A 959,278-nucleotide genomic window follows, 5' to 3' on the forward strand; every position below is an offset into this window, starting at 1 on the left:
GAGACCGTACACCACACCGCTGAGGAGGACCCGTACACCACACCGCTGAGAGACCCGTACACCACACCGCTGAGAGACCCGTACACCACACCGCTGAGAGACCCGTACACCACACCGCTGAGAGACCCGTACACCACACCGCTGAGAGACCCGTACACCACACCGCTGAGAGACCCGTACACCACACCGCTGAGAGACCCGTACACCACACCGCTGAGAGACCCGTACACCACACCGCTGAGAGACCCGTACACCACACCGCTGAGAGACCCGTACACCACACCGCTGAGAGACCCGTACACCACACCGCTGAGAGACCCGTACGCTGCTCCCTGAGAGACCCGTACGCTGCTCCCTGAGAGACCCGTACACTGCTCCGCTCCCTCCCGTCGCCCGCCAGATCCACGTGACCCTCCTGGACCATACACTGCTCCCTGAGAGACCCGTACGCTGCTCCGCTCCCTCCCGTCCCCCGCCAGATACATCCACGTGACCTCAACCGTACACTGCCCTGCCCTCAAGACCTCGCTCCGCTGAGACCCGTCGCTGCCTGAAACCGCTCTCAAGACCCTCTCGCCAGATCCCACGTGACCTCAAGACCATACACTGCTCCCTGAGAGACCGTACACTGCTCCGCTGAGAGACCCGACGCTGCCCTGCCCTCAAGACCCGACGCTGCCTGAAACCGCTCCCTCCCGTCGCCCGCCAGATCCACGTGACCCTCCTGGACCATACACTGCTCCCTGAGAGACCCGTACGCTGCTCCCTGAGAGACCCGTACACTGCTCCGCTCCCTCCCGTCGCCCGCCAGATCCACGTGACCCTCCTGGACCATACACTGCTCCCTGAGAGACCCGTACGCTGCCTGAAACCGCTCCCTCCCGTCGCCCGCCAGATCCCACGTGACCTCAACCATACACTGTTCCCTGAGAGACCCGTACGCTGCTCCCTGAGAGACCCGTACACTGCTCCGCTCCCTCCCGTCGCCCGCCAGATCCACGTGACCTCAACCATACGCTGCCCTGCCCTCAAGACCTCGCTCCGCTGAGACCCGACGCTGCCTGAAACCGCTCCCTCCCGTCGCCCGCCAGATCCACGTGACCCTCCTGGACCATACACTGCTCCCTGAGAGACCCGTCGCTGCCTGAAACCGCTCTCAAGACCCTCTCGCCAGATCCCACGTGACCTCAAGACCCACCGTACGCTTGCCTGAAACCGCTCCCTCCCGTCCCCCGCCAGATCCACGTGACCTCAACCGTACACTGCCCTGCCCTCAAGACCTCGCTCCGCTGAGACCCGTCGCTGCCTGAAACCGCTCCCTCCCGTCCCCCGCCAGATACATCCACGTGACCTCAACCATACACTGTTCCCTGAGAGACCCGTACGCTGCTCCCTGAGAGACCCGTACACTGCTCCGCTGAGAGACCCGTACACTGCTCTCTGAAATCTTCACTTTATTCCTCGCGGCTCGCCCGTATGCTGTTTCGAGATTTCATCGTCACCTATTTATCACGTGACTGCTGCCTAAATGACAGTCTCACGTAGCAGGGCTGCTTCTACCGCATACGTAATGCCTTACGCAACTACCGGTATCATTCAATTACATTTACGTAAGTAACATATCTATCATATTTATCATCACCTCCTATGTATACCTATTACCATAATAATTCCCCTCCATATGCACCCTAATCTTCTTGACATGACAAAGCAGTTTAGTAAGGCCAACTGCGTCATCCCTATTTATTCTTTGGGTCAACTGATTTTTGTATTTTCAATGGCAACTAACTATACCCTTTTTACTGTTATCTCTAATGATACTTTAAGTCGGTTATATTATTTCCTTTTTCCTTCTCAAATACTATTTCTGCTAACAAATACTTTTTTGGATCGATGTTTCAGATTTTACCTCTTCCGTTGCAACAACTAGGCATTGCCCCTCTCTGGCTGCTGCTATTCACGGACTTACAATACTGTATTAGTTTGCTTAATTACACACTTTCATAAATTATCTCAAAAATCCTCTAATCTTTAAAAACTGTCCCCAAAATTTGTTTTAAGTTATAATGATTATTCATAAGCATACCAAAACCTTTCCCCCGGTCTACAAATGGTGCTGATAAACGATGATTTACTCTAGCACAGTGTCCGTAAATAGAATATCCTCTTTTCAATATATCTGAATTGAGTTAACTCTAGCGTATACCAACATATATATATATATATATGGGAGGAAATACAAATTGTGGAAGTAGCTGATGACATTGACAAGTGACATTGACAGGTGATTTGCGAGAGATAATAAAACTACATGAGAACTGAAATGCCTATCACAAAAGAAAATAGTTCAGGATTGCGAATTGAGAGTCAGTTATACAGCGACTCGATATCATCGTGGCCGAAACAGAAATACCCTTCCCTCAATTGTCATAGGAATTTTCATCCTGCATTAAGAGTAGATCCAAATTTCCCTAACTTGTTTAAAAATAAAGAAAAGGTTAAAGTCTCTAAGATTACACCAAAGCTTGGCAGTGAAATCAAAGGTCTGAAGCTAAATGAACTTGATGCTGCTGGAAGGGAGGAATTGGCACTATTTGTCGCACAGAGAAGAGTAGTACTTCTGAGAGAAGATGTTTGCGGGAAGTAAGACAAGTACGGTACACGATTACACTGCAAGACCTACACCATTTCACTATGCCGCTGTCTCCAAATTATGTGGCTCTCAGATATCTGACGCAACTAATAAATCATAATGGGTGGTCAAAAAGATTCTCATGTATCACTAATAATTCTTTCCGAAGGTTAAGATTCATAACTATTTTTCCTTACTAATATCTCCTTTTTGGTTACTAACATAATAATAAAGAACGTTGACCTCCTTATTGAACTACTCATGTGATGATTACTGAGGTGCTGCTTCATTTAAGAGTATAATATAGTATGGAATCGAGAACTAGTAACGAAAAGATTAAGCTGAGTAATTCAACTTGTATTTGAAAATGAAATGCGATTCATACATTCATAAAATTCACACGACTCAGATGTTTAATGAGCGTTCATGCGTGTAAACTATACTTCGTTCAACTTATCGGTTTCATCGTGACGTGATTTTAAGTTGTCGTGGCGCACGGATCTCTGTGAAGAATGTTTAACACATTTTCACAGCAATGCTCAAATGACGCACTATTATGACATATCTTTATCGCTCAGCAAACGTGGATTTCTGTGAATACATTAAAAGCAGCAACCATTGTGTGCACCAGGAACGAATGCAACGTCTCTTCAAATTGTTTAATAGCTTAGGAGCCCTGCAATAGACACACTCACACATGTCTCCATGCCGGCAACTTCAATAAACAAGCACTTAGTATTATATTGTATATTCTGGAAACCCTGTTATCGCATAAGGTGATGTTTAAAAACTAAATATGAAACATTTAGAACAGCAAACAACTTCGCATCCCCGCGTCACAAAAGCACTTCGGGATTATAAATATATATGAGGTCGCTTTCTGTGGGGAAGATGGAAAGACAACATATATAACAATCCCATTTTCAAATAGTGTGTTTACCTTTATACTATATTATTATTATTACATCAAAACTTAAATACTTTTTGCAGTTAAAACTATTAAGTAACAGCATTTGAAATATGCCTTTCTGCTCCGATCAAACTACAGGAGTTTGATCTGTATTACTAGATTACAAATATATTGCGTTAAAAATTCATGATAAAACGTTTGTACTGGTTTTCGCCCACGCGCGCAACTACTTCCAATTAAAAACATTAGCAAGGACAGAATGGCAGACATATCTTATTATGTTCTGCTATTTTCAAAAGCCGATTCAAGCTGCGCTACTGAAAATACTACAAAGTGAAACGGGCCAAAGACGCTTCCTTGCAAATCTTATTAGTAGAATTTAATATCAAGTGACTACGCATACATACAACTCGGATATTTCACAAAAACGTCACACAACAAACAGTGGCCACCTCTCCACGCAGAAAAAACTAACACAGAACTGAATGTTGAACTACCCGTTCCCGTATCAACTCGCTTCCACCCTCATTGCATTTCCCCGGATAAATATTATTTTCCTTGTTATGTGGAGTCAGCCCACCCCACCCCACGCACAAAAGATCCTGCTTTCTCGAGAGTTTCCGTATTCGGATTATCATATGCACGCTAATGCACTTTCTTCGAAATAATTCCGCGACACACAGAAAATGAAGGAAATAAGGAAAATCAAAATGACGTTCCGGCTTTTTCTTGGGGTGACACAGAAAAGTCTGTAACGATCCGCTCAACGGTTTTCCCGGTGGTGGTCGAACGCTACTTGAAAAAATGTTCCGCTTCAAAGCCCAGAGCAGGACGCTTCTTCTTTTCTGTTCTTCAGCCTTTCAGCCAACAATTGGAACCATGAGCAACGCGGTCATGTCCTCTCAATCGTTGGTTTAGTGAGTGAGCAAAAAAGCTACATTCATTGGGGAAGTGGTTCGATTTCTACAGGTCTTTGGGACCTACATTTCTTTTGTGCAGCGAATTTTCCGTATGATGACGACAATACAGTAATTGTAACACTTGTTCGCCATTTTTGAGGGGCACTTGTCTCATATTCTAAATGGTTGGAACTATTTTCCCCAGACGTTGTCGTCAAAAATTATTTTTAATTAGCTGGGGAAAGGTGCCCAAAAACTATAAAAGGAGATCAAGCTAATCTTTTTTTGTTCTATTTGGGATTACCAGGCACTTCTATCTAATCTCTTCAACACTCCTCAGTTTTAACTAAGGGTTCTTCAACTGTAGAAAAATAGAATAATTTTTCTGCCACAACAAACATAACTGTTATCATATACACTAAGATTAAAAATGGTTCACTTAGGCCCAAAGAAACCACCAGCCAGAAAAGGTTCCATGGCAGATGTGCCAAGAACCTTGATGGAACAGCTTGCTAACTTTGAACAGCTATTTAGCGTTTCTCCTGAGAGGTTAAGGATTATCACAGATCATTTTGTTGGCGAATTGCAAAAAGGGTTGACTAAGAAGGGCGGCAATATCCCAATGATTCCGGGCTGGGTTATGGACTACCCAACTGGTAAAGAAACTGGTAACTATTTGGCTATCGACTTGGGTGGTACTAATCTGAGGGTAGTTTTGGTTACCCTAGGTGGGAATCACGACTTCGACACCACCCAATCCAAATATAAGATACCATCGCATATCAGAACTACCCAGAACCACGAAGAACTATGGATGTTCGTTGCTGAGAGTTTGAAAGCTTTCCTCGAAGATCAGTTCCCAGATGGTGTGAAGGAAAATTTTCCTCTAGGGTTCACCTTCTCTTACCCTGCCTCTCAGGATAAGATTAATGAGGGTATTTTGCAAAGGTGGACAAAGGGTTTCGATATCCCAAATGTTGAGGGTCAGGATGTTGTGCCAATGTTACAGAAGTGTTTGAATGACATAAATTTACCAATTAAGGTTACCGCGTTGATCAACGATACTATTGGTACCTTGGTTGCGTCTTTGTACACCGATGCTGAAACCAAGATGGGTGTTATCTTTGGTACTGGTGTGAACGGTGCGTACTATGATGTATGTTCTAACATTGAAAAGTTAGAAGGTAGGTTGCCAGGTGATATTCCTGCTGATTCTCCTATGGCGATCAACTGTGAGTATGGTTCTTTTGACAACGAGCACCTTGTGTTGCCAAGAACTAAGTACGATATTCTGGTTGACGAACAGTCCCCAAGACCAGGTCAACAAGCATTTGAGAAGATGACCTCGGGTTATTATTTAGGTGAATTGTTGCGTTTGGTTCTATTGGACGTTTACGCCCAGGGTTTGATATTCCAAGGACAAAATATAACCAAATTAGAAGAGCCATACATTATGGACACATCCTACCCATCCAGAATTGAGGAGGATCCATTTGAGAACTTGGATGATACTGATGACTTGTTCAGGAATGATTTTGGTATCGAAACAACATTGCCAGAACGTAAGCTAATCAGAAGGCTCTCTGAGTACATTGGTGTAAGAGCTGCCAGATTGAGTGTCTGTGGTATAGCTGCTATCTGCAAGAAGAGAGGTTATGAGACTGCTCACATTGCTGCTGACGGTTCTGTTTACAACAAGTATCCTGATTTCAGGAACAGAGCAATGAGTGGGTTGAGAGATATTTACGACTGGCCTCTGTCTGCGACGAACGATTATCCAATCACTCTTGTCGCTGCGGAGGATGGTTCTGGTGCCGGTGCCGCAATTATTGCTGCTTTGACACAAAAGAGATTGGCAGAAGGCAAGTCTGTTGGTGTTATGGACCACTAAATAGGTCTATTAATGTTTTAATGACTAGTTTATTTTCTCTAAAGAATAAATATTAGAAAATATACTTTTGATGTTACTACCTTCCGTGAAAACATGCATATCCGCATGTCTATCGGCGTGGCTGGGTCAGTCTGCCCGTCTGATCCTTTTCGACTTATATAATGACTGAGATGCATTTACAAAAGATGTTTGTTGCACATTTATCGTTCTCACACTTGAAGGCTTTAAATACCGCGTGTATATTATTAAGCACTATATAATACTTTCCAAGTTGATAGCATAATCCAACGCCTTCGAAACAATACTAGTTTTTGCCCGTTTGTCAACTACATCATCTTCATCAAATATAACGCTCCCATTGGTCACATTCCAGCCTCTAGCTTTAGCAAATGACTCTGTCTGTTTTTCACTCTTAAACAAAAGTAATGCCTTAACGTTGAAAAGTGGTAATTTTGTATATGCTACTTCAGTGTTGCGTGCAATAGAGTCCCTAATCGCGTTCATTAAGGTCTCATCAAAGATGTTGAACTCATCTATCTTATCGGCGTCTTTACTATTCTGCAGCATATCCCATGCCTTCTGATACGAACCCTCCATTAGCAATTTTTCCAATTTAATAGGATAGGATAGGTACGTATTTTCTTCTAAATTTCCAAGGTTTCTCTTGCTTAAAAACTCTAGTTCGCTGTGGAATCTAGTTACATCGCCTTGTGATAGCAGGATCAACAAATACAAACTGATTAACTTCTTCTTGTTCTCAGATTCGCTTAAATTGTGACCTTCCGTTGCCCCAAAATAAAATGCACGTAACTGAGCATAATAGTTCTCAAAATTAGTGAAATCAAGTAAATTGATAGAACTTAAAGCACCAATTTCTAATATTTTCTTTGAAACTTCCAGGTCGTTTATATAGGCTGTGTTTCCTGATGAAATTGCATCCAAATCGGGCACTAATAGCTTTGATTTAATCAACTCAATTTTAATGGGGGCCAATAGTTTTGCACAGCTGGAATAGTCCTTCGATTGAAAAGCTGCTTTCAAGCCCTTTACAAGTTCAGGTAGAGTCACCATTAGATAGGTTGGTGTTCAACTGTCCTAAAAGTAACTACAATTGTCTATATTTCCTAGTCTGTTTTAGGTGGCAAATTTCCTTAAACTCATTATCACGATCTGTTTCGTGCATCATGATATATAATAAACGTACCTTGAATTTAACCCACGGAGCGTTACATGATTTAATGTCTTCCAAGGGCTGTTGATAATAATAAGATATTATAAAGATACTACAGATCTTCTAAAAATTGTACTTCAATCTTAACCTTTTCAGAGCTACCTCTAGAAAGTTTTCGGATCTTTTTTTGCAATGTAATGATTCGTTGCCTCACTGAAGCACTAGTTTTTAGGTCATCCCTACTAATTTTCACCAGCACTTCAAAGACACGCTTATCAGATGACTGATTGTTAACCCCACATGATGTATTGTCATTAACCGAGAGATTCTGCATCTCCTTTTCCGTTCTTTCTTTCGTTACAATATTAAAGTCAAAGACGCCTCCTCTTATATTACCACCGGGGTGCACACCACAAATAACATACATAATAGTTCCAATATATTTTGTCCACCAAATAGTTCTCTCGCGATCCAACTTGCTGCAATCTCTCATTACTAAATCTTCTAATGCCTTCATATATGTCTCTTCTGGTTTAGGCAGGTCACCTCCCCATCTGTTACACAGGGCAATGCCAATTAGAGCCCGTATCCGATGGGACAGGCCGTGGCATCCTGCAATAATCCCTGAAGTAGCTACATGAAGGGCAGCAGTAGGTTGTAGTTCTTTCGGATATGAAGCGTGAACAAAAGCCAAATTACACAAAGCTGGCGCTACCCGTTCGTAGACAATTTTTGGGACTTCTTTTCCTGGAAGCGCAGACCTTAATAAGGATAAATATTTTGAGGCTAGCAAAGGTGCATAAGGCCTCGAAGCAATAAGCAGAGGGTCTTGAGCTCTTACATCACGAGGCACAATAGAATACAATATGCCCTCTCTGACACCACCTTCGCTGAAATGAACATATTTTATTTTGGGTATCGATTCAAACACTGCACTCATTAGCAACCCCACAGCAGGTAGCTGCATAGCTCTTTTGTCAGAAATCTTAAATATTTTGGCGTCTTTCTTTTGACCAGGCACCCTCCCCTTGAGCAATAGATAATCAGCCATTGCTGTAAATTCTTCCGATGAACATGTAAAACCAGTGATAATAGTTTGAATCGGATACTCCTTAGTTTGCGATAATAATAAATGGCCAATCCCTCTTAAGCCACCCCCACATCCAAACAAATCAAACCCCCCCTTGTACTCTGCTTCAGCGATCATTTCGTCTGGTATCTGAATTTTTAAAATAGCAGCTTTAAAAGCTGCCTGGATTTCCATAAATAAATCACGCTTGTTTTCAAACTTAATTCTTCTAGCCAATGCACCCGCACCATAAGGTAACGAAACAGGTGTGGGTGACTGTTTGACTTCCCCATTTTCACATTTGATCCATGATATTTGAACACTGCCACCACCTAAATCCATATATAACCCTGAAACAACGTTGAAAGAGGAAAACACACCGAAGGCACCAATTTTGCACTCCTCTTCCCTTGATAGTAACTCTACTTCCCATCCAGTAGATTCATAAATAGCATCTGTAAACTCCTTGGAATTAATTGCTTCTCTAGTGGCTTCGGTAGCAACCACACGTACACCTTTCTCAGGAACTCCGAAGTCATCACAGATAAACTTAAATCTTTTCATTGCGGCAGCAACGTCATTGATTGTTTCCAACGGAATTGGATTCTTCTCTGGGGAGTTATTAGAATATTGAACATCAAATAAGGAGATACAGATACGATCCTTGAAAACGCATGGTAGTATACGAGCATGATGTGAGGCTTTCGATGATATGCTAAAACGTATTGCATTAGAACCTATATCTACCACACCGCACAAGTTCCTAGACACCACTTCTGCCTCATTATCACCATCCACAATAGCTGACATAACTCACAGTAAACAATCTGATTGATAAGCAAACTGTAATATAAGAACACGTTGGGTTATTGATCTTGAACACTTAATCCGAAGTAAGAAGACGAAAAACATGCACCGCAGGCATCTTCTTTCTCCTATATTATTAGGTATGCAATCTGAGTCGCTTGTACGGAGAAAAATAGTAATACACCGTATTTGATGATAGTTAAACAGCTAATTCGATGTCGGAGCCAAGGAAATCTAAAATGTGTTCATCGTTCAGATCGTCTGTGTCAGATTCTTTGGAAGCAATTGATTCCTCAGGCTCATCTCGTCCTTTTAGAGGCACGGATTGTAGTTCACATTCAGAAGGAACACAATTTTTCGAGGATTTCTCCTGTAGCTGTGGAGGAGAAGGATGTTCTATCTTTACCTTATGGAAATTGGTCTCTTTAGCTTCTGAATTTGAAACTTCAAGCTTCTTCATATTGTATTTTGATGCAAGCAGTGCAACAGACTTCGGTGTTCCAATACTATAGTCTGCATCAGTTACAGAGTCAACTCTTGGAGATGAAGAAAATGACAAGTCCAATTGTTTATCCTTGGTATGGTCGTTCTGCGACTCCTCCGAACGGACGGTAATTTCGTAAGAAGTATCTTTGGAGATTTCTGCAAATTGAATATTTGGTCCAGTTATTACTGAACTATGAGTAGTGCGGGGTTTACCAGTGGATTTATTTACAGAAATCTTTTGCTTAGAGTTTTTATTATCCTTTATCATAGAAGCTGGGATCCCTTCTTTGCAGCATAAATGACGACATGAAGCCTTGTTCTTACAGGTATGATTACATTCATAGTTTCCGTTAGCAATCTGTCTCCTCTGTATATGCGTCACTGTCTCTTGTTTAGTATCTTCCACATAACTTAATATGTCATCGTCAGATAAATCGAAGTTATTGAAATCTGAAATAGTCAGAGGAGACTCCTTAGTTGGTTGAACTCTATCCGCTCCTGGCAGCACGGCGGCTAAGTTAGGAGGTAAATCCTTGGCTAAAAATTGGACGCTAGCATTAATTCCAGCGACATTTTCGCATGAAATAGTGAATTCTACAATATCTTTTATGGAAGCGATACCAGCAGAAACTCGGAACTTTTTTGAGCACGTCATTTTCTGTAATGAAATCCGCCTGAAGTCCAACAGTTCACCTGATGTCTTCAGTGTGAGGACAACTAAGGATAAATTTTGACCGTGCCATACAGAAGTTTTAAATTCTGCCCCAACTTCTATTTTAAAACATACGTCTATAACATTGCCTTGGTATTTAAAGTCCTCGGCACTGAATTCAATATGTAATTTTGGAAGCATTTCTAGATCTTTTTTAACCTTTAATCCTCCACCCATTCGTAAATTCAAAATACTTTCTATCTGAATGTCTGATATATTGGCCAAATCCTGTAAACTATTTACATTTCTCTGAACAAATTTCCTCACTGATATAAGACCAATATTATTCAATTGGCGAAGTACCATAGGCGAATCCTCCCATCCTTTAGCATTCACACTGCGAAGTAAAAATAATGTATTTTTCAAAGATATTCCGTCACCTTTTTCAATAAAACAGTCCACCATGCATTTCAAGATCCGGTGACAGTGGCGAAATACAAGCATCCTTTCTTGTATCAGGGTTTGGTGGTGTTTGATAGCATCTCTGTAGGTTGGGAATTCTAAACCACAAAGTTCATATTGTACCAAAAGTGATACTTTCTGCTGGCGAGTATCAATAACTTGGCTGTTGTTTTTTGTGTCTATATAGGGATATCTCATCAAAGGTGACATATTGATTTCACGATATAACTTCTTCTCGCTGTGCTTCACACGGATTTGTTCAAATTCTTGGGATTCACAAAGAAGCTTTAGTATCATGTTAACTGATTGGCAAGGTGGTGTATTGACAAAACGCTTTATTGTTTCAAACAATATATAATGTCTTGTCATTGCTTTCCCATACGGTGTTGCATCATAGAAACCATTTGACATATAGATAACTTGATTTTGTAATAAGGTCTTCAATAATTTATCACAAAAATCCTCCAAACTTCTATCCATATTTGACCCATGTGCTATATATGACCTTATCTCTTTATAAGCTGTTGGGTTTTTCTTGAACCTGATATATAGAAATGTATTCTTAAGCCATTCAACAGCAGTCTGGGTTGATGTGACTGATTTAAGAGACACCTCTGCAGCTAAATGCTCCACCAAGTTTACATGCAAACAGCTTTCTAATTGTTCAGTACCATTTACCAACATTTCATACCTCTCTTTATATTCTGAGCTGGTCATAATTACCGCACATCCTTTTTTCTCGAACTTTGGCCTTCCTGCCCTGCCAATCATTTGGAGAATATCTAATTCAGAATATTCTTGTGAAATATTAGCTTGCCACATCTTTGTGCCCTTAATAACGACTAGATAGGCAGGCAAATTCACTCCAACAGCCAATGTGGAAGTAGAACATAAAATTTTAATTGTACCATTTAGAAAGCTCTTCTCAATTGTATTTCTGTCATCAAGAGATAAGCCTGCATGATGGAACGCAATTCCATAAGAAGAAATATCCCTCAGCTGCTTATCTTGTAAGTCGACTGTCTTATATCTATTCACTGAAGCCAAAATTAAATTTCGATTCTGAGACAAATATTTCGCAGTTGATACTGTAGAGTTCCTAGTAGGACAGAATACCAACACAGGCTTTTGGATTGAATGCTTGTTTATTATTTCAATTAATTTGGAATTATACATGGAATCAAGCTGGAAGTCATTTTTAGTACTAGATGGATATCCGTAAACAAATTTCTCTAGCATTACCTGCCGATAACTATCATCAAATATTAAGGTCTCGGCAGGGCTGTTGTTGCTCCCAGACTTTAGCCATTCTGATATATCAAGAGCGTTAGGAACGGTAGCACTAACTGCAATTATCCTGATATCATTGCACATAGTATTCATCCGTGTTAACACCACTTCAAGAGTGGAACCCCTTTGATCCCGTAAGATATGGATCTCATCTACCATAATTAGACGGATCAACCTGAAAAGTCTTTCATAATCGTTCCATTTCCTAGTCAATAGATCCCATTTTTCTGGAGTTGTGATTATGATATTTGATGTTCGAACCTTATCAGCTTCCAAGTACGAGGTGTCACTGGTTAGCATGCCAACGGAAAGATTCAAAAACGTGCTGCCCCAGTCTTGGTACTTTTCACTACACAGTGATTTTGTAGGGGCCATATATAATATTTTGAGGTTCTTGGGATCATTAGAGGTTTTTAGCAGATTTAAAATTGCTAGTTCAAATAATACAGTTTTTCCTGATCCAGTTGGTGAACTTATAAGACAATTTGAATTGGTCTCAAACAACGTATGGAACGCCTCTGATTGCATTCTATTGAACTTATCAAACTTGAAAACTGATTGAAAAGAGTCGGGCAAAGTGCTCACAGGGAGCAGATTCGAGTTTTTTTGTTCTATAACACGGTTGGGTTTCCGGCGTTTAACAATTGGCTTATGTCGCTTAGGGTTAGAGTAGTTGAATTGAAATGAAGTGTCTTCACTACTATGACTGTCAACTGGGCCATAGTCAAAGACGGTATCCGATACTTCAACCCTATTATCGGTGAATACTCCTAAGTCATCTTCGTCATCATCCAATATCCTATTGTTTATAATTCCAAAGTTAAACCGTGGGCGGCTAGGATCCTTGATAGATTTATCACTAATTCTTGGAGTGGAGGTGGAATTAATTTCCTCTAATATAAGGAGATGTTAGTTTACTTGGTCCTTGGTAACTATAATGTTATGCTTAGAATAGGATTGAGGGTATCTGATACAGCATACACGCCGTATAGAGGATCTTGTTAAGTACCGTTTGGCGCATCTGCTTCATTGTTTAAAGGGATGATATTTCTTGATGACTGGAACAAAAGACTGCGGCTAACACCATCATCAAACTTAAACCTATCTGAGTTCATTCTCGATTTAGGTTTTTACATATACCGTTAACTTGTTTTAAATTTAGTGTGAAGTTTCTTCAATAGTGTGGCAAATCCCCCGATAAACAAACTTCCGGAAGATTCACGTAAACACAGGTAGAAAAACAAATGAAATTTACAACTAGCACAGCTAATACAAAAAAGACTAGTCTATAGAGGTGAGTAATGACTGAAGATAACCAGCTGTCATCTGGTTCAGAAAATATTACTCAGTCTCAATTAGCTGAGGATGGAACTGCCGAGATCGATGAGCGTGGAAATAAATTATTCATAGAAAAAGATGTCGACGTTGAACTAAATGACGTCGAGGAGGCAGCGGATATATCCCTATGGGGAGCGAACAGTGACTCAGCAGTTGCCCTTGTTTCAGATACTGATGTTCAAGAAGTGGCAAAGCAGCTGCTATCATCTAAAGCACCAAAAATTACCATGGAATATCGAGGTATCATATACAATCTTTTTGGGAATTACAATAGGGAGAAGGATAGCGATATTGAAAGTGATCCCCCGAATGAATATATCCTCGAAAATACGATGGATATGCATAAAGGGTTTAATCAACTTATTTCATCCATAAGAGAGTTTTTACAGGAAAGTTTTGGAACATTGGAATTTGCAACGAAGGAGATACAAATTAATTTTCCTGATTTAGAGCTGTGTGTAAGTGAAGACAATGCTTATACTAAAAACATAACCATGAATGATATTGTTTCAATATTTAAGATTCTGCGGGAAAATTCATTCAAGAGGGGGGAATCGGAAGTTCCTTCCCACATTCATACTATTATTTCACTAAGCCCCAGATTCGTATCCAAATACAACGATTTAGTGGAACTAGTGGATAATAACGCTAGTTTCGCCCATGTTAAGGGGTTCTCAAATGACCAACAACACCCATTGGTTTTAGATGGTAATGAAAATGAACCTGCAAAGTGCCCAGAAGTAGTCCTAATGTCATCTTCTGGTGGAGATGAATCAGAAGAGTTACTAGAAATAGAGGATGAGCCTGTGGCAGATCGAAAGGATTAACTAAACTGAAAATAAAATGGGGTCTTCTAGTTTTATAACTACTTTATATCAATTAAATTTTATAGCGCATTGTAATATTAATTACCATTGACATTAGTTTAAAAAAAGAATATGTTAGAGTAGAGTTAGAGTACTAAGATATCATAATCAAGTAGAGGAAGCTACTCTCGTAGTTTTCGAATGTGAGATGCTCTGTTTGCTTTTGAATACTTCACACTTTTTATCTAACAAAAGAACGTTGGGATACGAAAAAACAAAAATATTTGACGTGTTTTCAGACAAAATGTAACTTTTAGAATACAAAATAATATCCGGAGTTCACACTAGTCATCGAACCTAATCGACTTAATTTCGGATGGGAGACTTTACATGGGATGATACATTAGCTACATATAATCCAACGTTGGAATTTTGGGCGACAGAAACACTTTTTCAACCGTGCACTTGCTTCGGCGGCTATGCACGGCCATCAGAAGCCCAAAAAATTTTGAAGGAGAACTTACTACTAAACAAGCGCTCTAGGCAATGGTTAGCAAGATGTTCTAAAGCTAGCTCTGATGTGGAATTCAAGAGACTTCGTTCAGAGTTGAGAAACACACCTGAGCAGTTTTTAAAATACTTTATTATAGTTGATGATTTCTGCAGCGTCCAGAATACAACTGGTATACTGTCATTAGTTAGAAGAGAAGCTGTGCATAATGTGCTGAAACTTGAGAAGTGGGTCAATGATGGCAGATTAGACACTGATTTTACCTCCTTCTTTAACCAGAAGGAAAAGATCAGTATTGATAAGGATGGGTTGGCTCTTCTTTCTTCTATAAAATTTACCGAAGAGACACAGAATCTAGAATGGAAACCACTTAGTGCCTCAAAGACACTAATTACAAAATTTAGTATTGAACGTGGCCTAAGATGTAGGAGCAAGATCTTCTCAAACAAAGCTGTGGATTTTAAACCAATGCCCAATAAAATTGACAGACAAATAGAGGAAATTTATGATGAAAAACTCTCCAGGTCAGTGTATTTTTTTATGGAAGGAGAAAATGGTATCAAATTCAAAAAACTGCACCAGTGTAGATTCTACAAGTATTTGATCGATCAAAAATTGACTAAGCTGGGTAGCAATGCCCAGAATATAAATCGATCCGCTCAGATGTATAATATGATAGAGAATTGGTCAGTCACAAATCCATCAACAAATAAAGTTCTAGTGAGACTTGAAGCTCAATGTAAAGAAGAAAGTTTCAGCAACGTGATCTTCTATAAAGTGAAACAACCCCACATCAAAAGAAAAACGACAAATACAAGGGACCCTTCTCTTTTGTTCCGTAGTGTAAAGTGGAGATTATATGATGGAATATTAAAGGCTATGAAGTGGGATCCATTCCAGCATGCAAAGCATATGAACATCTCTGAAATATTAGATTCCGAACCAGTTGAAAATGTACCCATAAATGTCCCAGTTAGCAAATTTACATTTAACAAGATAAGGTATAATTCAATTGAATTCTTGAGCACAATTTGCGAAAGCAAAACCACAAGAAGCCCCATAGGAGATGCAGTAGCTAACAATACTATGCAAGGAGTTGAAGACGAAGATTCTGTAGAAGGGACAAACCCCCAAGATAGCTCATCCTCTATCAATTTATCTATGGCATCAATTCTTCCAGCAAAACGAAGCTTTATCGATGATAATTTGAAAAGTCTAATCGAAAAGCGAAGATCTAAATCTCAGTCTACGCCAAACTCAACAATAAACATTCCATCTATGGAACTATTAGGTATCACCACAAACCATAAAGAAAATGAAACTGTCAGAAGTAACGTCAGTCTTTCAAGTCCTACAAAAAATAGAAGATTGGACAAGGCTCCATCCATTGAATATAACCCTGAGTTAAATGGAAAATGCATTTTATTGAATTGGCATAAGGTCAATGAAAACTACCAGCTTCTTCAACACTTATCAAAGTTTAGCGAATTCACCATCATTGAACGTGAACTACCATACGGTTGTGACTTTATACTCAGCAGCTCTGTATGCATTGTGAGGATCCAAATACAGAAATTTTTCCAGGTTACAAATGAAAATGAACTCTTCTATGCGTCAACTCTTGCAGAATTACATCAAAAATTTACCAACGTGATAGCATTAGTAGAGTATACAGAAACAATTGCAGAAGTGGATTCTGATTTATTTTTTAAAGTGCAACTCATGTTACAAGTTTCTGGAATTCAATGCTTCATGGTAAATGATGTACGTATCATAGCTCAATGGATCCTAGATTTGGCTGTTGACAGCCCTTTGTATGATGAGAGCTTCGATGACATATCTGATGACGAAAGAATCCTCATAAATTTGGGTATTAACCTATTTGCCGCAAAAGAAATATGTGCCAAATGTACATCATATCAGTTTCTCACAATGACAGCAACTGATAGGTATCGAAGCTTCTATCATCTCCTCACTGAGGACCATTTAAATCTGGTGACCAGGTTGATGAGCTTATCCTGGTGAGTTTATCAAATATCATGTTGAACGATAAAGTAATACTTTTCCGTTATTGAGCAGGGTTACGTGTTAGAAAATGAATTTGAATTATGTAGAATATTGAGACCGCAAGAGATCTAGGTTGTGTATTAAGAAAAGTGTACAAATTAAAGTCTATTTTAGTATTATGGTTGTTTTAGCCGTATCAATAACCACTAAAAGTGGTAAGCCATTACTCTCAAGGCAATTTAGAGACATCACAAAAGACCGTGTTATGGAATTATTGTCCAACTTTCAGAACCTAGTGGCAAGTTCCTCTAGGGAACACACTTTTGTTGAAGAAGAGCATGTGAGGTACATATATATACCATTTGATGATTACTATATTATTTTAATTACAAATCGTCAATCCAATATCATTCAAGATATGGATACCTTGAACTTATTTTCCCAAACAGTTAATTCTAATCTAAAGGGGTTTAGTGAGGAAGACATGCTGAACAGTGCATTCGATATCCTAGGATCTTTTGATGAGATTATATCTTTGGGCTACAAGGAGAGTTTGTCGTTAAGTCAAATCAACACTTTTTTGTCTATGGAATCTCATGAGGAAAAGATTCAAGAGATTATCGAACGCAACAAAGAATTTGAAGCCGCTGAGGAAAGGAAACGTCGTGAATTGGAGATTTCTAAAAAGGAGTTTGCAAGGAGACAAGGGAAACTTCCACCTAGTTGGAACGATAATATGAAATTCCAAGGTTCTAATATGAGCAATGCGTACAATAGTTACTACAGCAATGCGTCTCCTGCTGCGCAACAATCTTTCAAGCATCTGCAACAACAGCAGCATACAATTGAGGATGGTTCATTTCCTACAAGTCCAGCGGCATCAGCTATTAATACCCCAAGGGGATCCGGCATGAAGTTGACTGGTAAAAGGGGTATAAATGTCCCTGATTTGTCGGCTAAGACCTCAGCTAGTCCATCGAAGCCAGCTGTTAGTATGTTGCAGTCTGATGAGGTAAAAAAGATAAACAATGGCATCTTAGTCAGTGTTAAAGAGACTATTAGTGCAGAAATTTCACGTGATGGATCTGTGACTACGTCGGAGTTGAAAGGTGTCTTAGAGCTTCGTATCAATGACCCAGATCTAGCACGTGCGAGAATACTACTAGACCCCAAGGTCGAAGTTAAGGATAGATCATTCCAGTTCAAAACACACCCAAATGTTGACAAAAATCTGTTTATGTCCTCCAAGATAATTGGATTAAAGGATCCCCAAAAGGCGTTCCCTTCAAACGATCAGAGTTTAGGTGTTCTAAGATGGCGTAAGGTTGGATCTTCTGATGATAACAGTTTAATACCATTAAATGTTTCTACCTGGGTTTCTCCCTCTTCGGATGGCACATTCGATATCACCCTAGAGTATGACATCAACGAAGAATATAACCAGCAATTGAAGGACCTGCGCTTTGTTGTGCCGATATATACTACGAACGCCACTATAAAGGAAGATGCTAATGAAGTTAATGGTTCTATCGAGTCAATTGATGAGGAACATGGTGTTATTATCAGGGTCGATCCTATTGCGCCAGGCGAGTCAGGCGTTGTGGGCTTCACAATTAAAGCCCTGGATGAAGATGCTCTCTTCCCGATGAGTGTGGTATTTAGCAATCCAGACGAAGAGTCCATATTCTCCCAGGTCGCAGTTGCGCAGGTTCAGTCATCAACAGAGGAAGGGAAGCAGTTACCTTTTGATGTAACTTCAACCTTGCGGACCGATGAATACGTTATTGTTTAATATTAGGAAAGTGCTTAAAGTATATAAAATAAAAAAAAGCCGCTGATAATGTATTTACTAGGCTTTTACTGGCGGAAGCTCAAGGAACCTAACCTCTCAAGTTTAGTTTAGCTATGTATGCTAGTTAAAGGACTCTTGATTTTGACTGTATTACATTACGATTACCCGGCCCTTCTCTGATTTATCAACATATCATTCACGTGATATCAAAATGGATATCGCCCTCTTTTCTGGCACCAGCAAACAAGGTCGAATGATTCTACAAAAAGCGCGGCGGCCGTCCTTTTTCGCCACCTTAAATAGTGTGAAGCCCAGTGAAAGCAAGCAGGTACTAGATCAAATAGCTCAATAAACCATGAATCACGATCCTTTCAGCTGGGGTAGACCATCAGACGTTCAATATGGTGCATATGATACGAAAATAGCGAACGCGTCTTCCAATGCATATCCAAGCATGAATACACAGCAACCAATTATTACCGGTACATCAGTAGTTTCAATGAAATATAACAATGGTGTCATTATTGCAGCAGATGGCATGGGTTCCTATGGGTCTTTATTGAGATTTTCAAATGTCAATAGGCTTTTTGTGGTAGGTAACAGCACTGTAGTGGGTATATCTGGCGATATCTCAGATATGCAGTATATCGAACGCCTTTTGGAGGACATGGAAATTGAAAATAACTACGATAACGCATACGCAGAGAGCTCGGAGGCCTTGCTACCCAGCTATGTGTTTGAGTATTTAACATCGTTAATGTACCAAAGAAGGTCCAAGATGGATCCCCTATGGAACGCTATCATTGTTGCCGGTGTCGAGGACGGAAAGCAGTTTTTAAAATACGTTGACTTGAAGGGCGTTAGATACTCTTCTCCCAGTTTGGCAACTGGGTTTGGTGCGCACATGGCGATCCCTCTAATGAGAAAACTTGTAGACAATGACGAAGACGTGAAGCAAATAGATTTAGAAACCGCCAAGAAGGCGATCCTAGATTGTATGAAAGTGCTCTTCTACAGAGATGCCCGCAGCTCTAGGTCATTTTCTTTGGCAGTCATCGATCGTGATTCTGGCGTAGATCTCCAGAAACTTGAAGTGGAAAACATGACGTGGAGCTTTGCTAAAGACATTAAAGGCTACGGAACTCAAAAAGTCTAGGAAAAGGGCCCAATTTTCCGTCTGCGTCTGCCTACTTTTAGAACTTATATGGGAAGTTAGAGATTAGATTACGAAATCGAGAGTTCTCAAGAAGAATACCCAACAACAATAGCAACACCAGTCTCTCTATGTAAGCATGTATATTAAAAATATCTTCACCTTTTATTACACAAAGTGATTTGTCATCTCTAACTGAAAGGATTTTAATGCTGGAATACTTGACCGGCCGGTATGTACAAGAATATCTTTTTAGAAGTGGGTTTATAACCGTTTGAGGATAGAATAAACAAAAACAGGAAGTGGGGCACTTTATGCCGCATGAAACAATGAGACACTAAGACCTCTGGGAAAATCTTGATTCAGATTATATTATATAGTGATTTTCTTTTGAGTCATTATTCATAAATCGTTTTAAAAAGCTGTTTTTGCCCTGAGCGCTTGTGATCATCCTGTTTGTTACGGTTCTTTTCCCTTTGTAAAGGTTCAAACGACAACTAAAAAAAGAATAAGCCTGTATTTCGGTTTTGATATTTTGCTTAGGCTCTCAGAGATAGGTGGGGGAAAAGACTGGGTTGAAAAGGTAGTTTTAGAGCGGTATTTTTCATTCGAAGCATATATTATGGTTGGTTTTGAGCTTACTGTTCTAGGTGGATTTGGCGGACCGTGGGATGGAGGATTGCAGTCGTTTATGCTTAAACCGACAGGGTCGCAGGAATATGGTTATGTGTGTGTGGACGCGGGTACAGGGTTGAAGGAGTTGATTAGATTGGCGGCCACGCGTGGCATTGGCGGCAAAGGTATGGTGACGAGTTATTATGAGAATGATTATGAACCTGTAGATCGGTTTCATGATTCAAGCTGCAAGATTTTATGTGGCATCGGTACTTTGAGTTCTAAGGCGGCGGACGCATTTGAAGATGGCGATGGTAAGGGCCAACGAAAAGTGTTAACTTCTGTTGAGAAGGGTTTGGAGCTATACCACGAAATTGGGGAAGTGTTTATAACACACTGCCATTTGGATCATATCATGGCGATGGTTGTGAACTCGCCTGTGATTTACGCACATAAGAAGTCAGTATTAGGCTTACCTTTGACGATTGAGGTACTGAAGGAGCATGTGTTTAATGACAAAATATGGCCTAATTTGGTCAGCGGGGATGAGCCTCCATTCAATTTGATTACCTTTAAGCCCTATGAATCTTATATCTGCAATTCGGTGCCACATTGGAACGTCACCTGTTTCCCAGTAAGCCATGGGCTTACTGTTGTAGATCGGAAGCCCTATTATAGCACAGCATACCTGTTCCAGGATGGCAGGGATGGGGACTCATTGCTAGTCTGCGGCGATATGGAGTCAGATAGAATCTCAAACATGAGCCATCTCTCCGAGATCTGGAACTACTTGGCTACAAATATCCCATTTGAAAGGGTCCGCGGGTTGGTTATGGAATGCTCGACAATGGATTTGAAGGACGAATCACATTTATATGGGCATATGTCAACTAGACATGTTATATGGGAGTTGAATCGGTTGAAAAAAGCGTACGGCAAACCATTAGATGGGTTGAATGTCATTGTGACGCATATAAAAATGGAATCTTTGGACAAGGATCCAAGAATTATAATATTAAAAGAACTAAGAGAAAAGAGTATAGAAAAGGGGTTGGGCGCTATTAAATTTTCGGTTGCTATCCAAGGTTACACTCACTTCATATGAACACCAACGACTTGCATTTCCGTCTTTCCACCGCATACATACATAATCTGTAGTGCCTAATAAGTAATAAGCGCTGCGAATGCAAAAATAACGCCTTCAGCTGTTTGGAAGGATATCGCCATTAATAAACGATAATATAAATATGAAAGTATATAGTATTGCACTTCCATATATTTAAAAAAAAACAGATATGATGTAACGCCGAACTTCATTTGTATGATTATGTATCCCTCTGGATGTGTCACATAAATAATATAAACAACGAAGCATGGATTTCCCGCCCCTCCCCTTCCCACCGATCTTCGTCACAGTAACCCCTGTTAATTTATCCCTCCATGATTGATTATATCAATCTCGAGTTCCTCCATGGGCCGCATACGGTACTTTTTAGGTAACTCGAGCAAGGATGACACCTCGTTTTCCTTCAATGGCCTCTGCTTAAACACATACTGGCCCCCGCCACCAGAACCGCCCTTACTCACATAAGGTATAACCTCAAAGGGCGCTTGCTTAGCCAGGAAATCGCGCACAGACAACCACCGATCAGATCCAGGCATCAACCCATCCACAGTGCATGGATGTGGTACCACATTCATAGCACCTATCGCATGCCTCCCACCAACGAACTTAATCATAGGGACGTTCCCCTTAGCAAATGAAACAGCAGAACTACGCATCCCTTCCCCTTTTCCAAACCCCGAAACAGACTTTGCTATACCACTGCTGCCTGACTCTTCAGATCGTTCAATAATAATTTTTTTCAAATCGTCCTTACCGCGTCCCAATGATCCAACTATCTTAGTTGTGCTAACCGGAGACGAGCTTGCTGGCGTAACTAAGTATTTTAATATCGAATTACCGACCTTGTTTAAGAATGACAACGTGACTTAATGACCGAACAAATCCACAAACCAATCTATCTGATTCCCAAATCTACACTCACACACAAATCAACCTGTGATTCAAAGGGTTAGCAAGCTCTTCAAAAAAAGTCCTATTCCTTATCTGTTACAAAACCCATTATATAAACCGCTGTAGGAAGAGTGTGTGCGATCTTATTTTATGCTGTGTGTTGCTGGACTCAAAAAGAGAGGGAGGAGGGCTCTCTGTTCGTCTTTCGGCGTCATTCGGTTCCGATTTCAACCGATTGGCTTCCCGCCTGGCTTATAAAGGTTACCCGGATACGGAACTGTCGATTTCCTGCATGTGGGTTACCCGGTGTAGAGGGTGTCCATCTCGTTCGGCTACCATCGTATAGGCATCGAACGTATGGAAAGCTTATGATAGACATCGCAGAAAGAAGAAGAACATCTCGTATAAGCAAGAATGCGCAAGCTCCGTGGCTCGGATCTCGTTCATTATTCTCTTCTACTTTTTCTCATAGCATTAATGAAAAAAAAATCATGAACGGCTAGCATCTGGGTGGAACACGAAAAGCTTTTAATTCTTTTTTTTCGTGTCCTGTATCTCACTCCTCCTAGGTTTTCGCCATCTCTTATTATAAAAGAACTAGAAGCTTAAAGGTAGCAAATTAGTAAGAGCTCAGGGTTTGGAGTAATAGAGAGATCCAAGCAATAAGTAACAGACTGAAATAAGGGTGCATTTCAGGTTAATCGAGATTGGTTATACAAGATATATAACAGCACGTACAGGTTATCAGAAAATAATACGAAGGTTTTTCAAATGTCAGGAGTGTCAAAAGAGATGGCAGTTCCAAAGGAGACCCCATCGAAGGTTACAGCAAAGGTTCTATCAGGGCTGGATTTGAAGGAGTCAAAGAAGAATCTAGGGCAGGTGCTAGCAAAAGAAAATGGCAAGGAAAATGGCAAGGAAAATGGTAAGGAAAACGGTAAGGAAAACGGTAAGGAAAACGGTAATGATAGTTATAATGGAGAGGGGGAGGAAGAGATAGATTCGGTCAAGTTGAAGCTGTCACAGGCAGCGAAGGAGCACAAAGAGTTTTTGAAATCGCACCAGGTGCAACGTCATAAGTTGAAGGAACTTGAGAAAGACGAGCCATTGCTTATGGAGAACAAGCGGCGTTTTGTGCTGTTTCCTATCAAGTATCATGATATTTGGCAAGCTTACAAGAGGGCCGAGGCTTCTTTCTGGACTGCAGAGGAAATAGACTTGTCCAAAGACATCCATGACTGGAACAACCGGATGACGGATAATGAGAGGTATTTCATTTCGCGGGTCTTGGCGTTCTTTGCAGCATCTGATGGAATTGTAAATGAGAATTTGGTGGAGAACTTTTCTGCTGAGGTACAGGTTCCAGAGGCTAAGTGTTTCTATGGCTTCCAGATAATGATGGAGAACATACACTCCGAGACGTACTCTTTATTGATCGACACGTACATTAAGGACCCCAAGGAATCAGAGTTTTTGTTCAATGCGGTAGAGACGATCCCTGAGATCAAGGAGAAGGCGGAATGGGCGATCAGATGGATCCAGGACGAGGATGCCTTGTTTGGAGAGCGACTCGTTGCTTTTGCTGCCGTAGAGGGTATTTTCTTCTCTGGGTCATTTGCTGCTATTTTCTGGCTAAAGAAGAAGGGATTAATGCCCGGGCTAACATTTTCTAATGAGTTAATTTGCAGAGACGAGGGTTTGCATACTGACTTTGCTTGTTTGCTCTTTGCTCACCTGAGAAACAAACCAGACCCCAAGATAGTAGAAAGGATTATCACAGAAGCGGTGGACATTGAGAAGAGATACTTTATTGATGCCATTCCAGTGGCACTTTTGGGTATGAATGCCGGCTTGATGAGCCAGTATGTAGAGTTTGTTGCTGACAGACTACTAGTAGCATTGGGAAATAGAAAATATTTCAATGTCACAAATCCATTCGATTTCATGGAGAACATCTCCTTAGCTGGTAAGACTAATTTCTTTGAAAAGAGAGTTTCTGATTATCAGAAAGCTGGTGTTATGGCAAAGTCCAGTAAACAAGAGTCTGAAACTGGTGCTTTCACGTTTGACGAAGACTTCTAAACAATTAAACTACCCCGTTAACGCTTATGGAAGTGTTTCTACATAAGCGCTTACATATATGTCAAGTTTTTAAGTTTTTCCAAATAATTACGCTTTAATACCCTTCAAAGAACGAAGAGTGCTATGGTTCACAATGTGTACAGGCACGATGATGACATTGCAATCTACAACAAGGTAAAAATATAAATAACGAAAATAATCATATATCCTCACTGTTTCTTTATTGAACTATTCTGTTATTCATAGCAAAAATACATACTGTTCATGAGTATCTGTAGATAAGGTAAAATATATATGTACCGACTCTAAAATCATTCGGCAAAATGTCTCAAGATTTCCTCCGCTGCTTTAATGCCAGAAACAGCCATCGCTCCAAAAGTAGGTCCCATTCTTGAGACACCCTTCTTAGTTGCGGTTTCCATGCCAGCAAAGTACATGTATCTGGCACCAGCGGTAGACCCAGACTGTTTGACCACGCCTGCCTCTGCACTATTCATGTCTAAGGTTTGCATCCCGCTGATCTTTTGCCTTGAATCTAAAGCGGCAAGTCTCTTAGCACAGAAAGCACCAAAGGGCCCGTCATGGCCTGTTGTTGACAGCACAACACCGTGCTTCTTTGATAAATCTCTCGTTCCATCCTCCTTGTAGCCCTCTAGCTCAATCACATTAGGGTCCATGCACGACTGTAAATCATGGGCCATTGTCACCAAAGTCCAGTTTGTAACCACGCCAGCAATAGTTATCTCACCATTGGCATCTGGCTTGGTAACCAAGTCCTCCACTGCAGTAGCATTGAAGAGCTTGACATTAGGAAACTCCAACACCTTAGATAGCACCGTTGATGTGAAAAGAGCTGCATGCTTCACAACAACGTAGTCCCCCTCATCTTCATAAGAAATCCCCAGATCATTTAAAAATAGATGCGCAGGCTTCCTCATAATCATAGCAGAGAATAACTGCCCACCCAACCATGCACCTCCACCAGGTGCTACGTTGGCTTCAACTATAGCAATCCTCAAGTCAGGTCTGCTTTTGGCAAGAACGTATGCCGCAGATAACCCAGACGAACCTGCACCAACAATTACGACATCGGAAACAGCATACTTGTCCAGGTCTTTGAAGTAACGAGAAGTCATGGCACGGGAGACCGTAGACTCCCTAATAGGCTTAAATTCAAAATCTGACCAATCCTCAGATTTCACAACGTCCGATAAAGCATGACTGATAGTCGTCGAACTAACTGTCAAAGACTGGGTTTCCGTAATAATTTGAGACATTTTTCCTTTAGTTTGGGTACAGATAAAGTGACAAATCGACTATATCCTTGGTGTAGGCTCCTGCTAGATTTATTGGGATCTTTGGATCATCATTTATCAACCACTTCATCATTGTAAGAGGTGGTTTATATATATTTACAACATAATACAATGCGATTAAACGCACTAAATCGCTATCGGATAATCATTGAAAGTCTTGTTACCCATATAATCTGCCATTACGTTTTGTCTGCTTCATATCACTTTCTGGTGCAAATAGCACTAGGGGATATGTATGCGATACAAGTTGTATGCTATTATTGGTTGGTATTCTTTATTTTCCGGCCCACACCTCCATATATTTTAGTATTCATTTATATTTTTAAACAAATATGCAGTACCGATGCTGATGCACAGATTATCATTCTAAATATCTACAAAATTATAGAATCTATTTCACCACCAGGTAGTCATCATGTCTCCAAAAGCATAACAGTGTATAACGACTATGTATCAAGCTGCTCAACATGAGGGCTGTATACTATATTATATTCAATTGCTGTCTGGATATTTTTTATTGAGTGCTTCAAGCGCGCAGTCTTCAACTTAACCATTAGAAAGCACATACCACTCGACTAAAGGGAAATCCACGCTAATCATGTCTAAGAACATTTTAGATGAGATATTATCAGATTCAGATATTTCTAAAGATGAAGATGAAGGGTCAATGGCTAGCTTGAATGCAGATGCATTTCGATTAGATGGGAAACAACCTACCGATGGTAATGGCAATATGGAATTGTTTGTAAGGGATGAGGATAGCAGTCCGTTGGGCAAGGAAACTGCTAATTCCAATCAAGTTTACCGTAGTATCAGTGAAGATGGATCGGATGAAGTGAGTGATATTAAAACACCCCCAAGAGAGCGGAAACGGGTTAGATTTAACGCAGGTCAAGACGCAGAGACTGATAAAGATGACGATGAGCTAAATCCATGGGACTTGAAAAGAGCTGTGCGAAAACAGTTTAAGGAGAAGCTTCCAGAAAATTACGAGATCAAAACCTGGAAACGACCCCCCAAGCATCTAATAAGATCTCTTTTAGAGATTATGGAAGGTAATGTAGAAAGAGCGGCGGAGGACGTTATGAACAAGTATAGCGATGAGTGTATACATACCCTAGGCCCTGAAGAGTTTGAAAAGTTCCAAGAGGACAAGAAACAGGTCCTATTCAATATGATTGGGAAGCTAAGAAGCCGTTTGAAACGAACAAAGTTTCCATCCCGAATTTCTGATCATGCACTTGACATAGAATACATATATACCAAGCGGAATTTCATTCAGCAACGTTATGAGACAGAATTAGATAATACGGAAAAAGTGGAATTACAGCTGGTTGAAGAGCAACAAGTCTTGGCTACAATAAAGAATCAAGCCTCTCAAGCAACAGCCAAGCAGTTACTAGAACAGTTGACCGCAGATCTTCACCCCTCTTTAAATAAGGCGATATCTAACGCATATGGACTTATTAAAGATCAAGAAAATACACGAGAAACCTACCTAAGGGATGTTGATAACCTTAACTTAAAGCCTAGCATCAGCGATGCTTAGCATTTCTTAAATTCGAGTAATTTCAAATGTCATCTAATACGAATAGAGCGGGCTTTTTGACTTGGAACGCCACCTTCAGAAAAGTCCACGAACTTAACAGGGTGATAAAGCACCAACAGCAGTAATTGTCGGAAGATATAGCATCGGATAAGTCACTTTCCCAGTTATGAAGGGTAATTTAAATAGAAGAAAGGAGAACGGGTTTATTCCATCCTCGATAGGCAGGAATCCAAGCGAGGCCAATGGTTCTTCATCTTTCTATGAGACTGAGGATGTTAGGAAAGCATTCAATGACAGGATGAACTATTTATTTATAAATAGTATTGGTGCGACAGTTATCGTTACAGTTTCTTCTGGTGTAAAGTATTCGGGAATCATGGTTGCGTGTAACCCAGTGACATCTAATGGGGTTGATGTTCTTTTAAAGTTTCCTAAGGTAATTGACAAGGGAATCGATGAGGAAGACATGTCATCGCTCTCGGAACAACTTGCAGAAACTTTGTTAATCGAAGGTGAAGATGTAGCGGAATTGGAGTTAAAGGATATTGATCTCAGTTTGGATGAAAAGTGGGAACAAGCCAGGAAAAAACAAGCGGAGGGACAAAAAACTAAGGGCAAAGAGGAAGAAGGGAGCAGAAATGCGTTCAAAACAGATATTGATATTTCAGGTACAGCGACAGAACTAAAGGAGCGTGATCTAGAAAAATGGGCGCCCGACGAGGAAGCTTTTGCTCTCGAAGAGTCGCTTGAAGATAGTGCAGGAGATTGGGATCAATTTGCCGTAAATGAACAGAAGTTCGGCATCATATCTACATTCGATGAACACCTTTATACCACCAAGATAAATAAGGGAGACCCGAATTATGAAGCTAGACTGAAGGAGGCAGATCGAATTGCCAAAGAAATTGAATCTCAGGGTGTGGTAGGTAATGTTCATCTTGCTGAAGAAAGGGGTCTTATTATCGATGATTCGGGAATGGATGAGGAAGACAAATATTCTGGAGTTGACCGTAGAGGCGATGAGTTATTAGCCCAATTAAAGATGAATGCAAAACCTGCTACAGGAAGGCCTTCGAAATATGTGCCTCCCAGTTTGAGAAGCGAACCTCACCATACGGATCCAGCTATCATATCTTCCACTAAGAAAGGACGTTCTCCACCAATATCCAAAAGTCCAGTTGATAAAAAATTTGAGCTAGATGATCTGAAGAAGTTTTCCGAAAAGTTCAAGGTCCCCTATAAGATGCCTGATGAGGTGAAGCATATTCTGAAGAAAAATGAAGAGACAAAATCCCCAACTTCTCTGAAGGTCAACCCGTCGCTGCCACCCAAACCTACGCCACAACCAACCGCAACTTCTTCAACATCTACACCTGTAGCTCCTGCAACAAAATCAATCAGCAGGAATTCCAAGCCCAGCACACCTGCTTCATCCAAGGCTGAGTTAAGGAGGAATTCAAACAAATTCGGAACACAGGGTGGTCACACTCCAGTTTCTTCTCCATCTAATGGTAGGGCGAATACATATAGGAGACGCAATAACACATCATTTTTTGCAGACGATATTCCACGAGGAATGAAGAAGGACTTCAAAAGGAACTTTAACATGTTTTTGAAGTCTAAAGATGTTTATAACGCCAAGGCGAAGGAATTCCACAATACGGAAAATAAGAGTATGGAGCCATTCCTCATCGAGAGACCGTACATCACTACGCCTACGTGGATTAACACAATGGAGAAATCCTACAAGAGTTTGTTCCCGGACGAAAGAACCGCCATCCAGAAAGCACAAATAAGACTTCAGCAACGTACCATGAACTCTATGAGCGGTAATATGACTATGGGAAGCATCCCAGGTATGATGGCACTGCCAGTGGGCCCAGGTGGCCCCCAATCGACTCCGTTCATGGCTTCTCCCGGCATGTTTATGCCCTTTCAACCTCAACCAATGTTTTATCCGCCAGTACCACAGATGATTACGATAATGGGAGGCCCGGGGGATGAGCGCAGAAGCAATACTCACAGTCCTTCTCCTGGAGCAAGTTCCCCACATGGTGCCCCTGCATTCATCAATGGCGCCACTCCGATGACCCCATTTGGATATCCTGCCTCATTTCAGCCTATGATGGCTCCTTTAGGTGCGGCTACTGGTAATGGTGCTGGTGGCCCTAATGGTGGCGGATCCAACTATAAGGGCCACTACCACCATCACGGCAGCAATGGCACTCGTTACCACAGACATAGATAATTAGATTTATCATAGTTTTATATATTTACGTAAATGAAACCGTAAATAATGGAATGATCAGATCCTTTAATGTATTATTATACACGCCAACCTGTCATGGTCGTGACATCTGTTGCAGAATTGTTTAACCGAAAATTTCTTATTAAGCCTTACGCCCTTTTTCAAAAAAGGCACATTAGCTTTTTCATCGTTGCAATGAGTTATAAAAACGCCAATGCTTAAATCGATGAGCCATGTCAACATACATAAAAGGTCCTGTCTGTGGTACTGATAACTGCAGAAGCAGATTATGGAGGATAATTGATGGAAGAAGGACCTGCCAGTATGGCCACGTGATGGAAGGAGATGTGGAGTACAATGACGATGAGGATGATGCTACTGCAATGGGAATCATCACGAGAAGGTTGAACCTATCTACAAATGCTATAGGGAACTTTCAAACCAGTCTGAGCCTTACAAAGTCTCAAACTCAGTCTCAGATTCAAGAAGCTTCTCAGAAATTGTACGGCTCTGCTGGTAAAACTCTGTTTCTGAAATGTTTTCAGCATATATTAAAATTACAATGCAAGTGGCTAATAGAAACCCATAAATTCCCGCCAGAATTCGAAAGTACAGTAAAGATTATTTGGATGCTGTACTTAAAAAGTATAAGTAGCCATAAATCGTCATTAGATCAACACGAAGAGCGAAGCCCAGAGAACGATCATGATAATGCTAGTATCATTAATGAAGAAGTTCATGACAGTCCAATCGGCAGAACAGGAAGGCTTGGCCTATCTATGGTATCAAGCATTGCTATTATTTATTTAGCATCCGTTCACATGGGCCTTCCTTCTTTTCCCAATGATATTTTGCAATGGATTTGCTCCATGAATATGCCGTACTTTGGGTCGTCACGCTATATTCCATCAGTGTGGCACAAGCAGTTGCCAAACTACTACTTGCAGGTACTTGAAGGTGGAACTCCACCTCGAAATGCCCAGCTATATCATAAAATCTCATCAATATCAAGGGAGATCAACTTTTGCGCGAAGTTCCAGCATCGGATTCCGTTCCGATTATTACTGTTCAAAGTACTTATCTTGACAGCTCTTCCACCAGAATTCTATCTCTATGCGTTATCCCTAATAAACATTACAAATGATCAAGCATCCTTCCACATCGTAAGCCACGACGGTGCACGTTTTACCAGATTGTACATGTATCCAGAGATACGTGCTGTCTCCTACTTTATTGTAGCCGTTGACTGGATGTTACAACAACAGAATCATTACAGTAAGAATTTCCTACAATCTTGGCTACGGTATAAATCAGATAATCAAACACCGGGAAACACTTTTGAAAGAGATAAAAAATTGGTATCCCTTTCCTACCAGAATTCATCACCGTCTCTGTACAATTGGCTTCCAGAACAAACTTCATCGTACCTAGACTGGATTGAAAAGAAGTTCCTACCACACTACGATGAGAATTCCAACAGCCATATTCCACTAGATCACAAGATTGCGAGACGAAAACTATACAATATTCTACCAATATCTAGACCGATAGACACTTTAAAGGAATCCACCGCTCCACAAAATGTCGCGGCAGATCCAGCTTCCATTAACCCCACAGAAGCTTCGTTTATTGATAGATTACAAGAGCTATATTTAGATGTGGCCTTGTCTGATGCACCAGCCGTATGCATATCACGTGCCACACTAGTAGCGAAGGTCAAATCGAAGCTAATACACGACATCGCTTTAGACTTTGGCATCGGATTCAATCAGCTTTCTGAGGCTGTGCAAAGTATCCAAAAACATTGCATCACTACAATTCGTCGTTACAACAGCTAGGAACACAAGATCGCCTTTCAAGCATTAAATTCCGCAGGCTGATTCCGAGGATGTTCACCTATCATGCAGATACCGTTGATAACTTTATTCCAAACATAACTCGAGCTCTCGTTTAATACTTTTTCACTTCATTTACGCGGTCGGTGTTTAACTCTTCTAAGTTACTTTTTTATAATCATTAATCACGATATCACCATCTGTTAAGAACCTCATGATTATGACTTTCAGCTTCCCGTTTCCCATTTCCCAGATTTAGCCTTCTGCTAACTCTGTTGAAGTTTGATTCTGCCATTATATATGTAAATATTAACTATAAAAAGCCGTTAAACGATTTGCGAACTCTAAGCTTAACAATTTTATAACAAACTGCCCAAATCAAGTTTTTGCATAGGAAAGCTAATCAAAATCAATTATCCTATACGAAGAAAAAAGTTTACATATATTGGACCTGGTTTTGGCTCTTTATCATATTATTGATCTAGGATCTGAGTGTTTTTGCAGTTGGTTGTTTTCTTTGTTTAATCAGAAATGTTGAATGGTAAGTCATATCCAGAAGAGTTGCTTAACGCAGATGCTTCGTTAACCTACGATGTGATTGTAGTTGGAGCCGGGGTAGTTGGACCCTGCATCGCGACAGCATTGGCAAGAAAGGGAAAAAAAGTTTTGATCATTGAACGGGAATGGACGATGCCAGATCGTATTGTTGGTGAATTAATGCAGCCTGCTGGTGTGCGTGCATTGCGCTCCCTGGGGATGGTTCAGGCGATCAATAATATTAGTGCTTGGTCGACAACAGGATACACTATCCTCTATAATGGGGAGCAGGTTGAAGTTCCGTATCCATACAAAGCAATATCTCCACCTATCGACAAGATCCCTGATCTTGTTTTTGATGGCAACGATAAGGTGGTGGATGATGGGACAATTTCCATTAAAGATTACGAAGAAGACGAGCGGGAGAGGGGTGTTGGATTTGTTCATGGCAGGTTCTTGCAAAACTTGCGGACAATTTGTGCTGCAGAACAGAATGTTACAAGGTTACAAGGAAATGTTATCGAAATTCTTAAGAACAAATCGAAGGAGGTTATAGGAGTGAAGGTCGATGTTCCTACGCGTGGGAAGCAAGAATTCAGGGCACACATTACATTTGCGTGCGATGGTATCTTCTCTAAGTTTAGAAGGGAACTATCCAAAAGTCATGTACCTCAGGTTTGGTCTTCTTTTGTTGGGATGTCTTTATACCATACTGATCTTCCTAAGAAGCATTATGGTCATGTGATATTAGGATGTAATCACATGCCTATTCTTGTTTACCAGATTTCTCCTACGGAAACTAGGGTTTTATGTGCTTACAATTCCGCTAAGTTACCACGAGATGTCTCATTGTGGTTACGGAGTAGTGTTCAGCCTTTTGTTCCTGATTTCCTGCGAAAATCCTTTGACAAAGCTCTAGAAGAAGGCAAGTTCAAGGCGATGCCTAATTCGTGGCTACCTGCAAAACAAAACAATGTAGTTGGGTTATGTGTCATTGGTGATGCTTTGAATATGAGGCATCCACTAACAGGGGGTGGTATGGCTGTTGGATTGATGGATGTGGTATTAATGGTGCAGAAGATTGGCGATATGGACTTTTCAGACCGTGAGAAGATCTTAGAAAAGATGATAGACTTCCATTTCGATAGGAAGTGCTATGCCGCAGTAATGAATACCTTATCAATTGCCTTGTTCGCACTATTTGCCGCTGATAGTTATTATCTGAAGCTTTTACAGAAGGGTTGTTTCAGGTACTTTCAAAGGGGCGGAAAGTGCTTAACCTTGCCTGTTGAGTTTTTATCCGGGGTATCTCACAAACCATTTCTGTTAACCAAGGTGTTCTTTTCTGTGGCTCTGTATTCCATATATGTTAATTTCGAAGATAAGAGAATAGCAGAATTAGGAGCAGCATTTTTTGAGGCGTTTGGAATTATATATACAGCTATAAATGTTTTCACATATTATCTTTTGGAACAGTTATTCGGATAGAATTATCACTTTTATGGGATCCAGATATATGATGTTTTAAACATGAAAAGAAAGCGTGATATAATGTAGGAACAAATGTTTATTTATACTCATGGACTTAACTTTTTGAAGAAACGTTCTGGTAAGTAACGCGAACAACTGCAATAAAGTTGGTGATATGCTATTACTTTCTGTTATAAGATTATATATATTCTAGGAAGATCAAAATTACGATGTTAAATTCATCTCGATCTATACAAGATCTTCGCTTACAGTTATATACAATTTATCATGTTAGTTGTGCATCCATTATTTTATTAATATTGAATTTGATATGAGTATGATGATATCCGAAGTTTTCATTACCCGCATTTAAACTTGAAATTATAACATCAGCTTCATCTCTTCTTGGACATTTAGATTGGTAGCACGTTATAGGATACCAAACCGCATTGAAGGATGGGAGCGCCACTTTGGCTTCGTTGGCTAAAGGTCTATGCATATGGAGGTTGCATTATTGGTACCGGGGTTTTACTTTTTAACTATACTACGCCGACGGATGAAGATATCATTAACGCTCTTTCGCCTGAATTAAGATTGCAGTATGAAAGGGAAAGAGGTTTGCGCAGAGCAGAGCAGCAGAATCTTATGCAGATTGCAAAAGAAACTTCAGCGAGTAGCAATCCTATTTGGCAGACTGGAGCCATCCAATCTCCCTGGGAAAAGAACCCATCCGCTGTAAAGAGTAGTGATCATTTTGAGAAGTTGAAGGCTGATCAAGTGCAGAAGGAAGAGCTTGACAGGATAAGGAAGCAGTTAGCAGAAATAAGGGAGAAAAGCGAGCAAAAGACGAAGCAATTCGTCAATGATAGAAGTTGGTGGAAGCTGTGGTAGCCTCAAGGTAAAATAGCTAGCCTTTTCTACAGTTTGCAAAATATTTATTACACCAATGGACTGCTTGCAGAGACATTTTATTTATTTGGGCAAATACACAGTAGCCAAAGAGATCATAATATACAAACATATCTTATCTATATATATAATTGAAATTCTTAGAATTCATTGTAATTTTATACTCATTTTCCTTAGAAAACGGGCTATTGATGTGAACCCCAGTTGATGAAACCTCCTTGAGTGAATGCGTGTATTGCATTTCCAAAATTCCGACTAAACCGATTATCCTGATCAGAAGTCTTGTTTAATTCATCTACAGCTTCCACTATTTTCCTAACGTTTGTTTCAATTACCATTCCACCTTGTATAATTTCCTCCAATACGCTTTCCAACGTTTGCCAATTAAAAATCAAGTCTAACTCATTTACCTCAGCAAAACATCTGTCCAGTGCTGCAACAAAAGTCTGGATTAGGTCTAATATAGCCAGCTCAGATTCTTGATCATCTACGATAAATGTAAAGTACAAGGTGGCATAATTCTTGTAAATTATCTGGATATCTTCATTTATATTTGGTCCATCGCCACCAGACAAAAGAGAGGGTGGGGTAACTAAAAATGAGGATTGAATAGAACTATTGCGTTGACTTATCAATTCATATACCTGATCAAGCAATAACTTCTGTTTTGGCAATTCCACTGGGGTATAAAACTTTACCAATCTTGGTTGGCATTTCTTGTTGACTAAATATCTAGATTGTTAGTTACTGCTCGGAATGAAATTTGAACATTAAGATGCATACATATTAGAACTGCATGGATCATTGTAAGATATCAAAGAAAAGACAGTGATCCTCAATGGCAGACAAAATACTGTTGTTGTATCAATAGAAAGTGGCACTAATAAAGATTTTTGATATATCCAGAAACCTCTTCCAAAAAGAGAAAAATGCGCAAGCCCGGAATCGAACCGGGGGCCCAACGATGGCAACGTTGGATTTTACCACTAAACCACTTGCGCTAACAATTGATATTACTGTCATACCTATCAAAGAGGCATTATAAACACCATTCAATAAATGTCGTGTCGTAAAATCAAAAGAGCATCCCGATAGTTATGATAGTCAGGCTAAGGAGCATGTTGTTAGTCACGATAACAAGACAAAGAAGCAGCGAATCAGAGTCGTTAGGAGACTATGAAGATGATAACCATTGTATAACAGCGAATCAGAGTTGTTAGAAGTGTCAAGATAACCATTGAGCTGTTATCGGCTAGGAATCTGCATAGCAAGTAAGCAAGAGAGCTTAAGTAGGACAACAGAAACTATATAAGACCAAACTAGCTAGATTAGATTAGATTAGATTAGATGCTAGGTCCAGCTAGATCCCCATAGGGTAATTGACCAGATCAGAGACTATAGAACGGTAACTGATCATCAACCTAAGTATTAGCTGGCACGTGACGAGAAGTTCAAGCTAGCACGTGACCCCAACTAGTGGCCCTCGACAGTGCATTTTCCTCCCGAGCTGTTATATTTACATAAAACGATCACTTGTTCTTTTACTGGCCAATTAAGTGCCAGAACGTTTGCCCGTTTATACTTTTTTGAATCGCAGTTCAAGTGCTAATAATCTAATTTATTTACTTGGAGTACGTAGCATACTTCAGGATCGTTTGCTGTCTTTTCTCGGTTAGAACCTACGTAGTTTGCTTATTAAACTCCATTATCTGTTAAAACATTGAGTATGATAAGTAAGACCACCTAATAAATCTATGTAAACAATATTTAACGTTTTTCTCGAAGTTAATCCTTTAATTTCCTGCCAGTCACTTTCTACTATTAGCAAATAATTGTTCTGCAGATATACTTTTTAAGTGCTATACTGATATATGAAGTTAATATTGCTGAGAAGGGCTTCATAAAGTGTACCAGAGTGGCTGGTGCGTTGCAAAAGGGAATGAAACGTTTATATACATATTCTAAAAATATTACAACGTTGTTTATGACATAAATGCAGAATGAACGTTATGATAACAAGAGTATCAGTCACCTGTTTAAGGATCCCTTCGTCAACGACTATACTAATTATACCCTCCTGAAAGCCCATTCTGATACATTCTGCTTTACAAAAGGTAGTTACCATTCAGCTAATATTCCCCTAATATCTAAATGCCGCTCTTGAGACTCAAATACATCTCCAACAATAGACTTTTCACCAAATTATGGAATCCGCTCCTCCGAGTTCGCCGCTATGTACATCGAGACATTGATCTCTCCTCTAGATATCAAGACAATTTTTCTTTCTTTTTGCTACTGTATCTTATCTTCCATCATCATGGGTATAACCCATCGCTGTAAAACACGAAACTTGACTTTCATTGGTTCTGCTTCGTTGCCGCGACAACGATTTTCCTTGTAGAGGGCGCTTAGCTTCAGTCACGTGCCGCTAATACTTAGGTTGATGATCAGTTACCGTTCTATAGTCTCTGATCTGGTCAATTACCCTATGGGGATCTAGCTGGACCTAGTATCCAATCTAATGTAGCTAGCTTGGGTCTCCTTATATAGTTTCTGCTGTCCTACCCGGGCTCACTTAAAGCAGTCATCGGTGGTTTCACACTGACATCTTCAAAGTGACTATCAGCCTCATAGTCTGCTGACAGCTCTGATACGCTGCTTCTTGGCTTGGTTGTCGCTGTCTCCTAGCTTCTCTTTTGATTTTACGACACATGACCAACCCCGCAATATGAATTCAATCCTCATCAAAGACGCTTAATAAGATTATCGGGCGTGTGGTCTAGTGGTATGATTCTCGCTTTGGGCGAAGCCTAGCTGAAACTGGGTTAAACTACTAAGCATGCGAGAGGCCCTGGGTTCAATTCCCAGCTCGCCCCCTTTTTTCAGTTGTTTGCGAAAAGTAACATTCTTCCAAATTGCCTACACGGCATTTTTCAAGTACAACCACACACCACATAATTATGTCGTTGATAGCTCTATTTTAAATGAAGTCATACAACCCATCAGGATACTGCATTTCTTATCTTCCCCTACTTTATCCTATCAATTGTAAAGCTCCGTCAGGTCTCTTCCGACATAGGTTCTCCTGTAATTTCTAAAATATCTTATCACAACATTTGTTTCGGGATTTGGTTCGATGTCTGATTTTTATCTTGCTGTCCACGATTTTCTCGTAATCAATAGATATCGAACTATGAGTAACGAATAATTTCCATTGAACAGAGAAGTAAGACGGCAGACTGTTTTTAGTTTTAGATATTAAAGATATTTAAATAGAGGATAAATTGATTTCATGTTGAGGCTGTTGGCGAAGTAATCTTTTGTTTACGAAGCGGTGTCAGTGCAGAATTGTTAAGTTTTCACTCTAAAGTTTCGCACACAGACAGGGAAAATAGGTCTAGAAAATATTGCATTGAAATACACTATATACCTCTATTCAGAATATGCAGCAGGATATTTCGAAGGAAGGCGGGCCATCGGTCATTGATGAGAAGAATAAAAACTATATTTCGAATCAAGAAAATGTTGTAGAATCTGGGGCATCTCAAGAAGACTATTCGAACAGTAGTTATCCCAAGAGTGGTTCTAAATGGAAGGATTTTAAGGATTCGTTTAAGAGAATGGATTCAGTTGATCTGGATCCAAACTTGACGGATGCTCAAAAAATTGCGATTTTAACTTCCCAATCTCCATTGCAAAGAAAGTTAAAAAATCGACATTTGCAAATGATTGCAATTGGAGGTGCAATTGGAACAGGTCTGTTTATCGGTTCCAGTAAGGCGCTAAGAACAGCTGGTCCTGCCGGTATCTTGATTGGGTGGGGGTTGATGGCCACCATGATCTTGTGTATGTGTCTGTCGTTGGGAGAGATGGCTGTGACGTTCCCTGTGTCAGGTGGGTACACGACATACGCTACGAGGTTTATCGACGAGTCTTATGGGTTTGCTAACAATATAAATTATATGATGCAAGCGTTAGTTGTGCTGCCGTTGGAGATTGTAGCTGCGTCAATTACCGTGGATTACTGGGGTCCCAAGAGTCAATACAGAGCAGCTTTCGTTGCTCTTTTTTGGTTATGCATTGTTTCAATTAATATGTTTGGTGTTAAAGGCTATGGTGAAGCGGAGTTTGTCTTTTCATTGATTAAGGTTGTCACTGTTATTGGGTTTATCATTTTGGGTGTGATTTTGGTTTGCGGAGGGGGTCCTACTCATGAATATATCGGTAGTAAGTTCTGGAGTAACCCTGGTGCGTTTGTTGGTGACACAGCAGGACAAAAGTTCAAGGGTATATGTAGTGTGTTCGTCACAGCTGCATTTTCTTTTGCAAATACAGAGTTGGTTGGTCTTGCTGCCGCTGAGACTGAGGATCCAAGGAAATCTGTGCCCAAGGCTGCCAAACAAGTGTTTTGGAGAATTACGCTGTTTTACATTTTGAGTTTGTTAATGGTTGGTTTGCTTGTTCCTTATACGGATCCTCGTCTGTTGGGATCTAGTATTGTTGACGCCGCTGCATCACCGTTTGTTTTGGCATTGAAGAATCATGGTATCAAGGGTTTGCCTTCTGTAATTAATGTTGTGATTTTAACTGCCGTTCTATCTGTTGGTAATTCCTCTGTATTTAGTTGCTCTAGGTGTTTGACTGCATTATCGGAACAAGGATTCTTACCAAATGTGTTCGGCTACATTGACAGGAAGGGAAGGCCTCTAGTATCCATTATTTTCTCATCTGCTTTTGGGTTGTTATGTTTCCTAGCAGTCTCTCATCAGGTCCAAGAAATATTTGACTGGATGTTGTCATTGTCTGGATTGTCCTCCTTGTTTATATGGTTGACAATATCGCTATGTCACATTAGATTCAGGAAAGCCCTTTCCGCTCAAAACAGAAGTATAGACGAATTAGCATTTGCATCTCCAATCGGTATTTGGGGTTCCTATTATTCTGTATTTTTGATCATTGTGGTATTAATTCTTCAGTTCTGGATTGCCCTTTTCCCAGGTCACCAAAAACCTAGCGCTAGTAACTTCTTCAAAGCATATTTGTCGATGCCAATCGCCGTGGCTATGTATCTGGGCCATAAAATCTACACCAAAAACTGGAAACTGTTAATAGACCCTAAATATATGGACATTGATACAGGTAGAAGGGAACTGGATATAGAGCTGTTCAAACAAGAATTACTCGAACAGAATGCTATAATGGCGAAAAAGCCGTTCATCTACAGGGTCTACAATTTCTGGTGTTAGGCTAGAATCAATCATTCTGTGAATTTTATTAGCTACATACGTTATCCCGGAGTGACTAAGTTTTTTAATGGAGCTGTCCGTATATGGTAAAATTGTGTAGTATGTAAGAAAGAATATCAACTAAATACGCTAGGGTAGCGGTGTGTTGCATGAAGTCTCCGGGTTTAAATTAAACGCAGCTGGATTTGGATAACTGAATTCCAGAATTGGAATTTGGCTACCAAGCACACTGACAGCCTCATGTTTCAGTTTTGGAGCTAAAACTTGCCTTCTACCGGAAGTTTACATAGACGAAACTAAACAGGCGCGATGTAGTTTTCAAAATAAGACAATATGCTGTTTTCTGCTTCGGAACTAACAGATCTAAGGAATTTTTAACAAACGCTATATTATTCATGCTAACTTTGAAGGTACGACGGTGCCTTACACAGGTCATCTTTACTCCAAATTTGCTAGAAGCCAACGAAAGCCTTATCGAAGCAATTTTAAAGAGTTTATTTCAAGCAATAGATGGCTTGTGTGTCAACACTTATCAAGATAACGTTAACCATTTTAAGGCCTATTGGCTGTCCCACCCGGACTTCTAATTTATTCTTCAAGCAACTTGATTTGTTAAATTATCGATTTCAGCATAAGAATTTAGATAAGTTCGAGCTTGTTACATACCCCACCATCATTGTTAATAATGTGCACAAGACCGATTTAGGTCATAAGCACGGCTTTCCTCATGTCGAGGGCGCTATGGTTGGTCACGTGATGGCCGAAGATATTGTCACGTGCCGCTAATACTTAGGTTGATGATCGTTACTGCTTGTGTAGTCTCTAATCTGGCTCAACTACCCTCTGGGGATCTAGCTGGACCTATATCTAATCTAATCTAGCTAGCTGGGGTCTTCTTATATAGTTTCTGTTGTCCTACTTAAGCTCTCTTGCTTACTTGCTATGCAGATTCCTAGCCGATAACAGCTCAGTGGTTATCTTGACACTTCTAACAACTCTGATTCGCTGTTATACAATGGTTATCATCTTCATAGTCTCCTAACGACTCTGATTCGCTGTTTCTTTGTCTTGTTATCGTGACTATCAAGATGCTTCTTAGTCTGATCATCATAACTGCCGAGATGCTCTTTTGATTGTACGACAAACACGTCAACTATAAGATTCGATTAATGATCCACCTCAACTCTGGAATGTCATCTCATGCCTTGTTGGCGCAATCGGTAGCGCGTATGACTCTTAATCATAAGGTTACGGGTTCGAGCCCCGTACAGGGCTTCACTTTTCGAATTCTTTTTACAAGAACTGAGTTCGTGCCAATCACATAGGGATATAATGGTTGCTTCGATAGCGTCACTGAGATGGATTAGTGCAGGTATTTGGGTTTTAATTTTCTTTGCAGGTCCATGCATTCTCAATTTAGCCTGCCGATGAGCGGTTCAAATTTTTCAATATCGTAGTGCGCACAAACTCACCTTTAAAATTTCAAATCTTGAGATGACATACACTTATCTTTAACAATAATGTTGTAAGAGTGTCATTACAGATAGCATATGTTTGGAATGTCAAATACTAATCAAAGTGATCTCAAGAACATCTTTTCATTTGTAGAAAATTGTAATGGGTTTTTCCTTCACTCACACTGTGAAATAAGGCCTTCTCAGCACGGTGGCTTGGGAGTATTTGCTACCCAAGATATTGAAGCAGATACAGTGCTCTTAAGAGTTCCAAAGAGCTCGATATTTTCGGCTCCCAATAGCAGTATAGCAAACCTACTTTTTGACGAAGGCATAGACGGGATGCTTGCTCTGAACATTGCCTTCATTTATGAAACTACAGTATTCAAGAACGACAGTCATTGGTTCAAATACTTAGACAGCATAAAACCTACAGATGATCAAGGAAAATTAATCTTACCGCCATCGTGTTGGCCAGCTGAAAGTAAAGTGGCACTGAAGGGTACAGCGTTGGATCTGTTTTATGATGCTCTGAACCCGGAGGAAGAAGTAGAAGAAGGGTTTGAAATTGCAATGGATCTGGCGTATAAATGGCAAGCAGAGGCACATTTGCCGATCCCGCCGGCTCTGAGCAGAGGTGTCAATGCCAAAACGCAGTTCCTCTATTTTGTAGCAGTTGCATATGCTTTGTCATCAAGGGTCTTCGAGATAGACGGTTATCATGAAAGTGCACTTGTTCCAATAGCAGATCTTTTCAACCATCATCCCACTGCCCCTAATGTCGCATTCGAATCAATTACTGACGTTTGTGAAAAATGTGGTGAGGTGGACAATTGCGGCCATATTATAGCGGAGATTCACCTTCCTGATGATCAACCGGCTGACGAACCTTTGCCGTCCAACTCGGACAACATCACTATTAGTCCCTCCTTAATAGAAGAACTTGAAATGGCCCCACAAAATTTTCAAGACCATGAACAGCATCCAACCTCCCGAAGAGATTCAACGGAGTCTTCATCAAATCGTCTTCATCCTTACATCCAACTCCAATCATCTTCCCTCCATCCCGATAACTGTGTGGATATACAATTAATCACTCCAGTTAGAGAGGGCCAAGAAATTTACAACTCTTACGGTGAATTGACAAATTCACTACTACTAGCCAGGTATGGTTTCTGTATTAAAAATAACCCGCACGATGTCGTACCCTTCTACCTTGAATTTATGAAACTACGTGACAAGTCAAGAAAGCTAGAAGAACGATTCATCTGGTGGGAAAAACTCGGCAACAAATCCTTTTGCGATTGGCTGAATTATAACAATAGCAGCCTCGAGGATGATGATAACGATGGTACTAGTGATAATGAAAATTACATAAATTCTTCAAGTCACCATCAAACAATAACTCCATGGTACCACCAACTCTATGTAAACGCAAAATCAGAGCCCAGTCCCCACATGACTACTCTACTAACTTTACTAGCGCTCAATCAATTAGAGTGGAGAAAATTCCAATGCCTGCATCACCACAATAATAAAATCTGGGCAAAGTTTCACCTTCTGTACTCCAACAGACAAAGAAATCGGAAAACTTATCCCCTCTTGCGCAAAATTCTCTCATACAAGAAACCTCTTTCCTTGCCTGTTCGCAAAGCTAACGACAACGACGACTCTTTGCTAAGAGCAGTCGCAATACTCGTAGAACACGAAAATGCTATAGTCGCTAACCTATTTCCTCATTTGGTCTATAAATAGTATATACACCAAGAAGTGTCCTTGGCCAATCACGATGCCCGCCCTATGCATGTGGGGAGGGGGAGAGACGGAAGGGGCGGAGGAAGGGGAGGTACTCGACGTTACTACCAGTATCTTGGCAGCCGGAATTTGTGGGCAATTGTGAAAGTGGTCATGATATCCAACAATCCATACAATAGCAACCCGGAGTGTACTGAGGGAATTGTTTAGCAAAACAATAGATCATGTATGCGTGAGCTAAGAGCTTTCTAACTTGTATGTTAGTATACGGCTAAGTTCTGTTGTAAGACAGGAGGTAGGGTCGGGGAAGATAGCTATAGAAGTTTTAGGATGAGAAATAGCTTAATTACTCACTCTTATGGGATTATTTGAGGGGCTAAGCCGGTATCTGCATCCCCAGACTCAGTTCTCTTCTCCCGGTTAATAATAAATGTGGGAGGATGTGGTTTAGTTTATTATGCTTGAAATTATTTGAAGTATTAAAGAAGGTAGATTTTGAAAAGTTTTACAAATGTGAAATAAGGTTTTGTAGAGGTCCAGCAGAGGTCTCACATAGTCAGCCATTTATACGATAGAATAGTTGGGATGGGCAAGGTGAAGGATTACCTAAGGGGTCGAGTTGTCGAACTATTACCAAAGCGCGATTTAAAATGGAAAGACGTTCGTCAAGAGATGAACCCAATACCAGTTCTGCGGTTGATCAACTCAAGAACTTGGCTTTTCGTTTTGAGTGCATTTGGGTCTCTTACTATTGAGGCAACGGACTTTTTTATAGTTGCATTAAATGTTAAGAAGCTCTCGGGGGATTTCAACGTGAAAACGGCGAGTATAACGTGGGGTATAACGTTAGCATTGATGACCAGGACAATTGGTGCGGTCATTTTTGGGTACGTGGGTGATCGTTATGGGCAGAAAACGTCGTTTTTAGTGAACTTGAGTATCATGATGGCGTTACAGATTATCATAGGATTTGCGACCAGTTTCAGATATTTCTTGGCATGCAGAGCGTTGTTTGGGATTGCTTTAGGTGGTTGTTTTGGTACGGCCACTACTCAATGCTTGGACGATTTACCCAAGGAGGCATATGGTTGGGTGTCAGGTGTTTTCCAGCAGGCTTATGCTCTGGGATATTTGTGCGCAGTTGTTCTAACAAGAGCTTTAGCGGATACAACACATAAAACTTGGAGATCCTGTTTTTGGTTTGTCTCTGGAACAACATTGATGATGTTAATATTTAGAACCATGTTACCCGAAACAGATGCCTTTTTGGAACGTAAGCGTATTAAAGAGCAAAAGAAACTGAACAATGAACAAACAACAAGCACCATTATGCAGATATATCAATCTTTTGTTAAGGAATGGTATATGGTTATCTACATGGTGTTGCTAATGATAGGTTTCAATTACTTTTCTCATGCATCTCAGGATTTATTCCCAACCATGTTGACAAACCAGCTTGGGTTCTCTGCGGACAGATCTACGGTGACTAATTGCCTTGCCAATATTGGCGCTATAACAGGGGGTATTGTACTGCCACATTTCTCCAGTTTAAGTTCCCGTCGTTTCATTATAATCCTAGCCGTACTTTTAGCCGCATGTGTAGTCTATCCATGGGGTTTCATTCATGACAACAGTATCAATGCCTCTGTGTTTTTCCTACAAATGTTCGTTCAAGGTAGTTGGGGATTGGTGCCTTTCCATCTACACGCTTTAGCACCCGCTTCTGAAACACAGAGTTTCTTTATCGGTGTCTCATACCAGCTAGGTAACTTGGCGTCTAGTGCCGCTTCGACCATAGAAAGTACTTTGGGTGAACGTTACCCGATTAAAACTGAATCAGGAGAAATTTTACATAATTATGGCTTGGTAATGGCGATATTAGTCTATGCAACTATAGGCTATATGCTGATAGTCGTATTTTTTGGACCTGAAAGCAATCCGAATAGAACAGACTTATCCTCAGACATTGAGGAAAAGTCAGATGTCATTATTTCGCTACATAGTCATGTTGGAAACAAGAAAGGCGAATATGATGATGGCAAAGATTCGATTTAGACCCCGTAGCTGATGTAGCGTGTCTCGATCTAATACCGCTGATCCAGAGACGGTTTATGAATAGTACATATAATTCGTTGCACAAATAGTTGTTAGGTAAGCAGACTTTTTTATGGACAATGTGGCTTACGGCATTTGTATTTCGTGTAGAAGTACAGACTCAATTTTCGGTTTTTCGTTTCTTTTTTATTTGAAAAATTTTTCAACATCATACATATAAGGAGATGAGATATAATTCAACTATTAGTCTATAGATCTTAACGTTTTTTTGGAGTTGTATTCTCTCAGTTTCGTTTCTAAGATCCACACTATCACGCATTTAAATATGTCTCGCCCACAAGTTTCTATTCTATCTTTGACCGGAGAATCTACCTCCGCTGCTTTCCCTTTGCCAGCTGTTTTCTCAGCTCCAATTCGTCCAGATATTGTTCACTCTGTGTTCACCTCTGTGAACAAGAACAAGAGACAAGCTTATGCTGTTTCTGAGAAGGCTGGTCACCAAACATCTGCTGAATCATGGGGTACAGGTCGTGCCGTTGCTCGTATTCCACGTGTTGGCGGTGGTGGTACCCACAGATCCGGTCAAGCTGCTTTCGGTAACATGTGTCGTGGTGGTCGTATGTTTGCTCCTACTAAAACCTGGAGAAAGTGGAACGTTAAGGTTAACCACAACGAAAAGCGTTATGCCACTGCTTCTGCCATCGCTGCTTCTGCTGTTGCCTCTTTGGTTTTGGCCAGAGGTCACAGAATCGAAAAGATTCCAGAAATTCCATTGGTTGTCTCCTCTGACTTAGAATCTATCAAGAAGACTAAGGAAGCTGTTGCTGCTTTGAAGGCTGTTGGTGCTCACTCCGATGTCGTCAAGGTTTTGAAGTCTAAGAAGTTGAGAGCTGGTAAGGGTAAGTACAGAAACAGAAGATTCACTCAAAGAAGAGGCCCATTGGTTATCTACTCTGAGGACAATGGTATTGTCAACGCTTTCAGAAACATTCCAGGTGTCGAAACTGCCAACGTTGCTTCTTTAGGCTTGTTGCAATTGGCGCCAGGTGCTCATCTAGGTAGATTCGTCATCTGGACTGAGTCTGCTTTTGCTAAGTTGGACCAAGTTTGGGGTTCTGAATCTGTCGCTTCTGTCAAATCTGGATATTCCTTGCCAACCAACATCATTTCTACTACTGATGTTACCAGAATCATTAACTCTTCTGAAATCCAGTCCGTTGTCAGACCAGCTGGCCAACCAACTCAAAAGAGAACTAATGTTCAAAAGAAGAATCCTTTGAAGAACAAACAAGTCTTATTGAGATTGAACCCTTACGCTAAGGTTTTCTCCGCTGAAAAGTTGGGCTCCAAGAAGGTCGAGCAAACCGCTAGATCTCAGCCAGCTGAGTCTTTTACTGAAACTTTGAAGCACGATTAAGTTTTTGGATAAGAGCTGTGTAATAGTATGTATTGCTATGTCTATACGTTGTTAATAGGTCTTTTAACCATTTTTACTTAAAATATGATTTTCTTGTATTCATGTTTGTCTATCTAAAGAAATTAATGGTCTAGTGATGACGAATTCACTGCTATTATATGTTAGAGTTAAACAGGTTGCCAAACTCAGGCAAGTTTAGGTGCACATAACCAGCAATTTTCTTGTGGTGAAATAAAACTACACAGATTATAGTACAATTGACGTTCTATTATAAAAGATGAAATAAAGGTTTCAATGCATTAAATAGTTGTTCGTGTTTTGTGTAGACCTTTCTGCAGCATCAGGGCCAATAGCCTTAAAGTCATAAGAGATTTTAATATCCAAATCTCTGCTATGTAGCTTATTAGGTGTACAGGTTAACTTACCCTCTAAGATATCCCCTGAATCAGCTTCTAAATCGTCATTCAGGTAAAACACCGTTTGTTTCCAATGCGTGTATGGAGCATGTGAACCGGTAGAAAATGTAACTGGCTTCACACCTTCTGGGGCGGGAAACTGAATGTCAAACCATGAAATCAAACCGTTTATAAAATCCTTTCTCTTAGCAGTAAGTGTAAATTTACTTTCAAATGCTAGATCCGCAACAGTAACCGTATTTAAATCAAATTCAATTAACTTACTTTTGGTGGTGTTGACAGCCGCATTGTCGACAGTGTCAACCAAAGGCTCCCTCATAACCAACGGCATAAATGGCGAATAATCGAATCCGTAAACATCCTGCCAATAGTTAACCTTTTCATCCTTATATTGAGCATCTTCTAAGCCAGCAACATGCAAAGAACATTTATCTGGGAAAATAAGCCCCCCTTCCACTAAGTATTTGTCACGAGCAAAGAGAACAGTGTCTAACATAGACTCGTAGAGCAAAAAGTAACCCATCCATTCTGAAATAATAATATCAACCTTCTTGTACGGAAGTTCAACGTCTTCTAGCTTACCACGTAGCAAAGTAATCCTGTCAGATAACCCATTAATGTCAACAATTTTCTTTGCCATCTCAATGATACTGGACATATCCACACCAATAACATGCTTTGCTCCATTTTTTGCAGCAAACATCGACAAAATACCGGTTCCACAACCAACATCTAGCACAATCTTGTCTTTGAATAAATCCTTGTTCTGAATAATGGCGTTACGATAAGATAGCGTACGAACAGTGTCCTGTAACATCTCTTCATGGATACCATAGTGATCATAGGAGTTGAAATAGTGTTGCTCGAATTCATTAAGTTCATTTTTATCAGTAGCTGATTCAACAGCATTAGTCTTAGACATATTTTCAGGAGTATATAACGCAAATAACGAGATAATACCGTTTATTATACTTTTTACTTTGTATGAGATGGTACGAGATGCCAAGGAAGTGTATGCGGAACCGCCTTTTTCAACACGGAAAATTTTTCATGTTAGATGAACTAAAGAAGATCCTAAAGGGAGTTTAAGGTTATATGAATGAAGACGTTTAAATTCCACGAACTTGTAAACAAGTATCCAGAATTACGCAAATACTGGGTTAATGGTCGGTATTACTTCGAAAATAATGAAGCGGTGGCTCTCCTGAACCGAATGCTGTTTAAGGACATTTTTAATGTCGATGTCAATGATGAGAACATAACGAAAGACAATTTATTTCCTAGAATACCAGGTAGATTTAAGTACTGTGAATGCTTAGTTGACTGTTTCCTAACTCCTTTAAACTGGTTATATGGGTACCAGCAGTTTTGTTTTATTGATGTAGGTACCGGTGCATATGCAGTCTATGCCGTGCTGCTCAGTAAAATGCTTGGTGACGCTGTAAAAGTAATTGGTAGCGACATAGATGAAAAATCAGTTGAGAACGCTTCTAATATTATCATCAAAAACAATTTACAGGGTAACATAACTTTAGTTCTAAAAGATGAAGGGTCGAACGTTTTCGACCTAGAGTTCCCTAATGATAGACCTGTGCTAACGATGTGCAACCCTCCTTTTTATTCTTCAAGAAAGGAGATTGAAGATGCACGAAGGATCAAGTCGTCAGGAAAAACGCTTCTTCCAATACAGGGTACTGATAGTGAATTGTTGACAACTGGAGGCGAGTTAAGGTTCATTACGCAGATGATTAAAAATAGTATGGAGGTTGTTTCTCAATATCCTATATGGTTTACTACACTTGTTGCGAAAAGTCGATCATTGAGCAAACTTGTTAAACAATTGGAAGGGAGTTCAGTAACTGACTATTATGTACATGAATTCTTAATTGGAACCACTACACAATGGGTATTGAGTTGGAACTTCTGCAACTTGAAGCCCCTGCAAACTAATAAGCGGCAAGCAAGATTTAACAAATACCTTACATTTTCAAGTATCAAGAGCAGAAAAGTGAGCACTCAGCCCAGTATTTATCAAATCAAGGAGCTAATCAGGGAGAAGTGTTGTGATAGATTGATACTGGACATTGTCGAAGATAGTAAGTTACTTATTCGAACAGAGCATGGCGACGTTTGGTCTCGTCAATATAGACGACAAAACCGACCATGCGGTACTGCTGCAAACGTATTTTTAGTTGAAACGACCTCGGAGTCCTGCAATTTGTATTGGCTACAAGGTAGCAGTGTGAAAATATTTGAGTCATTTAACGGATTCATTTCGAGAATAATAAAATGTGGTCTATAGCTTCTGTAAGTAACCTTGCTGAATAAGCCTTTCAACGTCTGCCTGTCGCACAAAGAACTGTGAACCTTTGATTAGGTTGAAGACCCCATATTCAGTCTGAATTTCCCCTGCATCCCTAAGCACTCTAACATCGATGAACACATCACTGGGTGGTGTGAGGCTACCGGATAAGTCTACATCTATCAGGTCTCCGGTTTTCATGTCAGAAACCAACTGTGAGTATTCTTTTAAGTATTCCTGCTCATAATGTGATAAGTTACCGCTGTCTTGTGTCTTGCCGGTTATATCACTAAAGAATTCCATCCCATTGTGTTCCCATGCTAAAGAAGCTAAAACCTCACTTCTAACCTTTTCATATGCCAACAGACACCGTTTATTCCGTTCCATACATAGCATAGTTACAAAATATTGGCATTTTGACACTTTGCCGCCTTCTTCTTGTAATTTCAAGAATTCTGCATTTCGCTGTAACTGTGAAACTTCTTTTAGAATTAAGTGTACCATTTCTTCCTGAAACATAGGAAGTTCTGATGAAGCATTTGTGTTAACCAATTGCTGAGTTCTCTTAGCTTCCAATATAAGCTTATTTGCCAAATCTCCATACATTTGTGATTGGCTGTCTTTTGTCTCTCAGTATTCTGAAGTTTTGCTGCGATTGAGCTTTTGGTCCTAAAGTCTTCAAAAATATGTGAACGCGTAAATCCAAAGCTTCCTTCGATCTGACAATTGACGTACGAACGAAGTTCAAGGCATCCCATGGGAACCCGAACTTATGCAAATGAAGGTTTATGGAAGATTCAGAAAGTATACTGCTGTTTTAGATAGTCTAAAGGATGAACGAAAGGAAGATAATTCCTTCAGTAGTGACGATGAAAATGGCTACAAGGTGGTAAGTGATGATACAACAACGGTCAACGCAACACAGGAGACTATACCAGAGATAACAGAGAATATTATTACTGTAAATAAAAGATCATCCGCTGATACTTCCGTGAAAGATGGTTGTGTGTGGAAATTTTTAGAGAAACCAGGAGTGACGAAGGTTAAAAGAAGGAGGGTTTTAAGGGAGGAATGTGTGAATGACCCCACTGATACAGTGTTCTCCAAAGCTGTTAACACTGTACAGGATATAATCTCCTCATTGAAACCTGCAGAGGAAGTTATTAGAGGTCTGGAGCCAAAGATGACTGTTGAACGGTGTCAATGTGCTGATTCAAGTAAAATCAGCTATGGTAGAACAAGAACTATGTTAATGAAAACAGAACAGGCTTCTGAGGATGAAGGCAATATAGTTGAAGAAAATTCACTTGAAGATGAAGGCGATGATCCTTCTGGGATTATGGAATCGCAACATTTTAACCAATTAAGAAACATGGGCGAATGGGTAAAGTACCAAGACGATTTGGATATTGTTATCAACTATGAATATAATTCAGTTGGAGACAAAAGGGCAGCGTTACTCAGTTTATGTCTAGACATGATCAACAATGAAAAACTATCACAATACATCGTAAGATATCGCCACCACGAGTTCTGGAAATGGTGTTTTGAGTTTACAGATCCTAACCAGAAAGTGCTGTCATTCTTACAGTGCTTCATTGTTGATACAATTCCCCTTAAAAATGATGATAGCTTCTGGCGTATGATTTCTCTGGAAGAATTCATTTTACCCCTTGTTACTGAGGAATCACTTCCTAAGCAAATCGCGGGATCTCGATTAGTGAAGTTGAATTATAAAGATTTCATGAAGGTGTTTCCACACCGTTCTCTTGGAAATTTGGTATTGAAGATTTGGAATCGGCATACTGATTCCATTGGAACTAGTGAGATATCTATCCCCGTGTTCAGCGCACTGTTACCTACTACTGATATAGAGGATACTACTACGATTCTCTGTCTAATTGAGAAAAACATACCAGCATCTCATAGTCCAGATACTCGCTACAAGAAACAATATCAATCTCTTTTCAACCTATTAATGTCTCTGAGAAACAATGTGCTTGATAAAGAAGCTATTCTAAAGTGTTTTATCAAACTGACAAACCATTGCCATTTGTTAGAAATGAAAAAAGACTCATTGACCATATTATTTCAAGATTCGGTAACTCTTCTTCATAAACTTAAAAAGTCATTTTTATCTACTGACGAAGATCCAATGATAAATATGCTTATTCTACACCTCGGGTTATGTCTGAATGTTATAACAGAAGTGCCTTTGACTATCGGCACTACCCAACTTGATTCTTTAACAAAAATTTTTAACACCATTTACAAGAATGAGAACATTAAACAGGAATTATCCTTTATTCATGATCTATTTCTACTGGTTTTTGCTTATAGCATCCATGAATATAAAATGGTTATCGGTGGGTGTGAACTGGCATACCTGAAAACGCAACTTAGTGTGTTTGCATCCGATGTTGAGTCATATAACAATAGCATATATGAAAGGACCGCCTATATTCTACAACGAATATAAGCGGCACATAAAACCTTTATTAGATTTTTAATTAGTGTTTAGGTTGAAGTATATGTTTTATATTAAATAACTCGAAATAATTCCTATTCAATTAAGGTGCTACCCTTACTATTTTCCATGGGTCGTGTTCGCCATTTCTTTTATACACGATACGGTCGTGCAGACGACAATTTCTCCCTTGCCAGAACTCTATTTCCAATGGAACCACTCTGAGGCCACCCCAATGAGGTGGGCAAGAGATATCATCCACACCTTCAAACTCAGCTTCCTTCTCAGAAACCCTTCTGTCTAATTCTGTTCGGTCTTCAATCTGCTGAGATTGAGGCGATGCCCAGGCACCAATCTTAGAACCACGAGCTCTTAGCTTAAAGTACCGCTCTGACAACTGTCTGCTCACGAACTCAGTTGGACCCTCAATGCGAACTTGCCTCTGGCTGTTTTTCCAAAAGAACGTAAGTGCTGCATGCGGATTACTTTGAATATCACGAGCCTTTTTAGACGTTTCCCAGTTGGAGTAGACAGTAAAGCCCCGCACGTCTAACTCTTTAAACAATAGAATTCTGGAAGATACCCTGCCACTTGGTAATTCTGCCGTTGCAAAAGTTACTGCTTCAGCAAGAGTTTCATCTGGATCATCTGTGGCTTCCTTGAACCATTTAGTAAACTGCTCAATTGGATCTTTTTCAACATCACCTATATCAAGAGAATACTTATTATATTGAAAGGTCTCTGGTGCAAAGATAATAGGCTCCTCTTCTGGTGCTGACATCTATAAATAGCGAAAGGTCTTAATAGACGTGCGCTGAATGAATACAGGCAGTTACTGTGATAAGATGGGTGCTGAGTTTAAAGAAGTTATTGGTTGACAAATACACGTCTTACGTGATGATGTAAATAAAATATTAAGCCCACACTCACTCGAATGATGATTATAGTTGGACAAACGATTAATAGTTATCTAATGTTTATAAATGCTAAGGAATTACTTGGTCACAAATCATCTTATTCTATTAAGATAGGTCAACAAACAGCAGGAAGAAGTCCTTTTGTCCAAGCATACAATCCTAATGTCAAAACGATATTTATATATGTCACTACAACAGTGCTGGCGAAATATGCAAGCATATCCATGAAATTTAATCTGGATCCCTCATAAATCAATGAACTGATTGTACTTAAACCACCACATAATCCTGTGTTTAATGCGATCAATATTTGGCAATCAGATCTAGAATTTACAATAGGATGCATTGTGTCTTGCTTGCCTCTTTCTACTATTATCAGTATGCTTAATATCAAGGTACTTAGAAGATTTGCAAAGAATGTTCCAACATAGAAGCGCTGACATGTGGGATTCCAATATTTATTAAGGTAGAACCGACCTAGCGATCCGAAGATGGCAAATAGGGCAGGAAGAGTCCAATTTCTTGAATCGACATTTAAAATAACCAAAGCCATATTCATTATTACCAAAGGAATTGCAAGAAATGCTGATAAAATGTAAACCTTATCGAAAGCCAAGGATATATACGAATTTGCCCTGTGTTTAGACGTAGCACTCAGAACCCGGTTATTAAACTCTTCAGCTAATTTATAACCGAATAAAAAGCTGCTCATGCTCACGAAAAACTGCACAATCAATACTGAAAGAAACTCCATAATACCATATCCCTTATTGGGAAGACGTTTCATGTTTTGATCCAAGTTTGTAGAGTGTAAAAAGACTTCCATTATTAGGGATGAATATGAAGAAACTGTCCCACAATAACCACTTACCAGACATACAAATATATCGATATTGATAACCTCACGTTTATTCAACCCTTGGAGTAAACCCATAAAAATACATGCCACAAAATTTGACCACAGGACCGTTCTTGATTTAATATAGCTGTCATCGTAGTCCGATAGTGCTGAAAGTCCAACTCTTGTATATGTCCCTACAATCACCCAAAAGATAAAGCTAAGATGGAAACAAATCAATGCCTTTACCTTCGAAGCTTTCTCACATGTAACTAGAGCCATTTACGGATTCTTTGATGTTAGTAATAGAACAGCTCAAGAGCTTTTTTATGTCATGATAATGAGATCACACAACGGGTGAGACATTTCTTAGATAAAAATGTAGCTAATTTTTCTAACTGTTATTTCCCAAGCATTACAACTGAAACAAGAACAGAATATAGTAAAACCTAGTAGTATGTTAAGTTTATGTGCGGTAAGAGAATTTATAGTTGCGTCCATTGTGATCAATACATAAAGGTATTGATAAAATCGACAAAATTCCAAAAATTGAATTCCACTAGTAGAGAGCATACAAATTTTGCTCAGTGGCCATTGATCACATAGTCAAATGTCAACGGCCACCTTAATAAAGTATTGATTGAATCTTAGTAAAAAATTCAATTTCTCTGCTGATGGATTGAAGGGAGTCCCAAAACACCATTGTTGGAGAATGGTTTATTCGTTAAAGGGACACGAAAAACCAATAAAAAGAATCCATCTAATGGTGGAAGATCATTCCAAGTTGCCCAATTCAAGCTAGGAGACCAAGTCATTAAAGACTTGCAAGACATCCAAAAATGGACTTGCAAAACTAGGGTTCGCAAGCCCACAAAGGTTATCTAGTTGTCACGGATTATCGATGATTTGGGCATTGCTAACAATGGAATCTAAAGCAATATCAGATTCCTTTTGTAAGCCATAGACATCCTAGATTAGGATGCCACAGAACAAACCAAATCCCATAAACTAGATCTTGGATGCTGAACATGCTAGGGGCTTTAATAATTTGTATAAACCCTCCCAGACTAAATTGACAACTACTCCTGTAAAAGCAGAAGAGTGCCCTAACATAAGTGGTTCGCACATTTCAGCGGTGTGGTGTACGGGTCTCTCAGCGATCTTGTCCGCATCTTAAAACAGATCCAGTCCTTAAACATCCTCCCTCACCTCTACAGTTCAAACCCTTTAAAAGTGTTGAAACCAACCCCGCTGGAGATATCCAAGAACACAGAGGTGCGATCCTGCTTGTGATCAGGTATCGAACCCTGGGGGTTAAGGTAAAACGGAGGTGTATTCAAAACACCGGAACTGATCAGGAAATAAGGACAAGAAACGATTCCAACCTTAGCATAATGGGACTCTGATGATGTTGCCAAGCGCTAAATACACTGAGCACAAGCGTTTGACGACCTCTTGGCGAATGTCTAATAACAATTCATGAGTTGTAAGTAGAGGAGAAAACCTGAAAATGAACGAAAAATCGCTACCGTTTGCGAAAATTGAACCGCGTCCGGACATCTCATACGGAGCCTGATAAGAACCCTGACTGACCAAGGTTTTTAATACCAAATCTTCGACAGTCATCATTATCCCTAATAGTTCAAGGGCTTCTATTCTCACTGTCATCTGTTTGTTTATTGCTTTCAGACGTCGGATCTGCTTCTATATCCTGCGAAGATGTATTAGGGACACTACTAGAAGCTCCAACCCCATTACCGTTTGCCAGACCATCGTAAAACAATTTCCAAAGCTCCGAAACACTCTCAAACTCCTTTCCAACTGCAATGGAATTCTCTAATGATATATTGAGCCCATTTAAATGATTTAAAATAGAATCTGTCGTATTATTAATATCTTGTAGGAGCAAATCTCTTTGTTCCATGAAGTATTTATCGGATTCTGATACCTCGCCGATAGCAGCATCTTTAGACATTGGTAAATCAACTTGGAATTGGTATTGAGGTGTCCCTTTCTTGTGAATTCTTTGATTATTAGACTTTAGATGTTTCATATTGGCGTTAAAAGGAACCCACTGTGCTACCAGCGAAATTTGGCACAATGTGCTTTAAACGTGAAAGATGACTAAATCATGTGATCACATGCCTTCCGATACAAAAGTCTAACTACTAACATACTGATAGTTAAAGTTAATATGAACATATACAATATATAACTAAAACCAGTGTTAGTTCTACTACAGTGAATGGGTACCTAATGTGTAGCAGAGTGCACTAATCATTCTTACGACTCCCATTAAGATTTAAAGCCCTAATAGGTTGTCAGTTACCGTGACAACTGTTAAAAGAACGCTTCAACATCACGAAAAAATCTTTAGTAGAGTATTTAAATGGGCTTGTCCATTTTAATTTAATAGTTTTATATAGGTATATTAAATCATAAGAAAAGTAGCTAAAAATAACCAGTAACATTGGCTGTCTGTGCTTATCATCAACTTTCAGATGGTCTCATTAAGCTGGGAGAATATGTTTATTATGCTATACGCAGATAAGGAACAACTTAAGTTCTGTCGCTACTGAAGGTACATATGCTCTACTTCAGGTGACACTAATGTTGTTCATACATTTTGTAGAATATAAAACGAAACGTTGTGCTTGATAGTAGCAATATTTGGTACCTGTTAGGTGTGTTTCTTCTCTCAAGGAAGAGGTTTGTTGAATTGTGTTAATTAACCAATCAAGTAAAAACAATAAAAATTATTACATATTATTTCATTAAATCGAACTACCGGTATGGAGAAATCATACAATACCCGAAAATCAAAATTGAATGCCATAAAAAGTTGGTCAAATCATTAATGGTAATGATATTAAACGGAAACATAAATCTCAATATGGGAGTTAATCACTAACATCTTCGTCTCCATACCTTGGCTCTACATCAAATATCAATTCGTACTTTCTCCATTTCTTTCGTAATTCATCGCCAGGATCATTGAATCTTGCTTCGTCTTCTTTATCAAATTGGTCGACCCAATCCCATGAAGTTTTGAACTCTTCGTTGGAGTCTAAATATTGTAGTAACTCATCATCCTTGTACACTAGTGGATGGTCACTCGTTAAGTGATTCCAAATGATTAACAGATAGAACTTGAGTGACTTTAATCCACGCAAGAACCCTCTATCTTCAAGTTCGGGTCTCTTTGGAGGGATTTTAAATGTGTCTATCGACGTGTCCATGTCATTTTTGGTAACACACCGTGCAAAATCAATGAGATTTAATTTCACTTTACAACGCTTAGTTGAAGGATTTGTGCCGTCATACATTAATAGTAGTGAGGCGCCATACATACGATACGACTTCAATTTGACTGCTTCGTTGCATAAAGTATCCAACTGTTTGATCAGACAAGGAATTTGTTTTAGAATACTTCTTTTAGAAAGCCCATCGTACAAGAACCTTGCAAGAACGCGGACAAACTGCCAACCTATCTTCACGCGTCGACCAAAGTACTTGTCTCTTGTGATGTAATAATCTTTATTCCATATCTTGAGGCCGCAGATACGAACACCAAGTTTACGTGATGTAGTGTTCCTACATTTTTCACGCTGAGACAACTGCTTGGACCTTTTGGCATCGACACCATATTGCCGGGTTCCCATTTTTAAATCTAATACGCATGGCTTACTCAATTTGCGAGTCAAATCTTCCAAAAGGATAAATTTTGACACGACAGTGTGAGAATGTTCTTCGTAAGAAATGGACTCATGAGTTGGTTGCTGAGGTTTAGAATTTGGTGAATTAGGCACTGATGCCATTGCAGAAGAGCTATCATCTAATTCAAATAAGTCAGGTACCGCGTCTCCAGATATTACTTGCTGCATTTCTCTCAGATCTACTAAGGAATTATGGGAGTCTTGCCTCTTCTTGCGGTGAACAAACCTCATAGTGGTTGAAGATGAAGTTGAGGATGATCTCGACTGCTTATTCTTTTGGAAATTCGCTAGACAATCACTGGACTGTACTCTTATGGATTCAGTGCCAAGGTTACCACTATGGCTGTGCAATGGGTGAACTAAATGATGCATGGGACTGCGTCCACAATAGTGATGATTATTGTTGGCAACCAGATGATGATGGTGGTGGTGATGGTGAATATGGTGATGATGATGATGATGATGTGGTTGTTGTTGTTGTTGCTGCTGCTGCTGCGACTTTGAAGTTGAAGGTTGTCCAAATACTTCTTCTATTATCAACTCTTTTAAACGGGTATTAATCAGTGTAGATCCCGTAGGGTATGGGGGCGTAACTGCAACGCTGTTCCTAGGACGGTCATGGGAATTTACTGCTGAATTGTCTCCACAAGCATTATCAGATGGCCATGAATCCTCGCTAGGCAACGATGTTGGAGAATGGGAATATTTATACCATAGGGAATCTGGAATAATGTGTTTATTGTCATCAAGGCAGACCTCGGGTAACGGGGTATCTTCGACATTGGGAAGGGATATAGTATACTGTAGTGGTTCTAATTTGGGCGTTGGTAGTGTTTCCATACTGTCCGGTACCGGCACGGAGTCAGTAACATCTATTGTCTTTGGCTTTTTTGAAGAGATGCTATTCAAAAAATCCTCTTTTTGAAGTAAAATGCTGCCTCACGTTTAGAACACCTATATAACGAGGCATAAACTGCAACAGATCTGGGTGATTCAATTCTAAAGTTTCATACCAGCTGTTTTCTCTATTAACCAATGCTTTACAAACTGCCCTTTCACTAAACCTAAAAATTGCAGTGTGACCGCCAACATTGTCTGTAAACGGCTGTAGTTCTACCTTCAATGGGAACTCCTGTGTCTCGTCAGAAGACATAACGTTATATTCGTCTTCATCGTCTTCATCGTCCTCCTCGTCTTCATCGTTATCAACGTCATCACTTTTATCGTTAACATCTTCATCTTCATCTAAAACTACTACTCCATCTGTCTCCACTAATAACGATTCATCACTGTCTGACGTGTCAGCCGCTGCTAGCAAAGGCTGATGCTGCGAATAAGCCGCTGCGCTTTGTTCGTCCTTTACCTTATGCGGGAAATAAGTTGCAGAAGAGATCGGCTTAGAGACCAAGTCCTGAGAAGGCGATGAAGTAGACAACCGTCGATTGTACAACTCAAGATCCTGCTGAGCTGATACCAACGATGAACTAGTCATCTTAGACACAAACCTGGCCTCAGTGAGTTTCTCACTATCCCGCTCTTTATCCTTCTTCTTCTTCCTCCGCCTCCGCTGTTCTTCGCTAAAACTCAACAGCTCGTTAACGGCACCTGAATACTGCCTCTGCTTCTGCTGCTGCCCTTGGGCCTGCTGTGTGTGCTGTTCCTGTGACCCTTGCGGCTGCTGTGCGTGCTGTTTCTGTGGCCCTTGTTGCTGCTGCTGCTGCTGCTGCTGCTGCTGCCGTTGCTCCTCATCTTGCTCCTCCTGCTGCCCTTGGTATGCTAACTGCTTCTTGCACACTTTCGCAGACTTGCTCTCCACTAGCGGCGGCGAATTATCAAATATCCCCAAATAAGTACTCGCCTTCCGTCCCAAGATCATATGCGGCGGGGAAACCTGTTGCTCACCATCCTGCTGGTGCTGGTGCTGCCGCTGCACAGCAGCAGCAGAACCTCCCACACTCCCTCCTTGAGTTTCCAAACCACACTCTTTCACTCTCACCTCTTCCTCACCTCTTCCTGTCTCCACCATTATGCTGCGAACTCCTACCCTCCTCTCTGGACAGCTAATATAACCAACACAGCCTCTGTTTTATCACTTTGGTGTCTCAAACTATCACTCTTTGTATAACCTTTTGCTTATTTGGGATATTTCAAGTATGCAATAGAAAGGTAATAAAATGATAGTATAAAATATACAACAAATCAAAACAAAGTACACAGAACAATCAAAAAACAAAGTACACAGAAAAATCAAAAAAAGACAAATATTATTAACCTGACCTGTCTTATTATATCAGTCACTGCAATATCTATCTTCTTAGGTATGGTGATATTCTTATATTAAAAATTAATACTTATTATAGATCAGCAACAGAGGGAGTACTTTAAAATAAACGATAGTTAAAAAATAACATAAATATTATTTACTATAATTATTATATGTATGTATTTTAACTTAACAAAGATTGAAAAAGTGCAAGGTTAGACCGCATTTCTTTTTTTCACCCCCGGTCCAATTTGCGTAACGTGGGAAAAAAGAAATGAAATATGGGTCACGTGCTAACACGTGGTTGGGCCACAACACGGTGGGCGCATTCACACAACGGAGTTTTGTGAAGAACATGCGTGTTGCAATGATAGATTGGCGTTGGCACATGGCTTGTTTCAGCCTCTTGGGGAGGTGGTGTTGCGGTCCGCTGGCCTCTGCGAACGGGTTGCGGGGAGGGAGATCCGGACACCTGTGAGGTCACGTGACTGTGGGCTGCGGGGGGGCATGGGACCATGGTCAATTCAACATGCTTTTGAGATTGCCATATCAATTCATGGGGAGGGGCAGGTTGGGTTCCATATATTAGTGTGAGACGCAAGGAACACGGGACGCGGTGGAGCCTCGGTTGGTCGAAGGACCATGGACAAGGGCTTAGGTCCAGGTGTTTGTATTTCATGCGTGTTCAGTTGTCTGCGTGTATAAACCAACGGTGTCGCCCTCTGTAGTCCGAGGCCCTCTTAATATTTAAAACAATGTTCATCGAGAATTGCATTTTGATGAACTCTTCAAACCAATTACCATGATACAGTACATAAAGAATCGAGGACCAGATGGCAACACAGAGCCGTTCAGATATATGGAATAAATTCAAGTCTTCCACAAAGTCTTTATCATCTTCTTTATCGCAACTATCTATCAAAGCGGAGAAAGATGGAGATACACCTACGACTACTTTAATACACCGGGCATTTGTAAAGTACTACAAGAAACAAGAACCATTTCAAGGTTACCCAGATTGGTTGGGCCATACAGAGGATAATTCAGACGAACAGACAATACTAAGTGCGAACAACTCTAGCCCAGGACAATCGTTAGGTAGTGCAGACAGTGGCACTAGAACAACAGCTGGGATGGCCTTTCAAAAAATATACAATAGTGTTCAAGCGAAAAAATCTTTCGGTGACCAAACTGGAAACAACAGTAATTCTATGAGGTATAACACTGTTAATTCACGTTCTACAGGCCAATTATCAGGCGCTGGGAACCATGGTGCAACGTGGGGTATTCAGCGTCAGCAAACATTCGGGAATGACAGGTCTCAATCTGCTGACGTAGATAATGTGGTGACCAGCAGTCAACCCGCGGAATCACGCATACAATCACAACTGATGCGTGAACGAATGAAAAGAAGCATGACCAGGCGTGGAACGTTTGAGGTATGAGCTGCGATTTTGGGCAACAGTAGTCTCACTAAGCTTGGTCTTATTAAAGTTTTTGGGTGTCCGCAGTTCGGGTCCGTGCTGACTAACGTCCAGGGCATGGTGTGTTTAAATAATAGTTAAAAAAATATCTGACTCCTTATCAAACGGAACTGCAGACATCTTATTGCAGACCAGTGACCTGCGTTCCGGAACTAGTTCATTGTTCTTAAAGTTATACAATTCTTATATATACAATTCAGTCACGAGACTATGGGTGGTATTAGGATCGCAATAGATCGGGGTGGTACCTTCACCGATTGCATTGGAACTCGTGGGTCTGGGAAGGCTGAAGATGATACAATTATCAAGTTGTTATCTGTTGATCCAAAAAATTATCCTGATGCCCCCTTAGAGGGCATCAGGCGTTTATTGGAGATCTTTAGGAAGAAGAAGATACCCCGAGGGCACCAACTTGATATATCAGATGTGGAGAGTATTCGAATGGGTACAACTTTAGCTACAAATTGTGTTTTGGAGCGGAATGGGGAGAAATGCGCACTTGTGACTACTAGAGGGTTTAAAGATGCACTTCTTATTAGGGATCAGACGAGACCAAAAATCTTTGATCTGGCTATTCGTAGGTCAGATGTGCTGTATGATTCCGTGGTGGAAATTGACGAAAGAGTGACCTTGGAAGATTATGCAGAGGATCCAGCTAATCAGAAGTCAGTTGCTTCTCCTCATAATCACACATATACAGGAAGATCGGGTGAAGTGGTAAGAGTCATAAATAAACCCAATGAAGCAGACATTCGCTCAGTTTTACAAATGTTATATGCTACTGGTATTCGTTCTATAGCAGTAGCTTTTTTACACTCTTACACGTTTCCTGAACATGAACTCCTAGTTGAGGATATTGCGAGAGATATTGGTTTCACTCATATTTCGTTGTCTTCTAAAGTATCTCCAATGATTAAATTTGTACCAAGGGCCAACTCTTCAGTTGTGGATGCCTACTTGACTCCTGTAATTAGGGCGTACCTTGATAGCATTGAATCTGGACTGCAGAATAGTGAAAATACCAATATGCAATTTATGCAATCTGATGGCGGGCTAGTAAATTCTCGTAATTTTTCAGGTTTGAAGGCAATATTGTCTGGCCCTGCTGGCGGAGTCGTAGGTTATTCAGCAACTTGCTACGATTCCAATAAAATTCCATTGATAGGGTTTGATATGGGTGGAACATCCACGGATGTTTCCAGATTTGGTGAAGGAAAGCTGGAACATGTGTTTGAGACAACAACAGCAGGTATTATCATTCAATCATCTCAATTGGATATTAATACAGTCGCTGCAGGCGGCTCTTCTAGGCTGTTTTGGGAAAATGGGTTGTTTAGAGTAGGCCCAGAATCCGCTGCTGCTGAACCTGGCCCAACTGCCTACCGAAAAGGTGGACCACTAACAATTACGGATGCTAATCTGGTACTGGACAGACTGATTCCGGAGTTCTTCCCTAAGATATTTGGCCCCGATGAAGATCAGTCGTTGGATTTAGAGGCAAGCATAGAAGGTTTTAGGAAATTAGCTGAACAAATAAATCAGGATTTGGGTACTAGTATGACTATTGATGAAGTGGCGTACGGGTTTATCAAAGTTGCAAATGAATCTATGGCTAGACCTATTAGGGCTTTGACTGAAGCCAAAGGACATATTGTATCCCATCATAGGCTGGTTTCGTTTGGGGGAGCTGGTGGTCAACATGCAATCGCTGTCGCAGAGGCTTTGGGAATAAGTACTGTTTTAATTCATAGGTATTCGTCTATTTTATCGGCGTACGGAATGCTTTTAGCTGATGTAGTAGAGGAAGCTCAGGAACCTTGTTCTTACAGTTTAACTGAAGCAAATATAGCAGGTATATTAGGCCCCAAATTTGAAGAGTTGACAAAGAGAACTAAGGATAAATTGATACAACAAGGCTTTGCTTCTACACAAATTCTATTTGACAAATATTTGAATTTGAGATATGAAGGTACTGAAACCAGCCTGATGGTTCTACAAAAGAACCCAGAAAGTTGGCAGTTTGAGGATTGGTTTGCAGAACTTCACAAACGTGAATTTGGATTCGTTTTCCCCAATAAGCATATAATTGTTGATGATATAAGGGTTCGTGCAACCGGTAAATCTAATACCAGAGAGGAGGAATCTATTGCTTACCAGTTGGCAAATCTTACAAAGATTACTGTCAAGGATGATAAAATATCCTTCTTTAATAACGTATACTTTGAAGGTGGCCGTATAAAGACGCCAGTATACAGAATTGATGATTTATTGGTCGGTAGCGTTGTTAAAGGTCCTGCAATTTTAGCAGATGGTACCCAAACAAATATTATCCCTCCAAATGCTGAAACTACAATCCTGAACTCTCATATTTATGTCGAAATTTCTTCTAAAATCAACGAGAATATTGGTAGCAGCGATAGAATTGATCCTGTGCTGCTTTCTATATTTAGTCATAGATTTATGGATATTGCCGAACAAATGGGAATCCAGTTAAAGAAAACCTCTGTATCTACCAATGTTAAAGAGCGATTAGACTTTTCTTGCGCCTTATTTGACTCATATGGTAATTTGGTTGCTAACGCGCCACATGTTCCTGTCCATCTAGGCTCCATGTCTACGTGCATAGCTGCTCAAGCAAAACTTTTGGAGGGCAAGTTGAAACCTGGTGATGTTATAATTACCAACCATCCGGATATTGGCGGTACTCACTTGCCTGATATTACAATTATAACGCCAGCATTTTCTTCGGACAATACTGAAATAGTATTTTATGTAGCTTCCAGAGCACATCATGCAGATATTGGTGGTACATTACCGGGGTCAATCCCACCAAATTCTACAGAATTGTACGAAGAAGGTGCAGCAATATACTCAGAATTAGTAGTTAAGAGTGGAGTTTTTGATGAAGCATTGCTCAAGAAGTTATTTTATGAGGATCCTGCCAAATACCCAGGATGCTCTGGATCAAGATGCTTATCTGATAACATAAGTGATATTAAGGCCCAAATTGCAGCGAATAATAAAGGGATTCAGCTAATCAATAACTTAATTAGTGACCTTGGTTTGGATGTTGTGATGACATATATGAAGGCTATTCAATCCAATTCCTCCATCACAGTCAAGAAAATGTTTAAGAAAATTGTCGGTCATTTTGGCCGCAATGAATTTGCTCATGAAGATTACATGGACGATGGATCTGTCATAAAGTTGAAGATAAGTTTAAATATCGAAAGGGAAGAATACTTATTCGATTTCAACGGAACTTCTCCTCAGGTAAATGGTAATTTGAACGCGCCTATAGCTATCACGAATTCAGCAATATTATATTGTTTACGGTGCCTGGTTGATGAGGAAATCCCTTTAAATCAGGGCTGTCTCCAACCAATTACAGTTAAAATCCCAGAAGGTACCCTGCTCTCTCCTACTAAGGGAGTTGCTGTGGTAGGTGGTAACGTTATGACTTCCCAAAGAGTCACAGATGTGATATTGAAAGCCTTCAACGTGATGGCTGACTCACAAGGCGACTGCAATAACTTTACCTTTGGAACAGGAGGTAAAGATCCGATTACTGGAGAAATTCAACAAGGTTTTGGTTATTATGAAACCATTGGTGGCGGTCATGGAGCCGGCGGGGATTCTTGGCGCGGTATTGGATGGAATGGTGCGCATGCTGTCCATACCAATATGACAAACACCAGAATGACTGATGTAGAAATTCTTGAAAGGCGCTATCCTGTGATCTTAAGGGAATTCTCAATTAGACACGGTTCAGGAGGCAGGGGTACTTATTCAGGCGGCAATGGTATAACCCGGGACATCGAATTTAGAATTCCTATCCAAGCGTCTATTCTGTCAGAACGTCGTGTCAATCAGCCACATGGACTAAATGGCGGAGAAGATGGTGAGAGAGGTCTCAATCTTTGGATTCGTAAAGATAATGGTGCCATTATTAATATTGGTGGCAGAGGGACTGTGAACGCGAATCCAGGAGATCGTATTATCATCCAAACCCCCGGAGGGGGAGGATATGGCCCTCCACCCCACCCAACAACTAAGCGGTCTTTCTAGTTAGCAGCAGGTCTTTACAAAATATATATTCCAAATAATTCACATATTTATCAATAGTGCCAGTATTCGTTGCAGCGTATTCCTTAACCCAATACAGACCTTATTCATTTACAATCACGTGTAACAAATACCGTTGAAGGTTCAAGACGTCTCAGTACAAAAAGACCTTTTCAGACACCCGAATCTTTTATGATAACTTGTGATTTACAAGTCCATAATTCACTACTCTGATGTTTCCATGTTGTCTAAATTCATAATTTTATCTAACTGCAGAACATCTTGAAAGTCGGTTACGGTTATGGGAAGGCACCGTCTCCAATAGCACCTCTGATTAGATAATTGGTGAAATCTCACCAGTTACCCTCCCTTCTCAACTTTCCTTAGGTGGCAAAAAATGCTATATGAGACAACATCCAAGAAGAGGCATAAAACCATTTTACAACTCCTCTAAAAAGCTACCATACAGAATATTGAGTTTAATTGACTGTTACTAAGTGTATGTTCATTTTTAAGGTCTGCGATTGCATTCATTCGTCTAAACTTTGAATTTTTTGTTTTTTGGGATCTTTTAACCCTCGCATGCGTGACCGTTTATTTGGTGTTGATTCTTTAAAATATAGGCTTTACTAACATTTTTTACCCAGTTTGAAGAGTTTTATTTCATGCTACATTTGCAGCTAGATCGTAGTACAGAAGAGGATATTAGAGCTGCACAGTCAATTTTTGCACAAGTGAACGTCTACATCGCACTACTTAACGATTCTAACTACGAGGAGTTAGAGAAGCAAATCCAACTTATACTAGAAAAGTCTCCGGTCTTTGTTTATATCAAATATTGGAAGAAGCTATTGCTATTAACTTCCCAGCATATCAAAGAGTATCAGCAGCTGGAGTTAAGCAAGCCCACGCATCGGCTTCTGTACTTCTTATTCCAAGAACTTGAGTATAAAAGTTCAGAAGTTATAGAATCAGTTAGATCGAATATTTTTGAAAACAGTTCGTTTTTAAACCAGATAAATCTTTCCAAGAAGGATATCTTATCCGTTTTAACAGTTTCCGAGGATAAAAGGATTATAGATAGATTGGTTCCGGAAGACTACATTAATAGGTTGAAAAAAATCAGACAGTTGCAAATGAATACCTCACAAGCTCTCCAGGAGTTCATTGCTAAAGAGTCATCTCAAACTGTTGAAGCAAACCTATCAAGTTTGTTATTTTCATTGGAAGGTGAAAGCTTAAATGATTTTATTGCGTTAATTTTATCAGAGGTACTTTCACCAGGCTCACAAGATTTACAGTCATCTCCAAACAGTTGGTTCACCCCTATAGCTATTCCGGAAGCTACAAAAAGAGGTATCCAGATATCAAATGCCCTTTCAAAACTAAGTGCATCTGCTATTAACTGGAATCGGGTTTTTAACCTTATGTCCACAAAATATTTCTTAAACCGGGCGATAACCCCTACGTTAGCTTCGTTAAGTTGCCTATTCGGTGTTCTGAACAATGGTGCTCTCATTGACCAGTTTTTTAATTGTGACTGGAATCTAATTTTTAAACTTAATTTAGCCATATTAATGCACCAATGGAGCACGCAAAAAGGATGCATTGATCTTTTACAGAATCAGGATCTCAGGAAAGTTTCTAACATTATCCCCAACTCTAAGAACTCATTGTTATATCTCTTATCTGTGGCAAAGCTAGATATTGAGCTATTTCTGTCCAGAGAGGAATTCGGTTCCAGTCCAATGTTTCAGCTTTTCCATGATTGTTTCTTTGATGATTATAATCTGGTGCCAGAATATTTAGCACTAACCTTAATTTCCGAGACCAAACATTTTAGCCTGATGGTTGAAAATAAGAGTATTATTAACGAATTGCTTGTGACATTAATGGTCCAAGTGTTTGAAAAGTCACCCATGGTTTTTGGTGAGCTGATCAAGAGAATTCCAAATATTAAGATTATTGAGGTGGGTAGGATTATAACTAACAAAGAAACCACTCCTTTGGCTAACTTTGTTCAGATACTTTATGAAGAGAAGAAGTTAGAGGATTTTATCGAAAGCGTTCCCTTTAATGAATCATTGAAAATAACGCCTAGCGCGAGAAAAGTTGGTTGGACAGGCTTTGAGGAGTTCATGCAGTCAAAACTATCTCTTGATTCTGTTGATATTATAATAGATTTTATCGAACTACAGTCTACTATGGACGATCAAAATACCCCATTTAGATCATCGAGGGTGTATGATCTGCCGGCATTGTACTTTGTTGTGAATTTGTTGGACACTTATACGTTACCAAAGGAAACAAGGACCAGATTAAATGAAGTACAGTATAAGCTGTTAAACACTTTCCCTAGATTAATAAATTTTGGTCATGGTCATGATGAAGCTATTTTAGCAAATGGTGATCTAGTTCCTATTCCAACAGATGTTGAAAAAGAAATGCAAATGTACCTACAAAAGATGTACAATAAGGAAATGCAGATAAAAGACATTGTTGATATTCTTAGAAAGTTAAGGGACAGTGATAATCCTCGTGACCAAGACATATTTTCTTGCATTACGCATGCTGTAATTGCCGAGACGAAGTTTTTTAAAGAGTATCCTTTGGAGGCTTTAGCCACCACCTCTGTTTTATTTGGATCTATGATTCTATTTGATTTATTACGTGGTTTTGTATTGGATGTGGCGTTTAAAATTATTGCTGATTTTGCAAAAGAAGGTCCTGAGTCAAAGATGTTCAAGTTCTCAGTGCAAGCCTTATATGCATTTAGGATTCGTCTCCATGAATTCCCCAGCTTTTGTAAGTCTTTAGTTGATGATATTCCAAGTTTACAATCACAACCTCAAATTTTTCAAATCTTAGCAGAGTCTGCAGCTCAATCCAAAGGCCAGGATACTAGTGGATCCCGAAACGTTCAACAAATTCCGGATATGATTACTTTAAATTACTTTAATGTTAATGAAACTCCTATCACTGTTCCACAAGAAAATCCACCTAGGGAAGTTACTGAAAAGGTTTTATTTGTTGTCAATAATATCATAATGGATAATATTAAGGAGAAAATTAATGATTTAAATGCTGTCCTGGAAGAGAAATATTACGCATGGTTTTCAAATTATTTAGTCAATCAAAGAGCTAAAATAGAGCCGAATTATCACAAACTTTATGCAGAATTGTTGACTTCTGTTGATTCCAAGCTTTTGCACAAGTTTATGTTGAATTCAACCTATAAACAACTATATTTTCTACTCTCAACAAAAGATGTTTCCTCTAATGATAAAAATCATTTGAAGAACTTAGGTGCTTGGTTAGGTCATATGACGCTGGCAGTAGATAAGCCTATCAGACATCGCAACATTGCATTTAGGGAACTGCTGCTTGATGCTCATAAACAGGGAAGATTGGATGTTGTTGTTCCGTTTGTAACCAAGGTTTTACAACAGGCGGCTGAATCTAAAGTTTTTAAACCACCGAGCCCATGGATTGTTGGTATATTAAGGGTTCTTTTGGAGTTAAATGAAAAGGCAAACTGGAAATTGAGTTTGACTTTTGAAGTTGAGGTGTTATTCAAGGCTTTGAATTTAAAACTTGCCGAATTAAAGCCTACAAATTTCATGGAGGTCCCTGAAGTGACAGAATATTTGGCTGGGAATTTAAGAACATTGACAATAGAACAGCAGCAGCTTGAGCAGCAGCAGCAGCTACTGTCTATGCAGACATATCAACAGCAAATGGCGTTGTTGCATAGACAACAGCAGCAACAGCAACAACAACAACAACAGCAGCAGCAGCAGCAGCAACAACAACAACAACAGCAGCAGCAGCAGCAGCAGCAGCGTGCTATGTCTAATGGTTTGAATCTGTATACTGAACAGAATACTATGGATGGCGATGGAATATTCAATAATTTAGTTGGTCAGTCTGCTTTTGTCACACATCCCGATTTAAAGCTTTTATTTATGATGGCAATGTCTAGAGCTATAAGGGAAATACTGGTGCCAGCTGTTGAAAAGTCAGCCAGCATAGCTGTTATTACCACCATCAGTATTATGCTGAAAGATTTTGCTACCGAGGTGGATGAAATCAAATTAAAGTCTGCTGCATTAGGTATGGTGCGAAAGTTGGCGCAAAGTTTAGCTCATTCCACATCTGTTGAACTGCTGAAAGAAAACATCCGTAATCATACTCAAGCCCTAACCCCTAATTTGATAAGCATGAACATGAGTCACTCTCCATTAGATGAGTTGAACATGGCTATTGATGATAACATTAATGGAGCGTTAGCTCCCATTGAAAAGGCAGCAATGGATAAAGTTACCCAGGATATTGGTGAACAATTAATGCAAGCGATTGCAATTCGTCGTTATCATAAAGAAAGGAGAGTTGATCAGCCGTTCCTGGCACCGAACGCTAATAATTATGCCCTAACTTTACCAGAACCATTGGGTTTGAAAACGACAGGTATAACCCAACAGCAGTTTTTGATTTACGAAGAATTTTCTAAGTTGAACGTTATACCGGAACAAGCTGTAACTATTAACCAAACCCATGCTCCACCTACTCAACAACAAGTAACTAACAACACACAACAGCTGCAACAACAGAAACAGCTACTGTTGCAGCAATTGCAACAGAACCAGGGCCGGATTCAAGCGGATATTAATGTTCATCAACAGCAAGCTATGGCACCCCAACCTCAGATTCAGCAGCCCATTAATCCAATCCAAAGTGAGTTAGAACAAAACCAAAAGGTTTTAGTTCAGTTTATGGATAGACTGGTATTGAATATTAAGGAAAACGCTGATAAGAAGCTCTCTGATTTGGGCAATGACAATGCTATAAAGGAAACTATTTATCAGATATTAACATTTATCGCGAGAAGTGCACAAAAAGATCAATTAGCATTGAAGGTGTCACAGGCAGTTGTAAATAGTCTTTTTGGTACCAGTGAGAGTGTTTTGTGCAGAGAAGTTCTATCATTGTTGTTAGAGAAATTGTGTTCATTGTCTATAGTTGCGAGAAAAGATGTTGTTTGGTGGCTCGTATATGCTCTAGATCCAAGAAAGTTTAATGTTCCAGTAATTCGTTCGTTGATTGAGGTAAATTTGATTGATATTGCTGAATTAGATGTTGTATTGGTAACAGCTATGAAAAACTCGATGGATGGTGCTGTGAAGTTTGCCATCAATTTAATTCGGGACACCACACTGTCAAATAATCCGTTACTAATGCGTTTAGATTTCATTTGTACTCTAGAGTATCTCCGATTGTACAATACTGAAGAGACCAATGCTTTCTTTAAGGATTTTGAAGAATCCAGAATCTTTCCAGCTGCTAAAAATACAAATGTTACCGAAAAAGAGCGTATATGGTTGGTGTTTACAGATTGGGTTAAACTATTGCAACGTGTGAGCAGTGATGACATTGTAACGATTGTTTTTATAAGGCAATTGATGGATAAGGGTGTCGTAAACTCTAGTGACAAGATCGTTGAATTCGTAAAAGCTTCACTTGAGTTATCAGTGAGTTCCTTTAAAGAAAGTGATCCTACTGGCGAAGTTTTCACTGCAATTGATGCTTTGAGTAATCTAATTGTTAAGCTGATTTATCTACAAGATTTCAGCGAAACTAGCAGAGCTGATTACTTAACTTTGATCTTTTCAGCTGTCACTTTAGTTTTTTCTAAAGATCATGAGATTAACGACGTTACCTTCAATGAAAGACCTTACTTTAGGTTTTTCTCCAGTTTACTATGCGAATGGGAGAACTTGCGCGGTCATTCTTTCGTAAAAGTCAGATCTGATGTCTGCAGGAATGAGCTGATTGAATTTGATCCTGTATTTTACAACATATTTGCATCATTCATGCATAGCTACCAAGCGATTGCATTCCCAGGGTTTGCGTTTGCTTGGATCACATTAATCTCACATAGGATGTTTTTACCAAATGTTTTCAGATTGCCTAATAAAGCTGGTTGGAGAAGTACGGTTCTTCTACTTTCTGACCTTTTGAAGTTCTTAGCTCAATACATCAAAAGAGGTGAAACCTCTGATGCAATTTCTGTTGTTTACAAAGGCACTCTTCGTATCTTTTTGGCAATTGCAAACGATGTTCCTGAATTTTTGGTGGAGAACCACTACCAGTTAATTAACAACGTCCCTGTTTCATGCATTCAATTGAAAAATATCATCCTAGCAGCTTTCCCGAAAAAAATGCTTCTTCCAGATCCATATAAGTCTGATTTAGACTTAGATCACATAGAGTTGTGCGAAATCCCTCCAAATGTTTTCTACGACCCGGTCCAAGATTTAAAGAATTTAAAAAAGCCGGTAGATAATTACTTGAGAATCCCATCTGCATCATTACTTCGTACGGTTTCTTCTGGTATTTTCCGTACTGAATATGAGAGAGAAGCTGGTATAGGCTATGACGTCAATACTATTGACGTGAAACTAATCCATGCAATTGTGTTACATGTTGGAATGGAGGCCGCTTTGGAAAAACAGAAGACTTCCTTTAATGCTGTATTCAATACCAAATCATCATACTATACTTTTTTAAGCGGAATGATCAGCGATGGATCCGATGAAGTAAAATTCCATTTGATTCAGGCCATGGTGAATCAACTAAGGTACCCGAATGCGCACATTCACTGGTTCAATTACGTCCTGAGAAGTATGTTTGTTTCTGATCAATGGGGGGATCAAACTTTGCAAGTTCAAGAAATCATTATTAGAAGTTTACTAGAAAGAATCATCACGAGCAAACCGCACTGTTGGGGTGTTGTGGTGACGTTTGTTGGATTATTAAGAACCGAAGATGTAAACTTATTGGAATTGCCGTTTATCAAAGATACACCTGAAATGAAATTAATTTTCCAAAACTTATCAAAGTATCTAGTCAACTCTACTTTTTCAGTTAGTGGTGCTGTTCAAGAAGCACCATTAGAGCAGAAGTCTTAGAACCTATCACCTGTAATATATGAATTCATTTACTCTATATATATATATATATATATATATATATATAATACATCTGTATTTTACTTACTCCATTTTTATTCGAACGTTTTTTGAAATTAGTAACAGAGCTTGTTACCCGGCTAACCATTTTAGAATGGAAAACGAATCAACCTAAGCCTACGAAGCTTTACATGATGGAAAAAGTAAAACACTACATCATTTCCTACAAATAAAGGAAGCATTTAGCGTTGTAACCTCAAGAATTGACATTAACTTATCTTTTTTACCATGGTAGTAGCATCAGGTACGCCTGCTAGAACTAATTCAGCAGATACATATTTCTTCATGGGCACACAAAAGTCGAAGAGACCTCCAAATACCGCTTTTAGGCAGCAGAGGTTGAAAGCATGGCAACCCATTTTATCACCTCAAAGCATACTTCCGCTTCTTATACTCATAAGCGCTATATTTGCGCCTATTGGTATTGGATTGATAATAAGTGCTAACAGTGTTCAAGATTTAGTTGTTAATTATAGTTACTGTGAAACTGCATCTAATGAATTTCAGACTATACCATCTAAGTTCGTCAGTTATCATTTCAAGAGCAAAGTTGAGGAACCACCGGAATGGAAATTTGTGGCTAATGAAAATGGTGACAAAAAGTGTCAACTAAAGTTCCAAATTCCTAATAAAATTTCACGCCCGGTATATGTGTATTATAAATTAACAAACTTTTACCAAAACCATCGGAAATATGTGCAATCGTTTGATTTAAACCAGTTGAAGGGTAAAGCTGTTGAACTTGCAGATTTGTCCCCTAACTGCAATCCTTTGAGTAAAGAATCAGGGAAGGTGATATATCCATGTGGCTTAATTGCAAATTCCTTATTTAATGACACATATAGCCAAGTCTTACAGGGCTTAGACTCCACCAAAAACTATACGATGAGCAATAAGAACATATCTTGGAAAACTGATCGCAATAGGTACAAAAGAACAGAATACAAAGTATCTGACATTATGCCACCACCAAATTGGAGGACGCAATATCCGGATGGGTACACAGAAGAAAATATTCCCGATCTATCCACCTGGGAGGAATTTCAGATATGGATGAGGACAGCTGGTTTACCTAGGTTTTATAAATTAGCCCTGAAAAACGAAGAAGACCCTTTGTCCGACGGTAAATATATCATGGAGATTGGCATGAACTATCCAGTAAAGATCTTTGACGGTACGAAATCTTTTGTTCTAACCACAAACAGCATTATAGGTGGTCGGAACATGTCATTAGGAATTGCATATTTAGTTGTGGCTGGAATATCTCTACTATTTGGTTTTGTTTTCCTTGCAAAGTTGATAATTCAGCCCAGGAAGTTGGGCGACCACACTTACTTAAACTTCCACCAGCAGGAAGAAAATCCATCAGACGTCCCAATAGTCCCTCAGTTGAGGGAAATGCTGTAAACACTTAATTAAATATCTAATTTATTCATATACATATTGATTTCATGTCTATAATAGCATGTCTGCGTGAGTTGGGAAAGCTAACGGTACTTTTGATAGGAAACAATTATGTAGCTTATCTAATCAGGTAGCTGGTGTAAGCAGAAAAATTGTTACCACCACCACATAACAACGCTATATACTGTTGTCGGCAGAGCAACAAGGATTCACGGGTGAATAAATAGAGCTAATACCGTACCTATTGTTTAGTAGTCATGTCGAGAGCCAAGAGGTTGATGAAGGAGATTCAGTCTGTCAAAGATGACCCAGATGCCAATATTTCCTTAAGTTTTGTGAGTGAGTCTGATATTCACCATTTGAAGGGAACCTTTTTGGGACCACCAGGAACCCCATACCATGGTGGAAAGTTTGTAGTTGATATCCAAGTCCCATTAGAATACCCGTTTAAACCACCAAAGATGCAATTTGATACGAAAGTTTATCACCCTAACATATCTTCAGTGACAGGAGCCATCTGCTTAGACATTTTAAAGAACTCCTGGTCACCTGTACTTACTTTGAAAACCTCTTTAATTTCCTTACAAGCTTTGCTACAATCCCCTGAACCAAATGACCCTCAAGATGCTGAAGTTGCCAAACATTATTTGAGTGATAGATCATCTTTTGATAAAACTGCCGCACTTTGGACAAAGACATATGCATCGGGTGAAACTGGAAACGACGAAGAAGCACAACTATATGGTATCGACAAGAGTCTAGTGGACAGTATGGTAAACCAAGGGTTTTCGAAGGACAAAGTCGTTGAAGTCTTGAGGAGATTAGGTATCAAGTCTATGGATAGTGGCGACCACAAGAAAGCTAATGTAATTTTAGAAGAATTATTGAAGTGAACCATGAGGCCTAGCAGCTTAACTATCTAAAGTGACGCTTGTAGCGTACCATACCGCGCTGGAAACTGCCGCCCCAAAGTTCCAAAACGCTGTTCATCTCCTGATCGTCACGTATCTGTAGGTACGTTTGTTAATTAATAAACGCCCTAGTTTCTTCTTTCTGGTCTTATTGGTATATCCTGCACGTGATAAGTAATATTGATTTTTGTTTTCGCGTATTTCACTGGAAATATAATATCACATCACTATATAATATAGCCTTGAGCAATTAAAGAAACGTATTTCAGATATCTTAAATATACCCTATTGTGGTCTTATTAGTGTTGATGGTCGTTTAATTTAGAATGCTCCATCAGCCTACTATTAGCAGATTCTTTAGGTCGAACAAAAAAGATCATGTTCCCAAAAAGAGAACTGAGGAAGAGGAGGCCAAGCTGGTTGAGGTTGTGGATTCTGATGTCGATGAATGTTTAACCGTCAATTCAGATTCTAAATTGCAAAGTAGTATCACTACTGCTGAAAATTCTGTGGAGGAAAATGAACCGGAAGCTGACACCTTTGTTCCAATTAATGAGAGTAACTTGGAGTCGATAACAACTCCAACGACGATGAAGGCACACAAATTCACTAATTACAAATTCAATAATAAGGACAGTTTAAATACTGATAAAGTTCGGAAAACTGGATTTGTTAAAAGGCTGGATGAGATTTTACAAAAAAGGTCTATGGAATCAATGTTGCAGGAAGATAATCTGGAAGATGTAAGCGATGGCAAGGCAAAGGCGAAGAAGCAGAAATCCAACAAACTGACAGAACTAGACCAACAGTTTAAGGACTTAAAGCTACGCAATATGGATAAAGTTTTGGTCGTTCGGGTTGGGTATAAGTACAAGTTTTTTGCAGAGGATGCTGTTTTGGTGAGTCAACTATTACAGATTAAATTAGTTCCAGGGAAATTAACAGTCAATGAGACGAATCCTAACGATATTAAATTCAAGCAGTTTGCATATTGCACTATTCCTGATGTTAGACTGGAAGTTCACTTACAAAGACTGATACACCATAATTTGAAGGTAGGTTTAGTAGAACAAACAGAAACGTCAGCTGTTAAGAAAAATAGCGGCAAGTCTAATTCTGTCTTTTCAAGAGAAGTGACAAGCGTGTTTACAAGAGCAACATACGGTATCAATGAAATTTTTGGTTCCAAAGAACGTCATGTGATTGGTGATTCTACGTCAATTTGGGGGCTAGTTTGTGATGTCCAAACTATACAAACAAATTATTACCTTATTAGCGTTAATTTGAATAGCGGAGAAGTTTTCTATGATGAGTTTAAAGATGAAAAATATGTAAATGAGTCACTGGAAACACGGATAACGTATCTGAATCCTAGTGAAGTTGTTACGCAGGAACCATTGAATCCGATCATTACTAAAGTGTTTTCTAACATCAATCCCGATGTCAGATTTATAGTCGAAGATACGACTGATGCAGATAAAGAAACGCTGGGAAAAGTGGAATTTGAATTTGATACCAAAGGAAAGATCTATGTTGCTGCTACCCTTGTGCACAAGTATTTATCCACCTTTAATAATCAGGAATTGCTCCAGTTTAAGGGAAACTATAAAACCTTCAGTTCAAAAACACAAATGACATTATCGTCCAATGCATTTGAGAGTTTAGATATATTTATTAACAATACCTCTAAGGATTCTAAAGGATCTCTATTATGGCTTTTGGATCATACGAGAACGCCTTTTGGATTCAGGCTGTTGAAAAACTGGATATCCAAGCCACTGATTGATGTAGCTGAAATTAACAAAAGGTTAGACGCAGTGGAGTGCATATCTAGTGAGATCGACAAAATTTTTATTGAATCCCTTAATAATGTACTTCGAGATTGTCAGGATTTGGAACGAATTTTAAACAGAGTTGCATATGGACGTACATCAAAGCGTGAAGTCTATTTATTCTTAAGGCAGTTGGCTCAGTTTGCTTCACTCTTCAAATCTCACCACAGGTATATTGAAGATCATATATTATCGGAAAACGGAAGGATATTCGTTGGTTCTAAATTACTTAGTTCCATATTCGCCGAGTTACATAATTATTTGATGACCTTTCCAATACCTAAACTTTTATCGATGATCAATGTTGAGGCAGCGTTGGATAAGAAGCAGGAAAGGGGAGCGTCTGAATACTTTAACTTGAACAATTATGATAACGCCGAAGCTCTATTATCAAAATTGCGTGATATTGATGCTGTTGTGGAAGAGCTGCACGAAGAGTTGAAGAATATTCGTGTGGTACTAAAACGGCCTATGATGAACTACCAGAATGAAACTGATTTTCTGATTGAGGTTAGAAACACTCAGATAAAATCAGTACCAAGTGATTGGGTTAAAGTAAATAGTACCAAGATGGTCAGTAGATTTCGAACACCTGTAACAACTAAGCTTAGTGCAAAGCTGCAATACCATAAGGAACTATTAGAGAATATAGCAGAGGCTGAATATGCAGCATTTTTGAAAAGAATCACCAATGAGTACGTCGGCCTGAAATCTGCAATTAACAAACTTGCAACGTATGACTGTATCCTTTCTTTGGCTGCAACTTCTGTTAATGTTGACTATGTGAGGCCCAAATTTTCTAATCAGTCACAATATATCAAAGTTAAGAAGGCCCGTAACCCAATTATTGAATCTCTGAACGTCAACTACATCCCCAATGATGTATCAATGAGTCAAGATGGGCATAAAATTATGGTTATAACGGGGCCAAACATGGGCGGCAAATCTTCATATGTGCGCCAAGTAGCTCTATTGGTAATTATCGCTCAAATAGGCTGCTTTGTTCCTGCAGAGTATGCAGAATTTTCAATATTCGACAGGATATTTACCCGAATTGGCGCTCATGATAACTTATTGCGCGGGGATTCTACGTTTAAGGTAGAGATGACGGAAGTATTACATATTTTGAAATCTTCTACCCCAAGATCATTGCTGTTATTGGATGAGGTTGGTCGTGGCACTGGTACGCATGATGGGATAAGTATATCATATGCAATATTAACTTATTTTATCGAGCTAAGAGAAAATTGCCCATTGGTGTTATTTATCACACATTATACAGCACTTGGAAACATTAAATCTGAAATTTTAAGCAATTATCATATGTCCTTCATTGAGGAACACAGACCTGGAGAAAACTGGCCAAGTGTCACGTTTTTATATAAACTACAGAAGGGCCAGGCTCATAATTCATACGGGCTAAATGTGGCAAAACTTGCAAATGTCCCAACAAGTATCATAAATAGAGCATACCAAATTTCTGAGAAAATGAAGAAAGAAATTGAGTTGAACAACGAAGCAATTTTACTAAGTTCTGTTAAACGACTTCTACGGACTTCACCAATAAAAGCTCCAAAGCTAACTTTGGAACTTGTCACTAAGTTTGTCTAATTATAAACAAAAAGTTTTGGTGCGTAGAGCCAAATCAACTATAAATAAAGATACAATATTTGAACGTTGGAAATGGATATAGGTATACTAATTCATTCTGTTTAATCAAGTAATGTATACTACATACCAAAAAGACCATTATGACAAACTAAAAATATTTTTCTGGCGGTCATAAACCTTAAACGTGCTGAAAAGTTGTTAACTGAAATGTATTGTGTTCACCTCTTAAAAAAGCTTCTATGGCTGTTACTCCGTGAACGATTTTGGTTCGGAGTATATGTGATCTTTCCATAAGAATTGTTATCACCATATATTAATGAGTTGTTGTCTTGTTGCATCAAGCTCATTGAGTTGAAGTTGTGAAAAGGATCGTCATCGGACACAGCATCATCGTGTTCTACTTTTTCCTCAAACATAATGCGTTCTTGCTCTTCAGCTGTGTCAATGGAAGAGATGGTGCTATTTTCTGCTTGAATAGAGCATGTCGGCGCTGATTCAGTTTTATTCTCTTTCTTGTTATCTTTTTTGTGTGATAATTTAGCAAAGTCATATCCATCTTCAGTCAAAACAGGTATCAATGGGGGTTCTTGGTTCCTTAACAAAGACCATTGAAGGTTTTTAAAGAAAGGATGTTTTTTAATATCACTGGCTCCAAATTTAGAGCCCAGACGTTTAGTCTCACTTTTAATAAGTAGTTTCTTGATTAAATCTTTACAGGTCCTTGAAATTTCGTTATTGTTTGGGAACGTAGCTTCGACCTTTAAAATGTTAGAAAAAGTCTGATTTGTATTTTCACCTTTAAATGGTGTGAACCCAAATAACATTTCATAGGTTAGTATACCTAAAGTCCACCAATCAACAGAAGCAGTGTGACCGTTGCCCCTAATCACTTCTGGAGCAATGTACTCTTCTGTCCCAACGAACGAATTTGTCCTGAAACCATCAGAACAAATTTTAGTATCTACAAGTGACGATTGAGCATTACCTTTAACTTGCGGGTTCCTTGGGCCCTTTGCTTGGACAGACAAGTCGAAATCTGATAGCATAATGTGGCCCGATTGATGCAGGAGAATGTTTTCAGGTTTTAAGTCACGATATATGAAGCCCATTAAATGTAGATATTCTAATGCCGCAGTGACCTCGCTTGCGTAAAACCTGGCATCATCCTCACTGATGCATTTGGTCTTCCTTGTTTGAAGAGCTCTAAAGAATTCGCCTCCCATGCAATATTCCATACAGAGGTACAAGTAGTCTTCTGTCTGGAATGAGTGGTATAGAGTGACGATGAATGGATGATTGCTAGTGGCTAATATCTCTTGCTCTGCTAGGATTCTTTTGATTTTCTTCCTTTTTATCATTTCAGCCTTACCAAATATCTTTAAAGCGTATAATCTATCAGACTTCTTCTCTCTAACCAAATACACTTTTCCGACATCACCTTGACCTAGCAACCTAATCTTTTCGAATGATTGGGGTCCAACGGTTGCTTCCCGAAACTTGTTCCCAAATGATTTAGCTCTTAACCTCTGGGATCTTTTTAGAAGAGTCAAAGGTTTGGCTGAACTTGAAGTAGCTTCGCCGTTTGAAAGTGTCACACCGGATGCAGAGCCAGATAGTAACGCTGATGTTGGTATCTGAAGATGCTGATCAGTTGAAGGAGCAGAATGATGCATCCGCGATCCTATCTGTTCACCAGATGAACTAGCTGAGTCAAATTTCTCAATACTCTTAGGTTGCGAAGCAACTCTTCTTAATATTGGTGATTTGACAGGCGTAGGAGGATCAGGAGGGTTATATTCTGTTACAGACGTATCTGAATCATTGGCTGAATTCTTCGTATCAGACATATGTCTAGTTCCATTGGCTGTAGAGCACGCCAATACCATGTTGCTGTTGTTATTGCTGTTACCATTACTAAAGGTTCGCACTTCTTCATTTTCCTTTATGTTATTCAAAGAAAGCGCACTAGTATTGTTGGATTCCTTCATGTAATACATAGAAGACTGAGTCGTCGTAGGAGTCAGTAAAAATGAAGTAACATTATCGTGCAGTTTTTGGCCATTCTCTTGTTCTACAGTGTGTGGTGGTGGAGGCTGATATACAAAGCAAGTGTTTACACCACGAACTGTACTTGATCGAGTGCTCCTCGTTTTCTGAGTGCTGCTACTACCGCTAGCGGCGCTGCTGCTCGGGGAGACAGGAGATTGCAAATTATTGGAATTCATAGGTGTCGAATTGATATGGGAAATAGTATTGTTGTGATGCCTTGAGGGAACTGAGTGTGACGACAGTATTGGCGTCGAAGGTGACCTAACGCGGTTTGCAGAAGCATCTGGTGAATACCTTGAGCCCGAAAACACACGGTTGTTGTGGGGTGGAGTCATCCGAGAACCTTTTGCATTCTCATCTTCCTCAGCGTCAGCGCCAGTTATCTCTTTCGAGCTTTTGAACATATTCTTAAACCGGAAGGCCAACTTACCGTTCTCCTTGGATAACGGAGGTGCACCGGGGGGTGTACTAGAAGCGGTATTTCGGTCAGTTTGCTGCTGTTGCTGCGTTTTTTGCTGTTGATGTTTTTCTTTATCTTTGTCCTGTTGTAATTGTTGCGGGTATTGATCCTGTGAGTCTTTGAATGCATCTAAGTTGTTATCGATGCTTAGAAATGTCTCCCCACCGGGCCCAACTACCTCATCAACCTTTCCGGACTGCACTCCCTGAACAACCTGCTGAGACAAAGGTGATGTTGCTAAACCCGAAGAGGTGTTTCTTTTTATAAAGGAGCGGGGGAACAGTTTGGATATCGATAGGCTTCTCTGCTTATCCCATTCCATAGAAGCACTCTCCAGAGATGATCCGTCAGATATCGTCGTTTGCGGCTGCAATGTTTTTAAGGTTTCCGAAGAGTCCATTATGGAACATTTAGAATGTCGTTTGCACGTTTTACTATCCTTACTTGCCACTGAAGACTGATGACTGTTGTGAGTGGTTTTATTTGATATTAACCGGTACCCGAATTGTTGAACCAAAATGAAGGAGGCGGAACGCAATAGACAACCGGTCACGTGTCAATCTATTCCATGAAACAAACGTATTTATCTGGCCAGATAAATAATATCCAAGCCACGTTGTTTTCACATATGACCTGCTCTGACCGGAACCTGGCTGTGCAAATGGGCCGTTCTAGCTAGGATGGCGGTAGTATACGTTTATTACAGGTATATACATATGCATATATATATATATATATATATATATATAGCTTGTGCATGCGTGTGTGGTAGTTTTGCATGATGCATGCATGTCGTATGTGCTTAGCACTGGCATCGAGACCTCAGGCTCAGGCCAGGTGAGGTGGAAGCAAAAGGTTAGGAATGCTGTTTTTGATGTAGTATATATGTCCGCAGTTCCTACATTGCATCTCACCCTCCACAATGCTCGTCTGCATGAGTAAGGTATGCAGGTCCCGAAGGATAGTAATGTCTTCCTCTGAAAGTTCACTCCCATTCACAAGCAGCTGAGGTTTAGCTTCTGGTAATGAACTATTACCAAGGTCTTCGGCCACCGCCACCACTGCATTCCACTCGACTCTGTCGAGGATGCGCATAAGAAATTCCGCGTTGAACTCAATCGAGTTATCCTGTTGAAGCTGACATTTGTCGCCTATGTAGCGAAGCGGAAAGTTATCATTGCTTTTGTCGCATGCAGGTACTGAACACTTAATAAAATTTGTTGTGAGGAACTTCATCATAAATATGCTCGAAGGATATTCTGCCAGAAGGCCTGTAGAAGCAGCAATTTTAAGGCACTGCGTAGTATTATTGGTGAAAAGTGCTAAGCGGAGTGTCTTTTTGTTAGAGAAGCTCATCCCGCATAAAAAAATTTTCGACGCATGACGATGATGCTGATTATTGTTAGATGAGCAGACCGCGGAGCATAGGTGACAGCGGCGGTTTGCAACGAGGGAAAGGTGCTCAATACAGGCGCAGCCCCGGCAAACTCTGTAATTCACTTCGCGCCACATACATGTACGTATGTATGTATGCAAGGCAAACTCCTGGGCACAAGTCACGTGATAATAACGTGACTCCTATTATGGTTACCCGGCTCAAGAACTTTGTGCCACTGGAACGAAAAACCTTAAACGACGGTTTTTTCGTTCGGCAACTGTCGGCCTAAACGAGCAGTGGAACCGGCCTCCGTTTCACTATTTTCGCGTGCATATAACACATATATATAAGGAGCATAAGATCTAGCAATATCCATACAAAGGTACGTCAGGCAAGACAGTTCAACGGTCACTGACGGAATTATTGGGGCTGTGGTTATTAAGGAATTGAAGGATGTCAGATAAGGTATATATTGTTGCAGCAGCAAGAACGCCAATTGGGTCATTTCAAGGGGCTTTAGCATCTCAAAGTGCGGTGGATCTAGGAAGCCATGCGGTTAAGGCAGCATTAGGACAAGTTCCGGAGCTTAATGCTTCGCATGTCGAGGAGATATTCTTTGGTAATGTGTTGTCTGCGAATGTTGGACAAGCGCCGGCTCGCCAGGTTGCGTTGGCATCCGGGTTGCCCAAGAGTGTTGTCGCGACGACTATCAACAAGGTTTGTGCTTCCGGGATGAAGGCGATTATTTTGGGTGCGCAGACAATTAAGTGCGGCAACGCTGATATCGTTGTTGCCGGTGGAACGGAGTCGATGAGCAATGCTCCTTATTATGTTCCTAGCGCACGTTCGGGTGCTAGGTTTGGAGCTACGTCCATGGTTGATGGTCTTCAGAGGGATGGGTTGAATGATGCGTACGACCACGAGGCTATGGGTGTGCATGCGGAGAAGTGTGCATCCGACTACTCGATTAGTAGGGAGGAGCAAGACAAGTTTGCGGTTGAGTCATACCAGAAGGCACAGAAGGCTTTTGCGGAGGGCAAATTTGAGAGGGAAATTGTCCCAATTACGATCAAAGGTAGCAGAGGGAAGCCCGACGTTGTTGTGTCGCAAGATGAAGAGGCGGGTAGATTGAATGTAGAGAAATTAAGGGCTGCAAGGCCTGTGTTTAAGAAGGAGAATGGCACAGTGACCGCTCCTAATGGATCTCCAATCAACGATGGTGCTGCTGCTATAATTTTAGCCTCTGAGAGTAAAGTGAAGGAATTGAACTTAAAGCCCTTGGCTCTTATTAGTGGGTGGGGTGAGGCTGCTCATGAACCTTGCGACTTTACCTGGGCTCCAACTTTGGCTGTTCCCAAGGCTTTGAAGCATGCAGGTGTCTCGGACATAAACGAGGTAGACTTCTTTGAATTTAATGAGGCTTTCGCTGTGGTTGGTTTGGTCAACTCCAAAATATTAGGCGTGGACTTTTCTAAAGTTAATGTCTACGGTGGTGCGGTTGCCTTGGGTCATCCCTTAGGCTGCTCTGGCGCTAGAATTGTGGTTACGTTGATGTCTGTGTTGCACCAAGAGGGTGGTAAAATTGGTGTCGCTGGTATCTGTAATGGTGGTGGTGGTGCCTCTTCTATTGTATTGTCAAAATTGTAAAGATCTCTTCGACGCCTTTGAATATTTAAAACCATATACGATACAACGTATGAATGTAACGGATCAAAAGCTTACTCTTTTTTTAAAGCGTTATTGTTGAAGAAACCTTTCCCTTCTTTTATTTAACCTTGAGGGAATATATATATATATATATGTGTGTGTATAATTAAATATAGATACTGTATCTTTTTCTACAACCCATATCCATATCTACTAGTTCGACATACTTATCATGAAGGCTGCTCTTTTCCAATCCATTCATTGTATTTATTATTCAACTGGCAAGAAAGGTATTTATTTGAACCTAATTTTCTCCCATAATGCATTTTTTTTCGTAAGCGAGCCCACTTCATGCATTCCATCTCTTTTAACCTGAAAAGAACGGTAATTCCCATCCAATAGAAACCAAAAAGCTACTAACACAAGAGTATGCCATCAGCATCAGCAGTACGAACACTTGCGCAGATCTGTTAAGTCATTTAATGGAAGGTAGCTCCTACCACAGTGATAGTTATAGCAGGAACTGCTGGTACGGGCAAATATACCGTTGGAAAAGCCTTGTCGTCATATCTGATTGCTAGTAATAAAGTCATTGAGGTGATATCATGCACCCCCAAAGGAATATAACAAGGCTGAGCAATGATATTCCATTAGAAAATGCAGATCGGTGAACTTGGATAGAGTAGATTGCAGTTAGCTCTCCGGAATCTGCAAGGATTAGTGGGGAAATGACTGTGATCACTTGCTCAAGTTTGAAAAAAGTACAAAGACTCTATAAGAGGACGATGCATGGACGTACGCTTTTTTTTATATTTCTTTACCCATCTATGTCAGAAATTCCGACCGTGTGTTGAAGCGTGAAGACCATTTTATGGGCGCAACATGATTGAACCTCAATTTCGAGATCTTGAATTGCCTGATGTACATGAAATAAAATGCAAGGGTAATTGAAACGGATGGCAAAACGATTGAAGCCACCATAGGAGGCATTGCAGGTTTTGAAGAAGACGTGTGGATGGATAAGTAACTACTGTGTATCATAAGCGTTCCTTACAGCTATACCTTAATACATATGAGATATTACACATACCAGAATCCTGGCCTGAAATATAACCCAAAAAATATGAAAAGCCAATGTGGAGTCTAAAATAAAGAAAATCCACATCTGTACCAAAATCCTGTTTATCCACGTTTGCCGCCTTTGAACCAACCTATTTAGGTTCGCTGGAGAAAGGTCCTAGGCTGAAGCAGTCATTTGCCCCCTCCCTCTTATCTGTCCTGCTCTCTGTAACCTCTAAAAGTTTGTGATATTTTACCTATGCCTTTGAGTCTAATTTAAGCTATCCAAACCAGCCCTTGGGAGCAGCGTGCCTACAACTGGTTCGCTTAAATCACGATTGAATGACCCCGAGGATAAGGTATCGCTGCTGTAGGAGTTTTCGTCTTCGCTGCTCGATGATACAGCATGCTCAGTTTCAAAATAGTCATCCGAATAGTACTCATCTGATACCTTGCGTAGCAGTATGCTGCAATCACCTTCCAAGAAATTCTCATATTGTTCAAGAGATAAACGTTCAACTTCTGCAAGAGGACCACTGCTGGTAAAATGTTCACAGTTTGCCACAGCTTCCATGAGTTCGGGCAACTGGGGACGCCGCTTCGGATCCATATGTAGCACCGATATCAGGATATCATACAGATCTTCTGATATAGGAAGAATCTTCTTCAGCACAAGTGGTTCTTTAACGAAATAGTAGAATGTGGTATCAAATGTTATATCAGCCTTAAGCCAAGGATTACGAGTACACACTAGGTTGATAAGGATGATCCCTATAGACCAAATGTCGCCAGCAGCCATTGGAAACTGTTGGCTAGGTTCAGAACACAGTACTCGCTCTGGTGCCATATAGTATGAAGAACCCACGCACACCTTTGAGGGTAATTCACTTGCACTCACTGAGAGCCCAAAATCGCACAAATGAACGTTATCATCACTATCAAGCAAAATATTTTCCGGTTTTATGTCACAGTGATAAACCCCCATTCTATGACAATGCAAAACCACTGCGCATAATTGCAAGAAGACCTTCTTCACAAGCAGTCCATCATTATTAAAATGGTGTATGTTTACGATTGATGTGAACAGATCCCTTGGGTAGTAGTCCATCACGATGAACGTTGCCAAACTGGATTCCAACGCCTGGTGGATTGTTACAACATTATTATGCGAGTGCACTGTTAAGTGCATGACTAGTTCCCGGTAGTGCGGAGTATTCTCTAGTTGTTCCCTTGTAAGTGTCCGAATAGATTCAATATCAACAGTGGGCAGAAATATCCGACTCTTGAAAGATTTAAAGAATTGGTACAACTGTGTCTGCAGAATTGTTGTTTTCTTGACTCCTGTTTCTATGGGTACGGCTGTGTTTAACGACACTGCACCCATTCCAGGCTGCTGCTGTCTCATTACAGCCTTTATAGCATACTCTTGATCAGTTAACATGTCCACCGCATGGAACACCAACCCATATGAGCCCGAACCTAACTGTCTGGTGATCCTAAAGTTATTGATCTGTGTATTAGTTAACATCCTCGCCCTTCTTGTACGTCGTAAACCTTAAGCTTCCTCCTCGTCTCTCTGTATGTCCCCTCTTTCAAGTATTACTGACGCTACTATCGCCGCCTTCACGACCGTCCTCGAGCAGAATGACACCCGGACCTGTTATATACTGCTACCGAAATATCAACTTGCAGCGCCTAATTATTTAAACAATATAACAATCGTACGAACGTTACAAAGATCGTTGGAGTTCGGAATCCACACCGCCACCCGCCGCTGCCGCACTGCACCATCGGTCAATAACGGATACCAGATGCCTTCAGAAACCCAAGCGCAACCTGAAAAATCACCCCACGTATAGCGAGCTTCCTCGATAGCTGGCTAATCATTAGCTTCCCTTTAAAAATAGTTCGCACATAATCATCTGATACAAAAGACTGTAGGAAGATAGAACGGATTACCTGCAAAAACGGGACACGAAAAGCTTTAAATGTCCTCAAGTTTGCTGTATGGGGAGGTATGGGGATAAAGGATGCATATGTATGCGGCCTAGGCAGTGGCACAATAGAAAAACGGACTGAAGTTGGAGAGACGCATACGGAAACTATCCGAGGTTAATACAAAGCTTATATAATATGTAAACTAAATAAACTACTCAGGTATTCGATTGGTTCGGTGGACAGGATAGGGTGATTTTAGGTGTACTATATTGGTGCTAGGCATCAGGGTGCATAAGGTTGTATTATGGAGTGCTTATTAAATGGAGCCATTTTTTTTGGTACGACTGCTCGAAGAACCATTCAGACAAAAGGACTAAAAGAGTATGCAGAAACACCAATAACGGTAGCTCTTAGCTTTTCGTGGCTGTTTAGGATATATTATGGCGTTGTAGATATACTCGATAGAGGTCAGGAAATCAGAGAAAAGGAAGTCAAATGTTAACTACTTTGGGATAGAAGGCCAGCAACTATAGACTATATGGAGGTGTGTAACATGTGTGCACGCGGTGTATACCTATATTTTATGTAGGCAACAGACAATTTCGTGATTAGCAGGGGAGGGGGGTATACGACAAGTTTGAACGCTGGCCAGGTTACTTTTTTGAAGGATTAATCAATTGATAAAAAATAAATAGCATGTAGTCAAAAATCTGCACTTTTTACCATTCCATTCGGTATATATATGTAGGAAGAGGGAAAAAGAAAGGATTGACAACATATCAAGACAGTAGATCAGGAAAGAGGGCTCCCGACAACTTCACGTCTCTTCTCCCACACAATGTCTGCTGGAGAACCTGGCAATGCAACCATGGAGGTGTAGTCTACCTCTGGAATACTTTTGACGCCATCGGGTAGACGCCACTTCATGGTCCTAACAATAGTAGAAAGAATGGTACCTAACTGGACGTAAGCGAAACCTTCGCCAACGCATCTGTGTCTACCACCGCCAAAGGGTAGGTATGGGGAGGATACACTCTTAGAAATAGAGCCAAATCCGTAGTCGACTTTCTCAGAGCTAGCGTAGGAGGTGGCGGCGTCGTTGTCCCAACGATGCGGTTGAAACTCGTTGCACTTAGGGAAATATTGCTCAGAAAGATGGCAGAAGCCAGGAGATGCAAGGATGTAGTGACCCTTTGGAACAACATAGGAGGTGTTTGGGACAGGCATGTCTTTAATAACCTTTCTAAATAAGGAATGTAATGGGTGGTGTAGTCTCAATGTTTCCTTAATAACTTGGTTTACAAGGGGCATTTCCTGCAACAGTTCGTAGCTTAACTGTTTTTTACCACCGTCCAACACACGCATTTGTTCCTCGTACAATTCTTCTTGAAGCTGTGGCTTTTCAGCCAAGTGCAAGATGAACCAAGCAGAGGTGGCTGCAGACGTGTGCTGACCACCCATCAAAACACCAATCAACAAGTTTGCAATTTCCTGGTCAGTCATTTTAACATTATCCCTGTACTTGGAAGTCTTCATTAGAGCATCAATCAAGTCACGGTCGTGGATGTCATTGTTCTCACGTCTCTTTTTGATCAACCTCATATAGGTGCTCGAGATCACCTTCTGTGCATTGTCTCTTTTTCTATAATGATCAAGTGGTAAGTTCGAGAACACAAAGTTCAACGGAGTAAACCCTTTGTCCAAGTCTGAATACAAATAGGCAAAGTCAGTGTCCAACATGGCGCGTAACTCATCACCAAGCAAAGTTCTCGATGCAGTGAAGATAGTCATTTCCGGCTGGGTCTCCATTACATGGGCACGCCCACCATCACTCTCATTGATCCGAAAGTACTTTGAGTTTTGGAAGTACTTGGTAACCTCATCCTCGATAATTGGAACATACCTGCGGAACGCATCAGTAGAAAGGGCGTTCTTACAAAACTTTTTCTGCTCCATCAACCGGTGGTTTGGGCAGTCATACACAACACCGCTTCCAAAAACAGGAGTGGTAAGCTTCGTGTATGCCTCCTCCGCAGAGACTTCCGCCAACCTCGCGTTCAACACAAACTCGTGCCCTTTGGGCCCCAAGTGCACAGTCATCACCCTTCCAAGCAAAACAAACGCAAAACTATCACCATACTGTTTCTGACACTTGGCAAAAAACTTATAAGGCTCCATACCATATGACACAGCAGAACCAACCCATGGAACATAATAAGGAACTAGCGGCACCCGGTCCCGTCTCATACTATACATCCACTGCCATGCAAGCGAATACACAAACGGTGTTGCAACAACTAGCGAGATCTGCTGGATTAATGGCAACGCAACAAAGTACGCAACTGCAAATTGCACCAGCGACACAACATTTTGCACCAAAGACTCTGACATATTTTACTTCTTCGTGCGCCTTTCGTCTCTTCAAATCTTATCTCGATTATACTGAACTTAAACAGAGAAGAGAACCTTTCAACCAGAACTACCTGTCCAAACAGCAACAACAAAATCAAAAATATAATTAATAATAATAAAATAACAATAATTTAGAAACAAAAAAATCAACAAAAAATCCACAACTTGAACAAAAACACTGGATTTCCTGTCTGAGTCTATACAGAAAAAACTCCAATACTGCTGGTGAACACTCGAACCTGAAAACTAGTATACCTTGGACAAGTTATATACTAAATATCAACTGCTCTTATTATAAATTTTCAGTAGAGAATAATCTCTCGTAAGAGTGAAAAAAATCCTGAACGATGGGAAAAAAATAATTTTTTGTTTTATATAGCCAGGCAAGAAAGAACAGCGTGCCTTGTGGATACGCCCACATGCATGCGCAGTACATAGATAAACAGCTGATGTTGGGCTACAGGCAGTTAGCTTGGCTACCTACCCGCTGTTCCATATATGGATCTCTAAATCACAACCGAGCACAGTCTGAGACCACTTTTTCTGGTTCTTCCGAGTCTGTTCTCTCTTCGTAACGACAGGAATGAACGGTGTGCGCTAGATGCGGTCTGCGATTATACGACGGGAGATTTCGCCCTGAGTTCTCTATTTTAACCTCTGCGCGGTGCACGGATCTCGTTTAGGCAGCGGAGGTGGAACGACGGAAACTATACGGCGCGCACACAGGCACCAGGCACCAGGAACCAGTAACGTTTGTGTCTGCAGCTGCGTTTTTGTGTCATGGGCCGGGTAACGGACAGAATGGGCCGGGTAACTGCACTGGCTGCAGTTGACACAGAGCTCTCCGGGTCGGACAATCGGTGGCGGAAAATTAACCGGACCGGATAACCAGCCAGTGCTGCCCACAAAAAGCTGCAGCGAGAAGAACAAAGCAAATTAAGCATTGCATAAAAAATGATGCACGTGTACTTTCTCGAGAACAAAGAAGACGCACACCGCGAGAGGAGAACCGCGACACGGTTTTCGGCGGTGCCTGTCACTGAAAACGGGCTAGCTTCCAACTTGGAGAGGAAACAAGTTGCGTTGCGTGGTCTACTGGGTACTTCTTGGGTATCTGCAAGAGATGATGGGGGTGAGAGGAGGGGGCGCATCTTGTGGTGGCCGATGCTACTTGCTTTCTACATGGCTTGTCCCGCGGTTCTGTAGTGGGTGATAGTAGTCAGTAGTACAGCGATGAGATGACGGTAGCAGAGTAGAGAGAGTAGTAAGGTTAGTGTAGTGCTGTTAACACAAACGGACGAAAAAAATTTTGTCAAAAATAGTGAATTCAGCGGAATAATAATAATTTGAGAAGCGTGGTAGAGCTGTATATATAAAAGCGAAGAAACAGAAGAGATAGAGAGAAAGAAAGAAACTTGGGCCACTGAAAAAGAGATAAGAAACCCAGCAAAAGGTTTTTGGAGAGGATAAAAGGCACACTTTAGCGGCTAATACACAGACATTGCGTTTTTTGTTGCTTCTCTTTTTGTCTAGTTGAACTTTTTCCTCTTTTTTAACTCTCAGTTCTAACTTTAGACAGGCAGACAGACAGACTAGTGTTGGTGTTGGTATCTTTTTCTATACAGCAGGTTGTGCCAAAAAGAGAAAGAAGAAGGACTATAAAGGGACAGATAGGGCTGTTTATTTTACGAACTTTCCGGTATAATAAAACAAGACCAAGGTCTGGTGTTTTATCTTGATAATTTTTGTTGTATCATTTATTAGATCGTCGCAAGGATTTGCGAAGCTGAGGAGTTTTTATAAGCAGGAAGAATGTTTGCGAGACAGATCGTTAGCGGAGGAAAGATTGCGAGTAAGGCTCGTATAGGAGCGATGAGCATGGTAAGCAGGAGGGGGCTTGTTGGACAGAACGGAGTGGGTGGTTCGCAGCCGAAGTCATTATTGAGGAAAGTTGTCGGTACGACCCTGAAAGCGTCATTATTTTCTGTATTGGCAGGCACTTTGTGGGTTTCTTACGAGTTGTACAGGGAGTCTAATCCCTCCCAGCAGAAACCGCAAAGTTCCACGTTTGAGAATGGATCACCTAGAAAGACTTTGGTCATTCTAGGTTCCGGGTGGGGGTCGATGTCACTATTGAAAAATTTGGACACTACTTTGTACAATGTTATCGTTGTGTCACCACGTAATTACTTTTTGTTTACGCCATTATTACCCTCTACACCCGTTGGCACCATTGAGTTGAAGTCTATTGTTGAGCCTGTGAGGTCTATCACGAGGCGAAGACCCGGTAAGGTGGTTTACTACGAAGCCGAGGCTTTGGATGTTGACCCCAAGGACAAGACAGTCCGGATCCGGTCAGTTGAGAAGGGCGAGCATTCTTATGAGAAAGAATTGAAATATGATTATTTGGTTGTAGGTGTGGGCGCGCAGCCCACGACTTTTGGGACTCCTGGTGTTTACGAGCATGCTTCATTTTTGAAGGAAATTCCAGATGCACAGGATATCAGGGTCAAGATTATGAACAACATCGAGAAGGCAGCAACATTGTCCCCCAACGACGCTGAGCGTAAGCGTTTGTTGTCATTTGTGGTCGTTGGTGGCGGTCCTACAGGTGTCGAGTTTGCCGCAGAGTTGCAAGACTATGTTGACCAAGACTTGTCTAAATGGATGCCTGAACTATCTAAGGAAATCAGTGTGGTTTTATGCGAGGGCTTGCCTAACATTTTAAACATGTTTGATAAGTCGTTGTGGCAGTATGCTCAAGATCTGTTCAAGGAGGAACGTATTGATTTGAAACTTAACACAATGGTTAAGAACGTCAACGCCACTCACATCACTACGAAGTGCGGTGATCAGATCGAAGAGTTGCCATATGGTGTACTAGTGTGGGCTACTGGTAACGCTCCTAGAGAAGTTTCTGAATCCTTGATGAACAAATTGGAGGAGCAAAACTCTAGACGTGGCCTGTTAATCAATGATAAGTTGCAACTACTTGGTGCCAAGGACTCTATATATGCTATTGGTGATTGTACATTCTACCCAGGGCTATTCCCAACCGCACAAGTCGCCCATCAACAGGGTGAATACTTAGCTCGCGTGTTCAAAAAGCAATACAAGATCGACCAGATTGCTTGGCAAGCAGAAAACTGTAAATCTGTCGAAGAAAAGGCTAAATGGTGTTCCAAGAAGGATAAGTTGAAAACCCTGGTTGAACCGTTCAAATACAATCACCAAGGTGCATTGGCTTACATTGGATCCGACAAGGCCATCGCAGATTTGGCTATCGGTGAGTCCAAGTACAGGCTAGCTGGCTCTTGGACCTTCTTATTCTGGAAATCCTCCTATTTAGTGATGTGTCTTTCCTTCAGAAATAGGATCTTGGTGGCATTGGACTGGCTGAAGGTCTCATTTTTGGGCAGAGACTCCTCCGTTTAAAAATAGAAAATAACCTCCAGAGTTGTCCTTCCCTTATTCTGGATAAATTTTCAAGATATCCATTTTTTTTAAACCCAAAACATACACACATGATTGAACTTCCCAACACTTCCCCCTCTCCCCGCAATACTTTAATGAGCGTAACCGTTGCGCAGTTATATTTATTGTTATATTCATTGTTATATTATTCCTTTGACGATTTCGAGTGTTAATTTTATTCTGTGCCTTTTATAGACTTAAACTTAATATATACTATATTCAGCCAAGAAACGTTGGCCGCCTGCAACGGTCGTGCAATCAGAGGCAAAGTAATACTTAATTATTCATATCATAAAACTGTAACCTGCAACCGTTGCTACATAGCGATCAGCTGTTACATGGAGCTTTCAACCCTCTAGGACTTGGGGAATGGCCCATAATGCAAGCTTGGCGTCCGCGGGTTTGACGGCTTTTGCATCACGCAGAACGAGGTAACGCCATTCAATACCAAAATGGAAAACAAAGATATGCGCTAACCACAGTCCATAATAAATAATAGACATAAATGATTACACCATTCCACTAAGATAGATATTTCAATCAGCTTTTTTTCAAGTGTTGGCATCTTCGGGAATCCCAAAGTTAACTAGGTGCTGGTGAACTCAGGAGTTTAGGAGATATCAAGAGCACATTAGGCATGAGTATGCAGGTGAATCAAATAAATTCGAGCGGAGGTGCTGGAACAGCTACAGCCACAGCACCCAGCACGTCAGTAAACGGTTGTGATGTGAGTGGTGATTTGCTAGAGGCAGAGTTTGTTGATCCTTCATTATCAATGAGTACTACGCTTCCAGCTAATAAGGAAGTTCGTATACAGCTAGCATTGCAATATTTCAAACAGCAACAACAACGTGATTTGCCGTCGCAGAATACTTCGATGACAATAGGAGGTGTACATCGTAGTGCGACTGGAGGGCATGCTCCAAGACCGAAGCAGTCTTTAAGGCAGATTGCGATGTTTTTCCAGATCCCCAAGTCTACTCTGTACGATAGGCTGAAAAACAGCAAGAAGCAACGAAGCACATCCAACAGTGTAGGGCCGACTACTAAAACAGTGCCGAAGGTCCGGGTGGCTTCCAATAGCAATTCTAATAGCACGAGTCATCTGATCCAGATGAAACTCGACCCGGCTAGGGAGGAACAACTGTTTCTGTATTTGCGTAAAGTCTGTCTCGCATACGGCAACTTGCCAAACTTGGTTCAGTTGAAGTTCCTAGTTTCGCAGGAGATTAAGCATATTACATTAGGGCGGAAATGGGTATCTAATTTCATCAAGAGACACAATGATCAGATAATATATGGCTGGGAGGTGTTCCATAATCCGATCAAGTTCGAAGACTTCAAGAAGTGGAAGAACCAATTCACATTTCTATGGATTTGGTTCGTACCGTTACTACAAGAAATAATGAGGAAGTGCATGTCCAATGGTGAGGTTTTTTACTATTTAGTGAGAGTACCTATATCGTATGAAGTGTTGGCTAGCTGTTTCATCGGCTTTAAAGTGGACCCTGACATGACCTTGGGTCTGGCCTTTGAACCAGAGTTGGTCACCTTCAGAAACAATAACTCCAGTCTGATGCACAAGGAGGAACGTATCAAAACTTTGAACGGCATCCTTCAAAAATGTTATCGGAAACTCCCTCATAACGCAAAACTCGTTGTCTTTGAAGGTTTCAACGATCAGTACCATTGGGATTTCGAGGATTGCATCCGCCTGGTCAACCCCGAAAACTTTATTGCATTACCGTGGGGCAGACACATCCTATCAAGGCTAATCGAATTTGGCCCAGAACTAGTCCGCATATATGACCCTCAAACAGTTAAACTCTCCTGGAATGAGACCCATTTCAAACTTCAAGATATCAAGACAGAACTCAAAATGTTCATGAGTCTATCCACGGATACTTCCTCCGCAATAGACATCTCCCTCCCCGCCCTATCTGCCACTTCTGCCCCCCCTTCCAGGCCGATCGATATCGAACTGCAAGCCACCAACACTGCAGCCACAGCTGCGGTCAGCGTAGACGATGACGAGGACGAAAATAACGATGACAACGGTGACAACGAAAATGATAATGACAACGACGCAGCCAGCGTCGCAGTCGCCATTCTCGAACATCAATCTGCTGCTACACACACCGCTGCTGCTACCGCCACGACGAGCCCTCCAATCGCATGCACGGATGCGCTTCCTCAGCAGCTCAAGGACATCGTCGCCACAATCGATGACCACGAAGATCAACTATACAACAACCTTAGAGACCCCAATTCAAAGGTTATATTGAATAACATCTTCAACCGCCTGCGATCTGTCGTCGACAATGACACATCGTAATACCGTTACCCGGCCCTATTTTCCTAACGTTCGTCTTGCCGAAGGTGGCAAAAATCTTCCACCAAAGATTTTGAAAAGTAAAAAATAATGAAGACATCAAATAAAAAGTACGGAAACAGTTTTCAGGACCAGTTTGGACGTGTAGCTTGCTTTCAATTCTTCGATTTGGGTGGGAAGAGAGAAGCAATTCGGCTAATTATCCTTCAATTATTTGGGAATAATACGGAATAATGTCGCACGAAGGTGAAGAGGACTTATTGGAATACTCTGACAACGAACAAGAAATCCAAGTAGAAAATACCAAGTCAGCTGAGGCAGTAGGTGGTGTAGAAGAATCAGGAGAAGGTAAAGACACGGATAAAAAGGGTTCCTATGTTGGTATTCATTCTACTGGTTTCAAGGACTTTTTGTTGAAGCCCGAACTATCTAGAGCGATTATTGACTGTGGTTTTGAGCATCCTTCAGAAGTGCAGCAACACACGATTCCGCAGTCTATTCATGGTACAGATGTCCTGTGTCAAGCGAAATCTGGTTTAGGTAAGACAGCAGTGTTTGTATTGTCTACTCTGCAGCAATTGGATCCTGTGGCTGGAGAGGTGTCAGTAGTTGTGTTGTGTAACGCGAGAGAATTGGCGTACCAGATTAGAAATGAGTACTTAAGATTTTCAAAATATATGCCAGATGTTAAGACAGCTGTATTTTATGGTGGTACTGATACCCGGAAGGACATTGAGTTGTTGAAGAACAAGGAAACGGCGCCACATATTGTTGTTGCGACGCCTGGACGTTTGAAGGCATTAGTCAGGGACAACAATATTGATCTATCTCATGTCAAAAACTTCGTTATTGATGAATGTGACAAAGTTTTGGAGGAATTGGATATGAGAAGAGACGTTCAGGATATTTTTAGGGCCACCCCTAGAGATAAACAGGTAATGATGTTCTCTGCTACCTTGTCCCAAGAGATCAGACCGATCTGCAGGCGTTTCCTACAAAACCCGCTTGAGATATTCGTGGATGATGAAGCTAAATTGACTTTACATGGATTGCAACAGTATTACATCAAACTTGAAGAACGTGAGAAAAACCGGAAATTAGCCCAATTGTTGGATGACCTTGAATTCAACCAAGTCATTATATTCGTCAAATCCACCTTGCGTGCAAACGAACTAACCAAGTTGTTGAACGCATCAAATTTTCCTGCAATCACTGTGCATGGTCATATGAAGCAGGAAAAGCGTATTGCACGTTATAAAGCCTTCAAAGAATTCGAGAAACGTATTTGTGTCTCCACCGATGTGTTTGGCAGAGGCATCGACATTGAACGTATCAACCTGGCCATCAATTACGATATGCCAAGTGAGGCGGACCAGTACTTACACCGTGTCGGCAGAGCAGGTAGATTCGGTACGAAGGGTTTGGCTATTTCTTTGGTGTCCTCAAAGGAAGATGAGGAGATCTTAGCGAAGATCCAAGAACGTTTTGATGTCAAGATCACTGAGTTTCCAGAAGAGGGTGTTGATCCATCTACTTACTTGAACACTTGAAAAATTGGAATGAAGGAAATTCAGAGAAGTTTAGTAATCTAACTCTAAACAATCTGGGGAAGTTAATTAATATATTGTGGGATAATCACCTCGATCTGGAGATGAAATATACATAAACTATTTGTGTATTGTTTTTGAAAAGTTTTATTGGGAAATTAAAAGGAACGTGCTCTCAGTGGCTGCTTGCGTATTCCTTGATAAACATGTTTTTAGCTCTGGAATATGTTCTAATATTTTTCTTTTATTGAAGACTGTTCGAGATCTAGCTCTCGCGTATATTATCAATCAATACAAATATAATATATATAAATAAAAATCACATTTTCGAATGTAAAAGTACTTTTTACTCAATTTTTATTACCAATATTTTCGTTTTCCGTACTTGAAGGCTATTTACCCAAGGATTTACACTAACACATTATGTAAATATGTTTTGTCTATGTATGTTCCAGCATACCTGTGAACAATGACAAAATTTAGGCAGTAATTATATAAACATATAAAATCAATTTACATGGTTACAAATAAAGAACAATGTGAATGGCAAAAACATAAAATTACATATGAAAATTAGTACTTTCGAGAAGCAGATATATTTTTTTATTTTAAGCTTCCTTCATGGACCCATCGAAAGTGTTAAAGCTTGGCATCTTCGGTAAAGTGGTATTTAAGTGGGGGGTATTCCGTAGTTCTGAATTAGTTACAGGCACAGCTGCCATTGCTGCTTCGGAGGATGTTGATGTTGTTGTATCTGATCGAGTTTCGCTTAGAACTGGCATGCTGTGGAAGTGTTGAGCCTTGATGGCACTTGGAATTGGTTGTCTTTGTGATGACATCTGCAATTGCCGCTTTGGAGGCACTCTCAAGGAACGAGAATTTGCAGCTGATAGCACTGATGATTGACCATCTTGTGAGTGGGAGCAATCAGATTCAGAGTCTTGAACATGGGTATAATCCATTTCCTCTCCAAGAACACGAGATGCTAGGATCCCAAGCGTGGTCAACATGTTGGAATCACTTCGCGCGAGTTTCGAATCATGGCCGGCGTCATGGGTCCTTACCAAACGAGGCCCCTGCACAGAGCTGGCAAGTGAAGCATTATCTTTAGAGGATGATGTCCCATTTAGGATACGCATCAACTTGTTGATTTGTTTATTTTTCTCTATGATAGTCTCGCGATATTTCATCACTTTCATATCCTTGTTGCGTACCTGGTCCTTTAATTCTTGCTTTTCAATATTCAAATGGCACTTGACTTTGTCAAACAAATGTTTGGATAAATTCATTTCCACCTCAGTTCTTGAAACGATGTCCTTTAAGTTTGAACTGAGTATCAGATTTTTAAGCTTCAGCTGCCTGACCTGCTCCTGTGACTTACAAAGCAAGTCGATAAACAAATTCAAAGTCTCTACCAACTCGCTTCTTGTGTCTATCACCAAACCCTCAGCTGCTCGAGGAGTGCTATTAGATTGTAGGAGCAACTTCTCCGTATATTGGCATGGCGATGAAGTGCTGCCGCCTTTTATCACACTCAACCGACGTTTATACGCGTTCTGATGGCGCTGGCACGGCGTGACCTCGCAATTCTCGTCCTCCTCCACCCCCAATAAACTGTTTTCAACTTCACCGGTCTCAAGATCTTGAAACGTCCTTCTCTTTCCAACCTTCTTCTCTTCGTCATGAGGCGTCAGCAACGACTGCTCAGTCAATTTACTAACCAATAACTTCCCCCGCTGCATTACCACTGTTATCTGCTCATTTAATAAAGTGTCCTCCCCAGGCACTGATGACACTGATGACAGCGACGATGACTCCCGTGTAAACGCAGCCAGCTCATTCCTAAGTGGTAAAGGATCCGCAGGATCTATCGGAGTTTTCACCCCCATCTCCACAATCCTAGTATCTTTCGATTTTATATCACACTCAATATCCTGCTTTTTGTGTTTGCTTATTAGATGAAACGCCTCAACTAGTTAGGCTTCGTTTGTTGCACTCAATTGATAATTTATGAGCAAAATATCAAAACAGTACGTCTGGCTATTTTCAACGACACAATTCCTGCGACTACCAAGATACAAACTAAACACCTGGTATGACTGGAACAACTCTTAAAGCTCCCTCCTATTTCCCTATGGACTCCAACGGCTAAACTTGCCTTCTTTTGGGTGTTATCCTGTCCAGGATCCATACACAACTGTGTATCGCGTAAGCCTGGCAGGTTGTTTCCACCCTAAACAAATAAACCTTGACGCGAAAGGGTGTTCGCGTTTTGCATCGTGTTGAAGATCACGTGCATCAGCTAGCGATAAATCGTGATGTAGTGGCCACTTGTTAAGTAGTGCCCAGGCTTATATGTCTTGGGATACCTTTTTGTTTACGGTTAGTCGATTGATTCTGTTTTATGTCATTTGCAACATTTGACGTCGTATTGGAAATGACGCCGAACTTCTACGTGCAAAGGGCACAAAAGAACACCAAGATTAAAGAAAAAGCTAACAAAACATGTAAACGGGACAACGGCGATAGGGATGGACTCACCTGACATTCAAGTAGCAGTTGTTGCCGCTGATTTGGCGGCCTTCCCAAAAGGCGGGCCGTTTCAGAAGCAAACTCCAAGTACAAAATGTGCAGGTCGTTTTAGTATATATAACGTTCTACCCGTGATATTAAGTTATACAGTGTATGTAAATGTAGTAATAAGACAACAGAAACAATGCTTCCATATATCTTGGGATATATTCAACGATAAGACTTTTGGAATCTAGCACGTGCACCTCTACCACCGAATTTCTTTGGTTCTGCTTGTCTAGAGTCAGCAATCAACAAGGTTCTGTCGTAAGAGGTGAAGGCCTTCTTCAATTCGTTCTTGGATTGTTCGTCAACGTATTTTTGGTGGTAGGCAACCAAACCTTTAGCAATTGCTTGTCTGATAGCGTAGACTTGAGACACGTGACCACCACCGGTAACTCTGACTCTGATGTCGATGTTGGCAAACTTGTCCAAACCGACCAACAACAATGGCTCGTAAACCTTGAATCTCAAGATCTCTGGTTGAACCAAGGTGATTGGGGAACCATTAACTTTAATCAAACCCTTACCGGCCTTGACGTGGGCAACGGCAGTCGCAGACTTCTTCTTACCAAAAGTCTATAAAAACATCATGTTAGTAATACTGTATTGTTTGAATCCAAAAAAAATAGCAACTAAAGTCAAAATCACGATGAATCAATCAGGCTACAACAAAAACATCCTTCTCTGTAAGTCTCGTCTCCTCTGGCCGAAATACCTTCATATATCAAATCATATATCAATAAAGCCCCACCACATCCTTGGATGCGTTGCACAAATTCCGAGTATAATGGAAGGACAACTCTTTAACACAGTAAAAAAAATAGCGTACTACACTTTAACGGCAAGTAACACGCCAACACCAATGTAATAAGGACCATTGCCAGATAATATTTTCGCAAATTCACTTAAACACTTTGTTATCCCACAAAAAAACGGCCATAACCTCCAGATTCATTCGTTAATTGCATCACATGTAAAGTTCACATACTTGAACACTTGGGACAGCAGACATCTCTTCGCTCATTTGTGTATTAACCTTCTCTCCGTCTACAAATATACTCAATTTGAACGACTTTCACCATCTTTAACTTTTCACTATACGTTAGTAAAGATTTTTCTGTAGGCTGCTCCGTCCGTGAATGGAGCTAAACGGAACCCGCCAGGAAGGCTCGTGGCGGGTTCCGCGGCTCCGTGGCTGCCAGGCGGAGGCCGGGCTTGGCCTAGCGAGCCTGGAGCGAGCGCACTGCCTAGAGCGCTCACCGGACGCGGGCTGAAGGCCGAGTGGTGCGGGGCCGCGGTGGGCCCTCCGAGGGGGGGACCGTCGGGAGGGAGCTTGCAGGCTCACCGTAGTCCTGGGCCTTTCCGGCGCTGTATGTGCGACGAACCAAGGCGCTCTCACCCGCTCATCGCGCATGCACCTATGAATGTACGGGTGTACCACCACACCGCTGTATGTGTATAGAAAACAGCAGTCACAACCTAAGCATGTGACTGCGGACAGGAGCACCCACACATTATGCATTATGCACCCATTCGGTGAAAAATTGGGTGCGATAGTTTCTGGCGCCTGCGCGGGAGCGTGCTACTCCCGCTGTTATGAGTTCGGCTAGCGCAGCGGTGTGCACACCGCTGCGCTGAACCTGCCTAGGCATTGGTACTGGCCTGCCCAGGCCTGCCTATCCTCTGCCTAGCCAGTCTCGCGCGGCCGGCAACTCCGCCGGGAGAATGTCTCTTCCCAATGGCAGCGGTGCCCAGGCTTGCCCAGGCTGCTGGGCAAGCCTGGGCTGACCCAGATCGCCTGTGAGGTCTAGTTCCACAGAGGTTTCCAGTCAGGCTGCGGCTCGGTGGAGGTGTGCCGTCATAGTAACAAATTTTTAACTGGTTAGTTGAAAAGTAGACGAACAGACAGACGTACAATACTCGTAAACCAAGGATCAAGTAACAATGGGTATGTTAAAGTGGTGCAGCAGTTATTTCAACACAAGAGTTTATCTATGTTAAATGCGGGACGAGCGGCTAGGACTGAATAAATGTCGAATTACGAATTACGAGGAAGCATCATCATCGCAGTAAGGTGAACGACGAAGAGAACATCCAGCTTTGGGAAGAGAAGACCATTGGGAGGTTTGAAGGCCAGGTGTTTTCAATGTGAGATGGTACGAATGGGCATTAATATGGGGACTACTCGAGACAGTCATGCGATATGGAAGAGGAGGAAGAAGATTGTAGATCTATGTGCAGTTTTGCGCCAATGGATGAACTCAAGTGTGTTTAGCTGTCATGAAGGAACTCATTATAAAGAAATGAATTACTAACAATTAACACAGCTATCTCCAAGAATTTACCAATTTTGAAGAACCACTTCAGAAAGCACTGGCAAGAACGTGTCAGAGTTCACTTTGACCAAGCAGGTAAGAAGGTCGCCAGACGTACTGCCAGAGCTGTCAAGGCCGCCAAGGTTGCCCCAAAGCCATTGGACTTATTGAGACCAGTTGTCAGAGCTCCAACCATCAAGTACAACAGGAAGGTTAGAGCTGGTAGAGGTTTCACCTTGGCTGAAGTTAAGGCTGCTGGTTTGACCGCTGCTTATGCCAGAACCATTGGTATTGCCGTGGACCACAGACGTCAAAACAGAAACCAAGAAATCTTTGATTTGAATGTTCAGAGATTGAAGGAGTATCAATCCAAGATCATCATTTTCCCAAGAAAGGGTGCTGCTCCAGCTACTGAGCAGGTTTTGTCCACTGCCGCCTCTTTCCCAATTGAACAACCAGTTACCGACGTTGAGACCAGGGCTGTTGAAGATAACGGTGAGTCTGCTTACAGAGCTCTAAGAATGGCCAGATCCGACAAGAAGTACAATGGTATCAGAGAAAAGAGAGCCAAGGAAAAGGCTGAAGCTGAAGCTGAACAGAAGAAATAAGCGATCCGAATGATTTTTTGATCCAAGTATGTTTTCAACAAAAATCGGTATTTTCGTCTCGTCATCTTTTATGTACACTGTATAATGGGAAGCCATGTATATATATATATATATATATATCCTAATCTAACATTTTATTGTTATTATATATAATGCATATCTTCCACAAAGAAAACAGACACCCCACGCCCCAATAGATGCAACACTCTTGGCGTGGGAATAGCGTAAAATCATACGTGCACCACCATGAAGATGTATATGGATTAATATAAAATTTTAGTTAAACTAACAAAATGTACATGTACAAAACAAAAAGCTTGCTAAATTTAAAGTAAATCCATGCGACCTTAGTCGAACAAACCGAAACCCATATCATCGTCAGACTCTTCTTTAGCTTCCTCTTCCTTTTCTTCAGCCTCCTCTTCAGCAGCAGCACCTCCAGCAGCAGCACCAACAACTGGAGCAGCAGCAGCACCACCTTCAAACTTGACCAACAAATCTTTCAAGTTCTGGGAATCCAAAGCCCTGGCGTAAATATCCGCCCAGATACCTTCAATTTCAACATTGGCCGCTTTAGCCAAAGTCAACAATTTCTCAGAAGAGATTTCCACCTCAGCGTCAGCCAAGATCAAAGCAGCGTAGGACAAAGCAGTTTCAACAGACATTTGTTCAGTGTGGTAGAGATAATCAAATTAAGCTTCAAACACGAAAGCAGACTATTTCTTTGGTATTTCTAGAGAAACCTTAACCAAAAGAGAACAATTGTGAGTAAGAGAATGGATGAAAGAAAAGTTGTGAAAAAACTCAGCCCGATGTTACCTCTAAATCTGAAAAAAACAGTGCCTTGAAATTTTTTTTGCGTGATTACGTATTAAATGATTACGTATTAAATGATATAAATATGACCATATAAAAGTAATGCTTTAACCGGAATGGAGTGGAATGAGTGGATCGAATTGAGGGTGGAGGGTATCTATGGATGGGTTGAGGTGCTAGTACCAGCAGGACGCATGCTGTATACAAGCATGAGGCCCTTAGCTGTGTTCACGGTGTTGTTGTTCGAGTAAGCTGAGGCGCATAGCGTGGCGGATCATCTCTTCTTCTAGTTCATGTGCAACAGAGCTGTTGCTATTGAAGGTGGATGTGCCGCTAGTCAACGAATGGCTGTAGCCTCTGTGGTGTTCTGGATCAACAAGCCGGTTGCTGACATGTATAGCTGTAGCATTTGCTGATCTGCGTGCGAGTTTCGTTCGTTCTTTGATTAGCTTTATTTCCCAGTCTGGACGAATCATATCCGAGGTGACGACGGAGGGATGTTGATGTTCAACGGAGTGACGGCGGGACGGCGGATTTTGAAGAGAGAGTTCCTGCAGGCACGCAGAGGTGCCTTCGCGGTGCTGAGACGTCGAGGTATCGATGGGGCGTGATTGGGAAACATAGCTGCTTGGTGGAGAGCCTAGGATACCAACGGTTCTGTTCGTTGGTGGGTCGTAGGTGATTCCGAAACACGGAGTTGCACAGTAAGGGCAGCTTGCCGGTTCAGAAATTAACATATTCGGGTCCTTGTCATCGTATGTATGTGGATCGCGGACTGCATCAACTTCCTCGTGAGGGAAATGCGGATCTTGGCGTTTGATTTGAACAAAGCATTCCGTGCATATCGGTTGTAAACAGCAGCGGGAGATGTTCATCGGTTCTGGGAAGTAAAGAAAACAAATAGGACACTCTGAGCCGTTCTTGTAAAGATCATACTTCAAATCGTCGCTGGGGAGCCACTTATCAAGAACTCCCTTCTGCTTCGACGCTTGTTTAGCTTCGAGAAAACGTTCATTTTCTGCTTCCTGCCATAAAATACGCTTGCGATAAAGCCTAGCCTTGAACACCTTGGAACGCTGTTTGCGTTGTTCACGTCCAGATAACGATCTATCCACTAAATTTTCTATGTCATTGGCATATATGTCTCCAATTTCAACCCCTTCAAACTCTTCTGCATTTTCTTCGAATGCAGCATGGAGTATCAAACTATCAATCACCTTAATCAATTCCTCTCGAGTCCAGCTAGAATCGAAATCTTGTAGAGGAGTGTAGAAAGGAGCTAACTTCCTCTCCACAACAAGCGCCCGAACTACATTTGCGTTATAATCTAACTTATCAAGTTTATAGCAAGCGTACGACGCCAAATAACCCCCATCTACGTTCTCGTCATATTTAACCATCAACTGCTTAACATGCTGCTCCCGAATCCGTTCCTTCTCCTTAGTGAGTCTTTTACGATACGGATTCCCGTTACAAGATTCTAACCTAGACATACCACTGGCATTCAATAAATTCCCAACCAACGACGAAGCCCTCCGCGACCTTAGAGTATCATTCGCCAGACTACCCGTCGACGCGGCACTAGAATTAGAAAACGATCTATACTGCTTATGCCCACCCCCGCTTCTCTGGTTGATACTCTCCAATTCATCATGCTCCAACTTCCCCGTAGCGTTACCCATAATCTCAAATTTAACAATAATTTAAAAATAAAATAATAAAAAATAAAATAACAATAAAAATACCCCCCTAGTAGATTAAAAATATCGTTCTGCTCTTTTTCAACAAATAACCGCTACTCTATTTATAATATTCAAAACAAAAACCCCTACTCTCTTGTAGTATCCTAAAACAAAAGATACAAATATTATTTTACCTGTCTAACAGTTCACTAACTTCCTTATTCTTACAACCAAAAAATAACTTTTCTATTCACTAATCTCTAGAACCAACTGAGACTGACTACAACTACCTGACAACACTTCTTAGACGGCTTTATTTGTTGTCAGTGTCTGACAAACAAGCTTTTCAAAAACTCTCCTTCCCCCTTTATATTTTATTTTTTGAGAAACTGCGCTTTCTCGGAATCAAAACCAGGTTGATTTCCGAGCTGTCGCAGCCTCATCGAGGAAAAGAAAGAGCATCGAACGCACAAACGTGTGACAGCTTTTGCTGTTGATGCGGAGGTGGTTGTAGAGTGGTTATCTACTAGGTTTATATATGTATTAGTTGAGGTAAATAAATATGGTAAAGCTGTGGGAGGTTTTGTAGAGTATATAGTAAGCAGTATGATGTAATAAACGGAGATGAGGGGTGTGGAGTGGGGCTGAAAAGGTATCACAGTTGGTAGTATATACAGTTTTATTTATATTCTGGTATCAGAAAAATGAGCGAGGGGGAAACGAGGCAGGGCGTTGTGGAGGAGCAGACAAAGAAGTTAACGGCAAAACGGGTTTGTATGAGATTCCACAGGTGTGTGTAAAATGGCGCAGGGTGTGTGTCCGACGAGATGCGGCTAACAAGTGGAGCACATGAAAGGCAATATGTTTGAGCAGACCAGATGTATGAACCTGGAGGGATGGTGATATTTGTTTCCTGTAGCAAGTTGCGAAGGGCACGGCGACGGGCGAGGCAGGAGAGTCGTCTAAGAGTATGGCGTGGAAATAAAAGTGGGAAAATGTCAGATTTAGTATGGTAGAATGGTGGGGAATGAAAGGGATCTCACTATATAAGAATGCTACAGTATGTGGGTTGAAACGTGGTATTGGTTTGTTCAGGCTAGTTTTGGCCGTTTTGGTTGAGTCGAGTGTTCGATGTCTGAGGAAACATAATTTTCCAAAAGTGCTTGTGGAGCGTCCATTGAGGGGAGAATTATCTCGACCATTTTTAGTATATCTTGATTCGAAAATCTTTGGTCTTTTAAGAGTTGGTCTAGTTGGCCAACCTTGACGACTTTACGGACGTCGTAATTGGTACCGCCAAATGCGGGGATTATTGAAAGGTTGTTCCAGGGTTGAATATTGTAGTAATCAGCTGTTGCATGATGTGTATCACGGCTTAATAATCTATCAATAGTATATCCCTGGTTGTTAATGACAAATATATATGGGGCCAATCCCCATTTGATGATGGTACTTATCTCTTGGACGGTAAGTTGTAAAGCACCGTCGCCAACAAAGAGAATAATCCTGTTATCTTTAAGTCGGTTACCTCTGGATTCCTCTTGGACCGCGATGAGAACGCCGAGGCAAGCACCAACGGAATAACCCAAAGACCCCCAGAGAGGCTGGGAAACAACTTTTGTGCCAGAAGGGAATTTAATTTGGTTCACTCCGAGTCCAGAAGTGCCCATTTCGGTCACGATAACGTCTCCAGGTCTAAACCAATGAGACAGACGGGCCCACATCCACTCCTGTCTAAGTGGTGTATTAGCATCCGGTTTGACACGCAGACAGGAGCTTTCCGGGATTTCTTCCTGGATGTATTGTAGTTTGGTTGGGTCCAGGCATCGAGCGAGCAACTGTAAAACGTCTTTTAAGCGTACATCAGGGTACGTTTTTGTACCTGATACTTTGGCATATTTATCGAAAAGAAGAACAATGTTTTTGGGCTTGTAACAGAAATGGTAGGAAGAAGTAGCGTAATCGGCAGTGAGTGCGCCTGCCACAAGGACGAAATCAGCAAAGTCCACCACCTCTCGTACTTGAGGAGAAGATATAGACCCCATATAGACCCCAACATAACGTTTACTTTGTTCATCAAACGACCCTTTGCCCATTGGTGTACAACAAAGCGGAAAGCCGGTTTTCTGTGCAATTTCTGTTAATTCTTCAATACAGTCATGTCTAGAAGCACAACCATCTGCCACAATGACTGGATGTTGTGCCGAATATATTTTTTCCAGCAATATGTCCACAAGTTCTTCAACTGCATCACTGATAGGTTGGTTGAAACCACGCATTAAATGTAGCGGAGAATCTAAGCTTTTGCTATCGACCAAGTGGCCTGCAAGATTCACGGGGATTCCACAATAAACCGGTTGTTGTTGGTTATAACAACGAACGATACAGTTGTCAATCACATCACAGATGTTATCGCTCTCCTTAAGTACAGCAGTATGAACACAGATATCACTTGCCAATCTATGGAAAATGTCATAATCACTATTGCCCAGGGTGTGATGGAGAAGCAGTTTCTTAAGCTGCGCTGATGACGGTGGCATCCCAACAACATGCAATACTGCAACATGCTCCGAAAATGACCCGGCGATTCCGTTAAGCACTGACATTTCACCGACCCCGAAAGTTGTAACCAGGCATGAAAGACGTTTAATACGGGAGTAGCCGTCGGCAGCATACGAAGCATTAAGTTCGTTAGCATTACCACACCATCGCATCGAGGGTATCTGATAGATTTGATCGAGTAATGGGGAGTTAAATTCGCTCGGAAGCCCAAAAATTGTAGTGACATTAAGCTGATTCAATCTATGGAATAAATATTTCCCCAAAGGGATCTGGGGTGGAACATTATGCTGCTCAGTATAAGTTGACATGGCCTATTCGACTGGCTCTATTCACTCATGCAATCTCTGCACCTCTTGTGTACATAGATATTAACGATCGTTTCTAACAAAATCTAAGAAATTTCATTTTGGCTTTTTTATTTCACTTTCCTAGTGCGGATGTGCATAAAGGATAATTTGACGTTTGTTTCAACAAGTCAAAATATTCCTACGCAAAAAGTATTAAAAATGCACACATAGAGGAGACCAAACTACGAAAGTCCAGCTAGATGCATACCGATATCTATATATATGTATTATGCAGGTATAAAACAGCTCGGATGATGCATCTATCCAGATACAACGCGGGGTTGGCGGACACTTGAGGTTGAAAACCATGTGGTGAGAACCAGTCATAATGTATGAGAAGATTGTATATTGTACACCGTAGATGGGATGACGTTAGAATATGCGTTCGTGCAAGGTTCAGGGCAGAAGGGGCGTTTCGCTCAATAACACAGGGAAAAGGATATATGCCGTCCTCCCAGGGAAACAAACTAAATAATAGTAATCATAATAATAATAATAGTAATATAATAATAATAATAATAATAATGATAGTAATAATAGTAATAATAACAATAATAGTACTAGTAGTGGTTATGGTAGTGAGGGGTGGTAGTATAATAATAATTATTTTAAGTCAATCTGAGCGAGTGTGTAGTATCAACTTAGATTGTACTAAGGATTTTTCCAGGTCGTTCAAATCGTTAAACTCATCAGCAGCGAACTGCATCAATTGCAAATTGTGGCATATACCTTGCCAGAGTTCTGCAGGCGCGTTAGAAGCGCCACCTCTTGCACCGCTGGCTGTCGTCGTCGTCGTTGTCGTCGTCGTCTCCGTATCGCCCCGAGCGAGGCAAGTAATGTCATCAAAATAGGAACTGCACAATGCCAGTAAAGCATTGAACCGTTTTGTGGGGTCATACTGCAGCACATCGTTTAGCAGCTGCACGGTCTCCGGGTCTTCGCGCTTGAAAACTTTGCTCAGCGGAATGGGCTTGATCTGCGGGAACTTGTGGTCAGAGTAATTCTCATTCATCGCACAGATCTCCGGTCTCGTAGGCGTGCCCAAAATCTTGATAATCTCGACCAACTGGTCGATCCCCGACTCCCCAGGGAACATCGGCTGCCCCAGAAGCAACTCCGCCATCACACACCCCGTGGACCAGATATCGATCTGCGTGGTATAGTTCGTAGCACCGAATATCAACTCCGGCGCCCTGTAGTACCGCGAGCAAATGTATGACACATTGGGCTCCGTCGGCTTCAGCTGCTTCGCCGACCCAAAGTCGCACAGCTTGAGCTGCAAACTCTCCGCGTCCACCAGCAGATTCTGCGGCTTGATGTCCCTATGGCACACCCGCGCCACCCGGTGCAGATAGTTGAGCGACTTGAACAGCTGGAACATGTAAACCTTGATCTCGTCACGTGGCATCAGCGTCCGGCTCGTCACAAAATGCCGTAGCCGCTGATACAACGACTGCGGCATGTACTCCAGAATCAAATTCAAATATACCTCGTTCGTCTGCGGCTCGCTCTCGTAGAAATGGTAGCGCAGATCCACCACGTTCACATGTTCTAGAAGCTTCATAATCTCCAACTCCCGGTTCTTAAACCTCTTGTCCTGCAGCACCTTCTTGATCGCCACCTTCTCCCCGGTCTGCTCTATCACCGTCGTAAACACAACCCCAAACGACCCGTGCCCGACAACCTCTGTGGCCGGGTACGTGATCTCCACCAACTCCTCCTCGGCCTCCGTCTGCGTCTCCGCACCACCGCCGCTCTCCTGCCCCCCGTTACTGCTACCATTATTATTACTATTACTATTATTACTATTATTGTTATTATTATTACCCTTACCATTATTATAAATATGAATGTTACTATTGTGACTGTGGTTCTCATTGTTCCCCGTACGGTTACCATGGTGATTGTTGCTATTGGCCGCCCCGGCCCCCGTCCTTCTGCTGTGTCCTTTGTAGACCTGTTTGGTCACTGTGGGATTAGTAATGTGAGTAATGTCCATTGTTTCGGCGTGCTGCTGCTGCTGCTGCCCATCTCGGACTTCCGACTGCTGCATCTGTGTATCGTTTCCTCTTCCCCGGCCCTGCGCGTGCACCCTAATAAGAGACGCCCGTCCGTCTCCCGAGATCCAAGCAACCGCCGCAGGCAAAAAACAATCGCCAACCCTGCTGCACAGACCCGCTCGTTCCAGTGCTGCTCCACTACCCTGTATACGACGGCTGCCGCCAACCAGACCCGTCTGCTGTTTTACCCCCGGGAATTAGCCAACAGGCGTGCCACCAGCTGATGGCCCTGCAGAAAGAAATAGCAAAAAAGGGGATCTCTGTCTCCCAGCCGGTCGCTTCGTGCCGCTCCCCAGTAACTAACGCGGGGATCGATCGGTTTGCCCTGTTGTTTTCTACCACGCCTGACTGACGATAGTAGCGTTTCCTCCCCTTGGTGGACCTAAAAAACAAAAACAAAAACAAAAATAAAACAAAAAAAAACACTTGTGACGGTCGGTGGTTCGATTCGTGTGGATGCAAAAAACCGCTGTGCGTGTCGTCGGTCGATTTGTGGTTCTGTCGATGGGATGGGACCTGTTGAGTTCTTTGTAGATATATGTGTGTTCCGCTTTTCTGTTTCACGCGCCGTAGTGGTATGTTGTTGCAGTGTTGCAGTTCTTGCCGTGGACGAGAAGCGGAGAGCGTATTAAAGAAAAAGGGTTTTTCTTTTTTTGTCGTTGCGGTGGTGGTGGGGTGGTGGGCTCTCTCTGTGTGTCTCTGTCTGGAACTGGGGTAGTGTAGTGTAGTGTATTGTGCTGCGTGTAGATTGGCAGTGTGTGGTGGGCTGCGGTGTGAAGGTATCGTTCTGCTGTGTTCGGTTGTGTTCGGTTGTGGGTGCTTTCCTTTTCAGATGGTGGAGCAGAGTGTGTGGGAGATATGGGTATGTATGGTGTGTGATGTATTCTTGCTCGACAGGAGTTTTGATTGGTTTGGTATTATTTTTTATTTAATTTATTGTAGTGGGTCTGGGGTGTACGAGCGGTGGAATCAGCTGTTGGAACGCGTTTGCTTTAAGGTGCGGGCGGGCAGGGGGCGCGGGGGGCGGGTAACGGGCTAAAGGGAGTTACCGCATGTCCGTAAGGGGGAGCGGAGCCGCGGTGCGCAGGTTAAAAATCAGAGAGTGTAATATTGATATATACGATTGGATCCGGGGTGTCCGGGTGTCCGGTGGTGCTACAAGGACTACAACTTCGGGTTCCCGCGGGCAAAGTGCGCGCCCTTGCGGATGTTTGCGATGAGATCCGGGAGGGCAGTCTGCAACAGCAGCTGTTCCTCCTTGGTGAGGTGGGCCAACAGGGAGTGGTCCACGGCCTGGATGTCGCCGCGGTGGAGGACGAGTGGAAGGGCGAAGTAGTCGACGGCGGTGCCGTCGCAGACGGCGCGGAGCGCGGCCTGGGCGGCTGCGCCGGCCTGCAGGCCGGGTAAGTAGACGTAGGCCGGGGGGTTCTGGCTGGGGGGGGATGGTCTCGCCGTTGAGGGAGCGGATGACGAGCTGGGCAAAGTTGAAGCCTGCGAGGGCCATGGAGAGGGTTGCAGAGCCTGCGCCGTTCTTGGCCTTTACGACCTCGTCGCCGCCGAACTGCACGCGGTGGATGTACTCTTTATAGGCCTTGCCGTTGTCCTTGAGCAGCAGAGAGGCGAATTTTTTGTCTTTGAAGACGGGAATGATGGTGTTGCCGCTGTGGCCGCCGATGACAGTGACGTGGTCGGCGAGGGAGTCGATGGAGTAGGAGTTGCGGCCCAGGGTGTCGAGCAGGAAGGACTGGGCGCGGGTGAGGTCCAGGGAGGTGACGCCGAAGAGACGGGCCGGGTTGAACTTGCCGAGTTTCTTGAGCGTCTCTGCGGCAATGGGGACGGTGCTGTTGACCGGGTTCGAGATGATGAGGATCCGTGCAGTTGGACAGTGGGTCGCGACCGCGGTGGTGAGCGCGCGGACGATGCCGGCGTTGATGTTAAAGAGGTCGTCACGTGACATGCCCGGTTTACGGGGCACGCCCGCCGGAATGACGACCAGCTGGGAGTCCCGCAAGGCGGGGCCAAGCTGGTCGTCACCTTCAAAGCCTCTGACGACACAGTCGGTGTTGATGTGGGAGACGTCTGCAGCGACGCCGGGGGCGTTTCTGATATCGTAGAGGTGCAGCGTGGAGACGTATGGAGAATTTTTCAAGAGTAACGAGAGGGGCTGTCCAATACCTCCAGCAGCTCCTAGGACAGTAACGTGGACCATTTTTTTGTTGATATACTTGCGACGGTGGGGTTCCAGCAGATGTGTGTCTGTGCTGTGTGTGCTGTGGTGAACGCGAGTGTGGATTGTATCTATTTAGTCGTTGCTATATATACGTTGAAGAATGGAGGGGAGCAAGGTGAGGTTGGTTCCGGCGAGGCCGGAACAGGGTATCGCCGTCACGTGACCTGCCGTGTTGCCAAGGTCCGCGCTGAGGGTTTCCAGCAACTCGTCGCAGATCTGCTGCGGGTCCGTCGACGGCGGCAGCAGGTCTATCTTGTTAAGCAGGATTATGACGGTGCATTGGAGACCGAGACGGTCTCTTTCGGCCAGGATATTGCACAGTTCGTGGTTACTCTCGGCGATGCGAGCGGAGGCGAAGGCGTCGGTGCACCAAAGAAGAATATCAGTAGAGTCAAAGTAATTCTCCCAAAAGGGCCGGAGCGTGGATTGGCCCCCGATGTCCCAGAGTTGAAGGTTGTAAGGGCCTATGGGGAGGGTGTGGATTTGGAAGCCGACGGTTGGAGTAATAGGGGGCAGCGTGCCATCTGGATAGAGAAGACGATGTACTATGGTAGTTTTTCCTGAGTTATCGAGGCCTAAGCACTAGACAGCGAAGTTCTTTGTCCTTGGCCTTTTGCTTCTTGATGATCGTGAGCAGGCCCATTATTCTGATTGTGGATGTGGTTTGGTTTATGATGGGGGATCTTGAAGAAGGGCGAGCTAGCCAACAGGTTTTTGTTTTTTAGTTTTTAGTTTCTTGTTTCTAGTTCTGCTCCCCATGGATACGTGAATGAGAAGTTGGTTCTGGGTATTGGAGTTCTAGATATGAGAAAGAGTATTGTTGAAGTGAATAGGAAGGATGTACGATATAAGAAGGAAAGGAAGCCGTTGGGTTTGCGGCAGTCGAAACTCTTTGAGTTTGATATCCCGCGTACCAGCAATCCGTTGGATCGCAGCAGCAGGAGTTGCACCGTACTTGGAGGAGCACCAGGGGCCGTGCTACAGGGTTCAAAGGAGCCGGAGGTGATTACTGTTCTTGAAGATGATGTTGAGTATGTTTCTTCGGATGATTGTGAGGGTAATTTAGGTGCATCGCAGCGGAAAACCCTGTTTGTTCAAAGTTCGGAAGATATGGAGGAAGATGTTGCTGAAACAGGGGATATTTGTGAGATATTGGATGATCCAGAACCATATGAGGTGAATTCTGAGGTTATCTGTCCTCTATGTCTTACTGATTTATCTTTTTTGTATCTCCATGAACGAGAAGCTCACTGTGACCAGTGCCTTCTTGCCAGGAGCTCGGTTAGACGCAAGAGATCCATTCCGCTTCCCGATGTGAAGAAACTTAAATTCTCAGAGGTTACTATAGTCGTTGACGGGTTTAATTTTATGGATAATAGTGAGGTGAAGTATTATTTTCTTTCCCATTTTCATGCAGATCATTATCAAGGTCTTTGTCAAAGTTGGAAACAAGGGCGGTTGTTTTGTTCACAAATAACCGCAAACTTGGTAATTTCAAAATTTAAGATCGATGTGGACCAAATAACCATACTGAAACTCAATGAGCCTCTTTATATAACCCCTCGTTTGCGGTGTTTCCCCTTGGATGCAAACCATTGTCCAGGAGCCCTGATATTGTTATTTGAAGAGTTGGATTTTAATGGTAGTGTGCTGCACAGTGTGCTGCATACAGGTGACTTTCGAGCTACCAATGGTATGATACGAAGCCTTGATCAGCTCACTTGTGGGAGAGAGTTGGACAGTGTATACCTTGATACCACATATCTTAACCCTAATTACCATTTCCCCCTTCAGAGATCTGTTCTTAAGCTTACTGCATCGTTTGCTGCTCAAATTAGTCAAACAGGGATTCGTACGTATTTTGGTGATACTCAAAAGTCTATTCTAACCTTTATGAAGTCAACCCGCGATAAGATTATATCTCAGAAGAGGTTTCGATACATTTACCTTATTGCAACGTATTCTATAGGTAAGGAAAAACTTGCTATTTCGATCGCTGAAGAGCTTCAAACAAAAATATACATTCCCCTCAACTCACCCAAACACGATCTCATTAAGCAATATATGGATTGGATCCCAAGCAATATAATTACCCATAATATACAGGAATCATGCGTCCATCTGGTTTCGTTCGACGTACTTTCTTCAAAAGAATCAATTGACAAATATCTTTTAACTGTGCCTCCAATTTACGAAGATATTGTGGGATTTAACCCTACTGGATGGTCTTATGATAATGGACGTAAATACATGTCCTCAGAGGCAACTATCAAGCGATTCCAAAGCGCTGAATCAAGATATAAATATGTGATTGATCTAATAAGGGATTGTTCGGTGGATGAATTGAAAATCGAGACCTTTAGATCGCAGTACAAACCTCACAAGAAGTATCAAGTTTTTAAGGTCCCATATTCAGAGCATTCCAGTTTTAAAGACTTGTGCGTTTTTCTAACAAAGGTACCCGTTTCCCGAGTCTATTCAACTGTTAATCTTCATGATTCCGAAATGCATTCTATGTGGTTTGACACTTGGAGAAGAATAAGGAACGAAATGTTGCATTAATTATGATTACATGTTATTTAATACAAAAAAGGAAGCGTGCAGATAACATTAAAAACTGCTTGTAACCCTGTTCATTTTATATTTTAAAATGTTTTCTTTTCACATATTATTAGTCTGGGAAATTTATCTTTGTTTTTGTTGTTGGTTCAAGTGTTCATCTATTAATTAATAAATAATTCCCTGTCATTCCTTCTTCAACATCATCGTACCTTTTGTATAAATAAAAGGATGTATATGTGAGAAAGGGAAATCAGAACTCATTTTAACAGATTTCAAAAAAAAACTTTAGTTCATCTTAATTTGTACTAAAAGGAAAGAAGACTTCGAGTCAATTTGGGGGTTGAATCACATCATATTGTTCATCCAAGTCAGTCCTTTCATTTATCATTTGTACAAAACTTTCAGGAATCTCAACGGCATCGGGTACTCTCCTATCATCTGGAAATAGTCGCCTTCTATAATGCATCATAATATTTGCGTCCCTCACACCAAATTTCTTGATCAACTTGTTATAAAATAATCCACAAGCATTGCACAAGGTTCTATTCCCGTATGGACCACGCCTCCACTCAGGTGTGTCACGTTCATGACAATGAAGGCACACGCCTGTGTTAGCCCCGCTAATGCTGGTGCCACTTGTCGAACCTGTTCTCCTTTGCCTTTTACGCCTATTTGGAGTTCTTGGTGCTGGATTCAGAGGGCCTGGTGGCGGTACTACCATTGTAGGTAAAGAAGGCTCTGATAGTACATGTCTATGGCGTTGCAAAGGCAGAAGTGATCTTTGGCTGGGGTGTTCCTGATAAGGTCCTGGTCCTGGAATCCCTGATGGGCGATGAAATATACCAGGTGGGGGCAAGTTTGAAAGAGTATCTTCGGCGTTTTGCTGAGATGCCGCTACTGAATGAATAAGTTCTTGTTGCGGTGGAAATTGTTGACGTTGTTGATGCATCGTTGTGAATTGATGATGAGGCAGTTGTCCCTGAGCAACAGATGGAGGACGAGAAGTTTGTTGCTGCTGCTGCTGTTGTTGTTGGTGGTGGTGGTGGTGGTAGTGTGATTGTTGTTGTTGTTGTTGTTGTTGTTGTTGTTGTTGTTGTTGTTGTTGTTGTTGTTGTTGTTGTTGTTGTTGTTGTTGTTGTTGTTGTTGTTGTTGTTGTTGTTGTTGTTGTTGTTGTTGTTGTTGTTGTTGTTGTTGTTGTTGTTGATAATATGGTTTTACCGAAACGCTATACGTGCCTCCTCTAATAGGTCCACTTGTGCTTCGTCTATGATGTTGCTGTAATAGATGCTGCTGATGCTGCTGTTGTTGTTGTTGCTGGTGAGCAAATTGTACTTCCTGTGAATGATAGAGCATTCCCCCTGATGATTCGCCCTGCATGTAGGGGCGAGATCCCTCGCTCATACCACCAACTTTTGGAAACCTAAAAGCTGGTAATTGAACTCCCCATTGAGGTGGCTGCCTATTATAAGGACCTTGTAGCATCGGTTCCGAGGCATGTGGATTTCGGAACGGCGGTAGGCTTGTTGGTGGCGGACCCGGTATTGACAGTTCTGGTAATCCTCTTTTGGTTAACTGTGATACACTAGGTAGGGTGATTTGTGTTGGGTCACGATATGTTTCTGTTTTAACTTGAGCTTTTTGTGGCTTTCTTGTAGTCGGAGAAATAGACTCCTGCTTTGTCCTCAAGAGTAATAGATCCCTGGTAATTGAAGTTAATTTCCTTGAATCTGTTAATAACTGTTGTAGTTCTACTTCTGGGATGCTTTCGAGTAAAGAAGAAGACCCTGTCTCCCCTATTGGCCATCTAGACAAGTTCTGAAATATGGAATTCTTTAAGGTAAGAATTTGTGCAATCAGATCAAGGTATTGAGCATTTTCACTGCTGGTTGGATTCCCAGGGTTTTCTTCTGCTGGCAATGCTTTTGTAGTTTCAGGACTTACTCCGCTGATGCTACTACTTTTACTGCTATTCAAAGCTGTATCTGCAAGAAATTCCAATGATTCGCGGCGTTGATCATAATACGCCGGATCTACAGCGACGACATCGCTGACACGCAGGGGATTAGGCAGTGCTCTGGGGGTCGCCTTAGATCCATTGTCAACATTAAATCTATGCCCGCTTGGAACTCCTTCAATTTTGCAAGCAGAACCTGTACCTCCTGGAGAATTTGGATCTGCATCTGCATCTCTCCCTCCCACATCTTCCAGCAGGCTTTCTCGGACATTAGAATGTCTATGGCTATAATTTAATAAGTGATTGAGACTAGGCAAACTTACCCTTCTTTTATCCTCAGGATCTTCGGATTTATTGATCGTTCTGCCGCTTCTTTGTTCCACCATCAATGGCGGCGTGACTGAAGCGGTCTTTGATGAAGGTATTAGTTGAGTTCTCAGAGTTTTGTTCTTAATAGTATCCTCGCCACCGGGACCTCTAAAATGGGCCGCAGTCTTGGTAAATGTAATTGGAGGAGTAGTGGCAATACTCATTTATTTGTTTGGAATATTACCAGGCAGAAGAGCTCAATTATTTTTTATGTCCTGTCGTCAACTGTGTGTTAATAGTTGATCTCTGCTTTATATCTTTTTGAGCAGAAAGCCAACACTGTCACAATCTAAATTCAAACGTATGTATACTTGGCACAAATGTCAGCGCTTTTTCACACAAACAAAAAAACTGTAAAATCTTGCACAGGTCAGGAAGTGGAACAAACGTGAGAAGGAAATTAATTGTTTGTGGTCTGTATCATATAAGTCTTTGGAGATCTCCTTTGACCAACGCTTTAGCCGTAAAATTTCAGTTACGAACGATATGAGGAAAGAACTAAAATCTGCTTGCTTGTTGCCTCTCTTTTCTGTCTTAATAGAAAAATTAAAATATCAAAACAAAAAAACGACAATTAATTTCTGATACAATTTTATGGGTTTAATTAATTCAATTAAATTCGAACTCAAAACCTATCGATATTTTTTGCTTCAAAGAATTATGAAGAATTCAATAATTAAACGTAATAGCGGTTTTGCGTATAATATAGTCTTTATTCAATTGGCAAGGAGAGAGGTTAGTCTGACAGAATATTTAAATCTTTTTCTTTCTGAATATAATAAAAAATAAAACCTTGCTATTATTCTTTACAAAAGTAGGTTGGGTTGCTAAGGTTACTACTATTATGTCCAAGGGAAAAAAACGTATTATCAGATTTTTTATATATGCAAGATTAAATACCTAAAATTAAAGAACTCTCTCCCATCTATTTTTAATTTTTCGATTGTCTCTCCCGTAATAACATTTCCTGCTTTATACCCTTCAGAAATTGCTTCTGATATTAGTGGAAATGCAAGGGATAATAATCTATTCTGTCTACTCTTTTACAAGGAAAATGTTATTGGAGAAGAAAGCTGCTGATCCCCACTTCCGTATGCACTAATATTCCAAAATTAATACCTAAAAATCCCCTCTATAAGCTTAAATATGGTGTTCATTTTAGCCAAATACGTTCTATGCGGCACTCTTTTTTTGTGTCTGCGTTGTGCCTGGGGAAATCCCTGTGCCAGGGCCGTTATCCTACAGATTTTTCTTGGAACCTCCCATAAATGATATACACCCTAAAAATCAGCGGGGAAGATAATAAAAATGGTCCAACTTGTTGACTAAGAATCCTAATAGTATCTCGATACCATATCCAACGAAATCATCGTTTTCCTTTGCTGTTGCTATCTCAAAGGGTCATCTTGCCCTTTACAGACAAGTCTACAACAACAACAAAAAAAAAACGGTTTGGGGGTTTTGCTGCTGCTGCTGCTGTGCTGCAACTTCTACTGCATAGATAAAAATCCCTTGAATACGTCCATCATATTCTTATACGATATAACAGCTATTGCGACGGTTCTAACGGTTTTTTTATTTAGGGAAACCATCTCATACTACACCTCTAAAATACATAGCTCAAATATTATTAGGATCTGCGCTAAATCAAGTAGATGTTTGGTTGAGCATAGGAACCCACATTCTATGAAGATGACTTTGATTAGTTTTTGTTATTTAACGGACACATAGGTGTGACGCTGACGCGCGAATGACGCAGAATAGATTATTGCATTAAGAGATTGCAAGCCTTCAGAGGTCTACTGATAGTGATAATGGTCTGTTAGTTTTGTTTTATTTGCTAAATCAAGGATATCGGGTTGAAGGGGAGTAAAGTGAAATGTCATATATAGCAATAATCTGTATAGCGTATACAGTGTATAATATTAATCAGCTATCGCGGGAAGAACAAAATGATTTATCGTCGATTTATATATGTGATATGGGTGTGTGGGTGTATTGATGTTTAAAAAATGTAAAAGGGATTATTTAGATAGATATGCTCCTAAGTCACCTTACTTAGTTGAGATAAACAGTGGGAATTCATTGTTGTTAACGATTCGGGAGGACAAGAAATACATAAAAGACTGACTGATACCAGGGGAAATAGGTATATAAGCTTTTTTTAAGAAGAAATATAAGGCTTTCTTTTCAAGTTGGAAATATCTGTTATATTTTGTGATTCGACAGAGAAAAGAAGGGGGAGAGGAGAAAACAGGCGTCTTCGAAAGTATGACAAAGTTCAAGACGGTTTATGAGCGTAAAAGCTTTTCCAAGCAAGAGTGGAATGAATTTGTGCTTGAGTCTGCGTTGCCGCATGCTGTAGTGAAGGAAAATTTGAATCAAGAGAAGATTGCAGAACCGAGTATCCCTTTATTGTTGCTTAATTACTTTGTGGTCATGGCGTATGAGGAATCTAGTGTTCGGATGGCTCGGGAATTGGGGTTTGTGAAAAATAATAAGGATGCTAATGAGTTCAATCAGATCTACAAGATTCGTGAGAGAGCTTATATACGGGAGCTTATTAAAATGGGGGATATTCTGAAGGCCATGGAGGAGATAAATGATAAATTTGGTGTGGAGACATTAGAAATTATAGATACAGGGTTATCAAGTCCTCGAAGTAAATCTCTGCAGGATGAGGATCTTCATTTCAAGTTGTTGCTTTTAAGTTTGATTGAAATGATTAGGCACCATCACCAGGATCCACCGAAATCAGAAGAGGAGTCTAATATGTTTATATTGGACTTGATAGAATATTCGCAGGAAAAATTGGCAACAAAAGCAAGCTCTAACAAAGAATACATGAAGGAACTAGAACTAGTGATGACATTGTTACTCTTTCCGATGGAATCAGTGAAGGATGACGATGGTAACCGGATTCGGATCCCGAAAAGTCTAAAGAGGCTATATTCTCTTTCTTTGAGATCTAGGATCGCAGAATTAGTTAACAGAAAACTACTTCAGCGGATTCACCCACAGATATCGATGGCTGGTACCCAAGGTAAGTACCCGGACCTCTTGGGCAGTAATATCGCGGAAAAGAATTTTGCGCATTTCAATGATCTTCTAAAGTCCAGGGTAAAAGAAGATATCTCATCAAATTTTACTAAAGGCTCGTTATCTGGTATCAAAGATGCTCCCGATGGGCCTTTGAACAACAATGCGTGGATGAAAGCAAACTGGACAAGTACTGGTCGTATGCTTCAAGATCATGATGCGAAAAACAACGCGCAGGAGGAAAGACTGCATATAGAATATGAAGTAAAACTAGTTCAGGTAATGAAACTATGGGCATGGTGTGAAAACCAATTGCACAGTTGTGATGTGGGGGTACCCAGAGTCGAGAGTGCAATATAAAATATAAAATATAAAATATACGTTAGAGAATTGCAAGTTCCACAGAAAAGAAAGTGTAAAATAAAATAATGCTTGGAAGATCAAACAGATAAACTAAAAAAATATGAAAATGAAAATTATTACTTGGTTTCTATATTAAACGAAAAACTTACAGTTTATAGTATCCCCTGTTTCTATTTTTAAAAAACACAACTGTACATCATCAAGGTTTGTAGGCAGTTCCTCATCAAAAGTATTGTAGATTTTAACACTTTTTGAAACAGTGAAATCTGTGCCTTTGTCCGCAGCCAAAGTACGGAATATTTCCGTATCCTTGAACAAATGGTATAACCTTCTTCTCAATACCTTCAACGAAGTCCCAAATTCCGGTCTTCGCTGATCTTCGAATTCTTCAGGGGAAAATTCAATATGGAAATTTAGAAGCTGGCCCAGGCTCCGCGCCTCATCTGACCCGTCCAGTACCCTGCAGTTAGCATACAAATGTGCCACATGAACCGGCTTGGAGAAAAACTTCTCTCTGCTCTCAAACTCTTCAATCACAATCCCTGTCTTTTCATCCAAAAACTCTCGGCCATGATATGAATCATCCAGCACTACCCGGTGATCTTTCAGTGTCTCATTCAGCTTGCGTCTCCTCAGCTCCTCATACGTTTCCTTCTGTATAAATGTCATTTCAATTGTTATATATAGCTCATTAATACAAGCAAACGCTCCCATGATTATTAAAAACAACGTGATCCGTGAGCTCACTCGCTCTTCCGTATATTCCTTCAGATATGGGATTTGCCGCAGCCACTTCAGAAGAATATCTTCATAATGCCAGTATGCATCACGCAGAAAACCCAACGTCGTGATTAACATTGCGCTTCGTGCCGTCAACCTCTACCTGGCTATACTTCAGTAGCTCCAAGTACCCGAAACTCCAAATACAATCTAAAAGAGGCACTGGTTTATTTCAGAACTCTAACTTTCACGTAGGTCTTTATTCGGTAGGTATGTTCCAAAGTAGCCTAACTGTAGAACATTGTGGACAGTTGGCCTGCCGTACTCCATGAGCTGATCTAAGAAAGAGCCATCGCACCCATGTGTGTACTGGGCGGAGCAGTAGTTCCACTGGTGTCTAGTAGGACGATTCGTGGTGTAGCATTGCGGGAGACAAATTACCTATACAGTGCGTAGATAGATGTGTTTGTGTGTGTGTGTGTGTGTGTGTGTGTGTGTGTACGGATGGGATGGTTAAGTGCGAAAGAGGATCACGCCAATAGTCTGGATCAAGTTTAAAGTATTGTTCAAAGACATAGCGAGAGACGCCTCACTGCATTGCAATGGTTGTGTATTTGAGTCGGAGGAGAGTGGAAGGGGCCGATGGGGAACATCGTATTCCAGAAACGTGCCGTGGTCACTTTGATAGGCGTCTATTAAAAACCCAAGTATCTAAGATGGTCCGCCATGGCCACGCTTTGCCTCCTTCCAGAAACTCCTCGTCACAACTCCTTAAGGCTCCTTGAGCGTGTATGTAACAGTAGATATGGTTACTTTACAGCAGCAGCAGAAGCAGCAGCAATATTTAGAAAGAATTTCTCGGCGTTGTAACACTGCCTTCGAGGCACTAACGACAAAACGTCACCAAGGCAGGCTTTTTCTTAAAATATGTGGGAGATTCCGAATAAAGCAAGTAAATCGCTGTTGAAGCCAGCGTGAGGGAAAACAGCCGATCTGGACGCAGGCAGTCCACTTCCCTCTGTGAAGGGATGTTCTATATTGAACAAAAGCGTCAGTGAGCAGCAGGCGTCAAATTCTTGGGGTAGTTCTAGAACCGTTAAAAGAAAACGTAGGCGCAAACATTTCATCAGAAATAATATAAAAGGTGTATGAATTGGTCAGTTTATCTGGTTCACAGAATTTGCAAGCCAGGGTGCAGCACACTGAATCAAATCAAACAAGCAAGCAAACAAGTAATATGAAATACGTCGATTTTGTGATCTTAGCTCAAGTCCCACTATTAGCTTACCAGGGTGTGCTCGCTCAGGCGCCTGTTGCCAGTGGAGCGCAAAGCAGCGTTAGTCTATTGGCTGCCGGTGCAGCCGCTGCGGATAGCGGTGCCTCTTTATCTCCCTCTGCCCCATCCACTGCTGCTAGTGCTAACAGTGCATCTGGTGCTAGCAGTGCATCTGGTTCTGTATCTGGCTCCGCTATAACTGGCAGTTTAGAGATTCTCACGGTTGGCGGCAGTGGATCTGCTCCGGGCGCTGCAACTACCGGCTCTTTGTCCAGGTCCGCTTCAGCTTCAGGTGCTGCTAGTAACAGCACAGCTGCCAAGAGTTCGGCTTCTGGTGCTGGCGCCTCTAAAAATGCTCCAACGGCCTCTGATTCTGCAGGTTCGACTGTCCTTCCTAAATCATCTGCAGCTTTAAATCAAACTTCAAGTGCAGGCTCTTCTAAGGCTAGTTCGGGTGAAGCAGGCATGCTAGCTGCCCCTGTCGCAGCTGGTATTCTGGCTGTCGCAGCTGCTTTAATCTAATCTCCTGAGCGCGTGATTTATTCCCCGCATTGTTTCTGTGAATGGTATGCAGCTTATTTAAACTTAGGTTGTTTTACAACATGCGATTTTAGATTAGTTCGGGAAGTTAAGCAAAAAAATATTGGATTTAATCATACTTCGTTAATAACTTATGCTGTTGTTATAAAAGGACTAGTTGGAAAACTAGTATGTTAATATAGCCGTAACAAACTTTATAAAGGAAAGCATGCAGTCAACTATTATTAATATAACAAACCTGTTCTGTATTTTGAGTTGTATTTCGCTGGTGGTATGCCAGCGCAATGTCTTGACTGACACATTGAGTTTTATCGTGAATGAAGACTATGAGCGTATACATGACACTGGCAATAACACTCTTAATTTAAAAAATCCAACAGGATGATTACAGATTATGACGAGTTGGTGCGAGGCTACAAGCTGCGTCTGCCAATGAAGCGTTCTTTCTACAGTTTTTCACAAACTTTGCTTCGAACGTGGTGTCATATATTTCTTACCTTGACGCACAACTTATGACAATTCCGCAGCCTGTTGCTGATTATTATTACCACATGGGTTCAATGGATAGTGACGTTTTGTTAGTTAGCGATATGGCACAGTCTTTTTTGAAGATTTCAAAACATTTATAACAGCCTTCCCATGGTATCCTGCCATTCTCCAAATGGCTTCTACAACTACAGTATATGTCCCTGGTGATTGTATGTCAACTGGTTCTAACCCCACTTCGTCGCAACTTGGAACCGGAAAATCTGATTTCTCTGAGAGTAAGTCTTTGGGTGAGGCAGGAAACTGTGCCGCTAATCGCGAACTTTACATGGTTTTGGGGGTTTTATCTCTTTTCACTCTCATACTCTGAGCTCACCTTGTTAAGTAAGCGCTCCACCTTGTCAACCTGTGACCTGTTGTTAGTATTAAATGCAAACATATTGCGATAATTTTTTTATAGTTTTAACTTTAAGACACATACCCATCTCATGAATTCCTTATCTTGTAGCATTTGTGTTATAAATTCTTCGTCAATGTCTTCAATCGACTTAGTGTTGGATAATGTAATTGTTGAGGGATTGGTTTCCTTGTGTAATCCATTATTAAGACTGCTGAAATTGTCTTCTCTGTCAGTCGAATGGGTAGTGGACTCCATACAATTAATGTTTAGTATATGTGACTTGTTCGTTGGTAGGGGGGTGCTTTGGGAAAGTATTAAGGGATCTGCTAGATTCCATCCCAAATTCTGCGAACACTGGGCAGTCCAATTTAAAGTTTCCAGCTGTGAATATGGGGCAGATTGGTTGGCACAGCTGAAGTCGAAGGCTCTGTTGTTTTGTGTGCTGCTGCCGCCAAACATTACAGGCGTCTTAATAGCGGCAGTGTTTTGTCTGGTGGACATTGCATTTCTCATAACGAATCCAAGCTTACTCAACACCTCTTTGGTCTGTAGAAATTCGTTACCAGTAATAAATCCAATCTGAAATCTTCGTATGAATGTTTGGCTTCCTTCTATATACAAGTATTTACAAGATATTGAAGGAGCTTTGAAGGAAAACTGAACAACATCTCCTTTAAGCGGAGTGGTGACTTCTTCAAGTACTTGCAGGTTGTTCCAATTAACTGTTATTGATAGTAGACCGTTACTCTTGTTCGCTATTTTGAAAACAAGATTATCCCTCATTGGAAAATGCTTCCACTTCTCAACCATAATTGGTGCCTTTGGAGAATTGAATCCCTGAGGTGCTGGCTCCCAAAATGAATACTGAGAATACTTCCTGATAGGTATCACAAATTCGTTCATCTCTGTCACTGGTTTGTTGTATCTTCGCCGCTAAGTAGTGGTAAGCACAAGTTATAAATATCTTAATAGCCGCCAAGTTTTCACCATCTAGAAATAACATACAAAAAGCACATATAAAAACAATGGATAGACTAATAGGTTGAAGAACACTCCAAGGATGTTGGTTCTTAGCATTTAAGTTATTTGTCTGAATTATTGAACCAATGGGGGTTTTTATGTCGTAAAGTGGTGGTCGATACGCTGTACCCGTTTGTGAATAAAACTCGGCCCATTTTTGGTTCAGAACTTTTACTGAACTTAGCTCTTTCTAAGGCATAGATTAATAAACTAATATGGTTTACTTCTTCCGTTCCCAACCAGATGTATTCCAAACCCATTACTCGATTATAACAGGTAAGGATAAGCATGAAAACGATTTGTTAATTAAACATGGTTTCAGAGATCTGAATTACATCTGGTTCCATACCGATCGGTACGCTAGCGGACACATATATCTTCAACTTCATGCGAACCAGAAGACCATAGAAGAAGTACCTAAGGAAGTAATTCAGGATTGCTTACAACTTTGCAAGTCTGAATCAAAAGAAGGCAATAAACTGTCTCAGTGCACAATTATTGGTACTCCATGGCACAATTTGAGGAAGGCAGGCTATATGAAGCCAGGTGAGGTCTCATTTAAGTCAACCAAAGCAGTAAAGAAGATGGAATGCTTTGGTAGGGACAATCAGACCCTTAATAAACTGAAAAAATCGAGAGTTGAGATAGTTAACAACGTAGAGACTCTCCTTCATGAGGCCAAGCGAAGTAAGGACAGAGAATATCTCAATAAGTACGTAGAGGACAATCGCGAAAGGTTGCTAGAGGAAGAAAACCAACGAAAACTAGCCAAAAGAAAACTTAAGAGACACTAACGAGTCTGAAAATCTCGATGAGTCTTTGAACTCCACATTTTAGAACTCGTGAACCATCTATGTATGCCTTGTGAGGATACATTGGATAAGCTTGAATTCACGTGATATAAATTAGCTTTGTCGTTCAGGCAAAAAAAATTTTACGTGATGAGATGAGCTAGTTTGTATATTACGATTAAATTCACTACTTGAAACTTCTACATAGACCTTCATATTCCCAATGTCGAAGAGAACTGCGTCGTCTAACGAACTTCAAGATAACACCAGCAGGGTGGTTCAATCCAAGACTGCTTTGGAATCAATTCCTTCTTTAGCTGATGGAGATGAAGACATTGAAATGAATGATGGAGATATTGGTGAGTTCGAAGATCCTTATGGTGACGACTTCGAAAGTGAAGGAGAAATCATCGAAGTTGACGACGAAGATAATGAAGATGAAGATATTGTAAATGAGGATTTTCTTGAACAGAAGCAGCAAAATGCACAGGAAATAGTTGAACAGGACCGTAACCAAGAACAAGACCAGGGTAAACAGTTGTATTTGCCTCATTTGTCTAAGCCGCTAGGGCCTGATGAAGTTTTGGAGGCTGATCCTACCGTTTATGAAATGTTACACAATGTGAACTTGCCGTGGTCATGCATGACGCTGGATATTATTCCTGATCTTTTGGGCTCTGAGAGAAGAAATTATCCTCAGTCAATTCTCATGACGACAGCTACACAGGCGTCAAAAAAGAAGGATAACGAGTTATTGGTATTAAAGATGTCACAACTAACCAAGACTCTGGTTAAGGAAGAAGAAGATGAAAATGATGAGGAGGAGGATAACGAAGACAATGACTTGGATCCTATTATCGAAAATGAAAGCATTTCATTGAAGGACACTACCAACAGAATTAAAATTTCTCCTTTTGCAGCTGAATCACCTGAAGTGCTAGCAGCAACTATGAGTGAAAACGGTGAAGCTTATATTTACGATTTAGGTCCTCAAGTTAAGGCTTTTACTTCTCCCGGTTACCAAATTCCAAAAACCGCCCAAAAACCGTTGCATTCCATTAGGAATCATGGCAATGTGGAAGGTTACGGTCTGGATTGGTCTCCTCTAATCAAAACTGGCTCCATATTAACAGGTGACTGTTCTGGTAGAGTCTACCTAACACAGAGAACTGCGTCTAGATGGGTTACAGATAAACAACCATTTACTGTGGGTAATAATAAATCCATCGAAGATATACAATGGTCTCGGGCTGAAATGACCGTCTTCGCTACATGTGGTGTCGACGGTCACATCAGAATCTGGGATACTAGGTCCAAGAAACACAAACCAGCTTTGTCTGTTATGGTTTCTGACACAGACGTTAATGTCATGAGTTGGAACGAAAAGATTGGCTATCTATTGGCCAGTGGTGATGACAGCGGCACTTGGGGTGTTTGGGATTTAAGACAGTTTTCTGCTCAGAATACCGAGAAAACTACACCTGTCGCACAGTACAACTTCCATAAGGCTGCCATTACATCTATCAGCTTTAACCCATTAGATGAATCAATAATTGCCGTTGCGTCCGAAGACAACACTGTCACTCTATGGGATTTGTCCGTCGAGGCTGACGACGAAGAAATTAAACAGCAAACTGCGGAAACAGCAGAATTACAGCAGATTCCTCCACAACTGCTATTCGTACACTGGCAAAGAGATGTCAAGGATGTCAAGTGGCATAGACAAATTCCAGGTTGCTTAGTTAGTACCGGTACTGATGGTTTAAATATCTGGAAAACTATCAGTGTCTAGAATTATCGACATTGAACTTATATTATATATTAATGGCATATACGTAAAGCAAAGCAATAGATATAAGGTTCACCTACATTATGGTTAAACTGTCAACAACTTGAACCCCAAGTATTACCCTCTAAATACACTAGCATGTCAGTTTCATTATGACTAATTTCAATTGGCATTCAATGAACAAACAAATCATACATTACGGCTTCCAGATTTCGTCGTGCAACTTAAGGTTGCTGATTAAACCCAATGTTACACCGGTCGGTGTTCCTAGGTTATGTGGGTTGATTGAGAAGTTAATCCTAGATATTGGACTAAAAAATGAAGATATGGCCATTCGAATCTTACCAATGCTTTCAAATACCCAAGGATTTGCCCACTCCGGATTGTTCTTCAGAATCAAGGAATGAAGAGGAAGCTGTTTTACAACTAAAAATATTACCACAATCGAATCTACTTGTCGTGTTAACGAAGACCAAGGTGTTGTTGTATAACTTGAAGCCATTTTGTTTAATTGGGTATCATGAAAGGGCGAAAGAGTCAATTGGAAACTTTGGTACTAACAGGTTTGCAGTCACGAACCTCGGTTATGGCGAGAGAATAAATGGCATAAATACTGACTCCAGTGACACAGGATCTAACTTATACAAGGGTTATATCTGTTTTTATGTGATTACCAGTGATAATTATATGTTGGTATACCAGGTGTTGACTAGTAAGAATGCTTATACTACATCTAAGGAATGCGGGATTCCTGTTTTTGATTCCCAAAGGAGATACATTGAAGTGGAACAGGAATTGGTTTCTGAATATGACAACGATGCAGAGCTTTTGATAGTTTCTGATAGAAATGATTCTAGTAAAATAATCCAAAATGGGTATGCAATTGACAAGCAGAAGAGAATTTTACAATTTTTAATGAACTCTGAGGATATACCTGATGAATTACCTGTAAAAAAGTCAGAATTACGCTTAAAGATTGTTTTAAAGTTTGATCATAAAATTAAAGACGTGTTGGGGGTTTTATCTGGAAATGTAGATGATAATGATGATCAGGAACGTTTGATTGTACTTTTCAACCATAGTTTGCAACTATTAAGACTTTCGGATTTCAAATTAAAAAGTAACACACCGATTGAGATAGCAGAAGGCATTGATATTTCAGTAGTGGATTCTAGTTTGTATGTGACAACGCAAGATTCTGATTTGAATGTGTCAATTCATGAAGTGAATTTTGAACAAGAGAGTTTAAAAACAAAGAATCTGGAACTAAGTCTGCTAAATTCCAAATTATTATTTACTGCTCCCGCTGAAGATACGATTTTATTAATCTATGAAAATGACCTAATATATTACAATTTCTCTACAGAAAAGGTAAGTAAGCATATGAAGGTCCAGGCAAAAATTAAAATGTTTAAGCAAATCTGCGCAGATACATTTATTATCCTAATGGATGACAGTAACATTAATATTGTTACTTTTTGGGGCAATGTGTTATTCGCCTCAAATTTTCGTAACTCTAAAGATTTAAGCTACAAATTTACGGATATTGCGTACATTGATAAGACTCTTATTATTAGCACTGATGATGGGCAGTTGTTACACTGGCCAATGTGGGAAGAGATGGATACTTCGGCGAATAATGGCAGGAATAGTGCCCCATTTATACTTCAGAATCGAAATAATGATGTAATGTTGTACTCTCCAATGGTGGGAAACATAATGGAATATAATCCCTTTCAATTGATCAAGCTTCCAACGAAGACGGTTAATAATTATATCTCTTTAGTGAGAATCAATAGCCCCCAAACTATGTTGGCTATGCATGTTGCAAATAAAAACATATTGCTGATTAATATTTTACACACTGGTCAATGGTTAACATTCCCAAATATCACGATCTTGGATTGTCAATGGATTGGCAGCCATTATTTGTTGTGCCATATTTTTGCTAGTGAAGGTGAAGAGTTACTTCAATGTTTTCACTTTCCTTTACAAGTCCACAATTCAAATAATTTAGAAGAATATTCTATTTGGGATTGGCAAATTCCAGAGGATTATAGAATTGGTCCTATTTTTGCCAATACGCTCACTTCCTATAAGATGGTAAAAATCAAGGGTAAGCGGGATGATATGGCTACTGATACGATGTTCAAAACTGCGGAAGTAATTATTGTTGATAAAAACAATAAATTTGTTGTTTTTGAGGTTATTTCCACAGTGCATTCAACTGTAATGAATATCATTCGGCGATTCCATCTTTACAAGAAATATTTGCTTCCAGAGAACTCTCTCAAATATTTGAAGTGGGTGGTTTCACTTAAAGGAGGATTTTTAGCACTAATAAACCATTCTATTGTTAAAATTGAGGAACAAGAAACTGATTACTGTAAAATAACACCAGTTCTAGAAAAGGTAGAAAAGATATTAGACTACTCGAGTGATAATATTTCCCTAGTAGTGGAAAACCAGTTTATGGTATTCCATCCCTCTGAGCTGTGGGACAATGAACAACCTTTTGTGACTCTTCCCATTTCAGAAGATGAATACCCAATGACTGTAACAACCGAAACAACCACTATGCATAACTTACATTGCTACTTCCGTCCGCACGTTACCAAGCTTGTTGCCAGCCATTATATATATCTGGATCAAATCGTAGCAAGGCTCTGTGATGACGGCGTACCAGCGGAAGATATTAACACTAAGTATAGTAGTATCAGACACTACAAATTTGCGTTGGAAAAAGTTCTATCTAAAAAGGTATTGGACAATGAACCTTTGGATGGTATACTGGAGCTGATAGATGTATATGATTTAGAAGGTCACCACCATAAAAATGTTGCAAAACTAGAGATTGTGAGCAACTGCCTAAGGAAAGTAGAAACCAAACATTGGAACTACCTGTTCCAAAATTTGAATCTCACACCCAGAGATTTATTAAAAGAATGCACTGAAAATGGAGAAGCAAAGATCCTGGGTGTATTGTTAATAGTATTCCTAAACTATGACGACAGCGATCAATTGTTTTCAAGCAATCTCACTGGCCCTAAAACCACTGCCAAAAAGCAGAAGAAACCTAAAAGCGATAATAAGCATACTACTAAGAGTAGTAATAACAAGTCATCGTCCACAAGTCCTGATGCACTGCAGCACGAAGAATTGATCAAAAGAGTTCTAAAAATGCTCGTAGCAAGCGCCAGCTCCAGCTCTAAACCCCAAGAAGCCCAAGAATACTGGGAATTAGCCCTGCAAATAGTAAGATTTGTCAAGGCTTTCGATAAGCAGAATAGTACAAAGCTATTATCGATGTGCCTCGACCAACTATAAATCGTTAGCACCTTATATCTGCATCTACATCAACCAAACCAATGGGGTTCGTTTAAACTCATTTATTTGTCATGTGATTTATGTCCAATCACAACCAGTTATTTAATCACAACGTATTTAACGATGCTGACAGTATATTCAAATTTTCCAAATTGTAACGCCACCAGAAAACTCTTCTACAAGCTACTTAATGTCCTGTTCGCCTTAGAGCTTTAGTGGTACTTACTTCTGAGGACTAATATTCATATTTGTGGTTGATTACCAGTGACTCTTAGTCTTTTTTTTAAAATTTGAGGGATATTAAGTTATGTCTGAACAAACTGAAAATCAATTACACACAGTTGGCTTTGATGCCAGGTTCCCCAACCAAAATCAAACTAAGCACTGCTGGCAATCGTACGTCGACTACCACAAATGTGTGAATGCTAAAGGTGAGAACTTTGTCCCTTGCAAGATTTTTTTTAAGACTTTTTCTTCCTTGTGTCCAGTTGATTGGGTCGAAAAGTGGGATGAGCAGAGAGCAAAAGGTGTGTTCCCGGGTGATATTCAACCTTAAGTTTCCTTGATAACTGGGGGTTTTCTAATTACACTGAATCAAAAAGCTGTGAGCTATCCTTGATGGATCTCTTTATTACGGTATAATTCTATTTTTTAATATTTTTCATCCTGTAGATGCTTCTTTGTCAATGCAGCCTATTATATGTTACTGTCGCTGTTCAATTCATTGACTGGAGTTTCATCCCCACCGTGGCACTCAGAATTACAAGGACTTCGCATCCCCTGGCAATCTGTGAATGTATTTGGAATTGGATGGGAATGTCTGTTCTCTAAACCAGAAAATGAATAAGTGTATGAAGTAGAGTGGCAAACAAAATAGTATTAGTTTATTTGTATAGATAAATTAATGTATATAAAAGAAAAACCATATCATTATTATTTAAAGGAAACTAATTTACGTGGGCACCATTTCGTGGCCCTTCTTCTTGGCATTGATGCTTGAAAATAATCAATGCCTAAGCCTTGCAATTGGGGGAGGGGAGGGTTCCATACTACTAACAGTACTAATTAACCTTTTTAGCATTCTCCATGTTTATATGTAACCCACTCAGTTGTCCTATTTATACACTATTTACTCCATACATATAGGGCGATATATATAATGGGCGTTTGTCACGTGATCAGAAAAGGAAGATCATCATTGATCCTCAGTTGTTAACAATGTGCACAAGACCGATTTAGGTCATAAGCACGGCTTTCCTCATGTCGAGGGCGCTATGGTTGGTCACGTGATGGCCGAAGATATTGTCACGTGCCGCTAATACTTAGGTTGATGATCGTTACTGCTTGTGTAGTCTCTAATCTGGCTCAACTACCCTCTGGGGATCTAGCTGGACCTATATCTAATCTAATCTAGCTAGCTGGGGTCTCCTTATATAGTTTCTGCTGTCCTACCCGGGCTCACTTAAAGCAGTCATCGGTGGTTTCACACTGACATCTTCAAAGTGACTATCAGCCTCATAGTCTGCTGACAGCTCTGATACGCTGCTTCTTGGCTTGGTTATCGTTGTCTCCTAGCTTCTCTTTTGATTTTACGACATATATTACACGTGCCTCGATCTATCATTATTACCCTTTTTTTGCGACTTGTAAAAGGCTCTGGGCAAATGGCGCAGTTGGTAGCGCGCTTCCCTTGCAAGGAAGAGGTCCCCGGTTCGATTCCGGTTTTGTCCATTTTTTATGTTGATATTTCTTAATCCCATAAGAGAGGTGTGCTAGATGGATCAGACCCACTCTTAAAAAGGCTTAGATGTGGCCACAGATTACCTCTTTTTCGCTGCAATAGCTTTCATGTTGACTGTCATCTCAGTACATAGTTGTCGTGAAACAACAAATTCTGTATACTATAGAAATTCGGCGCTACATATTGGCCACGGCCAAGTTTGAGAACACAACGTTTATGGCAGCTCTCATTCCAGCTATAGTTTGAGTTGTTGCTTATCTTCAAATTTTCAGCGTAATCTTCGTCATCCTTCTCAGCATTTAAGCCCCCAAAGTAGCCGTAATTGTCGGTTCTATCTATTAGGATACCGTTCCAACCTGCATTAGATGCTCCTTGCATATCGTCCACACACTCATCGCCGATGTGCCAACAGGAAGCTCTCAATTGGTCCATACTTGCTCCTTCTAGCAACAATGTCGGGTATTTTTTAGTCAAATCATCGAGTGCCAAGTCATATATCTTTCGATCAGGTTTAGACACTTCTAGATAATATGGAAGGTAGATATTATCTGCAAAATAGTCTATTAACTGTAGGTTTTTCAGGAGGTCGATCATCAGAGGGTCTGAATTGCTAATGATCCCCAATTTAATATCCGGATGTTCATTCTTTAAATTCTCCAGAAATGCATATACGTCTGGATTAACCGAGTATGCTTGCGTACCAGAAAACATGTTTAATATTTCTGTTACAGCCCCTTCTGGTATCGTAGTTGGAGCAAATACTCCTCTAACTAATAGCCTCCACCATTCACGAGGGGTGATCCCTGAATGCTTCCCGTAATTTGGATAGTGATATTTTAGATCCTTGAAAACTAAACATGGGGCAAGAAGTTGTTAATAATATGTTGACACAGCGATACATCGACTGTCTAATCCATACCTTTGGGGAATCTTTCGGCTAGTGTTTTAGGAGTCGTTGAGACACCATACTTGGCTCCCACAAGGCTGTATTGCTCCATCACCGGGATAGTTGTTGAGTACACGCAATTATGGGCATCGAACGTAATGACCTTTGGAGGAAGGCTCTTGAACTGAATAAATCTAAGCCTGGTTGGGGATACCATTTCTCAATCTAGCTGCCCTGCCTTTTGGCTCCCTTTCTGGCTCTTAGCGGTGCGAACAACAAGATAAACACGGGACATAATCGAACTTGAGCTTAAAACACACTCCGTTATATATCAACTACAGGCCATTACCAGTGCACCAAAAGGCCCTATAATATGGGCATCAGAACATTAGAGGGCAACTCCAGTTGGAAAGCTATCTCAAGCTCATTTATACATACACCTCCTTCAGTGGTGAAAGAACTACTAGATAATGCTGTTGATGCCGGCGCCTCCAACGTTTATGTTGATATAGACGCTAATACTGGCGGCTGTGATTATATCGCTGTAAGAGATGATGGCGTTGGTGTTGAACAATGTGATAGGGCATTAATGTGTCTAAACAATACAACTTCCAAGATCTCGAAGTATGAAGATTTGAGATTCTGCAGTAACATGGGATTCCGCGGCATTGCTCTGTTTACCATAGCATCCTTATGCAACCAACAAGGTTCAATGGAAATTGTAACAAGATGCAAGAGTGAACCGCACGGGTTTAAATGGCAGGTTGATATCAATGGTAAAATAAAGAATGATCAAATAAACATTGTACCCTTTCCTAAGGGAACTAGTATAACGATACGAAAACATATGTGTGAGTTGAATACAAAGCATTCCGCCGCGTCATCCAAAGCGAAAGTCTCACTTGAGGAGATCTCGCAGTTACTTATCCAATACTCTCTAATATTCAGCAATTTGAGATTTCATTATTATCTGGTTTGTTTGGATGATCGTGGTCGTGTATGTCAGAGAAACTTACAACAACATTGTGACCGCAAACTATCAAGTCTAGCAGCTTTGGCAAGGTATTCTGGTGTACAAAAACCAGAAACTGACCTGTTTGAGTTTGGTCCTTTAACTCTTTCGAATGGTGTAATCGTCAGCGGCGTTCTTCCTGTTATGTTGGGAATCACAGAAACGGTTAACAGAAGGAGCATTAGAGTTGTGTCGATAAATAAAAGATTAATGACACTTTCTTTGTCGGTGGGCCAACAAATAAAGAGTACTCTCTCTGATTTATATCGCGCTAGGCTACTTTTAGAACCTACAATGTGGATTGTTAATTTAGAATGTAAACCGTCGTTGGTAAATGTGGATATTGAACCAGCAAAGAATAATGTTGAAATCCATGACTTTAAAGATATTTTAAACAAATTTAAGATACTTCTGGGACCCATAATTGAAGACTTACATGGAATTCAACGTCAGAATGGGGAGATGATGATCCAGCCATTAAGTTCATCCTTTGATATCTTAGCTGATGATGAAAATGATGATATTCTCCAAATTTTGCACACTCCTCATTATTCAACCGCCAAGGCAACCTCTAATCGAAAAATCAATGCCGATATAGAATCCACATTGTATGAACAATCAGTTTCTTTAGCATCAAATCCTCACCATACTACTCAAATGCGCACAAAAACATCAAATAACTTCACCCGCCCAAATACAGGCTGTTCTGATGGTAGTGAAGCTTGGGCCACTACGATGTATGATAAGGATTCTGAGTTAGGGGAACCAATCCGGAATAGTGGTAGTGATCTTCCTTCGTCTCTAACTTATAGATATAGAGAATTGCCTGATGATGATGAAGATATTGAACTCTCTAAAGAAGTAAACCTCTGTAATCCATTTATTATTTCAAGAATGAAATCTAATAGAACAACGCTACTAAAAACCAAGCAAGAAGGCAGCAGTGAAACAGTCATAAATAGCTGGGACAACATCGAGAACAATAGATATGAAGCTAGCCTATCCAACTGTTCATTTAACATTAAGAGGCCCTTGAACTCACTACAGCCTGTTAATCGGTCATCTGGAAGCGTATTTCCAGATTCAAAAAAGCGACGGCAACTGGCTAGCTCTCAGTTAGTTCAATCAAAATTACCACTTATAACTAGGACGGCTACTAGAAATACTATACAGAAGGAGAAGGACACAGTGTTGGATCTTCAAAGCACTGATACTGCTGTTGGAAATGATACTACCTTAGTCGAAGAGACTATAAAATCAAATGCCATTAGAAGATTAGATACGTTCTCAGAATATTCGAATAATTTTACTTCCAGAATATCCTATGATCGAAATAATAAAACACTGCTTAAACTATCAAAATCTATTTACAAGAAAGAGATGACTTGGTTATTTCGAAAGGGGAACCCTACGTTACCGTTAATCGACTGTGTTCAAAGAAAAACAGAAGAGCTGGATAGTAACGTGGATTTAAAACTTGATCAAACAGCCAGTGGATGGTTTATAATCAGCATATAACACGACACATATGTTGTTCAAAGTACTAATATGTATGATAAAGTTTAATAATATACGTTTACCGCATACTTAATGCAGTGCATTAGCTATGATACAAGTAAATTGGAATATTTCAGTTAACAACTCTATCTTTAGTAATTATTAAAAAAGGCGTCATTCTTGGCAGAACAGAAGGCATCAGAAACTTCAATGGCCTCATATGTACCTTGTAAACTCGTAGTGACCTTGTACTCATAGGAATATATATCTGATACCTTATGAGTTTCAACTATTTGGGGTCTTCTGCCTTTCTTGCCATCAACTTCCTCCGTACGAACATAAGTCAAAGAAAATGGAGGTGTGCCTTCAAACGAGAACAACACTTCAGCTTGATCGCCTTCATGTATGTCCTCTATCACATTGTCTCCTTTCGAGATGATAACAGATGGAATTGGATGTATTACAAGCGATAGTCTGTCGAATTCAGATTTCTTACCTGCTTTGTTGAAGTTCACAACACACTGCGAAGAAGAATCTTGTATAGAGTTAATAGAGATAGTACCTGGTTCACTTGCAAATCTCACGAATTGTGTTGATTGCTCTTTGGACTTTAATTGTATTCCGTTAAATTCGTATTTTATTATGAATGGAGCGGCCCCATGGAGTTGATATGAGACATAGTCACCAACACAATATTCCATAGTTGGTTCCATTAGAACAATTTTTGGAACATCTGTAACAGAGATCAGTATGTGATTATTTTCGGCAACAATATCGTGCGTACAGTCATTCCAATCTACTACCTTCTCGATACTAACAATATGATTACCTAACTTCAAACCTTGGTATAATAGTTTGTAATTAAACGAATCAGAAGTAACGTTATCCATTGTAAAATAGTCACTTTTTGAAGTGCTCTCATGGTAAATGCTGAAAGAAACGGAATATGGTCCTTTGCCTCCACTGAAATGCAAAGGAATTGGATCTAAAAGTGCAGGCTGATCTAAGTTAGCCAAACATGTTCTGTAAGTTTTACCTCTGTCAGCAAACCTAACGTTTGGTAAACGATTAACTGTTTGTCTGATGGTGACGTCCGAGGTTTTAATGTTTTGACTACTCAAATCTTTTGGAGTGTAGTAGGAGTCGTATACTGCCTTGATGGTTAAAATGTATTCACCAGGTTGCTCATTTGGAAGTTTTAAGGATGCGTACTTTGTGGCGACTTGTATTGATTTAGAGGAGATTTGGCCGTTGGGTGATGTCAATTCATACAACACTGTGAATGGAGCGGATCCGGCCAATGATAGATCTACAGTTTCTTCGAAGCCTTGGCAAACTGGTTCTTTGACAAAATTTAGAGGATTTAATTTACTGATTTTTTTGTGCTTGACAACAGAGAATTTCGGTTTTTCAAAGAAACTGACCTTGTGTACGCTATTAGACTCGATATTACCTTCACAGCCTTGATCTCTCATCGATATCAATTTAAAGGAACCCTCATCTGTGACTTTTAGGGCTGGTCTGTGATTAGATTGGAACTTAGTTTCGTAAACCCCAGCAATATCACCGTGTTTGTTTAAATGCTGATATTTAACAGTAAATGGGGGCTCTCCAGACAACCTTAATGGAAGCGAAGCAGATGCTCCTGCTTTGATTTTCAATTCATTGGCAGTAGAATCCAATAAACTGAAACCTGCAGTTGGTACGTCTCTCCTAACGCGAAGTCTAGCATCATTTCCACTTAGCGGAACTAAACACTTCGAAGAATCTTTAACTGAAATTAAAGACAGTATGTAGTCACCTCCTACTTTAAACTCAGGAGTGACAATCTCATATTGGTAAGATAAAATGTTATCCAGATGGTATGACGTCCTCTTGTTAGAAGATGTTTCCACGATATCATAATTTAGGTAAAAAGGTGGTTCGCCTGTAAACTTTAATGGAATCTTGCTACTATCACCCAAGCACAATTTGGAGTCATGCGTAGCAGCAATTAAAGCATTTGCTTTAACCCTCATAGAAGTATCAAATGTATAATCTGATGATGGAAGCAGCGGAAGTGGTTCCTTAAATAGAACGTTGGAAATTTCATCGAAAACAATCTCGTAATGTCCCTCACTAGATGGATTATAACTATATTGATTTCTAGCACCTTGAGAAGTAAACTGCTTTCTTTCATGTAATCTACGTTCACCTTTTTCCACTTTGAAAATCTTCGCTGTGTAATAGAATGGAGGAACACCTGTAAAAGTCAGATCAAAATTCAGACCAACCTGGCCTATACATTGGTCTAATATAGGGGTTGCTTTCACACTCAGCTGAGGTGGGATTGGTTTGGTGATCAAAACAGTTGATTTACTCACTATAGCGCCTGTGCAAAACTTAGACTGAATGGATGTTAGGGTATATGTGCCTGGTTTATCAACTGCAAGTTCAGCACCGGGTTTAGAAAACTCATGTTGAAACGTTGAACGTTCATTTCCATATGAGTATGTAATGTTTGCAACATAAGGAGCACCATGGGCAAAATTAGTGGATTCTACTGACAAGACCAAAGACCTTTTAGTTCCTGAGTTAGGATTGACTTTCTCGTCTAAGGAAGCACGAGGCAAATCGTGAACATTAAATTTGTATTCTAAGTCGTATTTGTTGCGCACTTCAGATGACAAACCTTTGAAATCCATAGCATTGCCTAAACCATCAACTACCTGATCAATTGAATAACTGTATACACCATCATTGTTGACAAATGATTCAAGGTTAATATCCACTGGGTATATTCTAGCCCATTTCAAATCTTCAATGTCTTTATTGGAGAAGGACTTTCTATTGGACAACAAGGGCGATTCGAAATATTCTGGTTGCAGGGAAGAATCTATAAAGTTAAATTTATCGTTGTTAGTTGTTTTCGTATACTTTAATTTCATTGGTGGGACACCAGTAACTTGGATGGTGACGGTATATTTATCCCCTAGACATTTATCTTCCGGGCCAACTCCACTAATTGTAGCTATTGGACAATGTGGGACAATCAATTGAGGCTTGTAGATTTTGAGTCCAATGTTATTAATATCAACAATCTTTTTCAAAGTGTAGAAACCAATTTTTTGCAAAGGAACTTGTAAGTAAAGTATATTGGGATCAAGTTCATTTTTGACTTTCATCTTTACCAAATCTTTCTTAGTCAAATTGAGCAATTCCACATCATTAGAATAAAGATCACGATATTCTAATTGTAAAAAATTAATTTCCGAAGTAGAATTAATCCGAATTGGCACTTTCAAGTCAGTGATCGCTTCATCCATGGGTAAACAATAGGACTCCTGAAATGGATTGAACATAACCGTGTTTTCCGGTAAAATTTTGATGGTATGTGCACCTTTAAAGTGCGAAGATCTATCCATAATTTTCCCATGGCTTACAGATGTTCCCGTCAAACTTAGCTCCTTTTTGTTATATTTGCTCCAGGTAGAAATTAGCAATGACATAAATGGGAAATTTTTATCATTAGATAATAAAACGGTCAATGCTATCATAACCAGTATCTGCGCAAAGATAATAAACGGTTTAAAACACAACTTGGGAATTTTGAAGCTGGGCAAAAAGTACAGAAACAATGAGTCAATAATGGCATATTTCGATATAAAATTGAATTTTGAATTTGTCAATAAGAAGCCGGACACAGGCAACCCAGATTTCAACAAAACCAGGTCATACAGTTTGTACGATTGAATGATTATAAATATCAAAAAAGTAAGCGCACGCTGACTAGGCACATCAAGCACCTCGGGACTTATAAGCGGTTGCTCTTGAAACGAAACAGTCGATTCTGTCTGGTTTTCTGGCAAATAATACGTTTTATCTGATAGCTGTGGTTCCAACTTCTTGTCTGACGTTTCAGGTTTGAAATTTTTGTGTGGCAAATGCGACGTGAACGATGGATCTGGATCAAAGCCTGACGATTTCCTGTATAACTTTTCATTTTGATTCAGAGTATCCCTCCAGGAACGCTTCGCCTGTGGTATATTGTACCTATGTCTCGTGTCCATTATAACGGGAACCGCGTCCTGTCTCCAAACTTATAAGGGTAATTGCTTACTAGTGCGGGAGATCCTCTTATTACTTGCTTGTTTTCAAACAGATTAGATGATGAGATCTCAGTTCTTTACTCACGTTGTTTGTTTGTAATGTCGATACTCTTGTTTCTCTCGTTTCTTCTCGCAGTGGCGTTACCCGGTCCTTTGGATGTGGTCACGTGATGTAGAATATAACGTTCATTTTAATCGACGATATTTCCCCTATGGCTGGTCCAGAAGATCATCCACCCAAAGTGACATTACTTGGTGAGTTTCCTAGATAGGGTTCCGATAACGCCAGTTGAGGTCCCAATAAGATCTGGATTAGCAGCGGCGGGCCCCCCTCTCAGATCCCTCGGTCAAACCGTTTTATATTATGGAGTTAATTGTTCATCATGACGCTGCAATAATATAATTTTTTGAAATTGGCAGTATTTTTGTCTGACTTTATACCTTAATTTACGTTTCGACATAATACAAGATACTATTTACATCTATGATCTGGGTTAGATTGATACAGGGATCAGCATCAGGTTACGGCATTTTGAAAGTTTCGGTAAATTGAAAAGAAGCTGGAACTGATATATTATGAAAAGGTTTTTGCTGCTTCAATATATGAGAAAGTTCTTACAGTTTGTGGGACCAGGGATCATGGTCTCTGTGGCCTACATGGATCCTGGGAACTATTCGACAAGTGTGTCCGGCGGTGCCCAATACAGATATCAGCTTCTATTCTCTATATTTGTCTCTAATATCTTTGCGGTTATATTGCAATGTCTTTGCGTGAAATTGGGTATAGTAACTGGTATGGACTTGGCGGAAAATTGCCGCCGTCATCTTCCAAAAAAATGGAACTACGTTGTTTATGGATTTGCTGAGCTAGCTATTATTGCTACTGATTTGGCAGAGGTTGTTGGGACGGCGATTGCGTTGCAAATATTGTTTAATATTCCCTTGGTGTGGGGTGTGGTGCTCACAATACTAGATGTATTGGTGATTTTGGTATTCTATAAGCCTGAAAACCAAAGTATGAAGCAAGTGCGGTCGTTCGAGATTTTTGTTAGTATATTTGTTGCAGCTACAATGATATGTTTCATTTTGGAGTTGTTTAAATTGACAATTCCTGATAAGTGGATTTTATTCAGGGGATTCTTGCCTAACAAGGTACTTTTTAAGGATCAAAAAGCAATGTATATATCTTTGGGGATTTTAGGTGCGACAGTCATGCCACATTCCTTGTATTTGGGTTCTGCATTGGTCAAACCAAGGGTAAATGAGTATGATATCAAAACTTTTGGCCAGCCAAAACTTACTGGGCCCTCAATCGGAGCTATTAAATATACTTTGAATTTTTCATACATTGAGTTGATTGTTTCGTTGTTTTTTATTGCAACATTTGTGAATTCTGCAATCTTAATTGTAGCAGGAGCCACTTTATTTGGTCAACCGGAGGCAGATGACGCTGACCTATTGTCCATCTATAAGTTATTATGCAAAAGTATCTCTCCAGCCGCTGGTTTGATTTTTGCATTAGCAATGTTGTTTAGCGGTCAATCAGCCGGTATTATTTGTACTATGGCAGGCCAAATAGTGTCCTCCGGGTTTTTGAATTGGAATTTGGAGCCGTGGGTAACTAGGTTGGTTACCAGAATGATAGCTATAGTTCCATGTCTTGTGGCTACTTTGTCTATGGGAGAGAAAGGAATATCAAATATGTTAAATCTTTCTCAGGTTGTTCTTTCATTAATTTTACCAATTGTATCAGCGCCATTAGTTTACTTTACCTCAAATCGCAAGATCATGACGGTAGTGGATTACGATGAGAGTTCGAGCCCAGAACAAACTGAAAGAATAGGTTCAGAACAAACTGAAAGAATGCGTTCAGAACCAACAGAAAATACCTCTTTGGTCTTAAACAAAAGGCGGTCTGTTGATTATGCAAATAGCAAATGGTTAACGGCTGTAGCATTTAGCATTTGGGCTATCATAGGCTCATTGAATTGTTATTTAGTGGTATCTTTTTTGCTGGGAGCTGATGTTCATCTCTAGCAGCATCAAAAATATGTTAAAACCGTAGATTGTTCTGCCAGTTCTCATGGCTTATGCTCGAGTTTTACATAACACGTACAAGGTGTGGGTAGTTAATTGCCTTTAAATCATTTTTGCACAGTAGTAACACCACACAGAAAAAACCATTGTCGATGTGACGTTAATATATTGCTTGGTATAAGAATATTTGAAAAAAATTTCCTACTAGAACTGCTAAATAAATGATTTTTATTTAACCTATTTTCATATGCAAGGTATTTTATATATTAATATGTAAAGTTGTGGTTTCTAATGCTCATTTTCATTTTCAAAACTCATCAACGTTGTCAAATCCAACTCCGAAAAGATCTTAAAAAAATTTACACGATACAACATAGTTTAAAAAATATGACACTACAATATGAAAAATTCCTTCAGCGCATATTAAAGCCACCCTTTATCTGGTTTCTATATTTTATTCTTAATATACTCCACTCCATTATTTACTTCTTGTATTTCTTCTTTCTGTTCGGATACGTTCTTACTACGGGTATACTACCTGCATAATTAGCTTGCAGAACTGGAAACTCTCTAATATGCATTTTTGGGACTTTCCGCACTTGTTTAGAAAGGATCACCTCCTTCAACATTCTCTGAGCTTTAAAATACAACCTCGTTTCTTGAGATGTAGGCTTTGAAACTTTCCCAACCTGAATCCTCTTACGTTTCATTTCTTGGAGTTGTACCAACGTTTTTGAAATCAACTTGTGTTGAGTATTATCGCGGAATGCCTGTATTTCATCATCATCTATCTCATCAGCAGGGGTCCATTTGTAGAGGCTTTCTAAATTAATATTAACAGGTTTAGGAGAAGAGGGCAACATTGGCTTTTCCTCAATAAACTGAATGCCATTAGTCTTTGGCTGCTCAAGAGAATCGCCATTTACCCTTCGCATTTCAGTTGAGTGTTCACTCTCCTGCTGGGCATTCTTCTCAGCGTTGAGTATTTCTTCGTTCTCTTCATCTCCAGAGGAGTTTAACTTCCACAATTCTAGATATCCTGATTTTTCCAACCAGATATCACCAATCCGAGAAGAATCCACAACTGAACCGTTCTCCGTAATGGTCGGGGCAAACGATTCATAACCACCATACTTCAACCAAAGAGTTGTTGGTAATGCATACCAATTGGGATGCAAGAATTTAGTCATCATCTCCGTAGGAGGTAAAGTTGGATCTGGAATGTTACTGGTGTTTGCTGCGATAAACCCTAACTTGTTACTCAAACGAGAGCCTGTCTGCGGAATAATTTTAGTCACTTCAAAATTACTATTAGGAAGATCTGGCGGCCGCTGATCTAACTGCGAACTAGATATTGTAGAGGAAAACAAATCCCCAAATTTCGTTGTGATATGGTAAGACTCTACAATCGGAAGTGTATAACTCGACGAGATTTTGATAAAATCTTTTGAAATAATATCAAAAAATTCTGTATCCTCCTTGTTCTTTACACTTGGTTCACTATGAAGCAACGTAACCCCATACTTATAGCACTCACGTAACAATAACTCAGTGGCAAATTTATAAAACTTGTCCACCATTTGATAACTCCTCGTCCCTGGCGAATAATACTGGATCAACATAATACTCACCAACCGGATATCATGGTATAATCTATAAATGTCATCCTTACTCTGAGAATATTTGCCCGTTTCAAACCTCTCACGTATTGTAGTCAACTGCAATTTACCCTCCTCCTCCAAATTCACACTCCCGCCTTCACTCTTATCTTCTAGAAACTTGATATACGACTCATATATCATCTTAGGATTAGATTCAAAAAATTCAGCTGGAAACTTTTCATCTAGAACTTTGCATTTGGAAGACGACCTGAATCAAAGTCTTGTTAGTATATATAAACATGCAATTATTTTATTGAACAACAAATACCTTCATAACATACGCTTCCAAAATGATAAATAAATCTTTGAAAAGATCACACTTTAAAGATTCATCCATTGAAAAACTATTATTAGTGACTTTCTTAGCCTTGCCGCCGATTATTTATCCTTTTTAGAGAACTGTTTTCGTAGAACTTAAATAAAAACTACTTTAATATTAACCAAAAAGGAGATACTTCGTAGTCCAGAATACTGCTTCTTGAATTTTCGAAAAAAGGCAGAATAGATATCACCATATACGTTAAAGATGAACAAACGTTGTAAGATGGTTAAAGACCAGATGCAATCATAGCGGTATTGACATATATAGATGTGTATATATGGGGGTATGGTTGTATTGGTGAGCTACCATGGTATTTAATGTTTGTTTTTAATGGCGTTTTTTTTGAATGTTGAATTAGTGATGAATTTTGTAGTGAGCCAGCGGCCCTGCTCTTTCCGTTGATGGACGGCGACGGGATTCAAGTCCCATCCTAACTTAATGTCACTGTCCACAGTAGAGCCGAATCGAGGGGTGACATAGCAGTATCGTTCCGTTGGGGAGAGGTCTATTGGTTTGAAGCCTTTTCCTGTAAGAGGTTTGCTGTAAGTGAGGAGCGAGCCTGTTCTAGCGACGTTTGCGAGTGGGGTACTTTTAATATCACACAATGGCTTCATTCTGGTTTTTGGGGAGTGCGAGTTAGTATTGAGATGGAGTGAATGGTATACGAGATAGTTGGGGGGTTCTTTTCCGAGGTTAGTGATGACTGAGGACGAGTGAAGGTAGACAAAACAGTCGGCAATGTCGTTGGTACGGTGGGAAAGAACCGGGACGTAAGGTATATCCGTGATAGTTGTCTTATTGGAAATTTGGGCGTCGTCAGGGAACAATTTGTCCGCTCTTATGGCGATTTGGTCTATAAAACCAGAACAAACCATTTGTTTTAGAAGTTTAATCTGAATTTCACTAGGGATTGATGCTTTGAGGTCTTGTTCGGAGACATTGCAGGCGATATTTTCTTTTGAAGTGTTGGATTTGATGATATACATTACCTGCTTTCTTAATTTGCTAATTTCTTCCATTACCTTTCCTCTCAGGAAATGTTGTTCAATGAATTTGTTCTTCTTTTCTGGAGGGATATAGTCCATCGCACTAATCACGCTAAGAAGCCTGAAGACGTCACTGTTCTTGTCAAGCTTTGAGAATTTGGCCTTACTTTTATAAAACTTGGCTCTTAATTCCCTTTGGTGCTCCTTAGAATCAGAGTTGGTGTCTTCAGCATCGTCATGTTTAATGCCTAATTCGTGTTCAGAAATAAATGGATCTCCAACGGATAATCCACTGACAATGGAGACAACATATGGCAAACAGTCATGTTCGTTACTGACAAGCAGCATTTTCGAAAATCTGGGACTTAGAGGAAACAAGCTCATCTTTCTGCCATCTGCGGTTATCTTTTCCGTTTCATCAAGGGCACCTAAATACTGTAAAAGTTCCACAGCCTTGGCCAACGCAAAACTATCAGGAGGGGTTGGAAATGGGAAATTGACTACATTATGAATTAGCATACTCTTCATCTGCAGCACAACGCTTTCGACTGGCATCCTTAATATCTCAGGGCGTGAAAACTGCTCGAAATGATGTTCATAAACAGCAGAAGAATACAAACGGTAACAGTGGCCAGGACCTGTACGTCCTGCCCTACCACTTCTTTGATCGGCTGAAGCCTTACTGATCCAATCAATTTCAAAGCTTTGAACACCTGTTGCATCATTATATTTACGTTCTTTCGCTCTACCACAATCAACAACGTACCTCACTCCAGGTATGGTTAGAGAAGTTTCGGCAACGTTAGTTGCAACGACACAAAGTCTAGACCCTTTTGGTGGATCCTGAAATACCTTCATCTGTTCCTTAGTTGGTAGTAATGAATATAAAGGTAGTACATATAAGGGATCATTTTCTGATTGTCCTTCCTCCAATTCTTCCTCAAAACCTTCTTCTACATTATCTTCTTCATCTGTAGAATGTATGCCATCGTCAAATTCCTGATTTTCAACAACTTTAACACTGAAATCAATATCTTCTACTTCGACATCGGTATTTTTGGAGTCAAACCTCAGTATTGGGAGATCAGTATCCATTTCTTTTCTCCTCTTAGCATCCTTGGAAAATGGGAATTCTTGTCTTAGCTTTTGAACAAGATGTTTGATTTCTTGCTGGCCTGTCATAAAAACTAGAATTGCACCAGGTGGTAATCTTCTGTGTATTTTACAGGTCTTTCTTAATGCTTCATCTACATAATCAGATGCTGTGTGACGAGCAAAGTGAATAGACACAGGATATTGTCTAGCATTAACTGTCAAAATTGGAGGTTTTGTATCAAATAATGTTCGATTTTCACTGAAATCAGATACTCTTAAAGTGGCAGACATGATAACCAACTTTAACCTCTTATGCTTCGATGGGTCCTGGGCGTTTTCTTTAGCACGTAAACGAACACAACGACTTAACATACCAATTAAAATGTCTGTATTAATATTTCTTTCATGCGCTTCATCAATAATTATTGAAGAATAGTTATTTAACTTAAAATCATTCATCATCTCTCTTAATAAAACACCATCTGTCATAAATTTAATTCTGGTGTCTTTTTTCACCGAGGAATCAAATCTAATTTGATAACCAACTTTGGCAGAGTGATTACCTAGTTCTTTAGAAACACGGCTAGCCATAGACACAGCTGCAACTCGCCTTGGTTGCGTGATTCCAATTAAACCAGGTGTATCTGGAGAATCTGGATGACCATAACCTGATTCATACAAAAATTGGGGCACTTGGGTAGTTTTACCCGAACCAGTTTCACCAGAAATAATTACAACATCGTTATGATGTATGGCTTCCATTATCCTATGTTCTTCTGCAAATACTGGTAATTGAATTCTAGCGGCCTGAATCTCTTCAGTCCTTACAACGTTAACAACAAATGTTTGTCGCTTGGAGTTCATATCTATAGACATGTTTTCTTCCTTTAAACCGTCATCCAAGTCCTCTATTCTAATAATTGGTTCATATTTTAAGTTTAATTTTGGCATCTCATACTCAACATCATTTCCTTCTATCCTTTTAATTTCTTTATTAGCCCAATCCTTAAATTCTTCAGCATTCTTGGTGTGCTTAAATTTTTCAAGCTTCTTTGCATTAGTCTCTGAATATTCATTATCAGAATCTGATGTAGATTCTTCATCCTCATCTGATTGATCTGAGGTTCTCTCCTCCGCAGCCGAAGTTTGAGATTCCGTTCTCGGGCTTAACAATGATACGCTTGCAGAAGCACCTTCACCTCCATCACTTTCTGAAGAAGAGTCGAAATCCATGGCATTTTCAATCTTATGTTTTCTCATTTCCTCCATTTCCACCCTCTGTCTCCAATTATATTTTCTCTGAGGAGCCTGAGTGGAGCCATTGACAACTTTGACATTTGAAAAGCCAAAACCAAAGCCAAAACCTCCAAATTTACTCGGCCTGTTATCAATAAATCCTCCAGAACGAACCTCTGTGTTGATTTCATGTTCCTCTAAACTATTTTCATCACCAGATGACGAAGGACTATCGGAGTCAGAATCTTTCTTCAAATCTTCCTCCAAATCTTCAGGGTGATCCTCTAACCAATCTTTAACGTCCCTCTCTTCATATAAAATTCTCTTGGTCTGCTCATCGCCGCGACCCTGTCGTTCTAATTTTAGCGCTTCGTTAAATTCCTCTTTCTTAGTCTTTCTACCCTGTCCCAATTGTTTACTACTTGTTAGAATAGAGGTGTCAATTCTATGGCTTTGCAATTTCTCAATAAGCACTTTCTTCTCCTCCCTCTTCAGTTGATGCTCAATAAATTTCTCCAGTCTCTTCTTTTTCATTCTTGTCATCTTGGTCTCCTTAGGAGTGAAAAGTTCTTCCAACTTCCTTTTCTTAAGTTTCTTCTCCTCAGCAGTTAAAGGCTGCAATAACTCAGTATTTGGATTTGCCTCCTTAGCTGGTATAGAGACTGGCTCATCATCCTCATTTTGCAATGAATCTTCATGCATGGTAAATTGCTTGTTCCTAACTCTTTTAAGATCCTTCAATTTGGCCATCTGGCCAGCTCTAGCCTTTTCATTCCACCGCTTCCTATAAGTACCCATAACTAATGCACTGAGACACTATGAAGCACTATATAGCTCAATAATTCACCTTTATTCAACCCCTTCTGGTGATGGATGTGGAATGGAAGAAGCGATGAGATCAAAAATGGTGAAAAAATATCACTCGCCTTTTACGAAAGTGTACATTCTCCAGTTACATTACGTTTAGTCACATAGGTTATTTAAATATTCAATTAATAATACAGTAGTGCCTTGGTTTTTGAATGTTTAGCAGTTCTATGTTGTTATAATTAAATGAAGACCACTAATAATGATGAAATAGGAGATCTTTATGGGATTTTAGAGAAACCAAATATCAGGGAGGTGCAATTTGGTCTGGACAAGAGATTTAGGACTTGGTATGGTATTACTGTTTACTTTGCTAATGACAGAAAGTCTTTAGGTTACAAGTTCAAACATTCAGGGACCAGTGAAAGAAATCCTGAGCCGAATGGCGACTACTTTTGGCTAGATACATTGCTTGTTTGCGAGTACTGCTTTAAATACTATGACGAAACGGACGAATTCATCGCGCACGAACGATGTTGTCGGTATAAAAGGCGACCGCCTGGTAGAATCAAATACTTAAGCCCTGAGTATTCAATTAGGAAAGTGAAGGGCACAAAACATGAGTTGTTCTGTCAATGTTTGTGTTTGTTCACAAAGTTGTTCTTGGATAATAAATCAGTCTATTTTCGAATGACGGGATACGAGTTTTACATTCTATATGAGACTAACTCGAATAAACCATTGGGATTTTTCTCCAAAGACCAGTATTCTTATAATAGAAATAATTTGGCGTGCATTCTGGTTTTCCCGCCATACCAAAGACGTAATTTAGGGACCTTGTTAATCGATTTCTCGTACAGATTGTCTAAGAATGATGGAATTATATCGGGTCCAGAACTTCCACTTTCCCCATTTGGATTAATTGGCTATCTAAAGTTCTGGTCATTTTCAATTGCTTGGCATATCACCGAAGGAGACCTTTCTGATAGGCATAAGATTTCTTTGAATACTATTTCAGAAGTTACTGGCATCAGAGTTGCCGATGTTCTCACGGTGTTGAAGCACATGCAATGTCTAACCGAAAATGATGAAATTCTTTTGCCCGTGGTCAGAAGATGGGCAAAAGATCACAATGTTGAAAGGGGATTTATGCTCAAAGAGCAGTACTTGGTGCTTAATGATTAGTTTTTGATTTTTTTTACACATCTTACGGTTGTAAAATTGTAATTATATACACACAATTTTTATTTAGGACACTTAATTAAACAACATCTGAATTTCTTCAACCCTATTCTGCTTTCGCTTTTCTTCGTCCGCATCTACAAAATCTCCCAAAGACCTCTTTCTCTCTTGAATTCGTAGCATCTTTTCCTCAATACTATCCTCTACGATAAATCTGATGATTTTCACAGAGTTCAACTGGCCGATCCTATGAATTCTATCCATAGCTTGATCTTCCATACTTGGTGACCACCAAGGGTCCATTACAAAAGCAGTTGAAGCACATGTTAAATTGAGGCCGACCCCACCAGCTTTCAAGGATATTAACAATATTTTAATCTTGCTCATGTCTTTAGTAGTGAACTTTTCAAGAACTTTGGAACGAGCAGCCAAATTCAACCTGCCATCAAATTTGTATATTTCTGCGCATTCAAGGGGGAACGCATGATGTAATTCAGTTTCTAATATATCCAAATAGGAAGAGAATTGCGAAAATACAACAACTTGTTGTCCAAGGGAAGTATCAGATAGATATCTCAAATGCTTGATCAATGCAATAAGTTTTGAAGATTTAGAGCCATAATCATACGGTACCACTTTTATACTATCAGATTTATTATCTAACCTTAAAAGCGTACTCGTGCTAATTGGTTCTCGACAGTTTGGGCAATTCGTGTCAATTTGCTTCTTTTTTGAAATTGAATAAATTCCATTATGCAGGATTCGCAAAAACTATGCCCACATTTGGTAAACACTACCTTTGCCAAGGGATTAATTGATTCTGAGGCACAAATGGAGCATTCAAAGTTCTGCGTTGAATCTTCATTAGGGTACATGTCATTTATTAACTTTATTGTGGTTTCCAGGTCATTACCAGATAGACAAGGTTCATTGTGGTTGAGTATAGAACCTAAATCTAATGTATCATTGATTAACTGATTGCCTTGTAAATCTTCATCGTTTTCGTCATTCGATCCCAAAAGCTTAACGTGACAACAAACTTGTCTTAACCTTAATATGTGAGTCAGTATAGTAGAGTATTTCTTTAACAAATCACCACGAACCAAACTTTCCTTAACAGCATTTTTAGCCTGATTTAGAAAATGTTTATATAACTCACTCTCATGTGCGCTAAATTGAATTTTCTCTATAATGATTTCCTTTGGAGGTAAATCAATCAACGGATTGCCGTCAATATCTTTCATGGACTTCGTCCTACGTAATAAAACTGGATCCATAACGGCTTGGATAACATCCAAGGCGGCCTTATAATCTTTCTTTTCAAATGGGTCAGAAACAAACTGCTTCCAATAACCAATTTGTGACCATGGTTCCAGATGTAAAAATTTAACCAATGTATACAGATCCTCGAGCCTATTGACAATTGGCGTACCAGTTAACACCCATCTTCGCCTACTAGTTAAGTTCATGACTGCTCTAGATGTCTTTGTGCTTCTATTTCTGATGGTATGGCCTTCATCGATTATAAGACGGAAATATTCAACTCCAAACAAACCTTCTGAGATCATATTCGAAGAATTATGGTGTTGTAGCTTACTCCATTCGCTTTGAACAATACCATATGTTGTTAATATAACTGTTGGGGGAGAATTAGTCTTTGTAATGATTGTTTTAATATTGCTTATGTTACCACCATAGTATATCTCACAATGCGCGGCATCACTGGCGTTACATTTTTCAAATTCATTATACCATTGAGTGAGCAGCGACATAGGAACAACAATCAGTGTGGTTTTAGCTGCGTAAGGCTTAATATTTTGGCAGCAGTCAACCGCAGTTTCAGATGAATCCACAGTAACTTCATTCTTCAGAGATCTCTCTAGTATATAATCAGAATCACATGGAACAGTGTTAATAAGGGCTAAAGTTGAAATGGTTTTACCCAAACCCATCTCATCAGCTAGAATGCCACCCTTGATTAAAGACTTTATAACTGGCTTTTCAATAGAAAACTGACCTGTGTGCAAGTTAGCGTAGAAAAAGGAATCCAAACCACAATATACAGGCAGCTGTTTTGAAGCTCTGGACGCCTTCCAAGACCTATCCTTCGGCCATTGAAACTTCTTCCATAGCGGATTCATCATATCCTCATCTACATGCATCATACTATCCGTCGTTGGAAGTTTTCGGAATTCCATCTCTCTTCTCAACATCCATGTCAAACCTTGTTTCTGGTAGCGGCGCAGTTTTAACTTGAAGCACCCTTTATCGGGTTCCATCTCGGGCAACATATTAGCAGAAGCAGAGGATTGAGCCATTCTATAAAAGTTCTTTAGTTGGTTCAAATCAAGATAGTTTTCTTGGGAATCAGGATTTTCTATAGTGATGATATCCTCTAAGTCGTCCTCTTCAGAGATATCATAAACTTCTGGTTGTTGGGCACCACTTTGTGCGCCATAAATTGGCCTGATATTAACCATCTCAAACAACTTGAGAAATGCCCTATTTCTAAATTCTAAAGCATGCTCCTGATCACTAGAATGATCCAAGTTAGTAGTTGTAGAACTGAAAGAGATACTGTTAGCATCCTTCAACGTTTTGTCTTCAAACAAACATGATGTAATAAAACAATCCAATTGAACTACAAAAGTATCGCCAACATGCATCCTATCGTTATTACAAAAGATCATGGTAGCCGTAAAATCAATCACCTGTGAATTCCAAAAAATATACAATATTTCGGAAATATCTTCCGGCAACCTTCCCACTTCCCTGGATGTAGCCGAGTCGTAAAACCTTATGAACTGGGAAAAGGAAATCTTCTTCTTCTGCTTCAGGCCAATATTTTTCAACGCTTTTGGATTCGTATTCCTGAGTTCTAACTCACATCCATATTTTAAAGATGAAACCGTTGGCCTAGTCGCCATCGCATTTACTTGAATAGATCCAAGGAACCTTCGCCATTTAATCGAATCCTTATGTTTTTTATCCCCCAAGGCTCCTTGCCGTATTCAAATAAGTTCCTCTTCTTGGAATTCAGATCAGCAGTTCTAACGTCCAATGTTCCAGGGCCCTCATTTTTCATACCATCATCAAAATGATGCTGAATAGCCTTAGCAACACCATCCACCTCCTGACCAAAGTCCATCCAATATCTAGCTGACAGCTCCTCACTTAGACTACCTAAAACCTCCCTCAAACCTTGCATAAAATTTTGTCGAGCGTCCGCTTCCAATATATCTTCGTCATTTTGAACTGATTCGGCAAAGAGAGACGAATCCTTTTTATCCAGCTGTAAGCCTAATTCGTCCTTGAAGAACCTAGGCCTCGGCTCCTCACCAGCTTGATCACTTTCCATATTTTTCATTATATTGCAAGCTGGTTTCACACGGTGAATCTCAAATTTCCTTTCTCAACGTCACCGCAGATGTTTGTTTGTCGGAAAGCAGGATAAATTCTACGACAGAATTAAAGTCCCTTAAAAATGTCATATGCCCGAAACTATGAAGAACTTGAACGTAAATTTGGATTAGCTTAGCCTGAAGGCCCCATAGAGCAGCATTTTTCACATAGTTCTAGTTGACAACTGTATTGGGTTTCAATGATGCAGGTTCAGTCTCTTTCTTAACTTGACTAAATTAAGAAATTATTATCGAAACGTAAGTTTGCTTGCTTGTGCTTGACTTTCGTTTTAGTTAAAAAATCATACAGCTAACAGCCCAAGTACGCATTGTGTACCTTTTTAGAGTTGACTCGCAGTCTAAAGAGCCAAGCAATTCAAAAATGGCTGTTTACAGTGCTCCTAGATGGCTTCACCGAACATCATTAACCATCTTCTGTAGTTTACTGGTTGCATTTTCACTGGTTATGCCAATCGATTCTGTTGTACAGGCTGCAAGGTCAGGAAAGAATGCGTTGAATACATCTGTTGTTGTTGGTGCTGTAGTTCTCACTGGTATCGTTTTTGCAGTTTTTGCTACTAGTAGAGTATTGGTGCATAGATCATGCATACAGGATATACCCAAACGATATATTCCGATAACCAAACATGACATACTCCATAGTGCCTGTAGGGATGAAATAACAAAATGCATAGAGTTTACGCATAAATCTGGTAAAGATTTAAGGACTCCAATGCGCAAGGTTGTTCATGATGGGTTAGAACCACCACCAAACCCCAAGTTTCCAGGTGACGATACAATACCACCGCTATTGAACTACAAAACATGTCTCAAGGTGGTAGCAGATAGATTCAAGTTCCAGGGAATGTTTTTAAACAATTTAGATGCGAACCCAAGGATAGGTTCAACCTTCAGTCAGTATGTCAGAGAACAATTTAAATCTGAAGATGAGGCTCTTACCCGTCGTGTTGATGAGTTCATTGACTTGTATGAAAAGATAAGGTATAGTGATACCCCTATAAGGAGAGAAGAGTTCCTTAGATACATGGATATTTCCCTTTATTTCGTCGATCTTTCATTGATTATCGGTCACGAACACCCAGTTAATATTAATGAATTAGCTTATCCAGCATCTTCGAAACGGACGTCTGTAGCATCAAGTTCCAAACCAGGCACAATTTCAGGTGAATGCTCAGACTATAATGGAAGTGGAGATCTGATCCAAAATAGAAATTGGACCGCTTTGCAAAGAACTGGTAGCACTGGAACAGTAGCTATTAGGATAGTTTCAACTCAACCACCAGAGGAACCTGAATTTTATAGAAACGAACTACAAGATGCATCGGTAAGCTACATAAAAGGTGAGCACACCCCTTCGAGCGCTGGAAGCTATAACTCTGTAATAAGGCGTTGATATCAAAAGTACTACTATAAGTTTTTTTGTTTTACGTACCAGGTAACAATAATATCACAATTACTAAATATTTAATTTCTTTACTTGATTCTTTTGAAGTATAAAATTGGGGGGGGGGGGTAAAGGAGAGTTACCAATATTGTAATATACACAACTTTGCTTTCATAATTCGCAAATTTCTTGAAACCATTGGTTCAATTGAGCCCGTGTTGGTTCGTGGGAAACAGATTGATCGACGTCTGATTTGAACTTGTCTAACAAAATGGAATATTCATCCGAATACTTCCGTAGAATACTTTTGATGAAACCCATTGTGCTTTCATATTTCCACATTAGATCCAGCCTTGACAATTCATCATCATCAAGCATAGATTCGTTGTCCACGAGCGGGGCTACAATTTCTTCGTCTGGCATACCTAATTGTGATATAGTTTCGTTAGCAATAGTCACTAACCTCTCAAATACAAATTCGAAAACACTGATATCACTGGTTTGTTGTAAAGCTAGCTGGGTTAATGTCCTAAAAGTAGATTCGATGGAGGTTGCTTCGACCAACCCCAAGTTTTGGCCATTTAGATCTGAAAAAGAGAACGCTAGGATAGATTTGGCAGTTACCAATTCGCTGTGTTTGAACGAATCGACAATCAAAAATCCGTTTTGGGAGTTACAGTTCCAATATCTAATAACGGCTTCAATAATCCATTGTTCTTTCACTACATCTGACAGGGCAATCTTGCCTAATATCATTACTAAATCATTCTTGGCATCGGAGATATATTTGTTGGCATGAGATAGAGATCTATTACCTGAATATACCAACGCTTGAATTAACAATGTGACTGTAAATCTATCGAAATCCGGAATTTGAGCACTACAAGTTGTCCTAATATCTTCCAACAACGATTCCAATTCAGAAACATTTTTTTCAAGTTGTTGTTTGTGAAAATAATCTAAAATCAGTTGGACTTTGTCATGGAATGGGAATGCTTCATTTTTAAATAATAAATCATTATCCTTGATGATTTCGGGGTCAAACTCAAATCCTTCAAAAAGAGATTGATAGTAAGCAGTTAGTTGATTCTTTGTTATATATGAGGCATCCAAATACTGTTTGAATTCAACTGTTAAACTATCTTCAACATCTGGCCTATTCGACGTTAACCTTAATTCCTTTCTTATTAAGTTTTTGGCAAACGTAATACGTGGATTGTAAAACGACTTGGAGAAGGCAATGGAATCTTGCTCCCATTCATTCCATTTCCAAGAGAAATTAAAGTTACTCATTTGAATCGAAAACCAGTCTAGATACCTCATTTTTAATTCATGGTCCATATTATCCAAATTATTGTAAAATAATCTGAACGCTCTACCAAAAACCGGAGCAATAGCTTTGGGAGAATTTTGACAAATCTCGACCAACAATGTGTAAAAATAGGCAAATGATTGAGTGACTGTTGGTAACTTGAAAATTAAACCCAAAATATTTTCAATAGCTAGATCTTCGATTTTATAAGTAGAGAGCTCTGGGGTTTCCTCATGTTGGGCCAATAATTGTGCAACTGACAGACCTGGTTCAGTGAAAATGCCTGGCTTAAAGTATAGGTCCAATGTTACCACTTGCCTTGCAACTTCATGTCTGTTGAATTCTAAACTTTCAACAATATCAACAATTATATCGTCGAATAACATACCGGCATACGAGGTGACCGGAACGACAGTAGAGAAAGCACCCACGACATTTGGCAAGTAGACTTGGAAAGCGGTTCTTGGAGTCTTCCACATACTATCAACGGAACCTAACCCTTTATCCAACCCACTGAAAGGCAATAGTTTCTCTAATTCAGGCAATACTAATGGATCGTTAAACTGTAGTTCAGCTGGCAGAGAGCCCAACATATGTTGATAATCAGGGAATAAGTTCTTCAATTCCTTCATATCATTAGCCAAGCAATTCTTAACATTTGTCAAAACAACTTGGACCCACTGAACAGGTGCGTATGGCAAATTTTTATTGTATTCTCTAGTCAATGAAAGGTCAACCTTTTTCACAAAATAGTTAGATTCCACATACAACATTAGATCTTGGACCTTTAATTTCAATTCTTCGCTTTCTCTGTTAAAAAAGAATAAATATGGGATATCCAATAAAGTGTTTGTATAGATAGCTTCAGATAATGGGTTTCTCTTCTCTCCACTGGCTTTGTTTAATTCCACAGCCAATTCAAACAACTTCCGGTATACGCCAATTATCTCCTCCACAGAAATTATCGGAGATAACAAAGATAAGAATCTCAAAGTTAGTTTAACTTTATTCCATGGCCCAGTTTCATTAGACGTCACCTCAAAATCATCATCTGCACTAGCACTGATCCATTTTTGTAACTTTTCGTAAAACTGATTCACAATAGTTTTCCCAGCAACTTCATTCCCAGAGTTAACAACCATGGTTAACAAAGCAATTGCCGGTTGCTTATGTGGCTGTTCTAGAATCAGTGCATTAAAGGTCGACAACAGCGCAGAATTGAAGTACTCATCATTACCAAATTCATTGATGATCGCTTCACTTAAAAACTTAATGTCTTCTTCGAAAGCCTTCACCGACTCACCTATAGTCCTGATATCTGGCAACATATCTTTACAAAGCTGAACCACTGGTGGCAGTCTCTGTCTTTTTGGATAGCGTGGCCTGAAGTCACGGTAGCCATCTTCTTCTTCATAATCTTTAGATAAAATCATGTTAGTAAATTATATTTGGGCAATTGGTGTACTTGATGAGTAAGAATACCCCGAGAACAATTCGAACAATCAACCATAGTATTCATGAATCTAGCAATCGTATTTATATGTCGGCGATGATCCCATATCTTGCCACAAAACATTATATATACAGTTCTTTTAAGTCGTTAAAACGACACCAGCGACTGCTTCAGCTTTGATCTCATCACATATCACCAGTAATAAAAATTGTTTCACAAGAAAACATACCATATCTCCTTTTCATCCCGGACATATCTAGATGGAACGTTAGAAATATCTCTTTCTTTATTTGAGGTTCATTGAACTGTCATTTGAATTCAGTTGTTTATCCATCTAAAAACTTCATCATCAATTTTCACCGTTTTAATGTGGTGTACGGATGTTACAAGTTCCAACACTTTCGATTGGTGTAGTACCCATCATGAACTATGCAATGGGCTCTCTCACCCCTCTTGATGAGATCTGCATGTTTGAGTACGATATGATAAGTGTAGCTAGTTTACTAAACAACCTTTTACTATTCGTGTGTTATTATTTAACTTGGGTGTACACTATATTTCAAAATTTATATTAAAATACAAATATAATCATTTAGTGGACAGTTTATCCTTCAATTGTTTGATTTCAACATTCTTCGCCTGCAAGGTTGTCTGCAATTGATCAATCTTGTATACCAGATCAAGATGGCTTGGTTTTACACCATTTTCCCTCAAAAGAACTTGTTCTTCTGCTATAAATCTTTTTAATCTTTCCTCATTAAGAGCCTGGATTAATTCCACAATTTTGGAAGATTTCTTTCTCAACTCTATCTCAAAATCAACAATCGATAAATTTCTTGCCTCCTGACCGGCTTGCCTATCTGATATTTTTTTTCTAACCAAGCTTCCCTAGCAACCGATTCTGCTAACTCTTGAGAAACAATGTGCAATTCATGCATCAAATTTTTACTATCTTTGATGAGATTCAATTGATCCTCAGATATGTAAATCGTTTTGAATTTTGTCGTCCCTTTATAATTTCCTACAAATACAGCAGGTTCCAATTCATCTTGACCGCTTGCAAATATTGGTGGATAGAGCTGTCCTGGAGGATCGCTATAATTTGATGCTGTCTGCTTGTTGTCTGCAGCAGTCTCTTGACCACGATCATCCTCAGATATTTTTGCATCCTCATATAAGACCGGTTTTTTCATGTTTGACAATGACTCGCATTTAAAGGAGTTACTAGATGGTGTTAAGAAGTTGGCAGCAGTATTACTTCTGGATTTAGATTCTGATCTTTCACGGAAGTAACTATTTGAGCGAGATGGTCTATTAACGGGGGTGGAGTTCTGCACATTATTCAAGTGAGACCCTGAAGACCCGGAGAATAATGAATGAAACGATCTTCGCTTGTCCACGGGACTCTGTAGCACATGATTATCCAAACTGTCCGGTGTCTCTCCATCTTCTGAGGGAGTTAAGGATTGTTTCCTTCGTACAGCAGCATTCCCATCAAAAGATATTATTGATTTTAAACTACCCGCCCAGGAAAGTCTTCTTCCTGCACTGAGGCTGGAAGAATTACCGATTTTTCTTCTATTAGGTGATGGAGTAGACAAAGTGGAGCTAGGTTCTTTACTCCTTGAGGAAATTTTTCTCAAAAAATTTTTAGCCTTCACAAACCCATTACTCTTTGTATCTTGTTCATCATATGTCCTTTCGGGTATGGTATGTACATTATCAGCTTCTGTAATAGTACTGTCACTTATTCTGCTGACCATGTTAGGTTTCGATTCTTTAAATTGAGGATTTTGTTCCTTGATACGTAATCCAGAGGCCGTAGCGAAAGCTTTATCCTCGCTGCTTTGACCAGTGATACCATAAGTAATATTAGAATTTTTATTTTCTCTTAGTGGCTCAGAATCATTATGAGAAAATTGTGAAAAGTTTGATTGCGTCCTTGCATTTTTACTATCATATGTAGTGGGTTCTGAACCTTTCCCATCACTTGAAGACGAATCTGTGGCCATCCATGGGAAGCTCTTAGAAAAATCATCAAAATCATCAGTTTGAAGACCCTCTATGAGAGCGCTAGACGGACTGAGGTCGATTTCAGAATTTTGGTCGTCTTTCCCATCAAGTTGTTCGCTGTGCAAAGAATTCTGTTCATTATTCGAAAAATTTTGAACTTTACCCTCTGAGTTTTCCTTATTGTCAGTGTAAACAACATTGTCCTGCTTTGAAGGTTCGGTATGCAAAAAGGCACTCTGATCAACTTGCTGCTGTTTTGGAGGAGAACTCTTGTTTTTGTTATTAACTTCATAACCTACTGGAGCAGTATTAAAACTGTTCGATGCCCGTTCTTCCAACGTTCCTAACGGATCTCTTTCACGTTCACCAGTATTTTGGAGTTGTTCCTGTTTTGGAGTAGCTAGCTTGAGTACATTCAATGTACCAGGTGGGGAAACAGCCTCTTCCCTAATAACTTCGTTCATCAGTGGTGATTTTAAGCGAAAAATGGTGTCTATCTCTGGTTCCTCTGCAATATCTGTTGTTTCGGTCCCACTGCTGGAGCGCCGTATCGATTCCGAATCCATACTTATAGTAGTACCATAAGAAGAGGCAGAAGTCGATCCTGAATGGTTTATTGAGTGAGGAGGCGGATAACGCATTGATTCTACATTTGCGTATATATTTGGCGGAGGCTGGTTTTGTAGCGACATGGACCTCGGACCACCACCAGGAGGTAGTTGCTGCTGGTGGTGGTACTGGTGATAATTAATATTAACAGGCATAGGCCCGTTCATGCGGGGCGAAGGTTGATAATTCCCACTAACGGGTCCTTGAATAGGTCCTGACATCTTAGGAGGCATTCCGCGCCCCCCTAAAGACATCGCTCTTGATCCATTAGCTCCCATAACCATAGGAGGACCAGGTCTATACCTACCTGGACCACCAGGTGGAGAGTTTTTCGGAGCAGGCACCCTCGATCCATACGGAGCGACATTCTGGCCTGGAATACCACCATTGCCATAAGAATTAAACTGTCCCATTGGAGGAGGCTGGTTATATGACTGCAAAGACATTGCACGCCCACCTCCAGGAGCCAAAGGAGACCCCGCTGGCCCTGCGCCAACACCTCCCATTCCCATTTGAAATGGCTGCACCTGCTGCCTCGTTTGACGCGCCATAGAATTGAAAACCATTTTCTTCTGTGCATTCACATGTTTTCTATATTCGTTGCTGCCCATGCCCTTTGCATCACTGGTCGCTAAGGTAGGGATAATTGGTGTTGTATCATCCATTGCTCCACCATATCCATATTTATGTCCACCATTATTCCGAAGAGTTGTCAAATCATTGAAGGTAACAACAGCTGCGTCATCACTCATCGTAATCTCCTCGTCCATGTCCTTCTCATCATCTACCATTCCTCCCCCTCCTTTTGAATGCTTCAGCCTACCCTTGAAAAGATTCGCAACCGATGAATTCAAAGAAGAACTTCTACCTCTAGTCTCCCCACCAGCAAACCTGCCTTTATTCCACCCATATCCTACCCCACCACCGCCCATAGGTACATTTCCTCCATGAGACGTCCCGAAAGGAACTTCTTCCTTCACCATTGTCACCTCACCATAGCTACTTCCCAACAACATATTCCTCATCTGCGCATTCCCTGACTGCCCAACTCCTCGCTTATTATTTACCGCAGCCAACCCAGAGTCCATCTTCGTGTCCTATATATATAATAATCTGCCTTTCAGCACAAGCCTTCCAAAAACCACACTCCAAAATGTTCAAGCAAGATATATAGTAACAAAAATTCTCTCGATTGATCTAACCCGTTATCTGTTCTAAGGAACCAAAATAAATTCCCTTGATTATGCTCCCTGGATTCCTTTACTTAAATAGCTGACTCCCAAGTCACAAGCCTGCTTCGCCTTAAAATTTTAGACTAAGAATAGCTTTATGCAGTTTGACTATATCCACTTTGCAAAGGCAGGTTTCAACTTTAATTTTGCGGATCGTCGAAGATGCTTTTTTGAAAAGTGTTTGAACCCAGAGAGGTTCACGCAGAGACAGCTCTGGTTTGAAACTCATCCAACCATATAACAACATGTGTTAGATAGTACGAGGCAATCCAAGAGTTGGAGGACAAAATGTTAGTGAGCGATTGGAAGTACTCCTCGAGCACAGAAGCGTTTTATGTATTTAGCTATTTAATTGGTTGGTTAATGTAGGGCGACAAGTCACTAGCAACGAAGATGAAAGAGGCTATGTAGTAGGAGTTATGCAGTATCAAAGAGCCCTTGGCCTGGGATTGGACGAGGTTGTTGTGCTATTAGCTGTAGTGTAGGATATAGAGGGCGGGATGGGTGAGTTTTGGGTACTGGTGCCGTCCTCCGTGGCGGGGCGGTGGTCTTTGTCGTTATTGGTGGTGGCAGCGTGCTGAAACTCGTTTATAAACCATGTGACAGTTATCCAGAGGAATAATGCAATGAGGGAGAGTGCAGCGACGTGTATATTGCGGGTGACGTAGAGGAGGGAAGCCAGCAATGATAGAAGTGAAGTGAAAGAAACGTGTGTTGCGATGACTAGCTGCGGCGTGGGGCCGGGTTGGAAGATGCCTTCCCATAGTTCAACAAAGAAGTTAGACATAGGACCTGGCACAAATAGTAATAGAGACGTCTATCTTCAAATGTGGGTCCAAATGGGTGCTTTCTTCTCTGTGTTAGTAACAGCATGTTCTTTATCCACCCAGGTCTTCTGACCTTTCGGAGCATGGCCTCGAGCAGAGGACAACTGCAGCCTCATTGTTAACGGAGCACATACGAGTCGCACGTCGCTCTTTAACCGCAAGTCAAGCACAGCTGTAACACGCTTGAAGGCTCGACTAAACACTACATACATACTACACAAACACCTGAAGGCTGGAAAACAACCCCTGAGGGGAGGGAGGCGGCACTGACACCCCAGCCCCTTGGAGAGTAGACATGGCACAATCGCGCAAATATCACTTTCGATTAACCTATACGAAATACGTAGAAAAATCTTACCTAATGGAATCCACAATCATGCGACCAAGGGATCAATAGACCACTGGAGCCATATGATCGGATGATGGTCTTAAAAAATAACCAATCACAAACTTAGACCGAAGAAGCCGAAAGCAACAGCTCCCAAAACAGCTCCGAACTTCCAGGAGACTGGGTTGGCAACGGCCATACCGGCAGCAGCACCACTTGAGGTGGAGGCGGCACCACTGCTGGTACTGCTGGTACTGCCGGTGGTGGCAGCGGTAGCAGAGGTACTAGCCTTTGAGCCGGTACTTGTGGATTCGGTGGACTTTACACCAGAACTAGTACTACCGGAAACACTGGAAGCGGACACATCCCTTTCCATGACCAAGGTACCAATGATCGAAGTGTCACCGACAGCTCTTTGAAAAACATGTGGGGTAACGACAGTGGTCATCTTTGTTAGGTATTATTATTTATATTATCGATTCACTGTGGCTTCCTCAACGAAAAGTCACTAACTCTGCACTGCTGCCCACTCTCACTTACCCACTTCTGCAGTTAATGTAGCCAGTATATTTATACTTTTTTTCATACAACCGTTCTGATGGCTGTACATAGTAGATCTGTACATTTAATTTTAGCATACAAATTAAAAACTGCTTTCCTTTTGAGGCTGAAGGGGGCCACGCCTCACAATTCGCGTGCGTAACAAAGTAGCAAAAGACGGTGCAGATCATCTATACGAAAAACCTGGGCGTTCGATAGATTATACATAGCCAGCATATAGTCGTAATGATCAAAGTCGCTTCTGTGTACGCCTCATCGCAAGTTTTTAGCTATCTAGCCATCTGAGCCTGTACTAAAGGAAAATTTCAAAAATCAAGAGCTACAAGTAGAGCAGAGATATTGTATTATCTAATTATTCCCCAATCGAAAACCTTCGCCTGACTAGGTTAAGCACCAGATCAGCTTGGAAGAGGAAATTGGGTTTGTGATGGAGCCCCCATATCATCTTAAGGTCTGCTGGTTACATATATACATATATAGGGAAAGCAAAAAGCTGGTTCGAAATATAGCTCCGAATGGTCATTTACCAAACTAGCGAAGTTTTGCCGAACAAGGGTGTACGACACTTTAACGGTGCTGCTATATTGCGAGGACTTAGACGATTCCAGATCAAACTCTACATTAATTATAGTAGGGAAAAACGCGGACTCTATATGTCTGTCTAAAAAAGGGAATATCAGTACGCCTCGAGTTTTCAGGAAGAAGTTTACTCGCTCGAGAATTTTTCGGTATGCGTAACTGTATGGAGTATTGCGACGAAGCTATTTTCTGTAACGCCTGCTTCCGAGGTTTGGAGGTTTCTCAAAGTGGCGAGCCAGCCGGACTATGGCTCGTGTGCGAAGGACTGTATGGTTTTACTGTAGATAAAGAAAACGCAGAAGAGCCAATATGGATAGCGGATATTCCGAAGGAAATATATATACGTGTTTTATTTGTTAAAAAGGCTCTCTGTAGATGTGGCATAATGGACTGTAGCGATGAGGGTTAACGAAATGTTGGTGAAATTGGAATAAAAATAGGGTATTAGTTTTCTAGTACTAGGACGAAGGACTTTAACTCAGCACGCAAGACAGTACGTACGGATTGTGAACATAGCACCTATTCTATGTGGTGACTGTAGAGAAGGAGGATTCCTCCTCCTTCTTACATAATATCTGTTGCGCAATTTTTAAATTGAAAAATCAATTTATCAGTGCCAAGATGATCAAGGAAGTCAAATCGCAACCCTCTTGGGAAGATTGGGAGACAGATAATGGGGGCAACTGATGACTTCTTCTATTCGAAGTGCTAGGCGCTTGCTTGGTTGCTTCCATGCTTACTGGCAAAATTATTCGATATATATTGAAATTAAATATTATATGCTCAGATAATCTCGAATGCCATTGTTACACTACATTTTCGTCCCGTCCCCTTCCTCCCTCGGTTGTTCCTTAAGTTGATCTTCCCCTGGGTTCTCTAAACCAGAAAAGTTTTTACCATTAAATGAACAAGATCAATTAAAAGTCTAGTTTAGTTTAGCAGTCCATTGGATTTCTTTTTGAAGAATGAAAACAACAGCATTCCCCCTGTAAAACAGCCGTAAGGAAAACAAGAATTCAAATTAAGCACTGCAACCAATGTAATAAATAAGTATTATTATTGATATTTTTCTTGTATTATCATAGCAACATCCCCAAAAACATAAACAATGCTAAGCCGCCTCCAAATTTCCAATTTGCGCTGTTCGATGGCATCGCATTTACACTAGTTGGACCCGTCTGTGTGTTAACACTTCCTATGCTTCTTGTTACATCTGAACTTTTGGAGCCACTGGTACTAGCTGAGCTGTAAATACCAGCTCCTATGCTACTGTAGTAAGAGTCGACCTGCCCATCATCAAGTGACAACAAGGATACTGAATTTGCGCCCGTGGTGGCGTCTGAAAATTCAAAAACCATAGAGGCAGTAGTCAACGAACCTGTGTCAGTTTGAATTATCCCACTAGTCATTCCTTGCAGTGATAGGATATATATATGGATTGGTCTTTATATTTTAAACGTGTGGTTCTTTTGATCGTTTTAGTTCCTTAAAAAGGTTTAATGCTTTAAGTTTCTTGCGTAAAATCACTGTCTCTACTGTATGTATATCAATAGTATATTCTCTTGGATTATAGGTCTGGAGGTCCGAAAATATAAGGCATTCATTAAGAATCTTGCGATATATGTACTCTTCTCTGAATCGATGCTCTACGCTTTCACAAGGAAAGACCTGTTTTAGAAATTTATAGATGTTCGCATTCACGCATGCACGATGATGCATCATCCAAAATTCAATCCTACTGCATCTCTGAGCAACAGCCGTTCCTCACCATTTCCCACATGCCCAGAACTTAAAAAAAACCACATAATCTGCGTTTTGCTTCGTCGTATTATCACTCTCACCCTCTTGCTTGTTCTCGCCCATACCCTCTCTCCCCTTTCAATTGTTAAGTTCTACATATATTACGTATAATTTTTTAAGAACATCCCCTTAAACGCACTGATACGCGGAAATACGTTTCATATATACGGCTATTTGGCTTTATGATTAGCTTGAAAGCGTGTAGAGAGACGTCTGTGCAGTAATATCGCACTAGATCATTGCGCAAGTGAAAAAAACACTCTTGCCCACGTCGCTGCTTCATGTTCGCATTGCAATTGTGTTTTCGTTGTCCTTGAACATTGTTGCGAGTCGTCGCATCTTCTTGCGTCCTCTGGTGATATGACGTCTTTTAAATCCGACCGATCGGCATATGCATAACGCACGCACCTTCTCCTACGCATCTATATACGCGGTATAATATACATAAACTACATACTCGAGCATATCAAGTATGCACATGTTCTCCGGTGGAAAAAATCTTGGGTTCCTATAGCGCCGACAATCCAGACCGCTACAAGCCTTTAAAGGGTCCAGACCGATCTTTGCAGCGATATCGAAAGCTGGTTCCAGGAATGCAAATCCCTCAACAGGCTTCATACAACAACTGTGTGTATCTACCTCCTGCCCGTTTCCTGGTGCCCTGTACCCTTCCATCGCCAAACAACCTCCTATACGTAACCAGTTTCCGTAGTCCGTGTGGATGTATATGTATGCCACCACTCTGGAGAGCTCTGGGGGCAGAACATGCCCCTTTGTCTTATAGCGCCCCTATCTATCTATCATCCCTATCTATCTATCATCCCTATATATTTCCTAAAATATTAACGCTCTCAAAATTCGCACCTGCCCAGATGAATAATTTTGAATACTGATGATGTTCGAAAGGAGCGGATGCCTACGGGCTTTACCATAATAGAAGTCCAGCCAAACCCAATGGATCCTCGTTTTCTCGAGGCACACGTACGACGCATAACACAATAGGTATGCGTGTGCGCCTCACGTCATTAGATTGAACTTTTTCGAGCGAGGAAAACGGTTACCCGGGAGAAGAAAATCAACGAGATAAACAGAAAAGACCTAAGTTCCGAGTAATTTTGCCGACTTCTGATAAAGAGCGGGTAACCGGGAAATATATGGTCCGGGATGCGTGCTGAAAAATACCCCAAGCAAAAAAATTTCAAAACGCCGAATAAACGTAATGTTTCTTTTTTTTTTTCACTGATCTTTTTAAAATATTTTCCAGCAGTACTGTAATACTCTTCCAAGTGAAATATTTGTTATCTTGTGCATCCTACTAAGGACAGTCGTCGAGTGGAAACTAGTTCGAATTCGAATCAAATAAGTCAAGGATGGGTGCTTACAAGTATTTAGAAGAATTGCAAAGAAAGAAGCAATCTGATGTTTTGAGATTCTTGCAGAGAGTCAGAGTCTGGGAATACAGACAAAAGAATGTTATCCACAGAGCATCCAGACCTTCCAGACCAGACAAGGCTAGAAGATTGGGTTACAAGGCCAAGCAAGGGTTTGTCATCTACCGTGTTAGAGTCAGACGTGGTAACAGAAAGAGACCTGTTTCAAAGGGTGCTACTTACGGTAAGCCAACCAACCAAGGTGTTAACCAATTGAAGTACCAAAGATCCTTGAGAGCCACTGCCGAAGAGAGAGTTGGCAGAAGAGCTGCTAACTTGAGGGTTTTGAACTCTTACTGGATTAACCAAGATTCCACCTACAAGTATTTCGAAGTTATCTTGGTCGACCCATCTCACAAGGCTATTAGAAGAGATGCCAGATACAACTGGATCGCCAACCCAGTCCACAAGCACCGTGAAGCCAGAGGCTTGACCTCCACTGGTAAGAAGTCCAGAGGTATCAACAAGGGTCACAAATTCCACAACACTCAAGCTGGTAGAAGAAAGACCTGGAAGAGACAAAACACCTTGTCTTTGTGGAGATACAGAAAATAATCTGCTTGATACGCGTTGCTGCTGGTTTCGTATACTGAACTGTGTATATCTATCTATATATTACGTACATTTGCCTTTCCAACACCACAATCAAGTTTTTTTTAAAGCTCCCTCCTGCTCCCTGTCATGCTTACCAAATTGGACTATCTGGGACGACGCACACACCGCATCCTGCTTCGTTTTTGCAAGCATGCTAGAGATCCTCATGACGTCCCCATCTACATCTTCTATCTCGGTCCCCCACAGGAATCTTGGAAAAATCCAAATAGATAGATATAACTGACAAAAACTAAATAATATAATTATGGGGTTTCTCCATTAAAACTTGACTTGACCATCCAACTGACTACCTGACTTGTATAGTTTCTAATTTCTGACCTCTGACCTCTCCCTTGCCCTCTCAGAGCCCCCAGCTCTGAGACTCGACCTATACACCTGTAACGCCATGTATGCATGCGTCGGTTCTGCTCGACGACAGCAGCCTGGAACTTATCGCCCTGGACACCTCCCCTCTTGCGGCGTCCTACTCCAGCAGACTCTGCATCCTGCTGCCACGACTAAAAACTGTACAACATACATTGAATACACAATGCTTAACACTACTACACACACAGCTATCCACCGCCATCCAACCCGACCAGCGTCAATGGCTACTGCTACACTGTGTGATGCTTGCCCTCACTTTTAATCTAAAAACTACTTTTTTCTTTTTTAACTTCACTCACCTTTTTTTACCCTTTCTCTTGAGGAAATTACTAGATATTTATTTTACGAGAATATTATATATCTACTTCAATCTGCAAAGTACATTAGCCAGATTCGTAGCCTATACAGTATTTGTTTGTTCGAGGAAGTTGGTGCATTAAAGCAATCAACCACAGCTGTTTGAGTTAAACGTTCTAAAGTTCTCGATATCAAAAGTAGAAAGCAGAAGTTTTAGAAGGTACTTTTAATATAAAATCAAAAAAAAAGACCGATTTTAGTTTTGTTCTCCCTAAATTTATTAGATTATAAAAACTTAATACAGAGATTTTATTTATAGGGTTGAAACTGTTAGTATAAAAGTTATAATATAAAGAGAGAAAGGTAGAGACTGTTTGAGGTTTTTTAGCTGTTAATTTTTTATTTTATTATTACCATCGTTGTTGTTGTTTGTTATTATTATTGTTTGAAGTCAAAGAAAGATAGGATACGAGTTGAAATGGGATACTCTAAGACGGCGATTTTATCAGTTTATGATAAGACAGGGTTGCTTGATTTGGCCAAGGGGTTGGCTGAGAATAACGTTAGGATCTTGGCATCGGGCGGTACTGCACGTATGGTTCGCGAGGCGGGGTTTACAGTTGAGGATGTTTCTTCCATTACGCATGCTCCGGAGATGCTAGGAGGCAGGGTGAAAACTTTGCATCCAGCGGTTCACGGGGGGATTCTCGCTAGGAATCTGGAATCGGACGAGAAGGATCTAAAGGAGCAAGGGATTGAGAAGGTTGATTTTGTTGTATGTAACTTGTATGCTTTCAAGGAGACGGTTGCTAAGGTTGGTGTTACTGTTCCTGAAGCTGTGGAGGAGATTGACATCGGTGGGGTGACGTTATTGAGGGCGGCTGCTAAAAACCACGCTCGGGTGACGATTTTATCTGATCCAAAAGACTATCCGCAGTTTTTGAATGAATTGTCCAAGGGACAGATTACCACTGAATTGAGGAATAAGTTGGCTTTGAAGGCGTTTGAACATACCGCAGATTACGATGCAGCGATTTCTGATTTTTTCAGAAAACAGTACTCTGAAGGCACTTCTCAATTGCCCTTGCGTTACGGTGCGAACCCACATCAAAAACCTGCACAGGCTTTTGCCGCTCAGCAGGAGGAGTTGCCGTTTAAGGTTTTATCAGGATCACCAGGCTATATCAATTTGCTTGATGCTTTGAACTCCTGGCCTTTAGTCAAGGAGCTCTCTGCGTCTTTGAACTTACCTGCTGCTGCATCATTCAAGCATGTTTCCCCCGCTGGTGCAGCTGTTGCATTGCCTTTGTCAGATGTTGAAAAGCAAGTATATTTTGTTTCTGAAATTGAGGAGCTATCTCCATTGGCTTGTGCATATGCCAGAGCCCGTGGTGCTGATAGGATGTCTTCCTTTGGCGATTGGATTGCCTTATCTAACATAGTGGATGTTCCTACAGCAATGATAATTTCCAAGGAAGTTTCTGATGGGGTTATTGCTCCGGGTTATGAGCCAGAGGCTTTGGAAATCTTAAAGAAGAAGAAGGCTGGCAAGTACTGCATTTTGCAAATTGATCCTAACTACACCCCCGAACCTCTAGAATCTAGGCAAGTATATGGTGTAACCTTACAGCAGAAGAGAAATGATGCCATCATTAACAAATCTTCATTTAAGGAGATTGTTTCTGCAAATAAAAATTTGACTGAACAAGCAATTGTCGATTTGACTGTAGCTACTCTAGCTCTAAAGTACACACAATCTAATTCAGTTTGTTACGCTAAGAACGGTATGGTCATCGGATTAGGTGCCGGCCAACAGTCTAGAATCCACTGCACTAGATTGGCTGGTGATAAGGCTGATAACTGGTGGTTAAGACAACATCCAAAAGTGTTAGCCTTCAAATGGGCCAAGGGCGTCAAAAGACCAGAAAAGTCGAATACCATCGATTTGTATGTTACCAACCAAATTCCAACCGAAGAGCCTGAGAAATCAGAATACAACTCGAAGTTTGAAGAAATCCCAGAACCATTATCCCCTGAAGAAAGAACAGAATGGCTATCCAAGTTAACCAATGTCGCTTTATCCTCAGATGCCTTTTTCCCATTCCCAGACAATGTCTACAGAGCTGCTAGGTCTGGTGTAAAATACATTGCTGCTCCTTCTGGTTCCGTAATGGACAAGGCTGTTTTTGCTGCTGCTGATTCCTTTGATTTGGTTTACATCGAAAACCCCATCCGTTTATTCCATCACTAGGATATGCTCTCTCACAGATTCCGCTTTACCGTTCTATATCCACCCATATATATATTATATGATTGTGCGACGATTAATCCACAAGATTGATTTTTTATGACGTATAACCATCATTCAAAACTTTTGTATTTGTGTGGGTATATGGATAATTTAAGTAGTTCTTTCCCTTCGCAACACTCTCAATACCAAGAAGGAAGACCGGTAGCAGTGTATAGAGTTTGAAAGTAAACCTTCGTATAACTGCTACCCATTTCTATAGAAGTAACTGAACTTAGCTGTTTTTGAACATAACAGTAACAGGTAAATAATAACACAATCAAACAAACGGCACTAGACTCCCGAGATTATACATATAATTAGAAAAAAGATGTCTGCAGTATGGTTTTACCCAAGTGACAACTGGCCCATAAGACCTACACAGAGTCTAGGAATATACTGCGGTAGAACGACAACTAAGACGACCGAACTCAATCTGCATGCCAGGCACACAGAGAGCTCAAGATCGTGCATTCTACTTAATCTAAAGTTTCTACCCGTCGACGGGGCTGCTTCTGTCTCATCCACAAAAGTGGCAATAACCAATATTTGCCCAAGCTAGCAACGACTCAAAACCCCATCATAAATGACAGAGGAGAAGTATACCAACTGCCTGAACGACATATAGTTTCTTGAGACTCTGCCTCTCGAGCGTCGATCTGTAACAAAAGACGGGAGTAGCTAAGCTTCAATAGCAAGGTCTGAAAAGAAAGTTACTCCGAAAGGATAAGTTTCTCCATCCCACTACTCCGTACATCTTAGGTACTTCGGGTCTACGAGGTCTATAAGAAAAGCTTTTGAAACTAAGTGGGCACTACCACCAGTCCACCTTTAATCTCATTTCTTCGAGCCTTTTATAGTTTTTCCAATTCCAACCCAACAAAAAGAAACGAAGAGTTAGGTGTTACCCGGACATAGTGATCTGACCTTCACAAGGGCACCAAGAAGATACAGCAAAAGGCGTCGCCATTCACTGTCACATTTTGTTTTAAACTCAACTCTCAATAAATATTCCATTAGAATAATACTGCTACCTATACCAAGTAGAGTGAGGAAGTCTTACTACCCGCTAATGACCTTATGTAATGTTAATATTTTAGTGTCAGCTAATTAAACGGCGTTTAATCTACTATACCCTTGAACGTCTGCGCGACAGCAGACGCACGTCTTGAACCCTCGCAATCCTAACGATACGCGGCACTCCTCACAGAGAGAAAAGCAGCGGCAAGGCCAGAGAACGATGTTGCGTTGATTTGTTTTGCAAACTACGCAGGCCATATCAAGTTCATCTTCATCAATGGGGTCCTTTACATTTTTTGAAGATGATGATTGGAGCTCCAAACGACGCTGCAGTATCACTTCATTCATTATAGCTTTTTCGTTCATGTTCGCGTACTGCGATCTAGTTAACCTTTTATCGCAAGAAAGCTCACAGTTTAGTATGGTCCACATTGACAAATGCCAAGCTAGGTCACGAGGGGAAGAACGGATCGTTTCTAGTATGGTTTGTGGCGAGATGACTTCTTGAAGGACATTCTGTAGGTCTTCACTTTCAGGTTCGGAATCATCGTATAGTAAATCGTCACTATCTTCGTTTTCGTCTTCATCGTCAATTTCTTCGCAATCATCAGTCACATAGTCTTTTGAGCTATCTTCCTCTGGCAACAAGAACTTAAATCTATCTTCATTTTCTGCGGTCATGAAATTGGTGTAGTTTTTCTCATTGACGTAATCATTGAAGTTTGTAGTGCTCTTCTGTTTGTTTTCATACTCATGAGATGTCCCTGACGAAATCCTTAGTAGGCTTCTGAAGCGCTTTAGCAAGCCTGAAATTACACCAAAGAGCCAGTAGAGTCTTGTGAGCGCGAAAGACCTGGAACGTGAGTTGACGGTTTTTCTGTTTCCTGCAACTGTATCAGGCATTTTGGACATCTTATTCATATAGCTGCTAATCATGTAGCTCTTGTGTAGCGACGTTGCAGGCGTCAAAGACGGGAGTTCTCTGTGTAGCCCATGTTCTTTGTAATGGTCAGGGTTGCAGAGCAGAACGGCCAATCTCATCACTGTGTTGCTGAACTCTTCCTCTCCCGTGAGGTTCAAGTTCTTGAACCAGTTGCTTACGAACGAATGAAACTGCAAGTCCTCTACCGAGGAAGTTTCTGTGCTGTGGCCTGGATTCCATCTGACAATACAGGCCAACATATAGCATGCCATGGACACGACAATGATAAACACAGAAAAGAACTTGGGGAAGTGTTTACACTTGGTGAAAAGCGATAGGGAGCCCAACCCATGCTGCTGGACTTCACGGGCTAAAACCCATATGAAGCCCATGTTTAAAAGTGTAGAACAACATAACCTCCAATGCCGCTTTTTGAACACTTCCACCAAGTGGATGATCAAACGCCCCATAAGAGCCATCACACAGTCCGGCCCATACTCGTGCACAGTAGCATTACCCTTTGTCATGCCATAAAATTGCGCTGAAAGCTCAAATATCGTATAATCAGACTCCTCTAGAGGTTTGCCATTCGTCGTGATAGAAAGGAAAGTCTCAATACAATGCGATAAGGTGAATATTACATATGTCTCCGGTAGAAACGCCCCAATCTCTTTAGGCTTAAAACTCTCCGCAATCACCCCAGGTTCATACTGAACCAAAACACCAAACAACCCATATATAATAGTAAAAGTAGCAATTAAGTGAAGCATAATCCGCGACCAGTTTGGAATATTCGTCCTCACTGTATTGGACCGAAGACCCGACATCGCAGACAACCGGCTCAAAACTAGCGCAATAAAGAAACATCCCACAGCATAACTACTAAAGAAATACCCCACAGAACTCACAAACGTCTCCGTATTTAAAGGCAACAGCTCCGGATTGCTTAGCGAAGTAACATACTGCGTCACTATAGCATCATAAAACGACTTGTACACTCTATAAGGGGTGTTGATCAACGACGACAAAGGCATGCTGTCATTTATTAGAAAATGCGATGTTTGATCAAGATATTCTAGTTTTTCTAAAACGTTCGAATTCATTTGTGTTGCTTGGTACCCACGACTTGAACACACCTCAAAGTATATATATCCCTTTGTATCCTTTGTACCTTGTACTGACAGAGACAACTTGATCTTGTAGAAACGGTTTGAGTTTCGCGAGCTTCATTTAAAAAGCATGTCGTACAACATCCGCTTCCCCTAGCATTCATCACTTGGGCTCTTTCCCTCCCGACATTGCCCAACAAAACCCGGCTTTTTAAATGAGGGGACCCGTCTGCAACAGGATGTGGGGAGGGTAGTGCTACATAGCGTTAGGATTCGTCGTTATATAACGGAAGGGATAGTTTAGTGGGTATTCTTATACAGTAGGATGTGTCAGTTGGACACGAGGGGGGCACTGTGTGGGTGGCGATGGGCGGGGGAGATTATCTAGCAAAGCTGATTCAATCGGAGGGGGATAAGGCTATATATGGTTAGATAGAGATCATGCCTTTGACACATTGGGATGGTTGGGAAACCAATGTTCGTCAACAAACTGTTCTAGAGAATGCTCGGATGGGTATGTCTGGGTAGCCGTTTCGGGAGAGTTGAAAAATTGGAAATAATTTTTTATTTAAAAGTGGGATATTGGAAAACTGAAGAGTCATAAAAGACAGGACGTTTAGGGAAGCTAGTTTGAGTTGTACTTGTCAGGGTGATTTTGATTGTATTTGAAGATGGTTTTGGATCAGTTTCATAGTTTAGCTGTATTGCCTGCGGATGCTGTATTTGATGTGCGGCTGCGGTATATGAAGGATGATAGAGGGTGTAAAGTTGACTTGGGTATTGGTGCGTATCGGGATAACAACGGGAAACCGTGGGTTCTTCCTTCGGTGAAGCTTGCGGAGGATCGGGTGCGTTCTGACGAGAATTATGACCACGAGTACTTGGGTATTTCTGGGTTTCAACCGTTGACGACTGCGGCCGTCAGGGTTTTGCTGGGCGAGGGTTCGCAGGCATTGGACGAGGACAGAGTTGTGTCGGTGCAGTCGTTGTCTGGGACTGGGGCGTTGCATCTTGCGATGAGACTTTTGTTGGCGACGTTGCCTAAGTCGTTGGTGTATTTTTCTAGTCCTACGTGGGCGAACCATTATGCTTTGAGTAAGACGCAGGGGTTGGAAACGGCGACTTACCCATATTGGGATAGTATTACTAAGTCGATTGACATTGAGGGGTTTTTGAAGGCGATCAATGATGCGCCCAGCGGTTCAGTTTTTGTTTTGCATGCGTGTGCGCATAACCCTACTGGTATGGATCCTACTGCAGAACAGTGGGATATGATCTTGGACGCTATCGCGTCCAAGGGCCATGTCGCATTATTTGATGTTGCGTACCAAGGGTTTGCAACGGGTGACTTGGATAGGGATGCATTTGCAGTGCGTCTAGGGTTGAAGAAATTGGCCCACAACACCCCGGTTTTGATATGCCAGTCGTTTGCCAAAAATGTAGGGATATATGGGGAGAGAGTCGGTGTGTTCCACATTGTGGTACCAAGGCAGGACCCTGCGGATGTGGCTAAGCTCAAGATGGCGCTATTGTCCCAGTTGAACTTAATAACCCGTTCCGAGGTTTCCAACCCTCCAGCATACGGTGCCAAGGTCGTTGCCAAAGTGCTAAACACCCCAGAATTGACTAAACAGTGGCACCAAGACATGCTCACTATGTCAAACAGAATTAAGAAGATGAGACATGTTCTGCATGACAAGTTGGTGGAATTCCAAACACCTGGTAACTGGGACCACATTATTAGACAATGTGGCATGTTCTCCTTCACAGGCTTAACAAAAGAAATGGTGGAACGTATGGAGAAAGAACATGCAGTATACCTCGTATCTAGCGGCAGGATTTCCATTGCAGGCTTAAACGATAAGAATGTAGAGCATGTTGCCAAAGCGATTGACAGTGTTGTCCGCCATTTTGCTTCGTCTAAGCTCTAACCTCCCCCTCTCTGGCCGACGCCCTGGGATACATATGTCTGGTATTTGTAGTCAATACTTATATGGGATAGTATAGACTCCCGACAAAAAGTTCATTATTTTAACTCTTCTGTACATTTTGATATTTGCCGCTTTGTTGTGAAGAAACCTCTTGCGTATTGAGCGGTGAACACATAAGTTTTAGACAAGCAAATTTATGCCTCTATAATACATATAGACTACAAAAAGGGGTGATCTGGACTGGATTACACTCCATCAGATGGTGTTGCACGGACTCCTTGATCTATCCATAGCCTAGTTATCACTGCCTATGTAGTTTTAGTCATTTTGCGGTGACTCCGGGTAACAGGTTAGCAATCCTAGTGGGCTCAAGTTCTAAATTGGGTCCTTTGTTGGAATTGGTGATGTAAGTCAGTAAGATACAGAGATATAACTATTGACACGAAGAGGCTTCCTTGGTTAGGAAGGAAGGTATTAGGATAGGAGACTTTTTACAATACTATTTCAGTATTAGGGCAAGGTAATCATTAGGATAATTAGTAATGGATATCAAGAATCGCACTTTGGAATTTCAACGTTCAGTGACAAGTTATAATAAGAGACATGCAAGGCAGTCCCCTGGTCAGAACAATGTTAACAATGAGGGTAATTTGCAACCGATAAGGAAGTCCAGCTTCCAGCAACGTGCTTCACATATTTCACATGACATCGCAAAGATAGCACAGCTGCTGTCAAAGTTGGCTCAGTTAGCCAAGAGGAAACCGATGTTTAATGACAACCCAGTTGAGATAGCGGAGATGACATATTTGATTAAGCATAAAATCTACACTGTGGAACAGGAGATGATGGAGCTTTCTCGACACTCTGTTGCGGCGAATGGCCTCCAGGGTGCAGGTGATGGGGGGGCGCAGACAAGACAGCATACTAAGAATGTGGTGAATCTTCTAAGTACGAAGATGAAGAATATTAGTGGCGATTTTAAAAGTGTTTTGGAGGCACGCCAGAAGCTTGAGATGGCTAATAGAGATAGGCTGGAGAGAATAAGCAGCGATAATAGTGCTGCGGCTGCGGCTGCTGCGGCTACCAGCATGGCAGCGGGAGGTTCAATAGTTGCATACAACAATGCCAATCCTTTTATGAGCAATGTAGTCGACGAAGAACCGAACCTCAACGAGCATCTTAATGGTTCAAACCAGTTGGCACTGCCCGATGAGCGGAGTGTACTTCTTCTAGAAGAACAGCAAAATGCCAACCAACAGTACTTGCAAGAGCGGAATCGTGCGGTAGAAACGATCGAGTCGACAATTCAAGAAGTAGGAAACTTATTCCAACAACTAGCGCATATGGTTCAAGAACAGGGGGAAACTATACAGAGGATCGATGCAAATGTCGACGATATTGACATGAATATCTCTGGCGCGCAAAGGGAGTTACTAAAATACTTTGATAGAATAAGCAGCAACCGTTGGATGGCAGTCAAAATATTTGCCATTTTGTTTGTGTTCTTTTTAATTTGGGTATTAGTAAATTAAAATAATACCACTCAAGTACCTCCTGCGAACATCTTACACCACCATTCAAATATATTCTTGATTGACACTACACGGTGGCTGAGCCTTCGGACGGCAGTTTTTCATTGGATTATAGGTACAATTACACACCTACAACTGCAAAAACATCGACAACAGGTAGACTAATTAATGTTAATAATATATTCTCCATACTTTAACTGAATATGTACTGCTAAAACACAGCTATTCTACAACAGTAGCCGCTGAACCACCGAGCGAAAAAAGCAGCACATTCTTTCACAGCCCCATCTCCGCTTGTAACTCTCTCAATGCTCTCTCATCTTCATCCTCTTCCTGACTCTCTTTGTTCCTACTATCAGATTTACCGCGCGCTTCATGCTGTGGGAGCTCGCCGGTGGGCACGGACGGTAAGGAAACCTTCTTTGAAGAAGATCCTTCCAACGTAGCAGCACCAGGCTGCACTACCTTTTTGGCCACTTCCTCCTGGGCCAACAGGTCCAACTCTTCGTCCAATTCTTCTTCGTCTATATCGTTCACACCTGTATACAAAGGCCTGGAGATAGCATCGCTGATTTCCTCCCCAAGTTCCACCTGTTCACGGATCTCGTCCATCGTCTCATCCACCCGTTCAACATCCAACCCATCATGGATATGCTTCATCGCCGTGGCTCCTTGCTTCATCGCCTTCATAGTCTCTAAGTTCAAGTTTGCATTTTCTATCGAATATAGCTGCTGCTCCAATGACTCCATCTGTCCGTCGATCTTCGCCAACTGACCTTCAAACATCTTTTTCCGCTTAAGAGCATTCTTAGCCATCGTCTTATTGCCCTTACCCAAGAACTGTCTTGCGCTCTGTTCCTGGGCGCTAATCTGCGTCTGCAGGTGCGTCTGCTTCTTCGAAAGCAACTGGATATGCTCTCTTAAATCCAAAATCGCCTTCTTAGGCAGCTCCTTCTTCTTAGCATTCCTTGTTCCAAACAGATACGTCCACATTGTATAATATCCTCTGCTCTATCTACTGCGCTTATAGAAGACTCTTCCAAAGAAACCTCTAGATACCCTTTGTTAGAGTTCCTCTACGTATAAGTCGGTTGGTTATCCCTCCGCCTAGCGTGTAGGTAGATTATAAACCTGGTGCTCCATCCTGCTTAAACCCATCTAATCCAGTATCTTGACGGGTTTCTTTCTCGTTTTAGGCTGAGGAGGGGAAATATGTCACGTGTATATCACATGACATACACGTGACCCGTTCATCGTGATATATATCTCGGATTCAGCCCGTTCTCGTCCGGGGAAAAGACTTCATATTTTAATTGAATTCGCAAGCATACATACATACATTCCAATCTTTCGAGTGCGACACGATATAACAAAGCGCCCAAGTGCACTGTCGACCAGCCCATCTGCTGTACCATCCAGTCCCGCGTATTCCCCTGTCACGCCCAAATATTTCGCGAGGGACCCATTGATGGCATCATGAACAACAATCAGCATCCTTCACAGCAACATAATTTTGCCAATCCGGATAAACTACGACAGCAGCAGCAGCTTTCCCATCTGTCTTCTACAGCTGCTACCGCCACAAGAACGGGTAGAACCACCGCTGCAATGGCAATGCATACTCCTAAGAGGGCTGGAATACCAAATGGGGGCTTCAACGGTTCAGTACGGAAAGATTCTCAAGATATGCTTCAAATGGAATACAATTCTGTGAAGCAGGAAAACGACAAACTCAAAAACATCATCACCAAACTCAAACAGGAAATAGATGTCTACTCACGGCTGCTCCAGCGCCAGGCGGGCGTGCAACGCCCGCCTGGCGCTGCCCCCCAACCTTCCTCTATGCCGCTTATCGAGTCCATCCTTGTCAGCACCTACAAACGCAGGAAAACAGCTACCGCTGTTGTGTCCAACAACCCCTTCACAACCCCTGAAGCTTCCGCCCGTGTCCTAAAAGACGCCAGCAAGGATGTTATGCTCGGAACAGGCTCCCAACCCCTGTCACCCTCCCACAAACCTGCTTCGATCCCCGCCGTCGCCTTCCCACCGGACGACCTGGCTCCCGAAGACCTCATGCTTATGAACAAACTAACAGACGTACTCAATCGCATGGATTAGGCCCCCGCCGGCTCCTCCGCCCTCGCATTCGTGTCCCTGCTCCCCGATGTCTTTCCTGTCTGCAGCTCTCGCCCCGGGCCGGTGCTCTCTTCACATCACGTGACCCACTCGGCCCCGATCCGCTCCGGCCAGCAGCGTGATCACCATCCTCCCAATGAAAACCCCCGGTGGAGAGACCTCCGGCATATATATAACTACTATTCTGGATATAAGTCATACATAGCGCTAGAAGTATAGCTTAGAAGGAGAGGAATAGTAGTCTGGTACGTACAGTAGCTCCCAGATATAATAGCCGGTTAGACTTCAGGGATGATTGCGACGAGTGTAAAGTATTTTACGAGGCCCTCTACGTTGGGACGGATCAGTGTGCGTAGAGCACTCTCCTCACAGAAGACCTCTACGGTACAGTCAAATGAAATATTGATTGCGCAGCGTAGGAATAGGCCTGTGTCGCCACATTTGACTATCTTCCAACCGCAGTTGACGTGGTATTTGTCATCGCTGCACCGTATTAGTGGTGTTTTAATGGGATTTGGTTTCTATGCTGTTACAATTGCATTTGGGTTTTCTTCGCTGCTGGATCTTGGGCTTACCACAGAGCAGTTGACTGAGTGGTATCATAACAAGGTGCCCACTTGGGCGGACTACTCTGTCAAGGGGGCTGGGGCTTATTTGTTTGCGTTTCACTTTGGTAACGGTATCAGACACCTGATCTGGGATATGGGGAAGGAATTGACCCTCAAGGGTGTGTATAGGACGGGGTATGCGGTGCTGGCTCTCACGGCGATCGGGGGGACGTATTTATTAATGTTGTGAAGCCTCTATCGTGCGGCGGGGTGGGCTGCTGAGGTTTTGTAGTATTTATTATAACGATATACTGTTACATAGAGCTGCCTTTTGTGTAGTGGTATATGTTAGCCCAATGCAATGAATGTATATGGTACAGTTCAATGAGCTGAGGAAGTGGCAAGGACAGAGGGGGTGGTGCAGAATCCACTAGGGGCCAAGATGGGGGGATGGCTGACGAGCAGCATCTACTAGGAATAGTACTACTATAGACTTATTCGAAAAGGCATTGTAAACGAAATCTACTGGAGACAGCAGATTATGCATACGTCTCCTTTCGTTCATTGTTAAGCTCCAACTGGATTGCCAACTTGCATCAACGTCCCATCTCTGTTATAAGGACTGGAAAACGCAAATAACAACGATAATCGGCCTACGCTCACCGTACCTCTTTCTCTAGCTGTATAAACGTCCGTTCTGGATCTTGAAAAGACTAATAACTTGGCCAACTTATGTTGCCTTTCTAGATTTAGATGTTCAGTGTGGTATATACATTTTTTTTTCAATGGAAGATTTTCTGGAAACTTGATGTTTTTCATAACTTTGAAGACATCGATATATGATCAAATTGTACTGAATATTCCATTGTTAAAACCCCTCCTTGCCACTATTCCCAGTGCCTAATATAAGCGTATTCTATTCACATAACCTTGGATACCATGTCTTATAATAGCAAGAAGAGAAATGGGAGCTTCAAACGTCGCGGTGGTGGGGATTACTACTCACCGAATAAGAGGCCTCACCATCACAATCAAACATCCACTACATCAAGGTATAGCAGCTCAACTGGAGGCAGTGTATCATCTGCACAGCAGCAGTCACGGTTCCAAACCAACAGGGCGCCTCCCAGGGCGCCAAGACAGATGTCTCGGTATAATAACGGGAATCCACCAACGCTTCCACCACCGTCGGGACCCGCAGCTTTAAGAGTCCCAGCTACTATTGTGACACATACACATTCATTAGAGTCTAGTTATGAGCGGATAACTCAAGTAGGAGAGGGTACCTATGGTAAAGTTTACAAATGTCAAAATATATATACGAATAAACTCGTTGCATTAAAGAAACTTCGACTAGAAAGCGAGAGGGATGGCTTCCCTATAACATCAATCCGTGAGATTAAGCTACTACAACATTGCCAACATGAAAATGTTAGTACAATTGCGGAGATCATGTGTGAGGGGCAGAAGACGGTATACATGATCTTTGAATATGCAGATAACGATCTGAGTGGACTTTTGATGAACAAAGAAATCCGGTTTACGGAAGCCAATTGTAAGCATCTTTTCAGACAATTGTTAAAGGGAATGGAGTATTTGCATGAAAACCGGATTTTACATCGTGATATTAAGGGCTCTAACATCTTAATTGATAACAAGGGCAATTTACAAATTACAGATTTTGGGCTTGCTCGAAAGATGAAACAAGAGCCTGATTATACGAACCGAGTAATCACCCTATGGTACAGGCCACCTGAGCTATTACTGGGCACGACGAAGTACGGTACAGAGGTGGATATGTGGGGGTGTGGCTGTCTTCTAGTAGAATTATTCTTGAAAAATGCCTTGTTCCAAGGCATTAATGAACTGGAACAATTAAAATGTATTTTCCAGATACTGGGCACCCCGACCCTGGAACAGTGGCCGACGTTGTTTGAAATGCCCTGGTGGTTTATGATGATGCCGCAACAGAAGGAACAGTACCCTAACAAGTTCGATGAGCGAGTTGCTGGTGTGTTGCCGACACAAAACTGCAAAGAACTAGCCAAGGGTTTGCTGTTGTACGATCAAAAGAAGCGATTCTCCGCAACAGAAGCATTGAAAAGTTTCTATTTCCACGAGCTACCTAAACCAGAACCATTAAATTTAGGTGATTTCGACGGTTGCCATGAGTTTGAAGCTCGAAAACAGAGGCGTAAAGAACGTGAGGAAAGCAAAAAGGCAGCTGCAGCTGCGGCTGCCATCACAGCATCTGCCCCGAAAAGATCCACCTAGTTAGTTGGAGGCATCAATCACCATCACCATCACCATCACCATCATCATCATCGCATTAATGTTACATAACAACATATTTTCCTCATATATATATAACAAGCTAATGAATCTGTAATTAAATTTAATGTTTACCCAACATCTCCTGTTCAAAGCATCTATTCCCACCGATAAACCACGAGGCCTGTATTTTACCTAGCTTATTTACCAAGTGCTCGTTGCACTGTGAGGACATAACCTCAACATGCTTCGCCGTAGTCTCTAAGTTACTTTGTAGCAGCTGCAATTGTTGTGCCAGCTGTGCATAGTGCCGCTTCTTAGCTTGATCCATCGTCTCCTCCTTGTTAGTTGAGTTCTTTGGTGTATTATTGATTGCCATTGAATTCGTTAGTTGATTAGAGATATCGGACGGGCCTTTTGTAATGACGATTTTTAACTAATTTTATCTTAAATATCAACAACATCCAAAGCCAAGGTAGGCAGAGGACTATACATCTAAATGCCATCCAATGGAACAGCAGCAGATGTGCTGGAGAATCCAGCAGAATTACTCCGTCAAACTAGACAAAACTTCTCTATATCTCATGATTTGCAGCTACTTAGTGCTAGTGAAGAAAACCTGAAGCGGATTTCCCATCGTACCCAACAATTGCAATCAAAAAGCGCACAGGAGCTCTCGTTTCTCCAGAGCCAGCTAAATGAACGGTCGAAGGCAATGGATGCTATAAGAGCTACACAGGCATCTGAATCCCAACACCTGAATACGTTGATGCAATCTCAAGAGCTCATCACATTATCTAAGGATCTGGAACAGCTGGAGAATCAAATCATAGAGATCCGTAACGAATTGGATCAGGGGATGTCGCAGCTGCTTCAATCTTCCGACATATCTACTGCATCGAGTATTGCAGATATAGAGAAAGAAACTCAGAAGGCCTTGCAGAGCCCGGAAGTGCAGACCAACTTGCTAAAGTTGCAACTGTTTTCATCATTGGGTGTCTTGCTAGACACGGAACATAACCAAGCGCTAATCGAAAGAGGTGATAACGCAGGCATCGATACCATCACTCTCGAAGATAGTTCTCTCAGTCCCTATTTCAGAACTAAGTACGTTTGGGACCGTCTATAATAATAATAATAATGAGATGTAGATTAGTATGTACAGGAATATATATCATTTTTTTATTGTAAAAAGTCACTAATTCTGATGGAAGAAACAACAATCAGATGGATTCAGAAGTTCTTGGGGTTTGACCTGTTTGAAACCTTGGTCCACTTCGGAACCTTATGAATACCTTTTCTATACTGCTTGGAGTACCTGTTAAAAATGGTATATTTGTCCTTGTATGACATTTGACTTTCAGATGGGAACACAGAAGGGTCATTCAGCGTATTTAATTGTTTTATGCCGTTGTATTTATAATTCTTAACATGTAGCAGTTCAGTTACCGTAGCTGCAGGATTCTTTTCTATCGCAGATTTTATATATAAGCCTAGGTTTAGCTGGGATAGCACCTTATCGACAGCCTTTAAACGCTTTCTTTGTCTTTGCTTCTGGGGTGTAGACATTCTCCATGGAATTTTCCAAAGTAACCCACCTAACAATGGCTGGGAGCTCCTAAATGGACCAAACATATCCGCCTAATAGAGCTGTGAATCCTATATTCTGACGTCTTGTATCGCTTAATATTCAGTTTAACTAGCAGAAACTGAAAAGTTTTTGGGCCCTCTGAAAATTCCGAATCACAATCATAAAACACGGATTCTTATAAAACATCACTATCTCTGACAATTCTCTACCAATAATAGAGGGTCAGCGGTAATAAAGAGACTAAGTAACACGTTATAGTTGTTGTTTTTATATGGAACATGTCTGATAATAAGCAAACTGTGTCGCGCAAGCTTCCAATATGGGTTCTTGCTCCCATTGAAGAGAGGGAAGCGAGACTTAACCTTAAGAAGTTCGCCTATGATGAATGCAGGGAATATGTCAAAGAAATGGTGGACTGTTCGAAGGTAAATGGTTTGAGAGTGTTCCCAACATGTAATCCCCAGAAAAAGAAGATGGCCGACTGTTTGCTATTCTATCAAACTGATTCCAAGTATTTAGATGCCGAGAGGGACAAGATAGTAGAGAAGAAGATCGAGATTTATGAACAGCAGTTGAAGAATAGTAAGGAGAAACTACCTAAAACTCCGTAATGATACGAAAGTCAGATGGTGGAACAGTTTTATGGCAATATGACTTATGATGATGATGCTGTTACTTTCATTTTATGACCTATATATGTGTGTCTGTTCCGACACCTGTTAATACTGGAAATAGTAAATATATTTGTTTTATTCATGCCAAAACAAAAAATTAGGTTGGTATATAGTCAGAACAAATCCATGAGATCTTTTGCACTTCCATTAGCTGGCACTTGTTTGCCTTCCTGTATAGTCATTTTTTGCATTGGTTTGTCCAACAGTGAGTCGCCGGTGAAATTAAAAAGATCACTCAATTCTTCCAGGGCGCTTCCACCCTTGATATTGGCATTGGGTACGTTTGTTGAATCGCTATCTAGATCCAACAGAGTTTCGCTGTTTAAATTTTTGGCTATTTCTGCATGTGCCATAGAAGTCAATTCATCTAGGGCTTTACCTTGGACAGAACTGTGTTGTACAGTACGGCGTTTGAACTGAGATAAGGGTTTGTAATATATAGACGAAAGGGTTGATAATTCTTGCAACAGACTATGGAGTAGTTCTGGAGAAAACTGGTCCAATGTACTTGTTAAAGGTGGTAACTTTGCATTAGAAAGATCTTCTACCAGTTTGTCTGCATTTGGCAATGAAAGGCACCTCCAATAAAGCATAGCCATATCTCTGATATCTATATCTTGGGTCTCAGTGGTTGCAAGCTTTAAAACGTGTTGAAGAGTAGTATCAGGAAGCTGTCTGCTTAATTTCACAACAGTTAACAGAATAGATAATTGAGTGGAATGACCTTGCTGCGCGAAAGTGTCAATGAATTGTTGTAACTTTTCCTCAGCGTTGGGGAACCGATACTGGCCTAGCATCCAGATATAGTTGCACTTTCCGGAATCAGTAACAAGGTGAGAATCTGCATCTGTCCATGATGACACTATTGGTAATGGCAGGTTAGCTAATTGCGAATCGTACCGCAAGAGATCACAGATCGAAACCAGGCATTCGTCTTGAAAAGTATCACGGTCTTGCAATAATGTACAGAGTATATCTAGAGCCTTTGTAACAAACTTGGTGGCACTAGTGGAATCGTTTGCATAGGCAAACTTTATAGCCAATTGAGATATTGCTTGAATTGCCTTCAATACAAATTCCGGTTCAAATTCCATTGCATATTCGCGTAGCTCCGCCAACAGCAAGCTACACTGTTTTAAGTTAGAAGTCGAGACCAACCGAACCATAATATCCAACTTTTCTAACTTAACATACAAAGGATCGTTGAATTTAACATAGAAGATGGGTAGCTCCTTAGACAATAATTCGGGGTACTTCTGCAGCAAAATTCTGATATTCCGCAACGCGACATATTGCATCTCAGGCGGGGTGGACATCAAAGATACTAAAGCAGTAGAAACTTTATCAGTGGGCTGTTTCTGTAACTCAGAGGGCAACAAGTCCAGATTCTTCACAATCACTTTCACAGACGATAATACAACAGCAGGATTGACATGTTGCAAATGAGGAGTTACACGACCAATAATATCCTGCGCCTGTATCGAATCCTTCGCATCACACTGAGCAAGTGCTCCCAAAATTGTTATCCTAGCCCACTCTGTGCACTCGCTCAACGCATGCAATAACTGCGTAATATGCGACTGGATCAACAATGGTAAGGGTACAACGGAGGAATCCATCTCGTAGATATCCGTTAGCGAAGCTATCGTATTCGCAACCACCATCAAGTTTGAATCATCCAAAGCTGATATCAAATCCGTAATCATATTCAAACTTATGCACAACTCCCTGTTTAAATGGAATAACTTGGCAACACAAAGCACTGCAGTCTTTCTCACATATGGATTATCATCCTGTAACGTCTTGCGCAACGGACCCTCAACATGATCTAGTATCATATCCACACGAATCATAGACATAGTACGAATTGCCATACAACGAATCAGTGGATTGGGATCCTGTGCATCCGTGACAAATGTGTTGACGGCCAGAATACACAACTCAGGATGCGTCTGCGCATAATTTATCACATACAAATACACCAATTTCTTCTGTTCAATATCGGATGTCGCTATATTTTTGAGTACATCTGGAAACAATGGGGACACATCTTTACCAATTGTCATCTGCTGAATTGTCTTTTTAATCGCATCTTTCCTAGTTTGAGGATACTTTGAAACAAGTCCATTCCTTAATTCAAATAACTCTCCCTTATTAGAGACCTTGGGAGCAACCCTGACAGCATCCTTAAGGAATTTCTTGATCTTCTTATCCATAGCCAACCAGATTAATTGCTCAAATGAATGAGATCTGCACAGCTAAACAAAGTATTACTCTTCCTTTGTTATTTGTCAACTTTATTAATATCACTCTAGTCAATTAAAACCAGTTAGCGTGGTCCGACGTCCTAGAACCAGAGCATGTTGATTTTCGTGCAAAGAGCTGTACGTCATATATTAGATGGATGCCATTCATGGCATCCATCTACTATCTGTCCATAATATGACGACCGGGTAACGTTTATAGTCTTGATATTTTTACACTTTTTGTAGTAAGATGTTTTCCCAAAAATGTTAGGATGTGCGCAGTCACAAGGTCAACATGCGAGAAATTTCTCCTACATCTTTACACCCTTCAGCGTAAGTTTCAGCACGGATCGGAGGTCGGATATTAGAATCTAAAACATATCATGAACCCATACACCAATTTGAACATCTCTCGAGCCCACGCAAAGTTCTCGAGGCCTGCATAGCCGTTCAGAAAAGAAGTATAAATTTTTCAATTGTTGAATGAAGAGTACTTAGTTTTAAGATCTGGAATATTGGATAATTTTAACTCGTTGGAGATTGTAAAATAACACTTAGCGATGTCTACTAAAGAATTTCTAGTCCTAAGAGGTACCTTGGAGGGTCACAATGGGTGGGTCACTTCTTTGGCCACCTCCCCAGCTCAACCAAACATGTTGTTGTCTGCTTCTCGTGATAAGACTTTGATCACTTGGAGATTGACTGGTGAGGACCAACAATATGGTGTTCCTGTTAAGTCTTTCAAGGGTCACTCCCACATCATTCAGGACTGTACCGTTACCAACGATGGTAAGTATGCTTTGTCTGCTTCCTGGGATAAGACTTTGAGATTGTGGGACTTGGCTTCCGGTGAGAGTCTCATCAGATTTGTTGGTCACAAGTCTGACGTTATGTCTGTTTCCATCGATGCTGGTGCCACCCAAATTGTGTCTGCTTCTCGTGACAAGACTGTCAAGGTCTGGAACACTGTTGGTGAGTGTGTCGTCACTTTGTTGGGCCACAACGACTGGGTTTCACACGTTAGAATTGCTCCAAAGGATAACGCTGACGATCCAGTCACTGTTATTTCTGCTGGTATGGACAAGGTTGTTAAGGTATGTTTAAATTTTTTCGTGGGGATTCAATTTTTTTATATACGGTGCTATCAAATGATGATTCTATTATATTTGCTACTTCGGACGTTGTTTTTGCAGCGAATGAGATATACTATTTATCACCAAGATCTCTGATGATAGCCTGTTTATGGGAATTTTATTTCAATTTTTCGGGGTGCGTTTTACTAACTTTAGTGTATTATAGGTCTGGGACTTGCAATCTTTCACCATTGAAGCTGACTTCATTGGTCACAACAACTACGTGAACACCGTTACTCCATCCCCAGATGGATCTATCTTTGCCTCTGCTGGTAAGGACGGTCAAATCATGTTGTGGAACTTGAACGCAAAGATTGCTTTGTACTCTTTGGATGCCAAGGACGAGGTTTTCGCTGTTGCTTTCTCTCCTAACAGATACTGGTTGACCGCCGCCACTGCCTCTGGTATCAAGATCTTCGATTTGGAACAAAGACTTCCTGTCGATGACTTGAAGCCAGAATTCGCTGGTTACGCCAAGGCTCAAGAACCACATGCCATCTCTTTGGCTTGGTCCGCTGACGGTCAAACTTTGTTTGCCGGTTACACCGACAACGTCATCAGAGTCTGGCAAGTCATGACCGCTAACTAAGAAATTTCTTAGTGGCTTTTATACTGCCTGTGTATAGTTAATTTAGTAAATCAGATTTTTGGGTAGATAGGTCTATTAATAAAAATGGCTGAACATATTTTTGATGTATTTATCTATTTACATGTTTTTTACCTCACCGATATATCTCATAGCCCAGTTGTCGCCATTTATTAGCCGGGGTTCATCAAGTGCATCTGCGATGCACCTCCAGGGATCTCTACTACCGCCCCATTTAAGAACACTATTTTTGAATTTCTCACCTCCAGCTCTACTGAAGGGGTCATGTTGGAATAGATGATTCCATACTTTGGCCGCAATTGCACGATCCATTAAATAACTGTAATAAGACGCCCCATAACCGAATAGATGGCCAAATCTCCCACACCAGTTGCTTCTGTCGTCTACGAGAACTTGTAATTCCTTTTCTAATCCATGATAAACTGTTACGATATCCTCGCTATTATCAGTGAGACTGTGCAACCTCTGATCCAACATAGCCATTTTTATTTGCGAAAAGGTTTCTGTATGCTCTAAGAAACGATTCTCTTGTTGATAGTTGACTAGCATTTCCTTGGGGACACGCTCTCCAGTTGCATAATGACTCGATATACGCGACAACACTCGCAGATCTTTAGCAAAATGTTCCATTAAAATACTAGGTAACTCAACAAAGTCAGTTGCACATCGAGTACCACTAATATTTTGCAATTGTGTTCTACCTAACATAGAGTGCATTGCATGGCCCATTTCATGAAATAGTGTTTCCACTTCACTGAGTTGTAACAAACATATGGAATCATCATCTGCCTGCGTATGGCTAAAGTTACAGACTAAAGAGATGACGGGCATTTGAAATTTACTTTTATCTGGATGGGAGCCTACCTGTATTGTGGAATAATCCGTCTCATTTGGATAAATTTGGCGGGAGCAACAAACTGTGAAATGAGCTGGATTGGGTGTTTTGCCCTGCCTTTCGAATAAATCACAGTAAATCACGCCAATCACGCCATTTGCTTCAGATATAACCTGTATTTTACGAACTTCTGGGTCCCATGTTTCACCCGTTTTTGCGACAACCGGTTCCAACCTGATACCATAAATACTTTGGAATAGATCCGAAAGTCCTTGGATAACGACACCCAAGGAAAAATAACAGTTCAAGGATTGAAAACTCATTGTTTTGACTGACCGAGGTTGAGCTAATAAAGACATAGAACCGAAGTAATCGCGATCCCATGGTCTCACTGAAGACAAAATTTCTGATGCATCTTTGCAATGATTATCATGCTTCATGTCTGCTAAAGGTTTTAGTTCCTCCATGGCTAATGGCTTGGTGTATTCTATCAGAGTATTCATGAAATTTTTTACGTTCTTCGGTGACTTAGCCATCTTGCCTTCTAGCTGGTAGGTTGCGTAATCGGGTTTCCCCATGATATGCGCCAATTGTTGTCTTAATCGTACCAATTTCTTTAACCGTTTAATCTGCTTCTCAGGGCAAGAATACATAGCGGTCCAGACCTTCTTTCTTATATATTCAGATGGACAAGTTCTTATGATGGAGTATGGCAAATAACCGTAGGTTGGTATTTTATAAAACTTACCGCTCAAATCCTTTGAAAGTTGCTGAAGTACCATTTGACTGACTCCACTGGCTTCCAACACATCTGTTTCTATTTCGACAAAACTGGTACCAACGTATTCGGTATTTGTTATGAATTCTTGGCCAACAATGCTGATTACTTGAGACAATTCTATAAAACGCTCACGAACTTTGGGATTCATGTAAATCCCCGATTTCTCAAAATCCTCCAGTAGAATATGACCCACACGGATCTCCTCACTGCTTAGTTCCTTCCGTATGGACTCATTTGTCAAAACTTCCTTTAATACGTTACATAATACAACATCGGTGTTTAAGACATTCATAATTTCAAACATCTCCTCATGGCACTCCTGAGCAGCTGTCACAAAGTTGTCATCCGGATGAGATGCCCTAATGAATTCACACAGGTCAATAACTCGACACAGAATATCACTAAGCTGGTCTAACCTTATGATATAGCTCTTCAGAGCATCAAAAGATGTGTCTTCTCGCAATTGTTTCACTATAGCTTCTGCATCCTTCCTAGATTTCCTAGCAAAACGACGGAGTCCATCCGGTGAGGTTAAATACGGATTTTGAAATAATCCAGTATCACCTTCGACAACTGATTTCCTGGGCTTAGTCCAAAACTTGAGCTTACGTTCTTGAGATTGTTTACTATGTTGATAGTTGGACGAATTTATAGTCTCCCAGAACCGCTGATCGTCGAAAACCTTGCGCAATGATAGCTTTTCCTGATGTATATTCTGTTGAAGGAAAGTTAAAGCACTGCTACCGAAAACCCTGAGTTGAGCAGTTTTCGGATATTGCTTGAGGCATCTTGATATCCTTATCATGATAACTGATAAGTAAATGCAATTAGATCTTGGCTTTATTCTAATTAAGACTTTAAAGTATAGTACAAGTGAAGATCGCGAACTTTTTCAATATATGTAAGCGCAGCAGTTAAATAGACCAGAAGGTGAAGACTTTGAAATTCCAATAATAGAAAACATTGTGTGGTTAGTTTAAAAGAGGCTGGAAAGAGATTATAGAAATAATACTATATAATTATAAATATATGACTTTTTAAGGTTAGGCGGAATCGCTCATGGTAACATTGCTCTCTTCTTTGAGTTTCGCCTTTTTGGCAATATCAAGTTTGTTAAGTTCTTGGTTGGCTTCCTTCAACAAATCGTGGAAATCAGCTTCAGTTGCCAAAGAAATGGCATCTTTTAGTAGTCTCTCAGCTTTCGTTAGAACACCTTGGTGCAAATTAATCACACCTAGCCCATAGGTGGACAGTGCGACTGCTTGAGAAGCGGAAGGATCCATTAAATCCTTAGAGTGGAATCTTAATTTGTTGTTTTTCTTAGTGAAAGTAATGATACTCTGGTATGAAGTAGTAGCAAGATCCATTAGGATGCTGCGCTTGCTGCTCAATGTCCTCAGGTCTTTTATATCGGATTCTGATTTAGTTTTGTTTCGCAATTCTTTTTCTTTCTTATAAATAAGTGCCTCGGTTCTCTCTGCTTCTAAGTAGAGCAATGAGCCCAAGTTCGCTTGTGACAGCAATATCTGTCCTGGGGGCATATCTGCCATCACCATCCATTCAAGAGTGGTCATCTTACAACTCAAGGCAGATGTGAGGTCATTTGTAGATAGGCAATACACTGTGTACAAGTCTCTGGCAGTGAAGAACTCCTCTTTGAAGGGATGCCACGCGCTGCTATCCTTTTGCAGGTCTACAATCATGTTGCCGAGCTCGTCTAGCTTGAGGTTCTCTTCAGTGATATGTGACTTAAAATCCTTCCATCTTTTTTGCTGAGACACCTCTTTGTCAGTGACACTTCTTGCTTCCTCTTTTCTGCGGTCAAAGAACAACTTCAACTCTGGCGATTTAACCAACACTTCTTCCTGTGGTAACAATAAATGTGTTAGAAGAAGCCTTTTTCCAAGATGCAAATCCTGATTCATTTCTAGACACTTGATTAAGACTCGCAAGTCTTTTTGGATATATTTCGGTCTTTTACTATCTGATATCCTTCCTTCGGTGATTAATGCTTCGTAGTAGCGATGTAACATCTCCAAATAGACATTATGTGCCTCTTCAAACATACTTAATTTCTCGTACATCTCAGCAATCTTCAATTCGATCCCTGTATATTCATCCAATATACGATCCATACCCAGTTTGTCACATTCCTCTAGAGCATCAATGTAATATTTCAACGCAGATTGATAATCATGGTTCTTTTTATCACTCTCCTCCCACAAAGCTTTACGAAGTATTTTAGCAACGGAGTGTGGAAATGTATTATGGGGCCAATATGCCCACCATAATCCAAATGAGACTACCGATAGCCCACCGGTCAAGAGGAGAGCGGTATTCCATCTGTTCTGTGTGAGCCTCTGTTGCGATGAAGTATAGTAGCTGCGAAAAAGAAACGACAGAAAAGGCTTGAATCTGAACGTCCCTGAAATTCAGTACCTTATGAAAGGAAACCTCTTTTGGGCTGTGTTGAGCATTGAAACTTTAAGCTTTCTTCAGCTATCGTTTGGGTCTCCAGTTATTGCATTTGTGATAAAAAGATAGAAAAATATTTTGATTTGAGATTAGCTAGTTACCTTTTCCGTTCAAATCACAAAGATTGATTAAGAAGAACTCAGGAGGGTTATGAAACTGCAGTTAATAGTGATATGTGTGGCAGATATGCATTGGATGTCAATGCTGATGAACTCTTAGCTCAATTTGATGCTTATAATATTAAAGTGAGTGAGCCTTCTGCAAGGTTTACCCCATCTTATAATGTGGGTCCGACCCACAAAGCACCTGTGTACCACTCAAATTCTCTATGCATGATGATTTGGGGGCTGATACCCTATTGGACCAAGGATTTAAGCAAAGCACAACCTTATAAAACGTTTAATGCACGTTTGGAGTCATTGTTAACAAGTAAAATGTGGAAATTACCCTGTGAATATCGTCGATGTGTGGTTCCCATCAGCGGTTACTACGAGTGGAAGAGGTTGCCCAGTGGAAAGAAGGTACCATACTTAGTAAGGCGAATCGATGGCAACGTTATGTTGTTGGCTGGAATGTACGACGAAGTTAAGAAAGAGGACGGTTCCAACGTTTTAAGTTACACAATTGTGACAGGACCTGCCCCTGATGGCTTGAACTGGCTGCATGAACGAATGCCTGTAGTTCTGAAACCAAATACGAAAGAATGGGAACTATGGATGAACGATGAAAAACATACCTGGAATGCGGATGAGCTGTATAAGGTTCTTGAGACAACGTTTGATTCAAAAGAAGTATACAGTTATAGAGTGAGCACAGATGTGGGTAAGATTACAAACAACGAGAAGTATCTCGTAGAGCCTTTAAAAGAAGGAATTGCAAGTTTCTTCAAAGGTCAAAAACGAGAGAAGGAGAAGATCATTGATGTGCCTCAATCAACGGTGGCTTTAAAACGGGAGGAGGAAACAATAATCAAAAAGGAAAATGAGATTACTCCCTCTGTTCAAGGATCGACTCCAATGAAAAGAGATGTTGTCAGTTTGTTGATGTCCAGCCCTAAAAGAAAAAACCAAGGCCATGACAATATGCGTTAAACTTTTCAATTGTCTGAGGATGATGCTGACATATTACTATCATGGTTTCTTATTAGGTGGCCACATAAATACAGCGATCCGCAGATGACCACCTTTTCTTGGGGATAAACTTGTGCCACGTATTTGACGGCCTCAGCAGGATCTTCCTTAACAATCACGCTGTCAGTATACTGCTTTACAGCCTCAGCCAAGCTTACTGGGTTCACAGGATGAACCCACGGACTCCCCTCCACGGGACCGAAAGAAGGGACTACTACTCGGTCCTGTTTGTGGATTATAGGCTTCAACAGAGTGTCCAGGGTCTTGCCTTCTGAGACGGCGATTATGAAAACCAAGCGACCTTGTCCACCAGTTCTGTAGTGTTTGGTGAGATACTTTTCCAATTCTACGGCAGCACTGGCATTATGTGCTCCATCCATCAAGACCGGCAAAGCGCCATCATCTTTGCTATACTTCAGCTGCGTATGATGCAAACGTGCGGGCCATCTAACGGACGCAATCCCCGCCATCAACTGGTCGGTATTTATACTGATCTTTTGGCATTTTTGTAAATAATCAAGCATTGAGAGTGCAACTGAAAGGTTCTGGACTTGATATTCCCCATTCAAGGGAAGATTCTGGGTGTTTACCAATCCCCAAGAGTCTGTTTCAATAAGCCCATTGGGTTTGCAAGACGCCAACTTCAACTGAGATCCTATCTCGTCACATCTCCTTCTGATGACAGCAACCGCCTCCCCGTCGTTAGTACCATCGACTGCTGTAAATTCAACACCCTCACTTACAATCCCCGACTTAACAGCAGCGATGCTCGTCAACCCACTACCCAACAGACCCTCATGATCAAGACTAATCTTGGTAATCCCACATATCTTATCTCTTCCTTGAACAACGTTCGTAGCATCCAGCTGCCCACCGACACCAACTTCAAGCACACACCAGTCCACCCGTCGTTTCTGGAAGTATTTAAAGGCAATACAAGCTAATATCTCAAACTCAGAACAAGAAAACCTATCTGACGTCAACAAATCCTGCTTGATCGAACGAAAGTCATCGTCCGAGATAGGCACATCATTAACCGTGATACTCTCATTAACGTACGCCAGGTGTGGCGACGTAAACTTCCCCACTAGTGGCCTGGCCGCCTGTTTCTGCAACACAGAGGCTAAATAAGAACATACCGACCCCTTCCCATTGGTTCCAGTAATATGAAGATACTTCAGCCCATAGTGCGGATTATTAACAACCCTCAACAAATTCCTGATTCTACTCAATCTGAGATCAATAGACATTTGGCTTAATCGCTAGTTTGGCCAATCTTCATAGATACCTGTCTATATATATACATAGAAGTATGCTTTGGTCGGGACATGTGGCTAACCACTGTTAGAACAAACATCAAAATTTCGATTTTAATCTTTCGTAGTCTCAAAATTTGCCACTAGCACTCACCAGCCCCCCACCATCTCCTGCTCACAAACGAATAATAAAGACCCCAAATGCCCCAGCCAGAGTTTGTAAAAGAGAGATTGAGGTCTCTGGATAAAATAGAAAACGAACTATGCTCCATACTCCTGCACGCACAACAAAGCATATCTACGTTAGTCGAACTCAAAAGAGGACATGAAAACCTTAAGCCCAATCTTGAACAACATGTACAGGAATACTACAAAGCCTTGGAGCACAGCACGGTATCACTAAGGAAGGAGATCAAATCACTGGACGACGCAGTAGGGACTAAACTGCTGCCCCATAAATCGTCACAAGAAGGCAGTTGGCCAAGATCAAGAGAAGATGCAGGAACAATTTGATAAACTAGAAAAATATGTAGGTTAGTATAACAGGGTATATATTAGTAATGATTTAAAGTGGTAAAGACCTTTTATAATGATTTTAGGCATAGGCAGCTCTTATTTGGTTCCTTTTGAGGTTAACCAGCGGTGTGGTGATTAGGCAATTGAGCTTTCTACTCAAAAGAAACATCTTTATTCCGTAATATACCAAAATCCGTATCGGACATGAGCCTCCCTCTTTGCAACAAATAATTAGAGTAACAAGAGAACAAAACAAGAAGTTCAAACGAGTTTACAGCACAGTGTAGCTTAGAGGGAGGCATGTTTAGTGCTAGGCAGAATAATGCGGATAGGCCGCAGCAGTCAAGTTCGACATCATCGTGTATTGGTGTTCTTTCTAATAATACGGGTACGAACACGGACCTCAACAGAAGTACGGATGAATTACAGGGACTGGTACTCGATCAGATAACGAAGATACAAGAGCAGCAGGAAAAGCTTGACTCTAAGGTGGAGAAGCTGTCGAAGGAGCAAGAGGAGTTCTATTTGAGTGAGTACAAGAAGATGGATCAGGGATTTAAGGAAGTTAGCAAGTGTTTAAAGGAGGTCAATGCGATGAAGGAGGTGTTCAAGGAGATCATTGGGGTAATGACGGGGGATAGGATTAGGTTTGTGGACCATTCGAATGAAAACTGTGATGCAAGTGAGGCGATGGCTGTTAACCAGTCGGAGCTGTTAGTTGATAATATGAGACGGGAGATGCAGAGACGACAGGCGGATTGGATACGGGATAGGATGGCTTTAGAAACAAGACCAGGGTATAGGGTGAAGAGTGAATTTGAGGATGAGCGGTCGGTTGAACAGCTGCTACTTCAAAGACAGCAGGAGGTTTCGGAAAACTATGTGTCTGCAGAAACCAATAGTAGAGTTCCCCCTGATGATTTCCCGACGTATCGCATGAATCGGGCTATTCGGTCTGTGACTGATTTAGCGCGAGAATACTACGAAGGTTTGAGAGGCAAACCATCCGTGATGTCCTTGGAAAGAAGATTTGGTTCCACTTGGAGGAATTCCAGTAAGGAAAGGACCTTTTTCCATAAAAGAATGTGCATTATCAATAAGATAAACGATATAAAAGAAAATCCCGCAAAATATAACCTGCCACTTGAGATTACAAGAAAGATGGCAATTCGAGTGGTGGAAAATATGAGGCTGGGAAATAATTGTTTTAAAGGCAGACGGTGTTGTTTGACACTGTCACAACTATATGTCTATTTATCCAAGAAGATGGATACCCCAGGTGATTACAGTTTAGAATTGAAACAAGTCGGAAAAACAACTAGAGAGTTGATTACCCAAGAAAGAATACGAAGTCTAGAACCATCTTCTTGCAACTCGCCTAGTAGAAGTGGGTATCCAAATGCTGAAAATATTTCTGCTCCAAGAGCGACTGCTCATATCGCCTCTTCTATGGTATCTTATAATTATCCCCAGCCCAACAGAAATAATACGGATGATAGCAATGAGTTGGAAGATAATGAGGAGGAAGACGATGATGAATACTAGAAATTACATTGATTTCTCATCTAGGAAATGTGTAGGATAAATAGCTTGTACCGTTTTTAATATAATTGCTCAGAACATAGGTTTAAGTGTACTAGATTAATATATTTCATTATTCACCTGTTGATTTGAAATGCGTATACATACATACATACATACATACATATATATATAATTGAAGTTTACTCTGCAACTGAAGTGCTATTTGTCCTTCCTCTTATCAAATAGCTGACTCCAATGTTTGACATTTTCATTAAAAGTGTCATCAAGGTCAGTGCATTGGAAACTTAGAACCTGCTTCCATTTATCCAAAAGGTCTTCGAACTCTTCAGAACTCGTCACCAGCTGAACTTCTTGTAGCAACACATCATCTGTCTCGCCAAGATCAATGCCATCCTCCATGGCACATTTCCTCGTAAATTGAACAACTTCCATGGTTAGATCTCCAGTGGTTACCGAGGAAGAAGACTCGATAAACCACTGAACAAATTTCACATATACCCTGTACGTCTTATCAACCATTGCAATAGATCCTGGGCTCAACACCAAGTCTTGATTTAACGTCTTAGAAATAGTCTCACTTCGTAAAGACTGTGTAAGATAGTAATTCAGCAAATCTATGATTTCCAAATACCGAATAAAGAATGATCCCAAAGGTTTGACCAAGTTCTGCAATGGATTTCCAATAGTAGAAAAATCAGGCTTATAATTATACAGGAAATCATTTAAAAACCTCAGCTTCTTAACATATTTGATCAACGTAGCTCGTTCAAATCTAAGAGTGGTAACCTTTCTTTGATAATTGATATACTTGTTCAAGAAATCAATATAACGTGAGATATAACTTGCCTGTTGCTGCAATACCTGTTCCGTTAGTTCCAGTATTGTTTCAGTTATCTGAAGTTGCGGCATGATGAAGTCATAATAATCCTGAGTATTTTGTTCAGCAATCTTCTTCTTAGATGCACTTAAAGTAGATGCAGAATCCTCTTTTAGTTCGTGATCATTTTGCACATCTTGAATCGGGATATTACTTTCTATACCAGAGCTTGCCATGGCAGTTGTAAAACGACTTTGGGTTTTGGTTAATTCAACTAGTTTGGTAAATTACTACCAAACGTCTTCCAAAAACGACTTCCGACAACAACACTTAAATTCAAAAGATCAGATGACCTGATTTTCTAACTGAATAAGAAATGAACCGTTTCAGGCCTTTTCGATGTGTTGGTCTTATATGGATTCGTCATGATTTGTTTGTAATTTTTCAGGCTAACGTTAACTGCGGGTATTCCGCGCCAAGGGAGAACTTAGAATGAGCGGATGTAATGCAGTAATTGAGTTGATGTTCAAGTGAACACTTCCCCGTTGATGAACGCTTGCTTATAATATATCCTGAAACTTATATTTGCCTTTATCATGTGGTACATATATCCATCCTTAATTCTGCTCATGGAACTTCTCATAAAATAGTAGGAAACTAAGAAACGAAGCAGCAGCTATATCGAAATTACCACTTTGTTCAAGCTCTATCGCCCCTCAATGATATTCTTGGAAACCAAGTAAATCGATTCTACTCGCATGTGTTTATGTTATATCTTAAGCAGCATTTCTACAGTTATTTATGTCTCATTGCGTTCATGTTTTTTTGCTCGAGTAAGCAGTTATAACATCAATTATGTAAAAATATAAGGCTAATGAATTTAGAATAAAATGGAGAAAGGTTCATTGATATAGTTAGAAAAGATTGAAGTATATATATCTAATTAATCGATTTCTATATTACATAATTACATATAGTCCAGATAATGTAGCTTCACCAGTCATCGTCGTCCTCATTATCTTTTTCCTCCTCAGAATCTTCATGGCGCATCTTGTTAGCCCGAGCAGCCAATGCACTTGCTAATCCAGCACTAAAGCCTGAGGCAGGAGTAGGATCCGAGTCAACAGCAGAGTTTGGTGGGACAGGAGTATTTATAGGCTTTGGCGCATTATCAGTTTCTTTGTACTCCACGATGTAAGCTGTGGGGACCCAGCCTTCTTTAGAACCGTTTAATGTTTTAGCAAGTGACCAACCACTAGGATCCGATTTAGAAATGTAGATAATGTCGCCTTTTCTTAAAGGTAGTTCACTTCCAGACCCGGTTCCAGCAAAATCATAAGCAGCTTGATATCTAGGTTCGGCGGGTTTAGCTGCGGGAGGTGGGGGAGGAGGGGGTGGTGATGGTGGGGCGGTCTTCGCAGATTCTGTAGAAGTTCCTAGATTTGGTCTCTGAACAGGCGTCTTACCGGGTGTTGATGAGTTAACAGGTTTTTTGGCATACGGATTTTGTGGCTGTTTTGCATGTTGTTGTTGTTGTTGCTGCTGCTGTGGAGCTTGGTGGCGAACTTGTGCTGGTAGTTCATGTCCTGCTGTCTTAGCAGGGCGGGCGGGACGATATACAGCTTTGGCAGCATTGGCAGCATGGTTTGAAATTGGCATGGAAGGATGTTGTACTGGTTTCCTATTCACATTTGGTAAGGGCTCTGGAGCCTTCTTGTGGTGCTGGGCCTCAAAAGGAATTTGAGTATTTGTGTGAGAAGGTGGAACTGGTCTAGAATTAGCAGTAGCAAAACTACGATTGCCGTTTAACGCACTTGGAAAGTCAGAAGCGTAAGAACTCAAACCCGTAGGTTTCTTATGCTGAACAGAATTCCCAGGACGACCTCTACGAACGGAAATTGTACTCGATTTGTAGATGTCCCCGTATTTTGGAGCCGTCTCGTTTACATGAGATTTCACGATGTGTATTTTCCCTGGCTTTTTTTGGTACTCAATTGTTGGACCGATTCTAATGTCGATACGGTTATTCAATTTCTTTAGATGTGCAATTAATTCGGTCTTGAAATACGTATTTATCAAGGGGTCTGGATGAGTTGCACCATTCACAAATATACCAACCCAATCATCCTGTAGATTGGTCAAGCTCACAAATTGGATCCTGCCCACATCAATTTTATAATCCACGGAATAAGAAAGTTGATTTTCGACAACTGTTTTCCCAATAATATATAAGTTGGTTGGTGTTAATATTATAGTCTTGGATAGTCTTTGAGCAGATCTACCAAATTTAGAATGCAAAGACTCACCATCAATAGAGAATATAACATGCTCGTCAATTCCAGCCTTCCTTTTAATGAAAGCACCTTTAGACTTCAGCTCATTACATGACAAATAATCACCGAGAAATGCTCGATAGCCAAGCAAAGACATAGCTCTCCTCTCTTTCCTACCGCCCAATAAATTGTTACCATAGTCGCGCAATTTTTCAAACTTATTACCATGCTTTTTTTCCCTTATTGCACGCTGAATTCGCATGGCTGAATCAATTCTTCTTTGCAAGAATCTTCTCCAAGCCCTTTGAATTCTAGCAGCCATGTTGTGCCAATATTTGTCTCGCATATGCTCTAAAGCAAACAAAGTTTCTGGAGTTTTGATGAACACCTTAGAAACCCCTAATTGATATTCCTTAGTAGGAATAGATGTGTCCTTTAATATTTGCTTAACAGCATCTAAAGTTTCGCCATGCCAAGTATAATCACCTGCATAAGAACACATAGGCGACAACAAGTAGAATCTCTCCACAAATTTATCAAACGTTTGTCTGTAAGCAAACCCTGCTCTTCTGATACGAACATTTTCTTGCAACCCTAAATACTTGATTTGATGCAGGATTTGTTGGTCATCGTAATCATTTGGTGATTTGGTTTGATTTGGTTTTATGGTTCTAATGTATGAAGGTTGAGATTTGGATAATGTATCTACCAATTCATTGGCACTCTTTATAATTTTGTCACCCGCGGTTGGTGGTCTTTTTTTCGAAGTTCTATCTGATCCATCCGTAAATATGGTTGACAAAAATGGATTAGATGTTGTTCCAATCAAATCAACCAAGTCCTTTTGTAAATGATCCTTATTCTTATTAGTCATGCCATCGATATCATATGTTACATCACCGGCATAGTGTTTAATTATGAACTTTGAAGAGCGCGCCTCAAAATGTGGATTCGATGAAAAGAAATTCAACCGTTGGGCAAAAGCTTGGTCAGCTGCATTAGAGTCTGCATGAGCAGTTGCAACTGAGTCATTTAGTGCGGCAAAAATCCCAGGTGGTCTTCTCGCTTCAATTAGGTCACAAACAACCTTATTATCAAAATATTTGATAGGCGTCCACTGGATCTGTTCCCTTGCATATTCATCTTGTTCCGACTTTAAGGTTAATTGAATGAAGATTTGCTGTAATTTTTCATTGACGTAATTGATACAAATTTGTTCAAAAGAGTTATGGTCGAATATCTCAAATCCGTAGATATCCAAGATACCAATGGACTTATCTGCACCTGGAAAAGCATGTAGTGAAACATTTACTCTATCTACAATCCACTCAAATAAATTATTGTAGATGGCCATTGCTAAAGCATCCCTAACTGCCGTGGCTTGAACAATATTTAGTGGAACGTTGTAAATGGAACCTCTTTTCATACCATGGTTGGTTTCTATAACCCTCTCAACAAGCGATTTTAGTAACAAATCAGGATCCACTTGTAAAAGATAAGCTAAGAAATCAGTCACTGTAGTGTCTCCAACTTGAGCGTTACCCTCATCATTTTCTGCAAAAGTGATATTGCCAATCCATAAAATCGCTGCTAACATCCTAAATATTTCATCTTGTTCTGCCTGGGACAACCCTATAACCCCCATGGCCTTCAAAGTCTCCTTGTAATCCTCCAAATCATCAATAGTATCCACAGAAGTGCACCCAGATGCAGAAGTATAAATATAATGTTCAGGTAACTGAACACCATAAATCTTTCTATATGTATCTGATGCACCCCTCGTGAATTGGTAGAATATATGAAAATTCCTCTCATTTTTGATCTGGCTCACGACTCTCTGTTTTTCCAACAAATAATTCGTAATATTACCAGCACAAGGTTCGAATTGGGAATTAAACCTGATTTCCAAATACTTACCGTGCCTCGAAGAATTGTTATTGCGCAACGTTTTAGCGCAACCAAACGATTCTAACAATGGGTTCGTCGCCAAAACCATATCTTTTATCTTACCAATCGACTGCTCATGTGACGAGGATACAGAAGCAATATATTGCATAATCCGCTTGGCCGCCTCAGTCTTACCAGCTCCAGACTCACCAGAAATAATAACACATTGATTTTCATTATACGCCCTCAAGTTGTAATACATAGATTCTGCAATCCCAAAAACATGTGGTGGCACTTCTAACCTATTTTTCCCCTTATATGTCGCTAGCACTTGGTCCGTATATATACCCAAGTCTCTAAATGGATTCACACTGATCAACACATGCCCAATATATGTGTAAATTGTACCATTTTGAAACCTCTTCTTCAAATTCTCATTGATATGGGAATCTGTTATCTGCGATAATAGCGTCAAATCAGAAACCCCAACCTCCTTTTTCTTACCTGAATCAAACGTCGCCTTCTTAATGTTTGCTGACCTCTTAACAGGTGGCTGAGCTGTCTTATTCCGGACACCTCTCTTAATTATTGCCATCCTACTGCACCGACTTCTCTGTAGCTATGATAAATCTGAACAATCTCACACCTATTCTATTTATGCATTTAATGTAAATGCAAGTCCATCTGTAAATATCCACTAAATATCGATACTAATTAGTTAATTGATGCCCTTTATAGAAGAACTATAGGGAGAAATACGACGTCGTCCCCTATATGAAATAATAGAAAATTAGATATCGCAAGATACGAACTACATCAAACATCAATGAAACCAACTCTTGATGGTAAAGCGATGATGAGTGGCAATTAGAGTGGTATTGGTGCACGGCAGGGCCTTTACTGGGGGCTCTTCAGGCAACATTCGTTGAATTTATCCAGTTATAAGTCAAAAACATCTAGAATATTACATATGATGGGCTAAAAGGCCTTGAGAACCCAATGGGTATATTCAGCATATATATTATACATCTAATAAATATTCAGCATGAGGTTTGCTTATGCATGTAGGATTAATATGCACCACCTGTTCTTTTATTTCGTAATTCAGCTTGTTCCTTTTCTACTTCCGGATCAAAGTCGATGAATTCGTGTAATGCTTTACCTGCTGGAACCATAGGTAACACAGGGATTTTGCTGTCTATCACAACATCTAGCAAAACGGCACCTTTATGATTTATAAATTCCTTCAAGGAAGAGTCTAAGTCTCCCTGTTTATCCAGCCGCATGCCCCTTATGCCCATGGCTTCTGCGACTTTAACAAAGTCCGGATTCAATTGGTGAGACTGCGAGTAACGATGTTCGTAGAATAAAGATTGCCATTGTGTTACCATGCCTTGCTCTCCGTTGTTCAAAAGCAATATTTTAACTGGCGTTCCTGCTTGCACAGTGGTGGAAAGTTCTGTGATGGTCATGTTCAAGGAAGCGTCTCCGTCTATATCAATTACCAATGCGTTCGGCCTCGCTACTTGAGCTCCAATGGCCGCTGGGAGCCCGAATCCCATCGTACCTAACCCTCCTGAAGTGATGAATGACCAAGGTTTTTTCCATTGCCAGTGTTGAGCAGCCCACATCTGATGCTGCCCCACGCCTGTGGTGACAATAACGTCCTTGCCTGTGGAATTTGAAATCTCAGATAGCCGAGCAATGACTGTTTGAGGTTTAATCCCCGAATCCGGTGTTTCCTTCTGATAAGCATATGGATACTGCTCCTTCCACTTATATATTTGGCCAAGCCACTCAGGTCGCGTTTCGACAGGGTCTATCAACGGTAGGATTTTTGCCAGATTAGCAGTAACATCTCCCTCCACAGCTACCTGGGCATCAATAACCTTGTTGATGTTTTTGGGAGAAATTTCCAAGTGCACGATACCACCACGTCCCTCAGCGGCAGCTTTACGAGCTTCTGGTGCAAACTTGGCCACGTTACCAGTCACACGGTCATCGAAACGAGCGCCAAGCGCCACAATGACATCGGCGTTTTGTATCGCAATATTTGCAGCCGCACTACCGTGCATACCAAGCATATCTAGAGACTTAGGATCATCTTGATCAAAGGCGCCCAACCCATGTAGAGTAGTCGTTACGGGTATTTGAGCGCGTTCAGCAAGCTCCTTTAAAACTTTTGGTCCAAGCTCATTGTTAAGAATCCCCGCTCCGACGTACAAGAGAGGTTTCTTGGCCATATTGATCAACTTAGCAGCATTAGCTATTGTCTTCACGGTGTGCTGGTCGACCACATGCCTCGTCAACTCCTCCAAAGTGTTCGAAGGTAGAGTAGAGGTCATCGGAATCGGCGATTTTAAAACAGATGCCGTTACATCCTTGGGCAAATCCACAAGCACCGGGCCTGGTCTACCAGATGTCGCTATTTCAAAAGCTTCGTTGATACGCCGCGGCAACTCCTCCACACTATTAACCATAACATTCCACTTAGTACAAGACCTGGAAATCCCAACCACATCAGCTTCCTGGAAAGCATCCGTCCCGATTGCAGACCTTGGCACTTGTCCCGTGAAAACAACCATCGGCACTCCATCCGCCAGCGCATCCGCCATAGGCGTCACAACATTAGTCGCCCCCGGCCCCGACGTCACCAAAACAACCCCAGGTTTCCCCGAGGCCTTCGCATAGCCCTCCGCCATGTGGCCTGCCCCTTGCTCGTGTTTCGGAAGAACAAACTTGAAAACATCTGAACTATAAATCGCATCGAAAACCGGTAAAATAGCACCCCCAGGAAACCCAAAAATCGTATCCACCTTGTGTCGACGCATCATCTCGTGAAAAATCTCCCCCCCGGTAAGACCAACCAACGAATTGTCCATCGAACTATTAGAAAACGACCTAACTTCGTCTTGCACGCCATATCTCTCCTTCAAAGAAGATGATTCCCATGCCTCCCTTCTCGTCGTCCCACTCGGACTCCACAACCCCGCACTACATCTTATTCCCCTCTTATGTATGAGCCCGGCTACCGCTGCCCTCCTTCTAAAACTGCCAAATAATTTCTGTCTGATCATCGCCCAAAGTACCCTCTTCTTACCACTCAGCATTGCCGCATTCGAAACGTGCCCCACACACATATACACTATGAACACACGACAGTATATATATAGCACACAAGAATATATCAGAAATTAGCTGCTGTGTGTTGTTTTTTATTAGGTGAGTCATTTGGAAAATTTTTCTAAAAACGATGACTCTCGAAACTAGGTCACAATGTATTCAAACCCCAGAAACAGCAAACTTCGCACAAAACTGGACGTGGAGGGACGTGGACGGGGGAGAGGCTCAATGGCGATTAAAAGCAGGGCGGCAGGGTCCTGATAGCCAGGCGGCCCGGTACCGGCTCGAGCCAGCAGGGCGGAGACGGCCTTTTTTCTTGACGATGTATTACTCGTTTGCTTTAGTACTAAGCGTATAACAATGTAGATATAGATACATAGATAGATCATGCGTCTGGTGCATCAGCTGCCGCTGGCGCGACAGGGCCTACCACAGCAAACACAAAGCCGCTGGTTGGCAGATGCAACACAGGCGGGTGCCCCATTGCTCTGAGCGCTGCTGCAATGGCGCCGGAATGGGACGTGATGGAGACATAGCGTTCGGGGCGTTCGAATATAGCATCCAAGGCGCTGGCCAAACGGTGGTCTATCTCAGCTCTGGTCTCCCGATGAGCAGGCGACCACAGCGCATCCTCCTCCGGGTAACAGACCTCGTACTGCAGGTCGACCACTGCAGCATGGCCCAGGGCCTGGTGCTGGTAGGCGCACAGCACCTCGCTGTGGTTCAGCCGCCGGTCGCAGGTGTGCACTCCCAACGTCTCACGCAGGTTCTCGCACACGTGGACGGGCACATTGGGCGAGCCCACGACGGGCAAGTGGTCGTACACCTGGCCCCACGACTTGATGTAGGTCTCCAAGCAGCGGCGCATTGGCGACGTGTAGAAGCGCTGTGGCACACCAATCTCATTCACCATGGGCACCAGCCAGGTGCGAGCAGCATCGATCTGCTCCTCCACACCCTGCGGCGTGAGCCGCGCATCCAGCCATGTGATGTTGCCATCCCCGTCGAGATGCGACCAGTACGAGTCCCACGCAGGCGTACCGTAACTCTGCTCTGCAGCATTGTGGTACCCCTGCCCGTGGCGACCAAGAATAACCAGTTTCGCATCGTCTGGAATGCTACCGTACAACTCGTTCCACGACTGCGCGTGGAGGAATTGCAAGTGTTCGTTGTTGGATCCATCAAGACCATTCCTCCCCGGCTCTGACGCAGACACAAACCCACTGAAGTACCCCGGAAGAGCCCTGTATTTGCTAGTCATCCCACCGCCGACTACCTGTTCTTCTTGCTGGTCTCCGTGGTGGAAATCCAGCAACTTAGCCCCCCTTGCCTCTTGACCTGCAAAACCCTCCAACGCTCGAGGACCACTCGCGTTGACGGACGAAACGACACAACAAACCACGTAAAAGCAACTGCCTTTCAACATTTTGACTATCGCTAGCGTGTATGTGAGAAAGAACGACTACACCAGGCACAGCACGCAACGTACAACACACACTGGTATATATAAAATAGCGAGAGAGGCAAAACAGACAAGGCTTTAAAAAGGACCGCAAAAAACGCAACCAAAGCGCCCTCTTGCATACATACATATATACACCACTACCACGCCGCACTACCGCTAGCGGAATCATATGTCACATACGTGCCACATGCTTCAACACTTTAAAGCACATGCGCTGGCGGAAAATTAGTGGTGATCCTAATTTCCCCCTTTTTTGTTCGCTTTTTTGCTGGTACTGTATGGTAACAATCTTCTTTCTCCGAGTAGATAGATAGATAGATAGATAGATAAATAGTATGTAGCCGGCGGCAGGGGCGTGTTAGTTATAGACCGTATGACAACGTGCAGTCCCAGAACAATTGTTCTATGCCCTCCTCGGAGGGATGGCTGCTGGGCTGCGGCTGGCGCCTGCTGCTTCTGCTGAGGCGGCCGTGGACCGCGGCCGGGCTGGGCGGCCGGCTGCCGCCCACACCGCCGAATAGTGCAGACCAGCGGGACACCATGGACGCAAAGTCCATTTCAAAAATTGACTCTGTTGTTAGGGGCCCCCTTTCTAAGTGTGGTTCTCAAGCGGTCAAACTCGCCCTGGCTCAAGGTGGACAAGTCCACCATGTTGGGGTTGTCGGTGGCTTCGCTCAGGCTGCCCTTGCGGGAGCCGGGCTGGAAGGCGCTGCCCTGGGGCAGCGGCACGGCGGCGGCCGCTGGGCCGTCGGCAAGAGGCATTGGGGCGCCCGCGCCCGCGCCCGCGGGCGCGGGCGCGGGCACCTGCTTCTTTTCTCTGTACTCATCGGCAAAGAGAAGCGTTGTCTTCCCGGAGCCGATGTTCGAATGGTTACTGCCCATCATGCCGGAGCGCGCGTGTTTGTTTCTGTTGTAGGCTGTGAACTGGTCCAAAATACCCACCATTGTTGTGTTGGTTCTTCGTTTGGTGCTTTGTGCGTGTGCTGGCGACCTTCTTTTTGTATATCTCTCGGCTTTTTATAACAGGGGGAGATGGTGGGAGGGACAGAAAGATAAGACATATTGTGTACATATATATAATTAAAGTGAGACCAGGTGGCCTTCTTGTACGAGTAGCCACAAGATTTGGTTGGTGTTTGTTTACGAGACCCAACGCATTATTAGGAGAGGGTAGGGGTTTTGGGCTGAGGCCACAGTGCGGCGGCGGAGAGGCGTTAGCGCAGGCCTTGGATTCTGGGCCTCAGTATGGGCTTTTGTCTCTGGCGGTAGGCCTGAGGGGGATCGCTCAACAGTGAGAAACCGCTGGGGAAGTTGGGAGGGAGTGAGGAAAAGGGTCACTTTGGAAAGTTGGATGTCAGCATGTCGTGTTTCACGGAGTGCAAAAGGTTTTGTTGTGGTTTTAGGGGTTGGGTTCAGAAAGGGCCGTAACGCAGGAGATCAGAGATAGATAAGAAAGAGGAAGGGGGGCGGGGGCATGTGGGGGACAAAGCATTAATCAACAATAGAGGTTTTTGCCCGTTCTCGAAGGTTCTGCTTATTTTTGCCTGGGCAAAAAAGCAAACGGTGTGCGATGTTTTTGCGAAGCGGCACGTGCCGCGAGATGCGATAAGCGTACGCAAGATGGGGGCGATACGGAGGGGTACTCCAATAAATACCCAACCGTTGGCCGGGGACGCAGCGCGCTGGCGCGCTGCGGTGGCTGGGCGTCTTGTGAAACTGGTCAGAAACACGGCGTGGTCGGAACACGGTCTGCAGAACACGGTTATGGAGTGGTGAAACCGGGATGAGACGGGTGCGAGCTGGACATGAAGTCGGTATAGAGATATATAGTGTGGGGGGTGGGGTGGGGTGTGTGTGGGGCGCACAGTGGGCCGGTGGGTAGAGGATGGAGCGGTTGTTTATCGCTTGTTTATTGTGGCGTGCAGGCTGGGCGGCTAATGTGGTTGAAAAGCGGGATGTGACGATTCTGCTGATGGATGGCGCGGTTATGCAGCCCGCGACGCTGGTCACCACGACGACGCAGACGATTTCAGGGGTCGGGGTGGGGGTTGGGGGGCCGTTCCTGGCACCGCAGGGGTACGTTTCGTTTACGCAGCCGACGCCGGCGGCGTCGGCGTCGGTGGGTGCCCCAGGGGCGTGGATTCCCTGGGATATGTTGGGCAGCCGCAGTGGTTACGGGGCTGCCAGTGGGTCGTCTAGCTGGAGCAGCGCGGCGGACAGCACTAGCAGCACTAGCAGCACTACGGTGAGTGCGACTCGGAGCTCTCTGAGTCGGACAAGTTCGCAGACGTCCGCCTCCAGTAGTTCCTCCAGTAGTTCCTGGTATGGCAGGGCGAAGGGCATCAGCTATTCGCCGTACCAACGTAATGGCGCTTGCAAGCCTCGTTGGCAGGTGAAATCGGATATCAGAAAGCTGTCCGGGTTTGATATTCTGCGAATCTACGATCCGGACTGCGACGTTGTATCAAATCTTTTGTCCGCAATGGCGACGCATCAAAAGCTTCTGCTGGGCATCTACAACGTTGACAGAATCGCGGAGTCGATAGGCATCGTCGACAAGGCTCTGCGGGGCGATTTTTCAAAGATCTATGCGGTTTCTGTGGGTAATGAGCTTGTAAACGATGGCAAAGTGTCGCCCGCACAGATAAAAACAGCATTGGATACGGCAAGGGCGTTGCTGGGTTCGATCGGTTACACAGGGCCTGTGGTGTCCGTGGATACGTTGGTAGCTGTAGAAGCACATAAGGATCTATGTGGCCTTTCAGATTTCATCGCGGTAAACGTCCATCCGTTTTGGGACGGGCACGTAGACCCTTACAACTGTGGTACATGGCTCCAAAAACAGGTGGAAAATCTGGTTGAGTCATGTGGAAATGGTAAGCCCATCCTTATTACTGAAACAGGCTGGCCCACCTCTGGCGCTCCATTTGGCTCTAACATGCCAAATAAAGTAAATCAAGACATATGCATTGACTCCATACTCACCACTATAGGGCAACAAGTACTCCTATTTACCATGTATAACGATTACTGGAAGTCTCCAGGCTCTTACGGTGTCGAACAGTTCTGGGGTATCTTTGGAGATGACTCTGACAGTTGAAGAAAAAATACAAACGGTTCTACAAACTGTAAAAATCCTTCCTTTTTTTGGTTTTCTCTCCCTCGACGGGGAATATCGATACATGAGGTCATTGGTACTCCAAGATGGTTGCAGGCCAAAAGTAGGCACCTTTCTTGGAATGAACTATCAGATCCTCCAAATGTATGTAAGAGAGATGGGGAAATGTCTTAGCCTTTTTCAGACTTGCAAAAAAGAAAAGAAAACGTAGCATCAGAGCTTCGAACGAAGGCGTTATTCTGAGTGCCCAACAGAGCACACGTACACCATGTGATTTCCCACATCCCCCCTTCATTTCATCTCATCTCATCTACTGTCATATCGTCCCATGTCATCTCTCTACGGCATATACAGTTGTTACATCAAAAAGGGAAAGAAAAAAAATCTTGCTCATTTTTCGATTAGACGCATATAGATAAAGGGCTTGCTCGAAGGTCATCTCTGTTGGAGTAGCATCGAGCCCTCAATGTTCAACTTTCGAACTTTTCTACTTTCTTTCTCTTCTCCCTTTTTCGCTCCTATTGTTATTTGTTGCAGTTTTTTTGTTCTTGGGTTCGGGATCACGCCTTTGAGATTTTATGTATTGTTGAGTCTGGTTGAAAAATACATATAACCTAACACGATTGACGTGTAATAATAATAAATATATTTAGTGTGTTCATTTCGAAATCTGCCAAAAGGGATCTCAATAATCCCAGCAATGCATATCGTTTTTTATTCATTGCTCGTACACTATACATACACAACACATCGAGCTGAACATCATTAATTTTGCAGTCCATTTAGTTTAGAAGCTTGCCTTTTTTTCTACTATATAGGACTAAGATACGCTATGATCCTGCTAAGGCTACTATTATTAGCATGCTTTTTAAAAATATCTAAATCAGCAAACTCTACTGTTCCTGGGTCCAGTTCTGCGACTTCGAGCGACACCTCTATTGAAGTCAGTAGCAGTTCATTGGCACCATCAAACGTTGAATCAACTGTTGGATCTTCATCGTCGTCATCATCGGTTTTTGCATCTTCATCATTGGCTTCCGCCTCGAGCTCTACAGATGGTACCTCTGTTAGCTCAGAGAGTTCATCGGGTCTGATAGAAACGACTGATCCTGCTGTTTCCCCAACCCAAGCCAGCGACAGGGACAGGGACAGCGATAATGATAACGTTAGCGATAGCAGCAGCAGCAGCAGCATAAGCAGCAGCAGCAGCAGCATAAGCAGCAGCAGCAGCAGCAGCATCAGTGACAACGACAACATTGTAATAACTTCCGCTGAAAATCCAAGGTCAACAAATAGCGATGAAACGTCACCCAGCTCGACCGATCCATCTAGTTCATCGTTGATACCGGAATCGACGAGCCCTCCTGGAGACTCGTCGTCAACGGACGACTTCCAACCATCATCGGCTATATCAACTGATGTAGTGCAAACCACCGTTGCTGCTACCCCAACCACACTGACATCAACAGGCTCGGTCTCCTCACAGCAGCATATGACCGCAGTTCTGAGCACCATTATAAGCGTTGTAGACGGTAATACCGTTTTCTCCACTACCTACATAACCTCGCCGGTGAGTGCTACCAGCGAAACCGATGGTGGCTCAAGCCACACCACTGGGTTGTCCACCAAGAACAAAAATATTGTCATTGGCTGCATTGTGGGAATCGGCCTGCCTATCATTCTGGTCGTCTCACTTATATTTTTACGTACATGCGTCAAATCCGAAAGAACGGATTTCATCAATTCCGAAGGTAAAGTCATCACCGCTTACAGTACTAGCAGGCTGTCGACGTTGTGGAATTCCTTGCTTGGTAAAAAGGTGAATAAATATGAAAGCGATTCCCCTCTGGGTGGCTCCCCAGTCCATGACGTCGACGTGCTCGAAAAATCACACATCAAAAGAGTCTCGAACAGAAACACTTCACTCTCATTCGGCGCTCTGAGCCTTCAGAACAACCGCAGATCCCAAGATCCGGTGATCAGCGAAGAGCGGTATTACGATGATGACGGTAACGAACTGACAGCCAAAAACTACTGATCGCTGGTTGCTGACCTTTACCATCCCAAAATTAACATTAGAATTAAAATAAAAAATAAAAAAATAGAAAATAAAAACTTTTGAGGTATTCTTATTTCTTCGTGTTTTACTGAAGCCCCTTCCCAGCGTATTTTAATAATAATCATACTAATAATAATGCCCTTATTACCAATCACCGTCATTCATTTGTTAATTGTTTAATCCAAATAGCTAAATGGAAAACTAAAACCAAAAAGCCCAGTTTTTTACGCTACTACTCCGTTGTTCTTTTGTTCCTTAATATACTATTTTCTTCTAGCATGGTCTTTATACTTACTTTTCATTTCTTAATGCCATGTATAGTATTCACCCAGTCTGTCGTAACATCTTACCCTTCTCTTCTGTCACCAGCTAATATTACAATATATATATATATATATTCCCTCCTCCACAGGCATTATACTGGAAACCTCCCTCTTTTTTAAAAAAATATAAAACTGCCTAATTGATCTACTAATAGCCCAGTGTAATTCCCACCAAGTAGTCCTAATCAGTCAATTGGGTTTCTAGTTGACTCCGTTATAAACCAAATGCCTGGTGTCAGAGATTCGGATTTATATCTATCATTATTCACGATTTACATCTTTCATTTAAAAAGTACACTGAATTTGCTTTAAAATGTAACTTCACATAACTTTCCTTATCTTGCCGCGACAAAATAACACACAACCTACAAATTATAATATAAAACAATTTGTAAATATCAGATAGCGAGCTCTAAGAGGTTCAGGACCAACTAATCGAATACTTCCAAGGTGGTCTTATTTGTAAGACTCGGACTAGACTAGTTGAATAGTGGGATTTGCATTTTTTTGAGAATGAGCGGGAACCCGTTTGAGTCGTATTTGAAGCAGGATGATGATGTTGGTAACAGTGCAGAGCCTGCGATGTTTACAAGTGACGCACTACTGAAACCCAATGCTTCGTTAGAGTATTGTGCAATGACGGTAGAAGAGACATTGAAACAATTTAATACTGATGGAATTAAAGGGATAACTGATATTCAACAGATACGGAACAGAGAAATCGAATGGGGCCCGAATGAGGTCACTGCTGACGGGGGGGAACCGTTGTGGAAGCGATTTGTGTCTACGTTTATTGATGATCCGTTGATCTTATTGTTGATTGGGTCTGCGTTCATTAGTTTTTTGATGGGGAATATCGATGATGCTATGAGTATTACTCTGGCGATTATTATTGTTGTTACTGTTGGGTTTGTGCAGGAGTATAGATCAGAAAAGTCTCTTGAGGCTTTGCATAAACTGGTTCCTGCGAGCTGTCATTTGATTAGATTTGGGACGGGGACGCATATCTTGGCATCCGGTTTGGTTCCTGGAGATCTAGTGCAATTTAAGGTTGGGGATAGGATTCCTGCAGATGTTAGGATCATTGAGAGTGTCGATCTAAGTTTGGATGAGAGTACGTTGACTGGGGAGAATGAGCCTATGCATAAGTCATCTGTGGAAGTTAGTCGAGCACCATATAGTAACGTACCTGGGGGTATTATTCCTATCAGTGACAGGTCGTGTATTGGTTTCATGGGCACGTTGGTAAGAGAAGGCCATGGTAAAGGTATTGTTATTGCCACGGGGAAACATACAATGTTTGGGGCAGTATTCGAAATGATGAGTTCTATCGAAAAGCCAAAAACACCATTGCAAATGGCTATGGATAAATTAGGAAGAGACCTTTCGTATGTGAGCTTTATACTGATCGGGATTATATTTCTCATTGGTATCATTCAAGGAAGATCGTGGTTGGATATGTTTCAAATCTCCGTATCACTAGCGGTAGCAGCAATCCCTGAAGGTCTGCCGATTATTGTCACAGTGACATTGGCGCTGGGAGTGTTACGAATGGCTAACAGAAAGGCGATTGTAAGAAGATTACCAAGTGTTGAGACTCTGGGCTCTGTCAATGTCATTTGCTCTGATAAAACAGGTACTTTGACTGCTAATCACATGACAGCGGCGAAAATTTGGTGTTTGGGTAGTATGTCGAATAAAAATAATGTTCTCAGTTTAGAATCAAAGCTAGTTGGCGGTGGGAAACCAAATTACAAACATTATCTCACTGAAGATGTAAGACTTATTTTGAAAATTGGTAGTATTTGTAACAATGCCACATTTTCACACGAACATGCAAAGTTTTTGGGTAATCCAACAGATGTTGCCTTGCTGGAAGTTCTTCAAAAGTTTGAGTTATCGGATGAAAGACCGAATATTCGGAGAATTGATGAATTGACCTTTAATTCTAAAAGGAAACTGATGGCTGTCAGAGTCGAAAGTAGTACTGGAGGTAATAAAACTATTATATATGTGAAGGGAGCTTTTGAAAGGATATTGGAAAAATCTACAAGCTTTATTAATAGCAATGGCAAGGTAGAAAAGTTGACAGATACATATAGAGCTACAATTGATGACTGCGCCAAATCTTTAGCATCAGAAGGACTTCGAACCTTGGCCTTTGCACAAGTTGATGTCCAAAATGTTCAAGACTTGACGGATTCTAATATTCAAAATCTGGTGTTCACTGGATTAATTGGAATGAAAGATCCTCCTAGGTCTACAGTACGCCCTGCCATCGAAGAATTACTACAAGGCGGTGTACACGTTATTATGATCACCGGTGATGCTGAAAACACAGCAGTGAACATCGCAAGGCAAATTGGTATTCCTGTAATTAATCCTGAGATTAGCGTTTTGACTGGTGAGAAGTTGGATCATATGACTGATGACCAATTAGCTAATGTTATCGATCATGTTAATATCTTCGCACGTGCTACCCCTGAACATAAATTAAATATTGTCCGTGCCTTGCAGAAGAGAGGAGATATTGTCGCAATGACTGGTGATGGCGTTAACGATGCACCAGCGTTGAAGCTAGCTGATATTGGTGTTTCTATGGGTAATATGGGTACTGATGTTGCCAAAGAAGCTTCGGACATGGTTCTTACTGATGATGATTTCAGCACGATTTTGACTGCTATTGAAGAAGGCAAAGGTATTTTCAATAATATTCAAAACTTTTTAACATTTCAGCTGTCTACATCCGTCGCTGCTCTCTCGCTGATTGCCATCTCAACAATATTTAAATTGCCAAATCCATTGAATGCGATGCAGATTTTATGGATCAACATTTTAATGGACGGTCCACCCGCTCAATCATTGGGAGTCGAGCCTGTAGATCATGAAGTCATGAGGAAACCACCTAGAAAGCGTACAGACAAGATTCTGACTAGGCAAGTAATTAAAAGACTTTTGATGAACGCATCATTTATTATTGTGGGTACAATCTATGTTTTCGTCAAGGAAATGGCTGATGACGGCGAAATCACCACTAGAGATACTACAATGACGTTTACTTGTTTTGTGTTTTTTGATATATTCAGTGCATTATCATGTAGGCATGCAACGAAATCAATCTTTGAGATTGGCTTTTTCAATAACAAAATGTTCAATTATGCCGCTGGTTTCTCCTTGATGGGTCAATGCTGTGCTATATATATTCCATTTTTTCAGACCATTTTCAAAACTGAGCGATTGAGTATAGGTGATTTGGCATTTTTGTTGGTCGTCAGCAGCAGTGTTTTCATTGCTGATGAGGTGAGAAAGTATTATATCAAGAAAAATACTATACATGATCCACACTATTTTTCAATTGTGTAGTTCATGGGTTCAATATCAATCATATTCTACCCCCCCTGGATCTATAATCCAGAATAATAATCATAAAAATTTGACATAAAAATGTATACATCTCTATATGTATACGTTTATTATTATATAGAATGTTAACTAAATTGTAAGCCGGTATGGGCTTTTTAAGCTCTTATTGCGATCCAGCTGAAGTTAGAAAGGAATAATATGATCGCCAGCAGCCTTGTGCAACCTATTCATGATGGCGAGACCTTCTTCCCATTCTTCAATACCTTCGACGAAGATTATGTCAACTTCATCTTGTTCATCCAACTTTCGCAACAAAGCAAATAAATTGCACTGTATGTCTTTTTTGCAAGTGCCCAGGGATGCAGCAATTACTTTAATATCATCTTGCATAAACTCAATCAAGTTTATAGGGAACCGATTACTAGTCAAGAGACCAACCTTTTTGACTTTACCATTGGCATAGTGTTCCACGTGGTTTTTCATATTATTTTTAACTTTAAGCAGCCTTTGTTCCATGCTAACATCGGAATGTTCCGGTACAAATAACACAGTAAGAGCTTTGGGAGAGTAGTGTTTATATTTCATCCCTGGTGTCCTTACTGTTTCTCCTGCAGCTACTACTTTCCTACTTTCCACTTTACACTGGGACCATTCAGGACCTCCAACACTTAAAACTTGTTCATATGTGAAACCACCAGGTCTCAGCAGCATCGGAGGATTGACTAGACCATCTATGACCGTTGATTCCACACCCACGCTGCATGCTCCTCCATCTAAAATTAAAGGGATCTTTCCTTCTAGGTCGTGATACACATGCTCGGCCAACGTGGGCGAAGGCCTTGTAGAAGCATTAGCTGATGGGGCGGCTATAGGAGTATCGCTTAAGGCTATCAATGCTCTAGCCACAGGGTTAGCGGGGATGCGTACCGCAAAAGTCGGCTGCCCTGCTGTTATAAATTTGGACAGAGGCGAAGAATCTGATACTGGGAGCAGAATAGTTAAAGGTCCAGGCCATGACTTGTCAATCAAAATGTGATAGATCGCTGGAATGTGCCGCAGAACATTTTCTTCACATTCGTCGTTGTAAATCTTTCTATTAAGTTGGCGAATTGAAGAAACATGGCTAATTAATGGATTGTCACTAGGCCTATTTTTAGCTTTGTAAATCTTGAGTACTGAATCATTGTTCAACGATGAACCTCCTAAACCATAAACTGTTTCTGTTGGAAATGCCACAACATCGCCGCCAACGCTAATAATTCTTGCAGCCTCGAGCAAGTTTCTTTCAGTTTCTGGATCGGAAATTACTGGAAGTGACCCATCAATGTGCGATCTTGGAGGGAAATGTATAGACGATGGGTCTACCTTTAGTATCCTGGTGTTGTACAACGACATATTTCGAAAATTTATACTTGGCCTTATAGTTGAACTGAAGTAGCTCCCCATATACTGACAGTGTAGTAAACTCTATAAAAACTTAGTACTGTGTCTCAGCAACTGTAAATCGTGTACTGCTTTTTTTATAATTATTTAAGCTGAAGAGGGTTTGTTCCACTTTCCTGGACAGTATATGTGTGATGAGATGCGTCATTAAAATTGTTCGATTAATTGTTCTCGAGCTTTTCAACGGTATTCGCTTCTTTTTATCTTCACCACTTTTATATCACGTGACCTTTAATTTTGGCAGCCCCATATGCTGGTAGCTCTCAAAACCCGTTGGACGCTAACAGTCTCAAGTTCAAGATCGTAGACACAGCGCCTTTGTAGAAAGACTGCTAAGTAGTTTCCATTATGTGAAGGGCGCTATGGTTGGTCACGTGCTAGCTTGAACTTCTCGTCACGTGCCAACTAATACTTAGGTTGATGATCAGTTACTGTTTATATAGTCTCTAATCTGGCTCAACTACCCTCTGGGGATCTAGCTGGACCTATATCTAATCTAATCTAGCTAGTTTGGGTCTTCTTATATAGTTTCTGTTGTCCTACTTAAGCTCTCTTGCTTACTTGCTATGCAGATTCCTAGCCGATAACAGCTCAGTGGTTATCTTGACACTTCTAACAACTCTGATTCGCTGCTTCTTTGTCTTGTTATCGTGACTATCAACATGCTCCTTAGCCTGACTATCATAACTATCGGGATGCTCTTTTGATTTTACGACAACGACATGCGCATCAAGAAGCTAGTTATTCTTTGGTAACGTTAACGAGACATCCGCGTTTCGATGCGCAAGTGGTTTAGTGGTAAAATCCAACGTTGCCATCGTTGGGCCCCCGGTTCGATTCCGGGCTTGCGCATTCTTTTTTTCGGCGTGAAAAGTTCTCGAGACTCAAGAGATAATCAATTATGCACGGCGCGTCCTCGAGATTCTGAAATAAGCAGGAGGTACATAATAGTTCAAATTTTTTGCACCTCGAAATTTTATGAAGGCTAGAGGGTATCGCATCTCATTTGCAAAGATAAACTGAAATTTCTGCCGTTTATGTAGTTCTAAGTCAGGGTTTCACTAGTAGGTTTGCACCCCCGAGAAATGCATGAGCACCCCATTTGTGATATGTACGAGATGCAGCTCATATATATAAGTATGCGACCTTTGATCTAGAATAACTCATAAAAGCCTCACTATGTACTCAATAATTTTTAGCCTTTTCGGAGCCAGGGTCCATATAGTCTTTAGAAAGAATCGGAGATTCTGTGAATTTTTTTTTCTGTAGCTTTGTTTTTGGTTGTTAAAGGAGACAATAATGGCATCGAATAAGGTTTTTAACGTTGCGATATTCTTTGTGGTTTTCAGAGAATGCTTGGAAGCTGCAATGATTGTGTCAGTGCTACTGTCATTTTTAAAACAAGCCATAGGAAAGCATGAATTTGAGTTATACAAGAAGCTTCGTTTGCAGGTCTGGCTTGGTGTCGTTGCCGGTTTTGTGATTTGTTTGGCTGTTGGTGGTGCCATGATCGGTGTGTACTATAGATACGAGAATGATATTTATAGTAATTCTGAGGATCTATGGGAAGCGGTGTTCTGTTTCCTTGCCACCATTATGATTAGTTTGATGGGTATTTCGATGTTGAGAATCAACAAAATGCAGACCAAGTGGAGAGTCAAGATTGCTCAAGCATTATTGCAGATCCCTGAGAAAGCAAGAGATCGTTATAGGATGGGTTATTTGTTGAAGAAGTATGCCATGTTCTTCTTGCCGTTTGTCACTGTTTTAAGAGAAGGTTTGGAAGCCGTTGTGTTTGTTGCAGGTGTTGGTCCAAGTAGTCGGGGTGCTGCCGCAACCTCTTACCCACTTCCTGTTATCGTTGGTCTTTTAGCGGGATTTACAATAGGTGCTTTGCTGTATTATGGTACTTCTCACTCCTCCATGCAGGTATTCTTGGTTATCTCTACATGTATTTTGTACCTGATCTCAGCTGGATTATTCTCCAGAGGTGCTTGGTATTTGGAAACGTATAGATACAACAAAGCTACGGGTGGTGATGCCTCCGAGTCTGGCAGCGGTAACGGTTCCTACAACATTAAAAAAGCGGTTTACCACGTCAATTGTTGCAACCCTGAGATTGAAAACGGATGGGACATCTTCAACGCCCTATTGGGATGGCAAAACACCGGCTATCTGGCCAGTATTCTTTGCTACATCCTCTATTGGGTCGCCTTGATATTCATAGTTTCTCTCATGATTTTCGAAGAGAAGAGAGGTCATCTGCCCTTCCTCAAGAACAAGAGAATGAGCGACTTCAATCCGTTCCGTAAAATGAAGAAGAAACAAGACCTGTCCGTAGAAGACAAAACTGTTTTGTTCTCCAAGGTTGAGAACCTCAATTTCAACAACGAGGGCCAGATCACCTCCAAAAACTGATCTTAATACCATAACTGGAATAACCTCTTTCCCTTATTATGTATATATGCTACGTTGTTAATTCCCTGAAATGTACGCCCCATATTATATTGAAGAGATTTATTACCGTATTTTGCATTTGGGGACCTACTACAATACTACAATAGGCCAATGCCTGCCTTGCAGTGTTGCATGTACGGTACCCCCCACCCTCCCCCCTATGCGGGGCGAACATACAACTTACAGGAAACGGGCTGTTCGCCCCTGCAGGGCGTCATCTCCCAAACAGATCTACGTTTCTATACTACCTTTCTATATATCTTAACGCGTCTCTCACATCCGACTGCCACTTACGGAAAAGACGTGACCCGTTATAGAGCTCCCACAATTGTAATTTTAATTAACTGCGTACGTAACAAACTTCTCTTCAACTGATAGAGACAGAGAGACAACACAAGGCCTTCTCGAGAGAAAGTCCCCTGAAAAAAAAACGGCGGACGTTGGGGTCCTTTTGCTCGAAGAACTACTGGATTTCCTTTCTAGATATCTGGGCGTGAGAAAGGTAAAGAAAGATAGTCCAACTGATAAAGCTGCATCAAAAATAACCTACGTAAAGAACTTGTTTGTGCTACCAATAATACATCTGGAGCAACCATGATCTCAACGGTTATAAACCGTTGAATTTGATAATATATATCTTAGTTCTTACTCATGTGTTGTGTATTAAGAAGAGACGCAGAACGCTTTACTGCAAAAATAGGCACGAAAAAAGAAAATGATTACATATATAAAAGCAGTAAAGTGAACTGCAAATTTAAGTCAGACCAATATAATAAATAGCGAGTTAAATGGGCTAAAGTGTATGCAACATTATTGTCGTTTTTAATTGTCATCAAGGGGTTTAAGCTCGAGGAAGCAGTTTTAATATTAAGCAAAGGCAGAGGATAGGTTAAAATAAGATTTTTTTTAATTTTTGTTTGTATCGTTATCGTTATCATATAACATTTTGATTGTTAGTAATTCTCTATCTCATCTACGATCAATTAATTTTATTATTTGTTATTACTATAGTATTCGTTTTTGTATAGCGGGGAGGTTATTACTCAGAGAGAGTAACCGAAGCAGAAGTTGCAATTGTGTTCAAGGTTTTATCTATTACTATACTAGGGAGAGAAGGGATCTGGAATCTTGGGGAAAAAATAGAGGAGTGGTAGATATCCTTTTGACGTCGTATTATTGGAGGGAGAATCTGTATTGCGTGTTATCTGCAAAGTGTGCTTTCGTTTTGATTTGGTATCGAAGGAAGGGTCATTTGTAACAAGGGAGGGTATATCCAATACACTAGTGACTATAAAAAAGGACGATTAATTATCTGAGAAATTGGGTGGGACGATGGTTTTGGTTAACGGAGTGAAGTATGCGTGTGAGAGGTGTATCAGAGGCCACCGGGTGACCACCTGTAATCACACAGACCAACCATTAATGATGATTAAGCCTAAGGGGCGTCCTTCTACTACATGTGCACATTGCAAGGAGCTTAAGAAGAACAGAAATAGCAATCCATCTGGTGTGTGTACTTGTGGAAGGGAGGAGAAGCGGCGATTACTGAAGAAGGCGAAGGAAGAGGCAAGAGCTAAGTTGAAGGAGGAGAAATGTGGATGCCATAATAAAGCTGCATGCACCTGCCATAAGTTGAGACAGCGGAAGAGTTCCTCCAAACGGAAACAGATTGCAGTGAGTGAAATAGAAATAGGTGGCAACAGTTTAGGGATCGATAAGGTTCCTAGGACGGTTAATAATAACGTTGAGGGTTCACTAAAATCAGGCCAGTTTGCTGGTAATAGTAAGTTTAGTTTGATGGGATCTGTATTATCTGTGCATTCAGTCCAGTCTGGTGATACAGATCCTCTTGTTTTGGTTAGCCCGGCACACAGTGGTGTTAGTAATAATTTTCATGGGTCTCATGCTGGCAATATAAGTTGGGATAATAATTCGGTAGCCTCATCTTTGCAATCCGAAACTTACCTGGGAGGAAGCAACACTCCCTTAGGGTTAGACCCTTTGCTGAATATAAACCCCGTGACGCCCCTGGCTAGGATGCATATGGGTGAAGTGTCCATTTCATTGAACGAGGATATTCCATCAGATCCGGGCAGCAATATTCAATCTACGAATACGCTAATGAACCTGAATGACCGTATCTCTTTGCAAGACGATGGAGGCAAAGAGGAGAAGCTAGACTTTTTCACTGATACGTCTAAGGCTCAATTAAACTATAATGAATTGAAACAAAAGCGACTACGTAAACCTTTGGATGTCACGTCTCAGGATAATGGTGTTATGGAAACAACGGGGTTAGTTAGTTCCAATTCGATGAGATCTGCCTCTCCAACTGAAATAGTAAGTCCAACGGCTTCTTTGTCTACTTCAAATTCGCGATTGAGGACTTTGAATAGTTCGGACTCTATATTATCTTTGCAGACGAATCGTGGGAATGGTTATAATAATGCTCATTACTACCAGAACATGATCCATTATCCTTTGAATCAAAAAAGCAGTTTTTCTTTTGCAAATTCTCCTTCTGTTCATAGTGTCGATTCTGTGTCAAGACAAGCTTTCCCTAATAATAATTCCATTGCTGCATCAGTGGTACCATCGGCTATTTCTACTTCCTACGTTGCTCGAACTTCTTCTATAGTTCCTGCAACTTCTGGAAACAACCAGAACCAAGGCAACAGAGTTGAAGAAATGTCTTTGAATCCAAATTTTATTGATCTTCCCGTTAATGCATATAAAAATCCTTATCATATTTCGAATTTAAACAACAAACAAGCTAGTGAACCCCAAATATTGAGAGACAACAATCAAGTGTTGCTACGGCAACAGACCAGACAAAGGTCCGTTAGTATTCACAAGGATCATCGTTATGACCAATTTTCTTCTCAGGAACATCAATTTAAAAAGACTTCGATAAACACATCTATAAATTCGACTGGCATAAATCCGAATGAACTTTCGACTTTGGAAAACTCGAAAAGCACCAAATCATTTGCTTCATCTAGTACCGAATCGAGTGCTAACACATCAGCTAACCCTAAACCCTGCACTCATAAGCCATCAATGCTAGAATCTACATTTACCGCAGAATTCAATCAGTTGCTTTCTGAGACCACCAACGCTTTAGATACAGAATGTATCTTTTCAGCTAATTGTGCCCTATGGAATTCTGATATCTCTGTCTCTCCCACTGCAGCTACAATTCGTGGTACAACTTTACCCCAGACAAACCCTGAGAATACAACTGCTATTACAGGTACAAGCCAAGAAAATGCCAATAATATTCTACGATTTGTGGATGCAAATTATGCCGATTTGGATAGTTTGATAACCAATTTGTAGTGCTTACGGAATATGCACACAATCAAAATCCTAAGGTCCGTAACGTTATGTAATAATGATATATTATTTAAAGTAATAATCTTGATGACAATAAATGTACTAGTAAACTAACGGTACCATTCCGAATGTTGATATAGTATTATGTTCGAGGTTTAATGGCATTTGCCACAGAATATTATTGAAGGAACTATGTTACACGATAATATGGGTATAATGCTACGTGGAGCTCATAAAGGATATATTTTCCTTTTACGTCATAGTTCAAGTTAGTAATATTCATCTAAAAAAAGAGAGTGGCTAGTTTTTTTACGTTTTATCCAGAGACATATGTTTAAAATTATCAGTAACATTATCGACATCTTTACTCGTTTGCCTAATTGAATTTGGGTTCTCGTCATTTAAATAAAGTGAAAGTCTTTCATCCTTCACATCCAGTATAGAATTTTGGTCATCATTTTGCAACGTTGTCAACTTTATGATATACTCTAATAAGGAAAGAGATTTACTTAACTCTCCGTGCGATTCGTCCTCTTGGGCACTATCGTAAACTTCTTCTTCGTCGCAACCTTCATTCGCATCCTTTCCTTCGTCAATTTCCTTAGTACCCTCTTTTTTTGTTCTTCTTCTGCCTCTTCTTCGCCAGCCTCACTCTCTGAGTCATCAACGACTTCTTCGTATTCTCCAAAGGCAATCCACTCAATATCTTCCGTAGATGAAGAATTGCCGTCCCTTTTTAAGTTTTTGTCGAGTTTCAACACAAGGACCGGAGAGTCACGTTCCTCTAGGTTCAATAGTTTTCCAGACACAGTGAAAAATAGACGAACTATTTGATGTATTTGATAACGCGATTTTTTTGGTTGATCTTCTTTCAAGTCATGGTATCGACCATCATTAAAATTCTCCCTCAATTCAATGTAGTAATTGTAATCAATATTATCCTTGTTGTGAGCAGCATATCTAACAATTCTTAAATCACACCGAGTGATATGTTCCTTCCAAATTATTTTGGATGACTTATCAAATACATTGAAAGACGTCACTTCAAATAAAGGCCCCACTTGGATATCGTGTTCATATTGAGTAGCAGCAGCATTTTCGTTCGATTTAATTACCATGTTGGATGCCTGCAGTAGTAAACTAGGTGATACATTATTGGGAAGTTTCATTGAAGAACTGACTCCAGATGTTGTCATAGATAGATTAATCAGGGGGATGACTAACTCAATGCGATGGATGAGCTCATTCATTCTTGCCTCCATCAATGCTACTGCACTCTTTTTCCCTCCATTCTCTTTCAACCCTATAAAATTAACGCCTGCGGAATCTAATGCAAGCTGGTCCATTTCAATGTTGAATCCATTTAACTCATCCTTCAAGTCTAGAATCAAAGACAAGGTGGAACCCAGATTTGTATTCCCTCTAACAACACAAAGCTTGATTAAACCAATAGCATTATTAATAATATCAATGCGCGTTTCCAACTGCCTTCGTAACTTTTCAAGCCTGTTAGCATCTTTTTGAGGAACGTTGGTCAGAAACTTTGTGAATTGTTTTATTGCATAAGTAGATGCAAGTGAAACACTGGACTTGATAGCAAATGAAACTGCCTGGCTGCCTGCTCTAGAAAGTAACTCATCCATGTGAATTTAAGAAATTCGGTTTCAACGTAGGATATATATATAGTAAAGTTTAGAGAAGAAGGTTGTTTATTGCTGGATTTGTAACTTGTTAATGGTATATGCATAGAAGGAGGGGGCTGCGATCTTCTCGAGAGATGGTCCTGGGCAATGTTGGTGTAAGGGTGATGATGACAAGAATTCTTTTTTTGGTAGAGCTTTAATCAAACAAAATGACCAGTTCATAGACATTCATACATCTTGATGATTCCAATTGATGTTTGGGTGATATAACAACTACTATCGGCCTAATAAGATGATTTATGTATGTGCCTTTTTTTAGTTTGTGTCCTTAACCTATATATAATGTTCGTACATTGAAGTTAGTGAGATATATACTGGAAGACGTAACTGATATCATCAAATTGGTATTCATTCTTCAATAAATGATCATTTGTTTTTGCTAAGGCGCCATGGTGGAGATGGTTCCAAGTAGTGGCATCACCATATAGCATGGCCTGAGCTCTTACCATTTGCTTCCCATTTTTGCATCTTTTGCAATTAAAGGTTGTATGAGTATCGCAAGCAGTTACTGAGTCAAACTGGAACAATTGTCTCAAATTATCAGAGCTAAACAGCCTTTCAACATCTTCCTTCTCATCAACAACACATGAACTTAAACTCATTTTCATTGATTGTCTCTGGTAAATTTTTTCCTCTATTGTGCCGGTACTAATAAATCTATAAATAAAGCAGTCCTTTTTCTGCCCATCTCTCCAAACACGGGCCAATGCTTGTTGATCAGCTGCAGGATTCCAGTCTGGATCGACTAGAATCAACCTATTAGCACCGATTAGATTAATTCCGCATCCCCCTGCTTTAGAGCTTAGTAGGAAAATGAATTCATCTCCGTCTGGATTGTTAAACCTGTCTACAAGTTTCTGCCTTTTGTTAATTGACATGGTACCATCTAGCCTTAAGACTCCATAGTGATTGTAGCGGCACATCATCTCAATTAAATCCAATGTCTGTGTATAATTAGAAATGAGTACAATTTTGTCATTTGATTCCGTTCTGATCTTGTACAAGAATCGTTCCAAGATAGAGAACTTGCCCGAATAACAAGTCTGGATGGCAGTGTGGCCACGAAAGCCGCTACGATTATGCTGTGCCATAGAGCTACGGTAGTCTTCTGGGATTAAGTGGTCACAGCCCTCGATATCCTCGGGCAGTTGTAATAAATCAGGATGGTTACACAATTTCTTCAATAATCCAATAGCCTTCAAAGGCTGCGAGCCAGTGCCCTTGACCAGCTTGGCAACATCCCTAGATTTTACAAAGTGCTGGTAAATCGACTTCTGCATGGGTGACAGGTTGACGAATATGACATGTTCGTATTTACATGGTAAGTATTTGGATAAGATATCATTGGTGCGTCTGATGATGAACTTGGATACAATCTGCGATAACTGTTGCAACTTGAGCTGTCCTTCCTCGATCTCCTTGTCAGTAGCATCAGCATCGCGACCACGTAAGATTGGAAGTTCGAAATTTTTCCTAAATTGGCTTCTAGTACCCAGCAGACCTGGGTTACTAAAACTCAACAATGCAAAATATTCGGATAAATCATTCTGGATGGGCGTACCAGATAATATAACTCTTCTGGAGCAGTTGATGGAATCTAGAGATGTAAACGTAAGAGATTCGCCATTCTTCAAGCGATGTCCCTCGTCGGCTAGCATAAGGCCAACTTTGGAATGCTTTAGCAGGTCAACATTTCGCCTCAAGGTCTCATAAGAAATTATAAGTACCGGTTTCACGATATTGCGACCTTGGGAGAGGGCCCATTGTTTTATAGACTGAGAAACAGATCCATTTGGTAAAGAACTTTTTTTGCCATCGATCGCCAATGGTGATAACGAATTGGGACCTAGCCATTTGACAATCTCATTGGCCCAATTATTAACCAATGATGAGGGACAAACTATAATACACTTGTCAATCGTAGGTCTCCCTTGTGAACCTTGCCTAAGCAAAGTCCACAGCAAGGAAATGCACTGCAAAGTCTTACCCAACCCCATTTCATCAGCCATGATACAACCGTATGCGCCGCGATTCCCTTCTAACATTGGTGCCGCTTTTGCAACTAATGCTGCCTTATCGCATACTGCCTCCGCTTCCTCTTCTAAGGCAGGAGGCGAAGAGGTTAACATTCTTACAGAGTCTTCTTCTTCTTCTAGATTATTTTTGCCGATCTCTAAGGCACGAGCTCCGCTCTCCGATAGCGGTTTCAACACAGCCTGGGTATCCAAGAAATCTTTCATCACCAGGCCCGTCACACACCGATACAAAAACCTGACTCCTTCTACCTGGTGCGGCCGTAATACCTGGGCCAGTTTTGGATCGATAACCACAGGAACGCTCGGAAATTTCTTGTTCCCACCAGTGTTTGTTAACCCCAATAGCTCTCTTAAACTTTTATTCCGCACACCATTTGAAAGCATTTCGGGATGTGTCGAAGTCCTTTTCGCAGGCCTAGTCCCGGATTCATCACCTCCAGTTACACCCTGTTTGCTTCCGTTGTTGCTGCTGCCGGCCACATTCTCCTTGGCGCCTTCACAATCATCTCGGAGCACCTCATCCGGAAGCTCACCATCCACCGTGGGGTCATACAAAACGATTGCAAACTCCTCTGTGGGATCATGCAAGGGTCGCGGAGGAGGAGTGACTTTCAGCTTGGTACCCAACGTCAGCGGTATGTTATGTCTTTGCACATATCCCTTGATTGGTACCGTAAATGATCTTCGTAATGTGCTCTCTATGTGCTCCAGTCGAGAGGACTCCTTCAACAGCCGTATAGCCGACAACGCATCAACCCTCTTCACTGGCCCCCGTCCCTCTGACTCCATATCCACTTCCAGCCCACTATAGCTCGTAACTGCTCTCCGCGTTGACCTTACCCCATACCGCTCCCCATGTTTCGACGACTTGTCCACTTTAAACGGTACCTTGAACGGCCTAGTCAACATGCAATATGTCTCATTCGAATTCAACTGCCTGGGTCTCACACTAGGTCGCTGTCCAGCACCAATCCCATTAGGCGGCCTATCTGGTAACTTCCGCCGACCCATAATCTCGCCCTTTTTTCTTCTTTCTTTCTTCCTTTCTTCTTGATCCTCTAGTACAAATGGCTAACCCGTCTTCCTTAAATTCTGCTCCTCAGTCCTATTCCTGATCCACTCCTAATCCTGCTTCTTTTTCTCTTGTTTATTCTAATTGCTTCGTTTTTTCTTATTTGTTTGTTTACATTACCGCCACCCGCTTCCCGCTTCCCGAGATCCCAATAACAGCCGATATCGCCGTTTCCGGGTAACCCACATATCCTTTTCTCTGTTTCCAACTCGGCTGCTGTTCCATTCGTTCTGTTCTGCGTGTCTGCCGTGCCGCGACCGTTTACAGACCTCAGGAAGCCGTTCCATTGGATGGACCCAAGATTCCGGAATTGTCTTCCCGGAAAATCCTTTCTATCCGGGTAATGCCCCTTGCATGGATTGTCACACCCTCCCGCCACCAACAAACGGACATTCCACTTGCGTGTCCTGAGGCTTGCCTGCGGCTTGCCTGCACTTCCCACGTCGCTCGCTACAGCTCCCTCCCGCTTATATCCATCAAGTCCGGCCACCCCCCATTTCTCCGTCACCGTCTGTGCGTCTCAGAGAATTCCGGGTAATATAAAACTGCACATGTGGCAAATGCAGGGGCAGTGCGGACTGGAACATCTCATGCATCTGCATGGCGGACTAGGGCTCTGTTTCCGCCTCCTCCACGGTCCTCCACCCTCCTCTAGGCTCTCCTCCAACCCTCGATTTGCTTAATGTATACGCAAGATCTCTCTGGCCGCCCCCATCCATCCTGCCCCCCTCCCCCCGCGTCCATCCACCCGTTTCTGTGCGTATGTCGTCATCGCACCCCCAAGTAATTAAACCCGACAGCTCATGTTTGTGGCAGGCAAAAAATCATCATTGCCCTGTTGGGGCCGAATTGCGCTCTGTTCGCCTTCCGATCTGATGCCGCACTGCAAGTCTCCGGTTTATTGTTTGTTGGCTGCTCGATCGTTTCTTTTTCCCATCCCAGATCGTCCCTCTCCAACACCCCGCTTCCTCTCGCTTCCTGCCTCTTCGCTCGTCTCTCTTTGTTGTCTGTTTTTTTTCCTTCCAGGCTTCTTTTGGAGACCCGTTTCGGTTCACCCTACCAGACGACACATCTCTCAGGTCGGACTAGAACGAGGGCGCTCTCGCTCTCGGGCTTGTCTCCCTGTTGCCTCTTCTGAGGACGCGAACGACTCGGTACGTTCGGTCGACTGACAACTTACGGACGTTCTCCTCAGCCACTTTTCGTGACGGTGCGCTGAGCTGCCGCTGTTTTTAAGGCAGTACCAGCCAACTGAGAAAATAGCACAGCGCAGCACATAGCACAGCTTAGTAATGTTCAATCGGCAAAGCGAATCCCATTGCAAAGGGGTTGGAGCCCGGAACCCAATGCAGGAGCGAGCGAGCTTTTTTTGGTTCGTTTTGTGGTCTGAATAAAGTGTACGTTTTACGCCGAGACGCGGAGAGCAGCTGTTGCTGGGTGGCGCACCATCTTCTGTGCAGCCGCGCGCGCAAAGCGACGTACATGATGCAAGAGCCCGCCTGTAACCAGGTAGCCAGTAGCAGTGGTACTGGGAGCGGTGGTCCTGGTAGTGCGGCGGCGAGGACACAGACGCTCGGTTGTGGATCTAGACTAAACATATAAGGGATAAATTAGGGTGATCTTAATTGCTTGCTACTATAATCAGAGTAAGATGGAGAGAAAAAAAGGAGGCGGCGAGGAGGTAGCGACGACGGAGCACAGAAACTCTAGATGCGTTTGATTGATTGATGTGCTTTTTTTCTGAGAAGGAAAGAGAGAGTCTGTTCCTAATTCCTTGGTGCCAGGCCACGGTCACAGGCTACTGTTTTTCTATTTGAGCTGTCAAATACTAAAGTTTTAGTGACGAACGCATGACGAAAGGAAAGAACTTAATGGGAGTGTGGGGGTGGGGGTGGGAGTGTGTGGGGGGGCGGCCTTATCGGGAGTCCAAAACGGACCATACAAGGTGACGGATGAGATCACTAAGTATCGTGCAGTATGGACATTAGAGGTCTTTTTCCTTTTTTTCTCATTTATCCTTTTCCCAGTTTTTATCAATTTTTCACCGTGCGAAAACTCGAAAAAGACAATAAATTCCTGTCCTGTGTTTCAAAATGGCAAGTAGCGATTGTTTTATAGTTTGAATCCGTTGACAGAAGGGAAGGAAGGTACCGAGAACCGGTGAAAAAACTCCAGGTTTTCTTTGTCTTAGTATAATAGGTTATTATAATTGTTTAATGGTGCCTAAGTGTCCGAAGAAGCAAGTTTGTGGAGGATTTCTTTTTGCAATATTTTTTCGGAAAAATTATTCGAGAGTGCACAGAGTAATGGAGGCGGAGAAGGAAGCATACGGACTAGCGCCGCGGCCCAGCAGCCCCTACGGTGTTGAGTAACGGGGGTGCTGGTGGTGGTACTAGCACCTCCACACGGCCGCCGCCGCCGCTGGCGCCGCTGCCCGCCGCTACTGCTACTGCTACTTACCATCAGCTCCAGTCCGCTGGCCTCACCACCACCGGTAGTGAGGCCAGCGGGCTGGTGCGTCAGAATCTGTGCCATGCATGTGTAGTAAGCACACGTGGTGGATGTCAGGCGTATTTAACGTATGAGCGTTTCTTCTTTCTTGTTCGAAAGTTCCTTCTCGTCATTACAATTACAGTTTTAAAGACCTGGGTCTGATCTCGCAAATTTTTAGTTTCACAGCTGCAGCAGGAACATTCGCGATCTGAGTTGGGTTGCTTCCATATATATTAATTGCTGTATAATTAAGCATACGGTTTTGGGTCTTACAACTCTTGTTTCGCAAGATTTTTTAATAGGAAAGGGCCTTTTTTGGAGATACAGAATAGAGACCGGCAGACAGACAGACAGAGGGTTATTATAATAGTAACAATAATAATAATCGAAAACTGAAAAAAATAGAAAAAAACAACTAAACATAATAATTGTAGGAGGTTCTACTTGTTTCGGTTACTTAGCTGCTGAAGGGGCCTGTTTTAATCAGCAGGTATACTATATTACTACTACTTCTGTTAGTACTTACTATAGACGAAGCGAGCGGGATAGAGGCAGAGGCACAGGCACAGACAGGTTTTGGAATATAAATTTGAAAAGGCCTGGGATAGCTAAGGGGAACGAAAGGGAATATATTAGTCAAGTGATTTGTTAAGGAAGGTTGAATTTTTGACAAGTTATTGTCGGTTTGTTGGTTAATTTTTTTCAGGTTTTAGCGCCTCTTCCTTAGGTTTAATTCTTTCTATCTTGAAAAGTTCTGTACGGTTGAAGGTGCCATGTCTTCAAGTATAGCAATTAACAACCATCATGCAGACAAGTCGTTGCCTCCGCTGCTGTTGCTTCCGTCAGTGATCCATTTTGAGGCGCATCAAGGCCAGTCTGGCGGTGGCGGTGCTGGTTATGACGGTGGTGGAGGTTACGATGGGGCTACGACGCCGACGTCTTCGTACGATTCTACTATGTTGCATAATGATAATGACAATGATAATAATAATAATAATAATAAGCCTAGAAGTCCGTATTCTGAAAGTTCCAACACATCCTTAAGTTTGGAGCGTTTAGCGCTTCTGGCCATTAGTAAGAATGAGCAGTTTTCGAGCTATCCTAATGATTCGTACTATAATCCTCGTTTGTCACAAAAGGTGCTTCTGCAACAGCAGGGAAGTCAGGAAATGCATGCGGATCATGTTCCCGGCGCTGTTATGGCGGCAGCTGGTGGGGGTGGGGGGGGTCCTGCCTCTATTTCGGGTGGGCATTCAGACCGTACGACGGTGACATCTTTAGATACCAGAAGTATAACGCCCAATGCTGCCAGATCGGTACTGCATTATGGAGCTTCCTACAATACGCCGCGTTCCCCTGAGTCCACACGAGGTGTATCTGTCTCACCCCTCATGGCTCACAGTAATACCAATAATGGAGGAGGTGGGTTTCAGTCGTCGGAGGACTGCCGTCGGACGTCCACTCCGCCACCATCTTCCTCGCACCACCAGGAGCCAACGGTGATCGCTGCTTCTAAATATAAGAGGCAGCGTACTGGTCCCAGCTGTGATATCTGCCGTTCGAAGAAGATCAAATGTGATGCTACTATTTCGATTTTGTTCCAGGATGCGTCTGTGACGAGTCTGTTTAACAATCTTTTACACTCAGAGGTTGATATAGGAGAGCTTGGAATGGACTGGGTCAGCCAGATCCCGGAGGACATAAAGCAGGCTCTCTTAACAAAGGAGTTAACACTACTCAAACACGTTGATAAGCTTATTGCGTTCAAACCGTGTACCTCTTGTTTTAGGAGGAAAAACTGTTTCTGCACTTTCAGCAAGGGTTTTACCAGGGCAGACATTAACGTCTTTACAAACTTATGCATCAAGTCCGGTCAAAGGGATTCTATTGATCAATTTAACCTGAACGATTATAGAAATTGTGGTTACCAGATATGAGAGTAGATTACCACCGGAGGGGACGAACATGTATATATGTATATGTATGCATATGTATGTATATTATCAATTAAAAAATGAAAATGAAAATGAAGAACACTAAATACATCCTGAAACAATATCTTGAGGGGATTAGATATTCTTTCCCCCTCTTTTACACACACTAATACCGTACATATAAGGCTAGGCCCGCGATCCGTTCGATTAGAATATCATGTGTCTCACTCCAATCACAAATACAAAATGCAATACAACCATAGCTATAGAAACAGCTTGTTTCTTAGATAATTCGTTCAAATCGTCCTGGATCTGTTTGTAAATAATACCAAATCCATATGCTCCGCCTACAGCTGTAAGCAACCATTCAACTAACGCATTCCACCCCTTCGGTAAGAGGCTTGTTAAAACACTAACTAGTGCCAAAGGTATCCAAACAACGCAGCTAAGACCATACCACTGTATCAGCTCTACTGCGCCTAAGTTCTCGTTAAACACGTATGTGACTACAGCCTTCAATATTAAGGGAACAGCAACCACGTACCCTGTAAACAAAAAGAATACCCCCAGCAACACAGTGTACGTTCCTTTATCGTCACTTATCTTACTTCCTGCAATCATGTGTTCCACCAGCTGCTTACCGCCATACGATATATAAAGACTGACAACAACACTGATAATCACCCATATCGTAGAGTACACCTCAATGTTGGCGTTAGGACCTAGCTCCGCACTGTGCACCTTACCAAACATTACGCTTGTCGCAATCTTGTGATAAAGCTGCTCACTAGTTATCTGATAGTACGGAGCAAGTGCATTAAACAACCCCCTTTTCTGCACTTCATTCTTCGTCTGATCTGCACTACTATATCCACCAGTGATCCCCTCAACCCCGGTATCACCGGTAGAAGCGTTGAAGTTTGGCTCATCATCAACAGAGAAGAGGATATCGTCCTCAGGATCGACAGTGGTATACTTGCTATGGCTCATAGAATCACTAATCTGTTATTCGCCTCCTTATATATTATCTGATGCTCTTGAAAATCAGCCAAAAGTCGATCAGCTGCTTAAACAATGCCTGTCAATGCACATACCTTGCGTTAAAAGAGCAATACCAACTTGAACATAACCAGTTCCATCTTGAAACAAGAGAAAACTAATATCTCCTCCTGTATGAGGAGATAAGTAAAAAAGAGTGCGCAAGCCCGGAATCGAACCGGGGGCCCAACGATGGCAACGTTGGATTTTACCACTAAACCACTTGCGCGCGAAGTTGTATCTCAACCCCTGACTTTGTGTTAAGACAGCCACAAGTATAGTTATTCTGACACGTGATTTGAAGTTCATAAGATCTGCAAATCATAATATACACATATATGTATGCCTGCATGTATGAACATGTAAATGGGAAGAAGGGGAAAGAATAAATATCAGTGTGGCAAAGAGTTTCCTGCAGTCTTTTTGGCCAGCTGTTAATTTTTTTAGGCTTTGAAAACTATAACTTGTTAATTGCTTCAGTCGATGAATCATTTGTGTGACATATGACAGTTTGGTAACAACAGGCAATCTTTTATGTGAGGCAGCACGTCTGTAAGCAAGTGTAAAAGCTGTTACTTAAGGCAAATATGATTCACCCTAGCAATATAGAGAAGTAGAAAGATTAAAAACGATAAAAAGTGATAAAAAAAGGCATTTAATTTGGTCTTAAATTTTTTGGAAGCGCCAAGTGGGTATATTTAGTTAGTTAATGATTCATGACGCTTTTGACATGTGTTAAAAAGAAATATAAGTAGGACTAGAAGTAGAAATAGAGATAGAAGCAGAAATAGAAATTCCGAAAAAAATATGCAATTGGTAGTGTCCTATGAAAGATAGCGAATAACTCCGATTACTACCGCTCTTAGCGGTTGGTCAATGTTGCCCGAGTAAAGCAGCTGTCAATTATCTTATTTTCAATAATGCATCGCCATGCAGTGCGATTGAATTGTTTAAGGCGCGATTTTTTGTACTGCATAGACTTAGGTTATTTGATTTACAGTCACTAGGGTAGTTTATAGGTTTGGGTTCACTCTAGGCAAGCCTGATGAGGTCCGCTAAGCTCCGTCTGTAGGAACTGGTGTAGCTTGTCGATTTGTAATAAATAAAACTTAGAATTCCGAAAAAGATTTGGAAAGACCTCAGACGAGGAGGAGGAGAAGGGATGGGTTTAATGTACGAAGTTATTCTTTCCTATATGGAAGGGAGGCGGTCTACACCTACATCTATAACACACGGCTTAGAGTAAACATCTATTGCGGTGTTACACGCCTTATCGTCTCAATTGGTTATCATAGAATATAAAACGGCAGGAACTGACCTAAACTATAGAAAGCACACATCTTCTTATAGTTAGATGCAAGCGGTGCCTTCACAAGCACCGCTAGATAAAACGGTGCTCATTGGCCCCCTGGACTATTTTTTTGTCTTCCACAGCAAAAATATCGAACGTTTAATACGTATGTGTGTATCTTTCCGTTCGCAAATATTCAACATTTAGGCAAGTGCTGTGTGCAACTAAAATGAAAACCGCTACCAGCCCCCCGCCCCCTACCACCTTCGTAATCGGGGCTGTACTTCGCTATATCCTAAACCCGTCATGGCCTACTCCAAACGTAATAACGATTGGTATACTTTAGACATATTAATCAGGTCCTGTATGTCTGAAATATTTTCTATGTACGCCTTAAATTCCAGATCCTCAATTTGGCAGACCTTTTCATTGAAAACACGCCTGCATTTCTCTATCAGTTCAATATGATATTTGAACACATCATCTCGCAATAACTTCACAACCTGCGCTAACGAATTTTCATGGTAACCAAGTAACCTAGATGTTTCTCTATTCAGCATCGACTTCTGGTCTAAAACGGCCCTTAGCCTTTTGTTCTGCTCCCAAACATATTCCAAGTTAATGCCTTCTTCTCCATTCCCTTCGCACTCGATCCCCCGTCGTTTTAGAAAAATATCAAAAACACGCACATCCTTAGCATAGTCTTTTGGAGAAACGCTCTGATGCATCCTATTCGCCAAAACATCGATCTCTCTGAGTAACTTATTCCGTTCTTGCTTGTTCTTGTTCAACAGCTCCGACAGGTTTTGAACCAGATCATACAGATTCTTTAGATTTTCCGTCTGAGGGTTCATAAACATAACATGAGGTTCTTGCTCCATTTCTGCCTTATTTTCATACAACCATAAACTCAATTCCCGCGCCCATATACCTACTGGAACATATATCCTTCCATTTGACGACCATTTCTTTAATCAACGCTCAATTTGAAATATTCTTTAAATATTGCCTAAATCACCTTCGTTAATAATGATCTTTAACTGCCCTTAATCGAGGTGGCGTCTGATTTACAACATGGGCGGCTAACACGTTCAAAACGGAGTTGTTTCCAAACTTCAAACCACTACTTGTTTATTTTACGTGTTTATCAGCTGGGTTAAGGACTTTATAACACATAAGGATGGCACCCTATCCTTCTATTTTGCTTCAGTACGAGGATGGTAATCGTAATGGTCAATCAGGAATTTCTATTGCGTGGTTGTTGTCGAATTTTGGATCTTCAGCTGCAACAGTAACGTCAGTCGCGTCGAATGGTGGTCTAACCGGGTCTAAATGTAAGAAAAAAGATATTATCAATTTATCGATTCCAGATACCTGTCAGGTTATCTCGAAGACTGGGGTCGAGATGCCTTTGCGGTTCAGTTCGAATTTGCTTTATGGGGTTACGGTGTGTTATTCTAAGAAGACAGATTTCATTCTTTCCGATGTGGTGCAAATCAAGGGTCAGTTGCAAAGAAAGTTATTTGGTTTGGAATCACAGTTGAGGCAGAACCGGGGTGTTGCAATGGAGGGGAGGCAGAAGGAGGTTGTTGGAGCGCAGGAGTTTTTGAATGATGATCCGTTGTTTGATATTGGACAATGGTGTAATTTAAGGTTTGATGTTGGAAACGACAACGGGGAGAGACAGAAGAAGGAGATTAAACAACAGGACTTTTTACAGGAGGTTAATAATAACGACGAGTCGTTTTTGGACAATAGATCAGTTGCTGGGGGTGGCAGGATGAGAACGATGGATGACGATTTGGGGTCGATTGATATGGACTTGAACTTCGATATTGACGATTTGGTAAGTGACGATGGTGGGCGTCAAGATGAGTTGGGGTCTGAGACAAGTGATGAAAATTCTAAATTCGAGTTAAATTTTAATGATCCATTTAGCAATGAGCACGATAAGCTTCCAGATGTGATGGAGGGGTCCTTGTTACAGGAGGAGAACAATGAAACAACTTCTTCAGTAAAGAGGCCATTTGGAGAGGGGGAAGACATGGACAGTGAGGATGGTGATGCCGCTAATAATACTACATCCGAGTCAAACCCAAAAAGGAAGATGGCGAAGCACAATGCTGTTGTTTTTGGAAGGATAGTACATGATGAGAAGATAGGTCTATTAACCGACACGCTAAGGGCGAATCATAAAGACTACGTTGAACTAATGGAAGTACAAAATAGTAAAACAGGTGGAGCTGGCACTAAAAATGACACTATGACATGGAAAGATCTCTTATTTCTTAACAGTCAACCAGCTTTTTTACAAAAAGCGTATCAAAACTTGCTGGATCCAGATCACGAGGAAAGCGGCACTCTATACTTTGAAAGAGGTAGATCATTAGCCCATGTTTACTCTTCTCTCTCTTCCTCGAGATCCAGCAGTGTTATGAGTACTGAGCAAGGTAGAAGAATGGCTCCTAATCTGGAAACTACAAGAAGATCTAGCCAAAGCGATGCTCACGCTAACTTTTTACCTGTGTTCTTAGAAGATGAACCATTTCCGGAAGACTACAACTTTGGAGGTGATGACGAAGGTTTTCAAAACGAAAACTTCATGAACACTAATTTATTGCCCTCCAGCATTGGACGTATTTCAAGCAGATATAGTACAGCAGATTCAGGTGAGCAGGTAGAAATATTACGTAATGCGGTGAACATCCAAGGGAGGTCCATGACTACCAAAAGAACCGGCACCGATTCATCACAGCACAGTGACAGCTCATATCAACAAGCTGTTTCTTTGGGTTCAGACATATCCAAAGGACAGCCCATAGTCCTGGACGAACAAAATAGAAAGTTCTATGCTTATATCAAAGAAAGAGCGGACTTTGTTGGAAAGACAACCAGATCACATCCACCATTTCACAAAAAATTGTTATTTGAGGACTTAATTCCAAGCAAAATATCCCAACAAGAAGCAGATAATCCTCATGAGTTTAAACCAGTTAGCAAACGAATTGCAGCGACAGCGTTTTTGTCACTATTAAATCTAGCTTCAAAGGAACTAATTCAATTAGAGACTTTTGAATTGGAAAACAAATGTGAAGTTATGAAAGGAGATGATGTTATAATATATTGCTAGAAGGAAGGAAAGGCTTGGTTATTTCGATGTTTTTTGTTTTTGTTTTTATTTTTGCAATGTTGTATTTTTTACAGCATAATCGCTAGTGTTTCTGTTATAAATTTCTAATATCTAATTCGCTTTCCCAACGTTATAATATTTTTTTTCGCTTTTCTGTCGTTAGACATCGTTTTAAAAGTGGACTTTCCCTTTCTAGATCCAAAATCTATTCTAAGTACATAAATTTAATTATTTGGCATTTTTATAAAACATGAATAACTTAAAAAGGAACAGGACATTTAGCAAGGTAGCACATTTATCAAGGTAGAACATTTATCCACAATTTAACACTTTCTGTCTTATTCTGCTTGGAATCCTGCATGGAGAAATCTAGACAATTCACACCCTCAGATAATCTAACATCATACCTTGGCCGCAGTTCATTATCCTCTATATTCATTGTGGGGGTTGCACTAACTTTCTCCTTGTTAACAAAGAATACAGCTGGGGAAGTTTCAGAGATCTTTGAGCATAGGCGTACTTTGAACGTGATAGCTGTTTGAATAGGTGGGAGGGTTAAAACAAATTTATTATTAGCATCGTTTAAAGTCTTGCCATCGAAATAAAATTCAACCCAGTTTTGGTTTAGCGATGGTAGCGTTCCTTGCAATGGACGAGTTGCTTGTTCATATATAGCATTAGACGAGGAAAGTTCGATACTGTCAATCAATATGTATGACTCGGAGCTTTGTTGTGTGACAGGTGCACTTTCATTGGTGGCGGTGATGGCCGTGGCGGTGGTTGTAGTAGGAGCACTAGCAGCACTAGCAAGCGATTTTAATATATTAAATTTTACTATATCTGGCTGTTCTGACTCCTCTGATTTGAAGCTCTTCCCCTTATCTTCTGACTTACTAGGACCCAGCAAATAGTCGCTGGGTAGGAGACTCCGATTATAGCCATTTCCCAACCCTTCATAGTGATTAAAATCATAATCATCATTGTTGTCGTCATCACTGCCATTTTCATCTTCATGCTCTGTATTAGCCAAATATTGTTCATATTCCACCTTATCATAGTCCAATTGGATTTCCCCACGTTCACTGCTGTCCTTTAATTCAGGGAAGAAACTTTCAGACATCAATTTGTGAAATATATTTAGCAATTTTTCAGCATCCTGATATATAAGGGTATCAGGTTCATTGAAAACTTGCGCATTCTGGAAAAGCAAATCAATATCCGCATAAAAATCATATATCTTGGAATAGTAACTCATCTGCAAGTTGTTCTTTATCATAGTTAAAGATATCGGTTTGTGTATAACTTCATAATAATCCGGAAACTCATCCTGATTCACCAATTCCATAAATGGATGGCATAACTTTATCTTGTGATCCGTGTTCTCCGTAGGATATCCCATCACCTGAGCGACCGACTTCTCAGTCGCCTCCAACACCTGTTCTAGTAACCTCAACAAGCGTTCCTTGATTTGATCATTGATCAAGTAATTCCTTGTAATATTTTTGGCCTTTAAAACCTCACTTTTCACATAATTAACTGCTTGCATAGAATTTTTTACAATAAGCGAATCAGTATCGTTATACGCATAACAATTCTTCCTGATCAACTCCACATCCAACAAAAATTGCTTCTCACCATCCTTATACTCATAGTCACGATTCTTAATCTCATTGATAGAAATCGGCTGCTCGATTTTATAAAAATATCCAGGGTGAAACTTCCGGCTCGGTAACTTGATAAAATCTTTGAATATTGGCTTATAAGCCTCCACCAAATCGTCCAAAGTATACGTAATATACAAATTCAACTTCGGAATAGACCAGTCCTCATCCTTAAACAACTCCTCCTCCGGATTTAACGGATTCCTATTATCAACGGTTGGAAGTGGTTCCTGTGCTCTCGGCTGTTTCCCTGACACATATCTTCTTTGAATTGGAACTTGCTCCACAGCAGTGTCCGCTGACTCGGAAACTTTTCTCTTCCTCGGAGGCATTTATTACTAAATCCTAACCACAGCCTAATCTCTGATATAACCCTCTTATCCGTTCCTGATGCTTGAACTTTCCATCCAATCCATGCATTCATTTTACTAAAATGTTCAAATTTAGTTTAAACTCTTCTAAATTCCAACTAGCAACGTATACAGTGACATCGCTTTCAGGCTGCTTCCAACCTCAATGAACGATATATTATATGTATTTCGCTATTATATACTTTGAATGATGTTATAGGGTGACGACTAGGGGACCATTAGTATTGACCTTCAACTGTGTTTCCAACCCGTGGAATAAATCTTGATGCAATTGGCCGACCTTCGAGCGTACCTCCTTTGGAATGCGGATAGAATCCATAGTGACAAAATTGCTGCGCGAAGGGTCTTCAGACTCCAGATCTTCCAAGTCATGGCTCTGAACTACTATTCCACTGTTGCTCATCATACTAATATCAATTAATTTATCGTTTGTGTTATTTACAATCACGGTGAGCTCCCGCTCCCTTTGCAACAATTTTTGTTGTAGTTCTTGTTCAAGGACATGGTGGTCCTCATTGGTACTACCTTGGGAACCATAACCTAGCTGGTTATCTAAGAGAGGATCCTGTTCTCCATCACCATCGTCTGAACAGCAGCTGAATATAATGCCCATAGAAGAACGTCTAACTAGTTATACGGCTGTGGGACTGGCCTCGTGAGTTCTCGGAGCAGTAGTTCAGTCTAACCCGCTTAAAGGTTTAGAGGACCTCTTTTCTTCCAGCGGGACCATTTTGTGGTAAGCCAGGGTAACCATTTCACGTGATAGTCATGTGAATATCACGTGAAATGTATTGCATATTGTGATCACGTGATGAGGTTCTGGCAAGGGCAGTCCCGCTCTCATACAGCCTTTGGGATATAACAAAAGGCAGTAGCCCGATGGGATATTGTCGAGCATAACCATACCACTTCCAGCATGAGGAGCGCCAGCTGAATCGGTTCGCCTCTTGGGTTGTTGAGTTGTGTTTCCCCACTGCAATGTTGCAGTGTGCTTGCAAGCTCACTGAAAATTTTTATAATATATATATATATATATGTAATAAAAGAAAATGTACTAAAAGCATCACCTCAACAAATGATCATCGTGGGAATAAATTCCGTGAAGGTTAGTAATTTTCGGGACGGGCGTATACTGTTGTGTTAGTATTTGCACTATGGGCTTGCGTCGTCAATATGATGTAGTGAAATCAGTGAGATATTTGCATAGTAGTGGGGTTAGGCAGGACATTATATCATGGTTAACAAGAAAGAAACAGCCACCTAAGGAGGAGGTCAAGGATGTCAAGGAAGTTATGAATAGTATAGAGTCAGGCTCTACTCCTAGTATTTCTGAACCGTCGGGCAGCGCGAGGTTATCTCTTACAAATGATGATTTTATTGGGGTAGATGTGAATGAGTTGGAAAGAAAAGAACGCGAAGAGATGCTGAAGAGTACGCCATTTAATCAATGGTTGCGTTCCCGTAAAGTTTCATCCGAGCAAGAACTTTACCAGATAGCGCTTGATGCTTATAAAGTTGCGTTTGAGGCTTCTCCTAATGATAGAGAGGCTTTGGATAGGCCGTTTCCTGATTTAGTAAGCAAGTTTAAATTTTCCAAGTATCTTCAATCGAAAACAGGTTATATGCTTCCTGATTATAAACTGACTACGTTATCGACACCTTTGAAACTTGTCGAATGGTATGAAGTGGAGGTATTGACTGGGAAACGGTTGAAGTTCAATGAGGCTGAACCAAATGCAATTGATCTGTCTAATGTGGAGTTACCTGCAAACGTGTATGTCGATCAGTCTGCTACTGTGAAGGATCGGAAGCGCACCTTCAACAAGATATTGCGTGAAGTTGAAGCTTTGGAGTCAGGTAGGCTTCAACAAGCAATTGAAAAGGCAAAGAACGATTGAGGTGGGCAGTTTTTATGTTGTTGCACAATATATTAATACGTTTTAAAGCTGTCCTCATGGTCTTGACATTTGCGGACTGTAACATACCACACGTCACTGACTATTATTGTACATCATCACCAATGAAACTGTAGAATGGCAGAACGAAGCCTACATGTAAATAGCAATACCAAAAGATAACTTATGAGGTGGTTCAACATCCCATTGACCTTACTTAATCTACTACCTAGCAAACTAGCATATGGACGTTGTTATGATGGATATAAGAGGTCATGTGACATTTTAATGATGTTACCTCGTTACTCTCTCTCTTCCTTGGCGGCAAAATCCAGTATAAAACTAAGAGTTAGTTGAACTTTGTGATACTATCAATCAAATATATGAATCAAACTACTACACTAAAGTATGATTCAGGGTTTATACCGCTTATTCTTCATTAATGTTTGTATGTCGTTGGGCTTGGGCAGGTGTCAACTGCAATATAGCCTTAGCAACTGTCCCTCCATTCAGAATGAGTTGCTTGCATTGAACATCAGTCTGGGAAACTGTTCTGAAGATCTTACCGATTGTTTGATGAATGAATTTTCTGCATCGAACGCACTATGTGCTACTTGTATCATTGTTTCAAATGATCTTCAAAGGGAATCGATTTGTGAGTGTCTTCAATGCTTAATCAACACTTTAGCGACTAAATGCAGCAAGGCTCACTGCGCTGGTTCCAGAACAACAGGACTGGTGTACAAATTAAGCCAGAAATTTGATAATTCTCTTCCAAAGGCTTTGCCTTTGGTTAGCGAGCCTGTCCACGAGCTTCAATATGTTGCAGATTCAAACAATGTTATTCGTCGTGGGATATTTACTGGAGAGCGGTATAGCTTAATTAATGCACTATTAGAAGCTCTTGGTCACAAAGTTGTTAATAAAGAGGAAGGGATGTGGTACTTTGAACTCGATTCATTACCAAATGTGGAGTCTATTAAGGCTCCTTCCGACAAAACTTACACTAATACAGTAACTACGGGCAAGGTGACTGAAAGCCACACCCTCTCAATGCACAATAGTGAATCGGTATTCAATATCGTTAACAAAGCTTCAAGTCCTATATTTACTGCCTCCCTATCTATAGAATCCTCACACAAGCAATCCAAGCCTCAGTTAACTTCCAGTGTAATTGATCTAACTTACGCACCAATCGAAGTGGTAAATGCGGCCACGACCAATATGGTGGGGACACGGTATGCTCCGTACGTCACTGGGCCTACCAAAATCGCTCCCGATGAGAGCACAAGGTTTGCCATGCGCACCAAGGCATATCCTTCAGAGGCTACAAAGATACCCTTCTTATCAAGTTCCACTACTTCCAGCGAATCTAAAGCATTCATCATCTCGATTGCTGCTGCTACATTTGCTACATTTAGCATTTTCGCCATTTCCGATATATCAACAACTGTCGATAGTTTAAAACAAGAGGGCTTTGAACCATGTTTGGAAGTCGATGCCATTTTTCATCCCGCATCATATAACGACGAATCTGATATCAACGAATTTACCGACAGTGAGGTAGACAATGAAGTAATGCGTACACTACCTGTCCCTGTTCCTCATTCGACACATTCGTTTACAGAAATCGCTGACACTATCCATAAAATGAATTTTACCTAAAATTAAGTAGCTCTTTTATTTGTTATGTCTTGAATAATTCCTTTAAAGAAAACTCCCGCGCTGAAAGTTCTCACGCTTCCATGTATCTGTTTAATTCATAGACAAGAGAACCATTACGAATGTATACGATAACCTCTAGATGGCGCTCGAACTAACAGGGAAACTGTATAGTTTAATTACTTCGGAAAATCAGCAAGATGTTAGACTTCTTGTATATCCTGATCAGCCTGACTATCCTCCTATTACCGTTATTCCAAGTGATTATTATGTTGAAATTATATGCTTCAAGAGTACATACCGTCAAATTTTTGAGGAATGCCACCAAGAGTTCACTAAGTATCTTGATGAAGGTTTGGATTCGGTAATAGATCCATACTTAATTACAATAGGACTGCTGTTCACCTCATTTGAAAACCGTTCAATATTGAACTTGCACGAATCGTTGTTCTCCAACGCTTTAAATTCGGAGAATCCTTGTCAAAAGTTACAACGGGAAATCAAGATTATAGAGACAATACTTAGCTGTAATATCAACAGCTTAAATAAGTCATCCTCCTTGTGGCTATGGTACCGGAAGCTTATAGTGTTGAAAAGGGAACGCTTCCGTGATGCTTCACTACGGGTTGTTGAAGTTTGCACAAGGTCCGCCGCTTTGCATAGTGCAAATTACTATTGCTGGAACTTTTTGCGTTGGTACTATGACATTTCATTAACTGATCTGGAGGAGAGAAAGTCATTGAGAAGTAGTATTAGTGGGTTTGCCTTTTCCCACTTGACGGATGCATCAGCGTGGGATGCCCTTGCCCATGTATACAGTTTTTCGGGGGACTATAACAGATCTGACTATGAAAGACTAGTCAGGCGTTTCAATATGACCACTGTTATAGATTGGGGCAGCGAAAAAGGAGCTTGCGATTTAGAAGATGAATTGACCAGTCTCATATATAAACTAATAGATTTCATCGATATGTTTGAAGTATGTGAGTGGGCGCCATTTCGTTGTCTGCATATTTTGGTCAGTCTACAGCCAATAGAAAAATTAAAACCAGGAATCTTTTCTCATTGGATTGAAAAGGTAAGCCAGCCTAAAGATATCAAACTCCTTCGTGGAAACCCTGTACTGCTGGAGGGATATGATGATACTGATATTCTGAGGACAACCAAGTACAAAAATTTAGCACTAAAGTATAGACTTCTGGATAAAATATTTGATTTAAATAATTAAATGGTATTAACACTATGTAGTAATCTAAAATGTTTATATTTCGAATGTTAAACACGAATTGATTTTCATAGTAGTAAATCCAGACACAATATCGGTGTTGTAGTTAACACCAATGCATGCAAAGAGAACAGTTAAAAGACAAAGAATCTCCAAACGGTGAAACAGCTAAAATATTGTGGTATAGTATTAGAGCCTGGAGAAAATTATTCTTAATTACATCATTCCCTTTGTTGTAACTCATGTTTTTCATATGCCGGGATACCGAACTTTTCAGTAAAGAACTGGCCTGGTAAAATCGGTGCAATTTCCAGGATTGCTCTGATCTGAGCTTCGTGGTCATCGCCTAAGGGGATATTCTTGTATATATAGTACTCCAAATCTTCACCCAATGTAGAAGGTCTAAATAACTTTGGATGGAACTCAACTCCATCCTCGGCTCTCTTTTTAGCCAAGGCCCTTTGGTAATCTTCAATTTTAAACTTTTCTTCGGTAGCAACCTTATGGTCACGAACGGCAAGTGCATCAGTGACCTTCTTCCACAGCTTTCTGGATTCAAACTCACCTTGTTCTTCCAAGGGTCGAACCTTTGGTTTAAGTGAATTCCCTAAGCGGACATCAAATAACACTTTGGGGGTAGCATTTTTAGTCCTTAAATCTTTAATATACATGACATCATTCCACTTCCCAGTAATCTCATAAAAAGAATTGTCATTATAGTCTTTAACAACACCTTCAATAGCATCGTACGTACCAGATATAAACCCCTTTGTTTTAAACTCAATATCAACGTGATAGTTGGGACCTTTGATTATCATATGATCACCAAGCTCTAGCCTCATTTTCCCAAATAAGATGCCGCGAGCATACATATTAGGTTGAGTCAGGGTATACTTCTCAGGCTTACCTGTGGCTGGGTCAATAATATCTAAAAACTGGAGAACAGATAACCCCTCCATCATAGCAGCCGTGGAATTGCCCAAGAACCTTGACCTTGGAATTGTAGTACCATCTACTCTGATATTTGACTCGGGAATCATGTAGAAATATAACGACTTAGGGGGGTGATGACTTGTCTGTTCTGCTACGTAGAACGCCTGCTGCTTATTAGGCAAGTCCCAATAAGCAGTGAAGTACTCACCAAGCACCGGATTCAATGGTTTCTTCACAGCCTTAGGTGCTATGTGCCATCCTGCTAAGTACCACTTCACAATCTTAACGAACCTCTCCAACTCATCAGGCTCAGAATGAGCATCTATTATAATATCTGGGTACTGTAACTGATTTGTGATCCTTTCTAACATAGACTTCTTCTCAAGAATAAATGTCGGTAAAGTAATCCTAGTCAAGTCCGAACCTGGCTTCAATTGCGAAATAATACTCAAGATGATATTTTGTCCTGACTCATCATTCTCATCTATATCATCTGTGTCGAGCGACTGACCTTGAGAAGCGCATTTCCCCACCGAACAACTAGCACTCCCTACACTCCCAGTAACATCCCCCTCTGAGTCGGGAGCACCAGATGTACCAGACGTATGCACACTCAAACTCTTCAGTGCCTTGGATATAGCCATGCCTGCTTCTTTCTTTCCCTCTCTTACACTGCTTGCTATTCTCACCAATAGACACAATAATCAAACAAAAAATACCAGTCCCTTTAAGCTACAATATTATCCTGAATTCTCTTGATCAACCCTACCAATATTTATGTTGTCTAAATGATGTGCTGTTATTCTGCTACGAGCTTCACCGTGAGGGGATTCACTTGCCCACGAATTAAAATCGGCCTTTTTGAACTACCAACCAACAAACTCAGAAAGCTTTTAATACAACTATTTCTTACTGTTTCTACCTTAAGAACCAATTCTTATTTATCTAAAACTGTCGACAAAGAAATAAATTTCACTTTTAAGAAACCAAACTTGACTTTTCTTTATTCGAACCCAATATTATATAATGCTCTTTAGCTGCCAAGCTTCATTCCAGCAATTTTGCTAAACAAGAATATAAACCAGCGAGTTTAACATTATGCTACGGAATAATGAATACAGCTTTTACACGCTATTCGTATGGATGCAGTTATAGTTTCGTCCTTTGTCCTTTATATAACAATCCATTTTGGGAAGACAATCGATAATGCGCCTTTATACGTCTTATCGTATTGTTCACGTGACTGAAAATCCACGAGTATAAATTCGCCTGAAAAATGCTGGCGAGCAGTTGAAAGTTTTGGGTTGCGTAGTGTAGAGGTTATCACTGTGGATTCTGAAGAGTTGTAACTCGTCTCTGCACTGCTTCTTCTGGGGCAGTTCCGGATTAGGAACATTCCACTAACCTCGGTTCGAATCCGAGCGCGACCAGGTTTAATTTTTCAGATCTTTGGGCAGCGCGTACACGCAGGGTCTTATTACGTAACATTAGTGATCATAGGTGTGGCTTTTTATTTATTTAGTTTGAGGTCTGAGACGACATATGACAGGATAATAAGAGTGGGAGCTACCAAAGTCACTCTTGGGGATGGTAGCGGTGGTCTAGATTGTGTAATGTAAGTTTTGGACAGGTTTATGAACATGCTAAAGGTTACACAGAAAATAATAATAGAATAGAAAAGTGACTAGTGCAAAGTTACGTAACAGTTGGGATTCCGGCAAGAAATGGGTTAAGAGGAAAGAACAGGGAGATGATTTGTTTGGTTGGTATATCGTGTGCAAATAAGATGAAGGTGTTGATGGGCAGACGCCCATCAACACCTTCATCTTGAGCGTATATACAGACATAACTCTCTTTCTCTCCACGTCTAGTCCCTCCTGCCTGTTAGTGGTGATCAATCGTACTTTTTGGTTTGGTAATTTGACTTTTATATTTGATCGTTGTCTTTTTTCTCAAGGCTCCGAAAAACTTAGCAAATTCAATTCTTGCAAGACTTTTTGCTCACTTTGAATTTTCAAGATCTGTGTGTCTTCTAGCTTGTCGCCAACTGCTTGTCTTTGCTTTAAGGACTCAATGGCTCTTAATTTCTTCAAAAGAGAGCGGATTTTCTTTTCCTCGGGGGAAGTCTCTTTGTTTGGCTTAGGCATTTCCTTTGGCTCGGGAGTAGTTGCGATGCTGCTTGGGTTATCATCGGAGTCAGCGTTGGTGGGAGCGGCTTTTCTGGAATGACCATGCTCTCTCTTTTTGCGATTTTTGGCTTGAGATTTGGATTCCTTAGGAGCCATGCCCGGGACAAGACCCTTTGAAGCCTTAGGGGTCATACCAGGTACAGCAGGTTTGACGGCGGCACCGGGAACCGAGGACCCTGTAGCAGCAGCTCTTCTTGCGTGAGGTGGTTTGTACGCACCTACTGGTTTGGAGACGCTGCTGGTGCCGTTATTTTTCTTTGGGTTCTTTTCATTATAGGCAGTAACACTTGGGTGAATTTCAACCTGGGAAGGATTTAAGACAGGATCCTTTAAGGCTGGGGAATCCTGAAGTTTCTTTGAATCCCAATTTACAATGACATGAGAACCTGGTTGCTTAACTTTGTAGATACAAGGATACCTCCAGGAAGCTTCAAGCAACCCAGCGTACTCGTTGACAAAGCACAATTTGCCACTGACGTGCCAAACTTTCAAACCGTTATCCACTCTCAGCCTAGGCGAAGTTGTTGCAGTGAGAATGAATTCGCCACCTGGAGACCATGTACAAGTAGAGGTGTTGGCTGCGTCGAACTTGGTGATGCATTTAAATTTATCGTGACGATCCAAGATTTCGACGGCGCCTTGCAAGTTCCCAAAACCTGCAATTAAGATATATCTGCCGCTAGGGGAATAAATCATGGTATTTTTACGCTGCTCAGTCAGCGAATGAACAGCATTGCCTCTAATGTCAAAGAAAGTAATGGTGGCGGGCATAAAGCCATAGATGACACCAAACTGTCTTGAGGTCGGTGACCAGGTGAAGTCGTGAATAGGACCCTCCTTGCCTAAAGGAACTCTGACGGATTCGCCACCTAACGATCCGTTGACACCCTGGAATGAAAGCAGGTACAAAGTGTTTTCTCCGTAGTAGGATTGGTTCGAAGCATCAAAGTCTGTGATAGCCAAACACAGTACCGCGTTTCCAAGAGCATTCCATTTCAACTGGCACGAATCTGCCTTGAAGAAGATCTTGGACACTATTTTCTTTTGTATAGTCCCTTCAGTGATAGGATAGATGGTCAATTGGGCAGGCTTGCCCCCCTTTTCTGGAGAGAACGTACAGATCGTTGGGTGTTCTGCAGGTGAGATCAAATACCTCGACACCTGCCCATCAGGGACTAGTTTTGCGTAAGGCCTATCAAAATTAAACTTCGGCGCTGCGTGATCCAGCTTAGAAATACGCAATTCCTTCCCAAACCTCCTCACTGCATAGTTGTCCAACTTCGAAAATTGCAGTGCCCAAGCATTCTGCGTCCGCGCTTGGTACTGATACTTCACTTCCTCAGCAGAAGGCTCCTCTTCGTTCAAATACCAAATCTTCACATTTTCATGCGTCTCATTATCAATATGAGGCCGCTCCCATGTAGATAAATACGACCCACCCGGAGAAAACTCAAGATCATATACATCTTTCAGCTTCAATTCCAACAACACGTCCTGAAAGTCACCGTTTTTGAACACCTGCACTCTACTTTCAGTAGATATCGCTATAAACCTACCACATGGAGATAATTTAGATGTAATAAAGTTAGGACTCTCACACAAATCTAACTTACGGAACGATGGGTAACCCTCAAATATCTCGCTTTCTACAGGAGTCTTTGCAAACAATTGAAACGACATCACGGTACCTATGCACCTTAAAACTGACTCTAATTGCGCTCCTAAATCCCACTTGATCAACTAGAAAACTCAGAATTAGAACTAAAACCTCCACAATAATCCACTGTGTGATTCCAAAACTTTCGTCAAACGCCTGTGAAGGCGAATAAATATTTTATATGGACCAAAAACCAATGCCAATTTTCAGCGATTTCCCCTCGTTTCTTTTTCTCAATGACATTCGTCGCACGTGACAATTTTGATCAGATTTTAGAAGAGCGTCGTTTGCCAAAAATCGGTTCTGGGCTTTTGACGGTGATCCTCCAGAGGAGGATGGTCGAACGAAACACGGATGGCTGTTCATTAGGGTAAAGAAGACGTGTGTGAGTGGGGAAGGTGTCTAGGAGGGTGCGGGTTAGTGTGGAGTAGGTGTATGGCAAAGTTTAGTGTGCGTGAGGAGTGAAGTCACACATGAAGAGAGGGAGATGATGATAACTCAAACCCACACACCATCTGGTGATATAGTTCTGCGGATTATTGAAGGGTTATTTAAGTTTGAATGATTTGGCATCCGAAAAGATGGCGAGAGGATAGTAACAAATGGGTAAGTTTACAAGTCAGTGGTATATAGGATGCTGGGATGTATGGTGCGTAAGCGAGTGAGCATTTGGCTTCGTCAACGGTGTTATTTGTCGGGTGCTACTGTTTTGTGTCGAAGACGAGAGGTGGGGAAGGGTGATGTCGAAGGAAAGCATGCCAATATGGGTGATATGGTGAGGTATCTGCAGGGGCGTGTGCCTCTGTTGTTGCAAGATTGTATTGGGGATTGCCGGTTAGCTGAGGATGTGAGTTTGAGGGTGTTGCCTTTGTCGCGGCCTTATATTCCGAAATTCCATGGGCGGAACCATTATAAGACAGCATGGAAGGGGATTCAAGTGATTATGAACACGTTTGTGGTGCGGCAGCCTTGTTTAATTCAGGTTAGGAGGCTGGAGGTAGATGAGGTGGGACAGAAGATAAGGATATGGTGGGATACAGTAGAAAGAACAGCGTCGGAAGTGTCACGTGGAGAGAGTTCGACGGTGGACACCTCTGGTGAGGGCTGGCAAGGTAGTAGTAATGAGGAATTGTGGCGCAAGATTGGACAGCGGCCAGATGAGAAGTGGATACGGAACTTGATAAGAGATACAAAAGTTAAGTCGCGCGTTGTGAGTGGGTTGTTTGAGTTCGAGCTAGATGTGAATAATGAGAAGATCAAGCGCCATACGATTGACAATGTAGAGATGCTTGACGATGGAGAAAAGAAAATGGCTGCAAAACACGATTCCAGCCTATGTGCAGCTTAACAATTTCGATATAGCTTTGGATCTGTGAATAAAGAAAGGGCTGTTATTCGGGTTGTGCAGCTGGATTGCAAATTCGGTTAAACATATATACATATACACAAGAAAAAAGACAAATAGTAATCCACTGTTCAAATAATATAAAACACCCCCCCTCCCCTTTAATCTAGAAAGAGAGAGCCTTTTTATAGTTAAGCCTTATATATGACCTATATATTTCTATGTAGTAAGTGGGCTTTTTTAACTGTAAAAAATTTATAAATTATTAGTTAACATTAAAGCGGTTAGCCAACTGTCGTTTGATTGTCCCTATTAATAAATAATGATTATGTATCTTCAATATATCCATTCGCTGTATTTTGTTGCTGCATTACTGCTCGATGTCGTAGCCATGGCATTTAACGATTCTGGTAACTCAACCGAGGACCAGCCTTGGTCCATTGAAGAAGTAACTCTTCCAGAGAGTGGTATGTTAGGAATAGAATTTGCCATTGTCCTTTGACTCTCTGGAGACTCGAATGATTGCCGTTTGCTGATATCAGTAAGTGAAGCAGGAGTAACGTATTCCTTTTTGTTATTATCTTTCAACAGGTCTGCGCGGGCCTCATCCAGCCACATTGAAAGCATTGGGATATCGCCAAGTGTAAGTGAAGACAGAGCATGATTATTCAGCAACCCATTACTATCATTTGTATGATTTATATATTCGTTGTTGCTGTCATATGAGACGTAGTCGTAATCTGTTGGTGATAAAGCGGTGTTGTCCTCATTCTCTAAATCGTTGGATTTGGTAGTAGACCGTAATGGGAATTTTTGTTGTTGGACCAGCACTTCATTATCAAGTTGGGATAAAGGAGAACCATTTTCAGAGAGCTTCTGATCCAATTTAGTCCAAAAATGATACATACTCCTACGAGCAGGTTCCAAGTTAAGGAGATGTGAGACCACGATGTGAGCAACGGCACACAACGTGAGCCCGCGATCGCCTGGCAACTGTAGCCAGTAAGCAGGATCGCGAAACCGTGAGTATTTGCTCTTCTTTTTAAATGGTCTGTACCCCGTGGAAGATTCAGGTGAATCCCCCTTTGCCAATACTGGGTCTAGATAATATGAATTGATAAATTGACGAGGATTCCCTAAAAACAGCTCAAAGTTTTCGTTTTCCCCAGTTAATGAAGTCGTAGCTTTTAGAAACGGACATGAACCAAACATTGTGCATAACAGTGTGATTCCAAGGGACCAATAGTCTGTAGAAAATGTGTTATGGTACTGCCTAGAAAACGTCTCTGGCGCTAAATATTTCTCTGTCCCAATACAATAATCCTGAGACATGCCCCCAACGTGTGACAAACCAAAGTCAGTCAACTTTACTTGCCCTTCGGCAGTAATGAGCAGATTTTCTGGCTTAATATCCCTATGTGATACACCCAGAGAATGGCAGTACCTAATAGCGTTGCATATCTGGTACACTAGGGAATGGAAGTGAATTGTAACAGTAGGTTTTTCACGAATAGACTTTATGAAGTCATATAAATCGCCGTTTGCACAATATTCCAACACAAACACGAATGCATCTGCGTTCTCATAAAAATTTATTAGCATACATATGTTCTCATGCTTTCCCAATCGCTTTAAAATTGCATACTCATTGAAAACCATTGTGGTAATCTTACGCAATTGCTCTTTACTACCTTTTGGCTTCTTGACAAACTTCAGAGCAACCTCCTCTCCAGTTCGTACGTCAGTACCGTAATGTACAGTACTAAATGAACCTGATTGGAGCAGTCTACCTATATGGTACATGTCTGTGTAGCCAATTATCGCTGCCAAGATGATATAACATGAGCCCGGAAAGTTCTCAACTATGGCATCTCAACTGCTTCCAGCCCACCTGTGTCGACAGCTAGGGTGCTTATATATCATTTCTCTTCATCTACTAGACTGGGCATGGGGAGATGGTAAACATGCTCAACCTCACATACCGCAAGACGTAAAAACGTTCTTTGTCTTCTCTTTCTGTTTTTGTCTGGGTCTCGAGCCTTTGAGGGAGACGCACCATGGCTCTACTTGATTTACACGCTGTATTAGACTGCAGCACATACCATCCCAAAAACGGAAGTGCAAAACCTAAAAACAATTGCCGAGCAAACACCCAGAACACAACATCAACAGGTTGTCACCTCCCCAGTAATTAACAATTAACTGCTGACGCCTACAGCTGAGGAGAGCGAGCATTTGCCCGCCCATTCATTCTTCCCCTCTACTCCCCTACTTTTCTCCTGATAAGCTCCCATACCCATATATAACAATAAACAATGAGCCCTTGCGTCCTCTAAACCATATATTATTGCCATCTCTACCTCGACCTCAATTGTTTCTCGAGGTCCACTGTATTAACCGGAAAAAACTGGCGCTCAATTCCCCTGGCTTTTTTCGCTGCTTCTCCTCTTCTTTCTTCAGCACCATCCATCTATTGTAACCCGACTATAACCCCCTTATTATACTCTTTTTGTTGGTGTGCCTTTTGCCTTTTACTTATTCCATCATTAACATTCTATTTTTTTTTTATGTTACCTATGATGAAGTAATACTACTCAGCCCGCTAGTGAACCTCTACGGCTCGAGAAGCTCTGGAAAGAAAATTGACACAACTCAAGACAGCACAGGTGTTTTACTCATACCTGTGGCAATACACTATTTTACTATATATCTAACGTCAATCATAGTGCTCCGGCCGTGCCTCGCCGCCCTACCTTATACTCTTAACTGAACCAACCTTTTAGAATATGCTTTGTTTTATATTTGATGCCCTTTATTTTCTCGAGCAACATAATGTACTGCGCGATTGTCTTGGGCAAAAAAGAAACGCTCGACAGTTGCGTGCATTTTTTGATGCACATTTCAATTAGGTACATATGACACCCAAAAGAGCCTGAAAAACCAGAAGAAGAGTTCTCTGATTGTCTAAAAGTGCCTGTATTTCCGAATTATCGTGCATTGCACTGGAGGCGGGGCTTAATTCCATAGTCCGTTCCGAAGGAATGCCGGAATGGGCCGGACAGACCAGATTCTGTATTTTGAAGTTTAATGAAACATCACTATAGCGTTTTTGAAAAGTAGTAAAGTGGAGTATGGAACATGCGTGGGTTAGTTCATAGTCGTAGGAGATAACTACGCCTCGGAGTTTACTTAAAATCTCGGAATTAAGGCATTAGATGGCATATTGTATTGATGGTTTTTGCTTGATTCATATCTGACTCGAACCAGATGTTCTGGAACGTGAAGTGAAGTGGAGATTCAGTCTAGTCGGGGGATAACCAGAGAAGCTATATTTTCTACAAACACGGAAGCCAGTTGAAGACCGTTTCCAGTGGTAGCGCGAACAATTGGCTTTTACTTCAGGCGTGCCTCCGATACTCTCAGATGTATTGTCACTGTCGTCTTCGCCACATCCTTCTCTTCCGTTTCGATTCTTCCCCTCATCCTATACGTCATGCATTTACTGGCGAGATTACGAACTAACGCACATATAGTAAAGCACAAATTACATAATATACTGCCATTACTTACCTAAGAAAACAAACATTGGGACAATTTTATGGGATAATTGGATAATAATAAAACACCAATCAAGGAGCCTCATTTTCTGTCTGACGGATTTACTCACGTCTGGTTTCTATGTAGCAGAGAAGCCATATCTCGAAGACATGAATACAGAAGTGCCTTGCAGGCTGTTCGTCGAATCCAAAGACCACCGAAAAAGTCTCTTCTCTCCTTTCTCTCCCGCCGTGTCTACTTATATTCCCTCTTATTGTGCAAATATCTGCCGATGATTACTGTTTACAATGTCTCCCCAAGGCATCCAACCACGCAAGCTGTAAATAGCAGTGCTGAGCTCGCAACAGTGATGTATCTGCCAACAAAATATAGCAACGTCACCACTTTTGAGGGCTCGCACTCTGAACCACCATCATCGCCACGTGGAATCTTGGAATCGGAGCCTGCAATCTTGGCGCTAGTTTCTTCCTGCTGTGCCAAGTCCACAATGCTATCCTCTGAGATAATATCGTCATGTTCATCGCTTGTACTCAATCCACCTTCTTCTTCCGCCTCAGAAGTAGCCCCCGCAGCTGCCCCACCCACATAGGACTGCCCTGGAACAGGGAAAATTGGCATACACTTGCTGCAAGAACTGCTGCTAAACTCCACCTTGACGGCTCCGCTTTCTAACAGCCATGTCAAAGGCAACCCAACAAGACAGTACAACAGATACGGGTGTCTCCAATACGTTGGCGCCCCGAAATATGATACTCCAAAGAAAACCGTAGATACCGCCGCTAATGCACCCGTCACCCAGCTATATAGCCCCAGCCCTTCCCCACTGCTCGCACCGGTCGCACCAAAGTTCCCCTCCTTCATCCCATTGGAAGCATTATCACCTCCCTCTCCATCAGTACCATTATACATCAAAGACTTGGGCGTTAGGATCAAATTCTTCGTCACAACCATCCCTGTGTAGATCCCCAACGCCGTTGTCGCTATACTTTTGGTAACCACCAAACAAACACTCATATTTGGCCTTGTAGCGCGCGATAAACCCTCTTCTTCAGATTAAATCCTTTGAAACCTATAAATACCTGCCAGGTGGAATCTCCGATATGTATATAATTCTTTTGGCGTGTGTCGCTAATTTTCTCTGCCACTAACGCTGTAATGTAATTGTGCCTGCGAGCCTCTGACAAGTAGTGTTCCGATTGCCTTACGGTTCCTTTTGATCTTTGACTATTCGTGTGGTTGCGGTAGAGAGATAGAGAGTGTGTGTGTACCATCAGCAGTAAAGAGGCGACTGACGTACAACATTTGGGAGGTGGCGACCCCCGGCCACGGAACGGGCCGGAGAGCGAGGGGTAGTCACGTGCAAAGCACGTGATATAACCACGTGACACAGTTCTCTATTTTCACGTGATACTTGAAAATATTCCGGTTCCTGTAAAACCCGTGTACCAAATAAAAGCAAGCACAACCTCAATGTGCCCAGCCTGGCAGACTCTCAGAAAATCCGAGGACTCCTCTCTCAACCCATGCATTGGATAAGAGTCATATTAACAGTTCCACGCCAAACCCTTACGTGCTTACCGCCAGGGTCAGCTTTCCCGTAACATACACCACGTTATTCCATACCGCACACCACCGCCCGCGCTGCTGTGAGTCAGACACCGCGCAAAAGCTGAAAAGAAAGCAAGTATTTAAATAGGAACCATTGGCACGTCGAAAAGGTCGTAAGTGTTCTGGCGAATTCACATTCATTGGTTCTTATCATACAAGAGCGGGACGCATTAGCATCATATAATTCGAGTCACATTACGTAGATTCGGTTACCAAACAAGCACGCACAAACACAACACACAGCTGGTTAGTTTTGCTAGTTTCCTGTTTATTGATTTTATAAGATGTTGAGAACGGTAGCAAGACAAGCGGTATTGAGATCACGTGGTGGGGAAGTTGCCAGGAGGGCGATGTCTAGTTTCGTGGTGTCTGGGTCGAACCGGACATCACGGGCGCGGGGTTCGGTCGCTGGGGCGCCTTTGGTGATGTCACGTGGTTTGAAGGAGATTAGTTTTGGTGGTACCACTGAAACGGTGTATGAGAGAGCAGATTGGCCCAGGGAGAAGTTGCTGGAGTATTTCAAGAATGATACGATAGCTTTAATTGGTTATGGGTCTCAAGGATATGGACAGGGGTTGAATCTGCGTGACAATGGGTTGAAGGTTATCATCGGTGTGCGCAAGGACGGGGCTTCTTGGAAGGCCGCTTTGGAGGATGGGTGGGTTCCTGGAGAAACGTTGTTTGACGTGATGGAGGCTGTTCAGAAGGGTTCGATTGTGATGAATTTGCTTTCAGATGCAGCTCAGTCTGAGACGTGGCCTAAATTGAGGCCATTGTTGACCAAGGGTAAAACTTTGTACTTTTCTCATGGGTTTTCGCCTGTTTTCAAGGATTTGACGAAGGTTGAGCCTCCAAAGGACATTGATGTGATTCTTGTTGCTCCTAAGGGGTCTGGAAGAACTGTCCGGACATTGTTTAAGGAGGGTCGCGGAATCAACTCTTCGTATGCTGTCTGGAACGATGTTACTGGTAAGGCGCACGAAAAGGCTCAAGCACTTGCTGTTGCTGTCGGGTCTGGGTATGTGTACCAAACCACTTTTGAAAAGGAGGTGAATTCTGACTTATATGGTGAAAGAGGTTGTTTGATGGGAGGTATTCATGGTATGTTTTTGGCGCAATACGAAGTGTTGCGTGAAAATGGTCATTCGCCATCTGAAGCATTCAATGAGACTGTCGAGGAGGCTACTCAGTCTCTGTATCCCTTGATTGGCAAGTATGGTATGGACTACATGTATGATGCTTGTTCTACCACTGCGAGAAGAGGTGCTCTAGACTGGTATCCTATCTTCAAAAAGGCTTTGAAGCCTGTGTTCCAGGATTTGTATGAGTCCACCAAGAATGGTTCCGAGACCAAGAGGTCTTTGGAGTTTAACTCCCAGCCAGATTACAGAGAGAAACTGGAGGCTGAATTACAGACTATCAGAAATATGGAAATCTGGAAGGTTGGTAAAGAGGTTAGAAAGCTAAGACCTGAAAACAATTGAAGTTGTTTTAATTTATTTTTATTTCGTTTCATTTCATTATCTTATTCCCCCATTGTCATCTTGAATTGACGTGTATATTAGACTGTACCAGGGCAGAAGATTACCCCGTATAATAGTCCATCACTATGCATCCTGTTGTTCAGTACGTAAATAAACATATATATAGTACATACTGGGTTCTCCTTGGGGAGTCCTAGTATCCATCATAGCTTCAGAATGTTTAAATTGAATAAACGGACGAGCTACTTAACTCATTACAGCCCTCTCAGAGGTTCTGCTGATCGCAGGTTTTTCAGCTTAGGATCGAAAATTAAAGAAACCACCTAGTTTTATTTTATAGCGCAAGTAAAACCAAAACCGGGAGCTTTACCTCAAAGCCACACTCTCAAAAGAGGCCTCCGCTACTAGTCGCCACCATTATCATATATAAGCACGTTCATTGAGCCAGTCCATATCAACCAACCGTTCATTAATTTAGGAAACGTTTAAGTAACAGCAACAACAGCTAAAAATACAAATCTTCATATATATAATGGCAACTCAACTTCGGCCACAAGTTTACCTTGGATCCAAGGCACCAAACTTTCAAGTCCAAACCTCCCAGGGTCCTATAGACTTCTACGAATACATCGGCGACTCATGGTGTATGTTCTTTTCCCACCCAGCAGATTTCACGCCAATTTGCACCACCGAGATAGGTGCTCTGGCCTCGTTATCCTCAGAATTCGCATCTAGGGGCTGCAAACTGCTGGGCCTATCCACCAACAACAAAGCTACGCATCTGAAATGGCTCAGAGATATAGAAAGAATTACAGGCTCTAAAGTCGATTTCCCCCTTATTTGCGACCTCGACCGCAGAATAGGCATGATGTTCGGAATGATCGATCTACACTCCTTTGATTCAGAGGGTAAGCCAACCCCATTTCGATCCGTCTTCATAATAGACCCCAAGAAAATCGTCAGGTTGGTACAGATATACCCTCTATCTACAGGTAGAAACACCGCTGAAATGCTCCGCTGTCTTGACTCCCTCCAACTAGTCGACAGAACAGACCACCATTTCATAACCCCTGTAAACTGGATTCCGGGAGATGATGTCGTCCTGGCACCTGAAATTGACCACATAACAGCTGAAGAAAAGTTTCCTCGACACAGAACTATCCGTGAATACCTTAAGTTTGCCCCTATCGACCCGGACACACTCCAGAGCCATTGAAAGTTCAACCTAATCCCCCATCCCCCGTTGTTACTTCACACCTCCCGTGCTCTTTTCATTTTCTAACCATATTTACTGTGGCACTACATTTGCTACATATCCCTAATTAAACTGTGTCCATTAGAACCTCCAACGCATTTGGTGTGTGAACATGCGTCTGTGTGCGTCTCACTACTGACACACCCCTCTTTTCCCCCACACCGATCCTAAGTTCAAGGCACTTTCTTGTACCTGATCCAAGGCACTTTCCCTTTCTAACAGAGCAAATTCCTGTACCTCCACCGTCTGAAATACGGTGGTTTTGCTGGTTTCTTATACTGATTGAACGACTCTGCTCTTTCTGTTGAAGAAAGCCAATTTGTAAGCCAAAAGTTTTTTTCAAAACGCACTTGGTTTAAACCAAGAACCTTTTCAATTCCATACCACATAATTCTGGAAGGTGTCTTGTTATATATATATCTTCCTGTTATTATCAGTTATATATATATTCAGAAAAGGTGCTATAACCAATTGAATTGAAAATAAAATATCAAAAATGGCAGAACCAACTCAGAAGAAACACAAATCAGATGATGGCGACAATTCCCTTGAGCAACTAAAGTCGAGTGGTACTGTAGTGGTTGCGGACACTGGTGATTTTGAGGCGATTGCTCAGTTCACGCCACAGGATGCAACGACCAATCCTTCTTTAATTCTGGCAGCAGCTAAGAAGGAAGGATATGGAGAATTAATTGATGTAGCAGTTCAATACGGTAAGAAGCAAGGTGGTAGTTTGGAAGAGCAGACTGAGGCTGCCGTTGACAGATTGCTGGTTGAATTTGGTAAGAAGATTTTGGAAGTTGTTCCAGGTAGAGTTTCTACGGAGGTTGATGCTAGATTATCGTTTGATACCGAGGGTACTGTTAAGAAGGCTTTGGAGATCATTGAGTTGTATGCAAAGGATGGTATTTCGAAGGAGAGGGTTTTGATCAAGATTGCGTCGACTTGGGAAGGTATTCAAGCTGCCAAGGAATTGGAGTCCAAACACGGTATCCATGTGAACTTGACTTTGTTGTTTTCGTTCCCTCAAGCAGTGGCAGCAGCTGAGGCCAACGTGACTCTGATCTCCCCCTTTGTGGGCAGAATCCTTGACTGGTACAAAGCTTCTACAGGTCAAACCTATACTGCGGAAACTGATCCAGGTGTGCAATCCGTCAAGGAGATCTACAACTACTACAAAAGGCACGGCTACAAGACCATTGTCATGGGAGCCTCCTTCAGAAATGTTGGTGAAATCAAGGCGTTGGCTGGTGTTGATTATTTAACCATCTCGCCCGCATTGTTGGAAGAACTCATGGGTTCAGATGAACCTGTTCCAAGGGTTCTCGATGCCCAGTCTGCTAAGGAACAAGGTGCAGAAAAGGTTTCCTACATCAACGATGAAGCTAAATTTAGACTTGATTTGAACGATGACGCTATGTCTACAGAAAAGCTCTCTGAAGGTATCAGAAAGTTTTCCGCTGATATCGTTACCTTGTTTGGTCTAATCCAAGCTAAGATTCAGGGCCAATAAAGATTATCTTAATATCCAACTTTTCGTTTTTACCGTGTGCCTCGTACACCTCTTTCCTGTCAACTACATGGACAGACGGACAGGTGCCACCAAAAATGCCTAAGTAGCTATTATTACTGATGACTTAAATAAATATATATGTACTTGCATATACTATTTGGGCACCTGAATGCAAATTGAAGTGCCCTTCGATAATTACACCACAAACTCACGCTTTTTCAACAAGTTTGTAGAAGAGGCCACACTTTCCGACATCGGCCTTAGCGTTGTTGAGAGTCGCTATACAGTAAACCGGACTTGATACCCCAACACCACAACCACAAGTCCGGATGCATTCAAGTACCACCGCAGTGCTCGTGTATACCTTGGTTCTCCGTTCTCGCAACATTCGGTTTCCTTCCATTCCCATCTAGGGCTTTTAAACGTCCACACCTGCCCTACAGTAACCAAGCAGTCGGTCACAGGACTCGGTCAGTTCGTCCAATTTCAAACGCATATATGCAACATTCTCATAAAGGTTCCTAAGCTCTTTCGACCTCTGGGGAGGTATCACATATTCAAGCTCACAGCTAACGCCCTTCTTTAGGCAAGAAGAGCACGGCTTAGGCCTCCGTATCGCAGAGTCACACTTGACCTTATTCTTCCTGCATCTCACACAAGATCGTAAAGGTTTTTTCATCTTCCATGTATCATGGATATATCCTTCACTATGCCCCCCTGGTCGTTTATGCTGGATCTCGTTGTCCGACATGCCCGCTGCCATTCTTAAAACTATCCTTATGGTTTATTCCAACATGGATTATCCCAGTAGTTTATTATATATTCTCTGGTTTTTATGTCTCATCATTTTTGCTTTGTCTGTGAAACTCCCGGATACCCGACCTTGCCTTCTTTTACCTCACCATACTGCTAATAAGAAGAAGAACAACAACAAGAAGGGCCCTTCTCCACAGATTCTATTCGAGGCTCTGTAATGAAAGCAGCGAAAGTGAGCTCTGGCTCGAAGGCCGTATTTCGGCTGCGGTTTTTTTATTGTATGGTGTTTATGCTTAAGTATCTTTCTTAATTGCTTGTCGGTCTAAGCTATGGATGGAAAGACGCCCGTAGGTGCCTAGTACCGCACTGACCACATGCTAGTGGGTTCCAGTCAGGCTTTTACAGTTCAGTTCAGATATATATTCCCATCGAAACGCGGCCTTTCTAATTATATGCAAAGTAGGTCATAAGTTCCAGGACTGCCTGTTCTTCTGAGAGGTAGGGGTCCGTGTGGATTTGTAGTGATATATTCTCTTATGATGCTGGCCAAAGCGTCAGCCAAGGCTTAAGGCTCGAGATGGTTCCTGTGGAATCGAGCGTGCTATAGAGTTTGAATTTGGAAGCACCAAGAGAAAGTTGCGGAGGGCAGGTAGACATTTGTAATTTCGGGTTGGGCAGCTACTAGGATAGCCTTGATAGTTTTTGCCTATCGAATGGAATTGGCTTGGCGATCAGCTAAAATAGTGTGGACGCAGATATGGAGGATATGGAAACGGGGGAAACGATGACGTTTGACGTTTGAAAGAGAGATGATGGATGAGAGAAAGAACGAGCAGGGTATTTTCGCTGCGGCTAATTCCCCCCAGAGTATAGCAGAGTGTGTCAGGTAGAACTACAAAAGGGCTATGTAGGTCATACGTATTTTATTTTTAATATTAGTTGAGGGTAATAGGATCATGAGATATAGTTCGCTTCCTCGACTGGACACGATTGGTGAGGGCTATATGATTATTTGGTGGATCAGAAGAATTATGGATTTGTGGGCTCTCGTGGTCGACAGAATGTTGCGAGGTTCCAAATGTGGATTTTGTGTGGGGGGAAGGCTGGGAATAATATGCTTGTGACCGTTTGCTTGTCTGTGTAGTTGGAAAGTCGTCTTCCGTCTTGAGTTGTTGTATGGGGCAAGATTTCATCCTCGGGGCCCTGTAAGGCTTATTGAAAGCTAGCGTCATGCTGGGGGTCGCCTCGGATGTTCTAACGCATGCTTGGACTGTTTTGGCTTTTTTTCTTGGTGCCATTAATGCATTTGGCTTTAGTGTAGGACTGCCAACCAGTTTTGGAGGTTTAAATGGCTTGTTGAGTTGTAACGACAGTGTATGCCTTGTAATAGGAGCAGTGGTGTTTGTATCCGTTGTTATATTACAGGATGTTTGATCCGAAGGTTCCTTGTTGGCCACTGCATTGCTGGGACTTATAGAAGAATCGGTACGTTTATAGTTTAACATCACTCTTCCTAATGCCTGCATTTTAGGTTGGTGATGGGGTCTGTACAGATTAATTTCATTGTCATATTCACGTTCCAAATCTGAGATTATTACAACATATGACCCAAATATGCGATGCTCCACATTACCGAACCCCTCTTGATCTAGTACATTGCCTAACTGTCTACTATTAGTCACGAATTCACTGCAGAGTAGAATCCCTCCCTCAGTAAAAAGTTGGAACTTGTTTGTTAGCTGGAAATACTTCAGTTTCCCGTCATGCCAAGCTTTGCGTTTCTTCCTTAACTGATCCGTATATTGACAATGATACTCCATTACATGGGAAATCGTGCCACCAGTTGGCATAATACTTGCGGTATATATATACTCTTGGAGCGTAGTAGGCGTGCTGCTATTCCTCGTATTTCGCAGGCATTTTGGGGATCTAGACGATTTTTCAAGATATAAAAAAGGCTGTTCAATATTCAAAACCAGTGAATTGTTGAGAAACCTTCTGAAGTGTCAACGTCAAGATATATATACATATAGTTTAGTAATAACAATATTTTGTATGTTTACAGCGGTAGAGTAGTAGTACTTTTGTTTATACATATAGACATATATAGTGATAGTCCTAATACTAAGGTTCTTGCCCAACATGTTGAACCATTGTACAGTAGTCGTTGTATGTTTATTATCTTAGTCGTTACTGCAGTGCTACATTATTAGGAATGACCCCTTGTATTATAATAGTGATCCAGTAGTTTATAAAGGAGGGTAAACGTTGGATTCTTATATATATTATTGATCCTGGGAAGATCCCATTCTTTTATCCCATATTTGCTCTTCATACTTTTTATGATGAAGGTGGTCGGTAGTTTTTCGTCGAATAGTCCTTCAACTCCAAAGTAGGAAATATAAAGAGAGCAGAATATGCTATCCTCTTGATAATATGTCTCTTGGTTTTTTAATCTAACCTTTGTTGTTCTTGTGGTCACCCAGACAACTGTATTCCAAACCCTGTGCTCACCAACGCCAGCAATGTGAATAACTCCACAACACCCACAAGTATTGATAGTCGTCGAAACCATTTAACATCAACGTTCCATATAAACCCACGATCGACATTCTCCCTATGTTTTTTGTGAATGATAATTCTCAACAAAGTCTTGTCCGATACACCTGAATAGGAGCCTCCACCAATCATGAATAACAAGGGTGGAATTAACAACCCAATCAGTAGAATCGATATCATTCTCCAGGCGCTGAACAGAGATCTGTACTGCATCCAATCACCATCTCGTTTAGCATCAAACCCATACACAGGTGATTTTTCTGTGTCGACCCAGTACTTCCTATGACCTGCCGATTCGTATATCTGAAGAAGCTGATCCAATTTATTGCGGTCAAGATCCATAATGGTGCTTTTTCTCTTGCTTGGTTCTGGATGTGGTAACTTATTGTCTACAGCTGAACTTTCATCGGTATTGCTGCGTTCACTGGGGCTTTGTTCATCACTATGAGCTGCAGGATTCTTTTCTTTCAACTTCTGTTGGAATGATCCAGAAAGGGACCTAAGTGGTGGAATTTCCACTGAAGGGTCTGAAAGCCTCTTACTTGCCAAGTATGATGATCTCTTAGGAAGTAGGAGGATATTGGCTAGTAGTGATGAACGAAAGGCTTTCACTGACGAATCATCCTTTGAGTCATTTTTTGAATGAGTTCCTGAGCTTGCAGCCCTACCATGCACCTTAGTAGAAGCGGCGGCAGTATTCTGAAACCCGTGCTCTGTATCGGTACGTTGCATGCCAACATGTATTACCTCTTCTGCATTAGATATCAGTGGAAGATCTTCGTATTCTTGTTCCTCCTTTATAGGCTCTTGACCAAATCTCTCCAACTGTACCGGTATCATTGGAATGCTATATGCTGTTTGAGAATCAGAGCTCTCACCGCCACCACTCGCCGTACGATTAATGCTAGCTTGTCTGGTTCTCGATGATATAGACTTGGTCGATGAACGTGATTCTGTAAACAGAGTTTCTGTATTACTGGTAACTTGTGTGATGGTCGAATCTGCACTTGAGAAACCAGCTGACGGAATGAACATCGGTTGTTCTCTAAACCAACTGGGATTCCTTTTAATCGATGACGTCCTTGTGGAACTTATCAGATGGGGTAACCCTGGTCTAGTATGTGTACGTATAGACATTATATCTGATTCAGAAGTTCCACTACTGTATAATTGACTGTCCTGAGATTGCCGCATGGATAACCCAGGAGGAGACTTCTTGGCACTATCAGGTATTTTTGGAGAGGGAAATAATTCCTGGAAAAAAGAGTTTGTCCTTCTAGCTGGACCATATTGTAGATCCTTTATGATACCAGACCCGCTGGAAGAACTAGAAGAAACTGTATCAGGATCTGTAGATTCTTCCGGACTCTCTTTATCTATTAGGGCTTTGATATATGACATTCTGATGGTACAAAAAGGTTCAAACAAAACCAAATGCTAATCTTCACAATTTACTTCCAAATATGATCGAGAAATAGAATATAACAGACAATTGACGGATTTTTTGATAGTAAAATAACGAATGACTTAAAGTTGGTTTATTGTATTTTTATCGAATTACCTCCGTAATATCGAAACCGTCGCGACCTTTCGATCGTATCTGTATATTATTCACGCACGTAACAGTGGCCTTCGTACTTTTTAGTATCTTTATTTCTTGATTCTAACCTATTCAACTCCTCTCCTACCGTCTCCTTGAACTAGCGACTAGCAATGATAGATAATATAAATTACCACGAAGAGGAATGAGAAATTATAGTCTTTGTGTATATACACTTAGTTGTCTTTCTTGCTGTTCACTTTTTTTCTCTTACTATTTTCCACTATATTACCAAACCGTTTCTAATCTATCTCAATAAGGAAACCCTCCCGTTTTATGTAAATTACAAAACAAATAAACAAACAAAAAATTCCCCTTGGAAGTCAACTTGATAGATTTTGAAAAAAGACATAATATCATAGGTTGATGACGGTAACATTTTGAATTTATGTAAAAGGCAGAATTATGACCTCCCGTTTAATGTTTTCTCGAGAAACTACAGCTTTAATGACATTTACAGTTTTGTTTTTCTTTTTATTTTTGCGCAGAGCTCGACGTAGCGTTCTTAAGCGAAGTTAAATCTGGTCGTGTATATGATTACTATATTCGGCATTATAATTACTTAAAATGTATGTACCAATGTCAGCGACACAACAATCAAACGCGAGTTATTTCTTATCCGTATAGTAATATTATCCGTTCTTGCATTTGCGTGCAAAGAGCAAGGCGATGCTATTCTTCATTAGACAGTAATGCATTCAGTGTATGATGAATATATATGAATATGTGTTTGTGGGATGTAGAAGTCTGTTGTGGTAGTCAAAAGCAGATGGATATGTTTGTAATGAAAAGCCAGTAGTAGAAAGAGAGGTATGCTGTTTTTATTGAACAAATTAAGTCCTTAAGCTATAGTATCGGTACATGCCTCTCTCTATACAACCAAAAACTTCATATTCTTCAACAAGTTGGAAATATGCCTTGTATAGTTTGTTAGTTTCTGGAGAGAAGTTTAGGGGACTCTGATCTTCTAGGTATTTATATGATGATGGTATGGATCCTGTTTGGCTGGATATGCTGTTTCCCATGATGTTGTGGCTTTTTAATGCTCTTGTTAATATAGGAGGGTGTGCAGGGATGCTATCATTGTTAGTTATAGCACGTGAACCAAAGCGAAACAAGCTGAATTGCGATCTTCTTCTTTGTAAATCCGGGTTATTTAAATAGTCGTAGTTGCTCTCTGCGTCTTCGGAAGTTATATTTGCATGATTGCTACCCACAGTAATGTAACTGTCGGCACTGTTTGGTACTATGGTTTCATTTATGCCCACCATAATAAGGTCGGCTACAGAACGATCCAAATATAGACCATCTCTTGTTCCGCTTCTTCTTACCAGCGGTAGTACTCCGAAATTATATTCGCTGCTGCTTACGGAAGACAACATGTCTGGATTCGAGCCGAATCCATCGGAAAAGTCGTCCATGTCTACATCCCTGGTGTATTGATCGCTGTGCATTAATCTCCACATGCCTCGGGGTAATCTTGGAGTTCGTCTAGGAATCATAAGACTGCCACCCATAGAGATTTTCCCATCTCTACCAAAGAACCTTGAAATTGGTGGCTTTGTTTCTCGGTAAGTTTTCTTACGCCGGATACCACTTAAGGGGACAATTCCGCAACCTAACATGATTTTGTTTTGAGCGAACTTCAAGAAGTCAGGTTGTTTGGTAATGTCAATTATTTTGTTACCCTGTGTATCATACCGTGTAATAGATCCACGAGCGTCCAAATCATCGCCATTTAGAATTGCATCCGTTTTGAAAATCCAATATCTCCTACCATAAGAAGCGTCAAGATAGCATTTCCACTTAACTTGGTCAACTGTGGAAAAATCCTGAATGATATAAGAATAGGGTTTGCCATTATAACCAAACGTATTTTTTGGCTTCATAAATACAGCTTCCGAATTGCGACGGCTTTCGATCTGTTCCCAACATTCAAATGGCAATTCAAAAGCGACTATTGAATCCGAACATGTGAATAATGTAGGATCACCCATTGTCCATTTATTTAGGCATGAGTTACCAGATATATCCAAGAATTTTAAACGTTGTACAGGAATTTGGGTAGATTCAAATGTTTGAGATGATAAAGATGGAACAGAAGAAGAAAATTCAATGTTATCAATATCATTTTCTTCAAATGGAGATAAGAATTTGACTAACCTGGAAACCGTGACATTTGCTTTTCTAATGCTTAAAGATTTCAATTTTGGAAAATTCAATTTAATGAACTTTAAAGTATCTTGACATTGATAATATAATGCCATTTTAATAACTCTATTATCTTCAGAATAATTTAAGGGTAATCCATCTATGTTCAAGTATTCTAATGTAGTATTATGACCGTATCGACATAATTTTTTTAATAAGAACATAGTCTGTGTTTCAGTCCACGAAGAAGTATGCTTGTGAGCTTTTAAATTTAACCATTGCAAAGTGCAATTCTTATCATCAGTCATCGATGGTTGGTAACTGAAAAATTCTAAGATTGCCCTGGGTGTCAACTGGGAACATTCTGCAAGAGATAGATGCGTTATATTTTTCCAATGAGGTAAATCATTTACCAATGTATAATCGTCAATAGACGTATGAGATAAATCTAACTTTTGTAGTTCAGGAAGATATTTCAATAGTTTCCCCAAAATAGCTGTAGGCAAGTCTGTACAATCGTTTAGACCCAACGAAGTCAACTGATAATTCTGTTCCTGCACTTCATCTGTACTACCATCATATAAGCGGTTTACCACATTAATAAAAGTGTCCGTAAACTTAGAACCTGAACATCCGCAAAAATCAACAACATTCAATGTAGATCCTGGACGTAGCAAATAGTAAATCACATTTTCATCGAAATCCCCTTGTATATGTTCACTAGCCAAAAATTCCCTTAAATTCTGCGCTGTTAACTGTAAAAATTCATACAACGTTTCGTTAGTTAGGTTTTTAATCATCTTATTCATCTCTTGGGTTCGTCCCAATCCAATAGAACTCAATTCTTGAAAATCAACAACCTGAATAAGCTTGTTTAGACCGGTCTTATCCCCCTTCAACAACTCCAACACCTTATTAAAGCTTCTAGCTGTGGTAAAATTCAAATATCGATAAGTTAGAACACGACATACATGGTTGAAAGTTCTATTAACAGTAGAATTACTCCTTAAGAATATCTTCAAATTGCTATGGAACTTCTCTGAGCTAGGGGGATGATCATTAGACATCAAGTCCCTAAATTGGTACGAAAGTATTTCATACACAATTTCCGGCGGTAATTGTAGTGACCAATGAGACGACTTGACCATAGTTGACAACTAACTAATGCTAATTTTTTCAATCTTCGGTAAACGCAGAGCCCTGGTAGTCTCTTTCAGCTCTTTTAATTATTATTCTCCCTTTGTGTTCATGCTTCGAGCTTGCTTTCTCTTTAAAGGCTGTCAAGAAAAACCAACGTAATATTAAAATCGACTTTAACATGACCGTGATTCTTAATGATAGCGATGCGACCGTAGACAAAATACTTTAGATATGGACATAAAGATGGTAGGAATAGGAGATATACTAGTGGGTGTGAAATAGTTTCGACGAATTGAATTGGAAGGGACCATATTCTATATATATATATATACCATATGGTTACATAAATATAGATATATAGATATAGAATAGGTGTACACGTAGGAATATATGGATAAGGAAGTGCCAAGAATTCTCATACACACACGCATACACACATACACACACCATATGAGAATGGATGCATTGATCAAGTACTTACCAAAAAAATGGTATGCCATTATGGTCGGTATGAATGAGGCAAAATTGAAATTAGTGTATAAATTTAACAAGAAACGGTATTTCTCGCAAAATATCATAACATGCATGAATAAGGGATATTTGACGGTTTGACGTTTCAGGTATAAATAAGGGTTGAAGGTTATGTGAGACTAGTTGGCATTTTTTTTAAAAGGTTTATTATTATATCAATTGTCTATTATTGTTATTCTTTATTTTATTTTTGTTTGCATTGATGTATTTGTTTAATAGTTGAAATTCATTGCAACGGTTTCATGACTTCTTTATGAAGCATCATTTTGAGTGTATCTAAAGGTAGTTCTTCTTCTTCCGTCTTTTGTCTTGCTTCATTGTCAACTTTCCAGAAATCATCTTGCAGGTTTAGTAGTTCATAGTCTGGTTCATCGTTTGCATCATGGTATGTTTCAAGGTAAGGATGCTTCAACGCCTCTTCTGCACTTATCCTCTTGTCCGGGTTAAAGGTCAGCATTTTATCCAGTAAATCCATAGCAAGAGGGTTAATGTCGTTTGTGCCCAATGCTACGTTCCATGGGATCTTTAGCCTCATGGGCAAATTTAAAATATAAGCTTTTGCTCTTTTGCTTTTGATCTGTGCAAAATCTTCATAAGATGGGGTGCCTAAAATCTCTAGGATAACCCACAGCTGATGATGGTAATCTCTACCGGGGAATAACGGTTTACCACTAATCATTTCTGCGAGAATACATCCGCAGGACCAAATATCCATAGCCGTGGTATATTCTTGAAATGAGAGCATGATTTCAGGAGCTCTGTACCACCTTGTGGCAACGTACTCCGTCATGAACCCAACCATATTCTCCCTAGAACGGTCACTTGAAGCAAGGCAACGGGAAAGGCCAAAATCGCACAGCTTCAAGTCACAGCTGGAATTTAAAAGAAGGTTCGAAGGCTTTAAGTCACGGTGTATCACTTGTGCAGAATGCAATGACTTTAACGCACGCAGAATCTGGTAGGTAAAGTACTGGATGTGGTCGTCAGATAGGAAATTGTTCGTTTGAGATATGATTCGTTGCAAATCAGTTTCCATGAGTTCTTGCACAAGATAAACCGCATCAAACTCTTGATAAGATGTAGGACGTACTATGTCAAGTACTGAGATAATATTTTCATGGCTATGGAAGAATTTTAAGAGCTTCAGTTCCCTTAGGGTCCTCGTCACAAACATAGCCCTAGTAAATGGCTGAATCTTCTTAATGGCAACCTTCGTACCTGTTGGCTTGTGGATAGCAGAGCATACGGTGCCATACGCACCTTCGCCAATGAGATCCACAAGTTTATAACGTGATGGTATATCAAAGGTTATAGTCCTGGGCATTAGCAAAAATCAAATATGACAAAAACGGCTGGCTGTGTGACTAGTCGAGATGATAAGACGAGCTCAAATACTCTGAATAAAGCCCCCCGACGACTAGTTCAAAAAGAAAAACAGGCTGTTGGAAGTTGGATATTAGAACAAAATCAAACAATTGTACCAGTTAACTTTATAGTATTCGGGATTCTATTTGAATACTAACTAGCGTCCGGTGAACTTGGAGTTTGATAGTTTTCTTCTGTATTGAGCTTAATATGCGCTTCATGCTCAAAAGTAACTAACTAGTTTCAGATCTTTAGAATGGATCGCTTTGTTAATCGTCTGATGTTGACACGCGGACAAAGTGTGGGCATCCCCGATATAAGAAATACCGTTTCAGTGAACAGTGTGTAACATTGTGCGACATTAGTGCTTACTAACATTTGGATAGATTAAAGTAGCATATTTTTCTCACGTTGCACTTGGAAAGGGAGTCTCCTTTGCGTTGGCACTTCTCTGCGGCGGTCCTATATCCAAGTGATCCTGGCTTGTGATGTTCCTTTGTTGTTACACTTTTCTAGGTATAAATATAGATATGTATACATACTCTGATCTGCTTCTTTCTCCGAGTGGATAGAGTTAGAGCCACTTATAAGAGTAAGGCAACATGATGGAGTGAAGATGCTTGCACGTATGTAGACATTAGTTTTATAAAGGTAGCTTCTATCTGTGAACCGGAAAGAGGCCACAGTTATACCGTCCGAGGCAATTATTAGAGAGTTCTCAGAAAATAAGCTTCTACATCTGAGTACATGCAAAATGTGACTTTAAGTCTATGCTAAAAAGACATGGTTTGTCTTGAGCATCCTGCAATAGCTCAGGAGTGTGCGTCATAATGCAAGTTGAAGACTGTATCTGGATTACGGTCTACGGAGCAAGCCTGCCCGTAAGATCAGAAACCCACTATGTAGGGTAATAAGCCCTCGACCAAGGTAGTCAAAGCATTCCCCTGAGTATTACCCAAGAGATATACTGGTTGGTAGTTTATGCAGGGAGATATACAATGCCAAGAGATATCAGTACCACTAAAACAGACAACCTCCCGTTAAAAAATATAAAAATTGACATGGATTAGTGTTAAACAAAAGCGTACCTCTCAAAGTGCCCTCCTCCTGCAATTCAACTGTCTTTCAAGCCGCGTTATCCAGCTGGAAACCTGGAATCTTACCTGCGGCTTACTATATTATACTATAAAGCAGTTTGGCAGTCTATCATCTAGTCCTCATATGAGAAACATGTCTAATATTTTAAGATCCAAAATAAAGGTTGCATTGGTGCAAATGTTGGGTTCGACTCCCGATAAGATGGCGAATTTAGCGCATGCGGCTACGATGGTCGAGAAGGCCATGACTGATCAACCGGAGACTAAATTGCTAGTATTGCCTGAATGTTTTGCTGCACCTTACGCTACGGACAAGTTTAGAGAGTATGCTGAAGTTGTCACTTTGGAAGGTGTTGGGTCACCATCCGTTCGTATGCTTTCATACTTGGCACGCAAATGGAAGGTGACACTTGTTGGAGGTTCTATTCCGGAGCTCGATCCGCAGACCTCAAAGGTTTACAATAGTTCTTTGGTGTTTGGCCCGCAAGGTGATCTCATCGCGAAACATCGCAAGATACATCTTTTTGATATCGATATTCCAGCTGGTATCACTTTCACGGAAAGTGACACCCTATCCGCCGGTGACAAGCTTACTGAAGTGAAGATGGACGAGGGCACATTCGGTGTCGGTATCTGCTATGATATCCGTTTCCCCGAGGTGTCTACCATTAGTGCCAGAAGAGGTGCCTTTGCCATGGTGTATCCCGCTGCTTTCAACACCTTTACCGGACCGATGCATTGGCACTTGCTAGCGCGCTCCCGCAGTATTGATAACGAGATATATACCATATTTTGCTCCCCAGCACGCGATCTCAACAGCAACTATCATGCATACGGACACAGTCTTGTTGTTAACCCTCGCGGTGAGGTGATCGCAGAGGCGGGAGAAGGTGAAGAAATCATTTATGCGGAGCTCGATCCAGAGCTTATTACCCTAGTGCGTCGAGCAATCCCAGTCACAATACAAAGACGTTTTGATGTCTATCCGGACGTTAGCAACCTGCCGCCAAAATAGCTGACCGGGTGCCCAGCACCCGCAGCACCTCCCAAATATAATGTAACCCTCGTGTTCAACGCCTAATTCGGAAGTCGAAATGCATGACTTACGCTTTGCAACATGGAACACTTCCTCTGCCACTGAAATACGTATCATGTCGTATATGTTAAAAAAATAAATGCACATTACATTATATAATAGTAATAGTATAATAATAGTAATAGTAATAACGTAGCTCTCCCTCCATCTCCGTCCCCCACGCCAATCTTATCCAATCTGGGCTGGGCCAGTAATCCCTGGAATAGTGATCCGCACACGATGAGTCAAGGGCAGCTTAGGCACCACCGCTACTAGTGTCGTCAATACAAAATTCAGCGAAAATAACTTCAAATCATACCGAGAGTAATGCGTGCTTAGCAGAAATAACGCAATCGGCACACTAATCAAAAACTTCTTGGTCGGAGTATACAACACCCCATTGTCCAATTGTTCCCACATGGTCAAATTATCATAAGCACCCCCATTAAACTCAAACGGCGTCCCCTTAATCAAGTGAAACATAATATATGATCCAATCACATAGCTCATGTTCGTCATTGTCCACGACCACTCATTGCTGATTCTTGGTACCATGTTATAAAACAACTTCAATAGAAATATAATCACCGCATGGATCCCCCACGCACCCCTCTGCTCCACCCACGTCACATTCATATTCGGCAACAACTGCTGATCATTCTCCTCCTCAAACGTCTCCGGCTCCACATGCGATATTATACTTGACGACCGCCGTCTTCGGTGGTCTTGCACCGGCTCCACAGCCGTTCTATCATTTCCATACGACGGGAAAGGTTTCAATTGTCCCATCGCTCTCTTCGCTTTGTTTCTTCTATTTCTATTTCTATTTCTAGTTAGATGTCTTTTCCTTCTCCTACTCCTTCTTGATGTATCCTCCTACCTGTTTCCTAGTTTCTAACTGCTCGAAATCCTCGATGTATCTGCTTACTATAAATATATACTAATTTCCTTTATGAGCTTCCTTTTATTCTCCTTCAAAACCATTTACACCTTGCTGTTAGTAGTTTTAACAGAGTAATATCGCCCCGTTTTGGAATCCCATTTTTTGTATTTTTATAGAATGCGCTTGTATATAATTTTTCAAGAACAACACAACCGAACATGTGGTTAGTTTCGATTCACAGTCTGGAGGTCCTTGCTCAGGCCGGATCACATTGTATATTATCCATCTTGTGATGTGGCATTAGAAAGCGCCCTTTCCAGCTGTGCCATCGTTTGGTCACGTGCTAGTATGCACTCTTGCCGAACGCTCTTCTCGTCGGACCGGGAAGCTTGGACACACGCTGCCGCCGCCCCTGTCCGGCCGGGCGGGGGCACGGCGTGCCCCCGCCCCACCATGGCCCCTGCCCGGCCCTCCCTGCCCGGCCCTCCCCGCCCGCCGGCCTATGCCGGCGGGCGGGGAGGGCCACCACCCATAACCAACAACCAGCAAATAAAAGGCTACCTTCTCACTCTCCCTGCTGATCGCCCTCTAACCAGCCAAGCTGCAACACCAACTAAACAACCAACAATGGTTTCTCAACTCTTCGAAGAAAAGGTATGTTCCGCACACAGCTAGAGCTAGAGCCAGAGGGCCAGAGCCAGGCCCGCCTGGCTCTGGCCTCTCACTATCCCCCCTCCGTGCCGTCCACTAACCCCCCTCCAGGCAAAGGCCGCTAATGGACTCCCATCCAACGTCTCCCAGGATGAAATGCTCCAGCTCTACGGTCTCTACAAACAGGCCACCGTTGGAGACAACAACAAAGAAAAACCAGGTATCTTCAACATGAAAGACCGCTACAAGTGGGACGCATGGGACAAGCTCAAGGGCACGTCCCAGGAAGACGCCGAGCAGCAGTACATCAAGCTGGTCGACGAACTAACTGCCAAGTACTCCAACTAGGTGGTATAGTGTGTGTATGCCCGTACGTAAAGTATAGTCTGAGGTTTCAATTATGCCCCTACATGTGTGTTACCCGGCCATGGTGAGCCTTTTCGGAATTTTTTTGCCACCCGCGTTCTGCGCGCCCTTTATTTTTGCTGCTAATATGGCAGCTCCCCCCATTTATTTATGCTAAAAACACGAATAATTAACCAAACATAAAGGATATATATATATAAATAACACAGTTATAGTTCCCATTCAACTGTTACACCGTGACGGTGCAAACCCTCACTTGACAAAGACAAAAAGCCGTTTTCAAGTTTTCAAGTTTTCATAAGCTCCGGGTTTTTTTTGGTTTTGCGATACAAGCTACCCCCCAAATACAGTATTTACTTGGCAAACTGGACGGACTGACTGGCCGACTGACTGGACTAGACTGGGACTTGCGTTTAAAAAAGTTGAGGGCACTGACTACTTTCTCCTTTACCCAAAAATTACGAATATATATACATAAACACTCCATTCCAGCCCAAAACAAAAAGATAGATATACCTACCTACCTATACCACCACCAGATTAATATTATTATTGCCCCGCCCCTCCTTTTGCCTGGCCATCCTTTGTCCCCTTAAAAAACAACAAAAAAAAGATCAAGACCGTTTTTATCTTTGAGGAGAGGATATAGAAGCAAGAGAGATATATACACAGTATATCAGACTTACATTCAAGAGAGTGCTCGCCCCATTGTTGCCCGTTGCCGTTGGTTCTATTTCTGTTCCCAGTTTTATTCGAAAAAGGAGCATTTCGTTAACAAAACAGAAGAAAGAAGACTCTCTGTGTGTGTGTCTGCCGGTTGTGTATCTGCCTGTCGTGTGTGTCTGCCCGTCGTTGTGAGTGTTTAATAAAAAAAGATTTAGAGGTGGAATTAATTTTAAATTTAACTTTTATTTTATCTCATTTCCATTTTTCTTTGGATTCCTGTTTGAAGGTAAAATTAGAACATTCTGAAGAAAAATAAAGGGTTCCGGTTTTGGTTTCCATACTCATCACCGGTTTCATTGGCTTCCCCTGATCTTGCCCGAATTTTCGTGAGCTTTTCTTTCTCCCTATTCCCCTCCCTCTCTATCGTTAGTCCAGAAGACCTGGTTTGATTGTACAAGGTGCTACGGAAGAAAAAAGCAGTTGGTGTGCTCTACGCAGAAATAGGACGTTAGTATTATTATCAGGACAATTTTTTGAGAGAGAGAGCCATTACTTTAAAAATTAGCATAGAAGAAGAAGGAAGGGAAAACCGGAAAATTTTTTTGTTAGAGAAAACGGTTTTGTAGGCTTGTATCAAAAAACTACAAGAGCGAAGGAAGGAAGAAAAATAAAATAATAAAAGACCTTCATCAAACTCCTTTATTGAAAGAAGCAGCAGCGAGGAGCCAGGAGCCCATATTCGAAGGGTGTTTACAATTAATCACACCAGTTCCAGCAGATATCGAAGAAAAAAAAAACGTAAGCAGCAGCACACAGATGTCAACACAGGAGATTGCTCAGCTGTTGAGTAACACGATTCTAAGCCCAGATGCAGCTATACGTTTGCAGTCGGAAACGCAGTTGAAGAAACTTTCCAATGATAGTTTTTTGCAGTATGCAGGGATACTTTCGCAAATTTTGGCGGATGAGAGTGTGATTTTGGAAGCGCGGATCTTGGCAGCATTGACACTTAAGAACGAGTTGGTGTCCAAAGATACTGTTAAGGCGCAGCAGTTTGCACAACGGTGGCTGACTCTAGTGGATGCAGAGTCACGGCACCATATAAAGCAATTTGCGTTGGTTGCGTTGGTGGATAGGCAGGCTCGCGTAGCGAATGCAGCGGCCCAATTGATAGCAGCTATCGCGGATATTGAACTTCCTAGAGAAGAATGGCCTGATTTGATGAAACTGCTTGTTGAGAATACGGCGCAGAACCAACCAGAAAATGTTAAGAGAGCTTCGTTGTTGGTTTTGGGGTATATTTGCGAGGGGGCGGACCCGTCAAGTAAAGCCTTAATTGCCCAGTCTAATCATATTTTGATAGCGATTGTGCAAGGTGCACAGATATCGGAGCCTTCCAAGATTGTGAGGCTGACTGCGTTGAATTCTCTTGCAGATTCGTTGGCGTTCATCAAGAACAATATGGAACGCGAGGGAGAGCGCAATTACTTGATGCAGGTTGTATGTGAGGCGACGCAGGCGGACGATGAGGATATACAGGCAGCTGCATTTGGTTGTTTGTGCAAGATTATGGCGCAGTTTTATTTTTTGATGAAGCCCTACATGGAACAAGCATTGTACGCATTAACGATTTCTACAATGCAGTCCCTCAATGAAAAAGTAGCATCCATGGCAGTGGAATTTTGGTCCACAATCTGTGAAGAGGAGATTGATATTGCATACGAACTGTCGCAGTTCCCCGAGTCGCCTTTGCAATCGTTTAACTTTGCGCTATCTTCTTTACAAGAGGTGGTTCCAAATTTGTTGAACCTATTGACAAAGCAGAACGTTGACCCAGAAGATGATGACTGGAATGTATCCATGTCTGCCGGTGCATGTTTACAGCTTTTCGCCCAAAATTGCGGTAATTACATAGTCGAACCCGTATTGCACTACGTTGAACAAAATATTACGGGTGAAAATTGGAGGCAACGTGAAGCAGCTGTTATGTCCTTTGGTTCCATCCTTGATGGTCCCGACAAGGTTCAGCTAGTTAACTTGGTCCACCAGGCTTTGCCACCGATATTAAACTTGATCAATGATCCTGTTTTACAAGTAAAGGAAACGGTGGCCTGGTGTATCGGGAGAATCGCTGACTTGGTCGTAGGTGCAATTGACCCTGAGCATCATTTGGCCGACGTCGTAAATGCGTGTTTAATAGGTCTAAACGATCATTCAAAAGTGGCAACAAACTGTGCATGGACTATCATTAATTTGGTGGAACAACTAGCGGATAGTGTTGGATCTCCAATATACAACTACTATCCAGTCTTGATTGATGCATTGATGACAACCGCTAATAGAACAGATAACGAGCATGGTGTCCGCGCCTCCGCCTTTTCTGCGCTAACAACATTGGTTGAATTCTCCACAGATCAGGTTGGTGAGTCGGTAACTTCTATTTCTAGCTACGTGCTAGACAAATTAGGTCAAACGATAAATATAGACGAAACCCAACTAAGCACTGAAGACAAACAAAGCTTGGAAGAATTGCAATCAAATATCTTGACAGTATTGTCCGCTTCCATAAGAAAAAACCCCCAATCAGTAGCATCTGTTTCCGATATGTTAATGGAGCTCTTTTTGAAGCTCTTGAGCAAAAATGAATCCTCTTACATTGAAGATGACGTTTTTTATGTCATATCCTCTTTGGCCACTTCAATGGGTAAAGGATTTGAAAGATATTTAGAGAAATTCTCACCCTATTTAGTCCATGCTCTGAACCAAGTTCAATCCCAGGTGTCGGTAACTGCTGTTGGATTAATTGCAGACATCTCTAATTCGTTGGAAGATGACTTCAAGAAATTTGCACCTGCATTCATGAATGTGTTAGGTACCATGATCTCCTCTCAAGAAGCTAAGCGAGAATTGAAACCAGCCGTATTGTCTGTCTTTGGTGATATCGCTTCGAATATTGGCGAGGAATTCATTCCATATTTGAATCAAGTAATGGCGTTGTGTGTCGCCGCTCAGAACTCTAGGCCAGAAAGCGCCTCGTTGGACGCCTTGGAATATAATGTAAAGGTGCAAGAAGCTGTCCTAGATGCCTACGTAGGTACTGTTGCGGGTTTGCATTCGAACCCAGATGCTTTGTTTCAGTATGTTGGTACCATCTTCCAGTTTTTGAGCTCTTTTGCCGAAAACCCTGCCCTAAGCAGCGAAGACACGTCCGCAAGGTCCGCCGTCGGTATTCTCGGTGATATCGCCTCCATGTACCCAGATGGTAGAATAAAACAGCTTTATGCTCAAAACTGGGTCACCGAGTTCATCAGAAAGACGAGAAGCAATCCAAATTTTAGTCAAGCCACAAAGGATACTGCTAGGTGGGCTAGGGAACAACAAAAGCATCAGCAAACCCTTTAGGTGTCTGTCTCTTCGTTTATTATTACTATTATTACTATTTTATTATTATTATTATTTTATTTTATTTTATTTTTTACTATTTTACTATTATTATTTCAGATTCCTTCCTCTCTTTTTGTTGCCAAGCTTCTATTATACCATTTGCCATCTGCCCTCGCTTCCGCTTCTCTTTTGATGCCTACCTCCCTACAATTCTCTTCTCTATCCTCTCTCTTTTACTTTATATTTGCCTTCTCCCCTTCCCCGCCTTCTCCCTTCTTCCCCCTCTCTTTTATCGACATCACTCTGCATTTTCTACTTATCGTTTCGCAGTTATATTAATACTGGACCTTACTCTTTTATACATCTCGGGGACTAGATCGACTTGCTCTATTCTTTTATGCCCTTCTCTAACTTTCGTCTCTTGTCGCTGATATTTCAACAATGCTCCCTTCTTTTGGCTGACCCTCTAAGTCCCCTTCTCTAACTTCTATTTACCCCTTTCTACTCTGTTTTATGACTGACTGAATCTCTACCTTTTTCACCACATCCATATCTTCGTTCTCACGACTTTTCCTAACTAGTATTATTATCATTCTCATTTTCATTTTCATTATATCACCTAAGCCGCCTTACCCCATCTTTCGGCCTCTTCAACTTCTAGCCACACTACTACCTTTAATAATTAAATATGATATGCACTGTATCGTCCGCCGTATGGCATATCTCTTTTGTCGTTGTCGCTTTAATCATCTAATACTTCTCCGTACCGTATATAATTCTTCCCATCTATATAGATATATATATATATACGTTTATTACCACTATTACTGCTACCCTGTATACACTAACATAGATAGACACATTTTGTATGTCATCGTCAGCTTTTCACTGCCATACTACTGCTTATAAATCTGCCTGGGAAGAAGTCAACCATGCTTTTTATGTTAGCCCCGGGCTAGAAAGCTTCCTAAGCTTAAACTACTACTCTAGCTAGTACAACTTGTCCAGTTTCACCGAACTCCAGGATGCTTCCACATAAATTTGAATTGGAGCTCTTGCAATTGGATTACAACACAGCGTCGCTAACATGCACTCAGAAAATCAGAAACAAAAAGGGACAAAGGCATCTTGATCTAAAGACCAACGCACCCGAAGAATAAAAAGTGACTACAAATATATATGCAGCAATGTTTACAATTAATGGCACTCAGATGCTTCCCATGAATGACTTGATTCCATTTGATGATACTTATGTGCTTTATAATCCAAACGATATTGTATCATTTATCTCGTGCTACTTTTCTCTTCTTCCAATTGCTATTCTTGTGTTTTACTTCTCATGGTTTGTGACAACTCGTGAAATGGAAGCAGTGTTTATTGCGGTTGGCCATCTAGCTAATGAGATTTTGAATAACGTTGTAAAGAATTTTGTAAAAGAGCCGAGACCATACAATTTTGGTAGTTTCCAGAGAGAATCATTGAGATCAGGGTTTGGGATGCCAAGTGCACATTCCCAATTTATGGGGTTTTTTGCAATGTTTCTGGGTCTGCGACTCTGGTTGCAGTGGACTGGGTTACGGAAATTGCATAGGGTTTCTGGGACGGTTATATTGTTTTTGGCAACTCTTGGTGTGGCAGGGTCTCGGGTATATTTGGGATACCATAGTGTGCCTCAGGTGATTGTTGGCATATCGCTTGGCACATTCTTTGGTTCACTTTATTTTATAGTGGTCGGGTTCATCAGACATAGTGGGCTTTCGGACTGGGTTTTGTCATGGAGACTTGCGAAATGGTTCCTCGTCAAGGATTCATGTTATCACTCCCCCAGGAGCCTTCGGGAAGACTATGACGCCTATTGGAAGAGACGCCAAGCTCAGATTCTAAAGTTCAAAAAGGATATTTAGGTTTGTGATTAAGATGAGTACAAAAAATCAAATAGAAGAGGTTGAGACGTAACATGGGTTTGAACTTGGTTGATAATTAAGTCATGCAGGCCATTCCTCCTACAATTGAATAGAAGATACGTTGTACACACGTCTTATCTGTGTCATATATTTTGGAACCTCTCTTTTCATCTTTTAAAAGTGTTATTATTACTAAGTAAAGTACCTTTCTCTTCTCCAGAGTCACAAACGAGCATTTTAAAACATATCAAACCTCTGATTAAAATAATTCCACAATACTAATGAAAGATATAACAAAAACACATAATTCTACAATTGCATTGCTATATCCTATAGACTTACAGGCTATATGAAAACTTGTTACTTTTAGAAGATACTACGGTTCTTTTTGATTTACATTCGTGTGTTCGTTGGTTCATTCACTCGCTCACCCTTGTTTTCAACAGTAAGTGGTATTTTAGTAACTTTATTTTCAAACGGACCAAATGAGATCTCAATCAATTCATCTCTTATAAACTTTAGAGAAGGTATATCATGACATGAACAAGCTACTACGTAACCGTATAATACTTTTAACGTAGACTCGTGTCCAATTATTAAAATGTCACCACACATACGTTCCATTTCTAAGAGCAAAGGTTCAATTCTCACGGCTAAATCATGATATGACTCTGCTCTTGGAAATCTATGGTGGTAGGGATCTTTCATATATTCTTTGTATTCGGTAGGAAATTGTTCTATTATGTCGTCCTCTGAGAGGTCTGAAACCATTCCCGGATGTAGCTGTTGTAATTGAGAACACTGGCGTACTTTTATACCTTTTTCAAGGAAAAATGCAGCGGTGTCGTAGGTTCTTTTACGTGGAGCAGTCCAAACTACAAATGAATCGTCGTCAGTTCCATCTCCGGAGGCATATTGCCTCAGATTTGTCTTTCCAAGTGATTCCGTTCTCTTCATAGTAGCTGATGTTGGAACTAGTGGATTCTCATTTTCAGATGCTAGAGAATTCAGAGAAGATGCAGACGCTAAATTCTCACCATACACCGGAGTGTCATTTTGTTCCATACGTCTCTTATTGATCTGCTCAAGAACAGTGTCCGTCAAAACCTTAGAATATTCAATGCCCTTTTCGTTCAGATCTTCATCGTCAATGTACTTGTCTTTGTCGCTAGTTCCACAGCGAGCAAAGTATACACATCCCTTCTTATCCCTCAAGTTCATCAGGAAAAACACAATCTTGTTAATTAAAAACCCATGATAGTTCTTATTGACGCTTAATTTTTCACCAAAATTGATGTACTTCACATAGCTTAAACCCTCCTCAGGAGTCATTTCCTCGTACAAACTCTTATTCAATTTGAGTCTCTTCACATAATCGGTAATAGCATCTTCTTTTGACCATCCTTGGTAGTCGAAAGAATTAGCTGCCATTTCGACATTTCGATTAAGTAGATTCACATCATTGACCACTGATTCGATAAACAAAACTTTAATATTCAGAGACTCAAACGTTTCGGCGAGCCGTTTCCTCTCGCTTTTAATGATATTTAATGCATCATATACTGCCAGCTGGCCCTTTTCTTCCTCAAAGAATTTCCTCATATCATCAGTTACATCCCGCAGAATCATCCCCCGTAACTTAGCTCCTTCCTCGGTCGTTGGCTTGGCAGAAAAGTAATCCAAAGGTACTTTGATACAGTCCATAGCTGCCTTTTCGCGTCTGTATTCTGATACATGAAACGAGTTAGTCCTAACCCCCAACCACCTAGTATACCTTGTTATAGAAACAGAAACCAATGTCTTTGAAGTAGCTGGAAGACCAACCAAAACGATTAATATCTTTCCCGCATGAAACAACCTACCAGATTCCGTTGAATACAACTGTCCTGGCGATATGTAGTCCCCGTTAACACTTGTATGGACCCCGTCTGCCAAGGGAGGCTTCAGCTTCACCCTACAATCTCCCGAATTGCTCGACCATCGCTTCCTAGTCCTTGCCTGGTGATTCCCCACAGCTGGTGGAGTGGCAGTTTCTGTTGACTCCGTGTTACCCAGAGCAAAACTGCTGTTACTAAAGTCGAGCCCAGTATCTGGCTCCTCATCATCCGATGATAATATTGCCGACATGATTCTGCGCAAGGCTTTAACGGACAAACTACACTTGTCCCAAATAAACCCAAACCTAACCAGTTTGTTCTCAACAGTACTATATGCGTACGCATGCACGTCCTTTAGTAGCAATCTACTGAATACATATATAATAACAGCTTTTGTTTAACATTATAACTTTGCTAAATTTTTGTGGGGCAAAACAGGCAAAAGTCTCCCATTCCCTAACGTAATCCGAGTCCGGACAAACAAAGGGGCATTTATACGTGGTTTATACGACTAATTCCCGCTGGAAAACTATACCTCCTAATGTCTCTTCCCTCCTGGTCTCTGTAATGGTTTGTCAACGATCTAACAACATGTATGTATGTTGTAAAAGCCGACTGGGCTGGATGCACATTTTCCTGCGTCCATCCATGCAGGCAATTGCAGAAAAGCCCCAGAAGACGCAGTGGAGAGACTAGATTAACCACGATTTAGTTTTTAAGATTTATTATATATATTGAAAGATACTAGTAGAAAAGTAAACTGGCGTAAAATATAATTATTTATAATATGCTTATGATATCATTCCGTAGAATACATCTCTATTCCAACTTACCACCCTTTCTTTCAATCAAGGCCTTTCTGTCCTTGTCCAAGTGCAACTTGGTAATTACAACCTTGGATGGGTGAACGTCCAATGGGACTGAAGCACCGTTGGACTTTTCCTTGGTCAACTTGTCGACACGGATGGCAAACTTCAATCTGTAGACAGAAGAGACCTTACCCTGCTGGCCCTTCTTAGAACCACGGGAAACCAAAACTTCGTCATCCTTTCTGATTGGCAAGGCTCTGATGTTGTATTGCTCTCTCAATTCCTTGGACAAAGGAGCCGACAACAAAATACGACGTTCAGAGGATGGGGCAGTGAAGTAAGCCTTTCTGGCCTTTCTTCTGTCGGAGGAAACGTCTGCACATAAAAAGTTAGTAATCTTGAAGTATTGATTGTAACGAATAAAAAACGACCCGTGAACGGAAAAACAAAATTCTGGATCTGGATACGTTGTATACCATCACATCAGCAACCTGGAGATCAGTTTGCAAAAGAGAATCTTGTATCCAAATATTCCAGACATAAGACTAAACCAACTGCATAACCAACAAATTCACCACTGGAACATCTGTCTGACAACACCTTCTTTTAACCACTATCATACTCCAAGTAAACGGTCAACAACAACAAAAAAATTCTCATATATATTCATATCATAAATCTTTGGTTTCATCTTAAACGTCTGCCTGCTACAGATGCATAGCCCAGTATATTTTTCAGTTCCACTTGTGCCACCAAACAGCTCAGTCACATACCTAGAGATTGCTTAGCCATTGCTTTTAATAACCTTGTATGGTTCTTCAGATCCGAGCCTATGTGGGATACAGAATAACACCTCAAATGTTAGATTACTGATGTTGTGCTGTTGAAGCTGGGATTGCTAGCCTGCCTGCCAAACTGGAGAAAGTCAGCTGCTGCCCTCGGGGACTAAGAGGCAGTGATCGCGTCGCCCGTGCGTGCGGAGGGGCCCTGCCTGCGAGCTAGGCAGGAGCCGCTACGCTAGGCGGAGAACCTCCGCCTAGCTCGCCCGCCCATGGCCGCAGGGCTCCCTCTGCGTGAGGTGCCGTCCGTGTAGATCTTCATAGGAGCGCGGTGGGGGCCCACAATTTTCATTTTGAAAAATATTTGTATGTATGGGTGTAGCAGTCTCAGCATAAAACTCACATACAATCGCAGAACCTCTCTCTACAAACATACAAACGATGTAGATGAGGACCGTTTCGAGTACAATGTATAGATAGAGGAGGTCAATGTATATAAATTGGGCAGCTGCAACTATCAAAAATATGCACATTGCGGCGTTCGTCGCTGTGTAGAGTTTATCATGTCATAGCCCCTCCCGGGACTCGAACCCGGATCACATCCACCGGAAAAATGTATGCTAACCATTGCACTAAAGGGGCAGTAACCTCATAAGACTGTAGTTCATTAAGTGGATCTAAGTAGTACTGAAATGCGTCATTGTGTGTCGTAAAATCAAAAGAGCATCCCGATAGTTATGATAGTCAGGCTAAGGAGCATGTTGATAGTCACGATAACAAGACAAAGAAGCAGCGAATCAGAGTCGTTAGGAGACTATGAAGATGATAACCATTGTATAACAGCGAATCAGAGTTGTTAGAAGTGTCAAGATAACCACTGAGCTGTTATCGGCTAGGAATCTGCATAGCAAGTAAGCAAGAGAGCTTAAGTAGGACAACAGAAACTATATAAGAAGACCCAAACTAGCTAGATTAGATTAGATATAGGTCCAGCTAGATCCCCAGAGGGTAGTTGAGCCAGATTAGAGACTATATAAACAGTAACTGATCATCAACCTAAGTATTAGTTGGCACGTGACGAGAAGTTCAAGCTAGCACGTGACCCCAACTAGTGGCCCTCGACAATTGACGTAAAACAAAGAGGTATCCAGCAGCAAGGCTACGTACGTATGTGTAGTTGTAAATGATTAAGCACTATATCTATGACGGCGGGGAGGGGATCTTATATTTGATTGTGGATGTTAGCTGTGCTGTGGTCTCCACAATGTAGCGCATCCATTTAAGCTGCACGGCTGATCTCGCAGCAGATCACATGTAACTAGCGTGAAAAGGTTTCCTCCATGCAACAGACGTTCCTTTCGTAGATATAGATAGGTATGTAGTAGCCAGATCTATATAGTGTCAGCGATTTGTGTCGGAATTGTTGATCACGTGATGGCGTAGGTTGACCAATGAACGTCCATTTTAAGTTAAGACGGGAGAGTAGAAAGAGGCTTGATCTTTTTCCAAGATTCTATATGTAATATGATTGACGTTTGGTTCTTTAGGAAGTTTAGTGATCTAAGGATGTTTTCAAGTATTAGTAGAAGTATGGATGGAGTGTGGGTAGGGCGGAAGCTGTGCAGGAGTCAGATTAAAGCAGTTGAGGTATTATCAAGGTACAGTAATATTAATGTTGGATTACGGACAAGTGCACTAAGGTCATCAGCGACTACAAAAGGCGGTAATGCAGGGCACAGATATATGTATTCTACATTTAATGGGACGAGCACTAAGAATAGTGCTTCTGGTAAATACAGTACTGAGAAGAAACTGCCACTATGGCCTAGAGTGAAATCTGCTGTTTCGTTTAGTGTATCCGGGATTTTAATTGTTGGAGCGACAGGCTTAGCAGGGGTAGTGGTGTATCTCATTTTATCTGAATTGTTCTCTCCATCGGGAGACACACAAATATTCAATAGGGCAGTGACTAAAATTGAGGCGGATACAGTGGCTCGTAGTTTATTGCAGTGTAACGATTATGAGAATAGCAGGGAGAGATTGAAGGCATACGGTGAAACCTTGCATAATGATAAGTGGACTAGAAATAGACCAATTAAGTCTACAAGAAGAATTGAAAAGGATGGTAAAGAGCATTATTTTATGAAATTTCATGTAGAATCTAATAAGAAAATTGGATTGGTGACTGTGGAAGCAAGGGAGTCTGAAAAGAGCTATCAGCCCGATTTCATATCAATGTATTTGGATGTATCGGGGCATGAACGGTATTATCTTATCAAGTCCAGACCTTTAGTGGTCAAGCCAAAGGGGTTTTTAGGTGTGAATTGGGGTCCAAAGCGGGACTGAATGTTGAGGAATAATATATGTACATCAGTATATATCTAAGTGAGAAAGTGCATCAAGATCTTATGTTGTTGTCTATACTTTTTTTGTTTTTACATTTCGCATTTGGCATTTTGATGATGAATGCAGTAATATGTATATACGATCATCAACCCATTCGATTTCAGAGGCGTCCATTATTTATTTATGCGGGTTCGCTGTTCTGTTTATACCATCATTCTGTATATGATTTTGCGGAAAGAGATATATTAAATAATAAGTGCTATTTTATTTTCTAATGATTGTTTAGTAAATTTTGTCTCTATAAAAATTGCAAATAAAGTATGGTTGCTACTGTAGGTAGTAATATCAGAAGCGCTGTTTCTAGTCTATTTTGCATGCTATTGCCTCCATCATTAACATCCTTCCCTACTGGCTGGACAGTTGGTGGTTCCACTAATTTCTTGGCGGCTTGACGTTTTACGTCTTCAATCACAGTTTGACATTGTTGTGTGACACCAATGCTCTTTGCATTGAAGAAGAAGTCGTTGCTTGCAATAGGACATTCATTCTTAGTAATTTTACGTCTCAAATAAAGTTTGCTGAGTTGCAAGCTCAATTTATGCCTAGTGTCGCAGTCGGAATATTCACCGTATACGCCTGCACCGCCATCGCCATTAATATCCATACAGTTTACAAACCCGCAAACGTATTCGAAGTAATTTTTATACGATATAGGGTCTTGTAAGTTTAAGGATAAACATGGTAGCGCCTGTTCTAAGCATCCACATTTACGGCTATCTGGAGTTGGCGGTAACACATTGGAAGCCTGCCAGGTGGATGATCTTCCAGGGCATTCTCTAACATTCTGTGTATACGAGCTTTCAAAAGAACTCCTGGAAACACCCTTCGGATTGGCCTTTTCGTATTCCCTTTGTAAATTTTTGAAATCAGGTAGCTCTAATACTTGATTATCTTTGGTTACTTTTACTACTCCATATTCGTTATCTTCTTCAAAATACATATACGCTAGACCACCAGACCAAACAGGGGTCATCATGGAACCATATAAGGCCTGAACCTCTGTGAATGGCCTAGGTCGAATCGTATTACATCCAAATTCTGAAAAGAATACAGGTACAGGAAAGTTTCTAAATTCATTGGTTCTTTCTCTGTAACCACTGGTTCCAAAGGATGAATGCCCACACCATTCATACATATTTATACCATAAAAGTCTGCAGTAACATTCCCACATACAAAGTAATCAGCTAAGTGATCTCTTGTCTCTTGGTCATCGTTGGTAGAATATCCGACGGGTAATGTTCTATACCCCATCTGTTTAATATAGTTTTTAACATCCCTAATAGCAGCTTTCACAAACGGAGAAGCCTGAGTATTTGTTCGATCATTAGTAACCTCATTTCCAGCAAAGAATCCTAATACATTATTGAATTTCTGCATCGAATCAACTACATCTTTATAACGTTGGAAAACCTTAACATCCCAACTGGGTGTTTCTCTGATGATCGAAACGTCAGGCTCAGACAAATCGATCAATACGTAAATACCATTCCTATCCAATTCTTCCATACACACATCGTGTGACTTGGTAGGATCAATAGAATAGACACGAATTGTGTTCACTCCCAATTTTTTCAAATATGGCAAGTCTCTTTTACATATGTCTACCTCTGCTAGAGGATCAATATATTTGGTGTCAGCAGGATACCCGCTATCGGATTCCTGAGGAGCACTGCTTGGTTGGTATGCAATACCCTTAATGAAGAACTGCTCTCCACTAACTGAATCGAAGAACTTATTCCCAACAATTTCAATAACTGGAAGTCCGGACGAATAAGGTCCAGTGGTGTTATTCAGAGCTCTTACAAGCCCAGTGGATACGACTGTCGCTTGGGTTAGGATATTATGAAGCTTCATTACCAATTTATTCTTGCTGTTTTAGAGCAAAGTCTGCGCTTATAGATTCACTTTGTGGTTTTATATATGTTCTAACATTATAACTCGCCGGCGGTTGACATATTTTTCATGTTGGCAAAAACGAAAAACTCCGGAGATGTGCACAATGCAAAATGAAAACTCATCGAACCACCCACCTACTAAAGTAGACTAATATGCGCTTACCCGTGGATTGAAAAGCATTCTAAATATTTTGTCCAACCCTTTACTTACAAGCCAGTTTATCTTTGGTTTCTATGTGGAATTAAAGATTATAATAATTATGTAACTGTCGCTGATATGCATTTGGTTGGTGGCTTTTCAAAGCTATTTAACGGACCGTTTTGCGTATTTCCATTTTCGTATATACAGTCGCCGAGCTTTTTTCTGCAGTGGCAAGCAGTTTTATAAAACAACAAATATTAAAATAGAATTCGATCTAAACCAAAAGTAATAGGGCGTTTTTACGCAAAAGTTACTAATTTTTATACATAATAATAATAATAATAATAATAATAATAATAATAATAATAATAATAATAATAATAATAATAATAACGGATAGTACTAACAGAAATAGTAATTAATATATCGCAGTTCATAGAGATCATCATCATCAATCAAGGGGTCTTGGTAGTCCAATTAGACATGATTGGGGTAGAAGAGAAGTAATAACCGGACGACGTTAGAATATCTGGACCAGTGTCGTTGTTGTTTGTGTTATATGGTTGCATTAAGCCCTCTAGCTGTTTGCCCATGTCCAATTGTAGTTTCTCTACCTTAATGATTTTTACCAATGTAGCAACTGCTGGTAGAACAACGACAACAAGAACCGCAAAGAAGATCAAAAAGAACAAACAACTGTACTTTCTAACCATACGCTTACGCAACCTGGTTTGTTTTAATGAATAGATGGGTGGACGGATTTGACGAGAAGGTTTCAACCAGAACAACATCATGGAATGGAATTTATCAATGGAAGGAATGCACAAAATGGGGAATTGGAAGAAGAGTAGAATGTGTCCCAAGAAGAAATCTGCAGCGAATTCAGACATTTCAATGATCTTAGCAACAAACTCTCTTGCAGGTTGTGTCCAAGCCATGTAACCTAGACCGGCACTGTACCATTTACCACTCCAGAATGCTGCGTTAGCATGATCGTTCTTAAACTCACGAGTCAAAAAGCAAATTGTCATCAATTGTAATATTACCCTTTCGAACTGGATCATCGTAACGAAGCCGATCAACATTCTGGCGAAGTTCATACGTTCCAAACACCACATAACCTCGAAGCAGATAATGTGAGCGACAACAGAGATACCATGGGCAACTGCAGCCATAACAGGGCCGGTTTTCTTGCAACAGACTCCTAACAGAGGACCTGCGCAACATGAAAGACCCATGATTACCGCAAGAGCACCCGTATCAATCGCAATAGGAGCTACGGCACAAATAACTAAACGAAGAATAGAGTTGGTCACCTGTGCGTTGTTTACACCAGTTTGAGCGTTTATGAAAGTGAATGCAAACATACAACCGATTAAGTAAAATAATGATGGAAGTAATTCTGCAGCCAAGACGTTTGTCCTGTGGGCTCTCGCTGAATCACCGATAGCTTCAGATTCATCACCAATCAACTTCCTCTTGAAACCAGTGACACGAGCTCTAGAAACCCTAACATACGCAATCCAAGAATTTTTGTGGAATTTGTTGTTACCTCTAGACAACCATCTGATAAAGTCTCTGTAATCCAAGAAGAAATCTTGCCAAGCAAACTGGTGTGGGTTGAAAATAAATGGTGAAAACATCATGGCACACATCGATGCCCAGAACCATAATAATGCTGGTTGCCAGTGGGAAACAGAGGCAAACAATAACATCAGCATCGACCTAGCGCCCATGTAAATCGCTGATCCGGCAAACCTTGAGTATAAAAGGGAAAAGGGGATACGAGAGGTGGCAAAACCACGACCAGTGGATATATAACGAGCACCACCGATGGTCATATCACTAATCAAAGAGGCAGAGTAAATCTGACCAGCAAAGACTTCAAACATAGGTGATAGCGAGGTTAAATGACGAACGAATCTTTGAAGTGCCTTCCAAACACCACGTTCTATCAACTCTTGAACCACTATAGGCACAAAGGCGATGAAGAACACAATGAAAATAGATAAAGTATAACGTCTAACCCAGTCAACAACTGGTGACAAGTTATAACAACCATATGGTTTTAGAACGTCGGTGATTGGCTTGTTTTTATCGTAATCACAGAGGATGGATTCATGAGCCAACGAATTCATATTAACTAAAGTCAATAAGAACATCTGCAAAGATAATTGAATAAACAAATTATTCAAGTGGAAACCAGGGTGCGCATAGTAAAAGGATAAGAAACGATCAATAGGTAGCTGGGTACCCAAGTAGTAGTATTCACGCGACAACATCTGTTCACCCATACCAGCACCAATCTTGGTTGTGAAGTTCAAAATAGTACCAAAACCTAAATCTCTACCCTTACCACATTGGTAGTATTCACAATGTTTAATACGGCCACCGCGTAGCAAAGCATTCATACCAGCGTAAATATCTTCATTCAAGTGTAAACCCTTTTGAGCTTTAGAAATACCACATCTCGTAATCATAAAGGTTGCATTAATAAAATCAGGGTGACCATAATGTAACTTACCACCAATCTGTGCTAATGTACGTGCAAACAACGTACCAAAAGTTTGCTCTTTACCTGCTGCAGCATCACCCAAGACACCTGAGTTTTCAGAGAAAATGTACTCACGAGCACCAACAATAGCCACTGGATGGTTATTCTGCTGTTCCTCGTACTTCAAACCTGGAGCATACGGATTAACTTGTTCAACATTCAACTCTTCAAATTCAGCCAAAACAGATCTGATCTTTAGACATTCTTCCAAATAATTGTCTTGGTTTGCGTCAACCAGCTGGATATACTCACCTCTGTAGAAAATCAAAGCATGGTTTTGATTATCAGACTTACCATCACCCAAAATTGGATTACCAGAGAGTTGCACACGGAACTTGGGTCTTCTGCGGCCATTTTCCAACAATTCACAGTGGCCATCAATCAAAGCAGAATAAATTCTTGGCTCTTCACCCTCATTCAATGGAGGCTCTTCGTCCAAGTACGCAATTTGCAAATCGGGATAAGCACGCAACAAGAATTCTGCATTCTCCATTTCATGAGGTTTGAACTTGGCCAGTCTCTGCATGGACACCAAAAACTTGAACTTCCTCCGGGCCATCTTTTCCAGTTCTCTTTCCAAGCCTTCAGCATTACCACCAAACATTTGGACAATTTCAGGATTCTCCACTCTGTACAACAACTTGATCGCACGAGCATAATTCATCATTCCAGAAACAGTACGGTACAACGTTTGGGATCTCAACGACGCCCAAATACGGGTACGTAGTGTGTATTCCGGAGCCGCAGACTTGAAACCAATACAATAGAATGGTAAATCGTCAATCTGCGATTTGAGACCATCCTCCTTTTCAGGATCGTCCTCGGCTCCTTCAAACGCAGCGGTCTCCTCCGCCAAAATCTTGGTATCCTTGACAAAACAATCCCATTCAACTGGATGCAACTGTTTCAAATACTCCAACAAAGTAACCCTCGAGAACTGATCGTCTTCACGGATAATTTCCTTCAAGGACAACAACACCCTTTCAGAATAGTGCGGAGTCAAAACAGTAAACGTTGGCATATTATCCACGGGAAGAGGCTCTGGAATTGGAGTTGCTAACGACTGGGCAAAGAATGAAATACGACGTTCGGCTTCAGAATTTCTCGGGAAAAACTCAGTATCAAAATTATTATCGTCTTGAGAAACGAAAAACGTTGGTGCACGCAAAGTCCGCTTACCCTCGATCTCCGAGGGAACCTGATGGTACAACAACTTTTGAACGTGGTCAATGGCCAACAAATGTTCTCTGTACATAGAAATAACGATCGCATTCCAAACCTGAGAGATCAAAACCTTCGGCTTGTATTTGATCTCCATATCGGTCGTAGCCAAAATCTTGGAATATATTCTCTTGGGCAACCTCGTGAAAATATTCCTCCACGGAGTCAAGATAGAAATACCGAGATAGAACGACCGTCCAACAGAAAACACCGTATTGCAAACAATATACCACATATAGGTATCCAAAAAGAATAAAATAAAATCAGTGATAACCATCAACGCCAAAACAACTTTACCCTGATGCACGCATAGAATATCTCCCCAGAATTTCTCCCCGGTACAACGCATCTTGATAGTAGAAAGAATCCGAATAGGATCACGCAAAGACAACGTCAAAAAGAAATAAGACTCAGCAAACTTAGCCGCGAACACAGTGAGCCACACCAAGTACGACATCCACATATCAATCCCAAAGAGAGGCGCAAACGACGCCGTAAATGTCTGCGAAGCAACGTACTTCCTCGTAGATCCTTTCATATACGACGTGAATAGCCCGCCCAACGGCATCACAGAGAAGAAGAGCACCGTTATAAGCGATACAAAAAACATCACCGCCGAGATCCATAACGCTAACCTAGAATACACCGTCAACGGATCGTAAATGAACACGAAAACAAGTGGCCCAAGATTAATTGCCGTGATAACCAACAAAAATAGAAACCGTCTGGACAAATGTTGCGCGCCCGCCCAGTTCCTAGGAACAAACGTCCACTCCAAAACCGTAGCAACCAACTGCACTATACACGCAAACGTCCCGGCCAACGCACACGACGCCCATCTATAAGCGGGTAACGGCTGGTTATTAACAAGCTGCTGATAGTTGTGCGTATACAACGACGGCGAGTTGTACGCCGTGTACATCCAGTACACCGACCCATGAATAATCCAAATACGATTGAAATTGATGATCATGTGCAACCAAGTCCGCACCTCCTTGTACGTCTTGAAGAACACATTGTCCCACACAACATCCCCTAGACGCAAATACCGTTCCTCCGCAGGCAAATCGATCAAACGTGTCCCGTCTTCGAAAATAATCCGCGAAATCCCCTCCGGGTACCAAAACAATTGGTTGACGTCATCATACCCAATAACCTTATTGTGATCCCGCTCCCGCTTCACGTAACGCCCGTCCACAATCTCGTACACCTGGTTTCTAAGGAACCGATAGATGGGCGTCACAACCCTATTCAAGTAATCCCCCTCAGGCACCGGCTCCACCCGCTGCTGGCATAACGCCGAGTCCAAGTAGTCCGATGCACACTTGTACAAGAAACAGAGACACTCCGACATGAAACGCACCTGGTTGGCCTCTCCCCAGATCAGAAAGTACAACGCCATCTGACGCACCCTTTCCAACGGCGAAAGCTTATTCATCCGCGTCTTCCACCGGAAATCTGCAGCCTCCAACGAGTTATCGCCCTCCAACTGGTTCAGCGTGGCGTCCGCATCTGCCGCCGTCGCCTCAGCGATCACTTTCTTGTTTTTCTTGCGCGCCTTGCGCGCCTTGCGCGACAACTTGCCCACGTTCATGTTCCGGAACCCAACCTCATCGTCCATGTCTAGCTGCGCGGCAAAATACCACTTCTTGTAGTTGGCCGTGTCCCCGCCGATGTAATCCGCATGCAAAGAAAGGAGCGCCTGCTGTGGCGACATTCGCGAAGCACGCGAATCTAGCAACACCATGAAGTGATCGAACATGTTGCGCATGGAGTCCCGCTGGAACCCAAACCTGTTCGCCAAGTCGATAAACACATCCTCGATCTGCTCCACACTGACCGGCGACTGGCTGTCCGCGGTCCACGCCGGATACGGGTCGCTTGGCAGCGCCATGGCGACCGCGGACGGATCAAATCCGTCCGCGCCGTAGATCGGCGTGGACGACCCGGACGACCGCGGGTCCCCGGCATAGCTCATGCGCGACGGCGTGTACTGGTCCACGCCGCCGGCGGCGCCGGCGGCGGCGCCGTACTGGTCGTACCCGCTGGGCGTGGCTGGCGGCCCATAACTGAAATCAGAGAAATTCTCCGGGTCCTGGCCTACCGCCCGCATCTGATCATAATACCCTGCATGCTCCGGGTCGTAGGCGCCGCCCTGCTGCGGGTGGCCCTCGTAGTATGCGCCCGGTCCTCCGGCGCCTGCAGGTGGTGCTTGTTCATAATACCCCCCCTCGGCGCCATACATCCCTTGACCGCCCGCGTACTGGTCGTACGCCATCTGCTGCGGGTCGTACTGCTGCGGGTCGTACTGCTGCTGCCCGTACTGTGCGTACTGTTGATGCTGCGCCTGCGGCTGCTGTGCATAGGGCTGCTGCTCTCCGTAGCCCTGCGGTGCCTGCTGCTGCTGGCGGTGCTGCTGCCCCTGCTGGTTAGGATCGTTGTACGACATCCTAAGGTGCTAAAAAGTTTTGTAGGCTTGATGATTCAAGTGTGTAGAAAGACCGATGAATATGGTGATACAAAACTGAAAGTGGAAGAGAGAAGGCAACGAACGAGTTTTAAAGCTTTTTGTCTTTTTAAAAATTGATTGGGCTTATTTTAGGTCGTTCCTCCGTGGTCTGGAATGTATGAATAAAAAACAATTTTTTCTGTTTTTTACTTTTTGTTGTTATTGTCCGGTTCGGCTCGGGTGCTCTTTTTCTTTTCTTTTGGTCCTTTTGCTTTGGTTCGAACCGTGCAAAAAACCCCAAACGAAAAATTTCTTAGCAAGGCAGAGAGTTTTTGGTTCTGGTTGGGTGTCTTAAGCAGAAGGTTGCAATTCCGATATGGATGGGCAGTAGTGGTAGTAGTGGAAAAGAAAAAAATAGTGGTCTTTCTCTATCCCTGTTGTGTGGATGGCTGGCTGGCAATGTAAAAGTTAGTTTTCTTGTTACTGCGGCGGATATGGATGGGGGGTTGGTGGTGAGTATTTTATTCGTCGAACGAACGCAAGATTTTCTGGGATAAAAAATTCCGTGTTTGGTGTGTAGGGTGGCAAAAATGTGCTAGTGTATACGGTTTCAAAAACTTTGTTCTTGGAAGTTCACGAGCATCCATGGGAGTGAGCTTGTATGCGGTGGTGGCCCTATGTCCCTTTCGTATTAATAATGATTTTGTTCAGCCTCGAGTGGGCGGATGCGGCACTGTGCAGCGCGCTTAGCCGAAGCCGCTGCCGGGCGTTGGTCACGTGATGGTGATTTGAAACCCCAGATATAGGTGGTCACGTGGCGGTGCGACGGCTCGACCTATGCGCTGTGCTGAGCGCTGTGCGCTCAGCACACAAAAATCAAACTCGCAATACACCTGTTTTCCACTCCCACTGCTACTCTTGTTTCATAGTCCTCGTCTACCTAACCGAATTGTTTCATCGTCCGTCCATGAATAAAAAAGAACAATTATACTAATAGTTATAATACATACCCTTTATCTTGTGTCTTCTGATTTGAAGATAAAAGAAACCCTATTATGTCTATGTTCGTTTCTGTTTCTCTGTATCTCTTTAAAAACCTCGAGAGTCACCACCGAAAAGATGAAAAATGAAAATATAAAATTAAAACAGCGGATTAAAATAATAAAATAATAGTGAAAGAAAAAAAACAAAACGAGCGCTGTAAAAAATTACCAGTTATGATGATGGCAGGGTTTAAAAATAAAATCACAGCTTTTTCCCTCTTCTAGATAGTGGTTGAAAACGGGAAAATACAGCGCAGTGCAGTAATCCTCCTTTCTTTTATAAAAGTGTAGCTCAACACCACACACGCACAGTTCGAAGAAGAATGAAAGAAAAAAACAAAATCTTTACGTCCGTATATTTTATTTATTCACTCGCTCGCTCGCTTGCTCTGCTTGTTTGCTTGCTTTCACTTTTTTTTGTCTTGTCTCTCTATAGATCTCGTAAACCCCCTGGATTTTTGTTGTTTTTTTAAAATATATGGTTTCTTCTGTCTTGAGTCTTTATGATAAGAACAGCGGTTTTGTTTCCGACACAAGAACGACGTATATGTTTTTTGTTGTAGCAGTGCTGAAGCAGAGCTGTAGCAGAGCGGCAGAGGGAGGAGTGCAATACAGATGTAAATAGATACGACATTTTTTGTAGGTTTCACAAGAAAAAAGCCTTATTTGCTACATTTTCTCTAAAATAAAAAAAGAATTATGTAACAATAACATGAGATTTGAGGCTGGTTTCTTGTTCCCGCAGTGAAAGGGACAACGACACGCCTAGAGAGGGGGGAGACACCGCTAGATGTTGTTGTCGGTGGAAGCAAGGAAGAATTATTAAAGGTGATTTACATTTAGATCTCGAGGGCAAGGGGGGCGGCATTTGCTTATGTAATGCGCTCTGCTGGTTAGCAATTGATGTTTTTACGGACCGTTTTACCCGAGAAAGCTGCATGGGGCGGCGCCGGGCTATTGTTTGCTCGAAGGAAGTCTATATTTAGGAGTTCTGGACAGCGCACAGAGTGTTGCGAATATGAGGGAAACGATTGACGTTGTAGGAAAACGAGGAAAAAGAAATAAAGAACGGAGGAATCAAAAAAAGAAACGAATTCCGTGCACGAGCATGAGCGTATGCGGTGTGTTCGCTTATTTAATTGTCTTCATGGCGCTCTACAAAGTCTACTATAAGGTCAGCACATTCAACTGGCTTCTCACTGGTGATCCAGTGGCCGGCGGCTACGTCGCGGACTTCAAACTTTGGGAAAAACGTTGCAATGGCTGGTAGGTAGTCATCCGGAATGTAGCTAGATCTGGTACCTCTGATGAACAGGGTAGGTCCGGCCCAGTTGTATGTGTCAGGCGTTAGGTTCCATTCCATTATAGTCCCCTTTACAGCAGCGTCTTTTAGGATTGAAAGTGGGACTCTTTCTTTGTAGCGGTAATTAGTGGTTAGCGGATCTTTATATTTCTGTAGTAAGGTGGTTAAGAACTGTCTTACGAGGATACTCTTTTCGCCGGTCATCTTCAGGATGTGCTCGTCGGCCTGCTGATACGATTGGATGGCCTCGTTTTGAGTTATTTGTTGTAACGAGGTGATATACTGGGTGAAGATTGACTGCGGGTGGACTGAGACAGGGGAATTTTCTACGCTAACAAGCATTGAGCACAGTTGTTGGTGGTGCAGTACTAAGCTCATTGCTACTTTGGCGCCCATTGAATGGCCTATTATGATTGGCGACAGTATATTGTGTTCTTTTATCCATTGTGCCACATCTGCTGTCATTGCGTCGTAGTCGTGCCTGGTGATGGTTGGAGATTTTCCGTGGTTACGTAGGTCTAGACTGTAGACGTTTCGCTGTAACCGTTCGTTCAGCAGCTTTGCAAGGGTTCGATTGTTTGCTTTGTTGCCCAAAAATCCGTGTAACAGCACGATGGGTGCGGGGGGGGTGACCGTGGATTGGGCTGGGTCTTGGTTTGGATTACTTCGGACACAAGCGGGACGGTATCGATATTAGCTAAGCGGGGGTGAATGTAGCGTGGGGCTGACAGTGTAGTGGATCTTCTGCATATCTCCCGGATAACAGGTTTGACTGTGAACATTTTTGGAATCTTCTTGCTTATTGGTTGTTTGAAGTGTTGGTCACTGTTGGTGTTTCATGGGTTGTAGCTTTTAGTTTGCACATTTTTCCATTGAATCAATTTTTTTATGGTGGTTGAGGGGGGTGGGGGGGGGGGGAGGGATGACATGCGATGTTCAGGGTGAAAGATTTACTGAATGTATATATATATATATGTATCTATATATATGTTTGTGTATATTTGTGTAATGCATGCTTAAAATAAATAGAATCAATACTATAGATCCTAAATGTTGAACTACAAAGGAGAAACATAGCCAGTTGTTCTTTCAAGGAAACTGTTGGTTTTTCCTGGGAAAGGGGAGTGTGAGCCTGTTTCTTCTTTTTCAAGTGTCTTCACCAAAGAATAAGAATATGAACTTGTCGCGCTTTCTTTTGAACTCGTCAAACTTCTTTATACGATCTTGCAGGTCTTCTAATTTCATTGGCTGAGGTTGTGATTTTTTGTAATGAGTGGTGTCTTCGCATGTGGCTTGCCAATTTCTGTATCCGTGAGAAATAGATAGACTAACTAGTTCAGAGTTATTACCCTTTGATTGTGAAGGTTGTTGCTCTCTATGCTGTTCTTGCTGTTGTTTAGCGGAGTTTTTTTGGACCTTGAAAAGCCCTTTTGGGACCACTTAAGTAACTTCCATTTTATCCTGTTGCATTTCTTCAAGAGTCGCTGCTTATGTGACGAGGTGCTTTGCTGGCCAAATATCCAACGCTTGATATTTACGGTTTTACCACCTTGATTCTGGAGACGGATGAGGCCATCAGGATTGGCGGCCGCTGCCGCCGCCACAGTATCAAGACCGGCAGTGAGAATGGTGAAGCCAGAACCTAGGGATGTACCGTTGGTGACATCCTTCAATTGTTGAATAAAGAGTTTGACAACGTTATATTTGCCCTCGTTGTCTAGGTCACCTTCAGCTTCAGCTTGCATAGCTAACTTGTTGTGCTTTCTAGCCATCTCGCTGCACCAACAAGAAAGCACAATGCCTCTCTCATTATCTCTTTGGGCCCAGTCGTCAATGGCGGTGTCTAGGCCGACTAACAATTCTGCGCTGTCTAACTCGATACAATTGGACAAGAACCCCTCTAGAGAGCGTAATACGAGGCCGCTTTCGACTTTCTTTTCCAAGGAGAGACATGTTACAAAGACACCCGCTAACTTCTGAATAAGAAGCTGATACACTAACATATAATTGAGGTGATAGCGTAATTCCTCTTGTGAATTGGTGTCGTGATTGGATGTTAATTGAATATCAAACCTAAAACTTTGCAACGTCAATTGTGGTATATTTGTCAACAATAGTAAAGGTTTAATCTCGATGATTGGTTCAGAAGCATGTTGGACAAACTTGAACTTTTCAGTAAATTCCCTTGAAGCTAAGTAGTTTTGGAATATCGAGATTTCGTATTGGTTTTCATTTACAAAATTCGATATCATTGCTAATATGTCATGCAAGCATGTGTTAAACCTGTCGTTCTGGTTTGATTGAATCCCTCCAGTGCCCCACTGCTTGAACACTGCAAGCGTCAACTCTACATGGTTCAAATGCATCAATACTTCAACTAAATAAGCGATTTTATGTTTTAACGGAGTGACAAACAAATTGGTACTCAAACTGCCGGAGTCGTCCAATTCGATATAACCATATCTATCATTCTTTGGCACTAGTATATGGTCATGAACCAAATCACACAACGTATCCAACGCACTGCTAAACGAAGTCATAACAGAGGGCAAGAAACTGCAATTTGAATGCGGAGTGTTCATAGTCACAGCATCTTCCCGGATCGAAAACCTTACTATACTCTGGGAATCTAAACGAATACTGGTCCCAGAACTCTTGTCAATCCCTTTACCAGACAACCGGTAGCTATCCTTAATAGGAGCAAATTCGCCGATTTGACGATGTAAGTTGTTCACCCTAGTGTCAGACGTCCCTCGGCCATCATTTGTTGTGTCGTTGTTTTCATCATCATCATCTTCTTCTTCTTCTTCTTCATTACGGTGATCTTCGTTCTCCTCTAATGGCGCAAAAATAGCATCTATGGACCTTGGCAACTGATCATCTCCGAACAATGGTTTGGCGTTGGCAGAAGGATGTAATGCACGCTTACTTTTGCCAATACTGTCATAGCCTTCGGGAAAACTATATCTGCTCTTGTTTACGTCTCTTAGGGACAAAGACATTGTGTGTCTCTATTACTTTCTGTTTTTTGTCACAGGTTCTCGCATGGACTCTAGTTACTGTGTTGTTTCCTTAATACCCAAGTTTTATCAAACCGATCTCAGTAACTAAGTATCACTTTTTGTGACGCTGACACTTGTTCACAGGAAACCTTTTTTCTTTTTGGCACCTAAAACGCCGTTGCTAAAAAATCAGCGACAACGAAAAGGATAATGCAACGTTAAACCTTTAACATAATCTACGAGAGAAACTGGGATCTCCTGCTCCGTGGCACATCTTTAGAAATATAGGTCAGACTCCATTCAATTAAAAAAAATTTTGTACAGATCACTTTACAGCATTTATATATATATATATGTATATATCCTTAAAAATGGGCAAACTGAGTGCTAGACGTTTAATCGAATAAACCGAAACCCATGTCAGCGTCAGATTCGTCTTCCTCCTCTTCCTCAGCAGCTTCGGCTGGAGCATCAGAAGAGGCAGCAGCAGCAGCAGCGACTGGAGCACTGGAAGCATACTTCTCTGGGTTGGCGATTCTGTCAGACAACTCCTCAATCTCTGGGTAGATGTAGTTGGAAGCAATCGCAACAGCCAACAAGTTCTTGTAGTTGTTGATCAAGTTGTGGCCAACAGCTGGCAAGGTTGGGTAACCAATTGCCAAGGAGATGGTAGCAATGGTGTTTACAGCAGTGACAAAGTGGGAAACCAACTCCTCATCAGTAATATCCAAGATGGTAGATGGGAACACCTGGCCATTGTCGTAAACTTGAACAACAGTCAAACCGTAGGTAAATGGAGAGATGTTCAACAAGTTCAACAAAGAGGCCTCGGAAGCACCAACCTTCTTACCGGCTTGAACAACATTGACATCAGAGGTAATTTCAATGGTACCTCTGGCAATCTTGGTTGGGACACCCAAAGCTTGGAAGAAAGAAGTCTTACCTGGTTCCATACCGGTGTTAACAGCTCTAACCCAGATATCCTCTGGTGCAATAGCACCAGGTCTAGCTGGAGCAGCAACCTTGTTAGAGATAATAACGTCCTTGATCTCAGACAAAGGATCGTTAGTGAAAACAAAACCAACGTTACCCTTGACAAAAGGCAACAACTTTTCGTAGTCTGGGAAGTCGCTAATCAACCCTCTAACGGCTCTTCTGACCATAGTGTTCTTACCCATCAAAACAACAGCTCTACCTCTTAGAGCCTTTCTGACCTCATGCATCTGTTGAGAAGACACATTGTCAACACCAACAATGAACACAGATTTGTATTCCTCCAAGTAGTCTCTCAACTTTGAGAAGTATTCAGCCTTCTTTTCACGGACGCCTCCCATTTCAATTGTAAATTAACTTGATAGGATGTTTAAAGGTATTCCTTGACTTAGACAGACACACACTTCCTCCTAAGCAAAAACTCTAGCAACCACTGTTAAAAGTAGCTCATTGTAGTATTAAAAACTTCACCAATTTTTCACTCATTTTGGTGCTACAAGGCACTGAGGACGAGGAGGAGGGATCTCGAAATTCCGGCAAATTTCATACTCGTCCATAATGACTACTAGTACAGTGCGTCCCACACAGCATCGGATTTTCTTCACGTGTGTTTTTGCGGTGTGTGGGTGTTTATCCACATTCTGGTGGATGTATGGGTTCCAGCAGTCGCCCTCCATATGGCAGCCTTCCGTTTCCACACAGATCGAAAAAGAACCAAAGCTACTATACATATATACCTACGCAATACAAGCTCGTATCGACCACTGCTTTGGGCCCTGCTGACCAATATCCCTATGCAGACAAATCAGGAAACACAGACCGCTCCCACTCCCCCCCACCAGCTGCTGTTCAACGGCCAGCCCATTCCTGCGAATCTCGCAGAGCCAGAAACTTGCTTCGCGTATATCAAAGCCAAGATAATCGATTGTCTGCTCTTAGAGGTGCATGGGCAGCGTGACCGTTTCGCCGTCGACGCATACGCCCAGATCGGCAGCCAAGACCAAGTGCAGACCGTGGTGCGTCGCTTACTCGTAAAGCTCGCCGAGAAAAAACAACCCGTGCTGATGTACTCGTATGGGAAGCATGTTCAAAGATTACTGAGCACAGTGGAAACGCTAAAGAAACAGCTGTGTGATCGGGAGTTTCCCTTTGAACAGTTTAATCATATGAGTTGTTTTGTGCATGTGCGTGTGGGGAGGAACGAATTACTAGAACAGAGGATTAATATTCCGGTGCTTGTTGTAGTGATTGCGCCTGAGGGAGAGTTTTTTAGTATGTCTAATTTCCAGAAGCAATGAAATTGGAAGCCTAGTAATGCTATATATCTAATGTATATTCGTGTGTCTGAAAGAGGTACCTTCGTAAATAGGAGCGACGTTTGCTGCAGGCACGAGGTGTATTGTCGAGGACGACTAACTTGAGGTCACGTGCCAGCTTGAACTTCTCGTCACGTGCCGTAGATGCATGTCCCAATTTGGTGATTGTGCATATATTGTTTTAGCAATCTGGTTAACGGTTGCATTATCCGTTTTGTCGGTCCAACGGTCTGCGGATGGCCTGCTGTAGAACGTAACAACTTAGTTCCTAAGCCTTTCGCTAATTCTTGGTACTTTTGTCCTTCGAAACGGATGTCTCGATCGCTTACAAGCGTGTCTGGAACTCCATGGGCTCTAAAGATGTTGTCCATTAATAACTGGACACTTGTTCTCCTATAATCGTCTTCTTACAAGGTATAAACTGTGCATATTTCGAAAAACGATCTACCACCACTAGTATCATATCATTTCCTTCTACTGATTTTGGTATTCCTGTTAAGAAATCCATACTTACTTCCTTCCAACGACCCTTTGCTTTCAGCAAAGGCATAATGTTAAATAGCTAACAATGCTACTTGGTCCAGTTGTCATGCTCCTCGTCATATATCAGTGTGTAGTTCTAGCGATCACACCCGTCATTGGTGCGACTGGGACTACGTCCTGAGTTAGTCAGTTATCTGGCAGTGACTTGATCCGGCACACAACATTAGCATAAATATATGTTTTTTATACTATTATACTATTTGGTTATTTAAGTACATATCCGTAACACCGCTCGTAAACTGGACACAATGTGGCCCTGAGTTCGCAGGAAACTTGAATATATCGATATATGATCCAACACATCCTGAACAACAGTATGTTCTTAGTGTAGCACCATTTGGCCCGACTTTATCCACGACTGCGTAGTTAATGTCACGGAAGCCGTAACAACCGTCATGCGTTTTCTCAACTATGACTTTACTGTCACAAGAATCCCTTCTAAGCTGTACGACAGTCGCATGAGATAAGGCTAGAAACAAACAAATGCTATAAAAGAACCTTATCATATTTGGTTTTTCCTTTCTTTGTTGTCTAGTTTTGAATTATATCTAGTTGTTATCTTACTTAAACTATATTATAACTTTCTATTCTTTATATATTCCTTGCTAAATATACCTTTGATTCCCGGGTTTTATATATATATTTTTAGATGAGTACCCCTTTTGGAGTAAGATTATATATTTATATAATTATTATTATTATTATCCCCGGTCTCATCCATAGCTTTGCAATGATATTAGACCGGGTTCTAATCTTATACTCAGCGCGATCGAGGGCGACCAGCTTGAGGGCACGTGGCGGCTGGAGTTCTCGTCACGTGGCGGCTATACTTAGGTTGATGATCTGTTACTGCTTGTGTAGTCTCTAGTCTGGCTCAACTACCCTCTGTTTCTTGGTCTGTTAGCTTCTCTTTATTTTACGGCACGTGATGCGGGTTTGTGGGAGGTCGTGCATGGGTCTCAACCGTCCAGCACTCGACGGTTGTGTGGCCGAGCGGTCTAAGGCGCCTGATTCAAGTGTACGCTTACGGCTCCGCAGGGGGCCGGACACTCAGGTATCGTAAGATGCAAGAGTTCGAATCTCTTCGCAACCATGCTTTTTCTTTTAACATGCTTTTTGCACAAGTCCATGGGCATAATAATTTCCACCAAAAATCTGGTGAACAAAAATGATTTCGCCCAGGATCGAACTGGGGACGTTCTGCGTGTTAAGCAGATGCCATAACCGACTAGACCACGAAACCAAATGCCACCTCCTAGAATCGAACCAGGGTTTCAACGGCCACAACGTTGTGTAATAACCACTATACTAAGATGGCAGAACTCATGGGGGCTTCCCCCGCGCAGACCATCAAATTACACGCCACACAGCATTATTATCACGTGACCAGCCCAGCCACATGCAATTTATTAAATACTTCCACTACACACAACTAGCCGAACCCTGCCCACTCAATGGAAAAGAAAGACACTGGCGCACCGCACTCCAACAACTGGTCCGCCCCAGCCTCCACCTCCCGGTACCGCACTCCACCCAATATCCATAGTTTCTTCACCCCGGTCCCAAGCCGCCCTCCACAAACCACCTGCTGAAGATCAACAGCCTCCGTATAGTAGTCAATGGCTGGCTGCACAGCCATATGCGAATGGTACCTCAACGGATCCCCAGGGTACGCTATAAACCGGGCCCCAAACCTCGCCCCCGGCGACAAGAAATAGTTTTGTTCTCGCAGACTCTTGAACATCAAGTAATCCCCGATTTTAAGATACCGTGCTATCACCGCATTCACCAGTCCCTGCTGCAACACCGCATCCTCAGAAAACGCGCGCACCTTCTCACTCGTCAGCCGCGATTCGTTGCACGTCTCGATGAACAGCGACTGCTCCTCCTCTAAACGCCGAGCGCCATCGCCATCGCCACCCTCGGCGGCTAAATCTCCCCTGTCGCCACCGTCGCCGCCCCCCCCGTAAGCGGCCTCCCTTTCCTTACGCTGCTGCCGCCTCCATGCTAGCTGCTGCTCCTTTTGCCGCCGCTCCTCCCGCCCCCATTGTTCCACGGTTTTCGATCCGACACCTTCCAGCGCCTCCTGCAACAAAACGTCGTCGCCCAAAAAATACGCATATCCTGACGCTACAAGCCACACAGCCTCCTCAGCCATAAGCCTCAACGGCACCGTTAGAAACAAATTCTGCTGCGCAGCCGTGGGTAGCGTTCCACACAGAATTCCTACTGCGCCCCGTTCTCTCAGTCTCTTCACATCCTCGATATTAAACACCAGCGGCACGGCCAGCTTGCTGCTGACCGAGATAGCCACCTTCCCTGACGGCATGCTTGGTCTCTTGTCTGCAACCTCTTGTCTGCTACCTGTTGTCTGTTGTTCTTCCTCTGGTCTCCGTTCTACTTGTTCGTATCGCTCTCTTCTCTCTCTTTCTCTCCCAACAGAGGACAACGTCGCTGGTCGTCAACCACGGCTGCGTGGCTTAGCAAATTTTTCTTATCCGCCCCCTCAGGCGGCGGCAATTTCCCTACATATCTCCCAGAAAACAACGCACACCCTTCCCCCCAAGTCCTAAAACATCTCTCTTAGCAAAAGCCGATACACAAACCCAACCTGTCTTTCCCAGAAACGCGCGTATCTAAACATCACATAAGCAGCTTTGCGTCTCTCGCACTCAGCCCCCCAAGCAGTTGAAAGAGCCTGCTCTGATCTTCCACGCCCCTCCCAACCCACACTCTACCCTGCTATTGTTCTCTTCCAAGAAACCTGCATGCAGACAGACAATAGCTCTCAAGGATCGCACAACAAAAAATTAAAGTTGCAATTGTTCCATCTTCTCGGCGCAGAAAACTACGCAGAATGCCCAGCTAAACAATACACATCCCCTTCCCACCTCTCCTCCCTCGAGTTGACAGGATGCCAGCCCCCTTCCACCCCTATCTTTTCCCTTTCTATCTCCATTCTCTTGTCCAAGCAGCCCGTGGAAACAGAAGCTTACGTGTAAACGCATAAAGAACAACAAAAACACAGCTGGAGACCAATATGGAAGGCAAAACCTGCATGCACTAAGAATGCAGATAGCTTTCGATTTTCTTCTTCCTGACTGATATTGCCGAAACAGGCTGAGCCAGAATGCAAGATCCTTTTTTTCGTTGGTCTCTCTCTACTCGGTGCGATGCACACACGGACGACGAGTGATGTGTGATAACATGCAAAAGAGGCTGCATTAGATAAAGACATCCATTAAAGTGGACGACCCAGCCAGCCTGTAAGTAGAACTTAGATGGGTTGAATTTTTTTCTGAGAACGAATTATATACATACAGTTTTTATATCAAGCAACAAACTATATCGCACCAAGTAAAAAAACTTAGAATACATAAAATAAAAAGGGTACTCTCTCCTCTCTCTCTCTCTTTCTTTTAAATAATACACACCCACCATCATATCGTCGTCGTTGTCATTGGGTTTTTTTACAAGGGAATAGATATTATCGTTTTTACAATATACATCATATAATAGAAAACTATTACATACTATACACACAAGACCGAAAGAGAAAAGTTGAGTGTGTTTTTTGTCGTGGGTCAATTCAAGAGGGAGCGATTCAGGAAAAACGATTTCTACAAAAAGACAGGTCTTGGTATCAATCAGTCAAGATTAGAGAAGGAAGAACAGATTTTAGACCTTTTTTGGATTTTTTGGATTTTTCAAAAAAGCGATATAGGTTGTGGAAGAAGAAACAGCACAGCCAGCACAGCCAGCACAGCCAGCATTGCCAGCGAAATTGGATTACCGGAACGAATATAGAGAAGAAACAGTATCGGGGTTAACTTTGATTAGTGAACAGTTTCGAGAGATCGAAAAGAACAAGCTTAAAAACGGCATCTAGCTATCTATCTATCTATCATCCATTAAGAAAGGTGGGTTCTCTGATTTTTGGTCGTCGTGGGTCTCTATTATATAATATATGGCCAGGAGTGGAAGAGACAAAGCATAGATAGTATTAGACAGAGAAGGAAAAAATAAGGATGATTCAGTCAATTCATGAGAGTCGTCTTGGGATGAGTAGGCGATCTAGTAAGGTTAGTATTTCGTCGGCGTTTCCTATCAAGCCTGAGCAGTTGGGGGAGTTACATGATCCCAAATCACTTGCTGCGTTCGATAGAGTATTTGATTCGAACGAGCAAGGTTTGTACAAGTTGTTGAAGACGGATCAGGATGCGGGGCTGACGCTGTACGATGAGAATGTGAAGGATTCGGAACGTTATCTGGTGTACGGGGACAACAGGATCCCTGAGCGGAAGTCGAAAAGTTTTTTACAGCTTACCTGGGCGGCATTCAAGGATCAGACGATGATACTGCTGACTGTGGCGGCGGTTGTGTCGCTAGCGCTGGGTTTGTACGAGACCATTGGGCAGCCGGTTGAGTACGACGACGAGGGGAACGAGATGGCGAAGGTGGATTGGGTGGAGGGTGTGGCTATCATGGTTGCGGTGTTGGTTGTGGTGATTGTAGGGGCGGTGAACGATTATCAGAAGGAGCTGCAGTTTGCGAAGCTGAATAGGAAGAAGGACGATCGCGATGTGATCGTGATCCGGAACGGAGAACAGCACGTGATTTCGATTCATGATCTTTTGGTTGGTGATTTGATCTGTTTACAGACCGGGGATGTGGTACCGGCAGACTGCATACTGGTGAAGGGGGCATGTGAGTGCGACGAGTCTGCGCTGACGGGTGAGACTGATACGATCAAGAAAGTTGAGATTAATGTGGCGCTGCGGAAATATAAGGAAATGGTGGCATCAAACCCTGGAGTGGATATAGGTACTGTATATGGTGATGAAGAAAATGTGCCCGATCCGATGCTTCTATCAGGTTCGAAGTTGTCTGGATTGTGCCAGGCTATTGTCACATCAGTAGGTGTTAATTCGGTGCATGGAAAAACGATGATGGCATTAAAGGTGGAAGTTGAAGAGACTCCTTTACAACAGAGATTGGGTAATCTTGCGGAGAACATTTCGATATATGGTTCGCTGGTGGCGCTATTATTGTTCATCATCTTGTTTGCCAGGTTCTTGTCGTATTTGCCGGCAAACAAGAAGTACCATGGCCTGAAGCCCGCTCAAAAGGGTTCCAAATTCATGGACATCTTTATTACCGCAGTAACGGTGATTGTGGTTGCTGTACCTGAAGGTCTGCCGTTAGCAGTCACGTTAGCCTTAGCATTTGCAACCACAAGGATGACTAAAGACGGTAATTTGGTTAGAGTTCTTCGTGCTTGTGAAACCATGGGTTCTGCTACAGCTGTTTGCTCTGACAAAACGGGGACCCTAACACAGAATAGAATGACAGTTGTAAAAGGAATACTGGGTGGTTCTCATTTTGACGATACAGTGGATGCAGGCCACAAGGGTATCAGGTCGGAAACGGTCTTTCACAATGATCTTTCAGAGGAACTTCGGAATGATGTCCTTTCAAATATAGCATTAAATTCAACCGCATTCGAAAATAAGGAGGTAACCCAGGAAACAGAGATTAGCTGTAATCCATATCATAAGCCTAGAAGAGTTCTTTTCCCGTGGTCTAAAAATAAGAAAGTCCAAGAACACGAAGAAATTGCGAGTGCTTCAAAGTCTCAAAAGGAATCATTCATTGGCTCTAAAACTGAAACTGCATTGCTCACTATCGCCAAAAAGTCACTAAATATGACTGATTTGCAAAGTCTCCGTGAAGAAACTATACAGTTGGGAGTAGAATCGATTGTACAGGTTATTCCTTTCGAAAGTTCGCGGAAATGGGGTGGGATTATCGTTAAATTAGATAACGGAATTTTTAGGTTTTACATCAAGGGTGCAGCAGAAGCGGTTTTAAGAAGATGTCGCTATAAAAGACTATCTGACAACACAATTATAAAACTTTCACCTGAAGTCTACCCACAGGATGAAAATATAATAAGGAGTTTGGCTGCAGATGCATTGAGAACCATCTCTCTGGCACACATGGACTTTTCTAGTAGATTGGCGTCATGGCCACCAAAAGAGTTGGAAGATCCATCCAATCCTTTAATCGCCTCTCCAGAACTATTATTTGGTGAAGAACTCAATCCAACTGGCTCTGATAAACCAGAAATTATCACTAATGACAATAGTGGCCTTGTACTCGACGGTATTGTCGGTATTCAAGATCCCTTGCGTGAGGGAGTCAAAGAATCTGTAGAACAGTGTCAAAGATCAGGTGTAACGGTTCGTATGGTTACCGGTGACAATATATTAACTGCAAAATCAATTGCCAGAAACTGTAGTATCCTATCCGAAGAACAATATCAAGACTCCACATGTGCTATGGAGGGTCCTGTTTTCCGTAAGCTGTCGAAATCTGAGCAGGTTAATATTATACCGAAACTGAGAGTTCTTGCTAGATCCTCTCCGGAGGATAAAAGAATCTTGGTGGAGAATTTGAAACAAATGGGCGAATTAGTTGCAGTGACTGGTGATGGTACAAATGATGCGCCAGCTTTAAAATTGGCTGATGTTGGGTTTTCTATGGGGATTGCGGGAACAGAGGTCGCCAGAGAAGCTTCTGACATTATTTTAATGACGGATGATTTCACTGCCATCGTCAATGCAATAAAGTGGGGTAGATGTGTCAGTATTTCAATTAAGAAGTTTCTTCAATTTCAGCTTACTGTTAACATAACTGCGGTTATCCTAACATTTGTTTCAGCAGTAGCCTCTTCTGATGAAGATGCAGTTCTAACGGCAGTGCAACTACTTTGGGTCAATCTTATTATGGATACGTTGGCCGCACTTGCTCTCGCAACTGATAAGCCTGATGACAACATTTTAGATAGGAAACCTAATGGTAGAAATACTCCTCTGGTTTCGGTTTCTACTTGGAAGATGATTCTTGGACAGGCAGCACTTCAATTGGTAGTCACATTTATTTTGCACTTCTGTGGTAAAAAAATATTTTACCCCGGAAGAGATAAGATTTCTGGACATGAATCACAGAAGCTCAATGCTCTAGTATTCAATACCTTCGTCTGGTTGCAATTTTTCAAACTATTGGTGTCCAGAAAACTGGACGAGGCAGATGGAATATCTAATTGGAGAGCTAGAATCACCACTTCAAACCTAAATTTTTTCCAAAACCTATCTAGGAATTACTATTTCTTAGCTATTATTACTATTATTGGAATGTGCCAAATTCTGATTATGTTCGTTGGTGGTGCTGCTTTTTCAATTGCGAGACAAACGGGAGCTATGTGGGCCACCGCCATTATATGTGGAATGTTGTCCCTACCAGTTGGTGTGCTGATCCGAATCTGTCCAGACGAATGGGTTATTGCTATATTCCCAACCACCCTATTCAACATGCTCAAGTATATTGTCACCTTAAAATTCTTAAAACGTCCTTTAAAGAAGGAACAGGAATCATTATTAATAGAAGGAGAACCTAACGGACACGACTTGTTGGGCTCTTCTGCATTTGAAAGGGCTAAGCTAGATGTCCTGATCCACAAGGAACGTTTTAAGGACTACGAAGTTTCCTACCTCAACCCTGCCAGCATTATCAGGAAATGGAGGTGCTCACAAGATTTGAATCCTTCTGATGATGAACATTCACTTATTGCTTCTTTGACTATGGTTCCAACGTTAGTTGGTGGTGCAGTCGGTGGTTTTTCGCATATTACAATCAAACCGTCGAAAGAATTCGCACAAACCGTAGCTGTAAGTCCTTCTAGTGTTGGAAGCTCAAGCGCTACTGACGATATTGAGGAAATAAAATAAGAAAGCCGCCTGTAATTAATTTTCGCAAGGGTAGCGTTCACATCATTCTTTAATTGTATATTAATTAGGTAGTGTCAACTATATTGTTAATCACTGAAACCGTTTTTGAAAAAAATTGTGCTTAGCCAAATTATATAAATCTTTCATCTAATAATCTCTGACTTAAATATTGATCTTTTTGAGATTGTACTGCTTTTGCAAACTCTAGATAAACGGGATAAAAGTTTGTGAATCCCTTTAACAATGGCTTCAAACTGATAAATGAATCAATCTTTGCCATCAGTTCCGAGTTATTACTAACGGATTTTTGGTCTGACCCAGAATCTTCAGTTAGTTTCACTAATATCGTTTCTTTTAACGTATCTAACGCTACTTTGAAGTCCTCGGCGGTAACCTTCTGCAATTTGATATCTTTATCCTCTACAGAGATAGTCATAATTGTCCTCAACTGCTGGAATACATCTTGAACTGTCAGCAACCTTGACTTGGTTAACTTCAATTTATTTAGCTTATCGACAATACCAGCACTATGCTCATAACTTGTATCCAATTCAACCAACTGTGAATTGATTTTAACAATATCGCTTTCTAAAGACTTCACTGAGTTCGCTAAAGTGTCTAAATAATATTCTAATTTGGTCGTCCCAAGGTTACCTTCACTTTGAAATTTTGAATAACTTAAAATTTCTGCAGGCTTCTTTAATACCTTAATTGTATTTTCTAATTCCTTCGTTAAATATCTAGTATAATACTCCAATCTCGAAAGCAAAGACCATGAAATGGACTGCATGTCATTCAACGGTATCTCTGTAGACGATAGTAAGATGTCTAGATAAGCCTGAGGAACAAACTGCTCATCGAAAAACATCTCCAATATTTCATCTTCCTGGTTCATCTTCAGTTATTCAGCCCTATATGACCATGGTAATTATATTCAGTTCTATTCTATCGCTAATGCTGTTGTTGTGAATGGATGTTGTATGAAGTTCCCTGTACTTTCGATGTTAGAGTTACAAAATGTCCGGGTAATATTATATGCCCACACACATCAGCTGATTTAATCAATGATAATTGCCAATCATATATTATTAATAAATCGAAATTATGGGAATATACTGTTCAAATGCTTAATACTTTGCGCAAAACGACCAGTCTCCTACGGCCCAGATGGATTTATCATTCGGGTCAGCAACATATTGGGCAATCTTATGGTCATCGGCTACCAAAAATGTCTGGTCCTTAAAATTACCACGGGAATCTAGTGATATCTGGCAGCTACTGTCTACGTTAGATGATACATAGAGAGAGTCTTGGAAGTAAAAGAGACGATCTGCTGATGCCCCCTTGTTGAAAAATAAGTGGTTGACTGCCTTGTTTGTGTATCTTGTATCCCACTGGGCAATACAACCATTTTCGTATCCGGCATATATGTAATGTGATAAAGAATCCCCAAGGGCTGTATTGTTACATGACAAGGTGGTACATGGCGAGGAGAACTGGCTTGGAAACTCTGCTATCTGTTGCTTAGAATATATGTCATGGTATGTTAAAACACCTGAAAAATGGCCGGCTATTACGGTTTTGTTCTCAGTGCTATACTCCAGATGATTTTCATTCACAGTTGCTGCTCTTCGCCCTTCCAAGTCCAATAATTGCATGGTATTAATCCCATCAAATGCGTTATCATCCCTTCGAAAATTCCTTAGCATAGTCCCGCTTCCACATTCCCAAAGCTTAATGGTTCCGTCCTTTGAACACGATAAAATGTTCCGACCTCGTCCAATGATGGCAGATTCCGTCACCGCAGCCTTGTGTCCAGTGAAAGTCCTAGGATTAGAGCCATCCACCGCTGACCATATCTTTACCTGCATATCCATTGACGTACTCAATAAAACCTCCCCACTGGGGAAAAATTTCAGCGATGTAACATAGTCTGCATGACCATCAAGCTCCTTATCCAGCGAAAAATGCTTGTACACAGATATCTTCCCATTACTGTCTCCAAACGCACACCAACTTTCTTCAGGGGTATGCACCAGATCAAATGCTGTGAAATGCCGTGCAGAACTCGATTCGCTCTCTCGTCCACTAATAATGTCCTTTGTGTAAACTATTGAAGGTAATTTGAAATAGCACTTATGCTTACCGCCCTCGAAACTAGCCTCATAAATCTGGGGGGAAACCTTCTTAAAAACGTTCCCCTCCCCTGCATCGAACACTATCTCATCCTCAACCTTACTCACCTTAACTGTATAGTCCTTCACTGTATGAATGTCCGGTTCAACATTAATGTAAAATTGCTCCATCTCAACCTTACCCTGCTCCACATCCTTAATACATTCCACCACATCTGCTTGAATATGAAAACTCGGTAATTCCCCCATGCCTCTCTTTCCTTCAATTCAAAAAAACCCCCTCCACGTAAAACTGTCTCGATTCCTGCTAATACCGTGGATTTCAACCTAGCAACTGCTAATTAACTCTCTAAACCTATTGTAAACCCATTTCATCCTCCATGAACTTGCCGTCTCCAAACGACTTGCATTCGAAAACTGCAAAATTGGTTTTGGATTAAGTTATCAACACTTTCGTGGTGCACGGATCTTAAACAGATCACGAAAGTTTCAAAAACGCGAACTTTTAAAGCAAGCCCTCGCCCAAAATAAAAGAGTGGCGAAGTTTTCTTCAGAAGAGCAAGATCAGCACGATAAAAGTTGAGGTTTTAGACGTTGGGTTGGCTATTAGAAGTTGTAAAGGCGTGAATCAGTTTATTTGTGAATGATGACGTTGAATACAACTGTAAGTACGGGTGATTTGGCGACTATTTTTAAGGATAGGTCGAGGTATGAAAATCCAGTCGGGGGCTATTATCAATGTTCGCAAACAAAGAAGGCGGAACAGGTGGCGACTAGTAAGAAGAATTTAATATTGATTAATGATGGTACATACCATATGAAAGCGTTGTTAAGAGGGGAAGCATCTCAGAAGGCTTTGAGTCAGAATTTGAAGAGAGGGGACATTTTCCGGGTAGTGACAGGAGAACCTGCGGTTATCAAGGAGAAGAAGAAGTTTGTATTGATTATTGATGATTTTGAAATAACCAAGAGAGATGCAGATGTGAATGCACATACTGAGTTTATCGATGCGTACTTTGCGGCTCATCCAAATGAGGTGGTGAATTTAGAGGGCGTTGGGAACGAAGGTCAAGATATGTCGCCATCTCCAACTTTAGGATCTGGAGCTCTAGGCAATCCTGTGCAGTCAGTGCATAGACAGTCAGAAGTTCAACTACAACAGAGCAACCAATTTTCAGGAAATGAATCCCAAAAGTCCAAGCCTATATTTGCTATTGAACAGCTTTCTCCCTATCAAAACATGTGGACAATAAAGGCGCGAGTATCCTTTAAAGGCGATATCAAGACATGGCACAACCAACGCGGTGAAGGTAAACTCTTTAATGTTAATTTCTTGGACACTTCTGGAGAAATTCGTGCTACTGCATTCAATGATAATGCTATGAAGTATTTTGAAATTTTACAAGAGGGAAAGGTGTATTATGTTTCCAAGGCTAGAATACAGCCATCTAAACCGCAGTTTTCCAACTTAAAACATCCTTATGAGTTGCAGTTGGATAGGGACACTGTTGTGGAAGAATGTTTTGAGGCTACTGATGTTCCAAAGATGAACTTTAGTTTTGTGAAGTTGGATCACCTATCTAGTATGGAGGCAAATTCCAGTGTTGACGTCTTGGGTATTATTCAGACAGTGAATCCTCCATTTGAGATGACCGCCAAATCAGGAAAAAAGTTTAACCGTCGTGACATTGTGATTGTCGATGATACCGGCTATTCCATCAGCGTTGGCCTATGGAACGAACAAGCAGTGGACTTCAATTTGCCGGAGGGTTCCGTTATTGCCGTGAAAAGTGCAAGAGTAACTGATTTCGCGGGCAAATCTTTGTCCATGGGGTTCTCTAGTACCCTTCATCCAAATCCTGATATCCCTGAAGCTTACGCCATAAAAGGATGGTATAATGCCAAGGGCAGCGAAACCAATTTCCATTCTTTAAAAACAGAAGCAGGCGAATCGGGCGCGGTTAAATTCATCGCTAACCGTATCACAATCGGTAGGGCTAAAGAGGAAAATCTTGGCAGAAGTGAGAAAGGTGATTATTTTAATGTTAAAGGAGCGATCAACTTTCTAAAGGTTGATAACTTTGCATATCCTGCATGCTCCTCTGAAGGTTGTCAAAAGAAAGTGATTGAACAAACTGATGGTACATGGAGATGTGAAAAATGTCAAGTTGACCATCCTAATCCAAAATGGAGGTACATGCTGACAATATCTATTCTGGATGAAACATCTCAAATCTGGTTGACACTGTTTAATGACCAAGCAGAAAAATTGTTGGGCATGGATGCGAACACATTAACAAAGCTGAAGAACACGGATTCTGAACAATTCCAGAGAGTAACACAAAGCGTACAAATGAATGAATTCGATTTCAGGATTAGGGCCCGTGAAGATACTTATAATGAAGAGACAAGGGTTAGATATACTGTAGTAAATCTTTATCCGCTGAGATGGAAGACTGAGTCCGAATTTTTAGCTGAAGAATTGTCTAAAACTTTCTTAAATTGATAGTTTATCTCTGTTTTTGTATTTTTATGGGTGCCTCGAACTTTGTATAATTAGTAAGATATGGTTAATATGACGATTTGTTGGCTGCTTGCCTTTACTGCGGATTTAAAATGCTAAAAAAGCTGCCTACATAATTTCTACCATACCGTTGGGTATAAATAACTCATTTAAAACCTGTTCTCGTTTGCATTTAGTCACTAATATGATATGCTGCTAATTACCTTCTCTAGTAAATTTATTCATGGCTTTTACAATGGATTCACAATAGTATACAGATAAAACAGTTTGTCTCAGGTGAGCTACTTGTTTGTATTTGGGAGGTAGGCAAAAATAAAATGGCAGTTAAAGGCATCAGAAGGAGACCTATTCGATATTACAAGTATTGTTATCGATATAAGATAAAATGTAACAAAAAGATGCCGTGTGCAGTTTGCGTCAAGTACAATGTAATCGATGGATGTGTATCTATGGTTTTAATAACACCTATTTAACAAATTATGATAGGAAAACAGGACTTTAAAATCGCCTACAAGTGAAGCAAGAGAATATTAAAGGCAAGGACTTGTTACCCACTTTTCTGCAGATTTATGAACCAAATGCTGTCTTTTCTCTGGAATTGAAAACAAAGAGGTGGGAAGAATTCATAGAAGTAGGATTGTTCCATTTGATCTTTTGAATACAGAGGTAACAAATATTCAATATATTCGATTGTTGTTTCAGAAGACTATTGGTGGTATGAGAATACTTCTTTTTTGGTGCCAATTTAAATGTTGTTGAACTGAATGTGGGCGCTGAATGGTTGTATATTGCTTTGCAGGATGGTAAACCGCTTTGGAGGGATCCTCAGCTGTTGCATCAGGAATTCCATTTTTGACTTCAGAGAGTATGTTTGAAACCATGCCCTTGACAACTGGAAATACTGCAAGTAAATTATTTTCTAAAGGGATATTTCTGATTAATAAGATATGTGGGACTGTAATGAGTAATTTGGGGATGCGATCTCAATTGAAATCATGACTTCAATCAGAACACGAGTAGTCGATTTATACCAGCTGATTGCTGAACTTAGGGAGAGATTCGAAGCAAATATCTTGGGGAACTACCTATCTGGACATTATTCATATACCTACACAGACTTAACTTGAGATCTGAATTGCTCTCCATAATGACACGAAGGAGCCATATAGTAATTGATAAAACAGAAGCGTGGAATTCATGCACGAGCCTGGAGGAACTCCTGATAATATTCTTATTCATGATGTGCGCACTATCTGCGTATTAATACTACTCCTGTTGCACATATACAGAATTCTAAATCTTTCAATTGCAAGGAGTTTTGCCTGATAAAAACGATCACTTATGAAATGCGAGAGGTCACCCTTACTGACCCAGTTAATTTTAAAATTGTGTTAATTGAGGATCTAGTGGACGGACGATGAATTAAGTTATTTTATTTCAATTAAAAATATCATGACCCATGTATGGTCTAAAAACATGGACTATAGATCTCGAAAAGAAAATAATTCGAACTGCTTCGCAAATGCGAATTCTTTAATGCTGAAAGCCATAATGCATACGACTCTGTAAATGGGCGTGGCATGATTCTAAATCAACATCCCTAACTTGAGACCGCAATATCTTTCTGGCCCTGGGATCTCTGATACCAATTATTTTGTGATTTAAAAATATTATATAGATATCATGAGTTCAAATGAAATCATCATAAGAATATACGCCCCTAAATATATAACCGATTATTGTTTTACCCATAGATATTATTATCGTAGCTTACTAAATGCAGAGGTCAATACTGAATCTGGCTGCCCACTAGATTTCGACTTGTCAAATAATTTCCAATACCTCAAAGTTTCATCACCTGCACCAGATACTATTGTAGTGCCATCGGCAGATAACGTTAGATGTAACACTCTAAAACTATGTCCCTTCAATACCGCTAGCGGTTCTAGGTTTGGGCAATCCCAGAGAGTCAAATTAAATTTGGAATATCCGTGAGAAGTAACCAATTCGTCAGTATTTTTTGACCAAACCATATTACAAATCTGCGAACCTGTATCTGTGTCATTCAACTTTGTTCCCGAATTAACGTTCCATATCTTTAACTTTCGATCAGCAGTACCACCACCGGTGGCTAATGTTGCACGTTTGTGCGGTGACCAAGCCATTGCTTTAACAGCAGCAGTATGTTCTGAAAATCTCAAAAGGGCCTTCTTAGAAGGCCCATCATAGACATACACCATATTATCGTTGCCACCAGAGGCTAATCTGTTTTCTTCGACGTTCCACTTCAATCCACAAACCTCCTGTGAGTGCGTATTTATTTGCTCAAAGTAGTGCTCTGGCATGCGCACGTCTCTATGTAATATCTTATGGTCTCTACTCCCTGAGCTAAGGATGTGGTGATTCCAGGATAGACATGCGACACGATCCAAATGACCAGATAAAGTCCGAATACACTTTTTTTTAACGACATCATGCAATTCTACAATTCCATCGCTTAACCCTACTGCCAAATGTGATCCCGAATTAACCCAACTTAAACTCGTATATTCAAGGTCAGTTTCACACATCTGAATTACTTCATTACTGTTATCATCTGTTAAAAAGACAGTCTTCCCCAAAGCTACTGCCAACATATCTGTGCTAGACCAATCTATAAGATCGTAGTAAAAATCATCTGCCAAAGATGGTGCGTCAAGCACTCTATATGGAACCTTGGCTATATCTCTAAACCTCTTTCCGGGAGAAAGCAATAACCTTTGGGAGTCGGGCCTCACTGGTGAAATAGAATTCATAAACTGTTGCTGCAACATCGAAACAGTAGAATTGCGTGTTGCACTTCTTTCACGGTATGTAAATAAACTGGCACCTCTCACATTATTCGACGTTGGTCTCTGTAGACTGTCCGTGCTCGTAAACGTAAGCCTCTTGGGTGTGGCCGGGGTCGACGATGTTGAATGGTCAGAAGAATTAGACTTCGGTGGAGTATTTGGCTCCTCTAAACTCTGGGATGCAGTACAATGAATACGTTCGATATTATTTTCATTATCATTCGAGTCTTTCGACAATTTATCGCCAAAAAGTTCATTCTTCAAAATGGTATCAAATGTTTGATGTGCCTGTCGTTCTTTTTGAAATTCAATCTGATTATCTGAAGTAATGGGCGATACATATGTTAAATTCGACGTACTGCCAATTGATATCACTGTATTCAAATCCATATTTGTCCTATTAGGCATAAATCTATCCGTATAAGCATTTGTAGATCGTGGTCGTCTTACTGGAGATGATAGTAGTGAAGATGATGAAGAGGATGAAGAAATGGGACGTTTACTGACCCTATTATTCGCTTGTGACTTCTTCGCAGGCGATGTAGAGGGTGTGTTATCCATGAATGGACTATCATTATCTGACATTATTAATATATTCCTTTAAATTAATGTTATATTATCCAAGGTAACTCATATTACGTTTTGTTTCTGATATTTGTTAAAACTTAATATACATTAAGAGTTTCCAAATTTTTTTTGCTACGCAAGTTTCAGCTAAACGTTAGAGAAATATTTAAGAGGTCCATTTTAACTTTCACTGTGTAAAAGTGACACATAAAACAAGAATATAGAAGGATATTTACTATCAGTTAATTAATCCATGATGTGTTGCTAGTAGCCTGTAGCCCCTTGACCATTAATATGCCTTCGTAGTCTGTAGGAATGATGAATTTTTCCAATGATAGGTCATTACCTCTGACATCAAACTTCTCTTTTGTACGGAGATCTATGTATACTTCTTCAGCCTCATCTTGTTCTTGTTGATGGCCTAGCTCGTCTAGTTGATCGAATTCGTCCTCTTTCTCTCTGTACTCAACGTTTTCTTCCACTTCTTCAAAATCTGGAGCTAATGCGCTCCATTTAGGAGGAATTATAATCGACCAGATATAGACGTTTCCCGACTCAAGCCCATTGCTTGTTATACACATATTGTAGAAGTTCCAGTCTATGTTGAGTAATTCTTCTTCGGGGCCCTCTAAGACTCGTACTAAAGTTCCTGATCCTGTTTCCCAAAGATACAAATCATGGGCAGAAGATCCATGGGCAGATGCAACGATATACTCGCCGGAATGGTTGCTAAAGGCAATTGAGTTCCATTGCAATTTGTTGATGACGTCCTGGTATTTGTGCTCCAAATCGAGATTTATTTCGAAGGAATCTTCGTCGATTGTGAAAGAGTATTGTCTTATTGATCTATCGGAACAATTAATCGCCACTCTGTCTCCATAAGGTGTTATTATAATATGCTTGATATTCGAATTACCAATAAATGCTTTCTTAATCAATTTGAAGCCAGAATCCTGAGGGAGAATCCGATAGATAATCACCCAGCCGTTTGAAGTACCCGTGATTATGACTTCTTTAAGACGCGGGTGTAAGCATGTAACTAAAGTATACCCATAATCTTTCACCTCTTGCTGTTCCAGCTCCATCGCTGGGTCTCTGATCTCAACAGCTGTGGCTATATCGTGAGAAAAATCAATCATAAATCCATATTTTTGTTCTAAAACAGTTGCAACACACCTATTGGCATCAATTCCTAATATATCACAAGTCCAAACAGGCCCATCAAATCTATATCCCTTATAACACCTCCAAGGCATTTTTAAATCCCACATCTTTACACTCCAGTCACGAGAACTACTAAACAAATAACGACCGCACTGAGACCAAGACACGGACTGAACGGACCTTACATGAGAACCACCCCTATTACCAAGCATTGAAATGGGTTTCTTAGTATCCATATCATAGATTACAATCGATCCATTGGAACACCCAACAGCTAGATAATCTCCCCCATGACTAAACTGTAAACATTCACCTTGTAATGGAATCTCAAAAGTGTCGGTTAGTTTTTCCGGGTACTCCTTAAGCACACTAAAAGGATCTTGAAGCAACCTATTAGCCATTCTGAATCTTCTCAAACCTCGAATTACTCCTTAACCACTCCATCACAGTTAGATCTCCATTGGTTAGTGGTACCGCTGTACCTGGTTTAAATGCAAAAAATTTCGAACAGCAAAACCAGAATTTGAACACCGCGTTGAAGTTTTAACTTTAACACACCTTAGGTTGTATCTTGTATATATGCATAACTTTGCAATCAATATTCCAGATCAAGTTTGAAACAGGATTACAGTTAGTTCGTTAGTATCATGTATTTGAAGACATTTATTCAATTCCTGGTACTATGCTGCTTGCAGTTACATGTTAATGGCTTCTATTTTTACACTAACGGTGGTGAAAGGAAGTGTTTCCACAAGGAATTATCAAAGGACACAATATTGAAGACCTACTATCAAGTCCAGGCATATGATATGGATACGCACAGGTATAAAAAGGCTAATAATGAATTGTCATTAATAATCGATGTTGAAGAAGTGTTTGATGATAACCACCGTGTCGCACATGAGACTGCGCCTTCAACTGGAACTTATACTTTTAATGCAGTTGATTCTGGTGAACATAAGATCTGCTTCCAGCCCCACTTCCAAGGGTGGTTGGCTAGAACAAAGACAAAGGTGGAAGTGAATTTTGAAGTTAGGTCTGGATCGTATTTAGATACTAAGAAGGAAGGTACAATTCAATACTTGCATCAATTGGTCCTAAGTTTAAACGACAAAGCAGCTGAAATCAAGAGAGAACAGGACTTAGTGAGAGAGCGTGAATCCAAATTCAGAGACACTTCCGAACGTGCAAATTCATGTGCTGCGTGGTGGGCTATTATAACCTTAATTGTGCTTGGAACTACCTGCTTCTGGCAAGTAAATCATCTACGTACTTTCTTTGTTAAGCAAAAGGTCTTGTAAAGAACAGGTCTTCAAAACACTTATATATAAATATAAATATAAATTAACCTTATATTTTTTAAATATATCCTATTTATGTTCTACATGTAGTTGAGACTTTCTTGCAGCTGGCAGCGTAGATGACATGTAGATTCGCTTTACGAACTTGTGCCTCCGTGTATTCCTTGTCGTACATGTCTTCCATTGACACTGACTTAAAAGGATTTGCGGAACAAGGAATTTTTTGAATATTTAGTCGTTTAGAACAACTCTAGATTGTGTGACATGAAATAGTACCTGGGTTATACAAGTAGTGTTCTTGTAAGGACTTTTGAATTTGAGGTTCATTTTTCCTGAGTGAGCTTTCTTTGATGGTTTCGTTGAGTTCAACCAAAGAAGTAGAAAAGCAGTCACGAAAACTACCACCACAACTGCAAACGGTAGAACTTGCAAAAAATATTAAGCATCTTCAGCGGCTAAGAAATCCAAGAGCTGAGGTTGAGTTGGGTGAAGGGCATACTTCTATGTTGTTTTATGTTGGAAATTGTGTTAAACCATATGATTCGGATTTCTACACAGCATGTAATTGTACTAAAATTGACAAAGTTGATGAGGAATTAATTAAAGACGTTTATGAAGAGGAATTGGATTCAGTTTATAGTCTTGATAAGAGACAATATTCACCGTTTTCAGGCCCATATTATTTCTGACATGATAATCCACTAATATCGAATCCAAGTGTTTACGCAAGGTGGGCAAAAAGTAGGTTCAAAATCAAATTGAAGAATACCGTGAAAATAAGCCAAGAGATGATTAAAAAGAAGTGCAGTTGTATAGATGACATATGTTGTGCTATCTATGTTTATATATATATATATAGATATAGATAGATAGATAAACCAACAAGTTTAGACCTAGACTGAAACTCTTATCATATATAAAGACACAGAATTACAATATTATCTAACAAAATTAATAACCTATGTGGGAAAACTTGGAATTGTAATGATATCTAGAAGAGGAACACTGATTTTAGTTTCTCAACTTTCTCCTCATCAACACTCTTCGGATCAACGCCCGACACTGGTAAAGAGCCAAAATCAAATTCCATCCGGTCAGAAGTGGGCTGCGATACGGAATTGTTTTGGATTGAATTTTTTGTGTCTACCATACAATTACCTGGGCTGGAGAAAGAGAATGCAACGGCAGGCTGATAAGGCACCTTAAATTTATTATCAATGGTTTCTTTACTTCCCTGTTTACTAGTGGAATTCTGGTAAAATACTTTGGCCTTTTGTGAGCTATTGTTGGTATCAGAAGAATTGCCCTGAAAAATATTAGGATCGCTGTTATTTTCTATAGAACTTGTTGTTGTTGGATGCTGATGATGACCTAATAGCGATCCTGGCTTTACAGGTTGGAAGTTAAATGGTGGAACCGTCGGTTTGGTCCTTGAAAGGGGGGTGGTTTCCGAAGCCGCTAATTCTGACCCTGCTGCTGGCTTGCTGAAGGAAAAGTTAAATGTTGAGCTTTGAGGTACAGGGGCTTTGGCTTCCTTTTCAGGTGACTTCTCAACAGTGACCTCAACACGTAGCGAAGATGGTTTAGTAGGTTTGAATGCAAACATAGGTTGTGTTGGTGCTGTTGGGCCTGATAGGCCTGTTGTTACAATAGGGGGCGCCGAAGGCGCTGGAGCTGAAAATTTAGAATTGGAAAGTTCATCAAGAGCAGCAGATTTCACAGGCGCTGGAGTTGGTTCAACCGCCCCAGGTTTACCTGTAGATTCCATGGTCTTTTGTACCGTTAGCTTCTTACTTTTTTGCATATGTGAAACGTGGGACGAGTAAGGGTTGGACAAACCAGCATAGGCGCTTGTTTCCACTGTGTGTGAGTTATCGTTGCCGTCTAGTAAAGATATCAAGGCAGATGCGGTATGGCTCAACTTCTTTGGGGTATATACTTCCTTGCTAGGTTTCTTTACCTGGTTCTCACTAATTTTTCTAGACTTTACTGAACTTTGTGACCTTGGAACCCTGGCCGCACTATATTTGTAAACAGTAGTTCTGTATGGAGAGGGCAACCTTGAATAATCAAAGATACGCCTAGTCGTAGAAGATGCCGACCTCCTTATAGATGCATCGGCCAATGACACGGAATCACCATATTTTGGCTTGAAACAAGCTGCCCTTAGTTGTGTACCCGAGTGGTTATCTGACTTAGACCGTAAAACTTTTATCTCATTTACATCTCTCGTAAGCACCGACTTTTTGGAAGCAGGTGTTGATGATACTGACTTGCTCCTCTTGATTAGAGACATTACGCCTTCATACTCCATTTCCGTTAATGGCGCATCACCTTTCTCGCGGAAAAACTGGGCTAGTTTCGCATTAGAAGCATTGGCGTCATCCTCATAAGCATCATCATCATTATTATTATTATCGTTGTCGCTGTATAGATTCAGGGCCCCCAAAACTTGATCCCCTGGACCCTTATCCGTAGAAAGCTTCAAAACCGACTGTCCGGCATCTGTATTATTGTAGAACCCACCCGGCACTGAATATAGATTTTTGTTTCCATTTTCTGTATTACACTGCAAAGGCTGACTGCCATCGCTTTGGAAAAACGATTTTACTTTATTAAAAAAAGATATATTCTGCACCCGCATTCATGTTAGTATAAACTGACCTCATATGTCAATCCTTTTGCTTCGTAACTTTGTGTTCTACTCCTAGAACAACACTAAACAACATACATTCTGACCCGATGAAGAACTCCGCCGGGATGAACTTATAACAGGCTTTCTGTAGGGAGCCACAGATTCAGTCATGCTGAATGTCCTCTTACGAACTGACATCTGGTCCTTGAACTTTTGAAATAGCAAACTGCGATCCTATAGACACCTGGATCACAGTGTTAACCAAAGAGGCAAAGGATAAAACAAACCTCATTCATTCATCTTTATAAAAAATTTGTTTTACTTATTTCGGCTGGCTCCAGAAAGAAAAAGGACAAAAGCGAAAAAAGGGGGCGAGCTGGGAATTGAACCCAGGGCCTCTCGCATGCTTAGTAGTCAAACCCGGTTACAGCCAGGCTTCGCCCAAAGCGAGAATCATACCACTAGACCACACGCCCGTATTTTTTAGTTGGATTCGGCGTTCTAGGAACTGGTATATTTTGTCTTCTAAATCTCGTGAATATATATGTACGATGCATACTGCATTCAACAAGATAGCGCATTTAATTTAAAACAAGAGGGTGTCGCTTTATGACATTGTGAGTGCCCAGAGAGGACCATGCTTTTTTTATTAAATTCAGTTTGCAAAGCTCCAATTTGATCTTAACTGAGTGTGGGCTGGGCGCCAACAGCTTTATATTATAGACACTTCTGACAATATAACGATAATCTTGTGTGAGATATATATGTGTTACAGTTGAAACATCATAGAAGGCCTTCTTTCGCTTGTGTAAAGTGTCAGTAAGGCTTCTGGCTTGAAGATGAAGGAAGGAGGGGAATGACTGTGTGCTAAAGCTATGTCAATTATAGCACATTCTTTTTTTCTTTTATTATAAGACCCTGCCTAATATTCGTTCTTAAACCATACGTCTAGAGAATTCCCTTAGTATCTCGGCCTGCCTGGTAGTTACGCCAGCAAATAACTTAGCACACAAGTTAGAGGCTATAAAAATGATATTTGCGGCTGCACAGAATGGTAAAGTCGGGAAGATTTGGTAGGCGCTTAAAACTTTGAATTTTACTATCAATGCTAAGGTGTTGTCTCTTTCTAGAGGAACATCGCCTGTCATTGTTTTTAGTTCTAACTTTTCAAACTGCTCAAGTTCCTTTGAATTGGTGGAATAATAGCCAACTGGCGACTTACCTTTTAGTATGTTTTCTTTTGCTGGAGCATGCGTATGTACTCTTTCATAAGCTTGTGTACTTCCGTCTGGATGTTGACTAAGCCGCTAACCAGTTCTTTTATTTCACCACCAGTCGCTATTTTTCTATTGATTGTATCGGCTTTGTATTTGTAGAAACGCAAGTAGTAGTTGACCAACCAATTGAGTTCTTTGTGTCTGGTTTTGGATGATATTTTCATGGCACCTTGAAGAACATTTCTCAATTCTTCCCATATCTCTTGGATATGGCTTACTTGTTCTCTGAGGTAATCAACATTTGTTTCGGTTTTTAAACGTAAATAGGTTAATGTTAAACCTTGTCCAATTGAGTTTTGTAGTGCTTTATGATTTTCTTCAATATTATGATGTGTAATAGTTGACCATAATGTTGGAATCTTCAGTACTTCTTTAGAGGTTAGACCACCGACAATGGCAGCCGTTTTGAGGAAAAATAGCTGTTCTTTGGTTAAACTCGATTCTTTCATCTTTTCCAAACGGTCCCAGATTTTAGCAGCAAGTTCGAAAGTTTTATTGTCAGCGGTATTATCTTTGTGACTTCTCGGCAAAGATACCCCAAGCGTAATGTGAATGAACGAAATCGCTATTAGTATAAATTCAAACCTCATTCTCAGAACTTCCAGCTTAACCTCGATAAATGTATAACCTAGTATCTTGAGCTAGTAACCTTTTTAGTAAAACTTTGGCCTACAAATTGTGTTTTTGAAAACTATTTAAAATAATGCAGAGTTATAATCAGATAATTCAAAAGCCTGTCGCAGTCGTAGACGTCAAAGAATAAAAAACTATTATTTTAGACTTTTTTATTAACTTTCCTAATAAAAGCTGACATTCACTTTGAAAAAAAAATTCGAGCTTATTGATATGGAGGAAGAGAGACATGTTCCTCCTAACTATACAAGCAGAGCAGCGATGCAAAATATACAGTTATTAACCTAGTACAAGATACCAACCATGTTCCAAAACATAACCTCCATGTTTAATATCTGACAGATACCCCAACTTTTTCAGCCAGACAACAATATCTTCAATTTCATTTTGACTTACAATTTTACGAAATCTTCTTGTTAATGATTGTAACGTGATGCCAGGATTAAACAGAATTTCGTAGACAGTCATAAAGACAAGTTGTTTCCACACTTTTTCACGAATGGAACCTTGGGAATCAATCCACAAACGTGAGAATGCCTTGTTGAGTGGAATTGGATGTTTGTTATGGTTTTGTTCAACAATCTTTTTCTTAGCAAAAAACACCAATGGGGGCGTCAGTGCTGTCACTTCGTATTTTCTAGTTGCATAATACATGGAATTTTCTTTGAAAGGCAAGGGCACCGGGGTAACACATAACTTATTAGATTCTAGCATGTCAATGAGTACGGTTGCACTGTACTTTGAAGGTTCTTCACCAACCACAACGGCCTTTTTGGCATTCAATAACTCCATAATCTTTCTACAGAATTTACCGGATTTTTCAAGTTCCCAATGCCTGCTCTTCAAATCCAAAATATCAAGAACATAATCTGTCAGCCGCAATTTCGAAGATCCCACAAATGATATATGGCGTTCTCTCGCCATGTCCAGAATTACCTTATCTACTTGCTCTTGATCAAAGGTTTTTAATATATCAATATCCTCTGTTTCCATGCCAGAACTGGTGATTAAAATGGATCTAACTACAGATCTGATCTGCTCCTCAGTCTTATTATAAGGTAACTCAGATTGGTCTCCATAGGTGTATATTTTCTTTAATAAGTAAGATTCACGTTGGATCATTGAGGACATAGCAAGGCTGGAGTGAGTATTCGATTTTTCGTTATTTTTCACCAGTGTGTATCTTTTATAATTTTCTTCATAGTTCTTGTACAATTTTACTGGCTGCTTGCTTCTAGCATCATCATCAGCCAACCATAGCTTAATTAACTTGATAAGATTCAAATGTTCTGCATCTTCTAAAGTAGCTCGCTCATTCTTAACTGCATCAACCATCACATTTCTCCATTTTTCCATTAGTGCTCTCCAGCCACTATGTCCCATTTTTACTCTACGCAATGTCCATTGTTTTTTCAAATGTTCAAGGGAGTTACTTGGAAATAATGCTGAAATTTCAGGCCATAAAGTTTGGCCTTTGATACTCTTTGTAATAACTGCTGCCATAATTAAAGCCTTAGCACCCTCTTTAGTGCTGACATTGAACGTTTCGTTAGAAGAATTTTTAGATTGCTGTGAGCGTTTCTTATGCCCAACTCCCTTCTTCTCTATAGCATCTGCAGTAGCGCCGTTATGAATATCAATTGATACTTGTTCCTTACCTCTTGAACTCTTAGGCTTCGTCTTTCTAGGTGCACCTACGATCTTCGTTGCTTTATGACCCTTTTTAGCCCTATTTTGAAACGCCGTTATTCTTTCAGCAGATTTTGTACCTCTATGAAACCGGTTATGTTCAGTTTGGTCAAAAAAGTAGATGTCGGTATTCTTAATAATATCCTTTGAAAACGCAACCTTTGTATCCTTCGTACTGGTTATATATTTTGCAATAGCCTCATTATCAACAGCAGGCAAGTACAGTATACGCCTACCATTTGACTTAACCTTTACACGTAATTTGTTCGTGGCTACCAGTAGTTCAACATCTCCCCTTAAAGTTTTCTTGTCTAAGATCATCTTCGTACCCATGTAGTTGGACACATCTTCATACAATTGATCACGAACATAAGTAACTCCTCCATATATTTTAACAATGTCTAAAATGGCCTTCTGTCTTTGAATGGATTTCAAAGAATGTGCTGCAAAACCTCCAATATTGACTAGAGTATCAACAACGGATGATTCTGTATTACCACCATTAGAAACGTTCACAGAATCATTTTCCGGTGCTGAAATTTCTACTTCAGGTGTATCAACAGCTCTCTTTTTTGTGCTTTCTTCCCTAGATTCACTTCCAAGCTTTCTCTTCCTACCCCTAGCCGTAGTATTCGAAGTAGCAGGAATATCCAATTCTCCATGCCAAAAAAACACATCTTGCCCGTCTCTTTCAGTAAACCTTAGAGTAGTATTCAAAGGCATAAAGCTTTCTTTACTTAACTTGGTCAAAGAATTACGTTGAATCTTCTCTGGGGGAAGAACAACATCGAGATTTGGATCAGAAGCATCAGTGAATTCTCTAAATTTCTTTGCTGTAAATAATCGATAGAATTTCTTCTTGCCTTCAAAATCGTAAACTCGAACTAGCTCATATCCTAAGTTAAGACCACACTTTTGTTTCCCTTTGCCAATAGTTTGAAGGTAATATTCACTATTTTTTGTGAAGGATCTTTTATAATCGTTACCCACAATGGAATTTACACACTCCATAATGGATATACCTTGAGTACCATGTTTCTCTGAAAGAGCATAAGTCTGGTTTTGTAATGGAAAAAATCTATTCATGCTGAATTCTTTTCTGCATTCCGTATTTTCTTGAATCAATAGATTTGGTTCCTGTAATAATCCGGTAGCATTCCCACTATCAAACCCCTCAATGGCATCCTCATCCTCCAAAACTGTCTTACTGTCTCCATTTGATTGATCCTCTTCATCTTCATCAGCACTATCGTTCTCACAGTCAATGATATCTTTCTCTTCAGGTATGTAATCACGTAGATATTGAACACAGCGAATTTTTGTTTCAGGATTAGAAGGCGACACAACAATAACTTTCTTTAGGTACTTCTTCTCATCTAACCAGGCTATAGCAGCAATAAATGCCTTATTCAATCTTTTGTCCTTGTCTAGTTTGAGTTCCCTTTTCAGATCAACAACCTGTCGCACACCATTCTTAGATTTCTTAACAGTTGAAACCATAACAGGAAGATACTGCCTCACATTCACATATAATCGTTTAGGCTGTTCATCTGCAAACTTGTGAAACTTTAGCAACTTCACAACGTGTCCCTTATAGATGATCTGTACTCCACTAACCAAGTTACCTAATTTCTTGATTCTTCCGGTGATACTCCTGGGATCTTGCTTGGTAATTGCAGCTAGGTCCATCGTATTTACTCCGTGATCCTTTCCCTTAGCTATTTCCATTAGAAGCTCAAATGCCAAACCACCAATCGCCGACTCTTTTTTCCTATACCCAGTTAAAATGGTCCACAGCTTGTCTTCAGTAATGGTGAAGTACAAGTGCCCCTCCTGTTCAAGAGTGGCTGCGTATGCTAGGTGGGGAACACTTTTACCATCGCGTTGCAACTCGATATCAGGATTTGATAATAGACAATTGACTATAAATTGTTTTATCCTATCATTTTTAAGCTCGAAAAAAGAACCAATTATATCCCAGAGACCTTTGAAGCGTATTCCTATTAATAGTTAGTATTTGTTGAACCCATTGTTCCTGCCGATGCAGAAGTAAGGTAGCGAGCGGAATTCCATTCTACCTCCAAAATCTTTAATACATACTCCCTTTATTGTAGGCAATCTCCTCACACACACGATGAATAATTTGATCTGGTGCTAGTACACCATACATATTCCCCTAAGAAACGTTACAGTTCACTGAATATCGTTGTATCCGTTCAAACTGTATTTGACTTCAATGTATCACCTCTTCAAGGGATCGAACAGGGGGAAACTCAATCGACATCGTAAAGTGTTACGTTAAAAACGATATATATTTTCACAACGTCCAATAATCGTAATGATGCACATCTCTGGAAGTTGAATAAAGCATCAGTTGGAATATAGAGCGACTTATAATACATCTTTATTAAATGTCAGATTCAGATTCAGAGATCGAACTTTCGTTATCTTCTAATGCTCTTGCAGCATTGCAAGAATTCAGACAAGAAGAGCAGGAAAGACAAGACAAGTTTCAACAATTGTATAATAAGGCTGATGAAGAATTTGAACGAAACAAGAAGCAACAGGGTATGATGCTCTTTAAAGAAGACTGGCAACTCTCACAATTTTGGTATAGTGATGAAACCGCTGAGATATTGGCTGAGTCATTGTTAGATGGTGCAGATGAAGATACTACTATTGCGATTTTAAGTGCACCATCAGTTTATGCTGCTATTCAAAAAATGGAAGAGGATAAGATTCCTACGAAAAACATATATTTATTAGAATTTGACAAGAGATTTGAACTCTTAGCAGGTTATGATTATTTCGTTTTCTATGATTACACACATCCGCTTGATTTTGATGGTAGGTTAAAAGGTAAGATAGACAGGTTGTTAATTGATCCACCTTTTCTAAACGAGCACTGTCAAACCAATTCGTCCATTACTGCAAAAGCACTTTTAAAACCAGAAAACAAAGAAAAAACCAAACATGGGTGTTTAAAGAACCGTTTAGTTTCTTGTACTGGTGAAAGAATGGCATCAGTTATCAGTAAAGTCTACCCAGACACCAAAAGTACGTCTTTTTATCCTGAACATGCAAATGGTTTGAGCAACGAATTCAGATGTTATGCAAATTTTGAATGGAAAAAGTGGAAATTTGTTAACTAAGAGCAACACGATGTAAATACTGTTACCTCTTCTGTTTTTGTTTAACGTAAAAGTCTCCAATTAATAATATCTTGAAATGTATATATAATGATATATATTAATTAGCCACGAAAATAAGTCCTACGGAAATCTCCAAATATCAACTTTTCCAAATTCTACTTAGAAAAAATATTAATTATAATTAATTAATAGTTAAATAATTTAAAAAAATTAATACTAAAATTGTAAGGAAGCCAGCCAATCTTTTTTATTGAACAGAAAACACATAATAAATATACAAGTTAAAATTCAAATTAAATTCACAGGAAAACTTAGTATTACTATTTAGAAATTTTATATACCTTCGCTAATAGCAGATAGCAGATTAAATAAATAAAATAAAAATAATAAAAAACTTCATTAAACACGTGATATATTTTCACACTATCACATAAATATAAATATAATTATTTAATATTTTAAAATTAATTCGATATTTGCAGTATATTAATTTTAATATATATATATCATAAATTAAATATTCTATACCATATATAATCAATAGGTGACAAAAATAGATATTTATAATTTTGTATGTTTTGGAGTTCCGAAAATAAATATACTCTTTATATGTTATAAAATATTTTATTTATTATATAGTAAATTAATTAATTATAAGAATCAAAAACAATGAACGGTTAAAATATATATATCTAAAGCTAGTATATAAAGTCATAGAATCATTAAATTTAATATATCTGTGTTCTTTATGATTCTTAATCATAATCCAGTTAAGAATAAAATTATATATTAAATTTATATTATTATCATTATATGATGTTGCATTCGGAATTCCTTAATTTTAATTTTTTTTAATATTAAAAAGCTGTCCATATTTTTTTGATATACGATACGATATATCAATACCATACAGAACTTTAGGAAGCTATTAACAACAATATCCAACTAAATAATTTACAAGAGATCAAGGTAGATGGATAAAAATATTGATTCAGTTTTACTAGTAGGTGGTGCAGGCTTTTTAGGTCTTCATTTAATTGAACAATTCTGGAATCTTACTCCTAGACCAAAAATCTACGTTTTTGATGTAAGACCATTACCAGAGAAAATATCAAAGCAATTTAAGTTTAATCCCCAAGAAGTTACTGTCTTCCAAGGTGATCTCACCTCCAGTTTTGATGTCGAAAATGCTATTAGATTAAGTGGGGTTAAGATTCTGATACACTCTGCTTCACCTATGCATGGAAATACTCAAGAAATATATGATAAAGTGAATGTTGAAGGTACAAGAAATTTGCTGGATATATCAAAAAAAAATGGTATAAATATCTTTATCTATACATCGTCTGCTGGTGTTATTTTCAATGGTCAAGATATTCGCAATGCTGATGAAACTTGGCCAATTCCAGATATTCCAATGGATGGTTATAATGAAACCAAAGCTATTGCAGAAAAAATGGTCTTAGATGCAAATGCCCCACACCATCGGTTTTTAACTGTATGCTTACGTCCTGCTGGTATTTTTGGTCCTGGTGATCGACAACTAGTTCCAGGCTTACGGCAAGTTGCTAAACTAGGCCAATCTAAATTTGAAATTGGTAGTAATAATAATTTGTTTGACTGGACCTATGCTGGGAACGTTGCCGATGCTCATGTGTTATCTGCCCAAAAATTATTGGATGCCTCAACTGCAGAATCTATTAGTGGTGAAACATTTTTTATTACCAATGATGCACCTTCATATTTCTGGGCACTAGCTCGTGCAGTATGGAAAGCTGATGGTCATGTTGACAAAAGAGTAATTGTTTTGAATAGAACAGTAGCAATTATTGCAGGATACTTATCCGAGTTCTTCTCAAAGCTTACTGGAAAGCCACCTGGATTGACTCCTTTTAGAGTGAAAATTGTTTGTGCATATCGTTATCATAATATATCCAAGGCAAAGAAGTTATTAGGTTATAAACCTAGAGTTGATATCGAAGAAGGTATCAGAAGGACATTAGCATGGATGGATGAAGACTTATGAATAATATTAAGAGTTATGCTGGCTTCTTCTCCATTTGGGGAGACAGCCAACGTTGAGTAAGTATATTAGTTTACTATTAAAAGGTACCCGCAAAAATGGACCCACTATGTTTTCATAAAACAATTTTTGAATTTTATTATTTACATAAATGAAATCTATTTAGTAATTCCACTGCAAGTCAAACAGTAATAGTTATCTTCGTTTTGACCCATGTTTTGCAAACACTTCTCGTGAAATCCGTGGTGACACTGAAACACAATTAGTCCATGAACAGATACTGAATTATTGGGCATCTTATTCGAAGTTTGGTATGATTTCCAAGTCAAAAATACCTGACTGTCAACACCTAAACCCCAAATAACCTTGCCACAGATATCACATTCTGAGTTATCAATAGACCAACCGTGGCTCAATGCAGCAATATATTCATTAATGACGTCCTTCGAAGAGTTTTCAACAATTTTGAGAATTAATTCATAAATATATTGCTCCACAGAATATATTCTAAATAACTTTGTAAGAATAGATCTGACATCATGAATTTTTGTTGCGGTTACTTCATTGCTTTCCAATACATTTGCCAAAATATCCCAAAAGTAGGTTTTCGTAGCATCCTTTATTGAGACTTCCCATTGTGATAACCTCAAAAACACTTTCTGCAATGCATTATTATAGATGATCTTTTCATTTAACTCAGATTTGGAGTAATTTCGCATAATATTGATTATTAACTGCGTCCAACACTGCTTAGTTTCTTCTCTTGATTCTTCGCATATGTGAATAGCTAAATCAATAAAACATTCTCCCCTTAATTTATCTGAATTATCGAATGCCTTTGTAAATCCTGAAGACGCCACTTCAACCGCCTTCAAGTAACGCTTCGTTTTTGTATAAGCTGTTATCAGACTTTTATCATCTTCAACTTCGTTTAGAAGTTGTACAATTTTCTCGAAATTCAAATCCGTAATAGAAGCCTTCCTTAGCCATTTACGTGATGCTTCAAAGTCACCAGCTTCGCAGCATAGTTGCAGATACAAAAACTTCGTATCGGGGTCTAATCTGATGGTTGTGTTGCCTAATTCGAATAATATCTCAAGATACTGCCTCTGTTTGGATTTGGAAGTAATAAAACTGGGCATTTTTTTGTAGAACTTATCATCAAGTTTTTGAAAAATAGGTACCAAAACATGCATATCCTCTTCAGCAATTATCTCATTGATATATTCTATAATAATTGATAACACTCTTTCCCTCTCGAAAGGCTTATTCTCAAGTAACTTCAAACATTCTTTTAAAATTTCCAATATGGACTTTGAGGAATCACGTAATTCATCAGATTCCAGCCTCAACTTTAAATACTCAGCAGGTAGTGGGAGGCTTTTGTAAACTGAAAATAAAACGTGCTCAAATTTACTATCCTTCAGGTATACTATAAATTCACCAATGTTGTTAGGCATATATACGCTGAACAACGACTCCAGACTTCTTTCACAATCGTACTTTAAATCAGGATTGTTACACCCACATATAATTGATATTAATTCATTAAGCGTCGAATTAGACAACTTGATGAATTGGGGAAATTTTGGAACGTTTCTGGTTATGAATATTGAAACCAATACTTGAAGTTCAATATCATCAAATGTTTTTAAAAGATCTATAAGAATATCAACCACAAACTGTCTATTAATTTGTATTCTAGATGGTTGTTGGTCAGCTGCATAGGCTTCCTCGTTGAAAAACATATCTTCAAACACTTTATGCAACATAAACAAACACAACTTAGGATTTCGTTTCAATAGTAATTGAAAATATGGGTATGCAGGCTCCTGGGAAGGATCTTTACCGGTCAACAATTTATCAGAAGAACTTGGAGGCCAACGAAGTGAAGTTCCGGTGAAAAGAAAGGAATATATCTGTTCCTTCGCTTTCAAAGACATATCCAGTGACATATTTGTTCCAATAGGATATTGACTTCCTGTTAAAACCATGATCAAGTAAGCGTAAATATCTAAAACTGCAATATCATTTAGACTTTCAAAGAGTAAACATTTGTGTTCTTGTGAGGTAATCTTGTAAATAAAATCCATTAGTGGTGTAAGGTAATCCATAAATGCAGTATTCCAAATATAAATAAGAACTTCATATAAGCCAAATTTCTTGCAAAATTTAACCGCCATGTCGGTATCTAATAAAGATTGATTGAGCGTTATAATCAATAACTCAAGAATTTCCAGGTTCTCATCAGCTGCAAAATGTTGTATCATATCCTTTAGTAAAAGGGGAGGAAGTTCCCTTATCTTATTCTCAAATACTTGATTTGATAATGCATCATAAAATGTACTTCTATGTTTATTCCCAATTAGATCATTTACATCTTGCAAAAGCTGTGGAAGGTGGTCCTCAAACAAAGACCCAACCTTTATTATAAGTGAGAACAAATCATAATATGCACTAGATTCAACATCACTCTGCTTCAATAAGAACTTCAAACTAGCCAGCGACAGATTGCGGAACGGCTGCAGAAGTTGTAACTTCCTATTCTGGTAACTTTCATTTAACCGAATTAGAGATGCTATGTCAGATCCTTTGGTCAGCATAAAACCAATTATGTTATGAGCTTCGCTGTAGTTACCATTTTGGACATAATGAAGTAAAATCTCACTCCATGAGGAAAATATACCACACTTAACCACATACCTAGTCAAAAAGAAAATTTGCTTATTAACGCAACCCAAATAGCCCTTGGAAGAACTTAAAATATCTTGTGTTTGTAGGTTGATTGTTAAAACAACCGGATTATTGATTCCTGTTATATTTAGCACTATGAATAAACCAGAAGAAGTCAAAACACCCACTGTAACGTTTGTAAGCCATTCCAGTGATGCAATTGCCTCCGAAGAAGTCCAAGACCACTGCTCACTCTCGCTAACTTTAATATGATCGTTACTGAAATCAGTAATCTTAATAACGTGAAACATATTGCCCACAGAATATGCCACCGCATGGGCATCTTTCGACCATACCACGGATCCAACACTTAGTCTATTATTGTTAGGAAACACCTGGCGCCATTGGGTGGCAAGCACTGAATTAATAGACACGATTGTCAAACAATCGCTGCATAGAACCGCTATTAGATGAAGTTTTGTGTAATTGGGTATATTAGGTGTTATAGCGCTGGCAAGCAATTGACTTTTCATTGAGTTGATGTTCAGCAATGATTTAGAATGGCATGTAAACTGCCAAAGTCGATTTGTCAAACCACTATGATTCCATATCTGACCTCTTGTGTCACTCACAATAATACATGTATTCTTATGTGGTAAGAATCCAAGTCCGTTAATTAAGTAGCCTTTATGTTGTAAAACGTGAAGGATGGAGGATACCGAATTATCTGCCTGAGTAACAGGGTGATTCAAGTCCCATATAAAAACATCACCCGATGAATATGCAGCCGCTACATGTGTACCATCATTAGAAACGCAAAGTAATGTTACAGCTGAATTGAACCTGTCTAGCTGAGGAACTAGTACAGTCTGTAAAAATTGCTTATGACTAAAAATTAATATAGCACCCTTTTCTGTTCCAATGAGGATATAAGATGTTGTGGGGAGTATGGAGGTGGGGCCCCCATATAGCGATAATGAAGGGTATAATTGCTGTAAAGACAGCCAGTTGATGAAGCAGTGAGCTTCTTGATCTAAAGGATTATGGTGACTGAATCTTGAAAGACGAGATTGCAAATCGGAATCATTATCAGTAATCGTGGCTTTTAATGACGCATATCTTGGATTTGTAGAAATCTCGTCATCTAGGAAGCCAACATGTACCATTTAACTACCCTATATTAACATACAGTTACTGCCTCAGGTAGCTTTTTCATAACTTGTGATAACGTGCTTTTTATATAAAGGGGATGCAGATGAATATTATAGAAAGGCCAGCATTTTTTTCTTTTTAATTTGTTAATTAACATATATAGGATATTTCAGAAATACACTACTCAGTCAGTGCCACGCACCCCACTACATTCGTGGTCCTTCAAGTTACTCACACCTAGAGTATGGGACAGAGGGGGGAATGGGGAGCACTCTCTACATATAAGAAAATGTATTATAAAACGTTTTATTAAAAACCACTCTATAAAGTAGTTTATATAGTAGCACCTAGACAGAACAATAACTTGGCGTCATACATATAGCACAAAAAGATGCATGGATTTACCCAAAACAAGGGTACTTACAACTTTTGCATAGCGGCAACATCGGTGGACTGAACGTAGTCCTCGTTCTCTTCAATAGCTTGTTGCAACTCATCCAAAGAGACCTTTGCATCTTCAATAACCAAGTTGATTTGCAACTTCTTGATACCGAAACCAACTGCAATCCATTGGTGAGCACCCCAGCACAAACCGTCCATTTCAATGGCCTTGACACTAGCCAATAAAGCTTCCAAGTCAGTCTCATCATCCCATGGCTTAACGTCCAATGTGACAATAGACTTGGCTGCTGGCTTAGGCTTGGCTGCCTTTCTAGCATTGTATTCAGCGAGTCTTTGAGCCTTCAACTTCTCAGCTTCCTGGTCTTCCTCTTCATCAGAACCGAACAAGTCAACGTCCTCATCGTCTTCTTCTTCTTCAGCAGCAGCAGAAGCGGTAGCAGCTGGTAGAGTTTGAAACTCATCGGCCTTAGAAGCAATGTGGTTGAACCATCTAGAGAAGTTTGGGTAAGCACTTTGGAAAGCCTTAAAAGCTACAACATCGGCTTGAGAAGCAGCAGTACTAAAAAGCCAGTTAGTATACTAATTCGTAAAACCATAAACGTTTTTTAGAAGGAAAGTTTTTTTTCATTTTTCCTGCACAGTGGATCGGTAATCTTCCTAGAGTCAGAAAGCATGCTGTCTAGGCACTTTCCTTTTGTCACTCATACCGGGGGTCTTACTTCCCGTCATAAACACGGACCAAAGAATTTAATTCATCATTCAAATCTGAAGAAAATACACCTAACACACTTCTTCGAACAGTGCCAAAAAAAAAACTTTCCAAACCAACATCAGAACCACATCCTCTAAATACAAAAATCCCATTCTATTACCAACTCTAAAAACTCTGACGAGGAGAGAGAGCATGTAAAACAGAAAATTTTTTCCAACGTCCATGAAAAAAAAATTGCATCTAAAGAACCGTAGATTCAGCTGATAAAAACAAAATAAAAAATAAACTTACCCTTCGACGTATGACTTGTCAGCCAAGAAGGTGTTCAACTGTTTCAAAGTTTCGATCTTAGAGAAGTCAGAAAAGGACATTGTTAAATATACTTGTACTTGTTCCTTTTATAAATAAAAAGAATTAAATATCAATTCAAAATAAAGGAGAAGGAGAGAGATGAGAAAACATTTTTTTCGATTTTTTTTTTCAGGTTGGTCAAAACGAGGTTGAACAAGGAAACAAGTAGAAAGTAGAAGAGATTAAAAAACGGTAAGGAGGGCAACTTATATTTCTTCTATCTGGCGGTTTCAAGATTCTTCTGAGTTTTTTGTAGATTAGGGCACCAGATTGGAGCTCTAGGTGAGGGGGATATGTAGGGCTTTGGTTTCTATGTGTGCTGAGAGGGGCTGTTAGGGCTTCGAGAGTTTTCACTAAGACCGGGTAATCTTTGTATTGGTATGGGGTACGGGTGTTTTTTAATTTTCCACGATTCTAACTTATTTCAATGCAATGTTTATTACATAGCACGACATATAGAGAGAGGTGATAGATAACTCTGGAAGGCTAAGACGGTCGTGGCGGGTATTGGGTCATATAGATACGTTTAGTCAGGATGTCACAGTTATTGCCGCAGGCTTATTTGACTAATTTTCATAATAGGATAAGAAATGAGGATGTTCCGATGTTTATTACAGCTCAACCTTCGCGGAATCATAAGAGAGCAAAAGTTGTAAATTATTCAGAATACGATAATGATTTATTGTTGGACGATTTTATAGAGCAGGATCAGAATGAGGAGGAGGATAAGGTTAATGGGGATAGTGCCAAGGGAGAGAACGAGGACCAGACCCATGAGGATGCGGTTTCCAGTAATAATAATTTACCAGATTTAGAACAGCAGGAGGATGCGACGGGTATACTGAGGTATCCTAGGATTCGGGAGACATTTTTACAAAGCAAAATTGTAGTTCCATATGAACATGTGCTTGACAATGGTAGTAATAATATTTCTGATATGAATGTTCTTGCTGATGAGGATATGAATGGGGGATATTCTAGTTTAGCCCAGCCGATTGTTATACCTATTAGGTTGAATCTGGAACATAATGGACATAAGATTATCGATTTTTTTACATGGAATTTAAATGATCATTCTACTTCTCCAGAACAATTTGCATTGATTTATTGTCAGGATCTTGATTTCACACATAATATGTCGTTGCAAAATCAGATAGTTGCTACTATCAATGAACAATTACAAGAATATGAGACGTTAGCTTCTGTTGTGGTACCTGATTTACACGTAATCATTAACTTGACGTGTAATCTTGATTCTAAGTTGTATGAGGATAATTTTGAATGGAATCTAAATGATGACTCTCTTCTTCCAGAACAATTTGCTGAGCTGGTTGTTCAAGATTTAGGTTTGACGAGGGAATTTATGCCTGCAATATCTCATGCACTTTATGAATCGATATTGAAGGTTAAGAAAGATTGGCTAGAGGGCCATCTGAACAACGATCACGTTCCAAATGGTGCTGCATTTGGCTACGTATCGGGTATCAGGTTGGATATAGACAGTCTTGGTGCAAACTGGTGTCCAAAAGTTGAAGTATTATCTCAATGGGAGATTGAAAAGAGGGAAATTGAAAAGGAAAGGAACATGAGAAGGTTAAAGAGAGAAAGTGCGAAAGTAGAAGATAGATTAGCTAGAAGAAGAGGCAAGAGGAGGCTCGATGATTTGGAAACAACTATGAGAATATAGCTTTTGCTTACTATATTAAAATTTGTGAACACCATTATTATGAAAGGAAGGAAAGTGGAAAAAAAACAATCGCCTATATTAAAATCGGTGCCCTGGTAGAATAGAGGGAGAATAGAGGGAGAATTGAAGACGAAATAATAAACAAGAAATAACTATTTAAGATAATGAATATGTGTCTTTCTTTTTTCATTTAAATCTTTTGTTTTGTTGGAAATGGTCCAATCATTATAAATGATATTCTATATGTAGTCTACAGAGTATCCAGAATATTGTTTCTGTTTGTATCTTAAAGTCGGAAACCGAGTATTATATGACATGGTGACAAAAATAAAAATATAACGCCTTAATTATAAAGTATTGGGCGACAATATAATGTTTTTGGTTTCACAAAATGCAGGGGGGTTGCAATCTTAGAAAAAACCAGAAGAATGGTATTAATTGACCTAGATGGCTCCATTTTCTCGCAACTTGGAGGGTTTGAAACAACAAAAAAAAGATAGATTCATGAATAACATAGGAATCATAATCAGAAGAGTTCATAACGGATCTTGTAAAGCGCCCACTCTATCTCTAATTTGAAATCTTCACAAAAATCAGATATTTGAAATCGCACGTATTCTGCACCATTATGGATATGCTTTTTTAAGTACTCACGACGACAGTTGTGGAATCTTGAATATATGTGGTGCCCACAAAACCAACATTTGTTCAACCAATATCCCATTGGAGACTGCAGAGTACATCCATTTCTAAGGGTAATTGTTCTAAATAAATTATTGATCTCCCAACCTGGATCCAAAGTAGCGTGATATGGTTTTAGGGACTTTGGATCCGAGTCTTTCCAATTATAATCATATTGAGGGTCTTGAAATAACACCTTAAGGGATGGTGGCAACGGCTTTAACAATCTTTTTTCGTAAATATATGGAGGATATTCCTTAAATATTGTTTTTAAAGAAATTGGCATCTGATCAAATCGTAGCCTTTCATACTGATGTATGTCATCATAGATAGAATCTTCATCATTATAATCATGTTGTGTAAAACCAAGCTTTTCTCTCTCCGTTGGTGATTTATAATGGGTAGAAATCTTCAATGGTGAGCTTGTTAGATCGAAAGAAATTTTGGGTCCTAGTTCACTTTCTAATGTGATTTCGAATTCAGGTTGATCAGCACAGCAAATATCATCATCCTGCACATTATGGCCAGTATGCCCAATATGGCCAATATGCCGTACTGTACACCAGTTAGACGGTTTATGTAAAACTTGGGAATTTTCTGAGGGAACAGTAGCAGGTTCAGGTTCATTAAGGATTTCAAGGGACTTTACGGTATCATTTAAAATATCGTCAGTTTGGATAAATGTATTGTCAAGAAGTCCAAAGGGTGACCCATTGGATTCAAACTGATTCAACTGTTCAACTACCCTCGCAAGTATATCTTCTATGTCCTCCATAGTTGCGTTACTAGAATATGCCAGCAAAGACATAGGATGTGATTCTAGCTTTCTTGCTCCAGCTTTACAAACATCTGCCCTAGATACCGTAGATGAATGATTGGTTTTTTGATCGCTCGCATCAGTCGGGTGGTACATAGTAGAGTGTATATCCTCTTCACTATCTCTATACATACTTATTGTGCTTTCAATCATGCTGTTTAATCTGTCAATTTCATCACATATCGAATTAGCCGTCCTTGGAGGGGTAGAATGTTCAACTTTTGTATGGACATCTACTACTCCATTTAAATTCAGCTTATTGCTTACATCGATATCCCCCCACTTCTTTTGTTCAATGTCAGTATGCATATATTCTTCGAGATTAACGTAGTTTCCATTATTATTATCCTTATCCTTATTAGTGATATTGTTACTATTACTATTGTTGTTGACGTATTGATCAAACATTTGAATCACTATATCTGTCATTTTACGCACTGTTTCAATTTGAGATATATTGCCCTGACTGGCAGGGACAGTCTTAGGATTTAAAACATTATTCAGATCTAAACGATTTGAAAGAAAGTTATATCCGGAATTTATGATAGCAGAATCGTTAACAAGTTCCACCGGAGCTGAATTACTCTTTAGTAAGCTGCCTATATCATCATACTCAACATTGGTGAACATTGGAGGTGCAGAAAAGATGAAGTTATTGTCCACGTCTCCAAATGCGTCTTCATCAGTACTTAATATAATCCGGGGGCTAGAGGATGAGTTGGTCTCTGTTTGATCACTGCGGGGGCCTATTATAGAAACTTTGTTATTAAACGTCTGAGTTTTAAAATAATCCCCAGGACGGCTTCCGGTCTCTCGATATAGTTGCCCATTCCTGGAAGTTGAACGAAGACAATACAGAATGTCATTGGATGTTGCATTTTCACTCTTAAACAACCACCCTAGTTTTGTGGAGCTTATATGATCGTATCTCCATAATTGAGCTTCAAATCGTAAATTATCCATGGTATCTCGCATTTCATGTAGTATTTGTCTCGTGTCAGCAAGGGCCCTATAAAATTTAAATCTTGCTCCCTCACAGGCTTCATGGTAAGATTCTGATGCATGAACTAGACTAGCACGAGCTCCTTCTAAATTTTTGTAATAAGATTGCTTTAACGAATTACGAATCCCAACAGGCATCTTGAAATGCTGACGAAGTTTACCCTTTAAATGTAGAGAATCGTAATGAAGAGGCTTATCCCGCTGAATAGAGCGTTGAATGGCGGTAATAGTGCTTTCTCTATCAAAATAAGCGGCACAATTGTGATCGCTATATCCAATCATCGCTCTTGTTCTTTACCAATCCTACACCTGCCATACGCACAAATATCAAACCACTCTAACATAACAATAGAGACCCCTTTAAATAATTCTGATACAATACACTTTGTGGTATATAACTATGATAATAGTTAATTTTAGACTGGCGGACGTCTGTGCCATATCACAATTTTGTTCATGCATATTTAGATATACTGCAGACGTAACGACGTCAAAACAAATGTTGACAGTTTAGATATACCTAATATCATTAACGTCAGATACTAGCATAAAACAGGTTCAACATTGCATTAAATCCACTTAAAACATAGTTCCTCATCAGAAAAACTTGGCAGTGAGTTTTTTTATTAACAAACCCCAAATAGTGGAGGAGGATCCCCACACTTAAATGGTGAAAACCATCATCAGGAAGTTTCCCGGTATCTGTAGCATATACCTTTAAACCAACACAATCACCTGTAAGATCATTCAAGAGCTGAAAATTAGTTACTCAAAAGCCAACCTAACATGGCACAACTTTTTGAATGGGGCTCGCTATGTTCAATTCTCTTGTTATAAATAATAGTCAGATGGAAAAGTTAAGGAAACTTGCTTTCCGTAAAATAGCTGAATAATTTAAAAGGAGAAGACGCATAGGTGCTGCAACAATGAAGACATAAAAGCTACCAGACACTAACGAATATCAACAGAAGATAGCCTTCCATATGATTTACTATTCTATGTATAAGATACTTAATCTGCATCAAAACAAGTGGGTCATTGGCAGATAAAAATCAATATATAGTTTCAATCAAGCGATTCCATTATATCTTTATAGTTGACGATGTCGGAATCCTGATTCTTATCCTTTAGTGTAGCTGAAGCATACTCTGGATTAGACTCTCTGAGTACATCAATAATAAATTCACAGGCATCTAACACTTTTAATAAAGCGAATAACCAAATTCCTAACGATACCATCACAAAAGCACCTTCACTGATTTGTTTCGATTGTATTGGCGCCAAAGCCACATATAACCAACCATGTTCCAAAGTGCCCTCGATAACCCTTGGGAACATCCCCTTTGGAACAGAAGACACATGAATCTTACCTTTATAAAACTTCAAAAAGGTGAATGGGGCAGTAACCAACAGGAATTTCAACTTTGCCAGCTTGGATTTCGTTGATTTAATACCTTCCAAATAATCTTTCTTAGCCTGTTCCACGTCCCTATCCAACGTATCTAACTTCCGGTTATTTTTGGTCCACTGTGCATAATGATCTTGTGCACTAAGCTTCTGTTGTTTCAAATGCAAATCCTGTCTTTCTCGAATTAACTGCTTCACCTTATTAGGAGAGTTTAATCTCGTGGCCAATAGTCCCGTTAGATGCCAACTCTTATCGACAACCAAAAAACACACTATCACCACTACCCAATAATCTATCATTGCCAAAAAACACACTTAATCACACTATCTAAACGCTATCTCAAAAGAACCACTCACTGCTTTACGCAAGTCGATCTATGTAATATGTTTTGAAGAGAGTACAATGTTTGAATCTGAGTACCGGAACAAAACGATGCGATAAATACTTCAAAAGATCTCGCCACGGAACCCAAATTATAATCGCAGATAACAACGATGCATGTGAACCAGATGTAAATGAATGGTTATGAGTGATCTTAAAGCTGTTTTGGTGGTTATATTATCGACTAAATTCAGCACGTGACTGTAAGGCCTTTGTAGTTCGTAGACGGACTGATCCACAGAAAGCCAAAAATAGGAAAGTTAATAACTACAGTAATAGCTGCATGCCCTGCACATTCAGGCATCCAAAAAGTTGTTTAAACGGAGAAAAGGCCAAACGTATGTACCTCATCATTAAGATAGTGTGAGGAAATCGACGGACGAATAGCAATATACCTAGTGATGCCACATATTGAAGAAACACATATTTGGTGTCGACCCATGAGTCAGCTATCGCATCTTGCAGAACAGTTTGTCACAGAGAATGGAACTGATGCCAGTGATATGAAATTGCTCTTACAGCAGTGTATCGACACTTTATCAAATTATCAGGAGGAATGCAAGAAGATTAAGGGAATGCGTGGCAATGTAATGACTAAGGAAGTATATGATTCATATGAGACTGCGTACGTGTACTTCAAGATTGTTTCGCTGATAGTGTTGAATAAAATCCCTAAGCTTGAAGAGTATGGGCGTGCTAAAAGCGATCTAAATCAAAATGGCAAAGAGCTGTTAGAGATTTATAATATGTTAGTCAATCGTTTAATCAAAGACGAGAAGATCTCTGAGATAAAGAAATTTGTTAGAGGGCATTCCAAACAGGATAGTAATATGACAAATGATTTTGCACCTTTTGATGTGGAAAATGGCTCATCAATTTCCAGTCTGATGTTGCATAACTTAATTACTACACCTGCTACTGCAACGTCGGTCTTGCTAATTGATATCCGGCCACGAGTAGATTTTGTTAATTTTCATATCAAGTTTGAATCTTTGATCTGCATTGAGCCAGTTTCATTTAAGGATAGTCATTCAGACATAGATATTGCCAAAAAATCTATGATCACTAGTCCAGACAACGAAATAGCGCTATTCCAAGAAAGAGATAAGTTTGAATACATTATTTTATACACCCAAGGAAGTGAGAAAAACGACTACAATATTCATCAACAAGAAGTATTAGTAGACTTGTTGATTAACCGGTCTTTTCAAAAGTCACTATATAATACTAAAATTTTGACACTAGACGGCGGATTTTCTAGCTGGTCTACGGCATATCCCAATCTATGTGAATCTTTCCAGGGTGATAGTGTTTACATCAATGGTGATACGTCGAGTTTGAGTTTACAGTCAATGCCACAGGCTGCACCTCAAAATAAATACAATCCTATTTTCCAATCAATGTTCTCCAAGAATGGTGAAGCGAACGATATTACTAGGAGTCCCCTTCATTTTCCGCTTCAACAACAGTCAAAATTAAAACGAACACCAAGTTTTAAAGACTATTTTAAGGGGTCAAATTCGACTTTAACTTTAAATGAGAGACCTGGTAGCGTTCCGCCACAGTTTCAAAATGGCTTTGCAAATTATCCAGAAACTCCAAAATTGATAAGCAGTAATGAATACATGAAATCTTTACCTCAGATATCTCCAATTACATCGAAAGCACTAACAACTGCATCTCGTGGACTTTCGGCTGTTGGTGGATCTAAAAGCTCTCCTCAAAGTAATACATCGAATTTACTAAACCCAAGTGCATCTCCATTAAAACGAAATGAAAATAGTGTGGGATTTAGTTCAATGAAATCTCCGGGACAAGAATGGGCAATGTTAACCGCTTTCAATTTAAATTTTAGTGTGGGACTTGTGAATTGTGGTAATTCATGCTATATGAGCTGCATTATACAGTGCTTGCTTGGCACTCAGGAGTTATGCACAATGTTTTTAAACAATTCTTATCAAAACCATATAAATTTGAACAGCAGGCTAGGGTCTAAGGGTGTTTTAGCAAGATATTTCTCTCAGCTAATCCATCAAATGTATCAACAGGGGAAAGACATACGTAAAACTTCAGGCACCGAAAAAACAGCAGTTCTACCTGCCCAATTTAAGATTGCTTGTGGGTCAATAAACGCTCTCTTTAGAGATAGGTCACAGCAAGATTGTCAAGAATTTTGCCAATTTCTCTTGGATGGTCTACATGAAGACTTAAACCAATGTGGGAACAACCCTCCATTAAAGGAACTATCAGAAAAGGCAGAGAAGATGAGGGAAATGATGCCCATGCGAATTGCATCCTCAATTGAATGGGAGAGGTACTTAACCACTGACTTTAGTGTGATAGTTGATTTATTCCAAGGTCAGTATGCTTCACAATTACGATGTAAAGTATGCGGCAGGACATCCACAACCTATCAGCCCTTCTCCGTGCTCTCGGTACCAGTCCCCAGTTCAAGACAGTGTACTATTATTGACTGCTTTACAGAATTTACCAAAGTTGAAACGCTTGATCTTGATGAACAATGGTCATGTCCCGATTGCAAGAAAAGGCAGCCATCCACAAAGAAGATCACAATAACAAGGCTTCCCAGAAATTTAATCATTCACCTCAAAAGATTTGACAATATGTTAAATAAGAACAATGTGTTTGTTTCTTATTCTGCAGTGCTGAATTTAACATCTTTTTGGGCTAATGATTATGACAAGAAAGTTATGAACAATAACAACGTTGAACTACCTTCGCGGGGTCAAGTTCCCCCATTCAATTATCAGCTTTACGGGGTAGCTTGCCACACAGGTACACTATATGGTGGTCATTATACAGCTTATGTTAATAAAGGTGCTACATTAGGTTGGTGCTATTATGACGACACCAACTGGAGGCAAATTAGGAGTTCCAACGAATACATTTCACAGAACGCATACGTATTATTTTATCACCGCATTCATGGTTCATGACACAAAAATAATTGAAACAGAACATAATGATAATATAGAAAATGGTACATAAAATTTCCTAATAAAACTTTATTCCCATTCATCGTCATCCTCGTCACTGGCAAGATTTTGGCTGCTGCCATTGGCACTTCTAAGATTTAGGGGCTCTTCTATACCATCTTCAGACCCAACTATTTCTATGGCCTCTTCTTCATCGTCTCCATCTTCATCATCCCATGCTACTTCTGGTTTCATTCTATCATCAGAATCCAAATTTTCTAAGAGCTCTTTCCTATTCTTCTCCATCTCCAAAACATTATCTCTTTTTGTAAAGTAGGTAGCCCAGAAGTCCCTATATGTAATTTTCTCAGGAACAATTGTACTCATTAATGTACTTAACTCTAAGTCATTTTTCAAAATAGTGGATATTTCATCTGTATGTTTTCCAACGCTGAAATCACTTGGCAGTTTGTCTTGATTATCTAGATATATGTTCTTATCGGATGATAGTTGTTTTAGTTGGGATTCTGTCCTGTTTCCTGCTGCTGCTGCTGCTGCTGCAATATCATCATTCTTGGATAAACTGGAATTATTATGTTGGGGATTGATTATATTGTCATCCATAATGTTGGCTACATTGCTAAGGCCGCTAGTTAGGGAGTCAGTCATAGTCGACCAAAACGACTTCTGTGATATTTGACCCCAATAACACTGAGCAGCATGTTCTACAGTCTGTAAATTTGTATCAAGTTTCTTTAATAGATCCTGAGCCTTTTCAGTGAGTTTAGGATTTAAAGGTAGATTCATTTCTATGTACTCATCATCACCTAGGAACTTCTTAATAGCATCAGTAGTACGCTGGTACTGTTTATCCACATGTTGTTCAAATTTCTCAAACGCCTCTTCCGTCTTATCATCGTGGTCAGTACTATTAACCTTCACCTCCTTCTTCTCAGATGCTGCAACTTCTTCATAAACGAAATCCATGATGGCTCTTTGTCTTGATGTTGTTCCATGTTCAAGTAACGGTAAAAAGGGTGATGTAAAAACATCGAATTATTCCTCCTATCCCGTAAGTCACCCTATAAATAGTAAAGTTAAAATTTGGTATAGAAAAGATTCTTTCTGTGAAGAAGCAAGGACTTCTAAGTACAACTATAGCTCTATGAATATCTCTGGAGGTACACAACTGGTTAGCCCATTATATTTTAGTTGTGTTCAGCCCAAGCTGTACAGAGGTTCTTACCCAAGAGAGATCAACCTGCCCTTCCTGAAGACACTCCGATTAAAATATATCGTTTCACTGACGGCAGAACCGAGTACAAATGACCTAATACTAATGAAGTTCTGTGAAGAACAAGATATTGAAGTAATACATATTTCGTGTGGTAATGATAAATGTTCTAAAGATAAGCCTAAAATCAAGAGAAAGAAGAAACCTGTGCCGATTGAATACGATGTGGTTATAAAATGCGTACAGTTTTTGATCAATAAGAATCACTATCCATGCTATATACACTGTGAAACGGGGCAACTGGTCACTTCTTTAGTGATTGCTTGTCTTAGAAAGCTGTCTTATTGGAGTACGGTGTCTATATTCAACGAGTATTTAACTTACATGTCTGGCATCAATATTCATGAAAGAAAATTTATTGAAAGTTTCAATTTAGAAATAGAGGTCAATGGGCTAGATATGACAGATAAAGTCCCCTGGATATTAGCAAAAAATCTGAAGTCAACTTCAGAAAATGATTTATTACCTAGTCTACGATTCCCTAGTTTATAGACTTGGAGGTTGCATGAAAATAATACCATGTATTCACTGAAATAAGATTGCTGCCGCATAATCAGCATTACCATTCGCCTGATCCAATGCGCGAATTACTTCTTCCTTTTGAAAACCTAAGTCAATTAATCTTTTGACGACAGCTTCAGGATAATTTCGTGAATTTGTAGTTGCCACTCCTGAACTTTCAGGTACTTGCTCAATTTGAGGGTATCCAGAAGGAGCTGACATTGGTTTCGGAATGGTTGGATCAAGTTGCTTTTTTACCTGTGCTTCAAATTCTTTTGGGATTTCTGACTCTGATAAAAATGGTGCTTCGACCTCAGCGATCCTCAAGACATTATTCTTTAGATCAATACAGGCCTGGTATCTTTTCAGCATGTCCAAACCAAGTAACATATCTACATTGGTGTCCAATACGGTAAAGCTACAAGGAATAAATTGAGATTCAATTTTAATTTGAGTAGTGTGGATTTTACCAATAATCTCACGTTTCCCTACCCCCATGGCCACCCCTCGGAATCTCTTATCAATAAGACGAGTTAAACCGGTTTTCTCCGCAAGCCCAGTTGACATTATAGTTGATTGCGCTCCCGAATCGACGAATGCTTTTACAGGATGGTCATTGATTTCTAAATTTATATATAACATGTGAACCGACGTAAAAACCTCCGGAGTGTATTCCATAGCACTTCTCAACTGTTCATCAATTTCTTGTTGAGCAATTAACTCACTAATACGACTTTGATTCTCTGGATCATCTGGATTACTCATCAACCTGCTATATTCTTCTTGGGAAATACCAAAAGGATTCTGTGCCTGGACTTGAGTACGTCTTTGTAACAACGCTGGTCCTAAAAGTTGTTTAAACAATTGAGCATCCTCAACTAGCAGATCTATTCCAGGAATAGGGATATTAGCTCTAAGAGAAGCATTGTTTTGCAAAGATCTCCGAAAACTATCTATATATTCCTCGTCAGAAACATTTCTGTTTTCTTGAAACTCACCACCACTACTTTGTGCAGCGGGGTCCCTTGTTCTTAGAAGTACTAAATCGTTATCTGTTAATCCCAATTCCTTTAATGTCTTCTGTTTTTGATTGACGCCCAGTTGTTTCATGTTATGCCATAATATGTGATTATGTTCCTGAAAGTCGATCAGAGCCATAAAATCCATTAACTTCATATCATCACTCAATTCAAAGGGCCCTAGAAGGTCACCAGTTGCTTCATTGCTAACCGTGATATGCATGATGCTCCAATCTGATTCCTTTTCGCCTAATACCGTATGTAGATTATAAGGAATACACCATAAATATCAATAAAAGAATAAGGAGAAAACTTTAGTTTTTATCGCCACTGCCATCATATTAATATATCACTCAGAAAGCGAAAATAAAAGGCATTACATTCAGTTGCATATATGCTCATAGAGAGCAACCAAATATCTAAATGAAACGTTCCCGTGAGGACCAGTTGTTGCTTCCAAAAGATTACTTATCTAGGCATACTCCAGAATTTGGAAAGGCAGTGCGGTTTATCCTTGACAAGGACCCTTCTTTAGCGGACATTATTCTCAAAAGTGATTTTCCGATATACAGTATTAATCGAAAGAAGATCAACACCCTAAATGAGTGTTTTGTGAACTTGGCTAGTGGTATACTATCTCAACAGATCAGTGGTGTTGCTGCGAAGGCAATCAAGGCGAGAATAGTGGATCTTTTCAAGGGAGAATTTCCTTCCTATGAAACGTTGGAATCTATATTTAAATCCAAGGAAACTGAGGATATAAGGAAATGCGGTGTATCTGGTCGGAAATTAGTGTACCTAGAATCGCTGGTTAATTATTTTTGTAATGAATCTGAGAATATAGAGAGGCTGATTAAAGAAGGTAACGCTGAAGAGATTGTTAACGAATTAGTAAAAAATGTCAAGGGAATAGGGCTTTGGAGTGCCAAGATGTTTTTAGTCACAGCACTGCAACATCCGAATGTTTTTACAGCAGATGATTTGGGAATTTCTAGAGGATGTTCGAATTATCTGAAAACCAGACCAGAGGTTCTGAAGAATATTATGACTAAACGCAGGAAAATCAAGAAAAGTAAAATCAAGCACAAGAATCGCAATTGGACAATTTATGATGAAGATATTGTGGAGATTTGTGCAGAGTCATTTGAACCTTATAGAACGGTTTTCATGCTGATCCTGTGGAGGCTGTCCAGTACAAACATGGAAGCTATGATTGCCGCTGAAAAGCAGTTTGATGATACAAAATGTGATAAATAATAATTGTGTTGAAGGTTTAATTGGGGGGCTTTACGAAGGTTTGAAATAACTAAGTAAATAAATAAAACTGTATTTGTGCGATAAACATGCCTTATCGTTATATACATGAGCTGTGTTATCACGCAAATGTGGGAGCTGTATTTTCAGAGACTACAGTTTAGATACTTGTGACAATATCTTACTACTTGATGTGTTTTGTTGACGGCCTAAACTGCTAACCAACATTCTTATTGGAATTCTTGGTTTTCTCAACTGAGCAGCAAACAGTAAAGAACCTGTTAATAGACATAGTGCACCTGCCTGGTGGGCAGAGCCCAACGGAATAGGTACCAAGTAAAGTAACGTGAAAATACCCAATGTAAACTGAAGAGAAACTAGTCCCATGAGGGCGTGCATGGTACGAATTGCATTCGATGGAATTAGATGTTTTCTCCTATTACAGTAAAAATGAAGAGCGAGAACAGAAATGAATGTCGAAGTGGCAAAAATTCTATGATTTAGTTGTACCATAGTTGGATTTTCTAACATGTTTCTCCAGACCAAATCACTGCTATCATCTTTTCTCGAAAACGTCTTATCTATCAATTCACGTTTACTTGGAATCCAGTCGTCTCCCATATGGGGGAAAGTGTTGTAAATTAATCCAGCGTCTAAACCAGCAACTAGGCCGCCAGACATGGCGGTGATAAATGTAAGTGTCAAGAGACCTAAAGAAAGCCTTCTAAGTGGGTTCAAAGACTGGTTATCGAGCTTCGAAAATAGCTTTAGAGCATTTTCAGGATTCTTGACCCACTTAGCTTCTCTGAGAATTTCAATACCCGTCCATAACATTCCCAGATACAGTAGAAACGCAGTTCCAAGATGCGCTGTTAATCTATACTGAGAAACGGTAGGTTTCGACTTCCTTTCATCCAATTGTTGTTGGTCTAACCCAGACTTGACCATCCACCAACCAATAAACCCTTGAAAGCCCAACAAACAAGCCAATCCAGTAACCCTTAGATTTACACGTTTTGAGGTCTGTCTAGACACAGCAAAGTAAACCGCAGGTAAAATAAATACCATTCCAATGGCACGACCCCACAACCTATGAGCCCATTCCATAAAATAAATAAATTTAAAATCCTCAATAGTTATATGGGAATTTAGTTGTTTGAACTCCGGTGAAGCCTGATACTTTGCGAATTCTTTTTCCCAATCCTTTTCATTCATTGGAGGAACAGCGCCTGTAATTGGCTTCCATTCGGTAATACTTAAACCAGATTCTGTTAACCTCGTTAAACCACCAAGTACAACAATACCAAACACTAACCCAGAGGTGCCAACTAACCAATACCCAGAAATTTTGGATGAATTCAGCAAATTCTTGGGAGCACTATTCTTTGCAGAATGCAGAGCAATTTTCATCACCCTAGTATAGGTTCCAAATGGTTGCTTTGGAATACCATTTTTAAAAACAGAGTTATAACAAGATAAGTATTTGGCGTAACATGGAACGTTTATGCGTTTTAGCATCATCGGGCTGCTCGCCGTAAGTGTACCATTAGCTGCTATAGACCTGATCACCTGCCTAGTGAGTCCATTATGCAGCAAATTCCTAAACATTTCAGTAATGAGGCTGGTTTCCTATCAAACCTACTTCAGTTGGTTCTGCTTCTGTATTAAAAACATAAAGATGTTAGAATTTAATTTGAGTATTACTGATAATTTTTTATTCATTTTAATTTTTTCCATGCAGACCGTTATTTCGGAATTTATAATCGTACAGACCAAGGGATCCTAACAGTATTAAACCTTTTGAATAGTTAATATCCAAGTAGAAACCCAGTTGGTTTGCATTATCCCATTTGTGTATTGATCATTTATATAATTTTATATTACTATCTGAAAGTTATGGTGGTTTTGAAATTACACACGATAAAGCCAGCCACTGCAGCTCAAAAAAGATAGATAATACCTTTATTTACATATAGTGTATATATATATATCACCTTTTTAAGAAGCAAAACAGATGACAGGTAGCTGGATCATTTGTTTTGCTTGGATGCATTCTTGGCATTTATTTCGTCAAACTGATTCTTCCATACAGTGTTCCCTTCTTCCTGGGTAACTGTACTAAATAACCTTTCAAAGATATCATCGTACCAATCTGCAGGCAAAGGTTCTAGGCCTTCTTTAACATTTTTTGGTAGATCCTCCCAGTCTGCAAGGTTATCCTTCGGGAAAATAATGGTAGAAGCACCGGATCTCTTTGCAGCAACAGCTTTTTCTCTTAAACCCCCAATACGCAACACTTTTCCTGTCAAAGTTAGCTCACCAGTCATGGCTACTTTGGGATCTAAAGACCTGTTCAAGGCGAGGGATAGTAAGGAGGAGGCCATTGTCACACCTGCAGATGGACCATCTTTTGGAGTAGCACCTTCCGGGCAATGCAGGTGGATGGAAGCTTTTTCAAAAAATTTATTATCTGGAAACTTCTTCGAGATATACATCTTTGCAAAAGAGTAGGCAAGGCGTGAGGATTCTTTCATCACATCACCTAATTGGCCTGTACGTTCTAGTGCAGGAGAAGATTCAGGGCCTAATGGCTGTTCCAAAACAGATTCAACATACATAGAACAACCACCCATGTTAGTCCATGCTAAGCCCATTACAACACCTGGTGGTGTTGTTTGGTAAATTCTGTCACTATTGAATATGGGCGTTCCAACGTAGTCTCTTAGATTTTCTGAAGTAATCCTGAGTGAGAAAGATTCGGGAACCTTGAAACTTTCACGAACTTCTTCCTCACTCTTAGCCTCTTCAGTATCGGGATCATTTTTACTAGTTGTGGTCTCACTTGCTGCGGCTTTATTCTCTCTAGTAGATTCAGATTCACTTGTAGTATTGTCTTCTGACTTCTTTGATGGGGTATCATCAATACTAAATTTCTTTACTACATCCAAAGCTGCTTTACGATATATCTTTTCAATATGCTTCTTCAAACTTCTAACTCCACTCTCTCTGCAGTATTTTTTCATCAATAATGTGACCGCATCTTCTGTGATCTCAACATTAGTGTCCTTCAATCCGGCAGCTTGCTTGGCTGTGGGTGCCAGATAGTTTTCAGCAATCTTTACCTTTTCTTCAGCAACGTAACCAGTTAAGTCTATCACCTCCATACGGTCGAGTAATGGGCGTGGAATAGTGTCCAGGGTATTAGCCGTACAAACAAATAGCACTTTGGACAAATCTATAGGTACATCCAAATAGTTATCCAAAAATGCACTGTTCTGTTCTGGATCTAAAAGCTCTAACAAAGCAGCAGCCGGATCACCATGCATGCCACCATGGCTGATTTTATCAATTTCATCAATTAATATCAATGGATTCTGTGTCTGACATTTTTTCAAAGCTTGTATAATTCTGCCAGGCAATGCACCAATATAAGTCCTTCTGTGACCCTTTATCTCAGCAACATCAGCCATACCTCCAACAGAAAACCTAAAGAATTTACGATTCAAGGACCTTGCAATGGATTTACCTATAGATGTTTTCCCTACACCAGGAGGTCCTACAAAACAAACTATTTTACCATCCACTTTACCAAGCAATTTCCCCACTGCAATAAATTCTAGTATACGATCTTTAACGTCCTTCAAACCGTAATGATCCTCATCTAATATTTTTCTAGCCCTGTTAATAGAGTATTCTTCTTCGGAAGTGACCCCCCACGGCAAACTTGTAATCCAGTCCAAGTAATTTCTAATTACCCCAAATTCTGACATAGACGTTTCTAAAGTTGCCAACTTGTTTATCTCTTCGTCAAAGACTCTTTTGACCGTTTCTGGTAAGGTTAATTTTTCAACTCGTTCTTTGAAGATGGAAATTAATTTCTCACGTCCATCGTCGATACCTAATTCCTTTTTGATACCCTTCAGTTGCTCCATTAAAAAATACTCTCTTTGTCTCTTTTGAATCTTTGCATCAACATCCTTGGATAATTTTGTCTGTAACTCTGCCGTGTAAAGCTCCTTCTTTAATACAATCAAAGCTTTCTCCAAGCGTTGTTCAATATCTACAGATTCCAATATCTCTTGCAACTCTCGGTCATTTCCAGCAGATACTGCTGCGGCAAAATCCGCTAACATCGCGGGTTCTTCAAAGATATTAGTACTAGCGGTATGGATCGCAGTAGAAAATGTAACAATTTGTTCCTTAAACATCGAATTCAAAGAAGAAATATCTTTGAACACCATTAGTATTTCATTTGACAGAGCATTTATCATTAGGGACTTTTTATCAAATTCTTTATCTTTCAAAGAAGAAACTTGAGCCAAAGAAACTGCATGATTCTTGAGGAATTCTGTGGGACTTGAATCATCCTCAAAACCGTCCTCCGCATCTTCAATCTTCTGTACAGCAGGCTTCATCAACTCTAAACTTGACTCATCGCCTGAGTTCTTGACATCTTTACTTGTTTCGGGAGCAGGAATCAACTCTTCCAATTTAATTCTCTGATGGGGGTACAAGAGAGCAGTCATAACGAACTTACCTGTAACGTCATTTCTTTTCGCATACACACTAGTGATCTGAGCAAAAACACCAACTTTATATATTTCATCCATATTCTGAATAACGTCCGTATCTTTCTCTGAATCCTTCAGAAGAAACGCTCCAATGTAAAGCTGCTGACGCGATTGCATCTCTCTAATTGCCTTCATCACTCTTTCATCTGTTATCGTTACAGCTTTATAAAAACCTGGAAATAATGGTCTGCTGGAAAGCGGTAATGCCAACATTAGAGGATAAACTTGGGGTGGATCGCTTAACGGATTCTTAGGTTTATTAGATAATGGATCATCTCCATTGGGGCCCCCGCCATCCTTTGGTTGGGGTGTGGAATCAGACGATGACCCTCTTCCAGCAGGACCCCTCCATTCTAAGTCAATAGGCTTACTGTCGTTTTCCTTCTCGCCTTCGCTATCATTCGTAACATCTTCATTAACACGTCCCTTATCCCTTTTCTTGGTCCCAGGAGGAACCTTGCGTTCCTTACCACCAGGAGCATCGTTGTCTTCTTTCATCATAAGATCACTCATCCATCTCTCTTCTAATAGTCTTAATTCATTAACCTTCACGGGATCACTCATTTGCCTTCTATAAGCCTGCCAATGTCTATCCCCCAGAGGTATATCATTACCTAATGAGTCACTGACCAACTTGGTGTCTAATAGGTTTACTGTACTTGCGTTCCGTATACCACCGCAACATGATGACAACCTAACCCGGCATACAACCGCATTCTTAGACAGCCTCACCCCTATTCGACTAAGCATCTAGTTTAGAAGCTTCAATATATAATCAAATACAATACCCAAAACGCTTGTAAATGCTCACAAATTCTGTATTCTAGCTGCATAAACGGGTGGCAAAACCGCGGAAGCCTTTTGATTTAATATTTTTATTTAATTATATTTTTTCTTGAACGAGAACGGTTAATCCGGTGATAGTAGACATCGATCTTAACAAACACCAGTTATGAATGTTAGTTCCAGTTAAAATAATCCATGGTGGTAATGTTTTAATGTTACATAGCGCTGTATTGTTATACATAGGGATATTTGAATGAATTTGTAAGGTTTATAACCTGTGGTAGCGGAAAACAATTACCAATTGAGCTTAGGGGATCCCAAAAGAGAATATTTGTGAATTATTTATTTGAATAAAAGTCATTTCATCATTAGTTCATAGGCATAGTGAGCCTTTTTGATTCACAAACTGATCACTTTTAGCGTTTCCCTTCTCTTGGTCTTCTTGTTCTTTATTGGAATGTCTTCTATCAGCAGACTCACGCTCATTTTTATGTGAACCGTTATTTTGTTCATATTCAGGACTACTTCCTTGTTGAAGATTCGAGTTTTTATCGTTCAACTTTTCAGCAGAGAGTTGATTGACACTCTGTGCTCCTATATCAGTGGGAGTCATATCATTCAAGTCAGTTTCACCGTCATCTCCTCTCCTTTGGAATAGAATTTGGTTTTTGAAGGCTTGCTGCTGTCTATATTTGGCGAGATAAATCTTGAGTACTTCAGCGTAATTCTCGAAGCCTAGGGCATGTAACGATATTAAAATATCTTCTCCATTGATGGTTTTCCTTTTATCTGCAGCGCACCGATCACTAGCTTCGCTGGTCACAAACGAAATGAATTCGCTGACACATTCTTGCATGCATTCCTTGGCATCTTTTGATACCTTTGTAGTCACTGGTAGTGTATTTTTCATTAATCTTGCTACGTTGTTTATGGGTAGCCATCTGTCTTGTTCCCGTAACTCTGATATATATTGGTTATGCTTGTCTTGGCTTTCTGAATTTGAATCCATTCTTTCCGGTCTTGTTGGTTATTCTTAATATCTCTAGGAGTAAGATTATTGTTGGTTAATTTTGATTATATGGGAGTGGTGGTTGTGGTGATAATGCTCTTCGATATAACGCCCATTATATGTGTATTTGCAACAATTATCAATAATCTTGAAAGATGCGCCTTCTTAAACAGAGAAAACATGTCGCATCAAAGTTTTAAACAGACACGTAATGTATGCGTGAACTTGCACATAAAATCGAGTTGAATAGCAGACGCAGGCTACTGGTGTGATAGCGTAATGGTATCTACAAGTGAGAAAATCTTAGAGAAGTCCACTAAGGGCGCTACGTTTCTTATGCTTGGTCAATTATTCACCAAAGTTGTTACATTCATTTTGAATACTTTGTTGGTAAGGTTTCTTTCTCCTAGAATATTTGGAATAACGTCATTTTTGGAGTTCTTATCCTCTACTGTTTTATTCTTCAGCAGAGAGGCTATTAGGATTGCAACGTTGAGGATTAATGGGTCCAATGAGGGAGGTCACGATGGTGAGGATAAAGACTATGTGGATGATCCGAATGTGTTGCAAGCTGCTGTTAATTTGGGATATATACCTATATGCATCGGTTTCCCCCTAGCACTTGTACTCATGGCTTGGCAATATTCCAATATTAACGAATATTTCATCGAGTTGCCGTTTTTCAGTTGGTCAATATTCTTTATATTTGTGGGGATTCTGGCAGAATTGTTCAGCGAGCCATTGTACATTGTGAACCAATTTATGCTCAATTACAAGACCAGATCTGAAATAGAGGGTTTATCAGTTGCAGCTTCTTGCATTGTAAACTTTTGTATTATATATTGGTACGAAAATTGGATCAACGGTACCGGAGAGACAATACATGATAATTATAAACAAGAGGGTATTGCAATATTGGCTTTTTCGTTAGGTAAGGTTACAAGAGCTATCACTGTGCTTTGCTTATATTACGTTGATTATTTGAGGCATCATGCATTAAAAAAGCAGTTTTCAATCTCTTTAACAAAGATAAAGGTGTCAGAGGGGACAGGCTCTTATTTATTTCAATCTGAAATTGTTCAACATTTCAAGAAAGTATACTTCCAACTATGTTTTAAACACTTACTCACTGAAGGTGATAAGTTGATTATCAATTCGCTGTGTACTATTGAAGAGCAGGGTATCTATTCATTGTTATCCAATTATGGTTCAATAATTACTAGACTTCTGTTCGCTCCAATAGAGGAGTCTTTGCGTTTATTTCTAACCCGCCTTCTTTCTAATAAGTCAACAAGCAATTTACTTCTGTCCATGGATGTGCTTATCAACTTGGTTAAGTTTTACGTTTACTTAACTATAATCATTGTAATATTTGGCCCAACCAGTTCATCTTTTCTATTACAGTTTTTGATCGGATCTAAATGGTCTAGCACAAGTGTTTTGGAAACTATAAGCGTTTACTGCTTTTACCTCCCATTTTTATCTATGAATGGAATACTTGAGGCCTTTTTCTCCAGTGTCGCATCTGGTGACCAAATATTGCGCCATTCATACTTGATGATGCTTCTGTCGGGAGTCTTCCTACTGAACTGTTGGATGTTCATTGATTATTTCAACCTATCTTTAGATGGATTGATCTTAAGCAACATGATCAACATGGCTCTAAGGATCGTTTATTGTGCAATTTTTATTAATGGATTCTATAACAAATTATTTTCAGGTTCTAAATCTCGAGGGTCTTTGGCGCTTAACTTTGGTAATTTAAAAGCCATCGGATTTATTTCGTTAGTAGTTGGATTGTTCGCCTGGTGTAAAGTCGGTTATGTTCAAAACTTTGAACAGTTATTCATAAATATTCTCCTTGCCGTGCTTCTGGTAGCCGCAATGATTTATAAAGAGAGGGCCTTGTTAATGAGTTTCATTAATAAGAATAGAGATATTTCACTGAAAGAAAATTAATATATATATAATGTTTATTAATGTGTTTAATAGATGCCATTTTGGATGGTTCATTTAATATTAACGTTTAATGTAAAATTTAGCGAGCATAATGATAGAAGAATTGCATCGCGTTTTAGCTTTTCAAAGACAATTATAATCTTCAAAGTATAAAATCTATGTTAAGTATATAACTGGTACATACAGACCATCATACAATCAGAGTTGATCAGTGTTAAAAGCGTGGCATCATGGATACAGTGCATGGGGAATTAAAGGCACCTAACAATGTTCGGTTTATTACATTTAATGTTAATGGCATTCGCACTTTGTTTTCGCACTATCCTTTCAGTAGGATGAATAATTCTCTAAGCCAACTGTTCAAATTTTTAGATGGTGATATTATCACATTCCAGGAATTGAAGATCGACCGGCTCACGGTTTCCAAATGGGGGATTGTTGATGATGCCTATTCTTTCATTACAATTCCCAAAGTAAAACGTGGTTATTCTGGGGTTGGATGTTGGGTCCGAATTCGAGAAGAATCTGATCCTTTGAGTTCATTGCTAAAGGTAGTCAAAGCTGAAGAAGGTATCACTGGATTACTTAAAGTTAAGAGAAATGGTGAGCTTGTCTCATATCGTGATGATCCTACAATCGGTATTGGTGGATATGAAAACTTGCCTTATAGCGATGATGCTGAAGAGCTAGATAGCCAGGGCCGCTGCGTAATAATTGAATTGGCTTGTGGTATTGTGGTTATTTCCACTTACTGTCCTGCGAATTCAACTCAAACGGAGGAAGGGGAAGTATTCAGAATGAAGTTCTTAAAGTTATTATTTAAGAGGGTCAGGAACTTGAAAGAACAAGGAAAGGAGGTTGTGCTTATGGGGGATATAAATGTCAGCAGAGATTTGATTGATAAAGCAGAAGCATTGGAACAACAACGTTTAATAATTCGGGATGCAGACGCTGGTTTGGAATTTGAAAAGAAATATATGAATGCAGTAAGAGGTTTTATCTATGATCCCTTAAGAATAACATGTCGCATGCTGAATGAGATGCTAGCTGATTCAATTATTCCTGAATTTGCCCGAAATGGGATATTGATAGACTCAACTAGATACATACAAGGTAGGAATAGGCTTAAGATGTATACAGTATGGAATACGATAATGAACTCAAGACCTGTAAACTATGGCTCACGACTCGACTATATTTTTGTAACTACCGCTCTACAATCAAGAATAAGGAATGCCAATATATGGCCGCAGATAATGGGTTCGGACCACTGTCCAGTGTTTTTAGACCTTTCATTTACAAAAATAACAGCTGTTGTCTTAGATAAAACATATCCAATACCAAAGTTTGAAGCAAGACTCAAATACAACTTAAACCAAAAGAATATTATGGATATGTTCAAACCTGGCAGCATGATATCATTTAAAGAGAAGCCAAACTTGGTTCGTAATCGGATTGCCAAAAGGATGTCAAAAAATACTCCTAATATTCAAAGTCATTTCGATAATAAGAACAAGAAAAGGGAGATTGATATTGGGAAACTTAATATTTATTCCCTAAAGAAGACAAATGAAGCACAGGCTGCAGATGAAAAGGGACTTGATAGTACTTGATCATAAAACGGCTAATAGTCCAGATATTTGGACTTGTATACATCAATTCGGATATAAAGGTAATATACACGTCTCATAGATTTTTCAATGGAAGCACTATGTTTCATCTAAGAGTTTTATAAGAGCAGCAGTTTCAAATGCCATATTTATTTACATTCCAAATCAGATTTTTCAATCTCGATATAGTTATTTAACCATATAAAATCGCTTTCCTCTACATGAAGAGAGGCTGCGTTAGGAGTAGATTGCAGTATATGAATAACCAATGGAAAGCCAACAAGTTCATCGCTTGAAATGTATGATGATAGCGCAGAAGAGAAATTATCACGATCATCGTATCCTACTTTAACGTACGCAGTACCATTGTCCTGATTTAAAAAGTCAAATTCAATTGCTTCCCCAAAAACCCCATGCGAATGTTTCAAAGCGTGTCTTATGAATTGTCTCCAAGTCATTTCATCGAGATGAGTGTTTGAGTCCTGCTCCACATTTGGCGATGTTCTATATGAATCAATAGTTAGTAGTCAGAATCATAGTAATTTGATTTTTGTGAAGACAAAATGCATACAATTTTAATTTAAAATAATACCAATCATTTGCATGCTTGCAAGAACTAGACATTGCGAATATATATATGAAATGAATTAGATAATGGGCCGTCTTGAACATAATAAGTATCATCTAACAGTAAAGTGTTTCCTGATCAATAAACCGATAGTCACTAGATACGTTTCTCAATATGATGCTCACACTTGATGAGTGAGCATGGGTAAACTGTATATGAGAACTTCATGGAAGAAGAACAATGGTAGATAAATAACTCTAAATATCACAAGATACTGTGTTACCTTCACAGGTATTTTGCTAAGGCTCAACGGCATTACTGTGACGTGGTGAAGTTTCAGGTAATCCCAAAAATTCATCATCAACTTCAAATGCACCTTCGTCATCAATGAAAGTAGCCAGATCACTAGCATCATTATCGTGGCCAGATAATAGATCATCAGCCTCATCTAAGAATTGGTCGTGGATTAGAGTTGTATAACTTGGGCCTCTTCTCCCGGAGATTCTTTCCCTCACTCTTTGAAATGTATTTCTGAGTTCTCTTTTGAATAATTGGGTCCCCGTTAATATAGCCGAGAAAACAAAGACGCCAGTTCTAACAATGTTGTTTATAACTTTGTCTATACTATTTTCCTCGATCAATTCATCATCACCAAGGCGAATTTCAGAGAATCTAGCAAAACCACCGTTTCTTCTGATACCACGGTGGTAAATATACCACAATGTGATGGAAAAGAATACCAAATACATCGACCAAATCGAAAATACAATTCCACCATCTAAACCATGCTTTCGTTTGAATTCCTTTTCCTTACCTGGACATGGGAGGGCTGAGCTCAACTTCTCCAGCTTTAAACCCCCATTACACGTAGAAAAGGGTATCTTCCTGTATCCTGTTGGCTCAAAGTATTCGATCAAAGATCTATCCTTTTCACAAACTTCCTTAGGTTCGTTTGGGTCGAAACCCTTCACTAATTTGCAGGTTCCATCCGAAGCTTTATAAAAGTTATAATCGCATTCAAAATCACTTCTTGTACATGAACAATTCTTTACGATTTTATAACGCTCTTTCAATGGAGGACTTCCAATATAACAGTCATGATTTATTTTTTTCAAAACCTCTGCTTTGTGTCCAAATAGACAGTCAGAACCGGGATGTAAAACCGGGAAGTATTCAAGGTCAGTATTTTCTTTGTTGCCCGGGTCAATATTACATGCTCTCTTGAATATATGAGCAAAAGATATAGCATACGTCTTCGTCTTTTCTCCCGTAATAGACTTTGACTTTGCAATCAATAAAAACCTCATACTAGAGTCCTGTGGAACAGTAACAATATCTTTGACCATTACCTTTTGTTCTGCAAATTGATAATTGTCCCATGTTTTGCCTCCATCAATTGAATAAGTCAAGGTATTTGTCTCCTGAATATCAGGCACTAATACAACAATACTACCACGATCACCATATTCCCAATGATGAGGCGTTTTCTTTACTTCCTGCCAGGTGATTCCTCCATCTTCTGTAATGAATGTAGAACATTCCTCGTAAGGCAACAAATGTTCACCAACATTCCCTACAGCAACCATGAAACCTAAAGCAGAGCCTGACGAAAGGGTGTCCCTGATATCTTTCCTATCAGTATAACCGTGGATGTTGAGTGAACAATGTTTCAAATCCTTCTTTTTACAGTGATAACGTTTACCATCAGAATTTTTGGATGGAGGAGTGATATAACTCCAATCGGAACCATCATTAAATGAAATTTTAGATTTCAATTTCTTCTCTTTAGATTTTCCTTTTAAAATGGCATTTGCATTGTCAACAACATTAATTAACAGGATACCCTCTAGACCCTCAACGGTTTCGTAATCGACAAATCCTGCTTTATTTCTGTTAACAGAATCTTCCAAACCAACACAAAATGTTCCATTTGAGTTCGTTTTCATTAAAGTTCCAAACTGAAGCCCCTGATCCATAAATGTTGTTATATGTAAGAATATGGCACCCATTTGAGAGCCTAATATAGTATATGCCCGTTGCTTTTCCATCTTAAAGTCTGCAGGAAACTTAGATTCGGCAAAAGATTTCCCATCGATAGTGATATAAGAACGAACTTCGTCCAAACTATGAATTACGGCAATAGCCGTATAATGACCTGTGGTGAACATACCGAGTATATTATCAAAAACTTGATCTTTGTTATCGGTAAAATAATCAATAGATGTTACTAACGACTTTTGCTTCGTGTCTTTATCTCTCACCTGGCACATAATCATATCTTTGTGTGCTGGATATTCGTAGAGAGCACCAACAAATTCACAATTGATAGCTCCAGATAATAATTCGCTAAAGGAATCACCTCCATCTCTGGTTAGAAAGGCTACAGGATGACATTTAGGATTGTCCAAAACTTCGCAATTCTGACCTCCATAGTAGATAAAAGTTTTTGAATCATGTGGATGAAAGGTTAGAGGAAGATGCAATTGTTTGGAATCTGGTAGGCGAACAGTCCTGAAGCCATGACCTCTATCTTCTGTTATAAACAAACTGTTATCTTTGCCGAATAGATAAGCATCATTATTGGAATATGGATTAAGCACAATCTCCACAATTTGCTCTCCAGATGTGTCGACTAGATTTATTGTCATACCACCATCATTAGATACAAGAACTTCATGTAAGTCCGTTCCTACTAAAAAAGAATCATCTTCCAGAGAATTAAAGTATTGGTATGTCAAGAAATTTCCATTATAAGTAAATTCTGTGACTTGGATATCTGCATTTTCTTTCATACTGTCCATACAGGAAACCTTGGTTTCTTTAAGCTGCAGTGGGTTTTTACACTTATTTCCAGCTTGCTTTTGCAACTGAGGTAATGTGACTTCCTTAGATCCTTGACACAGTCCAGAATATGCTAATAGGTTATAATCGGGAACACATGTACCGTGAATGTCCAAGGAAAAGTGATCAGAACATTCATAGTCATCTACAGTACATTCACATGGTTCTAAAGTGTATATCGGTTCTGGAGAGAAGCTTTTTAACAAACACATGGAGTCATGCTTCCTCCTTCTAAACTTATGTTTAGCTCCATTAACACATCTTCCATCCATCATGTACCAATCCTCAAGGTCTGAATTTGAACATACTGCATCGCCAAATATATTAGAAAATGAAATTGCATACTGTTTTATGTCACCCCTTTCTAGTGATTGAGCATTTAATATAAAATAGGAACCAGAAACATCTAAAGTGGCGCCAGACAATAGAGAAATGGAAAAAGTTTCACCAAATTCATATTCATTCCAATTGTAACCTTGATCTATAGAGTAGTAAAATTCACTAGCAGGGTCACCATCATCCTGTGGATCAGATGGAAGGGCTAGAATAATGTTACCGTAATCACCTATGACATAGCCTACAGGAAAGTCAAAGACTTTCGACCAGGTGAGACCATAGTCCCTAGATAAGAAAGTCATCCATTTGGATGTTTTAGATTTAACAGAATCATGAACGTAGCCAATACCCATTCTAATTCCTGCAACACCGCCCACGTGGAAAGCTCTTTGAACATAGAGAGAGGTAGAAGGTGTCACATGCAAAGTACAGTGCTCAGTATCTTTAATATCACAAAAATAACCTTTGCGTTTTTCATTTTCATTGAATTTTATCTGTTCCCAGGTTTTACCATAGTCTAATGACAATATATTTTTACTCCTACCGTCTCGCGAATGTAAATTAGCAGAAAAGGTACCATCAAGATCCAATACTTGAAAGGAGTCTACCAGATCGAATCCATTTTGTATGTGGGTAGCCAACATTGAAAATTTATACCCACTAGTGTCAGATATAAAAGTAGTTAATCCGTACTTACCATGTCGAAACTTCTTCGTAGGTATGTTAAGTATAATTCTCTCTCCACTTACCATTGCATCCTTTAATATCTCTTCATGCCTTATATGAGTCGGAAAGACTGCCTTGCGAAAGTTATCACCGTCTTTACAAATCCAAAGGTTTTTCACGGAATAAGCATTAAACTTATCTTCAGACGTGATTACTGCAATATATTTGTCCAATAAAGCGACAGAAATAACATGCTCGTTCTCAAACTTTCCAACATCAGTCTTTGTTTTCCAATCATCTGTACGAAAGACATTGGCTGAATGAGACTTCACAATATAATTTAAGCATATAATCGAAGATTCCTTCGCTTGCTGAGATTCACGGGTTTCTCGAATAAACCTACATTGAACCAACACCTCAGGAGAGTACTCATATATCGACTTAAATGACTTCCCCTTATCACCAGAAACTACATGAGAGTACCGCACATCATTTAACATATGACGAAAGTCATTAAAGTCTATAGGGGACAGCCCTGGCAAAGTAAATGCCATCTTCAATATCATATAGTTTTCATTTGCTGGATGAGATATAAAATCAATCATCAAAAGCTCAGATAACCTCTCATCGATAACCTCAAACTTATATATCTTGTTCCATGTCTTCCCTTGGTCTTCCGTTAAGTACACACTCCCATCTTTTAACATCGCCACTGCCCTATATTTAGGGTAATTTGGATCAATATGCACAGATAGAAAGTCATCATTCACCTTCTGAACGACTTCCCATTCAACACCACCATTCCGACTAAGTTGAATTTCCCTTTTCCAGCCTTTCACCATTGTCGTACTATCACTGAAGGCAAATATATTCATTCCATCAAACCCTGTTTCCTCCACTACCGGTTTCTTCGACTCACCTATCACCACAGCCGCCCATGAAAATAAAACCAGCACCCAAAAGACTATCATAATATCAATACTCTATTAGACTGTAGCACAAAACCCACCCCTCTAATCCGTTATTTCTATATGTTGTTGCTCGAATACGTACATTAGCACTGCTTGAGCTTTTCCTTTAGTCACACCACGCTCTAAGCTCCTGGATCCACTTCCGCAGCCAGAAAGCTCCAACATTTATTATCATTTACAACGGATTCAACACAAGACAGTGAGCAAAAGGAATTAGCAGGTGAGCGAATATACAATTCATTGTCCATGTATGATCAACTATGGAATTTCACCATTGGCTACAATTGGTTGTGGTATCAAAAAAGCTTATATGATGTAGTTTACATTAAAAAAGAGCACTTAACAGATGGAAAAATAGCCATGCGGGGGCGACAGCAGTACGTAGTAGTTGACGCATGGAAAAAGAGAGCAGGAATGCGATTGCTGCTGCATTTCTAGTGCAAAGGCTTCTTTCTACACCTCTCTCTTGTCGTTGTCGTCATCGGGATTATCATTGTATGTGTGTGTGGATACGTCAAGAGGCCTGGGTTTGGCAATGTACTTTCCGGTGGTCGCCGCCTCGAAGCAGCTGCTGATGTAAAAATCTACATAAACGGTAAGGACGGGACGGTGCAGACAGCGACGCAGGATGAGTATTCCGGGAAAGAGGTAGTGAGTGTGATGGAAGCTGAAACTCGATTATAGATTGGAGCGTAGCGGAGGAGGTTATTTTACATGGAAGATGGTTTGTTTCGGTTGTTTGAGGCTGAAACAATTGGAGGATAGCTAGATCAAGGGTGGAGGGAGTTCACGGATATTTATTCTTCAGTTTAATATGTCTCGCTTCAAGAAAGAATAGGTTATATAATACATGTAGGATAAATATAGATAGATATAGATATATATATAGGTAGGTAGATTCAGATCGACATGTATTGCTCGGGCAGGAGAGTAAGAAGTGGGAAGGAAATAATACGTAGTATTAATAAAAGACATTGGAGAGCACACACAAGAAGCAAGAGATAATGGGTAAGAAGATTGTGTTTAACATTAGCTCAGAGTTCCAATTGAAAGCGCTTCTCGGAGAAGGTGCATATGGGATTGTATGCTCAGCAGTACACAAGCCTACAGGTGAGATAGTCGCTATCAAGAAGATAGAGCCATTTGAAAGAACGCTGTTCTCCCTCAGAACACTGCGTGAAATAAAAATTCTAAAACATTTCCAACATGAGAATATAATCAGTATTTATGATATCCAAAAGCCGGCGTCTTTCGAGACATTTAACGAGGTTTATATCATTCAAGAGCTCATGCAAACAGACCTACACCGGGTGATTGCGACACAAGCACTGTCGGATGACCATATCCAATATTTCATCTACCAGACGTTACGCGGTCTCAAAGTTCTGCACGGTAGCAATATTATACACAGGGACCTTAAACCTTCAAACCTCCTTCTTAATGCCAATTGTGACCTCAAGATCTGCGATTTCGGCCTGGCACGTATTGATAATGGTGATAACACTGAAATAGAACAAAACCAGCTTTCGGGCATGACAGAGTATGTGGCTACCAGATGGTACCGTGCTCCGGAGGTGATGCTCACTGCGGCAAAATACACGAAAGCCATTGATATCTGGTCGTGCGGGTGCATTCTTGCTGAACTCTTTTTAAAGAGGCCACTTTTCGCTGGCAAGGACTACAAGCACCAGCTAATGCTAATATTTGAGCTGCTTGGCACTCCAGTAGGAGCAGATCTCGTTTCCATAAGATCTCGCCGCGCAAGAGAGTACATAAGCACCTTACCCCGCTACCACAAGATTACCTTGCGCACACTCATTCCAGGTGCTAGTGCACTTGGAATCGACTTGCTCGAGCGAATGCTGGTGTTCGACCCCAGAAAACGCATCACCGCTGCAGACGCTCTCAGGCACCCTTATTTGGCTACCTACCATGATCCTCTCGACGAACCGGAAGGTGCTCCAATCCCCGCCTCGTTCTTTGAATTCGATCGCTACAAGGATCGGCTCACCACCAGAGATCTGAAACAGCTTCTCTGGGACGAGGTTTTCCTGGACAACAGCCACGACACAAGCAACTAGCACCTAATTAAACTCCACTCCGTGCCCCTCCCCGTCGGCTTGCTTATTATTGACACAAGGACGCTAAACTCCCCTATAATCACCGTCCGCCGCCCTTCGCTGCCCAGCCTCACGCCATATATATATAAATAATCACGCAATATATAACATACAGGAGATAGAATGGCACATCACAGCAGTCCACATTTCCAGCAAACACCATAGACATCACATGCCAACCTTTGCCGTCCATTCGCCCATCCATCCAAATATATCTTTATCTACATCTGCCTGACCATGGACAACTGCCAGTCATCCACAACCTGCATTATAGCCATGCCAAAAAAACTCATCCCATTGCATGACTACTGCCATCTACAGCTCCAGACCCAAGCCTACGTGGTGTTACTTGGCCGTGAACCAACATTATTTCCCGACGCCGGATCCTAATTAGTGGGTGGTGGGGGTGTCGAGATCTCCCAACAAGCGCGACGTCGTTGAACCCAGAAGGAAAACAATTAATGTGGAGAGAGAGTGGGGGCTATATAAGGGGCCCAAGATGGCACACGTCGTATTGGAAGGCGGCAACGGTGGTTGCAAAACAAAGGCTGAATCAGTGGGATCTTTCAATTGTGTTTATTAGCATCATTGCAACAAGGATTTCAGAGTTATAGAATGACAGTGTCGCAGCTGTTAAAACAAAGAGTGAGATATAGCCCTTATTTGTCCAAGGTGCGTCTTGCGGAGGAGGTTGTGCCATTGTTTAAGAATGGGCAGTATATAGGATGGTCAGGGTTTACAGGAGTGGGGTCGCCCAAAGCTGTGCCAACTGCATTGGCGCAGTATGTTGAAGAGAACGGGTTGCAGGGGCAGCTTGGGTTTAATTTGTTTGTAGGGGCGTCAGCGGGTCCAGAGGAAAACCGGTGGGCCGAGTTGGACATGATCAAAAGGCGGGCACCGCATCAGGTTGGGAAGCCTATAGCCAGGTCTATTAACGAGGGCAAGATATTATTCTTTGATAAACATTTGTCTATGTTCCCGCAAGACCTGACTTACGGGTACTACACGCGTGAGAGAACGGACGGTAAAATTTTGGATTATACGATCATCGAGGCCACTGCAATTAAAGAGGACGGATCCATAGTACCAGGTCCTTCCGTAGGCGGATCGCCTGAATTTATTGTCGCGGCAGACAAGGTTATTATTGAGGTGAACACGGCGACACCTTCTTTTGAAGGGTTGCACGACATAGATATGCCTGTGAACCCTCCAAACAGGCTACCCTACCCATATACCCGCGTGGACGATCGTTGTGGCATCGACTCGATCCCTGTGGATCCCTCCAAGGTGGTTGCTCTTGTCGAATCCACAGAGCGTGACAAGGTCGGTCCCAATTCCCCCTCTGACGATGTTTCCCGCGCCATTGCTGGCCATTTGGTCGACTTTTTAGAAACCGAGGTGTCTCAAGGTCGCATGCCTGCCAATTTGCACCCATTGCAGAGCGGCATCGGAAACATTGCAAATGCCGTCATCGAGGGTTTAGCGGGTGCATCTTTCAAAAATTTAAACGTCTGGACTGAGGTCTTACAAGATTCCTTCTTGGACCTATTTGAAAATGGCTCCCTTGAGTTCGCAACAGCAACCAGTGTTCGCTTAACCGAGGCTGGCTTCGACAAATTTTTCCAAAACTGGGACAGCTACTCAACCAAGCTCTGTCTTCGCTCCCAGGTCGTCTCCAACAGTCCTGAATTGATTCGTCGTTTGGGAGTCATTGCCATGAACACCCCCGTGGAAGTGGACATCTACGCTCATGCCAATTCCACCAATGTGTCTGGCTCCCGCATGCTAAACGGCCTAGGAGGCTCCGCCGACTTTTTGAGAAACGCCAAGTTGTCAATCATGCACGCCCCTTCGGCCAGACCTACCAAAACTGACCCCACGGGTATCTCCTCCATCGTACCCATGGTCTCCCATGTCGATCAAACCGAACACGACTTGGACATTCTTGTCACTGACCAAGGCCTAGCGGATTTGCGCGGTCTTGCACCCCGCGAGCGTGCTCGCGAGATAATCCGTTCTTGCGCCCACCCGGACTATAAACCAATCTTGCTAGACTACTTACAACGTGCCGAACACTACGCAACACGCACCCGTTCCTTACACGAGCCCCATATGCTAAAGGATGCATTTAAGTTTCACATAAACTTGGCTGAAAACGGCTCCATGAAAGTAAAGTCCTGGGATTAGCCGCCCAACCCCCCCCCCCCCGCGGCCCGTCACGCCACTCCACGCAGCGAAAAAACTTAAAAACTTCTTGCCAACCACCACTACCATACACAGCTACATACCACCATATATATATATACAAAATCCATTATGATCAACTACCCCGACGTAGCAGCATTCGACCTAGACTACACCCTCTGGCCCTGTTTCTGCGACACCCACCTCACCCCCCCGTTCACCCCCGTCAAACTCCCCTCTGGCGAGGTCCAAACCATCATCGACTCCTGCGGCCGCCAAATCTCACTTTACCCGGACATCCCGGACATCCTGTCCGATCTCAAAACCCACGGCACACTCATCGTCTCCGCGTCCCGCACATGGGCCCCGGACATCGCCAAACAGATGCTCGCCTGCTACAAAATACGAACCCGCCCAGACGGCCCCCCCATCCCGCTGCTACAAATATTCGACGCCCTGAGCTGGGGCGACCATCCCAAGATTAACCACATCCGTGATGCTCTGCGCACTATCCACGACAACACCAACAACAACCCACACGGAACCGCCAACCCGGCCCACAGCCTGGCGCACCGCGACCTCTCGGATATCAGATCCCTAAAAATATGTCTATTCGACGACGAACCCAGGAACCGAGATGTAGAAGCCCACGGAGTTTCTTATGTGCACGTGCGAGACCGCAAACGCGGTACAACCTGGGATCTCTACCAAGCTTTCTTGGCCGCAGCCTAATCCCGCACCGCGCCACGCACGCACACGCACACGCACAGCACAGGCACACGCCCGCTGCGCGGGCGTGTGCCTGTGCGCCAAGTGTTTTGCCAGCCGCACCTTCCCCCACCGGTCCTGTACCACAGAACACCAGCAGCGTTTCCTCTATTTTGCCTGTACCATGATTATTTCTTGGCCAAAGACAACCGAGCCACAATCAGACCCCCGAAACACCCCCTTGTACCAACCCTTGTCCCAAGAAACTATCTGCATTTACATTGTCCTCCCCCATCCCTTATTGTCGTCCAAAACATACACACAGAAGCCCGCGCACCCATTCCCAACCTCCCGCCTACTCCGCCTACTCCGTCTACGCACGATTTACCACAGAGACAAACCACCGATCTCCTCACATCCGTACCCCGCTACACCGCTACCGCACCACACCGCGTTTTCAGTCGGGACAGAAGGAACAAAGGATATAAGAGAAGTAACAACCTACGAAAGAGACGTTCCCCTCCTCCTTTGTGGTGTAATTCGTGATATCTTTTTTTCGCCAAAAATTGGGGGTTTCTTCTAAACAGGGGTTCTAGGCAAATCTTCGTGTAAAGTATACAAGAGGGAAAAACAACAAAAAGAGTTCTTCTTTTCCCATCTTTCTCTCTGTCTCATCTCTTTTCTTATCTCGTCTGGATAGATCTTTTTTTGTTTTTTAGTTTTGTTTTTTTGTTTATTTTCTTCTGGAAAAAAATCAAAATAATAAAGACAAAACAGTTACACATAATGGATGGGAAGCACAGGATGACGGGTAGCAGCAGCAGCAGCAGCAGCAGCCGGGTGGAACAGCGTGGGAACGTGGATCCGGTTATGGATAGCGAGTCGGAGGACGAGGGAAAGAAGAGCAAGGGTGATTCTGGCGGCGGTTCTACGTTCAAGACGCCGACGACCCCGTCCAAGGCTGGGAGTGGGAGTATGGTGTCGTTGAGCGGGGGCATGGGCGGGAAGAAGGGTAAGAAACGGGCAGGGCAGGAGCAGGTTGCGGTCTGCGGCGGTGCGGCGGGCGGGCCGCCGCCGCAGACGCAGACGGCGTTGGGGGAGGTGGAGCACGGTCCGAGGCGGCTGTCGCAGGAGGAGATTGTGGACCAGATGGAGAAGGAGCAGGATGCCATTGTGATGCGGTTGTTGCGGGAAATTGATCTTCTCAGGGAGGAGAACAGCAGGTTGCGTCGGAACATGGGTCACGTGTTGAATGGGGAGCCGTTGTCGCCCACACCGCCCCAGTCGCGGCGGTCTTCGATTGCGTCGCTGAGACAGCCGCAGCTTTTTGCGTCGGCTGGGTCGATGGGGTCTACTCCGTGTAGTTCGAGGCGGTCGTCGTTTTCGCAGATGGATAATTTGAAGTCGGACTTGCAGAAAAAGAGGAATTCAGCGTGCAGCTATCCGATCACGCTGAGTAGTGGTGCCTGTGGTGGCGGCGGCGGTGGCGGCGGCGTTGGAGGGCAGTTGGGTGGGAAATACGGTGGGTTTGATTATGTCGATGGGTTGTGGTCGTCTTCCGCGCAGGATCAAGTTCCGGTGGGCCCTGGTATTGCGGGAACACGTACGAGACGCCGGAGGCAGTCTAATGATCCTGCGACGGCGACCGGCCCTCGGTTATCCAAGTTGCCGAATCGGGCTGGCTACACTGTTCTTTAGCAGTGGGCTTCCGCCTCCTGCATCCCTAACTATATGTGCAAGCAAGCAAGGATCCGTTCTGCTACGTTGTTACTACTGTTAAGACCTTATTTTTTTATTTTTTTTCCCGCCTCTCTTGTTTACGGTCATACATATATCTCTCAGAAAAAGAATATATGGATAATCTACACCTGTATATCTTTCCTGGCAGTTGGGTGGTTTTTTCTTTTTCTTCCAGTGGTCCCCAGGCCGAGTGAGTATATATGAGTTTAGTTTGTTACAAAGTGTATATATCATCATTCTAAAGCGCAATTTCGCTTCTCCTTTTCCTTATTTTTATTCTTGTTATTCTTGCTATTATTATCAGTATCACTGTAATTGTTGTTGTTATTCACCGTCCTGGTTATAGTTAATTGTTTCCACAAGTTCCACTGTTACCGTGCAGCAACGGGCAGAGTTTCATCTAAGGTGTCAGTTGTCAGTTGTCAGTTGCAGTGGTGTGTCTGATGCGTTTCATAAGGGCGGTTTGCAATTACCCGATGTGGACGATGTTCGGATTAAATAAGCGAGTCTAAAACATTTATATTTTTGTCTGGCGCACAAGAATAAATCTCGTCTATGGCTTTGCACTGAAACAGATACAAGTTGGAACATGTCACTGGTTTTTTGTAGTATCCTTCCTGATGTTTAGGAACTTATATAAAGAGGTTGAAGATGCTTTCTACTCGGTACTAGTTTTTGAGAGGGGTAGTGTATATAATATTGTTATCTTTTTATTTTTTATTCCTACGTTACTATTAAAAAAACATCTTACACATCACTCACAAGCACCAATGAAGTTTGGAATTTTGATGCTGCTAATGGGCGCATACTGTGCAGTCGCAGAGGACACTTATTACTACAATTCCACTCTGCAGATTACATCCTATGTTTGCCCCGAATGTGTCACCTTGACGCCTGATGTGTCTGTCACGGCAAGCTGCTCAGGTTGTTCTCCGGGGTCATCTCAGTCAGACAGCACTGGAACTATTACGAACCAAACGACAGATGGTCTGACAGTAACAACAACGTCCAGCTGTGACACAGACTCCGTTGAATCAACCACTGTTCCCGAGCTATCGAGCTATGAACCCACCACTTCAGAGTTTTCTGTTGGTTATACCACTTACACCACTAGGTTCTACTCGACAATCACAATCACACAAGGAGAGTGTCCTGTTTGTACCGTTACCACATCAGTCTCTACCATTCCGATAGTTACTTCCTATACTTTACCGCCTCCAGATTCCGTTAGCACTGGGACGCCTGAAGTGCCTTCGCTAACCGAACAATCTTCTACTTCTGAAGCACCCTCGACGTCTCAGGTACCTCCAGAGACTGATTCACAGCCATATGAATCCATCAACCCTAAAACTTCCAGCCCAAGCTTGGAGTCCACCTTATACACCACACATAGTTACTCGACAGTCACCATCACACACGGGGAGTGCCCAAAATGCAGTAAAGTTACTTCCGTTTCCACAATCCCTATCATTTCCGCATTCACATCAACTATATCTTCTGTTGCTTCTACACCATCTTCCAGCGAGCCTATTTCTAGTCCGCATTCCACTGGCTACTTAGAAAGTACTATCACGACTGGGACCACCGACATCACCACTCTTACTGAAACTAGCAGCTGCTCTGACAGCACCGAAGGGTCCGACACCACCACAGTCGTTACTCCTACCACACACACTGAAGTTTCTTCTACAAATCCTTCCATAGAGCCTTCTACCGAGGGATCATCCGCCCCAGATGTATCCACTGCTACCGAGGGATCATCCACCCCAGGTGTACCATCCACCACAGATGTATCCATTGCTACCGAGGGATCATCCACCCCAGGTGTACCATCCACCACAGATGTATCCACTACTACCGAGGGATCATCCACCACAGATGTATCCATTGCTACCGAGGGATCATCCACCCCAGGTGCATCCACTGCTACCGAGGGATCATCCACCCCAGGTGTGTCCACTACTGAATCTATCTCCACCGAAACACCTCCTCCAGAGACTGTGTCAGAACCCTATGAATCCATCAACCCTAAAACTTCCAGCCCAAGCTTGGAGTCCACCTTATACACCACACATAGTTACTCGACAGTCACCATCACACACGGGGAGTGCCCAAAATGCAGTAAAGTTACTTCCGTTTCCACAATCCCTATCATTTCCGCATTCACATCAACTATATCTTCTGTTGCTTCTACACCATCTTCCAGCGAGCCTATTTCTAGTCCGCATTCCACTGGCTACTTAGAAAGTACTATCACGACTGGGACCACCGACATCACCACTCTTACTGAAACTAGCAGCTGCTCTGACAGCACCGAAGGGTCCGACACCACCACAGTCGTTACTCCTACCACACACACTGAAGTTTCTTCTACAAATCCTTCCATAGAGCCTTCTACCGAGGGATCATCCGCCCCAGATGTATCCACTGCTACCGAGGGATCATCCACCCCAGGTGTACCATCCACCACAGATGTATCCACTGCTACCGAGGGATCATCCGCCCCAGATGTATCCACTGCTACCGAGGGATCATCCACCCCAGGTGTACCATCCACCACAGATGTATCCACTACTACCGAGGGATCATCCACCCCAGGTGCATCCACTGCTACCGAGGGATCATCCACCCCAGGTGCATCCACTGCTACCGAGGGATCATCCACCCCAGGTGTACCATCCACCACAGATGTATCCATTGCTACCGAGGGATCATCCACCCCAGGTGTACCATCCACCACAGATGTATCCACTACTACCGAGGGATCATCCACCCCAGGTGCATCCACTGCTACCGAGGGATCATCCACCCCAGGTGCATCCACTGCTACCGAGGGATCATCCACCCCAGGTGTGTCCACTACTGAATCTATCTCCACCGAAACACCTCCTCCAGAGACTGTGTCAGAACCCTATGAATCCATCAACCCTAAAACTTCCAGCCCAAGCTTGGAGTCCACCTTATACACCACACATAGTTACTCGACAGTCACCATCACACACGGGGAGTGCCCAAAATGCAGTAAAGTTACTTCCGTTTCCACAATCCCTATCATTTCCGCATTCACATCAACTATATCTTCTGTTGCTTCTACACCATCTTCCAGCGAGCCTATTTCTAGTCCGCATTCCACTGGCTACTTAGAAAGTACTATCACGACTGGGACCACAGACATCACCACTCTCACTGAAACTTCTAGCAGCTCTGAGACTATGGAAGTCTCGAGCACAGTTCCCGGAGTTACTCCTGAGTTGTCCTCACCGGCTTCTGAATACCCACAGTCTGATATGTCTACCGGCACACCTGAAGTTACACCATCTACTTCATCTACTACAACATCACCCTCTCTAAGCATTCCAGATACATCCTTGCCACCTTACGAATCCATTAATCCAAAGACTTCTACTAAAGGGTTTGAATGCAGCGCCTATACAACCACTATTCAATCTATAATCATTGTTACCTCTGGTATATGCCCTGACTGCTCTACCATAACTTCTCTGACCAACATACCAGTCGTCACGACTGGTATATATCCTGAATGCGGTAACAACCCACCATCCCCATCAGTTCCAAGTATAGTAACAAGCACAATTATTAGCTTAACCACCGAGGAAGATATAACTTTAACGAGCACTTCGTTCAAAACAATAACCTTCACAACACCATCCGTTTCTGGCACGAGTGAAAGTACCACGGTTGTACCACCACAAGCCCCCGAAACAGCCTCTACAGAATGTACTTCTAATTGCAATATCTCTCCATCTGTTTCGTTAGGATCATCCACCATATCCACAACTTCCGAAACCACTCCGCATTCTGACGGCAAAACGACAACCGATCAAATAACAACAAGTGCCACTGTTTCAAAGGCTACAACAATTACTTCTTCTGCAGAATCTACAAACACCATCCCAACAATTGTCCAAAAATCTTCCACCTTCAAAACATCTTCAAGTACAGCTAGTAGCCCATCTATTTCTGTGTATGACGGCAAGGCACCAACATTCTCTCCATCAATAACTCTATTGGTACTCGGACTATTAGGTTTTATTTAACCTCAATTATTAGATATATATTTTCTCTTCGTTTTTTGTTAGATACTATTTACCACATTTATCTGAAACGTGAATCAAAAAGTATTGGGTATATCACACTTCTCAAACCAACCTATCCTCTTGGCACTTTCGAAGGTGTAACCAGATGTGCTGTCAACTATTACTAATATCTTAAAAATTGCCAATAGCCAATCAAGGTAAAGCAAGTCCCCTTTTATGATCTGCTATAAAGAAAAAAATTACAAAACAAGACAGTCCTATATAATATACCAGTAGTCTCTACCAAATAATACGTTAATATAATAATATACAGTAATTTTTTAAAATATCTTTATATTCAGTTCCAAATATTACATAAATTGTTAAGCTCTGTCACCGGCATTTGAGTAAAAATAAGTCTGGTGATCACGTGACAGGTCAAATATGGAAAAAGCAATTTGGGACGTTGAATCTTTTCTTTTTCGGTTTTATACATAGTGAAAAATTTTCAATACTCATCTCATCGCCAGGTAACAAGCAGTATATTCTGTGTACTAAAAGGCTAGTTATAATCTTAGCATTTTGAATCCGATTGACTGCTTCAAGTTCGTTTCAATTTCTATCCAAAGAACCACTTAAGTCTATCTCTGAACTAAAAATGGCTAAGGCTGCTACCACCAAAAAGGCTGCTAAGAAAGACTTGAAGAAGCAGAAAAAAGCTGCTACCCCAGTCACCAGCTCTTCTTCCAGTGAAGATTCCAGCTCCTCTTCTTCCTCAGAAAGCTCTTCTGATTCTGAGGCTGAATCCAACTCCACTTCCTCTTCTTCTGAGGCCGAATCCAACTCTAGCTCTTCTTCGGAAGATGAATCCTCTTCAGACGACGAATCCTCTGATTCTTCATCTTCCGACTCAGAAAGTGAATCTGAGAAGCCAAACAAGAAAACTAAGAGTTCATCTGAAGATGAAGACTCTTCCTCTAAAAGCGACTCTTCTGACAGTGAGCAATCAGACTCAGAATCTGAAAGCGATTCTGAAGAAAAGGCCAAGAACGATGAAACATCATCTTCTTCGTCATCTGATGACGATTCGTCCGACGACTCCTCAGATGAATCCTCTTCATCCTCATCCGAAGACGCTGCTACTGGAGTAATGAAGACTGACGAAGAAGAAGAAGAAGAAGAAGAAGAAGGTTCGAAGAAACGTAAATCCACTGATTCAGCTAACTTGGACAGATCTAAAGATGAAAAATCCCAAAAGAAGCACAAAAAGGACTCTCCAACTGAACCTGCCACCATTTTTGTCGGCAGGTTATCTTGGTCCATCGATGATGAATGGTTGAAGACCGAATTCGAACACATTGGCGGTGTGATTAGCGCTAGGGTCATCTACGAAAGAGGTACAGAGAGATCCCGTGGATACGGCTATGTCGACTTTGAGGATAAATCATATGCCGAAAAGGCCATTAAGGAAATGCAAGGTAAGGAAATCGATGGTAGACCAATTAACGTCGACATGTCCACCTCTAAACCTGCTTCCAACCCAAAAGAAGACCGTGCTAAAAAATTCGGCGACGTGCCATCTCAGCCATCCGATACTTTGTTCTTAGGTAACCTGTCCTTTAACGCGGACCGTGATAACATCTTTGAGCTTTTTAAAGACTATGGTAGTATCATCAGTGTTAGAATCCCGACGCATCCAGAGACCAACCAACCAAAAGGTTTCGGTTATGTCCAATATGCGTCTATCGAGGAAGCCCAGAAAGCATTGGACAAACTTCAAGGTGAGTACATTGACAACAGACCCGTTAGATTAGACTTCTCCTCTCCAAGACCACCCCAAAGTGGAAATGGCGGCAACTCTGGATTCAGAGGTGGCAGAGGCGGTGCCCGCTTCACCCCAAGAGGTGGCCCTACTGCAAGAACTGGTTCCGGCGCAAACAGCGCCCCGCTAGGTAAGGGAAGACAAAGCGCTGCATTCCAAGGTACCAAGAAGACTTTTGATTAAACGGTACATAAAAACCTACAGAAGTTCAACAACCGCATAGACCAGTCTCTCCCCGCGCACCGTTACTCGAAGCAACTTTACTTTCTGTCAAATCACAACCACCACCACCAACATCACCATATCCTATATTCTGACGAAAAGAACATGCATTCTACTAATACATAGATTAACTTCAGATAACCCCATAAATCAAGACCGCTCCTACATAAAAATCTGAAGCTAAGTTTTACCTAGTTTTTTGTATCTGCTGTACATTATATTCTGTATCAATTAATATATAACTCAAATATATATGTGAGGAAAAATAAAAAAATGAATCCCTGCTACAATGACTACTCCAGCGTCACTCAACTGTCTAGATTAATCGCCAATCCCTGACTAATTCTCAGCTAATCTCAAGCCTCTTTATATACACAATGCCCAATACCTAAATTAATAACCAACCTGTTTCATACACAAACCCCGTCAGGTCCTTCTTAGACATCAATTATGAACACAACATATTGTTACACCGAGTTTCATCCCCATTCGCCTGCTCATCTACGTTGGGTATGCCTCAAACACCGCACCCCCATATCTCCGTCGACTTCTGACACATATTCTTCGCAATGCATAGTACGTTTCTAATTTACTACATATGGCACTTTATTCGTCGAGCAGCCGTCTACCTCGCCAAGACAATAACTTTCCCTGCCACACCTGCTGCGTGGGAAAAGGGTTGTCGCATTTGTCATTGGAAAGGCACCTTTTTTGGATGTATCGGAACAGAATTGGCAAATTCTGTTATCTCGTTGGCATAAACGACTTCTAGAGGTATGCCAGAGAAACTGCTTGATAAAAGCTAAGACGGGCTCGAGCAGATTGTATTTTAATTGTTTTTGTCCTTTGTTCTGTGGATATCCAAAGGCCAGAGGGAACAAGGTGGATTATCCAAGTACAGAAGTAAAGGGACAGACAGGGTTGATTCAGTTATCAAAAAAGTACATAAATTTGCTCTAGTAATTTTACTACAAAGGTTAATATAGATCAGGCTTAAAGAAGGCGGTAATTGCGATATTTTTCGAAGTTAGCTCGAAGATTCTCAATATTTTTTGAAATTTTTTATTCGGTGTGGATGTCATCAACTTAAGCCAGTGGACGGTAACAAGTACAGAGGTTTGTGTTGTATAGTTGTATATTATAGAAGGAGAGAGAAACGTTTTTATTTCAAGAGGTAGTTTTCGAAGTATTCGAGAAGAGGGAGACAAGGAATTAGTTTGGGGATCTGGACGCACGCGGTTTGGGTATTTAAAATAATTTGTTGAGTGGGTTATATAAGACGTTGTAAGGTGGCATTTGGAGGCAGGTTGTAGTGTTTTGTGCTTTTCGAGAGTTTTGGGGTTGTTATTTGTTTAGAAGCAGTTTTTGTGGTTAAAAGGGTAGGGGTTCGGGAAATTCGATGTTGGCAACACATGGGGTTCTTTTCCAAGTTTAAGCTGCTAAGCTCGTTTCAAGCGGAGAATTCGCCTGAAAGGAGGCTAAAGACGTTGGTAGTGGTTGCCGATTTTTACGTGGATATCGAGGAGCCACATAAGATATGGAAACCTGGAGAATTTATTGCTGGGGAGGTGGTGCTCTCACTGAAGAAGCCATTAAAGAATGTGAGTGTGAATCTTGCTTTGGTTGGTAAGTTGAAGGTACGAAACGGGGCAGGCGCAACGTCTAGATTGAAGTTAGAACGGGAGTTGTTTAAAAAGTCTACGGTTATATATGGAGATATTGTAGAAAAGCCCACGGCAGTTGACGATTTGAATGGCCTTACTAGAGGAGATCATCGTTTCCCTTTCCGGATGATGATTCCGATGAAAAATGTATATACGTCGATAGAGTTTGAGAAGGGTTCAATCTCCTATAGTGTTGAATGTACTCTTAAACCCCTTATTGATTCGTCGTGCTCTATGTCAAAATGCTCGAAAAGGTTTTCACTCTTGGTTCCCGTGGACGTGGGTCCTCTGCCGAAACCGACCACGAAGATTGTTGTTCTACAATCCCCCCAGATGATGAGGGGCCCAAGGCTTAGTATGGCAGAACAAGATACCTCTTCATCTTTAACGAAGAAGACGAATCCTTTGACCATCTCCAATGCATCAGCTACCACAAATACATCGTCGAAGACTGTTACAATATCAGTGGATATAGCAGAATCTGGCTTCACAATCGGTGATACCATCAAGATAAAGGTTCACATACAGCATTATAAAGATTATTCGCATTCCGCTGGCCTCATTGCCACGTTGGTACGAATCTGTCGCATGCATGGTGTTGGAAAAGAAGATCCTATGGAGACGTTCCGTAAAGATATCTGCCAGTGTGTTTCCCCACTTTATATAGACCCCAACACATACGACTGTTTTGTGGTTATGAATCTAAATGTTCCTCTCGATGCATTTCCAACCTTGGTTGTACCAGATAGAGGGTTCAGTTTTCAATACTATATCGAAGTTCTCGCAAATCTATCCCCCCGAAATATTGTGTACACCGAGTCTAATAGAATAGTTGGCGGATCTAGCACTACGGATATACCAATACCTTCAACGAAGGGCCATATAACCAAGAAATTCAGCATTATTCCTCCTAAACTACCTATTCCCAACAAAAATGAAGCTGGAGCGTTGGACGAATCCCTGATTTTCTTTCAAGATATGATCAATGTTGATAAACTCAAACGCTTAAGAAATGTCACAGGTACTTCAATAGAAATTGTTATAGGTACCCACAAAAGTGATTGCCCACAAACTAATACGCTATCAAAACCTGCTGGTGAACTAAAAGAAGGCTCTTCATCAGTTCCATATGAAGATCCTCCTACATCCTACATCTCTTCCGTTTCGAAACCTGAAGACACGTACGATAAACTCTGTCAACAATATTTTGGAGACTTAATTAGTGAGCCATCATCATCCAGGAAAAAACAAGTCGATAATCTAGAAGCCGACGTATACCCCACTGACCCAGTGCCGAGATACACAGCAAATTCTGAATATCCTGTTACAGAAGACAAGAATGAGTTAGAACAACTAAGGCTACATGAGTTAGAAAGCGATCCACCTCCCGAAAATCCCTAGTCTGCTAACAACAGATACATTTGGTAGTATATCTACGACTAAGCGCATCCTAGTCCTAATAATATATACATGTATATACGCTGTGGACGTACTATATCGCAAGTTTGTAACGTGGGGAATGATACAGAAAAATTTCCGGAATCTTCACATAAAGTCGTTTCAGAACCGATGAGCAGTCCAAATTACAAGTTCAACAACAGTATTTAGGTCAAATAGAGCTCATTATGAATGTACAGGATAGAAGAAGGATCCTTGGCCCCCAGAATGCTAAGCCAATCACTTTTAGTTCAGTGCGGAGCGAAACGGATGCTGGAAGCTCAACAGAAGACGATAATGCTAGATTAGTTGAAAAAGATGGACAAGGATCTATGTTTATAAAAAGTGGGTTAGTCAGCAATGCCAACGGGTCCTCATATCTAGAATTAAATGGAAACTCGCATTATTCATTGTTAGTCACATCGGTATACGGGCCTCGTCCCATTCGTGGGTCATTTACTTCTCAGGCGACGGTGTCCGTACAGTTCAAGGAAGTAACGTTGGAAAGGTGGAGTTCAGGGGAGGTTATGGAAATATGTAATTTTCTAACCAATGTATTCAATGCTGTAATTCGATTAGAGAGGTATCCAAAATCGGGAATTGATATTTTTTTAAATTTAATTCAACATAGTGATTCTAAGAAGAGTGAAGAAGATATAAGCTTAGTATCAATTTTACCGTACTGTATCAATGGAATCACCTTAGCTTTGGTGGATGCGGGCATAGAAGTAGTGGATATGGTAAGTGCCGGTAGATACAACCGCAATGTTATTGCATTTGGCAAAAACGGCGAAGAAATTGTTGGCTACTGGCAAGATGACAATGAGGAAGACATCCTGAATGTCGTTCAAAAATGCCGAGAAGAGTATTTTAAAGGCAGAGAGACGATGGTAAACTACTTAGTTTCTAAGAATAGTGATTCCATGTAAATATTACCCCCTCCCCCATTTATTATCTTTTTATTTATTCTCTTTAGGTCGTTTTTATATACAGTGTTAAATGTAGCATAACTTGTAGTCAATATGGTTCAACAAAAATAAATTTGAAGTCTTTCTATAAAAGGATTAAACCAGGTAACAGAAATACAAGAAAAATGATAGAGATGGCGTATCCAGGTATTTTTTAGGAGGGAGTATGCCGAGCAGCAATTCATTGCAGGGAATCTAATATTTTCTTCATCTCAAAGATTCTTTCGGTGATCACTTGCATATCATAGTTAACACGCTTCATATAATCAGATGAGATGTCAGCACCCGTGGAGTATCTGAATAGCTTTTGTAGCACTCTTTCGGTAAATCTTTTATTGCTATTTGGATCAAACAGGCCTTCCTGATTTAAGCAATGACAGTTTTCCAAAAACTTCATTGTTGAGTCGTATAAGCTCTTAGAAGAATGTAAATCAAGAACTGGAAAATTTAATTTGAATGGGGGAGACATCATCAAAACTTTATGACCGCTAGAACTGTGGTATCTAAACTCGTATATCCCTCTTTCAAAGTATGATAACTCATGGGTGAAATGTACTCTACCATTTGTGATTTTCTTACCGTGGTTGAAGTTCAAGACGCCCCTGATGCAAGATTTGTTTTTAGAATAGTAGGTGGTGTTGGTAGCACACCAATGCCCCTGAGAAGAGACACGGGTCTTAAACCGGTCTTCACCAGTTTCTACTACTTTGTAAAGGCCTATCCAATCGCCTTCATCATATAGTTCTGTTGGCAGCTTCCATGAGATTTCAATTCTGTCTCCAATAGTAAACATGAAATCGTTATGAACATGTTTACCATTACAAATGATCTCGAACTCACAATTCGGAGCCAATTTTTTGGTGGCAGCTTGTAATGCCATTGTAACAACTTCTTCTATTTGCTCTCTATTTTCCTTATCGACATTCAAAATCTCAACCATTGAAGATGCAAGTTTGTCAAGCCAATGAGAAACCTGCTTCAACGGTGCGAACCCCGATAAAGTCTTACCAATACCACTTTGCCTAGATAACATTTCACTTCCATACACTTTGGCGACGTGGGGAGATTCTACAAAGTTAACCATAATATAATTGCTTAAAGTCCAAACGGTAGCAAGAATAATATTTTCCAGGCAAAAGTCTGTTATCAAAACTGTACCCCATGCGCCAGCGATCCCGAGTACACACTCAGGATTATTTAAGTACCGATAAATACCGTGAGAGGCTAATTTAGGTCTCTGAATGTAATTTGTGAGGAAGAAATCGCCATAGAACCACCCAAACTCGGAAATAGCGTTTAAAATTTCACTATTAGACCACATTTGTAAAGCAATCAAAATGAATCCAAAGATAACAGTAGTGAAGTCTGAATTTTCAATACTTTTGTATTGCGTCCAAGTTTGTGAAATCAAAGCAACATAACAAGCAGTCAGGTTAAAATTGAAAATGAATTGCCAGATTTGGAAACTATATAGCTGAGTGTAACCATTTCTCAAAAACAACTTTGTAAACCATTTATCATTTGATTGCTGGTGTAAGATTGTGAAGTTAATACCCGTTGTAAACAATTTGATTGACAAGGCTATAATGAACATCGTTTTAGTAGAAGGCTTCAATACTAGCACTGAAACAAAACTAAATATAGCCGTACCGACAGTGAAAAAGTCAGTGGGTCTAAGCGGATCAAAATTTGAAAACCAAAGATGGGACATCAGAGGTTTAGTATAGTTCTGACTGTTTTTAATTATGATATCATCAACCCTTTCCAAGTCTTGTGGGTAATCAGGCCCATAGATACGTTCGATATGTGGCGTTTCAACATATTTCAAAAATAGGAATTGTAGCAAATGACCCATTATGGATACCAACAAAACCCTGTAATCTCCCGTAATCAAGCTAACACCATAATAACCCAGATAACCGATAGAGTACATAGGATGTGGGGAAATATTAAAGACACCATCAAAAACTAAATTCGAATCTTGCAACAAAAAGAAAAAATCTCCCCAATACCAAGCGTAATCTTTAACCACACGATGAGCATCCAATTTGACCCAGACGTTAAACAACAACATCCCAATACCAACAGAAATTCTAGCACTGGTCCAATCCATCGTCGTTAACAAATCTAACGATAGTTCATTCGGTAAAGATAGCACGACATATAACATATAAGTCGTGAAATCTTGCATTAGTACTAGATCAACAAATTGTCTGAAAAGTAACCATACATTAAATTCTGGAGGATAACTAGAAAAGTCATAGTTTTTTGGCATCTTGGATGCAATTTCGAATTGGCAAAAGCTGGCCAGTAAAGAGTTATTATTGCCACCATCAAACAGCTTATGCCGCTTAGAGAATTCCGTGAGAAATTCATGATGCGATTGCAAATGCAATACCACACCAATACCTAAATTGTAAGTTAGACGCCAAACCACATATTGTCCTAAATATAACCCTGTTGCCCACTTCGTACCAAACCTTTTGTTACAGTAATAACAAAACCAGCAGTTAGCTATCAAAGAAAATGTAATGCACAGCTCTAAGAACGACTTACGCAGAGTCGGATCAAATAATGACCGAACCATGTCATGCGTCTTCGGTACCCGAAAAGTCACTCCGGAACTTCTAGTGACAGCACAAACAGCAACGTTTTCTTTTTCATATGTACCACCACCCTTGTTGGACACATCAATTGGCACCATTTCATCTTCCCGTTTATCATCCATTTCAATAATCGCCTGTATAATTACTAGCAGGTCAAACCGCAGTGAGTGAGCGTTTTAAATTATTAGCTGAATTATTTTTCTTTTCTTTTCAGGATATCTCTCTGGTTGAATAGACTGCAATAGGCAGCAGCACACACACTTCTCTTAGTTAGAGAGACGAATAGACAGTACCAAGACGATTTTAGGAAATATCAGGTGAGCAAAAGATCTGTGAGAGAGGGAAGAGATTGTAATCTGTTTTTTTCCCTTTCTTTCAACTTTATATATTCTTGTAACGCTTTGTCATGAACTTGGCGATGTCCATATGAATTATTTTTTGGAAATTTCAGTTTTTTTTCAACTGCGTGCAGAACAAACGACGTTAAAAAAGCCCGAGAACCAGATGGTGGTGATAATAATGGACAATAAAAGCGGTTTTACTTAATGCTGGATCAAAGGGGCAGGTGGTTTTTCCTCTTCGATCTGGAGATGGGATGCATGGTGGCCATCTCGCAGACACGTCGGGGGACCCAGATGCAAGAGCGCATGTAAAAATATATTGTATGTGAATTATACAGATACATATATACACACATATACATATGTATGTATATGTGTGTAAAAAGATGATTTGTATTTATAGCAGTGTAGTTTGTTTTTAAAGAAAACACTCTGCTGGAAATACGTATAGCAAAAAAAGCAGGTGTCTTGGAATTATATATAATATAATTATCTATAATTCTTCTTTCTTTCTTTCTTTCTTTCTCACAGTTGTGTTAAATGTAATGTAAGTAAATGTGCTGTGTTTGTGTTGGAGGCCGAGTCGAGGAGAGAAGGGGGGGGGGGGAGGTAGGGTGAGGTGAGAGTTTAGCTTCCAATGCTAGTCCTCTCTTTTTTTTTATGTCGTGGAAAAATAATGGTGGAGAAAAAAAAAGATCAATTCATTATTGTCATCAACGCAAGAATCCCTTCTTCTTTGGTTGAGCTGGAGATTGTGAGCTTTGGTTAGCCAACGACATTTCTAATTGATGCTTTTTTTCTTCCAAAGCCTTCAATTGCTTCATCAATTTTTCCTTCATTTCTTTGTGTCTTGCAAATAATTCAGCCTCTGATTTTTGTAACTTCTTTTCCTTTTCGGAAACTTTTTGTTGGAATACCGCTTTCATTTCAGCCTCTAACTTTGCCAATTTAGCTTCATGTAGATGTTTTTCTTCTTGCTGTCTCAACTCGGGATCGAATTCCTTAAACACAGAATTGTCCTGCTTGATACCTATTTTGGTCAATTTTTCAGATCTGTACTTTTCGTACAACTCGTTATTTGTTCTTTCACGTAGTTCTTCCAAGTACTGTCTGATTAATAGATCACGTAGATACACAAAGTCTGAATGCTTCTCGTTGTCCACTTCGATGATACCCCATGGGTAAGAACGGCCTCTGACAGTTCTGCCGTCGGAGGTGGCGACCTCGTGCGTGGATCCCACAACGGCAAATGGGACCTTGGAGAACAACTGCCTTGTAGCCTTTTGTGTTTCCTCGTCGTCGAGCAAATAGCGAGGAGGCTGGAACAACTGGACTTTGGCGTCGTCGAGCTGCCTCTTGATGGTCCACTTGAAATGCTCGATTTCCTCATCGGTCAAGATGTCCGACTTGGCAATAACAGGAATCAAGTTGCACTTGTCGTGCACCTGCTTGCAGAACTCCAAGTCTAGTGGCTTCAAACAGTGGCCCGTGGGCTCGATAAAATACAAACACGCGTGGATTCTATTATCCTCAATAGTGGTTCTGTTGATCTTATTCTCGGCATCCAAATACTGGTCGAACCGCGAATTCATCTCGTCCACAATAGGCTTCCAAGAATCCGTGTTGTCAATAGCATCACCAAACCCAGGCGTGTCCACCACGGTCAACTTCAAAACAACCCCGTTCTCCTCGATCTCCGTCGTCACCGTCTCGATCCTGACCTTGTTCTCAACGCCCCCTTCCTTGTTATTCCTGCCATCCTCCGCATCCTCGGAATCCTCCATCTTCAACCCATTCATCTGATCGGACACTCCCCCAACGCCTCCGGCGCCGCCGGGCCCGCCCCCACCGGCACCCCCGCCGTTGCCGCCGACCCCGTCGTAATCCTGCTTCGTCGTATTATACAACTCCTTGTTGAACAACGTATTAATCAACGTAGACTTACCCAAACCCTTCGCACCAACACAAAGTAAATTCAAATTAAACCCACGACGGATAGACTTCCGATGCCACTGCTTGGGAAGATTCGCAAACCCAACATACCCCGATATCTTACGATGGATAATACGCAGGTCCGGCTGATCAGGCAAAATCTGCCCAACCATCATATCCCCACTTAAAACATTGGATGAACTGAGAATATTCTCCTTATCATCCTGAATCTCCCCAAGTACCATCTCTTCCTCCTTAACATTCATCTCCGAATTAGAAGAATCCTTATTACTAGTACTAGACGTTCCGTTATTCATTAAACCTGTTCCTCCTGACACTACTGTTGCTGCTGCTGCTGCTGCTGTTCCTACTACCGATCCTTCTGTTGTTGTGGCTGCTCCTTCTCCTGTCGCGGCACTATTACTATTCGCTGAATCGTCTTGTTGTTGTGAACCACTTGACAACATTATTATAATATCCTAAAACCTCCGTCTTTCTTTTCCCTCTCTTAATATAATAAATTTATATTCTTTTTTTTCCCTTTCCCTTTCCCTTTTTTCCCAAATATAAAACTAGAGAAATAACGAGAGAGAGTTCTGTGAGAAAAATAACTAAAAAAAAACCTTCTAAATTCTTCTTTTTTTACGTGGGTGTGTTTTGTAATATGTGTTGTTTTGTCTTGTGGATGTGAGACTGGATGAATTCAATGTGTGTTTTCCTGTCTGTCTGTCTGTCTGTCTGTCTGTCTGTCTGTCTGTCCTATGTTGTAAGATGCGTTTGCGTTTCCGTATGTAATCTGTAAACGTGTACGTTTTGTAAAACAACAGTGCTGTTTTGTAATAATGCGTTCTATAATTCTAGTTTGCACTTTTCTAAAAGTTACCAACAGTCTTTGGTTTTCTTTTACAACTCACGTTTATGTAGGGCCTTTTTTTGTATTTTGCGTGTGAGGTTTTTGTACTAGTGTTAGTGGAACGAGATGGGTTTTACAAGAGAGAAGAGGTGGAATGACTGAATATAACAGGCAAACCAAGGACCGGAAGGAAAAGAAAATTAGTAGATAGCTAGTGTGGTGATGGACAAAGGACAGGCGGACGGGGAAGGGCGTGGATAGATGGATAGCTGTGTAGATAGGCAGTGCTTGTGTGGCATGGTTTTCTGAAAATAAAAAATATTTTCAGAAAACCATGCCAAAAAATAAAAATAAAACATGCGGAGAGTTTTGTACGGGCTTCTTGTGTACGTGTCAGTGCCGGCGCGTAGGTATTTGTTTACGTGTTTTGTGCTCTGGCGTTTTGTTTTGTGGTGCACACAAAAACAAATCTGCGGGTTGTCCCCGCGGGCTCGAACACAGCAGAAGGTGTGGTGTGTGGGCGGTGGTTTTGCGGTCGCCACACGCGGGAGCGAGGCTTCGTGTCGCCGCGTACGGAGGGGGGGTAACGGCGGGGCGGCCAGCCCCAGGCCCCATACAAGATCTAATCTACAACTACTTATGCTGTGCTCCCTTCTGGACAGGCAGCGGCAGAAAGAAGCTATATACCATGTCGCTACAAAAAGATGCCAGCGGGCTGCTACAGCAGGCGGCCAAGGCGTACGCAGCAAAGGATTACGAGACCGCTGTCAACTTGTACTCGGAGGTCAACGAGCTGTACGAGGCTGCGCATGGAGAACCCAACGCCGATTATCTATTTTTATACGGCAGAAGTCTGTACCAGAATGCTCTTGCGCAGAGCGACGTGCTGGGGGGGCTAGGGGACGCGGAGGAGGACGCGCCGGACGCGGAGGAGCGTCCGGCGCAGGGGAAGGGGAAGGGTAAGCAGTTGTTCCAGTTTGGCGCAGAGGTGGCGGACGAGGAAGAGTCGGACACAGGCCCGCCCAGTGGGCCTGTGTCCCCTGCTGGTCCCGCGGACGGGACGCCGGACACACCGCCGGTCCACGAGGACAGCGACAGTGGCGACGGCGGCGACCTTGAAGCCGCCTGGGAGGTTCTTGATCTTGCGCGGTCGATCTACGAAAAGAACATCGCCAACGACGGCTCCCGGCTAGACAAGCTCGCAGAGACGTACGATATTCTTGGAGAAGTGTCTTTGGAATCTGAAAACTTTGAACAAGCCGCGGAGGACTTCAAGTCGTGTCTCGAACTCAGAGAAAAGTTGTACCAAGAAAAGGACGGGTGCCACAGGTTGCTCATCGAGTCGCACTACAAGATTTCGCTCGCGTTGGAGTTCGACCGGGGGCAGAACGCGGCCTGTCAGGAACACCTGTCGAAATGTATCGAGCTTCTTTCCAAACGCATCGCGGCGGGTAATGCCGAGCGGGACGACGAGGAGCTGTTGCTGGAGTTGCAATCGCGGCGGCGTGATGTGGAGGAGGCGGCGGCGGAAGGCGGCGGCGGTGGCGGCGCTGCGTCTGCGCAGCACGAAATGGTGGAGCAGCTGCTCGCGGTAGCCGCCGCGGGGGGCAAGGTCAACGATCTTACCGCGATGGTCAAGAGAAAGGCGACGCGGGACAGCGAGTCACGTGAGAAGAAGCCGAAAATCTAGGGCCAGGGAGGATTACCCGGACAGGCCATCGTGTCCGGGGCGGGTCCTGGTAACCGCCCAGCCCCTTGTCCGAAGGCGGAAAGCGCAGCCTTCATCTTTTTGGTAAACGCCACTCAAGTTTTATATAGTTGTGCTCTCCCTTAGGTGCACACACACAACATATACGGAACTGAAAGCTTCATTCAGTATTCATTATATATACACAAACGATAACAACGAGCAGGACTATCTTCAGACATCGATGAGTTCATCAGAAGCCAAGAAAGCTGGCGGGCCAAATGCCGTAGGCAGTTCTTTATCTAGATTTACAGAGTTATTCAAGACATTGCAGTTTGCGTGGTTCTCAGGGCATGTTGTTGTGTTGGTGATGTCATCGTTGTATGTGCTCTCTTTGCGTGGATCTTCAGGGTTTCATCAGGTTCTTTATTCTCTGTTGTATTTGGGGGTGCTGGGATCGTTCGGCATCATTGTTTACCAACATCATTTTAAGACGGGACAAAAACAGCAGGAGCAGGGACAGCAGAAGGCGCAGCCAAAAGCGCAGCTCAGTGTCAAGGAGTTAGTGCAGGATGAGAATTTCTTGTACTGTTTGCTCGCGGTTCTATGGTTGGTGACGCCTCGTTTCTTCATGACAATCCCTCCCTTTTTCATTTTCTCAGCTTTCCATGCACTCACCTATGTCAAGAGTGTCTTTTTGCCCGTGGTTTTCAGCTGCGACGACCAAAATGCAACTGTACAATTCATCTCCAGCTTTCTCCGCGAGAACCACAACAAGTCGCTGAGCTGGTCGTGCACCAGTGAGCTACTATGCTTCGTTGTTGTCATTGTGCGCGCGGTTGCGTGGCGCCGCAGATCGTGGATCGTTCTTGTGCTGTACTCGCTCTTTGTGAAGGCCAGATACGAACGCTCTGCCAACATGCGTGCGGTGCTGCGCAAGTGGGAAGTCCGCCTCGACGGCATCGTGTCGCATCCCAGCGTGCCCCCCAGGCTCAAGCAGGTGTACGCTTCTTCGAAAATGCAACTGCGCAAGCTAAGCAACTATTCACTAACGTCCGGGCTGTTCTCATCGCGCAGCAGCCCAGCTGCTGCTCCTTCGTCTTCCAAGAAGGACTAAGCGGGAGAGCATTTTCTGCCCGCTCGACACACAGGGCACAGCGGCAGTTATTCCGTTCATCCCGGATTCCTCTTTTTTTTCACTACGCTACGTTATGCTATACGCATTGAATCCGATGGGGTGCCTTCTACATATAGCTGAGGTTACTGTTCCAGATGGGGCCTGCCACCTCTATTATCTTTATTTTTATTTTTATTTTTATTTTCAGTTTCATTTCTCTTGACGATAAAATCTCGAAAGGAAAGGAAAAGAAGGAAAGAATAAAAAAAAAACCATTTTTTGTTTGAAAATTTTGAAAAAAGTTATGGAATTTTCCAGAAATGAAGAAATCGAAAACCACAAGCTGTGCAAGGAAGGCTCGGTCGGTTAGGCAAGATTACGTTTAGAGATATGATCTTGCTTCCAGAGGGGGGAAATTTTTTTCTGAAATGTATAAAAGGATAGAACCAAAGGGCCTAGAAAAGGTGTAGCTATTGTAAGGTTTCCTTCATGGAATTTTTTTGGATTGGTGATGTTTTTAATTGAACTAGTTAGTCATTGATAACAATCAAGCCTACCCGTCCTTCACAGAAGACCACTATCTGAGATCTTTTTATTTTTTGTTTTTTTTGTCTGACATACTTTTTTCTTTATCTATATAACGATGTCTAAGTCTGTCGGTATCGATTTGGGTACTACTTATTCCTGTGTTGCACACTTTGCTAATGACCGTGTTGAAATCTTGGCCAATGACCAAGGTAACAGAACCACGCCATCTTTCGTTGCGTTTACTGATAGCGAGAGATTGATCGGTGACGCAGCCAAGAACCAGGCTGCTATGAACCCAGCCAACACGGTTTTTGACGCCAAGCGTCTAATCGGCAGAAACTTTGCTGATGCTGAGGTTCAAGGTGACATGAAGCATTTCCCCTTCAAGGTTGTGGATGTCAAGGGCAAGCCTCAGATCCAAGTTGAATACAAGGGAGAAACCAAGGTTTTTACTCCTGAGGAGGTTTCTTCTATGGTTTTGACCAAGATGAAGGAAACCGCGGAGAGCTATTTGGGCTGCAAGGTTAACGATGCTGTTGTTACCGTTCCAGCTTATTTCAACGACTCCCAAAGACAAGCTACCAAGGATGCTGGTACCATTGCTGGTTTGAACGTCTTGAGAATCATCAACGAGCCAACTGCTGCTGCCATTGCCTATGGTTTGGACAAGAAGGATGAGGGTGAGAAGAATGTTTTGATTTTCGACTTGGGTGGTGGTACCTTTGATGTCTCCTTGTTGTCTATTGAAGACGGTATCTTTGAAGTGAAGGCTACTGCTGGTGACACTCATTTGGGTGGTGAGGATTTCGACAACAGATTGGTTAACCACTTTGTGCAAGAATTCAAGAGAAAGAACAAGAAGGACTTGACCACTAACCAAAGGGCTTTGAGAAGATTGAGAACTGCATGTGAAAGAGCCAAGAGAACCTTGTCCTCTTCTGCTCAGACCTCCATCGAAATCGACTCTTTGTTTGAAGGTATTGATTTGTACACTTCTATCACCAGAGCCAGATTCGAGGAGTTGTGTGCCGACTTGTTCAGATCTACTTTGGACCCAGTTGAGAAAGTTTTGAGAGACTCCAAGTTGGACAAGTCCCAAGTTCACGAGATTGTCTTGGTCGGTGGTTCCACCAGAATTCCAAAGGTTCAAAAATTGGTTTCCGACTACTTCAACGGTAAGGAGCCAAACAGATCCATTAACCCAGATGAAGCCGTTGCCTACGGTGCTGCTGTTCAAGCTGCTATCTTGACTGGTGACACTTCCTCAAAGACTCAAGACTTATTGTTGTTGGATGTTGCACCATTGTCTCTAGGTATTGAGACTGCCGGTGGTGTCATGACCAAGTTGATTCCAAGAAACTCTACCATCCCAACCAAGAAGTCTGAAATCTTTTCCACTTACGCGGACAACCAGCCAGGTGTCTTGATCCAAGTTTACGAGGGTGAGAGAGCAAAGACGAAGGACAACAACTTGTTGGGCAAGTTCGATTTGACTGGTATCCCACCAGCCCCAAGAGGTGTCCCACAGATTGAGGTCACCTTTGACATTGACGCCAACGGTATCTTGAACGTCTCCGCTGTCGAGAAGGGTACTGGTAAGTCTGAAAAGATCACCATCACTAACGACAAGGGTAGATTGTCAAAGGAAGACATTGAAAGAATGGTCTCAGAAGCTGAAAGATTTAAGGAGGAAGATGAAAAAGAAGCCGCCAGAATTGCTGCCAGAAATCAATTGGAATCCATGTCTTACTCCATCAAGAATACCTTGTCCGAGTCCGGTGACAAGCTAGAATCTGGTGACAAGGAGACCTTGACCAAGAAATGCGAGGAAGTTGTTGAATGGTTGGACCACAACACCACTGCTACCACCGAGGAGTACAACGACAAGTTGAAGGAGTTGCAAGACGTTGCGAACCCAATCATGACTAAGTTGTACCAACAAGGCGGTGCTCCAGGTGCTGGTGTCCCAGGTGCCGGTGCTGCCCCAGGCGGTTTCCCAGGCGCCGGTGCTCCTTCCCCAGACGCTGATGGCCCAACCGTTGAAGAAGTTGATTAAACTTTTCCATTACTTCTTAGATCCATTCCCATTCAGTCTTTTTGTTAATACAGAACGATAGAAGATAGAAGTTTTTTAATAGTTGATCTGTACTATATATCTATCTACACTATATATTAAAACTCACAGCCAGTAGTGCTGAATCGATAAACGAGTAACTGCTCTTTAAAAATGCCTCGAACACACACGACTCTTTGGCACACTTCTTGCTTTTACTTCTTAATTGCCGTTTTTATTTAATATTTACTATCCAATTTACATCATTATACATGCTAAATTAGACAACATATCACCACCCGCCGCCGTTTTCCTGTATACACGTGATCTGAACAATCAGATCACGTGACAATAGACCATCGAACTACCATCCTTGCTCCCCCTGTCTCAATTACTCAGCCACAATGTCGATTGACCACACAACCATTGCTTTCACTCTTGCTCACTTACTTCGCACATCTGTTCAGGTGTTATGTCGAGGAAGCCTAAGTTTAGTCACGTGATTTCACGAAGATCTTGTCACCTGCTGAGTAGCCCTTTGTTGAGGATCAGTTACTGTTATATAGTCTCTAATAGGATCAATTACCTTGTAGGGTCCCAGAGGAGATTCATACATAATCTAATCTAGCTAGGTTGGTACTGTATAGTTTCTGCTGTCCTACCCGGGCCCACTTACAGCAGTCATCGGCGGTTTCACAATGATACACAATTGTAAGTTTCACACTGGAAACATCACAATGGTCATCAGCTCATAGTCTCCTGAAAGCTCTGATTCACTGCTTCCTAGCCTGGTTATCGGCAGCTTCCAGCTTCTCTTGATTTTATGACATTAAACACAACAATGTGAACCTGTATCCGCTGTGAAACGACTTGTTCAGACAGTACGCAACGCGCAAGTGGTTTAGTGGTAAAATCCAATGTTGCCATCGTTGGGCCCCCGGTTCGATTCCGGGCTTGCGCATTCTTTTTATCATATGGTTCCGAATGGAAATGCTGGATGTAGCTGGTTCGCTGGGTGGAGTGTCACGTGATATTCAACCAATCATATCGTCTAAAAATTACTTGTAATAGTTTTTGTATAATCAAACATCACTAATAACGATGTGAGCTTTACGCCGGTCTTTTCCTTTCTTTCTACTCTCGCAATCCAACGTACTGGCTACTACCACTAGACTTTTTGTTCGCACCTTTTAGACAACTTCCATTATCGTGGAACTGTTTTGAAGTCTCTCGTGTGTAATTTCGTTTTCGACACTAAAGCTGCAGTTTGTTGTACCTAGGTTCTTTTAATTGCAGAGCAGGTCGTTCGGGTTTTCATTTTATATGATGTTTAGACAGGCTATCAGAAGAGCTTCCACTCTACCTCCTTACGCTTTGAAGCCAGCGTACCCTCATCCTAACAAGGAGGCTGCTAAGGCGTTCAAGGAATCTCTAGTTGCCACTGAGAAGCACGGTTCGCATACTTCCAAGTTGTGGATGAAGATCTCGATGTTCATTGCAGCCCCAGCCATTTTATTGACAGGTATAAATACTTATTTCGTTGAAGCGAAGCATGCGCGCCACAGAGAACATTTGAAACATGTACCTGATGAGGAATGGCCAAGGGACTACGAATACCAGAATTTGAGACACAAGCCATTTTTCTGGGGCGATGGGGACAAGACTTTATTCTGGAACCCAGTTGTTAACAGACACATTGAGAGGGAATGAAGTTTTCTTTTACGGTGTTAGCTTGCGGTCAAGCTTTTTTATTTAATGAGAGACCAAAAGAGAGGGCAATAAAAGTTTTATGTGATATGTGATATTTGATATTCCCTTTGGAATGCTTAGTTTGCTTATTGCCATTTTTATTTTGTTTCGACCAATCATCAGTAATTAATCCGTGGTAGTATTATATAGCTCAGGATTGAAAATAAATACATTTAAATTTATTCTATCGACGAGACAGTTACATTCGCATGGTTTGGTCTGGAAGGGGTGCCGGGTATGCGGAGACCTTGCCTGAGAACCAAATGTATACGTGATATATATACTATTATATACTTGTATCTATAGAGGTTGTGTAAGGGTGAGCCTAATATATACATATATATGTGTAGAATCACTTTAAAATCTACTGCTTGCTTCTAATGATGACGATGATGAATTATACATGATAAATGATAAATGATATGAAATAGTTTGAAACAAATAACAACAACAACAACAAAGAGAAAAGAAAAATAGTAGTTGGGGGACTGTTTTTAAGAGAATAAAAACTTGGTTGATTACTTATTTAAACTTAGGTTTGCTCCTATCATAATGCAGAGAAGATGAATAAATTATTCGTTGCTGCAATAGCTACGCTATTTTCTCTTGGATGCCATGAAAAATGTAATATACTCTTTTTAAAATCGATATCGTCGCCCCACTCTTTGTTTCTTGTACTTTGTTGTTGTATGGAGCCCAGTCTTTTAGTCTTAAAGGCTGACTTGTCCGCCTGTAATACGATCTCATCGAGGCCGTTTACCGGATGACAAGCTCCAGATTTGACCACGTTTGGATATAGCATAAAATTGTTGTTATAGGAGCCTGTCATTATGCTGCAGCTATCGCCGCTGAAACACACTTCAAACTTATCAAAGATGGAGTCATTTTCGTATGCATCACTTAGTCTCTCTTTCAATTGGTCATGAATATTGATGGTTTTCAATGGCTTACTTTCCATGTTCACATCCCATATTTTGACGGTCAAGTAGTCTCTAGCGGCAATATATCTCCCATCGGGGCTAAACTTGACGTCTGATATCGACGACGTAATCTCGGTAAAGAAATTATGGTGAATCGGGTCCATATAACCCTCAAATGTCTTGGAACGGAAATCACACAACGCATTCTGCCTCATATCTGCTAGTTTGATAGTACCTTTTGAACTTGAGTACATTAACAAATTACAATGAGTTGGATGAAACTCAGCACTGGTGATCACCTCGGTCAACTCCTCCATATTTGCAGGCTTGATGTCAACAATGTTGAAGCTTTGATCGGGTATATCAAGATTCCAAAGGTTGATTCTCAAGTCGTCCGCGCTGATAAACGTCTCCTGGTCAGAGTTCACAGATATTGAATTTATATGGTAAGTATGCGCATTGGAGTAGATCTTCTTTGGCGTAGCTGCAATAATCTTATCGTGCAAAGATAAACGCGGTAACTTCAATGATTGTAATGACAGAACTGCTCTAGCAGGACCCGATCCACCAGTACCATTACGCTGGTGAAACACGCCCTCCGATAAGTTATTTTCACTTACTAGTTTGATGTTTTTTTCATAAACCTTCCACAGCTTAATAGTTTTATCATTAGTGCTCAACAAAAAGTGCGACTGATTCGTTGGTCGGCACCATTTTATCTGATTGATCTTTTCCTCGATCTCTAACGACTTTAGGTAATCAAACTCTGCATCATGACTTTGGAACTCCGTGAGAAACTTATACTCGCAATGCCTACTGTTATTCCTTTCAAACAACACAACTCTACCCCCACGGTCACCCGTGGCTAAAAAGTTCCCTGTGTGGTCAAACTCCGTTGCTGTAATGATATCTGCTTCAGTCACCACAATATCCGCTTTATCACCGAAACATTGACTAAACTTGAAATCAAAACTCGACGACGAAAACGACGGGGTCGAAGCCAAAGGTGGCAGCTGCCCCTGCACTTGTGCCTGCCCTTGTGGTGGCGGCGGTGGCGGCGGCTGTGACATCTCTTGTTGATCCCGTTCGCCTTCGCCTTCATCCTGTTGCTGCTGCTGCTGCTGCTGCCGCTGCTGATGACGTTGTTGCCGCTGCCGATTCTGAGGTCGATCCTGACGTTGCTGCTGCGGTTGTTGTGGCATCCTCCTTGTATTTCTTTCTTCCACTTGTATATTGCTATCTGGGATATGTGGGTTAGGAAGAAAATGCATAAAATGCAGGGAAACAAAAAACTAACAACCTTATTAAAACAACAATATGCCTCCAATGGATAAAATGTATAATAATATATTAATAATACTCGAAGTCGATGATGATAATTTAAGGTGAAGAAGACTGAAGAAAAAAATTAATAATAAAAATGCTAAACTGACCAGTTATAACAATAATAACACAACCTTAAAATTCCCTCCCCTATACAAATCCAAAAGACAACAAACAACAAAAAAAAGGGTTGCTGTTGCTACCTAATGTTCTCTTTCTCTTCTTTAGGATCACCTATATTATTAACAAACCCACCTCTCTCTCGATAAATCTCTCTGCTGCGTATCTAGCCGCTTGATCGCTCTCTCCCAAAAGGTATCACCAACTCACAAAAGAATCGTCAAATCTCTTGTCTCGCAGTTCCTTAAAACTTTCTTTCCTGCTTTAAAAACAAAAAATACAAAAAAGAAAATCCCTACCGTCTACCGTTTCCGACAACTAAACACTCTATCCAAAATATAACGTCCCCTGTTTTCCCCCAACTTTACAAGCAATTACAACAAAGCGGATTGATCCTGATAAACAATATATTATGAGACAAAACTCTCCCTCCCTCGTGTGGATGATGATGCCTACTTGCTTTTCAAACAGGAAAAATAAATAATTAAACCCAAACTATTCTTCAAACTGAAAAAAGGAATTTTCGAACTAATATTCTTTCTACCACCACCGCAGAAACCAAAAACCCTCTAACAAGGAAAAAAATTATATATATAGAAAAACCGTAAAACAGTGTGGGAGAAAGGAGACCAAAACGAACCAAACAAACGTTAACAACTGCGTTTTCAAGTCACGAAGAACCTTCTCTTTTTTATATATATAATTTTCCCTCTTTGAAGCTTAAAAAACACACACACACACGCACCCCGGCTTATGGATTTTTTTGCTGAATGATCCCTTTCAAGTCTTCTCTCTTAAAGTCTTTCAACCTCCGATCAGTAGGACAAACCACTAGTAATTCTTCTTTTCGAACTGTGTTGTTTTTTGTTTGTTCGTTTGTTGCTTTCTTTAAAAAATCTCTTAAAAAATCAAGGGGGACTTTTTAACTTTTTTAAATTATAGGGGGACGGGAGAAAGCAGAAAACGGGTCACGAGGGCATGTGGTGAACTTTAGAAGAAGGTGTGGGTGCTGGTCACGTGCGAGCAATTCGCAGAGGGCCTAACAGTTGTAAGTCTTGTGCATTATACAAAAGAATATACACATATATACAGATACATGTAGGTGCATATATTGAGTTTTTAGAAAGGGTAATAGAAACGCACCGGGGCAGACGGCCAACGGTCGGATTAGTGAGTCGAGGGGTTTCTATTACAAGGCTTTCTTGGCTGCGTCAGCAGGGGAGATTCTGCTTTCTCTGTTGAATCTGTGTCTCTGTGGAGGGGTTCTAATTCTTCTGTCCTCTCTGGATCTGACTCTGACGATTCTGGCGTGGATGGCACATGAGACGCAGTAGTGCAACTTGTTGTAAGTTTTTGGTAGGGCGTATTCGGCGTAGACGGAGGCTTCGGACAAGTCTCTGATGGCGGCGGCTTCAACGATGTTTCTGATGGTCATTCTCTTGATGGCCTTGTCCTTGGGGACGGACTTGGAACAGTTGACGCATCTGACTGGTTTGACGTGACCTCTGCCCTTCTTGTTTCTACCGTTGGAAGCTCTCTTCTTTGGCATTCTGCTATGGGTTAGTATGCGAGATGGGATGCGGTGGGATGCGATGGGATGCGAAGGGATGCGATGGGGGACGTACTTTTATTATTTGTCTGTGAAGTTGTTGTATGTACTGTGTGTGTGCTATCGATGGTTGGACTGTAGACTGAAAAAGGTTTTGTTTTGGGCGGGGGCTCGCGGTCGAGAGTTTCCGCTGGAGTGGGCGGGCCGCGGCGCCCATTGGGGGGGGGCCCGGCCGGGTCCCGGTGGGAGGAGGTCGGTGAAGCGTCGCGCCCGCCGGTCGGCAGTCTCCAGTCGGCAGTAGGCGGCGCCGGGGCCGCGACCGCGGAGCCGCCTCACACCTTGCCCCGCGCGGGAGAAAGTGTACGGATTCAAAGAGAAAATGTAAGGGCGCACAGTCACAGGTGGCGTGGCATCTGCCTCTGACGGTTTTGGTTCGCAGCTACAAGGAGAAAAGAAAGACGATGCTGCCGCCGAAGTCTCTGAGTTGGTTTTGGTGATGTACACTAGTTATATATATATATATATGGATGATGTGCAAGTGCTAGGAAGGATATAGGAGTAGATATTTACAGCAGGTACGGCATTGCGTACTAGATTAATACCATCCGCGCCATAGAAATCTGTATGGCTAACTCATCCGTTTCTGTTCAGTATTATATTCTTCTTTTTTTGATCTTTTTATCTTTGGTCATGTTAAAACCTGACAGCCTGTAATAAATAAAGTGAATCTCGTATTGGTATCGCATGCTGAAGCATGCAAATACTTAAAAACCTTTCTGTCTGTGCATTGCAGCGGTAAAAAGATACATTAGTAGTAGTAGTAGTAGTAGTAGGAAATCAATGATGGTGGTCGTCCACTGGAACACCCAGTGGGTTGATTTTGTAGACGGAACCACATTCCCAACATCTGGCTACTTGGGAGACGGTTGGTTTCAGCCACATAATGGTGTGAGAGCCGGCTGGCGAGCCAGTGCACCCAACATAACGATAGTCGTCGTAGGAGTCGACCACAATTGGGTTCTCCATGGTACCGACCCTGGTGGCGTCCAATGGTTTAGTGTCGAAAACCTCAATACCTTCTAATTTACCCAATAATTCCAATCTGGCTAGACCGGTGGCTTGGTCCAATTCCGTTGGAACGGTTCCCTCGGTAGCACCGGGACCAATCAACGAGTTTGGACCATCGACTTCGGCCAATGTGGTTGCAACCTTGGAGACTTGCTTTTCGAAGGCGAATCTAGAGGTAGAAAATGCCCTTGTTGCTGGGGTTATGAATCTAAGAGATTGACGGAGAGATAACATGCTAGAAAAAGGTGAGTGTTAGTATAATATGCAAATTACACGAAAGCGGGGGACCGCGGATGGGGGAAGACCAATAACTGGCGTTGAAGACAGTGGGTAAGACGAGAAACAAGCATAGGGAGAGGGAAGGGGTCAATTAACGCTTCAAGTGTATTTCCGGTTACGACTGTCAGTAACTTCCTTTCAAGGGTTTGGAGGGCTGAGGAGGCATAAAACACCGGAAAAAAAACAAATAGATCGGAAACAACTGGTACTGAATAATCACTGGTTCCTTAGAATATAACCTCCACATTCACATTATATTCATTGCACAGAACGAATCTAAAATCCAAAATAAAAAACAAAACAAAACATTGTGCAGGTTTCAGTACCTCGTATCCTATAAATGTCTCTCGAATATCACCAAATAGCAAACATACTGGTTCAATAGGTGATATGATATGAATAACTGGCGAATGAACGCAATTTGTTCGCAGTACTTGAGTTGTGTATATGTATTTCTCTATTTTATGGGAAAACTTTTCTCTAAGTCTGATGATTTTGCTTCTCGTAATTTCGTGGATTGTGACTAAGGTTGTACATGAAGTCAGCCAAAATACTGAGCTTTGATTGGCTAGAAGTCAGATGACTGGCTAATATATATATACAAGTGTATGTTTTCTGGAGATGACATAAGGAAAGGATTGATACGAAGTCATAATCACATCATAGATTATGGTTTGGGCCAGAGCCCTTGTCGTTTTTTATTCTTTCCTTATCTGTATCCGACTCTAGCTAGGAGATCAATCGTGTAGTCTTGGCTTACGCTTGAGAATAGATCTGTGGGTGCCAATGATGCATCATCAGAAAGCCGCGCAGCCACGCCATTCAGTCGGCATCTTGTTCAATTCCCGATTGTGCGTAAGAAGAAGCTCTGCAAAAAGCTCTCGAAATTTATGTTGGCGCAAATGTGCGTATACAGTGTAGAAAGGTTTCACGGAAATTAATCGTACCGGGAAAACCTGGCATTCAATGGTATCTTCTAGGAGTGGAGTGTTATGATTTGGTACAACCGCACCGTGCCGCCTCCATCTAGAAACGGCACTTTAGCACAATGCGTCAAGGCTGACCCTGCTTCATTCAATTCTTTCTGAAGCTAATTCGATTTGTATACTGGTACAAGAGGTAGGACTAACCATTTGTAGCTATGTATAGCAAAATGACAGCAGCACAGAGATGGTTATATATGTTTTCGCTTTAGTGACCAGGTTAACTCCAAAGATAAAAAATAAGCATTGAAGCCGCAGCGGTGAGGAATTTCAACAAAAAAAGGGACCGTACCATGCAGAATTGATTGAAACACCTGTGAACTGGATGATGCACTGGATTTTAAATATCCAAAAGTAATTCTTGCTTCAAAAAAGGTTTTTAATCTGCATCACCTATGTCATCTCCGCAAATTTCACTCTTTGTTTAATAAACAGAGTTCCAAGTGTAAAAAAATAACAAAACTCTATCAGTTATTGACTCAAAACGTTTGATTAGAGAAGAACAGACAGAAATAATTCACAGATATCAGTTTTCTTTTCAATAGAAGTTGGATAGTTAAAGCGCATGCAGAGATGATAGATAATACATGAACCAAATAGAAAAAAGTTTATTCACTCCGAGCGGGAGGGGGATCAGTGAAACGCATGCAGCCCACCTTTGATAAATTAGCTGTATGAAGAAAAAGGAAAACAGCGTGTCATTTCATACCATCTTATTAATACTGAATGCCTTCACAGATATTACGAAAGCTGTTCCGTATATGATACTTTATGTACCACATATAGATTAGACACTGTCGTTATTTTCTTGGAATTCAAACCAAATCCATTTTCTACAAATATCGCCAGCCAACTGGAAGATATCATCAAACGAATTAGCAACTTTATCATCTGTGCCCACTTCAATTAGCATATGAGAAGATGTGGAAGGTCTAGAAGATGAATTTTGGGAGTCTTCAGTATCTGTAGAAGACATACTGATAGAGTCATCATCATATAGTCTTTTATAGTTGTAATCATCAGTTTTGGAAAGCAAGGGCACTTTGGTTAGAAATTCCGCTATCTCAGCTTCTTCAAATTCGAGCAACTTGAACTCATTCTGTTGCAAAATAGCGATGTATATAAATAGCAGTTGCACGTGCGGATCTAACAGTGAAAAAGGGATTTCCTTGTGCTGCCTGCGAGCACGACGATTCGGGCGACAATTGTACTGAGAAGTTTCCTGTGGAAACGTTGATAAACTTGCGGAATGTGCACCATCATATCTATTTCTACGAATCAATTCCTTTACTACCTGATAATCAGTTTCTAGCCCTTTGGACCCCAAGGGCAAGGTATCTAGGTCAGGAAACCAAAAGTTGTCGCTTCCATTTCGGCATACCTTGTTAAAAAAATGCGAGTCCAGCTTCAGTTTAGTATTATAGAGGTGTGCGAAAGATTTGTTGTTGTAGTTCAAGTAAAAATGTAATGAAGCTGGGTGTGGCCTCCAACCAAGTAAGATATCCCACAAATGTGCGCGATCCTGTTTGTGCATGACCTTGGACCCACATGACTTGAACCACCAGTAAAGCCAGTCCGCTTTCCGTGAGGCATGCAAGGTTTCCTCATCTGTGAACGGCTGAAACAGTTCAGGCAATATGATTTGGAAGATTTTAAAAAACAACTGTGTTTGGAATAGTATATCGCCACCCGAAATAAAGGGATAATTGTGTCCATCATCCACCGTCATTTTAGTCTGGGTAACATCAGGGCAATGTAGAATAACGAGCACCAACCTCTCAAATATTTCATAAAAGTTAAAGCAACGCTTTGGCAACTTAGCGCTCAACTCTCGAGGAAGCGGATATTCCTTGTAAAGAGATTGAATAGCAATATGATGCCGCTTCCCTTGAAGCACATTCATCTCATTCAATCTACTTTTCGAAATTGGAACTCGCGAAAGCTCCCCATTCCTATCCGCGCTACACCCATCACCATCTAATTCCCCATAAGCTTCATCAATTGGCACCCATTCCGCCAAACCAATAGCAATCCAGCTCAATGCGACTTCATACTTGAATATCCGACTCCACTTAGTTAAAAACTTCAGAATCGTGTCCTTCAGAAACTGCATATGATGCTCAACATCTGGCAGCGGCATATGCGACTCACTTCTCTTGTTCATAAAATATTTATGTAAATCATGAACAACTGCGCTTTCGATCTCTTCAGCCGTCCGATCCTCTGATTCATATACCCATTTGTCTTCAGTTTTGTCATGTATAAGCGTATTAGACAAAATACTAGGAGAAATCACGAACGGATGATATTTAAGAAGCATAGGCCATACCAGATGTCGTAACTGCGGTGGTATCCCACAGTTCCTGGCTATAAGTGCTAATGAACCATGATCATTCTGTTCCACCAGTTGGATGACTTTAGAAATCAACTCCCGGTACCATTGTTGTTGACTCTGTTTCGAGTGCCGTTGAAAAGCCATGTGGACCCCTCTACGACCTGCATCCGTTAGATAACACTCGACCACCACTCATGTGTAGCTCAGTTGTATGTAAATAAGATCCAAGGTTTGCTTTACAGAACTGGGATGGCAAAAGATGTCAATGTCCGGGTAATAAAATTTCAAGCAATCGGGAAGAAAGCCGGGTAACACCAATATACTCAGCCTTCGAGGCTGGGGTTGACCGACTGACTGCATAGGGAGCATATCTCGAGAAAAAGCTCGAGAAAAAGCTCGAGGATTATATTAGGGAAAGCTGCTTATTTTAGACATCGGAGTGGTACCTGGAGCAAGTATTTTTTCCGAAGAACATATTTACAAACAATAGTGATGAGATACAAGATACGGCAGAGATCCGACCTTCGAGATGACTAGTGGCATTGGATTTCGGAGTATGCTTTATTATGTGTGGGATTTGGCGAATGGATGATATCGGGAAAGGGTTTTTATATATCTGGTGTGGGAAGGGAGCTGCGTCGCTGCGTATAGCTGCTTCCTACTGTTTGTCCTTTTACTTTTTCTTGGTATATATCTCGCAACTTCCTGAATATAATGGATCAAAATTAAACATTAAAAAAGCAGGATCTAAAGCCACTCCTAATTGCATTCCCATCTTCGTTGAAGAGCTCGATAATTAATCGCCTAGGAAGTTTAACCTAACGAAAGTCCAGTTATCAGGACGTCACCGTTGACAATTTTGTCTGATCCTAATTCAAGAACGTCTTCCTCCAATCGCGGGATACAGTTGGGAACCAGGGTGCCTAGATTTTTAACCGTTGGTGTTATTTGTTCTTTACCCTTGAGACAATTAGCTATCATAGTCACAGAGAGAATACCCATTTGTTGTTAACAGGCCAAATATTTGATTCAGATATAGATATACCACCACAGATATTATATTTTGAAGGTTCATCACTCAAAGGCAGTCGCAACCATATATATATATATATTATATATATACAATGCTGTGGGCTTTCAAAGGCATTGTTGGGCTATGTCTATGTGTGGTGCAACTGTTCACGTTTGCACATGGCGCTTTAAATTATTGTTCATCTTCGAATACAGCATCTTCAGGTTCAACTTATCATGATTTCCAATCTAATGGGTGGTGTGCTGACCACTGTAGGTTCAAATATAAGTGGGCTATCATCAGTGGATACGATTGTTGGTGCTCCAATAACACACCGAACAGTGCAGTGGACCTGAGCCGATGTGATTTACCCTGTGCAGGAATTAATACTGAAAGCTGTGGGAGTGCTGAGGAGGGTTTATATGGGTACATATATCTAGGGGCTGGAACCATACCAGATATACCATTAGTTTCATCAGCAGATATATCCACCATATCCCAAAGCAGCAGCCAAAGCTCCGGTACATCCGAAGGCATGATAAGTACAAGTGTTTCACCCGCTACCTCATCGACTGGCAGTTCTTCACCTCTCGCGGTTCAGAGCGCCACCAGCACCAGCACCAGCACCAGCACCAGCACCAGCACCAGCACCAGCACCAGCACCACCTTCACAGAAAAAACAAGCAGCGGCCTCGAAGGCATCATTAAAACGATTGAAACTACTGCAGTCATCATGAGTACTCAACTGACCACGGAAACCGTATCAGCTTCACCTACTTCATCTACTATATTGAACTCATCACCTTCCCTTAGTGCTTCAACTTCATCAAGCATATCATCTTTATCAAGTGCATCGAGTATATCAAGTACATCAAGTACATCAAGTACATCAAGTACATCAAGTACATCAAGTACATCAAGTACATCAAGTACATCAAGTACATCAAGTACATCAAGTACATCAAGTACATCAAGTACATCAAGTACATCGACTGCATCATCTATATCTTCCTCTTCAACCTCATCATTTTCACCAACCGCACAGGTATCATCAACCGCATCAACTCAAGAAGCCTCTTCCTCCTTGTCAGACAGTAGAATGGCCATCTCCAACACTCCTGCATCCACCACTAGTTACCAGGAGATCACCTCGGTCATCTACTCGCTCTACACAATCACACAAACAGCCGCTACAGGAGGTATACAAACAAAAGTAATGACATCTTTGGCCACAATCACTGCTACATCAATCACCTACATTTCCACAGCGGGCTCCACCAGCACAACAACCTCCTCCATACTCAATAAAACTACTCGTTCCGGGTTTTGGAACTCACCAGAAAAGATACTGGGCGTATTCGTACCAATCGCCCTGTTTATACTGCTATTAATTTTCATAATCGTCTGGATGATGGCACGGCGCAGGAGAAAGCAGCATGCAAACGACCAGTTTCAACAGTTCCAGAGCGACGTCTCATCCACCCGAAGTATGCTAGTACGCCATGAGGGAGCCGGCTTCGTTTACGCAGATGAGAAGGGCATCGAATCTTCCCCAGGTACTGGTACAAACACTGGACGCAACTCGTCCGTCGTAGCTAGCTCTACAACCGTCCTCCCAGGCTCCGCAACTGTTGGCTCGACTTCCTTACCTGCTAGCAGAGACTCTAAGGTCGACGCCGTGGTCTTCGACCAGCGCCTCGACCCTTCAAACGTCATGTCACAATGGGAAAATGGTGGTAGCAGAGTCTCCTTGGCAGACGACGTCGACTACACAAGAAAGGTCCTGCGCGTCATCAACGAATAAGAAATACTTACTATACACATTTCTTCCCCTGCCTGAATAACACACTAAGCTTCACCGCTACACGCACATCCTATATCACATTTTTTTCATTTTATTTGCACCATATTATACGTCACTAACCCCCAATCCCACCCCACCGTATTACAAAGCCGCACATTACCCCACTCATACTATTTTTGACTTCTCATCTAACATTACTTACTTTCTACATATCCCATTTTCCTTCTTTATATTATTATCTGTTGTATCCGTTAGTTAACTAATTCTATAATATTTTCTGCTTTTCCCCATCACCCTATAAAACCTCGAGCCCAGAAACTCCTGTTACATAATAATCACACCATACGCACATGACTTCCATGCAACAAATTCCTGCGGAAACTACTTGACTAACTCGGTGGCTAATACCATCTCTTCCCAAGCCTCCTCCACCCCACCCACCACGTTCGTAGTTTCGCATTTTCACTATTTCCTCTATAGTTACTATATTCCGCCACCATTATTCGAACATATTATTCCCTTCCATTATCTTTCGTCCCCCATTGTTTGCTCCGCTCATACATTCCGTATCGCGCTCCCCTACTTCTTCATCCCCACCATCCTTTAACTTGTTCTAACTGTTCTAACATCTTCTCTATTGCATCACCCTCTCATCATATCGGAATATGTATCCAGAGACCAAGACACCTCAGTTTCGTTTCTTTTAATACCCTGCAGATGACTGCAGCAACGCACAGAAAACGACGCACAAATGATCTTCGAGTTGAGATCCCCGACTGCATAAAATTAAGGCAAGCGGACTCGAAGACAAGGGCCTATTTCATTATAGGTTTATTTAGTTTTTGTAATACCGATGTTAACCCAAATACGCAAAAGCCACCGCGAGTAGTAGTAGGATGCGCAAGGTGAGCTAGAGAGTGAAAACATTGCAGGAATTTGTATTAATCGATGGTTTCGTTTTTAGTTCCGTTGTTAGACGTGGGGGCTTGGGGTTTTTGACGAAAGGGACGTTAATGTATTACTTCAATAAGCTCTGGTTTATTGGCTGTATATGATCTCATCATTATACGATAGTGAAATCCAAGTAGGCGAATTCGTGACTAAGATAGAGAGCCAAGCAACAATAAGATTATGAGTAGACAAGGTCTGTTAAGTGTCTATAGAGATTCTTATATTGTGTCGTTGATCAAATAGGGTAGATTTGCGGTGTACCTACATACCTACATGTATAAATATGAGTATATATACAGAGACACACATATATATATTAAACGTATATATGTGCAAAGGATTTTGTAGAGGAGGTGTTTTGGAATTTTTGGGGCGTAAATAAGTAAAGAAATAATATTAGTTGGGGGGATCGTTACATTTTTAAAGAACGAAAAGCTGAAATAACCAAGGTAGAGATATACAAAAAGGAAGGAAGGGATGTCACCTATCAACCATTTGTTAAATAGTGACCAGGAGATACCATCTCCAACGATGTCTAGTAACTCAGTCCAACGGTCTCCGATGTCTAGTGATGACGAGTTGTCGAGCTCGGGAGGCTCGGGTGATAGCAGTAGAAGCTTAGTGCAGGAACCGTCGTCTTTGGGCAGCAGTGGTACATTTCCAACGTCTCCAAGTGACACGTTGACAGACACAGAAGAGGAGGAGAGCCATAGTTTGGTTTGTAAATGGGATTCATGTGATGTGGAGTTCACGCATCCTGAGCTGCTGTACCAGCACTTGTGCCAGGACCATGTAGGGCGTAAGTCGCAGAAGAATTTGCAGTTGAACTGCCGGTGGGGTACTTGCAAGACTACTACGGTGAAGCGGGACCATATCACATCTCATTTGAGGGTTCACGTACCTCTGAAGCCGTTCAGTTGTTCAACGTGCACCCGGAGGTTCAAGAGACCGCAAGATTTGAAAAAGCATTTGAAAGTGCACATGGATGATGCTGTCAAGGGAAAGAGGGGTCCTAAAGTTGGTTCTAAGAGGGTCAAGAAGCCCAATAATGGTCAAACTGGCGTTAACTCGTCGCTCGATATGAACGTGAGGACTTTGCCATCGCTTTCCTTGGAAGGCTTTGTTCGTGAGAAAATCGGCGATTACTATCCTTACTACTCCCATCCAAGACTGCTCAACGATTCTATATCTAGGATAGTGCTGCCTCCTCCAACGACCAGCGTGACTAATACGCCGGCTAATAGACCGTTCAGCCCACTAAGCCAGACTAGAAATGCAGTCACGTACTTTACTGCTTTGTCAAATGATATGTCTAGACGGTCTCCGGCACATCTTCCTCAACAATATCATCAACAACAGCAACAGCAACAACAACAACAACAACAACATCATCATCATCATCACCACCAGCAGCACCAGATTGCACCCAGCCCTATACATATGTCAAATCCTCTACAAACGCAGGACAGAAACTTGATGCATCTTTCGGTATCGGAGCTGCCTCCATTGGGTACTGGTACGCACGCAACAAATAGCGTAGGTGCTTTCTCCAACCTACATAGCGGATACTCTAGTCCTCCTATTTTGGTTCCCCAACTGCCTGCTCTAAACAGGTTTTCTCAAGATCAGCCTCTATTTGCTGCTCGACAGACCTTCTCGTTGAACCAGAAGGCCTCCCTGGAGTCTTCTGACGCCACTAATGACGAAGACGAGGAATTTATAAGCAAATTGGAAGGCTTGTCACTCCTCAATCGGAACGATGACGACACACTGTTCGACGACCTACAGACGGTAAACATAATCAAAGACTATCTAACCTGTCTCTTGTTAGAGGAAGAATTGGACAATGAGTTCCCTGAAGAACAGAATGAAGAAATTATTGGTCTACCATATGATGAGGGGTTACGGCCTATTACTTTGCGCAAGTACCCTCAGGTCAAAGTTTAAAAGAATAATTAATATTTAGAAACATAGGAGGAAATGGGGTTGGAAAATCACAAAAAAATCACGCTTGCAGGGATATTGATTGTACAAGGTGCCACTAGTAACTAATATGTCGTTTTTATAAGGATCGTGTTCTGTTGTACATCTGTATATTGAGTTGCTTATAGTATATATGGATCGTTTTTAACGTATACACATTTACTGTATTTCTGTTTTTAGTTTTGATCTTTTGAACTTAACTCATCACGTTAGCTCACCTCATTGCACAACGTTAGTGTCTAATACAAGCTTTCTTGCATATTATAGCAAGTGTCTTAATCGCAGGGGCTTTAATCTCTTAGTTAGGATGTTGAATACTTCATCAACAGTACCTGTTTACGAAGATTCAGTGTCAGAATCGGAATCAGAAGGATCATTAGTTTCCGTAGAGCCATCTATAACAGCTCAGGAAACAATAAGCTCTTCAGCTAATGAAGAGTACGACTCAGATGAGTCTAATACTGGTAATGACGGCATAAATGGGTGTTCTGACAAAATATTTGTTGCTAGAGCTGGTGTGAACTTTTTCAATTTACCTCAGAATAATTCAATTATAATCTGTCTTCATAAATATGAACAGCTTATGATTTCAGGGACGTTTCAAGCTCAGATTATCAAGGGTGGAATAACTTACAATTCAGTACATTATAATGGTGGGCCCCAATTTCTTGAATTTTGGCATCCAATTTCTGATTCTATCCCCCCTATTGTCGCTTCATTCTATGCAGCTTGGGAAGAGCGTACATTCAATGGTGCTACAACAGTACCCTTAGAGACGATGAATGAGTATGAGTGCATAATAAGAGTGAAAAACGGACCAAATATTCACGATGTAAGCAAGTTCACACATGAACTGGCCAAGTTATGGACTGAAGAATACATTTCAACCCAGGGACAAACATTTAAAATACTGAATGAAAACGATGAGTCTGTTCGCAAACTGCTAATAAGCAAACAATGGTCAAAGACAATTGATGAGATGATGCTGCACCATATGAACTGTGAAGCAGATACACGCGTGCTGTGTATTGGAGGTAAGAAGAGCGGTAAAAGTACTTTACTAAGGCTTTTAATGCAGAAATTTCTTCATGGGTGCAGAGCAGCAAGCACCGATGAAAATAACACTTTACCTCATGACGCAGATATGGTTCACTATTTAGATATGGATCCAGGTCAACCGGAGTATTCTGCGCCCGATTCAATATCGTGGTGTAAAGTTACTTCAAAGTCATTATCGTTAGGCCAGCATCTGGCTCAGGGGAAAAGAGAAATGCTAAAAGAGATATATATAGGGTCGTCATCGCCGCAGTCATGGCCTGAAACCTATATTACATCTATGGAAAGCATTATCACTGCATGGGAAACAGAAAATTTGATGGGGACATCAGTATTAAATTTACCAGGTTGGGTTAAAGGATTTGGTATTAAAATCATAAATAAAGCTGTAGAGCTGTTCAAACCAACCCACATAGTGTTTTTGATACATGGAAATAAACCAATATCTAAGGAGATAATTGTCCCAGATATGTTCACAACGTCTCAAAGAGAGTTCTATCAACCTTTTATTTATAATATACCCCTGTTTCATTATCATCCAACCATCGGTCAGTCCTCTCAAGATCCACGTTTTCATGCTGCAAACATCAGACAATTTCGATTATTGGCATATCTTCATAGAAAACAGAACCTCTTATATGATCCAGAACCTCTTCTTAAATCTGCGCCTCTCCAAATATCGTTTGGAGTTGATGGCATCAAGGCCTTTCAATTTCTACAACACAGGTCGCAACAGTTTCACCCCGATGATATAGCAAATGTTTTACAAGGTTGCGTTGTAGGAATTTTCATTACACAAAGGCTACCAGAGGTTAAATTCCAGGGTCCCTTCCCAATGGCCAAAACTGCTGTTTATGCACCTGAAATGGAATTTATCACACTAGCTTTAATTCATTCGATAGACACTAAAAACAAGTTCATCAACATATACGTGCCTGGGCATAGACTAGAATACCTTCAAGCGGCCACTGGTCATTTTGTGCTAATTAGAGGCAATACAGATACTCCAATTGGCGAACTGTATCCATACGTCATATTTGGTTCGGCCAATGATGATGTTCCTTATATTAATTTTGGAAAAAAGAAGAAGCATGAACATGTGTGGAAAGTGCGGAAGAATATTAAGAGAAGAGGCCACTTTATTAAGTGTTAGGTTAAAAAACCTTTGAAGACTCTCCCCATCTCTTGTGATTAGAGACTTGAGATTTGTATTAAGTATGACGAATATATACAGACAACATTTATTCATTTATTCATTTAAAGTTGAGTTAGGTTCACCTTGTAGCTGAACTTCATCGTTCCAACCCATTCTCTTATTTAATCTCTCATACTTTAATCTATCCTTATCGCTAACCGACGGTTTGATTTTTCTAAGAGCTAATTGGAAGTCCTTCATAGTTACAACAACGTCTTCCGAGACTCCAACCGATAAATCCTCAAACTCTCTATCCAAATTGTTCTCTAACACAGAACCAATTTCATCAGATTTAAAGAAGTTTCTCTTTAATGCTAAAACAGAACTTTCTCTAACTAAAGATGCTAAATCTGCACCAGAGAAATTTCTACAACGCTCATCGCTCACAATAACACTTAAATCAATATTAGGCGCTAACGGTGTGCCATTGGATCTGATCAGTGTTTTTAAGATATCATGCTTTTCTGTGAGATCTGGAAGCTCTATGAATAGCGTCTTATCCAGTCTTCCAGGACGTAACATTGCTGGATCGATTATATCTGGCCTGTTAGTTGCCGCAATAACAAATATACCCCTTCTATCATTCAATCCATCCAATTCAGTCAGTAATGTGTTAACAACCCGCGAAGATGACTCTGATAGAGATGTGTCTCTCCTAGGTACCAGAGCATCTAGCTCATCAAAAAATATAACGCAAGGAACAGATGCACGTGCCCTGGTGAAAACTTGTCTGATGGCTCTTTCAGATTCACCAACATATTTGTTTAATAGTTCAGGACCTTTGATCGAAATAAAGTTTGCGCGTGATTCATTGGCTACTGCTTTGGCAATCAAAGTCTTACCACAACCCGGAGGTCCCCATAGTAGCACACCTGCCGGAGCGGAGATACCAACTTTCTCGTACAACTCTGGTCTTTTTATGGGTTGGACAATAGCCATGTTCAACTCCATACGGATCTTTGTAAGAGCACCGACATTAGTCCATGTTACATCAGGGACAGTAGCAAACCCTTCTCGCTTGGCCGTGGGCTGAATTGTTGGTAATGCCTTCAAAAAATCTTCATATTTAATTGTTAAAGTTTCCAATTGTTCTGCATTCAAAGGATCTGGGAAATTATTTAAGAAATGCTGCACTATGGATAGTGGTAGAGGGTCAATGAGATTTGCAGTATTTTTTAAGGCATCTTGTTCAATATCACCATCTATCTCCATCTCTTTGGCATCTGAATTCCCACCTGATATCGCAAATGTTCGAAAAATTCTCTTAATAGCACAGGTACCTGCTGCCGTCACCAAAGCTTTCAAGTCTGCACCAACAAACCCTGGGGTAAGTTTTGATAATTTTACAAAATCAATCTGACCATTAATTTTTAAGTTTGAAGTCATTTTTTTAAGTATATGCATCCTTGAAGCTTCATTAGGAACATTCAAACATATTTCTCTATCAAATCTTCCAGCACGTCTCAATGCAGCATCCAAAGAATCTGGTCTATTAGTCGCGCCAATAACAATAACAGGTTTACCATCTGTTTTATCAAATGAAAGTTCATCCATAGAAGTTAACAATTGTGCGACAATTCTCCTCTCCATCTCTCTTTGGGCACCTCCATCTCTCTTGGGTGCAATTGCGTCAATTTCATCAAAAAAGACGAGACATGGAGCCAAAGATTTAGCTTCATCAAACAAATCACGGATTTTCTTTTCACTTTCTCCAGACATCCCGCTTACCACAGAGGGTGCGGAAATGGAAATAAAAGGCACTTGAAGTTCACCAGCCAACGCATTTGCGATAGATGTTTTACCACATCCAGGGGGGCCATGAAATAGCACGCCACGAGGTGGCTCAATACCAGTTGATGCATATATTTCTGGATGTAAAATGGGTAACCCAATTAATTCCATTAATTGAGCAACCACATCATCCATTCCACCCAATGACGACAAGTCTGTTTGCGGTGGAGATCTATCCTCTCGAACCTTTTGCCTTTTAACTTTGCTACCACCATCCTTGGTTGAGCGTCTCTTAATCATAGATTGTTTGTTCGTGGAATCCGATGAACCATTGATTTCCTCTGTGGTCTTCGCCGTTGGCGGCGACACCGGCGTAATTTTCCATTGGCTGGTAATGTTCTTGTTCATTTCATTTGTATCCTGAACGATCATCATATTCTGCTTTTCTACATCAATGAGTTCAGATTCTCCAGATTCTCCAGATTCTTCGAGATCACCAATTTCATCATATTCTTCCTTAATGATTTGTTTTAATACACGATCAACAGTTTTCTCTAATATAACCTTCTTCACCCTTTGTAACGATAAATCCCGAGTTTGAACATAGCCCAAAACCTCGCCAAACTGAAGATCACGAGCTAAACAAATCTCAGGAAATTCATTTTTCAATTCATCTACCAAATCATCCTGATTTTCATCTTCTATCCCAACTGTTTTAACTCTAGAACGTTGTCTTTCCAATGATTTTTCATCTACGAGACGATATATCAACTCCATTATCTTGTTATCAAGTGACTGGGTTAAAGAACCCTTCTTCCCACTTGATCTAGCCTTAACCATTGGGCTAAATATGGATTCGTTACAACAGCTACAACTCAAAGAACAGTATTTTGTTGTCTTGCGATGAGATGCTTGAAATAAAGTGATGGGTGCCCTATGAATTGGAAAGTTTGAAAATATTTAGCTTTTAGATATATCGCTGCGTACGTTAATCATTAAAACGTCTTGACGTGCAACGGCAAAAGGATCCAAAGCTGCTAAGAAAGCTGGACCGTTGTGGTATCAGTTGCTGTAGTTGGTTGTGAGATTGGAAGTTTGCATACTTTTTAACGTTTGGTTTACACACGTTCCCATAGACAGTTTGTTTTATTGTTAAGGCTTTAAAGGTGCTCCGCAAATACTAGAGATGATAAAAGTAGGGCCGTTAATCACCACGCCTAAAGCCATAATGACCAAGGATTTCACATTGATTATTAATAAATCTCCCTATACGCTTCCTACTGACTTTCAAAAATACTCAAGAAGCGGAAAATTGAGGGTACTGTATCGACGTTTTATAAGATTAAGACCTTTTATCTCGCGACGTGCTATGATTAGAGGAAGCTATACTAATTATATTCGACATAAATTCCATGAAAATTATGAGTTAAAACGAGATATAGTGCTAAAATCAAGTGGGGGTAAGAGAATGCATGATTTAAGTGATATCGAGATGGGTTGTCGAACGTTAACATTTGTGCAAAAGGCGGTGTCACATGTCGATGGGGAAGGCGAAGACGGGATACATGGAGCATTGGCTCACGATAATTTAATATGCAAGAGGATTTTAAAGAACTTGTTGACAATCGAGTTTCATCGCGAGCGTTTAGAGTTTAGAAATGCCGTCGCTTATCGATATTTACGGTTGACATTTGAATACTTAGATCCTACATATAGGAACCTCAAATATGCATCATTAAGACATGCAGATACATCTATTATACATTTAAATGAATTATTGGGAACTAGGTTATAAAGTGGCATACCCGTAGGCATGTTGTTGGATATAGACGTTTGGATGTTGCGTATGCTTTTTGTTTTCTATGTTTTGAGGATAAGGTTGCTTTGGCGGCTCCACTATCCATGAATTGATAAAAGATTTGTCCATTATTGTAACGTTAATCTTTTTTAAATAATCACGTAGGATATCCAATGCATATGAGATAGATTTGTTGCCTTCTTTGTATGTAAACCGAATTAGACGATCAGTAGTTGTCACTATGATATTCATGGCAAGAAATGGAACAATAATTGAGTTCGAAAAACCTATGATATCTATTATAGGTGATGTGATAATTACCTCCAATTCTGCTCCAAAGGACTCAGATAATTTTCTGGCTGCAATAGTGGCCTGATTATCGTTCCCTCTTATTTCTAATAAGAAGCCCTCCTTTGGCTCTTGGAATGGGAACAACACATAAGTAGAAGTACGTCTTTCGATTGTACCAATGTTATCCACGAGGGATAGCTTGTCCTTTTCATTGTGATTTAACAGATATCTGTACTGGCCAGGAGTCAATTTTAATTGTACATTTGGCTGCATTTCGCTGTACTCCTGAGCTAGCTGATTTAACTCTTCCTTGGCAGGAATAATTTCATTACGATTTTTCGACGGACACCTAATGACAACGTTGTCATATCTAATATGAGCGAGCTTATTTTGAGGAAGCAGGAAACTGTTGGAAAACTGTATGAAGACATTATGCTTTCTCATAATAGTTTGGATTACAGAACCTCCGGTGCCTATCACAGGCCTGTGATAAGCTTCAGGAATGAAAAATGACTTTTCAGATGGCAATTCATCAGAGACCAGCTTCTGACCTGCAATCGCATTTTTGATATCGTTGGCAAACATAGTGAGGATCATGTTACCATGGCCGTTTTGTAAATCTAAGTTGATTGTGACATCGGTTGTGTCCATAATACGCGAAATTTTGCCGTTTTTCTTACCTGAAATAAAATCCTTATACGATGGGTCCAATTCCACAAAGTACTTCACCTGTAACGGAGTGCTCTGCATGTTTTTAGAAACCCAGTCTAGCACCTTTTCGAGCTTTTGTTGGTCGCCTACAAGAACAAAATTCCAGCGATTGTTCTCCACAAGTAGAGTTATGTTGTATTTTAGACATAAATCTAGTAAAAGCTCTGGTATTGGTTTTTCAATCGAGTTGTATTCCCCATCGTGAAATATTAATTGCAATTCTAAAACATCAGATAAAATCTCCATGGTAAATTCCTTCTTAACCAGCTCTAGTAGATGAGTTGATGACGACTGAAACTCAACCTCCTCCTTGGAAGGATTTAGATAGATGAATGTTTGATACTTCATCATCAAGTGAGTCAACTCCGTAGAATAGTTGGACGAAATATACTTTAGTTTTACCTGCGACACATTCTGAAGCTTCGAATAGTACAACTCCCCATCAATGGAACTTATCATGGAATTCAAGATCTCTTTCGCCTGAAGTACCAAAGAATGCACAGACCCAGATAAAAATATCTGCGGTTTTATCGCTGCCGCTGCAACACTGGTATTCGAAAGATTAGGCAAAAACACCTTTGTTTGGAAACTTGTCGAGATATTTTTCAAATTCAATGACTGCACACCGGCAATCATTGGAATAAAAGACAAAGACTGCAAGTCCACAAACTCCACAACATTCCCCTCATGCAGCTGCAACAGCACCGTCAATTGAACATGCGCAGTATTCAACGAATTCTTCTCCCCTATCAAATACCCATAATACATCGGCTTTTGTTCACTAGCCTTGATCGGATAGATCTTCGTCTTCGACAACACAAAGTCAACCCCACAAAGCTCCTCAGAACGAAACAACTCCGTCAATTCCTCACTCAACACATCCGTCAACGGCGTATTAACAGGAATACAAATCCCAGATATAGAAACCAACGTTCCTTCATCAATCTGATCCTTCTTCAACAAATAATGGTATTCAATAATATTCTCCTTAATAATCTCCCGTTTCGCCAAATACTGCTCCGCAGATGGAAGCCTAAAGATGCCATCCCCAGCCTCATCAAACTTCTTCCAATTATTTTGTGTATAAAAAATCGACCGCACCGGCTTCCTAAATACCTTCGTTCTTAACGGAATGTATTGGTCCATATCGTTTATCTTACAGCAATCCTCCTTATATCTCTACTCAATACTCAATATATCCCGATATATAACCGCTCAACAGCTCCAACACCCTATATTCCCACGAGTTATTCCTAATGATAACCTTGTGTTTTTGTTTTATCGTTTTTGTTTTCGGAAAGCCCGCGGCGGTTACCTTGTTGATTTTATTTAAACCAAGATCTAATAGAACAACAGGGAGTTTGGCGAAATGGAGGTGATCCATCGTTGCAGGCTGTTATCAGAGCATCGGAAGTTTGGAGTAGAGGTAGTGGCATGTGGGTGATAGGAGTTGACAGTTATTAAAGGTGGGAATTGCGGCGAGACCAGATTTATGATATGGAAAATCCAGACACCGCAGCTATCGTGAGGTTTTGCAATGTTTTAATTGGTGTTTTAAGCCTTTAATCATAGAAGAGGTGAAAGAATAAGGAAGTTTGACGGGAAAGAAGGTGGATATAGCTGAGACAAGAGCGTTATCGGCGCCGTCAGTTGGTATTTAAGGGTATTATATAATAGTGAATATGGCGAAGAGAGGTAGGAAGCCGTTGAACAGGGGCTGGAGGTTGCTGCAGCAGAATGGGCATCATGGACAAGGCCAGCATGGGACGGGTATGCACAGCCAGCAGGGGTCTGTACAGCAGAAGTTAGAGAAGCACAAGTCGCAGAGGCTGAATCCCGAGCAGATAGGGACGTCAGTTCATGATGAGAGTGATACTATATCGTTTCGGAACCATTTGCTGGCGAATTATATTTTGACGGCGGAGTGGATGGATGTGTTGACGACGCAGGCGGTGCCTGTTAGTAGGATCAGGAAACCCAGGATATATTCTGAGGAGACGAGGGTTGAGGCGATGAGACAGCAGCTTAGTGGGTGTTTGGAAGAGGTGGAGCAGCTGGAGCGGCGTCTGGAGAGTCACGCCAAGCAGGGGCTGTTTGGTGAACCGACACCTTTTCGCCAGTGTTGGAAGGAGCTTTCAAGGAACCCGTTTGACAAAGAGGTGCTAGACCGAGTCCAGGAGAAATATGAGAAGCATTTTGGGTTAACAATAAGGCCAGACACTACGGTGATATATCGCAATAGATTTAGCTATGCCGCTCATCTGGTGGGGAATAAAGCACCCGATAATTATTGGACCGAGCTGTATCCGCAATTAAAAGAACGTGAGCTACAGCTGCAGCGAGAACAACTAAAAAGAGAACGTCTTGAAAAGGAGCGTATCAAGATGGAAGAAGAGATGCTTAAAAAGCAGTTAGAGGAGGAGGAGGAACTTAAACGGAAGGAGCAGGAGGAACGCGAACGACAGCTGCAGTTGCAAATACAAAGCGATGCTGCAGTGCAACAGGCAACGGAACAACAAGAACAAGATGTTAACCCTGCAGGCAACCAGCTTCTGGACTCCATGTTTAATGACATAAATACAGAGCCGTTTAACACTGGCTTTGATGACGCCTTTGGCGGTTTAGATAGCGCATTCTTTTAAGAGCGTGTGCGATTCTTATGTAATTTTGTCACATAAAACCTGCTAGGAAAAGAATTGGGCGTAATCTTAATTCAACATAGATAAATCATTACACACCACAATCAAAACGCAAACAAGGTCTGCCACAAACGTCAGCACCTGTATAGTACTGAGACAAGACGTCACGCAACGTCAAGCGAACGACTTCATCGTGCCTAATATTTATTCTAGATTTGCACTGATGACTCAAGAGGAAGGTATCTGGGTGGTCGGCTACGGCTCGCTAATATACAAGCCTCCACCACACTCCACCTACTGTATCCCTGGCTTAATATATGGCTTCAAGAGGCGATTCTGGCAGAGCAGTTCTGATCATCGTGGCACCGTTGAGTCTCCTGGAAGAGTCGCAACTCTGGTACCGGATCCCAAGAGCAAGGTACTTGCTGTCTCCTACTACATCCCGCCAGATTTCGTCCCACAGGTCACAGAATATCTCAATGTGAGAGAGCAAGATGGTTACAAAGCTTGCACTGTGCTAACACACTTACACCCCCCACAAGACCTCCCTCTACTCGCTCAAGAGCGCCTAGACAAGCTGCCGATTGACGTCTCTACAGGTAAACATACTGTCGAATCAGTTGTGTACATTGGTACTGAAGATAATGGCTCATACATCGGCCCCGAGCCTATAATTGATACTGCACGTGTCATTGCCACCAATGTCGGTCCCAGTGGTTCCAACTATGATTACTTGAAGCTGCTCCATGACGCATTAAACCGCATGGCCGCCGCCATGCGTTGCAAACTATCAGATATTGAAGACACCTACCTTGACAACTTATTCGAAGCAGTGCAGCTCACGACATAAACACCCCCGCTGGGCCTGCTATCCCCCCTCAATGATCTCATTAGCTCCCCAACATACTGCCTACGTCCCGTGCAGTCACCAGCAGCAGGCCAACCCAAAGCCCGTTTCGCACACCATCACGCACACATGCGAACACAGACAACTGACTAAATAAGCAAAATAAAAACATCATACAGACCAATTGGCCCACTGCCATTGACATTGGATTGCGTATGACGTTGGCATTGGCACCTCCGTGTGTATTAGTATGGTATGTATCATTATTTACGTTGTGAGTATCACTGTTGTGGCAATGGGCACCGAAGGGGCCACCACCACATATCTGATTGCTTGCTCAATGGTGGATCTCCGTAACATTTAATAAAGGAGGGTTGTGTGTTAAATCAGTATATTCAAACAACGTTCCATCCCTTTTTAGATCCAAAAAGGCATAGGAGTAGCAGTGATCCAAGTATCACTCTTTAGATTAGTCAAGAAGGCACAAGTGTCAAATTTGTTACAGCAATGGACGAAGATTACGACGTTATTGTTCTAGGTACAGGGCTTACCGAATGTATATTGTCTGGGTTACTCTCTGTTGAGGGTAAGAAGGTTTTGCATATTGATAGGCAGGACCATTATGGTGGAGAATCAGCATCGGTAACCCTTTCTCAGCTTTATGGTAAGTTCAAGCAGAATCCATTGTCAAAGGAGGAAATTGAGGGTAGGTTTGGTCGGGACCGTGATTGGAACGTAGACTTGATACCCAAGTTCTTGATGGCGAATGGGGAATTGACGAACATTCTTGTGCACACGGATGTGACGAGGTATGTGGAGTTCAAGCAGGTGAGTGGGTCTTATGTGTATAACAAGGGTAAGGTTTACAAGGTTCCAGCAAATGAGATGGAAGCAATTTCATCGCCATTTATGGGCATATTTGAGAAGAGGAGGATGAAGAAGTTTCTTGAATGGATTGGAGATTATAAGGAAGACGACATAAAGACCCATCAGGGGTTGGATTTGGACAACAACACGATGGATGAGGTGTACTACAAGTTTGGTTTGGGGAGTAGCACGAAGGATTTCATTGGCCATGCCATGGCGTTGTGGACCAATGATGACTACCTTCAGCAACCAGCAAGACCGACTTTTGAGAGAATTGTCTTGTATGTGCAGAGTGTAGCCCGCTACGGCAAGTCTCCGTATCTCTACCCGTTATATGGTTTAGGTGAGCTCCCTCAAGGCTTTACTAGATTGTCTGCTGTCTTTGGTGGCACCTACATGTTGAACACACCTGTTGAAAAGGTGATGTATACGGAGGATGGCAAATTCCAAGGTATTCTAACTAAAGAAGGAACTGCCAGAGCGCCAGTGGTCATTGCGGATCCAACTTACTTTCCAGAGAAGTGCCAATCGACAGGACAAAAAGTGATCAGAGCCATTTGTATTTTGGATCACCCCGTGGCAAATACTTCGAATGCAGACTCGTGTCAAATAATCATCTCGCAATCTCAAGTGGGCAGAAAGAACGACATCTACATTGCCGTGGTATCCGACACTCATCACGTAGCCTCCAAGGGCCATTACTTGGCTATCGTATCAACCATAATCGAGACGGACAAACCTCATATTGAACTAGAGCCTGCCTTCAAGATTCTTGGCAACATTGAGGAACGTTTTATGGGTATTGCTGAGATTTTCGAACCTAAAGAAGACGGCTCAAAAGACAACATCTATTTGTCCAAGTCTTACGATGCTTCCTCACATTTTGAGTCCATGACAGATGATGTCAAGGACATCTACTTCAGGGTTACCGGACACCCATTAGTCTTGAAGAAAAGAGAAACGGTTGAATCCGAGCAGTGATCCCCCACCCACACCACTTCCCCCTGCCACCTTGTCCCGTTGATATCTCCTACAACCTATGTGTGAATTTCCTACTTTATTCGTTGATCGTTTTTAAACTATAACTTATAACTAGCACATATTTTTTTATCATAATTCAAAGCCCAGTACACACTAATTGCTCTGCCTCAGCTGTATAGGCACTGCAATGCCTTCCACTGCAGCTAAATCTTTCACCTGTAGGTTAGACTAATTGGCTTACTGCCAAAAAACCCGTGAAAAAAAACTTGAGCTTTTGGATTAAGACAAGCACCAACTTCAACAACCTAAAGAGACACAAAGCAAACAAATAATGCTATTCTTCTCCTTCCTCAAAACCTTAGTTGATCAAGAGGTTACAGTAGAAGTATGTGCCATAGACACCTTGAAAGGATTTTACACCCTACCCCTTTTTGACCTATTGTCACCCAGTTACTAACGAACTCTCCTCACCCTCTCCAGCTCAAAAATGACATTGAATTGAAAGGCACTCTGAAGTCTGTTGATCAGTTCCTAAACCTCAAACTGGATAACATATCTTGTAATAACAATGCAAAGTATCCCCATCTCTCCAGTGTACGCAACATATTCATTAGAGGTTCTACCGTGCGGTATGTGTACTTGAACAAAAGCATAGTGGACACAAATCTATTGCAGGATGCAGCGAGAAGAGAAGCCGTGAGTGAAAAGAAATAGATTACCAACCATATATGTATATATATATATATGCTTATTATATATCTGACTGCATGTACAATAGCTAATAACTGTTTGTCCGTTCAAACCAACTGCGGCGCTACCGAGACCCCAGATTCAATAACCGCTTTTCACATGCCCCTCGTGTGTGGCCAATCTCATGGCAGTATGAACATGCAATCTGGTTCTTCTTCTTTCGTTTCCCTTTGTTTTTCCTTTGCTCTGGCTGCCGCTGCCGCTCTACACCTTGTCCAGACGGTACTTCTTCGAGAGGAACCAACGCATAAGTCCGACCCTCCCGCTCTATCACCTGCAGGCCACCACCAAGAACCTCATCAAGTTTTGGAACATCCACTTTCGGATTGCCATCTCCACAGGACACCAGAAGAGACTCCGTGAGCTTCACTACATTTTGCAGCTTTTGCTCATACTGTGCCTTGACACGCTGCTGCTGCTGCTGCCTGTCCGCCAGCACCCGTAGAAGCACCTCCATAGAAGGGTTACCTACCACACTGCCTGAACTCTCCATCTTTGAAGGCGCTTTGACTTCCACTCATCGTCATAGCATTCGAAACAACCATGCCAAATAGCACTTGAAGCAAGCTACTATAATACAAAATCTTACTACGCTAGAGAGCCTACACCGAACACTGTCCGGAACTGTCCGGCCTATAGGTACCCTGCCTCACGCAATACAGAGTCCGGTACATTTTATTCCGGACACAATTGGACCGCTCTGCTGAGCTACCATACCACTATCCTCTTACTGAATATAATGCCGAACGCTGCCTTTTAGGAGCCACTCTTCTTCTGGTGCGCTGCAGCTTTTATGACAAGGAGAGCACGTGACTTAATAAAAATTAGCAGTGCTATATAAACACTTCTCTGAGTGTTAGTCTATAACTGTGACGGTTAGCTAAGTGGGAGCGTAGCCAATGAATTCTGGCCTGGTCTTCGAACGTGTTCGCGCGTTCGAACCTGCGGCTGGACAAGATTGCATTAAAGTGGCCTGTCGTTCTAGGCGGGCTGCGCTTCACGCTACTTAGAGGCCTCATCAGAGGCCATCGTGATCTATCTGGATCGACGTGTCCTGTTTATTATCGATTCTTGCGGGCCCGCGGTGTCTGGTGGTGAGAGAAGTCCACCACCGGCCCAGCAGTAATGGTTGGGCTCTAGGCTCTTTGCTCTCATCGCTGAAGGGGAGTTTAATCCAGCACAGCAAGAGCAGCCCGTGGGAAGGCGGGCGGGATGGCACGTCTCCAGTCCGGTGTTCCAATGGGTGTTGTCCGTTGGCTCCGTGGGTCACTCGGTAGATTCGAGCTTCGCAACCGCGGTTTTTTAGAGCGGTGATCGGAGATCACGTGATCCGGGTAGGACTTGTTTTATGTCACGTGCTTGAATTTTTTAATGGATTCCCGCAACAGAGTGGGGGAGTCGTTATCAATGCATGCCATGGTTGCCTTACTCAAAGCAAAAAGGCGTCATCAAGTGTATAGCAAGTGAAGACCGTAACATCAGCAACGTACTGTGTGGTTGTCGACTTAGACCGTTTGTTTAATTGATTTGTGGTGAAAAAACAAGTCGGCTTCTATACACAAGTTGCTAAGTCCAAGATATTTCGCCTCGTCTTGCAAACAACAAACAAGAAAACGAAGGCCACAAGACACATAAATTTATAATCAAAAACGTCATAGGGTCGATGACTATTATTTCTCCATCCGTTTTGCTACCGTTGGTCACTTCAGCTCCAGGGAAGGTTATCATTTTTGGTGAGCATGCGGCGGTTTACAATAGGGCAGCTATTGCCGCCAGTGTGTCATCGTTAAGAACATATCTTTTTGTTTCACAATGTCAGGATGAGGAAACTATTGGTATGGAGTTTCCAGATATTAAGTTTAGTTGTAAGTGGTCTCATAAGGAGTTGAGTTCTATCTCTAAGGAGGTGTTGAGTAAATGTTTTCATTCCAAGAACTTGCAGTCTGAGTTGACGGAATTTTTGGAGCAACCGTTATCGAAGTTGGATGATACATTGACACGCCATGCGGCGTTTTGCTTTCTATACTTATACATGTGTTTATGTCCTGATATGAAGGGGATCAAATTTATTATGAAGTCGACGTTGCCGATTGGTGCTGGTCTTGGGTCTAGTGCGTCTGTAGCAGTGTGTTTATCGTTGGCGATGGCCAAGCTCGGGGGCCATATTGGCCATGAATCGAATCGGCTAACAGCTGCAGAAAAAGCGTTTATTAATCAGTGGTCTCTCACGGGGGAGAAGTGTATACATGGGACTCCCTCTGGTATTGATAACGCAGTTGCGACGTACGGTAACGCAGTTCTTTTCCAACGGCAAAGTGATGGTTCTACGAGGTTTGAACCGATGAAAGACTTTCCGCAGATCCCAATGATTTTGACGAACACCAAGATTCCCAAATCTACAAAGGTTTTGGTTGCAAATGTGAGGAAGTTGGTAGAAAAGGATCCTTTGATTACTACGCCGATACTAGATGCCATGGAGCAGATTGCAAAAAAGGCCAGTAAAATACTTCCAGCAGTTGACACTGACACTCTGCTGTATGCGGAGTTGTTGGAGTTGGTTAGAATAAACCATGGACTCTTAGTTTCTCTTGGCGTGTCCCATCCTGGTTTGGAAGCAGTAAAGTGTCTGAGTGATAATATGAAAGTTGGGGCCACCAAGTTGACAGGTGCCGGTGGTGGTGGATGTGCATTGACTTTGTTAAATAAAGATATTGATTATCAGGAAATAGACCAATTCATAGACACGTTGTCTCAGCAATATGGATACGAGTCTTTCTCTACTGACCTGGGTGGGTTCGGATGCTGCTTCTTGTCTCGAGAAAGTATGCAGTCACGTTTGGAAGAAATAACAAGATTATTTGAAGAACCATCTACAGAACAGCAACTAACTGATATGCTACTACCTGGTAACTCATCTTTGATGTGGATACATCATTGAAAACAGTTTTCGTTGAATTTTGGTATATACTTTTTTGTTTAACCAATCTTAAAAAGTTTATTAATTTGGCTTTGAGAGCAACTAGATACACAAGACGGTGAGAAGTATATAATATTTATAATTCATCTCCCTTTAATATTATTTTTTATCTTTCTTTAAATAATACTTTCCATCTTCTTTGCTTTTGAAGGCAATCACATCCCTCTGTTGAAATAGACTTGCTGAATCACCTTACCATCTCTGTCTTTCTTTTCAGATAGCTCAGGTTCCAGTTTCTTCACATTTATAGCTTGGTATTGAGGGAACACGCCTAGAGCAAAAGGCAACGCTGCAAATGCAGTCGCTGTGATGACAACCAACTGGACTAATGACTGAACTGCAAACCGTTTACCCTTAAGCGGACCCTTCTGCAAACGCACCATAATCAAGGGAGGTATCACCATAATTGGCGTTGCATTAATCACTCTGCTTAGCGCTGTCTCACCAACTGCCAAAAACGCAGCTTTTTTAGACTTCCCAACCTCATCCCCATTCGAATCGTATACCGTAATGCCCTTGCGAATCTCATTGCCCCTCATTAAAAACACATTAATAACACCTGCTGAAACAACGGCGGCGAAGGGCACCAGCCTTCCCAAAACCATCTTGGTATTGGCAGAGAGATTCTTTAACCTAGGCACCAGCTTATTCAAACCAACAGCAACACCACAAGAAGCCGTCACAGCAGCTGTGTAGTTTGTAACCAATTGCTGTGTAGACATTGGATGCGACTTGTTGGAATTCGCAGAATTCACTGCAACATTCAAAGACTGATTAGCCCATTGCCAGAAGACCGTACCCATGGTACCCATACCAGGAGTTAACATACCAGTTGTCACAAGCAAATTCGATAACACATTACTAGACATCCGGAAGGGCAACAAAACCGTATCACCAGTATCAGGGTGTACAGTAGAATCCAACTGTTTCTTCGCATACCAGAACTCTGGAGTAGGTTCTTTCAACTTCCCATGTCGATAAGCACTGATGATATCCCTAGCCTGTTTAAGATCTGCCTCTGTAGTAAGTAGCATAGTAGGATCGGCAATTTCTGCACAGTGACGCACACGACCCCAGTAAGTATTCAAATCATAACGTGACTCAGGTAATGCAACTGGACCAGGAATACTCGATGCCATCTTGTGTCAACTATTCGATACCGATATAAAACTGACTATAATTTATCAACCCTGTTGAAAAACCTATGTGGTGCAGATGAATGCAAGACTGCTCCAATCCAATTCTCCTTTGGATAGTATATAACCTCTCAATATTTGATAACTAAAACTACTCGCTCCCGCTCCCCTTTCCCAGGAAGCTGCTACATCATATTCATTACAAACCCAGCTGCTAACCGCATAGAAACTGACTCGCGAATGCTCAAAAGGCTCGGGAAGTATCGGGTGGCTGCACGGGACTGGCATCCGATGGCGGAATTCTACCTACATTCGTTATGACCTCGTTGGCGATGATTGTCACTACGTCTTATTACAAACCCCACATTAAAAGAAGAGCGCAAAAAGAAGAGCGCCCAGCTCCTAACCTTGCATATGTCTGTATACGGAGAATACAGCCCTCCTACAAGCTCTAAGAAGCATCATTCCCAAAGACAAGCCTCTACTACATTGTATAGTATGTGTAAAAGTAACCCTAAAGGCTTCTTGGCTTAACCAGGTTCGCCAACCTTTAGTGTTACCCGGACTTAATAAATTTGTTGAAAAATTCTTATTTCTACAGAAACTGTCAGCTATGCCTCTTTGGATTCTGCAAGACACTTTTACTGTTAGAAAGCTTTTGATTTATGTTTTCTCTCAGTGATACGAAATATATATGCCTTCTATTCACTGTGCCATCTTGTGTAGTAGATGATCAGAGGGGAAAAGAAGAGCTAGATTGATATTCGCAAACGTCCTCATACTGAATAGGGTAATTAACTTTTTTGGAGGCTCTAATTGGTAACTGCGTGAGCGATACATTCTGGGATTGTTGTAGTTGTTATTAGCTTGTAGATTTTGATTGAGTAAACATAAACAAGTTGTAGACTTATGGTTTTCTTCTAGTTATAGTGCTGGTCAGGTTTCTATTCAGAATTCTCATTAAGACGGTTTCGTTTCTTTTTGGGTGATTTTGAAAAATTTGAAGGTTCTTCATCTCATCTCATCTCAATATTGAAAAATAAAAAAGTAGGTGGTATTGCAGATAGTTTAGACCAAGAAGGCACAAGCAGGAAGCTCTGAACGATAGGATTGTAGAATATGGCCGAGGACAAGTCACAGGCTAAGATCAAGTTTTTCACTAGAGAGTCTGATGAATCTCTGCATGTTTTAGATACGCCTCTGTTTGCCCCAGTATCTTTGAAAAGGTATGGATTATCGGAAATTGTGAATCATTTGTTAGGGTTGGAGAAACCAATTCCTTTTGATTTTTTGGTAGATGGGGAGTTATTGAGGACTTCACTGCAGGAGTATTTGACGAAGAAAGGGCTATCTACGGAAACGATTTTAAATGTTGAATATACTAGGGCGGTTCTTCCGCCATCTTATTTGAACAGTTTTGATAATGACGACTGGGTGAGTGCTTTGGATGTTGGAGGGAATAAGATTGTTAGTGGTTCATACGATGGGATTGTGCGTACTTGGAATTTGTCTGGGAAGGTGGAAAAACAATATTCTGGTCACTCGGGTGCGGTTCGAGCGGTGAAATATGTGTCTAACACAAGAATGGTTTCGGGTGGTAATGACCGTACGTTACGTCTATGGAAGACTAAAAACGACGATGTTAAGAACTTGGATGAATTTGAGGATGTTGAAAATGCGCATACGTTGGCTATCTTGGAAGGTCACAAGGCCCCAGTAGTTTCTATTGATGTTCGGGGAGAAAAGATATTGTCCGCTTCTTATGATAATACTATTGGTATCTGGTCGACTAACTATAAGGAAATGACGGCCGTTGATCCGGTGAGTGATCTAGGAGAAAAACTATCGACTGCTTCAAAAAAGAGAAGGAAGCTTGCGTTAAAAGATGGATCGATAAGAAGACGTGCGCCATTGTCCCTGTTGGAGTCCCACAAAGCGCCTGTTGAACAAGCTATTTTCGACTCCAATGATAGTACCGTAGGATATTCTGTATCGCAAGATCATATGATTAAGACGTGGGATTTGGTTACGTCGCGCTGTGTTGACACCAAGACTACTTCTTACTCATTGCTTTCAATTGTTGAAATGCCAGCCCGAAGGCTGTTGGCTTGTGGGTCTAGCGCTAGACACATTATCTTGCATGATCCAAGAATGGATTCATCATCCAAGATTATCCAGAAGCAACTCATTGGCCACAATAATTTTGTGGTCTCTTTAGATACTTGCCCTGAAAATGAATATATGTTGTGTTCTGGTTCCCACGATGGAACTGTTAGGGTTTGGGATGTCAGATCAGACGCGCCCTTGTATACCATCACGAGGGAGGATAAGTCAGTACAGAAGGGAATCAATGATAAGGTTTTTGCTGTTAAATGGGCTAAGGATGTTGGCATTATTAGTGGAGGTCAGGACAAAAAGCTTCAATTTAACAAAGGTGACAATCTTTTCAAGAAATGATGTATACATATATATATTTCTTCTCTCTCTTTTTTTGAATGTAATAGTCACCATATGTACAGTATAATTGCAATTAAAAGATTACGTGAGAGTTTGCTATATGCGCCATCATTAGCTGATTCAACCCCCTACGGATTCCCAAATATTACCCAAATATATCGGTAACGATGATATATTTTATAAATAAAATGCCTCCATTCTGAGAAAAGCTAAATAGAACTATACTACTAGTTTTAATTAAACAAAGATTAGTTAGGTTTTAGAAAATATAATACTGATATACAGTTGAATGAGTATTAAGGGGATGCGCCAATAGTATAAAAAAATATAATGCTCAAAGTTTACGCTATAAATACATGAGTCATTTTAAAAAGACATGCAAAGCGACGGCTTATAATGCACCTCGAGCATCTAATATGTATAATTAATATGCCATTCATAATATGAGTTCAAATTATAAAGTTGAGTTCAACCTTTTAATTCATAATTAAGTGAGTTTGTCTTGTTCACAAATGCAAATTCAATCTTGTTCTATCCTGTGGTGAACTTCCATTCACTTTAATTTATTTTTTTATTCTTTTTTGATTTATACTTCTGCTCCTGGCCCTTTTAAACATTCTCTTTGGAATACTTCTCTTTGTTCAAGTCAGCTGGTGGTAATGCCCCATCAACCTCCACATCAACTTCAGTAGTATCCTCGCTATCGGCTTCTGCTGGCCCAGATGCTCCCTGGTAAGGTTTTAGTGCATCATAACCAAAAACAGACTTCTTTCTCATGGCTTTCCCATATCTTTCAAAGATCCAAGGTACAGGAACCATGGCAAGACTGATAAACCCAAATAGAGAAGATGCCCAATCGATACCCAGATTATTATACATTTGCACGGTGAATAATGGGAACACACAACTGGTAATATAACGCAACATATTGTTTGCGGCAAATGCAGAAGACACAACCAACACTGGGTACGATGTAGTAAAGTACATCAACACACTAAAGAAAATTAGAATCAGTCCAAACCCGAATGGAACACCTGCCAATAAAGGCACCATCCAATGAACAGATTCCTTGGCAGACCAACCCATCCAAAACAACGCTGCTGGCAATGCAATAGATCCAACCTTGGTCACCAGCAAAAATTCCTCAGGAGCAATGTTTAATAATTTCCCGCTCGTAGGATCTCTCCGGCCTCTCAATGGAGCATCTCTCTTACTGTCAGGATTTGCCAATGGAGGGGTACCCTCCGGAGCTGCTGGGTAGTAATACTTACGGTCATACCAAATGTAAAATATAGTCCCAATCCATAACCCAACGGAAATACCCAAAAACGTCAAACCAGACTCACCCATCGAGAAATGGTACACTTGGCGGAAGATGATAGGGTATGCTTCAAAAAATGCAAATAAAACTGCAAATACGAATGCAACATACACAGAAAACACAAGCACAATGGGTTCGACAAAAAGCATCTTAATAGGCCTGAAAACAGTCACCGTGAACGTCATCTTAATAAACCTATGCATCTCCTCTCTACTCATCTTTTTAATAGACAGCCCACGCTTCGCCGCACGCTTGCGCAAGATCACCATCCTATGAGATTCCGGCATAAAACATACAAAGGGGAACAGCACAGCTCCCGCAATAAGATGGATCCAAACACCCCACTTCCAGCCCTTCTTCTCAGCTGCGAAGCCCGCCATAATCGGAGAAATAACAGGCCCCAAAAACGGCGCCATACAAAAACTAGCCATGGCTACAGAAACCTGGTCCACATCAAATATATCAACAATAGTACCACTAGCAACAGATAAAGCTGGCGATGCAAACACACCTGACAAAAACCTCAAAGGCAAGATAATGCCCATCCGCTGCCCAGAGAATCCAACTCCCAAAGCAAACAGCATAGAAGGAGGCAGTGAAAGTAAATAAATAGGCTTTCTACCATAAACCTCAGAAAGTGGCGCACCAACAACCATAGCCAAACCCAACAAATAGAAAGTTAACCCTGCAAGAGCCAAGGTCTGATCAATGTTATATTTCAACACCAACTCGGGAACCGCCGAAACATACAACGATGACCCCATCGACACGACCAAACACAAAAATGCTGCTACTAACGTAGTATACCACTTTTTCCAAACCGGCCAATTATGAGGATTGTCCTCATCGTACCGATCATCCCAATCCAAATCCTTAGGATCTATGAGATCCCCCTCTTCCCCCTCCTTCTTATGGGTATTGTCACCACCACCACTCGCAATACGATCCAGTGATCTCCAATTGTCACCTACCGTCTCAAGTGATCCCGTCATCTTTCCTGTATTTTTACGTCAGCAACCTGCCAAAATACCTATCTATGCGTCGCCCTACCTTTTACCCAGCTATAACAGATGATCTACGAACCAAATTCGTTATATCCTTACACCTAATAAACTTCTCTCCACCGTGCTATGATATTACGTGAAACAAAAGCTTGCTGCCTTTTTTCCTGTACTAGAATCCAAACCTATGCGTCGCTGGAGAAAAAACCTGCACTATATTTATATATAGACTACAGAACCACTTCCTTGCCAATAAAACACAACCTAATATTCCGGTACATGGAATCGAAATGATCTTTGTTCTTTATATATTTTGGAACCCTCTCTAAGCACGATGTCTTCCACCGTATTCTTCTGCCAGCAGAGCTGTGCCCTGGTTTAGTTAAGCTGTGTCTGCGGTGTTAGTGGAACCGTTCCGCGCGAAAGCCCGGAATCCGGCTGTCATAAAAAACTCCCGTCGCCTTTTCTTCCTGGAGGGATCCCTTTTGCATATCAATAATTAAGTTGTGGGTGATCTACCTTTCATGCAACACACAGAAGAACCAGAACCTTGACCCTGACCCTGAACCAGCCTGTCTGCATTTCGAGTACGTCGTGCGGTATATCACTAATAATAATAATCATAATAAGGGGATGCACGAGGTAATAAACTTAGGAGTGTCGCATAGAGCAGGTCACATTCTGACACAATTCTTCAATTGCAGAGAGAAACAGCTGCTGGACAACAACGACAACGGATGCGACGCAAAAGTGTTTTTACATGGGACACTGGACGGAGGGGGGCAGAGTATGTCGTATGAGCCCAGGGCAGTACTGTGGGATGCCAAGAACGGAAGCGGGTCTCTTGGCAAATACCAGTATGTTTCCGAAGCAGACTATTGTGTTGATGATTCGAAGGAGCAGGAGCTGCTGCAGAGTTTGTCGCAGGAAACGGCGGGCGGCGGAGACGCAGCGGGCGCGCAGGTTATACATACGGGCCGCAGAATCCAGCGGTCGTCGTACCAGGCTGCGTTGGACCGCAACGGTGCGGTTCCTATTTTGGAACGATCGGCGGCAAAATATTGGTCGGACTATTGTCGGATGGTATACGGGCCGAGCAGCGTGAACGAGTTGGAACGATGGTACCATAATGCACAGGAGCCGGAGAAGGCACCGGATTATGAACAATTGGGACAAAGGGCGTTTGAGAGCTACGCAGTTGGTTTGGAAGAGTTCCGCGGTAATTGTTTGTTAAGGTTTTTTGAGGATAGTCTTCATGCACAGCTGGAACAATGCGATTCTTTGCAAGGGTTCAACGTGGTGAGCGAGGTAGACAATGGGTGGGGCGGGTTCAGTTCGGGGATGGTTATTGAGTTAAAGGATGAATTGCCTAAAGTGGAGTATTTTTGTTGGGGGTTAAACGAGGACGCGGAGGTGGGCGGCTCCGGGACGCAGGGGCGGCGTGGGCGGCTATTGGAGCACAATAGGATTCGAGCGACGCTGACGATGGTGGAGGAAAGCAGTGTGTATGTACCGCTGTATAGTGTGGGTGGGCTGTCGCACTGGGAGTTTGGCGGGCGGGTGTGCCAGGCGTTTGATAGTGTGAATATGGTGGCAGGACATGGTGTGAGTTTGGCGTACTTAGTGGATGTGTTGACGCTGGCCGATGTCCAGCGCAACGTGGTGGACCTTGTGCGGACGGATGGTGGACGGGAGGACGGTTTTTGGGGGAGGGTGCCGCGGCGCAAGGCTGGTGGGAGGGAGAGGATGGGTTCGGAGGTATTCTCGCAGGTGCGGATTATGCGGAGCAGGTGTGGTGCCGGCGCTGGTGCTGGTGAAGATGCTGATGCGCGGAGACGGAAGGTGCTGTGGACGGACCGTTGGGCGCCGTCGGACACTATACCGGAAGATTATAGACAGTTGAGACATGTGGATCTGGGGATTACAGAGAAGAGTAGGGATGTGTTTTTGAATTGGCAAGATGTGGTTACGAGGCAGTTCAGGTATGATTCGGATCGGGAGGAGTTGAAGGAGAAGCTGGGGACTTTGGCTTCTGTGTACGAGAGTGGATGGTATGACGACGGCGATGAGGGTGATGATTGTTGAATTTGGGTTACCCGGGCTTTGTAAAAAAAGAAATCAAAAATCCTAAAACGTTTTCTCCTCTGTCCCTCGTCTTTCCGCGATGATGAGATGCCATTTATATATATGTATATATATGTATATATATGTATATATATTTATCTGTCTGGATGTATGTGTACACATATCAATGGGACCCGTATGTTCAAAAGGATGTATAGCCAGATTCATAAGCCCAAGGTGATTGTGATTGCAGGGACTACCGGGGTGGGTAAGTCGCAGCTGTCGATACAGCTAGCCAAGAGATTCAATGGTGAGGTGATTAATTCAGATTCAATGCAGGTGTACAGGGGGTTGCCGATTATTACGAACAAACATCCGTTTGCCAATCGGGAGGGTATCGCACACCATGTAATGGACCATGTGGATTGGAAGGAGGAGTATTATTTGCACAGATTCGAAGACGAATGTCTAAAGAGTATCAAGGAGATACATTCACGTGGGAAAATTCCGATTATAGTTGGTGGTACACACTATTATTTGCAAATATTGTTTGCCAAAAGGGTTTTAATCGGCGGACGTGTTCCGAGTGAGAAAGAAAAACGAATATTGGAATCTAAAGATCGGCGGGAGTTGTATGAAGCATTACGGAATGTTGATTTGTCAATTGCGAATAAATATCATCCCAATGATACCCGACGTGTGCGGCGTATGTTGGAGATATATTATACAAGTGGGGTAAAGCCAAGTGATGCGTTTTCTAATCAGAGAAAGGAGCTGAAGTTTGATGCGTTATTTTTGTGGGTTTACAGTAGGCCTGAGGAGTTGGAGGGCAGGCTAGACGATAGGGTAGATCAAATGTTAGAGCAAGGTGGGATTGAAGAAATTAAAAGTTTGCACACATTTTACAGAATGTCCAAATTCACTCAGGAACAGCTTGAAAATGGTATCTGGCAGGTAATTGGGTTCAAAGAGTTTCTGCCTTGGTTAGAAGGAAATGCGGAGCAGCATGGCGGGATGAGTTTTCAAGAGTGTGCAGATAAGATGAAGCTTAGAACCAGGCAGTATGCAAAACGACAAATCAAGTGGATACGTAAGATGCTGGTGCCAGACTTAAATGGAAATATCTATATTTTAGATGCCACTAAGTTGGATGAGTGGGAGGCCACAGTGTCTCGTAGGGCAATTAATATAACCGAATCATTTCTGGAAAACAATATAATTACTAATGAACGTTTTGTCCCTCATGGGCTGGAGTTTTTAATTAGTCAGCCAACAGATACATCTAGTCCAAAAAATGATGGTGAATGGCACCACTATCGATGTGATATATGTCGCGATAAGGATCAGCAGCCATTAATTGCAATAGGCAAACGGAACTGGGAACTCCACCTTACGAGCAGACGCCACAGATACAATCTTAATAAGGATAAGAAAAAAATGACTACGAGTGACAGGTAGCTCTTGTGAAGAAAAGCAGACTTTCTTGCATTGTAAATAGTACTAATTTAATGTTTCTCTGTTTTTATTTTTATGTTTAACAAAAAAATATATTGGTATATTAATGTTAAAAATAATCTCGTCAATTTTTCTGTATTTTGGATTGAAATTTATCATGTTCAACCTTTCTTTGAGTTACAAAATCATGAACATCGTTCCGTAATTTGACAATTGAATCATTGAGGTCGCCATAAAATTTAAATCCTTCTTCAATATTCCCTTTCACCTCATCCAAGAGATGCATTGAGTATTTTAATTCCTGGATATAAATATGTCTCGGATTTGATATGTTCGTCGTTGAAGTTTCATCATTCTTTTTAGTAGAAAGCTCCTGAATTAATTCCTCGTTACGCTGCTTCTCAGATTGAACATTTAACAAATCTTGTTGAAACAATTTCAAGTGCTCATGAAAAATATCTTCAAAGTCCAAAGAACCAGTGTTCTTATAGTGCGTTACGAGCTTGGGCAATATTCTGTTCGTCAGTGACTTCTGTTCTATATTGTGTATATAATCGTACCTTTCCTTCGTGACTTTGCCTACCTTGCGCACTATGGGGTCGTCACTTTCAGGAAGCTTGATTTCTGTTGTTACTATTTTTTTGTCAATCATGTTAAGTAGTTTTGTAGTTTCATTAGTAATTTCTCTCCCCTGGGTGATATATTCTTTTATTTTACTTATTCTGTTTTTGAATGTGGCATTCAGCTCTTTTGACCTGGATAAATTCCACTGCATGGTCCCATATAAATTTCTCATTTCCGTTTCATTGTTCTGTTCTTGTTGTAAAAGGCCTTCAACTTCTTGAACTTTCTGCTCAACTAATTTCGAAAGCTCAGCCATATCTGATAGAGACTTTGAATAGACATTCCAGTCTTCCTCCGTCAAGTGTTTTATTTCTGAAGGGAGTTCATTTTCTGGAAGCTTATCATTCAAAAATTTGTTTAGCATCATTAGTGGGTCTTTAATATAATTTTCCACATATTTGTCTTGTCTTATGTTAAATGCGGCGGCTCCCTCAGTGACATCTATGGGCAGCAGGTTTTTAAATATTCCCCAGCTTTTTTCATATGAAGATAACTCATCTATAATCAATGCCTTGACCATTACTGCTGGTTTTATAACGGGGCAACTATCAGGAACAACTTGCAGGTAAATCAAGTCATTATCTCTTTCCGAAATCCTCACCATATCGTTCAATTCCTTCTGAAGGGTCAGACAATAAGGGCTTTGACCAGCTGAGCTGATGTTCTGTTGAGCTTCCTTTAATGATCTAATTGCATTTCCATATTCTTCCTTTTCATTAAAATATAAAGCATTTCGATAATATGCCACACTGCAAAAGTAATAATATTTGTCTCTAATTTGTCTTACCATATCGGTTTTGATTATCGGGCTGGTTTTTGCATATTGATACGATTCTTCGTAAAATATAGAAACTTGCATTGCTAGCATTGCAATTAACGAATTTTTTAATTTATCTTGAACTGCCTTAAACCAAAACTGTTCCTGGGCCTCTGCTAAAGATAAATATAGTAAGGATGTTAAGGATTTTTCCTCAAGCAACACTCCCAGTTCATTATCTAATGAATCCAGAATATACTGAAAACAACCTGCACTCTCCTGGAAACATTTGCACGATTTCTTCAATCCTTCCTGAGAACCATCATTGTAATCTAGTGCTAGCAACGAATACATTGCACCAATATTGTATACAACGTTTAATAATTCAAATTTAAATAGGGAAGAAGACTTTCCAAACGATTTATGACCCAAGGACTCAAACCAAGTAAATTCAATTTGTTTATCAGGAAACTTGGCTATTAAACAAAACACGTAATTGCAATACTTCTTCAGCTTTTCTAAATTCTTTTCAGAGACTTCGGATGTAAGTAAAACTTCTCGCATTTTATTAACCTTGGCCAAATCATCAGCGAATATACTAGACACTTGGTAAAACGTTGAGTCTATAACATCACCCAGTTGTCTATATAAATCAATTTGAAGGGTCTTCTTTAATGGTATTCCAATTAGCTGCGACATGGTGGTCTGCAAACATATACGGCTTTATAAATTATACATCAGCTATTAATACATGCAAAAGTTATCAAGCATCCCCTACCTCTTAAAACGAAGACGTGAAAAATGAAAGTTCACCAAATGATGTAAAAAACTAAATACCAATTACTACGATAGTTGAAAGTTAAACAAACTGTATAACAAACAATATTAGAAGTCTTTGGGATCTACGATATTATGATAGTATATCTAGGGATTATACTCAGTTTTTTATTTTAAAAAATATGAAGGATCCACTTACGATGAGAATACATTGGCTGAAAATGGGCTGGATACTTCGATATCCGTGGTGACATCACGGAATGTGTCTTGTAGAGGTTCTAATTTTACAGCAGTTGCTAATGAGCAAAACTTCTTGGAATTATATGTATCACTTGGACTAACTTTAGTTGAAACCGATCTTGCTAAATCGTACTTTTCCGTGGCACCGGCTTCGTCGTCTTCTGGATCGTAAATACCAGTTTCCTGGCTTTCGTTGTTCAACTCATTCAATAGGAATGTTATATTGGTAATTCTCGACTTCACAGATTGTGAAGCGCGCAGAGATCCATGAGACGCAGTTAACCTTATTCCGTTGGCTGCTTTTTTTAAGTCGCTAACTTTTGGTGATTTTATTTTATCCAGTGATTTTATAGAAATATCGCAGCTTGAAGTGAGCTTCGACTGCTGCTGAGGCGTTGTTGGCGTCGTTGGTGTCGTTGGTGTCGTTGGTAGAAGCAGCTCTGAAGTCGCAATTTTATCTGTATCTGGTGGAGTTTCAGAAACCAAATCTGTGGTAGAGACACGGTTACTTTGTGAAATCAAAATTCGGAGACCTTTTTCGGCGTTCTTATTGCAACCAGGGTCTGAGTAGCAGTTGACCAACTCACTACGTGTAAATAGCTCTTTCTGTTGTTTCTTGAATTTCGTTTGGGCTTGGTATTCGTTGAAGCCTAGAAACTGAGCAGCGCGTTTGTGATATATATAGTAGACTTTATCTGGGGTATTGCCTTGTGCCAAGTAATAGATTAATCCAGATAACAAAGTGAAGTTTTTAAATTTCGCAAAGGCATCATCCATTAATATTTCCTGATCTTCTGACGAGGCAAAAGTGGATAAAAATTTGAAAAACTTGTTCATAACAAATCCACCTGGGATTATATCAGTCACTAGGTTAAACAAGTTGACGTAGTCCTGCAAATACACGGCCACCTCCAAAAATACATCTAACGTCATGAACGGCACGTTTGTGGTCTCGATTATGGCTTGTAAATTATTAACAAGGATAACCTTATGCTGCTGTGATGTGTTGTCCTTTAATTTTAAGAGAATTTCAGATATCATATCCAATGGTTGATCTTTATAGTAAGTTTTCTTGTTCAATGCACAGATGGTATTTTTACATGCGTCTACGATATCCAGATCATTGGAATGTCCTAATTGGAATGTAATGATCTTTCTCATGAAGTCCAAGACACTTAAGCCTATGATACTAACTTCAGAAACCAATAGGCCTGTCATTAATTTTAACAACACTACAGAATGTCCCTCATTTTGGTTCAACTCGTAGTTAAACAAAATGATTATAAGGTATCTCAGCTGAACAGGAATTCCGTTCGAAATATACTGCAAGAGTTCCTTGTTAGGGACCTCAATTAACCTTCTTATTAATGCCCTTATGGAGATGGATAATTTATCTGTCTCTGTAGAATTGAAGTACGACTGTAACGCCATTTCGGAATAACTGGATGATGTTTTGGCCTCATCCAAGCCGGTCACATGCGTTTGCGACCGTGAAAGCCTTTTATCGTTTGGATGGAGATCAACTTCTAGACTTTCACCTTGAAAACGAGCATTGGATTCCTGAAACTTACTCAAAGAAAGCTCCACCCCCTTGGATATCAAGGGACCAACTTGCGGGTTCCTCGCTAAATTCGTCGTTTTCGAAATATCCAAACAACCCTTCATCAACAAATCGTCGTTGCGAATTCTATCCGTCACCACTTGGAAATAAATGTTAACAAACGACTGGTACATCTGAATAAACTCGAGGTCCCCACTACAAAGAACACCATCCAAATGCATGCAGATACTCCTGAACGCCTCCTCCACCTTCTCCACAACACTAACATCAATATTAAAGTTATTATTATTCAAAGTTTTAATCATGATATCCAAAAACTCCTTGACAAAAACATTCAAATTCTCCTTACAACTCACAACGATTTTGTCCAGCAACTCCAACGTAACCATAACATTCCCAATCCTCCTGTGATTTAAATCTGCCGTTGTGCGCTTCACCAAATACACACTAACCTTCTCCAACTTCGTACGTCTAGAGTTAACATAATACAACAAATAAGATGTCTCTGATGACTTGGGTTTCTTATCAGGCGTTCTACCCGTTGGATAACATTGGTTAACCAACTTTTGATGTTTCGGAGTAAACAACAACCCCATCCTTCCCTACTACAAAGCTTAACACCACTGTAACTCTTATATGCTCTTGCCTATTTATCCTGACCGTTGGATTCTTTCTACTAAACTACTTTGTACAACTTAATGAATAGTGAATTGTCTCAAAAGAGGACTAAACTAGTTTCCAATTTTTTTTTCACGCTCTATTTTTACAATGATTAGTTGTTATTTTCATATTCTCGGATAAAACTATTGGTCATCAATACAAAATCAGATTAAAGGTGTAGCTGTTAGGATCCAGAGAGGGCCAGATTGTTATTGGGTGTTCTTTTTGTTATCTTATAGTGTCTAGAGACAGATGCCAGCAGTTCCTATATATGTCAAGGGCGGGGTGTGGACTAACCTGGAGGACCAGATATTAAAAGCTGCAATTCAGAAATATGGTACACATTCGTGGAATAAGGTTGCGTCACTATTACAGAAGAAGAATGGTAAACAGTGCCAGAATCGGTGGAACGAGTTTTTGAATCCCAGGTTGAATTTTGAGAAATGGTCGAGGGATGAGGACACGAGGTTGTTGAGTCTTTCTAAGCAGCTGCCGAACCAATGGCGGAGCATAGGAGATATGTTAGGGCGAACGCCGCAGCTTTGTATTAATAGATATCATCAGTTGTTGGATGTCGAGCAGGTGGATGGAGGAGAGTCGTTGCATGTTGGTGAGTTCAATCCTGTTGCAGATACGCAGCCGGCGAAGTTGATTGATGGAGAACTTGAGGATGAAGAGCGTGAGATGCTTGCTGAGGCGCGAGCGAGGTTGTTGAATACCCAGGGAAAGAAGGCTACTAGGAAGATTCGGGAGCGGATGCTGGAGGAGAGCAAACGGATTGCTTATCTCCAGAAGCGACGAGAATTGAAACAGGCGGGTGTGCACAGCACTATTCGAGCGCCAAAGAAGAAGTATGCTACGCAGCTTGACTACAATAAGGATGTGGTTTATGAACAGGAGCCTGTGGCGGTTCTGTACGATACTGTTGAAGAAGACAAGCGATCTCAGCGGGAATTAAACCAGTTTGAGAAACGGGTGGATCGGAAGGGTTTGAATAATTTTGAGCAAGAGCGTTCTGGGAAGAACAAAGGTAGTGTCAAGAAGCGGCAACGTGGCGACGTAAATAAAGAGCCTGTGACTGGTAAAAATACTATAGTAACGAATGAGTACAAGAAGCCTAAGCTGGAGCTTCCGAAGCCAGGCACCTCTACGGCTATTTCTGCAGAAGAAGGGATACAGGAAGCAAGAACTGAGATTATTGAACAGAGTAAGTTAGGGTCTGTGTTAGATACCACACAATCGGTACTTCCGGCCCGCCAATCGGAAAACAGGAAGCAGCAGAAGCGGAAGCGGAAGCATTCTATTTTACACCTCTTTGCCAGACTTCCTGAGCCCAAAAACGACTTTGAAATTGCATTCGACGACGATGTGTTCCAAGAAACGCCAGCCGTCGCCCCTTCAGAGAATAACGCAGACCTCTCATCCCGTTTCGATAGGGACAGCGACCAGCAGCTCGACAGTGATGTCCTGCTGCCGTGGCTCTGCGAGTCCCTTGAACGTGACGACCTCGTCATTCCTGAACCGATCCACCAAATCAACGACGAAATAGATGAAGTATACAACGAGCATATCCACCTCAAACTCTCCGGAAACTTCGCCCATGAAACCCCTGACGTGCATGAGTACAAAAAACACATCGAGAGTGAGCTGTCATCCATCCCCCGGCCGCCGAACACCCTTCACAAGAAGCTCGACCTTCTCCTGCACCAAAAACAGTCCCCGCATAGCCTCCAGCAAAAGATCCATGATTTAAAGCTGAGAATTGAAAGTAGCGCCCTTTTGTGCATCCCTGCAGATCCATCCTTGATCCCCACGACAAAGTCTGTCTCTAACCACGTAAGCTTGACGCTTTTGCCCCAGTTGGCCACAGAACAACGCCTCTACCACACCTACTACACCATGTACCAGAACGAATGCCAGGCAATTGACCACCGAAAGAATGTGCTACAACAATATACATCCATAGCACCCCACCCCACACCGCACGTCTTTCGGACTAAGCCAGCCCCATCTCAGCCCGGAACCCAGTAATAATGTCCTCCATGTGTGTGTCGTTTCAAGGTCTCGCATGTATACCGTTACCCGGCCTCTGTCCTAAAGAAAAAAATTTCGATGAAATGATGAAGTCATCAACATTCAACCTTAAAAGAAGCTTGTGATAAGGCAGTATTGGTGCTCATTTACACATATAAGCGAATATACCCAACGTGATGGCCAAATATACCGAAGAAGAGTTATTGCAATTGAAACCGACCGAAGATGTGTCTGCAAACTTCGATGTTGACGGTTTCAAGACGATGATCGCCGAAGTTGCTGAACACCACGAAATTGCCGACCTGTTCCACCAAAAGGCACGTAGAAGATCGTCTCATCATCATGCTGTGAGACCCAAAATTAAGGCTCATAAGCCAAAGATCACTAAGGATGAGGAAGGGTGGTGCACATCCACAAGAAAAGCCTCTGTAGTGGCTGTTGGGGATGATGGGGAACCGTCACCTGCTTTTGTTGCTCAAGAAACTTTGAGAGTTAAACCAAATAATAAGAATATTGCCTCTTCAAGACCTGCTGATACCAGAGACATTGTTACCGATAAGCCCACCATGACATTTAATGCTTTTGCTGCTTTGGAAAGCGATGAGGAAGACCAAGTTTAAAAAGAAATTGTAATGCAGTGTATGCAGTCTGTGTATAAAGTTATGTACAAAAACAAACGAGCCTCAACGCCTATATATTAATGTATTAAATATGTCTAGTTGAAGTTTCCTGTGCTGCTGCTTTCATCCTTGCAAGCCCAAGTCTTTTGAATGCGGGTTCATTCAGAGGCTCTTCGTTTGTTCTTAGCGGCGTCCGTTATTCTTTAAATCTCTGTAAACACAGTTAGAAATTCCTCCGGAAGGGCTTTGTTTGTTCGCGGAATCTAATAGAATTCCAACACATTGTATATTAACTTTCTACTTGAGCTAGGGAGTGAGTAGTAAGTGTGTACATCCAAGGCTCAGGAAACACAGAGTAGTGGATACTGTTGCAGAGAAAGGACTAGAGGTTTGGTTTTATTAAGCATGGCCAAGTTGGGGTTTGTTATATCTCTTTTGCTATTGCCGTTAATTGTGTTTGCGCAGGACTACTATGCGATCCTAGGTGTTGGAAGGGGCGCTTCTGATAAGGATATCAAGTCGGCATATAGACAGCTTTCCAAGAAGTATCATCCGGATAAGAATCCTGGGGATGAGGATGCTCATAATAGATTCATTGAGGTTGGGGAGGCGTACGAGGCATTGAGCGATCCTGAAAAACGGAAGATATACGACCAGTTTGGGGCAGAGGCATTGAAAAACGGTGGGGATAGGGCTGGTGGAGGTGGAGCTGGTGGAGGGTTCCACGATCCTTTTGACATATTTGACCAAATGTTTGGAGGTGGTGCAGGCTCAAGATTTCACGGTGGTGGTGGACAAAGAAGAAAACAGCGTGGACAAAGCTTACAGGTGCAAGATGAACTAAACTTGAAAAAATTTTATCATGGTACCTCCATTGAGTTTACGATGTCTCTAAACGACTTCTGTGACGCTTGTGACGGATCCGGCTCACAAGATGGCAAAGTAGAGAAATGTGGGCAATGTGGTGGTCGCGGTATGGTAGTTCAGGTCATCAGACAAGGGTTCATAACACAACAGATACAGCAGATGTGCCAGAAATGTGAGGGCAGGGGTGAGGTCATCAAGAACAAATGTAAAACCTGCCATGGCAGCAAGGTGGTCAAGAAGAACAAATCTTTCCATGTTGATGTGCCAGCTGGTGCCCCAAGGGACTTCGTCGCGGTTATCCGGGGCGAAGCGGAAAAGAGTCCAGATACTGAACCAGGTGATATATATGTCAAAGTGGTAGAAAGCCCCGTCCAAAACATGGGATACAGAAGACGTGGCCCCGACCTCTTTAGAACGGAGGTCTTGAGCTTAACAGAAGCTCTCAAAGGTGGCTGGGTCAGGGAACTCGAATTTCTCGACAGTAAGAAGAAGGTGGTATTATCCAGATCTAAGGGAACCCCCGTCCAGCATGGAGAAGTCGAATGTATCAAAGGTTTCGGTATGCCTCTCGAAAGCGGGACTAAATATGGTGACTTATATGTTGACTATGTTATTGTTATGCCCAGCAAGTACAAACCCGCTCCTTTGAACGATGAGCTATAGATAGATTTTCTCAATGTTTAATACCCTTATAGAGTGCATACCAAATTCTGCGCCGCTATTACCACATGTTTCTAAGATACAATATGTTTACTTAACTACTAAATAGAAACGAAATCAAAAAATAATGTCGTAAGAATCATGACCAACTATATCATTTTGACGGGAAGCATAGCATAAAAGACACTATCTACCCTTCTATAGCTGGAGATACGTCTTTCGAAAACCATTTATCTATCATCCGGATACTCTCTGAAACAGATAGTAATCAAGCCAACCAACCAATACAATTGATGATAACATGCAATGGTCCCAAGGCTACTAACGGATGCTTATTCTATTTGCAATTCAAAATAACGCACATCAAAATCGAGAAGATATCGAAGACGGAAAGAAACGTTTTGGACGTCCGTTTTATACACGATCCCGTCTTCGTCGAAAAAACCATTCTCGTACAACATCTTAATTACCACGTGATTCCATTTGAAGTTCATGCAATGTGTCATGTAATAATGTTTTGGTTTCTGCAATCGCGGCTTGCATTTTTTCTTTTTAGGAAACTCTCGAGGATCATGCTGCGTTTGTATTGTTTTTTCGAGCTGCTATTGCATTTTGTAACAAGAATATAATTTATGCGCAACTCCATATTGTTGTTTCTTTTCGTCCGGAAGCAGTGTGCGGATTTCATCAGATATTGGTTACCTGCAAAGTATGGTTGCAGAGCGTAGCATTTCATTTCGAGAGGAATAAATTGATTATATATATATGTGGATTGTGTTCTTATTTTTCTATATTACGCTGTACGTTGGTATTGTACATGGTTCTAGAGGTTAACCTTCAAAGGTCGTCTGGAAGAACCAACTCATACGCTCGTTACCTTTATAGGACAAAGTTATTTCTTACTAAGTAAAGAATTCCGAAATGGTCCTTTCTAGAGTTGTATTATTACTCTCGTTGTTGAGCACCGAACTGGTGTTCGGGATGCTACCAATCCATATCAAAGGATACAGGTTCATTAAGCCCGCTTCACCTGATAATGAACCCTCGAGCAATAAGGTTTTTTATGTTAAAGGTCTTGATTACCAGCCAGGTGGGTCATCTGGATACAATCCGGAGTCTGACGAGGATGTTTTGACAGACGAGGGGAAATGTGCTCGTGATGTGGCAGTATTCCAGCAGATTGGTATCAATACTATCAGAATATACTCTCTGAACCCCGACTTGAATCATGACAAGTGTATGACTATTTTGAACAATGCGGGGATCTATGTGATCTTGGATGTAAACAGCGGTAATTATGGTGAACACTTGAATAGAGCGGATCCAGAAGGTTCGTACAACGCTCAATACTTGAGCCGTGTTTTTAAATTTATCGATGCCTTCAAGAACTATCCCAATGTGCTGGGCTTCTTTGCTGGTAATGAGGTTATCAACGATCAAGAAAACTATGAAACGACGACACCTCCTTACATCAGAGCGTTGCAGAGAGATATGAAGCAATACATTGCCAAACATGCAGACAGGCATATTCCTGTAGGCTACTCTGCTGCGGATATCGAGGAACTCCGTATACCAACTTTGGAGTATTTGCAATGCAACTCGTTAAGTGGCAGCACCGTTGACTCAAAGTTGGAAGAATCGAAATCTGACTTTTTTGGGTTGAATACCTATGAGTGGTGTTCTGGTTCGACGTGGACTCAATCTGGATATGACAAGTTGAACAGTTCTCTTTCAGACCCGGGCATTCCATTAATATTTTCCGAATATGGTTGTAATACTCGTACACCAAGAACTTTCGAGGAGGTTTCTGATGGACTATACGCTGGTTTAACTGATTTGTCGGGTGGCTTGGTCTATGAATATTCCAATGAACAGAATAATTATGGTTTAGTGGATGTTGATACTTCAGGGAATATCAAGTTCCGTGATGATTTAGTTAACCTCAAGAACCAGTACAATAAATTATCTCTACCAGATATTACTGAAGAGGATGTGCAAAACATCACTGCGGTGGAATGTTCAGCATCCAAAATTTCCTCTGTATCCTCTAACTTTGGTACCAAGAATTTTACCATCCCAGCCCAACCTAGTGAAATTGAAAGTTTAATAAACGAAGGTGCGAAGGGGAGTAATACAGGTTCGATTTTGTCTGATTATACTGCCCCTACCTCTGCAAGCTACACTATTTTAGACACTGATGGTAACAAGGTGGACGCTACTATCACTTATGATTCTGCGAACTTCCAAAACAAACTAGGAACATCTGTTTCAATCACTATCAACACCTCTTCTGCCTCTTCGACCAAGTCAACCTCAAGTTCGGCAGCTTCATCTACTGGTTCGTCGAAGAATGAAGCTGTTGTTGGGGTTCCAGTTTATGGTGGATTTACAGCCGGCTTAATTGCTCTTATCGCAAGTTTGTTGTGATAATACTAATAAAGTGGTCACAAACCTCTGATGAATCTATTATATACCACACTCTGTTGGTTTTGGAGAGAGAAATCCCACGTTATTTAGTTGTGTAGTGAGTATTAAAAGTGCAACTATTCCTCATAAAATCATATGGACATTTAGTTAAAAATTGCTATCTGAAAGTTAGTGCGCGAACTTAAGGTTATATTAAACTATCAGTTCTAACTAGTCTAGTCTTTTCCGGTCTCAAAAGTAAGCGAAAATCACTAATTTACTATTAGCCAGTTAGTATAGCTTAGCTCCCTATGCTGATAATAGCCTAGTAGCATATTTTTGAGCTAGGATTTTACTGTAATTTTCCCATATATATTATCTTTATCTAAATCTGATATGAGAGATTCGAACATCTTCTCTCGGTTTGGCTATTAACACAATAATTAGTATTATGTTCATGTCAATATTATTTACGAATATGGGCTCCCAGAATAACAAGCACTTAACCGAAAGGCAACTTCATCGGGCTTCCTTGTTGTAATCGGATATCCAGGATGCTTGCAAACAACATTACCCAAACCATGATGCAGAATTGGAATAATCAAGATAAATTCTGAGAGCAAACACAACTAAAAGGTGCACCATATCATGTGATTCGTTCCATATTGTTAAACCTAGATAACTCTTATGTATCTTTCTTTACGTACCTCCATTAATTAAGTGTTAGAGCATTCAACAGAAACAGATGATCCATCACAACAAGTCACAATCTCATCGACGCCAAAGTGAGAAGCCAGCTTTCTCCAATTAGATCTTTCAATTTTAATAATTATATGTCTTCAGTGTTTAGATATTTGAGCGAGACGCAGGGATTCAATTTTCAGATTTTGTAAACGAAACCAGTAGGTCAAAGCAGAATCAGTAGTGACGCAAAATATGGTAAGAATGCACAGGTTTTTTGCAGTAGCAGCATGCTTCAATATCTGGAGCATCCTTCTATTTCTTTTTTGTATTTATTTCTTCTTTCTTATTGCCAAATAGTAGAGTTTTAATTGGAATTTTTAGCTAATACGAAGCTTTTGATCATTGAAGACAAATGGTCGATCTCAACTGTATATAAATGTTAAGATGGAACTTTGGAACAAACTATGTAATAACGGTGGTGTGATATTTGTGGATTGGCTTTGAAGTTCGAATATATCTTTCCACATTTCTTGTAAGCTCGTAAATCCTTTCGTCAACTCGCACAATCAAGTAAATTGATGTTGTTGCCCTGCGAATGGTACGCGGCGGCCCGATATCAGTCCATAAGTAAGCCCCTTAGAATAATGAAATATGCTTAGAGATAACAATATTGAACTGTCTATTAGGAGCGCTGGCCGCATTAAGGAGGGAACAGAAGTAAAAAAATTACTATCTTAATAATTATGACAATAATAACAGTAATAACAATATAGTAAAGTAGTATAGTATAGTAATAACATCAAAAAATGATAAACAAAACAAGGGAGAAAATAAAGGGCATTGACCGTCGAAAATTGTTTCTAGTACAGATCAGTGCCGTTCATGTCGACTCACCTCCTTGTACCAACCAGGAATATCTATGCCACTTCCATACAACTTTCTATCATTAACAACAACGTTTTCCATACCAACAGTCCCAGCTAGCCAAGGATGATTAACCATACCACCGGCATCTGCCCGTTTTCTTGGATCCATTTCCAACATTGGTAACAAAAAACCAGAAACTTCTTCTGCAGTCGCAGAGTCGAACCCATACTTCTCAACAAGTACGTCTTTTAGAGGCCAAAACCTTAGCTTCTTTATATTCTTTAATTTTCCATCAGGAAGAAAGAAATTTTTAACGTACCTGCCGCTCTCAAATAGATAAGATGGCAAGCTCCCCAATAATTCGATTATCTGGGCGATGTGGTCGTCATCTTTACTATACGAATGTCCTTGATTCGGCTCGAAAAGAAAATCACCAGTCAATAGTTCAAAAATCAAACAAGCAGTGGACCAAATGTCAGCACTGCAACCCCATTGACAACCTAACAAAACCTCTGGAGACCTGTATTCACGAGTTTGGATAGCGTTGGTAAAGTGCTCATCATACCAACATGCATTACCCAAGTCTGCAATTTTAATCTGAATCACTTGACTGGCTTCGGTATAATTATCGTCATTGTTGTTATTACCATGGTCATCAATTTCCATAGAGGAAAAAGAGTTAGAAATGTCATGGTCTGATTCAGGCAGCTGCTTATGTAAAGATGAGCCAGAAGTAGTATTGGCTCCTGTAATCAGGGCTTGAGAAGAAAATGACCTACCAGATATTGATGGCTGCCTGCTGATATTATTTGGAGTCTGTCCCAGGATCTGAGATTTAAACTCTATAAAGTTATTGGAAGATAATGGGGATGGAAGCGGTTGGGAACCGGTTATCAAGGTATGTCTTCTTGCCCTACGAGTTGACTGGTCGTTAACGCTACTATTGTGGTTGTTACTGTGGGTGCGATTAACACTGCCTGTGTAGGAATTGCTCTCGCGGAAAAGCGGTGGCGAATCAAACATTGACCTCGAAGCTCTTCTTTTCAATCTGCGTAGCTCTTTCTTCTGCCTATCAAGATGTTCCATCATCCGCACAATGCCCTCCACATCGCCAATCTCCATCAATACATTTTCTGGTTTTATATCTGTATGAATAATGCCACACTTTCTATGCATGTAATCTAGACCCAATAATAACTGTTTTGCAATCTGTTTCACATATACGGTTGGAATACCTCTATGTTCATATTTTTTAATTAACGCCAACAAATTCTCTCCCAAAACTTCAAAGACCATCACTACATGTTCACCATTATCACCTTTGTGAACAAAATCATCGAGTAAATTAAGAATGTGGTTTGTACCAGATCTCCGATTCTCAGGGTCAGCTTTACGATCAGCACCGGCAGCACCTGCAGTACCTTCTTCACCTTCAACACACACCGGATCGTAGCTATCACTAGCTCTAGTACTACGAACTTTGTGCAATAGCTTCACCTCGTCCAGCGCAGCTTCAGTGTATACACGGTCACTACGAACTATTTTCATTGCAACATGATTCCCATTAACATTATCTTTGGCCAACCAAACAGTCGAGAAATGCCCCCAACCCAACTTCCGCACCAACGTATACCGCTTATCCTTGTAAACTTCCCCCTTGAACGCAGGATGGTAGCCCCCGGGTTTATAATCCCCCGCACTTTCCTCATTCTTCTCATCCAAAGACGAGTAATCCTCGTCCTCATCATCTGCCCCGTCATCACTCCGCAAATTGACAGCACGACTACCCCCGACAGAATCTTCAGGGCCCTGAATTCCGCAAAAATCACTCCCGGAAGACGAAGACAAAGTTGTTGTGGATGTCGAAGACGTCGACGTCGACGTCGAAGATGATCCCTCCTGCAAATCATGTTGATTGTTCTGCCCGGCCTTACTTCCCTGTGTCTGCAATGCCAAGGAAAGCTTGGACTTTGTACTACTCGTGCACTTCGAAGTCACAGACTCCTTCTGAAAAATATTCGGCGTGGACCTCACCCGCTGCTGATTGTGCTTGCTCACATATCCTGAGTGAAAGTTGATAGATGAACCCATTGCACTTCACTAGTTTAAAGTCAAATTCTCTATAACCCTACCTCCGTGCACCTGCTCTCCGTTCAAATCCTCCTATATTAAAAAGCACTATAATTATCGCACAAGTATCACACTATTATCAACCCACGACTACTGCACTTTCCTAAAATCTTATCCAAATCAAAAAGGAGAACGCTTGCTTGTGTGGGGTAAAATAAAACCACTTCTGCAAAAATTAAAAAAAATTAATGAAAAAACACGCGATGCAGCTTCTGATAGACAACCGTAAACAAAATAGAAAGACCAACTCCAAATCTTGGTTCCCGTATACTCCTAAAATTCCAATATCAATTCCTTCTTATATTTATATCGAACCCGCTCCCTTTTTATTTTGATTTTCAAAAAAGAGCACTTGACTTTATCGTAATGATGCCAGTATTTGTTCCAACGACTTAAAAACAAAAAAAACAAATGGCGACAATATTCGCTTAAAACCTTCAAATGAGAAACTTAATCCAATCTTACTATCCTTATTGATGATATAAACCTAGCTGATTCACTTCTCTGGACCTTGCAGCTTGTCTAAATTGCCCTACAATTCTTTGTTTCATACCAGTTTGCAGAACAACTTCTCCCCTTTGTTTTTAATAAAAATTCTAAAAATTCTCGTTTTTCTTTCCAGACGAGTTTTCTCGAGGAGAGCAGAGAATTGGCAGCGACGGCGATCAAAAAGACGGGGAAGGTTGAGCAGCTGAGCAAGCTTTGATAAATGGGTTGGGACTCTTCGGAGGCTATTTGCAGGGTGGCTGGGAGGCCAGGAGTGGTGCCAAGACGGTGTTCTTACGTAGTGTGGGACGGGAGAGTTAAGTTGTAGGAATGTTTCGTACATAGTGATTATTGATAGAAGATGGGGATATCTGTAGTAGGTGAAGAGTGGAATTTATAGGTGTGGTAAGTAGGTGGAGGGGGTGTGGGGAGGGTTACAGATGGATTGGATGATTTCCAGATGTGTGTTTAATTTTGGTGGATATATTTTTTCTTTTTGGGTGGGGTGTGAGAGCGAATTTGGTTCTAAAAGTGGAAACTGAGATGTGATATTGGAACGAACGGCAAACAAGTGGTGGAGTGATCAAATCAGAAGCTCGATAGTGGGTTGGAGGAAGGGCAGTTGGTTAATGTTACCGTATTACTATTATTATACTATTATTAAATTAAACACGGTCAACTAAAAAAAACTTCTATGTACAGACAAGTCTGTACGCCCTACTTTCACATATCTATTCATTTTTAGGATCTTCTTATTTTAAGGCCTTTGGTTGAGAGTGTCAGGGATAGGAATGATGTAATTCCGGTTGATACGGGCGACCAATTAATAGAGCAAGTAAAAGGAGAGGGTGGGGTGGTGGGCGGTTGTCTAATATTTTGAACGGTTTATTCTAGCGCGGCGCTCTGCTCGGTATCTTCTGAAGGGTACGGTGAGGGTGTGTTGTGATTCTTGCCTTCGTTGGAAAGGTTTTCCGGTTCGGATGGCAGGGATTTTTTCTGGAGGAGCCAGTTGTTCACGGGAAGCCAATTCTTTCGGCTGGCTGTTCTCGCCTGTCGCAGCAGTGCTAGCGGCGGCAATATTAGCGGCAGCGGTGGCATCGCCGTTGTTGTCATCGTTTTCATCGTTATCATGATTGTCATTATATGTATTATGAGCGCTGCTGCTGGCGGCACTGGCATGGTGGTCGGGATCGGCAGGCTGTAGGTAGCCAGAGGCCGTTTGGTCGTCCGCAGCAACAGTAATATCTTGCGACTGATAGTCACTGTTTCCTTCTTCAGCAGGAGGGATATAGTCATCTGACGAAACAGCTGCAGAGTTTTCCTCGTCTTCCTGATCCTGGTATGAAGGCCGCACACTTTCATAGGCCCTTAGAGGCTCCCTATCACGGTATTCTCTGGGCTCTCTGAATTTATATCCTCTCTCACCATCCAAACGATACGCCCCGGGGACGCCTCTAGACAGGGTACCAGTTCGGAAGTCCCGAGGATCCTGATCCCTATAATCCCTGCCCTTGTATCCACCACTAAGTATCCCTCCCCGGCTTGAAGGTCCCCCCAAACCATACTTACCGCCCCTGTCGCCATTACCGTTGTATCCAGAAGGATAGGGCCTCGACCTCGCAAGTTGTACGTGGTAGGTAAACCGCGAATCACTAGAAAATGGCCTCCCATCCAATATGTCAATTGCCCGTTCACATTCCTCCGACGTTTCAAATTGAACAAATGCATACGGCCGGTCTTGGAACGGCCTCATTGGAGGTATGTCAATGCGCACTATCTTCCCAATAGACTCAAAGTCTGGCACCATATCCCTGGCACGGGTGTCACGAGGGAACCCAGAAACATGCACCGTGTTACTACTACCCATCCTCACACTTCTGTAATATATAGCTCAGTGTCACCAACTCTTGTTACACCTTGAGTGAAGCCAACGCACTAATCACCAATGTTCGTTAAAGCTAATCGGTCTAGGATACCAATGAAGGAAAACAACAAAAAACCGAGAAAAAAGAAACTAACCACTTCGCAGCTAGTGACGTTCCCAAACCTACCTGCCCTCTCTGCTCATACTGTTACCCGGAGGCCAACCCTGGGTGGGATATAATGGCAAGGATGAGCTCTGCATCAAGAATCCCCGTTTTTCACCTATAACTCAGCGTTTCTCGAGGCTTATTGATCTCTCATTATGTTGCATTGAGCCAAAATCGTACCACACAAAAAACATCAGATATATAATAATACATAACTTTAAAAAATCATAATAATCGTGATAATAAGAATAATCATAATAATAATAGCAGTGACATTCCTTTCCGGGACGGCCCGTCTGCTTGCTCACAGAGACACTGCAGTTTAGCCGTAGAGTGTTATTGGGACGTTTGTTGGATCTTCGTAAATCGTGTAAAATGACTTATATTTCATGGCCGGGTAAGGATATCGCTGCAGATTCATTGTTTCCTCGAGGAATTTTATTTTCTTTTTATTTGACTCGACCCTCTTTAATATTCTTCGAACAAAAATTGTTCGAAGAATATTAAAAAAACGGAAATTCATTTTATCGAGATTGGTATAAATTATAAAGGTTTTTTGGCAAACGGATGAGATGAGGTAGGAAATAATAACGATTCGTATTTTAATTTTTTTTTCTGCTTCTTTTTTTTCGTTGGTACGTTTGTTCTGGATTTATTATGATTGTTGGTTGATGCACTTGATTTTCTTCTTTGAAGTTAGATATATACATATATAGGCCATTAGGGTTTAAGCTATTAGTGGGAGTTCTTTACGTTAGACATATATACACTACGCTGCTTTTATTTTTAAACTATGGGTGCGGTCGAAGAGGTTTCTAGTGTCTTTGACACAATCCTAGTGCTTGATTTTGGTTCTCAGTACTCTCACTTGATTACCAGAAGGTTGAGAGAGTTCAATGTATATGCAGAGATGCTTCCTTGCACTCAGAAGATCTCCGAATTAAAATGGAAGCCCAAGGGAGTGATTTTGTCAGGAGGCCCATATTCTGTATATGCAGAGGATGCACCACATGTTGATAGAGCAATTTTCGAACTGGGAGTTCCAATCCTAGGAATTTGTTATGGGTTACAGGAGTTGGCATGGATTGCAGGTGTAGATGTTGGACGCGGAGACAAGAGGGAGTACGGACGTGCAACATTACATGTTGAAGATATCGGATGCCCATTGTTCAAGGATGTGGACAATTCTACTGTGTGGATGTCACACGGGGATAAATTACATGGGTTGCCTGATGGATTTAAGGTGATAGCTACTACGGAGAATTCCCCTTACTGTGGGATTGCAAATGAGTCTAAGGCAATCTACGGAATTCAGTTCCATCCGGAGGTGACACATTCCTCACAAGGAAAGCAGTTGTTAAGGAACTTTTCTGTCGATGTCTGTGGCGCAACACAGAATTGGACAATGGAGAACTTCGTTGATACTGAAATCCAGAGGATTAAAACATTGGTTGGTCCTACTGCGGAAGTGATCGGAGCTGTTTCTGGTGGTGTAGATTCTACGGTTGCAGCTAAATTGATGACTGAGGCCATTGGTGATCGGTTCCATGCAATTTTGGTTGATAATGGTGTCTTGAGATTAAACGAAGCTGCTAACGTGAAAAAGACTTTACAAGAAGGATTGGGAATCAATTTGACTGTTGTAGATGCGTCTGACGAGTTTTTGAGTAAATTGAAGGGTGTTACTGATCCTGAAAAGAAGAGAAAGATTATTGGGAACACTTTCATCCACGTTTTTGAAAGAGAAGCAGCCAAAATTCATCCAAAGAGCGGCGAAGCAATCGAATTCTTATTACAAGGTACCTTATACCCAGATGTTATTGAGTCGATTTCCTTTAAGGGCCCATCTCAAACTATTAAAACACATCACAATGTTGGAGGCTTACTAGAAAATATGAAGTTGAAGTTAATTGAACCATTAAGAGAATTGTTTAAGGATGAGGTCAGACATTTGGGAGAATTGTTGGGTATTTCTCATGAATTAGTCTGGAGACATCCTTTCCCAGGCCCTGGTATCGCTATTCGTGTTCTTGGTGAAGTTACTAAAGAGCAAGTTGAAATTGCTAGAAAAGCTGACCACATCTATATCGAGGAGATCAGAAAGGCGGGTCTCTACAACAAGATCTCACAAGCATTTGCCTGCTTATTACCAGTGAAATCTGTTGGTGTCATGGGGGACCAAAGAACTTATGATCAAGTGATTGCTCTAAGAGCCATCGAGACCACAGATTTTATGACTGCTGACTGGTTCCCATTTGAACATGATTTTTTGAAGCATGTTGCATCTAGAATTGTTAACGAAGTTGACGGTGTTGCGAGGGTTACTTACGATATAACTTCTAAGCCTCCTGCTACTGTTGAGTGGGAATAGTTAGTATAGTTTTATATCTTTGTTTTTGCTTAACAGTACAAATCCACATTTTGTGCAAACTTTGAAAGCTGCACATTCGCTAATTTTTTATAACTGTAATATTTAATGTCTGAAATATAAATATTTACTTTATCAGTAGTTTTATTTGGATAGCTCAAGTCCATTTCAGATATGAAACGTTTTATACGTGAAGCTTGAGTGAACGTGTTGATGTATTTGCACTATTATTTATTAAACAAGTTTTCTCTCGCTTATCCTCGGACAAGTTAACCGATATGACGCCGACAAAGCTTTGTTTGCTGATTACAACTTTTGGTAAACCTGGCGACATCAAGCTTTAAGCATTGCAGCGGTCTAGTAAGATGAAGGAGATTGTATTCCTGAAGAATAAGACTATACCTGAAGATAAGTACCAGGAACAGTTTGAATCAAAAGGTTTTAACACTCACTTTGTTCCCCTAATTCAGCATACCCACTTGCCAAATCAAGCCCTAGAATTGTTCAAGAATAAGGAATACTTATCGGATTTGAAACATATCATTGTCACATCTCAGAGAACTGTGGAGTGCCTATATGAAGAAGTGATTCCATCTTTATCAAGTGATGAAAAGTCCAAATTATTTAATAAAACAGTTTATGTGGTGGGTCCGGCAACTCAAGAATTTATGACCAGATGTGGATTCAAATACGTTAGGGGTGGCTCAGAGACGGGGAATGGCAACTTGTTAGCAGATTTTATTATCAAGGAGCTCTTAGTTGATAAAACACCAACGAACTGGAACCCATTGCTGTTTCTCGTGGGAGAGATCAGAAAGGATACCATTACAAAGAAATTGACGTCTGCAGGTTTGAATGTCCAAGAGGTAGTTACATACAAAACACAACCTTTGGAAGACAACTATGAAAGGTTTAAGCAGGTTATAACTGATAGTTCTTGGGTAGTAATATTTAGTTCCCAAGGCACCAAAGAAATTGTTCAATATGTGAAGGATAGGAGGATTAAAATTGCATCCATTGGTCCATCCACTGCAAAATATCTGTTAGATAGCGGGTTGGAACCAGAGGTGGTTAGTAAAAACCCTGATCCTGTATCGTTGTATGAATCTATAATGCCGAATCTTCATAAAAGCTGAACACCGAATCTGACCGTGATCATGCATATCTGTTGACACAACAGTGTTTACATCTAACATAGATAGAGAGATCTGAGATACATTTTATGCATACAAACACGATATAAACCCAAGAAAAAAATATTATTGCCATTAGATATTGAGTTTGCATTTATGACAACATTATATCTAGCTTTTTTCAAAGATTCTCCTTGTAAAGTCAACCATATCTACATATAGTTTATGCGGTAGTTTATATCTCTTATAGGAACTATATAACCAATAAAGTTTCATATGCGTTCAAATAATCAACCTCCATGACTTTGGTTCTACCGCTGGTAAATATTTCAATCTTCGGATATGTCAAATACCCGCATCTTAATGGGATGAGGTGAATCAAGAAAGTTAGATAGTTCGAGTGTAAAACGGTGCGACGTTTACCATTAATTGCCCATTCATTACTGTTGCTAACTTCTAAAACGTAAGTATTATCATTTTTAGTAATTGCCCAGTTTTGGGATAAATTTTTAATTATAATATCAAATGGAATTAGTTGACCAACATGGTATTCGTCAGAACTTCTTGGTTCCAACTGAACGCTGAAAAGCTGCTTAATTGAAGGAAAAGTCACCGGAACCGTTAAGGTATTTAGCTCTACAACAGAGTTTTGTACAGGATAATCTGATATCTGAACACCGGCTGCCAAAGCTTTAATGCACTCATAATATTTTTTGGAGACGCTTGAGTCTAAAATTTGAGATTTAACTAACCTTATCAGTGGTTGTACGTCGGACAGAAGAATGATACATTTATCACGTTCAAAACTGTTATAATCATAAATTAGTTTTGGTAATATCACATGACGCCAGAAAATACTCCATTTTTCAAATAAATATTTGCCATTCCCTTCGTTTATACTGAGGAATTTTTTAGTTACCAAATCATCAATATGCTCTTTCATTGTACTGTAGTTAACAAAAAGCTCAAAAACATCAGTCATATCAAATGTATACCCCTCTTTGACTTGGATCTTATAATAATTTAAATAATGGCTAGACGAACCAGCAGGCAAGATTATTGGTTCATCTGGTTCAAAAGCATCTGAAACAATGTATTTTTGGTTAACATTCAATGAACAGGAATGAACTATGACAGGCATCTCAATAGACGATGAACTTATAATAAATTTAAAGTAGAAGGCATCCTTTTTAAAGATATCCTCGACGGACACTGCGATGGGTAAAGAAACATCAATTTCAAGCACTTGATATTGCTGGAATTTCTGATTTCCTCTTTCAAAAGACAAGTCAAAGCCTAGACTTATACGGCCTACCACACCATTAGTAAAGTAAGGAATTTTGTCTATCTTAAAGTCATTTATCGTGATCTGATACAGAGGAAATTCTTTATCATTATTAAATGCAAATTCAGGTGGTTTATCAGTATCCCGTGCTAATGCAGATAACTGTAAATTAAAGTTATCTATATGTTCTTTATTCTCATATTTTATCTCCAGAGACGCCGCATTAAATAAAGCTTTTCTAATGTTGGTTAGTGTACATCTGAAGTCTTCGTGATGATACAATTCCTCCATTACTAGAGTATCTTGAGCAGCAAAAGTTTCGAATTCTTTGCTAAAAACAGTGTCACCAACAGTTATTTCAAGATTTAACACCTCATAAGTTGAAAATGATATTTCAGTTGTTTCAAGTGTAAAAGTATTGGATCCCGGTTTAATAATTTGATCACTTGCTAAAAAGGTTAAGAATTCATCTTTAGAATTTTTCAATGACAATTTAATTGCCGAAACCATTATAGCTATAGGCACTATATTATTCTCTAATTTAATACGCAAAGCGTATGTATTTGGCTTAGAAAGAAAAGGGTTATGGGAAATTTTAACGGTGAATAAATTATCCAATGGATATATTAAATTAGCCTCAGAGGCGTTATTCAGCTTTAAGAATTCATCCCACCAGTAGGCCTTAGAATCTTTTGAAAATATGAGTAAATTCAAAAAGCAATTGCTTAAAATGCTGGATACTGGAATAGATTCGCCATCATTTTCCAAGTATTCAATTTCTGGGCACATCAACAAACACTTAACAAAAATTTCAAGCAAATGACCACCAATTACATCCCAATTCGATTCCATATAGAACTCATAGCAAGATTGTAAAAGGTCAAATGCCTTTCTATATTCCTTCTTCTGGAAGTACAACATGCCCATCTGCACAGATAGCCAATCCATTGTTCGTTGTCCTCTACCCTCACACTTCCCAAAGGAAGTTAGCAAACCTTTAGTCATCTCAATGAAAGTATTATGGAAAATATCTTCAGATTGAAATGTTTGTTTCAACAAATTATCCTCATAACGAATTGAATTAGGAGAAAACACAATCGAATCTAATCGGAAATCAGTATTCGCATATACTAACCTGAGCCAACAATCGCGTTGTTCGAGCTTAAATGTGCTATAGATTATTTTTGATAATTTTGATTTGCCTTCACTTATCAAACTATCACTTAAAAGCGTTTCCAAAAAGAAGTAATTGAATTGCAATATATTGGGCGATTCCAGAAACACTTTGTTTATATGAGAATAGAAAGCCCTTGATATCTGGAAGAGATTTTGATAATCGGTCGTTGTAGAAGTCAGCCGTTGCAATAATTCTAGTTGGTGAGTAAAAATGTACTTGTACAATACGTATTTTGTTAGTGAACCTTCGTTAATGGAATGCGCAATTGATACAATTGTACCACTATGCTTCTCTGAAGTAAATGGAACCTCCATGTCACCATTTGGTAGCTCAGACACTCCATTTTGGAGTAAAAGAGACTCAATTTCAGTCAATTGAATCGATGCTTCTTCATGAATATTAAAACTGAGGTACAGCCTTAATAGATTTTCGCGATATACCAAAGAGTCTTGGAACGAAAGAGACTTCGATTGGAGCTCACCATTAAATATTTCCAACCGCTTTTCCAGTATATCTAACAAAGTATTCTTCAGCAGCGAAACTGTCAAGTTCCAAAACTCCTGCTTCTCCTTCGCATTTTTATACACCGTCTTGATCTCATGTACCTTAACAGTAGGGAAATCTCTGTGGAACTTTTCTATCAATGAAACCGATTTAAACAAGTTGGAATCAACAACCTCAGAATTGCAATGAAAAAAGATCATGTACTTGGAAGGAATTATTATACGAGCATCCTGTTTGACATCAGAACTAGTTTCTTCCCCAGGTGTCCATTTCCTAATCAATGGCCTCACCTTATTTCGATACTCTTGTACCGATGAACACGTAACAAATATAATAAAAATAAAGGGGACATCTTCAGATAAAGCATTCTCAGCACCAGATACTGACGGAACAAGATCCACAGGTAACTGGTCAATAGTCTTCAGAGAACCTCCATCCGGTTTCCAATGTAATGAGCTTAATGGCAGCCTAGCTTCTAATTCCGATTGAATGGTGTCAAACACAGCTAAAGGATCAAAGTAGCTGATCTTCACAGTATAACCCCTATGAGACTTATTCATCGATTAAACTTATATCCTGACCTTAAGGACCACTGTTAACTAAAACTACCGTCACCACCTGCCCCAATAGATTACTGTTGTAGATTTAACGTTCATTTGAAGTCATTCTAATGTTTTAAGTCGTCTCGATCGCTTGTCTTCTTCAACGACTTTGTTATAAAGTTTCGACGAGCAAAGATGAGAACCACATATTCAGCGACTCTTTGATATTAAGCATACTTGAATTGAACTGAAGGGTTATCAAAGGTTCAGCTCAACTAATATACTGGTATGAATGGTCATAATTCTTCCAATCCATTCGGTGTGCCTTCAGGACGATTTAGGAAGTACCAATCACCTTACGCAAACAGACGAAATGCAAGTCGGTCAAGAGTGTTTAAAAAGAATGATAATAGGACGGTAGTTTTGCCAGCTATAGGTAATTTCGAAGCAAAGCTATCGAATCAGATCTTAGGAGATACTGATGACACCCTTAATTGGGCTCATTCATTTATACAGAGGGGCAGGCAACTGCTGTATAAAATCAAGACAGATGAGCAAGCGTTCAATAGAAAGCTAGCAGTGGAGCAGAGTCGGGAATGTTTGAGGGAGTCCTATGTTGCGCAGTTAATATCCCAAAATGATGAGGCAGATGGGCCCAGTAATGGGGTTGGTAGAGTTTCTGTTGGAAATGGAGAGGGAGCTCATTTGAGGATGTGCGACGACCGTTATGGTACGGACACCTCTTACAAGAACTATGAGGAAACTATAGATAACAGTCTCGCAAGTTTTGCGAACGATGATAATCTATTAAAGGGGCATGAGGGACATAGGCATGCGATTATGGTTTTAGATGAGAGTTCTGAGGGTGAGGGGCCTCGTGTAGATGTTGAAGAATATTCCAGTAATCCTGAGGAGTTGAAGGGATATGATGAAGAGAAGGCGGAGGAAAATGATATAAAAATAATCGAAGATAGCTACAATTATGATTTAGGGAAATATAAGAGAGGACATCAACAGGAAGAGGAAGAGGAAGAGGAAGAGGAAGAGGAAGAGGAAGAGGAAGAGGAAGAGGAAGAGGAAGAGGAAGAGGTAGAAGAGGAAGAGGTAGAAGAGGTAGAGGACTACAATCGGCAGTATTCTGCAAGTGAGGTAGAGACTAATTTCGAGGAACTACCTCTTGAACACTATTTGCAGAATAGCAACGTAGCAGCGGTGCACACCGATAGTGATAACTATAGCGAGGCTAGTAAGAGCTCATATGAAGTTCGAAATCCAGAACATGTTATGAGTGACGGATTGGATTACGATATGGATGTTGATGGCATGAATGCTATTTCTACAGGTTGGGATTATGGAAAGAATGATCCCATAGACGAAAAATATGGGCATATTTCAGCCCATAGTTCTGTTTCAGCAATTTCGAGTAGCCAACAAGGGCAGGAATATATGCCTTCTATACGATCTATTGCGGGGCAAGCGCTCTATACTACTCTGAATATGTATTCGGATGCAGTCCAGCCAGACTTACCAGAATCCGAGGGGCAGAATAACATTTCAGAAAAAGGATTAGGGGGCTCTGTATTTGATCCTTCTTTACAAGATGACAGCATTGAGGACATCGGTATTAAACAGTCATCTACATCTACCAACCGCGCTGATTTATCTCAAAACGGGGATGGAGTTGTCCACTCCGAAGATAAAGAGAAGAATATTCAAACTGATGACATTCTAGGGGAGTACGAAGAAGGTCTGGTCAACAGTGATGATCAATATAAGATAGGTTCCTTTCCAAAAGGCAAAGGACAAGGGCTCGTTTCAAATTTGAAGATATCAAAAGAAACTCCGAAACGCTTAATACATCATATTTTCAAAGGCTTAACAGGCAATGAAGGAATATCAGAAGGAACAACCTCTCCAGCTGATACAGAAAGTATTTACTATTCTTATGATGAAGAATTAAACGTTATTCAAGATGATTTAGTGGCTGCAGAAAATCCTGAAGAAGGTTTAAATGAGAAATCTGAAAAGAAAATGGAAGAAAATTCCGAAGAGCATCTACCAAAGTATTGTTTGACATACACTGGATCGGCCTACAGTACTGACACAGAAGATAAGAGTTCTGACAATCAAAATCAACTACAGCGGTATGCGTCTGCATTTGAGGTGAATCCATTTGAGGAACAATCTGATGTTGCTTTTGATCAACTGCTGTTGAAGGGACTTCTAAAAAAACTTGGTATTTCATCCAAAGAGAGAGATGTTACGTCCATAAATACTGGATCTGGGGGAGCCGACGATAACGAACGGATCGAAGAGTTTTCATCTATTGGAAATGAAGACATAGATAGAGCTTCAATTGAATCGGAGAAAAAATCTGAAGCCATTACTACAGACAGTGGATTTTCAGACTTAAATTTTAAGCCAGTTCTTGGTAATGTATCAGAAGTCTCGTCCTCGTCTCATCAAGAGTTGGAAATTAATAATTCATATGGAGGAGATCCTGCTGGGGTGAATAGTAAATCAATTGAAACTCAGCCTTCGAATCAGCAAATGTACTGTAAATTACCTGAGAAAACAGTTACGCTAGACTCTGTAGAGGAGCCAAGTGCACCGTTTTCTTTGGATCATGAAGTGTCTGAAAAGAAAAGCAACTTCAATGAAAAATCAGAAAGTCAGTTATCTTCGAATGTTGCTGCAGTAACATTCAAACAATACTTCCCAACTTCACAGTTCTCAAGTCCACATATGAAGACTCCGGTATTCCACCATTCTAAAGATCCCTCACCAGATATATCTATGCACCATTACGTTAATTCTGTTCTTAATTCTACTTCGGATCCAAATATTGATGAACCTGAAAGTGTTGATGCAGAAATGGAAAGTTTAGAGCTTCAAGATATAACTAGTAATGAGCCCCAAATTCCAGGTGATCTTATTGAAACAGAACCAAAGATATCTTTAAGTGGTTCTCCCCAATATATTTCCAAGGTAGAGGAGTTAAGTGATATATGTTTATCGAAAGATTCGTCACCTATATCCCTAAAACAGGACCAGTTAGTGAACAAGGCAGGGCTGAGAGCGAATATCTTGGACTCATATTCTCGTGATCGGAAGTTATCTTCTATTCAGGCTGCTTCAAGGGATTCATACACTGAGATTAACAATACTAAGAACAACAATAGCATTCTTTTTAATGCAGAGGATAAAGGACAGGTAATCCAAGAGGCCCAATTAGTTGTCGAGGGAAATACTGCTCTGTCGCAGAAGTTGCTTAACTCGATAGATTTGGATGTTGACTCTAACAAAAAGGGAAGCCATCATAACTCTCAGGACCAACTTTATGTATCTCAAAGTCCAATTTGCTCTCAACAGATCTCGAAGCAGAATAATAAAATTGAAGATCTCGAATATCAAACAAGACTACCAAATCATAAATTGGTTGATTTAAAACATGATAGGGCGGCAAATTCTTATGTAACAACCGCTGAAGACAGCCCAGAACGCAATGAGTTAGCTGACAAAACCTCGGAAACAGATCACTTTAAATATCATGATTCTAAAATAGAGGACCCGAAAAAATCCATTGATAATTCTTTGAAGAGCATCGATCTAGAACAAAAATCCGATTCTAAATCAATAGAATCAGAAGAATCTGCGAAGACAGAAAATATATTAACTGAGGAATCACAACCTTTTGAACCGCGCCCGTCGTCTACTTCAAGAATACTGAAGTCATCTGTATCATCCCTGGGGAAGATGTTGACACATATCAAAAGCATTGCCTATACCGCCAAAGGTTTAGTAGGTACTATAGATATTGAAAACTATACTTGTGATGATATTACGGTATCGCTACAGGACTCAAGGCGTTCTGACGAAAGTAAAAGGGTTATAGATATCTCTCAAGAGCGAGAAAATCATCCAAATAAGATAATCACCAACACTGATACAGAAACCAATGTGAATGAGATGTTTTCAAAGAGTATTCTCAAAACCCCTCAAAAAGAAGATATGGGAACTGAAGGCTCCATCGCTGATCAGACAAGTAGTTGTGACTCTAGAAGCTCCCTAGCTCCTGAAGAAAAAGAACACATTATCGAAGAGGTAACAGTATTAGATAACTTAGGCCAAGTTGTAGAAGGCTATGAAGATAACACTACACCAGAAATTTCCAATACTAGAGAGCAGAATCATGACTCTGAACTTCTCAGAAATATCTTCATTGACGACCACATCGAATTGTTTATAGATGGACCTGGACTAAATTCTGCTTCGCAGTCCTTGCAGATTGAAAAGCCAGTAAAAGTTGAATCCAGAAGTTCCTTGGTCACCGATTCAGTTCGTGAACATACCTTACCTCTCAGTGCCGCATCCGAACTTGAAGACAAAATACATCGATTAGATGAAAGTACTACTACTAGCATACCAATCGCTGCCTCTGATGCGCTAAATAAAAAGAAACCAAAGTCATCAGGTGGTTCAAAGGAGAAGAAACGAAGTGTCCGTCGGCGCAGAAGGCCCATAACTGACGAATCTGTTATTCATGGGAAACGCAGGAAAATTCATGCCCCTCCAGAGGAACGCCGTTTTACCAGACCTAATACAAGGGAAAGCAGACGCAAAAGATCTATATCTCAAGATGAAGAAAGGAGTTCTAAAAGGAACCCTCCATCCAGACATAAATAATAGTTTTATCACTCGTATCGTATATTAGTAACACTTCATAATAATTATCAATGTGTACGGTATACCGGAGGCTTTTTAGGTTAAGGTTTAATTAAATTTTAGAGGCTGCACTGACTAACCAGAAAAGTGTATAACTTATCCCCAAGTAATAGAGGCCATTGTGTGACATTTACATATTGATGGACGTTTCAAGATCTTTCAGTGTACCAGGGAAAGTTTTATTAGCCGGTGGCTACTTGATTCTGAAATCAAAATATCAGGCTTATGTTGTTGCACTTTCTTCGCGTATGCATGCTGTAGTATACCAGGAGAGAAACACAGCGACTGATGGCAAATTTAAAGTCACAGTGACTAGCTCCCAGTTCAATAATGATCAATGGATCTATTCTTTGGATCCATCTAATAACTATGCACTTTCAGAAGCATCAGGCCGGAAAAATCCATTTGTTGAAAAGACTATAATTAATGTATTCGTTTTATTTTCACCAAAAGTTGCTGAGTATGGTCATATATTTGTTAATATATTCTCAGATTCTGGTTATCATTCTCAGAATGATAGTATTGAAAGGAGCAACGGATATAAAAGGTTTCGTTTCCACAATCAATCAATATCTGCTGTTCCAAAAACAGGATTGGGATCATCTGCAGGACTCGTCACTGTCCTTACAACCGCTTTAGTCTCGGTTTTTAACACAAAACTTGACATTAACACGGATTCTGACTTATTTCTGATCCATAATATTTCACAGATATCACATTGTCAAGCACAGGGGAAAATAGGAAGTGGGTTTGACGTTGCTGCGGCAGTGTTTGGAACAATCTTGTACAGACGATTTGACCCGCAGTTGATTAACTGTTTACCAAACATCTCTTCACCTGAATATCCTAGATCGATCTGTCAAACGGTTAGAGAAACTCACTGGGGTGTCATAAATCGCAGCTTCAGTTTGCCTAAGGGTTTAAGAATTGTAATGGGCGATGTAAGTAATGGCTCAGAGACTCCAAAGTTGGTTTCTAAAGTAAAGGCTTGGTATGATGCCTACTGGCCCCATAGTTTGCAACTTTATAAGGACATTGATAAAGCTAATATGCGTTTCATTGACGGGTTAAATGAATTAAACAACTTGTCTATCAATAAGCCGGCAGAATATTCCGAATTATTGGCTGCTATCCAGCGAGGTAATGAATTAGATAGATATCCTGTATTGAAAAATATAAGGGCTGCTGTCAACTCAATACGTGAAAAATTTAGAATGATAACGTTAGAATCTGGTGCGGACATCGAACCACTAAAGCAAACACAGTTATTGGAAAATTCAATGAAGTTGAAAGGTGTTTTAACGGGGATGGTTCCAGGTGCGGGTGGACACGACGCGATAGCATTGATTGTGACGGACTATGACTCTTTGATAGAACAAACGGGAAATTCGCCAACGTTCAGTGCTGTGACATGGTTAGATGTTATGCAAGAAGAAATCGGTATTTTGGAGGAAGATCCAAGTCATTACCAAAACTTCACGTAGCATAAGATGAATTTAAGTTGTATCTTCTTTTAAGTATATATGTATATGTTTGTTTGTATGCTTCTGTATTTAAGTTGCAGTTGAAATAACATCACGGGTATATATACCAAAGAAACAGGACTATATTTTAATAGCGACCAGATATTACACTGACCAGTCGACCCCTGCATTCGGGGATGACATCTCACTACCTCGCTGATGACAAGCCAAGAAAGTAAAAATAAATAAAATAAAAACCAACTTATGTCATAAGGAGGTTTTTAATGTTCTCACACCTGCAAGACCCCCCTCGAAACGTGAAAGAATCGTTTTTATCCTGTTGTTCTTTACTAATTCATTTATTTTCACCTGTTCTGGCACATGTTTCACGGGCTGATGTTTATCGGGTATATACCTCTGTCTAGTAGGCAAAACCCAATCAGATCGTCTCACAGGATTCTTGAATTTTGGGATTATAACTTCGTAAAGGCCGGTAACAACAGCTGCATCCAGTGCATTCCTGTCCTTGGGTTGCTGCGAAAACTCCTTTTCTAATCGATCCTTCTCCTTCGAAGTGAGCCTCATGGACCTTCTGACATTGGTGTCAGAGTTATTGTTAGGTATTATACTCTCAACTGAAATTTCTGCTCTTATAGGATTCGTAGGAATTTGTGCACCAGGCGAAGAGTGTTCATCATCTGCTCCCGTTTCATCAGTCGCAGACAACGCTGGCGATAACGGTTTCCTCGTCTCTTCTGACTGTCTTCTGGAGCTTCTTCTAGTAATAGGAGGCTTATATTCAGAGTCATCCGTCGAAGAATCATGCATATTCCCAAAAGAATTACCAACTCTGTTTTCATTCCCGTTAGGCAATTTTGTGTTAATTCGTTCATAATAAACGCCGCATTTCAGCCTCTTCAGAATACTAACGTTCACTCTCCCGCTTTCTGACCTGCCTCTCTTAAAAGTCTTGATAATAAAATAATCCCTATAAGATTCAAACTCCATAGGCTCAACCATCTCCGCAACCTCTACCGCACGCTTCAACAACTCTAACCGTCTTTGCTTAATTCTACCGGCTCCATTATAACCTTTAATATTATAGGCCCTTTCTTCGTTGAGATTTTCAGTCTTTTCACCACCAGCTACTAAAGATGAATTATTATTATATATACCTGCACATACTTCATTTAAGGCTGCATTCGCCTCAGACCTGATGGTTTTCATCATCACAGATATATACTACCTCCTTACAATAAGCAAAATGTTGACCACAATAATAATGTCCTTATAAATATAATGTCGCTATAATTTCGCAACGTCTCTATATGGTCTTAATATTTTTTTTACATATTATCAATTAATGCTCGAGACCTAGAAAAGGAGGTGACGTATTTCCGGGTAATGAAATCTGAATTACAATGGTGTTGACACACTTGATGACTGCGGTGATGCAGGTTGTTGAAATGTATATCTAAGTAATTTCGAGATTATGTATGGGATAAGGGGTAGCAGGTGGGCCAGGTACTGGCATACTGTGAGCGTTTTGTCGAAGAACGCAGTATGTGTAGTGGTACAGGCAGGTGCAGTAGTGTATTATTAGATAGGATGGCGAGCTAGTAGGGGGGAGGGTAGGGTTTTTGTAAATGTGCCCGTGGCATATCGCTGTCATTTGCAAGCAGAGAGGAGAGACAAGAGTATACATATAATAGATAGTATGGGGTGGAAATCAGCGGGTGTGTTTATGTGGGTGTAGATTTACAGTTGTGTGATGGGGGTGGGGCAGTTGGGATGAAGTAGGGGGAGGCGTTGTGGTTGCTTTTAATACATGGAATGTACGCGATTGTTAGGGCAAGAAATATGAACGGGCCAGGGAGGAGAGCAGCAGTGGTCGGGATACTGTAAGCTGGATTTTGGGAGAGCCGGAGAGCGTATGATACATAAATTGTAGATAAGGTTATACATAGAGGAGTTATTGTAGATATGATCTAATCCCTCCTGATCGTCCAGAGTTAGTTATTCGGAAGGGGTTTGTTTCGTCAGACATCTCAGTGGTCAGGATCTGATTGATTATCCTTTTCCTTAACCAAAGTCAAGAAGTGTGCTGACGTCGTTCAATTTTGGGCAAAAAATTTCAGTTATGGACACAAAAGAAGTTATGATATACTTTCTTCTTCATATTTATGAGACCAGCTGAATCCATCATCAGGCTTGGTTTTTGAATTTGCCAACGCAGTGAACATACCAGTTATGCTGGGCGATTCGAAAATAGCCTTAATTCAGATGATGGAGCATCCTATACAAGGAATCATAGGAGCGAGTGTCGGCCAAGAAACAGCAGCAGTAGGATAGTCCTCGACCACGCAAGAGTTAGTGGGAACCGCGATAAACTGGTGAATCCAAGTACGAAGGTTTCGAACTGAAAGAAAGTGAAATCCTGATTGTCTTATATTAAAAGAATGTAGTACCAAAGTCGATTCTTTGGTTCAAACCTTGTCTCTAAAATTAGAAATAAAAGAAGATGAGCAAGTTTACCAACAACTCCAAAAAATTAAAAGGAGAGAATCAAACAACAAAGCACGCCATTCATACGTAGAAATCATCAAATATTTTGCAGTTAAGGTTTTGTAGTATTTAAATTATAAATTTTTCTTCTAACTCAGGGTAATAATGGAGGTCGGTTGTGCTTAATAGTGGGTGAACTAAGCGGATTTCATTAGGATGGAGGATTATGATCATAACCACCTCAGCAGGACAAGTGATCTTGGCTACCAATTTTCTCCAATGGGTTTATGTATAAGGAAGGACTATAATGAATTTCTAACTTGGGCTGTATAGCTATATTTATGTGGAACATATTGGTTTTTGCAAAATGGTGATGGAGAGACCGGGGAGAGGAGAGTTGAGAGAAACTCTGATATGTTTCACTTGAATAAAAGCCGTGAAAATGTCAGAGAGCTTTTTGGCTCAAGCTTTACCAAAGCCGTCGATAATATTTAGCAATTCTTCCTCTAGCTCAGGCATATCACCGTCCTTTTCGCATTTTTTCGGGTTTCCTAAGTCTTCCGCTATAGAAGGCTGATCAAGTGATTTTAGCCAGTTCACCACCTTTGTGACAAATACCTTTGAGTTTGGCACAAAATGGCCTCCGGCGTGTTTCAATAAGGTTTTGGAATTATCTGGGTATGCATCGTATAATGCCATCACCCGTTCTTCTGAAACCACGGTGTCCAACTCGCCCATAATATGCAACGATGGTACGTTTATGGAGTCTTTCTGATACTGTTTATAGTACGGGTCTGGCTCAAGCCTAAACCCACTGAAACTGATAAAGAACTTTAGGTCAGGCTGTTGTTCCTTAGTCAACCCTACTATTTTCCGGAAGTTTGTGCACAAGTACCCCGCAAATGCCGCACCTTGGCTAAATCCAATGATCCCTTCAAACGGACCGTTCTCAACTATATACTCACGTATCTTGCTGTATGTGGTATGTGGAATTTGCAACCTACCGTTGAAATCCCGAATCCACCATCCATGCAATTCTATACCATCTACAGTAGGATCATATGTTGTTTCCTCGTTGACGCCTCCCCGATCAATTTTGATTGGTGCACACGGATAATATAGTTCATATCCTAACTTTATCAACTCTTTACGTAGACCTCCCGTTTTAGAGCTAAATATCGCATCAGATTGAGCATAGCCATGAAGCATCAATACCCTTTTCTCCGTTTCTTCTGTCATGGTGTTTCATCCTGCATGTCTTGCATGCAGTGTATTGTAAAAATCTATGTCTTGATCTCCTCTAATATCCTACCCACGCAGATCCTAAATGCTAACACTGACTTTAGCGTGGAAGCACACCACGCCGCATACACTACACCACATAAGACCCTAAAAACACTGGATTACATGGTTTGGATAAAATATTCGTCACTTTGAACCACATATATATACATATTATATATGTGGAAAATTAGAATATTTTTTCCAGAAGCACAAACTTATACAGGAAATTTCTGTGACAATTTAACCTGAGGGCCTGAAACATCCTTTATTGTTATGTAAATTTCCCCCCACTCGACGTATGATTCATTCCAACAGTTTGAAACTTGCTTTTGAAAATTTTAGGCATGATTTTTTAATTCACTACTTATTTCGAAGTTCATCACATTTTTGATTCTGACATCCTGGACCTATTGTCTGTATAACAAGTAAACGAACAAATTATAAAAACCGAACAAAAACACAAAGTTGTTCCAGATTAGTGGATTTCCATTTTGTCTTAGTGCAAACAGGACAGGAGTAGATTTTGAGCCACTTCCAACCTTGCTCAGAGACTTTCAGAGGCCTCCTGTTCCGTCCTAGTCAGTGCGCTTCGAGCATTTCATCAGTTTGGAACTTGTTGCATTACGGCAGCAGCGCAGACACTCAACACCCATGCATTTATCTGATGGCAATTTGTATCACGTGACCGGGCATGAATAGTTTTCGGTGAGTGAAATGGATCTCAGTTCTTGCTGGAAGGTTGACTAGTGGTTCAGGAAAAAGGTTAAAAGTTGTTAGTAGAACAGTGACAGTTCTGGTAGGAGACTCCGGAGGGTATATTTGTACAGTTAGGTCAGTGGTATATTGTTCGTTTTGGCTAGTAGAAGAACTATGGTGTGCCAGCATATGGAGCAGGTAATCCAGACGGCAAAGGTAGGCGAGGCGGTTGTGAAAGAATGTATTACTGTGCGTTACCTGATCAGAAACTGTGATGCTAAAGACCGATATCTTAAAGCAATGAGATGCTCTGAATGTTTTCAGATCAATTGTGGGAATACGTTTATGTGTCTTCAGTGTGGGTTTGTAGGATGTTGGAACGAAAACCACTTCTTACATCATAGCAAAAAAGTGGGGCACATATTTGGAGTGAATGCTACTAATGGTCTCTTATTTTGTTTTCGTTGCTGTGATTACATTGGCGATAATGAATTGGTTCGAATGGATATCATGCCTAAGTACTGGGATGAGGTTTTGTTACGAAGTTCGATTCCAAGTGTGGATGGCAAAGACGGGTTGCTTGGCTTGGTGAACATGGGGTCTACTTGTTTTATGAGTAGTGTAATACAGACGCTAGTGCATATTCCACATGTTTTGCAACATGTGCTGAAGCAGACCCATCAATCGACGTGTGATATCCAGGACAGTATCGCCTGTGTATCCTGTGCTGTTGACGAAATAGTGGCAAACTTATACGGGTATCCGAAACCTAATGCCGTTACTAAGAGCTCAGTCGGGCAATATTCACATATATCAAGTACTTTTTCAAGGCAGCAGAAGGGGTTTATTGATTTATTGACATGCTCTTGGAAAATAAATAAGAATTTGGCAGGTTACACGCAGCAAGATGCACATGAATTCTGGCAGTTCTTACTGAACCAGTTGCATTCAGACCACGTGAGAGCACACAAACCTTCATCAAATAATTCTAATTGTGAATGTATCCTTCATTTGCTTTTTCAGGGCTACTTGGAGTCTAATATCGCTTGCTCTGAATGTCATACGAACAGCAAAACCACGGTTGATCCGATAATGGATTTATCTCTGGGAATCCAAAATAAATCTACATTACATGAATGTTTAAATTCCTTTCATAAAAGGGAGCCACTGACCGATTTTAATTACTGCTGTAAGAAATGCAAATCGACCAAGAATCCAATAAGACAGTTGACGACGGCTAAATTACCGCCTGTGCTAATGCTACAACTAAAGAGGTTTGAACACTTAATGAACGGTACTAGTGTCAAAATAAATGATTACATATCGTTTCCATTGCATTTGAATATGAAAGACTACTGTAAACCAGTAGATTGTCTGCATCCCGTCCCTAATATGATGTATAAGTTGTCTGCTATTATTTCACACCACGGTACCGTCCATCAAGGACATTATACGACAATTTGTAGGATAAACGGGGATATATGGGCTAAATTCAATGACTCGATGGTCACTGTAATATCTGAAGAAGATATGTTAAAAGAGCAAGCATATTTGCTGTATTACGTTATTTGCTAAGCGAGCTGAAACGTTTTTCTTTTTCTCTTTTGAGTTTAGTCCTTCCATTTGCATTTTTATTAGCACAAGCAGGAAATTTCACAATATGTTAATCAATCTATCAACATATGTATATGTATATATTCATGTATATGTATATCAATCAAAGAAATCATCATTGTCGCCATTAGCATTGCCTAATCCTACACGGAATTTGTCAGCAACTCCAGACCTAATGGTGCTATTGTTTGTATACCTAAAATGCCGCTCGCCTCTAGCATCTTCATCATCCTCATTCATAAGTAATCTCGAATCCTTATTGTCCACAGCGCCAAGGCTCACCATTAGTTTCTCCAGATCACCCAAAGTGGTGCTATTCCCCCCTAGTTCCACTAAAGTAACAATATTTTTGATAACATCGCCCTTGTAGTATACCAATAAAGTGGGCGTATTAGCTTCTGGATAATTTTCTATCGCCCTATTGGCAAGAATCTCTACAAACTTTATTTGAGGGAACTTAGGAGCAACTTGTTGGAACAGTGAAGATAGTAGCCTGCTTTGTAATTTTCCTTCTGACTTTAAATGCACAAAAACATATACTCCCTCAGATTCACTATCTTCATTGTCAATACTATCTGAGCACGTTCCCTTAGTAATACTAGAATTGCTGCATTCTGTGATTTCCTTGTTATACTCTGGTTTATCGACATGGAAAACCTCACCGAATTTAGCCTTCACCTGCTGTTGGCGTAATTCTGCCATACGTTTCCTCTTATAATATTCTAAAAATTCTTGATCTTCGTCATCTTCAAGTTCCTCTAAATCGGATAAGCTCTTATCCTCTAAACGATTCTTATGTTGCTTTTGAATGGCTTCTTCAAGAGCTTCCTCCAGCTGCGCTGAGGGAGATGGTGGCCTTTCTGGAATTATGCCACGCTGCCTTAAAATATCATTCCATTCAGTATCTTCCCTTTCATCAACTTCAATTTGGAATTTAGGCTCATTAGGAAAGTTCATACTACCTAGAACAAGAACTCAGTTTGCATATATCAGGAATTGTGATGCCTTCTATTAATCTTGTTTCATCTTTTCTAGTTTTGATTAGATTTGGACATCTCTTTTTTTAAAACGGAATCATGTGTTTTTCTAATGTGCAGAAGTTGACGAACTCAAAAAGCTACGAAAACGAAGAATTAAAACTGGTAGCAGACTACATGATGGGCTAATAATTAGATGAGTAAGATGCAATAATTTTATATTAAACTAATTTCTATTTCATTGGGCCCCTTTTCTTATTTAGCAGTGCCTGTAGAACGGCAGTTTTGGGTGTGTTAGAGGTAGACCTTCTTGTTGGAATATCCTTAGAAGCTGTTCTTTTAGATTTGGTGTTAGCCCCCTTGAAGGTACTCTTGTGACCAGCAGAGTGTTCAGTGGACACACGAGTAATTGAATTTTCCTCTTGCTGTTCACTTAACATTAGGTTATCATCGCTGTCCTCGTCAATAGACACCGACACTATGTCGTCATCAATTTCTTCTTCGTCTAAATCGAGTAGCTCGGGTAAGCGATTACCATGCTGCGTTGACTTAGCACGTTTACTTTTTATATTTTTGGTTGCTCTCTTAATAGCCGGTTTAGTTGATTCGAAGCCTAATTGTGATTCTGTTGTTTCATCCATGAATGAATTCATCTCAACTTCTGAATTGGCACTGTTACCTGTGATAGATGCAGGAGGATCGGCAGTGCTTTGGGTGGAAAGCTTGACTTGTTTAACTAGCTTTTTTAAATCTTCCAGATTTTCTGATCGTAGAAAATCTTTATTAGTAGAGAGGAGCTTAACCTCATGGTTGACCTCATGATCTATGAATTGTTTTAGTGCAGTTTTGTCATCTTTGTCAACAAACTTGCGTACTGCTTCGTTCATACCAATTTCTGGTAGCAAAGATAAGCTCATGCCACTAAGCAAATCTTTGAATAATGTTTCCACTTGTAGCTCTCCATCGGCGTGACTATATTGGTTTAGCGCATCCAAATTCAAAGAAACGTTTTTCTTAGATGACACTGATTCATGTTTACCTGGAAGCTTCCGTTTATAAAACTGCACCACGTTATTTGCATTAGCAACTCTTCCAACGAATCTGTTACTGAAACGTCTTGGATTCTCAACTTGGTAATCCATTGAGGAATTTTGAGGACTTATGTAATTCACACGCAGTCTGATAAGGGGGTGTGCTAGCTTTTCGTTCTCTTCACCGCTTATTATCCCAAGGCGCTTAGAACTTAGGTCATTGGCTTTTTCAATCAAACTATTGACCTTATTCACCAATTGTTTCACAATTCCCTCTTTGTCATGTGGCTTAAGTCCAGGTATCGCTGCCAATGTAATATCATCCATAAGAAAGGGCCTCACCGTCGCTAACGGGATTGGGACTAATTTAGGGGACTGGCCTTGCTTCAGTTCTAGGATAAAAACGAATTTATCCCTAGACTCACCACTACATAATGCCGTAGCAACACTAGAGCCAGGTTGCAATACATCAAAACCCTTGGCCGAATTGTGCACAAGATGAGGTATGCATTCGTGTTCATGACCCCAGATAACCAAATCTAAAAACTCTGGAAGAACAGCCTCAGGTAGAAACGCCGTATTGGCATGGCTCGAATGATTTTGATGCACACACATGATGTTGAACCACTTGTCTGTATCACCAGAGGGAACATTAAACTTTACATGTCCCTCTTTGAATGTCCTAAATAGCCGTTCGTCTCTGATAGATGCCAAGCCATACAACGCCAGCTGCGTAACACCCTTACGAAACAGAAGCGGATTAATATCAATATTATCAGTCTCCTCCACCTTTCCAAAGTGGTTGATCAACCCGGAAACTTGTAATATATCCATAGGCGTCAACAGGCCGTTTCCTGATGCATCATCATGATTCCCTGCAATAGCAAACATAGGAATAGAAATATTAAAATTAGGATCCTCATAGTTTACGTCACGAAACTCATTGGATTTGAAAACCTTACAAGGATCACTTAGCAGCTCCAACTCGCACGCCTTATCCCCCATACAAGCAAGTCTAATTGACCTCATTACCTGGTACATCGATTTCTTCGAAGGCTTATTCACATGAAACAAATCCCCACCCTGCAATATCATATCCACATTTTTACTCTTTGCTAGCATCATAATCTCATGAAAAGTCTTCCACGAATCATCCCCCATAATCGGATCTGATTCATTGTAACCAACATGATTGTCTGTGGTTATCAAAATCCTGATAGTATCGCTATCGGGATATTCATCCAACTCCCCTACCAAAGATCCCATCACACGCTCCCAAGTCGTTTGTTATGTATATATGCGACCCCTACCTTCTTGACCAGCCTGATTTGGTCCCGAATTACGCTCAACTCCGCAGCTTTCACTATCTCTCCACTGCACCACCGACTAATACTAGCTATAATTGCCTAAATTCAAATGATTTTAGAATATATGAATTTATCTTGTTTCTTTTTTTCTTAATTCAAGATTATATAAAATCAAAAGGTAAGCAGAGCACAGCGGTGTGGTGGAATAGAAAGTTGGAATATTATAAGTATAGCTAACGAGGGAATATTAGTTCCAAGCAGTGATTTAAGCATGGGAAAGCCAATTCAATTTTACTGTAACAATGATAAACAGAATGTGTTGCGAATATTTGTGATCAGGCATGGACAAACAGCGGAAAATATGAATAAAGTGTTACAAGGACATAAAGACACTTCTTTGAATGAAACTGGATATGAGCAAGCAGACAAATTAGGCAGTTATTTAGTGAATGAACAAGATATCAAATTTGATAAGGTAATATGCAGCGATTTGAAAAGGTGTCAACAGACGATCAAGCAAATTCTTGGGCATTATGACGAACACAATCGGCCGGAGGTTGAGCTGACATACAGATTACGAGAACGGTTTTTGGGGCCAATCGAAGGCATGGTGCTGGAAAATGCTGAAAAATATGCAACTGCCAATGGCAAGGGCTCCTTTAAGGACTTTGGCGAACAGCTAGATAAATTTGAGACTAGGATTGTGTCCAAAGTGAAGGAGGTGGTTGGTGAGTGTCAGAACATGAAAAATATTGCGCTTATTACCCATGGTGGTTCGATTAGGCAACTTCTAAAAAGCTTAAACTATAACGATATCCCGATACACAAAGTAACAGTATTCAATACGTCAGTGACAATAATTGACTATATTAAAGACAGTAGCACTTTCGAAGTAAGACGTGTGGGCAACACGCAGCACTTGGGCGACGGGCTATTTATTGTCAACGACTCTAGATTACGCTAGAACGAAAACCGATTGTTGTGACATAGAGGAAATAGATAAAATAAATATATAAATAAATAAATAAATAAATAAAGTTTAACCTAGTTAACGCTTGTATGTATAGGTAGGTCTGTCGTTATAAAAATTAGCTAGTGAGGCACCCTTTGTAATTCCGACCGAATTTGTTTTATTTCTAAGCAAATCAACGAACACTTCTTTATGTGGGCACAAACGAAATACGTGCAGACCTCTTTTTTGAGGTTTACAGTCTTGAACGAGGTTTCATGTGCTTCGAATAAATAGATATATAAACCCCTGGATTTTCGTGGCTGGACCTCCTGTGTTCTGGTGGGTTTCCGTCGTAGAGCATTAATTAAATAATTAATTAACTAATTTGATAGTGCAACACCAATACCAAAAAAGCATCGCTGCTGACAAGCAAGATGACGACACAAAGTTTATGGGAACGAATTAAAGAGGCTTGGCAGGGGGAAGCCTATGTGTTGAACTATGGAATACGTAAGTATCAGTTTCAAGATATCAAGGAACTAGTCTTGAACCCCAGGGTAGACAAGTTACTAGTAGACGTCAGGGAGCCACAAGAATACTCCTCTGTTCACATTCCAGGCGCCCGCAACATTCCGTACAGATCGCAGCCTCGTGCTTGGGAATTGGATGAGGCTTCATTCAGAAGACAATATGGCTTTAAAAAGCCTCCTCTTCAAGGTGTCGAGTTGATTTTCTACTGTCAGGCCGGGTCAAGAGCACTCGAGGCTGCCGACCGTGCTGAAGCAGCAGGCTACAGAAACATTGCAACCTACCCCGGCTCAACAAATGATTGGCTAGCCAATGAAGGGTACAAGCTCTAATGATAAGCCTGATGTTTGCAAACCGAGGCTATACAAGCCAAAGCTAGATGGCTCTCTCCGAAACACAAGATAAGAATAAAACGCACTTAAAAAATGAGTTTTTTCCGTACAACTATGCACTTATTATATCCTGATGAAGGTGATACTACAAGTTAATCGATCGAAACGTTAAATAGTGGATTCGAAGCAGCTTTTAGTTCTAGATTATGTAGTTCGATATAAGCTGTGGTTAGTAAGCACCTGCCAAGTATCACAAATAACGATTGAAAAGTTTGGTTTTCCGTTTTTAACTTAAGGATTTTATATCATTTCTTATATTTGATGGAAGTGGTAATTTATGTGTATATAATAGGCTTAAGGACGCATTGTTGAATTGTATAGGTGTAGGTTTTGCGAGTGTAAAAGCCATTCAGTGTATTAAGGTTTTCATTGGGTTTGTTTAGATCGTTCTGTGTTGTTTATTCGGAGCGGGTTTAGATATGTTAAGATCGGCATTCTCTCGTCCGCTAATTTCTAGAACAATGGCATCAAAGGTACCCAAGCAGTATCAGTTTGAGGATATTAAACAATTGGTTCTGAAACCAAATAATTCGAAGGTGTTAGTGGATGTTAGAGAGGTAGGTGAGTTGCAGGAATACCGGTTGCCAAATTCGATTAATTTGCCGTTGAAGACATATCCTGGGGCTTTGTCTTTAGCCCCTGATGAGTTCAAGGAAGTTTTTGGTATTGAGAAGCCATCGATGGACAAAGAGTTGATATTTTTCTGTGCAGCTGGGGTAAGAGCGCAGGCAGCGCAAGAGTTGGCTAACTCGTATGGGTATGTGAATACTGCAGTTTGGCCGGGGTCGATTAAGGAGTGGTTATCCAAGGGAGGCGACAAATTGTAGGTTGTAACAGTTGGCACAGCAGCAGACAGTTTCTTATTTTATTTTATTTTATTGTGATTAATTACGTATGTACATAGGTCAAACTTATTATTTAGCCTTTATGGAATTCGAAGTTTTTAAACTCCTTACCACGTATTTTCTTTCTTTTCCTCTCCATTACCTTCTCTCTTTGCTTTGACTTCATGTGATCGAACTTCCATTTTTGAATGATCTTACGTTTTTCGGACTTCTTGAGATGGAATTTCGATTTGTTGCTTTGGTTTATTTGCTGTTCATATTCTTTGATTATTTTGGCTTCCAAATCTCTGTTTTGAATGGATTGAAGCTTTGATGTTAGACTAGTTAGTCTAGCTTGAATGTTTTCCCTTTCATGGTCTGATACCTTGGACATTAGTTTACGATCAGCTAGCATAGACCTCAAATCGGATATCTCCTTTTCCCTATATTCATCCAAAAATCTATATCTATCGCGAACCTTATTGAAGTTCTCCTCTTTACCCATGGAGCGGTCAAATCGAATGTCTTCATATAATTGACTTCCTCCTGCTTGCTTTGGATTTTCCAGGCCTTCGATTTGTCTTATTCTACTGACTGGTTTCTTTGCAGAGTGTTCTTTGGGTGCATGCTTCCCTATCTTCTTCTTCTTCTGCTTCTTCTTGCTACCAGGATGAATAGTATCTTCTGATTCAAAGAATCCTGCTTCTGCATCTGAAGAGCTTATTTCATCGTCAAAAGAATGATCGGTTTCTTCTGGTGCAACTGGCTCCATGGATTCCTGAACACTCTTAGATACCTCACGCTTCTTCAGGAGCTTCCTTTTAGAAGAGCTACTATTATCCTCCTCATTATGTAGCATATCTGCTGCTTGTTTTAGTGAGCCAAAAGTAAGGGAGCTAAATTCATCACTCTCGCTGTTCTGATCATCCCTCTCATGTTGCTTCCTCAGCACATGCGAAAGCTCATCATCGTCAGACTCATCAGATGCTAATCCTGGTTGTATGTTCTTGAAGTAATGAGACATATGCTCTCCGTTAGCTGCTATTCTGAATGTGATGAGATTGGATGAGATGAGAAAGACCAGGCTTTAAATTTAAAGTTCTTTTTTTGACGTCGAAAATTTTCGGACACTACCAGGCACAACAATTACCGTTAGAGGGAGACCTCGAGAAATCAGCAGCGGTGCTATGTAGTTAAAGAGATGGCTTCTCAATGATTTGCTCGAGTAATAAATCCATAGCTCGTATACAGACATTGTAGATATCTCTCTTTGAACAAATGTAGTTCGTCTTTTTTTTGATGTTAGATAAATGTTATCGGTTACATATATATACATAGATGGCGACAGAGGAATGCAAAAAATACTGGGATAAAACAAACCTACCTAGATTCAATACTGTCCTTTAACTGTAGTTTCCTCGAATGACGATCGAAGAAACTGGAAATTTCCTTGAAACTCATGGAACCTGGATCCACTTCCATTATGGTTTTATCCTTGAAAGTCACTTTAATCAGTGATGGTTTTGTTGAAGAATCAGTCATCAACTCAGTTGATAACTTAGTAGAACTTGCTCTTTGAATTGGAGGAATTGCAGATAAAAAGAGTCTTGCATTCTTAGCTAGTTACAAGTTAGTATTTTTAACGCTAGATATACTCATTTAGCGAGAAAACACATACCTTCCTTACTAAACGGGCTAAACCTCACCACAACACTGGTAAAGTACTTTGTAATCATTATCAGAGGTTTGGGACCAAACTGAACAAGACCGCTATATGTACAGAACTAATCTGGTGGTAAATTCAGAACCAAAGACTTATATAAAACTAGTAACTATCACAGTTTGTACTTTTTCACACTTCAGTAAACCGACTTGGTATAAAGAGGGTAACCGCTCCCCCCCCCACACACACACAAAATACGACTTTGACCTCCAAACATAATCATGTATTTAACGCCAAAGGCACTTCAAAGTATCTACAGTTCATCATGATCTAATTCTTGCTGTTTCTTATGTTTCTTGGAGGACGTCTTTTTTGAGCCTGTCTTTAAGGAATTCAAAAAATCTTCTCTCTTCGAGAGTGGGCCTTCTTGTGGAGTCTCAAATTGTGATAAGAATGTAGCCACATTCAATTTTTTAATTGCTCCCTCACCGAACACATGGAGTTCATCCTTTTCTTTATCAAACAATACTAGTTTACTCTCTTCATGATCGGCTGTGATCAAACCCCGCACGAATGCTTCGATGTTCGGATGAGATGGTAATTCAAACGACTTAGCGCCTGCCAACCTAGCATGGCTAATGTAATAGAACTCAATTTTGCCCAACCAGTCAATAGCAATACTCTTGTACACTGGGGAAATCATATCCCTCTTCGAAATAAGCAACGCAGCATATCTAATACTGCTGTCAGTGTTCTGAACAACATCGCCCAACTTGCCGATATGCATCCATTTGGTAACATAGTTCTTGATCCGAGAAACCGCAAAGTTCACCAACGGTTTCACCTCCTGTGCTCCCGAGTAAACCTCCATCCCATGCCGCATAGACCGCTTGGTCACACTCCCAGGCTTATTCACATCTACCTTAGGAGGCCTGAACACCATCAATGTTGGGAATCCTTGTATCCGATGCTTGGCACAAAGCCGCTTGTTCTTAGCTTCATCACAATTCACCGCAGCAACCTGCACAACACCATCCAAAGCCTTCGCTACCTTCTTAAAGGTCCCCTGCAATCGTTGGCAGTACCCACACCATGGAGCATAGAACTCAACCACACTGGTATAGTTAGTTAGGTCCACTACCTTTTCAAAATTCTTCGGTGTCAATTCAACAATATGTGGAGAACCATCGTACAAGTTTTCGGCATTTATCCACTGGACAATAATAGCAACACCGACCAAAATAGACCCAAATAACCGCATTACTAGGTGATAAACCTTGACTAAGAACCGTCTATGATCCACTAACAGGGTGTTGTTCAAGTCGTTCCGGCTGTGCACATACTGTTTGTGTTTTAAATCTGAAAAATAAAGTCGATGTCCGAATGGATATGGATGCTTACGGTATAAGGGTGTGGTGTTAATAATACTATGTTCCGGATCCCACGTCTATTAAGCAGTATAAGTTCACAAGCAATGTATATTGGCACTTGTTGAATGACTTCCAGTAGTTTATTTCGAAATGGTAGCTAGCACTCCAAGATCTTATAATGTGCGTATTCCATGGTGTGTTCCACGATAATCCTAAAAGTGAAAACGGTATGCCAGCAAAGCAAGTACCATCATCCCCTGGTAATAATTTCTCAAGTCATCTACCATCACGACTTACCGAGCTACTTTTAAAAGGCCATATAGGAAAGCAGAAAACGATGTCTGATATGCAGGGTTCAGGCAGTACTCCTTTCACTTTTTATGCGTTTTATCAGCTATACGCTCATTTCAATAATGAGGCAGTAGGACTAACGTTTGATACTATTAAAAGTAAGATATATCCAAGATACGCCTTAGCGAATGGCAAGGAGAAAGAACACTCGTCATTGTTTGTTACCTGGAAGAAGTTAGGAATGGACAAGACATATCAACTTCGTGGGTGTATTGGTACATTTTCAAAGCTACCACTATTGAGAGGCATCGAAAAGTACTCTCTTATTGCGGCACTACAAGATTCGAGATTCTCTCCTATTGGAGCGACGGAATTGCCAAAGCTGAAGTGTAGCTGTAACATTCTGTCAAACTTTAAGTCGATTTACGCTGATGGGACGGGGGATATTTACGATTGGAAGATAGGGAAGCACGGGGTGGAGCTTTTATTCACACACCCGAAGACTGGTAAGACTTGCAGTGCCACATTCCTGCCTGAAGTGATGGAGGAGCACAACTGGACTCAGATTGAAACGTTTGAGAACCTTATTGAGAAGGCTGGGTGTTGGCAATATGTTGAGCAAATAATGGAGAACTATGATCAGTATTTCATCGAGGTTATTAAATATGAAGGGGACAAATCCGAGCTTACGTATGATGAATTTGAGAGCCTCTTGAGCAAAGTTTAAGTAATGAGAACTAAATACTGCTAAGAAGTTAGATCATGGATTGCTATGAAATATTATGACAGTTATTTTTCTTTATTCTGCTAAAACCAGTGTTTTTTGGATGAAGAAGTAATAAATGTGAATGATTACTGCAATGAGTCGGAATTAGGCTGATTTGGCCAAAAGAGGGTTTTAGCCTTTCTCACGTCATCTGTCCAGTAAATTAAATTCACTAGTGGTATGACATTCTTTCTGTTGAACGTAATCTTGGGAAAGCACTTTATTACAATTGGCAATTTTCTGTACTCATAATTATGTTAGGTTGTAGTTGAAGATATGTGTTGCACCTCTGTCTACGTTGAACTTCGCAGAGGTTGAAAATATCTTAACCCTTAGTTTGTGCTTGTTCATTGCTCCGAACCTCACGTGTATATGCATTCACATACATAGTTATGAACAGTTTTATGATTACAAATCCAGTTTTATATATGCAACATCTCAACGTACTCCAAATATGTTCTTGATTTTAGGAGCTCATCCAGTCCTAAACTCATTCAAGGTGTTACACTGGTATTAACACTTTTCTGAGTGTTTTGTTGAGAAAATGGTACGATCGTACCATAGTGCGAATCAAATTCACTAAAATCAACCTCTATATTGTTATCCCCCGATAATTCCTTATACTTTTGGACGGCTGCATCCTCTAGCTCAATGGAATCGTTATAAATCACTGAGCCTTCTGTGTTATAAACCCTTGCATTTGCAAAGATTAAGTGAAAGTCTTCGAGGGCTTCCTTTAAAAAATCATATGCCAGCGTATCTATGTGTCTCTTAACATTTTCAAGGGCTGCAGGATATTTGATCAACATGTAATAATCAGGATATAACTTCTTGGACGGCCTAACTAAAAATATATCCGCTAACCTTCTGTACTCTTCGTTTCGATAACTCAATATGTAGTCATACAACTGCTTAGCCTTAAGAGAGACTTCGTGCCTCTCGTCCAGCGGCTTTTTTGGCATATCCCTCAAAAAATTCCTACCATTCTTAGCTGGACGACCCCTGCGACCTCTAACTTTTGGCTTGGCCTTGGTAACCCTAACTGACTTAATAGATGTCTTGCCCCCAATTTGGGATGCATCGTTTTTGATTGGGTTATCTTTTACCAATCCATCAATGGGAGGATCATCAGCAGTTGTTTGGGGTAATAAGTGGTCAACTTCAAAGTCAACGTCTAATCTAACTTTTTTAAACTTTGGAGGTCTACCAGGTCCCTGCTTCCTCTTCATAGGAATAATAGGGTCATAGTTTTCATCAACAATGGTAGAAAAGTTTGAACCAGAGGTATAAGCGCGGTCTGTAGCACGCATGATACCATCTTCATCGTCGTCACTAACTTCAAACTGCTTTAACCATTGTTCCTCGCTCATACTATCACCATAATGGGTTGCTTTCCTATCTCTGGTTCCCCTACCACCTACAAACATTCGCTCAGACTTTTCTTTTTCAATCTGAGCAGCAATATCTTGGTGGTAAAAATCAGGTAACTCTAACTTATCCATTAATCTAGAAGTGATACCTTCCGCCAACTGCTTCCGGTTACGTTCAGCATCAATCTCTGCGAACAACTTCAATTCATCATCATTTCTTGCCAAAATTTCATTCAATTCACTGTCATCTAATTGTTCATCTTCATCTATGCCTAGTTCTCTCCTCTTTTTTTGGTCTTCTTCGGCTTCCAATAGAGACCTTAATAAGGCCTCTTGCTCCTCTGCTGTTGACTTGTTATCAAATTTACCTGCTTGAATAACCTTGCCGTCAATGTCTAATTTTTTGTGCGCCCTCTCAAGAATAACTTCCTCAACAGAATTATCAGTAATCAACCTCAAGATTCTAACCTCATTCTTTTGCCCAATTCTGTGTGCCCTGTCTTGTGCTTGAAGGTCTTGGTGAGGATTCCAGTCTGTATCGAATATAATAACAGTATCGGCTGTTTGCAAATTCAAACCCAAGCCACCAGCTCTGGTGGATAACAAGAAACAAAAATATTCAGAATCGGGGGCATTAAACATATTTAATAATGTTGTACGATCGTCTGACTTCGTATGACCATCTAGCCTCAAATACTTCATATCACAGAATCTTAGAAAATCCTCCATGATATCCATGATTTGGGTCATTTGAAAGAATATTAATACTCGATGACCTGAAGCTTTGAATTTGGGTAGGATTTTTTCTAAAAGTTCAAATTTCCCAGATACACGCCATATATTCGCATTAGTCTCTCTTTTGGGGTTTATTTGATCCTCCACTTGTTCGAAGACAAAAGGATGGTTACAAATTTTTTTTAATTGCATAATTTGGTTATTGAAGCCACGCAACCCCACCATTTTTTTATTACTTTGCTCATCCACAACAAACAATCTACGATGCTTCAACATCTGCTCGTACAACTTCTGTTGCAAAGCGCTCATCCTACATTTCAAAACTTTCTCGACCTTGTCAGGCAATTCCTTTTCAACATCTTTCTTTAAACGACGTAACAAAAATGGCCTTAAAACTTTATGCAATCTTCTAATGACCAATAACGTTTCTTCTTCGCTTAACTCGATCTTGTCTTGGCCACCAGTGTTAGCAAACGGGGTGTTGAACCATTCATCGAAGGATTTTACCGAGTTAAAGATCTTGGGCAATACGAAATTCAACAACGCCCACAATTCGGGTAAATTGTTCTGTAATGGTGTACCAGTCAAAATCAATCTATAATCGGTATGATAGAACTGATTTAACGTCAAAGATAATTTAGATTGAGAATTTTTCATTCTGTGTCCTTCGTCAATAATCATATGTACCCACTTGATTTTTGACAATAAGGGACGCTCCTTAATGATATATTCAAAAGTGGTCAAAACCACCTCGAAACTACCGGATTTTATGATACCCGTTAGCGCCTTACGTTCACTAGGAGGACCCTTAAATGCAATTTTGCGTAGCGTTGGAGCCCATTTATCAAACTCTGCATTCCAATTGGTTAACGTTGATAATGGCACAACTACTAAAAAGGGACCTCGGATGCCCTTGACCTCGTACAAGTACGTTAATAGGGATATAGTCTGAATAGTCTTACCTAAGCCCATTTCATCTGCAAGAATGCCATTTAAATGATTGTTGAATAATGACACCATCCATTGCAAACCTTTTATTTGATATTCTTTCAAGGTACCACCAACAAGAATGCTGGGTTGCTTTTTCACATCTTCCTTGATTTTGTGTGCGACTTCGTAATAATCAATCCTCTCGCGTTCATCATCGCCGACATCAACAGCAGACGAAAGCTTGTTAAGCTTTCCATCATCCGAGCCACTACTACTACTACTTTCTTCGTCTTGCAAATGTGAATGTATCTTTTCCTGGGTATACTTTTGTTGGTCCTTAACAGCTTTCGTTAAGGAATCCAAAAAGGCATTAGTTTGTTTCAACAAATGGGTGATCCTGGTATCCTTTGTCTGGTCTAATAACTTGATGTACGCCTCCTCGTCATTGGATTTCAATGCCTGCAAACGTTGTTTGGCGTTTCTTTCCACACGCTTCTGCTCATCCTTCTCCAAGTTGCCATGAACTGTGATTAGCCGATGACTAAACTTCATTCTGGCCGCTCTCTTATCCATGCGCTGATTAAACCAACTAATTGAGTATTCCATGATCGTTTCCAACTTGGCAGACTTTTCAAATTTCTGGCGCTCATCCTGCTGCAACTCGTGCCGCTTATACAAATCGTTCGTGAGCAGCGCGTCCTGGATATTAACCTTTCTGATCTTGGATAAGAAATTTGGATGCGTGTTGGTCAACAAAGTATTTTGAAACCACTCAAACTGCAGAACATGACCACGGACCGCCTTTTGGAGGGGCAAAAGCTGCAAAGAATAATACTGTAGAAGAGCATCTGCTTTTTCCGTCTCCCCAAGTGACTCATCAGAAAGGCTGTTCAAGGCATCATCCACACTAGTGTCTATATCAAGCGCCGTTAAGGTCTGATAGACTTCCATCGCTGAATGCACATCCATCCCCATCGGTAAAATCCCCGGCTGTATCATCAACTTTGGGTTCTTAGCGGATGTAAACAAGTCCACGTAATCGACCACATTGGGCACCTTAGGAACGCTGTAACTATCAACTATCATTGTAGGGTTCGTAATGTCGACAATCTTGGGTATGTCTGGATGCGCTTTTCTATACTCATCTAGCGAGCGGGTGGCCTGCTGCTTCGGGGGCAGCTGGCTTTCTGCGGACGGCAGCTGGTTGTGCTGCACAGCTGCCCCTGCAAACGCATCGCTGCCCATGCGAAACTTTGCATCTTGATCCACTATCCCTACAGGCGTCACAGAAGATCTGGGCGATAGACTCCCAGACGACCGCTTGCTGGCAGCACCAGCAGCTGACGTCTGCTGCGGCAGCGGTACACCATGAGACACCGTCTCTGCCGTCTCCCCGGACCCACCGCTTTGCTCCTGTCTTCGAGACAGAATACTAGTGACAGCCGTCACCATCTGTCTCAAATTCGGAGGACTATCCAACGACACCTGTACCACCTGAAGAGCCTCCTTCGGAATGGGCTGCTTGTGAGCCAAACACTTCAACGCAGTGATCTGCGCCTTGAGCAACTCAGACTGCTCCTGGGTAAACGCCATACACCCAACCCCAGCACTTGCACTCCCACTAGAATTGCCCGGTGAAATACCCCCATTGGAAACCCCTCCAGAAGACCCCTGTCTCTCCATTGGCTGCGGCACCTGCTGCGGCGTCTGGGCCTGCTGCTGCTGCTGCTGCTGCTGCTGCTTCGCAGCCTGCCTCAACACCCTCGTAAAGTATATGAACTCCGGAATTGTACTGGCATTCTCCCCATGCTGGTTACGTAACTGCTGCCACCTCTACAAAAACATCAAATCATCGTTAGTACTAATCCAAAAAATCAAACCCACTAGAAAACAAAAAATCACCATACCAAATAGCATCTGTTGATTTCTTCCTTAGTCAACTGTCTCTGCGGAATTTCCATATCCATCCTGAACAACCAACAACAACAATAACAAAAAATAAAAGAGAGATCACAATATATAAAATTAAAAACGCCACCTAATAATCACTACAATGATCTACTCCCTATAACAGATACGATTGATTATCTCTCCTCGATTAATACTATAAGATCTCCCTTTCTCTATACCGCTGTTTCGCTCGCTGTTTTTCTCTGCTCTGTCTCTCCAACCGTAACTTAAAAACAAAAAATCCCTGTACAACTATTATGATGTGCTACTTTTGATTACTCGCTTGTTTGTTGTTGTTTGTCAACCCTTGTTGTTTTCTGAGAGCCGTTCCCTCTCTCTCGACTCTAATAATAAACAAATAATAATAGTGATAAATAATCAATTAAAACCAGCAACCAGGCTTCTAGGGAGCAAAGGGAGGATAGGATAACGAAAGTACGAGAGTTTCCTCTCCGTCCATTTTGGTTCATTTTTTGTTTTTCTAAGAAAAAAATTTTCTTTTTTGGTTTTGGCCACCGTCCGGAGCGGAGCGGCGGAGATTAGGAGCAAGGGTTGCGGGTCATGTGACCTGGAGATCACATGACCTGGGGGGGCCGTCGTCGTTTGTCCTGCAACGGGGATTCCTATGGCATGGGTGTGTATGGGCATGGATAATACATGTATACAGCGAGATGACACACACTGGCCTGGAAGCGTAGGGACGGGGAGTGGTCCTCCTTAATATATATATATATATATAATGTGTGTAGGTGTGTATAGGTGTGTGCGCAAGGAGGGGAAGAGATTCCTGTTTTGATTCTGGTAGTGCATGCGTTATAGCAGTGCAGAAAAAGGAAAGACGGAAGACATAGGTTGATCCGGGAAAGTTTTATGGAGGGTGTTCTGTTTCGTTTGAAGTATGCAGGGCCGTAGAGTGGGTTGTGGAATGGATTTACTAATCATATGCGATGGAGGTTGTGTAGCTACGTCAGATGGGGCGTGGAGAAGGGGGGGAGTTGTCGCATCAGTGCATTTTTGAAAGACGATGCGGGTGAGGGTACGTTATATGTGAAGGGCGGCCGTTTTTGCAGTCGCATAGATGCAAAGAAAAGATGGTGGGTTCGTTTGGGTGGTGGTGGGATCTTAGTCGTCTCCTTCGGCGCCGAAGAGCATCATCATGTCCATGTCATCCTGGTCGAGTTCCTCGTCACCTCCTAGCATTCGGGGTTGTTCTGTGGTAGGCGGGACGCTGTGCGTTTGTTGTTCTCCGACAGGGTCTTCGTGGTTTTCTGATTGTTGTACTTTGTGGTTGTCTTCGTGTACTTGGCGGACTCCTTGTTCTTGTTCTTCTTCGTGGTCGTCTTCTTCGTTATCCTGTTTTTGGATTTGTTTTTGTTCTACCGGCTGCGCATGTTCGTGGTCATGTTCATGATCGTTGTCCTCTTCGTCGTCGTCGTCGTCGTCGTCGTCGTCGTCGTCGTCGTCGTCGTCGTCGTCATCGTCGTCGTCGTCATCGTCGTCGTCGTCGTCGTCATCTTCATCTTCTTCTTCCTCTTCGTCGTCGTCTTCGTCGTCTTCGTCTTCATCGTCGTCTTCCTCCTCCCCAGGACGAGACGTGGGTGCTATCTTGGCGTCGAGAATGAGAGTGGAGTTGTTCTGAAGAGATTCTTCACTTACCAGCAGTTGCTTGCGTTTAATTTCAACTTCTTTTTCCAATTTATTAATACTGTCGATGAACCGCGATTTCAGTAACGGGTTTGTGGCTTTGGAAAGCTTGTCTCTGTTTTGCTGAAGAATACTTTCGAGTTCGCCGAGCTCATCCTTCAGGAGCTCGTTGTGCTGGACATCTTCGTTGGTTTCAGGCTTGGCCGTTTTCTGAGCAGCTTCTTCTTCGTCGTCGTCGTCTTCGTCGTCGTCGTCTTCATCGTCGTCCTCATCGCCGTTGTATTGTTCCACTTCATCACCAGCCTCCTCTAATAAAATTTGGTCATCTGCCGTGGCGGCCTTTTCATCGTGATTGGAGGATCCTTGAAGCGCTTGTTCTAATTCCAATTCGAGATCTTCGTGATCGTCGTTTTCGAACCTGTCGCCAAATAAACCGCTATCCACAGACGTGTTGCCGGTTGCAACCAGAGGGGTCATACTCACTGAAGGAACATGTTTCTGATTGATACCGCTACCAGCGATAGTACCGCCTACGGCAGGACCAGCACCGACCCCACCCGCACTACCACCACCGGAATCACTGGCCCCACCGGCACCGACACTAGCAGGAAAGTGCGCGAGATCCAGCGTTGATGAAGTCTTCTGGAGTACTGCATCTTCATCCACAAGCTCGTAACTAAACTCCTCCGCTTCGCTATCTTGTTTGAGTAAAATCTCAACCGCCTTTTCTATATAGTCAATTTCTGGACCCGTCATATGCCGACGGAACCTTCGATTTCTCACATTGTAAAGCGGAGGGGTAATTCCGTGTTTATAGTCGTAACACTTCTCCGATATGGCATCTATGTGTTTGCTTTCTGCATCCGTTAGTGACCCACCTTGGAACCCTTTCATCATCTTCTTTCGGGATTCCACAATTTCCTTTTCATAGCGCTCAAAATGTTTCTTCACCAGATCCTCAGCATCAGGCGGCTGCAACTCAAACACATCCTCCTCCATATTGATTAGAGCAATACACAGAAGGATCTGCGAAACATCAAATGTCTTGAGGAGATTCTTTCTATCTACAGATTTGTTCACTTCTAGTATCGTGGGTAAATTTAATAATACAGCCCCGTATTGATAACCATTTATCTTGACCACTGCATGCCTCTCGCCCTTCCATTTAATACTAATGCCTGAATAATCACCGCTGTCGATCGAATTCTTCACGAATTCGGCCCGTATATCTGGTAATACACGAAGTATTATTCCTTCCTCCATTAGAGGATCATCCTCTATATCAGAGGCCTCCGAATCATACCCTTCTCCGGGAACGCGAGGTGGTTTAACTCGAATTCTTGGTGCCTTAGTAACTACCGCACTACTGCTGCTGCTGATGGGCACAGGAGTCGCAGAATCCCTCTTGAGGTTTAACTTCAACTTCACCGGCTGTTTCAAATCCACAGCATTCACTGCTGGCTCGCTATCTTTCTTTTTCAACGTCAATTTTATCTTCGGGGCTTGAGGAGAAGTTTGTCGTTGCTTGGATTCATCTTGAGCCTTGTTCTTCAGCTTAATCCTCTTCGTTTTAGGCTGCCCCTCACTCTGATCGTCCCCAGAATTTTTCAATTTCTTGATCTTGATAATTGGGCCCATGTTATATTCCCATATGTGTTTTATATTCTTATTACCCTCTTTAACGCGTGTACAAAGATCTATACCTTATCTCAACACTTGATGTGTTATTTTACATATACATATATATTCCGGTACTATCACTGTTACTGATGATATTATTTTAACAGTCTTTTTTCTGGAAGACTATGAAAATGACAAGCCCCCATACACCCATGGAATGCATTTAAATTGATTCACATAGTAAAAGATGGTTGTTAGTTTACAAAAGATAATTAGATTTGATCGCTAAGTGTGATGGCAGGGTAGAGCTTGGTGTAGATTCTTTTGAAGTGATCTTCTGCAAGAGTATGAGTTCTTCTTAACTGTGGTCATTTTTTTATACCGCTGAAAAACCTGACGATTTGAAAATTTTCGATGTTCATCCACTTGTTACCTCATCGCACATGAAATATCTTCTCATATTTAGTCAATAGAAGATGTCAGCAAGTGCCCAGTTCTCATGGAAAGCTTTCCTCAATGATTGTAAGGCTTGTAGGTTCACGTATGGCAGAAATTCTAGTATGAATCCCCAACTATATGAGGCTGCATACAATAAAATGAAAATCCACCAGACGTTTAAAGACAATTCTAAACTACAAGTTGTTGATATGTATTCAGGTCCAGGGGTTGGCGCCAAGGTTTTTAATGATATGGTTCAACCTCAAACACATATTCTAATGGAACCAAAAGCTGCATTTGCAAAAATCGCAGAAGATCATATTTCCGGTTCGGGAAGCATCAAGCTGTACAGAAAGGAGCCATATTTATGGGAATCGTTTATTTCTCTAACCAATGAGGATAAACTTATAGCTCCTGAAAAGCAATCGCTTGATCATATTCATGATAGCTTTCTAATCATGGGGAACTTGACGGATAAGAGGGGCGAACAGTTGTACATGCAGTACCTGCAGTGTGTTGCGAACCGAAATTGGTTACAACGTTTTGGTTTGGTGAAAATGGTGCTGTGGGTGGGACAGTCAACGGCTGCTAAGCTGTTAGCGCCTGTGGGGTTTAGAGGTAGATCGAGATGTTCACTTATTACAGAAGCGGTAACTAAAACTAAATTAATTGCAACAAGCGAAGAGAAGGCTTCGAAGCTGTTTCATAGCGATGTATTGGAGGAAAATGATCCAATCCTAATTAAAGAAGAAAAAGGCGATGTAGCTCTATTGGAAGTTACTCCAGTAAAGCACGATCTGTCGCTGGATAGCTGGGATTACTGCGCTCAACGTTTGATGATTACCAAATCCCAACCATTGGAAAGTATTCTGGAGGTTTTGGGACATGGTGCAAAAGAATATTTGGTACCCAGACTAGATCCTAGGCTACTATCTATGAAGCCCATATGTATGACACCCGAAGATTTCTCTATTATAGCCCGAGAATTCGACACATGGCCATTTAAACCAACAACGTTGATTGACTTTTACGAAGTGGTGGATAGCCACTGAAACACCGTACACTTCACCACATTCACTATCAATGGAAAATAAAAAAGCTCTACATATTTGTACACAATATAAAACTATTAAGCTTATTTTAATAGTCTAATCCTCTAGCCTGGTTTTCCTTGTAACCTTGTTCCTGCATTAGTTGTATGCATCTGTCTCTGGTTATCCATCCGAGACCAGGTACAAAAATTCGACGGAACGCCTTTCCATTGTGATCGTAAAGAGAAATGCGACTGAAGTCAACTGGTGGATTTGGTATTGGTGTTAAACATACTTGTGTTGGCACCATTGCCTTTTCCTCAATAGGTGATGGATGTGACTTCCCGCGGTTCACGTAATCCCGCCATTTTTGAACGCCCTCCTTCGTAGTCATATCAAACACTAGTCCCTTCTCCTTACAGTTGATAATCACTCGGTTCTTACTCTGTGTGGCAACTAAACTGTTTTTTGGCAAACTTTGTAAACTTGGAAGATTGCCATGACTCTGTACAGTATGTTTTGCAATAGCCGCTGTCGTATTATCCTCTGGAACTGTGTTCTCAGACTCTACCGCTGGCATGGCCCTTGGTTTTGCCTGAATGTCTACCTTTACCGGAGATTTCCTGTTCTTATGAACCTCACTTGGCTTCTTCTCCTTCTGATGCAATACATTTTGAGTTCTCTGCTTCTCCTCAGTCTTGGTTTCTGTTTGGGCTTGGGCTTGTGGCAGAGACTCATAATCTTCAAGATCCTTGTGTTTGCTCAAGTAGCTCTCACTAAACAAATATCCTTGAAAACCCAAAATGCTGAGTACTACTAAAAACTTAAAAAACTCATAGGTCTTCTTAAAGATCCTTCCCAATAACAGTCGAGATCTCTGGCTGGCTGGCTTTACAATCCATTCAGGTGTGTATTGTGCACCTTTAATGCAATTCTCAACACTCATTAAAACCTTGTCTTTTGACATGTCTTCATTAGAGTTAATTAAGTAACCCACATTAGAAATGCACTCCTTATATTGTTCGCCAGTATCCTTACCGAATCCAACGTGTGCTTCAAAAATAGTAGAACCACTGAATCCATCATAACAGTACTGCAAAGGCAACGACGTGCTTTTGATACATTCTCTCAAATCGTCATACCCTAATGTGTTAATAGGTAACTGAAATTTAGGTAGAGAATGCGTTATGCTGCTTGGTGTCACAGTTTGATAATTGGATCTGATTAACCAAGATACTATTATTCCACTTACAAATGAAACCGGGAGTAAATATAGGGAATGATTCCCTTTAGTTGGACTTGGGTGCATATTGTTTGAAAATGCCTTTGTTTGGTGAAGTAAAATGTTTGAATAAACTGAAGTGGTTTTTATATTTTGTGTACTTCTGCCTTTTGTTGACAGACGTTACTTATTCCAACAAAGCTTGGCAGACTAACTGTCAACCGTCGACACAACGGTACATCCGTCCCGGACTTTGGTCATTGACACAAGAAGAATTTACGACAAACACTCTACAAAAGTACAAACTTTCAATTAAGGTTGAAATATTAATTATGTGTGACTTCTAGGTACAATGAATTGCTGTCCGCGTGACGAAACGAGACGTGGCTAACACTTTTGTAAGTATGGAAGGTGGAAGTTGTTGCAATATGATATGTGTGTAGTTTGGGAAAACTAGTATACAGATTGGAGTGGCTATGTATGAAGCGTTTATTCTTCTTCATGGGAAGACTGATGTTTTTGAACATATTCGGCTGCCTTAGCTTTGACGTATTCAGCGGTACGCTGGTCATCTTGAGATTCTTCAAACTGTAGCCATTTATTGAAAAAGAACTTGGCCTGTTTTCTAGAAATTTTCTTGGTGATGACACGTTCGAATAGGTTTTCGACCTTCTTCTTGTCTAGAAGCTTGATTTCTTGGTCGATGTAGACATTCCATAGATCAATACGCTTTGGGGCATCTGCGAGTAACCCTTCGAATAGAGAGCGACCTTGTTCCGGCTCTCCCTTGCTAAATTCCAACTGGGCAACTTTTCTTACAATCTCAATATGGTTACGTTTCGGTAGTACATTTAAGGCTTTAGCCAAAATGGCATGGGCTTCCTCTTTTCTACCTTGGACCAGCAAGAACTCACTCCATGAGACCCAAATGGAGACCTTTTCAGAACCGAACTTCTTGGCTGTTGAGCTATATAGTTCATTGGCCTTATCGAACTTTTCACTCATTGTGTAAATGCTTATCAGCTTCATATGTATAGTGAATGACTCCATGTACTGACAGGCTCTTCTGAACATCCCTTCTAGAGTCTCTTCTGATCCGAAGGTATTTTCTAAATTCAAAATTGCAATCCATATATTCAACTTCTCTGCTTCTTCTCTAAAGTTAATTGTCTTTAATGCTCGTTCACCAAGTTCACGGGCTTTATCTACTTCACTTAATTGCAATTGGAAAGCCATGTAGTTCATCCAAATTACAGAAGAGTTGGGGTTACCCATGATCAAACGTTCATAATCAGCAACAGATTCAGGGGCTCTCGTATTAATGTCAATGGTCTTGTCCGCAGACACTTTGGTTTTCCTCTTGTTTCTCTTGGATTTTTTTGATGTAAAGTCCTCCTCTTCGTCACTTGATTCTTCTACTTCTCCTGCTTGATCTAGAACGGACGCAGTCCAATCAAATGCAGCACTTAGTGACAATCCATCATTAGATGATGATATCACCTTTTTCGATAACTCCTGTTCTTCGGACTCATTTTCAGATTCGTTGTTGTAATCCACGCCCTCCATTACTTCATCTGCTTCGCTTTCAGGATCAGAAGGGATCATCTGTTCCTCCTCGACAACATCAGCTACCTCGTTCTTGAAGTAAGAAGCCTTTAGACCCAGGGAAATCTGCTTTTTTGTTGGGTTTGTTTTCAAGATAATAGCCTTCACTTTATCACCTTCGCCAAATAAATTATGCAAATCTTCAACCTTAGCCTCAGAAACCTCTGACTTGTGAGCCAAACCAGTAACGTTCAATGTGTTCCCTAGCTTCACAAAAACCCCGAAATCAGTCACATTCTTGACATAGCCTTCAAATATATCACCAACTTGAATATCATTGTAACCCTTTAAAATGTGCAAATCACCATTGACTTCAGATTCCTTCATTGTTAATAAAATGTGGGAATTATCAGCGCAATTGACAACCTTTGCAGTAATTGGCTGCATTGGTCTATAAAACTTCTTCCATTCCTTGATATAGGCATCTGTCAACTTGCTTACCGGAACGAAAGCTTGGATTGATCTGCTCAGATATACAAAAATACCCTTTTCAGTTACTGTCTTAATGAATCCACGGACCACATCACCCCGCTTTAAATCAGTATGAGAAGTAATATCACGGTCCTTTGGCTTTCCACCACGTAAAGACAAATTAATTCTATTGTTTCCAACATCACAATCAACAACAGTTGCGGATACAATAGAACCAACTTTCCCCTCGAAAGCAGTTTCCAAGGATAGGGAATATTCATCCAAAGCATCGGTAACAAATGCAACACCAGTGACTTTGTTTCCTAAGTCTAGTAGCAAGTAACTACTGCTAACTTTTACAACACGTGCAGGGAGAGTGGATCCTATTTCAACATCCTTGATGACAGTGATGGAAGTTGATCTAGCAGAAACATTTACAGTGCGATGCTCACTATCCAAAGAAGTGACTTTGACCTTTAAGGCAGATCCCAATGGGAAAGTATGGTCAATTTCAGATTTAAAGATATCACCTTCATCAGACAACTCAAAATTAGGTATTTTTGCCTTTAAAGATTGGGAGATGGTCAGCCAAACAAAATCTTTAGAAAAGTTGTTGACAAAACCGACCAAGGAATCACCAACTTTGACATCTTTAAAGCTCAAAATTCTGTGCTCATTGCTTAATACTGATTTCTTCGCAGATAATTCCAGCACAGTGTTAATACCATTTCTATGAGAAACTGGTAAGAACTTATGTGTTTTGGCGTCATGGAATCCGATAACTCTTACATCAATAATATCTCCTTTCTTGAACGGAACCAATGGTGTAGAAATGTTCTCAATCTCCTCAAAGTTATCAAATATCTCAGAAACATCGATTCTGCCATGAAGGTTATCAGCTAAAACTACATTTAGTTGCGTCTTCTTAATGGAATTGATCCTCGCTTTAGTGAGTCTGCCAATGGTATATTCTGATAGATATTTAATGTTTTGATCAACAGGATTAAGCGCTCCGACAACTTTTGGCTCTTCCTTATTGGTAGAAAGCTTGGGTTCTTTCATTGTCAACAAAAATCTTTCGTTTTCTTCATCAATTCTTAGAAGGTAAACAGTGACCGACTGGTTGATATAGAACTTCTTAGAAATGCCAACATCTCTACTCTCAGTAGCGTAGCTAGGGAGAACCAAACCAACAAACTTGCCATGAAATGCAACAAAAATACCCTTCTCAGATATAGATTTGACATAACCATGCATAGGAGAATTCTTGTCTTTGTTCTTAATCTTTTCAAAGTTTAGAGGTAGTAGATCTTCTTCAGCATCCCTAATTAAAGATTTTTTGCAAGTCATATTAAAAACACGAGTCTTGGTGTCTTTGTCTGTCACTAAACCTCTTAAACCTGTACCAATTTTCAACTTCTTCAATAATGCTCTGTTTTGTTCTATCCTAGAATCTGATAAATGACCAACAAATATAACACCGCGCAACCCAGCATCGTTTGATTCGGCAACAATAGAGTCTTTGGTCTTTTCAACTATTGTAACGTCTATAATAGATCTACCAACAATCATTTTTTCAATTGCTTCCTGTTGTTGAGATGCCGCAGTTGAAGAAACTTTACAACTCACAATAATTCTTTGACGATCTTCATTACATTCAAGCACCTTAATCATGACAGTTTGACCTAATCTTAGATGATCCTGAGCTTTCTTTACAAAAGCTTCAGATATTTCACTGTTTGGCAAAAAAGCTTTTAAGTTGCCCAATAATGAGACAATGCACCCACCTGGCTTGAAACTTTCTACAGTTCCAAGAGTTTTACGGTCGTCTGCTTCTAGATTTTTGACATTTTCAAATGAAGAAATCAATTGAATGCTAGAATCATCGTACGAAACTAATGATTTTTTTAAGGTGGCATATATACGACCCTTATGATCCACATTTAATACTCTAGCCTTGACTTGAGATCCTATTTTAAACTTCCTTTCCGGATACACCAATCTCACATCTGATATATGTAGAGGAGGTACAAATGCCTTAAATTGACCGCCATACAAATTTAGCTCTATACCTTTATCAGAAACAGAGGTGATTTCACATTTAGTTAGAATCTTCCCTATAGGGATATCTAATGACCTTAAGTAGTCAACCTCTAACATCTTTGGATCGGTAGTCAATTGATAATATGCATCAATAGTATTATACCCTATAATCCTCGCCTTCATATTGCCTGCAGGTAAAACATCGCCAATTTTTGAAATATGCACTTGCCCAAGCCTGTCATCGGACAGCTTTATATAAAAATATTGCTGGTCTCGGGTCTCAACCATACAGGAATCTAACAAATAACCGACGGAAAAGGCCTGCAGTGCCTCATGCTCTAGCAATGTATCATTCAATGATAAAACATGTGGTAACGTAGAAACAAGGATTGTCTTGTTGCCGTTTTTAGTAGTTAAAGTTGCAATAATTCTGCACTTTATGTTATTTCCAACGGGATACTTATTTTTTATAATATCTGTGGAAAAACACTGCAACTGAGAAATGCCCAGGAAACCATCAACTAAACCAAATGCTTTACCAACAATACCATGATTTGTAATTTTTTGGCATAAAAAGTCAACAGTTTGGCCAGGAATCACAGCATCAACTGATGATATCTGAGATACCTTACACTTCTTCGATGCAAAATCAAAGTTAACGGTAACTGTTCTTCCGCTTCTCTTTACAATATTAGCTAAAAAGACTGACCCTGCTAAAAGTTCATTAGAACCAGGAAAATCCTTTTTGGAGATGAAACCTGTAATATTTTTGATACCAAGATCTAGAATAGCACCATGATCTTCTATGCTTTTAACAGAGCATTGGATAGTTGAGTTTTTAGACAAGTCCTCGTCTTCTAATTGATTGACCTTGGGTGGCTCAATCGACAACTCAATTCTGTGTTTCTTCTTATGTTGTGGGTCTAAAGCTGTATTTTTTTGAACATAACATCTCAACCACTGGCCCACTGTAAAGTAGTTCTGTAGATTAGGCAGTTCCGCCGTTGGTCTATTGTTCTCATTTTTTCGTTCATCGGAGGAGTCGTATTCACCATCCTCGTCTTCACTGTCTGAGCCACTTTCCATAGCATCATCCAATTCCTCCAAAATTGAACTAAACCGATCAGAAATATTAGTTAACGGAACATAACCTCTTAGATTATCCGTGAATGCAACACAGATATCCATCTTGCTAATAGAACAAACTTGCCCCAGCACAAGAGTTCCAGGGGTTAAAGCCCTAAAGGAGACATGCTCAATAATATCAGTTGTATCTTCAGATCCCTTAACATTACCGGCTCCTTCCTTCATCGAACCACTGGAATTCTTCTTCTTCTTTTTGGGTCTTCCCTCCATCTTTGAAGATTCCTCAACACCAAATAACACATCACGAGCTGCTTCGTTAGCAACTTGCTTTAATTCCAACGGTGTTAGTACCGAAGCTCCACCTCTTGGAAATGCTATTTCTTCAGTACTTTTCAGTAAGGTTGACTGCTCAACCTGCTGCGTAGAACCTTGTCCGTCCAAGGGGGGTTCAACTTCCCTCTTTCTCTTATTAATACCTTCTGCCGCCATGTTGAAGGTCCCGCTCTCTCTCTGTATACTACTTTAAAATTAGGCGTCTGAATATTATCTATTATAGTTCCTATTTCGACGTTCAGATGTTATCTAAATAAATAACTAATACAACACTTCAATCCTGATGGGGCACCTGAGTATTTTAGAACCAAAATAACTCTCTTCTCATCATCTCATCTCTTCAACATCTACATCAAATTTCATGTATAGATGTTGAAAAAAAATTTTCCACGAAATAGAAAAAAGAAATCCTTGCTTACATTATCGAGGTGATTTTATCGAACCTTAAAATGAACTACAAAATGCTGCAACTATATAGAAAAAACTAAGTTGGAACGATTCTCCTCGAGCAAATTGAATATTAAGTCCTTTAGGTTTATAGATAATTGGGTTTCAGCCACTCTTGGTAAAGTTTTTTTGCTTTACCGCTCATCTGTATATTTTATTTCTTGGGAGGATGTTGTATTTCGTATCTGTAAAATAACTTATAGCCACAAAGAAGAAAATCTATAAACAAATATTGAGCTTGGATGACTGGGTTAATTGCATCAAGGTTATTAGGCATCATCACAATGAAGGATTTACTATAGTATGCTAATAGATGTTGAAGGATTGTTTTAATTGCAAGTTTTGTTCACGTGACCAGAAATAACATTTATCTCAAAAGTAAAACCTATATTTTGTCCATACCACTTCTTCTATCTCGTAATGATTCTATCACAAAATCGTATAGCGAAGTCGAGAATGTCATTTAACGTACGGAAGAGCAGTACATGTGGTATGAATAATGACAGGCCAAGGCCTTCGTTTTCTTCGTCGAAGACATCATTGAGCTCTATTACTGCAGCCTCTTCGACAGTTTTAGAACGGCAGAATACGGAAGCGTATGCCGGTGCTACATTTGAAACTGTTCCTAGTTCCGTTGTCTCATTCCATCACCCACACTCGTACAGGTCCACGGCTTTGGGGAGTGTTGATTCGTTGGCGAGGAGCAGGAGGAACACTGGCTCTGATTCTTTAGCTTTGACGCCTCTCCATTCAAGGACTTCCGAACAATCACGAACTCCTTCTAGAATTCCACATTTTAGGTTTTTTACTGAGGAACAACTTGAGAATGCTCAAGGGGCAGCTTCTACATTAGGTTATACAGACTACGATACAGATTGGGATGCGATCCCGGCGTATGAACAATACCGACTACATGCTCAACCAAGATCCTCAATTTCCTCATTTCGGAACACAAGTGACCAAGCAGCAGGATCTGTTCTTTCATCAACAAGAGGAAGGTCTTCTATCTCTTGTGCTGTAGATCAAAGTGGAGGAAGGCCCTCTCAAGATAGTTTTTCTCGTTCATCACAAAGCTCGTCTCAATACTCATTTAGAGCGAGGATCCCTGTTGAGGTTGAGGAAGCAGCAGGTAGTTCCCATTTGACAGGCGATACCATATCTGATCACTACAGTGATGGTGATACTGATCTTCAATTATTGGCTGATGAGGATGGTTCCAATATAATAGAATCTTCTGAAACTCAGAATGGTCCAAACAAAAAATCTTGCCACACGGAGTATCTAAAACCGCAGTATCATGAAAGATTTTACCCCCAGCATAATCCACATTTACATTTCCAACGATTTTACATAGCCGAGGAAGATTTTGTTATAGGTATTGCAGGTTTCAAAACTTCCATTTGGAAGAAATATTCGTATAATATTTGGTGTTGGTTAACTTTTGGTCTATTATATTTGATTTGCAAGTGGATTCCACGTTATAAGGTAAAGCTGTGTGGCACGAAAACTCTTTTAGGAAAAGCAGAATGGGTGGTTGTAGAAAATCAATACGGCGAATTGTCGATTATCGATGTCAAGAGGGAGTGGTATAATAGACCTTTAAGTACTATCTTTCCTTTGGAATACGACCCAACACTCACCAATTACCGCCATTATCACCATGAAAGCGAATCCAATCCAAACGTCCCGATAATTATTTCGTTTGAATACAGGTATTTAAAATTGATATATTCACCCTTACTCGATATATTCCAGACGAATTCTAACTGGACAGATCCTAATTGGGTTGATTTAGATCTAGCATCCAAGGGATTACCAACCGCTATACATGAAGATAGAGTCATTGCATTCGGCAAAAACAGTATTAGATTGAAACAAAAAGATACATCTCAAATTTTTTTCGAGGAGGCTTTACATCCATTTTATGTTTTTCAAATTTTCTCTATTATCCTTTGGATGTTTGACGAATATTACTTTTATGCGGCTTGTATTTTTATCATTTCAGCGTTTTCTATAATGGATACAATTTTTGAAACCAAACAGTCCTATGCTAGATTGTTCGAGGTTTCGCATTTCCATTGCGATGTTCGTGTCTACAAGGATGGTTTCTGGACGCAGGTTTCTTCTTCTGATTTAGTTCCTGGAGACATATATGAAATTTCTGATCCATCATTGTCCGTTGTACCCTGTGATTCCGTTTTAATTTCAGGTGACTGCCTCACTAACGAGTCTATGCTAACTGGTGAGTCTGTCCCTGTTTCAAAAGTTGCAGCAACGGTAGAAACTATGCATCAATTGTTGGAGGATTTTATGGACACCCAGGTATCTGGCTTCGTTTCAAAATCTTTTCTTTTCAATGGTACCAAGCTAATAAGAGTTCGCCCAGCAGCAGGACAGTCTACGGCTTTAGCCATGGCTGTTCGAACTGGTTTTTCAACCACCAAAGGTGGATTGGTGCGGTCTATGGTCTTCCCAAAGCCTATTGGTTTTAAGTTCTACGAAGATTCCTTCAAATACCTTGGTATTATGGCACTAGTTGCATGCTTTGGGTTCTTCATTAACATTATTCAGTTTATCAGTATGGGGTTGAGTAAAAGGGTAATAATTCTTCGTGGACTAGATATAGTTACTATTGTTATCCCTCCGGCGTTACCGGCATCGTTGTCCATTGGCACTGGATTTGCATTAAACAGATTAAAGAAAAAAGGAATTTTCTGTATCACTCCAACAAGGCTAAATATTGGAGGTAAGATCGACGTCATGTGCTTTGATAAAACAGGAACATTAACCGAGGATGGCCTAACTGTTTTGGGCGTACATTTTGTACAAAATTCAAGAAAAGAATTAAATTTTAGCGACTTAATTAAAGACGTTGGTGGCCTATGCAGCAATTTCGCTCACAATGATTCTCCTTTTCAGAATGCTATGAAGGCCAAGAAATTCTTCTTTTCTTTACTAACATGCCATTCATTGAGAGTAGTTAATGATGAGCTCATAGGAGATCCTCTAGACTTCAAAATGTTTCAGTTTACAAAATGGACATATGCAGAAGATACAAAGGGGTACAAGTTTTCCTCCTTATACGAAGAAAGGCATGATACAGGTCTTTTACCAGAAAATAGCAGTATATCGCCCGCTATTGTTTATCGAAACGCTGATGGTAATTTGGATAATGAAAGTACAAATAATATGATAGGTATTGTTAGGAGTTTTGAATTTTTGCCTCAATTAAGACGTATGAGTGTGATAGTTAAGCCGTTTTCTGAAAAAGTGTTCATTTCATTCACCAAGGGTGCTCCAGAAGTAATTGCAGATCTCTGTAATAGATCTTCTTTACCTGAAGATTATGACAATTTATTGAACAATTATACGCATAAAGGTTATAGAGTTATTTCTTGTGCTGGAAAAGTTTTGAATAAAAACTCATGGCTACATTCTCAAAAGGTCACTCGTGAAGAGGTTGAGTCTGATCTAGAATTTTTAGGGTTTATTATTTTTGAAAATCGGTTAAAGAGTTCTACTAAAAGCACCCTAGAGTCATTGAATGCTGCGAATATTAGAACTATAATGTGTACTGGTGATAATGTTTTGACAGCAATTTCTGTCGGAAGAGAGGCAAACTTGATAAACAATTCTCGGGTTTTTGTTGCCTCTCTTATTGAACCTATGAATCAATCTAAAGAAATGCTAGTATGGCAAGATGTTGATCGACCCTCAGAGGTTTTGGATACTGTTACGCTAAAACCATCACTGGAATACGATGAAGATTACACGTTAGCGATTACCGGCGATGTTTTCCGCGTACTATTTAAAAATAACGAGTTCGTTTCCAATCAATATCTCAACAATGTATTACTCAAGTGTTCGATTTATGCACGCATGTCACCTGATGAAAAGCATGAATTAGTTGAACAATTACAAGGTTTGAATTATGCTGTTGGATTTTGTGGTGATGGTGCCAATGATTGTGGTGCTTTGAAAGCTGCTGATATCGGTGTTTCACTATCAGACGCAGAGGCCTCAGTAGCTGCTCCTTTTACGTCACAGATTTTTGAGATAAGTTGTGTTTTGGATGTCATCAAAGAAGGTCGTGCAGCATTAGTAACATCCTTTGCTTGTTTTCAATACATGAGTCTATATTCTGCGATCCAATTCATTACTATTAATATTCTATACAGTCGTGGAATCAACTTGGCGGACTTCCAATTTCTTTATATTGATTTGTTCTTGATCGTCCCCATTGCGATATTTATGTCATGGTCAAAGCCATACAGCGTGTTAGCCAAAAAGCGTCCGAGTGCCAATTTAGTATCCCCAAAGATTTTAGTTCCATTTTTTGTGCAGCTTATCATCATTTTTGTTTTCCAAATCATTCCATGGTACATGGTCCAGAAGATGCCTTGGTACATAAAACCAGTAGCTGGCGATGACAACGCCGTGAAATCCAGCGATAATACCGTGTTATTCTTTGTCTCGAACTTCCAATACATATTAATTGCGATTGTGCTATCTGTTGGTCCACCTTACAGGGAACCTATATCCAAGAACTTCGGCTTGATAGCCGACGTTGTCCTGTCGGTGCTCGCTTCATTGAAGTTAATGTATTTGGACTGCAACTCATGGCTTGGCTCACTGTTCTTCTTGACAGAAATTTCACCAAATTTTAAGCTCATGATTTGTGGATGGGTTGCACTTAACTGTCTAGTGCAGCTTGTTGTACCTGGGAAGTTCAAATACCTTTTCAGAAAGAAGCGTAGCAGCAAGAAGTATAAAAATATTTTAAGGGAGCAAATGCTAAGTCACACAGTATGAACCTTAATAATCACATGCCGTGAACTTGGCATCTTGCATTCTCCTGCGACGAATGTCTTAATATATAGATATACGTTACACATGGGATATCCATATGTGTAGGCTTTCCAACTTTCAAATGTAATCTCATTCATAAAAGTAATTAAGAAGTCGGATTAACATCATCTATGTGGACTGCGTCGCCGCTGTGCGCATCGATAAAAAGCAGTTCCACACAACCCCAACTGCAGAGCTGAAAGGCACCTGTAGTGGTTTGGGCATCAGCAAGAAATTGATGAATTGGACCATCGGCCAAACCAAGTAATTACAGCCCAGTGTGCTCAAATAAACCCTCTGGATTTTCTTGGCAAACGACTTTTCATCCCCACGCTCCATTATGTAATTTGAGTACATAAAGAAACAGTACAGAGATATTGGAGAGTACAGCAGTTGATCTGAAAGGACACGTTCTAATACCTGCACAACCGTCGGATCCTCTGTAAATAAGTAATTCAGAATTATATACCACGGCACCTGAAAATTCGCCATGAACCATCCCCAAGCCACAAAACACGCCCATCGATAAAGGTTAAAATTCTGAATAGCCTGTTCCGCTCCAAAATCTAGACCCATATCATCTGGATCGTATATTCCCACAGCCGCCCGCTGCGGTCCATAGTCATTAAATACAGAAACATTGTCCACCTCATCGTCCATTTCCTCGTCTTCAAACAAGCTCTCACTTGGATCCCTTCTCTGTAAATGCATCATGATGTTTTTAGCAGTATTATTGATCACTCTAGGCACAGGATCTATCTGAGATGCCATCACACATGATATGCATTGAGCTAACAAATCTGACAAACCAAACAGCAGAATATTAGAACAGTACGTCGCAAGCAACGCCGACCTCTTGTAAATGCCTCCATAAACCCCCCAAAATTTTGTTAACAGTACCAGCCACACTGTCAATAATATACAATGCACAATAGGAACTTGGAAAACCCTACTACGACGGAATCTCTCAAATATTTCAATAAACCTGTCTTGCCAACTCCGTTCAAAATGTCCAAAGCCACCCTCAGAACTACCCGTTGCAGGTGCCTCATAAGCAACCGCAATCTGGTCCCTGCCCAATAATTGAACCGGCATCTTGCTACAACCTTGTCGCTATATATTGTATTGCATATATATATATACATATTATTTTAGGATAGCCAGATACCGCAGCTCGAACAATAGACAATTCAGAGCTATAATTAATTACCATTGCCGTTTCAAACAACCCATGCTGTGACTGCTTCCTGAACAACACCCACACAACCAACACCCACACATATAAAATTAGGCGATACATATGGTGGTGCACTGGTAAGAAATGGAGGTCGACTCAGCGTCCAATTTCCCCGCCTACTCCCAACCGCCCTTCCTGCCTAACGCCCGGCTAGCATGGCTGGAGCAGGGCGGTCCCGGGGGGCGCCAGGCTGGGACTCCCTTGCGAGTCCCGCCAAACCCTGCCTAACGTCCCCGGGACCGCCCACCCCCACGCAAGCTGCCCCCCGACGGTCCAGCCTGCACGGGTTGGTTCGCCATAGCTTCCCCTGCTCGCATTGGCATGGAACCACAGACGTGAAAAATGTATAGGATCTAAACCAAGTGACCTTTGACTTTAAGAACGGGTTTGCAGACGTTTACAGAGGTATCATCAATCCAAGTAGCCAATAGCTTTAATCATGTTGATTCCAAAGGAAGAAAGAACCAAGATTCACAGAAAGTTGTTTCAAGGTACGTATTAATTTACAATATGGAAACTGGAGTTTGGTTGCTAGACCATGTGTGTTGCTGCAAAAGAGGAAAAAAGGATGAATGACAAGGATTGATCAATATAAGATGATCAGTAGCATGGATTTACCAACGGGTCTCTCATTTTAGAAAGGTTATGAACTGATCGATAAAGGTTTTGTTGGTAACCAAAAAGAAAGTCAATCCAATCCAACCCATATAACAAGAAACATGATAGAAATATTATATTAAAAAAACGAAAAACGTGAATGATATAAATAAATGAAACCAAGAAGCAGGTGATATACAGGGTTTAGCAAGAAATGACATATCAGAAAAGTTTAGCTTTACTAACTATTTTTTTTGTTCATACAGATGGTGTTCTAGTCGCTAAGAAGGACTTCAATCAACCAAAGCACGATGAAATCGACACCAAGAACTTGTACGTTATTAAGGCTTTGCAGTCCTTGACTTCTAAGGGCTTCGTCAAGACTCAGTTCTCTTGGCAATACTACTACTACACATTGACCGAGGAAGGTGTTGAGTACTTGAGAAATTACTTGGGTTTGCCAGAAAACGTCGTTCCAGGTACTTACTTGGCCGACAGATCCCAAACTCAAAGACCACAAAGAAGATACTAAGTGTATATTGATCTAGTCATATTGGGAACCCAATTGTCTAAAAACAACGTCGTTTATACTATATTATCAAACTGTCATAGTGCCTTTTTAATTAGTTACTTATTTTGCTCCGCCTGTGTTTCTATGTGCGCCAGCCTTTTTCATTTGTGCGTGTCCAGCACGCTCTCGCAATTATGTAGCCCAATGTACATCTACGTATATATATACACATACACGCACACACACATATATATGATATATGTGTGTGTGGGCGTGCATATTGATGTAACAATTTCTTGACACTTGATGCATGTCTCCGCCAGACACCTGCGACGTCAATTTCCCTACATCCTATGGAAGATTAGCGCAACATTTTCAAATGCATCGAAACTGTTTCACATTAGTCAATATTCCTACTTCCCCCTCCCCAACTACCGCTGCATATATGTCACTATTTTCACACAGGTTAATTGGAGAAAGCAATATGTTTCTTTACCAAAATAGTGCTGTCGTTTCAGTTCAAAAATTGAAATAGGTTGTTTTCATAACATGAGAAAAGGTAAAGTTACTCCGCCTTCTTTTAACTAGTTCCTTTCCTGTAGAACATAACTTAACACTTTTAAGGTTGTCATTTTACTTTAAGAAGGTAGCCTTGTATATGTCTAGAGTTCAGGCAACTAGAGTGATTTTACAACTATAAGATCAGGTTATATGTGTGCGAGAAAGCTCAAATACGCTTCGGACGATGAGTTGCCGGTATGTTTCTAAGTGACAAGATTGTTTGTTGCGGTCGGGTTGAGCAACAACAAGAATATAAATGGGAAGGAAAGCTTTGATTTACTGACAAGTTATTTATCTTAGTTATTTGCAACACCAGAGGAAGCTATGCGCGAAGGTAAGAGACAGGAAGAAGAAGAAAGAAGGAGAAGACATATGGAGTATCAGTCTGGGAAGTATGTCGCCCCTATTAATTCGGGCCATCTTGCAATGAACACAGGGGCTTCTGTACCGATGACAGGTAATAATGCTGGAGGAAATAGGATGTCGGCGAACATGCGAACGCCAATGATCAGGAATACGGGGCAGATGGGTGGTTATGGAGACCAGTCTGGATACCAGCAGGCTATTCCCCACCCGCAGCAGCAGAACATGGCTCCTCCACAGCAGCATATGCCACCACCACCACCACAGCAGCACATGCCTCCCCAGCAGCAAGTGCAGCAGCAACAGAATGTGCCCCCCTATAATGGGCGTATGGGACCAAGTCAGCATGGGTACCAGCAAGGGCCACAGCACCCAACTCAAAATTGCATACCACACTCTACTCAATCCCTTGGAGGGAACAGACCAGTGTATCCCCCTCCCCACGGTCCTCCTCCTATACAGGGGGCCGGGCGGCAGCTGCAGTATCAGCAACTTCTGAGATCAGAGCCATCAAATAGCTTTGTAAATCCTTCACCAACACGAAACAACATGCAACAACAACAGGCTAATTCTAATGGATCGTCGGAAGATCAAGATGCAATAACGGCGAAGAAATTATTCTACAACCATGATGTGAGAAAACAAGAACGGTTGACTGCAGAAGAACTCCAAAATCTGTTGCAGAACGATGACAATACCCAATTCTGTATGAGTTCAATTGATGCGCTAATAAGTCTGTTTGGAGCTGCACGCTTTGGAACGGTGAATTTGTCAGAGTTCACGTCGTTGTACAAACGTGTGAAGAGATGGAGGATGGTTTATGTGGATAACGATATAAACGGTTCCTTTACAATAACTGTGAATGAATTCCATAATTCCTTACAAGAACTAGGTTACGTACTCCCTATTGAAGTTACTGAGAACCTATTTGAGCAATATGCAGAGTTCATCAACAGCAACAAAAACGTCAAGGAATTAAAGTTTGACAGGTTTGTTGAGTCTCTCGTATGGCTAATGAAGTTGACAAAGGTATTCAGGAAATACGATGAACACCAAGACGGTATTGCAACTATTCACTTCAAGGATTTTATAGATTCTTCATTATATTTGGGTAGGTTTTTGCCCAATTAAAAAGAAGAAAATAATAGGAAAAACGATACAGCCAAATACAAATATTTACTTTCTGCTTTATTTTATTTTCGTCGCGCAAATTATATATATATATAATATAAATATATAATATAAATATATATTAGGTTTTTTGGATATGTATATATTATGTGTAGACATATGATATTTTTTGTTCATAGACTCTTCATTTGTGGGTGTTCACTGCGTCATGTTAGTGTCAGGGGTACATTATAGTGACAGTGACAGACATACAGACGACACAGATAAACATTGCGCGACGGTGGAGCACAAAAAGTTAAGTATTACTTAAATTATTAGTTCTTACACATAAATAGTTGAATATAGAATCTATATTGAATTATTTTAATCATATAATCTATTAGTTCAAATTTGGATTAACGATAAATACTATTATAAAGACTAGACTTTTTAAAAAGACGGGATGAGTGAGAATTACGGACCAACCAACGGAGAATCATCTGAGGATGACACACCAAATTATACGGCATCAGATGCCAATTCTTCGGCTATTGACCAGCAGCTAAATTCACAAAATCAACCGGTACTACTCCAGCCTTCAACTGTTCCTTCACAAGCAATTGGGAATACTTCTCAATCAACCGTACCGCTTTCCCTAGATCCAGATGAAAATCATACCAGCCTAGGCTATTTTGAAGTAAACGATAAGAAATCAGAGATCGTTGAGCAAGAAGCGACCGAGCCTCAGATGGATCCATTTTTTGAAGGTGTTTTCTTTCAGCATGATGATGCTCAGCCAGCCAGCAACACTCAAAATAAAGCAAATACATTAATTGAAAAAAGGCCTATCAATGAAAAGTACACAGTAGGTATAGGATGTTTGCCTTTGCAGAGAGAGTTTGTTACTGCAAAGAAAGGTGGTCATTTTACTATAATGGTTGTAGGACAGACTGGACTAGGGAAAACTACGTTTGTGAACACCTTGTTCAGGACTTCATTGCTACCTAGTGTATGGGATACTTTAGAAAGTGTAAAGCCAAATGTGTTTTTTAAAAAAACCACTAGAATTATTCGTCACCAAGCTATGATTGAAGAAAATAATATTAAATTGAAACTTACTGTCATTGACACACCTGGATTTGGCGACAATACTAACAATTCTTTTGCATGGTCACCAATAATCAGCTATATCGATGAACAGTTTAGGTCCTATATTTTCCAAGAAGAACAACCTGATAGAAAGCGTTTAAGTGATAATAGAATTCACTGTTGCTTATACTTTTTAAACCCATCTAATAAAGGTATTTCTCCTTTGGATATTGAAGCCATGCAAGAAATATCTAAAAGAGTGAACTTAATTCCAGTTATCGCCAAGGCAGATTCTTTAGGCGTTCACAATATCATCACATTTAAAGATGATGTAAAAAAGATTATTAACGCACAAGGAATTAAAGTCTGTGCCTTTTTAGACGAGGGTGATCCAGACTGTCAAGCTGTCTGCAGAGACTCGCCATACACGTTGGTCTGTTGCGACAGCTATGTCCAAAAACCAAACGGCGAGAGAGTCCGTGGCAGAAAATACAAATGGGGCGTCGCAGAGGTGGAAAACCCAAAACATTCAGACTTTTGCCTACTAAGAGATATTTTAATGTCCAGAAACATGGTAGATTTGGTTGTCAGCAGTGAGAAATATTATGAAACTTGTCGTTCTCACATGCTAATGACTCGTATCAACCAAGCCAAAGACGGTTTAGCCGCTGAAACCAGCGAAGACAATGTAATTTTGAAAAACATGAACTATGAAAACCCCGATGCTAATGGTTTACAAAACTATAAATGTTACCAAATTTACAACAAACAGTACATGGACGAATTGATAATAGAATGGTCTCCAGAGTTCATTCACAAGCAATGGGAGGCTAAAAAGAGATTCAACGAAATAGTTCATCTAGAAGAGAAGAAATTCAAGGACTGGAAGAGAGCCTTAATGTTCAAACAAACAAATTTCAACAGTGAGATTGAAGATGTACACAATCGTGTTAAAAACCTACAAATCGATTGTGAAGAATTAGAATCTATCTTGTTGCAAACCGGCGGTGTTGGAGGTAACATGAACAGCAAGCGTATGAGTAAACATGATTTACTACAATAGTTATCCTAAACAAAAAATCAATACAGAACTTTTTCTCTTAGTTAACATTAATCTGTTTAAAAAGAAGGGAAATAAAATAACTATTACAAATAATTTTAAAGTAATCTTGTTTCTTGAGACTTTAAAATACTATCATCATTATTATCTATTAGTATTTCTTATTAATATTTTGCAGTGTCACACTCGAAGAAAATACACACAAGGGAATGAGAGAGAGAGACAGTTAGATAAGATGAGATTACCATCATTTACGTGATAATAACCAAAAAGGCAAATGTCCATAATATTATTTCAATATTCAACAATCCCTTCTGCTGATCCTAAAAATGTCAACCTGCATGAATATATAAAAAGGGCCCAAAGTTTAAAATATTTATTGTTTTGTTTTTGATTTATTTTTGATTTTCCATTTTCGTCATGACAAATTGAAAAATTTTCAACATCCACAGCCTAGGCCTTTTCTCGAGGAAAGAGATGAACAAAAAAATCATCGTATAAATAACGTGTGGAAATCGGATATTTATTTAATCGGGTGATCTAGGAGCCTTACATGTCTTTATTTTATACTATAGACTGCATTTAAGTGTAGATAAGTACTCAACAGACAAAACGGTGCACAGCAGCAGCTGATTAAAACGACGTTATATATCGCCATGGTAAAAGTGTTTGCCGGGCGGTAGTAACGTGGGTTTTCAAGGTGAATTTCCACCACCAGTAACGAGTGGCGTTTTGGTTTCAAGATGATGAATACGTTTATCATATATGTTTTTTTCTGGCATCTCTAATGTTAGAATGTGAAGTTTAAGTACTGTCCATTCCATGAATGCAACCCCATGACTATATCTGACTATTGAAATCTTTCGTTCCTTGTCGTCTTGCTTGGCCTTTTTACATCTCGATACATACATACATACATACATACATATATATACATGCATGCATGCTGTGTGCAGAGAGCTCAAGGACTCCACAGCGTCCCGCGCCCCCTGGGTGCATACAGCACCTGCTCAAACGACGTTTTGAACACCTGCTTGCCATCTAGCTCCACCCGTCTCACAGTCCTTCTCAAGTCCTCGTTAAACCGCGCATGCCGTTTAAACGGTATGGTCTGTAGAATCTCCTGCACCATACGATCCGCCTGCATCAAATCGACATGTGGGACCCCGTGCTCATCTAAAATAGACACCACATGAGGGTCTTCTGTAACAACAATCCAGTTCGCATCCTTCTGCTCCTCCTCGAGTAAACACTTATACACACACGACTTCAACAGCGTCTGGAACTTAGGACGCAGCCCGCTTATCGATAGCTTCCCCGCAGATCCCTTCGCAAACCTCGCAACATCATCGTCCAACACCTTGCCCACCGTCTCTGGATACTCCAAATGCAAATGAAACCACTGTGACTCCTTGATACCGTCGATAAACTTCAGCGACTGCCCTGCAATATACGACTTGCGCTTAGCCTGCTGAAAATCCAGTTCCATCAAAGTATACGTGGGGATATACAGATGAACCTGCAACAAGTTTTGCTTCTGCGAAGAAACATCGTCGTACCACTGCCGAATGTTTCCTAAACCTTTCTGGAAAACTGAGGCATCTAAAATAAAGTAGACCGACATCTAGATTGAGAGAGAGGGGGAGAAGGGGGGGACACACCATTTCTTGAAGTTTAACCGATTTCAGAACGCTATATATATAGGCAGCTGCAAAGCGCGCCCAGGCGCAAGGACAGCCCGGACAGCCCGGACAGCACGCTGTCCGGGCTGTCCGGGCTGTCCGGAAAACCTAAACGACACTCCTGAACGACGCACCCAACGACACAACCTAAACGACACAACCTAAACGAGAATTTCTTTTCTTCTCGGTACGGCACGACGGATTCCGTTCTCGTATACTGCAAAGAGGTGGGAAAACCCATGAAGCTAAGTGAACATAACGTTTGGATCAGTGTAAAACGGTATTCAAAGCAAAAATTGTAGTGTGATCTTGCCAGTCAATCGTATAGTAGGTAACGACGTGTTACAGCATATTCGTAGGGTATATTGAAACGTATAGGTTCTCTTTTCTAGGCTGTGTGAAAAAGATGTAAAAAGTTGTATTAGCAGGATTTGTAGTTTTGCGGGTATAAAAAGCGAGACAGTTTAAGCTTTGTCGACGCAAAATGTAGCATGGACCTCATACGATAAAGTTGTAGATTATCGCTTTTTCTCTCCCTACCACTATATAGACATATAGGATTCGTTGTGGAGTTTTGGTAAATCGTAGGGATCAATTTTTTGGACGAGGAACAGGAGAGACGGTTTTCATTGAGTGTTATTACAGATATGGTGACGGCAGTATTTAGTAATTCTACAGTGGCCAGTGTTGTGGGTCAAGGCCAGGGATTGGGATTTGGAGAGATTTTGAGGAATATTAGGATGGTGGAGCCAGGGTTGAATTTGTTGGAGCAATATTGGGCGGCGTGGTATTGTTATATGGATAACGATGTTCTAGCTACAGGGTTATTGTTTTTTTTGTTACATGAGACCATGTATTTCGTAAGGTCTTTGCCATGGTTTATTATTGATCAGATTCCGTATTTCCGGAAGTACAAGATACAGCCGACGAAGATTCCTTCGGCGAAGGAGCAGTGGCATTGTTTGAAGTCGGTTATGTTGTCTCACTTTTTGGTGGAGTCCATTCCGATCTGGACGTTCCATCCTATGTGTGTGAAACTGGGGATTAGTGTGGAGGCTCCGTTTCCCAGCTGGACGACTATTATTCCTGAAATAGCGCTGTTCTTTGTTTTGGAGGACACATGGCATTACTGGGCGCACAGGTTATTCCACTATGGTGTTTTCTACAAGTATATTCACAAACAACATCATCGTTATGCGGCTCCGTTTGGGTTGTGTGCCGAGTATGCACATCCTGCCGAGACAATGACTCTTGGGTTTGGTACTGTTGGTATGCCTATCTTGTATGTGATGTATACAGGGAAATTGCATTTATTTACACTATGTTTGTGGATTACGCTAAGATTGTTCCAGGCTGTGGATTCTCACTCTGGGTATGATTTCCCATGGTCTTTGAACAAGTTCCTTCCATTCTGGGCAGGCGCGGAACATCACGATTTGCACCATCACTACTTTATTGGGAACTATGCTTCGTCCTTCAGATGGTGGGATTATGCCCTAGAAACCGAGTCTGGGTTAGAGGCCAAGGCCACCCGGGAGGAGAGGATGAAGAGGAAGGCGGAGAACAAGATCAAGAAATTAAACTAATAATGGACTTGGACAAGCAGAAAACGAACATACTATCGAATAAACATTTTTAAAATAAAAAACAAGAATAAAAAAACATACAAACGAAATTTTAAAACCTGTTTAGCATCCAGTTTTTTGTCTTTTATTTTTTTTCTCGTTATTATCCTATATGCAGCTAGTAGTTATAAATTTTGTTGCTCATTGTTTTAATCTTCCAATCACTTCTGAGATTCTTTTTTTAAAATTTTATTTCCCCTGTGCCATATATATGCAAAGATAGAAGAAGGACTTTGATTCTAAGTTTAATGGTTGTAAGATGAAAGTTAGTTATAGCCAGGTTTAGATGAAGGTTACGCATGATGTTCATTATACTCATTTGAGAGTCTCTCCACACTGGTTTATGAGTAGAGGTAACTTGAGTAAAAGACAAATTGATATAATCAACTTATTAAACGTGATCTGGCTTTTCTTTCCTATGTTTTCCTGTTTTTATACCTAATTCTCCGTTTCTCTTCAGTGTACATTTTATTGTTAAACAGTGTGAGTATATATTCAAAGTAATAGTTTTTGTATATTCTGTCTAACTTCGGCTTCGTGTGCCTGTTGTAAAGCAGCAGAACCCACTTTATTAATATATATAGATATATAGATATGTATACGTATACGTTCGAGCACATCTTTGTTAACAGATCGACAAAACGAGTTGCGTTATTGATTGCTTAAATTGCTTTTACTTGTTGTTACTATACGAAGAAGAAAGCTCGATATCAAATACTATGTGCAGCTGAGAGTTTCTCTCTAGCCAACCCATCTTCTTGCTGATCTAAATAATCTGATCCAGGGGCCATACCCCTCCCATTCTTCATATTTCCCCTCAGGGTACCAGGAGTTCGCCTCTAATCTGCATACACGTTCAGGGTGCGGCATCATAGCCAAAACACGTCCATTTGGCGACCGGATACCAGTCACACCATTTGGTGAGCCATTTGGATTAAATGGGAATTTTTCTGTCACATTTCCGTAGTTATCAAGATATCTGATGATGGCTAGTCCTTGTTTCTCAAAGCCAATCGATTGAGCCTGATCTTTGAAAACAATCCTTCCTTCGCCGTGTGAAACCGCAATTGGCAGTTTGGAACCAACCATCCCATTCAAGAAAACACTGTCGACTTCACATCCTTCATCTTGCACGACTTCGACCATACATGTACGTGCTTCAAATTGTTCACTTAGATTTCGTTCAAAACTTGGCCAATTTTCGCAGCCAGGGATGATGTCTTTGAGTCTTGATAGAAATTGGCAACCGTTACATGCACCGAAAGCAAAGGTATCATCTCTTTGTTGAAAAAACTTGAAAAACTGCTTGTACAGATCATCGTTGTATAAAACAGACTTAGCCCAACCAGCAGCTGCTCCAAGAACATCACCATACGAAAATCCGCCACAAGCAGCAAGCCCTACAAAATCATCCAAGTTAGCTCGACCTTCAATTAAATCGGTCATGGTAACATCAATTGATTGGAAACCTGCTTGCTGGAAACACCAAGCCATCTCCATCTGACCATTAACACCTTGTTCTCTCAAAATAGCGACTCTAGGCCTTACAGACTGCAACTGTTTACCAATCTTGAGATCATCAGTGGGGCTGAAAGTCAGATGATATTGAATACCTGGGTCCTTTTCATCAGCGATAGCAGAATATTCTTCTTCAGCAGTTAGAGGATTATCTCTCAATCTTTGCATTTCGTATGACGTTGCTGACCAAACCTCTTGTAACTTGCCTCTTGTACTTTCAAATATTTGTTCACCACTATCAGTTAAAATGGTAATAGAGTTAGAGTTAAAATTTGGTTTGGCAACAACAGTCACAGAACTTGCTGGAACACCATGCCTTTCAATTATAGATTTGAATTCTTTAATCTTGGATGAAGAAATTTGGAAAACAGCACCTAGCTCTTCGTTAAACAGAGGAACAAATGCATCTCCTGAGTACAACGAAGTCTCAGCAGTTATTTCCATCCCACACCTAGATGCAAACGCCATCTCCAATAAAGTTACTAGCAGACCACCATCAGATCTGTCATGGTAAGCATGAACAATATCGGTACTATGCAACTCGATCAATGCTTCCAAGAAACCTTTCAAGATTGAGTTGCTATGAACGGTTGGAGAAGTGTCGCCTAATTGGTTGTAAACCTGCAGTAATGCGGATCCCCCTAAGGACTTCGGTTTGTCAAAAGATAAATCTACCAAAACCAAAACGGAATCAGCGATACTTCTTTTTAGTACTGCTGTCCAAGTGTTTGACGTATTCCTAACTGGGGCGAATGCAGTAACAATTAAAGATAATGGAGCAGTAACTTCTTTATCTTCAAATTTCATTTTCATAGACATAGAATCCTTTCCTACAGGTATTGAAATGTCCAAGTCTGGGCACAGGTCAAGGCCTACCGCTTGAACCGCTTCATACAACTTGGCGCCTTCACCTGAATGAGAAGCTGGAGACATCCAGTTCGCTGATAGTTTCACATGCTTCAAAGATATGATATCCGCAGCGAAAATATTTAACAGAGATTCGGCAACAGCTAACTTGGCGGATGCAGCAGCGCTGATTAAAGCATTCTGAGGCCTTTCACCCATTGCCAATGCTTCACCAGTGGAGATAATACTGCTACCCAAAGAAGTACATGTAACCCCGACGTCGGCAACAGGAACCTGCCATGGCCCAACAAATTGATCCCTATCTACCAATCCAGTAACACTTCTATCACCAATTGTAATTAAGAAAGACTTAGAAGCAACTGATGGTAAATTTAAAACACGATCAATAGCCTGGTTCAAACTAGGTATTTGGGATAGTTGTGGAGAATCTAACAAAAGTGGTTTGGTGGTCGTAGATCTAGACATCTTAGGAGGTTTCCCAAATAGTATCTGCATCTCCAAGTCGATTGGGACAGTATGTAGCAACGAATCTTCAACAATGAGCCTTTGCTCAGCAGTTGCATGGCCCACTACAGAAAATGGCGCCCTTTCTCTTTCACAGATACTTTTAAACACAGCAAAATCATACTGAGATACACCTAATACGTAACGTTCTTGCGACTCATTACACCATATTTCCATTGGCGACATACCTGGCTCCAAAGATGGAACCTTTCTGATATCAAATTTAGCACCCAAGCCATTGTCATGGACTAATTCTGGTAAAGCATTGGATAAACCACCAGCACCAACATCATGAATGGATTGAATTGGATTATCATCGCCCATTGAGATGCACGAATCAATAACTTGTTGACAACGCCTTTCCATCTCTGGGTTACCTCTTTGAACCGATGCAAAGTCCAGGTGCGCCGATGTTTCTCCTGAGGAAACGGAAGATGCGGCACCACCACCTAACCCAATCAACATAGACTCGCCTCCAAGAACAATCAAACAAGATCCTGGGGTGATTGGTTTGTTTTTCAAAGCAAATTGTGGTCTAACTGTACCAAATCCACCAGCGATCATTATAGGCTTATGGAAACCCCTTATTTCATCCTGGCCGTCAAAATTCTTAACCGTGGTTGTAAGAGTTCTGAAATAACCATTAATACACGGTCTACCAAATTCATTGTTAAATGCGGCTGAGCCCAATGGGGCCTCCATCATAATATCAAATGCGGACGCAATGTGAGCGGGTTTACCAACATCCAACTCCCATGGCTGCCTGTGCCCTGGAATTAATAAATCACTAACAGTGAAACCAGAGAGTCCACATTTGGATTTCGAACCTCTTCCAGTAGCGCCCTCGTCTCTGATTTCCCCACCCGAACCTGTTGCAGCACCAGGGAAGGGCGAAACAGCTGTGGGATGATTGTGCGTTTCCACCTTAACTAACATCGGAACACTCTCCTTAGTAGAAACCCATTCTTTGGTGTTGGAGTTTGGCGCAAAATAGTAGGCCATGTGCTCAGTATCTAATACAGCGGCGTTATCCGAGTAAGCTGACATAGTATATTCTGGAGTATGTTCGTGGGTGTTCTTGATCATCTTAAACAGCGATAATTCCTTCCTTATTCCATCAATAGTCCAATCCGCGTTGAATATCTTATGACGGCAGTGCTCAGAATTCACTTGTGCAAACATGAATAGCTCAACATCAGTTGGATCTCTCTTCATAGTTTCAACAAATGCCCGAATCAAATAATCAATCTCACCATCATCCAAAGCAAGCCCAAGTTCTAAGTTAACATTGGACAATACTTCCTTCGAAGACACGTTGGGAACATCAAGTGGAACCTTCACCAATGGCTTGGGAGTTCTGTGTAAAAACATCTGTTCCATAGAGGGTGGATCACATAGGTATAGTTCTTGGGTCATTCTATCATAGCAGGACTTCAAAGATGTATCATTCAGGTTCCCTAAAAGAGGAAAATTGGGGACCGTCTTTATTAAGAGAGCAATTCCTCTTTCCAAACGGTTAACCTTACCTCTTAGACTGCAGACGTGTGCAATATTGGTGGCCTTAGAAGACCATGGCGAGATCGTACCGGGACGAGGGACAATCCTAATCAAATAGCTATCGTTACCCAATACACAAGGCTTTTGAGTTTCCACAGCATCTACTAGCAACCTGTTAAATGGATCATCCAAGTCCACAGCAGTATCATAGGTCAATAAAGCTTGCAGTAAGCGCTGATCCTCTTGAGTCAGTTCTTGTAAAGTCTCAGCATAATGAATGTAACAGGTGCGCACCTCATGAATGAAACCAGTGCTATTACAGTTACACTCTAATTCTCTAATCAAGTTCTCCACTCTAAACTGCGAAAGAGCTTGAGGCCCAGGAAATATATGCACAGACATAGTGACAAGTTATCCTTTGGCTGCTTGTATTGGCGAAGTGAATGGAATACTTTTGAAGATTGAAAATTTATTAGGCGAGTAACGAACACTACTAAAGAGAAGAGAATATAATCGAAGAATAGTTAATTAAACCAACAAAGTACTAACTTTAATTAAAGCCCAATATTACCCATCAAAGTGAACCTGCGATCCAGCCAACTGTTTATCCTTCAGCTTATATATTATATTCATTTAAAAAAGGGCCTAGAGATGACTTAACTGCCTTGTTTCGGAATTCTACTAATTTTTTTCAAAATGTTAATGCTCACCTTTCTTCTACTTTGACTCTGGTTCAGTTAGCATGGTGTAGTGGAGTGCTTGGGCCGAGCTTTTAAATTCTGTGGTATGGTTCAATGAATCTTGGTTTAGAGTCTATGTAATTCTTTGATATATTTTGAGCATTGAGTAGTCTGGTGGTTAGTATAAGGTTGGGTTTGACTATGTGATACCCTTAACTACTAATTGGTCATCTCGGAAGTGTCAGAAGTACACAGAAACAGATTCAAGCTCTGATTGATCTTCAATATTCATTGTTCTTGCCATTAATTATCCTTCAAGATTCGAAATCACAAGAATGATATATAGATGTAAACAGAACGGTTTACATATTGCGTTATAAGTGTTTGTAAATATGGTTCATTAATCTGATTTAGATTTTTCGACTGTGTGGTTTTGAAAATTTTATGTAAAGCGACATGGAAAAGAGGTCATCTCATCTCATGATGATACTTTTACTAAGTCCAGAGGAGGTTGTAAAGCAAAGTATTTAAAAGGAGAAGATGGTACAGAAGGCATTAAAGGTGACTAAGAAACCGAAGGATCCACGTAGGATAACGAAGAAGCAGATGAATCTAAAGAAGGCTGCACCTTTGCAACTAAAGTCGAGGAAGAAATCTCTGCAACATATGAAAAAGCTAGCTAAGACATGTTCACGAACTGAAGCCACGGAAAGATTTGTTGCTAGTCGGGTTGGGCATTTAGAGTTGCTGAAGGGGACCAGGAGGCAGTTAGAGGAGCAGAAGAAGTCGAAACTTGCTAAGAAATGAGATGAGGGGGGGGGAGGTAATTAATATCTTAATATATATATATATACTATATGCATTACTTTGTACAATAATGATGGTTTGATAACTACAGAAATGGGGTTTTCTTCTTTCTTTGTAACTTCATCTTTGGTATGGCCATAACCAGTCGAGAAACTTGTTTTGTATTAACGAGTATAATTGTGAGCTGATCCAATACAGCGAGAGTAGTATGGGAGCTTGCGAGGATACTCCCATTAGAAATATGGAGCTTAACCGTGAAATTCCGAGAAGACTTGAAAACATACGGGAAGATTTCGAAGTAGACGATTTGGCGGTTTCAATACCTAATAAAGAGTTTGTTGTCGCTTCCATAACTTTGCCGTTGTACTCAACATTAACCATTATCAAAGTTCCCAAGACAATAGGTATCAGCAGTGGCATTTCTGAGAGGGGAAGACTCAAGTCCAGTGAACCTAAGGTAGATATGACATTAGCTTCCATCAGATATGCCAATGCATGGGTTCCTGTTATGTGGGTGTCAATCAACGACTGTTCGGTAAGCTGGCGAATACCCATAGATAAGGTAACCCATAGCGGAACTTGGACCAATGGTAGAACAGAATTCTTCCACATTTGAACGCCGTATTTCTTAAATAATGCTTTCTGCCTCTTTCGCGTTTCTTTTATGGACAGCATGATGATCTGCTCAGGTTTTAAGGATTCAACAGTTGTAGTAATTTCCTCAGGTCGGACAACGCTCCCAGCACTTGTAATATTCTCAGGGGTTGCACCATTTACTGCTGCTGCCAGTCTTAGCCGTACTACTGGAGCTACTGCCTGAACCACCTTCTTCAGCTCTTGCTGCTTAACAATGCGTCTGCGTTGCCATATGCTCAGCGGTAGTGTCACAAGAGATCTTAAAGTGAACGTGCTAATTGGGACTAGCACAAGCCATGGCACGCCAGACATATCGTGCAACTGTGCAAAAGAATCAGCAACCGTTTGAAGAGCGCTAAATTGACGTCGGTTTGAGACGCTGAACCCTATTTGTCTAACAGATGACCGTATCATACACCATGCACTTATCCTTGAACCTGCAGGAAGTTGTTCCTAGTTGGAAAAGTCAAAAACTAAGTACACACATTAACATAGACATTCGAACAGACCGCAAATATAAAAATACTGTCATTTCACATAATAACACATAAATTATACATTATACCATAGTACTCGGGTCTTATATATTGGTTACACAGATAAAATTAAACATTCAATCATTTTGAGTGCCATCTCTGGGCTTGTAATGAGGCAATAAATCAACAACTTCAGCAGGCAGACGTCCATCGACCTTAATGGCATACATTCCCGGGACATACTGGTCTACACTAATCCATTTAGCAACCCACGATTTCGTTGGCTTGCACATACCCACCAACCCTTCAAACGATGGAGAGGTACACTCGATTGCAGAAACACTAGCCTCTTCAAAGATTCCCTGACAATTTGGACATCCATCTCTGGTGAATTCACTAGTACTTTGAACAATACCACATAACATACAAGCTCTATCACTAGACATCGTGATTCGCAATTAGTTATTTGGTTATCTTACTCCTTATGCCTTGAGAATCGAGACTACAAGTTATACAAACGCCCGCTTTGCATGCATCATAAGAGGATTGACGTTGGTAGAATTCTGCATAGCGTGTTCAACCTTCCACGTGACCAGAGGCCTGAAATCGCGTCCTTGAATACTTATGAATAAAATAGGCAAATCTAAATCTTCCACCTAAGTACTGCTATTTACATGATTATGATAATTCGCCAACTTGAAATGCCCTATCCCTCATACAGCCAGCCAGCCTATGCTCCATAGGTAAAGGGGTACTTACGTTAGCCTCGTTCTACATAGCAGTCCGGATCTGTGGCTTTATCTTCAATTTTACCACTCCTTACGTATTCCCTCAATTTGTCAAAATAAAGCCGAGTATCCAAGGGTCCTTTAGAATATCCGCTGAAATGATGTCTCAACTCTGGCAAATTGTGTGATACCAAGGGCTTCAGGTCTCTGTTATAATTGGTCGGCGTCACAAATGTGCGTACCCTAGCCCATTTTATAGTATAACCACCGTATCTAGTGTGTTTACCAATACCCGAAGAACGAGTACCTTTGTACATGGTCTTATTACCATCTTTTGTAGTTAATGCAAAACGCTTGTTACCTGATTTGAGTTGACCATAAAACAGGGAGCCATCGCGAAACTTTTGCCATGGTCTAGTCAATAACGAAGTTGGAGAAGCGTGAAAGAGCCTGATAAACGTAGACCTCATGATTTATCCTACTGATCTAAACACAACCTTCGTTGTAATAGTTGCTCATCTTAAGAGGGCTTCTATACAATCAGATTTCGAAGCTTTCAATATTGAAAATTTTGTTCATAATAGTTTCGTGTAACGTGATATAAAATGTGGCGCCGGTAATGACTGTCGTCGAGACCGTCGTCTGATTAGCTTAAGTTAATGTAAATCGTTTGGATTCGGTGTCGTGGTATTGTTTTTTAAGGTAGATGCAAGTATTCTAATTATATACTAATTGAAAGTTAATAATGATTTAACCTCCATAATCTTACTTTACCTTGTTCATTACCTACTGCCAGCATTTCTCCGCGGGGAGAAAAAGCTACACTAGTAACTCTTCCCAATGGTGTACCACTAGTTGGCCAGTTGGAAAATACCGTTCCAGATGGTAGATGAACGATTCTGAATGCATCTTTGGTAGCCCTTGATGCTATAGTTAGCATTTCACCATTTGGAGAGAATTCCAAAGAAGAGATAGTGGTGGTTAAGTGAGATAGAGTGGCTATTGGTTTGTAGGATGTGGAGTACCTATTGTAGATGTTAACAAAACCAGACTCGCTTCCAATGGCGAGCCACTTGTTTTGTCTTATCTTTTTGTATGGTAGAATGTTTGATGAATTGGTGCCGCCTCCGACCTGAATAGTTGTAATACCGACAGCACCTTCATCTTTCCATTTACAAATGACTTTTCCGCCATTTGTAAGATCAAATTCCCAGATATCACCGTATGTGTTTGTAGCGATCAGTATTGTGTTGAATTTATCTTGTGATTGGGTTTGATAATCGATACAGAAATCTACTAGTACACCTTCGATTTTACAACCCATCATCCATATACCAGTGGTAGCATGCAAAACATTGATCCAACCGTTGTTACCTTGAAGTAAAATGATTCCATGGGTACCATTCTGCGTTGTGTGCAGATGAGCTACCTTAAACTTTTCGAACGAACGTTGCGTCTCTTCGTGACCATACATTCTTGATATCTTGTTGATCCTGACGGTTTGATTGCGTGTGTTTGAAAGATCCCAGCAGTGCATGTACCTTCTCCTCCCAGCAGTAAGGATCATCTGCTGATTTAGGTCAGGGCTGGCATAAAATTTGCATGTCTGTACAGGCGTACCCTTTAGATAAACAGATGATACAATGTTATTACTCTTACCATCAATATGATATATTCTTAAGGAACGGTCATACCCACCAGTCAAGAGTAATGGTTTTGTAGGATGGAAAGATAAAGACTGAATCGACGATTTGGAAGGATGAGAGACATTTGCATCCTTCAACCTCGTAATGTCCAAAGTCTTTGGAGGAAGCAAGCGGTTGCTTGTATCCTTGTAGGTGTAAGTGCTCTGCAGAACATTATTTAATGCATCAATATTGCCGCTAGCCAGCTGCTGCCCTTCATCGTCATCATCTTCGCTGTTAGCATCACTTGGATCGTCCTCATATTCAGCCCACTGTGGTCGAGGGTAAATCTTTTCAAACTGCAACCTCAACCTCTGTACGTATTGTTTACTATTAATCTCCTTATCTAGGTACGTCTTTCTCAGCTTTTTGGTCCTTTTAGTCTGGTTAATATCAATCACTAGCCTCTCATCATCAGAATCACTCCATACATCACCGCTCTCGCTGTCGTTCCCACAGGATTCTCCCACTTTTTCCTCAACCGCCATCTCATCTGCATCCCGCTCAACTTCACCACTTGCATCCCCGCCCTCATCAACAAAATACAGCTGATCATCATTAACCAGATCCATGCCAGCTGCATCACTAGAGCCCTGATCTTCCTCGGAATCAGATTGGAATACAAAATCCTCCCCACTACTACTATTCTCTAAGTTAGCATCGTGTAACCCGTCATAGAACTCTGATTTGTCGCCAAAAACCAATTTTGACAGGAGCAACTCCTCTTCATCAGGAGAACCGATTGGAGTTGGTTCCGTACTATCCATTGCTATAATTCCACTGACGTTGTCCTTCTTCCGATATTAATCTATCACCAATGCTCTATAAAGTAAGCCCGAAGAGATGAGATGCGTAAAATTTTCAGAACGGCTCGAGGATTTCTTTTTAAAACCACGCATCAGCTCATACGAACAACTAACTTTGCGTGGAATCTGGGCCTGAATATATCGGTACTTACTTCTTATGGCTTCTAGAAAGTGTATGATGTCCAACAACTATATATGGAATGAGATAAGAAGGAGGGATTGTTGTTCGATGATTTTATATAGTGATTAATTTGGTTGATTCAAGTCATGTACTTATTGAGAAACAGCTCGACGAGATATTCTAGAGAATAACGTATTTGACGGCTTGTGCTATACGACAATTTAGAAGGATGAGGCATTTACGTGGTTTGAATGACTTCTCGCACACTCTTTGATCATCTTTAAACTGATATTACAGCAATGTGGATGAAAGATGTACTGTCTATGACGGTCTCCATAAGATGGAGGTCACGTGGTATTACAAAATCACATAAATTCCTCAATCCTTTTTTGTTATGGATGGACTCTTCGTTAAGACCAAGTAAGCGTATATAACAGGAATATGGATCGTAAGTTAGTTCTTGCAGACCATACCAAGGAAGTTGTCTATGAATTGGAAAAGCGGTAATGTTTAAACCATCTTTACTCCATTCTTGGGACCATTCATTCTCAATCATTTCAACAATTGCATTCCCCCACAAGAAAATCCTCTTCGCGGGTACACAGGATTCTAAAATATTATGCTTCGATCTTTGCACCTACAATCTAATTAAGACCATACAAATTTGTGATGAAGATGACGAAATCAGAAATAGATCAAGTGTTTTATGTTTGACTAAATCGCGAGATGAAGCGTACTTATTTAGCGCCGGTACCGATTCTCTAGTGCGGGTTTGGTCTGTTGGGTCAGTTTTGAAAGACCTCTCAATTTCGATTCAAAATGTGTCAATAATCTATTCATTAATGGATATTGGAGATATCTTTTCCTTGAAATATTTAGATTCAAAACAGACATTAGTATTTGGTTGTCAAAATGCCTCGATGCTGTACGTTGAGAATTTCCTGACGTCTCAAGACCAGTCTCTATCATACAATAATCTTGAGCAATTGCCACAACATCGGTTTGACAAATTCTTTGATTCCACAGGTCCAGGTGGTGTCACCACCTCTGGGTCCTCTCCAAAGGGGCGGAAAAGCCCTGTACTAGGGGGTAGTGCACCTTCTATAATTCAAGTTCCGTCGGAAAACACTATCGCCTATGCTCATAACGGCTTTATTTACTCCATTTCAGATGTCCATGAAGATGGGGCGTACTTGACAACCCAATACAAGCCATTTTCAGATGATCCAAATGCTTCCTTCTTTGTATCTAGCGCGGGGGACGGTAAGTCAAAGATTTGGGCGTTAAGCACTATTAGTTCGCAACCGCAGTCGGTGGCTAGGGTTCATTTTGCTGCAGAGATTGATAATGAAGGGTGCGTTTTTTGTCAATTTGTTGAATACCCATTCTTGTATTGTGGCCTAAATGATGGAGTTATTAAAGTATGGGATCTTAATACCAAACAATTAATTGCTACATTTCAAACACCTGACCACGCAGATATCATGTCTGTTGCAGTCTATAAGGATCATATATTTGCTACTAATGAACGAGGGATCACAAGATTCTACCAAAGCAGTTCTTACCATTGGAATGCACACCAGGGGCTTGTTTTAAGCGGTGAAATATTACGAAAACAATGTACGGGTAATAGATTTGACCGCTACGTTACAGGAGGTAATGATGGTACATTGGCGCTTTGGAATATTCACTCATTAGTTAATGATACAGAAAGTATTGAAGGAAGTATTAACACAAGTGATCCGCATTTGTCTCCATTGAATGAGAATCAGAAGCCCTGGTTATTATGGGAAAGACGACAGTTAGATAACGATCACATGTTGGAAACTTTGCAAGATTTAATTTCATTTCAAACTGTATCTAATAATCCGACTTCACAAAATATAATTGACGGGAGACGCTGTGCTTCGTTTCTACAAAGTCTGTTTACTAAGTTTGGTTCTAGTATGTGCGATGTAATACCAGTGAATAACGGAGGAAATCCTGTGGTAATAGCCCATTTTAAGGCTAACTCTTCCAAGATGAAACGTATATTATGGTATGGCCACTACGACATCATTGCGGTTGACAATCCAGCAGGATGGGACACATCTCCGTTCGTTTTAACTTGTGAAAATGGATATTTAAAAGGTAGAGGCGTTTCAGATAATAAGGGTCCTTTACTGGCAGCTATATACAGCGTTGCAGAATTATTTCAAAAGGGTGAACTGAAGAATGACATATTCTTCTTGATAGAAGGACAAGAAGAAGCTGGCTCTCGTGGGTTTCAAGAAATTATGAAAAATTCAAGCATTTTTAAACAGAAATTCAATTGGATTTTATTCAGCAACTCTTACTGGTTAGACCAGAAGGTCCCGTGCTTGAACTACGGTCTCAGAGGTGTGATCAATGCCGAGATTACTGTAAGATCCGATGAACCTGACAGGCATTCTGGTGTAGATGGGGGACTACACCGAGAACCAGCAACAGACTTGATCAACGTTGTGTCAAAACTTGTAGATGATAATGGTACTGTACGCATTCCAGGCTTTTACGACCCTTTAAAAAAATAAGTGACGAGGAACTAAGCCATTTTAAAGATATAATAAGTCGCGCAGACATCGACGAGAACATCACTGTTGAGCACCTAATAGCCAAGTGGGCTAGGCCCACCCTGTCCATAACAAAAATGCGGACTAGCGGGCCTGGAAATTCAACTGTAATCTCCCAGGTTGTAAGCCTGGTTGTATCCATCAGATTAGTACCTGACCAAGATGTAGAAACGATAGAACAGTCTTTAGAACACTACATCAAAAAATGCTTCTCCGAACTGAACTCGAAGAACCACTTAAACATGTGTATCTTAAATGATGCAGAGCCCTGGCTTGGCGATCCCCAAAATAGTTGCTACAAAATTCTAAAAGACGAGATTCAAAACACATGGGGTATTGAGCCACTGATGATCAGAGAAGGTGGCTCTATCCCATGTGTACGCTTTTTAGAAAGATACTTACATGCACCTGCTGTACAGATACCATGTGGACAATCGACAGATAACGCACATTTAGATAATGAAAACTTGAGAATCAAGAATTGGTACAACATGAGAAATATCATGACAAAAGTATTTAACAAACTGTAGCTAGACTGTTGCAACTACAACGTTGTTGTGCAACCTTCAGTTCTGTTTATCTATTCATTTATTTATTATACGAAATAGACCACTATTAGTAATTTGATTGATATGTTGAAGCTTCCCGCTTCATCTTGATGTCAGATTTAAAAATCAGAAATTATTCATTTTAAGGGGCATCATCACCAACATAACAGTAAATCAGACAATTGAAGACATATCTGTTCTGCTTTAAGGACTTGAATAATAATTGCTAATAGATGGATCCAGAATCAGAAGACCAGGAAGGCCGCTCTATAGACTATGGGTTGCCTCCAGATATTGTTCTGGCTACCTTACCCTATTTAGAATCACAGGACATCAAGAATCTTTCGCTCACGAATAGATACTTTTACAAATTATTAGATTATGAACAGTCGAATACTTTATGGCATGAGTTGTATCGTAAAGCATATGGTTATACGTATACCAATGATGAGCCTTTTATTTCTAAGTGTACGGACGGTTACAATACATGTTCTGAGAGGATTTTGGTGAATAAGTTTCCTGATCTGACATGGGCAGAACGGTATAAATTAAGGTCAGAGAATACTTCATTGTACACCTGGGGAAGTTTGCAGCACGCCCGGTTGGGTTATACGTACAATTCTAATCCTGCTATTGGGGGGCATGTTAGCAGCACTAATAGGCTTAGAATACGTTCCGGGGTGAACAGACCCACGCCAGTTCCGTGGTTTGTTGACGCTAAGCAAAGTGGTAGTCCAAGTGGTGAAGCCCAGGGCAGAGAGAAGGATCCAAATGATGAGGTATCAGGACGTGGAGATAGAATCATTGTTCAAATATCTGCGGGTGGCTTCTCGTTTCAGTTGTTAACAAAGTCCGGAAAATTGTTTTCCACGGGGATGACATACAGTGGAGGACATAAAGGGCCAGGTCCCGTCACTGGGGAACGTGACTATAATACATTCCAAGAGATTGCTTCTCTAATAGAGAGAAACCACACTCTCCAGAACACGGAATCGTTGGCTACAGTTCAAGTATATGATAATACAACCGGTAACATGCGGATTATTCCAAGACCACATCAGAACATTTATCAATTATTTACCGAGCTAGAATCTCAGACTGAACAGTTCGTTACCGGTAATCAACAGATTAGGCGTATGATTCCCAGAGATGTATTCGACTTTTATAAAGATAATACTGATCTCTCTGTGGATAGGAATGCCTTTGATAAGGTTAAGTTTGTCTCTGTTTCTTCTGGTAGATCCCACTTTTTGGCCTTAGATGACAAAAATGAGATATATTCTTGGGACAGTCCAGAGATGAATCATGGCGTGAGAATTTTGTTTGAAGGGTTACCCAGTCGTAAGACTAACCCAATTTTAAAAATTGGCTGCGGTTGGGATTTCAATTGTGTTTACATTTATGGTATAGGCCTGGTAGTCTGGAGCTCCAGGTCTTCACTAGCCAGAGGTGATTTGGCTGCCAAAGCAAACTATAAAATTATCCCAGACACTGCGGATATCAATGGTAGCAATAGAATTCTTGATTTCGCTTGCTGCTCTGAGAATACTGTTTTTTACATCCCTAAAGAAGGTGACAAGTTATGGCTATACAGCCATGAGTTATCTAAGTACGTGGATTTAACTTTAGACGGAAAAATATACAAAATCGAAGCCTCTTACATGACTTTGGCCTTGTTCACGGAACAAAGTACGTACACTGTAACAGTTTCTAATGGCGAAGTTGTTCATCGGTCTTTAACTAAGATAAACCTAGCTGCTGGTCAGAAATTTATAACTTTTTCCGCTGGCGACTATCATAACATTGCACTCACAGACCAAGGAGAACTTTACTCTTGGGGACTTGAAAGCGATTTGTGTGGTTGTTTGGGTCTGGGAGATGCAGAAGAGGCTACTGAGGTTCAGCGGGTAGCTGTATATGAAACGGCGCGCAGCATTCGTGCACTGCAGCCTGTTAAGGTAGAACTCCCTCCGGATTCTATATGCGTAGCTATTGCCGCTGGTGGGTGGCACTCTGGAGCATTGATGCTCAAGAAAGATGCGTAAATCATGGGGCAATACATCAATTACACATATATAGGGCACTAAAAATACTATTTAGATTAGACCAAGGTTTCTTGCATGAAATTTTGCGTGTTCTGGAACAAAGGAACTCACAAAGTAGTATGAATGGTCGAACCCGTCCTCCATATGTAAGTCAACCATACCTTCCCAAGACGTACCCGCAGTTGCGGTTAACAACAATTCAGGTTTTAACTGTTTCTCCAAAAAGGGATCATTAGTACCTACATGAATCAATATTCTATCCTTACCAGTATTTTCAACTTTTCCAAACAATGAACAAGGGTCATATTCTTCCCAAGCTCTTTTATCAGGTCCTAGGTAACCGCCGAAGGCTTTCTCACCCCATGGCACTGAAGATGGGTTTCCAATTGGAGCAAACGCAGAGCAAGATCTGTAGCCACCCACTTCCTTACCATAATTCTTCAAGAATCCAGACAAAGCTCCAAATCCTCCCATAGAATGGCCTGTAATACCAATATTTCTCAAGAAATCAATGGTGCAGCCAGCATCCTTTTCTCTAAAGAAGGCGTCTAATAAAACTGGCAATTCTTTATGGATATAGTCATACATATTATAATGTTTCACATATGGTTTTTGGGTAGCGTTAACGTAGAAACCTGCTCCAATACCAAAATCCCATCCATTTTCAGGATCTGTTGGTACATCATCACCACGGGGAGATGTATCTGGAAATACAAGCGCAAATCCATATTTATCAGCTTCAATCTGCCAAAATGCCTTTTCAGAAGCATTTTGGGGTGAGCATGTCAAACCAGATAGATAATAAAGGGTTGGAATTCTTTTAGCAGAACCACTTTGGTATTGTCTTGGAACATAGACGTTTACGTCCATCAAAGTTTTGCAAACTTCGGATTTATGAGAAAGCTTTAAAAGTTTCCCACCACAAACAGCAACTTCAGCATTTAATTTGAATACCATAATGTTCTTTAACAATCACTTCATGCCCAGAGCATCGGTTTGTGTGAATTCAGGGTGGTCTATTTTGCAGAATTGCATTTTATATTTATAATTCTTTCCAAAGAAATTCCGTAATAGGCATTTTATACGTTTGCCATAATATGAAACTCTAATAGCTGCATTCAGGTGGGAGTCATGCTATTGCAAGTTCCGTGTTCTTCAAAAACCTTCTATTACAACCACTATTAATCTGCTATACATGCCTACTTATTCCTGCTTATCTTGCAATTCTTCTTTGCTCACTTTGGGACTCTTTTCTTTCGAATCGGTCGTCGGTTCCTCTACGTCTTCATCTTCATCCACATTAGGGAAGTCAATAGGGTCAAACCTCATTCTAACTTTATCGCTAACTTTAGTCTCTTGCGTCGTTGGATTCCTCAGCTTAAAATTGATCTGGTCCCAGTTATTTTCTCTTATTAACGGTTTCATAACGTCGTTCACCCTACGCCTTCTTAATTCAAGTCTGGAACGCAACGGCTTATAGTATGCAATACCTTTTTCATCGTTGAAGCCAATTGCTAATTCTGAAAGATAGTTGGAATTTGACGCATCCTGGATTTGTTTCATATCGAAATCATTCAACCTCTTGAACTTGTAACTATTGTTACTTTCCGAGAGTTCGTCAATTTGCTGTTCTATTTCTCCTCTCAATAACTTACTGTTCGCAGGATCGGTAGTATAAACTGATATCCACTCATCTTCTTCGAGTTCCACAGGCCTAAATAGTGCAGTAGACATATCCACGTTTTCCTTTTCAACCTTCGTAAGGGCCGCAGAACCAACAAACTTAACTGTGAAAAACACCTCATCCATAGAAACCGTATCTGGAAGCAAACTCCAAGTCTTCACTGCAGTTAAATTCTTCTTTGTGGGATGCTTAATTTTTTTCAAATCACTCACTAGATTGTCAAACGTTGATTCAACTTTTTCAACAATCTGCGCAGGTGTTAAAACACTGTCGTGATCATCACCTGGTGCAGATGAGAGCGGTCTCTTCCTCTCACTCTTGGTAGTATTAGAAGTAGACACATACTCAGTTCTCCTTAAGAACGTAACTTTGGACAAGTCTGTCTTCGTCAACCTATCAACTCTAGGATCTCTCAACAATATACGATCTTCCGGCTGTAACTTAACAGATTCATATCCATATAGATGCTTGGTGTCTTGCTGAGTAAGAACACCTGGAATCCGAAATAAATCTACAGGCATACCCAATTCCTTATCTAACTGAATCAATGGCGTCACATTGGTCTTAGTATAAAGAGATGTGATGAGCTGTGGAGACTCAACTGATTCTGATTCCAAATAACTATATTTCAAAAGCTTTGGAGGAAGTGGAGGAGGAGGGAGATCATTCTTATAGCTTATCTTTGCAATATATTCCTGCTTTCTAGATGACATCAAATAACTTGGGACCCACAGACAATCAACTTCTATGGCTTTTAATCCATGTGAATTCAGTGTTCATTTGTGAGGTTGGGTATCATCATATAATTGGCCGAAATGTTAGTTTAACTTTCCATCAATTTCTAATTATGTTACCCGGAGTTCCCATAATCCGGGTAACAATTGTTAGAGCTGGCGTCAGCTGCAATGACATCGCCAGATTAATAATGTATCCATTAACAGTCTATTCGTTTTAATTTGTTGTTTCGTTCCAGAACATAGCATTGTTATTTTATTGACGTATAATTAAATGGAGTGGATGCTGCTGGTCAAGAAATCGGATATCAGAAACCAAAGCCCTTTCCAGAGGAATGAGAAGAACTATTATTATAAGAATGTTGTAGATACAGCTGTCACATCAGTTTTAACATATACATTAGCATAGTAGATACAGTAAAGAAATTTTACAATTGTACATAAAATAACTTGAAAATAATTTTTGTCCGGTACATTAAGTTTACTTATGAACGTGAAACCAACCTACTTCTTCCAGAACCAACCGTCCAGCTTGGAATCACGTTTATCCATGACTTTTTCCATTATCTCTGAAGTTGGTTTAGATCCATCTGAGGGGAAAACGTTTTTTTCCGACTTAAGTGAGACCGAGCCATCGTCATAATAAGTTTTAAGCTCCGTTATTTGTTCGTGGCCATTTTCCGTTGTGTTAAAAGTAGTGTAACTGGAGCTTCCAACAACTTTGTTCTTTTTATCTCTAGTAAGAGCATTCTCCGGATCAGCCAAGGTGAGCATGTCCTCTGGGGTACTCGAACCTGGCCAAAGGGACCTTTGTTGTTGTTCTTTCTGCTGTTGCTTTTCTTTCGCCAACTTTATCATATGTGATCTCCAAGACAAGAAACCTGAGTAATCCGAGAAAAATAAGCCATACTTATGCTGCTTATCATTCTGTACCATTTCTTTAGTTAATATACTTGACAAACCTTGTGTAGCAGATGCTCTATCCCTGACAATAGCATCTGGGAATAAACACCTCCACCAACCTTTTGTATCCCACACAGACAAGCCATCTACCTCTTTGCATTGCACGAATTGAGTATCTGTTGGCGTTTTATAATTTTGAAGGGTCTCAATATTATCATTATCCTTCAACATATCCCGAATTTTGAATGGATGGCCGAAGCCACCAGGTAATCCCATTCCTGTTAATAGTCCACCTAGCCTATCTGTCGCATTTAATAACATATCATCAATGATTTTATCCTTCATAAACCTGCCAGTAGTATGCTGAACCAGGTCCTCAAAGAATTTACTGGGATCTTGCCAAGCATCATTCCAAATGTCACATATTGTATCATCCAACCGGTCTAGTTGCTTCGATAGCTCATTATCTAAAATTTTCTCGTTGAACTTTTCAACGTCACTGTCATCAATATTGCCACCAAAGAGTCCCATTCTGTAGTAAACCGTACGTAAACCACCGATACTAAACAAACTTAGTGTGAAATTTATCCACCTTTTAGTTTTTTGATGTATTTGTGCAATGATAACTGGTCTTATTTATTATACAACCAACATGAAAGATCATGTTCTTGTTCCAGAATGATCTACAAATGGTCAGATTGTAGATTTTACTGTAGTAGTCAGAAATTAGATGAACGCATTATGCTCTTCGAAGATGAGAAGGACACAGCATTAGTGTCATTAAATAAACGCTCCATTTCTTGGAACTAATACCAATAAAGCCTATATATACATATATATGGTACCTACTCTAACCAGAGGGCACCATTGTCCCGATAATTGAATTCAGTCGTCTTCTTGTTCTTCTTGTGCGTCGGCGTCTTGCCCCGCATCTTGGTAGCCATCGCTGCTATCCTCATTATCTAGGTCAGCAACCTGATTCATTTTAGCCACCTCCTCCATCTCCTTCTGCAGTTCGCTCTCTTCCACTTGTTCGTCCTCACTAACCACCTCAAGTCCTTCCAGATTGTGTAATTCTGCACCGGGAATTCTTTCCATCATATGATCACGACCATCACCACCCAGCTCAATTCCATCTTTCTTCTTAAACGGTAGAATGGCTTGGCCTCGAATTGCATCATGGGGTGCTGGAGTCGAATATCGCACCTTGTTCTGCTGCACCAAATGCGAAAGCACCTTGGTCTCCGGAATCACGTCCCCAAGAAAACTAAACTTATCAAGTCTTGACACTGCTCTTGCAAGGTCAGTGTAATTCATCCGTATCTGCTTACCCTTCAATTGCTTCCTACTCTCCAGCTGTGCCATGGCCACTGATTCCTCGCTGATCGACTGAATAAAGAGTTCTGTTGCAAAGGCCGTTGCAATATACGCAGGTTGTGTGGTCAAGATGTAATCTGGGTCGGTCTTCGCGATACGCTTGCATTTAGAGATTGGTAGCCTAGGCATCACATCCTTCTCCTTCGAAGCCATAATTGTTTACTGCTGCTGCTCTGGTGGTTCCCAGTGGCAGGTAGATATCACACTGAAAAATCGCGTTGTATAGGTTCTTAATAGATTCACACGACAATCCAAGACACCTGCAACGGTTTTAATAGCAGAGACGCAATATATAGGTATTTAAACAGCCATAGAAACCACGATTGATAGCCGTAGATCAGGGCAATCCTATCAGTTGGTTCTATCATGTACTATAAGCTTAATTACAGAATTCTAACGGTGAACTCCATACACCGCATCAAAACTTTCTGGAACATTAGTTTTTGGAACCTCATTTACTCCTTACTTAAAGTTAGATAGGGCTGACACTTCGAGGGATTGAGTTGTATTGTAGAATAAGAGTTAGGTCGTACTTTATAGAATATATTAAAACCAAAATAACAGGCTACACGGTTTTTGTTTTGGTAGTTGAAGTGATAGGTCAAGATGATGTCGTCTACTAAGAGCCAGCAGAAACGACATATGTCGGATGATCAGATGCTGGTTGTTTCAAGCAAAAGGCAGGATTCAGCATCAAATATCTGCGATCGATTCACATTGATTTCTGGAGACAAGTTATATCTGTTGTTTCAAAAGCAGCAAGAGCTATCTCTGCCAGATTCAGGGGTGATGTTCCCTTGGTTACATGGGTTTGGTCAGGCGAATGTTCCTTATACAGAAAAGTTTCAACTGAGCATTATCAGATCACAGCCGCTGCCGCCGGGGATGATCGAGAATTCTGGGATGTTGCGATCATCTTTGGATTTGACTGATTTGTTTACTCCGCTGAATGAGGTGACCCAAGATTTGGATCAGGTTGTAAAAGTTGAGTTGCGAGAATATAGAACTTTAACTGGGTATAATGCAACCATACTAGAAGTGGATGAATTGATCCGGATATGTAGACACTATAGGCTACTGCCTTTTTTACTCACTGACACCATCAAACAATATAAATACGGTAATAAAAGGCAAATAGGCACCCAAGTTAAGGATGATGGTGCATCGTGGAAACGCCCTGGTATGTTTAGGAGGTTTGATATACAACCAGCCAAACATTTAGAACTTTCTAATAAAGTTGTGATGTACTGCCTGTCTAATGGGCATCCTAGCAGATGTCGTTGCCATGATGCAGGCGTGATGGTTAAATGGGCTAGCAACTTCGTTGCGCTAAATTATTTGGAGCGTGAACAGAATACACCCAAAATTTTTATTCTCGGAGGAATTAGCGATATTCCTCAGGGTCTGATGGCTATGGTACCAATGTCGATGGCTTCTCTAGAGAAGCCTTCAGCAGGCCAATTAGCTTCACATTTTGATATTGCATCTTTTAATAGCTGGGACAGAGATCTTTTGTATAAGGAGCGGCTCGAGATTTCTAAGATGAGCAGCATAAGCATGATAGCTGAAAATGTATGCTGCGGCAATTCCACTGATGTTGAGATTTTAAGACTACGAAGAATAAGCCCTAATAACTCACTGTCGTCTAAAAAGTACTATAGTACATGTAATACAATAGTGACATTAAGTGATTTAGACTATCGGAATCTTGATATGTCAGCTTTGGATTCCCAGCTATTTAATCTTCCCTCTAAAGAATGTCTAAACTGTGGATTGTATATTCAATGCGTCGAGAGTGCACCTCTTCCTTCTTGTACGGAAATCGAATATCATATGAACCAACTAGAAAGTAGCATAGAGCTTAAATTCCCGAGCTCTGGTTCAATTGGGCTTGGAAATTTAACGCTTGAGTCAATTAAATCATTTGTCAACATTTGTCATTTAATTCATCAGTTTAGGAAGAAAACTGATCGCTGGTCATTAATTTACTGTTCAGATGGATACACCGAAACCTCCCTTTTGGTTGTTGCGTATCTAATCTTCAACTGGGATGTATCACTAGATGAAGTGTTATTACGTTTGCATAACGAACTTGAGCGCCCTTTCTTTTTATTTCCAGTGGATTTACAAGTTTTAGGCCACTTGCAACTTCTTTTACGTGAGCTCTCGCCGTTGAGGGATCCAACCAGAGATTCTACACTTCTTAAAATTGATCCGGATATGTTTAGTAAAATGTTTTTCACCAAACCATGTCAAGATGTTGATTTTTTAAGATCAAAGGGTCCGTTACCCTCCAGAATTTTACCACATTTGTATCTTGGGTCATTAGAACATGCGCAGAATCCCAATTTACTTTCTAATTTGGGAATTAAGAACATAGTTTCAGTGGGAGAGACGTTATCATGGTCAGCTAATGGACAAGAACAAAAATTACCATGCTATAGCAGCGCTTGTATCGTTCCTACTTCGGCTTTTGGAGTGTCTTTAGCCTCATATAGCAGAAATGTAGCGGGACCGTCCAATGCCAATTTAATGAAAAGAAATAGATCCTTCAGTCTTGACACTTTGAATTTAATGGAGTCACCAACCTGTAAAACTACAGTAACTTCTAATGATGGATTTAATATATGCCACGTTAGTAATTTGGGTGATAATGGGGTTGATCCGATGCTTTCCCAACTTGAACAAGTTTTGGCATTTATTGATAAATGCTTTCAAAGGGGAGAAAGGGTGCTCGTTCACTGTATGGTTGGTGTGTCAAGAAGTGCAACCGTGTGTATTGCAGAATGTATGAAGCGTCTGGATTGTGGTGTTATTCAGGCTTATCTCTTTGTTCGCGTTCGAAGATTGAACATCATAATCCAGCCAAACCTAATGTTCATTTACGAATTACTTAAATGGCAGGAATTAAAGCACCCTAATGCTAAGAAAGTTGATTGGCATATTATGTGCCGTGCCATCGCAGAGCTAAACAAAAATTACATAAAGGATTCTTGGTAGGTATTTTCAGTGCTCATGAAGCACCTGTATTATTTTGTCAACTTATTTTTTAATGAAATGCCCTTAGTCTAAAGTAACATATCTCTTTAAATGGTCTGGAATAACGTCGTATAGGTTCTTTTCCTGCAACCAACTCTTAGAGAAGAGTCGATCAGCGTATTTATGACCAGAATCACAAAGAATAGTCACCACATTGCTATTTGGAGGCAAATCTTTGGCAACTTTAGCTGCTGCTACAACGTTTAAGCCAGAAGTACCACCTAAAAAGAGCCCCTCTTCCTCAATGAGTCTGTAAACCATAACTATAGATTCTTCATCTGGAACAAAAACGGCATCGTCAACAAAGTCAAGGCCAGCTTGTAAGTTGTTGGTAATCCTACCTTGGCCAATTCCCTCAGTGAAGGAGCTTCCTTCTCGCACTAACTCACCTGTTTTAACATAGGAATAAATAACGGATCCGGGGGGATCAGCAACAACTAATTTACAAACACCACCTGTAGCTTTTTTTAAATATTTGGCTATACCAGTGAAAGTACCACCTGTTCCCGTCGAACAAGTAAACGAATCAAGCTTTAAGCCCGCGCTCTCAATCTGCTGCAGAATTTCTGGGCCTGTCGTGTAGTAATGTGACTTCCAGTTTGCCTCATTATCAAATTGATCGGTCCAGATAGCATTATCCAATGATTTTGCATGATCCCTCGCCCTGTTATTAAAATTTAAAGGATCAGTTATCGGACAAGGAGGAACCGGATAAACCTCAGTCCCCAAATACCTCAACAAATTGATTTTTGCTTGAGCTTGCGTATCAGGCATATAAAATACAGCTTTGTATCCTCTCGCCTTGGCAATATGTGCAAGACCAATAGCTGTATTTCCAGCAGACCCTTCGACAATTGTAGCAGGCCTCGAAGGGTCAATTGCTCCTGTAGATTCTGCTTCATTGATTAAGTACAAAGCTGCCCTATCCTTTACCGAACCACCGGGATTTTGGAATTCTGCTTTGCCATAGATGTTACGACCCAGTTCAGCAGATAGTTTTTGAAGCTTGATTAATGGTGTATTGCCAATAGCATCACAAAAGCCATTGATAGAAAGCTTGGGGGTATTTATCGACATGTTGAAGGGTAGTTTCATGACTAGCTTGTAGAGAAGAAGTTATTCAGCCAGATAGCTTAACTTTATAAGTAATGGTTTCTCCAGTTAACGAGGCTGCATCGACTTAATTAGCCACAATTTATTTAGTCACGTGTATATTGTACTTACAGTAACTCTTAGATTCAAAGATCCATTGGAATACCACAAACAGAAATCTTTGAGCGTTCTTGGAGATGAAACAGTGTCGCAATTATATCCTCTTCGTTACGTTCAGCTGCTCAGACTGATTATCTGGTTGCTGAAAGCGAATCAAAGTTTGGGGACCAAGCACATATATACGTGATTTAAACAGAAGGGTCTTGAATTCCGTGCTACAGTTGTACAGATATTGCTCTAATGAAAGATTTAAAAGCTCTGAATGTAATCAACAAAGAGTTCAAAGAGTTTTCTGTGTTACAATTTTATAATCTTATTTACAAGATGTGCACAGTCCTAAAAATACATCAAATTTTTATTGTTTATTGGCATACGGCCTATCCTTCATGAACTGGTATCCTACTTTCTTTGGGGCCAATGGGACATGTTCACGAACAGAATAATCCTTTATGACGGTATCTATATATTGCAGAAACTGGTCAGTCTCCTCGTGGTTAACTTCGACACCTTGCTTCTTCAAAATGAACTCCCTCACCACTCTCACATCACGCAAAAAGGCATCACGATCCATGCCTTTGGACAGCTTGTGTAGATTTTTGAGTGTCATCTGGTGGAGTTCTTCATTCTTGGAGTTGGCGTGCAAGATAGCCTTGACAATCAGCCACAGTTTCATGTTACCCTTTAATAGATTACCGTCACTATCAACAACTGGAGCATCCACCAATTCAAGAACACTGCTTGGAGCACGATCGCCTAACCTTGGTTCTAATTTCATAAGTCTCGTGTAACCACGCTCCCTAGTGGAATATCTAGGAGCAATGTCTTCTAATAACTTCTTCAAAAGCTTCGAATTATCACCCGAAAGGTACAGTCTGCTTTGTAACTCAGGAATATGTTTGCTCGGGTTCTGAACAGCTTTTTTTGCAATGGTAATAATACGCTCAGCATGACGTTGGGCTTCTTTCAACTTTGGAGTGGTCGATACAATTACCTCATGCTGTAGCAGCTGCGAAGCGAGAGATCTCATCAGCGCTTCTCTATGCGGTTTTGTGCGTGACAATTGTCTTCTCAAACCAACTGTCATGACGGGATAGAATCAAAAGGTCCAAAAGCAACTAGCTTCTCTATGTTTCTGCGCTCTTCAATTTTTATGTTGGTCATGATCATGATGTTTAAATTAGTCAAAAAATTTTCTATTTTGTTTAAAAATAATGAGAAGTTCAACAAATAGGATTAAAAATTGCGAACTGTCAGCAAGCACACTGGACAAGAAAGACCAGTAAATAAGAGCTATCTAAGTGGCACCATGGTGTTTGAACCCAGCCCCTACCAAGATCGCAGAACATGGAAAATGACCCCGGCTATGCTCAGAGCTAGGAGACCTTACTTTAAACAGAATATGCTAGGTTTGTGTCTCCTACTAGGTCTAAGTGGCGGCATATATACTTATACCTATAAAATCTTACACAAAGATGATGATTTTGCAGACGTGCCTATCCCACCTGTTGATGAGAAAGAATTGAAAGAGTTAAAGAGGGAGTATGCGCTCGAGAAGGCAAGAAGGGCAGCAGAAGGGAGCAGCAGTTAGGTCTTATATAACAAAAAAGATGTACAGATTACTTTTCTGGGTTAGATACTCGTACCTGGCCTCACCTGTAAATAGCAGATATATATAGAGGTAGCTAGCCCTTTATATATGCACACACTAATGAAATACAGACATATGATCATGGAATGTTGTGTATTGGAGGATGAGTAGCCAGTTGCAGTTCTCCATTAACCAGGCGTTACCCTGTCGTAAAGGGCCGTGATCTTAATTTTAGTTCGGGATCTTTATTGAAGACCAGACTCAGCAAGCTATAAGAAAGCATACTATATAGTAGTGTAAGGGTGGCTAAAGTTAGTGGTTATGACAACGACGAAATACAAGCTTAATAACCAGGTTGTTCTCATCAGTGGTGGTTCTCAGGGTCTAGGCAAGGAATATGCTAAAAAATTCTACAGACAGTCGAATTCAACAGTGATTATTGTGTCACGTTCTGTGGCCAACTTGAAGGAAGCTGCAACTGAAATAACGGGAGGCAAACGGTTCTCGAAGTTGAATGCTTATCCAAAGAATAGCAGGTTGTATTACTATGCGTGTGATTTGTCCAATTATGAAGCTGTTCAAGAATTGTTTACTATAATAGATCAAAAGGCTTTCGAGTTAACGCAGGTTCTTATCTGTGCTGGCGGAGCAGTGCCCAAGTTCTTCACTGATTTGACACCCGAGGAAATAGCAGGTGGGGTTGATACCAACTATTGTACTGCAGCTTTCTTAGCACATGCTTCGTTGAAGCATGGTGCGAAACATTTGGTATTTATTTCGTCGTCTGTTGCGCTCTATCCGTTCATTGGGTATTCACAGTATGCACCAGCGAAGGTTGGTATTCGTTCGTTGGTAGCAATACTAAGACAGGAGCAGCCTGATGTCCGAATTTCCTGTGTATATCCGGGCAATTTTGCTTCTGAAGGGTTTGTGCAGGAAAACCGTACAAAGCCGGACATAACCACCGTTATAGAGGGTGCCAGTCGTGCAATCTCCCCCGAGGAGTGCTGTAATAAGATTATCAAGTCTTTGCAAAGCGGTTGCGATGATATCACTACGGACTTTGTTGGATGGATACTTTTGGCGTGTACCATGGGTTTCAATGGTCACAATACGAAATACTCGCTGTGGCCAATTGGATGGCTCTTCGGCGCCATTGCAAACTTACTAATAGTCCCAATATATATGTTGTTTTGCTGGTATGACATTATCAAATGGAGAAGGCGTCAGCAGCGTGCTAAAGAAGAGGCTAAAGCTAACTGAGGGCGGGGCCCACATTCGAGATGCAATCGAACATCAAGTAATCTAGGATTGATGGCTACTATGAAGAAGCGATAAAGCTTCAAAACTACACTAAGTATTTCAATAATTTAGCTTCGACATAAATATCAGTCCTATGTAAGAACTGCTACTGATACTGAGCTATGGTGATCGATGAGGCTATTACTGCTATTTGATTATTGTTGATGGTCTTCCGTTTGTTTCTTTTTCACCTAACTAAAAAAATTTCAGTGCCATCTCAAAAACTTTCCATAATGAACATTAACTTCTGCTACAGTTGAAAACTTATAATATAATCTTTGTAATTTGATTCTAGTCAAAGCGCTCGAGGTACTATTTCAATATGTCAGTTTATACTTGTAACTCTTGTGGTCTAGGTTTTAGTTTAAGTGAGGACCAGAGGTCTCATATGAAATCAGGCTGGCACCGTTATAACCTGAAGAGAAGAGTTGCAAATCTTCCATCGATCGATGAAGCAACGTTTAACAACAAGGTTGCTACTTTGAAACCTGCAGAGGATAAGGATGTTTCAAAACGTGAATTGAGACGTAGAGAAAAGGAAGCGTTGTTGGAGAAGAAGAAGAGGATTCTCGAACTGGCAAGAGAGAACATGCTTAAAAGCATGCACAATGATAATATTTCGCCGGGAGATGTAACTCCTACCCAGGAAGCTGAATCCATCAGAAGTGAATTACTTTCGACTAATGGTGTGGAGGGTGAATCAACAAATTTGGGGGGGCCAGCGGTTGAACATAATGAAATATCTGCAGAAGAGGAACATGAATTGTTGATGGCTGCGAAGTTGAAAAATAAGGTTGATATTCCATTAGAGACATGTTTATTCTGTTCCAAGCGTTCTTTTAAAACTTTCGAACAGAATTTAGGTCATATGTTTAAGAGTCATGGTTTTTATATTCCTGAGGAGAAATATTTGGTGGATAAAGAGGGTATGGTAAAATATTTATCTGAGAAAATAGGCATTGGAAATCTTTGTTTATGTTGTTCTTACCAGGGTAGATCTTTGGAGGCTGTAAGAGCACATATGTTAGCTAAATCGCATTGTCGTGTACCGTATGAATCTGAGGATGAGCAGCTGGAAATCTCTGAATTTTATGATTTTACAAGCAGTTACGCTGCTTTGGATACTGCTACCAACTCTGACGAAAATGAGTGGGAAGACATCGAAGAAGAAGGCCTTGCTTCCGAAGATGATGACGAAGTATTACAACAGGAAGTTTTATATCATGATGGCGCTGAGTTACACCTACCGACCGGAATGAAGGTAGGGCATAGATCCTTACAAAGGTACTACAGACAAAACTTAAAACCTGAGCGCCAGTTATCCGAGGGTCAGGGCACAGTAATTGCTGCTGATACTAGGCATTTGGCGACACTTGCCGATAGGAAACAACTGGCAATGCAGAAGAGGACCTGGAAAACCCTAGTGAAAGACAAACGGAGGGACGACAAGAGAGCTGCAAAGTTTTTAAATAACCAGCCCTATTATAGAGATCAGTTACTGCAGTGATCCTGCGACTGTATATATACATCAATATTTAATATCAAGTTGAACATTACTGCACTCACTTGCCTAGCATTACGCACGGTATTTTAGAATCTAAATAATGAAATTGCGAGCGTGTTAGATTTACTTATTATTTGAACCAACAAAAGAGTCAAGGTGTTTGTATGCCTACGATTCACAGTTAATTTGATTAAATGCTATTTAGGGCTATATCACTTCTGATATGTCAGTTGGTTGCGATTTTGACCTTTGCTATTGGGTTTTTCCCACAGAAATCTGTCTTGACAGGTGATTCTGAATTTCTTTACATGCCAGAGGAACATAAACCAATGGAACCTCAATTCGAAAAAATGGTGGTAATGGTAATTGATGCTTTACGGTCTGATTTTTTATTTCAAGCAAATGTGTCCGGTTTCCACTTTGTTCACGATTTGATAAATAAAGGCGAAGCATGGGGTTATACGGCATATTCAAACCCTCCTACTGTCACATTGCCTAGGTTAAAGGGGATCACAACTGGTTCTATGCCAAATTTTCTTGATGCAATTTTGAATGTTGCTGAAGATGATACGTCATCTAACTTGAAGGACCAAGACTCATGGTTGTCTCAACTTCATAAGCATGGGAAAAGGATACATTTTTATGGTGATGACACTTGGTTAAAGCTGTTTCCTTCACACTTTTTTCAACGCAGTGACGGTACCAACTCATTCTTTGTTAGTGATTTTGAAGAAGTCGATAGAAATGTAACTAGGCATCTGCCGTATGATTTAAGTTATCAGGAATGGGATATTCTGATCCTACATTATTTAGGTTTAGATCATATTGGGCATAAAGGGGGATCCGCGTCACAATTTATGTTTCCTAAACACATAGAGATGGATGCGGTAATTAAAGACATTTATGACGCGGTTGATGAACGAACTTTAGTATGTGTGTTGGGAGATCATGGGATGAATGATATGGGTAATCATGGGGGTTCATCTGCTGGAGAAACAAGTGCAGCAATGGTGTTTATTTCTAAAAAATTGGCAAACTATAAAGCTCCAGAAGCTCAAAGAGGTGTTCAAGTGCCCCTAATCAACTCAGATGGAGATTATCAATATCTTACTAGGATCCAACAAGTGGACATTGTGCCAACCCTAGTTTCGTTATTTAATTTCCCTATCCCCCAAAATAGCGTTGGTATTATAATAAAGGATTTCCTGCCGCTACTTGGTACTTTTGCTGAGATTAAAGTGAAAGATAACTTTCGCCAGTTAATGAAATTGGCGAATAATACGCCCGAGTTTGCTGGGGCTAGCATTGACATGTTACTGGAACAAATGAAGATTACTCAAGATGATTTGGCTACAGCTGCTACAAACTATAACTACATCTTTTTAATTATTGGTTTGTCCATCTTATGTTTCATAACAATAATCATCTCTTGTGAATTTTACAGAACTTTCAAACAAACCAAAATTTTAAGTCTGACGGTGGCTATATCTCTATCCTTAGGTTTGAGCATGTTCAGCAGTAGTTTTGTGGAAGAGGAGCATCAGATATGGTGGTGGATACTTACCGCTGCTGTAGGAATATCTTGGGTTATGAATCCGTCTCTTACTTGGGATCATTTTCTGGTATCTGTCTGTGCCAGATTAATCCGTGGATGGAATAATAGTGGCCAAAAATACATATACGAAAATACGATTTATCAGATCTTGGAAAGATACCCCAATACTAAATGGCTTATAAATGCTGCAACAATGTTTTTAGTCGCTTTTGAAACTGTTGAATTTAATCTGATGACATTTGTCTCGTCGTTTGTTACAGTTACTTTATGCTTAGCTTACAAAGGTTGTTGGACTCTCGTCAATGAAGGATTGGTCCCAAACTGGTTACAGGCTTTTGTTAATATGACATGTTCATTTTTAATTGGACCCGATAATATGCTCAAAGAAGCCCTAGTACCTTTGGCCCGGCTTTGTTTCCAAAGTATTCTGGCATCGATAGTATTTCGGGTATGCTATAACAGGTTTAAATCATCGCCAAAAACATTGCAAAGTATAATCCCGCTTATTAATACCATATTGGTTTTACAGACCTCACCTTCCAATATCCCATTATTCCTTCTTTTCACCGTTATGAAGATAGCAATCAACAGGATTCTAACTAATTTATCCTCTAATGACCTATCACAGATATCCTGCATATTATCCTTAATAATGCAAAACTTTACATTCTTCCAATTCGGTGGCACAAACTCAATAGCAACAATAAATTTGACCAATTCATATAATGGTGTTTCTCAGAGTTATAACATATATGTTGTTGGTTTCTTGACGTTTATTAGTAACTTCGCACCTGTGATTTATTGGTCTTTGAACCTCATTGAAGTCTACCAAGAACCCAATAAAAAACATACATACTTAGTTGAAAGGTTACCTATATTGTTCCATTATTCTGTTACTGGTGTTTTCCTGTTGATATCCTGTTTGGCACTACGATACCATTTATTCATATGGAGTGTCTTCAGCCCAAAACTATGCTACTATATAGCCTGGAGCATCCTTATCAACGGCCTATTAGAACATTTATTTAATCCACTGCTTCTGACTGTTACCAATAAGTAGTGAGAAATTGGTTACTATATGTATTGATGGATAGAATATGTATCTATTAAACACTGATCATAATTTTGTATTTTAGCCATAGTTCTACTTGGATTGACGACTTTTTAGATTTGCCGTAAACTGAATTAAAGAAAAAACCAACCTTGTTTTTAAACTACTTCAACGTCTTATATCATTATTAGAGTTTCCGTGCCCACCGCTTAGGTAACAAATAGAGCTATGTTTTCATCCCCTCTAATAATCAACAAACGTCTGATATCTACTACCCTTAGGCTGGCTGAGCAAAAGGGTTCTAAAGCCATTATCTCGTCGTGTCCAGCCGGTACTCCACTAAATTTACAAATTAAAAAAACTGGCAAGGAGCCTGTAGCTCTGCATGAATCGGAATATCCAGAATGGCTGTGGGGTGTATTAGATCCCCAAGTTGAAGCTGCTAAGCTAAATGAGGACCCGTTTGCTGCTCGTAAGAAGCAACTGAGAAAGATGAACAGAGAGAAGATCAAGCAGAATAACTTTCTGTCAAGAATTTGATGGGTGACAAATAGATCAAGAATACTTGTACATAATAGATATATAACCTTTAAAATGGAACACTAGTACTATTTATACTGCTGTTACTTGCTAATCCTGGGATCTGGAGGGTGCAACGTACTGTAGTCTGAACTTGGGAAATCTATGTATCAAAGCTGTATTTGTCAATTTGTATAATTAATTCCCGAAAAATTTTAGTGAACTCAGGTTCAACAACATTCAAAACACAACACTGCAACATAGTTATCCTCACAAGTATGACTGGCGATCCGCATCCGATTTTCCAAGTGCCCCCATTTAGAACTCTGAGTAAGTTGCATGTACATGTCTGTAAGAATGCGACTCAAATCGTGACGTGCTTTGATAAAAACTTACGGTACGCTAGAGTAACGGAACACACATTTAAGAGCAAGCATTTAGACATTAAACATAGTGAGCATAGCATTTTGAATAATTCAGGTACATTAATCGCATTCTATGGTTCCAATGATGTTGAGCTGTTCGATATGGATGGTAAGAAGTCTTGCTTGCGCGTCGAGTTGGGCATTAAGCAGGTATTATGGCATCCATTGGCTTATCTAGATTCATGCCTTGTTGTGTTGACCAAGGAGAATACTATTGAATTATATGAGCTAGCTAAGGCCAACTTCATGTATCCTACGGTTGTTTTGAATGAAAAGCTTCCTCAGTTAGGTATTTCCTCGCATGTATCTGAAATTTGCAGTATGGCATTTTCACCAGATGGGTTGACATTATATCTACTGTCGTTAGAAGAAGGTGGCGATGTCTATGCACTACATCCCTTATTGCCAAGTCGGTTACGAATTAAGCGTTCCTTCTGGGAATCACAATGGTATAAGGCTACGGCATTATATGAATCAATTGATAAAGATACTCCAAATGAGAAGAAGATTGCTATGATCGAGCATTTTGACTTCGTCTCAAAGATCTATAAGATGATTGACAAGGACTCCGAGTTTTTCGACGTGAATATTCCAGAGCACAAAAGAATGGTAACTCCACGGGGACCATTTAGTATTTATGGTTTTCCTGAGGAGTTATACAATACCACAGCCACAAAACTAATTACACTGCCGGTAAACGACGAGGGCGCATACGTTCTAATACTCAGTTTTGATGATGGGACTATTTTGTCTTTGTTCCCAGATATAGAGTTGCTCATGTCTTGGAGTAGATCTCTAAACAACGCTTGCTCATTTGTATTAATTGAAAAATTCAGAGCTGGTGGTGAGATATTTGCTATTGAATCAGGTGTGGCTATTCTTGAGAAGAATAATGCTCATATCGTAAGGTTCCCATATTTAAAGGCTCTTGGTGAGTGTATCAAAGAAGGAGATATAGCTCCCATGGTAGATGTTAAATTAACCTCAGATATTACTCCGTTAGCTGGTTCATATCATACCGTGGTTACTTGGAACGAACCTTCGACCAAGGGGATCTTGTTTATTGGAAATTCAGTTATTCGATCAATACCTGATGATGTAGGTTTGAGTTCATTTAAACCAAGGGTTGATCCTGCTATTTCACAGAATGGCAAATATACTGTATGCTTCCCGTCCACAATGGAGGAACTATTAAAAACTAATAAGGCACTTCAACATACGCTTCGTCAACCTCTTCCATTGGTCCCTCTTGAACAAAAGAATGTACCGTTGAATAGCGAGTTTAATGAACATCAGTTGGCCACCCTCACCAAAATTAGCACAGAAGTTATGGATAGAATCATTCTCGCCCAGTCATTGGGGTATCTAATGTACAACCGAGCAGCCACACAACAATTTGAACTGTGTCGCCAACTAGAAACAGTCAGTAAACTGAATGACAGAAGTGTGACCTTGAAGCAAAATACCAAGTCATTGACTTGCAGGCTTGATTCAGTGTCCAAAAAAGACATCGCTCTCAGAAGTAGGCTCGAAAAACTTCAACAGTCGTTAGATAAGGTTAACGAAAGCCCAAAATTCAACGAACTCCCGCTTAGTATGAAAGAGAGGGCCTGGTTCAGAGAGTTGAAAAATGATGTACTCGCATTCAACGAGTACGTACTCCAAAATAGTAAGCTGTGCGAAGAACTAAATTTTCTGAAAAAGGAATTAGAACTGATAGAATCCAATCACGGCAACATCCCTAACGAAGAGCTCTTTAATTTTGAAAAACTCCAGGACCTTTTGACGTTGGACTCAAAGATGATTGGAGATTGTAATGATCAGTTGCTCGCTGCTGCAAAGGACTTGGAAAATAAGCTATATATCTGAGTGTTAAAACGAAAAAATTTTATATACATACTTTTCGGTCTTCCGTAGCCTTAACAGTAAAAAACTAAAAATCGGTAACTCTGCCGTTATAAGAGTAGTCACCATGTCTCAGCGGATCCTGTTTTGGGCCTCCAATTTCCCCTGTCTTTGGATTTACATCCCCTTCAAATTCTGGTATCGTTTTACTAAATTCTGGAGAAAACTCCTTGACTTGTTTCTGCAATATAGGTGACTTAGCTGATTCTTTTAAATTATCACCTTCTAATTGTTCGTTGTACTCGTTGATTGCGGCCACTGAATTAGCATACCTTTGTAATCTCTCAAACTCTTCCTGTTCATCCTTGGATAATGGAGGAGGCCCGGGTTTTCTGTCTATTCCAAAATTACGAACCCTCATCCTGAGTAAATGACCTTTCTGCAACCCAGAGCGTACCTCTCTGAGATATCTTGACTGCGTATATACCACGTTTCGGAACATGAGTGGATATCCTCGAGAACTGCTAATCACCATTCAGCCTGATAACACTTTAGTAATTATCAAAACTTCACTTAGCGTGAGAAACCCATTTTGCCAAGCATTAATTATGTAACATATTCATGATGTAAGGTTGTTATCAGAAAGCTCAAACATCAGCGAATGTACCTACCTGCAGGGCTATATTCTAATTTTATGATTTCTTTAAAAAATGGAATCACGTGCCAATGGGGACCGTCTAATATTAAATAATACAGAGTTAGTTTATATACTTCAAGTTAGCCTAGTTAAAAAGTTGGGTTGGGTAGTTAGTCTTCCGTCAGCCGTAGTTCAACAATTTTTGTTCTGTATCGTACATGCGCTGGATTATATAGATGTGTCTTAGGGGCATGTCGTTAAAAAACGTCTGTAAGAAGGCAATTGAGACGAAGAATGGAGGCTACATATGGTCTTATTACACTAATACTATATAATTCGCACTGCGGATTAGCGTATATCCGTTTAAACTTGATTCGTGAGTCCTTTTAGATGCTTCATATTGAGACATAATATTAATAATGATTGAAAGTACCGAAGTTAAAGTAAGATTTATAGCCAACCCCGTAAAGTATACTGAATGGGTATTTTTAGCTTTTAATTAGTAGTATTGAACTATTTCCAGAACAATAGGCATAAATTGGCAGACCTGTTTTCATAGTTGTGATATATTTTACAGATCCAGACTCACCCCGATGCATTCTAAATCTACGTTTTAGCTTCCATTAATTTTCATGCTGTCTCCGGCTTTGGGTTCCCATCCCAAGGCGATTATTATGTATTGACAAAGCCCAATAAAAAATCGATGACATAGTACAGATGTTCGTGACATCAACTGATCATACTGAAAAACTAGAAGTAATAGTTACTGTTTATCAGTGTAGATCTAAAGTATTCAACAGTGCCAACGGCTCCAGCTCCACATCTTCTTGAGACTTCATAAGCTTCTTGAGTTTATTAGGTTTCTTATTTTTCTTTAAACGGTCTGAGCAGAGTAAAATATGATTCATCCAGTATGAACAAAGGAAAATCTGTCCTTGTAACTTGATATCCACAAAGCAAAGCAGTTAGTTGTTGATCATACGATAATATTACATAAGAAGGATATAGCATTCGGCATACAGAGGCTTTGAATTAATGTTAAAGATAAAATGCGAAACATGTCTGAAAACCATTCATGAATTACAAAAGTTTAACTAAATCAAATGCCATTGGAATTGTGATATTATCAGATCATTTATCAAACTTGATATTACCTTTTTTGATACAGGGACATGTGTAACTTAATGTCAGCCGCGACCAGATCACTACTAATAGTTGCTCGTAGACTATTTGTAAATGCTATGTATAATATTTGATAGGTGGGAGAATTTATATATAAATCCACCACCATATTATGTTATTAAATGGATTTTCCACAGCAATTTTCATTACCCGTGTAGTTCAATTAAAAAAGGTTGAAGCTTGAAAAAAAAGGACAAAAATAAGTATGAGTTCAGCCCCTGCCACCTACTTGTCAGGACCATTCCAGAAGGATGTTTGGTCATTGACAAATGACGCTCTTTTGGAAGTTTCTAGGGATGAGAAGCGCAAGTTTTCCGATGTGTATCATATGGGTATGGGCTATTTTAATTATTCCCCACCAGAATTTATCATTGAAGAGGCACAGAAGGGCTTAATGGTACCAGAAAACAACCAGTATTCTCCACAGGGTGGTGAGCCTATATTGGTAGACTCATTAATCAAACTTTATAGCCCTGTGTTCGAGACTCAATTGACCAACGAAAATATTTTGGTTACGACTGGCGCCATTCAAGCTCTTCTTGAGAGTTTAATGGCTTTAATAAAGCCTGGAGATGAGGTGATTGTCATAGAGCCTTTCTTTGATCCATATATACATCTCATTAAAATTGCAGGGGGTGTTGTGAAGTATGTCCCTCTAACTAATCCAAATCAGGGTAAAAAGAGAATTTTGGAAGCCAATGACTGGATCTTAGACCGTGAAACCCTTCGTGCAGCCTTTACCGATAAAACAAAGCTTATGATTATCAACAATCCGAATAACCCTCTAGGGAAAGTATTCAACCGCGATGAGCTACTTGAGATGGCAACGTTGTGCGTTAACAATGGTGCGTACATAATTGCCGATGAAGTGTATGAATTTTTACAATTCACACCAAATCCTCTTAGCAGAATTTCTAATTTATCCGAAGCGATTGCCCAAAAGACCATAACAATAGGCTCAGCAGGGAAGATATTCAGGGTTACGGGTTGGAGAGTTGGATGGATGATTTCAAAAAATCGTGAACTTGTGGAAAAGGTGACAGCGGTTCATGTTAGAATGGGGTTCTGCTCACCATCTATTTCCCAGGTAGCCTCTGGTTTAGGTATTCAAAGAGCGCTTGAATGTGGATATTTTCTAAGCATGCCAAACGAGTTCGACAGGAAATTCTCGATTATTTATAAAGCTCTGGATTATCTGGGCGTATCTTATACTAAACCTCAGGGTGCCCATTTTATCATAACTGATTTTTCAAAGGTGAAAATCCCTGAAGATTATCAATTTCCCGAATATCTAAAGAATAGAGCTAGAGATTTCTTTATTTCTTATTGGTTGACCCAAGAGTTCTGTATTCTTTTGTTGCCGTGCAGCGAATTCTATTGTGAAGAGCATCGCAAGAACTCTGAAACTTATTTAAGAATCACCGTTAGCAAAGACGAAGATTATTTGGAAAAGGTTGCTAGTAGACTAACGTTGTTGAAGGAGTGTATGACATATTGACATGTTCAAACACGCGCAGCCATGGTAGTAATTTCAGCAGCAATGATGATATCATACTTTAACTTCTTATTCATCGTTTTACTGAACGTATTGCTTGATTTTAATGATTCCATTTTATATGCGGCAGCTTCTATCTTTCCACAATGGCTCGAAGCTTAGTATATCATATTTCTCATTTAGACAAAACCAGATATCATATAGTTTGGCTATGATTTTGGTTCTGAGTATGGCGGATTTGACGACGTTATGACGTTTTTAACAATTAGAAATTATTCGAAATAAATTCATGTAACTATCGGGTTCTGGTATATCGGTTGTGTTTACCATATGATGATTATTGTCACCATGATGTGGATGTTGTAACCGAAGTTCCTATTGATTCTAGTTATAATGACTCCACTATGGGCTCTTGCTATACTTTAAGTTGGTACTGGTTTATAATCTCTGATAGAACAATTATACTCAACCAACCAGTGGTTCCTACCCAAATACCGAAATATTATTGTTGATACATGAACTCCCATTATTTTTGGGCAAGCATCATAAAGTTACATGTGAGGATTTTTCAACTTAGAATCTATGAATTCTGAAAAATAAATAAGTCATCAATCCATTTTTTTTGTGTATAAGTTCAATTAGATTATGTCTTTAGTTCAACATTCGCTTTGCGGTGTAACCACTTTAGATGCATTATTTTGCTTATGTGTTCGGAAGAATTACTCGGTATTTTATGTCAATGCTTTCCAGAGTATTGGGTAAAACAGAAGTCAAGAAATATTGATTTCTTCATAGCGATTAATGTTCATTTTAGATACTCATCCGGACTCCCATTAATAGCTCGTCAACTATTTTTTGATTCATATCACGACTATTGAGTGAAGCCAGTATTCCAAAGCATTGAAGTAGAGTCAGTTTATCTGTTTGTGACACACCATGTTTCTCATCTTCCTCAGTTATATATGCTTGGAAATTTTTTCTCATGCCTTGATAGTTCAGAAACGTTTGATAATAAGGTATGACTATTACATCCCTGAACATCTGATACAGTATTTGTGCAGTACTCAATGAGCCAGTTTCCACGCCTAGCCAGTATCGAGGGTTATTTTGAAAACTAACTTCTAATGGAGCTAGTATAGTCATCGCATCGCTAAAGGCATGTTTATAGAATATACCCCATATAGCACAAAGACGTTTTAAAGCGCTGTTCATTATAGTATCTTCTGAATGACTGTAGAGTACTTGAGTTTCCAGAACGTATAGTGAAGCTCGTAGGCAGTCCAAAATTTCAGTAAGGAACTTTGGACCACTGCAACCCACTTTACCGTTCTGTTTTAGTTTAATATAAAATTTTAGAACACGATTAATATCCTCAATCTTTGCAGGTAGTTGCCAAATACGTTCATTTTTAAACATAGAAAGGATAAGATTACAGTACAAACCCCAAATATTACCTAGAAGAGCGTCTTGTTCTTGTATAGTAAACTGGTTGAAACTAGCCTCGAAACTGGGAATATTCTTGATTAAATCCTGTAACATCTGGATATCATTGCTGTCAAAATTAACTTCATGAACCATTTTTATTGATGCATCGCTAATATTAGCTACTTGGCCTTGACTTTGTGAATAAACAGCTTTACTAATATTGGTAGCATTATTCGTAGTATAAGACTTGTGATGCTTTCCGTATTGAGAATGGAGAACTCTTGTCCAAGGAGTTGACTGCGTATCACTGTCCTGATAACCCTTAGTAGTTGGTCTTATTCTAAATAGTTTCATCGCAGCTTGTTTGATAGTACTCTTTCCTTTTGAAATATTGCTCGACTGACTTGCAGTATTGTTATTAAGGTTGGCGTTGGATTTTGGCACGTACAATTCTATTGAGAGAGTGGACGGATTTATAGGATAGCTGTTAGATATATTCTCGCGACTTGATTCAACTAATTGATGATCACGACTGTAAGAAGCCATAGCTTTATCTTGACCATATACGCCTGTGTCAGTACCAAATCCTTGAGAAAGAATGGAATTTCTACTTCTTTTCAAATCTGTATTTTCTAAAACTGACTGGAAACCGATTTTTGATAAAGTTAGTGGAGTATCTGGCGGCGTCAATTCTAGTTTAATCTTACTTTCTGTTGTTTCTTGGGATGATGTAGCCGAAGATCGTGGTATAATTTCGCTGCAAGTGGAGAGGTCCCTTTTCCTATTTCCTTTGCTTGAAAAAATTGGGACTTCAGTGATACTGCGTTTCCTGCTGAGCTCCATAATTCAATAGTCCGTTAATTAATCCGAGGGATGTTTGCCCCTTTTATAGAGTTGCTGGATAAGGCATCCAGTTAATGTTGTATATAATATCTCGGGCTTTTCAACTTCGGTGACAAAATCAAATCGAAAATGTCGTCACGTATATCAATCGAAAACTAAAATGAACAAGTTTATGATTAATCGTATTAAGCATATAAGGAAGATATGTATATATGATTATTTAAGATATATTATAGGAGGAAAAGAAGTATAGCGAGAGTTATAATATAAGGTCTGAGAAAATCTTGGCAATTAAACGAAAACCCCAGAAGGACCAAATTAATGAAATTCCAGGAAGATGAAGAGCGCCACTGATAATAGACAATACTGAGCGCTAAGTGGGTTGATATAAATATTGCTCTACCAATCAATCCCCTGTCTCCATCCTGCTTTAGAGTTGGAGCCATAGTCTTCGCTTCTTGAGAAGCAGCAAGACGTTGCACCGTAGATATGGTTTCTGTCGCGGATGGCCGGTTAGAAGATACAGGTGACATTAAGTGACTGATCAAATCAAAGATACCGATATCAATAGGAAGCAGATTAAGTTCCTGATGACGTTTATGTAAATCCTTGGTACTGCACGTGTACTGCTTGATCTGGCTTTTTAACTTGCGCATTTCGAGACCACTCTTGAAGGGTAATTCGCCAAATACAACATAATATAATATCATACCCAATGAATACATATCTGACTCAAAGGTAAATTGAGGTGCACTTGTATCCAAAACCTTAATACGCAATTCATCCTCAAAGATCAATAACTCTGGAGCGGTAAATTCAAGTGTCCCAGTTGCTCCAGTTGCAGTTCTCAATTGACCACGGAGCTGACTTTCTCCGAAGTCACCAATTAAAACTTTTGGAAAATTATCCTTCACGCCTGTCTTATAGACGTCTAGTAATAGACAGTTGGACGGTTTTAAATCCCTATGAATGATATCAAGTGAATGTAGTTCCTGCAACCCATGTGCCAAGTCCGATGCTATCGAAAGTATTTGGAACGTCGTTAGCCCTAATTGCTGCAGCGGCGCACCTTTCTTCTTCATCTTAAATAAACGTTTCCTGTCCTCTGGTGTCTCCTTCCCTGTTAGTTTATGGAATACCTGTTCATTAACAACGCCTTCTAAATTACCGCCCAGGCAAAACTGCTCTAAGATAAACATAAAAGGTACATCGCTACAGACACTATTATCCTGTTTATTAGTCCCATTCCTTGTTGTGACAAGACCAAAAGATTTTGTCTTCTCCAACCACACATGGTTGTATTTCACTAAATGAAGACAATCTTGAGTGATGGAAGTCATAAACTTGACCTCCTGAATGCATTTGTTCAACCATGTTACATCATTACCAATCGGTATCTTTTTCAAAGCATAAAGTCCAAGGCTATGGTCAAGTAGCGTATGTTCAACTTTAAAAACAGATCCACGAGCACCATTTCCCAACATTTCTAACTCATGGAAGAAATTATTGTAATATCCCTGGGTGAAAAGATTATAAGGTATGCAGCCTTCCCCTTCTAACGGCCCATCGGAACCATTAGAAGACGTCCTGGGAATATCTTGAAGAAGTTGAAAATAATTCTCATGAATAAAATATGAAGGTGGATTTATAATATTCCCACAATTAGGACAACGATTAGGATCTGAGCCATAGTGAGAACCAATTGCTGGTAACTGGAGTCTTTTTTGACGTACCGGTAGATTTGAAGTTAAACTTATACTTCCTGTAGCCTCATGAAACAACACCAGCGACCTGGTACTGGGATCGTGAAGTATAATAGACGTGTCGTTCTGAATGTTTCTATTGTAAAGAACTAATGACATTTCCTTTGCTACTATTCAAACGTCAACCCATGCTACAAGTACTTAAGTTCAGTTTTAATGTCTGAACACAACCATCAAAATCACCTATTGGACCTTCCCGTTCGAAATAATACCAAAATGTGCTCTATGATTTCTGACTGCTAACGTAATTATTGTAAAGTTTTGAAACGTGGAAAACTATAATTCATAATTAGATCCCTATTTATTGTGGATGGTGTCGTTTATTGTGAGTTAAGTAGGAGGGTGTTAAATAACCGTCCAGCGCTCTTGAAGACGAAAGAAAGGTTTGAAATAAGGCATATGCTTGATAGAAACAATGTGCATGGTAAGGATATTCGAGGGTTAAAGTTTAAAGTGGCATATATGCATAATTAACTATATAAATAGCTATATATGTGTATATACATGTGGTATTATTATTATCAATAAATAAGAAAAAAAGAATCATATACAGGTAGACATATTGGCGATTTCGTTGGTGGTGGAGCACTTGGCGATGTGTATGTTATACTGTTGGAGTCTGTCAAAGCTTCTCTTGCAATGCTTGCACATATATTTTCGCTCGTGGATTTTCATGTGTTTGCTTAGGTTACTGGATTCGTTGAATCGTTTACCACAGACGTTACAAGCAAGAGGCTTTTCGCCCGTGTGAGTTCTTATATGAATGCGCAAGGAGCTAGATGTGGTAAACCTCTTATCACAGAATTGGCATTTGAATGGGCGCTCTCCGGAGTGTGTTCTAATATGTTGCGATAGAATGTCTTCTGTGCTGAATGTTTTCGAACAGTGGGGGCACTTGAATGGCTTATAGCCCGTGTGGACTTTAATGTGGCGAAGAAGCTTTTGTCTCTGAGCAAAATGTTTGGTGCAGCCATCCCACCGGCATTGGTACGAGGACTGACCAGTCGGCACGTGAATTGCCTCTATATGTTCATTAAGCTCCTGGCGCGATTTGCATGTTTGATGACAAGACTCCCACGTACATTGAAAAATGCCACCTTGCTTCTCCTTGATGGCATTTGTACAACGGCTTTCGCAATGATGCCTACAATTTTGAACTTGGGGTTCCTTTATTTCATCAGAGAGGAACTTTACATCAAAACTAATACCATGAGTCCCATTAATATGGTTGATTAACGAATCAGTATCTGTGGATAAAAATTCACAGTCTTTCCATTGACAGGGATAATCTGTTATACTTGTATCGCCGGATATGTGGCTCTTAAGAACATGCGACTGTAGTTCGAGTAAAGTTGGAAACTCTTCCGCACACTCATTCCAAAGACATTTCAGCATGTTGCAGTTGTTTTTGAATGACCAATTAAAATTGACAGTGTTTGTGTTAGATTTCCCAGATCCATCAACATTTTTAGCATTATTATTACTGCGCAGATGTGAAGAAACATCTCCAGGAGCCCGTTCCCTACGGTTGAAACGATTGTTATACGCCAACGACGTATGTGGATGAAGCTCTATTCTATGATGGTGGTGATTCGGATGTGATTGAGACTGCACCGTCGTTGTAGCCGCTGCCACAGACGGTGTAGGCGCAATGGTATTAAAATCTTGAAATCCAGATATACTGGAGTGCAATAGGTTTATAGATTCCCCCGAATGCTTGCTCAACGGCGTTTCGTACATGTTGGAGATGCTGGCCAAATCATTCAGTATCTTCATATCAGTCTCACTGTGGAATATATGCTCGTGACAAGCTGTCATCATTTGATGATTCCCAGCATCCTCACATGGTTCATAATTCATGCACTGTTGGCACAACCGCTCAAACACGTGATCGCCCGAACCTCCACTACTAGGAAGACTATCAGCAGTCGTCATTGGACTAGGTAACGATCTGTCCTGAGCCTCCATTGTGGACGTCGTAACACCATTACTATGGCACGTCAAATCACAGTTTATAAACTTTTGCAAATTTAAAATGGCCACCGCCTGATTATTCTCCGGCATCTGCTCCATCTCTTTCTCTTCAAATAAAACTACATCGCCTGGTAGCACCTGGCCCGCATGGGGTTGCTCACAGCATACCTCCATAATCTTCGGATTGCACTGCACACAAGAACCAACCTTGCCACCTCTCCTGGCCCTAACCTGGCCTAGCAGACTATCATCCTGAACACCATCCAGCAGCCCTTCACCACCATTCACCCCGCCGCCGTTTGTTTCCTGAAATAGGTTCAAATTATGATAATTCACAAACCCAAAATGCTGGCAATCATGAAACTTGGAACAATCTACCCCCTTCTGCGGTGTATACACAGATCCCATCGGCACCGTCGAGGAATCCCCCTCCTCCTTCGCTCCATTGTGAACATGCCCATGGATATAAGTCAAATTGTTGTAATTGTGTATATGTCCATGTACAATACCTTGCTGCTGGATATCCTGTCCCGAAAGCTGATCACTCATCATAGCACACATAAACCAACAACCGCCCTACCAGCAGTAGCAGCACCAGCACTAGCAGTAAATATCCTTTTTTCACTGAAAAATCCTAACCAAAAACGAAAAAGATCCTTCTTAAACTATCCCAACACTATCCGATTTCATGCAGTCGTAAAACCCACCAAAAAATCTTGCTAAATTCCAATAACTTCTCAAATAAACTTCCAAAAAGATCCCAGATGCTTCGTCTACTCGAGAGAAATCAAATTCCGCACCATTAATTAATTTTTCGCTCTAATAACCATTCCACTCGAAACTCGAAAACTCTATTCCTGGTTTTCTAGCACTGCAGCCTCGCTATGACTCTGTTTGATATCTTACTGAACACAACTACGATGCTTCGAGCCTGTGAAGGGCCAACAATACCTCCGTCGCAGTGTAGCTGCTGACTGTAGCCATATATTTTGTCAAATTTTTCAACCCTCGAGGTTACCGACAAAAAACGTGATTTTCTCCACAGCGACCTCACGTCAGAAAACGATCCCGCCGGGAAAAAGGACCACGTGAGGGCCAACTGGATGATCCGTGGTAAGTGATATTGTGTCACGTGTATGTCACGCGGTGAATGGTCTTGGCAAAAGTATAAGCAGTTTTTCTAATCTAAGCGTTTTCTTGTAATTATATCAATGTAATAGATTAATGGAGCAGATATACATTTCCAGTTTTTGAGCGTTGTAGATGTCAAACGAGGTCATGAGAACAGATGAGCCCCATGAAGCTGCTGTCGGCGGTGGTGGTAGTGAGTCGTTGTCGTTTGTGAAGTCGGTTTGTGTTTATTGCGGGTCGTCTTTTGGGAACGATCCGAAGTATGCAGAAGCGGCTCGCGAGTTAGGGGAACTTTTCTACGGACTGAAGTGGAAGGTGGTGTATGGTGGGGGTACCACGGGACTTATGGGTGCAATAGCGCGGTCCACAATGGGAGCGGATTGCGATGGGTATGTGCATGGGATTATTCCCAATGCGTTGGTGACGAAGGAGAGGGATGAGGAGGGCGGTGATGGCGGCACGCATGCCGCCGAGTCGATGAATACGCGGTTGCACCAGTCAGTAGACAACCATAAAGGTGTTACTCCCATCAGCGTGGAATATGGCAAGACGACGATTGTGCCGGACATGCATACGCGGAAGTCGATGATGGCACGGGAGAGCGACGCGTTTGTGGCAATGCCAGGGGGGTACGGGACCCTAGAGGAAGTGATGGAGTGCATTACATGGTCGCAGCTGGGCATTCACCAGAAGCCGGTAGTGATATTCAACATCGACGGGTTCTACGATCATTTGTTAGCGTTCATAGACCATGCGATTGGAGAAGGGTTTCTCTCGAGTAAGAACGGGGAGATTGTGCAGGTTGCTTCTACTCCACGTGAAGTCGTGGAGAAGATCGAGAACTACCATGTTCCAGACGGAAGATTCAACCTAAAGTGGGCTGATATGTGAGCGCAGGCAAGAAGGCTCTCTGAATGTCCGTCCCCGTCCCCGTCCCCGCCCGTCGTCCCCCCTTATAAATTTGCTCGCAAAGTAACCTTGGATTGTATCGCCACGGAACAGAACTCCTGGGGATCTCGTTGCGTTCCTCGTGAAACGCTAGCGATACGTCTGAAAAATCCGCACACAGCATATATAAACATTCATACAACCCACGCACAACCGCGTATCTAATTTCAAGGAAATAAACATCTGACAGCAGACAACAAACTTCCGTTGTATTTCTCCCAGTCAGGCGGCCAGGCAAGCCTGCCCGCTCGTCCTCTGTTCGAGAACCCTCCTGCAAGGATAACACAAAGGCGCCCAAGGAAACAGACACATCGTTGTGGGCCCATAAAAAACTCAAAAATCTTATCTGCACAACATCTACCCAGACCCTGTCTACACTACTGGTACCTTCCATTGTACCTCTAATTAACCGAACAACCCAAGGAAACCGAATTGCGTTATGTATGCGCCAACATCCCGCTCCGCATTGTGCGGTTCCCTTTTCTACACGGAAAACACACACTTTGCTCTCTCGAGAGAGACATTGTTCCCTCGATCTAGAACTAGCTACCGCGCCAGATCGGCAGAAACCCGGATAGACCTTCTACATCTATACGAACTTTCCCACAGAAAACACCTGCCTAACTTCTAAGTAAAAAGCTACATATGTCCGACCGTAAAGAAAAAACAAAAAAAACACATCGTAAGAGTGAAAAACTCAAATCTGCCCGAAACTCGTACGATTTTATAACGTCAGCCTTGTTTCACTACCTGGACTTGCCGTTTCTTTATCGAAAGAACAATGTCATGACAATGCCGCGATGGGGTATAATAGCGATATACTACCAGTGCAGTAGCACTACCATGTGGTGAGAGACACAAGGAACCGCGTGACGCAAAGTACCTGGAAGGAAGTAAAGTTGACCGGAATATAATACTGTAAGAATAAACACGGAATTTGGGTCGTCGTAAAGAATCGTTGAATTGCAGTTATTTTCATACCCTTGTTTTCCTAGAAAAGCCTACAGTGCGAAACAAAGGAAAGAGATGAAAGAGATAAATTCCCGCAAGAATGTACAGGGAGAGTCCGCATGCATTGAAAAGGGGAAGGAGCGAACGAAGACTTCCATTGATGTATGCTCCCTTAATAGAAAACCCTCTTGCGTGAAAGCTTAATGAGAGCCTTCAGATCAAGGTATATATGATGAATTAACTACTAGGTCATCTGTCCCTCCCCCCTCTGGTATTTGTCCGACATGAAAATCACGGAATAGTCGTTTTCGCATTACGCCATATTGTACGATAGTAACAGTCGGGTCTCCTCTTTTGACAATGCAATCTGTCTACGTGTGTCTCTTCGTGGATCTCACAAGGAAATAGGATGAACTGAAAAGGCCTATCTGGCTGGCTGCCTGGCTGGCAGCTGCGCAACCAGGTTCTGGATGGAAACACGCTTCTATTTTTTGCTACAGAACCAACAAAGTAGACATGACTCGGCTGAGAGAATGATCGCCCAGATAATCCTGTGCAAGAACAACACAACAGAGAGAAACGGGAATCTGTTTCGGAATACTCTCCGAGCGCACGTAGGCGTGGTCTGGTCAGAAGAAGACCATTGATATATCCTTTCGCCTCCGTGGTAGTCCGCCGGATCCAAAAGTAGTAGTGTGCTATGTAGATGAGTCTTGTTCTAGAGCTGCAGTGAGAAGAAAATGAACCAATAACATCAACGGCAAGCTTGAAAAATGCGTTTCTCTTCTCCCTGGATCTCGAGCCACTTGTTATCTTTGTTGTTTTTACCGCCCATTTGCCTGAACGAATACAGCACGACGTTTGTTTTTCCTTGGAAAAACGGGAACTGCACAGGTAAACAACTGTGATTCACATTTCTTTACCAGCGGTCGCAACGTGCGCGATACCGCATTCGGTATCGCGCATATCCCAGCCGCATTACTAATTTCTTAATAATGTTCTTTAATAACCTTCTGAAACCCTTCCTTTTGTCTTCCTCGGCCCAGCGTTAAAAACGTACTTTTGCGCAAGAACTCGACGTGGGAAATCATTTCTAAAACCATGGCGTCGTAGCTTCCCTAATCATTGTTCGTTGCTGTTTCTCCTAGCGATATGGGAGAACCTTTTTCCTTCAAGCACGACACACGCAGACATGGCGGGGAGAGGGCAGGAGGGGATGGGTCCATCGGGAATGTAAAGTGCTCGACAAATATAACCCTACAGAATATATCAACCATCACCCTTCAGCTGCATACGTTTATTTCTGTGCTGTGTGTCCCCCCCCTGTGCAGAAAGTCTTTCTGTATGTACACAACACTCTCCTCTCCGCGCCTCTACCGTTTTCTTGAATAGAAGCCGCCCGGCATTCCAAGAACAAAGTATTACTAACATGAACACGTAACAGATGGATACAATAAGGTCTCTATCTGTATACGGTCAATCTACAAGCCAGCTCAGGTTGCGGAACACTTGCATGCTGCCATGTGTGATGGACAGCCGGCACCACTGTTGCTGGAACAGTAGGGCCTATAGCGATATGTGACAGCTTTGATCCTACGTGTAATATAACTTTGACTCTTACACAGGCATGCGTGCCTACCCGTCGGCGGGCCGTCTGCGCAGAAGTACAGAAAGTAGTCGCTGCTCTCTCTCTCGAGAGAGAGAGAGCAGCGAGCGCGAGGGATCCCCCAACGCTGAGTCCTGGATGGCCTTCCATCCGTCTTGGTGCACCATGTCTGCGATTCGCTTGGCCAAGTGTCAATGCATGGAATGGAGCGGCCTCCGCAACAGCCGTGTTTCCTTTTCCCCACTTCCCAGCTCTACAAAAAAACGCAGCTCTCGCCTAGTTCTGTTCTATTTCTATTTTTGGGCCTGGCTCATTTAAGTCTTGCCAGATTTCGTTACCTACTGTTGTGTGTTCGAATCATGTAGCGTTTCACTGCGGCCGTTTCTCCACCGCTTTTTATTCCTTTTCAAAAGAAGAAAAATGACATACGGAGGCACAGAAACATTAATTTGCCTGCACGACCAATGCGCGCAGCACAGCGCAGCTGTGCTGCGCGCACCACCGGCAGCTTGCCTGCCTCCTGCGCAGACTCCCACCCAACCTTCTGAGAAGGTTACATTCTATTGCGCGTTTATCGGTACCTACCATTATGCCCCACAGTACCCTCCGCAGAGCGCCGTCTTTTCCTTCTATTCCGCATACCGTAATCTTACTTTTTTCTTTCTTCCCTTCTTCTGAAATTTGCGCTGTTTTTTTTCCAATTGACTCATTGAAACCGCTAATAAAGTTCCTTTTGGAAAGCTTACGAATAGTTCGCGTGCGGGCACGAGTCATAAACGTGGTCGAGCCCCGATGGCCCTCGCGCCTCTCTGATTCCATCTCTCCTGCCTCTCCGTCCGGCTCTCAATGCCACCTGCTAACGACGGTGTAGGTACCCGCTAACTCCTGCAAGATATACAATGCATAACGGGAACAATGGCACACATAATGCGACCACCTCTATTAAAAAACGAATCTCCAACCCTCGCTATCTCACTATCTATCCGGCCTGCAAAAGTCAAAAAAGACGTGCGTATACAGTAACGAAAGCGTCTGAAGCCCTGGCAACATTTCTGTAGGAAAATAATACAATACTGGATTCTAGAAGTCATATATTTGCCAGGCGGTGTGGATATTATTGTGTCATTGTGCGAACGCTACAGAGGAGTGTGTGAGTACCTGCTGGTAGTCATGTATATGTTGGTTTTTTCTTTCTTTCTCTCTCTTTGAGAGAGAAAGACAGCTCAATGGGATCATTTTATGAAACGTTTTGTGTAAAGCAAAAGAAAAGTGTTCTGCATTATGTAGATTGGGGGAGAGCCGACACCTCAGTTTTAGAGGTTGCTCGAAGAGTATATAAATTGTAGATGATTTGAGGTATCGGATGCCTGGTAGTTGGCATAAGGAAAGTATAGAATTTAGTTTCTTTTAACGTTTGACAGGATTTTTCAGTACTCTGGTGCATGCTTTGTTTTCTTCGAGATACAAGGTATTAGGGCAATAATAGCTAGATATTAACAACAATATCTTTGTTATAAATTTTTTTACTTTCTATTTTCTATTTTCTATTATTATTCTTTTATTAGACTTAGAACGACAACGGCTGCTAGAATAGTATTCATAGATTTGTTTTTGTCGTTGTTGTTTTTATTCTCATCATCGTCTTCATTGTCATCGTGGCCATCGTCGTTGTGCTCATCACAGTCGTTTATTTTTCGTTGGGATATTTTATTAGTGGTATAATATTGTTATTAAAGGGAGATTGATTTTGGTTGTTTTTTCTCTTGGGATCTAGAGAGAGAAGCGGAATAGGAAGAACTTGATATAAAGTATGCCTGCCAGTCAGAAAAGAGGTCCGTGGACCAGCGAGGAGGATAATCTGTTGCTGAAGTTGATCGACCAGCACGGCGCGTTCAACTGGGTCAAGATTAGCGCGTTGCTGAAATCTCGTTCGCCCAAGCAGTGCCGTGAGCGGTACCACCAGAACCTCAAGCCTTCGTTGAACAAGACGCCCATATCCGAGCAGGAGGGTGAGCTGATCCAGGAGCTGGTGTCTAAGATAGGCAAGAAATGGGCTGAGATTTCGAGAGTCTTGAACAATGGCCGCTCGGACAATGCCATTAAGAATTGGTGGAACGGCGGGGCTAACAAGAGAAAGAGGGCTGCAAAGTCCATGGCTGCGAGACAGGTCTTGCAGAATTTCCATCAACAGTCGCTGCGGAACTATGTGCAGACGCATGATCAGTCTGTGTATGTGCCTGTCGCTACCGCCGCGGGTTCCGCGGCCGGCCCCGTAACGACGGGATCTGCTGTGCCCGTCGCACCTCCGCCGCTGTCGCACCAACAGCAGCAGCAGACTCTGCCTCCCTTGAATGCACTGACCCCAAACGTGAGCCGCAGAAACTCTGTAGATGTTGTGCCCCAGCCGTTGAGCTTCATCGACCCAAAAAGGCAACAACAGTTTCTATTATATTCTCCTGATGAGTTGCCTCAGCTTTCGAGGTTCTCTGGTGGCGGCGTGGCCGATTCCCCTTCTGACACCCACTCCAGCGCTAGTTTCATCCCTCATCTTCCATCTTTGGTGCCTCAGCATGCTGCTGGCGTAGTCACGGTGAGTACCTCTGCAGCCAATACCAGTAACAACAACACCCCAATAACTACTGTTGCTCATCCCGTATCCCCTAGACAGGAATACTATGCAGCTACTACTGCCGAATGTCATTTGCCCCTATCTAGCCACCCGGAGTCAACCATTCTTCGCTCCCAGTCTACAAATTCCAGTACTCCGACTGGCTCCAGGGAGATTCTCTATGACACCCATGATAGGAACGCTTTATGCAAATTGGACTTCCTGCTAAACAAGGATGACAGTTCCAAGAACACACACTTCAAACTTACTGCGGCCACAACTACAAATGCTGTAGGCAAGTAGCCATTCTACAGATATATTGTTACTATACGCACGTGAATTACTACTATCTACCACATTTTTTTCTGTTTTCTTTTTTCTGTTTAGTAAGATAAGCACTCTACAAACCCGTCCGCATCATCGAATCCTTCCTTACGTACATGAACGTGAACATACACAGAAAGTGTGCGTTTTGAAACTAATTATAATACATTGTGTTTCACTACATGATAGGGTTTAACGCCCTTAGGGCAGCAGGGTGATGCACTAGTACAAGAAAAACACCACAGAGATACTATCGGCTTTACCAATAGAGAACGCAACGCAGAAATAGGAGTGATCTAATTTTATCCTCCTCTTTTGTTTCTTCTGCCTTGATGTAATTTCGTGCCTGGCCTGCAAGCCATTTCAGTCTTCGGCTCTCACTCCTTCCTTCCCCCCGTGAACTCATTGCCGTTGTCGAGATCGGTAATTTTCTGTTTTTCGTTTTCTCCTAAGTTCCATTAAATTGTTTTCACTTCAACACTAAAAGCATGTTATTATTATCATTATTTTTATTATTACTATATTATATTATATTATATTATATTATTTTTTTTACGATTATCATTGTTAATATCTAGGCTTGCGGCGTTTTTTTTTGAGCAGGAAATATAGTGGTAATCGGTTTTCAAAGCAGCAACGTAATATCACTGAGAACAAGAACAGGGAGGCTGTCGGGGCTAGTAGTAGTGTGCAGCGCTGGCTGCCCCTGCCGGCGGGCCGGTAGGGGCAGGCCGCTGCGGTAGGCGTCTTGGTTATGCAATTCAGCGGCACGTGAGATCGTTGCACGTGAGATCGTTGCAAACCGTTTGAAAAGTTGGAGCGTTTTCCACGAAATAAAACGATCAGGGATCACGTGATTTTCACGTGATCCGAATTTTCGATCACCAAGCGCAGCCACCGCCAGTAATTGCAAACGCAGAGATCAGTACCCCAGTAACGTACGGAAAATTTTGGTTAGAGATTTTTTCGCTCATACCCCTCACACATATGCACAATGCGATTTAGCTTGTGTGGGTAGGTGTCAGTGGGCAGGATGACGTCCAAGGAAGGATCTAGTGCGATAACAGATGGTGCTAAAAGAGCCGGGTATAGTAATCCTGCGTTCAAAGCAATGGGCATCCCGACTCTACGGTTGCCGGGGCGGAATTGGATGATCTTTTGGGCGGTGCTGAGTGCTGGGGTGTCAGGTGTAGTGTACGACAAGTATCAGCAGCGTCAGATCAGCAACAAATACATAAACATGGTACAGCAGCGCAGTTTGGAGCATATGGATACATGGATGAAACCGCGGAAGATTACTGTATTTGTAGCGCCACCGCCGAGTGACTATCTGGACACTTCTCTGAAGGTATGGAGGCGGTATTTGAAGAGCATCTTGTATAATGCGGGGGTTGATTATGAGATTATAACGGAGGAGCGACAAGGGCTTATACGATTTGAGGTTGCAGAGCGGATAAGACGGTTACGGAGGGAGATACTAGATACGGAGGCTAGATTGAAGAAGGCCGAGGAAGAACAGCGTTGGGTTAATCGGTTGCGTTCATGGTGGTTGAAGGAACGAATTTCGGAGGAGGAAGCCGAAAATCTCAAGGCTGAGAAATATCGTAAGGAGTTTACTTACAAACAACTGCTTGGTGTGTTCTATAAGAATGACGTGTTGAAAGCTCAGGGAGTGGTAAGCGAAGATGTCTTGGTTGCAGAACCCGTTTTAAGTGGCGGTGTTATTTGTATTGGCCGTGGGGCGTACAAGGAGTACATTTCAGGCATTCATGAGGGTATTCTGGGGCCCCTGGAAGCCCCACAAAACACGAAAATTGCCGAGCCGTTTGCTGGCGAATCCAGACAGACTAGCGATGCGACTGTGGCTGCAGCAGAAACAACAACAACATCTACAACTGCAGCTGAAAACGTTGAGATTATAGCCGTTGATGCCCAGGTGGACAGTGCCCAGAGCGACAGTAACCATGCTTCTGATAACACTTCTGATGGTGAAGGCGAAAAGGAAGAATCTACCAAGTCACCGCCAGCGCCTTATATTTCATACAAAGATTACGCAAACGCTGAACTTCCACGTGAACTGTCCTCGGAAGTTGTTAAGGATCCTCTCACAAATGTCCCTGCATTGTTTCATCAGCCAATTTTAGTTGTGCAGGTACCGAATCTGGTTGGGTTCCTGCAGATTCCCAAACGGATATATCGCTTCTATACGAGGAGGTACTATGCAGAACAATGCTGTAAGGCTGCTACTTCCATGGTTTTCCAATACACCAAACCTTTCAATCCTGAAACTGACTTGGATTTGGCGAAGTCGGAAGAAGAAGACTGGCCAAATTACTGGGTCAAACAAGGGCACGAACGTCAAAGTGAATGGGTCCAAGAACTCTATGGTGATAACAGAGTCTTATCCAGTCTGCACCTTATAGACCCTTCGAAGCTAGATGTACAGCAGGTTGAAAACTAACAATAAACCCATGTAAATCTCCACAAAGGAGACGCATCATTGTATATAGTCCGTCTTATCTACGGTTAAAACGTATTATAGTCTTTTCAGTTTCGGATCTCTCCAAAACTACCCACGTCATTATGTACGTTACTCTTTGATTTACTAAAGTTGAGATTATTAAGGGCTAATAGACAGCATTAATATAACATGTCAGTTACCCCTATGAACACAAACCGGTGCTCAAGAATCTGTCGCTGTTTCTTTTATCGTTCATTTTGCTAATTAGCTGGTTAGGAAATTTTTTAGTCTAGCGCAAATGAGTCTATTTTTTAAATCTCCCATTGATATTGAAATCTTGTTTGATGGACAGGAATCACGCAAGCATGTGGAAATCCCGACTTCATCGGCTAGTTCAAAGACTTTGAAAGACAGATACCCTTTATATGAGGATGGTGAAAGTGTGAGTGGGATTGTGACGCTGCGTGTGAAGGAAGGAAAGCGGGTGGAGCATCTTGGAGTGAAAGTAAGTTTGATTGGTTCTGTTGATACTATAAAATCAACTACCGAGGCCAAGAAGAGATCCATTGATACATTTCTATCCCTTAGTGCAGATCTTTGCCCTCAGGGTGAATTAGTCCATTCGCAGAGTTATTCGTTTAACTTCAAAGATGTTGAGAAGAGGTATGAGAGCTATAGAGGGAAAAATATTGATGTCATGTTTTATGTCAAGGTTACAGTGTTAAGGAGATCTACAGATATAGTGAAGTTAAAGAAGTTTTGGTGTTATTTGTATAATACAGTTCCATTGATACATACCTCGGGGAATGGGGATGATAGCAAGCCCGTAAAGCTTGATATTGGTATTGAAAACTGTTTGCATATTGAGTTTGAGTACTCGAAATCTCAGTATGCTCTAAAGGACGTTATCGTTGGACGTATATATTTTTTATTAACCCGCCTGAAGGTAAAGCATATGGAAATCAGTTTGATCAAAAGAGAGACGTGCGGCCATGAACCAAATCAGCTGAGTGATACAACTTCAATTAGATACGAAATCATGGATGGCTCTCCCGTGAAGGGGGAGACAATTCCCATTAGACTATTTCTTGGAGGATATGATCTAACGCCAAATATAACATCCAACTACTTCAGCGTTAAAAACTACCTGAGTCTTGTGATAATAGATGAAGATGGCCGGCGCTACTTCAAACAAACTGAGATTGTGCTATATCGCACTCTAAGCTAATGCAATCTGGGAATAAGGGGACTTGAAACCTGTGTACAAACAAACCACTTAATCAATTTTTATCATTATACGATGTACATAATATAATAATGATGATGATATAATAATAAAAAGTAATAATAATACAAATAGGTCATTTTATTTCATGCCTTTCTCCCCAAATCTTATGGCAGAGCCTACGAGTCCTATCATGATTGTATCTGTTGCACTGGTAGTCTACGAATGGCTCCTTCATCAGTTGTGCAGCAGTAGCACGCTCTCCGGGATCTAACACTAACAGCTTCTTGCATAAGTCACCATATTTACACATGCTCAACTCTCCTGACTCCACAAATTCCTTAAAGGTTTCATCTGTCAACTTGGCCACTTTCCAAGGAAACTTCAGTTTCCCGGTATCATTGAACAACAGAAACATAATTATGCCAAGGGACCATATATCTACGGCAAATCCCTTATATGAGAGCAAACTAAACACCTCAGGTGCCATCAGAGGCTCACTACCCCCCAATCCGTGACAAATATTCTTCCCTGGTTCCAACTTTACCGCGTTGCCAAAGTCAACAATCTTTATTCCATGGCAGTCCGGGCTCAACATAATATTTTCCAACTTTAAGTCTCTGTGAACAACATCATGCTCACGAAGATACGCTACACCCTGGATTAACTGCACCATAAAGCACCTCCTTTCTTCTAAAGAAGGCTTCAACTCCATCTTCATAATCTTGTAGAGACTGAACGGTATATATTCCATAACAAAAAGATTGTTGACTGACTGTAGCTCCATCACACACACAATATTCGGGCACATCAGTTCCGAGAGTATAGCATACTCTTTCTCTAGCATCGCCCGTAATACATCATTATAGTGCTCAGAGGGATCCTCCATGGACGCCCTCTTCACTGCATAACTCTGCCCATTTTTGTTGAAGCATTCAACAGAACATGTACTGCCCTTACCAACAACTATGCTCTCTGTACCACTTGCATACAAATACCCTGCCCTACCAAACGTCCCTATTCGCGACAATACCGAAGACACCCCCACTGATGACGACCCCCGCGAACTAAAAATTGAGCTACTCGAAATACCACTCTGTTGGTTCTTCGCAGCCTCCACAAAAGGGCTGCTTGACCTACTAGCTTCGCCCCCCTTCAACTTTTTTGCTGATCCCCGTCTCCTCCTAAACAAATTTATACCCTGCAATCCCATGCCTGCAATCGTTACTCCTTAACTATATTATTGAGTATTATCCATCCATCCCTGCAAGATAACAATATCTCCTCAAATTAAGCGCATTAACACACTCACACTCACACACACGCTGACAGCCCTGCCTACCAATCTAACAAATACTGAAAACCACAGCTAACTGCAAAAATCGGTGCTGCAATTTTTCTTCCCAGTGTCAAGGAGTGTTTCCTTATGAGTCCATTCAAGAACAAATGATCGAGCGGGTCGGCATGACCACTAAACTAGCAAAGTTCTATTCTACGAAATATATCCCCTCTAATGTCACATTTAACGCACCGTACAAAATCTCTCGATTGACCACATGACCTATGAACTGCTTAGCAGTGTTATTTGTTGTATCATGGTATCCTCATCATAGTTAGTTGGTTGATACCCAGATTAGAGCTGGATTCTTACATCATGTTGGTAGCGCCGTTCGATGTATCGCGTTGAGCCCGATGAGGCAATAAGTAAATAGGAAGCTCGAGAACAAGGCATGTTTGCAGTCAGCAACATTGACTGCAGCATTGATATACTGTTGGTTGGGTCGAGACGTACTGCAAATAGAAGAGTAGTTGCTGAATGGAATAACAACATTTAGCTTGTAATTGTACCCCTTTCTGATTCGCTGGTGGCTGCACATTGGGGTATAACGCTTCGAGAGAATATATTGTCATTATATACCAGAGATAAAATTGCCATTCCCGTAAGTTTGACATAGCTGCAGTTTCATTACATTCTATTTCGCTGAGATCAATTTGAACCTTGTTACTAAAGTTACTCAGTTGATTTTGGGAAGTTTCTGGTGGAAGCTATTGAATTCTGTTCACATCAGAATTGTACCAAGTTGAAAGAAAAATTGACAGTGCATAGTTGGTGGTTCACCTATTTGATATGAGTACCATAGGCCGACATCTGACGAGGGTACAGCTTTTATTGGTATTGTTATGTATATCAATGCTTCTGGCAACAGGAGCTTTGACGGCGGTGTTGTTGTATCTTTATTGGGATTATGAGAGGACGGTCGGGAAACCGTCCCTATTAGTTCTTGCTGGAGTCAACTTTCTCTGTTCTATCTCATATTTATTGATCCTTTTCTTAAACCCAAAGAGCAATGTTGTTTTCCTATTAACATCACCGAATCTGCTTATGATTGGGGCGGCTATATGGTATAATACTGTGTTTATCCAGCGTGTTTTTGCTTTGTGGCATTACATACAAGAGAATGTGGACGTTATGGCTGCTAGATACCATCAACACCTGAACACTAATGTATTTGTGATTCATGGGGCACTTTTGCTTGGAACAGCGTTCATAACTGGTATCGCTACTGGTTTAACATTGTTTGCAGGTACTTCAACTGCAGCTAATGGCGACATTGAAGATCAACAGTCATCTTTGGGTTTGAGGCACAATTTAAATGGAGGCTTTGTCCCCATGGATTGTGAACACGCAAATGTTGTTATGAAACCTTCTGCAATGACATTAACACCGGATATGGATATCATGCAACACTCAACTAAAAACTGGATGAATGAACATTTAACAGTCTATCCTGGCTCGGAAGTGGTTTCAACACCCTCTGTCATTAAACACCCTTTAACCACGTTAAAACCCCATCCAAGTGAGTTCAACAACCGCTCTATATCATCTTCGAGCAATAATTCGAAGTTCAGATCAGGGTCTCTCAATAACTCATCATCGAGGGGCATCATTGATAAATTGCAGCGCAAGATTTCGAAAAATCAGCCGCCCTCCCAAAAATGTAAACTACCCAGTCATACGAAAGAAGAGATCGATGCCTGCTATGTGACAAGACTATCTACAATATCTGATACTTCAAAAACAGCATTAACTCTTCTACACCAGTCTTTTAGGATGGTAGAGGGCAAGAGTTTAAAATCTTTGTTCCACAACGGTAACATGCAAAACAAGGGGATCGACCAAGAAAGTTTCTATGATACATCGGTCGCTAGAACTGAAGATGCGGTTGAACCTTATGATAGCGTACTGATTCCACCATGTTTAAAATATGAAGATATTCCCTGCTGTGACAACTTAGATGTTCTTTCAGAGCACAATCTTGAAAATATACTTTCCGTACCCGAAATTGCTTCATTACAGGAAAGCCGGCATCCAATGGCTAGAGTTATAAGTTTGCAAGATTGGAATGAAAACAAGGACCAAATATTAGAGGCTGATAGAAGAAATCATAGTAGGTCCATGCCGTTATTATATTCGCACGATAGCGTTTCAGAAGTGGGCGTTCCATCCTCCCAAGATCCAGAAGAGGTAGCTTCTGAGTTAGGATTGCCCAAGAGTTTCGCAGGCGCGGAATTGGATGGACAAAATGGTGCGTCTAAGTTAATTGTGACCACGTTGCAATCTCTTTCTCCAATGGAGGCTGAAGGTGATGTAGCAGTAAGCATATTGGAGACTGCTTTACACAATTATAAAGAGGGAGATGATCTAATTGCTCAGGGATTAGCGCTTCCAGATAGATCCAGTAGACCCAATACGTCGTGTCTCAGTCTGGTAGGAACTCATTCTCCTTCAAAGTCGATTTATTCGTTCTCCAGTTTACGTTCGCCAAGTCAAAAGTCTAATATAATCACCTCACAATCAATACACTCAAGAAACAACTCTCAATATTCTGGTCTATTCACTCCTTTAAATCCGCTCGTCATTTCATCTACACAATCATCTCCAACCAAAAACTACAGATTAAGAAAACGGTTAAGTCATAAATTCTCGAGATCAGTGTTTAATTTTAAATGGGATTCTAAAGAAGTAACTGACGAAGTCTTGATGAATCAGCAAGGCAATGTAATTGATCTAAGCTACGTCCATCACCTACAAAACAAACATTCTGCTTCGCGGTCAATGCATACATTAGTGAGTTCTCATATAAGGAGCAGCAGCAGCCCCCAGGCAATCGAATTAAATTTTGAAAACCAACAACCTGCTGAATTAAATACACGTACAAAAGCTACATCACCAATCAGGGCAGCAAAGGTACTAGTCAGTGGTAATAGGCGGTTCACCAATGAAGATGGACATTCATATGCTACTCGATATTCCTAGAACTTTCCTACTTTTGTTTGATCATAATTATTTGCATATTTAAAAAAAACACAGATGCTGGCACTCCCCCAGATATTGATATTTGAACTTAAACTTACTAGTTGAAACCCAGCAGTAAATCCCATATGCGTCTTACATTTAGCATTTTTCACAGATAAATTTTACTGACAATTAAGTGATTCATACCATTAACAGCAATAGATATTAAAAAGTTAGTGCAAACAGAAATAAAAATATTCATACAAGCACCAATCAAACTATCATAGGCATTAAATATTCGTAATATGGTTTACTAAATATAACGTGGACGTTCTTCGCTATTGCTTAAGGCTTCGATCTACGTGCCTCCCGTAATTAGAATAGCACTAGCGTTATATAGCTGACATTGTTTAATATCGCTATGAACGAAGTGCAAAATTTTCCGTTCTCAAATATATCTAAAAACATTTACTGAGATGCGATGCCTAGTGGAATAATACGTTCGAGTGTCTTGAATGTATTGCAATAAGAGATTTTTCTTTGCTAATTTCTGTTGATAATGGATGAAGATTTATTTGGAGTGTTTGTAGAGGCTCCAGCAGAAATTCCAGATGCGTTAGTGGAAGATATAGGTGCCGAAGAGCAAGAGTTATCGGATGCAAAGACTAATAAACGTAGTCTATCGGAGGATGGCACAGGTAATAATGAACCTAGTACTGATAGCGGGATGGAATCAATGCATAAAAAGGTGAAGAAGGACAAGAAATTGATTTACGATAAAAAAAAGTCAGATGTCGTGCCTGTTCTAGCAGATTCTTTTGAGAAGGAAGCTTCTAGAGAAGTTGAAGCTTCTTTAGGGTTGGGTAATGCCAATACTATGTTAGTTGATGAGAATGGTAAAATGAAATTGAGGCATCAGGTTAGGCATCAAGTTGCTCTTCCACCAAAATATGACTATAGGCCAATTGGGGAGCACAAAAGAGTGAATGAGGCGCGTACTTATCCATTTAACTTGGATCCTTTTCAAGATACTGCTATTTCCTGTATTGATAGAGGGGAATCTGTTTTAGTTTCTGCACACACTTCTGCAGGTAAGACAGTTGTCGCAGAATATGCGATTGCGAAATCTCTGAGAGAGAAACAAAGAGTAATTTATACATCTCCAATCAAGGCTTTATCAAACCAGAAATATAGAGAACTATTGGCTGAATTTGGTGATGTTGGGTTAATGACTGGTGATATAACAATTAATCCTGATGCAGGATGTTTAGTTATGACCACTGAAATTCTAAGAAGTATGTTATATAGAGGAAGTGAAGTTATGAGAGAAGTTGCCTGGGTTGTTTTTGATGAAGTCCATTACATGAGAGATAAAGAAAGAGGTGTTGTCTGGGAAGAGACTATTATTTTACTCCCAGATAAGGTTCGGTATGTGTTTCTGTCTGCTACCATTCCAAATGCAATGGAATTTGCTGAGTGGATATGTAAAATTCATTCGCAACCATGTCATATTGTTTATACTGATTTCCGTCCTACTCCCTTACAGCATTATTTATTTCCAGCCCATGGGGATGGTATTCATCTAGTGGTTGATGAAAAGGGTGCCTTTAGGGAGGAAAATTTTCAAAAAGCTATGGCATCTATAAGTAGCCAAACTGGTGATGATCCAAATTCTGTGAACTCAAAGGGAGGTAAAGGTCAGACATTTAAAGGTGGAGCTGCTAAGGGAGATTCAAAGGGGGACATTTACAAGATTGTTAAAATGATTTGGAAAAAGAAGTATAATCCAGTAATCGTTTTTTCGTTCAGTAAACGTGATTGTGAGGAGTTAGCCTTAAAAATGTCGAAGCTAGACTTTAATTCTGACGACGAAAAGGATTCTTTAGCTAAAATCTTTAAAAACGCGATTGACTTATTACCAGAAACTGACCGCGAGCTGCCTCAGATTAAGCACTTATTACCGTTACTAAAGAGAGGTATTGGTATCCATCATTCAGGTTTGCTTCCTATATTAAAGGAAGTTATTGAAATCCTATTTCAAGAAGGTTTCTTGAAAGTTTTATTTGCAACTGAAACCTTTTCTATTGGATTGAATATGCCTGCCAAAACAGTAGTATTTACCAGTGTCAGGAAGTGGGATGGGAAGCAGTTTAGATGGGTGTCAGGTGGTGAGTATATCCAGATGTCTGGTCGTGCCGGTCGTCGTGGGTTGGATGATCGTGGTGTTGTCATTATGATGTTAGATGAGAAGATGGAGCCACAAGTAGCTAAAGGGATGGTCAAAGGTCAAGCTGATCGATTAGATTCAGCATTCCACTTAGGTTACAATATGATTTTGAATTTGATGAGAGTTGAGGGTATATCTCCAGAATTTATGTTGGAACATTCCTTTTACCAATTTCAAAATATTACATCCGTACCAGTCATGGAAAGAAAGCTTATTGAATTGACTTCTCGCCTGGAAGTAATTGAAATTGATGACGAAAAGAATGTTAAAGACTATTATGATGTCAGACAAACATTGGATGAATATAATGAAGACGTCAGGAAAATCATAGCCCATCCATCCAATATTCTAAGCTTTCTGCAACCGGGTAGATTAATCAGAGTTAAAGTTAATGAAAAGGGAGATTATGGTTGGGCTGCGGTGGTAAATTTTGCTAAAAGAGTAAATAAAAGGGATCCATCTGTTGTATACGCTGATCATCAATCCTACATCGTTAATGTTATTGTGAACACCATGTTTGCTGATGCTCCAATAAATCTTCTCAAACCCTTTAATCCAGTCTTACCAGAAGGTATTCGACCAGCAGTGGAGGGGGAAAAATCAATCTCTACAATGCTTCCAATAGTCTTGGATTCTATTCAGACTTTAGGAAACCTGAGAATATTTATGCCAAGCGATATAAAAGCTGACAGTCAAAAAGAAGTTGTAGGTAAAACCCTTAAAGAAGTACAACGTAGGTTTCCAAAGGGTATACCATTAATTGACCCAATAAAACACATGAAGATTGAAGATGAGGATTTCTTAAAGTTGCTGAATAAAATAGAAATCTTAGAGACGAACATGAATTCTAACCCTATAGCGAATTCGGCCAAGTTGCGGCAATTATACGAGAAATATTGTGAAAAAGTTGCCATTGAAGGTGACATAAAACAGCTGAAGTTCAAGATTAACGAGGCGCAAGCGGTTATCCAATTAGATGATTTACGTCGCCGTAAAAGAGTTCTTCGTCGTTTGGGCTTCTGTACATCCTCAGACATCATTGAACTAAAAGGTAGAGTAGCCTGTGAGATTTCATCTGGTGATGAATTATTATTGACGGAATTGATTCTGAATGGTAACTTCAATGAATTAAAACCTGAGCAAGCAGCAGCATTGCTATCCTGTTTTGCTTTCCAAGAACGTTGTAAGGAGGCCCCTAGATTAAAACCTGAATTGGCTGAGCCGCTGAAAGCCATGCGTGAAGTGGCCTCCAAGATTGCAAAAATCGTTAAAGATTCTAAAATTGAAATTGTTGAAAAGGATTACGTGGAAAGTTTCCGCCACGAGTTGATGGAAGTTGTATATGAGTGGTGCAAAGGTGCCACATTTACTCAGATATGCAAAATGACAGATGTCTATGAAGGCTCCTTGATTAGAATGTTCAAAAGGCTAGAAGAGTTAATTAAGGAATTGATTGACGTCTCGAACACCATCGGTAACTCTGCGTTGAAGGAAAAGATGGAAGCAGCCTTAAGCATGATACACAGGGATATTGTTTCCGCCGGTTCTTTATATTTGTAACTGTCATTTGTGTAATTACTACTGTATAATAAGTTTAGTCAATTTTAAAGAATTTAACTAAGAACTAAAAATAAAAATTACAAATATGCATCTGCAATCTCAGTCCTCAAACTTGAACTCCTCTTGCCATAACAAATTTTGGAGTATTCATCCAAGATAGGTTCATACCAAACATTTAAAATTGCAGCATTTTTATTCAATAAGTTTTCAAATACCCTCTTCCGCAATTCCACAGTTTCAGGGTCCCTTACAGGGCCGTTTTCATTGGTTATTAGGTTAGTGATCACTTTTGGCAATTCTTGAATTAAATATTCAGCCGAATAAGGGTATTCGCTTAGCCTTTTAAGTAAAATCATTTGTTCAGTATAGGGCATGGCAAGGATTGAGTCAGATGTTATTGCTGGTTTTATAACCTCGAAAGTCTCTTTGCAGGATATGATATTTTTTACCACCTGCAACATTGAAGGTTTGATAAAGATGTGTGATTGTAGCAACTCTACATGATACTTTAAAAAGTAGCTTGGATTGAGAGTTGCAAGAAAGTGGCTAATATCGTCGTTCTCCATAGATATGTGGAGGTACTGAATATCTAATTCACGAAGAATATCAATTCCTTCCAAGTAAGAAATCGCCCTGAATAGTTGGAACAGATATGCCATTGCAAAGCTGTGTACATCAACATATCTGTTCTTGTTTAAATATATGTAGCCAAAAACTGGAAGAACAGGTAATATTGAATTCAAGGCCCAAGCTTTTGCCGTATGGTCCTTTGAATCCTGAGTTGACACACGAAGCAAAGATTGGTAATACTTTGTGACATTAATAAATAGAAAAATGTCTTTCCTCAGTGACTTTTTGATCTCCTCTCGATTGAGGATGAATAAATCCTCCAGGAATTCAGAACGTTCTATATGTTGAATCAAAATGTTGAATAATTCCAAAAGACGGGAAAACATTATAACATCTGACGTCTCCCGCATACTTTTAATAAGAGGATAATTGTTCTCCAAAATACGTCTTCTTATTAGTTGATTCACACATAAGCTTTGGAAAACAACTTCAATCCCACTTATAACCACCGTATCCTCCTTGAAGTACAATTTTAAAAGCACATCCACTATATTCGTTGTAGAGAAGAGGTCCTTCGGGTACGAAACAGTAAGTATTTTGCATGCACACTGAATTAAAGGAGTGATATTGCTCTGTAGTGCTCGCATGATGTCATCGACTGAAAATACCTGAAGGACGTCTTCAAAATTAGACAACCTGAGAAGAGTATCTAGTAAAGCTATTAAAGAAGTATAGTCCAACCCTGTCTTTTCTGAAGAACTTAGTACATATTTTATAGCTGACATTAATTGTTTTGGGTCAATTTCCAAATTTGCGATAATAGCCAAATTTAACTGTACTGTATCTATGAGGCTGTTTAACTTCACGATAGATGTATTATTGGGACTCATCAACTCCTCAGTTAATGAATCCATAAGCTTTTTGACCTTCAATTGTGTATTCATAGCTGCGTATTGACGATGCTGATCATTGTGTGATGCGATAGGTTGAAGTTCAAGACATTTTTCTTTGCTGCTTGCCAGCTCTTGTAATCCAAGCAAGAACTGTTAAAGCACCAAATGTTGCCCGAATCAAGGATAGTGTCCCTATATTCAGATTTTAGGAAGCTGAAAGAATTGAATCCAGAGGGATACCATGCTAATATACAAGTGTGGAAGCATCACTTGATTGAAGATGTTTGGAAAGATCAATTGGTTATTCAGGGCGGTGACGATCTGCTCCTAAAACTAAACAGGAGTAACTCCGGGTTCCCAAAAAGTATCGACATAGTAATTGATCTACTTGTTGATGAGGGAGTATTGATACCGATGGACGTGTTTACCAAGGGTAGAGATAGTGGGTTGTCTTCGTGGTTTAGGTGGTCGGTGAATATGTTAGTGGATCTTTCTTGGAAAAGTCGCATCAGCAATAATGGAAAGTATTTATGTAATATGGCATACGTTAATTTACCTGTGATGGTTTCCAGGTACGAGGCTACTGCCAAGGTTTTACAAGAAAAGGTTTTATCTAGGGCTACACGGGTTACAGACCTGATATTTAAGAAGAGTGATTTCTATGTGTTGATCGAAGAGTGTCTTCGTGGCAAGTCCGAATTTGAGCTGATACTGATTTTTCTGCAGCATTACAAGAGTACCATTCTGGTAGATGGTCCTGTCATCAAGGTAATTGATCCCCATGTGTTCTCTCTAGTGCAGTCGTTTGGCCCAGATAGAATTACGGAAAACGATCGGGCTATTGCTGATATTAAGGGTGCTATTCAAACTGTAGAAACACAAGTCCAAAAACTCCATATCCATATTCATGAAATATCTAGGCATTTGCGTGATTCTATAAACGCAAGCGTATCCAAAGAACTTCAGAGAAGGTATTTAAAGCTTAGGAAGTTGACAGAATCAAATCTATCTCGTGCTCTCACACAGTTATTTAACTTGATGGAGATAAAGGACCATATAGATAAAAGCGTCGACAATTTGGCCTTGGTTGGAGTTTTGTCTGGTGCTTCAAAAACTCTGAAGAACATCAATAAGCAATTGGGCTCGATTGAAGACTTGGAAAAACTGTTGAGTGATGTTACAGAGCAAAATGAAGTGGTTGATGAAGTAAATTTCTTGCTCTCCACATCTGTGCAAAGCAACGATGTTGATTTGGACCAAGAACTTCAACAAATGGAAAATGAAATGAAACAGGAACATTACTATGAAAAGAAGTTACTGAGTAGGTTATCGAACCTCAATGTGAGGGACGACGAAATAATTATTCCAAGCAACGAAGCCCAAGGAGAAGGAACTCAGGAAAAGAAAACAGCCAAATATGATACCGACATAAATTATACACTAAATAACCCTGAACAAGCTTAGGTTGCCTCTTTTTATATATAGCGCATGCATCTAAAATAAACATTCATTTAACTATCTTTGAAGTTAACAGTATTTCTGGTGTAGGATGATGGTTCGCGATCTTTATCATCATTTGCGGTATTTTCAAAATGATATACATTTGGAGAGCTACCTCTAGGCGGGAAACCCATCTCTGAACTATCTGAATCAACATGGCCCAACAATGGTGACTGTGCTGGTGATACATACATTGAAGAGGTTGGAGATGATGCGTCCGTTTGAGAAATCGGACGTGACGCAAGTGCTTCTGATGTCGGGTTCTGACTTCTGTACCACCAATATGTAACGTTTTGTAAAGCGGATAATAGAACCCCAGGCCCTTGTGCGTCCCTAATAGACCGGGTGACAACCTCGTTTTGTACAGGCTTCAATATTAACGCAGACCTGGGGGTTAATTCCAAATATTCTAAGGTCTTAGATTCTTGGGAATCAGTAAAGGTCTCCCTAAAAATATTTCTGTAAAACTGGTACGGATGGTCTCCGTCCGTCCTATTGGCATCCACCCAGAGACGTACATTGTTTAAGGTGTCTGTTGGATTAAACTCATGCTTTAAAGACACACCATTCGTCAACTTTATTAACAAGGTACAAATAGCCATATGTCTTTTCGAGCTTTCTTTCGCGGAATGATCAACTATCTTGTTGTCTGAAGATGATCCTCGGAGACTTCTTTCTTTCCGTAGAATCTCGCGTTCCCTGGCATCGGCTTCAACTAGCTTGGAAATCCGCTTCCGCTCCTCATCAGCTAACTTCTGATGCCGTCTTACCCTAGCTTGATATTCTCTCGAGCTAGATTCATTATTAGTTTCAGCAGGTCCCGCCCCCAGATGTGAAGTTGCTGACAACGATTGCAAGGATGGCGAAGCAAAAGGCTCAGAAATATTCGGCCTTTCTGAATATAGCGGCGTACTTGCATCAATAAACATTACTAACCTATTCACAAACTTTCCCATAGCATCCTCACCATATAAAGAGTCGATTAACTGGCCCTCTTTAATACAACAGATGCTAGGAACCTTGACATTAGGGAACAACTCTTGGAAATACCTAAACTGCTCCGTACCTGTAACAACCTTCAACCAAACACACTTATCCCGCGAAACCTTGTGGAATATTGGACTAAACCATTTTATTAACCAGTCATTATTGCCCGATGAGTTGTAAATAACTAAAGCCTTTTTCTCTTGTACATATTCTTGCATTGCTTGTTGCACCGACGATATGAACCACGATTCCAATAGCTGAGAAAACGATGAATGACTAGGGGATTTAGTAGCAGCCATGGCTCTATATTCAAGACTATTTAATACTCCTGCCAATCTAAAAGAATCAAACCCCCACTGTAAAGCTTGTCTAATCAACTGTTCTGCTCTGCTACTGTATCGCCCCTAGGTTTTCTCCCGGTTTTCATATTTTTTGAAAGTTCGTTCTTCGCTGTATTCGAACTATAATGAAGATAGTTAAGTAATGCTGCATAAAGAGTAGCTGGACAAGCTAAATAGCTTGAGATAGATTATGAACTCCTCTCAGGTGGCCCCTATACCGCAGATCAAGGACCTTGAATTGGGGGAGACTATTGGTCAAGGTGCGTTTGCATTTGTGAAGACGGCGTCGTTAAAGATGGATCCACGAACAATCGTGGCGGTGAAGTTTATCCATTTGCCTACTTCAAGGTCACATGGGATGTCAGATGATGATATCATGAAGGAGGTGCTGATACATTCGAAGTGTTCGCATCATCGTAATGTGTTAAGAGTTATTGATTGCAATATTGCGAAGGAGTATCTTTGGATAGCTATGGAGATGGCAGATGGAGGCGATCTTTTTGATAAGATCGAGCCTAATATGGGAGTGGATTCTGAGGTGGCGCAGTTCTATTACCAGCAGCTTGTACGGGCTATTTCTTATCTGCATGAAGAGTGTAGTGTGGCCCATCGGGATATAAAACCTGAGAATATCTTACTGGATAGAGATGGGAACTTAAAGCTGGCTGATTTCGGTCTAGCAACGCAGTTCAAAAGGAAGGACGGGACAAAAAGGGTAGCCAGGGATCAAAGGGGTAGTCCGCCGTATATGGCGCCTGAGATTATATATTCGAATGGATACTTCGCTGACCTCACAGACATCTGGTCAATTGGTATATTGACTTTTGTGCTGCTGACTGGCGAGACGCCATGGAATGTCCCTAGTGAAGAAGATTCTTATTATGATGAGTTTTTGGCCGGTGGGGGTAATTTGAATCATGGTCCCTGGATAAAGATTAACCTTGTTGAGCTAAGTCTACTACGTAAGATTTTGCAGCCAAATCCAACTAAGAGAGCTACATTGCTTCAGTTGCGACAGCATCCGTGGTTTAAAACGCAGGTCAGGTTTTCTGACGTCAATGGTATGTGTAATGACCCACAATTGCTTGCCAGAAAACTGCTATCTAACCTGAAAGTTTCCTTGTCAGATGATGAATATGCTAAGTCAACACAGGATCCACTGTTTCCAAATCAAAAACGCATCATTATGGCTACTCAACCTGTAGAAAATGAGCTGGCTCATTTAGTTCATGATTCGGTTCATGCGAATGGAACTGTGTTCTCACAACATCACGGTTCAGGATTATCAGCATGCAATGATCTGCTCATGTCACAGTTTACACCCGATGTTAGTAAAGGGTTGGCGATATTGCAATTTCAGGTTAACGTTGACTCAAAAGTGTCTCATAATTTTAATCCGAATAAGTTCACAAAGTTCTTTTCTAGTGAAGACATTGCAACAATCCTAAAGCAAATAGAATTTGCATTGCGACAAGTCGGGATCCCAGTAAAGTCCGATCTTTACAAGAGTTTCAGAGAACTGGAGAAAGTAATGGACCCTAAAAGTGTTTTTCCAGTTAGCATTGACATCAAGACTCGAGATCGTAAAGGTTGGGTGCTATCCGGATCTGTTTGTATATTGGAAGTCGATGATACGCTGAAAGTTATAGGGTTTGAAAGAAAAACAGGTGACCCGTTAGAATGGAGAAGCCTATTTAAGAAAATTACAATATTATGCCGGGATATCGTTTGCACTGAATAAACCTGTTTTATATCCAATTAATGTTCCTTAACGTACCGGTTAGTTATTGTAACATGATAAACCTATATATCTAACTATATGGTAGAGTCTTCAATCTAATCTTAGACTTGATCATGAACAGTATTGATATATTACAAGAGTTAACCAAAATGAACTAATCTTTGTATATATTTAAAGACCTTCTAGTTTCACAATAAATGCTAAAAGTTCTCTTCGAAGAAAACTCTTTTCTTCTTCTGCCATATCTTTGATGTCATTGTAGTCTATGCCTTTTAATCTGGATACAACTCTGCGAACCTTCTTCGATGGTAACTTAGCCTTCGAAGATTTGTCAGAGAACGGAGAGGGATCTCTAGATATTTCTTCACTTTCACAAACTGGTTCGTGCGGTCGTTTTGAGGGACCAGAAGGTTCCAAAACAGTGTTTGGCTGCTGTGTTAAAGCCCGGTGGTTAGTTGGGTTGTTATCTAAATGTGGATAATATGCACGGTTGCTCTTGAAGATTGGTATTCTCAGTGGAGCTACAATTGAGACATCTACACCAACAGGTTCCAATTCTTTGTTCTTACTATCTCCTTTTTCTGTTTTATTTTGTCGATCATCAGAATCATATCGAACTTTAACGTATGAATCAACGGAAATGTTATCAAAGGACTTATCAAAAGAGGATTCAATACGGACACCATCATCATCGTGATATGGAAGTGACGAACCTGATTCATTATCATACTCGCTTTTGAGCTTTATAGGTGTCCCCTGGTTTATTACTGCAGCAGGATCAACCTCTAAATCCATCAATAGGCATTTTTCTTCTTCTTCAGCTAGGGTTTCATTACCTACGTTATTTTCTTTATGATTAACACGTCTTGGGCATTCAACAGTTGGCGGCTCAACTTTATTTGGCACTTCTTCGACTGATTGTAGGTCTTCTGTGGCTTTTTTTAAGGTAACATTATCTCCATTGTCTGAACATTGTACTACATGGGCTCCTTGTTCCTGTAAATTTAATGCATCCGAACCTTCTTGAATAGTTGCTGAGAGATGTGCTGTAGGATAGTCATTCTGATTCCCTGAACGATCTTCAGATATTGGAGATTCTAGGTTGTTTTCATTAATGCTCACTTTTTTTCCGGCTAAAGATTCTTCCTCTTGTGCATGTTCACTGGACACAGAATTTTGTTTTTCTGTGTCAATAAGGCTAGCAGCTTCTATCAATGGAAGTTTGGTCAGGTTATTTTTATCATCGGTTACTCCATCTTCTTCAGATATCTGGGCAATGTCGCTTTCCTCTTCCTCAGCAAGCATAAAGTCATCCAATGATTCCTCTTCGGTCTCGTTATCATCCAGTTCAGATGGTGACATACTATATAAATCAGTTTGACCACAACCATCGGGCATCTTATTTGTATCACGTACAAGAGAAGAGGTTTTTTGATCTTCTTCCTCTGAAATCGAATCTAATTTTTCCAAGCGATGTTGAGCAATGGCTCCAGCAAAACCAGAACCATTGTAAGACTCGGCAAGTCCGGAATTCTTATGTGAAATATCAATTGGAATCGTTTGAATGTTATGCTTCTTCACTATTTGTATAGTGCCCTTTCCAGGAGAAATAAATCTAAACATGGTAGGTTTTTTTTGGGTGTAGTTGCAGTGCCTTCTTTCCACCTGCGAATTTGGGTCACCAATGAACTGAATCCTTTAATTGTGAATTGGGGGTGAAGAACAATACGAGCAAGAAGCTGGAATGAGTATTCTCTACCGTCTAATGGAATTAATTGGTTGATTAATGTCATCACATTCAACATAATATTTTTTGGTTGCGTTATAATATGATTTACCAAAACTGGAAATACTTCCAGAGCATCCCTCCTATCCTGGTCAGTAAACAGATCTCTTGGATCAAAGATAAACTTAATTAATTCCACATAATGATCGGAAAATAATTGGAACTTATTTGCTCCAACTAAACCACGGATTAACTGTAAACACAATGTTGGCTTTTTTGCTTCGAAGTATTCCTTGATAATAGAACTAAAAATTTCATTTGAACCGTCATATTTGCTGAGTATTGTCACGGCAGTTAGGACGTCGAGATATTTTACAATCTCCTTCTCCTTACTTCTAATCATATGATAAATGGAATCAAAGCTATTGTTTTTCATAAATATAGGAATTAGCTTACCAAATAAGTCCCAGTTCTCTTCTTCATATGCTAAGTTCAAGAGATCTGTAACAAGTACATTAACATCTATAAGGATACTTCCTGGATCCTTGGTGACGAGTGGTTCAATGTTTCCGAAAGATCCGCAAATTATGGAGACCATTTTAGAGTTGATGGCATGTTCCAACAATTTGTACTGGCTATCTATATCTAGCGTCGGTAATCTTTGAAAGAGAACTACAGTCGCGTTGTCTGTTAAAATGCTACCCAAATTATCATCTTCAAATAATGTCAAGGAGGTGAGGAACGTTACATGGCAATCAATGAGATCCCTGACTAAATCGGTATAATTTGAGAGTAAAAGTAATCCGCAGAGTTCTATAAATAAGTCAGGATTTTCAAAAAGATGTGGTTTTAGCACATTCAATAGCTCTCCATTCATTCTACCTTCAGAAAATTTCTGTGTATACCTTTTTACAAAGTATACAAGTTCTCTTCTATTCCATTCTAAGAAGCATAACTTATTAAGGACTTGAAATTTATCACGACCAGTATTAGTGCAGAAATCTAAAACATTTTCAATCCCATCTGGAGTGGGAACTTTATTAATAATTTTCAAAAATGATTCCAGGACATTTGGTTGAATTGACGCTGACAATAATTTGGATCCTGCAAAATTTCCGGCATATATGTCAATTGACTTATTATCTAGCCCTAGAAATTGCTCCACCACATACACATCGGGCACAATGTTCTTAGTTAAATCTAAGGTTAACTTTAACCAGCGTAATTGCTCAAACTCGGACATTTCGGACACGGTTGTAAGTTTATAGAATGGTGTGGAAGAGTTAATCTGTTCGAAAAGCAAAGACCCAAAAGATTGGAATAAAGCACGAAGTTGTTTTTGAGTTATTTCTTCAGTTGTTTCAAGATTATTCTCTTTTCCAATGTACATATTGAGGTATCTTTTTGCAAATTTGGTACAGGTAATGCAGTGCTCAAGAGTAGATAAGGATTCAGGGATTTTTGTAAACATTTCCAGTATTATTATACCAATAACATCCAAATCAACATGTTTATAGCCCATAATATCAACAATTAAGTTCATGATATCGCTCCAATGAGTGTTAATGATATTAAAAGGAAGGGGCACAATGTCTGAAACACTAATTCCGGTAGAAACTAGCACCCTCATAGGGTTAAAAGGCTTTCTAGAATATTTTGTCGTTTCCTCGCCTTTTCCCATGAACTTTAGAAAAATATCCTGAATGCGTTTTATTAAAATGGGTGAGTCTTGTTGGGGAATAAAGTCTTTGAACAATGGGGATATGGCATGTCGATAGAGGTAGTGAAATTTAGTAGAAGAAGAACTGTCACAAAATATCATATATAAAATGTCACTGATTAGATAAAGAACACCTTCTCTGACATTTGGGTCGGTTCTATTAGCTTCAACCGCTCTTAACGGATCTAATAGAATTTTTGCCAACTCATTAGCACCTGAATCATCTAACTGCACGTTGGTCACAACCAAAAATATGATTATACGCCAAGTCTTGAGGGAAATTTTCTTGGCCTTTGAATTTGAGACACTAAAGCAAATCTTGTTCAAATTTAACCACAATTTACCTTCTTTAGTCAGTAACCGGGTTAATGAGGAAGGATTGCCATATAACAGCCCAATTATGGAAAGCCATAGGTCCATGGCTAACTTATAATCATTCTTTTTCAGTATAAGAGCTTCAATCTTATCACGTAGTAGCTGGCCAAGCGTACAGTTCTTAAATAAAGAAATCTCTTGGTCGGAGAGTTTGTCAATAAACTTACCAGGAATATAGTCTAATGTCATGTATTCATCTATGGAGATGTTAACGTATTTTTTAGGGTTAGTCAAACTAAATTTCAGAAGATCTAACAATATCGACACAGCGTTTACGATAACTTTGCTTGGATAGTAGTCTTTGTCAATGAGAATCCTACCAAATACCTCTCCTGGTAACCACAAGCTAATGGAATCTATCATAATGGTTGGATATTTCATTAAGAAATGTTTTAGAAGAATCAATTTTTCACAAATAAGGTTCGTACTGGGTATCTCCTTAGATTTGGCAAGAGCATAAATGAACTGCCTTATCTGCAGTTCTGATTGATAAAACTGGCCGTATCTTTCCTCCCTAAGAAGAGTCAACAATACATTTATCATAATTTTGTTTGTATTTTCATGTTCTACACATTCAATTGATATATGGAACACATTCTGACATGTGGATCGAAGAGTGTGTTTCTTCTCTAAGCTTTTGATGATTTTGCAATTTGAAAATAGCGTAGTAAAAAAACGAACAATTTGCACATATAATCTCGAAGTAAAAGGGTCCTTCTTGATATTTCTTAATAGCGTCCTTTGAGAGTCTTGTAATTGGGTATAAGAGACCTGAACCAGAATATCAATATTGTCAATAATTATATTTGTCCTCCTGTTAACAATATCAGAAAATTCAGCGGACAAAACAGGTGAGAAAATATTATTCAAAGTTGCATATATTTCGAACTGCCTGTTAGAACCATATGGAGTCTTGAGGAAGTGAATTGCCCCTTCTACAACCCTCTTAAATTCCGCAAGGCTGCTGCAATCAATTAGTCCGTGAACTTCTCCGACAGCCCAATATTCTAAACTGAAAGGATCCACAGTAATGATAGCAGGCATTGATGGATTTAAAAACTGATGCAATGGCTGAAGTTGGCTGTTTGCCACACTTTCTGTAGCTGCAGTTTTTGTAGGAGAATTCTTAAGAATCGATTTAAAGGGAGGTTTGTTCCGAGAAGAAGCAGGTATTGGACTTGATGAAATTGACGGATGGGTTGGGGAAGACTCAATCTTATCTGAAAATGCTACAGACTTCTTCATAGGGGACGATGCATTGAACTCTAACTGTTCAGTTTCTAGCGGTTGACTTAATTGTAGGATCAATTTAGGATGCCCAAGTGTGTTCTGCGCGATCCCCTTATCTAACCTTTTTGGCGTAGGAGACCTTTGATAAACATTCTCATTAGGAATACTAGGTAGATTTAGTGGCATTAAAGAGAGCTGAGGTTTTTCAACAGTTTTCTTCTGATTGGATCTCTGATGGATATGCTTATCTAACATATCCAACGCCTTAATTCGTCTGCCAGATGACTGAGGAGGCTTCCGGTTGGACCCCATTGGTACGTCTTGATCGATCAGTGGATCTCAAACCCTGCTCAACGTCTGTAACAAGGATCTTGTATCCTTTATTAGGGTCGTATTAGGATGCCTAAAATTTCAACGAGTAGATACAAGCAATGCCCGTAAATTAAACGCGTATAAATTTACAATTGTAGCAATTAAAACATCACATGACCAACTTCAAACTCATAAATGCCAATGAATTCTTAAAATAGCAAGTCCTGTTGATCACCACATCATTCCTTTATTTATGCGGTAATCCTCGGTTCCATCATTTTGTATACTTGTAGCTTTTGCACGCTATCACTTAATGTGGAGTCAATTCTTAACTATACCTCATCTCCACTATGAGAAATTTTACTTAGTGTCAATAAAACGTTACAAGAACGTATCGAAGGCCAAGGATGACAGCAGAATACGTATGTCAACTTAAATTAGTGCTACTAGGTGAATCTTCGGTTGGAAAATCTTCGATTGTTACCAGGTTCACTACTGGGGAATTTCATAAGAACCAAGCCACTATTGGAGCGGCTTTCACCACAAGGACGATATCATGGAAAGAGAATCCTACAAACCGAAGTTCAGAAGAACTAATAACCAAGTCTGTGAATTTTGAAATATGGGATACAGCAGGGCAAGAACGGTATAGGTCTTTGGCTCCGATGTATTACAGGAACACAGACGTGGCTTTGATTGTTTTTGATATTACGGATGAGTCTAGCCTTGAGAAAGCTCAGTCATGGATTGATGAGTTAAACACATATGTCGATGAGTCTCGACAAAAACAAATTGTTATTAAAATAGTAGGTAATAAGATGGATTTGAAAGACTCTAAGTTCGTGAAGGGGGGTTGGAAAACTGTGTCTCTCGTCTCCGCCAAGTCTGGTGAAGGGATTGAAGACTTGTTTATGTGTATTGCTAAGGAAGTCCCGAAGGAAAAGTTTTTGGTGAAAGAAGTTGTGAATAAGAAGCCAAAAAATATTCTGAACTTACTTGGTACTACTAGTAGTAATGATCGTTGTAATTGTTGACGTTAAACTTTAGTTCAGTCATATAAGTAATGACAATAGGATTTGACGAAGATTTAAGAATTTATCACAAGACCAACATAATGCATATGAAACAATGTATTCTATAACTCTCCAGGAACTGGATACTTGCCTACCCACTCATAAACCTGGGCGGATAGTTCTTGAACTTGCGTAGATTCTTCACATAGTTGCCGGAAATTGGCTAATTTAGATCTGTTGTCAGCAGCATCGGGGGATTCTTGTGATTTCAGACCAATAGCCAGCTTGACAGCGCGACTCATGAATTCTGCAACTTGTGTAAACTCATCAACACCGAATCCCCTTGTGGTCATTGCTGGAGTACCGACCCTCAGGCCGGATGGGAACAATGCAGACTTGTCATTTGGAACTGTGTTTTTATTAGCTGCTATATTTATTTTTTCCAGGATTGTTTCTAACCTTGCACCGTCGATGCCCAAGTTAGATAGGTTAATTAAAATCAGATGAGTATCAGTACCTCCTGAAACTAGGTTAAATCCACGTTTGATTAACTCTTCGCCAAAGTGCTTGGCGTTTGTGATCACAGATGCTTGATATTCCTTAAATTCCGGAGTCGCAGCCTGTTTGAGTGCAACGGCTAATGCTGAGATGGTATGGTTGTGTGGGCCACCTTGATGGCCTGGGAAGACAGAAAAGTTTATTTTACTATCCAAATCATACATAATCTTCTTGCCCTTTTCGGACACCTTCCTCACGCCCTTTCTGTAAAAGATCATAGCACCTCTTGGACCTCTTAAAGACTTATGAGTGGTCGTAGTTACAATATCGGAATATTCAAAGGGAGAAGGAATAACGCCAGCAGCAACTAAACCAGAGATGTGTGCCATATCGAACATCAGGTAAGCACCGCATGCGTCAGAAATTTCTCTAAAACGCTTACAATCCATGATTCTAGCATAAGCAGAAGCTCCAGCAACAATCACCTTGGGTCTGAATAATTTAGATGTCTTAGATAACGATTCGTAATCAATTAATCCAGTCTGTGAATCAATGTGGTAGGGCATAGTTTGGAAGTATTTTGAAATGTAAGATATCTTGGTACCACTTGGCAATTGATATCCATGAGATAAATGACCACCATGTGGCAGATCCAGGCCCATCAACCGATCATCTGTATTCATTATAGCTGAATACGTATACAAATTGGCAGGAGCTCCGGATAGAGGCTGCACGTTAACACCCCACTGAGCAGGATCCAAGTTGTAAAGGGATAAAGCACGCTTCTGGCAAAGAGATTCAGCCATATCAATGAACTGATTGCCTCCGTAGTAACGCCTGCCAGGGTAACCTTCGGAGTATTTATTCTGCATTTCACTACCTAATAATTCCATCACCGACTTTGAAGTGAAGTTCTCACTTGGTATCAACGTTATACTATGCTTCTGTCTCTCCCGTTCCATCCTTAAAATATCGTACATCTCCTTATCAACTTCCTGTACAGGTTTGGATATCATCGCCTGGTTTGCTGATATCTTACTAGACATCAAACGGGAAGCAATAAGTGTAGGGGTCCCACGAAAAAACGACAAACGGTTTACCAGCATGATTCTTCTAAATCCTAATTATGGAATCAGATAGCTTTGAAATGGTCCGGCTGAGAAGGTGTCTTCAGATACTGAGCAATGAACATAAGGAGAAAACTTTTCAAATATACCCACCCACCTCTTTTTGAGCAGACTAGACCATTACTGTAACTTGTGGTGTGCGGACGAAGAATACAAGTAATACCAACGTCTGACCATTAAAACAATATACGGTCTCCAAAGCATAGAAACACAATTACATAGTTCTGCTAACCTTTCAACACTTATTCCTAGTAGCGCAAACCGATTCCTAGGAGTTTTTAGCTTCAGCAACTAATGTAATTTACCTTCGTGAACTACACTACAGCTCAACTCAGACACTTGAGTATACACTCCTGGTTATCATGCTATATCGAATAAACACATGTTTGATGGAATATACCCATCCCCCTTGCCATTGACTTAATAGATTTCTCAATTCCCTGAAGATGGAACAGCGATGACCTTAATGAATTCTAAAATACGAATTCTGTCTGAAAATTCCATTGACACGCAAGAGTACTCAAAAAAGTTGTTAGTGAATACGTCCCTATCCAATTAACTACGGGGTAAGTTCTTATTGTATCTACTTATTTAGAATTAGCATTTCAATTGTGGACTGTGTTATTCCGAAGGAATGTTGATTAGGACTCTGTATGCAAGATCTAAAAACAATTTGGGACCGTCGAATTGCGCTAGCCATGTGGTTCCGCTCATCACGATGAAACCGGCACTTTTGGCGTAGAATGCAAAAGAATACTCGAAGGGGGAGCTATCTCACCTAAGTCAACAATCTAGCTTCAATTACGAATATTCATCCATGTATGTGGGTTCTGTCCTGCATACTCAGAGGTGTTATCTCTTTACTAAAGAAACAATGATGTGAATTCTTCACAGATGAAATGTCCATGAAGCTGATAAGCTAAATTGGAATCCTCATTATAATTGTCAAGCTCTCTTATTAAAACTTCGAATTATGCAAACTAATCAGTTACATCTAATTCACTATAACAGTCATTGTTGTTCATATCACCATGTTCATATCAAAATATTCATTCAACAGAAATTCTTCTCACACATTTCTCGGTTAATGGAAGAACATGATGAGCTATCTCGTAATCCATGATGCTCAAAGGGTGACTATAGCACGATGCTAATAGAAACCACCAACTAGGATACCCTAGTGGTCAGCATTAATCCTACGTGAATCAGACAATTACTCATTGTTCACATTAAGATTGCGCTCATCCTTACTGAAATCCTTCACTACATAAACCAAAGTAGATTATTCATCCTAACATTAACTGCATTAAAACCCACCCATGATATTCCGTTTGGTTAAGTTTTAAGGAATTCCACAAATAACGAGCATAACAATGAAACCATTCGGAATTAGACGACATAGGAGTCTAGAACTATCACTACTAGATTTTTGTCACAACTATTTTATTATCTTTTGCATATCTGAAATCTCGCTATTGTGTAAGAATTCTTATCGGAATTTCGAGCTTTATTTTTTAACGAAGCATGGTGAAATATTAAGTTTGCACTCATGCAATGTTTCTTTCTATTACACTTCTTCTTTGGGTAACCACATTACTCATTAGTTCTTGAGCTTTTGGATTTAAACAATGCACACATACGTACTTGTTAATTAGGTTACTGTATACGCAATGGACTATATAATTGTTTAAACGGGAATGTACTTCGCTTGGTCGAGCAGAACCCCAGAAGCATATAGTCCGGAATTCAACATAATAGGGAAGGTAATCCCAGATTGCTTTAAGACCAAAGACCATTAGGAATGGCTAAAAAGCTTAACCCAGCGGCCAGTCGCTTTCTTAGTGGATGTTTCACATGTTATCATTATAGCAAATGGGGTTTAAGAACTCATCGACTAGAGAGTGGGGAAGGGCGACCATTTGGTAAACATTTGAGCACGCACTCAGGTTCGAACTAAGGACCAACAGATTTGCAATCTGCTGTCCTACTACTCTGCCATAGGAGCCACTAAATAGTTTTGCGGGACGGTGGCTTACCTTTTTGATATTTATACATTATGCTAAATCACGTGGTGATCATTTGTATACTATATTCACATTATATATATATACATAAATCACTCTGCAGAAGTATTCGTGACTCTCTCAGGGGCATTATTAACCTGGAAGTCACCTCGGTTTACTTCCTGCTGTGTTTTGTATTTCGTACTGCTGTAAGTATAAAGCTATGCCGTTGCATTCAGAATGTAGATAAATTGGCGCCAAGCTTTAGTTCATTTGATGGGAAGAAAATAGCTAGTGTTTTAATCAATCACCAAATATGGTGATTGATTCGTTTATATAGTGAGTCGTTTACATAAATAACTAATGCAGAATTGATATTTGTTGTCATCATAAGAATGAGTTCGTTGATAGAAAGCGCACGAGAGTTGTATAATACCATCATTCAGAAGAGCTCAGGACATGATAAAGTCTTTGAACTGGTTGTTCTAAACCGTTTACGTTACTTCATCATTCCATGATGGTTGAATATCCCTAATGCAGACTGCATACTCTTTAAGTCTGTTCAAGTTTTCGAACGTTTCCTTATCTCTATCTCCATAGTAAAATAACTTAAACATGCTGTTCTTCTCGTCTCCGTCGCCCAAATTGAGAGATAGGTCCATTACTGCAACACTACGCTGGAAATACCACTTGTTAACAATATTATCACGTTTGCTCCTCCACAATAGCTCATGGGGAAACTTCTTAAACATCAAATTAAATATGATGTCAGAAATGCATAGCGATCCTCGTAAATGTGGAAGCACTGCAAATTTGTCAAGATACGCAAATTTCCGACCTTCGGGCCCTTCATGTGTCAATATTGCGATTCCCTCATACTCACCAATTACAATGATGCTTGCTATGTGTCCGTTTATTCTCTTTAAGTAATGCTCGAGGTTTAGTGAACGACCGAAACTCTTCTCTATTACTCTTCTGATTTTATACAAGTCTAGTTTGTCGCCGGTGGGTATTTTTTCGTTGAGGGGAGTTTCAAATTCATCAGGTGCTAATCCAATAGTGTTCTGGGGCGTTAAGGTGCTGTGATTATAAACCTTTATGTCAACACCCTGCTTTAAAACCGTTGTGGAAAATATTGGCTCATTTGAAGATGCAGGCTCCTCCTTCGTTGTTGTATCTGGCAACTCATACCAAGCATGATTGTGCAATATGTCGCGTCGCTTAAAACTAGGCAATGACGAGGAAATCAATGATCTATCAGTGAGCACATTATGCAACAATGGATTCTTTTTGGAATGAACAGCAGCGGAGGAGACGTTGGTAACTAGTCCTGTAGATGGGTGCGAGAGTTGCGTCAATACCGCATTCATCATCTCTAGATCCTCTTTATGTTTGAGCAACTGCTGTTTTCTCGCTAAAAGTTTATCTCTATTGATGACCGTTTCCACCGTCTCTGTGTGGGACAACGAGCTCAAAGCATCTATATCGGAAATCTGTTTCTGTAACTGCTCTGCCAACAACTCGTATTCCTGAGAGAGATTCACAAACACATGACTTTTCTGATGTCTTTCAACTGAGGGTATGCCACCGAGCTCATTAATTATGAAAAATTTCTCAATGTGATAAGGGATGTGAGATACCAATTGACTCATAAAACTAGTTTTGTTATGAACCATAACCGTTTTCCCAAGTTTCTCATCATATATAAAAGGTAGAATTATTGGCATTACCGCACTGAGCTCTGGTATTTTAACAGATACATCACCGTTCTCCTTCCAAGACATACAGTTGGACACCGGCACGGATTTTAATCCGTAATTATGCAAAAAGCCTCTCAAGTCATTGCATTCCTTGGTCACATTCGGCGAGGGACTAAGCACCACCACAGGACTTACCCCTAACATTTGCAATCTCCCTATTGTAGCTGTAAGGTCTTGAATCAACCCCTGTGAATAAGAAGAAACATCTCTCATGTAAATAATACAGTGATTCAAGACTCCTGGTTTTCCATATTTCGATATATAGTCCTTAGCCTCTCTCCTGGTTGCAGTCGATTTGAGAACAGAAAGTATCAATTGGTTCGTTTTAAAATTCGGATCATGGTATCCAACCTTAGTAGCAAACCATCTGCGAATCATGTATCAACAACAATAACTACTTCGTAACGATTAATCCTGAACTTATCCTACCTTGTAAAAACACTCCACTGCGCCTCCAGCTTGAGCAAATTTAAGCAGAATGAAGGAACCAACTTGCGAAGCCCAAAAATATTACAAAATGCCGTCACTCCTTGACCCTAAAGTGACTAACTTTGTATTGCCAAGCTGCCTTTTTTTGTTTATGTCAGGATTTGTTAAAAAATCCCTTGGTTATACAACGCCTTGAAACCAAATGGAAAACGAACAGGAGAAGGAGGCTATATACGTCGGTATAACGAAACAGATTTATGAATTGAAGGTTTTATGTTAGGCATAACGAGCAGCAGCATGCTTTGATCGTTTCCTCATTTCTCAGGGATTTGAATACGAATCATTAAAATTTTATTTAGATAGGCATCTTACAGGTCACGTGCAGTAGTTGTCACTGGAAGATTTTGAGAAAGGCCCATAATGTTGTAGTGTATATCGCGAGAGAAGCTAGCCTCTTTGTTGTGCATCAACATAGCTTATAGGCGCAAGCATAAGTGTGCTAGTAGTCGCTAACCAAATATGTCGCTTCCCAAACGCCTGGAGAATAAGTTTTCTCCTGAAGAGATCCAGTTTTTAGTCGAGAATGAGCCAATCAAGATCATGCCTCGTATAACGACAAGGAAAAATCGTCGTCAGGCAGCTAACACAGATGTGAAGCCGGTAACAAACTGGAAACTTATAACGACGGATGACTATAATGTGAATAACATGGTGGCCTTGAAAAGTACCGAGGTGGTTCTATGGCTCGCACTACTATTGAAACAGCAAGGGAAATGCAGTATAGTGGCCCCTGCTTGGCTTACGCTGAAACAACTGGATGGGTTCATTGATTTCGAAGTGCGCAATCCATTAAGATTTGCAAGTCTACCTTGGAATTGGCTTGTCGTGGCCCATCTGCTATTTCAACGGGCAGCGGATGACTTTAGAGACCCTGTCCATCTTCTCCGAGGAAAAATACAGGACCTGCGTGAGATCAGACAAAGTAAGATTTCTAAAGGCTTGCAGCATCTAAATGAGTCCCATCTACAACTGGATAATCTTTCGCTAACAGAGATTAACGAACTGCGACCGTTTGTTACCGGTGTCATGGACAAAATGATGGAGATCCACGCGAGTGCCAACAACGACAACGCTGAGCCTGAAGATTACGAGATGTAGCATATATAGTAACTATCAGAATGAGATACAAAAGAATATTGCAACAGACATCCTTCTTCTTATATATATATATATATTCCTGCTTCCTTTGCCAGAAGAACTGTACCCCGGCGTTGTTAAAAATAATGAGAGCTACGGGATTCGAACCCGCGAATCCGTAGATATCAGAGGATTTTAAACTACAAGTTAGCCTAAATCTGACGCCTTAACCACTCGGCCAAACTCTCAAATTCGCTAGAGCTAACGTTTCGAACTGCGTATAAATATCCCTAACCCTTCTCTTGATGTGTCGTAAAATCAAAAGAGCATCCCGATAGTTATGATAGTCAGGCTAAGGAGCATGTTGATAGTCACGATAACAAGACAAAGAAGCAGCGAATCAGAGTCGTTAGGAGACTATGAAGATGATAACCATTGTATAACAGCGAATCAGAGTTGTTAGAAGTGTCAAGATAACCACTGAGCTGTTATCGGCTAGGAATCTGCATAGCAAGTAAGCAAGAGAGCTTAAGTAGGACAACAGAAACTATATAAGAAGACCCAAACTAGCTAGATTAGATTAGATGCTAGGTCCAGCTAGATCCCCAGAGGGTAGTTGAGCCAGATTAGAGACTATATAAACAGTAACTGATCATCAACCTAAGTATTAGCTGGCACGTGACGAGAAGTTCAAGCTAGCACGTGACCCCAACTAGTGGCCCTCGACATGACCTGAATTTTTGTACACGGAAAACAGGCTGGGCGGCTCCTCCTTATAATCAACAAACATCTTGGCTACCCAAAGTGAATTCATGTTCCACATATCGAATTCCTCCCCCCCTCCCCTGTCTCCCCATCCTGCTACCTGCCATACATGCATCCCACTCTTCCCTGTCTATCATAAAGGGCGGATAATATCTCTTACAGATTCCCAGTAGAACTGTGCAAACAGCCTCAAGCAGCCCCTCTGACGCAATGAACATGGCCACACTGGTGCCCCTCTGTCGCACCAGTGTGCTACCTAACCACCTATATAAACACTGGTTCTACCACTGTTGTATAGCGCCGACAGCAGCAGACACTCTATCCTCCTGGAAAATAATTTTGTAAACGTTTTTGTGTTTATGTACAGAATACAACACAGCTAATAGCTATAGTAGTACAATTAATATAACAAAATCGACCTCTGCCATTCAAAACAATGCAAGTTTGGAACCTCTCTAGGCTATTCAATAACATTTCGTACTTCAACAAGCAATCATCGGAACAACGAAATGACGGCTTCCACGACTACTCCATCATCAGTGATAGAATTAACACGGACGGCTACGTGGAAATCCAACTAGCCACCACCACAGACCTGCACCCCACAAATGCCGATTCAACTAGATCCCACTTCACTGCAACCCTCCCATACACTGAAAACTCTGACGAAGTCGATGTCCCGATCTCCGACTTCATACGCTTCAGAAACAAGTTGCAAGCCTCATCCAACAAATCCCCTTCTAGCCTGAAAACAACAAATATGCCCCCCTCATCCAAACTGGGCAAAATTTGCGCTCGCAAGTCTGCCAGAGATCAGCTGATCGCACGCAAGTTGGTCTTCCTCAGTGCTGCTCCTTACCCAAACTCAAACCTGTGCAAGCTACACACCCAGGATTATTCTCATTTAGACCGTATGTTAGAATCTACTGACGATATCCAGTTCAACGATAAGAATAACCGCAGGTCTAAATTCATAGTCAGAAGAGGCTGGAACAAAAAAAATCAATGAAAGCTTAACCAACAAGACAAGAAGCCCCCACAAGCCCACCAGCCTGGACCCTGCTACACCGATCAATCTCAAGCTCATCCATCAGACGTAACTGCCTCTATAATATCTCAACAAATCCTAGTTGTTTACAAAGGACCTAAACAAAAATATTACACTGCTCGTATATTACGTAAACCACCACTTCCCGCACCGCCAGCACGGGCCTCGTGATCTCACGTGGCCCGTGCTGTGTCTCTGCGTGTCCGTGCCCTCCGGCCTGCTTTTGCTCGCCGGCGAGCAAAAGCAGAAAACCAGGCAAGGCCCGCGTCACAGCCGTGCATAATGTCTTCCGTGGACGGGGCAGCTCGGCGCAGACTCTGCATGCTGCCTCCCGTGACGCTCGGACTTTACCCTTATCCCGCTACGCCCTAAACCGCCCGCCCGCCGCGAAAGCCGCCGACAGGTGCCTGCAACTTTGCGCACGTGCTTGCACGTTGCTTGGCATCCATGCGCACCCCTCCAGCCCGCACACCACATCCCTTTTGGGATTACCAATCTGGTGCGTCATTGTTGAACAACTTCCGGCCTCCCCTATTGGACAAGCGGGCGGGTGGCCGCGGGTGTTTCTGGGCGAAAAGAGCAACTTCGATGGCGAAAAGAGCAACTCGATGGCGGCATTGTTCTTTTTAGGTTTTGTGGCGGAAAACCAAGGACTTCCGAGTGAGCGCTATCATTAACTAAATAGGCAAAGCAGCTACCTAGTTCGACGAAAGTTGTCGTTGTTTTACGATACATCGAACGCATAATGGAAAAGCCGATTGTTGTGTGAACGGCCGAGAGATAGGGATTTCGAGCACGCATAGGACGGGACAATTGGGACAATGAAGTTGGTTTTCATGTGGCCGGAATGCTTGGAAACAATGTAAGGTTAGCAAAATGAGGACAATATAGAGAACGGGAACAGGAACAAGAAGAACAAGAGGGTTTTTAAGAGATTGGCTGCTCGAGGAAGAGGAACAGACGGAGGGAGGATGGCGGACTGTAATGGTGGTGGTGGTGGTGATTGGATAAAGGGTTGTTTTCCTTTTTTGTTTTTGCTTCGCAGTTGCAGCAAATATTTTTTTGTTACTCCATTTGGCTTTTAGATAAGAAACCTCTAAGAGCAATGGTGTATTATGTTATTGTGTCTGTAGTGTAGTTTACATTTTGTTTTTTGTTGATGTTTGTAGTGAAACAACGATCAAAAAAATAAAAAGTAGTCTCGGCCTTTCACAGGGCGTGGACGTAATTGTAAAATGCGGAATTTAGGATGTGTAGTTTGGCGAATACGCAGACTGATGATGGTGGTGAATGTGTGAATAATAGGGAGGATATGCACGTTTCGGAATTGTTTTTTTAATAGTTCCACAGTGGGTATTTTGGATAGTAGAAGTGGCATTTGTCTCTGATTTTTATTTTATTTTTTGTTTCGATCCATTGCGTGGGTAAAAACAGCTTAGGGTAGCGGTTGAGTGGAGCAGTGGTGGGTGTTTGTGTTCTTTGTGAAGAGAACTAGATGTCCCTGGTAAGGGAATGATCAAGTGAAACGAGGATCTGGATATTCCGAACACAATGTAGAGTAATCATAAAGCATTTTTTATTTCTATTTTGATGCTTTTTTGATTATATCGGCTGTGTACGTACATTTCATTGTACGTGGGAGCGGGTACACTGCCATCTCTATGGGGGATGGGAATATGTCTACTTGGCCTTGGGAAGAATGAAGAGAGTAAATTTCTGCAGGGTGTATTCTGGGGAGAAAAGAAGAAGGAGCAGAAGATCAATCTTTCAATAAATGTAGTTTTGGGGTTTTAAAATCATTCAAAGTATATAAAAAGCCCCTTGCGTTTTGGATATATGGTAACGTGTTTCAAGAGTGTTACATATCTTCAAACACAGACTAGCCAAAGAAATTACAAGCAATAGCAGCAGCAAGGCAGCAGCAAGGCAGTAGGTTAGGAGAAAATTTAGGACGTTCAGGATGAAGATAATTAATTCTCTTTTGGCACTGTATTGTCTAATTCAAGGGTATACGGTAGTAGCTCTTGAAGCCGGCAATGAAAAGCCCAACTATGCTAGCCATGATGATGATAAGAAGGCAAGCCGGAGGCTTGTTGATAATCGTCAGCCCGATGACCACTTGGCTTTAAAAAAAAGTTTGAATTCGGAGTTCAGCAGGAAGGTGCGACAGCGCGTGAAAGTGCCAAAAAAATTTGGGACTCCGCGCCAGGAGAATTCTTGCCTAATTTGGGCCCCAACGAAGATAAATCAAAGCTTGGTGAAGACTTGTTCAGGATCAGCGCTAAGTCATATGGTGAAATAAAATACCCTGTTAATAAGCGCGCCGAATTAGCTGGAGGCGTGGAGCCGCTTCCATTCGCTCTGACAGAGCAAACTGCTGTTCCGGATGCCAACCTGGCGCAAGCTTCTGAGCCTTCATTCGTGCAGGGTAGGGATGCCCTCAACTTAGCTGATGGTGATGAAGATGATCCTGATTCTGGGGAGCCAGATTCCTCGGATACCGCTCCATCTGTAACCGATGCCCCAGTGGTAACGGATGCTCCAGAACCAACAGTACCAGATGTCTCGGTAGACTATTCTATTGATATCCCATTCCCAGATTTTTCTTTTGATATCCCGGTACCAACCATACCAGACTTTTCGTTTGATATCCCGGTACCTACTATGTCAGACTTCTCGATAGACTTCTCGGCGGATTTCACAGCGCCAACAATCCCAGTACCAACCATACCAGACTTTTCGTTTGATATCCCGGTACCTACTATTACAGACTTCTCGGTAGGCTCCTCTGCGGATTTCACAGCGCCAACTTCATTGGATCCGATGTTTACCATCGATAACTCAACTGATTCTACTGTCTCTACATCTGTTTTGTACGCTAATACTTCAGATGCTACTGTCTCTTCAACTTCGAGTACATCAGCTACCTCAACCACGGAGCCATCCTCAACTGTTAACAGTAATTCAACCACCTCTGCTAGCTCGACTGAGCCATCAAGTGTGTCCGAAACGTCCACTGTTTACAGTAACTCAACCACCTCTGCTAGCTCGACTGAGCCATCAAGTGTGTCCGAAACGTCCACTGTTTACAGTAACTCAACCACCTCTGCCAGCTCGGTTGAACCATCAACTGTCTCTAGCAACACAACTGTGTCCGCAACTTCGACTGTTTACAGTAACTCAACCACCTCTGCTAGCTCGACTGAGCCATCAAGTGTGTCCGAAACGTCCACTGTTTACAGTAACTCAACCACCTCTGCCAGCTCGGTTGAACCATCAACTGTCTCTAGCAACACAACTGTGTCCGCAACTTCGACTGTTAACAGTAATTCAACCACCTCTGCTAGCTCGACTGAGCCATCAAGTGTGTCCGAAACGTCCACTGTTTACAGTAACTCAACCACCTCTGCTAGCTCGACTGAGCCATCAAGTGTGTCCGAAACGTCCACTGTTTACAGTAACTCAACCACCTCTGCCAGCTCGGTTGAACCATCAACTGTCTCTAGCAACACAACTGTGTCCGCAACTTCGACTGTTTACAGTAACTCAACCACCTCTGCTAGCTCGACTGAGCCATCAAGTGTGTCCGAAACGTCCACTGTTTACAGTAACTCAACCACCTCTGCCAGCTCGGTTGAACCATCAACTGTCTCTAGCAACACAACTGTGTCCGCAACTTCGACTGTTTACAGTAACTCAACCACCTCTGCTAGCTCGACTGAGCCATCAAGTGTGTCCGAAACGTCCACTGTTTACAGTAACTCAACCACGTCTGCCAGCTCGGTTGAACCATCAACTGCCTCTAGCAACACAACTGTGTCCGCAACTTCGACGGTCTACGGTAACTCCACTGTGTCCGCAACTTCGACGGTCTACGGTAACTCCACTGTGTCAGCAACTTCGACGGTCTACGGTAACTCCACTGTGTCAGCAACTTCGACGGTCTACGGTAACTCCACTGTCCCTGCAACTTCGACGGTCTACGGTAACTCCACTGTGTCAGCAACTTCGACGGTCTACGGTAACTCCACTGTGTCCGCAACTTCGACGGTCTACGGTAACTCCACTGTGTCAGCAACTTCGACGGTCTACGGTAACTCCACTGTCCCTGCAACTTCGACGGTCTACGGTAACTCCACTGTGTCCGCAACTTCGACGGTCTACGGTAACTCCACTGTGTCAGCAACTTCGACGGTCTACGGTAACTCCACTGTCCCTGCAACTTCGACGGTCTACGGTAACTCCACTGTGTCCGCAACTTCGACGGTCTACGGTAACTCCACTGTGTCAGCAACTTCGACGGTCTACAGTAACTCGACTGTCCCTGCAACTTCGACTGTGTCCACAACTTCAACTGTCTACCGTAACTCGACTGTCCCCGCTACTTCTACCGTCTATGTTAACTCGACTTCAGGAGTGGTGTCTACGGTGACACTGAATATTACAACCACTGATTCTAAAGGATTGACTACTTTGACCGCTGTTCCAACTGTAACAACCGTAACACTGGTTCCTAGTACTTCTTCTACTGCGGAGACCAGTGTAGTTACAGTAACCACCACAGATTCTGTAGGTTCTACTGCTGTGATTACCACACCGGCTGTCTTATCCACTGTCACTAAGACTGTTGACCAAGTTCAGACAATTTATACCACATGGTCAATAATTACCGTAACTGAGGTACCAACTAGCACTGCGGAGACGAGTATAGTCACTGTAACCGCCACGAACTCTGAGGGATCTACCACTGTGGTTACCACACCAGCCGTCTTGTCTACTGTCACCGAGACAGTTAGTGGAAGTCAGACAACTTACACCACCTGGTGTCCAATTACCACTCAGAGTGGGGCCACTGTGACAGTTACTCCTCCTAAGGAAACGAGTGTGGTCACTGTAACCACCACAAACTCTAAGGGATCTACCACTGTGGTTACGGCACCAGCTGTCTTGTCCACTATCACCAAACCGTTGATCACGTTGAGACGATTTACACCACCTGGTGTCCAATTACCACTCAGAGTGGGGCCACTGTGACAGTTACTCCTCCTAAGGAAACGAGTGTGGTTACTGTAACCACCACAAACTCTAAGGGATCTACCACTGTGGTTACGGCACCAGCTGTCTTGTCCACTATTACCAAAAGCGTTGATCAAGTTGAAACAGTTTACACGACCTGGTGTCCAGTCACAGCAGAGGGATCTATCTCCCCAGCTCAAGTATCCACCGAGGTAGTAGTAGGGAAACCAGCCGGCGACAACGGTGGTGAGCCACCTAAGCCAACAGCAACAGCGATAGCAGGGAAACCAGCAGGCGACAACGGTGGTGAAGCACCTAAGCCATCAGAGGCTGCAGTTAAATCAGCTGGTGGAGACCCATCTGATCCTGCAACAAAACCAACTGGTGGTAATGCTGGTAGTGATCTAACAGCTACTACTGTTGCTCCTTCTGAAGTTCCAAATGGTGAGCCAGTTCGTCCAACGCTTGCAACTCAGATTGCTGGTAATCCATCCAGACCTGCTAACTCAGGTGAAACAACTGTTGGTACAGTGGGTATAAGCACTTATGATGGTGCAGCCAACTCGCTCTCCAGGCGGTCCGGTATTGTTAACATAGCAGTGTTGTTGGCAATGTATTTTGTGTAAATTAGTTGATTCTTAAAGCCTATGTATTCATACCTCAAGTTTAAATAATCTATGGGATATGGATTAATAATAATAATAATAAAAATAAAATATGTGCGTTTTCTTTTTTTTACATTGCAGCTTTTCTAGCAATTCAAAAAGTATTTTCGGTGGTTTTGTTCCATCCCTCCCCCTCTTCTCTTCTCTGTCTTCCCCCCCTCCTTCTCATGGTGTAGTCTCGCAAGGAGAACCGTTGTTACTCGAGGTTGCCTCAGTTACAACATCATCTTCGTCTTCGTCTTCGTCTTCGTCTTCATCTTCATCTTCATCTTCTTCATCCTCTTCATCATCGTCATTTGGAGACAAGAACGATGGTTCTTTTTCTGGGTCCCATAGAGCGATAGCAATATTATTTGTGGCGAACGTTACACCCGAAACAATCGGTAGAATCTCTAAACAGCTGGCTACTATCCCAAATGCCAGGTATTGCCCGAAATTGTCGTAAAATCTTTCTTCTCTTTGTAAGTTGTTGAAGCCCTTCAATCTCAAATACTTTGCTAGGTAAAGTCTGGTAACGAATGGCGCTATAATTATGTTGAACATAATGGGACCAACTAGGGGGATCGCAGACACCAACAACAACACGCCCATGGAAACTGCACCAACAATATATTCAACAGTCTTCCATGGGAAATGGTTTATCCAAAAGTATGGAGTATCAAGAGGATAAAACAACTTCACAGGAGTAGGAGGATCTTGTAACAATTCTATATTCCCATTGACCTTTAATGCGTTTTTCAATGAAAACTTGGAAACTTGTGTCATTCTTAAAACCATCATCGTAAGGTTATTGGTATGTAGCAACATATGTGCCCAAGCGATAACAATACCAGCAGGCCCCAAAATCACAGAAAGACCCAAATAAATTGGGAATATCGTCAGAAAATAAACAAACGTGACAACACTGTACAATATTGCATATACCAAAAATGTACCCAAATTCATGGCAAAATACCGCCGTGTAGTGAAACTCCTAATAAATGCCCTTACAGGATACCTGTAAACCTGATCACGGAAAAAATCAGGTGTGGCATTTGTTGCAATATTCGTCGCTCTACTCGTAACAAGCAGAATCCTATCTTGCACAAACCCAACGCTCAACTCTTTAATCCCCATGGGAACCTCTTCAATTGGCTGGAACTCTTGCCCCCCATATTTATAGATGGCCCCACTAATTGCAGATATTAATAAAGAACCTGCAAACGACATCCTGAGTAACTTCCTGATTGCGCCTGAATTGTTCGTACCAAAAGGGTTCAACAAGAAGGTAACTTACTGGAACTATAAATCATGCTTATTTATACATCACTTTTTTGTTTTTTGAAAATAGCCGCCCAACGTCTAAAAGTCAATTTAGATCCCAAAACATACAGACACAAAAAAATATTCCAACGCCAGTTAAAAGAAAAACGTCACCAGATATCAACCCTATATCTTCTCTCTAACACTATATATACCTATGCTTACCTGCCTTCAATCCTTATAGATCACCATGTCAAAACTCTTTGTAACACGTTTTATTTGTTCCCACTTTGTTTGTTTTTTACATTCAAATGTGTAATTATACATTATAAAAAACATATTTTGTAAAAACCACCTTAGTATACTACACCCAGCAGCTAAATGCAATAATATCCATAACGATCGATCAAAACGATCGCCGTTCCATCCTATTTCTTTAAACTCTAAACTAAATGGTTTTTTGGCGTCTTGGCTAGATCATATCTATCGGGGTCCACGGAGATTTTCGTCGAAGCCGCTCGGCCACTCCGCCACTCGTTAACTTGGTTATGTAAGCGCATTTGTCTTTCCTCGAAGAAAACGAAGCCAAATATATTTTGACAAAAAGAAATGCCTTTTTTCCCTCTTCCCAATGTATTGTCCTCAGTGTCTGCGTGTTCAGCTGCTTTGAAACCCTTACTTCATGTCCCTTTCAGATACGGCTTGCTATGAACGCCAGACGGATAGTGACGTTAAGTCACAAAAATGGTCACAAAAGGATTCTACATAGGCAAGTTGAACAGTATGTTTCTTTTTGATATACTATTTCAATATTAGATATAGCAACACATACCTGCACGTATATTAGAAAATCTTTCATCTTTAGTTGGTTGGTTATAAAGGCAGGTAGTATGATGCTATGATAATTTGTTAGGTTTTCCTTTTAATTTACTTTATATTTTTTTGGTTTTAGTTTAATACTGTAAAACCAGTAACTATGAGGTATTTTCGGTTATTTTGGACATTTATTGTGGGCGTCAATGCTCTTGTTTTACCTTTGGATTCCAACGAGTCAGGCAAGGTAGGGAAGAGTATCAGGAGTGGTCTTGGCAGGCTGCGCCATTTTTCATCTGGCTTCAAGGACGATTATAGTTCAAAGCCAATGGTTGATTCTGAGGAGTTGCAAAAGGCAATTACCAAACAGGAGTTGAATTCTAGTGTTTGGGATCTTTGGGATGCCTCGAATGCGTCCGTTGCTACAATAGGGCATAGGACGCGTGTAATTGGCTCCCCTGGACATATTGGTACTCTTGATTTTATCTTGAAGGAATTATCAAAGTTGGAAGACTATTATAACGTTTCAGTCCAACATTTTACAGCCTTTTCAGGTAATATCAAGTCGGCCAACTTAACGTTCAGTAATGGAACGGATATTGAAGATTCTCTGCCCATGACATTTTCCCCATCCGTTGAAGGATTTACAGGCAAGCTCGTTCAGGTGCCTAATGCTGGATGTGAGAACTCAGATTATAGCAATTTAAATTTGAGTTCAGAGTCGATCGCCTTACTTGAAAGAGGAGCTTGCAGTTTTATTGCAAAAAGCAATTTGGCTGGATCGCACGGATTCAAAGCTATGGTGGTCTATGATAACGTCGAAGCCGCTGAGCCGTTTCGTGGATCTTTAAATGATCAGGGAAATAACACTGTACCAGGTTTTGGTGTGACACGTACTCTTGGTCATATCTTACTCAGTGAAATATCCAATGATCCTGATTTCTCATTATTCTTTAGTATGGACTCCACTTTGGAGATCACAAACACGACTAATATTATCGCCGACACCAAGCACGGTGATCCTAACAATATCGTTTCATTGGGGGCTCACTCAGACTCTGTTCTAGCTGGCGCCGGAATCAACGATGATGGATCCGGAACGATTTCGTTGTTGACTGTTGCTAAACATTTACGCAACTACCAGGTCAAAAACAAAGTCCGTTTTGCTTGGTGGTCGGCCGAAGAAGAGGGCTTAATTGGTTCTAATTATTATGTTAGTCAATTAACCCCTGAAGAGAATCAGAAGATAAGATTATTTATGGACTACGACATGATGGCATCGCCTAACTATGAATACCAAGTTTATGACGCCAACAACTCTGCTAATCCGGTCGGCTCTGAGGAGTTGAAGAACTTATATATTGACTATTATGTGTCACATGACTTACCTTATGTTCTAATTCCATTCGATGGCAGGTCTGATTATGTTGGTTTCATCGAAAACGGAATTCCAGGTGGAGGTGTCACCACTGGGGCTGAAATGTTGAACGCTAAAAATGGCATAGCATATGATGTGTGCTATCACCAATTATGCGATGACACTAATAACTTAGCCTGGGATGCGTTCATGGTGAATACCAGGTTGATTGCTCATTCTGTGGCCACCTATGCCAAATCGTTAGATGGGTTTCCAGAAATACAACAAGATTCCACGGTAATCAGCTCCTTTCACTCTTCTAATAAGGCTCCGTTGTTTCAATACAGGGGTAGTCAATTGGTCTATTAAGTTCTTATGAATTTATTGTTCTCACCCAAACTTATTTCCTTATGCACTAGGCAAGATATATATTCGGTACGTTACACTAACTAAAACTTTTCGTAATGTCAATGTTTATAATATAGACAGTTTCTGCCTTATGTAAGAAGTTGGTTTTTTGTTCTTTTTCGTTTGATTACCATTTCCGTATCTCCTAGTTATAAAAAGCTGCATCAGATATGTTGCTTAACCTTATTTGCTTCTATTAGGGCCTCCATTACCGAAATTGAAGGAAAACTTAGGGCTATCGAAGATTTTAAATCCACCTTTTCTCCCTCTACCGAAATTGAATTGCGGAGGAGCTTGTTGCGAACCGCGGAACCTCTGATTGCTAGCCCCTTCAGAACGAACCATATCGTATTCTTTACGTTTAGAATCATCTCTTAACGTTTCATAAGCTTCATTAATTGCTGACATCTTTTCATCTACCTTAAGTCTTTCTTCCTGTGATAGCTGACCCTGTTTGTCCGGATGATACTTCTTAGTCAGTTGTAGATAAGCTCTCCTGATATCTTTATTGTTGGCATTTTTGGAAACACCTAGCTCTTTGTAATAATCTTTCTTACTATAATCATTATTACGTTGCTGCTGTTGTTGGTGGTGCTGTTGGTGGTGCTGTTGCTGTTGCTGTTGCTGTTGGTGGTGATATTGTTGCTGTTTATTTTGCATTAGCTTCTTATTCAATAGTGTAATAATTTTGTTAACAAATTTGTTGCCACATTTAGTGACGTTATGAGTTTTAATGAACTTCTCAATTAGAAGCCAATGCTCCATAGTATCAGCTTGTGAATTCACGTGTTCAAACGAAACCAGTCTATCAGAGATAGCGCCAACCAAATGGAATGCAAGATGTGGATACGTATCAAAGGCAGCCTTTAGAATCTCATAGATGCCGTTTGTAGAATCCATCTTGGACATGTAGCGCTTAAGATGCTTATATTCATCACTTGTTAAAACCTGTTTCAGCACCCGGTCACAGTATTTAGCCGAGGTCTTTAACTGCGACTTCATATCAAAAGCAAGACAGATTTGGATATCCAGAGCTGTTTGAAATTCTGTCCGAGCCTCTTGGTTATTGATACTGTTAATCTGCCTTGAAGATAAAGGAGGATTGTTGACTAGATCTGCTAGTTGATCATCAGAAAACTTTTGGATAAACAAATAGTTGTTTTTAGAAAATAGAGCACTATTCTTTCCCAATAGAGGCTTCTTAGATTTAAAGATAAATTCAATAATATCTTTGTAATCAGAAGGTTTTAAAGCGCAATAGTCCTCCAATGTAGACAAAGAATATGAAGAAATTTTTATGCTCTTGTTCCATTTGTTCCATATTTGCATCATGTCCCTACAAGGCTTATAATCCATATCAATAGCTAAACACTGTTTTAAATTTGAAACTGGTTGGGAGTTTAATATAAACCATTGGATGGTTGCCAGATGACAATGTAAATTAAGCCTGTCCGATAAAGTTATATTTGTAGAATGCTTGTCCAAAAGCATTTGGTAGTTTCCTGCAACTGCCTGAGCTGTATTTAGATCAAAGGAATCGCTCAAATCATCAAGTAGGATATCTGTGTAATCAACTATTAATTGCTGATTCAATGGAGAAATAGCAGCAAGTTCCATATACACTTGATTCAAATCAACAGCTTTATCTAACTTCAATCGTTCCAATAAGCTAAAATATTCTATCTTATCTTCATCTTCATCATCAATATTGTTCCACTTACCAAATTTCTTGTATAGGTCTCGCAATCTGGCGTCACTCAATTTCTGAAATGGAGACTCCTCAGTAGGCGAAACATGTTCAAACGAATGCATCGCCCTCAACTCCTGACCTAATAATAGCTGCACAACACCTATCTTATAATATACCTCGCTCTTCAACCGGACCCATTCATCTCCCTCGCATTGTTCAATTGCCGACAATAAACCTTGATAGGTAGGCAGAGCCCTTTTGTCTATACGTTGTTCGTTAAGGAGATTCCTTGTCTTGTTAAGATCACATTCAGTCCTACGACCAATAGCCAGCAAAGCAAATACAAGACATATAAGCAACCTCAACATAACGATAAGAGTGGTTTTCTGGAAATTATTGACTTACAGGAAGGTATGTGTGTTGAAGGGTGGTTATTAGCGGCTTAACTAGTTCTGCTCTTTATCATACGTTGTCTGTTGGTCAATGCCTGGAATGTTTAAAAAAGGACAGACTTTTCCGAAAGTTCATACATTAACAGGAATAAATCAAAAATGACTTCACCCTAAAGACCTAGAACTTCGGAGACTCAAGAACAACAACTATGAAACTATTTTCTCCCTGCTGCACTGGCATAATCAATACGAGAAGGGCTTAGTCATACATAATTTCGCAATCAAAGTCTTCTTGCGATTAACAAAGAAGCTTGTGATGTAATATTTTTCACTTGAGGGCCATTATTCCTGCTAAAGATCTTGTGTTACACAAATTTATATTATCTTAAATAAGGTTAAATACAACAACCTTTATAAATAAATCATAAATATTCTTTCAAGGTTCTCAATCTGTTAGCTGCTTTTTCCAAGTATTCGTTTTCTTTACAAACAGCAAATCTCAATAACGTCTCAGCTTCCTTTACATGTTCTGGGAGATAAAAGTCAGTGCAAGGCAAGCAAATCAAACCTATTTCTTTGATTAACCAATGTGAGATGCGGAAGTCTTTTTCCCTGGTCATTAGGTCTTGTGGAAATGGATAACCCTCAAGGGATTTTAAGCTTCGAAAAGTCAACAACAATAAAGTAAGAACCTTCTGGAACTGTGTATGGCATCCCCAACTCTTCAAAGACACTAGTGAGGATTTCAACCTTCTCTATGTAGTCTTTTCTCATTCTATCAAAATAGTCGGAGTTCAATGCTATGTCAATTGCATGCGCACAAGCCAACTGAGGGGGAGAAGGAGAGCTAAAACAGATTTTGATATGAGCACTAGATGCTAACTTCAATAACTCCACATTCTCAGATATAATCCAACCGATCCTCCAACCAGTTACAGCAAAAATCTTTCCCGCAGAGCCAATCGTCAAAGTAATGTTGCTGATTTCTGGAGAAAGAGAAGCCAACTTCACACATTCAGGTGTAAAGTACAAATTTTCATAAACTTCATCAGAAATGATGTAGACGTTCTTCTCAACACAGATATTGCCAAGCGTTAACAACTCTTCACGTGTAAAAACTTTACCGGTAGGGTTATGTGGTGAATTAATAATGACAGCTTTAGTTTTTTCACTTATTGCAGACCGGAATTGATCAAAGTCTAACGTCCATTCACTCCCTTTAGTGCGTCTGGTCTTCAAATCTTTCGGTGGAGTTAACGGAACATGTTTCACAATACCACCTAAAACCTTGATATTATAAATATACTGATCAAAAAAAGGTTCAAGAACAATCACTTCATCTCCAGGATTCAACAATGACATCAAACAAGCAAAAATACCTACATTCGCACCAGTGGTAACCTGGATATTCTCAGGCTTCAATTGTTTCTTGTAAACAGGACTGTAAAGCTTGGATAACGCATCCACCAAAATAGGCTGCCCTCTGACAGGTGAATATTGATTAGCAGGTATATTTTCCAAAGCCTTCTTACCTTGTTCGGTCATAAATTCTGGAGGAGCATATGAAAAGAAACCTTGACCAAGATTATAAAACTCAGAAAATTTATGGTTACCATCTCTAGCAGCTTCAGCTGCAGCCTCATTAGTCACAGTCCACACATCCTTCTTACTGTCACCACAGAAGTAAGCAGATCCGTTAATTTTAGTCATAATATGTCTGTATGTGTTAATCCTTACCACTGCTCTTCTTATTCCGAAAAACGTTGTTCACTGGCCTGCATCAATCTTTGGCTGCTTGTGTACAATTAAACAGTTTATATATGTTTTTCTCTGAAACTGTTGATCACTATAGTTTCTTCGAGAGCTTCGCAAATTCTTCAAACATTTGTAATCACCAACGAGCAAATGTTGAAAGTCAGAGGCTTGAGTGATTAGTATGTATTCTGAAGATCAGCATATACAGTTAAGTGGATTTCAACACCTTTTTTGGCGGCTAACGAGCGGTTTATCGTTGTTCTACCTTTAATTCAAAGATCATTTTGTATTCTGCTGCTTTTCTTGTCAGCATATTCCTTGATATGCAGACATATTAGTAATTGATGTGCATGATACATACATAGCATGATGCTGTGCACAAATGGTTGGTGATTTTTATTCGGAGCGGGTAACATGTCAGCCGTACAACATCGCTACAGAGACTCTGGCGTGGCGTGTATGTATGTATACATACAAGCACAGCGCAATTCTTCTGCAAGTTTCTAATTTTGTGTGATATAGTGAGTCATGTAAAACAAAACATGAAATAGTACTGATAAAGTAATAACTAATGGTAGTTAATTGGAATGGCTTGATCGAAGGCATTAAAGTATGCGAACTTTGCTTTAGAAATGATTTAAGTACATAAACAGAGTACATATAACCCTCTGGTAAACGAGGTCTACGCACATAAAACATTAAAAAAGGTTAGGTTATAAAACGATACACAAGAACTTCTCTCCTCCCCCACCTTTATAAACTTAAGACTCTACCCATTTCAATACAGAGATGGCACCAGAAACAACAAATATACTTGCCGGTAGGCATAGAATCACATAACTCCAGAACAATACGCCTGCCATCTCTGCTTCGAAAAACTCATTAATTTGGGTAATCTGCGTCAACTGAATGGCCGGCGGAGCAGCAGTTAATAGAAAACCAACAACTACAAAGATCGGATCGTCTAATATGCTGACTTTGACATATTTGAAACATAGGGTTATTATCGGTAGTAGAAGAAGTGATGGGAGAATCATACGCGCTACAATGGATGCAATGACTAGTTTCTTGTAGTTATGCGATTTTTGCGGAGTTTCATAAGACGGATATAAGTTGGCGCCCAATATGACCAAGATTAAAGGGATAGAAATGTTACCCAACTGAATAATAGCACTGGTGAAAGTGTTATTGATAAAGCCATTGTTGTCGAATAGCTCATGCTGTATTGGATGGATTGATGCAACGATAACAGCTAACAACATGGAATACAATGGCGGGTTCATAAAGTCGTTGATCTTGCCCAAAAATCGAAAAATCGTATTTTTATTTTATGAAACGAAGTCACAGTCTCAGAAGAAGTCTCGCTGCCATTGTCAAGCAAAGCCGGATTATTACTATCCCCCAGAATCACCGTACCATCATTGGAAACCAGACCAACTGCAGTAGATTGTGACTCCAAAATAGAACTATGCGAATCGGAGTCCCGTTCTCCAGACCATTTCATTAGCTTGTTAAACCCCCACGTCCATCTTAACACCTGCCCAAACTGCTGCCAAATAAGCAGATACAAAATACCACGCGACGCAATATTATCCTTGTTGTCGTTAGGAATCTGATCCCATTCCAACCCAGGCAACGTATACGCCAAAGCAAGCGTCAACGAAACCGGCAACGAATTACTATTACCAAAAACTGCGTTAGCAACTACAAAATTCGTCTCGTCCACATCCAAATTAAGCAACCTAGCAACTAACTTCCCCGAAATAAATGCTATCCCCGTAGAAAGCGCATAAAAAACCGGAAGCACAGCAATCTCTAATATCTTCGCAATAGATAAAGACTTTGCTAACTTGCCAAATATTAAACAGGGCGTAAACACATCAACATTAATCGACGAAATAACTTTCTGCCCCTGTTTAGGTAACAACCCAGAATATGCACACCAGAACCCTGAAAACGCTACCAGCACAACCTGCAGCACGCCTTGAAAAGTGAGGTATGAAAGATTCCAAAATGAAAGCTTAGTTGCACCTACCTCCATAAATCAAATTATCACTAATATACTACTCACTCTTACGATTACTAAAAAAAATCTCTCACAAACACGCTTACTTTGCAAATAGTAAAAAAATACTCTCCTTGCTCTAAATTTTTTCTCCGTTTTATCTCTCTTGTAACTCTCTTTCCTTTTACTTCTTCTCTGTCAGCTCCTATGAATTATGATCTTGATAACTACTACCGATTCCTTCTAGTCTCGTAGTCAATCTTACCCTGAAAAATGAAACACAATTTATATAAATCTCGCTCTCCCTGGATTCATTTATACCAACTGCACACCGTAATGTTTAGATGGGAAAACCCTAGGTTCTTTCCTTTCTTTCCGTTTTGTTGGGCAGGGCATACACTGCGTAGTTACACAATTTTCATCCTAAATAATAACCTGTTTTTCTACAAAAACCAGAAGAATTAGAATTCTTGATAAGGCCTGCAGCGTAGTCAGGGTCTTCAGGGTGTAGCACCCACTACCTATAACCGTAGGGACAATAGCAGAGGTCGTCGTCGTCGAGACGACGACGACGACGACGAGCGAACGACGACCAACACAATATGGGATATGCTGCGGGAATCGTTTTTGTTCCTTCTGTGTGCACGTGTGTCAGGTGTCGAGGGCGCCTAGTGTAAAGTCACGTGCGGTAATGGATTGTTGAGGATGAGTTACTGTGTATATAGTCTTACCGATCAATTACCCTCTGAAGGCGTTACCGGCAGATCACGTGATGTTGAGGCCGCTAGTTCTCGTCACGTGGCGGCTATACTTAGGTTGATGATCTGTTACTGCTTGTGTAGTCTCTAGTCTGGCTCAACTACCCTCTGTTTCTTGGTCTGTTAGCTTCTCTTTATTTTACGGCACGTGATGCGGGTTTGTGGGAGGTCGTGCATGGGTCTCAACCGTCCAGCACTCGACGGTTGTGTGGCCGAGCGGTCTAAGGCGCCTGATTCAAGTGTACGCTTACGGCTCCGCAGGGGGCCGGACACTCAGGTATCGTAAGATGCAAGAGTTCGAATCTCTTCGCAACCATGCTTTTTTGGGTGGACCGTGGTCACGCGTATATCACGTGATAGACGCGTGATGCGGAAATTTGTCGCTCATTTTTTTTGGAATTGAGCCCTCAAACAACCAAAACTGTATATGTTACGCGTTGCACAACCAAGATCGTCACCAGTGGCTTCTCTGCTCACCGTCGAATACTCTTTGCTTGGTGTGACCGATGTATATACGGAAGGTGATAATCAGTGGATTCAAAACCTACAAGAACAAGACTGAGATTGACAACTTTTCTGCGCATCATAATGTTGTGGTTGGGCTCAATGGCTCGGGCAAGTCGAATTTCTTTGCAGCGATCAGGTTTGTGCTTAGTGATGACTATACCAATTTGAAGCGGGAGGAGAGAAGATCTCTGATCTACCAAGGCACGTCGTCTGTGATGTCGGGTTATGTTGAGATTGTGTTTCATGATGCAGAAAACAGAACGTTGTTAGGTATCCCCGATAGTAACGGGGCGATTCGTATCAGAAGGACTGTGGGTTTGAAAAAGGACGAGTATATGATCAATAACAAAAATTCTAGTCGAAGTGATGTTCAGCGGCTGTTGGAGTCTGCTGGGTTTTCTACATCCAATCCCTACAATATTGTTCCGCAAGGCCGGATCGTGTCGTTGACTAATGCCAAGGACCGCGAGCGGCTGCAGCTGTTGGAGGAGGTTGTTGGTGCCAAGTCGTTTGAGCGGAAGTTGAAGGAATCTTTGCAGCGGATGGATGCCACCGAGAAGAATAGGGAGAAGATTAGGATAGAATTGCAGGAGGTGGAGGATAAGTTGAACGAGCTGAACGAAGAGCGTGAAGAGTTGGAAACATACAACGAATTAGATAGGAGCAGGAAAATGTTCCAGTTTACGCTGTACGATCGTGAATTAAACGAGATTACCAATTTGATTGAGAAGTTGGATGGTGAATACAACAACACTTTAGTGCTGTCTGAGCAGTACATAGAAGAACTGGATAAGAGAGAAATATTGATTGAGTCCTTGAATAAGAAATTAAACCAAACCAACTCTGAACTGAAAATTAAGGAATCCACTGAATTACAGCAAGCCAAGGATGCAGATGCAGAGGTCTCTAAAAGGCTAGCGGATCTTCACGTCAAAAACGAAGATTTAAAGTTGCAATGTCAGACTATACAACAGCAGTCTGTTACTGATTCGGAGATGCTATCCTCTATCAATGCTCAAATCGAAGCTAAGGAATTGCAGCTGAAGAAATTTGAACCCAGGTTTGACGAGTTAACCAAGGCGGAATCAGAAATGAAGGCAAACTTCATATCATTGCAGCAAAGACAGAGGGACTTACTTTCGAAACGAGGCAAGTACGCCAAATTTAAAAATAAGGATGAAAGAGATTCGTGGCTCAACCAGGAGATTTTGGTCCTGGAAGAGGCGTTGGCATCTTCCAAGGCATCTCGGGAATCTTTAGAGGAGGAACGTGCGAAAATAGCCGCAGATATTGCTGCCTTAGATGAGCAGATAGTAGAACTGATGGATTATGTGCAAGGTCCTGGTATTACTGCCGAGTTGGAAGATCTGCAAAATGAAGTTATATCAATGAAGAAAACTTATCTTTCTAAAATTGATGAACGTAAGGGACTTTGGAGGACGGAACAAAAATTGCAATCAGTATTTGAAACACTCGTGGAAGAGGTTAAGAGATCAGAAGGAAATCTCAATGAAATAATGGATCGTAATTTGGCGATTGGCCTCCGGAATGTTACTGAGATTGTACAACGGTTAAACTTGCCTGAAGGGTCGGTGTTTGGTCCTCTAGGTGAATTAATTAAAGTCAGTGAAAAATACAAAACTTGTGCTGAAGTAGTTGGGGGAAATTCCTTGTTTCACGTTGTTGTTGATACGGAGAATACTGCTAGTTTGATCATGCAAGAATTATACAACTCTAAAGGTGGAAGAGTGACATTCATGCCATTGAACAGGATTTATGTCGACCCTAATATACAGTACCCTTCCAACGAGGAATATAACTGCACACCATTAATCAAAAAAATTAAGTTTGACGGCAAATTCGAAAAGGCTGTGAAGCATGTATTCGGCAAAACTATTGTTGTAAAGGATTTACTACAAGGCTCTAAACTGGCCAAACAATTCAACTTGAATTCAGTAACGCTAGATGGCGACAAAGCAGATAATAAAGGAGTATTAACAGGGGGGTTTCATGATCAGTACAAAAAGAAAAGACTTGATTCTTTGAGGGAATTAAGGTCAGCTAAAAGTGAGCAGAATAGTACCCAAAGTCAGTTACTGGAGTTGAAAGGTCTACTTCAAACTATTGATGAAGAGATAGATCGTTTGAATAACAGCATTAAGAAATCAATGAATAAAAAGGAAGCTGTTCTGACAGATTTAGAGTCTATGAATTTGAAATTAGATAGGTTAAAAAGAGAAAGATCGTTGCTACAGGAGACATCATCTCAGCTAATATCCAAACTAGAGAAATATATCATCAATGAAAGGTTAGCCCAAGAAAAGCTTGAAAGATATGCTAGCGACTTGGAAACGCCATTTGAAACGGAATTGACGCTAACGGAAAGGGAGGAATTAAATTCAATCGCTAAAAAATTGTCTAATTTACAAAACGATTTGAATGTCACTACTGAAGCGTTGGGTCATATAGTTACAAAAATTGATTTGTTAAAAGCAGAGATTGACTCTAAATTGAAGCCTCAAGCTAGGGAGTTCGAATGCAGGCCTCATGATACAGACTATACTGCATTAGCTGATGTTCATAAACAAATTGCTTCTGTTGAAAGTGAAATCTCCGCCTTAGAGGAATCCCACAAGCATGCAACTGCTGAATTGAAAAAGACCATTACACTCATTCAGAGTTTGAAAAAAGAAAAAGAGGGAGATGAGAAGACGTTAGATAAAGCAAATTCACAGCAACGTGCATTATTGAAGAAAATAGGCAACTATCAGAAGGATGCTGAAAAGTCCATGGTAAGAAAGAAAACGTTGATTGCAAGACGTGATGAATTGCAACAGAAGATCAGAGATATAGGGTTATTACCAGAGGATTCTTCTGATAAATATAAGAACTTGAGTAGTACCGAGTTGTTGACCCGGCTGGGGAAGATTAATGATGAACTTTCACAGATGACTAATGTTAATAGAAGGGCATTAGAAAACTTTAAGAAGTTTGATGAGAAACAGAAAGATGTTATTAAACGAGCAAAAGAATTAGATGAATCGAAGAAGTCGATTGAAGAGCTAATTGAAAAGCTAAAAGGACAAAAGGTTGAAGCCGTGGAAGTCACTTTTAAAAAAGTATCTGAAAACTTCACTAAATTGTTCGAGAAAATGGTTCCTAGAGGCACGGGTCGATTAGTTATTCATCGTAGAGCAGATGAAAAGCAAGAACCACGCTCCAGAAACCAGAAAAAAAGGAAACAAGATCAACTATATGACTTCGATAATGGAGATGACAATGAAGATTCTGTATATTCTGGGGTATCTATTGGGGTATCTTTCAATTCTAAAAAGGACGAACAATTGCACGTTGAGCAGCTTTCTGGTGGACAAAAAACAGTATGTGCTATTGCATTAATTCTCGCTATTCAAATGGTTGATCCAGCTCCATTCTATTTATTTGATGAAATTGACGCGGCATTAGACAAACAGTATCGTACTGCTGTTGCAGCAACCATTAAAGAGCTCTCCTCAGAAGCTCAATTCATTTGCACGACTTTTAGAAGTGACATGATTGGTATCGCTGATAAATTCTATCGTGTTAAATATGAAAACAAAATTTCTACTGTTGTAGAGGTTACTCGAACAGATGCCTTGCACTTTGTCAGTGGTAAGGACAAGGGTGATCGGTTCAGCCATCATGTAATTGGTCAATAATTTATTGAATAGCTTACATAGCATTAATTATGATTTTTTGTTATTTACACTTTGAAACACAGCTTTTAAACCAAAAAATCCATTTGTGCTCCTAAGCATATTGCTGAGTCGTATCAGCAAATAGACACAACATTAACTAGAAATTATATAGAATACAAAAACCATGCAGATTACTTTTTGAAAGATTGGAGCATAAAATTTACTTCTTTTGAGAATCCCTAAGCAAAGATGCAAAACCACTATTAGATTTCTTCTTCTTACCAAGCGCTTTAGAAGCAGAGCTGGCACTAATGAAATTGTTTCCATCATCCGACGATTCATCGCCATCGCTACTACTTTCATCGGAGTCACTCTCACTCTCACTCTCAATTAAATCATCCTCACTCTCTTCAGAGCTAGAATCATCATGAATTGGTTGATTCGATAATAACTTATTGTTTGCCACAGCACTCTTCTCTCTAACTTCTGGAACACCGCGAGATGCAAGATCAGAAAGAGAACCTAAAGATCTATGTGTTCCCACCTTACCAGTTGATTCTGTACGTGATGAGTTAACTTCAGAGGAAGTTGGAGACTTTTGTTCCATAAATTTAGTCAGAGGTGCTCCTCGATTATTAGTGTTTGTGAAGTTCTTCTTGGAGTCCTGCTTTGATTGTGAGGTTGTTTCCAACCCCAGAGCATGAGTTTCAGCAACTGATTTAGAAACCATTGCAACTGCGCCTTTTGGCGGTTGAACTATACCTCTACGTGACTTTTTCACCATTGTGGTGTCTTCATCATCAGTTGAAGATTCATCTGAAGATTCATCGGCAGACGAATTCCCATATGATACGTTTTTACTTTCATTATCACTTATAGAAGAACCGACATGTTTAGGACTTTTAGAAGTTGGTGTTCCATTTTTGTTTTGCTTTTGTAAATTATTGCCTTGTACTCTACCTTTTGCAAATTTTGATCTCAGCTCATCCAATTTAGAAACACTTCCAGCAGGAGACAAAGTGGGCTCAGCTTCGGCCAGTGCCAGTTTCTCATTAATCATCTTTGATGCAGCTGCAGCTGCATTATCCAGAGCGTCCTTTACAGACTTTTTGAGTTCTGCACTATTTAAACTGCTCGATTTGTTAGGTTCTGACATAGTATTCTTTGCTGACCGTCCCCTCTTGGAAGCCTTTACTGGCTCTGTAATAAAATTTTGGCTGGCATTGATATTACTTTTTGAACTCGACTTGTCTTCATTATCGTCTTCGGAACTTTCAATAAACTCTGGAGTTTGGAAGAATTTTTCCTTAGAAATAACGTTATTTAATTTCTTTGCTGGAACTGGAGATTGTTTTGATCCCGTGTGCTTTGTAACAGATGTTTTCTTCTTACCAATAGTTTTCAACAAAATTGGCTTGTCATGATTTAGGACATTATCTTCGCTGAAGTTGCTTATAAAATTTGCTTTTTTAAGCGAGTTAGGACTCTTAGTAATGGTGTCTGTTTCACTCATAGGACTATGTTTAGACTTGGCATCGACCTCAGAAGATACTTTTTTAGTGTTAACTTTTGTAGGATCGGAACCTGAGCTTGGGGAGTTCTTACTAACAGTAGTAGTAGTAGCAGCAGCAGCAGAAACAACCTTTGTAGAAGCAGATTTGGCTTTCTGTTGAGTGGCTTCAGAATTTTTGTTGATAACTGTAGCATTGCGTTTTTGTGTAGATTCTACCTTCTTTGCGGGTGCCAACTGCTGCATCTTTGGTGTGGAAAAAGTGGATTCAAATTTTTTAGGCAATGCAAACTCAGATCTATCTGAAGTAGAAGAAAGAAGAGTTGGGGTCATAATAGGTACAGTTTTCGAAGCAGAGGGACCAGGGCTTACAGAAGGATTATTAACTTGTTCCTTATCAATCTCTTGAGATGGTTTATCATCTTCGGTTCTTGGACGAGAACTGCTATCACTTTGCAATGAAGATGAATCATCATGTACCACTGACTCCTTTAATGGATGGATGTTTAGTTTTTTAAAGCTATTATTCTCGTTGAGGAAGACACCTTCACTCTCATCCGTTGCTGAACCACCGTCAGAAGTAGGTTCGGACTGTGGTTTGGCCTCGCCAGCCGATTCAGACTCCTGTTCTTTTCTTGATTTGCCCTTTGAAATAAATTGCGCCGCTTTTTGAGCTGCATGCCTTTGCGTACGACGAGGCAGTATGTTTCTAGGATCAGGAGTAGAGTTATCAATATCTTTATTCAGAACTGTCAGATAAGGCTTTTTTTTGTTGCGAGATTGAGGGGACCCTAACTGTTCTTCCTCTTGAGTGCCATGCTGGAAACGTGTTGGAAGTTCAAATCGTTTGCTATTAAGGATTTTTAATAGTTCCGCCTTCTGAAAACCCTTTTCACTTCGCGTTTCCGGTCTGTTTACAACTACACTCCCATTCTGCGAGGCTTCCGATTCCTCATCACTAAAATGGTCTTTTCTCGTAATACCAGTTGCATTGTCATCTTTATTTTTGCCTTTTGTCAGTTTATCTACTCTTTGTTCAAGAGAACTTTTGCGTGGAGACGGTAATTCTGTAACTGCGGCTACGCCATTCTCAAAGGGAATACTTCTATTTGGGGAGCCGTTGTCATCTGCAATTGTAGAAGAAGACTGACGAATAGCCTGAGAAGAACGTCTTTCTATCCCGTTGGGAAGATGAACAGGACGCGTTGCTTCCTCATGAGCAGAAGACGAAGAAGAAGAGACATCCTCATCTTGCTGGTCGATCGGATTGTATGGCTTCTTCATTGGAATTCTATTAGACTTTGCTGGGAGATCAACTGCTGGACTTGCTGGGCCCTCCTTTAACTCCCTTTCAATCTCAGAAATCCTTGGTTCAGGAATTTGTAACATGCCTGAGGTTATTCTTATATTAGTGACCATTGGAGAAGTAGTGTGTTTGTTTTGCGAGAGAGTCGATTCTGAAAGGACTGTGGGGCCGGTCAGATTAACCCTATTAGGTGTCTCAATGAGGCTTGCCGGTCTGATTGGGGTCCCGGATGGCAGTCTTTGTTGTCTAGCCTTGTTGGGATCCACTGTCTCAGACATAGATACAGTATTTTCATTAGCCTTTACCCTCTTTTGATCGATCCCAGAACTAATCCTGATCGGAGGAGATTGTGGAGGCGGAGGCGGTAATATAGATTTATCAGCAACATCGTCGTCTTCAAAGTCAGAATTCACTTGTTTCTCTGCAGGAGGAGGGTAGATCTGGTTAGCTAAAGGGGTGGAAACCCTCAATGCAGAATTTTTGAGAGTGGTAGCGCGCTTCTTCACAACATTAATCATAGAACTGGGCACAGCGGTCGTAGACGTTGAAGAAACAGGAGTAGTTGCAATACCATTGTTGAGCTTCCGTTTTTTGCTCAGATATATAGTATTAGTGTCATTCTCATCTGCTGGATCCAATTCATTCTTAAGTACAACGCGTACAGTATTATCCATATTGAACACATCCTTAACAACAAAATCAGGATCTAAATCGCACTCGTTGATATCCTGTAAAGTAACAATCTCAGGTTCTTCTAACAAGTTCGGATACATCTTATTGCATTTCTCTACAATCTCCTCAGCTAATTGGTACAAACTATTCGTTGGCTTTGTGAAATGTAGAAACTTCTTATACTTGGGCCTCCTTATATGAGATCCAAGGAAACTTGAAAAGTAAACAGTGTTTGTAGAGGTATTACCAGTGTTTGGAGAATAATCATTTCTCGCACCTACAACACTTGATGCGGAGATAGGTTGTTGATGAGGCTGAGCTGTTAATTGTGTGTTATCGGAGGTAGTTGAAGGAATCCCTAAAATAGGAATACCTGTCTCCGTACTAGGTGGTACAAGCACCACCTGTAACTTGTACATTTTGAATCTAACTAATTATTTGGCCTAGCCTCCTGCCTAGAGATTATGTGTAGCTTTGAGAAACTTGTTTTGTTGATCGCCATTTTTCTAAAAGACGAAAAGCCCTTTTTGCAGGAGAGATTCCAAAAAAAGTCGACGTCGTTCGTCACGGCACACTTAAATGGGCAAGAGTAAGATAATACAAAAGTAATATTACTGAAAGTGTCCTGTTTTTGATACGAATGAATACTGTTAGGATTATGTTATGTACAGTATGTTGTTGAGATTAGTTATATGTTAGTAGCAGCTACGCCGATGCTCCTTTTTGTCTTTTTGTTTTGTTTCAAGGCTCTGTTTCTTGTATAATACCTATGCTCTTATTTTTTGTAGTAGTAGTAAGAAAATTCAGATATCGTTGGCTTCATGGACCGCATTATAGTGTTGCTGCACACATATATGCATGTGCTGGATGCTTGGAGAAGTTCCGTTAAAAATTTGAAGTTTTTAGCTTAAGCTTCTAGGAAACCTTTGGGTTGTCGACCGGCAGAACATTTCTTCTTCCGTTTGGATACCCTGCCGCGCTGAACTGTCTGGGGTTCATCAAAAAGCTCAAAGTTCTCGGCCATGGACCTGAAGAAGGCTTTGAAGTTAGTATCCAATTGGGTCGCAGGCATCCCGTAGGTGTAGTGCGCGCTAGAAATAAGGGACGACCGCGAGGCAGAGGATGGTAATAATATGCTGTCAGGTGAAGATGTACGAGTAGACTCCTGCGATCTGGATCGAGACCTCACCCGCAAGTCATAATCCTCCAAATCTTGTTGTAGCTGCCGCTTGCTTGTCTCCACCGTCGTCTGAAGAGCCACCAACGATACCATACCCTTTAGCGTTACCAAATCATCCCCCCGCACCTGTTTTTCGGTAAACATCGCATCCAACGCCCTACCAAACACCCCCCAGTCCACCACCATAACCCGTCTATTGAGTTTCCGTAGGCATTCCAACAAACACCCTCTATCAATCTCCGGCTTCAAACACTCATCAAGCTCCTCAGGCAACTTTTCAAACCCATCATCCCCCTGCTCCTCCCCACTCCCTTTACCGCACACCCCAGCAACATACAACGACGCAACGACACTCCCAAATTTCCAATCAACATCCGCCAACTTCCACAAAGAATAATCCTTATTCACCTCATTAAACTCCAAAATATAAAAAGGATATTCCTCACAATCCTCAAGCATCCCACATCTTATCTTCAAATTTCCAGTAATAGTTTCAATACTACTCAATTGAACAGAATACCTATCCTGAGTCTTGCCTAAGAATTTAATAACTTCTTGCACCGAGGGGTACCTTTTCAAAAGACACAATTTAACCCTCGGCATATTTTCTCCTGCATATACGTATAGCTCTTCCATATCCGCGCTGCAACAACCAAAAACCTCACTGAACTATCCTATCCTCTCTATCTATATACCCTTCGCTTGTCACCCACGTTTTATCTCCTTGTGTGTCTTACCATTCGACCCACTAACCTATGTGTGTATATAAATAAATAAATAAATAAATAACTATATATCCCTCCACCCACTTTGCCACCTAATCTTGTTGTCACGGCAAGCCGCCCAAATCTGGCGGCCAACAACGTGACTCGTAATTCAATCACGCTTTCGCACATGACTACTATGCAACCATCACCGCACACGAAACACCACTACGCTTGTGCCAGCAGAGGATCCGAAGCAGTGTGTGGTAGATATACATACCCTTGCCTGCTTTGTATATCATCGTTTCCCCTTTTTGTGTGTGTTTATTGTTGCCAGAGAGGTACTGTCTTTTATTTAAGTTCGGTCTACCTAGTTCGGTCTACCTAGTCTGTCTGCCCAGTTCGTCTGCCCAGTCCGTCTTTTACAAAACCGCATCTGAACGCATCAGACATGCTGTGTGCATTTGTTGCTATTCCAAATATCCCTCCTTCCCCTTGTATCGTAGCAATCCTCTGACCCTCGCCCCGCAGAAAAGCCAGAGAATCTTGATAATCGTAACTGTGAGTTATGTAAGTCGACAAAACAGTACACAGAAACTACGCCTTCCATTGGTGCAAGAAACTCTATTCCTTCGAGCAACTTTAATTGCTGCTACTCCTTCTACCATTAGCTCAGCAGAGAAAATGCCAGGACAGCAATCGCTTACGCTATGGCAGCAAATTCTTTCTCCGCAGTTCCGTGCTGTGCACACATTTTTTCAAGGTTTCACTGTTTTCCTCATCTCCCCTTTCCCCATATTGAAAAGAAAGAAAGGACAAAAATGGAAAGAAGCCATCGTCCCCTCGAATAGCATCCTTCGAGAGATAGGAATACGGTTGTTTGTTATATAGGGAAAGTAGGACATATGTGCCAAGAGAATCCATCCTCAAACACGCAAGTCAAATGCAAAAGCGCACCGTATGTTCTTATTCAGTAAAAACCGTAACTTTTATAGGAAAGGGTGCCTGTGTGTTCTAGATACGGAATGCCAGTTTCCGTTTTTCTGGACGACGAACGAATTCGGGATATTCTGCACCATGTTTTATTCTTTGCTGACCGTTTTATCCACTTTCCTATCAAAGGATTGTACTAAAACGCGAATTCTACAGCGATTGGATGGATGGGAAACAGGTTCTTCGATTTTCGTCATTCTTTAGGCAGCGGTTCGAGCAATTTATTGTTTGAGGCATATGTTACAATAACGAGAGAACAGGTAAGATTGGGAATTTACAAACAAAAAACTGCGCGTGGTTTGAAGTTGCTGAAGCCGAGGTATGGAATATGCTTAGGTTTTAGGATGTTTATCCGCGAATGCATTATTTATTATTCTGAGAAGCGATTGAGGTGGTATTAGTTTACAGAAGACTACAAGGGGGGACGGGAAGAGGCGGAAGGGGAGGAAGCAGGAGTGGTGGGCGGAGCGGAATGCAGGCGTTTTATAACAGAAGACTTTATCTAAAAATTAGTTAGGTTTGCTAGTTGCTAGTATATATAGCTCAGCAATACTGTCAATTTTTATTGGAAGGTGTTATAAATTTTGGTTATTTCTAATTAGACATAGAGTCTTTTGTGTTAGAAAAATCAACAGCTATTGTCGAGTTAGTTCAGTACCCACCCTTGTCATTCCTTATTATTATTCTGACTTGACTTTCTAACATAGGTCTCCTAGTTTTATTGCGGTTATTCACTTTTTTTGGTTTTTCAATCTAGCAGTTGTGAAGTATTTTATTCATGAAGTTGTCTCAACTCGTTGTGTCAGGAGCGTCTTTACTGGCACTAGCGTCAGCCGCGCAGCCCGGATTGGAGCGCCGAGGTAATAAGAACAATATTATGGTTGTATTCGGTGAAGTTTACGTGAGAGGGTCCAACACTTATACCAAGTATACGTCTTTCTTTACTGATTCTGTACCTTCGTTGACAGACCCTCCAAAGCTAAGTCTGGACCCAGAACCAAGCTCTGAGCCTGAAACACCTGAGGAGCAGGTTCAGTCGTCAAATGATGTTAAAAGTATGTTCACCACTACGGAGTACAAACAACGTACGACTTACTACCCTGTAGAATCATTGCCCAAGTCTGCTTCCAGCAGTGCTGCTCCATCCTCTGCGCCTATGTCTGAGACTTCTGCTTCGGTTGAACAACCATCCGAAAACGCCAAGCCTACCCTGCCATCGCCTTCCCCATCACCATCACCATCTTCCCCATCGCCTTCCCCATCTTCCCCATCACCATCACCATCTTCCCCATCACCATCACCATCTTCCCCATCGCCTTCCCCATCTTCCCCATCACCATCACCATCTTCCCCATCTTCTTCCAGCTCATCTCCTCCCAGGTCCTCTTCATCCTCCCAACCTAGCAGTGACTTTCAATCGACTTTATTGACAGCACATAACGACAAACGTAGGTTGCACAAGGATACGAGCACCTTAACCTGGTCGGACAAACTCGCCCAGTATGCCCAAAACTACGCTGACCAGTACGACTGCAGTGGCAACTTGGTCCATTCAAATGGAGGTTACGGTGAGAATTTGGCGGTAGGATACCCTAACTTCAAAGATGCTGTCGATGCCTGGTACGATGAGATCAGGGAATATAGTTTTAGTAATCCAACCTTTTCAAGATCTACTGGCCACTTCACACAATTGGTCTGGAAGAGTACCAGCCAGGTTGGCTGCGGTTTCAAAACGTGTGGCCCTACTGTTGGAACCTATCTGATCTGTTCCTACGATCCTCCAGGAAACTACATTGGTCGGTTCGCTGCAAACGTCTTGCCAGCTGACCCCTCCAGAAGAAAATGACGAAGATTTAGCTTCTGTGCACCATGGACCTGTTCTTCCCACTGTTACGGGACCCCCAGTTTGGGGTGATGATCATCCATTGGAATTACTTTTTTAGATATTAAATTAAGAGCTGATGTAGTTTATATAAAAAAACTAAATTATGTTTGTTCTTTACCACTGAATTTCTACTTTTCCACTGTCGATGGATTCAGTCTCAACTGCCGCCATAACACCTAACACCATGTGCCAGTGATCTGACATATCTTGCTGGTTTTTTTTATCTACGGCCCTCCATTTACACAATCCAAAAGCTCAAGGTGTGATGGGAGGAATGCAAAATCACATTTGCCTTCCTCAGTCAGATCGTGGAGTGTAATTACATATTTATATTGATTTCCCAATTTCTGCCTCTACAATAAACGCAACGGCAGCGTTGCTGGCGTCACTGGTTTGATGAATTTCGCTCTTTTTTCAAAGCGAGACAATGTTAAAGCGACAGCAACTCGCTGCGGCGCTATATACAAGTATGCTACATCTGTGAAACGGTAACGTTACTTAGTAAAAACACAGAATACTGCTCTTGTTGAATGATTAACAGGTACCTATAAGTTTCAAAAATTTGTCCATTCTTTATATAAATAAAGATTGATGACATGGCATCTGTAAGCCAGTAGTGCCTGTGATAATTAGCTCATACTGGACTCCCCCTTTCATACTTGACGACACTGATAATTATCAGCTATGTTAAAACTATACATACAAATTCTGCTACTACTGTATTTCAAGACATCTAGCACATTTGCGAAAACGAAATACAACATCGTCACCAAAATCCATACCAAAACGGTCACCTCGTTCACCTCTGTCACTTTTACAGGCTGGACCACAATCCAGACCACCTCCTACAGAACGCAGACCACCCCACTTACAGAGACCCCAAAGCTTAAACCAAACACATTAGACCAAAATTTCGCTTCCCAAGTGCTAAACCTGCATAACGACTACCGCAGGCAGCATGAAGCCTCGATGCTCACCTGGAATGACACGTTGTACAAGAAGGCCCAAGAATACGCAAACAATGCTGTGGTATGCAACGGAACTCTAATCCATTCTAAATACCCCTACGGTGAAAACCTAGCCCTTGGCTACAACTCCTCCGCAGCCATAGCAGCATGGTACGATGAAAATAAAATCTACAACTACAACCAACCTGGATTCTCCAGATCTACAGGCCACTTTACACAGATGGTATGGAAAAATACTACAAGCATTGGATGCGCATACATAATATGCGGCGAATACTATGGCCAGTATACAATCTGTGAATACGATCCCCCGGGAAATGTTGAGGGCCAATATGCAGACAACGTTTTATCATCAAACCTAAAAAATACCTAAAAAATTGTCTATTTTTACTTCAAAAGCACCTCAAGACACTGAAACGTATAACCTCAATTAACTAATCCCCTAATTATCTAATATTTCGTTAAAACTTAACATAACTTGATTTCCCTTTGAAACAAATCTTGCAAAACTTCATCGCAAGTTTCGGCGATGAGATTGGTTGAGTATGGATTACGTGTGAAAAAGGGAGGCGACAATTTTTTCGACATCGTTCATTACCTTCTTTTCGAATCTTCCAAGTTTAAAAAAAATTCATCATCAGTCAAAGTTTACTAACACATATTCTTTGTATCGTTGAGCTAGAATCCGAAACGATTGAATTCTTAGAAGTCACACGCTATCCCCACCCGTCCTGTTTTTGATTTTGCTGGTTTAATTCTCTTGTGTCATTCCACCTTTACATTTTTTGAAGTTATTGATATTTTGTTGATCCGATATCTCTGAGTAAGTCATGGAATCTCAAACTGCCGTTGAAGAACAGCAGCATTCTGTTGTTATTGAAACACCTCCTACGACTGCTGACAGTTCTGAAGCTACAGTTGCTGAGGCTGCCACTGTTGAGGCAGATGCACGTGAGAAGCAGAATACTGCAGCCGTTCCAAAACGTCTGCCTACCAAAGCGGACTTTCCTCCATTGAGTTCTGTTGTATATGAAGCACCAAAGATAAGCTGGGGTCCTAATATGAAAAAGCCTGAATCGTCTTCTGGCTCGCCTTCTCCTTCGCCAGTTTCTGTTGTGGGAGCCGCTAAGCCGATGCGGTCGAAGACTGTGCAGGAGGTGTTTTCGTTAGATCTGCAAACACAGCTCACGATTGCCAAGTCTGAGTTTTCCAAGTTTGTGATGTCTGTGAAACAGTCCCACTCTGTGTCTATCGAATCTACTCTGTCCAAGCTTTCTCGTACATTTTTGATTTCTGGTTCGCCTACTAATGTGTACAACGCAAAACGCGAGTTAGTCAAAAAGTTAACTATGCCCGTTACTCAGTCACTTATGGTTCCATCCAAGACGGTTTCAGCTATAATTGGACCAGGTGGTAAGATGATCAAGGCTATAACAAATGCTGCAGGGGGCATTAAGATCGAAGTTTGCAAGTCTACTGAGGAGAGCGCATATGATCCAGATCTCGAGGACTATTTGAACGCTGTGACTTTGCATGGTGATGTGGCATCTGTGAACTTTGCTAAGGACAAAATTCTGAATATTGTCAAGGAGCATACCAAGAATGCTACATTAACTGTTTCTGTTGAAGATGAGAAATTGATTCCATTTTTTTCACTGACAGGAATTGAGATTTCTGATGAAGTTACAGTGAAGCCTTTTACAGTAGATTCGAATAAGATTATTTTGACTGGTCCTACGGAAGAGGCAAGAGCAGCTAAGCTCGCTGTGCAGAATTATTTAAGCACTTTATCCAATGAACTTAGGGAGAAAAAGGTTTCGATTCCAGTAAAATTCCAACCGTTGGTCAATGCAGATGAAATTAAAGAAATGTATCAGGTTAACGTAATTTTCCCAACTAATCCTGATGAAGAGACCGTCTCCTTTTTCGGGTTATATTCCAATATCGATGAAGCTATTGCATATGCTAGAAATTCTTCTAAGTTATACGTGGTGGAGTCGTTAGAAATTTCTAAAGCTCATGGGAAGAACGTGAATCATGCTAGGAATTTGATACTATATTTCCATAAGTACCATTGCTTAAAGGAAATTGAACAGCGTTTTGAAAACGTCAAGATAGTTCTGCCATCACTGCAAGAGTTACCAAAGATGGAACAAGTTTGTATAAATGTCATCTCCAAGTCTGACTATGTTGAGGAAACCAAAACAGTGCGTAAGCAAATTATAACCCTTGTTAACGAGTTAAGTCCTTCGCAAGTACTAGCAATCGATGATTTAGACTATGAATTATTTCACAAAGATATTGAACGTGTTTTGTCTGATGCTGATTGCCAATTCATCCAATTGGGCAATATTTATCCGGGTGACAATACCATCCTTTTGTTTTCCAAGCTTGATGACGATGATTTCAAGCCTTCTGCAGAAGAGTTGAGAGAATCGTTAGAAAAAACCACATCCGTTTTGGACGAGTTACGTTCTAGACAAGCCAGCTTATCTACCGCAATCATTTCCTTAGATGCAGAATATCAAGATTCCTACCTATCTAAAGATTCTGCAACTTTAGCATTGATTATGGAGGAATTTTCCTCTGTGGGACGCGCCCAAATTAAGTTGCAGACGCCATCTAAATCGGAGGTCAGCATTAGAGGTGATGAAAAGGCGGTTAAGATAGCTGTAAAATGTCTTGAAAGTATCGCTGCCAACCCAAGCAACAACTATAAGGTCTCTTTTACTGTTCCAACAAATACGGTTTCTAGGACAATTGGTTCTAGGGGCGCTAATATGTTACAGGTTCGGGATAAATTCGCTGTTCAAATGGATATTCCACAAGGCTCTAAAGATGACAACACGGAGGTCACATTGACCGGGTTGCTATACAATTGTGAGCGTGCAAAGGCCCACATTTTAGCAGAAGCCAAAAAATGGGCTGATCTTATTACCAAGGAATTAATAGTTCCCGCCAAATATCATAGGCAATTGCTTGGTTCCCAAGGTGTTTACCGTACCCGTTTGGAAAACAAGTACAACGTACGTATTCAGTTCATTAGGGAGGCTGAAACTGTTAGTATTAAGGGTCCATCTCGCGGTGTGAATAAAGCTTATACCGAATTGAAAGCCTTGTTAGATTTTGAAATCGAAAATGGCCACAAATCTATCATTAAAGTCCCAGTTGATCACGTTCCAAGGGTTATTGGTAAAAATGGTGATGTTATTAATGGCTTAAGGGCTGAATATGGTGTTGAACTTAAATTCTTACAAGATTCAAAAGAAGCTAGAGCTCAAGAACAGAGCAACGTGGAATTAGAAGTGACTGGTTCAAGGCAAGCTATTAAAGAAGCTACCAGTAAAATTCAAAATATCATAACTGAGGCTTCTGACTTTATTACTGTGACCGTAGACATTGATCCAAAGTATCATAAGCTAATTGTTGGTCCTGGAGGCAGCACTTTGAAGGAGATGATATCAAAAGCAGGTGGTGAAGAATTTAGAAATAAGGTTGTTGATGTTCCAAATGTTGGTTCAAATCAGAAAACCATAAATATTTCTGGTCCAAAGGTATTCGTTGACAAAATCACAAAGTCAATCAACCATATTGTGCAAGATATTGAAAAAGATGTTACTAAAGAGTTGAATATTCCAAAAGAAAAACAAGGAGCCTTGATTGGTGCCGGAGGAATTGTGAGAAAACAACTAGAGAAACAGTTTAATGTCCGGTTAGAAGTTCCAGACAAGGGCAAAGGAGGTAAGGTGGAACTCCATGGAAGACCGGAGGCTATTGCATTGTGCGAGAAGGAGATCTTTAAGAATATCATCAGGGATATTTACGATGCTGAAGTTGCAGTTCCTGCGAAATACCAGGAGTTTGTATCAGATCGTGGTAAATTCCTCAACAAATTAAGAACCTCATACTTTGTTAATGTCAAATACGGTAATGATACGAAGAAGGCACACAATTTATCCCATGCAAAACATGAGATTCCAGTTGAAAGAGTAACCGGTGCAGCTGGAGAGTCCACTAAGTTCACTGTTGAGGATCTCCCTCCTTCAGAGCGCTCTTTGGACGGCACAATCATATGGAAATTGATCTATGAACCTGTCGACTTGTCTGACATTTTTGGGGACAAAAACCAAGTTATGCAAAAGGATGAAGCTTTAGAAGCTGTTCAAAAGCTGATTAAATCACGGATCGAACTTGCTTCTTCTGTTTCTAAGATTGGCTACGTGTGGTCTGATAGTTCAATGAAGTTCAACAAGATTATTGGCCCAGCTGGATCCACTGTCAAGAATATCAGAGAGACAACGAACACATTAATAAACGTACCAAAAAAATCTGAAGAAAATAGTTCTATCATATACATAATAGGAACCCAGGAAAACGTTGAAAAGGCAGGTAAGATGATTATCGATGCATTAAAAAAATAATTTGCTGCATTAGATAAGGGCAACTAAAGCGAGAGAGAGAAAGAGAGTCCAGAGTATTTGAAAAGATAATATAACTGCTTCCTTTTTTACAGGCCCGTTGCCCTATGGTAGACTGCACATAATCTTTGTTGTTGTTTGCATGTAACAGATGTAGAAACTAATTAACTAAGTATATTAAAAAATTCGAGTACGACATTTTCTATATTTAGGCCAAAAAGAATTTAAGGGAAAATGACTATATAATGATGCACTGCGCGTAATATAACTTTACTAGAGCCTATTAGTAGCATTCTAAACGCAGCACGAGGTAGCGTCATTTGTGGTTGGCCTTTGTAGCTGGATGTTCGAAGGCTGCTGCGACTGTGCAGCCAACGAGTCCTTCCGTTGCAAATACAACCTCTCACCAATGTTTTGAAACACTTCAATAACCCCCCTCCCACTCTTCGCACTAACCTCGTGGAAAATTAACCCATGCTGCTCCGCATAGTCCTTTGCATCATCCTCATCAATTACTTTGCTCTTAGAGTCCTCCTCCGCAAGATCAACCTTATTACCCACAAGACAAATCACCAGATCGTCATCCCCAACTTTGCTTTTCAACTCATTCACCCAACTTTGCGCCTTCGCCAAAGAATCCTCCTGTGTAACGTCGTAGACCACCAACGCCGCGTTCGCATTCCGATAGTACATCGGCGCCAACGACTTATAACGTTCCTGTCCAGCAGTATCCCAAATCTCAAACTTTATCATAGTATCATCATACTCTGCCAACTTAATCGTCCTCGACAAAAATGCCGCTCCAATCGTACTTTCCCGGAACTCATCGAACGAATCCTTAACAAACCGATGCACTATAGAAGACTTCCCAACGGACGAATCCCCCAAAAGCACAAGCTTAAACTGCAACATCTTATATCTAATTATTCGAATAGCCTGTCAGCCTACCGGACACCTCTACAAATATATTTGCTGGGCTATATTTTACCCCCCACTGTCTTGTTATTAAACCTTCTGGTTATGCAAAATGTGGCAAATAAAGGGTGAAATCGATAATAATCTCGTAGTCCTAATTGTCAACTGCAGTTCGTATCCAACGACCTCAATCAACCAACTGCAGCCGCTGCTGCTACATATCACCAAACGACCATGTGATGGACTGATCATGTCCCTATGTAATGCCACCGGCTAGACCCCGTCCGCCGCCCCGCCCTCTTCTCAACCTGGCACCCAGATCTGTTGTGTGGCTTTGTTTGCTTGTGTCATTCTTGTGTTGGCGGTGGTACCGCGCTGTAGCGGCAGCGAGCAGCACTAAGCCATCCTGCAGAAAGAGCAAGACAGCAGGTGTATAGTGGGCGATAAGTCGCAGTGAGGGCCCAGGAGGGGCAGTCCTGAGTAGTGGCTCCGGCCTGCGGCAAGGCATGCTTTATCTGGGCACGGCAGGACCGCCCTCGCGGCGGAAAGCTTCACCAGATGCCCCGGTTGTGACTCATCACGTGACATCTAGCCAGTAATATCGATTTAGTATCACGTGACTCGAGAAGTTTGCTCCGGCTTTTTCGTTCTGTCAGCTGTGTGCTAGAAACCAGAAAGTAGAAATTTATATACAAAACGGTCTCCCCATCCTCTTTTGCCACGGTCTAGAGGAGGAAAGCAAGACGATTATAGGACAAGTGGGTTATCAATTGTGTGGTTAGCGAGTTAAGGATATGCTCAGATCAAGTACGGTGATATCTGGCTGCAGAAGGCTGTCCTCTGGGACGGTTCCGGTGACGAGTAAGAAGACGCATCGTTTGCGCAGATTTTTGCTGAAGGTGGTTGTTGGTTCTGCGTTGTTTTATGGAGGGGGGATGACGTTGTCGGCGTACAATCCCAGGGTAAATGATTTATTCACTGAGAATGTTCCTTATGCAGAGGAGTTAATGGACATTTACGATAACTACAGGCGGGGCCTACATCTGTCGGGTCCGACGTTTGAAGTGAGACGCAAGTTGGATGAGCTGCGTCGGTTTGTTAGAAGTGGTGGGGTTAAGCAGGAGGAAGAGTGGGTGCCTGGTTTGGTGGAGCAGCATAAGAAGGTTGTGGCGACTGCAGTTCCAGAGTTGGAGCCTCTCAAGCAGCAGAAGTTGGAAAAACTGTTGTTGCCTGAAGTGGAGGTGAACGGCGCTCAGGCGGCGGTGCAGAGACTAATTGATTCATTAAACAGCACGATTGCATTGGTGAATGAAAGGGGGTTAGAAGTGCCGGAAGAAAGTGCAGCTGCGCTCCGTGGAACACACGCGGCTCTCTCGCAAGGTATCCATTTGCTAAATGAGTCTGTCATGAGTTCAGTTGAGCGTGAGCTATCAGCACGGACCAGTAGTGCGCTTGAGGAATTGACGGTTAAGTACGAGTCTGAGATTAAGTCAAAGGAGCTTGAAATTTCAGAAAAGTATATGAACGACTTTGAGAGTTTTAAGCGTGAGCTTGAGAAAATAACGATGGAGCAGCTTCAAACAGAACTCAAGGCTCACGAACAGGCACTGCTGGCAAAACAGCGCAATGAAATTGCACAGCTTTCCATCAGGCAAGTAGAGGAATTCAACAAGGTTGTGAAGGAAAAAATCGATCAAGAAAGGCAGGGACGCCTTGCTAAGCTTCAAGAACTGGACGCGGCTGTGAACTCTCTTGTTCCTGTCCTAGAGCGGTTAGAGAAGCAAGCAGTTAAAAAAGAATGTGTCACTCAAATGACGCTTGCCGTACAAGACCTGCAGACCAAATTGGCACAGACTGGCGAAAACCCTGTGGATCTATCTCCTGAATTAGAGAAACTCAAGCTATTGACTGACGTTATTCCAAGAAAGACTAAGAAGTGCTGTTCCTCAACACCTGAGCTGATGGACATTGTCGTTGCCGAACTAGAGTCAAAAGCTAGCGGCAAAATTGCTTCTAACGAACAGTTGTACAACAGGTGGTTATTACTCCAACCAGAGCTTAAAACAACTTCTTTGTTGCCTCCAAATGCTGGCTTCTTAGGTCATCTCACTGCAAAGATATTTTCCTTGCTACTATTCACTAAAGAAGGCTTTTCAACAACCCAAGACATGGACGCTACCATCGCGAGAGTTGCAGAGAATTTGCGTGTCAACAAATTAGACCAAGCCGTGGCAGAAGCCGTCGAAATGAAGGGCTGGTCTAGAAAAGTGGCTGACGGATGGGTGAAGTTGGCCCGCCAGAGATTGGAAGTCCTGTCCCTTGTCGATGTCATTAATGCTGAAATAAAGACATTGTAAACTACTGTACATATAGAACATGCTTTGAGCAAACAAAACAATACATTCAAAAGGGAATAAAAAAAGCAGTTTACCATTATGTAACATGGTTCAAATACTCATGAAATCAAACAGTCCCGTAAACCTGGTGAATTGGTCAGATGTATGTCTATTCTGTAATTCTAAGTTCCTTTATAAGTAGTAACAGTCTTCTGTCTATATACAATGTCATTATCAACGAGGTTATCCTTTTGACCAAATTGAAGCTCATTCATTTGAATATAAAGTCCATAGATGGATGGATTGAACGCCAACTGGGTCCAGTTTAAAGCATCGAAACGCTAGGTTGAGTATCAAATGTCCAGTTCAGCTCTTCAAGTGTATGGTGGTGATGAGATTACTGCTATAATCATTGATCCAGGATCTTTTAATACCAATATTGGATACTCTGGTACTGACTGTCCTCAGGCAATACTACCCTCTTGCTACGGTCAGTACATAAATGATGAGGAAAAGCCTAGTCTTTTTAATGAACAATCTATTGGATTGCCCAGAAAAGATTATGAGATCAAAGAGATTGTCAGATCAGGTGAGGTTGTTGATTGGGACAAGGCTCAAGAACAGTGGGAATGGGCGATAAAATCTGTACTTCTGTTTGAATCAAATAAAGGTCTTCCAGCGTTGTTAACGGAGCCAATTTGGAACTCTGAAGATAACAGAAAGAAATCATTGGAGGTGTTATTGGAAGGAATGGATTTCGAAGCATGTTACTTGACACCAACTGCTACGGCTGTATCATTTGCTATGGGCAGACCTACTTGTTTAGTTGTTGATATTGGGCACGACATTACAAGCGTCAGTCCTGTAATAGATGGCATGACCCTTTCTAAGAGTTCCATGAGGAGTTTTATTGCAGGAGGCTTGTTGAATGAGCTCATTAGAACGAGTTTAAAACCGAGAGAGATTCTCCCTTTGTTCCAAGTAGCTAAGAAACGTCCAGAGTTTGTTAAACGTTCATTTGATTATGAAATCCATCCATCTCTACTGAACTTTGTAAATGAGCGGCAATTCTTCCAAGAGTTTAAAGAAACTATGTTACAAGTTGCGCCTACTTCTTTAACAAAATTTAAATCAGAATTAGAACAACTCAGCAAGAGATCTATCGAAGCACCCTGGGGTGAAGACCTTGTTTTCGACAGTGAAACGAGATTCAACATTGCTGAACAATTATTCAGACCAGAAACTGCTAAGTTCCCAGAAGATTGGCCAATATCTAAAGATGGAGTTGTAGAAACGTGGCATAACGATTATGTTCCACTGAAGAGAAATAAACCAGGTGCCAATTCCAAAGAGAAAGAAGGAACTATAGATGCCACACCTGTTCCAGATGAAAACAGTGTTACGCCTTCGGAACATTTAAATGATCAAGGTAAAAGGTCTTTAGAAGATGATACGCCTGAAGCGAAAAATGAAATATCTGGCCTTGCCGATTTGATTCACTCTTCGATCATGTCAACCGATGTAGATCTACGCACCACACTAGCTCACAATGTGGTCATTACTGGAGGTAGCTCTTCTATTCCAGGGTTGACTGATAGAATATTAGCAGAGCTAAACAAGTCTTTACCTGCATTGAAGTTTAGAATGCTCACTTCTGGCCAGGCAAGGGAAAAGCAATATCAATCATGGTTAGGAGGAAGCATATTAGCAAGCCTAGGAACTTTTCATCAGCTTTGGGTAGGGAAGCAGGAATACGCGGAGGTAGGTGCTGATAGGTTATTGAAAGATAGATTTAGGTAAATAAAACCAGGCCTTGTAACTATATACTCACATTGCAGGAACTTAGAGGCAACACCAAATTCTCATCAATTATTTAACCTTTATGTAATATATATTTTTACGAGTATTGTGGTTGTTTAAGAATCCCTAGGGATACAAATTCCTTTTATGAGCAGTTCCCTTCCACATTCGACCAATGCATTGGACCTCTTCTCAACATAGTCAGACATATTGTAAAAGTCTAACTTACGATCCATAATTTGTTTAGGATCCTTTATCTCTAATAATTCCGAGAGTTCTTCTACTGCTTTTGAAAGTTCCATTTGGTTCTGCTCCAAAATCTTATACATGTTATGGGAATGATCTGAGTAATATGCAACAGCAAAAGACCATTTAAGAACAGTACGTCCATTCACTATTTTTTCAATTGCTTCAGGAATAAATTGGCCTTCTATCCAAGAAATACCTAAGTTATCCTGTAGTGACTTCACTTTTTGTTCAACTGTAAGACCCAATTTCATATCTAATTGAGCAGAACTTTCGTGGACATTGAATAATTTGTAATAATAACTGTACTTATGCAATTTAATCTTCTTTTCATCATCCCCCTTTTTGTTTTGCTTCTTCTCATCATAAAGTATACACTGATAATAACTACCCTTGTGCGTACTCCAATCACCCTCACAAAGCCAACAAAACTCGTAAGAACAACTTCGACAGGTCATATGATTACATCCACCATTTTTTTCAATATTAACATTACATTTGGGACATTCTTTTGTATTTTGTAACATCCAATTCAAGTTCTCTGATTCTTCTTGTGCCTTCCTTACCCAAAACGATGCAACGATGCAATCACAAGGCGCATGAACCTCTAGAGAACAATTGAAACAAAATTGATGTTTATTATCACAAATAACATAAGGAGACAGATATTTCCTATTGAGCTGTGTTAATGACATAGTATTTTTGACATGTATGACATACTTGCAATCAGTAAAAGGGCACCATTTATAATACTGGCTGTGTTTTTGAATAAAACCCTTTATCGACGACAGCATAAGTTTGGTACTAGATCCTTCACCCATAATAATATCTATATCATCGTTTTTCAAAGCTAATTCGCAATTCATACATTTAATGATATTCCCAACATTAAGTTTATCACTGATGTAATGTTGGTAGCAGGTAAGACAATACTCATGACCGCATTCAAGAGAAAATGTTTTCATCGTCTCAGAACTCTCACAGCAAATTGGACATACAAATCCATCTCTTGTTTTTAACCGTGAAAATAACTCACTGTTTTCACCAATAAGTATGCCTGCAGAATCCAGTACAGCTTTTGCATCATCCGTATACGCCTCCAACATTCGTTCCTCACACCAATTGTACTTCTGCAACAAAACTATAACATCTGATATAGGAATATTAAACACTGGCTGCAGCTTTGAAGCTCTGTTCAACATCAAACTATAGATATTACCAGCTGTCAAACAAGAATACTCTATTATCGGAAGGTCATCCTCTAATATACCTTTATCTTCATCCCCATATTCTTTATACTTGCAATCTACAATCTTACTCATGATGCCTTTATGCCGCAGAGGTACCTGTTGATCCAGTTCATCCTCACAGAAAATATCATTTTGGAAAATTACACTATCATTATCCTTATGGTTATAAAATTCAATAGAGAACTCATCATCATCATCATCGTCATCACCGTCATCATCCTCGGCCTGGAATTCATAAACATCGTTGTCATCCATATAAATATTCCTAGTCATCACACTCACAGTCTGCCTGATCTTATTGTATTTAGAAACAACTAAAGGACTTATCTACTTCGCAAATAGTACAATGATTAGTGATCTCTGCTTTGTCCGTGATCTACACACTTCATATAGCTCAACGCCTCGGAAAAACAAAGGGATGCCTTAGTTTAAAAAAGCTTACAGCTAACGCTTTCAACAACAATTTGAATCTACATAGGATGAGATGTCAGAGTAAACTGAGCCAGAAGGGACGTTTTAAGTATCTATATATATATATATATATTACAGGTAACTGGTGAATTTACGGTTTGGAGGTCAATTCTCGGTGCTCTCATATATAATAAGGCTTACACAGTAACTTCAAGTAATTTATCAAGTGAAACTTTAATCTTCAAACCAATACGACTACTTAGTTCATAATCATCCATGTAATTCTGCGCTCTATACAACCATTCCCTAGCTTCTTTAACACCATCAAGTCCCTTAAGTTTCCAACAAAACAAGGCACGCTCGTATAGGATTGTAGGGTAGAGCCAAGGGTCTGCGGTATTCTTGATGTACTTAACTTTACCATTGGTATGAATTCTACATACCAATGGGATCAGTTTTTCATCTAGTATCCTACATCCAGTATCGATACTTCCCAAATTCCTGAAACATAAAGCTAACAAAAATTGTCTTATCATTTCTTCATTGGGATCTCCGGCGTTGATCGCTGGATTTGTGTACTCCGTTAACACCTTATACGTCATTTTAGTGTGTTCTGTTGTCATTCTACCAAACCCAGTAAACAAGTAATTCAATTCATGTACGGGTGAGATAGCAATTGCGGAAATGGGTTCCTTTAAACCTAGTCGTTTTTGGGTTTCCTGGAACTTTCGCACCTTTCGTAATACAAATCTATCCAATGGAAACACTCTGCAACCAAATTTTTCTGGGAAGAAAGATATTGAAGAGAAGATGAGATCATTAGCTCTTTTCCGATAAAAATCCTGCTTCTTTCTATCCAACAAGTCTAATTCACAGAGTCTAAAACATTCCAGGTAACAACAGCCAGCGTAATACGTGAAAAACGCTTTATTCGAAGGGGCCACATCTGTCAATGACAGAGAATCTTCAGCAGCTTTCTCATATTCCTGCACAGCAACTAGATTATTGATGCGGTCAAATATTAAGAAAGTTTTGACCTGTGGCATCCCAATTTTCGATGCATCTATAGAGTATGATAAATCTATGGCTTCCTGATGTTTACCTTTGGAAGACAGAATACGAGATTCTTGGAGCAGCCAAATGGGACTTTTTGGGGAACGCCGTCTGACTTCGTGCAAAGCCTCTTCTAGCATATTTGTAGGCTTTATTAAGGTAAAAACACCCAAGTCGTCTTGGGCACGGCTTGTTCCCTGGTCCTGCTTATTAAGCTTCGAGGGAGGTACATCAAATTCTGAATCTACAGAAGGTGTTGGACCCTCATAGTAAATTAACAACCCAAACAGAGCGACTGCACCATGTACATCGCGGTATTTCGTTGCCTCCCAAACAAGTCTCAGGCCTTCACTACGAGCACCACGGAATCCAATGATAAAAAGTACGGTTTCGAGTGTAGGTGGCAGTAAAGAAAGCACAACTTGTTGGATACCAAAGCACAAATCAACACCGGAGTTTATAAAATCTCGAATGGTTTTCTGGTTTTCTCCTGCAATGCTCATAATATCAATTGTTGACCCGTTGATTTCTGTTCCTGACAAGTCCTTCAAGGTTTCAACAGCTATACCTGCTCCAGCAAGAGAATCACTACCCACCCCACCATCACGTAACCTAGCTGTTCGCAACTTATAAGTATGTGTCATTAACGCAAGAATTTCATTATCAAGCTTACCTTCGTACAATTTAGAAGAGCCAAAAACACTTGTCGAAGTGTTCGTGGACTCCGAACTTGCCCTGGACCGCTCCCCCTGTGGGAGATGGGACATTTTCCACTTGGAATCCTCAGCCTTATCCTCAGCCTTATTCACCCTTTCATGTAGTTCTCGCAACATCTGATACGCTTTACGGAACTTAAACAAAGCTTTGGTATTTTCCACAACACTAGGACTTAGCATCATCATAAGAGCTTGTAACAAACATGCCTCCGTATAATACAACGCATATTCCGTACCCGGAGCATAAAAACCGCTTATACTAAATCCCAAATGTTCAGCTCTTACCTTAGCCTTGATAGCAAGACGCTCCGCACCATGTAAAGTTTGAGAAGCCCTCTTTATGCATTCAGTATCAAATTCCATCATCGCCTCCACATAGTAAAGTACCCCAAGCCCTAGGTTCACAATTACAGGGTCACTGGTGGGATCTCTTTCTATTTCTTTTAAAAGCCCCAGACCTTCATCACGGTGATCAGTAAAAACAGACTCCATTGCATTCAATAAAATTTCCAAATCATGCCCATGCCTAACAATGGCCCCGAGCGATTGTTCATGCGAATAAGGCCCATCCTTGTTATAAGATCCTGCGATTGCTGCAGTGAAGCTTTCCAGCATTCTAAACATGACTACTTAAAGATTAATAACTCCCAGGATGACTGCATTTGCTTTACGCCTATCAAGGAAGCAGAAAGCATCTTCAATTAGACCGAAGAGCAGTTTATATATGTGTCCATATGCTTTGCCGCAGCCTTTTACCTTTTTTGCTGCGAGATATAGGTTTAAAAGATATAGCTCGAATGAATGTGAAAAATTGCGCCGTCGGGTAGCCGTGAAACAGCGAAGTGCAGTTAGCTGAACGTACGTGGCCAATAACTAGCTGAATAAGCAAAAAGGATCTCATGTGATGTAAGATTTCGACTCTCTTTTTATCAGCTTTAGTTCCTTTTTCAATAATTTTTTTCTAGTCCGGTGATGGTGTTTTGGGTTCTTATTACTATTGGAAACGTTAAGTACGTATTTATTAACGCTATCCCATACTCTCGAATTCAATTCCTTAGGCAACTTTCTTCCGTAAAGCGATTGATCTACCAACCACATACCTACTACAAAGGAATTTCTGTCTAGGGTACCATCATGCCTGGTATCGACCATATCATATATTTGAGCCAAAGTATCTTGTGGTAAGTTGCTTCTGGACCAGATATCAGTGACTACTAAGTTTAGCATCAATCCGTCTTCGGGAACTTCTAGTCCTTGATGGGTTTTACGATTGTGCCACCAAGGCAAAAGTTCTAAGTAGGACTCCTTATTGCTTACCCACATAGCCTCGTAACGTTTCCTTTCACGTTCAGTAACATAGCCGAAGTCCAAATGGGATTTCCACGGTTTGTCTTCGTTAAAACATCCTCTGTATCGAAGATTGTTGCGAATTTTTTCACGTTTTTTACCCGATTTTCTTATGGGGCTTCTAGATCTTACGTTATTATCAGCTTCATAATCATCGGAGTCCTCACTATCTTCTTCATTCATATAATGAGTTTCGCTAGCAGTGCTGTCAGTAAGAATTCCTCGCATAGTTTTTTTTAACCTGACATGCATCTTGCTTTGCATCAAAGCTGTATCATCACGAGTATAATCATTTGAGGTAGGCAACATCGTTGTAGACTCACCATCAGAGTATTTCATCGGACGTCGAAAAAGCTTCATCCATTTCGACTGTTTCCTGTGATAATTAGGTATTAAATTTGGAAGTGTTCCTCCATAAGTTACATTCAATGGGATTTTGTTTAGGTTAGAGTAGGAGACCTTTGAAATTGTAAGGTCTTTCGCCGAAGCAGACGTTGAATAAGACTGGGAATCACTTTCCGTTGTCTCTTGGTTTTCGGATTCTAAAAGGTTATCATCATCAAGACCGTCATCCTGGCCGAGTTTAAGTTCTTTAAGACCGCTTTGAAATCTTAGATAATCGTTAATGTTGTTAAGCTCTCCGTAATCTCTAGGATCAAAATCTTCTTCATCTTCATCATCAAATTCACTATCTGGTTCCATTATGCACCCTGGGTCGGTGGATGGGTTGTAATCGTTGCTGGTGTCATCGGCCTCATCGGCTTCATCAGTCCCTTCAATCCCCTCATTGGATGATATGTTCGATTCAGCCTGCGAAGGCCTCACGAAATCCTTTTGTTGCTCTCCAAGATAATATTTCGGTGGAGGAATACGTCTCAAAGCTCTTCCAAAGGTGGAAGACCTGAAGCTGGAGTTGCTCTGTACCGAACTGATTACTGATGGCGACTTCGAAAGCGTGGCTGGAAACTTCTCTAGTGGACTCGGAGATCGATTTATGTCACTCAATATTGACAGTTCACTCTGAACGTCAGGCAAATGAGCTCGAATATGCGCCGAATAAGAAGCAGATGGGCTTGCAGCAACTGGAGGTAAGGAATTAGTAATTACTATCGGAGGGACATTTGTATGGTTACGTGAGTTTTGTGTGCCACTATGAACAAGGCTGTTGGAACTAGTCGTATTTAAAGCTTTTTGCGAGCTATTCGGATAATTGTAGAAGTTATTGGTTAACTTTCTAGATGCAGATGGTTTTAACTCAACTTGAGGATGAGGCTCTTTAACATTTATTGTGCCGACAATCTCGTCAAAACTGAAACGAGACATATTTTCTGATGTTGTGGTAGATGTCAGAGACAGATTCGAATTCGACCTAGATTTTGAATCGCGTGCTAATTTCAGATTTGGCACTAAATGCATTAGATTTGACTGTGCGCTCTGAGTCGATGACCGATTTGCGCTCTCCTGATCGCATGTAGACTGCGCTGCCTTCGCAGCCGCAGCCGCAGCAGCAGCAGCAGCAGCAGCAGCAGAAACGGTAGGCATTTCTTTCTTGTCACCTGCCTCATTTTTATCAGACGTATAACTATAAGAGGTCACCCTTTTGGTAGCCTGAGGTGACATAATTCTTTTAGAACCAAATAACTGCAATGACCTTCTCGTCTTGTCCCTTCTGGGATGCCTGTCCGCTGGAGGAGACAAAGACTGCACAGATGACACCGAATCCATATTCACACTACTACTACTCTCATTCACACTATCTTGAGCCACAACAACGATCCCAGAATCCTCATTATCCTCATTGCTTATGTCTGCTTGTTTCTTGAAAATTGCCTGCGCAGCTTTTAATGATACATCGTGGACTGTCTGGGGCCCACTAGCTGAAGCACTCACAACCCTCGATTGCCGATTCGATCTAAACTTCATATAACCCCCCTATCACTCTGATACACTAAAACTTGTCCAACTCCTAGAAGTCTCTTTCGTGTACTTTGTGTATATAGAGGCGAAAACAATGCCTGTCTTATTTGGAACGAACAACAAAACAAAACCAACTGGAGACCCAAACCAACAAGCCAAATCGCGTGCTAGATAGCGTCCCTTAGCAGTATACCCAGCTCTTCAGACCTCAATCACAGATGGCTGAACAGATAATACACAAGAAAACCATTAAACGCCTCGATAAGGACAAGAGACAGCTGTTAAAGCAGTATTATCAGCTCGATAGCTCTCCTGACAACCCCAGCCCACAAAATAAGCCCCAAACTAAAAAAAAACTCCCTGACCATCAAACCAACTCACAAGAACAACCAAACAACCCCGAAGAATCCCCAGCCATCCAAACCGCCATTGCTGATAGTACTCTAACACAGCTGCTACATTCCCACAACATCCTGTTAACCCGAGAAACCGCAGCAAACAACTCCATAAAGAACACTATCTACGATAACTACTACGATCTCATTAAGGTTAACCACCTACTTGGCGAAATGGCAAATTCTACCATGAATCATGAACTTGAGGTCTTGGCACATAACGTCAAACTCATTCGAAAATAACTTGTACCTTATTCATCCTCATTATGCTTATCAATTATATTATTAATTTCCCTTAATGAATAACCAATTATTACCGTTTCAACTCGCGCATTTTGATTGCAACCATTTTTTCTTGCTAAACTAAGCCCCTGATGCAACCTCCTTTAGGACATTAATAGTCTGTCATATATGAAGGATAGCACTGGTGTTTTGAGTATCTTTTGAGCGGTGGATTAAAATTAAAATCTAGCGAGCTATGGAAGAGATATTATTGGAGCCTGTGTATTCGCCGGTATTCCCCCTTGAAAAGAACTTGGATATTCCCAAAGATGCCCATCCGTTGGCACACACAGGCTCCCTACAGGTCTACATACAGCTTGCAGAACCGGTTATATTTCTGCAGGGGTTCAACAGTCATCAATGGGATGAGCGACCTCCTGGTTTGTTACGTGGGTCACTTATTATTCGCGTGTTGAAGTCTGCGAAGTTAAAATCCATCAGTCTGAGCTTTGAGGGTATCTGTCGGACTGAGTGGCCAGAGGGTATTCCTCCCAAGAAGCAAGATTTCTGTGAGATCAATGATATAGTGAATCATACATGGCCCTTTTTCCAAGCGGAGGATCAGCCGGTGTTGAATAATCTTAGTTTTGACCCAGATGATCTGGTTAGGGGTTCTAACGCTTCTCAATACCGCCCTCTTCCGACGGCAGCGGACAACTCAACCACGTCAATGCTGACGTTGAATCCTACGCTGTCGGTGGATCAGCAGCAGCCAAGCTATACCCATCTTGAAACTCCAAAGTTGTCGCCACATTCACAATCGACTAGATCATTATCTCCGGCTAGATTTTTGAAGAAAAAGGGTTCGTCAGAGCTTCCAAAGGAGATGCGTTCCAGGTCTAATGGTAACATTTTCAGCGAACTGCTGTCTGCTACGTTGCCTAACGGTAGTGACAGTTCTACTTGTAGCAAAAGTTCAGCTACAGGCAACTGTTTAACGCAAGCAACAGACCATTTCATCTTCCATCCAGGAGATTACGTTTATTCATTTGAACAACCGATACCGGTGTCGACTCCAGAATCAATAACGGCTACTTTTGGGTCCGTGGGCTATTTTTTATCCGTTACCGTTGAACGGGTAGGTGCCTTTAAACCGAACCTTCGTACAAAGCTTCCCCTCAGATTGGTTCGCACCTTATCTCCCAATTCCGTTGAAGATACCGAACCCATATGTATATCACGTGATTGGGAAGGAAGGTTGCATTACGATATCGTAATTGCTTCCAAAGATATTGTATTGGATGCTTTTCTACCGATTGCATTGCGTGTGACACCACTGGATAAAGTTATTCTTCACCGTACTAGGGTCTACCTGACAGAAACTCTAGAATACTATTGCAGGTCAAAAAAAGTTCATAGACTAGAACCTACTAAAAAATTTCTAATTGCAGAACATAAGGCTGCTCCAGTAAATGGCCTGACTCAAGCTTCTGCCGGTTTGAGGGCCAAAAACCTTGGAAATTTGTTAGAGGATGAGCATGGTGATATCGTAAATAAGGAATTTGACTACCAAGTTTTCATTCCAGAGAGGTTAAATTACCAACAACGACTTCATCCAGATACTTCATATCAAAACATAAAATCGAGTCATTGGTTGAAGATATGTCTTAGGTTGTCTCTTATGGTAGATGGAACAAGAAAGCATTACGAAATAAGTGTTGATACGCCCATTCATGTATTGCATAAGCTTTGTTCTCATGCTAATACCCTCCTCCCGAGCTACGATAATCAAGCTGTTCCTGGACCGGACTTTTTTGACTTTGGCACAACTTCAGCAAATTTATATCATGATTCAAATATGTATTTCCCTAAGGAAGTCGTAGAATCGCCTATAATTTCATCTGAAATGGAGCCTTTGGAAGACCGAATCGGTCTTTCTCCCAGGTCATTGACACCAGTTCAACACAACAAGTCTAGTCAGCATATGCTTTATCATAAAGGGTTATCGAAGGACGACAGCCCTCCTTGTGATGTATTGAAGTCACCAGTGCTGAAATCGAATATATACCAGCCAGATCAGTTACGTGCAGAACTTGTTTCCCCCCAAGCAATACCGTTATCACCTATTTCTTCTCCAACTCTAAGGGCACTAAATGTTGGTGTTGAGCGTCGTGACAGTGATAATTCATTTGAATGTGATACTGCTCCACCGAGTATAGATGATATACGCTGGTTTAGTCCCCTTCCAATGGAACCTCCCAGTTATGATGATGTGTTAGAAGAGGATGGAATAACTGTAAAATCACACAATATAAAAAGTTCTGCTTTACCATTATTTTCTATTACCAATGAAGATAATTGTGAAGATGAGGATATTGGTGCAGGTGATGCCTATTTTTTTAGGAATGGTTTACATCCCCCTCTGCATGTTAAAAACACATCATTGAGTGTAGGGGGTTTGCAGATTACACCCAATAATCTTGGAAGACATAGTATACAAAATAATCTTCCATCTACCGTTAAAAATACTAGTGATTCCTTTAATGATCTCGGTGGGCTCTTAAGAAGCAATGATCCTGGAAGCGTTGGGCATATTTCGGCAACGTCTTCTACCATGGGATCAAGACGTAGTTCGATTGATGGATTAAGTGCACAGCCTCTATTGGATTCTAATACACAAGAGGGAGAACAACAAGTGGCACATGATTCTGCTTTCCATACTGCTATGTTTTCCTACAGTCGTGATTCAATTGCCCAATATATTAGTACTTCTTGTGATGAATCATCTGTTGATATTACGTCCTTTTACGATCGTAATAACGCAGCATGGCATCCGTTCCAACGACATATATTCAATTTACCCAGTTTATCAACGTACTATAATTCAAATCCCGGGAGGAGGAACCATCATACTGAAGAACTTCAGGAAAGTACAGTTAGCAACACCTTAAAGGATTCTGAAGAGCATCTTCGTTCAATGGAGGATAAAAACTCACATAAAAGTCTTTCAACTAATAGTCCCACTATAGGTGTGTTCTACCATGATGAATCTAACCGCCAATATAACGGTACAGTTGACAAAGATGAAAATTATAATGAGAGTGATGATCCTTCTTGGAGATCGGCTTTAAAAGTGAAACCACACTCTTCTCCCGATGATGATATCGCAATCTAAATATTTATTTAGTTTAGAATAATTAAAATGTCCGTAAATAAAATGAAGGTTACACATTACGGCATTGCAAAACCATAAGACCAGCTTTTGTATGTTAGGATGTTATACAGGATATAACATAGTTTTACTTTCATGCTATTATACAGAAAAAATTAATATACTTTACATCATAGCCCTTATTACCATAATAGGTCATTTTATATCAAGTACTTCAAGTAAAGACTTGGTAATAGCCATATTCTTCTAGTGGTTTAAGGCTTCATATTTCGCCAATTGAAGAAATGCAAAACTTGAAACCAGGATAATACAATATATTAAATTATGATGAGTATATTTGGATGTGGCTGAAACTTAGAAACGTTAGTTTCCATGCCATTTTTTTTCAATTTTTTTTATTTTGGACATCATTTATAGTTCTAACTCCCCTACTGTTGTTTTTGAATTTACCTCCCTAAAGAATTCAGAACGTTCATCAACTCATTAGGGGTATATTTTATATGTTTTCTTGGATTTTTGAATGAGTCCTTATAGCGATTATGGAATCTTTCATACATTGGTGCAACTAGAGCAAATATCTCCTGTTTTAATAACTTCTTCATAGATGGATCTGTGATCCTGCATGTCTTATAATTAGATACCAATTGTTCAAAACCTTCGTTGAACTTTCTGAACTTTTCCTTTACTTGATCTTTATCTTTTGATGAAATTTTACCAGTAGAATCAACGAAAACTTGATCCAAAAGGTTGGAAGCTAAATCTCTCCAATCTGAAGCAAAATAATTGACATATCGAGCCTTTAGTTTTACTAGCCTTGCAGCGCCAACTTCCTCAAGCACAGAATTAATTTCACTACGTTGGACAATCTGTTCTATCAAAGTGATATTTGTTAGAACAAAAAACCCTATACGCTGCATCTGAGGAATTCTTTTGTTTGGGACACCGACTTCTGGTTCCATATTTGGATTGAGAATTTTTTGAGCCTTCCGTTCGAGGGAAATCGCTAAGTAGTCAATTGCATCACTGAAAAAACATGACAGTAACTGCTGTGCATGCTTTGGGGTAATTGATATCGTCCAAACGTTTTTGGATTCCTTCGGAAGCCAAGACTCACGAGTCATCGTACAAATAGTAGTGAGACAACCAGTTTTGTATTCACTAAATTTCCTTAATCGTGACATTATATCAACTGTAGCTTCTGTCACCCCATTATCAGTGGGAAGCTGCGACATAGATCCTGCCTTTTGGCCAATATATTGGATTAGATCTTTAAACAAAGATTGCGCAACCACTCTAAGTTCTTGCTCGTACTGGATCAATTCTTCGAAACCTTGAAATTGTTTTCCATCCAACACATAGAGCACTTTGTTAATATTTTCTCCTAATTCGAATACAAACAGACCATAATTGTTCAAATCATCTATAGTTAGTTGGATGTTATGTTTTACAATTTTTGCGTAATTATGCAAAATTGGAAATCCAACTTTATTCAACACAATGGCCCTTTTCTCCGGTTGTTTACCATATAACTCTGTTATCAGCGCACTTTCATTACCAAGAAAAGTAACAAGCGCTTCCGTATAGCTATTGACCCCACTGGAACTCTTCTGGTAAGGTGTATTCTTCTCCTGCATAATTTGCTTGGTGAATGGCTCCAAAAAGGCTAACGAACCGAGAACCAACTGCCCTCGTTGTTTCACAAAAATATCCAAAGTCAAATCACGTTCGGAATTCGAAAAATAATTCAGTATATCAGCCAGTTCTTGCATATCCTCTGTAGTGTAAAATGGGAATTGAACTTTCTTGGTCATGTATACTTGGGGATCGAAGGGTTGTATCCTATTCAGTGTATTGGCAAAGTATATTTGTAAGTTTTTCTTACCAACCCTCACCAATTCTTCTAAATGAGTAACAATACCTCTGAAATCAGCCGTTTTCTTACTCTGCTCCTTTAGATCATCCATTATATCATCGACCTTATGAAGAACCTTGATAAACTTCTTCAGACCTACCTCACGAATATCTTGTTCTAAGATTATCTCATACTTGGAAGCATCACTTGCTAGATCCTTAATAGATGACACCGAATCAAGACTCGACTCAATATTCCTTTTCAAAATAGTTAACCTGGTATTTGCCGATAGTATCGGCGTGAATATTTGACTAGACTTTGATGTCGTAGATGTAATTTTAGACAGGCTTTCATTGATTTCCATAGTTAACTGATTTAATTTTTGAAGTCCATTACTGAGAACAAATATATCCGCTTCATCAACATCAATTACAGGCATTACGGAACCGCAGCTCTAAACTCCTCAACTTGATACTGCTAGGTGTTATTATTCTTGAACTCTAAATTCAATTAACCCAAATTTAAGTGTTCTCTTTCCGTGTTACCCTCCATTAATGAAAATCAGTTCCCGTTAAGTTCATGATGTGCCGGGCTAATTATGAACTGTTTATTCTCCAATAGATCAGTACTCAATACGCAATCTGAACCAAAGGATTAAGCTAGGTTCCAGTTCCTCGATAGCCGTGATGAATGGTGTTGTTGCTGGAGACTTTAATAGATCAGTTACGGAGCTTGTACAAGAGTTGGAGTTAGCTTCAAAACTAACAAAGCGAGGAAAGGCTTACAAGATTCCATGTACTTTATTCCATTCCTGTACAAAGGTGAATAGTTGGAAATTTAATGAATGGGACTACGGAAAGAATAACGTCACATTGCCTTCAAATGCTCGAGGGTTGTTTATTCTTGATGACGCAGAGAAACCTGAGATCGTTGCAAGAGGTTACGACAAGTTTTTCAATGTCGATGAAATGGCTTCGACTTCATGGAAGGAGTTAGAGAAGAATACCAGTGGACCATATGAAGTGACCGTTAAAGAGAATGGATGTATAATTCTGATCTCTGGCACCGAAGATGGTGAGCTTGTGGTTTGTTCGAAGCATTCAACTGGGCCAAGATATGATATAGATAGAAATCATGCAGAGGCTGGGGAGTTATTTTTGAGGAGGGAAGCAGGGAAACTAAACATCGATGTTAATAAGATGGCAGAAAAGTTGTATGCAATGAAGTGTACTGCGGTAGCTGAATATTGCGATGATAGCTTTGAGGAACACATTTTAGAATACACTAAAGATAAGGCTGGGTTGTATCTTCATGGTCTAAATATGAACAAACCTAAGTTCCAGACCTTGCCAATGGATGCGGTGCAGCGTTTTGCAAAAGAATTTGGTTTTAAGGCTGTTGAGTATTTTAAAGAATCGGATATAAATGTTCTCAGGGCTTTTATAGAGTCTTGTGGTGTCCAAGGGACCTACCATGACCAAGAGATAGAAGGGTTCGTAATCAGATGCAGAACTAAAGCAGGTGACGATTTCTTTTTTAAATATAAATTCGAAGAACCTTATTATTTGTACAGACAATGGCGTGAAGCTACCAGGCAATATATCCAGACTAACTCTCGTATATTCAACTTTAAGAAGCACAGGTTCATCACTAATAAATACATGGACTTTGTTATCCCATTGCTTGAAAATAATGTTGAATTATCTCAGCAATATATGCGTGGTGTAGGAATAATTAAGCTGAGGAAAATGTTTTTGGAAGATTATGGTATGACGGGTTTCGAAATATTAAATAGTGAAACAATCAAAGAACTTGAATTAAAAAACGCTTTGGATATGGATAAGGTGGGTGAGCAAACCAAGTTTCTGCTGTTCCCTATTGGGACAGTTGGTTGTGGTAAAACCACTGTTGCATTAGCGCTTAACAACTTATTTGCCGAGACTTGGGGACATGTTCAGAATGATAATATAACAAGCAAAGACAAAATAAAACTTATGAAAGACGCTTTAGAATTGCTTAGGAAAGATAAGATTAAAGCTGTTATTGTTGATAGAAACAACCATCAGTATCGAGAACGCAAACAGTTATTTGAATGGTTTAATCAGCTGAAAGAGGATTACTTGCCTTATTACGCTAATGTAAAGTTCATTGCTCTCTCATTCTTACAATATCAAGATATAGAGACTGCGAAGTCAATTACTGTACAAAGGGTATTCAAACGTGGGGATAACCATCAAAGTATCAAGGCTTCTTCAGATAATCAGAAGAAAGTTTTCTCTATCATAAATGGTTTTATCAATCGATATGAGCCGGTAAACGAGGAATGTAGCCCAGATAATCTCTTTGACTACGTCATTCACCTGAATGTGAATAACCCTGACTCTTCTTTAATTAATACAAAACTTGTGTTGAACAAGTTGCATGAAAAATATAATGTCCTAGTTGGTGAGATTCCATCTGAACAAGCAGTTAATAAGGCATTTTCGTCCGCTCTAAATTATCAGCCAACGATCACTAAAATGATGGGTGGGAGATCAAAAAGAAGTACTAGAAATGAGAAGTATAAACCGGTGTATTTTGCAGCGGAAATCAATGATGTGCAGAGATTAAGGCGGGAGATTGACGACTTGATCAAAAGAAGTATTCCAAATAGTGCGGGATTGTCAAGTCTAATTGATGTAACCTCTTTAAAAGATTCATTTCACGTGACTTTGATTCATATAAATGCTGGAAAGAAAGGGACCAAGTTCGAGAAAGATATGTGGTGCGAATATAATAAAAGGTACAACAACTTGTTGTTAAAAAATGGATCCAATTTGGATAAAGTTCAACCGAAGTACCTTGCAAGCACTGACTCTGTCAAAGTCGAATTGAAAAGTCTACTCTGGGATACCAACACTGTAGCAGTGCTGGTCAAAGTGGATAAAGAATGCATCGTGGATAAAGAGGGGAATAAAGTCCCACTGCTATCTATTATAACAAAACATCCGCATATCACGATTGGATTCATTAAAGAGGGTGTAAAGGCTTACTATTCCAACACCTTATGTGATCTGATGGAAGAGCATCACTTTGAAAATGGGAGTTTTCCAGGTGGGTTGAATTGTCTAAACTTTGAATACCCTCTATTTCTGGATTCAACAGTATGTACCTTTTTGTAGATATACTCTCCTGCAAGAAGCATTTAAGATAGTTACAAACTTTAAATTTCCAAACTGGCTAGTCACTCGAAAGCGAAATTACCCTTGCGATTTACAAATACATCAATAGCGGCGATAGCTGCATACAATCTATTTTCTGCTTGCTGAAACACTATGGAATTCTCGCCATAAAAGATTTCATCTGTGACTTCCTCCTTATGTCTAGGTAGACAGTGCATGAACTTAAAATCAGGCGCTGCGTGCTTACATAGTTCTGCGTCGACAGCAAACCCGCTGAATTGTTTTAACTTTGCTTGGTACATATACTCCTCTCCCATGGATACGAAGGTATCTGTAACAACCACATTTGCGTCTTTTACAGCTTCTTTTGGACAATGTGTAAATAATACTGTAGCACCCGTTCGAGCACTGGTCTCTTTGGCAATGGCCACGATCTCTTCGTCCATTTCAATGCTTTCTGGTGTTGCAACTGCAACATCCATACCGAGTTTCAATGCTGCGATAGCCATATCGTTTATAACATTATTAGCATCACCAACCCACGCTATTTTTATTTTATTTTGAGTGCAATTGAAATTCTCCTTGATAGTCAACATGTCACATATAGCCTGTAAAGGATGGAACCTATCGCATAAAGAATTGATAATTGGAACACTAGAGTTAATAGCTAGTTCTCGGATATCTGAATGATTATTGACTCTGGCAAAAATACAAGAAACCATAGAGGATATTACATGTACACTATCGTAAAGCGATTCATTAACACCCAACTGAATATCGTCTTTGCCCAAAAACATTGGATGAGCACCAAAAAAGGCCGCAGCACCCTCGCTAGAAATCCTGGTTCTAGTTGATCTTTTTGAAAATAGTAAACCTACTGTCCTTCCCAATAACTTCATGTGGTTTTCCAGGAATTCTTCCTGATCATTAGCTTTAAATATCCTTTTAAAATATGCTGCACGTCTAACTAGCGAACGTAGTTCATCATCAGCTAAATCTTTGATTGAAATGAGATGACGAATAACCCTGATGTTGGAAGAAATCTTGGTGTCCATATTTCCAATCTATTTATCGTGGGAAAGTTGGCAAATAAATAACTAAACCTGTGAGAAGACGAACGTCGCTATTGGTTTGGGCAATTCCACGGTAATCACAATTTAGCGACTATAACCACCTATATAACTAGTTTCTCCAGAACTTTCGGATTAAACAGACTGCAATATACAAAGATCTATGACTCAATCAAATTAAAATACGTTCCTATGGAAATGTTTGTTCCTGTAACTAAAGCCTTATGACGATAATCTAATTAGTGGTTTACAAACCCTGAGTCATTTCATTTCCCGGGGAAATGCGCAGAAATTATCACGACAAAAACTTGGATAAAGAGCGAGCTAACAAACTACAAGCAGATCGAAATTAGATAAAAGTAAGTTCTCACGGCATTTTGTTTAGCTGCTTTTGGAATTCTTAAGGAAGTATTTAGGCAAAATTTTCATCTACGACACTTGTCTTCACTTTGTTCAGTAAATCAACTTTTCTTATATTTAGGGCAGCAAGTTCAGCCTGCACTAAATCGAGCTGTTTTTGCAACAACGATATCCTGATGCTAGCATTCGAAGGCAAAAGGGTCTGGAGCATCTCTTCAATGGTATGGATATCCTCCGCTTGGGCTTTAAATCTACGTGGGAGCTGTCTCTTGAGCGTAGAATTTGTTGTTTTATCAAACTTATTTAGCTGAGTTGTTTCCCACTCATCGCCCTCATCGTCGTGATGGTTCAAGGCAGCCTCGATCTCTTTTTTCCTCCTTAGGGTCTGATCAATGGCTTCAGACTTAGTTAACGCAAGCTTTTCATCTTCCACCATAGTAGCAGCAGCAGCATCGTCATCAAACTCTTGTGCATATTTCCCCGGGGGGGTATTCGTTCTTCGTTTCCCCAATATCTCATTCAATTGCTCCTTGTCATCGCTGTCAAGTAACCTCACATACGCCTTTTCATCATACTCTAAACTCTTTTCTGCATGGTCATAAAACCCGGTATGACTTGTTCTGTATTTTTGATCCATCACTATCTTGTGTCGCCTCATTTCTTGGACCTTTTCTTTCAGCTCAGATTCATCGCCATCGTCAACATCAGATATACCCTCTAAATTTATTATCTTTTCTTGTACATGTTTTGGTTCTTTAGATATGACGAACAGGTCTGTATAGTCATGTCCCTTCTGATCTTCGTTGTCGTCACCGTCGTCTTCGTGATTCTGTAAAGCTACCAGAGTCGGGTGCTTTTTCGTTCTATTTTTTAGTTTTACATCTAGTTCCAAAAGCCCCATATCTAGTTGGTCATCTTCTTCATTCAAAATCGAAATTTTTAAGTTTTGTTTAGGACGTATCTGTGAACTTGGTCTTGTTATCGATTGCAGGTCATTATCATTATCATTATTATCATCGGATGCAGAATGTGTCGGGAGCTTGAGTTTAATCTTATTTCTCTTGCGCATCAACCTTTAATTTTGACTTAAGATAAACCATACACCAAAGCTGAGTGATTAGACTAGTTATAATGCCCACAATCACACACACACATATATATGTATAAACTCGGTAAGCTTTAAACCAAATGGCTGGATAGCGATGACCTTCGAAAAGGGTTTTTGATAAACTTCGTTATTAACGATATTTGACCTGTTATATCTCGACCAAGAGATACTTACTATACCAAGCTACATGCAAGTGTGCAATAGAGGAGCACCGACTTCCCTATAAAATGGGTTTTTTCATATTCATAGGCTATAGGTACACACATACACACATACACACATATATATAGTTCACAGTATGTAAACCTATTCCCAAACGGCTAAGCGTTACTTCTTAAAACCGAGTCTTCATCCTTTGGAGTAGTGATCCCGTCACCAGAGCCTTTCTTCCCAACCGCCATGGGTAGTATTAACAAATCCACCAGTGATCTGGGGGTAGCGGTGCCGGTTTGCATCCCGTTACTATTACTGCTATTATTATTATTCTTGCCACCTATCTCAACGCCACCTAAAATGTGATGCTGATTATGAGTATGATGGCTTCTACATCCATTAACATCGGTAGTGAGAGAATCAGGTACCAACTCATAATGAAGTTGAGGTACTCCAGAGTCCTTGATCGGAGTTGAAGCGTTTGGATCGCATGTTTCTGACTCACTTTTATTTCTCGATCTCATAAGATGCTTATTTTCCAATATTACGTGATTGTTGCCGGTCAACTTACGAGCGTTGACTCTGTGGCTGAACAATGTGTGGTGGTTGGGGCCGCTGCTGAAATTGAGCACATCATCACGATCATCCCCTTCCTCGCTTTCGTCATCCTCCACATAGCCGTCGTCATCCTCAGCCAGACAGGGGAATGGCTCATAATTGGCAGTGGCATTGTTGCCCATGGCCGCGGTTGCCGTGCTAAAGCTACACGCCCCAATAGCATTAGGTAGAGTCCCCACAGAACCCATAGCTGTAGCTGTCTCCGCGGAGGCCGCGGAGACGGCCGTCGGATCGCTGGAAACAAGGTCAAGACCGGCAGACATGAGGAACCACTGTGACGGTGAATTCTCTGCCACCGGAGTGTTATTGGAGAACATATTGAAGGGGTCGCCTGCAGACAAAGTGGACGGCGACCTAAAGGGCTTCAGTAATGGTCTGTTTGCAGAGGCGACCTGCGCAACAACCCCATTCCTCACGTTCTGGATGATCTGCACCAAAGTAACAGGTCTGCCAAACCGATCGCCCACCTTGATATTGTACCTATCCATAACCTCTTCATAGGTAGGATCATCTTCATACCACAGGTGTGACCAATTGGTGATAAGGTCGCGGTACTTTTCAAAAGTGTACTTGTCAACATCCCTGGCCACCTTGGAAAGATTCTGAAAACACCGCTTAATCAGCTCCCAATTATCCCACGGCATAAAATGAATCAACTTGAGAACAGAAGGTTGCGTCACCGTAGCCGAAGAGCCCTGCTCGTTCGCCAACAACAGATAATATAACGACAAAATCTCGGAAGACAGGTGATGCGATTCAGGAAACCCTTGCTCCGTCAACCATCGCGGTAGCAAATAGCACAGCGTCAACTGTATCTCAATCCGATCGTTATTGTCCACCGTTATCTCGTTCAAATCATGGTCTCGAAAATTATGGTACAGCTTCCAATGGTTCAGAGTATGCCGAAACGACTCAACCACATACGTGTAGCGAGCGTTCTGCATCCCTAAAACCTGAAGCAGGTTGCATCCATCCAACTGCAACATATTCTCCAAAAGAATCTGGAACGGCCGCAGCGCAGCAACTTCCAAACTAGCTATCCCCGGAGGCTGGAACTCGTCCGAAAGAAAATTCGTCTTCGGCAGCCCTTGCAACAACGACCAAAGACTGCTCAAAAACTGAAATACCCAGAACGCAACCAACCGCGTCTCATACACACCCTCATCGCCTTCCTCACCCACAACGGCTCCCTCATCAGCACCTCCGCCGCAGGCTTTACGATCTCCGCCCTTACCGTCCCCACCAACAGGCACCAGCTTCTTATAGTTCACATAAAGTCCCTGCGACAAAACCTGCGAAAACGCAAGATTCATCAACTGCATCGTCCACCCAACCGACCCACTCTGCCGCGTGGTCAACTGCCTGGGCAGCGACATAAAATAATAACTACCCAACAACAACACCTGCATGCCTGACAGCATATCCCCAGCCAAAGTGCAAACCAACTTCGTCATGTTAAATAACGTCTCAGGACTAAACAGACTATAATTCCACTGGATTATGTAAACAACCGCCAGCATCGCCGTGGGATCCTCCCCACCGTGCTGTCTGCCGCCCACGCCGCCGCCCGCGCCGGCCCGCCTCCCAGCACCAACACTCACAATACTCTTCAACCGCGCCTTCCAATCATTCCCGTACAACAACGGAATCAAAGAAAACTCCTTGAGAAACGCAGAAACCCTGGACTTGATGTTCGCACGTGCCAACGAAATATCGTTGTGATACAACCGCGCTAGCGCCGCAGGCACCCCGGTGCTGTCCAGCTGAAACGTCCGTTCCAAAGACTGTACAAGACTCCCGTCATCCGACGGAATTACACTCTTGTCCCTACACCCGCCCACAATAGTCGGCCACACCGCATTCCCTAGGTACGTTTCTCCGTCCGCGTAGTTGGTATAGTAGTAGAAACTATCATTCACAAAGGGCAGCGGCAGCAGCGGCTGCGTATGCTGCGGCGGCTGCCGCGGATCTGCATCCACCACTGCGCCTATATTTCCGGCTTTGTCTTCACAACCGTGCCCAAACCCCGCGTCTGTGTCCGCCGCACCGGTGTCCGCGTCCGCCCGAGTACTCCCACCGCCGTCGTCCCGCGGACGCGCGGCCTGCACCGCCTGCACGGCTCCCCCCGAAGAACCCCTGACCGAGTTGTACAGCCGCTGCAGCTTGATCACTTCCTGTTCCAGCATCTCTGTGTAACCACGCGGGAACCCCCTGCGCGTTAGTTTATCACTTGTCCGGCATTGGTACCCTATCTTCTTGCACGACGTGCAGCTGGGCCGGACCCCATCGCACTTTATCTTCTTCAGCCTGCACCGGTCACACGCCTGCGAAGACCTTTTGACACTCGACAGCTCAATTGTCCGTTCTTCGTGCGACGAGAAACTTCCGTATTTCCTTTTCCCAAGCATCCTTAACTACTGTCTGTCGTGCTGGTCCTGCTTTTCCTTGCGGGAACGCTCGTATTGCTCGGTCTCTGGCAGTGGCCTTCTCTCGTCTCGCAGCCCCCCTTGTGTAGGCGATTCCAAAAATCAGCGAAAACGATTCCTGCGGTCCAAAACTTGGTGTGCACAAGCTGGCTCTAGCCTTCTAAACAACTACCGCTTGTTTGAAGGCCTCTAGCAAGCTCTATCTACACACATGTAAGACGGCGATGTACAACCGTCACTTGTGTCGCACAGTATATATATATAATACATATATATATATGTATTATATTATATTGCATATTGCAATCCTTTTTGCATCTGCATATGACCTAAAAGAATTCTTTAATCTTTATTTGCATAGGCGGCCTTATTTGCCATGCTAGTATGTACAGTAAGCGTGTGTGGCAGGGCCTTTCTTTGTTTTTTCCTTCCTTAGCAGAGGAGGTAATACATATTTCGATAATTTTTATTATCGGGACCTTCGGAGATCTTATGTAAGAATGTATCTTGTTGGTGTTGGGGAGGGAGGGACATAGAGAGAGATGTGGTTTTGTGTTTGCGATTAGCACATGAGATTTCTGTGTTTTGTTGTTGTTGTTGTTGTTGTGTTGTTGTTGGTGGTGGGTGGTCTTCTTTTATGCGTTTAGGCGGAGGAGCGATGGTTGGCAGGAGGGATATGCTGTTGTTCGCGTCTTGTGGTGGGGACGTGGGCATTCAGGTTAGACGGTTGATTCTGGGTGGCGGTGTGGTGGTCGGGGACAATGTTTTTTGTTTACCGCAGGGGGTGACTCAAGGAAAAAGGGGCGGATGAAAGGGAGTAGAATCTGGCTACGGGTGTATCCTTTGGACCGGGCGGGGTCACGTGGGTGGATCTGAGATTTGGGTGCACGTGTGGTTACCCGGCCGGGGAGTTTGTTACCCGGGCGGATGTGTTCTCGTGATATATAACAAAAAAGGCGCCAAGAAGAGGAATACCATGCACAGCAGCCCGTTCGCAGAATGATCCCCTCCATCTATGAGCAAACCTTTCCAAGGACTTACGTTCTGTGCTACGGGTGTGACGGAAGAGATTCTTGTGGTGCTGAACAAGAAGGTGGCTAGGCTTGGCGGTAAGTTTTCGCGTGATTTGACTGGACATGTTCAGGTGCTAGTGGTGGGGAGCCGGCAGTCGGCCAAGTACCGGTATGTTGTTGCTAATCGGGCGGATATTGTGTTTATGGACGCAGAGAGCATTGAGGGTATTTATGAGAAATGGCTGGCGGGGGAGGATGTGTTGGCTGGCGGCGGCAGCGGCGGCCGGTTGCTGAGTGTGCTGCGAGAAAGGTTTCAGTTGGCGCCGTTTACCGAATTCTACATGTTTATAGGGCGGATCAGTGCTCCGGAGGTTAGTACCGGGGAGCTGCAGCAGCTGTGTGAGATCGGGCATTCGTACAGATGTTTAACGAACCATTTTATCAAGGATATCGAGTGCAGCGCGCAGAGTGTTTTTATCACAGATTGTGCAACTGGTGCGCGGGCGAAGGCTGCGCGGGAGGAGGGCGTTCCTATTGTGCATCCAAAATGGGTTATGGACTGTACGAAGCGGGGGGCAGTGCTGGAGATGGAGTACTATCTGTTGGAGCATTGTGCTGGTAAGCCGTGGCACGAGATCGGTCGTGAGGCCTGTAGTTGCTGGGATGAGCTTGAGCGTGGGGCCACGGGCGACGGGGGGAGCGCAGCGGCGGCTGCGACGGGCGCCTCAACTGCAGTTGCTGCTGCCGAGCAGCAGCAGGACGACGTTCGGGTGCTCAAGCTTTCTGGACGCTTCAAACAGAATGGTTCCAAGATCTGGGCCAGCACAGTGGGTAGGGCTAAGCCCGGCTCCGGCGGCGGCTGCTGCGACCCCACTGACAAACTCTTTAGGGGATCCCCGAAGCAACAGCGGGAGTTGGATGCTGTGTCCGAGCAGCACGAGTCAGGGCTCTTTGACGGGTGTAGTTTTTGTTTGCTGGGTTTCAGTGATAAACAGCGAGACATACTTGATCACGTTATCGCGCTGCATATGGGCACCACTTTCGTGTATGGTACTAACGGCGTCGAGGTTAACAATCTTTCGAAGTTAACAAAGTATTATTTGTGTCCTAGTGACTTTCCCGTAGAGCGTTTACCCCACAAGATTCAGTGGCTTACTGAGTTCTATATAGAGCGTTGCCTCCACTACAAGGAGTTACTGCGTGTAGACCCGTGGTGCGTGCCCTTTTACACCCGATTCTACTTGTTGCCTCCCTCTTCTCTGTTGCACGGCCACACTACCATGGCAGTACACATGACTGGGTTCCAAGGCGTAGAACTGTTGCATATGAATAAAATCCTGTCGTATCTGGAACCCATGGGTATCTGTTATATGGATACATTGAAAAGCTCAACTGATATTCTAATCATAAACTTAGCACAGCTCAATTCTATTCCGGCAGAGCATACGCTGCGCCAAAATCACTATGCATGCATGTTCCGGCAGCAAAAGGAGCAAAACCAAGTCTTCCGCAACGCAATGAAACGTAAGATCGCATTCATCAATAAAAATTCAATACCGCTGATCACACCGGGATTTCTTATAGAGCTCTTTCGCAGAGCTGCAAAAGCTAAACAAAGCGGCAGTCCCGCAGCCAAAATATACTTGAATGATACTAACTGGTGCATTGTTTGTCCGCGAGGTTCCAAGGATGACTACACAATCCAGCTTGATGTTAGTATACCAGAGCCCACAGCATCGCGAACAAAATCAAACCTCATGTCTGAAACCTTAGATGCCTTAAAGCCCACAGGATCAAGAACCTCAATGACCCCCAAAGGATCTCTTGATACAGAAGCAGTGGATATCTTATTGCGTAACGGTTCCGCACCAACGGTCAAGAAATCCACGCGTGAATTTATGCTGAAGACGAAGGCTTTATCCAGATCCGCGTCGTCATTAGGACATCCGAAAAGTTCAAATAAACAGCCCAAGGTATCTCCGAAGATGGACGAGCAGTTGAACCCTGCACCTGAACCTCCATTAGCTATCAAAGAAAACCATCGGAGATCTCATACGGAGGTACCCTTAGAACGTTCGAACAGCTGGGGAAGCATGCTTACAGAGGAAGCAAAGGAAAAAAGCGGACCGAGTGTTATTGTAAATGATGATACAGAAGACGAAAACGGCGTTGTAAATGAGGATGGACATAACACAGACAACGTTATGCACACTCAGGTGACTTATGGGAGTATAGCCAACCGAAAAGATTCATTACCTCCACCGTCAAGAAGATTGACTCGAAGATCCTATAAAGATCTTTCATGACCTCATCATGGATATATGTATATATATAGCTAATAGATGAAAAGGCATATCATTCTATATGTATAGTTTTGTAAATATATTCATTTTTGTCTTGGTAGGACTAAAACTTTCACGTTTTGGACTTCGATTTTTTCCCTCATAATCGAATTCATGAAAAAACTTAACTAAATAATATATACACTTGGTCAATTCCTTATTTATTATTAACAAGCCTCAAAGGTTTCCTGTACCCCCTGAAAGGTATTAATATGTCTGCGTTGAAACAAAGAAAGGAGGAATTCGTTGCTGGGCTTTCAGGTGGTTCTATAAGTGAAATTAATCTAGTGACGTCGATCGCCCTTATATCATACTTCTGTTGGCATCTACTGAAAGCCAAATCAAAAAATGTTCCAATATTGACCGATTTCTTTCTAAACTGGTGTGGGCTTTTACTATCTGTTACAATTTACTCCGGAACTCCAATTAGCCTGAATATATTAATCTTATTGCCATGCATTGCATATTATTTAGTTGTGCCAGATCTACCTAAAGAGAAAAGTAATAAAATTAATACTCAGAAAGCATCTAATGAGAAATACAAATTGGTTAAAAAGCCGTATATTACAGCATATCGAGGTGGAATGCTAGTCGTTACGTGTATTGCGATTCTGGCCGTCGACTTTCCAATATTCCCACGGCGTTTTGCCAAGGTTGAAACTTGGGGTAGTTCATTAATGGATCTAGGTGTAGGGTCATTCGTATTTAGCAACGGGCTGGTTTCCTCGAGAGCAGTTATTAAAGAGGAGATCGGCATTACAAGGAAGCCCTTGCTTTTGAGAGTTTTCGAAGCCTTCAAATCCAGCACTACTTTATTGGCTCTTGGTGTTGCGCGTACTATAAGTGTCAAAAACCTGCAATACCAAGAACATGTCACAGAGTATGGCGTTCATTGGAATTTCTTCTTCACGCTGGCGCTCTTACCACCGGTAATGATATTATTCGATTCAGTGTCCAAATTTATTCCACGTATACTAATTGCACTGTTTATTTCACTTATATCGGAGGCATTTTTATTATTTAAAGACGGCTTCCTAAACTATATGGTATTCCATCCCAGAGATACATTTTTCAATGCTAATAGGGAAGGCCTATTTTCATTTCTAGGTTATTGTGCTATCTTTCTATGCGGACAGAGTACAGGGTTCTTTGTGCTTGGTAATCATGTCACTGAGAACAACTTATACAAACCCTCTTCAAAGGTGTACAATAGTAAATCGAATAAGCATGCTTCTGTGTGGACTAAATTGACCTCCATGAGTCCTTTGAATGGGTTACTTACTTGGTCGCTTATATTTATTACAATGACACAATTTGTACTATCGTATTATCCATATAATATTTCAAGGAGATTTGCAAACCAACCGTATGTTCTATGGGTAGCAGCATACAATACTACTTTCCTTGCAGGTTATTGTTTAGTGGATTCGATCTTTAAAAACGATGGATCGGATGGTCAAATTCCTAAAACATTAGAGGCTATTAATTCCAACGGGCTGATCATATTTTTGCTTGCAAATCTTTTGACTGGCTTGACTAATATGATCATCAACACTCTCGACACGACACCCGCTTCAGGAATTGCAATATTATTGGCTTATACCTCAGTAATCTCACTAACAGCTATGCTTATGTATAGTTACAAGATTTTCATTAAACTATAGATGACTTGTATAAATAATGAGCACTAATCTAAAACAATTACCTCATCGCTAATTGTAGGCGTTGCCTTCCGGGCCCTTTTAAGTCTCATCAATATATCATTATCGTTCTCAGACTCTTTTTTAATCTTTTTCCTATTTCTATTCCGTTTTGTACCGCCATTTAATTTTTTGGAAATTTCAATTCTACTAGCATCTGCTAAAACTTTGGCATTTGTCAAGATAGGCCTGTTGTCTACTTCTAAATCATTTGGATTGTGTAGTAGCTCAGCAGCGGTGACTTCATCTCTCTTGATGTTCACCTCACCGCACTGATCCTCATCAGACAGATCTTCTAATCTTATTTCTTCTGCTACAATTCGATGCTGCGACTTAGAAGGGGATAACATCCCAGAGCGTACCCTTTCTTTAACGCCTGTTATTTGCGGGCATTCACTTGCAATAACGACATCTTCGAGTGTATTACTCCTAATTTTAACGTATTTATGACGTCTTACAGATTCCTTAGGATTTTCAGTTGGCGGCTTCAGATGTTCATTAGGCTTTGGTGCAAACGTTTTTCCAGTGGTGTTTGGGGCCCTTTGAGATAAGGTTGGAGGTGGAGCAAATTGCTTCCTGGTAATTGTATTACTGGGTTTCCTAGATATTGTGGGAGCATAATTTGCAGATTGTCGTGAACATGGATTCAAGTCTTGACCAAATAGCATTTTTTCACTTCTTTTTAATTGTTTTGATGCAGTGGTGATTCCCATGTTAAAACGTTCGGTTTGAATATTTTCACCGAAGTCAATAGTATTTACATGTAATATCTTCTCCTTTTTCCATATCAAGAACTCACGATTAGCAGCTACAAAGTTATGATAATCTTCCAGCAACCTTTCGAGACAAAAACTTGGAGTCCTTTTTGGTTCTTTATGCATCGCTTCATACAAAGAATCAATATAATCCACTTTATCAAATAACTGTTGTGATCCAGTCAACGTTCGCATAACTTCAGGTGTTAAAAATTGGCTAGGAATAATTGGAACTCGCTCGTTATTCTCTATAGCGCTAACATAAAGTAGGAATTTTGCTCTAGTTAGTGCTACAAAAAACATACGACGCTCCTCATCAATACTTTCTGAAGCTTTCGACTGCTTCCCTTTTTTGGGGCTATTATCATTCGAATTTTGAAGATCTTCTGTATCCTTAGCATCCTCGACGTCATTTTCCTCTTCAGAGTCATCATCTCTTGAATTTGCATAAACACAGGGAATTATACCTTCAACACAACCTGGTACAAAAACAATTGGCCACTCAAGACCTTTAGAGCCATGAATGGTTGTGACAGTAAGTATTCCATTTTTATCTCTTTGTTTCTTAGCAGCAACCTGATCTTCAGTTAAGCAAGATGGGTCTAAAGCTTCGTTTGTAGTGTACAAGTTTATGAACTCAATAAATTGACGTAGAAATTTGTAGATATCTATTCTTGGGTTCTCATTTTCCTGTTTTGCATCATTATTTGCCACCCTTTCTCCACAGCTTGTATCAAATTTCCCTGTTAATGGTTTAAGCTTAGAATTAAAGTATTTGCTTAAATTCTCCAATCCTTCTCCATCTTGTTTTATAACAGGTGCATCGTTTACGATACACGGTTGATTTGTATCCGGATTCATCTCAATCCTATACTTCGGATCCATTTCGTCTGGGTGAAACCCCAAAAAGTGAGATTTAACAAGTTCGATATTCTTGTGGCGTTTATTGTATTTGTTAGGCTCACATTCTTCAAGAGCTTTGGCTTTTCTATCAGCCTTATCGTCCTCAAAAAGAAACTCATTCTTCATGCCTGATGCATCATACAAATACTCAAATAACTCATCCCTAGTAGACATTTTTGGGTTTTCATCACATAACTTCCTAGCGGTTTCAATGAGAGAAACAAAATTCTTTATTGAAACTTTACCTTTAGCGGGGAATTTATGATCTTTCAGGCCATCCGCAAGTTCTTTCAAGACTACAAATGCGGGCTTATCTAACTCTTCATCAAATAACTTTTCAATTTTTGCAATACTTACATCACCGAGGCCTTTAGAGGGGTACTGTAAAGATCTGATAATTGCATATCTGTCTAAATCTGAGCATACCACTTTAAGCAAGTCCAGCATTGCTTTTGTCTCTCTTCGTTCCCAAAATGAAACGGACTTGATAATTTTGTATGGGATTCTATGGTCAATTAATGCCCGTTCAATTGCTTTTATTTGTCTCCTCTGTCGAACTAAGATTGCAATATCGTTGAAGGAAAACAAATCTGGGATGGCCTTCAAATATAGGATCTCTTTACAAATTGTAGGCCCTTCTAAAAACCCATCAGGAAACTTCATATAAACCGGTTTGATATCATATGAAAACTGTGCACGTAGTGGCAGTCTTTGATTTCTTCCATCTGACTGTTGCTTTATGACATATTCTGAAGTATCAAGGATATTTTGAGTCGATCTATAGTTTTCTTCCAAAACAACTTGACCATATTCAATAGGACATTTTTGGATCATCTCATCAAAATTTCGGGCCAATGCTGAACGAAATGCATAGATACTTTGGTCTGGATCTCCAACCGCAGTGACTCCTTCGCAAGATTGATGTTTTCCTCTTGATAATAGATACATTAGTTCTAACTGAATGTTGTTGGTGTCTTGGAATTCATCAACCATTACATGCTTAATATGGTTCCAGCATCTGTTCTTCGATAGAAGTTTATATGAGTAAAATAACAGATCATCATAGTCAAGCCCCCCCTGTCTTAACATCTCTACCTGATAAGCATTGTAAAAATAATAAAGAGCTTCATCGTGTGAATCAAGGTTCTTGTATGCTTCTGGGCTTAAAGCTTCTGCTTTTAGGCGGGAGATATTTTTAATAATCTGTTTCTCAGCTAATGCCCATTCAGATTTGCGATTCGGCAGGCATAAGTTGACCTTGTTTGCACGATAAGAAAGAGCATAATCACGGATCTGATCTGGGCACTCTTCAACCAACTTTTTAACAATAGGATCGACTTCTGAGCTCGCAAATACCCTCCAATGATTAGGTAAATCGATTAAATGGCCATATTGATGTAAAAGATTGTTGCAAATTGAGTGAAAAGTACCAATTAACAATTTGTTGGTATCATAGCCGCACTTTCGAAGAATAGGTTCCACTCTAGCCTTAATTTCATCCGCAGCTTTCTTCGTAAATGTTGTCATAATAATTGAAAGGGGGTTGATGTTTTTAAATGCAATTAGGTAGACATACCTAGTTGTTAGCACCTTTGTTTTACCGGTGCCTGGACCAGCAACAATCTGTAATGCCTTTGTAGGATCGAAAGTAACAGCCTCATACTGCCGTGGGTTCAATCCATTAAATAGATCAAACTCCATAATATATGAGATAGGTAGATCTTCCAGCTGCAACCAGCTTGCTCCGTCTCTTACCCTATTACTTAACAGAACTCTGTTTGTTGTGGTTTCTCTTGCAAAAGGCGTCTTCTGCACGCGTTGATAATTTAAAAAAGCTGCCTTGTGTTTGCAATGAAGTGGCCATTGAATATTGGGCTTTAAAAGCATTTATAAGCGAAGCCAATGCTGTTGCCAAATATTGGTTACTAGTTTATTTACTTATACTTTGTATTTCATTGAGTATTGGGTATTAGATTTCTTAAAACATCCAAGTGACGCTGAGTTGCAAGTATGCTACATGCAAAACATCATGTCTAGAAAACCATGGGAAAGACACGAATAAAAAATGAATAGTTTTTAATTAAAACTTAACTACAATATGAATAGAAGTTATGTTATTCTTGAGAATTCATCCTCAGCTTGCTATTGTTTAATTTGTCGTTTTGTTTAATAAAATTGTAAAGGTCAGTTTTCTCAAAGTCAAACTCCTGTGGGACCTGGCAGAATGGATGAGATAAAAGAGTATCCGCCGTAGGGCGTTTTTCTGGGTCAATCTTGAAACAGTCATCAATAAAAACACGACCATCTTTAGATATTAATGGCAGGGTCTTTTCTGGGATAGGGGGGGCTGTCTTAGATTTACCGATTTGGAACATAGCGGCAACTACTTCTAGGTTCGACCAAGGCCTCTTCCCCGCGAACATTTCTAACACTACGCAACCCAGCGACCATATATCAACCTTCGCACTATACCCTTGAGTTGTGTCAACCATCTCTGGTGCCATCCAAAACACAGTGCCACGCATAGTCATTTCGGCATTGGAATAAATATTGTTAGACTTTCTGGAAATGCCAAGATCACTGATTTTACAAACACCGTTATTATCTAGTAACAGGTTGTCTGCTTTCATATCTCGATGTAAAATACCTCTCCGGTGAAGATATGCCAATCCTTCCAGAACTTGTTTGGTCAAAAACCTAATCAATTGCTCATCGAAATGACCATACAGTCTGATTAGAGATCCAACAGAACCACCAGCAACATATTCCAAGAATAAACTATATATTCCATTTTTATTCTCAAAACCCAAATACTGAACTATATTCAGGTGGTCTAAATTTTTAAGTGTTGAGACTTCCGAGATTAAAGCTTCCACATTTGTGACAGTGATTTGATCTTGAGAACCAAACTTCGGAACTTCAACTTGTTTGACAGCCATCATTTCACCAGTTGTGACATTCAATCCCAAATACACCGCACCAAAAGATCCTTTACCTATAATTTCACCCTTAATCCAGGCAAATTCTCTATACTCACCCTTAGAATTTTTCGATTTATTGATAGACACCATACGTTTATCAGTCAGTTCTACAACACGGGTACCCCACATTTTAGTGTTTTGTCTTTTGATATTTTTGAAGTGAGGGTTTTTACGAGCTTCGCTTGCCTCCCGAGCTATCGTTCTTATCGTTTTAGTCCTCCTTAGGGGTTTTAAATTCTTGACTGGAGTTAGAACTTCTTGAGAATTTTCAATCCTTTTAGTAATTAATGGACGGGGAGTTGACTGTCGTATGGAACTTGTTGATGAAACTGTGGAAGATCTGCTTATAGGTGTTAAAACTTGATCTGCTTGATTTGTAACCGCCTCTGGAGATGGAGGAGGAGTCAAGCCTTCCAATATAGGCTTGTCCAAATCCGTACCAGGGAAAAACATCTCTAAATTTTGATAAACAACTTCTGCCGTAGGTCTTAGGGTCATTTTCCTTGTTAGATTTATATCATCTTCCTCTTTAGAAACCGATGCCACAGACAAAGTTTCGGAATCATCTGAGCTTTTAGTTTCTAGCTTTTCTGAATTCTCTTTAGGTGCCATACCAGTTGCCCAAATAATATCGTCTGAAGAATCACTGTTGTCGCTATCAAAATCAGACAACTCAGGCGCATCTGCGAATGAAACTTCGTTCTCGATAAATACATCTGCTGCAAACGTTGAGGAGACAACCCTACGAGAACTTATGCGTTTTGTCAGCGCTGGTGGTGAATACAATGGTGTGTTGATCCTAGGTTTACGAGCTCTCTGGTTCTGGATATAATGTGCCACAGGGTTCGTTACAACGGACTCATCGCTACTCTTTCTAATTGGATTAGTAGCCCCTTTGTACGGCTTTGGTACAAGAACGTGTGATGATGCTGGGGTATAAGAAGAAACAACACCATCTGAGGGTGTTGAAAGCTCCGAAACAGAGGTAGTAACTTTTGTATCCACTGCAATTGAAGTTCCAACATTTATAGGCGGTGGGGGACGCTGATTCTTTTTCACATATATTCCAGTTTGCTGGCGTTGTAACTTTATAGGCGAGAGACTGAGGGGTTTTGTGTCTGTAAGACTGCTTTGGATAGAGGATGAAGACGCAAGCGATACTTGAGAACCCGACAACGGCGGCTTAGGAGCTTCACGCTTTGGTGCAAATTCCGGCTTTACATAAGGGGATTCTCTTCCCTTATTGAAGTCTATCTCTGCATTGCTATGCTTTCTTATTACCTTGAAACTGGACTTTTTGAGTCCATCTATTGCTGATGGAAGAGCTTGATTTTTATTCGTGGATCTTGCTTTTACCGTGTTCAATGAACCTGTACTGTCCTGCTGTCGACCTTTTATATTCCAGTAATCAAGCTCAGGGCTTTTTGAACTGGCTCCTTGATCATAATAATGGCTTGGAGTTTGTGGGTACGCCCTTCTACCGATAACATTGCCATGTTCATCTATGGAAGTAATATCCGAAAAAGAGTTTATGTCATCATTAGAGCTGATGAAGCTGCTTGCCGCTGATTGCAAAGTACCCTTGCTACAACTCATATCATTTTGAAAGGGAGGTTCTATATTATGCGCTTCGATCATCGGCCTCAATTGTATTTTCATTTGATCGTTGACATAAAATTTCCATTGCATATTTGTTAAGGGTCTTTCACGTATATCTCTCAAAATATCATCTGGAATAGCGCTACCAGCTTTGCAACCAAAGTCTGTTAAATGAACAGTGAAGGATTTATGGTTTATACCGAGCACTGATGCCATCGACTTTTTAAGTTGTTGAGAAGTCTTAATATTTGAAATGTTGAGTGGGACAAATGACCTGTTATCTTTAGTGACTAGAATATAATTGGGAACAGTTTCAGATTTCTTTGATGGATAATATTTCTGTTCCAAAATCAGCGGTTCTTTACGCGGCAATATTGAGTCAGTTATACTTCCAAAGGACTTCCGCGTATAAGAAGGAGTCTCATCTGGAGATTCCTCTAAAGTCTGAATATGATGAGAACTGCTGCTACGAGGACCAGAGAACTGTTTTATCCTTGAAGGTGTATGATGCTCGGCTTTCTTCTTGAATTTATCCCAAATTTTCGATTTATCATCCATGTACCTAGGAGATGCCCTTAAAGGAGACTGGATAATTTCAGGGACCTTCTTGACTGCCTGTTGCTCACACTGGGGACTATTCGCATTCGACCCCTTCATAACATCATCCGCACTACTGGATAGGTTGTTGAACAAAGAAGAATCTGAAGAACTGCTCTTGTGATCCCTTCTAAATATAGTATAGTTCACCGGAGACAACGGAGATGGTTGTGATTTTAAAGTCGAGGAAGGCGACAAAGTAACTGACGCCTCTATGGTAGAAAAAGGACGTGGAGGAATACTGATCTTCATAGCGGGTAATGTTTTACAGTCATCATTAGAATCGTTCCTATTGTTGTAGTTAGAAGTACTTCTCAAAGAAATAAAACTTCTCCTATACAAAACACTCGAGTTCTTGGCAGATGAATGATTTTTTGTAGCCATGCCTCTGTCTTCACCCATATCTAGGCCTTTTCGAGGCTGAATGGCCTCGTTATTACTTATCCGTGGCTCAGATGCAACGCTTTTCCTTCTCAGATATCTAGGTATTGAATCCACTGAGCCCCTGGAATCATTCGACTTATTACTCCGCTGCCGCCTATGAGCATTGGAGACATTTTCTTCCAACGTACGCTTCAGAAGATGTTGGAATCTATTATAGGAAGAGTTTTTAGTAGCAGATAGAAAACTTTCGTACTTGTTAAAATTATCGTGTGCTAGTAACTGTAAAAACTTCTTACCGTAAATGTGATTTCTTCGGAAGAATAGAATCCATTGTTCATCAAAGTCGTGGAACTTGAACCATGCAGTTACACGCTGCATCGACCACTGCTCTGGATCCGTTACATCCCAAGAATATATCATCTTTCCGGAAGAAAGACTGTTGGTACTCCCAGCTGAAGTTTTCCTGGACTCTTCAGATAACGCTGCATAAGATTCACTTGGGCTTAATGGAGTTGATGACTGCGTACTATTACTGCCAAAAACATCAAAAGGAAATGATATCGTAGATGAAGCATCCGTTGAATTCGTTGCATCGCTAGCAAACTTCTCAGATTTAACTGGTATTTTTGGCAGTGGCTTAATAACTGCTGACCTTGACGTTTCAGGATGAGGTTGCAAAGTCCTCCCAGACGTGTTAGAGCTTGACCGAGAATGTGAAGACACATTCAGACGTTTTAGAAAGGCCATAACTTAGTCCCCCTTGTCACTGGAAATCGCTTAATACACTTTAGAACCTTCTGCCAGCTGAAAACACTCTTACTATTTGTAAGTCTATTTGAACTGGAGGCAGCTTTGATACGTTTTCCCTTGTTCATTTTCATTTCCTCCGCGCCGGTGGTCTTTTATTGGAGGCCCTCCCTTTCCCAAATTGTAATGGAGATGCTAAACAAAGGACTAGATAAAACAGTAGTAGCAAGGTCAGAATTGCTCCTAAGCTTGTTCATGTGAACTATTTACATTGAATTATGTTTAATAATATAATTTACATAGGTAAAAGCAATATGTTCCACCCGCTTTATGATCTTTTCTTGGAATATCGTTGTACAAGAAAAACGCTTCTGAAACTTTAATTCAGCTTTAATTCAGAAATTCTCAAAACAGTCAGGTCGCCCTTGCTTACTGCGTGACGAACTTTCCTGTTTCTTCTCTTTGTAATTTCTCTGATAGAGATTGGACGTTTCGTCTTTTCTAAAATGGTGGCCTTGATTGTGTACAGTGAAGGATCTAACGGATAGTCGACGATTTTATAGTTGCGCGACCCAATGGTGGTAACGTCTTCCAAATTCAATATATCGCCCACCTCTGCATCTTTTATTTTATAAGGGAGAATTACCTTGTCACCATTGGTGACTAGGTACGGTCTGTTGTGGATTCTGAAGATTGCATACAGTTCATTGGAGAGTTTTAATGGTGCGACATCAAATTTAGGTGCTTGTTGAAGTAGGCAGCCAGTTGTGCTAAGCGGTCTCATCGCTCCTCTTGAAAACATGCAAGGCGTCCAGAATGCTGCGGAACGAGGTAGCATCTGACACAAAGTGGGTAGCATTGTTCAACTTAGTAGCAAATCTTAGAGGACTTTATGCTCATCGCATTAAGAAGCTATATGTATGTATGGTGGACAAGAGACCGTTTTTCAGATTTTTTGGTCAAAAATTTTTGGAGAGTAATTCAGATCATGTGACCTGATGACTGAAATATTAGACAGTTCAGTGATCCAACATAGAACACACACAAACACTATTTAAGGCTATGAACCCAGCTTAATCTAGTTGAAGATATTATTTTGTCTATGCTATTTAGACGTTGAGGACTAACTGCTCTTTTGGTTACGCATTTTTAGGGTTTTCATTACTTTGGATCTCTGGGACATAACATGTAGATATAATGTTGGGAACATAGGAATATAAGTCAACATGATGAAATATAAGATGAATTTATAAAGGACGCCATATCTATCTGCAGCGTGTGCTGTGGACGAATTGATAATCAGTAATTCACTGATGACACCGAGAGGATATAGCACCCAAAATAAGTTGTATCTTAAGAAAATTAGGAGTCTTGGAGGGCCATTTTGCTTATTCACCAGATTGCAGTAGTAGAATAAGTAGCGAACGACTTCAGTGAGGGACCATGCAAATAGTAATGTCACGTAGGGAATTTCTTGAGCGGCAGGAGTTTCCGGAACGAGCTGGAAAATACCAATTACTAGCACTAACCTGGAGGCTACCTGCGCTGCAGTAGTGAAAATTGGGGCCCTAACTATACCAAATACTGCATTAAATACCTCAATGATTGATCCACATTGTATCAAGGTCGTGATATCTTTGGTCTTCATATAAAACTCGGGTTGGGAGACTCTGCGGTAGACAAAAACAACATTATACAGCAAGAAAAGCCAGGCTAGGCAAGAAATTAAGTTGTATAATGCCAGCGGATGATATTTTGAGTTGACAGACATCTATTTCGGTCCAGTATTTGGTATTTTTCTTTTTTATCCAATATCGTTGATTGATCGTTGATTGATGAAGCTGTTTTATAGGTGATGTCAACCTTTTTTCGTAAAAAAGGCTGTTGGAGAAAGGTCAACTTGAGAAAAGTCATCATACATACAGATATATGCTCACAGCAAGCTGAACGATTAATATTAAGAATAATTATATAAGGGAAAGTATGGGTAGTTGTGTACTATATAATTATACAAAACTGTAAAAATTTACAGCATTTTTTATTCTCCTGAAAAATTTAGATATAGAATGATAAAAGTAGTCGGTTCTTCCTAAGACAGACGAATAAGTGCTTACTCTACTCATTTTTATGTATGTCCTTTGATCTGTTGAACATATTAGTACTATTCATCCCTATTATTCTATTTGATTGATGTTTTTGCGATCCCCACTTTTTTTCACCTTTACTGGAGGTTCGACACAATGCATAGTCGTTGCCATTCTTATCAATTTCCATACCATCCTCTAAATCAGTTTTACCTTCAACTACAATCATCTCTTCATCGCTCTCTGCACTATCATCATCATCATCTTCTTCTTCTTCATCTCCAGCTTCTTCTTCACCGAGGGCCGCATCTTGTTTAGAGAAGTACAGATTATCTGGATGCGATGGAGACAAAATGTTCGAGTATAAAGGATGATTAGGTTTAGCGTAAGATTGGCCGTCATCATTGGGATCCATATAATCATCTTCTGCTTTCTCTTCCTGTAGTTCAAATGGTTGATGATGAAAGATACTCTGATTGGATAACATGGTAGATTCATTAGGCAACTGAGACTGGAAGTTAGTCGCCACGGCGTGGTCCCCGACCGTACTAGTAGCGACGGAGGTCCACTGACTGTCTTCTTCTTCATCTGATGAAAAGTTTGTTGCGTTATAGTCTTTCGTAATTTGATGCGACACATAGTTTCCAAACTTATTACCGGACCCATCTTCCCCCGTTGCATCTAAATCGTTGATATCATCGCCATCTAAATGATTAAGATGAATTCTATGACCACTTTCATCCTCATATTCGTAGTAGCGGCTTCCATCCACATCGCTATATTCGGCATAATTTTCATCTTCATGATCCGTATATGAGCCATGATAAACATCTTCCCCGTTGTAATAACGATCGTTATTTCTATCATCATCCCTTCTAGATCCTTCTACTTCTCCTTCTTCTACTAAATCTCCCAAAACAGAGCTATATTTCCCCCTGGTTTCAGCTAGCACAACTTCCGTGTATTCTTTCCATTCCGGATCATTTAAATCTTCGCTTATGATAGAATCGCTAAATGTAATTTTCATTTCATCGATATAAGCAGCAAACTTTGCAACTTCTTCAGCTACCAACGTCAAGTGGCCCATATAACCTAATCTTAAACCTGTTTCTCTCTCATAATCTTGGCATTTTCGATCGCCATCCATTATTGCTCTAGTGATTTGCGCAGAAGCAAACAAATCAGCGAGAAGAAATCTGTTATAGCCAGTTTTCAATGGTCCATTGAAAATTTGTTGAACGATATCGAATACAACGTTGTGCAAAAAGTTATTCCATGGATATTTTATAAACATTTTTAAAATTGTGGTGATTATTTTGTTATCTTGCAATGCTATCTTTAGCTGGTCCCCAACAACAGGTTTTTCCCGTATAGCCTGTTCTGAAGTTTCTAAATCAGAATATTCTTCGGATTGGATTTCAGCATTAATTTGATGTATAGGGGATTCAGCACTTTTTTCCTCCGAAATATCACGATCAGAACAATTTTCCGAGTTATTTGCAAAGTCAGCAGTTACTTTTAAATCCTTCACTTTATCGACTAAATCGTCTCCTTCTGGAGATGGACTTCCAATAACTTGTTGATCTTGATTAGAAACTTCCTTAGAAGTTCCATATCCTTGCATTTTTAATAAATGCTCTCTATTGACATCTCTTTCACGCACAATTTCGTCACCTTTTGGTTCATTTAGCAAACCCATATTTGAACAATGTAACAATTCTGCAATTAGCTCACAAATTTTAAATCTTTCAAATCCCAATGGTTCAATGGATCCAAATGGAGTCTCTAATGGAGACAACTTAGTGTCTACCAACATGCTAGTAAATTGAGGTAATTTTTCTGCAAAACATTTCACCAAATGACCAAGATAAACAGGGTCTCTGTCGTTTGGTGGATGTGTTTGCAAAGTTGTATACATGACTTGAACAAAATCATAATCTGAATTATTTTTTCTGATTAACTCAATCACAATGCCAACACCATTGCTTAAAGACGTACCACCTTTCAACATAATCTCACCTAGTTTCGAAACGATTGGAGGAGATACTAACTCACGGGTTAATTCATTTGGGCCTATAGCTGAAGCAATTTCGTTGTTTGAGTTTGCACTGATGGTTATCAATGCCTTTAAAAAATCACCTGCGGCAGATTGTATCGAAGAAGACCATGCTGGAGATAAATGATCTAGTAGTTTAGATATTAACATTTGGCTTTTTAGTAGACCAATTACATTAGTAGGGGTATCTGGTTTATCAGTTGAAATAACTTTTAACAAGAAGTCCATTAATGGAGGGTTGTCTATATGGGTCAAAAACCTATCCACCAAGTTGTCCTGATCCAAAATAAAACGAATCATTGCAGAAATATCCATATCGAGTAGTCTCTCATTTATCTTCATAAAATAAGTAGAAGAAATGATTGAAAGTGGAGCTGGATGATCTAACATAGACCATAACTTACACATCAACTCCTCATGGTCCATGAATGTTGAAGAAATTGGCCAGATATCTGCAGATAGAATTTCAGCGGCCATCCTTGCCCTTCTAGATTCGGTTTGTTCCTCAGACTCCTCCGTTAATGTACATACGGCGCCATTCATTGCTTCAGATGCATTATCATTCCGATTAGTATAGCCATCGACTGCCCTTATACTTTGCTTAACCGGAGTATCTTTATGCATGGTCATATCCTGTGCATTCCTTCCCTCTTTATGTTCATCTTGCGTATCATCATATTCATTATCACCAGGTTCTGACATTTCCTCCGAAACCCTCTCACTTGTAACATAATCAACCAACCTGTCTAATACTTCAGGATATTTAAAAAATACCATAAGCTTGAAATTCGAACACATTAGTTCAGTGTATAGTTCCTCATCATCTAACAGCTCCTCTAGCACATCCAAATTAGGCCGATAATCCCTATATTCTGATTCGTTATCTGGCAGCTCTACATTGGCCTCCAAAGAACCCCCCCTACCATGGACCCTATCGCCATGTCCCTTAGCATCGTAATGACCATCCTCCTCATCCTCTTCCGCATCCTCATGCTCAGATTCTAAAACATCAAACCTGTTTTGAGGCGAATCAACCGACTTCTGAATATTATTTAACTGTTCCTTTTTCTCCGCATCACTGATCTTCACAAATGCCCTATTTAGAATCTTCGCTAACGGCGATTCTGTAGAGTAATCCTGACTGAATTTCCAAAATGACCCTGACATCTACAATTCTATTACTGTCCGTTTTCTTAAAAATGATAAAACCCAATATAACCACAGGACTGAATTTATGCAAACACTAAATTATAGTAATACCTTAAGTTTACTCTTGAAGAGTAACTGCTTCTTCCCCCTTTGATTAACGTTATGCCTTTACAACGTTCGAAAAGAACGGATGGGGTAGGGTTCGTTTAGCTACTTCAAAAATTCACCAGTATGGGAGGAATAGTGTATCAACGTTATCTTGGTCACAAAAATGTCCAGAAATGCTGATAGCTGTATAAAACCACTACTCGAATTGAGCGAAAAGGCAGATACACTGTTGAGGGGTGGTGCTCTCGTTCTAATGACTTCTTCTTCGCTTTAATCCTGTACTCAGTCAAAAACTTTATCAATGATGAATAAAGATTAAACTCGAAAGAAAGCTAAGAGAATAGTCGAGCCGTTACCCGGGAAATGGATATTCTGGGCGCGATGAAAATTTTGTGAGAGAGAACAGAGGGAGGCCGGGTAATCGGTTTTGTTGGAGAGAAATTACAAGGTCATGTGACTAGATATAGAGGTAGTTTGGAAGAACATTAAATGTAAAAACAGATTATTCAGTATCTATCTGGTCAAGAAACTTCTCCATGAGTGGTCTGATGGAGTTGTTGTTTAGATAAAATCCGTACAGTCTGGTGCGTATGATCTCTTTGCTGTGTTCTTCGCATAGTTTGTAGAGGGTCTGTACGGTCAGCCACTGGCACCAGTCATGGAAGCGGGCAGCATATGAGGCATTCGACGTCAGGAGATGGAGGATGACGTCAATGTCATCTTCCTTGTATATGCCGGAGATGTAGAGTTGCAGGAGTCTTTCTGCAGCGACGGTGTCGAACCTAGCGAGAATGCTTGTTCTGAGGCAGGCGATCGCCTCTTCGTAATACCAGGTCCTGAGTAGGGTTAGGCCCAATAGCTGCCATTCCAGTCCGCTGTTTTCGACATTTTTGTTGTGAAGAGGAATATTTGTACAAATTTTGAGATCGTCGTAAAGGTCCATGAAGAGTCTATCTAACCATTTTTCACAAAGTCTCTTGTTTTTGACTTCTCTGTTTAGGGATACGGAGCTTCTCATGTGCTCCCGTTGCATAACAAAGAGACTGGACCTCAGTTTTAAGAGGCTGTTCCAACTAATTTTGTGGACTATACGTATAAGTAGGTCATACACCTGGGCATCTCCGGGGGATAGTTTGTTGGATGTGGTATTTCTTTCTATCACCAACGTGTTTTTGATAGCTTTGACTTCCTTTTTGGATACAAAGTTCACTAGGTTGGAACCCTGGGGGCCATAAATGGGGCCAATTGTTAAACAGGGACCATTCCATATCTCTTCAATGCAGCCGCCCCGATTTGTTGGTTTGGACATTACAATGCGGCCGTATATGAGGGACCGCAATTCCATACTATTTATTTTGGGCATTGTGTTGAACAAATGGTTGTATTCACCTGAAAGGAGTGTCTGAACTGGTTCTGATCCCAGCGGCCTATTATAGTACTTTGACTCGACAATATCTATCATAGAAGAATCATTTCCAGGGCTGGTTGAGGATAGTCGGGGCATAGAGTTGATGGAATACAGTGCGCTTTCATACTGCCCCAGTTCAATGTAACACAGAGCAAGGTTGTACCAGGCTTGGAAATTATCGGTGATTAACTCTGTAGCTCTTTTTGCTAATGGAAGCGCTAGTTCGTAATCCTGTTTATTGATGAGAAATTCCACCTCTAGATTTAACAGATCAATGATATTCTTGAACTCAAGCAAAGACAAAGAAGGGAAATTAGGGAAAAATACATCAAAGGCGTCTTGTATTTTCTTAATTGTTTGAAACTCATACGAATTGCTAGCCATCAAGACTTTAATCTGGACTAGTCTGTAACAGAATGCATTCCTCGTGTCTTGTTGCATGAGCATATCCAAATAATCTACGGTATAATGGTATAGCGATCTTGATACTAACGACAAAAACGTCAATAACGCAGTAACTAAGTAATTCTGGAGTATCGTTGGGCCCATATAAATTGTCGAATCACAACCTGATTCTATTCCTCTGGGAAGAAATTTACACAACGAGGATATTACATTTTCACAATATTGAACGCCGTTATCGATTCCAATAGGATACTCAACAAGACCTGGGGCTTTTCTGCCACGATCTCTGTTCATCACCATACATCTAATACAACCACTCACAAATGTCTCTTCCCATAACTCATCGCTCAATTGAACCGGGTTAGCGCTATTATTATAATCCAACACATTGATTTGAAAACGTTTTTCGGACACAAATCTGATTCTAAGATCGACTTTTGAAAATATGTTAAATGTACAGTATGTTGCAATTTGCTTTTCATTCTTGCAATTGGAACTTTGATCCCACCTCAAAGTATTCAAATACGCGATTGGCATAGCCTCACTTGAGACATCCAATCCTGTAACATAATGATGTTCACCTACTTCAACCTGATGATACTTATCGAATTCAGTGACGTGTACTAAATCTGGAGGTCCTATGTCTACTTTATCATTAGCTGCTAGTTTCATAAGAAGTCTTGACCGAACGGTTAATGCTTCTCCGAGCTGGGATTCAATTATACGTGGATGTTGAATGGACGACGTAGTGGACTTGCGCATATCTGGTGGAAATGACGACGACGGCATATCTAGTATTCCTTCATGTGATGCCAATCCGGAAGTCGAACTGACAATACTTCGTGTCTGCTTTTTAGGCTTTCTATTCCAGAAAAACACCATCCAGGTTTTGCTCAGTGCCTCTGTAAGCTGAAATGAGATATTATATGAAGAGGAAGCGATATACTCGGGTACACTAGATGATTGGATCAAACAGTGGAGGGTTCAATGTAGTCATGGCAACAAGATTTAAAACATATTTAGAATCAACTGTACTTTCATACGAAGTTAGGCGATGACCATCGCTGTGAAGATTGTAGAGCGTAAAGGTTTAGCACCAAGTAAAGACCGGTGGCTTACTACTGCATATCTGTAACCTTTCCACAATTACCTTCTTTGTTGTTACTTGGGATGTAGGCCGATTCATGTCGGATAAAAGCTCACTTATTGGGTCTTCTACGAATGACTGACGGTCCTGCTCATCATGGGTCTTTCTATCAGGGAACTGTGGGAAATTGAGCAGGATGCTTTCCTCAGGTACAGAGGATAGAATCATTGGTGATGATGCAACGTCCAGGTTTTCATCTATTGCAGAACCAATGATATTCATGGGGGGGTTTTCTGCCGGCACCTCCAAGATCTCGTCAAGAACGAGGCATCTAGTTCTACGGATAAGTTCGAGTGGGCCTTGTGATGGATGTTTTAAAGTCTCTAGAACGTTAAATGCCTGACCTTTCAGCACGCTCCATTGTTTTTTCCACATTCGTTCTGTAAATTCTGCGTCCCTTCTGAACAAAGCGTGGAACTTTAAATACGATTGCTCCCACCATTCGGAGCTCAATAAAATGCGCAGGAAATGTTCTCTAGTCTCTCTCATAAAAGGCCTGTTGGTAATATGCAATGGTAGGTATAGCCATCCATAAGGATAGGAACGCCATTCGTCAGGATGTTTCCAGGGGAAAGACAATCCGTTGTCAATGGCTGCAACATGTACCTGCCAGCCCATAAGAGATTCTTCTATACGTATCATCCAATTGTCTAATCCTCGATCGGTGTTTCGCATAATGTAGTCCAATATAATTAGCTTTTCCAGCTGCAATCGAAATTGGCGCAATGTATCCGATGTCCACCGGAAATTCGCCGTCTCCACTTCCTCTAAAGAAGGAGGGGTATCCATCTCTGGTGACAGGGCCTCTGGTAACGGATACTTTTGCAAAAACGTAGCAGCACTTGTATAATCGGTTAGAAAAAGCTGAAAAGATCCCAATTTACGTTGCAGCCTCTTTTGGAACCCGCAAAACCACTTATTCCTGCTATCGTAAAAGTTCATGGAATCCAGAACTAACGTATCCGTCCTGGGGACGAGATTGGTGCGAAGCTGCCTATCCAGAAGTGATGCAGCTGCCTCGCAGATATAACCCAAGTTCGGGATCAGGCAGGACCTTCCAAAGAAGCATGGGAAAAACGTCCTATGCAACCACTTCGTCCACTTTGGGGACAAAGGTCCATAGGGCTCCTCGTCCTTGGGTTTGAACACACCAAGGATCTCTTCGTTCGTCCCATACACAAAGTAAGACCCACTGGATCCAGTTAAGATCCTCTGTAAATCTATCCCAAGATCTTGCATAGCCTCGATGCAATTCGATACAGTGTATTGAAACTGCTCCTGGCTTCGAGCTTCATCCTCGATCCCATGCACCGCAGCAACATTCCTCGGTTGGAACACAGAGTACTCAATAACATACTCTCTACTATCCTGCGCCCCCTTGACACCATTCTGCAACATCCCAACCCCATCTGTCCACAGTCGTGAGATCAGCGATTTATGAGACCATGAATCCATCGACAGAAACGAAGTCTGTCGCGATCGCGAATTCGCCAAAGACACAAGTCTCATCTGCTGCTCCTCTTGAAATCGCAACCAGTCGTAGCTCGACTCCGAAACTACACCATAGTTCATACCCACATGATCCGACTGTAACTGCTCCATGCCACAACCCTCTTCTATCTGCCCCCTTGCTTCTCACGTACTCACTTCTCTTCCGTGCAGCTACATCCACTTTAAAAAACCGGACATGTTTATGTTCAATGAAACAATCTGCCAAAATACCTAAACTGCACTCCTCGGCCTCCCCAAAACGTACAATCCAAACCTGGTCTTCAGACCCCCAGCCTTCCCCATTCCATCTCTAAATACTTCCTGTACAAATTCAAAAACCACTCCCCCCTCAATTGCCCCCACATCTCCCCTGCCTGAACCTCCATCACCTGCCCACCCGCACAAATACCCTCCCATCGACTCATATCCTCCGCCCGCCATAAATCTTGCCTATTCAAATACTTATTTTTAAGATCTACACCGATTATATTGCAACCCAAGCGTCTTGCCTCGAAACTTTGAATAACTGCTTACCTAACCATTCTCAACATGGCCGTGGTGCCATAACTCGTGATCCTGGTTTCATTTACACATGCCTCTTGTAATCCTCTAAGGACCTAATTCACCGCCAAAACAATACAGACTAATTGGTTTCTGGCAGCATTCCAATGTAACATCTTTTCCAACCCACCAAAAGTTTTAATTTGTCATCACAATGACTTTTTCATTGTCTAGCCAATCTAAAGCTGCAGCGTTCCTCTGGGTAAGCGATGACATGTCAGGCGGCGAAAATTTTCCAAAAGTTGATTAATTTCCGGTCAGCGACAGCGTTTGTGAGAAAACGTTTCTAATACATAGATATAAATTTAAGGTGTTTTATGTTTGGTATTGTGAGTAGGAAATTGTTTTTGGGGGTATTCAAAGAAGGCCAGAGGATTTGAATTACATCAGTGCTGATCAAAAAAGGGAGTAGTTCCACGGTAGTATTTTTGTGTTTTATTGGCAATAATAATATACTGGAAACTAAGAAATTAGCATGGGACTGCTAACCTCGGGAACGCCATTGCCATGGGGGGATTCTAGGAAGTATATTGAGTATGTTAAGAAGAATGGTGTTGAACAATTATTATATATTTTTGCGGCAGCTGCTGAACGGGATGGTGATCCTCTTTACTGGGGAGATGAGTTAGAGTATATGATGTGTATCGTTGATGATGTTGCGGAGGAGGCCAGGCTCACGGTGCATCATGAGGCAGTGATTGGAGAGCTTAATGGTGAGTATAAGGGGGAATGTGAGGATTTGAATGTTCATTTTCATCCTGAGTATGGGAGGTATATGTTGGAGGCAACACCTTTGGTTCCGTATAAGGGTTTCAACCCTACGGAGGTGGAAGAGAATATGCTTGCGAGGCGTCAAGTTGCATCTGCGAAGTTATGTAGGGCTAATGTAACACCGTTGTCCATAACAGTGTTCCCGAGGATGGGTTGTTCGGATTTCAGTGATATAGAGGATGCCTGGTCACACAAGAACTCGGCTAGTCGATCGCTTTACTTACCTGATGAGATTATAAACAGCCATGTGCGATTCCCCACGTTGACTGCCAATATCAGGACCCGGCGTGGCGAGAAAGTTTGCATCAATATCCCAATGTATCGTGATGAAAGAACCCCTGCTGACGATGATACAGTTTACACTAGAGATTGGTTTCCGAGGGAGGATGCTGAGTCCGTTGTTGCGAGTAAGCCAGGACACGTTTATCTGGATGCTATGGGTTTTGGGATGGGGTGTTCTTGTCTACAGCTAACGTTTTCAGCTCCAAATTTGAAGAAAGCCAGGTATTTGTATGATTCCCTAACCAATTTTGCCCCAATCTTCCTTTCTGTGTCTGCAGCGTCGCCATTCTTTAAGGGTTGGTTGGTGGATCAGGATGTTCGTTGGAATGTTATATCTGGCGCTGTGGATGATCGTACACCATATGAACGCGATATGGAACCACTGCTCCCTGAAGTCAACGGGCTGTATGGAGGTATTGCAGAAGACAGGACTTCGAGCACCCAACGTAATCCAAAGTCTCGGTATAGCACGGTTGCTCTATATTTGGGTGGGAACGATTTTTACTCCTCTGAATTGAATGATATTGATGTTCCCATAAATACCGATGTATTTGAGAAGCTACAGCATAATGATATATACAGCATTGATCAAGATTTAGCGCGTCATTTTTCTCACTTGTTCACTAGGGACCCCTTGGTTATTTTCACTGAGTTGTTGGATCAGCAAAATCACATCGATATAAATCATTTTGAGAATATTCAATCCACTAACTGGCAGAGTTTAAGGTTCAAACCCCCATCTCAGGATGCTACTCCTGACAACGTTACTGCTACTGGTTGGAGAGTGGAATTCAGGACCATGGAATCTCAGATTACAGATTTTGAAAATGCAGCATTGGCGACGTTCATTTACTTGGTTGTAGAATGTTTGTTGACATTCGACGATGACATTAATGCATATATACCGATTTCAAGAACGCTGGAAAATATGGGCCTGGCTCATAATCGTGGCAGCATTATAACTACAAAATTCTACTGGAAAAATGACTTTTCACCGGATGCAGACTCCTCAGCAAGCATGTATACCATTGACGAAATTTTTCACAGTACCAAAAACGGTATTTTTGCTCTATTCATTGATCGCATCTTAAAACATAAAGGTTATATTGCAAACAGCTGGGTAGAATTGGCCAGTTCTGATATTCCAAAGATTCGAAGGTTATATTATTATTTAAAGTTGATCTCTGATAGAACAAGGGGCAAATTGCCTAATGCTGCGGAATATATGCGCAATTTTGTTTTAAAAAACCCTGCATATCAGAAGGATTCTAGAATTAACAAGAAGATTAATTATGAATTGTTGCGAACGTCATTAAGGTTAGCTCTTTTGGATAACTCTCATGGGGAGGTTACTGAATACTTTGGCGAAGAAATTGGAAACTACATCTTGCAAAATGGGTTGTGAGTTGGTTGGTGGTCTATAAAATTACGTTTTCCAGATGTAATTTTTTTCGTGCACTCTCTTCAATCATTTGATAAATTATGATATTAAAGACAATTTTAATTTTGGTTTAATATAAACATACAAACTTATATGTAATATTCTATATATATATATATATATATACTTCCACATTTAGTAACTCTTTGTTGTACATTTTCACAAGACCTATACTTTCGTTGAAAATTTCACATTAGTCCAACATTGGAATTGTGGCAAACAGATACTAAAAATACTATATATGCATATATTCACAGGTCTCTTAATATATCTCTAATCCTATCCTGACTTGCTAATTCCATACCCCAATAATCCATATGTATGCTTCCTCTTCCTTTGGTCAACATTCGTAGCTTATTCATATATGACACCATCTCTCTAAGTGGAGCTCGTGCTCTAATAACCTTATTAATTTGCGCTTCCTCATTGATTTTGGCTAGGAGCAATGTAGGATCAGAGGGCAAGTACTGCCTTTTGGCTATCTCATTAAAACTGTTACTGGTGTTACCTAAATTTAAGTTTGATCCCCAGTCATGCTCGTCTTCAATTGAAAGAATATTTGCGTTCCGTGCACTAGACAAGTCTTGAACAACATTACCAAGATCTTGCTGCTGTGTAATAACTTCAAGATCCATTATTGGTTCTAAAATAGAATAGCAGTTCTCAGGAAAATTATTAAACGAACTAACAATAATTGATCGAGATAAATGCAGGATTGGTGAAACTGAGGTGGAATCCGTGGGTATTTCCCAATTACCACTTATGCGCACAACACATGAATGAAGTGGGAAGTTGCAGATTTTACCACCTTTTTGAAGGCCTACAATGCAACTTGGAATCAATGCATTTATGATAGATTCATAAGGTATTTGAAATGGCCAATTGTTCTTATGATATTTGTGATGTTTTTCCATTACCAGATAGTTGTTGTCCCCAAGCGGATACCAGGATTCACCTTTTTGTGGGCGCTCTTTGGATATTTGATCCAACGGCTCAACTTGAATTGTCAAAGAATATCCATCTTCTGTGCTAACAGTTTTTGCTTCTGATTTGGCACTAATAGTTTCCTTATATGAAACTACAACTTTACCCACAGAAATTGCAGCTTTGAATTCTTTCAACAATCTATCAGTGGCTATTTCTAAATGCAATTCACCCATACCGTTGAGCAGTGTCTGCCCCGTCTCTTCATCTCTGGTAACAACCAATGAGGGATCTTCCCTACATATCTGGGACAAGGATTCATCCATGGCTGCTTTATTCCCAAGGGTTTTTGGCTCTATTGCCACGCTAAACACAGGAGGTGGAATTTCAATCGGATGAATACGTAAAGTCAATTCTGTGTTCTTGTTTAAAGATCTTAGGCCATCCTTTTTAGTAGTATGAGCAAGAATAGTGTCACCAGTTCTAACATGTTCAGAAACATTACTCCCTACTAGAACACCCAGTTCACCTGGATATAAAGATTTGATTTCTTCAGGAACGTTGGCGTGCATGCGTACCAGTTTGCCTAACTTAAACTTAACATTTGTAGTGGAATTATAAACTGTATATCCACTATTCAGGACTCCTGAATAAACTCTAATAAAGATCATCGTGCCCCTGATTGCATCTGTAATTACTTTGAAGGCCATAGCAATACATAAATTGCTGTTATTATTAATCAATATTCCCATCTTTGGATCACTATGTATTGGGACATCTTTTCGGTTAAATTCAGGAACTTTGGCTTCCAGCGGTGATGGCAAATAATTAACAATTGCATCCAACAGCGGTTGAACACCTATATTCTTGAAAGAGGCCCCACATAATATCGGAGTTGCATAATGTGCCAACGTTGCATCACGGATACCTTTATTTAATATATCAGGAGGAACCTTCAGATAATCACCATCCGCAGCTTCTAAAAAGTACTCCACTAGAGTTTCGTCCACCTCACTTAAGGTTTCAACCAGAGATTCCCTACATTTTACTAGCTCTTCATAACAGTCATGGTCTTCGGTAATTGATGACACTTCGATTTTATCTGGATCGTTTAGATCCCAGGTTAATTGTTTTGCATTTACAACATCCAAAACACCTGCAAAAACCAGCTGTTTGGTATCAGTGTCAGTTTTGAATATCGGAGTATTTATCAGCAGCGGTCTTGTTTTCATTTTAATCATTAGTTCCTTTACAGTTCTGCTGTATCCAGCACCAACTCTATCCATCTTATTAATAAAGCACAGCTTTGGGACTCCCTTAGATTGCTTCCAAACCTTCTCCGTCTGAGCCTCCACGCCTGCTACAGCATCTAAAATAGTTACACAACCATCGAGTACCTTTAAGGATCTAATAACCTCAAATGTGAAATCTGCATGTCCAGGTGTATCTATCAAATTAATGTTATACAATTTCTGCCAGTTAAATGAGATAGCTGCACTTTGAATAGTAATACCCCTAGTTCTTTCTTGGGGTAGAAAGTCTGTAATTGTGTCTCCTTGATCAACATTACCTATCCTGTTGGTCTTACCACTGTAGTATAACATTCTTTCAGTTGTGGTAGTTTTACCGGCATCGATATGGGCAATAATCCCAATATTCCTCACCTTGCTGATATCTGCAGAAGTGGATATCAACCTGCGAAATAGTCGGAAGTGCATGACGGCTTAGTTGTGCCTCAAAGTCATGTTGGTAGCATATTATTGAACCCTTCTTAATAAAGTTATTGAAAAATTTTTGACGGCATTCAGTTACAGTTCCAATAGATAAGACATCGATTGACAGAATCATCAAGCCCAAACATAGAAAGTCTTGCTGCTAATCATCTAAATATTCCAATAATGAGTACTAATTTCAATATTACAAAGACTTATCTAAAGTTTTTAGAAGATGATAACGAAATGACAATGCCGATTGCTGCCATTGAAGCATTGGTTACTATGTTAAAAGTTAAGAATCCAAGTACGTCAGCGGAGATGATCAACTCAGTAAAATCATCTACTTTAGAATTAACAACCTCCATCCCAAATTCGATATCCTTAAGAGCTGGTTGTGATATTTTTATGAGATTTGTGTTAAAGAACACCCATTTGTATGGTGACTGGGAAAGCTGTAAGCAACATTTAATCGAAAACGGTCAGTTATTTGTTTCCCGTGCTAAGAAGTCCAGGGATAAGATTGCTAAAATCGGTATTGATTTCATTACAGACGATGATATTATATTAGTTCATGGGTTTTCAAGAGCCGTTTCTTCTCTTTTGAGTTACGCTGCAGAGAAGCTTATAAGGTTTAGATGCGTTGTTACGGAGGCTAGACCTACTCAACAAGGCACACTGCTATACAACTTACTTAAAAATAAAGGTATACCAGTAACCATGGTAGTAGATAGTGCTGTTGGTTCTATTATTCACAAGATCGATAAGGTATTTGTCGGGGCTGAAGGTGTAGCCGAATCTGGTGGCATTATTAATCTCATTGGTACATATTCTGTGGGCGTACTTGCAAAAAATGCGAGAAAACCATTCTATGTCGTTAGTGAGTCCCACAAGTTCGTTCGTATGTTCCCACTATCTCCGGATGACTTACCAGTAGAGAGAGATCCATTGGACTTCACTCGGAATGATGAACCTGAATTGTTACGTAGCCCACTAATCGATTATACTTCCCATGAACACATTACTGCACTAATCACAGACCTGGATGTGTTAACTCCAAGCGCGGTTTCAGAAGAATTGATTAAAATGTGGTACGACTAAGGTTTCCTTGTTTAGAAATCTGGTTATAGGATTATATATTTACAAAACGTAAAAATGAACACAAAGCATATCTCCCTGAAAAATCAAACTGATCTATAATAGCTTTCCCAGATATGCCAGGCTTTCATGTTTCGGAATTAGAGCTTCGCGTGATTCTTCAGTGGTGACCTCAGCTAAAAAGCTCTCAAAAGTATCTTCCTTCCAAACCAATTCCTTACTAACTTCATCCTCAGCAATTCTATGAGCTAGCAAAGACCCTCCTAATCTTCCTTGATTTGCTTCATTAGAACTTTTCACAGACATGGTCACCACTTGAGCCCTTTGTTTGGTCCCACTAGCACCGTTCATAACATTTTGTATATTTGCGTCCTCATGCTTTCTTTGCTGTTGTTTTTGGTCAATATATTTAAAGTATGGTCTTATCTGTGCTACCTTTTCAACAGGCATTAAATACAGCTGGCCATCATGCATCAACCCCACGTACTGACCCTCATTAGAGACACCAACACCCTTGAGTGTCTGAACTTTAACGTCATCCCAGTCCTCCTTAGCACGATCCTGATTGTAAAATACATCAGTGTTAAGTGGAATATCCAGCTCCAATAAACTACTATGTTCCTTATACCGAACTTGTGACACCGGTAGATGGTTCACAAACCTTTTGCCCAATTTCTTGGACTTATTTGCATACTGCAGAACATGTATTGGGCACGGACCGTGTGTTATATTTAACGGTATTTCTCGAACAACTGGATCATTGAAATCTTCCTCATCAAGACCGTAGTCCGGGCCCTCTTCTTTTATAGAAGGAGCCATAACATCCTGTAAAACAGCATCACCGTCTTCTTCGAGGACGAATAAATTCTTCTCCATAACTACCAAATACCCACTAATAATAGCTCGTCAGAAACCCCAAGATGGTTATGTCACTAGCAAAGGTACTATATTTCTATGGCTTCCATTCAATTTAAAGAGAGGTATTTAAGGTATTGCTTTTTTCGATGAAAAAAAATTTCGAAGAGGTTTTAAAAGCATTTGGAGATGAGATGACCTAGTTAAATGTACATTAGATAGAGCCAAAATTCAAGTATCAATCACTATAAAACAACGTATAATATAGTTATGAGTGACGATGATGGAATGATGTTAGTGAATTTCACCACTGGTGATAATGGTGGTTATTCAAAGCCTGCACGGCAAGTAAAGGTAATTGGTGGTAAGTGGAAGGACCGCAGAAAGCTGAAGATGAGGCTTGAAGGTAAGTCTCATGTTGTGAAGAGGTCATTACATGATGATCAGGAGACCTCCAGTTCTGTTGATGGTGGTGGCTCGGCTGATAAAGAGCATCAGGCCAAGAGACCGACGCGACGCGAACATACAATTAATGCTGTAGATTCTGCGCCTGTTCCTGCACATAACAATTCAACTCGATCAGGACCCATTCAGATAAATTCGCAGAGGGTTTCCTCTTTGTTCACTTCTAACAGAGAGATTACTACTTCATTTGACACAAGCGAGCAGGTCGCGGAATCGGAAGTTACTCCTTCGAATGCTCCCCTGTTACTGGATTCTTTTGAGTCATTGGGCATTACTAGTCCTCTGGTGTCCCATCTTTCTGAAAAAATGCACGTCAGCAAACCTACAAGAATCCAAAAGCTTGCCATTCCAAACTTTCTCGTCTGCCGCAATGACTTGTTCATTCACGCTCAAACTGGATCAGGTAAGACGCTAGCATTTTTGTTGCCAATCTTCCAAAAGATACTATCCATGGAAGAGCAGATCGACCGACACAGTGGCTGCTTTGCAATGATTATTGCACCTACCAGAGAGCTTGCATCACAGATCTACAATGTGGCTAGCACATTGGCAGGTTGCTGTCATTATTTGGTTCCGTGCCTATTAGTTGGTGGTGAAAGAAAGAAATCAGAAAAGGCTAGGTTGAGGAAAGGTGCAAATTTTATTATTGGTACACCGGGCCGTATCCTAGATCATTTACAAAACACTAAGGTTATCAAGGAACAATTATCATACTCCCTCAGATATGTCATCTTGGATGAAGGTGACAAGTTAATGGAATTGGGTTTTGAAGAAACGCTAACCTCTATTTTGGACATCATCCACAACATACCATGCGAATCTTCGAAATTTCCTGTGCTGCCAACAAGAATTATGCATGTACTATGTAGTGCGACAAAGAAGGGCACAGTTGCTAAGTTAGGAAACATTGCGCTCAAAGACTACAAACTTATCAGCAGTGGCAGTAATTCTGCCGATATGAATACAGTACCAGACCAATTGCTTCAAAGGATTACAATTGTGCCACCAAAACTGAGACTTGTAACTCTATGTGGAGCCTTATCAAATTTGACAAAAAAACAATCCTCTAGTACTACTACTATGCGTACTATCGTCTTTTTATCGTGCTCAGATAGCGTAGATTTCCATTTTGATGTATTTTCAGCATACAATGACTACTATAGGAACCTGTTGGACGAAACAGTAAGATTACTGGCTAAAAGAAACACCGCGCTACCTTGCTTGTCCGCTGACCATGACCCAAACGTCATATTTTACAAACTCCACGGCTCTCTCTCCCAGAAAGTCCGCACCGCCACACTCAAACACTTCTCATCAGAGACAGACGCTACATCTGGCAAACATCTCATAATGTTCTGCACTGACGTCGCCTCAAGGGGGCTCGATCTACCTCATGTTAGCACCGTGGTCGAGATGGATCCTCCGTTCTCCGTAGAAGACCACTTACACAGGGTAGGCCGTACTGCCCGTGCTGGTGTCAATGGTGAGTCCCTGCTCTTCTTACTACCTGGAGAAGAAGAAGGTTACGTCGAATATATAAAACCATACCATCCACAGGGCTATCAGTTCTTAAAATTCGATAAGGACATCTTGAAACCCGCCTTCCAAGACTCAAACATACAGAAGTCCGACAACACTGTCCTATCAGATGTCCATGCCAGCTGGGACAACAATGCCACCACTTGGCACTTAAACGTCGAGCGTCGCATCCTCGAGAACCCCGACGCCAAGCAGCTAGCACACAACGGCTACACAAGTCATATAAGAGCATACGCTACCCATCTATCGAAAGAAAAGCTGGTTTTTAACATCAAATGTCTTCATCTCGGACATTTAGCAAAAGCATTTGCCCTCAGAGAGAGACCAAAAGCGATCTCATCTGCTCGCGCCAGTAACTCTCGAAATAATAATAAAAATAATAATAATAATAATGCATCATCGAATGATGCTGATTCCAAGACAAAAATGCTACGCATGGCAAGAATGGTAGTAAAACAAAATAACAATGAGTTCAACTACTAAATCCCCCAGAAAACCAAAAAGAGAATAATACTAAAACTTTCCACATTAAATTCCTATATACCGACTACTATTATTATAAAACCTTGTATCTTGCTTTTTCTTAATAATCTAAGTGACCAATATTCCACCGATTTTCACTACATATTTGTAACTAGATAGCGGACCTTTCCTACACAGTGCAGTTGCTTTATCTCTTCAACTTGTTTTAAGCTGCTTGTGCTTTTTAGTCCGACCTCGGAAACCGTTGCACAAAATGATTCCTAGTTGACTACTCCAGAAGGGGAACATCAAATGGCTAGTTAAGAACACTCCATTCTTTTGTCAGCTGCAAAGATAGAGAGCTGAAGTCGGAATTGTTTTGATTTGATTTATCAAGTAACCGAATTGTACATATTTGCGATTTCTTTTCGTTGGGTAACGAATCATCAAGTAGTTCCCCGCTGAGGCACTCCAGTAAATGAGGATTTGTAGTATAAGAGATACGAATAATCTGGAGCGAAGAAAATGGATTCCTAAGACAATAGTGGTGCAACTCGCAAGAAGATGACAAAGAAGATTCCAGCGGAAGAAAAACTAAATAGGAAGCCTATTGCACGGGCTTGTGTGTTCTGTCACGAGAAGCATTTGCAGTGTGATGTGGGAAGACCCTGTCAAAACTGTTTGAAAAGGAATATCAGTGAATCATGCAGGGACAATGTTAGGAAGCCAAGGAAAGGACGTGCTAGGTGTTACAGCGGAGGTGTTCCCGGGGTGGTGGATGTGATGAAGGGTGAGGACGGCGGTGGGGTTGGTGGTGGGGGTCGCGTGCGAGTGATGGGGAAGAAGTTAGAGGGGGGTAGGATAACGGCAGGACGGAGGAGGGGTGATGGGCATATGGTTGGTGGTAATGTGAACAATAACCACGAGCATGTCATTGGGAGAAGATATGTTGGTGGTGGTGCAATATCTTTGATACCTGATAATGAGGGGACTGCAAATCAGTTGGAGTCGGAGATTGTTGGGGCGAGTCCAAAGGGCAGCAGCGTGATGCAGAAGCCCAACGGGGTTTCCAAATCGAAAAATCAGGTTAAAACCTCACCGGATGCCTTGCTCAATGTTCGTAGCCTTGACTCATTTTTCAACCCTAACGTTGATACGATTATTAATGAAGCTTTGTTAACAGCAAATACGTATCCTACTAGTGCCACAAGCCTGGGCGCACAAGTCGACGAAGCTATAGCATCTCAAACTTCAGATGGACATGAAACAGACGATGTCAGTTTTGACAGTATATGGGCTTCTAATGAATATATGATGCTAAATGAGATGCTAAGCACCCCTTACATGTCCCGATATGATTCTAGGACAAATCTCTCCTCAATAGTTGAGACAGAAAGAGATGTGATGTCCAAGGTTGATGATTCTTTTATTAACAGCCTAGATCCCTCTAAGCAAGTAAACCCAAACGAATTGATGGCTGATCAGACACCTTTATTCAGAACTATTTCTAGACCTCATATCTCATTAGATATTGCAGCATTAGCACCTTCATACCAGAATGATAGCTGTTCAGCCCTTCCTCCCAGTGTAGAAACCAATTTACCATCAGACGAAATACCTTTGAGTGTTAATGATTCTGAATATTTTACTCCATATAAATTTCGGCAGTTAGTAAAGACTCCAGAAGATCTTTACCAATACCGCGACAAAATAATGCCTCATAATTACCGTCAGGCCTACCGGGAGCTGCTGATAATACTTCGTCAGCGATTTTTAGAATCCGAGGACGAGTTAACTAAGGTCGAGGGACCTAAACAATTGCATGCAATCGCGCAGTCGATCAAGCTTTATTATGCGCCAATATTTGTTACGTTGACATCTAACTTAATCGAAAGCGATTTGAAAATTCAAGAGTTTATTTTACAGCGTACACTACTGGAATATGAGAATATGTCCAAGATGGTCAACTGTATTCCTATGTGTATATGGAGACGTTCAGGTGAGATTTCGTATGTCAGTAATGAATTTCTGTCTCTCACTGGGTTTTCCCGGCAAGAGATGCTTTTAAAGAGAAGATTCATCCTAGAATTCTTTGACAATTGTAGTATTGTGGAGTATTTTCTACTTTTTAACGAGTATTTGGCATTTGCGTCGAAGGAGGGATTTTCAGGGACATCTGACGGCCAGGCGGTATTTAGTGAATGTAACCTGCTCTTAGCAAATGACAACTTTTTAAAATGTGCCTGTATTTGGACAGTTAAACGAGATAGTTTTAATATACCAATGTTAATAATGGGTCAGTTCCTACCGATATTTGATGCAGATCAAAATTGAACCTTTCTCAGAGCTATAAAAGAACATTTGCAGTTAATTTATTTTAAGTGACATGAACTCTTTTTTTTTCAGTTATCTTGAATGTTGTTGTAAGACGTTATTAATTTATACGCGTTTCATAAAACAGCTAAAATAGCCTCCTCCAATGAAGTGTCTTGAGTATCGCCAATCTGTACACGGTTTGGTACATTCTTTGAGAGGAGGTTTGCAGGTTCCTCCTGTGTTTCGTTTATTGTAGCGGTGGGAGATTTCCCTATGTATATTGGCTTTTTGAATTGACTTTGATGCCTCTCATAATTCCAAACTTCCGTCATCAGTTTACTAGTATGCGTTGCTTTCTCTTCGTTAATCTTCTTCTTTAGCTCTTTCATCTCTTTCATCTCTTTCAAATCTTCCTCATCAGAAATCCATTCAAGTTCGTCATCAGAGGATAGATTCACAACCTTAGATTCTTTGGCAACCTCTTTTAAATATGCTTTCCCATCATTACCAACTGTCAAGTCTAGAACTACTTTACCTCTTCCAGTACGCGCCTTTTCAAGTTCTTCCCATCTTTTTAAATTGCGCTGTTGTTTTTTCAAAATCATAGCTTTCTCATGGACTGATCCCCAAATTCCAGCATCATTGCTCATGCTGAAATCACTTGCATTATCTATAATTGTCATTCTTTCAGCACCAGTGTCTTGAAAATGGAGAAGTTTTTCCAATCTTTGTTGTGCAGCGAATAACTCCTCATCAACTTCACTTTGTGCTACAGCTGTTTTATCCTGAGCTATGTTACCATTGGAATCATTGCCTAGTACTTGTATGCGCTTGCGTTCACGCTCCTTTTCCCTTTCCAGATGATCAAACAGTTTCTCTTGTTCACGGAATAAATTCCTACCCTTTTCATTATTCAGTTTGAATACTTTCTCCTTCTTTTTTGGTATCTTAGAAGTTGACTTCTTTGAATTTAATTCCTCCCTTTCACCCTCTAATAATTCTATAATCTTCAGACGCTCATTCATGGGAATTAGATCCTCTCCACAGAATGTACAATTGTTCAGGTGTATTCCTTCTTTACAACATATGATTTTCCCGCAATTTAAACAATTAGGAGCTATTTTGAAAAGTGGATGTAATCTTGCTTGACAATTACAACTATATGAATCCAAAGAACCACCATCTGAAGCCTGAAGCTCTAATGTGTGTAATGCATCCTCTATTTCTTGCAGACTTTGGAGTTTGGAAGTCAGTTTCTTTGGCTTATTTGCTACCTTGTTCGTCCTATCTGTTGATGAAGAGGCTGAAGTAGATCCTACCCCAGTAACAATAGCGTTGTTTTCAGATGGAGGGTTTGGTGGCGATTTGTGGTATGCCCTTTTGGCTTGTTGTTGTTCTGTACTTATCATACCTTTACCCGTATCGTTCCTAGATGAGCTATCTGCTGTCAAAGATAATTTTTCAATAAATTGTAATACGAACTCAAAAGATGAGTCCTTATGGCCCATAATGTTTAAAAAATCCTCTGCGATTCTGTCTGAATCACCATTGGACTGGCTTATAATGCTAATACATAGTTCTTTGATTGATTCAGCATCCAACGGCAGAATCCTCGGGATTGATTTTAGTCCAAAGTCAATAGCTTGGTTTTTTGTCATATATCTTCAATATTAAGAGTAGAATCCTATGCCTTGTAATGAACCCACAAACAGTATTCAGTTTAACTATAGTCATCTATCTATCCTTCTATAGAGTAGTATAAAACCTCGAACCCTAATGCATTAAAAGCATTATCGCCAAATCCGGGTAACACCAGAATTTGAAGAACTATAAATTCTCGAGGCTTTGAAAATTTTTATTCCATCCTCGCAGTGCTTTTATCCTAGAATTTGTTCTTAGAAAACCAATCATCAGTAGTGGTTAATACTATCTAAAGATAATATTAATTACAATTTCTAGAAACCTAAGTTTCCATTATCTCAGTCCTCATGGTCCTCTGGTTCAAGATTCTATCCTGGAGTGTTGTTCCGTTCAGGGCTTGGTTAATACTGGGATTTGAGTAATGGTTACAGTTTTTTAACCCATAGCTGAACGGATTTTGACTGGCCCCAAACAAGCTAGCTACAATTTCCGTTTCGTTTCCGGTTTCTTAGATTATTATCTGTTATGAGAGGGTCTGGAAGTCAGTCGGTTGTTAAAACCTAAACGGTTCAGAAGACGCATGTTATCCATTGTGCTACTTAACTGTCGCTTATGTTGGGTATCCGTTGTGCCCCCTCTCATGTCAGGACATCTCATTTCCATATCCTTGATATGGTGTGATATTTAGCTAGTCAACAAGTCTAGTAGTTAAAAACTCAGAAGCGTTTATGAATTGTCTTATTTACGTATTTACATGAGATGTCGCCTTTGGAACAACAGCGATGCATAGGCTTTGCTTACCTTATACATGGGCTGCTGCTGGGATGTGAATGGGCATAATTACTGCGGCCCAGCCTCCTGCTTTCCATGGGCTTTATCTTGTTCCGCTAATTCCCACTTTAAACGTTCGGCAGCTCTGTAAATTTTGCTTTGTAGGTAGAAGGACCCGCCTTTGTCTTGGTCATTGACATCAAAAAGGTACTTGAATCTTTGTTCTATCTTTTCTAAACTCATACTTTTTTCCTCATTTTCAATGTTTAAAATCTTACAACTCTCATCCAGGGTGATTCCACCATATTCAATATTGGAAGTGCCTGTTTGTGATCTTGCTGTTGTACTTGCACCTTGCTTCGCCATTTGTGTAGCTGCCTGCTTGTAGGCCTCCGTGAAAGCCCTTCCAAAAACACGGGCACCTGTAAATATAACCTGAACCAAAATTCTGTGAGCCATGTTGAGATGAAGTGGTTTATTACCTGAATGCTAAGATCTAAAGCTCTTTGTAAAACCATCCGGTTCAATTATTTGCGCAGTGATAGTTAATATTAACTGAAAACTCTTCAGAAATCAAAAAAATCATTGAGTCATTTTTAACGAAGGTCACTATGAGATGAGAATGAAGATGATACAGTTCCCGAATCGTAATCATCGCATTGAAGTATCCATTGATTGACGGGAAACTCGAGATTAGTCATTAAGGATAGTATATATATATATATATATATATATATCTAATGGTTGTAAATAGTTATATATATTTATATATATAGGTATTTTTGCGTATCAAATTGGTACCTAAGTAGAAAGCACCTCAGCTTTGGTGGTGACCGCGTGGTTCTAATATTATGTCAGAACAAGCGGACCATTAAGAAGGCTTTACTTTTTTTTTGTAATCAGCAAAGCTGAGCTTTTTCTTGGTGTTCGAAGCGCTAGGTAGGTTTCCAGAGGTATTGCCAGGGGGTACCTTTTTACTGACTGCGCCTTCTATAGATGTTACAGCGGCAGCTGAAGTTAGGGCAGCGGCGGCAGCAGTAGATGTTGTTGGTGATTTCATGATTTTACTTCTGGTTAAGGAGGAATCAGTACTGTCCTCCGGAATTGAGCCTGAGGAAGATACGACGATGTGTTCCTTTGGTGAGTGAGAGTAATCCACAACCTGAGGTGTCGACTGGGGTACCGGTATTTGCGCTTCTACCGGTATCGCTAATACCTTCATGTCTCTGATGTTGGATTCATTGTATTCAAATGGATTAGTGATTATAGTTGTACTTGGATCTGAATGTTTGGCAGATTCCTTTGACTCTATGTACCTATCCAATAATCGAAACTTATAAGGTTTGAATTCATCGGACATAGTCCCAGTTTGTTGTTCAGTCGAACGCAGAGGACTCGAGTTTGTGAGGGTTCCTTTAGAGTTGGGTACGGTAGCGCCTGTTTTGAGTTTCTTGCAACCAGCGCGATGTTGATCCTCCAAATATTTTAGTTTGGACCTATTAAATTTTACTAAAACTTCGTGGGCTCTGGCTGCATTGGTAATAGCTTCGTGTGCTAAAGATGATAAAATTGGGGTTTGACGCCTATTCTGAACTTTACCTTTCTGCAGAATTTCATTTAATTTATACCTATTGTTCATTTTTGATTTCACAGATTTGTATAGTGTTTGAGAATACTTCTTAACTTTGAACAAATGGCAATCCTTGTTGTTCGCACCACATGCACAATCCCCCATACTTAATACTGTGTCCACAGAATGTATAAGCAAAAACTTATCTGGTTCAGGTATAGAGTCAACAGGTGTTCCATCAATAACCTTACAAATTGGATGACGTAAATCCCAATCCCAGTTAATGTGCAATTCTTCACCCTTTTCTATATCCCTAATTGCCCGTAGAACGAATTTTACATTGTTATTACTATGCTGCTGTTGCTGTGTACCATTGGACGTTTTAACGTTGGTAGGATTCACACATTTCACTCTGATCGTTGCGAGTTCCACATTAGGATCACATGATCTGCGTATATATCGCGTTAAATTCCCACATAATCTCGCATCGATGTATAAAGGCCAATGAGAATGAAATAAAACCTTCTGTGTTGGAGAACCTAATAATCTGTAGTTATTCCTAGGGTCCTCAAGGTACTTTTTTTGAAAATCAACCTCACCAAGAAATTCTTCAATCAATGTCCCACTATAACATTGCTGCTGTAAATGAACCCCAAGTTTGGGGAACCCCGAAAACGCTCGTGAGTGTGATGATTCAGAATATGCCTTTATTTCAAGCGGCAGTGGCTTGAAAACCTTATTAGCGTATGGTATTATCCAATCAGCGTCACTATGCTTTTCAATAAACAGCCCCACATATTTATCCTTGATATCGTAAGTCGTTAAAGGTAAATAAACGGCAGGGTAAGCTTCTTTGGCATTCATGAAAGTTTGTCTAGCGGGATATTCTGTGGTAGCAGCTGCTTCCATAATAGAATTCAGAGCATTGGTGGAAGCTTCTTCTCCATTTATGGGCCCAGATCCCCTCGTGCTTGGTTGTTCCTTGGAAGATGATAATCGCTCCTCAACATGGGTACCACCACGTTTCCTCCTTTTGTTGCCCTTGATTCTTTCGTGCTGCTTTCTTTTTGCAGTCTTTACATCTATATCCCTTGGGTGACAAACTTTGCAAAGAAAATCGTCCGGAGCGGCACTCTCATCTTGAATACCATAGCAGGTGGCATGCTGCCATCTATAACAGTGGTCACATTGGATCGTAAATCCATCATCATCGTCATAATTGCACACACAAGTGATGATGCCATCATCCGGATCCACGATATACGAATCAGAAACTGGCCAGCTGTTATCATCACCTTCCCGCAACTTGCTCTCCCCCTTGGCTACACTAGAACGCCGATGTGTGCGCTCTTCTGGCTTCACTGCAAGTGTTTCCTTGCTCTCAGACGCTCTCTTAAGAGGTAACGGTACCTCTGCAGCTGCTGCCAATGCAGCTGCTGCAACCATACCTTTACTGGATGCATTAGACGAACTACTGTTAGTTCTAGAATGGCGGCCCTTGCCCAGCTCTCTACCGTGCAGCAACGGTGGATCATCGAGCAACGTCGCTGCTGCAGGGCCGGGAGACGCTAATGGATTGATGGAAACCGTGCGCGACAGAACCACAGACCCGAAATGCCCAGTCTTTGGAATGCTTAAAGATGACCCCTCATCTACCGAAGGAGGTGTAGTAGATGCTGATCGCCGCTTGGGAAGCTCCCGTTGCCGCTCTTGCTCTTGCGGCTGCTGCTGCGCCTGGGACCTGTTATTATTACCTTTAGAAAACATCAGAAGAGTAGAAGCATCCTCCAACAGAGATTGCTCCTCAGGATGATAATCTAGAGATGCTGAATTATTGGTAGGCAGCATATATCTTAAAAGGCAGTGTTCACAAATAAAAATAAAAAACTATCCAAATAGAATGGAAGCCTGGTTTCCAATAAAAAACGAACAATATATCACCAGTTTCTATGAGGATAATAATAAGAATCCACAAGTAAAAAACAAAACCCTAACCCTGATCCAAATCTGCTTCTCGTCTGTCTAAAACCCCAGTCTCCTAAAAATGAAGTACCGTACCCTAGGGGAAGGCCTTTAAATTCTTTAAAATGGTCCTGTTTGCTCAACCAGAATATGCTGAGTATATGAATCGTCGTAACAATACGTACAGTGCACACGTCAGCAGGTCAGACTAAAATAAAACCTCGCCAGAACGACTTGACAAATTTCCAGTAACGGTGCCCGAGAGACTTGGACAGCAGAAACTTTCTCTCACCTTTAAATAGTAGTCTATGTCTCGTTTCCGAATATATGTTTTTAGAAATTACTTATTACAGAGTTGCTTTCTCTCGTTCCTTAGAATTTTTTTGGATTTTTGCCCGCGATTAGTGGAAAATGAGAGTAGTTAACTATGTGTCTACAACTAAGGGGGAGTGTGGGAAAGGTTGGGCCGTTTGTATCCGTTGGATGTAGATATTCTGTAGTGTAGTATAGCTAGCAGTTTCCAGTTGTGAAACAAGGCCCAGAAATCTGAGGTTGGTGTAGTGTTGAGGGATGGGTTATATATTTTAGAGTTACCCGAAAGATGGGGTTTCACAGGGTAGATAAATGAGCACACATTCTTGATGAGTTAGCAGTGGGGTTTGTTTGTGGCTCGATGGCAGCGTGAACAGGAGTCGTACTGTTGATAATTGCATCGACAGCGGCAGTAACTTGTCTCAGTAGCTGTGGCTGTCGCTATTTAGTGTGAGAAATAGGATAATCGACTTCCATTAATGGAAACAATGGCTTGTATATATATATTGATATTACGTTTCGTCGGAGGTCCATAGGGACGAGGTGGCTGTTGCTGCATGGAGGAGGGAGAGGACAGTATTTGATGACGAGTGGGCCTGTTGGAGCGCATCGATCCATGGGAGAAGATCCCAAGGAGGCAGTTTTCTCCTGATACGGCTTATTGTGTATGTCGAGACATACGACAAGACATATATAGAACGATATGCAAATGATTGTACGCCTTGTGCTATGAAAGCCAACGTGTGCTTAGTAATGGGATACAGGCTCTCTTGTTCTGCCGGCGCATGCCTAATGCCAACAACACTACCACACCCCTGCTGTTACTAATGTTAGCACGATACTATATAATAGAGATACTAAAACGAAAGCGGCTTTGTTACGCATGAATAGGGTAGTAGTTCGACCGGGGAACGAGACGTAGGCGTGGTCACGCAACCAGCACAGATATATTGTAAGATGTATAAGGCCATTCCTAGTGGTGAATGGGCGTCGAAACGGTATTTTGCCCCACCATAGTGAGACATGTTGATGCTACTTTGTAAACTTTTCCGATGTCCATAAACGGCTCAACTGTCCGTAAGTTGCAGTTTGCTCGTTTAAGTTGATATGAGTGGAATGTTGTTGACTGACGTTTCCTTGCATAATCGTTTTCGGTTGAAAAATTGAAAAAAAAATTTCTTTTGAAAAATATAAAATATTGAAAAGATATCCTTGCTGCCTGGAAGGCTTCGGGGATTGGTTGGCTTGAGGACGTCTACTAGCTTGTTCTCTGTATATATATGATTTGTGTTCCAGCGCGAATTTATCAATCAGAAAGTTTTATGTATTGCGAGTACCTGACATTCTTTACTGGTTCGGAGTGTCTGGATCAGTTTTCTAAATAAAGCTCGGGTTCTCGTTCAGATGATGGGCTTTTGATTAGCCGCCTTTAGTAGTGAGATATAGGTTTTTACGAATTTAATGCGTAATGTGAGTAGCGGGGAATAGGGGTTGTGGGTGGTGAGCAGAAGCCCTATGTATTTTGTTGGAGGGGCCCTCTGGTTGCGTGTGATATAAAGTGTCGATCATTTCGCTCTAGCCATTCTCAGCGTGTGTCTGGAACGACGCGCTGGTCCAAAATACTGGCTCGTATTTCGCAAGGCAGAAAATCGCATTTTGGAAAAATCAATGTATCAGAACGGTAATATCCAAGTACCTTTAAAGCAAGTTTATCATATATGAGTGGGATAGCTGGGGCTAGCGGAGGGGTGTCGTATACGAGTTGTGCGGTTTTCGGACGACATGCTGGTTGGAAAGCACATTGAAGCTAGCAGCGGAACCACACATGCCTTGTTCACATCGACGCACGGAGAGCGGCATGCAGAGGAGCAGCAAGTAACGATGGGTAAAGCGAAAAAATGGGTGATGAAAGAACGATACTACTATCTGGTTACAGATGGTCATTGCGCTACTGGTATTAAGATTTGAAAATCAAGGGCAGAAGTAAGTTTCAAGATCAAGGGTCAAAAATCAAAAAAATCAAAAATCAAAAAAATAATAATGATAATAATATAGAAGGATAATAATAATAAACGATGGATGGGTGGTAACAACGAAGGAATTCGGTTTGGAGCAAGCGGGGATGAGAGCGGAGGGGTAATGGTGGTGATGGTGGTGGTGGTGGTAGCGATTGCGCGGTAGTAGCTTCTGGAATCAGAAACTTAACCCATCTTCAAAACTATGGTTTGGCGTGGGTTCATGGCGAACTTGTGCTGGTGGCAATATGTCATGTTGAGGAATAGTGGTTGGCTCCATCATGAAGTCACGAGGTATTTGGTTGTGAGAATCAGTAGAAGCATCATCGATAGACATTTCATCGATCGCATGACAATTTTGACGTGTAGAATCATGAATATAGTTCCGAGCCAATGGCTCGACGTTGCCCCTTTTGTTAACACCGCCAGTGGTGCCTTGATTCATCACATTTTTGTACATCAGAATAAAACTTTCATCTTCACCTTCAGGGTCTTCATCGTCTTCATCGTCATCATCGTCTTCTTCTTCATCGTCATCATCGTCATCATCATCATCATCTCGGTCTTCGTCCAGTTCTATATTTTCAGCGGTGCCGAATATGTCATCATACAACGGCTGTTCCTCTGCCAGCGGAGGTGGTTCTTGATATAATTCGATGTTTGTCGATAGTTCCTTAGTAATTTCTTCAGGACCAGAGACTGTAGAATCCGATGCTGCACGAACATCTCCAACATATTTCCTGTTGGAGTTTTTGGGGTGGTGGTTGTTTTTGTTGCTGCAGCTGCAGCGACTACAGATGCTGTTGTTGTCTTTGAGTTTATTGTTGGTGTTACGACTGCTGTCGCTGTTGCTGTCACTACTGCTGTTGTGGTTGATGGTGCCAATGGTAGTAGCTTTAACTGTGGTAGCAGTCGTGGCCTTAATCTTGTTAGCCGCAGAAGTGTGAATAATGTTGATATTACTGTTGCTGAGATTGTTCCCATTGCTATTATTGTTGTTGTTGTTCCCCCTATTGTTTCCGTTGCTGTTTAGATGTAGGTTGATGCTTCCGTTATTATGCTTGTTATTTGCCCTTATCTTATCAGCTGACGTCTCTTTTAAAAACTCTTGGAAGCTTAGCTGAGGTTCCTCTTTGTTAAAACTTAACAAGTTGGCTAATGTACGTTTGATCGGAATTGGATGGGCCAATGACTCTATATCATTTTCGTCGTTGGTTTCCCGCTTCCTATTATTACTGATCGTTGTATTAGCTTTAGGGGTAGTGGTGGTAGTAGTGGTAGAACTGTTATTTGTGGAATTTGCATTCGTATTCGTATTGCCGGTGGTCATTGTACCTGGTGTTATCGTTGCTGTTATCGTTTTCGTCGTTGTCGTCGTCGAGGTCCGGAGGTTAATACCGTTATTAATATTGCCGTTGTTTTTGAGATTGCCGTTAGCTTGAATGCTATTACTATTACTAGTCGTAGTGTTGTGATTATTATTATTATTAGTGGTATTATTATTATCAGTAGTAGTAGTATTAATATCGTTAAAAATCAGACGGCGGTGTTGTAACCCAGAAGTAGACAGTATTCCTGCAAACATCAGTGCCGAGTGAGCTGTAGCCAGAGACGTTTGCTTTGTCTCTTGTACAATCGTTCCAGAAAAGTAAGGCATCTGACATAAATCCTCCACCGTGGCTCTATCATCCGGATTCCACACTAAGCATGCCCTCACAACATCGCATAGGGACTCCAACTGTGGATTACACATAACCCACGAAATATCCTTACCTTCTACATATGGGAATTTTAAGTTTAGCCTCGACGCCAAATGCTCAGCTTGGAGCCAGGCGCCACCGTGGGGCACATATCCAGAAATTTTGGACTCATGACAAGGATGAGGGGTTCCCAACAACTCAAGAATCTTCCAGATCTGATCCATTTCGTCAGCACCGGGGAACAACGGCTTGAACGTCGCCACTTCTACGGCAACACAGCCAAAAGCCCATATATCCAATGGCCGCGAATACGACCCCTGGCGAAGTAGTATTTCTGGCGACCGGTACCAACGCGTAGAAACGTAGGCTGTGTATGGGGATTTGTTGGTCACATGACGGGCCAACCCGTAGTCCGCAATCTTTACGACATAGTTATCAGCATAGTGCCCAGCACTAATCCATTCCTTGCTGTAATACCGATTTGCAGGTGAGATCAAGATGTTCTCCGGCTTGATATCACGGTGATAAAAGTTGTGTGCGTGTATGTGCCGAATCCCCGAGAGAATTTGCGACAAGATGGACCGGAGAGTAGGGAGCGAGAAAACACGCCGCTTCCGACACTTCATGAGCTGGTAGATATTCTGTTCCATACACTCCATCACGATATGCAACTGGTATAACGAGTCGTCGATAAACAATTCGTAGATCTGGACCAAATGCGCATGTGCCGGAATTTGAAGAATGAACTTGATCTCTCGCACCCGCGTGTAGTCATTCAACGTGGGCAACCGTGTCATCATGGTCTTAATGGCCACAAGACCCTTGTTCTTGTTGTTCCAGTTCTCCTCCCGTATCGTGGGAATAATTGACTGGTCCATCAATGTCCCCTCCTTACCGTTGATCTGCGAAATCTCAAACTGCGCTTTCGCCAACGTTACAGACCCAAAAGACCCGTTCCCCAACTCCTGGATCAACTTGTACCTTCCCTCTACCGGCTTCAAAGGAATGTAAAATGGCGGATTATTGACATCTGGCGGGACGCCCATGGTCTCAGCCTGTACCCGATGACCTTTCTTCGAGTAGTACTTCATGAATCTATTGTTCTCTCACTTGCCGTTTGCTTGCTGTTACTTGCTGCCTGCTCTAATCGCTAGTTGCCACCTGTCTGCACTCTCAAACCATGAAAAAAAGTGGTTCAATCTAACTTTGCTTGCCTGTTCTAATATTCCCTCCTTATATATCCCTCTAACCCTTCCAAAGCCCTACTTAACGATGTCTTGTGTTTGTGGGGGTATTTCCCTGACACACATTCATTTAGCCGCCCACGACTAAATCACCTTCAATCATATTTCCCGAATGGGTAAAGATGTCTGGGTCCCCCGATAACCCACCACAAAAAATCTTGTTCATCATTTTTCCCTTAGGTGCCGGTTGTTCTGGGGGCCTCGCGCTTTTTCTTCGCTCACATTTCCCGCGCGCAGCCCACCGTCCACCGCCCTCAAACTGCTGGAGCTGCCCGCTCCCCCTGCCCCCGCTTCCCGCGTCCGTCTGTCTGCCTCCTCCTCCTCCTTCTCCTCCCCATCCCTCCCCCTATCCCTCCAGCTCCCCTTCTTGCCCGTCCGGGAGAATACTGCAAAACAAACACCCGTACACACGCCGATCACAGTTCGCACTCGCTTGCTAAGCCCCGTCTCCGTCCTGATCTACTGCTGAAATGTTCCCCACAGGCACCGTTTCAGAAAAAAATGTGTCGAGATTTGCGCTGCATAGGGTTTCACTGACGTAAGCTGTCGCATCCTTCGATTTTCCACTAGACGCCTTTTCTCTCCCTGTGCTCTCCAGCTCTTTCTCCCACACGCGTGAGCTTCTCACCACCACCGTACGGCTGCTACATTCTCTGTGCTCCCTACCTACTGGGACCCACTTGCATATCTCGCTTTCTCTAGCCGCTAGCGTTACACACTCAGCGAAAAAAACGGCCGTGCGACCTTTCTAAAACCTGGTCACGCGGACTGAAACTGAGAAGGCCTCCCAGGAGAACTACGACGAGGGGGTGGCCAAATAGAGAGATAAATCTACATTCCAAGAGCCCTGCCTAAAACGAAAAGGTCTAGCCTGCCTGTCTTTTTTCTTCTCGGCCGTTGTCCTCCGCCCAACAACACTCTATGACATAACTCCCACCAGCCAACATCGCCCTTCCTTATATTAGGCCATGCTTTTCCCTCCCCATCGTTGCGTTGCGACTTTCAAAGCGCTATAAAACCCATCGTGCTCGCTACGGTATACCCTTCGAAACCCTAACGAACGCCCTAAGTATAGCCTTTGCCAAGCTCCATATAGACATAGAACTCCTTGCATGTGGTACTAATCTTACAGAGAAAAAAAGATACCGAGGGCAAGAAAAGCAGCAAACTCAGTAAAACAATAGCAACAGAAGAACAAAAGATTAAACAACCCCTATTCTAATAATAATGTCCAACTCATCTGGGGGGAAACAACCCGAGTCCGTTCCTTCGTCCTCGTCTTCGTCCTCGTCCTCGTCGGCCACCTGCGAGGGCCAACAGGACGGATCGGGAAGGGAACAAACCGAACAAACACAATACATGGCGGCTAAATCGACACCGGGCTCGCCAGCCCAGATCGCCTCTGGCTCTTTGTTTTCGGTGCTGTCTGCGTATTCCGCAGACGAGGAGAAGCAGGCGATCTCCCTGGAGCTGTCGATTGACAACACACTGCCGCAGCAACAGCAGCGGCTTGGCCACGGTGGTGCCAATGTCGCAGACGGCAGCGTCGATGTTGAAAAGACACCGAACCGACCACACGCCGGCTCCAGTGCGGCCGGCTCCGCCGCCGCTGCCTCGGCAGCTGCGGCGCAGGAAGAGGCCGGCGGGGAGCAGGAAAAACAAGAAGAGGGCAAGATCGGCCAGCTCAAACGCCTGCTACGCCGCCACACAACCGTCAGCAGACACCAGTCCCACCCGCACTGGCTCGAAGACGCCGCCAGCCAGCAGTCCGACGAAGTTGGACTGCTGGAGCGGTTCATCAACCTGACAGGCGGCGGTCTCGTGCCTGCCATCGTAGACACCTCACAGAAAACAACGGACCTGGAGAACGGCGAGGCGGCTGTTTCCAGCGCTATCGCAGATATGGAGGTAGCCGCCCAGCAAATCGTACAAGCGCACCACCAGTCTGAGGAGGGTGCTGCCGGCGACAGCAGCACCAACGGTTCTTCGACAGGCACGGGCAGCGAGGCAACGTGCGTGCCGCCCTTAATGGAGCGGTACGATGATGAGTTCAACGAGCGGTCAGACGACAATATCAGGCGGTCATCCGACTTCATGTACGTGGCGCCCCCGCAGCATGTGCGCAGCGGGGTGCTTGGGTCCCTTTTGCGTCTGTATCGCAGCAGCGGAGACACGGCGGCAACGGTATCGCCTAGGGGTGGAGTGGCGGAAGGCAGGAACCCAGACAGAGAAGCTGCGGGAACTCCGGGAATACGGGCGGATGGGCCCAAGCAGAAGCGGCCAAAGGCAATGCGGCTTGCTAGCGCAGCGAAACTTAAACGAAAATGGGCGGCTGGGGCGTCGGAGGCACGGATCACGGTCCATATCGCGGACTTGCTACAGCGGCATAGGTTCATCGTGCGGCTGTGTCAGGCGCTAATGCAATTCGGGGCGCCGACGCATCGGCTGGAAGAATACATGGTGATGACGTCTCGGGTTTTAGAGATTGACGGGCAGTTCCTTTATCTGCCGGGCTGCATGTTGGTGTCGTTTGGGGATTGTACTACTCGGACTTCGGATGTTCAATTGGTGAGATGTACACAAGGACTGGATTTGTGGAGGCTGCACCAGGTGCATTCGATATACAAGCAGGTGGTACATGATGTTATTAGCGTTGAGGATGCTAGCAGGACGATTGATGGTATTTTGGTGGCGAAGAAGTTGTATCCGGAGTGGGCGTGTGTTTTTCTGTATGGGTTTTGTTCGAGTTTGGTGACGCCCTTTGCGTTCGGCGGGGATTGGGTGAACATGCTGGTTTCTTTAGGTATTGGATGTTGTGTTGGTTTGTTGAAGTATATTGTTGCGCAGCGTTCTAATGTGTATTCGAATGTGTTTGAGATCACGGCGTCGATTGTGGTGAGCTTCTGTGCGCGGGCGCTGGCGTCGATTCCCAACTCGAACATTTGTTTTGGGGCTACTGTGCAGGGGTCGTTAGCTTTGATTTTCCCTGGATATATGATTCTATGTGGGTCGTTGGAGCTACAGAGTCGGAATCTAGTGGCGGGGTCGGTTAGGATGTTCTATGCGGTTATATATTCGTTGTTTATTGGGTATGGGATCACGCTTGGTGCGGCATTGTTTGGTTGGCTATATGAGGGGGCGACTAACGAGACGACCTGCGAACGGAACGTGTCGCCATGGTTTCGGTTCATCTTTGTTCCTCTGTTTTCAATGGGGTTGTCTTTGATTAACCAAGCGCGATGGACGCAGCTTCCTGTGATGGTTTTCATTTCGTACGTGGGGTACATGGTAACCTATTGGTCTGGGAAGCACTTCTCTGGATCAACCGAATTCACCGCCTCACTGGGGGCTTTCGTGATTGGGATTATGGGCAATTTGTACTCGAGGATATGGAAGGGGCTCGCGATGACGGCCATGTTGCCCGGGATTCTGGTGTTAGTGCCATCCGGCATTGCGTCAAAGAGCACATTGTTGTCCAGCGTGGAAAACGCCAATAATATTGTTTCGAACAAGACTTATAATGGAATTGACAATGTTAATAGTGGAACTTCAATTTCGTTTGGTATTGCAATGATCCAGGTATGCATTGGCATTTCTGTCGGCCTGTTTGCGTCTACACTCTTCGTCTACCCATTCGGCAAGAAGAGGACAGGTCTGTTCACCTTGTAAAAAAAACAAGAATTGAGACTCTAGGGAGAGGAGTGGGAATACGCATGTGTACCTGGCATAAACACTGTGTGTCTCTCCTATTTATAAAGATACATATATACACTGCATCCATTATTAGGATATAGTATAAGATATAAGACATAAGACATTCTTCAATGAGCCCGCATCACTTCCGTGTTAAATGATCTACAAAGTTGCTTTTTTTAATGATGAAAAAATTTTGACATTTCGATGCGATGAGGTGATGAAAAGATGAACATAGTATTGTTCAAAATTAAGTTCACTTATATAGCCTATACATAACTGTGTGACTATCCTTTCGCGATTTTCTTTCCTTCACGTTTAAATAAGGGTTTACCTAAAGGAGTGGCGCTGCATAATGTCTTCTTTAAGAGATCAGCTAGCGCAGGTTGCTGCAAGCAACTCTACAGTTGCGTTGGATAGGAAGAGAAGACAAAAGTTACATTCCACATCTTTGCTATACAATCCTAAAACAGCGGCTACCCAAGACTACGATACAATATTTGAAAATGCATCTGCTGCGTTGGAGGAATTGATTCATATCGAGCCTCGATTTAAAGTGTTCTGTAAGTCGCTATTCAATGCATCCTCAGTATCCATTGACAGAAACGTGCAGACTAAGGACCAGATACAAAAGTTGGATAATGCTGTAAACGCCTACTTGATGCTAGCTTCTTCTAGGTGGCACTTGACACCAACGCTGCATGCAACGGAGTGGTTAGTTCGTCGTTTCCAGATACATATCCATAATGCAGAGATGTTATTATTTTCCACCCTTAACTACTATCAAAGTCCTGTTTTTAAGAGGATCTTAAACATTGTCAAGCTGCCTCCTTTGTTCAATGCGTTTTCCAACTTTATCAAAACAGAGAAGGTGCCTTCTAACTTAACAATAATTAGGCTTTTCAATGACTTTGAATTCCTACGGTTATACACTAACCACCTTTCTAAAACTGTCAAACAGAAAGTCACATATACAAACCAGCTTTTGTTTACATCCTGCTCCTTTATCAACTTGATTGCATTCAATTCTGACAACGAGGAGAGATTGAATGAATTAGTTCCTATTCTTTTGGAAATTTCTGCAAAACTAATGGCTTCTGAATCTGATGACTGTCAGACTGCTGCTTACACTGTAATGGTTGTCTTGGCGACAGCGTTGCCACTAAAGAAGGAGATTATTCTTGCAGCTTTGGAAACTATATTAACTAATCTATCGGAGAACGCATCTACCAAGAGGTGTGCGTTGACTGCGATTTTCAAATTGTTCCAAACTTCGAAGGGTCAAAACAGCGTCGATCATTTACCTTCAAATTTATTCAAGTTGTTTGATGCAAAATTTTCTTTAAACGTTTTTGTTGATTCCCTATCTAAGCATGATACACAGGCAGATAAATTTGCAACTGCATATGTAAGATCTATTGCGAGATATGACCATGAAAAATTGAATCTAATTATTTCTATCCTGAAGAAGATCGATTTGGAAAAGTTTGAGATGCGGTTAATAATTACAGATCTGATCCATCTTTCTGAACTCTTGCAAGAAATGTCCCAACTAGTTGAATTATTTGAATATTTTGTTTCCATTGACGAGGATATGGTTTTACGGTGTTTAAAATCTTTGAACTTGACTAGCGAACTGTTTGAAATCAGGCTCACCACATCCATATTCTCCGTTGAGAAGACAGAACAAAAGAAGCCCGATGAGATGATAAAGGAGTTGGAGGCTGCTAATGTTTTGGGTGTCAATAACGTAGTGCAGCCTTTTAAAGAGTTCTTAAACAAGAATTCTGAACATTTATGCACTAAGAGTGTGTCAATGTTTGTTCAAGACGATCAAAAATTTTCCAAGTTAGTTTCCCTATTTGTTGAAGCTGTTGGGAAAAAGTATCAACCAGGATTGTTTCTATCTTCCTTTTTCACTACATTGGAAAGTAGGATCACCTTTTTACTAAGAGTTATCGCTTCTCCGTCTGCTCCAATTGCGTTGCGATTAGTTAGTTTGTCAAATTTGTCCAAACTGATTAATTCGATTGGCAACGATTCCAATCTCTTCACCTTAATTCCAATTTTAATAGTCGCCTTGACAGACGTTTCAAAAAATGTAAGAATAGCAACCAAGAAAATTCTGCATCAGATATCAAAGAGACCGTTCACCAAACGTTACTTTTTATCCGAAAAGATATATGGAGAGGGTCTAAGTGTTCCAATTCTGAACCCAAAAGATAGTGAATGGTGGTTGAACAGATTTTTGGAGGGCTATATGGTTGAAAACTATGATATATCTTCATTGTTGATTCCAAAGAAGAATGAAAAGATATATTTACTGTTTTGGGCAAATCAAGCGTTATTCATTCCGCTGCCTTTACCCAAATTGATATTGATGCGTTATATAGGGACACATGAGTCTTATTCTTCCACTTATTCTCAAATTTTTGAAAAGTTTTTACCTAAATATATTCAAGAAAGATCTCAGTGGGAAAAGATGTGTTCTTTGAATAAGACTAACTTCAAGGACTTTGAATCCGCTTTAGTTTCGATGGTAGCCATGAAAGAAAAAAATCAGTCTGTCATAGACTTTGTTATTGATTCATTAAAGTCACCATATGAACAATTGGCATCTTTAATGGCTAAGAGAATAATTAACATATACCCCACATTGAAACAGGGAATTCAATTGCATTTGGTACAGAATATTATTGAAACTACTGCTGAGTCGGAGCTATTTTATGATTCTATAGAGACTCTGCAGGAACTTCCCCTAACTTCTGATATATTTGTTTCTATTCTAAATCAAAACACTATTAATCATGATGGCACACATGAACCAAGTAAACGAAGAAGAAGGTCATCAGCTGCAAATAAAGTTGCTCTTCAAAAGGAACAAATCTCCCATATTGCTGAGATACACTTGCGGAAGTTGACAATTATTTTGGAGGCTCTCGATAAAATGAAGGTTGGCGGCTCGGAAATTTTATTATCCACTCTTTTAAACATTTTGTCTGATTTGGAGACTTTGGATCAGGATGGAGGATTGCCTGTTCTCTATGCACAGGAAACGTTGGCTTCATGTATGTTGAATGTTATCGAATCTCTTAACTCGAATGGATCTCGCACAACCATGTTAAAATCAGTCAGAGCAGATATTTTGGTTGCTGTATTGCGGGCATCTCCATCGCCCCAATTGCAAAATAAATTGCTTTTGGTAGCTGGTTCGTTAGCTGTATTAAATCCAGAAGTTGTCTTACATTCCATCATGCCAATATTTACCTTTATGGGTGCACAGTCTATCCGTCAAGATGATGAGTTTTCCACCATGGTTGTTGAGAAGACTATCAAATCTGTGGTACCTGCTTTGTTAACCTCAGGATCCTCAGAACTTTCTGATGAGATCGAATTTCTGTTGATGAGTTTTTCTACAGCATTCTCACATGTCCCAAAACATAGAAGAGTAAGATTATTTACTACCTTGATAAAAACTTTAGGATCTTCTTCGGCCGTTCACTCATTTTTGTTATTGATGGCACAGCAATATTCGAACAATATTAGTCGGTTTAATATTGCTGATGCTAAAAGTATTTTGGAATTTTGCAAGGCTTTATTATCTAAGTTTGATGTCCTAGAGCAGTTACATGGTATTGCAGGCTTTTTAGAATTAGTAGATTTACTGGGAACTCATCATAAGGATAATGCTGAAATTTTATCACGTAGGACATTGTTCTCAAATGGTATCTTGAACTACTCTGAAGTAGAATTACATGCATTTGAGAAGAATGCATTTGACTTCATAGACAAGATAATCACAGAAGATGGTACTGAATATCACAGCACTGCAGGAAACTTGAAGTTAAGAATATTAAGCTCATTTTTGGATGTTGAACGGAATGAAGAATTCAACGGTTCTATCAAAGTAAGGTTTGGCGATGTTTTGAAACTTACTCTTGGCTTTATTAATAACGCTGAGAAACTTTTTAATATTTCGGCCAATTCCTCTGCCAACACAACATCTGATATTGAAGACTCTAATTCTGAACCTGAAGTGGATGATGCTGTTGAAGAAGTAAAAGAAATATTATTCAAATTGTTAGGGCACATCCTAGATTTGTTACCAATCAATCCGTTTGTTGAATCTGTATTGACATTAATTCAATCTACCAATGATGGAGCCGTTAGACATCACATTATCATGGTAACCAATAGTAAATTTAAGCTGGAACCAGTTTCCTCAAGTGTTATTGCTGAACGTGTAATTAATCAGCTCTTCGGTATTGTTAGCAATCCTGAAGAAGCGACCAATATTGTACAAGTTTCATTAAACACATTATCATCATTGATCACTAAATTTGGAGAGAAAATAGATTCCAAGTTGCTCGTGGAGTCATTAAAGGTGGGCTCGCAACTGTTGATATCTAAGAAAATTGAAGTCATTATTTCTGGTCTCGCAGTCTTGACAAGTACCATTTATGTGCTGGGGGTTAAATCTATTGCTTTCTACCCCAAGATTGTTCCTCAAGCACTTGAAATTTTTGAATCTGTAAAAGATTCTAATGATGAGTTACGGGAACAATTACAGTTGTCTGTAATATTGTTGTTTGCCTCTATGTTGAAGCGTATTCCTAGTTTCCTACAATCTAACCTTGCTGATGTTTTACGGGTTGTATTATTCGCTGACGGCGTACAAGAATCTATTAGACTATACGTCACAACCTTGATTGTTGAACACATTGATCTGAAGGAAGTATTAAAAAATTTGTACAAGTTGTGGTCTACTGAAGCAAGTCAGACCAATGATTCAGTGGCTGTCTCTTTGTTTTTAAGCTCTTTAGAGGCAACCGTAGAGGCGATAGACAAGAAGTCTGCCACCTCTCAATCACCTATATTTTTCAAGTTACTGCTATCGCTGTTTGAATACAGATCAATAAGTACGTTTGATAATAATACCATCAGCCGTATCGAGGCCTCTGTACATCAGATTGCAAACAGCTACGTTCTAAAGCTAAATGATAAGATTTTCAGACCATTGTTTGCTTTAACTGTAAGATGGGCCTTCGATGGAGAAAATGTTGCCAATTCTCAGGTTAGTAAAAACGAAAGGCTAATTGCGTTTTTTAAATTCTACAATAAGTTGCAGGAAAACCTCAAATCCATTGTCACCTCGTACTTTACCTACCTTTTGGAGCCAACTGCCATACTTTTACAAAATTTCACTACAGGTAAGATTTCCGATGTCAGCCTACGTCGTCTAGTTCTGATCTCATTGACGTCGTCCTTCAAATACGACCGCGATGAATACTGGAAAACCTCCTCAAGGTTTGAATTGATTTCTGAAACTTTGACAAGCCAACTAAGCAACATAGAAGATGTTATCGGGAAGTACTTGGTAAAAGCAATTGGCGCTTTGGCATCCAATAACTCGGGTGTAGATGAACATAATAAGATCATGCACAGGCTGTTGATTAGTCACATGAAGTCATCCTGTCAAAGTAAAGAAAAACTCTGGACTGTCAAATCTACTAAGCTAATCTACTCAAAGGTTGGTGAAGGGTGGCTAGTCTTACTACCACAGCTGGTTCCAATTATCGCAGAACTATTAGAAGATGATAACGAAGAAGTTGAACGGGAAGTCAGGGTAGGCCTCGTTAAGGTTGTTGAAAACGTTTTAGGCGAACCATTTGATAGATATTTGAACTGATAAATATATATAGTAGTCTTTCATATATATATAATGCTCCTTGTGAACTTTAATTCATATGCTTCACCTTTCATCAACCTTGTCAATCAAACTGGATTGGTGGAGTTGTTTCGATGAGCAAGCACACTATTGTGCAGTTTTTTTTTTTCAAAGTTGATTTTCGTTTCTTTAAGGTAAACCAAACACCTTTACAAGTGTAACAGCCAGATACGTTCAAAAGAACAGCATAAACCATTCTATATTCATCGAAACTACAATTAAATAGTTGCTGAAGTTTTGAGCGTGAAATTAGGAGGAACAAAATGTCGTCGTTACCTCGTTCAATTCAAGATCTGGAAAATTCACATCCAACCCCCCGAGTACCTATGGTTATCAGGAGGCTGTTCAAATCACCTAGAAATTTAGACTTTGAATCAGCAATGTGGGATATGGTGAATCTTATAGTCAAGCCAAGGAAAGCTTTCAGGGCCTCTTACTATCGACGTCAAATAAAGCATCGTTTATCACGTGATGATCCGTCTTTCTTTATCTTACAAATATTCTTATTGAGTCTAAGTTCTACATTTTGGTCGCTCGAGTACGGCCATTCATTTACGGAATTTCTTAAAATCATGATTAATATGATCTTCATAGACTTCTTTTTATTTGGTTTCGTTATGGCGACATTATTTTGGATTATTTTAAACAGGCCCAATCTGAAATTCCGTTCATCTCAAGATTCAAAAGTTGAATGGGCATACTGTTTTGATGTTCATTGTGATGCATTTTTAATTATTTGGGTTTTACTTTATTTCTTACAGTTTTTACTGTTGCCATTAATCAATTTGCATAGATGGATCAGTCTCTTCATTGGAAATACGCTATATTGCGTAGCGATTGGCTACTACTTTGTGTTGACGTTTTATGGCTATAGTCAGATGACCTTTCTGAAGAACGTCAATTTCATTTTGCTTCCCTCGTTACTATCGGCGATCGTCTATGTCGTCAGTCTGTTCGGTATAGATTTGTCTAACTCTTTGAATTTTTATAAATATATCTAATGACACCGAACTTATTAAAAATATACAATTATATATTAAATGGTTTAGACATCTATATAAAAGGGAAATTTTATATCAATATTAAATATTATTATTACAAGTGTATATAAACCACTAAAGTCAAACTCCTGCTCCTGCTCCTCCTCATCCGCTCCGCACTTCCCCATGTTGTTACCTAAATTCTTTTGTTTTAAGATGAGATACTGGAACCACTAGGAGGCTTCTCATTGTATCTGCCAAACTCGAGTGACTCGGACTCTTGCCATAAATTTTGTACCGTTGATTGAGCTGCCTTCATCCAGCCCCTAAGCTGCTTATCTTTTACTTCTTCAAAAATATCAAAATCGGAAACGCTTGTCGTATAGTTCTTTGTAGCAATTAGCAGTTCTTCAAATGATTTATCCGCCTCCTCTGTTTTTTGAACAACTTCAGAGCCTTTGCCGTTAAGTTGTGGACCTATAGCTAAATCTGGTTTCTGGCTTTCAAATTTGATTGCACGACTACCCTCTTCAGTCGCCAAAAACCTTTTTAATTGTTTAACTATAACTTTATGACCCTTTGGAGTGAACCGTTGGAGCGAATACAACTCCTTGTTCATTTGCTCGAGCAATTGCCTATCTGATAAATCGTGATTAAACCAAAATTTAGAATCTGAGGATGCAGCCAAATTATGCAAGTGCTGTTGAAGGTGAATTTTCTCAAACTCAATATAGAACTCGTGACGACTCTTTTTCGGGCTTGAATACCACTTTGAAGGGCTGTCGCCGTTATTAGTAGTAGCAGCACTGCTAGCATACATAGTCGTCGAAGAACCCACTTTACTCACGTCCATTACAAGATCGTTGATGGTGGATACTGAGGTTGAGTATTCTCTTTCTGATTGGGTGAAAGGCTGAAACTTAGACTTCAATATGTTCATCTTTTGTTGGAGCCTCGAACTAATATTGGAATCAGCACCATCGCTAGATTGATCATTTTCCTGGCTTGTTGAATCTTTCGAGCTTACTTTTAATACTGCTGGAATTGAGGTCTCTGTGTCATGTTCTCGCTTTACTTTGACGTCATCCAAGGCAAAATCGCATGAATAAGGACTGCTGTCTCTAATAGTAATATCTGCGTTGTCATCTGGTTCGTATGCTGCATCAAAACGTTCAAACTTGCGCTTCTCCCTATTAGCATCTGTCGTCACCGCAAGGTCTATGTATAACTGCACCGACTCCCCCTTGTCCGTTACCTCCGATTCATCGCTCCTCGTGAGGCTACTCGACCTGGAACTATACACATCATCATCATCACCACCATCATCATCCCCCTTCTCCGCCTCCTCATAGTTCCTCCGCGCTCCCTTAATAGAATGCATGTCCGCCTTGAGCTCTCTGCTGCGCTCTCTTTTTGGCCCCCATAATCTTGGGATCTTGTTGTCCCCAATACCACCTACCATCAACACAGCTCCCGAAGATCTGCTGGCAATCACAGTACCTCTCGGCCTTATAGAATGAGTCCGGATATGGTCAGCATGCGTTATTGGATTAGCTGAAACCGGTAATTTGTCCCTGTTATTGAGAATCACGTTTATAGATCCTCTCTTACCCTTTACGATTTCTTTTTCCGAACCTTTCGAACCATTAGTACTGTCAATGACCCGCCCGTCTTTATCAGCCACCAACATATTAGGCTCCTTTTTAGTCATAATATTACTGTAGAGCATGCTTATTGCGAAGGCACTGCCTTTTGTCGACGTTAGAATCCTCCTAGGTACTCCCAATCCCGATACAGGATTCCCATGCCTACTACTATCCTCTACCAAATCCTCTTCTTGACTTTCAAACACAGTGTATAATGATTTTTGAGTAGATATGTTTAATAACGAATGTCTGGGTCGCATCACTTGTTGACCTCTTTAGCTTGCTGTACCTAGTTAACTCCTCGGCCAGGAAACTATTACCATTAAAAGAAACTACGAGGGACAATATATACTTGATGGAGGTTTTTTGTATTAAAAAGCCTAATAGCTAACCAATCGAATCACATTTACAAATAGGGAGTAAATATATATATATATATATTACGTTTTGTTTGCGCTTAGGCTTGCGTAGGCACTATGTATATGTAATGCGTCTCGGAAGGAAAATTGTTGCCATTATCGGAAGTTCGAGAAGTTCGACAAGGCAAATCAACTCAAAGGTTTGAAGATACATAGAAACTTGTACTCTACATGTAAAATAAACACAGGTGTTTTTAAACAAGGGCAATATACAACACCCGAAGTGTTAAGAACTAGATACTTATTTTTAGACCAGCTGGAGGGAAGAGGCTCTGTATAAGGAAAGAGGCAGATACAAGTTAGATGAAGGATGATTCATTATTTTGTACAGGGAATATAGGATGCAATTGCATCTTTTGAGTCAATGAGCTTTCTTCGAAGGAAATAGTATATCTATTTTGTGTCTTGAATTTTGCATGGCCGGTCATGCAGATTTTATTTCCGTAGCGTGGGTACAGCAGGTCCTCGGAGACCTTGTAAAAAGGAAAGGAAGAGTCTTAAGGGTATTATTTCCTTCAAGGATGGCAGATATGCCTTGTAGGCGGTGCAGTATGAAATTCTAAGCACAGAGAGAAGCATTTATAGGAAATTTTCGGTGTAGTGCGGTTTCTAGAAACTGTGTATTCGTGTTAGTCTTCCTTACGTAACGCAGTGAAACATTCTGAACAATAATATGACTAAGTGACAGATACTCGGGTCCGAAAGCATTTTGTAATCTGTATATCGTGTGAAGCATAACAGAGTAGTAAATCAATCGTAGATGTCAATAGGCGGTAACCTGTCAGCATTATAGAACCAATTTTTAGATTCCACTTCCTTGGAGAGCCAGTCTGTTGGGAATATAACCAAGTGCCCATTAATTCTCTCAAGTAAGCGTCTGGCAGTATGCCTATCAAATATTTTTTGATTGATGCCGTACAACAGACTACTGGATAATTTCATTTTAGAAGGATTTGTACTCTTGGCGCCGGTCGTAATCTTTAAAGCCTGCTGGCTTAAAGGCTGATCGACCTCTGTGGATAAAGTATCAGCCACATTTGTAGGCACTGCTTTGAGTTTTGTACCTTTTTCGAGAGAGATGTTAGACTCATCAGCATCGCTAGAATCATCAACAATTGTGACCTTCTCTCCATATTCCATATCTATCATTTTTTTCTGCAAATCGTCAAAACTTTGGGATAGCTTCTGGAAATCCTTATAGTCTCGCCAAGTCTGAACGGAATTGTCTGGCTGACAATGGAAAACCATTCTGTAAATTAGACTGTTTCTTAAAGCAACTGCAAACCACATATCTTCATAGAAAGAATCGACCAAGGGGTCTTCAAAGGCATATGGGTCCATAAAGTTGAAGTTTGCGAACGGTTGCCGTTTACTGTTTTCTGCAACTGATGGAACCATTTGGGAGAGCATAGCATCTATTGCTTCATCATCCATCACTTCCTCACCGAGGAAGTCTAGGGCTCGGCTAATAGTTTCAGCAGTGTCCTTTTGTGTTTTATTGTATTCTGTCAATTTAGCGTCTTTTTTGAAAGATAAATATTGCAGATAACAAATACGTTTCAACATATTCCATTTGTTTATGTCTGGGATGCTTTCATCTTGTAAGTACTGTATTACATCTTCCTTGTCCGGCAGGAATGTAGTAGGGGTATTTTCCTTAGTTTCCCGATTACAATCAACGGTACGAATGTTCATAACTTCTGCTGTCCAGTCTCTTAGTTGTTGAGTGACGTTTTCCTTGTGTTTTTTTTCAGTCTTCTTCCAGCCATCTGGTCCAAGACCTTCCACGTCCTTTGTGTGAGTGTGATTTCCAACTAGTCTAGAATCTGTACTAATAGGTTTCTTGTCCCTAATGCCAACATTAGCTTCTCCAGCCCTGTTATTGAAAGAATAATACTTGGCGTTAGAGCTATAACTTTTCTTACCGTTATTTTTACTCTTCTTTGAAGGCAATGGAGTTTTCTTATGGGTTGCTTTATTTGGCGCCAGAGGTTCAGGAACATTTTCATCCAATCCGACAAATACATTATGGTCTACTTCTATACCAAAGTTTTTCAAATCTTTAGCACCATACTTTTGTAGCCATAGGTCACTACAGTCTTCATTCATGACTTCACGGAATCCAATTTCCAACATAGCACTTTGAACCTTCAGTTCATGGCTAGCTTCGGAGAGTTGGTCGTCAGGGATTAAGTGCAAATTATTCACATTCTTGGCCGCAATATCTTCTAGTCTACCAAACTTCCGTTCAATAATTTCGACCAGGTCAACATCACAACCAAGATGTTCTCTCATCAACCTCTGCCGTAATTCCCATGCAAATCTGCCCGCCAGGTAGTCCTCACCATTCATTTTGGTTTTCACTAAATCAGTGTCTCTAATAATGGCTGCAACCTCACTATCTCTGTTACCAAGCATAGATCTTTCATTAACATTTGCACTTCCAATGATACAACTACGGTCATCTACGATCATTACTTTTGCGTGAACATATAGTTGTTCGGTCACTAATTTGTCATACTGTCCTATAGTTGACCATTTTCTTAAGGAATAGAACTGAATATATTGCGATGGATCAATGTTCAATCTCTTCAATTTTGCGAAAATTGAAGTTTCACCTCTGGCAATTGATTGATACTGGCATTGCATTATAACACGAATACTAGACCCTTCAGGTTCGTCGACTTCGGAATTAAATCCTGGCATTACGGGGATTACAACGAAAGCTTTCCAAGGCTTTCCTTCGCTGTTTGCTTTAATAATACGATCCACTATAGCATCACCTATCTTATTTTCAATCACCACACCATCCCAGTTTGAACTAGTAATAAAAAATTGGTTTTCTAAATAAATATAGTGCTTAGAAGTTTCGATTAACTTTAGGTAGGCTGTTTGGATGGATTTTTCAGTCTCTTCTAAGCCAAGTGACCAATTTCCTGCACTTCTCAAAATTTGAATCTCACAAGTAGACCTAGGTTTCAATTCCTGGAAAAATTCAGACTCTTCTAATTCCTCTGGGGTAAAGTCACTTGGTGGAGTCAACAATGGTGTTGGTCTGCTTGGTCTCTTCTGCCTTAATAAATAATTCCATCTTTGTACAAAATGTCTTGACATATCACGAGCTGCTTCACCTATTGTCATCATATGAACATCATGCCAAGGCATTCTGGGAACGAGTTCGCGATCATACATGGATTCAAAAGGCTTGTCTAACTCGTAAAAATCACAAACTCTTGCATTTGAATAATCTTTGCCAGGGAAATTTTGCTTCTGCAACTCAGGCGAATCATCTCTTAAAACATGCTCAGGGGTATCATATCTACCATAGCACAAGTCAATTCCGCCCATAAAAGCAATAGTATGGTCAATCACAACTAGTTTCTCATGGTGAGCCCAGAAGTAGGTGTTTTGTAGCCATTGATTAGGCGATCTAATCAAATGGATGTTTGGATGCAAGCTTAACATTGAGTGCTTGGTCCAGAGAGAGTCTGTGCCCACGGTAGAGCCTACGTTACGGTAGATAACGATGAATATCTTTACACCCATCTCTGCACGCTCTTTCAAAATACGATCGATTCTGTATTCTTGGTTATCTTGAACTGGCCTCCGCATGTAAAGTTCTGGTGATAACCACCAATCATGTATAAATATTACATCTTTAGCCATAGCTAGTGCGTCACTTAAAGCCCAGAAATAATCGCGGCCATCAACAAGGTAATGACAGAAACAATTCTTTCTAACAGGTGCAAAACTACCGAATCTTTGGGGTTTCGACCAAATAGTGTTCTTTTGCATTTGGACCAACGAGGAAACCCACAACTTTAATAAATATTCAGATTTGGCGATCATTTGCAATTTACGCTCACTATTTTCCAAAGTAATCAATAACTTAGTTGATATTTTCTTTTGGTTATCATCTAAAGGATCATCTTCATTTAATGTATTGTCTTCCAAGAAACTTCCAGAACAGCTGATTTTGAACTTGGAATCAACAAGAAAAACGTCCAACGGTGTTGTGGAGCACATATCACTAACATATATGATATAAGAATGTCTTACGAGGAACCACTTGTTGGTGTGTCTCTCAATCATCGCTTTCCAATCGTTAAACCTGAAGTGAGATACACGCCATCCTTGGGCTTTTGCTGAAGATCTGATGATTAAGTAACCTTGTTTGCCTTGAAATCCGTTTTCGTAACTTAATAAATTTCCTATTGGCGAAAGTTCATAAAATTGGAACAGCCTATTTGCCTGTGGCCTCAAACAGAGCGCTAGATTAAGCAATCTTAAGTACTTTTCTATTCTTTTGTGCATCGGTTTTTTAACGTCATCGGCTTCATCGATCAAGTCTTGGATATGTTTCATATGGAACCTTTTAGCTTCAAAATTCAATGAAGATCTGGGTGTGGCAACTGTAGAAAGGGATGTGACAGTATTGGTCTGTGCGGTAGGTGTAGAAGGTCTCTTTGCCTTTTTCATGTAATCATCGAACCTCGGAAAATGAGGCAAATGAATTCTCTGGTACCTATTATGATCAATGTACAATTTGTTTAAAGTATTCTGTTGAAAGGACACTAATTGCAACTTCCCATGTAGTGAAGCCAAATCTTTATACGAGCGTAATATTACCCACTTCAATCTACTATCACCCACTCCATATTCTAGTTCCAACTTGTACTTGGTGTGGTAACCTTGATCCACAATCGCCATCATCGACTCATCGTTACCCTTGGTCTCCTCATGGTTACTACCAGTACTTGTAACAGTAGTGTCTGTACTCACCCTCTGAAGAGACAACATCGTGTCGTTATTGGTAATCGGCGAAACACGAACACTCAACATCGCCAACAACAACGAAGCCCTTCTCACGCCGTGCTCATCACGTAGGAACCCACTCCCAGCAAACAATGCTGCAGGACAGCCCGCAATTAGAATATCAATCAAATCAGAAGCCATGTTTTGGATAATCAACTCCTCTTCCGCAACTTCATCCTCTTCATCGGCCGACTCGTTGTCCTCAACACCAAATTTGTTCTTCCCCCCACAATGCCCACTTTTTAACGGATATTTCCGCGACGTTAGCTTGGAAATCTTCTTAAACGCCTGTCCAAACTCCTTCTTCCACCCAGTAAGAGAATCCTGCGGATTCATTTTGGCCAACCAACTAGGAGTGGCATTCAAATCACTCCCAATATTACTATTACTACGACTGTGTCTCTTCACATTATAGTTACTATTACTCCGGCTACTGAACCCATGCGCCATAGACGTTATAGTAGAGTTGGGTACTCCCTGGAAAACCAAATTCTTATACTCCGCCTCATGATCCGTCTCACACGCCGTCGTAGGCTCATTCCGTAAACCCCTACTGTGAACATCCCCATCCTCCTGACCGTTGGGAAAATTATTCTCTTGCTGCTTACCACCAACTCCCTCATATTCATCACTCTCATCATCCCCTAAAACCTGCGTCTCCGAATATACCCCCGGAATCACACTTGCACTCTTCACACGACGACTATCAGGCCCAGTATTGTTCACCAGCGACACCATCGGTGGCACATCATCAATACTACTAGCTTCCGATAACCCCATCGCTCAAAAAAACAATATACAGCCCTTGTCTATTCCTACTAGACGTCTGCTACCGCTATTACCTAACAATACCTTCTGCACAACTTGCTGCCCTCCCAATCGCGATTTATAAAATCCTCTGCTCAAATCCGACTCCTCCACTCTTTATAGTAAACAAATCACTAAACAAATTGAGTATATGCAAGAGTGGCAACGATCGATTAATAACCCTAAATAAGCGACTGCCGATGGTTCGTGTGTGTTTGCGTTCAGAAAACTGGGCAAAACAAAGCTTTGTCAGTTTCGTACAACGTGACCAGGGTTGCTTTCACCTTTGTTTACGTAATCTCGAGATACTCGAGGTCCAGAAGATATGATGATGATAACCTACAAAAACCTACCGAGTATGTCTGGTCCAATAATACTCACACCCTGAAAATCTGTAACTGACTCTATAGGTGTGTGTGTATGTAGGTCTCCGTAGTGTGTGTGTGCATATATATACACGCACATATATCGAACAGGAGTCCTTCTCTGTGGAGGACATCATGTGAGTTGGTTCATAGTCCATGGTTGCGAGTGTGGTGACGCCGGGTAGAGAAGTATGTGTTGGCGAATCCCAAGAAGGCTCGAGGAGTGATAGTATGGAAATTCGCCAGGGAAATCGCGGCTACCAGAAATCACGTCGGTTTCTATGTCTACGGATTGTCGAGTTGTGTTGCACGGGGAACGATACGGTTTTTCCTCTTTTAACACACATTTTCTTCCTGGTCAGAGCATTTTAATGATGCCTTGGGTGAGTAGGTGAGGGGAGCGGGGGGGAGAGAAGGGGCGGAGCGAGGGGGGGATAAACAGGTAAGGGGAGGGGGGCTACCCAATCAACGTAGGTATTGGGATGGTGGAGTGATGTCAATTGCATTCCCTATGTGTGTTTTATGTGTGTATGCGTCTGGCGCTGCTTTTGCCCTCGGATGAATATATGTATATATATATATGCACATTGTGTCTGGTATATAATTTGATGACGCTAACACCTAACGATAAGAGGAGGAGAAGTAGTAGACGTCATTTCAAGTAGAGAAGGAGACACACACGTTCCCTGTCTCCCCAAGGGGAAAAGTCCCCTCTTATCTGGGAGGTCATTTTGCAGCAGCAACTATTGTCTCGCTGCATCATACATGTAACTTATGTTGGGAAGAAACGTCGCATAATAACAGGTGATCTGACGCCGCATCAAAAGAATACAACACAATGGTTGAAACGACAAGCTATCTAGTGTTAGAATTCAGAGATACGTGCTGTCTATGCGTCAGTGTTATCTAGCAATAGCTTAATAATATAGGGTTCCTTCCACCCTATCTTTGCTTTTTTTCACTCATTCAACCTTTTCTATCTTTTATCGCTCCAGGCAGATCAGACACACTGATCGTAATATGTACTCCATGTAGTCAAAGGAAGGGTTTATCTACAGAGTGCCCTGCGACAATACAAACCACGCAGATGTAGATGCGTCTGCAAAAATGCTGCGTTGCCGGGTCCCTTAAGCTCCCTTCCACCCACCCTCGCTACTGCAAGGCAACAATTGGACTGCAACACCCCCCTGTCGCACACATCTTAATTGTATACCTTCCCAACGAAACATTTACAGTTGTGTAGCTGATACAGTAACACAACGCTCGTTTTTTCAATTTTTTTCGGACACTATTAAATCTATATAACGTATCAATGACGATGATAATTGCTCATTGGACTTCATTCCCGTGTCCCCTCCCGTGTCCACTCTACAACGGGTGATGGTGCAACTCCTGAAATTGTGTAAGAGACCAAGTCCAACGAGAAGATCCCTTTCTCACCTTTGCACAAGCCATCCCCAGACAGGCAGCATATATAAAAATGCAAGATATCTAACTTTTTTCCGCTTCTTCTCGAGGTATCAAAAAAAAGATTAGCAGTCGATTTTCCTTTTCCTGGGGTAATAATCTAATCGGTCCATCAGTATTGCAACAGATAACCGTAGCTTAGTTAATATTAGGTATAAAGGCGCGGAAGCAAGTGGGTATATATAATAATATATATATACAATTTTGAGAAAAGGAGAGTTGTTTTAGAGATAAACCTGCAATTACAAATAGAAGTTTTGAAAGAGTTGAAAAATAATAAAAAAGAAAGGAGGATAGTGTCAAAACGGCCCGCTTCCGATTGCAATTGTTGGATGGTATTAGGTTATACTTTGAGTATCAGAAATATTTTTAGTTTGATAGGAAGTGATTATTTCTTTCCGGGTTAATATTATCGTCCCACTTGTACGTCGTCGTCCTCCACTTCTCTCTCATCGAGCAGAAACATATTAAAGTTTAAAAAGTCCCTCGTTGGAATTTTTTTTTCGTTAGTGAGAAAAACCCAAGAAAATCGTGTTTCCTAAGGTTATGACAAACACACTGTTAGATCATCAGTTTGTACCATTTGATTGTAGAGGTAACCGCCTGATAGCCAAGCCCATAGGTTATTCCTCTGCACTAGGACAGAAAATGACGCTCTCAACAAACAGCTTAACAACGACGAATTCCGGGAATATCATCGACTCTAATAATAATCCACTCCGTAAAAATAAGTATGCTGATAACGATATCGAAAATAGTGGTTCCGCAAACGATGGTGTAAATGCAGATGCAGGTTCTTTGCAAGAAAGTAAGCGAGCTGGCAGTTTTTCGGTTTCACCCACAACGGCAACGGTAACGGCGACGAAAACGGCGACGATGGATGGTGTTGGTACTACGGCTTCTAGTTCACATAGTCCAGTTTGCAAAAACTGTCATACTTCTACGACACCACTTTGGAGAAGAGATGAGCATGGGGCAGTTTTATGCAACGCGTGTGGGCTGTTTTTAAAATTGCATGGGAGGCCAAGACCTATCAGTTTGAAAACGGATGTAATTAAATCTCGGAACAGAAAAACGCTGCATCAGGATGTCGGCACCAACGGTGATAAGCGACGCAGGGACCATTCTGTCCCACCACCACCACCACTAGGGATTCAAAATTCTGTGGTTAATAATAGTGAGTTGGGTGGGAATTTTAGTAATAAACTCGGTAAAAAGAGACAGAAGGTGATATCAAGCTCTACAACTCCCTACAATCATTCACTGACGGTCTCTGGAAGTTTAGATTCGGTCAACTCAGAAAGCACTACGATTTCAAGTTTTAACAGTTCAGTAACATCTGGTAGTCTGGAAATGCCGAACTGTTCTCAAGATCGCAACTCACTCCCCCAATTGTCCACGTTGTTGGGTAACGTCCATTCTCATAATGATCATTTGCATTCGATTCACCTTCAAAATCAGAGTCGAGCCCACAGTTACGTTCAACCGAAGATTGAAAGTCATATTCAGTCGGGGATACGATCGCTGTCTGGTCCTCCTCCACAACACTACCACCAGCAACCTCGCAAGCAGTCTTCTGTCTTGTTGTCCCCCAAGTCAGCACCACGATACAGTCCTAACGTTCATTCCCCTTTGTCCAACCAAATGGAGGGTAACGCTACTCTAATTGGAATAAATCATATTGATGTACATTCCCCTAATTTGGCTCCCATACAAAGGAACTCGACTACTTTAAAGGCACCAATCAGCCAGCTGCTCAATGGTGGCAAGACTTCTGAGCAGCCCATTGCTGCGCCAGTCATATCCTCCAACTCCTCCGCACTCAGGGCCTCCTTGGCTACAAATATTCCGTCCACATCCACTACAGGCTGTGACCTACGCAAACACCAGCAGCAAACCCAAGACAGTTATTCATCGTACTCTTATCCTCTCCACCTGTCCCCAATGAGTTCAACTCAAAGACCGCATGTCGGTAGCATCAAAAAATCAGTGACTGCCGAAACGCTCAACAACATTACACCCAACAACGGAAGTAACATTACCACCACCTCCTCAACTTATCCCTTGTCGTCATCTCAAACTATGAGCAATCCTCCCAATGACACACAAATACCGCTTTCCCAAGTCTTTCAACTGCAAGAGGAAGTCATCAAATTAAAGACAAGATTAAACGAACTAGAACTTATCACAGATTTGTACAAAAGACATATATTTGAGTTGGATGATAGATGCAAATCTCTTGAGATAAAGCTTCAAATGCATAATTAACCCTTTTTTAATGATTCCCCCTCCCTACTAGCTAAAATGGTCGCTCGTATAAGTGGGAGCGCTCTAACAGCATGAGACGGAGAACGGTCACACACGATTTTACATCTTTATTCCCGCACCCCTCCCTCTTCCTCCCAATGCTTATTAGATAACTGTACACATCGCCAGGTAGCAGGAAACACACGTCCGGCTTGTGCTGTGAACCTTCAACGTTTAGATTTATCTTACGTCCTGTATAAAGCATTTTAAATAAACATAACGTAGGCAATGACAATCGCTCCTTTTTCTATTTAGGAGGTCAACTTTTTAAAGAAATGTATGTCCACGCCTAAGGACATTGACTAGTGGAGCTCAGATAAGAATCATTGAAGTAGTTATATTTCTAGATGTCGCGTAATTCTGCTGCTGGTTTAGAGAATACGTTATTTCAACTCAAGTTTACTGCCAAGCAGTTAAATAGACAGGCTGCTAAAGCGGCCAAAGAGGAGAAGCAAGAAACTAACAAATTAAAGAAGATTCTCAACGAGAATGAAGAGATTGCTCGTCTTTATGCATTGAATGCTATTCGTAAACGGAATGAACGTTTACAGTTGTTGAAATTGGCATCGAGGATTGATGCTGTGGCATCGAGGGTTCAGACAGCTGTGACGATGAGGCAGGTGAGCGGATCCATGGCTCAAGTTTGCAGAGGTATGGACAGAGCGCTACAGAGTATGAACCTGCAACAAATCACAATGGTTATGGATAAGTTTGAGCAGCAGTTTGAAGATTTGGATACAAGTGTTAATGTGTATGAGGATATGGGTCAGAATGTAGATGCAGTAGCTGTGGATCATGATAAGATTGATGAATTGATGAATCAGGTAGCAGACGAGAACGGTTTAGAACTCAGGCAAAGCGCTCAACTAAAAGATTTACCTCAGGTGCAAAATACGGCAGCAGAGGTTACGGAAGAGAAAGAAGACAAATTAGCGCAGAGATTACGAATGTTGCGTGGATAAATACGCCCTTTTTGCATTTCTGTTACGTCTTCTCTGTCTGTTTGCAAAGAAAATATTATGTATATACAACAAAAAAATGTACAATAATCTGTAATCTATATCACTAATTAGATCGTATAGTGTTGTTTTTCCCCTAATGCAATGGAACGCCTCTGCCTCTGGCCCCTGGTGGTGGAGCCATACCAGCGTTTGCGCCATCGCTTTCCTTGTTCTTGATAGTTTCATCGATGGATAAGATCAAGTTAGCGGCTTCAGTGGCACTACTGAGAGCATTTGTCTTCACTAGGGCGGGTTCCCAGACGAATTTGGCAAAGTTATCCCCTATAGTTTCAGTTTCAAAGTCCACACCGAACCATTTTTCACCCTTACTATGGGCAAGTCTTAGCTTATTCAATATTTCGATGGCATCAAATCCGGCGTTTTCACAAAGCTGTCTAGGAATGACTTCCAAAGCCTTAGCAAATGCGTTAATAATCAATTGTTGCTTACCAGCAATCGTCTTAGAGTAGTCTCTCAAGAACTTAGAGATTTCCATTTCAATGGCCCCACCGCCAGCAACAACTAGTCTGTTTTCTAGAGCTCTTTTAACAATCATAATAGCATCGTGCAAAGACCTCTCTACTTCAGCTATGACCTGTTCGGCACCACCCCTGAGTAGTAATGTACATGTCTTGGCTTGAGGACAACCTTGGAACAGGTTATACCGTTCTGAACCAATTTGTACTTCTTCGAATTCAGCACATGTGCCCAAGTGTTCCTGTCTAATATCAGTAGTCGTGGATTGAACTGCACCGCCTACAGCCTGGATCACCCTATTCATATCCTCTGCGGTAACTCTCCCAGCACAGAAGATATCCCTGTCAGCGAAGTACTGCGTAGCTAGATCACCAATGGGTAGTTTGGACAACACAATATTTGCACCAGTATCCTCTATTTGTTTCAACTTGTCCATGATGATTCGCCATTCGGCATCAACCACGGATTGGTAGTCCTCAACATGCTCGACACGTACTTCGGCATTGTCCTTTTCTGCCTTCAATTCCAGCTCTATATTCAAAGAAAGGATCTTGGGATTCTCAAATCTTTTTGGCTGTTGTTCAAACCCAGCATAAGAAAACGTTTTTTGAAATGCAACACCATTCACAAATAATGAATCCTCCATAGCTCCACCAGGAATCTTCTTGATCCCAATCAACTTCTCATCCAAATCTTCTTGATCTAGAGAGAGCACAGCATCTACACACATTTGAACAAAAAACTCCGCATTATGGTTAATCAACTTGGATGACATAGCTGTTCTCGCACAACGCTCGAGCAAGTCTCGGTTAATATTCTTACCACTAATGTCTACTGCCAAATCTTGTATTTTTTGAAGAGCCGACTGAACAGCCTGGCGGTATCCCTTAATAATAACATGAGAAGAAATACCTTCTTCTAGAAACGGTTTGGCCTCCTTCAGCAATTCTCCAGCAAGTACCGTCACACTGGTAGTACCATCGCCAACCTCTGCGTCTTGAGCCCTCGATATATCGACCAGAGTCTTTGCTGCCGGATGTACAACATCTAACAACTTTAAAATCGTCGCTCCATCATTGGAAATCGTGGTTTTCCCATTGCTGGAAACTATTAAAATATCCGATCCTAAGGGACCCAGTGTGGGTTTTAGAGTGTCTTGAATTGTCAAACAAGCGTTGATATTGGAGATGATCTGACCACGCCCCTGGGAAGCATCAGTACCTTCTTTCAACACAACAATCGTTGGTGTTTGGTTACCAAAATTCATTCTCACACAAACTTAAAGATTGAAATGCTTCAATTATACAATCTTTACCCTTTCTAATGGCGTTGTATATATGGGAGATTCATACGGAAAACTAAAATGCAACTTTTTGCCACTAACAATTTTTTTCCATCATCACACAGGAAAACTTGGCGTGTTACGGAGATGGAGAAGAGAGAGTGAAGAGCACACTAATGGAGGCATCTGGTCGATACAGGCCGGTCAATAAGCATATATGACGGTTCTATAACCATTCCTGACATTAGTTATATGATTTCTTGTGCAATCACGTGATGTGCAGTTATCAGTGTTACCTAACATATCTCAACAATCTGCAAGCTAGATTGTTGGTTGTGTGGCCGAGCGGTCTAAGGCGCCTGATTCAAGTGTACGCTTACGGCTCCGCAGGGGGCCGGACACTCAGGTATCGTAAGATGCAAGAGTTCGAATCTCTTCGCAACCATTCTTTTTCCAATATTTTTCACAAAATATTGGTTAGCAATGCTTTCTTTTTAAGCTTAGACAAATAACTGTGTCGCAGAAAGCGTAATCGTATTGCCCTTTGGACTTTCTGAACATCTGCAGCAGCTTCGGGTTGAGGGGATCCTTCCTATCCATGCTTTTTCAAAGAGCGGCTGACGGTAACTTTAAACATCCACGCCCCCGTTTTGATTTTCAATTCTCAAAAGGGTCTATGTGATTTCTACATAGCATATTCTAGATTAAACAGAATTCCAGGATTCTATGAGGAATCAATTTGGTGAATGCCTTTTAGTAAGCATCTTTTAGTAAGCATCTTTTAGTAAGCAGGTTTAGTACAGAGCAATTGTAGTACAGAGGACATAGATTGTTTACTGTGGTGATCGTCTTTATTGACAAAGCGTTGTACGCAGATTCGTAAGGTAGAAGGATAATTTAACTTCGTTGATGATCCCTAAGAGTAATGTATCAATCGCAAAAAATCCCATGTTACATATTTTTTGAAAGTGGAGGAGGTTGAAGGCATATAAATACAACATCAGTATGTAACAATTCTTGACAAACATGTTGGCGCAGGGGTTCTTATATTTGGATTTGCAATAAGAGCAAGAACCCGTTCATCTATCTCATCCCTAAAAGAGAGAAAGTTTGTGTGCGTTCCTTTCTACAATAAACCCTACCCGAAAAGCAACCAGATCATACCCATTATTTTATGCCAGTTATGGAAGTGCCAAGTACTATGAGAGCTGTAGTGATTGAGGGTGACAAAGCGGTCGTCAAGACCGGTGTTCAAGTTCCTGGGTTGGCTGGGAATACGGCGTTGATCAAGGTCAAAGCGGTTGCCAGCAACCCCACGGACTGGAAGCACATCTTCTGGCAGATTGGTCCACAGGGATCGATTTTGGGGTGCGATGTTGCAGGAGAGATTGTCTCTTTGGGGCCAGAAGCTGACGGCAGATGGGCTATCGGAGACAAGGTTTGTGCAATGGTTCATGGTGCCTCTGTGAAATACCCTGAGAATGGAGCGTTCGCAGAGTATGCCAAAGTCGACCTGGCCATCTGTTTAAAGCTAAAGGACTTAGAGTATGCTACCGCAGACAGTTCAGGCGTTGTCCCACACGGGAAGGTTTCCACCTGGGAGGCGGCTGCGTCCATTCCTGTTTGTTTACTCACTGCCTCAAACGTGCTTATGAACCAATTAGGCAACAAGCTAGAATGGGAACCGAAGAACCCTCAACACCCACATTCTGTGTTGGTGTGGGGCGGGGCAACCGTAACCGGCCAGTTCTTTATCCAGTTGGCCAAGCGGACAAACGCTTACGCAAACATCGTTGTCGTTGCATCCAAGAAGCACGAATCCATGCTAAAGGGCTTCGGCGCCGACGAAATCTTCGACTACCATGATGAGGACGTCCTAGCCCAGATCACCAAGAAATACCCCGATCTATACCACATCCTCGATGCCGTCGCCACCCCTTCAACTTTCGGACAGGTCTACGCTTGTGCCCCAACAGACAAGCCGGTGACCTTGGTTGAGCTTATCTCCTTCTCTGAGAACGACATTCCCCCAGCCGAACGTAAGTCCAACGTCTCCATCAACCTAACGATGATGTACTTGGTCAGCGGCGAGAGTATCCCCTTTGGCACAGTGACTTTCCCAGCCGACCCAAAGGTGAGAACCAGCGTCATCGAGTTCTTGGAGTTCATCCAGCCAAGAATAGAGAGCGGTGAGATCCATCACCCAGCGGTCAAAATCAGCAAGGGCTTGGACACAATCCCATCATTGATGGAAGATATCAAAACTGGCAGAAACTCCGGCTTCAAGTTGGTCGCCTCTTTGTAGGTGCAGTGACCGTACGTATTCTATATAAAGGACCCGTCCTCTTTTATAGTTCTATACTTTTAATCGATTCGTTCGTCACATGCAGCACGATGCAGCTTTCCTGCCTGCGCCTGCGCCCGCCAGAGCACGAACAAAGCAGCCCGCGCGGCGACTCCTAGAGGAGTCGCAAGACTGCCCCCACCATACACCATAAGGAACTGACCTATCCACGAACTATAACCTTAGAATGAAAAAATAGGTACACAATATTACTATATATACTATTTATATTTTAGGTGGAAAAGCAGCAATCGGTCGGGCCGCTGCAGAGGCAGGGGACACGCACGCCGTGCGTGTCCCCTGCACCCCCCCAGTGCACCCGGAATGGTCTGATCCCGTCCAAAAGGTATTGGCAGCATAACACAACATTTGAACGCGACCAAAACCGCAACAAGCCCTCGCACAACACTCCTCTATCTTCTGAAACAATCTCTTAAAACAAAGACAGAGCAGCAGCTGGCCCACTTGGATGGGTTGTAAACCGTCGCCCCATGATCCGGCCAGCCACCGCCTTCCTTTTTTTAAGAACCTCACCTGCCTGCCTTCCAACACCAACTAGCCCCACACAGTAAAAAATTAAAAACAAAAATTCATATAGCAGTAGCTTTCAAATAAAGTGCAAGAATTAAAAAATCTCTCTCCTGCGTCAGCCATCTAGATGACCAACAAAGCACCAGCAGCCAAAACACCGGCACCTAGCGCACCAGAACCCAACTGAACACCAGCGTTGACAGACTGGGTGGCAACAGCTGGTGGAGTGGAGCTGGCTGGTGGGGCTGAGCTGGCTGGAGGTGCTGAGCTGGCTGGAGTAGACGAAGACTTGGTCACTGGAACCTTAGGTGGTTCAGTACCGGTAGTAGCCTGGATTTGACCGTCACCAATTTGAGAAATTGGCTGTTGAGCAACAACAACAGAGGCAGCAGTTAGAGCAGCAATAGCGAGAGAGAACTTCATTTTTAGTTGTCTAGTTTCCTTGTGTGTGTCGTGTGTCTGTACAAAATCAAAAAAACCCTGTAGAATTTGCTTTCTGAAAAACAACTATAAACTAATTAGAGCGATAACTGTGATCTTTTTCTTCACTGGACTCTTTTATAGTCTATATATATCTAAAAAAATAAAAAAAGAACAAAAAATAAAAAGAACAAAACAACCAACACGAACTAATTAAAACTCGCATTCCATATCAAAACAATCCTGTGTTCTTTTGGTAGATATTTATATGCATTTTAACAATACTACCGAAGGACCAGACAAACGAAGAAAGAAATACTTTCTAAAATTGACGCTGTGACCTTTTTTCTTTCCTTGTCTAGCATAGTTTAGTAGTATACCTGCTATTATGATCCCTACAATGCTCTTACTACCCCTACTACTCCTGCTCCTGCTACCAGGTTACGTGTCGTTCTGTCTCTACCAGGCAAAGAGACAAAACTATGCGGACGCAAGCTGCTGTGCTGTGGTGTGCTGGTTCTTGCAATTACGCAGATTGACACTGTAACTCTGCGGATCCGCTGATGTCTGGAAGAATATTCGCTGTCATTCTCAAGCGTGTTCTGCGCGGTATTCTTGGTGTTCCGCAGTTGTTTTATTTCCCGCTGTGCGGCGGACTCCGCGGTCGCAGGTATTCAGTGTTTCGTTTCTGTTCTCCGACGCGTTCTGGACCGTGTTCTGTTTCATGGAGCCGCCGCAGAGCGGTGCGTGGGCGGGGCTGTGTTCCTAAAATAGTATCCTTAGCCCGTGTCAGGCGCGCGCATGCATTCCCGGCGTGGCAAGTAGCTCCTCGTTTGCTGTGGGGCGCGGAGATGCACGCGCGCGTGCTGGGAGGCGGGCCTTGCAGTCGCACTTTGCCGATGTAAACAGAAGTACGCTGTGTTCGGCGGGTCAGTGGATTTTGCGGTAATCGTCATGTCTATTTAAAGTATCATCGGCGGACGGGGCATCGGTGGTCTGCGTAGACGGGGCCGCAGCGCGGCCGGGGTTTGGGCCAAGCTTTTGTATGATGGTGGGTGGTTATGGCGGACGGCGGATGGGTTGCTGTGGGTGTCGATTGCGGGCAAGGTTGGGGCCTACTTAGATGCACGCTTGCGGTAATGTGATTGGGCGGCTGGCGGCAGGCCAAATAGAGCAGTGGCGGAAACAACGTGGTCTTCTGTTGTTTTGTTACCCGGCCAGCGCCGGTGCCGCCCAGAAAATTTTTCAGGTAGGAAAAACGTGATCACCAGTGGCGGCGTCGTTTGCTTTCTTGTTGAACGGCATATACAGTGTTCTGCCATTGTACAGCTACAACAGGATTCATCGAAACGACGACGATAAGAAAAGAGTTAGATATGTCTGAAGTTATTGAAGGCGGCGTTGTGATTGAGAGGTTGACTCCCGGTGACGGTAAAAGTTTCCCCAAAGCTGGCGACCTGGTGACGATCCATTACACAGGGACCCTAGAGAATGGCACCAAGTTTGATTCGTCCGTGGACAGGGGACATCCGTTCCAGTGCAATGTGGGTGTCGGGCATGTGATCAAGGGGTGGGATGCAGCTATCCCAAAGTTGTCTGTTGGCGAGAAGGCCAGGTTGAGAATTCCGGGGCCGTATGCGTACGGGTCACGTGGTTTCCCTGGGTTAATTCCGCCTGATGCGACGTTGATTTTTGACGTTGAGTTGCTCAAGATCAACTAGACGCGATACATTGGGAGGCGAGTAGTCGTAGTTCTCTGTTGTGTTGTGTTTATGTAGGTACTATGTATACATGTTATGGGCAAAAGAGATGCTAATTGCGCCTACTTTCTCCTTCTGAGTCTTCGCTTTACGGGTTGGTTGATGGACTTTCTGCGTGTTTTGCTTGCTGCGGACTCTGCAGTGTTGACGTTTGTGGCTGCAGCAGCCTGTTTGGTGTCCGATGTGGCCGCATCCGTGCTTGCAGCGTCGCTGAGTTGTGAGCGTGTACGCGGTTTCTTTGCTTGCGGTTCTTCCTCCTCCTCTTCCTCCTCTTCCTCCTCCTCCTCCTCCTCTTCGTTATTGTCATTGGCATCACTATCATCTGTATCCTCCTTCTCGGACTCTGGGGACCTGACACTCTCGGCTGGCGCATCCCCAGCAGACGCATCCCCGGCTGGCGCCGCTGCAATTAGACGAGCTGCCGAAGGTTCTGGATCTTCGACATCTCCCTCGGCGGGCTGGTTGCGCATGCGGGTGGATCTTCTGGCAGATCTGGTTCGAGGACCGCTGGCGTTCGTGGCAGTGGTACCCTTGGCTCGTTCCTCGTCGTCGTCGTCGTCCTCTTCCTCCCCCGCCGCCGCCGCACTTGTATCCAACGTTGGTCCATCCTCGTACCCAGAATCTAAAACTTCCACCGCCTTCGCGTTCTGTAGCATTAACTCCCCATACTCGTTCCACGGCAACGAAAATTCTTCTACTTGCCTTAGCTTCTTGTCAACCACAAGCTGTTGCCGCGCCAATTCCACATCCTTATCAAGTATGATCCCTTCCACTTTATCTGCCTCTTCTAAATTGTAATATTCTCCAAGCTTAAGCCACACATCTTCTGAAGTGAAAACCTTCCTGGGCTCGTCATTCTGCAACAAGGTGACAGGATAGTCATTCGGATTGTTTAGCCTCTCCAAAATGCAGCGCATATGAAAGTGCTTGTGTATTCCCGCAGGCTTGAATTGCGCCACCCATTTAAACAACCGGATCTCATCGACAGTGGACCACTTGATTGCCATCAGTCCCCCCCCCTCTATTGCCTTCTTTCCTCTTGCCATCTTCCGTCTTCTGGCACGCTAACAGCCTTCTCCCTCGGCCATACTGCTTTCTTGTTTCTTCTTATTTTTGATCACGTGATGTAAATCAACTATCGTTTTATACGGATATGCTTTTTCGCTTTTTTTTGTCGTCTTGGATATCAAGACGATGAGTTTTTCATTGTAGGATAGAAGCTGAACAAAACGTTTTTAAACCACTTGAAAAAGAAGTTGAAGCCATCTTTCCATTGGGTGTGTGCGGTTTGCGATGCCTAGAAAAGCGCTACTACTTAAATCCCTTGCAAGGGGCAAAATCCGTGCTTCCTTCAACAAGTATAACCTGTTCAACCTGTACAAGAAATCGCAGGTTGATTTCAGATCCAAGACATTATATCAACAGAAATGGACCGCTAAGCAAGAAACAAGGGCGTATCATGGTGAACATTTAACTGAGTCTAGATGGCAAACTACATTTTCGCCCCAACTGTCTTCTGTGGCTCAACTTGATGCTTCTTTGAAGGGTGGCTCTGTGCAGTCTACACCTATTCTACTTCAAACATATGCGGTTCTTGAAAAAAGACTGGATTTTGCTTTGTTCCGTGCTATGTTTGCTTCTTCAATAAGACAGGCTCGGCAGTTTATTCTTCACGGTAACGTGTTTGTCAATGGGGTCAAGATTAAGCACCCGGGGTATCAATTGAAGCCTGGTGATATCTTTAATGTGAAGGCTGAGAAAGTACTTCAGGCTCTCGGAACGAAGAAGCCAAGTTTAGAGGACGCCTTGAAGGTGGACAAGAAGCAAATCACCTTATGGAATAGATATGTGACTGAAGCACGCAACAACCCGCGTGAAGTGTGGGAGTCGAAGTTGAAACACATCAAGGGCCTGCCTGCATCTAGACCTGAAAAACAACAGTTTTTGGAATTTATCAAACACTATAATAGCCAGGTAGAGCAGGAGAAACTCAGAGTCCTGAAAGGTTCCACTAAGGTATCCACATTGGCAAAGATCATTTCAGTTGGTCAGGCCATACCAGCGGAGGAGGCAGTCACTGTTGCCAGTTTTGAATCCGCATTCCACGGTGACAAACATCTAGGCCAATCTGCTTTCGAAATTTACCAAGCTCTGGTTGGGTCCAAGGTCTTAACAAAATTCCAAGGCTCTTCCGTTGATGATATGGCTGCTGCGATTATAGGCTATAAAAAGGAAACTGATATCGATGATCCGCTTAAGAAAACTGTTAGGACGGTTTCTCAGTCTTTGAACGAGTTCCAATTGAAGCAAGATGAAACATTTAGAAAGATTTATGATGACAAGAAGGGTAACCTGGCTACATGTGAGCTCCCATATGACCCAGAGTGGGTAAATAAGCTGCCTTTGCATCCGCAAATCAATGTGCTGAAGCTTCGTGAGGACCCTGCGGCCGCCCAAAAGTCTATTAACTTGTTATGGCAGACAGGTTTATTTGGGCGTCAGAATCCTTCTAAGCCATATTTTACTCCTTGGAAACCTAGACCATTTTTGGCTCCATTTGCAATTTTACCACATCATTTGGAAATATCATTCAAGACCTGTCACGCTGTTTACTTGAGAGACCCAGTTGCCCGCCCGGGACATTCTGAAGTTATCAGTCCATTTGGTCTACCTGTGCATCAACGTGCTTACATGTACTATGTAAGGAAAGGTAAGTAGAGCTGCTCTATCTAACAAATGACTTGTAAATATTTTGGTGTGCTACGTTTTTTTATTCGTGTAAAAGTTGTTGTTATGTGTATTCAGCTATGCTTCACACCCTCCTGTACATATATAATACTACTATATCCCAACAGCTATATAATAATAATATAAGCAAAATTTAAATTTTACTGTATTATCCAACGTGCTCAAACACATTAGTTATTAGCTTCCCATCAGTAAATGAATGCTTCAATTGCTCAGGAATAGGATGTTCAACGAAATCATCGTCGTCCCCAGTTGGAACATTAACGTTTATAGAAGTGGAACATGAAGTGAAAATTTCTGTATGCATGGAGTCCTTGCTTAAATAAATCACACCAGAATCACTGTTGTCTATAGTGATTTGAGGGACAGCGTTCTCGACTTGAATACCAAAGTTTACAGATTTGATAACTTCGATGCCGCTAATCGAAGATTGAACAAGTAAGTTGCAGCGGTCACTTTCACTTACAGAAACGGCATTGACTTTACCATTAATCCGCACCAAAACATTCTTGCAATGACCAATGAACACAGATTCATCTTTGTTGGCTTCAATGACAATAGGATCAGTTTGATCTTCATAATTTTCAATAAACCACTTGCTGCCTTGCAACTCCTGTCTTGGCAGCTTCTTTGTTTTCAATCCAACAGGCTTTTTGGGCTTTGGAGGAGGTGTTTTAGCTCCAGAGCTAGCAGGCACAGAAGATGAAGCGCGTAAGTCTGGGTTCTTGTGTGTTTGTTGTGATTTCTCAACCTTCTTTAGCGACTTCATAATATTTTCACCCTGATTTAATTCCGCAAATACAGCGTTAATACCACCTTGCCGCTGGTCCCCAGACTCACTTTGCACCTCAAAAACTGAGGATGGTGGTGGAGGCGGTGGAGGTGGAGCTCCGCTTGAAGATGCAAAATCAGAAGAACGTGGCCCCTTTTCACAGATGACTTGAGAGTATGCCTCAGCAAAATCGATGCCGTCTACATTGTAACTTGGTCCAGTGGTGTGATATTTTTTTACGTATGTTTTCAAATCATCAAAAACTCCAAGGAACAATTTAACCCATTCAATAGAATTAGGTTCGGAGTCCTTGAATTCTTTCAATATCCTATTTGTCCAAAATTGGGATGCATCCTTGAAATCTGAGATCTGAGAAACTGGCGTATCAACAGCAACCCAACTGACTAATGGAGCACCTTCTGCAACCGAATTTAAGTGCGCAAAATACTTATGCTGTCTATTTGCATCCTTGAGTTCACCAATAGATAAAATTTTGTCATTTATCGGCTTGAAAGCCTCCATAAACGTCTCTGATCCGGCAACAGGTCTTTTAGATCTCACTGCAGCCTTCAAAAAGTCAAGCTGGCCTTGAAAAGCCTCCCTGAACAAGGAACTAGACTGGTACACCAAAGGATCTATCTCTTCCGCTAACGACACTAAGGGATCCAACTTCTCAGAAAGAAACTTTTCAAATTCCTTTATACTTTCTGGATTATCCTCCCCCATTGAAATATCGCCAGCTCCACCGTCTGTCTCCTTCGATCCTTCGACAGCCTTATTTGGACTCTCGTTCAAACTAGCCTGTGCAACTGCATCTCTTCCAGAAGACTTACGTATTTTAGATTGTACATATCCCTCTTGATATATCGTTACATCTTCCAACCTTGCAGTAGCATCTTCCAGTCTCTTCAGCAACTTCACTAAGTTGTAACCTTGTATAGAAAAGCTAGCTTCTGGCATTCTTAAATCGTTTCTCTAGTCCTAAAACCACAACTAAACCCTCTTTTCCTACTTAACACCACTAAAATGTCGTTGTTGAAGAACAAAACCCCTATTAAGAAAGCTTGTTTGAAGTTAACCCAGTTTTTTTCCTTGTTTGAGCCCAAAGATTTTGATTTGAAAAATTTATAATTAACTAAAAAGTTGAATAAAGGTCTTTTACAAATGAAGAAGTTGAGTAATTGCGTTAGGGTTCGTTATTGGTTGTAGTAATTGGTTTCTACGATGGTGAATGTTAACAAGAAAAGCCATAGGAAGACCTCTAGAAGAGCACAAAATCAGGCAATTCATAGTGATCGTGGATCTCTTTTTAATAGAATTGGTTCGAAATCATCGAGAAGCAATGATACTTCTAATGCTGAGGACACAAAAAAGGCTACGGGGAAAAGTGAGGGTAGCAGTAATGCTTTAAAGGTCATCAATGGGAGACTGATCAATGCTGATGATATAGGAGCACAGTTACGAGAGTTTAATAAACGGAACATATCTAAGAATAAAGCTCATAAGCGCGCGCTGCTGGCTGGTAATGGTTCTCCCAGACGCCGTAAGCTTTTGAAAGAGCGAATTCCAGCTCCTATGATTGCCTCGAGGTCTGTCTTCAGCAGCAGTAATTATGATGATGAGAGCGATATGCCATCCAGGTCTCGTGGTAAAAAAGGTAGTGTTAGTAGGAACCGGAACCTTCAATCTTTAACTATATAAATGCTATTATAATTTGGACTACAGAGTTTTGTATTTGATGGTTTCTAGTGGATATATTATGGTTCTTATGACATGTTTTGTGGGCATTCCTGTGACTTGCATATATGAATCTAAAAGAATCGTAACGGATGAATTAATAAAGTATTTACACGCTAATCAGGATGATACCCAAAATCTGGACGATATGATGACAAATATGGCCATGTTGTTATTACTATTATTATTTATTAAGCTGCATGCATAACATTAGTTATACAAAACACTTCATTAGGATGAGAACGATATGCGCCATAATGTAACAAAACAGAAATATAAAAACAAAACAGAAATATGAGGTATATGAAATTAATCAGTGCTACGTCTATTATGGTACAAAATTAGCTAACTGCAGAGGTAATGTGTTGTTCATCTCTCTCAATAATGTTCGTTTGTATAATCAACGCACATCTTTTCAATCATCTGCAATTTCGTCTCTGCCTTGGTATCATGGGGAGAGCTAATCATCGTATATTCAAGAAGAGCACTATGATTAACTATGCTGCTGTAAGTATCCCTGTGAATTTGCGTAAAGAATTCATCCTTAGTGGTATCATCAGTACCCAGCCCAATGTGCTTCTGCTTCATTATATGGAACAGTTGTTCCTGTCGTATTTTATCGGACTACATTACCATTCGCCTGTTAGTATACAGATCTTAAAAAGAATATATTGACTTAAAGTTTTAAACATACCATGGTATATCTATAGCAGCCTTTAGGTATCGTTCCAAGGAAACTGCTAATGGTTTTCAGTTGGTGCTTCTGTATGTAGTGAAAATTAATTCTACGATTTTTTAAGACAGAAAACTTTTCGGTGATTTCCTTTAGAGAAAGAAGACTTCTTGCCAAAGTAATAACGGTTGACATACAACAAGTAATAGAACCATTAAGAGCATTCATTTTGCAACAGATGTCAATCATTGGAAAGTTAAATAGTTTAGCTAAAGAGCATACTCCTTTTAAAAGAACTATATTCACGGATGAGTTCTTGAAAGATTGGCAAGGCAATTCTAGCAAGCTTCTGGAGCGATATGATTCGATAGAGGAGAGTTCGGAGAAAGATAATCTCATCTATGACATATTCAATGAGGCTATGGTATTCACTAATAAGGAATTCAAGGATCTACTTAATGATGATTATGGGATGTTAGGAGAATTTTTGTCTAAGTTATGTGAGAAGAATAGTCAGGCTAATCCGCGTATGCTGGCCAATATCATAAATTACTTCCCTAGGTCTCTAGAAGATGATAGCAATGTCATTGCGCTTATTGGAGCGATACGTGGCGTTGATTTTGAGTTTTCTGCTAGTTTAGTAGAGAAACTATTAACCCACAGATGGACAAAAGAACAAACATCGTTGTACAAACGAAATCTCATATCAGAAAAATACCACTTAAAAAAGTATAATCTGTTATTTGAATGCGCCCCAGGCTTTTCTCAGATATGTTCGTTGTTACATGTGGCATACTCTGATAAAGATAGGTTTCAATCTCTGAAATATTACTGGAATCAGATGCAATTTATTGCAGGAAAATATACCTTGGACCCAATTCGTGTTTTAGATGTGGTCCTCAGAATTTCATCCATATATATCCATAATCACTATGATTTTCTGCTGGACTTATTGAAAGTTTCCGATTATTGGCCTCATGAAATCTCAGATCCGTTTGACTGGAATAAATTGAATTATGGTGGCAATGTAGTTGCTTCACGGCTGATCGCCTACAAATTATCTAACGAAAAATTTGATCATAAGTATATGGACATGGTCTGCATATTGATAAAAGAAGGTTTCATCTCGTATATTTCTATCTTTGAGGCTTTGAGGCCTGATGAAGAGACAGTGCAAACTTATGTTGAAGAGTATTATGCCGATTTAGAAAAGCAGTCTTCAGAAGGAGTTTTAAATCCCTTAGCTATGGCTGCGGCATTACCGGATGAAGATGAAACCTCTGCACCTGCAGCTAATGGGGAACAGAAGAGCGATGGCCAAGTTAATGTAAAGAAAGAGAAGGAAAGGCAGGAACAGAGAGAGGAAAAGGAAAGGAAGAATAGACACTATAGGGTGAAGCGGACTGGGAAGTGGAGATTAGTAACAAGTTGCCTAAATCATGGACTATTATTCCCTGCATTGTATTCCATAAAAAAAAATGAAAAGGTCGCATTATCTATTGACGCCCTGGTAGAGGCGTGTATTAGAATATTTGATTACATGATACAACCATTATATGAACAGGCAATTAATGCACCAAAATGTAACGCTGTTTCTAGAGTCACCATGAAAATGTCGAATAGTGGTTTACCATCTAAAGAGCCGCGTTTAATTCATGAATATGTATCTCCAAATGTGAGTGAGCGGTTCCTGTTTAATGTGAAGTATTCATTTTATTATACTGAGTGGACCGATAAGTTACCTGTTCTTCACAATATTGAAGACTTATTTCGTTATTCTCATCAGATACTTGGTCTTCTTGGTCCAAGACTGTCGGTGTCTTCATCTGTAATTACCAAACTCAATTCTATTGCAGTTCATGATATTGAATCTTCAAATAACTCCGAAGATACAATAGAGATGTGGATTAACTATTTTAGAAAATTTATATTTCCTGCAATTGCTGCTATAGAAGACGACTTCGTGCCAAATTTATCCGCCTATGAATTAATGAAAAGATTCCCATTTGAAAAACGGTACTTTTTGTATAATGAAATGTACACTAAGACATCAAACGATAACGTCTTTGTTAGATTGGCCTTTAATAAAGTGGGGAAAAGGATAAAAACTTTATTAAAATCCTTAAGTATTGATGACATCGCTGATAAGGTAAATGATGTTTCGAGAATTGTATCCAGTAATCCGCTAGCGGCATTGGGACCCATTGTTAATCAAATTGAGAATTATGATAAGGTTTCAGAACTTGTTGTGATTTCAGCAAATAAGTTTCCTAAAATTGCTTACGATATCTTACAATATGTTCTATTGTTGAAATTGACTTCAGGCAGAAATTTATTACAGAGTGACGGTATAAATCAAAACACTTGGATCCAACGGCTAAGTGTATTCATCGCTGGATTGGCAAAGTCTTGCCCTGAAATGGATTTAACGAATATATTGACTTTCTTAGTGAAGAGTTTGCATAAGAATCGCAATGTATCCTTTCCGGTTCTTAAGGAACTAATATCTAAGGTTGGCGGGATTCAAAATTTGAATCACGTAAGTTCTCAACAACTCCAGATGCTAAATTCTGGGCCTTCGCTGCAAAAAGTTGCCAGATCTTTGATATTAGACACAAGACAAGATACATTTGAAGCTGCACGAGCAATCACACAAGTCTTTGTGAAATTAAATGCTATTACTGAGTTAATCGTAATGCTTTGCAACCTGAATATTTCAAATCAATCTGATGATATACATTATAAAATATTGTCTACTAAATGTGACGATTCTAATTCTTTGTTGTGGACACTAATTGAAATGTTAAAACATACACTATCATTGGAGGAATTTGTTTCCAATGTTTTGCCATTTTATGAACTGGTAAATGACTATAATGTACCAATTGAATGGAGCTTTCATATATGGAGAGATTTTTTTGATGAGAAAATCCACGAAGGTGATGAATCTATGAAACAAATTGATGAAATTATTGAAAAAACTGAATTTAAATATGTGTCATTTGAGAATTTAAACAAGGAATTATTTACTAATTTCTGGAAATTGTCGCTTTATGATGTGCAGTTTAACAAAGCGTTATATGATAAAACTACAAGCGCTTTAAACTCAAAGTTAAATGCGGTAAAATTACAGCGTGAGCGCAATTCCATTATGAACGATGTACAAGAAGTAATGTCGAACTGTTTAGCTCATCAAAGGGCCTTTAAGCAAATACAAGAACTTTTGCAGGGAAATAAAGAAAAGTGGCTCCCAGAGTTGAACGCTGAAACAAATCAAGCATTCTTTCAGTTCTGTATTCTACCAAGGACTTTATTTTCTTCTGCCGACGCAATTTACAGTGCACTGTTCATTGTTGAACTTTGTGGTATTCAGAATTCTTTCAGTATCTTCAAATTTTTTGTTGATTCTCATATCCTTGGTGGTCTTCTGTTCTCCTGTACTGTTACTGAGTCAGCTAATATGGGCTTTTTCACTAATGTTTTACTAAATACTTTTGAAAAAGCTAGGTCTGAAGGTGTCTTTGATAACTGCAGCCTTGAGGAGATCTATCGATTACATTCTATTATGATAGGAGATTTGACTGGTTTGCTAGCTGAATCGAATTACATGTCAATTAGGAATAGTATTGAATTTCTCAATCAAATTTCACATAAATTCCCAGTTGTTGATGAGCATATAAAGGAACTTTGTCATTCTTTGGAATATAAGTTAGTCGGTGATAATAGAGAAGATATAAGATTACCCTGTAATGCTTTAATTGGTCACCTCAAAAGCCGTCTAAAGAATGCTTCCCGGAAACAAGATTTTTATGAGCTTCCGGAGGAGGAATTGTTAGAAATCCGTAAACTTGATGAAGAACGTATGCTAATCAAAAAATATCAGGAGTCATTAGCTCAAGAAGACGAAGCAAAGAAGTTGGAAGAGGAAAGTAAGATGAATATATTAAAGCCTCTAGATGATAGAGTGGAGAGCAGATATATGGCAAATACAGGTGAAGCTGATAGTACAGACGCAGAAAAGACGAAACAGCAATCAGAAGCTGTCTCCTGTCAACTCCATCAGATTTTAGATAACATGGACCAAGTGCTAAATCTCCTAAGAACTGAATCAGCTGAAGAAGCACCAAGATTTATTAGAGTCGTTTTCTTCAAAAATGAATTTAAGAAAGTTATCAATGACTACAAAGGTGACCTTGAAGGTTTTAGGAAAAATATTGCTAATATTTTGGTTGACTATTTCTACAGTATGGTGCAGTGGCCCCAAAGTAATCCAACATTTGTCCAGAAGGCCCGGGATATTAAGACAGCATGTTTGAAATGTAATGCCCCTATTAGCAAGGCAACGAAGATAAAGGTGATGGCTGATGACCTATATGGCGAAGATATAGCGTCCTCCTGGGCAACCAATCCCAAAGCAGCTAGAACAAATAGAGAAAGTCGGTTTGCAGGTGCTAAACCAGTACCTAACCTAACTTCTGATACAAGTACTTCAAACGAGAACAAGTGGAAGACTGAACGAGTGGAAAAAACTGCAATAGACACTAGAAATACTTCGAGATATGCCGATGAGGATACAAAGTCATCAACACAAACCAAAAAAGATGACAAGCCATCCGGTTCCCGTTTCAACAACGGCAAGGTGCCCGTTAAAAAGCCTGTTGATAATAAACAAGATCAAAAGCCATCCAACAGTCTACGTAACAGAGTCGGTTCCAGATTCGAAGGTAGGCAAGAAAACAGCACTAGATTTTCTGGCCCTAGAGCAGACCCTATAAGATTCCCCACAGCCCCTGCCCGTCATGCAGAACCTGTTAACGAAAGTCGATTTCGAAATATGCCCAAAGAACTGTCACGGAAACGAGCTGCTGAAGATTACAGATACGGTGATAGCAAGCGTCAGAGACAGGAAGATGATAATCGAAGAAAACCAACCAAAGAAACTCGTGGAGAACAACACCCAACTGCTATTCTGAGTCAGAAGAAAGGTGGATTCAGTAGATTTCGATAAGTAGATAGGTTCCGAGCGACCTCGGCAGTCGTTGACATAATGAACTTATAATCAAAATGTTGTTATTCAATATGGTCACGTGAACAGTCCAGCACTTTGATTTTTTATTTTGGGCCAGCCTTTTGCTTACATTTAGATACCGTGCGAAACTTTTGACATTTGATTTTACGGTTTGACTATTTAATATATCAGATTTTTTATTACACCATAACAAGGATATTGAATTGTGTGTATTAGTAAAATAAGATGGGTTTGGGGGATAGTATACTTGGTGGGGTAAATGGTACTCTCGATGTGTTTGTGAGGAAGGCAAAGGACTTACCGAACTTGAGAAAAATCGATAAGCAAGATCCATTTGTGAAATTGAGAATTGCACATATAACAATTGTTTCAGATACAGTATATAGAGGCGGTCAAATACCGGTTTTTGATTTTCATGCTGTATTTGAGCTTACTCCAGGTATGAAGCATGAGTTGCATGTGGAGTTATATGATGATCATAAACATGGGTCTAAAATTATTGGGAGATGTGTTGTTGATCTAAAGCCTGCTCTTTACAGTGATCCTGAAGATGGCTATGATCGTTGGTATGAGCTAAATCTGGGGGATGATGAGACAGGTAAGATATATATCGAGCTGACATTTAAGCCACACACTCCGAACAGCCAGCCTGAATCATGCATTCAATCTGTATCTTCTGCTGTTTCCCATTCAGTTTCTAAAAGAGGGCCACCACTGCCATCAGAGATCCCTTACGTCCCATATGGTAAAGGGCAATTAACACCAGGTCCACCGAAAAAGAGCCCAGAGTATGTGCATGGAGGTCATGTGGGCCAACCGTTGCCTATTCGAAGACGCGCTCCGGACACCCTCCAGTACATTCCAGCAACTCCTGGTTCACAGCCAGAAAACGAATTAAACGAGATTCCCAACTTTAGCTCTAGCATCGACTCCATCGAGGACATCGAACTGCGTAGCTCGCATAATTCGCAAGAAACAGGCATTACTGCCAAACTGAAACAACTGAAGGAGAGATGGAATAATTTTAAGCAAGGCAGTGGTGAGCACCATCAAGATACTCGCGCTGATGTTGATCTAGAAGCGCTACAAAGAGTAGTGGGTGTAAGTCCAGAACGTGTCAAATCTACTTTATCACATCACTCGGCACATTTGTCTAAGCTTGAATTACAACCACCTCTACCACCATTACCAGTGGACGCGGACAGAAAATCTCGCAGTTTAAGCCCTTCACAATACAGTCCACAGCAAATATCCAGATCAAGAAGCCCTGCCTTTGTCCGCAAGTCGATGGATCTTCCACCACTCCCCCAAGAGGCTATCCATAGGCAGCCTCGTTTGCCTGTTAGAAAAAGACCTCCCTCTAAATACTGAATGAGAGAAATAAACTGTGCCTTATTACTTTATTACGACGCTACTTGTTACTTTTGTAGCTAATTGTTACATTTAATTATGAATTGGAATGACTGCGGAATTTGTAGTTACCGCGAAGAGCTTCTATGCATGCGTCGTTCGATTACTTGATTCCGAAATCGTGCTGTCTAATTACATTTTTGTCGAAAATCGTGGCGCAAAGCGTATATAGCAAGCAAAAAAATAAATCGTACCAGCAACCAGTTCCTAAAACATTAAGTTTTCGTGCTCAAGTTCTAGTTAAAGTTTGCCTGTGTGTTATAAATATTTTAGGCATCTCTCTTGTTCTGGCACTGTCGAAAAAAGCAGTGATGCATTTAGCATACAAATCGAGGTTGTCTAACTGCAGCTAATTAAAGTAAGATGATCATCAACGGGCTCTTATTGTTGTTTACAGTGATGATTGGTTTTCTATGTATCCACCCCGGCCACCTTCTAATGACAAGAATAGCTTTTGAATTCTAATTGGATTTTGAATAACGAAATCTCTGGAAATATGTGAAAAATGATGCAAAATAGATATATAGAGATTCTCGAACTTTGAGCAAATACGTTAAATGCAAATGATTATATACAATTCAAAATGCTGGCTCATCAGCATAATCATCTTCTCCATCGTATTCATCTTCTCCATCATCGAAATACTTTTCTGCATTGTAGTCATCGTCATCATCATCGTCAAAGTCATCGTCCATATCATCTTCCAAGTTGTCACCATTATTCTCCTTCTCCTCGTCAGCATCATCTTCGTTTTCAACTAATTCTTTCAGCTTTTCTAATATAGGTATTCCACTATCATCATCTTGTGCTTTTCCGGTGAAGATATCATCAACTGTCTTCAACTTGGATAACATCAGTAGCTTCTTCTTGTTAATACCCATCACTTGGTACAATTCTTTGGGGAAAAATTCTATATTGAATGGATGCTCATCCACCGACGTTCCAATTTTTCTCTTCTTTAGATATTTATCAGAATAACGTTCTACGCCATCGTCAAGACCTTTATCAATCAGTTTCTTGGACGTTTTGTTCCCATCTTCGGATTCCTCAACAGATAATAACATGGAGCCTGTGTAAAAGGGGCCATCTTTTACTGAATTAATGAAATTTATATATTTTAAGGCAATCACCCTCTCCTTAGCATTGATCGGGTTGTTAACTGGCAATAGTGTCGTAGGACCTTCTGTATTCTCGATACCACCAACATCACTATAGTCGAGACCAAATGGCAAAGCGCTAAATGACGATGTCTTCACACTTTTGCGAAAACTCATAGCCACACACACTCTCTAGTGAACTGATTGGGGCGGCAGAAACTCAACCTGATTCTATCACCTTGCGTTTCTATCTTGTATTGATCCTATGCGATGGGTTGTTAGAAACATCTATCTACAAATTTTTATTTAACCGAAAAATTCCAGGAGAGCTATAATACGCCCGTGCATCACACAATTGATAATATGTTATAAAATAGAGGGAACGATGGGGTTCAAAACGAATCAATCCTCTAATAAATCCTCAATATCCTTATCATCGTCGTCATCAATGTTTCCTTGACGTTTTCTCAACGTTTGGAGCTTTTCTTCCAAGAGCTTCTCCTGTTTCTTCACTTTCATTCTAGTGGTCTCGCCCCAGCCGAACGCAGTAGTCGTAGATTCTGATTCCTTGTCTGGGTCTTCAACTAAGCTGTTCATCCTGTCCGTAGAGAGCGAGTCTTCATCTTCTTTGAGTTTTCTTTTGAGTTCCCTGTTCGCTATAATCTTCTGAACGTGGTTTCTGATTAGAATATAACCACCAACGATAACTACCAATCTTAGTGAAGACCGTACATCAATGTCAAAAGAGCCTATAAGATTCTTCTTAATGTTTTCTAGCAAATCCATGGAAAGAACGAAATCCGACAAATAGGTTAAAAGTCTGTATGTACTACAGTTGGCAATTATTCTCACTTAGATTGTGCGTTTCAGCAGTTCAAAGCCATCATCGCTTTATCAAATTTGTTATAATCCGTTACCAAACTTCCGTGAAGTATGATGATGCGTTTTTACGTAAATGTAGAGCGTTAAGCATCATAATTCATCGCCGTCACTTAGAGATAGCTCGTCATCCAAGAGCGGAGTGAACTGAGGACCAGTTTCAACGTTTGTAGGCTTTACGAATGCACCATACAGCGGTTTTACTGGTCCAAAATATGTCTTGCCCTTAAAAGTACCGTTGTTTTTGCCAAGTGGCTCATCAAACTCAACACCACACCATATATCATCTACCAAACCCTCTTCAATAGGACCAATATATCTGAGCCAACCACGTCTTTCAAGCTGAGATACCCCTCCTTCCCCCCCCACCCCACCTGTCCTAACAGAACAGCGCTCATTTAGCTTCAGACCACCAGCAGCGGATTTCTGCTTCTGTCTCTCCGCATGCAACTTCTCATGAAGTTCCGGATTAAAGGCACCCAGTTTCTCTCGCTTCTTCCAGCCCAACACAGTATCCCCCCTGCTTGCATAGTCCTCCTCTGATAACTGGAACCCAACACCATCGTTGTCCCTATTTTCACATGCATTTTCATTTTCGAACTCATGCGCTAGCATGTTGACGATCGAATTCTCGTTCACATCCGTTACACTAACCTCAACTACCCCATCGGGGAACTCCTCTCCAATCTTCTTATCCAACTCAGCAAACTCTTTCAAGTACGTCTTCTTGGCCCCCATGGGCAATTCAAAAACCAATTTCATGTCCTTCTCCGGGACACCAGTCACAGCATACAGTTTCTTAGCCAGTTCAGAACATGATGAGGCTAACGATACTCTGACAACAGTAGAACATAGATTAGACGATACCTTCAAATTAAGCATGATTTATCACCAGTAAATAACTATACCTTGCAAATGGAAACCAATAGACACCTTCTTCACCTGTAGAGCCCTTTTTTTGATCTTGATTGACTTGTAAAGTATCATGTAAAGGTGTGGTTGAACACCTGTTTTCCCAACTAGTCTTTTTTCCTTGTTTTCCTTCCCAAATATGTTCTTCTTCAAAATTGATAAAACAGTGCCGAACATCACACACATATACCTAAAGAACAGCTGAAGGAGAGACCATAAAGATGAGTGAGAGCGTATGTAGTGGATCATTTGAGATGATTTGGATAATTGAACCACCAGGATGTCTGCACAGGATGCCTTAATAGGTATAGATAACCGGTTTACTAACTTTTTTCTATGTTATACACAGGATAAGCCCCAGCAGCAGCAGCAGCAACAGGGACACCAGCAGCAGAAAAAGAAGTTTGAGGGTCCCAAGAGAGAGGCTATTCTTGATCTAGCTAAATATAAAGATACCAAGGTTAGAGTCAAAGTGATGGGTGGACGCCTGGTTATTGGGATATTAAAAGGTTATGATGAGTTGATGAACTTGGTATTGGATGAGACTGTCGAATATTTAAGAGATGAAGACGATTCTTCGGTTATATTGGAAGGCAAAACTAGAAATTTGGGATTGATCGTAATCAGAGGAACTATTTTACTGTCTCTATCTCCAGTTGCAGGTGGTGATCTCATTGCAGGACCGGCCAGCAATTGAAGAAATCTATAATAGAGAAAATGTACATATAATATATAATGAAGAGCTTTTATTTCCGGTCATATTGCACATCAGACCGTTTGGATATGCGAAAATAGCGACAGACAAGCTGTGCCATCAATATTATCAGTGTTAACCATTATCATCATTATGTGTTCGATATGGTCATGTTGGAATGCAAAATTCCGGATAGATTTTTTTAATAAGGTCATCGACATATCCAAAAACCGTTTCCAACGTTATATATCTTCCAAAAGAAGCATTATAAAAAGGATAAAAAGTGGTTGTTGGAGTTATAAACACATTTGATCTTTGATTAACCTTTTAATAGAACTCTCTCGTCAAATTATCGTGAATATGGCATCTTTAGAACCATTTAAGAATGTTCACTTGTTAAATCAATCAAACCAGTTGCTTGGTCTTTACACTATAATTAGAGATAAGAATACTAAACGACCAGATTTCATTTTCTATGCAGATAGAATCATTCGGTTGCTTGTTGAGGAAGGACTTAACCATTTACCTGTGATGCCTACAACTGTGGAAACTCATACAATGCAGAAGTTTGAAGGAGTATCCTTTCTGGGTAAGATTTGCGGCGTGTCTATCATTAGAGCAGGTGAATCGATGGAACAAGGATTACGGGACTGCTGTCGATCTGTGAGGATCGGCAAAATCTTGATTCAGAGAGATGAGGAGACTGCGTTACCAAAGTTATTCTATGAAAAGCTGCCGCAGGATATTGCTGATAGATATGTATTCCTGTTGGATCCAATGTTAGCTACTGGGGGAAGTGCTATCATGGCTACGGAAGTGTTAATCAAAAGAGGAGTTAAACCAGAAAGAATCTCATTTTTGAATTTGATTTGTTGCGAAGAGGGCATCGAGGCGTATAGAGCCCGATTCCCAGATATTAGGATTATTACTGGCGCTATTGACAAAGGTCTTGACGAGAACAAGTACTTGGTTCCCGGCTTAGGCGACTTTGGTGATAGATATTACTGTATTTAACTGATTGGCTTAAGAAAGCGGACAACTCTTGATATCGAGCTTAATACATATATATACATTTTTACTAAATTTATAATTCCGCTTAAGTTTTACTAATCAATGAGGCGAAGATGTACATGGATGCCGTGATATGAATATATATAGATAGAGACTGTCTCCCTCTTCCCTCAGTCACATAAATCTCGAGTGAATGCAATCTGCAGCTTCTTCCCACTCAGCTCTAGTAACCCATAGCTTTTTAAACGTTGATAGACCTGACAAGATTGAACCGCCAATCCAAGTGCTATACTTTCGTTCTGGTGGTGCAAAGATCTTGATTTTAGTTTGGGAGTCTGACAAAGATTTCAATTCGCTTAATAATCGGTCACCAAACCCTGGGAGAATTGAAGTACCCCCGCTCAATAAAACGTTAGAAAATAATAAGCTTCGCAAATCAAGATCCACTTTTTCAATACTTTGATAGCACATATCTGGTAAGCTTTCAAACTCAGATCCAATTAGTTCTGGCTGGAATAAAATTTCAGGGGCCCTGAATTTTTCCTGGCCCAAATCTATCGTCTTACCATCAGGTAACTTAAACTTCGTGTAGTTTGGGTTAATTGAGAAATTTTGCTCCTCGATATGTGGATCCTTAGCCACATAGCATGCCTTTTCTTTGATGATCCTAACAACTTCTCTCTCACTACTGGAAAGTAATGAAACGCCTGTTGTTTTCCTAAGTAGTAGCTGTAAAAATTCAGTAATATCACGACCTGCAATATCAATTCGTCTAATTGAAGAAGGTATGGAAAACCCGTCAAAAACTGGAACAGCATGACAGCAACCATCCCCACAATCTACTACACAACCAGTAGTTCTGCCACTAGCATATAATGAAAGAACCGCTTGGATAGAAACATATAATGCTGGAACATTGAATGACTCAAATAATAACTCGCACATCCGTTCTCGATTATTTCTGGGATTCAAAGGTGCTTCAGTAATGAGAATTGGATGATCCTCTACATTCTGCAGTTGCAAACTCTTATTAAAGACGTAGCTCCATATATGCTCCATATCTGACCAATTCTTCACAATTCCATGTTCCACAGGGTGACGTAACTTTAACAATCCCCTCAGCTCTTGAGCTTGGTTTCCAATAAATGTATCACCTTCCAACCCACCTGCCATCACCTTATTGTATTTAACAGTTCCAATCAACGAATATTCAAAACACTTTGGTTTCTCTTCGCCACTGAAACCAGCCTTTATGATTCCCGATCCATTATCTAGGACAATCGGCTGATTATATAGGGCCTCCTGCATGCTTATTAAACGCTCACTTGAATTCAATACGTGCTCTCTTGAATCAAAACTACCTTAGATTTAAGCTTGTACTACTCTTGTTTTGAGTTTAAAGACTATAACTTAGCGCAAAAAATCATAAAGCCGCGATCGAATAAAATCTCCGCAAGTTGGCAGAAGGTTCAACAGTCATTGAAGCTGAAATAGAGAATGCCAATGAGAATTGGTGGATGATTCAGAATCTACAAGCCTAATAAACTAGTAAATAGTAAATTTATATCATTATGGATGGTATTAAGTCAAGGCTGCACTGCTTATCTCTTCACAGGCCTTATGTAGAATTAGGGAAGATAAGTTACAATGGAATTCACTCCCTTGATACCGGATAACGAAACGGGAGGCGCTGAAAAGCATCTCTTTTAGAAGCCTTCACTACCATTGAACCCAGTAAAACCGTTCATTAGGAAGATGTTAAAGTATACCTTTCTGGAAATGTTGTTTGTGTGGTTCCACGCGGAAGTCAAACGGCCATCAATGCAGGACCCACTCATATAGAAGTTATCAGCACCGGATCCATCAAACATGTGTGCGAATGCATCCTGCAAGATAGTGAGTTTTAGATCCTCGATGCTGCCGTATTTCTGATCAATGTAATTCTTCAAGGCTGGATCTGCCGCGGCCAAGTCGTCTATGTTGGATAGAGTCTGCTCAAAAGGTATTAATATATTTGGAACCTGGGTGTATTTGTCTAAAAAGAATAGAGCATTAGGAACAGCATCATCCCCCAAATGTACAACAGAAGAACCGACCCAACCACCACATTTTGCACGGCATTCGCTAAGAATATTATACATCTCTTCGTAAAGTGCAGGGCACGGTTTAACTCTATTCAAACCTTGTCCCGTAGAAACTAGTTTATAGGACGATCCGTCGAAGAGATCCTTATCAGCGATATACCATAACTGGATCATCTTTCTTTGGATTACTGACCACAACATTAATGACTGCTGGACATAATGCCATTGTCTTTCATGGTCATGTGTTAGTCTCGCACCATTCTTGCCCTGCTGAATACTGATAGGGTATTTCGAAATGATCTCAGGCTCGCAAAACCTGTCCAATCTCTTGAGCATGCTCACGATAGGCTTTCTGTTAGCGTTGATATAAGCATTATAATCACCGATAGAGTAAAGAACTTGCCTAATGTCTTCCCTTGAGAAAACAGAGGTGCAGTATTTTGACACCAGTTCCTCAACGGAAAGCTCCTTTTGCCTCACTAACCTATTAATTTCAGCACGGGATTTGCCCTTTGGATCAATATTTGAAGTAGCATAGAGAAGCAATTTATCCTCAAACATGGAAAGCGCCTTTCCATTGTCCCTGGGATCACTCAAGTATGATTGCACGGTCTTAATTGGCTTATATAAGTGGAACTCTAACTGCTCTTCGATCTGTGGCAAACGAGAATCCATGACCATATAGCACAACTTTCCAAATGTATCCCTCATCCTTTCGGGATTCATGATCTTATAGCGTCTGCCTATTTCGAAAACGTCCTGGAACCATGCGGCGTTATCTCCAAACTCTTTCATCTCAGCAAGCTTTTGCCCTGCCTTTAGATCGGATGCCATAACCAACCCACACAACACAGAACATATCTCCTTCAATTGCTCCACAATCCTCCTTGCTCGGGACTTAGAAGAGAGAATATCCACTCGATCTGTATATTCAGATACCCGCAAAGCTGCCTCTAATAACCGGAACAAGTGTCTTTCCTCGTGCTTCAACCGTAGTGGAACATACTTTGAATGTTCCAACAACACCCTCAGCATCTTCTCATCCGCATCCATCACTACCGCTGGTAACTCTCTTGGCAAAGACTCCTCCTCCTCCCCGTTCTCCTGCTCCTGTTCGATCTCATTCGTTAATTCCATGTACAAATGCTTCCTTCTCCGCCCAGTTCTGTGTATCATCGAAAAGCAAACAACACAGAACTGTTCTTGGCAATCACCACATAACCTCTCCGCAGCTGCATCCTTGCACTCAACACATAAACGCCCGTCTACCATCTCCTCCTCCTTCTCGCCTCCACCCACCGTCTCCTCCTCCTCGTCACCATAGTCATCTCCCATCGTTCTCCGCCTGTTCTCCTCTCCATTCCCCACGTAAGCCGAATCTAGCATCTCTTTTAGCATTTTCCTCATTGTAATAATACCGATCCAATCTGGAAACCAGCATGCATTATCCTGCTTTACACAATATCTCCATGTGGGTGTCTTTTGTAAAAGAAAGGTAATTACTCCATCAATTCAATATTCCATAGACTGTTCCTTTTTTGAAAAATTTCTATAACCTCGAATACACATTGCGCCGTACTCTGTTCTAGTACAGTTTAATCACTATATATTGCCTTCTTACCTAGAGTTCAATAGAGACCCAATAGCCAGAGAAGCCTGAACAATAGATAGCATACCGTGTTCTCCGTCGAACAAGTCTGTAGCAATAACCGAAAACTAACGTATCGGGATTTTTTTGGCAAGTGCAGTGCAGTATTAGTACACTACAGTGTAATCAGTCACGTTTGTGCAGGCGTCGGGTAGTTTATCCCTATGATTAAGATAGCATCAGATAATAATCGTCATGCATCGATTTATCGGAAAGAGCACGTTATATGGACCATCAAGTGCATTTTGATGTTGGTATTGTTGGCGTTGGTGTGTTTGCTGCGACCAAGATGGTTTGCTATCACTAGGCTATCGAACATTGAATACGGTATGTATCGTGAATGGAAAAAGGGTGAGCTTTGAATTGCACAAGATGGCTATTGTTTTGATCAAGATTAGCATTGTTACGATTATTTCGATTGTTATTCTCGAGAATTTCATTCATCCAATAGTCCATAGGATTTTTCTGAAAGCACACGCTATACAGTTTTAATTTAGTATTTTGTTTTTTGCTAACATGTGTTCATTTTCAGTGATGCTGTCTTCTCAGAAGCTTATCGGTAGGTTTATTCGATTGCTAATGTCAAGTTTTAGATCCTCCACATCTGCTCGAGATTGTGCCATTTTTTGCGAGCTTGAGTACGATCCTGTGGATGCAAATGGTTTCCACAAACTAAGAATCGCCGTATTCTGTGTTTGTGCCATAGCGATAACGCAGTTATTTCTCCATTGAGAGTGTAGAAACCGGACTGTGCAAGTACAGGTGTTCTAGTAGTTTGTTGGGGCGTTTGCCAAATCAGTCAGTCGTGTTTTTTAAACAATGGTTAATCGCTTTCTGTTCTTTTAGCGGTATCAATTATGATTATTTGTCCGATAACTATAGCGGCAAAGGTACTGAAGGGTTCCATTTTCGATTGCATTCTATGTTATTAGCACCTTTCACTTCCTCTCCGCCTTCCTCTCCCTTTCCGCTGCCAGCCTCCCCTCTTTCTGGAATTGCGCCTAGAAGTTTCTTGGTTGCCTGCATCTAAACACGTTAAACATTGCTCTGGTCAAGCTAAACTGATTATCCATCTATGTGCTTGGAAAAGTATAAATACAAGTGTTAGAGATTGGTTTCAAATCGGTTTTCGGTCGTTTGTGTTTTAGTCTTACTCATAAAAACACCATCGAATTATATTTGATACCAAACTCCACAACAAACTAAAAATGCAAGAATCTCAAAAGACTGAAAACAAAGAAAACTACTCCGGCGACTACGTCTGGTCCCCACAATGTGTCATCGCTTAAACAGCCCTGATGCTTTTTTTTTTTCTCCTTTCTCGAATCCTTTTTTATGACGTTCGTTTTGTCCTGCTCTGTTCCCAATGGGCTTGTATGGCGTTCACCGGTGAGCGTTGGCTAATTTGATTTGCAGTGTTGTACTCTGTATTACATTACATAGCTTATTTAGGAAGCGGCTGGGCCGTGTAGGAATGTGAATGAATAACCTTTTTTACTGCTAAATACTTTTTTCCGTTGTAAACTGGAGGCTGTGTTATTAGCTTGGCGTGGCTTTGCACCGCTCTTGGAGCGGATGATGGCCCTTTGCTCTGCGCAAGGTGGGCGGCAGGCTTCTGCAAGTCCCGCTCGAGTGCAATACCATAACGTCCAGCTGTGCCTGTATAGTATTGCGCCTATTTATTGATGGCTACACCCTGACCAATTGAGATGATTTTTTCTAAGTTTCTCAGAGATAGTAATAACAATATTTCAATTAATATTTGTGGTCCATGGAACTCTGTTGGTTGTAATCCCAACCAGTCCCATTGGACCTACTATGCAAGATCTTAAAAACTGACTGTTGGAATTATTTTGATTTCTGCCATTATTATTAGTATGATGATGATGATGATGATGGTGTCTTTTACCACTTCGACTTTTTGTAATTGATAGGGAAATGAAATCCTTTTGATTTTCGGAGTTATCGACGAAGCTTTCTTGGTAGCAGTGGCTGGGGAGCGGCACATTTACGGGATGTACCAATATAGTTCCGAGCCATGGATCATCATCATATAACGGGCGGATGCAACGTAGCGAATCCCGTATGTACCTCCTTCTTGGAATTTCCTTTTTTGGTTGGTTCCATTTTTCTTGGGTTGAACCGTACTCAAATTGCATATTCAGCTGACTGCTGATGTTTGGGGAACTAGTGACCCATCGTGCCGATTCCAGGCCTGACAATCTATTCGATATCGGAACGTTGTTCATGTCATACATGTAGTCATCCTCGCTTTCACTAAGGATGCCTTCATCAAGGTAAATCGAATTGTGGGTGCGGTGGTAGGAGTGGTGGCTGTCATCTTGGGTATTTTCACTGCCTTCATTGCTACTGATATCGACTTCCATGGAGTCTTCATCCACGTCCTCCGCCCCAATCACTTCTTCTTCAGTTTCGCATACAACAGGATGCTCCTCTCGGAAACCACTAGGCTTAAATCCTTCAGGAATGGTGGGAACTATATTGATCGTTTCTACTCCTATCGACGGCCCTGTAGCACGATCTACAGCTGGATCAGTAACACTAGAAAGCCGAGCAATTGGCGGCGTTGTAGTAGAAGAAGAGTCTGTGCTGGCAGATACAGTGTCTGATGACATTAAACTTGGTCCATTATGGGTTATCTGTCTTCCAGAGTCAATCACCGGCGAAGCACTGCTAGCGCCATGCTTTTTTAAAAGAGAAGATTTCGGGAAACTGGGTACCTGAAACCTCTCCTCATTTTTAGCTTCAACGATGCCATATAGGCCATTAATGTTCTGTGCATCCATTCTCAGACTAGTGGATGTAGTACAATGTTTTTTATCGTGTGTGAATATGTTTTTTAATCTTGAAGTGATATTGGTAATAGTAGATTCATTCGTCCTGCATGAGTGTCTGTACGCCGATTCTCGACTCATCTGCACATTCAGGCACGAATCGTCCGGGCGCCGACGCCTCCAGCGCCAACCCAAGCCTAAGCCAAAATCGGCTGTCGGTAAACCTTTATTGCTAGATCTCTCCCGGCCACTTCCCCATATCTGGTGACGTTCCAGGCTCGTAGCCACCAACCCTAATACGTTGTTGTAACGACTACAATTTACGAAGGATGTCGACTTGGCAGAACCCCTAGCGTGAGCAGTTGCTAGGTTATCTGTACGCCGCTTCCTGCGCCGTCTACACCGACGTCTCCTGGGCACAGTCCTGTATGAAGGCATCTCGCGCTGATCCAAATCCAACGCAACACCTATTCCTACCGAAAGAAGCACATTCCACATGATCATATCATCGACATAAGCAAAATTTAGTAGAAATTGATTGGTCTGACACCGCATCCGAAGAACATAACTCTTCTTTTTATAATCCATAGGTATGCCGAAGGTAGCGAACTGTAGCGAATAACTTTTGTACAGCTTATCCTTGGACAAATACCGTTTTCTATCACCCTTTACCTTACGAGCTATCCACTCCTGCTCTGCCCCAGTAAACTGATACGCCTCCTTCGAGAAGTGCAACGAGAAAAATCGACTACTATGTTGGCTAGAACTACTACTAGCACTATCTGTTAACGCGGAAGACGCCGCTGCGCGCGGGCGGAATGAATCCAATTCTGAATCTTTATGGTTCTCCTTGATCCAACGGACTAACGAGTCATCGATGTGATAAAAATTGAGCTGTGTGGAATTGATCTCCATTATGTAATGTTTCCACGCCCTCATTGTAGCTGGTTGGTACGGAGACACCCATTCCAACTTCATCATAACGACTGTTACGTCATACACCGCCGGCCTGTAGGCAGGTAAACAACCATCCTCCTCCCTTTCAAATACAGGATACGCTATTCGTTGATTTGCATTAACAGACCGGTACGGTGGCGGCCGTGCAGGCATAGGATCAATCCACATCATCACATCGTCATTTGGTGGCACATACACTGGCACACCATATGACTGTCCATCAGAAGACCTGCTATAACCCGGAACTTCCGGTATCGTCTGCGGCACCTGCGGACACCCATATGAACAACAATCAGCCAGCCCCTGCTGATGCTGCTGATACGAGTGTTGCTGCCCATTTTCCTGACAGGAACTTAAACTATTGGGAAGCGAATTTCTACTCCTAGAATCAAATGATAATGTAGTAGCGCCCTCAATAGATGAAGCGCTAACACTAGACGGTAAAGAGTTCACCTTATCTACACCGCCACACGCAATTTGCGCATGCTGGTATGGATCTAACAACGGTAGCATATATAATATCTAAAATCTCCTTCAATTAGCGATTCACCTATTGAATATAATGTCCCCTACCTTTCTTACTGTCTTGTAGTGATGTAAATATAAATAAATAACAAAAACTTTTTAGCCCTTTTTTCCCTTGTTTACTAATGATATATGTCTGGAAGTTCTAAATCACCGGTTTTTAATATTTATCTTAATTCAAGCAGAAATGTGAAGGTTGGCGATGTAAAATAATTAAGGGTACGAAGGCAGTATTTTGGAGGATATGAGGAGGATATAGGCTGGACCAGGAGGGAGGGGCAGAAAGGTTCTCTGTGTATGCGCCCTGCTTACGTGAACTCGAGATTGAGTCACTCGGGCGGGTTTTATGTTCAGAAAACCCCCCAGAAGCCTTTATACGTTTTTAGAGGTTTTAAAAGGGTCCAAGTTTTCAATGTGTTATTTCAATCTTAGTTGTCGGTTACTTGGTCGTTGTTGTTGTTGTTGCTGCTGCTGCTGCTGCTGCTGCTGCTGCTGCTTATTTGCGAGCCTATAATTATACCTAATTTGAAAAATATTTGAAACACTCAAACACTCGTTTTAAAAAAAACTGGACCGTGGAGTGCCTTAGGATGTGGCCTTCTGTGCTCCTTCTGACAGTAGGTGTTTGTCAAAACGTTGTGCGGTGCAGATACAGTCCATAGCAAAGGAGGGTTAACGCGTTTTGTACATATATTTGAAGAACAAGGAAAGATACGACTTCTAGTGACAGACAAGCGTTTATTAAGCTTATCCCATGGAGGAGGTGGAGGGCTTTGAACACCTTGACGAACGTCAGAGCCGGCCACAGCGCCATACAAACTCTCCTTAATTTTTGTTCTGTGTGTGGGGGAAGGGGCGTATTCGTGCATATTTTATGCAATGAATAGTACATTTATTGCGTAATGAACGCATTAAGAGAGTTTCGCGCGGGTCGAGACCGAATTAACTAATATATGAAGAACATACGGGTTGGGTGTATTAAGAAATGCCTTGGTTTGTTTGACCAAGAAAAACGGGTTATTCAATTCTACTGTTGCAAGTAAGCGCCACGAGGCAGTGCGGGATGATGTAAGCAAGAACGATTTGATAGTCCAGTCCAATCGACGCAGGATCCGGGGCCGGAAAAAGAGCCATAATAGTGATATATTCGAGGGTTGGTTGGTTTAGTTTGAACTAACTAGAGAACTGTACGTTGGATATGTTTTCTTTCCGTATGAGCCTAGGGTAGAAGACAAGAAAACTTACGTGCGGCTTACGGGTGAGCATTAAATGCACACGAGGCTACAAGAGGTGTGGAGAAGGAGGAGGATATGGAATGAGGTTATTTCAGAGGAGCCTGTCAATTGCGGTTAATATGGGCGGGGGGGGGGGACAGTCATCCTCAAAGAGGAATTTGGGCTTTTCGATGGTATTAGATAGAGTGCAGATTTTTTTTGGTTGGTAGTTAGTTGGGTTCTGGTTCGGTTGTCTTATGGATTAGATTTCCAATCAATTGAAAAGTCCATCAAAAGGTCCATTTCTTGTATGTATCCTTTCTTTGTCCGTTTGTGTTTAATTCAAGGACTTCTGACTGTGGAAGGAGTAGTGGATAGTCACGGATGTCTCTGACTACTCCTCATAAATCAAGATGACTCGCGATACGGGGCGACGGGTTACGTAGGTGTTGATTCTGTGTCCTTCCTTCCTCTCTCACCCCCAAAGAGGGGTGGAGGCTTGTTTGTGAGTTGTGAGAGAATTTCAATTTCGCATTGCATGGTTGCATGCTTGGCATGCATTATTCGTAAATTATTCAGGCAGCTTTGATGGAAGAACGGGCAGAAAGAAGGTAAGCAATTTTTCGAAGGTGTAAGTGCTGCTGACACCCAAGACGTCAACCGGAGAGGATGACGAGAGTAACTTTGGCTTTTGCCGTTGTAAGGCACTGTTTGGTGTCAATGAGAGGAGAACGGGGGGATTCCTAGATGATCTGGGACATAGAGCGCATACACTTTCCAATGAAGCGAACAGGGGGCTTTCAAAATGTTGCCTGTGTGCTTAATTTAGCATAAAAGTATCTACGTGGCCTAAGGATGTGCTAACGGTATAAGGAACTGCATACAAAGAGAGCATGGTGTTCTTCCAGAGTGCCCCCTTACTACAAAGATCGGGGTGCCAGCGAATGAGCGGCCTGGCACTCGGATTTGGGTTCACTTTAATGTACAGATTTCTCTACAAGATTTTTATTCCTTGTTATAACGTGCATATATAAGTGTAACGGTTGTAGGAATAATATTGTTCACTAGAATTGGAGATTCAGACCGGCATCTAATATATATATATATAAAATATATGCATATAAGCTTTTAATTTCAAGGTAGGAGTTGGGATGTGTGTGTGAATTATCGATGCCACTCCAAGAACTCTCAGTAAGCTCCATCCCTACATTCATACGTTGGCCATAGTTTACTTGTTTGTATGTCGGAGAATACTATGTTGAATAAGGTTTGGACACTGCAGTGTTGGGAGAACTGCGCCAATCCCAGGCAGCTCAGAAAATGAAATTCAATCTTATGACAGTAGGAGTTAAAAAGGACACAGGCTTCGTTTCTTAGAAGAGACCTTCCGTATTTTGGTATATTTGGCTAATAATCCTTTCCACTCCCTTATACCTCTTTATTACAGTCATGCCAAAGCATAAAGTAAAGAAGAATGCAGCAAAACACAAATATGAACTTGTAAGGAACCCATATGCCAGATATAAAGATATGGTATTCACCCTCACAAAAAAGGTATACAAGTGCGCCGTCCATTTAAGATCCCCCAGCACTGCGTTGAGCAGATAATAGATGTGTCTTGTGTAAAATACCACCACGTTGTGGAACTTGACCAACAATCCCAAACTGTCTGTATATAACAGTAACGATTTACCAGTTGCATCAACAACAGAAATCCTTCTCAAATACTGCAAAATATCAATATAAAAATCATACTCACTGAATGTTAACTCACTAAAAAGCGCTCTTAATATGTTAAATAGAGAAAATGGGAACAGTAACGCTATCAATATATGATCCAGAAGTATTTGGTTCCTCAAGAAATTCCGAAGTTGTGGTCTTCGCCTGATAAAAGGCGGCCAATCTTCTTCCCCACCAAAACCTCTAATACTTCTCATACCCAGCTGTTCATTTCGTTCATGTTCTCTCTGAAGTGCCTCCAGAAGTAATATCTGAATGTCTAACCCTGCCTGTTCGTCCACCGGTGACTGATCTCTTTGTGATTCCTCCATGAATAATTGATATAAATCCGGTTCTTCCTCATCCCCACTCATCTCTAAATCAGAATGAGACGAATCCAACTGTTCCATACTCAAATTCCTTTTGTATATTGATATACCCTACTACCCTCTTTGTTACAAATGATGCATGCATCCACATGCTTATCATATATGCTTGCGCGAGTGCCTCTTTCAATCTTACAGATTATTAAGGAACTAGAGTGCCAAAAAGAAAAAACTCCCACCTCTTTGACGAACTAACCTCTTCAAGTTCAACAGCTTACATAAAGACAACAAAAAGGGTTTAAAGCCCATTGAGAATGAAGTTTGTAAGCATACTATGTGGCATTGCAACAGTTTTGAAATGCATTGTTGCTAATACAGAAGCTTTTAACCTTCATATTCCTCGCGATTTCCCCCTGCACCCCACTGAAGTTAGTTCATCGAATGATGGCCGTGTTGGACGTCAACTTGGAACACACTATTTTCCAAGCATGTCGCTCTACAACATTAATCATAAGCTGCAGGTTTACCCTGTTCCGCTTAATGACACTTTCTACATACAGCTTACTGATTTAAAGCAGGATGAGACTTACCAGATAAGAATATGCTGGACTGCTATGCATCCTGTAAACGTGGAAGGGCTCGGGTATCAAATTGTCGCCCATGATGTTAACTTCCAAGGGACCGTTGCAGATGACGCTCGTATATTTGTTCATTTCAAGGTGGTTCCGCAGTGTTATCCACCAATTAATGCAGATACAATCCCGATCAACGTTTCGGTGGTGAACATCAAGATGGGCATTCCAGTAGATCTGTATTCTGTGGTATTTTACATTCTATTGGTGCTAGGTGCTGTATCCTACCTTGTGCAACATTCCAATCCATACCAGCTATTGAAAAATGCTAGGTAACTAGCCTATATAGTAGTAGCACTCGCATTGTTTATATTAGCAGTACAAAGATGCAGATCTCACGTACTTAAGGGTCTATCCTTTTCATCCACGTCTTCGCACTTTTCGGAAACCTTCACTACCAGTTTCTGCAAGCTATCCTCTGATAACACCATACCGCAATATACTCGATGCTTAGCCAAGCAACTGGCGAGTCAGCTGTCCTTGCCTACTGTTGCTCCCCTAGTTTTCCCGCTTTCAGTTTTACACATTCCTTGTCTGATCGACAGAGTTCTTGATTAGCACAAAACTTATTCCCATTTGGCCCCAATAAATCTGACTCAACAGTTGCTCCTTCCCAATACCCATATCTACATAAAGCACATAACAAAACGCTGTTCTTCTCTCGCGATAGATTCCACTTACAGTGTGACAACCTCCCCCCTCCCACCTCGGAGTTAGCCTTGTCACACTTTCCCTGGTGGCTCAGGCAGCCCTCCTCTTAGTTTCACACACCTACATCATAACTTTCTGCCATTCCGAGCTCACCCCTTTCATCGTTCCACGCATCATCAGTGAACCCCGCCCATATCATTGACCCTCTTACATATCCTTCCTGTGCCCTTCTTCCCTGCAGCCATCCCCACCTGCCCATAATATCATTCTGTACACCAATTTCCATGTAGCGGATGCTTATTCCCTAGCCATCACAAGAACTGCTTGAACAGGAAACCTTCCTTCTGACCCATGGCTTTAAGTGCTGATTTATAAATAGCACCCATATGGTATCAGCATCCAACATTTCCCAATATTTCCTGGAGATCCCAACCGTTGACGCTCGCAAGCTAATAAAAATTAAAAAAAGAGGAAGAAGTCTTCAAAGAACTTCCGTTTTGTTTTCATCCCTAGCCTCTCCTATTGCTCGCTGCCCACCACACTCTTCCAACTGGGCCTGAATTGATCGACATCAAACCCCTGGCTTACCGTTATACAACTTTGAACTTCGTCTTGGCCACATAAATGTCACACTACCCACCTGTTTTTCCAGCCATCCACCATCTACCAGCATAAAACCCCATGAAGACCTCCTATTGATCCAATTGATCTCTAACGACTGTGTGGTCCAGCGTTCATAGCTCGTTGTCGATAGTGGTTTGCGTATTTCAGATAGGAATTGTTATCACGTGATAGTAACTCCTTTTAAAAGGGGCAAATCGGAAGGACAAAAGCGTAAAATAATTACCACCGTTACATTAATAAAGCTAAGATCTTACATTCAGGTGGACGGCGCAAATAAAAACCAGTAAGCAGCGCTGTAATGAGTAACGATATATCACCTAAGAGCAGCAGGCCACATGTGCAAGAAGATGTGGACGTATCTGCGCTTACTCCCCAGGAGTTGAAGCTGTTTAAAATGTACGGCAAGTTGCCTGGCAAGAAGGATTTATTTAAGCACAAATTACAGGAGAGAAAATATTTTGATAGCGGAGACTATGCTTTAAGCAAAGCGGGTGTGAATTCAGCAGATTTAGCTTCCGATGTTGTGGGTAGCTCCCATTTGCCGGTAACAAACCCATCCGGGTTGAGGGAATCGATAATACGGAGACGCATGTCCAGCAGTGCTGGGGGCCTGGATTCTCAGAATTTGAACAGACAGAGTAGTATATCATCTGGTCCTCCAAGATCACCAAATAAGTAAGGTTAGCTGATGAATACGTGTATATACCCACACGCACACGCACGCACGCATGCACACACACACATACTCGTATATGTATATGTATGTATATATAGGTAATGATGGGAGTATTTTGTTTTTACTGGGCATGTTTAGAAAGGTTAACGTTCGACCTCTAAAGGTGGCAGCGGAAGAATGTTGAATGGGGGTAGAGCTGGGCAAGAAGAGATAAGATGGATCGAAATTATTATTATCAAAAGTAGATACTATATCTTTCTATATGTACATAAGACGGAGGCCTATAACACTTGGAAATAAATTATTGCAAATTACTAAAAATAAATGAACTCCAACGAAAAGGTATTTAACTTTAAGTGGAGGGATGTAAAAAAGAATATTCAAGATAAATTGAAGATGATGCGTAAGGTACCAACTTACCATCAGGGGTATCAGTTTTGGTTTAAATATCTTCCCAATTTTCCAAAATACAATAATCCAAGAAAGTAGAAATCGATAAAGTATAACAATTGTGCAAAATGAGTAATATCGTCATAGCACGTTATTACAGTGACCAACCCGATCCCAAATCCCAGTAGAAATACCGAAAACGAACCATCAAAAAGCAGCCATATAATGCCGTCTAGTAGAAGCCACGCGCCACTGGCTTGTAACGACGATGACCATTCGACTCTCCGGATACCGAAAGAGACACCCATGATCGCATTGATCGCACGTAGAACACTTGAAAGATTAACCTTGCCCACTGAAATGCCCCGCCAATAATCTACTATTGGCAACAAAGATCCAAAGAAGATTCCCTCTACTGCATAGCCAGCCCACATCGGCAATATTCCGAAACTCAGTTGTTGACATACCTTAACACCTAACACTAAGGGCCTCGATGCTAGTTCCTCATGTAATAAATGATTGTCATGTAAGTTCCTACTTAATTCATGATATGCAATACCTGAAACACCCAGAACAACCAGCGAACAAACGTAGTGAATATACTTCTGTAATGTAGAACGCGGGGCTGCTGCTGCTGCTGCTGCGAGGGCAGATTCATCAAGTGCCCTGCCTGCAGATTTTTTAGCCTCTTCGTAAATTTCCGTATCTTCACTCTCTACAATCTCCTCATCATATATACCAAATAATTGCGGCTTTAATAGCATACTAATGGAATCAGTGCTGGGAGCTACAAAGAGCGGACCCTCTTCCCTAGAATCAACAGCCGTAGTAGATACACCATTTGTTTGCTTCTTTTTTGACATCTTCTAATATACCCTACCCCTTTAACTACCGTACACTCAGTGTAATCTATTTTCACTTCTTGTTTGTTGTTAGGAAGGTTATAAGCTAATCCGTCTTTTTAGGTCTTTCGAAGTGCATGGTCAAATTTTTGACCGAATTTCGTAAAATTCACGTCCTTTCAAAATACACAACTCCTTTAAGTCCCATAATTTAAAGCACATTGAGCATGAAAGTTCGATCACAGCTGACTAATTGATGGGTATAAATATACGGACGAATCAGCACATTAATAATCTTGCAGTGCTTCAGGGGAAGCCAAGAAAGGAGGATGCTCTGTCTCTTCTAATGGAAATGGTACATCGGGTGTCGTATCTTATGAAGGAAGAAAGGTTTACGGTGGGGCAGTTAGTTGAGTTTTATCCGAATGAGGGTAGGCTTCTAGGGATGAATGTAAATCACGGGTCTAAGATTATGCTTCGGTTACGTGAGGCGACAGATGAGACTAGATTTCTGCCGCGCGATTCTATTCTAGAAACTATGTTGCATGAGTTGACGCATAATTTGTTTGGTAAGCATGATAAGAGGTTTTATTCTAAACTAGATGATCTACGTGGGAGACAGTGGGTTATAGAGCAAAGGGGGCTGTATGATAGTTTCATTGGTAAAGGAAGGGCCTTGGGTGTCAGGCCTGGATCAAAATTGCCTATCAGGACAAGGCATATCTGTAGCAGTGCACTTGTAGGATCAGCCAAGGGTAGTAATAATACACCAAGGGAAATGGCTGCTCAAGCAGCTGAGGAAAGAGCATATAATAACAGAGGGTGTGGATATTTGTCGGGCGTCAGTGGCTTAGAGCCTACAAGTGAGGAGTTGGATTTTATAGTCGTAAGTGATGTTACTGATGCTAAGAACGCAGATGCTAATAGTAAAAGGAAGAGGATTCATAATGTAATTGACGCAGATGCAGATGCAGATGGTGACCTAACAAGCGTATCTATTGAAAGACAAGGTAGACGAAAGTTGCGTTCGCGTGGAAAGCCTGATACAATAATTCTAGACGACGACGGCGACTATATAGAGCATACCGGTGATTGTTTCAGCGTCGGCGACTCAAATGGTAGAGAGATAATCGACCTTACGCATGAATGAATAAGAAATTAGAAAACTCTGCATATTACGGAAATAACATAGAGAGTAAAGGCTATTTACATATTGGTTAAATTCCTACAGTGACACTAATATTACTACAAAAAGTAATTTTGAGATGCTATTACATCAGTGGAGGGATTGCCTATCGGGTACCTCATTTTTTTGGAAATATTATATGTTGTATGATATCGCATTCATGTTTTGTTAGCCGTTTCCCAAAAAATACAATGTCACCGATTGATTGATTCGTCAGGAATCATTTTGTGGCATTATAAGTCTTGCTTCGATTCATTTTATCGGTTCAAACGCATGTTCTGTAATGTTACAAGCATTTTTGTTTATTCTCACATTGCATGATATTGTATCCAATATATATACGACTAATAGTTACGTTTTCGAAGGGCATTAAATCAGTATGTTATATTAATATATTTCAGAGCAGGAAAAACACTTTACTCTGATAGAGAGGCTTGAGAATCTGATTAATTTGAGACTCGGTTGTTTTATAGGAACAAAATAGAGGCATGATGGAACAAATGTCAGAGATTTCGTAACCGTTAGGGAGTTTTGCGAGGCATAGATCAATAAAAAAGTTTTTTAAAATTCTAACTGCATTATTATTGTTCACAAAACCCTAATCACTTTAAAATGGCTGAATTGACCTGAGTGAAAACGTTGTTAGGAAATACTATTTTTTGTCGTTCTTTTGATTTTTTCTTCATATGGGTTATTATGGGACTGCTACTTCTTTCGTTTTTTCTATTAAATCAACTCATAAACTCTTGGTCATTACTTCCATTAATATGCAAAACCAATAATAGCTCCCATGTATTTCCCCAACAGTTTCAAAACTGCTTATATCTTTGCAAGAAAAATGTACAGAAGTAAGACAAGCGTCAATAAGAGTTGTTCGAAATTATCCTTGGTAATTGCAACTACTAACGTTGCGAAATCATTATTCCAAAACTTCTGGTCTTTTTCAATTAAATCCGTCATCCAATGTAGCACCCCATTCAGACCCTTGGACTGCTCGTAGTTTTCAATATAAATCACTTCAGCTTTATCTTTAAAAGTAACAGATGCCATGATGCCCTATTTCAGCTTATTTTGTTATTCCTTATAATAGAGATGCCGGGGGGTTATTTTGGCAGCAAAATTTTGTGAATCACACAAGCCTGGTGTTGAAAGAAACTTAGACCTGTAATCAATAGTTGTTCCTCACTGAAGCTTGGTTGTGCATTTTCAACACATATTAGCAACGGATAAACCAGCCTTTCTTACTTCACATTATTGTTTGTGTCACTCAGTATACAGAAGTTTGTGACATGCGACACTGACATCTATATCTTTTTATTCCTAAAATCTAGCTTCGATTTTCTATCAAAAACTCAAATTACATATCTTAGAAAACTAGTGTTAAATCCAAAGTTTCCGGCCAAAATGTTACTAACTCTCCAAACCTCATCGATGGCTTCAAGGATGGCTTAAGAACCTAGTAGAATCCCCTAGATGTATATTTTGTTTACTAATCTAATATTACTTAATGCTCTGTTACTAATCACATAAAACGGATGGCTTAACCAATGCTTGAACTCTAAGTGTGAGTGACTTTGCTAAGCATCAGTTCTTCGTCGCGTTGTCTCTTGTGATAACTATAAAAAGGAAGCGTCACTCATCCCAAGATTCATTTGATATCTTAATACACCATCCATAATCTCTGGTAGAGTATCTCTATCCTGAGGGCTGGCGAAGGTTTAGATTAATATAACAAAAGCTAAAATTTAAAAAATACAGAATGACGCAGAAGGAATATGGAATGCTTGATGTAGGTAAGCATTGTCATTATTGTAGACAAGTGGATTTTTTGCCCTTCCATTGCACATCATGTAGTGAGGACTTTTGTGCATTGCATAGAAGCAGAGAAGAACATAATTGTCGGGGTCTAGTGAGGGGTGGTGGGGACTTATCAAAGGGGACGATGATGGCTGTATCTGGTTCTAGGAAGGGTGATAGAGAGGCGTATTTTAAGTCATTGCTTCCCGAGAAATCAGCAGTGAGAGTAAACCAAACCAGGGCGCAGCCAGAAGGTTCAAATCAATCGATAAAGGATAGATTGATTGGTCAAAAGAATACTTTTGCATTGGACAAGTTGAAGAAGTTTTTTGACAAGTATAGTTCTAAGAAGAATTACAAGTTGAAGTTAACTACGTCGAACAAGACAATCCAGTTGGCGAAGATGAAACGTGCCGCCAAGGGAGATGAAAACATTCCTCAATCCAACCGTGTGTATATCTGGTGCTACTGCATAGATGAAAAGGAACCTAAGGAGTATGAGATGTTCATTAATAAAGTGTGGCCGTTGGGCAGGGTGTTGGATTACCTAAGTCAGCAGTTGAATATTAAAAATGTAAATCTATCAGCGCCTGCTGATATGGACAAGAAATTGTATTTGTATAAAACTGTTAAAGGCTCTGAGTGGGTATTATTGGAGCCCTCCGCCCGTGTGACTGGTAATATTGATGATGGAGATACAGTTTATTTAGTTCGTGGGGAGGATACCAGGCTAATAAAATAGACAGGGATATAGATGATAAAATTTCTATTTTCATCAGGTAACAGATATTGTAGTTAAATATTGTGCAAAGGGCAGCAATAAGTGATTAGTACCTGGAGTATTGAGGCTTAGGAGGTGGGGGTGGGAATTTACCTGCTTGTGTGCATTTGTATGTGCTTCTTATAATGGCCCCGTTTATAAAGAGACACCATGACAGTAAACCCGAGCCTCTGTAAACGTATAGAGTCTTATATTATGAAGGTACCAAAGATTCAAGGCTCTACCCCTTCATATGCATTCGAAAATACTGCGAAATTGAATAGGTCCGCGCGAATGCCCTTCTACAATGAGGAAGTATGAAACACAATCGGATGGACGGAGGATTCACACATTGCATTGCTTCTAAATATATGCATTTTGTGGCGCTTCTTCCTTTAACAATGTATCCAACCTAATAGCTGGTGTGGATATATGACTTTATGTGTCGACTTTTAATGTCATGAGTTTTGTTTGTATGCTAAGTCTAATCTGATCTGTATTATTATTCTTAGTCTTAATATTGCTATTACTTTTTATTTTTATTATTAGTGGTATCATTAGTGGTATTAATATTACTTTACCATTCCTAATACCGTTAGTACCAATGATTCGAATAAACTAGAGTAATCAGGTTCAAATCAACCAAGGATATTTATTAGTTGATAAAGGAAACAAGAAAGGTAGGGAGAAAAGTGCAGGCGGCAGATTAATAATAATAATAATAATAATAATAATAATAATAATAATAATAATAATAATAATAATAATAATATATTTAATGAAGATGAGAAATGGGGACCGGGAAGATAGTTCTCCTGAAGAGATATTTATCTTTTCATATCCCAAGTTTTGCAAAAAATCAGTCAAAAGTGAGTAATGAGAAAGGGAAGAGAAATAGTGTATAGAAGAAAACAGAGAGTGAAAGACAAGAGTAAAGGACTATTAATGAACTTTTTTGTTGTGTAATGAATTAGGACATTGTCATTTGTATTATTATGCAAAAGAGTGAGTTTAGGCGTAGATGTGAGCGTAGATTGTGAACATGTATGTAGGTGAAAGAAACTTGACTTGCGTAATAGTATATGGTCGTGGCTTTAAGTTGTGCATGCGTATGTGGTTGTATGTCTGTATTCCGTGCTGTGTTGTATGTGCATATGTGTTGTGTGCTGGTGTGTGTATGTGTATATGAGAGCGTGAGTTTGAGAGCGTGAGTGTGTATGTATCTGGTGCACGGGAAAAGAGGTGGGTGAACCAAGTTGGAAAGGTTTTTAAAAAAATCATTATACATGGCCCCTCTCTAACAACAACTCATCTTGCAAAATAAACCCTTACCAGAAGTAACAGATTCAAGATCGTTATGTTGACCGTTTACTGCAGCCGTGCCAATTGCATTTGTACCAGTAGGCCCTTGAAGGCCTTGTTTTTGTTGAATCCCTTGTTGTGAAGGGTGTGGTTGGAACGGATATTGAGCTTGCTGTTGGTTGCGGTACTGAGTTTGCTGTGGCTGCTGCTGTTGATGCGGAGGCAGAGCCTGCTGGGACTGCTGTGGCTGTGGCTGCTGGGCTTGTGCTTGGTAGTGGTTTAGACGTGACTGATGGTGCTGCGACTTCAGCTGGTGCTGCACATAACGTTGTTGCGTCTGGTGTTGGTAAGCTTCATACGATGTAGGATCCAGCCTTTGTTGTGGTTGTATTTGGGAACCACCCACGTAACGAGGATCGGGTGGAGAGGATACTTGTTGAGGGGCAGAGGGCTGAGGGTACTTGTTTCTGTGTTTTCTGCTCTTTTCGTTGGGAGGATTTGGATGACCATAACCATGTAGATTTGGTTTCTTGTTGATAGTTAAATCCCATCCACGGCCACCATTTAGCTTCATCCAGTCGTATTCGCCATCGTAATCTTGCCCCAACTCATCCAAGGTTGACAACAACAATTTACGATATCCCTCATAGTCGGGAGTCTCTTCAAAGCCCAAGTTTCTGACAATCTCCAAGTAACGCCCGAATTGAACAGGAAGACCTTGCGAGAGATCGTAGACATTTGTACTTCTTTTTTTTCACCAATCTTCTCGTACTTTTGCTTATTATTGGGTGCCTTCAAGCCCTGCCATGGAAGTTGGCCTCTCAAGAAGTAGAAAAACACATGACCAAGAGCCTCCATGTCGTCTCTACGACTTTGTTCACGGCCTAAATGGGTGTTGATAGACATATAACGTGCGGTACCGCTAAGTGATTTCTTTTCTCTATATGGGATGTGCTGTTTCGTTTTCGGATCGCGATACAACTTCGCCATCCCAAAATCAATCAAATGAACCTTGTTGGCATCAGGTTGATCTGGCCTACCAATCAAAAAGTTATCCGGCTTAATATCCCGATAGATCAAATCATGTGTATGCAAGTCCTCAATCAACGTGATCATCTGCACAGCAACCTGCACCACTGTCTTAACAGAAAACCGACGCCCACACCAATCAAAGAGATCTTCCAACGACGGACCTAACAAATCAATCACAAGAATATTATGCAACCCCTCCTGCCCAAAGTAATAAGCCTGCGGAACCCCAGCAGTCCCCGCAAGAATCTTGTACGTCCTGTACTCATCCTTTAGCTGCGGAGCTTCTGTCTTGCGGGGCTCAAACTTAATGGCCACAGGCACCCCGTTGATCATATTAGTGCCCTCGAAAAGAACACCGAACGAGCCCTCACCGATCTTCTTTCCAATCTTAAAATGTAGTCCTACAATCGTCGTGTCATCACGAGCTGATACCGAAGATACACTAGATGTTTGAATCCCTCCTACCACCCCCACTGCCGACCCAATCCCAGGTTGTTGAGAATAAGAATGGGAATGTTGCGCTGATGCCTGCTGTGGTTGCGGAGAAGAAATGTTCATCTTTGTGTTCGTGATATTGTTTACAGCCAGAGCTGTGTTCGCAGCTGCTATAGCACTAGAATTGTTCATTTAGAGACGATAACCCGAAGACACCTAACCTGCTGGAGATGCTGTGTACTTTTCTCTCTCTACTACTATATTACCTGACTAGAATACATTGGTTTTGACAAGGAAGCAGACTTAGATTTTTTATATTTTGTGAAGATACCAAGGCAGTGAGGTCTCAGAAGTGAAAAAAAGAAAGGCATTGGAGCTTTTTTGGACACGAGAAACGAAACGTGCAGTCGGGGCCGCGTCTTGAAGCAGCATTAATGTGATGTGTGTGGTGGTATTGATTGGTATACGTTTGGCCTACGTAGTGGAAGGGAGAAGGACTGTGTTTTTGGAGGCGGATGTATTTAGGTATAGTGAGTGCGATGAGTATTATTAGCGTAGAAAGAAATCATTCTGCACGCAGCAGAGATACCGGACTAAAGTATGTTTCGTTGGAACGATGGATAACGGATGGGTAGGTGCTTGGTGTACTTCGACTGCAGTCGAAGTACACCCATTGACTTGCGTTTCGGCTTGAGAATTATTTTGTCCTCTGGTTTTGGCTGGCTGGGCCAGCCAGCCAGCCCATTCCCCGAAGATCATACGAGACCACAAATTGGCGAAGAATAGCCCTGGTGTGGTCACGTGCCGATTATTTTTTGTAAACTCTGGGACATTCTCTCGAGCCCAGATATGCACGCATGCGTGCGCACACCCAGACAACGCCGCAAACCACACAAACCTCCTTAGCGATTGCGCTGCAGGGCTGACTGCGTGTGTAACGGCACGCAGAATGCTGCCCCCTAGATTCCCGCAGGGCCGCCGAAGTACCGATGGTTCAGATCACCAGCTAGATATGGGCGCAGGCGGATATGCTGTAATAAAAAACCGAGAAACAATGTTTTCAGAATTTAAAACAGAATTTAAAACAGAAATATAAAACACAAAACGCAAAATGCGTTAGAGAGTTGTCTCAAAAGAGAGAGCAGGTCAAAGTTCCCCCACAGCGACCGACTAGGGGAATCGCAACGGAGTAGCAGCAGCGAACGCGTTGACCTTTTTAGTAGATTTGTTTAGTAGAGCAAAAGCTTCCAAAGGGGTTTGCCACAATGCAGAGAGAGATAAAGGGCTTTTGCTAATTAGCGTACGTATTGCATGAAAAAAATGCTTGGAAGGATAATGCACTGAGTCGTCAAAAAGTCAGTTGTTATGTATAGTTACGTAGTGGGGGCGGCAGAGAAGAAAGTCAACGTATATATTGTATGATGTATTATATTATATTGCGGCGCTGTTGTTGCACCTCTCGGAGTGAAGCACTGGACTGCGCAATCGGAGCTTCAAATGCGCAACTGTCTTAGTATTTGTGCGTTACAACGCAAACCTAAAACAGCAATTGGCAGTTTTGTGGAGTCAGTTTTCTGTTCCCCATGGCTGCATCAAAAGGCCGCAGTAGTAGTTAGTCCTGAAGACCTCCGGAGACGATGATTACGGCACGACGTGGCGCGTCAGCGCCAGCGGCCTCCGGCCTGCCCTCGGCAGGCCGGAGGCCGCTCGGATAGCATAATAAAATACATGGAAAGCTTCTGGAGAGCTCAGCAAAATCATAAACTGCATTGAAAACTATGTAGAGTGATATTTCCCACGGTTGTCAAAGAAATCGGCTATCTAGCGTCCTCTTCGTCGCTGCTGTCTTCAAACATGTCCTCATCGATGCGTCCGTCACCGATCCAAAACTTATCCACCAATTCTTCGAGCCTTTCGAGCCGCTGGTTTTTCGACCCGTCACCGTCACATGGCGCCCTTTGAGAAAGAAAAGGTCTGTCGTTGCTACGGCTGTTGTGTAACCCTATTTGGTTCAAATAGCTGTTGTATTCCTTAAACACTGTATTTTGGTCAAGAGACTCTTCCTTCAGGCAAATGGTCGGATGGAATTCCTGGGGCGAAAGCCGCCGGACATGCGACAGCATATTGCGTGCAATTTTTGGACAGGCTTGAACACCCATTGTCTTAGCATGCAGCAGCGACTCCACGGCGCCAGCACTGGCGCCAACGCCCGCTGTCGTCGTCGTCCTGAAATTATAATTTAGAGTCGTACATTCTGACACAGGATACCCCGGTCCAGAATATAGTGTCATATTCTCATCCTCACCGACATCAATCTCCGGCATATAGTATAGATCCTCGCCATCGACATGCGACATGGACGGCCCATCAAACTGAAATAAAAGCTCGTTCTCATCGTTCGGCACCACCCTCGAATAATCCCTTGCCATATTGATAGTCTCCGTGTACATAGCCCACTTATACTATGCTATTATTATATATATATACCTTGAAACCCCCCAGCCCACCGTTGTATATCGAAAATCCTTATCAAAAACTGAGGTATTATTACGGGGAGATATGGTGTTGCCAGCAATAATATATAATAAACTGTTTTTTGCTTAACAAACTAAAACAAGCTCAACTATATACTCTCTTTTATTCGATTATTACTCCCATCATCCCGGCACGTGCACAGCCATACTGGGTTTTGTGCTTACATACGCCATGTGGGACAACGACTATATATACGTTTTTAAATACTTGTTGCACGCTAGGCGTATATTGCATGTGTCAGTTGCAATTTGCATTTGCGAGCCATGTGCTCTAAATTGGGGAGGCCCTTAAAATTCACGTGCGGGTAACACTGGTCACGTGATGGTGTCTGCGGGCCTGCCTGGAGGACTACTATTGTTGTGATGTTGAGGTAGCATGTAAACTGTTGAGTAGCTTGCTGTTTTGGTTGGTGGGTGGGTGGTTGAAAAATGGGTTTTAGATCCTGAAAAGTAGCTTTTACGGTGAATATCTACAATCTATGCAGTACATTAACAAAAAAGGGCTTGCTTACTGTAACTTCAAGAGACAGACTACGTATCTAGCCAGGCATATGAATCAGATTGGAGGGAAGGCTCAAGGAGAGTGTCCGTCCTCATGGCATGGTTAGTAGCAAATTGGTATGTTAGTGATATCACTTTGAACGAATGAGAATTTTAATCATTAATTTGCTTCTGAAGAGCACGAACGAACGCACGAACAACTATAATAATGCGTACAAGAGCGACTTAGTGGAGGGGCCAAGACTTACGAAGATGGAATTGGTATGTATGGATGTATTCTAACTGAATAGCAAGGTACAACTCGTATACTAACGTGGTGTTTGTTCCAGCTTCCCGAGGGGAAAAAGAATACCGTACAGGTATTGTATGAAGACCAACAACGGATCAATGAGTTTTCGAAGCTGATTATGAGAAAAGACGCCCTTGATGTGGAATTGCAGCGCCAAAGACAGGAAAAGGAATATCTAGATGATATATCTATGGAAATCGAGCTTATTGATGAGGATAAGAAGGTTCAATACAAGATCGGTGAAAGTTTTGTATTCCTCAAACAAAGCGAAGTGGTTGAACAACTGGAAAGGGACGTGCAAACTGTGGATTCGCGTATTTTGGAACTTGAAGAGCAAGACGAAGCGTTGGAACAACGCATGGCAACGCTGAAAAGGGTGCTATATGCCAAGTTTGGTGATAGCATCAATCTGGAGCGCTAGCGTATGATAAGCATGATTTCAATGTCAATAAAACGGGATTTCCTTTCCTAAAACATAGATGATATAATATACATATACATAAAAAGAACTCAAATATCTCCTCAAACTCGAGAGAAGCCATAGTCACTGTCATACTCATACCTGAAAAGTGTAGCAGTTACACTGTATAATATAACCTTTAATTTGCATCTTAGACGTTCACGCCGTATGTACGTCTGAGTCCTGTTCCATGGAAAAGTTCCACCCCATTCTGTTCCTGATGTCGGACAACGAGTTGGCAGCGTTACCAGGCAAATTCACAATCAGCATTCTAGTGAAAGAAAGCGTATGTACGACAGAGCCCCCTACACTCGTTATTGCTTCCTCAACCCTGGGGATAATCTCTTCAGTTACATTCGTCTGTGGAAACGTAATGATAAACGTATCTATTTTTTAAAAAAGGGATGATATAATTAGTATACTGACTGACGGATGGACAGCTAATGAAATAAAATAATGAACGGTTCATGGCCAGGACGTATATACATACCAGATGCAACAACCCACTGCAGAGCACCTAAGAAACATAAGAATACGCTCAACCTCATACTTGATATATTCTCTAGATCACTGATTAGTAAGTATGCATGTGTTTAAAGATGCGATGCCCTTATATTTTTTAGCAGTTTTCTCTGTCGTTTTATATGCAGCACGGAGATGTTTTGCTCTTAAGGGAAGATCACGAATACCGGGTAACAAAGCAGCAGCACAATGTGCAAGGGCCACCTCGTAGTGGCATAATTGTAGTTCCCCAATCTTTTGCGACTAATAATAGCTGTCGCCCGCGAATTTTGTTTGCTAAGGAGGGAGGGGGCAAGGTATTATTAGTAGTATATAATTAGATATTCCTAGAGACAAATGACAGGTTGCCTGAAACCTGTCTGATGGACGTAGAGAACGTCAGGCGACTGCAGCTTCTTTTGCAGCAGCTGCAATGTGTTCGTCGCTACCACTTTCGAGTTGATGATCACTATCGTCTTTTGTTGATGACTTTCTTGTTGTATCTTTATACCTCGTAGGTTCGGGGATATACATCTCATTCTCCTCATAAGTAAACTCTCCTATTTGGGCATAATCCGTGCCTTGTTCTTCTTCTTCTGCTCTTAGCCTTAGCCGTAAAAAGGGCAGCCTGTCTAAAATTAACAGCAAAATTGTTGTGACACAACAGGTCCATGCGACTGTGGAGCAAATAGCGGCCAACTGGTAACCGAGTTGTTTCCAGTGCTTATTGATCCACCCGCCCTCGATTGTAGTGACATAGCTGCCGCCCAACGCATTTACGTAGTCAGCTGCAAATAACCCAGTAAGCACAGACCCCACAGCACCACCTACACCGTGTAGTGCATATACATCTAGGCCATCATCGATTTTCAGGATTCTTTTTATGTCTACCGCAACATTACAAGCAGAAGCAGTGACAACTCCAATGATTACAGACGCCCAGATGGGAACAAATCCGGCCGCTGGTGTGATCCCTACCAACCCAGAGATCGCGCCGCTGCATAGTCCAATCGTTGTCCACTTTCTACCGTATCTAAAATAGTCAATGAACATCCATGCCAGTCCACCACAGGATGCAGCTAGATTGGTAGACACACAAGAGTACCAGGCCCTAACGGATGCATTCCCGGCAGAACCGCCATTGAAACCGAACCAACCAAACCATAGGAAGACAGTACCTAAAACAACCGAGGTTATGGAATGAGGCATGTATTTCGGAACACTATCTTTAGTCACCGGGTCATTCCGCCTACCTAAAACCAGAGCGTAAATCAAGGCACCATGACCAGAACTAATATGGACTGGGCCGCCTCCGGCATAGTCTAATGCCCCCATCCTAGCCAACCATCCCTCACCGTTCCAAGTCCAGCAAGCAATAGGACAATAAACAGTGGTTACCCATAAAAACAAGAACACCATCATAGGCAATAACCGCGCCCGTTCACACGCGCCACCTACCATCAAAATACCTGTGACCATGGCAAACATCCCCTGATAGAATGCAAAAAGAACGTCAGGCACCGTGGCCGTCCAACTGGGACGACTCAAATCTCCCTTCATCCCGAAAAACTCTAGAGTTCCAATGAATCCGTTCCCTCTTGTAGTATGGGAAAAAGCCAACGAGTACCCCCATATGAACCACTGGAAAGACACTACTGCAACCGCCATCACCGACGCCCATAACAGCGACAAAGCATGCTTCTTCCTCGATAGCCCCGAATAAAGTAGGCCTACACCCGGCACCACCAACCACACCAAAACCGCTGCCATCCCCACCCACACCAGATTGAACAACTGATACTCAACATTTACATCCGTACTCAAAGGATTCTTCACACTGTCCACAAAAGATATCGCAGAATCGCTACCCGACATTGCCCGCGAACCCTATATTTGTAAATCAATAACTAAAACAATAATACTGAAGACTGAGAAACGAGGACGGACCCGTCGACAAAAATACCTTCGTAACTCTTAGCCCTGAGGGAAATCATTAGACGATATTTTATCCAACAAGAGCCCCCAGCCGTTATATATATCATATCTCCCTTTCTGAAAACTCTGTCTACAATTAGTCACTAACATATCGGTTCCCGAATTCATGCAATCTTGTTCTTCTACCCGTATTTCCCAAAGAAAACACAACTATAATCGACCTCAACAGCAGATAAAACGTTGTCCAGCGCGAATGTTTGTTTTGCCAAACACAGCCTTCTTGATAAGATAAGTTTTCCTTATCTGTGTTACCTCTGATCCTTCCTTTCTCGGCCTTCACCTATTATATGAACCCCTCCGGGAATAACAAGGATAACGTATAACGGTGAGCTTAGGCAGGCCAATTATCATGTCACCTTCCAGCTCATAACGGTGGCAACGCCCTCCAACAAACAGGTGTAGTGCGACAACCTGAGAGCACCCACGCCGTGCAACCAACCTTGTTGCATACCACAATGAAAGGGGAACACAACCAGTGTGCACTTATCAAATCAAACCCTGGTTATCTAGTTCTAATAACACTCTCATTGTTCTTTTATATATATTTCCATCTACTACACATAATCCATGCATTTTTATACATGACCGTATCTTCACAGGGTGAACCAGTAGGCATCAACGATATCCAGCTGTTTCCGCTTCTGTATGTTCCCCTTCCTCAGCAACTAAGAGATGCAGTGGGATAAAAGCTTGTTGCGGGGGGGGGGGGTTGTAGCTGCGATTAGAGCCACCTTTTATGCAATAGCAGCTGGCTTACTCTAATGGTCACAAAATGAAACAACTCCAATAAAATTGATAGATTCTCTTTCTCTCCCTCCTTCTCCATTCCCCCATTGATCAGTTTAATTCGCAGACTTCCGTTATCTATTAAAGGAAAAAGTCATCAAAAAAAATTTAAGGCGTACTTTATTAATTTAATTGCATTCACAATCGGTATGGTTTTAGATCGGCTATCGACCGCTAACTACTGACTACCAGCTATCGATTAGTCTTATATTTTGTTCAACAATGACCAAAACAGCATCTCAGGTATCATCAGTGGATGACACGAACAGCAAAATGTCTCTACTTAGTTTGTTTTTGAATTCATCGTCTTTAATATTTACATCTTGGGGGGTGTATAAAGCCACGAACGTGGTTCTCCCCCCAAATTTGCAGTTAGCGGGTCCCAAACAGTTTTTAACTATAATTGGTGCTTATATTACTTTGGTGAATAATGGGATCCAAGTTTTGAATTTATTGTTTTCAACTGAAGGTTCTACTGTCGATAACATTGCACGGGAAGGAACGTTGCCGATTACGTTGGTGATCGAATCCATAGTCTCTTCCGTTTATTGGCCTTTGAGATTGTTTTTCATCCATATGATTCTTCACGGTGTCGAGCCAGATGGAGAACCTAATTTGTCTATACAGGCAGATCTTTGTGTTCATCTGTTCCCTGTTGTCTCGTTACTTATGGACTACTTCCTTGTCAAGCAGGAACCATTCCAAATGTCTAAAGGCGTGGCCTGGTTAATCATTACTGCATTTGGTTTCAGTTACAATAGATGGTTGAAATACATTGTAGCTAAAGATCTAGGCCAAGCTTACCCTTACCCGTTCTTGGATGTTCCAGAACCTTACCTCTCTATAATATTCCTTGCTGTCACCACCATTTCCTGGGGATTCTACTGTCTATATATTTGGATTCATCCGTCACCAGATGCCGCCGCTTTGAAGGGCAACAAGAAGTTGTAGAGCCCTGTCCAAACAAATCTCAGGTTTGGTAGAGGTTAATATACATGTGTATGTATGTGTATATACGGCCGGACAGATCTAAGTACAGAAGAGGGACGGTTCAGCTGCCCTCGAGGAGTCCTGCTCAATGGAGGACCCCAACTATGAATGAAGACCATGCCCTGCCTCCCTTAGTGCAGCTGCGTGTGTTACCCTGCTTTATTGATGCCGTTTCGTCATGTATTCACTGGCGATGTGCCAAGAAGAGGAAACCAGAAAAAGTATAAAAGCTTTTTTCGATGATTTCTCAGTTTTGGCATCCTTTAAACCACTTGTTCGGATGTCTTTATATACATTCTACTCAGCTCTTTTTTTGTGTTAGATCCTCAACATCATTTTAATCGCTCATCTGGACCTTATGAAACTCATTTTAAGAGGGGGGATCTAGTAGTCTATTTTGTTATATGCTACAATTCTCTGGTATTTTTAGGTCTAGACAGGCGTAGAAAATATTTTTGAGGATCGTTGCTGGGCACCCGGTGTAGACGTTGTGAATGATACATTGGGAATCAGCTGTATCCACATTGTAAATTATGTATTATATACTGTCTTGCTTTAAAACCAGACAGGCTTCGATGTATGTGAGTTGCCTTGCTGGTTCCAAAGACTATGTATATAAGGGTATCCCGGACAGTGGTGTCTGGACGAAGGGAAGAGAGTGAAGGAGGGTCGGTGAAGGGGAGAGGTGTGCATGTGCGAAAGAAAGTGCAGTAGATATATATGGAGAGCATTTACAATGCGTTCTTTCTTGTTAAATAATCGAACCTGGAGTAGGTGTATCCGATGAATGGTAGGTCTTCCTTGACTTGTGGGTCGACAACAGCGCTGCCTTGTTTCATCATTTGCTCTCTTTGCTTGGCAGCCTGAGCCATTGCGGGGGAGTCTGGGACGTTTTCTAGTTCATCGGTAGGAAAGAATCTGGTATCAGTGATACTGGAAAGTTTTGGAATATAAGGAGCGCCTACCTGTCTGATTGTCTCCCAGTCAACCCCACGGAAAAATGGGTGATTTTTAATCTCAGAAGCACCTCCATGTCTTCCTAGTCTCTCATCTGCGTGGGCTAATAGACGGCGAATCAAATCTTCAGCTTCATAAGATATGTGTATGTCATCCGGAAATGCCAAAGTTTGTTCAAAGTTCATGATTTTCCTGTAAGTTTCTTGCGGTGTTTCGGAACAGAAGGGTGGCCAGCCAATGAGACACTCATACATAATGGCACCCAAGGACCACCAGTCACACTCTTGGCCGTAACCCTGATACAGAAAGATTTCTGGGGCTATGTAGTCAGGTGTTCCTACCGTAGAATAGGCCATTAACCGACGAGACTTTCTCCATGTTTGCATTTGTTGTCGATTGGTCATTGTCAAATGGATGGCATCGACAAGCATGGTATTTCTATTTCCACCTCCATTGCCTAACGCTTGAGGCTTGTTCATAGGCCCCCCATTTTGGTTTTGCTCATCTTCCTGTAATAACTTCTTATAGTAACTAGAATCGTGCGTTTTGTGGAAACCTGTAGATAACCCAAAATCTGACAATTTTATGTGACCACGAATGTCAATTAAAATGTTATCTGGCTTGATATCTCTGTGAATAAATCCAAGTTTGTGAATGGCCTCTATTGCTAATATACATTCTGCCATGTAAAATCTTGTCACATCTTCAGTAAAAATCTGCCACCTGATCAACATAGTCATCAAATCACCACCTGGTAAAAACTCCATGATTAAATACAAGTACTGAGCATCCTGAAAGGAATAATATAAAGAAACAACCCACGGAGAATCGCTACCAGCCAATACATCTCTTTCTGCCTTGACATGTGCTAATTGATCCTTCTTATACATCTCTGACTTTAACAGCGTTTTCATTGCGTAGATTTTGCCTGTGTCTTTTTTCTGCACCAACCGGACTTCACCAAAAGCACCTTTCCCAATGACCTTGACCGTATGGAAATCCTCCAAGGACAACCTTGTCCTACGAAGTCTTAAAAATTGTGATTCTTTTCTGCCCAATGACGTGAGCTGCCTGTTCTTTCTCTCTTCAGACCAGCCTTGAGACATTAACTGCGATTCCAATTCTACACGTCTTTGGTTCCTCTCTATTGCATGATTGACGGAGGACTGATAAAAGTTCTCCACCTTCAGCTTTACAGCGGCTGCCTTCTCCTGCGTTGACTTGCTGAGCAATTCAGGCCTTCTTTCAAAATACATGTAGTTGGTAGCACTGCAGGCACTATTTCTCTGATTAGGGGTCGGAGACTGAGTTAATGCACCTGCTGCGACGCCTTGCTGACGTGATTGGGATGTGACTTGTATTTGTTGGCTCTGTAATGCCAATTTTTGGTCATCAAGTACTTGAGACTGTAATTGGTCTTGTGGAAATGGATTCATCGACGATTGATATGGGGATGACGGCATTTTACAGTAGTGCTGTTGGTGTTCGTGTTGTTGTTGCTGCTGCTGCTGCTGCTGCTTCTGTTGATGTAACTGTTGGTGATGGCCACTGAACTCTGAACTGTTTGAAAATTGGCCTGGTGAAGCATGGCCCAAAGCTAACGACGGCTCATTAACATTTGTAAATGACGTATTGTTTTGGCTATATATGCTAGTTGCTGTAGGTGGTGGTGTGTGGATAACTTGCTGTGGTCTCGTAGCCATAGCAGGCTGCAACGGCTGTAATGGCTGCTGCGACTGATTGTAAGTGTTACCTGAGTATTTAGGAGACGTACTAGCATAGTTCAATGCGGGAATATCAGTAAATCCTGCTCCGTACACTTGGTGACCACTATCCGTCTGTCCCTGAACTTTGTGCGCCTGCTGCTGCTGCTGCTGATGCTGCTGCTCCATTGCCAACTGCTCCTGAAGAGATTGATGCGAACCCTGAAGTTTCATGTAACTGTTACTAAATGCAGCAGCCGCTGGCCTTTGAAGAGGCGAAGTTCCAAATTCATGGTTGGTATTACCACTCTGGCAATAATATCCTTGACCCCCAAACATTTGATCTTCAACTTACGTGTTCAATTGAATGTTTGTAGAATCACACCCACACAATTTATCTCTACTCTGACTTTTTTAACCGTAGCGAGTTCCTGCTTTTTACCCAAAAGATAAGTACTATAGAGTATTCAACTACTTGTTTAATTTAACTGGAGAATTATTAAGCCAACCACTTTTTCTATAAAAGAAGCAACTGTTTTCTTATTTAGGTATGTCATTATTCAAGACTCTTCCTTTTGACGTGATGAGTGATCAATGTCACGTGACGAAGTAGAGAACACTAATAAAGATCTAGTATTAACGTCTTAATATATTACCGTAGGCTTATATATCGATGAGCTAGTAGTGATATCGCAAAATATACAAATTGATCGATGAAATATAGAAGGAAAAATTAGTATGTCGTAGGAATATACGTAATAAGCTCAGAATTGCAAAGCTTGACCCTTTTGCTTCTTTTCACCACCCAACTCAAAGTGCTTGCATCTCTTCAATGGCAATTGGGCCTTGGTCTTACAGTTGACACATTCCAATCTCAAAACAACCTTCTTGGTAGTCTTGGCCTTCTTATGGAAAATTTGCTTTGTTTGACCACCATAACCACATTGCTTACGGTCATATCTTCTCTTACCTTGGGCAAACAAGGAGGCCTTACCAGCCTTGTACTGGGTGACCTTGTGTTGAGTGTGCTTACGACAGCTCTTACCTTTGCAGTAAGTCTTTCTGGTCTTTGGAACGTTAACTGTAAAAAAAGAACTTGTTAGTAATGCTGCGTCTCATTACATATGAGTTGGTGAAGAACACGATTTTTTACACGCCAGGCGGGGCTCCACTGCAACACAGGGGGTTTTCAAATTAAAACAATCCATGATTCATCCAGCATCTGTTACTGTGTTCAGCCAAGCCCTCAATGCCCTGTTAAATTATCTTCTGAACAAAGGATAAATAAAACTTGATGTCCACTTCAGATTTACCTTGCACTAGAAGAACCACCACCACAACCCTTGTATTCCACCCGTCCACATACGCTGTTCCTCTGTTTGCACCATTAATATTTTAATGAAAAAACCAATCAACCTATGCTATCACTTGCAATACCACCAACCACCCTGACACACACATGAATAAACGTATAGATCACCAACCGTGTATTCCATAATATTTCAATCAGCCGTTACATACCCATTGCGAAAACTGACTTTGGTTTGCTACTTCCTTTCAACTGTTGGCTCCAACAAAACCTTATAGCTGGATATATTGAATGAAATTTACTATAATTTTCTTTGATTTACTGCCGCAGAGTACCACTGCAGATTCCGTCGAAGACGGAGACAGCATCGTCCGCGCGGGCTGCTGAAGCTAGGCTCAGCCTGAGGCCAGTGGTCCCCGCCTGGCCGGGCGCGTACCGTCCCTCCCAGCCTGCCGCTTGGTTTCCCGTCCGTGCGATCTCGAAACGGTCCCCCCGCGTGGTTGCTCCCACCCCCTACCACAGGAGCATTCTCATCCTGGACCGTGGTAAGTTCGGAGGGCGCTCGGCCCGCACGCGCTCCCGCATCCATCCGAGAATATCGCAGTGTGGTGCGTGGTGCGCAACAGACGCCCGCTTACATTTTCATTGTACCAACATTAAATGTACGGGTGTATGGATAGATGTACGGATGTACAGTCAAGCACATTGAATAAGCTCGATTGACGCTGTTGTAACAAGATTCTCTTAGAAGAACGTCCGAGAATGTCACAGTTATGGAGTGAACATCACTGACAGGAGACGACACAATAAATAATGATATCTGCGTCAGGTGTTTGAATCAGATGTTTAAAGATATATAAAACAAGAAATTGTAGAAAATAGTTATTCCTACATTGCGCAAGCAGAACTGGTATCTATAGTCGTTTTACGTTAGGTAACATAGAAAATAAGGTTATTCTGCCAAGACTATGTGATAATGAGTGTAAACTGGGTTTGTGGTATATACATGGTAAATAGACATAATATACAAAAAGTTAATTTAAAAAAATAGTATGAAGACAGAAGAGTTACTGTCACTTAAAAAAAGGTTAGATATGTTGTGTAAAAGAAGTACAATCAAGTATAGGACGAAATATCAGCTAGTACCTTAAGACAAGACGCAGTTATAGAGATTGGTTTTACAAAAAAAAGGGTATATTAATTAGGTCAGTATGAAGCTCCCAAAATTCAATCCATTTTTTAAATCAGGTGAAATAGATATGCCATCTATCTCAAAAATTTATAATAATTCAAAATTTACGAAAGAAGCATTATTATCGATTGGGAAGTTTGGGAATATTTGTTCTACAACGCCGCTTCCGCTATGTTTTGTGGTAAGATCTTCTAACGTTGCACAGCCCAATGCAGTTGGTCAGAGCAGTCATTATGAGCGGACGCATTTAAATGTCGGCGTTGTGCCGAGATGCTACTCTAGGGCTGTGGATATTGCGAACACTGCGATATTCCAAGTGGGGAATGCGTTTGTGAATTTGATAGCGCTCTGTGTGATATTGATTATAAGTTATAACATCAGATTTAAGTATACAGCCATCGGCAGATCAGAATATGGATATTTATTTCAGCTCTGTTTCCTGTTGATCTGCATGACGTTGGTAGTTGATTGTGGGATATCTCCACCTGGCACAGCGGCGTACCCATATTTGGTGGCCCTTCAGATCGGATTGGTAGGCGGCTGCGCTTGGGCGCTAGGTGTAATGGCATTTCTTGGATTCAGATTATGGGAAGACGGAACACGTAAATCCATGCTAATTGTACGTGGTGTGTCTTTTGTCGGACTGTTATTAGGTTTCCTAGTTTCTATCATAACTTTCCGTGACTGGATGCAAAACCATAATGATATGAACACAAACACAACTGCATTATTTGTGGTTATGTATTGTTTGAATGGTCTTGCAATGTTGGTTTTTATAATATGTCAATTGGTCATCTCATTATTTGTGCTTAAAAACCTATGGATGACAGGCTCTATGGTTTTGGGCGCTATATTCATGTCTACAGGTCAAATATTAATGTACACTGTATCTGCAGAAATATGTGAGGGAGTAAAACATTATCTAGATGGATTATTCATAGGCAGTATCTGCAATGTGTTTGCCTTAATGATGCTTTATAAGACATGGGACATATCCACCGATGATGATCTTGAATTCAGTGTTAGTATTAGCGCAGATGGTGATGTTATGTACCAATCTGAAATAAACCTTTAATGCATACAGAGCAACCTGTTTTTTTATATATAAAAGCCAAATACTCCCCAAATCTCTGTCCCAAACTTCAAACGACAGACATGTAGTAACAGCAGACTGTAAGAACAAATAGTATTAAATGCTTCATTCAACAATCGTATTATTATCACCCATGCTATCAAGTAGTTTATTATTGGTTAATCTAGCCTTTGCAGCCTCTAGTATCTCTTTGTCATTTGTCTGAACTATGTGGTTGATTATATCAGTGTCGCTGAATGGATACATGCATTCCTCGTTAGGGCAAATAACAATACTGAAGTTTTGCTGAATTAAACATTTCCGTAACTTGCCACTACAATGTGGACACTCAGTTACTGAAGTAGACATCACAATCAAGTCAGAAACAAATATAAATATATCGATTATCGTCTCTGTTAATGGTTCAGCTCATCGCTGGCAGAAGCGTTGTTGAAAAAATGGAAAAATCAATCTAGTTGGCAAAAAACCTGAAGACGCTCACCGCAATTCTAATTAAAGGCAGCTGTAAAATACGATTAGGATATATATATATATCCTAGACTTGTTAGACTCGCCAATTTTACCAAAGTTACTAACGTTGGTATGACTTACAGGATCTAGTGAGGCTAAAAGGTAGCAGAGTACCTGCTAATATAGAAACCATCGTTTTCGACGTTCTCAAAAATTTTGGATATCCTCTAAAATCTTCATTAAAAGTAAACAGTTGTTAGTGATCCGCAAGCAAGTAGAAGTAACTATATCCAATTCACAAAATGCCAAGAGTGAGTTCAGATATTTCCAAGAGGTTGCAGAAAGATCCTAGTTGTATTAGAAATATTTGCATTCTGGCGCACGTTGATCATGGTAAGACATCCCTATCAGATTCGTTGTTAGCTTCTAATGGCATCATATCTCAGAGGTTGGCGGGTAGGGTCAGATATTTAGACTCCAGGCCCGATGAGCAGTTGCGTGGTATCACAATGGAATCAAGCGCTATTTCCCTTTATTTTAGGGTGCTGCATAAGCAAGATAACAGTGAGGAACCCCTTGTTGCAGAGCACTTGATAAACTTAATTGATTCCCCGGGCCATATAGACTTTTCAAGTGAAGTTAGCGCTGCGTCAAGATTGTGTGATGGTGCTGTGGTGCTGGTTGATGTTGTAGAAGGTGTTTGCTCACAAACTGTTACCGTTCTTAGACAATGCTGGACCGAGAAGCTGAAGCCTATACTTGTATTGAATAAAATGGACAGATTAATCAACGAGTTACAATTAACCCCACAAGAGGCTTATTTTCATTTGACCAAGATAATAGAACAAGTTAATTCTATAATTGGTTCATTTTATGTAGGTGACCGAGTTCTAGATGACCTTTCATGGAGAGAACAGCTAGAGCAGAATATAAACGCCGAGTTTATTGAAAAAGATGATGCTGATTTATATTTTGAACCATCTAAGAATAATGTCATATTTTCTTCCGCAATTGACGGATGGGGATTTAACATCGGTTTATTTGCTAAATTTTATGAACAAAAACTAGGAGCAAAAAGGGAGAACCTCCAGAAGGTCTTATGGGGAGACTTTTATATGGACCCAAAGACAAAGAAGATAATCAATAACAAGGGCCTTAAAGGAAGAATACTTAAACCGTTATTTGTATCTTTAATCCTAGATAATATTTGGAAGATATATGATAATGTTTTGAATTCACATGATTCGGAAGTGTTGGAAAAGATTACAAAAACACTTAATATTAAGGTTCTTCCTCGTGATTTAAAATCCAAGGATTATAAAAATTTATTGAAGACAATTCTTGGCCAGTGGATACCTGTTAGCACTGCTATTTTGTTAACTGTAGTCATGGAATTACCGTCCCCTCTAGAATCGCAGCAGAAGAGAATCAAATCTATCATCGAAAATGCACCAGGTCACGATGTTGCTTCTCCGGCACTAATTTCTGCAATGCAGGAATGTGATAGAAGTGGACCCATGTGCGCTTACGTTTCAAAGATATTATCAATACCAAAAGACGACTTGCCAGTCAATTCTAACAATATTGCCGGTATGGATGAGCTGCTTGAAAGAAGAAGGGCAAGGGAGGAAGCCCTAATAGCGGCAAGGACAGCTGAATTAGCTGAATCAATTTCAAAGGTTGCAATTGATAATGATGAGGTTAATTTATATTCCAGAGTATCTGAGACAGCGGTAACGCCAATGATGGACGATTTGATCCGGCCTAAGAACTTAACTACTTCAACCCAAAGAAAACAAGATATAAATACCACTGACAGTTTTGAAGTTGTATCAGAACTCGCACCGGAATTCAAATTGGATACTGAAAGTACCGAAGAACATGATGCCGAATTAACAGAGGGATTAGACGATATTAATTCTATACCAGAATTCGTTCCGGTAGCAAGCGATCCCAATGACCCCTTAGCGTCAATGTTTGAATATGAAGAGGAGGATCCATTTGGAAATGATGAGGCTCAATTAGAAACAGATATCCCTTATGAAGATAATAATGAGGAACTTATTGCGTTCACAAGGCTTTATAGCGGGACGCTAAAAGTAGGCCAGGAAATTTCTGTTCTTGGGCCAAAATATGACGCAAAGCAGCCAGCTGAGCATATAGATCAAGCAACGATCACTTCCTTATATCTTTTTATGGGTAAGGAATTGGTTCCTTTAAATGAATGCCCTTCTGGAAATATTATTGGTATTGGGGGGCTAGCAGGTAAAGTGTTGAAAAGTGGGACCCTCATAGAGAAGAATATTCAAGGGGTAAATCTAGCCAGTACAAGTTCGAATTTTACACCTATCGTTCGGGTAGCTTTAGAACCATCCAATCCAACTGAGATGAGCAGGCTAGTCCATGGTTTAAAATTATTGAATCAGGCTGATCCATGTGTTGAAATTTGTTTCGAAGATTCTGGTGAAGTCATATTATGTACAGCTGGTGAATTACATTTGGAAAGATGTTTGAAAGATTTAAGAGAAAGGTTTGCAGGAATCGAAATATCCTGTTCACCTCCTGTTATACCATACAGAGAAACATTTTTGAAAACGATAACGATGAACCCCGTCAGAAATCAGGGACTGGGAAGAGGGGTTATGGTTGCATACCTAGGTGAATTAAAGTTGAAAATCAGATCACTTCCATTACCTAAAAATCTGACGACCTTTTTAGTTAACAATGAAGAACAAATTAAAAGCTTTATTAAGGAAGCCGAATCTTCACAAGAACAAATTTTAACTTCTTCGAAACTCAGGCGGTATCTGGAAGATGAATCATCGGAACATGAAGACGCAGAATTGAAAGGAATGATTGCAGAAATTTGTCGTTTTGGTCCTAGGAGAACAGGCCCTAACATACTTATTTCTAAATCTGGACTTCTTCGAAATTTCTTCGTGCCCCATGGTAGTAGCGCTTCTTTTGAATTGGAGGATTCTATACTTAATGGATTCGAGTTAGCTGTTAGTGAGGGCCCATTGGCAAAAGAACCAGTCCAAGGTATGGCGATCATTATAGAAGATATTCAAAAAATGAGTCCCGAAGAAATCGCGGCTATTGATGATCCATCCTATCAGCATGAGGTACTAGACTTGTCCGGAAGATTGATTACTACAACTAGAGATGCCATCCACCAAAGTTTTCTAGATTGGTCACCAAGAATTATGTGGGCTATGTACACATGTGAAATTCAGGCAAGTATAGAAGTTTTAGGTAAAGTATATGCTGTTGTACAGCAAAGACGTGGACGGATTGTGTCAGAGGAAATGAAGGAAGGTACTCCGTTCTTTCATATTATTGCAAGAATTCCCGTGGTTGAGGCATTTGGCTTCACTGATGATGTAAGAAAGAAAACTTCAGGCGCTGCACACCCACAACTAGTTTTTTCTGGTTATGAATGCCTGAATTTAGATCCATTCTGGGTGCCCACAACCGAGGAAGAGTTGGAAGAACTCGGTAACACGGCGGACAGAGAGAATATTGCTAGAAAACACATGAACGACATCAGGAGAAGAAAAGGCCTTTTTGTGAATGAGAAGGTTATTCAAAATGCAGAAAAGCAAAGAACTTTGAAACGTAATTGACCCAATATGTGGTGGTTTGAGTACTAGGTTCAGTTCAAATCTCCTATTAGGAACAATCGTCTAAATACATCTAGGCTCACTACGTATTTGATGATCACAAGTATTTTCGTAACTTATCATGAGACACTTAGCATATCATATTAGATGAATAGTTGCACGTTTTATAGACCAATTCAGGCTCTCATATTCACACTATTGGTGATATAGTTGTATTTTACTGGCTTGAACTCCTCGGAGAATAGCTTTATTTTGAGAAAACAAGTGCCTTGCAAAGTCTAACAACTGTTGCAATATATAATGTAAGACCCAGATAGAACATCAGAGCTTCAGCCTGTTCTTGATAAAGCAGGTACTATTGATGGGAACTCCAAAGTTGTCCGGAGTAGCGAAATAATAGAGGCAAAACGCCAGCAGATCGACTGCCGATCGACGAAGAAATCTGAAGCAGCTCATCCGGAGAGTGAATTGTTGGAGCTGACCAACAATTCTGAGATGAAAATAATATACAGATCTGATAATAGAGAGAGTGACTCTTCTATCCGTACTAAAAGTTTTCAGATAACAGAAGGTGATCTAGATGCCCAGAACCACTTCTAGATGCCTCAGATAGTGAAATTCTATTTGATTACAATCTTGATAATTTGCCAGATTTGCCAGATTCCTCAAATGTAACTATCGAGGAGCACATTATAGGAATGATTGAAAGTTTATTACCAAAGGGGGTGCTATATGGAGATCAGAGAAGGAATATAACAAATAGAGCACTTAAGAAGGCCAAAAAGGTGAATATACACCAAGAGTTGATCCCAGAGCTTCGGCCTAATTTACAGAAATCAGACAAAGGATTTGAATATGATAAAGAGCAAGGCTATAAACTGCAACTTCAGTCCACCAATTGGAAGACCAAGGAAACTCCCGGGATTGGATCCAAAGAGAACTAAAAAATCATCCAATCAGCATTGTTCACATAACAATCTTCCAAGCTACACTGAATCTCATGTCCGTTCATGCCGATCTAACATGCGTCCAGATTTTAAAGCATTAATCATGTTAAACCAAGCAGAGAACGCACTATGTATGTTGTGCGAATATGATCTGGTATTTGGGAGAAATCCAAGGCAAATGATCAAATGGCATAATAGGTATGGTTCTGCTTTACCTTCAGTTGAAAATCCGCAACAAAATATGAAAACGGAAAAGCAGAATGGTAAAAAGAAGAAGAAGAGCAAGAAATGTAAGTGGTAAACAATAATCAGGGTATGTGCAATTAGTCATTGATAAAGGGAAGGCAATTAATGATAAGGTTTAACAATTAGGCTTCATACATATTTCGGTTTAGCTTACCATTGCAGGTAGTTAAAACACAAATACAAGCATACAAAATACAAGGCATCCAGCAGATACCAGCTCTCAACTATCCATGCATAACTTTTAAATTTTATCAGAAAATTGAAGAGTGGATTGCTGGAAAGTTCGCAATACTGTACCTCGCATTAAAATAAACCTTTGCAAGCTCATCTGCTTGTTGAGCTTGCCAACTAGCGCCGCGCGTCTGTTGACCAAACGCAGAAGCCAGCTTTGTCGGGCGCGCCAGTTATTATATAAGCAAAACATTTATAGAATGAATAGACTAACATAAGGTTATATAATGGTAAACACTGTACAAGCATTCATGTCGTCATAATTAGAGCTGAGTAGTAGTTTTAGGAGTAATTGGCCAGTTCGGAGAATTTATCCCGATTTTGCACATAATAAACTTGGTGTTCATGTTTCATCCCTGTTTTGGAAGATTAAAGGAATATATCCAGTTGCGAATAAGTGTCAGCATTTTATTTGAGATCTCAGACATAGCTATGCTCAATATAAATATGCTGAATAAGTTAACAAAAGGATTCGGACTTTTCAATCGGCAGTTCATAATGTTAAACGAGTAGAACGTTCGCATAATTTAATCCTCAAGATCAGAGAGCCCAACAGAACTTAGGCTAACGAGTCAAACGTATAAAAACGGACAAATAGCTGAATCACCGGCAAAATATCAAAGTATCTATTCTTAACCTCAGTCATTCCTTTTTAATTCATTTCTTCCAATCGCTGGATCATACGATGTATTTCCAGATCTGTCGCCTTATTGGAATTATCACTTATTTGGGTCAGCTTCGCGCAACAAACGCATTGAACTTATTTACGTCAAATGGAGTGGTATACAGTCCTTCTGTGGTGGTAAACACAATAAGAATAGCTACTACGGTAGTGGAAACAATATACTGTACACCAACTAAAACAGGATTGTCTAAGCAGGTTACCATTCAGCCTGTGACTACAAGTGTGACCTTAGATGCACCAAATATTGCGAGTAAAGTTTCAGATACCACCAAAACAGTCCTAGATATGGCCATGCCACCAAAAATAGCCAATTTAAATGCCCTGACTCCGATTGATACTGCATCGTATTTCCACACACAGAAAATACTTTCTACAACCAAGACCGCCGTTGATCAGCCTTACACTACTCTTTACAACAGAGATGGATCATGCACCGTCTACTACGAAGATCCTAATAGTGAGGATCAATTCAGCACAATATTTTTGACAGGCGATATGAGTGTATCTGCATTCTCGACGGTAACTAGTACCATAAGCGTTTATAAAACCATTTAAACATCTTAACCGGTAAGCAGTAAATATAGGTTTTATACCAATAGGTTTTTTATTCAACATGTGCAGACGATTGGCCTGGCTGGCGTTTCTGGCCTTCTTCCATACTTTGCAAAGTGTAGGCATAGGCACATATATGCAATAATCTCGGTGGCTTGTGGGATTTCCAAAAGACCTGTAGGCGATTCCTCAACTACCTCTCCAACACGAAGCTCTCCAAGTACATCATATTTGGAGGAGAGATCTGTATCAGAGTATTCTGCCCATATAGATGGCTGAATGCTGTCCTGATGCCAGTCTACTGGAGTCATGTCCCTATTGGGCTCAAGCGATGGCATTTTCCCGCTGGGAACTAATAGCAAACATCTCACCTTCCCCTTACGATTGACCCATACCGCCCTCACACCGTCAATCATCACATTCCTTTGGTTACTACCAGCAACACCAATCATCTTGCACAACAAAGGTCCATCCTTTGGACGATGAATTACGAATATCTCTTCTAAAGTTCCTGCGCTACTATAACTAACAAATACCGAACAATATTTAACTTCATAAAGCCTTATTCCAAGCGCATTTTCGTATAACAACGTAGCCTTAGAACTATCATCAAATGGAGGCGAGTTGCCGTTTTGTACAAGAATATACTTATAAATTATGACATGTTCCAGACAAGTTCTGTGTGAGTGCACATCGCGATGCATAAAGTCTGCGCGAAGAAGAGGAATCCCTGCTCCGAATTCCATATTAACATCTTGGAACCCCATAGCTTTTATAATCCTACGTATGCTCCTCCTTTTAGATTGGTACACTTTATATGATGAGGCACTCCCAAACACATAGACTTTAGAACTTAACATCCCATGCGCCATTATTAACCTTCTCTCCGATTCAAATCTAGGCACCCCACACATACCCGTCAAAGTCTGTCCAGAGCTTAATGCAAAGTCTGAATCCTTACTAGAGCACACATTTTCTCCATCTGGACCTTCATTGCCCTTAGCGTTTGCTTCCGTTCGTGCACTATCACCAGAAAGATCTGCAGGAGATCCAAATTGTGACTCCTTATCGATAACAGAGAAATCACCCAACAGGCTAGAACCAGTAGATCGCTCATTTATCGATCGAAATAACCTCCTTAGCCACATCCTAACCGACCGTTTTTAACGCCCAATATCTTCCCTTATCAACACTCTCACTTTGTATTATGTCTAGGCAACGGGCTTTTATCGTTGTAAGTGAAACTAACAAGGGTTTGGTTTTTATGGCTAGTCACGATTCCGTTTGTTTTCAGACACAAGTTGTCACATATTCATCTGATAATACAACAAAACTAAGATTAAAGGACTAGAGAAGTTGACCTATGTCTCAAGAGCAGTTCAAAGAAAGACTTGTGCATATCGAACAAGAAATGGAAACTCTGAATAGCGTTATTAGTGAAAACTTACGGACAACGCAAGAACCTGTTTCACAAACAACAACAGAAGAAACAACGAAGGGCAAACACAACTCTGCTGGTAGTACCATGGATCACAAACGTGATAAGATGGTCTACAGTGCAAAACCAGATGGACTTAAATGGAAAAATTCGGAAATAGAAGAGGGGGAGCTGCAGGAATGTAATAGGAATCACAATATCTCGCATGAAAAGGTAACGGAAGAGATTGAAAAGCTGGAAATGCAATTGCGGGAACTGCTGCAATCAGGCAAGAAGGGGACTGCTGATAGTCAGAATAAGGGTAAAGAAGTCTTGAAGCCAACAGCTGGGAGGCACCTTCGGGAAAATGTAGTACAGGAAGACGAGAATACTCAGCCGTTACCGGCTGTTGATACCAGTTCGCCCGACATCGCTCAGGACGTTTCAGGCACAGCAGCAGTTCTTGGGCCGAACATTGAGAAATACGAACAGGTATTAGTCCCACCGTCCACAACACTGCAGCTTGCCCCTGCCAATGTTGCAAGAGACTCAGTTAAAAATGATACTAAACTAGTAGTCATTGCTGACCAAAAAAAGGCAACCAAGACGAAAGTGGACGCTTCTGACTCTCCTGATGCCACTAAATGTGCTCCTGCTGGTACAGAAACTACTCCTTCACATATGCAGCCATTGAAAATGGCAAAACAGCGGCAGATCCACGAGGGCTCCACAACCGTTATGAGATCTACTAGCATCAACGGTAATGGGTCTTGGCGCTCCCCCAACCCCTTCCGTGTCGTATCGATCACCGGTGGGAGTAAGTCGTCCCACAGAAGCTCCACCAGCACGTCTGCTGCCGGCACCGTTACCGGCACCGCTGCCACGAACCTTCATCTTCGTGCAACCTCCCAATCCTCTAATACTTCCCCGCCTGATAACACGACGGCCATCTCTTCCGCAGAGGACTACGCCATCGGCAAACTACAACGCAAACACGACTATTTAACCATGAAATGTGTCAAATTATCAAAAGAGCTAAAGTACTTAAACAACATGAAGGACAATGGCTCTCTGCCCGTTGAAGACACCAGAAAACTCTCAAAAGCACTGGAAAAATTACAGGAATACTTGGACAAGAAAACCAAAGAGAAGTACGAGATTGGTGTCCTACTATCCAGGAAAATCCGCAAACAAATCGACAACGGCTCTACAGGACAGTTCTGGCTGGGGGGTAAATAAGAAACTCCCTGTCTCCGTCTCCCTCTTCCCCAAACTACTCCATCCATACTAATAAAACTAATAGCTGTGGTGGGCCCACCGTCGCCTTACATAATTAATCCGTTACCCGGCTGTTACCCTGACGCTAAGTTTCTTTTTTATTTTCCGATCCTGTTCTCTCGTCCCGCTGGTTCAGGTAAAATTTTCCAGCACCACCTGCGAAAACCCTCTCCTGTTGAACACAGCACCAACATATGTACGTAGCATTACTTTCCAAGTGCATTAGAAAGTAGTGGTACCAAGTTCTGTCGTCTTACTACCTTCCTCAGCTCTTTCACGTTTTTAAAATCACATATACTTAATAACAATACAATGTCCCGCGAAGGTTTTCAGATTCCGACAAATTTGGACGCAGCAGCTGCAGGTACTGCGCAAGCAAGAACTGCGACGTTGAAGTACATCTGTGCAGAATGCTCGAGCAAATTGTCGCTATCTCGGACGGACCCAGTGCGGTGCAAGAACTGTGGTCATAGGATTCTGCTCAAGGCCAGGACCAAGAGAATGGTTCAATTTGAAGCTAGATGAGGAATTTTCTTCTGGGGGAAACCACACACACAGGTGTTAACACCTGGTAGGCGGTCTTTGCTCGAGCACTGTGCACAATAATGAAGTCATTTTTGGTACGTAATTTTATAGCGGTATTAAATCAATAAATGTTTATATTTGCAGTTTTGCGAGGGCATGTATTTGTTGTATGTGTGCAGCAGGGGATAAAGATGTTCGCGGTCGAGATGTAGATAGGAGTATGTAAGCACAAAGCCGCTCTTTTTTAAAGCCAATTTTATCGTTTTGTCAATTGTTTAAAGATGGGATATCGTCAACCGGTGGAATCAAGCCAACAAGCTGGGAAGCAGCAGATTTCGGGGGAGAAAAATAGACAACGTTGAGTAAAGTGAGTCCAGGATAGTTGGAAGAGGAATTTTTGGAGAAGGACGTGCTGATATACAGTTTTGATCGTTTTTGGTTAGTTGGATTTTGTTTTACAGGTTGAGTTAATTTATCTTCTAGACTCTGAGTTATATCGGATAGGTTGGCTCTTGATATGGAAAGAAATACAGTGAAACAACACGTTTCGTCGTTTGACTTAGAGCCAAATCCATTTGAACAGAGTTTTGCTTCGACGAAGAAGGATGCAAGCGGTCATAATAAGTCTCTGTTGCAACAGGTGCGTCATCAAACAGAACAGCCATTACTTGGAATCATTAATAATGGTACTGCTGGGCAACATCCTCCACATCATCAGAAGTCACCTTTAAGATATCATTTACAGCAGCCGAAGCCTCCCGTAATTCATTCACCTCCCATACTGACTCCTGGAGGTGGTCATCGATTACCTGCAATGCTTCTGTCGCCTCAAATCTTACAGGCCCATAATGCCCAGACAGAGTCTTTGCCTCATCCAACAGGAAGTCATTCGCAAATGCCTGCATTAAGTCCTCTCATACCTGGAGCACCCTCAAATGGGCAGACTACTCCCAGTTTTTTGATGGGTCTAACTAAAACTGGTTTGACACCAAATGAGTCAAGCATGCGAACTGGTTTAACTCCGGGTATGCTTAACCCAAATCAGCCAACTTCGCTCCCCATTCCTTCAAATGGCCAGTTTACACCAGGATTATCGTCTATGCTATCGTCGATGCCAATGGGTGCTGGCGGCAGCAGGACTCCTGGGACAGGTGTATCTTCACATCCACATTCTCTGTCTACTGTGTTAGAAGTTCCAACATCACATCCGACTTCGTTATCGAATCTTCCTGTTGGTGCAGCAACTAATAGAGCACCAGGCAATATGTCTCTAGAGATCCCTCCAGAGAAGGTAAAAAACCTGAGCGTTAAGGAGAGAAAGAGGTCTATGTCTACTGACGACGCCCTAGAGGCATCATGTAACAACGCTAGCAGCAGCAGCAGCAGCAGCGTCAATAATAGCAGCAAGAAGAAGGTTAAGAAATCACAGAGTGCTCCAATTGGGGATGAAGAAGAAGAGGAACGGGAGCGCAAACGGAAAGAGTTTTTGGAAAGAAACAGATTGGCGGCATCCAAATTTAGGAAACGTAAGAAGGAATACATCAAAAAGATTGAGACTGATTTACAATTTTACGAAACTGAATACAGCGATTTGACTTCCTTTGTCGACAGATTATCTGGTTTAAATGGAAATTCAAAGAGTACTGACCTACAGAATTCAGATTTATCTTTGTTAAAATTGTTGAAGCAGTCTTTAATGAGACCGGATCTTGCGAAGGCAATGTCCATAGTAAATCAGATAGAACAGCTGATGGTGTCCACAAAATACATACAGAGAAATGGCATAAATCCCAGGTTGGAAGATGGTCAAAAACAACATTCACGGATTGATGTTATGAGTATGAATGCAACTATTGGAACCAACTCAGGAGTGAACGAATTGAGTGCCTCATCAACTTTGAGGCCGCAATCTTATAAGAGTGGTTCATCTAGCTCGAGCAACACGACTTATGCTTCAATCAACAGACATGATGGCATGTAACCAAGTTGACTTTTGCTTTCTAAATATCCGCTCATTTACGTAGTGTATATGCATAACGACAATTGAAATTAGAAGACTTAAATACCATATATATCACAACCTTCCCATACTAAAGTCACTCTAATTGAAACTTTGCCGCATAATTGTAAGTTACGTAATGCTTTGGAGGGTGAAGGATTGAAAATCGTTATTATTTTAAACCTTTGAATTACTAATACTTGAAAATCTAGCTGACAGCCGAACAGAATAACGGTTCCTTCAACCATTCCGATACCTAATACTTCACACATAACCTATAAGAATGACATATCAGTATCTAAAGGATGTTAGAAACATCTTTTGCGTTGGTCGAAACTATTTAGCACACATCAAAGAGTTGAACAATACTGCTACTAAACAGCCGTTTTTTTTTTGAAACCTGTTACTAGCATAGTTACGCCAGTAGATGGCTCAAGGCGGGACCAGAATGAAATTGTTAAAACCATATCCTGGGATTTGAACCAGGATGGTTCGAAGCCTGGTCCTATATTGCTTCCTAAAGGTACCGTTGTGCATCATGAGATTGAATTGGCTGTTGTTCTAGATAAAAGACTAAGTAATCTTTCGCCTAATGAATTAAGACCCAGTGATGTCTACGCTGTTATTCGAGGTGTGTGCCTGGCTTTAGATCTAACTGCACGTAATGTCCAGGATGAGGCAAAGAAAAAGGGTCTACCATGGAGTATTGCAAAGGGTTTTGATACTTTCACCCCTATATCTCGTATGATTAGAAAGGAGGAGCTGTTTAACAAACAGGACTTACAGAACAGTTTCACCTTGCGTAGTTCCGTCAACGGTGTACTGAGGCAAGAGGGAAGTACCGAACTTATGCTAACGCCCATCTGTGATTTACTTCAATATATGTCCACTATTATCACGTTGGAACCGGGAGACATAATCTTGACGGGCACTCCTGCAGGGGTGGGTGAGTTGCGCCCGGAGGATACGATTTCCGGTGAGCTGCTGCAGAATGGAAAGCAACTAGTGGAATTCTCATTTGACTGCTACGAAAGACCTGGCCCCTACTTATTTTCCAAAAAGTAATTTGATAGTCTTCTACAGATCAATCAATTAATCCAATTTTTTGGTTGTTTGATTTTATATATGTATGTACACATATATACTCCAAAAGTTAACCTAACAGACGAACAGTTCATCTGTTCATACAACGATGAATCTAGGATACTCGATATCGCTGAACTGTCTGACAACGACTCCACCTTGTTTCAACACGTTAAAACTATCGTTGTCCATTCGATAAGACTTTGAGTATACTACTTGGGTGATGCCCGTTTGTACAATCTTAATCGAACAGGTCAAGCAGGGACAGGTGTCACAGTAAAGAATCGCACCACTACCAATTCGATCCCGCCCAGCCTCTAGCAATGCGTTTTCTTCCGCATGCAGACATAAACATGTGTGCAGAGAACTACCACCATCGTTACACCGTGGGCATCCTCCATCGTAACAGTTGGTCAGGTGACGTGGAGTACCATTGTACCCTGTTGCAATAACTCGAGAGTTGCGAACAATCACACAGCCAACCCTTCTTTTCATACAATTAGACCTCGAAGCCGCCAAATGGGCAAGTTTCATAAAATATGTGTCCCAGTCAGGCCGCAATGGGTTCGAAGAATTGGACCTTCCCGCCATCAGCTTATCGACCTCCATCCCAACACGCTCCATAACATCCCCACTATCCCCACTAGACACATAGAACTGAACCGGCGCCATCCGGACCACATGCACATGTTCCTGGTCGTCGTGCTCCCCAAGCCTCTGGATAAACACCTCATATTCCCCATCACCACTCCTCCGAAACCTACTTTCTATTGGCCCATCCACCGAAATATGCACAAAGAAAGGCCGCTGCTCAAGCCCCCTCAACTCCTTGATCCCCCAGCGCCCCGTCACAACATAACCTCTATCATAGTTCTCAGTAGCATACTTCTTAACCTCTTCCCAACTCGTACTGAAATCTTCGATTTTCAACCTCTTATACCCATATCCGCGCTCGAAATACCTCGCTACCTCCTCATAAAAACTACCGTAAGTGCCTGAAACTCCAATCAACATTCCTCAGTCCCTTCCAAAGCTCTACTACTCACACAAGCTCACCCCCGTCCTTCACCACCATATAATTCCTGCTTTTATCTATCGAAAACTTCAAATTACTACATATTCCGACGCTGTTCCTACAAAGCTCACCAACGACGCCGTGAAAAAATCAGAGTTTGATATTTCTATTGTTCTTTAAGTCACAACTCACACAAAAAGCATTAGAATCAACGAGAGATTGGTTGGTGCTTATCTTCTAAAGGCTTTCCGTTGCAGCAGTAGATAAACCGTGGGAGTTTCAAGAGGTTATTCGATCTGTTTTCAGAAATTGGTGGATTGAATCTAAGAGTATCTTTTTGATAAAGACAAGGTATTTCACATGCTCAAATCTGGAGCCAATATGTTGATGTACAGAAATAGAAACTTGAGATTAAACATAAACATAACCAGCAGTAGTAGCTGGATGGTGGCTCGTCGTGGATTTAATGCAGGGATGCGGTTGAAGAGGAAAACAAATGAATTCATTTGGTATTCCAGGCGGTATTATTCCTCTGCGAAAGAACATGGCGAGCAACACCGGCAGCAGGCCGTTCGTTTCGCCTCAGTTTCTGGTGGCAGGAATCTAACCATGACGAAGTTGTTTGTTATGACAGGGGTGACGCTTATCTTTGGGTCTTTGATCTTTCATCAGCAGAAGAGATGGGAAGAGGCAAGAGAGGGTGACGGTAAGGATGATACAAAGCACAAGGCTAAAATTAGGATATTCAACAACAACTGGTTTTTTTTCTGTTATTCGACATTACCTTTGAACGCCATGTCAAGAATCTGGGGCCAAGTGAATTCCTTAGCGCTTCCTGTGTGGTTAAGGCCTTGGGGATATAAATTGTATTCCATTTTCTTTGGAGTTAACTTGGAAGAAATGGACGATCCAGACTTGACACACTATGAAAATTTGTCTCAATTCTTTTATCGAACGATCAGACCTGAATGTAGGCCTATAGATGATCGTGAGAATGTCATTGTTTGTCCCAGTGATGGCAGAGTGTTACAGTTAGGGATCATCGATTCGGAAACTGGCGACGTTGAGCAAATTAAAGGTATAACTTATTCCGTAAAAGAATTCCTAGGTACGCATGCTCACCCTATGATAACTAGAGGTAGTTCTTCTGAAGCGTTAGCTTCAAATGAAGGTGATGAACATAAACATAGGGAATTTGCTCGTTTGAACAATATACCATATTCCCTCCGAGATCTTATCGGTGATACCCCGGGGGACCATACTCCTGAGTCTCATATTCAACCAATTCAATATGAGTCTGAAGGAGACACGGTCTTGCCAGAAGCGAAAATCTATGCGTCGAAAACAATGAAACTTCTTGGTGAATTGTCCACTCATTTCGTTGATAAGCTAACATCTAACGATCCAAACAACACTCAATTATATTTTGCCGTGATATACTTGGCACCAGGTGATTATCATCATTATCATTCTCCGGTTAATTGGGTTTGTAAATTACGTCGTCATTTTCCTGGTGAATTATTTTCAGTTGCTCCATACTTCCAAAGAAACTTTCCAAACTTATTTATTCTCAACGAACGAGTAGCGTTATTGGGACATTGGAAGCATGGTTTTTTTAGCATGACACCAGTAGGTGCTACGAACGTTGGATCTATTAAATTGAACTTTGATAAAGAATTAGTTACCAATTCTAAAGCTAATAGACATAAAAAGCCTCATACGTGTTATGAAGCTACATATGAAACCGCTTCAAAGATACTTGGAGGCGTCCCTTTGGTTAAAGGTGAAGAAATAGGTGGGTTTATGTTAGGTAGTACTGTCGTATTGTGTTTTGAAGCCCCAGATAACTTTCAATTTGATGTTAAAGTTGGTGACATAGTGAAAATGGGTCAATCCCTGGGCCAAATTACTTGATTACGACAGGCTTACTATGCTACACCGAATAAAAATGTATATAAGACTAAACACAAACCTTGGGAAAACCAAATGAAAAATTATTCTTTTTTTGTAACTAAATACATTCCATGCAAAATGCCTAATAAGGCACCTAATTACAAGCCATGTCTCCTTCTCCAAAGTTCTAACTGGTAATCTGTGTCCTCTGAACTGCAGATCATATCCAAATTAAAACTTTGGTCTTGTAGAAGGCGGTTATGATTGCTCACAACATCTTCAAATTCTATTCGTGTCGTATCTTGTAGTCCTAAACTTGTCAGCAATTTCTGAACTAACGGTACATTACGGCTCGCTTCTGTATTAATATTACTCTCTGAATCGCCATGATGTATTGCTCTCCTTGATAGCTCTTTTTTAACGTTGTTCATATATTCTATTGGATCTATCTCCGGATCTACATTCTCATCAATTTCATCTCTTCTTTTAACATATATAACACAATCTTTTTTGAAATAATCATTTGCCGTGAATTTGTCATTAAACTCCAAAAATAGGGGATAATATGCAGGATCCTCAATTTTTATAGAGCGAATAGTTTCCAGTGGAGGCAATAAGCATGGAGAACTGCATCCGTGTATAACCATTTGCGGGTTCGAATCTCTTTTAGAATCACGAATAACAATTTCCAATGGAATGTCCTCACGTAATTCGTCTGTGTCAGAATCCCTTAGCACCAAAACTCTCGTGTCTACCGACATACACCACAAATATTTAGTTTCTTGCAAATAGTAAGGCGGCATAAATGTTGGTAGGACACTAATTATTAGATAGGATAGACTATCCAAATCATTAGTCTTAATTGCATACCTCCCCAGTCCTAAAAATAAGAAACCCAAAGATAAACTTGTGGCCATGTATTTGCCATAATGATTTTCATTGTCCCTGAGGTGGTTTGCTGGATTCGCCCCTTCAGAGTCTGAATCCTCTTCAAGGGTTAAGTTATTGGTGGGGTTTGTAATCTCTTCAACTTGGAGTAGTGGATCAATGACTCTTCCATTCTGTTCTTGAATTCCGGTAGCATCACCTTCCCTGAAACCCGAAGGAGACTCAGCATGCATCTCATTTACATAAGATCCCTTCCCATGAACAACATTGTGTAGATATCTAATCCTTTTAAACGTTTCAACATCACCAGAGCCAGACATGGTTAAGCTTAAAGAAATTATCAAAACATTCACAAGCATTGAGATTCCCTTGTACATCAACTGTTCATCAACAGTACTCCCCATAGCATATTGATAAAATGGGAGAAACTGATCTAGGATGGTAAAGAGACCATCACGAAGCCCAATATCATTTGTTGATGCATACTTAATCCCCACTGATAACACACGCCCTGCAATAATATAATAAGTAGGTAACATATCGCTATCAATCTCAATATGTTGTTCATTTCCATCAAGCATCCCGATTATCCAATCCACACTTCCTTCAATACTATCCCACATTACCATGTTAGATGCCCATTCCCTATACATAAATAATTCAGGCTTTATATACCACGTTTCCCCACGTTTAGTGTCGTCGCTCGTAGCAGATAATTTTGCAGCAACAACGCCAAAATTCGACTTCAAAAACATTAACATCAAAGCCACTATTGCACCTAACTGAGAATTATCAGGCATCCATGACTCTTCCACATCATGAACAGTAGTAACTAATTTTAATAGGCCCTCAATAATACCTGGATCCATATAAGCTGCTGTATTTTGAACATTAAATGGATCTGTTGTAGAATGTATAGGATCCCGTTCATCATACTCAATCATTTCAGTATCACTATCGCCATAACTTCTTATAGTTAAACATCTATATCCAGCACCCATGTTCACCAACCCTAAAGCGATACCTGCGGCCAACCTGTAACCTTCATCAGGTACTTGTTCCTCATTAATTGTAACGAAAGAAGTGATTTGCGAATACAATAGATCACTCATCCTTCTATGTTGAGAGCATTGGTAAAGGACACCGACTCCGACTAATCCTGATGTTTGCACCCTGTGATGAATATTCAAATTACTAGATCCTGGAGGTAATAAAGCAACAATGTGAACACTCAAAACTTTGGTCAAAGTTAGATCCATAGAACCCTTCATGCTTGCACATATACCTAATAGTAACCCAATACTAATATGCGTATGTTTGGGGCTCAAGAAATTATAAAGCTGCCACTCCTCCAATACTTTTAGATGACCGTTTAACCCTAGCCCCAATAAAAACCCACCATACTGTGCATCCAACCACGGAGGCCTATTATAATTAATCCATGAACTAGTTACATTAGCTACTGACTTAGAAATGGCTATTCCTCTCGCCACACCACGATGGAATTCAGCCCACTTTAAAAATTCATCAGGAAATTTTGCTTTAGATAACGAAAGCTTACTGCCATCGCTTGGAAACTTAAAATTCAAATTTAACTCGTCACGCAGGGCCTTTTTAGCATTTATGGCCTCTTCAGAACAATAAAAAACGGCAGCCTTCCCAAGGCCACTGGTAAACGCTTTATATGCTAAAGTTGTGGCAGCGTGCTTTTTTAACTTTAAGATTTTTGTATATTCACCACTTAATGGGGGGAAATAAGCTTTATGAGGGTTCGAATAAGTAAACATGGATAAAACCTCAGCAAACAAACTTTCATCAAAAAATACATTTTCCTTACTATCGAAAATCTCCAACGAACGTGTACTCAATGAAGTTTCTGCACCTCTTCGCAACTCCAAGATTGAACTCGTTAGTTCTGCAATATCTTTCACTTTAAAGTCAATCCTGTTTTTTGAATGGGAAGGGAAGTCTCTCCTATCATTCGGCGTTTCACCTTTCATTAATGCAATACAAGTACTCAAGTCAGATCGCGTAATTAGGGACACATTCATAGCAGGATCTACCTTATTTATCGTCGGCTCTAGTTCGTGTAAAAATCTCTTCAACGGCGCATAAACACCAATAGGATACGTTTCAAATTCTCCCTGATCAATTTGCAATTCGTTCAAACGTTCAAGTAAGTTGTTACTCAAATGCTGCCTAGACTGCAGTGACTCAAACAACCTCAACAATTTATGGGTTCGCGGTGTAACGATCGCATCAACTGCAGTTCCCTCTTGTTCAGCCAATCGCGAAAACGTGATAAAGGGAACCACTTCAACCACAGGACTTTGCGTGACACTATAAAGTGATCTAAATATCGATGGAGGTTCATCCAACGGGTGCGTAAATTGTACTTGCAAAGGCTCAATGGGTTCCCTTTTGCAGTGATAATAATCAACCCACACAGACGGCCAGCCCATCAAATAAGTTAGCCTACTCAATAATTTGTCCAAACGTTTTACGTTGTGCAGTTGCAAAACATTTAATTGAAATTCTTCCCTCAAAAGATGCAAACACATGACTATTTTGGGTAGCCATTCCCACACAGTATTCCCACAACTCGAAAATGGCTCCATCAGAATCTTTTCAAACACATCATCGTAGAAATGGGAATCTGCGGTCACTAGAAATGACGGCATGGTATACTCGAACGCAAGGATATCGTGATTTTCACATTCCTTATCGGCAACAATCATCCTAGTAAGTTGCCAAATGGAGAGCAAATACGAAAAGATTGCAGGGGGCACCAAGTACCTGATGGCTTCAAAATATTTCTGGACCGTTTGACTTCTAGGATAAGTTACAGGAGGAATTGTGTAGTGGTCTTTTTCCAAAAATAAGTCCGTAGGCGATATACAGTGAATATTTCGATATTGCGGTTTACCATCCAACGGGAAGCAGGGGGACATGGCATCCAAAGTTGGATTAAATAGAGCAATCTCACCGTCCAACAAAAGGGCAAATACACCAGGTAAGTACTGAGAGTCGTATGCACAAATGTCTAATATCATCATTTTCTTGATATCCATAGATTTTACAAGGGACATTGGGGAATAACCAAAGGCCTTGAACTTCATGCTTCCAACTAACGGAGAATTCAAGTTGAATATCCATAGTCTACCCCAGTCATGCTCCCGGTCATAGACGGCTATCGTGACTCTATCGTTAAACTTTGTCGACACGACCTTAACCTTGTTTGAGAGTTTGAAGGGCAAGGGTGATGAGGTAATTTTAGTTAGTAGGCCATCTTTAGATATCACTGGTTGCGAGAGCAGGTCTTGAGGATTTGAGTTCAGCCCCATCTGCGAGGGCAAACTAAATCCATTATCAGACATGACCATTCTATCTAATGTTGCTGATGAGCTTCTCAGCTGCGAAGCCTTATTAACACTAGCATTACTATGTGTACTCGCACGCGGAGTGCTGTTCTGATTTGGCGGATCTGAACTGACAGTTGCAGAAGCTGTCCTTCTATTCATCGTGAGCCGTCGTCTTAGCGTACTTGTGAGCCCGGTAGAAGCAAAGTTACTGTTAAGGTTACCGTTACTGCTGCTGTTGTTTGAAGTGCAATTTGCATTCGAATTCGAATTGTTGCTGCTGCCACCGCAGCCACCACCGCCGCCATCGTTCGTCGCGGTGGTGGTGGTGCTGGCGCTGATCGGCGACCCAATATGAAGCTCCGAGGTCCGTTTGCGCTGAGCAGACGAGGACCCAAGCGGGACACAGCTTTCGCTGGGCATTAGGTTCCCATAGCTCTTTTTCCTCTTCATGGTAAATATAGACGACGGATCCGGCCCCATCGTGGACCTCGAGTTCAGAAGCTCCGCACTATAGAAACTGATGAACTGCTTCGACTTGTGATACAACACCGCTATCCCGTACGATTCGTATTCCGGAAAGTGCAACAGCGTGTATTGGTCGATATCCGCGTGATTAGATGCAAACGTAATCGACCCAAACGGCATGAGCGGATCAGAAAGCGTGATGAACTTATGTGTCCCTGCCATCACATCCAGATCAACCAGATCAGGATCGCGAAGCACCTCAAGTAGCACTCCATTGATGTAAAAATACGCCTTCGAAACAGGGAACGGAAGCTTGATGGAATGCGAATCCCCGTCGTCCAAAAAGTATATCTGGATGTAGTTCTTTAACACAATCACCAACGATTCCTGGTTCGACTCCCACTTGGTGAACCCTGCAAGGAGCACATTTTCAGTGAACTTGAACCTGCGGAAATACGTATTTTCCCTATACCACTCGACCGTAGTCGAGTTGGTAACCCACACCTGGCCAAGCTCTGCTGAATGATGGAGGACATGCGAATCGGCTTTATCTTGCGAGTCCATAGATGGTGTAGACGGCGTGCACGGAGGACGAACGGAGGTGGACGTGGAGGTGGACGTTAGAGCTTGTTGGTGTTTACATGGACGGCTAATAAATAAGGCCGAAGGGGAACAGCGCGAGGGCACAAAACAGAGAGTCACGTGACTCCACCGTTACCCGCCCCGCGGCAATCCGTGCAACGGTACATCATCGCAACAAAGGTCGCGGCGGCCGCCGCGCCCGCGGCCCCCCTCTTTTTCCCCTTTCTCATCTCCTTTTTTTCCGCCTTTTGCTTTGGCATTGAAAAGGACAGTAAATAAACTCCTTCTTCTTGCTGTTACCCCCGTTTAATTAGATAGTTCTCACATCCTGTAGCATACACACACAGGCATATCCCTTTTCAAATCTTTTTGATTGATTATACAGATAACGAACAAGGCGAATAAGGAGTTGGATAGGACAAGATAGTGTGGGAAAGCGCGGATAATGGCTAATCATACGTTTACTTGGCCAGCAGGTCCGAAGAGTGTTATTGTTACGGGAGACTTCGATGATTGGAAGGGGTCCCTTCATTTGGTCAAGCAAGAGGAGGGAGATTTTTTGTTAAGTGTACCCCTTGGGACGTGCAAACGGTCTTCGTCGTTGTCGCCACCGTCATCATCACCAACAGAGAAGGATAAGATTTATTTCAAGTTTATAGTTGATGGAGAATGGATAGTTAGTGATAAGTACAAGAAGGATTCTTTAACGGGGCCGGAGAATAATTATATTAGTTTGGGAGCGTTGTCGGGAGAAGAAAACGAGGGGGCAGCGGGGGCGTTGGGAGTGCAGAAGCAGATTCCCAAGGCGCAGCCGGCACCTGGGTCCAGGAGGGGTAAGAAGAGTAAGAAGAAGAAGAAACGGGTTCGCAGGAGCAAGAAGACGAGTGAGGAGCGGTCAGAGGGGTTATTGTCGTCGAGTGATGAAGGGTCGGGGACCGAGTCGTCGTCTTTATCGGCCAATGAATCTTCTTCTTCGCCTTCTGGGGGTACGAGTTTGAGTTCTTCTGGGTCTACTGTTGGTGGTGTGACGACGGGCCGTATGGCGCTTGAAGATGTTAGTGGTGGTAGTGCAGGTATGGGTGCAGTAGCAGCAGCAGGTGGTCATGCAGCAGCACGGAAAGCAAAAGCAGATAAAACGGTGCAAGGCGCGATCCAGAGCGATACTGAAAAACAGCCCACTGCAGCTGTTTCTGCTAGTCAGATTGCTGCAGGAATTGGGGGACATTCCGCTCATAATAAGGGGCCTCTTTACTTGGCGCTGGCTCCTGAGGGTGAAACTGCAGAAAAATCAGACCGACCTGAGGGGTTGGGCGATAAAGCCCCTAACGGCCACCACGAAAAGGAGGAGTCAGTAGAAATCCCGGAGAAGGAGCAAAAAAAGGAGGAAAACCCCAAGTGGGACGAATCGAAACCTCTTGCTTTAAATCCAAACAACGATCTGAAGTCGAAATCTTTGAACTGGAGTTCAAAAGGAAAGGCAAGTGGAGAGGTTCCTCTACCACTTGAATATACTTTGGGACCGGGCCCAGTCATACCAACTACACCAGGGCAGCTCAGGGCGTTGAACCAAGGGCGTGGAGAAACTTACAAGGACATGAACAAGGATAATACTGAGCCAAAGGATGAGATTGTCAACACCCAGGAGGAACCCCCTACGGAATCCCCTACGGAAACTTCAAAGGAAACAGAGGCAAAGCAGGAGCCAAAGCAGGAACCTAAAGAAGTCTCAAACGCTGCGACTCAAGAGAAACAGAACGAGGATGAACCTTACAAGGTTGCAGTGATCACTCCAAAGGAAGCTGTAGAGGAGGCCGCGCCCCTAGACACTTCAAAGAAGGAACAGCTCCTAACAGAAGAGCTTCCAAAGGAAGGGCCTTTAGAGAAAGAGCCTAAGGTGGTCTCCGCGTTAGCCGATGCGAAGAAGGAAATCCCGTCAAAGGATGTGTCAAAGGAAGCTACTCCAAAGAAGCAATCCACTTCTGACACCCCTAAGAGGTCCACTCCTGTAGTCACTCCCAGGAAGGAGGCCACTCCGGAATTCACCCCTAAGCAGGATACTCCTAGGGAAGAACCCAAGAAGGAAGTCACTCCGGTAGCTACGCCTAAGAAGGAAGTCACTCCTGTAGTCACTCCCAGGAAGGAGGCCACTCCGGAATTCACCCCTAAGCAGGACACTCCTAAGGAAGAACCCAAGAAGGAAGTCACACCGGTAGCTACGCCCAAGAAGGATACTCCTAAGGAAGAACCCAAGAAGGAAGTCACTCCGGTAGCTACGCCTAAGAAGGAAGTCACTCCTGTAGTCACTCCCAGGAAGGAGGCCACTCCGGAATTCACCCCTAAGCAGGACACTCCTAAGGAAGAACCCAAGAAGGAAGTCACACCGGTAGCTACGCCCAAGAAGGACACTCCCAAGGAAGAGCTGAAGGAAGTCACTCCGGTAGCTGCGCCCAAGAAGGACACTCCCAAGGAAGAGCTGAAGGAAGTCACTCCTGTAGCTACGCCTAAGAAGGACACTCCCAAGGAAGAGCTGAAGGAAGTCACTCCGGTAGCTACGCCCAAGAAGGACACTCCCAAGGAAGAGCTGAAGGAAGTCACTCCGGTAGCTACGCCCAAGAAGGACACTCCCAAGGAAGAGCTGAAGGAAGTCACTCCGGTAGCTACGCCTAAGAAGGAAGTCACTCCTGTAGTCACTCCCAGGAAGGAGGCCACTCCGGAATTCACCCCTAAGCAGGACACTCCTAAGGAAGAACCCAAGAAGGAAGTCACACCGGTAGCTACGCCCAAGAAGGATACTCCTAAGGAAGAACCCAAGAAGGAAGTCACTCCGGTAGCTACGCCTAAGAAGGAAGTCACTCCTGTAGTCACTCCCAGGAAGGAGGCCACTCCGGAATTCACCCCTAAGCAGGACACTCCTAAGGAAGAACCCAAGAAGGAAGTCACACCGGTAGCTACGCCCAAGAAGGATACTCCTAAGGAAGAACCCAAGAAGGAAGTCACTCCGGTAGCTACGCCTAAGAAGGAAGTCACTCCTGTAGTCACTCCCAGGAAGGAGGCCACTCCGGAATTCACCCCTAAGCAGGACACTCCTAAGGAAGAACCCAAGAAGGAAGTCACACCGGTAGCTACGCCCAAGAAGGACACTCCCAAGGAAGAGCTGAAGGAAGTCACTCCGGTAGCTACGCCCAAGAAGGACACTCCCAAGGAAGAGCTGAAGGAAGTCACTCCGGTAGCTACGCCCAAGAAGGACACTCCCAAGGAAGAACCCAAGAAAGTCACTTCTGTAGCTACGCCCAAGAAGGAAGCGTCTCAACGGTCAACTCCGAAGAGGGTGGAATCTCAAAGATTAACTCCGAAGAGGGTGGAATCTGAAAGGTTAACACCTAGGAGGGCGGAATCTCAGAGGTCAACTCCAAAAGAAGGCCCAAGCAAGGTGACACCTGGACCAACACCAAATAGGTATGAGAAACCTGTTGGGAGTACAGCAGAAGATAAATTTGGTACTGAAGCCAAGCCTCAAATATCACCAAAGGAATCTTTACCAGTTGGTACCACTTTAGATCCAAATGCAAGCGACAAAATGTCCGAAAAGAAGACCTCTGAATCTGAACACTCCAGAAGTAATAGCGCTTTTGCAGTAGTCGATCAAAGTAGTAACACTGCTCTACAGAACTCTAATAATGCTGAAAGCTTATTACCAAAAACCGCCAATGACGCTAATGACTCCACTCATCTTGACGCCCAGAGTTCACAACCTTCTGAAGTTAAGTCATTTGGGCCATCTGAGCGTAATCGGTCTGTTGTCACTCCAGCTAACGAATCTAATGGAGAACCTTCTTCGAAAACAGATTACTTTGTTGCAGCAGAAGGTTTGGCACCTTCATTGCAATCCAATCACGAAATTTCAAAGGGATCCGCGACTAGCCCGGTAACAACAGCTGCCAGCAAGAAGAGTGTTGACTCTAATATGAGACCTTCTAGCAAGTCTAGTAGTACTCCAAGCAGCCAAAAGGTAGGTTCAGAACCAAAGAGAAGATCAGGTTTCTTTGCTAGATTAAAAAGATTATTGAGATAAAATGATGAAAATGTGGGGACGTAACTTAAACAGTAACAGATCCAGAAAAGAAATAAGCAAATAAAATAGACCTATCAAATTGCCAAGCGAGGTTTGTTAATAGTATTGAGAATTTTTTCAATTCACAATTTATCGTAAAGCAGTAGTTTTGTTCCTGACTTTTTTTTATCTTTCCAATATCTTCTACAAACGACTATTATTATTAACTTGTGTTTATGTTCTCGTTAGTTCTCATTAGTTCTTGTTATATTATTGAACAACTTTCTTCGCAGACTTTTTGAAATCGTTTTTCATAACAGATATCTTACATCATTCATTAGCAAACCCAGAATGACTGCAATTCAAACGTTTCATGGATGTTGAAGGCCATTTCATTTTCTTGAACACTTATTAAACGAAAACCTAGAAAACGAGTGGGGATAATGGGATTACTTATTTTAGTGCCTAAAATTTCGAAACTAATGTAGCACTTCCAATGCACCTTCATCTTTTATCCCTTTTTTCTGCGTTAAATAGTTGAAAGTAGTTTTCCAGATACACTTCAAAACGGCTCTCCGATCCTATATACTATATGACTATATTTTTGTTTGTTTATTGGCCTATAATTTATCGATTATGTTATCTATTGTACTACCTGCAGATAGGTCGGTCACTTAAGCTTTCTTTGGGGCGCACAGAACAACTCCTCAAATAAGCCTCAAGCACCGAAGGAACGCACGGCGGATACATTATATGACATTCACACAGCCCATAACTAGCTTAGGATTTTATATGAATCTCTTGCTTGCTGTGGTCCTGTTCAAAGCACCGGTTTGTCTACTATACTTTGGAGCAGAATAAAGTAGAAAACTGTAAAAAGCAATTTTCCGGAAAATTTTTTGGAAAGAATAGTGAGATGAGGTCGTATTGGTATGAACAACTTTGGTATGATGATTGGTATATATGGAGTAAGTGTGAATCTTCGTTACCTTGTTCGTCGCATTTTATTCGTTTTAAATAAAGGATTCAGTGGATTTAGCATATGATGAGCTCTACTCTGAAGTCCAAAGCAGCAGTGACCGATGAACTGGTTACTAAAGCATTAAGTAGTCCAACTAAAAAGAGAACAGCAGAAGATGAGATTGAGATTGATTTAAATCAATCAGTTCCTCTATCCAAGAAGCAGAAACGTTTGCTGAGGAGAGGTAAAATCAGTTTGGAAGAATTGAATTCGAAATTTAATATTGATCCCAAGTCTATTGAAGAATATCAAAAAGAGGGCGAAACTAAAAAGGATGATGAGGATAACGAAAGAGGCTCAGCATTGACTGCGTCATCGATCGGTGCAGAGGGAGGTCAACCAGTTGCAGCTGTTGCAACTTCAAAGGAGAGGGAAAAATCGTTTGGTGTTTGGATTGGAAATTTATCCTATTGTACCACTAAGCAAGATATCATAAGGTTTATTACTGCAAAGACATCCACGCTCGAAGGGCCATCAAAAATCACGGAAGCGGATATTGTCAGATTTAAGATGCCTTTAGCTCAGAATGATGGAAAGATCATTAAGAATAAAGGGTTTGCCTATGTGGACTTCAAGTCGCAGGAGCAAATGCTCGCGGTAATTGGTCTGTCAGAATTACAGTTGAATGGCAGAAACTTATTGGTGAAAAATTCTAAAGGCTTTACAGGTAGGCCAGACAAAAACGACCTTATTTCCCTGTCCAAAAACCCGCCATCGCGCATTCTATTCGTTGGGAACTTATCCTTCAACACTACCGAAGAGCTTTTAAAAAAGCATTTCCAGCATTGCGGCAATATCGTTAAAATCAGGATGGCTACATTCGAAGACACTGGCAAGTGTAAAGGATTCGCCTTCGTGGACTTCAAGGATGAAACTGGTCCAACTGCATCTCTAACTGATAAATCCTGCAGAAAAATCGCAAACAGACCAATTAGAATGGAATACGGTGAAGACAGAAGTAAACGACATGTAAAAAGAAAACCTGAATCTTCGAACGCCCGTTCCATTTCGGAAAACATCGACTTGCCACCGTCGATCGCGAAGAAACAACCTGATCATCACTTTGAAACCAGTAGAAAGAGACAGCCAACATATAGAGATTCTAATAACCGTGTGAAAAGTAGTGTCGCATTGGCTTCCGCACAACGGGCGTCCGTTGCAATCGTCCCCTCACAGGGCAAAAAGGTAAAGTTCTAAATCTAAGCATCGTTCGAGACCCCGCCCCCTTCCGCTCAATAAAAAAGCACATAACTAAAAGCACTAAAAACATATTATAAATACATGCTGCTGCATATTATACAAGTAATCTCATCCATCTGTACACTAATGTCTGTTATGTCTGCCTCTGGGGACAATTTGCATGATTTTTCCCTCATCCTCGAGCATCTGAACATTTTTCTCGAGAGCACGATTCTGCAAGGCTTTAGCTCCATATTGTTTTTTTTCCGATCGGATCTCAATTTGCGGAGACTGTTAAAGCAAGATTATATTTGAGTTATATTATTACGAACGCAATGGACAGGGAGCATTGTTATAAAGTAATGGTCCCAATGGAAGGGTATAGAGCAGTTACGATAAATTAAGAATAGAGAACAGTGATCAGAGGTTAAGTTAATGTAACGTTGGACTGTTTTTATAAATTCTTTTAAGGTCACGATTTTGTTTTGTTGGTTTTTTAGCGCAAGCTGGCTTCTGTCAAGTAAGTTCTAAAAAAGGAAGGTCTTAATTTTCCGATACTTAAGAGTGATACAGCCATAAAGTGGATAGTGAATGCCAAGGTTTATGCAGGGTTAGACCTCGTCTCCAAAGCTGTGTATGATGCCTTACAATAATACAAGCAGTCCAGCGATTAATATAGAATCTCCGAAGGTATACCCACCGTCGAGCTTTTCTTCTGACAGCAAAACAGGGCTTATGTTATATCCAGAAGTTATATCTGCAATTTCAAAAGAGAGTTTATCTCTAGGAGGGATCCCTTCTTCTAGTAGTTTAGAGAGTTTATTATATTCAGCGACATCTGAATCAACGGAAACTCCTAAGCATACCGGCGATTTAACATTAGTGGGTTCATCGAGTTCGGCAATTTCGTCCCGTTTGACGGAGTCGAATACATCTGGTCAACTACTCGATAGTAATTCTGGTGGTGATACTTCCCGTTCTGCTACTTCCTATGTCCAGCCCTCAGTATCTCCTACTCCATTGCCTACTTCAGAGGCACCAAATACTTCTGGCCACACCTCTGTAGCCGCAGTTCGTGATACTATGCCTTCTAGGAAGGCGACCGAATCTGGTCAAAGCACCTTATACCAGAGCTCATCACTATCTCTTGTTTATTCTACTGCAATAGTTGCACCTTCCGATACCCCTTCATCCGTCCAACAGTTGCATTCACATAATACTTTATTTGAAGTAACCACTCTCGAAAGTCAGACCCACGCAACGAGCGTTACTTCATCCTCAGGAGACAGCGATGCTGAAAGTTCATCTAGTAGTGAAAATGATGGAAGAGAAAGCACGGAGGATACATCCGATTTATCAGTGACTTTTGTCACTCTTACGGTCTCTCTAAATCCAACGGTGGTTATACATTCGACAGTTCTTTCAACGGTATATCCGACGCCTTCACAGACTACTCAAGACAGGAGCAGTATTCCTCCGATCTCCTCAATCAACCTAGACGCAATACCCACAGATAAAACCTATGTCATCTATACACAAAACTACCAATTCACTGCATCATATACAACATTCAACACGGGTCTGCCGGTTACGTCAGTCATGCCTACCGAAGTTTACTCTACATTCTCCACACCAACTTCAGTTATAACCACAGATGTGGGTCTATACAAGGCATGGTCAAACAATCTCTTTGGTAACCCTACCCCTTCTGCTAACCCATACAAAGGGTCTAAAAAAAATATGATTATTGGAACTGTTCTAGGATCAGTTTGTGGCTTCTTTTTTTGTTTATCTGTATTTTGTTTTATGCTTTTTCGTAAGAAGAAGGCCCTACGAAAGTCAAAAGCTGAAAGAGGATTTACCCACGAGATAGGTTGTAGGCTCGATTATCCAGTGACTGAACAACATGATAGATCCAGAGGCAATGTTGGTGTGGGCCTTTCTGCCGACTTGCCACCTTTACTGAAGAGCAAATATCGTCTGGGGGTCCACAAGAAGAAACGTTCTGAATCCGCACTCAAGGAATTCTATAAACGTAGAGACCTCTCCAACGGCCGCAGAGCAAGTATAGACAGTACAAATTCCAGTAATCCTTTCAGAGATGAATTCGACTTTCAACAGCGAACTCAGCCTCCACCAGTCCCTCCCCGTGTGTTGCGACCTGCAGTACATATGCAGACATCACGAGCCACATTAAAACTCAATGGACTCTTTAATAGATACTCTTATGTGAGTTCAGTGAATGATGAAACCACTGATAACCTTTCATCCGATATCTATAGTTCTGAAAGTGGATCAATCCCGATTCTTCTAGCTCCCAGAAGTAGATCTGACGCAGCAAATCCAAGCCAGGTCACACATGTAGGTTCTCAAAGTTTTCTTAAAGAGGTACTCTAATTGGAAACTACTAAAAAGCGTATATTATACATTATATAACATTACCACTATTTACGGTGTTTTTGGAGGTATTCCACTATCCAGAGGTTCATGATCCTATCATACACTACAACTGGATCTAGCCAAGATTCAACCCACTGTTACCTCTAAATGAAGATCACTGATTGTCTCTTCTGAATTACGCATTATGTTAAATGTGTCATTGAGCAATCTCGCTGTTTTTACTTAATCAGCTCGTAGAAGATGATACCCAAAATTTTCATTTTAACAAAAATTATGGATGCTTAGTACATCACCACCACCACTGCTACCACCGCCAATATCTAAAGCCGTAACCTATCTGCTGACCGTTTATTAATAATAGTCCGATAGCTTTCATATTGGTATGATCTCTAGATATCTGATCGGTCTCTCCAAGACCAGAGTTTTTAATGTGGTCGGTTGTAGAGGCTTTATATCGAGTGGTAGTTTGCTAGGCTCTACAAGCAAAAATGGATCGCTATTTGGTTCCATAACTAAGGGCGCTGATGTTCTTTCTAATGATGATCCAACTAAGACTTCCAGTAGATTGGGCTTGGCGGCTGATGCGATGGATAAGGAAGAGATGGAAATGGATAAAGAACTGAAGAATAAGGTTACGTTACAATCGGACAGTGAACTAAATGAATATATTGTTAAACAGCAACAGCCTATAAAACTTGCGCCTGACTTGTTGCTTTCGCCTTTAAAACGTCAAATCTATGAAGCCAATTGTAAGTTGAATGGTGGCTTCTACAAAAAGGACACTATTGTCAGACTTCCAAATTCTTCAGCTGAATATAAACTCAAACTGTCCCGCGAGGAGATAGATGCTTTAGAACCAAGCGTCTACGTGAAATCTTATAGAATAAAGTCTTCAATGAAAAAGGCCACACTATTGTTACGGTTATTGAATGGATTAGATTTAAAAAAGGCCATTACTCAGTGTCATTTCTCGGATAAAGGGATATCTCGTGAAGTTGGTGAATTGTTACAAAAAGGTCTAGAAGATGGACGTAAATTAGGCCTTGATGAAAATGATTTATATATATCACAAATCTGGACAGGTAGTGACGGGGTTTGGGGCAAACGTGTAGATATTAAAGGAAGAGGCAGAGCAGGTGTGATCAGACACCGTTTCGTGCATATTAGGTGTATTCTAAAGACCAAGAGCGTTACGAAGAAAAGATTAGAATACGAAAATAGTCTAAAGGAATTGCGGAAAAAGCCCTGGGTTCAACTAGCAGATAAGCCTGTTAGAGGTAGCATGGGAGGTGTATACAGATGGTAAGTAGGCATGCTGTTCTCCGTGGATCTCACATATGTAAATAGAAAGGTGATGCCGAGCATATGTATAAATTTGCGAGGTACCTTTAAAATTAATACTGAATAATTACAAATCTATAAGGAATAAAAAAACCTCTACACTTAACTATAGCAGCTGGGGAAAACATCAATACAACAGAAAAAAGGGATTCAAAATGGCTTTCATGCACAAGCTTTATTCCTTTTTCGATTTTTTGTTACCCTTGCCAACTTTCGCAGTACTTGCAGCAGCAGAGTTACTGGAAGTCTCAGACTGTGTAACTTGCTTTTGACCTTCTTCTTTGTGAAATTGATTTAATCTTTGCTGATAATCCCACTCAGTGTACCACAAGCCTCCTTGTAAAACAAGAACCCCCGTGAAAACTATCAGCAAAATGATGTTGGAAGACGCAATAACAGCCAATCCTTGGTTTTGAGTAACTTCACCCCAATCTCCATGAATAGATGATTCTACACCTGTCTTGATATTAGTCAAGAAGACACAGATACCTAGAACAAACATACCCAAGGATCCATATTCAAATAATTGCAATTCTGGGTTAGGCTTGTAAACCCTAGCAAGAGATCCAATTAATCCCAAAGAAACCACTGCTCCAAATGCATAAAAAACCCTTGGAGAAGTGTAGAATAACGTTTGGTAATGTCTTAAAGCATTGTCATAGTGTTCTTGCGTCATCTTTGGATTGAATAAAATATGGTAATCGTAGGTCTGATTCGAAAAGAAAACCCCCATAATGAAAGACGTAGACATTAAAATTAGAGCTGTTCCAACTGTACAGACATCTTTGTAGGTAAAATTGACCATGATTGTAGCGGGTTATAATCAAAAAACTTGCCTCCAGAGAGTCTCACTTTTTGTACAGTAATTCAAGCCTATATTTAATAGTAAAGGATATATATATATAAATTAGAATCCAGTTACACTTTTCAGTTGAAAACGGTCTCTGTGAAACAAATCACGTGACGAATAAGGTCTCACTACCTCACTCATGTAAAACAACCAATCCCCACATTATCAGAAATACATCAAGTTACTAAAAGCTATGTAGTATAATATAAACCTAATGCACAAATTGGCTTAAGCAGCCTCAGAAACCTCCTCAGGAATGGAAGAAACCTGCAGGTCTTTCTTTGGTCTGTAATCCTTGACAGATGGCTCCTTAACGACATCTTCATCCTTTGGCTCAATAATCTCGACAGCATCTGGTAAGGCGGTTGGACCAGTTCTAGCCTTAGATGGGTCCTTCATGATCTTGACCTTAATACCCAAAACACCTTGTCTCAATAAAACGTGTCTGGTAGCAGTGTCAATGAAGTCGTTTACTGGCTGACCAGAGTGGATCAAGAAACCATCAGAAAACTTCATAGACTTGGCTCTTGCAGCTCTCAACTTACCGGAAATAACAACCTCACAACCCTTGGCACCAGATTCCATAACGTATCTGACAACACCGTAAGCAGCTCTTCTGATGGCCAAACCGTTCAACAACTTGAATTTCAAGGACTCGGCTTGAGCAACAGCGGACAAACCACGCTCTTGAACTCTCTCGGCAAACAACACAATAGTACCTGGTTGGTACTTGAATCTCTTCTGAACCAACAAAGTCAATTCGTTGATTCTTCTACCGTTTTCACCCAAAACATCTTGAGTTCTGGTTGCTCTAATGATGACTTCAGTAGTGGTTGGAGTAACTCTAACCTCAACACCAGAGTAACCTTCCTCAGCCAACTCTCTGGTGAAGAACTCATTCAATTCGGCGTAGAAAACACCGTCAGCGACTAGCTTTCTCTTCTTGGAAATAACAGTGACCATCCTTTTAATGGGACTAACTTTGACAGATACGTGCGTGTCTTCTGATCTATCTAATCCCCTTTCCAAGTATCCATCCAAAACCTTATCAAGATGCGTTTTATCAATATATCGCTTACAGATTTTTCCAGAGGAGAGAACCGTACTCCGCGTCGCTAGCGTGCTTTCCGAACGGGAGAATGGGAAACCAAGACGACGAAAAAAGACGAAGCTCCGAAAATCCGGTGTACGGATGTGGAAACTACAAACACCCATACAGTAAACAGTCACAACTTGAAACACGGAACATCTACAATCCGTATTTAACTTCCCTGCGTTTTGTGATGGAAATCAAACGGTCTAGAGAAGACACCGTGGAAATAGAATAGTATTAGGATCAGCCTCAACACGCCTTGCCCACAGTCTGAGCAGCAATTCATGTGCGTAGTTATGTAACAATTTCCCTGAGATTAGTAACATTTTGGATGTACGTAATTGGCAGGTAGAAATATATATATATATATATATATATATAATATTATTTCGTTATAAGCTGTATATGTTAGCAGTTTGTTTAAGGTTTGTTGAAAAAGTGCATTTAGTTGGCTGTCTTTGAAAAATAATGGATTGGTAATTATAATAATTATGTGGTAATCTTACCGTTAGTGAACGTAGCGAAGTGGTAAGAGTCTTTTTACGAAGGATTCCAAGGTAGCTTCTTAGTATTGCCAAAGTATTTATTTCTAAATAAATATTTGCAGATCAAGTAAGCAAATACAGCCCCACCTGTTTTTAACAAAACAATTTATTTTATCCTAGAGTTCGTTACGCCTTTGGATTCGAACATATTATCCTTATGCAGTACTGTGCAATGATTGGAAGATCTAGATATGATCCTGCACCATGATATTCAGCCATATGATGTAATACTTCAGGTGATGCAGAGTTGATGTCTCCAGTTTAAGATCCGGTTGAAACGAAAAGAATATGACTCTGGAGCATTAGAGAAGAAAAAAAACAATGCCAGATTTTTCTCCAAGGCTTGTAGCGATGCTGGTAGCCCGCCATTTCCGGATACAGGATATGCAGCTAAACACAACATATACCATTTGGCTGTCCGATGTGCATACAGGTTCCACGCATGAGGTGGTGCACTTTTTGCAACTGATGTTCCAATCTGTCTATATATGGAGTTTGCCAATTTTTTTTAACACTAGAGACATATATGATACTCTAAGCAACTTGCTCAAATGAAATTGGAGACAATATCGAAGAGGGTAATATGCCGGGAATTAGTATTGTCAGATAGAAAATAAAAGCCGTTACTGTGTCGTGGAGACACATATGCGTCACTTAACATAGGTTCCTGTCCGCTAAAAAAACCTTAGTATAAGATCCCTTTATTCCATAAGTAGTCACCATATATGCTGTAATGACAGGTGTCGCGCCATTTCCCGAATAGGTAAGAGATGAGATAGAAAAGCTCACATAATCAAAACAAAGTAGTGTTTCATCATATCTCCTATTCAACTACCGTTGGGACAAGAATTCCTAACCTGGAGAAAAAAACTGCCCTCGAGGCGATGCCGTTAACAATACTCCAGAAAAACAAAAATATAACAGCTAGATGTACGTGATTTACCTAACGTTCGAGGTTTCAAACTGGTAGTTAACTAACAGATATATTCCTTTTTTTCCCTTTCAATTTTCAGTATTTATTCCATTCTCTTTATGTTTTGCACCAAACTATAACCGCATCCACTCCACTTCAGAAAGCCAATACATCTTTCAATAGGGGGTTTCTGTTTTATATATAGTTCATCGTATCATAGTCTAAAATCTACCAGTGTTTTTGATTGACAAGTTCACTTTTCTGATCCAGCTTCCAAAGATACCAGACCATCACTTTGCAATATTATAATCGAAATGAGATCTGTCAAGTGTGTTATAGTAGGCGATGGTGCGGTAGGCAAAACTTCATTGTTAATTTCATACACTACTAACAGTTTTCCTCAAGATTATATTCCAACGGTATTTGATAATTATTCAACTACAATCGCTGTTCCTGATCCGCAGTCGTCTACTGGTGAACAACAATTGTTCAAGTTAAACTTATGGGATACTGCTGGACAGGAAGAATATGATAGGTTGAGGCCGTTGTCATATCCTCAAACAGACATCTTTCTCATATGCTTTAGTGTTAACGAGCCTGTCAGTTTTATAAATGTTTCAGAAAAATGGTTTCCAGAGATAAGACACAATACAAATTATGAAAATATGGAGTTATTCCTTGAATGCGGTAAATATCCAATTCTACTAGTCGGCACCAAGGCTGACTTAAGAGACGATGAGCATGAAGAGGACAGACTACGGGAAATGAATACTGATTTCGTATCGCAACCAGAGATCGATCGTATTGTGCATCAATGTGGATTCATGGGTTATGTTGAATGTTCAGCTGCCACACAAGAAGGTATCCGTGAAGTTTTCGAACGTGCTATAGATTGTGTGGTATATAAACCGGAGAGATTAATAAATAAAAACAAAAAACATTCAATGAGTAATTCATCAAAACTGCCACTAGACAATAACTATTCCGGTCAGCATGAACACCTGATAGACATCAAGGCTAAAAATGCTAAATTTGACAACAGTCATACATCTAACAATGGATTTCATAGTTCCTTGGGGATAGATGCAGGTTCTTCACGAGAAGTAGGTAGGTATGGTAATAATAAACAGCAGAATGGTAATAGCGACAAATCAAACAAAATGAAGAGAAGGAGAAAACTTAGATGCATCATCTTGTAAATAACACAGAAATCATAAGGCAATTTTAAACGGAGCCTGAGTAACCAGGTGATTATGATTCTTGTTATCGATATGCTAAAAAGAACCTAAAAACCAGTGTAATACTATTGTTCTCATCTAGAATAAACCTAGTGGAGCTGTTTTCTCCCACACTAACTTTCTACTTCATATAGGCTTCAAGAGTAAATAATCGGTTTTATAATGAACACAGCACAAAAATTCAACGATATAAGAAACATTTTCTAACCTCTTTTGAAAGTTGCCTTAGTAGTATTTCCTTTTTTATTACGATTTCGCCTGGTCGCTATCTTTTTCTCCAATTCAGAGATTTCTTTAACTGTATTATCGTATAGTTCTCTCTGTAGATTCTGATCTTGAAACTCTTTGCGAGTAAAACTCGTATTTTGACAGTCAACCATGTATAAGACCTTTTCTGGGTCGGTTCTATTGACTTCTTCCAATTCAGGCGTCATGACGGCATGAAGGATTACCTGCGCACCACGAAATCCGTTTTTTGTAAAAAGCCATAGGAGTGGATAAAGAACAGTGCAGTATAATATCAGTAACAGCCAAATGGATCCGTTACTGATCACGCGTCTCAAAGATGTAGACCTCATGAGACCTGGATCAACTAATGTAACGCTCACATTCTTTCCGCTACGCCCATCTGTATTGTCTTTTTTGATTCCGTTAAAAATGCGACGCTGCAATTCCAACATCGCCAAGCTTAACTGCAGTTTGGAGCCACCAAAAAAGCGGAGAGGTTTATCATATTTTTCCGCCATCCACAATGGATCATCTGGATGAGCCGTACCCAAAGCCTGCAAAAAGCATGTAGTAACAATGATTCGGACGTTCCTATCCGGGGGTTGTGCTTTGAAGCTTGGCTGCAACAAATGCAGTAAATGGAACACGCCCACATAGTTTGTAGCAAGTTGCAACTCTAATCCATCCACACTAGATCTTCTAGTCATTGCTGTGCGTGACCAGGGCCAGCCAAAGGGCTCCATGTTACCCGACATTATAATGCAGCCATCCAAACGTCTTGGTGGGGAATTGTCTAACCACGTTGTAGCAAACTTTCTCACTTGATACAGATCGCTCAGGTCACATTGTTCTAAATATATCATTTCGTTCTTCGTTTGCACTCTTAGCTGTTCACACCATTCGCTTGCCCATTCATCAATGTTCCGCATTAATATAATCAACTGAGCACCCCTCCGCGCCATATCCAACGCAACCGACGTTCCCATCCCTTGCGATGTCGCTCCTGCAATAATATAAACCCTGCTATGCAAGTTCCGTTCCCATGTGTTACTTTTCCCTCGTGACCAGTACTTCACTAAGCCTATAGTGACCGCATACGGTAACACCTTCTTAAGTATACCATAGTACGGTATTTTGTCCGTACCTTCGATTAGGGCAGTTCCCAATATATTCAATGGCATCTCAAGTAAGAAATATTGCTTTTAGTTTGCGTTACAATGTAAGTATTCGCATACATTAAAGACCATTTAACTTGTTAAACGTATTTAAAATCATTTGAAAGATTCTGTTACCCGCCTGCCAAGTTCTGAAAATTTTCTCGTTTAAGCGAGATGGCTTCTGCTCATCTGGAAGCTGTAACACACACACCATCAGCAGCATACAATTAAGGTTGAATTGGGATATCTATTTCTTGGTGCTATGGATGAGGAGCTGATTTTTACTAACGAGTTTTCTGGTACTGTTTCGCAACTGCATTCGCATGGGCAGACGAATCTCAGACAATGCTCTACTGCAGCTATTAATTCAGCCACTTTGGTTGGGCATCGGCTATTTGTGGCACAAGCCAATAAGGCTCTAATTAATGTGTACAATATTCATGGTGCTAATAAGCGGGAATCAGTTGAGCAGAGGTTGCCACTACCAGAAGTTGTCAGTTGTATTGCTGTTGTGGAGAACATCCAGGCGTCTAGATGCGGTTCTGCGAATTCCAACTCAGGTTTACCGTACCTACTTGTGGGCTCTACTCCTACGGGAAAATTGTACGTCTGGGAGTTGAATTCAGGGAATCTGTTGTCGGTGAAGGCTATGGCACATTATCAACCGATTACAAAGATACAGTCTATTGTGAATGGCAAGTACGTTATCACGAGTGGATCAGATGCTCGTCTGATTATCTGGCAAACGGCTGATTTGGTTCTCCACGATGATCCTAAACCACTATACATACTGCACGATCACACGTTGCCAATAACGGATTTTGTTGTGAGTAATGCTTACAACGGCGATTATATAAATACCAAATTGTTTACAGTGTCGGAGGATGCGACATTGAGATGTTACCATATTGACTCTCAACTTGACAAACCATATTTGATTGCTACGTTTACGTTTGCACTACCTTTAACATCGGTAACATTGGATCCAGCTGATAGATGTGTGTATGTTGGAACAAAGGAAGGGGCCTTTGCTTTACCTGTTTATTACGGTTTGGACAACAATGAAACTAAGTTGGTGAATCTACTGCATTTCGGAGAAAACAAAATATTATCCATTATAGAATCTCAAGAAGGTGTAGATGTGAATCGCAAGGAATTGTACCAAATGGGACAACTGGTCTGCGACAAGTTAATACCATCCCATATAACGGCTATGAAGTTATCCATGGACGGCAGTCTGATTGTGTTCGGTACCAACCAAGGTAATTGCATTGTGATGGATATTTACTCAAAGCAGCCTGTGCGCGAGGTAGCTCCTATTGTAACACAAGACACCAATGTAGGAATGGTAACGAATTTGCTTTTATTCCCAGCGACTATGGAGTCTGAATCCTTGATGCAATCATCTGTTTATGATGTCAGCAGCAAACACACTGAAGCGTCTAAGATCCCAAATCTCAGCAAGTCTGTATTTGATAAGAAGGGTCCGCATGATATAGTTTTTCAGGTGGTTTCTCGGAAGGAGTTGGAGAAGGTACCGCCCTTATCAGATTTCAAGGAGTACGTAGACTGTGTTGCTCAAGAGGAGAGTGTATTCTTGCAACAAGGCCCTATACAAAGTACAGTGAAGGTCATAAATCAAGATAAACAAGCCGAGGAGGTTGTAGCAGACCTACCACCGTCCAAAGATGCAACTGATGAGGGCGCAGAAATTTCCAAGCTGAAAGAAACAATCGAACAGCTGACCTGTGCTTACAAAGACTTGAGGGCAATGCACGAAACTCTGTATGAAGAGCATAATAAGCTGCTACAGTCGCAGCCCAGCCTCCACTAATTAGTTGAATATATAAATAGCACTGCATAAGAAACAAAATAGATACCTACATTCTCAAACCAACGACTTATCTGGTTCAATTGCGTGGGAATGAGCCAGTCGTCGCTTTATTACGTTGAGCACTGTCACCGTCTTGTGCGATTGTCAAGGTGAAAATTTTCCGGTTTCTCTACGACATTCGAAGTCATAATGTGAACCGGCGATGAGGTAGATAGTGTCTAAAACGGTAAGCCTATTGACAATCTACCTCAAGCAACCATAATCACAGAATGCCAAGTGGTGAATCGAAACCAACGAAGAAACAACTGAAGGCTCAGCAATTCAAAAAATCCAAAGAAGAGAGAGAACACGACAAGAAACGCAATATCCAGAAAGCTGAAGAAGCACAGGCATCTACAGAAACCACTGAGCCTCCAAAGAAGAAGCGTAAGACTCGTAGAGGCAAAGGCGGCAAGGGCAAAGATGGTAAGAAGGCAAACAGATTTATAATCTTCGTTGGTTCGCTGCCCAAAGATATCACAGAGACAGAATTACTGTCTCACTTCAAATCAAGTAACCCAGATCACATCCGGCTGCGCCCAGACAAGAACATCGCTTTTCTAGAGTTCGACGCCGATAAAGACCCATCAAACATTCAAAGACGTATGGATATTGCACTTATGCAACACAGAGGAGTTATCAAGGGCTCTAAAATCAACGTTGAGCTGACTGTTGGCGGCGGTGGAAACAGTGAGAACCGTCTCCAGAAATTAAAACAGAAGAACGAAAAAATGGAGCAAGAGAGACAAGAACGCATGAAAAACCTCATAGCACAGAGTAGGACTAAAAGCAGGACTGGATCAACCTCCGCACCTAAGACGGATTCCGCAGTTCCCCCGGCCCCAGCTGTCCACCCTGATAGAGCCAAGCTACTCCAGTAGTAGAATACACATACATACATACCTCATACCAATGTAATGCATTACGTCTTCACTGAAAAAAGACGACGTTATTGGCCGGTGTGGAGGGCCCATCTAAACATTGCACATCGCTGCTTGCAGAATGATGTCTTTCCCAAAGCAACCAGCGACTCAAAGAAGCCGTGACACTACATATGTTGGCAAAGCTGCGATGCTTCTGCTAATCTAATCACGTGATATTACGTCAGCCGTTATCTATTACAAACTCGTCGTCATATATAAAAGTGTAATAAAGAAAAGCTGTATGTTTGTTAAAGTTAAAATAGTGTTGTTTATTTTAAAGCAAAAGTAGATTTATTTATTAGGTATAAACTCAAGCAAGGACTCTCCGAGTGTTTTTGTTATAGTGTGGAAGTAAAAAGGGTTTCAATATATCATATTGGGCAAGCCTTTAGGAGTGCTGTCTTTTGTCAGCAGGTTGATTCATATTAGTAATTATTGGGCTGGCATACGTATTACTACTACTACGACTAAGGTATACAAGTAGGTATACATCAGTTAATGGAAGAGAAAAATAAAGCTCAAGTCTGTACAATACAAAAAAAATGTCATCGTTAACCAAGTTGTTGCAGGAGAAGAGGAAGAATGAGATTGTTAGTGCGAACTTGGCCTCATCGCTGCAGGCAGCTGTGTTAACGGAACCTTTGGTGGATCATCAACGCCAGAATGCTGTGGAAAAGCCTTCTTTAACACAAAGGTACTCAAGCACGACGACAATTACGCAGGTTAACTCGAATAGTGATAGCGATACCACGCCAAATGGGTCGATGGATAGGGGTAATCCACTTTCCCAATCGTTCATGGACACTAATTCTGCGTATACAGCAGCTTTTTACAGGGGCAGCAGCATGCCGTGCAAGGATCGCACGGTGTCAGTTATCATTAACGAAGGGATCAATATTAGTCGGAACTCGTCAGCCAAGCATTCATGGAGTCATAGCGTGGGTCGAAACTATCCTTCATTATCCTCCAGCATACCTTATTCGGTTCCTAATTCAAATAGCAATGGTGCGAGCTCGCAGACGAGTTTTACACAAGACAACAACAACCCTGGTAATACGTTTGTGACTTCTCAGTGGATAGAAAAGTATGGGAACTCACTTCCAAAGAATGTTTCTGCTATTGACTCGAATATTATTTCGTCCCCCAAAGTCGGTTCAGTGGAGCCGCGATTTGTAATTTCACGACAAAAGTTGCAGAAAAGCCCGACTGAAATTACCTCTAACCATTCGATATCGATTTCAAGGTCGAGTTCCCTTTCCTCACAACTGGGTAATTTCTTTTTCACCAAGTCATCCAAAGATATACCGTTTTCCTCTGCTGGGAATGTTCCAACTTCCTCCAACAGTTGCTCTAATAAAGAAAATGTCAATAATGAGAACTGCATCCCTAAACCCATTCGTGCCAGACAAAGTTCTGTCTATAGCACTTCACGCCAGCCCACTGGCTCCTACAACGATAATTTTGCAGGGTCGCCTTCCTCGTTACAAGAAAATCCGTTGTCCCACCAAGCGACAAAATCGCGCCACTCCTCCTTTGCAGATTTAAAGAGATTTTTCAAAAGGAGTGGCTCTAACAGTCAGTTAAGTGTATCGCCGGGCACCCCACCAGTTTCAAATGGTTCCATTTCTTCACACAGTTCAAACCATTCTTCCACATTTACGGCGGGTTCTTATGGAAGCCAGAATGGCGAAGTATTATTTAATCCTACTGGCAGTGCCGTGTCCCAAGGGTTAACGTTTTTCAAGAGGTATTCCAAAACAGGAGAAAAGCTGGGTGCAGGTGCTGGCGGATCTGTTAGATTAGTAAGAAGATTGAGAGATAATACTGTTTTTGCTGTTAAAGAATTTCGTCCTAAATACGATAATGAATCAAAGCGTGATTACATTAAAAAGATTACGTCTGAGTACTGTATTGGCACAGCATTACGTCATCCGAACATTATCTCAACGATAGAGATAGTTTACGACAACAATAGGATATTACAAGTAATGGAATACTGTGATTATGATCTTTTCGCCATTGTTATGAGTAATAAGATGTCCTACGAAGAAATCAATTGCTGCTTCAAGCAAATTTTAGTGGGAGTTGAATACTTGCATTCTATGGGACTTGCGCATCGTGATTTGAAACTTGACAACTGTGTTATTAACCGCCAAGGGATTGTGAAATTAATTGATTTTGGTGCTGCTGTTGTGTTCACTTACCCACATTCTGGTACACTTGTAGAAGCAAGTGGTATTGTTGGAAGTGATCCATATCTTGCTCCGGAAGTTTGTATTTTTACGAAGTATGATCCTCGACCGGTGGATATTTGGTCCGTTGCGATCATTTATGCATGCATGATCCTAAAAAAATTCCCTTGGAAGATTCCAAAGTTAAAGGATAATTCTTTCAAGTTTTTCTGCTCTGGAAGAGACTGCGACTCCCTGAGCGCACTGGTAACCCGTACACCTGAACCTCCATCTTATGACAATATGATCTCAGGAAACACATATTCTTCACCCGCCCAACAGTCTAACAACCCCTCTGATCCGAACAACCCCAATATTGGACCTCAAAGGCTTTTGCACTCCTTGCCAGAAGAGAGTCAGAATATCATTGGTCGTATGGTAACTCTAGCCCCAGCCTGCAGGGCCTCAATTGATGAAATAATGGAGGATGACTGGATTCGCTCAATTGACATTTGTTATGTTAATGAAGTTACCGACAGGCTTATAACTGCAAGTGATCATAAACACACTCAGGTAGATCAAAGTGAGGCCCATATAGCAGGCCTTGAGAAGAAAAAGAAAAGGGGCAAATGATTACCCATGGGCCTCAAAGCATTTAAATTGAACTACTACAGAAAAAAGAAAAAAGAGCTAGCAAGCATTCCAAGTAACTTTTTGTTTTACTTATCTATCGTTCTGTTCCCGTTTTCTTCACGTTTCATTTATTACGCACAAAAATTATAGTTTTTCATGCTAATGAATAAGCATTTAACCCTTATAAAAGTAATTTGATGGTATTGATATTATACCTTGTAAGTTTGTATGCACGTATTTATTTGGAGTATTTGAACTTTAAAAGAAATCTAGAGATGTAAAAGAATGACAGAGGTCCAGAAGCTGACGTCTCGGCACAACTTTTCACCAAATCCGGGTAATAGTATATTTTAGACATTCCGCAATTTTGAAAATTTTATAGGTATTAGCTGTGAAGATAGATGCATAAACGGGACCAAATAGCATAAAGAAATCAGCCTCTCAATTATCAAGGGTTTATGTCTCAGCCAGCGAAGAATATACTTGTTAAATTGATCGTTAGTGCGGGTCAGGCTGCGCCGTCTCCTCCAGTTGGTCCAGCTCTAGGTTCCAAAGGTGTAAAAGCGATGGACTTTTGTAAAGAGTTTAACGCACGAACTGCATCATATAAGCCAGGCATACCAATTCCTGTGCTTATAACAATTAAACCAGATAGATCTTTTTCATTTGAGATGAAATCTCCACCAACAGGCTACTTACTGTTAAAGGCGTTGGGGATAGAGAAAGGTAGTGGTCAACCAAACTTGCTGAAACCTGCTAACATAGCTGGAGAGCTGTCACTTAAACATATCTACGAAATTGCCAAAATCAAAAAAGCAGATAGCAGACATGCATCTCTAAATATGGAGGGGATTGTTAAGTCAGTTATTGGTGTTGCAAAAAGCATGGGGATAAATGTGGTTGCATAGTAGTGGATTGTCGTAGGAAGTGAATATTTCATCAGCACAAGTATATAGTATAATTGAAAAATTATGATTCGGTGAAACGCTAAAATACTGAAGTAAAAGATTCTAACCCTTAAAACAACGCTAAGTACTAGTTAGAAGCCTCAGAATAAAATTAATGAGATTAAATTACAACTATTGTACGACATTATGTTTAAGTTGAATGCAATGCAAAAAACAAATAAAAACCAAGGTGTCAAGTAATTAACACAAGAACAGATATAGCAAGAGTAGAAATCAAGTTCTGTTCAGCCTTCTTCTCTTGTTCTTCTTGAACTTATTTTTCCTACGGTTGCTGTTGCCGATGCTATTATTATTATTATTGTTGTTGTTGTTGTTAGTGTTATTGTTATTTTGCGTTGTATTGGAGGTACCTGAAGTGTCGCTGTTTATAACCGTTAGCGGATTGAAATATGGCTGAGGAACCAATTTGACAGCCTTTGGAGTCAACCTGGTATAGACCAGGTAGTAAGCGTTCACTTCCTTTAGGACATTTCTTTCTGTTATCTTGTTAATATATTCATCATCATATGTAGCCCATGTGCCGTCTGGTTGTTTACAATGTGCGATATAATGACCACTAGATAACGAACGACCCTCATGAACTACAACACTGATTAGCTGGTATTTGACCGGAAGTGACTTCTCCGACTCAACGCAATATTCTGTTAGATCCATAAACAAAGGATAGGATACCGCTTGCTTCATTTTAGAGGATGATGTACCATTGAACCTGAATTTTTTCAAGTGGATTAACAAGGTTTCAGGGGCACGCAAAATCATGTTTCTTTTAATTGCATTCGTTGTTGTCTTACACTTCTCACAAACATATCCTTCCTTATTGTCAACTTTCTTTATTAATTCTGGGTTGAAAAAATCTCTGATGGATTTTTCGATGGAGTAGCGCCGCTTCGGTTGAGGTAATGTATCCATTGAAGTATTCGAACCTGTCGTCGAAGGCAGGTTTTCACCGTTACTAGGTTCATCTACAATTGAATCGCCATTTCTCATCATTTTTTTCCTTTAAGATGTAAAGAAAGGTCGTAAATTGGCTGTTCAGTAATGGACACGCTACCACACGATTTACATTTCACTCTCTGCTGTAGTAAGCCACCGAAAATATCGTATATTATAGATGCCGTCATCTTATGACCAAGCGGGACAGAATCCTCCTGTAACCGTGACATTAAGGACATGAAGTATTCATGAGAATCTTCTTGGTTCCACGCACTCATCATACAATTTATATCTTCTAGCCTCGCAATAAGCTTTTTTGGGTTAATGTAAGACAGTTTTGGTTTGCCTGATTCTACTGACCACATCCTTTTGGAAGTTTCGGCAAATGCATACGACACAGATGATGACGAAATTATGTCGTTGTAGTTGCCATGCAAGATATCGAATAGATAGTGTTGTAATGCTGGAATATGCAACATTGCTTGAATTGCAGCGTTCTGATAACAAGTAACACCGTGATTCAGCAAACCTTTAGGCCTACAATTGGTAAAATTAGATCCCCAGTTCTTCTTAATACGATGCGGCTCATTGGTACCCCTGTCATCATCATGTTCATTGAACTGATAAAAATCATTGAAGTCTGAAATGGTAGTGGGTGGTGTTGGCGAGGGAAAATTATTCAGCTCTATATTTCTATGCTTAAAGCCTTCTTGCTCTTCCTCCTTGTTTTCCAGTTCATCTCCAACTTGCTCAAGCTGCTGGCGGTACTCCCGCACTTCTTGAATCAACTCCAACTCTTCTGCTTTGAGACTAACTTGAGTGTCCACCCCACCATACTCTTCATCATAAGCATCATCACCACCAGCACCATCAGTATCGGCACAAACTCCGCGGTTTTCCTCGGTTCTTTGCTTTGTTATGCTTACGTCAGAATCCTCGTCGCTTTCTTCCTTCTCCTTTTCCGGATCATAATCTTCGTCATCTGAGGAAGAATCAGCATGCCTCTCACCTCCATGGCTACATTCGGCGGTAGAATCTTCCGTAGTAATCTCAACCTCCTCCCCCAAATCCTCCCCGACATCTTCCTCTACCACCGATTCCCGCTGATGACCTCTACCTTCACCATTCCGTGATTTGCGTGCCCCTTGCCGTTCCGGATGCTCCTTCGCCTCGTAAAACATATCTTCCTCAGAAGAATTATAGTTACAACTACCACCACCTAATTCCCCTATTTTCGCCTCCTCTCCTGAACTTGTGCCCTGATATTCGTCGTCACTAATATCTTGATTCCTTGTCGCCTTACCTTTCGCAGAAAATGACCCCGACCCTGACCTTGAATACAATTGCAGCGCCTCTTGCAACGACCTAGGCTGCCGACCATTACTAACAATATCGCAACCACCAGCACCATTCGCTTGAACACCCTCCACCTCCACTTTACCGTTGGTCCTCGACCCACTACCACCTGAATCCATAGTACCGTCGTCGCTTCTCTCCCCCCCAATCACAATATACGAAGTAGGATCGACCATGATATTGTCCTGTTTCTTTGCTTTCTTGAAATGCAATGGTTGCGAAACTATTCTATCAACTAGAGGCTTGATCGAATCCTTAGTCACAGACATATCTTGGATCAGAAACTGGTCAAATCTCGAGTCCGCTTACCTTGCAAAAAGCTTTCCCAGAAAATTTTCAAATTCAGAGATGACTTTTGGTGCCGGTCAGTAGTGTTTGACAAAACTTTACCAAAAACTCAAAAAATTGGTGAGCCGATTTGCCGACAAAAAACAAAATGAAAACACAGCAAAAAAGAAACTCTGGCCTTGGCGCCAAATGAGAACATTCCGTATAGAACGATAAATATGAACACGTGATTCTTAGGGTTCAGATTGGTAACTTCTAACGGCATTGAAAAAGAAATTACAAAAACCGAATTAGGAAGCTCATCTCACATCCGTCATGTTAAAAATTATCTCTATTAGCACCACCAGAGTACTGAAGTTAGATGGGAAATAGGCCGCCTAACAGTGTTTGTAAAGTCTGTCCCGGAAGGCAATGCAGAAGGTTACGCTGGCAACAGAATGCGGAAAATCAGTCAATGCGCTGAATCGTGTTATCCACGGAAGGCATCTAGGGAGAGAAAGACTATATAGGATGGGTGTAGTAGAACTACAACTTAACTATTTTAATAATAAGCGATGGACCAGCGCGTGAGTTCGTATATAGTATTTGAATAAGAGGATGCTGGATCTCACCAACAGATTGGTTTTTTTAATTTTACAACAGGTCGAAGGACCATGGGCCAGTTTGAAATATTGCAATATGGTTACAATTGTCGGGCGCGATTGGTATTAGCGTAGTATGACTATACGGCCGGGATGAATGGCCACTGTACATTGTAGGATTTTCTTTCACCTTTTTTGCCCAGCAGAAGTGCTCTTGCGGTATTTTAAAGTATGCATGATGATACGTTTGTTCTGCATGAGAAGGCGGGGAACGATTGAAGACGTATGCTGTGAAAAAGGAGTCTAAAATTAGTAACATTCGAGGAGTGTGGTTGCAGAGCCTAGAGGTGAGAGCAATGTAATATTTATGAAGTATGGTTTGCCCTTTTGTTATCAATGCTCTTTTTGAATCTATGCGGAAATGATTGTTCTAAATGGCAGTTGTTACACAGTCGGCCTCAGAATTAGTTTTAGTGACCTTTAGGACTGCCTCCAGGAGCAATTCAATTCAAAGTAGAGTGTATAGTATTTGCTTGTTCTATATCTTGCAGTGATTCGGGTCTGATTCAGATGTTTGGGCACGCGTGCTTGAATGGACATTGGCTCGTAAAGTTGGTTAGTTGAGGATAACACCGAAGAACAAAAAGCTGAAAGCACTCCTTAATTAGTTATATCAACACCAATGGATGGGAACAAATACAAGGTTATCAATGTCACCACGCAGCCAGACTGTGGGCCAACTTGGGCAATGGATACAGGATAACAATAATTCACCCAGCAGGCAGTTTCCTGGGAAATCGACCACGGGCGTTTCCAAATCTTTGGAGTCTCCAATGAGCACCGTCCCATCATCTAGGAGTTTGAATAAACAACAACAAGATTTTTGGAAGCAGAACCCGTTATATTTCCAGAAGCTTGCCGTATCTAATTTAGCATGTATGAAGATGTTGCGACATTCTATTGAGGGCGGTGATATTGAGGTTTTGGGTATGTTGTTGGGCCATATGCAAGGGGAGACTATTGTCGTCGTGGACTCGTATGGCTTACCTGTAGAAGGAACAGAGACTAGGGTAAATGCACAAATGGAATCCTACGAATATATTGTACAGTACTTGGATAGCATGGTAACCGACAGAATGGCAATTGTTGGTTGGTACCATTCACATCCTGGATACGGTTGCTGGTTAAGCGGTATAGATGCCGAAACTCAAGCATTGAATCAGAATTTTCAAGATCCTTATTTAGCTGTGGTTATTGATCCTAAGAAATCGCAGGAGAACGGGGTTTTAGAAATTGGGGCATTCAGGACCCTTCCAGATTGCGACAACAATGCCAAGTCTGCGTCTTCATCGACCAACGATATGAAATATGGGCGCCACTCTTCAAAATATTATGAATTGCAGGTCACGTACTTTGAAGGGAAGTATGATAGTAGCTTGTACCAATCACAGTTAATAGTCCCTGTGCCAAAGCTTTTAGATGCGGATGAAGAGGTCTTAATTCGCCAAATGTTAGGATTTGCTAGAGCATGTAGGAATATCAAGAAATTACAGGTGACAAATAGGACCTTTTTGCCCAAAAATATTAGCTCTTACAATTTAGATGTTTCAGAGCAAGATATATCAATGGAGAAATACAATGGATCAGACTCTGTTGTGGACATTAACCCGGAGGATAAACATATTCCGCAATCTGTTATTGAAGACGATTATAATGACGGCGGAGCTATAAATATGGGTGAACATAATGTTAATATGAATAATGACAGTAATTCTGCAGACATCGTAATGGATACTGCAAGTGTTTCGAGCAACGATGAACAGCCACAAGTGGCCTTTCAAGAAGCATCAGATTCACAGATGGGCGTGGTTGAAAATGAATACCTAAGGATAAAACGAGAACTTCTGCTGTTTAAAATGCAAGACTATCAGAAATTAAGATTTTACAGAGACGCATTTACACTATAGTTTAATTAGCATGATCCCAGACTTGCATTTATCATTTAATTCACAGAACTTATCCGGAGAATATGAAACAGATAAGGAATTAATATCACTGGGGTTTTGATGGACTATATTAATTCTAACGGGACCAGTGTTTAGATCAATGACATCAGTAGGTCGGATCCCATCACTGCTTGGTCTACCATATCTATCTATTCCTCCAAATTCAATAATATCGGTTGTCCACCGTAATAGATGCCCGCTATCGTCACCCATCAGGAGCCCGTGATATGGGCTGTAAGCGGCATAAAATTTCTGTTGATAAACCTTGAAAGGGAGTTGAAGTTCATTGACTACTTCCATAGATTTTCGCAGATCCAATATTGTAATTTTATCAGAATTTCTCTTAAATATGTAAAAATAATGTCCATTGTCACTTTGCAAGATCTGATAGATGCCGCGATTTCCATCTTTTAAGGTTTTCCAAGTAGATATGTGACAAGCCCTTGGGTCTACCCGTAAAAACTCAGACTTATATGTCCCAGCATATCTAATATTATCATGTCTTTCGTTGCATTGGTCAAAACAAGAAACTATAGTTTTATGAGCATGTCTCCCACATCTAATACGAGTGGATTGTGAACTCCACAATGGTTCACGGCGAGATACGTCGAATAATGCAATAGTATTTCTTGTGGATCCTAGAATAAAGTGTTTCCTACTACAAAAGTCAATGGAATAAGCTGTCAAGAGTTTATCATTTTCTTCGTTTACAAACCGGAAGTTAACCAATGATTTATTTTGTTCCCTCATGGGATTAAGTGAATACAGTTGAATTGGCAAGTCATTTGAAGACAGTAAAATTACTTTATTGTTGTCATCTTTCTCAAATAATGAGTGATTTGGATGGATGGCATGCGATATGATAGAATGGGTTTTGAAAAATCTTTGAAATGGCACAAGCTGCTTTTGTCCTTCCGGAATTAGATACTGTCGTACTCCAAAATCATCATTAACTGTAGTTAATGATATACCATCCATGGACCACCTCATGCCTTGACAAATTACTGGTCTATTATTTTGGACCTCTGTTGTAAGACTTTTAGCATATGGAGATGACTCTAAACCTGGGAACAGATAGTCGTGTGACTTTGTCATCACATTCCAACTCAAACATTCCTTGTCCCAAACCTTCACTCTATCTCTACCATCAAATATATCTTCTGTGGTGGTCACAACACTCATTTTAAACCCCTAGACTGGTTAGTGTGTTGATATTTTAAAAGTAGTAGCATATGTACAGTTTGTTTATCTCGTTAAGAAAGTTTTGATTATTGACAAAGTTTTCCATCATTTTGATTTCGATGCGTGCACCTCTTTACAAAAAGCATCAAACAAAGAACAGACCTTGATCAAAACTAATTATAAGCTTCTTCAAATGGTTTATCGAGGGTTTGGACTGGAACACATATCACCACCGGTGAATAAACCGTTTAATGAGATGACTCCCGATGAACAAGGTGAACGAGGTGCTCAAATGATGGTGGATTTCATGACGTCTTGCCCTGGTAAATCCATCATAAGTGGAGTTACTGGTTTTGCATTGGGTGGTATATTTGGTATGTTTATGGCATCCATGGCGTATGATACCCCGTTACATACACCTTCGCCTGCGAATCTTGGCCCTGGGGCTGGTATACCTGGTGTACAAACTATTCAACAAATGGCTGATTTGCCTTTAAAGCAGCAAATTAAAATTCAGTTCACAGATATGGGTAAGAGAGCATATTCTAGTGCTAAGAATTTCGGGTATATAGGCATGATTTATTCTGGCGTGGAGTGTGCAGTTGAGTCTTTAAGGGCTAAAAATGACATTTATAATGGTGTGGCAGCTGGGTGCCTAACTGGTGGTGGATTAGCTTATAAAAGTGGTCCATCTGCTGCACTAATCGGTTGTGCAGGATTTGCTGCATTTTCTACTGCTATTGACTTGTATATGAGACATGAGAATGGAGTACCACCTAAAGATGACTTTAATGAGTGATATTATGAGTGTATAAAGCGTAATTGTGTGTGAATTAAAGTTTAAATGTATATAGTCCTTAATTGCATATTTTCGTGTCCGTATATTAAAGAAAATAGTACACATAGACATTACAAATTGTGAGAATAATAATACAACCTGACCACATTACAAATTCAAAATGATAATTTGAAGGTGTAGGGTGGAGAAGTGAAAGAACTTCCTCTAACTTTTCAACAGTTTTATGGAGTTCGTTTTTAATTTTTTCGGATTCAGAATTGTCATAAACGCTTCCTTCTTGTCTGGATGTATCGAAGTTTCTATCGGTGACAGAATTCTGCATAATCGAATGTGTCATATCTTCATTGACACTTGAAGGCGGATGTTGATAGTAATGTTGTCGTATTTGTTGTAATCTTCTTTCAAAAGTCGCTTTATCTTTTTGCATTATCTTTCTCAGCCTTGATTCAAGATCCATATTTTCATTAATTGAAGTCTGTTGATCGTTAACTGGCTGTTCTGACATTGTGGATATATATCCAAGCGGTACCGGTTGACCTAATTGTGATCGCAACTGTGTTCTCGTATTATATTTTCTATATCCCACGCGTGAAGCATTAGCCGAACTATTAGTACCTTGTGTCATCTCATATACTGTTTGCTGATTTGAATGTCGATACGGCGTGCTTTCAGCTGATAATCGTATTATGCTTCTGCGTGACCTCAATCTTGGAGTCAAGTCTGCAGCCTCGTCGTCCTCAGGCATCATTTCGCTATCGGAATTAATTGGACTTTGTAGGTTATTTCTGTACTTTCTAGTTGGCGATACACCTCTAATTGCATGTAATGTATGTGGTTTTAGCGTAATATCTGAAAACCCACTGGACTTGTCTCTGTTGATAAACTCCTGAGACATAGTCAAGTCGTCCGGAGAGGGGATATCTACTGTCACAACACTCGTAGAGTTATTAGATACAACTGAGTCACGGTGGCTATGATTAGTTACTTGGTTGTGCCTTCGTCTCTGAACATCTTCATAAAGTTTGTTGATTTTTGAAACTCTACTTTCGCTCATAAGCCGAGATTCCCTCGATGGTAGGTATGTTGAGCCCATCACCTATTCATATGAGGTTCATGAACGAGAACCTAGTAGTATGAGCTCTATACCGATTCAAGATTAACAGCATTTAAGTTTTTATGGATCTGTCGTGTCTTGCGAAGAAAAGTTTACAAAACTGATCGAGTAGTCGGACTCAGAGCGCACACGACAAAGTAGAATAGACTAATGAAACGTACTTTAGAGTATGTAAGTATATAAAAACAATTTATAATTCTTTAGATAGACGAATGCTGGAGTAGAGAGTAACAATTGGGACAGAAGGATGAGGAAAATTATTAAAATGAAGTTGGATCTGAGGAAAGAAAATGAAAGCAGATATAGTTAACAAGCAATAAGCAGGTAAAGAGCATCAGATATAATTACATATATCTGACATTGATGGCTAAAATGACATAGTCTAAAGGGTAGACAAGTGTGAGTAGATCAGGTTGTGTCAGTTTCGAGGAGTGGGGGGAGGAAATATTGTGGGAGAAGAGTTCAAGGTTGAGAGATATAATAAGAGTTTAAAATAATAAAAACAAAAAAGTAGAACAGTATAGTGAAAATGATAGGATTGGTAGTGTAGAATGAAAATGAATAAGAGATGTGAAAATAAAAAAGAAAATAACAACTATTAGAGGTACAAGGTAAAGTAATTAAAGATGTGATAATTCAGTTAAAGCTGAACTGCTGGTTCATGTTAGAACCAAACCCGAACGTATTACCTGCTGTCTGTGGGGCCATGGACTCATCTATATTGTCATCTTCTGCACCAAAATATTTTTCAATAATATTATACGCCTTTTCATATATTTTTTCGTTAGCATTTGACTGACAGTTGAAGATCTTTTCCATGCCGCCAGCCTTCTCAATATAATCAGCGTTCTCGTTAATAGCAGATCCCCGTGCTTCCTTTTCAGCTTCGCCCATTTTCAAGATGTTCTCTAAAGCATCCAAAGTGACTTCAATAATCTTGTTATCAGCAATCTCTAACAAATCACATAATGGCTTTATACAGCCCTGAGACACTAAGTATCTAATAATGTCAGGTCTTTGCAAACCACCAGAGGACGCATTCGAAATAGCCCAGCATGCTTCCTTCTTCGTCTTATATTCCGCAGTTTCTAACAACTTGATCAATGGTGGGATGAGGTTTGCATCAATAACAGCTTGAATCTGATCTGTGTTACCGGCAGTAATGTTTGAAATCGTCCAACAAGCCTCCTTTCTAATAGACTCTTTTGAAGAAGTTAAAAGGTTCCTAAGAGCAGGCAATACACCACAATTTATAACAATTTGGGTTTGCAAATCATTACCTGTGACAATATTACCTACAGCTCTCAAGGCAGGAGTTTGAACCAGAGTAGACTGATGAGACAACAACTCAACCAACCTCTTGGGGATTCTGGCATCCACTACAGATTGGATAGCATTAACAGGACCATCTGATAAATAAGATATAGCCCAACAAGCATCAACTAGCGTTTCAGTGTCAATGGAATAAATTAACTTGGACAAAGTTGGGAGTGCCTGAGAAACTTTACTCCAGTCAGGCTGAGGTTTTTTACCACGACACAAATTGGATAGCGTCCAGGTTGCAGTTCTAATCAACGACGTTTTAGAAACCTCAAAAAGCGATAAAATTGGCTCCATCGCTCCACAGTCCAAGACATAATCTCTATAGGAAGTAGAATCTCCCGCAACATTCCCCAAAGCCCAAATGGCTTGCTCCTTAACCTCCACGGAATTGGAATATAATAACTGAATGAACAGAGGAACAGCTCCTGCATCAACAACAAACCGTGTCTGTTCAGAAGTCCCTGAAGCAATATTAGTCAATGCCCATGCAGCCTCCAGCTGCAGCATTTCTGGCTGATTTTCATGCATGAAACTAACAAGCGTCGGAACAACTCCAGAATCAATAACCAGGTTAATCGGAGGCCTATGCTCACGCGACAAAATCTGCCTAAACTTCACAGTAGCTGCCAATTGCTCCTGAAAATCATTAGATTGAATCTGCTGCAACATCTGAGGCAATTCTTGAGACAACTGCTGGTAAAACTGCTGATCTTGAGACTCTGTCTCCCCATCATCATCCTCAGAATCATTCCCTGTGGCCGTGGTTGAAGAAAAATTCCTTCTCTTAGCAAGGGCTTCATCCCTTTTAGCTTTCCTTAATTCAACCTGTTGGTTGTCTCTACGACGACGCAACTCATCCGCAGAGAAACGTCCCTTGTTCTTAAAATTAGTACGCCTGTATTCAGGAACAAACTTGTTGGTAGCTAACGACTCACTGTCCATGGCTTGATCAAAAACTACTAACAAAGTTTATTATTAGCTCTTCCAGAGACTTCTCACTCTATCCAATGGGGGGTTATAAACCTGTATTAAAAGTTAGTTAGAGATGGTCTCCCTCAAAGAAAATTTTACAGACGCATTAAGGAGTTGCTTTACAGCTCAATCCGCTTTATTTACGCGCACTTTAGATGGGTGCCGAGTTCTATCACGTGACCGGTTCGTAAATGGTGGCGATAATGGTTACCCGGATATGATAGCACAGATCATCGTGCACGAAGACGCCGCATGCACGTCTGTCAAGCACAACAATGGAGACTGCGTCACAGATATCAGAAGACCTATATATACATACCTACATATGTATATATATATGTATATTGATGTAGAATTAGATAGTATATTAATATTGGAACGCGGTTGAAATTGGCGTGTGGTAGTACTGTGGTGGATACGAAATGAATATCGTTCAGTTAGTTGTAATGGGGTTGGGGCTGGATGAGCTGGCCAATAGCAGCAGCCAATAATTCACGACTTGTGACTGCACAGAGAAGCTGTAGAACGAGGAAAGTTGCGGAATATAAAAATGGATTTTGTTCGAGAGTTCCATGATGCTGGTGGGAGTCCTCTATATTTTTTGTCCTTTAATTGTTTCCCAGGGATCCAAACGTTATAAGAAAGCAGGAATGGGGTGCGGGGAGGGGTTGTAGCCAGTCATACGTGTAATGGACTACGGTCATGTTTGGGAGTTTTTCATCTTTCAGTTTCCAGTGTTTTAGAAAAAGACCCCATCTATTCTGGTAGAAGTTATCATATACTAAAAACAGCGATGGAAAATGCATTATTATTTATCAGTATGTGAGTTCACAACAACATCATGATACACCCCAGCATCATGCCGCTAAAACGGGCGTTCCCATGTGGATAATTCATGGCACCGTTCTCTGATTCAGAACGACTTGTCTTATCAAACCTACCGTACGTGGAGGTACTGGAAGCAAATGAGGACTCGGTATCGCTAGTCTTATCAAACCTGCCATACGTAGAGGTGCCAGAATAAGTAGAAGATTCGGAGTCCGTGATTTTGTCGAATCTGCCATACCTATAAGTATCGGAAGAACTCATAGAAGGCGATTCTGCAACATTTGCAGAATCTTGTTCCTGCGCAAAAACAACTTGGAACAGCCCAATTAAAGAACCAGCAACCAGTGACAACTTCATTATACTCTATCTGACCCACAAATAGATACTAGTGGATTGCAACAAAAAAAGTTAAAAAGGAATCCAAATACCAGAAAATAGCTTTCTTCTTCGTTCCTATATTAGGATAGTTCGTCAATAGAAATGCTTATTGCTATAGATCTGTCTCTCGTCAGAATTGAGAACGAGTGAAAGAATAAAATAATGTGCTTCAGCTACTTGATTAATAGCGTTTCTTGGTTAAATGGACGGTGCATTTTCCTGCTCTTTTAACTAAAAAAGCCCATTAAAAAATGCTTATCATCCCCGCCCGGATGCTTTATTAAGAGGCCACCGCACTATTCAGCCCGGGTAACAGTGGTCACGTGTAATTACGCAAGAATCGCACCTGCAATATACATCATAATGAAGATGTCGTACTAAGGCTGTCTATGCATCGTGAAGAGATCTTGAAGGCCGAGTGCGACCTTCCCGCTCCAAAGGAGGCACTTTTGCTACCGAATGGGCTACAGGTACGGCGCCAATTAGACCTTTACTTTCGGCCAGTGTAGCACTTCTAGAGTAAGTAGGATCCTCTTGGTAATATTCATCAATAAACGGATGCAGAAGCACGGACTGGTTCTTGATTGTTAGGATACTATTCGTAGGCACAGTGGTCCAATCTCCACGTTCAAATGTTAATGGTTCGCTGGCAACCATAACTACGTCCTGATTTCTATCCAATCTCTCCATTCTGTACTCTCCTGGCGAGTACTCCACAAAGTTAGATCCACAGCTGAAATGTAAGGAGGCAGCCTCGTCTGTACTTGACGTTATGTATCGAGATATCACCACACATACTCCATCGGTGACGGCAAAGTTGAGTAGCGATGGCTCCCGGGTGGACGCTGGATCTGCGGAGACGTCTTTGGTCCAATCTCTCAAATACTCAATAGTCTTCTGTAATGCTTGACGCAACACTTGATGATCAAAATGGCCGTGTATTTGGCTTGGATCATGCCCCATTTTATCCAGCGTGTCTAAGAAGAGTGCAAACGAACATTCGGAATCGGTACTCCCTTGAATGTAATTAAAGTATACATCATCGATATGTGCCAGTAGTCGTCTTTTGATCTTGCTAAAGTTGGCAACGCCACCATTGTGCATGAAAGTCAGTTTATGATAAGTGAAAGGATGGCAATTGGTTGCAGATAAAACACCACAGGTAGACGCTCGTACATGTGCAAACACTAAGCTGGACTTTGTTTTTTCGGCTAGAGATTCCAAGTTTTGATTATTCCAAGCAGGGGTTATAGCCTTAAAAAGACACGGTTCTTTGCCAAGTTCTTCGCCATCTGAATAATACGCAACTCCAAAACCATCACCGTTTATTGGCCGTCTTCTATCTAGCCTCAATCTACTGTCAAATGATTGGTTGATAATTGAATGTTCCGGTCTTGTCAACAGGTGAGATAATCTTATAGGCTCCTTGCCCTTGTATATCAAAAACCGACACATAATGAGAAGCAGCGGTGATGTCTATGATACACAATTATGATTAAAGAATAGATAACTAAATGTTGCTTACCAACAGTCGTGTTCTTTATATAAACTGATGGGTACGTATTATGTTAATAAAGGCAAAGGGTACTTCTATATGAAGTGTGGCACGTATGCTCAGATGAGTCACGTGAAGGATCCTCTTCCCTTAGACAGAATGTAAGTCAACATATACCAATATAAGCGCTACATAGCATAAATAGACCTGAGATTACGATAGAAAGATCATCTCTGTCCTAGATTTCGCCAAATTTAGCCAGTCAGTTTATGTGGGGTTTTCAGAATCGAGTATGATAGTGACAGGACCTTCATTGGTTAACGAACAACTCATGAGACCTCCAAATTGACCGTCAAAGACTTTGTCTTCTCCGACCTCTGCCTTCAAACAGGAAAAGAAATGACCGTATATATCCTTCGCTAATGAACTCTCGAGGGCCATATGGAAATCGGGTTTGGAACCTTTCTTAGTTTTGGCCATTAGAGTAAATTGTGAAACGGATAGCACCTCTCCATCGACCTCTTTGATGTTCTTTTTCCACATCTTACCTGTATCGTCTGCAAAAACCCTCAGTAATGCTACTTTCTTGGCCATCTTCTCGACTTCATCGACTGTGTCGCCTTTAGAAAGCCCGACTAAAAGCATATAACCATGCTTGATACTTTTAACTTGAGTTTAGTAGATGCTGTGAAAATATTCTCGATTAAAAGTCTAACACCAAATAAACATACTTGGCGATTGTCTCATTCGCAATTGAAATAGAGGCTTGACTAACTTTCTGTAATACAATTCTCATATCTAATGCCAGGGTTCTCCTCGGCGAACTATAAAAGTGGGTTAATTTTAAGATCAAGATATTTCAGCTTTTTTTAAAGTCGAGGGAAAAATCTCTTTAGTTCTGTTCAGTACGTTTAAACAACTTCGATTAACAACAAGTAAATAAGATTGACCCTATATTTAAATTATATCGTACGGTTAAGGACTAATAGGTTACAATGGATGGTATAACGATGATAAGCTTACCAGCACCGGAGTCTTCTAGAAACTCGCTTTAGCATATAAATACAACAACCAAGAAATCTGACAGCCGCCATAAACCCTACCAACCATAATATAACGGAAAAATATATGTTTGCCTTTTTTGGCAAGACAATTACAGTCTGACTTTCAGTACGGTAGATTTGATTCATGATTTGATATTGTCCAATGCCACCTGTTTCCAAAACAATGGCTATGATAATAAAGTTCGAAATAATCCAAAAGATAATTACCACTGATCTAACAGTGGCAAGATAAGAATTCTTTTCATCTTCGAAAGATAGCTTCTCTTCAGTGTTATTCGGAGCAGACTCTGTGAGAAGTTCCATATATTTTTCGTAGTTGTATTCGATTTCTTGAGATGATACCGGGATTTCCATATTCACAGTACCGTCTTCCTTCGATTGAATTTTCCCCAATGGCTTTGCAAGTACCCCTTTAGTACCCCAAGATATATCGTGAACATTACAGAACGCATATATGTTCAAAACGTTAATGTATGAAGGGCTCAACAAGACGTATTGAATAAAAGAAGTGAACATGTGAATCGGTTGTAAGTACACAACCGAAGCCATGAAATATAGACAATAAGTCGATGCCATTGAGATCACCAAGTTTCTGAAAGTTTCACTCGTGATTAAGCCTTGAAAAGTCAGTTTATTTTCACTCATGAGTTTTAAGATGGAATTTGCAGACAAGAATATCGCACAGAATAACATGTAAATCATCAATATTGCGAAGAATATGAACGTCACCAAATAGAATTTCGGAGTACCCCTTGGCTTATTTCCTAAAGACAAGATGAATGTAATTAACACGTTAACACCATATAACCATAGGAATACAACTGAAAGAACTCGGAAAATAACATGCTCCGGATATGATATCGTAAGAGAGAGAGTTAAGATCCTGAAAACTAAGAAAAATGAACTTAATGAAAACCAAGCGCTTAGCATCGTGATAAACAAATAAAGAAACTCGATATTCAACAAAACCTTCCTCAAGAGACTGTGACCACTTGTCCAGATCTTATAAAAATGAACAAATGAATACAGCGCAGCAAAGAAAGAACCATTTAACCATCTCCTTCGTTGTAATATGAATTCCGGAATACGTTCAGGGACGTCGGTGGACCCGTATGACGATCTGCAATACTTTAATAACCATTGAGCCTTCTTCTTAGTCACAATTTCAAAGCATAGAATTCTATCCTCTGCCAAGTACATATTTGAAACGAAAACAGTCGAATTCAAATTCTCTCCCATGAAGTACTTTTTTAATGGTTCACCCTTTAGTGCGGAAAATCTATAAGCTGAAAAAGCACCTGGCAAGACACTAATAAATCCAAAATTGGACTCCGTCGTTTTGTCTAGAATATTGGACATCTTATATTCGAAATTTTGTGAAGCCACTAAGGGATTAAATAACTTGGAATATCCTAAACCTAGGTCTGTTTTAATTTCTCCGCATGCACCACCGATATTTGGATCGTTGAACTCTCTCCATAGCTCATAAATTGAATCCTTTCCAGGCATAGTACCAGCATCTAATAAGGTAATTACTTCTGGTTGCAAAACTTCTGAAAAAGCTTCGAAGGCCCAACGGTGAGAATTAATCTTTTTTTGGTTCCGTTCCTTCAAGCAAAATAACAATTGGACTGGAACAGTCTTCTTGCCACATGATAGCTTGACTTTGGAACCAGTAACTCGCGATATATTTATCTTGGTGGTGTGTTCATACAAATGTGCAACAACTTTTTTCCCATTAATTTCATCCTTTGCAAATCCGTCCTGATAGCATCCCAATGCACTCATTAAGGCTAACGCACGTTCATTAATCGCATTCCTTCCATCTGAAACGATGCAAACACAAATCTTCTTCCAAGCATCAGGCCCCCAGACAGAAGATCGTTTTCTTTTAGTAAAATGCTTTATGTTGTCCATCACTCCCTTTAAAGTACGTGCCAACAAAATGTCGTTTTCATTGTACATGGTTATCACTACCATCAACTCAGTCCGGCGAGGCGACATATACTTCAATTGACGTAATGTAAAATTATTATTCTGAAAGTCGTTTGGTTCGCAGGTCACAGCTTGATATCTCATGAATTTGTACTCATTTGTTAGCTGCCCGTCGCTCATACCATGAGCATATTCCAATACTAAACGCTCACTAATTGGACAGTCAAAGACGAAATTACCATGCCACAATTTAAACTTCCTTATGACTTTTTCAGTTTGATTAGGCGTCCAAAGTAACCCTAAATCATGCTGTTTACCATCTTCATCAGTACCGCCGAGAAAAGCCATTGTGTTCGCGCCAGGAGAACTGCCAAAGACCGGAGTCGTGGTCATATCATTAGTTTCACTATTGGTTGCAAGCCTCCCAAATTGGTCACTGGAGCCCTTGTACCCCTCTTCATCATACTGGTAATCACCATCACCGTAACCGAACAATAGTTGACGATTTCCGTAAGGATTAACCACCTCCCCATGGCTATCTAAATATGAAATAATCTGATAATCATCTCCCTGCTGATCAATATACCCCAACCGCTCCTCTAGATCATTCTGATAATTCTGTGCAAAAGGACTATATGCTCGTCCGCTGCCGTATACGTATTGCATCTCAGTATTTCTCAGTATCGGTAATGTATCTTTGTGCCGACCATGATCCATCCCAACAGATTCAAGACTAGTCTCCATGTTATTGACGTTATTGACGTCCCCATAATAAATAGAATCGTTAAATTGGCCTAATCGTGTCCTATACTGCCTCCCATTGCCTGGAGAAACCACGTCGGAAACCCTTCCAACCCTATGCACATGACTCTCCTCCATATTTCTGTGAACATTGCGATTTGGTCTATAATCTTGCAGATCGCCAGGAATCTGATAATCAATATTTGAAGGATATGGAATATTCTTAACCACCCCCAAACCCCCTTCAGATCTATCCTCCCTGGCGTCAACTTCCCCATCACCACTATCTTTATCATCCTGTCGTCTGTCACCGTCATGACTATTCGGAAAAAATCCAAATCTATTATAAAACTTTCTACTCATACTAAAGTTAACTCCATAGTAATAGAGATCCCCTTTAGACCAAAATTCGGTACGTAAATTCTACTTAATCTTTCTAATATCATAGTTCTGAGCCCAAAGCAACCTCTAATAACATATTTTATAGATCTTTGTTGTTGCTACGACTGTCACACACTTACTTTACTACTCTAATTTTAAACTTTGTGCAATCTGTATCAGACAGGTACAATCAACAAAATTAGAACAGGCAAGTAGGACAAAAAGGAACTTCGAAACAGAACGACACATTTATTCTACTCCTATGCGCTATTTAGTCCATTACTTGTCTTGGTTTTAGATTTGACAGCAACCGACAGGACAACAAATAGCCATAAATGGTTAACCGAAATCATTTTTGTATTCTAAGGCAAATCTTGAATTTCCACTGCACATTTTCTCCGAATGATTTGAGAGGAGGCTGGGGGCTGGTAGTTTCAGCTAGATAAAACAGTGTATTGTGAGTTTTCGTTCAAAAATTCTTCGAGATCAGACGCTGTGCGGTATTCAGCTTCTGTGCCTAAAATTACGTGCACCCTGAGTTTTGCCTGCTGGAATATATAGTTTCGCTTGAGTTTATCTATGATGTACTCACGGAAGCCACAAGAGAGTTGTGCGATGGCTGCAGAGTTGGTGGCTAAGGTTTGTGCGTTTTTAAGTAGGAGGTTTATAGTGTCGTCAGTCTGTTCTGGGCTTGTAGACGTCTGAAGTTCCTGTTTCTTGATGCAAAAGCGCCTAATCTCATTGTCACAACGACTGTTAAGGATATCGCAGAGCCGGAAAACAGTGGGGCTTAGTTGGTTGGTATTGTCTTTTGCACTGCCTGAGATCAATTGTGATCTTAAGGATGTAAGTAAGTGTTGGGCTGTGCGTAAGACTTTGTCTAACATACAACAGAGGGTCCATTCTGGAATACCAGGGGGAGGGTTTGTGCACGCAGTCTGTAAGATATCGACAATGTGTAGCTGTTCTTCAATTTCTTGGGGATCTGAATTATCTATGAATTTTTCAAGAGTTTGTAGACTGCCGTTTGCAATAATGGACAGCCCTTCAACGGATCGTATTGCAAGCTTAAGTTCTTTGGTGTCAACTGTAGTAACTTGAACGAAGGATGACCTGATTTCGTTGACCTGGATGAGAAATCTGGACATGAGATCATCAAGGTAGTTAATATGTACGTGATTTAGGCCAACTTCATCCATTTTACGAGACTCTATAATCGTTTCTGTTACTGCAGCAATGAATTTATAAATTAACGATAATGAATCGATTAATGTTTGAGGGGTAATACTATCAGACATTTCAGCAACCTCTGTATCACTATGCATTGGCTGATTAACAGGTATTCCATCTACTTCCTTGAGATTCTTCTTAGCGTCTTCAATTACCTTTGCATCGGATTCGGTTTCCATTGAAGAATCATTCTCTAATGCGTCTAATTGGACTTGTAGTAACTTGTGAGATAGCTCAATGAATTGCTTACAAACCTGAAGGAATTTTTCGGGTATTAAAGGTTCGCTGAATTCAACATACATGAGGTAACATGTCAATAAGTTGAAGTAGAGATCCCAGCCATGTTGATCAGGGAAAGACACTAATACTGCCTCAAACTTGGTTAATATAACATCAATTGGTATCAGCAACCCCTCCAGATCGGTTATTCCATCTAGGTTCACGTATTTTAGAAGATTTATATAGCCATTTGCAGCGGTATACTCCGTGAATATCATCAATAACAAGCGCGTTTGGTTGTACAGAATGTTATACGAGTCATCGCTAGTGTTACAGCTCATACCTAAAGCCTTCTCGTAAAGTTGAAACGCATTTGCGTAAGAGCGTAACGTCTTAACTACATCTGACAACATCCATCGTTCTGCTTGTTCTTCGAGATGAACAGCTTCTTCATAGAGTTCTTCCTGTGTCTTTGGTTGCTGCTGTTCCGCTCCTTTGGTCTTTTTGGACCTGATTTCTACATTGAAATGGTTAATAACTGTTTGATACTCTGCAACTGGTCGTCTATTATCAATTCACATACTTCTGCCTGTTCTCTTCATTGCTCATCGCTCTTCATGTATATAAATCGTTCATCTTGCAGCCGAATGTAATGCTGATAAACTTTCGTCAAGCAAAAGATTAAATAAAAACTATCGCCTAACAAAACTATGCTCGAACTGTGGATTAACATCGTCAATGTCAAGTAACTACCGGTACATTTCGAAACCCTCTGAATTGTTACATTATTATTCTAAAGAAGAAATAATAACACAGAAAGTAGAATTTATTTCCGTGCTTACTAGAATAACGTTCTCTTCGTCTGCAGATTCGTTATTATATCTACAAAACTTTGAACATGGTAGAGAAGACAAAGTTCCATACATCGCAAGACTGGCATGCAAGAATTCTGAACAAGTTCGATTGGTGAGGATGGTGCTACAACTTTTGTTTAACAACTTTGGCCTTGATATCAGTATCTCTGATAGTGATCCCGGCTTTGACATTGATAACATCTATTATAAAAGACTATGTTTTGTAAGATGCAAGGGTACATTGGTTACCAATCAAAACAAGGGCAGTATACTATTGCATGAAATTCTTAGCATTGATATGAATAAGGAACTTAGCAACGAAAATGTAAGCTCCAGGAAATTGTCTGCGGTTGACTGGGCAGTACTCAACCAAATAGTTGATAATTTGGTTAAATTAGACAAGCATATTAATCATGAATTCAAGATTAAGAAACTTCTGAACTGTACCACGAAATTCCGCGAGTATCTGAAGTTCAGAATGCAGCGCCTAGAGTCAGCTCATATGCATGTTAACCCAATGTTTGGCATGAATAAATCCCTTTATGTGCAAGAATCACAAGATGAGTTTAATTCTCAGAGAGAAGAACCCTACTTTAACTCAATTGGAGGAGGATATGGTGGATTTTACATGCCCAATTCAATGACTAACCTTGAGGATAGTATTGTAGATAATGATCCAATTGAACATACAGATCACATGGCTTCTGTCGGATGCCCCACATTGGGAACTTCAAAACCAACAAGTGGTGTAAATAATATGACATCCAACAATGAATCTCAATGTGGGATGTTTTGCCCTATTACAGAAATATTGTCTATTCATGAAAAGAGGAAACCAGGAAGTCTACCCATAAACCATGACCAAGATAACTATTCAACAAGTTTATCTATGTCAACTATAGGCGAGGTAGAATCGTCTAATAAAAAACGTTTTTTGAATTCCGCTACTAATTCTGCTCCGGTTACTTCTAAAAGGAAAATGCGGAGTGTTAATGGCATTAAAGAGCATCCTCTCTCTACTGATACTCTAGCTGAAGTAGAACTCAATACGAAATTCTCGGTTACTTGCAAAGTAGCGGGGATTAGACCAAATATTTTTGAAGAGTTTACTTCAACCAATAATTCTCTCCTGATATATTTACCCGTCGATAATACCTTTGATCTATCGTATATGGATCCTAACAAAAACTGCATTGAAATATACTCATCAGATGCCAAATTTTTATTTGAAAAATGTGATATTGATGCGAGTTTATCACATCAAGATGCAATATCTCAATTAACGTATATCTTAATGGATTCAGAAATCTCTGTAACCTTTAAAAAAGAAAAATTGTTTTTCACTAATTATCATTACACATTTTGTTGGGAATTAGAGGATTTAAAATTAATGAACCATGTTCCTTCTCAGGAATTGTCCTCGCCATCTCCAAAAGTGCAACTTCCTAATAACAGTCTTCAGGAGGCTACCCAAATACCTTTTCAAAGAGCGATCACTATTCCAATTAATGAGATTACATCCACCACGACATGTGTTACCGTATTTGCGATGTTAATTTGCGCTAAGATTTCTTCTAAATCTAAAGTGCATCATTTCTCTTTTACTGATTTTACGTCAAACCCAAATATAGGCTGTAAAATAGACCCATATCTGAATGACTATAGTATCCGGTTACGAGAAAATGAATGTATTTATGTCAAGGCGTACCCGGAATTCCTGGTCAATTTCGATAAGTTTACGGTAAAATACTATAACAGAAAACTAGTCGACTGTTACAATGGTCGTGACGCTAACTTGACAAACTTTGGAATGGTATTCAGGCTTAAGTTAGACATAAAAACATATAACAATAAGCATAATGGGATTGTAAGGGACGTACTACTGGTAACAAACACTACAAAGTTTTCTGCAGTAGAGGAAATATTACTTCAGAAATTCTATGCACGAGCCTTTGAAAGGATCCCACAAAAGTGTTTCTATCACAATTACAAACGGTATGGTATATCTTTCCCAATCGATCTGCTCGGACAAAACATCAAGTCTCTTGAACCTAAATGTACTACTTCTACCACCACTACCCCAATTCAGCCAAACATGGCGACAACCCCTACATCATCCGTCAGCGCAAAAAAAACAGTTCAATCTCACATTCCAACCATCAACCAAGATATTATATCGTACAACATTCAGCGAATTGAAGATGTTACTTATTTCAACTCTACAGAAATATATGCAAGCGGAAACCTGTATCTAATTAAAGCAAAAATACTTTCCGCCACAGTCGATGGCTCTAAGGTGACTATGTACCTTACGGATGATGCGCCTCTTCGGAACAAAATGAATCCCAATGAAGTCCTGAAGGTAGAAATTTTAGGCAAGTCGAACATGAACTACTTTTGCGGTGATAGCGGAAAAACTCTAGAAGAAGAGCTCGAAGCTTTGATATTGAAAACCTTCAACTTTTTCCTTCTACCAGCAAAGATTAAACTGTCGCCTACTACAAGTCTGCTAACGTGGTGCCCCGCAGAATGTTCCCTAGATGACTTAAAATCACAGGCACAGTCCTCAGATAATCTTATTAAGGTAGAAAATACGAGCTCTTCATGAGTCTCCCGCATTTTCTCGCCATAAAATCTTAAGATGGCTTCAAAAAAAAAGCCAAGGGTAGACGGGCATTTTGTTTGTAAAAATAAAATAAAAATATTCATTAAGTCGCGTTGATGCAAAAACGTTGCTCAACCTTTGAACATTTCTCGAGGAACCTTAAAATTCGAAGCTATATTGTTGCTTTATTCGTAGAGTTTTACCTTAATTAGTTCAACACTCTGCTTTTTTCGGGCTTTATTATGCACGAGAGAATCGCAACTTTTCAAAATGAATCGCAACGGCCTTTTTCAGGAAAGTCCAGAGTTTATCGCCCCGGAAATTAAGTAAGCAAACGGCGCTGGACCCTGACGTTGTGTAAAACATTTCAAAAAACCAGTACGTCTCTGGATAATTAATGTGTTCTGTACGATGTAAAAGGGGTTTGATCAGGTAAAAGCAAAAATAGTGATGAGTTAAATCGAATAGTTTACGATCACATTTCCTGGGTCGAGAGCTGATACTTAAAGTGAGAGGATACATAATGTGCGACTTTTCAAGCTCCCATTACTACCCTCTTGATCTATTTTCAGACGTCAATAGCGTTCAATAGAAATTTCAAGATGAAGTTTAAAGGAATCATTACATCGTTTTCGTTTCTATTATTACTAGGCTCAAGTTTATTGGCCCTTTTTAATATATTGTCCGGTGCCAGACACACTGGTGTGTTGAGGAACTTCTACTGGTTAGAAGCTGACACCTCAGGCTTTAACGATGCGCCTGGAAATACCAGATGGTACAACTACAACTGGTGTGAGTTTTCAGATGGGCGCACTGGCCGCTGCTCTAACAGAAAGGTCCCAGTGGCCTTCTCTCCAAAGGATAACTTTGGTTACACTGAAGAAATGCCAAACACGTTTTTGCAGAAACGTAATACCTACTACTGGTTATCCAGATTTGCCTGGGTTACTTTGTTGTTGGCCTTGATTTTCATGCTTTCCGCTTTGCTTCCACACATCTTGGCTATATTTACTGAGCGTGCTCATGTTATCTCCACTTTCCCATTGTGGTTTGCTTTGTTTTTCCTAACATTGTCAGCTTGTTTGTACACTGCCTGCTATGTTAAGGGACGTAACGCCTTCCACCGCAGAAACCGTTATGCTAAGTTAGGAAAGAGGAACTTCTGGTTTATCTGGGTTTCTGTGTTCTTATTAGGTCTCAACTGTCTATGGTCCACGTTCTTGGCTGCCAGCAGAGCTGTTACCTTGTACAAGAACCGCAGCCATAAGTCTGACACCTACTATGACCACCCTTCTGACAGGTCTTTTGACAATAGCACTGCCGTTCACAGTGGTGCCTCTGCCCCTCAAAGAAAGACTTTCTTCAACAAGGATACTGGTAGACCTAAGGGCTCTAACTATGACGGTGAAGTCCTTGCAGACAGCCGTGATGCTGGCTATAGTGGCAACCATAACACCTACGGTGCTGATCGCACGCCTCACGTTTCTGCTCCTAAGACTGCTGCTGGCTACACCGGCTCCGCCGCTCAACCAAACTCTGCCTACGCTACTCAGCCAACCTCAAACTACACTCCTAGCACCCCAGCTGCTGCATACAGAGGCAATGAAGTCAACACCCCTAGTGCCAAAGTTAGCTCTCCAACGAAGCCAACATACGATGCTGACAAGGATTTCAAGGCCGTCAACTACGACGCCTACAACTCCCAAAGCACTACTGCCCCAAAGCAGGCTCCATATCCAGCTGGTTCTGAAACTTATAGAGGGGGTGATAACAATGGCTACTATACCCCTGTAAACAGGAATTCGGGAAGAATCGTTGATCCTACGGAATACCAAGGCAAGCCTGGTACTGGGCATGACTTAGGCGTTATGGCTGCTCAAACTGCATCCAACGCTGCCAAGGCCATTTGAATCCAAGTTTTCGATCTCAAAAAAAGAGTCGCCTAATTTCTAATATTAATAATATGAAATTTATTTCAGCTTCCATCGCTATATGATTTACTAATAAAGGGAAAGTCGTTGAAGTATTGTCTAGCACGTCACACCTGGGCCCACCTTTGGTAGATAACATATTGGCACAGACTTTTAAATTCCGCACATCGATGGCTTCCTTAATATGTCTTGTTTTAGTTCAATAGGTACGTACTTCGTCTACTTTACAACCTATTAATAGGTTTCCTCGGGTTGGGATAGATGATATGTGTATAGTTATAACCGACGAATTGGTATTTAATTATATTAAGTTATCTAGCTAGTTTCGGTAAATGACATCCAATACCAAAAGGAGGTGTTTTTGCGTTGAAATGTTGTCCTAGCAGCAGGAATGTGCGGGATGATCGTTTGTATGATTAGTCCGACAACTTTTAAAGGTAAACTTCCCATGTCATGGAAAAGAAAAGGGTGGCGAGGTATGAAGCAACTCTTCTCCCAAGACAAGCTACTTTCTCACATCTACAAGTGAAGCGACTAACACACTTTAAGTAAGACAGCAATGAGCAAGGATAGTAATGGATGTAAGAGAAACAACAGCAAGGGTAAGCATCTGGGTAATAGGAACAAGCTGAAATCGGAGAACGGGGGAGATCGTAACGGGCCCTCGGCGGCTACAGGCAAGAATGGTAAAACACAGAATAATAAAGTTGATAAGAAGATGAACAGCGGTGATTCCCATGATGTGAGCAGTAACAACAGCAGCTGCAACAGCAGTGGTTATAACAACCATGGTAGTGCAAATGCATCCAACATAGGCAACATTGCTGGGGCAAACAACGCCAACGCCAACGCCAGTAATGGTGCAGGCCCCAATAGTATCAGTGGGAACATAAAGGAAGGAAGCATTGCATGGAGGGAAGTAAACTACGGCAACCCAGAATTTGTTTTTAAAGAACCCAAAAATGGGCCTAAACCTGTGATGGTCTCTAGGGGCGTCCAAACTTCAAACATAACACAGGTGCAATTAAGGCATTTATTCGGCGATAGCGCCTCCGCGCACAGAGGGAACAGTGTTTACGCTAGCTTGGTCAGCATATCGTCCTCATCCTCGGTTGCATCATCATCATCATCATTGCCACCACTACCACAACTGTCGTCCGCAACGCCACAGCAGGTCCAACTAGATGACTGTGCAGTGGTTACTGGAGACGAAGATGAAAATCCACAGACTGAGACCATACGTCAAAGACAAGACAGCTGCTGCTCCCCTCTCAGCTCTCAAAACAAAGACACTACCCTATCAAGCTTTACGTCTTTCAGCAGCATAGACAACGGCTACCAAATCCGATACCAACTGAAAAGAAATGAAGACGCCTGTGCAAAAACGGGACAACGCCCAACAAATAAGGCCAACCTCGAACTAAAACTCTCAAGGCTTGTTAGAGCGTGTCGCCGCTACTCAGACGACCGCAACGACAACTCCACTACACTGACTCACCTTGGTTGGCAGGCTATCCCTCTTTGCTGCAGTCAAGCATTAAAGCTCTCCGAACCCGTCATCATCAACGACCAGCAGTCAACCTGCGGCACGGGACTATCTGCAGACACAAGCGAGGGTCTCTAATACTAAAGCTTTCCATAGTCGGCCGGAAATAGGAACCCAAAAGCCCAAAACTGCGTCTCCCTCCCCCCTCCCCTTTCGGCCCAATTTCGGCTCCCAGCCGGCATCTGCAGCCTCCCCCGCCCCTTGAGCCGTGGACTAGTGTATTCCGTCCCCTACGTCTAAGATCGCTATCATATCTCAAAAACACACTCAGCCGGACCTGTCTGCCCAACTCCTGTCTGGCCGTCCACCTCTGCTTCCAAACACCCACACCAACCGTCATCCGCCCACCCCACTCACGTCAATCTTCCGCCGCCATATGGACCTGAGAGACGCAACATCCTTCCCCACTCTTCCCCTTCCTGAATTCCTCCTGCTGCCTTCTGCGCAAAACTTCCACATTTTGATGCAAGAAACAACATGGTGCGCCCATTTCTACGCGAACTTTCTACGTACAACGTGATTTCGTAGGTTACGATATAATCACGGTTAAAAATTTTTTACAGGAAAAGCCAGGGGGCGTGTTTGGCGATTGTCACGACAAACACAGGCATCACCGAACTCAAAGCACATTTTTCTTCTAATTAGATTACACCACTCTTAAAAGAAAACAACCACAAACAAATACACACAGACACTAAGTTAGCGTACCTGCCTGACTGATATATCAATTTCTGTGTTACAGAGAACTCTCTTATAATAGGTTACTACCACAAAGTTCGCGATCGCCTTTTTTCTCTGCACTTTTTTTCTGCTGGTTCGGTCCTTTCGTGTGCGCTGGTCTGTTTAAGTCGTATTTTTTTAATTTTCTGCGCACTTTTTTTCCTTTTTTGGCATTACCCTACCTTTTGGCCAAAAAAGAGAAGAATCACACACTATTCCACGTTATAACTTAGTTTTCGCTGAAGGAAGTTGAAATTTTGGATAAGGAAGAAAGAAAGAAAGGTTTTGTTTGTTATTATCAGGACAAATAACAGATATTTCAGAAGCCTTAAGCTGGAGAAACGCAAAGTAACAAGAGTTTTTTTAGTGTCATTTGAAGTTTCTTTTTTTTCCGAAGTCAAGTCCCCAAATCTTGAAGGAGCTAAGGTTATTGATTGGTTATAGTGGAATTATTTTGCTACCTGCAAGAAGTGTATCCGAAAGACCGTCGTTTGGAGCTAAAACATTAAGTGGTAGAAGATTTTTTTTTTGGTTTGAAAGATTCTTTCCATTCTAAAAGATTTTCTTTCTCTCTCTGCAGACCAACTACTATAATCCAGAGGTAGAGAAGACAACGGTTTTATTACTGGTTGCATATCATTAGTGCTTAGGGAGCGTTAGAAAAGTTACGATTTCTACTTGAAGTTGGTAGCGGTTTCTCGATCACATGTCGCTGATAAACAGTCATTCTTCCACTGCCATGGAATGCTCAGCGTTTAATTTGCACCGAGCGTTCAGTTCCAGTGTTGAAAATGTGGGTAATATGACTCCTAGCAACTCTTCGCCGCTGCACCATTCCACGATGGTTACCATGAACAAGTCCCAGAATATTGACGGTAATAGCAGCAACAACAACAATAGTAGTATTACTAGTAGTAATAATAACGGTGGTAGTGTTGGTAGCAACATCAACAGTGGCGGCGGTGGTAGTGGTGGAGCTGCTAGTGCCAATAATGTTGTTCCGGCAAAGAGTGCTAACAATAATCATTCGCCTCTTCACATTGCAACGATGTTAAACACCTTGTCGCTCAATTCGAATCCGCCTTCTCAACACCAGTCCGCTGTCCAGGGTCCTTATTTGGTACGTCTACAGAATGTACCTAAAGATACGACTTTGCGGGAATGCCACGCTTTGTTTGCCTTGGCGCATGGTGTCATTTCTATAGAGTTATCGAGCTTTCAGCAGTACGCAGAGAGATCGCAGACCTCCGGTCAGGAATCTACCAATTATATTGTCGCTAAGTTTGATTCATTATATTTGGCATGTCAATATGCGATGATACTAGATGAGAAATCTCAGATATTTGGTCCAAGTTTCCCATTTAAGACTTACGTGGAAGTTGTTGATGAGTTAACCCAGCAACAGATGCCTTTCCATACGCAGATGCAATTGCATCAGGGTTCGCCACCTGCGCCGTCTCAAGTCACCCCATATCAGCAGCCTTTGTTGTCGGCCTCAGGAGTGGTGAGTCCACCGCAGTCTGCTTCCAGCGTCAAGAGGCCAAGCTTATTGGTCCAGCGTTCTAGGTTTTCATTTACAGATCCGTTTTCTGGTGACCAGTTGAACCAACCTTCTCAGCAACCGGATAGCATCACTACTCCACTGAAAGGTCATCAGGATACCGGCAAGTCATTTTTGCTAATGGAAAGCGACGAGATTAATGACAGCATATGGGGTAATGGAACTGGTATTCCTTCCAGCATTAGCGGGTTAACAAATTCGCAGCCACCAACGCCACATCTGGAATGGGGGACCACTGGAAGACGCCAAAGCTCCAGTTTTTACCCGTCTCAACCCAACACAGAGATACCACCTATACATTTAACAGGTCAAGTGCAATCGTCATCTCAATTAGCAACTGGTTTGCAACAACCGCTACCACAACCACAACCACAGCGCCAGTCTTTGTCATATAATTTGGTAACGCCACTATCGTCTGATATGAATTTGTCAACTCAAGCAGTACAAGGAGGCGTTCTACCGCATCAACCTCCAACACAGCAGCAACAACAACAACAGCAGCAGCAGCAGCAGCAGCAGCAGCAACAACAACAGCAACAACAACAACAACAACAACAGCAGCAGCAGCAGCAGCCACAATCACAACAGCATCAGCAGCAGCAGCAACAGCAGCAACAGCAGTCATCTCAGCAATCTGTAGTATCGCAACCTCAGTCTCAATCAACTACTTCCAGCCAACAAAAGCTGGTTAACAGAAATAGCATGTCGAAGACTTTACAAGGAAACGGCCCTAGGAATGCTGCTGCTGCTTTACAGAATACTAATGGTATATCCCAAGTTGATTTGTCATTATTGGCTAAAGTTCCGCCTCCTGCGAATCCTGCAGACCAAAATCCACCTTGTAATACTCTCTACGTTGGAAACTTACCTCCTGACGCAACTGAACAAGAACTACGCCAGTTGTTTTCAAGCCAAAAAGGCTTTAGAAGGCTATCATTTAGGAATAAAAACAACAACGGGAATGGACATGGTCCAATGTGTTTTGTTGAATTCGAAGATGTCGCACATGCTACTAGGGCGTTGGCCGAATTATATGGTAGTCAGTTATCCCGTACCAACGGTTCTCACAACAGCAAGGGCGGTATCAGATTGAGTTTCTCAAAAAATCCATTGGGTGTCAGAGGTCCTAACAGCAGGCGCGGTGGGAACGTCAATAGCAATGGTGGCACGGGGACAACGAATTATTCCTATGCAGCTGCTTTCAGCAAATCTTGAAAATACAATATTCGTGTTCATTTACTGCAGTTTTATATTTTCAGCGTCACTGTTTGCTATTCTTTAATCATAGGCTTTAATCACCATCCATAACTTAACATGTTATCTTTATCTCTCTCTCTCTCTCTTTCTCTCTGTCTGTCTCTGTCTTCATTACGTGCTATTTGTTCCTAATTGGCATTCATTCCTTAAGGTTTCGACATTGGGAAAGTCTTTCGTCTTTTTGATGCTTGAATCTCCATGTTTTTTATTATCTCTTACACTTCACATAGTCTAAGTTTACTTTTTTTAGAAAAAAAGCAGGCAATAGGCATGCCTTGGCGACTATTGTGTATGGTTTATTTTGGTGTCTGTTCCCGGTTGCCATCTAAGAGCCTGCTTTTGTTTCCTTCTCATCAACATTTTTTTTGCTAGAATAATGCAATGGATACAAATCTACCGTTATATTTCATGTATATTCTGCCATGTTTTTTTATTGCGCAGTTGCATCTATAAAAGGCATGCACTCTTCGCCCTTTATATTCCCCTGTATCCATTCCGACTGTAACTATAATAATGTTGTCATTCAAATATACTACTGTCATGTTGTCAACTAATACCGCTACTTCATTGATTGATTGGGGTATAAGAAAGTTTTGTGCACTTTTGATTGCATCATTCTACTGGTTTAGTGCGAAATAATAATTTTTTGAAGTCACTATTGTATTCTATTTAGTTAATTATTTTTCAAGACTCAGTAATAGGATATTCAATTCTACCTCTTTGTTTATAACTTTGGGTTATAATTATTCTCTTGGAAGCCGCATTGTCTTTTATCACTGCTTCGATGTGTCTCATAAACGACAGTGATATATAGAAGGGCGATCACCTAGAACAGAAATCATTGATTTGTTTTGTTTTGTTTGGCTTTTAATAAAGACATGTATATAATAAATGAAAAGATATATGTGAAGTTCATTAGTTAAAACTACATCTGCCACTTGCATGCAATGCCAAAAGAAATTTTCAAAGTGTAATGTTTATTTCATATAAGCTGCAACATAGCCGCCGGAATTGCTGGCAGTAGCAAAGGAATCTGATTCGGCAGACGCACCAGCATGACTGGATGGAGGCACTACAGAGCTATCACCAGCAGGTGTTTCATTTGTGACTGCAGAAATAGGAGCATCAGTAGTTGCAGCTACTATAGTCGAAGCAACAGCCTCAGTAGAAGCACTAGTGGTTGCTGTGACAGCAGAGTTTATCGTGGTATTCGATCCATTGATCCTCTGTTGTTTCAACAACTTTTCCTTCAGTTTCAATTCCATAGCTTTCTTTTCTAATTCTTGAATACGCCTCTGCAGTTCCCTGGCAGATTGTGTTTCTAATTCTTCCAACTTTTGTTGCTTTGCGATAATGCGTTCATGTCTCAATACATATGGTAGGGTCTCTGAAATATTTCTTAGTTTAGACCTATTTTGAGATCCACTATCAGTTGCGGAGGGAGAGTTTTTGATGTTTCTAATGATTTCCTCATTGTCCCGTCTGATTGTGACAGAAAGTCTTCTAATTGGCGAGTCTGCCTCCCTGGAAGTCCCATCAGTATCAATGTTTGGAGTACTTGGCGCAGGAATATCCGAATTTGGTAAGGTGCTAAATGATTGCTGAGATTTACAGTTACCAGTAGTAACCAGTGACGCAAAGTTACTTAATGAAGGTGTTGCAGAATATCTCTCATCACTAGTATTATTCCTACTACTGGATGACCTAGTTGTATCCCATTCTGATATAGAGGATAGCTTCTCCGCACGATAATTCTCATACAACAAATTATGAGTGGTATCTTTGAATTCTTGCAAATGGGTTCCAAATAGAACGCTCTTCAAGGCACGTAAATCGGAGATATTTTCATCATCGATCATAATATCGCCCCAAGGATAAGATCTCATGTACTTTCCGTTTGGACCTTTTATATCGGAACAAACTACTGCAAACGGCTGCAACTCAGCTAGATCGCGTACTTCGGCAATAGCATCCTCATCTTCTTCATCCTCATCCAGCTCGAACTTATAGATGGGAACATTGAAATATTCTATGTCATCCATAATAGCCCTTTTAAAATTCACCAATTCCTCGGTCGTAAAAGAATCAGCACGCGAAATAATAGGTAAAACATTTGTGTAACGAGATAATTTCTTCATCATCTCAATATCTAATTCGCGCAAACCATGACCAGTAGGTTCGATGAAATAAATGGCAGCATGAACACGCCCATCCTCAAATCTCGGATTCCTCTTAATCCGCGTTTCCTCCGCAAGTACTAAATCAAATTGCTGCTCTAAATACGCAACAACCTCATCAAAGCAGAGCTCATTGTCCAAATTCTCACCTATCCCATGGGTGTCAATTAAATTTAAACACATTCTGTCCCGAGGGTCATCTGAAGCCCTATCATTGCACACCTCCACAGATGTCGATGTAATCGTGATTCCCGGCTCCAAATGCGCCCCTGCAGCATCAAAAGCTGACATATAAGAAGGAATACCGCTCTTGGAAGTAAACGTCACAACCTTGGTCGGATTAACAACCTTCACCACCGCATTTTCCTCATAAACCCTCTCAGTTTGGTACCGATGTGGGAAAATTGTCGACTCCAACAAATTATTCGCAAACGTAGTCTTACCCGTCCCACTAGGACCAACTAATAAAACCGTATATGTAACACCACGTTTCTGCTCCTTCTTCCTACGAAACAATGCTGCCGGTGGATTATTCGAAAACTCTACCGCATCCATTTCTGTTCTTTCCTGTTCTTTCCTGCTGGTATAATATATATATATATATATACGTGGTGTGTTACTCTCTTTACTAGAACACCAAAACTTAAAATTCGCCGCTAAATCTTATCTCTCAATATCTGTTTCAAATCCCAAACTCAACAATAGCTCCGTGGCTACCTTACACATCCACTGGATCGTACTTGACTAACTATTAAACACAAAAAGGTCCTGTAAACTAAATCAATATTCTGCCCTTTTAGCGAAGGACAACTAATTCATCGCCACATTCAGAAACGCGTATTAGAAAAAGGAAACCGTCCTTTGATGAATCTTGGACGTTACCCGGCGTTTTTGAATCAAGTCACGCAACGTGGCCAAACCATGTAAAAGATGTGGTTGTTCTGGGTTCGAAGATGACTGTTGGCGAGCCTGCGTGTTGGGTATATGATGCCTGGCCACCGTTAGGTTCACTGCCGGGGGGTACGGTTTGAGACGTTGTGTGTGTATATGTTTGGATGTCAGTGTGCTACGGGGTTCTGTTATGTATCCCACGTATGATATAGATGCAGATAAGACGAACTGCAAAATGAGCGGGAACGATAGACGCTACTTCCGTTGTTTATGTTGCTCCAAGGGGCATGTATGGAGGTGAAATTGTATGATATAACTTGGAAGGGAGGGCCAGCGTCCACGAACGGTGTTTTGTATTTCGTTTTGACAGAGAGTGGGTAGAGGTAACAAGGGGGGAGCAGTACGGCTAGGGGGTGGGGTTACAGTTCGTCGGTACATTGGCTAGTAAAACTTTGGATGGATGTGTTTTGGAGCTGCGGAGAGGCGTGTGTGGTAGGGAGGGTGGGGCAAGAGTAGTCCTTGGTTTGACGGATATATTTCGTAGATAAGAACAGGCTGTAGCTGGTGGCTTGGCCATGGAGTCGCACTCGAGAAGCAGATGGCCTCTGATGTCGGTTACACGGGAACAGGCGGTGGTAGCGGTGGTAGTGGTGGTAGGTGTTAACTATGAGCTTGGAGAGGGGGCTCCATGTGGGTCACGTGGGCAATAATTTGATTACTTTTCGCTGGCAGGTAAAAAATTTAAGTTGCGTGATGTACTACTACTTGCAGAGCATTATTTGAAGACAGGTGAATGAATGGCATTAGTTATTACATTCGGGGAAGCCAGCGAAGCCAAAGCGCAAGTTTATAGAAAAACCTTCGGTTGATCTGTAGCGTGACAGAGAAACATAAGGTGTGGTTGGTTTCTTAGAGATTTCTAATTAAAAAGGTCGTTTTTTCTTGGGTTTGCAGTTTTTTTGCTTGTCAGAGCTGTTTTTCCTTTTTTGTTTTTGCATTTTTTTATATCGTGATGGCTTCTTTCGATGATAGACGTGGTTTAGCAAGTTCTGTTGAGCCTTTCAACTCTGGTGCAGGTATTATGCATCATCAAATCAAGCTGGATGTGTTTTTGATTAAGGGATATCAGGTTGTCTCGAGAAATGCCGTTATCGATGGTGATGCGATGAGCTCGATGAGTGCATCTCCGACGTCATCAACAGTTGGTTCTGATCAGGCGTTCGAGAAACCGCTGTTGCATTTCCAGGAGCTCTCAAAACTATACAATGTAACGATCCAGGTGCAGGTACTAGATGACGGTGGAACATCGCCTAAGTCCGCCATAGAACTTTGCCAGCGGTTCCAACAAATCCTCAAAGAGTTGGAGCTAAGCTATGAAGTTAGTCCGTATGCGAAATATTTTAAAAGGCTTAGCACAGATGGTGAACGTAGCCTGTGGCAAGTTAGAGATGATGCGGAGCTGCAGGGTGATGCCGTATGGGTTTCAGTTTCTGCAAATATAAAAAAGCTATACAATTCGGAACATGGGCGGTTGGATTCTATCCAAAGTAAACGCCGCAGTGCAGCTACCTCTGTCAGGAATTCGCCACGTCATATGAAAGATGACCCCGTATCTTACCAACAGCTGAAGAGGAAGCTAACGCAGTTACAGGCCAACTCTGAGAACAGTCCGGGAAACAAGAAAAACAAAGATGATGGAGGTAGTGCTAACGATGGAACCTGTAAAGTATCAAATCCCAATATTCTCGACTTTTTGAGTAACGGGCATTTGAAAAATAAGTTTAATGACAGCGATGCACTACTGCGGGGCTACTATACAATGCCAACATCGCCGACCTCTCTGTGGAACGCCATGAATCTGAACACTAGTAGGAGACGTGATTTTCAAAACCCTCCAGAAAATGACCCTGTGGAGGAGCTTTTGCAGTTAACAGCAACAGCATCCTCGGCGCCAGCAGCCTCGGTAACAGCAGCGGCAACATCAAATGGCAATACGGATGATCCCAGCGATGACCCGCTCAGCCTGGAACCCACTGCTAAAGACCTCCAGAAAGACGACAACGATGCAGCTGCCACAGCAACCATTGGATCCAGCATAACTTCTGAATTACCCATGATCACTGACGTACCGAACATCCCAACAAACCCATTGACGATTAAAGAAACAGACCTGTATGATAGATTACTACAGGAGAAAGACGAAAAAATTATAGAACTCGGAAGACAGCTCAAGAATGAGCGTGACGAAATACAATGGCTCAGAAAGTTACTTTTGGAAGACATTGGCTGCATACGAAGCATGCTAAAAGAATTGAGAGACCGGTAGGTCACTGGCCTAATGTGCACCACTCACGCGTCATATATAATAGTAAGTTCATGGATTTAGAGTAAGGCAGGTAGATAGGGGCTCTTCTCTAACATGTATCATATTAACTAATCCGTCTGAATATGTAAGTAATACACCGTTGATAATGACACGTAAATAGAGGTCGATGATTAGCCATTGATTAAACCGTCATTAGTCAAGCACCCAAACTGAACCTCCCGTTGCTCCCAGGCCGCCTGGAATCGTATAAAGCACGTCTTCTGTTAGCATCAGTGTGCTTTAAGCCCAATCCTACGAACCTGCAAAGAAACTATGACGACGAAGGCCCTTACTTCTGCAGCAGCAGCTGCACTCGATGCGGAGCTCATGGGCACAGTAGCAGGCTACACCCTCGAGCAACTTATGGAACTAGCAGGCCTGTCCGTTGCACAAGCCATCTACGAACACTGGGGACTTCCTCCACAGAAAAAACAGGTATTCGTGATCGCCGGGCCGGGAAATAACGGCGGAGATGGCCTGGTTTGCGCAAGACACTTGAAGCTCTTCGGCTACGAGCCAATAGTCTTCTTTCCAAAACGCTCCTCCAAAACCCCCTTTTACACTAACCTCGTCAAACAACTGGAGTTCTTCAACATACCTGTGCTCTCCAACGACAACCAATGGACCCGCTACCTCGACCACAGCTCCACCCTCTGCGTCGTCGACGCGATATTCGGCTTCTCCTTTAGGCCCCCCATCAGAGAGCCCTTCGGAACGATTCTCTCCGAGCTGAAAACAAGGCAAGAAACTCTACCAATTGTCGCTGTCGACGTTCCCAGCGGCTGGGACGTCGACAGTGGGCCTCTGCAACATGACGCAATCATCCCCCGTGTCCTCGTCTCGCTAACTGCCCCAAAGCTGTGCTCCGCCAAGTGCGATCCTGCCGCCACTACCCACTACGTCGGGGGCAGATTCATCCCCCAACATCTGGCAGCAAAATACGGTCTCCCCGCACTGCAATACACCGGTTGCAAGCAGATCCTAAGGCTGTAAGCTAGAAACCTAACCTAATATAATACTGTCCCTTCGTATGCCATACATTATATAGCCACCACCACGGGAGGGTAACCCTCTTTCCAACGCGTCAGCGTCGTTTCTTTTTTCACGGACTGGACATCGACAAATAAAAAGAAATTTTCATAAACACATTTTTCAACAGATGAACGTTCCGTTTGACTTGTTTCCCTCTAGAAATAGTCCGTTCAAATAACATCCAAAGTGGATTCTGAAGTGTGATATTGTTTAATTTTAGTTGCAAAGTTTGCAGGTGTTGGAGCAATCAGGTTTACCAGTGAATCATATTCATAAGTTAGAGGAACTATAAGATATCTAAGTGGCGGCAGAAGAATAGGAGCTAAAGAACAAAAGGAATCTTTTTTTTGAAGAAGCGAGTTTTACTGCGAAAGAGTGAAACTTAGTGAAGGCAGCTTTGTTTGGAAGGATAAGTAGAACACGGAGGCGTGGGAATATCTGTTCCAAGGCTTGTAGTTCAGCGGGAGATCAGGGATCGAGAGATTGAGGTAGGGTATAGTGGAAGAGGGATAAAGGAATTTCACTTAGGCGAAAAAAGAAATTTTTTTGTTCCGTCTAACATGCATAAAGAACATGCCCAAGTTGTGGGCGACACTAATACGGAGCCTAAAAGAGTAAAAGTGTATATTCTAGAAGACAACGAATGGAAGGACACAGGAACCGGGTTTTGTATTGGACAATATGAACATGCAGCCGCGTCGGCATACCTAGTGGTACGCGATGAGGACCAGCCGGATCGTGTTCTTTTGAAATCGAAATTGGAAGGAAATATTGAATATCAGCGACAGGAGGAAACATTGATCGTCTGGAAGGATATTCAGGGGCAGGATATAGCGTTGTCATTTGAGGAAAGTATGGGTTGCAATGCGTTGTGTGATTTTATTTGCCAAGTTCAGAAGACATTGGAGAACAATATTTCGTTGGTTTCCGTTAGATCGAACGAGGATGGTATGGGGTCTGTGCATGAGATAATAACCGGGCCTGTGCATTTGCCGTCGAATGACTTGGTACAAAACGAGGGCACCCTAATGGAGTCGTTGCGGATTTTAAACAAAAATACGGCTTTAGAATTTTTAAAAAACGAAACGGTAGAGTTTCTTGTCAACTCAAATTACTTGGATACACTTCTTACTCATTTCCAAATTGCAGAGGAGAAGCAGCTTCACAGGGACCTTCTTTTGTTGAGTCATATCATAAAGACGTTGTTTCTGTACAATCAACGAGAGATTTTAGAATTACTAATAGACGATGACCACTACCTAGGTGTTGTGGGCATATTGGAATACGACACCGAATATCCGGATTGTAAGGCCAACCATCGCAGGTGCTTACAAGAGACCAAAACAACCTTTAAGGAAGTAATACCGTTGAATGATGAAAATATGAGGCAGACGATTAAGAAGACTTTTCGACTTCAGTTTTTGAAAGATGTTGTTTTGGTAAGGTTTTTGGATGACCATTCTTCAAACTTGATCACCGATGTCATGCTTAACTATCAGACTACCATCATCCATTTTCTACAAAAAGGTCGGTTTATTGATGAATTGGTAGGATTGTATGCAGGTAATCCCAATACTACAGATCCAGATCTGCTGGAGAAAAAGCGCCAAGGAATCAAGTTATTGGACGAATGCGTTCAAATATCGTGCAACTTGGATTCCCCCGATAGATCGACATTTTACAAATCATTGGTCAAGAAGGGCCTCTTCAACGTTCTAGATTTTGCCTTTAACGTTGAAACCAACAGTGAAATCAGAATCTTAGCAACGGATATGATCATTTCAATCATCGAGCATGATATTCTCTTGATTAATAGTGTTCACAATGAAATGATGGACCACTCGCTTGATGAAGAGCATTCCCACGATAATAATAACAGTAATAATAATGGTAACCATCATAGTACTAATGATGATGATGATGATAACAATAACAATAGTAATAGTAATGATAACAATAATAGTGACAGTAATAATAATATTCCTGGTGAAAATAACGATAAACTTCCCACAACCTCCGAACTGCATGTCTCAAATGGTGTGACAACTGGAGCAGACTCAAACAATAACAGTCAGGTACAGCAACACTCTTCAGACATTTCATTGCTATTAATACTATCCAAAATTTTGTTGACAGATAAAAGTCCAGGACTAAAGGAACAAGCGTTCCAAGCCTTAGTTACACTATTGGACCCTGAGGACTTTATGGGCGAAGATTATGAGGACCAATCAAGCATAGAAAGCCTGGTGAAATTTTACGCCAATAGTAAGTTGCGCGATAAGTCCACAGGCCCCCAATACCAGTTAATGGAGTACTTCAACAAGTTTTACAAACAAGTTGCACCTGTGTTGTTTCATATATTGATCTCAGGTGACATCGAAAATAGAGATGATCAACTCTTATTGAGGCTTGTGAAATTGGTTGACTTGCTTGTCCATGAGCATGACATCATGCTTTCGCGGGGGTTTGTCTTGGAAAATGGCGTGTTGATCACTATCTCTAGATTTATCGAGCCTAAGCACATCCCACAGTTACGGTTAGCCGCACTGCGATGCATCAAGGGTGTTGTAATGCTTAATGACGACTTCTATTCAAGGTATCTAATTTCCAAAAATTTGTTCGATCCAATATTCCAACTACTACAAGAAAATCTATATCTTGACAATACAGCCAACTCCTGTGTGTTGGATTTCCTCAAGTTTGTTTCCACCCAGTGTTATCAGTCGCAAGAAGTTTCCGATTTTAATAAGAAAAACTACATCATGTTCAACAAGTATTTGGTCGACAGGTTTGGCAACTTGTTGAGCAAAGTTGACTACGTTCCCTTTCCCGCAAACATGATACGTATGAGCCGCAATGATAATTTCGACGGCACTACAACAGCTGACATCAAAGACACCGAAGATGGCTTTTTAGAAAGCCCCGGTGAAGATCTTGAGCATGCTAAAGAAATCGTCAATGCGGTCGGTGACCATGAAGACGAAGACGAAGAAAACCTAGGCATGATGGACTCTTCTCTAATCGATGAAAGTGATAGCGATAGCGATGGAGAAGACCTTGACAGCACCTCCAACGGGGTAACAACCGATACAACTCCAAACAAAGCAAACCAAAAAAGACCCTATTCTGATCTGGAAGATAACCAAAATGGCCTTGACTCGGTAGTCCCTCAAAGAAGATTGTCCCTTGACAAAATCAAAGAAATCCCAGTTCTACCAGAGAAAACGGTATTGAAGTAATGCTGCCCCCGCCCCCCTCCATCAATTTCCCATCCATCGTCTTGCAAAAAGAAAACCGCAACCGCCACTTTAAGACGTTTACACAGGTTGCGACACGCATTCCATATGGATATATGTATACACCTCCCGTGTAACAACATAGTTCTGAAAATACCACATACATAGTATGCTAGGTCAATTGGATTTTGTTCTCCCGGGGCCTCATTATTCGATCTCGCTTTCATTGAAATCATAAACCTTCACTACACCAACATAACACTGACGGCACTAACGGCATGAATATACACAGCGCTACCATCGGGAAACTAAATCAAATCAGCAGACCCTAACTATAGAAGATAATCCTAACGATATTCAAAAACAAGCATTGAAAGACAGACAGTACGTAATAAAAGTAAATAATATCTGTTTTTAGTTTCTAATCAGAAAAATAAAAAAGAATGAATACACACTCATCATGTATCCCATCCCATCCCTCCCTTTCCTCCTACAACTTCGCACCAATCTTCTGTTGTTTCTTCAACAACAATGGATAACCTGCCGTCCCCATCAAATTTCCAAGGTGCCATGCCCCTCCATCAACAACCTGCACGTGACCGGTCACATAGGATGCCGCGGGCGAAAACAAATAAATAGTAGCATGCGCAATATCCTCAGTCGTCCCCGACCGTTGCAACGGAACCTTGGCCTCCACATCCTTCAACGAAACTCCATTCGACAACCGCGACATCCCCTCCGTATTCGCAATAGCCCCAGGAGCAACACAGTTGCACCGTATCCCCAGCGGCCCAAGCTCCACCGCCAAAACATTGGACAACGCATCAACTCCCGCTTTAGCCGCCGAAACATGTGCCTGGAAAGGTGTTCCTGTGTAATGCAACGTCGCGGACACAAACAATATCGATCCTTTGGTCTTCGCTAACTCCGGTAAAGCCGCCTTCACAGTATTGTAACTACCTAACAAATCAATCGCCACCACAGACTGGAACGCCTTGGCGGATAAGTTCGTAATATCGGCAATAAAATTCCCAGCAGCACCTGCAATTACATAATCGATCCTGCCAAACTCCTGCACCGTCCTCTCCACCGCCTTCTTCAAATCCCCCACGTTACGCACATCGATCTGCCCTATACCAAGCACGCTGCCGGCCTCATCGCTCAACTGCCCGATTTCCTGCGCAGCCTTCTCCGTCTTTTCTAGATTCCTACCGAGAATAGCCGCCTTCGCCCCAAGCAACACCATCGCCTCCACCTGCACTCTACAGATAGTTCCCGCGCCCCCTGTCACAAAAACAACCTTCCCCTTAAACAAGTCTGCTTTCCACACAGACCGACTCAAAAATGATTTATCTAAAGTGTTTGGCATTCCGTACGGCGTGTTCCAGATTGTGATTTGTAGCTGCCTTCTTTCGGCGTTTGTCCTATACTTCTATTTTGTTTTTTCTAAGGTCCCAGACGTTGTCTCAGACTTCTCTCTCCATATACTGGTTGGCTGAAAAATGCACAGAGCTTGCAGTGGCACACTCGTGTTGCACTCGTGTTGCACTGTCCCGCCGAGTCTCCCTGTATATATATATATAAATATTTGATATTCCCCTGGCGATTTTAATGCATCCGCGACGGGGGAGGGGAAGAAGACAAGTCAGTCACCCACGGTCAACCCCACACTCTTGTGTGTTTGCAGGCGGCCCAAGGCCCTATAAAACGAGTCGGCGTTTGTGGGTGTTCCCGTCAGTGTGGCCGGGTAACCATATGTGTTCGTACGGGGTGATGTGGCCAACAGGCCCCTGGATCTGCGCTGCGAGTATAGCGATGGACGCAGTCACGTGACTCGTTTTCTACGCCCAAACCGACCCTTTTTGAGAACTACAAGATTTAAGTACAGCAAAACAAGGTATGGGAACAGCAGCTCCAGCAGCAGCAACACGCACAGAGTGAAGAGCGAGAGAGTGTGTGTGACCTTTGACCACCTATAGAAGCGGTAATCAACTTTACTGTACGAGAAGATCACATAAACGGGAGGGATATCATAGATAGATAGAAAACAGAAAAAATAAAACAGTGGGCATAAGCACCACACTCTCATAATTATATATACTGGTAGGTGTTAAAAAAATCAAAAATGTCTGAATGGAAAGTAGATCCAGATAATAGGAGAAGACTTCTACAGCTGCAAAAGGTTGGGGGCAATAAGAAGTGTGTTGATTGTGGGGCACCGAATCCACAGTGGGCCTCTCCAAAGTTTGGTATTTTTATATGCCTTGAGTGCGCTGGGATCCATCGAGGATTAGGGGTACATATTTCGTTTGTGAGGTCTATCACCATGGATCAATTTAAGCCCGATGAGTTGCTGAGGATGGAAAATGGGGGGAACGAACAGTTTGTTGAATTCTTGGCTGGGCGTGGAGTTAATCCCAAGTTGCCACAGAAAGTGAAGTATGATAACCCGGTAGCCGCAGATTATAAAGAGAAGCTAGGGTGTATATGTGAAGGTAGAGAGTGGGTTGAGCGGGAACACCCTGGCTTTGAGGCCAAGAGCTTGAGTGCAGAGGGCGGTGAGGTGTCTGTTGCAGGTGCAGATGTGGCTGTGGAGTCGAGATCCAGTCCTGCTGAGGGTGGAAATGGATGCTGTCCGGCTGATCGTATTGAGTCACGGCGTGCTGGGACGCCCCAGGCGATACCTGAGGATCAAAAAGTTCGCAATGAAGGGTATTTCGCAGAATTGGGCAGGAAAAATCAGGAGAAACCAGAGCATTTGGCGCCATCTCAAGGTGGGAAGTATCAAGGTTTTGGCAATACGCCTGTATTGGGAACCTCTACTCAAAAAAGACAGTCAGGCCTTGGCGGTGACACTGGTGGTACGGCGGCTGATCTTTCGCTTGAAAACTTACAGAAAGACCCTTGGAACACACTGTCTAAAGGATGGGGGTTGTTCTCTCATGCGATTACCAAGTCTGTCGAAGAGGTTAATGAGTCTGTAATAAAGCCAGGCGTTCAGCAATTGCAATCCGGGGGGTTATCGGCCGAGGCTCAACGCGCTGCTCAACAATTTGGCCAAAAGTTTCAGGAAACGAGCTCCTCAGGATTGTCTGCCTTCTCCAAATGGACCAAGACCTTGCAACAGCAGTATGCACATGGCGTAGCACCCCAGCAACGTGGTGCAGCAGACTCAAAATTCTCCAAATTATTTGACGAAATGCAACAAAGACCAAGCAGAGAAGATCCTAACTACCATCAGTCAACGAAGAAGTCTCCTACCACTAAAAAAGACTTGGAAAATGAGTGGACTGACTTCTAAGGGTCACAGAAGAAGCATAGAATATTTAGGATATACCTAAAGGCACAATTGTTAATATATCCCACATATTTATATATATTTGAATTTTTTTTTGTATCATGCAAAGTTAGCAAGTAAAAGATAACAACAGAAATTCCCTATTTGCCCCCTCTTACAAAGGATGATCCTCAGATCTTCTACTGTTTATAACAAATATAGGTGTTATTATATGTTTGCATCAAAAATATTGTTTTGGTATACAAGATTGTTCCTCCCGTCCCATCATTTTTGGTGTTCAAATGAATTATTCAATGTTGAAAAATTCCAAAACATATAAACAATTTATATAAATATACATTATAGTTTTAAAAAATAGCTTGACATTGAAGAATCAACCCGCCAAACTCTTTTTAATATATTAAAAGCCTTTCTATATAATTGTATATACTTCCTGTTAACGTCTTGCCTTTAAGTTCGATGCGTTCCAGCCATGTCTCGTTTTCCAAAACTTCACGAATTTTCAAAAAGCTAACTAAAATCACCTTTGCTAATCTCAATTGTTCTTCTACATCAATTATCACAGGTGTTCCAACTGCAAGGAGGTTAATAGTTCCTTGACTCACAATGAATAAATCACAACTCTTTCTTGACCAGTTGCCCAAGCAATTGAAAGAGAAGGTGGAGCACGTTTGCAAAACTACTCCAGAAGCTCTACCTATATTCCAACTCGTTTACGAGTGTGGCCAGGAGAGAGATGAAACCAAGAGAAAGACATTTCGCATTGAACAAATAAATGTGGTTGACGAGGAAAATGTAATATTCGAACTTAATGATATCACTTTTCTATCGCCAGTAAGGAAGAAGCTCAACTTTGTTATTTCACTAGGTACTGACAGGAAACCGATACTAATGTTCAGTAAAGACAAGACTCCAGAATTTCTCCTAAGGAATTTAAGCACTAGTGTGAAATATGCAACGTTTTTGCCATTTCCAGAGAAGAACAACTTGATGTACCTATTTATTTATTATAGCGATTGCGATGGTGCGATCGCAGACCCAATATTGCTCACTATGAACAAAGAGATTATTCTTAAACAGTTTAAAGAAAAAGGACTGGTGGTTCAAGATTCCACAGATTTTAGTAAATGTATTGAATATATGAGGAAACAAGCTATATTGACAGGATTCAGAATCGCTGATCCCTTTTCAAATAACCAAAGCCCATCAGCTTTCCATGTTGAATGTCACAGAGGAACCAAAGAGGGTACACTATATTTTCTTCCAGATCATATCATATTCGGTTTTAAGAAGCCAGTTCTCGTATTTGAATCAAACGAAATTGAATCAATAACATACTCGTCCATAACAAGGCTAACTTTCAATGTGACGTTAATTACCAAGAAGCAGGAAAAGTATGAGTTCTCAATGATTGATCAGCTAGAATATTCTAATATTGACGACTATGTTAAAAGAAACAAGGTGAAGGATAAATCCATGAGTGATGAGTTAAAAGCGAAACCAATGACAAAGGCCCAACAAATTGGGGAACAATCTGCCTTGAAAGAAGCTGCACAACAAATGAAGGAACAAGCAACTATAAGTGATGTACCCTTGAATTCAGATGACGAGGAAGCGGATGGTAACTTTGAAAGCGATGAGGATTCCTCCAATGTCAGTGATTCTGATTCTGGTGATGATGCTGATGATGCCGAAGAAAGTGATGCGGATTCTATGGACTTGGAACGTGAAGAGCCGCTAAATGTTCCTAAACCTGACAGCCACACACAAAGAGATTCTCATACGAATGGTGTGGTGCCTCAAGATATTCAAATGATATTTGAAGACGACAACGAAGATGAAGAAGATGAAGATTCTGGAGTAGAATACGACTAATTTTTTGTGTATAATAGTTTATTGATTATAAAGTGTGGCTAATACTATAGAGGTGGTACTATTCTTCCAAAATATAGTTTCCTAAGTTATCCATCTTTAAATTACCTAGGCCAGTTGATAGAGCTTCAATTATGCGTTCATTTTCTTCAGCATGATCTTCATCTCCCGAAGATTCAAGCTCCTCAGAATAAATTTCATTATAACAATCGGAATCCTCATCAATATCATCGCATTCAGCATCACTGCGCTCATCATCACTATATGTAGCGTTTCTCATTGTATCCATGCTTGACTCCAAATCTCTATCACCTGGATGCTTTTTGCTGAATCCCGATGCTTGAAGAAGTTCATCCAGATTATCACTTCTCCGCACATCTCTACTAAACACTGGATATGGATACTTATAACCATCACCAAAACCATCCATATCAAGAAACGTAGAATCTTTTATGGGTTCATATTTTAATTTTTTTTTAAAGAATCTTCTAATGCACTCAACATCTCTTTGGAAATAGTATTCCGCATCTTTATGCTGAATGGATATACATTGTGGGAAATCAATAACAATAAAACCCAGATCATCCGGACCATCAGTTTTATCTTTAATCATTATATTAAATTCGTTGAAATCACAGTGAATTAAACCATGGTTACCTAATTGTACGATAAATTTCATCAACTCACTATATAACCGTGGCAAATCTTTATGTTCTCTCAAACGTCTCATAGGGTAACCCTTAATATATTCCATCAAAATAATATGTCTAGAGTTATCATACGGTCTGGGAACCTTGAAACCCTTGCTGTACAGCAAATTCATAAATTGGTATTCTTTGTTCGCAGCTAAACTTGATAAATGCATCCAGCTAGCACTCTGACCCCGCTTCAAATAATCTCTATTATTCTTAACTGTGTGAAACGAAGTCCTTCCTAGCCTATGAATTTTCATCACCAAGGCTTCTGAAGTTGAAGTGCTGACCTGATAGATATCGGATTCTTTACCAACACCGATAGTGTTACCAACAGAATAAAGAGCATTTTTGTTCAGTAAGGACTTCAATGCTAAGTAATCCATTCCATTATAAGTTAAGCAATAACCATCATATTTGGCATTACGTAGCTTAGAAACAAGTTTCAGTTTAGCTAAGTCGCTAATCGCACGATTAGTACCTGATATAGACCTCATCCCGGATAGTTGGTGAATTAATTGTGTTGGAACTAACTCATGGTTACGGGCACCTTGTTCAACAGCCTGCAAGACTTTAAAATCGTCTGCTGTAAGATATCTCATATGACTAGTATCTAATTTCATTATTAATAACACCTAGTACCAGAACAAGTTTCACAAGTGGATAATCACTATACCTTAACCAAATAATGCTTTATGAAGACTACCTCATCTCATCACTGCAATTTTCTTGATGGCAGAGCGAAAAAATGTAACTCGTTTGATACGAAAATTCCAATTCTCGTCTGATCGATGCTGGAGCCAGTAAAGCATCAGCCCAATACACTGCGAAAGTGCTAGTATCTATAACTACTCTCTTTGAAGCTGTAGAAATAATTGCCAGTTAATTTAAGATAAATGGTTAATCGCAAGTATGCGTTGGATTTGTTTTAGTTCTTTCAACTAAATTAGATTTACAGATTTCTTCAGTACAGTGGACATGCATCTCTTCCCTTCCGCCGCGTCTTAGAGTACGACAGCCCTACTGGCGCGCCAGTTAATAATTAGGATAAGCATCTAGTTAAAACCTATACTATAGTTTACATGACATGGTTCAACACTAACTCAAGGGTAATAATAAACAATAAATTACTAACTACTATATAGTTATATATATTCGGAGTAACGGGATATTCCTAATGGTTTTCTGGATGCTTTTTGTCCTTCATCTTTTTGGCAATCAGCAAACCTCCCGCAGCGACACCAGCTCCAACCATAAGCTTTTTACCCAAATTTCCAGATGACATCTTTTCTTCAGGCCTCTGAACTTGCTGATTGTACGAACCGCCATACTGGCCTTGTTGGCCTTGGTGGCCTTGTCCATTAAAGTTTCCGCCGGGAGGTCCTTGAGACAGGCCTGGCCCGCCTGGCCCACCAGGACCGCCTTGTCCAAACGACCCCTGAGGACCTCCAGCAGGACCCCCGTAACCGCCTTGGGCATTCTGAGGACCACCATAGCTGCTTTGGGCGGTTTGGGGACCCCCGTAGCCACCTTGCTGTTGCTCGTAACCGCTCTGACGTCCAGCATAACCGCTCTGACGTCCAACATAACCACCCTGATGAACTCCTGCGTCAGTATTTTTATTACTTCCAGAGACTTTATTATACCCATTGTGTCCAGAGCCGTTATCAAAGTTTCCCTGAACCTGGAACTGGCCAGAGTTCGTTTGCTGTCCACTAGAGCTTTCCTGACGATTTTGAGCACCATTGCCATTATTGGAGTAGCGGGAACTCTGTTGCCCCGCAGACTCACCATAAGCTCCCTGGTTATTGCCCTGGGAATAATAGTCTTGGTTAAGACCACCACTACTTTGACCAATTGCCATTATGAAACAAAAATTATAAAACCTCAGTAAATTTCAAAGGTGTTGTCGTCCAGCGTAAGAAAACGTTCCTTACCCTCTGCGTCAGGTAGAATCTAGCAACGGAGCATAGAATTCCATATCGCATCTATATATATGTAGATATATCCAATATTTGATCCATACACGCACCCTTATTCAGGAGCAAAATAGCATGTTTCATAGACAAATCAAGTACTCGAAATATTGACATTCTTCTCTGCATCTAATAATACTTCGCCTCCATCTATATTTTTGGCATACACCTACAGGTCCGCCACAACTGGTAAAGTGCAATAAAATCTGTCAATAAAAAAATCTCAAGGAACTCCAATATTCTACTTAAAGCTACTTCCATTGTAGGTACTTACATCAGCGAGGCACAATATGCAACCCTTATTGCGTATCGAGTTCCTTACTATATTAAATAATTACGTAACATTCTTAATTGAAGAAACGAACGTAGCATCGTACTCCCTGCCTCTACAGAAGTAGGGTCAAGAGCCTAAATCTAATCTCCAGCGAATTTTAATAACCTCATAGGAGAGACGCGAAGGAACCAAGTTATATTTGTGTACCTTCTTTTACTTGTTACCGTACAATTCTCGAGCGGAGAGATGACGTCCTTCCCGATGACCTTCAGCATTTACGGAAATAAAGACGAGTATCACAACATAAGTGGATTATGATGAATCTTACCATACAAAGACACCATAAACTGCCACTCAATGGGAATGAGGCGGCATTATCGTTTTAACATTGATATTGATTTGTATATAGCCGTAGTTGGGCGTCGTTCGTTACGGTCGGACTCGGACAGCCAGAAAAAGAGCGGCCCATTAATTTAAACATCATGGGTCTTGTCGCCAGACCCATGAGTGGAGTTTACAATAATATCGTTAGCTGCTATAAAGGATAGCTAACGTAGCTGATATTCGAATATATGAATATTATCAAGAAGTTCATGGAGTCAGGTTCCAAGCAGGATTTGGTTAGTATTCCTGCGGGCCAGCTTTTTTTAATCAGATCACGACAGTCTCCCAAGTCATCCAGTGAGTGTTTGTACAATGATGCCACTTTAGCGATAAGAGAGTCAGGGCGCTACGCGTATGAGTTAGTTGTGAGGAAGTTTATTGAAGAAGAGTTAACATCACCTTTTAGTGGCGATAATGATGATGATGATGATGAACTAAGTGTGCTATCTGGGCAGTCCAAGGAGGATGAATGGGTGTTTAAGTTAGATGCTACACTACATCTACACAAGCAATGGAACAGTTCAGGGGACTTGACCATTGCATGGAGGAATACCAAAGGTGATAAGGGTGAGAAGTTCAAGTTTGTAGTCAACTCAGAGATATCTTTTGGGGATATCGAACAATTTTTGCAGTATGTTTATCGCTGCGAATACGAAACTAAATACCAAAGACCATGTAATAGTGCCAGTGAGCAAGATTTGAAGCAATTTGATTTTTCCTATTTGGCTACTGATGATGCGACGATCTTATTCAGTGATGATGATGACGTTGGTGACGATGATGAAGTAGAACTGCGTGAGCCAGAATTTCTAACATCTAGATTTACTAATTTGTCTTTAAAATCATCCACCAGAAACAGCAGTGACGAAGAGGGTGCTGATGATTTAGATGATTTAGAAAGTTTTGTAGATGCGTTGGATGAAGTTTCAGAGCTGGTTGAAGAAATGCCCTCCCCTCCTACTAATGGCCCACATGGGATCAAGAGGTACGTACAATATGGTGATTTATTTGTTTATGACCCTATAGTGGGGGAATATGCGCCGCAGGAGTCTGGTGTCAAAGTTGCTATTATCAAATTGTCTGAATACGAGTACAGGTTGTATATAGAGGGCAAAGAACTAATGCTAGAAACTGAATTTTCCGTCAACATGTATCCAATATTGGACCCAAACACAGGAACATTTACTTTCAACTATAGTTATGAAACGGTTTTACTATCTTACCTTATTAAATTTAAAACTTCAGCTTTATTCAATCATTTTCGAGTACACTGGACAATCGCTCTATGGGAATCTTTAAACCGGCAACCATGGTCTAATCTTTCCGAAGTACAACAGCAATTTGTTTTAAACGCAGCCATTCAGGAAAGCGAGAATAGTCCAAAGTTTATTCAGGAAGATAGATACAGAGAGGACTTTTATGAAACTTTGTCTGAAAATAAACCAAATACTGAACTCGATGAAGACGCATATGAATCTGAAACTGATAGCGGTAGAAGTGTTACTGCTTCCTCTTTTAATGATATTGATGATTATGACGAAGACAAATTGGAAAGGGAATATAGAGAATCGACTTCTCTATCAGGAAATAAATCATTAACTATTGGTTTTAGGAATGATCGTTCTTACGTTGTGAGAGGCAACAAGATTGGTGTTTTCAAAACCAATCCTGATGAAGACTTGGAGTTTGTAACTTCAATAAACAATGTGTCAAATCTAGATGGAGAGATTCTATTTCCTGAAAAAACTATGCTATACACTGAAGATCGTGCTATGATTATTCAAGATGAAAAAGAGAAAGATAAATTATATAAAATGGATTTGGAACGAGGGAAAATAGTAGATGAATGGTCTGCCAACAAACAGAATATAATGAACTATGCACCAGTAAAGAAATTTGATCAACTTACGAATGAGCAGACATTTTTGGGTATTTCAACAGATTCCATTTTCCGAATGGATCCAAGAATTAGTGGTAAGAATAAATTAGTTACTGCTGATGCCAAACAGTACCATACAAATAACAAATTCTGTTCTATAAGTTCAACTGAGTCGGGCCTTGTCGCTGTTGGCTCTGAAAAGGGGGAAATAAGACTATATAACAAGATAAATTCACGGGCATGCACTTTAATTCCAGCCCTAGGGCAGCCTATTAAACATTTGTGTGCATCTGCAGATGGTAAGTGGTTGTTGGCTACATGTCAGAGCAACTTACTACTAATCGATACAGAAATCAAGACGGGTAATAATGCTGGAATTTTGGGTTATAATAAGGGATTTTCTAGAGATAATATGCCTAACATGTATGTTTTAAGGTTGGAACCAGCAACTGCAATGTACATGCAACAGCAAAGTGGGCAGCCTATAAACTTTACAAAAGCCACGTTCAATGTAAGTCTAAATGCAAAGGAGCACACTATTTCAACTTCAACGGGACCGTTTGCAATGGTCTGGAACCTCAAGGATATATTGAGTGGGAAGAAAACCCCTTACATTGTAAGAAAATATGATTCTAACATCATGGAAGAAGGTTTTACTTTTGGTTCCGATAAAAATATTGTCGTCGCATTAAAGGATGATGTATCTATGGCCAAGAAACGATCTTTCAGGGCACCTTCAAAGAAATTATTGGTCCAAAGTTCATCAAAAAAACCAAAAGATAATAATACATCACACAAGAAGTAGTTAATAGCTATATACATAGCCTAAAGAATAAAATAACGTAATGCACATGTACGTAATTGATATTTTGAATGTTTTTTAACAGTATGGCATCCTGTTAATGCCTGAAATGGTCATTAAATGTACGCTTCAGCCCAATGCTATTTTTGAGTTCATCCCAAAATAAAAGACAGAATGCATTAAATTTGTGTGTAGCCGTAGGTTGGAATATAAAATTAGATTGTGAGACCGCATTTGGGTTATTCACCTGTATCCGATTCACTTTACAGTATATCGATCTCACGAAGGAATGGAATTTAGCACTTCTTAGTAGTTTAATATATAACCACTGCTCTAAACCACTTGGTATATGCCTCATGATCTCTACTATGTAGATCAGTAGCAATGACGTTTGTGAACAGGATTGTAGTAAGCATATTTGAGTTTTTTAAAACTGCATTTCTAACCCTTTGAAAAATATTTATCAGGGGAAATTTGTATCTCGTTGTCAACTTCAATACACAATTAAGGGCCCTAATAAGTAGGTAAAGAGGACAGTTATAGGCTCAAAAAGTGTAACGATGATTACAGATAACCAACTGAATACCTTGGCTATTTCTTTTGGCTTAGTTATGTTCACTTTTATAGTGTTCTATTACATAATAGACTTCGCTGTTAAAAAGAAGGAAGACATAAAAAGAGAGTGATGACATGTACGACTTCTGGGATAGATGGGTGCAGAGGATCGTTAGCAGCATATATACGTTTAGTTTAAATTGTGCTATTAAAAAACTCAGCAAATATATTAATATATATTTCCTAATATTGTTTTAACAAAGAAGGTCCAGCTACCCATAAGCTTTTATAAGTGTCATTTGAGATTAGCCGTAATATGGTTCTTCACCAAGAATCTCTTTAGCCAGCAAGACGATTCTTTCTAGCTCGACACTTATATCAGTAAATGTTCTTGTAAAAGAGATATTATATATATCAGTCCAATCTGTTTTCTCAGAGTCCAAATCGGTGTTTATGTTCTTGGAAGAGTCTGACATCTTTTCATTTGTGAAAGAACTAAATTTAAACTGTTCTCTATCTGCAGAAGGTGACATGTCCTCCAACTTTGATAGGATATCAAACAATTTCTTTCTTGTGTAGATGGGGTTTGGAAGATACCTAGGAACTTTGTTTTTAGACCGGAAACAATTCGATAAGATATAAAAAATGAATATGACAGAAGCCACACTGTCTCTACGTAGAGACAACAGGGCTCTTGAAGTTTGAGTATCAGAATCCTGGTCCCAGATCTGAAAATGCTGCCCTGCCCGTCTTGCTTCAATAACTTTTTCTAATACGACCTGGCAGTGGTCAATTAACTCTTCATATATATGAGGTTTGAAGTTAGCGATGTAAATGGGTTCCATTCTAGCTCGCTTTAATAAATCCTTAATTGCAAGTATACTCTGAGACAGTCTAATTTCCCTGATATGCGCTAAAGCAATTGTAGTTTCAGTTGGATCATCGTTATTATCACGGTATAAATATCTATCGGCAATGATTTGATATGATTGACTCAAATGAGCCAACAATGATGAAATTGATAACCGTAATTCAGAACGTGCCATGAAAGACCAAACAACCCAATTAACTGGAATAGAACAGAAGGTACCAATCAAAAACGATAAGCCTGTAATCCATGTATCGTTCCAAATTTGCGAAGAAGAAAGATTCTCCACCTTGCCGTATGATTGCAAAGTTAGGGCAGTAAAGCACACTAAAGCTAGCAAACTAGATTTTCTCCCTTGATGGGCAAAATAGTTGACAGAAAATGGCATGCTGAACAATACCGAGATTGCGACTATAGCATAAGGGTTACCAAAATGTTTTGCTTGGTTGGCACACCAAGAAAAGAAGATACCGACAATTCCAAACCATAATCTTCTACGCAAAGCGGTTAGTGTGCCAAAGTTCCTCCTATTGCTTAATATGTAAAAAATTAATGGAGCCCACCAGCACTCATAGTCTCCATACCAAGAATGAGATTTTGGCAACCATGCAGGTAAACATAGCAAAACCATAATAAAAGAAACCTTAATTGCCCATTTACTCTCAGAACCAAAAAGAACCGTTGTGAATAACCACAAACGATATCTAAACAAATTTCGAGTCGTGTGGAAACTAAAGTCTGTATGATCAATTGCTCTCGTAATTCTTTTTACGTTAGGAGACTGTGTTTGATCATTGATTTGTTTATGTTTGGAGGTATAAGTATTATAAATCATTTCAAGTGCATCGTCAACATCTCTTTTTGTCTCAAAATATGTCAAAACTGAAGCTGCACCCTGATCTAATGCACATTCTCTGGGCAATCTAATCAAACCCCTATGTAGTGGATAGGTTGGCAACAATAACCTCCAATGGAGATCGTCTCCCAATCCCACAACTATCTGTGTGACAGATAGGATTTGTTTAGCACATTGTCTAAGGTATCGCATAAATATGAAAATGTCAACTGTGTGAGTGTCATTCATAAAATCTTTGGAAAAAATGTTAGTTTTAGTAAAATCTTTATATTTAATATCCAATTTGTAAATCTTGTGTTTCAACTTGAGCATTACCTTTTCTAAATGTTGTTGGATCTTTTGCACCTCTTCTACCTGAATCCTATATTTTGAAAAAACTTTGAACGCTTCTTGTAGAGCATCTAAATTGATAATTAGCTCAAGTATTAAGTTAAAGATACTCTTAGAGAAGGTAGAGGTCAAGATGCCAATGCACAAATCTGTGGTGCTAAATTGGACGTTACCCCGTTGAGAAGTTCTTAGGCAAGGTGTTATTGCCGACGAATTAGCCATAGAAGTCCGATTACCTCCGGTAACATCTGAGCCAACGTTATCACCAACTTTCTTGTAGAAATTCTGCAACTGCACAGTGGTGAACAGGCGATGGTCCAATGGAATAGCACGTAATGGAGAAATAGCCAAAGTCAATCGGTTACGTAAATGTTTTACTGACTTATCACTAAATCTTGTGAACTTTATTTGATTAGCGAACTCCCTGTAACCTTCGGATAACTTCATATCTATTGACTTTATAACATCTTGTTGGGCTTTTTGTAGAGTTGCAAGGTCATTGCAGTGCTGTTTATCAACAAATGCTATTAGCAGTTGCTTAACATCATCGAGCGTAGACGAAAAGTTCTGCATAATCTCTGAGTGCCCGCCATGCGGGTCAATTATGAAACAGACAACTAGAGATAGCAAGATACCGCACAGATAGGGTATACCAAAATTCCAATATTCTTTCCACTGCAAATTATCCTTTGAGACCACAATTCTAGACGTTGATATGAATGTCACCGCAATACTAAAAGAAAGTGTCAGATAACTCAGTCTAATAAAAAGAGCCCCAAGCCAGGAACTGAAATAAACCGCCACAGCCAAGCTAAAAAACGAAAGACCTCCCTGGTGATGAGCTGCAATATCACTGGCTCTAAACAAATACCACCAAAAAGCGGCGACACCAAGACCTAAAGCACCACCTAGAACGGACTGTAATGTTATTTCTAGCTGAACACCCAAGTTTCTAACAGGATGATGAATTAAAACTGCAATAGGCATAAAGTAGCAGTACTGTGCACCAAGCCAAACCCTTGTTGGACTAATAACACAAACACAAACTGCTAGAAAATATGCAACAATAAACTTGAAAATAGAACGATAGTGTTGTCGAACATCACTCCATTCCGTGAAAAAAGCACCTGTCCACGAAGAACTATGAGAAGATTTCGCATTTATAACACTATCAGCCTCCGAATCAATGACCCTCTCACTTGCAGTATATGTAGCATCAAAGAAGCCATCTCTCAGCTCTTCTAAATCGTAGGTCTCTAAAGGTTCCCATCCCTTTCCTTTAGCCAAACTTTCAAGCTTCATCTGTGACAAGGATGTCTTAGACAGCTGTTGTTGTGCCAAACCAGTAGTTTCATTGGCCGCAGAACCAGCTAAGGTTGATGAGACTGACCCACCTAATTCCTTTAAAGATAAGAACGATTTCTGTGTGTATGAGCCCTTGGATACCTTCATCGATAGCACACTACCCTCTTAATTAATACTTTAGCCAAACTTAATTTACCATATATGCGATAAACTTTACAACTCTTCACTGCCTCTAGACAAGTCACCGTTGTCATGTGCGAACTTGTCATAGAACTGCTTTTTGCTTGCAGATACGTCACTTTGTTTGGTGAATCCCAGGAGAAGATAACCTTTACACGCGCTGTCCGATAGATGTACTGTTTTAACTCGGATCTGTTCTAGAACCAGCATTTGGTCGATAAAACGACAGTAACAGATTTTACAAAGCTTACCATTAACTGCTTCATCCTGTTCTTTCCTGTTCGGTAATAAGGCTTGATTTTGAATTGTGATGCAGGAACCGTGGTACTTGAATCAAAGCTCCAAGAACCTTGTCGAAAAGTTTAAATATATTCAAAGTCAGGAGGACGAAAGGTTGAGGGAAGCCACTATCAATGCAGTCAATTCAAAATGGTCTTTTGGCACTTCAGTTGATTTAATTAATGAGTATAGAAATCGTTATGTGAATATTATACCTTTCGAGCGGAATAGAGTGAAATTAGACGTTATATCAGGTAACGATTATATCAATGCATCGTACGCTCAAGTCGATGTGCCTGGACAGTCTGTAAAAAGAGGCTATTATGTTGCAACCCAGGGTCCTACGAAGAGGACATGGGAGCAGTTCTGGGAAATGTGTTATCAACAATGTCCGGGGACGGAAATTGTGATTATTATGGTCACTCCTCTGATTGAACATGGAAGAGAGAAATGTTATTTGTACTGGCCGAAAGAGGACTCAGGCAATGACTCACTCTATATACCAAAGATACAAAGTCCAAGCAATAGACCAGATGATATTTTAGAATTTGAAACAGATTTGGTCCTCAAGAGGCTAAAGGAAACGAAGTATCCTAGCTACACGAAGACATTGCTGTCACTTACCCCAGGAGTTGACAAATATCCCCCCAAGAGAGTACATCACTTCTACTTCGATAAATGGAGGGATATGACCAGACCCGACGAAATTCGACCTATTTTGGAACTATCAAGAGATTCTCATAGAGAGAGTTCTCCAGGGAATCCTATCATCGTTCATTGTTCTGCTGGTGTTGGAAGAACTGGTACATTTATCACCTTGGACCATTTAATTCATAATACTGCAGATTTTACAAAAACAGTGCTTTCAAACTATAAACACGATCTTATAGAACAGATCGTGTTGCAACTGCGTAGCCAACGTTTGAAAATGGTGCAGCTTTTGGAGCAATATGAATTTATATATCATATTGCAGAAGCTGTTTTTGCAAGCAGGCACAGTGAAAGAATCACCACCACTCCTACATAGGTGTGGATATGGATGAATACATAAATATCTATATGTGTAGATGGTTATATATTACTCCTTTGCAGCTTTGCTCAATTTTAGGTTATATATTCAGGCTAATACTATAAATAATTTTATCACCACATTTCACAAGCCGGCGTTGTACATTTTCCAGACACAGTCACTATTTTATAATAATACTTTAAACATTGTAAGTAAGATATAATTGCTTGAGTTAAAATAAGTCCTACCCAGTTAACACAAAAGAGACGGTCTGGTTATTCACAGTAGGTGTTCAAGGTTTATTTATTTCACAGGATCTCGGTACCTTTCTAGCCGCCGAGCTCAGTAACAGTAATTAGGCCTAGCGTGATGAATGGTCTGAAGAGGCATCCATTAGAAGAAATTTCAAACTTTCCATTGGAAGCTTTTGAAAATACCAAAGACCCTTCATACACTGTCCAACAAACAACTGAAAAGGGTGTCTTGGTTCAAGAAAGCTGTGGTGAAGTTATTTTGAAGGACAGCTATGACAGCTTGTTTCGCGAAGTCTCTACAAAAGTTAACATAAAAATTTCCAAAATAGTAGCCAAGTTGCCAAAGGTAGCACATATAGTGGTCAGAAGATGGGCTGCAAGGGACGGTATATCCAAAAGATGCCTTCGTCTCTCTACTGATACCAAGGAGAATTCCGCCTGTATTTCGGCCTATGACACAAATAATGCCCTTTTATCATTTCAGGATTTGGACATTGAGCTTTTACAGCTCCTGAGTAACCTGAAATGTGTATCAATAATCCTTCCACCCATGGTGCTAGCGCAAGTACAATCTGGATGCATCACGTTAGAAACAAATTTTCAAATATGGGCAGACACCCTGCGAATAACAACAAGACCCAATGAATTAATCAAAGACCTATATACGCTGGTATCCTCTGAATTCTATTCAATCGATGCTTTACCCATTGACCAACCTGCATTGGATTTATCAACTGCGTCAACGTTATATTCGCGTATCACATCTGTTCCTGACATAATCACAGAAGAGCTCGAATTAAACAAACCACAGATATCCTTCTTGATTGGAGAAAACGGAGTTCGAATAGAGCATATCAAACAGACCTCATACGTTATAATTAAAGTGCTACCTATAAAAAACAAGCTACATACCCAGGATATCAAGAATCCGGCGTCTGTACATCAGAACGTTACAATAACTGGCGAATTATACTGCGTAGCAAAGGCATTGGCCGCAATCCATGCCTACATAGACCTATACAACATGAACCTGAAGCACAAGTTTTGACTTCGATATGCATATATGCAAGCTAGACGCAGTGGGACTTAATTAAACTAACTGTTCAAGGCCTTGGGAGAAGCCCACCACGTGATATGAAAGCCCTGAGCCCGGCTTGTTTTAAAATCTCACTTTTTGGTTCAAAAGAAACGTGACAAGATAAATTAAAAAAGAAACGATTTTCGTACCAGGCATCCCAATGCTCGATGAGAACCTCACAATCCATCGTGAAAAAATTTTCACTCTATTATATAACATAATAACCATCAAATTGCTTCCTTCCTCTCCCATTATATCCTTGACTAGATCATTGAAAAGAACTATACTCACTCTACGTACTTGCAATGGCTGAAGGTGTTTTCTCTGGTGCTATCGGTATCGATTTAGGTACTACTTATTCTTGTGTTGCTACTTACGAGTCTTCCGTTGAGATTATCGCCAACGAGCAAGGTAACAGAGTTACTCCATCTTTCGTTGCCTTCACCCCAGAAGAAAGACTTATTGGTGATGCTGCTAAGAACCAAGCTGCTTTAAACCCCAAAAACACCGTTTTCGATGCTAAGCGTTTGATTGGTAGAAGATTCGATGAAGAATCTGTCCAAGGTGATATGAAGACCTGGCCATTCAAGGTCATTGATTCCAATGGTTCTCCAATGATCGAGGTCGACTACTTGGGTGAGACTAAGTCTTTCTCTCCTCAAGAAATTTCCGCTATGGTTTTGACCAAGATGAAGGAGATTGCTGAAGCTAAGATAGGTAAAAAGGTTGAAAAAGCTGTTATTACCGTCCCTGCATACTTCAACGACGCTCAAAGACAGGCTACCAAGGATGCAGGTGCTATCTCTGGTTTGAATGTTTTAAGAATTATCAACGAACCAACTGCTGCTGCCATTGCTTACGGTTTGGGTGCAGGTAAGTCCGACAAGGACAGATACGTTATGATCTTTGACTTGGGTGGTGGTACTTTCGATGTTTCTTTGTTGAACATTGCTGGTGGTGTTTACACTGTTAAGTCTACCTCCGGTAACACTCACTTGGGTGGTCAAGATTTCGACACAAACTTATTGGAACACTTTAAGGCCGAATTCAAGAAGAAGACTGGTTTGGACATCTCTGGTGACTCTAGAGCTTTGAGAAGATTAAGAACAGCTGCTGAAAGAGCTAAGAGAACTTTGTCATCTGTTACTCAAACAGCTGTTGAAGTTGACTCTTTATTCGATGGTGAAGACTTTGAAGCTTCTATCACCAGAGCTAGATTCGAAGACATTAACGCTGCCATGTTCAAGTCTACTTTGGACCCAGTTGAACAAGTTTTGAAGGATGCCAACATCTCCAAGTCTCAAATTGATGAGGTCGTCTTGGTTGGTGGTTCCACCAGAATTCCAAAGGTCCAAAAGTTGTTGTCTGACTTCTTTGACGGTAAGCAATTAGAAAAGTCTATTAACCCAGATGAGGCTGTTGCTTATGGTGCTGCTGTTCAAGCTGCTATTTTGACTGGTTCTAACTTGTCTGAAGATACCAAGGATCTATTGTTGCTAGATGTTGCTCCATTATCTCTAGGTGTTGCTATGCAAGGCGACGTCTTTGCATGTGTTATTCCAAGAAACACCACTGTTCCAACCATTAAGAGAAGAACTTTCACAACTGTTCACGACAGTCAAACCACTGTTACATTCCCAGTCTACCAAGGTGAGCGTGTCAACTGTAAGGACAACACTTTGTTGGGTGAATTCGACCTAAAGGGAATTCCACCATTGCCAGCTGGTGAGCCTGTTTTGGAAGCTATCTTCGAAGTTGATGCCAACGGTATCTTGAAGGTTACTGCTGTTGAGAAGTCCACTGGTAAGACCGCTAATATTACTATCTCTAACGCTATCGGTAGATTGTCTTCTGAAGACATCGAAAAGATGGTTTCTCAAGCCGAAGAATTCAAAGCTTCTGACGAAGCCTTTGCCAAGAGACACGAGGCTAAGCAAAGATTGGAATCTTACGTCTCTTCTATCGAACAAACCGTTTCCGATCCAGTTTTGTCTGCTAAGATGAAGAGGGGTGCTAAGACTAAGGTTGAGGCCGCTTTGGCAGAAGCTTTCTCCGCTTTGCAGATCGAAGACTCTACCACTGAAGACTACAGAAAGGCTGAAATTGGTTTGAAGAGAGTTGTTACCAAGGCTATGTCCACCCGTTGAAAAGGGAATTTTACCTATATGTATAGCTCATTTTTTCTCTGTATCCTAGTACATATTTTCGAATATATGATGTGCAAAAATTAGATCATTCATCCTTTAACAAAATTCTTAAAAGAAGGAAGATTGTGAGCTTGTAGTTGAAGTCTAATAATTATTACTGTTAAAGTTGAATCACCAAGCGTCATAATATTATAGTTCAACCTTCATGGTGTAGAATTCGACTGCACATTTCTGTTCGTGCTCTTGATAAATATGTCGCGCAATACGATGGCTTAGATTTTTTATAGTCAAAAAGACGTCAAGATTAGCATCATCATTAGAATGCAACAGTTAGGAGAGTATTAGTAACTAATAATATTGCATATTGACAGCTACTTAACGGTTATGGTTTTTAAAAACAATGGTTATAGATTATTTATATCTCACAGGGATGTATTTATACGAAATATCGCAACAACATCAACAGTCAAATATAATCAATTAAAAACAGCCAAGAGCATTATAAAATTAGTTAACAATAGCAGCTTATCGAAGAAAGAACAAACCATAGAACCTGGTATACAGGTATTAAATAAGGAAATTAGTCCAGATATGCCAGAATGGAAAAAACAAAAACTTGCATTGAATAAGAAATTCAAAGGTGAACAGTGGAATCCAACCAAAAAACTGTCTCGCGATGAGATTGAATCAGTAAGAATGTTGAAGAGACAGTATCCCAACATGACGACCAAACAGTTGGGTTCTTATTTTAAAGTGTCTCCAGAAAGCGTCAGGAGGATTTTAAAATCAAAATGGCAGCCTACAGAAGACGAGATGTTGAACGTTCAGGAACGGTGGAAAAGAAGAGGAAAAAGAATAGAGTCCATGTTTGAACCTACTACTGGGAAAGACTCAGTTCAACCAACTCGTAGGATAGTAGTTAATTCTGAAACTAGTGGGGGTACCTTTAGGGTGAAATATGTTCAGAAACCTAAAGTCATATCTACATCTTTGCCGAAACCTAATAAGTTGCATTTACTTCTTAATCACAAATAATAGAGAATAGATAGGGTGCAACACTTTAATGATCAAATAATAATGCATTCTTTTATTTTATAGAAAAACATCTATAGAGAAATATAACGTAATGGCAAAATGTATATTCTAGGCAGGTACAACACCTCTAATGAACCATCCTTTCAGCTCATGAATATTTTCGCTGATTTCTTCATATTTCTTGTTCCAATGTTCTACATCAAGGTTGTTTGACAGTCCATCAATAAGTAACTTGGTTTCGAGTGCAAAGCTGTCTACGTTATCCAAAGACTCTGCATTTTCATAATTAAAGGCAATGAGCTTGGAAGCCATTTGGTCTAACCTCGAGGTAATTTGAGACCAATTTGTGCTAGAAGGTTCCTCGTAACATTCGTTATATATGCTTCGTTCAAATTCATCATCTGATGTTTGGCTACAGCGATCAACATACTTAATATTCTTATCCCCAATGGTCGTCGTTCTCTCATTAAACCCAATCACAGCCATTGGAACGGTTTTCAACTTTTGCGATAGTCTATTGACCAGCTTTCTCAACTTTAGTAACGTTCCATAGGACAGTTCTAACCTTTGCTTGTGTGATTTTTGCAGTAAAGGCCTTACAATTAATGAGCTTATCAGGTAGAGAAAGCTTACCAGGAAACCAGTGTTGTGAAATAATGATGTAAGTTGATCAACTGTAGTTGGTGGCTTTCGTAAAACGATTTTTGATTGCTGAGGCCATGGTATTTGATTCATGACGTAGTCTAGATATTATATACCACCTAGTGTACGCTTTCTGTCCAATGAAGGTCGAGCCTTTCCCTTTCTGTAACAATTTGAAATAGACTTAAGGATTTTCGCTGTTTCGGCATGAGGCCAACTTTTAAAACGACGCTAACCTATAGATTATATATAATCATTGGGAATCTACAATTGTGACTCCAAATTCTATACAGATGGGTATGAACACGACCAGAGAATTAGATAAGTCGCCACCAATATAAATGATCTTTTATAAACCAAGGTTGTCTTAATGACTCAAAACTTCATCCTCTTATAGGGATGACTAGCGTTATCTCCATCTACGGCGTCAGATGGGGACTGAGCAGAATCATCGATGGTGAGAGGTGATAATGCATCTCCAGAAGCTCTCTTCGTAGCAGATTTTCGCTCCTGTTGTTTGTTCGTAACAGGATTATAAGCCATCGTAGATATGAATGATACCGAGGATGGAGTTTGGGGCTGGGGGTTTACCATAGCCTGTGCCATATTATTCATTACACCATTAGTATTAGGGTTGCTTATAGGAGATTTGTTTGACTCAGGAACTGAGCTACGCCCATCTTCAGAAGCCGCAATAAAAGAACTCAAGCTCTCCAGAGGACTTTGAATGTTGTTAAGTTTTTGGTAAACTTTTAAATTTTTCAAGTAAGACATAACATCGTTCACTTGCAGGACTCTCATTAGGGATTCATGGATGCCAAAGCTGGAGATATTGTGGAAAACCTTGAACTGCGATCTTAGCTGGGTGATAGCGTTGAAGTTCGGCGGAACTTGTTGAACGTCGGCCTTATTTACAGAATAATCTTTGTTTTCATCAACTCCGAGATTTGGTGTTGCGTTTGGGTCTGATAAGGCTTGGAAAATTTCATAACTAACTTTATGATCGCTAATAACACGTTCTAATGAATTCCACTCAATTCCAGGAACGAAACTATAAGTGCAAATATCACACCACTCAATCTTTAGAGTGGCATCGAAGATGCCCTTGATTTGGCTGAAATTAGTCATGTAGCTGCCATCTGGATAGAAATACGTTACTGTACACCGAGGATACTCAAAAAATATGGTTCCGTTGCTCAACACCTGAACTCTTAACTGCTGAGGCACCACTTCAATTCTTACGACACCTGTCGAACCCAGAAATTTCAGTAGAGACGGTATTATGGGCATTACAAATTCAAATAATCGTGTGTCATCACCGTTCTTCCTCGCATAACGAAGAATTCCATTGGGAGTAAAAATATCATTGGCGAATTTGTCCCAATACTCGTAGTCATCAATCCTACCCATAGATAGGTTAATCTGGTTAACGACCTCATGAGCCCGTAGTATTGCCATATTAGACAAGTACTTCCTTACCTGATATGAAGATAGCATATGCGACATTGGGAACCTCCGTGAAAGGTTCGGGTACGTGAACTGTTGTGATTGAGATAAGGAAGGCCCACCTTGTTGGGGTTGCGGCTGCAGCTGGGGTTGGTCTAGCTGGGGCTGCATATGAAAGTTTGTTTGCTGCTGCTGCTGCACCTGCTGCGGGCTTTGCCGCTGCTGTGTAGCAAACTGCATGTTACCGAAAGGAGGAGGTATCATATAACGATGCTGGCCTGACATAAGGTTCATCTGGGAATTTGCTGGTGTTTGGCTATTATTACCAGAAGGAAGCATTTGATACTTGTTCTGAATTGTGTTAGACTGATTCTGAAAGGCTGGAGCCCCTCGTACTTGCTGAGTCTGATGTTGTTGCTGTGCCCAGTGCTGTTGTTGAGGTATATTCATATTTTTGTATTTGTTCATAACTTAGATTCATTTATAGAGTTAGAGTGACGTTTTTTTCGTCCTCAACCGATTCAGAACTACAAATCCCAACTTTGCTGTATTATCTGTAAAAACAAACCTAGTACATCCTTCCTAAATGGCTACGGTTAGACTCTGGATACTTGGCGCCACGCTTCCCAACTTTTCAAGTCAATAAAGTTCTTGGTTTTATATGTCTCCCGATCTAAATAAGAACATAAAGGGAGTTGATTATAATAGGAAGTGGTAGGGGACTGAAAAAGATTCAGGCAGGGAACAATAAAGGCAACAGGAAAATGGACCTGATTAGCATTCATGCCTGGGTTTAAGAATTTGAATATCTGTTCTTATTCCAACATGCAGAACAAATCTCGGCATTGGCGGGCGGTGGTGAGTTCGCAAATGACAGTTGTCCACTGTCTTTTAGCCAACGACGAGGAAAACTGAAGTGGTTTTGCAGTGCGGTGGGGGTGGGGATGTAGCTAACTATTAGCCGACTTATTACACAATCTTAGTCCGATTTCTATGTGATACGCTGTCATATATTCTTTGTGGTGTGTGATGACCCTTTTGAAAGACGTAAAACGGTTTCGTTAGGGTCGTTATATGATAGAATTTTAATAAATTACACAAGAGTTGACTTTTTAAATATACACCTGGCAACCTCTATGGCTGGGCAGCAATCGTAGCGGAACTGGAAACGGAATCGCCTGTTCTGGAAGAGCTTTTTAGTGGATCGGTAGCTACGACGTCCATATCAATGGTACGCAAGATTCTAATCATGCCATCGGAGTTGTAGGGACGGCGTGGCTTTACGTATGATATTTGTTCGTCTGACGTGGATTCTTTCTCCTGCACATTCAGATTCGATCTTGACTTACCTGCTCTTCTCTTCAACAATTTATTAATAGTGTCCTGCTTTTCCTCTTCTAATTTCTTTTCAGATAGATTCCTACGTTTACGAGCATTCTCTGCTCTCCGGAGTTGTAATTCTTCTTCTGTTAAGTTGTCTGTACCTCTTTTTCTCACATTACTCTCATCCATCAAATCTAAAACCATCTTGCTACGTGACTTTGCCCTTGCCTTAGCTACGACTTGCGCTTCCTTTTCATCTTCCTCATCGTCGTCATCATCATCCTCTTCGTCATCTTCCCCTGCAAAGGCAATAGCTGATACTTTTTTCTTCTTTGGAGACGGTACTACCTCGTCTACATCCTCTACCTGTTGTAAATTAGCCTGCTCCTCCTCTTCCTCCTCCTCCACCTCATCTAAAACCTCCTCTTCCTCCTCCTCTTCTTCTTCTTCTTCCTCCTCCTCCTCTTCCATACCTTCAATTTGCTCCTTCTCATCTTCATAATCTTCCTCATTGTTTTCCGCATAATCGTACGTAACTCTGGTTCTTGCTGACCTACTCGCTCTTTTGGATGATGGAACAGGTTCTTCCTCATAATCCACATCTTCGTACTGGTAGTCGCCATCATCCTCGTCACCTTCAACATACAAATCATCCTCTTGTGCCTCCAGAATTGAATATTCTTCCAGTGAACCTTCATCATCAACATCTACATCTCCAGCGTCATCAACCCCATTAACATCTGATAAATCACTCTCCATGCTTGAACAAGATTTAACTATAAGATCTATTATAAATTAGGCCCTTACCCGTTTCTTGCTAGCTCTTCAGCTTTAAATACTGCAATATTTTAATGTTAGCGCTGGTACTTAACACGATTTTTGGATTAAAAAACTTCGCCTTCTTGAGATTATGTATAATCAACATAATCAATTAAGAAACCATTTCCGGAGTATAGGTGCACAAAGTCAGGCTGTATATCATATTAAACAGAGAATATGTCTACAAATCTACTATTCTGCAAATCAGAAGTGTTTGCGCTTGCTCACCAAAATTCGAACGAAAGGAAGAAGGGTATTTTGCTAATTACAAGAGATCCGCAACAACCAGTTGAAGATTCGACTGTTACGTGGGTGGATACAGAAGAACTCAGTAACCATCACCTGGCGTTCTTGCAGTCTGCAGAACTTAAATTATCGATAAGCCCTGGTGCTAGCCTTCAATTGACCAAAGATGTTGTTTTGCAGGCCATGTATTCCCCGTTGTCATTTTCTCTTAAGTTGTCCTACATTATCTCCCTAAAATTTATCCCACCTGACCCTAATGGATGGTACCAGGGATCTGTTACTATAAAGAGCAAAAACGATATTGACGACATACCTATACTATTTTTCAATGACAGTGCATGCCCTTCAACAAAAGATAAAGCAAAACAGTTAATCAACTCATTCCAGCCCTTTGAGACTGCTTCTAATGTATATTGGGGTGGTGCCGATTTCAGGGACTTGATATGTCTTCTTGTTGATATGAGGCCTACAAAAAATGATTCTTCAGTTTATCTAATTAATGCTACGCCTGAGGAGTTACTTACGTTTAGCATGCAAACACCTAAGGTGGTATCCTCTTTGAGGAGTGGCATGGGAGAGGGGTCTGAAACTAATGTGTGGAATAGTTTTCAGAACTATCGATGGTCCGCCATGAGCATGGTAGCCTCGGCAACTACAAAAGTTTCGACATTGGTCGGTACTATGGTCAGAAAGCATCCTTTGGTTCAATTGGCTGAAAGAAACAGTAACAATCCTTATGTGAGAAAGATGTTAGATAATCCTCGCGTGCAGGATGTACAACGTGAATTCGATTCCGCTAAAATTTACTTAGCAAAGTGGTCACTTGGAGTTAAAGAACAAGCAGAAAAATATCGACTAAATGATACGGCAAACGATAACTATCGGAGGATATTGGTAAATGAGTTTGGGACCGAGGGCGATTTTGAAGTCACAGAGAAAATGTTAGACGACGCTTTAAAAAAGAGGCATCCAGTCACAGAAGATGAGTGGTTATCTTTTTTTGATCAACGGGGTAGATTATTTATGAGTGAGAGAGAAATTAAATCACGTATTTTCCATGGTGGAGTGGAGTCCATGTCGTTGCGTAGGCAAGTCTGGCCATTTTTATTGGGTGTATATTCTTGGGGTTCTTCATACGAAGAACGTGTTAGTGTTATGAAAGAACTGCATGTATCTTATCAAAAGTATAAGACTTTAGCACTAGAACGAACGCCCCTGGAAAATGAAGCGGAAACTGCCTATTGGAGTGATCAAATATTTCGAATTGAAAAAGATGTTAAGCGTAACGACAGAAATTTGGATTTGTTCAGATACAATACAAAAACTGGTGCTCCTCCTAACAAAGCAGGAACGTCAAAAGATTCACCAGATAAGAACTCTTCAGATGACAAAGAAGAGGCTGATGGAAACTGGGAAATCAAGAATCCCCATTTGAAAATTCTTCGGGACATATTGATATGCTATAACCTTTACAATAGTCGCTTGGGCTATGTACAAGGTATGACGGATCTACTTTCTCCACTTTATTGTGTTTTGCAAGATGAAGAGATGACATTTTGGTGCTTTGTTAAATTCATGGATCGTATGGAACGTAACTTTCTAAGGGATCAGTCTGGCATCCGAGACCAAATGCTTACAATATCTGAATTATGTCAATTACTCCTTCCTAAATTTAACGAACACTTAGGCAATTGTGATTCATCGAACTTCTTTTTTTGCTTTAGGATGTTGCTAGTATGGTTCAAACGAGAATTTGAATTCGAAGGTATTTGCAATATATGGGAGATCTTTTGGACTAATTTTTATTCATCTCAATTCCAAATTTTCTTTCTTTTAGCCATATTTCAGAAGAACAGTAGACCGGTGATGTATCATTTAACACAATTTGACGAAGTGCTAAAATATTTTAATGAATTAAAGGGAGCTATGAATTGGAATGATTTGATGGTGCGTGCGGAATTATTGTTCATTCACTTTAAAAAAACTGTTGCCGTATTTGATAGGGATGCTGAGCTTCACCATAGAAGCAGTGCTGGCACTACAGGATACCAGAAAAATATTACTGCAAAGGAGAAGAAAGAATTTACGAAAAATGTTATTAGCGAAAACCTCAGGCTGTTACTTTCAACTAAGTTAATAGTTCAAATAGAGGAAACCAAGACTGGGAATTCTTTAAGATAAACATAACGCATTATGAGTACGTTAGGAGCTAAACTTAACAAGATTACTTGACGCTATTTCTACTTGAAATGGCTTATTAGCGGTAAATAATTATATAAATATGAAACCTAATGATAAGTAGGAAATAATGATATCAATTAAAGAATGAAATCAATGTACAAAAATAGAAATTACACATACAAAATAATGTAGAAATAAATTGCATCCCATCAAATTCATGATAAAATAGTAGAAATATTATTCTTTTGAATGTTCAAATCGTAATACTTAAAAGAAAAGAAAATTGACGTACAATAGTATACAGAAGCTGGGAGTGGTCACACTAAATCATTTTGATGAAATCTTTTCCTCATATCAATCCTACCCGTACCATGCTTTTTTATTAGTAGTTTCATATCATCATCAGAGCCGTTCTTTAGCATTTCATCATCTTCTTTGGTCCAGATTCCAGGTACATTCATAGGTGGGTTGGCTGAATAACGGAAAGCACACAAGAAATAACGAGGTAAAACCATTAGATCACCAGATAGCGCAGTTAATATTGATGTGCTGAATGCTTTACGGATGCCGCATTCATCACGCAAGTCTTCGACTAGCTTTTCAGCTTGCGATGTGTGATAAGTCCTATTGACGATTTCATGAACTTTATTTAAAAATTCTCTGGTAGTAGCAAAGTGGAAAAATTCGGGCATAAACAAATCTGTGGTAGCAATTTGGGGGGGGAATGGAATTTCATCTGGATTGATGTTATCAAATTGTGTTTCCTCCATTGTAAAATTGTTACGAATTGACTCTGCCAACTCTTGGGTATATTCGAAAGGCACATCGGGTGACTGACTTTGTTGACTCTCCATCCTTGATAAATCCCTCTTTAAACCAGTAATGAAACTCAACGTTTCTTCATCTAGTAAGTCATCTTGTGGAATAGTGTAGTGGTTAGCAGAAGCAGATGATGGTTGATGAGCAGTTGGAGACATAAATTTGACTTTCTTGGCATTATTATAGTTTCCTGGAGCTGGTCCTGGTCTTTTTACCCTATTAGTCATATTTTTCATTGGCTCTGGAATCCTGTTATTAGCTCTCTCAGTCTCATAATAAGAAATATACTCATCGATACCATAATTTAGCAGAAACTTTCTGAACCTGTCCCTCCAGGCATTTTCAGTATGGGAAGGATGTTTCTCCCCATAAGTTTTGAAAAACTCACGAGATAATGGCCCACGACGATCACAAACAGAGTATTCGTCAAAACCAGGCTCCTTACCTGGAATAAATGTCGGATCCATCACCATTTTTCTCTTAGCAACCGTGCTCGGCTCATCGTCATCCCTAATCAAGGATTCTCCAGTATCGGGATCAACTTGATATATGTCTTTATAAAATTGTTTCTTAATATTCACAGCTAATTGATAGTCTTCATCAGCAGTAAACTTCCTTTTTAAACCTTGTGGAAGGATATCTGTCTTAATAAACTCACCCTTCTCATCACGCATTAACTTACCGTTTTCATCAACCTTGTAAACATAATTCAACCGTTTAGATAGGTATACCCGATAACGGTGTCTAATCGAATTTCCTGTGTGATTGGGGACGTAATGGGATATTTCATCAAAGAGAGTGTGTGTTGTCCGTCTAGTTGGGTTTTTACGGACAACATCTAAAATAAACTCATCTTCCTCCTCGGTAAAAGAAGATTTGTTATGAGGTGGCAGATTACTTGAACTAGTCAAAACAGCCTTTGGAGCTTCTCCTACAGCAGCAAACCCTGAATTGGAATTACCAGGGTTATTATCATGTTGAATCAGCGAAGTTTCCTGCTCTAGGGTTGTATCACGTTGCGAAGGGTCTTCAATCTTCTGATGGCCCCCATAAGTAGCATTCTTTTGCCGTCCAATCTGCTTCACTTCCTGCCTAGCATGAGAGGATTCTGGATGCGTGAGAGAAACCGCTGCCGCAGCGGCAACAGCAGCAGACGCAACATCGTGATGAGCAAGTGACTGTCGTACATCCGCAGCACTGTCTACATCATCATGGCCCCCATTAGCATGTGTTATACGACGGTCTATCCGCGAGTCAGATTCACCAACATCAACCTCATATTGGGGCCCGCCATTCACAGGTGGCAGAATAAATGGCCCAATATTTAACAGTGTGTTTTGTTCAGCAGAATTGCTTAGAAACAAGGGGTCAACTGTTGGCAGATCAAACGTATTAACATGGGAAACAATATAATGATCCGGCTTGACATCCTTAGGCGCCTCTTCCAGCACAGCACCACCCAACTTGACGACAACTGACTTGTAAAAGTCTTTGTTCACATCATCTGCGAAGTAAAATTTCAACCCGTGGAAGATACCATGATGAGATTTCAATTCTTCCGAAAAATGGTCAGGAGCTGTCTCAAAGTCGTTTTGGCTCTCGGACATGGTCGTAAATGTAACACTGTTTTCACCTGACGCCGATAGATAGATAGAGACCCTGCGATTAGATTCGATGAGGCTCTGCTTACACTGAACTAGAGGGCTTATAGTTCGTATATGTAGTGTGTATGGGTGGTAGTGGTGATGGTGGTGTTTTGTTTTAGAGACGTCCAAAAAAGCTTTGGGTTTTGCGAATGTTCAAACTTCACCATTTGCTCCCGTAACTTATGAGAATTCAAAGGAGGGTAATCAAATGTCCCCTGCCACACCCGGCTGGTTATCTAGAACACCAGTACAGTTACAACATGTTTATTATTATATCCTTTTATTTATTAACTAAGAAGCCCAACTCAACTTGCACCAAAAGCATCAGAATAGCATCAGAATAGCACCAATTGGAGAACCATAACTTATTTACATGGCACCTGATATAGGTTTGTATTGTAGATTTTCTTTGTGTCGTCAAAAGTATACTCCAAGGCTGCCAATGAGCCCCCGTTCACACAGCCGACGTCTAAGCCCTTGGTACGACGTCTGAGAGTTAACCCAGCACTGGATGCATGGCCATACAAAACGGTAGTATCTTCGTAGTCGTGGACCGAGTTCCAAAGGTCGTGCCACCATATGGCGTTGTCAAACCTGTTCTTGGATGTGTGGTTCCAATTATCAGCATCGACGAACTTCATCATAGTCAAGTCTGCAATTTTGAAATGTTCAAATCCGTTCGGCAAGATGCCTGCATGAACACCTATAAGGGTCTCATTGGTGGCTGTAAGATTGAAATACGCTGCAGCGGAGCAATGATCCGCTATCCGGTCCAGCACATCAGGGCCCAGCTGTCGTGCAAGGCGCATGTGCATCTTTTTGATTTTGGTCTCCTGTGGAATGTAATCCTCCGTCACGAAGGAGATCCGCTTCCATTTGGAGAAATCACCAGGGTCCATCTTGCGCTTTGGCTTGAACTTCCGCGCCTTTTTTGGATTCAGAAGGGCGAACAGGATTGCTAGCTCGTGATTTCCTAAAACGCACTGTATCCTGTCTTTGTTCCGGAGAAGGTATCGAGCGATTTTGGCTGAATCAGGTCCTTTGGAAAGAAAATCACCTAGCAGCACTACGGTTGTCCGATCATCCGGCTTCACTTGTTTTAGCAACAACATGAACTTATCATACATGCCATGTACATCGCCGACAAATATAAGGCGTTGCTCTGGTCCAACACCGTAATATTTTGACGTGGCAATAACGGGCAGCGACACCGAAAACGCTAGCCCAAAATAGTCGTGACAATAAAGCATAAACACTACCAGTGACATCACCGTCAGAGTAAGAATTTGCAGCTTCATAATGCCCCCATCCCCACTCTAACCTAGCTATAATAGTTATGGTTCGTAGTAATTCGATTCTATAAAAAGTGCCAACGTTCAAAACTCGTACGTAATTTATGTTTTGTGACAAAGCAAGGTAAAATTTAAAGCCACCCTTTCCAAAGTGTAACATTATGTCTGAAATTTGGAAAGCTTTATAATTTTCTAACCTCGTTAGTCAAATGCACATCTAAGTGCCCACGTTGTGTAGATTGTTAGCAATTTCAGTGTTGTTGTGCAAACTCTTGCGTCCATGTCTAAGGCGTGAGTTATGACCACATCTATGCCATTACACCTATATCTATATATTTCTATGTAGCCAGGTAGATTTCCCGCTGTTGCCCCGCGGTCGCACTGAGAAGATACCAGGCCAACCTCATCAGGACTTGTAAGGGGGTTTTGACCATGAATATGGGTAACTTAGTTGCATCAGCGTGTTCGTGGACGGAAGCTGGGATGCGCCTTTCTGTGTCCGTCCGGTCTGGCCCGGTTTGGTCTGGATGCACGCCATGTCTCTGCGTCTGGAAGCATGTTATTCTGCTGGAACCTCGATAATTTTAATCTTCGAGGATTAAAATTATTAATAACATTGATGGTTTTTTATCACTCTGCCCTTCGTTGCCTGAAGTTTGCTTGGCATGTTCCGGCACAAGATTGTTTTATGACAGCATCTGGAGTTGTTTTTGTACTAAGATGGCTCGATATTGTTAGAAGTTCTGGGATGAGCTTACTGTGTGTAAAACGGAATGTAAATAGGGCATACTAGTGTTAAAATTAGCACGCCCCTTTCAAGTATATAATATAGACATTCACACTTATTTTCGATGCTGGAAATATCGGAGGGACAGCATAAGTATTATTTTCTGTTGCCATTGATACTGCCATGCTGCTGCGGAAGCTGCCAACGTTGCTGCTGCCAACGCTGCTACTGCTACTTTCGGTTGCTGCATATTGCGGATACCATTGTTGGAGCTGCTGTCGCTACCACTGTCGCTGCTGGCGGTTGCACTAGCACCAAAATATAACACTTAATTTGTGTCGACTGCACTAGGCATTTCTAGCCTTGGGCCCACAGGTAGAGTAAGCCATAGAAAAACTGCATGCAAACGCAAGTGCTCCGCGCATTTAACTGCGGGAGTTATTAAACAGTACTCTGAGGTTTCAGTTGATCAAACGGATTCAGTTAAAAAGCGATTCCTTTTTTCATGCAGCTTCCCATCGCTATATTAGGTTTTCCTTTCTGTATTGTATGTTTTTAGTAGTGGACAAACCTTTATAATAATGTGATGTTCGACTTAAAGACGTTTTTTCACCAAGTTGAATTACTAGAAGAGAACCAATTCGAAAGAACGTAGAGCAAAGCAATCAATACAGTAAATAGACGGCATTCCATCTGCTTTGTTCGGTCGATGGCTCCTCTTCCTGGTTATACATCATCATTCACCACCATGTGCTCCGTGCCCATTCCTCAGAAAATCATCAATTGGGATATCCTGAATGAAATAGTCTCTATGGATGAGGATGACCCGGGTTTCTCTCAGAGACTATGTTTGCAATATATAGATCAAGCGGAGACTACCTTCGAGCAGATTCAAAGTGAGCTTGATTCTGAGAATTCTAGTCTGGCCAATTTGTCAAGCCTGAGCCACTTTTTGAAGGGATCTTCTGCTTCTTTGGGCCTGCAGAGAATAGCATGGGCATGTGAACGTATACAGAACTACGGGAAAAAAGGTGAAGGAGCTTCCTCAATTGCTCCAGATTCTTACTATATAGATTTGATTTCTGAGGCACTAAACTTGGCCAGAGAGGAATTCAACGCTGCTAGAAAGGAATTGAGTAAGTATTATAAAACAGAATTATGAATTTTTTTTAGGTTGGATGGAATCAATCAACAAGTATATATATGTATAATTGACTCAACGAATATAAACAACGTCAAATGCCTTCAATATCAAAGTAACTAATGATGATATGCTATATTAACAGTCTTTTTGTTCATCACCCTTCTCTGCTCGTCTCCCTATCGTGCGTTTCCTTTAATTGGACATCTTGAACATGTTCCGAAGCATGTCCAACATCATCATGTTCTAAGTCAGGGTCTATTCGGCTTCCTAAATGTATACCATTTAGGAATAGTAGTTCAGATTTATCTTCACACTGTTCTTGCAACTCTTTGGGGAAATACTCTTGAACCACTTTACCATTCTTATACTCAGGATTGTATTTGTAACCTTTGCTATAACCCAAATCTTTCATGAGTTGGGTTTCTGCATTTCGTAAATGATAAGGAATTTCACTACTTGCTGCTCGGTACTTATTCTGTGCAACCATTTCTTTGACCCTATTCCATCCACGGTATAATTCCACGGATTTGTTAGCTCTTGCAAGTACTACAGCACAATGTGCTAACGAAAGATCTGCCTCTGGCAATCCAATTTTCATCACGGCATCATGTGCAGCTATAGCCAAAGGTAAAAGAGAATTATCAACCAAACCTACATCTTCACTAGCAATCCGAATCATCCTACGAGCAATAAATAATGGGTCCTCCCCTCCTTGTAACATCCGGGCCAAATAATATAGCGCTGCATTTTCATCGGAACCACGGACGGATTTATGGAATGCTGATATTGTATCATAATGTTTTTCACCCTTCGCATCATAGTATGTGGTCAGATCTGATTTCTTATCATGTAAAATATTTTTCAGATCTTTTAGTCCCAAGGATTCTTGACTGTTCAGCTTTCTAGTGGAAATTTCAATCATTTCCAGCACATTCAGTGCTTTCCTGGTGTCACCGATGGATACATTGTTGATATAAGAAATACACTCTTGGTCCAACTTCAATGGGGTAGGTATATTCCATATAAGACGCCTGAACTTATTTAATGTGGCAATTCCTCGAGCTATCACACGTTGCATTTCACCAGCTGTAAGTTGACGTAAGACAAACACCTGGCATCGACTTAACAATGCGTTATTCAATTGAAAGCTTGGATTTTCAGTAGTCGCTCCAACCAATACCATAGTCCCAGTTTCAATGGTGGGTAATAGTAAATCCTGCTGACCCTTATTGAATCTATGTATTTCATCGACGAAAAGTACAGTAATTCGTTTTGTAAGATGGAATTCTTTTTTGGAATTCTCAAATATCACCCGCAACTCTTGTGCATTTATCTTCGTAGCACTGGTTTCCACTAAACAATAGTTGGACTGTGATTTAAAGTCTTCATTTATCGTTTTGGTGAGTAATTTCGCTAATGACGTTTTACCCACTCCTGGGGGGCCCCATAAGATCATGGATGGAAGAGAGCCCTGAGAAATATATTTGTAGAGAATGCCGTTTTCCTGCGATAATATGTGGTGCTGTCCAATATATTCCTTCAGATTCTTGGGTCGCAGTTTTTCACTTAGCGGTAAATGTGCTACTTTCCTTAGAGCTTTCAACTCAGGATCTATCAGTGGTGGGTTATCATTTCCAATTGCATGGTCAACTTCAGACAGTTCAGCAGAAACAGATTCTCTACTAGACACAGGAACCTTAGTATCAGCATCATCCTCGACTACGACGGTTTCAGTACTGTCAAACTTCCTCTTTCTAAAATTGATAATATCAGGTAAAGTCGTCTGTTGACCTTTATCCTTCTTAGAGCCACTATTGGTGCAGACATCCAGGTGTTCGTTAATCGTGGAATAGAGAATATGTTTGTCACAAACAGGGCATAAAATTAACTGACGTTGGCTACAAACCATATTTCATCTCTTTGTAGAAATAAAAACTATTTAAAACATGCTTGATATAGATACTTGAAAGTGGTATACTAGATCAAGACTTCTGTTTTACGAAATGAAATGATCAAGACGCGCACAATTCGAAATTGACAGCAAAAAAACCTCAACTGACAAATTGCCGTTTATATACATACAGTATGCTCAATCAAGGCACGTTGGTCAATTCGTATAGTAGACTTAGAGAACCTGCATAGTATTGAGGCTTAGTATGTTGAGTGTCTGGATTTAGAATGTTGTTTTCGGTCTCAATGCCCGTCAAAACTAAGAAAGTACCTAAACGACCTTCGCTACCAAATTTCATATCAGTGTCCAAGCGATCACCGACCATGCAAGTTCTTGATGGGTCTATATTTGTAGCTGCAATGATGGATTTCAACATATTTTGATTTGGCTTACCACAGGCTACGGCAGTTCTTCCCGAAGCCTTTTCAAGAGACTGTACAATTGATCCAGCTCCCGGCAGAGTCATACCCTTCAATGGGAACGTACTGTCAAGGTTTGTAGCAACAAAAGAAACGTCTGTTCGTTGCAAATACTGCAGTGAAACTGCTAAACGATGGTAATTGATGCGAGTGTCTAATCCTGCGACGACACACTTCACATCCGGGTCCAATGAGTTTACCAAAAATGGTGAGTTTTGGCTATCAAAGGGCTCATCCAAACGAGGATCCGTCCCCCCCAACGTTTCATACCCCATTAATCCTAGCTCATCGATGATCCCTGCCTCCCCAGCAACCCATACCTTATCCTTTCCTGGCTCCAACTTTAAGGAATCCCTTACGTACAATGCTGCAGCGTACGAAGAAGTAAATATTTGATCTTCTCTCACTGAGATCCCAAAAGACTCAAACTTCTTCGCATACGCATTACGAGACTTCGTTGAGTTGTTTGTGACAAAATATAGATTCTTACCTTTGGCTCTTAACAAACTGAGAGTTTCTGATACATTTGGCAATAAGGAAGAACCTAACCATAAAACCCCATCGCAGTCAAACAAAAAGGTGTCATAATTGTCTATAAATTTCTCTGCAGCATCTGCACTGTCTATCTTAATTGGGAGAGAAGAACCAGTCATCTTAATCATAGGGTATTGATTGGCTGTCGAGTATGCGTAACTTCACCAGTGTGTTCTCAGGGCTTTAAAAAGCTTTCATTTATATATCCCATATATATATATATATATATGGATATATAAATGAAAGTGTAGTTGAAACTATCAAGAAGTGAAAACAAAATACAACGGTACAAATTGCAAGAAGAGAACACAACCTTACCATATAATATAAGTTTCACCATATATTTATTATCTGAATATACCGATGGCATATATGAGCACGTTATGTAAGTTTTATTACACCTATAGTAAGTAATATAATGTTTTCAGGGTAATACTATATTCGACTCAATTTCCGCTCTGTCGGTTATCTTCAATTTACGAATAAACAAGTATGCCGCGAGCGCTTTTGAATGTCATGTCCACTTAGCATCTGTATCCGTATACGAATGCATGCAAATAAGGGGCCATGTCTTTGAACTACACGACTGCATTATTATTCATTGCATTGGTTATTTCTCGTCTGTATGTTCAACCTAATTTTTCACTTATCTCAGATTGTGATGAAACTTTTAATTACTGGGAGCCGTTAAATTTGTTAGTACGTGGGTTTGGTAAACAGACATGGGAATATTCACCAGAATACTCAATCCGATCTTGGACTTTTCTTCTACCTTTCTATGGTGTGTTATCTTTGGTTAAGAAGGTTGCAGACCGTCAAGGCTGGGCACCACGTTTACTATTTTATGTTGCAAGGGTTATCTTTGGGCTGATGAGTACGGTTTTTGAAAAAAAGCTATACACTGAACTACTTAAATCCACAAATTCCGAAGTAGCCAATCTTTGGCTTCTTTTCCAAATTTTGAACCCGGGTTGGTTCCATGCATCGGTAGAATTCCTACCTTCCTCATTTGCGATGATTTTTCTTTTAGGATACTTGAAGGATTCTCTTCGCTATCTATCAACTGGTAAGGAGAAGCCTTTTGTTTCCGCATTATTTTACAATGTTGTGGCTGGGATTCTGGGATGGCCGTTTGTTTTAGTTTTAAGTGTTCCGTTGGTACTTCATTACCTGTTAAGCCATAGAATCATTGATACCTTGCGCACGGGGGTTTCCTCCGTGCTCGTGTTGGTTATGGTAGTTGCTACCGTATTTACTATTGACTCCATATTCTATCGCAAATATGCCCCAGTACCTTGGAATATTGTAATGTATAATGTTCTGAATGCAAGTGAGGAGAGTGGCCCAAATATTTTTGGCACAGAGCCATGGTATTACTATATTTTAAACTTGCTTTTAAACTTCCCATTGCCCATTTTGTTCTTCGCGGTAATTGGACTTTTACACACAAACTTGTGGCCTATCTGGGGGTCTATTTTTGTGTGGTTTTCCGTTTTCTTTACTCAACCTCATAAGGAAGAGAGATTTATATATCCTGTGTATGCCTTTATCACATTGGCATCTAGTATAGGATTTGCAAAGTGTACCAGGTTGTTTGGCCGGAGGAAATATAGTTACTATCTCCTAAAGATTTTGGTTTTTGGTGTTCTGGTTGTGCAGTCAATTACCCGTATATTAGCCCTTACAACTAACTATACTGCTCCATTAGCGGTTTATTCTGAACTTACACCAAACAGGGACCCAATTAATGTTTGTACTGGGCGTGAGTGGTACCATTATCCAAGTTCATTCTTCTTACCGGATAATCATAGGTTGAGGTTTGTTTCCTCAGGATTTGATGGCTTGTTGCCAGGTGATTTCCTTGAAGGTTCTATATTCGAGGCGGTTAGTAATTTACCCCTAGGTATGAATAATCAGAATAAATTTGATGAGGGAAAATTGGTATCAATTGACAGCTGTCATTATTACGTTGATGTACTGATTCCAAGTAACAATGATAGAGACGTATTGGATCCCACTCTATTTTTGGAAGATTGGACCAAAGTCAGATGTGAGCCATTTATAGATGTTCGGAAGTCTAGATTTTTTGGCAGGGCTTTTATCCTGCCGGGATTCCTGGTCAAATATCTACCACAACCATTGAAATCTCTATTAGAGAAGTATCACAAGGCAACATACCTTGAGTATTGTTTATTTAAAAGAGCAGGTGTCTTGGCAGGTGTTTGAAGCTTACGAAATGGACGATTAAGGTGTTCAAAACCTATATATATATACATATATATATATCCTGTACAGAATATGCAGCAGTCAAACAAAAATTATTTACCGTTGATAGGAACGTAGACTATCTATCGAGCTATTCAGACACATTTTGGTACAACATACTGTCTCTAGCTGGACCAGTACCAACCCACTGTATTGGCACCCCAACGAAATCTTCAATAAACTTTAAATAGTCTTTAGCATTGTGCGGCAAGTCTGCGAACTTCGTAATCTTCGTAATGTCTTGCTTCCACCCGGGAAATGTGACGTATTCAACATCAACTTTTCCTAATGTGATCAAATCTTCAGGGAAGAGATCCAACTTCTTTCCATCAATAGAATACGAAACACCAACCTGGATTTGTTCAAAGGTGTCTAATACATCCAATTTGGTTATATTTAAACTTGTATAGCCGTTAATCAGAGTGGAATACTTCAACACAACTAAATCAAGCCAGCCACAACGACGCTTACGGCCAGTAGTAACACCATATTCCGCACCGATTGTCTGCAGCTTTGCACCATCTGCGTTTAACTGCTCAGTAGGGAACGGTCCCTCCCCAACCCTGGTCGTATAAGCTTTCACAACACCATATATATCATTGACACAACGTGGAGGGATTCCGAGACCAGTTATCACACCACCAATGCCAGTCGAAGAAGAAGTGACATATGGATATGTGCCAAAGTCAATATCAAGCATCAAGGCATTGGCACCTTCAACTAGTATTTTTTTATTTTCCTTAATCGCCTTGTGCATGAACACCACAGAATCCACCACAAACGGCTTCAACTGCTCCCTGTATTTCCTGTAAGAAGCCAACTCCTCCTCTGCGTCATACTCAAACGGACCATACCTCTGCAGTCTTGTTTGCAACAGTCTATAATACTTCGTCTCAAACTCGGCCCAGGATTCCGGCTCATCGCCCACTAAGTGATGCACTCGTATCCCAGACCGAGAAGCTTTCGTCGAATAGGTGGGGCCAATGCCCTTGCCAGTAGTCCCAATGTTTTTGCCGTCCTTAGAAGCCCCAGACAGTTCTGCCTCCCGTAGCTTATCCGTACGTTGGTGGAATCCAAAAACAAGATGCGCTCTAGAAGAAATAAATAGCCTTTCACGGGCGTTCGTCAATCCCTTGGATTCCAATTGCTCCAATTCCTTGAAGAAAGATGGCACATGGATTACGACACCATTACCAATCAAATTCTGACAATGTGGATTAACCAATCCTGAAGGCAACATATGGAAGTCGTATTTAACACCATCAACGACAATCGTATGTCCCGCATTGTTACCACCTGCTGAACGAGCAACGATATCATACTGTCCCACAAGCAAATCTACAAGCTTCCCCTTTCCCTCATCACCCCACTGAGAACCTAACACAACATTGACCATCTTTTCCCGAATTATAAAGAAACAGGAATCCTTCTACAAGAGATAACCTAAAAGGACAACTAACCATCCAGCAAGAATGAAAAAAAATAGAACTTCTAAAAAAGACCAAGCATTAATAAGAATTAAAGAGAACCAGAGTAAACATATGAAAAATTTTTACTATTATTACGACTTAAATCTTATTGATCGCTTTCGCAAGAACCCTTGGGCAACTGGGGAAATCAACCTCATATTTATAACTTCTGCGTTATACTATTCAACGTAAAATGTTGTTCTTTTTTCCACTGTCGTCGTCGAAGAAAAACAGACGAATCCCGTCATAATCCGTCAAAATTTGCGTTACTCCGTAAACTGACTTCAATTTCCGGCTCTCTGTGTGCATCTGAGTGTAAGAGCATCGTGCCCAGTAGAGGCATACGGGCTTAATTACTTGGGTCTTTCGAACCTCGATTCAACGTAATAACAGGTAACTTGACTCTGTATGGTTTGCTAATGAAATTTGGCAGCGCAGTGCAACAACAGGCTGGTGGGCTGCGTGTGTAAGAGTATATAGATAGGTCTGTGCGGTGCACTGGGGGACAGATAAGAGGATGGAGGGAAGCAAGGGGCTAGATATGTGGCCTGGATGCGTTTTAGTCCGATAGATTCGCTGGGGAAGTAGTTCATGGGTTGCGTATTGCTTATATATATAAGGCAACTCGAGAACTTCGTTTGTGAATTTTGTTACCCGGACATTACTGTTGAAGTTACCCGGGGTTGAGGAGCATTTTTCCAAGGTAAACTAACCAGTATGCAGATTTTATTTTATATAACGAGTGATGATGAATGATGTAACGGTAGTGGTGTATGCACAATCTTGGAAGCGTTCCAACTAAGATTGTAGTGTAGATCCAGCAGATTAAAACTCTGTGGGTAACAAAAAAACGGACTTTAGTGGACAGTGGGTAATATATGGCAGGTCGTAAGCCGTTGAATAAGAATCAGCAGTTTAAAAGACAGAAGGTGCGTGATGCGCGAGCTATTAGAAGTGAAGCGGTTCTGTTTTCAGAACAGGAATTCGGTGAGGCGGCTCATATGCTGAAGGTGCCTGACTTTGTATCATCTCGTAAGTTTGAATTAGTTCAATTACAAAATTCTATTCATAGATCGCGTCATTCGTCTTCTACTCGTGTATTTCAGTCTTTGCCCAGAAGGCTTCGTCGGCGGACGGCGTCCCATAATGTGAAAAGAATCCCCAAAAGGATGAGGAATAGGGCCTTACGAGAAATGGCCAAGAGCAATCAGACTGTTACCAGTGGGACGAAGGATAGTTTGAAGAAGAAAAAACATGGTTTGTCAGCAAGGAAACTTTACAGATTAAAGATGACAGTAAATCTTCTGAGATTGGCGAGCAGGAATGTAGCGCTGAAATTGGCGATGCCTGCTGAAGTTGCACCAGCAAAGTTCAAATTAAGAGCGAGTATTCGTTCCTTGCGCCAACAGATACGGGCTGCCCAAGACGGTAAAGCGGTGCGGAAATTGAATAATAGCTTGGGGAGTTATGACAACACTGGCTTTCAAAAACTGGCGCCTAAACCACTTGGTCGTATTAAGTATATGAAACGTCAGCGCACATTTACTTGGTTACCTACTCACGTTTGGCATGCCAAAAGGTCGCATATGGTCAAGAGATGGGGGTTTCAAATTCCTTGGTCACCGACTCAAAAATGTTTTCGAATGACTCACAGACTAACCGGCTCAGTTGCTTCGTCAAACGGCGCAATGTGTGCTGATACAAGTTACATTGGCACTATGGTGGTCAAGTCGAAAGATAGTGTTCAATTGACAGATTTTGTGAAGCAGCTCACAGATGGTCGTGCTTCTAGGAAAAAGTACAAAATTTCACAGCATCTTTTTGAAGGTCTCTTCTATGAAATCAGCAATGGAGATCCGTTGGGTCCTGGCACTTTACTCTGGATAGATCCTACAATGTTGCTGATTCGCCTACATCCTGCAATATATGAGGTGGTTTTCAAAACAGTTCGTGAGAAGTTTGAAGTTCAAGATTGCCGCTATTCTATAGCTAGCATTACTATTACTGGCGGTAAAGCATTGCAAGCACTTTCACACATAATAAGAACTACAAATACTTCAGAATCATACAAGCAGTTCAAATCCGTTTGTAATGTATCTGATTCCTCTATATTTCCTCACAGAGCGATATTTGCCTTTAATGTTATCGATCCTAGACATCTTTCTTCACCGAAAAAGGTTAGCGAATCCAAAGAGATTCCTTCTGCATCTACCATAGTTGATCTTGCTACAAACTACCCTGCGGATAAGATTTTCAAAGTATTACAAAAACTGTGTGACGCAATGGGTAGAGAAAATTCCTACAAAAACCAGCAAACTTTAAAACAGTTGGCTAAAAGACGGCAAATGCTTTTAAGGGAATCAATTCACACAAATATGATACCATATGATGCGTCAACGGATCCCGAAATACCAGTGGTCCTCATTAGACAGCCAAAAACTTCGAACTGGCTAGTGTTGATTCCTTGGTTTTGGATGCTGCCATTTTGGTATCAACTTAATCGAGTTCCTCACGTATATCATATGGGTTTGAAGCAACTTCACCAGCAAAATTATGAAAGGGGCTTGCTGCACTTCCCTGACGACTATTCATTTACAGCCGTAGGTCAACAAGAACTCTTGTACAAGGCAGAGGCAGCCAAAGGCGTGTGGGAGCGCAAGCCAAGTGGTAAAAGAATAAATTACGGTAAAGTTGGCGATATTCATGCATCTGAGTGTCCTGGATACACCGGGGAGATTGGAGAATGGTTTGGCAGTGACTGGAAGTTATTGCAAATACTTCAAAACGGTGTTTCTTACCTAGGAACAGATATAAAGACCCACAATTCTGAACGTACGACTCAATACGATGCTGCTACAGGCTTAAAACAACTAAATTGTGTAAGAGACCTTCTACAGCTCTACGATGATGTTAGAAATAGGATTGAAGAATCTCAAAATTTGCCGATCAACCTATTCAACCAAGGAATTGGAAACTTCAAAGAACACTCCATTGTTACCGAACAACAACCTCCTCAACTTTCCATTGCAAACACTCCGTTGTCGGTCATTGCAATTGTCTGCGAGGCCGTCGAAAGAGGCCATTTCAAGGACAATTCACGCCTATACGCTATCTCGGACAAAGACATACCACATTGGATCGAGGCTGCTACAGGTAACTACCGCCCAAATGGAAAACGTAACCATGAACTGGAACATCCAAAGCCAAAGATCCAAGATTTAATCGGCTTCATCACTAGTGGAACCTATCACTTGAGTGAAGGTAAAAGTCTAGGAAATGGTTTCCTTGCTACTAACTATGCAGCTAAGAGCAAGCACAATTATATACTCGTTCGGAATATTGGTACAAATATTTATAGACTGGCTACATGGCAACAAATTCTTGTTTAGCACCATGTTATAATAAATTACTAGGTTAGTTGAGAAACCTAACGCTGGATATATAGTTAGTTACCCTGTCTTTGGTGATCGTTCCGGAAATGTCACCGGTAAAATTTTTCCAATTAATACAGTTCGCGCATTATATAAAAGCATCATATTTCTCCCTAACTCAGTTTTGACCTCTTAACTCATTCTTATTTAAATTTTCTTTTTCTTCTCTCCTCATACTTACCTTAAGACGTCAGTGGAGATCAAGAAGTCTGACTGACCTGGTATGCTTTTTTAAAGGATGCTTCACTGTCAAGAGGTTTAAGTACATTTTCGGATGTGCTTGTCACCTCTTCATGACGCTTTACCTGTGGAGTTCCTTTGCAATTTTTCACATATTTGCGAAAGGTGTACCTGCTGACGTTTCATTCTCTCGTTCGTTGTTAGAAGCTGGGAGGCCTTGTGCCTCTTGGCTCTGACAATGGGCCCTTTTTTCTTCTGCCTGGAGAAGCAGTGTGCTGATTACAACTCAGCATTGGGAGAACTGGGGTTTCTGGGCTATTAAAGGTACATTTCCAGAATTGAACGATTCCTGGCATTTGCTTGCTTCTATTGCCATTGGTCTTTCGAGGCTGACGCGATACGATGCTGCTTTGCTTGTTGAAGGGGTTTCATGGGATTTGTCCTAGTTCTGGGAATCTTGGTAGAAACGGGTGGGTCTTATAATTTTTGATTTCTTTCCTTCCATAATCACATAACTTTATGCGGTTTATGGGGATTGGTTTTGGTAGAGCATTCATTCAGTATGAGGATCCGTTTTCCACGGGAGATCGTCTCCGATTACTACTATTTTTTTTTCAATGCGATTGCGAGTCAGACGACTTCATCGCAGTGGAGATAAAGTATATGACGATTGTTTTTGTGTTTTATTTTACTTATTTGGTTCTTTTACTTAACTACATGGTTTTATGTTACTTTTGCTTATAAAGGTTGATTACCTCGATAGTGTGAGGAATATCGTCGACGTTATGATAATCGACCCCAAGCTGTAAAATTTCCTCCTTTAACAAATAATCCCTTAGAGTCGCTTTGGTTTCTGTTTGTCCCCATATTCTGGATCTAACCCCAAGCTCCCGACACTTGTCAGTTAATTGCCTGATGCAAGTTTCTTCAGAGTTGGTTAAGTTTGTTAAGAAATAGTGAAATGGCATTGCAGAACCACAGTGGCTTAACAAATTGAAAAGAGAATCTGAGGCAAGAATAACTGGTCCATATTTTTCAATTGCAGACTCTAAATCAACTAAGGGCACATCAGGGAATACATATCTCCTTTTATCATTAAAGTAACCATCCTGCGATCCGCCGTCTAGTTCCTCAGGCGAAGTGGGGAAATTTCCAGTGAGCACAACCATTACTGGCCCAGTCACAACCTTACTAGTGGCAAAGTCATAGTATCCTAGATAACCCTTATCAATGAGTGGTTTTAGATATGTATTCATCAATAAGTGGTATTGCTCGACGCTATCCGCGGATTTAAAATCAAGCAACAACTGCAAAGGCTTCGAAGAATCTTCATGGAAAACCCCCAGCCATGTGCCCTCACCAAGACCATCGTTCAATTGACCTAATATATCCTTAATAGGATCAAGATAGAGCTGGTTCAAGTCAGGTGTCCGAGGGGTGATATCAGACTTCAAATGCCCAACTGCAAGTCTCTGACCATTATCCACTGTCCATATGTCAGCCTCTACACTATTAACCCCATGGCTGAGTGCAGTGTATAAAGGAAGCACCCTAGTGTAGTCATTGTGGGAGTGAATGTCATCACGAACCGGAACATTTTCGGTCAACTTGCTACTCAACGTCTTCTCACTGCCTTCCACAGGGCACCCGCAAACATCAACGGCAACATACTGGCTCTTCACCCAATCTAAATATCCTTGGAACGTGTCGTAATACGTAGACAACAAAACCTCATCCCCTTTGGAGCCATATTCACCTTTTAGAACATTCAATTTATCCGAAAAATAACTGGTCAACGAGGCTCCTGTCAAACCATTTAACTCCTCGTTGACTGTTTCACGCTGCTTCATTGGGAGTGCAGCAACAAGCACCTGCGGTGTAAGCACCACCCCTAAAACCAATGCACATGCATACAGTGACCATAAACGATGAGACAGAAGCATCGCACAATTCCCTTTGTTCAGCAACTTAAAAAGTTTCAACCAATAGTATACTGACGCTCAAAGCTACCTTAGGAAAGCCACTATGAAGCCACCAGCAGGAACGCCGTGTTGCTAAATTACATACTTATTATATATCTGCCAGAAAGTGGAGATACTCTGTTTAAATGCTAAATTAGCTGAGCACGCATCATCAGTTAGCATGTGTCTATCTTGATCACTTATATAACACAGATGCATACGGCTCTTTTGTGCAGTTAGCAATTATTCTCGATCATTGTGATAAGTGATATCTTTGCGCAAAGCACATGTGAAGAACATTAAAGCGTTAAGAGGACAAGGCTGCTTAGATAATATGAAAGATGTAACAAAAAGTTACCGTTGGGTTAACCGTATATACTGTACGGACGCATAATGAATAGGAAATATATACTTAACTTATACTTATGTATATGGCATATATCTATGAGATTTGTTAGCTTGTTCAGAAGTTCTTGACTGCACGTAGGTCATCTACATTCAAGTAGTCAACTCCTACATCAAGTAGCTTTTTCCATAGAATATTTCTTCCATGTACGGGCCATTGAGGTACTCCCCATATCCTTGTTTGAAGACCAAATTCATGTGCTTTGGATACATGCTGTTTTATGCATTCTATCTCTTTCCATGGCAAATCAGTGGCATGTTTTGGATTGAATGCGGTGTCTGAAGCACCCATAATGTTGCAGTAATCTAATAATTGTTCCATTGATGCGGATGCCACTATAGACACCGCACTTGCTGTGTACAAACCATGCTTAGAAGCTAATTTATGCAAGGGTGCGTCAAGGAATGTGTATCTGCGATTATTTGGGAAACTTATCTCACTATCAGGAGGGTAGTTTCCGGTAAGAATGACGGTTATTGGCCCTGTAGTAAGGGTTTTGGTCTCGAAGTCATAATATGAAAGGTACCCACGTTCTATTAATGGTCGTAAGTACTCCAAAAGCACTATGAATGTTCTTCTTCGCTCTGCAGGTTTAAAGTCGATATATAACAATAGCTGTTGTGCTGGATCGTCGTAGAATGGGCCGTACAACGGGCTTTCAGTATCCATGTGGCAATTGACTTGGTCCAAGATTTGGACCAAGGGGTCCAAGTACAATGTTCTTAAGTCATGTTGTGCTGTGTTCAAGTAGCCAAGGTTATGACCAACTGCCAAAGCTGTGCTGTTTCTGTAAAGCCAAACATCAGCTTCAACGCTGGTGACTCCGTACAGGAGGGCTTCCAATAAAGGTAATTTCCTCCAGTAATCATTATGGGAATGCACATTTCCTAATATGTTAACATCCTTAGTTAATTTAGCAACGATTGAGTCTTCGGGTATACAAGACTCAGAAGATGGCGCATCACCATTCTGCTTTTCCAACTTGAGGTATTGCGCCAAACTTTCATACAACCTGTTTATTCTCACAGGCTTAGAAGACTCTTCATTCGGAATGTTAACGGGGCCTAAATTCCTTTCAAAGTAGCAAAGTAGACTCTCGCCTGTAAGGCCAAGCGGTGGAATTTTCGGGGTATTTTCTGTAACTGACACGACTGGCGGCCCTTTATTGAAACCAGAGAATTGTAGGTAATGGGGTTTCCATAACGAAATGGCTTCAGCGGTGCTCAGGATCAAGATGTAGGGTAGTAGTATCCTCCCGACTATTAACTTGAGAATCATAGTGTGCCGCTTGATGACAGTTATATTTTGGCTTGCAACTCAAGTGCTCGGTATAAATCTGTTTCACACAGTAGACCCCTTTTGGTATATATATATTTCACAAAGTGACAAATGTCAGTGTCACTCACTGTAAAGCAGCGCCGGTTAGATAGAAAAATGGCAACAAACAAGTACCAACCCGCATGCTCGTATGAGACATGTAAGTCGAGGTGGCCATATAGCGAACTTTGCCCAGCTGTCTTTATCTAAGTTCTAAAAGTTTAGCATTATAAGCCGTTTTAGGAGGGTATATTGCGAGGCTAGGGAGAAGGTTCCATGTGATGAATCCGTATAGGGCCACCGTTAGAACCATACAAATCTACTAAGTTACAAAAATGTGAGATTACGTAAAAAGCACATCCATTTTCGAACAGTGGTATTTTATTTTGTAAGCATTTTTAAGTCTAGTGACTAAAAAGTATAAGGGCAGGCGATGTATAGTGAGATCTACAAGAAGGTAAGCCAAGAAAACCCTTCATCAAAGACAGTAATGTTTGGATATGAAGCTTTGTAATCCAGTGGTTAATAATATGCCGGAGAGTACAGTAGTGGAAGTTGAGGGTGAGAGTCTTGCCATGCTGTCACGACACCCATTACGCAATCCTCAAATGGTATGCCTAGTTCATCACACTCATCAATTTTTGAGTTTAGCTGGTCTACTAACTCTAGCATTGCTTTACCGCCTATCTTTGCATTTTCGTTGTCGTCTCTGATATCTAGATTTATTACATGAACTATCTTATTCAATTGACCCCCTCTGTTCATCAGATCTTCACAAACTGAGTCGAAGCATCGCTCTTCGCATGTAAACACAAAGTCGAACACTTTGTTGCAATCGTGCCACTTTTCTGGCGCTTTTTTGATCTTTCTGTTGCGGTCAAGCATCTCCAGCAGACCATTTGATTTGTAGCGTTCAGCAGACTGAGACAATAAATCATTATATATATCGTTATAAGGCGTTCCGAATGAATAGACATTAGGCTTATCTATGGAGAGGCCAGGAAGTCTAACAGCGGAACCAGTACCGTAGGACGACACATCGTAACCTGCCTCTTTCAGCACACGGTGAGACTCCATTGATCTATTGTTATTAGATGCACACACAGTACAGAGCTTCAAATTAGATGTATTACGCAACTCGTTAGATACCATTGCTAAACTTTATGGCCGATAGCTGGCGACGACGAACTTATAGTGATTGACTTTTCTAGTAGGAATTATATCCCGTAATATGTAGTAGTGGATCTGGATAACAAGTGAAACTAGCTCCTAAAAAATTGATGCGTTTTTCGAATATCCAGTTTTCGGGTCGTTAACTGTTTAATATCTGTATTACCCGGAAAATGACTGTGGTTCAATGACACTACTGCTCATCAATACTGGCACATACGCACACAGACACACACACACACACACATTTCCAATAACCTTAGCAAACAAGGCTTGTTTGACTTAAGTACTTTCTTTTATCGTTTTCAGTTTCTGGCTCCTTTAAAGAGGTGGGTTAATATATATGTCATAAATACATTAGAATTGGTTTGTTCTCGGTGAAGAAAATAGGGTTAGTTGTATTTGAAGTTTTTAGAGTTACTTACCCCGTACTGGAATAGTTTCCTTCTCGACAAGTACTTTTTCGACTTCCACATCAGGAGCCCCGGAACTATTACTCTCTCCAACCACCACAATTTTCTGATTTTTGCATTTAACATCTTGATATTCGTCATCGGCCTCTTTATTTTTGTAAGAATCTGCAGACTGTACCAAACTGCCCACATCTACGTAATCGCCTATCTCTAAATCACTAGTCAGGTCTTTTCTTTGTTCAGCAGTCTTCCGTTCTCCTATTAGCATTCTTTCTACTTCGTTATCGAGCATGATATCAACAGGTTTACTATCACTTAGGTGAATTATTTTGGAGCCCAAAACAGTTGTCTTCCAGGATAGCCAATCGTCTTCTCCCGTAAGAAGAAAGCCAAGCAACATCGATGGATCAATAGCAGATAGGTGGATTTTGTTAAATGTTTGGGGGTGAACGCTGTGAAACCTTTCTTCATCGCTTTCATAGAGCGCAAGATTCAACTGCACTTTGTGAGGATCCAAATAGAACAGGTAATCTCCTTGATAACCAAAAAAATATAGGGACGAAGAGGGCCTGCCTCCAGATATACCGACCGATTGCGATGATGATAGAATGTTCTTAATATCATCCCAATAGTATTCATTAGTGAAATCTACCCCTAACCGCACTCCCAGTAATAGTAATACATTGGCCTTAGGATTTGCCCGAAACAAAGGATCTATCTCATCTAAATATACATCTGCGGAATCAGTGGATATAATACAGTGATCAATACCACTACCAGGGAACTTCATGACTAGTGATCGAATACTCCTGGATATTGCAGACGGGCCAAACCATTCCCCCGGTTTCTTACCTGACAATTTATATCCCTCTTGGACGAACTTATGCAACGAAAAAGGATGTTTTGGGTTGTCCTCAAACCATCTAATTATCTTCATCTCGACTTCATTTATGTCCGAATCCGATCCACTAATTCGAAAATCTCTACCTAGGTTCGCCAATTGCAATGCATTTGCAAGCAACGATTGGCCCGTTCTAATCATGCACCCCCATCCTATATCTGTTTGAAAGCAATCCAGATTATTTAAAACGTTCTCGATAACATTTAAGGGGTTGTCTCTCAATAGAATACTTATTCGCATGGGTGATGGACCATCTATGTGCCTTGGTATTGGAGCGAACCTCGTGCGATATGTAAAATGCAATCTAGAGTTAACATCCTTAAGAAACTCGGGGTTCCACGGTTCAGGTCTCGTGAACATATGTTGAAACAAGCTCCCAAAATTATCTTGATTTTGTTCTTCCCAACCGCTTGAAATGGGATCATACTTTGCCCCTAGAACTACCAATTGATTATTCCTATCAGAATTTTCTAAACCCCAGAAACTTTGGGAAACCCTCTGAATAAGATCCATAACTGGCGTCCTTGTTCGTTCTTCCTTTTTTATTTGCTTATCTCCAAGTTCAAAGTGAACCACCAGAAAAGCCGTCAAGTTGTAACAAGGACGGGCGCCTTGTTGATTTTAGAACATTGCCAGACTCAAACAAAATAAAAAACATCCATCTTGTTTTATAATTCCTCATATATATATATGTATATGTATATATCGTCAAATCAAAGTAAAGAAGCTCTATTACCAAGGCATAGTTTGTAATGGCTAAAAGGCATAAGCACTATGAGAGAAACTCTTCTAACCGAGGCGGTCGTGGGGGATATCGCGGTCATCAGCATTCGGGTGGACGAAGACGAGGGCAACCTACTGGAATAGATGCAAATCCTATACCAATTTTTACTCGGGGTGATTTGACGCAGACTGATATGGTTGAAGATTTTTATTTCGGCCGTCGAAGTGATAGATCCTTCTTGAAGAAAGCTTCCATGCGAACAGGAGGGTCGCGGCCTGCGTTTTGGGATTCCAGGGATGGACGTAGAGGTAATCAAAACTTACCAGCGAGGAAAAGACCTATCAAATTCATTAAATGCAAGGAAGTTTATGATCCTTCTAAAAATATGATACAATTGCTATCCTTAGCAGGGAAACAGAAGGCTGAACGTTTGCTTTCAAAGACTAATCCTGGTGATGATGTTGAACAAAATTCTTCAGATGAATCGAAGAAGACTGTCCCTACGAAAAGTCAACAAAGCATTGACATTAATAATCGCCAGAAGCTATCTGATATAGATGATGAAATGCTGTTTTTTGTTGACCAAAAAGGTGAAACCGTCCATGAAGTAATGGAAGTTACACCTAGTGCAGACGCTACTGATGGGCAATCGTGTACTGAATTTAATCCTACATTGACCATCGGAAAAACTCAGATAAACGTTAAGCAGAGTAGTAGTGGAGACGTACATCTAGCACCAACTCATAGCCATCATCCCTTTAAAGATTATTACTTTGGTCAGGATGTGAATGAGGAGTGCGGTGAGCAGAATAAGGATACAGAAAGTGATGATCAAAAAGATGAACATACCCCATCTCAAGTCTCTTCATCTGATGGCATCCCTAATCAAGATAATTCTCTCGTGTTAAATTCCGATTCAAGTTGTGCTCGGCAATCTCTTTCCCAAAATATTGGAAACTTGACCTTGGCTGATATTGAAAGTGAATCCGACTCTGAATCGCTTTCTAGTAAAGAGTGGGAACCAAATCCAAAGCCAAATTCAGTGCCAGAATTTGGAATGTTAGAAGAGGACCATGTTGCTGACATGGCTAAAGTTAATGTTACGAACATTAGATTGGGAGCTCGTAATCATAGCTATTACGTCTCTTGTGAAAGTTATTTCAAAGATAATGAATCTAGATGGTTAGACCATGACAGTATGACTGATCTGGTCTTTGAATTAGGTCTTCCTGAAAATCGCCTAGGTTCCTATCTTGAATCTATTAAGAATGATTTGCTGTCGAACGATGAAGATCTTGGTGAGGGTTTAGAGGATTTGGTGGAATACAGTCTGAAATATGAACGTGTAAGAAATCAAGAGCATGAAACTAAGAGCTTGGAGTATAGTGGTCGTGGTAAAAAGAAAGTGCTCGTCCTGGATGAAGTTATAGATATAGATGACGATATTAAAACACTACTTCAAGATAAAGCTACCATTAGATTCGGAAAAGCAGCTGAAAAGAGGCAACTTAAAAAGACACTCATAAACGAAGATGATATATATCCCGTTGATCTTTACCAAAAGTATCCATATCGATTTCATATTGAAAACATTATCGAAGAACTAAATAACTTTGTTTTAAGCAAAAGTAAAATCATGAACTTCCCACCATTAGATGCCCACGGTATACAAACTCTGAAAAATCTGGCAAAGGCTTTTGAACTATCGTACACGACAGCCGATGTCGGCGGAAAAACGCACTTATTCCTCCAAAATAATGAAGGAGCGACAATAAACCATCGTTTGATTAATATCATTCGAAGACAACGGCCAGTATTCCCGAGACGAGATGCCAAGAGAGAAGATCGATCTGCTGCGTACAAGATTAAATTCCACGTGAATGAAGGTGAAATTGTTGGCAAAGATGCGCCCATTATTGGCCAAGACAATGTAGGCAGAAAACTATTGGAAAAACTTGGGTGGACCCATGGCGAAGGTCTAGGAGTGCATGGTAACAAGGGAATTAGCGAACCATTGATGGCTACAGTTAAGAAAAGTAGATCTGGCCTTCGCCATGTAGACAATTCAACATCTTAGACTTATTTCGTTTATTTTATACATATACCTATCTTTTTTTATATTAAATACCTCCCTTTTCTCATATTATCTTGCAGACCTGGATTTTTAGAGCTGAAATATAACAACATACAACATTAATATAATCCATAATCCCCTGCCTGTCTTCATGTGTCTACCTATCTATTGCAGATCGATACCTGCATTTATCTAAGACATACTCTCAAGCAAAATTTAATTAATAAGTATGACTGTAGCAACTTGTTGCCTTATAAATGTTTATTTGAAGTCACATGCTAACCCTGTTCTCGTTGTTGACAGACATTTATATCTGAAGACGCGCTTCGCTAATTTTGATTTCAAAAGCAGTACACAAAATCGATTTAAATTAAAAACAGATATTTTGTAGCATCACCAAAGAATCCTGACTACAATTATTGATTAAAAACATGTTTGCAGTTGGGAACGGCTTCGATGAGATAAGGAGCTCTAGAAGCATCCCACTTAGTGTGAGTGAGGAGAAATTTGATTATACCGAAAGTGAGTTTGATGAAAATGATGATTCAGCTGTATCTGAAGGGAACATTAGACTAGACAGAAGTTTTAATTTTCGTGGTTTTATGGATAGATTAACAGGGAAACAAAAAGCTTTAGAATTAGCCCATCAATTAGACCTGAAGAGGGGTGTATCCAGTGGTTTAGATAACATTGTATCTCCTGATGCACCTTCGGAACAGCATGTAAACGATGAAAATGGTCATCCACAGCCCATACGGCGTGTACCCTCTGGGGCGCGCCAGGGTCATACTGTCCGTACTGCAAACGTAGAAACTTCAACACCAACGAAGCACCAAGCTCAGGGCAAGGGGAATGATTTACTTGTACAATCCACTCCACTAACGAAGGCCGCTACGGTGACTCGGCCCCAACCTAAGGATCTCCTGAGAGAGAAGTTGATTGAAAACCACAACAGAAAGGTTAGTACTGGGAGCATTGGTTCTGGCCATGCACAACGCGATATGGTGCAAGAGACCAAAGATCTAAGGGAGGAAAACTCAAGGTTGCAAGAAGAGCTAGAAAACCTTGAAAACCGTCAATTAGAGAAGGACGGTGAAATAAGTCAGTTAAACCGTACTTTGAATGAGAAAGATATGCAGATCTCTGAATTGAGAAAACATTTGGAATCCAAGAAAACAGACATTATCCACTTGGAGCAGAAGTCAGCAAGAACAATGGAAAGTTTAAAGACCTTGGAAGACGAACTAAAACAGAGAGAAAACAGGATTAAAAGTCTAGAGCAAAGCATTGAAAGTGCGACAGTGGATTCGGAAGCTGAGGTAATTAAGTTAAATAAAGAGCTTGAGCAGGTAACTTTGGAATACAAAAAGTATAAGATCGAGGCAAAGTTACGTCTAGATGAGACTGAATCATTGCTAGTGAAAAGTAATGACCTGAATCAGGAACTTCAGGAAAGTGTTAAAGGTAAAACCGATGAACTCACACAACTATCTAAGAAGTTGGTAACCAAAGAAAATGAAGTCTCAGATCTCAATTCATCGTTAACAAAATCAAATACTATAATCAGTAAGTTGCAAACAGAAAATGATTCATTATCAGGGGAAGTTAGAAGCGAAAAGGAAAAACTAGCGGAATCTGAAAAGGAAGTTGAAGTCTTGAAGAAGAGTTTAGATGAATTGCAAGATAAAAAAGATACCGAAATCAATGCTCTTCAAAATGATATTGACACCAATTGGAAACAAAAGCAGATATTACTAGACGAAAGTATGCAGAAATGTCAAGAGTTAAAAGTGTGTTTGTCCAAAAAGGAAAACGAGTTAAATGGAGCGTTGAGCCAGAATAAAAGACTCAATTCTGAAAAGGATTCTTTTAAGAAGTTTGTGGAGCTTTGTAAATGCTATGATGTCCCTATTGGTCTCCAAATAGTGGAACTCTTTAAGAAGAGCCCTAGAAATAATAGACTTAATCCAGCTATACTTAAAGAAAGGTATGAAATTGTTGGCTTCAAGTTAACTTCTGATGAAGAACTTTTGAATAATATTAAGTCTGAACTAGAACCTCTAAAGGCGCTGAATCTTAAATTAAAAGAAGAGTTGGAATCAAAATTGAAAGACACTAAAGATCATTATGTAACTAAGGAATCCAACATGAAAGAAAATATTAAAGAGTTACAGGAGGATGTAAAGGTGCATTTAGCAAACATTAAAAAGTCACAGGATGTGATTGAAAGCTTACACAAGGACATTGCTGCATTGATAAAGGAAAAAGAGGAATTATTAAATAAAAATGCAGAATTATCAAAACGTATATCTGAACTACAGGAAAGTCAGCTACAACGTGATCGCAGCACATTCCTAGACTTGTGTGAGAAGAACCAAGATCTTTTACAATCAAATCATGAGCTAATAACCAAGTCACGAGACTTAGAAGCCGAATTAGTAGCTGCGAACTCTAACTACCAAGAACTTGAATCCAAAATCTCTGAAAAAGATTCTCTATTGAAGGACAAACAGCAAACAATAAGTGATCTACAATTGAATCTAAATCAGCTTAGGAAAAACTTGGAAAAACTAAAGGGAAATCCTGCTGAGATGATTTCATTTGAAAGTGCTCAGAAAATATATCAAAATTTGGATAGAAAAACGTACAATAATTTAATGGTTGAACAGGTGAATCAATTGGACTTGGTTGAACTACAAAACGTGGTCAAGAACGTTATATTGTTGCTCGAGACTCCTTTCTCTAAGCTATCCAAGAAAATGCCCTTGGTTAGTATTTACTTGAGATACGAAAAGAGTTTATGTTTCCACTTTGCAAATAAATTGCACTACCATGTTTATCAAGAACCAATAGATATTAAGAAGTTTACAAACAAGGCCTACAGCCAATATCTAGAAAGACACGACCTCACAAAGATAAAACATCCGTTAGAATTTTGTTTGGATAAATTATATGAGGAAGTCCGCTCGAGGTTAAAATATTAGATAATCACTTCGAACGTCGCTACAACGAATTCATGATCTTCGTGTTGTATGTACACTGTTTCAACAAAATATATTGTAGCTAGCATGTAACCTGATGATGACAAAAGTTCTTTGATCTTTAAACGCTCTATCTTGGTATTTGCATCTTTGGAATGAAAACATGTTATTATGAGCTATTGGGCGTTGATTCAAATGCCTCTGATGTTCAATTGAAAAAGGCATACCGTAAAAAGGCTTTACAATATCATCCAGATAAAAATATAGAGAACATAGAAGAGGCAACACAAATCTTTGCCACTATTAGATCAGCTTACGAAGTTCTATCAGATCCAAACGAACGTGCTTGGTATGATTCACACAAGGATCAGATATTAAACGAGGATTATAATGCTAATGTTAACGATGACTATGAAGTGGATTCATCTATTACAGGTGTAACAACTGTGGAGTTATTAAAATTCTTTAATTCAGGGCTTTATACAAGGTTGGATGATACGCCCGCTGGTATTTATCAAATTGCAGGCAAAGTGTTTGCGAAATTAGCAGCGGATGAAATCAAATGGGGACGAAGACTTGGCTTGCAGGGCTATGACATATTTGAAGATGACCAGTTTGAAAATGATATTACTAATATGGGTTATTTAAAGGCCTGTGATAGATATATAAAATCTAAAAACATCAACTATCCGATTTTTGGTTATTCCGACACAGATTATAATATCCTTAAAACGTTTTACAAAAAATGGAGTAGTTTCAGTACTTTAAAAAGTTTTAATTGGGAAGATGACTACATGTACTCTAGTAATTTTGATAGAAGAACTAAAAGAGAGATTAATAAGAGGAATGAAAAGAAGCGAACCCAGGCTAGGAATGAATATAATAAAACTGTTAAGCGCTTTGTATCCTTCATTAAGAAGTTTGATAACAGAATGAAAGAAGGCTCCAAGAAAGCAGAGGTTGAAAAGAAAAAGAAGTTGCAGCAATCGTTACGGAAGCAAATAGAGAAAGAACGGATGGCGAAGACTATGCATAACAATCATGACCCGTTTCACTTGCAGAGTTGGCAAACTGTAAATCAAGAAAATTGGGAAGAGCTTGAAAAACACTTGGGGATTTCTCAAGAACAAACTGTAGACAACCAGGATGATGAAGATGTTATTGTTATATATGACTGTTTCGTTTGCAATAAAAATTTTAAGTCTGAAAATCAATTGGAAAATCATAACAATACAAAGGCTCATAAGAAGCTAGTTAAGAAGATTCAATGGGAGATGAGGAAAGAAAGTATGGAGTTAGGTTTAGATGAAATTTCAGATCTAGATGATTTTGACTCCGCCAAAGAAGAGGGGAATGAAGATTTGAGTGATTACGCAACTTCGGAAGAAGAGACTGAATCTAACCTTGGATCCGTTTCCAATTCAAATAACCCAATTACTGAATATTCCCCTGATGAGACGAACTTCAGAATAAGCGAGTGTCTAGCAGAGATTGCTAACATAGAAAAAGAACTCGAAGAGCAAGAATACGAAGTCGATGATTTAACTGAAAGCGACAAATCTGAGGAACCATTGTTTAAGGACAAAAAAAGTGGCAATTCAAACGAATTGGAAGATATCCTTGCAGCATTAGATAATGAATCTGAAATAGATAATGATGATTGGAATTCAAACGGTAAAAAAAAGAAAAAAAGAAAAGTCACAAGGCAAAGTCCGTATCGGCAGCTATTGCTGCTTCCAATAAATCAGAAACGACTAATCAACCAAGTCAGAAGCAGGAAACAACAAGAGCCAATGATTCATCTTTAAGCTGCTCTCGCTGTGGTATGACGTTCCAAAGCAGGAATAAATTGTTCCAACATGTGAATAGTTCTGGGCACGCCCTACCTCCTTCAAAAGTAAAAAAACCAGCCCGAAAAAGCAAGCAATATAAGGGCTAAACCTGCAATTCATATTCAAGGGTTCATAGGAGATTCCTTTGTGTATTACGTACTGCATTTTAATCATTGCCATATAATGAATGGCCGTTTCAAGAAGATATCATATTGAACGACTAATATTGGTAATTTCGAGAAAGGTGTAAATGGATCCCAGTAATGATGAAAAATTTAGAATTCAGCCAGTCATTCACCTATAACTTGGTTGTATTAGCGTAATTTAAGACCCCAACCTATTTAGTATTCTAGAGCGGAAGTTTGAAAAGACCACACTGAGTAACCTAAGTTGTCTAAAGACTATTTGGAATAAGAGTACTACATTAAGATTTTGTGCGCTATTTCGATTGTTTTCTTGGATATAAGGCCATTGTCAGCTTAAAATGCAAGAAGACGTAGGAAGTAATAGCAATCCAAATACTGGTGCCGGTAACACTGTTTCTAACTTATCTAGTGCTCTGCGGCAGGTCCATCTAGGAAACAGTAATACTACAACAGACCAAAGTAATATAGCAATCGATTTCAATAATCGAACTAACCAGCAGCAGTTAATCGATGAACTGAATAGAAACGCAATTGAATCTCATAATGCCCAACTACAGGCCCAAGGACAAGAGCTTTTAAAGGATCAGCGGAATCAAGCTGGTCAACAGCAGCAACACCAGCAGGCACAACAGATTTTACAACAGTCATATGGGGGTCCAAGTTTGATTGATAGTTCAAGAATTACAAAGTTCTTTCAGCATCAGCCTATGGAAGGTTATACTTTGTTTTCACATCGGTCAGCTCCCAATGGGTTCAAGGTTGCTATTGTTTCAAGTGAATTGGGGTTAAATTACAACAACATTTTCTTGGATTTTAACTTGGGTGAGCATAGAGCTCCAGAATTTGTTGCGATTAATCCAAACGCTCGTGTTCCAGCCTTAATTGATCATAGCCTTGACAATTTATCTATCTGGGAATCTGGCGCTATTATATTGCATTTGGTCAACAAGTATTACAGAGAAACCGGAAACCCATTGTTATGGTCTGATAATTTGGCTGAACAAGCGCAAGTAAATTCCTGGTTATTTTTTCAAACTTCAGGACATGCTCCCATGATCGGGCAAGCCTTGCATTTCAGATATTTCCACTCACAGAAAGTTCCAAGTGCTGTTGACAGGTACACAGATGAAGTGAGAAGGGTTTATGGGGTTGTTGAAATGGCTTTGGCTGAACGAAGAGAGGCATTAATTATGGACTTAGATTCCGAAAATGCTGCCGCATATTCGGCCGGTACTACTCCTTTAACTCAAAGCAGATTTTTTGACTACCCAGTTTGGTTAGTCGGTGACAAGATTACCATTGCAGATTTATCATTTGTACCATGGAATAATGTAGTGGACAGAATTGGAATTAACATAAAGGTTGAGTTCCCTGAAGTTTACAAATGGACGAAGCATATGATGAGAAGGCCCGCAGTTATCAAAGCCTTGCGTGGAGAATAATCCAGCCTACTGAATGTGAATATGATGATTTATAATTTTTATTTTTATTTTACAAGTTCAACAAAACGCTACAAATGACATGGTTGTCTAAATTACAGGATAACTCTCTGAATGCTGTTTTACTTATTTAGATTGACTTTTTGCTTTTTTAATTCAAGCTGTCCTTCTTTTGAACATGAGCTCCCTACAACCTATTTATTTTCCCCTTCGCCCTTCATAGCAGTTATTGACCACAGATAGGTTTCCCTCATGTTCTTCTCCTCTTTTAAAAAGTGATAGGATAAGGCAATATATCCTCCTGAATACCTTTTGACACTTATTTAATACAAACCAGTCACATCAATTTAATAATTGTCAATAAGATCTAAGTATTCAATTTATTAGACAATTGTTTTCATATAGTACAATAGAAATGGAGGGGTGGCCGTCGGGTATCTTAATAGCTTGCCCCTTGCTGCTGCTTGTTTCATTCACTCAATGGACTGGCAAGCTACTGAAATAGATATAGCACTTCTATTCACAGACTGTGAAATTTTTCTCTTACAATCCCTACGTTTCGTCTGTTTCATACTTGTTCAAATGTTGGTTTTAAGCACATTCAAGACCTGGCCTATATCCGTATCGCGGTATCTTATAATCCTTGTAATTAACCTAATTAGGTCAGTTACATAGGTCGGTACACTGAGACGTTTTTCGTTGCCGTTGTTGAAAAAGTCGTAACACCTTAAATAAAATCATTCTATTCTCCTAAAAGGGCAATTACGATTTAATGTAAAACTGATTTATACACAACGGCAAGTTCAGATCTACTATCCATATCTGACTTAATTGAAGCTTGGTTTGCATATAAATATGAGATTCAGTGTCAACATTGAGCCCTTATGTTTTCCGTTCATCTCAATTTATTCTAATAACTCTTCTAATAAGACTATAACTAAGAGATATAAAGTTTCAGATATATATCATCAAGACACACTAACCACATACGAAAGACGACATGCAACAACATTCTAAGGACGGTAATCAAAACGGAGAATCCGAAAACAAGGATCACTGGATAATCAAAGGATTTGTGTGGAATCCCCAATGTGTGATTGCATAAAAGTTTAAGTTGATAATATGTCTTTCTGTCATGGATGGTCAAAGACCCTTATGACCTATTCCTATCTTTCTCGCCCCACCAATGCAGCGCCTTGTTAACCATGCCCTTCGTTCTTTTTTATATTATGTAAGTGTTAATAAATTATCTTTGGAAATCTTTCATAGGAATATAAAATAATATAAATGATATTTGTTGTCAGTATTTTTACTGGTGTTGATCCTTTCTGTCTGTTACTGACGCTGACATGCAGACATCTTTGGAAAGTCAATGGTTACTTAGTAAACATCATCATCACCATCACAAAGCGAAGCCATTACAGTACCACGGGAAAAAAAGAATGTAGTGCGCTTTTTGCATCTTGATGCTAGTTTCTGACCTCTAAAGAGAAGAAGGTAAGGTGAAAAATAACAGATTACTGACATTATATCGCCCGATTTTGGCTACAAGATTGAGCATATAGTGTAAATGGATTAAGAAGTTTTGAGTTGGCTTATATTTATATTATTGCAGGCATGAAGAGAGCAGACTTACTCACATTAGAGAAGTGCTGTGTGCTAACTTTAATGAGACATCATACACTGATAGATGATGTTGCACATATACCGTATGCATTGATTAGGCAGGTACTCCAAAAGTTAAAAGCAGAACAACTAGTTCGACTCGAAAAGACGAATCCATTGTTAATTTTGGGAGACGAGGAGATTTGGTACGACTTATTAAAGAAGGACTTCCCTTTAAATGTACATGAACAATATGTATCACGAAAAAACCAAGTGTATGAATACTACTTAGGATGCATAAAGGAAAACGATGAAAAGCTACTGGATGACAAGCCGTTGGTTAAAAACTATTTCCATGAAAATGTCAAGAAGGATCCTGTTGTCTTCAAATATCGCTTACCGTCTAGACTCCTTTATTATAAATACCAACAAGAGGTAGCAGAGAAACAGGAGTTGAGTGCAGAGCGTCTAAGACAGTCTGTCAAGCAATTACAAGCTGAGAAGGAAAAAATGTTGATAACCATGCTAGAAGATCCGATTTATGTTGAGAGGGAACTTCGCTCAACTAAAATAAAACAGCATCAAAATCGCTCTAACCTCTATTTAAAATCTTACAAAGAGCATCTAAAGCGCCAAGAACACTTCAAAAGTGGCGGGTATGATCCCACAAAACGTAGAATATGCAAAAAGCCTTCCCCCAATGAAGCACCAAATGTTACTCAGCTTCCGCCTAGGTCAAAAACTACCCCGAAACAAACCTCATTCCCTCCTGCCCTCCCATCACCTTCACCTAATTCCGAAGCTAATATCGTCACCTCCTCCCCCCCAGAAATAACATCCCGCCAAAATCCCACTCGTACCAGTCTGCTAAAGCGCCGCAAGCACTCCGCTCAACACAAGAAGTCACCCTCCCCTCCTACCTCCTCTACGTCAACAACAAGAAAGATAAAATCTACAATATTCTCTTCGCCGACTTTATCAACTTTATTAACTCAGCAGCATGCCCAAGAAGATCAACGAAAACAGAATCCGCAAACTGAAGATGTAAAGAAACCACGGATATACATACATTCACCCCATTTAGTAATCAAGAAATAAAGCGCCAGTATGCCGTGACACTCCTGTCCGCCCTCCCGAAAACAAAAACAAACTCAAAATGCACACAATTAACCCAATTTTATTAACTACTTATTTATCATCAAAACTACAATTTTCATTTGATGGTAGAGAGCACATTCGATGGCCTTCCAGCATACGCGTGGTTTTTCGTCTATTGCTTCCGAGTTCCGCGGAACCATAATACGCCCAAACAGAGAGAAGCGCGGGCAAACAATTCCGTAGGAGCTATTTGTCAGAACTCTGCCAAACCCCCATATTACCACTAGTTTTAGAAATGCAGCTGCTTGCGAAGAACGACTTCCAGTATGCTGCTTTTGTAAGTTGAAAACTGCCTCTCCATCCGTCATACATTAATAAGAAACAAAAGAGTTTTGTCTGGTTTTAGCGCTTTTCGGAGAGAAAGGGATTTCAACGGTTTTTTCCGCATTAGAAGATCCCATATATAGCGGGTTTTATTATTGTTATATATGTGGGCACACCGTCAAAAGGTTTGTTTAAATTATCACGGGTAAGAAACTAGAATATAGTTTCGGTCCAGCTTTGGTTCTCAAGAAGGTTTAAATGATATTTTTCAAGAAAAACAATAGGAAGCTTTCTGAAGAGCCTTCCTTCAGCAAAGCCAAGTTTGTTACAATTGGTGAACCATTGAGATGGGTGTCGTCGGGTACAGAACAGCCCACAGAAGAAGTGTTTTCGGATGAACAGTTGGAAAAGTACAAGGCGGTATTGAAACATTTTTCTCGACCTGAATTAGTTTTGCCTACGGTAGAGGCAACGCATGATGACGGTCGTCATAAGATGAGGCCGCTGAGTCAATATGAAAAAGCGTGGTTAACAAGGGAGTGTATAATCAGGTATTTGAAGGCTGTCAAGTGGGTTGTGGGCGAAGCGATCAACCGGCTAACATTATCAATAGGTTGGAGGCGGCAGTTTGGAATTTCAAACTTTGGTGAAGAGAATGGGGACAGTCTTACTGGGGAGACTGTATCAGTAGAAAACGAAACAGGTAAAGAGGTGATACTTGGATTTGATAAGGATCGTCGGCCGATTCTTTATTTGAAGCCTGGTAGGCAAAATACTAGGACATCTCGGAGACAGATTCAACATTTAGTTTTCATGTTGGAAAGGGTAATTGACTTGATGCCTCCAGGCCAGGACACTCTCACCTTATTGATTGATTTCAGGGATCATAATGATATTCCTAAAGTTCTTGGAAATAGTAAAACTCCTCCAATCGGGGTTGGTAAGGAAGTGCTCCATATTCTACAAACTCATTATCCTGAAAGGTTGGGAAAGGCATTGCTGACTAATATTCCATGGCTTGCGTGGAGTTTTCTGAAGATGATACATCCATTTATTGATCCTCAAACCCGTGATAAATTAGTTTTGGATGAGCCATTTGAAAATTATGTTTCGTTAGATCAGCTAGACAAATCTTACGGTGGTTACTTGGACTTTGTATATGACCACAAAACGTATTGGCCGAAATTGCTTGAATACACTAAAAATAATAGGACACATTGTATGCAGAGATTTCATCGGTTCGGTGGCACCGTAGGTTTGAGTGAATATGATATGATAGGTCACCATGATGAACTTAAATTTCCTATTGATACCTCACTACTAACTAGCTAATCAAGGTTCTAGAACTGGTCACGACACGAAATCCTAGTAAACATTCGCATTACGAGTTGTATATACTCCGACTAAATAATCTTATCTATATGTTCTCGGAAGACTAAAACGGCTTAGCACATTTGCGTAATTCTGCGGTACCGGTAGAGGGTGCTATCATTGTTTCCCAGTCTATTGCGTACATTAGTTCACCAGCGCCATTGCTGGCCTTTGCAAATACGACACCTAGATCGTTTCTTGCAGTGGTCATGTAGTAATTCGAACCATCTCCAAGGGATAAAACTTGAGCTCTAACGATGTCACCAGGTTTGAATGATTCTGTAATCTTAACACGATCGCGGTCACTGGCCCGAACATCCTGTGCCCGTATTACTCCCCGAAACGTCTCACCAAGATCTGAAGAAGCCTGAGAAATGGAAAAACTTGTACTACCACCCTTCGGTGCCAGAGGATTGGAGCCTTTGCTACCGCATCCCGAATCAATTGGTGAAGCGTTATTTTCAACAGCTAGAATTTCAACATTGGCCCGTTGCAAAGAAATTCTGGTTACCCTTGTCAAGACAATATCGCCTTCTTTTGGTAGATGGTTAGCAAAGTCATCGTCAACAACTATATCCGTTGAATCATTTTCGGAAGATCGACTGGACACTGATATAATAATGTTCTTCAGAAGCCTATTCTTCTCTTCGTTAGGCCCATCCTTCCCGTCCTTTTCAGAATTTACATTTAATGTAGCTGAAGATGGCTTTTCATCGCTGTCATCATTTTTAATGCTTTCTTCATTAATTTTCACTGTTCCTAGTAGTGTAGCAGACAATACTTGTATTGGTTGCCCGTTTACTGTATATTTTTGTATCATTACACCAGGTCCAGGAACAAACCTGTACACTACAGCTGACCCCGAATCTTCCTCAGTATGATATAAAGGACATATGAGCTGTCCTGGATAAACTTCAGTTGGCAATTTCTCCTTATACGACATTCTCGACTTAATAACTCTATTATAACTCAGGCGGGATATTTAAGATGAGCTTCTGTTATGTAAATTTTAATCTTCCATAGGAATTTTACTTCAGCTAGGACCCGAAAAATAAGTATCACGTGACAATAAGTCATTTGACATAATCTGCAATCTCCAATTCAGTTATAAAGAACTTATCACGTAGAACTTCGATTTTTAAATATTTTAAATCTAGATGCTAAATAATAATTAGAATACCAAAGCGTTAAATATATTTATTTATTTATTTCACATAATTCAAATAAAAATTCATCTTCAATTTGTAGATTATTTAATTTATTCATTATGTAAATAAAAAAATTTTACCTTTTTTAGTTCGATAATATGTTCAAGGTCAGCGTTTAATCAACATGGGAAAGGTATCAACTAATATAACTGAAAATGTTTCGAAGGTGGTGCATTGTGTATATCCACTATTAAATATATTATGTAGTCTAAAACCCAATTGTGTGTAGGATAAAACAAGCAAAAAAAATAGGTCGTGTGAAAATAATATTACATTTGTACATTTCGAGTATTTGCATTTCATTGCAAAACTTGGTATTATTCTGTCTTTGATACTAATAAAAGTGTGTATAGCATCTTGAGTCTTCATGAACCTCCATTTCGCTTTTAACAAGATTTAATTCTTCTTTAATCAACTGTGCTAACTGGGGGGTTAGCTGGTTGCATGTTGCAATGTCAGGCTGTCTATCGTACTCATCCTCTGTGTATGTATCATGCAGAAGAACTCTTGAAGAAAACTGAACTGACTTTACGTTGCCATCTAAAGTATAATAGTTCAGTCCAATTTGAGTATGTAACCTTGGCAGATCATGGGAATAGTTAGGACGGAAATTCATACCTTTAAATGACATGGATATTGGCCTAATTAGTCCACCTTTTGAAACCATATGTGAATCCACAACATCCATCCCCAAGTCTTCGTCGTATTCTAGATGATTAAAATCTTCATTTTCAAAATCGTCGTCGTAATCGTCAATAGACTTTAAATTTGGCTCATTCGCAATGTCGACACCAATTGTTACTCTTCGTGGTTCATCATCTAATTTTTCGTCCTCTTCAAGATACAGACCATTAGAAGTGGCAGTAAGGTTTGAATCTAATAAGCTGGGCTGTAAAACATCATTTGCAGGATTCAGGGATTTATACAGAGTTTCACCAGTGTTGAGTTCAAAATCAAAATGTACCTCGTCTCCAAAATCAATGATATTGGAAAATTCAACTATTTCAGACATAAATTCGGGGTCTGCAGATATGGGTGTAACAATTGGGATCTTCTGACCTGATGCATTATTTTCATCTTCAGCATCTGTATCCATTGTTAATTCATTCAATTTTTCTTGTATAGAACTAAAAGAAATCATACCTTCTTCAACATCCCTATTAATACTTTGGGGTAGTGTCAAGTTATACTGGTAGTCATCAGATTCACTAGCCTTCGGGACAATTTCCAAGGAATCAAAAGTCCCGTTTCTTAAAATACTGTTAGTTGGAGACTTAGTCAAATCTGGAGTTGATAAAATCACTTCAGAAGCCTCCGTAATAAACATCCCCTGGTTTTGAGCATTGATTGATAAATTATCAGTTAACGATCGTCTGTAAGATTGAGTAGAATTTCTGTTGGATTTCTGAGATCGCGAGCGTTCCATTGATACGATAGATTCGACCTCATGTGGATTCAATGACTTCGGGAATACAGCCTCACCACCGTTAAATTTATTATGAACATGACTTAATGTAGTGGAAGAGTGTTTAGGATCTATCATGCTAATTTCTGGTCTTGAAGTATCAAGAATTGAGGAATCAGTAATATAGGAACTTTGCCTAGATAGGGAATACGTTGAATCTCGACGCTGCTCAACTTTACCTATTGGAGTTTTAGACGTAATATCCAAGGGAGTCGGTTTTCTTTGGTCAATATCTATTCTAACAGCCACATCATCATCCCTCCTTGTAGCATCTACTTTTCTAGGTTTAATCTTTTCTTTTCCCAAGAAAGGCGTTTGGCTTTGCTTTTCTACTTCATTAGCCATTTGTGATGCTGCATTATTAGATTTTTATTTTTTCTGAAAGAACCAAAAAGACTACTGCTACTGTAGGACTTTTTAGTCAACTTAGTAGATTGAGCTAATGATTCTTTTGAGTTAGACTTTGCGACCGAAAATGTGGAAGATGTGGGTATATTAGGAGCATCAGAACCCGCATTATCAGAGATTGAAGCTGAAGACGACTTCTTCTTTAAAAAGGAAAATACGCTTTTCCTTTTCTTTTCTGCCTTTTCAGTAACGGAAGCGGTCCTAGAGTGAGTTAAAGAGGGCATTCTCTTCCTCCATAAAGAAGCAGCTCCCGAACCAATAATAGCAGCTTGATCAGTAATAGTACTTGAAATAGACCTAGACCTAGACCTTTCTATACTTCGAGATACGTATTGTTCGCCAGAAACAATCGACTTATCTTCTAAACCATCAGATATAACTATGTTTTTATTAGTAACCCTTGACTGTTTTGATATTTGCTCATTAAAAACTTCTGAATACGCTAGCTTTGGCGTGCATTTACTACTATTAGACTCTGCTTTTGATAATCTTGGCTTGGCATCTATAACTTCAGGACCATTGAAATTAATCGAACCTGCCGATCTATCTTGTAAATTTGTATTTGTACTTGATGACTTAGATGTCCATCCCTGCATCTTGGAATCTAATAAATTGTCCTTTTCGTCATGATCCTCATTCTCACCACCCTGCTCCCCCTGCTGCTGCTGCTCCTCCTCCTCCTCTATTGTAGTTTCAAGAAATGTATTTGACCTAGACCTCATCCTTTCTTCCGCCTTTTTAGATTTCTCACTTAATATCCCCGCTAGAGCACTTAACGAGGGTGACGCAGTCATCTTAAAAACCTGAGTCTGCGTCTCGTTCTCCCCATCATAATCGTCATCAGAGATATCCTGAGAACCATCTATACTATGATCCCATACAGAATCTGTATAGGTGTCACTGCCTGTACCATTACTACTACCAGCAACTCCACGCTCATTGGATATATCATAGGCAGTATCGTTCAACAAAATTGAATTTCTTAAGCTTCTCGCGTGTTGTACATTATCTATAGAATTTGAAGAATAAAAACCCAAGTTTTTTATGCTATTCGACCCCTCAAACTGGTTATTCATATTGCAGCCCTACTATTCGTTCTATATCTTAGTAAAACTCACTAATGGACTCAAAATCTGCTGAAGATCTAACTATAAGTAAACTGTTCAAACTTCTGCCGTCAGATGGAAGAGACAAAATCGAACCAAAACACTGAAAAAGACCAGATCTTACCCAACGCAAACTTTGAATATAACCTCAAAACACCTACTGTGTCAAAACTAGCAATCAGTTGTAGCGGAAAGAGCCTGATGCTACGCTGATGCTACCCTTTAGATTCCCTGTGCTGTTCTTTGGGATTATATGCGAATACGAAACGCGAAAATAAAACTAATATATATATATATATATATATATATATATTGACTACGAAAAAAGAAGTAAACGACAAATTGATGTACAACTATACAACAGGTTCCAAAGAGGAAAACTCACACCCAGATGGTTTTGAGAAGTTACCTCAGCTCAATTTCAAATACATCTATATTGATATATTTACGCAAATGAATACATATATAATATCGGTTTGTATTCACAGACATGTTTTACGTAACTGTATAAAATGATGTTTAAGTAGAGGCCGGGCGTACTTTTTATGCAGGTCTTAACTATGACGAACTCGAGCTCAAGAAAGAATAGAGTTATAAAATAGACTCAGGTATGCAGGATTTGTCGAAGCTGCTGTGGGGTTACATTACAACACAGTCTCTATTGGTGTTCTTTCTTCTCTTGTAGAAATGGGGGCGTTTGTTTCCATTTGATTGATGAGTTGGATCAATTTTCTTTTGCAGTTTGGATTCGGGAGTTAATTGAGGGTTTTCATAGCTGGATGAGGAAGTTAAAGGGTTGTATGACGATTTTGGTACTATTTGAAGGTTTGTTTCTCTGTTGTGAGGACTTTGTGATCCATTTTGGGCTTGTTGTACCTCAATATGCACGTCACCCGTAGAATACGCGGAACCTTGTTCGGTTTGGGCTGCATCCCCATTCTGTGAATATGGTGCGGTCTTGGTGGCGGTGTCTTTAACTAGGCTGGAAACAGATGGTATTAATTGTTTGCGGTCTCTGTCGATTTCAAGGATTGGGTCAATGCCAAACTGCAATATACTATTGGCGAGATATGAGTATAGCCTTGACCATGTTTCTACCAACTCGATTGTGCAGTGGATGCCAAATCTGTCTTGAATCGTTTTCAAAAAGGCTACACCCATTAGTTCGAAATGAGGGGGTTCGATACCAAGGATTCTCGCGTGGCGTTTGCCAAGGTCATTTAGGTAAGCGTCCATAAGGCTGAGATTTTCCAAATGACTAATGGCAGTCGTCAACACGCCGGCATATGCCACAGCTTGGTGTTTGATAGAGGGGTACATTTTGTCTAGTTCTGGATCCATATCCAATAGGTTTGCATAGAACTGAGCACAAAATAACGAACTAGCCATATTGTTGCTCGTGAAAGATTCCGTACTACTGATTGAACTTGCCTGTGGTGATATTACCGAAACTGCTGATAAATTGTTTGAACTTTGCCCTGCTGAATTGGTAGTTACGGAAGTAGGTCTCCTTTGCAGATATTGCGTGGTGTTATTATTAATACTATTTTGTTGTTGTTGGATAGTGGTTGTATTAGATGGCACTCTTTCGATTTGGCGGAATAATGCAACTGTTTTATCACTCGTGGCAGTCTCATTCAACATAGTAGCCCATGAACTTCTTATTAGTTGGATTTCACGTGACGTGAGCTTCAGAACAATCTTATATCGCATTCGGTCCACAATATTAGACCCAAGGGACTGTCTGGTAGACAGTCTCGTTAGTCTATCAGATTCATCATTACAATTGCCATTATTGGTTCTAGTACTAGTGGTATTCGTTGTTGTTCTGTTCAATGATGATGAATCTAAATATCTATCACCGCTACCACCACAGATGGAATCTCCTGGTGAATCCTGAATGGGAGCCAATTCCGTAGGAATAAATGAGATTTGTGATCTGTCCAGTGGATTGTATAATGAACTTCTCGGTTCATTTGACATTCTTATCTATATTTAAGAATCCAGTGGAAACAGCTATGTTATTTAAACTTGCACTATTCATTATATCTCTCTGTTATATCTCTGTCACTAGTGACATTAAATAAAATAATGAAAAATGGACCGGCCCCTCATAACAGCAATCTTTGGTATCCGGGGCTCCTAGGGTCAATCTAGGTTGAGCAGAAAATAGAAAAAGATGCCCAAGCTATGGTGACATTAGGAAAAAAAAGGCATCAAAGTGTTATATTTGTCGTGTCCTTTACGGTTTTGAATGATCGAGATCCGTTTCAGGCTCCATTTAAATATGCTTTATTATGTAATATGAATTTGTCTTCACAGTGCAAGACAATAAGGTCAAAGTTTAAAAAACGTTTTATTTCACAACGGTCAGATTCAATATGTACAAAGTTTAACATGGAGAGCTCAAAACACTCATAATAAACATGCAATCAAAAAGTTGCCGCAGTTATGCTGGGCCCAGCTCATACAGAAGACCTGTACATTGGCAGAATCTAGAGTACAATGCTGTCCATCTTTTAGTAACGATTGACGTTTCTAGAACGGTACTACTGGTAGCCACTGCATGGCCAGCTCGTGTGACACAGCCACATCTGGTACACCTCTTAATCTTGTCAAGTTCACTCATATTCACCCATTCGCTAGATATATCATCGTAGTTCAATGGGGAGAAACATCTGGAATTACTTAATTCAGTAGGTAAGGCAGTTTCAGGTATCACCAGACCTTTTTCTAATGCTTGCAATAGACCCACCAATTTTGGGTTAAATTTTCTTTATCAAAGACTCTTAAATTGTCGATTGAGGTGAAAAAAACCTCTGCAAGATTAATATGAGATAGCATCGCTGTAGTTGCATATGAGAGCAAAAACTCTTGGATATGCGATATATTAGATGGAATCTCAGCCTTAACCATGAACGACGGTTCTCTCTCAGTTGCCATATGGGGTTGCTCGTCTGCAAGTGTACTGAATTTACTATGAATATCAATTAAAAAGGTTTCAAACTTTTCTAAATTCACTGGACTGTCATCAAGTGCCTTCCTGAGGAAACTGGATGATTCATTAAGCACCGCATAGTTCGTTTCGGGGAACTTCGTAACAAGTCCAATCATATTCTTGAGTTCTAATATAACCTTCAGCATGAGATGTCGGGTTGTAATGGATGAGAATATACCAAAGACCAGGGTATGTTTTTGATCTGCCGGATTATTAACCAAAAGTATCAGTTGTTGAGTTAAGAATGTAATGAAAGAAACGAACCAATTAACTGATGGGATTAAAGAATAAACCAGATCCTGTTTAGAAAATGCAAATTGGAACCCTTTACCATTAGGAAATGAATTGCCTGATGCTGTATGTTGGATCATCGCATGCACGTTTCTTGCGACACCATTCATGGCCAGGCTAATACTCCTAAACTTCATAGCTGCATATGCCATGCTATAAACATTTTTATTTTGCAAATGCGATCCAAGCTCCATTTGTAGTAGTAACATCTTTTGGATTGCTTTAGACTGGAGAAGCTTTTCAATAATTTCCTTTGGACCATCGAATTGAATCCCATACAAGTTCAAAATAGCAGATATTATGTGTTTTATAAAGTCCACTGCACGGGCCTCATTTAGCTTTTGTAAACGAAGAACGTGTGTTTTCATGGCGATCACCAAATCCTCACCGCTATGGTGTCTGTTGTTGAAGCGAACAAATTCAAAGGCAAATGCCGTTGCATGTATCTTATCTCTGGATGTGTCATTAATAACTGTTTGGCGCAAAGCGTAGAACGTTGGAGAGCTGTTGAGTTTCAATTTTAGTATTATACCTCCAGATGAAGGAGATATTCTACACCACTCAATCGCGTTCACTGGAGGTAACACAGGAAACTTAAATCCTGCCCCAAACATTGAAACTATAATATCCTTGTTATATGGTAGTGCGGACTTTGAATCCAAAAGTTCAGTCTCAAGTTGCCAATTGTTTCTATTATAAAATTGAAACTCTCCACTATTCAGTCTAAAACCAATAAGGGAATCTAATGAGAGATTTTGGATGTCTACAACTTTTGATTCAAAAACCAAATCCTGGATGTGCTTCATAGTATAACGTAGGTACATCTGTTTGTTACTACTGTTGTTGACATTAAGCCTTAATGAAGCTAAGAAAACCATATCTGGGCTGGCTCGCAACATGTGAAATCTCTTTACAAGTGATTTCGTAGTCCCTAATATATTGTATGAAATCAAAATTTCAGGTATTGATCCGGGTACTGGTGTTCTAGAGATTATTTGAAAATTCTCCAATTTCAACAACTCTCCATTAGGACCCATCGTACTAGGATTGGCGCGGAAAATATGTTTTAAGTTCAACTTTGGATCAAGTACAAGACTTGGATTAGTTAAATTCAAATTCCAATCTACCTGTAACTCGTAATATGAGAAGCTTTTAGAAATATTGGAGTATACACCAATTAAGAAACATTGATCTTTTTCCATATGAGCGATTCTTGCAAACTGCAGCAATTCTGTTTCTTTGCCCTTAGATAACTGTAAGGATATCTTTTTATAATCTAAGGTGTTGGAAAACTGGTACCATAAATCTATATAACCATTTCGCCTAATGGCAATACACGCGTTTTTAACAGACGCAGGGTGAAAGACCCCTGAAGGGGGACACTGGTGCATTTGGTTTTTAAAGTTATTAGTCTTAGGATCTTTTTGAGCCACAACCTGGGTGACACTAGGCTTTTGATTTCCGATCCATTGGAAATCCAGAATTGTAGTATAGTATTCCTTTTTGGTATGTTTTCGTTCGAGCTTCAACGTATTATCTTTCGCTGCTATTGGCTCCAAAAATGTGACCTGGTTGTGAATTTTGTAGATATTATCTTGAAATAGTACTGATATATTATCATAAGTGCTATTGCCATCACGGCCTTGCCCTGCAGCAAGCATAGTCATGTTACCTAATTCATCACATACTGCGAGTAAATCGCCATTTAACAATGACCAATTGTTCCAATGAACGGACCTAATATCATAAAAAAAGTGAGGATTCTTCGAATTGCTGTTACTGTGCTGTTCTTCATGTAACTGAGGATAAATCACATATGTGTTCGGGGTATGAAACCTCCAATTTGTCCCATTAATGGTTTCTAGGAAAGTGATACGTAAATTTCCGTTGGGGATTTCAGAGTCGCCGTAGGCAATCAATCCTAACTTTGAGCAAGATACAACTGAAGATATATTCATTAGATGCTCTAAGTGGATAAGAAAGTCTTTTCTTTCTGTTTTCTCACCGCTAACACAGATCGTAGGTGTTTTCAATAACAGCTGATGAAAATGGATCTGAATTCTTTTGAAAGTCTAGAAAAAGAAAGAAAGAAATAAACTTGGTATCAAATTCCATGTATAATACAGGCGATCCCTATCTATGAGTAGCCCTGTATATTGCTGTAGCTTGGAGCTAATAAAATATTTGAGTTTCTTGGAGAATTCAATCTGAAAATCTCGGAAACTCAGAAAACATCGACGAACTGTGAAGTATCTTGTGAGAGGTCATAGACCAAAATTTTGGAACTGGGAGAAAAGTTAACGCAATAATTGAAATTTTATCTGAAAGGTTTTGAATTCTGAAACTATAGGTGCTGAGCTATATCTCCCTAGATTTCCCATGGGATGATATTACAAGTTGATTTATATATTATTTATGTCTGATATGTTGCATACTGCAATCTATTGTTTAAATGTAGTTGCGGCAGAAATACTTCAATATAGCTCATTGCTGCCGTTGGCTGTTAGCCCTTTCTGTCGTTATTATTGATCAGAATGCATGGAACATACTCTTTACCTGCAGAACAAGAAGATCCCAGAATTCCTAAAACTCTAGTTTTAATGATAAACTTTGATTTCTTTTATCGATTAGAGTCACGCATCAGGCATCAGGGTGTTAGAAGCAGGACATATAACACCTCGTACCCGAGAGCTTGGTAGCCATAAGAAGAAGGTACATGATGTATTTGGAGAGAGACACCTGTATAGCAGTTATATGCGTACATATTTTATCGTTATTACTTAAATTATGTCGGTTTTGAACCTGCTGGCAGATTATCAGCTGCTGCTGACGATTCTGATACATCTTCTATAATAGTGCTTAAGTTCTGGTAGGTATTTTTTGAATTATGCGCTCCACCTTTCAAGGGAGAAGCACTGTTACTTCTTACGTTTTCTTCATCCGAGAGATCGAAATCAAATTCTTCAATGTCTTCATCATTCAAGATTCTTGCAGTTGGGTCATAGCCCTGGTCCATTGTCGAGTCATAATCAGAATCAGTATCTATAATGTCGAATTCGAAGGCCTCTGCTCTTGATCTCCTAATGCGCCTTGATTTTGAAAAGAAGATAAAATATAATAGTAAAAATACTGCACCTGTACCAAATATAGTAAGATAATAATGTCTTACTTCATGTGTGGAGATTTTATTCACTCCTGGAATGTAACCATTTTGTGATGCTTCTGTTGTTGTCATCACGTTTGGTGTAGTTGACGCAGGTACCTGCGAATAAGAAGTGGGAACAGGCTCTGTCAACTGGCTTGATTGATCAGCATTATCTTCCTCTTCATCTTCAATATCATTGCCAAATTGGAATGCTGTTGTTTTTGAAGCATCAATGGATTCGCCAAATAATTTCAACCTCCATGTACAGAAGTTTACAGTATTCTTATTTGAAGTAGCTTTAACCTCAAGCTTCCATTCTCCTATACCCGATTCTCCCCAATGAGCTACAGACATAAATGTCCATTTTTGGAACCCTTCACTGGATAGATCTAAGTTTCTCTCTACACCTAGGTGGGAAATTCTACCATCTGGAGATATCAAATCTACTGTTGTCAATCCACGAATGGTTGTATCGATATCAACGGTAACTGTAACATGCTCAACACGTTTGAAGTTCGCCTTATCTAAATCATCATGAGTTACAATTATTGTAGACTCTAGCGTATCTTTCTGGGCTGTTGTAGACTTGTCTACAACTTTGGTTTTGGAGTAAAACCAAGTTTGCGGATTAACATTTTCCCATGTTTTGGCAGCTTCTACAATGTTGTATGCATCCAATTTTCCATAACCATATACATGAGAATATCTTTTACCTAATGCGCCATCTTGCCAATCATCATGACTATTTATTTCGGTTGAATATAAAATTGTCAAATACTGAACATCCCGCCAGGTCAACTTATCATTTACTTGGAGAACTAACGCATAAACACCAGCTGCCAATGGAGCAGCAGCAGAAGTCCCCGAATGTCTGTGGCTGCAAGAACCATGAATATCAGTGGAGTGAATATAATCTCCAGATCCAGAAGAGTAAGTGACAACTAAAACTGCAGAACAAACTTCTGCATATGGTGGATGGAAACCTTTATGATCAATAGCGCTTACAGTTATGGAAAAAATTGAGTTTGTATAACCATCATAATTGCAGTTATCACCATGACCACCACCATTCCCACTTGCAAAGACATATAATGCGCCCTTGCCATTACGGCCCTCAACAATACCTTTTACAAATGCCTTCTTGACTAAATCATCTGGCTCCATCATTTCTTTACCATTATCTTCAGGCCCCCAAGAACAAGAATAGATATCATTGACATTTAAGCCATATACTAGGGAAGCTGCTTCGTCTTCTGAAGTGATATCTGCAGACAAAATTCTTATGCCAGAAACTTTAGCATTATAAGCTACCCCTACACCACAAACCTTGTTCTTCGCAGCTGCAATTTCACCAGCACAACGAGTACCATGATTATCATCACCTAGTATTGGTTTCGGTAGTGCAGTATTTGCATTAAAGTCCCATGAACCTTCAGCACAAAAGTTGTCCTTCAAATCTTCACTTTCGTAATCTAAACCATCATCTACAATAGCTGCTACAACCCCATGTCCAGTAATATTATTATACCATAATTCAGTAATATTCAAATCGTTTCCCGGAAAATTTGTATTAACTAAATGCCATTGATCATCAAATATAGGATCCTCAATCTTAAGCCTCTCTTTAACTTCTTCCCTTATTAATTGACTAGAGTCAACCGCATTATTAACATGAAAAATAGGTAGCCTCTTGTGAAGCTTCTTTGGAGGCAACTCATGAAATGACAATATTGACCTATCTTCTGTATCCAGCACATGAGATCTTTTCTGTAGTTCGTCCAATTCTTTGGAAAATACATAGTGGTTGTTTAGCCCGCGTACCTCATGTTCAAACCGCCAGTCATTATGCAGCCGTAAAAGCCCTTCAACGTTTGTATATGATTCAACAGCAAAGTATTTTCTTGTGACATGGTCCTTGACAGGTACAACTTGTCCATTTACCCACTGTAAAATCGCCAATGACCCAAAAAAAGATGCAATCTTCATGATTAAATGAGGCCAAGGCCAAAACGACTGACTAAAACACTGCCTTCAGCGCGCACTAACCCGGAGTACACCCTTTCTCTAAGGTATTATTAGCATATATTAGCATACGCTGTATCTGTAAACACTTTTTCCTCAATTAAACCTTTCTATTCACTGTCGTCTTGGTATAAACGTTGGAAACGATAGGAATACAAAAGGAACCAATAGCCACATCTCAAAACTGAATAATTCAAAAAGCTAGAAACAAATACAAGGCTAAAAAAACAAATGTATAGATTTACTATATATTGATAAAACTAGCTTATTAAACTAATTTGAAGCCAACGCACCCATTGGATCCCAAATTGGCAAAGTAATTGGAGTCTCGTCTCCGGAAGTAAACTTGTTGGCCAAATCTTCAGGTAACTCATCTCTGTCTACAACAATTTGGAAACAATATTCTTCGAAGTACTTTTGGGTCATAGAAAAGTAGCCATCTTTACCCACATCCTTTCCCCATGAGTTTTCAATCTTGTAACGCACTGGCTTGTTAGTAGCGTCATCAATGTGAACACCGGTAATCAACATAGCGTGCGTCATCATACTCTCAGCATAGGTAATACGTGCCTCCTTAGATTGGTTGAATTTGTAACCGACAGCATTGTAGTTCCACAATTCAGTGTCCAAAACACCGTGCTGCTTGCTCATAAATTTTGGAGTATGAGAGCCAAAGAATACAGCTTTATTGGCCTTCAAACGCTGAATAACTAAGTTTGATAGGGTCTCGTTATCGACGTTTAAGTATAGAACGCCTTCCCCACCTAAAATATTGCCGAGCCTGTCAATCTTAATCAATTTACCATAAGGATGTCTAGGATCGTTGATCAAGGATACTGGTTTGGAAGTATCCAAACCAGCATACTTCTTGGCAAATTGCAAAGGAGTCGTGCGCAATGTGTGAGCCTTGTTATCCTTGTCAACATAATCCCAAACAAATTCTTCATCAGGCTTCACAGTGGGCAAGTCCATGAATAACGTCATGATCTTAACAATCTCCTTCTGCATAGAAACCCTCATTGCCGTCACATCCTCGCCTCTGCCAATGGCTTCCCTCAACACCTGGGCAAACTCTCTGAGCTTTGTGGATAACAAAGAATTCCACTTTGAAGAAGCAGTGGTAGAATATGGCAAATCAGCGTACAAATCCTTAGGAAGAACCCCATACTTGTTAATCAAGTTAATAAACATACTATATTGCCCACCATCGTTAATAGGATTGGACAAGAAATACTGAACCAATCTGGAATCAACACTTTCATCCTTGGTGTCCACGATCTGGTCCAAAAAGTAATTCGCCTTCTCAAGCTTATCGTAAAAAAACAAATAAGCTTGCGACAACTCCAACTCCTTTAAATTCAACTCACGAGCAACATTCAACCTCAACTCGTTCAACCCAGCAAACAACCAACATCTCCCAGAAGAACGCTGGTTGGTAACAGGTCCAACCTCTCCTGAAACACTAACGTTGAAAACCCTGGATTGGAATTCAAGCAAACGTGATCTATCCAACAAAACCTCATCCGCATTGTAATTCTTTAGAACCGTACACGCCAAACCGTGCCCAATATCCTTTTGGAACTCATCGTTCCATTTTTGAAGTTCGCTAATATCGATAGACATTGTCCGTTCTGCACTACTGCTAATGTATGTTTTCTGAATGTGAGACACTCTAGATCTGAAAAACTCGAATCTGATTGGGCTCGACCTACCTCTTAGCAACGGAAGTTTTGTGTACATTGACAGAGTTTTTACCTTTATATTCACAACCTTCTTTCTTTTTAACTTTTATAACCCCATCCATGAACTTTCCTTTTCTGGAACAGTTACGACGTTCTGAAGCTTGATATTGTGCACTTGTTACTCCCGCTCCGTACACATCTTTTTACCACCGCAGCTTATGTTGATAACATGCCTTGTTCCTCCCACACACCTCCATCCAATAGATTTTATCTTGAAAGGACGCCACAATAACCCACACCTTTTCGATCTCCATTTCATCCATTGAGATACACGGAGACTTTGTTCGCTATCTAGTACTATCATCTGTAGCTTCCTGTCCTCCGGTTTGCTAGTGTTAGGATTGGCTGAAGGTGGTGTCCGGGGTTGTACCGGTACGTGAAATTCCCGGATGAAATTTCACGGTAAATTAATGAGGAAGGGCTATGCAGCCGCATTGTCAGAAGGCATCTTACATATTACACCTTACATATTACAGATTATGGTTAGTAGCAGAACACCAGCAGCACAAGTGAAGCACATAGAATATCGGAGGGTTCTCCAAAAAGTGACTTCGGTTTATTGCTTATGAATTATAGGTAAATTTGTATACTTATTTTACTATTCATGAGTGCGCTGCTTTCAGAGAGTGACCTTAATGACTTTATCAGTCCAGGGTTGGCTTGTATAAAGCCCGCAGAGGCGAGGCATGGAGAGTCGCAGGATGATTATGGGAAGCTTGAGGTTGGGAAGGAGTCGAGTGAGGTTAGTAAGGTTTCGATATCGTTGCAGGACTGTTTAGCATGTGCAGGATGTATTACATCCAGTGAGGAAATTTTGTTGGGCCGACAAAGCCATGGGGTGTTTTTGGAGGAGTGGGGGAAGTTGCCGTCTAGCAGGCCGCTGGTGGTCAGTATCTCGCCGCAGTGCAGGCTTTCACTTGCAGATTACTTTCATATGGAGCAAGGGGAGTTGGATCAGTGTCTGATTGGCATGTTTCATTCGTACTTCAATGCGCGATATGTGGTGGGTACGCAGATGGGGCGGATGGTCACTATCCAACAGACAAATAAATATCTAAGCAAGAGAAGGTTACATGGGAATGAGGGACCGATGCTATGTTCTGTGTGTCCTGGATTCGTTCTGTATGCGGAAAAGACTAAGCCTGATCTTGTTCCCTTTCTTTTAGACGTAAAGTCTCCTCAGCAGATCACAGGAGCATTGCTCCTGGAGACAGTGTCGGATATGTACCATCTAGCCATCATGCCCTGTTTTGACAAAAAACTGGAGGCTTCGAGAAAGGATTCGGAACGAGAGGTCGACTGCGTGATTACTCCTAGAGAGCTTGTGACAATGCTAACTGAGCTGTCTGTCGACATTTCCCACTATAAAAGCCATGATTCCTCGTTGATTCATAGACTCTCGCCGCCTGGATGGGACCCTGCGGTACACTGGTCCTCTTCTCGTGGGAGTAGCTCAGGCGGATACGCATACCAGTACCTGCTCAGCGTGCAACAAGCCCACCCGGAATCTAGCATCGTAACCCTCCACGGCAAGATTTCAGATGTAGTAGAACACAGGCTTCTGGACCAAGTAGGTAACATTATTGCCTCATCCACCGAGGTATATGGCTTCAGAAACATCCAGAATATGGTCCGCAGACTGTTGGTCAAGTCATCGAACAGGAATGTCAACATATTACGTAAACGCCACGCTTCAAGACCGAAGACCCCTACTCAAACAAACGCTGCAAATCACCAGAATGTAACACAGGATCCATACAAAACAGACTTCATTGAAGTAATGGCATGTCCAGGAGGCTGCATCAATGGAGGCGGCCTTCTTAATGGTGAACAGAGTTCGGCCCAACGGAAACAGCTGACCGCACAGCTTAACAATAACTACCGGCAACTGCCGTTAGTAGACATTAGCAGCGAAACCATTCCAACCACCAAAGAGTATGTCTACGATCTAAAGCCAGTCATTAATTCTACAGACATTGTAACAGTGAGCAACACGTGGTGAACAAGCTTTCTCGCATTCGCAGCCAAGAGAGAAACCGAATGCTTGGTATCCCTAACTACAAAACATCTTGAATAATATTCCTATACTGCTGGAAGAGAGGTGCATTGAAATATCTATCTACTTTGTATGCGTACATAGACGTAAGAATGTGGTCGAACCTTTTTTTTGAAATCTTATTAAGCGAACCGAAGGCCTGGGCGGTGCAGAAAAAAGGCGTTCGAAAGTCGAGAATATAATGTAATAATGACATTAGTCAGGTGGAAATTTCAACAAATACAGAGATAATTAGTAAGATATATAAAAAGAATTGGACGGCGTAGTTTTCTGAAGAGTGTCGGTGAATATTTAAAACAAGTCTGCTTCATATAATAAGAATAAGGCGTACTTAGAATATTATAATGTCTCCACCAGTTACCTTTGAGCAGAACACTGTTATTACCATCTTCGGTGCCTCAGGAGATCTCTCTAAAAAGAAAACATTTCCAGCGCTTTTTGGGTTATTTAGGCAGGGATATTTAGATGCGTCTACGAAGATTATAGGCTATTCACGTTCTGAATTAAGTGATGATGACTTGCGGTCTAGGGTGAGACCATTTTTGAAGAAGCCTCATGGTGAAGTCGATGATGCTAAGGAGGCTCAGTTTTTGAGCAATATTTCTTATATTTCGGGCTCTTACGATGGTGAGGAGGGGTATCTTAAGTTGCTCAAGGCAATTGAGGAGTTTGAGAAGGAACGTCAGGTTAAACAACCCCATCGGTTGTTTTATTTAGCCTTGCCACCTACTGCGTTTACGACTGTTGCTGAGAAGATCAAGAAGTTGGTATATGCAGAGAATGGTATTACTAGAGTGATTGTTGAAAAGCCCTTTGGGCATGACTTAGAATCTTCTAGAGAATTGCAATCCAAGTTGGCGCCGTTGTTTCGGGAAGAGGAATTGTTCAGAATTGATCACTATCTGGGCAAAGAAATGGTTAAAAATTTGTTAGCTTTGAGATTTGGCAATGTCTTCTTCGATGCGGCTTGGAATAAGGACCACATCCAAATGATTCAAGTTTCCTTCAAGGAACCATTTGGTACCGAGGGTCGAGGTGGCTATTTTGACTCCATTGGAATCATCAGAGATGTTATTCAAAACCACATGCTACAGATATTAACGTTACTGACGATGGAAAGACCACAGTCCTTCGACCCAGAAGACGTGCGTGATGAAAAGGTTAAGGTTTTGAAGACGTTTGCCCCAATTGATCAAAATGATATTTTACTTGGTCAGTATGGTCGTTCAGAAGATGGAACAAAACCTTCATACTTGGATGACTCTACCGTGTCGCAAGACTCTAAATGTGTTACATTTGCTGCTTTAGGTTTTAAGATTGAAAATGAACGCTGGGATGGCGTTCCAATAGTTATGAGAGCAGGGAAGGCTCTAAATGAGGGTAAAGTAGAAATCAGAGTCTTGTTTAAAGGCGTAAGTTCTGGAATTTTCAATGATATGCCAAATAACGAGTTAGTGATTAGAGTTCAGCCAAACGAAGCCATATATTTGAAATTCAACGCAAAAACGCCGGGTTTAGAAACACAGTCCCAATTAACAGATCTAGACCTAACCTATGCTAAAAGGTATAAAAACTACTGGATCCCTGAAGCTTATGAATCATTAATTAGAGACGCCTTGCACGGCGATCATTCTAATTTTGTTAGAGATGATGAATTAGATGTTAGTTGGGAGCTGTTCACTCCACTATTGAGATACGTGGAAAGTGAAGACGCTCCAAGCCCTGAAATATATCCATATGGTTCTAGGGGACCCAAAGACTTGACTAAATATCTGGAACGTCATCACTATGTGTTCCAAAAACAAGGTAGTTATCAGTGGCCTGTAACTTCACCTTCTGATGACTCAGCTAATTTGACTCCGAACCTATAGGCCTCATTTGATCCCCCTACCTTGCACTCCACTACCCTCTTCATCTTTAAGGATAAATAACTACAAATACTAGTTACCTCTTTACCTAATATATATGTCCGTTGCAGCCCTGAGTCGGTTGACATACATTTATTAATGCAAGTTATTCATTCACCCTGCATTCTGTTTCAGTTTTTGTTCATTACTATTATTGTTACTTATGAAAGTCTGATATTACATACATTAAAATTTTGCGTTAGAGGGAGGTTAATTCTTCTGAAATTCCATTTTTGTTACAGAAGCTGTCTCCTTCAATTGGATATAATCTTGTTGTACAAAGTCCTTAAAATTGATTTTCCCATCTTTAATCATCAAATCAATGTGTTTTTTACTGACTGATAATCAGTCAAGTTCTTAATTTCAATCTCTTTTAACAATGTCGACAAAAACATAGGTACCATGCTCAAGTCCTCATTGTGATTGATTAAATAGTCAACTGTTTCAATTGCTAAGAAATAATTTTCTCCCTCATTTTCAGCAAAAGCATCTTGGTAATTATTGTGGATAACACCAGCTGGCTGTTCCTGATAATTTACAGCTGGTGTCTCTTGATATAAAATATTCGGAGCAATAACTGTTGAGAGATTGTGGATATCCATCTTTGATCCGATTTGGTGATCGACATGTGAAAATGAAGATGTCCAATGAAGAAAAGAAAGAAGTACTTCTGCAACATTACGATGAGCCCTTGGCAATAGTGTGTAAAGAATAGGGAAAATCCTTTGTCCTTCTATTTTTGAATCTAGTTTTGCAGCTTGAATCCACAAATCATACATCACAAATGTGAGTAGCGGTATTGGAAGTTCTCTTAAAAACTTCTTGAGAAGTGCGGAAAGCTGGATAGCATTCTCGCTGGATAAATCAGGTACTCCAGAAGGATTTTCATCTATATCAGCAGATAGCTCTTTTAGTCTTCTGATATTACCATTCTTTCTAAAAATCCCTTCTACACACATATCCATCTGACGCAAATTGGAAATCAATTCATCCACTAGAAGGGGTATACGTACTTTTGCAGGTCCAGAACTCAAATCGGAATCTACCCCCCATCTCTCACAAAGCACATCTAAAGGTGTTCCAAATATTTTCCTATATCTTGTATTCTTGTTATCCTTACCTCCTTTAAACAATTTATTCCAAAACCCACCTGAAATATTAGGGGCTTTAGGTGAGGGAGGAATCAACTTGTTTATACAAGCCTCAGAAACATTCAAGCCATTATTCCCATTGGCTAAAAGCGCCAATGCAACAAGCTGTAACTTGTGACACTGGTCGAATGATAATTCTGAGTAATAAATACCACTCTTTTTTGCAATAAAGGTAGTAGTCTCATCATCTGATTCTTTTATTCTCATGAAATGAGTAAAAGCGTTAGGCCTAAGCTCCCTGGCTTGTTCAGCAGCAACAATCCTAGAGATATCATCCAAAGTCAGTGATTGTTGCCCATTGAACATTTTGGGATCAGAAGACGTTGAAGGATTTGATCCTTCTGTTTCAATGACAAGTGATTTATTGTTAATTTCGGATTTGGACTGGTTGTTGACATCTAACTCTGGAGTTTTTAAAACTCTGGACTTCCTCGCATCTTGTTTATTGTTTGTTATTCGAACGCTTTGCCTTCCCGATTTGAGCCTCTTGATATCATTCAAAGTCCGAATATAAGTCTGTTGCATTGATATAGTCTCCTTGATAGAATTGCTTCTTTGCATCACTTCTTGATTTTTCATCTGCAAGGCCATAACTACTCTGGACCGTACTAATGCTATTTTCATTAAGAAAATAAGTTGGCTTAATTTGCTAACAAGTTTGAAACCAACCTTAGAATCGGGATCATCGATAGAACATTGAGCGCAAAGTACTTTTCCGTTCACCTTATTATAGGTAGCATCCTCAACATCATATGGCTGAATAACTCTCGCACAATTAGAACACTGAAAACATTTTATATGCCATCTATGTTCCTGAAATCTAATGCATTCCTCTTGTACATATTTCTGACATATAGCACAGCAGTCAGTGGCATTTATTGTTACATTGATGTAATCAAATGGCGAATTTTGATATGTTTCATTTTTCTTAACTTCACGCAGAAATTTGATTAAAGCGTTTGACGTATGAACCTTCTTATTGTGTTCCAGTGCATTAAACAGTCCATTGCGCAATAATAACTTCAAAAAATGAGCTAAGCCAGTAATCACAGACATAAATGATCCAACATTGACTTCCTTCATTTTAGAAGCTGAACCCATTTTCCTTAATAGTTGCAGATAAATCATTAATTTAGTTGAAAGATTTCTAGGAAATTTGGAATACTTAATATCTGTATGCCCTGCTGGGTCAGATTCAGGTGTGGTCAATGTGGAATCATTGGGAGATTCATTTTTGGGTTTTATAATAGTATACTGACCTACGGATTCTAAGAAATCTAGTGCTTTAAACAAACACTCCAATTTTAAAACAAATAGCGCCGCTGCATCAACTCCCTTGAACTGGTCGTAACTTGTTAAGTATTGAAACATGTCAGAAACACAATAGGCCGACTCTTCTTCAAACCGATACAATACATTCCATGTTTTGCTAATAATAGCTGATAATGTGTTAGTATATGTTTCCATCTCATCCTCAGTAGGATTGGTGTCATCGGTATTCGGCGTTGCATCCTTCGGTGGTATATCTAAAGAAGGAATTCCAACAGCTTCTGCAGGAACGCTAACATGCCAGTATTTATGAATACCGTAACACTCCGGGTGCCAGCAATGAATTTCTTCGCCACGGGGAAATTCAATGTATTGATCTGATATCGGGTAGTTGCATCCCTTGCATCGTTTTGAGAAGTATTTCAGGAAATGATACTTGCAGTATAACTCGTCATTATAATGGAAACATGACGTGGCTTTGCATTTGGTACCACACACAGTACAACAGAAATGTTCTTCATCATAAAGCTTCCCAAATGTATTATAGTATACTCCACTCAGAGGCTTGTTACAAACATAACACAGTAACTTGTTCCTGGTGAAATAGTCTTGTTGACATAATAAGACTACTTCTGAAGTTTCAGGTAATTGATAAGGGAAAAATTTCGGCCGGCATAATGTTCCACAGTCATAACAAACCAAGCAATTCTCATGATAATACTCTCCGAGCGCCTTCAGGGAATTTTGCGTGATCATTTCACCACATTGTTTACAGATCTTAGTTTTATGAGATGATGTGGCTGGTTTTTGTTCAAAGGAGGACGCCATGGGGTTAACTGACAAGTTATGTTTATAGCTAAGATTATCACGTTCTGCCACTAACAATTTGGGTCGCTGGATATTGGTCATGAAAAGATAAGAGGTTTATATTATCTTGACTTTTCCTTTGTAGAGTCGTAACCGTTAAGCAATATAAAACAATAGACGGTAAAACACCTGAAAGAATAACAAAAAAACCGTTCGGTTGTTTGAAGCAAATATTATAAGTCTTTCTCTATAATACCCTGAATATGAATTGAAAAAGGCACGCCAGCTAACAGACTCTCAGTTTACTTGTTCTTGAAGATACCACTAGTACGTTGACTAAGTTCTTTTATGTTGTCCAGTGATGACGCAAGAGACCGTTCGTATATAATGATGTACACATGTTGCTGGACCAAAGCCCTCCTTTATTATCCCAAACAACTACATACCAGCGTACCAATAAAAATCACTGGTCTTATTAAGCTTGTTCCCCTGAACGCTTCGAAGATTGTTTATACTTGTCCTGCATATATACCAATTGTTCATGATCCATTTGATTGGAAATACCTTGTAAGGTCTTCGATATGGCCTCTGTTGCTCCAATCATAGGTCTAATAAATGCGATTGGAGTTGCGCGTGCAAACGCGGTTGCCGCATCTTGAGCTGTAAAAGACTGTTTTACCTCTCTGTGAGCTCGTTTCATGGCTCCGTATGCGATGTTGAAGTTCTTCCCTAGAGAACCGTACGCCTCTTGAACACCATTTTGAGCATTCAATGGTTGATCTGCATACAAACTTATCACTTTCAGAGATTCATGTTCATCCTCATCGTATACAAGTAGATTAACGGGACTCTTGTTACGCGGATTTGATTTACTGAATAGGTTTGTTTCCTCATGTTGAGCCGCCACGTAGCTTCTTTGCTGGTCATCTTCCTGAGGCCTTCCATTCATGCCCCTCGCGCGGGAACCCTGGCCTCCAAAGAACTCCTCTGTATTTTCAAGGATAGTTTGGGTCCCAGAAGCCATTCTAACGCCCAGTCGGATTAATTCACCACTGGTTGTCTTAATAAAATCACGGGCACCCTTTTGCAAACTCCGTGTTAGTCTTTGGTCTTGTTGGTATTCCTTGATCGGTACAGTGACTAGCGCTTTCACACCAGAGCCAAGTGTTATGATTGACTTCAGCGGAGCTACACCCTTAAGAACTCCAGACAACTGAAACCTTGTTATATCTGGTGTCCATATATTGGATAAGCAGCCATTGAGTGCCTGTAGACCATCAACTCCATATAATACCACCCTTTTTAAGGTTATCTTTGCACCATCCAAGGTAAAGAAATTCATAAATTCAGCGGTATGGCCGGATTTCAAACCGACATAATCAAGCTTTTTGGGTTTGTAGTCTAGTATAATGTCAACCGAATTTACCTCAAATCTTTGAATGTATATTATATCAGGATATTTGTCAATCAACTCGAACCTTCTATCTTTAAATTCGCCAAACCTCGTTAAAAAGTCTAAAGTATCTTGGTCAACATGTAATCTTAATGGCAGAATGTTAGCAGTGATTATGACTTCAGTCGCATAAAGGAAATCAATTGGCCTAACTAGAGTAAATAGAAGTGAAAACATCGGTGAATTATTTTTTCGGCCCTTCTTCAAGATTGTAACAAACTTATTCCACGTTGAAGTGGGAACATTATCTATAATCTCAAATGTTTCAACATCCACTTCTGTTCTGTTTAATATATCAGCTGACCAGTCAGCTTCTTCTTCTGTAGGCTCATCAACTTCGTAACCAGTAAATTTTACATTTGTATTGATGAGTTCAATCAGGATCTTGTGATTTTTAGATGGGCGGAGTTTCATCTTGGACACCGAAGTTTCAAATCCATTATCAGGATCTGCATGAATGTTATTATTAACAATCTTCTTGATATTTGACTCTGAGGATGCATACAAATAAATAGAATCGAATAAGCTTGCTTCAACTCTAGCAGGCTCAATTTGCTTTTGAACCTCGTCTTCCATGTCTTCGACAACTTTCGATATAGACTTACGAGTATATATCCAGTCATAACCATCATGAAGCTTTATAGAAGCTTTCTTAATCGAAGCCTTAACCACTATGGATACCAATGCAGAAGTCTCAATATCGGATTCTGACGAAACAGGCAACCCACTTTTACCAAAGTGACTTTCCTCGAGCCTTAAAACTGATTTTACATCGGTAGGAGATGACTCCTCGGACTCCTCTGTAATGTGTACCACAGAAAAGCTATCATTAGTATTATCGATAAAATCATCGAATATATGCATATCGTTAAAATCAAGTCTCAACATTGGCAGCCTTTTTGAAACGAAAAAATTATCATCAACATCTTGAAATACAGGAACATGAGATATTTCAGTCCTATACTTCTTTTCATCAGGAAAGGATACTGGTGGTTTTAAATCAGTTAAAGTTTGCAACAAACATTGAAATGAATCAGCGCAAAGAGATAAATCGACACGATCAATATCAACACTTATAGAGACTTTTCTTTCCTCCTTAGATACGAGAGTACTAATTGTAGTGGCCCTTCCTACTGTAGTAAACCCACATTTTGTGTAATAAGCACTAATCGAACTCCATACCTCAGTGCTGCCTAACTTCATATTAGATAGATCATCGATTAACATAAACGTTGCTGTGCGAAGTATGACTTTAGAATCAGCAGCAGGTATCTGTAGGTCTGTCATACAACGACTTACGCAAACAACCAAAGCAGTATCTAACCTATACGGTTTCATCATAATTGCACAGTCATGAAGCTTTACTTCAATTCGTTGTTGAGTCAAGTTTGTCACTTTTTCATGCCTATCACTAGAAGTAGATGCATTATTAAACTTATTATCAGCTAAAACATCCAGCCATTTGGCATAGTAATGGATACAAACATTCCAAATATTCAACTTTATTTTCCAGTTTTCAAACTTCTGCAAAAATAATGCTGGCTTTGTCCTATCATTAGCCTTTATGGGCTCTAGAAATCTCTGCTTGGCTCCAGACGTACATCTATAACCTTCGATGGTTGATGCATGGAAAATTATGGTGTTATCAGTATTCAAGGATAAAAGGCACGAATTAAGAGCGACGCTTATTTTTCCAAATGATGGAAGAGAAGTAAAAAGCACTGAAACGGAAATTTCGCTGACTAAGAAAACCATATTTGAAAATACATTTTGTTTGTGGATAATACTGGATGGATTCATGATACGGACACTCTTATTTAGAAGTGTCTGAGGAACTTCAACTTTATTGTTGATGTACGGTTTAACAATATCCGAATACTCCACTATTCCACTAATAACATCTTTAAGGTCATTTTCTGAACAATTAACCCGTATACCTCCAATACTTCCTTGTTGTTTAGAGGTAATCAAAGTTTCAGAAAGCTTCAGATTGTATGAATTGACTTTAAAATGATTCACGTTGCTTCCAAACTTAATATCCGAAATCTGAGCGATGGATTTACTCTTGGAACCTATAATTTTTGTAAAAACGATCGATTCAATGGAAAGCGAATGTAATGGTAACTGGTATGAGATTGGTTGAATATTCGCACGTAAGATACAGTCATTTAATTGTAAGTCTAAGAAAACATTCTTTGATTTGACATACATGTTTAATTCCTGTTGGGGATATTCCTGAGAATGACTATCAAATTTCGTATATGATTTGATCAATGACTCAAGTCTACTCACGGTTAACAGTATTAAATTGACAAAATTTGGAGTCAATGAAATAGTCACATCTTCATCTAAGGATAGTGTGTTATAGTTATTCTTTCCATCTGCGGTGAAATACACTAATGGTTTGTTACTTTGATTGTCTAGATGAAATAATTGCTTATTTTGTTCTAAAATACCAAAAGCGTTAATGAAAGCGGTACAATTACCACCAGCACCATTTTTAAAGTCCATATCATCCAATATTATCTTCATATCTGAAGGAAAGATGAGACTTAGATGGCTTAAATGCACTTCAGTAATCTTTAATTCCTCTTCGATGTTTTGTTCCACCTTAAACCTCTTGTAGTTCCGAAGTTTGTCCGAGGGTTCAGTATTAGAAACCGGTTGCTTGAGTTCTGTCAAAAACTGCAGGATTGTATTAAGAACAGACTTATCCATCCCAAAAATCGTATCAAAGAAAATTTGGACAGTGCCAATGGATACAGCAGTGTCATGAATATGCATGTCGTCAATTGAGGAAATCCCCTGGAAGGTTATATTAATCGTATCTAACTTGGCTACTTTTCGTCCATTCATAGAAATTTCAGGTCGTGAACTTTTCGTTAATTTGGGGATCGAATCCATTGCACTCATATAAATAGAAGCCAGTACGCTGTTTGAGACCACATCATCAGATTCATCTAAGGTAGAGATTTCTGAATGTGAAACAGATACACCTTTAACGTTAACTCGCCGGCAACTGCCAATTGTCAGAAATTCAGCACTTTCTATCATAATCTGCAGACAATCATCATCAGGTAGTATCATCTGTATATTAATGTGTGTTAATTTGATAGTCAAATTAGCAAGTGTCATTTCCAATACTTTATTTCTCATGGCACTGAGAGCAGATGGGGAATAGAAAACTTTGGAAAAATCTCCACTCTCACAGCTACTATGTGTCAATATATCATCATCATCAATATTATCGGTAAGTGGATGTATCATTGAATTGGTGAGATCCATCACACTTTTAGCTAATGACATTGCAATATCTTTAGAACATGATTCATTTAAAACCTCCAATCCTATCACAAAGGTGACTCCTTCACCGTTGATATCTAGACCACCAGATACAGCAAGTTTCAGGTCCAATTCCGCTATATGGCCAGTTCTAATGGAAATATTAGGAACCGATATATTATCTACATCAAGTTGGAGATCATGGAAGGCAAAGTGGGAGCGACATCCTAATGAGACATCCAAATTGCTGGTGTCGATATGGGAAAATATTGATATTTGTTGAAGTACATATATTAGCAGCCTTTTCTGCACGTTCTGAGGTAACCAGGATGACATATTGCCGTTGTGAATACAGAAGGAGTGGATTGTACAATAATACCATGTTGAATTGTCTCTTAAGGGGTGAACAATAATCCTAACTGTTACCCGGATCAACAACTCTGGAATCCTAGATAGCTATATTTATATTACATTATGTTAGCAAGGTTATAATCAGAATCGACCTAAGCTTCTAAATCAAACATTCTTTGGCTTGCAATAGTATATCAAGATGTTGAGGAATTTTTTATTTGGTTCTCTGTTTTTAAGATCCTTACTGATGTCTTTGAAGATCGAAAGCTGAGCTTGGTGGTAAAAAGTGATTATGTAGCATTCAAAATAATGTAGCATTCAAAATAATGCAAGGTAGATGTGATTAAAGGTAACGGTATTCGCACACGATATTACGTACGTCCGACTTACTGAGATGTCTGTGTGGGTGCACAACGCTACATATTGTTGTAGAGTGGGATGCAGGTCACGTGCCGTAGTCGATCGCATCAGCAGTTGAAATTTACAGAGAAATGGGGATTGTCGGAGGGGTCAGTATCTCCTTTAAAGAATATACCTTTTTATAATAACTTAGTCTTAAATCTATAAACATGTCATCTTTAAGAAGTTGAGTACGTGTGTACGGGAGCAGTGTACCAGGAGGGGTCACGTCTGGCGAACGGTGGGTCTCGGGAGCGGGTTTCAGAGCAGTGTACTTGAATGAATATTGCAGATCGCGGAGCAGATGTTTTAGCATGGAACCAGATGACTAGTAATCGTATGAGGTGCACGGAGGCACATATATTTGGATCGTTTTAAAAAGTGAACTTGGCTGGGGTGTACACTAGCGATACATTACAATAGATGTTACTTAGCGCAGTTTGTCATGTCAAATGACAAAAGTAGGCTTTACATCAAGAAGTAGTGAACAGCATGTCTTTACGAAGTAATCATACTAGACTTGTAGAACGTAGTCCTACCAATATGCTCAGGATTTGAATTATCACAAGATAATAAGAATTATCACAAGATAATAAGAATTATCACAAGATAATAAGAATTATCACAAGATAATAAGAATTATCACAAGATAATAAGAATTATCACAAGATAATAAGAATTATCACAAGAAATCTGTCAGCGGAGCGACGGGAGGGAGCGGAGCAGTGTACGGTGGGTCTGGAGGGCAGGGCAGCGTATGGTCCAGGAGTCACGTGGATCTGGCGG

General features: G+C 40.9%; 451 protein-coding genes, 16 non-coding genes and 24 further genes across 467 annotated transcripts, besides 9 other annotated features; 249 read left to right on the forward strand and 242 right to left on the reverse strand.

Moving 5' to 3' along the window:
* Positions 1-301: a tandem repeat (telomeric repeat).
* Positions 302-4,871: 4,570 nt separating this feature from the next.
* On the forward strand, positions 4,872-6,332 carry HXK2 (hexokinase 2; the record flags this gene model as incomplete). Its single annotated transcript, XM_003647178.1, has 1 exon — positions 4,872-6,332. One exon carries the CDS (start codon positions 4,872-4,874, stop codon positions 6,330-6,332), a length of 1,461 nt encoding a protein of 486 aa, XP_003647226.1.
* A 252-nt stretch (positions 6,333-6,584) lies between these two features.
* On the reverse strand, positions 6,585-7,403 carry RPN12 (proteasome regulatory particle lid subunit RPN12; the record flags this gene model as incomplete). Its single annotated transcript, XM_003647179.1, has 1 exon — positions 6,585-7,403. One exon carries the CDS (start codon positions 7,401-7,403, stop codon positions 6,585-6,587), a length of 819 nt encoding a protein of 272 aa, XP_003647227.1.
* Positions 7,404-7,615: 212 nt separating this feature from the next.
* Positions 7,616-9,382, reverse strand: RTG2 (Rtg2p; the record flags this gene model as incomplete). The annotated part of the gene is made up of 1 exon (XM_003647180.1): positions 7,616-9,382. The coding sequence occupies one exon, from the start codon at positions 9,380-9,382 to the stop codon at positions 7,616-7,618; it is 1,767 nt and encodes a 588-aa protein (XP_003647228.1).
* Positions 9,383-9,578: 196 nt separating this feature from the next.
* On the reverse strand, positions 9,579-12,797 carry HFM1 (DNA helicase; the record flags this gene model as incomplete). Its single annotated transcript, XM_003647181.1, has 1 exon — positions 9,579-12,797. The coding sequence occupies one exon, from the start codon at positions 12,795-12,797 to the stop codon at positions 9,579-9,581; it is 3,219 nt and encodes a 1,072-aa protein (XP_003647229.1).
* A 773-nt stretch (positions 12,798-13,570) lies between these two features.
* RMR1 (Rmr1p) lies at positions 13,571-14,434 on the forward strand (the record flags this gene model as incomplete). Its single annotated transcript, XM_003647182.1, has 1 exon — positions 13,571-14,434. The coding sequence occupies one exon, from the start codon at positions 13,571-13,573 to the stop codon at positions 14,432-14,434; it is 864 nt and encodes a 287-aa protein (XP_003647230.1).
* Positions 14,435-14,789: 355 nt separating this feature from the next.
* On the forward strand, positions 14,790-16,949 carry ZIP2 (Zip2p; the record flags this gene model as incomplete). The annotated part of the gene is made up of 1 exon (XM_003647183.1): positions 14,790-16,949. One exon carries the CDS (start codon positions 14,790-14,792, stop codon positions 16,947-16,949), a length of 2,160 nt encoding a protein of 719 aa, XP_003647231.1.
* A 160-nt stretch (positions 16,950-17,109) lies between these two features.
* Positions 17,110-18,723, forward strand: RET2 (coatomer subunit delta; the record flags this gene model as incomplete). Its single annotated transcript, XM_003647184.1, has 1 exon — positions 17,110-18,723. The coding sequence occupies one exon, from the start codon at positions 17,110-17,112 to the stop codon at positions 18,721-18,723; it is 1,614 nt and encodes a 537-aa protein (XP_003647232.1).
* A 355-nt stretch (positions 18,724-19,078) lies between these two features.
* PRE4 (proteasome core particle subunit beta 7) lies at positions 19,079-19,879 on the forward strand (the record flags this gene model as incomplete). The annotated part of the gene is made up of 1 exon (XM_003647185.1): positions 19,079-19,879. The coding sequence occupies one exon, from the start codon at positions 19,079-19,081 to the stop codon at positions 19,877-19,879; it is 801 nt and encodes a 266-aa protein (XP_003647233.1).
* A 619-nt stretch (positions 19,880-20,498) lies between these two features.
* Positions 20,499-21,596, forward strand: PDE1 (3',5'-cyclic-nucleotide phosphodiesterase PDE1; the record flags this gene model as incomplete). The annotated part of the gene is made up of 1 exon (XM_003647186.1): positions 20,499-21,596. The coding sequence occupies one exon, from the start codon at positions 20,499-20,501 to the stop codon at positions 21,594-21,596; it is 1,098 nt and encodes a 365-aa protein (XP_003647234.1).
* A 320-nt stretch (positions 21,597-21,916) lies between these two features.
* KGD4 (alpha-ketoglutarate dehydrogenase subunit KGD4) lies at positions 21,917-22,273 on the reverse strand (the record flags this gene model as incomplete). Its single annotated transcript, XM_003647187.1, has 1 exon — positions 21,917-22,273. One exon carries the CDS (start codon positions 22,271-22,273, stop codon positions 21,917-21,919), a length of 357 nt encoding a protein of 118 aa, XP_003647235.1.
* A 1,006-nt stretch (positions 22,274-23,279) lies between these two features.
* On the forward strand, positions 23,280-24,590 carry RNR4 (ribonucleotide-diphosphate reductase subunit RNR4; the record flags this gene model as incomplete). Its single annotated transcript, XM_003647188.1, has 1 exon — positions 23,280-24,590. One exon carries the CDS (start codon positions 23,280-23,282, stop codon positions 24,588-24,590), a length of 1,311 nt encoding a protein of 436 aa, XP_003647236.1.
* A 311-nt stretch (positions 24,591-24,901) lies between these two features.
* Positions 24,902-25,867, reverse strand: THI4 (thiamine thiazole synthase; the record flags this gene model as incomplete). Its single annotated transcript, XM_003647189.1, has 1 exon — positions 24,902-25,867. One exon carries the CDS (start codon positions 25,865-25,867, stop codon positions 24,902-24,904), a length of 966 nt encoding a protein of 321 aa, XP_003647237.1.
* Positions 25,868-26,504: 637 nt separating this feature from the next.
* OKP1 (Okp1p) lies at positions 26,505-27,455 on the forward strand (the record flags this gene model as incomplete). The annotated part of the gene is made up of 1 exon (XM_003647190.1): positions 26,505-27,455. The coding sequence occupies one exon, from the start codon at positions 26,505-26,507 to the stop codon at positions 27,453-27,455; it is 951 nt and encodes a 316-aa protein (XP_003647238.1).
* A 166-nt stretch (positions 27,456-27,621) lies between these two features.
* On the forward strand, positions 27,622-29,703 carry PBP1 (Pbp1p; the record flags this gene model as incomplete). The annotated part of the gene is made up of 1 exon (XM_003647191.1): positions 27,622-29,703. The coding sequence occupies one exon, from the start codon at positions 27,622-27,624 to the stop codon at positions 29,701-29,703; it is 2,082 nt and encodes a 693-aa protein (XP_003647239.1).
* Positions 29,704-29,936: 233 nt separating this feature from the next.
* Positions 29,937-31,541, forward strand: RRN7 (Rrn7p; the record flags this gene model as incomplete). The annotated part of the gene is made up of 1 exon (XM_003647192.1): positions 29,937-31,541. The coding sequence occupies one exon, from the start codon at positions 29,937-29,939 to the stop codon at positions 31,539-31,541; it is 1,605 nt and encodes a 534-aa protein (XP_003647240.1).
* Positions 31,542-32,069: 528 nt separating this feature from the next.
* On the forward strand, positions 32,070-33,563 carry ERG1 (squalene monooxygenase; the record flags this gene model as incomplete). The annotated part of the gene is made up of 1 exon (XM_003647193.1): positions 32,070-33,563. The coding sequence occupies one exon, from the start codon at positions 32,070-32,072 to the stop codon at positions 33,561-33,563; it is 1,494 nt and encodes a 497-aa protein (XP_003647241.1).
* Positions 33,564-34,001: 438 nt separating this feature from the next.
* CBP4 (Cbp4p) lies at positions 34,002-34,436 on the forward strand (the record flags this gene model as incomplete). The annotated part of the gene is made up of 1 exon (XM_003647194.1): positions 34,002-34,436. One exon carries the CDS (start codon positions 34,002-34,004, stop codon positions 34,434-34,436), a length of 435 nt encoding a protein of 144 aa, XP_003647242.1.
* Positions 34,437-34,639: 203 nt separating this feature from the next.
* On the reverse strand, positions 34,640-35,259 carry APS3 (Aps3p; the record flags this gene model as incomplete). Its single annotated transcript, XM_003647195.1, has 2 exons — positions 34,640-35,178; positions 35,238-35,259. The coding sequence occupies 2 exons, from the start codon at positions 35,257-35,259 to the stop codon at positions 34,640-34,642; spliced, it is 561 nt and encodes a 186-aa protein (XP_003647243.1).
* A 125-nt stretch (positions 35,260-35,384) lies between these two features.
* Ecym_6019 lies at positions 35,385-35,455 on the reverse strand. The gene has a single exon. It is a non-coding gene; the product is annotated as a tRNA-Gly (tRNA).
* Positions 35,456-35,654: 199 nt separating this feature from the next.
* Positions 35,655-35,943: a sequence feature (soloLTR fragment).
* Positions 35,944-36,871: 928 nt separating this feature from the next.
* Positions 36,872-37,019: a sequence feature (soloLTR fragment).
* A 203-nt stretch (positions 37,020-37,222) lies between these two features.
* Positions 37,223-37,330, forward strand: Ecym_6020. The gene is made up of 2 exons: positions 37,223-37,258; positions 37,295-37,330. It is a non-coding gene; the product is annotated as a tRNA-Pro (tRNA).
* Positions 37,331-37,897: 567 nt separating this feature from the next.
* Positions 37,898-39,700, forward strand: GAP1 (amino acid permease GAP1; the record flags this gene model as incomplete). The annotated part of the gene is made up of 1 exon (XM_003647196.1): positions 37,898-39,700. One exon carries the CDS (start codon positions 37,898-37,900, stop codon positions 39,698-39,700), a length of 1,803 nt encoding a protein of 600 aa, XP_003647244.1.
* Positions 39,701-40,427: 727 nt separating this feature from the next.
* Positions 40,428-40,708: a sequence feature (soloLTR fragment).
* Positions 40,709-40,902: 194 nt separating this feature from the next.
* Ecym_6022 lies at positions 40,903-40,975 on the forward strand. Its single transcript has one exon. It is a non-coding gene; the product is annotated as a tRNA-Lys (tRNA).
* A 275-nt stretch (positions 40,976-41,250) lies between these two features.
* Positions 41,251-42,909, forward strand: RKM3 (protein-lysine N-methyltransferase; the record flags this gene model as incomplete). The annotated part of the gene is made up of 1 exon (XM_003647197.1): positions 41,251-42,909. The coding sequence occupies one exon, from the start codon at positions 41,251-41,253 to the stop codon at positions 42,907-42,909; it is 1,659 nt and encodes a 552-aa protein (XP_003647245.1).
* A 585-nt stretch (positions 42,910-43,494) lies between these two features.
* JEN1 (monocarboxylate/H+ symporter) lies at positions 43,495-44,964 on the forward strand (the record flags this gene model as incomplete). The annotated part of the gene is made up of 1 exon (XM_003647198.1): positions 43,495-44,964. The coding sequence occupies one exon, from the start codon at positions 43,495-43,497 to the stop codon at positions 44,962-44,964; it is 1,470 nt and encodes a 489-aa protein (XP_003647246.1).
* Positions 44,965-45,289: 325 nt separating this feature from the next.
* Positions 45,290-46,381, forward strand: Ecym_6025 (60S ribosomal protein uL4; the record flags this gene model as incomplete). The annotated part of the gene is made up of 1 exon (XM_003647199.1): positions 45,290-46,381. One exon carries the CDS (start codon positions 45,290-45,292, stop codon positions 46,379-46,381), a length of 1,092 nt encoding a protein of 363 aa, XP_003647247.1.
* A 291-nt stretch (positions 46,382-46,672) lies between these two features.
* Positions 46,673-47,719, reverse strand: HMT1 (protein-arginine omega-N methyltransferase HMT1; the record flags this gene model as incomplete). Its single annotated transcript, XM_003647200.1, has 1 exon — positions 46,673-47,719. The coding sequence occupies one exon, from the start codon at positions 47,717-47,719 to the stop codon at positions 46,673-46,675; it is 1,047 nt and encodes a 348-aa protein (XP_003647248.1).
* A 177-nt stretch (positions 47,720-47,896) lies between these two features.
* Positions 47,897-49,099, forward strand: Ecym_6027 (uncharacterized protein; the record flags this gene model as incomplete). Its single annotated transcript, XM_003647201.1, has 1 exon — positions 47,897-49,099. The coding sequence occupies one exon, from the start codon at positions 47,897-47,899 to the stop codon at positions 49,097-49,099; it is 1,203 nt and encodes a 400-aa protein (XP_003647249.1).
* PSF1 (DNA replication protein PSF1) lies at positions 49,094-49,705 on the reverse strand (the record flags this gene model as incomplete). Its single annotated transcript, XM_003647202.1, has 1 exon — positions 49,094-49,705. One exon carries the CDS (start codon positions 49,703-49,705, stop codon positions 49,094-49,096), a length of 612 nt encoding a protein of 203 aa, XP_003647250.1.
* A 166-nt stretch (positions 49,706-49,871) lies between these two features.
* On the forward strand, positions 49,872-51,578 carry RAD61 (Rad61p; the record flags this gene model as incomplete). Its single annotated transcript, XM_003647203.1, has 1 exon — positions 49,872-51,578. The coding sequence occupies one exon, from the start codon at positions 49,872-49,874 to the stop codon at positions 51,576-51,578; it is 1,707 nt and encodes a 568-aa protein (XP_003647251.1).
* Positions 51,579-51,669: 91 nt separating this feature from the next.
* PDX3 (pyridoxamine-phosphate oxidase PDX3) lies at positions 51,670-52,347 on the reverse strand (the record flags this gene model as incomplete). Its single annotated transcript, XM_003647204.1, has 1 exon — positions 51,670-52,347. The coding sequence occupies one exon, from the start codon at positions 52,345-52,347 to the stop codon at positions 51,670-51,672; it is 678 nt and encodes a 225-aa protein (XP_003647252.1).
* Positions 52,348-52,598: 251 nt separating this feature from the next.
* Positions 52,599-53,603, reverse strand: Ecym_6031 (FluC/FEX family fluoride channel; the record flags this gene model as incomplete). The annotated part of the gene is made up of 1 exon (XM_003647205.1): positions 52,599-53,603. The coding sequence occupies one exon, from the start codon at positions 53,601-53,603 to the stop codon at positions 52,599-52,601; it is 1,005 nt and encodes a 334-aa protein (XP_003647253.1).
* A 1,360-nt stretch (positions 53,604-54,963) lies between these two features.
* Positions 54,964-55,374, reverse strand: DAD1 (Dad1p; the record flags this gene model as incomplete). Its single annotated transcript, XM_003647206.1, has 1 exon — positions 54,964-55,374. One exon carries the CDS (start codon positions 55,372-55,374, stop codon positions 54,964-54,966), a length of 411 nt encoding a protein of 136 aa, XP_003647254.1.
* An 847-nt stretch (positions 55,375-56,221) lies between these two features.
* Positions 56,222-59,063, reverse strand: Ecym_6033 (the record flags this gene model as incomplete).
* A 1,070-nt stretch (positions 59,064-60,133) lies between these two features.
* On the forward strand, positions 60,134-60,745 carry MSO1 (Mso1p; the record flags this gene model as incomplete). Its single annotated transcript, XM_003647207.1, has 1 exon — positions 60,134-60,745. The coding sequence occupies one exon, from the start codon at positions 60,134-60,136 to the stop codon at positions 60,743-60,745; it is 612 nt and encodes a 203-aa protein (XP_003647255.1).
* A 249-nt stretch (positions 60,746-60,994) lies between these two features.
* On the forward strand, positions 60,995-64,852 carry OXP1 (5-oxoprolinase; the record flags this gene model as incomplete). Its single annotated transcript, XM_003647208.1, has 1 exon — positions 60,995-64,852. One exon carries the CDS (start codon positions 60,995-60,997, stop codon positions 64,850-64,852), a length of 3,858 nt encoding a protein of 1,285 aa, XP_003647256.1.
* Positions 64,853-65,514: 662 nt separating this feature from the next.
* Positions 65,515-71,817, forward strand: CDC39 (CCR4-NOT core subunit CDC39; the record flags this gene model as incomplete). Its single annotated transcript, XM_003647209.1, has 1 exon — positions 65,515-71,817. The coding sequence occupies one exon, from the start codon at positions 65,515-65,517 to the stop codon at positions 71,815-71,817; it is 6,303 nt and encodes a 2,100-aa protein (XP_003647257.1).
* A 288-nt stretch (positions 71,818-72,105) lies between these two features.
* On the forward strand, positions 72,106-73,284 carry CDC50 (aminophospholipid translocase regulatory protein CDC50; the record flags this gene model as incomplete). Its single annotated transcript, XM_003647210.1, has 1 exon — positions 72,106-73,284. The coding sequence occupies one exon, from the start codon at positions 72,106-72,108 to the stop codon at positions 73,282-73,284; it is 1,179 nt and encodes a 392-aa protein (XP_003647258.1).
* Positions 73,285-73,538: 254 nt separating this feature from the next.
* UBC1 (E2 ubiquitin-conjugating protein UBC1) lies at positions 73,539-74,174 on the forward strand (the record flags this gene model as incomplete). The annotated part of the gene is made up of 1 exon (XM_003647211.1): positions 73,539-74,174. One exon carries the CDS (start codon positions 73,539-73,541, stop codon positions 74,172-74,174), a length of 636 nt encoding a protein of 211 aa, XP_003647259.1.
* A 344-nt stretch (positions 74,175-74,518) lies between these two features.
* On the forward strand, positions 74,519-77,635 carry MSH3 (mismatch repair protein MSH3; the record flags this gene model as incomplete). Its single annotated transcript, XM_003647212.1, has 1 exon — positions 74,519-77,635. The coding sequence occupies one exon, from the start codon at positions 74,519-74,521 to the stop codon at positions 77,633-77,635; it is 3,117 nt and encodes a 1,038-aa protein (XP_003647260.1).
* A 218-nt stretch (positions 77,636-77,853) lies between these two features.
* On the reverse strand, positions 77,854-80,544 carry Ecym_6040 (serine/threonine-protein kinase; the record flags this gene model as incomplete). Its single annotated transcript, XM_003647213.1, has 1 exon — positions 77,854-80,544. The coding sequence occupies one exon, from the start codon at positions 80,542-80,544 to the stop codon at positions 77,854-77,856; it is 2,691 nt and encodes an 896-aa protein (XP_003647261.1).
* A 428-nt stretch (positions 80,545-80,972) lies between these two features.
* TRM112 (RNA methylation protein TRM112) lies at positions 80,973-81,656 on the reverse strand (the record flags this gene model as incomplete). Its single annotated transcript, XM_003647214.1, has 1 exon — positions 80,973-81,656. One exon carries the CDS (start codon positions 81,654-81,656, stop codon positions 80,973-80,975), a length of 684 nt encoding a protein of 227 aa, XP_003647262.1.
* A 319-nt stretch (positions 81,657-81,975) lies between these two features.
* ERG10 (acetyl-CoA C-acetyltransferase) lies at positions 81,976-83,169 on the forward strand (the record flags this gene model as incomplete). Its single annotated transcript, XM_003647215.1, has 1 exon — positions 81,976-83,169. The coding sequence occupies one exon, from the start codon at positions 81,976-81,978 to the stop codon at positions 83,167-83,169; it is 1,194 nt and encodes a 397-aa protein (XP_003647263.1).
* Positions 83,170-83,652: 483 nt separating this feature from the next.
* On the forward strand, positions 83,653-84,124 carry Ecym_6043 (the record flags this gene model as incomplete).
* Positions 84,125-84,499: 375 nt separating this feature from the next.
* Positions 84,500-85,756, reverse strand: SKS1 (putative serine/threonine protein kinase SKS1; the record flags this gene model as incomplete). Its single annotated transcript, XM_003647216.1, has 1 exon — positions 84,500-85,756. The coding sequence occupies one exon, from the start codon at positions 85,754-85,756 to the stop codon at positions 84,500-84,502; it is 1,257 nt and encodes a 418-aa protein (XP_003647264.1).
* Positions 85,757-86,958: 1,202 nt separating this feature from the next.
* ERG11 (sterol 14-demethylase) lies at positions 86,959-88,557 on the reverse strand (the record flags this gene model as incomplete). Its single annotated transcript, XM_003647217.1, has 1 exon — positions 86,959-88,557. The coding sequence occupies one exon, from the start codon at positions 88,555-88,557 to the stop codon at positions 86,959-86,961; it is 1,599 nt and encodes a 532-aa protein (XP_003647265.1).
* Positions 88,558-89,285: 728 nt separating this feature from the next.
* On the reverse strand, positions 89,286-89,729 carry Ecym_6046 (uncharacterized protein; the record flags this gene model as incomplete). The annotated part of the gene is made up of 1 exon (XM_003647218.1): positions 89,286-89,729. The coding sequence occupies one exon, from the start codon at positions 89,727-89,729 to the stop codon at positions 89,286-89,288; it is 444 nt and encodes a 147-aa protein (XP_003647266.1).
* Positions 89,730-90,390: 661 nt separating this feature from the next.
* Positions 90,391-92,013, forward strand: Ecym_6047 (uncharacterized protein; the record flags this gene model as incomplete). Its single annotated transcript, XM_003647219.1, has 1 exon — positions 90,391-92,013. The coding sequence occupies one exon, from the start codon at positions 90,391-90,393 to the stop codon at positions 92,011-92,013; it is 1,623 nt and encodes a 540-aa protein (XP_003647267.1).
* Positions 92,014-92,689: 676 nt separating this feature from the next.
* Ecym_6048 (uncharacterized protein) lies at positions 92,690-94,387 on the forward strand (the record flags this gene model as incomplete). Its single annotated transcript, XM_003647220.1, has 1 exon — positions 92,690-94,387. The coding sequence occupies one exon, from the start codon at positions 92,690-92,692 to the stop codon at positions 94,385-94,387; it is 1,698 nt and encodes a 565-aa protein (XP_003647268.1).
* Positions 94,388-94,617: 230 nt separating this feature from the next.
* Positions 94,618-95,934, forward strand: SUB2 (ATP-dependent RNA helicase SUB2; the record flags this gene model as incomplete). The annotated part of the gene is made up of 1 exon (XM_003647221.1): positions 94,618-95,934. The coding sequence occupies one exon, from the start codon at positions 94,618-94,620 to the stop codon at positions 95,932-95,934; it is 1,317 nt and encodes a 438-aa protein (XP_003647269.1).
* Positions 95,935-96,539: 605 nt separating this feature from the next.
* FDO1 (Fdo1p) lies at positions 96,540-97,820 on the reverse strand (the record flags this gene model as incomplete). The annotated part of the gene is made up of 1 exon (XM_003647222.1): positions 96,540-97,820. The coding sequence occupies one exon, from the start codon at positions 97,818-97,820 to the stop codon at positions 96,540-96,542; it is 1,281 nt and encodes a 426-aa protein (XP_003647270.1).
* Positions 97,821-98,673: 853 nt separating this feature from the next.
* On the reverse strand, positions 98,674-99,517 carry Ecym_6051 (40S ribosomal protein uS9; the record flags this gene model as incomplete). Its single annotated transcript, XM_003647223.1, has 2 exons — positions 98,674-99,081; positions 99,494-99,517. The coding sequence occupies 2 exons, from the start codon at positions 99,515-99,517 to the stop codon at positions 98,674-98,676; spliced, it is 432 nt and encodes a 143-aa protein (XP_003647271.1).
* Positions 99,518-100,449: 932 nt separating this feature from the next.
* Positions 100,450-101,428, forward strand: Ecym_6052 (60S ribosomal protein eL13; the record flags this gene model as incomplete). The annotated part of the gene is made up of 2 exons (XM_003647224.1): positions 100,450-100,453; positions 100,833-101,428. 2 exons carry the CDS (start codon positions 100,450-100,452, stop codon positions 101,426-101,428), a joined length of 600 nt encoding a protein of 199 aa, XP_003647272.1.
* Positions 101,429-101,775: 347 nt separating this feature from the next.
* Positions 101,776-102,093, reverse strand: RPP1A (ribosomal protein P1; the record flags this gene model as incomplete). Its single annotated transcript, XM_003647225.1, has 1 exon — positions 101,776-102,093. One exon carries the CDS (start codon positions 102,091-102,093, stop codon positions 101,776-101,778), a length of 318 nt encoding a protein of 105 aa, XP_003647273.1.
* A 369-nt stretch (positions 102,094-102,462) lies between these two features.
* On the reverse strand, positions 102,463-103,926 carry SIP5 (Sip5p; the record flags this gene model as incomplete). Its single annotated transcript, XM_003647226.1, has 1 exon — positions 102,463-103,926. The coding sequence occupies one exon, from the start codon at positions 103,924-103,926 to the stop codon at positions 102,463-102,465; it is 1,464 nt and encodes a 487-aa protein (XP_003647274.1).
* Positions 103,927-105,017: 1,091 nt separating this feature from the next.
* Positions 105,018-106,796, reverse strand: Ecym_6055 (alpha-keto acid decarboxylase family protein; the record flags this gene model as incomplete). Its single annotated transcript, XM_003647227.1, has 1 exon — positions 105,018-106,796. The coding sequence occupies one exon, from the start codon at positions 106,794-106,796 to the stop codon at positions 105,018-105,020; it is 1,779 nt and encodes a 592-aa protein (XP_003647275.1).
* Positions 106,797-107,448: 652 nt separating this feature from the next.
* Ecym_6056 (GSK family serine/threonine-protein kinase) lies at positions 107,449-108,888 on the reverse strand (the record flags this gene model as incomplete). The annotated part of the gene is made up of 1 exon (XM_003647228.1): positions 107,449-108,888. The coding sequence occupies one exon, from the start codon at positions 108,886-108,888 to the stop codon at positions 107,449-107,451; it is 1,440 nt and encodes a 479-aa protein (XP_003647276.1).
* Positions 108,889-110,059: 1,171 nt separating this feature from the next.
* On the reverse strand, positions 110,060-111,104 carry Ecym_6057 (the record flags this gene model as incomplete).
* A 93-nt stretch (positions 111,105-111,197) lies between these two features.
* On the reverse strand, positions 111,198-111,768 carry Ecym_6058 (the record flags this gene model as incomplete).
* A 161-nt stretch (positions 111,769-111,929) lies between these two features.
* Positions 111,930-113,687, forward strand: PSO2 (DNA cross-link repair protein PSO2; the record flags this gene model as incomplete). The annotated part of the gene is made up of 1 exon (XM_003647229.1): positions 111,930-113,687. The coding sequence occupies one exon, from the start codon at positions 111,930-111,932 to the stop codon at positions 113,685-113,687; it is 1,758 nt and encodes a 585-aa protein (XP_003647277.1).
* Positions 113,688-114,015: 328 nt separating this feature from the next.
* GAT2 (Gat2p) lies at positions 114,016-116,175 on the reverse strand (the record flags this gene model as incomplete). Its single annotated transcript, XM_003647230.1, has 1 exon — positions 114,016-116,175. One exon carries the CDS (start codon positions 116,173-116,175, stop codon positions 114,016-114,018), a length of 2,160 nt encoding a protein of 719 aa, XP_003647278.1.
* A 2,107-nt stretch (positions 116,176-118,282) lies between these two features.
* Positions 118,283-119,410, forward strand: GID8 (glucose-induced degradation complex subunit GID8; the record flags this gene model as incomplete). Its single annotated transcript, XM_003647231.1, has 1 exon — positions 118,283-119,410. One exon carries the CDS (start codon positions 118,283-118,285, stop codon positions 119,408-119,410), a length of 1,128 nt encoding a protein of 375 aa, XP_003647279.1.
* A 135-nt stretch (positions 119,411-119,545) lies between these two features.
* ERG29 (Erg29p) lies at positions 119,546-120,271 on the reverse strand (the record flags this gene model as incomplete). Its single annotated transcript, XM_003647232.1, has 1 exon — positions 119,546-120,271. The coding sequence occupies one exon, from the start codon at positions 120,269-120,271 to the stop codon at positions 119,546-119,548; it is 726 nt and encodes a 241-aa protein (XP_003647280.1).
* Positions 120,272-121,370: 1,099 nt separating this feature from the next.
* On the forward strand, positions 121,371-121,931 carry Ecym_6063 (uncharacterized protein; the record flags this gene model as incomplete). The annotated part of the gene is made up of 1 exon (XM_003647233.1): positions 121,371-121,931. One exon carries the CDS (start codon positions 121,371-121,373, stop codon positions 121,929-121,931), a length of 561 nt encoding a protein of 186 aa, XP_003647281.1.
* A 412-nt stretch (positions 121,932-122,343) lies between these two features.
* On the forward strand, positions 122,344-122,805 carry Ecym_6064 (the record flags this gene model as incomplete).
* An 84-nt stretch (positions 122,806-122,889) lies between these two features.
* Positions 122,890-123,738, reverse strand: REC114 (Rec114p; the record flags this gene model as incomplete). Its single annotated transcript, XM_003647234.1, has 1 exon — positions 122,890-123,738. One exon carries the CDS (start codon positions 123,736-123,738, stop codon positions 122,890-122,892), a length of 849 nt encoding a protein of 282 aa, XP_003647282.1.
* A 332-nt stretch (positions 123,739-124,070) lies between these two features.
* On the forward strand, positions 124,071-124,649 carry JLP2 (Jlp2p; the record flags this gene model as incomplete). Its single annotated transcript, XM_003647235.1, has 1 exon — positions 124,071-124,649. One exon carries the CDS (start codon positions 124,071-124,073, stop codon positions 124,647-124,649), a length of 579 nt encoding a protein of 192 aa, XP_003647283.1.
* Positions 124,650-124,869: 220 nt separating this feature from the next.
* Positions 124,870-126,438, forward strand: RRB1 (ribosome biosynthesis protein RRB1; the record flags this gene model as incomplete). Its single annotated transcript, XM_003647236.1, has 1 exon — positions 124,870-126,438. One exon carries the CDS (start codon positions 124,870-124,872, stop codon positions 126,436-126,438), a length of 1,569 nt encoding a protein of 522 aa, XP_003647284.1.
* A 315-nt stretch (positions 126,439-126,753) lies between these two features.
* On the forward strand, positions 126,754-129,762 carry RIC1 (Ric1p; the record flags this gene model as incomplete). Its single annotated transcript, XM_003647237.1, has 1 exon — positions 126,754-129,762. The coding sequence occupies one exon, from the start codon at positions 126,754-126,756 to the stop codon at positions 129,760-129,762; it is 3,009 nt and encodes a 1,002-aa protein (XP_003647285.1).
* Positions 129,763-130,069: 307 nt separating this feature from the next.
* Positions 130,070-130,318, forward strand: COX12 (cytochrome c oxidase subunit VIb; the record flags this gene model as incomplete). Its single annotated transcript, XM_003647238.1, has 1 exon — positions 130,070-130,318. The coding sequence occupies one exon, from the start codon at positions 130,070-130,072 to the stop codon at positions 130,316-130,318; it is 249 nt and encodes an 82-aa protein (XP_003647286.1).
* A 1,102-nt stretch (positions 130,319-131,420) lies between these two features.
* Ecym_6070 lies at positions 131,421-131,493 on the forward strand. Its single transcript has one exon. It is a non-coding gene; the product is annotated as a tRNA-Ala (tRNA).
* Positions 131,494-131,620: 127 nt separating this feature from the next.
* On the reverse strand, positions 131,621-132,606 carry Ecym_6071 (the record flags this gene model as incomplete).
* Positions 132,607-132,762: 156 nt separating this feature from the next.
* On the forward strand, positions 132,763-134,919 carry MLH2 (mismatch repair protein MLH2; the record flags this gene model as incomplete). Its single annotated transcript, XM_003647239.1, has 1 exon — positions 132,763-134,919. One exon carries the CDS (start codon positions 132,763-132,765, stop codon positions 134,917-134,919), a length of 2,157 nt encoding a protein of 718 aa, XP_003647287.1.
* Positions 134,920-135,050: 131 nt separating this feature from the next.
* POM152 (Pom152p) lies at positions 135,051-138,947 on the reverse strand (the record flags this gene model as incomplete). The annotated part of the gene is made up of 1 exon (XM_003647240.1): positions 135,051-138,947. One exon carries the CDS (start codon positions 138,945-138,947, stop codon positions 135,051-135,053), a length of 3,897 nt encoding a protein of 1,298 aa, XP_003647288.1.
* A 615-nt stretch (positions 138,948-139,562) lies between these two features.
* Positions 139,563-141,023, forward strand: SMF3 (putative divalent metal ion transporter SMF3; the record flags this gene model as incomplete). The annotated part of the gene is made up of 1 exon (XM_003647241.1): positions 139,563-141,023. One exon carries the CDS (start codon positions 139,563-139,565, stop codon positions 141,021-141,023), a length of 1,461 nt encoding a protein of 486 aa, XP_003647289.1.
* A 482-nt stretch (positions 141,024-141,505) lies between these two features.
* Positions 141,506-143,021, reverse strand: RSC58 (Rsc58p; the record flags this gene model as incomplete). Its single annotated transcript, XM_003647242.1, has 2 exons — positions 141,506-142,892; positions 142,966-143,021. The coding sequence occupies 2 exons, from the start codon at positions 143,019-143,021 to the stop codon at positions 141,506-141,508; spliced, it is 1,443 nt and encodes a 480-aa protein (XP_003647290.1).
* A 299-nt stretch (positions 143,022-143,320) lies between these two features.
* Positions 143,321-147,121, reverse strand: ECM16 (ATP-dependent RNA helicase ECM16; the record flags this gene model as incomplete). Its single annotated transcript, XM_003647243.1, has 1 exon — positions 143,321-147,121. One exon carries the CDS (start codon positions 147,119-147,121, stop codon positions 143,321-143,323), a length of 3,801 nt encoding a protein of 1,266 aa, XP_003647291.1.
* Positions 147,122-147,376: 255 nt separating this feature from the next.
* Positions 147,377-148,315, forward strand: SAS2 (histone acetyltransferase; the record flags this gene model as incomplete). The annotated part of the gene is made up of 1 exon (XM_003647244.1): positions 147,377-148,315. One exon carries the CDS (start codon positions 147,377-147,379, stop codon positions 148,313-148,315), a length of 939 nt encoding a protein of 312 aa, XP_003647292.1.
* A 72-nt stretch (positions 148,316-148,387) lies between these two features.
* On the reverse strand, positions 148,388-151,679 carry Ecym_6078 (the record flags this gene model as incomplete).
* A 416-nt stretch (positions 151,680-152,095) lies between these two features.
* On the forward strand, positions 152,096-153,127 carry DLT1 (Dlt1p; the record flags this gene model as incomplete). Its single annotated transcript, XM_003647245.1, has 1 exon — positions 152,096-153,127. The coding sequence occupies one exon, from the start codon at positions 152,096-152,098 to the stop codon at positions 153,125-153,127; it is 1,032 nt and encodes a 343-aa protein (XP_003647293.1).
* A 162-nt stretch (positions 153,128-153,289) lies between these two features.
* Positions 153,290-155,863, reverse strand: STO1 (Sto1p; the record flags this gene model as incomplete). Its single annotated transcript, XM_003647246.1, has 1 exon — positions 153,290-155,863. One exon carries the CDS (start codon positions 155,861-155,863, stop codon positions 153,290-153,292), a length of 2,574 nt encoding a protein of 857 aa, XP_003647294.1.
* A 608-nt stretch (positions 155,864-156,471) lies between these two features.
* Positions 156,472-159,593, reverse strand: Ecym_6081 (the record flags this gene model as incomplete).
* Positions 159,594-160,164: 571 nt separating this feature from the next.
* On the reverse strand, positions 160,165-160,524 carry PKR1 (Pkr1p; the record flags this gene model as incomplete). Its single annotated transcript, XM_003647247.1, has 1 exon — positions 160,165-160,524. One exon carries the CDS (start codon positions 160,522-160,524, stop codon positions 160,165-160,167), a length of 360 nt encoding a protein of 119 aa, XP_003647295.1.
* Positions 160,525-161,007: 483 nt separating this feature from the next.
* Positions 161,008-161,340, reverse strand: NCW1 (Ncw1p; the record flags this gene model as incomplete). Its single annotated transcript, XM_003647248.1, has 1 exon — positions 161,008-161,340. The coding sequence occupies one exon, from the start codon at positions 161,338-161,340 to the stop codon at positions 161,008-161,010; it is 333 nt and encodes a 110-aa protein (XP_003647296.1).
* A 3,862-nt stretch (positions 161,341-165,202) lies between these two features.
* On the forward strand, positions 165,203-165,817 carry RPL15B (60S ribosomal protein eL15; the record flags this gene model as incomplete). The annotated part of the gene is made up of 1 exon (XM_003647249.1): positions 165,203-165,817. The coding sequence occupies one exon, from the start codon at positions 165,203-165,205 to the stop codon at positions 165,815-165,817; it is 615 nt and encodes a 204-aa protein (XP_003647297.1).
* A 1,201-nt stretch (positions 165,818-167,018) lies between these two features.
* ADE17 (bifunctional phosphoribosylaminoimidazolecarboxamide formyltransferase/IMP cyclohydrolase ADE17) lies at positions 167,019-168,791 on the forward strand (the record flags this gene model as incomplete). The annotated part of the gene is made up of 1 exon (XM_003647250.1): positions 167,019-168,791. The coding sequence occupies one exon, from the start codon at positions 167,019-167,021 to the stop codon at positions 168,789-168,791; it is 1,773 nt and encodes a 590-aa protein (XP_003647298.1).
* Positions 168,792-169,937: 1,146 nt separating this feature from the next.
* On the reverse strand, positions 169,938-171,872 carry ASI1 (putative ubiquitin-protein ligase ASI1; the record flags this gene model as incomplete). Its single annotated transcript, XM_003647251.1, has 1 exon — positions 169,938-171,872. One exon carries the CDS (start codon positions 171,870-171,872, stop codon positions 169,938-169,940), a length of 1,935 nt encoding a protein of 644 aa, XP_003647299.1.
* Positions 171,873-172,549: 677 nt separating this feature from the next.
* AAT2 (aspartate transaminase AAT2) lies at positions 172,550-173,809 on the forward strand (the record flags this gene model as incomplete). Its single annotated transcript, XM_003647252.1, has 1 exon — positions 172,550-173,809. The coding sequence occupies one exon, from the start codon at positions 172,550-172,552 to the stop codon at positions 173,807-173,809; it is 1,260 nt and encodes a 419-aa protein (XP_003647300.1).
* A 542-nt stretch (positions 173,810-174,351) lies between these two features.
* SED5 (t-SNARE syntaxin) lies at positions 174,352-175,341 on the forward strand (the record flags this gene model as incomplete). Its single annotated transcript, XM_003647253.1, has 1 exon — positions 174,352-175,341. The coding sequence occupies one exon, from the start codon at positions 174,352-174,354 to the stop codon at positions 175,339-175,341; it is 990 nt and encodes a 329-aa protein (XP_003647301.1).
* A 276-nt stretch (positions 175,342-175,617) lies between these two features.
* On the reverse strand, positions 175,618-176,334 carry SNF7 (ESCRT-III subunit protein SNF7; the record flags this gene model as incomplete). The annotated part of the gene is made up of 1 exon (XM_003647254.1): positions 175,618-176,334. The coding sequence occupies one exon, from the start codon at positions 176,332-176,334 to the stop codon at positions 175,618-175,620; it is 717 nt and encodes a 238-aa protein (XP_003647302.1).
* Positions 176,335-176,817: 483 nt separating this feature from the next.
* Positions 176,818-177,459, forward strand: Ecym_6090 (uncharacterized protein; the record flags this gene model as incomplete). Its single annotated transcript, XM_003647255.1, has 1 exon — positions 176,818-177,459. One exon carries the CDS (start codon positions 176,818-176,820, stop codon positions 177,457-177,459), a length of 642 nt encoding a protein of 213 aa, XP_003647303.1.
* Positions 177,460-177,768: 309 nt separating this feature from the next.
* Positions 177,769-178,275, forward strand: SDH3 (succinate dehydrogenase cytochrome b subunit SDH3; the record flags this gene model as incomplete). The annotated part of the gene is made up of 1 exon (XM_003647256.1): positions 177,769-178,275. One exon carries the CDS (start codon positions 177,769-177,771, stop codon positions 178,273-178,275), a length of 507 nt encoding a protein of 168 aa, XP_003647304.1.
* Positions 178,276-178,964: 689 nt separating this feature from the next.
* Positions 178,965-180,299, forward strand: CTK1 (cyclin-dependent serine/threonine protein kinase CTK1; the record flags this gene model as incomplete). The annotated part of the gene is made up of 1 exon (XM_003647257.1): positions 178,965-180,299. One exon carries the CDS (start codon positions 178,965-178,967, stop codon positions 180,297-180,299), a length of 1,335 nt encoding a protein of 444 aa, XP_003647305.1.
* A 121-nt stretch (positions 180,300-180,420) lies between these two features.
* HSK3 (Hsk3p) lies at positions 180,421-180,675 on the reverse strand (the record flags this gene model as incomplete). The annotated part of the gene is made up of 1 exon (XM_003647258.1): positions 180,421-180,675. The coding sequence occupies one exon, from the start codon at positions 180,673-180,675 to the stop codon at positions 180,421-180,423; it is 255 nt and encodes an 84-aa protein (XP_003647306.1).
* A 120-nt stretch (positions 180,676-180,795) lies between these two features.
* Positions 180,796-181,425, forward strand: SPC24 (kinetochore-associated Ndc80 complex subunit SPC24; the record flags this gene model as incomplete). The annotated part of the gene is made up of 1 exon (XM_003647259.1): positions 180,796-181,425. One exon carries the CDS (start codon positions 180,796-180,798, stop codon positions 181,423-181,425), a length of 630 nt encoding a protein of 209 aa, XP_003647307.1.
* Positions 181,426-181,529: 104 nt separating this feature from the next.
* MRPL31 (mitochondrial 54S ribosomal mL60 domain-containing protein) lies at positions 181,530-181,931 on the reverse strand (the record flags this gene model as incomplete). Its single annotated transcript, XM_003647260.1, has 1 exon — positions 181,530-181,931. The coding sequence occupies one exon, from the start codon at positions 181,929-181,931 to the stop codon at positions 181,530-181,532; it is 402 nt and encodes a 133-aa protein (XP_003647308.1).
* Positions 181,932-182,165: 234 nt separating this feature from the next.
* CMC1 (Cmc1p) lies at positions 182,166-182,498 on the forward strand (the record flags this gene model as incomplete). Its single annotated transcript, XM_003647261.1, has 1 exon — positions 182,166-182,498. The coding sequence occupies one exon, from the start codon at positions 182,166-182,168 to the stop codon at positions 182,496-182,498; it is 333 nt and encodes a 110-aa protein (XP_003647309.1).
* A 176-nt stretch (positions 182,499-182,674) lies between these two features.
* On the reverse strand, positions 182,675-184,777 carry APL2 (Apl2p; the record flags this gene model as incomplete). Its single annotated transcript, XM_003647262.1, has 1 exon — positions 182,675-184,777. One exon carries the CDS (start codon positions 184,775-184,777, stop codon positions 182,675-182,677), a length of 2,103 nt encoding a protein of 700 aa, XP_003647310.1.
* A 590-nt stretch (positions 184,778-185,367) lies between these two features.
* ASC1 (40S ribosomal protein RACK1) lies at positions 185,368-186,529 on the forward strand (the record flags this gene model as incomplete). Its single annotated transcript, XM_003647263.1, has 2 exons — positions 185,368-185,901; positions 186,107-186,529. The coding sequence occupies 2 exons, from the start codon at positions 185,368-185,370 to the stop codon at positions 186,527-186,529; spliced, it is 957 nt and encodes a 318-aa protein (XP_003647311.1).
* Positions 186,530-186,646: 117 nt separating this feature from the next.
* OCT1 (metalloendopeptidase) lies at positions 186,647-188,968 on the reverse strand (the record flags this gene model as incomplete). Its single annotated transcript, XM_003647264.1, has 1 exon — positions 186,647-188,968. One exon carries the CDS (start codon positions 188,966-188,968, stop codon positions 186,647-186,649), a length of 2,322 nt encoding a protein of 773 aa, XP_003647312.1.
* A 238-nt stretch (positions 188,969-189,206) lies between these two features.
* On the reverse strand, positions 189,207-190,640 carry Ecym_6100 (the record flags this gene model as incomplete).
* Positions 190,641-190,811: 171 nt separating this feature from the next.
* On the forward strand, positions 190,812-191,729 carry Ecym_6101 (putative peptide hydrolase; the record flags this gene model as incomplete). The annotated part of the gene is made up of 1 exon (XM_003647265.1): positions 190,812-191,729. One exon carries the CDS (start codon positions 190,812-190,814, stop codon positions 191,727-191,729), a length of 918 nt encoding a protein of 305 aa, XP_003647313.1.
* Positions 191,730-191,734: 5 nt separating this feature from the next.
* Ecym_6102 (bifunctional folylpolyglutamate synthase/dihydrofolate synthase) lies at positions 191,735-193,018 on the reverse strand (the record flags this gene model as incomplete). The annotated part of the gene is made up of 1 exon (XM_003647266.1): positions 191,735-193,018. One exon carries the CDS (start codon positions 193,016-193,018, stop codon positions 191,735-191,737), a length of 1,284 nt encoding a protein of 427 aa, XP_003647314.1.
* A 207-nt stretch (positions 193,019-193,225) lies between these two features.
* Ecym_6103 lies at positions 193,226-193,562 on the forward strand (the record flags this gene model as incomplete).
* A 278-nt stretch (positions 193,563-193,840) lies between these two features.
* EUC1 (Euc1p) lies at positions 193,841-195,085 on the forward strand (the record flags this gene model as incomplete). Its single annotated transcript, XM_003647267.1, has 1 exon — positions 193,841-195,085. The coding sequence occupies one exon, from the start codon at positions 193,841-193,843 to the stop codon at positions 195,083-195,085; it is 1,245 nt and encodes a 414-aa protein (XP_003647315.1).
* Positions 195,086-195,283: 198 nt separating this feature from the next.
* On the reverse strand, positions 195,284-196,138 carry SHE2 (She2p; the record flags this gene model as incomplete). The annotated part of the gene is made up of 1 exon (XM_003647268.1): positions 195,284-196,138. One exon carries the CDS (start codon positions 196,136-196,138, stop codon positions 195,284-195,286), a length of 855 nt encoding a protein of 284 aa, XP_003647316.1.
* Positions 196,139-196,895: 757 nt separating this feature from the next.
* Ecym_6106 (myosin family protein) lies at positions 196,896-200,657 on the reverse strand (the record flags this gene model as incomplete). Its single annotated transcript, XM_003647269.1, has 1 exon — positions 196,896-200,657. The coding sequence occupies one exon, from the start codon at positions 200,655-200,657 to the stop codon at positions 196,896-196,898; it is 3,762 nt and encodes a 1,253-aa protein (XP_003647317.1).
* A 475-nt stretch (positions 200,658-201,132) lies between these two features.
* Positions 201,133-203,202, reverse strand: ILV2 (acetolactate synthase catalytic subunit; the record flags this gene model as incomplete). Its single annotated transcript, XM_003647270.1, has 1 exon — positions 201,133-203,202. The coding sequence occupies one exon, from the start codon at positions 203,200-203,202 to the stop codon at positions 201,133-201,135; it is 2,070 nt and encodes a 689-aa protein (XP_003647318.1).
* Positions 203,203-203,570: 368 nt separating this feature from the next.
* Positions 203,571-204,611, reverse strand: PMU1 (putative phosphomutase; the record flags this gene model as incomplete). The annotated part of the gene is made up of 1 exon (XM_003647271.1): positions 203,571-204,611. One exon carries the CDS (start codon positions 204,609-204,611, stop codon positions 203,571-203,573), a length of 1,041 nt encoding a protein of 346 aa, XP_003647319.1.
* A 444-nt stretch (positions 204,612-205,055) lies between these two features.
* Positions 205,056-205,673, forward strand: Ecym_6109 (uncharacterized protein; the record flags this gene model as incomplete). The annotated part of the gene is made up of 1 exon (XM_003647272.1): positions 205,056-205,673. The coding sequence occupies one exon, from the start codon at positions 205,056-205,058 to the stop codon at positions 205,671-205,673; it is 618 nt and encodes a 205-aa protein (XP_003647320.1).
* Positions 205,674-206,535: 862 nt separating this feature from the next.
* On the forward strand, positions 206,536-207,750 carry Ecym_6110 (uncharacterized protein; the record flags this gene model as incomplete). Its single annotated transcript, XM_003647273.1, has 1 exon — positions 206,536-207,750. One exon carries the CDS (start codon positions 206,536-206,538, stop codon positions 207,748-207,750), a length of 1,215 nt encoding a protein of 404 aa, XP_003647321.1.
* Positions 207,751-208,600: 850 nt separating this feature from the next.
* On the forward strand, positions 208,601-209,806 carry MID2 (Mid2p; the record flags this gene model as incomplete). Its single annotated transcript, XM_003647274.1, has 1 exon — positions 208,601-209,806. One exon carries the CDS (start codon positions 208,601-208,603, stop codon positions 209,804-209,806), a length of 1,206 nt encoding a protein of 401 aa, XP_003647322.1.
* An 857-nt stretch (positions 209,807-210,663) lies between these two features.
* On the forward strand, positions 210,664-213,513 carry PMR1 (Ca(2+)/Mn(2+)-transporting P-type ATPase PMR1; the record flags this gene model as incomplete). Its single annotated transcript, XM_003647275.1, has 1 exon — positions 210,664-213,513. One exon carries the CDS (start codon positions 210,664-210,666, stop codon positions 213,511-213,513), a length of 2,850 nt encoding a protein of 949 aa, XP_003647323.1.
* A 183-nt stretch (positions 213,514-213,696) lies between these two features.
* On the reverse strand, positions 213,697-214,959 carry SUA5 (threonylcarbamoyladenylate synthase; the record flags this gene model as incomplete). The annotated part of the gene is made up of 1 exon (XM_003647276.1): positions 213,697-214,959. One exon carries the CDS (start codon positions 214,957-214,959, stop codon positions 213,697-213,699), a length of 1,263 nt encoding a protein of 420 aa, XP_003647324.1.
* A 365-nt stretch (positions 214,960-215,324) lies between these two features.
* Positions 215,325-215,588: a sequence feature (soloLTR fragment).
* A 149-nt stretch (positions 215,589-215,737) lies between these two features.
* Ecym_6114 lies at positions 215,738-215,808 on the forward strand. The gene has a single exon. It is a non-coding gene; the product is annotated as a tRNA-Gly (tRNA).
* Positions 215,809-216,255: 447 nt separating this feature from the next.
* Positions 216,256-217,374, forward strand: Ecym_6115 (FTR1 family protein; the record flags this gene model as incomplete). The annotated part of the gene is made up of 1 exon (XM_003647277.1): positions 216,256-217,374. One exon carries the CDS (start codon positions 216,256-216,258, stop codon positions 217,372-217,374), a length of 1,119 nt encoding a protein of 372 aa, XP_003647325.1.
* A 1,371-nt stretch (positions 217,375-218,745) lies between these two features.
* CUP2 (Cup2p) lies at positions 218,746-220,752 on the forward strand (the record flags this gene model as incomplete). Its single annotated transcript, XM_003647278.1, has 1 exon — positions 218,746-220,752. The coding sequence occupies one exon, from the start codon at positions 218,746-218,748 to the stop codon at positions 220,750-220,752; it is 2,007 nt and encodes a 668-aa protein (XP_003647326.1).
* A 506-nt stretch (positions 220,753-221,258) lies between these two features.
* On the reverse strand, positions 221,259-222,392 carry YRB30 (Yrb30p; the record flags this gene model as incomplete). Its single annotated transcript, XM_003647279.1, has 1 exon — positions 221,259-222,392. The coding sequence occupies one exon, from the start codon at positions 222,390-222,392 to the stop codon at positions 221,259-221,261; it is 1,134 nt and encodes a 377-aa protein (XP_003647327.1).
* A 359-nt stretch (positions 222,393-222,751) lies between these two features.
* On the reverse strand, positions 222,752-225,499 carry RAD54 (DNA-dependent ATPase RAD54; the record flags this gene model as incomplete). Its single annotated transcript, XM_003647280.1, has 1 exon — positions 222,752-225,499. One exon carries the CDS (start codon positions 225,497-225,499, stop codon positions 222,752-222,754), a length of 2,748 nt encoding a protein of 915 aa, XP_003647328.1.
* An 864-nt stretch (positions 225,500-226,363) lies between these two features.
* Ecym_6119 (uncharacterized protein) lies at positions 226,364-226,732 on the forward strand (the record flags this gene model as incomplete). The annotated part of the gene is made up of 1 exon (XM_003647281.1): positions 226,364-226,732. The coding sequence occupies one exon, from the start codon at positions 226,364-226,366 to the stop codon at positions 226,730-226,732; it is 369 nt and encodes a 122-aa protein (XP_003647329.1).
* Positions 226,733-226,846: 114 nt separating this feature from the next.
* Ecym_6120 (uncharacterized protein) lies at positions 226,847-227,158 on the reverse strand (the record flags this gene model as incomplete). The annotated part of the gene is made up of 1 exon (XM_003647282.1): positions 226,847-227,158. The coding sequence occupies one exon, from the start codon at positions 227,156-227,158 to the stop codon at positions 226,847-226,849; it is 312 nt and encodes a 103-aa protein (XP_003647330.1).
* A 625-nt stretch (positions 227,159-227,783) lies between these two features.
* Positions 227,784-228,095, reverse strand: Ecym_6121 (uncharacterized protein; the record flags this gene model as incomplete). Its single annotated transcript, XM_003647283.1, has 1 exon — positions 227,784-228,095. The coding sequence occupies one exon, from the start codon at positions 228,093-228,095 to the stop codon at positions 227,784-227,786; it is 312 nt and encodes a 103-aa protein (XP_003647331.1).
* Positions 228,096-228,826: 731 nt separating this feature from the next.
* On the forward strand, positions 228,827-229,990 carry SUT1 (Sut1p; the record flags this gene model as incomplete). The annotated part of the gene is made up of 1 exon (XM_003647284.1): positions 228,827-229,990. One exon carries the CDS (start codon positions 228,827-228,829, stop codon positions 229,988-229,990), a length of 1,164 nt encoding a protein of 387 aa, XP_003647332.1.
* A 204-nt stretch (positions 229,991-230,194) lies between these two features.
* Ecym_6123 (uncharacterized protein) lies at positions 230,195-230,977 on the reverse strand (the record flags this gene model as incomplete). Its single annotated transcript, XM_003647285.1, has 1 exon — positions 230,195-230,977. One exon carries the CDS (start codon positions 230,975-230,977, stop codon positions 230,195-230,197), a length of 783 nt encoding a protein of 260 aa, XP_003647333.1.
* A 206-nt stretch (positions 230,978-231,183) lies between these two features.
* On the reverse strand, positions 231,184-231,254 carry Ecym_6124. Its single transcript has one exon. It is a non-coding gene; the product is annotated as a tRNA-Gly (tRNA).
* A 1,373-nt stretch (positions 231,255-232,627) lies between these two features.
* On the reverse strand, positions 232,628-233,197 carry FAR7 (Far7p; the record flags this gene model as incomplete). The annotated part of the gene is made up of 1 exon (XM_003647286.1): positions 232,628-233,197. One exon carries the CDS (start codon positions 233,195-233,197, stop codon positions 232,628-232,630), a length of 570 nt encoding a protein of 189 aa, XP_003647334.1.
* A 299-nt stretch (positions 233,198-233,496) lies between these two features.
* Positions 233,497-235,446, forward strand: REC8 (Rec8p; the record flags this gene model as incomplete). The annotated part of the gene is made up of 1 exon (XM_003647287.1): positions 233,497-235,446. The coding sequence occupies one exon, from the start codon at positions 233,497-233,499 to the stop codon at positions 235,444-235,446; it is 1,950 nt and encodes a 649-aa protein (XP_003647335.1).
* A 298-nt stretch (positions 235,447-235,744) lies between these two features.
* RSC4 (Rsc4p) lies at positions 235,745-237,439 on the reverse strand (the record flags this gene model as incomplete). The annotated part of the gene is made up of 1 exon (XM_003647288.1): positions 235,745-237,439. One exon carries the CDS (start codon positions 237,437-237,439, stop codon positions 235,745-235,747), a length of 1,695 nt encoding a protein of 564 aa, XP_003647336.1.
* Positions 237,440-237,671: 232 nt separating this feature from the next.
* Positions 237,672-238,091, reverse strand: MEH1 (Meh1p; the record flags this gene model as incomplete). The annotated part of the gene is made up of 1 exon (XM_003647289.1): positions 237,672-238,091. The coding sequence occupies one exon, from the start codon at positions 238,089-238,091 to the stop codon at positions 237,672-237,674; it is 420 nt and encodes a 139-aa protein (XP_003647337.1).
* A 541-nt stretch (positions 238,092-238,632) lies between these two features.
* On the forward strand, positions 238,633-239,376 carry MRPL13 (mitochondrial 54S ribosomal protein mL50 MRPL13; the record flags this gene model as incomplete). The annotated part of the gene is made up of 1 exon (XM_003647290.1): positions 238,633-239,376. The coding sequence occupies one exon, from the start codon at positions 238,633-238,635 to the stop codon at positions 239,374-239,376; it is 744 nt and encodes a 247-aa protein (XP_003647338.1).
* A 405-nt stretch (positions 239,377-239,781) lies between these two features.
* Ecym_6130 (uncharacterized protein) lies at positions 239,782-241,038 on the forward strand (the record flags this gene model as incomplete). Its single annotated transcript, XM_003647291.1, has 1 exon — positions 239,782-241,038. One exon carries the CDS (start codon positions 239,782-239,784, stop codon positions 241,036-241,038), a length of 1,257 nt encoding a protein of 418 aa, XP_003647339.1.
* Positions 241,039-241,177: 139 nt separating this feature from the next.
* Positions 241,178-242,263, forward strand: ECM9 (Ecm9p; the record flags this gene model as incomplete). Its single annotated transcript, XM_003647292.1, has 1 exon — positions 241,178-242,263. The coding sequence occupies one exon, from the start codon at positions 241,178-241,180 to the stop codon at positions 242,261-242,263; it is 1,086 nt and encodes a 361-aa protein (XP_003647340.1).
* Positions 242,264-242,481: 218 nt separating this feature from the next.
* On the reverse strand, positions 242,482-243,837 carry OSH6 (oxysterol-binding protein OSH6; the record flags this gene model as incomplete). The annotated part of the gene is made up of 1 exon (XM_003647293.1): positions 242,482-243,837. One exon carries the CDS (start codon positions 243,835-243,837, stop codon positions 242,482-242,484), a length of 1,356 nt encoding a protein of 451 aa, XP_003647341.1.
* Positions 243,838-244,495: 658 nt separating this feature from the next.
* On the forward strand, positions 244,496-244,623 carry Ecym_6133. The gene is made up of 2 exons: positions 244,496-244,532; positions 244,589-244,623. It is a non-coding gene; the product is annotated as a tRNA-Gln (tRNA).
* Positions 244,624-245,145: 522 nt separating this feature from the next.
* Ecym_6134 (translation initiation factor 2A) lies at positions 245,146-247,062 on the reverse strand (the record flags this gene model as incomplete). The annotated part of the gene is made up of 1 exon (XM_003647294.1): positions 245,146-247,062. One exon carries the CDS (start codon positions 247,060-247,062, stop codon positions 245,146-245,148), a length of 1,917 nt encoding a protein of 638 aa, XP_003647342.1.
* Positions 247,063-247,673: 611 nt separating this feature from the next.
* MCO32 (Mco32p) lies at positions 247,674-248,387 on the forward strand (the record flags this gene model as incomplete). Its single annotated transcript, XM_003647295.1, has 1 exon — positions 247,674-248,387. One exon carries the CDS (start codon positions 247,674-247,676, stop codon positions 248,385-248,387), a length of 714 nt encoding a protein of 237 aa, XP_003647343.1.
* Positions 248,388-248,720: 333 nt separating this feature from the next.
* Positions 248,721-250,187, reverse strand: FMP48 (protein kinase FMP48; the record flags this gene model as incomplete). The annotated part of the gene is made up of 1 exon (XM_003647296.1): positions 248,721-250,187. One exon carries the CDS (start codon positions 250,185-250,187, stop codon positions 248,721-248,723), a length of 1,467 nt encoding a protein of 488 aa, XP_003647344.1.
* A 2,037-nt stretch (positions 250,188-252,224) lies between these two features.
* ATG33 (Atg33p) lies at positions 252,225-252,956 on the reverse strand (the record flags this gene model as incomplete). Its single annotated transcript, XM_003647297.1, has 1 exon — positions 252,225-252,956. The coding sequence occupies one exon, from the start codon at positions 252,954-252,956 to the stop codon at positions 252,225-252,227; it is 732 nt and encodes a 243-aa protein (XP_003647345.1).
* Positions 252,957-253,834: 878 nt separating this feature from the next.
* ILV5 (ketol-acid reductoisomerase) lies at positions 253,835-255,034 on the forward strand (the record flags this gene model as incomplete). The annotated part of the gene is made up of 1 exon (XM_003647298.1): positions 253,835-255,034. One exon carries the CDS (start codon positions 253,835-253,837, stop codon positions 255,032-255,034), a length of 1,200 nt encoding a protein of 399 aa, XP_003647346.1.
* A 532-nt stretch (positions 255,035-255,566) lies between these two features.
* On the forward strand, positions 255,567-256,250 carry Ecym_6139 (peroxiredoxin; the record flags this gene model as incomplete). The annotated part of the gene is made up of 1 exon (XM_003647299.1): positions 255,567-256,250. The coding sequence occupies one exon, from the start codon at positions 255,567-255,569 to the stop codon at positions 256,248-256,250; it is 684 nt and encodes a 227-aa protein (XP_003647347.1).
* Positions 256,251-256,785: 535 nt separating this feature from the next.
* Positions 256,786-257,802, forward strand: TAL1 (sedoheptulose-7-phosphate:D-glyceraldehyde-3-phosphate transaldolase TAL1; the record flags this gene model as incomplete). Its single annotated transcript, XM_003647300.1, has 1 exon — positions 256,786-257,802. The coding sequence occupies one exon, from the start codon at positions 256,786-256,788 to the stop codon at positions 257,800-257,802; it is 1,017 nt and encodes a 338-aa protein (XP_003647348.1).
* A 418-nt stretch (positions 257,803-258,220) lies between these two features.
* Ecym_6141 (Zn(II)2Cys6 transcription factor domain-containing protein) lies at positions 258,221-258,565 on the reverse strand (the record flags this gene model as incomplete). Its single annotated transcript, XM_003647301.1, has 1 exon — positions 258,221-258,565. One exon carries the CDS (start codon positions 258,563-258,565, stop codon positions 258,221-258,223), a length of 345 nt encoding a protein of 114 aa, XP_003647349.1.
* Positions 258,566-259,493: 928 nt separating this feature from the next.
* Positions 259,494-260,408, reverse strand: MTE1 (Mte1p; the record flags this gene model as incomplete). Its single annotated transcript, XM_003647302.1, has 1 exon — positions 259,494-260,408. One exon carries the CDS (start codon positions 260,406-260,408, stop codon positions 259,494-259,496), a length of 915 nt encoding a protein of 304 aa, XP_003647350.1.
* A 628-nt stretch (positions 260,409-261,036) lies between these two features.
* On the reverse strand, positions 261,037-262,518 carry BUD8 (Bud8p; the record flags this gene model as incomplete). Its single annotated transcript, XM_003647303.1, has 1 exon — positions 261,037-262,518. The coding sequence occupies one exon, from the start codon at positions 262,516-262,518 to the stop codon at positions 261,037-261,039; it is 1,482 nt and encodes a 493-aa protein (XP_003647351.1).
* A 1,032-nt stretch (positions 262,519-263,550) lies between these two features.
* LUG1 (Lug1p) lies at positions 263,551-266,016 on the reverse strand (the record flags this gene model as incomplete). Its single annotated transcript, XM_003647304.1, has 1 exon — positions 263,551-266,016. One exon carries the CDS (start codon positions 266,014-266,016, stop codon positions 263,551-263,553), a length of 2,466 nt encoding a protein of 821 aa, XP_003647352.1.
* A 749-nt stretch (positions 266,017-266,765) lies between these two features.
* KSS1 (mitogen-activated serine/threonine-protein kinase KSS1) lies at positions 266,766-267,863 on the reverse strand (the record flags this gene model as incomplete). The annotated part of the gene is made up of 1 exon (XM_003647305.1): positions 266,766-267,863. The coding sequence occupies one exon, from the start codon at positions 267,861-267,863 to the stop codon at positions 266,766-266,768; it is 1,098 nt and encodes a 365-aa protein (XP_003647353.1).
* A 1,262-nt stretch (positions 267,864-269,125) lies between these two features.
* Positions 269,126-270,016, forward strand: NIT3 (putative hydrolase; the record flags this gene model as incomplete). The annotated part of the gene is made up of 1 exon (XM_003647306.1): positions 269,126-270,016. The coding sequence occupies one exon, from the start codon at positions 269,126-269,128 to the stop codon at positions 270,014-270,016; it is 891 nt and encodes a 296-aa protein (XP_003647354.1).
* A 249-nt stretch (positions 270,017-270,265) lies between these two features.
* On the reverse strand, positions 270,266-270,865 carry ORM2 (sphingolipid homeostasis protein ORM2; the record flags this gene model as incomplete). The annotated part of the gene is made up of 1 exon (XM_003647307.1): positions 270,266-270,865. One exon carries the CDS (start codon positions 270,863-270,865, stop codon positions 270,266-270,268), a length of 600 nt encoding a protein of 199 aa, XP_003647355.1.
* Positions 270,866-271,586: 721 nt separating this feature from the next.
* On the forward strand, positions 271,587-271,958 carry ACB1 (long-chain fatty acid transporter ACB1; the record flags this gene model as incomplete). Its single annotated transcript, XM_003647308.1, has 2 exons — positions 271,587-271,613; positions 271,722-271,958. The coding sequence occupies 2 exons, from the start codon at positions 271,587-271,589 to the stop codon at positions 271,956-271,958; spliced, it is 264 nt and encodes an 87-aa protein (XP_003647356.1).
* A 1,500-nt stretch (positions 271,959-273,458) lies between these two features.
* Positions 273,459-276,044, forward strand: KAP95 (karyopherin beta; the record flags this gene model as incomplete). Its single annotated transcript, XM_003647309.1, has 1 exon — positions 273,459-276,044. One exon carries the CDS (start codon positions 273,459-273,461, stop codon positions 276,042-276,044), a length of 2,586 nt encoding a protein of 861 aa, XP_003647357.1.
* Positions 276,045-277,213: 1,169 nt separating this feature from the next.
* Positions 277,214-277,930, forward strand: CAX4 (dolichyldiphosphatase; the record flags this gene model as incomplete). Its single annotated transcript, XM_003647310.1, has 1 exon — positions 277,214-277,930. The coding sequence occupies one exon, from the start codon at positions 277,214-277,216 to the stop codon at positions 277,928-277,930; it is 717 nt and encodes a 238-aa protein (XP_003647358.1).
* A 393-nt stretch (positions 277,931-278,323) lies between these two features.
* Positions 278,324-280,057, reverse strand: Ecym_6151 (bifunctional fructose-2,6-bisphosphate 2-phosphatase/6-phosphofructo-2-kinase; the record flags this gene model as incomplete). The annotated part of the gene is made up of 1 exon (XM_003647311.1): positions 278,324-280,057. The coding sequence occupies one exon, from the start codon at positions 280,055-280,057 to the stop codon at positions 278,324-278,326; it is 1,734 nt and encodes a 577-aa protein (XP_003647359.1).
* Positions 280,058-280,626: 569 nt separating this feature from the next.
* RPL26A (60S ribosomal protein uL24) lies at positions 280,627-281,408 on the reverse strand (the record flags this gene model as incomplete). Its single annotated transcript, XM_003647312.1, has 2 exons — positions 280,627-280,991; positions 281,390-281,408. The coding sequence occupies 2 exons, from the start codon at positions 281,406-281,408 to the stop codon at positions 280,627-280,629; spliced, it is 384 nt and encodes a 127-aa protein (XP_003647360.1).
* Positions 281,409-281,965: 557 nt separating this feature from the next.
* Ecym_6153 lies at positions 281,966-282,037 on the reverse strand. The gene has a single exon. It is a non-coding gene; the product is annotated as a tRNA-Arg (tRNA).
* Positions 282,038-282,235: 198 nt separating this feature from the next.
* Positions 282,236-282,523: a sequence feature (soloLTR fragment).
* Positions 282,524-282,919: 396 nt separating this feature from the next.
* On the forward strand, positions 282,920-283,741 carry TIM21 (Tim21p; the record flags this gene model as incomplete). The annotated part of the gene is made up of 1 exon (XM_003647313.1): positions 282,920-283,741. One exon carries the CDS (start codon positions 282,920-282,922, stop codon positions 283,739-283,741), a length of 822 nt encoding a protein of 273 aa, XP_003647361.1.
* Positions 283,742-284,039: 298 nt separating this feature from the next.
* On the reverse strand, positions 284,040-285,656 carry GAS2 (1,3-beta-glucanosyltransferase; the record flags this gene model as incomplete). Its single annotated transcript, XM_003647314.1, has 1 exon — positions 284,040-285,656. The coding sequence occupies one exon, from the start codon at positions 285,654-285,656 to the stop codon at positions 284,040-284,042; it is 1,617 nt and encodes a 538-aa protein (XP_003647362.1).
* Positions 285,657-286,294: 638 nt separating this feature from the next.
* On the reverse strand, positions 286,295-292,063 carry FKS1 (1,3-beta-D-glucan synthase; the record flags this gene model as incomplete). Its single annotated transcript, XM_003647315.1, has 1 exon — positions 286,295-292,063. One exon carries the CDS (start codon positions 292,061-292,063, stop codon positions 286,295-286,297), a length of 5,769 nt encoding a protein of 1,922 aa, XP_003647363.1.
* A 2,178-nt stretch (positions 292,064-294,241) lies between these two features.
* Ecym_6157 lies at positions 294,242-295,191 on the reverse strand (the record flags this gene model as incomplete).
* A 364-nt stretch (positions 295,192-295,555) lies between these two features.
* Positions 295,556-297,411, reverse strand: Ecym_6158 (the record flags this gene model as incomplete).
* Positions 297,412-297,806: 395 nt separating this feature from the next.
* RPP0 (60S ribosomal protein uL10) lies at positions 297,807-298,745 on the reverse strand (the record flags this gene model as incomplete). Its single annotated transcript, XM_003647316.1, has 1 exon — positions 297,807-298,745. One exon carries the CDS (start codon positions 298,743-298,745, stop codon positions 297,807-297,809), a length of 939 nt encoding a protein of 312 aa, XP_003647364.1.
* Positions 298,746-299,081: 336 nt separating this feature from the next.
* On the forward strand, positions 299,082-299,702 carry POP6 (ribonuclease P/MRP protein subunit POP6; the record flags this gene model as incomplete). The annotated part of the gene is made up of 1 exon (XM_003647317.1): positions 299,082-299,702. The coding sequence occupies one exon, from the start codon at positions 299,082-299,084 to the stop codon at positions 299,700-299,702; it is 621 nt and encodes a 206-aa protein (XP_003647365.1).
* A 190-nt stretch (positions 299,703-299,892) lies between these two features.
* Positions 299,893-300,274: a sequence feature (solo-LTR fragment).
* Positions 300,275-301,242: 968 nt separating this feature from the next.
* Ecym_6161 lies at positions 301,243-301,356 on the forward strand. The gene is made up of 2 exons: positions 301,243-301,280; positions 301,313-301,356. It is a non-coding gene; the product is annotated as a tRNA-Leu (tRNA).
* Positions 301,357-301,432: 76 nt separating this feature from the next.
* On the reverse strand, positions 301,433-301,507 carry Ecym_6162. The gene has a single exon. It is a non-coding gene; the product is annotated as a tRNA-Val (tRNA).
* A 2-nt stretch (positions 301,508-301,509) lies between these two features.
* Ecym_6163 lies at positions 301,510-301,581 on the reverse strand. The gene has a single exon. It is a non-coding gene; the product is annotated as a tRNA-His (tRNA).
* Positions 301,582-301,695: 114 nt separating this feature from the next.
* SEN34 (tRNA splicing endonuclease subunit SEN34) lies at positions 301,696-302,592 on the reverse strand (the record flags this gene model as incomplete). Its single annotated transcript, XM_003647318.1, has 1 exon — positions 301,696-302,592. One exon carries the CDS (start codon positions 302,590-302,592, stop codon positions 301,696-301,698), a length of 897 nt encoding a protein of 298 aa, XP_003647366.1.
* A 1,699-nt stretch (positions 302,593-304,291) lies between these two features.
* PMC1 (calcium-transporting ATPase PMC1) lies at positions 304,292-308,053 on the forward strand (the record flags this gene model as incomplete). The annotated part of the gene is made up of 1 exon (XM_003647319.1): positions 304,292-308,053. The coding sequence occupies one exon, from the start codon at positions 304,292-304,294 to the stop codon at positions 308,051-308,053; it is 3,762 nt and encodes a 1,253-aa protein (XP_003647367.1).
* Positions 308,054-308,183: 130 nt separating this feature from the next.
* COG7 (Golgi transport complex subunit COG7) lies at positions 308,184-308,948 on the reverse strand (the record flags this gene model as incomplete). The annotated part of the gene is made up of 1 exon (XM_003647320.1): positions 308,184-308,948. One exon carries the CDS (start codon positions 308,946-308,948, stop codon positions 308,184-308,186), a length of 765 nt encoding a protein of 254 aa, XP_003647368.1.
* Positions 308,949-309,180: 232 nt separating this feature from the next.
* On the reverse strand, positions 309,181-310,437 carry RPN14 (Rpn14p; the record flags this gene model as incomplete). Its single annotated transcript, XM_003647321.1, has 1 exon — positions 309,181-310,437. One exon carries the CDS (start codon positions 310,435-310,437, stop codon positions 309,181-309,183), a length of 1,257 nt encoding a protein of 418 aa, XP_003647369.1.
* Positions 310,438-310,831: 394 nt separating this feature from the next.
* Positions 310,832-312,694, forward strand: RFA1 (replication factor A subunit protein RFA1; the record flags this gene model as incomplete). The annotated part of the gene is made up of 1 exon (XM_003647322.1): positions 310,832-312,694. One exon carries the CDS (start codon positions 310,832-310,834, stop codon positions 312,692-312,694), a length of 1,863 nt encoding a protein of 620 aa, XP_003647370.1.
* A 1,778-nt stretch (positions 312,695-314,472) lies between these two features.
* Positions 314,473-316,128, reverse strand: CDH1 (Cdh1p; the record flags this gene model as incomplete). Its single annotated transcript, XM_003647323.1, has 1 exon — positions 314,473-316,128. One exon carries the CDS (start codon positions 316,126-316,128, stop codon positions 314,473-314,475), a length of 1,656 nt encoding a protein of 551 aa, XP_003647371.1.
* A 224-nt stretch (positions 316,129-316,352) lies between these two features.
* Positions 316,353-317,675, reverse strand: SWD1 (COMPASS subunit protein SWD1; the record flags this gene model as incomplete). The annotated part of the gene is made up of 1 exon (XM_003647324.1): positions 316,353-317,675. One exon carries the CDS (start codon positions 317,673-317,675, stop codon positions 316,353-316,355), a length of 1,323 nt encoding a protein of 440 aa, XP_003647372.1.
* A 246-nt stretch (positions 317,676-317,921) lies between these two features.
* ERP1 (Erp1p) lies at positions 317,922-318,575 on the forward strand (the record flags this gene model as incomplete). Its single annotated transcript, XM_003647325.1, has 1 exon — positions 317,922-318,575. The coding sequence occupies one exon, from the start codon at positions 317,922-317,924 to the stop codon at positions 318,573-318,575; it is 654 nt and encodes a 217-aa protein (XP_003647373.1).
* Positions 318,576-318,925: 350 nt separating this feature from the next.
* Positions 318,926-319,264, forward strand: Ecym_6172 (uncharacterized protein; the record flags this gene model as incomplete). The annotated part of the gene is made up of 1 exon (XM_003647326.1): positions 318,926-319,264. One exon carries the CDS (start codon positions 318,926-318,928, stop codon positions 319,262-319,264), a length of 339 nt encoding a protein of 112 aa, XP_003647374.1.
* A 302-nt stretch (positions 319,265-319,566) lies between these two features.
* On the reverse strand, positions 319,567-321,408 carry NUP60 (FG-nucleoporin NUP60; the record flags this gene model as incomplete). The annotated part of the gene is made up of 2 exons (XM_003647327.1): positions 319,567-321,207; positions 321,307-321,408. The coding sequence occupies 2 exons, from the start codon at positions 321,406-321,408 to the stop codon at positions 319,567-319,569; spliced, it is 1,743 nt and encodes a 580-aa protein (XP_003647375.1).
* A 170-nt stretch (positions 321,409-321,578) lies between these two features.
* On the reverse strand, positions 321,579-321,686 carry Ecym_6174. The gene is made up of 2 exons: positions 321,651-321,686; positions 321,579-321,613 (listed from the first exon to the last, which is right to left on the reverse strand). It is a non-coding gene; the product is annotated as a tRNA-Pro (tRNA).
* Positions 321,687-322,145: 459 nt separating this feature from the next.
* Ecym_6175 lies at positions 322,146-323,077 on the reverse strand (the record flags this gene model as incomplete).
* Positions 323,078-323,399: 322 nt separating this feature from the next.
* On the reverse strand, positions 323,400-326,979 carry TFC3 (transcription factor TFIIIC subunit TFC3; the record flags this gene model as incomplete). Its single annotated transcript, XM_003647328.1, has 2 exons — positions 323,400-326,809; positions 326,910-326,979. 2 exons carry the CDS (start codon positions 326,977-326,979, stop codon positions 323,400-323,402), a joined length of 3,480 nt encoding a protein of 1,159 aa, XP_003647376.1.
* A 241-nt stretch (positions 326,980-327,220) lies between these two features.
* Positions 327,221-327,961, forward strand: EFM5 (protein-lysine N-methyltransferase; the record flags this gene model as incomplete). Its single annotated transcript, XM_003647329.1, has 1 exon — positions 327,221-327,961. One exon carries the CDS (start codon positions 327,221-327,223, stop codon positions 327,959-327,961), a length of 741 nt encoding a protein of 246 aa, XP_003647377.1.
* Positions 327,962-328,364: 403 nt separating this feature from the next.
* Positions 328,365-328,561: a sequence feature (centromere 6).
* A 373-nt stretch (positions 328,562-328,934) lies between these two features.
* ERG26 (sterol-4-alpha-carboxylate 3-dehydrogenase (decarboxylating)) lies at positions 328,935-329,987 on the forward strand (the record flags this gene model as incomplete). The annotated part of the gene is made up of 1 exon (XM_003647330.1): positions 328,935-329,987. One exon carries the CDS (start codon positions 328,935-328,937, stop codon positions 329,985-329,987), a length of 1,053 nt encoding a protein of 350 aa, XP_003647378.1.
* A 155-nt stretch (positions 329,988-330,142) lies between these two features.
* On the reverse strand, positions 330,143-333,823 carry VPS8 (CORVET complex membrane-binding subunit VPS8; the record flags this gene model as incomplete). The annotated part of the gene is made up of 1 exon (XM_003647331.1): positions 330,143-333,823. One exon carries the CDS (start codon positions 333,821-333,823, stop codon positions 330,143-330,145), a length of 3,681 nt encoding a protein of 1,226 aa, XP_003647379.1.
* A 406-nt stretch (positions 333,824-334,229) lies between these two features.
* On the reverse strand, positions 334,230-335,294 carry EFB1 (translation elongation factor 1 subunit beta; the record flags this gene model as incomplete). Its single annotated transcript, XM_003647332.1, has 2 exons — positions 334,230-334,770; positions 335,215-335,294. 2 exons carry the CDS (start codon positions 335,292-335,294, stop codon positions 334,230-334,232), a joined length of 621 nt encoding a protein of 206 aa, XP_003647380.1.
* Positions 335,295-335,809: 515 nt separating this feature from the next.
* On the forward strand, positions 335,810-336,961 carry SFH1 (Sfh1p; the record flags this gene model as incomplete). The annotated part of the gene is made up of 1 exon (XM_003647333.1): positions 335,810-336,961. The coding sequence occupies one exon, from the start codon at positions 335,810-335,812 to the stop codon at positions 336,959-336,961; it is 1,152 nt and encodes a 383-aa protein (XP_003647381.1).
* A 526-nt stretch (positions 336,962-337,487) lies between these two features.
* Ecym_6182 (uncharacterized protein) lies at positions 337,488-339,743 on the reverse strand (the record flags this gene model as incomplete). Its single annotated transcript, XM_003647334.1, has 1 exon — positions 337,488-339,743. The coding sequence occupies one exon, from the start codon at positions 339,741-339,743 to the stop codon at positions 337,488-337,490; it is 2,256 nt and encodes a 751-aa protein (XP_003647382.1).
* Positions 339,744-340,526: 783 nt separating this feature from the next.
* On the reverse strand, positions 340,527-341,168 carry GET1 (GET complex subunit GET1; the record flags this gene model as incomplete). Its single annotated transcript, XM_003647335.1, has 1 exon — positions 340,527-341,168. One exon carries the CDS (start codon positions 341,166-341,168, stop codon positions 340,527-340,529), a length of 642 nt encoding a protein of 213 aa, XP_003647383.1.
* A 483-nt stretch (positions 341,169-341,651) lies between these two features.
* Positions 341,652-344,207, forward strand: Ecym_6184 (uncharacterized protein; the record flags this gene model as incomplete). The annotated part of the gene is made up of 1 exon (XM_003647336.1): positions 341,652-344,207. The coding sequence occupies one exon, from the start codon at positions 341,652-341,654 to the stop codon at positions 344,205-344,207; it is 2,556 nt and encodes an 851-aa protein (XP_003647384.1).
* Positions 344,208-344,276: 69 nt separating this feature from the next.
* Positions 344,277-345,173, reverse strand: DOS2 (Dos2p; the record flags this gene model as incomplete). The annotated part of the gene is made up of 1 exon (XM_003647337.1): positions 344,277-345,173. The coding sequence occupies one exon, from the start codon at positions 345,171-345,173 to the stop codon at positions 344,277-344,279; it is 897 nt and encodes a 298-aa protein (XP_003647385.1).
* A 178-nt stretch (positions 345,174-345,351) lies between these two features.
* On the forward strand, positions 345,352-345,972 carry OCA6 (protein-tyrosine-phosphatase; the record flags this gene model as incomplete). The annotated part of the gene is made up of 1 exon (XM_003647338.1): positions 345,352-345,972. One exon carries the CDS (start codon positions 345,352-345,354, stop codon positions 345,970-345,972), a length of 621 nt encoding a protein of 206 aa, XP_003647386.1.
* Positions 345,973-346,005: 33 nt separating this feature from the next.
* On the reverse strand, positions 346,006-347,223 carry DDI1 (Ddi1p; the record flags this gene model as incomplete). Its single annotated transcript, XM_003647339.1, has 1 exon — positions 346,006-347,223. The coding sequence occupies one exon, from the start codon at positions 347,221-347,223 to the stop codon at positions 346,006-346,008; it is 1,218 nt and encodes a 405-aa protein (XP_003647387.1).
* A 200-nt stretch (positions 347,224-347,423) lies between these two features.
* On the forward strand, positions 347,424-348,257 carry MAG1 (DNA-3-methyladenine glycosylase II; the record flags this gene model as incomplete). Its single annotated transcript, XM_003647340.1, has 1 exon — positions 347,424-348,257. The coding sequence occupies one exon, from the start codon at positions 347,424-347,426 to the stop codon at positions 348,255-348,257; it is 834 nt and encodes a 277-aa protein (XP_003647388.1).
* Positions 348,258-348,407: 150 nt separating this feature from the next.
* Positions 348,408-349,862, reverse strand: COX15 (Cox15p; the record flags this gene model as incomplete). The annotated part of the gene is made up of 1 exon (XM_003647341.1): positions 348,408-349,862. One exon carries the CDS (start codon positions 349,860-349,862, stop codon positions 348,408-348,410), a length of 1,455 nt encoding a protein of 484 aa, XP_003647389.1.
* A 422-nt stretch (positions 349,863-350,284) lies between these two features.
* Positions 350,285-353,575, reverse strand: PIM1 (ATP-dependent Lon protease PIM1; the record flags this gene model as incomplete). Its single annotated transcript, XM_003647342.1, has 1 exon — positions 350,285-353,575. The coding sequence occupies one exon, from the start codon at positions 353,573-353,575 to the stop codon at positions 350,285-350,287; it is 3,291 nt and encodes a 1,096-aa protein (XP_003647390.1).
* Positions 353,576-353,984: 409 nt separating this feature from the next.
* On the reverse strand, positions 353,985-354,620 carry HAP3 (Hap3p; the record flags this gene model as incomplete). Its single annotated transcript, XM_003647343.1, has 1 exon — positions 353,985-354,620. The coding sequence occupies one exon, from the start codon at positions 354,618-354,620 to the stop codon at positions 353,985-353,987; it is 636 nt and encodes a 211-aa protein (XP_003647391.1).
* A 279-nt stretch (positions 354,621-354,899) lies between these two features.
* Positions 354,900-356,579, forward strand: RFT1 (glycolipid translocation protein; the record flags this gene model as incomplete). Its single annotated transcript, XM_003647344.1, has 1 exon — positions 354,900-356,579. The coding sequence occupies one exon, from the start codon at positions 354,900-354,902 to the stop codon at positions 356,577-356,579; it is 1,680 nt and encodes a 559-aa protein (XP_003647392.1).
* A 230-nt stretch (positions 356,580-356,809) lies between these two features.
* On the forward strand, positions 356,810-358,192 carry APN2 (DNA-(apurinic or apyrimidinic site) lyase APN2; the record flags this gene model as incomplete). Its single annotated transcript, XM_003647345.1, has 1 exon — positions 356,810-358,192. The coding sequence occupies one exon, from the start codon at positions 356,810-356,812 to the stop codon at positions 358,190-358,192; it is 1,383 nt and encodes a 460-aa protein (XP_003647393.1).
* Positions 358,193-358,338: 146 nt separating this feature from the next.
* POP8 (ribonuclease P) lies at positions 358,339-358,873 on the reverse strand (the record flags this gene model as incomplete). Its single annotated transcript, XM_003647346.1, has 2 exons — positions 358,339-358,693; positions 358,761-358,873. 2 exons carry the CDS (start codon positions 358,871-358,873, stop codon positions 358,339-358,341), a joined length of 468 nt encoding a protein of 155 aa, XP_003647394.1.
* A 183-nt stretch (positions 358,874-359,056) lies between these two features.
* PEP1 (type I sorting receptor) lies at positions 359,057-363,571 on the reverse strand (the record flags this gene model as incomplete). Its single annotated transcript, XM_003647347.1, has 1 exon — positions 359,057-363,571. One exon carries the CDS (start codon positions 363,569-363,571, stop codon positions 359,057-359,059), a length of 4,515 nt encoding a protein of 1,504 aa, XP_003647395.1.
* A 1,004-nt stretch (positions 363,572-364,575) lies between these two features.
* Positions 364,576-365,652, forward strand: FUS3 (mitogen-activated serine/threonine-protein kinase FUS3; the record flags this gene model as incomplete). Its single annotated transcript, XM_003647348.1, has 1 exon — positions 364,576-365,652. One exon carries the CDS (start codon positions 364,576-364,578, stop codon positions 365,650-365,652), a length of 1,077 nt encoding a protein of 358 aa, XP_003647396.1.
* A 654-nt stretch (positions 365,653-366,306) lies between these two features.
* Positions 366,307-367,878, forward strand: ACH1 (acetyl-CoA hydrolase; the record flags this gene model as incomplete). Its single annotated transcript, XM_003647349.1, has 1 exon — positions 366,307-367,878. One exon carries the CDS (start codon positions 366,307-366,309, stop codon positions 367,876-367,878), a length of 1,572 nt encoding a protein of 523 aa, XP_003647397.1.
* Positions 367,879-368,007: 129 nt separating this feature from the next.
* On the forward strand, positions 368,008-368,607 carry Ecym_6198 (Mg-dependent acid phosphatase; the record flags this gene model as incomplete). Its single annotated transcript, XM_003647350.1, has 1 exon — positions 368,008-368,607. The coding sequence occupies one exon, from the start codon at positions 368,008-368,010 to the stop codon at positions 368,605-368,607; it is 600 nt and encodes a 199-aa protein (XP_003647398.1).
* A 762-nt stretch (positions 368,608-369,369) lies between these two features.
* On the forward strand, positions 369,370-370,281 carry RTS3 (Rts3p; the record flags this gene model as incomplete). The annotated part of the gene is made up of 1 exon (XM_003647351.1): positions 369,370-370,281. One exon carries the CDS (start codon positions 369,370-369,372, stop codon positions 370,279-370,281), a length of 912 nt encoding a protein of 303 aa, XP_003647399.1.
* Positions 370,282-370,943: 662 nt separating this feature from the next.
* Positions 370,944-374,381, forward strand: Ecym_6200 (uncharacterized protein; the record flags this gene model as incomplete). The annotated part of the gene is made up of 1 exon (XM_003647352.1): positions 370,944-374,381. One exon carries the CDS (start codon positions 370,944-370,946, stop codon positions 374,379-374,381), a length of 3,438 nt encoding a protein of 1,145 aa, XP_003647400.1.
* Positions 374,382-375,018: 637 nt separating this feature from the next.
* Positions 375,019-376,365, forward strand: NSR1 (Nsr1p; the record flags this gene model as incomplete). Its single annotated transcript, XM_003647353.1, has 1 exon — positions 375,019-376,365. One exon carries the CDS (start codon positions 375,019-375,021, stop codon positions 376,363-376,365), a length of 1,347 nt encoding a protein of 448 aa, XP_003647401.1.
* A 1,451-nt stretch (positions 376,366-377,816) lies between these two features.
* On the forward strand, positions 377,817-379,469 carry RIM8 (Rim8p; the record flags this gene model as incomplete). Its single annotated transcript, XM_003647354.1, has 1 exon — positions 377,817-379,469. The coding sequence occupies one exon, from the start codon at positions 377,817-377,819 to the stop codon at positions 379,467-379,469; it is 1,653 nt and encodes a 550-aa protein (XP_003647402.1).
* A 224-nt stretch (positions 379,470-379,693) lies between these two features.
* Positions 379,694-380,434, forward strand: MTR3 (exosome non-catalytic core subunit MTR3; the record flags this gene model as incomplete). Its single annotated transcript, XM_003647355.1, has 1 exon — positions 379,694-380,434. The coding sequence occupies one exon, from the start codon at positions 379,694-379,696 to the stop codon at positions 380,432-380,434; it is 741 nt and encodes a 246-aa protein (XP_003647403.1).
* Positions 380,435-380,654: 220 nt separating this feature from the next.
* Positions 380,655-383,201, reverse strand: CHO2 (phosphatidylethanolamine N-methyltransferase; the record flags this gene model as incomplete). The annotated part of the gene is made up of 1 exon (XM_003647356.1): positions 380,655-383,201. The coding sequence occupies one exon, from the start codon at positions 383,199-383,201 to the stop codon at positions 380,655-380,657; it is 2,547 nt and encodes an 848-aa protein (XP_003647404.1).
* Positions 383,202-384,133: 932 nt separating this feature from the next.
* Positions 384,134-385,819, reverse strand: CDC3 (septin CDC3; the record flags this gene model as incomplete). Its single annotated transcript, XM_003647357.1, has 1 exon — positions 384,134-385,819. One exon carries the CDS (start codon positions 385,817-385,819, stop codon positions 384,134-384,136), a length of 1,686 nt encoding a protein of 561 aa, XP_003647405.1.
* Positions 385,820-386,539: 720 nt separating this feature from the next.
* Ecym_6206 (SHNi-TPR domain-containing protein) lies at positions 386,540-387,895 on the forward strand (the record flags this gene model as incomplete). Its single annotated transcript, XM_003647358.1, has 1 exon — positions 386,540-387,895. The coding sequence occupies one exon, from the start codon at positions 386,540-386,542 to the stop codon at positions 387,893-387,895; it is 1,356 nt and encodes a 451-aa protein (XP_003647406.1).
* A 241-nt stretch (positions 387,896-388,136) lies between these two features.
* POM33 (nucleoporin POM33) lies at positions 388,137-389,009 on the forward strand (the record flags this gene model as incomplete). The annotated part of the gene is made up of 1 exon (XM_003647359.1): positions 388,137-389,009. The coding sequence occupies one exon, from the start codon at positions 388,137-388,139 to the stop codon at positions 389,007-389,009; it is 873 nt and encodes a 290-aa protein (XP_003647407.1).
* Positions 389,010-389,652: 643 nt separating this feature from the next.
* SSA2 (Hsp70 family chaperone SSA2) lies at positions 389,653-391,593 on the forward strand (the record flags this gene model as incomplete). The annotated part of the gene is made up of 1 exon (XM_003647360.1): positions 389,653-391,593. One exon carries the CDS (start codon positions 389,653-389,655, stop codon positions 391,591-391,593), a length of 1,941 nt encoding a protein of 646 aa, XP_003647408.1.
* Positions 391,594-392,480: 887 nt separating this feature from the next.
* On the forward strand, positions 392,481-392,551 carry Ecym_6209. Its single transcript has one exon. It is a non-coding gene; the product is annotated as a tRNA-Gly (tRNA).
* Positions 392,552-392,916: 365 nt separating this feature from the next.
* COX13 (cytochrome c oxidase subunit VIa) lies at positions 392,917-393,300 on the forward strand (the record flags this gene model as incomplete). The annotated part of the gene is made up of 1 exon (XM_003647361.1): positions 392,917-393,300. One exon carries the CDS (start codon positions 392,917-392,919, stop codon positions 393,298-393,300), a length of 384 nt encoding a protein of 127 aa, XP_003647409.1.
* A 586-nt stretch (positions 393,301-393,886) lies between these two features.
* Positions 393,887-395,530, reverse strand: CDC55 (protein phosphatase 2A regulatory subunit CDC55; the record flags this gene model as incomplete). Its single annotated transcript, XM_003647362.1, has 1 exon — positions 393,887-395,530. The coding sequence occupies one exon, from the start codon at positions 395,528-395,530 to the stop codon at positions 393,887-393,889; it is 1,644 nt and encodes a 547-aa protein (XP_003647410.1).
* Positions 395,531-396,891: 1,361 nt separating this feature from the next.
* RPS26A (40S ribosomal protein eS26) lies at positions 396,892-397,251 on the reverse strand (the record flags this gene model as incomplete). Its single annotated transcript, XM_003647363.1, has 1 exon — positions 396,892-397,251. The coding sequence occupies one exon, from the start codon at positions 397,249-397,251 to the stop codon at positions 396,892-396,894; it is 360 nt and encodes a 119-aa protein (XP_003647411.1).
* Positions 397,252-398,088: 837 nt separating this feature from the next.
* Positions 398,089-398,553, reverse strand: COX4 (cytochrome c oxidase subunit IV; the record flags this gene model as incomplete). The annotated part of the gene is made up of 1 exon (XM_003647364.1): positions 398,089-398,553. One exon carries the CDS (start codon positions 398,551-398,553, stop codon positions 398,089-398,091), a length of 465 nt encoding a protein of 154 aa, XP_003647412.1.
* A 1,815-nt stretch (positions 398,554-400,368) lies between these two features.
* OCA5 (Oca5p) lies at positions 400,369-402,060 on the reverse strand (the record flags this gene model as incomplete). The annotated part of the gene is made up of 1 exon (XM_003647365.1): positions 400,369-402,060. One exon carries the CDS (start codon positions 402,058-402,060, stop codon positions 400,369-400,371), a length of 1,692 nt encoding a protein of 563 aa, XP_003647413.1.
* A 980-nt stretch (positions 402,061-403,040) lies between these two features.
* On the forward strand, positions 403,041-404,732 carry WSC4 (Wsc4p; the record flags this gene model as incomplete). Its single annotated transcript, XM_003647366.1, has 1 exon — positions 403,041-404,732. One exon carries the CDS (start codon positions 403,041-403,043, stop codon positions 404,730-404,732), a length of 1,692 nt encoding a protein of 563 aa, XP_003647414.1.
* A 1,428-nt stretch (positions 404,733-406,160) lies between these two features.
* RIM101 (alkaline-responsive transcriptional regulator RIM101) lies at positions 406,161-407,630 on the forward strand (the record flags this gene model as incomplete). The annotated part of the gene is made up of 1 exon (XM_003647367.1): positions 406,161-407,630. One exon carries the CDS (start codon positions 406,161-406,163, stop codon positions 407,628-407,630), a length of 1,470 nt encoding a protein of 489 aa, XP_003647415.1.
* A 343-nt stretch (positions 407,631-407,973) lies between these two features.
* GRC3 (polynucleotide 5'-hydroxyl-kinase) lies at positions 407,974-409,875 on the forward strand (the record flags this gene model as incomplete). The annotated part of the gene is made up of 1 exon (XM_003647368.1): positions 407,974-409,875. One exon carries the CDS (start codon positions 407,974-407,976, stop codon positions 409,873-409,875), a length of 1,902 nt encoding a protein of 633 aa, XP_003647416.1.
* Positions 409,876-409,971: 96 nt separating this feature from the next.
* On the reverse strand, positions 409,972-412,488 carry RIX7 (putative AAA family ATPase RIX7; the record flags this gene model as incomplete). Its single annotated transcript, XM_003647369.1, has 1 exon — positions 409,972-412,488. One exon carries the CDS (start codon positions 412,486-412,488, stop codon positions 409,972-409,974), a length of 2,517 nt encoding a protein of 838 aa, XP_003647417.1.
* A 346-nt stretch (positions 412,489-412,834) lies between these two features.
* Positions 412,835-413,443, forward strand: IRC19 (Irc19p; the record flags this gene model as incomplete). Its single annotated transcript, XM_003647370.1, has 1 exon — positions 412,835-413,443. One exon carries the CDS (start codon positions 412,835-412,837, stop codon positions 413,441-413,443), a length of 609 nt encoding a protein of 202 aa, XP_003647418.1.
* Positions 413,438-415,594, reverse strand: Ecym_6220 (uncharacterized protein; the record flags this gene model as incomplete). Its single annotated transcript, XM_003647371.1, has 1 exon — positions 413,438-415,594. The coding sequence occupies one exon, from the start codon at positions 415,592-415,594 to the stop codon at positions 413,438-413,440; it is 2,157 nt and encodes a 718-aa protein (XP_003647419.1).
* A 536-nt stretch (positions 415,595-416,130) lies between these two features.
* Positions 416,131-417,090, forward strand: SNF6 (Snf6p; the record flags this gene model as incomplete). Its single annotated transcript, XM_003647372.1, has 1 exon — positions 416,131-417,090. The coding sequence occupies one exon, from the start codon at positions 416,131-416,133 to the stop codon at positions 417,088-417,090; it is 960 nt and encodes a 319-aa protein (XP_003647420.1).
* Positions 417,091-417,310: 220 nt separating this feature from the next.
* Positions 417,311-417,937, forward strand: GCG1 (gamma-glutamylcyclotransferase; the record flags this gene model as incomplete). The annotated part of the gene is made up of 1 exon (XM_003647373.1): positions 417,311-417,937. The coding sequence occupies one exon, from the start codon at positions 417,311-417,313 to the stop codon at positions 417,935-417,937; it is 627 nt and encodes a 208-aa protein (XP_003647421.1).
* Positions 417,938-418,441: 504 nt separating this feature from the next.
* Positions 418,442-419,782, forward strand: GDI1 (Gdi1p; the record flags this gene model as incomplete). Its single annotated transcript, XM_003647374.1, has 1 exon — positions 418,442-419,782. One exon carries the CDS (start codon positions 418,442-418,444, stop codon positions 419,780-419,782), a length of 1,341 nt encoding a protein of 446 aa, XP_003647422.1.
* A 331-nt stretch (positions 419,783-420,113) lies between these two features.
* On the forward strand, positions 420,114-420,496 carry LSM2 (Sm-like protein LSM2; the record flags this gene model as incomplete). The annotated part of the gene is made up of 2 exons (XM_003647375.1): positions 420,114-420,167; positions 420,263-420,496. 2 exons carry the CDS (start codon positions 420,114-420,116, stop codon positions 420,494-420,496), a joined length of 288 nt encoding a protein of 95 aa, XP_003647423.1.
* A 100-nt stretch (positions 420,497-420,596) lies between these two features.
* Positions 420,597-421,025, reverse strand: Ecym_6225 (uncharacterized protein; the record flags this gene model as incomplete). Its single annotated transcript, XM_003647376.1, has 1 exon — positions 420,597-421,025. The coding sequence occupies one exon, from the start codon at positions 421,023-421,025 to the stop codon at positions 420,597-420,599; it is 429 nt and encodes a 142-aa protein (XP_003647424.1).
* Positions 421,026-422,195: 1,170 nt separating this feature from the next.
* ERG12 (mevalonate kinase) lies at positions 422,196-423,470 on the forward strand (the record flags this gene model as incomplete). The annotated part of the gene is made up of 1 exon (XM_003647377.1): positions 422,196-423,470. One exon carries the CDS (start codon positions 422,196-422,198, stop codon positions 423,468-423,470), a length of 1,275 nt encoding a protein of 424 aa, XP_003647425.1.
* A 194-nt stretch (positions 423,471-423,664) lies between these two features.
* FSF1 (Fsf1p) lies at positions 423,665-424,648 on the reverse strand (the record flags this gene model as incomplete). The annotated part of the gene is made up of 1 exon (XM_003647378.1): positions 423,665-424,648. The coding sequence occupies one exon, from the start codon at positions 424,646-424,648 to the stop codon at positions 423,665-423,667; it is 984 nt and encodes a 327-aa protein (XP_003647426.1).
* A 1,116-nt stretch (positions 424,649-425,764) lies between these two features.
* YTM1 (Ytm1p) lies at positions 425,765-427,102 on the forward strand (the record flags this gene model as incomplete). The annotated part of the gene is made up of 1 exon (XM_003647379.1): positions 425,765-427,102. One exon carries the CDS (start codon positions 425,765-425,767, stop codon positions 427,100-427,102), a length of 1,338 nt encoding a protein of 445 aa, XP_003647427.1.
* A 609-nt stretch (positions 427,103-427,711) lies between these two features.
* TPO4 (Tpo4p) lies at positions 427,712-429,415 on the reverse strand (the record flags this gene model as incomplete). Its single annotated transcript, XM_003647380.1, has 1 exon — positions 427,712-429,415. One exon carries the CDS (start codon positions 429,413-429,415, stop codon positions 427,712-427,714), a length of 1,704 nt encoding a protein of 567 aa, XP_003647428.1.
* A 642-nt stretch (positions 429,416-430,057) lies between these two features.
* On the forward strand, positions 430,058-431,509 carry DML1 (Dml1p; the record flags this gene model as incomplete). The annotated part of the gene is made up of 1 exon (XM_003647381.1): positions 430,058-431,509. The coding sequence occupies one exon, from the start codon at positions 430,058-430,060 to the stop codon at positions 431,507-431,509; it is 1,452 nt and encodes a 483-aa protein (XP_003647429.1).
* Positions 431,510-431,596: 87 nt separating this feature from the next.
* Positions 431,597-432,946, forward strand: MOD5 (tRNA dimethylallyltransferase; the record flags this gene model as incomplete). The annotated part of the gene is made up of 1 exon (XM_003647382.1): positions 431,597-432,946. One exon carries the CDS (start codon positions 431,597-431,599, stop codon positions 432,944-432,946), a length of 1,350 nt encoding a protein of 449 aa, XP_003647430.1.
* A 121-nt stretch (positions 432,947-433,067) lies between these two features.
* Positions 433,068-435,023, reverse strand: RIM20 (Rim20p; the record flags this gene model as incomplete). Its single annotated transcript, XM_003647383.1, has 1 exon — positions 433,068-435,023. The coding sequence occupies one exon, from the start codon at positions 435,021-435,023 to the stop codon at positions 433,068-433,070; it is 1,956 nt and encodes a 651-aa protein (XP_003647431.1).
* Positions 435,024-435,296: 273 nt separating this feature from the next.
* Positions 435,297-437,498, reverse strand: EFR3 (Efr3p; the record flags this gene model as incomplete). The annotated part of the gene is made up of 1 exon (XM_003647384.1): positions 435,297-437,498. The coding sequence occupies one exon, from the start codon at positions 437,496-437,498 to the stop codon at positions 435,297-435,299; it is 2,202 nt and encodes a 733-aa protein (XP_003647432.1).
* A 316-nt stretch (positions 437,499-437,814) lies between these two features.
* On the forward strand, positions 437,815-439,593 carry CEF1 (Cef1p; the record flags this gene model as incomplete). Its single annotated transcript, XM_003647385.1, has 1 exon — positions 437,815-439,593. The coding sequence occupies one exon, from the start codon at positions 437,815-437,817 to the stop codon at positions 439,591-439,593; it is 1,779 nt and encodes a 592-aa protein (XP_003647433.1).
* Positions 439,594-439,772: 179 nt separating this feature from the next.
* On the forward strand, positions 439,773-440,216 carry CAF20 (Caf20p; the record flags this gene model as incomplete). The annotated part of the gene is made up of 1 exon (XM_003647386.1): positions 439,773-440,216. The coding sequence occupies one exon, from the start codon at positions 439,773-439,775 to the stop codon at positions 440,214-440,216; it is 444 nt and encodes a 147-aa protein (XP_003647434.1).
* Positions 440,217-440,621: 405 nt separating this feature from the next.
* SCJ1 (Scj1p) lies at positions 440,622-441,746 on the forward strand (the record flags this gene model as incomplete). The annotated part of the gene is made up of 1 exon (XM_003647387.1): positions 440,622-441,746. One exon carries the CDS (start codon positions 440,622-440,624, stop codon positions 441,744-441,746), a length of 1,125 nt encoding a protein of 374 aa, XP_003647435.1.
* Positions 441,747-442,036: 290 nt separating this feature from the next.
* On the forward strand, positions 442,037-442,372 carry Ecym_6237 (uncharacterized protein; the record flags this gene model as incomplete). The annotated part of the gene is made up of 1 exon (XM_003647388.1): positions 442,037-442,372. One exon carries the CDS (start codon positions 442,037-442,039, stop codon positions 442,370-442,372), a length of 336 nt encoding a protein of 111 aa, XP_003647436.1.
* A 292-nt stretch (positions 442,373-442,664) lies between these two features.
* GAS3 (putative 1,3-beta-glucanosyltransferase) lies at positions 442,665-444,170 on the forward strand (the record flags this gene model as incomplete). Its single annotated transcript, XM_003647389.1, has 1 exon — positions 442,665-444,170. One exon carries the CDS (start codon positions 442,665-442,667, stop codon positions 444,168-444,170), a length of 1,506 nt encoding a protein of 501 aa, XP_003647437.1.
* Positions 444,171-445,703: 1,533 nt separating this feature from the next.
* On the reverse strand, positions 445,704-447,791 carry SKY1 (serine/threonine protein kinase SKY1; the record flags this gene model as incomplete). The annotated part of the gene is made up of 1 exon (XM_003647390.1): positions 445,704-447,791. The coding sequence occupies one exon, from the start codon at positions 447,789-447,791 to the stop codon at positions 445,704-445,706; it is 2,088 nt and encodes a 695-aa protein (XP_003647438.1).
* Positions 447,792-449,184: 1,393 nt separating this feature from the next.
* Positions 449,185-450,183, reverse strand: Ecym_6240 (uncharacterized protein; the record flags this gene model as incomplete). Its single annotated transcript, XM_003647391.1, has 1 exon — positions 449,185-450,183. One exon carries the CDS (start codon positions 450,181-450,183, stop codon positions 449,185-449,187), a length of 999 nt encoding a protein of 332 aa, XP_003647439.1.
* Positions 450,184-451,139: 956 nt separating this feature from the next.
* GUA1 (GMP synthase (glutamine-hydrolyzing)) lies at positions 451,140-452,717 on the forward strand (the record flags this gene model as incomplete). Its single annotated transcript, XM_003647392.1, has 1 exon — positions 451,140-452,717. One exon carries the CDS (start codon positions 451,140-451,142, stop codon positions 452,715-452,717), a length of 1,578 nt encoding a protein of 525 aa, XP_003647440.1.
* Positions 452,718-453,079: 362 nt separating this feature from the next.
* On the forward strand, positions 453,080-453,850 carry HEM4 (uroporphyrinogen-III synthase HEM4; the record flags this gene model as incomplete). The annotated part of the gene is made up of 1 exon (XM_003647393.1): positions 453,080-453,850. The coding sequence occupies one exon, from the start codon at positions 453,080-453,082 to the stop codon at positions 453,848-453,850; it is 771 nt and encodes a 256-aa protein (XP_003647441.1).
* Positions 453,851-454,100: 250 nt separating this feature from the next.
* TRS130 (transport protein particle complex II subunit TRS130) lies at positions 454,101-457,373 on the reverse strand (the record flags this gene model as incomplete). The annotated part of the gene is made up of 1 exon (XM_003647394.1): positions 454,101-457,373. One exon carries the CDS (start codon positions 457,371-457,373, stop codon positions 454,101-454,103), a length of 3,273 nt encoding a protein of 1,090 aa, XP_003647442.1.
* A 270-nt stretch (positions 457,374-457,643) lies between these two features.
* On the forward strand, positions 457,644-462,041 carry ESC1 (Esc1p; the record flags this gene model as incomplete). The annotated part of the gene is made up of 1 exon (XM_003647395.1): positions 457,644-462,041. The coding sequence occupies one exon, from the start codon at positions 457,644-457,646 to the stop codon at positions 462,039-462,041; it is 4,398 nt and encodes a 1,465-aa protein (XP_003647443.1).
* A 179-nt stretch (positions 462,042-462,220) lies between these two features.
* ERG8 (phosphomevalonate kinase) lies at positions 462,221-463,564 on the forward strand (the record flags this gene model as incomplete). The annotated part of the gene is made up of 1 exon (XM_003647396.1): positions 462,221-463,564. One exon carries the CDS (start codon positions 462,221-462,223, stop codon positions 463,562-463,564), a length of 1,344 nt encoding a protein of 447 aa, XP_003647444.1.
* Positions 463,565-463,810: 246 nt separating this feature from the next.
* Positions 463,811-464,770, reverse strand: RFM1 (Rfm1p; the record flags this gene model as incomplete). The annotated part of the gene is made up of 1 exon (XM_003647397.1): positions 463,811-464,770. One exon carries the CDS (start codon positions 464,768-464,770, stop codon positions 463,811-463,813), a length of 960 nt encoding a protein of 319 aa, XP_003647445.1.
* A 1,740-nt stretch (positions 464,771-466,510) lies between these two features.
* Positions 466,511-467,287, reverse strand: FSH3 (putative serine hydrolase; the record flags this gene model as incomplete). The annotated part of the gene is made up of 1 exon (XM_003647398.1): positions 466,511-467,287. One exon carries the CDS (start codon positions 467,285-467,287, stop codon positions 466,511-466,513), a length of 777 nt encoding a protein of 258 aa, XP_003647446.1.
* Positions 467,288-468,202: 915 nt separating this feature from the next.
* Positions 468,203-469,603, forward strand: UBP8 (ubiquitin-specific protease UBP8; the record flags this gene model as incomplete). Its single annotated transcript, XM_003647399.1, has 1 exon — positions 468,203-469,603. One exon carries the CDS (start codon positions 468,203-468,205, stop codon positions 469,601-469,603), a length of 1,401 nt encoding a protein of 466 aa, XP_003647447.1.
* A 138-nt stretch (positions 469,604-469,741) lies between these two features.
* PLP2 (Plp2p) lies at positions 469,742-470,599 on the reverse strand (the record flags this gene model as incomplete). The annotated part of the gene is made up of 1 exon (XM_003647400.1): positions 469,742-470,599. One exon carries the CDS (start codon positions 470,597-470,599, stop codon positions 469,742-469,744), a length of 858 nt encoding a protein of 285 aa, XP_003647448.1.
* Positions 470,600-470,852: 253 nt separating this feature from the next.
* MRE11 (MRX complex nuclease subunit) lies at positions 470,853-472,916 on the reverse strand (the record flags this gene model as incomplete). The annotated part of the gene is made up of 1 exon (XM_003647401.1): positions 470,853-472,916. One exon carries the CDS (start codon positions 472,914-472,916, stop codon positions 470,853-470,855), a length of 2,064 nt encoding a protein of 687 aa, XP_003647449.1.
* Positions 472,917-473,228: 312 nt separating this feature from the next.
* On the forward strand, positions 473,229-473,921 carry Ecym_6251 (phosphoglycerate mutase; the record flags this gene model as incomplete). Its single annotated transcript, XM_003647402.1, has 1 exon — positions 473,229-473,921. The coding sequence occupies one exon, from the start codon at positions 473,229-473,231 to the stop codon at positions 473,919-473,921; it is 693 nt and encodes a 230-aa protein (XP_003647450.1).
* Positions 473,922-474,343: 422 nt separating this feature from the next.
* On the forward strand, positions 474,344-474,769 carry Ecym_6252 (rhodanese-like domain-containing protein; the record flags this gene model as incomplete). Its single annotated transcript, XM_003647403.1, has 1 exon — positions 474,344-474,769. One exon carries the CDS (start codon positions 474,344-474,346, stop codon positions 474,767-474,769), a length of 426 nt encoding a protein of 141 aa, XP_003647451.1.
* A 479-nt stretch (positions 474,770-475,248) lies between these two features.
* RDL2 (thiosulfate sulfurtransferase RDL2) lies at positions 475,249-475,656 on the forward strand (the record flags this gene model as incomplete). The annotated part of the gene is made up of 1 exon (XM_003647404.1): positions 475,249-475,656. One exon carries the CDS (start codon positions 475,249-475,251, stop codon positions 475,654-475,656), a length of 408 nt encoding a protein of 135 aa, XP_003647452.1.
* Positions 475,657-475,747: 91 nt separating this feature from the next.
* Positions 475,748-476,677, reverse strand: RRP36 (rRNA-processing protein RRP36; the record flags this gene model as incomplete). Its single annotated transcript, XM_003647405.1, has 1 exon — positions 475,748-476,677. The coding sequence occupies one exon, from the start codon at positions 476,675-476,677 to the stop codon at positions 475,748-475,750; it is 930 nt and encodes a 309-aa protein (XP_003647453.1).
* Positions 476,678-477,033: 356 nt separating this feature from the next.
* Positions 477,034-477,389, reverse strand: MRPL44 (mitochondrial 54S ribosomal protein mL53; the record flags this gene model as incomplete). The annotated part of the gene is made up of 2 exons (XM_003647406.1): positions 477,034-477,272; positions 477,332-477,389. 2 exons carry the CDS (start codon positions 477,387-477,389, stop codon positions 477,034-477,036), a joined length of 297 nt encoding a protein of 98 aa, XP_003647454.1.
* A 240-nt stretch (positions 477,390-477,629) lies between these two features.
* MPD1 (protein disulfide isomerase MPD1) lies at positions 477,630-478,577 on the reverse strand (the record flags this gene model as incomplete). Its single annotated transcript, XM_003647407.1, has 1 exon — positions 477,630-478,577. One exon carries the CDS (start codon positions 478,575-478,577, stop codon positions 477,630-477,632), a length of 948 nt encoding a protein of 315 aa, XP_003647455.1.
* Positions 478,578-478,864: 287 nt separating this feature from the next.
* On the forward strand, positions 478,865-479,704 carry Ecym_6257 (uncharacterized protein; the record flags this gene model as incomplete). The annotated part of the gene is made up of 1 exon (XM_003647408.1): positions 478,865-479,704. One exon carries the CDS (start codon positions 478,865-478,867, stop codon positions 479,702-479,704), a length of 840 nt encoding a protein of 279 aa, XP_003647456.1.
* A 533-nt stretch (positions 479,705-480,237) lies between these two features.
* Positions 480,238-484,745, reverse strand: SNF2 (SWI/SNF catalytic subunit SNF2; the record flags this gene model as incomplete). Its single annotated transcript, XM_003647409.1, has 2 exons — positions 480,238-484,611; positions 484,686-484,745. 2 exons carry the CDS (start codon positions 484,743-484,745, stop codon positions 480,238-480,240), a joined length of 4,434 nt encoding a protein of 1,477 aa, XP_003647457.1.
* A 1,105-nt stretch (positions 484,746-485,850) lies between these two features.
* TAF7 (TATA-binding protein-associated factor TAF7) lies at positions 485,851-488,010 on the reverse strand (the record flags this gene model as incomplete). The annotated part of the gene is made up of 1 exon (XM_003647410.1): positions 485,851-488,010. One exon carries the CDS (start codon positions 488,008-488,010, stop codon positions 485,851-485,853), a length of 2,160 nt encoding a protein of 719 aa, XP_003647458.1.
* A 458-nt stretch (positions 488,011-488,468) lies between these two features.
* MTF1 (RNA polymerase specificity factor) lies at positions 488,469-489,482 on the forward strand (the record flags this gene model as incomplete). The annotated part of the gene is made up of 1 exon (XM_003647411.1): positions 488,469-489,482. The coding sequence occupies one exon, from the start codon at positions 488,469-488,471 to the stop codon at positions 489,480-489,482; it is 1,014 nt and encodes a 337-aa protein (XP_003647459.1).
* Positions 489,483-489,570: 88 nt separating this feature from the next.
* Ecym_6261 (uncharacterized protein) lies at positions 489,571-490,770 on the reverse strand (the record flags this gene model as incomplete). The annotated part of the gene is made up of 1 exon (XM_003647412.1): positions 489,571-490,770. The coding sequence occupies one exon, from the start codon at positions 490,768-490,770 to the stop codon at positions 489,571-489,573; it is 1,200 nt and encodes a 399-aa protein (XP_003647460.1).
* Positions 490,771-491,172: 402 nt separating this feature from the next.
* RRP5 (Rrp5p) lies at positions 491,173-496,317 on the reverse strand (the record flags this gene model as incomplete). Its single annotated transcript, XM_003647413.1, has 1 exon — positions 491,173-496,317. One exon carries the CDS (start codon positions 496,315-496,317, stop codon positions 491,173-491,175), a length of 5,145 nt encoding a protein of 1,714 aa, XP_003647461.1.
* A 711-nt stretch (positions 496,318-497,028) lies between these two features.
* Positions 497,029-501,420, forward strand: YPK9 (putative acid anhydride hydrolase; the record flags this gene model as incomplete). The annotated part of the gene is made up of 1 exon (XM_003647414.1): positions 497,029-501,420. One exon carries the CDS (start codon positions 497,029-497,031, stop codon positions 501,418-501,420), a length of 4,392 nt encoding a protein of 1,463 aa, XP_003647462.1.
* A 165-nt stretch (positions 501,421-501,585) lies between these two features.
* Ecym_6264 (uncharacterized protein) lies at positions 501,586-502,551 on the reverse strand (the record flags this gene model as incomplete). Its single annotated transcript, XM_003647415.1, has 1 exon — positions 501,586-502,551. The coding sequence occupies one exon, from the start codon at positions 502,549-502,551 to the stop codon at positions 501,586-501,588; it is 966 nt and encodes a 321-aa protein (XP_003647463.1).
* A 581-nt stretch (positions 502,552-503,132) lies between these two features.
* RPS10A (40S ribosomal protein eS10) lies at positions 503,133-503,822 on the forward strand (the record flags this gene model as incomplete). The annotated part of the gene is made up of 2 exons (XM_003647416.1): positions 503,133-503,184; positions 503,557-503,822. 2 exons carry the CDS (start codon positions 503,133-503,135, stop codon positions 503,820-503,822), a joined length of 318 nt encoding a protein of 105 aa, XP_003647464.1.
* A 690-nt stretch (positions 503,823-504,512) lies between these two features.
* On the forward strand, positions 504,513-505,856 carry Ecym_6266 (the record flags this gene model as incomplete).
* A 442-nt stretch (positions 505,857-506,298) lies between these two features.
* Positions 506,299-507,987, forward strand: SPR3 (septin SPR3; the record flags this gene model as incomplete). The annotated part of the gene is made up of 1 exon (XM_003647417.1): positions 506,299-507,987. The coding sequence occupies one exon, from the start codon at positions 506,299-506,301 to the stop codon at positions 507,985-507,987; it is 1,689 nt and encodes a 562-aa protein (XP_003647465.1).
* Positions 507,988-508,945: 958 nt separating this feature from the next.
* On the reverse strand, positions 508,946-509,608 carry NMD4 (Nmd4p; the record flags this gene model as incomplete). The annotated part of the gene is made up of 1 exon (XM_003647418.1): positions 508,946-509,608. The coding sequence occupies one exon, from the start codon at positions 509,606-509,608 to the stop codon at positions 508,946-508,948; it is 663 nt and encodes a 220-aa protein (XP_003647466.1).
* A 705-nt stretch (positions 509,609-510,313) lies between these two features.
* On the forward strand, positions 510,314-511,252 carry ERG25 (methylsterol monooxygenase; the record flags this gene model as incomplete). Its single annotated transcript, XM_003647419.1, has 1 exon — positions 510,314-511,252. The coding sequence occupies one exon, from the start codon at positions 510,314-510,316 to the stop codon at positions 511,250-511,252; it is 939 nt and encodes a 312-aa protein (XP_003647467.1).
* Positions 511,253-512,032: 780 nt separating this feature from the next.
* Positions 512,033-516,079, reverse strand: ADE6 (phosphoribosylformylglycinamidine synthase; the record flags this gene model as incomplete). Its single annotated transcript, XM_003647420.1, has 1 exon — positions 512,033-516,079. The coding sequence occupies one exon, from the start codon at positions 516,077-516,079 to the stop codon at positions 512,033-512,035; it is 4,047 nt and encodes a 1,348-aa protein (XP_003647468.1).
* Positions 516,080-516,897: 818 nt separating this feature from the next.
* Positions 516,898-517,164, forward strand: Ecym_6271 (uncharacterized protein; the record flags this gene model as incomplete). The annotated part of the gene is made up of 1 exon (XM_003647421.1): positions 516,898-517,164. One exon carries the CDS (start codon positions 516,898-516,900, stop codon positions 517,162-517,164), a length of 267 nt encoding a protein of 88 aa, XP_003647469.1.
* A 120-nt stretch (positions 517,165-517,284) lies between these two features.
* On the reverse strand, positions 517,285-518,214 carry COX18 (membrane insertase COX18; the record flags this gene model as incomplete). Its single annotated transcript, XM_003647422.1, has 1 exon — positions 517,285-518,214. The coding sequence occupies one exon, from the start codon at positions 518,212-518,214 to the stop codon at positions 517,285-517,287; it is 930 nt and encodes a 309-aa protein (XP_003647470.1).
* Positions 518,215-518,413: 199 nt separating this feature from the next.
* Positions 518,414-518,722, reverse strand: SPT4 (transcription elongation factor SPT4; the record flags this gene model as incomplete). Its single annotated transcript, XM_003647423.1, has 1 exon — positions 518,414-518,722. One exon carries the CDS (start codon positions 518,720-518,722, stop codon positions 518,414-518,416), a length of 309 nt encoding a protein of 102 aa, XP_003647471.1.
* A 314-nt stretch (positions 518,723-519,036) lies between these two features.
* MRPL27 (mitochondrial 54S ribosomal protein mL41) lies at positions 519,037-519,474 on the reverse strand (the record flags this gene model as incomplete). Its single annotated transcript, XM_003647424.1, has 1 exon — positions 519,037-519,474. One exon carries the CDS (start codon positions 519,472-519,474, stop codon positions 519,037-519,039), a length of 438 nt encoding a protein of 145 aa, XP_003647472.1.
* A 269-nt stretch (positions 519,475-519,743) lies between these two features.
* On the reverse strand, positions 519,744-521,456 carry UTP18 (Utp18p; the record flags this gene model as incomplete). The annotated part of the gene is made up of 1 exon (XM_003647425.1): positions 519,744-521,456. The coding sequence occupies one exon, from the start codon at positions 521,454-521,456 to the stop codon at positions 519,744-519,746; it is 1,713 nt and encodes a 570-aa protein (XP_003647473.1).
* Positions 521,457-522,122: 666 nt separating this feature from the next.
* On the forward strand, positions 522,123-524,737 carry Ecym_6276 (the record flags this gene model as incomplete).
* Positions 524,738-524,988: 251 nt separating this feature from the next.
* On the forward strand, positions 524,989-526,800 carry SAF1 (SCF ubiquitin ligase complex subunit SAF1; the record flags this gene model as incomplete). Its single annotated transcript, XM_003647426.1, has 1 exon — positions 524,989-526,800. The coding sequence occupies one exon, from the start codon at positions 524,989-524,991 to the stop codon at positions 526,798-526,800; it is 1,812 nt and encodes a 603-aa protein (XP_003647474.1).
* A 51-nt stretch (positions 526,801-526,851) lies between these two features.
* Ecym_6278 (S-formylglutathione hydrolase) lies at positions 526,852-527,757 on the reverse strand (the record flags this gene model as incomplete). The annotated part of the gene is made up of 1 exon (XM_003647427.1): positions 526,852-527,757. One exon carries the CDS (start codon positions 527,755-527,757, stop codon positions 526,852-526,854), a length of 906 nt encoding a protein of 301 aa, XP_003647475.1.
* Positions 527,758-528,003: 246 nt separating this feature from the next.
* On the reverse strand, positions 528,004-529,197 carry PAF1 (Paf1p; the record flags this gene model as incomplete). Its single annotated transcript, XM_003647428.1, has 1 exon — positions 528,004-529,197. One exon carries the CDS (start codon positions 529,195-529,197, stop codon positions 528,004-528,006), a length of 1,194 nt encoding a protein of 397 aa, XP_003647476.1.
* A 525-nt stretch (positions 529,198-529,722) lies between these two features.
* On the reverse strand, positions 529,723-530,652 carry MPM1 (Mpm1p; the record flags this gene model as incomplete). Its single annotated transcript, XM_003647429.1, has 1 exon — positions 529,723-530,652. One exon carries the CDS (start codon positions 530,650-530,652, stop codon positions 529,723-529,725), a length of 930 nt encoding a protein of 309 aa, XP_003647477.1.
* A 354-nt stretch (positions 530,653-531,006) lies between these two features.
* Ecym_6281 (histone-fold protein) lies at positions 531,007-531,651 on the reverse strand (the record flags this gene model as incomplete). Its single annotated transcript, XM_003647430.1, has 1 exon — positions 531,007-531,651. One exon carries the CDS (start codon positions 531,649-531,651, stop codon positions 531,007-531,009), a length of 645 nt encoding a protein of 214 aa, XP_003647478.1.
* A 456-nt stretch (positions 531,652-532,107) lies between these two features.
* PPS1 (tyrosine/serine/threonine protein phosphatase PPS1) lies at positions 532,108-534,498 on the forward strand (the record flags this gene model as incomplete). The annotated part of the gene is made up of 1 exon (XM_003647431.1): positions 532,108-534,498. The coding sequence occupies one exon, from the start codon at positions 532,108-532,110 to the stop codon at positions 534,496-534,498; it is 2,391 nt and encodes a 796-aa protein (XP_003647479.1).
* A 63-nt stretch (positions 534,499-534,561) lies between these two features.
* On the reverse strand, positions 534,562-535,632 carry Ecym_6283 (uncharacterized protein; the record flags this gene model as incomplete). The annotated part of the gene is made up of 1 exon (XM_003647432.1): positions 534,562-535,632. One exon carries the CDS (start codon positions 535,630-535,632, stop codon positions 534,562-534,564), a length of 1,071 nt encoding a protein of 356 aa, XP_003647480.1.
* Positions 535,633-536,104: 472 nt separating this feature from the next.
* On the reverse strand, positions 536,105-536,833 carry MRPL8 (mitochondrial 54S ribosomal protein bL17m; the record flags this gene model as incomplete). Its single annotated transcript, XM_003647433.1, has 1 exon — positions 536,105-536,833. One exon carries the CDS (start codon positions 536,831-536,833, stop codon positions 536,105-536,107), a length of 729 nt encoding a protein of 242 aa, XP_003647481.1.
* A 222-nt stretch (positions 536,834-537,055) lies between these two features.
* Positions 537,056-537,337, forward strand: COA3 (Coa3p; the record flags this gene model as incomplete). The annotated part of the gene is made up of 1 exon (XM_003647434.1): positions 537,056-537,337. One exon carries the CDS (start codon positions 537,056-537,058, stop codon positions 537,335-537,337), a length of 282 nt encoding a protein of 93 aa, XP_003647482.1.
* Positions 537,338-537,658: 321 nt separating this feature from the next.
* On the forward strand, positions 537,659-538,600 carry TSC10 (3-dehydrosphinganine reductase; the record flags this gene model as incomplete). Its single annotated transcript, XM_003647435.1, has 1 exon — positions 537,659-538,600. One exon carries the CDS (start codon positions 537,659-537,661, stop codon positions 538,598-538,600), a length of 942 nt encoding a protein of 313 aa, XP_003647483.1.
* A 361-nt stretch (positions 538,601-538,961) lies between these two features.
* Positions 538,962-540,146, forward strand: REI1 (Rei1p; the record flags this gene model as incomplete). Its single annotated transcript, XM_003647436.1, has 1 exon — positions 538,962-540,146. The coding sequence occupies one exon, from the start codon at positions 538,962-538,964 to the stop codon at positions 540,144-540,146; it is 1,185 nt and encodes a 394-aa protein (XP_003647484.1).
* A 191-nt stretch (positions 540,147-540,337) lies between these two features.
* LAS21 (mannose-ethanolamine phosphotransferase LAS21) lies at positions 540,338-542,758 on the forward strand (the record flags this gene model as incomplete). The annotated part of the gene is made up of 1 exon (XM_003647437.1): positions 540,338-542,758. One exon carries the CDS (start codon positions 540,338-540,340, stop codon positions 542,756-542,758), a length of 2,421 nt encoding a protein of 806 aa, XP_003647485.1.
* A 219-nt stretch (positions 542,759-542,977) lies between these two features.
* MRPL37 (mitochondrial 54S ribosomal protein mL54) lies at positions 542,978-543,289 on the forward strand (the record flags this gene model as incomplete). Its single annotated transcript, XM_003647438.1, has 1 exon — positions 542,978-543,289. The coding sequence occupies one exon, from the start codon at positions 542,978-542,980 to the stop codon at positions 543,287-543,289; it is 312 nt and encodes a 103-aa protein (XP_003647486.1).
* Positions 543,290-543,546: 257 nt separating this feature from the next.
* On the forward strand, positions 543,547-545,562 carry NUP82 (linker nucleoporin NUP82; the record flags this gene model as incomplete). Its single annotated transcript, XM_003647439.1, has 1 exon — positions 543,547-545,562. One exon carries the CDS (start codon positions 543,547-543,549, stop codon positions 545,560-545,562), a length of 2,016 nt encoding a protein of 671 aa, XP_003647487.1.
* A 64-nt stretch (positions 545,563-545,626) lies between these two features.
* SDH8 (Sdh8p) lies at positions 545,627-546,073 on the reverse strand (the record flags this gene model as incomplete). Its single annotated transcript, XM_003647440.1, has 1 exon — positions 545,627-546,073. One exon carries the CDS (start codon positions 546,071-546,073, stop codon positions 545,627-545,629), a length of 447 nt encoding a protein of 148 aa, XP_003647488.1.
* Positions 546,074-547,562: 1,489 nt separating this feature from the next.
* On the forward strand, positions 547,563-548,855 carry Ecym_6292 (pyridoxal phosphate-dependent aminotransferase; the record flags this gene model as incomplete). Its single annotated transcript, XM_003647441.1, has 1 exon — positions 547,563-548,855. One exon carries the CDS (start codon positions 547,563-547,565, stop codon positions 548,853-548,855), a length of 1,293 nt encoding a protein of 430 aa, XP_003647489.1.
* Positions 548,856-549,662: 807 nt separating this feature from the next.
* Positions 549,663-551,120, reverse strand: BIT61 (Bit61p; the record flags this gene model as incomplete). The annotated part of the gene is made up of 1 exon (XM_003647442.1): positions 549,663-551,120. One exon carries the CDS (start codon positions 551,118-551,120, stop codon positions 549,663-549,665), a length of 1,458 nt encoding a protein of 485 aa, XP_003647490.1.
* Positions 551,121-551,350: 230 nt separating this feature from the next.
* IKS1 (protein kinase IKS1) lies at positions 551,351-552,982 on the reverse strand (the record flags this gene model as incomplete). The annotated part of the gene is made up of 1 exon (XM_003647443.1): positions 551,351-552,982. The coding sequence occupies one exon, from the start codon at positions 552,980-552,982 to the stop codon at positions 551,351-551,353; it is 1,632 nt and encodes a 543-aa protein (XP_003647491.1).
* A 444-nt stretch (positions 552,983-553,426) lies between these two features.
* On the reverse strand, positions 553,427-555,418 carry ZAP1 (Zap1p; the record flags this gene model as incomplete). The annotated part of the gene is made up of 1 exon (XM_003647444.1): positions 553,427-555,418. One exon carries the CDS (start codon positions 555,416-555,418, stop codon positions 553,427-553,429), a length of 1,992 nt encoding a protein of 663 aa, XP_003647492.1.
* A 702-nt stretch (positions 555,419-556,120) lies between these two features.
* Positions 556,121-556,879, forward strand: LOG1 (Log1p; the record flags this gene model as incomplete). The annotated part of the gene is made up of 1 exon (XM_003647445.1): positions 556,121-556,879. One exon carries the CDS (start codon positions 556,121-556,123, stop codon positions 556,877-556,879), a length of 759 nt encoding a protein of 252 aa, XP_003647493.1.
* A 3,058-nt stretch (positions 556,880-559,937) lies between these two features.
* Positions 559,938-560,312, reverse strand: Ecym_6297 (uncharacterized protein; the record flags this gene model as incomplete). Its single annotated transcript, XM_003647446.1, has 1 exon — positions 559,938-560,312. The coding sequence occupies one exon, from the start codon at positions 560,310-560,312 to the stop codon at positions 559,938-559,940; it is 375 nt and encodes a 124-aa protein (XP_003647494.1).
* A 991-nt stretch (positions 560,313-561,303) lies between these two features.
* Positions 561,304-562,404, forward strand: Ecym_6298 (uncharacterized protein; the record flags this gene model as incomplete). The annotated part of the gene is made up of 1 exon (XM_003647447.1): positions 561,304-562,404. The coding sequence occupies one exon, from the start codon at positions 561,304-561,306 to the stop codon at positions 562,402-562,404; it is 1,101 nt and encodes a 366-aa protein (XP_003647495.1).
* A 1,054-nt stretch (positions 562,405-563,458) lies between these two features.
* Positions 563,459-564,886, forward strand: TIM54 (Tim22-complex subunit TIM54; the record flags this gene model as incomplete). The annotated part of the gene is made up of 1 exon (XM_003647448.1): positions 563,459-564,886. The coding sequence occupies one exon, from the start codon at positions 563,459-563,461 to the stop codon at positions 564,884-564,886; it is 1,428 nt and encodes a 475-aa protein (XP_003647496.1).
* Positions 564,887-565,184: 298 nt separating this feature from the next.
* PEP8 (retromer subunit PEP8) lies at positions 565,185-566,114 on the forward strand (the record flags this gene model as incomplete). Its single annotated transcript, XM_003647449.1, has 1 exon — positions 565,185-566,114. The coding sequence occupies one exon, from the start codon at positions 565,185-565,187 to the stop codon at positions 566,112-566,114; it is 930 nt and encodes a 309-aa protein (XP_003647497.1).
* A 133-nt stretch (positions 566,115-566,247) lies between these two features.
* Ecym_6301 (uncharacterized protein) lies at positions 566,248-567,324 on the reverse strand (the record flags this gene model as incomplete). Its single annotated transcript, XM_003647450.1, has 1 exon — positions 566,248-567,324. The coding sequence occupies one exon, from the start codon at positions 567,322-567,324 to the stop codon at positions 566,248-566,250; it is 1,077 nt and encodes a 358-aa protein (XP_003647498.1).
* A 915-nt stretch (positions 567,325-568,239) lies between these two features.
* On the forward strand, positions 568,240-570,429 carry IRC8 (Irc8p; the record flags this gene model as incomplete). The annotated part of the gene is made up of 1 exon (XM_003647451.1): positions 568,240-570,429. The coding sequence occupies one exon, from the start codon at positions 568,240-568,242 to the stop codon at positions 570,427-570,429; it is 2,190 nt and encodes a 729-aa protein (XP_003647499.1).
* Positions 570,430-570,967: 538 nt separating this feature from the next.
* Positions 570,968-574,195, forward strand: MTR4 (ATP-dependent RNA helicase MTR4; the record flags this gene model as incomplete). The annotated part of the gene is made up of 1 exon (XM_003647452.1): positions 570,968-574,195. The coding sequence occupies one exon, from the start codon at positions 570,968-570,970 to the stop codon at positions 574,193-574,195; it is 3,228 nt and encodes a 1,075-aa protein (XP_003647500.1).
* Positions 574,196-574,272: 77 nt separating this feature from the next.
* HSM3 (Hsm3p) lies at positions 574,273-575,709 on the reverse strand (the record flags this gene model as incomplete). The annotated part of the gene is made up of 1 exon (XM_003647453.1): positions 574,273-575,709. One exon carries the CDS (start codon positions 575,707-575,709, stop codon positions 574,273-574,275), a length of 1,437 nt encoding a protein of 478 aa, XP_003647501.1.
* Positions 575,710-575,823: 114 nt separating this feature from the next.
* On the forward strand, positions 575,824-577,122 carry CHM7 (phosphatidic acid-binding protein CHM7; the record flags this gene model as incomplete). The annotated part of the gene is made up of 1 exon (XM_003647454.1): positions 575,824-577,122. The coding sequence occupies one exon, from the start codon at positions 575,824-575,826 to the stop codon at positions 577,120-577,122; it is 1,299 nt and encodes a 432-aa protein (XP_003647502.1).
* Positions 577,123-577,169: 47 nt separating this feature from the next.
* Ecym_6306 (UBX domain-containing protein) lies at positions 577,170-578,444 on the reverse strand (the record flags this gene model as incomplete). The annotated part of the gene is made up of 1 exon (XM_003647455.1): positions 577,170-578,444. One exon carries the CDS (start codon positions 578,442-578,444, stop codon positions 577,170-577,172), a length of 1,275 nt encoding a protein of 424 aa, XP_003647503.1.
* Positions 578,445-578,676: 232 nt separating this feature from the next.
* On the forward strand, positions 578,677-580,227 carry CHK1 (serine/threonine protein kinase CHK1; the record flags this gene model as incomplete). The annotated part of the gene is made up of 1 exon (XM_003647456.1): positions 578,677-580,227. The coding sequence occupies one exon, from the start codon at positions 578,677-578,679 to the stop codon at positions 580,225-580,227; it is 1,551 nt and encodes a 516-aa protein (XP_003647504.1).
* Positions 580,228-580,398: 171 nt separating this feature from the next.
* Positions 580,399-585,590, reverse strand: Ecym_6308 (the record flags this gene model as incomplete).
* A 407-nt stretch (positions 585,591-585,997) lies between these two features.
* Ecym_6309 (Rab family GTPase YPT10) lies at positions 585,998-586,624 on the forward strand (the record flags this gene model as incomplete). Its single annotated transcript, XM_003647457.1, has 1 exon — positions 585,998-586,624. One exon carries the CDS (start codon positions 585,998-586,000, stop codon positions 586,622-586,624), a length of 627 nt encoding a protein of 208 aa, XP_003647505.1.
* A 101-nt stretch (positions 586,625-586,725) lies between these two features.
* On the reverse strand, positions 586,726-588,207 carry SHM1 (glycine hydroxymethyltransferase SHM1; the record flags this gene model as incomplete). Its single annotated transcript, XM_003647458.1, has 1 exon — positions 586,726-588,207. The coding sequence occupies one exon, from the start codon at positions 588,205-588,207 to the stop codon at positions 586,726-586,728; it is 1,482 nt and encodes a 493-aa protein (XP_003647506.1).
* Positions 588,208-590,725: 2,518 nt separating this feature from the next.
* Positions 590,726-592,369, reverse strand: ARG2 (acetyl-CoA:L-glutamate N-acetyltransferase; the record flags this gene model as incomplete). The annotated part of the gene is made up of 1 exon (XM_003647459.1): positions 590,726-592,369. One exon carries the CDS (start codon positions 592,367-592,369, stop codon positions 590,726-590,728), a length of 1,644 nt encoding a protein of 547 aa, XP_003647507.1.
* Positions 592,370-592,939: 570 nt separating this feature from the next.
* PSF2 (DNA replication protein PSF2) lies at positions 592,940-593,578 on the forward strand (the record flags this gene model as incomplete). The annotated part of the gene is made up of 1 exon (XM_003647460.1): positions 592,940-593,578. The coding sequence occupies one exon, from the start codon at positions 592,940-592,942 to the stop codon at positions 593,576-593,578; it is 639 nt and encodes a 212-aa protein (XP_003647508.1).
* Positions 593,579-593,704: 126 nt separating this feature from the next.
* Positions 593,705-593,805, reverse strand: Ecym_6313. The gene is made up of 2 exons: positions 593,769-593,805; positions 593,705-593,748 (listed from the first exon to the last, which is right to left on the reverse strand). It is a non-coding gene; the product is annotated as a tRNA-Leu (tRNA).
* Positions 593,806-594,000: 195 nt separating this feature from the next.
* Positions 594,001-594,286: a sequence feature (solo-LTR fragment).
* Positions 594,287-594,758: 472 nt separating this feature from the next.
* On the forward strand, positions 594,759-595,331 carry Ecym_6314 (uncharacterized protein; the record flags this gene model as incomplete). The annotated part of the gene is made up of 1 exon (XM_003647461.1): positions 594,759-595,331. One exon carries the CDS (start codon positions 594,759-594,761, stop codon positions 595,329-595,331), a length of 573 nt encoding a protein of 190 aa, XP_003647509.1.
* A 2,703-nt stretch (positions 595,332-598,034) lies between these two features.
* On the forward strand, positions 598,035-600,404 carry Ecym_6315 (beta strand repeat-containing protein; the record flags this gene model as incomplete). The annotated part of the gene is made up of 1 exon (XM_003647462.1): positions 598,035-600,404. One exon carries the CDS (start codon positions 598,035-598,037, stop codon positions 600,402-600,404), a length of 2,370 nt encoding a protein of 789 aa, XP_003647510.1.
* Positions 600,405-601,216: 812 nt separating this feature from the next.
* On the reverse strand, positions 601,217-602,260 carry Ecym_6316 (uncharacterized protein; the record flags this gene model as incomplete). The annotated part of the gene is made up of 1 exon (XM_003647463.1): positions 601,217-602,260. One exon carries the CDS (start codon positions 602,258-602,260, stop codon positions 601,217-601,219), a length of 1,044 nt encoding a protein of 347 aa, XP_003647511.1.
* A 1,009-nt stretch (positions 602,261-603,269) lies between these two features.
* On the forward strand, positions 603,270-604,832 carry Ecym_6317 (aminopeptidase Y; the record flags this gene model as incomplete). The annotated part of the gene is made up of 1 exon (XM_003647464.1): positions 603,270-604,832. The coding sequence occupies one exon, from the start codon at positions 603,270-603,272 to the stop codon at positions 604,830-604,832; it is 1,563 nt and encodes a 520-aa protein (XP_003647512.1).
* Positions 604,833-605,054: 222 nt separating this feature from the next.
* On the reverse strand, positions 605,055-606,929 carry JEM1 (Jem1p; the record flags this gene model as incomplete). The annotated part of the gene is made up of 1 exon (XM_003647465.1): positions 605,055-606,929. The coding sequence occupies one exon, from the start codon at positions 606,927-606,929 to the stop codon at positions 605,055-605,057; it is 1,875 nt and encodes a 624-aa protein (XP_003647513.1).
* Positions 606,930-607,598: 669 nt separating this feature from the next.
* On the reverse strand, positions 607,599-608,663 carry Ecym_6319 (pyridoxal phosphate-dependent aminotransferase; the record flags this gene model as incomplete). The annotated part of the gene is made up of 1 exon (XM_003647466.1): positions 607,599-608,663. The coding sequence occupies one exon, from the start codon at positions 608,661-608,663 to the stop codon at positions 607,599-607,601; it is 1,065 nt and encodes a 354-aa protein (XP_003647514.1).
* An 806-nt stretch (positions 608,664-609,469) lies between these two features.
* Positions 609,470-610,749, reverse strand: Ecym_6320 (the record flags this gene model as incomplete).
* Positions 610,750-611,673: 924 nt separating this feature from the next.
* Ecym_6321 lies at positions 611,674-611,787 on the forward strand. The gene is made up of 2 exons: positions 611,674-611,711; positions 611,744-611,787. It is a non-coding gene; the product is annotated as a tRNA-Leu (tRNA).
* A 190-nt stretch (positions 611,788-611,977) lies between these two features.
* Positions 611,978-615,676, forward strand: SMC3 (cohesin subunit SMC3; the record flags this gene model as incomplete). The annotated part of the gene is made up of 1 exon (XM_003647467.1): positions 611,978-615,676. One exon carries the CDS (start codon positions 611,978-611,980, stop codon positions 615,674-615,676), a length of 3,699 nt encoding a protein of 1,232 aa, XP_003647515.1.
* A 199-nt stretch (positions 615,677-615,875) lies between these two features.
* Positions 615,876-619,562, reverse strand: NET1 (Net1p; the record flags this gene model as incomplete). The annotated part of the gene is made up of 1 exon (XM_003647468.1): positions 615,876-619,562. One exon carries the CDS (start codon positions 619,560-619,562, stop codon positions 615,876-615,878), a length of 3,687 nt encoding a protein of 1,228 aa, XP_003647516.1.
* A 488-nt stretch (positions 619,563-620,050) lies between these two features.
* On the reverse strand, positions 620,051-620,959 carry FPT1 (chromatin-associated RNAPIII regulator FPT1; the record flags this gene model as incomplete). Its single annotated transcript, XM_003647469.1, has 1 exon — positions 620,051-620,959. One exon carries the CDS (start codon positions 620,957-620,959, stop codon positions 620,051-620,053), a length of 909 nt encoding a protein of 302 aa, XP_003647517.1.
* A 1,839-nt stretch (positions 620,960-622,798) lies between these two features.
* Positions 622,799-623,866, forward strand: Ecym_6325 (CAP domain-containing protein; the record flags this gene model as incomplete). Its single annotated transcript, XM_003647470.1, has 1 exon — positions 622,799-623,866. The coding sequence occupies one exon, from the start codon at positions 622,799-622,801 to the stop codon at positions 623,864-623,866; it is 1,068 nt and encodes a 355-aa protein (XP_003647518.1).
* Positions 623,867-624,589: 723 nt separating this feature from the next.
* Positions 624,590-625,246, forward strand: Ecym_6326 (CAP domain-containing protein; the record flags this gene model as incomplete). The annotated part of the gene is made up of 1 exon (XM_003647471.1): positions 624,590-625,246. The coding sequence occupies one exon, from the start codon at positions 624,590-624,592 to the stop codon at positions 625,244-625,246; it is 657 nt and encodes a 218-aa protein (XP_003647519.1).
* Positions 625,247-625,703: 457 nt separating this feature from the next.
* Positions 625,704-629,294, forward strand: SCP160 (Scp160p; the record flags this gene model as incomplete). Its single annotated transcript, XM_003647472.1, has 1 exon — positions 625,704-629,294. The coding sequence occupies one exon, from the start codon at positions 625,704-625,706 to the stop codon at positions 629,292-629,294; it is 3,591 nt and encodes a 1,196-aa protein (XP_003647520.1).
* Positions 629,295-629,585: 291 nt separating this feature from the next.
* On the reverse strand, positions 629,586-630,203 carry YPT52 (Rab family GTPase YPT52; the record flags this gene model as incomplete). Its single annotated transcript, XM_003647473.1, has 1 exon — positions 629,586-630,203. The coding sequence occupies one exon, from the start codon at positions 630,201-630,203 to the stop codon at positions 629,586-629,588; it is 618 nt and encodes a 205-aa protein (XP_003647521.1).
* A 797-nt stretch (positions 630,204-631,000) lies between these two features.
* On the forward strand, positions 631,001-632,563 carry MIC60 (Mic60p; the record flags this gene model as incomplete). Its single annotated transcript, XM_003647474.1, has 1 exon — positions 631,001-632,563. The coding sequence occupies one exon, from the start codon at positions 631,001-631,003 to the stop codon at positions 632,561-632,563; it is 1,563 nt and encodes a 520-aa protein (XP_003647522.1).
* Positions 632,564-632,899: 336 nt separating this feature from the next.
* ARP4 (Arp4p) lies at positions 632,900-634,342 on the forward strand (the record flags this gene model as incomplete). Its single annotated transcript, XM_003647475.1, has 1 exon — positions 632,900-634,342. One exon carries the CDS (start codon positions 632,900-632,902, stop codon positions 634,340-634,342), a length of 1,443 nt encoding a protein of 480 aa, XP_003647523.1.
* Positions 634,343-634,458: 116 nt separating this feature from the next.
* On the reverse strand, positions 634,459-636,111 carry HEL1 (E3 ubiquitin-protein ligase HEL1; the record flags this gene model as incomplete). The annotated part of the gene is made up of 1 exon (XM_003647476.1): positions 634,459-636,111. One exon carries the CDS (start codon positions 636,109-636,111, stop codon positions 634,459-634,461), a length of 1,653 nt encoding a protein of 550 aa, XP_003647524.1.
* Positions 636,112-636,446: 335 nt separating this feature from the next.
* Ecym_6332 (uncharacterized protein) lies at positions 636,447-638,642 on the reverse strand (the record flags this gene model as incomplete). Its single annotated transcript, XM_003647477.1, has 1 exon — positions 636,447-638,642. One exon carries the CDS (start codon positions 638,640-638,642, stop codon positions 636,447-636,449), a length of 2,196 nt encoding a protein of 731 aa, XP_003647525.1.
* A 273-nt stretch (positions 638,643-638,915) lies between these two features.
* On the reverse strand, positions 638,916-641,288 carry TAX4 (Tax4p; the record flags this gene model as incomplete). Its single annotated transcript, XM_003647478.1, has 1 exon — positions 638,916-641,288. The coding sequence occupies one exon, from the start codon at positions 641,286-641,288 to the stop codon at positions 638,916-638,918; it is 2,373 nt and encodes a 790-aa protein (XP_003647526.1).
* A 212-nt stretch (positions 641,289-641,500) lies between these two features.
* Positions 641,501-641,920, forward strand: VPS51 (Vps51p; the record flags this gene model as incomplete). The annotated part of the gene is made up of 1 exon (XM_003647479.1): positions 641,501-641,920. One exon carries the CDS (start codon positions 641,501-641,503, stop codon positions 641,918-641,920), a length of 420 nt encoding a protein of 139 aa, XP_003647527.1.
* A 235-nt stretch (positions 641,921-642,155) lies between these two features.
* Positions 642,156-645,074, forward strand: ALY2 (Aly2p; the record flags this gene model as incomplete). The annotated part of the gene is made up of 1 exon (XM_003647480.1): positions 642,156-645,074. One exon carries the CDS (start codon positions 642,156-642,158, stop codon positions 645,072-645,074), a length of 2,919 nt encoding a protein of 972 aa, XP_003647528.1.
* Positions 645,075-645,517: 443 nt separating this feature from the next.
* On the reverse strand, positions 645,518-647,362 carry EXO70 (GTP-Rho binding exocyst subunit EXO70; the record flags this gene model as incomplete). The annotated part of the gene is made up of 1 exon (XM_003647481.1): positions 645,518-647,362. The coding sequence occupies one exon, from the start codon at positions 647,360-647,362 to the stop codon at positions 645,518-645,520; it is 1,845 nt and encodes a 614-aa protein (XP_003647529.1).
* Positions 647,363-647,609: 247 nt separating this feature from the next.
* On the forward strand, positions 647,610-650,084 carry TRL1 (tRNA ligase; the record flags this gene model as incomplete). Its single annotated transcript, XM_003647482.1, has 1 exon — positions 647,610-650,084. The coding sequence occupies one exon, from the start codon at positions 647,610-647,612 to the stop codon at positions 650,082-650,084; it is 2,475 nt and encodes an 824-aa protein (XP_003647530.1).
* A 62-nt stretch (positions 650,085-650,146) lies between these two features.
* Positions 650,147-651,139, reverse strand: ARG3 (ornithine carbamoyltransferase; the record flags this gene model as incomplete). Its single annotated transcript, XM_003647483.1, has 1 exon — positions 650,147-651,139. The coding sequence occupies one exon, from the start codon at positions 651,137-651,139 to the stop codon at positions 650,147-650,149; it is 993 nt and encodes a 330-aa protein (XP_003647531.1).
* A 427-nt stretch (positions 651,140-651,566) lies between these two features.
* NTR2 (Ntr2p) lies at positions 651,567-652,583 on the reverse strand (the record flags this gene model as incomplete). Its single annotated transcript, XM_003647484.1, has 1 exon — positions 651,567-652,583. The coding sequence occupies one exon, from the start codon at positions 652,581-652,583 to the stop codon at positions 651,567-651,569; it is 1,017 nt and encodes a 338-aa protein (XP_003647532.1).
* A 359-nt stretch (positions 652,584-652,942) lies between these two features.
* On the reverse strand, positions 652,943-655,801 carry SIP4 (Sip4p; the record flags this gene model as incomplete). Its single annotated transcript, XM_003647485.1, has 1 exon — positions 652,943-655,801. The coding sequence occupies one exon, from the start codon at positions 655,799-655,801 to the stop codon at positions 652,943-652,945; it is 2,859 nt and encodes a 952-aa protein (XP_003647533.1).
* A 1,033-nt stretch (positions 655,802-656,834) lies between these two features.
* DPB11 (protein kinase activating protein DPB11) lies at positions 656,835-659,138 on the forward strand (the record flags this gene model as incomplete). The annotated part of the gene is made up of 1 exon (XM_003647486.1): positions 656,835-659,138. One exon carries the CDS (start codon positions 656,835-656,837, stop codon positions 659,136-659,138), a length of 2,304 nt encoding a protein of 767 aa, XP_003647534.1.
* A 248-nt stretch (positions 659,139-659,386) lies between these two features.
* On the forward strand, positions 659,387-660,838 carry GWT1 (glucosaminyl-phosphotidylinositol O-acyltransferase; the record flags this gene model as incomplete). The annotated part of the gene is made up of 1 exon (XM_003647487.1): positions 659,387-660,838. The coding sequence occupies one exon, from the start codon at positions 659,387-659,389 to the stop codon at positions 660,836-660,838; it is 1,452 nt and encodes a 483-aa protein (XP_003647535.1).
* A 23-nt stretch (positions 660,839-660,861) lies between these two features.
* On the reverse strand, positions 660,862-664,419 carry SRS2 (DNA helicase SRS2; the record flags this gene model as incomplete). The annotated part of the gene is made up of 1 exon (XM_003647488.1): positions 660,862-664,419. One exon carries the CDS (start codon positions 664,417-664,419, stop codon positions 660,862-660,864), a length of 3,558 nt encoding a protein of 1,185 aa, XP_003647536.1.
* A 227-nt stretch (positions 664,420-664,646) lies between these two features.
* Positions 664,647-668,840, reverse strand: BCK1 (mitogen-activated protein kinase kinase kinase BCK1; the record flags this gene model as incomplete). Its single annotated transcript, XM_003647489.1, has 1 exon — positions 664,647-668,840. One exon carries the CDS (start codon positions 668,838-668,840, stop codon positions 664,647-664,649), a length of 4,194 nt encoding a protein of 1,397 aa, XP_003647537.1.
* A 379-nt stretch (positions 668,841-669,219) lies between these two features.
* On the reverse strand, positions 669,220-669,699 carry MRPL49 (mitochondrial 54S ribosomal protein bL21m; the record flags this gene model as incomplete). The annotated part of the gene is made up of 1 exon (XM_003647490.1): positions 669,220-669,699. The coding sequence occupies one exon, from the start codon at positions 669,697-669,699 to the stop codon at positions 669,220-669,222; it is 480 nt and encodes a 159-aa protein (XP_003647538.1).
* A 264-nt stretch (positions 669,700-669,963) lies between these two features.
* On the reverse strand, positions 669,964-670,611 carry PHS1 (enoyl-CoA hydratase PHS1; the record flags this gene model as incomplete). Its single annotated transcript, XM_003647491.1, has 1 exon — positions 669,964-670,611. The coding sequence occupies one exon, from the start codon at positions 670,609-670,611 to the stop codon at positions 669,964-669,966; it is 648 nt and encodes a 215-aa protein (XP_003647539.1).
* A 344-nt stretch (positions 670,612-670,955) lies between these two features.
* Positions 670,956-674,147, reverse strand: Ecym_6347 (SAPS family protein; the record flags this gene model as incomplete). Its single annotated transcript, XM_003647492.1, has 1 exon — positions 670,956-674,147. One exon carries the CDS (start codon positions 674,145-674,147, stop codon positions 670,956-670,958), a length of 3,192 nt encoding a protein of 1,063 aa, XP_003647540.1.
* Positions 674,148-674,739: 592 nt separating this feature from the next.
* On the reverse strand, positions 674,740-676,932 carry CHS6 (Chs6p; the record flags this gene model as incomplete). Its single annotated transcript, XM_003647493.1, has 1 exon — positions 674,740-676,932. The coding sequence occupies one exon, from the start codon at positions 676,930-676,932 to the stop codon at positions 674,740-674,742; it is 2,193 nt and encodes a 730-aa protein (XP_003647541.1).
* Positions 676,933-677,140: 208 nt separating this feature from the next.
* Positions 677,141-678,799, reverse strand: LSB6 (1-phosphatidylinositol 4-kinase LSB6; the record flags this gene model as incomplete). Its single annotated transcript, XM_003647494.1, has 1 exon — positions 677,141-678,799. One exon carries the CDS (start codon positions 678,797-678,799, stop codon positions 677,141-677,143), a length of 1,659 nt encoding a protein of 552 aa, XP_003647542.1.
* A 925-nt stretch (positions 678,800-679,724) lies between these two features.
* On the forward strand, positions 679,725-681,707 carry GSH1 (glutamate--cysteine ligase; the record flags this gene model as incomplete). The annotated part of the gene is made up of 1 exon (XM_003647495.1): positions 679,725-681,707. The coding sequence occupies one exon, from the start codon at positions 679,725-679,727 to the stop codon at positions 681,705-681,707; it is 1,983 nt and encodes a 660-aa protein (XP_003647543.1).
* Positions 681,708-681,994: 287 nt separating this feature from the next.
* On the reverse strand, positions 681,995-684,385 carry MEF2 (mitochondrial elongation factor MEF2; the record flags this gene model as incomplete). The annotated part of the gene is made up of 1 exon (XM_003647496.1): positions 681,995-684,385. The coding sequence occupies one exon, from the start codon at positions 684,383-684,385 to the stop codon at positions 681,995-681,997; it is 2,391 nt and encodes a 796-aa protein (XP_003647544.1).
* A 180-nt stretch (positions 684,386-684,565) lies between these two features.
* Positions 684,566-685,480, forward strand: GCN3 (translation initiation factor eIF2B subunit alpha; the record flags this gene model as incomplete). The annotated part of the gene is made up of 1 exon (XM_003647497.1): positions 684,566-685,480. The coding sequence occupies one exon, from the start codon at positions 684,566-684,568 to the stop codon at positions 685,478-685,480; it is 915 nt and encodes a 304-aa protein (XP_003647545.1).
* Positions 685,481-685,573: 93 nt separating this feature from the next.
* RPC37 (DNA-directed RNA polymerase III subunit C37) lies at positions 685,574-686,353 on the reverse strand (the record flags this gene model as incomplete). Its single annotated transcript, XM_003647498.1, has 1 exon — positions 685,574-686,353. One exon carries the CDS (start codon positions 686,351-686,353, stop codon positions 685,574-685,576), a length of 780 nt encoding a protein of 259 aa, XP_003647546.1.
* Positions 686,354-686,602: 249 nt separating this feature from the next.
* DBP7 (putative ATP-dependent RNA helicase) lies at positions 686,603-688,819 on the forward strand (the record flags this gene model as incomplete). The annotated part of the gene is made up of 1 exon (XM_003647499.1): positions 686,603-688,819. One exon carries the CDS (start codon positions 686,603-686,605, stop codon positions 688,817-688,819), a length of 2,217 nt encoding a protein of 738 aa, XP_003647547.1.
* Positions 688,820-689,362: 543 nt separating this feature from the next.
* On the forward strand, positions 689,363-691,132 carry GSM1 (Gsm1p; the record flags this gene model as incomplete). The annotated part of the gene is made up of 1 exon (XM_003647500.1): positions 689,363-691,132. The coding sequence occupies one exon, from the start codon at positions 689,363-689,365 to the stop codon at positions 691,130-691,132; it is 1,770 nt and encodes a 589-aa protein (XP_003647548.1).
* Positions 691,133-691,248: 116 nt separating this feature from the next.
* RQT4 (Rqt4p) lies at positions 691,249-692,772 on the reverse strand (the record flags this gene model as incomplete). Its single annotated transcript, XM_003647501.1, has 1 exon — positions 691,249-692,772. One exon carries the CDS (start codon positions 692,770-692,772, stop codon positions 691,249-691,251), a length of 1,524 nt encoding a protein of 507 aa, XP_003647549.1.
* Positions 692,773-693,595: 823 nt separating this feature from the next.
* Positions 693,596-693,985, reverse strand: PAM16 (import motor complex subunit PAM16; the record flags this gene model as incomplete). The annotated part of the gene is made up of 1 exon (XM_003647502.1): positions 693,596-693,985. One exon carries the CDS (start codon positions 693,983-693,985, stop codon positions 693,596-693,598), a length of 390 nt encoding a protein of 129 aa, XP_003647550.1.
* A 412-nt stretch (positions 693,986-694,397) lies between these two features.
* Positions 694,398-696,944, reverse strand: Ecym_6358 (uncharacterized protein; the record flags this gene model as incomplete). The annotated part of the gene is made up of 1 exon (XM_003647503.1): positions 694,398-696,944. The coding sequence occupies one exon, from the start codon at positions 696,942-696,944 to the stop codon at positions 694,398-694,400; it is 2,547 nt and encodes an 848-aa protein (XP_003647551.1).
* Positions 696,945-699,563: 2,619 nt separating this feature from the next.
* Positions 699,564-702,176, reverse strand: IME2 (protein kinase IME2; the record flags this gene model as incomplete). Its single annotated transcript, XM_003647504.1, has 1 exon — positions 699,564-702,176. The coding sequence occupies one exon, from the start codon at positions 702,174-702,176 to the stop codon at positions 699,564-699,566; it is 2,613 nt and encodes an 870-aa protein (XP_003647552.1).
* A 1,380-nt stretch (positions 702,177-703,556) lies between these two features.
* On the forward strand, positions 703,557-705,998 carry PRM10 (pheromone-regulated protein PRM10; the record flags this gene model as incomplete). The annotated part of the gene is made up of 1 exon (XM_003647505.1): positions 703,557-705,998. The coding sequence occupies one exon, from the start codon at positions 703,557-703,559 to the stop codon at positions 705,996-705,998; it is 2,442 nt and encodes an 813-aa protein (XP_003647553.1).
* A 379-nt stretch (positions 705,999-706,377) lies between these two features.
* On the forward strand, positions 706,378-711,711 carry UTP10 (snoRNA-binding rRNA-processing protein UTP10; the record flags this gene model as incomplete). Its single annotated transcript, XM_003647506.1, has 1 exon — positions 706,378-711,711. One exon carries the CDS (start codon positions 706,378-706,380, stop codon positions 711,709-711,711), a length of 5,334 nt encoding a protein of 1,777 aa, XP_003647554.1.
* Positions 711,712-712,013: 302 nt separating this feature from the next.
* Positions 712,014-712,751, forward strand: GMH1 (Gmh1p; the record flags this gene model as incomplete). The annotated part of the gene is made up of 1 exon (XM_003647507.1): positions 712,014-712,751. The coding sequence occupies one exon, from the start codon at positions 712,014-712,016 to the stop codon at positions 712,749-712,751; it is 738 nt and encodes a 245-aa protein (XP_003647555.1).
* Positions 712,752-712,941: 190 nt separating this feature from the next.
* On the reverse strand, positions 712,942-714,636 carry Ecym_6363 (uncharacterized protein; the record flags this gene model as incomplete). The annotated part of the gene is made up of 1 exon (XM_003647508.1): positions 712,942-714,636. One exon carries the CDS (start codon positions 714,634-714,636, stop codon positions 712,942-712,944), a length of 1,695 nt encoding a protein of 564 aa, XP_003647556.1.
* A 909-nt stretch (positions 714,637-715,545) lies between these two features.
* On the reverse strand, positions 715,546-720,390 carry SPO14 (phospholipase D; the record flags this gene model as incomplete). The annotated part of the gene is made up of 1 exon (XM_003647509.1): positions 715,546-720,390. The coding sequence occupies one exon, from the start codon at positions 720,388-720,390 to the stop codon at positions 715,546-715,548; it is 4,845 nt and encodes a 1,614-aa protein (XP_003647557.1).
* Positions 720,391-722,795: 2,405 nt separating this feature from the next.
* Positions 722,796-724,517, forward strand: GZF3 (Gzf3p; the record flags this gene model as incomplete). Its single annotated transcript, XM_003647510.1, has 1 exon — positions 722,796-724,517. The coding sequence occupies one exon, from the start codon at positions 722,796-722,798 to the stop codon at positions 724,515-724,517; it is 1,722 nt and encodes a 573-aa protein (XP_003647558.1).
* A 386-nt stretch (positions 724,518-724,903) lies between these two features.
* Positions 724,904-725,518, forward strand: DID2 (Did2p; the record flags this gene model as incomplete). The annotated part of the gene is made up of 1 exon (XM_003647511.1): positions 724,904-725,518. One exon carries the CDS (start codon positions 724,904-724,906, stop codon positions 725,516-725,518), a length of 615 nt encoding a protein of 204 aa, XP_003647559.1.
* Positions 725,519-725,651: 133 nt separating this feature from the next.
* Positions 725,652-727,301, reverse strand: CCT7 (chaperonin-containing T-complex subunit CCT7; the record flags this gene model as incomplete). The annotated part of the gene is made up of 1 exon (XM_003647512.1): positions 725,652-727,301. The coding sequence occupies one exon, from the start codon at positions 727,299-727,301 to the stop codon at positions 725,652-725,654; it is 1,650 nt and encodes a 549-aa protein (XP_003647560.1).
* Positions 727,302-727,647: 346 nt separating this feature from the next.
* On the forward strand, positions 727,648-727,761 carry Ecym_6368. Its single transcript has 2 exons — positions 727,648-727,685; positions 727,718-727,761. It is a non-coding gene; the product is annotated as a tRNA-Leu (tRNA).
* Positions 727,762-728,490: 729 nt separating this feature from the next.
* On the forward strand, positions 728,491-729,621 carry Ecym_6369 (uncharacterized protein; the record flags this gene model as incomplete). The annotated part of the gene is made up of 1 exon (XM_003647513.1): positions 728,491-729,621. The coding sequence occupies one exon, from the start codon at positions 728,491-728,493 to the stop codon at positions 729,619-729,621; it is 1,131 nt and encodes a 376-aa protein (XP_003647561.1).
* A 693-nt stretch (positions 729,622-730,314) lies between these two features.
* CWP2 (Cwp2p) lies at positions 730,315-730,614 on the reverse strand (the record flags this gene model as incomplete). The annotated part of the gene is made up of 1 exon (XM_003647514.1): positions 730,315-730,614. One exon carries the CDS (start codon positions 730,612-730,614, stop codon positions 730,315-730,317), a length of 300 nt encoding a protein of 99 aa, XP_003647562.1.
* A 560-nt stretch (positions 730,615-731,174) lies between these two features.
* Positions 731,175-731,516, forward strand: Ecym_6371 (uncharacterized protein; the record flags this gene model as incomplete). Its single annotated transcript, XM_003647515.1, has 1 exon — positions 731,175-731,516. The coding sequence occupies one exon, from the start codon at positions 731,175-731,177 to the stop codon at positions 731,514-731,516; it is 342 nt and encodes a 113-aa protein (XP_003647563.1).
* A 471-nt stretch (positions 731,517-731,987) lies between these two features.
* Positions 731,988-732,332, forward strand: FPR1 (peptidylprolyl isomerase FPR1; the record flags this gene model as incomplete). Its single annotated transcript, XM_003647516.1, has 1 exon — positions 731,988-732,332. One exon carries the CDS (start codon positions 731,988-731,990, stop codon positions 732,330-732,332), a length of 345 nt encoding a protein of 114 aa, XP_003647564.1.
* A 101-nt stretch (positions 732,333-732,433) lies between these two features.
* EAF7 (Eaf7p) lies at positions 732,434-733,417 on the reverse strand (the record flags this gene model as incomplete). Its single annotated transcript, XM_003647517.1, has 1 exon — positions 732,434-733,417. One exon carries the CDS (start codon positions 733,415-733,417, stop codon positions 732,434-732,436), a length of 984 nt encoding a protein of 327 aa, XP_003647565.1.
* A 247-nt stretch (positions 733,418-733,664) lies between these two features.
* NAM9 (mitochondrial 37S ribosomal protein uS4m) lies at positions 733,665-735,089 on the forward strand (the record flags this gene model as incomplete). The annotated part of the gene is made up of 1 exon (XM_003647518.1): positions 733,665-735,089. One exon carries the CDS (start codon positions 733,665-733,667, stop codon positions 735,087-735,089), a length of 1,425 nt encoding a protein of 474 aa, XP_003647566.1.
* A 178-nt stretch (positions 735,090-735,267) lies between these two features.
* Positions 735,268-736,851, reverse strand: SRV2 (adenylate cyclase-binding protein; the record flags this gene model as incomplete). Its single annotated transcript, XM_003647519.1, has 1 exon — positions 735,268-736,851. One exon carries the CDS (start codon positions 736,849-736,851, stop codon positions 735,268-735,270), a length of 1,584 nt encoding a protein of 527 aa, XP_003647567.1.
* A 264-nt stretch (positions 736,852-737,115) lies between these two features.
* Positions 737,116-737,592, forward strand: Ecym_6376 (uncharacterized protein; the record flags this gene model as incomplete). The annotated part of the gene is made up of 1 exon (XM_003647520.1): positions 737,116-737,592. One exon carries the CDS (start codon positions 737,116-737,118, stop codon positions 737,590-737,592), a length of 477 nt encoding a protein of 158 aa, XP_003647568.1.
* Positions 737,593-738,006: 414 nt separating this feature from the next.
* Positions 738,007-738,325, reverse strand: YSF3 (U2 snRNP complex subunit YSF3; the record flags this gene model as incomplete). The annotated part of the gene is made up of 2 exons (XM_003647521.1): positions 738,007-738,252; positions 738,323-738,325. The coding sequence occupies 2 exons, from the start codon at positions 738,323-738,325 to the stop codon at positions 738,007-738,009; spliced, it is 249 nt and encodes an 82-aa protein (XP_003647569.1).
* A 214-nt stretch (positions 738,326-738,539) lies between these two features.
* On the forward strand, positions 738,540-743,309 carry THO2 (Tho2p; the record flags this gene model as incomplete). The annotated part of the gene is made up of 1 exon (XM_003647522.1): positions 738,540-743,309. The coding sequence occupies one exon, from the start codon at positions 738,540-738,542 to the stop codon at positions 743,307-743,309; it is 4,770 nt and encodes a 1,589-aa protein (XP_003647570.1).
* A 246-nt stretch (positions 743,310-743,555) lies between these two features.
* Positions 743,556-744,701, forward strand: INN1 (Inn1p; the record flags this gene model as incomplete). The annotated part of the gene is made up of 1 exon (XM_003647523.1): positions 743,556-744,701. One exon carries the CDS (start codon positions 743,556-743,558, stop codon positions 744,699-744,701), a length of 1,146 nt encoding a protein of 381 aa, XP_003647571.1.
* Positions 744,702-745,318: 617 nt separating this feature from the next.
* Positions 745,319-746,014, reverse strand: RPC31 (DNA-directed RNA polymerase III subunit C31; the record flags this gene model as incomplete). The annotated part of the gene is made up of 1 exon (XM_003647524.1): positions 745,319-746,014. One exon carries the CDS (start codon positions 746,012-746,014, stop codon positions 745,319-745,321), a length of 696 nt encoding a protein of 231 aa, XP_003647572.1.
* Positions 746,015-746,239: 225 nt separating this feature from the next.
* PGA2 (Pga2p) lies at positions 746,240-746,623 on the reverse strand (the record flags this gene model as incomplete). Its single annotated transcript, XM_003647525.1, has 1 exon — positions 746,240-746,623. The coding sequence occupies one exon, from the start codon at positions 746,621-746,623 to the stop codon at positions 746,240-746,242; it is 384 nt and encodes a 127-aa protein (XP_003647573.1).
* Positions 746,624-746,809: 186 nt separating this feature from the next.
* ALF1 (Alf1p) lies at positions 746,810-747,598 on the reverse strand (the record flags this gene model as incomplete). Its single annotated transcript, XM_003647526.1, has 1 exon — positions 746,810-747,598. One exon carries the CDS (start codon positions 747,596-747,598, stop codon positions 746,810-746,812), a length of 789 nt encoding a protein of 262 aa, XP_003647574.1.
* A 251-nt stretch (positions 747,599-747,849) lies between these two features.
* LSM7 (Sm-like protein LSM7) lies at positions 747,850-748,325 on the forward strand (the record flags this gene model as incomplete). Its single annotated transcript, XM_003647527.1, has 2 exons — positions 747,850-747,861; positions 747,978-748,325. The coding sequence occupies 2 exons, from the start codon at positions 747,850-747,852 to the stop codon at positions 748,323-748,325; spliced, it is 360 nt and encodes a 119-aa protein (XP_003647575.1).
* Positions 748,326-748,682: 357 nt separating this feature from the next.
* Positions 748,683-749,336, forward strand: FUR1 (uracil phosphoribosyltransferase; the record flags this gene model as incomplete). The annotated part of the gene is made up of 1 exon (XM_003647528.1): positions 748,683-749,336. The coding sequence occupies one exon, from the start codon at positions 748,683-748,685 to the stop codon at positions 749,334-749,336; it is 654 nt and encodes a 217-aa protein (XP_003647576.1).
* Positions 749,337-749,507: 171 nt separating this feature from the next.
* Positions 749,508-750,641, reverse strand: ARP1 (actin-related protein 1; the record flags this gene model as incomplete). Its single annotated transcript, XM_003647529.1, has 1 exon — positions 749,508-750,641. One exon carries the CDS (start codon positions 750,639-750,641, stop codon positions 749,508-749,510), a length of 1,134 nt encoding a protein of 377 aa, XP_003647577.1.
* A 398-nt stretch (positions 750,642-751,039) lies between these two features.
* Positions 751,040-752,824, reverse strand: Ecym_6386 (uncharacterized protein; the record flags this gene model as incomplete). The annotated part of the gene is made up of 1 exon (XM_003647530.1): positions 751,040-752,824. The coding sequence occupies one exon, from the start codon at positions 752,822-752,824 to the stop codon at positions 751,040-751,042; it is 1,785 nt and encodes a 594-aa protein (XP_003647578.1).
* A 1,992-nt stretch (positions 752,825-754,816) lies between these two features.
* On the reverse strand, positions 754,817-757,330 carry Ecym_6387 (uncharacterized protein; the record flags this gene model as incomplete). The annotated part of the gene is made up of 1 exon (XM_003647531.1): positions 754,817-757,330. One exon carries the CDS (start codon positions 757,328-757,330, stop codon positions 754,817-754,819), a length of 2,514 nt encoding a protein of 837 aa, XP_003647579.1.
* Positions 757,331-759,929: 2,599 nt separating this feature from the next.
* ASI2 (Asi2p) lies at positions 759,930-760,685 on the reverse strand (the record flags this gene model as incomplete). Its single annotated transcript, XM_003647532.1, has 1 exon — positions 759,930-760,685. The coding sequence occupies one exon, from the start codon at positions 760,683-760,685 to the stop codon at positions 759,930-759,932; it is 756 nt and encodes a 251-aa protein (XP_003647580.1).
* A 230-nt stretch (positions 760,686-760,915) lies between these two features.
* Positions 760,916-761,509, forward strand: PGA1 (Pga1p; the record flags this gene model as incomplete). The annotated part of the gene is made up of 1 exon (XM_003647533.1): positions 760,916-761,509. One exon carries the CDS (start codon positions 760,916-760,918, stop codon positions 761,507-761,509), a length of 594 nt encoding a protein of 197 aa, XP_003647581.1.
* A 1,297-nt stretch (positions 761,510-762,806) lies between these two features.
* Ecym_6390 (endosulfine family protein) lies at positions 762,807-763,187 on the forward strand (the record flags this gene model as incomplete). Its single annotated transcript, XM_003647534.1, has 1 exon — positions 762,807-763,187. One exon carries the CDS (start codon positions 762,807-762,809, stop codon positions 763,185-763,187), a length of 381 nt encoding a protein of 126 aa, XP_003647582.1.
* A 428-nt stretch (positions 763,188-763,615) lies between these two features.
* Positions 763,616-764,437, reverse strand: Ecym_6391 (uncharacterized protein; the record flags this gene model as incomplete). The annotated part of the gene is made up of 1 exon (XM_003647535.1): positions 763,616-764,437. One exon carries the CDS (start codon positions 764,435-764,437, stop codon positions 763,616-763,618), a length of 822 nt encoding a protein of 273 aa, XP_003647583.1.
* A 235-nt stretch (positions 764,438-764,672) lies between these two features.
* WSS1 (metalloendopeptidase WSS1) lies at positions 764,673-765,566 on the forward strand (the record flags this gene model as incomplete). The annotated part of the gene is made up of 1 exon (XM_003647536.1): positions 764,673-765,566. The coding sequence occupies one exon, from the start codon at positions 764,673-764,675 to the stop codon at positions 765,564-765,566; it is 894 nt and encodes a 297-aa protein (XP_003647584.1).
* A 1,795-nt stretch (positions 765,567-767,361) lies between these two features.
* CUZ1 (Cuz1p) lies at positions 767,362-768,141 on the forward strand (the record flags this gene model as incomplete). Its single annotated transcript, XM_003647537.1, has 1 exon — positions 767,362-768,141. The coding sequence occupies one exon, from the start codon at positions 767,362-767,364 to the stop codon at positions 768,139-768,141; it is 780 nt and encodes a 259-aa protein (XP_003647585.1).
* Positions 768,142-769,456: 1,315 nt separating this feature from the next.
* On the reverse strand, positions 769,457-771,120 carry Ecym_6394 (the record flags this gene model as incomplete).
* Positions 771,121-772,745: 1,625 nt separating this feature from the next.
* On the reverse strand, positions 772,746-773,378 carry SPL2 (Spl2p; the record flags this gene model as incomplete). Its single annotated transcript, XM_003647538.1, has 1 exon — positions 772,746-773,378. The coding sequence occupies one exon, from the start codon at positions 773,376-773,378 to the stop codon at positions 772,746-772,748; it is 633 nt and encodes a 210-aa protein (XP_003647586.1).
* An 837-nt stretch (positions 773,379-774,215) lies between these two features.
* Positions 774,216-774,673, forward strand: GIM3 (tubulin-binding prefolding complex subunit GIM3; the record flags this gene model as incomplete). The annotated part of the gene is made up of 2 exons (XM_003647539.1): positions 774,216-774,224; positions 774,293-774,673. The coding sequence occupies 2 exons, from the start codon at positions 774,216-774,218 to the stop codon at positions 774,671-774,673; spliced, it is 390 nt and encodes a 129-aa protein (XP_003647587.1).
* Positions 774,674-774,871: 198 nt separating this feature from the next.
* Positions 774,872-775,260, reverse strand: Ecym_6397 (uncharacterized protein; the record flags this gene model as incomplete). Its single annotated transcript, XM_003647540.1, has 2 exons — positions 774,872-775,098; positions 775,203-775,260. The coding sequence occupies 2 exons, from the start codon at positions 775,258-775,260 to the stop codon at positions 774,872-774,874; spliced, it is 285 nt and encodes a 94-aa protein (XP_003647588.1).
* Positions 775,261-775,612: 352 nt separating this feature from the next.
* Positions 775,613-777,088, reverse strand: MEP2 (ammonium permease MEP2; the record flags this gene model as incomplete). The annotated part of the gene is made up of 1 exon (XM_003647541.1): positions 775,613-777,088. One exon carries the CDS (start codon positions 777,086-777,088, stop codon positions 775,613-775,615), a length of 1,476 nt encoding a protein of 491 aa, XP_003647589.1.
* A 1,128-nt stretch (positions 777,089-778,216) lies between these two features.
* On the forward strand, positions 778,217-778,945 carry Ecym_6399 (uncharacterized protein; the record flags this gene model as incomplete). The annotated part of the gene is made up of 1 exon (XM_003647542.1): positions 778,217-778,945. The coding sequence occupies one exon, from the start codon at positions 778,217-778,219 to the stop codon at positions 778,943-778,945; it is 729 nt and encodes a 242-aa protein (XP_003647590.1).
* A 770-nt stretch (positions 778,946-779,715) lies between these two features.
* CBK1 (serine/threonine protein kinase CBK1) lies at positions 779,716-781,983 on the reverse strand (the record flags this gene model as incomplete). The annotated part of the gene is made up of 1 exon (XM_003647543.1): positions 779,716-781,983. One exon carries the CDS (start codon positions 781,981-781,983, stop codon positions 779,716-779,718), a length of 2,268 nt encoding a protein of 755 aa, XP_003647591.1.
* A 425-nt stretch (positions 781,984-782,408) lies between these two features.
* RPL42A (60S ribosomal protein eL42) lies at positions 782,409-783,169 on the reverse strand (the record flags this gene model as incomplete). Its single annotated transcript, XM_003647544.1, has 2 exons — positions 782,409-782,725; positions 783,166-783,169. The coding sequence occupies 2 exons, from the start codon at positions 783,167-783,169 to the stop codon at positions 782,409-782,411; spliced, it is 321 nt and encodes a 106-aa protein (XP_003647592.1).
* Positions 783,170-784,164: 995 nt separating this feature from the next.
* On the forward strand, positions 784,165-785,220 carry CHS7 (Chs7p; the record flags this gene model as incomplete). The annotated part of the gene is made up of 1 exon (XM_003647545.1): positions 784,165-785,220. The coding sequence occupies one exon, from the start codon at positions 784,165-784,167 to the stop codon at positions 785,218-785,220; it is 1,056 nt and encodes a 351-aa protein (XP_003647593.1).
* A 123-nt stretch (positions 785,221-785,343) lies between these two features.
* Ecym_6403 (uncharacterized protein) lies at positions 785,344-785,586 on the reverse strand (the record flags this gene model as incomplete). Its single annotated transcript, XM_003647546.1, has 1 exon — positions 785,344-785,586. One exon carries the CDS (start codon positions 785,584-785,586, stop codon positions 785,344-785,346), a length of 243 nt encoding a protein of 80 aa, XP_003647594.1.
* Positions 785,587-785,990: 404 nt separating this feature from the next.
* Positions 785,991-789,314, forward strand: RIA1 (GTPase RIA1; the record flags this gene model as incomplete). The annotated part of the gene is made up of 1 exon (XM_003647547.1): positions 785,991-789,314. The coding sequence occupies one exon, from the start codon at positions 785,991-785,993 to the stop codon at positions 789,312-789,314; it is 3,324 nt and encodes a 1,107-aa protein (XP_003647595.1).
* Positions 789,315-789,891: 577 nt separating this feature from the next.
* Ecym_6405 lies at positions 789,892-790,559 on the forward strand (the record flags this gene model as incomplete).
* Positions 790,560-791,420: 861 nt separating this feature from the next.
* Positions 791,421-791,975, forward strand: DSE2 (Dse2p; the record flags this gene model as incomplete). The annotated part of the gene is made up of 1 exon (XM_003647548.1): positions 791,421-791,975. One exon carries the CDS (start codon positions 791,421-791,423, stop codon positions 791,973-791,975), a length of 555 nt encoding a protein of 184 aa, XP_003647596.1.
* A 53-nt stretch (positions 791,976-792,028) lies between these two features.
* Ecym_6407 (uncharacterized protein) lies at positions 792,029-793,120 on the reverse strand (the record flags this gene model as incomplete). Its single annotated transcript, XM_003647549.1, has 1 exon — positions 792,029-793,120. One exon carries the CDS (start codon positions 793,118-793,120, stop codon positions 792,029-792,031), a length of 1,092 nt encoding a protein of 363 aa, XP_003647597.1.
* A 215-nt stretch (positions 793,121-793,335) lies between these two features.
* BNI5 (Bni5p) lies at positions 793,336-794,628 on the forward strand (the record flags this gene model as incomplete). The annotated part of the gene is made up of 1 exon (XM_003647550.1): positions 793,336-794,628. The coding sequence occupies one exon, from the start codon at positions 793,336-793,338 to the stop codon at positions 794,626-794,628; it is 1,293 nt and encodes a 430-aa protein (XP_003647598.1).
* Positions 794,629-794,979: 351 nt separating this feature from the next.
* On the forward strand, positions 794,980-795,192 carry RPC10 (DNA-directed RNA polymerase core subunit RPC10; the record flags this gene model as incomplete). The annotated part of the gene is made up of 1 exon (XM_003647551.1): positions 794,980-795,192. One exon carries the CDS (start codon positions 794,980-794,982, stop codon positions 795,190-795,192), a length of 213 nt encoding a protein of 70 aa, XP_003647599.1.
* A 517-nt stretch (positions 795,193-795,709) lies between these two features.
* On the forward strand, positions 795,710-797,173 carry SKO1 (Sko1p; the record flags this gene model as incomplete). The annotated part of the gene is made up of 1 exon (XM_003647552.1): positions 795,710-797,173. One exon carries the CDS (start codon positions 795,710-795,712, stop codon positions 797,171-797,173), a length of 1,464 nt encoding a protein of 487 aa, XP_003647600.1.
* A 301-nt stretch (positions 797,174-797,474) lies between these two features.
* Ecym_6411 lies at positions 797,475-798,256 on the forward strand (the record flags this gene model as incomplete).
* Positions 798,257-798,373: 117 nt separating this feature from the next.
* Positions 798,374-799,288, reverse strand: DCD1 (deoxycytidine monophosphate deaminase; the record flags this gene model as incomplete). Its single annotated transcript, XM_003647553.1, has 1 exon — positions 798,374-799,288. The coding sequence occupies one exon, from the start codon at positions 799,286-799,288 to the stop codon at positions 798,374-798,376; it is 915 nt and encodes a 304-aa protein (XP_003647601.1).
* Positions 799,289-799,649: 361 nt separating this feature from the next.
* On the forward strand, positions 799,650-801,203 carry PSD1 (phosphatidylserine decarboxylase 1; the record flags this gene model as incomplete). Its single annotated transcript, XM_003647554.1, has 1 exon — positions 799,650-801,203. One exon carries the CDS (start codon positions 799,650-799,652, stop codon positions 801,201-801,203), a length of 1,554 nt encoding a protein of 517 aa, XP_003647602.1.
* Positions 801,204-801,340: 137 nt separating this feature from the next.
* APC1 (anaphase promoting complex subunit 1) lies at positions 801,341-806,461 on the reverse strand (the record flags this gene model as incomplete). Its single annotated transcript, XM_003647555.1, has 1 exon — positions 801,341-806,461. One exon carries the CDS (start codon positions 806,459-806,461, stop codon positions 801,341-801,343), a length of 5,121 nt encoding a protein of 1,706 aa, XP_003647603.1.
* A 463-nt stretch (positions 806,462-806,924) lies between these two features.
* Positions 806,925-810,551, forward strand: MDG1 (Mdg1p; the record flags this gene model as incomplete). The annotated part of the gene is made up of 1 exon (XM_003647556.1): positions 806,925-810,551. The coding sequence occupies one exon, from the start codon at positions 806,925-806,927 to the stop codon at positions 810,549-810,551; it is 3,627 nt and encodes a 1,208-aa protein (XP_003647604.1).
* A 1,024-nt stretch (positions 810,552-811,575) lies between these two features.
* On the forward strand, positions 811,576-812,748 carry NOP13 (Nop13p; the record flags this gene model as incomplete). Its single annotated transcript, XM_003647557.1, has 1 exon — positions 811,576-812,748. One exon carries the CDS (start codon positions 811,576-811,578, stop codon positions 812,746-812,748), a length of 1,173 nt encoding a protein of 390 aa, XP_003647605.1.
* Positions 812,749-813,366: 618 nt separating this feature from the next.
* TDA7 (Tda7p) lies at positions 813,367-815,127 on the forward strand (the record flags this gene model as incomplete). Its single annotated transcript, XM_003647558.1, has 1 exon — positions 813,367-815,127. The coding sequence occupies one exon, from the start codon at positions 813,367-813,369 to the stop codon at positions 815,125-815,127; it is 1,761 nt and encodes a 586-aa protein (XP_003647606.1).
* Positions 815,128-815,512: 385 nt separating this feature from the next.
* MRPL22 (mitochondrial 54S ribosomal protein uL22m) lies at positions 815,513-816,436 on the forward strand (the record flags this gene model as incomplete). Its single annotated transcript, XM_003647559.1, has 1 exon — positions 815,513-816,436. The coding sequence occupies one exon, from the start codon at positions 815,513-815,515 to the stop codon at positions 816,434-816,436; it is 924 nt and encodes a 307-aa protein (XP_003647607.1).
* A 210-nt stretch (positions 816,437-816,646) lies between these two features.
* Positions 816,647-817,276, reverse strand: SHR3 (Shr3p; the record flags this gene model as incomplete). The annotated part of the gene is made up of 1 exon (XM_003647560.1): positions 816,647-817,276. One exon carries the CDS (start codon positions 817,274-817,276, stop codon positions 816,647-816,649), a length of 630 nt encoding a protein of 209 aa, XP_003647608.1.
* A 273-nt stretch (positions 817,277-817,549) lies between these two features.
* Positions 817,550-818,536, reverse strand: RPS3 (40S ribosomal uS3 domain-containing protein; the record flags this gene model as incomplete). Its single annotated transcript, XM_003647561.1, has 1 exon — positions 817,550-818,536. The coding sequence occupies one exon, from the start codon at positions 818,534-818,536 to the stop codon at positions 817,550-817,552; it is 987 nt and encodes a 328-aa protein (XP_003647609.1).
* A 1,650-nt stretch (positions 818,537-820,186) lies between these two features.
* Positions 820,187-821,071, forward strand: RHO5 (Rho family GTPase RHO5; the record flags this gene model as incomplete). The annotated part of the gene is made up of 1 exon (XM_003647562.1): positions 820,187-821,071. The coding sequence occupies one exon, from the start codon at positions 820,187-820,189 to the stop codon at positions 821,069-821,071; it is 885 nt and encodes a 294-aa protein (XP_003647610.1).
* A 242-nt stretch (positions 821,072-821,313) lies between these two features.
* Positions 821,314-822,519, reverse strand: PBR1 (putative oxidoreductase; the record flags this gene model as incomplete). Its single annotated transcript, XM_003647563.1, has 1 exon — positions 821,314-822,519. The coding sequence occupies one exon, from the start codon at positions 822,517-822,519 to the stop codon at positions 821,314-821,316; it is 1,206 nt and encodes a 401-aa protein (XP_003647611.1).
* Positions 822,520-822,757: 238 nt separating this feature from the next.
* Positions 822,758-824,329, forward strand: IPI3 (chromatin-binding/pre-rRNA-processing protein IPI3; the record flags this gene model as incomplete). Its single annotated transcript, XM_003647564.1, has 1 exon — positions 822,758-824,329. One exon carries the CDS (start codon positions 822,758-822,760, stop codon positions 824,327-824,329), a length of 1,572 nt encoding a protein of 523 aa, XP_003647612.1.
* Positions 824,330-824,598: 269 nt separating this feature from the next.
* Positions 824,599-825,249, forward strand: NOP6 (Nop6p; the record flags this gene model as incomplete). Its single annotated transcript, XM_003647565.1, has 1 exon — positions 824,599-825,249. The coding sequence occupies one exon, from the start codon at positions 824,599-824,601 to the stop codon at positions 825,247-825,249; it is 651 nt and encodes a 216-aa protein (XP_003647613.1).
* A 584-nt stretch (positions 825,250-825,833) lies between these two features.
* Positions 825,834-828,095, forward strand: NPR1 (serine/threonine protein kinase NPR1; the record flags this gene model as incomplete). The annotated part of the gene is made up of 1 exon (XM_003647566.1): positions 825,834-828,095. The coding sequence occupies one exon, from the start codon at positions 825,834-825,836 to the stop codon at positions 828,093-828,095; it is 2,262 nt and encodes a 753-aa protein (XP_003647614.1).
* Positions 828,096-828,553: 458 nt separating this feature from the next.
* MRPL19 (mitochondrial 54S ribosomal protein uL11m) lies at positions 828,554-829,003 on the forward strand (the record flags this gene model as incomplete). The annotated part of the gene is made up of 1 exon (XM_003647567.1): positions 828,554-829,003. One exon carries the CDS (start codon positions 828,554-828,556, stop codon positions 829,001-829,003), a length of 450 nt encoding a protein of 149 aa, XP_003647615.1.
* A 273-nt stretch (positions 829,004-829,276) lies between these two features.
* On the reverse strand, positions 829,277-831,621 carry Ecym_6427 (the record flags this gene model as incomplete).
* Positions 831,622-832,907: 1,286 nt separating this feature from the next.
* On the forward strand, positions 832,908-834,188 carry RRI1 (COP9 signalosome catalytic subunit RRI1; the record flags this gene model as incomplete). The annotated part of the gene is made up of 1 exon (XM_003647568.1): positions 832,908-834,188. The coding sequence occupies one exon, from the start codon at positions 832,908-832,910 to the stop codon at positions 834,186-834,188; it is 1,281 nt and encodes a 426-aa protein (XP_003647616.1).
* Positions 834,183-835,409, reverse strand: SWT21 (Swt21p; the record flags this gene model as incomplete). The annotated part of the gene is made up of 1 exon (XM_003647569.1): positions 834,183-835,409. The coding sequence occupies one exon, from the start codon at positions 835,407-835,409 to the stop codon at positions 834,183-834,185; it is 1,227 nt and encodes a 408-aa protein (XP_003647617.1).
* Positions 835,410-835,602: 193 nt separating this feature from the next.
* TIM22 (translocation channel protein TIM22) lies at positions 835,603-836,208 on the forward strand (the record flags this gene model as incomplete). The annotated part of the gene is made up of 1 exon (XM_003647570.1): positions 835,603-836,208. One exon carries the CDS (start codon positions 835,603-835,605, stop codon positions 836,206-836,208), a length of 606 nt encoding a protein of 201 aa, XP_003647618.1.
* An 85-nt stretch (positions 836,209-836,293) lies between these two features.
* On the reverse strand, positions 836,294-837,301 carry KAR1 (Kar1p; the record flags this gene model as incomplete). Its single annotated transcript, XM_003647571.1, has 1 exon — positions 836,294-837,301. The coding sequence occupies one exon, from the start codon at positions 837,299-837,301 to the stop codon at positions 836,294-836,296; it is 1,008 nt and encodes a 335-aa protein (XP_003647619.1).
* Positions 837,302-837,958: 657 nt separating this feature from the next.
* Positions 837,959-839,587, reverse strand: SRP1 (karyopherin alpha; the record flags this gene model as incomplete). The annotated part of the gene is made up of 1 exon (XM_003647572.1): positions 837,959-839,587. The coding sequence occupies one exon, from the start codon at positions 839,585-839,587 to the stop codon at positions 837,959-837,961; it is 1,629 nt and encodes a 542-aa protein (XP_003647620.1).
* An 858-nt stretch (positions 839,588-840,445) lies between these two features.
* Ecym_6433 (uncharacterized protein) lies at positions 840,446-840,802 on the reverse strand (the record flags this gene model as incomplete). The annotated part of the gene is made up of 1 exon (XM_003647573.1): positions 840,446-840,802. One exon carries the CDS (start codon positions 840,800-840,802, stop codon positions 840,446-840,448), a length of 357 nt encoding a protein of 118 aa, XP_003647621.1.
* Positions 840,803-841,210: 408 nt separating this feature from the next.
* Positions 841,211-842,278, reverse strand: DUG3 (glutamine amidotransferase subunit DUG3; the record flags this gene model as incomplete). Its single annotated transcript, XM_003647574.1, has 1 exon — positions 841,211-842,278. One exon carries the CDS (start codon positions 842,276-842,278, stop codon positions 841,211-841,213), a length of 1,068 nt encoding a protein of 355 aa, XP_003647622.1.
* Positions 842,279-842,585: 307 nt separating this feature from the next.
* On the reverse strand, positions 842,586-843,114 carry DTD1 (D-tyrosyl-tRNA(Tyr) deacylase; the record flags this gene model as incomplete). Its single annotated transcript, XM_003647575.1, has 2 exons — positions 842,586-842,979; positions 843,050-843,114. 2 exons carry the CDS (start codon positions 843,112-843,114, stop codon positions 842,586-842,588), a joined length of 459 nt encoding a protein of 152 aa, XP_003647623.1.
* A 223-nt stretch (positions 843,115-843,337) lies between these two features.
* CHS1 (chitin synthase I) lies at positions 843,338-846,421 on the reverse strand (the record flags this gene model as incomplete). Its single annotated transcript, XM_003647576.1, has 1 exon — positions 843,338-846,421. The coding sequence occupies one exon, from the start codon at positions 846,419-846,421 to the stop codon at positions 843,338-843,340; it is 3,084 nt and encodes a 1,027-aa protein (XP_003647624.1).
* A 452-nt stretch (positions 846,422-846,873) lies between these two features.
* Ecym_6437 (uncharacterized protein) lies at positions 846,874-848,301 on the reverse strand (the record flags this gene model as incomplete). Its single annotated transcript, XM_003647577.1, has 1 exon — positions 846,874-848,301. One exon carries the CDS (start codon positions 848,299-848,301, stop codon positions 846,874-846,876), a length of 1,428 nt encoding a protein of 475 aa, XP_003647625.1.
* Positions 848,302-848,626: 325 nt separating this feature from the next.
* Positions 848,627-851,350, forward strand: CDC13 (telomere-binding protein CDC13; the record flags this gene model as incomplete). The annotated part of the gene is made up of 1 exon (XM_003647578.1): positions 848,627-851,350. The coding sequence occupies one exon, from the start codon at positions 848,627-848,629 to the stop codon at positions 851,348-851,350; it is 2,724 nt and encodes a 907-aa protein (XP_003647626.1).
* Positions 851,351-851,949: 599 nt separating this feature from the next.
* Ecym_6439 (uncharacterized protein) lies at positions 851,950-853,257 on the forward strand (the record flags this gene model as incomplete). The annotated part of the gene is made up of 1 exon (XM_003647579.1): positions 851,950-853,257. One exon carries the CDS (start codon positions 851,950-851,952, stop codon positions 853,255-853,257), a length of 1,308 nt encoding a protein of 435 aa, XP_003647627.1.
* A 580-nt stretch (positions 853,258-853,837) lies between these two features.
* Ecym_6440 (uncharacterized protein) lies at positions 853,838-854,902 on the forward strand (the record flags this gene model as incomplete). Its single annotated transcript, XM_003647580.1, has 1 exon — positions 853,838-854,902. One exon carries the CDS (start codon positions 853,838-853,840, stop codon positions 854,900-854,902), a length of 1,065 nt encoding a protein of 354 aa, XP_003647628.1.
* Positions 854,903-856,250: 1,348 nt separating this feature from the next.
* Positions 856,251-858,320, forward strand: Ecym_6441 (uncharacterized protein; the record flags this gene model as incomplete). Its single annotated transcript, XM_003647581.1, has 1 exon — positions 856,251-858,320. One exon carries the CDS (start codon positions 856,251-856,253, stop codon positions 858,318-858,320), a length of 2,070 nt encoding a protein of 689 aa, XP_003647629.1.
* Positions 858,321-859,339: 1,019 nt separating this feature from the next.
* Positions 859,340-861,094, reverse strand: SHS1 (septin SHS1; the record flags this gene model as incomplete). The annotated part of the gene is made up of 1 exon (XM_003647582.1): positions 859,340-861,094. One exon carries the CDS (start codon positions 861,092-861,094, stop codon positions 859,340-859,342), a length of 1,755 nt encoding a protein of 584 aa, XP_003647630.1.
* Positions 861,095-862,442: 1,348 nt separating this feature from the next.
* Positions 862,443-863,756, forward strand: GCR2 (Gcr2p; the record flags this gene model as incomplete). Its single annotated transcript, XM_003647583.1, has 1 exon — positions 862,443-863,756. The coding sequence occupies one exon, from the start codon at positions 862,443-862,445 to the stop codon at positions 863,754-863,756; it is 1,314 nt and encodes a 437-aa protein (XP_003647631.1).
* A 312-nt stretch (positions 863,757-864,068) lies between these two features.
* NNR1 (NADHX epimerase) lies at positions 864,069-864,788 on the forward strand (the record flags this gene model as incomplete). Its single annotated transcript, XM_003647584.1, has 1 exon — positions 864,069-864,788. One exon carries the CDS (start codon positions 864,069-864,071, stop codon positions 864,786-864,788), a length of 720 nt encoding a protein of 239 aa, XP_003647632.1.
* A 599-nt stretch (positions 864,789-865,387) lies between these two features.
* On the forward strand, positions 865,388-868,066 carry PSY2 (Psy2p; the record flags this gene model as incomplete). Its single annotated transcript, XM_003647585.1, has 1 exon — positions 865,388-868,066. One exon carries the CDS (start codon positions 865,388-865,390, stop codon positions 868,064-868,066), a length of 2,679 nt encoding a protein of 892 aa, XP_003647633.1.
* A 487-nt stretch (positions 868,067-868,553) lies between these two features.
* SPS19 (2,4-dienoyl-CoA reductase (NADPH)) lies at positions 868,554-869,432 on the reverse strand (the record flags this gene model as incomplete). The annotated part of the gene is made up of 1 exon (XM_003647586.1): positions 868,554-869,432. The coding sequence occupies one exon, from the start codon at positions 869,430-869,432 to the stop codon at positions 868,554-868,556; it is 879 nt and encodes a 292-aa protein (XP_003647634.1).
* A 756-nt stretch (positions 869,433-870,188) lies between these two features.
* SPS18 (Sps18p) lies at positions 870,189-871,364 on the forward strand (the record flags this gene model as incomplete). Its single annotated transcript, XM_003647587.1, has 1 exon — positions 870,189-871,364. The coding sequence occupies one exon, from the start codon at positions 870,189-870,191 to the stop codon at positions 871,362-871,364; it is 1,176 nt and encodes a 391-aa protein (XP_003647635.1).
* Positions 871,365-871,967: 603 nt separating this feature from the next.
* Positions 871,968-873,236, forward strand: RTT106 (Rtt106p; the record flags this gene model as incomplete). The annotated part of the gene is made up of 1 exon (XM_003647588.1): positions 871,968-873,236. The coding sequence occupies one exon, from the start codon at positions 871,968-871,970 to the stop codon at positions 873,234-873,236; it is 1,269 nt and encodes a 422-aa protein (XP_003647636.1).
* Positions 873,237-873,294: 58 nt separating this feature from the next.
* On the reverse strand, positions 873,295-874,548 carry RIO2 (protein kinase RIO2; the record flags this gene model as incomplete). Its single annotated transcript, XM_003647589.1, has 1 exon — positions 873,295-874,548. The coding sequence occupies one exon, from the start codon at positions 874,546-874,548 to the stop codon at positions 873,295-873,297; it is 1,254 nt and encodes a 417-aa protein (XP_003647637.1).
* A 551-nt stretch (positions 874,549-875,099) lies between these two features.
* Positions 875,100-875,789, reverse strand: Ecym_6450 (uncharacterized protein; the record flags this gene model as incomplete). The annotated part of the gene is made up of 1 exon (XM_003647590.1): positions 875,100-875,789. One exon carries the CDS (start codon positions 875,787-875,789, stop codon positions 875,100-875,102), a length of 690 nt encoding a protein of 229 aa, XP_003647638.1.
* A 958-nt stretch (positions 875,790-876,747) lies between these two features.
* Positions 876,748-879,243, forward strand: VID27 (Vid27p; the record flags this gene model as incomplete). Its single annotated transcript, XM_003647591.1, has 1 exon — positions 876,748-879,243. The coding sequence occupies one exon, from the start codon at positions 876,748-876,750 to the stop codon at positions 879,241-879,243; it is 2,496 nt and encodes an 831-aa protein (XP_003647639.1).
* Positions 879,244-879,337: 94 nt separating this feature from the next.
* On the reverse strand, positions 879,338-879,598 carry MRX7 (Mrx7p; the record flags this gene model as incomplete). Its single annotated transcript, XM_003647592.1, has 1 exon — positions 879,338-879,598. The coding sequence occupies one exon, from the start codon at positions 879,596-879,598 to the stop codon at positions 879,338-879,340; it is 261 nt and encodes an 86-aa protein (XP_003647640.1).
* Positions 879,599-879,800: 202 nt separating this feature from the next.
* On the forward strand, positions 879,801-879,926 carry OST4 (olichyl-diphosphooligosaccharide--protein glycotransferase OST4; the record flags this gene model as incomplete). The annotated part of the gene is made up of 1 exon (XM_003647593.1): positions 879,801-879,926. The coding sequence occupies one exon, from the start codon at positions 879,801-879,803 to the stop codon at positions 879,924-879,926; it is 126 nt and encodes a 41-aa protein (XP_003647641.1).
* Positions 879,927-880,100: 174 nt separating this feature from the next.
* Positions 880,101-883,301, reverse strand: BRE4 (Bre4p; the record flags this gene model as incomplete). The annotated part of the gene is made up of 1 exon (XM_003647594.1): positions 880,101-883,301. One exon carries the CDS (start codon positions 883,299-883,301, stop codon positions 880,101-880,103), a length of 3,201 nt encoding a protein of 1,066 aa, XP_003647642.1.
* Positions 883,302-883,644: 343 nt separating this feature from the next.
* PTP1 (tyrosine protein phosphatase PTP1) lies at positions 883,645-884,640 on the forward strand (the record flags this gene model as incomplete). Its single annotated transcript, XM_003647595.1, has 1 exon — positions 883,645-884,640. One exon carries the CDS (start codon positions 883,645-883,647, stop codon positions 884,638-884,640), a length of 996 nt encoding a protein of 331 aa, XP_003647643.1.
* Positions 884,641-884,991: 351 nt separating this feature from the next.
* MER1 (Mer1p) lies at positions 884,992-885,924 on the forward strand (the record flags this gene model as incomplete). The annotated part of the gene is made up of 1 exon (XM_003647596.1): positions 884,992-885,924. One exon carries the CDS (start codon positions 884,992-884,994, stop codon positions 885,922-885,924), a length of 933 nt encoding a protein of 310 aa, XP_003647644.1.
* Positions 885,925-886,259: 335 nt separating this feature from the next.
* Positions 886,260-888,101, forward strand: Ecym_6457 (uncharacterized protein; the record flags this gene model as incomplete). The annotated part of the gene is made up of 1 exon (XM_003647597.1): positions 886,260-888,101. One exon carries the CDS (start codon positions 886,260-886,262, stop codon positions 888,099-888,101), a length of 1,842 nt encoding a protein of 613 aa, XP_003647645.1.
* A 384-nt stretch (positions 888,102-888,485) lies between these two features.
* Positions 888,486-889,136, forward strand: RRG9 (mitochondrial ribosome assembly protein RRG9; the record flags this gene model as incomplete). The annotated part of the gene is made up of 1 exon (XM_003647598.1): positions 888,486-889,136. The coding sequence occupies one exon, from the start codon at positions 888,486-888,488 to the stop codon at positions 889,134-889,136; it is 651 nt and encodes a 216-aa protein (XP_003647646.1).
* Positions 889,137-889,244: 108 nt separating this feature from the next.
* Positions 889,245-889,871, reverse strand: PEX17 (Pex17p; the record flags this gene model as incomplete). Its single annotated transcript, XM_003647599.1, has 1 exon — positions 889,245-889,871. One exon carries the CDS (start codon positions 889,869-889,871, stop codon positions 889,245-889,247), a length of 627 nt encoding a protein of 208 aa, XP_003647647.1.
* Positions 889,872-890,153: 282 nt separating this feature from the next.
* MFG1 (Mfg1p) lies at positions 890,154-891,692 on the reverse strand (the record flags this gene model as incomplete). Its single annotated transcript, XM_003647600.1, has 1 exon — positions 890,154-891,692. One exon carries the CDS (start codon positions 891,690-891,692, stop codon positions 890,154-890,156), a length of 1,539 nt encoding a protein of 512 aa, XP_003647648.1.
* Positions 891,693-892,358: 666 nt separating this feature from the next.
* IES2 (Ies2p) lies at positions 892,359-893,306 on the reverse strand (the record flags this gene model as incomplete). The annotated part of the gene is made up of 1 exon (XM_003647601.1): positions 892,359-893,306. The coding sequence occupies one exon, from the start codon at positions 893,304-893,306 to the stop codon at positions 892,359-892,361; it is 948 nt and encodes a 315-aa protein (XP_003647649.1).
* Positions 893,307-893,543: 237 nt separating this feature from the next.
* Positions 893,544-895,793, forward strand: GYP7 (GTPase-activating protein GYP7; the record flags this gene model as incomplete). Its single annotated transcript, XM_003647602.1, has 1 exon — positions 893,544-895,793. One exon carries the CDS (start codon positions 893,544-893,546, stop codon positions 895,791-895,793), a length of 2,250 nt encoding a protein of 749 aa, XP_003647650.1.
* A 317-nt stretch (positions 895,794-896,110) lies between these two features.
* RAP1 (DNA-binding transcription factor RAP1) lies at positions 896,111-898,219 on the reverse strand (the record flags this gene model as incomplete). The annotated part of the gene is made up of 1 exon (XM_003647603.1): positions 896,111-898,219. The coding sequence occupies one exon, from the start codon at positions 898,217-898,219 to the stop codon at positions 896,111-896,113; it is 2,109 nt and encodes a 702-aa protein (XP_003647651.1).
* A 404-nt stretch (positions 898,220-898,623) lies between these two features.
* Positions 898,624-899,556, reverse strand: PPN2 (putative serine/threonine-protein phosphatase; the record flags this gene model as incomplete). Its single annotated transcript, XM_003647604.1, has 1 exon — positions 898,624-899,556. One exon carries the CDS (start codon positions 899,554-899,556, stop codon positions 898,624-898,626), a length of 933 nt encoding a protein of 310 aa, XP_003647652.1.
* A 1,430-nt stretch (positions 899,557-900,986) lies between these two features.
* Positions 900,987-901,439, forward strand: YPD1 (Ypd1p; the record flags this gene model as incomplete). Its single annotated transcript, XM_003647605.1, has 1 exon — positions 900,987-901,439. One exon carries the CDS (start codon positions 900,987-900,989, stop codon positions 901,437-901,439), a length of 453 nt encoding a protein of 150 aa, XP_003647653.1.
* Positions 901,440-901,575: 136 nt separating this feature from the next.
* MGS1 (ssDNA-dependent ATPase MGS1) lies at positions 901,576-903,330 on the reverse strand (the record flags this gene model as incomplete). The annotated part of the gene is made up of 1 exon (XM_003647606.1): positions 901,576-903,330. The coding sequence occupies one exon, from the start codon at positions 903,328-903,330 to the stop codon at positions 901,576-901,578; it is 1,755 nt and encodes a 584-aa protein (XP_003647654.1).
* Positions 903,331-903,514: 184 nt separating this feature from the next.
* PHO13 (4-nitrophenylphosphatase) lies at positions 903,515-904,453 on the reverse strand (the record flags this gene model as incomplete). Its single annotated transcript, XM_003647607.1, has 1 exon — positions 903,515-904,453. One exon carries the CDS (start codon positions 904,451-904,453, stop codon positions 903,515-903,517), a length of 939 nt encoding a protein of 312 aa, XP_003647655.1.
* Positions 904,454-904,892: 439 nt separating this feature from the next.
* Positions 904,893-906,551, forward strand: ALG9 (dolichyl-P-Man:Man(6)GlcNAc(2)-PP-dolichol alpha-1,2-mannosyltransferase; the record flags this gene model as incomplete). Its single annotated transcript, XM_003647608.1, has 1 exon — positions 904,893-906,551. The coding sequence occupies one exon, from the start codon at positions 904,893-904,895 to the stop codon at positions 906,549-906,551; it is 1,659 nt and encodes a 552-aa protein (XP_003647656.1).
* A 130-nt stretch (positions 906,552-906,681) lies between these two features.
* On the reverse strand, positions 906,682-907,986 carry ADE12 (adenylosuccinate synthase; the record flags this gene model as incomplete). Its single annotated transcript, XM_003647609.1, has 1 exon — positions 906,682-907,986. One exon carries the CDS (start codon positions 907,984-907,986, stop codon positions 906,682-906,684), a length of 1,305 nt encoding a protein of 434 aa, XP_003647657.1.
* A 951-nt stretch (positions 907,987-908,937) lies between these two features.
* POP1 (ribonuclease P/MRP protein subunit POP1) lies at positions 908,938-911,448 on the forward strand (the record flags this gene model as incomplete). The annotated part of the gene is made up of 1 exon (XM_003647610.1): positions 908,938-911,448. The coding sequence occupies one exon, from the start codon at positions 908,938-908,940 to the stop codon at positions 911,446-911,448; it is 2,511 nt and encodes an 836-aa protein (XP_003647658.1).
* Positions 911,449-912,398: 950 nt separating this feature from the next.
* On the reverse strand, positions 912,399-913,613 carry Ecym_6471 (uncharacterized protein; the record flags this gene model as incomplete). The annotated part of the gene is made up of 1 exon (XM_003647611.1): positions 912,399-913,613. The coding sequence occupies one exon, from the start codon at positions 913,611-913,613 to the stop codon at positions 912,399-912,401; it is 1,215 nt and encodes a 404-aa protein (XP_003647659.1).
* Positions 913,614-914,094: 481 nt separating this feature from the next.
* Positions 914,095-915,315, reverse strand: Ecym_6472 (uncharacterized protein; the record flags this gene model as incomplete). Its single annotated transcript, XM_003647612.1, has 1 exon — positions 914,095-915,315. One exon carries the CDS (start codon positions 915,313-915,315, stop codon positions 914,095-914,097), a length of 1,221 nt encoding a protein of 406 aa, XP_003647660.1.
* Positions 915,316-915,876: 561 nt separating this feature from the next.
* On the reverse strand, positions 915,877-916,506 carry SSU72 (RNA polymerase II subunit A C-terminal domain phosphatase; the record flags this gene model as incomplete). The annotated part of the gene is made up of 1 exon (XM_003647613.1): positions 915,877-916,506. The coding sequence occupies one exon, from the start codon at positions 916,504-916,506 to the stop codon at positions 915,877-915,879; it is 630 nt and encodes a 209-aa protein (XP_003647661.1).
* A 435-nt stretch (positions 916,507-916,941) lies between these two features.
* Positions 916,942-918,351, reverse strand: ATG4 (cysteine protease ATG4; the record flags this gene model as incomplete). Its single annotated transcript, XM_003647614.1, has 1 exon — positions 916,942-918,351. The coding sequence occupies one exon, from the start codon at positions 918,349-918,351 to the stop codon at positions 916,942-916,944; it is 1,410 nt and encodes a 469-aa protein (XP_003647662.1).
* A 239-nt stretch (positions 918,352-918,590) lies between these two features.
* SQS1 (Sqs1p) lies at positions 918,591-920,639 on the forward strand (the record flags this gene model as incomplete). Its single annotated transcript, XM_003647615.1, has 1 exon — positions 918,591-920,639. The coding sequence occupies one exon, from the start codon at positions 918,591-918,593 to the stop codon at positions 920,637-920,639; it is 2,049 nt and encodes a 682-aa protein (XP_003647663.1).
* Positions 920,640-921,067: 428 nt separating this feature from the next.
* On the forward strand, positions 921,068-923,620 carry CNM67 (Cnm67p; the record flags this gene model as incomplete). Its single annotated transcript, XM_003647616.1, has 1 exon — positions 921,068-923,620. One exon carries the CDS (start codon positions 921,068-921,070, stop codon positions 923,618-923,620), a length of 2,553 nt encoding a protein of 850 aa, XP_003647664.1.
* Positions 923,621-923,772: 152 nt separating this feature from the next.
* Positions 923,773-925,556, forward strand: Ecym_6477 (the record flags this gene model as incomplete).
* A 377-nt stretch (positions 925,557-925,933) lies between these two features.
* On the forward strand, positions 925,934-927,037 carry URE2 (glutathione peroxidase; the record flags this gene model as incomplete). Its single annotated transcript, XM_003647617.1, has 1 exon — positions 925,934-927,037. The coding sequence occupies one exon, from the start codon at positions 925,934-925,936 to the stop codon at positions 927,035-927,037; it is 1,104 nt and encodes a 367-aa protein (XP_003647665.1).
* A 997-nt stretch (positions 927,038-928,034) lies between these two features.
* On the forward strand, positions 928,035-928,139 carry Ecym_6479 (uncharacterized protein; the record flags this gene model as incomplete). The annotated part of the gene is made up of 1 exon (XM_003647618.1): positions 928,035-928,139. One exon carries the CDS (start codon positions 928,035-928,037, stop codon positions 928,137-928,139), a length of 105 nt encoding a protein of 34 aa, XP_003647666.1.
* A 512-nt stretch (positions 928,140-928,651) lies between these two features.
* On the forward strand, positions 928,652-929,737 carry ELA1 (elongin A; the record flags this gene model as incomplete). The annotated part of the gene is made up of 1 exon (XM_003647619.1): positions 928,652-929,737. One exon carries the CDS (start codon positions 928,652-928,654, stop codon positions 929,735-929,737), a length of 1,086 nt encoding a protein of 361 aa, XP_003647667.1.
* Positions 929,738-930,319: 582 nt separating this feature from the next.
* On the forward strand, positions 930,320-931,393 carry PDR16 (phosphatidylinositol transporter; the record flags this gene model as incomplete). Its single annotated transcript, XM_003647620.1, has 1 exon — positions 930,320-931,393. The coding sequence occupies one exon, from the start codon at positions 930,320-930,322 to the stop codon at positions 931,391-931,393; it is 1,074 nt and encodes a 357-aa protein (XP_003647668.1).
* A 103-nt stretch (positions 931,394-931,496) lies between these two features.
* CSL4 (exosome non-catalytic core subunit CSL4) lies at positions 931,497-932,375 on the reverse strand (the record flags this gene model as incomplete). The annotated part of the gene is made up of 1 exon (XM_003647621.1): positions 931,497-932,375. The coding sequence occupies one exon, from the start codon at positions 932,373-932,375 to the stop codon at positions 931,497-931,499; it is 879 nt and encodes a 292-aa protein (XP_003647669.1).
* Positions 932,376-932,974: 599 nt separating this feature from the next.
* Ecym_6483 lies at positions 932,975-935,589 on the reverse strand (the record flags this gene model as incomplete).
* A 669-nt stretch (positions 935,590-936,258) lies between these two features.
* On the reverse strand, positions 936,259-937,602 carry Ecym_6484 (uncharacterized protein; the record flags this gene model as incomplete). The annotated part of the gene is made up of 1 exon (XM_003647622.1): positions 936,259-937,602. The coding sequence occupies one exon, from the start codon at positions 937,600-937,602 to the stop codon at positions 936,259-936,261; it is 1,344 nt and encodes a 447-aa protein (XP_003647670.1).
* Positions 937,603-938,068: 466 nt separating this feature from the next.
* On the reverse strand, positions 938,069-940,866 carry Ecym_6485 (the record flags this gene model as incomplete).
* Positions 940,867-941,693: 827 nt separating this feature from the next.
* Positions 941,694-944,039, reverse strand: KEX2 (kexin KEX2; the record flags this gene model as incomplete). The annotated part of the gene is made up of 1 exon (XM_003647623.1): positions 941,694-944,039. One exon carries the CDS (start codon positions 944,037-944,039, stop codon positions 941,694-941,696), a length of 2,346 nt encoding a protein of 781 aa, XP_003647671.1.
* A 309-nt stretch (positions 944,040-944,348) lies between these two features.
* Positions 944,349-945,815, reverse strand: LAP3 (bleomycin hydrolase; the record flags this gene model as incomplete). Its single annotated transcript, XM_003647624.1, has 1 exon — positions 944,349-945,815. The coding sequence occupies one exon, from the start codon at positions 945,813-945,815 to the stop codon at positions 944,349-944,351; it is 1,467 nt and encodes a 488-aa protein (XP_003647672.1).
* Positions 945,816-946,421: 606 nt separating this feature from the next.
* Positions 946,422-947,819, forward strand: NAR1 (iron-sulfur cluster assembly protein NAR1; the record flags this gene model as incomplete). The annotated part of the gene is made up of 1 exon (XM_003647625.1): positions 946,422-947,819. The coding sequence occupies one exon, from the start codon at positions 946,422-946,424 to the stop codon at positions 947,817-947,819; it is 1,398 nt and encodes a 465-aa protein (XP_003647673.1).
* A 398-nt stretch (positions 947,820-948,217) lies between these two features.
* Positions 948,218-949,744, forward strand: ZWF1 (glucose-6-phosphate dehydrogenase; the record flags this gene model as incomplete). The annotated part of the gene is made up of 1 exon (XM_003647626.1): positions 948,218-949,744. One exon carries the CDS (start codon positions 948,218-948,220, stop codon positions 949,742-949,744), a length of 1,527 nt encoding a protein of 508 aa, XP_003647674.1.
* Positions 949,745-950,094: 350 nt separating this feature from the next.
* Positions 950,095-953,109, reverse strand: LRG1 (GTPase-activating protein LRG1; the record flags this gene model as incomplete). Its single annotated transcript, XM_003647627.1, has 1 exon — positions 950,095-953,109. The coding sequence occupies one exon, from the start codon at positions 953,107-953,109 to the stop codon at positions 950,095-950,097; it is 3,015 nt and encodes a 1,004-aa protein (XP_003647675.1).
* Positions 953,110-953,482: 373 nt separating this feature from the next.
* ATG2 (Atg2p) lies at positions 953,483-958,078 on the reverse strand (the record flags this gene model as incomplete). Its single annotated transcript, XM_003647628.1, has 1 exon — positions 953,483-958,078. The coding sequence occupies one exon, from the start codon at positions 958,076-958,078 to the stop codon at positions 953,483-953,485; it is 4,596 nt and encodes a 1,531-aa protein (XP_003647676.1).
* Positions 958,079-959,278: the final 1,200 nt, after the last annotated feature.

The sequence above is a fragment of the Eremothecium cymbalariae genome, chromosome 6 (genome assembly GCF_000235365.1).
Source record: "Eremothecium cymbalariae DBVPG#7215 chromosome 6, complete sequence".
Lineage (NCBI taxonomy): Eukaryota > Fungi > Ascomycota > Saccharomycetes > Saccharomycetales > Saccharomycetaceae > Eremothecium > Eremothecium cymbalariae.